The sequence below is a fragment of the Pseudorca crassidens genome, chromosome 4 (genome assembly GCF_039906515.1).
Source record: "Pseudorca crassidens isolate mPseCra1 chromosome 4, mPseCra1.hap1, whole genome shotgun sequence".
In the NCBI taxonomy this organism is placed as follows: Eukaryota; Metazoa; Chordata; class Mammalia; order Artiodactyla; family Delphinidae; genus Pseudorca; species Pseudorca crassidens.
This window is the reverse complement of record NC_090299.1, coordinates 72151933-73305365: the sequence shown is the minus strand read 5'-3', so window position 1 is coordinate 73305365 and position 1153433 is coordinate 72151933. Positions and strand designations below refer to the sequence as shown.

The window sequence follows — 1153433 nt, the reverse complement described above, 5'->3', positions numbered from 1 at the left end:
TGTAGGTGATCTACCACCTTGCAAAGAGATCGCTATTGTTACACAACATCATTAATGATAGCAGCCTTCCGGAGGATTAAACTGTTATCGAGCTTTCATTTTTGAGAATGTGTTTGATTTGCAACAGGGAAGAGTGAATTTACAACATTACAGAAACAAAATGAAAGATTAGAGCAATTAAATGAAAACCGCCACCAATTAATTTAATCTAGACTAAAAGCTGCAAAATGGTTACTAATACTGATCATAATTACAATGACATTAAGGCGCCTTTTTGGGTTGCTTTTGTTTCTTTGTAAATGGGATTTAAGTAACATACCCTACGAAGATGATAAATCTAACTGCATGACTACCAGGTGCAAGAATTCTATTTGTGTGGCATGAACAGGGCTGCTAATCCCTCGCTCGTTCTTTTCTGTTTGGCAGCTAAACACTTCCTGGTGTGCCCTGTAATAACAGGCAGCTGTCCTGTCAGCTCCACTGAAAAATGAGATAATAAGGCAGGCAAATGATGTCCTTTATGTCCTGAATCTACCACTTCCTGCAGTTTTCTTCTCAAATGCTTTAAGTAACAAGGATCTGTGCAATTTTCACACAGTTTCTTCTTCTAAAAAAGTTTGTCCAAATTCTTGGTGAATGTCATTTCCCTTTGGACATTTGGTGGAAAAAGAGGCAGCCTGCTTCATTGCACCAGGACAGAAGGCTTCCAAAAAGCCTCTGAATGGGGTTTATGAATGGAAATCCCCCCTCAAAAGCCACTGAGGTGATCGGAGCTGTGACTCGTGTTTGGAGGGATGGGCTTGGCTTCTCTAAAGACAACTGCCATGGACCTTTCTGTTCTGCCCCTGGGATAACTGGTCGTTTTAGAGGCGACAGCAAGAGCAGCATTATCCTGCCACGCTTGAGAAAGGCTGCCCAGTGGCCTCCTGGCTGGGAAAATTGTGGCCAGATGGGTCTATGCCTGACGTCTTACCTGGGGAGCCCAGGCGGTGTAGAATTTGTGAGTTTTGAGGCATCTTGGAGGTCATCTGTATCTCTCCCACCTTTTACCAAAAAGGAAGTGGCTGCTCTATGCTGGAAGGCAGAGTTGGAACTTGAACTCAGGAGTCCTTCCGGCCAGGCTGGTGGTGGTACCTTTTCCTGAAACAAGGGTGTGTTTCTTGGCGTTCTTTATAATCCACACTGACTCAAGGCTGTTAACAATTGAATCCTCATTTTAAAATCCTATTCATAATGTAGAAGAAGGTTAATGTTCAGAGAACGTATATTTTAGAAAGTTTTCAGGGACTCACTCAATTATCTGTCATTCATTCATCCATCCATCCATGAATCCTGCCCTGTGCAGGGGTTAGAGAGACAAGTAGGTCAATTGATCTTGCTGCCTGCAGTGGTGCTTCAGGAGGTGGCAATAACTAGAGAAATGCATTCCAGGCATTCTGGACATGGGTGTGTGTGTGTGTGTGTGTGTGTGTAGGTGGGAAGGACTAACAATCCAAATGAATCCATAAACTTTTTTTTTATAATCATTATTATTCTTTATTAATTTATTATTTTTGGCTGTGTTGGGTCTTTGTTGCTGTGCGCGGGCTTTCTCTAGTTGCGTGAGTGGGGGCTACTCTTCGTTGTGGTGCGTGGGCTTCTCACTGCTGTGGCTTCTCTTGTTGCAGAGCACGGGCTCTAGGTGCATGGGCTTCGGTAGTTGTGGCTCACGGTCTTAGTTGCTCCGCGGCATGTGGGATCTTCCCGGACCAGGGCTCGAACCCATGTCCCCTGCATTGGCAGGTGGGTTCTTAACCTCTGCACCACCAGGGAAGTCCCTCCATAAACTCTTAAACGGTCTGAGAGAAAAAGACTTGCTTCAGGACTTCCCTGGTGGCGCAGTGGTTAAGAACCCACCTGCCAATGCAGGGGACATGGGTTCGAGCCCTGGTCCGGGAAGATCCCACATGCCGCGGAGCAACTAAGACCGTGAGCCACAACTACCGAAGCCCATGCACCTAGAGCCCGTGCTCTGCAACAAGAGAAGCCACAGCAGTGAGAAGCCCACGCACCACAACGAAGAGTAGCCACACCTAGAGAAAACCCACACGCAGCGACAAAGACCCAACACAGCCAAAAATAAATAAAATTTATAAAAAAATAAAGACTTGCCTCACTTCATCAATTTATTCCAACTATCCAGACTCTGTTTTCCCTGTGGAAGAAAGATCCCACTTCATGACAGTTAGATTCATCTTTCCTGCCCTTTACTTGAATTAGCCTTAAAAGAGCTGCAGGACAAGGACTGCCCCGGGGGCTGGGAACACTGTGCCCACTGTTTGCCCGCAGGCCCCGGGAAGCCTGTGCAGCCACCTGGGCTCAGAGGCTCAGGCCACAGGGCGGCAGGCATGGAGCGGGGCTTTGTCTCTCCAGGCCCCAGGTGGGGGAGGAGGGGGGAGGGCATTCAAGCTGAGCAGAGGGCTCATAGCAGCTCCACGGGGAGGAGCCCTCTGGGGAAAAGAGGAATTCAATAAGCCGTTGAAGGAGTCCACTTTGCAGGCCACACTTTTTGCTCACTCTCTTCTCACTGAAGGCAGGTCTCAGCAGACTAAGAGGCCTCGGCGGTTTATTTGCACTGTTGACTCACCTTTCCTGCGGGAATAAGCGCCCCTTTTATTCACTCAAAAATTCCTCTCTCCAGTCTCCTCCCCTCCTCAAGTATTTTTTCCCCTTCCATTTGTATTCTTAGGGAAGAATGATATATCTAATATTTACTGAGCACTTATTATATGCTCCAGCACTTGTTCAACGGCTTTAGAAGTATTAACTCACTGAATCCTCATAGCAACAAAATAAGGTATTTCTGTGATTACCCTCATTGTACAGATGAGCAAACTGAGGCCCAGAGAGGTTGAGTGAAGTGTGCAAAGTCACACTGCTGGTACGTGGAAGGAATTGGGGTTCAAATCCAGGAAGTCTGGCTTCAAAGTTTCTTCCTCTATACAACTCGTCTAGGAGCAGATGATGGGTTCATCCTAAATTTTCTAGAAATGCACTGTCCAATACAGTAGCCACTGGCCACATGTAGCTATTTAATTTAGCATCTAAATAATTCTAAGTAAGTTAAACATTCATTTCCTCAGTAGCACTAGTGCCATTTCAAGAGCTCAGTGGTAGCTACCATATTGGAAAGTGCAGATACCAAATGTTTCCATCGCAGCAGAAAGTGCCCTAGAAAATCCCTGACTTCCTGTAATTTTATTCTGTTTGATAAACATCAAGAACAATAACACGAACAATGGTGATCTGTAAAATCTATATTAAGTGAAATTTAACTTTTGAGGATTTTTCATGTGATATTAATAGACTAAAACATGTTCTTCCTGGATTTCCGTGGCGGTCCGGTGCTTAAGACTCCGTGTTTCCAAGGCAGGGGGAGTGGGTTCGATCCCTGGCTGGAGAACTAAGATGCCACGTGCTGCACAGTGCGGCCAAAGAAAAAGATAAAAAAAGTTCTTCCTGAAAAGATGTTTCCAATGCAGTGAGTGAAAAAAATCAAATACAGGTTTCCCCCGCTATCTGAAAGCAGAGGTTCCTATGAAACCTTTCCTAAGCTGAAATGGCCTAAAGTGAAGAAGCAATTACCTGAGGACATGTCTTGCTAACAGATGCATGGAATCAACTGAGATGAAGCACAGATGCTCACAGACACAGTTCAAAGCTATGGCGGCGATGCTGAGATGCTGAGTATATTTCCCAGGAAGGAGCTTGGCGGGTCCACTCTCTGCTGGCTGTGGCTGCCTCTGTAATGTCTGCTGCAAAACCAGTGCTGAATGCTCTTTTTGCTTTTCCTCTTTTTTTTGTAAAACTGAAATCGTCTTCAGATTTCTTTCAGTTGTGGAAACTAAGTGCTAATGTAAAAGACCTGTGGCATAAAGTGAACTTTTGAAAAGTGAGGGATACTTGTATCAATGAAGTATGTAAAGTGGAATGCATTTTTGTTAAAGACAACACATGCGTACACACATGTATGCGCACACAGAGAAACACCTGGAAGGATGCACCACACACTAAGCCATGGCTATCCTTCCTACAAAGCAAATGGGAGGGGATGATAGCGGGGAGGGGTAGATTTCCTTGTATAGTTTTGTTTTACTTAAAAACATTTTTTACGACATTTATGACTTGCTTTGATAATAGAAAAAACTTCTAGAAGAAAATTTATTGAATAAAAAAAAGATAGGAAAAGTGCTCTGTAAAATATTCTGATTTGGTGTTTGGATAACGTGATCTCCATAATCACAATTTTAAAAATGCCGTCCCACCCTGAGGACATTTGCATTTTGAGAGAAAATATTAAAGAGAGAAGCTGTGAGGAGAGAACTTTAGGTGTCAGGAAGCTTAACAAGATCCTGCAGCTCTTCCTGGGGGGTGCAAAAAGCAGAGAGCTGGGGGGATGGGGGCAAAGGCAAGTTGGGGAGCAGTCAACGCAGAGACCCAGGTGTGGGGAGAGAGACCTGGGTCGGTGCTTCGGATCCAGCAACACAGAGTTTGTGACACTGGCTCAGGACCTGCACTGGCTTTTTGCTTCCCACTCTCACCCACTTGTGACCATCCCTCCACGCCCCATCGCCCCCCTCCCCAGCCAGAGCTAATCAAGAGAAAGCTACCCCAGGACAGGAATTGCCCTCCCCTGCTCAGCTGAACACCTGGCTTCACCATCACCTCCACTTGCCCTCCTGCACTCTCTCCAGGCTTTTCTCTTTTCCAAAATAAAGAAAACCCCAGCCCCAAAACACACACACACACACACACACACACACACACAGTACATTTTAACACTTGCTAATATTTGCAAAAACAATTTAAAAAGAAAAGAAATAATGAAGGCAATCTGCACCGTGGTAAATCCTTCGGAATCTACACCTGTTGGCTCTGGGGTCAAGCACAAGTGTGGCCGCCCTCCTGGTCCACCCATCGCTTTATAGCTGTGCTAGCTCCCCCATTTCCCTGTGGAGCAGCAGCTGGGGTTTTTGGTGTCACAGCAACAGGCCAAAGGAGACTTCTCGGACAGGCTTCTCAGAGGACGCGTTACGGGAGCAGGCCAGCGGCAAGCAGGCCGAGGGGGGCACGCACGCCTGGGGCCAGCCTGAGGTCCGCAGCAGGTCTGCTGAGGATGCAAGCCCAAGCTGATGGAGTCCTCATGGCTCCCTGGTGGTGGAGGAAGCAGTTCCCCTCTTCTTTCCCCACCAGCACGGGCCGGCTGCCCAAGCCGTCAGCTGAGGCGGAGACCAAAGTCCCGGTCCCTCGCACATCTTTCAACATGCAGCACATTTGTGGTTTATAGCTTCTGCCGAGGGATTGAAAGGTCTGAGGTTCAAATTCTCAAGGGAAAAGAAAAGGACTCTTGTTGAGAAAACATTTCTAGCAGCTCATCTCGAAGGATCATTTGTGAGGCCTCAACCCTCGACCTCTGTGTGAGAAAGCGTGTCACTAAGTAGAAAACCGGAAGGCGTTTGACCCCAGTCCACAGTCACAGATTCCTCCCTGGACTCAGCCACACACACTGCTCTGCTCCGAGCTGCCTGGGCGGCTCGCGAAGGCCCTGAGGGAGGCTGGGCTTCAGGGCCCCTGGGCCGGGGAAGGCCGCATGGAGAGACCTTTCAGTTCTTTTCTGTGAGAAATGCGTGTCTGGGATGCAGAGCTCAGAACTGTGGCATTTAAGAGCCCGGGAGCTGTGAATGATGGGGAGGGACGCCTTCTTTTTGTCCCACAAATTTCAATGCAACAAGAAGAAATTCACCACAGCTTAACTGAAAGAGAAATGCAGAGAAAAGAGACTCCATGTCATCTTGAAATGCCTTTCCTTCCAGGAAAGCAAAATTCAGCGAACGTTTGAGGCCCTCAAAACCCCACAATATGCTTAAACAGCTTTGGAAAGTGAATTACCTGGTATCACTGCTTAAAAACAAACAGGCTTCTTGTCTTAGGCTGTGTGCCCTAGGAATTAGGACTCTTTACCGGGCATCTAGATTAGCAGCCGTCTCCTGGTATCCTTTGAATTTATTCTTTCCAGAGTGTGATCTGGATCCCATTCCAGTCAGGATAATTCTGGAACGGTCAGAAACAGACTAAGTGCCAAATAAAGATTCCCCTCTGTAGGTGACAAAATCAGACCCTCTACCCTCTGCCTGAGGGGGAGTAAGGAGTCCCTTGTAAACCTCTGTCCGCCTGTCTGTGCCCTGGACCCAGCTTTCTCCTTAGGATTTCATGTGGAAACTATGTGAACACCTGTAGTGACATTATTTATCACTCAGGAGTCTCTTTCAAGACTTTTACACTCACATCAAGAATCTATTGGGGGCGGGGGATCCCGCAAATCTGTAGGACAGTAAAAAAATTCAGGCAGAATTTCTTTTTATCTCAGTTTCTGGAACAGCACATCCAGTCCTAAGTGGGCCATCACATTCATGGCTTGTCAATGAGAATTTTAGGTGATGCCTGTGAAAAGGTTAAGATCTTGAAAAATGTTTCCAAATATTTTCATTGTAATTCTTTGCAATAATCGTGCAGGAGATCCCTGTAAGCATCTCCTAGTAATACTGACAGGATGAGGAAGTGTTTGGAGATAGACCAAGTACAGCCCGCTCTCGTTATTCGCGGTAGTTATGCTCCAGAAAGTCACTGTGAACAACGAAGTAGCAAATTCTGAACTGCTGTTCCTGTGGAAATACAGAGTTAGCTTCCTTGGGGCCTCTGGTCACAAGGTTTTCATCAATCAAGCAATACATAACCTTGTTTTATGTGTTTCCATTTAAAGACACCTTACTTAATGTATCTATTGTTGATTCATTCACACTGAACTCATGGCTGACGGCACCATAACTCATGACTGAAGGAAGCTTGTCTAACACACGTGTTTTCTCCTCAAGGCGTGTCACAGCCTTCTGGCGCTTAGAAACACTAGGCAGCACTTCAACAACATGTTTGGGGGCCATGAAACAGTGAAAACACCAAGAAAAGCACATCAGGACAAAAAACATGGAACTATCAATACATGGATTATGAAAAGGACCCTTGTTACAGTCTGGGAGCTAAAACAGGAAAGCAGAGCCGGTTTTACTGTGATCTGGGTGGGACTCATTTTCCAGCCCTCTGCATGTCTGTGAATGACCACAGAATTCCTGCCAATTATTGATTTGGGTGTGACAAGTGAATTTTAGTGGGTAGGCGAAGTCACAAATACAGAATCCACGAATAATGAAGATCATCTGTATATCCTTCAGGGTGAGATCTCATTACCCTGGTTCCTGTTCCACAATACTTCCCTGATGTTATAAATTCATCACTATTAGTTTGCCTACTAAAAGGCAACAACCTCCGGGAAGGGAAACAAATGATTAGTTGAGTCATTTGTATCTTACGGATTTGTTTATCAGCTTCTTTGCTGGAAAGGACCTATCTGAGAGCAGATTTTAGAAAGGGTAGTATTTAGAGAGTAGATACGGGCTAGAGGGGATGGAGAAGAATTATAAACATACAGAGAGCAAACTCTTAAGGCAAACTCTAATGTTAGTGTGTCTTCATTCTCCCTGAAGTATGGTGGGACACTGGAAGTCCACTTTTCTATAGCTCAAATGCCACCCTGTCCAGCTCCCTTCCCACACTCCCCCAACCCCCCCAGACAATTTGCCAGAATTCAATTGACTTCAGTACTTTGTCCTCAGTCAGCCAGAGCCATTCTCCCCAAATGCAGCTGATTTGCTCACTTATGAAAACACTTCCTGCTTATCACTGGGGCTGGAAACATCTGTTCCAAGACCAAGTTTAAGTCAATCTGATGCAACAACTATTTCTGAGCTTCCACACTGTGCAAGGCTTTGAGTTAGCTGAATTTGAACAGGCAGGTGGAGGGCAGATGAGGACTCTCATCCTACCTTTCAACCTGGACTCTGAAATCTTTGTCTCCTCACTTGGACGACAGTTTTATGCACCGTGGACTCCTTGGCCTCAGGCTAGACTTCCTGGCTTCCGCCCCTGCCTTGCGACTGACCTCTGCCCTCAGAATTCTCCGTGGTCCTGTCCTGATTTTCCAGTTTCCTGACCTTTTGCTTGGCCTGATCTCTAGTAGCCCCAGGCTTTGTAACCCCCAGCTTGCCAGCTCAGCAGCTTCCTAATGCAGCTACATCCTGCTGGTGTTACACCCTCCCTGCCTCCGTGGTTCAAGTCCCTCTCGGTGGATGGCTCTGCATCCCAGGCCCAGCACGGAGCATTCTGCCAAGTGAGTTAAACCAAGGAAGATCGGAGCCTGGGGGAAGGGACTTGCTAGTTTCAGGTCTGTAATTGGCTTACTGTGAACTGCTGAGCCGCAGTCTGCATCATGAGTGTTTAATGTTCTTCTGGGTCAGTGATAATCACAGGATGTTAGAGCCAGAAGTGACACTGTATTCTCTCATGTCAAAGATAAGAAAACTGAGACACAGAAGTATAAAGGAACTTGCTCAGAGTCATGTAGCTATTAAATAAAAGGGGTGGAACTAGAAGCCAGGTCACCTGATCTAAATTCAATGCCCGGTCCCTTATGCTATGTAGCTTCTCCTGTTTAGCTGAAGGGGGCACCTGAGAAAAGAAAGATTACACCACTCATAATGATTCGAGTTTAAGTACAGATAATAGAGACCACTTTAGTTGCTTTAAGCAGAAAGGGATTTAATGAGGGAACTAGGTGCCTACAACATTTCTGGAAGGGGATTGACATATACACACTAATACGTATAAAATAGATAACTAATAAGAACCTGCTGTATAGCACAGAGAGCTCCACTTCTCTGTACAGTAGAAACTAACACAACATCGTAAAACAACTATACCCCAATTAAAAAAAAAAAACAACATTGCTGGAAGGGCTGGAGGAGTGGCCACAGACTGGCCTCTGGGAATAGCTTCTAGGAGGGTGCTGTAGAACTGGCCTGTGGAGGGAACTAACTTCTCTGCCCCAGTGGGGAGATTCAGGAAGTTGCTATCCCAGCCACTGGGTCCACGACCCCCTATCTTGACTGTGATCTGGGGATCAGGAAGCCACTCCCAGAACTGTAGGCACCAAAGCCTCATATACCTACAATGATCTGCAAAACATAGCCTTGCGTGCTGCCTCTTTTCCTGCTTAACTGTGTTTCAAAATCAAGTCTTAAGCCTATGCAGCTGATTGATGGAAGCTAAATCATATCCAGAATCTTATTTGCAAGGGAATCTGGGAAACGTGGACTTTAGCTTTCCAGGCTATGTAATACAGGAAGGAAGGTACATCAGAAGGAAACTGGAATGGATGTTGAGTGAGCTAGTCTGTGGCGTTCCCGCCACACTATGCCTCAGTTTCCTCATCTGTAGAATGGGAATAATGATTTTACCTACTTCATAGGGTTGTTATAAGCAATGAATAAGCCTATATTACAAGTAAAACACTATTCCTGGGGCATAGTAAATACTCAATAAGTAGTAGTTATTAGTTTCAAAACCTTAGCAGGTTTACAGTCTGATCTCTTGAATTTTCAGTTTTCTGTGTATTCAACCTAAATTTTTAATCTTGTTCAGCCCTGTCAAATTATGGGGTATGGATGACTTTGTAAAATTGTTTGACTAAAACAAACAAAAAAAGAGATATTATTAAAATAGGGCTTAAACTATTAACAAGTTGATTAGAAAGAATTTTATCTCTCCCCATTTTACAGGGAAGAAACTGAGGCTCAGAGAAGTAAGAGGACCTGCCCAAAATGAAACCATAAACTAATTGCAAAGCCTGAACTAGAACCAGTCTAATGCTCTTCCCAATACAAATAACCAAAATGCATGCCGATGACGGTTGAACCTTCCAATTTGCAAAACGTTACCAAAAATGTAGTGAGTTTCATTTTTTTAAAACCACTCTGCTTTGTAAATATACACAGACTGGGAAAACGAAACAAAACAAACAAACAAGAAACCTCTCATTATTGTAAAAGAAAAAGCATGATAAATGCTGTCTCAAATAACAGTCAACACTCTATAAAAAAGTGCAGTATTAGAGGTAATCCTCTTAAGATCATGAATGAGATGAGGATTCCTCCTATCACCATCATAATTTAACATTTTTCTACAAGTCCCAGCTAATTCATTGAGAGAAGAAAAAATAAAATGGAGTATAACTGTCAGCAGGAAACAGACAAAATTTTCGTTATTTACAAATCTCTAGCATTATATATACTATATAATTATCTACAAAGAAAACACAAAAGAATCATTTGGAAAAACTACAGTATTCAATATAAGAATCCAGTGATATGGCCAGTTACAAAATAAGTATTTTTCAAATAAACTGCTTTCTTTTATACCAGTAAGAATGAATTAGCAATTATAATACAAAAATAAAATCCTATTCTCAACATGAACACAAGTCATTACCTGGAAACAAGAAGAAATATGCTAAACCTACAAGAAGGAAATAATATTTTACAAACAGATATAACAGAGGCTTGAATAAATGAAATATATACTTTGTCCCTAGAGGGAAAAACTAATAATGTAAAGATGTCAATTCTCTCCAAAGTAATAAATCCCTTTAATGCATCTCCAATAAAAATTTTATAAAAGGAGTCTACAGGCATTGTGACAAGATGGTTCTAAAATTCACTTGGAAGAATAAATAAGTGAAAACCCACGAAACAATATGGCATTTTACCTATGGGTAGATGTAGATGAAGTTAAAGGTTTAAAACATGGACTGGGAGGTTCCATGTCCAATTCATGCTTGTGGTTACTTCTAAGCAGGGAGAAAGGGGAGTGGGCCAGGGACTTGGAATCAATCTGTTACATTTTCTACCTTTTCCTAAGACACACGCCTGAAGCAGCTATGTTACAATGTTAATATCTGTTAATAATCTGTGGTAGGTGGTATTATATTATTCTCTGCAATTTACTGTTTTTATATTTTTTTTTCCAAAAAAGAAAACTGAGGGGTATGTGGAGTCTGCACTGCAAGAATTCTCAATAATAAAAAGAGTATCATTTTGACTGTAAATAAACCAATGACACTGAAAAGAAAGCTAGAAGCAGACCCAAGGGGAGGAGGTATTTCAAATCAGTGAGGGAACCAACAGAAGTTCTTAGTGATGTTCTCACCATCATGCATCAGAATTTTTTCTAGAGAGGTTAAAAGAAGTAAAACATGAAACCATGAAAGAGCAAAAAGGAAAATACTATTGCCTATTTATCTGATTTCGGGGTAGAGAAGGTCAAAAATCTCCTCATGAGACCTCTTCCCACCCCTGGGCCTTTGCTCAGGCTGTTTCCTGCCTGGAAACCTCTTTCCTTTCCTCTTCACTCGTGCATTTGTTCCCCAGGAAGCCTTCCCTGTCCTCCCTCATTAGCTGACACCCTGAATTATGGCTCTCTCGAGCACCATGTACCTCTCTTTTGTGTCATTTGTCACTTTTGTGATTTTGTGTTTGTTTGTGTGATTATTTGACTAATAATCTAGTAGACAATCAGCTCCATGATGACAGGTCTTGCCTGTTTTACTTGTTCAAAAGTAAAGCACCTTGCCTACAGTGTGTGATACACTGTAGGGGTTTGGTAAATATTTGTTGGCTGAATGAATGAGTGAATGAATGAGTGGTGGCCAAGAAGAGTTGTTTCGTCCTGCTCGTTTTCATGTGTGCTATACATATGAGGATCTCCGTAATCGATCACTCTGACCTCCACACCTTTTACATGTTTGGAGCATTGGTGGTCTTCGTGATTGGCATGGTTGCACATCAGGGACGTGGGACAATCAACTTCTCGGCCTCCCTTCACAGACATCAGATTCTAGAAGTGACTTCTTTTAGAGCTACTGGAAAGCCAATTTTGCCTTAGCTTCTAGAAGAAGGAAACAGCTCACGTGCGGGACTGTGAACTTCCTGCTGGCTTTGTCTTCCTTTCTCTAGTGAGACCTTCCTACCCATGGGGATTGTCCCCAGGAGATGATGGAATTAAAGTCTCATAGGCATAGAGGACCACAGTCTTTCTCCAGATGGGTCTCCCTGGGCTTTGGGACACAACCAGAATCACAGCTCTGGCCATTCCATCTCATAACAGTCCCTTCCTGCGGGGATGACCAGATGTCTAGTTCTCCAGCTTCTGCTTCTGTGTGATCTCCTTAGGTTTTTTTATCTTTCTGGCAAATGCATCCAGAAATAGAGTTTTGAGAATGACATGACAATTACTAGTCATGTATTCATACTGGAGTATAGACAAGAGCTGAGGAGAGGACTGTCATTCATGGAGGGGCAGCCCCTCAAGGGGAGGGAGATGCCCAGGGAAGTCTGCGGGGGCGGCACATCGGCCTGGGCGGGCTGCATCGCTGGAACGTGAGAAGCATGTACAACGACTCCAAGCTCCCAGGGAGGAACAGGTGGGTGTTTTCTCTGACCTGCACGGTTACTTAGCCAAATCAGTATTTTCATCCCACTGGGCCCCAGACCCCCAGATGGGCCTGGAGTTAAGGCTGTGGGTCTTGAACCCTGGTGTCCACCTAACATTGTCTCTAGATGGAACAAAGGCTCTGTCCCACACATCCAATGCCCTACTATTTTCAAGATGCTGGTGGATGGCGTTGAGGCCAACAAAATACATTTAAAATGTGACTGAATGTAGAGAGGCTTTTTGGTTTCATGTGTTTTTTCAATCAAGGATTTAGAAATATATAATTATTATGTTTGGAGGGGTCCCAAAATTTTTTGAGGTACGTAAGGGCTATTTGCTGTCAGCAAAAAGTACAAGGAGTCATTGATGTAGATGCCATGATCCAAATGACTGAACCTTCCTTTCCAGTCTCTGGCCTAAGTAATCTTAAGTACTCAATCTGTCCACTCTGTAGAAAGAGGAACCCAGCCAGCTTTGAGGTGTAATAACAAGTAATTACCACCATCCATTCAATGCTTACCATGTGCCAGACACTGTGCTGTACATGAACTATTCTATTTCATCTTCCTGACCAGGCTGTGAGGTATTATCATTCATTTTACAGATGAAGACACTGAGGATGGAGTTACTTGCCCAAGGTCAACGTGTGAGTGATGGATCCGGGGTATTGTAGCTTTAAATCTCACATTCCTCAATGCCATCTTTCATTCGGTCCACCGGACACTGTGCTTGGCACCAGGCACTTCCCAGCCCACAAGTGCACTTGCTGGGTCAAAGAGTGTGCACATTTTCACCATAAACGGGAGACCTGGGAAAAGGTAATATTGCGGTTTGAGTCTGAAGACAGGGAAAGAGCCAATGCCCTGGTTCAAAGCCTGTTAGACAGGAAGAATTCTCTCTTACTTTCTGTTCTATTCAGGCCTTCGAGTGATTGAATGAATCCTCATTTTGATCTCACGTTAGTACTTATGAGGGCTGATCACCAGATATGCTATTTCTGCCTTTTGAGCACCTAGTAAGGTGGTAATTCTTGGTTCCCTCTCACCCCTTGGGGTTAGTTGGTACCGTGTGATAAATTCAAGGTCAAGCTTTTTAAAAAATATATTTATTTATTTTATTTATTTTGGCTGTTCCGGGTCTTAGCTGCGGCACACGGGATCTTTAGTTGCACCATGCATGCGGGATCTAGTTCCCCAGCGAGGGATCGACCCCAGGCCCCCTGCATTGGGAAGGTGGACCCATTGGACCATCAGGGAAGTCCCAAGGTCAAGCTTTAATTGCTGTTGAGACCCTCCAGGGTTCTTTTTTAAATCTCTGCCACCATTTCAGAGAGTGGGTGCTTCATCATCTATCTTCCATGATAATGCATGACAGACATATAGCCCTGTAATGGACACACAGTACAAGCAAGAAACAGACTTTCGTCATTTTGAGCCACTGATAAATAAATTTTGGAAGTTTATTTGTTATTGCAGAATAACATTGACTATCCTGACCGCTGCACGCTATTTGGAGAGGGTGGCTGGAGAGACTGCTCTCCAGAAAGCCTCCTTGCCCTCTATGGGGAAAACATTGTGCTTGCGCATAAATGCCCCGTCCTATTTTCACTCTGTGTCATTTTCTGGGAGTACTTAAGACGACAAGTCTACCTCACTCTTTCTGTTTTTAAGATGGCCAATTCAAAGTCAGTATCTTGCAATCCAAGCTTCAAGCCACATGTTTTAATGATCGATTTCCACGAAACATTTAAGATTGTTCTAGAAAATCCAACCTCACCTAATCCAACGTGACACTTATTCATGTGGTGGCTGCATGAGTTACAAAAAAAAAAAAAAAATTCATGAAACATTGCTGAACAGTTATTAAATAGTCTCTAGTCCCTAATGGCAAATTCATTTTCATTTAATAACAAGTTATTGTGAAGTATAATGAAAAATAGAGTGGCATGCAAAATAAACTGGCCTCTGTTTCCATTGACACAGTGCCAGTTTCTTGGGTGCAGCGTTATAATACTATCCATCTTCATGAAGCACTCTTTGGGCGGCATTATGAAACAGTGGGAAGGAATGGCGGATGACAGCTTCATTAGTCATGAGTAGGTAATCCTGGCCAATTTCTCCTGGGAATTATTAACACATTCCTAAACACCCCTTGGTTGATGACATCCAAAAAAGAAGAGGAGGAGATCGGTTATAAGATCTTGGACATTATCCAAATCTGGCTACAAGTGAACTGCAGAAAGTCATGGAACAGTCCCTCTTTCCCAGAGCTCTCTGGAAGGCTTCTGGGGAATGGGACCTTGTGAGCCAAGATGGACAAGACCTCAAACTCTTGCCCATTGCTGAATACCTAGTGGGGAGAAAAAATCGAGATGGTGTCTACCTGGCAGACAACTTCAGGCTGTATCACTTGGTAAGTGGATGAATTAGCCTCAAATTCATTCTCATCACTGGCTAGAAACTAGGAACTCCAAGAAGGTATCTTAGGGAGGCTGCTAAGTACACAATAAACACTGAATCCCAGAGGTTCCTGTGAATCCCAGCAACCGGGATCCCTTTGCCAAAGATTACCTAATCCCTCCAGAGTCTGATCACTTAGCCTGGAAGCTTGAAGGACAATGTGGCCCCTGACAGTCAAGATTTCTCATGTTTTTGTGGCCTTCTCTAGTGAAGCTGCCTTTTCAGTTTCTTGGTGAGTCAGCTGGGTGGGGTTGTATGGGGCTGGCAGGGAAGTGATTTATTCTGCAGGTCAACAAAGCTTTATCTGTGGGTTTAGACTCCCATTAACCATGGTTTGGTAATTCATGGTATAGCAAAATGGCTTATGAATTGGAGTGAGACTTGAACTCAGATCTTTGCTCAGCCGCTTACTACTGATGGCTGTGGGATCTAGGGCAAGTGAATTAACCCTTCTCAGCCTTAGCTTCCTCACCTGCAAAATTGGGGTGATGATATCTATCTCAGAGTTGTGTGAGGATTACCTACCACAGCTAGGTAAAGCACTTGGCAGAGTGCCTCAGTAAATATTTCTTCCATATATGGAAGCTATGTCCTACTTAAAAAATAAAACCAAAAATAATCAGATTTATAGGAAAGAAAAATCAGTATGAGTTGTTTATATTATCCTGTCCGCTGCCCCCAACTAAATTATAATCTATTGTTTTCATTTATTTTTAAAAGAAGAGCAGTGATGGCCAAAAACATTTGTAGCCCCCCAGACCATTGTCAAATTTTCACATCAACTCTATTGTTGTCCCCATTTTCCAGATGAAGAAACTGAGGCACAGAGGAGGGATAAGTTGTCCAAGGTCACACCAGCAGTAAGTTTTGGAGCTGGGACTGGAAACCAGATAGTCTGCCAGCAGACTCTGTCCTTATCCATCACAGCTATGTCCATGAACCTTTGTTGAATTGGTTGAAGCTAATAGAGAACTCCTATTTAAACAGCAAGTTTCCTAAGGACATTTAAATGTTTACACATTACTACGCTAGGGTGTCTCCCCAGCTACTCTGTGCAAAGCTAAAGCCTACGCACACTCCAGTTCCAGATCCTTCGGAAGTCTCCCTGGATTTGTTCTATCTGCTCTTTCAACAGTCCTAGCCTGAGCCGCACCACCCACTCAGAGCACTCAAATCATTCATCAGTGGCTCCCGAGAAGATCAGAGAGAGTGACAGCTGCAGAGGATGCCAGAGAGAGACAGGCAGAGAGAACAGAAGCCAAAAAGGAGAAAGAGCCAGGGGGGAAAAAGGAAGATACAAGCCAAGAAAGAACTAAAGGTGCTTAAATTTCAAGGTGGATTTTCTTTTTAAGTATGCTGTATCATAAAGTCTGACTATTGTCAGAACACTTCTTTTCCCTGCTGCCTCTGGCTTTTGTGAAACAGTGAAGTGCTTTTGCTTTAGCCATCATGGGAGAATCTTATTTTTAGTGATTCCTTACACCAACTAAATATTTAGCGATCAATGATCACTGTGAACATTTTTCACGTATTTTCTTTCAAATCAACTTCAGATTTTTTTTTTCAGTTTTATGGCATTTGGAAGCTATTTCAGTGATTTCTTTTCTGTAAAAAAAAAACGTTAAAAAATTTTTAATCCAGTTGGAATTTAGTACCAGGTATGATCAATTCGGTAAATCTTTATTAAGTGCTTACTACACGCATGTCACTGTGCCAAGTCCCAGACACAAGGGTGAATAAAGAGGACCTCTGCTTTGGTGGAAACTCTAGGCTAGCTGGGGCTTCCCAGCCTTGGGGGCATCGCTCTCTTAGGAACCCTGTTAGAAGTCTGCCTGTGTGGGCTCCGCTCCAGGACTGCCTGAGTCAGTAGGTGATTCTGATGCATCCCGACGTTCAAGACACACTGGTTGGGAGCAGGCACTATTTGTAGCAGTCGCGCACCCCAGCTTTAGAGAGCTATCCAGGACTCTGAAAGCTCTGGAAACACCTCAGCTACCCGCTGTCTGCACGCAGCTCCTCAGACCCCAAGAAGGCTCCACCCTAAATAAGGTGGCATGGATGGGCTAGGGCCAGAGACAGATCAGTTTATATCACAACTAATGGAGAGCCGAGTATTCTTGTTAAAAATTCTCAAGGTCCAGAATTAATCTTGGGTAACTGGGAAACATCTTAATTTTAGAATTTTAAAAATCAGAAAAATTTGATTGGAATAAACTATTTTTGTGTGTGCCTATCTTACCTCCTGATTTGCAAAAGGGTGAGGGAAGACTTGTCTTCTTAAATCAAATTTGTACATCTCTGGAACTGCCAAATATAGTAAGTTCATAAGTGATCTGATAATACAGAATACATGCTTGTGCTTCTAAACCAGCAAAGTGCTGATGGAAGAATATTCTCCAAGTTCCAATTGTTCCCTCCTCTATGCCTGCAAATTTCTATAAACTGTTTTTCTGACCATATTCCTGCCCCACCTTTTTTTTTTTTTTTTTCCCTCCAAAATAAAATAAAGGCAATGGTTCAAATGACTGGCTCTTCATTTCTAAGTAACTTGGGTGAGGTTACCACAGTGAGTTTTACTTTACACAATTTGAATCAGGTCAATCTGAAAAACAAGAACAAGATTATGTAACTGTAGAGATTTGTATGTGTGTTGGGGTAATTGGAACCATTTTTATAGAGCAGTGAGTAGTTTATAGAGAAGCTAGTTGGTGATACTTTTCCATCGTATTTGAACTTATTCTTTCAACAAGCCATTTTGAGCACTGACTGTGAGTACTACCCTTATTCCAAGGGCATAAATATACGTTTCCTACATAGAATGCAAGCTCCTGAAGGGAGGATAGAGATTATATCTTTTTTTCTTATATACCCAATGCACCCCTACCCCCTGCCCAGTAAAGTGGGACAGGAGAGGTGGAAAGGGGTGAGGGGGAAGGAGGTGGGATTTAGGTAATAAGGATCTAGCCCCGCAGGTTAAAGCAGTGTGATTTCAGCACGATAAAGATGTAGGTCAGTGAAACTGGCTAGAGAACTGGACCTAGATCTAAAAATATATAATAATTAAATAAAGGATTATGGGAGCATCACGAAGGGAAAGCAAGAATTATTCAGTAAATGGTCTTGTATACAAAGATTAAAATTAGGGAAAAAGCACTTGAGATTCGTACTTTAAACTGTATCCTGAAACGAATTTACCCTGACACTTGATAACTGTTCCTTCACTTTCTCCCTTCCATGTGCCAGTCTTCAGAGACCCACTCAGGCTCCACACTGAACTAGTTGATCAGCAGGGTGGCTGCTTTATCAAAAGTGAACTGTCACCAGTGCCGGGGCACTGGGGCTGACCTGGGAACAAACCCAGATGAGTTCCAGAGTGATGTGGTATTTGGGAAAAGGACACACTGCGAATTCTCCAGAGATGGAATGGCACAGAAAATATTGAACAGAAAGGGGAATGAGAGTTGGGCCTGGGTCTTCCTTCCCCACACTGGCTGCACAGGCATTCAGCAGGCTTCGCCTCCTGTGTCGACGCAGAACACGGTCTCTGGCCAGTTCCTCTCTCCTCCCCTCCCCTTTGCCTGGAGCGTAAACCCGGCGCTCTGGGATCCCTGTGTTGGAGGAAAGGCAGATGGTAGACACAAGGGGCCGAATGCCTGCAGCGCTGGTTGGTCCTGGATTGGGAATGATTATTTGTTGGTTGGGATGAGGCGGGGCTGGGAAGAAAATTCAAGTCTCATTCTTAAGTGATGTGGAAATGTATTGCCACTGGCTCTTACTAGGTAGCTCTAAGCCAGTGACGAAAAAAATGTTTTCATTGGCACAAGAACACATTTTATATCCACATATATGTGTGTCTACTTTTGGGCAGAATGCAGAAACTTGTAGCTTCCGTCCTTCCTGCTCCTCTGTCTAGTGAATTCTACCAGTGGTTCAAGGTATAGCTCAGTGCCTGCCTTGAACAGGAGGATTTTCTTTTATTTATTTATTTATTAACATCTTGATTGGGGTATAATTGCTTTACAGTGGTGTGTCAGTTTCTGCTTTATACCAAAGTGAATCAGCTATACATATACATATGTTCCCATATCCCCTCCCTCTTGCATCTCCTTCCCACCCCTCTAGGTGGTCACAAAGCACCGAGCTGATCTCCCTGTGCTATGCGGCTGCTTCCCACTAGCTATCTACCTTACGTTTGGTAGTGTATATATGTCCATGCCACTCTCTCACTTTGTCACAGCTTACCCTTCCCCCTCCCCGTGTCCTCAAGTCCATTCTCTACGTCTGCATCTTTATTCCTGTCCTGCCCCTAGGTTCTTCATAAACATTTTTTTTTAGATTCCATATATATATATATATATATATGTCAGCATATGGTATTTGTTTTTCTCTTTCTGACTTACTTCACTCTGTATGACAGTCTCTAGGTCCATCCACCTCACTATAAATAACTCAATTTAATTTCTTTTTATGGCTGAGTAATATTCGAACAGGAGGATCTTCTTGACAACTTCAGTTCACACTGATTTACCCACGATCTCAGCTCTTGCTGCAATTACCATCTTCACCACAGTTAGGGCAGAGTTATTGTAAAGTGACAGAAGCTTAGGCTTTAGAACTTCTAATAATGCTTGGGTTCACGTGGTCATATGCTTCTGATAACATTGCAAATGTAAGATATTCAATATTTTAACTGCAATGGGCTAAGGATATTGTCTTCTTCTACTCAGCTTCCCCCTCCCTTAGTTCTACCCCCAGGAGTTATGTGTTGACGGAGAGGCCCTTAGCATTTTGGGGACTCCAACTAGGAGAAGCTGAGTTGGAGATTTATTTGTTTTGGGTTCAATGGATCTATTCATGTGGTTCACACTTATTTCCGTGTTATCTATTCTCATGTAAGAATGGCTTCCAGGAATACTCCCGATATCCTTGGTACATACTCATCTGGCATCACGGGTCCTATTGCAATATGAGCGTGTCCCACTGCGCCTACCACTGGAAACGAAGAAGAAGAGTCAAAATGCGCAGAAACAAACGCTAGTCTGAGGAACGTTCTTTGAATCCTCAGATGTAGAAAATTATAAGTGGAATATTTGATTCTCATTGATGTCTACTCAAAACAGAAATTACCTTCAGGAAAATACTCAATAATGCAGTGTATACGATTATAACATACCCTACTACCATGCTTTTAAAATGGGAATCAGTGCAAAATAGAATTGACCGGAATTCTTGTGTTAGCAGGGCACCAAATGGTAGCAATACTGTAAACCGTGAAGTAGGATTTTTATGCATGTCAAATTGAATTTTTATGCCTCCCAACATAAAAACCAATGGGGATCTCAACTGATCCCCATTGGACCAATCTTTGCATATCTGCAATGCCTTGTCCTGATGAAGCCTGGCAATTTCAGAAAAAAAAAAAAAAGAAAAAATGACATTCGAAAGCTCTACAATCACAGCAAAGCAACCTAAGTGCTCCTGTGACAAAACTCCCATGCATATTCATCTATAAGTTATTGCACATAGTTTAAGGGTTATTTGATTAAACAATTATGTAGCTCAATCCAATAGAATGGCATTTCATAGTGCACTTGACTCACTTTCTCTTCCCTCCGTGAAAATGATATCACAGAATTATTGTCCATGAAGAGATGATCATACCGGGTATGCAACCCAAAAAATATGGAGAAGTATAACAGAAGTATACTATGTAATTTTTCACAGTTTTATTATATTTACAGTATTTGTCACCTTCTAAAAATTTGTAATTTATAATGATTTTTTCAATCAAAATACATTCCACTTTCATACCTGATTTTGTATTCCTGTTTTGCATTCTTTTTCTTAAAGAGTCTCTCCTCCATGTATGAGCTTCAAGACCCACGTAACCTGAATCTGCCCTTGACCACAGTTGAGCAATTTCTTCTTATATTATTCTTGTAACAGTTATTGAATTTTATTTTACTATTATTTTATTTTTGATTTTAAAATTTTTATTGGAGTATAGTTGATCTACAATGTTGTATTAGTTTCAGGTGTACAGCAAAGTGAATCAGTTATAAATACACCTATATCCACTCTTAAAGATTCTTTTCCCATATAGGTCATTACAGAGTATTGAGTAGAGTTCCCTGTAGTTAGTGAATTTTAAAGGTAACCATAATAGTTTATGTATGGGAAATAATTTTCAACAATGCAGAGCTTTGTGTAGAAAGTAAATAATATGGTCTCCTAATACTAATTTTGTTTTTTGTTTATTTTTGGCCATGCCGCACGGCTTGCAGGATTTTAGTTCCCCTATCTTAGTTCAAGGGGTCGAACCCATGCCCTCTGTAGTGGAAGCACTGGACTGCCAGGGAATTCCCTCCTAATACTTCTTGCTTCCAGGGATAACCAATGTTAATTTGATGTCCCTCCTCAAATGCCTTTCTTTTTTAGCCAGTTCATAATGAGTAAGTGTGGGCTTTGGAGCTAGTTGCCTGGGTTTCATTTTCACCTCTGCCCTTGTGACCTTGGGAAAATTACAAAATCTATTAGTGCCTCACCTGATTGTTTTGTATGTGTCTCAGGAGTCCTGGGAGAAGAGTTAAGGGCTTAGGTAGAACAGCACCTGACATGCTGTACTCATCATATGTTGGTTTTATTGGTAAATGAATATACTACAATTTCTTATCGGTTATCTTATGTGACCAAGTATATTGCTCTCCCTTCCCCCAAGTCTGTAAGCTTCTCAAGTTTGAGTACTAACGGGAAATGTCTTTGAAATCTCCTTATTCCTCAGAATTGTGAGGATGTGAGCGCCCTCTAGCTGCATTATTTAGTGGCTCCGCTGATCACCAGGTGGATTTCCACTGATTTGGCTGTTCTGGGTCAAAGAATAATACTAGATTTGTCAGAAACTGGAGGGCAGCTGGGGATGTGACAGAAATTCAGAACCAACGTATCAGGAGTCACTCCTGAGAAGCTAGGGATCCATCAGAAACAGAAGAGTCTCTCTGAAACGTGATGAGACGATGTCCAGGAGAAAACAGGACAGTGTTGGATTTATACAAAACGCCCAGGAGCACACAGTAAACGCTTGTCTCTGCACTTCATTGAAACAGCACCTGGAAGTGTCGCTAAAATGCTCTTCAACGAGGGCCTGGGGAGACGGGGAAAAGGGAACTTGGGGCCTTCCCAAGATAACACAGCTCCACAACTACTTACAAAAGGAGCTGGGGGGAAAAAAAAAAGGGAGGAGATGATAAAATATCAAGGGATGAAGAGATTTGGGTGGGGGAAGATTGTTTGGGTATATACCCTATTATCGTAGAAGATTCTCCTTAGGAAACAAATACTGATAGATTATCAATCGCAGGCTAGGTAAGGAAGTATACAATAGCTGCTCAGGCCTCCCCCGCCCCAATTCATAATCTGATATTGAGTGAAAAAAGCTCGTTTCAGAAGACTATGAACTCAGTTTTGTTTTAAAAAATTTATAAGTGCACAAGACTAGAAAAATGACAGAAAGAAAAATAGTGACATATAAACTGTGGTTATTGGGAGAATGCAATTTTGTGGGAAAATTTTGTTCCTTGTGCTATTATGGACTCCCTTCTCCTAATTATAATAAACATGTATTTCGTCTGCAATTAGAACAATACCTATTTTAAAACAATCATTAGATATCTTTTAACTTATTGTAGTTATTTGCATTCTTGTTTCTGTCATTTTTTTTATTATATGGCCCAGTATTAAATTGTAATTGAGTTTAAAAACAACTTGCCTCACAAAAGTATATGTCCCCCAAAATGCAGTATAATGCCCCACATATTCTAGAATCAGTCCCTGTCAATCAAAACTCTTGACTGACCTATTAATCTATGAATAAGAAGTCTTTCTAGGGAATTCCTTGGTGGTCCAGCAGTTAGAACTGGGTGCTTTCACTGCTGAGGGCGCAGGTTCAATCCCTAGTTGGGGAGCTGAGATCCCTCAACTGGCACAGCCAAAAAACAAAGTCTTTTTAGCATGAAACCATCTAATCGGTCGATTAAAAAATGTCTGGAAGAATGATCAAACTCCCAATAGTAGGTATTGCTGAGGGTGGGAGGGAATTGGGCACTCATATTGTCTGTTTTATACACTTCTGTCTTCTTTGAATTTTTCACAACTATGTGTTACGTTTATAATTAGAAAAAAAAATTCCTTTCACATAAAAAAATAACTTCTGCACCAGGCTCTGCAAAGCTTTCCTGTCAGCCCCTTTCCCATCCGAATATCCATCTAATTATATTAGATGTCTTTAAACTCCTCACCTGGAGTATATTTTCCTTTTCCTAGTCTGTTTTAGCTTGGACTTGAATCTGGCTTTGTAGGTTACAGCAGCTCTGTGACCATGATGATAAAGGACTGTCCCCAGCCTTCACTCATAAGGAAAAGCATGATAGTGGTCCCTCACGGCTGCCCAACAGCAAACGTTTGTGATTTCTCTCTTTATTTTCTCTCACTGCAGTTCCCCTGTGGGGTAGGGCAAAGATCCACCTCCTGAATTCTGCCCTCAAAGCCCTCATGGTCTAGCGTGGTAGCGGCTACGGGGTCATCAAGGGGAGATGGCTTTCAGCTGGGCTGGGAGGCCATTGAAGCGTGCTCGCTGGAGGGCTCACGTGCTCGACAGAGCTGTGAGGGGAGGCACGTGTGCACAGGTGTGTCTGCAGGAAGGCCAAGGCTCGCGGGACTGTGGACTTGCTCCCATTTTGCCACACCCGTCGGCTGTGCTGGCCTGAAGGGCTCCTGTTGGCCTGGACCCCGTGGCTCTCATCCCCAGATGTCTGGTTTCAACTGAGGCTGCCTTGTCCTCGGTCACCACCCCAAAGGCTGTGACTTTCTGCACCGACCTCAGGTACCGAAGGTTTCTGTTTTTTTTCTGGCGGACTGTTAGTGAATTCATTCCGTTGTTTCTTACCAAAGACTCCTTGGAGACTCAGAAACTTGCACTCCTCTAAAATAACTAACTCCCAGGCACTGCCTGACCTCCAACTGATTCTAACCTTGGTCTTGGATCAGTCAGGCCACTGCCCCGCGTCTGTCTCCTCTTCTCTGGTAATAACGGTGTTGACGATGTGTAGCTCAGGGTCCCTGGAAATGGAGCCTGAGACGGAGATTCTTGTGTGTGTGAGTTACGGGAGGCCCCCCAGGAGAAGGGGGTGAGGAGGCAGGACAGGAAAGGGGAATATGTCCAGTTGGATTCCAGCTCAGTCTGCTCTTCTGGGGACTCTGGAGCACAGACTGCAACTTGAAGTCCACCCTACCTTGAGGTCAGGCCGGCTTTCGTAGCCCAAGTCAGCCAGGCATTGACGATGAGTATAGGGGACGGCTTGGGCATTGGGGAGTCAGAAGGTAACCATCTGGGCGAGGCTGAGGGCAAGTCTCCAAAGAAAGGGGAGAGTCGGGGCCACCAGCAGCCAGCCTCACTGCAGCAGAGACTAACTCGGTGCGCCTCTGGGCCAGGTGTCCATGGTGTCATTGCGATGATAGCGATAAACTCTGGCGTTCACTAGCACTTAATTATACGCCAGGCACTGTTTAAAGGACCTTATATACACTAACATTTGATGCCCACGGCCACCCTATGAAACAGATATATCATTCTATCATCCGCATTTTCCAGATGAAGAAGCTGAGGCACAGAGAGGTTAAGTAACCTACCCAAGGCCACACAGCTAGTAAGAAGTAGAACTGGGCTGGGGAAAATGATCTCTAATATCTTCCTATGACCCTATAGAAGAGTCACATTCGTTAGCAAGTTAAGAATGGTGTCATTTATTTATTCAGTCAGTTACCCATTCATTCCACATTTATCGAGAGCCTCCCAGGTATCAGAAATGACAAAAGGCAATCAAGCCCATCTCCAGCCTTCCAGGAACTTCAGGGAGGAGCACACGGGAGGATGATGCACTGGGCCCCCCGGGGAGAGGGAAGTACAGACATTAAACGAGTGCCTCAAGGAAAAGACAAGGATCCAGTTCGGTCTGGAAAGCTTAGCAGATACTAACATTTGGAGGACAGAGCAGGGTTTTTCCGGTGGAGGGAACACCATGGGCAAAGGTGAGGAGGGCGAAAGCCTGGTGGGGGTGGGGGAGGGTGGCAAGTGCTTGGCGACAGGCTGGGGTGGCAGCAGGTTGTGAGGGGCCTAGAGGGTCAGGCAAGATGGTTCAGAGCAGTGGCCGCCAAACCATACTGTCTGCGAGGCTGGCCTGTGGTCCGTCTTCAGCTCGAACAAGCTGGTTCGGTGCCAGCGGCCAAGGGTGACTGTCCAGGCCCAGAACTCTCTCACTACCTGGACCTGGAGGAGGAGAGATGCCCCACCTGCCCTCGACTCAGCTCAGTGCCACCACCTCTCTGAGCCAGATGTAGGTTGGAAAAGTGATGCTGAGCGAGGTCCACAGGCAGGCAGGGGGTAAACTCCAGAGATTATGGTCTCGGGGAACATTTGGAATTGGCTCAATAAGAAAAAGGAATTTTATAATAAAAAAAGGAGCCACAGGGACTTCCCTGGCAGTCCAGTGGTTAAGACTCTGAGCTTCTGATGCAGGGGGCGCGGGTTTGACATGCTGCACGGGCGCGGCCCAGGATGCGGGGACGGTGTTGGGCAGGAGTTATAGTAGAGATCCCCTGTCACCTGTCTCTCTCCAGCTATCTTGGGCACTCCTCTCAAAGAAAACCAAAAAAACAAGGAGCCCAGGGCATAGCTCTTATCTTTCTTCTCATCCTGTCGAAATCTAACTGTGACCCTCGGCAGGTCTAGCGCACACTCCCACCTTTATCAAAGCCTTTGCTTGGGACTAGATAAGCACTGGGGAAGGTGGGAGTGGTGGCCAGGCCAGATGAAGTTCATAGTTCCCTCCCAGTCGGCTGTCTGGGTACAATTCAACTATTTATGATGTAACCAGGGGCAAGGGAAAACATTGCCAAGAACTGGGACACCTTCTTTGTCTCATCATTAAAGGGCAATACAATGAGTTAAGTTTTCACAGGGGGTGTGTGACCCTACAATTACTAAGAACCACTAAGAAAGCAGAAGCTTGCTTTACTTCACCAAGATGTCTTCAGTGCCTTGCACGGCACCTGGCAACTTTATTACTCCTTGTGAAATATGAGCTTTTGTTTCTCCCTATGTCTCTTTCTTTCTAGTGACTATACAAAGCCTGTTGATGAATCCTGGCATCTCAGGGTTTTACAAGATCGCCTAAGAGTTTCACGTCTACCCTAGGCCTAAGTCGTCATGGTTAATATTGGCTGAGTGTTATGTGCCAGGCTCTGTGCTAAAAGCTATAATAATAATAATGGTAATCATAAAATTATACATAATATCAATACTTATAGAAGGTGTGGTGCTCCAAGGACAGTGATGCTTGAAGGACAAAGGATGACCCTGCCTGAAAAGTTTCAGCGTTACACCCCCTACCAGACTCTTAATCACCCTCCACACCATGGTGCAATGGTTACGACATTCCACCTGGGCAACGGGACCTGTCCCAAATAAGGAAAGGCGTATGCCCTGTCCCACTCCCACCCTATAGAAGGACCAATCAGTAAATGAAAATTTCACCTTGGACCATTCTTTTGTTTTCTGGCTATAAAAACAGATCAATAGCACATGTTCAGGCTCGACTCTCCCAGACTACTAGGAAGTCGGCCTGCTGTTCTGGCAGCGACCCTTCCCTCTAACAAATTCCATCTTCTTTACATTCTGCCCTGTGTCTGGAAATTCTTTTCCAATCCGCGTTCGGACCACGACAGAAGGTACAATTGTAAGTGCTTTACCTGTAGTAGCTCATTTAATCCTCGCAGGAACTCTGAAGTACGTATTTCTATCCTCATTTTACCAGTGAGGAAGATGAGGCTGACGGGGTTTTGTGACCTGCCCAAAGTAACTGAACCTGGGATTCTAACCCAGGACTCCACATCTGCAGCTTGGAAGAAGAATGTTTAGGCCTGTCCTAGACCTAGCTCACTCTCTGGGGGCAGCATCACAAGGGTTCCCAGAGCCTGGTTTGAGGTCTGGCCCCTGTGACACCCTTCCCAGGGTCTTCCAGTGTGGGTTGGGTATGGAAGTGATCCCTGTCACCATCTGGGTACCACTGGATCCATTACTCTGGGCCTGGAAGGCAGAACTGTGCCTTGAATCATTTCCTGGGATGGCCTGTCTAATGGCCTCAGGCCTATTTGTGTTTCCTTTTTGGGGTGGCCACTTAAAAATGCTTCCCAGTGGATTTCTGGGAGCAGCTAAGCCCAATGGATGAGGTGCAGGATGGACTGCTCCATGCCTTTCTCAGAAAAAGGGAAGCTGTGTCTCTGAAGCCCTTGGTTTCCTTCTAGTGACATGACCTTTGTGGTCAGACAGGGGCGTCTCTGTAGATTTGAACAGCGTGGCACTTTCAGGAGAGGTGGAGGTCTTCTGAGAGGTCAAGGGACAGGCGGCACTCAACTGGACTTAACGCTTTCTGAGAGTTTGTTGAAATGAAAATCTCTTCTCCTCCCGATAGACTATAATTAACCTGAGGGCGAGGATGGAGTCTGGCTCCGACACCCCACACTGCCTGGGTGGACGCAGAGTCACAGCAAAGATCTGGCATTGAACCGTCTCGCATTCCCTTTGGTTGGCTGTCTTTTCACTTTATGCCATTAGACGTTCGTTTTAACTTTAAACTTTTCTTCATTTGGTGTTTTTGCAAAAGCTCTTAAACACTAAGTGAATTGCCCAATAGTGCTGAACCATTTGTGTGCAAGTTTACAAAGTTAGGAGACTTTACAAGGTTCCAGGGAAAGCCAATGTGGTGGCTGGCTGCTTGGTGGTCTCCCCATAATCATTTGTTGACGAATGGATATTTTAATAAATTAATGCAACCATCACGAAGGTTGAAATATGAGTTGAATATCATGGTATTCATTCTTTTCCTAATAGTGATGGCTCAAATTTATGTGAAAAAGGAATGAGAAAAAGGGACGAATCAAGGCAAACTCTTAGGCTTGGGGTCCGAGCAGCTTGTGAGTGATGGTGCCTTTTACAGAGAGAACAATGGATTTGGGCCACAGAAAGCAAGAGTTCTGTTTTCAGGGTTTCTCAGCCTTGGCATGGTTTGAGTTGCATAGCTCTTGGTTGTGAAGGCTGTCCTGTGCACTGATGGATGCCTAACATCCTATCTGGCCCCTGCCCCCTCGGTGCCAGTAGCATATCTCCTCCCTCAGTTGTGACTTCCAAAATATCTCCAGATGTGGCACAATGTCCCTGGGGCAGAGGCAAAACTCCTCTGCTGGAGAAGCATTGGGTTAGACGAACACCCTATGAAATCACCACAGTCGGCGGGGAGAGGAGTGTCAGATAGGCAGGGAGAGGCGAGGGAGAAATGTACATTATAGCAGATGAGATTTATAATAGATCTTGAGAAGAACTTTCTGACACATGATAAGATCCTGAAATGGATTGCTTTTGGTCTCAGAAATTATAGGGAAAAGGACCAAGAGCTGCCTGGACACCCCCCAGGAATGCTGAGTCTGTAGCCAGATGCGTCTGGCTGGAACCAGATTCAGGCACCTGGCGACACTTAGCAACTCTGGGCCCATTTCCTCGTCTGTTAAATAGGGCTAATAACATCTGCCTCCTGGAGCTGATAAGATTAGAGGCATGTGTAGAAGATACCTAGCGCAGGGGCATGAATTAGGGCCCTCAAAAAGAGTAGAAATCGCTGTTACTGTCACTACTCTCAGGTTTTATGTGGGCTCCTTCCTGCTGGGGCTCAAGAACTAACAGCGGGCCACCGAAAGCCTTTTTTTTTTTTTTTTTAATAAATTTATTTTATTTTTGGCTGCATTGGGTTTTCATTGCTTTGCGTGGGCTTTCTCTAGTTGCTATGAGCAACTACTCTTGGTTGCAGTGCGCGGGGTTCTCACTGTGGTGGCTCCTCTTGTTGCCGAGCACGGGCTCTAGGCACGCGGGCTTCAGTAGTTGTGGCACGCGGGCTCAGTAGTTGTGGCTCGCGGGCTCTGGAGCACAGGCTCAGTTGTTGTTGCGCACGGGCTTAGTTGCTCGGTGGCATGTGGGATCTTCCTGGATCAGGGCTTGAACCCGTGTCCCCTGCATTGGCAGGCAGACTCTCAACCACTGTGCCACCAGGGAAGCCCCGAAAGCCTTTTTGAGTCTATCGTCTTCACTGAAATCTGTGCATACCTTCCTGTGGCAGTTCTGGGGACAGAAAATACAATTGTCTAGAAAGCAATTACCACTTAAATGGTCACAGAAGAGGTTAGAACCACACAGCAGATATTTTGATATTCCAGCCCAAATGTATCTGAAGCGGTTACCTTTTCCTGGCAGGTAGCACTCAGTATGTACTTAACAGCTGACAGGACCCACTGAGGTAGGTACTTTAGGTTTTTCTAGGGGAAAACCTCCTTTCTATGTAGAAATGTTTCATTTGTTATTTTTTATATTTTGCAAACAATGGAAATGTCATGTACCCTCTGTTGGCTGGGTACCTCACTCACTGAGGAGACAATTAAAACACAGAGAGGTCAGGTATTTACCCAAAGTCACACAGCTCATAAGTGGCAGAGTAAGAATTTGAAACTAGACATTCTGCCTGCAAAGCCTGAACTTTTAGCCACTACACTGCGTAGTTCAGTTGAAGGTTGAAGGGAAAACTTCTGGAGACAGTAACAACATCTAGAGGACTGTTTCCTCATTTATTATCTGCTTGTCCGCATTCCCCATTTTAGTTTCTTACACACACACATCTGTTGGCGTTCCATTTCATTTCAATTCTTTTCATCTTTTTTCCCCCCAAGAACTATTTTATTCTCATATTTTATTACTATATTTAAAACACCCGGCACAAGGGGACCCTTCAAAAGAAAAAGCACGGGGGCCGTCGGGAGCAAATACCTCTGCAGTGGTCTTTATCTCATACAGCTGAATGTAATTTCCCCCCCAGATGTGACTTTAGTAACTTATTAAATTAATCTTTAGTGTTTCAAAACCAATAGTAACACCACCACGATCTGAACTAGCCAAGGGGACCTGCAAACCTGGGCAGCTGGTGAATTTGTAAACAGTCCCTTGGGCCTGTTTGATCTTCACAGCACAACCTCTTAATTAAGCTGATTGAGGATAAGACAATTGGAGTCTTTGCATATTCAAACCTTCCAGCCTCCTCTTCCTTGGTGTGAATGAGTGGGACAGTGGGAGTGATCCAACTGTCTCAGCCAGAAATATTGGGTGTGTCCTTTCCTGGGGCAAACACGTAGTTACCCCTGTTTGCAGGGCTCTTGACTGAGTGTCCATCCCTGCTGTGCTGGAGCCCAAATGCAAGTCCATGCGGTCGGGGCACGTGGCTGCCTTGGGCTGGTTGGTGTGTCAATGGAGACACGTTGCTTCCTGTAAGGCCCTTTAGCAATTTTGTGGACCAGAGCTTCCTGATTTTCTCAAAGGAAAAGCCACTCCCCAGGCAGGCTCCCAGGAGAGGAATCTGCTAGTCCGATAGAGGGACAGATTGAGTCCCTGCTGATCTCTGGTAGGACCTTGGCCCTTCTGAATTCACAAGTCACCACGACTCGTTTCTGTCCTACATGTTGGTCTTGCTTTTTGAAGGGGTTGCCGAGGAAATTATAATCGAGGACTTTGGTTATGGCATCAAGAAAACGTCAGCAAGAAAAAAAAAAAAGAGGGTTTACAGGGGTCTTCTACCTTCTCTGCCCTGCTCACCCCCACTGCTATAAACAAACTCACAAATTGTCCAGAACCCGAGCCCTGGCTGGGGTTCGGCCCCCTGGAGCCTGGACTCGTCACTCTCCTAAGGTGGCCGAAGTCCCCCCAATGGGAGGTGCTAACAAGCTTTGAAGAGGAACCAAACAGAAGCAGCTCAAAAGCCCAGAAACCGTCAAAGGGGCTCTTTTAGGAGCCTTCTGCTGGAGCTTGTCTCTCATGTTCACTAAGAGCTGTTCAACTTTTTTTTTTTTTTTTTTTTTGGTACGCGGGCCTCTCACTGTTGTGGTCTCCCCTGCCGCGGAGCACAGGCTCCGGACGCGCATGCTCAGCGTCCATGGCTCACGGGCCAGCCGCTCCATGGCATGTGGGATCTTCCCGGACCGGGGCACGAACCCGTGTCCCCTGCATCGGCAGGCGGACTCTCAACCACTGCGCCACCAGGGAAGCCCGAGCTGTTCAACTTTTAAATGTTGAAATCATTAGCCCTATTATTGTGTCATTCTGCCACATTTACTTCCATCCTTCCTTCTCTCCCCACCCACCAGCCACCCCTGCTCCCCCCACAAGCTGAATAACACCCTATTTAAATCTTCTGAGACAGAACTCCCTAAAATATGCCCTTCTTTCAAAATATGTTGATATTCGAGTCACTCAAGGGCTCTGTCGCTGAGTCAAGGACTTACAGACATTTTAAGGAAGAGGAGAGAGATGGGAATTAGGGCCTTTGGTCCAGTGTCTGTGTGGTCCTCTGATTCCTCATTCGACCCCTGCCCATCCCCCCATCCCACCCCTTAGTCATGGCTCTTGGCCTTTTCCTGATGCAGGGAGTTCAGAGGAACAGAGAGAAGCCCGGGGAGCACAGTCAGACCAGAGGGCAGAATTAGCAGGAACCAAAAGGTTCAAGACGCTGAGTTTTGCTGGTGTTAGTCGGGACCCTAGAGAGACCCCAGAGCCCTTCTGCTTGGACCCTGCCTCTGCGCGGTGCTTCTCTCCTTTGGCACCCCTCCCCCCGCACACCCCAGCCAGCCCTCTGTTCTCCCAGGGTCCACGCCCTGACTCTGAGCCAAGGCTTTGGAGTCATCCAGCCCCCGGCTTCAGGTCTGACATCTGTGTGACCCTGACCAGGTCCCTTACCCTCTCCAGGCTCAGGTTTCTCCCGGGAATAATAGCATTAGTACTTAATTTGTAGGGCGTTTGTAAAGACCACGTGAACAAATTGATGCATGTGATTTTTCCCAAAAAATGGAGTTGAAATTCACACAGGATGCAATTAACCATTTTTAAGCAAACGATTCAATGGCATTTAGGACACTCACAATGGCGTGTAACCACCACATCTACTTCGAAAACACTCTCCTCGCCCCAGATCGAGTGCATACTCTTTAAGCAGTCAGGCCTTCCAGCCCCTGGCAACCACCAATTTGCTTTCTGTCTCTATGGATTTAGGGGCATTTCCTATCAGTGGAATCATACAATATGTGACCTTTTGTGTCTGGCTCCTTTCACTCAGCATCATGTTTTTGAAGTTCATCCATGTTGCAGCAGTTATCATGACTTCATTCTGCTTTATGGCTGAATGGTATTCCATTGCATTTATGCACCACAATTTATGTATCCATTCATCTGTTGATGGACATTAGGGTGGTTTCTACCTTTTGCCTATTATTAATAGTGATGCTATGAATATCTGTGTATATTTTTTTGTGCTATTTTTTTTTTTAAAGAAAGCAGTAAGCTTTTTTTTTCTCTTCTCATTTTATTACAATGAAGTTTAACAGATAAGTCACATGACCTTGGTGGGCAGAAAGTAGTAAGCTCTTAATAAATGTCCAAGAAGCAAACCAAAGACCAGGGTCCTGTACTGATGACTAGAAGATTCCTTGTCTCCTCAGCATCCCACACAGAGGTTGCTCACAGTTTTAATTTTCATGAATGCCGGGGCTTTTCACATCTGTGCTCATACAAGATCTAATCTCCCCTCACTGTTGCATTATAAGTGGGTGTGAGTGTGAAAAAAACATGCTAGTCCTGCTCAGGTACGCTGGTTTGGCTGAATAACTTAACCAGGCCAGTGCATGGCTAGTACTTCTAAGGAATTAGAAAAATTAGAATCTCACTAAGCCTCAGTTTTCCCAACTGTAAAATGGGGTGATAGTAGAAATGACCAATTGTTCTCATTTACGTGGGGAACTAGCCATCAACTCAGGATGGGACCTGAACACAGATTTCCTCTTCCTTACCTCCTACTAAAAACAAATATATATTGAAATAATAATTCCCTAAGAGAGAAAGATAACATAAGGCACTTTAATTGACACAGCAAATAGTTTTTGAACCCCTACTATGTGCCAGGTACCGTTCTACCCTCTGGGGATACAGCAGTGAACAAAGCAGAGAAAATCCCTGTCCTCATGAAGTTTATATTCAAGTGGGAGGGGATGGACAGTGCATAAATAAGTTAGAAAGATGTTCGTTTATTAGAAGGTGGTAAGTACTTTGGAGAAAAATAAATCTGGTGAGAGAGGGACGGGGTATGTTGGCCAGAGGGTAAGAGTGGAGTTTTGCAATTTTCCAAAGAGTGGTGTGGCCAGGATTGATTTCCTTGAGAAAGTGACATTTGGAGAATGATTTGAAAGAGGTGAGGGGGAGACGTAGGTGAGTGTCTGGGGGACAAGCAGATTGTGCTGAGAGAGGCAGGGACATGGGCCCTGAGGCAGGAGCAGGGCTGGAAGTGTCGAGGAAGAAGATGGCCACCAGTGAGCAAGGAGGCGCCCCGCTGGGGGAGGTCAGAGAGGTGATGGGAGCCGGATGGTGTAGGTCACGCGGTCAGGACTTTGGTTGCTGGGTGGAGAGAGCTGGCAGGGCTGGGGCGAGGAGTGGCAAAGTCTGCCAGAGGCGCTCCAGCTCATTTGGACGAAAGCCAAAGTCTTTGCGATGGCTGCCAATAACTTCCATTGCGTAGGAATCAGAACTCGTGATCCAATCCCCAGCCCAGACATGTCTCTCTCCTTTCCCATCTTCATCCCAGCCGCTCAAACCAAACGTTTCAGAGTTGTGTTTTGATTATTCTCATTCTCACACACCTCCATCCATTCTAGCAGCAAGTTCTGCCAATCCTGCTTCCCAGACAGATGGCAAATCTGCCCGCTTCTCCTTCCCACTGCTGCCAGCCTCATCCGAGTCACCAGCTCTCCGACCCGGCGTGCTGCTGTGACCGCCCCACACTGTCCCCACAGAGCGGCCAGAAGGATCATTTAAAACATCAATCAGTCGTGCCAGGCTCCCTTCTTAAAGAGGCTGCAGAGGCTTCCAACCTCAGGGAAAAGTTCCATCCCCTTACTGTGGCTGACGAGGCACCTGTCTGGTCAGGCTGCCCCCCTGATTTTGTCTGCCTGCGCACTCAGTCACTCCAGCCACACTGACCCTCATCCCACCGCAGGGCCTTTGCATCTGCACCCGCCTTTGCCCTCTGCCCCAAATGCTCTTCTCCCAGTTTCTGTGTCACTCTGGTCCCAGCTTGAATGTCACTGGGGTTTCCAAGACCACCCGGTCTAAAGTAGGCACCCCTCCTCAACAAACCTGTTACACTCTATTAAATATCCCGCTTTATGGTCTCTATAGCCCTTAACCCTCTTAGACGTTATCTTATTTATTAGGTATAAAAAGGGTTTGTTTATAAGGCTTGTAAACTACTTGAGAGCTGGGACCTCGTCTCCCTGTCTACTCTTGTGCTCCCCAAATCTAGAGCCGTGCCTAGCCCATAATAGGTGTTCAATAAACACTTGAATAAATGAAAACATAGTGAGTTGTAGAGCTTACAAAGCATCCTCTGGAGTCCCACAGCACCCTGTCTTTCCCTCGTTAGAGCTCGTACTACCTTATGTTGTGATGACTTGTATATGCCATGTCTGCCCCTCTGGCTCTCTAAGGAAAGGAACTACGTTTTGCATCTGTCTCAGCACCTAATATTTGCCTGGCACGTGATACCAATGGATGAATCAGGATATGCCCCAAATAAGTGGTTTAAAAAATTGTTATTTCCCTCTCATACACAACTCTAAACTGGTACACTGGCTTTGCTACTTAAGTGTTTAAGAGCTCACTTTGTGCCTTCCTCTGAATGGCCTGAGATGGCTCATTACCTTCTCTGCTTCCAATGCTCAGGAAAGGGAAAGGGGAGGAGGGCACATCCCTCTCTCTAAGGGTGAGATCTTGAAATTGCCACATCACTTTAGCTCACATCCCATTAGCCAGAATTAAGTCACATGGTCCCCTCTAGCTGCAAGGGAGGCTGGGAAGTGTAGTCTTTTACTGGAAGGAAGGATGTGCCCAGCTCACAATTGTATTAGAGTGGAAGAAGGGAAGATTGGCTACTGAGGGAGGACTCAGCATCTCTGTTGCACATATCCATTACTTCACTGGATCCTCACAACTGTCTTATTATACCAGCAGTGTATGCATTATGACCTCCATTATACTGATGAGACAATTGACCCTTAGGTTAAGTGACTAAGTTTATTATAATATAATATTATGATATATAATATATAAATGTTTACATAAATATAACCAAGCTCATAGATACAGAACAGACTGGCGGTTGCCAGACGCCAGGTGTGGGGGGATGAGAGCAATGGATGAAGGGGGTCAAAAGGTAAAAAAAAGATAGTTGCCTCAGCTCCCCACTTTGCCTGTGTCGACACAGACCCCACATTCTATTCACGTGAAGATATTTAAATCTGGAGCTCGGTTTGTCAGGAGGCAATGGCTAGGTGGGGAGTGGAGAAATAAGACAAAGAGGGAAAACGTAGTAAAATATCAGGGAGAAGGAAAATAAAGAGCAAAGCCCTAGAAAACAAACTGAGTGATATACACTGAAAACAACAAAATTCCATTCAAGCAACGTGATTCTTGTAGAAGCAGCGAGTGAAGACTTGGGTAGACACAGTCGAGTCTGGAACGTGCTGGGCATTGAGTACATTTGCAAATGTGGGTTCCCAGCGAGTTAGAAAGCTGAGGGATAAGGCAGAAAGTTCAATAAATAAGATGAATCCATCCTGTGGTCTGAAAGTAGGTACGTGCATGGCTGAGTTAGATGTATTAAAAAATAAATAAACACAGAATGATACCTAATCACACTGTTACTCCTAGACAAGCAAACTAAAACCACGAGGAGCTGTTAGTTCATACCCACCAGACTGGCAAAAATTTGATAATAAAACTATAAATCATTACCTACTAACACTGAATATGCACATATTGTATATCTTGATAATTTAGCTCCTACAAGTCTATACCCTTGACAAATTGAGTGTGTCTAGCAGGCAGCTCTGTTCTTAATATCAAGAACTTCAAAATAGTAAATAAATAAGTAAATTGTGAATATAAAAATATTATATATATGTGGAAATGAATAAACTACAAGTTCTCACAATAATGTGGTTGCATCATAAAAGGGAAGAAAAAGCACTAGACAGGAGGGGCCCAGGACGCAAGCAGGGAGACAAGGTAGAGGCTTTTGTAAAGCATGGTGGCTTGGCCACTTGAGGACATTAGTGTCTGGGTGCCAGGCTGGAGGCAGACAGGCTGGCCCACCACTTAGCCACAAACCTGGCTCCGGCTTTCCTGGAATGCTGTTGGAGCAGACTGCAGCCCCCTTGAGAAGCACAGTCTAAGAAGCCTTGGCCTGTGTAGGCACACGCCTCCCCCAACCATGAAGGACAGTATGCCTTTGCCCTGTGATAACACTGTAAGTCATCATCCACTGAGCATCTACTGTGTGTCAAGCCTTATAGTAAGCCTTTTGCATACCCATCTCTTTATGCCTCACGTGAGGAATCTCGGAAGGAAGCTGTGATCGAGAGAGCTCAGTAACTTGCCCAAGATTGCACTGTGGTAAGTGGCAGGGCTGGGATGCAAAGCACCTTCAGCTCACTGGGGCCTGGGCTCTTACCACCTTGTTATGCGGTGTCTTCCTAGAAGGCACCATAGGGAAGGAGGAGGGGACGGCTCAGCTCTGCTCCGAGCTGTTAGTCAAATAGCAAAGAACCAGCCTCCCCCAGCTTGATATGAATCTCTCCCAGGCCTTTGCTTTCTTGTCGTCCAGATAAGTTAGCCAGACAGGCCGCTGATTAAGAAACCGTCCTATTTTTAAAGAGGAGAACATTCCATAATTTCCTCTGGTAACTCAGTTGTTTCTGGTAAACAATGATTCTCCTAAGTGTCACCCAATGGGTTGGAGCCATATCTTTTCATCTAGTGCCTAACAGGATGCTGACTCAATTAGTATTTGCCAAACAGATAATTGGAAATAATGGGGTTATCAGACAATTCGACTAAAGATGAGTGAGCCCCACAGAATGGACTGGCTCAGAGGTAGGAGCGCGGTATATCTGAGACTGATCCCAATACACAACTTTCCTGCAAAACCCGACCTTTAACCTTTTGGGGGGGGCAAGAAGGGAAGGAGGGGGATGAGTGAGACAGAGGTAGCTCCAGCAGGGAAATTCTCAGTGAGAGAGAGGGAACAGAAAGCCCTTTATTTTGCTTTCTCTTGATCAAATTATGTGTGGTTGTATTTTTTTTTTTTTAAATCTTGATGTGGGTTGAATTTTTTTTTTAAGGTTTCCCTTTTCTTTTTTTTAGATGTTGGGGGTAGGAGTTTATTAATTAATTAATTAATTTTGGCTGTGTTGGGTCTTCGTTTCTGTGCGAGGGCTTTCTCTAGTTGTGGCAAGCGGGGGCCACTCTTCATCGCGGTGCGCGGGCCTCTCACTATCGCGGCCTCTCCCGTTGCGGAGCACAGGCTCCAGACGCGCAGGCTCAGTAGTTGTGGCTCACGGGCCCAGCTGCTCCGCGGCATGTGGGATCTTCCCAGACCAGGGCTCGAACCCGTGTCCCCTGCATTGGCAGGCAGATTCTCAACCACTGCCGCCACCAGGGAAGCCTGGTGTTCTGGGTTTAAGCTCCAGCTTTGGCATTGAAGGTGTGTGATGTCGAGCTGGTGCTTAACTGTATTGAGCCTCGGTTTTCTCCCTGGGAGAGTGTGGGTAACAGTGCAATTTTAGAGTGTGTACTTGCTGTGTCGCAGGCCCTGACCTAGAAGCCTTCACAGTTATGTTCCTTAAGGTCTGTGATAACTGATGCGCGGGCGATACTTCCATTAACTCTGCTTTACAGAGGCAACACTGAGGCACAGAGAGAGTAAGTGACTGCCCGGGGCCACATGGCTAATGAGCAGTGGAGCGGGGATGTGATCCACTCAGGCTGTGCCTTGTTAGTTTCTCAAAGCCTTGTCATGGGGTTCAAAGAAAATATTGCTCTTGAAAGCACATGTAATCTAGGATCCAGAATAGTGCTCTGCAGACTGTTATCACTTAGTATTAAGTCAAAATTTTGAGCATTGTCTGACTCTTTCCTGGAGGCCAAGAGAAGAAGGAGCGAGGAAGGGCCCCTTCATCTGGTCCCAGAGTATGGAGACAAGGGTCTGGCGCCATTTGGAGTTCTGAGCTCCTAGAGGTAACGCCTCTGGTTCAGGTCTGAAGCGCTTGTCCTCTAGTTAAGGGCAGGACCTACATTCCATGTTATTGATTTAAAAAACCGCAAACCCCCAAAACCAAAAATACTTACAAGAGCACAAAGCTCTGAAGAAGAATCATGGCCCTGGGGGAGATGGTGTGTCCCATGTCACTCCACAAAGATGCGAAGGAGACAGAGGGGAGGCACGCATTTTGGTACAAGAGAGCTTTCCAACTGGACTACACAAGGAGGCCTCAGCTCTTTATTAAGCAGCCCCTATGTGCCAGGAACTGTGCAAAGCAATTTCACACTAATTGCCTTGTGTAATGCTCACTTTGGGCAGAACGTTCTATTTTCTTTTTTTTTTTTTTGCGGTACGCGGGCCTCTCACTGCTGTGGCCTCTCCCGTTGCGGAGCACAGGCTCCGGACGCGCAGGCTCAGCGGCCATGGCTCACGGGCCCAGCTGCTCCGCGGCATATGGGATCTTCCCGGACTGAGGCACGAACCCGCGTCCCCTGCATCGGCAGGCAGACTGTCAACCACTGTGCCACCAGGGAAGCCCAGAACGTTCTACTTTCTTATGTTTGTGCTCACAAAGCTAGTAAGGGGCAAAGCCAGGTCTAAATCTGATTCCAGATCTTTCCATCGTACCATACTGCCTCCTAATGTCCCATCTTCATTTCCAATACCATTGTTTCAATTTGCCCCAGGAATGAAGCTGCAAGGCTGTGTGAATCACTAGAATATACCTCGCTTTTAAACGAAGGTTTGCCTAGAAGGCTGTGTTTAAATTGATTATATACGGGCCAGATTATATTTTTTAAATGCCTTCAAAGCCTTTTAATGGGATTCAATGCTAAAGCATTTTCTATCTGAATAATCCTTTTGTAAAGAAAATCAGAATTTCCTTCCCTTTTCCCAGGACTAATTTGCAGTTTCACATTAATCTTTTTATAAACTGGGCTTCCTTAGGATACTGTATACCAATATCAAGACAAGTAGAAACCAAAAGAGATGCAAGAACGCAACATTCCCAAATTGACAGCACCTTGAGAGAGGTCTGCAAACTGCCTTAGACCACGGTTTGGGGTATCAAGAGGGTGGAACCTTCTAGAATGGCAATCTTCAGCCATCACCTTGGTCTACTTCAACCCGGAATGTGCTGTTCTTTTGACCTGTCTCTGAGAACCCGTCCTGGTTTTCTGCCATCCCTTGGACATCTCGATATTGATATTTTGTAGGAGTCTCCAAGTCAGTACACCCAGGCCCAAGCCAGGATCACCTTCCCCCAGACCAGCTTCTCCACCTTCCCTTTGTGCCTCTACTAATGACACTTTCACTGCAACTCACTCTGGCCCCCTGCCTGCTGCCCTGCCTTCCCCGCTCAGTAGGTACGTTGCTGCCAAACCTTTAAGGCCACTGTCCCCTTCTTTCCTTTTGCACTGGCTACCACAGCATTTCATCCCATGTGTCTCTGCAGTAATAGTGCCTTAACTGGTCTCCTCACTTCCTGCTACCCTCCTTGAATCCCCTCTCCTTCTCCAGGTCAGACTAATTTTCCTAAAATTAAATCTAATCCTGGTCCTGCTCGCCTCAAACCTCCAATGGTTTCCTATTATTGCCTTTTGGAATCAAGTCCACCGGCCTAATGCTGAAGCTCTCCACGGTGTGGCTTTAGCTAGCATTTCCAACCTCTTCTTTTACCTCTTCTTTCTACAAGCGTTAGCAACGGGCTGTTGGCTGCTCGGGACCGGCCCCAGCCCCCTCTGCCAACCTGCCTTTGCTCAGTCCTGGGTTTCTCTTCTCTGACCATCCATTCATCTGCCTTGGGAAACCTACCTATTCTTCAGGGTCCCATGTGAAGGCTCTTTTGTTTATTGAGGTTTCCCTTCAGCCTTCCACTCCAGATGAATACAACCTCTCCTTTTGCTATTTGTTTGTATTTTTCTTCCAGATGAACTCCATTCTGCCTTGTTTCATGGTTATTTATGGCCTCATCTGATTCTTCTAACCTGATTTTAGCCTTTAGTCTCTTAAGGGCTAGAACAGTGTCCTTTTCACCTTTGTGTGTCCAACACAGAGGCTTACACACGTCAGGAGTTCAAAAATGTGGGTAGAAAGGAGTGAATTAATCTGGGATTAAAGAGTACTTTCTTATCAAAAGAAAAGACAGTAGATATACATATAGTTAAAAAATAGGTGGATATGTTGGTAAAATGTGCATTTTTGAATGCTCAGGTTGTAATCCTTTATTAGGTAAAATAGCATGTCCATGAAAACTCTTTCTCCAAAATGTAAATCTAGTCCAACCCAGTGAGATGCCATGCCGGGCAGGAGACAGGATTCCCTTGTTAGGTCCTAGTTTCTTTACGTACAGGGCATACAGGAGTCTTATTTTGAAGTGACTGAAAATCCTCTAAGGACCTCGGGGAGGAAAATCCGACTCCCTTTCCCCACATGCTGATAATAAAATCTGAACACAAAGAGAAGCAAATGATAAACGTCCAGACCTGGTCCTCATCTGCAGAAGGAAGGGTTGGAACTCAATGAGCCTTTATGAGATGTTAGAGTTTGAAGAAGACGACCTCTTCCTTTATTTTCTTTGAGAGGTTTAGTCCATCTGAATAAAAAACAAGACCAAAAAAGCTCTCCATGGGTCGGAGGGGGAAAAAAAAGGATTTTTACAAACGTACTGCTCATTCTGCGGTGACTGCAGAGTCCAATATCTAATCTACTTCCCCACTTCCTGTGTTATGAAATGCTGGGCATAGTTTTCTGTTGGCTCAGTTGCATTTCCATACAGAGCAAAGAGCCAGAAAGAAAGACACAGCGAACACTGCCCTCTTTTGTCCACCCGGGGTTTCTGCCGATTCTTCTGGATGGGTGTGTATCAGGCAGACAAGAGTTAAAAGTCAGGCTGAGTAAACCTTGGAGTTGAATTTCATTTTAGTTGTTCCCTGCGTGCCTCTGAGGTTTTAGCAGCGTGGAACATCTTTATTTTGGTGTCGCAAACATTTTAGCTTACCCAAGGCCGCTGCTTTGCACCAAAAACCATTTCATAATGGTTGTTCCGTGCTGACCCAAAATCGTGGGTGTAAAGCAGAAAAGAGGCTCTATTGTTTGAGGTTTCCCTGCTCCGTTTGGATTACTAGGGAGCTAAAGATAAAACCCAGGCAGAAAGCGACGTGTCAGCAGGAACGGAGCAAGATTCCCTCTCCCATTGGGTAACCCCTCGCTTGGAAGAGACGGCTTTGTCTGAGTGGCCTGAGAAATTCTTCTCAGATAATTTGGTTATGATGTTCTTGTAAGTGTGTCGTGGGAGATAGGAAGGAAGGGACCTCATGAACTGAATATATTGCCAGAGAGCTTGAACCGATTGAAGCAGTCCTGGCAAGGAAGAGCATTTCTGTTTGTGGAACAACTTATACATTTTTCAGAGGCATATGTAGAAATTAAAAATTTATATGACCTCCTTTCTTGGTTGAATCACACTTGACAGTCACTTCTTTCTTGCGAGAGTGCATATGTATTTCGAGGGGCTGCTGAGAGCACCAGGGGTAAAGAAGAAGGGCCAGGCGCACTGTTTAGGAAGATGGTTTAGAGTCCTCTTGGCTCGGTGCCCAAATGCAGATTACTTCATTTGGTTTGAAAGCTTTAAAAGTCATATTGCTGAGGTCTCAGTGCATCAATTAATCATCTACTGTGTCTGTGCATCTGTTGTGTATGCAACCAGGCATCAAGGTGCATAGGAAAGATGTGTTCTGATGGGAAAGGGAAGATTTAATTGCGGATTCTAATTCAAGGAAATCGAGTTTGCAGTCCGCACCTCATCTCTTTGTCCTTAAATTTTAGCCCGAGTTCCAGCAACTTTGGGTCCTTCATTTCCCAAGAGAGTTCTGGGGACAGATATTCAGCTCCATTGTGCTCCTAAGGGAACTTGTGCTTTGATGGGTCATTTGGCAAACATGGTGAGATAAAGTCATTATCGGCGCAAATGGAGCAGTCGGGGAATGGGTCCCAGGGAACTTTTTCCATTCCTGTTGCTCTTTGAAAAGCCCTGCAAAGATGCTATTGCCAATTCCTGTCTCATCAAGCCAGGATGTTACCTTTACAAAAGCAATGTTAGGACACTTCTCATCCATGATATCCTCTCAACAATGGTAGATCTCTAAATTATCAGGGGTAAAGTATATTTAAGAGTAAGAATATATTCATCGATGGAACAAAGTCAGGAAACGTCTATTTAGTTGTTTTCTTTCTGCTAAAGGTCTTTGAGGAAGCATTTACATTGGCTTATGCCCAGGTGTCTGATTCTAGACAGACACAAGTGGGGAATTTTCAGCCGGGGGGTGGTCAGAATGCTTCATCTATATGAGAGCTTCCATTCAGATACACGGAGCTGGAATCTGGAACTCAGATCGTTAGTAACTTAATTGTATAGAGCGCCACAGTAGCCTGCTTAGGAATGGTTAACGTGTTGAAATATTTTGAAAATACTGACACCAAAAGATTTTATTCTGAAAAATTATTATCCAATGAGGAAAAAGAAAAGGGACAAATTACAGAAAATTCTAGAGTCCCTGGGGATCGATTATAGAGCACATCATTTAAATGAATGCTACTTAAGAGAAAAGCAGTGCTGGCTTTACATGCTTTCTTTAGGAAAGACGCATTCTTAGTCCTTGCGTCCAACACAGGCTGATTAGAGGGAAGGGAATGTTTATTAACAAGAAAATGTACATTTGCTTCAAAAGCTAAGGGGATGTTTCTTTTATAATATCCTCGTAAGTTTCTTTATTGGCAATGTGAATGAAATACTGAATACTGATTTTTTGCGTTTATATAGCACTCTACTTGTCGGAGATCTTTCTCAAGGATGGGATCATTTGGTAATAGAGATGAGCCGTGGGGGTAAGATTAGGAGACAAGCCAGTTGACAGTGTTCATGGAGCAAACTGGAAACAGAAACTAAAGAATGTTATTTTCCCTCGTTTGAGTAACAGACTGGTGTTCTGTCCCAGGAGATATTCAAGAGGAGAGCAAGCATCCTCATTAAAGACTCCTCTCGCCTCTTTTCCTCCCCACACCTCTTCTCTGACCACAGTCTGAACACATTTCAATCAGCAGCAGCCCCAACTGGGCAAGGCTGCCACGTGCTCGCTAATAGTGTCCCAAAGGCGGCATCCCAGGGGCTCTTCCCGGAAGTGCTGCTGTAGACCGGTGAGTTACCGTATTTCCCCTGCAACTGCCGCCTCCAACACTGAAGCAGCAGGGCTGGGCTGCCAGCCGCTGCTCTGCGAGGGCACTGGAGGTACCACACTTCCAGGCCCAGCCTGGTAGTCCAAAATAATAAAGGGCAAGCAGGCACCTATAAAGTGTAACGACTGTTTAGTTGGAATGGGCTGATTTAGAGCTGGTCTGGGAATCCCTTTTGTCCCTCAGGTCCCAGTGTTCAAGGGCTTTCCCCGCAGACTGGCTTAAGCCATTGCAGCGTTAAATAAATACATGAAACACAATGCTGCTAACTTCTCGGGAAGACAGCAGATTCTTCTGGGCATGGGGGAACATAGTGAGCTGGGCACGGAGCCTCCCTGAACCATTAGCTGCCAGCTTCCCATCTGACAAAACAGATTTGCTAGCTTGACTTTGAACTTAAGTCAACAAAGTCAGAAAAAGTGTGGGAAATGCAGTCACTGAAAAGGAGGGCCCAGTAACTATTTTGCGAACTAAGGAAGGCTCTTTACAAAGGTATTCGTAGTTTATTTTTCAGAGCCTTCCATAAGACAATACATATGAAAGTGTTCTGTAAACCGTGGAGTCTTTCATAAATGGCAACTACTCTGCTGAGACATTTCTAAACTCATCGGGGTGAAAGTACTAAGAATATCAAACAAGAGTGGACAGAAGCACAAAAGAGACACTGACAAGACCTTTCTAGGCACACAAGACAGCATGTTCATTTTTACAGGTCTTATTAAAGAGAGTGAAGAGACTAGAACAATTTAGAATACAATCTCTACCCTGGTAGAAGCTGATGCAAAATTATAGAAGACAAAGGAGGAGACCTTAATGCTTTAGCTATTCTTCCATACAGTTCCCGTTACTCTATAACACCTCTCTTCCCTTTGTCAGATCAACAGTTCTTTAAAATGGGGGGGAAAAGCCTTACTCAGACAAGAGGAACCTGGCGGATCCCCTTGGGTTACTGTCCAGGCTTACCCGATATTCTCCAATTTGCTCACTTGGGATGGAGAAGCCGGCCAAGGAAGAGTGACCCGTCCCAGTTTCGGGGAGAGCTAAGCTGTGGGACCCATGGCTGTCTCCTCCACTCATCAGCCATTAAGCTTGTCACCAGTTGCTGACATCTAAAGCTGAAAAGAGGGACGTTATGGCACAATAAAATGGACAAGACCATAAACCCCTCCTTGGTGATTGGTCATGCTCTTCACATCCTGCCTGGCCTTTGCCCATTTTTATCACTGGGTACACGGCAGTCCTCCACTCAGAGCTTGTCCACAACAAAGGCGCATTAGTTCCAGACAGAAGCATTGCCCCTATAGCAGCCCCTACTTTCTCTTAAGCAAGAAGACCAAGGGAAAAGCACCAATAACAGCAATAATAACAACAGAACAATTTAAGACTGGATACTCACTAGCAACCCCTTTGTCTGGGGAGACCTCGTCTGGGGTGAGCTGGGTGCTGGTTCCTGTGAAAGAGCATTTTGCATTGGCATCACCGTTGCTGGAGATGAGGGTTCTCTGGGGTGCCCATGCCATGTTTGTTTATCTTTGGAGACTCAAGCCCCATGTGGAGGGAGTGCAAGACTTGGAAGGAGCAATTCACAGACAGACTAGCCAGGCCTTAAGCTTTCTGTGGAATGGTCCACATTTGTGGCTCAGGGAGATGCTGCCTAGATCTGAGTCTTCACTGCCAGGAAGGGAGAGATCTCTGTGCTGTCACGTCAGCTATTGTGGCACATTATAATAGTTCATAGAGAACTTCTACCTAGTCCTCAAAACCTCTCAAGGTGGCTGTTTCCCTTCTCAGCTGCAAATGTGACTCTCAATCATAAACCCTTTGTTCTTGTGCCAACCCTGCCACTTTATATATATGTGCAACCCTGAGCAAAACACAGGTGAGAAAACCAAGGCTCAAGAGAGTGAAGTGACTTGTTTCTTCCTGACAGAAGAGAGAGCAAGTGCAAAGGTCCTGAGGTAGGAACAAGCATGGTCTATTGGTCCCTGTTTTCAGAATGAGCTGGTGTTGGTGCCTGATCAGATCTCACAGCTGCTTCCTTCTCTTCATTTAAGTCTCCTTAGTGAAGAGTTCTCTGGTACTCCATTACATCTCTATCCCATTCTCCTTCCTGACGGAGTTTTTGCAGAACACCTGTCTCCTTCAGAAATGATCTTGTTTGCTTCTGTGTTATTGCTTGGCTAGCTGGAAAGCAAACTCCATGACAGCAAGGACCTTGATTTTATTCCACCCACCATTGTATTCTCAGCCTCTACAACAATGCCTCATACACATCCAAACAGATACACATTCCCAAACCTTTTATCTGAAACCCGTGGGGTCCAAGTGTTTTGGGAATTCAGAATTTTCACATTTCAGAAAGGTCACGGTGTCCAATCCACTAAGTTATGTAACACCCCAAGGGTCAGGGGTGGCATCCTATCATCAGACACTTTTGCAGATCTGCAGTGAAAGGTGCAGAATATATGAATATTCACATTAAGGGAGATCAATAAAGACTTTGAATAGCTTCATGTCAGGAGTCCCTATCAAAGAAGCTTGCCGTCCTTTTCAGGGCTTTTTGGAGTTTGGAATTGCAAATAGCGGACTGTTGATCTGCATTCAATTAATATGTATCAGATGCATAAATTAACAAATACGCTTGCATGGCTCCTGTGTGTCTAGGCTCTGTGGCAAAGCTGGCTCTACAGCAATTAAATAAAACAGATCTGATCCCTTCCAGCTCAGACCTGCGGAGAGAACAGGCAGTTGAACAATGAATTTCCACACCACTTCAAATAAGATGCCTTTTCTAAGGAGAGCAAACCTGTAGTTTTCATAGGCATCAGAGAAAGTAGTTTACTAATGATTTCTCTCCCCACACACGTTGATCCTATCTTGGATCCAAGCAAAGGCAGCCACAGGCTTTTAGAGTCTGATCTTATAATGTATTCCTTAGTATGACAACAGAACCAGAGGTGGGAGAGAGGGAATTTTCACACCAGATTCGGTGTTTCTCTGTCCCTTCCCTCCCCATTCTCTCCCCAGCAGGTCACAGTGTCAAACCATTCAGGGTTTGAACCTCCTTACTAATGCCAGGTAGAAATGCTGATATGCCTACAGGTGTGGTAGAATGCTCCTCTGTCAGGGAAAGGCATTGGAGATGCCAGGAGCATTTGTCACAGAGGCAGGAAGCTATTTCTCTGATTTCACATTGCCAAGGTCATCCACCTCATAAGGCAAAGGACTTTTGGCCTTTTTTTCCTTGATGGTCTTCTGAGAAGCCCTCCCTCCCTTCATCCCTCCCACCCATCCACCCACCCACCCACCCATCCACCCACCCAACGAGTATTTATTGAACATCTGCTCTGTGCCTGGTCCTGTTCTGGATATAATGGCAATCTGGCCAAAATTAGAGCACGTAGATTATAGGAACAAAACACCATTGATTTCACTGCCCCTCCTAAAAGGGAAAACTTTTGCTGAGTGACCTTGTATTAGGGAAATTTGGGAGACTGGAAGGTGCAGCAGTTAGGGGACTTTCCAGACCTGGATTCAAACACTAGCTCTGCTGCTTACTAGCACGTTTTTAAACTTGAAGTTACTAAGCCTCAGTTATTTCATCTGTAAAATGTGGATTACAATCCAACTCCATGGGACTGTTGGGATGATGAGATGGGAAAGATCATGAGTAGGAAAACGACGAGCAGAGCGTCAGGCACATGATCAATACACAGTCATCTGCTTGTTGAGTGTCCACTCTGAGTCAGGCTCTATGCTGGACGCTGAGGACACAGAAATGAGTAAGACAAAATCCCCATCTTCCAGAACCCGTAAGAGCCTACACTAATTAGATTTCCTAAGTATTTAAAGTGGAGTTTGAATTCAGGTAGGCAGATGTTTTCTTTTAAAAGAATAAACATTGTTACGATTATGAGAAAGGAAATCAATGCTCATTAAAGAAACACTGGAAGGAAAATAGAAGTAGAAATGCACAACGGTTATTCACTCATGTTCAGTTCGCTCAACAAATTTAAACATCAAGCACTATGCGCCAGCACTGTTTCAGGCACTGGGGACACGGCAGTGAAAAGCCAGACACAACCTCTGTGCTCAATAGTTTGGTGGGAAGAGAGATAATAAGCAAATAAATAATTCCCGATAGCGATAAGTGCCACAGAGAAAGAAGGTGATATGTTTAAGAGGAGGGTGTGAGGTTGAGCATCAGGGAAAGAGACTCCAAGGTGGTGACAATGGAGCTGAGACCAGAACGGCAAGGAGTCGGCTGAGTGAAGGTTTGGGAAAAGTTGTTAACCAGCTCAAGTTTTTCCAGTGGTTTTTCTATCCAAACATCCAGCTGTTCCTCATCTACTCCCAGAGGAAAATGACGTAGAAAAAACTGTGTTGCCAAAGATTTATAATTTAACCTTCCTGGTGCTAGAGCCAGTTCTTCCAGCAGCAAAGAACCGCTCTTAACTCTTGAGTGCCTTCTGCTCTTCAGAATCTGAAAATCCCTCTGAGAGGGGAACAGATGGTGTTGGGCTCTCAACTGACGTGGAGACAGTGATTTATGTTTATAGGAACATGACACACAAGCCTCAGGATCCTCTTCTAGACTTGGCATCCTCCAGGCTCTTTTCCAACGTTTTATGTTCTCGGCTGGTCTCTGGAGGGATTGGGCCGTAGCCAGCAGAATGTGGCCACTCCTTTTAAGATAAAGTTGAATGGTGTCCTCAAATATACGGAGATTTATGAAAAGGGTAACACTCAGTGCTTCCACTGAGACGGCAGTATGAGCACTCCAGGGAGGATTTGCCCAGACAGATGGGCAGTCTTTATCTCGGCTGTCCAACACAGTTCTGATTTTATGAAAATTAATTCTTTTCGATAAATGGCATTTATTTATTAAAAGCATAGATAACTGTGATTTAACTTTTATGCCTTTTTGCAAGAGTTTTCAAAACTCCTTTGTCATGAAAACGGTTTCCATGTTAGATTCTAAATAGATGGTCACTGTAGTCAAAGGAAAGCACTCTACCGTGGGTTAAACTTTGGAAATACAACACGTAAGGCAGTTATTTGATGGCAGTTATAAAAAATACGGTTGGCAAACATACCCCTTTGCCTTCACGGAGGAGATGTAGTTCTGCCTTCGGGTAAGGAGACTTAGTTAGAGATGAACTCACTTTCCCCATCCCCAACAGTACGGCAAAAGCAACATTAAAAGAAAGTTCCAGGGCGTCCCTGGTGGCGCAGTGGTTGAGAGTCCGCCTGCCGATGCAGGGAACGCGGGTTCGTGCCCCGGTCCTGGAAGATCCCACATGCCGCGGAGCGGCTGGGCCCGTGAGCCATGGCCGCTGAGCCTGCGCGTCCGGAGCCTGTGCTCCGCAACGGGAGACGCCACAACGGTGAGGGGCCCGCGTACCGCAAAAAACAAAAACAAAAACAAAAAAAGTTCCAGGGACTTCCCTGGTGGTCCAGTGGTTAATATTCCGTGCTTCCAATGCAAGGGGTGCAGGTTCAATCCCTGGTTGGAGAACTAGGGTAAAAAACAAAAACAAAAACAAAAAAATCCCATCATTTGAGCAAAGCAATGTTTCATGTGTCCATATTATCTTCTATCACGTTTATCTTTACGTGCATATAATATGTGCATCTTTGTAATAATATTACAGATAGAATTTAATTTAATTAATTTATTGCTTGTTTTTTAAAAACTTTATTGAGATGTAATTGACATATAACATATGTAAGTTTAAGGTGTATAACCAGATCCATTGAGACACATATATATTGTGAAATGATTACCACAGTGAGGTTAGTTAATACCTCCATCATCTTAAGTAATTACCTTTTTTTGTTGTTTATGGTGGTGATAACATTTAAGAATTACTATCTTAGCAGCTTTCAACTGTTTAATACAGTAGTGTTAACTACAGTCACCATGCAGTACATTAGGTCCCTAGAACCTATTTATCTTATAACTAGAAGTTTGTACTCTTTGACCAACATCTCCCCAGTCCCCCCCATCCCCCGTCCCACCCCCAGCGACTGGCAACCACCATTCTACTCTCTATTATAGATAGAATTTTAAAATAACAAAAACACTTGTTTACTACTAGTATGTGCCAGGCTCTGTCCTAAGCTCTTTAAATACATTAATTCATTTGATTGTTACAGTAACCCTCTGAGACAAGTACTGTTACTGTTATCACTTTACACACGGGGAATTAAGGGAGTATTTTCTATTATCTAGTCTACATTTGGCTTTAGATTATAGTATTTTTCTCAAATTTTCATTTCACCTAGTCTTTTCCCCCTCTATCTCCCTCTCCCTCCCTCCCTCCTCAGACTATATCTATTTTTCCCCATCCTGTTTTTCTCACCTAATAAATGCATTGTAGACATTTCTTTAGATAAATAGATGTGGATCTCACTCTTTCTTTTTACATTGCTGCTTAATACCACATAGTACAAATGTTACACGTATATCCTTATATACTGAGTAGATTTATTTCTAACAGATAGTTTTCCAGAAGTGGAAATGCTGGATGAAAGAAAATGTATGTTTTTAATTTTAAAAGATACTACCAGATTCATTTCCAAAATTGTGCAACAATTCAAGTTCCTGCCAACAAACTATGAACATGTGTGTCCTTGTATCTTTGTCAGTTTCAGTGTTTTGATATTCAAATGGATGAAATGGTATCAAGATGACAATTTAAATTTCCTCCAGCTTTGAAATATTATAGCTTCAAAATTTTTTGTTTTATTACAGAGGTCAATTTAAATGAGTTTGTCACCATGTGATAGAATCATCAAGAAAGCAAAAACGTAAAGAGTAATTGTAAGGAGTTTTCATGACAGTCTTAGTCTGGCAAACTGAAGGGACAGTGAGATCCACTGATGTTTGACCTGGGTGCTCGGGGCAGACGAAGGAAGATTTTCTGAGTGGATCGAGTTCTGGTTCTCAGTGATCATTCATTCCCTGGCTGGCTTGGGCCTCTTCTCTTACGGAGGAATCACTTGCTGTCTGAGACAACTGCCAAAGTCCCTTGTAACTTTGCTTTTTCACTTCAGTAAGGTGAACCATGGGATCTCTTACTCTCATTTCTCTTTAAATTGTTATCTTCCTGGTGATGCTTTGCACTCAAGACAAAAAAAAAAAAATTGTTTTTAATGGAGTGGATAGACAAATGGAATTTTTTAAAAGAAAATTCAGTAAGGAGGAGACAGGATTTGGAGATGGCATGGTAGTACATTGCTTATGCCTTCAACCTGAATAAGCTACTGAAACACTCACACACAACGACATCCTGTGCGTGGCCTTCTACCCATACTAGGTTTTGGAAACCTAGTGAACCATTCACTAGGTGAACCATTAACCTGTTGCCTGTAAAGCACTTAGTTTAATGATGGGTTGAGAAAATATTTTCACCACTCACTCAGTGGTCATATCTTTGCTTGCGTGACTATATGATACCAACTGTAGAGTATCTCTTAAGAGCATGGGTTCAAGAATCAGACCTGGGTTCAAATCCTTGCTCTGCCCCTTCCTGTATGATTTTGATGTCTATGCACCTCGGTTTTCTCATCTGTGAATGGGGATAATAGTCGGATTTTACGTGACTGTTATGATGATTAAATGAGTTAATTTGTATAAAGTGCCTAAAAATGAATACATCCTTACAGTACTGTAGGTAACATTTTTGATATGGATTTAATTTTTTCCCAATAATAAAGATTAGTCACGTACAACATGTAGTATATTCAGACAGAAATAATCTTAAGACTAAATTCTGTAGAGAGTTACAGATTTAAAAAATTCCTTATAACAAAGTTGGGTGGTTAAAATCTGGGCATTGTGGGTCACAGAGATTGGAGTCAAGTTCTAGTTTTCTCATTAGCTGAGTAACTTTGGGCAAATTACTTAATCTTTTAAAGCCTCTGTTTGTCTGTAAAATAGGATTTATAATGTTTCCTACCTCATTCAATTGTTTTGGGAATAAAATAAAAAAATATTCGTAAAGGGCTTGGCACAAATTAAAAATAGTTGGTAGCTCTTATTCGATTTGGTTTTGTTCCCTTTGGCATCAGAATTTAGATGATGATTGGCAGGTAGAGTGCCCCTAAGCACAGCAACCATAACTATTTTCGAGGGGGTTCTTTAAGTCAAGAACTTTATGAAGTTGACAACAGTTTTGTTGAAAATCATTGACATTTAGAGGATGTACCAGCTCTATTTGCTCCTCCCTAGGGAAAAACAGATCCTCCAAAAAGCTAGTCTGGGCCAGCCTGGATTAAGCTAGTTTTGGTTTTAGTCCGTTTTGGGGACACACATGTAGATGGCATTTTGCGTCAGGCCATACAGTACCATTAGGAGGCCTTCATCTAATATCAGGGTTTTAAATGCTCATTGGAGAAAGCTCTTCGACTTTACATTTCTTGAGAGTACAATCTTCAAGTACCAAGTGTTTAGCAAGTGTTTTCTTTGGAAGGCAGGGTTTGCCTCACCATGCTATGCTAAAGGCTATCTTTCTGCCTTAGCAGTTGAGTAGAAGTGGCTGTGTTGCTACAGCTGTCTCTCTGCCTCGGCTGACTCATTCTGTATCTTTGCATTCTTAGGTCTCTCACCTCTGCCAAGATAATTTTAAAATAACATTTTTGGTGTGTTCTGGTAACGGGGAGGGTATTTTAATCTCTTTTGGGTGGAAAAATCCACTTTTTGTGGTAGTCAGAGGCCCAAATATTGCCACCCTGGGGTGGCCTCTTACACTTCTCAGAAACATCAATATCCACTCTAACCTCTTCCTCACTCCTGTAGTTCATTTCTTTTTTTTAATTTATCTATTATTTTTTTATTATTTTTAAAATTTATTTTTGGCTGCATTGGGTCTTCATCACTGCCCACGGGCTTTCTCTAGTTTCGGCGAGCGGGGTCGGCTCTTCCTTGCGGTGCTCAGGCTACTCACTGCTGTGCCTTCTCTTGCTGCAGACCATGGGCTCTAGGCGCACGGGCTCAGTAGTTGTGGCACGTGGACTCAGTAGTTGTGGCTAGTGGGCTCTAGAGTGCAGGCTCAGTAGTTGTGGCGCACGGGCTTAGTTGCTCTGCGGCATGTGGGATCTTCCCGGACCAGGGCTCGAACCCGTGTCCCCTGCATTGGCAGGCGGATTCTTAACCACTGCGCCACCAGGGAAGCCCCCTGTAGTTCATTTCTGCTTAATCACTTACTGTTTAATTTCTAACACCATGTAAGCAATTCATGCTTATTGTAGAAAACTTGAAAAAAAGGCATGAAAATGGAGATAAAAAATTACTCTCCAAAGACAACATCTGTCACATTTTAGCATATTACCTTCCAGTCCTTCAGGGTTTGATTTTTCCCCTTTTATTATTGTTTTAAAATATAAAGTAGAGAGCATACTGTTTACATAATTTCCTTACTGATTCTTTTTGCTGGACATGACAATAAGGTTTCCTTTGTGATCTGTGACATTCTTGGCAGATGTAGCCAAACTGATCGTTACTGTGTCTTTACTTATTCCAAGAGTAAAACATGTTTTTTTTATTAAATTTGAAAACATAGATAAACTCAAATTAGAAATGCATTAAAACCATGCATAATCCCACCACTCAGAGACACCTTCTGCTAATATTTTGGTGTATTTCCTTCTGTATTTAGATTATCTATATTTTAGATCTACATAGAGAACATATTCTACATTCCATTTTAAAGATGTGTTAGTCACTTAAAAATACTTGGGCTCATCTTTTTAATAAAACCTTACAATTGTTGTGGAGGAGGGAGGTGGGCAAAAAGGGTGAAGAAGGCCCAAAGGTACAAACTTAGAGGTGGAAAATAAAGGAGTCCTGGGGATGTAATGTACAGCATGGTGACTATAGTTAATAAACTGTATTGTATGTACAGCTGCTAGGAGAGTAGATAGATCTTAAAAGTTCTCACCGTAAGAAAGAAAATGTGTAACTGTGTGTGGTGATGCATGTTAACTAGACTTACTGTGGTGATCATTTTGCAATATGTCCAAGTATTGAATTATTACGTTAGACATCTGAAACCAATATAATGTTATATGTCAATTATGCCTCAATTTTAAAAAAAAGACCTACAATTCTACCAGTGTTTGTATAGAAGTCTATTTTATGGAATTTTTTTTTATTCAAACAGTTTCTATTGTTGGAATTAGTTTGAAATGATTGCCTGATGGCCCAGTGTATCCTGTGGGTACCTGCTGTCTTTTCCATGTCGCTTCTATGAGCCTCGGGTACCTGGAGGTCAGAAAGAATTCCTGAGTCATCTTAGCAGCCTGCTGCCCAGCACCCAGCACCCAGCACATGGTCCACACGATAAATGTTGGCTGGATGAATGAACTCTTACTATGCTCAGATGGCCTGGGAGACAGCGCAGTACAGAGTTTATGAAGTTCAGAACAGAGCAGGTTGCTGGTCTTGGGGGAGCTGCCGTCCTGGGACTGAGACTGTCTTCCTCCTCTACCCCCATTTGAATTTCCTCCATTACCATGCAGTTTACGCACGTTTGTTCTTTAATTATGTGCCACTGGGTGCTATCTGCCTCTTTCTAAAGAAGAGAACCATAGTGAATTCTCAGTATTTGGGGAAAGCATTTTGGAAGACGACGGAAGGCCCCATAGTAGAAAGAACTGTGATTTTGGAGTACGAAGACCTAGGTTCGATTCCTTGCTCACCACTCAGCTTTGCAATCTCAGGAGTCTCACCCAACCTTCCAGGCTTTAGTGTCCTTCTTTATCAAGTGGAAAACTATGAATACACACTCTTCCTCTGCATAAAGGCTTATTGAGAAGAGCAACCATCCCATAGATGTGAGCTGGGCTGAGTGGGTAGACGAATGGGGTGGAGAGAGGAACCAAGGAAGCCCTTTGGCCTCACATTCACAAATTGTCTCAAATTTATATTTTTGAAAATTATACACACACATGTATGTACCTACACTATCAATGAGATGCAGTTGTGTTGCATTGAATGGCATTTGTGCATGCACATTAAAAGCAATAGTTGCCCAGTATGAATGTTTTAACAGTTCCATAATTTTTTATAACTTTCTTTTGGCCTTTTCCCCCTTCATTTTGAGTATGCTGGCAGCCTCAGTCAAAGGAAGTGGCTTAGATCTCCTAACTTGTGGGAAACCCTGTTTGCCAAAGCGCCTCATAAACTATACACCACTCCGACAACGCTGGAAACAAAACGGGAGGGATGAGTAGGGTTGTTCTTTGATGGGAGAGGGGTGATGATGGAGAGGAAGTTGGAGAATGAATAGGAGATTATGGGCAACTGGCTCCCCTAGGGTTGTCTACCTCAGGCTACTCCAACTGGAAGCAGAGTTGGTAAAGTGATAGCAGTGAAGAATTCATTTTGAACGTTGCCTTTCTTTCCTCAGAAAGACTGTTACTTTTCAGTTAGCGGGAACAGGGATTTTCAGAGTAAAAATTTTGGCATTAAAAAAAAGAGAGAGAGAGAAAATAGAAAACACCCAAAGGCAGTTAACTGCTCCTCCCAGGGAGTCACTTAGGACCCCTTGAACGTACTAAATGTAATGGTAACAATGTTACTGTGGATGCACTCTGTGTTCCAGGCAGCAATCGGCAGGGGATCCAAGGTCAACAGTTTTCCTTATGCCATTTTACCCACAGCTCATTTTATGCCACCATTTATTACAGGGGACAGTTTGCATCACAAATCTCATAGATTGGCTGCAATTCCGAGTTTAATCATGCAGTCAGAAAGGAAGTTACCTCACAATTTAATAAGGTAAAAACAAACATTTTTACCATTATCATGTGTTTTATATTTGGCTCGAGTGAACAGTTCTCCTCTTTCATTTATGGAAGGTGGGCCTCGGCTGTCTCACATTTGGAATTTTCCAGGACAGTCCTGCCTTCGAATCCTCTGTACTGGTGGCCACTGGGCATGGACAATGGTTTATGTTAGGCCTTCACGTCCTGGTCTGGTTCTGGAGCGATGGCTGTGCCCCTTTTTGTGTGGGAAGTGGAGACCAGTTCTTCCCTCAGGCAAATGTCTGTCTCCCACTAAGTCACTGTTCCCAGGATCTCAAACTTGTTCCAAAGGAGGAGGGGGTCCCAGAATCCAGGATCCTCTTTTGCAGAACATTCATCATAGGTGCTGCTCTATTTTATACCATAATTGGAATTAGAAATGCTTTTAATGGGGATAAACATGGCCTTCCTATGAAGGTTTATTTTTTAATTGAAAATAATAATAGCATATACATGGCTTTCATAATATATTAATACAAATTGTTAGAAACTCTTGACTAACTTTGCAGGGTCACCTGTGACCTCCTCACTGGCCAGATCTCTGAGCTAAGTTTCCTGAAATCAGGTGATGGGCAGCAGTAGACACAGTTGCCAATCCTTCCCTGAAGCGTTCTCTCATCGTGGCTCCCGGGACACCTACTCCGCCTTGGTCCCACCTGGCTTCACTGGCTGCCCCAGGTTGGGCAGGACATGTCTGTCTCCATGGTGGACATGGGAAGGAAGCAGTTGTCCCCTTTCCTGAAAGCGCATCTTGCTCTTCCTCTTGTCCCTCCTCCACCTCCCCAGGCCTCTACAAATGAGACTGGAGATGGTCCAAGCGACTCTTCTCCAGTTTTGTGGGTGGAGCAGGTATAGGCTTGTCTGGTTCCCTCACTTAGCTGCACAGACGCTCAGCCTCTTCACTTCTAAGATGGGAATATCAATCGTCCCAGCCTCACCTGTTCATTGTGAATATTAAATGCTCTAAGCCAGTGGTTCTCAATGGGGGATGATTTCGCCCCCCAGCAGATATTTGGCAACATCAGGAGACATTTTTGAGGCCACATCACAAGTGTGGTGGAGTGGACTGGTCGCCGCTGGTAGCTAGCCGGGAGAGGCCAGGGAAGCTGCTACATATCCTACAAGGCACAGGATGGCCCCACAATGAGGAAGGATCTGGCCCCAATGTCAAGGGTGCCACGGTTGGGAAATTCTGCTGTGCGGCTTGAAGGGTGCTTAGTTCAATGCCTAAGAAAAGTCATTATTGGTAGTGGGGAGTTAAGATGGCATACTAGGAGGATGTGGAATTCGTGTCTCCGCACAACTAGGGCACCTACCAGGCACCGGTGGGGGACCATGGATACCTAAGGGAATGGGAGGAACCCCCAGCAAGAATCCAGCTTGGGGGATCTTGGTTCCCAGGCCAGATGTTGGCCCGAGCTCCCGTGGCGGGAGCTCTGAGTCCAAACCACTGGACTAACAGGGAACCTTCGACCCCAGGGAATATTAATCGGAATGAGGCTTCCCAGAGGTCCTCATCTCAGCACCAAGAACCGGCTCTATCCAACTGCCTGCAAACTCCAGCGTTAGAGGTCTCAGGCCAAACAACCAGTAAGACAGGAATACAGCATCACCCATCAAAAGAAAAAAGAAAAATGAAACGACAAAAAAATATGTTACAGACGAAGGAGCAAGGTAAAAACCTACAAGACCAAATAAATGAAGACGAAATAGGCAACCTACCTGGAAAAGAATTCAAAGTAAAGATAGTAAAGATGATCCAGAATCTCAGAAACAGAATGGAGAAAATACAAGAAACATTTAACAAGGATCTAGAAGAACTAAAGAGCAAACAAACAGTGATGAACAATACAATTACTGAAATTAAAAATACTCTAGAAGGAATCAATAGCAGAATAACTGAGGCAGAGGAGCAGATAAGTGAGTTGGAAGATAAAATGGTGGAAATAACTGCCAAAGAGCAGAAAAAGAAAAAAGAATGAAAAGAACTGAGGACAGTCTCAGAGACCTCTGGGAAATTAAACGCACCAACATTTGAATTATAGGGGTCCCAGAAGAAGAAGAGAAAAAGAAAGGGTCTGAGAAAATATTTGAAGAGATTATAGTCAAAAACGTCCCTAACGTGGGAAGTGAAGTAGTCAATCAAGTCCAGGAAGCACAGAGAGTCCCATACAGGATAAACCCAAAGAGAAACACGCCAAGACACATATTAATCAAACTATCAAAAATTAAATACAAAGAAAAAACATTAAAAGGAGCAAGGGAAAAGCAACAAATAACATACAAGGGAATCCCCATGAGGTTAACAGCTGATCTTTCAGCAGAAACTCTGCAAGCCAGAAGGGACTGGCAGGACATATTTAAAGTGATGAAAGGGAACAACCAACAACCAAGATTACTCTATCGAGCAAGGATCTCATTCAGATTTGATGGAGAACCTAAAACCTTTACAGATAAGCAAAAGCTGAGAGAATTCAACACCAGCAAACCAGCTTTATAACAAATGCTAAAGGAACTTCTCTAGGCAGGAAACACAAGAGAAGGAAAAGACCTATAGAAACAAATCCAAAACAATTAAGAAAATGGTAATAGGAACATACATATCGATAATTACCTTAAATGTAAATGGATTAAATGCTCCCACCAAAAGAAATAGACTGGCTGAATGGATAAAAATACAAGACCCATATATATGCTGTTTACAAGAGACACACTTCAGACCTAGGGACACATACAGACTGAAAGTGAGGGGATGGAAAAAGATAGTCCATGCAAATGGAAATCAAAAGAAAGCTGGAGTAGCAATTCTCATATCAGACAAAATAGAATTTAAAATAAAGACTATTACAAGAGACAAAGAAGGGCACTACATAATGATCAAGGGATCAATCCAAAAAGAATATATAACAATTGTAAATATTTATGCACCCAACATAGGAGCACCTCAATACATAAGACAAATGCTAACAGTCATAAAAGGGGAAATCAACAGTAACACAATCATAATAGGGGACTTTAACATCCCACTTTCACCAATGGACGGATCATCCAAAATGAAAATAAATAAGGAAACACAAGCTTTAAATGATACATTAAACAAAATGGACTTAATTGATATTTATAGGACATTCCATCCAAAAACAACAGAATACACTTTCTTCTCAATGCTCATGGAACATTCTCCAGGATAAATCATATCTTGGGTCACAAATCAAGCCTTGGTAAATTTAAGAAAATTGAAATCATATCAAGTATCTTTTCTGACCACAATGCTATGAGACTAGATATCAATTACAGGAAAAAAAACTGTAAAACACACAAACACATGGAGGCGAAACAGTACACTACTAAATAACCAATAGATCACTGAAGAAATCAAAGAGGAAATCAAAAATACCTAGAAACAAATGACAATGAAAACACGACAAAATAAAACCTACGGGATGCAGCAAAAACAGTTCTAAGAGGGAAGTTTATAGCAATGCAATCCTACCTCAAGAAACAAGAAACATCTCAAATAAAAAACCTACCCTTATACCTAAAGCAATTAGAGAAAGAAGAACAACCCCCCCCCCAAAGTTAGCAGAAAGAAAGAAATCATAAAGATCACATTAGAAATAAATAAAAAAGAAATGAAGGAAATGATAGCAAAGATCAATAAAACTAAAAGCTGGTTCTTTGAGAAGATAAACAACATTGATAAACCATTAGCCAGACTCATCAAGAAAAAAAGGGAGAAGACTTAAATCAACAGAATTAGAAATGAAAAAGGAGAAGTAACAACTGACACTGCAGAAATACAAAGGATCATGAGAGATTACTACAAGCACCTGTAGGCCAATAAAATGGACAACCTGGAAGAAATTGACAAATTCTTAGAAATGCACAACCTTCTGAGACTGAACCAGGAAGAAATAGAAAATATAAACAGACCAATCACAAGCACTGAAATTGAAACTGTGATTAAAAATCTTCCAACAAACAAAAGCACAGGACCAGATGGCTTCACAGGTGAATTCTATCAAACATTTAGAGAAGAGCTAACACCTATCCTTCTCCAACTCTTCCAAAATATAGCAGAGAGAGGAACGCTCCCAAACTGATTCTAAAAGGCCACCATCACCTTGATATAAAAACCAGAAAAAGATGTCACAAAAAAAGGAAACTACAGGCCAATATCTCTGATGAACATAGATGAAAAAATCCTCAATAGAATACTAGCAAATAGAATCCAACAGCACATTAAAAGGATCATACACCATGATCAAGTGGGGTTTATCCCAGGAATGCAAGGATTCTTCAATATATGCAAAACAATCAATGTGATACATCATGTTAACAAATTGAAGAATAAAAACCACATGATCATCTCAATAGATGCAGAAATAGCATTCAACAAAATTCAACACCCATTTGTGATAAAAACTCTCCAGAAAGTAGGCATAGAGGGAACGTACCTCAACATAATAAAGGCCATATATGACAAACCCACCGCCAACATCGTTTTCAATGGTGAAAAACTGAAAACATTTCCTCTAAGATCAGGAACAAGACAAGGTTGCCCACTCTCACCACTCTTATTCAACATAGTTTTGGAAGTTTTAGCCACAGCAATCAGAGGAGAAAAAGAAATAAAAGGAATCCAAACTGGAAAAGAAGAAGTAAAACTGTCACTGTTTGCTGATGAGATAATACTATACATAGAGAATCCTAAAGATGCTACCAGAAAACTACTACAACTAATCAATGAATTTGGTAAAGTAGCAGGATACTGAAATTAATGCTCAGAAATCTCTTGTATTCCTATACAGTAATGATGAAAAATCTGAAAGAGAAATTAAGGAAACACTCCCATTTATTATTGCAACAAAAAGAATAAAATACCTAGGAGTAAACCTGCCTAAGGAGACAAAAGGCCTGTATGAAGAAAACTATAAGACACTGATGAAAGAAATTAAAGATGATACCAACAGATGGAGAGATATACCATGTTCTTGGATTGGAAGAATCAACATTGTGAAAATGACTCTACTACCCAAAGCAATCTGCAGATTCAGTGCAATCCCTATCAAACTACCAATGACATTTTTCACAGAACTAGAACAAAAAATTTACAATTTGTATGGAAACACAAAAGACCCTGAATAGCCAAAGCAATCTTGAGAAAGAAAAACAGATCTGGAGGAATCAGGCTCCCTCACTTTAGACCATACTACAAAGCTACAGTAATAAGACAGTATAGTACTGGCACAAAAACAGAAATATAGATCAATGGAACAGGATAGAAAGCCCAGAGATAAACCCATGCACATATGGTTACCTTATCTTTGATAAAGGAGGCAAGAGTATACAATGGAGAAAAGACAGCCTCTTCAATAAGTGGTGCTGGGAAAACTGAACAGCTACATGTAAAAGAATGAAATTAGAACACTTCCTAACACCATTCACAAAAATAAACTCAAAATGGATTAAAGACCTAAATGTAAGGCCAGACACTATCAAACTCTTAGAGGAAAACATAGGAAGAACACTCTTTGATATAAATCACAGCAAGATCCTTTTTGACCCACCTCCTAGAGAAACGGAAATAAAAACAAAAATAAATAAATGGGATGGGACCTAATGAAACTTAAAACCTTTTGCACAGCAAAGGAAACAATAAACAAGATGAAAAGACAACCCTCAGAATGGGAGAAAATATTTGCAAATGAGACGAATGACAAAGGATTAATCTTCAAACTATACAAGCAGCTCATGCAGCTCAATATCAAAAGAACAAGTAACCCAATCCAAAAATGGGCAGAAGACCTAAATAGACATCTCTCCAAAGAAGATATACAGATTGCCAACAAACACATGAAAACATGCTCAACATCACTAATAATTAGAGAAAAGCAAATCAAAGCTACAATGAGCTATCATCTCACACTGGTCACAATGGCCATCATCAAAAAATCTACAAACAATAAATGCTGGAGAGGGTGTGGAGAAAAGGGAGCCCTCTTGCACTGTTGGTGGGAATGTAAATGGATACAGCCACTATGGAGAACAGTATGGAGGTTCCCTAAAAAACTAAAAATAAAACTACCATAGGACCCAGCAATCCCACTACTGACATATACCCTGAGAAAACCATAATTCAAAAAGAGTCATGTACCACAATGTTCATTGCAGCACTATTTACAATAGCCAGGACATGGAAGCAACCTAAGTGTCCACTGACAGATGAATAGTTAAAGAAGATGTGGCATATATATACAATGGAATATTACTCAGCCATAGAAAGGAAGAAAACTGAGTTATTTGTAGTGAGGTTGGTGGACCTAGAGTCTGTCGTACAGAGTGAAGGAAGTCAGAAAGAGAAAAACAAATCCCATAATGCTAACACATGTATATGGAATCTAAATAAAAAAAAGGGTTCTGATGAACTTAGGGGCTGGACAGGAGCAAAGACACAGACATAGAGAATGGACCTGAGGACACAGGGAGAGGGAAGGGTAAGCTGGGACGAAATGAGAGAGTAACATTGACATATACACACTACCAAATGTAAAATAGATAGCTAGTGGGAAGCAGCTGCATAGCACAGGGAGATCCATGCTTTGTGACCACCTAGAGGGGTGGGATAGGGAGGGTGGGAGGGAGATGCAAGAGGGAGGGGACATACATACGCATATAGCTGATTCACTTTGTTATACAGCAGAAACTAACACAACATTGTAAAGCAATTATACTCCAATAAAGATGTTAACAACAAAGTGATTGTCATTGTTGTGGCCATTATTCTTTTATGCAGCTGCTCTCTGTCAGAGCAATGGCTGTGCCTTCTATTACTTTTAGGAAGAAAGTATATTTTAGTCTTTTGATCTGTGATGCAAGAATGCTACTCTGTAGTACAAACATTTGTGGAAAGACTGTGCATGTGCATTTAACAGCATGGCTAGGTGAAACAAGAAGAAAGCAAATGGTCTGTATGCCTCAATTAAACACTAACCAGGGAAAATTATAGATTATAAAAATAACTATACTTTTTACATATTACCACTAATCTTCCCTGCAAATTAGGCGTGTTATACTCCCTTTAGAGAAGGAGAAAGCCTCTACTCACAGAAGTTATGTGATTTGTTCCAATGATAAAGGCTGGTGACTGATGAAGCCAGGCTATGAACACAGGTATTTTGACTTGATGAGTTTTCTACCTGACTGCTCTTCCTCTGCCCCCCAAACCACCAACTCCTGCACCCAGGCTTGACTGGGTGTTCTGGAATCAGATCAGATAGAGCGTATCCAGGCAATATGTTTAACAGCGTGGAAAGGACACGAGGACAGAAAAAGAGTCACTACCTTAACGTGGTGAGTTGATTAGTGCTTACTTGAAAATTTTTACTTTTATAAAAGCCCATAGTTGATCTAATCATAACAAACTTAAGGAAGAGAGTCATACATAGACGCATGTCCCATTGACTGCCAATCCTGGTGCCCATGCAAAACTCTTAAAGTCAAGATTAGATCAAACCCAACGTGATTATGATTTAATCAAGTAGCTAGACTGGTGATTCCTTGTTTTGTGAAAATGCTGCCAAAATATGATTCTGATCCCCCTGCCTACTCTCTGCCTACCATCCCCCAAACACACGCGCGTGTGCACGTGCGCGCGCGCGCGCACACACACACACACGGGGATGTCTTCACAACATTTCATTCTTTCTGAGTCCATTTACCCACTCAGTTATCTCTCTCTCTCTCTCTTCCCTCCCCTCTGAAACAGATTAGCATTTTAATGGAGGGTAAGGGGTTCCAGCAGTTCCATTAGGAGAGAGCCTTTTGGCTGGGCAAGGTAAGTGAGGAGAAAGTTTAGCAAGGAGAAATGCCACAGTTCCGAAACAACTAGTGTTTTACATCAAAAACAGTCCTTGTTTTTTTTTTTTTGGAAAGAGAACAGCCGAGTGGTGAGTTACAGAAAAGTGCCCCAGAGACTGGGTCCTCCGCGCTGTTTCTCTGAACGAAGACAGTCACATAAGCAGTAACATCTGGATGGGGGGGAAGTCCACTTTGAAATCCGAATATAGACGAACAGTGATTATTTAAACATCGCTTGTGTTTGAATAATGGCAAGAGTAGAGTCCATGAGGGACTTTGTTTTTCAGGCTTTTGGAAAGGGGCAGAGAGAACTTCCGGCAGTTTGAGGTGATCTGCAGTTGAGGTTAGGGGTTCTGTGAGGACATGGGACAATGGCGAATTTGGGCAACTTGTTCACAGTCATTTTGGGTTGTGTTTAAATTTCTCTTTTCTTCTGCATTCAGCAGCATTAAAGCATAAAGTCCCCAAGAAAAGAGGCAGACCAATCGGGGGGAGGTGGGCGCTTAGGTCAGGCTTTGTGGCTCTGTTTCGGTGGTTGAGGCGTTGGCAGACCGGGCGACAAGCTCTGTGTGTCCTGGGAGCTGAGGCCGGCACTGACCGTGGGAGCTGCTGCTGTCCTGTTCATGACATGGGGCCTTCTGGAACACGGGCGTCTGCCCGGCTCATAGAGAAGACTGCACACTCGCCTTTGTGTTCCCGGAGGGGTTTCATGCCCTGAAAGAAGGAGCGTGATCACAGCAGACCCTCTGCCTGCCCCTCCTCCCCACACAATGCACCAGTCTCTGTTAGTGCCACACACAGGGCCACCCCAAATGTCCTTGCTGGGCACCCCCAGGCCTCCTTCCCGCACGTGCCTGTACCCAGTTGACCACTTGTCTTTGCATTTCTCCTACCAGGTTGTATGCTTTTGAAGGGAGGCCACAGAAGGTGATAGGCAAGAACCAAAATTCTGGAGTCAGGCTGGGCTTCCCTGCTCATAGGCTCTGTGACCCTGGGTGGGTCTCTTAACTTCCCTGGTGCTATGGACTGAATGTTCCTGTCCCCTCAGAATCCCTATGTTGAAATCTTAACCTCAAACTTGATGCTATTAGGAGGTGGGGTCTTCGGGAGGGGATTAGATCATGAGGGTGGAGCCCTCATGATGGGATTAGTGCCCTTGTAACAGAGACTCCACAGAGTCTCCCTCACCCCTTCCATCATGTCAGGACACAGCCAGAAGACCGCCATCTATGTCTATGGAGCAGGAAGTGAGCCTTCACTAGACACCAAACATGCCAACGCCTCGATCTTGGAATTCCCAGCCTCTAGAACTGTGAGAAAGAAATTTCTGCTATTTATAATACCACCCGTCTGTGGTATTGTGTTATAGCAACCTGAACTGATTTCAGTTTCACATCTGGGTCAGGTATATGGTTGACAGATGCTTAATAACTATTTGCTGAATGAATTCCTATCTTTTAGAATAATTGGGATAATTACATAAAATAATGTAAAACACAAGCTCGGTGCCTGCACACATGGCCAGGGTTCCATAGTTGCTAGTATTATATATATAATAATAATATACAATGTATAATAACATACCATACAATAAATATTTTATAAAAGGATATTTGCTTATATAATCATATCTAATACATATACATAATGCTTACTCTATACCAGGTATTATTCTAAGTGCTTTATATATATATGAAGTAATTTATTCCTATATGAAGTAGCTGTATTATTATCCCCATTTTACAAATGAGAAAACTGAGGCATGAGAAGATAAGTCATTTGTTCAAGGTTTCACTGCTAATCAGTGGCACAGCTACAATTTGAATGAGGTAACCTGGCCCAGAGTCCTTGCTCTTAAATGAAGCAATAAGTGTGCTTGAGAACCGAGAGATGTCTTGTAAATAGTGCTAACCATCAAGGGCCATGAGGTCCACCCCACACATCTCATGGGCTTGTATGTGAGTTGGGCAGATAAGACACAGAAAGACAACTTATCAGGTCATGGAGCAGTTTTGAAATCTCCCTGGGTGATTCCAAATTTTAGCCACGTATGGGATCCAGAGCGCTAGAGGAGTGCTTCTCAAACATTAATGTGCGTTCATATTATATGAGGATCTTGTTAAAATATAGATAGTAATGCAGGGAGTCTGAGTTGGGGCCTACGTTTTCTTTCTTTTTATTTCATTTTTATTCTGATATAATTAACCTACCATAAAATTCACCACTTAAAGTGTAGCATTCAGTGATTTTTAGTATATCCACACAGTTTGTGACCATCACTACCGTCTAATTCCAGAACATCTTCCTCACACCAAAGAGAAACCTTGTACCCATTGGTAGTTCCTCCCTGCTTCCCCTCCCTCCAGTCTCTGACTAACTCTAAACTACTTTCTGTCTCTGTGGATTTTTGCCTATTCTGGACACTTCATGTAAGTTGAATGGTCCAACACGCTGCCTTTTGCGTCAGGCTTCCTTCGCTAAGCATAATGTTTTCAAGGTTCATGAATATTGCATCACGTATCAGTACTTCATTCCTTTTGATGGCTGACTCCATTGTATGGATATCCTACATTTTGTTTTTCTATCCATTAATTAATGAACAAATGGATTGTTTCCACTTCTTGGCTATTATAAATAATGCTAATATGAATCTCTGTGTACAAGTTGTGTGTACATATGTTTTCAATTCTGGTGGCTATATACCTAGGAGTGGAATTGCTGGGCCATATGGTAACTCTATGTTTACCTTTCTGAGGAACTCCCAAGCTAGTTTCTAAAGTGGCCGCACCATTTTACATCCCCACCAGCAATGTGTGAGAGTTCCACTTTCTCCACGTCCTTGTTAACTCTCGTTATTGTCTGATTATTTGTGTGTGTGTGATGGCCATTCCAGTGGGTGCGAAATGGCATTTCACTGTGGTTTTGACTTGCATTTCCCTAATGACTAATGATGTTGAGCATCTTTTCATGTGCTTACTTGGCCATTTATATGTCTTCTTTAGAGAAATGTCTATTTAAATCCTTTGCACATTAAAAACATTCATTGTCTTTTTACTGTTTTTGTTTTTGGTTTTTTTTTTGATTGCACTGTGTGGCTTGCAGGATCTCAGTTCTCCCACCAGGGATCGAATCTGGGCCACGGCAGTGAAATCCCAGAATCCTAACCACTAGGCCACCAGGGAACTTCCCTGTATTTTCATTGTTGAGTTGTAAGTGTTCTTTATATATTCTGGACATTAGATCCTTATCAGATATATGATTTGCAAATATTTTCTCTCATTTTGGAGGTTATCTTTTCATTTTCTTGATAGTGTCCTTTGAAGCATAAATTTGATGACATCTCCTTTATCCACGTTTCCTTTTGTAGCTTGTGCTCTTAGTGTTATATCTAAGCAACAATTGCCTAATCTAAGGTCACAAAGGTTTTCATTTCTAAAAATTCTCAGCTGATACTGATGCTGCTGGTTCAAGATCTGCAGTTTGGGTAGCAAGGGGATAAGGCATTTTTTTCTCTTCAGCGATCTAATAGAGTAGGAGCTGCTGCTCTCTTTGGATGGCTTAGTAATCGACTCCGATCCAGCCTGAATCAAACTGGAGTTTTTCTTAGTCTGTCAGGGCTCTCCCACAGGGTCGCAGGTGGGAATGAAGGATAGTGGTAGGTTGCCTTTTCCTTTTGTTGGAAGCTCTGAATTTAAGAGCTTGGATGAGTTCAAACTCAGTACTATAAACTCTGGGTAAAGAATGCTTTCACCATACTGGAATTTAGTTGTTGAAAGTGTAACTTAAATGAGTGAACCTTTGTCTGTAGTTCTGACTGTAGACAAGTTTCTTGTTCCAGCAGCACTTGCTCTAATGAGATTTGAGATGTGGTGGCAGGCAGCGCTGTGTCCAAAACAAATCACAGGGCATGCGAACAATACAATTCTGTGATTCTCTCAGACAAGGCCCCATTTCAGAGCGTAATACTCCCTTAAATTATAAGATCATTAGCAGAAAGTTTAGCTTGGATTTCTCTGCTTCATTTTGTTTTATTTTTTTTCTTTAAATTTGGTTGGTGCTTTAATGAAACCTCCACTTTCAGATTCAAATCTCCAAAAAGAATCCTGGGGTGTTGATGACTCTCTGGATGATGGTCTTTCTTCTTCTGGACTGTTTCCTTTCACAGACTAAGTAAAGGTGACGCCCTGCTTGCCGGACTCCACAGAGCCCTCCTCCTGGAGGCTTTGCTGGCTCAGTCAGCCCGGCTGCCAAATACGAAACACTTGACCGTGGACTCTCTGGAGGGGAAGTGGGAGTTTGTGGGTGGCACTTTCCTGGCAAAGTCAGAATGCGTCCAGCTCTAGGGGCTGCAGAGAGGAAGGGACCACGGCAGGTGGGGCTCTCAGGGGTCCACTCCTCTGCCAGCAGGCTGGACCCCAACCAGCCTGGCCTTCCATCCACACGGCTGTCAGTGCTGTCTCCCAAAGCCCTTTCCACTTCCACCTTCCCTGAGCAGCTTCTCCTTTGAATGTTTGTGGTCTTCATTCAGTTTAGTAAGAAAGTGTGGATGGAATTCAACTCTTCATCATTCATTCATTTGCTCCTTCTCACGTATTTACTGAGCCCCTACTATGTGCAGAGCTCTGTGCTTGTCGTGGAAGGATTTCAAAGAAGGATTTCAAAGATTGTCTTTGCCCTCGCGAAGTTTACAGTCTGATGGAGATACCCATTCTAAGTTGTTAGCTCAGCAAATATTTACTGAAGGCATACTATGTGCCAGGTGCTGTTCTAGGGGTTGTAGCTAAATCTATGACAAGAATAGGCCAGGTTTTTGCCCTCATGGCATTTACAAGGGCAGCTAATAGCTAGCTGTAACACAGGGCAGTTCAGTTAAAATGGTGTTGACTATAAGTCTGTTGTCTTCATTCATTCACTCACTCATTCATTTCAGAAGCAGTTAACTAGCTCTTACCAGGTACCCTGTTAAAGTCTGATGAGCAAATAAGGACCAGATCCTCTCTTTCTTGGTACATACAGTCTAGTGGGAATTCAGGCATGAATCAAGCAATTGTATTAGTGAATCAATAATAACAAACAGACAAATTGTTTGAGGAGCAATTAAAGCAGAGCCGAAGCAATACATACTTTTCTGCTTTTAAAAGCAGAATAGTTGAGTGTAATTTAATCTTATCTTGGTGGGTAGGCTAATATTTATAGAGCTGACTTCACCCCATATTTTGGCATCTAGCGTTCCTCGTTACCTAAATCCATTATTAAACGGGGAGTAGATTAATAGTGATTTTCTCATTTCATCTTTCTTTCTGTTTGTTGGCTGACATTCTTTTGTAAAGAAGAACCTCCATCACATTTGCTTCCTCCTACTTCTCTTTTTCTCTCTTTCTCTCTTTTTTGGGTGTCACTATGGACTCATGAATAATTTTTTTTTATTCTATCCAATGCCATTACTATTTCTTTTCCTGCACAGGTTGTCCTAAATTTGGACAGTGGAAGCCCACTTTAAGTCACTGCTTGTGGTTTTTTGTGTTTTTTTTTTTGACAGCTTTATTGAGATATAACTGAAATACCGTAAACTCCACATGTTTAAAGTATACAATTTGGTAAGTGTGGGCATATGTATACACCTCTAAAATCATCATTACTATCAAAATAACACATTCATAGCCTCCCCCCCCCAAGGTTTCCTTCTGCTCCTTTGCCATTCCTCTCTCCTATTTCTCCTTCCTCCTCCAGGTCCCTCCTATCCTCAGGCCCTCAAGGAAACATAGATCTGTTTTCTTTTACAGCAGTTTGCATATTCATGAATATGATATAAATGAAATCATACAGTACGTATTCTTATTTTGTCTGGTTTCTTTCACTCAGCGTAATTATTTTGCAATCCATTCAAGTTGCAGAGTGTATCTATAGTTCATTCCTTTTTATTGCTGGGTAGTATTTCATTGTATAGCTAACCACAGGTTGTTTATTCACTTGTTGTTGGACATTGGGTGGTTTCCAGTTTGGGGCCGTTACAAATGAAACTCCTTTGAACATTCATGTATAAATTTTTGTGGGATGTATGCACTCATTCGTTTCTTCTGAGTAATTACTTAGGAGTAGAATGCCTAGATCATATGGTAGATATATGGTTAACTTTTGAAGAAACGGCCAAACCGTTTTGCAAAGTGGTTGTGCCATTTTACATCCCCACCAGCAGTATAAGAGAGTTCTTATTCTTCTGCATCCTCACCAACACTTGATATAGTCAGTTAAAAAAAATTTTAGCCATTCTAATAGGTGTGTAGGGGCATCTCATTGTGATTTTAATTTGCATTTCCCTAATAACTAATGATGTTGGGCACATTTTTATCTGCCTTTTTGACATTTGTATAGATTGATAGATAAGAGAAGTGTCTGCTCAATTGTTCAATGTTTTTCTCTTTTTTAAATTGGATGGTTTTCTTTGAGTTTTGTGAATTCTTTAGTACACAGAAGACTCTTGCCTTCAAAATGGGAAATAATTAGTTCTAAAATGAGCAATCTCTGCCCCTAGCTAAAAAATCTTAAAGCAAGAACCGAAAAGATCAAACTCTTTCCATCTGACTTAAATATGCCCCCAAACAAACTCAAGATATTTATAGGAGTATAAAAATATTCAGCACCCAACAGGGTAAAATTTGCAATGACTCTCATTTAGATGAGATTATCAGCCATGCAAAAATTATCAGCCATGCAAAAAAGCATAAAAATATGGCTCATAATGGGGAGAGAGAAATCAGTCAACTGCAATTGACCCAGGACTGATAAAAATGTTAGAATGAACAGTCAAGGATATTAAGATAGTAATTATAACATAGAACATATGTTCAAAAGTTAAAGACGTGGATGGTATAAGAGACTCAAATAGAACATTTAGAGATGAAAATTACAATAAATGCTAAAAATACACTGGGATTAATAGCAGATTAGATGTTGCAGAAGAAAACATTTGTGAACCTGAAGACACAGCAATAGAAACTATCCACAATAAAACACTGAAAGATAAAATAATTTTTAAAAATGAAATAATCATCAAAGATCTGTGGGAAAACTTCAAGAAGCCTAATATATGTGTAAATGGAGTCCCCAAAAGAAAGAGGGGGAAAAGAAAAGATATTTGAGTAAACAGTGGCTGAAAATGTCTCAAATTTGACAAAAACTATTAACCCACAGATCCAAGACCAGTTAACCCAAGAAACATGAAGAAACATGAAGAAAACTAGACCAAGTAACATCATAATCAAATCATTCAAAACCAGTGTTAAAGAAAAAGCATTTTAAAAAGCCAGAGGAAAAAAAAACATTATGTACTGAGGAGCATAGGTAAGAATGACAGCAGATATTCTTTCTAAGAATTACAAAACTGAAGGAATTTAGGAGCAGCAGTCCTGGCACTACAAGAAATGTTAAAGGAAGTCCTTCAGGCAGAAGGAAAATGGTACCAAGTGGAAAAAGGATATACACGAAAGAATGAAGAGCACTGATAATGGCAACTACATAAGTAAATATTAATATATAGGGATTTTTTTCTTGTTTAAATCTCTTTAAGAAACAATTGGAAACTTCCCTGGTGCTACAGTGGTTAAGACTCCATGCTCCCAATGCAGAGGACCTGGGTTCAATCCCTGATCAGGGAACTAGATCCTGCATGTCGCAACTAAAAGATCCTGCGTGCCACAACGAAGATCCCACATGCCATAACTAAGACCCAGTGCAGCCACATAAATAAATAAATATTTAAAAGAAGAGAAACAATTGATTGTTTAAAAAATAACAATGTATTAACATGGGGATTATAACATAAGTAAAAGCATAACGTATGACAACAATAGTATAAAAGTTGGGAGGGGAGAAATGGAAGTATACTATTGCAAGGTTTTTATACTATATGTGAAGTGGAATAATATCACTTGCAGGTAGAATATGATAAGTTGAAGATATATACTATAACCTCTAATGAACAATTACAATAACACAACAAACAGTTATAGCTAAAAAGATGAAATCCAAAAGAAGTAAAAAAAAAAAAAAAAAAAAAAGAGCAAAAATGAAACAAAGAACAGATAGGATGATAGACTTAAATCCAACCATAGCAATTATCACATTAAATGTAAATGGTTTAAATATCCCAGCTAGAAGGCAGAGGGAAAAAAAGACCCAACTATAAACTTCCTACAAAAAATGTAGTTTATGTATAACTGATTCACTTTGTTATAAAGCAGAAACTAACACAACATTGTAAAGCAATTATACCCCAATAAAGATGTTAAAAAAAAAAAAAGAACATAGTCAAAAAAAACACAAAAAAAGGTAGTTTAAATATGAAGAATAGATGAAAAATAAAAAAGATGGAAAAATGTATACCATGTTAACACTAATCAAAAGAAAGCTGGAATCATTATATTACTAGTCAGTAAATTTCAGAGCAAAGAATATTTCCAGTGACAAAGAAAGTCACTTTATAATGATAAGGGACTCAATTCATCAAGAGGACATAACAATTTTAAATGTTTATTCACCTGATAACATACTTTGAAATACACAAAGCAGGAAGCTGGAGGGAAATTTTGAAATCATTTATCTAGTCCAACTGCTTTCTTTCTTCTTCTTTTCTTCCTTCCTGTTTCCCTCCCTCCCTCTCTCGTTTCCTTTCTTCTCTCCTTCCCTCCCTTTTTATTTCATCCTCCTCTTTCTTCTTCTCCTTCTCCTCCTCCTCCTTTCACTAATGAAGAAACTGAGGCCAGAGGTGAAGTACACATCCAGTCAGAAGCAGAGGGGGGTCTAAGATCCAGGTCCGGCCCTCCAACTTCTTATCTAGGACCCTTCCCTCTTCACTGCACTTTACTGAGCTTGAACAAACATTGTCTTGATACATTAACAACTCTTAAAGTGGAGGTATTAATGATGCATAAATAAACAGATGGAAAACAGAAGTGTGACCTAGGCATTACTCCTCATTTGTTGACAGTTGATTGGCATCAGCTAGCACAGAAGCCAAACAAAAGGTTGAAAAGAAAACTGGGGAAACTCCTGTCCTATTACTTGGGAATTGCTCATTGAATTTCTGCTTTCAGGAGAAGTCTGGGAACCTTGGGATATGAATCCTTAGTAAGCATTTTACCTTCCTGGCACTGGGTGGGCAACGTCCCCTTAAGTACAGGTCTTTATTTGAAGTCAGTATGCCAGTGACCTGCTCTAAAGTGGTGGCTGCCCTAGGCTGCCTCCTGCCTGTGCTGTCAATGTGCCAATGGCCCAGTTCTGCCAACTGGCCCATGAATTCACATGGAAATCAATTAGCAGCTGAGCAAGAGCTATGGGAATCTCTGAGTGCTGACCCGTGCACTGGGATGAAGGCAATCAAACACAGGGTCACCTGGGGTCAAGCCCATGGCTTTGGACAGCCATTTGTCACTTGGAATTGGGCAGAGAAATGTAAACACAAGAGACAGTGAGTGAAGTTAACTAATTATACACAATTGTGGCCATAGCTTGGCCTGATCAGACAGGGCACGACAGTTAAAATGCAAAAGTATATTTAAAACCATAGCCTTCCCCAGCCAGAAATGGTGCTGGAAAGCAGTGTTGGAAAGACATGAGTAGGAGTTAGAGTGGCCCAGTCTTCAATTTGGAGGCCGTGAGACATGATCTTGGAGAGGAGTGCAGGGTAATTTTAAGGCTCCCTGACAATTAAACCAATGAAAGCTGCATTACGTCAGCCTCCAGTAACCACCATGACAGTTGGAGTCAAAAACAGAAGTCTCGGAAAAATGCTTCTCCACCAATTACTAACTCTGGGGTAATGTAATCCACAATTCCACGGAAGAGAGGTTGGCTGCTGGACAGTCAATTCAGATTGGCTTAGCCATCTCGTTTATTTTTATATATAGGGTGAAAAAAAGAAACATATCCAACAGTAGTATGAAGACTTTGGAGCTAAGCAGATATGGGTTCAACTCTCATCTCAACCACTAGAAACTATGTGACTTGGATCAAATTAATCAATCGTTCTTCGTCTGAGTTTCCTCAACCATAAGAGGAGGATGATTACATCTACCTCATAGGATTGTTATGAAGGTTAGGAATCGTATATGCATGTACATGTAGCAGGAGTGGGTACAATTGTCCTCTTCCTCCTTCTCTTCATCATCATCATCATCATCACTTGGATGTCTTTGGGCAAGCCACCTCCTTTCTTTGCCTTTAGCGTCTTTTGGTCTCAGCATAGAAAAACTATGAGCATAATCCTGGTCATCAGACCAAGCTGTGCCACATTAGGTGCTAAGCCAGAGCTATGAGCTGGGAATGAAGACCAGAATCCTCTCTCCTCTGTGGGTCGTATAACACTGCCTTCCTTTCCACCCGGGTGGTAATGGGGGCTCTGACACCTGCTATTTCTGGGATTAAGTGTGACGTTGCCAAGGCCAGGCCTCTGTATTATACCCACACAGAGCTAGTTTCTCCTGCCCTAAGCTATGTATCTGTCCTCTGTTTGACTAGAAGAACTGAAAGTAGCCACAATTAAATATAGTTATTTAAATATCTATCAAAAAGCAATAATACGTCAGCTAGTCAATTGCAACTCAACTCATCTATTACATAATTATTTTACATACATTATATTTGATTTTGATGATGGATTTTGGAAGCAGGTAAGGATGTCTGCAGAGGAGTCCTGCCGAAGGATAGTTTGCCCTGCCTGTAATTTCCAGTAGTATCCTATCCTCCTCACATAAACATAAACACAATACTCAAAATAAGCCCCAAACCCCAAGTGAGAGATATGATTACCACTTCCCCTAGCCCTTGCTGCCTTGTTTTTTCACACTTCTATTGGATTAGGTAGAAACTATTATTCTAATTCTGCCAGCTAAAATTTGGGCTGGGCATCTCTCTCTCTCTTTTTTTTTTTACATAAAATAAAATAATAATACCATGATTAATGCCTCATTTTTTTTTCCTGAGAGGAGGAAGGAGCTGCAGTTGGAAACTTTGTCTTCCAGATACTGCTTCCTGACATATGGTGTTTGCAGAAGTCCTGTAGTAGAATGTGTTATGAGGAGAGACTGAAGGCTTGGGGTGTCATATTAGTCAGAATTCTTCAGAGAAATGAACCTATAATAAAGAGATTTATTCTAAGGAATTGGCTCATGCAATGATGGAGGCTGACAAATCCCGAGATCAGTAATTGGCCAGCCAGGGACCCAAGTGAGTGGATATGCAGTTCTAGTCCAAGTCTGAAGTCCTGAGAACTAACAGGGCCAATGGTGTAAGTTCCCATCTGAAGGACAGCAGGCTCCAGACTCAGAAGCCAATATTTCAGTTCAAATCCAAAGGCAGAAAAAAAAAAAAAAAGTCCTAACTTGAGGGTAGTTAGGCAAGAGGAATTCCCTCTTATTCAGGTCAGGGTCAGCCTTTTAAATTCTATCTAGGCCTTCATCTGATTGGACGAGGCCCACCTACATTAGGGAAGGCAATCTGCTTTACTCAGTCTATCAATTTACATATTAATCTCATCCAAAAACACTCCCACATATTCTGAATAATATTCCATCAAATATCTGGGCACCTCATGGCCCCATCAAGTTGACACACAACATTAACCATCACAAGTACATATGGGCCTACCTTGTCTGATGATTTGAGTACAAGAAAGTACCAGACAGCATGGTGAGGCAGGAAACGTGTGCTGTGAAGTCAGTTGGACCAAGGGTCAAATTGACCTGTGCCTCTCATTACTCCATCAGCCCTAGTTGTCTCATTAGTAAAATGTAGATAATATTTATTGTGTAAGGTTATAAGTTTAGCTGAGATGATACATACAAAACCTCTAGTAAGCAGTAAATACTCATAAGGGGTAGTTGTTATGATTGATAATAATCTATGATGATGATGATAAAATCAGATGTGTAATCTTTACCTCATTAGTTATATTCTCTTCCATATACAGTTTTCCTTACCCTAAGATCAGCAAAATCCCACGGTAAGTGCAGATTTACCGTTTCTAAATGTGCAGTAAGTCCCCTACATATGAACGAGTTCCGTTCTGAGAGCGCATTCGTAAGTCCAATTTGTTCGTAAGTCCAACAAAGGTAGCCTAGGTACCCAACAAACACAATCGTCTATACAGCACTGTACTGTAAGAGGTTTATAATACTTTTCACACAAATAATACATAAAAAACAAACACAAAAAATAAAGAAAACATTTTTAATCGTACAGTACAGTACCTTGGAAGGTACAGTAGTGCAGTACAATACTTGGCACACAGGGGCTGGCACTGAGTGAAGAGGCAAGAAGAGTTACTGACTGGAGGAGGGAGAGGAGGTGGGAGACGGTAGGGCTGAAGGATCGTCAGCAATAGGTGATGGAGGGCGAGCTGCAATTTCACTCACGCCTGACGTCGATGGCACAGGTGATGGTCCCTTGCTGGATTCATTCTATCTACCCTCTTGAAAAAACGATCCAGTGATGTGTGGGTCATAGCTCTTTTTTCCTCATCATAGATGACGAATTGCATTCTGAACAGTGACACTGGTTTGCATTCTGAACGGCTGCTGCAACCTTCGTGTACCGTTCTGCGTTTGGGTCCTGTGCCTCAGAAACTAACAGGGCCTCCTCACATAAAGAAAATCCCCTTGCCATTTCCTGCGTCATGAATTTCTTCGGTTCTTCAGTTACTTCTTCCTCCTCTTGTCTCTCTTCGTCCTTTCTCTGGGCATATTCGCAGCTTTGAAAGTTCACAACTTGAAGGTTCGTGTGTAGGGGACTTATGTACTGCTTAGTTTCCCAAACTATAGGAGATCGGTTAGCTTTCTAGCCACTGCCTTTGGTTGAAGAACGGGACCATTTAATCTACTACAGGCACAATATCTAGGGCCTATGAGATTTTCATAGGACAGGAAAAGTGTTTTCCTTTTGAAAAAAATTCTGGTTCTGGGGCTTCCCTGGTGGCGCAGTGGTTGAGAGTCCGCCTGCCGATGCAGGGGACACGGGTTCGTGCCCCGGTCCGGGAAGATCCCACATGCCGCGGAGCGGCTGGGCCCGTGAGCCATGGTCGCTGAGCCTGCGCGTCTGGAGCCTGTGCTCCGCAACGGGAGAGGCCACAACAGTGAGAGAGGCCCACGTACCGCAAAAAAAAAAAAAAAAAAAAAAAAAAAAAAAAATTCTGGTTCTGAAATATAAAAAGCTGTGAAATTGCAATTAAAATGTTTAATTAAATATCTATAAAAAGTAATCATATGTCAGACATATGCAACTCAATTCATCCGTCATTAAATGGAAATTATATTCAATGATGGAAGTGGATGCAGTTTAGGATGTCTGCTTTGATGTGGGGTGAAGCCTCCGGAAGTAAGAATGCTTAGGGTCTCTGAAGGTCTTAAAATAACCCTAACAAAGGCTGGGAAGTGTGCATTGGCCAGGAATGGAGAGCAAATGGAAGATATTTGGAGAGAGGAATATGGGGGAATTTGAGACTGACCGGGTGTGCAGGCCACGGCCAGTGAGGCTCATGTGTGCCAGGAAATGGGATGGTTCTGGAGACCCAGTGGGAACAAAGCAGGAGTAAAGGAAGCCCTCTGATGGTCCTACCACCAGCAGATCCCCCACTTCAGCATCTAAGTCAGTGGAGAGAAAGATTCTCTGCCCAAGCATCTTTCAGCAAGTAGGTCAGGGAAAACCGTCAGATGGAGAAGCAAGAAGTAAGTGCTGACAGGCCAAACCACAAATACTTCTAGCTAAATAGGAACAATTAAGTGGGAGCTGATGCCAAGAGCAATTCTAGTTCTACTAATTCACTTGTCCTTTCTCATATCACCATTGACATTCCCCCTTTTTGTTCCCTTTCTCTGGCCTTCGTGCTACAATCCATCTTCACTGAGCAGAGGGCTAGAATATGCCAACGAAAACCAGAGAGACTGAGCTGGCAGGGACTTTCCATCCTTGAGTGATGGCTGGAGCACTGGCTCCTTGGAAAAGGCGGCATTAACCGTGAGCCAGGGAGATTCCCCTGCAGCGTGGCGGCTGGGCTGCAGCTCCCCACATTGCCACCTGTGTGCCCATCACCAAGGGAAAAGGGCATCCCACTATCAGGGGAGGCAGGAAGTGAGTGGCTGAGATGGCAAAAAAGAGAGAAGGATGGAGCCCATAAGTATTCCTGACTACCAAGCAACACACACAAATGACCAGCACACGGAGTCCCCGGATCTGAGGGGGTGGGGCTGTCCCTTCTGTCTGTGTTTTAAGAGAGCTTGTCATTGCATGGACCAGTGGGCCAAAGCCTCATTACCCTTGGGGGAGCCTTATCCTCCTCTTCTCAAATAAAATCAATCAGGGTCAATTGATAGAACTGACCCCAAACGACCATGACACAAAGGCCCTGTTGGCTAATTTCCTTTGATCCTCTTCCCAATGTCAAATGGCATGTGGTTAGCTCGGCAAAGTTCATATTTGCTATTGAGAGGTTTTCTTGTCTTTTTTGAAAGACTTCCTCTCCAGGCTAAATAAACCACCTCAGGTTCCCAACTTTGATTTCGGGGAAACATTGATTATTTATTTTAACAAACCCTTATACGGCCCTTGCTAGGTGCCACACGTGATTCTAGGTACATTACAAATACCAAAATATTTTATTCTCATGACAGCTCCATGAGATAGGCATATGTGTTATTATCATTTCCATTTTAGAGAGGGGGTAAAAATGGAACAGAGAGGTTAAGTAACTTTTCCAAGGTCACACAGCTCCTGAGAGGCAGAACAAGGCGTTGGGCCCTGGCGGTCCCTTAGCCACACTCCATGCTACCTCACTTCTCTCACTGTGGCTTTCCTCAGATTCTCTTAAGGTTGTGGAGTGTAAAGTTAGTCATGATGTGCTAATGACGATTTGGTCTGCACTAGTTATGAGGGAGCGGCACTGCTTAGCCCCATCTCTGTTCTTAGATTCTGGTAGCAGCTTGGCTTTAAGCCTGGATTCACCTTATGCCCTTGTCTTTCCACAACTCCCTGTTCAGGGGCCCAACACTTTTCTCAGATTGTGTCAGAAAATTCACAGAAGCAAGCAGGGTAGGCCAGGGAGGGGAGGTCAACATCACCAAGAGCAATAAGGTGTGCAAGACACCTGTCCCCTTCTATGTAACTAGACCTTAGGTAGATGCCTGGGTTGTTTGCATTTGCTTGTTTACTTATAAGCAGCAGAAATGAACTTTGGTTAACTTCTGTTTGTTTGTTTAATAAATTGATTTATTTATAGCTGCGTTGGGTCTTGGTTGCTGCGTGCGGGCTTTCTCTAGTTGTAGCGAGCGGGGGCTACTCTTCGCTGCGGTGCGCGGGCTTCTCATTGCGGTGGCTTCTCTTGTTGCGGAGCATGGGCTCTAGGTCCGCGGGCTTTAGTATTTGTGGCATGCAGGCTCTAGAGCGCAGGCTCAGTAGTTGTGGCGCACGGGCTTAGTTGCTCCGCAGCATGTGGGATCTTCCCGGACCAGGGCTCAAACCCATGTCCCCTGCATTGGCAGGCGGTTTCTTAACCACTGCGCCACCAGGGAAGTCCTGAACTCCGGTTAACTTAAGAGAAAAAAAAGAAGAAAAGAAAATAGAAAAAGTAAAAGAGAAAATATTGGAAGGATCCTGGGTGGTTCATAAACTCAAGGAAAGGTTGATTTATCAGAGCAATTAGGCCTCAGAAAGGACTGAAAACAAGGCAACCTTGGAGATTTCGGTAGCAGGACTCGGGAATGGTCTTTCAGGGTGCTCTCTAGAAATATATTCACCCCCAATATTCCCCATCCTTGTGTCATTCCAGTAAAGATTTCTACTCCCGGCAAGTGGAATGTGATTGGACTAGGTCCGGCCACAGGGAAAGCGCTTGGTTAGGCTGTGGGCGTGGCGCACGCAATGAGGGAGCGGGGAGCTCCTCCGGAGGAAAGCCGGGAAGGAACCCTGGGGACTGGGCAAGGCACAACGGCAGCTGTCGGTTCCATGCCCTGGCCCGTCCGCGGCTGACCCCCAGCATCTCTGTGTCCTGGTCCCGTTGAAGGCCTGGACTCCCCGCCAGCCCCACATCTGTGTGTTTCTGATCCAGCCTGTTGATCTGGTCCTGATTCCTCTCTGTTTCCTCCCTTGATGGTTTGGTGTTGGTGCTCCGCCCTGCTACCCACGGCTTCCGATGGGTTCATAGTGTCTTTGTAGGAGGGCCTGGCACAGATTTCATTTCTCTTCCTGTATTTGTGCCTACGGATCATTACCAGGTTTTATTCTGTAATTATTAACGTTTGAATGACATTTTCACTTCTGTCATCTCATTTAATTGTCTCAAAACCCCTACGAAGTCGGCAGAGCGGATATTATTTCCCCCGTCTTGTAGATACGCCATCTAGGGTTTAGACAGACTGGCTGACTCAGTCACGAAGTAATTCCGAAGCAAGCAACTGCACTAAAATTTAGGACGTCCAGTTTTGCAGTTCTGAGTTGCTGTCCATTTCTCCAAGTGTCATGGTTTCCAGGCTGCTGTGCATCTCCCCCGAATAGTGTCTTTGATTAACTTAATAAACATCTCTTCTTTTTGAAAAAGGAAACAATAAGCAAGAAAATGGTAGAAGGAGAGAGGCAGTTTCCTCTGCTGACCAAGCTCTCATGGTCAAACAAGGATGATGTGTGTTCATGTCTGTGGCTTCAGAGTATCCAGTGTTTTGTTCACAAGGCATTCCTTTTTTTAATCCCTTGAAAAGTAACAGTCACAACTCACTCAGTAGGCGAGCAGGACCCAGCTCTCATGGTGGCCGTTCTTCAGCTAACACCCGCAGCTCCGCTGTATCTCCCTCGGCTGTTGTAGGAGAGCCCCTCGCCATCTAGACCTCCGTCAACGCCAGCGAAAAGCCAAGCGCGAATGACAAATAGGTTGTGATTATAAGCGCTGTCAAACCTCAATCCCCACTGAGTCAGTTCACATGTGCTGTATGTTAGCAGATACAGCGGGCTGTCTGGGAAGCCAGGGGCCTGGCTGCAATGGGGGTTCAAGGACCCTTAATGCTACCTGGAGAGGATCTCGGGGGTTCCTCTAGCGCCAAGTTCCTGGGGCTGTGACCACCTCTAGGCTACCTCTTAAATTAAGTTACTTAGGGAAACATCTGTGAATTCATTTATTCATTCAAAAGGTATTTATTAAGGGCCAACCGTGTGCCAGGTGCTGTCCTGGGGGCTGGAGGGAAAAATTTAAATTCCCTGCTGTCACTTAATAATCAGGTACCTATAAATGAGCTTGCGTGAGTGTGTGTACACATATGCCTGTGTATATGTGTACACATACGCCCGTGGAAAGGGTCTTCGATATCTTAAAGCAGGAGCCACAGACCCAAGTGCTTTCGTAACGCAGGTGTTAAGGTAAGTGAGTGAGACCCAGGGTGGGTGTGCTATCAGTTAGCGTAACAGAGCACCTCATCTAACGGCTTAAGGCAACGGTGATTTAATAATAGAACTCGGTTTGGGCTCTGCTTGGTGTTTCTCCCTCTGGTCTCCCCTGGGCTCCTCCAGGCGACTGTGGTCAGTGGTGGCTCGGCTGGGGCTGGATGGTCTAGCTTGGCCTTCCGGTCTGGGGTAACCCTGAGTTACCAGCCAGAGGGCTCCATTTGCCTGCTCACGGCCCCTCCTGCAGGCTAGCTTCGTTTGTTCACACGGTGGCCTCAGGGTTCTCCGCAGCCAGGGACACAAGCCACCATGTGCAAGCACTGTTCAGGCTTCCGCTCGTGCTTACGTTTGCTCTGGTTCCACTGAGTGAGTCACACGGGCAAGCCCGGAGTCATAGGAGTATGAAGATGATAATGAAAGGGCATGGTGTCAAAAGACATGGACACCTTGGCCATGACCGCAGCGGTCTACCCAGATACCAGACTGCAGGCGGAGGGGAGCACGTGACAGCGTGCCTGTCCAACAGGGGGCCGCCACCACCCAGCTCCACGTTCCAGAGGGAGTGGACACCCGGTGTAGCCAGATCCCTGGAACTGTAAAGAGAGGCCAGAAATCCAGATTTGTGCATAAATTCTCCTATTGGAAATATTGTCAGTTAACGTAGGATGTTACAATCCACTGTGACCAAACCCAAATACCTCTGTATCAGGGCTGAATTTGACTCAGGAGCCCCCAGTTTGCAGCCTCTGTCCCTGGGGGTGGGACACCGTGGTGTAAAGTGCCTTGGTTCTTAAACATTTGGAGTTTTCAAATAGTAAAACTGTAAGAGGAAGGACTATCACTTCTTATTTTTGCCAAGGAGTTTTTGAAAAAGCAACCATCATCTCTTACCTTCTAAGTGTAAAAGAAAGAGTTAAACACGCAAAACTAGGAATGACATGAACCGAGAATAAGTGCACAGTTCTTATGTTATGACAGAATCTTACCGACTCTGTTGAACGTGCCCTTTCCCCACTCTTTGCTTACCCCCTGTCTGTTGGCGCTCTGGGGGAGAAAGTGGCACTGGGTGTACTCAGGGGTGTACTTAGCTGATGGCTCTTGGTTCAGCTCGGTATTAAAGGGTCCTACCCTCTTCTTTCTGTTGGCAACCTCCTTCCCCAGTCCTGCGTTGTTCCAGGGGTTCCATCCTTACCTCGGCTGGTCTTGACCCCCGGGGTTCCTGGTCTTTACCTGACAGCTGGACTGACCTTCATGGGTTCCTATCTGTGGTCCAAAAGTCTTAACCTGATTTAGCTCCTTTACGTCCCTGATTTTACTTCCTGTTTTCCTTGTGGAAAGAAAGTAGTGAGGTAGAAAAGGATGGAGAGTTCAGGGTTTGACAGACTTGGGTTCCACTGCTGTTTACTAGCCCTGCGATGTTGCGTGAGTTAGCTTTTCTGGGCCTCAGTTTCCTCGTTTGTAAGATGAGCATGACAACACCTGCCACTCAGCACTGTCGTGAGGATTCAATGTGATGTCATATGATGTCATCGTCATGGAAGGAGCCCAGCATGATGCTGGGGGCAGAGTAGGCACTTAGCTTCTGAGCAACAAGCATCTCTTCAGCTTTTGCTCTGCACCAGGGGGCATTTCAACAGTGGGAGGGGACGCGGAGCAAAGCATACAACTTCCTGCTCAAACCGGACTTACTTTCTAGAGGGGAGAAGCAGGCACAGACAAGGAAACAAATAAAGGAATAAAAGAGGCTAGATAGTAAAGTGCTCTGAAGAAAATATATGAAGGCGAGGGGATGGGGAGAGATTGGGGAGGAAGGATCAGCTACAGCCTCGCAGAGGCTAGATGACGAGAAGGAGCCAGACATGGGAGGATCTGAAAGAGGCCCTTTCTGAGCAGAGGAATTGGCAGATGCAAAAGTCCCCACGGGCCAGTGGAGCCCGGGTGAATGTGGGCGAGAGGCCAGCGTGGCAGCAGCAAGAGTGGGAGGTGGAAGACCCCAGGGGAGGCAGGCAGCGCTTTGGAAGCCAGGGTGGTATTGCGTCTCTTTCTGCCCTTCCTTCCAAATCTGACTTCAGGCTGGTACCTTGTTATCTCCTCTGCCTGACAGTTCAGCTTGGGCATCTCAGCCCAGTACCAAATCTTGACCCTGTTCCCAGTGGCTCAGCGTTAAGGACTTAAGGCTCTTCCCTCCCACGCCCCCCATCCCCCAGATACAACCCGATGCACAATTTATCCCCAGCTGCTGAGACTCATCTTCTTGAGACACCTGTCCTTCCTCACTGTCGCTTGCCCTGATCACGGCTTTACGTCCTGTATTTGCAGGTTTGCATGTAGGTTTTTGCATATTCATAATTTCTTCTGAACGCTTACATACTTCTCTCACCTCTCCAGCTACACAGAAGGTCCTTAAACAGAATCACCACTCCTCTTTCTTTGGTAACCGCCCGGGCCTCCTACCTTGTTTAGCTGCTGAGTGAATGAAAGCTCCCCTCTTTCCACTCAAACTAAAACCGCCATCACTGTTGACACCACCTTCCTGTTTTATGCTCTTTACAGCTTTATCGCTACCTAAGTTTATCCGGTCCGTTCATGGGCTGCCTGCCCCAACGAGAATGTCAATGCCGGGAGAGCAGGGACCTCACCTGTGTTTTCACTGTGCCTGGCCCCAGGAGAGACTCAGCGAATGAACCAATTTGCACCGGAGACTGGGCCTCTAGTGGGTGTATTGGCCAAGTTAGCACCATGGGTCAGGTGATCCTGACTTCTTGTGCAATGGAGAAACTGTCCTCGAAAGGCATTTTATGCCTTTCCCCTGGGTCTACTTCTTGGAACTCAGACTCTGGGGCTCAGCCAAAGGCACTCTGCTTTGGGTCAGTGGCAAAATCCTTAATGTCCTGTTATGTCCCTGTGGCCTCTCTCTTGGTACTTGATCTAGAGGTGGAGAATTTTGGAGGGTTGGAAGCAGCTGCTCTGGGGTATACACGTTTCCTGAAACGGTGACTTCATTTGTTTAATTCATTTTAACCATCTCCTTTTTAATTGACCATTTACAATCCGCTAAGACTATAGCAATGGCCTGTAGGGTTAAGAGAAAATAATGGTGTGTCAATGACGGAGCCTGCTCTCTGCCCTCTAACACCCCCCTCTGCCTCCCCCATTGGCTCAGGGAAGATGTGGTTTATATTAGTGACCTGGAGAAAGTTCGTGCCCTCTGGGAAAAGTATGTCCATGCAATGGCAGAGTGATTAATGGTTTATTTGCAGCCCTGACATCCAGGCTGTCAGGACCCTTCAGTGGCCTTTGATGTAAAACACACCGAGAGGCCTTGGGTCGTCCTTATCTCCTCAGAGGAGAGAAATCAGAAATGAAGAATGGTGGGCTGAGGCTCTGAACGTGAGGCTTCAGGGGTCCGAATGGTGAAAACAGACAGGGGCCGGGGATGGGGGTGGGCAGCGCTCAGCAGGGTGCCCTGGTGTCTTTCTCTGGGTGCTCATGTTTCCTTTTTTTCCTTGTATCTTCTTCTTCCTTGGGCACCCTTACGTCAACCCACATCCCTCAAGTCACACAGGGTAATGATTTCACAAGTTACGCATGGATGTCCCAGGAGTAACGTCATGGATCTTTGTATTTCTAAGGGCAGGTGGGTGGGCAGGTAATGGCTATGCCTCAGTATTGAACCATTGACGATAATTTAAAACTCTCTGGCCTCTGGTTGAAGGAGCCATGTTTCCTTAAGAGAACAAAAGAACCCCAAATGACCCCCAGTTGCCCAGGACAGAGGACAGAATTTGCAAACAGCCTACAAGCTGAATTCAGCCCACAGCTGTATTTTGTTTGGCTACAGAGAGCTGAAAAACTTTTTAATAGCTGACAACATTTAACAATAAGATTTCAATTTCACATAAAGATTTGGATTTCTGCTTTCTCTTGAAAGACTGAAGATTTAGAAAAACTGGGCCTGGGCACCCTCACAGCAAAAGGGGCTGAAGTTGAAGAGAAGTTGCTTCCCTTAATTGGGGCAAGGTCTCCTTTCATTTGGGGGCCCAAATGGTGCTGTGTTCATTGCCATTTATCACTGTGTTTGAACTGCTGTTTCAAACTGTTGTTTCGTTTATTCCTAGTCCACTTTATGCATGTTTTGTGTGAGTTAGGTAATCCAAATTCTTTGAATCTCAGTGTTTTCATCAGTAAAAAGGGAATAGCAGAACCACCCTGAGAGGGTTGTTGTGATGTTTACAAGAGATAGAGCAAGTAAAGAGCTTAGCATGGTGCCTGGTATATAAAAAATGTTTAACAGATGGTAGTGATTATCTTTTTTGTTTGTTTGTTTGTTTTTTTGTTTTGTGCTACGCGGGCCTCTCACTGTTGTGGCCTCTCCCATCGCGGAGCACAGGCTCCGGACGCGCAGGTTCAGCAGCCATGGCTCACGGGCCCAGCCGCTCCGCGGCATGTGGGATCTTCCCGGATCGGGGCACGAACCCGCGTCCCCTGCCTCGGCAGGCAGACTCTCAACCACTGCGCCACCAGGGAAGCCCAGTGATTATCTTTTTGTAGACATGAATTTGGGCCTTCCACTCAGTCAAATCCCTCTGGCAGTCCCTTGTTGGTTTTGAAGCTAAATTATTCAAATCAACGCTTTAGAAAAAGGTTCTGCCGTACTTTATCTATAAAGAATCCCCAGAGGGATTCAGTAATATTCCAAAGCAGCCTGGATTCTGGAGTTTTAAAGAATTCTTTGAGGGCACTGATTGCAAACATTCCACCTTCTGAGGTGAGAATTTAGGAAGTACCAAGTGCCTTATCACTTCAGGGTAAATTGGTATTGAGCTAACCTGAAATGCATCTGGCCAAGAATGAATAGATACAAGAGAAGAAACAAATAGCCTATAAAAAAGGATGTTAGGATATTCTCCAGCAGCTTTCCTGCTTTTATTTCTCTGTACTCCTGTGGAAAAAAAAATGAGGCAAGGGAGAACAGCAGTTGGTCTAATGAGTCATGACCCATAACGAGACACATGTGGCCTCAAACACTTGACTTCCAGCAGACCTTCTGTTTGCCTTCTTTATTTTCTAATTCCTCCTGTGGTTCTTCCCAGGCTATTACCTACAGCATGGGAATCTGGAGGCGATGGTGTTTAGTACAATTTGATGTATGGTTACAAGTAATCCTGTCTATAGCCATGAAACCTCACTTAGATGCAAGGGATAGGTTTGTTCATTTGGAATGAGGTCCACACTAAGGAGATCACCAACTCTTTTCTTTTTTTTTTGGCCTTGCTGTGCAGCTTGTGGGATCTCAGTTCCCCGACCAGGGATTGAACCCGGGCCACAATAGTGAAAGCCCAGAATTCTAACCATTAGGCCACGAGGGAGCTCCTTTGGATATCACCAACTCTTGATTATTTTTTCCACATTATTTCCTAACTAGAATGAGCTCTGTACTTCTGGATGTGTGCCTCCAAGATGTTGTTTTCCATCGTGGTTGCTGTGGTGTGCTTAAATTTGCATGAATCAGAATGTTTTTGGCTGGAAGTAACAAACAGATAAAGATATTTTGTTGTTTCACTCATCAAGAAGTCTAGTGTGGGTTTAGTTCTTTCCTACCAACAGGGCTCAAGTTTTGTTTTGTTTTTTTTCTCTCTCTTTTTAAAATTTTTTTTTTATTGGAGTAAAATTGCTTTACAATGTTGTGGTAGTTTCTGCTGTACATGAAGTGAATCAGCTATATGTATACCTATATCCCTTCCCTCTTGGACCTCCCTCCCCCCTCCATCCCACCCATCTAAGTCATCACAGAGTACTGAGCTGAGTACCCCAATGTTCATTGCAGCACGATAGCTGCAATGAACAATAGCCAGGACAGGGAAACAACCTAAATGTCCAATGAGAGGTGAATGGATAAAGAAGATAAGGCTCAAGTTTTTGCAGATAGTTGAGATAGGTTTCCCATGGCACCCATGGGAGAAACTTAGAATAAAATTCCAGGAATAGAAAAAAAATACTCTAGTACTAAAGCTCTGTTCTATGTCACAGATAAAATCTTACATTGAGAAACAGATGATAGTTCATGGATGAAATGCACTGGGGCCTCATTTAAAGTTTTCCCTGCCACATGTGGGAGAAGAAAAGCCATGTTGAGAGTTTGTTGACATCCATCAATCAAAGGAGAGATTATCCATGAGCTTGTGTAATGTGGCAGATATCATCTGAGATTTCTGGCTGCAGTGGTAGTGGGATGGCAACTGGATAAGCAAGGAATGCAGCAACACGCTCTGTCTTGGGTGGTTCAGGGCTCTGGTGTCTGGAGCAGTAGCTGGCACATGGTGAGGAGGCCTCTTGGGGGTGGTGTTAGAAGGTGCCCTGACAGCCAGAACAGCGTCTGAATTCACAGCAGTAACTGCAGAAGGTACAAAGTAAATTCCCAAATAGAGATGGTACCATGAGGGAATAATCGGCAAGTATCTGGGTCAGTATTTCTTAACATGTAATCCCCAGTCTAGCTGCATCAAATCATCTGGCAGATTTCTTGACCTTGCCCATCAGCCTTACATTTTAAGAATCTTTTGGGAGCATGGCCTGAGAATCTGCATTTTAATCAAGATCTCCTAAAGGATTTGAAGGCATGGAGAGCTGATGAGGCAAAGAGAACTGTAGGACTCCAGAGAGGGGCGGCTTCAGAGAAGTGAACTGACTTCTGCATCAGATTTAACCCTGGGAGTATTTGACATTTCTGGCCTCAACCTGAAGGCTAATAATCTCAGGTTTATACCTGAAGAGGGTTGCCTCTTTTGGAAGAGAATTGAAGGCCTCAAGCACATGATCAGCTTTTGCCTCAGGACTTCTGCATAATTTGGGGGCTGTACTGGGTGGGAGGTCACAGACATAGGTCAAGAAACTTTGAGAATCAGAGCAGAATTTTGGCAATCTTTTTGGTTTTTCAAAGGATGTATTCTTTTATTTTATTATTTCTTTTAAGATTTCATTTTATTTATTTTTGGCTGTGTTGGGTCTTTGTTGCTGCTCACAGGCTTTCTCTAGTCAAGTAGGGGCTTCTCTTGTTGCGGAGCACAGGCTCTAGATGTGCAGGCTCAGTAGTTGTGACACACGGTCTTATTTTCTCCATGGCATGTGGGATCTTCTGGGACCAGGGATCGAACCCATGTCCCCTGCACTGGCAGGTGGATTCCTATCCCCTGAGCCACCAGGGAAGTCCCAGAATTTTGGCAATATTGCAAAGCAAAGGTTAGTGTTCAAGATCTGCCAGGAAGAGGGATTGTGTAGACTATACCAGGGTCTCAGTTGAAAAGCCAATAGATCAGCAGAAAACAAGAAATATATTAAATTACAAGAGCCACAACAGACTTTGATATAACACAACATTTATTGGCCTAGTGGAATGTAGGGTTTTGAAACCCTCTTTGAAAGAAGTTGCCATGATCTGAAGCCCCTACACCCTTTAATATGCAATATCCTTCATTCATTCAGAAAAATTATTAGCCATGGCAAAAGAGAGGATGACAAGAAGAAAAACCAAGAAATAAAACAGATCATAGAAATAGTCATGCATTGAAGTTAGCTAACAAAAACTTTTTTTTTTTGACTGCACCACACAGCATATGGGATATTAGTTCCCCGACTAGGGATCAAATCCACGCCCCCCTCACTGGAAGCATGGAGTCCCAACCACTGGACCACCAGGGGAGTCTCAACAAGGACTTTAAAATAACTGTGACCACTATGTTTTAAAAATAGAGGAAAAGGTAGAGAAAAATATACGATAAAAGAATTTCACCAGAGAATTGGAATCTGCAAGAAAGAATAAAATCAAATTCTAGGAGCAAAGAACAATATCTGGAATTAAGAGCCCATCAGATAGGCTTAACAGCAAATTGGATAAAGCAAAATATGGGAACAGGGTAATTGAAAATAACCAAACAGAAGCACAGCGAGAAGAAAAGAATGGGACTGCAGGAAAGATTATTGAGATATGTGGAGCGTATGTGTCATTGGAGTCCCAGGAAAAGAGGAGAGAGAAATAATGGGTCAGAGAGAGAATAGGACAAAAGAATATTTGAAGACATAATGGTTAAGAATATTTCCCAACTGATGAAAGATATTCACCCACAGATTCAGGATATTTTTGCAAACCCCAAGCAGAATAAATACAAAGAAAACCACGTATAGATACATCATAGTAAGACAGTTGAAAATTAAAGACAAAGAGAAAAGTCTCAAAAAGAGCTAGGAAAAAACACACATTACCCTCAAAAGAACAAAAATTAGTCTGATAATTGACTACAAGACAATGAAAAGATATCTTTAAAGTGCTGAAAGAAAAATCTATCAACCCAGCATTCTATACCCAGTGAAAATATTCTTCAGAAATCAAAGGAAAAAACGGTATTTTCAGAAAAGGAAAATGAGAGAATTCATTGCCAACAAACCTCAATTAGAGAAATTCTAAAGAGAATTCTCAAGACAGAAGGAAAATGATCGCAGAGGAAACCCCAGAATTGCAAGAAATAAAGAGCGACAGAAATGTTGTTATACACCTATGGGTAGGTATAAATGAATATTGACAAAATATTAATCATATATTTATATATGATTATATATAATATTTATATATAATATTAATCATTATATATATTCCCTCTATGTGTGTGTATATATATATAGAATTAAAACGCAGGACAACATTAATGCAAAAGTTGAGAAGGTTATAGATGCAGTTAAAATTTTCTAAAGTTTTGGCATTGTATGGGAATTAATAAAAATAGTAATTTAGATCATAGTAAGTTAAGGAAATATTTTTTAACATGTAAGTGAGCACTAAACGAGAGGTAAAATGTGCATAAGAGAAAAATGGAATAATAAAAGATATTAATCCAAAAAGACAGGAAAAGAGACCAAAAGAAATATGGGTTACATATAAAATAAATGGTAAGATGCTAAATAAAAACACCAATATATCATTAACTACACTAATTATAAGTGGACTAAATACTCTAATTAAGTCAAGTGACATTGTTTTAGTAGTCAGATGGCAGGCAGTGACATTGGAGGTTGGAAGACAGTGATCCAAGTTTTGCAGTGACAAACACATTTGTTAAAATTGTGCCTGAGCTCATGTGGCAGGAATATCAAGTAGCTACCAATTCTTTAACTTCAAGGAAAAGGTTTGGAAGGTAGAATGTTAATAGTGTGTGTTGGTTGTGACCGGATGTATTATTAGAAGAAAGAGATGAGTTCAGACAAGGATTTGCTGATTTGGAAACATAAATAAAAATGAATCTAAGGAGTTCAGATATTTGGGTACTGAAAGATTTAAAAAGCCATCTGCTTCTAGACTCCAAGCAGTAGGAAATAAGATGGAGAAACCCTTTGAAAAACAATGTCTTATTAAGATGCAGATTTATAGTAAAGGTCAGATTATATGGCTTTTCTACCCAAGCTGGATGGCCCGAAGTTGGTTGCCATTAAGTTAAGAGAGAGTCGTGAGGGCAAGAGAACAAAGAAATGTATCAGGCTTTAGAATCATATCTAAAACCTGACATTCGCAACTGACTGGAGGCAGATAGATGGGAAACATACTATATTTTTGAGGAAATTTTATTACCAAAGAAATATGAATAAAGAACCATGAAACGACTAAAAACCGACATTCCCTACTAGTCATCTCCTACATTCTTTGATAGCCTTTAATTTGTATTACACACCAATGGTACAGAGAGCCAAGAATGAGCTTTGATAGCTGGGTAGCCAATAGTACAGAAAGAAGTATATTGTCTTGCTAGAGTTGGACATCCTAGAGAATTGAAAAGGGTAAAGCATACGGTCATGGATCCAACCATTGGGTGGAGTGTCATTTTACAATCTCGTTTCTGAGCCACCCTCCATGGTCTTAAAACTCTTTCCACAATTCCAGTCATTGAAGTGGTGGCAGGGATTGTGGAGAGAGCCTCCCCTCAATACCACTGAAAAGCTTTATTCTGCAGTGGGTATGCTTATAACATGTGCCTCTTAGAGCAGTTTTCTGCAACGGGGTCAACATATTTTTCCACAGAGCGAAATCCTGGAAATGTCTGACTAACTCTAGCAACATGTCTTAAGGGGGTAAAATAGTTTTGCTATCTGGCCGCAGGAATGTAGGCCTCCTAATTTCAAGTAATTCATCTCATAGGGGTGTTTTTGTGTGTTTGCATGTTTTTCTTGGTCATGCAAACTGTATAGTTGGTCAACTCTACAGTCATCTTATTCTGCAGCCAGAAGCAATTTTTTTTTCTCTGAAACCATCCAGCTTACACATTTTGCTTTCCAACCAGGAAGGGCGTTGTGGGGAATAGTCCTGTCTGACACAGACTGATTCATGATTACGTTAGAGAAATAGTTACGTGTCATCCTATTAGAATATGAACTTGGCAGCTGGGTAAGTCTTCAGTTCGGTTTGCACAAGAACAGGGGAGAATAAGGGTGTTATTGAGCTCACGTGTGACTCTGTGTTTGTCTTTTATTATGCAATGAGACAAATAAAAATAAGCGGATTCTTAGAGCCCTAGAGCATGCATGATTTGTCATGAGAACAAGAAGCAGGTTTTCTGGGAAGGCTGAGTGTAGGCCCAGTTCAACAGTTTTGAATCTGATGATTTATTTAGGAAGTCTGATGGGAGGAAGCATAACCCTAACTGGCTGAGTCCAGCATAGGAGAGCTGACCACAGGAGGTTGTACTTGATTTGTCAATAAGAGGAGTCCTCACTCCTTGCCTCACACTTTCTGAGAGTTTGAGGAAGATAACTTCAGAGAGACTGTGTCTTGGATTGTATTATGCCATTCATCTGAGAGATTCAGGAATGAGAATTTGAGATTTGGGGATCTGGTGATAGAATCTTGCCCTTACACTTGGCAACAAGGCTGAGGTCGATCCACTGACAGATCCTTTCCTTCACTATGTATTTATTGAACAGCTGCCACGGTAGAGGTTCTGAGCCAGGCCCTGGTGGTACGGTGGGGAGTGATGCAGAGAGTTCCTGTCCCTGTGGAGTTTACAGCCAATGGGGGAGACAGATCAATACAGAGACTCACTTATAGTGAGGCACAGGGAATGCTGTGAAATGGGTAGTATAGCTGCTAAGGGAGGCCAGAGAAGGGTCAGCCAAGCCACCTTCGTGGAAGTGTCAGGGAAGGCTTCTTGGAAGAAATGATGTCTAGACCATGACATAAGAGATGACGGGGAAGCAGCTAGGCATAGGGCTGGGGGCAGGGGCAGGGGCAGGGAAATTGGGTGAGAGAAGGGAATGGGCTAGAGCAGGGTCCCCAACCGTTTTGGCACCAGGGGCCAGTTTCATGGAAGACAATTTTTCCCACAGGACGGGTGTGGGGGGATGGGGGGGATGGTTCAGGCAGTAATGCCAGTGATGGGGAGCTATGGGGAGCAATGGGGAGCGGCAGATGAAGCTTCCCTCTCTTGTCCTCCGCTCACCTCCTGCTGTGTGGCCCGGTTCCTAACAGGCTGCAGACCAGTATCGGTCCACGACCCGGGGGTTGGGGACCCCTGGGCTAGAGAGTTTTGGGAGAGGCAGTCACAGAGACTGTATTGTGGGAACTGGGAGCAAGGGGCAATTGACTATATTCTAACATGTGAGGCAGGAAAAGTTGAAATCTGAGTGAAGGCAGGAGTCGTATCTTGCTGAGCCATGTGGAATATTTTTAAAGAGGCTGGCCTTTATTTTAAGAGAGATGGGAGCGGGGCTTCCCTGGTGGTGCAGTGGTTGAGAGTCTGCCTGCCAATGCAGGGGACATGGGTTCAAGCCCTGGTCTGGGAAGATCCCACATGCCGCGGAGCGGCTAGGCCCGTGAGCCACAACTACTGAGCCTGCGCGTCTGGAGCCTGTGCTCCGTAACAAGAGAGGCCGCGACAGTGAGAGGCCCGCGCACCGCGATGAAGAGTGGCCCCCGCTCACCGCAACTGGAGAAAGCCCTCACACAGAAACGAAGACCCAACACAGGAAAAACAAATTAATTAATTAATTAATTAAAAAGTCATCTTCTTTAAAAAAAAAAAGAGAGATGGGAGCTATTGAACAAGATTGATCTATCTATCTATAATTCTTCTCCATTATAGGTTATTATAAGATATTGAATATAGTTCCCTGTACTATACAGTACGTCCTTGTTTTTTATCTATTTTATATATAGTGGTGTGTATCTCTTAATCCCAAACTCCTAATTTCATGTGTGCATTTTTGATGTAAAAGAGTATTTTCCAGGGTACCTTCCATGGAACCCCAAGTTCTTAGCTTTTCATGAGATAATATTGAAAAATGGAGTTCCAGGTTAAACAATTCCGGGTAGCCTGAGGTGAAGTTGAATTTCTTTACTGAGAAATTGAATATGCTAATGTGCGTTGTGACTCTGAGAAAGGAAGATGATTTGCAACATACTTTAAAATGTTTCTCTAAGATTCTCCCAGCCTGCCAGACCACAGAGACCTTTTAATTTTTTGGTGGAACAACGTGAGGCACAGGGCTGATTGTAAGCTGTTTGGAGAAAAGACATCGTGTCTCTGTGGCTGAGAGCTGCCTCTAGGGTTGCGGGATCCCAGCCGTCCCCCCTCCGCAGCTTGTGATTTGCATGTGTATCTGTGACAGAAGCACAGAGTGGCAAACACACTAAGGGCTACTGGATTCTTCTCTCCAGGAGAGACAGTTTGTCGGTTTGCTGAATTCTCCAGGGAAACATTCAGAGAATGAAGGAACAGGACTTGGGGAACGGCCATTCCTTTGTCAAAACAAACACAGGCGCCCCTGCGTCAGCAAACCCCGTGGAGAGTAACTTGCTCAAAATTTGAAATAGATTTTAAAGGAGGATTTGGGATCTTAAACTTGACATTGGGGAGAAAAAAAATCTTTGTTAAGAAAGAACATACATGAGACAAATGTTGGGCAGCTGAAAATCCTGGGTAACTTTGACACATCTTAATTTTTAATTGAAAATAAGATATAGAAAACTCTCTCTTAAAAAGCTCATCTTTCAAAAAAACAATCCTGTTGAAAAAGGCAAGCTGCACTGGGTGACATCTGCCTAAGGATGTGAAGTTTTGAAAACAACCAAAATGTGAGAGAATTCCTAGGACACATTTGTTGAAAGGTCTTAAAAGAGCCACAACCACGAGCCAGAGTAGTTTCCTGAAATGTACTTTCTCAAAATATTCTTATCAATCCATATAATTTTCACCAGCTCTTTGGATCTTACCGATATCATCGGAAGGGGGGGATTCAGATTAAATGAACAGATAAACACACGATTTAATAAAAATATTAATAGTAACAATACTCAAGGAATAGAAAGATTCAACTGTTTCCATCAGAACATCACCCCCAAATCTACTATGAATACTTGACCAGGCTTTTGAAAATTGTAAGAGAATCAGTTAAATGCAGGCTGAATCTTATCAGGAAGAGAATATTTTTTCCACCACCAGACTATCTTCCAAGTACTTTCCACAATAACGTATATTAATTTCATAATCCTAAGAGGTTCATATTATCCCCAACTTGCTAATGAATAAATTGAGTTCAGAAAACTTAAGAAACTCTCTCAAGCCCTTACAGTTGAGTGTTGAATTCGTATCTTAACCCAGATTCTTCATGTGATGAATGCATGATCTCTGTTCAATGTTTCTGCTTCCAAAGGCAAAGTTGTCCCCACCTGAATAAATTTAATTTGAAAGACAAAGATAAAAGATCTCAGACAAGCAAGAAAACTCCTAGTACTGTTTTTAAATGAAACAGAATCCCTGGATGAAAAGAGGTGGCACCAGAAATGAAATCGTTTCTGCAAATCTATTCATTTTATTCACCATACATTGATATAACAGTGACCAGGCATAGGTTTAAGCACTTTGCAAATGAGGCTCCTCCTGCCATCTCTATGAAGTAGGTACAATTAACATCACCCTTTTACAGAAAAATAAACAGAGAGGTTAAGTAATTGGCCCAAGGTTCCCCAGCTCAGAAGTGGCAGAGCAGGGTCCAGATCCAGGCCGGCAGGCTCCCAAGTCCTTGTTTTTAACCTCTCTGTTAGGTTGCCTCTTTGATGGAGCACACCATGTCTAAGGACATGCCACATTAGGGTGCCCGGTAAGATGTCTAGCTTTACAGCGTGTCTCCTCGCCTAACGTCAGATGCACTTTAGGCCAAAGCAGATTTTCAAAGTTTTCCTGACTCCTGCCATGTCAAGGAGCATAAGGCCTGCATGTCTGTATCTGGTGAGGATCTCGTGACCCCGCACAACCTGTCTGTGCTTTTCTCAGGGGTGGTCCAATTTCCATGGCCACGGTGAATCAGAACCCCACCGGCTTCCCATTTGGGTGGACAGTGGATAGGGGGTTTGTGTCGCCCGTGATATCGGGACCATCTTATTGGCACAGAGGAATGAAGAGGATCACTTTGTGCTCTCCATGTTCCAGAAAAACCCAGATTAAGAGTAACCCTTGTCACTACTAACACACACACACACACACACACACACACACACACACACACACACAGAGCTGAGTCAGGATCCGTATGAACAAACATCTGTGCAGAGGCCTAATTGAGTGGTATCGTGCTTGGGATAAGGGCTGAGAGCCCTCCCAGAAGTGGTTTTAGCAGAGTGAAGCCTGCAACCGGCCCTATAAATAATTGTGACATTGAAAAAATAAGGGGGGTGGGTAATAATACAGCACTTTTGAAAAGCAGTTTGTTGATTGACAAAGTACTTCATGATGTTAAAATCTTCCCACTGAAGTCCCTTCCCTCTGTCTAGGTCAAGACGTAAATAAACAACATTTTTTCCCTCTGCTGAAAGACAAATTATGCAAGCTATGAAGCAAAAGATAGGACAAGGTATAAGTACAATTCTCTTTAAACTGTGAAGTAGACACTTCTGTTTGCTTCAGCTGACCATTTTCTTTTATGTAAAATAATGAGAAAAACTTCCTTTAAGTTACTTCTATTTTCCATTGGTCTTCTAACTTTACCAAAAGTCCATTTGTTTCTTTTTCACAATTTTCCCTTAGGCAGGTCTAAGACACAAGATTTAAATTGTCAAGTTTAATCGGTTCTTAAAAGACATGCAAAGTCTTGGAAGAAAAAAAATTTTCAGATGGTCTATTTAATCTAGGGAGTATTATTTAAAAATATGTCTCCTGCCTCCTGTGACCAGAACCTAACAGGTAGCAGATCTACACAGGTCTGGATTTTTCCAGCCGAAAACACTGGAAAATTTCACCTTGTGGCCTGAACCTGTAAACCCATCCCTTTTTCGGAGAGTTGGTTGCTGGAAGGCCCAGGGCGTCTGGAAAGAACGCTTGACTGCGAGGTATGTTGAAGTTTTGCTGAAGAAAATGACCACAATGCTAAGAATCATAACTGACCCTCAGCATTTCCAGATGTGGAACCAAGTGTCAGCATAAATTTCCCCAGACTTGTTTCGAGTCCAGGCTTGGCTCTCAGTGCTGCCCGGAACACACAGGCAGAAGGCGCCAAGGTAGGCTCGTCCTGCCCTGTGTCCACCCAGCATACATCTTATGTGGAAGCCAGCTCCACAGATAAAAGCAGAGCTGTAGTATTGGCTGCTTTGGAAGGCACTACCTACCTCCAATACCAGAATAAGAAATTCCAAGAAACCGAGGAGCATAGAGACCCAAGAGAGAGGAATCCACCCCTCCCCCATGCATCTTAAGCTTTGTTTCGAGACAAAAATATTCAACTTTCTTCCCTAGACTTCTGTTCCTACACATTTCCGTGTGTATAGATCGTTATATAATCTTTTCAATCATAATTTAAATTATGGATAATATTCCTCTGGGTAGCTATCTTGTAACTTAATTCATCATTTTCCTGCTATGGGAAATCGGGCTTCTTCTAATTGTTTAACGTAATAAGTAATCTGTAATTAGTATTTCCATGGATATGATTACCTTCAAACCATTTTGTGATGTTTCCTAGTTTTCAGAGTCTCTCTTTCAATGGCACTTACATGGATCATTGGTGTATGTATTCCTTTAGCTCTTTAGTCACACCATCACTTGGAAATCCATTAACAGGAAGCCAAAAAAAAAATCTGAAAAAATGTCCATTTAATGAAATATATATGCAAATCTGTTGTGAGATCTACACAAGCATTTAAAAATCCAAATGATTTTTTAAAATGCAAAAATGGAAAAAATAGTCAAAAGTTCCCACAGTCTTAACCATCCTAATGTAATACTTCCACAACCACATACACCAGAATGATACTGTTGTGTTATTTTTGTCCAGCACTTTTGCATTTGCAGAGATAAAACAGCACAGCAAACACTTATATAAAGTACTTACTCTGTGCCAAGTAGTTTAGTATAAGAGTTTTATGTGATAGTAACTCATTTAACCCTTAGAAAAAACCTGTGAGGAAGCTATTATTATTTTTCCTACTCTACAAATGAGGAAATCGAGCATCAGAGAGGTTAAGTAAGTTACCCAAGGTCACAGCAGGTAGGTGGCAGGGCTGGGACATGAACCTAGCCAGTTTAGCTATGGAATCTATGCTCTTAACCACTATACTTACTGCCTTTCTAGAATGCACACCTACGTCTGTATTTGGCTCTCTTCAGTAATGTTACATCGTATACATACTTTCGTATGTATATGTAGCTGGATAGATTTTATAACAATCATTTAAATTATTGCATAGTACTACCATAACATTTTCCATAATAATTCAATGAGCCATTCCCCCACTATTGGAAATTGAGTTTCTCTAATTGTTTAAAGTTTTCAATAGATTATTCCATGAACATGATTGTTCAAGCCATTTTGCAGAATTTTCTTGCCATACATTCCCATAAATCGTATTGCCAAGTCAAAGAGTAAACATTTTATGACTCTTTTTTTTTTTTTTTTTTTTTTGTGGTACGCGGGCCTCTCACTGTTGTGGCCTCTCCGGCTGCGGAACACAGGCTCCGGACGCGCAGGCTCAGCGGCCATGGCTCACGGGCCCAGCCGCTCCGTGGCATGTGGGATCTTCCCAGACCGGGGCACAAACCCGTCTCCCCTGCATCGGCAGGCGGACTCTCAACCACTGCGCCACCAGGGAAGCCCACATTTTATGACTCTTGATACATATTTCAAGGATGATTTCCAAAAAGTCATTCCAATTTACATCACCAACATTACTATATGAGAATACTAGATTATTTGAAACCTAACCAGAGTTGGATATTATCAGTTATATTTGTAAAATTCATCATGTTCAGATGTATTGTTTTTGGCAAATTTTTATAATCATGTACCCCCCTCATCTCACTCAAGATATAAAATATTTTCTTTACCACCCCCAAAAGTTCTCTTTGTAGACAATCTTCTCCTCAGACCTCCAGCCCTTGGCCTCCTCTAATCTGTTGTCTGTTCCTATAGTTTTTCTTTTTCCAGAATGTCACATACATGGAATCATAAAGTATGTATGGTTCTTTTTTTTTTTTTGGCGGTACGCGGGCCTCTCACTGTTGTGGCCTCTCCCGTTGTGGAGCACAGGCTCTGGACGCGCAGGCTCAGCGGCCATGGCTCACGGGCCCAGCCGCTCCGTGGCATGTGGGATCCTCCCGGACCGGGGCACGAACCCGTGTCCCCTGCATCGGCAGGTGGACTCTCAACCACTGTGCCACCAGGGCAGCCCCTGTATGGTTCTTTTGTGTCTGGCTTCTGTCACAGCATAACGATTTTGAGACTTCATCGTGTTGTTCCACATATCAGTGGTTGTTCCTTTTTCTAGCAGTTTGGTATTCTGTTGTACGAATGTATCACAATTTGTTGATCCATTAGCCAGTTGGGTTGTTTCCTCTTTGGACAACTATGAATGAAGTGGCTATAAATATTTGCAAACAAGTTTTTTAAATCTTCTTTTGGGAGTTTTTGTCCAAGTAATTTTCTTTACCAGTGTCTTAGGGGTTTTGTTATCTATTTTTATCAGCTCAGGACTGAAAATTTTTTAACTCTCAAACATACTTTCAACATCTGTTTATCTTAGCCTTTACAATTACTTTTTATCTTTAGTTCTAAATTCTGAAATGTAGTGAAACCAATCAATCTCTTCCCTTCCCTTATTATTTCTTCCATTACTTCTATTTTTTTATATAATTTTTTTCTTTTTGGCCGCACCGTGAGGCTCACGGGATCTTAGTTCCCCAACCAGGGATTGAACCCATGCCCTCGGCAGTGAAAGCGCAGAGTCCTAACCACTGGACCACAGGGAATTCCCTCTTCTATTACTTCTATGCTTAGGATTTTGTCTTTTGTCTTCTATGCTTAGAAAATTACTTAGAATTTTGAAAAATGTTACATTTTCTTCATTAGTTGGTGGCTGGGATTTTTATATTAAATTCCTATTCACTTGGAATTGATATTGATTCATGGGATAACATCTTTAACATTGAACTACTCTATGATATGATTTGTAAATATCATCCTATCACAGAAATCCATAAAGGGCAGTAAGTAAAGTAAGTCTGCGCAAGCGTTGTGTGTTCTTCCAGGCTTCAAAGAGATGGAATTAGTAAAGGATACAGTTTCCGCTCTTGAGTAGCTTTTAGAGGAGTTAAAGATCAGATGGTGTATTAGTCAGGGTTCTCCAGAGAAAGAACCAATAGAAGATAGGTATGTGTGTGTTCACACACACATTTATTTTAAGGAATTGGTTGACCCAGCTATGGAGGCTGTGAAGTCTTATGATGTGTTGTCTGCAGGTTGGAGACCCAGGAAAAGTGGTGTCATAGTTCCAGTCCGGGTCCAAAGGCCTGAGAACCAATCCCAGAGCAGGAGAAGACCAATGCTTCAGCTCAAGGAGTCAGGCAGAAAGCAACTCTTCCCTTCCTCCACCTTTTTGTACTATTCAGCCTCTCAAAGGATTGGACGGTGCCTACCCACATTGGGGAGGGCCATTTACTTTACCCAGTCTGCGGATTCAAATGTTTTTTAAAAATATTATTTATTTATATTGGCTGCACTGGGTCTTAGTTGCGGCACGTGGGATCTTTAGTTGCAGCATGTGAACTGTTAGTTGCGGCATGTGGGATCAGTTTCCCAACCAGAGATCCAACCCGGGCCCCCTGCATTGGGAGCATGGAGTCTTACCCACTGGACCACCAGGGAAGTCCCTGTTGATTCAAGTATTAATCTCATCTGGAAAACTCTCACAGACACACCCAGAAATGATGTTTAACCAAATATCCGGGTTCCCCCATGACCTAGTCAAGTTGACACATAAAATTAACCGTCACAGATGGGTAGTTAAGGTAGAAGGATAATTTAGGTGAGATATTTCCGTTTGTGTCAGTAGTTATAGTCTCTGTAGTCCCAGCATGTACAGCAAAACTAGGAGGGCTAGAATGTTGATTTGGAATTTTAGACCTTGTCAGAATTGTGTGCTAATTGGACTGATTCCCCATCAGCCTGTATCAGAAATAACCAGACCAAATCTGCAATTGGTAAACTTTACCTGATCTCCTGAATGTGATTACAGTCAATCAAAAAGGCACTTTAGGAAAGTTCACTGTCTCAGCTCACATCTTCAGCCACTCACATGCCCTCTGCTCTCTGTCCAGACTCATAGACGAAGGAAGTTGAAGGAGCAGAGTAGGTGCCAGCTTGACTTGTACACTTAACTGCTTGAGGAGAAAAGGCAGGAGCAAGAGAGTGAGTGGAAAATGGTGCACCAACCATGCCTACTAGTCACAGTGACCTAACAGATGCCTTGGCCTCTAACCATTCATGTTATCAGAATATCCTTCTTTGTTTGGAAGGAGGGTGGGAGGGAAGTGAATAGGGAGGTGGGGAGAAGGGAAGGAGGATCCTCTCTCCTTTTTGTGTGGTTGGCACTTGGGTTTTCTGAACGTAATATCCCTGAGTCTTCATAGTGGCTCTGGAGTCAGATACAGGTTCAAATCTTAGCTCTACCACTGTGTAGATTGCAACCGTGTAAATATATTTCTCTGAGTGTATACACACACACACACACACACATATGTTCACAGGGAAAAAAACCCACTGTAAATCACTAAAGGAGGGAGAATTACCACTCTCTTGGGAATTACTGTGGAGGTGGCATCAGTACCAGTGATCAAACCCTAAGCAGAAGATGACCCTGTCCCAATAACACCAGTTGACGTCCAGTGACTGCTTGCCTTGAGCTGACACTGCGTGCATACTTCACATGCCCTAGTTCGTGAAGACGTTATTAACTGATGTTACTAATGATGAAGTTGAGGCTCAAGAGACTTAGATAATTTCCCTCATAACCCCACACAGTGCTGAAGTTGAGCTGGGCTTGGAATCTAAATATGTCAGATTCTAGAACGTGAATTCTAACCTGGACACTGTACTTAGCGGCACTAGTGGGTCATTTCGCCTTCCCCTCTTGGGGCTTTTGCTGCCAGTGTTAGACTTTAGAGGGTCTGGGTTTTGTTTTAATAAGGGGAGTGATTCGTCTAAAGGCTCCCAAATCCCCACGAGTATGGAGTCTCTCTGTATAGGTCCACAAACACTTAGTTTCCTCTCATTTCCTCAATCATACGATGTTTCATTATTTTCATTTACTCTTTCTAAAAGAAATAAGCCTAAGGGTATGGAGGCTTTCTCAGGACTAATTCTTATATGATTGCAAGACAGGCCTCATGGGTGGTTCCAAGGCTCCCACTATTATAGTTGATATCTCTTCTAGTGACCTTGGATCCCATGCTCAAGAAACTTTCCTGAACCTGTTTAGTGGTTGGACAAAGCGAAAGGCAGATCCGCTCTCTATGGAATCCCAGGACTGGCCTGACCACGAGAGAGGTGTTTAAGTGGAGGGCTACAAAAGTAACTTGGGGAGAAAGGAATGGAAGGTATTTGACATCTTTGATCTGTTGTCAGATTAGGGCAATGAGAAGTGAGATAGGTCTGCTGTCAGAGAGGAGAGACCTAAATGCGAGTGGGTGGAGGAGACTAGGAGGCTTGCAGAGAGGTGGTGGGTTACTTGAGGGGAAAAAGAGATGGAACCTCTCAGGTGTCATTTGGTAATTTAATGTTGGCCGTGGAATCCATTGGCCATCAGTCTTGATGAGCTGCCCTGGCCGAAGAGGTCACGTTTAAGCTCCTCAACCAGAGCTCTTCATCTGCTCTCTGTGCAGGAAGCTAGGCAGCCTGTTGGGCTCATCGTTCTTTGTTGTTCCTGCTCGCGCCTGCCCATCCACTCCCTCTTACTTATGGTAGAAGATTCTAAGGCAGGCAGGGGTCTGGGGCTGCTGGTTTATATCAGCATCTGAGGTCTGAGTTGAGTAATCCATGGCTGTCAGACTCCCACAAGAACTATGATAATAGATTTAGGAATATGTGGGAATATGTTCAACTTTACATCTTTGTAAAGATGGTCGCCTCACTTTCAAGGGCAGATCATTTGAGCCAAAAGATATCCAGACTTGGAATGTGTAGACTTGCTATTTACTCGCTGTGTGACTTGGGCATGTCGCTTAACCTCTCTGAGTCTTGGTTTTCACTAAGGTAAAAAAGGAACTTGGGTCTCTAGGAACCAGTTCTGTAAAGTTCCGTCCAGGCCCTTGGGAGCAGTAGCTGTGAGCCTGTTACTGGTTTACTCAAGACTCAGAATAGGTGTGTCCATCACCCTTAGGTAACTTGATTCATTTTCTAAAGAAAGAGGAATTCACCACTTAAATGAATCTTCTGGTAATTCCTCTGGTTAATCCAATGGATATAATAATATATATATTGATGTTTAGCCAGTGGTCTTATTTCAATTGAGAAGTTATGTTGGTCAGCTAGGCAATTCTCTTCCTACCCTGAGTGTTCTCGAAGGACGCACCACTAGACATGAGCCTCCCCCAGTGGGTCTCCCACATTTATCACCTTTGGGTTAACTCCCTTGACCATCTCCTGGGAAGACAGGAAAGGTGCCTCCAAAAGTCAGGTTTGAGATTTGCATCCGTGCTTTACCTTTAGCCCCCTTCCAAGCTATTGCCATGACAACCAGCCTCACCCTGGGTACCTGGTCAAGAGTATACTGACATCTAATCCAGTGCGAGAGAGCTCAGGACACGGCCTCCATATTTAGTGCTGAGTGAGACTCAGTGATAGGATGAACCTCTGGACAACCTGGGCAGGAGAGTGAGGGACCAGAAGGAAGTACCACTGTGGCCTAGGTGTGTTGACTGTAGCTGGCAGATTTGTGAGCCTGTGTGAAAACGCCTTTGAAGACTCCCCCAGTGAGCTGAGGGGACTTTGAAGTGGGTGAGAACTGTTGTCCTGAAAACAAGCAAGTTGGGGACTCTAATTTGGCTTTAATCTTAGTGTGACGCCTCGGGAGTTCACAAGCTGTGGAAGCCCGTAATAATACGATGGACTCTTCCCAATTTCCTCCCAACCAGCAGGCTCCAGCTCCGACCCTGGGGTCAGGGAGCTCTTAGGCCCCTCACATGTCATCACTCTACTTCCACCCTTTGGGCCAGAGTCAGCTTTTTCTCTCAGCATTTTAAGTCCCTCGAGAAAAATATTTCCTCAACCCAGGCTCCACGCCAGCAACTGATCAAAACTGCCCTCCTCACGGCATTTAATCCAACAATCTAGTTTGTGTCCCCTGGTGTCTATCCCTGGAGGCATTTTAATTTTTAACGTAGTTTTAAAAATCAAGGTTATACCGCACAGCATTTAAAGAATCAAATGCACCTACAGAGAGCTTTCAGAAAACACAGCAGCCTCTCCCCATCCATTTACCACTCCTCCAAAGCCCCTGCTTTCAACCCCTTTGGCCTTTCTTGTGGTCTTTATCCTTAACACGGTTCAACCGCAATTCTTGATTTTTCAGCGTTAAACATCATCTCTGGACTTCCAGCTATGGAAGATGAGGATTTATCCTTCTTTCCCATCCGCCACCCAAGTCTGCTACACATAGACTTTTTTTGTCCCCTGTCTTTTATAATTTTGGTTAGATTGATATGTAGCACTTGACAACTTCGTAAACTCCATACCTGAGTCACGTATGATTACCTTCCCGGCACAAACATTTGTTGTCCTAAAGTAAATAATGGCCTTGTTTTTACATGTGCTTAGTTTTCTGTGCAATGGTCATTACCATCTTCCTTAACTGTCCCCCGACTGTGTATCTCTTTCCGTATCTTCACATACATTAGAGAGTCTATTAATTTTATATGCTCTGAAGAGGTCCCTCCTGGAGCCTGCCCTATAGGCCTGTTCACAGCTGTCATCTTGAGACCCTCCTTCATCATTTTCCTGGACTTTCTCTTCGCCTCTCCTTTTCGTTGGGTCTTCTATTTCCTGCATTTTGTGTCTGCCTCTTCCTGGGTTTACTTCCTTGTTTTGGTGAGGTATCTCTGAGAAAGAATGAAAATGAGATAGACTTTTGGAGATCTTGGGGTCTGAAAATCCAAAATCCTTTGATTTCCTCTTCCCCTTCATTATCTTGGGTACTCAACATCCGATCCTATATTGGAAATCATTTTCCTTCAGAATTTTTAAGGAATTGCTCCCTTGTCTTTCAGCTTCCTGTGCTGAGAGACCCGATGCCATTCTGATTTTTGAGATTTTGTATAATGCCTGCTTTTTACTCTGGAAGCTTTTAGAATCCTCTTTGTCTTCTACCACCTTAGGTTGGGTTTCCTAGAAACTGAGGTTGAGACAGGGTTTTGAGTGCATGTGACTAATTGAGGGATTAATCTCAGGAGAAGGTAAATGAAGGAAGGAAGATGGTTCTGGGGAAAGAGCTAAGGATGTGGTTTGGCTGGAAGCTAGTTTGGCCTGATACCCTGCTCTGCTCTGGAGCACAGATTGGACCAGAGTTGGTTCCCCTTTCGGGACAAGACTCTAGACATTTCCCATCAGTCATTGGTGTGACCTCTCCTGTGCAGGAGCTGGAGTGGTGGGTGGAACCTCCCAGGAGACACAGCTGCCCTTTGGCTGAGGGCAGTTCCCCAGAGAAGGGGGCTGTGAGCCCAGAGTGGCCGACAGTTGGATGTGCTGGCCCCATACAGGGGATCCAGACAAGGTACCAGCGATGTCTTCTAGACATGTGTTCTAAAGGTCACAATGCTTGTTTTTCACTCTGGAAACATATACTTGAGTTCTGGGAAATTTTTGGCAGTACACGGGCCTCTCACTGTCGTGGCCTCTCCTGTAGCGGAGCACAGGCTCCGGACGCACAGGCCCAGCGGCCATGGCTCGCAAGCCTAGCCGCTCCGCAACATGTGGGATCTTCCCAGACTGGGGCACGAACCCGTGTCCCTTGCATCGGCAGGCGGACTCTCAACCACTGCGCCACCAGGGAAGTCCCCTGGAATGCTTTTTATTCAGATGTTCGAGATGCTGGAATGGTTCTCTGTCATCACCTTACCTGTCCTTTCCTGTTTTCCTTCTCTTTTTCATTTTTTTTTAAATTTTTTCATTTAATTTTATTTGTTTTTTTATACAGCAGGTTCTTATTAGTCATCAATTTTATACACATCAGTGTATACATGTCAATCCCAATCTCCCAATTCATCCCCCCCCACCCCCACCCCCCCCCCCCACTGTGGCTTTCCCCCCTTGGTGTCCATACGTTTTTTTTCTCTACATCTGTATCTATTTCTGCCCTGCAAACTGGTTCTCTTTTTCATTTTGTTCTTTATTTATCTTTATTCTGAGTTTTTACATTTCTGCTATCTTGTTTTTAATTTCTGAGACCTCTTCTTTGTTCTGAGTATTCTTCATTTATTTATTATTTTATTATTTTTAAATTAATTAATTAATGTTTGGCTGCGTTGAGTCTTCGTTACTACGTGCAGGCTTTCCCTAGTTGTGGTGAGTGGGGTCTGTTCTTCCTTGCGGTGCATGGGCTTCTCATTGTGGTGGCTTCTCTTGTTGCGGAGAGCAGGCTCTAGGCATGTGGGCTTCAGTAGTTGTGGCACATGGGCTCAGTAGTTGTGGCACGCAGGCTCTAGAGCGCAGGCTCAGTAGTTGTGGCTCACGGGCTTAGTTGCTCTGAGGTATGTGGGATCTTCCTGGACCAGGGTTCGAACCTGTGTCCCCTACATTGGCAGGCGGATTCTTAACCACTGTGCCACCAGGGGAGTTCCTGAGTATGCCTCATTTAAATAGTCTCCTGCTTCTCTTTTATGGCTGCAATATCTTTTTTCCCCAAATATATTATAGGGTTTTTTTTCAGTTTTTCTCTGCCTCCAAGTTATTTTCCTCTGAGTATTGGTTTTGTTCCTAATCTTTTATAATTGAGATTTTCCCCTAATATGTCTGGCTTGGCTAGATGCTCATATTTAAAAACAGGACGCTCAAAAGCTGATTGGAAACTCCGAGTCAGTGGGGTTATCGACTGTGAGCTTCATGGTAGGGTGAGCTGGACAAGCCATTTTCTGCAGAACCCTAAGATCTTTAGGTCTTTTCCTGTGAGTTGATCAGATACCAGTGAGAAGGCTCTGTTAATTTTCTGCGTAGAGGATATAAACCTGATTTCCAGTGTTTTGAGAGCCAAGTAGAAGGAGAAGAATGTTTGAGTTTCAACGTTCACTAAGTATTCATTTAATCCTCCTATTTTTATTACACCATCTCCACCCTCAGCTGTGGCTGGTGTCCTCCAGTCCAGAGACTATGATTTATCTTTTCCAAACACCAACCCTCTTTCTTCTTCTAGGGTGGCGGGGGAGTCTGTCACCTGGCTCCATGGGAGAGAAGGGATATGAAGGGTCTCAGTGCTTCTTAAACAGACTTTTACTCAATACCACCTCTTGTAAGCTTACCTTTCCCTCAGCTTCTACAAGTACCCCCAATTCTTAAGACTTTTGTGGGTTCTTCACTATAATTTGTGTCTCCATTTCCCTCACTTAAGATTTATCTTCGTTGAGATAATCAGTAACTATGCAGGCATCTGCCTTCCGACTTCCAAAATTTCGTTGCTATTGTATCCTCTCTGGAATTCTTTGTTTTTATACGTTTACGCCTTTTTAAAAAAATCCTTTTACTGTTATTTTAGTGGAATTTCAGGAGGGACTAGACATTAAGGCATGCGTTCAACACAACATCTTTAGTTGAAATCCCCAACAGGATCTTGTAACCTTTCTGCCAGGAGAAAGAAATATTCACTGAAATTTCTCTCTGCTCCTTACTATTCATCTTAACTGTGTTGAGCCTGCCTTCTTCACTGGTAAGGAACTGTCCTCATAACCAAAACCTCTTTCCTAGAATGTACTCCATAACAAGTGCATAATAATAATAAATTTTTTGTTAAATATTTATACAACATTATATACTCAACATTGTACTAGATCCTCAAAGAGCTTATCTAGTTGGGGAAATACACACACACACACAGTACAACAAAGGGCTGTTCTAATACGTTAAAGAAACAATAATCCATTCAGAGATTCCGCAGCAACAGATGTTTAAAACAGCATATTCAAAACTCCACATTTCACTCATTCACATGCATAATCCAATTTAGCTCGATCCACAAACACTTACAACAGATGGAGTTTTCACCATGAGCTTCTAAGTTATGCTCCAACATCAAGGAGCTGACTAGAGCTGTAGCATCAGGAACACATGTGGTCGTGGAATAAAAAGCTATTTCCACCTTCCACCTTCCCCTCTTCACTCCTGAAGGTCATGAAAAAGACCAGTGCCTAGAATCAGGAGAAAGAAATTTCAGAATTTGAGAACCACAAAGACAATAATCTAGCACCCACCACTTGCCAGGTGCCTTGGCATTCGCCTCTACACACCCAAGGCTGCTTGCTGTGAACATCAACAACTCTGTTCCTGAAGACTTTCTACCTGATGGCAGGATCAAGCTCCACTTGTACCCAGGGGAGCTTGTGTACAATCTGGTATTAATACCAGAGTTTAATTAATACCGGATTCCCTTAGGAATCACCCTTGAGTCAGTGGCAGATTGGGGATGTTATTGGTGGGTAAATTCCCCAGCTTCCTAATCCTTCAGTTGGGATGACTCTGAGGCATGTTCTACACTATCTCCCAGAGCACCCCAGCAGGCATGAATTCCAGTTGCCCACCCAGAGCTAACTGGCTCTGAAACGTACCCTTCATTGGCTTCCTTCCGTTTCCTGTCCCACTTCTTCACTTCCTTACAAGTGCTTCCCATGGTCACCCACTAAATAAACAACTGGCACTCAAATTTTTGCCTGTAGTGAAACCCAGACCTAGACCAAGATCTTCCCTAAAGAATAATGTATCTCAGAGAGGCCATACTCTTACTCTGAACTTTACAAAAGTTGAATGAACCCAAAAGATATACCAGGAGACTGTTACTCCAGATGCACAGAACAGTAGAATAACTCAACAGCCAACCAATGCTTACACAGTTAAATTTTGGAGCCGGAAAGGGTTCAAATGGTAATTCAGTACAACTCCCACTCAAAGCTAGAGCCTCTCTTCTAAAGATCCCTGACCAGTAATCATCCCAAGTCTCTATTCGAATACTGCAAAACACAACAGAAAACCCAAAGAAACTCAGCCCTTCATATTTAAGTTCCCACTTTGCGTTGACTCTGGTAGACCCTAGAAAAGAAGGAAGATAACAAAAGGTGTCCAAAATACATGGGTGTTTTTTGAGTGAGAACAATTTAGACTGTCATCGACAAGAATACCAGTTAAAAATGGACTTTATACACATTCCCAAGCCATTAAACCAAGCATTAAATTAACTTGTTTCTTTGGCAATGAATTTCCAAAAGATTTCCTTCTCTAGTTTCTAACCCATCCCTATTTTCCCTGGATAGAAAATTTCCTTCCTCTCTCTCTCTCTTTTTCTGTCCTTCTCTGTTTGAACAAGCATCTCTAGACAGCCACACAGTGGACCCTGTTGACACTCAGTAGATGGTAAACAGTTTTAGCAGCAATGTCCACTCCTAGTCACATAAACCTCATTAGAGACTGCTTATCACAAAGTCTCACCCCCTGGGGGAACAAAGGAAGGCTAAGAAGTACAGCGAATACACAAATTATTGCCCAGAACAGGAGCTACTTCTACAAAGCGCAGTGGCAAACCCAGCCTTCCATAGAGGATGCTAGAACACTGGGCTGTTTGCCATAATTCTCGTCCTCTCCCCCGCCCCCCCACAGAAACACTCTCAGAACCACTGAACGTTTTCAAGAAATATTAACATGAAAGTTTTATACAGAAAGCAACCAACCAATCTAGGATGAATTAGAATCCAGTCACAAAAGTTCAGGAGCTGAGAGCAATTGACTATAGCAGCTAGATGGATGCGAATGTGTAGGGCAGTGTGGTGGAAAGAGAATGTATTTTGGAGTTTGTTAAGATTTATATTTCAATCACCAATTATGTTAGCCGAGGCATGAACTTAGGCTCTCTTGACTTCATTTGCTTCAGCAATGGGAATGATACTGATATTTAAAAGATTCTTTTGGGGAGTAAACAAACATTAAAATACGTTTGGTGAAATATCAGATTATAAGGCAAGGTACCCAGATTAGTTATTATTACCTTCCCTTGCTGCTATACTGCCTTTGGTAGCAACAATGCCCTATTGCCATTTGAACGATCCAATCTGAATCACGTAGCCTTAGTTAATCTAAAGCAATTACCAATTTTAATTAAAATAATCATTAACATTGTTAAGACTATGACTTACAGACCACTTACTGTATGTAAGGTACTGTTAAGCTCTTTTCATTATCATCTCATAGAATTCTTAAAATAGACCTATGAGATGAGATATTTTTCCTGTTTTACAGTTGAGGAAACAACACTTCAGGGAAGTTGAATTACTTTTATGAGGACAACAACGAACAAGTGGTAGAGCCAGGGTTAAAACTCAAGTCGGTTTGACTATAAAACCTGTGTTCTGAACCATCAGTAGATACAAGGTAACCCATGGTGATTGGAGTTGGTGAGGGTGAGAGCCAGGACACCCCCAAAGGAGAGGAAGCAGAGAGGGGGGGACGCAGAGGAAGGCATTGGCCAGGGGCAGCCTGGAGGATCAAATTTTACATTCTGATGGGGCTAAGTGAAGAATTTGGCCAAGGAATTAGGTGGGTGGCCTAATGGTCAAGTTGTTAGATGTGTTCCGTGAAGGGGAAAAGCTCTTAACATGAAACATCTAGCTGCAAGGAACCGAAGACTCAACTACCAGTGGCCTAAGCAGAATGGACTTTATATCTCACTTAGTGCCACGTCCAGAGGAAGAGTGGTTCCAGGGTCCATTTGGCTATTTGACTGTGTCATCAAGGATCCAGGTCATTTACATCCCGCTGTTCTGCCATTCCCAGAATGTCTACAACCCTCTCCCCATCTCCTGCCCAGCTGCATGATGCTTGTGGAAGCTCCTGATATGTCACACAGAACATCCACACCCAGCAAAGAAGGGGGTGTTTCTTTCTATGTGTCTGTCTCTTCTTATTATGGAGAAAAATCCTCCCGGAAGCCCTGAAAGGGCCACCCCTCGGGCTCCATTTGTCAGACTTGTGTTACGTGGTCGTGCCCAACCAGTCCATGGCAACAGGGAAGAAATTACTATAATTAGCTTAAACTAACCAATGTTCATCTTCTGGGGTGAGGTGTTCCTTTCCTTGACAACTTGGAGGTGGGGCACCTAGACAGAACCAAGAAGAAGTATGTGTTTGTGTGTGTGTGTGTGTGTGATTGTGTGTATGCACACTTGCATGCGTGTGCAAGTGTGAGCTCTAGGAGAGGCAAACAACAGGGTCGGCCACAAGTAGGCTGCTTGCAATGTCTCCTGAAAGCGATGGGAAGGGAGAAAACGTCCCTGGAATTACTCCAGTAAAAATTAGTCTGCACCGAACTCTCCAAGCCAGAGGTCTCTCTTTTCTCCCTGAGCATTTTCCTTTTATTGTTCATTGACCCCTTTTGCCTGGAACACACCTCCTTTCTGCCTGGTCTGCATCAGGCCTGCCTTGGACATCGCTTTTCCATGACCACTGTAACCTTTACCACTTCCTATGGTTGGTCCTAGAGCCCTTATTCTCCAGATCTTTATTTCCCCAACATTTTTTAAAAGAAATATCTATTGACACCATGGATCCCAGTTTAGGAAATGCTAAGCCAACAATTAATTCAGCAGTAAATTATTATTTAAAGGAAAAATAGAACCATAGAGACTGTTTTGGGGAAAGAGCATTCCCTCCTAAATATTCCCGTATTTTTTAGTTCCTACCCAAAAAGTTGCTCTCTGTCTTCCATTAGATACCAGAGAAACAAATCCTTCCTCGCCACTCCCAAGGGTGCATCCCCACGGCAATCTCCAGTCACTTTGCTTCCTTGGCAGGCGCTGAACACGATGGGCCCATCCTTCCTCATTCAGATGGCAGCCGGGGTGGGAGGATTGGCCTAATGTTAACCAGAGCTCCATCTAGTCCTGCAGTGAGCAGTGGCCAGGAGCCCAACGTGAAAGACATAAATAAGCTGCAGGTTTGCAGAAACCTGCCAGCAACTCTCTGAAACAGGAAGAGGCTACTTAGAGCTGTCCTGCTAACTCTCAACCGTGGGCCTGCTGCTCAGGTCTGAGGCTCCCTGGCTGCCGAAACCACCAGCCTTGGAGTTGACTCCAAGGGCCCCAGTCTGAGAGGCCGCCTGAGATGGCAGGGACCGCCAATCGGGGAAAGAGCTAGATAACCCCTCCATTTGCAGCAGCAGAAGGGGGTTATAAATGTCATTCCTCTCTGGGAGACGTGGTGTCTGACTCCATTAGACTTCCAGGACAGCCCAAAACAAACAAACAGAAAAGGAAAGGGCTTAGGATAATGGAATCGGATCAGGGCTGTCGTTGGGGAGCTGCTCCCAGGCACCCTGCGTTCCGGGCCCCCGGCTTGACTACCATTGAGAACTGTGCTGCTCACATGGAGATGGGGCTGGAACAAGTCTTTGAAACTCTGATGCAATCAAACTAGGTTTTCTGGGGGTCAGTTTTCTCAAGTCTGAGAGCCATTAGTTTTGTATGAAAAGCCATTATGGACGAATACAGTCAATACAATGAAAACAGATTCCTTGTATGACAACAAATGATAAACAGTCAGAATGTAGCTGATGGCCTACTTAGTCAAGTAATAATAGATACCGTCAAATTTCTATCCAGTGGAAGACTGGAGATCCTTCCTTGCAGTTCATGGCAATGAGAGTCAAGCCTAGGAGGGAGAACTCTAAACGTCATCATTCAATAAGGAAATATTTATCAAGCACTCTGTGTGCATAGACACAAAAGATGTGTCTCCTTCAAAAGCATCACAGACACATATGGAGTTAGACGATGATTTAAATAATAGAACGAGAGCGCGTGAGGAGTCACAGGCACGATTTGAGAAATTAGAGTGTGTATAGGTTAAGACGCTCATAGGTGGGTTCAACTATGATGAGGTGGAGTGGCCTGAGAAGGCCTCTGAGAGAAGGTAGGACTTAAACTGGGGCTTAAAGATGAAGGATATGGATAGATGAAGGGGAAGAGAAAGGAGAGGTTTTCAGAAAATTGCCAGGAATAATCACGTGTGAACAGTGTTGTTTATACTGGAGCTTTCATGTACCGGTATGCCCATCCACTTACAATCACCTGCCTGAAAATCATTATTATGGTCTTTTTTTGTTGCTGTTCTCCAAGTGAATTATTTTCCATTTTAACTGCTTTATTGAGATGCAACTGAAATGCAATAAACTGTACACATTGAAAGTATATAATTTGATATGTTTTGACATATGTATACAACTCCACAATCAACACAGTGAACCTATTCATCACCCCTACTGAAAAGTTGTAATCTCCTTTTCAATTTGGAAAGCCGGATATATGGCTTCAAGACACGCATTCCACGCAGATTCTAAAAGCCAACTCTTCTCCCTTCTTTGACGTGAGGGCCCCTTTCTCTCCAACCCAGAACATAGGTTTCATCTTTTAGTAATAATCAAAGGAACCACACTTCGTTGAAGGCATTTGGCAGCCTGGAATCGGCTTATTGCTTTATTATTCCTAAGGACAATCCCAGTGAGGAAGGTATTAACTTTCTTCCCATTTCAGAGGCGGAGAAAGCAAAGCTTAGGGGCTCAGTCACTCACCCAGGTCTGATAGATTGATAGTCTGCTCTCAGCAGATGGCAAAGCCACTGCTGGATCTCAAGGCTGCCTGTCTTTCAGGCATACACTCACATGTATGTACTCTGAGACCCTTATAAACCTTTTCCAAGACAAAGGATCCTGCTAGCCTGGCACACAGGCAAGGAGGATATTGAAGATAAAGTTCTAATCATTGAATCCTGACCATGGATAGAACAGTGAACTCAGGTTGGCTCGTTCAGCTTTCAAAAGTATCAATTTACATTCCCTCCAAGAGTGCGTGAGGGTTCCCTTTTTTCCATATCCTTTCCAACACTTGTTATCTTTTGTCTTTCCGATTACAGCCATCCTAGCAGATGTGAGATGATATCTCATTGTGGTTTTACTGGCATTTCCCGGGTAATTAATCTACACTCCCATGTTCAAATCAACATTATTCACAATAACCAAGATGTGGAAACATGGAAACAACCTAAATGTCAATGGATGAGTGGATAAATATATCCCATATATATATATATAAACATTTTCTTGATATAGATATATATATATAAAGGAATGTTACTCAGCTTAAAGAAAAGGAGATCCTGCCACTTGCAACGAGGTGGATGAACCTGGAGGACATTATGCTACATGAAATAAGCCAGACACAGAAAGACAAATACTGCATGATTCCACTTATATGTGAAATCTAAAATAGTCAAACTCATAGAAGCAGAGAGTGGAATGGTGGTTACTAGGGGCTGGGGATTGTCAATTATACCTAAATAAAGCTGGAAAAGAAGTTAGACTGTGACTTCCCTTCTGTTTCCTATAAAAGAGCTTTGGTGGTCCTGAGTGGGAGTGGGTAAACTTTCCTCCATCTGCCGCTGTCCCTGCAATCCCACCCAGTCACTCATCCTTCCCAGAACTCAACCAGGCTCTCTTGTAACGGACAGAAGTCCATCTCAGAAAGAAGAGAAAAGATGGGCGTCTTGCTCTCAGAATCTCCCCTGCTGGCCTCTGGCACACCAGGGAAGGAGTGCTCTGCTCCGATTGCTGCTGTGTAAATGTCCTGTCAGGCTGTTTATGCTCACAGTGCATTTTCTTGGCTTCCCCAGATCTGTTAATTGCCACCAGTTCAGGAACCTTTGAAGGGAAGAAAGCCAGGTTGCAGAAACATACCAGTGTTTATCATGAGCGACTTTCCAGGGGTTCCTGTAACAGCAAGGGGCAGGTCCTGTTCTTCAGAAGACAAGGCTTTGCTGCCTCAAGTCTGAGGCTGACTTTCACTCCTGAGGGCTTCTGATGCACAGGAGACGGTCGATTCCTCTTCACGAGCTCTCACTCAGAAACTTGTATGGAGTTGCGGCTCGTGATGTGGAATGGCTGTGCTGGGTAAATGGTTTTTTGATCATGTGTTTCTGCATCACAGTATCCCATCCTCCAAGCCCTTCCAGATAAGGGGCTACCATATGACCCAACAATTCCACTCCTGGGTATTTATCCGAAAAACACAAAAACACTAATTGAGAAAGACACACGCACCCCAACGTTCACTACAGCACTATTTACAATAGCCAAGATACGGAAGCAGCCTAAGTGTCCATCGACACAGGAATGGATAAAGAAGATGTGGCACATGTATACAGTGGAATATTACTCAGCCTCTGAGTACTGATCTCATCCTCTCTCTTCCCAGCAATGTTCGCTCCTGGACTTAGGTACTTCTCTGCTGCATTTATAAATACTCAAGGAGGGTGTTTAAGAGTATATAGTTGCAAAGTACTGTGTCAGAAGGACCCTTCTTCTTTTTTTCCCTTTCTTTCATTTATTTTTATTTTTTAAATGACATATAGTTGATATACCATATTATATAAGTTACAGGTGTACTATATAGTGTTTCACAATTTTTAAAGGCTATACTCCATTCACAGTAATTATAAAATATTGGCTATATTCCTCAGGCTATACCATATATCCTTGTAGCTTATTTTATACCTAATAGCTTATACCTCTTAATCCGCATACCCCAATATTGCCCTTCTCCCCCTTCCCTCTCCCCACTGGTAACCACTAGTTTGTTTTCTATACCTGTGAGCTGCTTCTCTTTTGTTATATTCACCAGTGTGTTGTATTTTTTAGATTCAACATATAAGTGATAATATACGGTATCTTTCTTTGTCTGACTTACTTAACTTAGCATAACGCCCTCCAAGTCCATCCACGTTGCTGCAAATGGCAAAATTTCATTCGTTTTTATGGTTGTGTAGTATTCCATTGCGTATATGTACCACATATTCTTTATCCATTCATCTGTTGATGGACACTCAGGTTGCTTCCATATCTTGGCTATTGTAGATAATGCTGCAGTGAACATTGAGGTACATGTATCTTTTCAAATTAGTGATTTTGGTTTTTTTGGATATATACCCAGGAATGGAATTGTAGGGTCATATGGTAGTTCTGTTTATAGTTTTTTGAGAAACCTCTATACGGTTTTCCACACTGGCTGCACCAATTTACATTCTTACCAACAGTGTACGAGGGTTCCCTTTTCTTCACGTCCTGGCCAACATTTGTTATTTGTGTTCTTTTTGATGATGGCCATTCTGACAGGTGTGAGGTGATATCTCATTGTGGGTTTTGTTTTTGTTTTTTTTTTGCGGTACGCCGGCCTCTCACTGTTGTGGCCTCTCCCGTTGCAGAGCACAGGCTCCGGACGCGCAGGCTCAGCGGCCATGGCTCACGGGCCCAGCTGCTCCGTGGCATGTGGGATCCTCCCGGACCGGGGCACGAGCCTGTGTCCCCTGCATCGACAGGCGGACCCTCAACCACTGCGCCACCAGGGAAGCCCCCTCATTGTGGTTTTGATTTGCGTTTCTCAGATGATTAGCTATGTTGAGAAGATCCCTTCTGTTAAGGAAAGTACTATATATATAAAGACAACTAGAATATAAGAGAAAATGTGACAAGTTCTTAAGAGACACTTCATGTAATATGGGTCTTCAAAGGAGGAAGAGAAGGTACCCAACTGGGGCGCAGTAGCAGAGGTGTGTTAATTAAGCATATTTCAGAAATCGTATTACTTCATCTTCACAGTAATCCCATTAGATAAGAAAACTAAGGCTTAGAGATATGAAGTAACTTAATCAAGGTTCCACCGTGAGCAAGCAGTAGACTAGAGATTTGAACTCTGGAATCCTGGCTCTCCTGCCCTACTGCAGAAGTGGAACTGGAGCTGGCCCGTGGAAGATGAATCAGATTATGATTGGTAGGGTTGGAAGAGGGCATTCCCAGTTTGGAGAACAGGAGGAGAAAAGTAAAAGACATGTAGTAAGAATATTGTTAAAAGCATCCCTGGGGAAATTTACTCACTCATCCATCCATACATCCATCCATCCATCCATCCATCCATTCATTCAATAAATATTTGTTGAGAACCTGTTTTGTACCAGGCACTGTGCAGGCTCATAGGAATTATCAGGGTATAAACAAAGATCCCTGCCCTCATGTGGAGCTGATTCTAGAACAGAAAGACAGATGATAGAAATAAAGTGTGTTAGAGGTTGTAGAAATAGAGAAATACAGCTCGGTGAGGGAAAGTTGGGAGTACGGCAGGGGGTGTGTGTGTGGAGTCAGTAACAGTTTACGATAAGGTGGCAGGGGGTAAGCCTGTCCCTCACTGCTCCCTCTAACTCCACCTTCTCCTCCTCTCATCCATCTGTTTATCCACCTATCACGCCAGACTCAGAAACCGTGAAATTGTCGAGGTGGCATCTTAGGACAAATTCTTCCTGCGGCACTGACAGCCCCAAGCTGCTGGAACGATCTTTGAACCGGCCTGGGAGGCGTAGCAAACTCAGAAGCTTGTGATCTGGGCCCAGGGCTGAGCGTGGTCCCTGATGTTTCCTGCTCTCCAGGCCAAGTAGGGCTTGCTGCCTTCCTGTTTACTATATCCCACTTTGCCTCCTTCCACACAAGAGGGTCAGCTGCTAGGATAAGGTTGGGTACAAGCCCTCCAGGGGCTGTGCAACCAATAGCTTTGCTGCCCAGTGACCCTTCAGCTCAGAGGACGCATCAAAGGAATGCAGAGTGTGACTCAGGAAGGGGCGTGCAGAATTCCACTAAAGAAATACAACCCATCTGCAGCACCCTGGCCTGAATTCTGCAGTAAAAATTTCAGACGGAGAGTAACATGTTGAGAGGATGTGTGGAGAGAGACGCTGTCTCAGAACAGAGACTGCTTCTTAGAGAGCCATTAGGGAACTCAAAAGGAACCCGAGAGGCTTTGAAGAATGTGTGGGTGAGCTCAGAGTGGGGGGTCTTTCTAACGACTCAGTAACAAGGATGCGGAGTAACTGGGTTTTGGTCTAGACCAGCAGCATGTGAGCGCACAGAAGGTTAAGGCAAGAGAAGATGACTTCTTTAGTCCTTTGTGTCCCCCTAAAACATCTCCTTTTCTGACCTCCAACTAAGTAATGAATCGGATCACAGACATGTAGACACAGTGCCCTCCCTGGCACTATTCTTTCCGAGTGGGCTCTGTTGACTCCACCGCAGCGTTTTCCAGCAAGACTGCATTATTTTTTCAGGGAGGAAGTAGAGGAGAGTGTTGAGGATGCCATGGGCTGTCTGAGACAATGTTAAGGTTAGGTGTTGAAAACTCACAAAAACGAAGGGCCTTTTGTAGTCAGGTATTGTTTAATTTCAAAGGCCTGAAGATCCCTCAAACTAGTTTAAGTAAAAGAAAAGGGTGGGGGGTGGTGAGGACGTGTTTTTGGAATGGTACGGAGGCATCTCCCATGCTGGGGTTGGGGGCAGAGCTGGGCTTCGGCAGTGCTTGGTCAGGAAGGCTTGAGCTGAGCCACTCTGAAGCCTTCTCTCTGCACATCTGCCTCTTCCTTCCTTCTCTCTCTGCAACTGGCTTTCTCGATTTCCCATGTACGTGCAGACCCTGTCCTAGCTTCGCATGATGCCCGGTTCTCCAGGGCACCGACCAGGGTCTCTGGATCTCGATTCTAAATGCCTGCGGGACAGAGTTGGCCCATTAGTTCAGCTATTTAAACTTTCTTCAATTAGATGAAGCCAGGGAGGACTGAAGTTATTTGTTACAAAAGTGGTCACAGAAGTTCCCAGAAAGGAGAGGTGGGGCGGAGGTGGAGAAAGGGGGAAATTTTCCAAGAAAAGGATTTAGTTGGGCAGTTATTCCAGAAAATGGCTGCTGCAGGGTCTTCATTAATTGGGATAATGTTTCCTAGAATGAAACAAATACTACCAATTAGAATACAGCTGTGGCTACCCTAATGTACACCCTGCCTTAAAGAAGATGAGCGTTTATTTAACCTCCCCTCGTGGTTGGAGCATAAACAGACCAGCAAGGAGAGGGCAACTCCACGGTGTCAGGATCCACGGCAGGCAGCCTCTAAAACGGCTCTTGGTGACCCTCTCCCCTTCTGGTCTTCATGCCCTGGTGTAATCACTTCCCCTTGAATGGAGGCTGGATCCTGTGATTCCCTTCTAACAGTGTGTGGCAGCGGTGATGGGGTGTCGCTTCTGAGACTGGAGTACAAAAAGACTGCCTTCCATTTTGCTGGCTCTCTCTCTGTCTCTTGCTTACTCTGGGGGAAGCCATCTGCCTTGTTGTGAGCTGCCCCATGGAGAGGCCCACAGAGCGAGAAACTGACATCAGAGGTCAACAGTCAGCTGGGACCTGACGGCTGCCAACACCACTTAAGTGAGCTTGGACGTGGATCCCACCTCAGTTGCGCCCTAAGATACAGCAGCCTTGGGAGGGACCCTGAGCCAGAGGATCTCGCAAAGCCGTACCCCGATTCCTGACCCAGAGGAACTGTGAGATCATAAATGTTTGTTACTTAAGCCACTATGTTTTAGGGTGGATTATTATAGAGAAATAATACAACCAATACAGGGTACCAGGCTTCTTCCATCTTGTTTCTCTGCTATCCTTCCCATCCACATGGTACAAGATTACTCACCACCTTGCTTGCATCCCGGCCAGCAGGAAGAGGGAAAAAGGAACGGGAGGGCATGCCCTCTTATTTTTCAGGGCATAATTCAGAAGTTGCACACATCACTTCCACTCACATCCCACTGGCCAGAACTTTGCTGCTACCAAGGAGGAGGGAAGGGGCGGCCTCGTGCCCAAGTGAAAGTCAAGGATTCTATACAATGAAAGAACAGGAGAATAGATACTGAAGAACAACTGGCAGTCTCTGCCACAAACACCCATGCCCATGTTTGTCTGCTCTGTGTGTGTGATGAGATTACAGCCATATCTCTCTGGTCCAGAGGTGCCTGGATACACAGAGCGTCAGAAAGACTACAAGAAGATGAGAGATGGAAGCCAGCTCCACAGAGCTAGCACAGGGCCTGCATGGCAGGTGACAAACGCACATTTGCTGGAGGAATTCATGCACCAGAAACCTTGGCTGTCTGTTACTTTTTCAGGGTCACACAACTCTTCAGCAGCAGAGCCATTACAAACACCGGGGTTTCTGCCTCGCAGCCCAGCTCTCTCCGCTCCTAAAGGGCAATTTTTAAAAATTGCTTCTGGGTTAGGACTACATGTGCACTATGATAACGAGGAGAGGATGACACACAGCAAAAGGATTCACTTGCAGTCCTGACGTTACTTTTCCTGCCAGACCAAAACAGGTTGGTTTCTAGCACCTGGTGAGTGCTGTACCAGCTCTTGAGATCACCATGAGCTCATCCAGGGCTGCATCACCTGTGAGTGTTCAAAACATTTTAATTCAACTGATGTCAAATGAGAGGATATAAGGTTTGACTCTGCTGTGATTTCCCACAGAGAAATGAATATGTAATGGATGGTGCTATCTGTGAATTTAGTTCAAACCTGTTGGGGGACTTCCCTGGTGACACAATGGTTAAGAATCCGCCTGCCAATGCAGTGGACACGGGTTCGAACCCTGGTCTGGGAAGATCCCACCTGTCGCGGAGCAACTAAGCCCGTGCGGCACAACTACTGAGCCCGCGAGCCACAACTACTGAAGCTTGTGCACCTAGAGCCCGTGCTCCGCAACAAGAGAAGCCACCACAATGAGAGGCCTGCACACTACGACGAAGAGTAGCCCCCGCTCACCGCAACTAGAGAAAGCCCGCGCGCAGCAACGAAGACTCAACGCAGCCATAAATAAATAAACAAATAAATAAATAAATAAAACAAAAACATGTTGGGATTTTCCTCTTAAAGGCATCATGCCGAGACATTCTTTAATCAGTAGATTTTCCTCTCTTCTAAGACAGTGTTTAGTCAAACATATTTAATCTAAAATGTATACAGTATTTTAAGAGCTGGATGCTAACATTTTTCTCAAGTGATCCCTGAGTACCAAAGTGAAGAAAAATCCGCCATCCAGTACAGATCTGCTAGTCTGCTGCTCCTCCGTAGATGATAACGCTGGTCTTACCACATCACACACATCTTTCCACTTTGTTAAAATAGTGACTCTATTAGAAAATTAGGGTTCTATGACATCTACTCTGTGAAGGGTAGGGTCTTTTAAGAGAAGGTAACCTGATTATATCATGAGTCAAGAGTGTAAGAAATTCCACTTAGGTGATGGAAATGCTTATTATTTAAAAGACTACCCAGGGCTTCCCTGGTGGCGCAGTGGTTGAGAGTCCGCCTGCCTATGCAGGGGACACGGGTTCGTGCCCTGGTCCGGGAGGATCCCACATGCTGCGGAGCGGCTGGGCCCTTGAGCCATGGCCGCTGAGCCTGCGCGTCCGGAGCCTGTGCTCTGCAACGGGAGAGGCCACAACAGTGAGAGGCCCTCGTACCGCAAAAAAAAAACAAAAAAGACCCCCCATATATCCTGATGGTTCCAAGCACATTGTGAGTGCCCACAAAATGCCCACTAAAAGACATGAAATAATTGATCTGCTGTTACAAAGTGGACACTTGATGCTGCATTGACCACACTGAGTTTTCAGCCTGGGTACCTTTTCCCAAATACCATCCTTCTCCCCATCATCTTCTGTGTACTTGTCATGTGTTGACTTTTCAGTGACAGATTCTTGACATATGGTCATGCTGTGTCTCCAAGAATCCAAGACATATCCTTGGCATTTGCTTTACACTTTGTTGACCAGACTGTCTCCTACGAAACTCCCATCACTCCTATTATAATGCTGTACCATCTTTGAATCCTATGGCACCAATCTGCCTTTTCTGGACATCCTTATGAATAGATACACAAAGAGAGATGCGTGTGTATAATATATGAATAGGTATGAATGAATGAATTGAACATCAAAAATTCTACCTAGAAAGCAACCTTTTCCTTTCTCACCATTTCCCTTCAGATACTCTGAAGACGTGAATTATTCTTTACTACACGTTGGGTAAAATCTCGGGCAGATCCCATAGCTTTTTTGGTCAATTTCAAATATGAAAAGGCCAATCTCATCCAATAAACTCTGAACTCTCATCCAATGAGAACGTTTTCTCTTCCTCTAGTTCTGACCTGCCTCAGGCAATGGGACTGCAGTGGACAAGGGTACAGTAATTTTTTTCTCCCTTCCTCACTAGACCTCCTCTTCTTCTAGGTGTTGTTTTGCTCTCTAGGGTCAGGATGGAGTGGAGGTGGGATCAGGTGAATTAGAGGACCAGGACCAAGTTGTCACTGCAATTTAGCATCATGGCCCTTTGCGTGCTGTGTGCCCCAAAGCTTACACTTCCTTGGGTTCCTTGGGTCCCCAGCACTGAGGATTTCACATCTGAGGTTCCTCTGAGGTAATGTCTGCTTTGAATGGCTAAAATTGCCCCCTGCCCCAGTCTTTGGCTTCTGGTTGGTGCTCTGTTGGGGTCACCTCATCCCTCCAGGAGGCTCTCTTGTGCAATATCCCTTCTGAGATGACCCACCACCAGCTCCCTTCCTCAGGGTCCACACTTGGCTCGGGAGACGTGAATGCAACATCGCCCCCCCCCATCCCAAACCCGGCAAGCACTGACCTTTCTTAGGCAAGCTGCTACTCCACCCCACACTTGCTTTTAGACCTTTTAGGTGAGAATACCAGTCTACCCAAATTTCTTTCTTTTTTTAATAATAGTTTTACTTTATTTATTTAGTTATTGGCTGCGTTGGGTCTTCGTTGCTGCACGCTGGCTTTCTCTAGTTGTGGCGAGTGGAGGCTACTCTTCCTTGTGGTGCATGGGCTTCTCATTGCAGTGGCTTCTCTCGTTGTGGAGCACAGGCGCTAGGCACGTGGGCTTCAGTAGTTGTGGCATGTGGGCTCAGTAGTTGTGGCACACGGGCTTAGTTGATCCGCGGCATGTGGGATCTTCCCAGACCAGGGCTCGAACGCATGTCCCCTGCATTTGTGGACGGATTCTTAACCACTGTGCCACCAGGGAAGTCCCAGTCTCCCCAGATTTCAGGGAACGTAGGTTGTGGGTTGCTTGAAGTACCCTACCACGGAGTCGCCACGAGTCTTTTTACTTTGTGCTGAACAAGAGAAGGACCAAGCGCACATGCTCTCCGCAGAAATGTTGCTGAGGGCTGGTCCTCTGGTTCATTTCTGACCTGGCTTCTCTCTGCAGAGGTCCCCATAACCCAGCAAGGGCCCCAAGGGCCATTTCCCTAAAGCCCTTCTTGCTTGTGGAGGGTGTCAGGCAGGATGTTGGCAGCAGTCTTGAGCCTAGCTGTGGGGGGGCAGGGGCAGGGGCTGGATGTGAGTAGGAGAGGCCTCCCAGCCGCCCGCTGGACTGGGCCGGCCTTTAGCAAAACCACCAGCAAACAAGCAGCGTGCCAGGCCCCGGGAGTTCCGTGTGGTCCGACCAGCCTCATACAGAGCTGCGGCTCCAGCCCTGGGATGATACAAACACAGTCCAGTGAGGAGGCCCCGGTAAGCCACCCAGGCCTTTTCTGATTTATGGCCCACTAGACTCCCACCAAATTGAACACACGTGTCATAAACGCTTGGTGATTCAGCCATTTATTTTTTTTGTTTTTTGTACGCTATTTTGTTTTTCGTATGCTTTTTTGTTTTTTAACCTAAGCACCTTGGTTATTTCATCTATTGATAATAACATCTTCTCTGGGTTGTGGCTAAGGGTCAAGCTGGGTGAACTTCTGTGGCTCCTTTTAGATCTGGTTTCTGTCGGTGGCTGATGTAGGAGTCGGGGGCACTCGGGGCACACTTCTCTCTGCAGCCAAACTCCATTTCAGATCCCATTAAAGAGGAGGTAGTGTTGTGGTTAAGGGCCCCAGACTCTGGAGCCAGACCGCCTGAGTCTGATTTCTGGTACCATCAGTTGCCAGCCGTGTAACCTGGAGCAAAACAAGACACGCATTCACTGATATACATTCCCATTTCCTCTTCTGTTCAGTTAGGATAACAGTCCATGATGTGTTTAGAACGGGGCCTGGCACACAGCAAGTTCTCAATCAATGTCAGCTGTCAGCAGAAGCAGAGGATGCTTGCATACTTCAGTTATGGCCTATTTTCCATTGTGTCACACTGTACTGTGGTTCTGTATCGGTTTGTTTAGTCAAAGATGCCCAGAGCCCGGCATAGTTGCTGTGTGTGGTGCGTGTCAATCTGATACAGATGCTGATCTTGAACATACTGTATCCCAACTGCATCCCATCAAGACCTGGCAGCATTATTTTAGGGGTCTCCAATTGTTTCAGCGCAGCCTGCTATGACAAAACACCAAAACCGTGCGGCTTATAAAGGTAATCGTGCATGGAAAAGCACTTAGCGCAGTACCTGGCAAACAGAAATGTGGAATAAATGTTGGTTATTAGCATCGTGATCATCCTTAAGATGCTTATTGTTGGAAATGAGTGGTGCGATGGTTTTAGGCGACGAGGGTCACCCTGAGAATCACCTGGAGGGCTTAGTAAACTATTACTGGTCCCTGCCTTCCAGATTTCTGAGTTAGTAGATGTGGGGTGGGGCCTGGAATTTGCATTTCTAACCGGTTACCAGGTTACGGATGCTGCTGGTCTGGGGGCCACACTTTGAGAACCACTGATTCAGACACTCTCCACCCGTAACTACATCGTCCCCTTTCTTATTTCTTTCAAGGGAAATCAGCAGCACACAGAGCGGGCACTTTCACCTTGGCCTTAAGCTTTGTGCTGAGTTTTTTAAAGACGACGAGGAGTAGGTTAGCCTTTGAGCTCTGTGTGGACAACAGAAGCTCTCACTCTGTAGGAAAGGAAGCGCCGGCTCCTAAACCTTGGGGGAGGAGAGCTGGGGCCTCCACGCTACCCTTCCTCCCACTGACAGCCACATGTTCCAGGCAGGAAAGTTTGCCCAGTTTTGCCTGGACTTCAAAGGAGGGTCTGTTGGCCAAATGTCTGCCCGTGCTGAGCAGTTGCTCTGCGTTGGGAGCCCCTGGAGTTGCTGCAGCATCAGGGCCTCGTCTTACCTCGGCGGAGTCTGGCTTGAGCATTTCTAGGCTGTCCTGAAATGCTGTCCACGTGCAGCAGTGAAGATGCCGTGCTCCTCTTGTGCAACTTCTGCGATACACCTGCGATCGCTCCAACCCACAAGCAAGTCAGAATTTTATCTGAAGTCCTTTGGGGGCTCATAGACAAATAATTTCAGAACGATTGCTGGGAAAGGCCCAGCTGGTGGGGGGGGGGGGCGGTACTGGGATTGCAGAAAGGGTCCCAGTCACTGCTGTGTCTGCCCTTTTCCTTCAGCTCCCGGGCTGGGCTGGGCAGGAGAAGGCAGCCGATTTCTCCTTGGGGTTGGCCCTCGCTTGATTTAACCACTTTGCCTGATGGGCGGTTTGGAGATGGTTGGTACCATGAATGTTGAGTGAATGTCTGGGGATCATCTTCTGATTCCACCCAGGATCGGACCCTTGGCTGGTGCCTCCTTTAACACCGGTAGACATTGGTGATGGGGACTACCCTCCAGGTGGCAGGGGGGCCGGCTTCCTGTGTGTGACACCCGAAAAGTCACAATGGTTCCCACACTCAGAAGAGTCCACAGCAGGTTTAATGTTCTGTGGTTACTGTCTTGAAATTCTGAGTGAGTTTTGAATGGGCCCTGAATTTTCATTTTGCACTGAGTCCTGCAAATGATATAGAGGTTCTGGGTGGCAGTCTCAACCATAATGTAAGAATAGAGACATCAGGAAGGAAATGGATTTCAATTAGAGCTACTGCATCAAGTGAGCTTTCAGCTTCGCCCTCCTGAAACCCTGCGAGCCACTAGGAAAGGACTGTCACTAACTCCAAGTCGATCCACTCAGCTCTGGGGGCTTGGAAACTTCTGGGATGAAGGGTTGTTGGGTGTCAATATTAGGGTGGTGGGTAGAGTCAGGAAGAATCTTTTCACTTTAAAGTTCTTATATCTCAGTCAGTGTGCCCTGAAAGAAATCTAGCCAGTCTGAGTCAATTCAGATGGAATTGCATTCAGACAGCTTCTCCCCTGATGGAGCAAAGAGGAGACCGCAGTCCAGGCTCACAACCTGTCTGCTAAGCATCCTTAGTGAAAGGAGCTTATCTTTTTCCTGATAATATCAATGCAAGTCTAGGAACTGAGTTTTATTGGTCTAGCTTGGGTCATGTGCCCATCCTTGAACTAATCACTGTAGCCAAGGGGAGTGAAATGCTCTGATTGGCTAGGTCTTACTCCTATATCTATATAGTGTCAGGGGGTGGTCTCAGCCCCTCCATCCCAGGTTTGGTCCTGCAGTGGGATCATAGCTTTTCTAGAGCCCTGGTCCTACTATACACCTCTCAGTTTCCCCCAGCCCTGGGCGTACAGTAAGTGCCCTCGATATTTACTGTTTACGATAACGGTACTTAACAATGAACACAAGTTCCACCTTCATCTCTCTGGATTCCCATGAAGCTAGGGCCACCTGTCACCCAGAAAGATCTCTCCTACTGAAATTGCCACTGCTTATTCTCCAAATTGCTTTCCTCAATTCAGGTAGGAGTCAACCTCAAACAAAACAAACCAATCCCCCAAAGATATTCATAGCCCCTGACTGTATTGGTTAGCTCTGTTGCTACACAAGGCTGCTTAAGAAACCACCCTAAGCTCAGTGACTTAAAACAGCAATCGCTTCTTCTCATGAGTCTATCCGTGAGCTTGGCTGATCTAAGTTTGGTGTGTCTGGGAGGCTCTGCTTCAAGCTGTGGGTCCAGCCACACTTCTCTGGGGAGCTCTGCTCCGAATGTGTTCACTTTGGGCCTGGAACGAAAGGTGGCAACTACTCAGGGGAAACTCCTCTCAGTGCTTTGGCAAAAATGTGAGAGGGCAATTGGAGATACAGAAGGTCTCTTGAGAACTAGGTACTGTTGCATCTGTCCACATTCCATTGGCCAAAGTAAGATATATGGGCAAACTCGAAGTCAAGACGTGGGGAAGTATTCTCTGCCGATATGAGGTTAAGGCAAGGATGTGTCTCTGGCGATGAAGAATTGGAGCTAATTCAATTTACGCCACTAATTCTATTATCTAAAACACTCCATCTGTACTCCAGTCATAACCTGGGGCCGTTGTTTCTTGTGCATGGGGCAACAACAATATGTCAACTCACCAGGTGCTGAGGAGACAACAAATGGAACTAAATGGAAACCTTCACCCCATGGTGTAAAGTCCCCAGATTTTACCACGTAAGCCAGTTTATTAAAAAATTTCTTAAAGAGTGTGTGAAAATGCTGATATCCCATTCCCAGATGGCAGGATAAGGAGGTCTGTGCCCCAGGCTTCTGCATTTGTATAAGCACCTCAGGTGAAACAGGGCCCGTGTTTGGGATACACTGTCTTAATCCTCAACTATGCCGTTAGGTTAGTCAATACTGGGATGCTAGCGAATTTGAGCAGATCTGGTGAAATTCTTAGTGATGGGCATTTAGTAAACTTCTACGCAGATGAACTATTTTTTCTTTTATCTCCCCCATCCTCTTAATTTCTCGGCATGTCACCAACTACCAGTTTTGCAGGTAGCTTCTGGTCTCTAGATACTTGTTCAGCACGTATATCTTTGTGTCATCTTTAGAATCTGAAAATGAGTTTCTTGTGATCGTCCATCACTATGAAAGGTATCCATCATTTTTACTCATTCAGCAAACTCCAGCTTTTGCTACTTCACTCAGATTTTTTTCCAGGAGGCACACCTTTTCCTCTTTCAATCTATGGGGTCACATCACAGCTGACCCCACTCCCATAAGCTACCCCTGTTTCCAAAGGAAGGCACGTGAAGTCACAATGATGGTTGTGAACAGCCCTGTATCCCAGTCTGAACTAAATCTCTGTCCATAGTTTTGCTGGTAGAAAAAAATTTTTTGGAGCTTCTGGGGCTCATCTTGGCTACCACAAAACTAAAACCTGCCTGAGAGTGAAGTCAGTACAAAGGAAAGCAGAGCAAAGGATTTTAGCAACGACTCTGAGCACCCGAATCCAACTGTGCCTGAAGGTGTTCTCCTGGACCTTTCCATTATGTAAGCAAATTCATGGCCTGTGTAGTTTAAGCTAGTTGAGTTTGGTTTCTTTCATGAGCAATTAAAAGAGTCCTAAATGATATATCATAGTCTGGTATTGAGGCCAATAGGACCACAAGCAAATGAGACTGGTCGGAGCTTAGCAAAGCCCAGAATTCACTCAGCTAGTCACACACACACACACAGAGCTTATTCTGATAATCAGACCAGACTTGGGACCAAATCTTATCAGTAGTTATTGAGGTATTTTAAAGCAAAATAGATTGAAAAATGAATACAACTAGTAAATATATCTGTGTTTTCTTAGCAAGGTCTAATTGCATTTTAAAAAACTATTCCCTTGGGCTTCCCTGGTGGCGCAGTGGTTGAGAATCTGCCTGCCGATGCAGGGGACACGGGTTCAAGCCCTGGTCTGGGAAGATCCCACATGCCGCGGAGCAGCTAGGCCCGTGAGCCACAATTACTGAGCCTGCGCGTCTGGAGCCTGTGCTCCGCAACAAGAGAGGCCGCAATAGTGAGAGGCCTGCTCACCGCGATGAAGAGTGGCCCCCACTTGCCGCAACTAGAGAAAGCCCTCGCACAGAAACGAAGACCCAACACAGCCAAAAATAAATAAATAAAATTAAAAACAAACAAACAAACAAAAAAAACGATTCCCTTTCAGGGCTTCCCTGATGGTGCAGTGGTTAAGAATCCGCCTGCCAATGCAGGGGACACGGGTTCGAGCCCTGATGGGGGAAGATCCCACATGCCGCGGAGCAACCAAGCCTGTGCGCCACAGTTACTGAGTCTGTGCTCTAGAGCCTGGGAGCAACACTTACTGAAGCCTGTGCGCCTAGAGCCCGTGCTCCGCAACCAGAGAAGCCACCGCAATGAGAAGCCCACGCACTGCAACAAAGAGTAGTCCCTGCTCACGGCAACTAGAGAAAGCCCGCGCGCAGCAACGAAGACTCAATGCAACCAAAAATAAATAAATGAATAAAACGATTCCCTTTTAAAGGCATAACTCATTTTATTAGCACTTTGCTTTATTGCGCTTCTCACATACTGTGTTTCTTTGTTTGTTTTTGTTTTTACAAATTGAAGGTTTGTAAAACAAATTGAAGGCAGTCCTGTGTTGTTAGATGATGGTTAGCATTTTTTAGCAACAAAGTATCTTTTAATTAAGGTATATATATCATTTTTTTAGACATAATGCTATCGCACCCTTAGTATAGTGTAAGCACAACTTTTATATGCACTGGGAAATGAAAAAAAATCGTGTGACATGCTTTATTGGGATAGTCTTTTTATTGCGGTGATCTGGAACTGAACCCTCAATATCTCTGAGGTATGCCTGTGTTTGCATCTGCTACAACAGTTACATTTTCTCTCTCCCAACTCCCACTAGTAACATTTTCAGTGGCTTCCTCCCAGATATTGCATAGAAGGATCTCTCTGAAATCATTTCTTTTTTTCTGCTTGGCTGTAGTAGAAAGACAGAAGCCTCACTCTGGACAGCAGGAAATAATGCATCACTTTGAACAAGTTGTCTTTTTATTATAAATATGATGATATGACTAGGTGGGATAGTTTCAAAGAGACAGGATGTTACCTTAAACATTTACAATGCTGTGGTTAAAACAGCCTCCTTAAATTACCTTTTCAACCCGTGGAGCTTACATAAATATTTGGCTGTTGGTGACAAGCCTAATAAATCTGTTTAGGATGTCGCAGTAATATTTACTTACAAAGTAAAAGCGTAAGCCCACTTTGGCCAATAATTTTAAGAAGGAGAGATGCTACTTTTTAGCACCTTGCATAAATATTTGCAAGACCCATAAATCCAAGATAACTTTGCCTCTTCCCTAAAGCTATTTACTACTTCCTATCATGTTCCACCAAAATGCCACTTTTAAATGTCTTTCGATTCACTCGGCAAAGCTTGACATTTACTTGAGATGTATTGGAAGACATCAACTGATTCTGGGCTATCATGGAGCAATTCTTAGATTTCCTGATGGCCTAAAATTCTTTCTTTTTAATTAATTTTTATTGGAGTATAGTTGATTTACAATGTTGTATTAGCTTCTGCTGTACAGCAGAGTGAATCAGTTATACATATACGTATACCCACTCTTTTTTAGATTCTATTCCCATATAGGTCATTACAGAGTATTGAGTAGAGTTCCCTGTGCCATACAGTAGGTTCTTATTAGTTGTCTGTTTTATATATAGCAGCGTGTATATGTCAATCCCAATCTCCCAGTTTATCCACCCCCCACCCCTTGGTAACCATAAGTTTGTTTTCTACATCTGTGACTCTATTTGTGTCACATTTTAGATTCCACATATAAGTGATATTACATGATATTTGTCTTTCTCTGTCTGGCTTACTTCACTGAGTATGACAATCTTTAGGTCCGTCCATATCACTGCAAATGGCATTATTTCATTCTTTTTCATGGCTGAGTAATATTCCATTGTATATACGTGCCACATCTTCTTTATCCATTCCTCTGTCAATGGACATTTCGGTGGCTTGCATGTCCTGGCTATCATAGATAGTGCTGCAATGAAATAGTGCTGCTGAAAAGATACATGGGATACATGTATCTTTTCAAATTATGGTTTTCTCTGGATATAAACCCAGGAGTGGAATTGCTGGATCATATTGTAGCTCTATTTTTAGTTATTTAAGGAATCTCCATACTGTTCTCCATAGTGGTTGTACCAATTTACATTCCCACCAACAGTGTAGGAGTGTTGCCTTTTCTCCACACCCACTCCAGCATTTATACTTTGTAGATTTTTTGATGATGGCCATTCTGACTGGTGTGAGGTGATACCTCACTGTAGTTTTGATTCGCATTTCTCTAATAATTAGTGATGTTAGCGTGTTTCCATGTGCCTCTTGTCCATCTGTATGTCTTCTTTGGAGAAATGTCTATTTAGGTCTTATGTCCTCTCATGGCCTAAAGTTCTGCACAATACTTTCAGGCTAGGGGAAGAGCTGAACTTCCTTTGCCTCTAAAACTTGCGAATCAGCGCATGAACATTTGGGGAATACAGCTCATCATGTCTGACCAGGAACTGAAGGTTGCTCTCTTTACTTGACCTCCCACATCACAGGGAGTATAGAAAGTACTTGAAATGAAAGTGGACAGGATGGTGGCTTTTTTGGCAACTGTTTCTCCTGGAGAAACTAAGACGTGACCTCAGTGTTTTGGGCAAGGCTGTTGCACAAACTGGAAAGGATTCTGGTCTTTCTGAAATAGAAATGAGATGCCATCTGACTTCTCTCCAACCTGTTCAAGAGATGAGTTTCTTCTTGATTTCAAGAGATGATTCCCCAGGGGAAAGATACCAACAGTGACAAACATCTCTATATGGAGGTCAAACAACAAAACAACCTCTTGATTGCCCAACACATCCCTATACTGTTGTTTTTTCATGGTTGAGTTTTTCAAAAACTATATGGGCTATTTCCGTTTACTACGTGGTAGAGAAACAGGCTGTGGAAAACTCATCCCAAGCACAAATACCAGAGAATTCCAACGTGCCTGTCATTTGCGTATTACAGTTATGTTATCAGATTTAATTTCCAGTGAGTGTTAACTAAGCAACTGGTAATCATTCCGTTTTCTTGTAAACTGCTCACAGTTTACAAGAAAACAGAATGATTGACTTAGAAAAATAATATTTCCAGGTATCATGAGAAATTGCTTTTTTTCCAAACTTATGATGAGGCCTCCTGGTCTGAACATTTCTGAGGAAGGAGAACAAAAGAGGTTTGCTTTGGCATTTACATTTTCTAGGGGTGGAAGAAAAGACTACGGCCAAGACTTTGAAGTTTCTGAGGAGGACGAGATGATTTTGTATTTATCCCTTTTTAGTACGTGAATTTATACCAGATGGTCCATTTAAAATAGACCCCATTCTAAACCACGTTTGAATTAAGTGGGGCCATCCAGAAAGCTCTCATTTCCTCTCTGACAGTAGCTGGTGTGAGATCAGCCTCCTAGTAGTGGCAGGGCTGCTATACTTGCTTCTGCTGCCAGCCTGCAGGAACTCACCTGCACTGCCACCCACTAGTAACAGATGGCCAAAAGTAACTGCAGTAAGAGAAGTCCTAGGCAGTGCCTGACAAACGGGTCACAGCATTTTCTCCTGTCTCTGGGAATGGTGGAGGCTAACAGTACTTTCTTGATGTGTTTCATTTATTCCTGGGAGAATTGGGGAAGGTGTCACAGAAGGTTCAAGGAGTAAATTAGTCAGGCTGGGCCAGGTGCTGTAACAAGCATCCCCAAGACATGGCACTAGGCTCTGGGGACGCAAAGTAAGCAGAACAAAGTCCTTGCTCTCACAGAGCTTCTATCTGAGTGTAGCTTTCAGGATTACACTGAGTATCTAAAGTGAATAATCCTTTCCATCAAATATTGGCTCTGGACTTTTCCACATCATGGTCACTCTCTGTAAAGGGTGGACCTGGATGAATGGATGCTATTTACATACATAAAAAAGGGAAGGAGAAGCAAAGAACTCAAGCAGCTCTGTTTCCTTCCCCCTAGAAGAAATACCTTCCAGTTCCTCTCACTTGATCCTCCTTCAAACATCTTAGCCTCTTCTGTGGTTTCTGGTCCTGGCTGCACATTAAAATCACTGGGGAGCTTTTAAAAATATGGGAGATTTTGACTTAGTTAGTCTAGGAGTGGGTACTGGAAATGAGGTGGTTTGTTTTTGTTTTTTAAACTTTCCTGGTAATTCTGATGGGCAGTTATGGTTGATAATCATGGAGTCAGCATCCTTCCTAGGCTGGTGGCAGTAGAGAGACCAGTTTTTATTATAGTGCATGCAAAACATTAAGCTAAAATGAGCTCACATGTTAGGGAGCTGGAAACATAATTTGAACATTTTGCCCTGTAGGCCTCTGTCTCTATGCACAAACCAGCATTGAGCATCTTCCATGTGCCATACATGTGATGAAAGGCAATGGAGAAATCAAAATAAATAAGCTATAATCTCATCCCTAACCTCTAGCTACTCACAGTATATTTGGAAGGGATAATAAATTAAGCCTACAATTACTGTCCAATGAGAGAGATGAAACATGAAGACAGGCATAATTTTATCTGATTTGTTCACTGATGTGTCCACAGTACCTAGATATTGCCTGACACAAAGTGGTGCTCAATAAATGATTGTCGAATGAATAAATTTGAACAGTTATGGATGACATGACACAGGATTGACACCTTTATTAAGTATGTTGTAAACACAAGCAAGAAATGAATCAATAGTTAAAAATAGACAACTCTGTAAAGACCCAAACAGAAAATTAACCAAATTGAAAATAGGAGTAAATAATCATACAGAGAAAAGTTTAACTCAGTTAGTAATAAGTAAATTAAAATACAAATAAGTTCAATCTTTCTTTAATTAAATTAAAGATAGTAAAAATAATCTATGAGAGGATGCAGGAAGATGAGCACTGTACACTTTGCTCTTGGCACCGTACATTAGTACAACAATTTCTAGAAAGCAATTTAGAAAAAAACACGGTCATCCCTTAGTATCCATGGGGGAATTGGTTGCAAGACCCCCACGGATACCCAAATTCAGGGATGTTCAAGTCCCTTATAAAAAATGGTGTAGTATTTACATACAACCTATGCACAGTCTCCTGTATACTTTAAGTCATCCCTAGGTTACTTAATACAAGTGTAAAGGCTGTGTAAATAGACGCCAGAGTGCAACAAATTCAAGTTTGGCTTTTTGGAAGTTTCTGGATGTTTTTTTCCGAATATTTTAGATCTGCAGTTGGTTGAATCCTTGGAAGCGGAATCCATGGATGGGAAGGCTGACTGCATTAAGCCAATAAAAATATTCGCACCAGTAAATTCACCCCTGAGAGTCTATCCTAGGAAAACGGACCAAAATATGAAAAGCTATATTTTGAGGATATTCACCATATTTTTATCTATAATAAAAATAAAAACAGTCAAATGCCCCCAAACAGAGCAATAATGAAGTTAATTACAGCCAACCCATTTAATGCAATATTATACACTCATTAAAGGTGATGGTTCTGAGGAATCTCTCAATGTAGAAAAATGCTTATGTCGTTATATGAAGGGAAAATGTGAGATACAAAATTATATATATCTCTACCTTATAATAATTTTTGGAGTGAGACAGAAATAAAGATTACATTTTAGAAATATGCTGTGTGTGAGACTGTTTCAAGATGGTGGAGTAGAAGGATGTGCTTCACTCCTTGTGAGAGCACTGGAATCACAACAAACTGCTGAACAGTCATCAACAAGAAGACAGGAACTCACCAAAAAAGATACCCCACATCCAAAGATAAAGGGGAAGCTGCAATGAGATGGTATGAGAGGTGCAATTACAATAAAATCAAATCCCATAATTGCTGGTTGGGTGAGTTACAAACTGGAGAACATTAATACCACAGAAGTCCACCCACTGGAGTGAAGGTTCTGAGCCACATGTCAGGCTTCCCAACCTGGGAATCTGGTAATGGGAGCAGGAATTTCTAGAGAATCAGACTTTGAAGCCTAGTGAGATTTGATTGCAGGACTTTGACAGGACTGAAGGAAACAGAGACTCCACTCTTGGAGGAAACACACAAAGTAATGTGTGCACTGGGACCCAGGGGAAGGAGCAGTGACTCCATAAGAGACTGAACCAGACCTACCTGCTAGTGTTGGAGGGTCTCCTGCAGAGGCGGGGGGTGGCTGTGGCTCACCGTGCAGACAAGGACACTGGCAGCAGAAGTTCTGGGAAGTAATCCTTGGCATGAGCCCTCCCAGAATCTGCCATTAGCCCCACCAAAGAGCCGGGTAGGCTCCAATGCTGGGTTGCCTCAGGCCAAACAACCAATAGGGAGGGAACCCAGCCCCACCCAGCAATAGACAAGCAGATTAAAGTTTTACTGAGCTCTTCCCACCAGAGCAACACCCAGCTCTACCCACCACCAGTCCCTCCCATCAGGAAGCTAGCACAAGCCTCTTAGATACTCTCACCCATGAGAGGGCAGACAGCAGAGGCAAGAAGAACTACAATCCTGTAGCCTGTGGAACGAAAACCACATTCATAGAAGGACAGACAAAATGAAAAGGCAGAAGACTATGTACCAGATGAAGGAACAAGGTAAAACCCCAGAAAAACAACTAAATGAAGTGGAGGTAGGCAACCTTCCAGAAAACGAATTCAGAATAATGATAGTGAAGATGATCCAAGACCTCGGAAAAAGAATGGAGGTAAAAATCGAGAAGATGCAAGAAATGTTTGACAAAGACCTAGAAGAATCAAAGAACAAACACTTATAAGAATTAAAGAATAAAAAAACAGAGATGAACAATACAATAACTGAAGTAAAAAATACACTACAAGGAATCAATAGCAGAATAACTGAGGCAGAAGAATGGATAAGTGACCTGGAAGACAGAATGGTGGAATTCACTGCTGCAGAACAGAATAAAGAAAAAAAGAATGAAAAGAAATGAAGACAGCCTAAGAGACCTCTGCGACAACATTAAATGCACCAAAATTTGCATTATAGGGGTCCCAGAAGGAGAAGAGAGAGAGAAAGGACCCCAGAAAATATCTGAAGAGATTATAGTCGAAAACTTCCCTAACATGGGAAAGGAAATAACCACCCAAGTCCAGGATATGCAGAGAGTCCCAGGCAGGATAAACCTAAGGAGAAACATGCCAAGACACATAGTAATCAAATTGACAAAAATTAAAACAAAGAAAAATTATTAAAAGCAACAAGGGAAAAATGACAAATAACATACAAGGGAACTCCCATAAGGTTAGCTGATTTCTCAGCAGAAATTCTAGAAGCCAAAAGGGAGTGGCATGATATATTTAAAGTGATGAAAGGGAAGAACCTACAACCAAGATTACTCTACCAGGCAAGGATCTCATTCAGATTCAAGGGAGAAATGAAAAGCTTTACAGACAAGCAAAAGCTAAGAGAATTCAGCACCACCAAACCAGCTCTACAACAAATGCTAAATGAACTTCTCTAAGTGGGAAACACAAGAGAAGGGAAAGACCTACAATAACAAGCCCAAAACAATTAAGAAAATGGTAATGGGAACATACATATCGATCATTACCTTAAATGTGAATGGATTAAATGCTCCAACCAAAAGACACAGTCTTGCTGAATGGATACAAAAACAAGACCCATATATATGCTGTCTATAAGAGACCCACTTCAGACCTAGGGAAACATACAGACTGAAAGTGAGGGGATGGAAAAAGATATTCCATGCAAATGGAAATCCAAAGAAAGCTGGAGTAGTGATACTCATATCGGATAAAATAGACTTTAAAATAAAGAATGTTAAAAGAGACAAGGAAGGAGAAAACATAATGATCAAGAGATCAATCCAACAAGAAGATATAACAATTATAAATATATATGCACCCAACATAGGAGCACCTCAATACATAAGGCAAATGTTAACAGCTATAAAAGAGGAAATTGACAATAACACAATAATAGTGGGGGATTTTAACACCTCACTTACACCAATGGACATATCATCCAGGCAGAAAATTAATAAGTTAGCACAAGCTTTAAATGACACAATAGAACAGATAGATTTCATTGATATTTATAGGACATTCCATCCAAAAATGGCAGATTACACTTTTTTCTCAAGTGTGCACAGAACATTCTCCAGGATAGACAACATCTTGGGTCATGAATCAAGCCTCGGTAAATTTAAGAAAATTGAAATCATATCAAGCATCTTTTCCAACCACAATGCAATGAGATTAGAAAGAAATTACAGGGAAAAAAACCGTGAAAAACAGAAACACATGAAGGCTAAACAATACGTTCCTAAATAACCAAGAGATCACTGAAGAAATCAAAGAGGAAAGCAAAAATACCTAGAGACACATGGACAATGAAAACACGATGATCCAAAACCTATGGGATGCAGCAAAAGCAGTTCTAAAAGGGAAGTTTATAGCAACACAATCCTACCTCAGGAAACAAGAAAAATCTCAAATAAAGACTCTAACCTTACACCTAAAGGAACTAGAGAAAGAAGAACAAGCAAAACCCAAAGTTAGTAGAAGGAAATAAATCATAAAGATCAGAGGAGAAATAAATGAAATAGAAACAAAAAAACAATAGAAAAGATCAAGAAAACTAAAAGCTGTCTCTTTGAGAAGATAAACAAAACTGATCAACCTTTAGCCAGACTCATCAAAAAAAAGAGGGAGACTACTCAAATCAATAAAATTAGAAATGAAAAAGGAGAAGTTACAGTGGACAACACAGAAATACAAAGCATCCTAAGAGACTACTACAAGCAACTCTATGCCAATAAAATGGACAACCTGGAAGAAATGGAGAAATTCTTAGAAAGGTATAGCTTCCAAGACTGAATCAGGAAGAAATAGAAAATATGAACAGACCAATCACAAGTAATGAAATTGAAACTGTGATTAAAAATCTTCCAACAGGGCTTCCCTGGTGACACAGTGGTTAAGAGTCTGTCTGCAAATGCAGGGGACATGGGTTCGTGCCCTGGTCTGGGAAGATCCCACACGCCATGGAGCGGCTAGACCCATGAGCCATGGCCGTTGAGCCTGCACGTCCGGAGCCTGTGCTCTGCAACGGGAGAGGCCACAACAGTGAGAGGCCCACTTACCGCAAAAAAAAAAAAAAATCTTCCAACAAACAAAAGTCCAGGACCAGATGCCTTCACAGGTGAATTCTCTCAAACATTTAGAGAAGAGCTAACACCCATCCTTCTCAAGCTGTTCCCCAAAATTTTAGAGGAATGAACACTCCCAAACTCATGCTATGAGGCCACCATCACCCTGATACCAAAACCAGACAGAGATACTACAAAAAAGAAAATTACAGACCAATATCACTGATGAATATAGATGCAAAAATCCTCAACAAAATGCTAGCAAACAGAATACAATAACACATTAAAAGGATCGTACACCATGATCAAGTGAGATTTATCCCAGGGATGCAAGGATTCTTCAATAACGCAAATCAATCATTGTGATACACCATATTAACAAATTGAAGAATAAAAACCATATGATCATCTCAATAGATGCAGAAAAAGCTTTTGACAAAATTCTACACTCATTTATGATAAAAACTCTGCAAAAAGTGGGTATAGAGGGAACCTACCTCTACGTAATGAAGGCCATATATGACAAACCCACAGCAAATATCATTCTCAATGGTGAAAAACTGAAAGCATTTCCTCTAGGATCAGGAACAATACAAGGATGTCCACTCCCGCCACTATTACTCAACATAGTTTTGGAATTCCTAGCCATGGCAATCAGAGAAGAAAAAGAAATAAAAGGAATGCAAATTGGAAAAGAAGAAGTAAAACTGTCCCTGTTTGCAGATGACATGATACTATACATAGAGAATCCTAAAGATGCTACCAGAAAACTACTAGAGCTAATCAAGGAAATTGGTAAAGTTGCAGGATACAAACTTAATGCACAGAAATCTCTTGCATTCCTATACACTAACAGTGAAAGATCAGAAAGAGAAAATAAGGAAACACTCCCATTTATTATTGCAACAAAAAGAATAAAATACCTAGGAATAAACTTACCTAAGGAGGTAAAAGACCTGTACTCAGAAAACTATAAGACACTGATGAAAGAAATCAAAGATGACACAAACAGTTGGAGAGATGCACCATGTTCTTGGATTGGAAGAATCAATATTGTGAAAATGACTATACTACCCAAAGCAATCTACAGATTTAGTGCAATCCTATCAAATTACCAGTGGCATTTTTTTTTTTTTTTTTACAGAACTAGAACAAAAAAACGTAAAATTTGTATGGAAACAGAAAAGACCACGAATAGCCAAAGCTATCTTGAGGGGAAAAAACGGAGCTGGAGGAATCAGACTCCCTGACTTCAGACTATACTACAAAGCTACAGTAATCAAGACACTATGGTACTGGCACAAAAACAGAAATACAGATCAATGGAACAGGATAGAAAGCACAGTGATAACCCACGCACCTATGGTCAACTAATCTATGACAAAGGAGGCAAGGATATACAATGGAGAAAAGACAGTCTCTTCAATAAGTGGTGCTGGGAAAACTGGGAAAAATTTCATAAAAGAATGATGTTAGATCACTCCCTAACACCATACACAAACATAAACTCCAAATGGATTAAATACCTAAATGTAAGAGCAGACACTATAAAACTTTTAGAGGAAAACATAAGAAGAATAGTTTGACAGAAATCACAACAAGATCTTTTTTGACCCACATCCTAGGTAATGGAAATAAAAACAAAAATAAACAATGAGAACTAATGAAACTTAAAAGCTTTTGCACAGCAAAGGAAACTATAAACAAGACAAAAAGACAACCCTCAGAATGGGAGAAAATATTTGCAAATGAATCAACAGACAAAGGATTAATCTCCAAAATATATAAACAGCTCATGCAGCTCAATATTTAAAAAAACAAACAATGCAATCAAAAAATGGGCAGAACATCTAAATAGACATTTTACCAAAGAAGACATACAGATGGCCAAGAAGCACATGAAAAGCTGCTCAATATCAGTAATTATTAGAGAAATGCAAATCAAAAGTACAATGAGGTATCACCTCACACCAGTTAGAATGGGCATCATCAGAAAATCTACAAACAACAAATGCTGGAGAGAGTGTGGAGAAAAGGGAACCCTCTTGCACTGTTGGTGGGAATGTAAATTGTTACAGCCACTATGGAGAACAGTATGGAGGTTCCTTAAAAAACTAAAAATAGAATTACCATATGACCCAGCAATCCCACTACTGGGCATATACCCAGAGAAAACCATAATTCGAAAAGACACATGCACCCGTGTTCATTGCAGCACTATTTACAATAGCCAGGTCAAGGAGGCAACCTGAATGCCCATCGAGAGACGAATGGATAAAGAAGAGGTGGTACATATATACAATGGAATATTACTCAGCCATAAAAAGAAATGAAATTGGGTCATTTGTAGAGACGTGGATGGACCTAGAGACTGTCAAACAGAGTAAAGTAAGTCAGAAAGAGGAAAACAAGTATCATATATTAACACATATATGTGGAATCTAGAAAAATGGTACAGATGAACCGGTTTGCAAGGCAGAAATAGAGACAAAGATGTAGAGAACAAACATACGGACACCAAGGGGGGAATGTGGTGGGGGTGGGGTGGTGGTGGGATGAACTGGGAGATTGGGAGTGACATGTATACACTAATATGTATAAAATAGATAAGTAATAAGAACATGTTGTATAAAACATATAATAAATAAAATAAAATTCAAAAGAAAAGAAACGTGTGAAAAATATGTGTGTACTAAAGACAGAAAGGAATTATGCAAAAACTATAAAAGTTATTGCTAAAGTGATGGGTTTATGAGTAATTTTAAAAAACTGTTTTCCAAGCAGTCTATGATATTATTCTATTAATCCTATCATTAAAAATAACATTAAAGTTTTTGTTAAGAAAACAAAAACACCAACAAAGGCTTATGAAAATACCTAGAAAGGAGTGTTAAGGGCAACTCATAAAAACTAATGGAAATTGATACTTAGCTGCTGTTCAAGAATGAATGGATTAGTCAGGATAAGATAATGCTGTAACAAACAATCCCATCTCAGTGATTAACACAACACAACATTTTTTTTCTCACTTCTAATTGAATATTGGGTATGTGGGCTTCCATATGGTGATTCTGGGACTCTGGATCTTTCATCCCACAGTCCTATGAGATCTTGAAGTCTTCCACATCCAGCCATCAGATGATGGGAGAGACAGAGCATGCAGAATCCCACAGGACATTTTAGAAGCCAGATCAGGAAGTGACCCACATCACATCCACAAGGATACCATTGGCCAGAACTAGACATATGATGCCATCAAGATACAGTGGAACTGGAAAAATGTAATCTTCCAATGTGTCCAGGGAGAAATTGAAATAGTTTGGTATTCATAAATTATTGTCTCTGCTACAATTAATGATACAATAGAGGGAGGAGAAATGGTGTGCTGCAGGTGAAGAGGCTAGCATGTTGGGGGTTGTTGAGTATCTCAGTTTGGCTCAAGTTGAAGACTGAAAGAACATGATGCCCTTGAGGGTGCATCATGCAGAATTTGAAGGTGGAAAGATGACAGATTAACCTAAAAGGAAGTTTGAAGCCAGATTGTGAAGTCCTTTCCTTGTTTTGTCCCTTCCAAGTGGCTTTCAACTCTGGCCTTTATACAATGGACAGCCAATGAAAAAATTTAAGAATCATTACGTTTACATATTAGAAAAGTAAGTCTGGCTATAGTACAGAGTATATATGGGAAAGGGAAAGGCTGGGAAAAGGGGGATTTATTAGAAATTTATATTTCTAAGAGCATGGTTGGCCTCTTTAATTCATGGAGGCCATGTGGACTTTCTGTTTTATGGTCAAATGGTACTAAGTGCACACCCAGTATTTGTTGTGTGCTGAAAAAATTTGTGGGAAATTGATTCCTGAACTCAAGGAGTGTTCAGTTAATGGAACAAGGTAGGGCAGGTGTAAAAGAATAGAGTGAGTATAACTGCCCGAGCTCACCCAGGTCTTCAACAAAATGTGAAAGGCTAGAACTTTACAGACAAATAATCTGAAATGAAACTATATCAACATGATGCATCTGACACACTGCTAAGCATGGAAGGGATTCAGAAGCTGGATGGCCAAAAAGACTGATAATGTCTAAAACAATATTATCAATCAATAGACTGTGTTTGTTAAAGTAAAAATGACCTTAGGAGGATGTATTAGTTCCTTGCGGTTGCTGTAACAAATTACTTCAAACTGGGTGGTTTAAAACAGCAGAAATTTATTATTTTTTAATTTTTTTTCCTTCTGATGAGAACCCTTAGGATTTACTCTCTTTTTAATTTGTTTGTTTATTTATTTATTTATTTATTTGGTTACGCCGGGTCGTAGTTGTGGCAGGCAGGCTCCTTAGCTGTGGCACGTGGGCTCCTTAGTTGTGGCATACAAACTCATAGTTGCGGCATGCATGTGGGATCTAGTTCCCTCACCAGGGATCAAACCCAGGCCACCTGCATTGGGAGTGCGGAGTCTTAACTCCTGAGCCACCAGGGAAGTCCCAGAAATTTATTCTTTTATAGTTCTGGAAGCCAGAAACATGAAATCAAGGTGTCCAGAGGACCACACTTCCCCTGGAGGCTCTAGGGACTGTCTGTTCTTTGCCTCTTCCAGCTTCTGGTGGCTGTAGGTTTTCCTTGATTGTGGTCACATTATCCCAATCACTGCCTCTCTGGTCACATCACCTCCTCCTCTTCTGTCCGTCTTCTCTTCTGTGTGTCTCTTAATTGGACACTTATCACTGGATTTAGCACCCATCCAGATAATCCAGGGTGATCTCATTTTAAGAGCCTTAACTTAATTGCTTCTGCAAGATCCTTTTCCCAAGTAAGGTAACATTCACATGTTCTAGGGATTAGGATATGGACATATCTTTTGGGGGCCATCATTCAACCAAGTACAGAGGCAATACATTCATTCAGACATAAGTTCATCAACTCCTCCATGTGAAGGGCTACAGGCAGCCATTTTTACTCTTTGCTGCTTGGGGACCCACACTGTGCCCCCACTGGACTGAGGAGGCTGAGGGGAGGGAGAGACACTGAAAGCGATGGGAGATGTAAAGACAACTGCAGTTGCTTTACGGTGTAAATCCAAAGTAGTAGGGAAATAGGTACTGACTTTCACCTTTTCTTATTCTTTCTTTCTCTGTTGTCATAGGTGTGCTTAATTATTGAGCTTTTTTTAACTTCCACTTCGCCATTGTAGAGTTTCTCTCTTAGCACAAATTACATGCTGTCATGTTTCTCAGTGAGTTTACATGTTGCCCTTCCCTTTCATACCATGAAATAAGGACAGAGACACCTATTCTTCTCCGCATCCTCCGCTATAGCACGGCGAACAATCCTCTATGGAGTACAGAATCCCGCAAATGGTGGTGAAGCTTTGTGCGTATGATGGGAGTCAGAAAGGGTGGCTGTCAGGTTTGTTTCAAAAAATAATCATTTTCTAGTTCTGCTGCACCTAGGGGCAGGGGAGGAATAAAGACATAGATGCAGAGAATGGACGTGTGGATGAGGGCAGGGGGAAGGGTAAGCTGGGATGAAGTGAGAGAGTGGTATGGACTTATATACACTACCAAATGTAAAATAGATGGCTAGTGGGAAGCAGCCACATAGCACAGGGAGATCAGCTCAGTGCTTTGTGACCACCTAGAGGGGAGGGATAGGGAGGGTGGGAGGGAGATGCAAGAGGGAGGGGATATGGGGATATATGTGTACGTATGACTGATTCACTTTGTTATAAATCAGAAACTAACACACCATTGTAAAGCAATTATACTCCAATAAAGATGTTTAAAGTAAATAAATGCAAAAAAAAAATCATTTTCATTTACCCAACCGAGTTGAAAACTTGTCTACACAAAGGCCTGAATGCAAATTTTTATAGCAGCTTCAGTCATAATTGCCAATACTTTGAAGCAAACAACACATCCTTTAGTAGGTGAATGGATAAACAGTGCTACAACCAGACAATGAAATATTACTCAATGCTAAAAAGAAATAAGCTATCAAAGAACATAAAGACATGGAGGAACTCTGAATGTGTACTAGTAAGTGAAAGAAGCCACTAAAAGGCTACATGCTATATGATTTGAAATATATGACATTCTGGAAAATGCAAAACTATGGAGACAACAAAAAGATCAGTGGTTGCCAGGGGTTGGGGGAGAGGGGGTGAGTGCAGAGAATTTGGGGGGCAGTAAAAACACTCTGTCTGATACTATAATGGTGGATGCATATCATTATGCATTTGTCAAAACCCACAGAATGTGCAACACCAAGAGCGAACCCTAATTTAAACTATGAACTTGGAGTGATTATGTTGTGTCATGTAGGTTCATCATTTGTAACAAATGTACCACTCTGGTCGGGGAAGTTGATAATGGAGGCATGTGTGGGGGGATGGGAGTATACAGTAACTCTGTATTTTCCACTAAACTTTGCTATGAGCCTAAAACTGCTCTAAAAAATAAGGTCTGTGTATTTTCAAAAAGCCAATCATTTTTTTTCCTCCCAGAAAATGTCAGTGTTTCATAATTACCAGACCCAACTTGGAGACTGCCACTTGAGCAAGTTTTGCCGTCTTCTCTTTTCCCCTTGAGGATAAAAACAAAGGTTGATATTCAGACCACTAGATAAATAATATTTCTGGATTAAAATGTAACACTAAGAAGTCATTGAACTAGCATTTCTTCTGAAATGTTAGTCCCGGGGCAACTGAGAACACTGCCCTTTTGATAGTGGTCACTGGAAAGGAGAGGATAATTTCCCAGCCCATCTCTTAAGGACAGCCCACCGAGGGAACAAGACTGCCTGGGCATGAGTGTTACAAAGAAGGCCGTGTTCCCCTACAGGGCATCATTCCCCTGGCTGCAGGGCAGAGTCCGACAGACATATTCTAGGGTGAAAAACTTAAGTGTTTGGCATCCAAAAGTGATGTCATACTCACCTAACTTTTGGTAAGTGTGGGTTTAGTTAGACTGGTTGCATTTCAAGACTAAGAGGAAAACTGGAGGATAAAGTTGGTTTCTTCTGATCACACCCTGGTGCGCACAGACAGAAATCAAACAGAAAAACCCGCTGTCATCGAGTAGTGAAAATATTGGGATAAAAAGTAGACTGTGAGGCATCAGAAAGAAATTCTACGAGGCTGAGCTAGCTGCAGTCAGCCATGGGGTCTGTTAAATGCCTATGAGCCCTTCCCTCTCCTGCTCGCTTCTGAGTATTCCAGTCCTCAGTGAGGTTGACTCAGGGCTAAAGGATCTTTGAAACCACCTGATTCGAGAGCAGCCTGCCCTCTCATGGCCTGAGTGGCCCCCCCAAGGCCCCCAGACAGTCAGGCACTGACGTGCTTGCCAACTCAAGGCCACCCTAGCCTGAGAGTTCTGACAACCACACGCAAATACATGATAGATTTCCTCACCTTGTTCTTTAAGGTTTAAAAGCTTTAAACTTTTCATATGTGTTTCAGAGATAGAATCTTCATAATAGAGGGACAGGTAGCAAGTAATTTAAGAATAAACCACTTAATAATTTATTAATAATAAATAATAAATGAATAATATCGTTCATTTAGTAATAAGCCTTATCACTGCCAGCCACAGTGTTTGGTGTTGGGAGAAATCGGAGATGACGCAGACACAGGTAATACATCCAGAGATTCCAGGCCCAGGCAGGTCATGTGACGTACTCCCAAGTAACAGTAAGGCGAGGCAGACGGGATGGTAAATGCCATGAAAGAGGCTTACATGACAAACGGCACGGGCATGGAGGATTACTCCCAGCTGGGGGAATGGAGGAGGTAATACTAGTGATATTAGAAGTCAGTCTGGGGGGAAGGGTAAGCTGGGACGAAGAGAGAGAGTGGCATGGACATATATACACTACCAAACGTAAGGTAGATAGCTAGTGGGAAGCAGCCGCATAGCACAGGGAGATCAGCTCGGTGCTTTGTGACCACCTAGAGGGGTGGGAAGGAGATGCAAGAGGGAGGGGATATGGGAACATATGTATATGTATAGCTGATTCACTTTGGTATAAAGCAGAAACTGACACACCACTGTAAAGCAATTATACTCCAATCAAGATGTAAAAAAAAAAAAAAGAAGTCTGTCTGGGAGGGCAGGATTGGGTCTGCAGGCAGAGAGATGAGAGGACAGAAAGCATCCTAGGTGCCATTTTATCACAAGCTCCAGGGGAGGAGATATGCCTGCATTTGTAAGCGTGATAGGAGGAGGGGCCACGACGGAGGAAAGTCAGGATTAGCCCCACGAGGTGCTGCACCCTAAGTGGACACCTCAGACATGGAACCAACAGGGGTCAGCCTCGCCTCCGGGAGGGCATGCGGGGACATAGGAAGGAAATGGGAGGAGTGGTGAACAGGTGGACTCTGGTCGGAAGAAGAATTTTTTCTAAAAAAAAAACTCTTTTCTTTCTTCCTTGTAAGTTAGAAGAGTTCAGAGTTCTGGCCATGTGTGTAGGCTGAGGTGAAGAAACAGCGGAAAGCAAGGGATTGAAAACTCGCGGAGAGAATTGACAGGGAAGGGCCTAAGGAATGAGCAAAGACTTGGACCAGGATGTTCACAGCAGCTGTATTTGGAATAGCCCCAAACTGGAAACTCAAATGTCCATCAATGGGGGAATGGCTAAGGAAACTGCAGCGTGTTCGTTCATATGGAATGCTACACAGCAAAGGAAAGCTAGAATACTGGTATTTTATGAACAACGTGGTTGAATCTCACAGACTCAATGCTGAGTGAGAGAAGCACCAAGTTGAAATAGAACAGACACAAAAGAATTCCTGTTGTATGACTGCATTTATATGAAGCTCAAAAATCGGCAAAACTAGTCTATGGTGATAGAGGTCAGAATAGTGGTTGCCCTTGAGGGGGGTGCTGGCTGGGAAGGGCCACGAAGGAGTCAGCTTGGGGGGCTGGAAGTGTTCTGTATCTTGACTGGGTGGGGATAGAACAGGTGTGCACCTATGTACAAATCTATGGCACTCTACAGGTAAGATTTGTGCACTTGAAGTAGGTTATTCCGAGAGGGAGAGAGAGAGAGAGGAGAAATTGGGCAAAGCAAAGAGGTGGATGAGACAAAGATAGGAGGAGAGGGGAGGGCGTAAGGACAGGGATTTTAAGGTAGAGTGAAGACAAATTGCACTGTTGCCTCCAACTTCTTCATCCATCCAGGTGCGAGCAGATAAATGCCTCACCTGGAGTGGTGGGGATGACGGGCCTGGGAAGACAGGGATGGGTTCTGCAAAGGAACAGTCTGCAAGACGTGGTAACTTAGTATGGGACTTGGTGGGCATCTGACTGAGAGGAGGGGATCTCAGGTGCTCCCGAGGCCCGGAATCTAGATGTGTGCCTTACATCGTTGTGTCCAGTAAATGGTCATTGACTTTCCTACTAGGCGCTTATCCCATTTATGGAAGGTGACTATGCATCTAATTCATGGGCTGAGTTGCCAGGAGCATTCAGAAGATAAAGAAATTTCTCAGGGAATACTTCAGTATAACATCAGCTCTCTGTCTTATCCTTGATAAGACTGAATGGGGTGGAATTTGGAGTTTTCCCCATAATCTGTTAAATGCGGTCACTCTCAATGGAGCTGATGTCACTGTGAATTAAGGGGGCCTATGTATGGGTTCACACACAACAGAGACCCTGCTCCTCTTGATACCGATTGGTGAAGCCAGTTCAGAAGCCCTGGGCAGAAAGCAAAGGTAAGGAGAGGCAGCGAACCCACTGTGGGCGTAAAGCTTCACCTCCCTGGGCATCATCAGAAAAGCCAGGGAGGTACAGTGTGGTTGGCCCTGCCCTACCATCAGCCTCATGTCCTTCCTAAGGCACCTGGAGTTCCACTTGGATGGAGTCGTTATTCTAGGTGACAGTGAGACTCAGAAAGTCAAGAAACTGGGCCATCAGGGATGCTGAGAGCTGGGGCAGAGATGTTGTCCAGTTGGCGTCTCCCGGGCACTGACCCTGCCTTCTCTTCCCAGCTGAGGATGTAGTCTCATTGGTGCTGAGTCCAGGTCAGATCCAGGAGAGTTTGCTGCTTATAAACAGTCCCACCAACGCAAGTACATGGGTTGTTAGTGTAAGTTCTTCCTGGGGTGGGGTGAACCACCCCAGAGTGGGCTGAACACACAGTGGCCGAGCAAGCCTGGGTTGTCTCAACGCTGGCAGAGCCCCATCTGCAGAGTGCTGCCGGCAGCTGGGGTTTGTAAGGGAACCCAGGAGCAAAGGAAAAAGCCCATCAAGAAATACGTTGCATCTGCTCCTGCCTTGTGTGACCACTTCCCTTCCCTTTCTCTCTGTATCTTGGCTACATAAACAGGATTGTCGCACAAACATGTGCATGCAACACGTGAGAGCGCGTAAGAGCTCTTCAGTGAGCGTGGAACTCGCTGAACCAGTGCTATAAGGCACTGTGACCACATCACAGGCTTCGGAGAGAGGTGGGCATGAAGGGCTGGGGTGTGGGGGACTCAGGGGACATGAAAAGCATGAGATGCACCACCGGCCTTCAGAAAACATACGGCTTAAAATATGTGCCACCCCATGTGGGCCCAAAAGACAACTCCAGGCCAAGCGAGTGGTACCAAAAAGAGGTGTTGAGGATGGACAGGATTCGAGAGAGAGAAAGGGACAGGGGAGGGGAGGGCACAGGAGAGGAGAGAGCTGTCAGCAAGGGCAGTCGGAGAAGGAAGACATCGTGATAAAAGGACACTCGATCTGGGGTCTTAGAGGAAGCAGCTTACATTTACGATGAGAGAGAGAGAGAGAAAGGAGAGCATTCCAAAAAAGGAGCTGGGGGCTTCCCTGGTGGCGCAGTGGTGGAGAGTCCACCTGCCGATGCAGGGGACACGGGTTCGTGCCCCGGTCCAGGAAGATCCCACATGTCGCGGAGCGGCTGGGCCCGTGAGCCATGGCCGCTGAGCCTGCGCGTCCGGAGCCTGTGCTCCGCAACGGGAGAGGCCACGACAGTGAGAGGCCCGCGTACCACAAAAACAAAAACAAAAACAAAAACAAAAAAGGAGCTGGTAGGTACAAAGTCCTGGAGGTAGGAAAGTGGACAGAATGTTCAGGCAGAAAAGGATCAGAGGCTTCGTGCTCTGGGAGTTAGCTCTGTCGAGCAGAGTCCCCCTGCCACCCCACGTGTTCAATCAGTCAGGAATCAGCAAAGTGTTAACTCAAATATTTTATATACACGTACATCTCTCTCTATATAATATAATTCATATATAATCCTATATATGAATATAGGAGGCTATGGGGTAAGTAGAAAGTGGGAAGATTAAGAATTTTTTTTTATTGGGGTATAGTTGTTTTACAATGTTGTGTTAGTTTCTACTGTACGGCGAAGTGGAGTTCCCTGTGCTCTACAGCAAATTCTCATTAGTTACCTATTTTATACATATTAGTGTATATAGGTCAATCCCAATCTCCCAGTTCATCCCACCCCCACTTCCCCCCCTTGGTGTCCATACGTTTGTTCTCTACATCTGTGCCTTGCAAACAGGTTCATCTGTACCATTAAGAAAAATATTTTTAAAGGAGTAGTAACATATAACACCGATCGTCACCAAGTCAGTATTGCACACCTAGTTAATGTAGCAAAAAGAAAGGCAAGGGACTTCCCTGGTGGTTCAGTGGTTAAGACTCCATGCTTCCAATGCAGGGGCGCGGGTTTGATCCCTGGTAGGGGGAACTAAGATCCCACATGCTGTACAGTGCAGCCGAAAATAAATAAGAAAGATGAGGCAGCTCTGCGGCCATGCTCCCTCAGTTACTATCCCACAGGGGTGACCTAAGCCCTCCCCTCCAGCCTCCTCAAGGTCTCAGAGCAGCCCAGCCAGGTGGGGCAGCCATCGTGGAACCTGGGCCATGCGACGGGCATATCTGGTTCAATCCTGGCTCTGCCACTTTCCAGTCATGTGATCCTTGGCAAATTACTTGCTCTAACTGGGGCTCAGTTTTCTCATCTGTAAATGGGAACAGTGCAATAGGACCAATCTCAGAGGGTTGTTGTAAAGTTTAATGAACTTGGGAGGAAAAAAGCCCAGTGCTGGGGACCCCTCAGCAAATGTTAGCTACTTTTATTATTAATACAAGTGAGAGGAGGTGACAGTGTTCTCTGCTTCTGCCTCTGTTCTCTGCTCTCTGCCTCTGTCATATGAGTGCTAAGACTTGTGTGCTTACAAGGCCCCCATGGTATGGAGCCCTGGTTACCTACCCAATAGCCAGTCTCTCCTTCTTCCTTAGTCATTGACCCTTCATTTTATTCAACATAGCAGTGTGCCTAGGTTAAACACACACACACACATACACACACACATTTCCCTTGTTTCCTTCTCAGCTATGGCCCATCCTGTTCTGACCAATGAGATGTAAGCACTAGGTGTATCCTCTATGAAGCTCTTTAAGTGAGCCGAGTCACAAAGCATATACCACTTTGCCCTTCCTAATCTTCCTCCTTCTTCCTGCCTAAAAGGTAGATGTGATGGCTGAAGCTTCAGCAGCCTGGCTGAACCATGTGGTCATCTAAGTATGGAAGCCTTGCACTAAGGCTGGATGGGGAGACAAGGAGCAGAAGGGTCCCAGACGATGATAGAGCAGCATAATGGTCTTAAGATGTCTATCTCTTAACTCTCATCACATGATAAACATAAACACCTACACTGTTTGAGTACTGTGTCTATGATACTCACCGCTAATTGCAAACTGGAAATGATACATTTCCCCATGACTGAAAAATGGGATTAAGGCCTGGAGCTGGCTGAATCGTTGTTGGGATCCTAGGATAGGCAACTGGTTTCTTCCATGCCCTCGCCTCTCTCTTTTCCTCTCTCTCACGCTAGTACACACCTGCAGTGGAATGAATGGTGGACCCAAAAAACTTATGTTCATGTCCTAATCTCCAGAACCTGTGAACCTTACCTTCTTTGGAAGAAGAGGTCTTTGCAGATGTAATTAATTTAGAGATCTTAAGATGAGGAGATCATCCTGGATTATCTGTACAGGTCCTCAGTCCAGTGACAAGTGTCCTCATAAGAGACACACAGGAGAGAAGACAAAAGAGGAAGTGATTGTGACCATAGAGTCAGAGATTGGAGTGACACAGCCATGAATCCAGGAAAGCCATCAGCCACAGAAGCTGGAAGAGGCAAAGAACGGACTGTTCCCTAGAGCCTCCAGAAGGAGTGTGGCCCTGCTGACACCTTGATTTTGGGTTTCTGTGTTTCTCTCCAGAACCATAAGAGAATATATTTCTGTTGTTTTAACCAATCCAGTTCATGGTAATTTGTTATGGCAGCCACGGGAAACTCATACATACCCACTGGCACACTGTACCCAAGCTTGCACCATGCAGGGCGGGAGCCTGGAACCCTTTGCAACTCTTCAATGAATTCTTCTTGAAACTAACGGGCATGTTCTCACATCAGAAACTTGCAAGCCAGGCTGCTCTCCCTTCCTCAGGGATAAAGAAGCCAGCCCACAGCTCTGACATTCCCCGCATACTCCCCTGCACAGACTCTGTAAACAGCTGTGTTCCAGGGGCAGCTGCATCCCTATCGTACACAGAAGAGTAAAACCATTTGGAACCATCTGGAGGACACAGCCTGATCCTCTTTGCTCTGAAATGTCTCCGAGTTTAGAAATCTAAACACATATTCTAGTTTGTCAAACTTCCTGAAGGACTGGGGTCTATTACACGGTTGCATAATACAGTTAAATGACCGCCCTGCCTGCGCCTCTCTCCACCCCCGTGCCAGGACCCAGTTTAGGAGAGGAAGTAGGCTGGAGAAGATGGGCCAGAGGATGGGAAACAGAAGGGCGGAGAAGCATGGGCAAGCATGTTCAAGAATCAAGAGCCTTCCAATGGAATGTGGGAGGAAAACCTGCTGCACTATGTTGGTCAGAACCGGAAAGCAACATAGGGTGGTGACAGTCATGAATCCGAGCCTGCGTTCTTCCTCTAACCTGCTGTGTATCCTGGACCCATTCGATATGTATGATTTGTCTTACTTATCCACAAACCGGGGTTAGTAACTACATCTTCCTCATGGAGTTGTTGTGGAGATTAAGTGGGATAAATGTGTGAAAAGTGCTCTGGGCAGTACCTGGTAAGTATACACACTTACCTGATAAGTATGTATAATTAACAGAAACACCTAGTGTTTCCTTTTCAATAGAATCCATGGTAATCAAGACGCTAGGCTTCTCCCAGTCACAGAAGTCTATCAACATTGCATCCGTTTCCTGTGGACAAGTCGCTCAACCGCAATCTTTCAAGGACGTCTCTTTGCATCTTTATTTTTGTTTTTAAAAAAAGCTGGCCCAAGCCTCATACCACAAAATTCCTCCACCCCTCACTCATGCCTGTAATGCCCATTGCTAAAGGCTTTACTCCTCTGGAATCCAGAGGGGTCAGCAAACTTTTAAGGGCCAGAGAGGAAATAAGCTAGGTTTTGTAGGCTACCTGTAGTCTCTGGATTTGGCCCAAGGGCCATGGTTTGCCGACTCCTGCTAGACGAAAGTTTAAAGAGACTCACAGTTTTCTGATTAGATTAGCCCTCTGCATAAAGGAGGCTCTGGGAGGTCTCTAAGAGAGAAAGGGGTTTTCTGTTTTCTCTCCCTCTATCAGGAGAGGAAGAGATGGCAATGGTGGTCCCCAAGGGAAAGGACTCATTGAAGGGATTAACTGGCTACAGGACGTAAAGTAGACCTGGAAGACGGAGTCAGATCCTGGCACTGCCTGATTCTGCCTGAACCCAGCCTGTCTCAGAGTTTGCCGCCATTAGTGAAGAACAGGTGAGAACCAGACTAGCATTTGTGCTTCAAAACGGCTCTCATCTCACTACTCAAAAGTGCTGTCATTTTCCAGCAATCCAGCCCAGCAAGATGCTCAGAAATGAAAAAGCCAAAACCTGATTTCATAAATAATTCACTCATGTTGATAGGTTCTCCTCATCCCATAACCTTTCATTCCAAGCAGCAGAAGACAGGGCTACGGTTTTAACTCTGACAACAGCAAAGAAGCCCCATGGGTGATAGAATGAGATCATAGATACAATCCCCAGGGCCAGGAGACTCCCATCTACACTTGGTAGAAAACTGGCTCGTGAAGATACTGGCCACTGGGCCAGGTTCTAACAGATCCGACTTCACAGAGAGGAAAAGAAGAAGGCTGAAGATTAATTAAATTGATCCTGGAAGGAATGTAGACTAGTCTCTGATCAAAAGAGAAAGTGGAATAAATCAAGTTTTTCTTTATCCAAAAATCACACACACACAAAAATTATAAACCTGCTCAACAAAATCTGGAATGAAAATTCTTAATGGTTTCCACTGAGGTATATATCTCAAGGGTCTTTTTTTCCCACTAAGAGTTTATTCTTGGGACTTCCCTCGTGGTCCAGTGGTTAAGAATCTGTCTTGCAATGCAGGAGATGCCGGTTTGATCACTGGTCAGGGAAAAAAGATTTCACATGCTGCAGGGCAACTAAGCCCATGTGCTGCAACTACTGAGCCCACGTGTCACAACTAGAGAGAAGCCCGCGTACCACAATGAAGATTCCCGCATGCTGCAACTAAGACCTGACGCATGCAAAAAATAAATATCGTTTTTAAAAGTTTATTCCTTCCCTGAGCTTCTATATACACAATATATTAGTCATGCTTCTCTGGACAAACAGAACCAATAGGATACATGGTTCTGTTTCATATATATATGTGAAAAATTGATTGATTTTAAGGAATTAGCTCCTATAATTATGGGGGCTGGCAAGTCTGAAATCTATAAGGCAGGCCACAGGCTAGAAACCCAGGGAAGAGTTCATGTTGCATCTCAAGTCCAAAGTCAGTCTACAGGCAGAATTCTCTCTTCCTTGGGGAACTTCAGCCTTTCTCTCTTAAGGTCTTCAACTGATTGGATGAGACCCATCCACGTTATGGAGGGTAATCTGCTTTACACAAAGCCAACTGGTTTAAATGTTAATTTCATCTAAAAAATATATTCACAGCAACATCTAGATTGGTGTTTGACCAAATAGCTGGATACCATGGCCTAGTCCAGTTGAACACAAAAAATTAACCACCATACCCATTAATCTACTGTTTTTTCTTTGGACTCTCCATATTAGTCACTGGTATTGGATCATCTAATTGTGACTGTGCCATCCTTATCTGGGATGATAAAAGGGAACAATAGTAGACTATTCCTGAATGGCAGATTCTATCCATTAGAAATGGATTTGACTGCAAGTGATATAAAATTGAAAGAACAATAGCTTAAAAGGAAGAATTAACTTTCCTCTTGTATCAAGAAATCCAGTGATGCCATGAGACCCATATTCTTTCTATCCTTTGCTTTGCTATCTTACATGTGTTGGTTTTTTCCCCCCCTCATGCTTATTGCTTCCCTCACACTCATAGTTTCACGTTAGCTGCAGTAGCTCCGGATATCACATCAACATTCAAGGCACAGAAAAAATAGGGTGGGAAGAAAGAGTAGTATGGGCTATGACTTTTCCCTTTTATTAGGAGAGCAAAGCTTTTCCAGAAACCTCCCTGGCAGCCTTCACTTGTTTCACTGGATAGACCTGTCACGTGGCCACCTTGAGCTGCAAGGGAGGCTGGAAACATTGCTGCTCCAAACAGAGCTACGGTTCTGTTGTCAAGAAAAAAGGAGATGTGATACTGAGTGGGTAACTTATAGTGTCTGCCACAAGGACAGTATACAATTATTTTTATCTGGATTTGAAAAGTGTTTCTTTAGTTCTGCATTCTGTCATTCATTTACTAAACACTTACTTCTTCTATGTGATAGGTCTGTGATACCACATTTCATACAACAATGTACTTGCTCTTAAGAAAATTAAGTCTATACTGGTTTCCAAGAATAAACCGCTTATTATGAGAGAAATGTGATAGAAGAGGGATACACAATTCATTCTTCAGGAAGAGGCGGGTGGAAAACCGGGACAGTTTCAAAGAGGAAGTGATGGTAGAACAAAGTCTTAAAGGATGACTAAGAGTAGGCCTTGGGGATGAGGAGGCACAGGTAGAGAATAAGCAAATGCCCTGTGGTAGGAAGGCCTGCTATGTGAATCAGTCAGGTTTCTGCAGGAAAACAGACACCTCCTCAAGTATTTACAACAGAAGGAATTCAAAGCAGGGGATTGGCTGTATGGTAGAGAGAGATGCTGAGAGTTAAACATGGGATAATGAGTCCATGCAGGAAAAGGCATCAGCAAGAAGCCGCTACAGTAAGTCCCCTACATATGAACGAGTTCCATTCTGAGAACGCGTTCGTAAGTCCAATTTGTTCATAAGTCCAACAAAGGTAGCCTAGGTACCCAACTAACACAATCGTCTATACAGCACTGTACTGTAAGAGGTTTATAATACTTTTCACACAAATAATACATAAAAAACAAACACAAAAAATAAAGAAAACATTTTTAATCTTACAGTACAGTACCTTGGAAAGTACAGTAGTGCAGTACAACAGTTGGCAAAAAGGGACTGGCATCGAGTGAAGAGGTAAGAAGAGTTACTGACTGGAGGAGGGAGAGAAGGTGGGAGATGGTAGGGCTGAAGGATCGTCAGCAATAAGAGATGGAGTGCGAGCTGCAGTTTCACTCACGCCTGACGTGGATGGCACAGGTGACGGTCCCTTGCTGGATTCTCTTCCTGTTTTCTCTGTTCATCTATTTGGAGCAGACAGCATCATTTCTGAACACTTGTGTCATCTGTTGACATACTAGGATCTTTGTTTACTTTAGCTCAGCAAAACTGGAGCAGTAGACCTTTTAAAAGCAAAATATTTATTACCAATCTATACAATAGTTACAATAGTTAATGTATTAGTATATTACTCACTTCATTAACATAGTTCTGGAGATATCTACATCCTAGTAATGTTTTAGAGATAGTCTTGTTCTATCTGCTAGTCCCTTAAAGCATATGTAGTCCTTATGGTTTGGTTTTCAACTTTTAAAATAAATCAGTGTCATTTGTCATTGGGTATGGAGGTGGCAGTTGGGGACAGAATCTCAGATTAACTTGAAGTGTTGACACAATGTTATCACAGAGCCAAGACTTATGGCCCTCGAAGAGATATTTAGAGTTTCTTTCTTCCAACAACTTCTTTTAGATGAGAAGAGTGAGCCCACGCAGATAAAGCCACAAGCCCAAGGATTTGAAAGTAATTAGTGGTGGTAGGGCTACAATCTAGACTCTCAGATCAACTCCTTTTAAACTTGCCCTTATTGCCAAGGTGTCTAGAGCTAATATGAGGTTGCTATTTTCAGAAATATTGCTCAGGTGATGAAACTCTCATCTCAATGGACTTGAGCAAAAAAGAGGGTTTACTGGCTCAGGAAACAGTTTAGGGGGATTCCAGTTTTAGGCACGGGTCAGTCTAGGGGCTTACGGCAGTAGTCAGGACTTAGCCATTTCTATTTCTGCTTTCCTCTGAGCAGGTTTCATTTAGACAGGCTCCTCCCATGACTGGGCAAGGAGGAGACCAAAGTCCAGGCTCACAACCTATTTGCTCAGCATCCCTAGTGAAAAGAACTTGTCTCTTTCCTAATAATATCAATGAAAGTCTAAGAATTGAATTTTATTGGTCTAGCTTGGGTCATGTGCCCATTCTTGAACCAATCACTGTAGCCAAGGGGAGTGAAATGCTCTGATTGGCTAGGTCTGACTGGTATGTCTATATAGTGTCAGGGGCTGGTCTCAGCACCTCCATCCTCAAATTACATATTTGGAGCATGAGGGCAGTAAGATTCTTCAAAGAAGATCAAAGTTCCATCAACCCAAGAAGAGAGAATAGGTGCTGGGCAGGCACAAAACTGAGATGCACTCTAGACGCTGAGACTTGTGTCAAATAACAGAGTGGATTTCTAGATAATATATTGGTGAGGTTTTCCTGTTGGCTATTACCCTGCTGTAGGAAATAATCCCCTTTAGGTAAAATGAATTTCTCATGTGCAAAGCACATGTACACCCAGGGAATACAGAGAAGTCAATTGTTTCTGAGGCTTTGGAAAGATGGTGATGCTGAGTAGGGGACTCCACCCCCTTACCCCTCTCCTAACCCCATGGATTGATCGCTTTTGAGTCCTAAGCAAGTCTCTGGGAAACACTCCCTTAACAAAGAGCTCTTGCCTTGGCCCTGCTTTAGAGGCAGAACTCCAAAAAGTTTAACAAACTGAGCATTGAACACATAAGGTGCTCAGGGGTGAGCAAGGAGTTCGAGGTAAGGTGAGTGTGCCTGCTAAGAACTACCCCCAAAAGAAACAGGGTTCCAAATGAATCTGAGCATTCAAATGAAGAAGCAGCCTGCCTTTGGGCATTATTCTCTCTTTGGGGGCTCTGCTGGGCTTTTCATGCTCTGTGATAAATTAGCAAAAGCAAGCCAACTCTGGCAAGCAAAAATATATGGAATTTTATTCCACTGTAATTTAAGTCTCACTGCATCTATTCACTGCCTCTGTTCTTTTTGTTTAAAAATGCATAAAGGATAGCCATGGAGGTTTGATGAAGCATTGTCTAAAAGCCTCCATCTTCCCTCAGAGATAAATGGAGAACTTTGTAAGCATGATTCCAAGGCAGAAACCTTTGTATTAAAATCTGAAAAAAATTTTAAGTATATGGCAAAACACTATTAAAAAGCTAAAGGGCCAATGTAAACTTTAAAGAAATATGTAACTTGTATTAAAAGCTGATAAAGAGGGCTTCCCTGGTGACGCAGTGGTTGGGAGTCCGCCTGCCGATGCAGGGGACATGGGTACGTGTCCCGGTCCGGGAGGATCCCGCGTGCCGCGGAGCGGCTGGGCCCGTGAGCTGTGGCCACTGGGCCTGCGCGTCCGGAGCCTGTGCTCCGCAGCGGGAGAGGCCACAGCAGTGAGAGGCCCACATACCGCAAAAAAAAAAAAAAAAAGCTGATAAAGAATATCTTTTACATATAAAGGTTTCTTATGAAGAAAAAGAGGAATACTGTACCACAATAGAAAAATGCACTAAGGGCATGAATAGCCAGTTAATGAAAGAAAAACAAATAGATAATACACATATGAAAAAAATTCATTTTACTAGTAATTAAAGAAATGCAAATTGAAACAAAGAGGCACCACTTTTACACAATCAGATTAGCAGAAGAGAAAAGTGACGCTACCCAGAGTTAGCCAGGGGTAGAATAGATGGGAGTGAGGATTGATAAAATTTGGCGTGGAAGGTGGGTGAGTGGGAGGTTGCAATTTGGAAACAACCATTCTAAGAAGCCTCACGACATGCACAGTTTTGACCCGACACCTAGGAATTTATCCTAAGGAAATAAGGAATTTGCACAAAGATGTAAGGCTACGGGTTGTTTATAAGAATAAAATACTGGAAACAACCAGACTGTCTAATACAGGGGAATTAATTAAACATACTATGATATGTTCATTATAGTGGGAGAAACAAGTAAATTATAAAAAAAAGAAGTTTAGTGTTATCTGTCATTTGGTTTTCTGTGGAAAGCTTTGGAAGAATATTTAAGAAAGTGTTAACGGTGGTTTTCTTCTTTTTGGCCCATTTGTACTTTCTCATTTATCTTAAATGAACACAAATGAAGCTTGTAACATTGAAAAAGAAAGAAAAGACTGAGGAATGGTAAACTGCCTAGTTAAACAGGGACCTTAGGCATCCCCTCCCAGCTGGGAGAGAGACGGATACTTCTGCCTCCTTTCTGGGGTGTCCCTACAAATCTGTTGGGAAGACAGAACTGAAACACCCATCTGTCCTGCTCAGGGCAGCTTCTAATTTCATGGCGGGTGTCTGTGCCCGGCTCCGCTGCACTGGGGGAGCCCCCGAAGCAGGAATAAGTGAGCCTGGCCAACACCAGGGGATTTTGATCTTTATGCCTTGGCAAGCGAGTCCAAGGCTTAATGAAGCCTTGCTCACTACGCCAACATGAAGGAGAAGGGGCTTTTCACATACGCCAGGGCCGGTTTTCCTTTTACTTTAGAAATATAATGTTTCTTGATTTCTGTACTGTCATTGCACGCAGACGTTTATCAGCTTTTACAAGAGAAAAGGAAAAATGGAAGGAAAGACAAAGGGAATTCAAGTCAGCTCAATTTGTCCCCAGATCCTACCTTGTGTATGTTTTAAGTCTGCTTGTTTGTGTCTCCTTCTGGATTCTAAAACCCCTTGATAAGATTCCCTTGTCGTATCTCTATGCTTGTCAGGGAAAGAGGCTCAGAGCTGGTCAGACCCTTTCATCTCTAACTGATAAAGCTGTGTGTTTATTTAGATTCGGTCCTATTGAATGAATCTGAACAATTACACATTACACCCCCCATCCCCTGAACAATAGATGTTCCCTTTGCCCCTCCCCTTAGGCCTGGACTTCCAAGGAATTTGAGAGATGTGAATCAGAGCTCTGAGAGGGAATAATACAAATATTTCTGAGGTCCAGGAGTATTCAGAACTGACATGCTTTCCAAGGCGTCTATCCTTCCCCATCCCTCACCCTAACCTCAACTCATCTCCTTTGATTTCATTTGGTTTTGTTTCACTTTTCAACGTAGACCCTTCGTGGCTCTGATCATGCCTCATCTGGATGGAATTGCAGGGTTATCCTCTCCCACCTGATGGATAATTTCCTGCACTGAACGTTGCAGGACAATCTGGTGAACACTCCTTCCCACCCAGCCAAACCGTTTCATAATTCTTCAACCCTTCACTAGGGCATCCAGCTCAGAAGCTGCAGTGAGTCAGAAGAGGATGAATGTTTCCTTTGGTCTTATCGTTTTTTTTTTTTCTTTTAGGTTAGTTTCTAAGTGTATGTCTTGAGCTTTATCTGGGCCTGTTGGATCCTGTGGGTTGAATTCAGCTTCAGAAATCAAGGGACTTCATCTCCATGACCATCCCCTTCACTGGTGTCTTTCTAAGTGACTCCAAAAAGATCACAGACAGTTGATATACTTTCTTTCCCATCTGTTTATAATAAGGCCTCAGACAGCCCCATCGGTTTGGATGAGCCTAGTTTATGGAGTGTTTAGAAATCCCTGAAGGACACTCGTGCCCCCAAAGCCTTTTTCATAGTTAGCAGACCTGCAGCTAGGAAAGCAGAGAGTCTCCGTAATGGGGTAATGAGTTCCTCTTACAATTCTAAAAGTCAGCTTTGTAATGGAGCTGTCATCCCATTCCCAGCTCCCCTGCCCAGGTTCCCCATAGGTATTAAAAATATTTGCTTCTAATGATAAATAAATAGTGCTTTTCTTTACCCTAGAAAAATTGCACATATTCTAGAGGAAGGGGAAAGAGACATACAAACTCCAGGAATTTCTGGGGGTGACTTATATCTTCTTTTTCTTGATTGTGGTGACGGTTTCACAGGTGTATACATATGTCAAGTCTTATCCAAGTTGACACTTTAAATGCGTACAGTTTATTATATGTCAATTATACCTCAATAAAGCTGTTGAAACAAGAAGAAACAAAACCCTAAATCCAACATTCCCCATTTCCAATGCCAAGAGTCCGCTGTACTGCCCTGCATTGTTACTAATAAATAGGTGTTTAAGTTAGAAAACCGAAAAACTCCACAAGGAAATAATGTTGGCCCAGGCAAAGCTTTCTAAAGTCTTTCATTTTATCCAAGTATTATTTTGCCTACTTTCAGAGTCTAAGAGAACTTAAAACAAGATTCTGCTTCCAGGAAAAGAGATTTAAGAGTAACTTGCCATCAGAAAGAAAGCAAAGTGATAAAGTTCCACCAGAAATTATAGAAGACCCAGCGGGCATAGGACCAGCTCCTGGTAAACATAGGACACAACTGGGAATCCACTCTCAAACAACTTGTAACATTTTCAGCCTTTGCTCAGGGACCACCTTAATTGTTATCATAGTGTTAACATCTCCCCAGTTCTCATGGCCTGTGATTTAGTCAGTATTTATTGGTCATTTTTAAGGCTAAAATTTCCAACAAGCCTCTATGGATCGGAACAGGAAGCATGAACCACGAAAAGAGAAGAGTCAACGATCATTTAAATGGTGAGAAATTGTCTTTTCTCTTTCACTATCAAATGTATACTAGTGTTGCTAATTTACTTAGATCAAATGTTAAAACTGTTTGTAGTCGGGGAACGACCAAAGGGGTTCTTCTAGTGACTGAATATTCAAAAGTAACACGGTTTCATTGAGGACAATGTTGGCTGTGGGTTTGTCATATATGGCCTTTATTATGTTGAGGAAAGTTCCCTCTATGCCTGCTTTCTGCAGGGTTTTTATCATAAATGGGTGTTGAATTTTGTCGAAAGCTTTCTCTGCATCTATTGAGATGATCATATGGTTTTTCTCCTTCAATTTGTTAATATGGTGTATCACATTGATAGATTTGCGTATATTGAAGAATCCTTGCATTCCTGGAATCAACCCCACTTGATCATGTTGTATGATCTGTTTAATGTGCTATTGGATTCTGTTTGCTAGTATTTTGTTGAGGATTTTTGCATCTATGTTCATCAGTGATATTGGCCTGTAGTTTTCTTTCTTTGTGACGTCTTTGTCTGGTTTTGGTATCAGGGTGATGGTGGCCTAGAGTCTGTCATACAGAGTGAAGTAAGTCAGAAAGAGAAAGACAAATACCGTATGCTAACACATATATATGGAATCTAAGAAAAAAAAAATGTCATGAGGAACCTAGGGGTAAGACGGGAATAAAGACACAGACCTACTAGAGAATGGACTTGAGGATATGGGGAGGGGGAAGGGTAAGTTGTGACAAAGTGAGAGAGTGGCATGGACATATATACACTACCAAACATAAGGTAGATAGCTAGTGGGAAGCGGCCGCATAGCACAGGGAGATCAGCTCGGTGCTTTGTGACTGCCTAGAGGGGTGGGATAGGGAGGGTGGGAGGGAGGGAGATGCAAGAGGGAGGAGATGTGGGAACATGTGTATATGTATAACTGATTCACTTTGTTATAAAGCAGAAAGTAACACACCATTGTAAAGCAATTATACTCCAATAAAGATGTTAAAAAAAAAAAAAGTAACACGGGATTACACTCACTGGAAAGGTGTAAACAGCAGGGCTCTGTCTCCCATTGGGTCCTGGTTCTCTCTCCATGGTCAGGGCGCAGGAACGGGGCCAGGAGTTGTGGAGCAAGGACATTTCCCACCTGATGATGGCCAGCCTTGCTTGTCTGCAATATCCTGTGCTCTGTATGTGTTGTTTTTACCTATACCTCACACTTTAAAATAGGTGTAGCGCTCCCATTTTATGGAGAGGCAGTCTGAAGCACAGAGATGTGAGGCAACTTGCCGAAGGTCACATAATACTAATACTAATATTAATAGTAGCACTAAGAGAACCAAACAACCAGATAGGATTTACTGTGAGCCAGGCAGGGAGTACACCAATTGCTCTACATCTATGAACACATTTATGTTCCTGTGAGGTATGTTCCTGATACCCTTATTCCCACTAAAGACTAGGACATAAGAAGGGGGCAGTAGCTCATCCAGTCACACATCTGATCATCGATAGAGTCTGTTCTTCACTAAACACAACGTTGTGTGTCTTTCTAGTATATTGTAGGCACTCAGTCAGTAGGTGTTTGTGTATGTGACTTTTTCGTGTGTATCATTGGGAGAGTAGGTTCTGGATCATAATGTCATTTTCCTATTTCTAGCCCAAATCCCCTATTTAGCTCAAACGATTAAGACTAGATTGGAGTTGACCTTCACTGCAGTTTATGCTCTGCCAGGGCCACAGAATGGCCCATATGACACTGACCAATTTCTGTTTACATCTTCTAACACCCCCTGGGGCACCGCACCCACTCGCTCTCCCAGAGGATCTAGAAAGGCAGTTAATCACAGCACTCACATCTTGACCATGGAAGTGAGCATGTGTTCGATAACCTGGCCAATCTCAAACCTCCCCATGACCACAGGAACTGGCCCAGCATTAAGCATTTGACCAAACAAGAGCCATTTAGGGTCCTTTCTTGGATTGCATATTTTAATGCTCAGAGAGAAAACCTCTCTGTTTCCTCTGGAAATATTCATTAGGAGAGATTATGCTCGAAGCTGTAAGAGGCCGAGTTCCTCTTCATGGCAGAGGTTCAATCATCATGGGAGGAACCGAGGCCCAAATACCAAGAAGAGCAAAGACCGGCAGTGGGGACAGAGAGGGAGAGAGAGCAAATGACATCATTTGAGTCTCAAAGGATCCTCAGGCCCTCTTGATTTCTAAATTTCCTAGTTATATGAACCCATTTACTTCATTATTTAAGGTGGTTTTATTTGAGTTTCTTTCATTTGTTACCTTAAAAGTACTGACAAATACAGGAAATATTCTTTCTCCTTTTTCTTAAATATTAAAATTATATCCACTCCAAAGTTACTTTTGATAATAAGAAGCATTATACCTACCATATTATGAGGGAAAGTAATCGCAATTCTTTAAATACTCATTGTGAGAATATTATTCTATTTATTTTTAGCTAAGTCCTTCTATGGACTGTAGTATCATTAGGCAGGAAGATAGGATCAAAAGATCAATATCATCCTCTCTTTCATAATTAGAACAGAATCAAAAGAGTGGAGACATGATTTGGATACAAGTAGTGAAATCCTCTGGGCCTGAGAATAAAAAGAGACTCTGTATTGAAAATGATTCCCTTGGGCAACGTGAAAGATTAACCGGGATCAGTAAAAATTGGGGCAACAATCTAGAATTTCCCTTTAAACCAGAATGTATTTGGGAGTTTTCCTACAAAATCTATTCCACTTGAATAGATTTCAAAGACCTAGGGACTACCTAGAGATAGAGTCCCTTTTAGCCCCATATGCTTCCTTTGGTCCCCAGCTACCTGAGGGTCCTCCTTTAGGAAGTCATCCTTTTGATTACCATTCCCTCTTTCTCTAGTTTTCCTTGAGAAAATTTCCTTGCAGGGCAATATTACATCACTTTCGTCTTACGACAGTAACTTTATAGTATTTAAGTGCATGGATTTAAGCCAGACATCTTGGAGTCCCATCCTAGCTGCACCATTTACTAACTATGTGACTTTCCCTTTACCACTCCACACCATACCTTATTTTACACCTCTGTAAAATGGGGATAATAGTAATAATAGCTACCCGGAGGGTTACGGTGGGATTAGAGAAGATAACACACATAAGGCTCTCAGCATGGTGCCTAGCACATAATACCTGTTTTTTTTTTGCGGTACGCGGGCCTCTCACTGTTGTGGCCTCTCCCACTGCAGAGCACAGGCTCCGGACGCGCAGGCTCAGCGGCCATGGCTCACGGGCCCAGCCGCTCCGCGGCATGCGGGATCTTCCCGGACCGGGGCACGAACCTGTGTCCCCTGCATCGGCAGGCGGACTCTCAACCACTGCGCCACCAGGGAAGACCCCATAATACCTGCTTGATAAATGTCAGCTATTCTCCTGAGAGTGAAACATCCTGGCTGTGTGCAAAGGACACTGAGAAACCAACCAGGAGCACTGATGCTAAGCCTGCATCTCCAAATACTGTCCACGTGACCTTGACCAATCGCACCTTGGTTTTTCTCATCTGATAAAAGGCAATGCTAATGGCCCTCATGCCAAGTTCCCAGGGGTGGCAAACCCGAGACCGGTGTTTGGAGGACACAATGAAGTAACAGAAATGAAAGAGGTTTGGAAAGAGTAAATGGATTTTACAAATAATCAGTACTATCAGGGGGAAATACTTTATTCATTCAACTAATATTTAACAAGTGTCTACCAGGTGCAAGGACCAAAAACAGTTTTATTTTCAAGGAGGTGGCAAATCTTGCTCTAGGATGAAAGAAAGTCAGACAAGAGACTAAAAGCCAGATAAAATTAGGGAAAATATAAGAAATGGGAGATGAGGGAAAGACCAATCTCACCTTCTCCACACTTTTGCAACAGGCTAACTCCACAAGGTTTTCCTGAACCTTACTCAGTGTGGCCAGCCCAGAGCCACTTTAATGTCATCTGTTCTTCAAGCCAGTCCCAGGCAAAGTTAAGGTTGGACACATATTTCTAAACGGCTTGGAAGGGAAGCTACTTCCACACGTCATGTCCTTGGCTCTGAATTAATGCAAGTTGCTCTCCAAGGAGCAGAATATATATATATATATATATATATACACACACACACACACACACACACACACACACACGCATACACACACACCTTATACTATATATAAATGTATATAAGTATATATTTATAACTTATATAATTATATATAAATATATATGTATATAGATATATTTAATTGTAGTAAAATGCACATAAAATTTACCATCTTAACCAGTTTTAGTGTACAGTTCAGCGGTATTAAATACTTTCATAATGTTGTCCAGCCATCACCACCCTCCATTTCCAGAATTCTTTTTATTTCGTAAAACTGAAACTCTGGAAATTCCCTGGCGGTCCAATGGTTAGGACTCGGCGCTTTCACTGCTGAGGGCACAGGTTCCATCTCTGGCTGGGGAACTAGGATCCCGCAAGCCACATGGTGCGGCCAACGCTTTAAAAATAAAAAAAATGTTTAACAACTCTACCCATTACACACCATTCCCCATCTCCTCTATACTCCCAGCCCCTGGCAAGCCCCATTCAACTTTCTGTGTCTATGATTTTGACTGTTCTCTGTACCTTGTATAAGTAGAGTCATGCAGTATTTGTCTTTCTGTGATTGGCTTACTTCACACAGCTTTTTTGGAGAAGGTCTGAGATCATTGTCCCTGGAAATTTGGGATGTGACCACATTCCTTTCCTTTATTTGCGGGCCCACCAGTTTATGAGAAATTCTCTCTCTAGGTTTCAAGGGCAGCCAGGCTTCAGTAAAAGCGGGAAAGGGGATGTATGGCTTTTAATCCAAGCGGCAGCGTCTGGTTCCTTGAATTTCACCTTTTTTGGCTGCTCTCCGTTTTCCTTCACTTTCCATGTAAACAAGGACTTGGGGGATTGGGTGAGTGGTGTGTGAGCCGAGGCCCCTCAGACACTTTTGTCCAAGGAGTTTAATGGAGGCTTCTGAAGTCTGTAAAGCACAGTGAGAAACAGCAGCTGCTCGTTCGCCCCGAGCCTCCATTAATAATGAGATGTGCCTTTGTCATAAATGTAAACACACTGAAACGGGAACGTTACCAAGAGGCCCTGCGAGAGGCTTATCAGCAGGGGGAGAGGCCAAAGGTAAAGGTCACCAGGGATCCAGGGGCCATTAGACAGAGGTCTGATGCCACTGTTGCCTTGGGAACAGGGCTCCGCACCCGAAACCTGGAAAGAACACGGGGTCTGTGTGTCCTCATCTGCTACATCTGGGCTCCCGAGACATGATCTCAGCTAAGCAGAGCCCACCTCCTTTGTACAGCTGACTTTTTAAAAAAGCATGCATTCCAGAATTTATGCTTCCTCGTGGAGATTGCCCTCTAAAATCACCATGCCATGGGGACAACATATTGTCCACCAGGGCCACCTGGAATGCTGTTCTGCACAGGCCTGTAAGCAAAGACAAAGTCCTGTGAGCTTTCTCAGTGATGGCAAGTCAAACTTTGGCTTGGATTTTGAGACAGATGGTGAAATCTGATAGAGGAAGCGTGTGATCAACACAGTCATTTTATCTGGGGCGGAAAACAAGGCATGAGGGCTTCCCTGGTGGCACAGTGGCTGGGAATCCACCTGCTAATGCAAGAGACACGGGTTCGAACCCTGGTCCGGGAAGATCCCACGTGCCATGGGGCAACTGGGCCCGTGCGCCACAACTACTGAAGCCCGCGCACCTAGAGCCCGTGCTCTGAAACGAGAGAGGCTACCACAGTGAGAAGCCCGCACACCGCAACGAAGAGTCGCCCCCTCTCACCGCAGCTAGAGAAGGCCTGCGTGCAGCAACAAAGACCCAATGCAGCCAAAAATAAATAAATAAAATAAATAATTTTTTTTAAAAAAGAGCTTATGGTTTCTTTGTGAAAAAAAAGGGAAAAACAAGGCATGAGTTCATATAAAACAATAGCTAATGTTTATTGAGGCAGGCCAGGTACTAGTCTAAGTGTTCTGGATAGAATGTCCTATTTAATTCTCACCATAACACCATGGGCTGAATAGTATCATCTCAATTTTACAGAGCAGGAAGCTGAGATACAGAAAAGTTAAGTAATGTGCCAAAGGTTACGCAGCCACCGAGTGGTAGAGTCAGAGTCCAGGTCCAGGCTCTTAACATTCACTATGCCAACTCCATGATTTACTTGAGTCACTTCTTTACGAGAATTGCTGAATTAGAGGTTACCAAAGAGACTTGTGACTCAATCTCTTACTCTTCCCCATGTCCACAAGGCCTGGAGTCTCTCCGTTAGAGTTACTCCTCAGGCATTTTGTTTTGACCAGGGCCCCTGTTAAAATGCATGTGCTTTGCTCTAGAGAGCATTTATTCAGATGTGTCTAAAAAATTAAAAAGACTCAGAGAGCAAGGAGATATAAACACGGAAAACAAGGCAATGCATTTTGATGGGACAGGAAGTCGTGAGAGATCCTAATCTTAGAGTTCCAGGGAATGATAGTAGTCTGGGTACCCCATCCATCCATCCATCCATCCATCGATATATCCATCTCTTCATCCCTCCCTCCCTCCATCCATTCATTTAACAGATATTTATTGAAGGCCTGTGATGTTCTAGGAATCCTGCCAAAATCTGGGATACAATGTTGAGCAAAAACAGACCGAGCCACTCTGAGAGTTTGAGTCTGGAAGGGGAGAAGTAAAATTTGAATTATGATGACATCTGGGAAAGAGAAATACAAGGTGCTATGAGAACAGATAACAGGGGGCTGGAATAGCATGATCTGAGGGCACTGGGTGTTTGGCAGGAGACAGAAAGAGATGCCAGATGAGAGGCAGGGAGGGGGTCAGCATGGTAGGTGGTGATGAATGCTTGACACAATTCAGCTAGATCCCCAAGTTAACTCTGCTTCAATGTTTGGTGATGGACAGGTACATATATGTGCAAAATGCCTTAGCCCCATGAAGGAAGTTATTATGGTCATACAGTGTGCTATTTAGAGAGGAAGAATTAATGACTTTGAACATGCACTCAGCCTTGACTCTTTTCCTCCCTAACTTTATAGCTATGTCACTTTGACATCCTCCACTGTAGTTACCTCGTGGATAAAATGAAAAGGTCAGAGAGACATTGTCTTTAAGCTCCCTCGAGAGTCTGCGTGTGGCTGTGATAGGAGCCCAGAGGGCAGCCACCACTGTCTGTCTTTGGTTGTCCTAGTGTCTCTGTGGAAACTAAAAGACATGAGGGGCATGCAAGGCAGCATGGCGGCCAAGGCATTTGGTGCCAGGGAGTCCAAGATGGGGAGTGGGGAGACAGCAGAGATGACTTTCTTCCCTTTGTTCTTGGAGGGGGGAGAATCAGGTAAAAAGTCTCAACACTTAATACGCTATAATCTGAAAGCTGGGCTCATTTAACAGGGGCCAAACCAATTCATTTTGGAAACATCCCAGAAGACACGATGTGTGTGGCAAATTCATAATATATGGAAGCGTGCAATCCAAACTCTTGCTAAGAGTTCATGTTTCAAGCACTCATTTATTTATTAATAATGTTAATAATAATGTTCATTGATTGTTTACTATGTGCTAATTCTTTCACATTCACTTTCTCATTTCTTTCTCACATTAACTATAAGAAATAGATACTGTGCTGTTATTATCCCCATTTTACAACTGAGGACACAGAGGTCTAGAGATGTCATGTGACTTGCCCAAGATCTTACTGCTGTTAGAGGTACAACCAAGGTTGAAATTGAAGTCTGACAGATTGTGAAGTCCAGGCTCTCAAACACTGTGCTCTACTGACTCTGTGGCAAAAGAGATGATTGATATCCAGATATTTACCAACCTGTTACTTGTTCATTAAGAAAGATAGGTCTTGGGCTTCCCTGATGGCGCAGTGGTTGAGAGTCTGCCTGCCGATGCAGGGGACGCGGGTTCGTGCCCCGGTCTGGGAAGATCCCACATGCCGTGGAGTGGCTAGGCCCATGAGCCATGGCCGCTGAGCCTGCGCATCTGGAGCCTGTGTTCTGCAACGGGAAAGGCCACAACAGTGAGAGGCCCGCGTACCACAAAAAAAAAAAAAAAAAGAAAGATAGGTCTCTAAAGACACTGAGACCAACATTGCTAGATTTTGGAGATGAGTAAAATTCTAAAAATACTTGGGAGTCAGACAAACAGGTGTCAAGGTCTTGTTTTGCTAAATGAACAAGTTCTTTATTTTTTTTAAAGCCTATTCCATCATCATTTCTTGAAAGAAAAAATAATTAAAAAATAAAAACAGAATCCTGCAGCCTGTGGAACAAAAACCACATTCACAGAAAGATAGCCAAGAGGAAAAGACAGAGGGCTATGTAACAGATGAAGGAACAAGATAAAACCCCAGAAAAACAAGTAAATGAAGTGGAGATAGGCAACCTTACAGAAAAAGAATTCAGAATAATGATAGTGAAGATGATCCAGAACCTGAAAAAAGAATGGAAGCAACAATCGAGAAGATGCAAGAAATGCTTAACAAAGACCTAAAAGAATTAAAGAACAAACAAACAGAGATGAACAATACAATAACTGAAATGAAAGATACACTAGAAAGAATCGATGGCAGAATAACTGAAGCAGAAGAATGGATAAGTGACCTGGAAGACAGAATGGTGGAATTCACTGCTGCAGAACAGAATAAAGAAAAAAGAATGAAAAGATGTGAAGACAGTCTAAGAGACCTCTGAGACAACATTAAATGCAACAACATTCACATCATAGGGATTCCAGAAGGAGGAGAGAGAGGGAAAGGACCCAAGAAAGTATTTGAAGAGATTATAGTTGAAAACTTCCTTAACATGGGAAAAGAAATAGCCACTCAACTCCAGGAAGCTTGGAGAGTCCCATACAGGATAAACCCAAGGATAAACATGCCAAGACACATAGTAATGAAACTGGCAAAAATTAAAGACAAAGAAAAATTATTGAAAGCAGCAAGGGAAAAATGCCAAATAACATACAAAGGAACTCCCATAAGGTTAACAGTTGATTTCTCAGCAGAAACTCGACAAGCCAGAAGGGAGTGGCATGACATATTTAAAGTGATGAAAGGGAAGAACCTACAACCAAGATTACTCTACCTGGCAAGGATCTCAATCAGATTTGACAGAAAAATCAAAAGCTTTACAGACAAGCAACAGCCAAGAGAAATCGGCACCACCAAACCAGCTCTACAACAAATGCTAAAGGAACTTCTCTAAGTGGGAAACACAGAGAAGAAAAGGACCTACAAAAACAAACCCAAAACAATTAAGAAAAGGGTAATAGGAGCATACATATTGATCATTACCTTAAACATGAATGGATTAAATGCTCCAACCAAAAGACACAGGCTCGCTGAATGGATACAAAAACAAGACCCATATATATGCTGTCTACAAGAGACCCACTTCAGACCTAGGAACACATACAGACTGAAAGTGTGGGGATGGAAAAAGATATTCCATGCAAATGGAAATCAAAAGAAAGCTGGAGTAGAAATATTCATATCTGATAAAATAGACTTTAAAATAAAGAATATTACAAGAGGCAAGGAAGGACATTACATAATGATCAAGGGATCAATCCAAGAAGAATATATAACAATTATAAATATATATGCACCCAACATAGGAGCACCTCAATACATAAGGCAACTGCTAACAGCTATAAAAGAGGAAATCGAGAGTAACACAATAATAGTGCGGGATTTTAACACCCCACTTACACCAATGGACATATCATCAAAACAGAAAATTAATAAGGAAACACAAGCTTTAAATGACACAATAGACCAGGTAGATTTCATTGATATTTATAGGACATTCCATACAAAAATAGCAGATTACACTTTCTTCTCAAGTGCGCACGGAACATTCTCCAAGATAGATCACATCTTGGGTCACAAATCAAGCCTCAGTAAATTTAAGAAAATTGAAATCATATCAAGCATCTTTTCTGACCACAATGCTATGAGATTAGAAATCAATTACAGGGAAAAAATGTAAAAAACACAGACACATAGAGGCTAAACAATACGTTCCTAAATAACCAAGCGATCACTGAAAAAATCTAAGAGGAAATCAAAAAATACCTAGAGACAAATGACAATGAAAACACGATGATCCAAAACCTATGGGATGCAGCAAAAGCAATTCTAAGAGGGACGTTAATAACAATACAATCCTCCCTCAGGAAACAAGGAAAATCTCAAATAAACAATCTAACCTTACACCTAAAGGAACTAGAGAAAGGAGAACAAACAGAACCCAAAGTTAGCAGAAGGAAAGAAATCATTAAGACCAGAGAAGAAATAAATGAAATAGAAACAAGGAAAACAGTAGCAAAGAGCAATAAAACTAAAAGCTGGTTCTTTGAGAAGATAAACAAAATTGATAAACCATTAGCCAGACTCATCAAGATAAAGAGGGAGAGGACTCAAATCAATAAAATTAGAAATGAAAAAGAAGTTACAACAGACACCACAGAAATACAAAGCATCCTAAGAGACTACCACAAGCAACTCTATGCCAATAAAATGGACAATGTGGAAGAAATGGACAAACTCTTAGAAAAGTATAACCTTCCAAGACTGAATCAGGAAGAAATAGAAAATATGAACAGACCAATCACACGTAATGGAATTGAAACTGTGATTTAAAATCTTCCAACAAACAAACATCTAGGACCAGTGGGCTTCACAGGTGAATTCTCTCAAATATTTAGAAAAGAGATCACCTATCTTTCTCAAACTCTTCCAAAAAATTGCAGAGGAAGGAAAATGCCCAAACTCATTCTATGAGGCCACCATCACCCTGATACCAACAACCAAACAAAGATACCACAAAAAAAAAGAAAATTACAGACCAAAATCACTGATAAATATAGATGTAAAAATCCTCAACAAAATACTAGCAAACAGAATCAACAACACATTAAAAGGATCATACACCCTGATCAAGTGAGATTTATCCCAGGGATGCAAGGATTCTTCAATAAATCCAAATCAATCAGTGTGATACACCATATTAACAAAGTGAAGAATAAAAACCATATGATCAGATCAATAGATGCAGAAAAAGCTTTTGGAAAAATTCCACACCCATTTATGATAAAATCTCTCCAGAAAGTGGGCATAGAGGGAACCTACCTCAACATAATAAAAGTCATATATGACAAACCTACAGCAAACATCATTCTCAATGGTGAAAAACTGAAAGCATTTCCTCTAAGATCAGGAATAAAACAAGGATGTCCACTCTCACCACTGTTATTTAACATAGTTTTGGAAGTCCTAGCCACAGCAATCAGAGAAGAAAAAGAAATAAAAGGAATACAAATTGGAAAAGAAGATGTAAAACTGTCACTGTTTGCAGATGACATGATAATATACATAGAGAATCCTAAAGATGCCATCAGAAAACTACTAGAGCTAATCAATGAACGTGGTAAAGTTGCAGGATACAAAATTAATGCACAGAAATCTCTTGCATTCCTATACACTAATGATAAAAAATCTGAAAGAGAAATTAAGGGAACACTCCCATTTACCACTGCAACAAAAAGAATAAAATACCTAGGAATAAACCTACCTAGGGAGACAAAAGACCTGTATGCAGAAAACTATAAGACACTGATGAAAGAAATTAAAGATGATGCCAACATTGGAGAGATATACCATGTTCTTGGATTGGAAGAATCAGCATTGTGAAAATGACTATACTACCCAAAGCAATCTACAGATTCAATGCAATCCCTATCAAATTACCAATGGCATTTTTAACAGAACTAGAACAAAAAATCTTAAAATTTGTATGGAGGATCAAAAGACCACGAATAGCCAAAGCTATCTTGAGGGGAAAAAACGGAGCTGGAGGAATCAGACTGACTGACTTCAGACTATACTACAAAGCTACAGTAATCAAGACACTATGGTACTGGCACAAAAACAGAAATATAGATCAATGGAACAGTTTAGAAAGCCCAGAGATAAACCCATGCACCTATGGCCAACTAATCTATGACAAAGGAGGCAAGGATATACAATGGAGAAAAGACAGTCTCTTCAATTAATGGTGCTGGGAAGACTGGACAGCTACATGTAAAAGAATGAAATTAGAACAATTCCTAATACCATACACAAAAATAAACTCAGAATAGATTAGAGACCTAAATGTGAGATCAGACACTATAAAACTCTTAGAGGAAAACATAGGAAGGACACTCTTTGACATAAATCACAGCAAGATCTTCTTGGACCCACCTCCTAGAGTAATGGAAGTGAAAACAAAAATAAGCAAATGGGACCTAATGAAACTTAAAAGCTTTTACAAAGCTTTTAAGCAAAGCAAAGGAAACTACAAAAAAACCGAAAAGACAACCCTCAGAATGGGAGAAAATATTTGCAAACGAATCAACGGACAAAGGATTAATCTCCAAAGTATATAAACAGCTCATGCAGTTCAATATTAAAGAAACAAACAACCCAATCCAAAAATGGGCAGAAAGACCTAAATAGACATTTCTCCACAGAAGACATACAGATGGCCAGGAAGCACATGAACAGCTAATTATTAGAGAAATGCCAATCAAAACTATGATGAGGTATCACCTCACACCAGTTAGAATGGGCATCATCAGAAAATCGACAGACAGCAAATGCTGGAGAGGGTGTGGAGAAAAAGGAGCCCTCTTGCACTGTTGGTGGGAATGTAAATTGATACAGCCACTATGGAGAACAGTATGGAGGTTCCTTAAAAAACTAAAAATAGAATTACCAAATGACCCAGCAATCCCACTACTGGGCATATACCTAGAGAAAACCATAATTCAAAAATAGTCATGTACCACAGTGTTCATTGCAGCATTATTTACAATAGCCAGGTTTGAAGCAACCTAAATGCCCATCGACAGATGAATGGACAAAGAAGATGTGGTACATATATACAATGGAATATTACTCAGCCATAAAAAGGAACAAAATTGGGTCATTTGTAGAGACATGGATGAATCTAGAGGCTGTCATACAGAGTAAAGTAAGTCAGAAAGAGAAAAACAAATACCGTATATTAACGCATATGTGTAGAATCTAGAAAAATGGTACAGATGAACCGGTTTGCAGGGCAGAAATTGAGACACAGATGTAGAGAACAAATGTATGGACACCAAGGGGGGAAAGTGGTGGTGGCGGGGTGGGGGTGGTGGGATGAATTGGGAGATTGGGATTGATATGTATACACTGATGTGTATAAAGTGGATAACTAATAAGAACCTGCTGTATAAAAAAAAATAAAATTAAAATAAAAACACTAAGAATTAAATAATCTCAGAATTTGAAAGCTGAATAAATTTCAACCCATGAACAAATCACTGCACAATTCTTGCTTTTCTCTTTTTGCTTCAAACCAGTGAAAACATGGCCCTAAGCCACTGACTGGCACCAGTGCAGGAACTAATATTGGGAGTATCTGTCCATTGGCCTCTTATTAACAACACGTTGATTCTGAATCTAGCTTAGAAAAAAATAAGATGGTATTTCTTAAAATCTTTTACAACTCAGACTTTCCACTAACTTCATCTGGTCTAACCTCCCCCACCATATAATTAGTCTGAATATTTGAGATTTTCCTATTGTCTCCAGTAAGGTTCTTGGAGACGAGGTCAAATTAAGGGCAAGCCTCACAGGTCAGAGTATTGTTTTAAGCCATATAAATGTGTCTCTTAATAATTTAAAAAAAATAAAATCACTGAGTTACTGAAGTTATTGGGTGAGTGGGTTTGGGGCCAAAACCAAAGACCGTATTTTAAAGATGGCCAATGATTTAAAAATAATATTCCATCACAACTCAAATAGGCAAAGAGAATTCACTTCAGCCATGAAGAAGACATGGGTGTGATCAACGTTCGGGTGAGTGTGATTTGTTTGGGGCCAGTGACCCTTCCCTGCTCTGGTATTTTTTCAGGCCTTTTTTGACTATTCAGCATTACACAGTTCTTAGTTTATGAGTCACAGGTTATCTTGAGGGCAGCATCTCCTTTTCTGGGGGTGTACATGAAATTTCAACCCTGTAAGCTGTATGCCATCATCTTACTTCATTATTCGTTTCTTTGACACTTTGGGAACAATCTGTCGAAAGTGTTTGAAACATCTGAACATCTTCCTTTTAAAATAAAGCAAAGCAGATGAGGAAATACTATCTCAGTGAAATTTTTTCACATTAAAAATAAAATGCTGCACTTGATAATGGGAGTATCACCAATCTTAAACCCAAGTCTCCGTATCTTCAAGTCACCCAGATAATTTGATCGGTGCAGACATCATACTTCAGGATTTTAACCTTTCATTTCCCCCCTCGGTTTTCAGAGTGATTCAGAAGACAAATAAAAGTAAAGATAAGGGCTTTGAGATTTTGAGTAAAAAAATTTCCCATCAGTAGAGCCTAGGGCTATGGACTTCTGGAAATAGACATATCTGAATTCCCATGTGAGTTCTACCACTTACTTTTATTTGACCTGGGCAACTTAAGCTCTTAAGTCTCAGTTTCCACATTTATTTAAAAAAGAATGAAGCAAGACACTATATGTAAAGTTCTTAGCGCTACAGCTAGTACATAATGAAAGTTCAAAAAATGTGACAGAGACCCTCATAGCTCAGCAAACATTCTATGTGCTCCCCTACATTTCCCAGCTACCCTTGATGTTAGTTGGAACACAGGGGTCATAAGCATATTGGCACATTGGGTTTAGGCAGTTAAATACTGGGTTGTATGCTCTCTTTCTCTCCTCCTGCCATGGTGATCTTGAAAGGCTTGTTTTTAAAATTTTATTTATTTTTTTACTGAAATATAGTTGCTGTACGATATTATATAAGTTACAGGTGTATAATATAGCGATTCACAATTTTTAAAGGTTATACTCTATTTATAGTCATAAAATATAAGCTCTTTGCCCCGTGTTATACAATATATCCTTGTAGTTTATTTTATACCTAATAGTTTGTACCTCTTAATCCTCTCCCTCTACACCACCCCTCCCCTCTTCCGTCTCCTCACTGGTCACTATGTTGTTCTCCATATCTGAGTCTGCTTTTTTATGTTATATTCACTAATTTGTTGTATTTTCTGGATTCCACATATAAGTGATATCATACAGTATTTGTCTTGAAAGCCCCGTGTTAACGTGGCAGCATCACAGGACGGAGGGATCCTGGATCCCTGAATCGAGGAGAGCTCCTGCTGAGCCACATCTTTTTTTTTTTTTTTGACTGCTTTGGGTCTTTGTTGCTGCACGTGGGCTTTCTCTAGTTGCAGCGAGCAGGGGCTACTCTTTGTTGGGTGCACAGGCTTCTCGTTGCGGTGGCTTCTCTTGTTGCGGAGCACGGACTCTAGGCGCGCGAGCTTCAGTAATTGTGGCACGTGGGCTCAGTAGTTGTGGCTTGCAGGCTCTAGGGTGCAGGCTCAGTAGTTGTGGTGCACGGGCTTAGTTGCTTACGACATGTGGGATCTTCCCGGTCCAGGGATTGAACCTGTGTCCCCTGCACTGGCAGGCAGATTCTTAACCACTGAGCCACCAGGGAAGTCTCCACATCAGTTTTTATTGTAAAGACACATCAAACTTTTTCATACAAAGACCCGGAAGTTTTGAAGTAGCTTATGTTAATTATCTTAATTCACCTAGTGATTGAGATACATATATACTTTCATTCAAATCTTCAGACCACATTTCTTGTACCAGGAGGCATGTGCGTGGGGCTACGACAGCTCCCCTGGGTAAGAAACTCAGAGAAGCCTCTCCAGCTCATGCATAATCTGTCCCTTCCTCTCCTGTAACAGGAGAAGCTCATTTTAAGAGTATGACTTCCAGCTGGTCAGTGACCAAGTCCCTGGCAAGAATCTGCCTACCTGATGGCTATGAGTGTTCCAAGATTTCCAAATTCTCTTCACAGGTGATTTCTACTCACTACAAACATATGTCACTTTTACAGTCCAGTATATATTTTTTTTTAGCTTAAATAGTAAACTTAAGACCTGAATGAAAGTTGAGTGTATTAGTTTCCTACAGCTGCCGTAACGAAGTACCCCAGACTGAGTGGCTTAAACAACAGAAATTTATGTTCTCACAGTTCTGGAGGCTGGAAGTCCAAGATCAAGGTGTCAGAAGGATTAGTTTCTTCTGAGGCCTCTCTCCTTCCCTCATAGATGGCCATCTCCTCCCTGTGTCTTCACACGGTCTTTCTCTGTACATGTCTGTGTCCAATTTTCCTCTTTTAATAAGGATGCCAGTCATATTGGATTGGGGTCCACCCTAACAACCTCGGTTTAACTTAATTACCTCTTTTAAGACCCTATCTTCAAATACAGTCACATTCTAAAGTACTGGGGGTTGCTTCGGCGTATGAATTTCAGGGGAACACAATTCAGCCCATCGCATGGGGCAACCAGGATTTCAACGAGAGGTGAAGCCCAAACATTGGTGCTCTTGGGTTTTAAGCCTCCCGTGTGTGAATCTGAGACAAAGGACTCATAAAAAGAGTAAATGCGCATGTTGTGGCCCAACAGTGAGATTCTTGGACCCAGTTACCAGGCAGTAGCAGCTGATCGATCTGCACAATTTTTATTTGAGCTAATTTGGATAATCTCAAGATTGATCATTGATCTATGCAGAGCCAGTGAGAAGAGTATACAATTGAAAAACTCATTTAAGGTAGAAATACGAGCGGACTTTTCACTGGTTTCTCTGCCTCAAGTTAGTAAACAATAGCAGAAGACATAAAAGCAAAAAACAGTCCGTTCCGCTTTGCCCTTTAACTTTCATGCTTTTGTTTCGTTTGTGTTTATCAGTCAGCTGGAACGGGAAAACAGGATCAGCCTGGCTGGTTAGTGTGCCTTTCCTCGGGGGCATACTTCCAATTCTGAGGAGGAAAGACTGTATCTGAATAAATAAGACTTGGTCATAAGCTTCCCCAGCGAGAGGAAAATATTTTCTTTTAAATTGCTTTTGCTCCACTTTTTGAACTTGCAAAAACCCAATGTGAGGTTTCGTATACGCTTTAGAGTCGTTGCAAACTCGTGCATAGGAGTAAAAACATAAAAGAAAGTTAAACTGAGACTCTTGGAGCAGGGAGATGTGATTCACTGCGGGCCTTTTTAAGACAAGTCACTACACAAAGCAGAGTAGTAAATTAATAATGCCTCAGATCATGAGTTAATAAAGACGGCTTTGCCTAAGGCGCAGATGATAATTTGTAAAGGCCTGTGCAGGCAGAATGTCTCAGACAGCCCTTGGGAGGTAACACAATCGGGAACCTCGTCCACCGTGACAGCCTTCTCTTTTGCTGTTAAGAAATGCAACCAATGAATCTCAGATTCCAGAGCTAACTCAGTTTAGATTAGAAAGGAAACTGTTTCTTTTGACCTGCACGGACTTAGGGCAGGGATGGGGGGCTGATTGGTGGCGGTATTGGAGCCATGAGCCAACGTGCCAAGTATTTGCTGATGGCCCAGACGTCTGCAAGTGGGCACTGTGGAAAATAAAGGTGGTCCGTCTGTCAGGCCAGCGAGGTGGGTTATACTGCAGGGGTCTGCGGCCCAGCCTCTAGTGGGGAGTGGGCTCGGCTGCGGTCTGCCGGTGTTCAGTGACAGCCGCGGTCACCCAGTCCAGCTTCTTACTGGACTTATTTGAGGAAAACAAGCCGAGAGCACTGTGGGAAGAGCCCTGTGCTCAGGGTCGGGGTACTGGATTTGAGTCTTGACTCTAATCCATGGATCCAGTGTGGGCTGGCAAGTCCCATCACTTCCAGGGGCCTCTGTTTCTTCATTGGTTAAATGAGAGCTGGGGGGTGGCTTTCAAATGTTTTTAGCTGTCTAGCTTGTTCCTCAACCCAAAGCTTAAGTGGAAGCCCAAGGAGCTGAGCCTCTGGTTGTAGCAGGAACGAAGGTGACCCCCTCCCCAGGCCCACGCCACGCCAGGGACATGCTAAGACACCATGGCTTAACATCCTCAGTCCAAAGCAGTGCTTCTGAAATTTGAACGTGCAGTAACATCAAACACAGATTCTGATTCGTCAGTTTGGGGGTGGGGCGGGGTAGTGGGGTAGGAGCTGAGATTGTGCGTTTCAATCAGGCTCCCCTCTCCCCCCCACCCAGGGTAAGCTGGCACTGCTGGTCCACGAACTCTTCTTTGACAAATGAGATCATTTCTGTTTAGCTCTAAAAGGCTACGAATTCTTCTGACCCCTGACCCAGTGCCCATCATTACCCGGCGTCCCCTCCAGTGATGGAGAGGTACCAAGAGCAGGTTCGCTCTGTCTCTTTCTCTCTTAATAGAAATGTGGTGGGGGCACTTGTGGACTCCACAGCCTTTAGGATTGTTATCAGCATTTAGTAGATTGAAGCTCAGGAAGGGCTAGATGCTCTGCGAAGCCCACAGCTGCCTCACATGGCAAAGAATTATCCCCCATACTGCAGAGCTTTGCTTTCTTTAAGCTCTGCAGCCAGCAAAAAGCTTTCCCCCTTCTTCAGCTTTTTATTTTGGAAAATACATTTGTCTCTCAGTATCCATGGAGCATTGGTTCCAGGACCCCTGTGGATACCAAAACCCACGGAGGCTCAAGTCCCTTATATAAAATGATGTAGTATTCACGTATAACCTAGCCACATCCTCCTGTATCCTTTATCTCTAGATCGCTTATAATACCTAATACAATGTAAATGCTAAAGTTATGGGTATAAGGCAAATTCAAGTTTTGCTTTTTGGAAATTTCTGGAATTTTTTCCCAAATATTTTTGATCCATGGTTGGTTGAATCTGCAGATGTGGAACCCACAGATACTGAGGGCTGACTGTATTCACACCTACAGAAAAGATGCAAGAATATTTCAAAGAACACCTGGGTACCTTTCATTTATATTCTCCAACTGGTAATATTTTGGCACTTTTGCTTTATTATTTTCTCCGTGTATACATAAGGAAATCTTTCTCTCTCCTTGGCGGAATCATGTGAGATTTAATTACAGACATCCCAATACTTTACCCCTAAATATTTCACCTTAACTTTTCTAATAACGAGGACATTCTCTTACATAACTGCAGATTATACACTCAGGAAATCTAACACTGATACAATTCTATTTGACATTAATAATTTATAGTCCATATTTATAAATTTCCCAAGTTGTACCAATAATGTCCTTTTTAGATTTTTTTTTTTAATGCAGAATATTATCAAAGATCTTGCCCACATGGCTTTCTAACACCCACTGGACATTCAGGTACATAAAAAATCAAATCTCTTTGCATCTGAGCCTAGGATCTAACTTTATAAGTAAGTACAAAGCAATTTTTCCATAGTTTTAATGAATATTAAATTTTACACAAATGCATTTCCTTGGTAACGAAACAAAGAATACGCTTTGATCTGTCTGGAAATCTGGGTAAAGTTGTTCACCATTTTGGTAAATCCCATCACTGAGGGCAGTGTCGTTTATGGGGTTTGGGTTTCCAAATGACACACCTCCGTTGATCTGCGTTTGTCATTGGAGCCCTCACAGTGACTCCACATGCATGTGTGAGCATTTGACTACTTAATTATGGCTTCTAGTTTATGCACACCTATTTACATACTGAAACACACATTATTTTATTAGAAAATTTTTTTAAATTTCTCTTTCACTTTACAGTTAGGGCACTGTGTTGGCATTTGTGTAATTACTCATTACGGGTAGGTATAATAACAAATTTTATGTCTGGATCATACAGGGGGGGTTACAAAGTATTTATTATAGAAAGAGTTGTTGACCTCTATGAGAATGTGTAACATTAGAAAGATTATCAAGTGTTGGTGAAGATGCGGAGCAACTGGAATGCTCAAACACCGTTGGCAGGAATATAAAATGGTACAACTGCTGTGGAAAACAGTATGACAGTTTCTTAAAAAGTTAAACATATACCTACCACATGATCTGGTTGTTATCTTCCTAGAAATTTATTCAAGAGAAATAAAAGCCTCTACACAAAGGTTCATGGCAGTTTTACTTGTAATAGCCCAAACTGGAAACAACCCAAATGTCCGTTAACAGATGAATGGGTAAACAAATTGCAGTTTATCCATACAGTGGAATACTACTAAGCAATAAAAAGGAATGAACACATGATACACACAAGTCATAGGTGAATTTCAAAATCATTTTGCTGATTGAAAGCAGCCAGAAAAAAAAAAGAGTACACTTTGCATGATTATTGACAATTATAGAAACTTCTAAAATTCTAGAAAATATGAACTAAGCTGTAGGGAGGGAAAGTCCATTAGTGGTTGCCTAGGGGCAAAGAGTGGGTAGGAAGGGGCCTGAGGGGGGATTGCAAAAGGACAGGAGAAAACTTTTAGGGGTACTGGTTATGTTCATTATATTGATGGTGGTGATCTTTCACAAGTGCCTACATGTGTCAAATCATATCAAATTGTTTACTTTAAGTGTGAAAATTTAAATATGTCAATTATACCAAAATAAAACTGTTAGAGAAAAAACGGGGCTGCTGTAAACACCTGCCCTATAAACGCAGTTTATACAGCATCCTCTGCAATCTGAGCCCTTATTGCCTTTGTTTAGGTAACTGCTCTTCTCTTGGGTGGTGGATCCCTAATGGACTAAGTTAATTATGGTTTTTTTAAATCCCTTTTTCCCCTAATTATGGTGGTTTTTTCCATTTTTTTGGATTAGGTGTGGGGATGAATAGCCATTCTGGACAGTGAAACATGAGGGAAGGTGTGTAGGTCAGGCTTCTGTGAAGGATTTACTTCCTTCAAAGAAAGACAGAAAGCGAAGGACCCTTACCTCCTTCTTGACATGTGTATGTCCAGATGTGATGTCTGGAATTTCTGCAGCCGTTTTATGACCATGAGGGATGGTGGTTTGGGAACACAGCTAACATGTTGAGGTGGGAGAAAGACATGGAAAGAATCTGGGTCCTTGACAGTCTCTAGACTCTATATTATATAGTATAATAAGTTCCCCCATCTTGTGAGGCAGTTGAGTTTAGATTTTTTGTTACATGCAGCCAAAGGCATATTACTTGATATATTCCTTATCTTTTAAGACTCAACTCAAGCACTACCTCCTCCAGGAAGTCTTCTCTGATACCTGCTCCCTTCTGGGCCTGGACTGTGTTATATATCCCTCCTTTGTGTTCTCGGGATATCCTTTTAATGGCCCTTTTTTTACACTGCATGTATTATCTAATTACAATTTTCCTCCTGCATTGATTGAACTAGGAACTTCTCAGGTCAGGGCTGGGTTTCATTCGTTTCTACTTCACCAGAACCTAGACAGTAATTAGCAAATAGTAGGCATGTAATAAATACCAGATCAACTGAATTGAAACTCTCCTTTTCATGTACTAGCAAATGAATCTCACTGCCCTCCAGTCATTACCAACCTAATTAGATTTCTCACATCTGAAAATTCCTTTCTTCTCTTCCTCAGTCTTTTGTGGTTGCTCTTCCCTGAGTATCTGCAGAAACTGGAGTTATCTTTGAAGTCTCCCTGCAACTACATAAGGCCACCTTCCAGGTGTGCCCTTGCAGGCTGCAAAGGAAGGAGGAAAGGGGTTCCCTTTCTCCACTTTTGGGGCACTACCTCTCCAATTTCCCCCTACTGTGGCCTTGGCTCTTTGGGGAGTATTGGTTTTCCTGTCACAGCAGGACTGTTGACCTAAAGACCTGTGCCTTCCCTGCCTCTCTCGTCTCCTCTCCCGAGTGCAATTTGGATTATTTTTCTATAGCTGTCTTGGCCCAAGTGGGCTAGGATTTCTGAATTCTCTCTATCAGAACATTTCACGTGTCCTGTGGGGCCCTTCCCTATAGCACCAGCTCCAATGATACTGACAGGTAATGTTTTTCTGTTTCCCAGATCATTACCAGTGAAAAAGATGTAAACACAGAGCTGGCCAACCCCCTGCCCCTGGGGGCTCCTACCAAACATTTTTCTTCCCTTCCTTGGAAACACCTCAGGCTGGAGGCAACATTATTCATCATTTCTTTGGCTGCAAATTGTGCAAGAAGATGGATTCGATTTTTAGAAAATGGAATAAATATAAAATGGTATCTTCTCTCTCCTCCCGTCCTCTGTCTTCCCCTCTCCCCTCCCCTCTCCCCTCTCCCTCTCCCAGCATTTCTTCCATATCTTCCCAGATTAGTGCTTAAGCACACAGACTCTGGACTAGCCAATATGGCTGTGGATCCCTGTTCCATCACTTAATAGCTATAGAGTCTTGATGGAGAAACTTAACGCTTCTGTACCGTGATGTCCTCATCTCAAAAGCGGTGATAATTATGCTTCATTGGGTCGTTTTAAGTGTTAAAATGCAGTATGTACAAGGTTCACAAACATGCCTAGTAAAGCTAAATACAATACAGATGTTAAGTATAATTGCTACTACCACGACCACTGATACTACTACTGGCCAGCGTTATTGAGCACAGACTTTATTATGTGCCTGGTGTTTACTATACTAAACTTTAATAACATAGTCCCTTTTAATCCTCATGACAGCCCTAAGAGATGGCTCCAAAAAACCCCCAGTTTTTGAATGCTCTGTGACAGACTCTCTTCTAAGCTCTGTACGCTTATTTTATTATTTAACTTTCATAACAATCCCATCAGGTAGCTACGGTCAAGGTCCAGCTGACACATGGGAGAACGGCGGCTGGGCTTAAAAGTCTTGCCCAAGTCACACCGATTATAAATGGAGAAGCAGGGACTTGATTTCAGGTCTGTGTAAACTTGTGATTCTCAAAATCATCTGGGGTTCGTTAAAACACACATTGCTGGGGTCTCTGATTTAGTAAGTCTGGGGTGGGATCTGAGAATTTGCATTTCTAATAAGTTCCCAAGTGATGTTGACACTGATGGTCTGGGGACATATTTTAAGATCCATTGTATTAGTGGTAGGCACTGATTTATCCTTAGGATAGGCATAATCCTTTAGTTGATGTCTTGAATTCTGCTATAGAATCTTAACTAAGAGATATATTTCTCATCATAGGAACAGAGGGGAACATTTCACGTTCATTATCCCACTCATGACGTTCCAGGGACATTATGACTTCAGCTCAAAATCTTATTTACAAGCTGATGGTTTCGTGTTAGCAGTGCTCAAGGACACAGACTCTCACCTGCATCCTGCGCTCTGGTCTCCTTGTTTAGATTTATATTCTTTTATTCTGTCTTTTTCCACAAAGAGGTCATCAATTCTGGAAGTTTTCCTTGCAAACAAGTCATAAACCTGAGCACCAAGAGATGCTGATGTTGTAGATTTCAAGTGCCAATATGTGGAGAAAATCAAGCACCAGATTGAAGGGGTGTGATGGTTAATTTGATATGTCATCTTGACTGGGCAGTGGGTGCCCAGATTAAACAGTATATCTGGATGTGTCTGTGAAGGTGTTTTGGATGAGATTAGCATTTGAATGGTTGGATTTAGTGAGGCGAATTGCCCTCCACAATGTGGGTGGGCATCGTCCAACCCACTGAGGACCTGAATATAACAAAAGGTGGAGGAAGGAGGAATCTGTTCCTTTTTCCCCTGCCTCACTGCTCTCCTGGGTCTCCAGCTTGCAGACAATCAGGGAACTTCTTAGCCTCCATAATCCCATGAGCCAATTCCCCATAATTAATCTTTCTCTCTCTATCTGAGCTTGAGTGCAATGATCGACTCCTTGCCACGGGGAAATGGATCCTACTAATTCATGGCATTTGGTGGCTTCACAATTAATCAAACTGGGTGGCTGTGATGACATACAGATGGAAGCAAGGACTGTGGTGCTGGATGGGTTCTCCTGAGGGCACTGGAGCATCTCTAAACAGCTAATGTTCTTTCAGTCTCAGTTCAAGTCATGATCTGAGAGCCAGAAAGTTTCCATGGCAGCCCTAAAAGAATCTCTTATTTAGTATAGCCACAGGCTCATACTGCTAAAAATCAAATAAAATGTAATTGGGAGGGTTGCAGAATTGCAGTGTCAGTTGAATTCACAGCCTTACCAAGTTTCTCATGTAAAAGTCAGGGAATGGATTGGAAAAGAATGAGACACTGAAACCTGGAAGGGGGAGATTATGTTGGAACTGACGCTCCAGCAGCCCCATGTCACTCTGAGCCTCCCTTGCTAGTACAAGTAGCTCATCCTCCTGTGTCGGAGGGGACGAGCCTTCCTTTGATTGAAAGCCCTGTGGTGACCTCACCCAGGACAGAAGGCTTGCAAGGGGAGGCTCATTCAAGACCCATCACAGGTACCCCTTGTTGTCACTAAAACAGTAACTAGGGTCAAATCTCAGTGTGTCCAGCGGTCTGGAACATATAATGACCTAGGAGGAAAAAGCATATATACATTGTAAGATTTTCCTGACCTAAAACCTGAAGGATCTGTACGATAATGGGTTTTGTAAAATATAATACTATGTCTTTTCTTTGGAGCATAACCAAGTGTCCTTTGAAAACAAAAAAAACACAAAAAACCTTCATTTTATTAAAGAGTTATGGAGAGATTAGCCTTCATAGAAACTAAAGAGGTATTATAAACCTACAGTATTTGAAACAGAATCCTGCTGGTACATAGGTGAACAGAATAATCAGTGGAATGAAATAGAGTCCAGAAAAAAACCCCAAGTATGAAGAGTAATTTGATTTGTGGAAACAGTGGCATTTTACGTAAGTGGTCAAAGAACAAATCAGTCAATCAATCAATAGTGTTCATACAATAAGCTAGTGATCTGGGAAAAAGAAGAAAGAGAGAGAGAGAGAGAGAGAGAGAGAGAGAGAAAGGGAGAGAGAGGAGGCTAAGGCCCTGCATCACACCTAAAATAAATTCCATTTTGCTCTGTTATTTGCAATATGTAGAAAATCCATAAAAACTTTAGAATAATGGTAGAATTTTATCCTCTGAAACGGTGAAGCTCTTTCAAACAAGACATAAGACCCAAAAGGTCTAAAGAGTAGATTTGACCACACAAACATTTTAAACAGAAAAACAAACACAGAAAGCCAAGAGACGAAAAATAAACGGGAACATATAACTGCCACCCATATCTCAAAGATTAATTTATTTAATTTACAAAAAAATCCTGCTATAATCCAACAAGAAAAGGTTGGAAACCAAACAGAAAAGTGGGGGAAAAAAGATTAAAGCAAGCATCTTACACAAAAATAATTACAAAGAGCTATTCACAATATAAATGGATGCTCGACTCTACTCAGAGTCAAGAATATGCCTGAAAAGAGCACAAGAAAAATAACAGGAAGATGGATGCTATCCAGTGCTGATGAGGGTGTAGAAAAAGGGGAAGTGGCCTACACTCTTGATGGAAATACAAATTGATTCAGTCTTTGAAAGTTAGGCAAATCTATCAAAATTTAAAATGTGTATGTTCTTTGACCTAATTTAAAATATATATGAGAGATATGCTCATACAGGTGGATAGGGGTATTTGAACAAGATGCTCTTTGCTGGCTTGTTTGTGTTAGTGAGAAAAATGTTGGAAGTGATTTGAATGCCCATCATTAGAGAACTTATTAAGTCAATCACTTTTCACCGATGTGATGACACTGTAGGGCCACTTAAAACATTGAGGTAGGGCTTCCCTGGTGGCGCAGTGGTTGGGAGTCCGCCTGCCGACGCAGGGGACACAGGTTCGTGCCCCGGTCTGGGAGGATCCCACATGCCGTGGAGCGGCTGGGCCCGTGAGCCGTGGCTGCTGAGCCTGCGCGTCCGGAGCCTGTGCTCTGCAGCGGGAGAGGCCACAACGGTGAGAGACCCGCGTACCACAAAAACAGAAACAAACAAAAAACATTGAGGTAGATCTAGAAGCATCGACATGGAAAGATGAATAGAATATATTATTAAATCAAAAAAGTAAATTGCTGAATGATATTTATTGTATAATCTCATCTGTGGTCAACCAAAAAAATATACATATACATGTATAGAAAAACTCTGAGTTTTTACCTCTGGGGAGCAGGATGTGGGAGACTGTACTTGACAAGTGGCGTGAGATTTTTACTTTTTATTTTATACAATGCTCATTTTTGTAAGCCTGTATCAATTTTGTATTTAAAAATGCATTCCTTTCTCTTCTTCTCACTCTCCTGCCTTTTTTAAAAAAGAAGCTTCCTTCTCTTTCTTCTTTGGCAGTTCCCTGCTTCACGGGGCCTTCCCTCTCCTCCATTCTGGATTCTGCCCAGAATAATCACTCTCAAGCTCCAGCAAGGTCGGATGACCCCAGGAAACAAGGAGAAGGCACTGACAGGTTGAGAGGCGGGAGACCTGAGTTCTCCTTCTTAGTTTTGCTTCCCTCTAAGGAAATGATCTTGGGTAATTCATTCAACCTCTATGAGCCTCGGTTTCTTTGGGTAATGCGACAGTCGGAAGGTTTCTTCCAGGGTCTATGTCATACTGATGACCTGAGCAAAGACCTGCTCCAGTTCAGCAGTTTTCCAGACCCCGCCCTTGTCTCCTGGAGAGCCATCTTCTGCCTTATATGGGAAGCTCCCAGCACCTTTCACACGGAGGTGTTGCTGACACTGATGGGCAGCAGAGGGCTTTTATTCCACCTCAGACCTGCTCTATTTCTGGGCTGCTATCAGCTATTTCCCATCTCAGACTTGCCTCTGTTATCTAAATGGCCTATTGGGGGCTGGGATACAGATGCTTCAGCCATCAAGGAGAGCCGTCTTTGTCTAGGTTTGAAGTGGGTTTCTCTGAACAATCCTGTCACTCAAACGCCCCGGGTGGCTCCTGAGTTGAGTCTAGAGACATAGCAGGTTGGGTCGCCTGTATATGGAAAGACTGTAGCCCCAGGCTTTATGACCAACTCTCTAAATGTGACATAAACAACGCCATAAATATGACATTGGGGGTTTGGGTGTGTGTGTGTTGAGTGACTCCCTTGTCCTAAGCACTCCCTCTGTGCCTGCCAGCATGCCTGGTGCTTTACATAGGACCATACCCTAGAAGCTATGTGTTATTAATCCCATTTCACAGATAAAGAAAACTGATTCTCAGAGGGAGAAAATAACTTGTAAGCACATCTATAAGAGACACTTTGGTTTTAAGAAGCCGAATCAAAGGGTATGCACAAAAACTTTCTTCACCTCTATCAAGACTGCCCCTTTGTTTTGCTTTTGGTGAGGATGTAAAAGGTCCCCAAACACCCTAGTGACTATCGGAGGAGAATGAAATGCATTGCTGATCTTTTCTCAACTCTTCCCCCGCTGCCACCTCCACCCCCCACACCCCACCAAAATTTGATTATTTCCACTTTCTTTCTTCACCAGATATTTGTTTCCATAAATAAAAACCGTATGGTTGGCAGTATCGGCCAAGTTGTGACATGGCAGCTGGGTGGGGGAGAAGAGGACCAGAGCTGAGGAGACAGGGTACAAAGCAAATGTTTGCGTGTCATTTAAAATACGGCCTGGGCCTGTGTCTGACGTTTGCACAAAGCTCTGAATCAATTTTGTTGATTCAGTCACTTTTGGAAGGATAACCGACATATCTTGAAATATGAAGCCAGGAAACAGCTTCCCTGGAGCTCATTTTCCAGTGACAAGTTCCACCTTATCTCAGGTGCCTCCATTCCTAAAATTACAAGCGTATGTCCTACCGCCACTGAAAATAAATTTGATGAGACAACAAGCTGGCACGGAGGGAGACAGTGTGCAAAACAGGAAGCCACGGCAAGTGCTTCCATACTTCTCCAGCAGACAAATTACTTGGCAATTTTCACTCGAAACAACTATAGAAGTTAGTATTTTATTTCCTGGACCTGTAAAAGCCTAATTGGTGCCCACATGTCAGACTAATATTTCTTCCAGCCCTTTAAACTCTGCAGTAAGATTAGGATAGGAGAAAAAAAGAATAACTGAGTTCTCCTTGGAATGAGGTGACGTCACCTGAAAATGCCCAGACTCCACCTATAAACTGTTGGGGCTTTTCCTTTACTTTCTCATGGCTCCTCTCTTTGTTCCTCTCATCTTCACAAGGAAAATTCCACCTAGCATTTGCACGCTCCCTCTCCGTGATTTAAAAGCTCCAGTTGCGTCTTTGTGGACCTAAAGATTATTCTAGAGCCCCTGGTGAGTTTGGTAGTATTCCCAGAAGAAGGTACACATAAGCTTTTTAAGAGGACACAAGAAACTGCTTCATCATTCTTTTTTTTTTTTTTTTTTAAAGAAGTGGGCCCCGAGTCAACTGTGTGGGTTTTTTTGTTTTGTTTTGTTTTGTTTTGTTTTTTTGTTTTGTTTTTGTTTCATTTTTTTTGCAGTACGCGGGCCTCTCACTGTTGTGGCCTCTCCTGTTGGGGAGCACAGGCTCTGGACCCACAGGCTCAGCGGCCACGGCTCACGGGCCCAGCCGGTCCGAGGCATGTGGGATCTTCCCGGACCGGGGCACGAACCCGTGTCCCCTGCATCGGCAGGCGGACTCTCAACCACTGCGCCACCAGGGAAGCCCTGCTTCATCATTCTTGGATGTGAGGACCTTCTGGGAGATCAGGGATTTTTGTCTGTCTTCTTCAGGTTGCATGCCCGTTGCCTAAGATAAGATCAGGCATATTCTTCAGGTGCTTCAATAAATATTTGTTAAATCAAGGAATAAGTTATAGTAGACGTCTGCAGCTGTTGCCTGCCTGTATTCATTCCCCTCTTTCTGGGAAGAGCACCTGGAGCTTTTATGGGAAACCTCACCTTTCCCACTCTCAGTGCACCTGGCTCAGGTAGAGGTGAGCTATCCCCAGCTCCAGGGGTGGGCGCATGTCCCAGGCCTGAATCACTGGCCACAGTGATTGGTTCAGAGATGGGCTCATGATCTAATGAGAGTCCAATGAGAGTGAACCTTGAGGATTTTGTGGGAACTCTGGGGATAAGAGTATGTTTGTTTGTTTGTTTTTTCCCCACTGAAACTGCTCTCTCTAAGCATACTGTGAGCCAGGAGCTTCAGCCTTCACATCATAGAGAGGTCCTGCTTCGGAACCAACTCAATACAGAGAAAAGATGGGCCAAGAGATCAAGAGAGGGATTGAGTTCTACAGACATTATTTAATCCTTGGATCTAACTATACCTAGGGCCCCAAATCCCCTGGAGTTTTTAATCATATGATCCAATAAATTCCCTCAAACTAGTTTCTAGAAATCTAATATTAAAAAAAAAATAAAATAAAGAACTGAATTAAGGAAATGGCAATGATCTTACCACCCCAGTAACTTTGGTTTCTATTAGACTGTGTCCATACTTGACTCAACTAGTCAAGAATCAGGCTGCTATTTCTACCCAAAATGCAGCAACTGAAACAATATAGACTTTTTTTATTCCCCTATGCAGAAGTCTGGGAGGCAGTCCAGGCTGTAATAGTGGCTTAACTAGGATTCTATCTTGTTACTTTGTCATCCTCAAAATGTAGCCTCTCTTTCATGCTCTCATGGCCCAAGATGGCTGTTTGAGCTCCTGCCATCATGTGTCTTCCCACCAGTAGGAAGAGAAAAAGGAGAAAGCGGAAGACCATGTTCGTCCTAAGGCACCGTCAACTTGGAGAAAGGTACACGTGGGTGGACCAGAAGTGAAGCTGAAAATAATTCCTCCCTCCCTCCTTCCTTCTTTGCTTCTTTCTTCCTTCCTCTCTCCGACCCTCCCTCCCTCCTGCTTCTTTCTTTCCCTCCCTTCCCCCTTCCCCCCTTCCTTCCTTCCTTCTTTCCTTTCCTTTCCTTTCTTTCCTCCTTCAAGCATTCATTGAGCGCCCGTTATGTACCAGGTACTGTGATGAGCGCTAGAGAGACAACATTGAATAAGGTAGATTATTAAAAATACCACAGGTCCAATTTTAGGATGTAGCAGCTCTCAGAGAGAGAGATCTGGGACTTCGTTTTTACAAGTTGAGAAACCCCAGCAACCCCCAACTTCCAAAAGCCTGGGGACTTCCAATCTAGCCCATGCCTAACAAACCAGGAAAACATCTCTTACCTGCATTTACCTTTTGAGTAACGTTACTCATGTGTACATATTAATTTTCTCCATCACATGCATGTTATAAACTTTTGATGTTTAATCATGTTATTAAAGACTTTGTCTCTTTTCAAAGGAAATTCAGGCAATCACAGAAAGATGAAAAAGATATTTCTTTCTCTATAAAATGGAGACAATAATGTTACCTGCTTTGTAGATGTGTTTTGAAAATTAAATGAGATAATACATATAAAATGCTTAGCATAATAAAGATGTTAACAGTTTTTTAAATCATTTTTATTATATTTTCTGATCAGAGAACATTCTTTCTCCTTAATTCTATTTGGGGTACTTGGTAGTGAAAGTGTCTGGATTTTTTTTTTTAATGAATATATATGGCTTTTATGTTCACTAATTTAATATCCAAGAAGGATGACTATTCTGTGTTTGTAAAAATGAAACATGCTCATTATGAAGTATTTAAGCAATGGAGAAATGTACATGTTTATAATAACCCCAAATAATTATCATTCTATGAATAATATTTCACATCTTTCTAAGCAGATGTATCAATTACGATGTTTTCCGTTCCAAAAATATATATAAAATCTGATTCAACTTGGTTTAACTCATATGGAAATGTGTTGATTGCCCTAATTGATGTTCAGAGACAGGGTCGTCTGATCCAGCTTCATTTTTCTGTGACTTTACCCTCTGTCTGTGGAGGCATAAGCCTCAGGCTGGCTTCACTTGTGGTAAAAATGGCTGTAGATGTTCTAGGCTTTGCACCTTCCCACACCAAGTCCACAGGGAGAGAAGGAACCTCCCGTGGTGAGCGTGGTGGGTGTACTGTAAAAACTAGGGTAACTTTTCCCCCAGAAGTCCCCAGAAAACCTTCCCTCAAGTTACGTTGGCCTTACTTAGCTGGGTCACAGCCCATTCCAGATTCTGTGGCAGGACTATGCCACTTTCTGGTTGCCTTTGCTCTGAGCTCCCTGAGATAAGGAGAAATGGGATTATCCTGGTAGTTATCCACCCCAGAGCTGGAGCTGGGTTCAGAGTCCCCTGAAGGACATATATTTTCTGGTGGAGAGATGGATATCTAAATGAAAATCAGGGTACTATTTGGAAGGGAGAAGAGGGGAGAGGGGAAAGTATGCTAAAAAGAGACTGGAAGACACAGACCTAGAGAGGAAGAAATATTTTTACAGAAATAGGAGCATTTTACACATGCTATTTTTAATAAAACAATCGATTTAATATTACTTGAATTAAACATTAGAAAAGTAAAACTAAAGTAAAACTGAAGGAATTGCTGCCCTTTCGTTAAGTGTATCTTTACCACAAAGGTTATTATTTCCTTAAAATAGCCTCTTGGGGAAACAAGGTTAAGAAAAGAGATAATGAAAAATGTTAAGATGTTGTAATCATTATGTTTTAAGAACAGTTTTCAATTTTAAACAGTACGGAATGACCCGTGTATATGAAAGATGCACTTCCTCCCATCTCACCAACCCTCACCTCTCAGTGCTGACTCTGCTACTGTTTTTACAGTATCATAGTTTGCAACATTCACATTCTGTTGTGGAAACATTCCTCCCATAATTGTTTCATATCATCAGTTCGGTATTTAAGTGAATTATATATTCATGATACGTCCGTTTTATCCCAGCTTGTCCCTTCCCAAATACTTTATTTTGCCTCATCTTTAAATTGACTGAGTCTCATCCCTGAATAGTTGTTTCAAGAAAGACCCCTGGGGCTCCCCTCGTGGCGCAGTGGTTGAGAGTCCGCCTGCCGATGCAGGGAACGCGGGTTCGTGCCCCGGTCCGGGAAGATCCCACATGCCGCGGAGCGGCTGGGCCCGTGAGCCATGGCCGCTGGGCCTGCGCGTCCGGAGCCTGTGCTCCGCAACGGGAGAGGCCACAACGGTGAGAGGCCCGCGTACCGCAAAAAAAAAAAAAAAAAAAAAAAAAAGACCCACGGGTGTGTCTTCTCTTCTCCTTTTCTGTGTCAGAATATTTGTCTCTGGCTTTTATACTAGAACTCCTCTTGGATGGGTGAAATATTCTTGAGTCACAATTTCCCTCAGAAGTTCTAGATGGCGCTTCATTATATCCTGGCATTGAATATTGATTATCAAAGTTAGAGCCCAACCCAACTGGCTTCTCTTACTTTTTATGTCAGTATGCCAAAGGACTTTTTTTTTTTCCTTTAAGTCCTTGATGTTCAATAAATTAAAAAGGCTGTGTCTCGGTTATTCAGTATCTCCTTTCCTGGGTCCTGCCGTGCCCTTTCGGTCTGCAGATTCATTTCTTCACGTGTCAGAGAAATTTTCTTATTTTCTATCTTTGCGTATTTAGTCGGTCCTATTTGTGGATTCTCTACTTTAGGAATAACAAACAGGCTCGGATTGCTTTGTGCTTTTCACATACCTTCACCATGTTTATCTCAAGCATTTTTTTCTGTCTGTGATTTGACTTTGAGCTGGGTCTATTCCGCTTTTTGCTATATTTATTTATTTATTAGTTCCATAAGAATGCTGTTTTGGTCTTTGATTTGTTTCTGTAGAATCGAAATGTCCATTTCTGTCCAGATCTTTGTCTTGTTTTATCATTTTCCCTTTGGTCCCCAGTACGCTGAGTTCATATTCTTATTAACCTGTTCTATGACCCAGTATAGCCAGCTAGTTTGCTTCTTACCACATTTGGAGGTTTTAATGAAAATGCTCAAGACTTTTGATAATTCAAGGTTTCCAGGGTGAGCACAGGGTTAGAACCTCTACTCCTCCAGAAGCTCCCCTTTCTTTCCTTGTCCTCTCCTTTTTGAAGTACATGACATCACTTCTTTATTTGTACCCATTTCCTTATTTGCTTGCTACTGCTAATTTCCTTTTCTTGTCGGTTTTCATTACTTTTGTTCATATACTAGGTATCAAGGGAGGAGAATCTCTACTTTGCCTTAATTCAGCCATCTTTCTTCAGATGTCTGTATTATTATTTATATTCACTTACACTTATAAAGTCAGAAAGAAGCGATCTCCATTACTTAAAAAAGAACATCAGTGAGATCGTGTGAGGTTTATTGAACACTTTGAAGTCCTATGCAAATATTATTTTTAAAAGATGAGATCATAGAATCTTAAGGTTGGAATAGACCTAGGATCTTTTGTTTTAATCCCACATCCAACCAAGAAATCCTCCTACAGCATTCCTGATAATGGCTTCTCCTGCTCTCTGTGATGGGAACTCACTGCTGGGCAAAGCCAAGTGGATTCAACGAATGGACACCTCTCAGAGTTAGTAGTTATCTCTGTGTATCAAGGCAAAATGTGCTTTCCTGAACTTCAGCCTAGAGATTCTAGTTCTGCCCTGCTCAGCAGGTGGCAAAACGGGCATCATTTGAAGTTGTCACAATGTGGAGACATCAGCATACTGAAAAGAAACAAATAATAATGAAAAGATTTAATGGGGGACTTCCCTGGTGGCGCAGTGGTTAAGAATCCGCCTGCCAATGCGGGGGACACGGGTTCGAGCCCTGGTCCGAGAAGATCCCACATGCCACGGAGCAACTAAGCCCGCGTGCCACAACTACTGAAGCACACGTGCCACAGTTACTGAAGTCCACGTGCCACAGTTACTGAAGCCCACGTGCCTAGAGCCCATGCTCCACAACAAGAGAAGCCACTGCAACAAGAAGCCCATGCACCGCAACCAAGAGTAACCCCCGCTCGCCGCAACTAGAGAAAAGCCCGCACGCAGCAACAAAGACCTAACGTAGCCAAAAATAAATAAATAAACTTAAAAAAAAAAGATTTAATGGGCTGTATAGGAACCACACAGATCACAATAATTTGTGTGAAGTGTTTTCTACTTGTGCCCCCAAAACATACAGCAGGAAAAAAAAAAAAAAGGATTTTAACTGTAAAATTCACAGATTAACTTTGTAGCAAGTTTTTAATCTGAATTTAACTGAATCCTACACAATTTTGTTAAAGGCTCATAGGTAGGTGCTCCTACAAATGTTGGCAACCTTAAAAAAAAATTAGAAAGATTGCTCCTGATATGTGGCCATTATCACCTCTCTCCGCCTCTCAGGCTGCTGAATAAGCACTTGTTGAGTGAGAAACACATTTCCCAGTGGGTCAAACCACTTCTCAGGAGGAAACAGCCTGAGGACCACTTCCTAATCTACACACTCCTGCCAGGCAGTGCCAAATGACCCATTCGGAAATATTTTTTTGACAAATCACTGCTCTTGTAGCCAAATGTTTTGAAAATACTTCAAAAAAATATTTTCAACAATGCTGATTCTAATCTGTAGCAGAAATGTATTTATATTTTACAGATTTTTTTGTGCGTTTTGCATCAGCTCAAATCTCCCTTGAAAATGCTTAGGAGCTTCTGAGGGTCTTTTGTTCTCCTTTTGAGAGTGAATGTTTCTAAGGGGTTTGTGTGGCACTTCAATACTGACACTTGGGCGTTAGATAAGAGGCAGATGGAGGGTGGTGTAGAGATCCAAAGTGGTAGAGGTTAAGAGACCCTTGCCTCCCCGCAGCCCCACCCCCGCCTGCTGGAAGGTCCACGTGCTTTGCTGATTCTCCCCACAACCTCCCTAAATGAGGCTGACATCTCTGCGCTTGAGAACCCCTTGAGACCCTTCTGTGGAGTTTCATTTTTCTTTCTTTTTTTTTTTTTTTTTGCGGTACGCGGGCCTCTCACTGTTGTGGTCTCTCCCGCTGCGGAGCACAGGCTCCGGACGCGCAGGCTCAGTGGCCGTGGCTCACGGGCCCAGCCGCTCCGCGGCATGTGGGATCTTCCCGGACCGGGGCACGAACCCGTGTCCCCTGCATCGGCAGGGGGACTCTCAACCACTGCGCCACCAGGGAAGCCCCCATTTTTCTTTTTCTTTTTAAAATTTTTATTGAAGTATAGTTGATTTACAATGCTGTGTTAGTTTCTGGTGTATAGCAAAGTGATTCAGTTATACATATATATATATATTTCTTTTCACATTCTTTTCCATTATGGTTTATTAGAGTGGAGTTTCATTTTTAGATCAATGCACACAAACTTTAGGTAATCCTCGCCCAATTCTACATTTTCAAAGGGACTATTTTTTTTAACATCTTTATTGGGGTATAATTGCTTTACAACGGTGTGTTAGTTGCTGCTGTATAACAAAGTGAATCAGATATACATATACATCTATCCCCATATCTCTTCCCTCTCAAAGGGACTTTTTTAGAATGTTATTTATTTATTTATTTTTCCTGAGGAGTGGGTCAAAATCTCTTCAGTTACAAAGGTGATGACCTCAGGGTATTTTTTTTTTATCCTCCTTCTTGTTTTTACTTCTGGGAAGGGGCAGGACAGCCCTGAGGAGCTATCCCTCCGTGCTGGTCTGTTGTGTGAGAGCTTAGAGAAGAGCCTCCCCAGCGCAGGGCCTTTCCCTTAAACTAACTATCTCTCTCTGAGAGAGAGAGATACTTGTGGAGGGATACTGTGTGCCGGGCCCTTTGTGTACAGTGCTTCATCTAATGCTCTCAGCACCTCCCTGGAGTTAATTCTATCTTATTCCTGCTTCACACGTTGGGAAATGAAGGTGCAGAGAGGTTAAATGGCTTGCCCAAGGTTACCCATCTTGGAAGCAGAAGAACTCGAGCTTGAATCTAGTCAATCTGATTCTAGAGCTTGTGCTCAGAGAGCTCCCCCCACCCCACCACGGCGCTGCTCCCCTACATAGGAGGGTATCGAGTACCTACACGGGAAACACTGTATCAGCAGCCTCTGCTGTGCTCTCCTGGTAACTCACTCAGATGATCGTCTGCAGCAAACCTCTTGTGAGCACCTCACGAGGTGCTATTCTAGGGGCTAAAACAGTAGCAGAGGAAGATGTCTGCAGGTGGCACGTGATGGTGCCAGAGTCTTACACAGGGTTTCGGGGGCCTAACGGGCTTTCTGTTTCCGGCAACGTGGTGGATTGCATTACATAAAGCCCTCCTGCTATGAGACACCTGGAAAGGCCATATAAAATAGAGCTAGCATCCCTTTAAATGTCAAAATGGGCTCAAAAGAGAGAAGAGGAAACTCCAGGGACCAAAAATGAAATGGAAACTGAAAACCAGCGTGCAATCTGCAAACCGAAGCTGAGGCTACCTGGGGGGATTTGATGATCTCAGAAACTGAGGAGTTGGGGGTTTAGAGGTTACTCTGGGACAGCAGGAAACCTTGATCTCCCATGTAAAGTTCTTACTCTTAGTGAAAGGGTAAGGAGAAAAAAAGGCCCCCAAAAGACCAAGGGAAATGACAGGCAAGCTCACGTTTCTTGGAGTGAGCGCTCAGCGGGGGAAAAATTTGAAACGCCAGTCCCGCCTTCACTAGCTTTGGGCTTCAACGGTGAACTCCCTATATGGCTCCTGGATATTTAAATTAGCTTAGAGACAGCTCTTAGGTGCTCCCAAAGTTCCTGGCAAAAGCAGAGGAGAAGCCTTACTAGAGAGACATCCTCAAACCTAGAGCCCCAGGGTTCCTGTGGATAAAACACTAGATGAAATGAATTCACAATCCAAGATGTTTAAAAACACCAAATGCAAGCAGAAACTAACACACCATTGTAAAGCAATTATACCCCAATAAAGATGTTAAAAAAAAAAAAAAAACACCAAATGCATGAGCCAATGCCAGCAGGCAGAGCAACAGAAGTATCAATCTTTCCAAAACCGGATCTCAGATAGAGACTATAAAATAAGAGCATATAAAGTGATTACAGGTAAGAAAGAAGTAGTGAGAAAAAAGAAACCATCAGTCTTACATTTGGTAGTGTATGTCTGTCCATGCCACTTTGTTATAAAGCAGAAACTAACACGTCATTGTAAAGCAATTATACTCCAGTAAAGATGTTAAAAATAAATAAATAAATAAAAAGAAACCATCCAAAAGACTAAGCAGATTGCGCTAAATAGAACTTTGAGAAAGGAACAAGGTTACAAACTTAAGGGCAGCTGAAGGGAGAACCAGGGAAGCGCTTGATTCAATTCTGGCTGACATCGGAGACAGATGGAAAAATTTTCAGAATGCCGTACAGGAAAACAAGTGGTCCCAGGAAGGCAGTCTTGGACCTTTTACTGGAAACAACGGACAAGAATAGCTCTTTTTGTACTGGAGCTGCCCTGTCGTTGGCAAACTCTTTTTGTAAAGGTCCAGATAATAATTATTTTCAGCTTTGCCAGCCGTGTTTTCTGACTGTCACATAGTCGTCGTCTTTGCATTTTTTACAGCTCTTGAAAATGCAAACATTCTCCTTAGCTCACAGGCTTCAGGTGGGTTTTGACTCAAGGGCTATCGTTTGTGGACCCCTGTGCTGAGCTAATAGTCTGTGGCTCTCCTGGACATCTGCCACTGCGTGGGGAGAACCCGCCTGAGAATGAAACCACTCAAAGGAAGGCCTTGCCAGGAAGAGGACAGAGAACACAGATTCCTGATGGCAGGATTTGAGTGTCTGGACCCACCATATACAAAGATCCAACCAGGAATTTTTAGTTATGTGAACCAATAAATATTCTATTTTCGAAAGCCACTTTTCCTTGATTTTATGCCACTTATAAACAAAAGAGCAACATGCAAGTTTAGCAATGCCCTTGAAGCTCATTTTAAGAGAATCTCTAAATCCTTTGTGTGTCATCGTCTGCTTGCCTTAATATTATCTAAACAGCAATCGATTTTGTTCAGGAATTACTGAAAACCAGATGAATGCATCATTATTTTACAATCAATTGCTATGTGGACGGAAAAAGAGAAGAGAGGAAAATAGTATTTGTGTGTGTGTCCAGCACCATACTGAGTGTTTTACCTGTGGGCTCATTGAAGCGTGACAACAGCTTGGTGAAATATACACTAACCCTATTTTATAAATGAGAAAACTAGCCTTAGAGGTGAAGTAACTAGTCCAAGGCCACACTGAGAAAGTGACAGGCCCACTGCTTGGATCAGGACTGTTTGACTTCAAAATCTGTTCTTTTCTTAAACCCCACATTGCAAATGTCTTAGATTGGGGTCAGCAAACTTTTTCTGTAAAGGGCCAGACAGTAAATATTTTTGGTTTTGTGGAAACGACTCAACTCTGCCATGCAGAGCAAAAGCAGGGTTGCAGAAAGATCTAATACACGATTTTAAGTTGTTTGCTCTACTGTATGCAATGTCACCCCTCCCTCTCTGTGATCACTTGGTCTTTAGGAAAATGCCTTGTTTTCATGGTTGCTTTTGGGGTGGGGAGAGTCAGAGAAGAAGCTGTATGTTATATAGGGGCTGATGTCAGAACAGAATTGAAGAACTAGCTCTAAGACATAGAGCAGAGTGATTTTTTTTTTTTTTTTTTTTTTTGCGGTACGCGGGCCTTTCACTGTTGCGGCCTCTCCCGTTGCGGAGCACAGGCTCCGGACGCGCAGGCTCAGCGGCCATGGCTCACGGGCCCAGCCGCTCCGCGGCATGTGGGATCCTCCCGTACCGGGGAACGAACCCGCATACCCCTGCATCGGCAGGGGGACTCTCAACCACTGCGCCACCAGGGAAGCCCTCAATGGAGTTTTGAAAATTGGGTTAGGTACTTAGCCATTAGCGTACAGGTTAAATGACTGATGAAAAAAAAAATCAGTTGTTAAACCTTTTCTGTTTTTGCATTTTCACCACCATCTGTGTCATCTGAATACCCTGTCCTCTAATGCAAGTGTGAAGTTTCAAGCACCGTCTCTCTGTCTCACTTCTGACGGAGGGAATCCCAGAGCCCAGCTGTGTGCTCTACTGTCTGTCCCTCCTGCATTGCACACTGAATTCATTTTCTCTTTACGCGTGACAGTGCCTTCACGTTTTGAACTCCTCGTCTTTCTTAGAAACCACACAGGGATGTCCCTGGACTACGGGGGAGAGTCTTTTGAACTCTAAATCAGCAGCAGGTCTCAGGTTTGACATTAAAATCATTTAAACACACACATAAATGAGAAAACCCAATATAGGGGGTATGGTTTTTATATAAAAAAAAAAATCCAATGCACTGTCTTTGGGATACAGAGAAAGGCTGAAGGATTTCTTCATACACTGTATCTCCTCTTCCTTGCCACCATCTGTCCGTTCTTTTGCTGGGGGAGGCAGACGAGTTAATGAGGCTCCCATTAAACACTTATGCAGGTGGAGGCGGAGAGACAAAGTGGAGGGAAGTTGGTTTTCACTATGAGGCCACATCGACTTCACAGTCTCTATTTCCTTCTCTTCCCATCCTCAACTCCCCTAACCTCTCTTCCAACCCTCATACCCTTCCACAGTGGCTGCCTCTTCCTAAGGACACCCATGATCTCCATATCACTGAATCCCATAGATACTTGCAGCCATATCCAGGGATAACCTTAATGTCCACATCACTTATCCAGCATCGTCCTAGGGTACCACAGCTGTGCTCACTGTCTGCCTTTCCTCATCTCCCAACCAACACTCTCCAGTAGGCTTTCTCCTACCAGGCCCAGCAATCTTCTAAATGGCTCCTTCAGAGGTCACCCATGACACACACAATGCTACATCAATGGTCTCTTTCAGTTCCCGTCTTTCTTAACCTCTCACCAGCATATCACTCCTTCCACCTTGAGACACTCTCTTCCTTGGCTTTCCAATACAATCCTTACCTGGTTTGCTCCTAGGTCGTTGGGCACTCCCTCTCCATCTGCTTTGCAGGCTCAATTTCTTCTTGGCTATTAAGTGTCGGCTTCCCAAGACTTGGCCATGAGCCCTGTTGTCTCCTTCTATTCCATACTATCTCCCTCAGCGTCCAGCAACCATAACCATTTCCAGAGTTTAAACAACTAAAAATTCTGATAATTTTCAAGTTTATATCCTCAGCCCAGAAAGGTTTATCCAAACCCATATACCTAACCTCTTACTTGACATCTCAAGTTGAATGTCTCAAGGATATTCAAAATCAACAAGGCCAAAACAAACCCCCAAAGCCTGGTTCTCCCTACCTATTTCCTCTTTCAGGGAATGATAGTGCTATTCATGTCTTGCATGAGCCAGCAGTCAAGTCGTCACTTTTGAAACCCTCCGTTTCCTTTGCCTGTACTGTTTTTTCCATTATATCATCCAGTCCCAACATTCTTATGTGCTAATAATCTCTCAGATCCATTCACTTCTTTCCACCCTCCCTGCCAACCCCTGGGCCACAGTTACCATCATTTCTTGCTTTGGACTGCTTCAGTAGCCTCCAATCTTCTTCTCACTCCTCCCCAAACACAGTCACCGGAGTCATCTGGCATACTGAGTCTCAGTCCTGTTGAGTCTTCCCCAACTTGGTGTCTTTCCAGAGTATAGAAGCCCTGGGGACCTTGAACTATGGCCTGGGAGCTCCATGACTCCTAAAAGCACGAGGGTTTAACAGGAGTTCAGAGAAGGAGAAAGTTACTTCCGGCAAGTGGGTCAGTGGAGGCTTCACAGAGGATGGGTTTGACTCTGAAGGATGGTTAAGTCCCAATCATGTGGATACAAGAGAAGGTCACTTTAGAGAGTGGAAACATGAACATAAACAGGGAAGTGGCAGAATGCCAGTATTGATTCATTGCTTCATTGAACAATGAATTATTGAGCATTCTTTATGAGCTAAGCACTGCTAGAGGGGCTGGCAATAATTTGATGAACAAAACAGACATGGCCTCTGGCCTCATGAAACTTACAGTCAAGAGGCGCTGTGTGGGGAGTGTTTGGGGCACAGGGCACACAATGGGGCTCCTGGGAAGTTATACCAGAAGAAAGGGCGAAGGCCAGATCGCAGGAGGGCCTTGAAGAGCAGACGAGGAGTTTTAGACTTTAGACTTTCTGTCAAGACCCATAACTTCAAATGCTGCCAGGGGATGCTCAGAAAATGTAAATCAGGGAAGTGGTCTGGGTGTGAGGCAAGAGGAAGAGTAGGTAGGGATTGGGGCAAACTGGAAATCCCAGACTCTATCCAAAGCTGTGAGTGATTACTCAACCGCAGCTAATTATTGCTCTTCAGCGGTGTGGGCTCAGAGCCTCTGCCATTGAAAGAGGTAAACACAAGATTTTAGAGAGATTTTTGGCTTGTTAAATTTTGATAAGTAATTCAATTCACTTATTTTTCAAAAGACCGTGAAGGTCAATCAAACTATGTCGTCTGGATGCAGTTTGTGAGATACTGGTCTGTGGCTCTGCCACTTAACATCCAGAAGACCGCTCATGGGTAAAGTGGGTTGAAGACAGGAACCTTTAGGCAGAGAGCCCACGGGAAGTGGCGTAGGAGACAAAGAATGAGAGTCTGGGTTAGAATCTGGACAACGAGAAAGAAGATGCTATCCCGGCAGGATTTGGTCTTAGCAATCGAACCCCGTGCAATGTGCCAGCCTCCCTTCTAGCTGGGGCTGGGTGGCCATGTGAATCACTCTGGCTGATGTAATGACAGCAGGTTATTGGATAGGGCTTCAGGAACAGTTTTCAAAGGAATACACCTTTTTGTCCTTTCTCCCTTCCACCTTTCATCTTTCTGGGATGTGGACGTGATGATGGCTGAAACTCCAGCAACTATCTGAAGCCAGAGTCAAAGACGATAGAGAAGACAGGTGGGAAGACCAGGGTCCCTAATATCCACAGAGCATCACCTCAGCCCTGGCCTGCCCACCTCAGGATTTTTACTTGAAAGGAAAATAAGTTTCCTCTGTTTAACACCTGCTCTACATTTTCCATTATATATAATCTGACCTAATCCTAACTGAGAAAGCAACTAACTGAACGTAGAGAGCGGGGCTGGTGGGGGTGCAGTGGTGGGGTGACAGGAGCCTGGATGTGGGTATAAGATATTGGAAAGACAGGAGTGGCAGGAAGCTGGACACACATGAGGAAAGGCAGGTATGAAGGCGTAAAGGACCAGTGAGTACTCACAATGTTTCAGATGTTGCTTGACACACATTAGCTCATTAAAATCTAATAACCACTCTATAAAGATACATTCTATAACCATTTTACAGATGGGAAAACTAAGGCACAGAGAGACTAAGTAACTTACTCAAGATCTCCCGGCTAGTAAGTAGTAGAACCATGGGTGTCCAAGTGGCCCATTCCAGAGCCCACACTTATAACCTCCATGCTGTGCTGCCTACATTGGGCATGTAGTCTGTTCCTACCATCGCTCCCAAAGAAGCACCTCCTCCATCCCTCTTAAGTGCTGCTCTCCAGCCACACTTCTTCCTCTTGTCCTTGGAAATGCCAAGTCCTTCCTGCCTCAACTCAAAGCCTTTGTCCTAGCTGAACTCTCTGCCTACAAGGCTCTTCCCTCTGATATCATTGTGTGACTGGCTCCTTCCCCTAATTCTGGGCTCAGCTCAAAGAGCACCTCCTCAAAGAGGCCTCTGTATCAGTTGTTGGAGTACCCTTGCAATGAATGTTTCTCGTGCAGAATTATAAGCTGTATCCACATTCTCAGACATCTACAGTTATGTTTCTGCTTTTAAGCTAAAGAGAGTGATCTATTTAAAGAAAAAGCAAAAACAAAGAAAGAAACTTGGGACTTGAGAGCCAGACAGTCATCCATGCCCTCAAGGAATTCTCGGCCTAATGACGAGGCACAGAAGAAAATCCACATGTCTGCTGCATTATCAGTGCTCCTAGGGACGTGCGGATGAGATGCACACCCACGGCAGAAAGAACAACTTCTGCAGAGGCTGCTGCAAATAATTGAGAGTGAAAGTATCAGCGTGTGCTACTTGTCCCCAGTTTCTTGTTGGATATATGACCACCAAAAACAGTGACTGCATTTCCCAATCTGTTTTGCAGCAAATGTAGCCATCTGACAAAATTACGTGGAAACTAAATGGAGGTTCTTAAGTGGAACTTCTTAGACGGGGCCATCAGGGGAAGAGTAAGACTTTCTTTGGTTCCTCCTTCCTATGGGCTAAAATGTGGATCTGAGAGCTGGATCTCAAGCAGAGATCATCATCATCTTGGCTGACGACGTGGAAGCCACGTGATGAAGAACATGGAACAGTGATAGAGAAAGAGCTTGAGTTTTAGAGACTTGGAAAAACATATCTGTCATATGGGAAGAAGGAAAATCAACTTTTTATAGTTTACACCACTGTTATTTTTAGTTTTCTATCACCTGTGACCAAATCTAATCTTGAGTCGGGGAGTATTAGATAGTAAATGAACCTGGAAAGATAAGGCCAAAACAATAAAGTCATTTTAAGGAATATCAAGCAACTTGAAATTTATCTTGAAGCAATGAAAAGAGAGTGGATGTTTTCTAGCAGTAGATGAAAAAGATAGGATTCAGATTGTTTGAAAAATGACTCCTGGGAGTGAAAACATCTTTGGAAAGCATGGATGGGAGGGGGCCAGCCTGGTGTCAGAGAGGACAGGTAGGAGGCTGTTATAAGTAATGCAATGAAATGGTGAACTTCTGAGCTATAGTAACAGACGCTGAATCGGAGAAGATGGGTTACAAGGAAATGAAAGGTGTAGAACCTCTAGAGCTCGATCTATTGGGGTTCTGGCTGAGGAGAAGGGAGCACCTTTACTAACTTCCAGGTTTCTGACTCGAGCAATTCCATCACTCATGAGTGGAAGACATTAGAAGGAGCAGTTCACCAGGGGACATGGAAACAAGTGGTGGCAGATTCTGGAAACAGAGTGTTATTAACCCAGTTTCAAGATTGCAAGTCTGCAGAGTCAAAAGTATGAACCAAATAGATTGGGTTCAAACTATGCCCATGTTGCTTGACCTTAGGCCTATTTATTTAAGCTCCCAGATCTTCTCAACGATAAACTGGACTGGATCACAAAGACCTCACTGGGTTTTGTGAAGAATAAATGAAATTCCAACAGTGTCCAGACATACTAAATGGTATGTCCATACTAAATGGTCAATACATGGTAGGTGTTGTTATTTTCTGCTTGTTAAATAGTCAGGTCATCCACGCAGGAGTATTTTTCCTTCCCCGTGCTGTGGATCGAATGTTCGTGTTCTCCCCAAAGTCATATGTTGAAGCCTTTATCCCAAATGCGATGCTATTTGGAGGTGGGGCCTTTGAGAGGTGATTAGGTTTGATGTGGTCATGAGGGTAGAGCCCCCATGTTGGGATTAGTGCCCTTATAAGAAGAGGAAGAGACTGAAACCTCTGTCTCTGTCTCTGTCTCTGTCTCTGTCTCTGTCTCTGTCTCTGTCTGTCTCTCTCTCTCTCTCTGTGTTATGTGAGGATACAACAAGAAGCCAATAATCTGCAAACTAGGAAGAAGGCTCTCATCAGGAACATAATTGGCTGGCACCTTGAACTTACCCTTTCCAGCCTCCAGAATTGTGGAAAATACATTTCTGTTGTTTAAGCCACCCAGTCTATGGTTATTTTGCTACAGCATCTTGAGCCAAGATACCTTACGTGGTCTCTTAAAGGTTGTTAGTACATGGCACAGCAAGTAGGACCTTCAGTCTCAACTCTGAATATACAGTACATTCTCAATAAAAACAAAGGGAATAAAAGAGCGAGTGTGTCCTTGCTAGTCCAAGGAGGTAGTAATAGGTAAACCTATTCGGGTTTACCTTCACTTTGATTCTCTTCCTGCCCTGAGATCTCTCTCAGCTTCTCCCACTGGCTGTATACTCTGCCTAGAAGTTTCAGCAAAGAGTTTTTAAAATTAAATGTTCCTGATAAAGATTTTGGTAAATTTCTTGATATCTTAATGTGGTATACAAATGATTCCTTCTCTTTTATAAACCTTTTTTTTTTCTTTGAATGAATCTCAGTTGACATTATAGGACCAAAAAAAAAAAAAAATCAGCATGGTGTATATAATATTAACCAGCTATGAGTCTGGAAGAAATTCAAAAATGAGACAGAAGTCTTTGATTTTTAAAGCATATTTAATCATGTCTTAAAGCAAAATGAAAGACCACAAATCTATTCAGACATTCTAAACAGTGAAGGAATAATTTTTATCAAAATCTGTAACCTTACTCCCGCTGAAAGAAATTGTCCCTAAGCAGTGCTGACAACCCTGTCTGAGACGTGAATCTGAAAACACTGTGTATTTTTTCAATTATATTTTGGAAGCATTGAACGTGCTCAATGAAATTCCAGAATTAATCCACTCTAGTTTCACAATAGGCACTGACTCATCCAAAACTCCTCCCCTCTTTCCTTTTGGCAAAGTCACCCTCCTCCCTCACCCCCCTTCAACACACACACACACACACACACACACACACACACACACACACACACACACAAAAATTCAGTTAGAACCAACGGCTATGATACATCAAAATATTCACAGTTAATCCAATAGACTTACATTTCTGTTTCCTGCCTCTGTTTTTCCCTCCCAGATGGAGGGAAAACATCTCATTTACCACCTGGACCATCTCCCAGATGAGCTGAGATGCAGGGCACCTCCCCATCTAAGGGGGTAGGTTGGCTCTTCCTGCCCATGAATTCAGTTGCTCAGCAGCCTTTCACGGAATGACAAGAGAGCTATGTGCTACTGATTCCCACAAAAGCGGAAGCTGCAATGGGTTGACTTTTATTGTGCCATCGTCAGAGAACAAATGATTCACCTAGAAAGAGACACAGTCGTCCAAAGAGATGGATCATTTTAATTCCAGTGCTGAAGAGGTAGAGAGTCCGTGAAACAAATTAGCTTCAAAATCCACGGTTTTAGCTCATAAAAGATAGTTCTTTTTAAAAAAGAAATAACCATTTTTTGAGATATAATTACATATATAAAATTTATCCTTTTAAAGTGTACAGTTCAGTGGGTTTTAGTATATTCACCAATTTCTACAACCACCACTATTATCTATTTCCAGAACATTTTTGTTATCCCCTCCAAAAGAAATGCCATATCCACTAGCACTCAGTCTCAGTTCTGCAACCCTCCAGCCCTAGGCCATCACTAATTTACTTTCGGTCTCTATAGATTTTCCTATTCTTGACATACATTTTGTATAAGTGGCTACATGTGACCTTTTTTCTGGCTTCTTTCACTTAGTGTTTTTAGGAGTCTGGATGAGAGGTTTTGATGATATGTTGAATTTCTCTTCTAACAGTCTTCCAATACCAAGTGCCTCTCCACCTTTAAGTGCTGTAATATGCATAATCTCACTTCATCCTTCCAACGGTGGGATGAGGCATATACAACCCTATGCATTTTACAGATAAGGAATTGGGGCTTAGAGAGAAGTCAAGTAACTTGCCCAGGGTCAGACAGCTAATAAGCAATAGAGCAGGATTTCAGTCCAGATCCATTTGTCTCTAAAGCTGGTAATCTTAACCTCCAGTCTCCAGGATATTTAGAGACGAGTTCTGATTTTGCTGCCCTTTCCAGTCTCTTCTTTTAAACACAAAAATGTAGATTGCAGAGATGCTTGAGAGTTAAGGCAGTTCCCTAGGGCCTGTACTGGGTGGGATGAGTCTGTGAAACACAGCACAGCCAGTTAGCAAGCTGAGTATCAGCGAATGGTGGCGGGAAATCTAAGGGCCCAGGAATCCCAGAAACTATAAGGGGAATGACCCCAGGGCTTCTAGCATACCAGACGGGCAAACAGCTTGGGGTGTCTGGTTGAAGCTTGGAATGCCGCTAACGTCTCTGTTTGGGTCTCCAATGGGTGGACTAATACGTCAGATTATTCACCAACAGAAACTGATCTTGATGAATCTTAGAGAAACATAAAAGAAGAGTCATCTTGCCCATCACATTGCTATGATCCACAGCAAGGCTCAACCTAAGAATCTGGGGATGAGATTCAACTTATTTTTTTTTTAATTTTAATTTTATTTTATTTTTTATTTGAGGTATAGTTGATTTACAGCCAACTTATTTCTGAAGACTCTCCAAAGAGTGACAAAACATGCAAGCAGAAATCTGTCAAACACTGTCAATTTTCTTGTTTCTCCCAGAAGAAATGACATAAATTATAACTGAAACCCACAGCTCGGTCTTTAACCTCCTGTCTTGTTCCAACTCCTCCTTTGAAATTTCAAGAACCGAATAGTCGGGAATTATCAGCCTCACTTCTCCTTGTTTCCACCTCCCGACTTTGAGAGACCCTGACATCCACAAACTGTGACACGGCTCAGAATGGGCTGCATTTGAGCAAATTAGAGGGTCTGAGTAATTCTTCCTTAAAACACCGGACCCTGGATATGTTTTGAATGCAGGTGCAGAGGAAACGGTCTTTAAGTGATGATAGATTATTAGGCACATCGTTAAACGAAGCCAACCAAACTCAAATGCTCAGCTCTTCATCCTGGTGCAACTTTAGGTTTGAGTTGAATCTTTTTTTTCTTTATTTCTTGTTTTTTTTTAAATTGAAGTATAGTTGATTCACAATTTTGTGTTAGTTTCAGGTGTAGAGCATAGTGATTCAGTATTTTTGCAGATTATACTCCATTACAGCTTATTACAAAATAATGGCTATAATTTCCTGTGCTACACAGGAGATCTTTGTTGCTTATCTTTCTGATGTATAGTAGTTTGTATCTGTTAAGCCCATACTCCTAATTTCTCACTCCCTGTTTCCCTCCTTTAAAGGGGAGAGAGAACACCGTTCTCCCCTCACTCCAAAGGGAGGGACAGTCCTGCTGCCTGGTTCCTGCTGTCCTTCTGCTATTTCTGGCAGCAGGACCTTTTGCCTCAGGCTGAACCCGAGTCCCCTGACATCACACCTAGTTCTGTGGTCAGAGAAGAGTGCCTCTGACATCCTGGTCTGCAAGTTCCTACGTGCAAGGCAAATTCGTTAACCTCTCTAAGCCTGTGTTTCCTCCCTTATTAAATGCGAATATTAATACCCACCTCTTAAGGGTGTTAGGAGGATTAAATGGAATAAAATATGTGAAGTCCTCAGCAGAGTGTTTGACATGCAGTAAGTCCCTATAAATTCCTCTTGGTTATCTGGAAGCACATCCCAGTGAGATACTTATACTGTCTTTATTTTAGCCTGCAGAACACACATATGATTTAGAGAGGCTGGGAGGGAATAAAAATGTGAGCTAGCTCTCACGGGTGCTTGCTGGTATGAGCACTGCATCTCAAGGGGAAAAGCTTTCGGAAGGCTTGGAAGTGGAATTGTTTTTGTCATCTGCTCTCCTCCTCTTGGTGGAAGAAGGAATTGAGGAGTAATTAAGGAGGGGCCTGAACAATGGAAGATTCTGAGGCGAGAGGTGAAGGCCTCACTTCAGAGGGAGAGAGGAGAGGAGGCATGCAGGCCATGAGGGTAGGGCCCAGGAGACAGCCTTGGCCACTGCCAGCCATGGGCTCCAGGGAGCCAGTTAGGGACAGGCACCCCTCCTCCCAGGACCCATGATTTGGTGAGGGGAGCACAAGGTGGATTTCAGTCCCCCACCATTTCCCTCACATCTCCTTAAATAAGTCCTTGACCCAGACCCAGACTTCACAGCCTCAAGCAGTGGCCTTGGGCTGGGGGTAGGTGTCTGAGTTTGGATTTGGACCAAGAGTCCAGAACCAGGAAGATAAGAGCAAGTAGGCTGATATCTGTGGAGGGCAGGAGAGGAAGAAGAGAGGGTCTTAGCGAAGTGTTTCTCTATATGTAACCAAGAAGGACCCTATCAGGCCTTCCCAGGACAGACACCCCCCGCCCCACGTCCTCTGCCTGCCTCTTGTTCACAGAAAAACTTTAGCCTCCTAGGCATTCCCTGAGTTCCAAATAATAAATTTAATCAGAGAAGTGAGAAAATGCAGAAATATAGGAAAACACTTAAGCAAGACAAAAATAATAATAGTTGAGCCATTAAACAAAGTCAAGGGTCTTTAGTTCCTCCTCAAGGGCTCTAGGCAGTATTCTGAGCCATATCCTGTGAGCTGTTTTGCAGATACTAAGATCCCACCAGGTGAGAGGAGTTAACTATATACTGACCGTCAGCACGTAGACCCCAGACCAGCTGGAACCAGGAGGTTAATGATGTTGATTCCCAATTACCTCACCACCAACCAATCAGAAGATTGCTGGTCATGCATCCCACAATCCTCGTCCCTCAGCCCGTCTTTAAAAACCTTTCCCTGAAAGCCATTAGGGAGTTCAGGTCTTTTAAGTACTAGCTGCCTGGACCCCTAGCGTGGTACCCTGAACTAAATGCTGCACTTTCCGTCACCATAACGCAGTGCCAGTAGGTTGGCTTCACTGTGCTTGGGCAAGTGGACCCAAGTTTGGTTAGGGAATGTATACTTTGCCGAATTTGTGAACCACCTTAGCAGGTTGGGTTCTTCAGAAATTGAAGCTGAGATGGATATAAGACATGCACTAGGGATCAGCACCTGTGAAGCACAGGGGAGGAAGTAGGACTGGACCTAGAGGAGCTGCGAGCTGAAGGCTCTTAACCATACTCCCTGCATCTGGGCAGCACCCTTCCTTAAAGGGTGATCTAGGTGATGCCGCTCCGAGTGGGCCACAACTACCAGTCAACTAGCACTGAATTAGCAAGTAGTGAAACTTTGCTCCTGGGGAAATGCAGGGGTTAAGTTCCTATGAGCCTCTGATCACAACATTGTCACCAACAGATCAATACGTGACCTGGTTTGATGTGTGTTTCTTTTTAAAGACACCTTTTAAAATATACGTTATTGATTCATAGACGTTGAATTCAAAGTCAACAGGACTACAATTCAGGCCTGAGCAAAACTTAGATCTAACACACGTGTTTTCTGTGTTTTCTCCATAAAGCTCATCACAGCTTTCTAGCGCTCAGGAACGCTAGACCCGCTTCAGAACTGCACCTGGGGGCCATTTTGTTTTATTTTTTTGTGTGTTAATGTTCTCTTTCAATCTTTTTTTTTTAAACATCTTTACTGCAGTATAATTGCTTTACAATGTTGTGTTAGTTTCTGCTGTATAACAAAGTGAATCAGCTATATGCATATGTATATCCCCTCCCTCTTGCATCTCCCTCTCACCCCTCCAGGTGGTCACAAAGCACGGAGCTGATCTCCCAGTGCTATGCGGCTGCTTCCCACTAGCTATCTATTTTACATTTGGTAGTGTATATATCTCCATGCCACTCTCTCTCTTCATCCCATTTTAAACAGCAAAATCATCAAGAAGAAGCACAAAAAAGTGGCACTAAATAGACCTCGAAAAGGACACGTTTGCAGTGTGGGAGCTGAAGAAAGAAGGCAGCGAGTCACCTGTCCAATCTCAGCTGAGAACTTGAGGGTTGGGCAACCCAATTTTTTGTCCCTCTGCACATCTGCAAATGACCGTGGGAGCATTGTAAGTACTGGCTTTGGGGTCACAGATAACTTTGAGCAAGTAGGTGAATTCACAAATTCAGAATCCATGAATAATGAGGGTCAGTTGTGCTTACTATTTATTAATTGCCTCCCTAATAATTTAAAATGCTAGTCTACTTTCATTCTGGGTAACGTTATTGATGAAATCATGGTTTAATTTGGCAGGATATATTTTTTCTAACATACATTAAATGGAATACATTAATGTTACAGTTGTTCATCTTTACACCTCCTAAAATCATCTCACACCCCACCCCCTCCCACAGTGATGCACAGACCTCAGGGGTCCGCGATTTTTAGAATTTTTTTTGCTGTACGCGGGCCTCTCACTGTTGTGGCCTCTCCCGTTGCGGAGCACAGGCTCCGGACGCGCAGGCTCAGCGGCCATGGCTCACGGGCCCAGCCGCTCCGCGGCATGTGAGATCTTCCCGGACCGGGGCACGAACCCGTGTCCCCTGCATCGGCAGGCGGACTCTCAACCGCTGCACCACCAGGGAAGCCCGGTCCGCGATTTTTGAGGCTGCATTTTTGTGGGCAGGGATTTGATATGTACACGGTTTGGTCTGACACAGTCTCAGGAAATCCTTCTTTTCGGGTTTCTGATGGAATCATTCTTTTGTTCCAGGATCTCTGGGCTAAGAGGGAATTCTCTTCTATATTCCACTCAACATAAGTTATGTTTATCCTTCACTTGCTCATAAAACAGCAGCTTGTGTTTAATGTTGATTGATTCAAATAAGAGAATTCAGCAAATTTCCAAACCCACCAACTTCTTCCTGTGTGGTTAAACTTTCCTATATTTGGTGAAAATGGAGGAAGGAAATGACAAAGGATTTGGATATTATCCTGAAAGCTATTTGTTTGCTTTAAAAATCTCAGTAAAAAGATTTTCTCCAATTTATTTTTCATAACTTCGTGGGAAGCAAAAATAATTTCTGTGAAAGAGCTGGTTTTTAGGCAAAAATGCCATTTAATCTCCAAGTACACTGTAAATGACTTATAAGGGTTACCTGGCATTTGTAATCTAAGATGTCCAGAGTCAATAACATTGCAAAGATTCTCTGATAATCAGGGGAATGCAAGTTTATTTCCTTCAGTGGAGAGTCCATTAAAAACATACGAGCTTTTTAATCGGCCTCTAGCCTCTCTGCAGTGATGTGATCTACCTATATTTTTCCATAATTTGTAAGCATCAACTGAGACTTTATTAATAGATGAAGCTAAATATTTGTTAATTGAAAGTGGAGGTGATTTAAACCAAACCAAAGATAGCATGTATAAATTTTTTTTTAACATTGAACCTATCTTCAATGTTCAGGAGCCTATGTTCCATTTTCTTCTCCTTCATTGTGCTTTTCTTTTCTTTCTCTTTTTTTTAAAGTTCAGCTTTATTAAGGTATAATTGACAAATAAAATTGTAAGGTATTTAAGTGTACATTGTGATGACTTGATATATGTTGTGAAAGGATTCTCCCCATCTAGTTAACTAACATATCCATCACCTCACATATTTATACTTCCTTTTTTTGTGTTTTGAGAACATTTAAGTACTACTCTCAGCAAAATTCAATCATACAGTACTGTGTTCTCAACTATAGTCACCATGTTTTACATTAGATCCTCAAACCTTGTTCATCTTACAGCTGAAATTTTGTACCCTTTTACCAACCTCTCCCTATTTCCCTAAGCCCCCAGCCTCTGGCAACCACTACTCTACTCTCTGTGTCTATGAGCTTGACTGTTGTTTTTTTTTAGATTCCACATATAAGTGATACCATGGAGTATTTGTCTTTGTCTGTCTGGCTTATTTCACTTAGCTTAATGCCCTTAAGATCCATTCGCAAATAGCATGATTTCTTTCTTTCTCACAGCTGAATACTATTCCATTTTGTGTGTGTGTATATATATATGTGCCACATCTTCTTTACCCATTCATCTGTCAGTGGACATGTAGGTTGCTCCCATGTCTTGGCTATCGTAAATAGTGCTGCTATGAACATGGGATGTAGATCTCTCTTTGATATCCTGTTTTCATTCCCTTTAAATATATACTCACAATTGGAATTGCTGGACCGTATGGTAAATTATATTTTTAATTTTTTTGAGGAACCTCCATATTGTTTTCCATAGTGGCTGCAGCATTTTACATTCCCATCAGCAGTCCCAAGGGTTCCCTTTTCTCCACACCCTCTCCAACTCTACTATCCCTTGTCTTTTTGGTGATAGCCATTCTAACATGTGTGAGGTCATAACTCATTGTGGTTTTGGTTTGCATTTCCCCGATTAGTGATGTTGAGCACATTTTCATGTATCCAGTGGCCATCTGTTTGTCTTCTTTAGAAAAATGTTTATTCAGGGAATTCCCTGATAGTCCAGTAGTTAGGGCTCCGTGCTTCCACTGCAGGGGGCATGGGTTCGACCCCTGGTCAGGGAACTAAGATCCCGCATGCCGCACGGTGTGGCCAAAAAATTTAAAAATTCAAAAAAAAGGAAAAGAAAAATGTCTATTCAGTTTCTCTGGCTATTTTTAAATTGGATTGTTCTTATGCTATCGAGTTTATGAGTTCTGTACGTATTTTGGATATTAACCCATTATCAGATAGATGATTTGCAAACATTTTCTCCCATTCAATAGTTGCCTTTTTATCTTGTGGATGGTTTCCTTTGCTGTGCAGAAGCCTTTTGTTTGATGTAGTCCCGCTTGTTTATTTTTGCTTTTGTTGCTTTTGCTTTTGGTGTCACATCCAAAAAATCACTGCCAAGACCCACGTCAAGGAGTTACCTCCTATGGTCTTTTCTAGGAGTTTTACAGTTTCAGGTCTTACATTCAAGTCTTTAATCCTTTTTTTTTTTTGTAGTTATAAACTGTTATTTATTTTTAACATCTTTATTGGAGTATAATTGCTTTACAATGGTGTGTTAGTTTCTGCTTTATAACAAAGTGAATCAGTTATACATATACATATGTTCCCATACGTCTTCCCTCTTGCATCTCCCTCCCTCCCACCCTCCCTATCCCACCCCTCTAGGTGGTCACAAAGCATGGAGCTGATCTCCCTGTGCTATGCAGCTGCTTCCCACTAGCTATCTATTTTACATTTGGTAGTGTATATATGTCATGCCACTCTCTCGCTTTGTCCCAGCTTACCCTTCCCCCACCCCGTGTCCTCAAGTCCATTCTCTAGTAGGTCTGTGCCTTTATTCCTGTCTTGCCCCTAGGTTCTTCTGACCATTTTCTTTTTTTTTTTTTTTTAGATTCCATATATATGTATTAGCATATGGTATTTGATTTTCTCTTTCTGACTTACTTCACTCTGTATGACAGACTCTAGGTCCATCCACCTCACTACAAATAACTCAATTTCATTTCTTTTTATGGCTGAGTAATATTCCATTGTATATATGCACCACATCTTCTTTATCCAGTCATCTGTTGATGGACACTTAGGTTGCTTCCATGTCCTGGCTATTGTAAATAGAGCTGCAATGAACATTGTGGTACATGACTCTTTCTTTCTTTCTTTCTTTCTTTCTTTCTTTCTTTCTTTCTTTCTTTATGGCTGTGTTGGGTCTTCGTTTCTGTGCGAGGGCTTTCTCCAGTTGTGGCAAGGGGGGGCCGCTCTTCATCGCAGTGCGCGGGCCTCACTATTGCGGCCTCTCTCGTTGCGGAGCACAGGCTCCAGGCGCACAGGCTCAGTAGTTGTGACTTACGGGCCCAGTTGCTCCGCGGCATGTGGGATCTTCCCAGACCAGGGCTCGAACCTGTGTCCCCTGCATTGGCAGGCAGATTTTCAACCACTGTGCCACCAGGAAAGCCCCGTGACTCTTTTTGAATTATGGTTTTCTCAGGGTATATGCCCAGTAGTGGGATTGCTGGGTCATATGGTAGTTCTATTTTTAGTTTTTTAAGGAACCTCCATAGCGTTCTCCCTAGTGGCTGTATCAATTTACATTCCCACCAACAGTGCAAGAGGGTTCCCTTTTCTCCACACCCTCTCCAGCATTTATTGTTTCTAGATTTTTTGATGATGGCCATTCTGACTGGTGTGAGATGATATCTCACTGTAGTTTTGATTTGCATTTCTCTAATAATTAATGATGTTGAGCTTTCTTTCATGTGTTTGTTGGCTATCTGTATATCTTCTTTGGAGAAATGTCTGTTTAGGTCTTCTGCCCATTTTTGGATTGGGTTGTTTGTTTTTTTGTTATTGAGCTGCATGAGCTGCTTGTAATTTTGGAGATTGATCCTTTGTCAGTTGCTTCATTTGCAAATATTTTCTCCCATTCTGAGGGTTGTCTTTTGGTCTTGTTTATGGTTTCCTTTGCTGTGCTAAAGCGTTGAAGTTTCATTAGGTCCCATTTGTTTATTTTTGTTTTATTTCCATTTCTCTAGGAGGTGGGTCAAAAAGGATCTTGCTGTGATTTATGTCATAGAGTGTTCTGCCTATGTTTTCCTCTAAGGGTTTGATAGTGTCTGGCCTTCCACTTAGGTCTTTAATCCATTTTGAGTTGATTTTTGTGTATGGTGTCAGATAGGAGTCCAGTTTCACTCTTTTGCATGTGGCTGTCCTGTTTTCCCAACATCATTTATTGAGGAAACTGTCCTTTTCCCATTGTATATTCTTGGCTCCTTTGTCATAAATTAATTCACCATATACGTGTGGGTTTATTTCTAGGCTATTCTGTTCTGTTGTCCTTCATTGTATTTTCTCTTGGTTATGAATGTCCGTGTCTGGGTTTCTTTTGTAATTCTCCCCCAGTTTATTACTTCACAATGGCCAGGTGGCCCCCTGGAGTGGTTAGAGCCTCTTGAACTCTCACCTCTGGCCTTGAATAGCCTCATCTGTAGTCTCATACACAGTACACGAATGATCATTTTCTGCGTGTGCCAGGACAATAAGGTTGGGAAGCTCCTCTCAAGATCAAGGTTCATCTTGGCTTTGGGAATCTTGAAGGGTCCCTTACTGCCTCTATCCACAGTATGTTTGCTGGACTCTCTCTCTAGTACCTGGTCACCATTCCCCCAAACAACTGGCCCATCTTTAGACTTGAGACTGGCTTGCTTCACTCTTATGGCAGAGACTGGCTTAGTGGTCACCCAACCTGCTTCCTCTCCTGGGCTTAGATACACACTACGTCTCCCAGTCCCTTTCATCCAGGTGGGAGTGTGAGACTAGCTCTTGCTGATGGAGTGGTAGTGAGAGCGATGTGTCTCTTCTGGGTCAAGGCCGCTAAGAGTTGTGTGCCCTCTCCACGCTTTGCACCTAACTTCTTCATCCAAAGTGTCCCTTGCATGTTGAAGATGGTTGCTAGGTCCCTAAATGACTGCCCTTTGTCCAGCTACCCCACTGCCTCTAACTGAATGAAACAGACTTTGATGTGGATGAAAATAATTTTTTATGGTGGTAAGCCCTAAGACTTCAGGATTTATCTGTTATAACAACTAGCATTACTTACAGTAATCAGTACAATTTCCTTGTCATAGACATTCATGGTGTTAGGAGCTGAACTGTGTCCCCTGTAATATTGATACATTGATACCCCTGGTATCTCAGAATATCATTGTAAGTTCTTTAAACAGACAATTAGTTTAAATGAGGGCATTAGAGTGGGTCCTAATCCGACATGACCGGTGTCCTTTATAGGGAGAGAAATAGACCAGGGGCGCTAGTGCACAGAGGGACAACCATGGCAAGAGGCAGCAAGAGGGTGGCCTCCTGCAAGCCAAGGAGAGAGGCCTCAGAGGAAGCCAAGCCTGCTAGCTCTTTGATCTTAGGCTACCAGCGTCCAGAACCGTAGGCAATTAATTTCTGTCTTTTAAACCACCAGGTCTACGGGATTATGTTACGTCAGCCCTAACAAACTAACAGACGTGGCCAAGCCTCCCCATGTACCATCTTGTTTCCTCCTCATTTCCCAACAGGTTTGCTCATTAAAAATACTGTGAGCAACTGTGAGTCCTCAAAGATGCTAGTCTGTCCAGCTTTCCTGTCTCTGCCATTATTATCTCTTATGACCTGCAATCAATTTTGGTAATCCCTGTTCTTACATAAATCCAAACACACACACCACGCATATTGCTTTTGCTTGATATTTTCCAATTTCATAATGGTCTTGGTATCCGAGGTTTATTCAATAAAAGTCTTTACCGAGGGCCACCCAGGATTTGAATTTAGCCCAGTCCGACACCCCACAAGGAGCTAATGGGTTAGATGAACACCAGTTCCAAACATTTCTGTAAGATTCTCCTATTACTGTCTCTCCTTCCCAGCCACTGCCTCCGAAGCCAGTCGCTAACAAACCTCCTAAGTGATAGGTTTCTCTGGCACAGGATCTGTCTCCGGAGACCGTGAACATGAGCAGCCCTGCCCGGTGTGTGAGTGCACAGTCAGCGGAATCACCCATCTCCCTCACTACACTGGAGCCAGGCCCTGCCTTTGGAATCTACAAGCTTGTCGAATTGTGGCAACTGTCATGTTAAGCCCAAACCAAGTTTTGCTGATGGAAGCAAGATGCAAACTCCAGGGCAGCCCACAAACCCCAAGACACCGGCTTGCAAAAGCTTTGCTCTGGCTCAGAGCTTTTGACTAGGTAACCACCTATTGATAAATGAAGCTTCCAAAATATCCACGGGGGCCACCTGCTTGGCTAACTGAAAGTATTGTACATTCAACTCAGGGAACTTGTTTAACACAGCTCCCTCTACTGGGCTATTAGTCCCTCTGAAGATTTTGGTGTCATAAAACCTGGGAGAAAGGAACCAGCCCAGTTACCAGTTGAGGAGCCAGCTGATAGAAACAGTGAGGAAAGGGCATTGTCTGATGTGAGAATACTAGGGTGTGTGTATAAGTGGGACCCTCTGGGTTTTTGCCAATGCTTTTTGGGTGGTCTGCCACATTGGGCCCTTCTGCATCTCAACAACTTGTCATCTGAGAAAAAAGGGGGCAGTAATCCTGACAGGCCTTCCAAGAGGTACAGGTTAATACGGTTCCAGCATTTTCTTCTAGGAACAAATATGTTTCCAAGTTTAGCTCCACAGGAAGTCAACAAGCATGAGAAACAACAGGGCAAAGGTGTTCCAGAAAAATAAGCCAAAACACATTCACAAAAGGGGCCCTTTCAAAATAAAGGCAGACTGAAAGGAAGACAGGCAGTTCTTCCAAGAGTCTGAGCTGGGATATCAGTGGGAGTTCCAGGCTTGGACCAAAGGCCATTCATGACCTTTGTCCAAGTGCTACAGACTCTTAAGCAAGGACAGTCCTGATCTGCTTCTTTCCTCCTGTAACAGGAAGCTCTAAAGCAGGGGATGAGGCAGAGAAAGTCGCTGAAAATGTGTCTCCTCTCTCTACAGAGCTCGGGGTCATCCTGGTCTCATTTGGCACATGGAGTGAAGACTACTCTCAGCCCAGCCCGAGTGGAGTGTCCGCCCCGCTACACACATCTACATGTCTGCCCAGACTCCAAGTAAGCATTGTCTAGGTCGGGGTTTGAGAGAGTCCAATAAGGCAAATGGAGATCAAAATGACAGTGCTGATAAAAGCTGGGTTGGTGAGCGTGGCTTTAAATATATGAGCCAGGTGGCTTTCCAGGCGCTCCCTCTGTGCTGAACTTACTTCCTAGGCTTTTGCCGGGAAGGTTACAATGAGTAAGTTCCTGGCAAAAGCCTGACTCTGTAAAGTTTACAGCACAGGGGAGCAAAAGGAACAGTCCCCGCCAAAGAATGACTGAGTCACTCTGTCCCAGTTCCCTCTCCTGGACTCAGTGATCAGATAAGTAATCCCTCTCCCTCCCAGGGAGATGAATAAAGGGTGGTAAGAAGCCAGGAGCAGTGGTCTAGCGAAGGTGTCCACATGGAAGGAAGCTTCAAGAGAAGAAAGTCAGTGTCCCCAACAATCTCCTCTGGAAGCCCCGTATATCTTCACCCTCCCTCCCTGTGTGAGGGCACAGGCGGGCACACACACACACACGCACACGCACACGCACACGCACACGCACACACACACACCACCAGCACCTCCCAAGAAGACTGAGTCTGGACTCCTCCCCATGCTTTCATAGCCTGTGATGATATCTATCGCTGCCCTTAATATTCTGCGTCACCACTATTTTTCTTTTCTACTTCCTCCACTAGAGTTTGAACTCCTGGAAGTCAAGATTGTATTGCATTGCTTTTTTTGTTGTTCCATTTTTATTGAGAAATAATTGGCGTACATCATTGCATAAGATTAAGGTGTAAAGCATGATGGTTTGATTTCCATATACTGTGAAATGATTGCCGTGACAGGTGTTGATAACTTTAACCATCTTATAAAGATACAAGAAAAAGAATTTCTTCTTGTGAGAAGATTTATCTGGATTTTTTCACTATTCATGATTTTAAGATTCTTCCATATTGTATATATTAATATTTCATTCCTTTTGCTTGTGAGTAATATTCCATTGTATGGGCATACCAGACTTTGTTCTTGGGTTCAGCAGTTGATGAATATTTTGTTTCTTTTTTTTCTTCTAGTTTTACTGAGATATAATTGAGATACAGGACTGTGTAAGGTTAAGGTGTACAGCATAATGATTTGACTTACATATGTCATGAAATGATTACTACAATAAGTGTAGTGAACACCCATCATCTCATATAGATACAATAAGAAGAAAAAAAATTTTCCTTGTGATGAGAACTCTTAGGATCTACTCTCTTAACCACTTTCAGGTATAACGTACAGCAGTGTTCATTCTATTGATCGTGTCGTACACATTACTGATCTCTGTCTCCCTGGTACTAGCACATAGTAGATGCTCAAGAAATGTTTCTGGGAGGGAGGAAGGAAGGAAGGGAGGGAGGGATGAATAACATGAATAAAGAAGAAAACTGTGGGAACCCAGAGAGGAAGGGCTTTTTTCTAGATATAAGCTAAGGCTTTGACTCGGTCTAAGGGCACAGCTGCCTCAGTCCTGTCGTTATCCTAGAGCAACCCTGGAACCAGCCAGCCTCACAGAGGCTGCCAGAGTAGAGAGGATCTGAATCTGAACTAAATTCCTCTGAATGCCCGGGTTTCCTGGGTTACATCAGTCCCCTGATGGATCTCCATGTCCTGGCACTGATCCCTCGGCCTGAGTGTGGACCTTTCCTGTGGATCTGGTGGGGTCCCTCCCAGCTCCCCATATGCTTCCCACCCTCCCTCCTTCAGGCTGACGGACCCGCTAGTTCCTGGCTGGAGACCTGGTTTGAGGATCTCCAACCTAGGAAATGCAAGACCCTCTCACAACTGAAGTACAACTGTTAATGAAATATGAACTAAATATTCACATCCTATACATCATACTGTTTTCTTTTTTTGGCTTGTGTAGACTCAAATAGCATCTTGCCTAGAGAACATAACATACTCAATAAATATTGGTTGGATAATTATTTGATCAATGTAATTACACTGATACCAATTACACTGATAGAAATTACAGTGTAATTAAACATTGATCAATTACACCGATAACAGGTACAGTAGCTTAGACTTTGAACAAGGAAGACTGTAGAAAAGAGGTGCTATAAGCCCCTCTGACTGTTCTGGGACATGTGAGGCAGTGGCTAAGACACGAAAACTACCCCAACAGGCTTGTGTATGTGTTCCACCTCTGCCGCATCTTTGACACGTCCTATAATATTTCTAAATTACAGTTTGCTCTTCTGTAGTCTGGAGATGATCATTGTACCGACCTCATAGGACTATTCAACGAGAAATAAAATAAAACAGCATGAAATGCTTAGTATAGTATCAGGCACATAGTATAATATTTAACAAATTTTTTTTGTAAATTGTAGGTGTTTTGTTATTTTTATGACTTAGGATTCTGGGGGCAACGAAGGGGGCCAGGGTGAAAGGTCTTCATGAGTTCAGGGGCCTGTGTCGAGGTGGTAAAGCCCAGGGTGACCCCATGCTATGTCACAGCTCTGTGAATCTCCAGATGTGCACAGATGGAACAGTTTTCTGCAAAATGAAGTGTAAATTGAGTCAGAGGCGCTTACAGGAGCTCAGAGAAAATGTTAGGAGCAGAGGGTTCAATCACGATAGCAAGCTCGAAAAGAAACCCTGACGAGGGAACCTCGTGCTCTTACCTGGAGACTTTGCTCTTGGGCTCTCAGTCAAACTCCATCCTGTGAAGGGGAGTGGGGAAAGAGATAGAGACAGAGAGAGACCAAGAGAGACCGAGCCAGCCCCTCTCATGCCTGCTGCTGGCCAACCCAGCTGTCTCTCAGAACCTGCTTCCTGCCTCGCTGGTGGGGGGAGATGTGTCCCTTGGCCCAGTAGCCATCAAAGGTCTTAGAGCGCGGAGGGATGCCTGCCAGGGAAAACAAAAGGACCCCGCCTTTTGCTGCCCGGGGAAAACTCTTGGGGATGCTGTAGAGTGATGTCCGCACATGGGGTCACGGAGGGAAGAAGCCCATCCACGCTGGGGACCTTGAGGGATGGTGAACTGCAGAGTTGAGGGAAAGCCCGTGGGCTATTTTTGGCCAGATTCAGACTGGAGTCAATGGAGCTTTTGTTTATGTAACATCTGCAGAAGGCCCTTTGGAGAAAATGACCCCGGTCTCTGGGCCAGGGCTGCAGCGAGCAGGGGTGTGGTGGAAGCTTCCTGTTGTTCTTGGCCAGGCTGCCCAGCTGGTTTTGCAGCTCCTCTCCTGGAGCCGTGCTTCCTCACTGCCTGCTCCTTCCAGTCAGCCTTGCTTCAGCGACCTTCCTATGGGGTAGCACAGGCAGGGTGTCCCACAGAGCGGGTACCTCAGGCTCTGTGTCCCGCAGAGTTGCCCTCCTGACCTCAGGCCTCCCTGCCTCCTCTGCGGCCTTGGATGCTTCAGGGTGTCCTTCCTGCACATTCCCTTGGCTGACTGGGTTTACTATCTGATGCAGTGGTTAGGGCAAGGGGCAGGGTCTGAATCCAGCTCGATCATTTGGTACTTGCTCAATCTAAGGCAAGTTGTATCATCCCCTGTGTTATTTATTACAGGCAAATAGGTATACAAATACATCAGACATAAATAATATATGTCAATTTCCCTCCTACCAGCCTTGCTCAAAGGCATGAGGACTATATTGGTATCTTTTTGAAACGCAGATTCCCTTGGTACTAACATCTGAATGTTGTGTCCCTCCAAAATTTGTATGCTGAATTCCTAACTCCCAAAGTGATGGTAGTAGGAGGTGCGGTCTTTGGGAGGTGATTAGGTCATGAGGGTGGAGCCCTCATGAATGAGATTAGTGCCCTTATGAAAGAGCCTCCAGAGAGATATCTGGTCCCTTTGTCATGTGAGGATACAAGAGGTCTGCAACCCAGAAGAGAGCCCACAACATTTATATTGGCACTCTGATCTCAGACTTCCAGCCTCCAGAACTGTGAGAAATCCACTTTTATTGTTCATAAGCCACCCAGTCTGTGGTGTTTTGTTATAGCAGCCTTAACTGACTAAGAATTAGGAAGGGCTTTTTGAAGTTTAAGTAAACTTTACATACACAAAAATGTACAAACCTGAAACAGTTAGGTAAATCTGTTTACCTATGTATCTACCCATGTAACTACTAGTCAGATCAAGATACAGACTGTTTCCTTCACCCTTGTGTGAAAAGTTCCTTTGTGTCCCTGTCTATTCAGTGACTTGCTCACACCCAATCTACCCTTCTTTTTCTGCTCAGGCTGCCATAACAAAATAGCCCAGACTGTACGGTGTAAACAACAGAGACCCATTTCTCATAGTTCTGGAGCCTGGAAGTCTGAGTTCAGGGTTCCAGCATGGTTGAGTTCTGGTGAGGGCTGTTTTCCTGGCTTGCAGATGGCCATCTTCTCATTGTGTGTTCACACGACCTCTTCTTTGTGCACCAAGAGAGAGATCTTGAGAGAGAGAGCTCTCTGTTGTCTCTTCTTACAAGCACACTAATCCTATCAGATCAGGGCCCCACCCTTAGGAGCTCATTTAACCTTAATTACTTCTATAAAGACTCTGTCTCCAAATACAGTCACTTTGGAGGCTAGTGCTTTAACATATGAATTTTAGGGGAACAGAGTTCAGTCCTTAGCACAAACACCACCTCCTCCTCCCCCCAGTCCCTGGCTGTAGCCAATACTTCACTTATAATACTTCAAATCTGAAAGCAACCCAATGTTCATCACCACAAAAATGGATAAGTAAACATTGTACAAGTAAAGTCACACAATGGAGTATTCTGCCGCAATAAAAAAAAGCGTGGCTACTGGTACCTAGGATCCATGCTGGGTATTCGCCTGATCAAGGCCTTTGGTACTTACATTCTGATCTCTGCCTCCACTGCTCCAAAGGCCGGTTTGTTCAAACCAAGTTTAAGTATTCCCTCACATTTGAAAGCAAAATTTCAAGTCTTTCAGGACCTTGGCTAACCACTCACAATCCTCCCACCATGGGGTAATAATGGAGACCCCTGCTCATAGCATGAGTGGTTTTCAGTAGAGCCTTGTTAATATGAAACATAGCTTTCTTAGGGGAGAAATTGACTTTTAATTTGGACTTTCTGTTGTTTTTATTAAAGAACAATAGGGTACCCACTTGACCATGGAAAAAGCAGTTGTTTCAAATTAGGTATACTTTTGAATTAAGCCAATATTGGCTTAACGGGTTTTACCCAAGATGTTTTTCTATACACTGGAGGTCCTACTAAGTCTGAGAAAGATTGTGGTAGATTTCCACATGCATTGTTATTTGGCCTTACAGGTTGTAAAGTATCAAAGTCAGTTTATTTTTAACAGTTGTGTTTTAACGGATTGAGCTAAAACTGTCGAAGAGGAGAAAAGATTTTTATAATCATCATCTCTTTTGAGGTGGGGAGTTTTAACGCACCGATATAATTTATTTTAAAGTGAAGGCAGCTAGAAGTTGAGATCTGAGATAACAAGCCAACCTGCTTGCCACTCTGCAATTCACACCCATTTCTGAGACTGGGTTTTCTATTCCTGGAGGTTTCATTCTGGTTTCTGTGAGTCTGGTTTTTTTATCCAGGGGTCTTGCTTGCCTGCTGTCCCAATTTGCCTTTGGTTTTTTGCACGAAAATGATATTAAAATGGCCAGCAGCAGAGAAGCCAGTGAAGTATAGAGGAAAGGTCTGTGTGTTAACATCAGGGAGACCCATGTTTTGGGTCCTATATCTTCCCCCTGCCTGACTATGTGATCTTGAGCAATTATTCCAAGTCTCAGTTTCATTATCCATAAAATGGGGATGTTGATGCCTACCTCTGATTTGATAAGAATTTGGAAATAATATCTGTGGTGTGCCTGGCACATGGTGGTTTATTCATTCAAAAAATATTTATTGAGTACCTAACACATGTCAGACTCATTAACAGTGGGGACAGAGCAATGAACAAAATGATCTCTGCTCCCACAGATCTCATGGTTGTTCAATAAATAGCCACTATTCCAGTTGGTACATGAAAAGATGCTCAACATCACTAATCATCAGAGAAATGCGCATCAAAATCATGAGATATTGCCTCACACCTATTAGCATGGCTATTATATTTTTGAAACCTTAAGTGTTGGCAAGAATGTGGAGAAACTGGAACTCTTGTTGGTGGGAATGTAAAATGGTGCAGCCACTATGGAAGACAGTATGGAGGTTCCTCAACGAATTAAAAATAGAACCACCAAATGATTCAGCAATCTCACTTCTGGGTATTTATCCAAAAGAATTGAAATCAGGATCTCAAAGAGATATTAGCATTCCCATGTTCTTTGCAGCATTATTGACAATAGCCAAAATGCGGAAACAACCTAAATGTCCATTGATGGATGAATGGATAAGGAAAATGTGGCATATACATACAATGGAATACTATTCAGACTCAAAAAAGAAAGCAATCCTACAACATGCAACAACATGGCTGAACCTGGAAGATATGCTAAGTGTAGTAAAGCCAGTCACAGAAGGACAAAGCCTGAGTGATTCCACTCATAGAAGCGGAGAGTGGTTGTCAGGGGCTGAGGAGAGGTGGAAATGGGAAATTGCTGTTCAATGAGTATAAAGTTTTAGTTCTACAAGATGAATATGTTCTAGAGATCTGCTGTGTAACAGTACCTGGAGCTCACAGGACTGTGCAGCACATATGAAAACTGTTGAGGGTAGATCTCATGTGAATTGTTCCTACACAATAAAAAAAGAAAAAGAAATGTTCTAAATCTGGATTATGGTAATGTTTGCATAACTGTAGATTTACTTAAATTCATTGAATTTTATGGTATGTAAACGATACCTCAACAAAGCTGTTTTAAAAAAAAGTCGATGGAATATTATTCAGTGCTAAAAAGAAGTGAGCTATCAAGCCGTGAAAAGACATGAAGCAACCTTAAATGCATATTACTAAGTGAAAGAAGCCAATCTGAAAAGGCTGCACCCTCTATGATTCCAACTATAACATACTCTAGAAACAAAGGCAACGTTATGGAGACAGTAAAGAAGATCAGTGGTTGCCGGGGTGGGATGGAGAATAAGGGTGAATAGATGGACCACAGAGGGTTTTTAGGATGGTGAAACTACCTTTTATGATATTATGTTGATAAATACATGTCATTATATATTTGTCCGAGCCTATAGAATGCCAACACCAAGAGTGAACCCTAAGGTAAACAGTGGACTTTGAGTGATTATGGTGTATCAATGCTGGTTCATCCTGGGACAAAGGTACCACTCTGGTGAATGATGTTGATAATGGGGGAGGCTACATGTGTAGGGGGGCAGGGAGCATATGGTAAATCTCCGTACCTTTCTCTCAATATTATCGTAAACCTAAAAGAGCTATAAAAAATAGTCATAAAAATTTAACAGCCCTATCTCCTTCAAGTCTGTTCAATGTCACCACTCCTCCTCCCAAAACTTCTTTGCCTGCTCTGCTTTTGTTTCTCATAATCACCTAATGCACTATATAATTTATCTACTATAGGTAATCAATTCTAAGTTGTACAATGTTTTATACATTCTAACATACATGAAATCAGGATTTTTAAAAATAATTGACAGTGAGTATTAGCGTTCTGTCCTGTTTTCATGGCACACAGAATAATGATACATCTTATATCATTGCAATCTTAGAGATGATAAACTACGGTGTTATGTTATTGTTTCTTGGTCTTTTCTGCCCTCTAGAATATCAGCTCCTACAAAGGTAGGGGTCTTTATTTCCCTGCTTTATTCCAAATCCCTAGAACAGTGCCTGGAACATAGTAGATCCTCAGTGAACACTTGTTGCATGAATGAATGAATGATTGGATGTCGTGCCTGTTGTTAATAAACTGATAATAAAACAAAGGAACTGAAATGAAAAGACAAGATGAGTTATTAGTAGAACAATCTATTTCCATTACTTCCTCACTATTCTCTCCCCCAGATACCAGGAAAAGAGCCTAGTTAGGAAGCATGTTAGCGAGTCACCAAGACTTATCCTCCAGGGCAATAAGAGACTTCCAGAGACCTTTGGGAGGGTTGAAAAGAAGGCTACTGTGGTTAGTTAGCTCAGTCCCAGAAGCTTTTTGTCCATACTGTCTCCCTCTGAAGCACTCATTCATGACATTCTCTAGAGATGCTGGGAGGAGCCCAGTCCTGCAGGAAAGTGGCTAGAGGGTCCCCCTCAGTGGGCAGTTCATCTCTTCCGACACTCCCCAGGGGTCCAGGGATCACCTATCCCCCAGAGCAGGCTCATCCTTTTGGTTTTGTTTGCCAGACACGGCAGCTGGCTCTCAGGAGCTGTGACATGAGGCCCCTGAGGTTGGGCTGCGGGTGGGTGGCTTCCTGGGCATCTGGAGGAGCTGCGGGCATTCATTCCTGATGCCCAGGGGCAGGACTTACACCAAGGCCTGGGTATGCGAGCCTGGGAAGAGTTCATTCCTTGTTAGATGAGCCTTTGCTCTGGTTCACATTAGCTAACACTTACCGACCCCATTACAGGCTGCCTCTTTATTTTTCCTTTAGTTTCAAGGGAGAGAGATGATATTATCCCTCCCCATGCCAGCCCTCTAGAGCGGATGAGGGGGCTGGGAGTGGGGAAAACCCATTTAGGGGAAGGGACGAGTACAACTTCCCATGGAATCAAGACCCCTTCCTCATGCAGCTTCAACCTGCTTTCCCTTTTCTCTCTTTCTCTCAGCCACTCACACATTAGGCACAGCCCCTGAGGCCCACGATGCTTTTAGGGCCCACCAAAGTGTTTTCATTTCTTTTAAAATCAAAAGGAAAAAAAAAAAAGAACTTTCAGGGGTAAAAAATGTTTTTATTTTATCTCACAGCAGCAAAAAATGGAAATCGTAGGATTTCTAAAAATCGATGACGTTTTGCCTGAAAGAAAAAATAAATAAAATGTTGCAGTATTTAAAGCTCTATCAAAAATTTTAATTTTGATATTATCATGAGGAAGGAGCCCACGAATGTTATATGGTGGCCCTGCTTGTTATGAAATCAGAAAAGTGATGTTGTCATTTCTGGGAGGCCAGGTGGCTTGAGAACATTTGGGGCTGCAGCAAATAGTGGGGACATTTAAGGGAAAAGGCAGGGTGGGGCAAACATTTCTTGAGTGCCACTCTGTGGTAAGCCTGATGCACGGTATTTTAGGTACATTATCTCATTGAAGCCTTACAACTCTGGGAGGCCATCTAACCACCCACTTTTTTTTTTTTTTTTAACATCTTCATTGGAGTATAACTGCTTTACAATGGTGTGTTAGTTTATGCTGTATAACAAAGTGAATCAGCTATACATATACATATATCCCCATAACTCCTCCCTCTTGCATCTCCCTCCCACCCTCCCTATCCCACCCCTCTAGGTGGTCACAAAGCACCGAGCTGATCTCCCTGTGCTATGTGGCTGCTTCCCGCATATGTCCATGCCACTCTCTCACTTTGTCCCAGCTTACCCTTACCCCTCCCCATGTCCTCACGTCCATTCTCTACGTCTGCATCTTTATTCCTGTCCTGCCCCTAGGTTCTTCAGAACCATTTTTTTCTTTTTTTTTTTTTAGATTCCACATATATGTGTTAGCATACGGTATTTGATTTTCTCTTTCTGACTTACTTCACTCTGTATGACAGACTCTAGGTCCATCCACCTCACTACAAATAACTCAATTTTGTTTCTTTTTATGGCTGAGTAATATTCCATTGTGTATATGTGCCACATCTTCTTTATCCATTCATCTGTCAATGGACACTTAGTAACCACCCACTTTTATAATGAATTTAACGAACTACCCAGTTCCCCTGACACCTCCCTGTGTATGTCCCCTTTCTTAAAAAAAATTAGTTCACAGGTTCATGAATCCTTCTCAATGATCTTATCCAAATACTGTTTTGGAATCTTTTGAAAAATGCCTTTTCCTTTTTGATCCTTAAATTAGAACCAGCAAGATGGGTTTTGACAGTCCGAGGTCTGCCTTAAGTTCCAAACAAGTTTTGACTGTATTCTAAGATGCACCTGGCGTCTTGGGGTGGGGGGGGCTTGATTACTTAAGGCAGCCTGCCTTGGAGAAATGTGTATTTTTACTGATCTTTTTAAAAAGCATATTTCAAATGTCCAAAGGTAATTTTTTTTTTTTTGCAGTACGCAGGCCTCTCACTGTTGTGGCCTCTCCCATTGCGGAGCACAGGCTCCGGACGCGCAGGCTCAGCAGCCATGGCTCACGGGCCCAGCCACTCCGCGGCATGTGGGATCTTCCCGGACCGGGGCACGAACCTGTGTCCCCTGCATCGGCAGGCAGACTCTCAACCACTGTGCCACCAGGGAAGCCCCAAAGGTAATTTTAAAAACCATTTCACAATCAGATTTTGGTGGTGGTGGCCCCCGTGCAAACACCCATACTGTTCACAGAACGTGGCCTATGGGCCATTCAATTAGGATAAACAGAAAACAAAGCCTACACACTGGAAACAAAATCCTGTAAAACTTGTCCCTAGAAAAACAAACAGTGCTGACTCCAGGAGCTCTGGTCTCTTGATCGGACAACTCATTTCATCTGTATACAGAAACCAGGAAGGCTGACTCAAAGAGGTGACTTTGCACTTAATCTCAAAGGATAAGTAGTAAGTAGCTAGGTGAAGAAAAGGGGAAAGATACTCAAGTACAGGGAACAGTGTAAGCAAAAGAACATGCCTGTTTGGGACCTACAGGTAGTTAGGGTACAATAGGAGAAATGGATGCATGAAATGAGGTTGGAAATGTGGACCAACTCCAACTCATGTCCAGCTAAGGAGTTTTGACTTCCTTCTTTGGGTGATGGGGAGCTGTTGAAGTCTGTTAAGCAGAAGAGAAACATGATGGGATTTATGTTTTAAGAAGACCTCTCTGGAAGTCCTATGGGGAAAGAACTGGGTTGGCAGGGAGCTAGGAAGACCAGCTTCAGAGGTTGCTCAGTAGAACTGTTGAAAGATGCCAAAGATCTACAGAGTGACTCTGGGTGTGACAAAGAGGAGGGATTTAAGAGACATTGGAGTAGGAGATTCTAAAGACTTGATGACCCATGGCGGAGGGTGGAGAGGGGACTGGCTTGAGCAGAAAAAGGTGAGCATGACTCTTCCGAGTGTCTTTTGGGTAATTAAGGTAAATATATAAATTCATCCAAAGACTATTTATTGAGAACCTCCTGTGTACCAGGCACTAATCTAGGCACTGGGAGTATGGCTTTGAACAAAATAGGAAAAGCCCAAGTGGAAGAGTCTGTAAATAAGTAAACAAAGAGATAGTAGAATTTCAGATTGTGTTAAGCCTTATGACAAAAAATAAAGCATGGTAAAAAGAGGGAGCATGATGTTTATTTTATGCAGGAGACAAGGAATGATTCTCCAAGAATCATTAGGGCACAGGAAAGCCACGTGAAGATCTGGAGGGAAAGATATTCAGGCAGAGGGAAGAGTGGGCATAAAGAGCCTGTGACTGAAACAAGGGGGGCTTGTTTGACAAACAGTGAGAAGGTCAGTGTGGCTGGAGCTCAGTAAAGTCACAGGAAAAAGGTGGGTAGCAGGGGTTAGATTCTCACAGCTTTGCCCATCATGACGGTGAGTGTAGATTTCATATGAAATGTGATGGGAAGCTATTAGATGGGTTTGGGTAAGGGAGAGACATAATTTGACTTATGTTCTTCTTGTTGATGTTGTTGTTAAATTATTCTGGTTGTGAAGTATAGAATGAATTTTATTTTATTTTATTTTTGTTTTGTTTTTGCGGTACGCGGGCCTCTCACTGTTGCGGCCTCTTCCGTTGAGGAGCACAGGCTCCGGACGCGCAGGCTCAGCAGCCATGGCTCACGGGCCCAGCCACTCCGCGGCATGTGGGATCTTCCCGGACCGGGGCATGAACCCGTGTCCCCTGCATCGGCAGGTGGACTCTCAACCACTGCGCCACCAGGGAAGCCCCTAGAATGAATTTTAGAGATGCATGAATGGAAGCAGTAGTCAAGGCAAAAGAAAAGTGGCAGCTGAGACTTGGGTTGTAGCAGTGAGAGTGTTGAGAAGTAGCTATAGCCTTATTGAGGGTGGAAAAATCAGGACTTGCTGATGGATTGAAAACAGAATCAAGAATCACTCCTAGGTTCTTCACCTGGGAAAATGGGTGAATGTTGGTACTCTTTACTGAGGTTGAGAAGAGTTGGGAAGGAATAGGTTTTAAGGCAATGGAGGAGGGAATCAAAGGTTTTGTTTCAGACATACTTCACTTGGAAAGCCTATTAAACATCCAGGAGGAAATATGGGAAGATAGCTAGACACACAGGTCTGGAGTTCTTGGGGAAGGTTTGGGTGGAGATAAAAATTTGAAGGTGTTTGATGTCATGAGATTGAATGAGGTCACAAGGGAACTGAATACAGATTGGAAAGAGAAGGTGGGCCAGGACTGATTCTTGTTCACTCAGGATGATAATAGTTGAGTGGAGAAGAAGCAGCCAGTAAAGGAGATTGAGAAGGAGATGACAATGCTGGTCAAAGAAACTTCAAGGGTGGTGTCCCAAAGGCCAAGTGAAGAAATTCGTTTCCAGAAGGAAGGAATGAGTTTCTATGCTAGATGCTGCTGAGAGGTCTAGTAAAATGAGACCTGAGAATTGACCACTGGATGTGGCAAGACGGAGATGATTGGCAACCTTGACAGAAGCTATTTTGGCAAAGTGGTGGTGACGAAACACAAGGAGACTGAGAGGTGAGAAAGTGAAGAGAAGGCCCATCGGCGATGCTTTAAAAGGATTTGCTTTAAAAGAGTACAGAGAGATGAAGTGAGAGCCGGATGGGGACAAGAGGTCAAGGGGATTTGATCTTGTTTTATTTTCACAGCATATTTATGTACAGATGGGAATTATCCAATAGAGAAGAGAAAGCTAATGATACAGGAGAAAGCGGAGCAAACTGCAGGAGTCAAACCCTTGACTAAGCAGGAGGATGGGATGCAGTGCACAGTGGAGGGGTTGGACTTAGGAACAAGTACGATCCCACCTGTTGTAAGAGGAGGAACGGCAGAACGTGGAGGAACAGGTGCCTGGTCCTACCAGGAAGAGTCCTCTCTGGTTGGTTTTACTTTCTCAGGAAAATAAAGCAGAGTAAAGTATAGCAAAATAAAGGAAAGGAAAGGAAAATAAAGCTGAGAGTGAGGAAGTAGAAGGGATGTTGGAATTTTGAGAGGCCGGAGGTGGGTAGGGGGAGTATAAAGAGGAGCCGTGATATTTTTTTTAATTCATTTATTTTTATTTTATTTATTTATTTATTTTTATTTTTGGCTGCACTGGGTCTTCGTTGCTGCACGCGGGCTTTCTCTAGTTGCGGCGAGCGGGGGCTACTCTTCCTTGCGGTGTGCAGGCTTCTCATTGTGGTGGCTTCTCTTGTTGCGGAGCACGGGCTCTAGGCGCGCGGGCTTCAGTAGTTATGGCACTCAGGCTTGGTAGTTGTGGCTCACGGACTCTTGAGCACAAGCTCAGTAGTTGTGGCACACGGGCTTAGCTGCTCCACAGCATGTGGGATCTTCCTGGACCAGGGCTCGAACCCATGTCCCCTGCAGTGGCAGGTGGATTCTTAACCACTGCGCCACCAGGGAAGTCCCTAGCTGTTATATTGAGAGAGCGAGTTGGGTGGCAGATGTATTAGAATTGCCAGGCAGTTGCGAGTGCTCACTTAAGAGATATACGGTCTTTGTTTTCTAACTTTTTTGAAATTTAACTGACATATGACATTTTATAGTTTAAGATGTAGGACATGTTGATTTGATACACTTATATATGGTGAAATGATTACCACAGTAACCTTAGTTAACACCTTCATCATAGCACGTGATTACCATCTCTTTTTTTGTGTGGTGAGAGCATTTAAGAGCTACTCTCTTAGCAACTTTCAGGTATATACTACAGAGTTGTTAACCGTAATCACCATGCTGATCCCCAGAACCTGTTCATCTTAGAACTGGAAGTTTGTACCCTTTGCCCAACATCTCCCCGTGTTCCCCATCCCCCCCCCCCAGGCCTTCCCCCAGCCACTGGCAGCCACCATTCTACTCTCTCTCTTATTTTTTTAAATGAAAGATCTTATGATGTGACTTGCAAACTGGACAGTTCACATTACTTCGAAAAACTTTTATTGCCATCATTGACAATAAATTAAGTGGATAATGCAACCAGACAACTATGGGGAAGGATGGCTTAAAATGGATACAGTCTAGTTTCCTTTAAAGAAAAAAAAGGTTGTTATTCTATATTCACATAGCTCTGTGTATCTTCCTATTTTTTTCCATTCCTGGTCACCTTCTGCACGTTGCCGAGAGTGCAAAGATAGGAGCCAGGACGTACTCACAGGTTTCAGTATTCTCGCTGCCGCCAGCTCTCCGTAGCTCTACACTGTTTCTAGGAGTCTGGCTTTTTTAGATTCCACATAGGAGATCATACAGTATTTGTTCTTCTCTGACTTACTTCGCTTAGCATAATGCCGGCAGGACCCACCCATGTTCTTGCAAATGGCGGGATTTCCTTCTTCCTTTTGGCTGAATAATATGGTCTCAGGTCAGTTTAGTCAGGCTGGTTGTGTTTAACTCCAGCCAGTTTAGCCATATGGGTGCAGGTGTAATGTAGGAAGAGAGAAAAGAGAGATGACACTTCGGTGGAGGGAGACATTATATGGTAGGAAGACAGAATTCAGCTTGGCCTGTGTTGGCTTTAAAGTATCTAGGGAGATGCAGGTAAAGCTGTCTGGTAGACAGTTGGAAATGAGGAGTTTATGTTATAAATAAAGGTTTGGGAATCACTCACTGATTCAGCAAACATTTACTGAGTGTGTCTGGTGTGCCAAACACTGTTCTAAACCATGGGATATAGCAGCAAACAGACAGAATCTTTGCCCGCCTACGGAGCTCGCACACTGGTGAGGAAAATCATCCTGTGTAGCTTAGAGGCTTCCCAAGAGTGAGACGCGGAGTCCAAGGATAGGTGAGATGGTCCTTTGGTATGTGGCTAGAAAATATTTGAACTTCCACTTCTATATTTCTTATCTCCTTTAACATCTAGCTTTGTATGTGTCTTATTTCATAATATGTTAACGCAGCAGCACATCTATTAGTATATAATAAATATGTGTATCTTGGGAGATGCATGCTCAAAAATTCTCTACTGACAGAGGTGCTTGATCAAAAAGACTTGGAAAACACTAGCCATATGTGAGATAGCAGAGGAAGAAGGATTGTAGTTAAGTTCCTCCCAAACTGACACTATTGAGGATGTATATAAGGAATTAGATTCACTTTCTACTGGGCCCAGTCCTCAAATATCCCACCATGTGTGGGGAATTAACATTCCTAAGTGATGAGCCTTCCAGGAATGGCACAGGATAAAAATATCAAAAAGAACTTGATTATGATTGTGCTGTTGAGAAACAGGACAAGCTGCCGTGTGACACGGTGGACACCATTCTGTGGAGGCAAGATGATCATTGGTGAGGCTGGCTGTGGATGAATGTGGGCCTTGCGGGACCCCGTTGATTTGACAGAGAAGACTTGACCATGCAACCCTCAAGTGTCTTGTAACTCTAAGCATCAATGTGTATATGAACAATGAGCTGTGACCTTGGAATTATAATAATCTCTTTATGCAAAGAGTTGGATAGAAGAAGGGTGAATCATAGCCTTACATCTACAGACAGAGGGGAGAGGCTCTACCCAGACAGCAGCCAAGGGAGAACTGAAGAATATGTTAGCATTTCCAGCTGACTTCACGAGAGAGGATGCCTGAGGAGCAGATGTGAACATTTTGGTTTCTGTGGTTGTTATTTTCCTATAGTGGAGAACAGTGACTCACGGTGTCCCCACGCCTGATGAAAATCACCCCGGAGAGGCAGCTCAGAATAGTGGAAAGTTACTCCACGTTTACAAATAAGGAGACTGAAGCTCAGAGAGGCTAAGTCACTAGCCCAGAGTCACCCAGCTGATAAGTGGTGGAGCTAGAATTAAAGCTGGGGCTATCCAACTTAAAATCCCATGTTTTCTAAATAGAGGTAAATTGAGGACATGTCCTAGGAAAAACACCAAGGCTGCAGGAGGAAGAAGCAAGAATGCATTCATCTAGAAAATGTGGGCTGCTATAACGAAGAGAACCAAGAATTATGAAAACCAAACAGTGGTTTAAACGAGATGGCAATACTTCTCTCTCACACATAAACGTCCAAATGTAGGCAACCCTGGACTGATATGCCAGCTCCATTGTGTTGGGGACCAGGCTCCTTTTAATTCTTGGCTGTGCCGTCACTGGTGGTGTTGCCTTCAGCTGCATGGTTGAAGATGGCATTGTGCCCACTGTATCCACTGGGTCTGCATTTCATGCCATAGGAGGAGAGAGAAGGGAGTTCCTGTGTCCTCTCAGTTGTGACCATCACTGCACACTTTGCTTCTGCTCCCAGACCCTTGGCCAGAACGAATCACATGGCCACACCAAGTCATGCAAGAAGCGAGGAAACATCTTCCTTCCAGGGATCTGTGTGCCTAGTTAAAGCTCAGAGCCTCTCTTTCTAAAAGAAGAAGGGGAATGGATATTGATAGACAACCAGCAGCCTCAGACCCAGAAGGTTACATCTGTTAGAAGAACAAGAAAAAGTACACAGAGGAAGGATTTAGACTATTCTAACACAAAGTGAGGGAGGGAAGTCCAGGCCTGGGAAAGAGCCTGGGCAAGGGCAGAAGAGACAGGCCTCTTATAGAGAAGTGCCAAGTTGGCTGAAGAGTTTAGCAGTGCACACAGGGAACATTCAGAAACAAGGCTGAAAATTTTTGTCACGGGCCTTCAATAGATCAGGTGAGGAATTTGTACCACCCCTTTGTAGGCAAGAGATTGCAGGAGTATAAGCAGAAAAAGTTATGATTAAGGTTGCACCTGTCAGAGATTTGTTCTAGCAGTTGTGTGCAGAGTGTAGATAGAGCAAAGGCAAGATAGGAAGCAGGGTGGGACAGTGGAAAAACGCTGGACTGCGTTCAGGAGGCCTGGCCGCAAAGCCCAGCCCTGCCACTAAGCAACTACTGTGCAGTGGTTATGCATCCAGCTCTGGAGTCTGGTCCCTGTGTTCCGTCTCAGCTCCACCACGTACTAGCCATGCAGAGAAACCAGATGTCTACTGAGTGTGCTTAGCACACGCCGGGCACGTGGTGAGAGTTAGCTTGGCTGTGACCTTGAGTAAACCTCTCTCCTTAGTGAAACATAGATTCCTTAATGAAACGTTTAGTTGATTTCTAAAGCTATTTTTTGGTATAAAATTCCCTGATTCTAAAAAATAAAATATCAATCAAATAAAATTCCCTGATTATGTGAGTGTAATACAACTATTTAGCACTGGCTGAAGATATCTGAAAATAATATTTTAGAACGGTTTTCTTTCCCTTGGGTAACATGTTAGTATTGATAAATTCACCTTCCCCCCAACCGCAAACTGAATTGTAATGATCTGTTGATTAGAGGAAGAGAATTCTATTCAAATCATATTTTACTCAATGCAAAATAATGCTGGTAGTCCGGGACATTGAGGCAATACTGCCACCCGGCTTTGTGCCTCTGTCTCCTATCTTAGAAGAGGAACGAGAATTCCATATAACCCATTAGTTTTCTGAATCAAATTGGGAGGTATATTCTTTATCACAGTCTTTTCAGGAAGCTACTAAAGAGATTGCTAGGTCCAAATGCACCTTCTAGATAGATTTTCTACTTCCCAGGATTGGGAGAGCGGGGTATGCAAAGGAGCTACACCTCTGTAGCTAAAAGGGGGTGGATGGATAAAAGGGAAACACAGGCAGCCAGTCTGATATCGTTTAGTCCCTGTTAAGGGTTAAATTGTGTCCCCCAAATTCATATGTTGCAGTCCTAACCCCCAGTACCTCAGAATGTGCCCTGAGTTGGAGATAGGGTCTTTACAGAGGTAATCAAGGTAAAATGAAGCCATCAGGGTGGACTCTAATCTAATACAAATGGTGTCCTTATAAAAAGGGGACATTTGGAGACAGGCGTGCACATAGGCATAATGTCTGTGAAGATGAAAGCAGAGGTCAGGGTAATGTTTATAAGCCAGAAAACCCCAAAGATCACCAGAAAACCACCAGAAGCCAGGTGAGAGGGATGGAACAGATTCTCTCACAGCCCTCAGAAGGAGCCAATCCTGCCAACACCCTGATTTCGGACTTCTGGACTCCTGAACGGGGAGACAATACATTTCTGTCATTTAAGCCACCCGGTCTGTGGTACTCTGTTACAGCAGCCCTAGGAAAAGAATACAATCCTCATCACAGAGAAGGGGAAATGACCAGCACTTGGAAAAGTGCCTGGCTCATATGAAGTGTTCAATAAATACTTGTTGGATGGATAAATAAATTCATGAGGAAAGTTTTTTGTTGGGGAGCACAGGCTCCGGACGCGCAGGCTCAGCGGCCATGGCTCACGGGCCCAGCCGCTCCGTGGCATGTGGGATCTTCCCCGACCGGGGCACGAACCCGTGTCCCCTGCCTCGGCAGGCGGACTCTCAACCACTGCGCCACCAGGGAAGCCCGTGAGGAAAGTCTTGAACGAACCAATGACCTGCTCTCTCTTTAGGAATCCTCCCTCTGTTGTAAATTGCACACCCGGCACCCTTTCTGGAGAACAAGAGAGGAGAACGGGGGTCATGAGAGCAGGAAGAAGAAGAGGCGATAACCTCCATTTTTTAGAAATTCTTCCCAGGCTGTGGGGCTCTGGGCTTGGCCAATCATGCTCAGTCCAGGGAAATTGCCTAGGAGGGTTGACAAGCCACCATTTATTATTATTTATTATCAGAGCTCAGAAAGTAATCATCTCTATAAATCCCCTTAGTTATGAACATCAGCAAAATAGCTTAGAAAACATTTGGAAGGTTTGCAGACTGAGGGTAACCTCCGGTGTGTATTTTCAGAGCAGTTTTGCACTTCACTGTGAAAAACATCTGAGTTTCTGAGAAAATATCATCCATATGTTTCTGGCCCATTTATCCTGAAAACCTCAGGAAGTCTTGCTTTCAAGCACCATGCAGGAGAAATGCTGGAGACCTTTCAACCCGTTCTCTGCGAATGAGTTCTATTTCCTGTCGCCATCTTCACTGGCAGAGTCTTCTGATTCAGTCCTAACCTGTTTCCAAATCTACGCTCAGAGCTCACCTGTGACTTTCCTGGTTGTTTCTTTTTCAGAGCACAGACCCATCTCCCAGTGGGTCTGCCTTGAATGAACTTCATACACAGGTGATACAGTCCCAGCCCTAGGGCATGCTGTCATTTCCTAAATAGCAGAGATTTGCTTCATTTCTCTGACCACCTCTCCTTCGTGTATCTCTTTATGGAAGGTGGTAGATGATTTCTTTTAGGCTTTTGGATATTAAAAAAATAATGCCAAATAGTAACACACCAAAAAGTTGGACAGGATGAGAACTTGCTAAGTTTTATTCGAAACAAAATGTTTGTCCCATGCAGGTCAGAAGAGGAGAATTTCATAACAAATTCTTATGTCTCCTGTTCAGAGAAACATGAAGCTCTATTCCAGGAAAATTCCAGATTATATGAACCACATGGGACTGAGTGCTTTCTGTTTAATGCCTCTTACAACTGGCCTCTTTGGGATTTGTTATATTCAGTTGTTCATTGTTTTGCGTAGGTAGGTAACTTCAAAACTCTCAAAAACCCCACCATTGTTTGTAAGCAGCAAAAAAGAAATTTAAATGAGAATTTTGTCTTTGAATTGAAAACATTTTATTTGTAAGAGATATAAGAGGGAGAGAAACAGTGAATGCTAAGGGCAGAAAACATATGAGTCTTGAGACAAGCTAAAATATGTGAATAAACTAATTGCAGAGTCGGCTGACTCAGCTGCATGCTCACTTATAGACAGTCCCTTATAGACAAGGGGCATCACACCCCTGAACAAGGCACAGAGCATCACAGTCTAAGGTCTTCTCAGGCTTAACTCCTGTATCACTTACCCACCCTGAACTGCACATTCCCCACTTGAGGAGTGAAATCACAGAAAACACTCTCTGTTCTGATTTGTGAAGGTGAAGAGCAATTTGAGTTAGCAAAATAGCTGAAGTGCATTATTTTTTTAACATCCCATGCCTAGTGTGGAATTAATTCACATTCCTCATTTCATGATGTATTATTATAAGATGTCCTTGGGAAGTCCCTTCCATTCTTTTCCTTCCTTCCACTTTCCTTCCTTCCTTGCTTCTTACCTTTTATCTCCCTTCCACATCACCATCCATTCTAACATGTTATATGTGTTTTTGTATGTACGTGTGTTTGCAAAATGAATAATGTGCTTTTGTACATATGCATTTTAGTTTTGCACATTGTATTGTGTTATAGATCTTACGATATGCAACATCAACATTTAGTCATCTGCTGTCCCAGGGATGGATACGCGGACTGCCTTCAACAATTCAACCCACAAATAAGCCTGCTATGAATTCATTTATTCAACAAATATTTATATGAGCCTCTACTATGTTTCAAGTGTGGTTCTAGGTACTTAGGATATATCCCAAAAAAAGGCAGATAAAAATTCCTCTACTTTTAGAGTTTATAATCTAGCAGAGAGAGAAAATAAATTCAGAGAAAATAAATTCAAAGGTAATAAATAAGTAAATTACATAATATGTTAGAAAGTGATAAATGTGACATGGAAAGAGAAAAGGTAGATCAGAGTAGGCAGGATTAGTGCTGTGGGGAAGGGGTGGGCAGCAATTTAAATAGTCTGTCAGGGTAGTCATTTGAGCACAGAGATGAAGGAGATGGGGGGAAAATCATGCAGAGACCTGGGGGAAGGGAGATTCAGGGAGCCAGCACAGCCATTGCAAAGCCTTCAAAATTAGAACATATTCAGGGTACAGCAGGAAGGCAAAGTGGCTGGAGCAGAGTGGGCAAGGTAGAGAGCAGTAGGAAATGAGGACAGACCATGTAAGGCCTTGGAGGGCACTTTTAATTTTGATTTTAGGTGAGGAAACTTTGGAGTGTATTGAGCAGGAAAGTGTCATGATCTGATTTGTATTTTAAAAGGATCGCTCTGGCTGACACATTGAGAAAAGACTGCATGAAAAACAAGGGTGAAAGCAGAGATTCTGGTTAGAAGGCTTTTGTAATAATATGAGCACAGGATGATGATAGATGAGATCAGAATGGAAGCGGTAAAGATGGAGAGAGGTGGCCAGATGTTTTTTTTTAATATCTTTATTGGAGTAAAATTGCTTTACAATGTTGTGTTAGCTTCTGCTATATAACAAAGTGAATCAGCAATATGTATACATATATCCCCATATCCCCTCCCTCTTGCGTCTCCCTCCCACCCTCCCTATCCCACCCCTCTAGGTGGTCACAAAGCACCAAGCTGATCTCCCTGTGCTATGCGGCTGCTTCCCACTAGCCATCTATTTTACATTTGGTAGTGTATATATGTCCATGCCACTCTCTCACTTCATCCCACCTTACCCTCCCCGCCCCATGTCCTTAAGTCCATTCTCTAGTAGGTCTGTGTCTTTATTCCCGTCCTGCCCCTAGGTTCTTCAGAACCATTTTCTGTTTTTAGATTCCATATATATGTGCTGGCATACAGTATTTGCTTTTCTCTTTCTGACTTACTTCACTCTGTACGACACACTCTACGTCCATACACCTCACTACACATAACTCAATTTCATTTCTTTTTATGGCTGAGTAATATTCCACTGTATCTATGTGCCACATCTTCTTTATCCATTCATCTGTTGATAGACACTTAGGTTGCTTCCATGTCCTGGCTATTGTAAATGGAGCTGCAATGAATATTTTGGTACATGACTCTTTTTGAATTATGGTTTTCTCAGGGTTTAGTTTTTTTAGTTCTTTAGGGTTTTTTTTGGTTTTTTTTTGGCGGTATGCAGGCCTCTCACTGTTGTGGCCTCTCCCCTTGCGGAGCACAGGCTCCAGATGCACAGCCTCAGCGGCCATGGCTCACGGGCCTAGCCGCTCCGCGGCATGTGAGATCTTCCCAGACCGGGGCACGAACCCGTGTCCCCTGCATCAGAAGGCGGACTCTCAACCACTGCGTCACCAGGGAAGCCCTATTTTTAGTTTTTTAAGGAACCTCCATACTGTTCTCCACAGTGGCTGTATCAACTTACATTCCCACCAACAGTGCAAGAGGGTTCCCTTTTCTCCCCACCCTCTCCAGCATTTATTATTTGTAGATTTTTTTGATGATGGCCATTCTGACCAGTGTGAGATGATATCTCATTATAGTTTAGATTTGCATTTCTCTAATAATTAATGATGTTGAGCATTCTTTCATGTGTTTGTTGGCAATCTGTATATCTTCTTTGGAGAAATGTCTATTTAGGTCTTCTGTCCATTTTTGGATTGGGTTGTTTGTTTTTTTGATATTGAGCTGCGTGAGCTGCTTGTAAATTTTGGAGATTAATCCTTTGTCAGTTGCTTCATTTGCAAATATTTTCTCCCATTCTGAGGGTTGTCTTTTGGTCTTGTTTATGGTTTCCTTTGCTGTGCAAAAGCTTTGAAGTTTCATTAGGTCCCATTTGTTTATTTTTATTTCCATTACTCTAGGAAGTGGATCAAAAAAGGTCTTGCTGGGCTTCCCTGGTGGCGCAGTGGTTGAGAGTCCGCCTGCCGATGCAGGGGACACGGGTTCGTGCCCCGGTCCGGAAGATCCCACATACCACGGAGTGGCTGGGCCTGTGAGCCATGGCCGCTGAGCCTGGGCAAAAAAAAAAAAAAAAAAAAAGGTCTTGCTGTGATTTATGTCATACAGTGTTCTGGCTATGTTTTCCTCTAAGAGTTTTATAGTGTCTGGCCTTACATTTAGGTCTTTAATCCATTTTGAGTTTATTTTTGTGTATGGTGTTAGGGAGTGTTCTAATTTCATTCTTTTACGTGGAGCTGTCCAGTTTTCCCAGCACCACTTATTGAAGAGGCTGCCTTTTCTCCATTGTATATTCTTGCCTGCCTTATCAAAAATAAGGTGACCATAGTTGCATGGGTTTATCTCTGGGCTTTCTATCCTGTTCCATTGATCTATATTTCTGTTTTTGTGCCAGTACCAGACTGTCTTGATTGCTGTAGCTTTGTAGTATAGTCTGAATTCAGGGAGCCTGATTCCTCCAGCTCTGTTTTTCTTTCTCAATATTGTTCTGGCTCTTCAGGGTCTTTTGTGTTTCCATACAAATTGTGAAATTTTTGTGCTAGTTCTGTAAAAAATGCCATTGGTTTTTTGATAGAGATTGCATTGAATCAGTAGATTGCTTTGGGTAGTACAGTCATTTTCACAATGTTGATTCTTCCAATCCAAGAACATGGTATATCTCTCCATCTGTTTGTATCATCTTTAATTTCTTTCATCAGTGTCTTATAGTTTTCTGCATACAGCTCATTTGTCTCTTTAGGCAGGTTTATTCCTAGGTATTTTATTTGTTTTGTTGCAATGGTAAATGAGAGTGTTTCCTTAATTTCTCTTTCAGATTTTTCATCATTAGTGTATAGGAACTCAAGAGATTTCTGTGCATTAATTTTGTATCCTGCTACTTTACGAAATTCATTGATTAGCTCTAGTAGTTTTCTGGTAGCATCTTTAGGATTCTCTATGTATAGTATCATGTTATCTGCAAACAGTGACAGTTTTACATCTTCTTTTCTGATTTGGATTCCTTATATTTCTTTTTCTTCTCTGATTGCTGTGGCTAAAACTTCCAAAACTATGTTGAATAATAGTGGTGAGAGTGGCCATCCTTGTATTGTTCCTGATTTTAGAGGAAATGGTTTCAGTTTTTCACCACTGAGAACGATGTTGCCTGTGGGTTTGTCATATATGGCCTTTATTATGTTGAGGTAAGTTCCCTCTGTGCCTACTTTCTGGCAAGTTTTTATCATAAATGGGTGTTGAATTTTATCGAAAGCTTTCTCTGCATCTATTGAGATGATCATATGGTTTTTATCCTTCAGTTTGTTAATATGGCATATCACATTGATTGATTTGCGTATATTGAAGAATCCTTGCATTCCTGTGATAAACCCCACTTAATCATGGTGTATGATCCTTTCAGTGTGCTGCTGGATTCTGTTTGCTAGTATTTTGTTGAGGATTTGTACATCTATGTTCATCAGTGTTATTGGTCTATAGTTTTCTTTTTTTGTGACATCTTTGTCTTGTTTTGGTATCAGGGTGATGGTGGCCTCATAGAATGAGTTTGGGAGTGTTCCTTGCTCTGCTGTATTTGAAGAGTTTGAGAAGGATAGGTGTTAGCTCTTCTCTAAATGTTTGATACATTTCACCTGTGAAGCCATCTGGTCCTGGGCTTTTGTTTGTTGGAAGATTTTAAATCACAGTTTGAATTTCAGTGCTTGTGATTGGTCTGTTTATATTTTCTATTTCTTCCTGGTTCAGTCTCGGAAGGTTGCGCTTTTCTAAGAATTTGTCCATTTCCTCCAGGTTGTCCATTTTATTGGCATAGAGTTGCTTGTAGTAATCTCTCATGATCCTTTGTATTTCTGCAGTGTCAGTTGTTACTTCTTTTTCATTTCTAATTCTGTTGATTTGAGTCTTCTCCCTTTTTATCTTGATGACTCTGGCTAGTGGTTTATCAATTTTGTTTATCTTCTGAAAGAACCAGCTTTTAGTTTTACTGATCTTTGCTATTGTTTCTTTCATGTCTTTTTCATTTATTTCTGATCTGATCTTTATGATTTCTTTCTTTCTCTAATTTTGGGGGTTTTTTTGTTCTTCTTTCTCTAATTGCTTTAGGTGTAAGATTAGGTTGTTTATTTGAGATGTTTCTTGAGGTAGGATTGTATTGCTATAAACTTCCCTCTTAGAACTGCTTTTGCTGCATCTCATAGGTTTTGGGTCGTTGTGTTTTCATTGTCATTTGTTTCTAGGTATTTTTTGATTTCCTCTTTGATTTCTTCAGTGATCTCTTGTTTATTTAGTAGTGTATTATTTAGCCTCCATGTGTTTGTACTTTTTACAGGTTTTTTTTCCCTGTAATTGATATCTAGTCTCATAGCGTTATGGTCAGAAAAGATATTTGATATGATTTCAATTTTCTTAAATTTACTAAGGCTTGATTTGTGACTCAAGGTATGATCTATCCTGGAAAATGTTCCATGTGCACTTGAGAAGAAAGTGTATTCTGTTGTTTTTGGATGGAATGTCCTATAAATATCAATTAAGTCCATCTTGTTTAATGTGTCATTTAAAGCTTGTGTTTCCTTATTTATTTTCATTTTGGGTGATCTATTAGTGAAAGTGGGGTGTTAAAGTCCCCTACTATTATTGTGTTACTGTCGATTTCCCCTTTTATGACTGTTAGTATTTGACTTATGTATTGAGGTGTTCCTATGTTGGGTGCATAAATATCTATAATTATATCTTCTTGGATTGATCCCTTGATCATTATGTAGTGTCCTTCTTTGTCTCTTACTGTAGTCTTTTTTTAGTCTGTTTTGTCTGATATGAGAATTGCTACTCCAGATCTCTTTTGATTTCCATTTGCATGGAATATTTTTTTTCATCCCCTCACTTTCAGTCTGTATGTGTCCCTAGGTCAGAAGTTGGTCTCTTGTAGACAGCATATATATGGGTCTTGTTTTTTTATCCATTCAACCAGTCTATTTCTTTTGGTTGGAGCATTTAATCCATTTACATTTAAGGTAGTTATTGATATGCATGTTCCTATTACCATTTTCTTAATTGTTTTGGGTTTGTTTTTGTAGGTCTTTTCCTTCTCTTGTGTTTCCTGCCTAGAGAAGTTCCTTTAGCATTTGTTGTAAAGCTGGTTTGGTGGTGCTGAATTCTCCTAGGTTTTGCTTGCCTGTAAATGTTTTAATTTCTCTGTCAAATCTGAATGAGATCGTTGCTGGATAGAGTAATCTTGGTTGTAGGTTTTCCCTTTCATCACTTTAAATATGTCCTGCCAGTCTCTTCTGGCTTGCGGAATTTCTGCTGAAAGATCAGCTGTTAACCTTATGGGGAGTCCCTTGTACGTTATTTGTTGCTTTTCCCTTGCTGCTTTTAATATTTTTTCTTTGTATTTAATTTTCGATAGTTTGGTTAATATGTGTCTTGACATGTTTCTCCTTGGGTTTATCCTGTATGGGACTCTGCACTTCCTGGACTTGATTGACTATTTCATTTCCCATGTTAGGGAAGCTTTCAACTATAATCTCTTCAAATATTTTCTCAGTCCCTTTCTTTTTCTCCTCTTTTTCTGGGACCCCTATAATTCAAATGTTTGTGTGTTTAATGTTGTCCCAGAGGTCTCTGAGACTGTCCTCAATTCTTTTCATTCTTTTCTCTTTATTCTGCTCTGAGGTAATTATTTCCACTGTTTGTCTTCCCGATCACTTTTCCATTGTTCTGCCTCAGTTATTCTGCTATTGATTCCTTCTAGAGAATTTTGAATTTCATTTATTGTGTTCTTCATCATTGTTTGTTTGCTCTTTAGTTCTTTTAGGTCCTTGTTAAACGTTTCTTGTATTTTCTCCATTCTATTTCCATGATTTTGGATCATCTTTACTGTCATTACTCTGAATTCTTTTTCAGGTAGAGTGCCTATTTCCTCTTCATTTGTTTGTTCTGGTAGGTTTTACCTTGCTCCTTCATCTGCTGCATATTTCTCTGTCTTCTCATTTTGCTTAACTTACTGTATTTGGGGTCTCCATTTCGCAGGTTGCAGGTTCGTAGTTCCTGTTGTTTTTGGTGTCTGCTCCCAGTGAGTAAGGTTGTTTCAGTGGGTTTTGTAGGTTTCCTGGTAAAGGGGACTGGTACCTGTATTCTGGTGGGTGGGGCTGGATCTTGTCTTTCTGCTGGGCGGGACTGCATCTGGTGGTGTGTTTTGGGGTGTCTGTGAACTTATTTTGATTTTAGGCAGCCTGTCTGCTAATGGGTGGGGCTGTATTCCTGTCTTGCTAGTTGTTTGCTATGGGGCATCCAGCACTGGAACTTGCTGGCAGCTGGGTGGAGCTGGGTCTTAGCGTTGAGACGGAGGTCTCTGGGAGAGCTCTCACTGGTTGATATTATGTGGGCCTGGGAGGTCTCTGGTGGTCCAATGTCCTGAACTTGGCTCTCCCACCTCAGAGGCTCAGAACTGATACCAGGACAGAGCATGAAGACCCTGTCAGCCACTTGGCTCAGAAGAAAAGGGAGAGAAAAAGAAAGAAAAATAATAATAATAAAATAATTTTTAAAAAAATTTTTTAGTTATTAAAATTTAAAAAAAGTAATAGAGAAAAAAAAGAAGAGAGCAACTAAACCAATAAACAAATCCACCAATGATAACAAGTGCTAAAATCTATACTAAGATAAACATAAAAATTAGAAACAAATCGGTCACAGACAGCAAACCTGAAGTCTACAGTTGCTCCCAAAGTCCACTGCCTCAATTTTGGGCTGATTCGTTGTCTATTCAGGTATTCCACAGATGCAGGGTACATCAAGTTGACTGTGGAGCTTTAATCCACTGCTCCTGAAGCTGATGGGAGAGATTTCCCTTTCTCTTCTTTGTTCGCACAGCTCCCGGGGTTCAGCTTTGGATTTGGACCCACCTCTGCGTGTAGGTCGCCTGAGGGTGTCTGCTGTTCGCTCAGACAGGACGGGGTTAAAGGAACAGCTGCTTCAGGGATTCTGGCTCACGCAGGCCAGGGGGCGGGAGGGGTACAGATGCGGGGCGAGCCTGCGGCGGCGAGCCTGGCAGAGGCCAGCGTGATGTTGCACCAGCCTGAGGCGTGCCATGCGTTGTCCCGGGGAAGTTGTCCCTGGATCACGGGACCCTGGCAGTGGCAGGCTGCACAGGCTCCCGGGAGGGGAGGTGTGGACAATGACCTGTGCTTGCACACGCGATTCTTGGTGGCGGCAGCAGCAGCCTTAGCATCTCATGCCCGTCTCTGGGGTCCACGCTGATAGCTGCGGCTCGCGCCCGTCTCTGGAGCTTGTTTAGGCGGTGCTCTGAATCCCCTTTCATCATGCACCCTGAAACAATGGTCTCTTGCCTCTTCGGCAGCTCCAGACTTTTTCCCGGACTCCCTCCCAGCTGGCTGTGGCGCACTAGCCCCCTTCAGGCTGTGTTCACTCAGCCAACCCCAGTCCTCTCCCTGGGATCCGACCGAAGCCCGAGCCTCAGCTCCCAGCCCACGCCCATCCCGGCGGGTGAGCAGACAAGCCTCGTGGGCTGGTGAGTGCCGGTCAGCACCGATCCTCTGTGCAGGAATCTCTCCGCTTTGCCCTCCGCACCCCTGTTGCTGCGCTCTCCTCCGTGGCTCCGAAGCTTCCCATCTCCGCCAGTGAAGGGGCTTCCTAGTGTGTGGAAACTTTTCCTCCTTCACGGCTCCCTCCCACTGGTGCAGGTACCGTCCCTATTCTTTTGTCTCTGTTTTTTCTTTTTTCTTTTGCCCTACGCAGGTACGTGGGGAGTTACTTGCCTTTGGGGAAGTCTGAGGTCTCCTGCCAGCGTTCAGGAGGTGTTCTGTAGGAGTTGTTCCACATGTAGATGTATTTTTGATGTATTTGCGGGAGAAAGGTGATCTCCACTTCTTACTCTTCCATCGTCTTGAAGGTCCCCCTCAGGTGGTCAGATTTGAGACAAATTTTAAATTTAAAACTGATAAATTTCTCAAAGTTCCATTTCTACTTAGGATGTAGAAAACCACAAGAGTACATTGTTCCCATACTAACAATGAGAAAAATCTGGAACATCTATAATATCATAACGTTTCTTAAGTCTGTCAGAGAACTGATGTCTCAAGGCAACCAAAGAAATGGAATTCAAAAAAAGTGGCAAGATTATCCTAGGAGAAACAAGATACACAGACTGTTCCACTTTCGGCAAGACTCAGGGAGAAGAGGTGGCTGCCATGGAAGAGAGTTGGAAGAAACAAGCTAAAATTTTAGCAAATTCCTAAAGGCCTAACTTGGCTGGCGTACCAGTACAGTATAACTGGGAGCTATAGACACAAGGTGAGTTTTCACTCAAGCTCTTCTCCATGAGCGTCTAACAGGTATTCAAAGGAGTTGAGGCCAGGGCAGGGGACCAGAGAGAGCACCCCTCAGTAGCCCCGGTGTGTAGGAAATAATTAGATGCCATTGCAAACAGGTAAAAACCACTGCATGCTTCCCCAACCTTTCTGTCATTCAAAGCAAAAGCCTTATGCTGCTGGGGGAAATACAGCAAAAAATCTCACCTCCAGAGCTCCCTGGGGAGGGGTAGAGGGAAAACCCATCTGCCTTTGCAGGAGGTATATAAAAGCCTCCTTCCTGCCCCCCAGGAAGCAGGCAGAGATCCGCTGCTTCTAGGGGAAGGATAGGAGCAAAAATCATCTTCCCTGGAGAAGGGGCAAGAAAATCTCTTGGTGCCTGGATCTTGTATCAATACAAAGCAGAGGTCTACTACTGCTGGGGAAGGGACAGAAAAATATCTCCTGTCCAACAGTACACATCAATATGAGACAGAGTTTTGCTGCCATGGGGGGCAGGGAGGGGAATAGCAGGAATGGGGAGAGGCCCTCCCTGCAAGGCCAAGTGCACAGTACCTGCCTAAGATTGAGGCTGGACCAGGAGAGTTGAGAATCCCCTCCTGCCCCAGATCAGAAGCTTAGCACCAAGGAACAGGCACCACTGCAACAAGTCCACTGCAGGAAGAGCAGCAGAAACAGGGAGGGAGAACCCTTTCATTGTGACTGCTGCTGAGGGTGGAGCAGACATTCAGAAAAAGTTACTCTGGTGCCCAAGCCCTCTCACTAAGCAGAAGGTAAGACAGGGTACCACTGGAATAATGTGACGTGTGTGATGCACTGAAGGTAACGACAGCAACAGTAAACCCCAATCCAGCTCAACCACCGAGTACATTGACTCAGTTCCCCCACAATAATGGCCTGACAGAAGAAGAGGCATGCCCACTTCTGGGATTGAACACTACTTATCTCTCCTGTTCTTCGGACACAATGCCTGGCAGTCAATGAAAAATAATGAGATACAAAAAAGCAAGGGAAAAAAAAAAACCATTGTTTTTTGTTTTGGTTTTGTTTTCCCTAGTTTTATTGAGATATAAATGACATATAACATTGTATAAGTGGTGGGCGAAGGTGGATCTTGTCCCTCTGGTGGGCAGGGCTGTACTCAGTAAAACTTTAATCTGCCTGTCCACTGATGGGTGGGGCTGTGTTCCCACCCTGTTGGTTGTTTGGCCTGAGGTGACCCAGCACGGGAGCCTACAGGCTGCTTGGTGGCCTCCAAGAGGGCTCACACCAATGGGTACTTCCCAGAACTGCTGCTACCAGTGTCCTTATCCCCACAGTGAGCCCCAGCTGCTTCCTGCCTCTGCAGGAGACCCTTCAATACTACCAGCTAGGTCTGGCCCATCACTTATGGGGTCACTGCTTTTTTCCCTGGGTCCTGGAATGCACAAGACTTTGTGTGAGCCCTCCAAGAGTGGAGTCTCTGTTCCCCCCAGTCCTGTGGAACTCCTGTGACCGAGCTAGCCTTCAAAGTTAGATTCTCTGGGGACTCCTCCTCTCGTTACTGGACCTCCAGGCTGGGAAGCTTGATAGGGGGCTCAGAACTTTCACTCCTGTGGGATAACTTCTGTGGTATAATTGTTTTCCACCTGGTGGGTATGGGATTGAGTTGATCACGATTGCGCCCCTCCTACCGTCTCACTGTGGCCTCCTCTTTGTCTTTGGATATAGGATATCCTTTTTTGGTAGGTGCCAGCATTTTTTTTGTCGATGGTTGTTCAGCAGTTAGTTGTGATTTTGGTGTTTTCTTCAGAAGGGGGTGAGCCTGTGTCTGTCTACTCCGCCATCTTGAGCTAATCTCCCACCATCGCTATACTTCTATTTACATTCATTAGCCAGCTGGTCACAAGGTCACCTCTAGCAGCAAGGGAAAGTGGGAAAGCAAGTCCATTTCCTCAGCAAACAAAATCTAGGTTCTGTAAACAAGGAAGAAGGGAGTATGTGATATTGGATAGACAATATCAACAGAGTCTGCTCTGTGAGTATTCACTGTGACAGTGTATGCAGAAGAAGCAATATGACATCTGGCACGTAATGGATGCTCAATAACTGTATGTTTTTAAAAAGCTGAAGAGATGGAACTTACTTGAGATGGAATGGTAGGAGACGGCCTCTATATCAGAGGTCAGGTTCTCACACTTCAAGAATGACAAATTAAAAGTTTGTACTTGATTTTGTGAACCCTTAAAAATACACAGCAAAAATAGTGCCGTGCACTCAAAGAGCAGAATTAAGCGTTGGAGGGAGGTTGCTGTCTATATATCCTTAACGGGTGGGATGGTTATTGTAAACCTAGAGGAAAGATACTGGGTCAGATGCAGAGAAATAGCAAATGTCACAGGATATAAGCAAATGCAGAGGTAGCTTCGGTTCTGAAGAGGACTTTTGAGAGGTGGAAGACAAGTAGCGTACGGAGTCTGTAAGTGTATTGTATACACACACATGTGCACTCTATAAAGATTTCACAGGCCGCCAAGCCATTCTTCAGAATCATGGTATAAGAGAGGCTTCCATACACGAAAACAAATTATCTCAACATATCCCTTCTATCAACTCTGCAAAGTTATTACAAGACGATTAACTTTGTTGCTTTTAAGAAAGTTTAAGGCATAACTTTTAGAGTCTGTGTCTACATAGTCTAAGCAAAGAGAGGAACTGACTTAAACTCTGAGGTTTTTTTTAACATGATAACCACCAGTATAATGAATTTAAGCTTACCACAAAATCCTTTCCATAATAATAAATTCTTTTTGTGACATTTCTGATGGTAACAATTATAGATCATAATTTTCATCTCTGCTTAATTTCTTGAGGGTGCATGAGTCTACAAGTTAGAAGTATCACAGACACCATGGGTACCTAGCCTTTTTCTAGGGACCATCCTGAATCCCCAATGCCATCTCCTTTTCTATCTAATGGAAAATGGCAGAGCAGGGTAACTACAAAGATGTACCAGAACATCCCTGTAGGGATAGCAGTTAGGAGAACATATATTTAGTTGATATCATCTTGTTTCAAATAATTGTTTTCAGTCAATATCCAGCTAGGGATTTCTTTTTTCCAGCTAGGGATCTTAATCAGGTTGCAAGACAAAAAAGATATGTTTGAAATGATTTCTTCACTATGACTGAATTATTATCTGACATTACTATACAGTTAAACACTATAACGAATTACAAACATACAACATAGAAATGTTTCACTTTGACCACCAATCCTTCTTTACCTAGGAGGGTTACTGTATTAGTTTGGATACAAGCTTTGATGCCTTAATAAAGACCCCCAAACAACAGTGATTTCACAGAAGTTTGTGCTTTCTCATATAGAAAACCAGGAAGGTGATCCAGGGCTGGTATAACAGCTTCACAACCACCATGAACCTAGGCTCCTCCTAATCTTATTGTCCTGTCGTCCTCAATATATGACTTTTATCTCATGACCTGTATTAGTCTGATAGGGCTGCCATAACAAAATACCACATACTGGGGGACACAAACAACAGAAATTTATTTTCTCACAGTTCTGGAGGCTGGAAGTTCAAGATCAAGGTTCCAACATGGTTGGTTTCTAGTAAGGCCTCTCTTCCTTACTTGCTGGTAACTGTCTTTTTTCTGTGTCCTCACATGAACTTTTTTCTGTGTGTGTGCATATCCCTGGGGTCTCTTCCTCTTCTTGTAAGGGAACCAGCCCTATTGGATTAGGGCCTCACCCTTATGACCTCATTTAACCTCAGTTACCTCCTTAAAGGCTGTCTCCAAATACAGTCACGTTGGGAGTTAGGGCTTCAGCATATGAATTTTGGGAGGAAATAATTCGTCCATAACATGTCCCAACATAGCTGTTCTAGCTCCCACTACAATATCCACATCTCAGCCAGAAAGCAGAAAAGGAAAAAAGGGAAGGGCACAAGTCCTCTCTTTAAGGGCATAGTGAGAAATTTAAATGCATCACTTCCACTCAAATCCCATTGGCCAGATCCTAATCACATGGTCAAACCTAACTGCAAAGCATGCAGGGAAGTAGATGCCTTAGTGAAACTTCCATATGCCTGGCTTAAATTTCTATTCAGAATAGATGTTAGGAGACGACCAGCAGTCTCAGCCACATTTGGAAAGGTTCTGTTGTCCGGTATAATCATACAGCATCTCCATTTGTCCCTTCTGTCTCCATTTCCCTTTTGTACCCCTCTGGTTCCACCCAGAGTATTGGTTTCACTCAGTGCAACATGGGAGAAGCCTGGTACATCCCTAGAACTGAAGGCTTCTTTATGGCATCCATAGAAAACGTGGAAGCATCATTAAACCAAAAGTTGTCTTTCCCTTTGGGTATGAGGAGATAAAATATGGAAGGGGATGAGGCAACTAGCAATGTAAGGGTAATTAGGGGAGAAGGCAGGGTCAAGGAAGAGAACTGAGATCGGAAACGTTAGTGCACTTTGTCCGCTGGTGGGAGTGATAACGCTTTGTCCTATATTTAAATCTCTCCAAGAAGAGCAGACCATTTGAGGGGGAGAAGACATTTAGAGCCAGTTGACTTTCTATACTGTTTCACTCTGAGCAAGAACTGCCTCTTATCTCCTGCTTCCTGTCTCTTGAAAGTGGAATGTCTCCTTTCGTTAGCATTTTTAATCTGGTTATTCCAAAATTGTGCAATTTCCTGCTATTTCTTCTATGGTAATCTAGCCAAGTTCTGCTTTGGAGGACTCTCCCCTCTTGCTTTAAGGTTTCCCCAAAGCCCTCCATTTAGCCTTTTATTCTTCCATGATTTTGTGGGAACACTTTGTTCTGGCACTCATGGAACAGCTAAAAATGTATCTTGTTACCTCGGCCCCATTTCAATCAACAAGTATTTATTGAGAGCTGTCTTTGCTCCAGTGCTGTTCTAGATCCTGTCGAATATAGACATAAAAGAGTCTGAGGTCTGGAAAGCACCTTAGAGATAGCTGCTCATTTTCCAAATGAGGAAACTGAGGTCCAACGAATAAACAACTTGCCCCAGGGTCATGAGGCTGTTTAGAAAAATAACCTGCTGAGTTTTCCCATTTCCTACTCTCATTAGGATTTACCCTTTGACTGGGAAGATGAAAGAAAGTGTATGGAACATTGTGGCACCTTTTCTAAGCCAAGCTTCATGTTTTCAGTATGTTATGTAAATTGCATCATCTCCCAAAGAACTTAGTAAGATTACTCTGTGAGAATTCAACTAAAAGAACAAAAAACCCATAAAGTAATTAAATTATGCACAATAGCTTGTCCTACCCCATGGCCCTATCTAGATGAACTAATAACACAAATTCTGGGGCTTCCCTGGTGGCGCAGTGGTTAAGAGTCCGCCTGCCAATGCAGGGGACGCGGGTTCGTGCCGCGGAGCGGCTGGGCCCGTGAGTCATGGTCGCTGAGCCTGTGTGTCTGGAGCCTGTGCTCCGCGGCGGGAGAGGCCACAGCAGTGAGAGGCCCGGGTACTGCAAAAAAAAAAAAATAGATAATAATAATAATAATACAAATTCTGGACATGCAAAGCTAAGGACAAGATCTTAGATCCTCCAGGTGCTGATACTTTGTAGGGACTCTTGGAGAACAGTGAGCCAGGAATCTAGGGGTCTGCCTTACTCTTGGCCTTATGTAAATTGCTACATGTATCTCATTCTACCTTCCAAACAGCCCTGTGAAGTGAATATCACTATCCCCATTTTATAGATGAAAACATCCAGGCTTAAAAGGGGAATTCCTGGGCAGGAGTCTGGCCTGACTGCCAAAAGATTGCAATGGAATTCAGGTTTTACTGATGTCTCTTCTTATCCTTAAGTGCTAGAATAAGTCACATCCCCCTCTTCTTTGTACAGCTTTCCAGCACAGAATGGTGCAAGAGCGTGAGACAGAAGCATTTAGGTGGACAGAGGTTTGGCCATCAAGATGAACTTGATGGTGAGTGCTGGCCCTCAAAGCTGATCTCTCCTTGCTGCTCTAAGGCTCATGCCCTTCCCTTCACAGGAAGAAGAGCTCTTTCAGGATGAGGCAGGATAAGACCCTAACCCTCCAGAGTGGATCTGAGCCCTCTGGAAACAAGCAGGGGCTTGGGAATTGTGTGGGGATGGGGAGAAGAGGAAAGTAGACCAGAGAAGATGCTCGGGCCAGGTTCCCACCTGAGATGGCTCTGTTTGCCTGAAATGCGATTCCAGGGGAAAGGCAACATTTTGAACCATGTTCTGGACCCATATGATTACTCTCTTTATGGAACTGAGTTCTGCCTTCATAACCTTCCAGACATTGCAAGCCTAAGAAAGGAGTTATATATTTGTGTATACATACAGAAAAAAATGTCTAAAATAATATTCATAAAAAATACTACTAGTTGTGATTAGAGTGGAAAGGTTTGGTGATTTTGAATTTCCTTTTTCTACTTTCTGTACTTTTAAAAATAATAAGCCAGAATTATTATTATTTTTTTATTTTTATTTTTCATTTTGCGGTACGCGGGCCTCTCACTGTCGCGTCCTCTCCCGTTGCGGAGCACAGGCTCCAGATGCGCAGGTTCAGCGGCCATGGCTCACGGGACCAGCCGCTCCGCGGCATGTGGGATCTTCCCAGACCGGGGCACGAAGCTGTGTCCCCTGCATAGGCAGGCAGACTCTCAACCACTGCGCCACCAGGGAAGCCCCAGAATTACTTTTTAATCGGAAAAAATGAGTTGTTTTTTTTTTTTTTCCATTTTTCATTGTTATTTGGCAAACAGAAACCACACATGTATCCACTAGCTTCAAATGTGATTGCTGCCTCAGGGATGCTTGGAAGTTTCAAAATGACTTTGTGTGTAAAGTAATATCCTCTGGCCACAAAAACAATTTGAGAAGAAAAAGAAGAAAATAAGATAGAAACCCGGTTTTGAATTTGAGAGTGTGTCTAGGTTATACCAGTCACACGTCATACCCTTTCTGGTTCCAAGCACAGGCTGTCTGACATTTCACGTCCCCATGCAGCATCACCTTGAAACTTTCCCACTATTTGCTCATTGAGCAGTTTACAGCTAATTGTGATTAGCCAGGATCTAGCATAAGAAGCTCACAAAACAAATAGGGAAAATGAGTGAGGTTTTCCCAAATCGGAATCCAAGAAGAAAGATGATGACTACTCCACGGTGAGGACCAGGAAGTAGACAAGAATCAAAACAGGTAGGAATCAAAATGCCCCTGAGTATTTTAGAGTGAGGCCAATTAAATTTGGCCTGGAGGATGAAGGCAGGCTGGGGATTTCCGTCTTTGCAGGCCTCTTAACAGTAAACATGTGAACATCTAACAGGATTTATTTATGTGATTGTCCTAAGAAAGGCACAGAAATAGACTTCATCAATTTCCCAACGTGTGGTTACGGACAGTTCATATATTACTTTATCTCAAGAGGAAAACAGCACTGGGGACCAACCCCATTCTCCCTCTCTACTTTGACTTCCAACGAGTGTGGCTTTTTAAAACATTCATCACCTCTATCTAAAGGTTGTAGTTTTCAGAGTCCAAATTATGTAACGGATCAGGGCCAGATCACTTGAAAAAGACACCAGGTAGAGGGAGCTGGGGCACCTGGATCAGATTCCTTCCATTTTTGACGAATTGGGAAATGTCTTCGTTTTGACGAATTTCTTCGTTGGAGAAAGATCACTTTCTTAGGTCTGTGTTGTCCTACAAGTAGCCGCCAGCCACATTGACTATGTAAATTTATGTTAATTCAATTAGGTATAGGAGTCTCTGGAGGCACACAGACACAGACAGGAAGTTCCTGAGCTTGGACCTTCTCCTGTGTTCATCTTTCTGAGATGTTCGAGAGTGGTAACAAAAAGTATTGGTTACCTCAAAAACATGGGCAATGAATTTTTCTCTTGAAAGAGTCTACTTTCTTTTCGTGCGCACAGGAAAAAGTTTAGAAGGAGGCGCACTCAATGGCTAACAGTGGGACTCAGAGGGGGACTATTCCTCTACAAGTGGGATGGGACGGCCACGGGGCAGAAGGAGAATGGGAGTTGGGGAAGGAGACACTGAGGGGCTTTCACTTGTTCCCTTATCTACCTCTGGGTTGTTGAGATTTTTTTTTTTTTTTTGGCTGAGTTGGGTCTTTGTGGCTTTGCGGGGGCTTTCTCTAGTTGTAGTGAGCAGGGGCTACTCGTTGCGGTGCGCGGGCTTCTCATTGATGTGGCTTCTCTTGTTGCAGGGCACAGGCTCTAGGCGCGCGGGCTTCAGTAGTTGTGGTCCACGGGCTCAGTAGTTATGGCTAGCGGGCTCTAGAACACAGGCTCAGTAGTTGTGGCGCATGGGCTTAGTTGCTCTGCGGCATGTGGGGTCTTCCCGGACCAGGGCTCGAACCCGTGTCCCCTGCATTGGCAGGTGGATTCTTAACCACTGCGCCACCGGGGAAACCCTGGTTGTTGAGATTTTTTTCTTTCATGGGGATGCTTTTAATTTTTAATGGGAGAAAACTAATAAAGAGACTTAAAAATAAATAAGGAAGCAAACAACACATGGATCCAAAATTCTAACCAATCTCATTTTTCTTCTCCAAGAACAAAGATTGTAAAGAATAATAAGCAAATGTTTGGGAGGAAATCTTGTTTGTTTTCACCCTCCATATGTTTGGCCTGGTCCAAAGCAGCTGGCGTGGCATTGTTTACCCACAATGTGTGCGTGACTTTGGTTGGCTGCATGTCCTGGGCTCTGCAATTCTAAAATTAACATGAAGCTAGCTGGAAACTTCCTCTCCTTCAATGCTGTAGAGGCAGAGATTCGAGTTCTTTGATTTGCTTGATAAGTCCTTCCTAGCATTTAAGAGATAACTCTTTGTCTTATTTAAGGGTCAAATTCACTGAGATGCTGAGTTTGCTCTTTATCAATATGGTCAATAGAAACAGAAATGTCCCACCCTGTAAGGTTTAGCTGGCCCATTCTCCTGCCTCCAAGTACTTAACACTAACTTCTACCAATAATATGCCAATATGTGTTACCATTCCCTTGGCAAGCTGTCGATTTTCTTATTTAAAAGAAATTCGTGAAGTCATTAAGCTCAGAAAATGATATGCTGAGATGTTTTCTCAACTCTTTGTCAACTTCCGTTTCTATTTGCCTTTGATGAATTATGATGTTCCATATACACTAGCTGGGAAGCTTTTAAACTTATTTAACAGTAAAAAGACTTGGATGGTTGAAAATTAGATAGATAGATAGATAGATAAATAGGAAGAATATATCTCTATGATATATACCTATGTATGTCTCTATGATATATATATATAGTCTATGAAGAATAAAGTAGGAAGTTGCTGAAGAAGGTGGAGAGAGCCTTAGACAGCACAATTAAAGTGTAATACCTGTGAAAGAAGAGCTACATGGAAGGAGGATTCAGTAGGAAGAGCTTCAACCTACAGTGAGGTTCAGAGAAAGTCTCTGCCAGGCTGATAAGAAGGCTTGAGCAATGGCAACCCATTAGAGGATCCCAAGTTGGGCAGGAAAGCCCAGTTCCAGTGCCCCCCACTGCTCAGTCATCAGCAGGGAGTGGCCCAGGCAGCGTGGCCTTGGTGTGAATGCTACCGTGGGTCTGATGGTGGGAGCAGGGGGTTGTCAGTACACGGTGCTCCCCATGGCGGGTTCTCTTGAGGGAGATCTGAACAGTGCAATGTATGGGTCTGCTAAGGCTGCTATAACAAATACCACAGTCTGGGGGGCTGGTACAACTGCAATTTATTTCCTCCTAGTTCTGGAGGCTAGGAGTCAGAGATCAAGGTGTCAGCAGAGTTGGTTTCTTCTGAGGGCCACGAGGGAAGAAGGTGTGGCAGGCCTCTCTCCTCGGCTTGTAATGGCATCTTCTCCCTGTGTCCCCACATTGTCTTTCTCTATGTGTTTCTGTGATCACAGTTCCCCTTTTAATGAGGACTCTAGTCACTGGATTAGGGCTCATCTTGGATAATGACTTCATTTTAACTCAGTTACCTCTGCAAAGACGCTGTCTCTAAGTATGGTCACATTCTGAGATACTGAGGATTAGAACTTCAACACTTGAATGGTGGAGGGGGAGACACAATGCAACCACAACGTGCACCTCCGTGCCACCACAAAGCTCCACTTCTCCACACCGGTTCAGGAAGCAGCTTCTCCACATTTCCCACTGGCCTCTCTTCCTGAGGGAAAACTGAGAAGAGGGAGGTTAGCAGGACAAACCACTGCTCCTATGGCTGCAGTGGTCTCAGGGCAGCAACAGTTACTCAGCCTCTCCCTCCACCACTATCCATCCTAAACTGCCCCCCTCCCAACAATCACCTCAGCCATTATTGGAGGTTCACCAGATGGTGTGAAGTTTGCCATGTTAATCCCCTACTAATTTACCTGCAGTGAGATTACCATGGAGGGCAGTACAATCTGAAGCAAAAATTTTTTTGTTTGCCATCAAAACTGCTTTCAAGATTTCATTCCCTTAAATAATATCCTTTCTTAGAACATCAGAGAATGAGGATTCTGTTTTCTAGTGGAGACTAGCAGAAATTGGAGCCATTTTGAATTTTTAAACTTTCCCAATATAGATGACCATTTCTTGATGAATAATTATATAAAAATTTGAATACTGGTCATGGTAAAAGGGCAGGGCAGAATATAAGTTTCCTGGTCCATAGTGGGGACACTTCCAATTCATATTCTGATTCCCTTGGCCTTTGCACAGCCAGTTACGTTGGAGAGCACTTTTTTTTTTTTTTGTGGTACGCGGGCCTCTCACTGTTGTGGCCCCTCCCGTTGCGGAGCACAGGCTCCGGACGCGCAGTCTCAGCGGCCATGGCTCACGGGCCCAGCCGTTCCGCGGCATGTGGGATCTTCCCGGACCGGGGCACGAACCCGTGTCCCCTGCATCGGCAGGCGGACTCTCAACCACTGCGCCACCAGGGAAGCCCGGAGAGCACTTTTTAAAACTAGGATTTTCCATCACTTAAAAAATGAATTAGCTTTTTCCCTTTGTACTTGTCACTAATGAGTCATTTTAAAATGTTGAAACTTGTCATTAATAACCTTTCCTGTGTTTGTAGCAAAAAGAGTAGAATCAAGCAGGAGTTCCATGATTATTTATGGAAGCTGTGCTCTGGATTCTTCTTTCAAGTTTTCTTAGTTCTGTTTAAAATACAATTTTAAAATACCTGGGTTACAATTATTACATTTTCTGGGAGACAGCATAATGGAGTAATGTTTTAGTTCAGTTGCTTTCAGCTGCAAGTAACAGAATACCTCCATTAAAAGTGGCTTTAGGGCTTCCCTGGTGGCGCAGTGGTTGAGAGTCCGCCTGCCGATGCAGGGGACATGGGTTCGTGCCCCGGTCCGGGAAGATCCCACATGCCGCGGAGTGGCTGGGCCCGTGAGCCATGGCCGCTGAGCCTGCGCGTCCGGAGCCTGTGCTCCGCAACGGGAGAGGCCATGACAGTGAGAGGCCCGCGTACAGGAAAAAAAAAAAAAAGAAAAATGGCTTTAGACAGAAAGGAATTTAGTAATCTCACAAAACAAGAATTTGAGGGGTAGGTGGGCAAGGACAGGATTGGATCAGCAGATCAGCAGCATCATTAAGGATGGAAGCTGTTTTCCTCTCTGACGTCTTCAAGGTTGGCAGCATAGGTGCAAAAAGGCTGCCACATTCTAGGCAACACATTTATACCCCACAATATCTGGAAGAGAGACACAATGAAAAAGAGAGAGAGACAGAGATTTCTTTCCAGGCATCTTCTTTTATTAGGAGGGAAAGTCTTCCCCAGAAGTCCCTCAGCTGACATCTCCTAAGGTCCCATTGGTCAATACTGGATCACGCATTCTAGCTGCAAGGGAGGCAGGAAGCGAACACATCTCCAGCCTCTTCCAGGAAGGAAGGATGGCAGCCAACAGGTTGACCATGCAGAAGTTGATGTGATCAGAACCTCTGGGAGAATGCCAGTTCTTCCACTTAATACCACTATAAACTTGAGCAAGTTATTGATACTTAGTTACTCAGTGCCTTAGTTTCTTCCTCTGCTGTGTGAAGTAAATTCAATGATACATGTAAAGCCCTTTGAGAAAAACAAATATCGTATCTTAACGCGTATATGTGGAATCTAGAAAAATGGTACAGATGAACCAATTTGTAGGTCAGGAATAGAGACATAGACATAGAGAATGGACATGTGGACACGGGGGTGGGGGTGGGAAGGGGAGGGTGGGACGAATTGGGAGATTAGGTTTGACAAAAACACACTACCATGTGTAAAATAGCTAGCTAGTGGGAACCTGCTGTATAGCACAGGGTGCTCAGCTCCGTGCTCTGTGACGACCTAGATGGGTGGGATGGGGGGTGAGGGGTGGGAGGGAGGTCCAAGAGGGAGGGGATATAGCTACACATATAGCTGACTCACTTCATTGTATAGCAGAAACCAACACAATATTGTAAAGCAATTTTACTCCAATAATAATGATTTTTAAAAGCCCTTTATAGTATCTGCCATATGCCGCATCATGGCTATTTGCTAGAATCACATGTTAGGCATCATGGCTATTTGCTAGAATCACAGAGGGTCTCCTGGGGCCTGGGGTTCATCCAGATGCTCTGGCTGAAAATTTGACAGACATGTCGGATTTAAGCTGCTGTAATGTTAAATTTTTATAGGACCCTAACCGCGGTGGCTGTCTTTAATTCTTCAGACTTAATGCTTAATATCGTCATATATTTTTAAAAGCTTTTAGTTGGCAGCCGTGTCTATTAAACTTATTTCCAAAAAAGCTCTCAGAGATAGAAGAAGTGTCTTTGGGTCCTATGGGAGGTGCCGACCTCCTCCAAGATTCCGTCCACTCCTCTCTCATGTTGCTCGTGTGTCTGACTCCTTGGTCTGTTCTCACTACAGCTTAAAGCAAGCACTAGTTTCACACAGTCCTATACCTCATGTCAGCTCTGTTTCTCAATCTCCTGGCTTCAAACTAGGGCAAATTCAGGAAGAGGACGGAAAGTAGCTATCAGGATTTTCCTTTAAAATTTGATACACTGTTAAGTGGGATGGAAATCGGCATAAAATTTCTGAAGTGCAATTTGACACATGAAATATTTAACTACATAATTATCCTGACCCAGCAATTCCACTTCTGCGAATGTAAGCAAGAAATAAAGTTCATAAAGCATTGCTTGCCTTAGCAAAAAATTTTTAACAACCTAAATGTCCATTAATAGCAAATATGTTAAATAACGGTGGCATTTCCATATTATGAAATTTCTATATTGGAACATTTTTTAAAACACGAGGAAGATCTTTATGTACTGACACGGAAGGATGCCTACCGTATATTGTTGAGTTTAAAAACAACAAAATACGGACTGTTGTTTACCCTATTGTATCAGTTTTCTGTTTTCTACTGCTGTTTAACAAACCATCCCAAAAGATTTAGTGTCTTAAAACAACAATATTTATTCATGATTCTGTGATTTGGCAATTTGAGTTGGGCTCAGCTAGGACAGCTTGTCTCTGCCGTATGTGGTGTTGACTATGCTCACTCATATATCTGAGGCCTAAGCAGAGGTGACGGGGACAGGTCCTCCACCTGGCCCCTCTCTCTTCCTGTTCTCTCATCCTCAAGGAGGCTAGTCCAGGCTGTTCACATAGCGGCAGCAGTCCAAGAGGGTGAGAGCAGAAGAAGGAAATCCGGACCCTGACAATGTTATTTCCCCCAGTTTCTATTGGTCAAAGCAAGTTGCAAAGCTAGACCAGAATAAAGTAGTGGAGAAATAGCCTTCACCTCTTAATGGGAGTTGCTGTCTCAAAGCCGCCATCCAAAATGCCCCGGGTCATCCTCACTTCCTGAGATCCATGCCTCTGTATAGTCCCTCCCTTATTGAACCTGGACCAACTGTGCGATAACAGAACTTCTGAGGTTAGATCATACCACACCTTGCACCTTCCACCTTGCTCTCTTGGACCTCTCCCTATGGGGGAAGTCAGATGCTATTTCATGAGGAAATTCAAGCAGCCTGTGAAGAGGCCCACATGAAGAGGAAATGAGGCCTCCTGCCAACAGCCGGCACCAATATGTCAGCTGTGGGAGTGAGCCACGGTGGAAGCGAATCTTCCCGCCCCAGTCAGATCTTCAAACAACTGCAGCCCCACCCAACACGTGACTACAACCTCACGAGAACCCTCAGCCCCCCAGAACCTGGAATCACTTGGTCAAGCCTCTCCCTGATTCCTGGTCCATAGAAGCTGAGAGATAGTAAATGATTAGAGTTCTTTTAAGCCACAAAATATGAGAGTGATTTGTTACACAGCATTAGATAATAAGAGATGCAAATAATTTATGACCTCTGTGTGTGTGTGTGTGTGTACACACACACATAAATATACACATATACAACACAAAGATAAATATTGTCTATCTATCTAATGATTATCCCTAGAGACTGGGAATAAGGGTGTGTGTGTGTACACACATAAATATACACAAAGATAAATATTGTCTGTCTGTCTATCTAATGATTATCCCTAGAGGCTGGGAATAAGTGAATGTGTGTTTGTGTGTGTTGTTGATGTGGGGCACTAAGAGGCAGAAAGACATATGTTTTAGTTGAGGCCCTTTTCTCTTCAGACTTGTTTGAGTTTTTTCCCTAAGAATGTTTTACTTCTATAATTTTTTAAACAAAAATAATTTCTCTTGATATTCAAAGCATTTGTATGTACATATGAATATGAGTAACTGGGCTGCGGAAAGAGGCACAAATCCATTTAAGAGTCTTCAGCGGCCCTCTGGCATGATTGCTCTGGACATTTCAGTCCTAATAACTGTGCCGCATGCCCTCAGAACATCAGCACAGGCTTGATGTACGGAGATGAAGGCTCTCTGACCAAGGATAGCATCGAGACTACAGTAATAAGGCAACAATGAGATTTAAGCATCCGTTTTCTTTTTAAATGAGGTTTTCCCGAAAAGACAACATCCAACCTAGTCACCGAAATGCAATTAGTACATACAGCTGGATCGAGTTTAGAACACTAAGAATCTGTTTGAGAAAACAAACACAAAATGGGGTCCAGCTGTTCTGAACCAGTTTAGAGAACATCACATTTAAAGACAAAATGCCTTTATATGTTTTCCAATCGCTTTTTCATTGCAATGTGGTTTTAAGAATCAACCGATTCAAACGATTCATCAGTGCAGTTGACCAGGCCTTTTCAAAATAAGGAATCTAAAACATTTTGTCCCCTGAAAATAGAGATAAGTGTCATAAAATCTTGGAATATTTTTTTCTAAAGTCTGAGATAACTCCACGAATTTCTTTCTGGATTGTAAGAAATCTGAGTTCCCCTTACATTATTATTTTCATTCACAGTAGTTATTATTGTGATATTTATTTATTAAGTATTTACAGTATCCTCAGGGCTGGAAACAAAATTCTAGAGGAGACTATAGTCTTTGCCTAATAGATTACAGTTTGGTCCTCTTCTCTATGACTGTCCCAGAATGTACAATATTTAGTCTCATGACATTTCATACAGTCCTGAAAGAGGCAGTTTCACCTCAAAGGGAAATATCCTTAACTTTAAAAAAAAAAAAGCATCTAATAAGAAACTAACAGAACACTGTAAATCAACTATACTTCAATTAAAATTTTTTTTAATTTAAAGCATTAAGAAATATATGTGTAAAGACATCTTTTGTGGAGCTCATAAGCAGACTGCTCAGAATTTCTAATATTTTTGACTTAGTGGAAGAGTTCAAATCGATGTGTTCTTCCTACTCTGGTTAAAAACTTAGAGACATTGCAAAGAAAACTGGATTTTTCTTGGTGTAACAACTCGTTTTATTTTTCTTTATTGCCCAACCTCTGCCCCCAAATCCCCCTCAAGACAGTAATCTGGGGCACCTAATGTGTATAAGTATGAAAAAGACAGCCTTTCCCCAGAGCTTGCAAACAGTTTTCCCAGTAACCTGTTAGGAGAAACTGCAGCCCCTGTGAACTAATTTGGGGTTCCTGGCATGCAGGTTTGAGAGCTGGATATCTGATTTGTGTGCCCAGCACCAAGGCTCACTGTGGTTTTGAGCAATCCCCTACATCCTTCTAGGCCTGTTCCCTTCAATGACATGATACTGATTTGTGAGCAAAGCATTGTAAACCTATTATTACATGGATGACGAAAATGTAGAACAGAAATCCTAGGTATGGAGATGGGACGCATGGCTGTGTGCATTTGTTTGGGTTGACTCAAGGGCAAAGCCGCTTTTTTTTTTTTTTCCTCTTTTTTGGCTGTGTTGGGTCTTCGTTGCTGCGCGCGGGCTTTCTGTAGTTGCAGTGAGCGGGGGCTACTCTTCGTTGCAGTGCGTGGGCTTCTCATTGTGGTGGCTTCTCTCGTTGCAGAGCACGGGCTCTAGGCACGCAGGCTTCAGTAGCTGTGGCACGCGGGCTCAGTAGTTATGGCTTGCGGGCTCTAGAGCGCAGGCTCAGTAGTTGTGGTGCACAGGCTTAGTTGCTCTGCGGCATGTGGGATCTTCCCGGACCAGGGCTCGAACCCGTGTACCCTGCATTGGCAGGCGGATTCTTAACCACTGCACTACCAGGGAAGTCCCCAAAGCCGCTTAATATAAAATTCTTCAGGGAGTTTTCCTGGGTTTTGTTGAAAAATCTAGGCTATAGAAAGACTTCATTTTACCACTGGTATGGGAGACAAGGCAAACACCTGATTTACACATTTTCTAACTCCAGTGTGAGATTTATTTTTGTGTGCATTTTATACATAGGTATAGAAAAGATGTTTATGAAAGAAACAAGTTAAAATACAAACACAAATTACCGACATTGGGGGGAAGCAGGTGTCTCCTGGTTGAGGGCAGAAATCTAGAGCAAGGGGGACTCTTAATACAGCATCTGCGTTCTGAGGAGCTGGACGGAGACCAATGCAGAGCTTCCTGCCACCTTCCCTGAACTATAAGACCCACGAGAGTCTGACTCCTCTAACCAGTGAGAGGGAAGAAAATTGAAGCAAGAAAGCAGAGGCTGGTGTCCTCAGGCCTGGCGTCCCCACATGGCCTGTCTATAACAGGGAGACAAGGGCCACACAGGCACACCCTCCCTTCATCTGAAACTCACCAGACAAAATCCAAGTGGCAGAGGGAAAGAGGCCGTTGCTTTTCAGTGCAGCCTAGGACCTCACGTAGGGGGCCAGGGAAGGACCTGCTCACCCTGTTTCACCAGTGAGATTGGTCATTACTTCTCCTTGCTGGGAGCAGCAAGATGGGAGCTAGGGAGGTGCCTGGAAGTGTGGTTCCAGTTTGCTCCTTCCTGGGGAATGAGTAGGAAGTTCCTTCTGAAATATGGACAGGAAAATAAATGTTTCCTGGCTGTGCCTCAACCCAAATAAACACAACGCCTGTGTGAATAAATGATCTCATGGGCCTCCCCCATGCCATCCAACACGTGCTCACTAGGAACCAAATTAAGATGAGCCATCAGGGAGGATGTGGCTGGTGAGGAGTCACCGTATATTTGACAATTCATATGAAACAAGAAAACGGGCCGCTCCCGCTTAGAAAGAATTTTTGTTCTGAGAGGTTTGGTTTTTCATTTTGGGGGGTTTTTTGGTATGTTGGCTGTTAGAATTTGGAACACATTTTCCCCTATAAACTGATGTTCTAAATCTAAATGGTGTTTGGTTTCCCAAAGCTGGTCCCCCAACGTTTTTATAGCAGTATAGTCTCTGCTCTGCCTTACTGTTTTCGTGGGGAATGAATTACAAAATCCAACACGGAAAGTCAGAAATACATTAGTCCTGGGTCCATACCAGTCCACCCACCTCTCCTCCCCCCACGTTTCCCTGGGCTGCGGGGTGGCACTCCCAGAAGCAATAGCAAGTGGTTCCTTGGAAGGGAGAACTTGGTTAGATTCTCTACATCTACACAGGGAAAACTATATCTGCCTATGAATAAGGACAAGTAAGTACCTCTCGACGACTATTTAAGAAACTCTTCCTTAAGTGATCTGAATTGAGAGAAAATCAATTTTTTTTCAATTACTCATTCCTTCATTCAACTTAAAAAAACCCTGGAACCTGGTAGGTACCAGGCCCTGGACATGTAGCTGTGAACAAAGTAGACACAGTTCCTGCTTTCATGGAAGGAAACCTAGTTGTAGGTAGAGGGGTGGGTGTAGCAGGGTAAATTATATAAGTTCTGTATTAAGCAAATAGGCAAATAAATAATATACTTACAAATCACAGCAAGTACTACCAAGGAAATGGTGTGGGGGGAGTATGTCTCTAGGAAATGACATTTGAGCTGAGACCTGAAAGATGAAAAAGAGGCAGGAAGAGAGTTAGTTTGTATGATTTTGGCAGGGGAGCTAAGGATGGCGGGTGGAGATCAGTACAGGCCAGCCCAGGAATAGCAAAGCTGTGAGATGGAGAAAAGCTGGGAGTGTTCAAGAAACTGAAGCCAAGCTAGTGTCACCGAGTAACATTGGAGAGGTGAGCGGGGATCCAATTATGCCAAGGCTAGCAGGCCAAGTCGGGGATTTTATGTTTCCTCCTTATTGCGCTAGAAAGCCTTGAGGCTTTTAGATAGGTTAATGGCGTCATCTGAATTACTTTTGCAAAAGTCTGCTCTGGCTGGAATGTGGAGTATAGATTTGGTAGAGGGACTGGAGGCGAGGAGGGCAGCAGGAAGACCAGCTAGGAGACAACTCAGTAATCCAGGTGAGAGCTGAAGGTGGGTCGGCAATTGTGGAAGTGGAAATAGAAGCGGCGGTTGCAGTTGATATCTGTTTGCGAGGTGGAACTGTCAGAACGGACTCATGGATTGGATGTGGGACTGGAGGGAGAGGCTGCAGCACTTGGGTGTTTGAAAGGACCATTGGCTGACATGGAAACAACAGGAGATGAAGAGCTGCTTTTGGATGCATGGAGTTGGAGATGGTAGTGAGACTCTGAGAACACGGTAGGAAACTCAGAAAAGAGGTCTGAGCCAGAGATACAAATACGGGAGTTGTTGGCACAGAGATGGGATTTAAAGCCTCTGGGTAGAGCTTCTGACTCCTCACTGCCTCTCCCATTTGTGGGCACGGGTGGGCAAACTATCAGTTATGTGCTTAGACGAGGAAAAGAAAAGCAATACATAATGGTTTAAGGAAACCGTTTTCTACCTCCTATTTTGATAAATCCATGTTCACCCTAAGCATCTTATAAGAGTGAAAACAAGCCTGAGAGAAAGCTTGCTCAGGTTCTGATATCTTGATCACAGAATACTGAAATATGGGGCGGAGGGATAAATTAGGGATTTGGGAGTAATATATACACACTACTATATATAAAATTAACAAGGGCCTATTGTATAGCACAGGAACTATACTTAATATTTTGTAATAACCTATATGGGAAAAGAATCTGAAAAAGAGTATATATATATATATATATATATATATATATATGTATAACTGAATCACTTTGCTGTAAAACTATCACCTGAAACTAAAACAACTATACTTCAATAAAAAATAAAATAAAAATAATACTGAAATCGCTCCTCTAGCATTTTACATAGTTCAGACTTAATATCCCTCCTTCAAAATGCCCCCAAAATGAGGACATTTTCTCTGCATATAACTGGGCATGTTACTTTTGTGGGACACTCTAAAAATGGGCAATTTTTCCTTGCATGGCAAAGTTGCGTTTGCTTTCCCATGATGATTAAAAAACATGAGGATTTAAATTTCATCTAGAGGTTTCTGCTGAGTTGGAGCCTGTCATTCATCTGGAACATCCCACACCACATGGAAAGGACATTCTAAAGCCATGGAGTTTGAGTAGACCCAGGTCCCCATGCCGTGAGCTGCCAGGGAGTGAGTAATTCTGGCTTTGGAAAGGGCATATTTGTAAAGCTAAATTAATACGTCCTGTTTTTCATCTGTGACTTCTCTCTGTTTCCAATAGTCAGCTGCCTTGGTTACATGACCATGCAAAAAAATGTTTTTGGAGGTTTGTGTGTTTATTGTTTATCCCAGAATGGACTCAACTCTTGGAACCAGTTCAATCAGTACTGATCTAGATGCTCAAAGGAGAGGAAGGAGAAATAAAATCCATCTACCTTACTTACCTTTCTTCATGGAAACCCCCCAAAGTGTCTGACAGTTCCCAAATCTACTGTCTTTATCCCCTGGTGGTGAAAAGCTGTGAAGCAGATGAGGAACATGAAAGCCTTCGTTACATCAGCTCCTTTCCAATATTTTGGTTTTCATTTCATACGATAAGGTTGAAAGGCCCATTTGACTGTTATAAATTGCCTCTTCTCATCAAAGAACTCCAAGACCAGATTCTATAAACATATCTGGACACTGTGTTTAGTTGTAAACCACTGGGAAAGAAAAATGAAATGACATCTAAACTAAATGCCCGGCCCCTTTCCAGTCTTCTTTTTTTTATCGCCATAAATCCAGTAAATAAGTCTTTAGTTTCTGTTGAGAATGAAAAGCTGACCAGCCTCAAGTTTAAAGGCGTATGTGGACCCAGAGCAAAGTACCCCCAAGCTCCACCAAACCAAATGCAAGCGTCCCAAGGGCAAGCAGCTGCCCTGATGTTGCAAGTCATATATTTACAAAAATGGACAACTTGGACTTTGCTGGGAGGCATCTCCCTGTCTCCTAATAAAAGGTTTTACTTTCATTTGACCAGCGGCCAGCTGCCCTGGGTAACTGCACATGTAGGAGAGCTACATGCTAACAGTTGGAAGTAAAGATGAGGCCAAAAAAAAAAAAAAGTTGCAGTAGGACCTGAGGACTGAAAATACACATGCTGATTTCTTCTCATCAAGCAGAAGTTTCCAGGCTGGAACTTAGAATCGTTCATCCCCCGGATTATTGATTAAAAGAAGCCTGTAACTGTTAGGCTTCTAAAGTCAAAAAGACAAATTTGTGATCAGGCCATAACTGCAGCACACACAGAGGTCAAGAGATATACAGGACGCTTCCTTGTGGGTAAATCAGAATCACAGTGGAGAGCCGGGTGACAGCAGTCAGCAGCACACCCTTGGATTAAAGAGAAGAGAAGGCTCTGGGCTAGGTGTGTCCTATGTACAAGTTACATAAAGGTAGCACCAGTTCATAACTCCAGGGAGAGACCACTTAACTAACCAATGAGCCATGTTTCTGTTTAGAATTCTATTCCCAGCCCTAAGAGTTTGTTTAAGCAACTCTTTGGCCATCACTGGAGCTGTCAGTCCACAGAAGTGCTTAAGCTGACTGTTGGGAAAAGCAAGGCTCAGAAGAGCATCCTTCCAGAAAGGCAATTTCTACATTTTTAACTAGCTGGGTCACTTTGCAGGAGTGACTTAATCTCTCTAATCTTCATTTTCTTCCTCTACAAAATGGGAATGAGAATGACAGTATTATGTCAAGAATTATAGGAACTGGGCTTCCCTGGTGGCGCAGTGGTTGAGAGTCCGCCTGCCGATGCGGGGGACACGGGCTCGTGCCCCGGTCTGGGAGGATCCCACATGCCGCGGAGCGGCTGGGCCCGTGAGCCATGACCGCTGAGCCTGTGCTCCGCAACGGGAGAGGCCACAGCAGTGAGAGGCCCGCGTACCGCAAAAAAAAAAAAAAAAAAAGAATTATATGAACTAACACAGGTGAGGTCATTAGCACAGGAGCTGGTGGACAGTGAGTTCTCAATAAATGCTAGCAAAGGTGACGCTACCGATGATGACTGTGACATTGAAGAGTAAGTAGAAGAAATCTTTATGTAAACGATAATCCTGTATCTTTAGAGGATATCTTCCTTTAAAAGTCTTAGCTAGTGTCAGTCGTAAACTTGCTCCTTCTTTTCCTTTGTCTACAAATGTTTGCCAGTGTTCGGTTACAAGAGAGGCTGCCTATGGAAAATCTTTGAAAGATTTGGCAAGACATTGGAGTGGTCAGGATTGCTTGATTTGTCCGAGACAGATCTCACGCTTCTGATATAAATGCACACTTCTTTACATATATAAAACTTAAAAGATGCCTGGGACTCTGAGGTCCGTCCGGGCAGCGGCCAGCTCCTGCCACTTTAGGAAGTGGTCCCAGCATGATGATGTCCCAGTCTGGTGAGAACATGGAGGGGCAGTGACCCTGTGTTTATTTCCTTGTTGATTTCCCTTCCTTGGCTCCAAGCTCATTTTCCCATTGCCTGCAGGAAAACAACATCCAGGGGTGCGGTAGGACTGACTTGGCAGCCCTAAAGGTGAACAAAAGGATCCTGGCTTTGGCGAGAGCAAAAGGAAGTTGGAGGGAGCCTCGGCCCCATCCCAACCAGAACAGACTTGTCGTTGATGCCCCTGAGTGGCTGCTCTGCGGCAGCCGCTCTCCCTGGAAGCTCCCCAGAGGCTGCTCTCAGGTCGATGCATCGACTCCGTGCAAAGCCTGCAGCAGGGGCACAGGACGAGCTGATTAACTCCAGGGCAGAGTGCTTCTCGTGCGTGTCTGGAAGACGGGGCACAGGAAAGAGAAGGGAAATTTTCCTGGGCTACTGCTGAGTCAGAAAAACTGAGCTCCCAGATGGACTTTACCCAGAGGCCTCACACGGCTGGAAACTGATCCACAATGCAGCAAAGGTAAGAGGCCTGCTTCCTCCTGAGGGTGGTATTTCAGGCAACTGGGGAAAAGTTTGCCCCTGACTACGGCAGCCCAGCCTCCACCCAACCCACCACACACACACACACACACACACACCAACTTGTTGAGAAGAACCTAGAAATATCTGTCTTTTTCAAAGCACTCTAGAAAGGCCTCAGGACATTTGCTCTCTTTATGTTTGATTTTTTTTCTGCATTCTTCATGGACACCTCTTCCTTTACTTTCAAAAATAAAAACTACTTTTTTATTTCATTTTTCACTGGCCAAACAGGTCAGTAAAAACGTAAGTAATCCCACTAATGGTGACTGGGTTTATATAACATTATTCTTTATCAGTATTCAAAACACATTCACAGGTTTTGTCCCATTTCTACCGGAGAAATGGGCATTGCCACTGCAATTTTATCCTCGGAGACACTTAGGTCCAGAGAAATCGTGATTTGCCCCGCAGCACGTAGGAAGGTGGGTGACAGACGGCTCATCTTGTCTCCACTGCTGCCTCTTTTCAGTAGAATGGTGACTCTCCTTTCTAAACCAAATACCAGACTACATTCCCTGCCACATATTCTGGCAAACGTTCTGATGAGAGGATGGAATTTTAGCAACTGGAACTCTCCTGGATAATCCAGATGTGGAGAGTCACAGTAGCCAGGACTACACCGCCATGTTACGTATCCCTGTTTACTTCCATCCCTGGGCATGGATGCCAGTTCAACAAATGTCGATAACTGATGGCCCCAGTGCCCAGCTCTGGGTCACATGTCAGGGCGTGGTGCAGACCGTATGCCCAGGAGGTGCTGAAGGAGTACAGAGTGGGGCCTGAGAGAGGAGGTTGTGTGTGAGAAGACTCTCCACAGGAGGAGAGCTTCACACTTGGACTTAGCATGAAGTAGGGACTTGTACTGAGGGAGAGCATTTCGGATCAGCACAGCCCCCCAGGTAGGGAGGGAGTGGGCATTTACAGCAAGACTGTGACAGCAGGGCAGGGAGTGAAGAGCACGGACCGGGGAATTAGACCATCTGGACATGAATCCTGGTTCCACCACCTACTAGCTCTATGTTCTGGGGTAACTCAGTTAACCCCTCTGACCTCAGTTTTTTGATATGTAAAATGGGAATAATGGTGATACCTACCTCAAGGAGTTGTCTTCAGGTTTCAATGAGATAATGCATGTAAAATCTTTGCTGGTACGTAAGTGCTCAATACATACTAACTATTTAAATACCATGTGCCTGGATCCATGGGAGATGCTGGGGATAGAGATGAAGGGAGCCCTACTCTCCATTTGATCACAGTGTTGTGCGTTAGTTGTGTGCCGCTAACTATATGCCGTATAGTAAGGGCTGTGGGACGGCAGAGGAGGGATCTACTCAGTCTGTGAGATTTTGGATGGTTGTTCTGGGCGGCCTATTGGAGGAGGTGGGAAGAATTTTCACAGCAGAGGCCCTGTGTGTGGGAAGGTGACATAGAACAGAGCTACACGGATTTGATTTTGAATAGCAGCTTCATCTCCACCAGATGCCTAGCATAACCATGCCAGTCTGCTCAGGCTGCCGTAACAAAATACCACAGCCCGCATGGCTTAAACAGCAGAAACGTATTTTGTCATCGTTCTGGAGCCTAGAAATCCAACATCAGGGTTAGGCTACTCTCCTTGGCTTGCAGACAGCCACCTTTTTGCTGTGTCCTTGCATGGGCGTTCCTCTGTGCACCTGTACCCTCGGTGTCCCTCTGCATGTCCAAATTTTTCTTTTCTTATAAGGACACCAATCAGTTGGATTAGGTTCCACCCTAAGGACCTCTTTTTAACTTAATCACCTCTTTCAGGGCCCTATCTCCCAATCCAGCCACATTCTGAGATACGGGCTTCAGCATATGCATCTGGGAGGATACAACTCAACCCGTAACAATGAGCCTGTTACTAAGCCTTTCCAAGCTTTAGTTCCTCATCTATAAGACGGGGACGCTACTTTAAAAGGAGAACCATTGTGATGATTATAAGAACACATGAGCCACCTATCCCAGTTTCTGACCCTTAGAAGGCGCCCAATAGGCAGTGGTGGTTATTATCAGCATTTTAGACCAAGCCTCAGATGAACATGGGATCCCCTGCACAGTCCACATTCCAGATAGACACTAAAGAACTGGGCCTTAGTTATCCCACAGACTTCCCCAGAGGACAAACGGGCCCTCAGTGTTCCTACTTCCTTGGTTGTGGCAGGGAGCCCATCATCAGTTACGTGAAGTGGCCGGCGTAATCAGCCCATAGATACTGTGTTCTCTCTCTCTCTTATTCAGTAACCTGTCCTTTCTTTACTAAATGAGTGGGGTGAGAATGCGCATCTCCTACACCTCAACAGAGAACCAACATGAAGCAGACATACCCTGATTCTACTCTTGGAACAGCCACTCCAAGGTTTATCCTCCCAACGCAGCCTCTGGGTACCTGTGTCCTGGCAAGTCTGAAAAACATTATAATTCCAACCTAAGATATCCACTACATGTAGATGTAGATATAGGTATAGATATAGATTATTTTGAAAAATCTCAAACTTACAGAAAAGTTGCACGTACACTACAAAGAATTTTATACTATATTTTTCCTGAACCCTTTGAGAATAAGCTGCCAAAGTGATGCCTCATCTTCCCCAAATACTTCAGTGTGCATTTCCCATAAACAGGGACATTCTCCTACGCAACCGCAGAATCAGGAACTTCATGTCGATATGTTACTATTCTCTAATCCTCAGACCCCAGTACGTTTTCATTAATTGTCATTGGATCCTCAGATCAAGTTTTTGTCAGTTGTCCCAATAATAGCCTTGATAGCACAAAGAGTCCTTTCGAATCAAGCACTGCATTTAGTTGTCACATCTCCTTAGTCTGCTCCAATATGCAACCTTTCCTTGGTGTTTCTTTCACTTTCATGACCTTGACACTTCAAAAAAATACAGGCTAGTTATTCTGTAGAACGTTCCTCTCTTGGGGTTTGTCTGAATTTACTCACGTCTAGATGCAAGTTCTACAACTTGGGCAAGAATATCACAGAAGTGATGCTGTGCTCTTCCCATTGCATCCTATCAGGCGGCAGATGATTTTAAATTTCCCCGAGATCACTTGATTAAAGTGGTGTCTGCTAGGGTACTCCCCTGGAAAGTTACCCTTCTTCCTTTTTTTTAATTAATAAGTGTTGTCAGAAAAGGACCTTGAAATTATGTAAATATCTCATTCCCAAACTGTCAATGTGCCCTTCTGACATGTTCCCATCATCGTTTGAACACTTCTTTACTTCCTGTTACAATGACATGTTCCAGCTTTAAAATTAACTATTTCTCCAAGGAGCTCTGGTTCCATTATGTGTGGGATTATTTAGAATCCCAATTCTCACTGCTCGGTGTGCTCACTGCTAACTTAGGTATTGCTGTTCCCTGACTCTTTCAGTGGACAGAGCTAGTGTGTGTATATATACATCTATATTATTTCCGTAGATGATCCATATATACTGAAAACCATAAATTCACTCTGGTACTTCCGATTCCAATCCAGCACCACAGGGTTCATCCTAGCTTTCTCCCTTTCCATACCGTAAGTTCCTTCTCTAACACTTATGGAGCCTGATTTCCATTATCCTTAATACACTTGCTTATTCGATCAATCCCTTGAATGTAAACAACTGCTATCATGACCATTGCCCCCTTCCCCACACAGTTGCCCTCCCCATTCCGCTTGGATTCTGACACTGCCCATCTGGGCTCTGGCCCTTGTGCAGGTCAGCCCTTCTCTGGGGCTAATCTCCTTACCTTGTCTGGGCCACCATATCTCCTCCACCCCCCACGAGGGTGACTGCCTTACTCAGCCCACATAATAGCTTTAAGGACTGAATTATTTAGGAAGAGAAGGGAAGGTAAAGAAGATGTTCATTCACTTTTAACATTTTTGAAAAACTCAAAAAAGTCATTCTGTGACCCATGGTGAGCATTTGTGCGAGTATGTGTTGTCACTGTCTTTGTTTTGCGGGGAGCAGTCTCTTCCATACAAATTGGGCATATGTCCCCAGTACCAGGACTGAAGGCATGAGGTTCACACTACTGATTCTATTCCATTCAACACTGTTCCAGTCTATATGGACATGGGCTGCTCACTGTCTACTCGGGGTACCAACAATATTTCCAGGCTGAAAACTACTATTTGGGCAATCACTGCTCCTTTTTCTATTCTGAGTCCTAGTCTGGGCTCTGCCTTATTTATTTATTTAAAACTAGATAGTAAGCACTTACTCGAAACCAGGTACTTGGCTAGGTTGGGACATAGAGATTTAAACCCTTGGTCTCAGCCCTCAGGGAACTCTCAGTCTACCGTGAGATGCACACAAGAGTCAGACAGTTATAAATCTGTGCAGCAAAGTGCAATGTGAGCTGTCTGAACGGCTTGAATCTAACCTAGAGGGCACCTAACCTAGATGGGGTGGGCAGAGAGAAGGTGCCCGAGGGGAACCCTGAATGGGCAGGGAGTAACAAAGTAAGGCAGGGCAGGAAGGAAGGCATAGGGAAAGGTGTGTGGAAGGGCCAGAGGCAAGGGAGGGCTGAAAAGGCAGGTGCAGGTTGGTGGAGGTGTGTCACACATGCCAGGTTAACATGGTTGGATTTTTTTTTTAACATCTTTATTGGAGTATAATTGCTTTACATGGTTGTGTTAGTTTCTGCTGTAGAACAAAGTGAATCAGCTATATGTATACATATACCCCCATATCCCCTCCCTCTTGCGTCTCCCTCCTACCCTCCCTATCCCACCCCTCTAGGTGGACACAAAGCACCGAGCTGATCTCCCTGTGCTATGCGGCTGTTTCCCACTAGCTATCTATTTTACATTTGGAAGTGTATATATGTCAGTGCCACTCTCTAACTTCTTCCCAGCTTACCCTTCCCCCTCCCTGTGTCCTCAGGTCCAACCTCTATGTCTGCATCTTTATTAACACGGTTGGGTTTTAGACTTTAGGACATGAGGCTCTGGAGCCCAACTTTCTCAGTTCAAATCCTGACTCTGCCACTTACTAGTTGTGTGATCTTAAGCAAGTGACTGTTTTGTGTCACAGTTTCTTTCACTGTAAAGCTGGAGATTATAATCATACTTACATCATGGGATTGACGTAATGATTAAATTAGTGATTTTACATAGTGCACAGAAAAATGCATAGCATATAAAAAACATATAACAGAGAGGGAAGACAGCAGAAGCAAGAAGAACTACAATCCTGCAGCCTGTGGAATGAAAACCCCATTCACAGAAAGACAGACAAAATGAAAAGGCACAGGACTATGTACCAGATGAAAGAACAAGATAAAATCCCAGAAAAGCAGTTAAATGAAGTGGAAATAGGCAACCGTCCAGAAAAAGAATTCAGAATAATGATAGTGAAGATGATCCAGGACCTCGGAAAAAGAATGGAGGTAAAAATCGAGAAGATGCAAGAAATGTTTAACAAAGACCTAGAAGAATTAAAAAACAAACAAACAGAGATGAACAGTACAATAACTGAAATGAAAACTACACTAGAAGGAGTCAATAGCAGAATAACTGAGGCAGAAGAACGGATAAGTGACCTGGAAGACACAATGGTGGAATTCACTGCCACAGAACAGAATAAAGAGAAAGGAATGAAAAGAAATGAAGACAGCCTGAGACCTCTGGGACAATATTAAATGCAACAACATTCACATTATGGGGGTCCCAGAAGGAGAAGAGAGAGAGAAAGGACCCGAGAACATATTTGAAGACATTATAGTTGAAAACTTTCCTAACATGGGAAAGGAAATAACCACCCAAGTACAGGAAGTGCAGAGTCCCAGGCAGGATAAACCCAAGGAGAAACAGGCCAAGACACATAGTAATCAAATTGGCAAAAATTAAAGACAAAGAAAAATTATTAAAAGCAACAAGGGAAAAGCAACAAATAACATATAAAGGAACTCCCATAAGTTTAGCTGATTTCTCAGCAGAAACTCTACAAGCCAGAAGGGAGTGGCACAATATATTTAAAGTGATGAAAGGGCACAACCTAAAACCAAGATTCTACCAGCAAGGATCTCATTCAGATTCGACAGAGAAATCAAAAGCTTTACAGACAAGCCAAAGCTAAGAGAATTCAGCACCACCAAACCAGCTCTACAACAAATGCTAAAGGAACTTCTCCAAGTGGGAAACACAAGAGAAGAAAAGGACCTACAAAAACAAACCTAAAACAATTAAGAAAAAAAAAGAAAAAAAAGGAAAAAAGAAAAAAAAGGAAAAAAAAAAGGGGGAAAAAAAAAGAAAAAGAAACAATTAAGAAAGTGGTAATAGGAACACACATATCTATAATTACCTTAAATGTGAATGGATTAAATACTCCAACCAAACGACACAGGCTCACTGAATGGATACAAAAACAAGACCCATATATATGCTGTCTACAAGAGACCCACTTCAGACCTAGGGACACATACAAACTGAAATTGAGGGGATGGAAAAAGATATTCCATGCAAATGGAAATCAAAAGAAAGCTGGGGTAGCAATACTCATATCAGATAAAATGGACTTTAAAACAAAGAATGTTATGAGAGACAAGGAAGGACAATACATAATGATCAAGGGATCAATCCAAGAAGAAGATATAACAATTATAAATATATATGGATCCAACATAGGAGCACCTCAATACATAAGGCAAATGCTAAGAGCTATAAAAGAGGAAATTGACAGTAACACAATAATAGTGGGAAAAAAAATAATAGTGGGACACTGTAACACCTCACTTACACGAATGGATAGATCATCCAGACAGAAAATTAATAAGGAAACACAAGCTTTAAATGACACAATAGAACAGATAGATTTCATTGATATTTATAGGACATTCCATCCCAAAACAGCAGATTACACTTTCTTCGCAAGCGCACACAGATCATTTTCCAGGAGAGATCACATCTTGGGTCACAAATCAAACCTCGGTAAATTTAAGAAAATTGAAATCATGTCAAGCATGTTTTTGGACCACAATGCTATGAGATTAGAAACAAATTACAGGGAAAAAAACCATAAAAAACACAAACACATGGAGGCTAAACAATACGTTACTAAATAACCAAGAGATCACTGAAGAAATCAAGGAGGTAATAAAAAAATACCTACAAACAAATGGCAATGAAAACACAATGATCCAAAACCTATGGGATGCAGCAAAAGCAGTTCTAAGAGGGAAGTTTATAGCAACACAATCCTACCTCAATAAACAAGAAAAATCTCAAATAAACAATCTAACCTTTCACCTAAAGAAACCAGAGAAAGAAGAACAAACAAAACCCAAAGTTAGTAGAAGGAAAGCAATCATAAAGATCAGAGCAGAAATAAATGAAATAGAAACAAAGAAAACAATAGCAAAGTCAATAAAACTAACAGCAGTTCTTTGAGAAGATAAACAAAATTGACAAACTTTTAGTCAGACTCATCAAGAAAAAGAGGGAGAAGACTCAAATCAATAATATTAGAAATGAAAAAGGAGAAGTTACAATGGATACTGCAGAAACACAAAGCATCCTAAGAGATTACTACAAGCAACTCTATGCCAATAAAATGGACAACCTGGAAGAAATGATCAAATTCTTAGAAAGGTATAACCTTCCAAGACTGAACCAGGAAGAAATAGAAAATATGAACAGACAAATCACAAGTAATGAAATTGAAACTGTGATTAAAAATCTTCCAACAAACAGAAGTCCAGGACCAGATGGCTTCACAGGTGAATTCTATCAAACGTTTAGAGAAGAGCTAACACACATCCTTCTCAAACTCTTCCAAAAGATTGCAGAGGAAGGAACACTCCCAAACTCATTCTGTGAGGCCACTATCACCCTGACACGAAAACCAGACAAAGATACTACAAAAAAAGAAAATTATAGTTCAATATCACTGATGAATATAGATGCAAAAATCCTCAACAAAATACTAGCAAACAGAATCCAATAACACATTAAACGGATCATACACCATGATCAAGTGGGATTTATCCCAGGGATGCAAGGATTCTTCAGTATATGCAAATCTATCAATGTGATACACCATAGTAACAAACAGAAGAAGAACAACCATATGATCATCTCAATAGATGCAGAAAAAGCTTTTGACAAAATTCAACACCCATTTATGATAAAAACTCTCCAGAATGTGGGGATAGAGAGAATCTACCTCAGCATAATAAAGGCCATATACAGCAAACCCACAAGAAACATCATTCTCAATGGTGAAAACCTGAAAGCATTTCCTTTAAGATCAGGAATAAGGTAAGGATGTCCACTCTCGCCACTATTATTCAGCATAGTTTTGGAAGTCCAAGGCACAGCAATCAGAGAAGAAAAAGAAATAAATGGAATCCAAATCAGAAAAGAAGAAGTAAAACTGTCACTGTTTGCAGATGACATGATACTGTACATAGAGAATCCTAAAGATGCCACCAGAAAACTACTAGAGCTAATCAGTGAATTTGGTAAAATTGCAGTATACAAAATTAATGCACAGAAATCTCTTGCATTCCTATACACGAACAACAAAAGATCAGAAATAGAAATTAAGGAAACAATCCCATTCACCATTGCAATGAAAAGAATAAAATACCTAGGAATAAACCTACCTAAGGAGGTAAAAGACCTGTATTCAGAAAACTGTAAGACTGTGATGAAAGAAATCAAAGATGGCACAAACAGATGGAGAGACACACCATGTTCTTGGATTGGAATAATCAATATTGTGAAAATGACTCTACTACCTTAAGCAATCTACAGATTCAATGCAATCCGTATCAAATTACCAATGGCATTTTTTTTTTACACAGAATTAGAACAAAAAAATCTTTAAATTTGTATGGAAACACAAAAGATCCCATAGAGCCAAAACAATCTTGCAGGATAAAACAGAGCTGGCAGAATCAGACTCCCTGACTTCAGACTATACTACGAAGCTACAGTAATCAAGACACTGTGGTACTGGCACAAAAACAGAAATATAGATCAATGGAACAGTTTAGAAAGCCCAGAGATATATCCATGCACCTATGGTCAACTAATCTATGACGAAGGAGGCAAGGTTATACAATGGAGAAAAGACAGCCTCTTCAGTAAGTGGTGTTGGGAAAACTGGACAGCTACATGTAAAAGAATGAAATCAGAACACTCCTTAACACCATACACAAAAATAAACTCAAAATGGATTAGAGACCTAAATGTAGGACGGGACACTATAAAACTCTTAGAGGAAAACATAGGAAGAACACTCTGACATAATTCACAGCAAGAACTTTTTTCACCCACCTCCTAGAGTAATGGAAATAAAAACAAAAATAAACAAATGAGACCTAATGAAACTTAAAAGGTTTTGTCCAGCAAAGGAAACTATAAACAAGATGAAAAGACAACCCTCAGGATGGGAGAAAATATTTGCAAATGAATCAATGGAGGAAGGGTTAATCTCCAAATATATAAACAGCTCATGCAGTTCAATATTAAAAAAAACAAACAACCCAAGCAAAAAATGGGCAGAAGATCTAAATAGACATTTCTCCAAGAAGACATACAGATGGCCAAGAAGCACATGAAAAGATGCTCAGCATCTAAAAGTGGAAGCTCAGAAATGTCAGTAGTGCATCATACTTTAAAGCTTCTAAGCATCAAAAGACACAATCAACAGAGTGACAAGGCAGCCCATGGCATAGGAAAAATATTTGCAAGGCATATACTTGATAAGGAGTTAATATGAAGACTATATAAAGAACTTCTACAACTCAACAATAAAAACAACCCAATTTTTAAATGGGCAAAACAGACATTTCTCCAAAGAAGATATTCAAATTGCAAATAAGCACATGAAAAGATGCTCAGTGTCACTAATTATTAGGAGATGCAAATCAAAACCACAAGGAAAAGGAAATACCACCTCACAACTATTAGAATGTCTGCTATCAAAAAAAAAAAAATCCGCAAAATAACAAGCGTCAGCGAGGATGCAGAAAAATTGGAACCCTTGTGCACTGTTGGTAGGAATGCACCATGGTGCAACCACTGTGGAAAATGGGAAATTGGTATGGTGATTCCTCAAAAACTTAAAATAGTACTACAGTATGAACCAGCACTTCCATTTCTGGGTATATACCCAGAATAATTGAAAACAGGAACCCAGATATGTGTATACCCTTGTTCATAGAAGCATTATTCACAATTGCCAAGGGATGGAAGAAACCCAGATGTCCATGGACAGATGAATGAATAAAGAAAGTGGGGTATAAACATACAATGGAATACTATTCAAACTTAAAAAGGAAGGGAATTCTGACACATACCACAGATGGATGAACGTTGAGGACATTATATATTAAGTGAAATAAACCAATCACAATGGGACAAATACTGTATGATTCCACTCATACGACGTACATAGAGTAGTCAAATTCATAGAGACAGAAAGTGGAATAGTGGTTGCCAGGGGGGAGGAGGGAATGAGAAGTTTTTGTTTAATGGGTACAGAGTTTCAGGTTGGAGAGAGGAAAAGAGATCTAGAGATGCATGGCGCTGATCGTTGCCCAGTAATGTGAGTGTACTAAGTGCCCCTGAGCCGTATGTACCCTTAGAAATGGTGAAAATGGTCCATTTTATATTATGTATATTTTACCACAATTTAAAATAATAATTAAGAAATACCAATAAAGCCTGGCTTATTTTCCTTATCAAAGGGATTCTGGAAAAAATGGTTAGGCGAACTTGTAGAAGGAAAAACATCCTATTATTTTTAGAGAATTTTCCACATCTCAGAGTTTCCTAAAAATGTTAGAGAGCTAAATTTCAATACTGGAATTTTATTTTAAAGCTTTTCTCTGGGAAGGTGAATACATAAGAAAATAAGTCTTGGTCAGAATTGGGCATGCTCTCAAAAACGAGGTATTGTCTGCTAGATCACAAAGAACCTACAACTCTACCAATGATATAAGGAGACTGTCTCCTAAAACAAATAACATCAACATCCTACTGAAGATACAGAAATGAAAGAGGCACTGCAAGGTGTGTTTGGTTATTCAATTGTGTGTGTGTGTGTGTGTGTGTGTGCGTGTGCGCACGCACACACTCCTAAAACATTTTAAGCTTATAGTTCTTGACTGGTGGCAGGGGAGCCAGGTATGTGAAAGGAGTTTAAGAAACATCTACACTGATGGTCCCTTCTGCACTGAGAGGCAGAGGAACAGACCCAGCATGAGGCTGACTCTGAATTAGAGGTCATAGCCTGTGTTGGGAGAAGCATCTACCCAGTCCCTGGTTCTGGAACAGGAAGAAAAGAGGAACTGACGCAAGAAGGGGCTCTTCCTCCCTCGTTCCTGAATATCTGACCAGGAGGCCACCTCTGACCCCGGAGGAGCCTTGCCTCTAAGCTCACGGGTTCACTTTATGCCCTCAGGGGCTTTAATTTCCTCATATGTAAAACTAGAACAATAATGAAATGCTAGAGGGCAATGGGGCTTCATTAACCATAAAATAGATGCGGGTTTTTATTTATCTGTGTTCTACTTCATTCCACAGAGAAACTGGTGGCTACAGCTGGCAAATGCAAAGTAGAACAGTGGCTCACGCTAACATGGCCCGTTTCTGGCCAGCAGAGGGTTTTTAATTTTTTATACTTGCCACCAACATCTAAAAACCAGAAGATTTCATATAAAATCCAAATTTCAAATTCTGTTACAATGTAGTAAAAACCTAGCCACACTGGTCCCACTTTCATGCCTTGATTCACTCACCTGGCAGATGTGGGTTGGGTGACAGTTCTGTGTCAGGCACTGTTGTGGGTGCTAGGGATATAGCAGTGGTAAGAGAGAGTAAACAGATAAATCAGATAATTGCAGAAAATGATAAATGCTGTGAATAATCACGGTTCGGGGCTAGAGATTGACAATGGGGGAAGGGGACAATGCTATTTGAGTAGAATGGCCAGGAAGGACCTCTCTCTGTTTGCCACAGTCCACTCCATGCCCTATTACCCCACTTACTTCAGTCATTTACTGCTACCTGCCTGGCAATTAGAGGCAACTGAGACTAAGAACATACAATGACGGGAAATATAATGAAGAATTTAAATTAGGAACAGGGGAAATGTACATAAGATTAGGATAACAAGAGCAGAGGAAATAAGAATCAAGTGTGCATGCCACAAGAGTCTTCATCATTGGTAGAGCTGGGCATCAGATTTAAACCTGAACTTCCTGGCAACTAGAGCAAAAGGGAGATATGTCCAATGACATCATCCTCATTTTCAGAAAGGAAGAAAGAAAGCCATTCCTTTATAGGTACAAAGCTTTCCTCACCTAAACTTGGAGTAGAAATTGACCACATCAGACTTTATAAAGGGAACTGTGAGTGATATAGTGATCAATATCTTCACCAACACATTGACAGAAGTATGGTCTGTATGATCAGTCATTCATTCAAAACCCTTTTGTCGAGACACTAACAGAAGCACTGGCCATGCAAAAATGCCTGTTGTTTTCCCTTTTTTCCCTGGTGTCCAGAGATAAGAGATGAGGGCGTCTCTTACGAGAACATTGTTATATGAAAGGTCAAGATGATGCCATGCAGACCTCTGCTCCTGCTGATTTCAATTCACAGAGTATCAGAAGAATGGACAGAATGCCTGTCACTCAAACTCCCTTCCATAAATCTATCTTCTCTCAGCTGGTTAGACAGAGGGAAAGTAAAGAGTAGAAGTAACAGTTCTTTGTGACATTCCTCAGTGACAGCCACTCCTATTACCAAAAGGCAATTTCTGTGGTCCTTGAACCTTTTGACTTAAGTAAATCTCTTTCTTTTTATGGACTAGCCCAGCGGGGAAATGCTAATGGTTACACATCCTGACTGCTTACTACTGAGACCGGCCCACGTGAGGGAAGGAAGTTCCTACATCTATTCATTCAGCCCCTGCACAGGAAGCCTCTGCCACACTCCTAGGCTGGTGACCAAACACTGGGAAATCTAGCCTGTCTTCTAGAATGTTCCTAGGCAGTTCTTTCATGGCTTCAGTGTCCAAAGCTTCCTAAGGGTTCCCTTGCCAAAGGAGCCCAAAGGATTCTTGCTTTGTGTTAGCTCCATTGTGTACGCCCCAAGTACAGAGCATACCTATGTTTTTAAAGGTGTCCCCCTGCCCCCATGAGAAAACACACAGGCAGAAATATAGTTAAACCAAATTTTCTGCCCTTCGTTTTTGGCCCCGGGGGCTGCCTGGCTGAGTGCTTGTCACCGGGATTCTCTCCTGGCTCACTGGCCATTTTGCGGGCTCACTCTCCTGCAGTTGGCAAGAATCGAGGCATTGTCTGAGGGCCAGGGCCAAGCATTACTTCTCCCTCACTCTTTTGAAAACTGAGAAGAGCCTTTTGACTGTGCTGGTTATAATCCTTACCCAGACTTCCTCCACTCCATTACCATACCTCTCTGTTACTCTGACTAAATACCCCCTTTGAGCCAACCTCACAGAACTGGTTTTCTGGGTTTGCAACAATGACCTTCCAGAAACACCCTGAGCTCAGTCTGGCTCGAGCCTCACAGTCTCTGCTTGGCCATCTGGCAAAGAGGCCCTTCTGGTGCCAAAGTAACTGACCCCACGTGAGATGTTATCCAAGTCACTTGACATGGAATCCTGCTCCGTCCTGGAACGGGACAGCCCAAGAGTCCCCAAGGATTTGCTCCAAGAGTCCCAGCTAGTGCTGTGTTTCTGACAAACTTCATTTTGTAAATTTCTTTCCATGGACCATAAACAAATATTTAGGCTTACATCTACACACACGCATAAATACCTCAATATAGACTACATTGTTTTTTTTAATTTAATTTTTATTTTATATTGGGGTATAGTTGATTTACAATGTTGTGTTAATTTCAGGTGTACAGCAAAGTGGTTGTTATACATATATGTATATCCATTCTTTTTCAGACTCCTTTCTCTTATAGGTTATTACAGAATATTGAGTAGAGTTCCCTGTGCTATCCAGTAGGTCCTTGTTGATTATCTATTTTATATATAGTAGTGTGTATATGTTAATCCCAACCTCCTAATTTATCCCTCCCCCTACCACATCTCCCCTTTGGTAACCATAAGTTTGTTTTCTATGTCTGTGAGTCTGATTCTGTTTTATAAATAAGTTCATTTGTGCCATATTTTAGATTCCTCATATAAGTGATATCACATGATATTTGTCTTTCTCTGTCTGACTTACCTCACTTAGTATGATAATCTCTAGGTCCATCCATGTTGCTGCAAATGGCATGATTTCGTTCTTTTCTTATGGCTGAGTAATGTTCCATTGTATATATGTACCACATCTTCTTTATCCATTCCTCTGTCAATGGACACTTTGCTTGCTTCCATGTCTTGGCTATTGTAAATAGTGCTAAGACTACGCTGTTTTAACTTAAATCGTTTTTCATTCATTTCTTTTACCACTAAAGTGAGGTTCAAAATACAGTGCATCCAACACACCCATCGGGCTTTGTTTCTGAAGGGTAAGTGTTATCATTACTAAGACTTTTAGGGTAAATGCTTTGTAGATTAATAAAAACTTGTCACCAACATGCACTGAGTGGCCAGGAAACACCTGGAAAAGGTACGTTGAGTTCAGCAGGTGCTCAACTTGTGAAATAATAATAATCGGTCACTTCCTGAGCTCTTCTCATGTGCCAGACACCATAAAACTCTTTACATGGCTTGGCTTATCTTGTTTAATTCACATGATTCTGAAAGGTACTATGAGAATTTCCATTTTTCAGGTAGGAAAACTGAGGTTTAAAGAGGTTAAGTAACATGCCCAAAGTCACCAAGCAGCAGGACTGGGTTTGAAACCAGGTCCGTTATACTTCAAAGCTCTTAACAGGAGGCAGAAGGGAAGGCAGAGGAAGGTGGTGAGAGGGTGAGAGGTCTTGGGTAGCCCACCCTTCACGACCCCTCGAGCTTCCTGATCAACTCTCTGCGTCCATACTGTGGTGTTTGTCTGTTTAATGGACAAAGAACCGCTTTTTCAGAATCTCCATCAGTCATTTTCTCTGTTCGCTCTGATTGACACCCGATTAAATCATCAAGATGGAGGTTTCCCAACCTCGCCAACACTGGCATTTAGGGCTGGATATTTCTTGGAGGTGGAGAGCTGTCTTGTAACATATTGAACAGCATCCCTGGCTTCTGCTCACTAGATGCCAGTAACATCTCCCCAGTTTTGACAATCAACAATGTCTCCAGAAGTTGTCAGATGTCCCCTGGAGGGCAAAACCACCCCATACGGAGAACCACCGCACTTGATACAACGAGAGGTGAAAGGAGATTAAAGTTGCAGAGGTGATGGCGAAATTCCCCAGAGGGCAGGAGTTTCTGTGGGTCTGGCTGGGAGGCCTCTGGGAATTCTTCAGGCGAAGCAACCCCATTCCTAGTCACCCTGCCATTCTGACCTCAAGCTAACTGGAAAAGGCCAAGACTAATCACCCAAAGGAAGCCTCGGGCGCCATAGGCTGACATGTGGGTGGAGCAAGGGGGGGTCCCTCCGAAAGGCCCTGATGGCCATGATTAACCTTCCCAGTGTCACCATTCTGGCAGGAAATTTGTGTCTAGCTGGGAAATGGTCCTTTCTTCCATAGCCACCTCTGTGGCATTCATTTAATCCCAAGCATAAATGACTAAAGAGTGATCATGCCAGATATGACTTTAGGGTAAACGGGGTATGCGGGAAGTGCCCAGGCTGGTGCTGGTGTCTCATGGCTTATCACAAGGTGACCAGTGGGACACAAGAGTCCTTTGTCTCAGGCCCCACATTGGGCCTCAAATTTAAAATTTTGACATCCTCTCCCATGTTATATACATGCTGAATTTTTGCACGTGGTCAAAAGCACTAATTTGTTCAATATATACATTTAAATATATCACGCTTTTCACATGGCTATTTTGGAATTTCTTTTATTTTAAATATCTCAAGAGCCTCAAAAAGTGGGCATGGCCCAGGCCTGTCTTAACTTCTGACATAGCCTGCTTTCATCATTATAAGGCAGAGCAAGACACACAGGGAGAGTGATCTCCAGGGGCTAGAAGGCCTTGGGCCCCCAAATTGTTCCGCATGTGCTCTTAGTGCTGAAAATTCCATGAAAACTGTCTACGCGATGTCTTACATTCCAGGATAATTCTGTAAATAAAAAATATCCCTGGGAGAACGTATAATGACCTCTCAAAACTAAATCACAAGAAAATAGACAAGCCAATTTAAGAAATGGTCAAAAGATTTGGACAGTCACTTTGCCAAAAGAAGATTTACAGATAACAAGTAAACACATGGAAAGATGCACAACATTATTAGTCATCAGGGGAAACCAAATTAAAACCAGATTGAGACACCATTACATACATTTTAGGATAGCTAAACCTAGAAAGGATGACCATACCGAATGTTGGAAAGCATATAGGAACTGCAAGTACTTGTGGGAAAAAAAAATGGTACAACCACTTTGGACAACAGTCTGACAGTTTCTTAAAAAGTTGAACCTATACCTGCCATACGATCCAGCCTTTGCACTCCTCAGAATTTACCAAAAAATGAAGGCTTATGAGCTTCTCTGGTGGCGCAGTGGTTGAGAGTCTGCCTGCCGATGCAGGGGACACGGGTTCGTGCCCCGGTCCGGGAAGATCCCACATGCCACGGAGCGGCTGGGCCCGTGAGCCATGGCCGCTGGGCCTGCGCATCCGGAGCCTGTGCTCCGCAACGGGAGAGGCCACAACAGTGAGAGGCCCGTGTACTGCAAAAAAAAAAAAAAAAAGAAAAAGAAGGCTTATATCCACACAAAGTCTTGTGCACATATATTCACAGCAGCTTTATTTGTAATCACCCCAAGCTAGGAACAACCCAAATGCCCATCAACAGGTGAATGAATGGACAGACCACCATGGAAAAGTACTGAGCAGTAAAAAGGAACAAACTATGCATACATACAGTATGAATGAATCTCAAAAGTATTTTGCTGAGTGGAAGAAGCCAGACAAAAGAACATTCTGTCTGATTCTATTTATATAGGATTCTAGAAAATGCAAATAATCTATAGTTCTAGGAAGCAAATTTATGGTTGCCTGGGGATGTGGAGTGGAGGGGTGAGCTAGAGGAGGGATTATAAAGGAGCGTAAGGGAACTTAGGGAGGTGATGGACATGTTTATTATCTCAACTGTGGTGTGGACGAAGAGTGTCACCTGCCGTATCAGTAAACACAGGATGTTGCGACCGTCCAGTGAGCAGCGACTGCAGCCCCCACAAACAGTACACCCTGAGGGCATTCAGGATGGAGAAAAGCAAGATCCAGGCCCTAGGTAGTTAAGGTGCATATCAAAGGAATGATTTCAATGAGCCCAGACTCTTGCATCTTCTCATACAAGATGCTAAATTTACGAACTTGAGATGTCAGGTTTTCTTTAATTAATAGTAATCTTTTGATGTTCCAACTACCCAGTTTTTGTTGCAAAACTTCTCTATGTTCTGGGCCCTCCCTTACCCCTGCGGAGCAGTCCCTCAGAGCTACCTGAGAGGCTGGCTTCTGGGCTTAAGTCCTCAGTTTTGTCCGCCAAGTAAAACATAATTCTCAGCTTATAGGTTGTGCATTTGTTTTCAGTCAACGGTGGTGATGATTTCGTGGGCATATCTGGATGCCAAAATTGATCAGATTGTACACATTAAATATGTGCGTTAGGATGGAGCTCAGGCACCAGGGTGCTGTGAGGGTGACAGAGGCACAGTCATTAATGAAATCTTCCTGGGCAGTTTTTCCATCTCCCTCTCCTCGGGCTGAGCACAGAGGCTGTAGCCATCGTTCTTGAGAGCTGCCTGGATTGTGTTACTAGAGTCAAGTGTGAGAAACTCATAAAAAATGCAGCAGCTTCTGGATGGGTGAAAGCCCGGCTGTGACACCCTCTCATAGTACCTGAAGGGCACCTTTTATCGGGATAAGTTCTCTTGGGGCCAGAAGAGATTAGATCAGAATACACTGGATATACTCGCAGGGCTGAAAATCCCTCCTTAGACAGGAGAGAAAAGAGGGTCCCTCCCCACCAGAGTGGAGAAAGTGGCTGAGCAGCTTGGATCCTCTCCAGCCTACTTAGGCCAAAAAACCGTGCAGTGTCCCAGTGTTCATTGAGAAAAATCAAACGCGCGCGCGCGCGCGCACACACACACACACACACACACACACACACGCACGCACACGCGCACACGCGCGCACACACACACACACACACACATACACACACAGCGGCATCAGAGCCCAGCCGCCTCCGAGGCTGGGGTCTGCAGGTGCAAACTCCAATTAGAGCAGCCGGCCTTCCAATACCTTTTCATCCCGAACAAGGACTGGGTCTCAGCCCCCGCCAGGGATTGAGGAAGGTCCCGGAAGGACTGCCGACCAGACGGGAGGAAACAAAGACTGTCCAAAGAAAAGCAGCTCATGTGAGTCGAACCTGAAACCCTCCCTTCATTCTAAATACTCTTGTGAGAATTAGCCAATGCACATTTGGTGGAAAATCAGTCACTGGCCACAAGGAAACAAACCGCCTTCCAAGGCCCTCCACTTCCTCCGCTAAGTTGGGGAGATTTCTTTTGCAAACCAGCGAGGCGCAGTATTTCTACAATGGCACAGTCTCCGTGGTTGTTTCCACCATTGACAACAGTTCCCCCTAAGCTGATGTGTTTTTCAGAGTTATGGATGCAGGGTGGTCCCTCTGTAACTGGTGGCTCTTTATCATCAATTTCACCTCAAGGCTTAAAAGAAATCACTTGTGCCCCTCATTGTTAGCAAGTAAGCATGTGCTCGATATGCTTGTCAGTGCTCTCTTCTCAGCAGAAAAGCACTAAGACCGCAGGCTCATTTTCTCTACTCCTCCTCTTCTCCCTCCTCATGTTTCTTTTACTGACTTTTTAAAGAGAAGGCTAAAAGGTCAAGAAGCTGATATAGAGCCCTGTGCTTCCTCTACAATCAAGTCAGCTTGTTCCACAGCCAAGGAAGCACTCCAGAGGGAGAAGGACATCTCTGCAGGGGAGTTAATTCCTGCTGAGCTCTCCCAGCTGCTCTGCCACTGCCCCAGCCACCACCCTCTGTCAGGGGCTGTTTCCTCCCCTTCCCGAAAATCTGGCTTGTTTTCTAATGTCTAAATCTCCAAAGGAGCACCAACAATTAGAAATGTTAACAAAAGAATGTTACAAACATTCTCGACCTTTCTAGACTTCTCTTGAAAACTTCAAACATTCGTTTCAGGTCAGAAGGTCTGAGTTTGAGTGTGCTGCTTCAGGCTTCAGTCTCCATCAGCAGCCTGACCTTGAACTAGGCATACGTTTCCTCCTCTGTAAAAGGGGAAGTCCAGTGTTCATCAGTTCTGAGACGCTCATTCTTTCACATCTTAACATATCTGAAACTGCATGGTCTTTTTGTTTTGTTTTGTTTTACAGTTGATTGTGTGTCATCGTTTAACCGGCAACATACTGTTTTCTTTCTGGGTGGTACATTAAAAAAAGGTGCATATTCCACCCTTTGGCATCTTAGAAGTGATGAAATACAAGAATAATTATACCTACCTCATGTTGTCTTGAGGACCGGGCGATGCCACAGCTTCACAGGGTTGATGTGAAAAAGTAAATAGAGTGTGAAAGGATATGAACAGCGCAAAGCACTTGCAAATTAGGGGATTCTTATCAGGACTGGGAGTATTTTCTTGCTCCTGGAATAGATCAATCCTTTACTTTTGAAATTACTCAGGAAATTTCATGAAAGTTGCACCCACGATCTTCTACGACTATATTTTTCATGCAGTGGTTGGTACAAACAGATTAGTTTAGTGGGTCATGAAATGTTTCTGTCATTGGAAATAGATTCCAAAAAGAGTTTGAGAACTACTGCTTTGGGAAAAGCAAAACACAAGTTCTTCGGAGGCCAGAACATTCCTTTCTCCATGTCTATGATGTTGCAAATGTGAGGTTACATGGGACCTGATTACTGGGATCCTCCCATTTGCATTCTGAGATTCTTTGCCAGTGGAAATTGGATTTCCACTCATAAAACTTCTTTTGCATATGTTCTGTTGTCTCAGTGGTAAAAGGGATGTGAAAAAATTGAGGCAATAATTCAGTCCTAAATTATTAGTACAACCCAAGATTCTTCCATGTAGGTCATCCAGATTATTACCTAAATTGCTTTTTTTTTTTGGAGGGGGTGGATGGGAGAAAGGTTACCTAGATCCTGTGTATAAGAGAAAGCTTATAACACCTTCACTCCAAACAGAAGTTTTAAACAACAGATCTTGGCCTGGTTTCTTTATACAGGTTGGTTCGTTCCTTGATATAAAGGAACGATATACATCCAAGACATTTCTCTGGAGTCTAAACATAGACTATGATGGGATCCGCTGGTTGTGTGTGTAGGACAGGAGCATTTGCTCCCTGGGAACAAAATATGGAGATCTGCTGTCCTATTGTCAAATACTATCAAAGTAAATGAATAAATGGAAGAGGGTAGAAAACCAAGGCTGCTTCTAATTGCCATTTTGTTAGGTGCTTGTGTATAACTGTTTCAACACACTTAAATATGAGCATTATCATTTCCATGTTTCTAGTATCAAAACCTGGCACTCAAAGGAGAGACGATTTCTGTTAAAGTCACAAGAGTTAGGAACAGAATCACCTTAACACCCAAATCCTGTCTCAAAGCCCTGCTATTCTATTCTAAGGGGCAAGAAGGGCCAAGCAGTGTCCCTGAGATGTGGTGACAATCGCCCTGCCATCCACTTTTCCTACCACCTTCTCTGAGGGGAATTGCAAAACTGGCTACTTTATTCACATGGTTGTCTTCTTACCACACAGTGACATGCAGAAGCAGATGCTCGCTAATTTTTTTGAGACAATGAAGTTTTGTCTTTCGCAAGCCTGTCAAGGATACATCCCTTTTGCCCCACCACTCCTCCTCCCTTAAAAAAAGAGAGAGGAAAAAAAAAGGAGAGAGAGAAAAAGTAATAGAAGTGCGGTCCCAATGAGATACCTCTTCGATTTCTGTTCTGAATAGCAGGTATTGTCCTCAGAGGTTATTGCTTCTGGAGAGCTGGCCAATAAAGATTAGCATCTCCTTTGCTCAAATGCAGTGCAAGAACACAGTTTTTAATTGGCCTGCCCAAGGTCACACAGGAATGAGCAGTGGAGCCGGAAGTGGGGCCCCAGTACTGTAATTCTCCTTCATTGGCCGTAGCAGCCCACACTGCTGTTTTATATACACTTGGTAAATATTTACAGCCTTAAATATCTTCCCCATCACAGTTAGGACAAGAAGTGCTTTCACATATATGCATGTGCATGCGAAACAGATGTGAGAAATATAAACTTGAATTAAACGGACACAGCACCCCTGATAGTAAAAGTACTAGACTAAAACCCGGGAGACCCAAGATTCAAGACGACTGCTTTGCCCTTTCCCATCTCTTGGTTGTTCTTTAATATTCTGAGCAGAGAGTACACCTTTGACTAAGAGACCTAAAATCTGTGCCCACCTAGAAGTGCACTGATGAAAAAGGATGAGCAAAGTGTTCTCTGTGTTGCAGCCTTCCCAAGCTCATGATGCCCTAAAACATCCTATGTTGGAAAAAGTAGCAAAAGCCCATTATAAGATGGCTGGGTTTTGTGTTGGAAAGAATATTGATCAAATTATGCCCCTACTTCCCAAGAGACTTTTTTTTACATTAAATCATATATAACTTACACCAAGATATTGATTCTACTTCTCTTTATAATAATATTGAAATACAGTTGACCCTTGAATAATCTGGGGGTTAGAGGCACCAACCTTAACCAAAGTTGAAAATCCATATATAACTCATAGTCAGCCCTAGGTATCCATGTTTCCCCGTATACACGATCCACATCCTCAGATTCAACCAATGTTCAATCGTGTAGCACTGTATTTACTATTGAAAAAAATCGCATGTAAGTAGAACCGCACTGTTCAAACCCCTGTTATTCAAGGGTCAATTGTAATTGCAATATATTAACACTGAATGGACTCATTCTATCCTAATCACATATATTCTTTACTATAAGATACTTGAGGAAGGAGAATATCTACCTGAATGGAAGTTTATATTTTTAAAATTAGATTTTTTAACTTTGTAGTGAGTTATGTAACATAACCTCAGTTCAAACCAACTAAAGAAAAAGAGAGATTTCATTGGCTCACCTAATTGGGAAGTCCAGAGGGGGGGATCTGGTTCAAAGAATGTCCGTGTTCTCTTCTCTCTCCACATCTGGCCTCTGCACATCTCTCGTGCTTCCGAGTGTGTTGGTAGAATTCTATCCGCCCCCACCCCATGTGACAGGAAAGACGGATGGCAGGCCTCCTCCTTACAGCTTGTTTTCAGAAAGGCGGAGGATGCTGTCCTTCTCCCTCTTATTCCAAAATGCTGGAGAAGGATTCCGATTGACTTGATGAACCATCTACCCCTTGGACCAATGCCTGTGACCAGAGAGAAGTGGACTGTGCTCAGCAGAGGCTGGGTCCTGTGCCCACCCGTCCTGCAAGGGGGGCGGGGTGAACCGGTCGGGCAATGAGACGCCATGATCACAGCCCCACTAGGACCAAGGGGTGGAGACAGAGATCCCCAGGGGAAAGGGAGTGCTGATGCCAGAAGGAGAAAAAAAGTAGTTGGGCAGGCACAGAATATTGCTTAGCTCAGACTGTTCCATTAGACTTATGATAATAATTATTAGTATAAAAATCCACTTGAGCAGCTGGTATTGGGCTCTCAAGGCTAATGTGTGTGACTTTCAGATTTCCCACCCTCTTCACTGGAGAGTGTTATCATGACAGACATGACTTACCATATACTCCATGCCCTGGAGAGTTGAATTGCAATGGTTTCATAATGTTATTCACAAGAATATTTGTAACAAAATATATTGTTTTCAATCAGTTTCTGCACAGGATTCCAGTGCTTCCCCAAAAAAACATTTTATGAATTCTAGGAGGTCCCTTGTGGAGTAGCTGGCACGTATTTTGCTATAGAACCTTCCTGGTGATGGAGAAAACTAGGCCCTAAGGAGGTTATGCAATCTCCCCCAAAGTCCCACAACCAGTTTGTGGCTGAGCCAGTAAACTCTTGTCTCAAGTCCTGGCTGCAGGGATCAGCTCCCTCTGCTCCACTGTTTGGCCCAGAAATTGAAGACTGAAGTTGATGAGGGTTCTTTATGTCAAGCGCTAGTGTAATTGGCTTTTAATGGCCTTATTTTCATCTTACAAGGAAAATAGCGTATCCTTTCCTGGCTAAACACTATCTCAGAAAAAGCCACAAACCAGCCTCCTGAGTCCTGTTGATAAAACTGAACGCAGCCTAATTCTGCTGAGCTGGCAAAAATGGATAACTTCACTGCAGCTTCCCTGGCCATGGCCCACAGAACAAGGATCTGTATTTCTGGATATTACTGTATATCTTTCTTAGTCTATCATGGTTGGAGGAAGTGGAAAGCACTACAAAAAAATGAGGTGAGAAACCCTGGGAAAGGGAGATAGTAAAAGGAAGGTACAGAAGGAAAGAAAGAGAAAGAGAATGGAGAGACTAAGAAAATCGTCGTGCATGGGGACCAAAGAGAACAGTGGAGAACCAAGTTTAGAGGGAGATGGCAGGAAGGTTCCAGGAGGCAAGAAAACTTGACGTTACTGGATCCCTACTATGTGCCATGGACATTCACATCCATTCTCTTGTTGCATTTAATGTCATCCTCACAACATCCTTGCAAGGGATGTGTGGCCATCCCACATTGTAAAGAGAAAAAACAGAGGATCATAGCTTCCAGGTAACTTGATGGATTCTTGCAGCTAAGAAGTAATAACATTGGCGCTAAACCCAGACATATCTGACTCCCAAGTTCATATTCTTTCTGCCCCAACCTCCCCATCACCCACATACTATCTAATCACTATTGTCATAAGACAGGTTATCTAGAGGCAGAACCTGAGACAAGGATTCTTGTACAAAGGATTTCTTGAGGAAGGGCTCTCAAGAGAAGGGGAGTGAGGGAAGCAGGATAGGGCAGCGAAATTGTAAGCAAAGATAGAGCCACAGTTACTCTAGCTTTAGCCTGATCTGACAGAGAACATGGATTACCCTTCAGAATTCATCCCACCTTGAGGCAGGGGAATCAGACTCCAACACCCCTGCTAGTCAGTCATTGACTGTGGGCCATCCCTCCTGGCCAGGGTAGAGAGGGGTATGGGGGGTGTAACATCTCAGGGGGGCAGCTGTGTAAGAAAGGGGGGCCCTGAAGAGAAGAAACCACTGCCCCAGTGGTCACTGGAGACCCATGCTGAGTGCCAGTGTCAGTTCCAAAGGCCTGGGCAACTGCAGCAGCCAAACTGAAGGTAGTAGACCTCACACTGGGGCAGTTCCTGGGTAATATGGCCCTAGGTCTGCCCCTCCCAACTCCCCCTGGTCCCCTCAATGGCCCACTTGCCTCCCCTCACAGGTGAAGATTCAATGGATTAGAAGAATCAGAGGACCAGGATCTTAGAAGGTACCCAATGAATGGTTTCACTTGCACTATATTCATATATTTATCACATTCAAATATTTCACCACATTCATATTTATACCAGCACTTTCTGCACTCTCTCTTCCTTGCTTTTCTCTAGCAGATTTTACTTCAACCATGTGATAACTATGGCATCTCACTAAGCCAGGGATTCTCAAGGGCTTTAAAATATATATACCAGTGCCCAGGCTTTCTCTACCTGCAAGGGGGTTCCGAATCAATTCACCTGAGATTTACTTTAAGTCCCAGAGTGATTCTAATTGCAGGCAGGATTGAGAATCACTGTACCAGGCATACCTCAGTCACTTGGGGCCAATATATTAGAATCACACGGGCACTGAAAAAAATACCCATGCTCAGGTCCCATCCCCCAGAAATTCTGATCTGATTGGTCTGAAGTGGGGGTCTGACATCAGGGTTTTTTAAAGCTCCCCAGAAGCTTCAAATGTGCAGCCAGTGTGGAAAGTTGGGGGATTTTTTTGAATTGTGCCATGGGGAAGCATGTCAGGATAGGGTGGCTTGGAACTGTGCTGGGATCAGAGTCCTAATGAAAAGAAGAGAGGCCTGCGTGGACAGTAGCAACAGAAGTGAAAGGAGAAACTCTCACTTTTAATCTGACAGCCAACAGCCAGTCTGATTAGATTTCCTATCAAATATAAAGTAAAACTAGATTTTTCACGAATCTTTTTGTGTCTTCAGGTCTTCCTGCTGGAAAGCTTTCTGTTAGAAGTTTTCTGTTGGAGGTCCCCAGGAGAATCATCCCAAAAATGGTGCGAGGAGAAAGGGATTATTGTACCTGAGGTCAGGCCCAGAATTAATTTACCCAATCAAGATTGTTCAGGCGCCTATATTATCCCACCCGGCTCCTGAACGTTCACCCCCACTGGATATACAGACCCCATGAAAACCAACCCTTGGGTACTGAAATTGTTTCCAGATGACTGCATCCCTCACATTCACGGGCCTCTGCCCCCCCCACCCCCTCCCCCAATTCTCCATATTGACCCAGTCCCTAGTACTGCACTTCTAGCCCGGTGGGCCTCACTGCAAAGTTCTCACCTAGTTCCCCTCACTGGCTTACCTGGACTGGCCTGCTCGAACTGGCCTCTGCATCCAGGTAGGCCCTGACCCACCCAGGTAGGCTCATGTCCTATCCTGATTTGCACCTCCAACTTCTAAAATTGATACAGTTGATTCTCCATATTCCCAGTAGCTATATTCCATAAAGTCACTGCAAACCCTGAATCAGCAAATACTGAACATTGTTCCCAGGAGAAATATAGGGTTAGCTTCCTGAAAGCTTCTGGACACGTTCTCAGCAGTCAATCAATATATAACCTTGTTTTAGACGCGTTTCTGTTTATAGACTCCTTACTTAATGTATAGTATTGATCCATTAACATTGAACTCATGACCAATAGCACCATAACTCGAGCCTGAATGAAGCTTATCTAACACACCTATGTCCTCTGCAAGGCACATCACTGCCTGTTATACTTAGGAACACTGGACAGCACTTCAGCACTATGCTTGGGGGCCATTTTAAACAGAGAAATCAACAACGGAAAGCACAAAAATGCAAAAAAAAAATGTGGCCTTAAACAGACCATGAAAAGGACACGTTTACAGTATGAGAGCTGATGAAAGAAGGCAAATGTGTCTGAGCGTGTCCACGGATGACTGTGAAAGCGCCACAAGCATTGAATTTGGGGCTACAGGTACATTTAGTAACTAGAGGAATCCGCAAGTATGGGATCCACAAATAATGAGGATCGATTGAGTAAGCATCCTGTTCTGGTGACGGGATGTTTTAATACCTTGCTATTAATTTAAAAGCCTATGTTCTAAGCAAGAGCTCCTGAAATATTATAGAGCTCAGGTCCAGAGAAAACTCACACGGTGCTGTTACCCTTTTTCTTTTTTGTGGAAAAATACTCATATTTGCACAGATGATTGAAGGTTTTTTTTCCTCCCAAGCAATGAAACATAATAGAAAAAACCAGTATCAGTACATTGTGTAGATTTTGGCTTTTCGCTAGAAGAGTGTTTTGTTGTAATGGGAAAAATAGATACATTTGTGGTCTTTATTGTGGATACGTAGAGAGGATCTTTTTTTTTTTCCTTTGTTCAAAATGGTATCATTCATTTAAAAAAATCAAAGCGTGGTGTCTCTCTGTCATGTAAAACAAAACAAAAGACTCCATCCAAGCCAGGGGTGTTGGCCTTGGTGTTGTCCAGCTGAGATCTGTTGGGAATAGGCACAGACTAACCACCACCACCCTGATCACCCCAAAGATTGAGCAGAAAAGGGAAGTGGGTGTCTTTTTCCTCCCCTCCCAGGTCTGAGCCTGTCTCTGACCTCTGGTTCCGTTCTGTTGCAAAAGGCTTTGCTCCTGGTTCAGAGCACCCTTGGGCTGGGCGGCAGCCTGTGTGCAGATGGGCCATTTGGAAGGCACACTGCATCTTTTACAACACTCTTTCTTTCCAGGTCTGGGAGAGAAGCCACGCTTTGGCACTGCCTTGGACATATTTGAAAGGATGGGCCAACACAAACCAGAAGGGGCCAGAGCCAGCTCTTAGCACTGAAACTCTGTCCCTTTGCTAGAGGTGGTGTGAGCTTGGTCTGTTTCCTGGTGGCCATTATTCTGGCTTCCAAGGGCAGCTTCCAGTCCTGTTTCATTTGCGGGTGCACCGAGGGATGGCTGGAGGCAGGGCGGAGGGGGCTTCCCCACCCCTCCCATCTCGGGTAGCCCCCTAGTCAGCCCAAACAAACATCCTAAACCTGCACCCTTGCCCCGTTCCCTCAGCTTCAAGAAGTCTGTACTTGCGCCATCCTTCCAACCAAAAGGCTGCCTCCAGGCTTTGCCTAACGGAAATCCTGGAGATGATTCTGTTCCCAGTGAATTTAATTTTCACTCCCACTTGAAAATGTGAAGGGGCGCTAAAGAAAAATGCCCTCAGATTGGAGCATTGTGAACTTGACACCCACAATCTTCTCTTTTCGTTGCTTCCTAAATGCAGTTTCCCTCAAAGACTTGTGAAGCTGGAATTATGTAAATCCTGGGTCCACTTGACCCAGAGGAGCTGAGCGCTCCCCTTGAACACCCACCTGGAATCTTCCCGTGGGAAGTGCAGAAGGAGGACTGGCTAATTAGGAGGGTGCAGGCTCCCTAAAAACCACTTTCGGATCCTTCAGCAGGGCAGCAATGGCAGTGGAGCCTTTAACAGGTTCTGGATCAACTCAGAGCATTACATTTCTTGACAATTTTAGTTTTTTTATTTTTAAAATTTTGTGCATTGTTTCATTTTTACACAATTTTAAATGTTATTTTCCATTTACGGTTATTACAAAATATTGGCCATATTCCCTGTGCTGTACACTGCATCCTTAAGCCTAGCTTACACCCAATCCTTTGTACCTCCCACTCTCCACCCCTATATTGCCCACCCCCGGCCCCACTGGTAACCACTAGTTTGTTCTCTGTATCTGTGAGTCTGCCTCTTTTTTGTTATACTCACTAGTTTGTTGTACTTTTTAGATTCCACATGTAAGTAAGATCATACAGTATTTGTCTTTCTCTGTCTGACTTATTTCACTTAACATAATGCCCTCCAAGCCCATCCATGTTGCTCAGAGTATTATATTTGAGCAGATTATGGCATCCATCTTCAGAGGGGTGGTAACTCAAGACCGACTTACCCACTGGCACATTTTAGAAAGAGAAATAAATTACTTTGCTTCCGTACAGCCAACAATTATTTGATTCCTTTAATGTTTGAATCTTCTTTAGGTTGGGAGCATTTATTTTGGGATTATATCATTTTATTGGAGTCAAAGGAAAAAATCAATTCAAAGCAAAAAAAAAATCTCAGTTTTTTGATGGAGTTGTTTGTAACTGAGTTCTTTTCAACGTAAGAGCTCACCATCTGTAGGAATTCTTATGGAAGTAATGTGAGAGTCAACCAAGTTATTTGGAAGCAAATTAAACTTTCAGCAAGATTGCTCAACTCTGTTAGAATCAGTTTAACAAAACTTGATTGGGCTTTTCTTATAAATGTTAACGAGCAGTTCACGGTAGGAAAGATGATGAATACAGCCTGAGGACCACTCTATAAGTTCAAGGACAGTGATAAGAGAGTTAATAGGTAATCAATAACTCCAAACCCGGTCCTCTTCACACCATCTAGGGGAGTCTTCTTACACTAGGTAAGCTTTCCTTCTCCCTGAAGACACCACTGGCCTAAGAGACAAAGTCTGGGTACGAACTGTCCCATGCCACACAGCCCCATTAAAATCTATGAATGTACCTGGGGCAAATGCGGTTGAGGGGACAAGAAGGAGACATGTTGGAGCAGGTGACACTTTCACATGCCGTTCTTGTCCAACCAAGCTGGCCTCAGCTCCTTGGCCACTCACTATATACAGTGTTTTTTGTCAACGATGTGTGAGGAATGAAGATCCAGGCCTCCAGACCGCTTGCTGCTCTCCTAGCTTCACTTTTCACTTCAGGCTCTTGGCAAAGATGGGCATATGGTGTGTTTTTCATTAGATTTCAAAATCAAAATTCAAGTCTGTTTTTTATGATTCTAAAGCTCTTTTCTGAAGCCCCTCAGACACCACGGAGCTTTCTTTGGATCACAAAAGAGCTGAAGAAGAGCTTGTTTTCCTTCCTTGGTTTGTCTATTTACGGTAAAAAGAATGTAAAGAAATGATTTTTGACTGAGAAGCGATGTGATTCTCTGTATTGGCTAACTCCCAGTATTGTCACCTGTCCATATAATTCTTGGTGCCCTTCCAATCTGGTCACCATGAATCTTTTTCCAAATGCCATTATGCCCAGTACCTAACACAATCCCTCGCTCAAGGGATGTGCCCCAAATATTTGGTAAATGAATGAATGAGGAAATGAACACTAGCTTGCAGGTAGCTAATCCCTACTTATTTTTTCTTCCGAAAAAGCTTTACTGAGTTATAATTCACATACTACAAAATTCATCCCTTTAAAGTGTACAATTCATTTACAAGGTTGTGCAACCACCAACACTATCAAATTTCAGAACATCTTCGTCACCCCGAAATGAAACCCAGACCCAGTCACGTCCCTCTCCATTCCCCACTCTGCCCAGCCCCTGAAAACTTCTAACCTATTTTCTATCTCTATGCACTTGACTATTTTGGACATTTCTTTAAAATGGAGTCATATGATATGGGGCCTTTTGTGTCGAGTTTCTTTCACTCAGCATAATGTTTTCAAGATTCATCCGTGTTGTAGCATGTACTTCATTCATTTTTATTGGTGAGTAAAATTCCATTATATGGATATACCACATTTTGTTTATCCATTCATCGGTTCATGGAAATTTGAGCTGTTTCCATTTTTTGGCTATTATGAAGAATGTTGCTATGAACATTTGTGTACATGTTTTATATGGACATCTATTTTTAATTTTTTTAGGGATATATATTATCTAGGAGTGGAATTGCTGTGTAATATGGCATCTCTGTTTAACATTTTGAGGAACTACCAAACTCAGAAGTGATTGTACCATTTTAATTAACGAATTTACTTATTTTATTTTTGGCTGCATTGGGTCTTCGTTGCTGCGCGTGGGCTTTCTCTAGTTGCGGTGAGTGGGGGCTACTCTTCCTCGCGGTGCGCGGGCTTCTCATTGCAGTAGCTTCTCTTGTTGCAGAGCACGGGCTCTAGGCGCTCAGGCTCAGTAGTTGTGGCATGAGGGCTCAGTAGTTGTGGTTCACAGGCTCTAGAGCACAGGCTCAGTAGTTGTGGTGCACGGGCTTCGTTGCTCTGCAGCATGTGGGATCTTCCCGGACCAGGGCTCAAACCTGGGTCCTCTGCATTGGCAGGTGGATTCTTAACCACTGCTCCACAAGGGAAGTCCTGATTGTACCATTTTAAAAACTCAGCAATGTATGAGGTTTCTAGTTTCTCCATATCCTTGCCAATATTTGTTTTTTGTTTGTATCCTTGCCAACATTTGCTTTTTTGTTTGCTTCATTGGTTTTGTTTTGTTTTTGCCATATTTAAGTAGTTCAGTGGCATTAAGTACATTCCCTTGCTGTATAACCGTCACCACCATCCATCTCCAGAACTTTTTCATCTACCCAACGTGAAAATCTGTACCCATTAAACAATAACTTTCCATTCCTCTCTCCCTAAGCCCCTCGCAGCCACCATTCTACTTTCTGTCTCTATGAATTTGACTACTCTAGATACTTCATATAAGTGGAATCACACAGTATTTGTCCTTTTGTGACTGGCCTATTTCACTTAGCCTTATGTCTTCGAGGTTTATCTATGTCATAGCATGGGTCAGAATTTCCTTCATTTTTAAGGCTGAGTAGTATTCCATTGTGTGTATACACCACATTTTGTTTATCCATTCATCCATTGATGGACACTTGAGTTGCTTTAACCTTTTGGCTATGCTGTATAATGCTGCTCTAGACATGGTGTACAAAGATCTGTTTGAGTCCCTGCTTTCAATTCTTTTTGATACATACCCGGAAGTGAGATTGCTGGATCATGTGGTAATTCAATGTTTAATTTTTTGGGGGGGAACTACCATACTGTTTTCCATAGTAGCTGCACAATTTTACATTTTCATCAGCAATGCACAAGGGTTCTAATTTCTCCATATCCTGGGTTGACTTTTTTCTGTTTTGCTTTTTTTAAATAATAACCATCCTAATGGGTATGAAATGATATCTTATTGTAGGCCAACATTTGTCTGTCTTTTTTATTTCAGCTATCCTACTGGGTGTGAAGTGGTATCTCATGATTTTGATTTTGATTTCCCTAAAAATTTGTGACGCTGAACATCTTTTCGTGTACTTTTTGACCATTTGTATATCTTCCGTGGAGAAATGTCTATTCGAATCATTTGCCCTGTTTTCAACTGGCTTGCTTGTCTTTTTGTTGCTGTGTTGTAATAGTTCCTTATATATTCTTTTTAAAATTATTTTCACTTTATTGCTCAAACACAGAAATTGAGGCAAACCTGGAAAGTTTTTATATATTCTGAAGATAAGTTCCTTATCTGATATATGCTTTGCAAATATTTTCTCTTGTTGCATGGCTTCTCTTTTCATCTTCTTGATGGTGTCCTTTGGAGCACAAAAGTTTTTTAATTTTGATGAAGACCAATTTATTCTTTTGTTCTTTTTTCTTATGTGTTATATCTAAGAAATCATTGCCTAATTCAATCTTCAATTCATGAAGATTGACTCGTGTTTTATTCTAAGAGTTTTAGCTTTTGCTCTTGCATTTAAGTCAATGATCCTTCTTTTAAAATTGAAGTATAATGGACATATAACATTGTATTCGTTTTAGATATACAACATAATGATTTGATATATGTGTGTATTGCAAAATCATACCATTGAGTTTAGGTAAGACCCATCACTACATATAGTCAGAAAATTTTCTTTTTTATAAATTTATTTATTTATTTTTGGCTGCACATGGGTTTTCTCTAGTTGGCGGCAAGCAGGGGCTACTCTTCGTTGCAGTGTGAGGGTTTCTCATTGCGGTGGTTTCTCTTGTTGCAGAGCATGGGCTCTAGGCGTGTGGGCTTCAGGAATTGTGGCACGTGAGCTCCGTAGTTGTGGCACATGGGCTTAGTTGCTCTGTGGCATGTGGGATCCTCCCGGACCAGGGCTCAAACCCGTGTCCCCTGCATTGGCAGCAGATTCTTAACCACTGCGTCACCAGGGAAGTCCGTTATAAAATTTTCTTAATGTGGTAAGAGCTTTTTTTTAAAGAAGTAGTCACAAAATTTATTATGTTAAAGAGGCAGATTAGAAAATAGAATTACGGTATTATCTAATTTAAAAAAATTTTATGAATATATTGCTTTTATAAATAGCTCGAATAGACATACACTAAAACATTACCATTAAATCCAAGGAAGAGAGGATATATGTATACGTGTGGCTGATTCACCGTGCCATACAGCAGAAACCAACACAACATCGCAAAGCAACCACACTCCAATAAAAAAATTTTTTTAATTAAAAAAAGTTGTGGTAAGAACTTTTAATATCCACTCTCTTAGCGACTTTCAAATATATAATACAGTATTTTTAACTGCAGTCACCATGCCAATGATCCATTCTGAGTTAATTTTTATATGTTATATACCTATAATTTTTAAAATATTAATCAAATATATATAAATCTTTTTAAATACTATTGAATTTATTCCTTACTCTGCAAAAGAGGGCTGTTGTTGAAATGTTGGGCAGTTTCCTTAACTAGAATCATTTTCTTATGAATTCCTTTTGTTTGTTTTTGTTTGTTTGTTTTTTTGTTTGCGGTACGCGGACCTCTCACTGTTGTGGCCTCTCCCATTGCGGAGCACAGGCTCGGGACGCGCAGGCTCAGCGGCCATCGCTCACGGGCCTAGCCACTCCGTGGCATGTGGGATCTTCCCGGACCGGGGCTCAAACCCGTGTCCCCTGCATCGGCAGGCGGACTCTCAACCACTGCGCCACCAGGGAAGCCCCTTATAAATTCTTTAAAAATGTAGAAGGACGTTTACATGTAAAATTTTTTTTCTTGTTTTTAATCATATATACATTGTATTTAAGAATTATAAAATCTTGAGTATAGTTTTAACCAATCATTTATTAAATTTTTGTGTGTCTAATGTGCACAAGCAGCTCTCCAAGCAGTGGATGATCTGCAGGACCAAATGCTGCAGAAAGGTCAAGGTGAACGACAACAAGGAAAGGCCTTCGGGTTTGGTGGTTAGAGATCACAAGTGCCTGTGAGGATGCAACTGCAGCAGAGTCGGGGGTGGGCAGTGAGAGCCAGGAAGTCTCAGCAAAAGAGACCACTTGTTGAGGAAAGGAGAGAAATAGAGTAATTATTAGAAGGTACAAAAGAGTCAAGTAAAGAATTATTCAAAACAAGAGAAACTGGAGCATGAGTGTATTGAGAGGAGACAGCCAGTAAGAAGGTGACACTGAAGATCCTCAAGAAAAGGAGAAACTGAGAGTCTGCTTCTCAGAGGCAAACAGAAAGGACAGCGATAAGAGCATAGGTTACGAAAGTAACTTGGAAATCAGAAAAACCTATCTTCCTTTAAGGAGTAACTACCTATAAATGTAATAGATTTTTCAGTGCAAGGTTGTCATTTAAACTAAAAGAAGTTCAAAACGTAGAACTTGAGCTCCAGGTGCAAACAGACCCGTGTTTACATTCTACCTTTGCTACTCGTTAGCCAAGCAGCCGTGGGCAAGCTACTGAACTCTTCTATAAAATGGGATCAATAATAGACCTACCTCATCGGGCTGTTTGTATGAGGATTCTAGGAGGACTACATATAAACCTCTGGATAGTTACACATTCTCTGTAGCTCTAGCAGAAACGAAACACATCCATGTTACTTCAGTTGAGAATTCAAGTGGTTGAAATGATATTTTACTCTATCCTAACCCTCTTCCTACCATTTAGTCACAGTACTCTTGACAAATATCTGAGAGGCACATACGGTTTGTGTAAGAATGGCTCTTGACTCATTTTCATTCATGTTCTGTGGAGTCAAACCTCTTTCCCCTTCCATCCCCTGGAGTAAAGGAGATGAAGTTAGCCCTCATTTTAGTCGAGCAATTCACAGTGGCGGACTTGGATGTATTCTAGCCATGCTGCATGCTCATTTCACTATTTTGAAATCTCTTCCAGCCCGAGCTAGGATAAGTTATTAAAGCTCTTTATGACTAAATACTACCACATACCATTTTCCTTAATCTCTGGTTAATGAAAAGACAAGCTCTTTCCACCTTTCTTGTACAGCCATATTCATTTCTGGGCAAAACTCATGAAAACTTCCCTCCCAAAGAGTAATAGTTTACTTCTAAGGGAAATGGAATTGTGAAAGAAAATGCCATTGACTTCCAGTTACTGAAGTTAGATTTGAAAGTCCTGTGACATAGACAAAGGTGAGCGATCTTTCTGGCAACATATGCATCAGCCCTACTCATTCTCTCCTCTCTCCAGAGATGCTGTTTTTCCCCAGCAAATACAAGTAACTGCACTACGTTAGGGGTATTTGGTTTTCTCAGAAATTTTTCGTTTTCTCAGAAATGTTTTGTTTATACTTTTAAACCTTCTCCCTCTCATGAGCATCGTTCTTTGTTTTCTTTACTGCATCCTGTTGTAATAAGAGGATTTTGTTTTTATACCGATTTGGAAAACTTCCTTCCTGGCATTCAGATTCTCTCTTCCGATGTCAGAATGAGAGATAATGGTCCTTTGCCAGCCCTTGGGTGGGGGAGTGATAGGGAAACAAGGGGAGCCCTAGTCTCCCCAGCCCGGCCAGGTTGACGGTCTCCGTGTGTGAGAGCCGCCCAGTGTGTGCCAACAGGGCTTCACTGTTCCCTCCCGTGACACCGGGGCCTTAACATGCAAGGCTAGTGTTGTGAAAATTGTCAGTATTTTCTAATCGATGCACTCTTTGAGGCATCAATGGGGTTTCTAAAGTACTTAGTCACTCAGAACAAAGTTGGGTTTATTGCAAATGCCAACTTTCTCGATCAAAATCCACTCTTCCTGGCTTATGACACGCCTACATCTTTCTGAAGCAGGTTCCATTCAATAGTTTCCTTCTCATGAAAACCTTAAAATACAATATACCATGTTTTTTAAAATGTCTGTGGAAATAAGGGAAGCTTATAGCTTAGTGTTACTTGCCTATGAAAGAGATTTTGCAAACTGGTTACGCTCCAGAGGCCTGTTCATGTAAAACCTTAATTTCCCAAAGTTGCCTACATTAGATTACATTAATATCTAACAAATATTAGAACTTTAGTGTTTAAAGCGATCTGTGATGGGGTGGGGGGAAACCTAAGGGACTGCTTAGTCCAACTCCCTCACCTATCAATGAGGAGAGAGAGCCCAAGGAGGTGAAATGAAAGGACCAAAGTGATTCACCCCGGATCAGCACCGTATTCAGAATCCAGCTCTCAACCCCGTGCTCACTTCCTGTCAGGTCCCGGTCTCTGTCTTTTGAGGTGGGATCTGGTAAATCAAAATATGATGAGAAATCATAAAGCAATCTTTTCAAAAGGAGAAACTAGATTTTCTCTTTTAACTCCTGGCCACTTCCCAGTCCCCTGTCGCCCTAAGTTTCTGTCTGGTTCTCTCTGATGCTTATGAACCAGAAAACTGACCAGAATTGTGTGACTGTGACAGAGGGGAGTATAAGCCCCGAGGTAAATTCACCCAAAATGTGGTGTCTACATTGAGTACTTGTCACATCTCATTCACCCACACATTGTTTCATCAAAGGAACATTGACTGAGCACCCATTATGTGCAACGCAGCAAGTAAGTCCCGAATCTCTGCTAATTACAGAGGAAAATAAAATGATCTCCCTGACCTTGAGATGCTCTCAGTCTAGTACTGAAGACAGGTAAATAAACAACCTGCAGTCCGGTTGCATCCATGAACAACCTGCATCCATGAAAGGATGTCCAACTTCTCTGGGGGTCAGAGAAGCCAAAGGAGGGAAGGGCATTCTGGGCAGCCGGTGCTGCACAGAGGTTATAGTTAGGCAGCTCTGGAGAATGGCTCGGTTCTTCTCAGTAGCTAGAGCTGTACTTCTGAAACTTCAGTATGCATGCAGATCACCTGGGGTTCTTGTTCAAATGCAGATTCTGATTCTGTAGGTCAGGAGTGAGCTCTGAAATTCTGCATTGCTAACAAGTTCCCAGGTGATGTCAGCGCGCTGTGCACAAACCCCACCCCTCCCTGCTTTGAGTAGCAAGGAGCTACGGAGCAGATGAAGTAGGGAAAGAAGTAGGAGCCGATTAGTAAAGTATTTTGAAGGTCATGCTCTAGAATTTGGATTCTCTCCGGAAAGTCACAGGAGTAACAAATAGATTTGAATGACCTGAAACTGATGTCGGCTTTCTAAGTTTATTGGAGGCTCCATAAGGCATTTCCTCGGGGAAGTTTTCTCACCCTTCCCTGGGCGGAGTGTCACGTGCATACCTTAATTTAGAGCCAATCACACTATAAGGTAATGCTGAGCCAACCATCTATCGAATTCACTTGACTCTAAGCATTAGAAGGACAGTAATATCCTTTTCAGTGTTGAAGCCTCAAGACTGAATGCATCTAACACCTGCCACCGTATCTGACATATAGGGGTTTGTCCATAAACTGTGATCCTATGATGTTCTTGCCGTAGATCAGTGGTTTTCAAATGTTCGCATACATTAAAATGACGGAAGGCTTGTTAAGACAGAAATTGCTGGATCCCACTCTCAGAGTTTGTGATGCAGTAATTCTGGGCTGGAGCCCTAGAGTTTGTGCTTTAACATGTTCACAGGTGATGCAGATGCAGCTGTGATTACTTCCTACCAAGTAGTGTTAACAAATGAGATAAAGTAAGTTAATGGCTTAAAAGCATGGACCCTAAGCTGTGGAATCTTGGGGAATTAGTTAACCTCCCAGGCCTCAGAATGCTCACCATAAAATGAAGGTGGTAATTATAACACCTACCCCCTAGGGCCAGTGTGAGGATTTAACGAGCTAATATATATGAAACACTGGGGAATTGCTGATAAGTATTCATTGTTGTCGCTAAAAGAACTCACCTCAATGGCTGATGGCACAGAGAGAATAAAACAGCTTTGTAACAAAGCTGCAATGTGTTTCTTTACAGGTAAACTTGGCAAATGTGAGGCTAATCGCTAATTTCTGAAATCTGCAGGAATGTCATAGCCCCTGTTGCATTTTTGTAAGCACAGTTTTAATATTTTTTAATCTGTGAAACACTAGCTGACGCCACATTTGTTAAAAAGTGGCTATAATAAAAAAGACAGACGATAACAAACAGGGATGAAACTGGAACCTTCATACACTGCTGGTGGGAACATAAAATGGCGCAAACACTTTGGAAAACAGTTTAACGGTTTAATAAGTTTTTCCTTGAAAAGTTTAACACAGTGTTACCATTTGACCCAGCAATTCCGTTCCTAGGTATATACTCCATAGGACTGAAAACATGTTCTCACAAAAACTTTTACATGAATGTTCATAACAGCATTGTTCATAGTAGCCAAAACGTGGAAAGAACCCAAAGTCCCATCAATTGATGAATAGTTAAAATGTGGTGGGCTTCCCTGGTGGCGCAGTGGTTGAGAGTCCGCCTGCCGATGCAGGGGACACGGGTTCGTGCCCCAGTCCGGGAAGATCCCACATGCCGCGGAGCGGCTAGGCTCGTGAGCCACTGTTGAGCCTGCGCGTCCGGAGCCTGTGCTCTGCAACGGGAGAGACCACAACAGTGAGAGGCCCACTTATCGCAAAAAAAAAAAAAAAAAAAAAAGTGGTATATACCCATACAACGGAATAGCATTCAACCTTAAAAAGAAGTGACGTACTGATACACGCTACAACATGGATAAAACTTGAAAACATTATGCTAAGTAAAAGAAGTCTGATACAGAAGGCCACATATAAATGAGTCCATTTATATAAAATGCCCAAAAGGGGCAAATCCATAGAGACAGAATGTAGGTTAGTAGCTGCTGGGGCTAGGGAAAGAAGAGAATTGGGAGTGACTGATAATGGTGTGGAATTTCTTTTGGGGATGATGAAAATGTTCTGGAATTAGATTGTGGTGATAGAGAGTGGTGATAAACAGTCTTGTGATGATACTAAAGACCACTGAATTGTACCCTTAGAAGGATGAATTTCAGTGTGTGAATTATATCTCAATGTAAAAAAATTACTTAAGACCCTGTAATCCTACTTGGTGAGAATAACATTTTCATCTTAGAGCTGCACTGTCCAGTAAGGCAGCCACTATGAAATGTGGCTAGTCCGAAGTGAGCTGTGCTGTAAGTGTAATATACACTGCAATTCAAAGACTGTTTTTTAATAAAGAATGTACATTATCTAAATACCTTTCTAATACTGAAGGGATACTATTTTGGATATATTTAGTTAAATAAAATATAGTGGTAAAATTTACTTATCTGTTTATTTTTACTTAAAATGTGGCCACTAGAAAATCTAAAATTCTGTATGTGGCTCACATTTCTGGCTCACATGATCCTTCTTTTGGCCTGATCTGCCTCCAGGGTCCTCCTCAGTAGGTTGGAGTCTTTGTAGAGACACATGAAAGTGTTTGCATCTGGGGTTAGTGAATCTGAAGCTGGTCCTTTTCCTTTACATAAAGGGCTTTGTACCCAGCGCTTGATTAGCTCTCTTCCATTAGCATGACTCAACACATGTAAACAGGGCAATTCAATGGATGCTTCCAGTTTTTGTTCTTTGAGTAGAAGGCCACCTGCAAAAACAGAGCCTTGTTATCTCAAAGAGCAAGGTTCTGGACCATTATTTTAGAAAGTACTTCTTGTGTCTCTTGCTAATGAACTACACAGCAAGTCATCTGAAAAAAAAATTTAAGGCATAATTTCTTTCCTCCTCATAGTAATTTTTTTCCAAGGCTCAAGTCCTGTGTCAAAGTTTTTTTAGCCTTGGCATAAATTTCCAGGTATCAGTGAAAATTGGTCATAAGAATTCTTCTGGAAGGGAAAATTTGTTTTTTCCACATCTTTATTGGAGTATAAATGCTTTACAATGTTGTGTTAGTTTCTACTGTACAACAAAGTGAATCAGCTATATGTGTACATATATCCCCATATCCCCTCCCTCTTGCGTCTCCCTCCCACCCTCCATATCCCACCCCTCTAGGTGGTCACAAAGCACCGGGCTGATCTCCCTTGTGCTATGCGGCTGCTTCCCACTAGCTATCTATTTTACACTTGGTAGTGTATATATGTCCATGCCACTCTCTCACTTCGTCCCAGCTTACCCTTCCCCCTTCCCGTGTCCTCAAGTCCCTTCTCGACGTCTGCGTCTTTATTCCTGACCTGCCACTGGGTTCATCAGTACCGTTTTTTTAAATTCCACATATATGCATTAGCGTACGGTATTTGTTTTTTTTTACTCACTTCACTCTGTATGACAGATTCTAGGTCCATCCTCCTTGGAAAATTGTTTTAAATAAAATGAAGACAAGGATTTATTTGGTAGGCAAAGTAGTTAAAGGCAAATTATTTGAATACTGTAGAAATGTCTATCAGCAAGGAAATTAGGTAGGTTGATTGTTTTAAAAAAATCAATATCTTTTTGTTATAAAAACAATATATGCTATTTTGAGAAATTTCAAAAATAATGAAAAGCAAAGAGAAGTAAATAACCAACAATTCCTAATCATACTACCAGAGATAATCATTGTTAATATATAGAGGTCTATCTTTCCAGGGACAGAAAGGTCAAAATAATCCTATATAGAGAAAATTGGCCCCAATTCTATTAACTGCTGGTCAAAAAATAGAACAGTTATTTTTCACCCAACAAAAATAATTCTACTGGCACTAAATTTTGAGAAGATAAATCAGATTTTTACAAGTTTGGTTAATATCCCCATGTTACAATTTACTAGGTGGACTTAACGTAATCCTTTAGCCTTTACTTCAATAAAACAAGAAAGATATTTACATTACACACATCAAAGATGTGGGTGGGCATGTCTCTCTACATTTTTCTCTTCTCTTCACCGACAAGGTTGTGTAAAAATATTAACTGCTTCCCCATAGGCTCATGTATGTTGTGTAGTATCTGCGTCATGAGGCAGAAGGATGGATTTTTCTCTGGAGTTTTTATGGACCCACATTCAAGTGTTTCCCCAGCTGTGTTTTCAGCTTTGAGTTGCTAAACTTCTTGAAAAGTAATCAATTTTGATCATCTTAAATCCCAAAGTAAATTTTCTTTTCTGGAGATTACTCTAGTTACTAACACAGGTTAGTCTGGGCTATTGAACCATCTTTTAGTGCCGTGACATCCAAACATGAAAGCTGTGGTTTTGCTTCGAGGTGAAAGGGAGATTTGAATTATGACTCAGATTCTTCCCTGCAAGAGGTGAGGTCTCAGAACGACTTTGCTCTTTTTTCAGTTTTATCTTGTCTTATTCTTTGGCCATTTCATCGTATAAGTCTGCTCTCTTCAAAATAGTGTAAATGCCTTTAAAGCCAAGATTCTTATATGATGTTATTTTTTGTATTTGTTTATATGTTTTATAATTTTCTGTGTACACACACAGACACATACTCTCAGTAATACTTGCTTCTTGACTAATGAGAAGTACAGTGATATTTAAAAGTTTTGGAGATTGTCATTTGTAGGTGATTTCTTGTTAGATAACTTTTATAAATGACTATGTTTAATATTCCTTAGTTTAAACCTTTCAGCTGTAACTATACAATTAGCCACGAAGAGTCAAGAGTGTTTGCTAAGCACTAAGGCTCTGCCGTGTAACCGTGCTCGCTTCGGCAGATAAATTAGCCCATCTGTGCCTCAGTTGCCTTATGGAAATGATAGATTACTAATTAACTGAATTAGTTAATTCATGTCAAGTGAATAGCGTGATGACTGGCATAATGATAAGGTATCAACAAACATTAGCTGCTGCTTCTGCCACTCCTGCCAATAGTAGTACTGTAATCAGTACACTCTTGACCAATGAGATCAGTTCCTCCACAAGTGGAGAGAGGCTCTCTTCTTCCGTGCTGGGATCTTTGAGAGCTTTCTATGTGGAAAAGTGAGGCAACAAGGGAACATCTGCAGAGCTGGCCAGCTAAACCAAATCAACAACAAGTCACTATTCGTTTTGTGACACATGCAGGTATTAAGAAAAGGAGATGAAAGCAGCAACAGGTGTCCCAGGAGACACTTAATTTGGTCAACATGTGCTAACCTCCCACCAGCCATGCTATCCTAGGTATGGGTTCCTGAAGAGTAGATATAAGACGTGGTGCCTGCCTTTGCAATCTTCTATCTCCCAGGAACCATTAAATACGTGGTATTTAGGAGTTAGCTGTGTCCATGCAGAGAATGTGTTTTCCCAGATTTCTAGGAAAAAAATGAAAAAGGAGCCCTGTTATACAGGAAACACTAGAATAGAGAAAGAAAAGATATATACTCAGTTAAAACATCCAAGCCACTCTATTAATCAGCTATTGCTGTATGATAACACCACTTCAAACTCAGTGGCTAAACCCACAACCGTTTATTATCTCTCCTAATTCTGGGGCTTGGTTGAGCTACTTCTCTATAGATTTTGCCTGGGATCACTCGTGAGGCTGCCTTCAGCCGGAAGGTCCAAGATGGCCTCACTCCCAAGTCTGGGAGTCAGTGCTGGCCATTCGCGAGAGCCTCCATTCTCTTCCAAAGGTCTCTCATTCACCAGTAGACTTGCCTGAGCTCCTTTACAGCCTGTCTATCTCAGGGTTCCAGGAGGGCAAGAGTGAAAGCTGCAAAGTCCCTCAATGCCTAGGCTCTGAAACTGCCACAGCATGCCAAGGCCAGCGCAGGCAGATTCACAGGGGTGGACAAATGGTCCCTAATTCTTATTGAGAGAAGCATACCATATGGCAAAGGGGTTGGACACAGCATCAGTTAACTAATTCTGCATTAACAAACCATCCCAAAAGTTATGGCTTAAAACTAATCTCCCACAGCCTATTCGCCTTCCTTTAACTTGTGTCATTTTCTCTTTAGTGACATGTGTAATTATCCCTCCTGTTTCTGCAGTTAATCAGTTTGAAACGTCATGACACAGCTAGGGTCAGTGACTTGAGGAAAAAAGAAAACTACATTTCTTTCTCGCTCTCAGAGTTCAAAAGCAGATGAATGAATTGAGGAATAGCTCCAAAAGTCAACTTGGGATAAGATGAAGGGAGGAGATGTTTCATTAAGAAGAGGAGCCAGATTCTGAGGGGGGGCCACACCCCTTGGGTCCTCCCTGCACCTGGAGCTTCCTTTGAAGTGAAGGAAATTGTTCCACCACAAGGAGGCGGAGGGAAGCAGGTGGATGTGAGCACGGAATGTGAAACTAGTAAACATTCTGTAAACACCGAGGGCGCGGTCAGCAGCGTGGGCTGACCAATGGTATCTCGAGTTCGTTTTCTTGTCTTCTTATAGTTTACCTCATATTTGATTCTGAAGAAGTTCACAACTTAGACAACTTTAAAGTTCTTGGACTTATGACCTAAAGAGCAACTGGTCATTATCCAGGTACCTTCACCTTCTGACTTCTCTGTTGTGGGGAGAGAAGAACCATGACCCGACCCCCCTAGAGAAGCTGCCCCAAATGGTGTGATTTGCTTTACTTACAAAGGTTAACCTGGGAGTCATTTCACAGAAGGAAGTATGGATAAGAAGGGACAGAGGTAGAAAGGCCAAAATATATTCATTTCTAGAAGGAAGTTGGAGCCCTTCTGAGCGCTGTTTCTGAGATGAAACACTATGCCATGGGAGGGTAGGTCTTAGAATTAAGAATGGGAATCCCAGAATCAGAAATTCTTACCTGGGGAATGTTTTGGTACAGGGGTACAAATGGAATAGCAAATGTTCCTAGAAAGGAGAAAGTTATCTGGGAGGCAGAGTCCTTTGAACTGGCCGGGTGAGCTCTTTATGTCTGAACAATACACATTCATACATTTTCACAAATGCATGTATGTGAGGGATTTAAACATAGGTACATGTGTGTGGTCATGTGTGGGTGGTCTTTTTGTTTGTTTTCCTTTTTTTAGGCTTGGTGCCTCCTCTTCTCTTACAAGCATATCAATTCCCAACCCACCACCTACACAGATAACCCTTATTAATAATCTAATATGTATCTTTCCTATTTTTACCCATGGCTATATAATCACATAAAGATGCACACATACACACACAGGTGCTTTCTGATCATCGTTTGTTTTACAAAAATAGAAAAATATTACCCTTTATTTTCTGCACTGTGCGTTACTCAGTCAACAATGACTTCTGAAATTCCTCCTGTCAATTAGCAGAACTCTATGTCATTCTTCTTGATGGCTGTGTTGTTCTATCACAGGCTACGCCATAGTCTATTCAGCCATTCCCTATTGCTTGAAACATTGTAGCTTTCACAGACAATTTGAAAAAAACAAAATAAAACAACTCCCTCCTTCCAAAAAAACAGTTTATATGAGCCCTTATGTTCTACTGACTTTATTTCTATTGGAGAGTTTCCCAGGAAAAAGATTTCTGGCCTAAAAGTATATGTATTTTAAATTTGAAGTAGATATCGCCATACTGCTTCCCCAAGAGGCTGTAGCATTTTTCATTCTGACCGTGAAAGTGATCCCTTTCCTACAACCCAGCCAGCAAGAAGTGTTTCAGATCTTTTAAATTTTAGACAATTTGGTAGGTATAAAATGATATCTCATTGTTAATTTGCATTCCCCTCACTTTGGGTGAATTTGAGGATCTTTCCTTGTTTCTCGGACATTTGGATTTGTTTTTCTGTGAACTGCCCATTCACAGACTTTGTCCATTTTCCTACCGGTTTGTTCTTTTTTAAAAAATATTTATTTATTTATTTGGCTGCACCGAGTCTTAAGTGCTGCATGAGGCATCTTCGGGATGTTTGTTGCGGCATTCAGGTTCTTTTAGTTGCGGCATGCAGGATCTAGTTCCCTGACCAGGGATCCAACCTGGGCCCCCTGCATTGGGAGCATGGAGTCTTAACCACTGGACCACCAGGGAAGTCCCCTGGTTTGTTCTTGTTTCTCTTGTCAAATTATAATAAATATTTGTATATTATAAAAATTAAATATACTATCTGCACGATATGTATTTCTGCAAACCTATTATGGTCAATGATATTTTTATGACATCTTTGCTTTAAAAGTTATAATTTTAGAGTTAAATATGCCTATCTTTTCTCTCGTAGCTTTTGACTTCTCAGTTTTGATCAGGGAAGTTTTCCTGCACAATATAGTACATATAATCTACTAGATTTTCTTGCAAAAGCTTTGCTTTATCTTCTTACTCATATATTTGTACTATATCCTTGGATGTGCAATCAAACTGGGATCAAATAAGGTACTTATTTGAATACAGTGGCTTTCTACAGAGTTCTAATAACTGGTGAGGAAGTCTCTGCCCCATTTTTACTTTTCTAAAATTACTTAGCTTTTCTTTAGTATTTAATTTGTTTCTAGAAACTTTAAGATCACTTTATGCAATTGCCAAAAACAAACAACCAAAATACCCACCTTATTGTGAGTTTTCATGAAATCCATACACAATTTGAGGGAACATTTTTATGGCATTGAGTTTTCTCATCCAAGAATATGGCATGTCTTTCCGTTTCTCCTTTTACATATTTAGTATGATTTTGTTATTTCCTTTTTTTGTTATATCCAAATATTCCATAGGGGTTGATTTTAAATGATTTTTTTCCATTCCTATTTTATTGCTAGAGTAGAGAAAAGCTAATGATTTTTTTTTTTTTTTTGGCATATTTTTGGATCCATCTACTTTACAAAATTCTCTGCTTAATTCTAGGGGATTTTTACCAGATGCCTTTGGGCTTTCTAGGTTTACAATCATATCATCTGCAAAAATAGATCATTTTCCCTCTTCCTTTCCAATGTTTTTTCCAGTTTTCAAATTTGTTGCCATAAAGTTTCAAATTATATTTTCTTTTAATATGTTTAGTCACTTTAATATCTGTTCTTTCTACTTCCTGATATTTTATAATTTTGCTTTTTCTCCTTTTAAAAAATTAGGTTGTTTATCAAATGTATAGATTTTTAATACAACAAGATTTTAAATTTATTTATGTGTTCAACTACTTTTTTCCTTTCTATTATATTAAGATTTTACCCTTATAATCACTCTTTATTGTTCTTTTTCTAATTTCTTAGAATGTGGATTTAGTTTCTTTACTTCTCATATTTATTCTTTCACAAGGAAGGGCTTTTGGTTGTAAAATTTTTCTAGTATAATTTCATAGAGTCTTAGAGTATTTTACAAAGTTTGCCTTTTCATAGCTTTCAAGATGGTTGGTAATTTCCCTTTTGATTCTTCTTTAAGCCAAATATTTTCTAAGTATTTCTTAATTTTCAAGTAGACAGTTTTTGGTCATCTTTTCATAATTTTTTTCTTATTCATTGAAGTGGGATCAGATAATATAACCTATAAAATCTTTATTTTTTGAATTTCAGAAGTTTTCTTTGTAGCCAGCTACATGATCAGTCTTTATAAATGTTCTGCAGGCATATAAAAAGTAACGAAAATTATCTTTATTTGAAATGTAGGGTTTTGTTCAATTATTGTATTGGGAAGCAGTATGGCACAGAGATTAAAAGCAAAGACTTTAGGGAAAATATGTTTATTTTCAATCTTGAACTTACCATGTGACCTTGACCACATTTGTAAGATGTAAATAATAGTATCTACCTCATAGGGTCTTTGTGAGGGTTAAATTATTTAATATTCATAAAGTACTTAGAATAGAAATTAGCACATACCAAAAGCTATATAATTAATTGTTTGTAAACAAAAAGAATGAGTCAATTCATCTATGCCCTTATTTCCTTCTTTCTCCAGAATTGTCCAATACAGTCAAATAGATATATTGGGTTAGTATAAGTTTTTTTTTTTTTTTTTAACATCTTTATTGGGGTATAATTGCTTTACAATGGTGTGTTAGTTTCTGCTTTATAACAAAGTGAATCAGTTATACATATACATATGTTCCCATATGTCTTCCCTCTTGCGTCTCCCTCCCTCCCACCCTCCCTATCCCACCCCTCCAGGCTGTCACAAAGCACCGAGCCAATATCCCTGTGCCATGCGGCTGCTTCCCACTAGCTATCTACCTTACTACGTTTGTTATAGTATAAGTTTTTTGGTGTTTTTAGGATGGCTCGTGTGTCAGAACATTATTCTGGTACTATTTTCTTTTAATTTAAGCTTTAAATTATTAAAGTGATAGATTTTTAAATGTAATCCTTTTTTCTTTAGAGTTTCAATGCTCATTTTACTTCCTTGAACTTTTCTTATCTCCATTACTTTTTTTTTTAACATTTGACCACACAAATTAAAATTTCTTTGCCCTTTAATAAACTTAGTCCCAATCTCATTCTTCCTTAACTAAGTTGACTTTTCCCCAAAATAGTACATAAATAACCATTCTCATTATACTTTAGAATGCTGAATTTCCTTCAGAGCAGTTCAGGCAAATTAAATAGCCTGTTATAATCACATTGGATTACAGATGTGCTCCCAAAATGATGTTAAGTGTACTGACTTCCACAGTCCATTCATTCTTACAATTTCCAGTGCCATTCATTTTTTGTGTTAATCCAAGTTTCTGTCTCAAATCACGTTCCTTCTCCCTAAAGAAATCCCTTTAAGATTTCTTGTAGTTCATGTCTGTTAGTAATAAATGATCTAGGTCTTTGTTTATCTGAAAAAGTCTGAATTTCACTTCATATTTGCAAGGCTTTTTCACCGGGTGTAGAATTTGGGGTTGACAGTTTTTCCCTTCCAGCATTTTAAAGATGTTCCCCCATTGCCTTAGGCTTTATTCCTTTCTGACGAGAAGTCTGATCTTCCTTATCTTCCTTCCACAGGCCTGATCCATGAGGAAGCATTTCTTCCACCTTCTACCCTGCATCAGTCTTTCTCAGGAGGTCTGTGGAGAAGAGCCTCTGATTAGGTATGACTCCTCTATTTACCTGTGACTCAATATTTGTACTATACTCTCATATGTGACTCATATATATGTCTATACTCTCATGATAGCCCAAACTTGACTTTAGAAATTTACTACAGATTTTAGCTGAATTTTTCTTACTTGCTTTCACGGCAGATCTGCCTTCTTCCCATGCGCTGCTTCAGATTAGCTAGTACTCATATTTTTTTCCTTGGAAGTGCCTATCTTCTCTTAGATTTCAGGCTAGCTGGTTGCCCTACAACTTCAGATCACTAATGGACCCCAGAAGAGTTATGATTTTGTAGATTATTCTACTTTTTCTTAGGGTGTGAGTGATGTTCTTTCCAGTTTTTTATATTCTAAGAAGAATCCACCTACTTAGATTTTAAGTGTAATTTACAAACATTATTATTTAATTTATTAATCTAGCAAAAAATATATATACACACACACACACACACACACACACATATAATCCCTTCTTAGCATACTTTTTTTTTTTTTTTTTTGTGGTACACGGGCCTCTCACTGGTGTGGCCTCTCCCGTTGCGGAGCACAGGCTCCGGACGCGCAGGCTCAGCGGCCATGGCTCACGGGCCCAGCCGCTCCGCGGCATGCGGGATCTTCCCGGACCGGGGCATGAACCCGTGTCCCCTGCATCGGCAGGCGGACTCTCAACCACTGTGCCACCAGGGAAGCCCCTTAGGGTACTTTTATAACTTAACTTATTAAATTTTTTAACATGTTCAACTGCATGGTAAATTGTAAAGAAAATATATTAAAATTTCTTTTTAAATATTCCAATTATCTGTTGTAGTAGATTGTATTTTCCAAAATGGGTACCACACCACAATTCCCATCCCATATGCTCTTCAGTGTGACCTTGACACTTCCCATCATGATATAGAAAGTATTTTTTCATCCCTTTGAATCTGGGTGGCCTTGTGACTCTTTCTACCATTAGAATATGGGAGAAGTTATGCTATACAAGTTCTGGTCATAGACCATAACTGACCCGGCAGCTTCCACTTCACTAGGCTAATGGAGACTCCAAGTCTTGCAGTGATCTTGTGATCCAGGTTCCTTGGATTCTCCCTTAATTCTCTGATGAGTATGTGAAGAGAAAGAGGTTGTTTTAGCACTTGTTTACAGCCTGTTCATCTTTTTGTTACTTGATTCTATTCTCAAGTATTTATAGATCCTTTCAACAACTCTTATAGATCGTTAGATTACCTTGCGTTATTTTTGCGCATCTCTTCTGTCTTGTCTGATTTTCTGTTCACGATTCCAAGGTCATTCTAATGGCATCCTAAAGTTATCCACCAGAACTCTTTTTTAAAAATCAAGTTGTTGTTATATTTCTAAAAGTGTTTGGTTTATAGTTAGATGTTTAACGTTTGATGCATACTTTGGTGTTTGATGCAAATGGGATTATGACTGTTATACCTTCTTTATAAAAAGTATCTTTTATCATAATGGAATATCTTTTTTTGGTCCTGTTTAGTGATTTTAAACTTAAATTTCACCTTTGCTGATGTGAATACGCTACTTCAGGTCTTTTTATCGTTTCATTTGCCTCTTTTCTTGCCCTCGTTTCATCACATTAACAGCATTTAGTTAAACTTTGTGTTTGAAAGCCTCTGAAATTTACTTAGTCCACAAATATTTATTGAGCGCCTACTATGTCTTAGACTATATCTGGGCATTGGTGTAAAAAACAAAGATCCCTGATCTCAAGAAATTTTATGGGAGGAGACAGACGATAAACAATACACAGAATAAATAAACAATTAACATAACGTGTTAGAAGTGATAATGATGTGGAAAAAGGTAAAGCAGGGTACGTACGATTGGGAGTACAAGGGGGAGGAGTTTGTCATTATAAATAGAGTGGTCATGAGAGACCCCACTGAGATGGTGACATTTGAGTCTGAATTAAAGGAGGGAGGAAGCAGGCCATGTGGGCACCTGGAACCTGGAAGTGTTCCAAGCAGGAAGAACAGCCAATACCAAGTTGTAAGGTGGAGGTATGCTTGCTATGCACGAGGAAAAGCCAGGAAGCCAGTGTGGCTGGAGTAGAGTGAAAGGGAAAAGTCATCGATGAGGACTGAGAATCGGCATGGATCTGGCCACAGGACGTCATTGGTACGTTGGCTGAGGGTGTGCGGTTTTAATGGAGTGACGAGTAAATGCCATGTTCTTCATGATGGTGGATATGCTCAATTCTGCTTCTCTCCAATTCGTTTATGATTGGTTTGATTTTATTTTTTAAGCTTTTTCTTTGTCCTAATTTTCACAAGTTTGATCAATATCCGAGGTGGGATATCTGCAGTCTAAATTCCTTGAGTTTTCCGCTGCCCAGCCCTAAACTCATTTCTGTCTCCACCTGCCACAAAAAGGCAGGGATTTTTAGCTATTCTTTCCTGCAGACCTTTGGTACAGAGGAAAGAAGAGGGCTGTGTGTGACTTTGGGCCACTGTATCAATCTGGGTGGCAAACAGGTGCTGTAAACAAATCCAGTCATTGAAAACAGCTTATGAAAAGGGGCCATTTCCCAGGTGAGCAGAGGGACAGTGCAGACTCAGGGCTACTGACGGTGTGTGTTTCGGTGGGTGGGTGAAGGCATTACCACGCAGGAGAGAAGCAATGACTAGAATTCTGAGAGAAAGAGAGCTTGTGCCCTGTGTCAGAAAATGAAACCACTCTATTACTCTGGAAGGGGAGTTTAAATGCATGTAAGAAAGCATGTCACTTCCCTCAGAATTCTATACCTCCAAAGCGTCATCTTTTCCAGTTTCCTGCTCCTGCATTGCTCTTTTCTTGGTGACCTGTGACCTGCTATTCCCACCCAAGTGGTTCAGCCCCATCCCAGACATGGGCACAGATTTTCAGTCCTGGAGAATTATATGAAAGCCAAATTAGTCTGTCTCTGACTTTTGACTGATATTCATAATTCATTTCTGGTTACAAGAAACAACAAATCCAGGGCTTCCCTGGTGGCGCAGTGGATGAGAGTCCGCCTGCCGATGCAGGAGACGCGGGTTCGTGCCCCGGTCCGGGAAGATCCCACATGCCGCGGAGCGGCTGGGCCCGTGAGCCATGGCCGCTGAGCCTGCGCGTCCGGAGCCTGTGCTCCGCAACGGGAGAGGCCACAGCAGTGAGAGGCCCGCGTACCGCAAAAAAAAAAAGAAAAAGAAAAAGAAACAAGTCCAGCTAACCTAAGTACACCCCAGATACCAAGTGTATCCCCTTATATACTCTTTGGAGCGCTAGTTAAACTTGGCCTAAACCCCAATACCACCACCCATGAGAATTCAGGGTCCTTGGTACAATCTCCGGGGGTTCCTGAGTTCCCTTCTCTTGTTCCTCCCTGTCTCCAGCTCCCACATCCTCATGGGATCTGCCAGTTCTTCTTCTTGTCCACCTGGCTTTTAAGTCTAGACATTTCATCAGTTTGCTCCCCAGGTATTCCCATTACTTCAGCATGTTGCGAGTATAAAAACTTTAATAACAGGTCACATTTCACTTGGTCTCAGTTTATTTTTTCTTCAAATACTCTCCAGTCTGAGGAGGCCGTCCTGTGCTTATAAGAGAACAAAGAAGTCCACCAGCGTTGGTTGCTGGTATATTTTTACTGGGGCGGGGGCGGGGGGGGGGAAGTAATATAAAGTCTTTCCTAGGGAGAGTAGAGCAAACATCAGCAGCTCCTCAGAAACTTGGAATGGACATAGCCTCAATTTGCTAAATTGCCCTCCATCAGAGTCACAGAACAGCAAATGGATTTGGGCAGCTGCCCTTATGATGACGCCACCACCATCTGCGAGAATTCGCAGCATGTGTCGTGGCCCCACGTTGCGGTGGGACGGCCATCAGAAATAAGTAACTTTCCGTTTGTGAAAACATCACCAGGTATTCTAGGCGATATGATAGTCCATGTAACTAGGGATGATTTTCAAAATATTTAGCAATCAGTACAGCACAGGCATCAACCAGTCTGAATAGACCTGAACAATCAGAGGAGATGTCAGGAGTAAAACACCCAGTACAGCCCCAGCTGAATATCTACCCTGCCTATAACTTAATAGCAACTCTGCTAATTCACATCGTTTTGTACCCAGATGCTTCCTTTCTCCTCCCCTTTCCAAACTATACTTTGCCCATTCATTCATCCATTCATCCATCCATCCATCCATCCACCCATTCATTCAACAAACACATGATTAAGCTTTTCCATGTGCTTTCCCAACCTTTCTCAGCTCCTGTCCTGTTGTCGCTCACACAGGCATCTTCCCTAATCAAGTCCTTGCGTGCTTAACCTCATCCTGGCATTTGCTTCTCACAGGACCCAGACTAACTCCTAATGGTGGTGTCAGGATCATAGACAGCAGAGCTCTCTTGTTACATTTGGGTCGATCCATCCTTGGATCATTACAGAGGGTTACTTCATTTCCATTACTTTGGGCATGCACATTGACAGACCCTGATTACTCTTTCTATGTTCCTCTTTCCATTTAAGCACGGATGAAGAGGGTAGGTAGTATACAGTTTCTATAGAACAAGGAGATTTGTAGGAGAGGGGATGGGGGCAGGGAGAAATAATGGCAATCAGTTTAGAACGTTTGGCTTTGAGATGACTAGCGCTTGGGACTGACCTGCTGGTGACCTCTGGCATGTGGTTCCTGGTTCCTTTATTCTGGAGACGATGCTACCTTCAGATGGGTAGAGGGTAGATCAGAAGACTCACAGGTCTTCTTCCACCTTCAAGGTCAAAGGAGTTGGTGTGTGCAGCATCCCCTTGGGGCAGAGACGAGGAGGGGACATGCCCAGCACGACTGCTGTCCCCTCTGCCAAAACTGCACAGCTATATGACATTGAAGAAAAGCAGGGACTTCCCTGGTGTCACAGTGGATAAGACCCTGCGCTTCCAATGCAGGGGGCCCGGGTTCGATCCCTGGTCAGGGAACTAGATCCCACATGCATGCTGCAACTGAAAGTTCGCATGCCACAACTAAGGAGCCTGTGAGCCACAACTAAGGGGACTGCCTGCCACAACTAAGACCTGGTGCAACCAAATTAAAAAAATAAATAAATATTTAAAAAAAAAAAAAAGAAAAGCATCCTGAGGTACACCTGGCTTGCTGCCCCACACACTCCATAGTCACAGCTGCGAGTTTATAGGTGGGTGGATGGAACATGAACAGTATTGATCCAGGTGCAGCCAAATAATGCAAAAGGACTGGCCACCCTGGGGAGACACTTCAGGGAGAGTCACCCAACGCAGAGGTGGGAATACACCCGTGGCAGGACTTGTCAAAGCCGTACTTCCGTCCACCTCCTGGGGCGACTCAGAGAAAGTGGGAGAAACGACTGAAGGCCAGCCTCTCCCTTGCCACGTGGACCATGCCACTTCAGGGGGACACGGTGAACTGAAAAGACCAGCCTAGCCGCCCTAGGCTGATGGCCAATACTGATATTGACAAAGCCTCAATGAAGGCAGTACAAACAGAGAACTTGGAGATCTGGGGCCTCTATTCCCCGGGCCGGTTTATAACACTGCTTCTAGCTCTTAACTCTCTGCAAATGTTCATTGAACTGAGCTGAAGGGATTTGAAAATAAGATGCAGGCATCTTTCAGACAGTCTCATACCCCAGGGAGAATGAGCTTCTGCTGTCTGCACTTTGGCACCTTGGTTGCAGTTGAGGTCAACATTTCCAATGCAGGAAATGCAATTGCAATTGCAATTCCAATTAGTTGAGCCACCCAGTAACGGGGGACTCCAGGAAAGGTTTATGATGGCAACAACCCCACGTTCTCATAATTGGCGAGGGTGAGTAGGAGGGGAAAGTATTCATCGCTCGGTGATAATCTAAACTTCGACTGCAAGTGCAGCTTCCACGCTGAACTTGGGAGGAGCTGGCAGCTCCTGGAGCCAGAGTTACCAGAACTGGCCACGGAGATGCCTTCGTCCACATCACCGGAATCCATGTTCACTGCTCCGCCTTGCTGTGGCTTCACGACCAACAGGAAGCGCCCTTATTTACTCCGGGCACCTCATCATGGAGTAGTGGCAGGTGTCCAGGGAAATTCAGCTCTAAGAAGGGCTGAAAAGAGAGGCAACCATCCAGGTTCATTGTCCAAGCTGAGAAGGAACATCTTCACCTGCTCATGATCTGAGAACAGACAAACGAACTTCCCTTTGCTGAGACTCTGGTAGTCAGAATCAGACAAAGAGCTCTCTCCACATTAATGGTGAGTGGTTTTCCTGATATCCTTTCTTCTATTCTTTGACTTAGGAGAACTGAAGGACAGGATTCTTGGCAATGATCCCCGTTTTTGAGAACATGGCCTCTCTTGGATGGAAGCAAAATTTCAGTGGGAAGGAAAACACTTCCCTACCTAGAAAGTTAGCTGCTTCTGTGCTTATCACACCCGAAGGAACCAGCAACGTGATTCCCCTCTTGCTTTTGCCTTTTCCACTCCATCTCTTACTGGGCCGTTTTGTGTGTGTATCTGTGAGTCACCGTATGTTACTAGTTATTTTGAACTTTCAACTTTCTCAGGAAAAAGTTTGAAGAAGTTGGACTCTTAGGCCTAGACAGAGCACTCTATTAGACAACATAAAAGGCAGCAAGTATATGGAGGGTTGGTGAAGAGAATGGTCATACGGTCTTCTTCACTGAGGACTGAGTGTACAAAAAATAGAATTAAGTGGGATTTAAATTATACAACACTGAAAAAGCTTATGAAGTTTGAGGTGAGGATTTTTTTTTTTTTGCAGTACGCGGGCCTCTCACTGTTGTGGTCTCTCCCGTTGCGGAGCACAGGCTCCGGACGCGCAGGCTCAGTGGCCATGGCTCACGGGCCCAGCCGCTCCACGGCATGTGGGATCTTCCCGGACCGGGGCACGAACCCGTGTCCCCTGCATCGGCAGGCGGACTCTCAACCACTGTGCCACCAGGGAAGCCCTGAGGTGAGGATTTTAACTAAGGTTTACCGAAGTCGTCAACTCCTCTTTAAAGGAATTTCAATTCGTCTAAATATCTACAGATGTTACTGTCACCTGAGAGCACAGGTCTTTTTCAAGTTCTTCTCAAGGTGTCAGCCAATCCTGACTGTGGGCATGAAACTCTGAGACCACATTTGAGAAGTTGTTCGTTTTTCTACCCACTCAGAGAACCCGCCTCTACATTCGTGAAAATTGTTAAGGCATAAGAAGCCTCAGGTTCTCTGGAGTGACACACACAGAATCTAGAAGCAGGGCAAGTCCCTGTTCCCATGAGCCCCCTTCTTGCCTAAGGGCCAAGGCGAGGCTATGTGGAGCCCGGGAAAGAGGCTCTGAAGTAAGCAGATCTGCACCCCAGTGTCAGCGCCGTCATTTACTAGCTGGGTGAACTTGGGCAGAACTCTTTAACAACTTAAAGCCTTTACATGAGAAGAAACAAGCTGACCTTCCTCTCTCCTGCAACTGCACAAGCACCTGGTAATTTCCACCTGTGCTTTAATCCTTTGTCTTTAACTCTGCTTCTGCATTGATTATGAGTTCCTGAAAACAGAGATTCTTCTCATCCTTGAGAGTGTTTAACAATTTTCTTTGAATAAGTGAATGAATGAAGAATGAATGTCTAGAATGTAGTATTACTGTGAAAATTAAATGTAATAAAGTTAGTTCCCTTCCCAAAGTCTACAAGCCCAGACTCCTGGGAAAAGGAAGGAGGGATACTCCCAAATTTAACCTAACAATGGGAATTCCCTCCCTTCCCTCATCCCTTCCCTTGTTTTATAGTCATCTTTAGTTCTTTTAACTAATATTTATTGAAGGCACTGGGCTGTGTTCCTTCCAGGCACTGGGCTACGTCCTGAAGGTCTATGAAAAGTCGTGTTCACTAGCTGACTGTCTAGAGAGAGGATTGTCTGTAATAAATTACAATCAGCACAATAACTGCTGGAGTAGGGCGTAAGGAGAGCACAGCACAGGTGCGGATGTCGGAAAGCCAGGGGAGATTCTACAAAGGAGGTGGCATCTGTGCTGAGACACGAAGAGGGAGAAGGAGTTACCCAAGCTGAAGGAGGAGAAATACCTGAGTGTCAGGTTTGCCTGTAACCTGCTGGGCATGTTGGACAAGTTACGTTACCACTCAGAGACTCAGCTTCTTCCTCTGCTAAGCAGAGCTAGCTCATGGGGTTTCTGCCAGGATTCTGTAGGAGAATATATAAAAGTGCCTAACATCAATCTGGGCGATGGTAAATGAACAAGAACTGTTAAGATGGTGCTGCATGGGTAAGAGCCTAGCAGTGAGAGACCCTGGCTGTTATGGGAACCACACTCAGGTTTTTTGGGATATCCAAGGGGACCCCAACGAACAGTGACTCTCCTGAGTTTGGAATAATTGGAGAAAAACTCAAAGGAGTAATTATGGAGGCCAAAATATGGCCTTTCAAATGGTAATAGCTAAATTGGAGAACGAGGCCTGGAACAAGGGAAAACAGAGCTTGAACGCACCCAGGCTGAGCAGATCTGGGCACGGCAGCTTCTCAAACAGAAGCCTGCCTGGGGAAGACTCAGCAGGTGGAGCTGCAGAGGAAAACTCGGGCTCATTCCCAAGACAGAAAGGGGAGGAGAGAAGCCAAGCTTGCCTGTGGTTTTTTTTCCATTTTTCCAGCGATGGACTTGCAGGGGCAGAATGAGTGAAGGGCGAAGCACGGTCGGAGTTTGCTTTGGAAACCACTCTCCTGCGGAAATGAGGGTATGGGGGGGCAGTCCATCTGACACAGTGTTACCAGGGCATGGGGGCTGGGGCGTGGGTGGTATTCTGTGGGTGGAAAGGATGTGGAGGTGTTGATGAGGTATGATTGGCAGGCAGGGACCAGGTCATGAAAAGCCTAGTGTACCAGGCAAGGCAAATGAACTGAAGGTGGGATGGCTGCAGAGAAGGGTCACAGGCCAGGATTGCCGAGGAGGCTTGACTAGCACGGCTGGCGTTGCAGAGCGTACAGATATAGTGGCACCAACCACCGTGCTTATAGGAAGAGGGAAGCCTGGCACCCTGGTTCTGCCAGGCCATTAGGAAGTTGAGGATGCAGGCAAGGAAGTGGGATCTGGACCAGACAGGCTTGAAGTGAAAACAGTAGGGAACAATATTCTTGGGCAGCCTCTAGGAGTCAAGAACCAGGGGTCACAATCAATTCAAAGAGGAAGGTAGGATTTGGGTAGGGGAGTGGAAAATCTGAATGGCTAAAAGAATACAGGGGGGAGCAGCATCCTCAGAGTTTTTTCTTGAAATTGAAGATTTTTGCATGATAAGAAGATCCAAGGGGTGGCCCCGAAAATGGGCAGCTTAAGAGGAGTAGTGATAACTGTCCTTAGAGTTGACAAGGTCAAGGAGGTAGAGGGGTTGTCTACAAGGACATGGAAGCTCCCAGGATGAGGCCAAAGTTCAAAAGGAGGAGACACATTTTGTACCTTTGACACGTGGTATTGGGTCAGTTATAGTAGCTATAGATGATGGAACCAAGAAAGAAAGATACGAAAACCTTCAAAATAGCAACAGCCATCAGCCCCAAAATTGACTAACCCACCTGGTTTACGCAAGGTTGGAGTCATGAAAGCGTAGATATTCACATTTGCGGAAGATAGGCCTCGTGACATTTACAGAGAGAGCAATAACGATGTCTTCTTTTCTTTTTTCTACTAAAGAAGAATGTGCCGCGCTGGCCGCAGGTCTGTGTAGGAAACCATCACAAAATGTGTGCCACCTCCAGTGACCAATGTACTCCCTCTCTCGCCAAAAGCAGACCACCCAGAGAGTGCTCCCAAACTGTACATCCGTCACGTAGCCTAGAAGCTCGTCTGCAGGCCAGATAACACATGGGCTGTGAGTTTGTGAGAGAAATGCCATCTCTTCCACATACACAGAACCAGAGGGCATCTATCCCATCAGCTGATATCTGTGATTATCACTATTATTTTCCGTAACTGCCCTCTGGGTTCTGCTCACTTGTACCTTGCTAAGTACTTGTAATTAGCCATTAAAAGATTTGGAGCTAAGCTAGCTCAGAAAAGAAACTGAGGCCAACATGATGCAGTATGTACAGCAATTCCATCTCATAATGCTAGATACTTTCAGCTAAAGAGATGCCTTTTATTAAAATCAGATGGAATATGTTCACTTTTGTTGTGGCATTCAGTCGTCTTAGACAACTCTACAAATATGCTGTGGGGGGAGAAAAAGGAAGCAAAGAGGGGCTGAAGTAGTTCTGACGAATCTTGAGGTACGGTCTTAGCAATAGTTCATTGTCGGGAAGAATCCTTGAGAATGCCAACCTTCATTGTAGTGATCTAGAAGGAAAGAGCTTTGAAAACAGACCTCCTTTCCCCCCCATAGATTTCCCTGTCAAGATACATAAAAGAATTCAGACTAATGAAAAAGCCCAAGTGAGCTGGCTGGCTAACTAGGACAGGCCCAGCCTTGAGTTCAGAGAGCTTTCTAACGTGTTCCACCTGTCTCTCCAGAGAACAAAGTTTACGGGATATGTTGATGGCAAAGGAGGCTTGCTTCTAAAGAGTGAGATGATCATATGGTAGCCGAAATGGCATATCGTAGAAGTTTAGCTCAACACCAAAAATACGGTCGCTCTTAATAAATGACCCATGCCCTAGATGCTGAATTTCTTTCTCTTTCTTCCTCCCTTCCTTCCCTCCCTCCCTCCTTCCTTTCTTTTCCTTCCTTCCTGTCTTTCTTTCTCCCTCTTTCTGTCTGTCTTTCTTCCCTTCGCGGTTTCATCATCATGAGAGAAGTCTCCAGCAGTAACGTGAAGACGTGAAGGGTGAGCTCTTAAGGCTCTTTATCATCTGGCCCACCTTACCCATCCAAACCAAGCTCAGGATGGCTCCTCTTTACCCCGACAAGGTGCACTTCTCATGGTCTTGTCCTTTCCCTCATCCCCTTCTCATACCTTCCTCCCCAACACACACAAGTTGGGATCATCCCTGCCTCTACCTGCTGTCCTGTCTGGATTTGTGTGCCCTTCTCAGCTATCTCTCCAAATCCTAAAAGGTTTGATTCATGTTCCATTCTCCATGAAATCTTGCCTAATGACACCAGCCAACACCAATCTTTTCCTTTCCTGATTATCCCTCCCATTTACTCTTAAACCAAGGATAGAAATTGCTATGGTGCTTGGACTTGGGTCTTGAAGATTCCAAGGTCACCTCTGAGCTCAAGGGCATCACGGCCTTCTAGCAATGACAGTGAGAATGATATGGGAGGAGGAAACGGAGAGGCATGTGTCTAGTATTTGCCAAGCCTGGTCCAAACCATCTAACTTGGTAGTGGTTGTATTGGAACTTAATTTTATGTTGTCCATATAATCCAGTTGTATGTAGTTCTATGCTCTTGTGACCCTTCTGATAACATTTGCAGATTTTAAAGGGATTGACTGTTGAAGTTTTAGAGAGAAATAACCATAAATGATGTCATAGAGAGTTACAACCGATCATTCTGGAGGGGCCCCTCAAGTTGGCCTTCCTTGCTTGGGGTTGGTTTGACAGACTCCAAAAAGATGATGCACCCTGAGGATGCCCCCAGGGAGGATGGATTTCCTGGTGTGTTTTCTCATAAATATATGTATAAACGTATCCATATGTCTATATGTTCTATATTTACATACTCAGTGTATAAACCAGATTAATAATTCATTTGCAATTGGAGACAGTCCTTCCCAGAAACTACACTTCCCAGGGCTACTTCTACAAGACACTTCCTTCTGAATAGAGGATGGGTAAGAACTTTGATTAGTGTCCAGGAAGTTGTCCAGGAAGCATGAGATCAGAACCCTTCCCCATTTTTTCCCAGTGGGTTAAATTGCTCTGGCCCTGCCATTTGCTGGCTGGGCTGGCTTTCAGCGTCTCTATGCCTCGGTTTTCCAGCGTCTATGCAAACAGTAATAGTGCCTAACATAGGATTGTGGTACAAAGTGCTTAGGACACTAAGTAGCACCAGCTAAGCACTTATTCAGTGTTTGTTTCTTATGATTATTGTGTATATCTTTTCACCAGTACTTTAGAAATAGCATTTCCATAAATAATGCAACAGCCCTAATGGAATAATGAAGCCCATATTGATTTTTTTAATCTTTAAAGATTATTCTAAATCCAGGAGTACCAAGTCGAGGGGCTTATTATGTGAGATACATCTACTTTTTCCTTTCCCTTTTTTTTTTTTTTTTTTTGCGGTACGCGGGCCTCTCACTGCTGTGGCCTCTCCCGTTGCGGAGCACAGGCTCCGGACGCGCAGGCTCAGCGGCCATGGCTCACGGGCGCAGCCGCTCCGTGGCACGTGGGATCTTCCCAGACCGGGGCACGAACCCGCGTCCCCTGCAACGGCAGGCGGACTCTCAACCACCGCGCCACCAGGGAAGCCCTCCTTTCCTTTTATACACCGTTTCTGGGAGTAAGCTCCACTCATGGTTCCACTTCTGTTCTCAATTTTTATTCATCAAACCACAGGAGCAGAAGGCTGTGTCTCTGAATACAGCAAGCGAAGCCCCATCACCTCGATGGCTTTAGAAAACGCTTTCTGCGCTGTCACTTCCTGCAAATTCTTTCACTCAGAAACCGTGTTCTCCGTCTACCCTCCCTAAGTCTGTGATCTTCTCCCCCTCCCCGGTGGGGCCTGGCGCCCTTCAAAGATGATTGACACACACGGAAGGCAACTGTACGCAGGCCTTCTGATGACTCACCAGGCCGGCGGCTGGGCTGGCCCTCCTGCTGTCGCGCCGGTACCTATTCCGGAAACACCGGCAAGTAGAAGGTTTTGATCCCTTAGTCTTATTTTGTTGTCGTTGTTAATAATAAAGTAGTAGCCACACCTACCACAGTTTCTACTGGAGAAAAACGTGAATGGGTTTTTTTGTTTTGTTTTGTTTTTTAAGCTTCAGTTCTCTACAAAGTGCACCCAGTTCCCAGGTGGGGCAGGTAGTCTAGAGCACTCTGGACGGCTGGGGCGAGAAGCCAGCTCTTTTTTGCAAGTGAAGTATCCAGAGCCCACCCTGCACCCCAGCCCTTGACTAGAATTTCTCCTCCTTCCCTCCCTGGTTGTTTTACAAGGTATCAAATGACTGGCGACACCCAGTCAATGTGGAGGCCAAGAGAATGGAATTAACACCTTCCTCCTCTCTCCCTCCCCCTCCCCTCCCTCCCCCTCCCCCTCCCCTCCCTCCCCTCCCTCCCCTCTCCTTCCCTCCCTACCTCCCTCCCCCTCCCCTCCCCTCCCCTCCCCTCCCCTCTCTCCCCCTCCCCTCCCCTCCCTCCCCTCCCTCCCCTCCCCCTCCCCTCCCTCCCCTCCCCCTCCCCTCCCTCCCCTCCCTCCCCCTCCCTCCCCTCCCCCTCCCCCTCCCCTCCCCTCCCTCCCCCTCCCCCTCCCCTCCCTCCCCTCCCCCTCCCCTCCCTCCCCTCCCCCTCCCCTCCCTCCCCTCCCTCCCCCTCCCTCCCCTCCCCCCCTCCCTCCCCTCCCCCTCCCCTCCCCTCCCTCCCCCTCCCCCTCCCCTCCCTCCCCTCCCCTCCCTCCCCTCCCCCTCCCCCTCCCCTCCCCTCCCTCCCCTCCCTCTCCTCCCCCTCCCCTCCCTCTCCTCCCCCTCCCCTCCCTCTCCTCCCCCTCCCCTCCCCTCCCTCCCCTCCCCTCCCCTCCCTCCCCTCCCCCTCCCCTCCCTCCCCTCCCCCTCCCCTCCCCCTCCCACTTATCCTTCTTCCTCCACCCCTCCCCCCAGCCAAAACACCAACCAACCAATCCAAAAACCTCTGAAGAAGGACAGTGTTAGAACTATGGAACCAAAGCGTTTCCAGTATCAAGAGAAAAGGGAGCTAGAGTAGGGGGGAAAAGACGGAATTTCAACTTTTTTTTTTTTCTTCAAGGGAAAAAAATAGAGTGTATCTCTGGGTAAGCAGGCCATCCTCCCGGGAGGGAGAACCCACGATTTCCCCAGGTAGTACATTCCAGAGAGTAGATAAATTGTCCAGAGATACTGGACGGGGGCCACAGAAATACACGACATTTAAATACAATGATGGAAGCTGTTTACAGTCCTCTGAAAGATGCCTTTCATCTGAAAGACGAAAGGGTTTAACAGTCAGTCGCGATAGCTCAGAGCGGCCGCTGTGACACCGGATGAGTTGTAGTCTTCCAATCTTTTCCTACTTGAAAAGCTGAAGCAACACAATGACTTGCCCAAGGTCACACACACCACACTTGGGACAGAAATAATCCTAACTGCTCCTTCCGGGCTCTAACCAGCTGACAAAGCCACCTTATTACTGTACCATCATTGGAATCTGAATCATTTAAATTGCTCCTAATTGCAGGCCAGCGGTGAACTGTAACCTCTATGTGACTCTGCCAGGTCAGGGAGGTAGGAGTGACGGAAGTTTTACAAACACCTGAATATGGGGTGAAATGCTGGGAGGGGGAGAGTGTGAAAGTGTTTGAAAGTCAAGTGTTTGAAAACTTGACTCTGAAACTGCTAACAGTCATCATATTTAGATTTTTTTAAAATGAATTTGAAATGTCACCTCTCATTTATTTTATTGGAACAGAGAAGCACTTGGGATCCAAATGGATGCCATTAAGAAAGGCAATTTGGGGATAAATCTGATATAATCCAAGCAGTCAATCTTCACACACTTCCCTTTTATGCTCATTAAATGACTGTCTGTTTTGTGTTTAAAGATCCTATGTTATCACTTATATGTGGAATCTAAAAGATAAAACAGTCTGTTTCTGTATATACATAACAAAACAGAAACAGACTCATAGAGAACAAACTAGTGGCTACTGGTGGGGAGAGGGAAGTGGGGAGAGGCAAGATAGGGGTAGGGGATTAAGAGGTACAAACTAATACTATGTAAAAAATAAATAAGCAAAAAAGATATATTGTACAGCACAGGGAAGTATAGCCATTATTTTGTAATAACTTTAAATGGAATATAATCTATAAAAATATTGAATCACTACACCTGATTCAATATTCAGGTCGTACACCTGAAACTAATATAATATTGTAAATCAGCTATACTTCAATTTTTAAAAATAAAGTTTTGAAAATGAAAAAAAGTAAATAAACTTTCTTTTTAACTCTTTTGTAGGCAACTATTGGGGGGGTGGGAGGAGGGGACTGAGGAAGCAACCAGGCGTATAAATTCAGATCTGTCCACGGAGCTGGACACCCGCTGTGCTCAGGAAAGAAAGTAAATTCCATAGGGCAAATTGCTCTGATTCATTTGTCCACGCAGAGACGCCACCTACCTGCTCGCAGGTATTCAGGTAAATGACAGGTGGGCGGGACCTACCTGACTGTTTCAATAGCTAAGGTCCCAGCAATGTTTTATCTGTCGAGGCTCCCATGATGGCACGCATTTCCTGGTCTCCACCGACCAGTGCCTTCCTCCTTCCTCAAGGCACCTATGTGACCGGTGGAGGCCGGTCCTGCTCAGGTGGCCCAAGGAGCTGCTGGATTAATCCACAAGGCGCGAGAGCTGCAGGGTTGTTGCTGCTTTGAGAGCCCCAGGCAGCACTCGAAAAGGTGAGCTGAAACCCTCCATTTTTCTCTCCGGGCATTTAGACCACTGGCCCCTGACGGATCTGAAGGAAGAATTTGAATGAAAAATATAAACTGAATGGTTTAGCCCTGAGCGTTTGACCCAGCGGGAGAAGCCCTTTTTGAAAGGAAAAGAGATGCCGTTGACATTTTGGTGACACCGGAACTTTCTCCCAGTCCAGATATTTAATCCTTTTTGTTTCTCTTAATCATTAATCCTGCCTCTGCTTGTCTGGGAAGTTGAACTAATTATTATTTTTTTAAACTCTGAAGTGGAGTGGGGACTTTTTTTGAAACTTAACTCAAAGATGCAGACCTGTTCAGCCCGTGTTGGGAGGGGGCTGAATTCAGAGTTGCCTTATTTTGTCTTACCTTCTGCGTTCACCGGAGGCAATTTGCATCTAAACCTGTGAGATGACCTCAATTTTTTTTCTCCTGAAAGTCTGTTCCGCCAACAGGTAAGCTCTGTTGCCCTTACTCAGCAGCCCTGCGCTCCAGTGTTCTTCCCTCTTTCTTCTCTAAAAAAGTCTACTCTTTTCTTTGTTCTTTGTTCTTTTTAAAACCACTTTGCAGTCTGGATTAGAATTGTTTACATTCAGACCCTGAGCGCCTGCCTGCTGACCTTTGGTTAAAGTAAAGATGATTTCCTCAGTGTTTACAAGAATATAAATTCAGGTCTGATTTGTAATTTTTTGGAACTCTTCCATTTTTTTCTCTCTTTTCTTTCCTTAGCAAATATACCAAGGAGATTGTTCTGCCAGGACCTTTCTTTTTTCAGTAATTTTACCTCTAGGATCCATTTTTGCTTTCCTAATCCTGACCACACAGCCTGTTGCTACTTCTGTTCTTAACAGCCCAATAGCCACACTCTGCACTCAGTTCTGTTGTTAGGGGGAAAGAACCCATCTCCAAACTCAGTTAGCGAGGGAATAATATGTTAGGAATATTCATATTCCTATGACTACTCATATTCCTCCACGCAGAAATTCAAAGTGCATGGCCGTTCTCCAGAAGTATAGATTGAAACAAGCTGAGAACGCTGTTGTCGCAGACAGTTGCTTCTCCCCCGAGACTCAGCTCCGTGCTTGTTGTCAGTTTCTCTTACTCCTCAGAGGCTTATATAGCTCTTCAAGTGACCTTCGAGTCTGTCCTTTTCCCCTGAGCCTTGTGCTGGGGTGGTGACAGCTGCTTGTCCCTCACCAGTGTGCTCACTTGATTCCGAGTTTTGTCAGCAGAAGAGAGAAAAAGATCCCTTAGATCCTGAATCTTCCGGATAAAATTGTGTCTTTAAAGTCGCAAACCTCTCGACAAGATTGCCTTTCCTCTGTTGGCCATGGTTTGTTAGTTCTTTGCATAGTAGTTCATGTATGGTTAAACCATATAGTGACATCACTATATGTCAGAGCCCCTGGCTATTAAAGGAAAAAAGCTAAGGACACTACACCCACAGCTATAAATTTATTTATTTACTTATTTATTTTTGGCTGTGTTGGGTCTTCGTTGCTGCGTGCGGGCTTTCTCTAGTTGCGGCAAGCGGGGGCTACTCTTCCTTGCAGTGTGTGGGCTTCTCATTGCGGTTTCTTCTCTTGTTGTAGAGCACGGGCTCTAGGCGCACTGGCTTCAGTAGTTGTGGCACGCGGGCTCAGTAGTTGTGGAACATGGGCTTAGTTGCTCCGCGGCATGTGGGATCCTCCCAGGCCAGGGCTCGAACCCGTGTCCCCTGCATTGGCAGGCGGATTCCTAACCACTGCACCACCAGGGAAGTCCCTACACCCCCAGATATAAGAAACGGAAAAAATTACAGAGACTGGAATTCACAGTGATCCAGAATGCAGTTGGTGTCTTGGATAATGTATACATGAGTTTTGTCCAAAGGGATGAAAAGACCCATAGTGGTTCCCTTCCTGTAGTAACTCCATCCCTTGGTTAAGTGGCAAAAAGCTTGATTGCAAAATGTATAGTCTCTTTCATTCACATCTTCCTTATATTACTTCTCTGAGCCTCAGTTTCTTCATCAGTAAAACAAGAGCTAATAATCCCTACAATATAAAGTGGTCCTGAGAAGTACATGAGGTAACATAGAGAGAGCATCTATATACATCCTTCTTTAAGGCATTTATCTGGGTTGCTTGGAAGAGATAGTCTGGCCTTACCGAGATAAAAGGTCTAATGTGATTGCAATTGTTAGGGGCCCTGATAGTTCTTGTTATGGTTATTAATTGTAAGTAATTAACACCAATGTGCACAGTGCAGAGAAAGGAAACAGGCAGGAGGCAGGGAAATGCTTAAACTGTGTAATTAAACAGGCCAGGCAGATTGGTCTCCACCGACCTCCCAGGCAGGGTTTAGGAGCTGCTGTCCGCCGCTGTTACTCCTTCCTTCTCCCTCCTCAAGGCTCTCATCCCACAACAGTCCCACAAAATGTTGTCCTTCGCAGACCTTTGGGGGAAATGTCCTGCTGTCATTTGCTGTAATCTGACTTGGCAGGCAGACCTCGCTGCCTTCGGTTGTGCTATCTGCAGGGCAGACTGGTGCTTGGTCTCCTCCAGGCTTGCAGATAAACACCCTTGGCCACAGCCTGGTGAGCTGCAGGGCCAAGTCGCGGGGAGGAGGAGCCTGCCCTGGACTGAAGAAGGGGGACTTGTAGGTCTTTTGGATATGATAATTCCCTCAATGGACTATCGTGTGTCCTTTGATGACCTGGGACTTGAGGGCAGGCATGTTCCCAGGGCCCTGGGACCTTCTCCAGGTGTCACCCCATCCTGAAAAGATAAGGCACCTATTCACCATTCAAGAGCAAAGTAACGGCTTAGTGGGTTGAGACCAAGGGTTCAAAACCTCGATCCGACTGCTAGCTTGCTTAGGGGAACCTGGAGAAGCACCTCAACCTCCCTTTCCATCAGTTTCCTTGTTTACCTTTTCCCGCAAAAGGGATGCTAACATGGTGTGCTTCACACGCCCCTGGGCCCCATAACAGAAGCTGGATGGGCTGCACACCTAGGTGGGTAGGTCAGGCTGACTGCAGGGGAGTGGGCAATTCCTCCCTAGGAAATATTAGTCTTATTTATCGAATTCTAGGTGGAATGGTGCTACTGCTTTAGAAAAGTGGCCCGGTCTCAGCCACCAGACTCCCTAGGTTCAAAACCCAGCTCCACCGCCTACTAGCCTTGTGACCTGGGATGGGTTATTTAACGTCACTTTACCTCAGCTGTGAAATAGGCTTATTGTGAAGTTTGAAATGAGTTGAAAGGTACAAAGTGCTTAGAATAGTCCCAGGCACAATGTCAGCTATTACTAGTATCATTTTCTTGAAAGGAAGGCACCATGGGTAAAATCAGTCAGATCTGGGTTAGAGAACCAGTCCCGCCATGTAATTACTAAACTAAAGAAGCAATTTAATATCTCTTTGTCTCAGTTTCATCATCTGGAAAACAGAATACTTACCAAACCCGGTGCTGTCACGAGGAATAACTGAAATGGTTTTATATAAAGTGCCTGGTATATAGTAAGCACTCAATAAATGTTAAATCGTATATTATTATAGGAAACAATTATTATATTGGATACAGCTAGACTTCTAAGGTCATGCTACAGTTTGGATATGATAATGATGGAAACAATAGTAACTTGAGAACCAAAGATTCTCTGAGCAAAACAGACTTCCCAAAAGGCCCCCAAAGGCTTAAAAGGAGAACATGATGAACAAAGATTATCTTGTTTATCTTGGACTTCCAGGGGAGGGGAACTGCCAGTTGAAATGCCTGAACCTTTGCAGAACTGTGGGCAGTAGGATTCTGCGATGTAAACAAACAGTGGGTTTTCCTGGAGCAGTGACTCCTGGCTTCCTGGCTTGCAGTGTCTCCTTTTTAGATTTGAATTCCTCACTTAAATTGGAGCAATAGGGTCTGCTAGGATTCTGACTACTTAAAAGGCCGTTTTCGTAAGATGCTACCAAGAGGGGACATATGAGAGATGCTCCGAAATGTGTCCTCCTCGTTGTCTCAGTATCCGAGGACTCCCTGGGGGGACATAACCATTCTTGATATTTCTGTGCTGGCAACACATAGACTCACTTTTATGTGGGTGGCAAATTTATTGTCCTCTGGCAGGGCCTCCATAGTATCAAGGGCTTTTCAAAACCGTTTGGAAGGAAGACTACATCACTCTTTCTGGGTTAATAGGATTTAACCATCTATTCTCTCCAAAGAATAAAGGTTTACGTGAAAGCCATACAAATTGCAAAGCGCAAAGACTGCACTGAGCTGAAATCAAAAACAGAAAATGTTGGTTGTCCCCTATAAACTTTTGACATCCATCTTTCCCTCTTATTTTGTTCTAAGGGACATGAGGACACCACAGTGAGCTGTTGCTTAGTTACCCACGGATATATTTCAGATCAATATAAGGAAGAACTTTCTAAAAATTCGAGTTGTCCAAAAATCCAGTAGTTTGCCTTTCAGGGCACTGAGTTCCCTGTCACTGAAGGTGATTGTTTTTGGGTATATTTAGTACCTGGTACATGTTTGCTGAATGAATGTGTGCCAAAGTAGATTTGTGTTTCTTTAGCAGCCTATGCCGCTCATCTGTAAAATAAAGACTATAATCACTGATCTCATAGGATCATTCTAAAGATTAAATGAGAAAATGCATGAAAAGTACCCAGCGTAGTATCTTGCACTTAGTGAGCTGCTCATTAAATAGTAATAATCATTATGTTTTATTTTATATTATATTCTAAAAGGAGAGGAGAGAAGGGATTCCTGGGATTCAGGTAGAGGGTAGACGAGATGACCTCCAAATTTGAGATTTGCGGTTTCTGCGCTTATCGCTCTATTCCTGTTCTCTTCACCCCTGCCCTTCTGTGTCTGCCTTTCTAGAAGAACTTCTCCCCCCTGTTCCAGGGGGCCATGCTCCTTGACATGGTAGATTGAACCACTGTTAGGTTCTGTCCCATTTAACCAGAGACTTTTTTTTTTAGTATCACTAATATGTGACTTGAAATGTGTGGACTTAAATTCCACCATTATTTTCCAATGACTCTTAGTCGTTTCTTGTGTTTGATGCATTCGTCACAAGGACATAAAGGACTTCACCAACAGCAGAGTGGAAACTCTCCAAGCATTTTCTTAAGTAGCCTCTTGGTGCAGAGCATGACAACAGCACACATATGATGGTGAGGACTAAATAAATAAATAAATAGTAAATAAATAGTAAATAAATAAATAAATAAATAAATAGTCCTTGCTATGTGTTGAGATGATTTACATAAGTTGCTCGTGACTCCTTCGGTCAGTCGCATGGCCTGTTTGAATAGTATGCTGAGTGCTTAGGCTTCTGCATACTCATGTTAATACATGAGTCATTTGGTGTTTTCAAACGCCTCATTAATTATTATCATTATGCTTGTATTATGTCTTCCACAGCACACATACAAACTCAGCTATTCTACCTGTAGTCTTTTCTCCCCTTTGGGGCCCTAGCAAATTTGGTTTAACAGTCATCTCTGAAGACATCTGTGTTCTAACTTAGCAATGGATTAAAAGAAAATTATTAGGTTTTTATGCCAGGGCAGAACTGCTATCCCTAAGTATGTAGCTATCTAAGTGGCTGCCACTCAGCATATTGTCCCTAAACCCTAAACCGTGTAGACAAGCGTTGGAGAGGATCCTGCGGAATATGTAACCCATTCCTGGGGAATACCCCTGGAAATACAGAGACCCTGTATTCATTTCATATCGCTGCTGTAACGAATTAAACTTGGCCTCTTAAAACAGCACAGATTTATTTTCTCACAGTTCTGGAGGCCAGAAGTTTGAAATCAAGGTGTTGGCAGAGCCTTGCTTCCTCTGGAAGCTCCAGGAAAGAATCCTTCTTTGCTTCTTCCAGCTTCCGGTGCCTCCAGGTGTTCCAGGCGTGTGGCTGCATCCCTTCAGTCTCTATCTCTGTCTTCACATCACTCTCTCCTCTGTATCTGTGTCTTTTCTTCTGTCTCCTAAAAAGATACTTGTCATTGGATTTAGGATAAATCAGATAATCCAGGATGATCTCATTTCAAGATCTTTAACTTAGTTACATCATCAAAGACTTTTTCGAATAAAGTCACATTCACAAGTTCTGGGGGTTAGGATACGGGTATATCTTTTGGGGGGACATTCCTTCACATAGGCCCCTCCCACTACTTATAGAGAAATTCCTTCTCCACTTAGAGGCTGAAATATTGTGCAGAATCCAGCAAGAAGAGTTAGAATTGGCAGCCTTCACCACTACCATTATTTAATTCCTATGTTCAAAGTACAATAGTTAAGTGTTTTATATTCTAAAGACCTACTGAATTTTTTTAGTCAGTAGTGTAATTTATCTACAAAAGCAAATCAGTAAAGGCCATTTTAGGTTGCTTTGATAGACAAGTAATATCCTGGTTGAGGAAGTGATTATTCCACTGAACCCTGAGCCCAAACCACAAGTTTTCGCTTCTAGGAGCCATGTTTTCAAAGGGACCTTAACAAACTAGAGGGCATCCTGGGTGGACACTTGACCACTACCTGGACTACCCAGGAAGACAACTGGAAGAACCAGAGACAAAAAGACAAGAGAGAAACCACAATGCTGTCTTTAATTTGGGGGGCTGTCATGGTTAGAGGGAATGAATGTGATCTATGTTACACTGAAAGGCATAACAAGAGCCAAAGGTCATACTAAGAAGAGGGAAGCATTCAGCTGTTGGCAAACTGATGAGCTCCCCATCACTGGAGGTGTTTCAAACAGAAGCTGATAGGTCCTCTGTCTGGGATGTTGTAAAGAGGCTTCTTGCACTTGGTGAGAATCTAAGATCATTACCCAACTCAAAATCCTGTGACTTCTAAATAATTTTAAAATCTCAAATACAGATCATCGTGTGGGAACATCAGACATCAGCGAGTGGATTCCTCTTCCTTGATTGAGGAATTTGCTCAGGTTCTTCCTCCCACCTGGATTTCTTCCCACTTGCCCAAATCCCATTTATCTTTCATGATCCTCCCTGAGGACCATCTGTTCCATGAATTTTCCTTGACTCTTCTGGGCCAGACTACGCTGCTCTCTTGCTCCTTTCCCTCCACGCTTGCGTCCCTGGCTTCAATTTTGGAGGACCATACTCCTTGTGGATTCTCTTGCAGTGTTTTAACTTTTTTTTTTTTTCTATATGTAAGCTCCATTTTCATAATAGATTTAAACTCATTGAGGATGAAGTTGAATTGCTATGGGAACTCCCACAGAAATGCAGACACATGTCAGGCAGGTAATAGATGATACGTGAACACCTGTAGAATTGAAACAGTAGAAAAATGTTGAGAATTCAAATACCTTCCTCCACCTTGTCCTTCCTTCCTTAAAGCTTGGTTATCTGTTTAAAAAAACCATAAGCGTTTCCCGAGTATGTGTTTCAGCCTTGAGTGGAAGAAGGCCAGCCTGCTTCTTTACCATGCTTCTCCTCTGACATCAGTACTGCCCAGGACCCTATGGCAACTAGCTGCATGAACAGAGCCCTTGGTCAATGCAAAGTACCCTACTTTCACTTTTGTTATTGGCGGGGGGTCTACTCCATTTCACCGTGTTGGTAGACCAGGAACTGGAAGGATATCTCTTCTGGGCTAGAGTTCTTACAAACAAACCCAAGTTTGGTGCCACGACACCCCGGGGGAAAGACAGTAAAATCTGTCAAGAGAGGCAAAGCTCCTCGGGCTTGGGAAAGCCCATCACTAACTTCTAAACCTTGCATCTAATTGGCTTGCCACCCGGGACTGTTCTCACTTAACACTTCCCTTGTTTTCCCCACTTTCTGAACATCTATGTTCTCAGTTATTGACTCCAGATATATTACATTGTCTCCTTTTAGTTCAGTTCTTTCATTTCCTGACCATATTTCAACTTCTTTAAAGACCATTTATATATTTTTTTTCTGTCTTTTCTAGTGTTGGCAACACTATGCAGACTAGTGTCATTCACAGCCTGCGTTAATGAATTGCTTACTCTCTCCGAGAACACTGATTTAGATATTAAGTAGGAGCAGAGCTCACCTTGACCTTTGCAGCAGCTCATATGCACCTGCCCTCCCTCTGTTCCCTCTGTCTGTCCTCTGCAATGCATATGGCACCCCTGCCTTCCCAGCCTCCACTTCCAACCTAGGCTCTTGGTTCAAAGACAGTTTTTATCTCATGTGTGACTAGTTTTATTCAGGTCACTAAAGCACTAATTTCTCCCTATTACATAGGTGTCTATAAGCTAAGGAATAGCCCACAGAGCATTTCTTCATCCTCTTATACACCTTAGTTCACAGTTGGTTTTTTGTTGTTGTTGTGGTACGCGGGCCTCTCCCTGTTGTGGCCTCTCCCGCTGCGGAGCACAGGCTCCGGACGCGCAGGCTCAGCGGCCATGGCTCACGGGCCCAGCCGCTCCGCGGCACGTGGGATCTTCCCGGACCGGGGCACGAACCCGTGTGCCCTGCATCGGCAGGCGGACTCTCAACCACTGCGCCACCAGTTGGTATTTATAAAAAAACTGATGGCACTTTGATATCTCCCAGTCTCACATAATTTATCTATAATTTAAAATGTAACTGTAAATTTACTTTGTTTAATAGAGGAAGATAGAGTTTGCCCTAACTTTGGCAATTACTTTCCCCCAATAATCTAATTTAAGAGTTGAAGCCAGAGCTATGGCAGTGGTTAGACAAACATGCCTGCTAGATAATCATTTTAGAAAGAGAGACGAGGCCACTGGTGTGAAGAATGTCTTGGCACTAGTCCACCCTATTCCTCTGTGGGTGTATTTCTAGTCTTCATGGTCCCAGATGGTGTTTCTGACTGTGACTGTGATCTCTGAACGGAGGTGTGCCTTTAGTGACCAGTTTCAAACCAACTCTGCAGCCTTTCTGCCCTGAGCAGCTTCATCCAGATTTTAAAGTACCATCAACAACAGGAAAACCTTAAGCTCAGTTTTGTTTGAATGGCTAATTCATCTTGGATTTAAAAAAAAAAATTTTAATTGAAGGATAGTTGATTTACAATATCGTGTTGGTTTCAGGTGTACAGCACAGCGATTCAGTAATATATATATTATTCTTCAGATTCTCTTCCCTTATAGGTTATTAGAAAATATTAAATATAGTTCCCTGTGCTATACAGTAGATCCTTGTTGGTTATTTATTTTATATATAGTAGTGTGTATATGTTAATCCCAACCTCCTAGTTTATCCCTCCCCCCCAACCCCACAAGCATAGTTTCTTGAAGGGAAAGACTAAGGGATTCTAAGTCTTTACGTGTTTGAGACATACTGTAAAACATGAAGGTTGGTTGAAGGGAGTCAAAGATTTGGAACATTAAATAAGTCAGCAAAAATTATGAAGCACACTGACTACAGTAGGGCAGAGTCTCATGCTGTTTGTATAGCCACAGAGTGTCCTTGCTCTAGAGGACGGTTTCTATCACTTGACTGGGCTCTCTTATACACTCACAGAACAAAGCTCTTTCAGGATCCAATAGTTTTGTGATCATTTTGGGGACCTGGCTGTAGGTTACACTTTCTTCCTCTCATTTGAAGCCAGTTCTTGCTCTTGCCTCATGAGCCCTTCAGCAAACGGCTCACCTGGTGCCTCTATCAAGTATAACAATCAGAGCAGTCAATTTAGACCTTGGTTAAAATTTAGTGGCACACCTGTGACAAGGTTGTAATTCTCCACTTTTGCTGTTGCACCTGCCTGGGAACCAGGGCAGGTGCAAGGAAAAGATTGAGGCCCACAGGAGGTGTTGGAAGCTGATCTGGGTCCTAACCACAGCCTCAACACCCTACTCTCTCTACCTGAGTCTCTAAAAATAACAGTGACAGGGCCATGAGTAGGTGGGGCAAATGCGGCGCTCACCTTAGGGTGCAGATTTTAAGAGGGCAGATTTTAAGGGGGCACCAAAAAAACCTTAGTAATCCCTATAGATAATATTTTAATGTATTATTTAAATAAAGACAAGGATTGGTAGCTCAAGTTAGCTAAAGGTTATTTAAGATTATCACTTTGTCAAACATGGCAATTTCGGGCTTCCCTGGTGGGGCAGTGGTTGAGAGTCCGCCTGCCGATGCAGGGGACACGGGTTCGTGCCCCGGTCCGGGAAGATCCCACATGCCGCGGAGTGGCTGGGCCCGTGAGCCATGGCCGCTGAGCCTGCGCGTCCAGAGCCTGTGCTCTGCAACGGGAGAGGCCATGGCAGTGAGAGGCCCGCGTAAAAAAAAAAAAAAAAAAAAAGGCAATTTCCTCAACTGAAAATCAGACAGGCAAAGAGGTAGATTTTGAAAATAGTATTGATGGGTTTGCTTCCTTTAAAGCCAGGAAAATGAAACTATGGGGAAAAAATTTTGGTTTTAGTATAAGTAAAATATTTAAACTTAAAATAACGTTGTACATTTAATATACATATTTTTCATGTTTCCCACATTTTTTCAACTGTCTTAATGATCTGGGGAAAAATTAACCATTAAAAACATACACAAAAACATGTATATCAGTACTCACATTTCCTTTTGCCTTAGGCTGCAACACGGACCACAAAGTGCTGATGGGATAAAAGTATCTGTTATTTAGGAATGTCTTCAGTGGATTTTTTCTGACACTGTTTGGCATAGGCTAAATAGGAATTTTCCAGAAGCAAGGCTTTCTGACAGATAAGGGGAGAACGCTAATGGTCCAACGTGCCTGACTAATAAGGCTCCTCACACACTTTCCTTCTCAAAGAGCATCTGGAGCTTCAGGATTTCTAGTTTATCCCATCGCCCACCCCACCGTCAGCTGCCCTTGGCCTGCCACTATTTTAATTTTTTCATTTATTAGTGAATTTCAATGAAAGCTCGTCAATGTTTATTCTCTGCATAGGAAAAATTATCTCGGATTTACCATTTCTTTCAATGATTTCCATTTCTTTTGTGTTACATATGTCAGGATATTTTAGGACAACAAGAGTTGTCAAAATAAAGGAATGCTTACAGACAAATGGGAGAGCTCCAAATTCCCCAAATACCATCCGTTCTTCAGATCAGATTATACGCTGAGAATTCTAATACTGGAACTGTTTAGCCATTAAGGACTTTATGCTGTTTATATCAATCTAACTAATGCCACTAAATATCTTTGCATTTTCTAAACTGTTCCTAGCCCTTGCTTTTGCTTTTAAAAGTGTTTACTTCTCTACTTCATTACCCTTCATTTTTTTTCCCCTCTGTGGCCAAGAATTGCTAATAGATTCCTTCAGGCCTCAGGGCAGTGTCCCGTGCTCAGCCCCGACGGGACTGCAGCAACAGCCGGGGCGTGTATTGCCACCAAGAAAACAGATGCAGTCTTTGGCTGTGGGAGCAGTTGGTTAATTCCCGCTTCATTCTGTCCTGGTTGCTATCCATACATTGTAGGGAGGACACTGTTAAGTTGGGAGCTTGCAGAAGGGTGTGGTCAGCCTCTTGGAGTCTGAAGGAAACCTGAAGGAATGTCAGATGCACCTAAGGCTACTGAACCTAGGGGAGGGCTTGGGGGCTGTCTTCCTATAATTGAGGGATTTAAGGAATTAGACATATTCTAAATGGCACCCATGAGGGGGTGGGTGAGTTCCAGGGAGGCAAATTTTTGGTCAATATATGGACTTTCCCTCCCTAGGAGATTAGAGGTATCCAAAGGAAGAATGATCTATTTTATAAAGTAATAAAGGCCTATTTCATCTAAGGACCATCTCTCGAGGCTCCCTTTCAACCCAAAAAGTTTCTGGCTACCATGATTCGTGTTTGTCAAGGGTAAAGTACCAATGCGAGACACGCTGCCATTTGACTACAAGGATACATTCTTTTTAATAGTACGAGGTCCCATTACTATTGTTTGAATAGCGCATGTGACTCATGCAACTATTCAAGAGATGCTTTAGAGTCATGTCTTGACCTTTCAATAGAAGGAAAATGTGAAATTGTCAGTGCAGCATGCCAGATGACGTGTTTATAGCACCTTTCCAAAGTGGAGTACATGGATTATTCTGACTACATCAGATAACCATTTTCTATAAAGGCAGTGTGCATTTAAAGGAACCTTAGTGGGACAATAGCCACCAGGGACCCCATTGTTCTGATAGGTCATCTCATACAAATTTTTTTCTACTTCCAGATAGGCTATATCCCAAAGGCTGTTCTTTTGTGTGTGCGCTTTTTTATCATCCAGTTTTATTGAGATATAATTGACATACAGTTCTGTATAAAGTATACAGCATTATAATTTGACATACATACGTCATGAAATGATTACCACAGTAAGTTTAGTGAACATTCATCATCTCATATAGATATAAAATAAAGGAAAAAATTGTTTTCCTTGTGATGAGAATTCTTAGGATTTACTCTCTTTAATATATAACGTATGGCAGTGTCGACTTTATTAATCACGTTGTACATTACATCCCTAGTGCTTATTTATCCTATAACTGGAAATTGGTATCTTTTGACCACCTTGACCCACCCCCCTTCCCCCGACTCTGGTAACCATAAATCTGATCTCTTTTTCTCTGAGTTTGTTCGTTTGTTGAAGTATGATTGACCTACAGCACCATGTTAGTTCCTGGTACACTGCATAGTGACTTGATATTTCTAGACATTACAAGATGTTCACCACGATAATCTAGTTATTATATGTCACCATATGAAGATCCTACACGTTATTATTGACTGTATTATTTCACCCCCTGACTCCTTCATTTTGTAGCTGGAAGTTTATACCTCTTCATCTCCCTCCTGAAGCCTGTTCTTAAGGATATTAAGTCTTCAGTCTATTGAATTTTCCAGCACAGGCGACAGTGCACCTATGACCTCTAACGACCCTCCTGGCCGAGGACGGTGCTGATTCACGTTTGCTATGAAATGTATCTTTGTTGACAAGCCGCAAACGTTTAGAATTTGAAAGTTAGGTAGGAAAAGTTCTGGACAGATTTCAGGCAAGATAAACCAGTGGGAAAGGAAGCAGGGATTAAGGACAAACAGAAATGGAGATTTTGTTATTTTCCCTGGTACTTCCTGGCGTGCCATTGGTGGACTACACATCTCTGTAAAAGTCCCCTCGGGTGTCTCTTCCACCCCCACATAAGAGGAGAAGGAGGAAAAAATGGTTCCTGAGTCACAAGAGCGTTGTATCAAGGCAGAATAAGAGTTCCACCCCAAACCACACACCCAAGGAGGCAATCTACTTCCTGCTCTTTTTCACTCCAAACTGCAAAAAAGCCACCCTGCGGCTCCCGTGCCTTACCCCAGCCAGGATCAGGGTGCTGACAGCTGACACACTGACTGATGCGGATGGATAGGCCCTCTCGCTCACTTTTAGGGGAGAAAAGAGTTTACCTTTTAAGCCTTAATGATTTTTGATAATTTCCTCTCAGTTCATCAGCAAGGCACATATATGTCTCAAAACATGATACATCATCCACGCTTATAAGATGTAAACTGGAAATAAGAAACGTCAGGTAAATTATACGAATCATATTTTTTTAAAGTCTACCTAGTTCTTTCTTTAGAGCCCAAACTGTTTGTCAGCCAGTGCTCTTTTAATCTGTGTCTATTCATATAGGCTTTATTTAGTCTAAAGCGAAGTTGAAAAATATATACAGCAGTGTTTACATTAATATTATGTGAAGAATCTGGTTTTCTCATAGGGCCGATTGCTAGGGACTTCAAATTGGTCTCAGATAAAAAAGAAAGCAAACAAAAACAAATGAGCGTTGGAGCTAAAACCTGCCGTTTTTGCTCGCCCCAATTCACTCATCCTGCGTCAGGCATTTTAACCCTCAGTAAAGTCAAAGAATCCTTTCATTCAGAGACGTTGGGAAAACCCATCTGCGATGTGGCCTAAAGAGATTTTTCACCTTCTAATTTCCTGGGGCTCTTTTATTTAGTGAGTTACATTTTGGGATTCTCACTGATCATAATCAAAAAAAGATGCTGGGAGAAAAGTGGCAAAATGGTGAAGAGCAGTAAGGAGTCAGGAGCCCTTGCTGGTTTGTTTCTTTTTTTGTGCAACTGACAAGTTACTTACCTACTGCACCTCAGTTTCCTCATCTGTTAAATTAAAAACAAAACAAAATCCCTGGGGATTTGTAAGGATTAAATAACATAATATATATAAGGCCCCAGCATAGTGCTTGGCACATGGTGCCTGGCATACTCAAAAAGCTGTTATAAAGAAAAAAAAAAGATTTTCCCAAAAGCCAACCACCCCAAAATAAAACACCTCCACTTTATTAGAACAGATACATAGAACGCTATTTCTGAAAGGGATTTCATAGTATCTAGTCTGATGGTTTGCCTTTTTTTTTTTTTTAACTTAAGCCACGGTGCTTTGAACCAAATATTATGAGGAATCTAACGTGTGAAATAAAAGTGGAGCTGGGTCTGGGTGGAGTGGAAAAGTGGACACAGCCCACCATCCCCCTTCCCTTCCCTGGAAGACCCTGAGGCAACTGACACCCCTTCCAGAGCAGAGTGAAAACCAAAACTCTGGTCCAACTCCACCTTTTCACCAACAAGGGAATGGCCTAGAAATGTGACGTTGTTTTTCCACCTGTCCAACCAGAGCTATCACCTGCATTCCTAGCAGTCTCCAGTACTGCACAACAAGAAAGAACACGTGGGAGTATGTGACCCAACTCTTCCAGGTCTAAATATCTAGAGCTTTAGTTCAAAATATGTGAACATCTTTTCCTATAGCAGATGATAACCTTTGGGTGGCCATTTCCATTTTCATGTTTATTTTTCAACCGTTTTTCATGCCACTTAAAGCATTTCCTGTGTGGTTCCAGTACCTTCTATCAGCCTTGACGACAAAGAGCGCTGTGTAGGTTTCCATGAAATTTGACTAGAAACAACTTCACCCCCTCCTGCACCCTCTGCCTTAGCTGCCTGTGGTCTCTTTTGATGCTAAATAAAATGCTATGATTTCTAAAGGTTTCACATTCAGGGTACTTTACTTCTACCTCTTGACCAGAGCGTTCTTCAAGCCATATTACTGCAGTACAGAAATGTAAACACGAAGCTGACTCAGTGAAAGGTTGAAGTCAATGTATTTTCTTTTTGAGATAAGGCTATGTTTGTACAAACAACCTCGGACTTTATTTGAAAAGAAAAAAAAAAACTGCAAGGCAGTTAATGACTGCTGTGCTGTTTCCAAACGTGGCTAGTTTCCTGTTAGGTTATTCATGTGTCCTTATGTTCCTGTGGAAAGCTTAAAGTTATTTTATTTACTTTCAGAAAAGAAGAAAGTTGAGTTGGGGGCTGGGGTATTGCAGGATTCTTTGTTGTCATGAGCGTTGACCTCTGTTTGCACTGCTTACCCAGGCTTCTCATTACTGTGTTCATGTCCACCTCCTCCAGACTGGGGACTCCATGAGGGCAGGCATGTCCTTTAAAGCTCTCTTGAAAGTCTCCCCCATAGGCAACTCATTACCTAGCTCAAGGTTGGCGCTCAAAAAATGTTTTTTGAAAACAGAGATGTTTATGATTATCATTGTTATTCATCTCACATTACTGCAGCTCATTAATAAAAATGACTGAAGGCCAAAAAATATGTTTATTGACTGATCAGGAGACTTCCTAGATGTTAATCAGGCATGTTGAAAACTCCATTTTAAACTCTGATACTAAAGGAAAATACATAGTGTGATAGTATTCTGCTAGTTTGAAAAAATATATATATAATTGAATGAAAGACAACTATGAGAACAAAGCAAAAAGACCCCTTAGAGGAACTATAGCTTTCAGTTTCCAGGCCAACTGAGCTAGACTGGAGACAGAAGGACTTCAGTAACAAATACATGTAAGAATAGTTCATATTTATTGGACACTTACTATATTCCAGGCATAATTCTAAGACCTTTATGCCTCATATCTCATTTAATCCTCACAACAACCCTCTGAGGTAGTCTGTCCCCTTTTTACAGACATGGAAACAGAGGCTTAAATCATTGGCGCACAGTGGTGGTGGGATTGGCCCAGGCAGTATGGCTCCAGAACCCACTTTACCACTACATGACTGAGTAAATGAAACGCATACAGAAGAAAGCAATGCTTTCGTCATCGTAAAAATACGACTGCCCAAAGAGCTCTCATTTCTTCTCAGATGATTTAGCTGAAGACTCTGAGGTCCTATATTTTCTGAGTTTTGGAGAACGGTAAGGAAGACAGATACGAGAAAGCCATCAGCGTTAACTGGTTTTCTTCTTGTCCTGCTCTGACAGAGAGTTTTATAAATCACTGGGCTATTTTGTTAACAAATTACATTTCATAGGGTGTATTTCTGGGCATTTCCCAGATCTTACCCCAATAATTTTCATGACACCAACATGAGGATATTAAAGGGAAATATTATTCCTGCTGGGATAGGTGGTTAAACTGAGGCGTAAGGAGGCAAGGCTGCTGGCCCCAGGTCATGTCGGTCACCTGAGTGGGCACTCAGCCCTGGCCTTCTGAGTCACGGCCCAGCTCTGTCCCCTGGCAGCACTGCCTCCCATCTATAACCAAGATAAGCAGTCTTGTTCTCTTTTAGGTTTGTGGATGGCTCCTAGAAGATCTTGATTCTCTCCGGAGGATACATCGTTTTCCTGGGTCGGTTTCCTGTCACACTGCCCTGCCCCCTCCCAGTCAACCATGAACCAGCTGGACCCTGCTGAGGACCCAGATGCCATCCCTGCCCCCCTGTGTGTGGTGTGCGGCCAAGCCCACGCCCCTGAGGAAAACCACTTCTACACCTACACGGAAGAAGTGGACGATGACCTCATTTGCCACATCTGCCTGCAAGCTCTGCTGGACCCTCTGGACACTCCCTGCGGACACACCTACTGCACACCCTGCCTCACCAACTTCCTGGTGGAAAAGGACTTCTGCCCTGTGGATCGCAAGCCTGTGATCCTGCAGCACTGCAAGAAATCGAGCATCCTGGTCAACAAGCTCCTCAACAAGCTGCTGGTGACCTGCCCGTTCACAGAGCACTGCGCGCAGGTCCTGCAGCGCTGCGATCTTGACCATCACTTTCAAATGAGGTAGGGAGGGGCTTCTCCTTGGCCAATCCAGTGAAGTCCCGCCCTCAGGGCGGCCACTGGAAGGGTGGGGTGTTCCAGGGCCCGGCTGCTTCCCGAGATGCTTGTTTCTCTGCCTTCTGCTTTGCAACCAATGCAAGGAGTCATTCAAAATAAGAAAGGTCTTAGGTATTAATGGCTGTGGTTCAGGGTGAGGAAACAGTATGCGGTAGAGTTGTGGGGTGTGAGTTGCGCGTGTGTGTTTATAGGACTGGGTTTTTTTGTTAAAATATACATCACATAAAATTTACCATTTTCAGTATACAGTTCAGTGGCATTAAGTATATTCATATAGTTGTGCATCCACCACTACCATCCATCCATCTCCAGAACTTTTTTCATCCTCTAGAACGAAAACTTCATACCCATTAAAACAAACAAACAAACAAACAAACAAAAAAACTCCCATTCCCTCCTCTCCAGCCGCTAGCGATCGCCATTCTACAATAGTTTCTGTCTCCGTGAATTTGACTGCTCTAGGAACCTCATATAAGAAGCATCATTCAACGCCTGTACTTTTGTGATTGGCTTAGTTCATTTGTGTCCATTTGAAATGTGAAAGATACTGGAAAATCTGATGGGCAGCTTTCTCTGAGGCTCCTGATCCCCAAAAAGATTTCCTGGAGGGCATTGCTTACCTTTTCTGTTGTTGTTAAATTTATTTATATTATTTATTTATTTATTTATTGGCTGTGCTGGGTCTTCATTGCTGCATGTGGGCTTTCTCTAGTTGTGGTGAGCAGGGGCTACTCTTTTTTTTAATTTTTCTTTTTTTATTCAGCAGGTTCTTATTAGTCATCCATTTTATACACATCAGGGTATACATGTCAATCCCAATCTCCCAATTCATCTCACCACCACCACCACCCCCGCTGCTTTCCCCCCTTGGTTTCCATACATTTGTTCTCTACATCTGTGTCTCAATTTCTGCCCTGCAAACGGGTTCATCTGTACCATTTTCCTAGATTCCACATATATGCATTAATATGCGATATTTGTTTTTCTCTTTCTGACTTACTTCACTCTGTATGACAGTCTCTAGATTCATCCACGTCTCTGCAAATGACCCAATCTCGTTCCTTTTTGTGGCTGAGTGATATTCCATTGTATATATGTACCACCTCTTCTTTATCCATTCATCTGTCGATGGGCATTTAGGTTGCTTCCATGACCTGGCTATTGTAAATAGTGCTGCAATTAACACTGGGGTGCATGTGTCTTTTTGAATTATGGTTTTCTCTGGGTATATGCCCAGTAGTGGGATTGCTGGGTCATATGGTAATTCTATTTTTAGTTTTTTAAGGAACCTCCATACTGTTCTTCATAGTGGCTGTATCAATTTACATTCCCACCAACAGTGCAAGAGGGTTCCCTTTTCTCCACACCCTCTCTAGCATTTGTTGTTTGTAGATTTTTCTGATGATGCCCATTCTAACTGGTGTGAGGTGATACCTCATGTAGCTTTGATTTGCATTTCCTTAATAATTAGTGATGTTGAACAGCTTTTCATGTGCTTCTTGGCCTTCTGTATGTCTTCTTTGGAGAAATGTCTATTTAGGTCTTCTGCCCATTTTTGGATTGGGTGGTTTGTTTTTTTAATATTGAGCTGCATGAGCTGTTTATATATTTTGGAGATTAATCCTATGTCCATTGATTCATTTGCAAATATTTTCTCCCATTCTGAGGGTTGTCTTTTGGTCTTGTTTATGGTTTCCTTTGCTGTGCAAAAGCTTTGAAGTTTCATTAGGTCCCATTTGTTTATTTTTGTTCTTATTTCCATTACTTTAGGAGGTGGGTCAAAAAAGATCTTGCTGTGATTTATGTCATAGAGTGTTCTTCCTATGTTTTCCTCTAAGAGTTTTATAGTATCTGGTCTTACATTTATGTCTTTAATCCATTTTGAGTTTATTTTTGTGTATGGTGTTAGGGAGTGTTCTAATTTCAGTCTTTTACAAGTAACTGTCCAGTTTTCCCAGCACCACTTATTGAAGAGGCTGTCTTTTCTCCATTGTATATCCTTGCCTCCTTTGTCATAGATTAGTTGACCATATGTGTGTGGGTTTATCTCTAGGCTTTCCATCCTGTTCCATTGATCTATATTTCTGTTTTTGTGCCGGTACCATATTGTCTTGATTACTCTGGCTTTGTAGTATAGTCTGAAGTCAGGGAGTCTGATTCCTCCAGCTCCGTTTTCTTCCCTCAATACTGCTTTGGCTGTTCGGGGTCTTTTGTGTCTCCATACAAATTTAAAGATTTTTTGTTCTAGTTCTGTAAAAAATGCCTTTGGTTATTTGATAGGGATTGCATTGAATCTGTAGATTGCTTTGGGTAGTATAGTCATTTTCACAATATTGATTCTTCCAATCCAAGAACATACTATATCTCTCCATCTGTTGGTATCATCTTTAATTTCTTTCAACAGTGTCTTATAGTTTTCTGCATATAGGTCTTTTGTCTCCCTAGGTAGGTTTATTCCTAGGTATTTTATTCTTTTTGTTGCAGTGGTAAATGGGAGTGTTTTCTTAATTTCTCTTTCAGAATTTTCGTCATTAGTGTATAGGAATGCAAGAGATTTCTGTGCATTAAGTTTGTATCCTGCAACTTTAGCAAATTCATTGATTAACTCTAGTAGTTTTCTGGTGGCATCTTTAGGATTCTCTATGTATAGTATCATGTCATCTGCAAACAGTGACAGTTTTACTTCTTCTTTTCCAATGTGTATTCCTTTTATTTCTTTTTCTTCTCTGATTGCTGTGGCTAGGACTTCCAAAACTATGTTGAATAATAGTGGCGAGAGTGGACATCCTTGTCTTGTTCCTGATCTTAGAGGAAATGCTTTCAAGTTTTCACCATTGAGAATGATGTTTGCTGTGGGTTTGTCATATATGGCCTTTATTATGTTGAGGTAGGGTCCCTCTATGCCCACTTTCTGGAGAGTTTTTATCAGAAATGGGTGTTGAATTTTGTCAAAAGTTTTTCTGCATCTATTGAGTTGAACATATGGTTTTTATTTTTCAATTTGTTACTGTGGTGTATCACATTGATTGATTTGCGTATATTGAAGAATCCTTGCATCCCTGGGATAAATCCCACTTGATCATGGTGTATGATCATTTTAATGCGTTGTTGGATTCTGTTTGCTAGTATTTTGTTGAGGATTTTTGCATCTATAGTATCAGTGATTTTGGTCTGTAATTTTCTTTTTTTGTAGTACCTTTGTCTGGTTTTGGTACCTCATAGAATTAGTTTGGGAGTGTTCCTTCCTCTGCAATCTTTTGGAAGAGTTTGAGAAGGATGGGTGTTAGCTCTCCTCTAAACGTTTGATGGACTTCACCTGTGAAGCTATCTGGTCCTGGACTTTTGTTTGTTGGAAGATTTTTAATCACACTTTCAATTTCATTACTTGTGTTTGGTCTGTTCATATTTTCTATTTCTTCTTGGTTCAGTCTTGGAAAGTTATACCCTTCGAAGAATTTGCCCATTTCTTCCAGGTTGTTCATTTTATAGGCATAGAGTTGCTTCTAGTAGTCTCTTAGGATGCTTTGTATTTCTACTGTGTCTGTTGAAACTTCTCCTTTTTCATTTCTAATTTTATTGATTTGAGTCCTCTCCCTCTTTTTCTTGATGAGTCTGGCTAATGGTTTATCTTCTCAAAGAACCAGCTTTTACTTTTATTGACTTTGCTATTGTTTTCTTTGTTTCTATTTCATTTATTTCTGCTCTGATCTTTATGATTTCTTTCCTTCTGCTAACTTTAGGTTTTGTTTGTTCTTCTTTCTCTAGTTCCTTTAAGTGTAAGGTTAGATTGTTTATTTGAGATTTTTCTTGTTTCTTGAGGTAGGATTGTATAGCTGTAAACTTCCCTCTTAGAACTGCTTTTGCTGCATCCCATAGGTTTTGGATTGTCATCTTTTCATTATCATTTGTCTCTAGGTATTTTTTTATTTCCTCTTTGATTTCTTCAGTGATCTCTTGGTTATTTAGTAACATTGTTTATCCTCCATGTGTTTGTGTTTTTTATGTTTTTTTCCCTGTAATTGATTTCTAATCTCATAGCGTTGTGGTCAGAAAAGATACTTGACATGATTTCAATTTTCTTAAGTTTACCGAGGCTTGACTTGTGACCCAAGATGTGATCTATCCTCGAGAATGTTCCGTGCACACTTGAGAAGAAAGTATAATCTGCTGTTTTTGGATGGAATGTCCTATAAATATCAATGAAATCTATCTGTTCTATTGTGTCATTTAAAGCTTGTGTTTCCTTATTAATTTTCTGTTTGGATGATCTGTCCATTGGTGTAAGTGAGCTGTGAAAGTCCCCCAGTAGTATTGTGTTACTGTCGATTTCCTCTTTTATAGCTGTTAGCAGTTGCCTTATGTATTGAGGTGCTCCTATGTTGGGTGCATATATATTTATAATTGTTATATCTCCTTCTTGGGTTGATCCCTTGATCATTATGTAGTGTCTTTCTTTGTCTCTTGTAACATTCTTTATTTTAAAGTCTATTTTATCTGATATGAGTATTGCTACTCCAGCTTTCTTTTGATTACCATTTGCATGGAATATCTTTTTCCATCCCCTCACTTTCAGTCTGAATGTGTCCCTAGGTCTGAAGTGCGTCTCTTGTAGACAGCATATATATGGGTCTTGTTTTTGTATCCATTCAGCGAGCCTCTGTCGTTTGTTTGGAGCATTTAATCCATTCACATTTAAGGTAAGTATCGATATATATGTTCCTATTACCCTTTTCTTAATTGTTTTGGGTTTGTTTCTGTAGGTCCTTTTCTTCTCTTGTGTTTCCCACTTAGAGAAGTTCCTTTAGCATTTGTTGTACAGCTGGTTTGGTGGTGCTGAATTCTCTTAGCTTTTGCTTGTCTGCAAAGCTTTTGATTTCTCCATCGAATCTGAATGAGATCCTTGCTGGGTAGAGTAATCTTGATTGTACGTTCTTCCCTTTCATCTCTTTAAGTATATCATGCCACTCCCTTCTGGCTTGTAGAGTTTCTGCTGAGAAATCAGCTGTTAACCTTATGGGAGTTCCCTTGTATGTTGTCATTTTTCCCTTGCTGCTTTCAATAATTTTTCTTTGTCTTTAATTTTTGCCAGTTTGATTACTATGTATCTCGGTGTGTTTCTCCTTGGGTTTATCCTGTATGGGACTCTCTGCACTTCCTGGACTTGTGTGGCTATTTCCTTTGCCATGTTAGGGAACTTTTCAAGTATAATCTCTTCAAATATTTTCTCGGGCCCTTTCTCTGTCTCTTCTCCTTCTGGGACTCCTATAATGCAAATATTGTTGTGTTTAATGCTGTCCCAGAGGTCTTTTAGGCTGTCTTCATTTCTGTTCATTCTTTTTTCTTTATTCTGTGCCACAGCAGTGAATTCCACCGTTCTGTCTTCCAGGTCACTTATCCGTTCTTCTGCCTCAGTTCTTCTGCTATTGATTACTTCTAGTGTATTTTTCATTTCAGTTTTTGTGTTGTTCATCTCTGTTTGTTTGTTCTTTAATTCTTCTAGATCTTTGTTAAACATTTCTTGCATCTTCTCAATCTTTGCCGCCATTTTTTTCCCAAAGTCCTGGATCATCTTCACTATCATTATTCTGAATTCTTTTTCTGGAAGGTTTCCTATCTCCACTTCATTTAGTTTTTTTTCTGGGGTTTTATCTTGTTCCTTCATCTGGTACATACCCCTCTGCCTTTTCATCTTGTCTATCTTTCTGTGAATGTGGTTTTTGTTCCACAGGCTGCAGGATTGTAGTTCTTCTTCCTTCTGCTGTCTGCCCTGAGTGGAGGCACTCTTCGTTACGGTGCGCGGGCTTCTTATTTTAGTGACTTCTCTTGCTTTGGAACACGGGCTGTAGGCATGTGGACTTCAGTAGTTGTGGCACGTGGGTCAGTAGTTGTGGCTCGTGGGCTCTAGACCCCAGGCTCAATAGTTGTGGTGCACGGGCATAGTTGCTCCATGGTATGTGGGATGCTCCTGGACCAGGGCTCAAACCCATGGCCCCTGCATTGGCAGGTGGATTCTTAACCACTGCACCACCAGGTAAGTCTGCTTATCTTTTTTTTTTTTTTTTTTTTTTTGCAGTACGCGGGCCTCTCACCGTTGTGGCCTCTCCCGTTACGGAGCACAGGCTCCGGACGCACAGGCTCAGCAACCATGGCTCATGGGCCTAGCCACTCCACGGCACGTGGGATCTTCCCGGACCGGGGCACGAACCCGCGTCCCCTGCATTGGCAGGCAGACTCTCAACCACTGCGCCCCCAGGGAAGCCCTGCTTATCTTTTTATGTAAGGAAAAAATGTCTCCCACTTTGGCCCATGATTATTAGAATTTTCTCTGTATGAGAATTGGCAACATCCAACTGTCCTTTGAGGAGATGTGAGGTATTTTCAACTAAGTTTTTAAAAGGAGAAATTTAGAAACCTTTTGTCCTTCAAGCGATTTGTTCTGCAAATTTTTCAGCCAAGGTACACACACTGGTGGTAGAACACTGGTCTGACCGCTCCTGCTGGTGGCCAACATCACCCACTCCACCTGTCCGCCTCTTACTTCGTCCACTCACATTGTCATGGTCCTGAATGTTCCTCGTGTGGACGGCCCAGGGGCACCCCTGGGTCTTGGGTATAGGAGTTACTCTCTTAGAGCGTTTAAGGTGCTTAATAAAGCGTGAACAATAATACCACAGTTATTTTGTAAGAGGAAATTTGGAAGCTGGTATTTATCTTGGTTCCTGTTATAACAAGGGCAAGAGGCAGGTGCAGGTGTTTTTTTTAAAGGTCACATTCCTTAAGTCATGAATCTGTGTCTGTCTTTGGGCACACACAGAATCTCTAACATGGAAGTTTGCATCCAAAGCAATGGCCTGGGTGTAATGCTTCACACATGTTTTCCGTATAATTACGTCAGTGCATTCACTCTTCTCCCCTAAGATGTTGCACCACATGCATCTATCTCAGGTTTCTGGGCTGCCTCTGACCCTCTGTGATTGTTGGTGTGTAAACTAGGATGTGGCTCTTCTCTGATTGCCCGGAAGGAAGTGTGGCCAGAGGAGAAGGGGTAAGGGAGTCGATGTGTGACTTTTGCTGCAAGTTTTACCCAGGTAGGAGAGGCATTGTCTGGAGGGGGAGTTGGTCTGGGGTCAGAGGTTAGATGCAGACAGATGCTGATGGGGGACCAGAGCCAAGACTGAGGTCACGCTGGGTAGGGGAAGTGAGGAGATGAGGAAGAGAAAGGCTCTGGTAGACCTCCCTCCCACCTTCCTGTGTTCCCGATGTTTGCCGTCTATATATTTGTTTTGGGAGGTGTATTCGTTTCCTATTGCTGTTTTAACAAACGATCACAAACTTAGTAGCTTAAAACAGTGCAAGTGTGTTATCTTCCAGTTCCGAGGATTCAAAGTCCAACACAGGTCTCACTAACATCAAGGTGTTGGGAGGTTAGTTCCTTTTGGCTCTAGAGGAGAATCCCTTTCCTTACGGCCTCCAGCTTCCAGAGGCCACCTGCGTTCCTTGGCCTGTGGCCTCTTTCTCCATCTTCAAAGCCAACAGCGTAAAATCTCTCTCTCTCTTCTCCCACCTTTCCCTTCTTTTTCTCTGTCTCTCTCCTCTCCTTCCATCACCACATCTCTTTCTATGACTCTAATCCTCCTGCCTTTCTTGTATAAGGACACTGGGATCCAGTCAGTGAATCCACCTGGATAATTCAGGCTCCTTTCCTCATCTCAAGATTTAACTTAGGGCTTCCCTGGTGGCTCAGTGGTTGAGAGTCCGCCTGCCGATGCAGGGGACGTGGGTTCGTGCCCTGCTCTGGGAAGATCCCACGTGCCGCGGAGCGGCTGGACCCGTGAGCCATGGCCGCTGAGCCTGCACGTCCGGAGCCTGTGCTCCGCGGCGGGAGAGGCCACAGCAGTGAGAGGCCCGTGTACCGCTAAAAAAAAAAAAAAGATTTAACTTAGTCATATCTGCAAATCCCTTTTGCCATGTGAGGTAACATATTCACATGTTCTGAGGATGAGTAGGTGGACATCTTTTGGGGGGGATGGTGGTCATTATTCTGCCCACTGCTGGAGTTTTGCAGGGGGGAAGGGTAGAGAGGAGAGAGACAAGGAAAGAAATAGGAGCACTCTCTGGAGAGAAAGTGGAAACACAGCAGTCCTTCCTCAGCCCCTGATCAAGAACTGATTTGGGGCCAAGAATATCCCTAAAAATTGGGATAAGATAGCACCTGGATCTGGGAGCAAGGCCGGAGCAGAAGTGGTGCAGGGGAAGGGCTGGGAAGAGGCGGGAGGCGGGGTGTGCTCTGGGGTGCAGAAGAGAGATGACACAAGTGCACCTCAGCTGCCCAGAGTGGGAATTTTGTTCCCCTGCCCACGCAGGCCGTGTGACCCACACACCTCAAGGAAGCCTGGGGAAAAGACCTGCTGAACACTCAGCTGATAACGAGATGCACATGTGAAAGACAACAGTGAGGAAAGAACCCAAAGCTAGTTGAAATCATCTCTCTGAGCTGCAGCCTCAGAGTCCTTCACAGGGCCCCTCAGCACCCTCGACGATGAGGAAACTCTCATGGGGGAGGTGTTGGGCCCCATGCTTGCTGTGAGTCTCTCCACACTTGGGCTTCCTAAGTAGGTTGAAACCAACATTTCCAAAAATATGTTATATTTGGGCTTCCCTGGTGACGCAGTGGTTGAGAGTCCGCCTGCCGATGCAGGGGACGCAGGTTCGTGCCCCGGTCCGGGAAGATCCCACGTGCCGCGGAGCGGCTGGGCCCGTGAGCCATGGCCGCTGAGCCTGCGCATCCGGAGCCTGTGCTCCGCAACGGGAGAGGCCACACACACCAGTGAGAGGGCCATGTACTGCAAATATATATATGTTATATTTGTTAGTCATCAAATGCTTAATATACACTTCCTTCCCTCAGGCTTCCTGAGCATTAGCCAGGATTCAGAATTTGGAACTAATCCAGAGCCTGACTCTAGAGCCCTCTTGGGCCTTGGGCCTGTGACTGGGCGGGTAGACTACCTCTTCCTCCCTCTTGGGCCTTGGGCCTGTGACTGGGCAGGTAGACTACCTCTTCCTCCCCTTAGAAGAGAGGTTAGATTAAGTAGTTACTTAATACAAAAGTAATTAAGTAGTTACTTAGTTACCTCTGGAGTCCCTTAAACTAGGAAAACTCAGAGGTTACCAGAAGGCAAGCGTTTGCCTTACGTTCCTGTATGACGCCTCCAGGCTGGTGGCTGCTTGTGTGTGAGTGTGGTCATATGTTTGTACTAGAAGACAGATTTATTTATCACTTTTGCATTCTTGGTTTCAGTATTTAAAATGTAATGAGTTAAAAAAAATATTCTTTCTGACTTCCCTGGTGGTCCGGTGGTTAAGATTCTGGGCTTCCACTGAAGGGGACATGGGTTTGATCCCCGATCAGAGAATTAAGGTCCCGCATGCAATGTGGTGCAGCTAAAAAAAAAAAAAAAAAAAAATTCTTTGGCTGATGGCGCTTTGTTGAATATAAACTAGGCAGGCTGAGAATCGACCTAGAATGGAGAACTTCACTGTAATTCTGGCTGAGAACCACTGGGAGACCGATGTGGACCCACACACGCCCTCCCAGGGGGTCCTAGAGAGCTAACGGTTCAGGGCTTCATGAGAAACTCCGCATGTAGGTTTCTCCACCTGTACAATGGGTATTTATGTCAGTTGGCTCCTTGGATACTAAGCTCTTGCAGAAATGAATCACATTTAGAATGTTTCCATTGTCCCTTTAGAAAAGAACATGTGTTCGAGAACTGTTTTCCCAAGGTCTCTGTTCATGGCCTGTCCATAGGATCACGCTAATGATAACAGTAGACTTGAGCCAGGGATGCTGGCTGTTTTTCTGCAGAATTCGTGGCATTTGTAAACATTGTTATCCTACTACTTCAGACCCTGGGTTGAATGTAAATCCTGAAGTCAAACGTGTAGGACCAACTGTGAGTGTGCATGCCTAGTTGGACCAGCAATGACGTGGACAACTATCTCTGACTTCCGACTAGAGGGTTCTTCTGTGGAAGTAGATCTGAGCGTGTGAGCTAATGTTTGGAATTTTCTGGATAATTCTGTTGACTTCTGCCCTCTTAGATGCTAGCAGACTCCTGTCACATGAGTCTACTCTAAAGAATGCCCACGAGGGCGATGGGCTTGTTGAGTCAAATGGCAGCCTCCCCAACCAAGGGACGTTGGCAGTGGACACGGTGAGGGCACAGTAGAGGGTCAATTCAGTGCATCTCTCTTGACCCAGACCAGCAGTGAGAGGGCACGTGGAGGCGAAGCTTTTCCTTCCTTGATCCTGAGTGGGAGTTATCTTAGCCTCAAGGCTACAGCTTTATGCAATATCATCATCTGCATATATAATATTTATCAAGGATCCACCACAGGCCAGGCCCAGAATGAAAGAAAAATCTATATAAGCCATGATTTCTGCCTCTGAGAAAATGACCTTTGAAAGGTAAAAGAGAGAATTTGAAAACACATACACATTGAATTTTTTCATGGGACAAGTCACGTTGCTCTAGAGTTTCTGTCTCATGGAAGATAATAAAAATGGGAGATAGTGAAGTTGACCCTCCTTCAGCAATTACTGGCACGAATAAAGAGCTCATTGTTCAGTGTTTTGAAAACATCCCTGAATGAAAACGTGATGGCATTAGCACACCTGACTGAAGGTTCTCTAGGGTTATTTTCTTGATTAACTTTAAGCCCAATGTCCTGGAACTTTCTTCCCCAAAGGCCTACCCTGGAACCTCTCCTGACCTTTTCTTCTATCAGGGGCCCTTTTCTGGAGTGTGTTCCATAAACACAGGCTCAGCTAGCTGCCCACAGGGCAGGGAAGATTTTACTGCCAGAGTGAAGGTCTGGGGAGTATTACCCTACGGAAAGGTGGGCAGGTGACAAGTCATGTTGGCCATTTCAGCCTGGGTCAACATCTCCACCCTAACTGTGTTTGACATACATCCTTCATGTGACTTTCTAACCGTGAACTCAATTTTCTCCTGGCCCTACCTGGCTGAGGTCTGCTCTTTTAGCTCTGCTGGGCACAAAAGAGATGGGGCAATGCCTTTGCGTTACTTTCTGAGAGAACCATTGTGTGCCCATCAGATTATGCTCCAAGCAATTCTTTAAAGAAACCACAGGCTCTTGGGCACTTATTTCCAGAAATCTTCCTTACCTTTTTCCTTTCTTCCTGGACATTTTATTATCCATCCATATACATGCTCAATCTCTGCCATCACTCTCATAAAGTATGAAGTCCTTTTATGCTAATTTGCCTCTGATCAAGAAAGATTGGTCCAAAAAATGGTCTCTTTAACTGAGTTGAATTCTCTTTCATTCAACAAATATTTATTGAGCATCTACTGCATTCTAGGCACTGTGGTGAGGATACAATAGAGAACAGGACCAGTAGAACTCCTGCCCTAAACGAATTCCCTGTCTAGTGAAGAGAAAAGAGACAGGAAAACAGGAGGTGATTGGTGATGGGTGATGTCTGAGCTGACATTTCAGGATAAACAGGACTCAGGCAGGCAGAGCCTGGGTGCATTGATTAGGGTTAGGACTGTTTACCAGCAAGGAAGCTACACAGCAATCCATGAGCATTTGAAGGTAGGATTTTATTTGCAAAAGATTGTATTAGGTAGGATTACATCTGATGGCAGGTAATAAAAAATTCAGGTTATATTGTTCTAACTATGTAAAAGTTTTCTTGTTCTCATTTAACACAAAGTCAGGGGCTAGGAAGCCCACAACTAGTATGATGTTGCCATGATGCCGTCAGGAATCCAGGCTCCTGATTTTCGATTAGCATTCATCCTCAAGTTTGTCACCTCATGGCCGCAAGATGGCTGTTCAAAATCCGTCATCACATCCAAGTTCCATGCGGAAAGAACCAGGCAGGAAGGGCAAAATGCAATGTACAAACTGAGACTCCCTCCTTTAAAGAGCTTTCTGGGATGCCTAACCCAGTCATTTCTTCTTATACCTCATTGGCTAGTATCATGTTACATGGCTGCCTATCTATAGGAGAGGCGAAGTGCATCACCACCACGAACAAAACCTGGGTGCTGTTCAAAGGAAGAAGAGCAGGGGTTCCCTGGTGGCGCAGTGGTTGAGAGTCCGCCTGCTGATACAGGGGACGCGGGTTCGTGCCCTGGTCTGGGAGGATCCCACATGCCGCGGAGCGGCTGGGCCCATGAGCCATGGCCGTTGGGCCTGCGCGTCCGGAGCCTGTGCTCCGCAACGGGAGGGGCCACGGCAGTGAGAGGCCTGCATACCGCAAAAAAAAAAAAAAAAGGAAGAAGAGGAAATTAGATATTGGATAAGAGACCAGCAGTTTCTGCAAGAGCGACAGAAGCAACAACAAAAAACAATACCTTCATTTTTATATTGCATCACATATCCATTAATGCATCTTATCCTATGGAAATACAAGGAGGTGAAAGGCAGACATCCTTCTTTTTTCACAAAGACTTGGAGAAGCAATCTGACCTTACCAAGGTTATCAGAAATACAATCCAGTACACTCTGAAGCCCACAGTATGTGTTATATATGATATTGTTTATGAGTTATGCTCTATACAGTAGATCTTGGACATTCAAGAAGAGTATGTCCCAGGACTCTGAAACTCTATATTCAGGAAAAGACTGTAACATGCCACATCCCTAATAGAGCAGGAGGAAAGAAAGGTCAGGACCAGAATAGCAAAGCCTCTTGAAAGTAGATGCTGAGCTAGCTGCCAGCTAGGCTCATCCACTATTACTAGTGGCTGTTAATAACAGCATTTATAACAATAGCTAACACTCATTGAGTCCTTTGTTCTTACAGGCATTATTTCATTCCACCTTCGTAACAACACTGTGAGTTAAGCATACTATCATTGTCTTTCCTCTACAGAGGAGGATATGGAAGTTCAGAGAGGTTAAGCAACATGCCCAGTGTCACACAGCTCATTCGTGGCAGAGCTAAGGTTCAGATTCAAGCCTGTTTGACTACAGCATCTAAATTCCAAACCTAATTTCCTTTTTACGGCTCTTCACTGGATCTGACTCACTCTTGCATACCAGACAAAGAGAATGGAATTCAAATTAGGACCTCAAAAAATTATAAATTAATAGATGCCATGCTTTCTCAAGGTTGCTTATCTTCAGATCTAAAGTGTCGGAGTTAAATCTGTACATTCTCAGGGTCTACCGTAGTTAACCTTTCAGCCCTGCCTTGGGTGAATGCAGATCTCTGATGCCAGATTCCCTCTGACTACACTGTTTATTGCACGTGGTCTCACCCCGGAGATTTTTGTCTGGTCTTCTTCCTGTGAAGTGGAGTTTGCTGTAATTGCTTGGTCGTCATTAATGTAACTATCCCTTTGAGCCATTTCTTTTTTTTTTTTTTATCTTTATTGGACTATAATTGCTTTACAATGGTGCGTTACTTTCTGCTTTATAACAAAGTGACTCAGTTATACATATATATGTTCCCATATCTCTTCCCTCTTGCGTCTCCCTCCCTCCCACCCTCCCTATCCCACCCCTCTAGGTGGTCACAAAGCACCGAGCTGATCTCCCTGTGCTATGCGGCTGCTTCCCATTAGCTACCTATCTTACGTTTGGTAGTGTATATATGTCCATGCCACTCTCTCACTTCGTCCCAGCTTACCCTTCCCCCTCCCCATATCCTCAAGTCCATTCTCTAGTAGGTCTGTGTCTTTATGCCCGTCTTACCCCTAGGTTCTTCATGACCTTTTCTTTTTTCTTAGATTCCATATATATGTGTTAGCATACGGTATTTGTCTTTCTCTTTCTGACGTACTTCACTCTGTATGACAGATTCTAGGTCTATCCACCTCACTACAACTAACTCAGTTTCGTTTCTTCTTATGGCTGAGTAATATTCCATTGTATATATGTGCCACATCTTCTTTATCCATTCATCCCTTTGAGCCATTTCTATTAAGGTTTAGGCCTTCAGTTAGCAAAATGGATTTTAATGTTAGTAAATATAATATGAGCTAGAAGGAGAGGAGTCTGGGGCTTCTGTGGCATTCCAGAGCTTAGGCATGCAAAGTAGCCCTAGTGTTAAGATAGACAGTACAGTCTAGAATCACAGATCTCAGTGCTGGAAGAGATGTTATGGCCCAGCCTCTACAGAACCAGGTAGGTAAGGCATTATTAGCTCCATTTCAAAGATGAGATGACTGAAGCTCAGAGCTTCAATGAAATGCCCAGAATCCGACAGCTAGTACCAGAGCCTAATTCAGTTATTCAGGGGTTATGCAGGATGAATGGAGTGACTTGTTCTTATAGATCAGGAGCCGATATACACTGTTTGGACAGAACTTTGTGTCTGTCTGTCAAGGCTCTTTATTAGTCTCAGAGGGAATGACAGCGCCTATTCTGACATAGGGACAGTTTGCAGCTTAACAAGGAAACCATCACTTCTCTTGCCTCTGACAGCGTAGTCAGGACAGCAACAGGTAAAATACCTTAAATGCATATTCTAAATATACGTGTATAAGTGGAGTTGGTTCACTTTAACATTCCTGTGTCACAGTATCCAAAGATTCATATTGAGCTCAGAGCTCCAAGCTGTGTTCCAGAAATGCTGATTTCATCCAGTGTCTTCCTCCAACAAGCTGGAGGACGGCTTCTGAGTATTTGCTTATTCACACCGTGGGCTCTGAATATGCCATGTTCATGCCCTCTTCCAACACAGATTAGCTTCCCGCCCATCTGCTCCCAGCCAGTGATGTAGATGTACCAGCTGCTTCCCAAGAACCAGTCGGCATCCTGTAGGAGGGGCAGGTCCCTTTCCCAGGTCCCTTTCCCTGCTGCCTGCTCTCAGCCTCAGCCCTCTCGCCAACCACGGTGGGTCCCTCCGTTCTCACTTCTCCCCATCTGAGAATCAGAGCACACAAACCTCTTATGAGCCCATGATTTAGCAGCACAGCTCCAGCTCAGGGCTCTAAGTCTGATTCTCTATGATCTACTGATTGTGGGAACATGGCAAGGGTTGTTTAAAGGGACTGGGCTGGGCTGGGCCCCTGCAGCTGACAGACAGAAGGTGGCTGGGGAAAAAGCTGCCCTCTAATCGGAAAATGAAGGCGCTTCTGTTGCTGGTCCTGCCTTGGCTCAGCCCTGCCAACTACACTGACAATGTGGGCAACCTACACTTCCTGTACTCAGAACTGTGAGTCCCCCTCTCACCGTGCCTGCCTGTGTTTGTGTATTGGGTATGGTCGGGGGTGGGACCTGAGTCCGTTTCTTGGCTGGTATGTCGGTTTAGAGGAATAAATTCCACATGCACTGGATGCACTTGGACAAAACATACTGCCGGCAGTTTAAAGCAGCGTGCTTAGCTGTCTGTGACTTAACAAAAAACCCACCATCTTATTGATGCAGTGCTTTCCCAACAAGGCGTTTTTTTCCCTGCTTCTGTGCCAACACTGCTTTCTCTTTTGTGGTACTCTGCTTTTTCTCAATAGATGTGTCTTCTCTTCCTTCCATAAATAGAACCAAAGAACAGAGGCTGCATGCACAGATGTGCAGTCTCTATCAGGCATTTCTAGTTATGAGCAGATAGCATCCTTTTTTGAGACAGTCGGTCTCCATACCTGCAAACACAAAGAGTATCAGTACAGGGGCAAGATAGCCCTATAGGTAAAAAAAACCTCTACATCCATTTTGTTTTTATTTTTGATAATTTTTATACATGGGAAAGCAGAAAGAACGCTGCAGTGAACACCCATATTCATGTCACCTAGATTTAATGATTAACATTTTGTCACTTTTGCCTCATTTGTTTTATTTGTTTCTACAGAAGTGGTTTGGAGTAGATTGCAGTCATCATAACATTTTACCTCTAAATATTTCATTATGCATCTCTAAAAAAGAAAGACATTTTCCACCATGACCTATGTCCATTTTGTAAGGGGAAATGACTCATGTCTCCAACCTTTAGAGTGATATGTTTCTGGTTCTTTTTTGTTAATAAGCTTCGAAAGAGGATTGCAGACTGATGTGAACAGCTTCTAGCAATCAGGTGAAAGGTGCTGCTGTGTGTGCCTCAGTGTTTGCAGAACTTACAAAAATGTAGTTCTCCTTACTCACTAGACTGGTAAAAATAGCAAGAGTTGGCTTATGTATAAATCAGAGTCAGTGGGCAAATGAAGAGGACTCTATAAACAGAGTCCAAAGAGCCCAGACTAGAAAAGCTTGACTGGTCAGATTTAGATAGAGACCTCCACATGTTTAGATATAACCAGTGCCTCTGTTATAGTTAGACAGACTAACCAATTTGCCCAGCACAGTAGATGCTCAATAAATGCTCCATAAGTAGAGAAAAGAATGAATGACCTGGGTCTTTGGAGGCACGTCATTCATTTTGAGGACTCTTCATTTCAGGATTTCCTGGTCCTACCTTATTGGAATGTTACCCCAGTCCACCTTGGATAAGAAGGTTCAAAGAGAAAGTACCTAGCTTAAGCCTGAATAGTGAGCATCTCCAGGGTGATGATGACATTGTGGAAGCTTTTCTAGAAAAATATACAATGGCAGAATTAATTGGGATGGTGAAAAGGCCCTTTCCTCTCTCCTGATGGATGCCGAAGGTACCTATGAAATCTAGTGCCCAAAAGCATTCCTCCCCACCCTTGTCACTGGCACCCCTCCACCTCCACCCCCAGCCCCCATCTGCTATCCTTGTTAGTTCCTGTATTAGTTTCCTAGGGCTGCTGTAACAAATTACATACACAAAACAACACAAATTTATTCTCTCACAGTTCTGGAGGCTAGAAGTTTGAAATCAAGGTGTCAACAGGGCCACACCCTGTGAAGGTGGTAGGGGAGAATCCTTCCTTGCCTCTTCCAGCTTCTGGTGGCTCCCGGCATTCCTTGGCTTGTGGCTGCATCCCTCCAGTCTCTGCCTCCGTCTTCACATGGCCTTCCACTGTGTGTGCTCTCTAATTCTACATCTTCTTCTCTTCTTATAAGGACACTTGTCACTGGAGTTAGGGCCCACCTGGATAATCCAGGATGATCTCATCTTGAGAGCCTTAGCTTAATTGCATCTGTAAGACTCTTTATCCAAGTAGGGTCACATTCACAGGTTCTGGGTGGCATATCTTTTGGGGGCCACCATCCAACCCACGACAGGTGCTAATGAGGAGCCTTTCCATTGAGTTACTTTCTGTTTTATAGCCTAATTAAAGGAAGGCTCTTCATACTGGCTTACCGTTTTCTTTTCTGCACACACATGAATCAAAGGCAACTTTTCTGTTGAATAACTGAGCGAACGCAAGCTGCCCATTCTTTCTGAAATGTGAAGCAATCCAGGAAGCGTGACGCCAGAAAAGTGCAAAGACCATGTTCCCATACTGATTTGACAGAACTTTCTTGGAAGCTTCCAGTTGCTAGGGATGCTTTATAAGAGAATCCTGTGCAGCTGTTACCTGATGCTGCTGGTGATCATGAACTAATTGGTGAATTAATGACACATTGCAGGTACTGTGGCAGGTGCTGGAAGGAATACGGGCAATAAAAAATTAGTCACACTACCCACCCTCTAGGAGCCGAGGATCTGATTGAGAAGATAACATTTATGCAGATAAGAAATATAAACAATGATCCAAGGCATAAGAAGATAAGTCTTTTAAACAGTAGGGCAGGTAACCGGTTGAGAGGAGGTGGAGATTGTGCATTTCGGTGAAATTGATCAGGGAAAGCTTGGGGAGAAGTTGGGGGTTTGAGTCAGATCTTGAAGTAATTAGGGAGGAATTAGGCAGAGTCAGAACTGGAGGGAGAAAGCAGTTTCAGGCAGGGTCAGTTGCACTGGTAAAAAGGGCTAGGAGTTGGCTAACCCTTTGGTTGGTCAGCAAAGGTTTGGAAAACAACTGAGAGCCGTGCGTGGTACCGTGGGTCTGCTCAGCATTCTCAGAGCGGGGGCCATCGGGTGATGAGGTGCTACCATAGGCCGCTGGGATCTCGAAGGTGGAGGGGACTCATTGGGAAGCGTGAGAAGCCAGGCTTCCCCCTGCCACCCTCGTCTGAGCTTTGGCATCCGGTGAGGCTGGCCCTGTGTCCCGAACTTCCAGCCGCAGAGCTCCTCCTGGATTTTCCTTTCTCTCTGACACTAAGGCTCTCTCAGGCTGAGAGTCTCTGACACTAAGGCTCTCTCAGGCTGAGAGTCTCAGGACTCACGCTGAGTCCTGTTCCCTCAGGGCCCCACTGGAAAACTGGAGCTAATCCAGTAAACGGATTCAAACTTAAGAGGTGGCACCTAGAGGTCTCAAACTCAAATGCCTACAGGAACCAGGCAGGAGTTATCTGAACATGGGATTCATTCGGGTATAAGACCAGAGGAAGAGGTGAGGCCTCTGAACAACTGCTGAGAAAATACATATATATATATATAAAGTCTGAAGGTATTTAAACCCAAAATAAAACAAAAACACCATGTCCAATCCAGCAGATCGCTTCTGCCCGGTTTGGCCTTGAGGGCCAAGAGTTTATGACCCTGGACAGCTGCTTCTTTAAACATTTCTGTGGACACCTGTTGCCATGACCCAGAGGAGAGTGAATTCCATGCAAGGAGCCTAAAACCAGAATATTTGGTGTAAAGGAGTCCCAGTCAGAGGTTAGGGGACAGGGAGTCTAGGACTACTCCCGGGGTCTACAAAAAACATGCCATAAGGATCAAGGGCAATGCTTTCTTCTACAAGCCCTCACCCGCCGGACTCCCACAAACTCTTTTTGAACTTCCTAGACCCCCAAGCAAATTTATGAAATAGACTTTGAGTCTAGTGGACCTGAGCACGGATCCAGCCTTCTCATCGTTCTGGGGCTATTTACAGCCTCACGCGTGACAAGACTTACAGGTGAATGAAGTCCTTGGAACAGCGGGGGTTCTGAGGACCCCCCCCCCCACAGAAGAACCGAGGTCCCGCTTTGTCTTTTAAAATGCAGATGTTTGGGCTCTAAATCAATTCGCTAAAACAAAAATCTTGGCAGGGGAGGGTGCATCCGTTTTCATGCTTAAGTTCCTCAGGTGATCCTTATGGAGCCCATCCTATTTTCATGCTTAACAAGCTCCCCGCGTGATTCTTATGGAGCCCATCCTATTTTCATTCTTAACAAGCTCCCCAGGTGATTCTTATGGAGCCCATCCTATTTTCATGCTTAACAAGCTCCCCAGGTGATCCTTATGGAGCCCATCCTATTTTCATTCTTAACAAGCTCCCCAGGTGATCCTTATGGGCACTATCATTTAAGAACCTTTAGGTTCAGTTCAGATGCAGACTCGCTCTGACTACGCCCCATGGAAGATCGTCTCTGTGCGTCTCCTGTGCTGTGTATCGCCAGCAGCGTTCCTGTCCGTCTCCTCTGCCTGGTGAGTCTTTAGAAGGAGAGCTTTTTGAGAGATGTTAATTTCTGTACACCCAGCTTCTGTGCGGTATAAGCTTAAGTTGAACTAAATGAAATGGATTTGCCTCATGTCTTGGCTACTTCCTTGGCAAGCTGGCCTATCTCAGGTTTTGCAGGAAGCAGCACTGGGCATGAATAACTGAGAGGGCTGCTTCTGTGGTCAGTGATCTCCCATGGCTTTTGTAACGTTTGTTTAAGTATTTTGTTTAGCAAAAATCCCAGGGAAAAACCTTAGAGTTTGGGGGGGTGGTGAGATGCATTTTATGGTCCAGCCCCTACTCTCAAGAGCCATTGACAGAAAATTGAAAGTTTTGTCATCTTTCCTTAGCCTTTCACGTTTCTAGCTCCTACAGCCCCTGAAAAGATTTCTTACTTTGTGTCCTATTTTGGTAGATGCTGTGTTCATGCCCATGGTGTAAAGTTTGAGTGAGTTCTGAGTAGGCATACAGTGAGTTGGAGCCCTGTTTCTCAAAGTAGGTAACTGTCCTTTGTTTTAGAGATGAAGGTATCGATAAGGCAGCTAGGTGTGGTCGCTGGGGGATGAGAGGTCCCTGAAACTGGTGCTATTGCTGTAGCTGTGTGGCTTCTCGGAAAGCCAGGGCATGCTGGCTCTCTTTCTAGCTTACAGCCAAACATTCTTGGTTGGGAACCGGCATCACTATGAACAGTATCCATGCCCGTATCTGGAGACAAAAATTACACTCTGTCCCCTGACTCCTGTAGAAACAGTAGCTCTAAGGAGGGAAGGTTTATTCCCCCTAGAGTTTTGTGCTCGGGAAATTAAAATGAACAACTCCAGTTTTGCAACTTGAATCATTTAAGGTTGTGGAAAAATGTCTCCTGGAGAAACTGCCAGGTGCAGCAGGAGTTATGAGGCAGCCCTGTGTGTGTCGTTCCTGGGACACATGTCTCGGGTCCAAGGAGCCCAACCTCCCATAGCCTCCCTGGCAGAACTTCCTTGAAGCAACCTGTAAAACATACCTCTGACAAATTCCACTGTCTTTGTTGGGGTTCACGGGCCAAAAAGAGCCTTAAATCACACCCAGCTGGGCATTCTGGGCTTTTAAATGAGGAGATGGTTTGCCCTGGTCCGACTTCTCCATTTCCCCTTCTCTAGGTAAAGGTCATGCAACAGCACTGGCCTCCTCCCTGCTGCCTTCAGCCAGACTTGGCCATGAACTACACAGCCTGGGGAGGCATCTTTTTTTTTTTTTTTTTTTTTTTTTTTGCGGTACGCGGGCCTCTCACTGTTGTGGTCTCTCCTGTTGCGGAGCACAGGCCCCGGACGCGCAGGCTCAGCGGCCATGGCTCACGGGCCCAGCCGCTCCGCGGCATGTGGGATCTTCCCGGACCGGGGCACGAACCCGCGTCCCCTGCATCGGCAGGCGGACTCCCAACCACTGCGCCACCACGGAAGCCCGGGAGGCATCTTTTTTTAAGGGCACAAGGCATATCTAGATTGTTGCTGTTGGATTCTTTCTTGTGTGAATGAGTTGGAAGAGGGTTGAGGGAGAGGAGTGCAGTGGGATGACCTCAGCATCCTTTTCCTCCCCACTTCATTTGCACTGTGTTAACGACTCCCAACACTTTCCAAGTTTAAACCAATAGGGCGAATTCTATGGGTTTGCCAGGAAACGCTTTCCAAGTTGAGTCTCAAAGAAATTGTTTCTTTTTCATCAAAATTGAAGCGGGAAAAAAAAAAACTGCTGATCTCTGGATTTTTCTCATCGTATGTTTTGAGAATCTGAAGTTGAGTTTAGATTAGGACTTAGAAGGAAGGAGAGTTTACAGAGGAAATGGAGTGAGGTGGAGAAATCCTACTCCAATGGAGAGGAGCAAAGCCAGGGCCCATCTGGGTTCAGTGACTCTCAATGTCTTTCAAAGCGTGGTAGCTCCACACATGTCTAATAGGGCATTTTTCCCTAAATCTACAACTTGTGTATTTGGAAGGAAATTGAAGCCGCATGTTCCTGATTTATTTACACTTCACTCATCAAAATGGTGCTTTGTAATGATTCTTTGTCCAAAGAGCATAGTGATCCCATTTAATGGTCTTATTTTTCTCCTTGAGAATTAGCAAGTTCTCTTTTGCCAGCAGAAACGCACCACCAGTCCCAAACCATTTGCTTTCTGGTCTAAAAGGCAAAACCCGAGGGCTTCCAGGTACCACTTCAGTGCTTGGCAAATTGTGTCCTGATTATGTCAGGTGGATGAGAGACAGTGGGGATTTTTTTTTTATATCAAGCCTCACTGATTGCTTTATGTTTGGTGATTTTTTAATTTTATTTTTATGATAAATCTCAGCACAAAAGTAGAGTCTAAGGAATCCCCATGTACCCTAATACCCACCTCCAGTAATTAACAATTCATGGATATCTGTTTTCCTCTATATCCTCCTTTGAAGCACATCTCGAGCATCATACTTCATCTGCTAATACGAAACGTTTTAGTATTTACCTCTAAAGGATAAAGATTCTTGAGAAATGTAACCATAACACTAATATCACACCAAAACAACCATAATGCCTTAATATCGAATATGCAGCCAGTTCAAATTTTCCCTTTTGCCTCATAACTTTTTAGTTTGTTTGAATCGTGAGCTAAATAAACTTTACACGTTACAGCTGGTTGCCATATCCCAAGTCCTCCTCCCTTCCCCCTCCAGACTCCGTGGAAACAAAGGTGTTCTTGAGGTAAATTCTGAGGAATATAACTTTGGAAAACTCCCGATACTGGGTTAGTAGCTGAAAAAGAAAAATACAGCAATTATTTTAATTTCCTATCAAATTGAAGGAAATGTAAGGAAGACACGGTCCAAAGCACTGAACAATCCTGTGAATTTAACCAAGATGGGTGTTTTTGATGACCTTGTCACCCAGAAGCTTTAAGAGAGGGAACTTAGGATGGGGAAATATCTTTTCCCTAAGGTGATAATCTCCCAATTTTTTTCATCACAGACCTGTATCAATAAATTTGTTCATATGCCTGTCATACGTATGATTATTTATACATTATGCACATGTAGTACTGTATTCATTATAAGACATACAAAAATATTGTTAAAGGATCAGGAAATTCTACATAAGAGTTCTATTACAGTCTCCCCACATTCCTCACGGGTGTCATCACTTTGGAGACCACCGTGGAGGAACAGGCTCTCCGGACTGGTTGGCATCAGAACACAACCCCTTCATTAAAGTAAACAGGAAATTTCCCACTGCCAGTCTGTGGGATTGGCCTTGGAAGGGCAGGAAATGGCCTTTATCTGCAAGCCAACGAAAACTTGCAGGCGAGAGAATCAGACCTCTTTTCTCCTAGTTATTTTCCCCCTTCTTGACCATCATTCCTTCTTTTGCCTGGCCCATGTGGACCCCACTCTCTTCCAGCTTCCTCTACCCCGAACTGCACCTGCTTTCATAAACCCCAAGAGTGGGTCCAGGGGAGGCTCCAGGGTTATGAAAACTGAAGCATTTATTTTTTTAAATTTAATTTTATTTATTTATACAGCAGGTTCTTATTAGTTATCTATTTTATACATATTAGTGTATATATGTCAGTCCCAGTCTCCCAATTCATCCCACCACCACCACCCACCCCGCTTTCCCCCCTTGGTGTTCATACAGAAAACTGAAGCATTTAGAGGAGTCCTCTTCAAACAAACAGAATCATGAATTCACACTGGCTAGGTCCCTGGTCAGGTTCTTGGAAGGGCTCATGCATGCCTTGAGGTATAATCATAGGTCTTAGAGTAACCCCCCTTCCTGTGACAGCACTGAGATACCAACCGTCTGTCTGTGTCCCTCCCCCTTCTTATTTCTCTTTCAGTTCCCTATAGAACTTGCTCTGGGAACTCTGGTGCCCCTCTAAGCCCACTGCTCCTGTGTTTAACTCCTGCCTATCCAGAGCTTTCTTGATGATCAGTGGGCCAAGGGAATACCTGTGGCTCCTTCCCCACCCTCTTCCTTCATTGGCAGTTCTACCCGTAATCAAGTGGCCCACCACTTGAAGGTTGGAGGTGAGATAACTTGGTGATTAAAGGCACATGCTCAGGAGTCAGGCTGACTCAGCTTCCTATTCAGTCTCTGCCAGCTGAGCAACCTTGGGCAAGTTACTTAGCCTCTCTGAGCTTTTTCTCATCTATAAATGAGGGTAGTAACACCTCTCTCACAGATTGTGAGTATTGAATGCAGTTAAATAAAGCATTTAGTACAGTTCCTGGTACATAGCAAACCCTTAAATTATGGGTTTTATTAGTAGTAATAGTAGTAGTTATTAGAACAACTCATCAATTCTAAGATACTTAGTATGAGAGTAGGCTGCATCTTGTAAGTGGCACTATACAAAGATAATGGGAAGTGCTGCTTTTTTCTGTTTCTGTAAAATAATGGTGCACCTACAATAGATGGAGTCTTTGATTTAATGACATCTGATAATAACTAAACTTCATCCACTGTGAGCAGGGATGGGCTAAGGTCAGGGAAATGGAGTTGTTGAAACCATACATTCCCTCCCTCCTTCCCTCCCTCACTGAAGAGGTAGGTAAGTGCCTTACCTGAGCTGAGAAAGGGGTGACTAGCATTCCTGGGTGAAGCCTGGGGAGGCACCTGAGCCATCTGTCAGTGGATGAGGGCCTCGCCTCCTACACAACTCTGCTTCCGTGGTGGGTCCTTCTCTCTGGACCTTCTTCCACGCTTCCTCCCTGCAGTCATTCCTCACCACTTAGCTCCTTGTTACCTTGACATTGCAGCTCCTACTTCTCTTTTCCTCTTTCCTACCCATCTTGCCCCTTCCCCAGTTTGCACAGGAACGCTGCATCCAGCATGTCTCTTGGCTGGTGGAGTCCGTGGCCCAGAGCCATGGTTTTTTTTCGAGCCAAAGGGGGCTGTGGAGATGATCCAGCCCAGTCTGCCCATTTTGTAGAAGAAACTGAGGTCTAGTAATTCACCCAAATAACTCAGTCCTACCAGTAACAAGCTCTGTGACCTCAAACAAGTCATGACATTTTTGGGGAAACAGTGCTAACGCATTCATTATTCTAATGTTTCCTCAGGAAACAATAAAACTGGAGTTAGTTGTTAAAACTTTAACAGCTTTGAGCAAAGCAGTGGCATAGATGTGATATAACGATGCATGGGACCCCCACACGTTGCCTTTAAGGAAGTGAGTGCTCTCTGAGGGTATATGAACGCCTGGGCATGCTCAGAGAGGCCTATCGTGGGACTTCCTTGATCAATTTTGTACAAATGCAACCTGAGGCCATTTGACAATAATACAGCTTCATACTGGAATGCGGCAGTCCAAGGATTTTCATATAATTCCAAGGCTTTCATATACAAATGGTGGCAGCAGAGAGGCGGAGCCCAATCGTGAAGCAGTTACAATTAGAACCATGGCTTCAGAAGTCACTCAGATCTGAGTTCAAGTTCTGACGCATTACTTACCAGCTGTGTAACTTTGGATAGATTAATTACTTCAGCTGGGCCCCAAGTTTCTCATCCTTACATCAGTTTTTAATGATGGTATCTACCCCATGGGGTAAAAATTAAATATACACATGAAGCACTTAGTAGATGCTTGGAACATTGCAAGGATGCTGTAAACATTAGCCATGGTGATGGTCAACTACCTCATTTGAACCTCATGGCAAATGTAGTGAATCCCCATCTTATTGATGAGACAACTAAGCATCGTTGAGGTTAAGGAAGTTCCCTGAGATGATCCAGCCATCCTGGAATGCAGGCATCCTGATTCTAGGACCAGGGCTGCTTTTCCTCTGCATCTCCCTTTGCTGCCATGGAGATGGCATTGCTGGGGTGTGTCTCGGGTTGCTCCAAGCCTTTACAATTCACTAGAGCCAGGCTGGGGGACTGAGATGGATTCTGAACCCACAAAGTAAACTGCTTTATAGATGAAACTTTTCTGGGTGAAATATTTGGGTAGTTTCTCTGGCCAGTTGAAATTATGCTGAAGACTTTCTAGCATGTACAACTATTTTTTTCCACTGGAGTAGGCATAAGGGGGCTGACTGCAAGTGGTCCCAAAGACGTTCTTTAAAGTGGTCAGCCAAAAATGTTTTTTGGCCTCATGAGCTAATTGACGATAGATTAAGAGGATCAAAGGGATTCTGTTGCAAATGCATTTGGAATAACCCTTCCCTCCAAGATGCTGCTGCAGTTTTTATAGAAAAACATCTGGGCACCATCAAAAGTAGAAGCTCCCTCCACCCTCACTCCCCACCCCACGTGACAAACCCTGTGAAGGTCGGAAGTGTCATCAGGGATGTGCAAGTCACGTAGCATTATGGTCATGAGTGTGGACTCCAGAGAACCAGACAAACCCTGGACCTGTCACTTGCTGAGTGTGTGTCTTAGCTGCCCTAACCTCCGAGATCGGCCTTATGGAGGACTAAGTTGAGATCACATGCAGCTCCAGTACCATGCCTGCCACGTGAGCATTAATGACCAATGCGAGCTCTTCTTACGCTTCCGTCTTTGCTACTCTACAAGCAACTTCCTTTCTTTGCTCCCTGCGTATTTTTCTATTTTAAAAAGATACCCATGTGGTGGTATTGAGTGGTGGTGTCAGTGTCTGAGTTCTAAAGTCTTCTCCCTGAAGAGGTTCCCCTCTTTTGATCTCTTTAGATTCTATGCAGGATAGCAGCCCAACTCCATCAGGGAATTATAATTCCTTTTAACATCACAGAAAAACGATTCAACCCCTGAGAGGTACTGATTCTCCCTGAAAAGGCCCCAAACACTTATAGTTAGCTTCAGAGAATTTAAAAGTCCAAGTAGCATCTAGACGGGAATGGTATCTAGGACTCAAATACAGGATGGTTGAGGGTAAAGGAGACTATGAAAAAGCATTCTTTGTGACTCAGGCATTGTTTCTTTAGTTACAGAAGAACCGGACAATATAGGCTATTCTGTGGGAAATGTGGTCAATTTGTTTGTTTTTTAATCCCCCATTCAGTTGCTTGGCATCAGTAAAGAAAGCATCCGGTCAATGAATTGATTTTCTCACCTTTCACTCACTTTCTCTGCACGCAGGTCCATCTCCCCTTAGTTCCTTGGTTTGGTTGACAGAGTTAGATCAAGGCATGTGGACCTCCAAGGAATCCAATGATTCGGTTCGCCTTCAGATTCTTTATTTAACAGAAGCAGGGAATTTCTATTCATGAAAACAGTACCTTACAGAAACAGACTGACTGCTTGGTACAGTAGACATAAATTAATAGTCTGGAAGAATCCAGCGAGACATTTCCCACTTCTTAGAAGTTCTCATTCTCTGTTCAGCGTTTTGTTTTATAAGTGTGGGGTTTTTTTTGTTTTTATTTTCCAAACTAGGCAACCAGTGGTAGATGAATTAGTGTGCATTTAGGTAAGGAAAAGAAAGCATTCATTTCTGGGAAGCGTATAATTTAATAAATATTTATTGAGTGCCTATGAAATAGCAGGCATGCTCGAGACTGAGGATTGTGCAATAAACATATATTCCAGTGAGAGGGCAGTAAGCAAGACAATAAATAGCATATCAAATACATATAAGCGTTGTGAAATGAAACAGCATCTCTTTGCCCTGGTTTATTGCTATAAGGAAGACTCTCTTACATAAAGGAAGAGACACTTGAGCAGAAACCAGAAGGCAGTGAGGGAGGGAGCTGTGAGGGCATCTGATGTTGGGATGAGCGTGGGCTTTGGAGTCAGGCTGTGCTGTTTGCAAACCCTAGATCTGACACTTTCTAGTTCTATGTCTCCTTACGTGGCCTTAACCTCTTTGGCCTCGGTTGTCTCATCTGTGAAATGGGAATGGTGAGTCCTACAGCACAGGATTCCTGTGCGTAGCCAGTGATACCCACGGAAAAAGAGCTGGCATCTGGGAGTGCTGGGCGATGTAACTTCCCGCTGCTGCTGCTTTCATCTTTCTTTGCTGGATTATTCCTGAACGAGGGTGGGGGAGGGATTTGTACCTAGTTAAACCTTACTCTGGGTCTCAATGAGCTCTGAATATAGTTTACATTGGAACGTCAAATACCAATGACCTCCCTCTCCACACACCCCCATTCTTGTTTGGTGTGAATTCATGGTTAATTTTCTCATCCCTAGATTGTGTTGTTTTCTCTATTTCTCCAGCTTGTTCATATCATTGTCTTCAGTGGATTCTCTCCAGTTGCAGATGTGTCTGTGTCTAACCTAACCTAGTTTATTTCTTTTTCTTCCACCTGTCTCCCATCTTCTGTGGCTCTCTCCACCTGGGTGTCATCCATAAATGTTCTGACACCCCATCTCGGGTCATCCATCAGGGTAACGATTGAGACTGATGTGATGGTGGATTGTTAAGACACCTTCTGAAACACGTCCCTATGACTGTGCTTAATACCTTCTTTGTTTGAAATTTCTGTCCATTTTCAGCCCCCCTTCTGAATCTTTAGACTCCTAGTGGAAATAAAATCTTTCCCAAGACAACGGCATGTTCACCTTAATGCCCCCTTCCCCATCCCTTTACATTCTTAGCTACAACAAGAACTGTATTAAAGTCTTCAACATAATCTCAGACCGCTCATGTGCGGTCCTCTAAATGCAGATTGTTTTGTTTGTTCATCCCTGGTATTCTGAACCTTTTACATTTTGCCTCTGTAATGTTTATTCCTATATACACTAATTTTTCACTGCCCTTTCCTTCTGTTTTCTTTCTACATCACTATCACATGTTGTTGGTCTTTTTCCAATCTTCTGACATCCCCCTGTGTGCAAGGTAATTTTTCAGAAATAATTATTCATCTTTACTGCACCATTGTTCAGTAAGCATGTTAGTCAAATTCTTTTATTCCCCGGGGGTATATGTCATCCGGAGCAGCTGATTTATGTGTGTGTGTATTTGCCAAATATTCCTGTACCTAATTTTTTCTTGTCAAAACTTCTCTGTGTTAGTTTAATTCTTCAAATTTTTATTTATACTTATTTATACTTATAAAGATATTTTTTAAGGAGTTTAGCATTTCACGTGTTAACATTTTCATTTCAGTGTTTGCGTGTTTTAAAAACATAGATCTGTGTTCTTTCAAGCTTCTTGGCCTAATTTTTTTATGACTCGGTGAGCTTACAGAGTTTAAAGCTATTGCTAAGTGTTAAATCCTCCTGTTTCAACTTATGTGTATCCTTCTCTGTTGAGCTTAATAATGTCCATTGTCTGACTGTTCTTAAGTACTCAGAACTGTTTGGTGATCCTAAGAGTTTCTGACACACATCTGAATAGATGTCCTCTTTTTCCACTTGATATAAATAGAGACTGGAATTAAAGAATTATGAACTGTAAATTTCTTTCAGAAAAACAATGGAATATGCTGATCAGCTTTTTAGAAACCAAGTCTCATCTTCCCAAAGTGTAGAACTTTCCACCATGCGAATAATTTGGCACTGGTTTTTCACTCTTTTCCTCCGAGAAATCATTGTATTCAACCCAGCCTCTTTTTTTTTAACATGACCTTGCCAAGTCAAATGATTTTAGAGAGCATTTTGCTGAAGTTTATTCTGTGTCCTGACTTAGTCGATACCTCCACCCAGCCACTGGAGAAGCCTCAAGTCGTAGAACACATTCCTGCCAGTTATTTTTAGAATCTATTCCAACGCCTTTATTTTACTAAAGACAAATGTTTGACCCCAATAAGCAAGGACACTTAAATCTGTAACAACTCTTTGCCAATGGTGACTCCAACAGAAAGCTCTGTTCCTGATGCAATAATCCTTCTTTTTTTAAAATTAATTAATTTATTTATTTTTGGCTGTGTTGGGTCTTCATTGCTGCCCGCAAGCTTTCTCTAGTTGCGGCGAGCAGGGGCTGCTCTTCGTTTCGGTGGGTGTGCTTTTCAGTGCGGTGGCTTCTCTTGCTGCGGAGCACGGGCTCTAGGTGCGTGGGCTTCAGTAGTTGTGGCTCATGGGCTCTAGAGCTCAGGCTCAGTAGTTGTGGCGCACGGGCTTAGTTGTTCCACGGCATGTGGGATCTTCCCGGACCAGGGCTCGAGCCCGTGTCCCCTGCATTGGCAGGCGGATTCTTTTTTTTTTTTTTTTTTTTTTTTTTTTTGCGGTACGCGGGCCTCTCACTGCTGTGGCCTCTCCCGTTGTGGAGCACAGGCTCCGGACGCGCAGGCCCAGCGGCCATGGCTCACGGGCCCAGCCTCTCCGCGGCATGTGGGATCCTCCCGGACCGGGGCACGAACCCGCGTCCCCTGCATCGGCAGGCGGACTCTCAACCACTGCGCCACCAGGGAAGCCCGGCAGGCGGATTCTTAACCGCTGTGCCACCAGGGAAGCCCCAATCCTTCTTAATGAGCTTTGCAAGCTGGTGTAGCACTTGACTTGGAGGCTGGTGTCGGAGTACATTTAAGTGAAGCTGCATTGTCATTTGAAGCTGTCGGCAAGCACAGTGTAGTTGCTGTGCCATTTTATTTTATTTAAATGCATTGGATGTGGTATTGATTAGTAGCCTGAGCAAACAGAACTGGAACAACTCAAAATAGTCAACATCCAGTTTTAACTGTGGCCAAGTCAACCTTTGTCATGAATGATCCATGCAAGGACAGCAGAAATTAACACCAACTACCGCTAATGCAGTGGTGGATTCCCCTGCAGCTTACAAGAAGCTGTTGTCACTCTCCTCTGAAAGCAAGTTTTACTCTTAAAACATGCAGTAAACAATGGCTTTGATAGCATCAGTTTTAGATAACAGAAGTCCTGGTACTTGGAGGCTTCTGATCACTCTAAAGGGATCAGAGCAGTGGTTAGAGCAAACAAGTGAGAGCTGAATCAGTGTCTGCAAATGAAAGAATGTTTGTATAATCTTGTTCCGCTACTAGAAGAAAAATGTCAAAGTTCTAAAATATTACTTACCGAGCCCCAAACTAACCACGCCTCCACTCAGGGCCACTTTCACCTGAGACAGTCTGCATTCTGCCTGCAGAATTTGTATCTCTCTAAATAAACTTGCTTTCACCTTTAAAAAAAAAAAATTAAATATTACTTACCAAAGTTCTAAAATCTTATACTGAAATGAGTCATTTTTAAAAGAACTAAGGAACTTGTGAGCATTTATCAGCCCAGACATAACTCGTGGGTAAATATCTATGTACATCTTAGGGACAGGAGGTAAAATAATGTTCCCACTTCTTGAGTCTCTGCATGATTAGAGGGCCAGAAGGGTAGGAAATATTGCTGGGGACCTTCTGGGAAGGGAACAGTGCACATCGCTCTAGCTCAGGTCTAGCCTTGGGCAGCTTCCCCTGGCAGAGGGTCCTTGTGGCCCCATTCATGCCAGAGGGAGCCCTTCACCCGTGTGGGCTCCTTAGATAAAGCAGGATGGTTACACGGCTGATCCGATTTTAGGCAGGAAATCTACCTTATTTAAAGCAGAAAAAAGAATTGAAATAGATTAAGCCCTTGGAACTGACCCCGCTTTCAGCGGGACCAAGTTGATTTCATCCTCCTTCTGGAGCCCCTTCTGCCAGGCGGCTCTCTGGGGGTCGGGCAGGTGAAAGTGCGTGAATGTCAGTCGGCTGTTCGGCTTACTCCCTCTGATTGCTTCCAGAAGGTGTAGGACATGTTGTCCCTATTGAGGGTCTTCAGTTACCTTTTTTCCTCCCCCCACCCCACCTCTCTCTCCCTGCCCCCCCCCCCCAAAAAAAACAGCCCTTGTTCCGGTGTGTTCATGTTTGGCCTTTCCTGGCCATGTGAAAATCATGAGACTAGACGCTAATGACACCTGCATTTTGAATCTTGTGTCATGTCCCCAGTGAGCTGTACACCTGCGAATTTGAAGTCTCTTTCAATCACAGCTTTTGAATTGCAGATGAATCCAGCAAGACTTGGGCTACATGGGGAAGAGCTTTTATCCAAACACATGCTATGATAGTGAGCTTAAGCCGTCCGGCAGAGCAAGCGGATTGACTGCTTTTCTAACATGTAAGACAACTCAGATTAATTGGACCAAATTTGTGATTTAGTGGTTTTCCAGAGATGAACCCTAATCCGTTCAGCAAAGAAGCATGGGGGTTCTGATCTCCTACCCCACCTCCAGTTATGTGTGTGTCTCTTTCCTGCATTTCACCTGGAGTTAGGAGCCCCAAATGCAGCAGAACCGTAAAGACAAGCTGTTCTAAATAGCAAAAGATGGTGGTGTCAAAGGTGTTTTTCTGTCCCTGCTGATCCTGGCTTTTAGGCTTGAGGGTGAGGTCTCACTCATCGTAGTGGGTTTGTGGCCAGGCTAGTAGAAAGGGGTGCAGGTAAAGCCCAGACACCGTAGTGTCCCAGCCCCAGGAGCCATCCGGGCACTCACCCTGAGGGCCCTGTGTGTTACTCACTTTCGATTCCTCTCTGTTCTGGGTAATGGGCTTGGGAATGGGCTTTTTTGTGATTGTGGGTTGTTTTTCGGTTTTTATGAGACATTTATATTTAGCCAGTGGCTGATTGAAACCAATTACTATGCAAATTTCATTACATACTTTGGGTCCCCTAACATTTCACATTCTGAATGAGAATAGAGAAGCAGTTACTGACAGTGGCCGAGCTCCACCCAGCCTTAGGTTACTGTCTCAGATCAGCCCCTGAAAAGAAGGAACTGGGTGGACCAGAGTGTGTATTTTTATGAGGAAGGAGTGCTACTCATGGAGAGCTCTTTCCATTGTCAATGGCAAAGACCTTCTCTGCCTTGGCTGTGTGATAGGATGTGGTTTGCTGGGACTCCTGTCAGACGGGGAGGCAATGCAAAGGAAGGTGCCAGGGCTGCCCACTGCTGAGGGACTTGGGCATCACTGAGTCTCATGAGGCTGACGGCAGAGCCTGGTGGCTGGGTGCAAAGTTGGGTTAGAGAAAGTGGAGGGAGTGAGAAGATACTAACGGAGCCTGAAAAGTGGCCACATCCCAATCCTTTGTAACTTCTCACGATGTGTGTGCATGAGCACGTGCCCTCCTCTAAAAGGAATAAGACGAATCGATGCTTTCCAAAGAACCAGCGTCTGGCTACCAATAGATAGAAACACCACAGCCTCCCTCCCTCCCTTCTCCACCCAGGAGTAGGACTGGACATAGGATGAGCAATTGGCCCTCAGACAAAAGATTAATTCAATTAAGAAAGGATGAACCTACGGCTATTGTACACATAGAACTTCAAGGGTGTTGTTTACCATATCGAAGCATTTATAGGCATTCTCACAATGCTTTTATGATTTGCTGGGTGTTTGCATAAAAAGTGCCAGGTGTTCACGCAGGTGGCTGCCTTTAAATATATATCTTTTTCGCACAGTTTAAGGCAAATCACTTTTTACAGGAAAATCAATGTACCTTCCCCACTGCCACCCTAAAATGCAAAGAGAACAGACCTAGAGGTGAGTCTTTTCACTAGTGGCGTGCTAATGACCAGCTTAGGCTAGAAATAAAGCAATCAAATGAAAGGGTAAATTTTCCTGAGTAACCAGGAAGTGATCGCTGCTGAAAGCATGTTCGCCATACTTAGAATCTGCTACCAGCAGAGAAAGTAATGCTCCTGGGGTTGGAGCAGAAATTCCACCCTGATGCTAATATTTGCATCATAGTGTAATAAATGCAGTCTCCCACATCTTTTGTGTTGTTGTTCACCCAAGGTAATGCATCATTAGGTGGAGAATCAAGAAGAGGAAGAGAGCTGGCTAATTATAGAAAAACAAAGGAGAAATTTCTCGTGAACACTTCGTGCTTCCTCAGTGCAATCAAAGTCTCTTGAGAGGCATTTAGAGCATTCATCCAAAGGAAGCTGTGTCACTTCAGTATCTAAAACTCTTTGTAAATAAGTGACGTGAGAACAGAAGCACTAGACTAGGAATGTCGTGGCCTGAGATCTAATCCGGAGTTGGTACATTAACACTGCTAAGCAAGTTTTGATAGAGCACAATTATAGAACACACTGAGTTCTAGGACAAAGGTGGAGGAGAAAGGGGAAACCGTTTTAGGTCAGGAGTTGCTTTTGGTCTAGGCACCCTTCCATTCAGGGACATTGCTAGATACTTTGCTACGACCATTTTGTGCTTGTCTGCCAAAGTAACAGTTCCTCGGGGGCAACCTCAGGGGCCGTACCATTTGTGTTAGGATTGTCTTCCAAAGGAGGGGTGCAGTGAGAATCTCTTCCTCTCCACTGGGTGATGAGTGGTTTCAGTTAAAGGAGGAAATCCTGTTAGGCATTTCCCATGAGATTCCCACGAGAGTCTGTTTGATTTGAACTTGAGACTAGAGGAGGTATATTCACAGAGGGCATTGCATTTATGTAGAAATGGCCTTAGTTATTCTCTACCTATTTCCTCGTGGTCAAATAAGGAAAACCATGTTATGTGGAATAACTAACTAAACAATGGTAAGACAGTTACTTATTAAAAGCAGGTGGAAAGACTTCAGGTCAGGGTCAAGTGATTAACGCACAAGGCTTACACTGGTGCAGTCCCTGAAAACCTCTCAGAAGTACTGGCCTTGACTAAGTCTAATACTCTAGTATTTGAGGTTACCCTTCTGCAAAATGGGGGTGCTGGTGCCTTTATCAAGTTATTAGATGCTCTACCAAACATAGGAGTAAAGATAGTCCCAACCCCTTGTGCTCATGATCTGAGCCAATAGATGAATGAGAAATCACAGGGGAAATGAGGTTGATGTAGCAGGAAGGGGAGAGTGACTGGGAAGTATTTATTTACTTGGCGTCCATACAGTGCTGGGGCTGGGGAGCTGATTCAGGGAGGTGTGGCTGACCATTGAACCAACTCCCATTTCCCTGGCTTTTGTCATCCCTCATTTCATTCCAGTCTATATCAGGGGAGTAACATTATTATAAAAAATATGTTTACCTTTGAGAACGTTAACGTGGTGTTTTAAAATATTCACTAATAGAATAGAATGGTAAAAATAAAAATAAAAATAATGTTCAGTTTCATTACAATGTAGTGAGCCAATTGATTTTACTGAATTGATTTCTCATGTGCCCTTGTAGGAAAACAGAGTAAAATAGTTTGCTATCCTGGATGGAGGGGAGCTATTTCATTTCTGGCCATATCAGGATGCAAGTTTTATGTCACGGAAATAATATTTCGGGAGGAAGACAACAACTGTAGTAGAATTTGCAAAAAGGAGAAAGAATCATGCCTTAAGCAACAAAACAACAAAGCCTGGTCTCAGTTGTTTTCGGGGTCTACAGAGCCTAATTAAACAGGCTGAGCTTGTAATGGAAATATTGGTGGGTCTCATATGACTTTGATTATATTCTTTGTGTTCCTTAAAAAAAAAAGTCTAAACCTTCAAATTATGATGCAGAAAGAAAAGTCTGCTTCTATTTCTCTTCGGATTCTTTACAGCCACGAGGAATCATAATTATTCCAAGAAAATGATAAACACCTTCCATCATCTCAACTCCATGACTTAACAGAAAAACATTTCCATTTTACAACAGGTTACCGCTACTGGTTTCTTTCCTTCCACCCACAAGCACAATCACTTCTTTCCATTTACATTTTTTTTTTTTTTTTGGTCCCTCCACACGGCTTGTGGGATCTTAGTCCCCAACCAGGGATTGAACCTGGGGCCACGGCAGTGAAAGCACTGAGTCCTAACCACTGGACCACCAAGGAAGTCCTCATTTTAATTTTTTAAGAGGTCCTTTCTCAGACCTTCTCTCAGTGATCCTTACAGCAGTTCAGCGAGTTAGGTCAAGCATTATCTTGGGCAAGGACACCAGGGCCCCCAGGGATAGCAGCTTGGCCCAAGTGTATGGCTGCTGCAGAGAGAGAGAAAGTAGAGCAGAAATCATTTGACTCTCACTGTGGTACTCTTGAGCACTAGAAGATAGTTGAGATGTTTCTCCTGAACTCTTTCACATCTTTCCCTTAGCCTTCTGTGGCACGACAAATAACTAAAATACAAGCCCTAGATGTAACTCCTGTTCTCCCCACGGTCCACTTATGACACTTAAGGTTGAAGATACGGCCCTACCCAGAAGCATAGCACACTGCCAGAGAGGACTTGCAAACTCTTGAAGAATCAATGAAGCCAACAAAGCTATAATGATGGGAAAATTGGCAGTGAGGCTGATGTTTCAGTGTCACAGCTGCTCAGCATTCCCTTGCTTTTCTGCTTGGGGTAACTGGACCCTATGTTTACTCATGCCCACGGTCCCATTGTAAGTCCTATTAAAGTCTCCCATGGGTCTTATGCGGAATAAATTTGTAAAGTATGTTGTGACTGTCTTCAGTGCTACTGATTTGAGTGTATTCCATGTCTACCTCAACCCACCCTCATTGCCCTGACAACCTGATGTTGTCAGCTAGTTGACAACACGTGGGTAGAAGTTCTCACACCTCAGATTACATTGGAATTACCTGCAGAGTTTATTTAAAAACACAGGTACTTGGCACCCCTCTAACCCGCACAGCGAGGTTTCTCAGCCTTGGAGTATTGATGTTTAGGCTGGGTGATTTGTGTTGGGTGCTGTCCTGTGCATTGTAGGATATTTACCAACAATCCTGACCCCAACCCGCTAGATGCCACTAGCACCCTCCCCAGCTGTGACAACCACAAATGTCTTTAGACATCTTCAAATGTCTCTTGGGGGGCAAGAGAGTCCCTGGCTGAGAACTACTGTCTTTGGGATTCTAATTCCTCATGGAGGATTGGAGCCCAGGATTCTCTTTTTAACATGCTTCTCGGGCAAATCGAGTTGCTGCGTGTGACTTATGGGGCCTCTTCAACACCCCGTGTCCTTCAGCCCCCGCTTCCACGGTCACCTAGAGGATTACTACAGTCTTAATAAAAGGTAAATTTCGGTTCTCCCCTTCCCAGGCCAGGCCAGCTGTGCTGCCCAGAGGCAATTAACTAAATAAACAAAATCCTGCTCTGTGCTGCTGAGTGGCTCTCTCTGCATCCAGGGAGCATATGGGCTTAAAACCAGAGCCCTTTCCGGGGGAACGTCCCTGCTGTTGTTGTATAAGCCAGGAAAACAATAAATAGGCTCCCCTGATGGGATCTTCGGACCCAAAGGTAGAAAAGAGCATCGGTGTAGCTGGCTTCTGGAGGGGGAAATGTCTAGAGCAGATGAAGCTTGCTAGCAACTCCTGGGGCAGCCTGGAGCCTTCCCTGACGGAAGATTGGACCTGGATTCGTGGGCAGGTGAGGTAGCCTCAGCAGAGACCCATCAGCCTGCAGCCCAGCACAGGCTGTGCACCGGCAAAGGCGAATCTGACGCCTTTGCCCTAGCGTGAGTGACTTGGATGCTTTCAGGAATTCAGCTGTTTAGTCTGTCTCTTGTTGTTGGAACTTCCTCTCCAAACAGTTGTATTGGGGATATTATTTTACAACTGGCACGAGCAGAATTTCCTATGGTGACTGTAAGTGCTGTGCTCTGGCCGAGCTTGTGCATTCAAGGCGGGAAGGCCTTCTGTGGGGCTCTCTACCAAGAGCGAACATTTTGTTTAAGCCTGGTTGCAGTTGGCAACACAAGGGTTTCTGGTCTGTGGGTTTCCTTGAGGCTTTATGTTGTAGCCGGTGGCCTTGTGTCAACAGGTGCTTTCTCGAAGAGGACACTGCCTATATTGATGGCATTGGTGTGTGTCCTTGGTCCACTTTTTCTTTTTTTAATATAAATTTATTTATTTTTGGCTGCGTTGGGTCTTCGTTGCTGCGCACGGGCTTTCTCTAGTTGCGGCGAGCAGGGGCTACTCTTCGTTGCGGCGCATGGGCTTCTCACTGCAGTGGCCTCTTTGTTGAGGAGCACGGGCTTTAGATGCACGGGCTTCCGTAGTTGTGGCTCACAGGCTCTAGAGCGCAGGCTCAGTAGTTGTGGTGCACAGGCTCAGTTGCTCCGTGGCATGTGGGATCTTCCTGGACCAGGGCTCGAACTGGTGTTCCCTGCATTAGCAGGCAGATTCTCAACCACTGCGCCACCAGGGAAGTCCCGGTCCATCTTTTCTGAAGAACTTAAGCCATTGCAGTTATATTTAGAAATAATGTTGCCTTTATTTGTTTCTCATTGGAAGACTGGCATAGATGCTTTGGTGTCTGCCCGTGACTCGGATATTTCTTATAACACCAGAGGCCTTTAACTCCTTTCCAGAAAAAAGAACAACTGAGGCAGAAGGTGGTTTCTAATCCTCAGAGAGGCCGCACTGTGTCTCCTAAGCATCCCTGAAGAGATAGAAATAAATACATCACCAAGATGGTGATGTGACAGGACAAGTCCTAAGTTCCCTCTTAGAACTCCAAGCGTTCGTTATGGTCCCATGTCAAGAAAAATGAAGTGCAGAAATCGTGGTTTACCAGCAGCGTGGTTCAAACGTATCACAAACGTGAGGCATTTCACTCTCACGTTTAATGCTCATTCACAGTTTACACAATGATCGCAAGTTCATTCACCTCCCTTTACATTCTCCCCAAGCTTATATGTTTACATAGCGGGGAAGCATCTGAGCAGGCAAATGCAAACAACCAGCTTCAAGCTAAAATAATTTATACTAAAAACATTTTGAAAGCTAAATATTGTCCTAACCACTGTCTGTTTCTCTGTGCCTCATCCAGGAAGCTGTGGGTGTAGAATAGGAGACAGACTCGTGTCTGAGCCAGGCTGAGCTGTGGAATGTTAAGATTATTCGGGGCAAGAGAAATGATCTAATTCAAGCCTTCACTTTACAGATGAGAAGACTGAGTCCCTGGAAAATTAAGTGGTTTGCTTTAGAGAACAGAGTAAGCTGGTACAGAAGACGGACAGGTGGCATATCTTAATTTCTGACCCAGTTTTCTGCAAATCACAGAATTCTGTTGCCCATAAAGTGTTCTTTCCCTTCCTCTCTAGACAGAAGTAGAGAAAAATTCTCAACCAATGCCAACTGAACTTAGCTTACTAGAGGAAAGAGAAGACTGAAGTTGCCTGTAGTGTGTATTAGTTTGCTTGGGCTGCCATAACAAAGTATCACAGGCTGGGGAGCTGAAACAACAGAAGTGTAGTTTCTCACAGTTCTCGGAGTAGGAGTCTATGACTAGGGTGTCAGCAGGGTTGTTTTCTTCTGAGGGCCATGAGGGAATGATCTGTTCTGGGCCTCTCTCCTTGGCTTGTAGATGGCCATCTCCTCCCTGTGGCTTCATGTGGCCCTCCCTTTCTACCCTCTGTGTCCTAATTTTCCTTAAGGACACCAGTCAGATTAGAGCCTCCTCTAATGACCTCAATTACCTATTTAAAGACCCCCATCTCCAAATAGTGTCATATTGAGGTACTGGGGGTTAGGACTTTATCATAAAACTGGAGGGACAAAACTCAGTCCATACAGCATAGGTACATGCATGTTTTTGTGCAAAAGAGAAAATGGAAGAGAGTAACAAAGAGAGAAGAACATGAACAAGGTCCCTTGGAGGCCTGTCAGAGAGGCATAATCATTTCCTGCCAGGACCTTGGCGAGAGAAAGAAGAAATAAGAAAGGAAGGGAAGCTGGGCTTCTACCTGGTCAAGTACATGGGCCCTGAGGACTCCTTATCATCGTCTGACAGGGCCGGGTGTACTTGAGCGTGGTGTGTCAGTCTTCTAAGAGAACAGGCTAGGGGTTAGAGCAGCATTGTCCTAGCTGATTTATCTAGTGTGCAATTAGACTACCCAGGAGTCCAGTACGAAGGGAGAGGCTTAAAAGGGCTAGTTCTGTACTACCGTTATGATAGCCACCAGCCTCGTGTGGCTATTGGGCACTGGAAATGTAGCACTTCCAAGTCCAGATAAGCTGTAGACGTAAGAGTCAACTTCAGGGATTTAGTATAAAAAAAAAAAAGTAAATTATCTCATAATTTTTCTATTGATGTTGAAATGATAATATATACTGGGTTAAAATATGTTAAAATTTCACTTGTTTTTAAAAATCTTACATTATAAAATATGGTGACTAGGAAATTTTAAATTACCTATGTGACTTTCATTGATTTTTCTTTTGGACAGCTCTATGCTCTTAACTATGCATGGAGAAAAAGAATGAAATTAAGCTTATACTATATATTTTAAAATATATATTCATATAGTTTCTAACCTTTTCAAATATATATATTAGTATATTTTATGTATTTATATATTTATATTTAAATATAAAATATATATTAAAATATATTTTAAAAGGTTAGAAACTATATGAATAAGCAATTTTCTATCTTGCACTTATTTAATATTGTACTTCCTAATGTTCATAATTGAGTCATGTTTCTATTTTATTTGCTATTCTTTAAAACTATGATTTTAAGTTTGTAAGGTAGAGTTTTTCAAACATATGCAAAAGTAGAGAGAATAGTTTAATGAACTCTTATGTGAACATCTCCCAGTTTTAACAATTATCAACGTTTTGCAATTTCATCCCTGCCCCCCCACTATTCGTTGCTGGAATATTTTTAAACACATTCCAGACATTATATAATTTTACCCAGAAATAAATAATTTTACCCAGAAATACCTCAACAAAATGTTTTTCACTGTGCTGCCTAGTATTCTGTCTTTTGGCATGTCATAATTGATTGAACTATTCTCTAGACATAGGGACATTTACTTAGCCATATATATATATATATATATATATATATATATATATATTTTTTTTTTCCGATACGCAGGCCTCTCACGTTGCAGAGCACAGGCTCTGGACGCGCAGGCTCAGCAGCCATGGCTCACGGGCCCAGCCGCTCCGCGGCATGTGGGATCTTCCCGGACTGGGGTACGAACCCGTGTCCCCTGCATCGGCAGGCGGACTCTCAACCACTGCGCCACCAGGGAAGCCCACTTAGCCATATATTTAAATTTTCAAATTTTAACTCTCCTAGGTAATCTGTGATGAACATCCTTTAATATAAATCCCTACTTTTTTAGACTGAAGTCTTAGGAGTAGAATTACTTATTCAAAGTAGGAGATTTTAAAAGTATGATACATATGCCAAGTTGCTTTCTAAAAATTTAAGTTCCTGCTATAAGCTTTTATCACAGTGCTTCACTTTAAACACTTTGACCAGTAGTTTGGATATTATCAATGCCAATTTGATACATGAAAATACTATCTCATGTTGTTTCTTTAATTATAATGTTATACTTTAATTGCAAGTGAGATTGAACAATTTTTTTCTTCTGTTTCACTGGCTAAGTACATGTTGTCCCTTCTCCCTTTGACCTTTGTTCTCTTGTTTCCTGGGAATCTCGGTCTCCACATGAATGTAGAAATGTGTGAATGTGACTCTAGTAGATTGGTTGCCTCAAAAATCAGCACCTGTACTATCTTCTTTTTCAGTTGGAATAATGTCTCTTGGTCTCTGTCTCTGGACCAGGGAGAAGACAGAGGCATGGAAAAATTCTCTCTTCCTCCCCAACCCTGGGCAGATTCTGTTCTGTTTCATGAATCAGTGCGTATGGGGCAAAGTAGCTGTTGGGTTTCTCAATCCAACTCCAGCACCCCTATCTCCTAGACTGTGTCAGTTCATTGCCTAAGTTTTGGTGTTTTAAGTTTTTTCATTCTCTCTCCCCACACACCTCTCATGCCTTAATTGTGTTGTGTTGACCTCTGTTTTCACATATGTGTGTGTGTGTGTGTGTGTGTGTGTGTGTGTGTGTGTGTGTGTGTGTGTGTGTGTTAGAACTCTTTAGCTGTAGATGTCAAACAAGCAAAACTAGGACGGCTCATACTGAAGACAGCAGGCATCACTGGATCTTGGGTCTCCATGCCTTCATCAGGAAGGTTCTCTCTCACTGTCTCACGCTCTGCTTTCACCTAGTATGGCTTCTTTCACAGGCAGCCTCTTCCTACCAACTGAAATGCAGAGTCCCAACTTGGATTGATCTGATGGGAGTCACATCTCCATCTTGGACACAATCCATTTAGCTATGGGTACCCTGATTGGTAAGTTAGATCACATGCCTTGCCCTTCCCTCCTCCAAGAAAGGTGGTACCAGGGTAGATATGGTCCACCAGTCCGTATAGGCTGGCTTCAGTTCATATTGGTCAATGATCTATTCTCACTGGTTGCTGTGTAGGCTGTTCTTGCTTTTTATTTATTTTTTAAAATTAAGATATAATTGACATAACTAGACTTATTGTGACAATCATTTTGCAGTGTTCACAAACATAGAATCATGCTGTATACCTGAAGCTAATATAATGTTAACATCTAACTCCATGCATAGTTATCCAACTTTGTTCTTGTGATGAGAACTTTTAAGGTTTATTCTGTTAGCAACTTTCAAATATACAGTATTAACTATAGTCACTGTGCTGTACATTACATCCCCATTACTTATTTATTTTATAACTGGAAGTCTGTACTTTTTGACAGACCCCTTCACTCATTTTGCCCACATGTGCTACCCCACCCACGCCTGCCTCTGGCAACTGTCAATCTGTTCTCTGAGCTTGGTTTTCTTTTTTAATTACACATATGGGATCATATGATATTTGTCTTTCACTGTAACTTATTTCGCTTAGCATAATGCCTGCAAGGTCTATCCGTTTGTTGCAAATGGCAAGATTTCATTCTTTTTCATGGCTGAATAATATTCCGTTGTATATATATATCACATTTTCTTAATGCGTTCATCTATTGATGGACACATAGGTTGTGTTCACACCTTGGCTATTGTAAATAATGCTGCAGTGAACATGGGGGTGCATATACCTTTTCAAGTTAGTTTTTGTTCGGATATACACCCAGAATTAGAGTCTGATTATATGGTAGTTCTAATTTTAATTCTTTGAGGATCCTCCATATTGTTTTTCATAGTGGCTTCACCAATTTATATTCCCACCAACAATGCGCAAGTGTTTCCCTTTCTCCACATCCTTGCCAACACTTATCTCTTGTCTTTTTTGATAATCACTAGTCTTTTTTTTGTTGTTGTTAATTTATTTTATTTATTTATTTTGGCTGCGTTGGGTCTTTGTTGCTGCTCCTGGGCTTTCTCTAGTTGTGGCGAGCGGGGGCTACTCTTTGTTGTGGTGCACTGGCTTCTCATCGCAGTGGCTTCTCTTGTTGCAGAGCATGGGCTCTAGAGCGCAGGCTCAGTAGTTGCGGCACATGGGCTTAGTTGCTCCACGGCATGTGGGATCTTTCTAGACTAGGGCTTGAACCCGTGTCTCCAGATTCTTAACCACTGCACCACTAGGGAAGCCTGATTATAGCTACTCTAACAGGTGTGATGTGATACCTCGTTGTGGTTTTGATTTGCATTTACCTGACAATTTAGAGCATGATGTTGAGCATATTTTCATGTATATATTGGCCATCTGTGTATCTTCTTTGGAAAAATGTGTTTTCAGATCTTCTGCCTACTTTCACGTTGTTTGTTTTTTGCTATTGAGTTATATGTTATTTTGGATATTAACCCTTTATCAGATATACGATTTGCAAATATTTTCTCCCATTTGGTAGGATATTTTGTTAATGGTTTCCTTTGCTGTGCAGAAGTTTTTTAGTTTGATGTAGTCCCACTTGTTTAATTTTGCTTTTGCTGCTTTTGCTTTTGGTGTCAGATTCAAAAAATCATCACCAAAACCAGTGTCAAGGAACTTGTTCCCTATGTTTTCTTCTATGAGTTTTATGGTTTCAAGTCTTTAATCCATTTTGAGTTATTTTTTTGTGTATGGTGTAATATGGTGTCTCAGTTTCATTCTTTTGCACATGGCTGTCCAGTTTTCCTGACACCATTTATTGAAGAGATTGTCCTTTCCCCATGGTATAGTCTTGGCTCCTTTGTTATAAATTAATTGATCACATACATGTGGGTTTATTTCTGGACTTTGTTCCATTGACCTATGTGTCTGATTTTATGCCAGTAGCATACTGTTTTGATTACTATGGCTTTATAATATAGTTTGAAATCAGGGTGCATGATGCTTTCAGCTCTTTTCTTCCTCAAGATTATTTTGGCTATTCAGGGTCTTTGTGGTGCTATACAAATTTTAGGATTCTTTCTGTGAAAAATGCCATTGGAATTTTGATAGGGATTGCGTTGAATATGTAGATTGCTTTGGGTAGTATGGACATTTTAACAATATTCTTCCAATCCATGAGCATGGAATATTTTTCCATTTATTTGTGTTGTCTTCAATTTTTTTCATCAATCTCTTATAGTTTTCAGTGTGCAGATCTTTCAGTTCATTGGTTAAATTTATTCCTAGGTATTCTTTTTCATGTAAATGTAAATGGGATTTTTTTTTTTAATGAACTGTCTGAAAGGAGAAATTAGTAGTGTATAGAAATGCAACAGATTTTTGTATATTGATTTTGTATTCTGCATCTTTACTTCGTTTATTCTAACAAAGTTTATTTGGTGGAGACTTTAGGCTTTTATATAGATATATGTATATATAACATTTATGTTATGTATATCCTCTGCAAATAGTCACAGTTTTACTTCTTCCCTTCCAGTTTGGATGTCTTTTACTTCTTTTTCTTGTCTACTTGATCTAGTTAGGACTTCCAATACTGTTCTGAATGAAAGTGGTGAGAGTGGGGCTTCCTTTTCTTGTTTCTGATCTTAGAGGAAAAGCTTTCAGCTTTTCACCATTGAGTATGAAGTTAGCTGTGGGCTTGTCATATATGCCCTTTTATTATGTTGAGGTACATTCCTTCTATATCACTTTGAGGTTTTTTTAATGATAAATGGATGTTGAACTTTGTCAAATGCCTTTTCTGCATCTATTAAGATGATCATATGATTTTTGTCCTTCATTTTGTCAATACGACATGTCACATTGATTTTGCAGATGTTGAACCATCCTTGCATCCCTGGAATAAATCCCACTGGATCATGGTGAATGATCCTTTTAATGTATTGTCAAATTCGGTTTGCTAATATTTTGAGGATATTTGCATCTATGTTCATTAGGAATATTGGCCTATAACTTTCTTTCCTTGTGTCTTCCTTGCCTTGTCTGGTTTTGGTTTCAGAGTAATGCTGGCCTTGTAAAATGAGTTTTAAAGTACTCCCTCCTCTTCTATTTTTGGGAAGAATTTGAGAAGGATTGCTATTAATTCTTTGAATATTTGGTAGAACTCACTTGTGAAGCTATCTGGTCCTGGACTTCAGTTTTTTTGGGAGACTTTTGATTACTGATTTAATCTCCTTACTATTGGTCTATTTTTTCATCATTTCAAAGAACTGGCTCTTAGTTTCATCTTTTCTATTGTCTTTTTCGTTACTATTTTGTTTATTTCCACTATGGTCTTTGATATTTCCTTCCTTCTACTAACTTTGGGCTTCATTTGTTCTTAATTTTTCTAGTTTCTTGAGGTGTAAAGTTAAGTTATTTATTTGAGAGTTTGTTTGTTTGTTATTTGAGGCTAGGCATTTATTGCTGTGAACTTCCCTCACAGAACTACTTTTGCTGCATTACGTAAGTTTTGGTATGTTGTACTTCCATTTTCATTTGTCTCAAGATATTTTTAAAATTTCTCTTTTGATTTTTTCTTTGACCCAGTAGTTCAGTAGCATTTGTTTAATCTCCACATATTTTTGAATTTTCCAGTTTTCTTCTCATAATTGATTTCTAGTTTCATACCATTGTGGTCAGAAAAGGTGCTTAATATGATTCCAATCTTAAATTTACTAAGACTTGTTGCCTAACATATGATTTATCCTGGAAAATGTTCCATGTGCACTTGAGAAGAATGGGTATTCTGTTGCTTTTGGATGGAACATTCTGTATATGTCTAAGCCCATCTGGTCTAATGTGTCATTTAAGGCCAGTGTTTCCTTACTAATTTTCTGTCTGGATGAGCTATCCATTGAGGTAAGTGCAGTACTAAAGCCCCCTACTATATATTGCATTGCTGTCTATTCCTCCCTTTAGGTTTCTTAATATTTCTTTGTATATTTAGGTGCTCCTATTCTGGATGCCTAGATATTTACAAATGTTATATCCTGTTGTTGGATTGACCCCTTTATCATTGTTTAGTACCCTTCTTTGTCACTTTTTACAGTCTTTGTTTTAAAGTGTGTTTTTTTCTGATATAAATATAGCTACCTCAGCTTTCCATTGGTTTCCATTTGCATGGGATATTTTTTTCCATACCTTCACTTTCAGTCTCTGTGTGTCCTTACATTTGAAGTGGATTTCTTGCAAGAAGCATGTAGATGGGTCTTGTTCTTTTTATCCATTCAACCACTGTCTTTTGATTGGAACATTTAATCCCTTTACATTTAGAGTAGTTATTGATAGGTATGTACTAATTGCCATTTTGTTAATTGTTTTGCAATACTTTTCTTCTATTACTCTCTTCCTTTGTAGTTTGATCACTTTCTTTAATGTTATGCTTAGATTCCTTTCTCATTATCTTTTGAGTCTCTACCATAGGATCTTGCTTTGTGGTTACTGTGAGACTTACATATAAAAACTTATAACAGTCTATTTTAAGTTGATAAAACTTAAGTTTGGACACATTCTAGAGCTCTACATCTTGCTCTTCCCCTCCCGTCACATTTTGTTTTTGATGTCACATTTCACATCTTTTTTTATCTTGCGTATTCCTTAACTAATAATTATAGTTATTATTTTTCCTACTTTTTTTGTGTTAACCTTCATTTTAGCTTTACAAGTGATTAACCCACTACCTATACTATATATTTACCTTTACCAGTGAGATTTATACTTTCATATGTTTCTTGTGACTAATTAGCACATTTTCTTTTCAACTTAAAGAAGTCCATTTAACATTTCCTGCAAGGCCAGTGTAGTAGTGATGAACTCCTTTAGCTTTTGCTTGTTTAGAAAACACATCACTTTCAATTCTGAATGATAACTTTGCTGGGTAGAGTATTCTTGGCATTTTTTTCTTTTAGCATTTTGACTATTGTGCCACTCCCTTCTGGCCAGCAAAGTTTCTGCTGAAAAGTCTCCTGATAGTCTTATGAGGGTTTCCTTGTATGTAACAGTTGTTTTTCTCTTGCTGCTTTTAAGATTCTCTCCTTGTCTTTTTTTTTTTTTTTTTTTTGGCTGCATTGGGTCTTTGTTGCTGCACAGGGGCTTTCTCTAGTTGTGGCGAGTAGGGGCTCCTCTTCATTGCAGTGCATGGGCTTCTCATTGTGGTGGCCTCTCTTGTTGCAGAGCACGGGCTCTAGGTGCACGGGCTTCAATGGTTGCAGCATACAGGCTCAGTAGTTGCGGCACACAGGCTGTAGAGTGCATGGGCCTCAGTAGTTGAGGTGCGTGGGCTCGGTAGTTGCAGCGCATAGGCTCTAGGGCACACAGGCTTCAGTAGTTGTGGCGCGCGGGCTCAGTAGTTGTGGCTCATGGGCTTAGTTGCTCCATGGCATGTGGGATCTTACCAGACCAGGGATCAAACCCATGTCCCCTGCATTGGCAGGTGGATTCTCAACCACTGCGCCACCAGGGAAGTCCCTCCCTCCTCGCCTTTAAATTTTGACATTTTACTTATAAGAAGCCTTGGTGTGGGTCTCTGTGGTTCTTCTTATTTGGAACTCTCTGGGCTTCCTGGATCTGGATGTCTGTTTCATTCCCCAGGTTAGGGAAGTTTTCAGCCATTATGTCTTCAAATAAGTTTCTACCCCTTTCTCTCTGTCTTCTCCTTCTGAGACCCCTATAATGAAAATGTTAGTCTGCTTGATGTTATCCCCTAAGTCCCTAAGCTATCTTCACTTTTTTTCATTCTTTTTTCTTCTTGTTGCTCTGATTAGGTTGGTTTCACTGCCCTGTCTTTGGGTTCACTGATCTTTTGTTTCATCTAGTCTAATGTTGAACGCTTCTAGTGGGTTTTTTGTTTTTATTGTTTAGTTATTATATTTTTCACCTCCATGACTTCTATTTGGTCCTTTCTTATATTTTCTCTTTGTTGAAATTCTCACTGTGTTCATCTCCCAAGTTCAGTGAACATCTTTATGACCATTACTTTGAATTCTATTTCATTAAGGTTTTTTCTGAGGTTTTATCTTGCTCTTTCATTTGGAACATATTCCTCTGTTTCTTCCTTTTGCTTGACTCTCTCTGTTGGCTTCTAAGACTTGATGAAACAGCCACCTGTCCCAGTCTTGAAGGAGTGGGCTCACGTAGGAGATGAACCTCATCATTCAGCACTGCCTGAGCTCTTGGTTGTCTCTCAAAACTTTCTGATTGTCCAACGGCCTATTTTATTTTGAATAGCTCCCCGTAGTTGAGGGTATGCCAAGACCTGTCAGTGCTTCAACGAGAAGGATCTTAGTCAGCATCTAGATTCAGGTTCATTGGAAGCCAGAGCTTCCAGCAGAAACTGTTAAAGTAAACAAATATATACAGTCCTGCAGACCACCAGAGCCAAGTGATCTGGAGGTGTCTCCTGAGTGCAGCTGCAAAAAGTGAGGCTCCAGATGTGCGTATAAGCTGCTTTCTGTAAGATACCAGTGAGCTATGGCGAGGCAGAGGGAGAGCGCAAAGATGGTGTCCCCCAGCATCTATTCCCCCTGAGAGCACCTCTGTAGGCTCCTAGGTGTGTGCCGAATCTGAAGCTGGCCCCTCAGGCCAAAGCTCCAGGACTAGCAAGTATTCCTCTTTCATAGAAAGGCTGGGGGTGTGTTTCAGTCTGCTGTCTGCGCAGTGCCCTGGGGGCGGCAGCCTGCCAAGAGCTATCTCTGATCGTTACTGTCCTGTGGGACCCAGCACTGTAAGCCCTTCTGGCTACTAGAGCCAGATGATCAATGGATATTCCCTGGGTGGCAGTCGCAAAAAATCAGGGCACCAGATGTAAAAATTGAGGTACCAGGCCTGTAAGAACTCCCCTCCAAGTGATACTGGTGCTCTGGAGAGCGTGAAGATGGTGCCCATCCTCCCAGGTCTCTTGAAGGGATTACAGTCAGCCCTCAGTTGTGTTTTTAATTCGATGCCCGCCCCTCAGGCTGCAGCTAAGATGATAAGCTAATGGGCCTCTTTCAGGAGAATGAGCTCCCGAGTCTGTTGCCGTGCCCTGAGGGTAGTAGCGGTTTAAGAACTTTTTCTCCGTGGTTACCGTCCTGTGGGACCCACAAGAATCAGCCTCGCAGGCCACCAGACCCAGGTGATGTAGAGGTGTCCCCCTGGCCCCAGCCACTAAAAATCGGGGCGCCAGACCAGGGTATAAGCCCATCTCTAGAAGATGTTGCTGAGCTGGAGGCAGGCAGGTGGAGGGTGCAAAGATTGCATCCCCAGCCTCCATTCCCCGAGTGCACCTCCGTACCTCTTAGAAGTTTGCCAGACCAGAGGCTGTACTAAGCTGAGCTCCTGGGCAAGCAATAGGCGTCTTTCTCAGAAAGACTGGAGGTGTGTTTCAGTCTGGTCTGGGCAGTGCCTTGGCGTGACCTGCCAGGATCTCTCCCTCCAGTCGTTGCAATCCCATGGGACACAGGGAGGCAAGCTCCCCTGGCCTCAGAGCCGGCCAGTCAACGGACGTCCCCTGGGCGGCAGCTGCGTAAAACGCAGCACCCGATGTGTACATAGAAGCTACCCTCCAGCTGATACCGGCAGTCAAGAGTGTGGCACCCACCAGGAAACAATGGCACCCGCAGGCTTTAGCAAGGCAGAGGGAGAGCGTGTGGCTGGCATCCACCAGCCTCTATTCCTGGAGAGTATCCCAGCAAGCCCCTACCCCTCTGGCGGACACTGCTTTGACATTAGCAAATGAACGTCTTTCCCCTAAAGTCTGGGTGCTTTTCAAAGAGCTGCTTCTGTGTTGTGCCCTGGGGCGGGTGACTCCAGTCTTGAGAGCCCTTTTAGAGTCGTTTCTCAGTTTGCTACATCCTCATGGGTCTCATGCGCATGCACCCCGCTGGTTTTCAAAGCCGGGTGTTTGGAGGGACTCATCTTTCAGGGGCAGGTCTTAAAAGACTGGGTGCCTGATGTGGGGTTTTCAGGGAGAAGCTCCGGATTTGAGCTCCCTGTCTGTGGGACGCTGTGCCAGGGATCGGGCTTATGGCGAGCTTGCGTCTCAGCCTCTCTCTCGTGCTTCCGTGCGGTTTCCCTCTCATGTGCTCCCAGTGCAGGAGTCACTCAGCTAGTTCTTCGTCTTTTTTTCCATAGAGATTGTTCCAAACGGTAGCTATAGATTCAGTGTGTCTCTGGGAGGAAGTGAACTCAGGACCTGCCAGAACCTCACGCTAGATTTTTAAATCTTTTCCATATCATCCCTGGGTTAGCCTACATGACTGGTTGCTTGAAGTCCCTTCAAATGGAGGAGCCATTCTCAGAGGGAAAACAGACAACAAAGGGTTAGGCAACAATGTCAGGCAAGATTCTAAGGCATCTCAGAAGACAAATTAGAAAGACAATTGAACATGGGCACTTAAGTTTAGGTAAACTTAGAAAACTTAAAACTTTATTCCCAGAAACTGGAACGTAGTAGGTTCAAAATTAATATTTTGGGGGTTGAATGAATGAAAGAAGTAGATTATATCAGACCACAATCATCATCATCATCTAATTGCTGGAGGCATTTTGCCCGTGTAATGGGATTAGAATCCCTCTGTTTGCTCTTTGATTTTGGGGGGAAGATCTGAATCTTTCAGTGAGGGTAGCTTTCACAAGGTCTTTGTCTTCAGAGTCCGCAAGCTGTCAGCCCCAGCACTGCCTTTCCCTGCTGCGACCCCCTGCTGCACTCTCCACCTTCTGCTGTTGGATCTGTGGGCGTGGGTTTTACCGATCCAGTGAGGAGCCAGAATTCAGACTTGGCTGAGTGATGGGGACAGTGCCCAAGAAGGGAAAGGCCCAGGAAGTGTCCAGAAGCATCAAAGCATTTCCTGGGCATAATGAAGAACTTGAAAAGGGACTGGGCTGTGCCTGCAAAATGGAGCCAGGGATGCCCTGGGGCTGAAGTCCTTTATAACAAGAGCCCAACCGTGTGTGTGTGTGTGTGTGTGTGTGTGTGTGTGTGTGTGTGTGTGTGTGTGTGTGTGTGTGTGTGTGTGTGTGTGTGTGTGTGTGTGTGTGTGTGTGTGTGTGTGTGTGTGTGTGTGTGTGTGTGTGTGAGATTCTGGGTGTGGGGAATCAGGCAGACCCCTTCTCAAGGATTTTGAAGGCATCAGATAGTGAGTACCACACCAAATTAGGAAAACATTTAAATGCATAAATTCCTAAAATAGAAGGAAGTTAGTTCCAATGGATAATTAAACAACCCTTGACTTCAAAAAAAAAAAATAGCTTATTTGTACAGTTCAAGGTACAAACCTGGAAGTCAGCTAGTTCATTGAATATGTAGAAGTAGTTTCAGTGAATGGATATAGTTGTATCTCAGTTTATAAAGATGCAGTGAAGAAGTTGACCTGGTGCTGAGAATATAGAACTGAATTTCTATAAATTCCTAGCGATATATTTTAGTTGCAACTAAGGTCTATAAACACAAGCTTGGGTTGTTTTTTTGTTTTCTTTTTCCCCCTTGGGTTTTTTTTTTGGTGGGGGGAGGGGAGAGATGGTCGGGGAGTCTGAAACTTTATTTGACCCAGCATGTATTTGGTCTCTAATTCATGCATTCCCTACCCCTCATTTAGGCTTCATTTGCTATTACTTCATATTCTATTACTTTCTACTACTCTCTGAGTGTATACCTTACAAAGAGGGCTTTGCTCTACATTTTCATTCATTCTACAAACGTTGTGAGCCTTCCACGGAGCTAGCTGCTGAGTGTATAAAGACCTTAAGACCCTCTATCATTAAGACACTCACAGTCTAACTGGAGAGACTGAGGAATTCACAACTGATAAATGCCAAAGGTTACAAAGTTTCAAAAGAAAAGGGGGAATACTTTTACCCTCAGAAGCCTAGTAGAGGCTAAGCAAGCAGAGACCAGAGCAGATAGAGAGGCACTGAGGTGGTAGCCGTTTGGCTACTGGAGGGAGAGCCTCTTATGGCTGTGACTGCAAAGGGGTGTAGTTTGTTCTGTACCTTTGCTAGATGCTTGGCCAACAGTTTTCGTTGGACTTCAAGATTTCTTCCAGAAATTGCCATTTTAATATGAAGTTACACTTGTTGAGTTCCCCAGTGGGTGCCAGGCGTGGGTGGATTGACTCACTGGTAATTCAGACATGAGAATTCAGGGTCATGGAAAAAGTTCAGAAGTTGTGTGTCACTTACACAGTAACCAGTCATCATCTTACATCGACATGTACAAATTTCCCAAATTGAATTTCTAACGTAAACGTAGGAATGGACACGTAGGAATGTGTCCAGTGATTAAGTTTTTTTGTTCGTTTATATCATCATTGATTAGAAGAGGTTTCTTGTTGAATGTGACTTAAATTATCCTGGAATCTTTATTACATTTTTTTCTTTCTAAGAAGTTCCAAAACATGATATAATTTTCTTTTAGGCGGTTTCTAAACAAATAGCCTGTATTTTTAAAAAATTGAATACCCGTAACCAAGCGATTATTTTGGTTAAACAGTAATTAGATAGACGCTGGCAATCTGCAAAGTCCAATTTGCAAATTACCCCTTTGCCCATTTTTTATTAAATGACAGGGTACATGCTAGCACTGATCAGGTGGTATTTCCTAAAAATGTGATTGAGCTAACAAAGAACCTCATTATTTTAACAATCAGCCCAGCTTGCCAGTGCCTTCCCCCAAGGACACCCCCTTCCCGGCCTTCTGAGTCCTCTCCCTGAAAGGAAGGCGCTATTTCAGCCACAGGATAATAGCATTCACTATCACGTTTTTGTTTGTTTGTTTGTTTTTTAATTTTACTGAAGTATAGTTGATTTACAATGTTATGTTAATTTCTGCTGTAGAGCAAAGTGACTTAGTTATACATATATTCTTTTTCATATTCTTTCTCATATTTTCATATTCTTTTCATATTCTTTTCCATTGAATATAGTTCTCTGTGCTACACAGTAAGACCTTGTTGTTTATCTAATCTATATGTAATAGTTTGTGTTGCTAATCTCAAACTCCCAATCCTTCCATCCTCCACCCTCCCACCCACCTTGGCAACCACAAGTCTGTTATCTATGTCTGTGGGTCTGTTTCTATTTTGTAGATATGTTCATTCATGTCATTTTAGATTCTACATACAAGTGATATCATATGGTATTTGTCTTTCTCTGACTTACTTAGTGTGATAATCTCTAGGTCCATCCATGTTGCTGCAAATGGCATTATTTCATTCTTTTTTATGTCTGAGTGGTATTCCATTGTGTATATGTACCACATCTTTATGCATTCATCTGTTGATGGACATTTAGGTTGTTTCCATGTCTTGGCTATTGTAGATAGTGCTGCTATGAACATTTCCAGTTATAGTTTTGTCTGGGTATATGCCCAGGAGTGGAATTGCTGGATCATATGGCAATTCTATTTTTAGTTTGTTGAGGAACATCCATGCTGTTTTCCATAATGGCTGCACCAACACCACCATATTTTTGATTCAAGAACCTTCTGTGACTGAGTCTCTACCTTTAAGAAATCTGAAACTTGAGCTATTTCTAGTCACCAGCCTGACTGACAGTTCTTTCCTTATGGTGGTGATGGCCGGTCAACTTTGTAGACTAAGGGACAGACATATTTCTGAGATTTGCTGAGATCAAAATAGAGCTGAAATTGCAGACAAGAAAGCAAGCATCTTTCTGTGTGGTTAGCTAGATAAGCTAGGCTGAAAGCATAGAACTGAAAAACTAGAAGGAAGGAGGTGGGAAAAGACATGTTTAAGTCCTCCTGGTTTACCAGCTCTATGACTTTGGGCAAACGGCAGAGCCTTTCATTTTTAAAAATCCGTAACAAGGAGGGCCCATAGCCCACATCGAGTGGCTCTCGGAGCTCTATATGAGAGTGAAAGAGAAGCATGAGAGTATGTGAAGGCCCTGCGGCTGCAGAGGCTACAAAATATAGATGACTGCTGTCTGTGCTACACACGAGAGCTTTCTGGAAGCTTCCAAATCAAGCAGAAATTCCCACTTGTGCACTCTAAGATTCCCTCCACACTAAACCTCCTTTAGATCATGTGCAAATTAGAATAAAGCAACCCCTTTGCAAGTGGACAGAGACTTAATTTTTTTTTTTTTTTTTTTTACAAAAAGGGCCCCTACCTCTTGGCAGATGAATCCTCTGCTGGCACTTGGCTTGGGAGGCAAAGCACTAGCTGGATGTTGACCCCCCCCCCCAAGCCCTCGCTTGGGCACCTTTGTGCAGGATCGAAACTGCCCAACTGTGTGTGTTTCCCCTAAACCTTAGGAAATGCAGTGAACTTCCCAGGTATTGGATTAGTTCTAGAGGTCATGTTGACCGATAGTAAGATACGGGCTTGAAGTCATATGGACCCGTTTTTCATTTCTTGATCTGCCATTTACCAGCTGTTAGAATTGAATGACTTCCAGGAAAATCATCGTGGTCTTCTTGTGTGATCTTGGGTGAGTGACTTAGCGTCTCTGAATCTGTTTCGCCATCTATAAGATGGAGACCCAACAATAAGTAGGCTGCCCAGTAAGTGTGAAAGATACCACGTGTGAAAGAGTAGCACAGGGCTCAACAAATGTCCGCCCAGCTGAGTCCTGCTTCCAACCTGGCTCATTGGTTATTCCCGGGACAGGAAACCTCACTTTCCATCACTAGCTCTTCAAATCACCACAAAATTTCAACAAGATAATGACCATAGTGCTACCAAGGTCCAATGAAAGCTTTGTTGACTATAATTTTAAAACGGGGGCAGTGGGGGAAAGCCCACTTTAAACATTGGGAGTGTTTCTTATCAAACCATATCTTCCAAAACACATCGATGCTATTGACGTTAAGAGAACAGATGTTAGTGAGCCAGATCTCCTGGTTTTCTGGGAGAACAAAGGCTCTTATCCAAAATGTCAGTTTTATGTAATCCAATTGATGGTCAATTTAAGAATAGGCCGACCAGCCAGATGACAAGTTAATAGAAAAAGTTTTCTTCTGAAAATCAGTTCTAAGTATTATAATTAATGAAATCCTTAAATACCCAAATCCTCTGTCACTGACAGGCAAGAAGGAAGATGGGGAAACAGTGTAAATGGAGCCCTCAGTGGGTATTTTAGGACAGCTGGAAAAGAGTGTGAAACTATCTGAATCCAGAGTGATTTCTGCAATGTATCTGGGCCTGTCTTCATTTGAAGAGGCCAAAACTATACTTCCAAGTTCACCTGTGAACCAGAAAATCATGGTTTCCTTCTAGTAGACCACTATCTAATTTTACATGAGATGTGCATATTCATACTTGAAAGCTCATTACACAGCTTGAGGTACTCATTTTCAAAGATCAAAATATAATATTCTTTGTCTATAACAATCCTTTACTTATTCTTAGTCAGGAACATAAACCCATGCCTAGCTTGGTCTTTCCTTGGAAGATTTCCAGAAGATCCTGTTACTTAATCTACTTGGAGATCTGTGCAATTTTTATATGATAATAACAACTCATAACAGATGAAATGCCTAACATCTTAATAAAAGTTTAAAATATCTAAGAGTTCAGATCCAAAGGATGTTGGCACCAAATTCCATCCTATAAAGACGTGAGTTCCTGTGGTTTTATATAATATTCTGTGACTTGACTTCCCTATTTCCAACTCCCAGTGTTGGCAGATGGGTAAAAGCTGGATTGAACAACTTGGAAGTCCACGTTGTCCTAATAAATCTGGGAACTCTGTTTACCCCCTGTGGAATAATTGGACAGATTAAACTGTTTGACCCCCATTGATTTCAGTGCAGTTCTCCGATGATAGATTTTAGTCATGAACAGGTTGAGTGATAAATTAGATGGTTGGCAAGGGGCCAAAATTTAGGTTTCCCTTATGTTCTTTTTCTTTTCCCTTTCTGTGCTACCCCTTCCCTAGGGATTGTTGAATTCCTAGAGAAATAAAAGGAAAACGAATCAAATGGATTGAAACCAAAAAGGCAACTTCTGAGCTCACAAGTGATAGAAAGTCGGGGCTATTGCCACATTTAGGATTCAGTCAGGGTAGTAACGGTCGAAACCGAACACTGAAGTGTTGAAGGGTCATGGTACAGACAGAACATTTAACAGGATGCAAACCCTAAACTCTGCTGATTGGAAATCATTAAGAACACATGGTTGGTAAATAGTACCTTAAGACATTTACCCACTTCAAGGATCTTATAAGCTCTGTGTGTGTGTGTGTGTGTGTGTGTGAGTGAGTGAAAGAAAGGAGAGTGGGAGAAGGGGTGTGGAAAGAACCCTACTATCAGTGTATCAACATGCTTTTTCCCCTATCCAGTGGCTGTTAACCTTGGATGAACCATGGAATCACCTGGGAAGATTTTTGAGAGTGTGTGGAAATAAATGGGATGATGGAAAAGTTAGGAGTATTGTTAAAGTTATTTCAATTTTAAATGAGACTATCAAACCAGGAACAGAGTGACATTTTTACGCAGGTTGTTGGAATCAGGAATCTAATTATTAAAATCTTCCTGCATCATCACTTAACAAGTGTTCATTGAGAGCCTACCATATATCAAGCACTCAGCATAGCTCCCAATAGGGATTTATTATTTTAGGCTTATAGAAGTTAGAGCTGAAAGAGAACCCAATATGTTCTAGTCAAAGGTTTTAACCGGGCTTCCCTGGTGGCGCAGTGGTTGAGAGTCCGCCTGCCGATGAGGGGGACACGGGTTCGTGCCCCGGTCCGGGAAGATCCCACATGCCGCGGAGCGGCTAGGCCCGTGAGCCATGGCCGCTGAGCCTGCGCATCCGGAGCCTGTGCTCCGCAATGGGAGAGGCCACAGCAGTGAGAGGCCCGCGTACCGTAAAAAAAAAAAAAGTTTTAACCATCTAGGATAGTAGGGAAAACTTTAACGTGGCTTATTTTAAGCCATAAAAATCCATCACTGTGTCTATTGAGGTGGACTTTCGATTTACCCTTCAAGCTATATGTAAGTTTTGGGAATATGCTGTGATCATGCTGGCCATCTCTTAATGGGTTGTTTGCCTGATTATATCTTAAGTATATCATGCAAAGAACACTGTAAGAATTCAACTAGTTGCGTTTTAGATGAAACACTGATTTGTGCAGCACGTTGTAGGCACCACCCCCTACGCACTCCCACGCCCCCGGCCCAGCCCATGCCCTGTGGAAGGTCAGGGTTAAGTGGATGCTCTCCAGTGGAGTAAATGGCAGTGAGACCTAATCCTTCCCTTTTGCAAGTCCAGATGATGCCGTAGCAGGGAAAGAAACCCTATTCCACCCCACCTCTTTCCCTGAGGGAGCTGTACACCCAGTTCCCACTACCCCAGCCATTATCTCCTAAGATGGTTCCCAGCACAGCCTTCTGGGAGGAGTGAGGGAAATAACTCAGTGGTACCCTAGAAGCCGGGACACCTGGTCACTCAGACATCAAGAGTGAGAAATGTATGATTTCAAGAATTCACACAGCAGTGATTGGCCGATGGGCAGTCCTAAGCAGATTCTGTAACTCAATCAGTTAAAATAATCAGTGAGATGGAAAGGATTGGTAGTGGTTCTCAACCAGTTGACATCTGGTTGAGATGTCAACCAGGGAGCTTTACAAAACACTGATGTATGGTAGACCCACTCAGAGATTCTCATTTAATTTGTCTAAAGTACCTGATAGGCTGGATTTTAAAAAAATCTTCCCAGGTGATTCTGTTCATAAGGTTAAGAACCACTGGATAGGGGAACAAGCATGTCCATACACTGATAATAGATTTATTTACTAATCTCAAATGGCTTAAGAATGAGCATTTGGTCCAGTTATGGAAGAAACACAAACATAAACATGTATATGTGTGTCTATTAAAAAGATTAGAAAAAAAGAGATTAGAAGAATACTAACAGACTAGCAAGAATTTTCTTTGGGGGTAGAATTATGGGTTTTTTCTTTTCTTCTGTATTTTCAAAAATCTCTGAACCTCTATTGCTTTTGAAATTTAAGAAAGGGACTATTTCTATTTGATTCTAATAAAACTAAGAAGTATTTCATGAATATCTATCATGCCCTCAACTGTGTATGCATGGTGGAGGATACAGGAGACCTGGTCTCAGGGGGTTTGCAATCTAGTCAAAGAGATGTAACCAGTGTCCGTCAACATGTAATGAAACACTGAGTCCTGGGGTTAAGCAGGTGTGGTTCAGACCATGTGTGTTCATCTGCCTGTCTTGTTTCTGTGCTAGACCACTAACTACTAGAGGGCAGTCTTAGGAGCACCTAGCCTTGGGGCTTACGTTTGGAAGCCACTCGGATATTCGTGGAAGGAAGGAATGAGTTCAGAGAAACCAGAGAGATTACTATGAAGCGTCCACGGAGAAATTAGACGTGAGATTAGATTTATCATTGGATAAAATGAGTCGGAGTGGCCACCGTTCAAACAGATCCAAGTGAGAGGCCCGTGGTGGAGGTCATTGCGTATGAGGAGGGACAGTTCGCAGATGTGCTCCACTGCAGAAGCCTTGTCGAGTGCAGCGACTGTGTGCCACACCAAAGAAATCGGGCAGAGCCGTAGCCAAAAAGTAGGCCTGGCAAGAGAGAGGGAGAAAGAGGTGTTCTATTTTCCAATAAGTAAATAAGAGAGTCAGGATTTCCTGCATCTTCTCCCTCTGCCATTTGCATAACACAATCTTGGGGAAATGAAATATGATTCACAGAAGTCAGGTTGTTGCCTTAATATATTGCAAGGGAGAAGCAGCTCATTTAGCAAATAGAAGCTAGCTGGAAAAATAGGAGTTTTGTTTCATGCAAAAAGATTTGGCGCAAAAGAGCCAAATATCTTTGCATGACATATTCTCAAACACAGAGTGAGGAGGAACCCACTTTCTCAGTACCTGAGAGTCGTGTAAAGTGTATCCAGGAGGGCTCCGGACACCCAGCCCAAAAAGCGCTTGGAAAAACTGGAGCATTTCGTAATTATCCTAAGGGCTGGAATGGAGGGCACTTTGAGGAAAGAAGGAAACGCTTTAAAATGTCATCTGGAAATGATTTCCACTCGAATGCCCTGCTACCTTCTCCCACCCCTCCCCCATCCCCATGCCAAGCTGTCACCTTTGAGCAGCCCCCAGGGTTGTGCAGACTTCACAGAAATTTGGGGCCCTCAAAGACTCATCCCAGGCAGCTGGAAGCCTAGGCTGCTTTCAGAGTTGGTCGGAAAACCTCACTGGGCGGTCAGTTCCGATATTTAGAAACCCTCACCACCGTGAAATCCACCCTTTCCCATTCCCCTAAAAACATGTCCTACTCAACCCTGAAATAGAAAGCACAATTGATCCGTAGCCCAGTTTCCAAAACACGAGATGCTGGACTTTGGTCATTTCTAAGTGTTTTAAAAGTAAAGATGATAGGGCTTCCCTGGTGGCGCGGTGGTTGAGAGTCCGCCTGCCGATGCGGGGGACACGGGTTCGTGCCCCGGTCCGGGAAGATCCCACATGCCGCGGAGCGGCTGGGCCCGTGAGTCATGGCCGCTGGGCCTGCGTGTCCGGAGCCTGTGCTCCGCAACGGGGGAAAAAAAAAAAGTAAAGAGGATAATTCTGAATGGAACCAAGAATTGCATGAACCTAAATGTTAGCCGAAAAGAAAACAACCTCCCCCGGCCCTCTCTCTCCCTCTCTCTCCCTCTCTCTCCCTCTCTCTCCCTCTCTCTCCCTCTCTCTCCCTCTCTCTCCCTCTCTCTCCCTCTCTCTCCCTCTCTCTCCCTCTCTCTCCCTCCCTCACTCATATCCACGGACAGTTGACGGAAAACTCCAATCATCTATGGTAAGGGAATTGTCTGCTCTCCCTCCCCCAAAACGTCCAGGAGAACAACTCCGTGACCCTCAAAGATGCTGGAGACTCGCAGAATGGATAACTGTTGTGACATCTCTGTGAGGAATTGACCTGGCAAGTGACTGTGCCCGATCCGTTGACCATCCCTCATTAACCACTGTCAACTTCACATCTGGTTTGGGCTTTGGAATTCTTAGGCATCACCCCAGGGAGCAGCACGGGTATTTATCAGGCACTCCTGCCTATCCGTGTGGGTCTTCCTAATTAAACAGTGGAGTCGATTCTTCTAGTTGCTGAAAAGCCCTGGAATTGTGTGTTTTGGACCTGCCAGGGCTGCTGTGAGGCTGAGCTGAAGCAGCGGTTTGGGGGTGGCCTTTTGGAGGCCCTTCTAAGAGGGTGTCATCTGAGCACCCACTGGGAGGCACCTGAAACCACAAAAGCTCCCACCTCACTCATTTGTTTCTATTGAAACTTTGGGCCAAATAAAAGGGAACAAATGTCATAGAGTACATGGTGAAGAGCATGTTCCTTGGAGTCATGACTCTGACTTTCAACTCTGTTTCTGCCCCTTATAAGGTGACCAGCTCATCCTGGTTTGCCTGCGACTGGCCTGGGTTTAAAACTGAAAGTCCTACATCTCAGGAACCCAGTCAAAGGCAAGCTGGGGCGGCCAATCACCCTAGGTGTTGTGTGTGACCCTGGGCAAGTGAACCCTTGTATTACATTTCCACATCTTCAAAGTGGGCATGATAATTACATCTACCTCATTAGGTGGTTGTAAGGATTGAATGAACAGAGGGGAAAGTGCCTAAAACCGCCTGACCCATGTTAAGGACCAAGATAACTTGATAGTTACACACGGTTTAAATCAGCAACAAAATCCCAGACAGAGTTATGTTTAATTTTCAGCTCCTTTACCTTAGTGCTGTGTCATCTTGGATAAATTACTTAACCTCTCTGAGCCTCGTTTTCCCCCCTCTGTAAAGTGGGGATAATATAAGCCAGCTGGGGCAGTGTTTGATAGCACAAGCCCCGCTACTACGCCTGGTGATAAAGACCAAACATGGAATAAGTAACAGCTCAGGTGATTACTATTATGACTTGTTATTAATAGGACAGGAGATGATGCACTCCTAGGTGGCATGGGACGGATACGTCTGCCTCTTTTCCCCTGATAAATTGTTTCCACCACAAATGCTGTGTATTTGAGTATCTGAATACCTGGACTAAAGAGCTCCCTCTAGAGGAGGAAGAAGTAAATCACAAGAAGTTAGGCACCCACCGGGTGGAGATCCTTTTAAGCAGCTGCCTCTTAGGATGCTTGGAGCTGCACCTCTTCTCAGGTAATTAGGTTGTGCTTGGAGAGGAAGAACGGCAGGGAGACAGGGAACCTCAGGGCACATGGGGACCGTGCAGCTGCCTCCCTCCACCACCGGCCCACCAAGTGTGCTCTGCTGACAAATGGCCCTGTTGACAGGGCAGAAGCAAAGACGCAAGCAGCTCAAAGCTCACGGCTGTCAGCTGCAGGCCTGAAGATGCCGACTTGATTGGAACGGGCCACACTTGCCGGCTCATGCTGTTTGTATTTCTCGTAGCAGCCACTCAGTAGCTGGCAGTGAACGATAGCTGTAGTGAAGAGTATGTGGTTATAAAGAGCCTTCTCATGTTCCTTGCCTTTTCCCTGCCTGCTACGTTGCAGTCGCCTCCAGATCATCAGCCATCAGAGTACGGTTCCGACCGAGGTACACGCCTCAACCAAAAGCCTGTCTGCTTTGGCTTCAAATCCCAGCCCCTCCACTTACCAGCTGTGTGACCTTGGGAAAGTTACTTAACCTCTCTGTGCCTTAATTGCTTATTAGCAAAGTGGCGATAGGGATCTTCCTCATTGGGATGATGTGAGGACCGAATGAATTAATATGCATAAAGCACATAGAATAGTGCCTGGCCCATAGTAAGTGTACAGTAAGTGCTGGCTGTAATTATAAGTTGTTACTAATATGTGAGTTGAGATTTGAAGGATAAAAAGATGAAGCCACGGGTTGTCTGACCTACCTCTGCAAACTGACAGAAAAAAATAAAGGAGAGCTGTTAACATTAGGTGAAAGGGTATCTGCTTTTCCCTGCCTCCCCCAAAATAAAATAGACACTGTGCAGAGACAGGCCAGCTGTTTCTCATGCCTGTACAGCACCGGGTCATCAATCCCACAGGAACACATCGACATGTTTGGTAAACTGGGTCACGTGTGCTGGCTTAGTTGTCATTGGACCGTTTGTTTGTGGAGCTAATTCCACCGTAAGAGCACCGTGCCCCTCACTCCACCCCACCAGGCCCAAGGGACTGGGGTTCCAGCTGCCCAAAGTTTGATCTGCGCTTCCACGTCGCTTTCCAGTTTGTTTTAAATTTCCCTTTCTGGGATTCATTAACAAGTGAGGCAGGGGCGGTTGGAATTTCTGGGGATGTTTTCCCCGTGGTTTGGAGGCAGGAGAATGGGGCTAATGAGAGGAAGGAGAGCACGGTTGGTGGTGATGTAAGAAGTCCCTCAGTTCTGCAGGGTGAGGGCCTTTCACTCAAGTTCATACTCAGGGACTAAGCTGACTCCCGGATGGTGGGCTTGCCCAGCTGATGACCCTTTTACTTACTAACCGATGTTTGCTTCACCCATGAGTACACAAAAGTGCTAATGACTTTTTTTTTAATGTATGGCTTCTGGTAGCTTCATGAGTGGCCATGTATCGTTCGATCCCAGGGTACATGAATTTTAACCTAGAGGAGAAAAATCCAAACAAGGAAGAATTACTTTACTTAATATCCTTAAACTAAAGAGAGATTAGTTCAGAAGCTGCAGGTATAGTGAGTGAAATATAGAATACGGTTATCCAATCTGAACTCAGAAAATTCCCCAAAGCGTTCTGGTACTTAGGACCTGGCTGCCTGAAAACCAGGGCGGTCGTATTATTAGAAGTTGTGTTAGTGTTGAGTCTTTTCCAAGTAAAGTGATCAGGACTTAATTAGCAAGGGTGGGTCCTGCTGGAGTGTGGGCTTGGAGAGCTCAAATGCATCTGTTTTGGAAGAAGATGACGGATGCGTTTATTTTTATCTTAAACATAATAAAGATTTCTAGTGTTTTGCATTTAAAAAGTCATGAAATATTAGCACGTATTTAAAAAACATAGCCTGTCTTCCTCCAAAAAAAGAATCAAGACAGCCTGCAACAATGAAAACATATCTGGGTCGGCATGATTAAAAGTATAAACAGAAATCATCTAATAAAAGGAGCTAGAAAAAACATAGCGTAGGGCATTATGCTAAGTAAAATAAGTCAGAGAAAGACAAGTACTGTATGATCTCTCTTATATGTGGAATCTTAAAAAAAAAAAATCACAGATGCAGAGAATAGATTGGTTACCAGAGGCAGGGGTGAAGGGGGCCCAAAGGTATGAACTTCCAGTTATAGAGTAAGTCATGCGGATGTATTATACAGCATGGGGACTACAGTTAATAATCTGCACAATAATTTGAAAGTTGCTAAGAGACTAGATCTTAAAAGTTTTCCTCACAAGGGAAAAAAATTTAACTGTGAACGTTAACTAGACTTACTGTGGCGACTATTTTACAATATATAAAAATATCGAATCATTATGGTGTACACCTCAAACTAATATAATGTTACAGGTCAATTATACCTCAATAAAATCTATCAAAGGGAATAAAACGTATCTAGGCGAGCACAATTAAAGGCATAAACAGAAAGCATCTAATAAAGGGAGCAAGAAAGAAACACAGCTGTTCCCAGAATCTCTCAGGCTGCTCTGACACATGGCTGACCCCGTGTCTGTGAGCGCTGTGTGCAGTGTCAAGGATTTAGTGGTGAGCAAAACACGTTGGACTTTTACTGTTGGGGGGAGACAGTGATTTAAAAGAGAAGTAAGTAGGGCTTCCCTGGTGGTGCAGTGGTTGAGAGTCCGCCTGCTGATGTGGGGGACACGGGTTCGTGCCCCGGTCCGGGAAGATCCCACTTGCCGCGGAGCGACTGGGCCCATGAGCTATGGCCGCTGGGCCTGTGTTTCAAAAAAGAGAAGTAAGTAAACACACAGAGTCATTTCCAAAGATGTTAAGTGCTGGGAAGTTAAAGTGGGCGCTGGTGGGAGAGACGATCCTTTAAGCGACAGTCACGGAGCCTCCGTGAGGAGGTGACTTAGAGCTTTCTGTTGTTCCCTTCGTCCCTCCTGCTCTCCCCTACTCTCTCCCGTGTTGGCATCCGACTTCTCGATGCCCACTTGTCTCCTGTGCCCACGGGCATGGCTTTAGCCCTGCTGAACCCCAGAAGCGGCAATAGACGGGTAGTCAGGCGGCCTCCAGCACCACCCCCAGCATCTGTCCTCCTCTTTGGTCTCACTTCAGCTCTGTACTTTTTCCATTTCTACTTTCTCCATTTCTACTTTACCCCTTGAGATAAAGTCTGCACCGAACTCAGTAAACCTGGCATCTACCGTGCACTTGCATCCTTCGGGTCTTTAAATGTGACATTCACACCTAGTCTGTCAGACCAATGTCACTCATTTTCCTAGACTCAGCTCAGATGTCACCTCTTCTGGGAAGCCTTCCTTGATTACCCCAAGCAGAGTGAGGTGACCCCTTTCTCTGAGCTCTCCCAACACTTGGCTCATACCTCCATCTCTCTGATAATGTGGCGTGGCAGTTTTCTGTTTTCACGTCAGTCTCCTCACATGCATACACTGTATAGTACGTTTCTTTGCATCTATAGTGTCTAACATTATGCTTGATATACAATAATTATGTTGATTACTGCTTATTGAGTTGCTACTGTATTCCAGGTACCCTTAGGGACTTGGCATGAATCTTTAAATCTCACTGTAAATAAACCTTGTGCCCATTTTACATCTGGAAAATGAGGCTCAGAGGAATCATGGAATTTGTCCAAAGTCGCAGACTGGCAGTGGCAGACCTAGGATTCACACCCAGATATTTTAAACTTGAAAGCCTGAGCTTGTTCCACATCACTGTACCCTCTTTGTCAGGGGGCCCTCCTTATGTGCTCAGTGAATGAAAAAAACAAGGTCCTCCTTATGTGCTCATTGAATGAAAAAAAAGTATTTCAAAATCACCCATCCTGTTGCAGCAGCTTAATACATCAAAAGAAGGTATATGGCGACTATTCCTCCTATATACGTAATAGTTGTACAACCCAGACCCAATAAAATCCTATTCAAGTTATCAGGGAAGTATGTGAAAAAAGAATTCTTAAAAAGTCTCACTTTTCCCTCTTTCCTCTCCCTTTTCTCATCTCGAGTCGGAGTGCAGGGAAATCATGAGCTTGCTGAGGGAAGAAGGGAGCCTGGCATGGGTATCGCAACCAACCACAATTATGTGTTAGCAGGACTGTGGGGGTGAATCAATTCCCAGTTTGGTCATTTCAATAGACAGAACACCCAAAAGGGGACTTCAGCTCAATTCAGTAAATGTTTGCTGAGTGCCTGCTCTAGGAAATCTAGATGGTATGGGGACCCTCTGAAAGGCACCAGGTGAGTAACACTTTGTCCCTTCTCTCCAGTCCCCTCCAGCCCCGTGGAGCAAGATGTGCCCAGAGCTGACTGGGCAGCTGAGGCAGGGCTGGTGTGTCTTGACCGTCAGCCAGGAGGGACATGGGAATCCATGAGCTTCCTCTTTCCCAAGCCACCAATATGATGAAGCCTTCTTGATCCTAAAGGGATAAAGTTTTCAAAGTTTGGTTCTATCGGCTTAATTATGGAACTAGACTCCCCCCACTCCCACCCCATTTGGAGTTTGTACTCTATTATAGAGAAAAAATGAGCAGGGAGGAGGAAGAAGAAAAAATAAGTAGGGTTAAGACATGCCAGGGAAGAAGCTGCTGTTTTAAAAAGGGTACTCAGGGAAGGTAGACTTCAATCACGGACCTGATGGAGATGAGGGAGCTGACCAGACAGGAATCTGGAGCAAGTGTTGCGGAGAGGGGTGGAGGGGGCCGTGGAGAGACAGCAGAATGCAAGGCCCCTGAAGCAGGAGCGTGCTGGGCAAGTGTGAGGACCAGCAGGAGGCCAGATGAGCAGGGGATGGAGGTGAGGGTACAAGTAACAGGGACAGAGAATACAGGGCCTTGTGGGCCATTGTGAGGACCTTGTGTTTTAGTAACATGGAGAGCCATTTTGAAAGGATCACACCGCTGCTGTGTTGAGAATAGATGGGGACGGGGCAGGGCAGAGTGTAGAAGCAGGAAGACCTCTCAGGAGGCCATTGCAATAACCCAGGCTTTGATTATGGTGGCTTGGACTAGGGCCGTGGCGGTGGACGTGATGAGAAGGCGTTAGATCCTGGATAGATCTTGCTTGATTATACTTGGGGTGTCGAGAAAAAGAAAGGAATCGGGGCTGACTCTGGGGTTTTGGGTTTGAACAAGAAGGATGTAAGGTAAAACGGAAGAGGTGGGAAGAGCAGGGAGGCTTGGGGTGTTTGGATGTGTGAAGTTTGAGATGCCTATTGGACATGGCAGTGAAGATGTGGCATGAGCGGTTTGATACAGGAGTCTGGAGTGCAGGAGATGCTCTGGGCTGGAGGCCAGGCCATGGGAGAGGAGAAAGCATGACCTCACAGCCTGGATTCAAATCCCAGCTCCACTCTGATAGATAGAAGGGAAGAAAGCCTGATCCAAGTTTCCGCACCCTCATCAGCAAAGTGGAGGTGGCTTAACTGACTTGACAGCTGGGACCACTGGGAGGGTTTGAAGAAGACCACGTATGTGAAGCATAACGCGTAGTACACAGTAGACCAATAGACGTTAGCTCTTCCCAGCCCCCTTCTGTGTTGCCAGACCCTGTGGTGAGGCCATGATCATTACGGCTCAGGGATGGCCTGGGATGTCAGCCTGGGGAGTTGGGACTTGACCTGATAAGCACTGGGAAATATTTCCATGGGAAGTTTTCGAGCAAAAAGAAATTGTGTTGGTATGTTTGTGGTTAGGATGGATTGGATGGTGGGGAGGAAGGGAAAGACTGGGAACAGGGAGATGGGCTAGGGTGTGTTGCAAAGCCCTGGAGGCACGGTGTCAGGAGGGCCAGGGTGGAGGCCCTGGAGATGGAGTTGGGAGCCAGGCACACATGGCCGAGGCCCACCCTCAGCCCCCAGGGTCACCAGCACCCTGACACAGACTTTCTCTGAGCCAGAGCACTGTGGTTCCTTGAGGCTCCCGATGGCCCGTCTCCCAGGTGCCTTGTCTGAGGACACGAAGGAGAGCCTGCCGCTCTCTGACAACGATCACCTCTTCCTGCAGCGGGTGATGCAGGACCTTTAAGGCCCATTCATGTTGTTGCAAGTGGCAAGATTTCATTCTTTTTCACGACCGAATAATATTCCGTGGTATATGTATGTATGTATGTATGTATGTGTGTATATATATATATATATATATATACACACACCACGTTTTCATTATTTAGCCATCGGAGGACACTTAGGTTGTTTCCATGCCTTGACTATTGTAAGTAATACTGCAGTGAACAGGGGGGTGCATATTATCTTTTCCAGTTAGCATTTTCGATTTCTTCAGATAAATACCAAGTGGAAATGATGGATCATATGGCAGTTCTATTTTGAATTTTTTGAGGAACTTCCATATCATTTTCTGTAGTGGCTGCACCAATTTATGTTCCTCCCAGCAGTAGGAACATCCTCACCTTTTCTCCACATCCTCACCAACACTTGTAACCTCTTGTCTCTTTGATTATAGCCATTCTAACAGGTGTGAGGTGATATCTCATTGTGGTTTTGATTTGTGTTTCCCTGATTAGAGAGTGATGTTGAGCATCTTTTCGTGTACCTGTTGGCCATCTGTGTGTCTTCTGTGGAAAAATGTCTATTCAGATATTCCTTTTTTTAATTGTATTATTTTTTTGCTATTGAGCTGTGTGGGTTCTTTATATATTTTGGATATTAACTTCTTATTAGATACGATTTGCAAATAATTTTTTCCCATTCAGTAGTTGCCTTTTCATTTTGTTGATAGTTTCCTTTGTGGTGCAGAAGCTTTTTAGTTTATTTATTTTTGCTTTTTGTGTCAGATTCAAAAAATCATCTATAAGACCAATATCAAGGAGCTTACCATCTGTTTTTCTTTTAGGAATTTTATGGTTTCAGGTCATACATTTAAGTCTTTAATCTGTTTGAGTTAACTTTTGTGTATGGTGTCAGATAGGGGTCCAGTTTCATTCTTTTGCATGTGGCTGTCTAGTTTTCCCAACACCATTTACTGAAGAGACTGTCCTTTCCCCATTGTATATTCTTGATATGTGTGGGTGTATTTCTGGACTCTGTTCCATCTATCTACATCTGGCTTTTTGCCAATACCATACTATTTTGATTACTGACTGTCCTTTCCCCATTGTATATTCTTGACTCCTTTGTCATAAATTAATTAACCATATATGTGTGGGTGTATTTCTGGACTGTGTTCCATCTATCTACATCTGGCTTTTTGCCAATACCATACTATTTTGATTACTATAGTTTTGTAATATAGATTTAAATCAAGAAGCGTGATGCATCCAGCTTTGTTCTTCTTTCTTAAGATTGCTTTGTCTATCTGGGGTCTTTTGTGGTTCTATACAAATGTTAGGATTGTTTGTTGTATTTCTATGAAAAACGCCGTTGGAATTTTGATAGGGTTTGCATTGAATCTGCAGATTGCTTTGGGTAGTATGGACATTTTAATATTTTCCAGTCCATGAGCACACAATATTTTCCCATTTGTGTCATCTTCAGTTTCTTTCATCAGTGTCTTACAGTTTTCAGTGTACAGATCTTTCACTTCCTTGGTCAAATTTATCCCTAGGTATTTTTCATGCAGTTGTACACGGGATTATTTTCTCAATTTATCTTTCTGACAGTTCTTTGTTAGTATATCGAAATACAATAAATATTTGTGTATTGATTTTGTATCCTGCAACTTTACTGAATTCATTTATTCTAATAGTTTTTTTGGTGGGGTCTTTGAAGGTTTCTCTATATAATATCATGTCATTGCAAAGAGTGACAGTTTCACTTTTCCTTTCCAATCTGGATAACACTCATTTCTCGATTAGTGGCTCTTGGGCTGGTCTTCTTGAGGCAACACTCAGTGAAGGTCTGTAGAGGTTGCTGCACCCTTGAAATGGAACAGCACCGCTCCACGCAGTCCCCCACCTGGCCTGATTAGCATATGAATTTGCAAGCCCTGGTTTCAAGTAAGAGCAGACTGGGCAATTAGTGAACTCAGTAAGAGAGTAGACTCAATGTTTACCTAATTCAGAAGTGAACTGAGAAAGAAAGAATGCAAAGGAAGTTAGAAGGCTAAAGGGGAGGTTGTGTAGTTACCCAGACTGTTATAATGAGTATATTGAGGCTCAGTTTGTCGTGGACCACTTTTATTCTTCTGTCATCAGAAAGGAGCCCTCCCCGGGACTTCCATGGTGGTCCAGTGGTTAAGACTTTGCCTTCCAATGGAGGGAGTGTGGGTTCGATCCCTGGTCCGGGAGCTAAGATCCCACATGCCTTGGCGCCAAAGAACCAAAACATAAAACAGAAGCAATATTGTAACAAATTCAATAGACTTACAAAAAAAAATAACCTTAAAAAAGAAAAGAAAAGAAACAAAAGGAGCCCTCCCCGGCAAACTAGCTTGTGCCACCCGGTTGGCCGAGCTCTGAGCCCCTCAGAGCCTCTGTGAAGTATGCCGGGGGTCCATCCTGCTTCAGGTCAACCCCCATTAGTAGTGAACTCATGGACTCAGGAATTTTTGCAAGGAGGGTCATTTTCTCTTCTTACTTCCCCCCCGCCCCCCGCCTATCCTTGCAAAAAAGACAAAAATTCCATGGCACCCCCACCCAGTGTCAGCGTTCTTATATTAAGACAGATTTGCCTCTACTCACTTTGATATAGGAGCTCAGGATCTCAACTCTGTTATTAACACAACTGGTCGTCAGAGTTGCTTTGAACAGTTAGCATATCCAAAGTGGTTGAAAAATGGTTTTCCATGTTTCTTGTGTGCATCCTTCAAGTTCATGGCCGTCGCCCATCACCACCTGAGAGTACTTAGTGCTCAGGGATAACTAAAGGGCGAATAAATCCTGCCTGCTTTGAACACAACCCAGGGTTCAGCATATGTTCCTGTACTGGCCAAGGCTAATCAGCTCTTTTCCCCTCCTCCCCTCACTTGTGCCTGTAAATCAAGAGGCCCCGGGATTAGTCAACACAAAAGAGATAATTAGTAAGTACAAGCTGCTACCTTCATAGATCACCCTGTGCCTCAGATCCCAGCTACGCCAGGAAGCTGAAACAAGCAACATTGCACAAGTATGAGCCTCTTCAGCAGACCATTTTTATACAAGGTTTATGAGTCTGAATGTTTAAATCTACCCTCCCCAGATACTGTACGGATGTCTGGGATACGAGGCCAGAGGGGAGGCTTCTAAGTCATTTTATGAGGTTTTCCTTTCCTGGACTAAACTCTGTCTTTGGAACCCCAAGGATTTGAAACAGAAATGGCTTCTTAATGGCATAGTCTTGGGATTCAGAGATGTTTAAATACCTTAACTCTTCTCACAGATATGGCAGCAGAATAAGATGCTACTTTTTTTCCACTGGGATATGCTGTGTCTCCTCAGAAAGCCATGGTGTGTGCCTTTGCCAGCCGTTTGTCCAATTGGAAAATTCATTTCCTGCTCTGGCAGGGCACATGGTCAAGGGCATTGCTGCCCCAAGAAAAGAAATACTGTTTCCAGTCCAACGAAATAGCCTAGGAACTTCCTAACCATGCGTTGTTAACCGATACTGCTGGCTTACAGAGAAGTGTTCCACTCGTATGTTTATGACTTTGGAGCTGCTCAAATGCACGCTGGCTTTCATTTTTTCCATCACACAATGTTTCTTCCAATTTTTGAGTTTCTCATATCAACCACTTTGCTATTTTTAAGCAGAACAATTCAAAGCCAAAGTAGCTAATCAGAACAGTAAAACCTCACCAATTCAAGCAGGGAGCTTGTACTCTTTCAGTGAGGGAAAAACTAGCATTAGAAACCGGGGACCTGTTTCATGTTCTATAAGATAAGGATGTAAGGTTGTAAAATCAGAGTCCTTTTCTACTAATATTAAAACCACATTTCAGGGCTTCCCTGGTGGCGCAGTGGTTGAGGGTCCGCCTGCCGATGCAGGGGACACGGGTTCGTGCCCCGGTCCGGGAAGATCCCACATGCCGCGGAGCAGCTGGGCCTGTGAGCCATGGCCACTGAGCCTGCGCGTCCGGAGCCTGTGCTCCGCAACGGGAGAGGCCACAACAGTGAGAGGCCCGTGTATCACACACACACACACACACACACACACACAAACACATACATTTCATCAGATCATCATCATTGATTATAAGAAGCATCATATTTTATGTACCAACAAGAAAAAAAATTTTATTTATTTTTTAACTTATTTGTTTGGTTCCTCCGGGTCTTGGTTGTGGCTTGCAGGCTCCTTAGTTGTGGCTTCAGGGCTTCTTAGTTGTGGCATGCGAACTCGTGGTTGCAGCAGCATGCATGTGGGATCTAGTTCCCTCACCAGGGATCGAACCCGTGCCACCTGCATTGGGAGCATGGAGTCTCATCCGTTGTACCACCAGGGAAGTCCCCTAACAAGAAAATTTTAAAACTGCCACTGGTTAAATCATTCCAAAACACCTTTAAAGATATCCCTGCAATGCATGGGTTGGTCAGATCAGACTTTGAAATCCATTCAGACACATATGGCGACCTCTCCTGCTCTCTAGTTGTACTGTTTGGCATGAACTAGGCCTGTCCTTTAGGATGATCTCAGTAACAAAGTGTGACATCACTTTTCATCTCCTTGGGGGTATCTTTCTTGCAAAGCAAATAAAGCATTTGCTTGTCTCTTTGCAAGAAAATCAGAAATTGATGCCCTCCTTCTAAAGACAAATATTTACCACCAATATCAAATTTACATGCCACTGCTCCGTTTTTGAGACTTTCCACATATACAGTAACTTTTCATTGCAATGCTTAATCATAATGTAATCTTTTCTAAGACATTGAAGAGCAATTAAACTCAATGGCATAGTACCAAGAGTGGAGGCAACTCAATGGAAGGGACGAGATGGACACCTGTGACCATGTTTCCTTGGACAGTGGCATTTGTGTCATGACTGCAGCTTGGCAACCTGAAGCTGTGGGACCCCGTCAGTCACCCACGCATCCCAATCTCAGAGAAGTTAAAATGTGACAAAACAGGCATCTTAGAATGGTTGAATTATGGAAGTAGCTACAGTCTGTTGAGAATTCTCTATATATCTGGCAAGATATATAGAACTAAGCTCTTGTCTTAATGTCAACCAGACCTTACAGCAACCCAAGATGTATGTGCAGATTAGAAAGTTTAAACAGGTTAACAAACTTGTCCCAGATCACACAGCTAGGTAAATTTCAGAGCAAGGATTCCCATCCAGACAAAAACCATAGATCTGGTTCTGTAGGCCATATAATTCATGTGCGTATCAACTGCAGACTGCTGTTTGATTCCATTCATGAGCACCGCTCCAAACAGGCTCTCAAAGCATTATTTAAAATAGCTCAGCCGTATAAGGTTTTCTGTATTGAGTTGGTAAAGATCATTTATAAATTAACATCCATTATATGCAAATGGCCACTTCTTAAAGGGACTCGCCCATTTGATTTTTGCCTTCATAACCCCTGGGAAGGTGGTTTGGCTGTCTGCAGCACTTCCTCACCACAGTGAATGAGAGTTAAATCCTCCCCATTTGCTGATCAAAACCCTACCTAAGAGCTGAGACGACTTGCCCAGTGACAGTGGAAGTGCGTCCATAGCAAAATATGGACTTAGATGGGCTCAAACCTCGGTGTCCTGGCCCTTACGCTTGCTCTTTAGCATGCGTGGTGAATGGATAGAGACCTGTTTTTTAAAGACCACGAATGTTGTTTTACCTTCCCAACATTAAAAGACATGAAAACTTTTAGCACATGGGAGCCCCGAGCCCCTGGTCCTGGCCACTCAGACCACCCCAGAGGTGGAGACTGGAAACCAGCAAGCCTGCCTCTAGAGAATGTGAAGCTGAACCAGCTCCTGTGGCTTTGTAGTGAGGGCATTTCTGTTTCCATGGACAGTTAAATATGGAATCTGGGAGGAGCTTTGTATTTATGGTCAGTGGTTTGGGAACTAAACCCAAAAGAAGGGACTGAGAGGGTGACTAAGGACTTTCATGGTCAAAGTAAACACCAGCAAGAAGGAATTACATCCAAATAGTTGAAGACTGCCAGCCTCAAGCCCTAGGCTTGTAGACCCCGTGACAGCTCTCGTAATTTGCATTCCAGGGGCCAGTGTAGAGAGTGCTTTAACAGAATGCTGTAGACATCTTTTAAAAATGGTTCTTTCAAGTCATTCATTCATTTGGTTGGCAAGTGTATATTGACTTCCGTCCATGTGAGAAGGGAGAGGAGCCAGGGGTGAGTAAGTCAATTTCCAAGGGTGGCAAGCACGTGGACTTGAAGAGCCCTGGTTGAACAATGCGCAAAGCCTTCTCTGACCTCCTGCTGGTTTTGTTGCAGCTGCAAAGGTGCCTCCCACTACGGCCTCACCAAAGACCGGAAGAGGCACTCTCAGGAGGGCTGTCCAGACGGCTGTGCCAGCCTCACAGCAACAGCGCTGTCCCCAGAGGTTTCTGCAGCTGCCACTATCTCCTTAATGACAGACGAGCCTGGCCTAGACAACCCTGCCTACGTGTCCACAGCAGAAGACGGTCAGCCAAACAGCCCCCTGGACTCTGGCCGGAGCAACCGAACAAGGGGTGAGTCAAAGGGGGTGGTTGTCCGGGAATGGGCTCCTTGGCCTTGGGATTGCCCTGTCTGGAAAGTTATAGAAATGTTTTTTCAAGGGAAAAATGCTCTGGTAGTTTTGGGCAGCAACCCAACATCCAGTTCTCCAGAGTGAAATGAAACTGCAAGGACCTGAGATCATTAGACATGTGTGTAATCTGACCTGGCGAAAGGGCTTGAAGTTAGACCTAGTGATTCATCACTCCCTCGGTGTCCCTACCTTCCCATCCAGGTGGCTCTAGAAAAGTGCTGTTATATTCCATCCAGCCCAGGAAAAAAACCAAGTAGATTTTAAATAAACCATCCACATTGCATTGTAGAAAACTGAGAATATACAGCTAAGCAAATTCTATCATCCCACCACCTAGAAGTAATCACCGTTCACGATGTGTTGTGCGTGTCTTACCAGCCGCGTCCATAAAAGAGGACCTCTGTGAATACGTAGCTACTCTCCCTCCCTTCTCTCTTGTCCTCAGCACGGCCCTTTGAGCGATCCACCATCAGAAGCAGATCTTTTAAAAAAATAAACCGAGCCTTGAGTGTTCTTCGAAGGACAAAGTGCGGAAGTACAGTTGTCAACCAAGCTGAGCAGGGCAGAGAGAATTCTGAAAACACCACTGCCCCTGACGGTAAGTGGCCTCCCAGTAAGGCTGGGCTTCCGGAATGACGACTCCAGGCGTGATGACAACCAGACCGCCCCCACCCCCTGCTTTCTGTGACACCTCTCTTCCCAAGGGCATAAATATTTCTTACCTTGATTGGCCTCTTCTTGCATAAGTAACCAAAGGCAGAAATTATTGTTCTCTTCTTACGTAGATTGAGGGAAAAGGTTTTGGAACCCTTACCTTCAGATGCTAGCTTAGTGCATATAAAGAATAATATAGTTTTTTTTTTTAACTGAATTATGCCTCAATTTATTTATTTTTGTCTGCTTTGTGTCTTCGTTGCTACGTGTGGGCTTTCTCTAGTTGTGGCGAGCAAGGGCTACTCTTCGTTGCGGTACACAGGCTCTAGGTGCGCGGGCTTCAGTAGTTGTGGCATGCAGGCTCAGTAGTTGTGGCTCGTGGGCTCTAGAGCGCAGGCTCAGTAGTTGTGGCTCATGGGCTTAGTTGCTCCGTGGCCTGTGGGATCTTCCCGGACCAGGGATTGAACCTGTGTCCCCTGCCCTGGCAGGCAGATTCTTAACCATTGCGCCACCAGGGAAGTCCCAAGAATAACACAGTTAAGTGAAGAACATTTAGAACAGTGCCTGGCACATAGTAAATGCTATGTAGGTATTTATTCTTATTACCACTTTGTGTGATGTGTGGTTCTGAGTGTTTTCCATGCATTAACTCATTTAATCCTCAACAACTCTTTGAAGTAGCTACTACTATTATCCGTGTTTTACAGATGAGGAAACTGAGACACCAGGAGGTTACTTAGCTTGCCCCAAATTACCCTTCTAAACTTGGAATCCAGGTTAATTTGGTTCTAGAATCTATGCAAAGGAAGTTTATGGATCTTATCCTATGTGTTTTCCCCAATATAAATGGAGCTGAGAAAATACTGTCCTGTCCTTTCTTTTCATCTAATATTAGACCTTTACAGCAGTAATAATAGTAGCTTCAGTTTTTTTTTGAGCTTTCCTGGGTGCCAGGTAGTGCTTTAAGTCATTTAAAGGTCACAGTGCTAAGGACAGTGATCGTGATTCTCATTTTACAGAAGAAACTTAGACTCCGAGAGATTGGGTAGTTAGTCCAAAGTCACCCATCTGGAAAATGGCAGACCTAGGATTTTAACTTGGGTCCTCTGGCTACAGAGCCCACTCGTTTACCCACTGGATTAAGCACCCTCCACTCCTTCGAGGTTGGGAGGTAAATCCGAAACCACCGTCCTTATCATGTTCTCAGAGAACTTGGAGCAGTCGTATAAGACCCCTGCTTATCCCCTCTCACCCTGTACACACGCTACATGCTCTGACTACTCTGAACTTATTGCTGTCCTATAAATACTGTGTCTCTCTCACTTCCATGTTGTTGTTCGTCCTGTACTCTCACGCCCCTTCAGCTGGCATCCTAATTCCTCTTTCCAGGCTCAGCATAGGCTTTGCCTCCTCCTGGGAGCCCTCCTTGACTCCCTCAGGCACCTGTATCTCTGTTATGGCAATGTCACCTTTCATCGTAACTGTACCAATGGGGGCAGGGGCTCTTTATCTAAGTCTTTGTGTTCTCAAGTCCAAGCACAATATATGACACATAATAGTTTTTGCTGAATGTTTCTGCAATGAGTAAAAGGATTATAACTTCCTTTCTGCCAGTCTTCCCCGCTTATTAAAGGCTCCTTAATTCCATTCCATGTAAAGTTTTCTCCTACCTGAATAAGATTGATTTGCATGTTTATTGCAGAAACTTTTAAAATAAAATATTACTATGTGTAAGACATTGGCCTAGGCTCTGTACTTTTTTTTTTTACTGAAGTACAGTTGATTTACAATATTATGTTAGTTTCAGATGTACCACATAGTGATTCAATATTTTTATAGATTATACTTCATTTATAGTTATTATAAAATATTGGCTATATTCCCTGTGCTGTGCAATATATCCTTGTAGCTTATTTATTTTATACATAGTCGTTTGTACCTCTTAATCCCCTACCCCATTTTGTTCCTCTCCTCTTCCCTCTCCCCACTGGTAACCACTAGTTTGATCTCTATATCTGTGAATCTGTTTCTGTTTTTATTTTCTAGATTCCACATGTAAGTGATAACATACAATATTTGTCTTTTTCTGTCTGACTTATTTCACTTAACATAATACCCTCCAGGTCCATCTACATTGTTGCAAACAGCAGAATTTCATTCTTGTTTATGGCTGAGTAGTATTCTGTTGTATACATACCACATCTTCTTTATCTATTCATCTGTTGATGGACACTTAGCCAAGCTATGGAAGCAACCTATCTTGGTAAATAATGCAGCTATGAACACTGAGGTGCATGTATCTTTTCAGATTAATGCTTTTGTTTTCTTTGGATATATACCCAGGAATGGAATTACTGGATGATATGGTAGTTCTATTTTTAGTTATTTGAAAAACCTCCATACTGTTTTCTATAGTGGCTGCATCAATTTACATTCCTACCAACAGTGTACTAGGGTTCCCTTTTCTCCACATCCTCGCCCTCATTTGTTATTTGAAGACTTTTTTTTTTTTTCCCCCCTGCGGTACATGGGCCTCTCACTGCTGTGGCCTCTCCCATTGTGGAGCACAGGCTCCGGACGCGCAGGCCCAGCGGCCATGGCTCACGGGCCCAGCCGCTCGCGGCATGTGGGATCTTCCCGGACCGGGGCACGAACCCGTGTCCTCTGCATCGGCAGGCGGACTCCCAACCACTGTGCCACCAGGGAAACCCGTTTTTTTTTTTTTTGCGGTACGCGAGCCTCTCACTGCTGTGGCCTCTCCCATTGCGGAGCACAGGCTCCGGACGCGCAGGCTCAGCAGCCATGGCTCACGGGCCCAGCCGCTCCACGGCATGTGGGATCCTCCCGGACCGGGGCATGAACCCGTGTCCCCTGCATGGGCAGGCGGACTCTCAACCACTGCGCCACCAGGGAAGCCCTGGAAGACTTTTTGATGATGGCCATTCTGACAGGTGTGAGGTGATTAGTGATGTTGAGCATCTTTTCATGTGCCTGTTGGCCATATCTGTACATCCTCTTTGGAAAAAATGCCTTTTCATGATCTCTGCCCGTTTTTTACTCAGGTTGTTTGTTTTTTTGATATTGAGTTGTATGAGCTGTTTATATAGGTAAGCTCTGTACTTTTATATAAAGATTATAAAATCCAGCTCCTGGTTCCAAGAAGTTCATTCAAGGCAAAAATTAAAATACCAGAAAGAGTGAGATATAAATAAACAAAAATGACAGCTGTCAAGAGAGGCGCGCCTCTTCCCAGTGGGACGGTGTAATCCGTGTTTAAGGAGTGGTTATGACCTGGATGGGCATCCCCATCTCGACTGTGTGTTGGAAAGTAGTGGGAGATGAGGTTAAGGCCAGATTAGAAGGGTTCTGGATGCCATTTAGGAGTCTTGACTTGGGGCAGTGAACACACCTGGAAGCTTTTGCATAGAGTTATAGCAGGATGGAAGCTGTGTTTCAGGAAGATGAAGATGGCATCTGTGTTATGTGTGCAGGGGCTTCAAGTAGGAGAGAATGGATTTCCTCAGGTGCTCCAGGAAGCTATTACTCCACAGTGGGGTGAGGTATTATGACTCAGTGAGGCTGGTACAGGATTTGTGAGGCAACAAAGCTTTTAAAAAGGGCCTTAGGATCTCATTGCTTCAGTAAGTAACCCGCAGTTAGTATGGTGAACGCCCATGGTTTTATCCATCCTTTTCGTATCAGTAAAGAGACTGGCTTCACTACTTAGCTGTGTGACCTGGCCAGGTTACTTGACTTCTCTGAGCTTTAGTATTTCATCATCCAAAAAAACAGGGGTGATAATAATCTAGTTCAAAGGGTTGCTGTGAGGACTAAACAAACAACAAAGTGTCATGCAACTTGCTTAGCTCAATGGCCAGCATATAATAAACACTTGGTAAATGATACTATATCCTTTAGTCCTTAAGTAAGGACACAATATTGAAAAACTTTCTTTTCAGACCAGCACTAGTTTGGCAGTTTAAAAATTACTGTAACTCTCAAAGGGAAGGTCACTAGGGTCTCATTATTGTAGCTCTAATTAACATTTCCAAGTGTGACTGGGTATGTCCTTTCAGACTATCAAACATCCTTGATCAGCTAGATTTGGGTGCATGGTTTTTGTAAATCTGTTGGGAAAAAGAGTAGAAAGGGAGAGGGAGGAGAGAGAGAAAACCAGCAGCTTTGATGATAATTTCCAAATCTTTCTTTGCTCAAAATGATTTTTTTTAAGAACTTCCATTTCCTTGTCACCAGACCTGTTCCAACAAATACTTGTGGATAGAGCCTACTTAAGGTAATCAAGATAGTTTAAACGTTAATTGAACTCGGTCACCCAAGCACTGTTAGCACCAGGAGCTGACAGAGGAAGGCTGCTGCCCACAGCCTTACAGCAAAGCCCAATTGCTTACATTAAATTAACTCCCAGTGGGGGGTAAAGACCCACATTTACAACGTCTCCAGCTTCCTCTGGCAGCTAAATTGCTTTGTGTATCATGTTCTGCAATACTTAGAAATAATTTTAATTCTTGCTGTATTGTTCCTAGAGAGTTGAGTACTCATTCATGAACTCATAGTTCACTAGGGAAAATGCATTAAGGTCATGGGTTTTGAAAATAGTCAGAAAGAGTGTTTTATGTAGAACCAGGCCTGCAGTTTTGATCTTTCCCGATGACATAATTAAGGGAGAATCATAGGGCAGAGGCAGCTGTCAGCAGCTACAGGAGACAAAAGCATCAGTGCTCTCAACATCCTAACTCGAGCCTCAAGCAACTGGGGAGGAGCTGCAGCTCCCGTCAAACTAGGTGTTACGTGGCCGGCATTTCCTGGTGTCCCCCCTGTAGGCTTCTATTCCAGCCGAGGTGGAGGACAGCGCCAGTCGTTGCTGCTGGCTGTGGGTCTGTAGACCAAGTCCCCTGTGGACCCGTTGCCGGCTGTGGACCCCTGGCTTCAGGGGACTCTGAGGAAGGTGACAGGAGCTGTCATCAGGAGCCCCGGGTTCTGACCTGGCTCTGAGGACCACCACCTAACTGCCACCTCCAGCCAGTCGTGCCACTTCTCCTCTCCGAGCTCACGCATCCTCCCTTGTGAAACAAAGGTCTGACTGTCACTGTCAAACTACACAGCCTGAGAAGCAATTCTGTGTGTGGGCCCAGCAGGGCGGGGGACCCGTGACAGATTTCAAGGCGAAAGAGTCCTCAGTGAAAAGGTGAAGTTTGGAAACATCAGCCTGGGTCTCTGAACCTCCTTTTGGCTCTGAATCCAGCCATACAAGCGGATCGGGGACGAACCTCTGGATGCCACCAGCTGGGCCTGGGCCTCTTTCCTTGATCGTGAATTAGGCCATTTGACTTCCCTTTACTGACAACAGGGTAGAGAGGACTGATTCACTAAGCCTGAAAAGCAGGTCCTCCCAGGAGGAGATCTTCAAAATGATCAAAAAGAGCAAAACAGGCTTGTTCTGTTTTGCCCCTTGATTAGTAAGTGATCAAACTGCAGCCCTTTGCATAATGACTGTTCGTTCATTCCTCTTCATTCGGTAAACATAGGCTGAAGTCTCCTGTGTACAGAGATCTGTGCACAGAACTACAAAACAGCCAGAAATTATGTCCTCAAGGATCTTAGAGTCCAGTGGTGGGTATAAGAAATGGGCATGAATAATAATAGTAATAATAATAATAGAAGGCTCGGTGCCATGAGAAATAAAGCTTTATGGGAAATGGGAAGTTTAGAGAGAGCAGGGGGAAAGGGATCAGGGTAGAGTTTAATTGGAAGGGATCATTTCATGCAGGCCTTGAAGGAAAAGTTGGGTTTAGGCCTAGAATGGAAAACATTCCAGGCAGAGAAACTTATGCTGGCACAGAGGCAGGAAGATGGAAAACATGTACAAGGAACAATGAATAGTTTAGTTTGGCTGGAACCAAAGTTTGGCAAGAAAAGGAGTGGTTGGAAATGTCCGTTGGGGGGGTGTCTTAAATAAACATTGTCCATTTTAGTCTTTCCAAGGTTGTATCACCTGATTCCATATGGTGAAATTACCAGAGTCAAGATCAACCGAGCGGATCCCAATGAAAACCTCTCCATTAGGCTTGTGGGAGGCAATGAAACCCCGCTGGTCCACATCATTATCCAGCACATTTATCGTGATGGGGTGATTGCCAGAGACGGCCGGCTACTGCCAGGAGACATCATCCTAAAGGTAGAGACCACGGCTGTGGAGCCATGAAGAGGGTCTTAGCAAAAGTCACTTCAGAGCAAATGGGTGGGTGGGTGGATGGATGGACGGACGGGCGGACGGGCGGACGGACAGGCGGACGGACGCATGCGTAAAGCACTAACGTAAATGTGGAGCCGTCACTTTCCATAGTTCTTATGTTGATATGGTTCTTCATACAAGATTTGTAATCTGAGATAGGTCCCTAACCCTTCTGTCTTTCTTGTATTTTTTTTTTTTTTTTTTTGGCCCTGCCACACAGCATGCGGGATCTTAGTTCCCCGACCAGGTGCCCCCTGCAGGGGCAGTATGGAGTCCTAACCACCGGACCACCAGGGAATTCCCATTCTCGTTGTTTTGATCTCTTTCTCTCTCTATAAATACTGTCTCTGTATCATGTATCTTTTTTTTTTTTTTTTTTTTGCGGTACGCGGGCCTCTCACTGTTGTGGCCTCTCCCGCTGCGGAGCACAGGCTCCAGACGCGCAGGCTCAGCGGCCGTGGCTCACGGGCCCAGCCGCTCCACGCCACGTGGGATCCTCCCGGACCAGGGCACGAACCCGCGTCCCCTGCATCGGCAGGCGGACTCTCAACCACTGCGCCACCAGGGAAGACCCTCTGCATCATTTTGTCTCTGTGTTCCCCTCCTTCCTCTGCCTTCTGCTATCTTCCCCCTCCCTTTTCTCTACCTCTGCGTTCTTCTCTCTTCCTTTTCCTCCTCCCTCAGCTCTCTTCCTCTCTCACCCTTTCCTCCCACTTTAAGTAGCACTAACATAAAACAATATAAAACCGAAGCCTATATCTTCTTAAATTGTTTTTAGAGCAGATAAATGGAACATTTTATATTTTACTTAATCACTTACATTCACACACCCCTCTAAAGTAAATTTCCTAGAGCTTAATGGCCCTTCACACACACGCACGCACACGCGCGCGCGCACACACACACACACACACACACACACACACATCCCTAAGCTATTCTGCCAACCCACAGACATTCCAGGGGAGACAGGTGGTGGAAGAGAACACGTGGGGCATTACTGTCCTCTGAGGCTTGACTGAGGGGAAGGATGCTAGGGAGGAATTTTCAGAAGAAGAGAAAGGATAAAGGAAGAGTTGTTTATCAGACAGAAGTCCAACATGTGCCAAAAGTGATAAGAAAAAATCCCTGCCTTGGTCATATATTTCCTGTCTGATACTCAGATGACAGTTTCATCCCATCCCTTCTGGGTTGCTGAGGGGCCAGCTCCTGATACATCATGCGCTGGTTCTCTGGCAAAGAAATTCTTATTGTTTGGAATAAGAGGAGAAAGAACTTAAAGCAGTTATTGTAGAAACACTGATGTTCTCACTGGCCTCCGAGGTGGAGTACGAGGCAGGGCCCGTCAACCTCAAGGGACGGTCAGCCGTGCAATCAGCGACACTCTGCATGGCTTCCTCCCAGTTCTGCGGAAACTATGCTGCCTGGAACGGTTGCCTAAGGAAAACCTTTTTGATTCTTGTGACCTTCAACTGGCACTTGCAAGCAAAAGAGGTGCCAGGAGTATTTAGCAGGCGACCCTGACTTTCTTTTGGCCTCGGTGTGATGGAGAAAACCAGACCCGGGATAAGGTGTCAGAGAAGAGCCAGGTCTTTGAGCTCACCTGTGCTTGGACAGAGGTGATGAGCCTTGTCTGAGCACGAGGGAGCCTCCGTCCATCCCTGGAGATGGAACAGAGGACTAGCGATGGCACGCTGCAGGCAGGCCCATGAAATCTCATTCCAAGATTCTTCTAACTGTTGGCTGCAAGTACAGGAAATCTTACCAAACCATAGAAATTCAAGAAGGTTGTTTCTCTTCTGTGAGGCCTCCTTCCTTAAGCACAGAGTGTAGTGCTGCTGTGAAATTATTTTCTTCCCAGGCAGTGACCAGCACTGAGATCTGAAGCCTTCAGGCTGGGCCTGCCTAGAGTAATTAAAACCAGAAAGCCCCATGCAGCATCAGCCCTGAAGATCATTAGCGAGGCACAAATGAGTGGGCCAAGCTGGAGGACATTTAAGCAGCCTAATAACGTGATCCAGCCTTTCAATAAAAGAGCCGAGAAGCTTCCATTCACATCCGTTTGTTTGAAACTGTAGAGATTTTTTTTCTCTCCTTTGCTGAGAACATGGGCAAAAGACCTTGTAGGTGAACACCTGGAGACTTGACACACACACACACACACAGACACACACACACACAGACACACACACACACACTTGCCAACACTCAAATATTTTCATGTACACACATTCCCTCCCTCCCTCCCTCCCTCCCTCCCTCCCTCTCTCCCTCTCTCCCTCTCTCCCTCTCTCCCTCTCTCCCTCTCTCCCTCTCTCCCTCTCTCTCACACACACACACACACACACACACACACACACACACACACACACACAGAGTAGTGGGGCCTGGAAGTTCCAGTACAGGTGATCCAGGGAGAAAAATTCATCTGGAGATGTTTGGAAAGAAAATGCCAACTCAGTTTGATTTAAACAGCAGTTTAATGTAATCATTAATCAGAAATTTTCTTTTCTTCTTTTGCCTTTTCCCACTTGTCTTCCTTTTCCTCCCCCCTTCAGCTGAAAAATAAGTTTAGCAAGCAACAGAAAGGAGGGTTAGGACTATATAAATACATTCAAGGGCCTGTGTAAGGACAAGACTGAAGAAAGATGGTGTCTGCTGAGAGAGTTGAAAGGTGTGCGGCTAATACTCAGGGAAACCGGGTTACAGGTTCTGTTGGAAGATGGGGGTATCTGGACGGAGAAGAAGGTGATAGAGCAGAGTGGTCCTTCAGGAAGGGCCCCAGGGAGTCTGTGGGCTGGGCCTTTGGGGCAGGTTTGTGGCCGGTGGCGTGGACGGCTCGGTCGCTGCAGATTCTGAGGTCCCCTTGTCCTAGGTCAACGGGATGGACATCGGCAACGTACGGCACAACTATGCCCTGCACCTCCTGCGGCAGCCCTGCCAGGTGCTGTGGCTGACGGTGCTGCGGGAGCAGAAGTTCCGGAGCAGGACTGATGGGCAGCCCCTGGACACCTACGGGCCCCGGGATGACAGTTTCCACGTGATCCTCAACAAAAGCAGCCCGGAGGAGCAGCTTGGAATAAAACTGGTGCGCAAGGTGGACGAGCCTGGGGTGTTTATTTCCAGCGTTCTGGATGGTGGCGTGGCAGACCGACACGGTCAGCTGGAGGAGAACGATCGTGTGTTAGCCATCAATGGACACGACCTTCGGTACGGCAGCCCGGAAAGTGCAGCTCATCTGATTCAGGTGGGTCACGGGTCATTACAAGATCCCAGTCAGCAGTTGCCAGCATGATTAGGAACACTCGTCACCCTGACCCACCTACCCTGTTACTACCCCGTGTGACGTACAGTGCCTCCCTTTCGAGGAGCTGAGGGTGGAGGGCCAGGGAGGAATATTACTCCAGCAAATGGTGTGTCTCGGGGTCATGGCCATTCCGTTGGTATTGCCAGTCATCCAGTCTTGACTGCAGGGAAACACATTGGGCGAGGTGTTGCAACCCCACCAGGTTAAGATCACTCAAGGTCAGCGGGGTTGTGTCATCCCTGTACCTAGTATGATAGTCATAGACTCAGGGCTCACTTAGATGTGTTCTGGACACTTCCAAGGCATCTGGTTGTACCAACTCCCGTAAGAAGCTGGGCCATGGGATCCTGGCCCAGAAGCTGGCCAGGGATCCTGTGGACAAGAAACCACTGTAGGATTGGCTAAGGCTGAGCCCTGTCTCCATGGCTGAGTCCGGCCCCCTTCGAAAGCCCAAGGGAACTCAAATATGAACCTAAGGAAGTCCCCCTATAGGAGAGGCATACAAATTATCATTAGTCAGGCAAATAGAGCTCATGATCGCCTGACATTAGTTCAAACTAATTCACTCTCCTGACAGACGCGATGTTACCAAGCCCCAGCATGCATCCTGTTGACTTTGGCTGGGTCACCATGAGTTTTTCTTCTTGTTGTTGTTGTTGTTTTTCATTGAACTATAGTTGATTTACAGTGTTGTGTTTCAGGTATACAACAAAGTGATTCAGTTTTACATATATATGTATAATTTATTCTTTTTCAGATTCTTTCTCTGTATAGGTTATTACAAAATATTGAGTGTAGTTCCCTGTGCTATACAGTAGGTCCCTGTTGGTTATATATTTTATATATAGTAGTGTGTATATGTCAATCCCAAACTCCTAATTTATCCCTCTCCCACCTTCCCCTTTGGTAACCATAAGTTTCTTTTCTATGTTCGTGGATCTATTTCTGTTTTGTAAATAGGTTTATTTGTATCTTTTTTTTTTAGATTTCACATATAAGCGATATCATGATATTTGTCTTTCTCCGTCTGACTTACTTAGTATGATAATCTCTAGATCCATCCACGTTGCTGCAAATGACTTTTTTTCATTTTTTTATGGCTGAGTAATATTCCATTGTATATATGTACCACCTCTTCTTTATCCATTCCTGTGTCAATGGATACTTAGGTTGCTTCTGTGTCTTGGCTATTGTAAACAGTGCTGCAATGAATATTGGGGTGCATGTATCTTTTTGAATTATAGTTCTCTCCAGATATATGCCCAGGAGTGGGATTGTAGGATCATATGGCAACTCTGTTTAGTTTAAGAAACCTCCACACTCTTCTCCATAGTGGCTTTACCAATTTTCATTTCCACCAACAGTATATATAGGAGGGTTCCCTTTTCTCCACACCCTCTCCAGCATTTATTATTTGTAGACTTTTTGATGATGGCCATTCTGACTGATGTGAGGTGATACCTCATTGTAGTTTTGATTTGCATTTCTCTAATGATTAGTGAGGTTGAACATGTTTTCATGTTCCTGTTGGCCATGTGTATGTCTTCTTTGGAGAAATGTCTATTTAGATCTTCTGCCTATTTTTTGATTGGGTTATTTATTTTTCATCATGAGTTTTTCTAATGTTCTCTGAGCTTCCAGCTTTATTCCTAGAGAGACAGGCTTTGTTCTGGGCTCTTGTATTCTAACCCTTTAATCCACTTCATTTAGCCAAAATGTATTAAGTTTTTGCTGCTTGCCTAGCCCTGGATTAGGTGCAGAGAACAGGGAGATGATGACCTCTTAGGCTGGTCTCCCAAAGGAGTCCACAGTCTAGTAGAGGAGGTGGACTTTTTCTAAATGACTGCCATGTGGTGTGACAGTGTGTAATGGTGAAATTAAGTATAGTGCTGGTGTAGACAAAGGAGAGTGGGGTTTTTTTTGGGTTTTTTTGTTGTTTTTTGGTTTTTTTTTTACTGAGATGGGGTCTAGAAATTCTTCACAGAGGAGGAAAATCTTGAACTGGGGTTTTGATGGATCAGCAGAAGTTCTCTAAGTGCATGAGGCAGGGAGGGTCATTCTAAGGAGACACAACACAAAAGAATGTTTCCCCAAAAGCCAGTTAGGGAAATGATTAACATCTGGAGAGTGGTATACATTTTAAAAGCAGCAATAGATAAGGCAAGAGTGGTAGGCAAGGGCCAGATCATGTAGAGTTTTACAGGCCATGATAAGGAGCTCAGACCTTACCCCCAAGGCCATGCGGTGTCATTCGAAGGGTTTAAGAAAGGAAGTGACATGACTTTCTAGCAAGATCTCTCTAGAGGCAGTGGAGAGCTGATACTCGAGAGGGGCAAGACCAGAGGCCTTGTCTTAAGATGCGTTTGCAGTTATCTGGCACATCACGTCAGCTTCCACTTAGTGACTGAAGTATTAATTCTTCAAGTACAGACAGAGTCAGCAGCAGTAGCTGACTGGTCCTTGTACCAAGTTCCATGGAGGATGACATTCAGAAGACAGAGCCTACTCTCAAGGACTTGATCATCTCAGTACAAACACATCTCCCTACCCGTGGGTTCCAGTCACGGAGCTCTTCCAGGTGTCGGCAACTCTTTTCACTGTCGTATGTGTGGTATCTTATCCCTCTCTTTTGAGGAGAACCAAGCAGCGGATGAAATTATTGCCATTTTAAAGGTGGAAAGCCTGAGGCAGAGGGTGCAAGGGGACTTACCCTGCTTCCTCCAGCCACCAGGACAGGAAGTACATGTGGTGCTTTGGTCCCCAAGCTGGGACTTCTGATGGTGCCCCAGTTCCAAGGTGATTCTTAACCTGATGGCCGTCCATCTGCCCTGTGGGGCCTGAGGTCACGCCCTGTGGAGCCGGGGGAGCACAAAACCAGAGTTACAAGAGACATTTCCTTTCTGCACTTTATGCCGTCTATTCCCAAGTTCACATGCCCAGCTCCAACTTCTTTGAACACCACACTTGCATAGACAGCTGCCTGCTTGGCATCTCCATGTGGCTGTCTAAAAGGCATCTCAAATTTAATGTCCAAAAGTGAACCCTTGACTTCTCCCCGCTCCACCCCTTTCCAAACCTGCTCTTCCCCTCAGTCTTTCCTCACCTCTAGAAATGGCACCGCCATTTTCTCGGTTACTTGGACCAAAAAGAATAGTTACTCTTCTGCATCCCCAGCCTACAATTCATCTCTCACCAACTCCATGGCTTGGATCAGCCAGGCCACCATTATCTTTGGTCTAGGCCACTGCAAGAACCTCTTAACTGGTCTCCTTGCTTCCATATTCCATGCTCCTCACCTCTCTCTTGACTCAGCAGTTAGAATGACCACTTTACAGAGTCAATTCCACCATGTCGCTTTCTTGCCCTCAGCTCTCTGACGCTTCCCAAGGCACTCAGATTAAAATTCCAAATCCTTACAGTGGCCTGCAAAGCCATGCTAATCTGGTCTTTAGTTGTCTCTGCAACCTCATCTTAAGCAGATGGGGGAGAATTTCTGGTATTCTCCCCCTTGTTTAACCATGCTCAGTCACACTGCCTTCTTGCTATTCCTCAAATATTTTTAAGAACTTTCTCAACTCAAGGCTGGTGTTCTTGCTGTCCCTCTGATCAAAACACTCTTACAAATGTCTATAGAACTCCTACACTTCACTCAGGTCTCTCCTCAAATGTCACCTCCTCAGAGACACCTTCGCTGACAATCCCACTTAAAGTGGCATCTCCCACCCTCAATTCTCAATTCTGTATCCCCTAATCTTCTTGATCTTCTTTTTTTGGCCATGCCACATGGCTTGTGAGATCTTAGTTCCCCAACCAGGGATCGAACCCATGCCCGCTGCATTGGAAGCGCTAAGTCTTAACCACTGGACCACCAGGGAAGTCCCTAATCTTCTTTATCTTCTACCAACAAATTATTGTATTATTACCTGCCAATCTAGCATAGTGTAGGACAGTAGAGTATTATATCTCAAGCACTTAGAGATATGCCTGGCAGTAATAGGCACTCAATAAATATTTGAATGAATAAGTTTAGTCAAATTATAAAAATGTATAATATATAATTCACACATTAATCCCATCTCATAGGGATATTTTTTGTCAAACCATTTACTGAAGAACAAGCATCAAATCCACTTTTACATTATTTGTCCCCAAGGTAGAGCTCTACTTGTTGTCGCCTTGAATTTGCTCAGTTATTATTGGTTGAGCACCTTCTAAGTGCCAAGAGGTGTGTAGTACAATGGTGAACAAGACTGACACAGTCCTGGCCTGTTGGAGCTTGGAATACATTCCCACCTCTCCTCAAATACAATTAAGTCAGCACTGAGCAGGTGGTGTAGCCTGTATGTGCCAATGGGTGAGAACAGGATATCGACAATGTTTTTGAAAATATTAATCCATGGAAAAGGAAAAGCCCTTGGTTTTTTCTTTGTGAAGAAACTGCACTCTAAGCATGATTTTCTTCTCCTTAAAAAGCAGACTCTTGGGTGATCAGTTTTTTTTCCCCTGTTACACTTGTCAACTCCCTCTGCAGGTCAGTCAGTGCAGCTCACATTCTAAAGATGATCTGCCAGCTATCCTTCCCAGTAGGTGAAAGAAAAACTCCCTTACTCACGTCACTTGGAAAACTCTTGATTGCATGTGATATTCTACTTTTGTAGATTAGTAACGGAAGAGGAAACTATTTTTTCCCTGAGAAAGTTAATTTATGAAATAAAATCTTGCCTAACAGTGGAATTTCCTAAACGATTCTTCTGCTTACCAAACAAAGCCAGTGTGCTTTATAGGCAGAGGAAGAGGAGGGAGAAAAAAAAAAAAAACAAGCTTGGGCAAAACTAGTTGGAAAAGAAATGGAAAAGGTAGAACGCTGGACAAACTCAGTTAAGCGATCTCAAGCATGAATTTTATTTATGAGATACTCGTAACACACACCAAGCTGGGGCGATTAAACTAAGTGCCCTTCAAAAGCTGAGACTCAAATTTCCAACCAATCCATGGCTGCATTGGCCTTGTGTGTCCACTGCATGAATCATATTTGCCTTACAAAGAAATTCCCAAACGACATGTCCTTTTGGTCATGTTTTCTCCCACAGTCCCACACATTCCGCCTTTTTCTACATTATTTCAGGGAAAAGTTATTACAGAGAAGCCACAACTGTCTTAACTTTGACCAGCTTTACATATGTGGAGCCCTAACCTTGGCTCACTCAGCAGCAGCCCTAAGGGCCAGGCTCCAGAGTTAGACAGATGGAGAGTTGCACTCCTCTCAGAGATAAACGCGATGGAGACAGAAGCTTCAATGATGGGGCAATTGCCTTATTTAGCAACTTAGTACAACTTTATATTTCTCCCTTGTCAATTTAAGCTTTTTGACTAAAATCTCTCTACGAGAGTTGTTGAACTGTCTGGTGTCATACCTAAAATAATAGAACAAAGATATATGGGCCAAAGGTTTGAGACCCTAGGGGGGAAAAAGACATTTCAACATCCCAAACCTGGGAGGTTCCACATATATCTACGCAGTATTCAATAGGAGAATGATCTCTGCTGAGAGTTAGGCCTGTTTTGAGATGCTCTCATCTACCTGCAGTTATGGATCAGTGAATTCATATTTAGGAGTTCAAATATATACAGTTAATAAATGAAGAAAGCAATGATGGATTTCAAATTTGAGTATCTCTTTTATGTGCCTTTTTTTCTTAGCCAGCTTCCCAGACTCGATGCAGAAGTTGAAATAATTCAAAGCCATTCGCAGAGGTTGTGATACAATGGGTTTTTGTTAATACTGGCCTGTGTGATTTTTTTTTTCCCCTCACATGAATTAATATTTAAATGAGAAGTTACTTCACTAAAGAACAATTGACAAGCAGCTTCTTCAGACTTTTTAAAAGAATGTGATAGGCCTTTAGACAGAGCCAGAAATTAAATAATGGACTACTCCATTGCCTACATTTGTTCTAAATACGTGATTCCAGCTCATGAGTTCTGGGGCAGAACTTTTGTCCCCTGGAGCCAGTAAGAATGGCCAAGAAATAAGACCTGACAGTTCTGTGTGTATGTGTGTGTTTTCTAATAGACTAGCACAGCTAATATAAAATCAAATCCCTATCTAAACAAATTTTCTTAATGCAGTATGGTAGTAAATTTAATGCACATAAGACTAAACAGTTTTTTTTAATCTTAAAAACATTCTCTTGAGCTGAATTCTTAGAGTCCAAATGATTTTTATATAGTCCAAATTCCATGCATTCATGATTAAAGCATGACTTGCAAAACTGTTCAGCCTTTCGACTCAGAATTTTATGAGTGAATCTCCTGCCCAGCTACACTCCAAATAGTAGGAGATCTTGAAACTTCACTACCCTTCTCCAACTCTCACATTCCCCTACATGATTTTGTTCTGTTTTTACCACGGAACAGACTCAGAGTAACTTCCAGATACCATAAAAGAAATGGTGTTTGAGAACTTAGGTCATTCTGCTTACTCAGGAATTAATTTCTTATTTTGAGCTTGTCACTGACATCTGTATGACCCTGGATAAGTCAGACTGTCATCGTTAATTTCTTAGCACTTATAAGATATGCTTCTGGGAACATAAATATGTACCTGGAGCTAAAGTCTAGTGGGAAAAATAGATCAAATTGCTGTCTCAAATCTTCTTTTCTACCCTTGTCAAATCCTAAGGTCCTATTCAGCACTTTTCTTCAAACCCTCCTTAATTTCCCTTTTCCTTTGCAAGATTCTGGTCACCCTTAACTCACTAAAGGAGCTGCTGCCTCTCTAGAGAAGATACAATTCTTTTCAGAATGTACCAGGCTCTATGTATGCCAGGTGCTAAAGTCTCGGTGGTGAGCAAGTCAACACACACCAGATTTGCTTTCACTAAGCTCATTTTATAGGGACTAGCAACAAACAGCACACCATCAGCTCATCCTAGAGTTGTAATTCTGGAGCCCTAACTTATTGCTTAGTGAGACTTTTTTTTTTTTAACTTTTTTTATTCAAGTATAGTTGATTTACAATGTTGTATTAATTTCTGCTGTACAGCAAAGTGATTTAGTTATACATATATTTTTTCATATTCTCTTCCATTATGGTTTATCACAAGATAATGAATATAGTTCCCTGTGCTATACAGTAGAACCTTGTTGTTTATCCATTCTATATATAATAGTTTCCATCTGCTAATCCCAAACTCCCCCGTACCCCCTCCCCCTTGGCAGCCACAAGTCTGTTTTCTGTGTCTGTGAGTCTGTTTCTGTTTTGTAGATAAGTTTGTGTCATATTTTTGATTCCACATATAAGTGATATCATGTGATATTTGTCTTTCTGTGTCTGACTTCACTTAGTATGATAATCTCTAGGTCCATCCATGTTGCTGCAAATGGCATTATTTCATTCTTTTTTATGGCTGAGTAATATTCCATTGTATATATATACCACATCTTGTTTATCCATTCATCTGTCGATGGACCCTTAGGTTGCTTCCATGTCTTGGCTATTGTGAATAGTGCTGCTATGAACATAGGGGTGCATGTATCTTTCTGAATTACAGATTTGTCTGGATATATGCCCAGGAGTGGGATTACTGGATCATATGGTAATTCTGTTTTTAGTTTTTTGTGGAACCTCCATACTGTTTTCCACAGTGGCTGCACCAACTTACATTCCCACCAACAGTGCAGGAGGATTTCCTTTTAGTGAGAGAGATTTCTGTTTCTCAAATGTTCTCTTGCTCACTGGCAGGACCGTTAGGCAAGGGTTTTGTTTCTGTACTTCATTGTGCAGTATGTTGCCATGTCAACAGGAATGGCTGACAACTTTGTTATTTTTCTAGCATATCAGTGGGTAACCCTGTTCAGATGCCTCCTGTTGTCTGTATTGCCAGGTAGGGTCCGTGTGCCACATGTGATCTCAGAGCCAGGTTGCACTGCTGTGTTGTGTTTCACAGCAGCGTCTTGAGAGCTTCCCTGTCATCTTTCAGTTATGCAGTAATAATGAAGACAGACATCTATGGAGTTCTTGGCTCCATAGAACATAGAGACAATCCCTGTGCACAAGTGAAATGGCAAAATGGGAACTCCATCAGTGGGGTCCCAGGTGCAGCTGGTCCATCCAAAAAAAGTCCCTGCTCTGATGGTCAGACCAGGATTTGTCTTCTAGGTCCAAATCTCATACGCACACCCAACTCAGCTTTTTTACAGCAAGTCGTCAAGAGTTCATCAAGTTTTTGTGGGGACTTGAAAACATGTTAAATAGTGAAGAAACTAGGAATACTTGACCTGGAAAGGAAAAGGGATCAGGGAGGGCAATGAGAGCTATTTTCAAATAGGCTTGTCACGTGGAAATTGGTTTGGGGTTGCCCGAGAGGGCATGACTAGAACCAATGGGCAAGCAAGGGAAAGACAAATTTAAACTCAACCTAAGGACAAACTTGCTAATTAGTGCTGTCTAAAAAACTTGCTTATTAGTGCTGCACTGCCTTGGGACACAGTGAGTTCCTTGTCATTGGAGGCACTGAAGCATGAGCTGGGTGACAACACGGCAAGGATTTTGGAGTGGAATTAAAGCACAAACTACAGAGGAAATGTTGGATTAGATGATGTCTGCCATCTCTTCCGTAGCTGTGGCTTCCTGGCTGTGTGCAACCAGTGCTCCACAGTTCCCTGGGGCTTGGTGAGCACAAGATAGATGAACTGAAAATGATACTTGAGCCCTAGCTGGAAGGGGAGCTAAAGTGGGGCAGCCCCCAAAGGTTCAGGAAGAACCATCCCCACAATTAAAGCTAGGCTGTCTCACTCTGGGATCCTTGGAAAAGAAACCAGTGGAGAATGCGGATGCAGGATGAATTTTTTTAAAGAAATGGTCATTAAGACCTCTGATGCTAAGGCCTGAACCAAGATGGCAGAGTAGAAGGACATGCTCTCACTCCCTCTTGTGAGAACAGCAGAATCACAACTAGCTGCTGGACAGTCATTGACAGGAAGACACTGGAACTCACCAAAAAATATACCCCACATCCAAAGACAAAGGAGAAGCCACAATGAGACGGTAGGAGGGGTGATTTTGCAATCACAGCAAAATCAAATCCCATAACTGCTGGGTGGGTGACTCACAGACTGGAGAACACTTATACCACAGAAGTCCACCCACTGGAGTGAAGGTTCTGAGCCCCACGTCAGGCTTCCCAACCTGGGGGTCCGGCATGGGAGGAGGAATTCCTAGAGAATCAGACTTTGAAGGCTAGTAGGATTTGATTGCAGGACTTCGACAAGACTGGGGGAAACAGAGACTCCACTCTTGGAGGGCACACACAAAGTAGTGTGTGTGTCGGGACCCAGCGGAAGGAGCAGTGACCCCAGGGGAGACTGAACCAGACCTACCTGCTAGTGTTGGAGGGTCTCCTGCAGAGGCAGGGGGTGGCTGTGGCTCACTGTGCGGACAAGGACACTGGCAGCAGAAGTTCTGGGAAGTACTCCTTGGCGTGAGCCCTCCCAGAGTCTACCATTAGCCTCACCAAAGAGCCCAGGTAGGCTCCAGTGTTGGGTTCCCTCAGGCCAAACAACCAATAGGGAGGGAACCCAGCCCCACCCATCAGCAGTCAAGTGGATTAAAGTTTTACTGAGCTCTGCCCACCAGAGCAACACCCAGCTCTACACACCACCAGTGCCTCCCATCAGGAAACCTGCACAAGCCTCTTAGATAGCCTCATCCACCAGAGGGCAGACAGCAGAAGCAAGAAGAACTACAGTCCTGCAACCTGTGGAACAAAAACCACACTCACAGAAAGATAGACAAGATGAAAAGGCAGAGGGCTATGTACCAGATGAAGAAAGGAGATAAAACCCCAGAAAAACAACTAAATGAAGTGTAGATAGGAAACCTTCCAGAAAAAGAATTCAGAATAATGATAGTGAAGATGATCCACGACCTCGGAAAAAGAATGGAGGCAGAGATCGAGAAGATGCAAGAAATGTTTCACAAAGACCTAGAAGAATTAAAGAACAAACAAACAGAGATGAACAATAAAATAACTGAAATGAAAACTACACTAGAAGGAATCAATAGCAGAATAACTGAGGCAGAAGAACGGATAAGTGACCTGGAAGACAGAATGGTAGAATTCACTGCTGCGGAACAGAATAAAGAAAAAAGAATGAAAAGAAATGAAGACAGCCTAAGAGACCTCTGGGACAACTTTAAACGCACCAACATTCACATTATAGTCGTCCCAGAAGGAGAAGAGAGAGAGAAAGGAGCTGAGAAAATATTTGAAGAGATTATAGTTGAAAACTTCCCTAACATGGGAAAGGAAATAGCCACCCAAGTCCAAGAAGTGTAGCAAGTCCCATACAGGATAAACCCAAGGAGAAACACGCCAAGACACATAGTCATCAAATTGGCAAAAATTAAAGGCAAACAAAAATTATTGAAAACAGTAAGGGAAAAATGACAAATAACATAAAAGGGAACTGCCATAAGGTTAACAGCTGATTTCTCAGCAGAAACACTACAATCCAGAAGGGAGTGGCACGATATACTTAAAGTGCTGAAAGGGAAGAACCTACAACCAAGATTACTCTACCCGGCAAGAATCTCATTCAGATTCGATGGAGAAATCAAAAGCTTTACAGACAAGCAAAAGCTAAGAGAATACAGCACCACCAAACCAGCTGTACAACAAATGCTAAAGGAACTTCTCTAAGTGGGAAACACAAGAGAAGAAAAGGACCTACAAAAACAAACCCAAAACAGTTAAGAAAATGGTCATAGGAACATACATATCGATAATTACCTTAAACGTGAATGGATTAAATGCTCCAAACAAAAGACACAGGCTTGCTGAATGGATACAAAAACAAGACCCATATATATGCTGTCAACAAGAGACCCACTTCAGACCTAGGGACACGTACAGACAGAAAGTGAGGGGATAGAAAAAGATATTCCATGCAAATGGTAATCAAAAGAAAGCTGGAGTAGCAGTACTCATATCAGAGAAAATAGACTTTAAAACAAAGACTATTACAAGAGACAAGGAAGGACACTACACAATGATCAAGGGATCAATCCAAGTAGAAGATATAACAATTATAAGTATGTATGCACCCAACATAGGAGCACCTCAATATATAAGGCAACTGCTAACAGCTATAAAAGAGGAAATCGACAGTAACACAATAATAGTGGGGGACTTTCACAGCTCACTTACACCAATGGACAGATCATCCAAAATGAAAATAAATAAGGAAACAGAAGCTTTAAATGACACAATAGACCAGATAGATTTAATTGATATTTATAGGACATTCCATCCACAAAACAGCAGATTACACTTTCTTAGGTGTTCATGGAACATTCTCCAGGATAGATCACATCTTGGGTCACAAATGAAGCCTCAGTAAATTTAAGAAAATTGAAATCATATCAAGCAACTTTTCTGACCACTATGCTATGAGATTAGAAATGAATTACAGGGAAAAAACGTAAAAAACACAAACACATGGAGGCTAAACACTACGTTACTAAATAACCAAGAGATCACTGAAGAAATCAAAGAGGAAATCAAAACATACCTAGAGACAACTGACAATGAAAACACAACAATCCAAAACCTATAGGATGCAGCAAAAGCAGTTCTAAGAGGGAAGTTTATAGCTATACAAGCCTACCTCAAGAAACAAGAAAAATCTCAAATAAATAATCTAACCTTACACCTAAAGGAACTAGAGAGAAAAACAAACAAAACCCAAAGTTAGCAGAAGAAAAGAAATCATAAAGATCAGAGCAGAAATAAATGAAATAGAAACAAAGAAAACAATAGCAAAGATCAGTAAAACTAAAAGCTGGTTCTATGAGAAGATAAACAAAATTGATAAACCATTAGCCAGACTCATCAACAAAAAGAGGGAGCAGACTCAAATCAATAAAATGAGAAATGGAAAAGGAGAATTTACAACAGACACAGCAGAAATACAAAGCATCCAAGAGACTACTACAAGCAACTGTATGCCAGTAAAATGGACAATTTGGAAGAAATGGACAAATTCTTAGAAAGGTATAACATTCCAAGACTGAACCAGGATGAAATAGAAAATATGAACAGACCAATCATAAGAAATGAAAGTGAAACTGTGATTAAAAATCTTCCAACAAACAAAAGTCCAGTACCAGACGGCTTCACAGGTGAATTCTATCAAACATTTAGAGAAGAGCTAACACACATCCTTCTCAAACTCTTCCAAAACATTGCAGAGGAAGGAACACTCCCAAACTCATTCTATTAGGCCACCATCAGCCTGATACGAAAACCAAAGATACTACAAAAAAAGAAAATTACAGCCCAATATCACTGATGAATATAGATGCAAAAATCCTCAACAAAATACTGGCAAACAGAATCCAACAGCACATTAAAAGTACCATATACTATGATCAAGTGGGATTTATCCCAGGGATGCAAGGATTCTTCAGTATATGCAAATCTATCAATGTGATACACCATAGTAACAAATTGAAGAATAAAAACCATATGATCATCTCAATAGATGCAGAAAAACTTTTGACAAAATTCAACACCCATTTATGATAAAAAACTCTCCAGAAGGGCTTCCCTGATGGCGCAGTGGTTGAGAGTCCGCCTGCTGATGCAGGGGACACGGGTTTGTGCCCCGGTCCAGGAAGATCCCACATGCCGCGGAGAGGCTAGGCCCGTGAGCGATGGCCGCTGAGCCTGCGCGTCTGGAGCCTGTGCTCCGCAACGGGAGAGGCCACAACTGTGAGAGGCCCGCGTACCGAAAAAAAAAAAAAAACTCTCCAGAAAGTGAGCATAGAGGGAACCTACCTCAACATAATAAAGGCCATATATGACAGACCCACAGCAAACATCATTCTCAATGGTGAAAACATGAAAGCATTTCCTCTAAGATCAGGAACAAGACGAGGATGTCCACCGTCACTGCTATTATTCAACATAGTTTGGGAAGTCCTAGCCATGGCAATCAGAGAAGAAAAAGAAGTAAAAAGAATACAGATGGGAAAAGAAGAAGTAAAACTGTCACTGTTTGCAGATGACATGATACTATACATAGAGAATCCTAAAGATGCCACCAGAAAACTACTAGAGCTAATCAATGAATTTGGTAAAGTTGCAGGATACAAACTTAATGCACAGAAATCTCTTGCATTCCTATACACTAATGATGAAAAATCTGAAAGAAATTAAGGAAACACTCCCATTTACCACTGCAACAAAAAGAATAAAATACCCAGGAATAAACCTACCTAAGGAGACAAAAGACCTGTATGCAGAAAACTGTAAGACACTAATGAAAGAAATTAAAGATGATACCAACAGATGGAGAGATATAGCATGTTCTTGGATTGGAAGAATCAATATTGTGAAAATGACTCTACTACCCAAAGCAATCTACAGATTCAATGCAATCCTTATCAAATTACCAATGGCATTTTTTATGGAACTAGAACAAAAAAATCTTAAAATTTGTATGGAGACACAAAAGATCCCGAATAGCCAAAGCAGTCTTGAGGGAAAAAAATGGAGCTGGAGGAATCAGACTCCCTGACATCAGACTATACTACAAAGCTACAGTAATCAAGACAATATGGTACTGGCACAAAAACAGAAACATAGATCAATGAAACAAGATAGAAAGCCCAGAGGTAAACCCACACACCTATGGTCAACTAATCTATGACAAAGGAGGCCAGGATATACAATGGAGAAAAGACAGTCTCTTCAATAAGTGGTGCTGGGAAAACTGGACAACTACATATAAAAGAAAGAAATTAGAACACTCCCTAGCACCATACACAAAAATAAACTCAAAATGGATTAGAGACCTAAATGTAAGACGGGACACTATAAAACTCTTAGAGGAAGACATAGGCAGAACACTCTTTGACATAAATCACAGCAAGCTCTATGTTGATCCACCTCCTAGAGAAATGGAAATAGAAACAAAAATAAACAAATGGGACCTAATGAAACTTCAAAGCTTTTGCACAGCAAAGGAAACCATGAACAAGATGAAAAGACAACCCTCAGAATGGGAGAAAATATTTGCAAACGAATCAACGGACATAGGATTTATCTCCAAAATATATAAACAGCACATGCAGCTCAATATTAAAAAAACAAACCACCCAATCCAAAAATGGGCAGAAGACCTAAATAGACATTTCTCCAAAGAAGACATACAGATGACCAAGAAGCACATGAAAAGCTGCTCAACATCACTAATTATTAGAGAAATGCAAATCAAAACCAGTTAGAATGGGCACCATCAGAAAATCTACAAACAACTGCTGGAGAGGGTGTGGAGAAAAGGGAACCCTCTCGCACTGTTGGTGGGAATGTAAACTGATTCAGCCACTATGGAGAACAGTATGGAGGTTCCTTTAAGAACTAAAAATAGAATTACCATATGGTCTAGCAATCCCACTGCTGGGCATATACCCAGAGAAAACCACAATTCAAAAAGACACATGCCCCCCAATGTTCATTGCAGCACTACTTATAATAGCCAGGTCATGGAAGCAACCTAAACGCCCAGCGACAGACAAATATATAAAGAAGATGTGGTACATATATGCAATGGAATATTACTCAGCCATAAAAAGGAACGTAATTGGGTCATTAGTTGAGATGTGGATGGATCTAGAGACTGTTATACAGAGTGAAGTAAGTCAGAGAAAAACAAATATCATATATTAACGCATATATGTGGAACCTAGAAAAATTGTACAGGTGAACCGGCTTGCAGGGCAGAAATCGAGACACAGATGTAGAGAACAAACGTATGGACACCAAGGGGGAAAGTGGCAGGTTGGGGGAGGGATCGTGGTGGTTGTATGAGTTGGGAGATTGGGATTGACGTGTATACACTGATGTGTATAAAATGGATGACTAATAACAACCTGCTGTATAAAAAAAAAATAGAGAAAATCTATTTATTAGGTTTATAGATGTGTGTAATTAAAAAAAACACTGCTGTTACCTTGAAAAAAAAAAGATATATAAGAAAATCGCTGATTGTTAGTGTTGGTGTTTTATTCCGTAAAATAACCAAACTCTTACTGCTTTTCATAGTTTAACAGTTAATTCTCTTGGCTTATAGCTGGTATTGAAAAATCACAATCCCTCTCTCAGATTCCAGACCTGAGCCAGTCTTAGACCCAGATTCTATCAAATACAGTGGAGTCTATGACCTCTTGAGGATAGAAACTATAATGCCATGGGAAGAGTTATATAGCAGCAATTTTTTTCAATCTTCCCACAGAGTGACCTCTGGCTGGGATATTCCTTTGAAGGGATAGGAAGAGTTATTGCATCTTGCACGTGACATGTAACATTCTATTATATACTACAGTATCTTTGGAAATAAAAAAAACTATAATTATTTGTAAAAAAAAAAAAAAAAAGATCTCTGATGCTAATGGCTGGAGCACTAAGTAGAGACGAACTCTGTAAATAGCTTATTATTATAAATCCAACTACAGCTCTTATCTCTGTAAGAAGAGGGACCTCCAGTCAAGTGGGTCTATACTATGTCATAAAGGGGGCCGTGTACATGGTCTGTCTGCTGAGGGCAGCACAATCTCAATGCCCAACAGTCAGTTTGGAGTCCTCTGTTTTATGTGTTTGTGTAGAACTATACCCTGTGGCATTGAGGGGGCACGAGTGTGGTAGCTCTTAACTTGATATTTTATGAAGCTAATGTATCAATGCAGTGACCAAACCCACATGAATTACAGTTTACCAAATGTTTTTTTTAAGCATATGCATATATATATATATATATATATATATATATATATGTATATGTATATATGGTTAAAAAGCAGCAAATGCTAGAGTACATTTGGTTTAACTCCAATCTTCCTTCGCAAATGAATAGGCAGAGCCTTTGGCTACGTCACACCTTGAAGTACAGGTACTCTATCAACTCTTACTCTGCCCTAGTTATTACTGGCTAAACAGCCACCGCATGGACCCATGCAACACTGGGTCAGTACAAAGTCTCCCTGGGCTCACAGCTCTGCAAAATGCCTCTCCTGGCCCCTTGTGCAGTGGCATCTTTGATTTACATCTCTCTGTGAAGCTTCTGGTCCGCGTTGCACCCTGCAGTTCTTATGAACCGTAGTGGATTTTGTAGAGAAAAGAGCCATTTCCAAGGTGAACGCGATGGAAGATGCTTGCCCTGTGAGGCATTAGTGTAGCGCTCTCAGACTCTTCCTTCCAGCTGTAAGAGATGGGATCGTATTATTTTGAAATGGGCTAAATATAAATGAGGCTGCCGGCCTATGGCTGCCTTCCGTGACCTCTGCTTACTCCCATCGTATAAACAATATACGCAGTTTTGAGTCAAATCTCAAAAGCGCAGAGAGAAAGTCATCAAACAAAACAAAGACAAGCCTTTCCATGAGAAATGCTACTCGGTTTTAGCCCTCTGGTTTTCTCTGAATATGAGATTTGTCCTGTTTTTTTCAGCTGGAAGCAATTGGTCCCACCTCAGGAGACTCCTTTGTGTGCTACCCATATCTCTTTCCTGGCCCCTGCTTCTGACTCTCCCTGAAGTAGGACAAGCTCTCTGAGGGCAGGAGCCATGTTCCCAAGGCTCTTAGTGCAGTGGCTGGTCCAGAGCAGGCACCTGTCAGCCACAGGGACAGAATGTTTGTAGAAGAGACCTGCCAACAAGCGGAGGTCCACAGGGGAGAACATAGAGGCCAGCAGAATCCCTTCCCCCTAGCCAAAGAAAGGAGAAGAGGGAGTTAATGCTTGGGCTCTTAGAGTAGAAAGAAAATGATACAGCAGCCAGGCTGTGCAACTGGTAACCACTGTGTCCAGAATTTGTCTAGATCTAGAATGTTTAAGGGAGAGGAGAGGAAAAAGTAAAAAGGATTTACCTCTAGCCTGGTCTGCCACTTGAAAGAGTCACAATTGTTAAACAGTCCTTTTGCCCAAATTACAGCATCCCAAGAAATGCAAGAAAGATGCTGTGCTCCCTCTTCCTTTGAGTGTCGGTTATTTTTTCTTAACTTATTTTTGTTTGTTTATTTTTTGGCTGCGTCGGTCTTAGTTGCGCCATGCGGGATCTTCACTGAGGCATGCATAATCTTTTGTTGCAGCGCCCGGGCTTCTCTCTAGTTGTGGCGTGTGGGTTTTCTCTTCTCTAATTGTGGTATGTGGGCTCTAGAACACTTGGACTCTGCAGTTGTGGCACATGGGCTCCGGAGTGCGTGGGCTCTGCAGTTGGCAGCACACAGTCTCTCTAGTTGAGGCACGCGAGCTCAGTAGTAGTGGCCTGCGGGCTTAGGTGCCCCATGGCGTGTGGGATCTTAGTTCCCCGACCAGGGATAGAACCTGTGTCCCTTGCATTGGAAGGCGGATTCTTTACCACTGGACAGTCAGGGAAGTCCCGAGGTTTGTCATTTAAATGACAGGCCTGCTGCCCCCATCTTCCTGGCACAGATTATGTGAGTATGAAATAAACAAGTTTGTGCCATTCTCTCCTTCATTCAGTCTTTCTGTGACGCCCCTCTTCTCACACTCACCTCACATTCACACCAGTGGAAAGAAAGGCTATCTGGTGCTAAGGGCCATTTCTTGACACTGAGTCCAGCTATTGCTGAGAATTAGAGCCAGGATAAACACATTAGCCCATTTTCCACCTTCAACTTCAAATGCTTGGTAAGAAAGCATCAAATAGAATCTCTCTGAGAGCAATTTATAAGGTGGCTGGTAAGAGCTGGAGATCCAGCCTTGCAGGGAATTTATTTCCAAGTAAGTTGATACCAGGGCTATTTATTGGGGTGTATTCCCGCCAAAGTCGGCATTTGAAAATCCAGTGAGAAATTCGTGCTGGAAAATGCGAATTAAATAGCTCTTAGGCTACTTCTTGGCATTTGGGATTTTGCACAGCAAGTTGATTCGGTATGTAAAAGTCTCAGATTTTCTCAATTATCATGAGCTGGTTGGGCCTGCCACTGCTGCTGGTCCTGAATTGACATGGTACAACATGTGGGCCTGGACACAAACCCACCGCCACCACTGAGATCCTTCAAAACGTCGGAGTTTCCCTGAAGATAAGGAGCGCATCTGGGCTCAGCAGTTGAAGTTTTGACTTGAATGTTTGCCACTTCTTATCTTTTAGTAATTTTTCCTTCAGAAAGTTCCAAATGAGATAACCTCATTTGGATAAGTGAGGCCTACGGTATAAAGAAAGAGACAGTTATTACAAAATATTCTTCCAAGAACTCAGTTTAGTTGGTTAATACCATAGTTCTTCATGTCAGCTTACTTCAGTATTGTTTCCTGGGCTTGTTATTTTTTATCCTGTTGTGACACAGGCTTTATATATGATGAGAGACACCAGGGAATTCAAGATAGGCAAATGAGCAGAGGAAGGGTAAGTGATGACTGGGCAGGGCAGCAGAGGTGATGATGTGAAGGAGAGTGAGTGAAGGACTTAGACTTTCTTTGTAGGGTTTCCTACGTTTATGTGAAATGAGTCAACTCTCCTGGCCCACCATCCACCATGATGTTTACAATAGACACTGCACTTCAGCAGGTGTTTTTAAACATTCATCTCATGTATAGCCACCCAGCTGATGACCCCTAAGCTTCTTCAAGAGATCGCCGAGAAGAGACATTAATATAAGAATGTAAAGTCATGAAGGTTTGGGCTGGACAACTGTGGGGATTTGATCTCTTGGTGGGTTCTTATTGCTTAAGGTTTTAAGACAAGGTCCCTGTTCCGGAGAGTGGGAGTGATGAGAAGGAAGCTGCGGAGAGGCAGGAAGCGAATATCTCCACTCCCATTGTCTGAGCCCATGGAGAAGAGCGTGGACTTTCCATGGCCTCCTTTCACGACCTGACTTGTCCATGGTGTGACATCTGTGCCTGTGAAGCAAGAGGGCAGGCAGGCCACTGTCCATCTGTGCTGTGATGCGGAGCCGTCTGGGGATGAGATGTAGAGGGGAACGCCTAGAACTTATTCCTCTCTTCTCCACCTTCCTTGTCCTCAAACCTAGCCTTTCCTGGTTTCTAATCAAATCTAGTCATGACTTAGCCACGGTCAGCTTTTACTCAAGTGACAGGGAGGTCAGCAGACTACTTCATCTTGGACCATCAGGGAGCCTTGTTCTGGACGTCTCACAGGTCCAAGGTCTGGTCTATCTGGCCTGCAGATCTGGAACCTCAATAGTCAGCAGTTCTGGAATAATGACCCACACTCTCAGACACAAGTGAAACTCATCTGTGGCAGAGAGCCAATAGGTAAATTTATGGTGTGGAATGAACCTTCCTAATAATCAGTGCATTTGCTATTTGCAATGCTCTGTCCAAGTGTCAGGGTACATAGCAGAGAGGACTAGTCATCACAATTAGCGGCTGTCACATAAAAAAGGATCAAGGGAGAGGCGTTTAATCAGGCTGCATTATAACCTGCCGTCATCCTCAGATTTCTGAAACGCTCATCCTTTCCAATGCCCCAATGTTTGAAACTGTCAGACACAGGATTCCTCTTCCTGCAGTGGTGGTGTTGCTGCCACCAGCTCCATTTCTTTTTCTTTATTGTTTACCTGTGTCGTAGACCTTTGATCTGGGATTTGGGCTGGGCTACCACTTTACGCTGTACATTCTGTTCTAGCTGGAAAGTCCTACAGACATGGCTTGTGTGCAGTGGTGCCCGTTCATTAAACATAAATTAGCGACGTCCAACAGTGTCTTTTCAAAGACTGTTGAATGAGTCAAACCTTCCCTAGTTTTTCCCTTGAAGTGACGTTCATTACCCGATTTAGGGATAAAGGAAATAACTCAAGTTCTTGCTAGATTACAAAGCGGGCACGGCCATGGAAAATACTAGAAATAATTTTTTTTCATAAAAGTAAAACCGAGCTCATATCTTGGTAAGCCACTGGTGCTGGGTGCTTTGAATGGAAGCTCAGAGTGGCTAACACCTGTGTCTTATCACACAGGCCAGTGAAAGGCGCATTCACCTCGTCGTGTCCCGCCAGCATCGGCAGCGGAGTCCTGACATCTTTCAGGAAGCTGGCTGGAACAGCAGCGGCAGCTGGTCCCCAGGCCCAGGGGACAGGAGCAACACTCCCAAGGTGAGGCCCAGCCAGGGTATGTCCACAGCTCCTGCAGGGAGCTCTTTCTTGGGAAGGCTGCATACTTGAACATTTTTGAGTGTCACCTCTGTACTTCATCACTTAAACACTATTTGACTCGTCTTGTAAAATGGAAAGCCCCAAATCCCATCTTTGAGAACTGGTGAGATAACAGGTGTCTTTCATCCAAGCAGGAGAGAGGAAGGTGCATGAGAGTTTTGAAACCTGATCTTGAAAACCAGACCTCATATGGGGACCTAATTTCTAGCCTAAGCCAGATGGATGTCGTGTTTTTCCAACAGGCATTTTGTTTAAGGACTGCTCCCATTCACTTTGCAATGAAGCAAGAGGTTTGCTTGGTTTCTAGTTTTTGAAGTTCCCAGTCTGCCTGAAAATTAATGATTCCCCTTTAGTAAGTTTGTTTTTGCAAGAAGGACCCAGGAAGATAATAAAAACACTTGAAGTTCATGTAACATTAGGGAGTGGTGGGATTGGGACAAACCAGAGAGCGTATGTCCTTCTGGCGTTAAATTCCAGAACAATTTTAAAACACTGTGGATGAAGCGGAATGCATCTCTAGGCAGAATGCCTCCTTCAGGGCAGCAAAGTGTAGCCTGTCTTTAAGTGAGGTGACTCAGTGCGATATGTACTTCTGTCATGGCTTTTATTAGAGGCAATACTGTAACCTCCCCATTTGGATGGGGATCTAAGCAACACAAACCTTGTTTAGTGCAAATTCAGTGTCCTATAGCCTTAGCTTGGCATCCTGTTGTGATGGCAATGAGTTTCTAGCCATCATTCCTCCTGGGACCTGGTTTCATTAAATCACTTGTCACTAAAATCTTATAGGTAGCCCATTCTTCTTGCAACAGAGATTACATTCTACACAAGGCTGTGTTTCAGTTTGGAATAACTCATGAGTTTGAGTTTTTGAGCAGTGGATACAGAAACAGTACTCAAATTTTTGATTTTGGAATACCTCTGCTTTCTATACTGTTAACTGCACAGCCTACAGAGCTATACCACCTCTCCTTTCTCCAGCCAGCCAGCCAGCCATGCCCCATAAATCCATAAATGTCAGGTTTATTTACAATAAACAATCTAGAAAACCCAAGTACCTCCTGCTAAAACCTTTTATGGCTAAGGACCCCCTGGTGTCTTTTGGCTAATAAATACCATTAGTGTTTAAATTAAACCAATGGTATTTATTAATGGAAAACTAGCTTATTAGCTCAATTAATTAAAGTTTTAATCCGATTATAGTTGAGTTAACTAGACCATATTATATTCTGGTTCATTACACCGCTAAGAACGCAGCTTCCACCAGCACTGGGGGCGTTATATTCCCTTCCGCCTAACCATCATGAATCATGGAAACAGCCGAGGTCATCTGAAAATATTTTTGCTGCAACCTCCTATCATGTGTCCAGTTCCTGGAAAACATATATAACAGACTGGCCTAGTGGGAACCTGTAATTATTTTCATTTTAATGTATAGTTCTATCTGCCTTCTGAAATGTACACACACACACACACACTGGCATATTTAAAACTAAACTAAGACACATAGACATTTGATGATTTAGTTTTTTATGATCCTACTAAAGTTTTATTTAGGAAGCAACATGGCCTTTTGAAAGTAGGAGCTTAAATGATTCAAAGAAATACCAAAGAAGGCAAACCAAGATTTGTGAGACAGAGAAGTTTTTAGCCAATTGAAAAGTTAAAGAATGACAGGCATCAAATTTAGGAGTGTGGTTACCTCTGTGGGAGAGGAAAGGGAACGTGACCAGAGGAAAATCACAGAGGGACTTGAGCTGCACACAGGACCTGTATTTCTGAGGCTGCGTTGCAGAGTACACGGGTAGGTCATTATGTTCATCTTTATACTTTTATTATACGTCTGAAATGTTTTCTTTTAAAAATCCAAAGCAAACAGTCCATAACGTATTTTAAGAGCTGAATGATGAGTATACAGGTGCCCGTGATACTTTTTAATCAGTTTGAACTGTGTCATAAAAAACTATATTTTTAAACATTAGGGAATATTCTGAGGTCTCCACAGTAGGGAAGGGGGTGGGGACAGAACACGGGTGGAAAAGAAGATCTCTGTCGTATGTAGCTCTTCTTCTCCCAACCAAAGTTAGGCAACTCTGGGTGTGAAGGGTTCGGGGTGTCAAGGGATGATGACTCGGGTTTTCCTGTCCCTAACATGGATCTCTCTCTGGTGGGGAACCGAGTGGCTGTCAGAGGCACAGGACACCTTGATTTGGGGTAGCCCAGACATTCATGCTGAGCCTGTACCTGCTCGACAAAACATCCCTGTGCTCAGTGCAGCAAGACTGCTTGGTAAGCACTGAGGAGGTGTGATGGAAAGACTCTGTCTCCAGGGACTTGTATCTGAAAGCACAGACAGCACATCTCTGCAGCCGGGTGGACATAGCTTTCAGCATTCAAATCTTATATGTCATGTATTTTATTTGACAGCGTTAAAGTTGGTTTGAGTTCTCTATTCAGTGAGACAAATTCTTTCTGGAATAATTGGGTAATTAATTCTTTCATGTGTGTTTTTCTGACCATCACCTGAAACTTGATAGATTAATTTATATCACGTGTTTAAATGGTACCTCTAAAAGCAGAGCGGTGTACAGGGGAGAGCAAGGATTTAGGGTCAGACATCCTAGGTTTCAGCACTCAATCTTTCTCCTGCCAGTTGTGATTCACTGATCAAATTTTTTTTAATGGTGAGCCTCGGTTTTCCTGGCCTGACACATGGAAGTAAACAACAAATAATTTTTTCTTTTCCTAAAGGAGTAGCTGTCCAGTCTGTACATTATTCAGGCAATATTTATTCATGACAAAATAATTAAGGCCTCAGTAACACGCCCTATTAACTGGAGTGGCAGGAGAGAAGCCAGTGGAACTTCTGGAATATTTCATAGGATATGTCATTTTGCTGCTTTCACATGAATTTAATAACACATTTTTTTAACCAAAGTATCCTCAGATAAAGGCCGTATCTTCCATTTAACTGCATTTCTTTTAGCCACAGGTTTGCCGTATGTGGGCATTCTGACCCATTTTATAGATGAAGTCAGAGGAACCTGGAGTGATTACAGTGTTATAAAATCTCTCGCTTATTGCTATTAGAACCCAAATAGCGCTTCCCTGGTGGCGCAGTGGTTGAGAATCTGCCTGCCTATGCAGGGGACACGGGTTCGAGCCCTGGTCTGGGAAGATCCCATGTGCCGCCGAGCAACTAGGCCCGTGCGCCACAACTACTGAGCCTGCGCGTCTGGAGCCTGTGCTCTGCAACAAGAGAGGCCGCGACACTGAGGTCCGCGCACCGCGATGAAGAGCGGCCCCAGCTCACCGCAACTAGAGAAAGCCCTCGCACAGAAACGAAGACCCAACACAGCCAAAAATTAATTAATTAATTAATTTAAAAAAATTATATAGAACCCAAATAGCAACAAACGATGTTCAAACTTTCTACTAGAAAGGCAATTAAATTATTGGAATTTTTTTCACCTGGGTAAACGTTATAAATACTGTATTGCTAAAACCCAGTACTGGATGAATTGTGGGAAATTAGCATTTTCACAGCGTATTGTTGAGATTATAAATGATAGAGCTGTTTCAAAGGTAATTTATCAATATCTATCAAAATGTTAAATGCTCAGGCTCTTTGATTTAGCAGTTATACTTCTAGGACATTAGCCTGAAGAAATATTTACACAAGTGCACAAGATAAGTGTGTCTAAGGATATTCACAGTGACACTGTTTAATTTCGTGAAAGACTGTAAAAAACCCAAAAGGTCACTAATGGTGGATATGGCATATTCACACAATGAAATACTAGGCAGCTGTTCAAGAAGAGATAAAGTGTGTGTGTGTGTGTGTGTTTACATCATAAAAGATGTCCTTATTTTCCAGAGCATTCCATATGTGTATAAGGCATCACCTTGAGAGATTGACTGACTACCCCTACAATACCCCAGGCCCCCTAGAAATAATGGAGTTAAGCCCTTCTTTGAGAGCACAGGGAATAAATGCCTTATGAATATCCCCAGGAACAAGCTGAAGCAGCAGGGCAGCCTGTTGGAGTCTCTGGGTTTAGAGCTTTGCCCTGAGTTGGGGGCATTTCAGAACTGCCTGCATCTCCAAGCTGGGATCTTTTTTTTTTTTTCTTCACTGTTGTGGCATCTCCCGTTGCGGAGCACAGGCTCCGGACGCGCAGGCTCAGCGGCCATGGCTCACGGGCCCAGCCGCTCCGCGGCATGTGGGATCTTCCTGGACCGGGGCACGAACCCGTGTCCCCTGCATCGGCAGGCGGACTCTCAACCACTGCGCCACCAGGGAAGCCCAAGATCTTTTGAGAGATATTTGTGGTTAAAGGAAGAGACATTCTGAATCTAATTGCTTTTTAAAAAGGAAAAGTCATGTACTAAGGACAGATCTTGAGATCCTCTCCAAGTCTACTCCTTTGCCTCAGCTGGAATGCTAGGACCACTATGTTCATACTGTTACTTGCTTGTGTTGTCTTGAAACTTTTCTCTGAAGAAAGCCCCATTTCAGTTTTACAGTCCTCATCTGACAACCAATCTCTACCGGGCACTTCAAAGTTCTACGGTTCATATAAACACAACCCAGACCTTACAAGTACTAATTGTAACATATACCTTGCTATAATCTTAATTTCCAATTTATTATTCTATTACTATCAAAATAATGTGGCAATTTGCAATTCATCCATCCATTTATTCGACAAACATGTACTTATCATCATCAATGTGTTAAACACAATGTTCAGGGCTAGGGATACAATCACAGGGCATTACTGTATACAATAAGGCCATTAAAACAGACGTGGGTTATTTAAAACCATAGGAAATCATCAGATAATAAATGCACAAAAATCCTAGGCTTATCTTGCTTCATAATGAAGCATTAAAAATTGATTCTGTACATGCAAGCATTAGTTCTGTATGATGTCAACCATCAAATTTACAGAAGTTTGATTATAATTCATTTGATTTGTTGCCTAGATAATATATTCACAGGGTTCAAAAAATGGAAAGTATATATTAAGTTTCTCACCCTTCCCTGATCTTCCCAGTTTCCCCCTCCACCCCCACGAAGCCACTTTTTCTTCCGGAATTTCTTTATGAAAATGCAAGTATCAGTACAAATTCTTATTTCCCTCCTTTTTTTAAAAAAAATGAAAGGTAGTATACTTATATTTTGTTCTGTAGCTTGGTTATTTTTGTCAGATGTGTTTTTAAATTTTCTTTCTTTAGATAGAACTATAAGCTATGTTTTGAACCATAGACTTTTGGAGGTTTGGTCAAGTGTTATAAGTATTTATTTGCAGAGCAAATGCCCATCTAGTCTCCTAGGTCACTGCCCAAGCAGGAAGGAGAATAACTTTTTTGAAAAATATGTATTGATACATATTCATTGATAAAGCAGTACCCTTGACCTACTCTTATTGCTTCAAGATAATGTTGAATGTGGCTTCAATGTTTTTAATCTAGTGTTGTTGAATCAAATCACAATTAATTTGCTTTTGAAAAGTTGGTCTACATTGTATATTATATAATGTATATATTATGTTTTATGTAATAAAATTAAAGGCTATAACTGCACATTATTTAGGACTGCTAAAGTAAGAGTAAAGTTGTCAGCTGGGGCAAACCTAGATATTGGTGAGATTTTAGAGTATAATATCTAGGAAATTCATTATTTTTCTTTGAGGATTTCTGTAATTGATTACCTGCATAAATTAAACTGGAACTATTTAATTTAAATATGGTTACATTTTAACCTAGAAAAACTTCCTGATATTCATGCATGACGAGAGTTTTACGAAATGTGACTCACCGTATCAGGAATAAATGGATCACCTGAAAAATTTGGGGTGCAGTTCACTTTGTATACTTAATGTTTCTCCAGTGGTCTCCAACCTATTCCTCTTCCCATTTTTTACTTCTCCCATTTGGAATATAAATTTTCTCTGAGTCAGCCTAAGGAATTTGGGACAATGTAACTCTGTTGAGAGTGAGGACCAAGTGAGGAGTTCTCTGCCTCTCTCTCCCTCCTTCTCTCTATGTACGACCAAGAACCACCATCATATATTTATGCAATCTTGGTAGTTTTTTGTATGTAAGAAATGCAAAGCCACTTACGAATAAACGTGCTATATTTGTTTTTCTGTCTGTGCCTTCAGCCCCTCCACCCTGTGGTCACTTGTCATGAGAAGGTGGTAAGTGTCCAAAAAGACCCCAGTGAATCACTCGGCATGACCGTTGCAGGGGGAGCATCACATAGGGAGTGGAATTTGCCAATCTATGTCATCAGTGTTGAGCCCGGAGGAGTCATAAGCAGAGATGGAAGAATAAAAACAGGTAAAAAGTAAAGAGACTTAAGGTACTGGGGCAGCAGAGTGTTAAAAGGAATTAGTGGCTTACTGGGTTAGGTAACTTGTTTCCAGAATTAACAAGAGAATGTGAGGGTGATCTGGCCAGGGCATCTGCGACCCATTGACCATGATTGGTTTGAGTATAGTTCCTGGACCGGGTTTCACCCCTCTTGGTTCATGTGGGTTGATGTGGGCCACCTTGCTTGCTGGTAAAGTGAGTATCTGCAAACAATGCCAAGAATTAATAGGGAAGGGCTACAGTTATGAGCAAGTTGCCTTGATTAAACGGCATAATTTGGTTCCATTCATTCTAAGTAATTCTTTGGTGGATTGATCCAGTGATGAAACTGTTCATGAATCGTTCCATATATGGGTTGGATAGGAGAAATAATTTGATAGATTTTGATTCAGTGAATATTCATTAAGTGAAAATACCAAGCCAGGTACTTTCCCATTGATGAAAAGTGTTTCACTACTTTAATCTTATATGATTTGGGCTCCTTAGAGTAAAGGAAAGAGATGTCCAATTTGTATCTCTGATAGTATTGTCAGTTCCCATGGATGGGTAGCTGATGGTTGAGCCGATATGCCCTTTCAGGGTGTTCAGATTCAAGAAATAAAATGTGAAGTTTTTGAAGTACAGTTGCTCAGCCTGAGGGGCCACGGGGGGATGGCATGTGTGAAGGGCTTCAGTCAGCCAACCTAACGGTGCTTCTCTGGGGTTCAGGATGAACTCAAGGCCTTTCCCATCTTTCTCCTTCTGTCCTTTTACTCTTGCTACGGTTATTTTGTGCGAGAAAGTTGATATTCAAAGGAGGCAGAAAGACAGGAGGGAGATAAAAAGATAGGAAATGGAGGTAGGGGAGGTATGTACTTTAGTTTCTCTTTTCTTTTTCACCCAAGCACCCGGGTGGAGAACGATGAGGTCAACTACGAAGTGACTTATTAGTGAGAGAACGTGAGCAGAGGGTTATATGATAGGATGGCCCCGCACACAGTAGAGGCTTAACCAGTGGTAGCTGTCAGCACCTTTGCACTGAATAGAAATGGAACCTCTTCTTCCCACCTCTTTAGGAACACAGTTCCAGGCCCATTGTTCTTAACTGCCGCAGACTCATCTGTCAGACTCTCTCATGGGAAGCTTATTATTTATTAATTCAACCCTTATTTATTGGGTGCTTACTACATGCCTGGCTCCGTGTGGGTGCTGGGCACTTTTGCCACATGCTCCGCCTTTGTGCTAAAAATGGGAAGAAAAGAAAAAAAAAAAAGGAGGTTTTCTTTGATTAAATAGTGAACGTGGCTATTTTATCTCCCTTCCTCCCTCCCTCCCTCCCTCTCTCTCCCCCTCTCCCCCTTTCTAAGGCAAGAGCCAAATACCAATAGGTGTGCGTTAGAATCCCCCCCACGTGATTTACCAGCGCCTTGGCACATGCGCACTGCTCGCGATTTGATGTGAGAAAACCCAGCCGCATGTTGACGTGAGGCTAAGGAAGTGCCCCTTGTCCTCTCCACGTACCCGCATCCCAGTCAGTCCCTGCCCCTTTGCCTTTCCGGTTTGCACTCTTACTAAGAATGGCTTCTGCTTCTCCGGTCACTAGGTGACGTTCTGTTGAATGTGAACGGGATTGAACTAACAGAGGTCAGCCGGAGCGAGGCGGTTGCTTTATTGAAAAGCACATCCTCCTCGGTGGTACTTAAAGCTTTGGAAGTCAGAGAATGTGAGCCCCAGGAAGAAGGCAGCAGCCCAGCAGCGCTGGACTTCAACCACAAAGACACGGCCCCACCTGGCAACCGGTCCCCCTCCTGGGTCATGTGGCTGGAATTACCACGGTGAGTCCCAGCGTGACATCCTTGGGGAGGTGTGGGAGGAAACGATGCTAGTTCTTAGACCACTGTTTCACTCTCTTGGGCTGATTCAGGGCACTGACATGTTAACGAGACCCAGGCTTGGTTGTGGGTCTGTTTGAAAGAATTTGTGTTCCTTTTGGTAACTGAAACTGCAGCAATTCTTGGGCAGGGACGAAAGCCTGGGTGTGGAAACACTGTTTGGCCTACACGGCGAGGAGGTCGTAGGGCTGACATGTTCGATTGTGTGGGTTGTATGTGCGTCAGGAAGTTCTGTCGACAGAGAGAGGGCGCTGTTTTCACACACTCTGGAGCAGGGCAAGGTCAGCTTTTCTCAATTGGCTAGTGGCGGGCCTAGGAACTTGCATGGAGGTAAAACCAGTCTGTGGCTTCACGCCTCCAGCTCTCTGGTGGCCCCAGCTAAACCCAGAGCAACGCAGCAGCACAGTTTGCCTTTGCCCAGATGCTGGGTCCTGTGTTGATTGAGGGCCTCAGATCACCTCTCCCTTGTTCCTACTCTTGAAAAGTCCTGGTGTAAACCTTCAGGAAGCAACTAGTTTGTCATCTCAGTGAGATGTAACTAGAGCCTTAGAGGGGAGCCAGATAAATGTTTCGGAAAGTTCAGGAAAGGATTTGAGGGCAGCCTTGCTAAATGGCTAGATACAGAAATCAAATATTCGAAGGACAAATAATTTGGGGTTTGCTCACCTGCATCAGAGCGTAAGCTCTTGGCCTTCAAAGGATTGCCTTAATAATTCCAAATGCATGACTTAAATGTTCAACATTAGAGTCACTGATGATGGTATCTGGCAGAGGATTAAATGAATGAAAGTAGGATGTTTGGTTTTAGTACATTTTTCTCGAGGGTGGAGATAGGTTGGTCTCTCTCTCTCTCTCTCTAATTTTAAATGAGGTTTTAAAAAACATCCCTACCTCAAATACACACTGAGATTCCCTTTTTAGCCTTCACTAGTTGATAAAATATTTTTAAAATGAGTACATTTTAAGTTAAAAACTGAGCATTGAGTTTAAAAAATTTTTTAATTTTTTAAAAAAATTTTCTTCCTGAGTGGAAGAAGAGAATTTACTTTAACTAAAATCGTATGGAAAAAATTTTTTCTAAAACTTCAATCTATTAAAATGGATCATTTAAAAAAGTTTTTTGTGCTTGAAAGCTACTTGTCTTATAAAACAGAGTTCCTTGCCGTTCATTCATGTAAAGACAGAACAAATGTGAGATGTGTTTTACTTCAAGTACAACCAAGTGAATGGCTTTCTCTCCCTCTACCTTTGCCCTTGACTTTGGGCACAGCACTTCCCTGATCTTATCAGCAGTCCAATCTGGATTTTGCTCATTTCCTTTAGAAGAATAGAAAGTGTGAAGCCAGCAAAGACAACGCTGGTTTGCAGTCCCCCTGGCAATTCTTAGTTTCCTTCATCCCCTCCTCTCCTCGTAGTAATAAGCACAGTGAACATTCAGAGGGCACCAAAGGGTAGAGAGAGAGTGAAAGTGAGTCTTCCACCCTTGGCCCCTCAGATCCGCTCAACAGAGGTCACAGTTACCAATGACTTGTGTAATTTTCCAGGGAGTGTCTATGTCAGAGGTTGGTAAACTTTTTCTGAAAAGGGCCAGAGAGTGCAGATTTGGAGGGTCATGCTGTCTCTGTTGCCACTATTCATTTCTGCTGTTGTGGTGTGAAAGCAGCCATATAGACAGTCAATACATAGGTGAATGGGCATGCCTGTTTATTTATAAAATTGGGTGTTGGGCTGGGCTGTAGTTTGCTGACCCCTAGTCTAGGTATATATGTACACCCACACATACAATGGTAACATACACACTATGATGTACCATAATTTTTTTTTAATCTAAGAATATACTTTGGGTATCGTTTCACATCAGTACACATCAAGCTTCCTCGTTCTTTTCTATGGCCAATAGTATTCTCTTGTATAGAAGTACCATATTGATTCAGCCAGTCCTGATAGTATTGTTGAGACCTAATTTGGTAGTGGACACTTAGGTTGTTTTCATCTTTCGTAAGCAATGTTGCAAAATGAATTCATAAGGAAGGTACAGTGGTGTTCATTGCACTGTTGTTGTGTCCACTACCAATAGGAACTGGTTAAAGAAATCATGCTGTATCTGTATAACCCTGTGATAGGTTACCTGGTTATAAAACTATCTGATCACCTCTTTTTGGATTTCGTAGGCATTGCATCACTGACTCGCACTGAGTGGTGATGTGGAGAAGTGAGGCCTGTCTCATTTCTTTCCTTCTCTATGTGGCTTGGTCTTTCTACCTAACGTTCAAGATAAATGTTATTTGGCGTCTTCTTTTCAGGGAGTCCAGATATGTATGTTACCTCTTTTTGTTTTATATCTTTCATTTTCTCTTGAATCCTTTTCAATTCTATTTACTTTCATTCTGCTTTCTTTGCTTGTTTTGATCTGTCCTTCATAACCCTTACTGTGTTTTCAGTAGTACATCTTTGCCTTTGTACTCACTTTCATTTCTGTGTTATTTTTCCCTTCAACGTCTTTCTTCTCGGCCCATTTCTTTTCCTCTTGTCTTATATCTCCCCTTGAAATCTTGTATCTCTGCCTTGATCTTTTTTACAGAGCCATTGTTTCAGAAGTATTTTAAATTCACAGGAATAGGGTTGGTTATAAATTTCCTTTTCTCTAGCAGCATTTCATTTCTGTGGCAGCATTTTTCTGGTGAGTGATTTTTGTCTGTTACTGTTTTTACTGTTACTCTCCGCCTTTTCTTTTATATGTCTCTGGTTCATTTTTTAACCTTTGAGCTAAATTTTTCCTGGAGTGGCTGTTTGCTGGAGGTTTATAATAAAAGGAAGGAACCAGGGCCATCTTGCAGGTTGGCATTTCTGATCTTGACTGCATAGAGCCCCAAAGGTGCCAGGTTCTCCCTCACTGATGCAATACCATGGGCATAAATGTCTCTAGTCATTTGGCATTAGTGATGTCCTAAGAGTTTCAGGCCTTAGCAAAAGTTACTTGCCTGCCGGAACCACTAGAGATTTAGGCTGCAAATAGTTTTTTTTTTTAATTCACAAAGAAGACATTTCCCTCCAAGTTATACATTTACCCAGTCAAACCTTTTCCCCTTTTGCTTAACAGATTTTGAGGGAAAACTATTGGCCCTAAAGTATGATCCAGCCACTTACCTAATATTCCCTACCAGTGAAGAAAAGTGATATGTCAGCAGGTCTAGAAACAATCTCTTTTCTAGGACATTGTGATCATGTCCTCAAGTGCAGTCCAACACGTAGAATGAATGTATATGAAGAGGGTACCATTAGTATGCTGAACCCCAGTGGGTGTCAGATATAATAAACAGTAGCAGAGAGTAAAAGTAGGTTATTAAGGACAATGCAAATGTGTCTCACCCTTATCAGGGATGCCTTTTGTACACCCCTGGGCAGTAGCTCCAGACATGGGCTCTAAGCTATACAAATGATCAGATGCAATTCACTTGGAGGGGATTCAGAAAACACTGAAGACCTTCTGCTTTATTCACTGTTGGCTCTCAGGGCCCACACTCCACATCTGGAAGTCTTTGAAAACATGCTCTCATCCGGACTAGTATGATAGTGATACACATTAATTCATTTCTTCTCTTGCCTAAGTATTTAACCTTTCACTTTCCTGAACTTCAGAAAGCATTTTGATGAGGACTGTCTGTATCGAAGAGCAGGGAGGCAAATATCATGGGTTGTTTTTTTTTTTTTTAAGTCAAAAACTTAAAACTTACATTTTAACTATAGGACAGGGACACTGTCAAGTACATCCAAACCCGGAATAGAAATAACAACTGCAACAGTAGCTCATACTGACATAACCTTTTCTGTGTGCCAGGCACTCTGCTAAGAGCTTTACATGTTCTTTGCATTTTTCACTCATTTAAAGCTCACCTCAGTCCTATGATCTAGGTACTAATATTATCGCCACTTTAAAGATAGGAGACTGCAGCACAGAGTGGTTAAGTAACTTGCCCAAGGTAACATGCTAGTTAATATGCAGAACTGGGATTTGAACCGGGCTGCCTGGTTGGGATCTTAACCACTATGCAGTGTTTGGGGAGCATCCTTTAGGAGGATGTGAAGCCTATATTTAGCTTTTATAATTTGAGTCTTACCGTTTCTTTACCATAAACAAGTTCTGCAGGAGTGTAAATGCCTCAGATTTCTGTCATTCAGTGGATGTGTCATGCACCCAGCAGCACCGTATGTATTTTTCTTCATTGCTTAGCCTCTTAGGCCTTAAATTTCTTGCCATTCTCCTCCCCACCTCCCACCATTACCTTCCCTGTGTGATGTTTGCTAATAAGTCACAGTCAATCCAGAATCAAATGAGTAGCTCCTGCCGAAGTCATTTAAGGAGCAAAATTAGTCTTTTATAATTGTCCCAAACTCACCTATATTTCTGGTGGGATATGAATGCACTTTTAATGTGTTTGTTGTAATAGTGGGTGGAGCCTCCACAGGAATACCTAGTGTCTCTGTAGGTCTTTAAATGGCTCTGCTTAGCGGGCATTCGTTGAATGAAATAATCAATAGAGTAGGTTCTAGGAATAGCCCTCATGGCCTTCATAATACATAGTAAATTATTAAAAATAAATTAAATTAAATAATTAAATTATTAAAAATTATGAATTAAAGAAGTTATAATTAAAATATTATGTAGGCACAGGGTGCTTTGGGAACCTAGGAAATACATTGGAGTGAATGGTGGTATGTTTCGTCTAGCTGGAGGACATAACCAAACTAGGAGAGTTAAGAATATCAGTTACTTTTCACAATCATGCTATGTAACAAACTAGCCACAAAACCTCAGTAGCAGAAAGTGAAAGTCGAAGAGGGAAGATGGAAGTGAGGCTGCCCACATCTGGAGCGTGCAGGCCAAGCCTGCAGAGCCCTGGGCCCACAGTGAGCGGCCCCTCTGATGTGCAGAATGCCCATTCCGCAGGGAACATCAGACACAGATCAGCTTCAGCTGACCCAGGCCAGGCGTCATTGATCTTGGCTGGCTCCCTCATGCATCTGCAGTCCTTTCTGGGTCGTTTAGGTGGCTCTGCTAATCTTGGTTGGCCATGCTCCTGTGTCTAGATTTGGCTGGCTCTGGCCAACGTCCCACTGATGATCTTATGGCTGAATCCAGAATCGGAGGGGGGCACCACAAAATTATACAATAAGTGGCACGGATGATACCAGGGAAGGGTGATGACTTGGGCCATTCATGTAATTATTTTACACAGTAAGGAAGAATGAGGAGATATTAGTTGTTTTGGACATGCTGAGGTTGAGATACCAGTGGAACATCAAGTTTGATAAACATGTCTACAGCAGCAATTCCCAAAGTTTTTTTTCAAGACCCCTACACTTATTTAGAGTATTGATGATCCCCAAGAGCTTTTGCTTATATAGGTTATACCTACTAATATTTTACCTTATATATTAATCTGAATAATTTTATTAAATCATTTAAAATAATCCATTATATATTAACATAAATAACATCTTTTATAAGAAGCAGTATTTTAAAAAATTACAAGAGTGGCAGTGTATGATTTTTGCAAACCTCTTTAATGTTTGGCTTAATAGAAGATAACTGGACTCTCATATCTACTTCTGCATTCAGTGTCCTGCCAGATCACTTACCACATGTCCTCTGGAAAATGTCACCACATGCTTGTAAGAAAATGAGAATGACTCATTAATGTTATGTTGAAATTTTTGTATTGGTAACGTAAAAATTTTAGATGATTATTTTTATAGCTTGTCCACATGGAATAAAATATTAAGAGTCAAGGTCCAAAGTGATAATTAATGAAAAAACCCAATGGTCAAAAGGGTGAGAAATACTTAAGTTTCGAGTATTGCTCCATGTACCCATTTATATGTTTTAAAGAACGTTAAGACATATTTAATCATAACCTTGGGTAAGAAGCACCCACCAGCTCTCCTCCAAACACTGGGCATAGGTGGGAACATAATGCTCTAGTGTCTGGGGAACAATTACCTGCTTTGAACATGAGCAGTCAGTGAGCCACTGTGTAAATGTGGTATCAAACACACCACAACTCCTACAGGATGAATTTACTAACATCAAGTATTACTGTGAAATACAGCAAATGAATATTTTATAATAAAAATATGGTTGTTTCCTTTAATGAATTCATATTTTCAGCAATAATCTCAGCAAAAGAAATTACTGTAAATGATATATATGACAACAGATACAAAACAAACGAGTTGCATTTTAGCACTACGTTTTAAAGTTACCCACCAGACAAACCCAAAGCTTGTTTTACTTCAAATGGGAGTCGAAATGCCATGAAAAAGTCACGTTACATTGATTAGCAAGGTCAGTAACAAATGTAATGACCAGCTTCATCACCAGAACATTTCTCAAGAGACTTTTTATTGGTTTTTCAAAAAAATTAGTATTTCAAGGTACAGTTTATAAACAAAATCACCAAATCTTGACTTTTACCAACACTGAAAATGCTAATTCTCTTTCAAACCAGTTCCTGGACTTGGGGGATTTTGGAGTCAAATCCAGCTCCTGACATACCTCTGTCATAACTGTAACACAGTTTTGTACTTAGCCTGCACCTATGTTAACACTGATCCAACTGCCACTGAATAATAAAAGGAACAGCTTCCTCAATCAAATTTTCTATTTTAGCTGAGGGTTCTACCCATTTACAAAAGACCTGTGGTCTTTCTCCCATTCCTGTTATAACTTGCTATTCAGTTTTTAACTTACTGCCAGGTTTTTCTCCTTCAGTATGAATCATTCTTACAATCTTTAAATGCACCTCAGTCTCCATTCAGTATATTACGCTGCCTGCATGCTTCTATATAACCTATCAAACATGTAAAACTATGTATAAACTGGTATCTTTCAAAAGTCAGAACTTCAGCCAATGAATTAGGGTTACATTTAAATTTTTTCCACTGAGATATTAATAAAGGGAATGGGAGATGAATCACAGTAATTACTATGAGTTCGAATTAACTGCGCATTTACATTGATTTCGTTCTATTTCAGGTACCTGTACAACTGTAAAGATGTTATACTGCGAAGAAACACAGCTGGAAGTCTGGGCTTCTGCATTGTAGGAGGTTATGAAGAATACAATGGGAACAAACCTTTCTTTATCAAATCCATTGTTGAAGGAACACCAGCATACAACGATGGAAGAATCAGGTAATAATAATGACTACTTAACAAAAAACTTGTATCCAAAGATTGTGTTTTATACATGCAAAAAGCCTGGCCCCATGTGAAATAAGGCACCTATTATATCTTTTTTTATTGGTAAGAAATTTAAAACATTTATGCAGCATTCCATTTCTAAGAAATCCAAAATGATTTGTTACTCTTGGTCCCATACAGCAACTTCCTATACTTTTAGCATTCTTTCTAAAACAAGCTGAACAATAGAATTTGAAGAATTTAAGTGAGGGGGAGAACCTTAATTAGAAGTACTGATAACATAATTAAAACTGACAGATGGAGCAAAAACTGGGACCACCAAAAAAAACTTGCATTAACTTCAGCTGTGGCTCAAAATGTTAATCATGTACCTTTATTTTTTTTAGATGTGGTGATATTCTTCTTGCTGTCAATGGCAGAAGTACATCAGGAATGATACATGCTTGCTTGGCAAGGATGCTAAAAGAACTTAAAGGAAAAATTACTCTCACCATTGCTTCTTGGCCCGGCACTTTTTTATAGAATCAATGATGGGTCATAGAAAAACAGGAAATCACAAATAAGCTAAGTTGAAACAATGTATTTATCTTATCGATTTTTGTATTTGAAGGCTACAATGTAAAAATATAAACTTTAATGTCAGGAAAAGTAGGATCTAATGAAAAGCCAATTACACCTCAGAAAATATAATTCTCAAAATAGAAACATTACTAATAGTTTTTATTCAGTGTGGAGCATTTCTCATTACTCTAGAACTTTAAGTTTATATTTTTCTATTCAATAAAAAGCTCTTAAACAGCTGACATGGTTTGTATGCCCCCACTGAATTCAAATCATACAGTTAAATTAAAATCTGGTATATGCTGAGGTCTGCAAAGGGTACACTATGGGCATTTTAAAAACAATTTCCAGACAGAGGATTTTAAAAGTGCATTGCTGAAAAGTGTTCATCAAATGAGAAATAAATATTTTTCAAAAATTATATAGCTGTCTTTTAGTATGTGATACTAAGTTCATTTCTATTATCACTATTTAAAAGTTCTTAGTAATTCATTCTTTCAAAACCATGTCGCTACCATCACTGACAAATACCTTCTAAGGGCTATCCCTAAAAATGTTCACAGAATTCTATAAACTTGTACTTTCTTAAATGTAATGGGAAATGACTAATCTAAAGCTTATTTATTTTTATTCACAGTATAGCTAGTAACTGTATACAAACTCTACGTGCTGCTCAACCAATGAGCCTTGGAAGAACCATCAAGAAAGGCCAAACCAGCTTGACCTAGCTCATAAAAGATGGCTTTGAGGCAATTCAAATTTGTCACAGTGACGAGTATTTTGTCCATGTGCCTGCCAGAAACTACATTTAGGGCAAGTTATTTCAGAGGTCACCCAAGTGCCATTAGATTTTATTACTTTGGATAGAAAAGTTCCCCTTTAGTTTCACCATGAACCCAAATTTAGAACGCTGAAAACCTGCTATCAAAAAGTTGTAGTATCAGGCTTCCCTGGTGGCGCAGTGGTTGAGAGTCCGCCTGCCGATGCAGGGGGCTCGGGTTTGTGTCCCGGTCCGGGAAGATCCCACATGCCGCGGAGCGGCTGGGCCCGTGAGCCATGGCCGCTGAGCCTGCGCGTCCGGAGCCTGTGCTCCGCAACGGGAGAGGCCACAACAGTGAGAGGCCCGCATACCACAAAAAAAAAAAAAAAAAGTTGCAGTATCAAAACTGTATGAGTTCTTTAATATGCAAAGCAATAGTGCCACAGCAGTGATAAAAGACTAGTTGTTTTAATCTCAAGACTCAGAGGTGCCTTTTGATGCATTTTGCAGTGCAACTTCTTAAGAGACTGGTATTTGATTAACTCCTCAAGGAAACTGGCCAAGAGGGAACCTTGACCTTTATCAATCAGATGTTATGTACACAGCTAAACATAGCTCTTTAAATTCCCTGCTGAGTGACTCATTCACATTACTTTCTTCGATACAAAGTCATTACTGTCTATTTTTTAAATATTACAAGACAAAGATTTTTAACTTAACATGAAAAATTCACTCTTTTATTTTAGAAGAAAAAAGTTAACTTTTCATACTAAAAGAACAAGATTAAAGGCAAATTTCTTAAACATTATCCAGAAAAATAAGATTTATAGTATCTATTTCTGGCACTACTGTACACAAAAGGCCATAACCATGCCTATTCTGCAGGTGTAGCTTCGGTGCTCTCCTGTTCAGGGGCAGGCTCGCTGCCAGCTTCTTTTCCTTCTTTGCTTCTTTTAGATTTTTTGTGCTTGTGTCTCCTGTGACTGTCTCCTTCTTCACTTTCATGGCGACGTCTACTATTACTAAAGAAAAAAGAAAGGTGTATTCTTAAAAATGTTTAAGTAGTGACGGATCAACCTACTTTAGGTAAATTCTCAGTATAACAGTGGGTTTTAAATAATCTAATACTTTCTTTTTCTCAAACACATTTTGGGGAGTAATTATTTTTTATGTGACCTTTATGCTGAGATTATATTTACATTTAATGCTCACCTTCATTAATATTTTCCTAGAACCCTAAGGACCATATACATTAGATTATGAGACCGACACACCACCCACTATGCCAAGAGGGCCACTAGGGCCCATATACTTCATTCTAAAAGACTAAATTACAAATTAGAAACTGAAGCACTAGATCAGAACAGGAAATACTTCCTAGAGTTGATTTTAGGCAAACAATAGGCATTAAAATTTAATGCTGATTTTTTTTTTTTTGGTGGGGGGGACTATAAGGCCCTGAATTTTCTTTGATTAAACTGAACATCAGTTTGTTTAATAACAATTACTACTAAAAACTGATTCATATGACAAATCCCCCCCCCCCACCCAAGATAATGTAGTAAGTCTAATTCTCATATTTTTTATTCCATGCTAATTTTGGCTTATGGGCATTATAATCTGGTTAGATTTCAATATCTTTGTTGAAACCTATAAGGAACCAACTATAGTCTTCCAATTAGGAACACATATAATGCTCTAGTGGTTACTTAGAAATGTTTGCTTTTACTTCCTGAAAACAAATCAATTTCTCTTGGCTTCAAAATGATTCACTATTAAAGAGCAAACCTTCGAGAGGACTTGTGTCTGGTTTCCTCTTTCTCTCTGTGTCGTCTTTCTCTGTGTCGTTCTTCTTTCTCCCGACTTGCTCTGTGGCGCTCATAGCCTCTTTCTGCATACTCCCTGTATCTGTATCGTTCTTCATCACTAAAATCAGAATAGAAACAAGTTTTCTTGACAACTGGATTGTTGATTCTGAATGACTTCAAGCTACAAAAGACGTGACCTGAGTCCAAACCAGAAGTCCTAATGTTAGCATCTTACACAGAATAGGTGCAAAGTATATACTTGTTGAACTGAGAGGAAAACAATGCTGCTCCCAAATTAGTACTAGATCTAATACAAGAATACAAAATATATAATGATTACACGTTATGTTAAAGGGCCAAGTTCTGTGCTTTCACAGTTGTTATAGGGTAGAAATTTTATATAAATGCTGTTTTTCTTCAAAATTTGGGAGCTGTAACTGATTTAAATTTTAATCAGCGGCTTCATTTTACTTTTTAGACTTAAAAGCATGTTTGTGTATCTCAGATTTCCAACCAAAATTCTTAATGATATTTATAAAATCTTAGGCACACAGTTAAGATTCTAAAAATATATTAAAAATATTTGGCTTATGACGACATAGTCCAAGTAGATAAAGGTTCTTAAGGTTTTGAATCACAAAGTATAAAGTATATATTCATCTAATGAAGTGGTATAAACATTAAGAACAGAGTGACATCAAAGCAACTTCCATTTTCCAGTGCAAATTAGAAAGCAGGCAATTGTAAACCGCCATATATTGGCATTCTTAGTAGATGTGCAAATTTATGAATACAGGCATACCTCAATGATATGAACCGTAGGTTCAGTTTCAGACCAATAAAATAAATATCACAATAAAGCAAGTCCACGAAATTTGGATTTCGCAATGCATATAAAAGTTGTTTACACTATATTGCAGTCCGTTAAGTGTACAATAGCATTATGTCTAAAAATCAATGTACATGCCTTAATTAAGAATACTTTATTGCTAAAACATGCTAACCATCACCTGAGTCTTCAGCAAGTCTACGTTTTGCTGGTTTGAAATATTGTGAGAATCACCAAAATGTGACAAAGAAACAGGAAGTGAGCAAATCCTGTTCGAAAAGTGGCGCTGATAATAAAGTATCATACAAGAGACTGAAAAAAAAAAGCAATTTCCACAATATCCACACAAAATGCAGGCAGAAAATTGCCTACGGACATACTTGAATTCTGACATCCCAATAACTTAACGCTATCTGTGTGGTAAGGGAGGCGGGTTGCGGGGGTGGAGTGAGGAGGAGGAAGCTGGAGGGAGGGGACCATGGGAACAACTTCAAATCCATATTAAGCTCTGCCTCCATTTTCTGATTTTGGAGAGAATGGACTAGTGAAACTGGGACTGATGGTAGTCATCGTTACCTCCTTAGACCTGTCTCTCCACGTCCTTTCGTGAAAATGGAGACATACTTCTGTTTTTCTCTCAATCCTTCAAGTCTATTTTTTCTTTTTGTTCAGCACAGAAGTCAACATTTTCTACATCCTAATGTCAGTAAACTCTTAGAATGAATAAAAATATCTTTTAGAACACTGTGTACTAAAGAGCTTTGGTTTCTAGAAATACATGTTTTATACAAATTATTAAATTAGAATTTGTACATAGCCTCAAGATGTTAAGGAATCTGAGAGAGAATAACAGGAGACAGAATCAGGTGAAAGTATAAGCCATATAAAAACAAAGCCTAACTGTGGTCTCTTAGCAAAAGTGATAATTCAGGAGTGCGACACCTAAAGCCAAGTCATATTGCTGACCAAGTTATTATTGCCTGTGATACATTTTTAATGTTATTTTAAAGAGTATTCATATATGCATATATATATGCATGATACACACACACACACACACACACGGACACATATATTACATACAAACACGATTTTTTTTCTAATCATAAACGTGTACTTGGTACTGGGGAGGTGGAAGCGTGTCATCAGAAAGGCAATGCACCATGACAGGCAGTGTGGAGTAGCAGGAAGAGTCCGTGCAGAGCAGGCCCAGGAACACGTCCTGACTGTTACTTCCTAAGTGTATGACCCAGGGTAAGTTACTTAACCTCTGTGAACACTCAGTTTTCTCATCTGTAAAACTGGCAACAGTCTTTTTCAGGATAGTGGTAGAATTGGCAATAACATTTATAAAGTGTTTGGAACAAGAGCAGGCCCTCAAATGGCCGCTAACAGGCAGGCTCACCATCTTCATTAAATTTAATGTTAAAATTTTCAGAAGCAGAACGCTTTCTGTAAAGGTGACTGTTTCTAATAAAGTTTCTAAAGGAGAATAAACTCACACCTACCATGACAAACGAATATTAGCATTAATATTATCCTCTTTAAAAATGAGGTTCTTTGTAATGATTCCAACTGGATTTACCTAAAAATAACTAAGGTCAATTATCTCATAATTCGTCCTTTGTAACCCTGTTTTTTCCCTCTAACCCTCACACCAATTCTTGTTAGCTTTGAGGCCTTTAAGATTCTGAAGGCAGCCATCTGATGGGACCCTTCCTACAGATGGTGGAAGATTTGGTCTCGTACACAAAATGTAAAGACCCCTTCTCTGATAAGCAGCTGCAGCACAAAGGTTTCTCTGAGCCTGGAAATCATTAGAGCTCATTTCAAACACCCTAGAATGACCAGCCTTCTCTCTGGCCCACAATTAAGCGGCCTAAAAAACAGATGTTGAAACTGGTCTGTAATTTTCAAAACAATGACTCTAATTTGTAACAACACATACCACATGCCATATTGCTGAAATCTCAGTCTTGAGAAAAAAAAAAGGCCTTTCCTTATACTTCATTTGGATTTTCCAGAGAACACTTTATTCCTGGGATAATTCAGAACAACACAAAATTCTTCCACCTTTTTTTCCCTCTCTGGCCTTGAACTTTTAGTCAGATTTAAGTAAACATTACGCCTGATGCCCTACAGCTAGCAACATGAAAATCAAATATGGTTTAACCATTAACACTTTCAGCTTCAATAAAAATTAAGTAGCATTTGTGCATGAGTGTGTTTGAAATGGACAAAGAATTTTATAAACACTATAATTTATGCAAAGAAAAGTTACGAGCTCTAGCAAAGCAATTCATTTCAGACTTGTTTCCTATGAAGTTCTGCATTAAGCTCCTTACCTTGTGAACATGTACATTCTAGAGATAACAGTACTATCTCAAATATATTAATTTTAACTACATTAGAAACAATTCAACTTCCCAGAAAGTAATGCGCTTGAACTTAACAGAATTCATGCACTTATGTGACTGAAGTTATTAACAGCACATGTCCCACCACACAAACTCAACACATACACTTCAACACACACATACACACAAACATGCATGTATGTACCATACCTTTACTTATCTAGTCAATAAAATGTTACCAGGTGCCTACAGTGTGTAAGTCATATTATTAGGAGCTACAGGAAGGAAAAAGATTAATAAATCCTATGGAGTTTCTTCTTGCACTTTTTTTCACATAAAGTTTTAAACTTCTAACCAGTCCTAGATATTGTGACAATATTACATGGTTAAATCTGTAACGACAGTGTATGAGTAATTCTGTATCCTCAGCACACAACTCTGTGCCTGGTACATAACAGGAACTCAAAAAATGTCAGTTACATGAGAGAGTGGCATGGATACATACACACTACCAAATGTAAAACAGCTACCTAGTGGGAAGCAGCCACATAGCACAGGGAGATCAGCTCAGTGCTTTGTGAGCACCTAGAGGGGTGGGACAGGGAGGGTGGGAGGGAGACGCAAGAGGGAAGAGATACGGGGATATATGTATATGTATAGCTGATTCACTTTGTTATACAGCAGAAACTAACACACCATTGTAAAGCAATTGTACTCCAATAAAGATGTTAAAAAAAAAGTCAGTTTACATGAATGAAAGAATGAATCTGGTTCCCCACCACCCCCGAAAGAGGAAGAAAAAAAAAAATCAAGTACAGAAAGAGTAATAAAAACAAATGAAAAGTAATAAATTTTTAAACTACCTAATTTCAAGACTAGAAAGGATTTTAAGTAATATCTCAACCATATTTCCAGTAGACAGTATGGCTCTAGTGTTGCTTTAATTTCTCTATGCTTCCATTTCCTCATCTGACAAATCAGAATTTAGACTGGATAACCCCTAAGGACCATTCTGGACTAAGAAGTATATGATTACATGATCACATCTAACAAAACAAATGCTGTCTGAATCAAGCATATGCTCACATCTTGAACTGATATATTACTTCATCTCATCCAGCAAAATCAGAAAACTGTGTACCTTACATTTATCTTATCCATAAAAATAGCTGATAACAAAAAAAAGTTATCTTTAACTTATTTCATTCTACATTGTGAAGGTACCTAAATGGATATGTTAATTAGAAAGATGCCCAAATTAACGCTTTGATATAAGGGTTGATTTTTATCCATTTCAAAACCTATCTGGCTAACACAGTTTCACCAACAGTTTTAAAGATTGTTTTTTCTCTATTGTATTCACCCTCCTCCCTGATACGTGTTAAGTCATTTTATTCACTGACACATTCATTATGTTCCAGGCATTACTGTACAAAGTGCTGAGGATACAGAGATGAAAAATGATAGTCAACACCCTGAAAGAGAAAGACATGCTTTAAAGAAGATACACAAAATGCTTAGGGAGCATGTGAAGGAATAATTAATTCTTTCTTTCAGGTTCAGAGTTGCTCACAGAAGACAAATACGAGCTGAACCTTGAAGAATCAGTGAAAGTTTGTGAGGCAGAGAGGACAGGAATAACATGAAGAAGGGAAGTGCTAAACTATGAGGCTTTCCAGAAGAGCAAGTAGTTCAGTGTAGCTAGAGCATGCAGTATATTGCCTTGGGAGAGAACCAGGGTTAAAATATAGAAAGGTGCACTGAATTTGTGACTTACGGATCATAAAAAGAATTTTGACTTTATTCTTTATGCTAGCAATAAATGAATTCTTTCCAATGGCACAGAAAGTTTTAGGGAATCAACTTCTAGGTCCCCAACTTCCATATTTATTCTTTCCTGAACATGAACTGCCTAATGATACACCTGTAGGTAACACATATGCCACTTCTCTGGCTAACCTCTCCTCCATCACGTTCCTGGCCTTTTACAAAAGAAAGGCATTCTTTTCACCAATTTTACTACAGTACATTATTGGCTCAGGGTATAAAAACCATCATGGCATCAACAAGATCTAATTTAAAATATTAGTGTCAGTAAGACCTATTTTATTCAAAGAACCATAAAGCTTCTATAGGGCTTTAGGCCTTTCTCTCTTATACATCTGTCTGCTACAAAGTATGAAGAAAGAAATGGAATATTTTGGCCTGTGTCCTGGGATGTTCTAACGTCAGATATCGTGTAGAGTAGTGTGGAGTCATAAGAATTTTCCCTGAACTAGTAAAAAAACAAAACCAAAAATTCCTTCTGAAGGAAAGCAAAAGAAAGTGCTGCGGAGGCAGCACCTTATTTTGAATTCTGTGACTATTTTATCTTAGACTTAGACAGGAAATATGGATTAAACTCATTTAACTGAACAGAAAAATGAAGTCAGACTTTTTTCCCATAGAAATTGGGTGTGATGTGGCTGCTGGCTTGACAATAGGAGCTGTCTTTTACCAGTTAAGTTATTTGGTAGCTATTTTCCATAAATGGAGTGGGGGAAATTTGCAGCTCCAGGTGTGCATGAAAATAAATATCAAATACACATAAAGGTGTTTCATTTTTACAGACATTTTGGAGAAGATATATTTCCATTTTCCTAACCCTTTCTAAGCATATTAAGTTGAACAGGGTACCTCTAAAATAAAGAGTATTAAGTATAATTGGTAGTCTTCTGATAAGTCTTGGTAAAGCCCTTTTGGTGTTCTTCCAAGAAACTGAGAAAACTAAAGACTTTGGAAACAGGGTCTTTGCAGATGTAATCATCAAGGCAAGACGAGGTCTGACTGGATTTGGCTGCACCCTAATCCAAAGACTGTTACCCTTATAAAAATAGGGAAATTTGTACACAGACACAGAGAGGAGAATGCTGTGTGAAGACAGACACAGATTGGAGTGAAGCATCATCTACAAACCAAGGGATACCAAGGATTGCTAACAACCACCAGAAGTTACAAGAGAGGCGGGGAACAAATTGTCTCAAAGCCTACAAAAAGGAACTAAACCTGCTGCCACCTTGATATCAGACCTCTAGCCTCCAGACCTGTGAGAGTAAATTTCTGTTGTTCTAGGCTAACCAGTCTATGGTACTTTTATTGTAGCAGCCGTAGAAAACAATTTCACCAAGTAACAATCAGGTGGTTTCCAACTATCTGCTTTTAAGAAAACTGAGCCATGAGGTAATAGATTCTTAAAAGTAACTTTTCATGACAGGTTAGCTGTGTAATTTTGACATATCACTAAATCTTAAAGTGCTCAAATAACTTAGTGACAGAACCGCAACAAAATTCCATCAATTCTTATTTACATATTTTATGTGAACAAGGTTTCTCAATGCTTACATTTATATATTAAAAAAAGAAAGAAAGAAAGAAATATAATCAATGGCAAAGCCTTTTTTCCCCTAACAGTAGTAACATTCATTCATGGATACAAATATTATTTAGGGATGGGAAGAAGCGCTTCCATCACATTAAAGAATGTAGTTATGTTAAATTATTTTTCAGAATTTGTATTATATTTATATATAAAAATAAACAACTAAAATCAAAAAATTTTTAAATACTTAATCTTATGATCATTAATTTTTTAATACATTTTAACTTACATAGGTATGTTGCAGGGAAGACTGATAGGATGGATCAATTAAAAAAACTTTCAAGAAAAAAAATATTTTGCATTAGAATAAAATTCTTTGGGGGACATGGCTCAGAAGTAAGAATTCAAGCACAAAAAGAAACGCAGAATTTCCACCTGTTACAGAGCTTGTTTATGTATTTTTTAAAAATGGATAATGATGTTCAGCAAATCACTATAGTATTCTTAATCCAATGGATATATAATAGAGTAATGATAACTTTATTTTAAAATTGTGAGATTTATAACAGACTGGAAATTATATCTATATAGCCAACTATTTATACTTAAGGTGAAAAATTTTTGATGTCAAGATAAAAATATGTGAGGGAGTACGACATTTTCAAAATTGTTTTAAGGAAGAAATGAACAAACAAATTTGAAGACTGCTGCTTTAGGTAGTGGGAAGTCCTTATGAATAAACAGCCTTGATGCTTTTAAAATGGCTATCCTAACTACTCTTCAAGCAATCCTTTCCCAATTGTAGTGGATCTTCCATCCTGGCACTGAATATAAATTCTAAAGTGCATATAAAATACAGGTGTACAAATTACTGCACGCTGAACATACCTGTTGAAAACACTAGGCGTGGGACTATGATCACGCTCCCTCTCTCTCTCTCTGGTGCGTTCTCTTTCTCTGTCTCGATCACGATCTCGTTCTCGGTCTCTGTCTCTGTCTCTATCTCGGTCTTTCTCTCTTCTTGAGTAATAGTCCCATTGCTTACTGGTGTCCACAAGACTAGGCCATGAAGGAGCAGAACCAGGAAGGTGGGGAAAGGCAACTACAGAGAAAAAATAATAATAATTAAAAACAAAAGTTATGGTACCTAAAAAACAAAGAAGACCAAAAAAAGTAAATATCCCACAAAAATGCTTCACTAGATTAAAAAAAATTATTTTATATATAGAACAGAGAAATAACATATGGTGAATACCCACAGTCTGGGTAAATACCCAGAAACAAACCTTAAAGATCTAACATATAGACTCTTCATTTTGCAAGGTGAACAGCAAATGAGAATTAGATACACCACAAACTTCCCAATACATCAAAAATATAAACCAGAATACATAAGGACATCTTCAAAGTGCTGAAAGAAAGTAACAACCTAGAAATATGTACTCAAAATTATATTTCAAGAATAAGATTAAAACAAAGGCATTCATAAACAAAAATAAGCGAAAGTTATAAACAACAGAGTTCACCAAAAAAAACTTCTACCAGATATATGCATATTACATTTCAAGAGTAACCACTAAAAAACAGAAATAAGTATATTATTTCAAAACAATGTAGGGAAAAATAGAATTTTTAAAAAATCACCTGAAAAATTCAGTCAATTCAAAACAGAACTAGAAAGAATGGGGGTATGGGAGACAAGTGTGAATAGCTCAAAAATCACAATACAAAAGACACTGAATTAATTAATCAGTTAAGTGACAGAGATTATTGATTTGTACTTTTAAAAATTCTACCTAAATGCTGAAGATAAGAGACATAAAAAACACACAAAATGGTTGAAAGTAAAAGAATGGGAGAAAAAAAGGAAAATACTAATAAAATAAAATACTAATAAAATAGTAATAAAATAAAATACTAATATCCCCCAATTTCCATATGAGTAGCTGTATTAAAGCAGACTCATACAAAAAGGATTACTCCGGGAAGAAAGGATGACTACTTGAAGGTGGAGGATGCAACTGACCAAGAAGACAGAACAAATTAAACTTCCAAATATCTAACACCATTGCCTTACTTTTTACGGAGTAAAAACTAACAGAATACAGGTAGAAATAGAAAAATCCACCATGATCGTGGGAGATTAACATACTCTTTCCATTACTGACACTTCAAGCAAACAAAAAAATCACTATAGATATATGAGGACCGAGCAAAATACCGCTAACAAAGTTGATTTAATGGACATAACATAGAATACTGCCCAGGGCAGGTAAAGAATACTCATTCTTCTCACCCATATGAAACATTTATAAAAATATACTATGTACTTTCAAAGGATAAGTGTAATAGACACCATGTTCTCCGACCACCATACAATTTAAATTAGAAGTAAAAATTAAAAATTATGGGAAAATAATCTCCATATATATCAAATTTAAAACACACTTCTGATAACTCAAGGGTCAAAAAAGTCATAAATTTAAAATAATTTAAAAACCGAACATAAACAAAAACCCAATATATCAAAAGTCTAGAAATGAAAACTGTTCTGGAGGGAAATTAATCTTAAAAAACACTACATTAGAAAAGATGGAAAGTGAATGAATTAAGCTTTCAACTTATGAACCTAGGAAAAAATAGAAAAATCTAACAGAAGGGAGATAATAAAGATAAAAGTAGAAATCAAGTAAATAGAAAACTACCATACAATAAACAAAGCTAAAAGTTGGTTTTTAAAGACTAGATGAATAAAACATGATAATCTTTTGACAGGATTAAGAAAAAAGAGACCTCATAAAAATGATCAGAACCAATAAGGGACTACAACTACAGATGTTGCAGAGATTAAACAATACAGAGAATATTATATACTTTAGACCAACACATTAAGTAACTCAAGAGTGAAAAGAAATCTTGACTAGTACCATAATTATTAAAGACATTAAACCCGTAATTTAAAACCTTCCCACAAGACCAGATGGCTTTTACAGGTGACTTTTACTACAGATCACTCTAATAATATACAAACTTCCAGAGAATAGGAAAAAAAGATTATTGCCTAACTTATCCCATGTGGCTTGTATAACCTTAATACTAAAACCAGTTAAGGACAGTACAAATAAAGGAGAATCACAGAACAATCTTACATATGAACTTAGTTGTCAAAATCCTAAATAAGTCAGTGTTTATTTTTAAAAATAAAAAGGTAAAATCAATCATGACCAAGTTAGGTTTACCTCAGCAAATAAAAGGTGGCTCAATATTAGAAAAATTTAGAAATCTGCCACATTTAACAGAGAAGGAAAACAGTATGATCAACTCAGAAAGCATCTCATAAAGCTCAATATCCGTTCACAGTTTAAAAGCCCTTGGAAAACAAGAAGAGATTTTCCTTATACTGACATAGGGTTTTATCAAAAACCTAAGAGTAAAAATCTAGTAGTATAAATATAAAAGCATTTCCTTTAAAAAAAAAGGGGGGGTATCCCCAGACAAGAACTCCACCTTCAGTACTTCAATATTACATGGAGATCCTAGCCAGAACAATAAGACCAAAAAAAGGGGGTTGGGGGCGGGGGGAGGTGAGGAATAAGAATCTGAAACGGAAGGAATTGCAGATGATACTGCCTGAAGAGAATTCACAGACAAATTATAGTGAGAGTTCAACAGGTAACAGGCTACAAGATCAACATATATATTGATCAATAAATATACATATAAATAAAACAAAAACCAATTATATTTCTAAATACAAGCAAACACAAACAGTACATGGAGCTTAAATGAATATACCATTTATAAGAACAAAAAATAGGTACCTATGACTAAATCTAACCAAAGATGTGCAAGAAGTGTATGGAGACAATTATAGCACTCAGCTGAAACACATTAAAGAACACCTCCCTACATGGAGAGTACTTGTTCATACATTAACACAATGTTGTAAGGTATGAATTCCTACAAATTGTTCTAGAGCATCAATGTAACAAATAACATGGTATAGTAAGAGAAAGGACTCTGGAGCAAGGCTACAAGGTTTCAAAGCCTGCCTCTGCCACTTATTGTGTGACATTGGGAAAATGGCCTTAATCTGGCTGTTCTTAAATTCCCTAGTCCATAAAATGAGGGTCGTAACACTATGCCTGCTTTATAAGACTGTGAGGATTACATGAGTTAACAGTGTTTGTCATACTGTATGCATAATATAAGCGTTAATTATTAATAAAAATCAACAGAGTTTTTCATGGAATTTGCAAAGTTGATTCTAAAATAGATATATAAGAGCAATGGCCCCAAAATACTTCTGAAGCAGAATAAGGTAGATAGATTTCGCTGAACCAGGTATCAGATTTACTAAAGAACTCAAAATTAAGGTAGTGTGGCATTATTAGCACAGGGACAGTTAAATTAACCAAATGAATAGTCTAGAAAGGTAAGAAACAGATCCATGCATGCAGGGAAACTTGATACACGAATGGAGAGATGACACTGTAGATCCCTCAGGAAGGATAAACAAGTAACACTGGGACAATTACATCTTTACTTCATAACGTAGGCAAAAATTAATTCCAGATGGCTTAAGAACTTACACAGGAAAAAGAAATTTGAAAACTTTTTTTGGGGAAAAATGTATTAAAGAATATCTTTGTATACTTGAGGTAGAGAAACTCATGGTTCAAATATGAACCCAATTAAAATGTGGTATGACTTTGCACAGTTGATGAAGTGTTAAAAAAAATGATACTTTTAATGTATTTGCCATAGAAAATTTCTTCTTTGAGGGGCTTGACTATAATTATCGGTATAGTACAGAATATTTACACAGTCATAATAATGTGACTATGGTTTACTGTTTAGCTTTTAGAATAAAATATTTGTCAGGGCACAGATAATTTTGGTTACAAGACAGAATGTTAGAAGTACAGCTGATCAAAGCAGGGAGGCAGAGGTGGAAAAAGAGGTGAAGGCTTGGAAAGACACAGTAGTAGAAACTGATGGTGCATGAAACAGAGGGTAGGTATATAAATAAAAAGAGGAAGAAAGAGAGTAATATAATTTCACTTCAGGGGAATAGGAGAGGAGTAATGATGGTAAGTGAGTAAAATATATATCCATCACAATAAGAAGATAACAGATGGTATCTAAAGTTATATAATCAAGAAATAGGGTGATAAGCCTATGTAGAAATGCCATGCAGACCATCAAAAGAACTAAAAACCATTAAAAATGTCTGTCTCTGCAGTTCTTCAATATTCCTGCAAAGATTACTTTTAAACTAGGTATTACTTTGTAAGCACAATCTTAATATGCACATCAAGAAAAATCATTGTTTTCCATCTACAGTTACTTAGTTTAGTAGTATCTGAGGATGAACTACAAAATTCTAAAATAAACAAAGGTAAAACAGAATTACCGATAAAGAGGAAGTAGTATTTATCATCTTCATCCCAAGGCTTTGTTTGACTGGAATAAAGAAACCTAACTTTCCTCTATTTAATTCTTGTGCTATGCTTTATCATTGTTAGTACTAAAGACATCCTCATTAAAGGGGGGAAAACCGCTCATCTCTGAGGGGGTGGTAAAGAGTGAGCAGAAAACTCTTGCTTTTTTATTAAAAATGTGCATGTATTACTTTGAGAAAAAGTTAAATGATTAGCCAGTTTTTTAAAAATGAAATCTTCCACAAGGAAACTGAGCAGGTAATCTCAAGAATAAAGTCTTATTCTTTCTGATATGGGCTATTCCTCAAGTTCATCTGTACTGAAACAAATATACAGGAATTTAATGACAAAGCAGAAAATGTTAAGTGCCATAAAAAAGGTAAAAGTAAATTTTAATTAATTTTATAAGTAATGCTTATCGAGTATGTACATATTACAGGTACTGTGCTGAGTCCTTTATATTCAAACTTCAATTAACAGATGTGAAAAATAACCGCCTCCAAGTGCAGAAAAGGGAAGGAACTTGGAGCTTGTTGGAGATGGGGATAATCAGAAAAGTAACAGCTAATATTTGAGTGTTTATTAAATGGCAGGACTAACATGCTTCAATGTATTCTCTCTGATCTTATGAGGAAGAATCATGCTCTCCATTTAATGGTTAAAGATCTACAAAAGTCACATAAATAATGAGAGGGGGAAGCAAGATTCCAACCCAAAGAGTATGACTTCCTGGGAGCCCAGGGGAAAAAATGTGACATAACCACTGAAACAAATAACAGAAAGACTACCTTTTGATGTGAATGAATGGAATATGTGGCTTTGAACAAGGTGGGTCTGAAGGACAGTACAAAACCCTGACACAGAAACCTAGAAGGTTAACTGAAAGTATATGACTGATACAAATATCTGATCTCTCACCAAGCCTTACAAATTCTACTCCTTAAATGCCTTTGGAACCACTAATTTTCTCCATCCCCCATGGTATCCGCTGAATTCAGGACTATAAATTTCTTCCCCTGGATTACTCTAACAGCTTCTTGTTCTCCCGATCAAGCAGGCATCTCTGCCCTTCCCACCTTTCTCCCACCCTACAAATCCCCAATCTCCTCACAGTAAGTAGCCAGAATGGACGCTATTCAAATGTAAACCTAACAATTATGCAAATCAGCATAAAACTAAATGGCTCCTCACAGCCCTCTGACTAAGGTCTAAACTCTACAGCATGGCTGTAATGCCCCGCACCATTTCTTATCTCATCTCTAGATGTTCATCGTATTCTCTACTCTCCAACCACACCACACTTCATTCAGTTCATAAAGCCTACCACACTCTCTCACACCCCCATGTTTCTGAACATGATTTGAACCCCAAATCATCTACACCCCACTCCAGTGGAGTGGGAGACCCCTCCATCATGCTCCTATGATACCCTCTTCTGTCACCTGGTTGTTTCCTCACTAGCTTATAATTTGTTGAAGGCAAGCAAACCTATGTCTAGTTTACTGTATCCTTAAAACCTAGTACAATGCACAGCTCTTTTAAAATAAATGAATGGATCAAGAAATCTAAGCAGAAAGTGGTATCAGAAGGCCTTAGAAGGGATAAAGTTGTCAAGAGTGAACATGAAGGAGAACCTGCCAAATGATCTAGAAGAAAAGATAAACCAGTGAGGGGGAAAGATGAGAAAGAGGTTAGTCAGATACCGTGAGTTAAGAAACAAAAAAGATTATGGACAGTGAAGATCGACAATTTGGTGACAAATCCTAAATCCTTTTGGGAAAAGGCAAGGGACAAATATCCCTGTTGTGTCACCATTTGTTAATTTTTAAAAGTATGGCTGGTAAAGAAATGAAAAGTATTCTGTTAAGTGACCTGGAATATATGTAAGACCTAGTTATTCCTGTAGTAAATATTTTTTAATTGCTCTGTAAGATAGTACTTTAAACAATGGAAGTATGTTTCTATTGTTTTAAAAGTACTTAAGTACTTTACTGATTCAAACTGAATCTGGGCAATTAAAAAATAACACTTACCATTGCCATATGGAAAAGCACGTGCAGAACGACTATCATAACCAGAGGAATGTCCACTGTCGAAGAAAAATATATTTTTATGTGTTGCAAGGAAGTTCTGAATTTTAATAATTAGGTGCAAATGCAAAACATAAAGCAGAATTATGACTTTTAATCACCATATAATGGTACCTGTAATTCTGTAACTTTATTTTTTAATACTTAAAAACACAGGCTGTTTAACCTCAAAACCTAACACCTACTTGTAAAGAAAATATAGCTTGTTAGTATTAACATGAGTAATCCAATCAATTCAGCCTGACTCACAATAAGTAACAGAAACTTCGAGGCTAACAAAGTATTTCAGACTTTAGTTAAAATTTTGCCTTAAAAAACTGACTTTAATAATTAAAAATCAGAAATTCAGCGCTACTGATAGAATCAACAAATACTACTTTTTAACATTTTGATTGTGAAAACAAATATATGTTTAACAAGAACTTAAAATTAAATCCTATGGTCTCACAAGTCACACTTCACCGAGTTTTATCATTTCGTTTGAAAATCATATGCTTGGTTTGATGTTATTGATGTAAAGTTCTCACAATTTTTCTTTTTATATAGTTTAAATCACTTTTTCAGAAATACAGTATTTTTTATAGAGTTTATTTGCCACTTAAGAGGAAATAATAATAGCTACCATTTATTAGTTATTTCTATCTGCAAAGAATGGTGCTGATGCTTTATATTCACTAGCTGTTTTAATCTTCACAACTCTATCAACCCCCCATTTGGTAAAAGAGGAATCTGAGTCTCAATGAATAGTTTTGAACCTTGCCTAAGAACACAAAGCTGGGAAATTCTGAAGCCAAATTTGAACCAGGTTAGTGTGATTCCAAAACCTATGGGGTTAAACATGGTATTGCCATCCATGAGGTAAATGTTCTTTACCACAGCATTCCAAATAACATAAACCATAAAAGCAGGGTATAAAAAATAAGGCTACTGCCACGCAGAAGGGATCCAATCTTCCTTTGTGGAAGCTGAGTTGCACTGGGTAGCAAGGAATAAGGCAGCTTTGCTTTACTGTGGTCCCTGAAAATAGTTATCCTTACTTAATCCTAAAACAGACATGCATTATTCATGATTACTAGTCATCTGTTTGTACACCCCACAAAACTTGACTACAGCCAAGATTTTACAATCTAGGGGTTTCTTTAATAAGAGTATCGTAAATCAAAGCAAGGTATTTCAAAATACTATCATTTAGTTTTCTTTGTCCTGTTTTGTTATTAGGCTATAGGTCCAACATCTTATATAAAAGTAACTAATACAGATCTAGACTTATGAATTAAAAGGCAGGTACTATTGTTTATAAAATTAAACTTTTGAAAATATTACCAAGATACATATGATTCTTCTGTCAGAAGCCTATCAATGATAAAGTTTACAGTACCCATACTGATTACCTTTCTATTGTTGGTATAAGAGACGGAGGTGGAGCGCCTGGTGGAGGAGGAAAACCTGAAACATTCAATCATAAGATAAAAAAAGTTAACAGAATGTACACTTAATGCCAAGAGTTAAGGTTGCTGTGTGTCACTAAATTTCTCTGGGGATATGACGTGCTTCTCTATGTTATAATGGACAGAAAAAAAGTGGAGCTTAAATTTATGAACAGATTTTTGGAGGAATATAACTTTAAATGAACAGTCTGGTCTAATACACAGAGCACAAACTGGGAGTCAGGACACCCGGTCTTATTTTCAGCACCACACACAGCCCATTTTGTGAGTGTGAGAAAGTTAATCTCAATGCCTTACCTTTTCCATATATAAAACAGTAGTAGTGTTGCCACCAGATATATTTTAAGTATTTTAGAAGAGAAGCAAATAAAATAGCATTTACCTCTTTCAAAAAATATTTTGAGAGTTTAGATGTATATAAATTTCCTTAAAATGTATAATTTATAAATAAAATCTTACCAGTAAATATATAAATGCTTAAGGCTGAGAACATCCATCATAAAATACGTTTTAAATAGCACAACCCTAAAGAACTAATTTATAAAGAAAAGCACATAATATAGTTTTTAAATTAGTTTAGAAATGAAATAATTTGCACCTTTATATCATGAGGTCTGCATTGTGAGTAATTCACAAAACCTAAATGAAATACCACAGAGTATGGCTACAAGGGGCCTTAACAGTTAAATCTACTCTGCACTTTCAAATTCAGATAGGCAATAAAATATCCCAACAAGACTTGAAGATTCTACAACTTATGATACCAATTCCTTAAGACACCAATTCCTGCCAAGCTTTAATAACCCTATTAGGAAGCACATTAAATTATATAATTCGAATCTCTCTCACTACAATTCATATGCTGATCTGCATGAGGACAAAAAGCAATCCATTGAAATACATGTTTGAAAACACTTCCACTAAGCCTCCTTTTTAGTATTCTAGGTAAAAATGAACCCCAGTTCTCCTAACCCTTCTCAAAAGTCCATTTAAATCCATTTTTAGCCCTGCTTCAAGCTGTTTCAAATTCACCATGCTCATCTTCACTGTGTCCAGTTTTTAGGTTCTCCTCTATTAAGCATCTTAGCAGTGTAAAATTTAGCAATTACTACCTTAGTCCTAGAGTCACAATCCTACTTTATATAGCCTTACAATCACTTCTTTTTAACCTATAAAGACACACCAATGATTCCTTTATGACTTTCCCTAGTAAGTCTTTTTCAGCCATATTCATAATCAGTGACTCTCTATCCCACATCTAAATATGTATACTATCCCATGCTATCTAAACTCCACTATTTTCTATTTATCAAGGTCATTTTGAATTTAGACCCACCCTTCCAAGCACTGTCACCTCTCATTCTCTTTATACTTCTTGACTTTTAATACTGAACTCAGTAAAAATACACTTGCTATCATATTTGTATCACACTACCAAAAAATAAAAAAATTTAAAAAGAACTGAAAAAAAATGTAAAAAACACTGGGCCACATATAAACTCCTATTGATCATATCCTTACAACAATGAACAATGTAATCATTGCTCTATGAACAACCATCTGTCCAGCTGTCAACCTATCTGTGTGGTTCAGAACATACTTTCTCACAACATTGAGTTATGCCAGCAGGGTAAAAATAAAAAAATCAGAAACCATGATAAAGTCAAGATAAATGATCTTTCTCTTCTCTTGCAGTCACTTCATCATACATAAAAAATTCATTGGTCTGAAAAAACAATTTTTAATAAAAATTTTATTTTTAATCCTATACTGTTTTCTTTAATAAATTGATATGGTAAAAACTTTCTCAGAATGTCTATTTCTACAGAAATGGGTAAGACAAGTATAAGAAAACTAAATATCTTAATCAAAACTCGAATGAAGCAAAGGCAGAGCTGAAAATAGGACCTTGAAATCCCAATAGCCTATTCCACATTCTAACCACATCAACACTGTCCCTCCTGTAACTGTAAGCTTGAAATTTCATGTTTATTAACAATGATGGAGAAAACATGAAAAAAAGTTTTACCTGGAGGTGGTACAGTTATTGGAATACCTAAAAAACAAGTGATGAAATTTAATATAGTAATTGGATTTCATAACCTGTTATGTATTTATGCCATCACCAAAGAAAACCTTGAAATAAAACCCCTCGCCTCATTGTCCTGGCTTATTCCGTCAAAAGCAGCATTCTGTTTTCTTGCAGAGGACCAACAATTCAAATGTAACATCAGACTTCCTGATGAAATCCCAGTCTAACAACTTCATAACAAGGTTTCCCCCACTAGTTGTAATCACAAACGAAGCGAGACATCAGTTAAAAAAGCACACTTGTGCATACACAAATATCAAACTCCATGAAATTAACACTAAGTTTGATAATCAACATCTGATCTTGTTATTTTAACAGTTTAATAGGGAAAGTGATCAATGGGCTCTTAAATACTGCAGGTAGTGCAAGGTAACTTGGAAGATGATGGATATTCACTTTAGTAAAGCTACGAGGGAGGTTCAAGTGTTAGTGTGAATTGTTTTACTGTTGTTGACAGGAGTGTGGAAAGGTTATTACTTCCCTTGACTTGTGGGAGGATAGGGGGTATAGCCAATTCATATATATAAACCCCTAGGGCACACTAAGTCTACTTCTATAGAAGTCAGTAAATACTAATTTGAGTGACTCTCACTCATTGGCACACATTATTAAACTTTAAGAAATAAGCTATGAATAAACATTCTCAATTTACATTGGTCAAATGTGCCTATAAACCCTAATTTAAAATTTATGTGTCATGCAAATTATAAGTTTGTTTGAAGAAAAATGACATTTCTAAGTAGAAAAATTTAAAAAACAAATAACTTTTTCAAGGAAAATTTTATACCATAATAACTTCAACAAAGTCAGAATGGTTTACTAAATCCAATCTTAAAAACTGCATCAAAACTATTCCCAAAGAGGAAAAAGTAATCTAATTCATTAACTAAATGCATAGGAAAAAATAATGAAAAAAACTGCTTTCAAGTGTTTGCTTGTCAATGAAACATCTGCCAATAATTTATTTAAACTTTTTCTGTGCATGTTTTACCAGAATAAGAGGTTTATACAAAAAGATCTTAAAGCAGCAAATGGCCTTAAAATGGAGAATGAAGCACCTTATTTTACCACCCGTGCAATAAAAGGATACGCTAAACTTACAAAAACCAAGAAGATTGAAAAAGATATATAAGGCAGCCATCATGTTTCAAAAATCATTAGGCATCCACAAGTCTACTAAAATGAGCTACACTTCATGGTAATTCTCATCCATCCTGAGGTACCTTGCTGCTTCCTATATTACTAAGCTAAAAGAATCCAGCAAACAATACAAACTAGCAGAGTCCCAGACACCAAACTAAATGGGAAATCAAGGAAGGCAGAGCATATTAAATGTTCTTAATGTCTACTATTACTTGATTTTCTTTAGAAAAGTATAGATTTTTTTAGAGCACTACTGGACTTCACTATGTGACCTAGTTTTCACATTTAAATACATGACTATTTAAATGAATGACTATTGTCCTAGGTGTGTAAGATAAAAAACCATACCAACTTCAGCAACCCACTCTGTAATCCTAATAACTTTACCTAAGTCAATACACGAGCAACATGCATCACTTCAGCTAACTACAATGTGAATTCATGTGAAGTAAGAAAATACTAGTCAGACCTCTCAAAATTTAGTCCTCAAAAACATTTATCAAACTTTCACAAAACATAAAAATAAAAGAATATAACCAAACTATTAAGTATGCTACGAAGGTAGTTAAAATTACAAACATTTTGCTTTAAATTTTAATCTTACTACAGTAGTATCATAGGACAGATTTTTAAAAAATCAACTGAAAAGAATTAAGAACACAAAAATTATGCAACATAGATAGACAGATATAGATGTCTTTCCAAAAACTGTCTACACATCAGAAAGCTGGCATGAGAACTTATAAAGGGTCCTTCTTGTGAGACCCATATTTCATCTAAGATAATTCAATGCAAATCTTTATTGGTAAGTGTTCACTGAAACAGAACTTAAAAGTTGACGAAACATTATACAATCCATTCTTTGACAATTAGCAAATGTATTTTCAAAATGCTACTAAGAAAATTTAATATGTGATATAATGTTAAACCAACACAATTTTCATCTAAAATAATCACCGTTTGGTATTTGACTTTTGTTAACAAAAGAAACAGTGTAATGAAAAAGAAAATGCATCTCAAAATTCCCCGTCCTGTCTCCCTCAACAATCGCACCTGTCCTGGCCAACATACATGCTGCCCAGCCAACAGGCTTGAAATAACACAAAGCACGTACTGTGTTTCTTTTTTGTATCCTTTATCTGTAAAATGAGTAGGGAAAAAATGTTTGTTTTCCTGGGAAGTTTTGCATACAATAGTAAAAGCAAGATTTCTATTACAGGCCAAAAGTTTTTGGAAAAGTAATATTGAAGTTCTAAAGGGAATGAATAGATTAGTGGTTTTGAAACTTCAGTGGCCATCAGAATCACCTCAAGAATTTGTTAAAACACAGATTGCTGGGCCCCGCCCCTAGAATTTCTGATTCAGTAGGTCTGGAGTGAGGCAGAGAATTTGCATTCCAAACAAGGAGATGATGATGTTGCCGACCAGAGACCATACTTTGCGAATCACTGGATTACATCCAAACTTCTCTACTAATTGCATTGCTGAGCACCTCAATATTCAAAACACGTAACATAAATTCCATTTCAAATTCTTATGAAACAAACAAAGCATGTGACATTCTTAAGTAAAACAGTACAGCTGTATGACAGCCTATACTATCTGGCATCTTCAAAAGAAAGAGAATAGGATTTAATTAATTCCAGTATGTAATAAGTACTTGTAAACGTAAAGAAGCATAGGGGTGGGGGGGACCTAAAATCCTATTTAGGGACTGAAGGAATTGATGCAAAGAAACAGAAAGACAGCAGACCAGCAAAACATCATATCAAAAGGAACTCATCTATATTTCAAAAACTCCCACAAAGTTAATAGAGGCTCTGTACTCAAAAGATAAATGAATAAAAATTATCTATGAACGCATTCTCAATGTATCGCATCATTATTTTATACAGCTATGGCAAAAAAGAGTTAGGTGATAGCAATCTCTGACATGGCTTCCATTGATCCCTGCCTCCTGGTATTCATGTCTTTTTATACCTCTGGTATTTATATCCTCCCCTTGAGTGTGGTCTAGATATAATGACTTATTTCTAACAGCGAAATACAGCCAAAATGATGGGATGTCACTTCCGTGACTAGGTTACAAAAGAGAGTGACTTCTATTTTGCTGGTTTCCTCTACTGTGTTCTCAGCATTCATGCTCTGATGAAGCCAGCTACCTTGTTGGAGAGGAAGTGAATCTTTTCAACAAAGAGGTCAGTGAACTTGAACAGAAATCTTTTCTTAGTCAAGCCTTTGAGATGACCATCTCAAAGCCTCTGAAAGAACTTGAAGCAGAGGACCAGCTAAGCTGTCCCCACATTCCTAACCCACAAACACTGTTCAATAATAAATGTATGTTGTTTTAAGCCACTATGTTCTACAGTAATTTGTTATGGAGCAAGAGCTAATACATATAGTTACTACCTATCACTTCTCTATTCAGTTCAAATGAAAGAAAAAAGCACAGCAGAAGAACTACGTGAACTATGCTTCCTATTTCTCACTTGTAAATGACAAATTTCATCAACACTAGCATGTTACAAATTGACAGCCTGATCACTTTCCTTATGTCTCACCAATTTCTACTGTCAAGTCATCAAGCTCGTAAGTAAATTCTGCACAAAAAAACTGAGTACAAAAAGTTTTATAAAAATCTTTAAATATTACCTTCCACCACATGCTTTTCTATGTATCAATATTTTAAATACTATATATACATATACATCATCTACCATGTACCCTTTTAAAAAAAACAGAATGTAGACTACTATAAAACTATTTCTTAATAAAGTAAAATAATTAATCACAAAGGTGCAAAAAGGAATGGAAGTAATTTTAAAGAAAAAATATGTTAGAAGGTGATATGGTCACTAAACTTAAAGCAACAAAAATAGTTATCAGCATACTCCACATCTAAAAAGTAAAAAAGATAATTTTACATTAACTATAAAATGGGTGAACTATTTTATCTTTATTAAGATCTCTTAATCCTATTATAATCTAAAAGCCTATGGAAAACAAAAATTCTATGTTAGACAAAAACGTCTCTGATAGAAATATCAATATTTTTACAAATAACTTGTAAAGGAATTAATCTCTACAAGCTCACGTCTAATGGCAAAGTGACTGGAAGAGTAGCACAAACAAAAGGCAAATATTAAACCATAATTAAATTCTACAAAATAGAGCATCTATGGTGTATTAAAAATATAACTATTATAAAGGGAGCATCCATGGGGAAAAAAGACATTTAAAAATATCAACATCCTGAAGGAGCTTTTATTTTCTATTAAAACTTAAATTTAACTTAATTGTGCCAAAAAATACTATTTGTTACAGATAATTAGCATTACACCCTACTTTGAGTTTATTGAAAACACTGACAGACTCTTGGTTTTTTAAAAAAATACAGAAAAACACAACAAAATAGAAAACGAGTACAGTTCTCAAAAACTTCAAGAAATTATTTTTCAAAAGGTATTTCTAGAAACTACATTTTTAAAATGCTTACATTTTTGGCAAACAGCATCAGTTAATATGTGGATTTGCTGTGTAAGACCAAAAATCTTCATGGAACTATAAAATCAGCTTAATAAATGTTATATTTACAAAACAGCTTCTCAAATAAAGGGACAAAATTGTACTTCCTCAAGGATGCAGAAAATATTCATCGAATACAGGCCAAGCTTCTGGCAAAGCAGCAGTTCTCAAAGTGTTATCTGGAGCTTCCTGGGCGTCCCAAAGGCCCTTCTAGGAATCTGCAAGGTCAAAACTCCTTTCATAAACACTAGGCTGTTATTTGCCATTTTCATGCTCATTCTCTTACAAGTATACAACGAAGTTTTCCAGAGGCTACATGACATGTGAAATCACAATAGATTTAATGCGGAAGCAAACAGGAGAATCCGGTTTTTTTCTATTAAGCCACATAGTAAAGAGATTTGCAAAAGTGTAAAACAAGGCCACTGTTTGCACTAAATGTTGTCATTCTGGAAAAATAATTTTTCATAAAAATATTATCTTAATATGTAATGGGATTATTATGCATACTCTCAAAATAATATTTTAAATATAATATTTTAGGGCTCCCCTCGTGGCGCAGTGGTTCAGAGTCCGCCTGCCGATGCAGGGGACACGGGTTCATGCCCTGGTCCGGGAAGAGCCCACATGCCGCGGAGCGGCTGGGCCCATGAGCCATGGCCGCTGAGCCTGTGCGTCCGGAGCCTGTGCTCCGCAATGGGAGAGGCCACAACAGTGAGAGGCCCGCGTACCGCAAAAAAATAAAAAATAAAAAAAATATGATATTTTAATTTCTCAGGTTTAATTTCTAATAAAAATAGATATAACACACATAAATAAAAGCTCTCTGGGGTCTACAGTAATTTTTAAGAGTATAAAGGGGTCTGTAACCAAAAAGTTTGATAGCCGCTATGCTAGAAACCATACTGCTAACAGGAAAATAATCTAATTTTAGATTATCTAATAATCTAATTTTCTGGTTCACTAGAAAATGAAAATAATAGACTTTCTGAAAATTAAGGAAGATCTTGAATAACCAGTGTTTGTTTTCAAGCTACTGTTAGCATGGTGGCAAGGAACCATATTAAATACTTTTTCATTTAAAAAAGCTAATCCAGAACTCACAACATTCACTTAGGACCTTACATGTTTGTTGTACTCTCCAAAACAAAACCTCCTCTGCTCTCCGTACAAATCCATTGTGGCCAGAAATATGATTTTGGCCTCTCTGTCACTTTCATGTATGTTCTAGATGTATGTGTATTTGAGGGGGAGAGGAAGCAACACACCTCTTCTTTTCTGTTAACTACCTGACAGTAAAAGTTCCTTGAATGAAGCGGTCTCTATCAATTCACTGTTGCTGAGGAGTAACTAACTGTCCACTCATGCAAGAAGCCACATCTGTAAACCTCCAAGAGCTGACCATAAATTTAATCCTCCACACCAGGGCGTTTCTGAGAGTGAATAGTAGTAATTAACCTGGGACAAAACGTATAATAGGACTATTCCAAGCAAATCTGGATAACACCCCAAATTAAGGGCATAATACATCATTACTATATTTGTTCCATCATATACAGAACCACAGTCTTAAAAACTTAAGCATTTGAAAGCTAATGTTAACAAATGCAACATTAAAATGTTCAAATTAATTCCCCAAAGATTTTTCTTCATTTTTCCTTTAATTATTTCTCAAGGAAGCAAAAAGAAAACCCAAGGTTTCTCAAAGACAAATGGAGTATTTTTTAAGGCAGTACTTACAAAAAGACTCCTGAACCACAGCTTTCTTTCATTAGTTGCTTATGCTTCTTAAGGTGATCTAAATTACAGCAAACTATACAGAATATACTGTAATCATGTGACTCTGTGGTAAATGGTAACTGAAAATGTGGCTTTAATCAAGGCCTACATTCATCTGGTAGATGTATATATATCTATGCAGCCATACTGTAGTTTAAAGCCCGTGCTCATTCTGATTAATAAGTGCCTGTACCAACTGTTAATCTGATAATCCCTTTGGTGTTATGGATACATAAATATCCTGTTAACTCAATTAGCTAACGTATTAAGGGAATGTCAAGTATACACAAGACCTCTGTGATTAGCGCTGCAGGGAAACATAAATGGAAATACACAGCCTATGCTCTCTCCAACAGCTCACAATCTAGTAAAATAAGGAGTAATCCAGATAGTCTCAACTTACAAATATTTGGTTTCAATATGAATTGGTATCTTTCCCTCGCTACCACCCCCAGCAAATATACCACAGATAGGTACTGCTTAACCAGCATTAGAATTCATCTGAATTTGTATTCCTTCAATGCTGACAGGATGACATGGAAATGTTCTCTAAGGATAAGCATCAAAGGAAATCTGGACAGGTGTTTAAAATATGGAAAGCACGTAGCTGAAAATTAATATTAAATAGACAGCTTAAGCAATAATCACTGGTACTCTACAGTATAATGTCATAGATAAGCTCAACATAATTAAAAGATTTGTCATCCTTATAAACAGAGGTTATACGGCAAAGAAATGGAATGATTTTGCCATTTTGAAAAAGAACGCACATCCAGATAATGCCATTGCCTATCAATATCCTACAGGGCTTCTAAATATTCTTATACCAGGGAAGTATTTACTTTTTTATCATTAGTTCACACCGCCTCTCTCTCACTTACTTTAATAAATAGCAAGTGTTGAAATATATGTTAGCCATCTGGGAATATACTATATTAGCAAGCAAATAAGAAAATTCTTTTAAATCACCTTTAGTAGCTGGTAGAGCTTAAATAAGATTACAAAGCAATGTCGTGTAAAGACTATTATCACATACATTGATCATCTTTTAGTCTCATTAAATCAAATACGTTCAAAATTAACTATTTCTACATTTTATCTTTTTCATAGGGCAAAGGACTCATTTATGGATCACTAAGTCCTCATTACTTTCTCTTTTCATTTAGTTAATTCTCACCACATTAAAGATTCAAGAGTCACAGATCCAGGCACAACTTCTGAATGGGTTCGGATTCAGAACAAGCAATTTATTGTTGGAACAAGAAATTCACTGAACTTTAGAAATAATGTTCTCTTGAGTAACCTCTCCATTCTTCTCTTTCCTCTATTTTTGAGACAACAGGTTCCCTAAAGCTGTAGTCAGGTTTCATAATTATCCTTTCCGAAAGCAGAAGTAATCTCAGAAGAAAATCAAAGGCATTGTGCTTGTGGGGCTAATGCAGTAGGTGAATTTTCGAGGCCAGGATAAGTATTACAGGGAAGGATTAGTCACACCCTTTAAGTGCTTCTGTACTCTAATCACAATCACCACCGCTTAAAACAAAGACAACTCTCTTGCAAATTCAAAGTGAGTGGACAAGCCTCTCTAGTATAAACGGATTTTTTTTTTTTTGCGGTACGCGGGCCTCTCACTGTTGTGGCCTCTCCCGTTGTGGAGCACAGGTTCCGGATGCACAGGCTCAGTGGCCATGGCTCACGGGCCCAGCCACTCTGCGGCATGTGGGATCTTCCTGGACCGGGGCACGAATCCGTGTCCCTTGCATCGGCAGGCGGACTCTCAACCACTGCGCCACCAGGGAAGCCCTAAACTGATTTTATTAATAGAAAGCAAATTTTAACATATGTAGCGCATGTAGTTCTGGTTAGGACCAGGAGCTAATTTTTAACATTTACTACTGGCATTCTCCCTAGGAAGAAAGTAATTATTATCTCAATCAATCCTGTTAGTTTCATTAAAAATTGATTAAGGGATATAAATATTGAAAGCCTATCATGAATAAAATAAAAAAGGTCTTCAGACAAAAGGATGAAAGTATAAAATTTGGTAATTATTTGTGAATTTTTTTCTACTGTCACTGATCTAGTTTTTAATAAATAACCAAAAGTGACTAAGAATATGATAAAAAATGACATTAATTTTCTCTCTTGTGTAGTAGAGGTAAATACCAGATACCTGGCACCCAGAAACAGTCTCCTAAAAGGAAACCAGTATACAAAGAAAGATGACCAGACAGAGATTTTCATTTCAATCCCTTCACAGGATGTAATTTTTTTGACCTACACCATTCTGAAAGTATCTTTAAATTTTTTTTGAAAACAAGTTAATATGATTCAATGTGAATTTATACATACACAACTAGCAACTTTAATTTGGGGATCACTATCATATTTTTGGATCACAATTTTAGTGTCTGTCCACTCTTCCCTATTTTAGTACATTGCTTCTTTGCTTTACTGAAAAAGTAAGACACATATACATCTGTTTCAGTGTGAATCTACTGAAGATTTTACATAATCAATTTCATATTCTATTACTTTTAATGTAGTGCAATCAATGAAGATTAATGTAGTGCAATCAATGAAGATGCTATTCTCAAATACATACTTTAATTGTTAAATTCAAAATTTTAAAAACACTCATAGGTTATTTTTCTTTCAAAATCAAATGTCTTATTTACTATTTACCTGGTGGTGGAATCAGAGGTGGAGCAGTGCTGACAGTGGGAGGAGGTGGAAGAAATGGAGGAGGTGGAAGGTGAGTGGGAGGAGCTCCTGGAGGGAAAAATGGCGGTGGTTTGCTAAAATTGTTGTCTACTTCAGTAGCAGATCTTTCAGAAAGGACCTAAAATTAGAGCATAGTTAATTAAAAAGATGAATAAATGTTCTTATCTAAGATTAAACTCAGTAAATGAATCTCATTTAATCTAAGAAATAAGTTTTATTCACTTACATATATTCTGGGGAAGCAGGAGTAATTTTTCTATGTGTGTGATGTGTGTGTATATTATACAGATGTGAGTATTCACTCTCAAACACACTTTTTTAAATGTTCATATTCAAAGCCTAGACAAAACTGAATCATTACAAATAAAATTCTTAAGGAATAATTGTTCTAAAAATATTCTAAACGAGACAATTAAGTACTTCATAAATAAAATGTAATGAGTATTATCTTTGTTACTCAACCAAAGTTAAAGTATTCAAATTAAGGCAATATAATCATTAGTCATAGATACTAGCATTAAGAAATTAACATGGCAATAGAACCAGATATTCACTGTACCAAGGCCTGTCATTATCAGGTTGCAAAGTAAGAGACTATAAGGCATGCATCAATAGGGTGCAACTAACAGGCAGCCAGATACATAAAAAACTTCTTTATGTGAGCCTTGTAACTTTAAGAACAAGGGTTTATACTTAAAAAGTATTTACAAAATACTGATCTATGTGAACAGGTAAGGGACAGAAACCGAACCTACAGGAGAGTGGCACCTAGAAATTTGAATTTTTGACAAGCTCCCTAACGGATTCTGTTTGAGAAAACTAGAAAAAACAGGCAACATGATTTTATATATTTAATGTATACTTTTCAAATCCTTGCTGGCTAAAGCATATCATTTAAACATATAACCTTTCATTAACTTTTCCTACATTTAAGTACAATAATTTTTGTAAGGCTTATGCTGATAAGCTAGTTTTTAAAGTAGAAAGCAGTATTATTTTAAGAAAGCATGACATTTTAATGGTGGGGGTAAAAAAGAGGATTATCTTCCATTTTAGAAATAATTTACCTTAAAAGGTGCTAAAAAGAACATTTACATAATTTACTGAAGGTAATAAAGAATCAAAACACTGGACATCTTTTAAAGTACTCAGAGAAAGAAAATAAATAATGAAAAAAAGTGTGGTCAAGCTAATAGCTGAAAGTCTCAATTACTCAAAGTTCAAACTTGAATTATACAAGCTAATAACTCATCTTCTTTCATTCTTTCACTTGAAAAACAAAGAGATCTACTTCACCCAGAAATGTCACATTAAATAAATTATGGTATAGCCATACAATAAATCTATCATGAGGAGGTGTTAAATATTTTTAAGAATATGGGAAAATGCAAATGATAATTTTATATGGAAAAAAAAAGGATACCCAAAAATATAACCATACTAGTATCTATCCCAATCTTGCTTAGGGACGAGGAAGAGATGTACCAAAATGTTAAGAGTGGTTATCTTTAGATGGCAGAACTATCGACGGTTTTATTTTCTTCTTTAAACTTTTCCCATATTTTCCTTTTTTAGCCCAATGAGCCTATATATCACATTTATAGCAAGGAAAAAAATATCTTACTGAAAAAGATCCAAAGGTTATAAATTTTAAATGGAACAGCTTTCGTAATAACATGGTGATTGATTCCACATTTTAAATCCCCTTTGTAGTACCTAAATCACCTTACATATAGCACAGTGCTATGAATGAATAAATTAAATTAGAACACAGATATAATCCTTCATTTAAAAAAAAATAATAACTTTTAAAATACTAAACCTGTATGTTGCTGTTTTCATTTGCCCGTCGCCTTCCTTCTACTCGGCTGATAGTTATAGTCTGACCAATAACATCAATTGCCCCAGGTAATCTCCTGTAACATAAAAATTGAATCATTTCAGTTTCACCTAATTAGATGTTTGGACAATAACACAAATATTAGGTGAGAAATAAAGGCTAAAACCCTTTGCCATGTAATTTAAAATAAAATCAGATCACAACACATATCGAAAAAACTTCACTTAGATCTCACTACTTTGCAGTCATAAAAACTAAATTTTATTAATTAGCTAAGACCAACACACCAAACAATGATCATAATGCTAAATTTTAAGTATTTTTGTAGGTTTTCTTCAAAATTCACTATTTTTTAATAGTCTCCAAGTGAATTTATTTTTGTGGAACTGAATCAGTAGCAAATGTTAAACAAATGGAAATAAAAATTTTTGGCCACTATAATTGTAACACATATCATAGTTCTATTACAGAAATCTTAAAAATTCCTCAAAACGGCTTGAAAAGAAATAATGCTCATTTTGATACATAAAGGTTATGTTCCTTAGTGATTTATTCTGAGAATTAGAAAAAATAAACAGGGAACCACTTTTTCATTCTTGATAACTTGCCTTTAGTTAGAAAAATTCAAATATTTAAATGCCAGCACCACCTCCAATTGTATTTACAACCATTAAAGTTTGTGAGTAGATGGAAAAACAGTCTATCACAAAATAATGCTGCAAATTCAATAGGAAAATCTAACAATAAAAGAAAATAACGTTAAAAGCCATTTTTATGTGTAGCTAAGAACTTTATAAAAATATATATGCTTAACAAGATACAGAAGTCACTTGTAGGAACTGGCAATGAAAAGTGGATGCAAATTAGATGAATTTCTCTTCATCTATATTTCAGTTCTGAACAATTCTGTTTTTAAAATTTTACAGAAGTAAAACAATCAAAGTACCATAGATCCTTCAGGTCACTACAGTTAGGTTCCTAAAATGACTAATAACAGCAGCTACCACTTATTGAATGATTACATTCTATACCTAAACCTCAGAATAACCCTTAACTTAAAAAATTAATATATACTTGTTAGAGATGATAAAGCTAGAGCCAGAGTGATGTCACTGACCTCAGTGATAATTACATGGCAAAACTAACTTTCACACCTGAGTCTTCCTGATTCCAAAGCCTCAGACCCCTTCCCTTGAGCCATGCTGCCTTCTAGCAAGATAAGCAGCCTTTGAAAAACTTAAGACTTTTGGAAATCAAGAACTACTGAAGGTATGTTTCAAGTAAACCTTGAAAAGCCTCATAAATAATTTTATGCTCACAAAAACAAGAAGAAAGACCTACAAAAAGTCTATAATGGCATTTGAAATGTCTTCAACTACATAGTTAATTCCTGCTTACTATCCTGCCACTTAAGATTTGTTAATACATTTAAAAAATGTTCAAGCCTTTCTGATTTTATGCCTAGGTCATTGACCCCCTAGGTTCCCTCATGATCTCAAAGATCAAAAGTGATTTTACTTAACTTGTACCCTTCAGTGCGGCTGGGAAACTATCCTAACAGTCACACATTAGAAAAATTGAAATACTTCTGACAAAACAAATATTGCTCTAATTTTTGCCTAAAATTTGCCTAAAACTTACAAAGCTATGACCACTATAATTTCATATCAAAGCACGTGCCATCAGCTCTCCCATATATAAACACATCTCAGATCCAACAGCCCAAACGATAAAGGTGTATATTCTGAAACCAGGATTTCCCTCACCATTTATTACTACCTAAACTTCATAGTAAAAATCCTTATTTCTACCCTACTATTTTCTTTTCCATTCTCTATTCTATTCTCAATCGCTGGATTCTCCCCTCTCCATCTTCTTAAATTTATTCCCATCAAGAACAAATTCTCACAAATTTGTTTGGATTTGCAACTTGGATTATAAGTTCTCTGAATTGTTAAAAGTAGCAAAAGGGGAAAGATTCTATAACCTTTGACCATGGATTTCTAAGGACTTATGTTTTCAAAAATTCTGGGACACATGGGAGTACTCATTTATTAAAGTTTATCTTCAATATGTTCAGAGATGTCTGATTACCTTTTTCAGCTTTAAATGGATTGCTCTATCACTAAAGAGTCAAAATGGCAAATATTATGTTTCTAAAACATACAGGACTTCCCTGGTGGTGAAGTGGTTAAGAACCTGCCTGCCAATGCAGGGGACACGGGTTCGAGCCCTGGCCCAGGAGGATCCCACATGCCACGGAGCAACTGGGCCCGTGTGCCACAACTGCTGAGCCTGAGGTCTGGCGCCCACAAGCCACAACTGCTGAGCCCACGTGCCACAACTGCTGAGGCCTGCACGCCTGGAGCCCATGCTTCGCAACGAGAGGCCATGACAATGAGAGGCCCATGCACTGCAGCGAGGAGTGGCCCCCCGCTCACCGCCAACTGGAGAAAGCCTGCACACAGCAATGAAGACCCAACACAGCCATAAATAAATAAATATTTTTAAAAATAAATAAATAAAATAAAATAAAAACATACAAATGAGAAATTAGCCTTAATAAATGTATATCACTAGAGGGAGTCTAGAAAATTGCAATTCCTTACATGTCCATAATAGTAACAGCTCCTTGCCCAAGCATTTTTACCACACAAATTGATCTACCTTAATCAGAAATTTTGTTAGAAATGTTTTACAACAGATACATATGTACCAAAGTAACAAAAATCACTTAATATTTAACACAGGTGAATAATTAAACATCAATTCTGATGTCACATTATGGAAAACAATATTGAACCATATTATTATTAAAGTTTCTGATGTACCACTTTCTATTTCAATGAATAAAAAAATTTAGTAGAGCTTCACCATGAGGATCTACTGTAACTTGGATTTCTACATAGCACAGGTTTATCTGGGTTTACAAACTGTTCAATAAGGCAGACAGCTAATGCAGTTATCAAGATTCTCTTCTCTATATTGGACTCAATCATAGAGTAAAAAGCTGAAAGAGAGAGCAACTAACCACAGTGGACAGCTACAGTTTCATTAATCTACAGTTTAATACAGGCAGTGAATATTCACAAGAACCTCGACCTGTTCTCCTAGCACAGATGAATATGAAAACATCTCTGAAATTTTAGTGGAATTAAATTAAAATGACATATTTTGAGGATTCTGATGTTCCAGAAAGGGTATGAGAGCTGCTTACATAGATACAATAGAAATCCTAAGAGTAACAAAATCAGAAACAAGGGAAAACAGATAAAAGGTTAGTTATTAATCTTTGGCCACAAATTTATCTCTGAGCTTATTTTTTACCAGCCAAAATAAAGGACAGTCTTCATAACAAAAGTCTTTAATGTGCATTAAGAGAAAAACAAAGCACTAGCTCTGAAGATTACTTTTCTTGGTAATAACAATTGCTAGTATTTATTGAACACCTACTATGGAGCTAGGAAAGCACTGTTCTAAGCACTTTATTATAGATTTACTCCTCATAATAATCCTAAGAGGTAGCAACTATTATTATTCCCATTTTAAAGATGAAAGTAAAAAGAAACAAGTTTCTCCTCTGAGTCCATCTTAAGTGAAAGTATGATAGAGTACAGTAGTTTTTAAACTTTTTAAACCACAAAACAGTTATTTAGGAAATACATTTTGCACAGCAATCCAGTATATACATTATATTAAAAAAAAACAAATGTTTCATAAAACAGTACTAACTTACACTTATTATAAAGGAAAAAGAACATTAATATCAAATATGATTTTATTAATATTTACAAATAACACAGGAAAAAAAACAAAATAAAACCAAGAAATATTTGGTGGCTGAGACCAGCAAATTGACTTCACACCCCACTAATGGATTAGGGGTTCTCAACTTTGCCTGCACATCAGAATCATCTAGAGAGCGTTTAAGACCCCCAATGCCCAGAGTGCACACCAAATAGTTAAATCTGAGTCTCTCAGGCCTAAGCATCAATATTTTTTGTAGCTCGCCATGTAACTCCAATACAGAGCTAAAGTCGAGGACTACAACTAATGGCATGCCCAAAGAAGAGACTTATATTTTGTCCTCTTCTAGTAAGAACTTAAAGTAGTTAATAAAAATTAATGTTTGTATTACTCAATAAATTTAAAGTCATATCTAAAAAGGTTTAACAATTATGGTAAAGATTTCATTACATACATATTTTCACATTGATCTTTTGAGTTCTGTGGACTGACAGTACTGCTTCTATACTTATATTCTATTTTTCAAGTGGAGACTTAATAAAAAAGAATTCTGTCTAGAAAAGTGATACACGTCCCCCCCCAAAAAATCACAGAATTAAAAAACTGTCTTCAGGACATGTAATTTCCTATCACACCATATTCAAAGAGACTGGTAAAGCCTATGATGGGAGCAGAGATCCAAGGGGAACTAACACTTTAGTGGGTGCCCTGCAATAGCATTTCACAGGCTTAAAAATTATTTCATCCGTAAGTACACTAAAAGTAAGGTGTAAGTCCAATCAGTTTCATTTTCACAGATGTGGAAAGAGGCTCCTTTGTGAAGTACCACGCCAACGTCAATATTCAGGCTTGGGTATGACCAACTCCAAACCCCCTCCTACCCACAGAATGTTTTCCATGCTAATTTTCTGGGTCCTGAATTTTTAAAATGTCACGTTACTTGTTAAGCTATATTAAAAACAAACAAAAAACCTTGAATACTTAAAGGTGAAATATGCTAAAATTTGACTCACTGGAGGACATAAATTGTGTTTACTAGGGCAGCCAAGTTTACTTACTTTTGTGCAGAGCTTGGAATAAAGCTTTACCAGCCATATTTATGCTTAGTTGCATTTTTTAAATGTATCACTGATAGGAAAAGATATGTTTCTACAGGTAATTAAAAAAAAAAGGCCTTCACATGTCCAATCACATAAAATCTTACAAGCTACACAATATAGCAACATGCATGCAGAGTGCTCAAATGCTATGAAGTACAGGTACGTTTTTTCAGTAAACGATTTCATGAAGACATAATAGTAAGCAGCAAGAACAAATGAGGGAGTCAACCTTAGATTTAATGTTCATTTAACATCCACTTTTAAGTTTTGTTTGTCTATTATAAAACATGCGAGCAGGTTTAAATATTTTAGTGATTATACATTGTAAAGCAATTTTTACTATTCCTCCTTCAAGAGTCTGGGTTAGTTTAAAAGTATTCTGATATTGGAAAACAAGCTTAATAAAACAACCTAGAATTTGCAATAATTATCTAAAAGGAGCATAGTTTAAGATTGTAAAATGAAGACAAAATACAGAAATAAATTGGACACTGGCGTAAGGTTACAGCAATCATCCATACTGCCTATTCCAATTTTCTGTGTTCATTTAAACTACTTCATTCTTCTCACTAATTCGCTTTACAAGAGTTACAAATCTGTACAAAACAAACTTGCACCAATAAAATGTTATTGTTATATACTATAGTTAGCTTAAAGATTTAAAAAACACTATAATATATAAATTAAGAGTAACAGGGTGAGAAAAGTCTGGGTCTCCAAATACAGTAATTTATGAAAAGCATCTCAACCATAATTTAATCGTTCTTTACAAAGAGACTTAAGGAATCCTTTAAAAAAAACTCCCCATTTCTCAGTTACATTAATTACAAGAGCTGGAATCTCATTTTTTATCTTATGCTATAAAAAAGTGTATGTAGCTTTCATCTACAGTTGTTTCTTCTTTTTAATTTTTAATTTTCAAAAGCACAAAATACACACTGAAAATACAGTGTCAAATTTCCTACTATCTATACTCCCTGAGACTAATCACAAAATCAGAATAGGGAGTTTTCTGAGTTACCAAACCATCTTTTGGGGCACAGGGGGGCGGGGGGGCGGGTAGCGAGGGGGAAGTTATATAGTCTAAGTACTGAAATGTATCACTTTCACATTTAAAAACTAATATTTTCCTTATAAAATGGCCAATTTATTTCAAGAAATAAGCTGTTATATCAAAAGCATAACTATTTTAAGATAAAAATTTTAAGTAAAATGGTTTATATAAAAGAAATTTCAGATGTTAAAGTAATAGCAGCATGGGACTTCCCTGGTGGCGTAGTGGTTAAGCATCTGCCTGTCAATGCAGGGGACACGGGTTTGAGCCCTGTTTCGGGAAGATCCCACATGCCGGGGAGCAACTAAGCCTGTGCACCACAACTACCGAGCCTGCACTCTAGAGCCCGCGAGCCACAACTACTGAAGCCAGCACACCTAGAGCCCGAGCTTCGCAACAAGAGAAGCCACCGCAATGAGAAGCCCGCGCACTGCAACGACGAGTAGCCCGCGCTCACCACAACTAGAGAAAGCCCACGTAGCAACGAAGACCCAGCGCAGCCAAAAATAAAATAAAATACATAAAAAACAAAACACACATTAATACAGCATCAAGCTGCCCAGGAGGAAAGCTTTAAATTCTTTACCAACAAAAACAAACAAAATACACTCCCATATACTATTACCTTATTTAAAACTTCAAACGATAAATTAAGAAGGTATCTTAGTCTGTATTTCTAGTCAAGCAAAGTATAACTGCTTATTGTTGGCAATACATTTTCATACCCTAACACACTTGCTTCTCATTACATCACTTAGGATAGAAATTATTATTCCCATTTTCACAGGCTCAGTTTACAATATCCATCCAAGGTTTGTATGCTTTATAAATTTAAGATTTAGAACACAAACCAAAATTCTATGGAGGGTGGATTATGAATAAAAAGCATAGCAACAATAAGGGAGATAGTACTTCCTAGACCCACTTAATAGAATGGCAGGTTTATGCACTGTAGTTGGAAAATAAAGATTGGAAAGATTCAATGGCGTCCAATTTTATAGGTCCTAAAGACCGGCTCAGAGAGCTAAATTTTGTTCCAGATACCGAAAAGCACCCAGGGGTTTTTGAATAGGGTATGATATGAGAAAGGAAAATTAAACCTGCAGCAAAGGGAAGGAAAACATTTATTGAGCACCCATTAGCATGGTTCCAGGCAATTTATGTTATAAAAAGCTAGAGAGACAAGGGGCGAGACATGAGGTGATAAGGGCTGATTCATAAGGTAAGTGTAAAAACCCTCAATTCTATACTGAAACAGTGTAATTCAGGGGGGAAAATGGTACAGCCTAGTCAAAATTTATTATCTTTCTAATGAGATAAAACAACACTGATGACCTAAACATCAGGAGTATCCAATGTTTAAAAATAGCCTTACCTTAGATCAGGTGATTCGGCCCTCCCATATTGATCCTGCCACTTCCCAACGCTTGAATTGGCTTTTTTGGAGGCAGTACTTGTCTGAGACTGAGAAGAGGTGCTGTTTCTGGTGAGATAAATTTTCTATGTTTTTTCTTACATACTGTTGTCTCTGACCCCCCGTGATCTGTTTCTTTTTTCCTTGACATGCTTTTTCTAAAGTCCTTTAGCATGTTCTGATAGTATCATTCTCTTCAAGTTATATGAAATACTTGTTGTGGAACTAAGACTGCTAGTGGTATTCAAATATAGATGTCTTTGTTATCAACATTTTATTAATTCTAGAATATTTTTAGAAATACTTCTCAACATAGACAGTATGATGTCAAAATGCAGAAATGAGAAAAGAACCAAAGGCTTACTTCAGGTTATATATATTATCCAGAAATAAATTTCAGTGCTTTTACAAATTAATAACATTAATTTCTGCAGTTTCATAAAACCTTATTTGAAATGTTGGTATTTCTTTCCCTAATTCTTCAATAATAGAAATAAATATTGTTAGTGTAACCAGTTAACAGCAACATTCTGTGTTTCATAAAAGCCTATATTAAATATATATTTCATTAAAATTCAATTTCAGAATAATTAAAGTCTTTCAAAGTAAAATTCTAAAAAAAGTTAATTTTATCCCTGGTGTTCACCTATATACACTCTTGCCAATCCTTTAAAGGAGTAATAAGACACTCTTTCAAAGTAATAGGAAAAACATGTTTATGTAGCTGCTTATTTATGTAAAAAAAAAACAACACAGGAAGAACAAGCCAGTAACTAGATGAAATGAAATTGTTTATTGACAGGAGTGAAAAAAATTGCAAAAAGAATGACTAATCTGAGTATACTTTTGCATAGTCTTGCCTTTGGAACTATGTTAAATGTTCTAGATATGTAGAAAGTAAGTCAATAAGCATGGAGGAAAAGAAATGCTAGTACTGAAAAGAAACAGAAACAATGGATCAAATTATCTTTTAAGTGACTAATACATATAACCACTCTGAAGGAAATTTTTGAACACAATATTTTGACTATATACCCTCAATCTAAGAAAAAGAAAAATTGAAAGAAATCTTGAACTCTATTTAATAGGTTTGTTTTTTGTAATGGTAGGTGCACAGTTCTAATCTATTTTGTGTGTATTTCAGTATTAAGCAAATGAGTGTATATATTGAACTTGTTGGAACTAGGTTCTCACTGTGGGAAAAAGGAAGATGCAATACAAAATAGGGAAAGAGGAGTAGAACCTGTGGTGTCAAGCTAGAAGTAGAAGAAACGTGACTATATGATTAAAATTTTATAAAAATAACATATATATGGCAATTTCACATTAAAATTGCTTGCTTTTTCCTAGCTCTGAGTGCTGAAAAGACCTAGAAATAGTGACACCCTAACAGCAATGAGCGTAACTATTGCCGAGACCGTGGTTTCTAATTACCATTTCCCACTAAAAAGCATCAGGATTCCTTCAAGAAATGGCTGCTTCTAGGGAAGGGGCAGGGAAAGTACAACGTAAGACTGAAACATCAGAAAATAAAGAAATCCTCAAAAAAAGATGATGGGGACATGGCAAAAGGTCAGAGGAGCCAGTCTGAAGAGGCTCCCATGGACCAAATCTGGAACAATTTGAGCATCAATATGAATTACAGTACATATATATGTGTGTATACATATACATGTGTGTGTATGTGTATATATATAGTTTATATACCCCATTTATAAGCCACACACACAAACTCTCTCACACATAAAATAAAAATTAATGAGTCTAACAATAAATAAGTAGGTGAGGGAGGTGGAAAAGCTCATTTTTAAAGTAGAATGCCAACTAATAAATGTAACAGGAATAACAGAGTTAGACAATGACTATTTTCAGTCATTACAGTAATAATTGACTAAATCAAAAACGGACATTAAAATTCATGGGAAGTTCAAAGACAAACGGAATATTTATGCAGTCTCCTCACAGATTACTTATTTATACAGTAACTTTGCAGAAACGCAAAGGACACCACCACGACTAAGTAATTAAAGTTATCACCACTAAAAACGGGACAAACTGACATCATGTACCTACAGGCTGATTCACTGAGAACACCACATTACTTATGTAGTATTCCTGCCCCAAAAGCAAAGCCTGAATCTAATAACGTGGGAACATCAAGCAAACCCAGACTGAAGGATGATTTACAAAATAACCAGACTGTACTCTTCAAGTCAATGTCAACAAATACAAAGAATGTTCAAGAAGCTGTCCCAGATCAAAAAAGAATAAAGAGATAAAGGAGTTAATTGTAATGAATAATCCTGGACTAAATCCTAAATCAAGGAGGAAAGAAAAGAACTGCCATGAAAGATATTATTGAAATAATCAGCAAAATTTATGGCTTGTATATTAAAGTACTGATTCATTATGAGATGTTCTGACATTGATTAACTGTTTCCTATAATCACGGAACACAATGTCTTTGTTCTTAGGAAATATATGCTTAAGTATTCAGGGGTAAAAGGGCACAATGTCTACAATTAGCATTCAAATGGTTCAGGAAAAAAATATTTTTGAGAAATTATAAAGCAAATATGGCAAAATGTTAATAACTGGTGAATCTGAGTGAACAGTGTATAGACTAATACTTTTCTTGCAACTCTTTCTAAGTTTGAATTTTTTTCAAAATAAAACATTAAAAAATGAAAACAATAAATGAAGGGGGCACAACAGGGGCTTCTGGTAGTAATGGTAATATTCTGCTTATTGATCTATATGAAAACTTTTAAAGATTAAAAAACATTCTGATATATCAAATATTAACAATTTGCTGGGCAGTACAGAAAGTTAGAAATCCAACATTCCTACTGATAAAGTACAAAGAACCATTAAAAATTTTTTTCTTTGCAAACATACCAGTAGCCATTTATATGTTAATATGGCAATCTAAGATTTTAAACAATAGGAATACAGTGATTAGGTCAGTAGTACACTTCATTACTGCTAAATATTTGCTGTACAGTCTCTATTATGACTTACATGACATTACTGTCTTCTCCCTAAAGTCAATAAAATTTTACTTTTAAAAACACCTAATTTCCATAAATACAAACAATAAAACGGAAATACTTTATAAATATAAAGAATAAAACACAGATATTTATTTAGGGAAATACTTCACAGTGGCTGAGAAGTATCCTTTTGATCAAGCGAAGATGAGTCCAGAAAACAAACTTTCCTAATAAGCAATGAGTACTGTTCTCTGCATCCCAAAGTGACAGTATTAACATGCTGCGTCTGTTTCTATAAACTGTGGTGGTTATTATCCATTCTTTTCAGCATAAGTGATGAATCTGCTAATTTCTGTCATTTTTTTTTTTTTACTTCCTTCTTACTGTGCCTTATCCACCAGTGTCCTCCCATCACTCCTTACCCATCTCTCCTTCATCTCTCCTTAGATCCATGATCCATCATTATAATCACTCTCTCAAGTACACTCTCACCTTCCTTGCCCCTCTCTCCCTTGGGCATATTTGCCTGGTATAACTTCAACCCCTGCTAAATCCAACTCTGGCTACTCTTCATGAACACATGAATACCTGACAAGGGAAAGACAAACACACCCAAACAAGCTGACTTGTTTCATTTTCAACCTCTGGCCACTAACCTCAAGAAAAGTTGGAAATGTACAGTCTCTCCCCGTGTCATAAATTTTTCACTCTGCTCATTCCCATCAGCATATAAAAATGCTGTGATTTCTCCCACCTGGAAAAGAAAAGCCATCTCTTCACCCCACACTTCCCTCCAGGTAACTGCCTAGCAATCCTGCTCCTTTCCCCCAGGTTTATTCACACACCTCTACATAACTATTTCAGACCTTCTCCTCTCCTCTCAAACATTCAACACCCTGTTCCACTATTCTCACTTTCACCAGATAAGTCTGCATTCTATGCTGCTGGGAAAATCTGAAGCAATCAGAAAGAGAACGTTCAGTTGTTTCCATCACCATTAACCACCCACCTACCTTCACCTGCCCTTCCTCCTATTACAATGAGTGAATTGTCCATGCTTCTCTTTAAGGCTAAATCCTCCACTTGCATATTACATCCCACCCCCTCTGACCTTCTTAAGGACACTGCTCTAACAACTGTCCCTTCTCAATTCTTGCATCATCAATTTTCCCCTCTAGTAACTCATTCTCATAAATATAAAAACATGCTGTAATTTCTTTCATTTTGGCAAAAAACCCTCCTCCTGACCCCACATTTCCCTCCAGATACTGTCCCATTTCTCTGCCCCCTCAAAAGAGAGAAAAGAAAAAAAAAAGAAAAAAACTCAAAAAATTGTTCATTCTAATTCCTTTCCTCCTATTCTCTCTTGAATCCATTCCACAAAGTCTTTTTTTAAATCTTCACCTTATACCACTGAAAATGTCCTGGTCAGAATCACCACAACCTTTGCATTTAAAATCCAAGTCATTCCCAGTCCTCTTCTTCTTGGCCAATCAATATTATTTGATAGTTAAAACACTCTTCCTATTTTGAAACACACCCTTTTCAAGATATACACTGGGTTTTCCTCCTATTTCATTAGTCATTTTTCTCTACTTGTCTTCTCTTACTGTTCTATCCTTATTTTTCTGACCTGCATGGAAGTGCCTCAAGGCTCTGTCTTCTTACTACTTCTCTAGTAATACCTCATTTACAATCTAATTCAATTTCACAGATTCATTTAAGTACTATTTAAACACTGATCACTCCCAGATTTGTACCTCCAGTCCATACCTTTCCCCTTACTCCAGATCTATTTATCCACTTCCCATGCAAATATTCCACTTGTATAACTAGTAGGCATCTCAATTTTATCAGGTTCGAAACTGAACTTTTGGTCTCCTCCCTCCAAAAATCATTCCTCCTATAGTCTTTTCTGCCTCAGATATAAAAGATCTTTTGTGTCTTTTGAAATGTGTCCAGTATCTGACTGCGTCTCAACATCTGCACCACTACCACCGTGGTCTAAGTTACCATTATTTCTTGTCTAGATAACTGTTATAGCCTCCTAACTGGCCTCCCCATTACTGCCCTTAATTCCTCTGTAGTCTGAGCTTAATAAAGTAGTTAAATTGAGACTTTAAAAACCTAAATCAGATTATTTCATGCCTCTGCTCAAAATCTGATAGTGATTCCCCATATATTTCACTTACAGGGAAAGTCAAAACACTTATATAATGGCACAATGTCCTACATAATCTGGCCCAAATTTTTAAAAAAGAGGGGAGGGGGTGGAAGTGGGCAAAACACAGAAAAACTGCTATTGATTTTTAAAAGTTCAATTAGTTTAATTATGATAATAACAAACATCCATAGAATATTTATTATGTATGTACCACTGTGCTAAACACCTTACATAAATTAATCCATTTAATATACATAACTATCCAGTGAGGGTATTATGTAGTATTATTACTGTATTTTATAGATTAAGAAATGAAAGAACAAGAAGATTGGGCGATGTGCCCAATACACACCAGCTAGTAATACACAGCTAGTGTAATTCACAGCTAGTAAGTAACAGAGCTAGAATTTGAGCCAGAAGTCTGGCTCTAGAGTCCAAGCTCTTAATATCATTCTAGAATGTAGAACACCATAAACTCAATGAATGAAGGTTGGCCTCTTTTAAAATATGAAAAAAAAAAGAGAATACTACAAATTAAAAGAATCAATATTCCTCAGCTATCATAACTTCTTAGACAAACACTTTTATGAGATTGCATTTGGTTTAAAAAACCTTATTTGGAAAAGTCCATGACTAGTAATTGTTTTTCTGTTTTTTGTTTTAGTCATTTTTCCCCTTATGTTTTTTTTTTAAACATCTTTATTGGAGTATAATTGCTTTACAATGCTGTATTATAGCTTCTGCTGTATAACAAAGTGAATCAGTTATATGTATACATATATCCCCATATCCCCTCCCTCTTACGTCTCCCTCCCACCCTCCCTATCCCATCCCTCTAGGTGGTCACAAAGCACTGAGCTGATCTCCCTGTGCTATGCAGCTGCTTTCCACTCGCTACCTATTTTACATTTGGTAGTGTATATATGCATGACTAGAAATTGTTAAGAAGAGACAGTCAAAATCTGAGATGGCTTTATGATATTGAATTTTGGCTGAAAGTTTCAAAAATCTTTATTTTAGGGCTAAATTACAAGTTTTCTTTCTGCATTCATATAGTATGAAATATCAGAATGACAAAATCAGGAAACTACATAAAATAAATTTAAGTAAGTAACACAAAAGGTAAATGATCTGGCTGAGAACTCGTAATAGTTGAGTTACTGACTTGTTTCAGGCTCAGAGAAATAACTGGTTTAAGTCATCTTTAACCCAAGATTAAACTGCTGACATAAAACTTCCCTAGTCTTGGCTTATCCTTTACCATTTTCCTGGTCACTTGTTATGTTTAAGTTAAAAGGACATTTGCCAACATCTTTGCCTCTTACAGTTGGTACCCTGTAGAACTCAAAGTTAGGTATTATCACAACAAACCAAAGAAAGAAAAGAAAATGGTTTTAATTTGAAAAATTTCTCAGGCTGAAATTTCTACAACCTCTTTTACTAAAATCAGTGAAACATCTTTAGGCCAGTATATCCAGATTTAGGAAGTTCAATAATTCTTTATGTAAGAATAATAAGCACAGAAAACAGTGCAACCTTTGCTGTCACCACCTGTCCTGAATGTGAGACTGTTGTTTCTTTATATATACATGTAACTATATTCCACTGTTCATTTCTTGCTTACCTAGATTTTTTTAGATGAAATAGCACCCAGAAGAGTTTTTCACAAAGAATTCATTTTGTACTAAAACCAAGTAGAATGTTCCAGTTTTTTGGTATATCATTCAGAGTTTTTATACTTCATATAGCACTAAAGGTGAAGATACCGATGCCTTCAATAAACTGAATCATCAATATCTCACTAACCTGCTTGGTGGGAGTCCAGTCTTGAACAAAGAAGGAGGAGAAGTAAACTCAGCTTTTGTAGATGGAAGCGCTGTTTCCTTCTCTGAATTTCCAGTTCTTCCCTGCTGTACCTTAAAAAAAAGGGTTATTAGCTTGTTTAATTCAATGGAACACTCAAACCTAACACAGTAAAGATGTTAAAATAAATTCATAACATTTCATTTGAAATTAAATACGAAGAGTGCTTCGTTGCCCAGTATATAATAAAATTAAACTTATTTTAGAACAGCATTAGGTGAAAGGCACCAAAGATGGATTATGGGACCAAAATGTTCCCAACTAGTAAAAAGTTCAAATTAATGTCACTTAAAAGTCCAATAAACTATAACTCTTAAGGACTTTCATAAATTCCCTCAGATCATTATAAGTAAGTCCAAGATACTCAGTTAAGACTCCATGTTTCAGAGTTCAAGAAAGGCCTTGAAGAATTCAGTATACCCAGAAGCCTGACGTCAGTCATCTGTCTCCTTAATCCCTCTTCTCACTCTTTACGTTCACTTTCAAGCCAGTTATCTACTTACTTCATAATTTCTCCCATATTTGCCCATCCTTTGTGCTCCTGTCAGATCCTCTGAAGTACGGTCCAGTCATATTCCTTTAGACTGGTGAAAATCTTCTTTATGCTCTTTTGCTTTTACACTCACCTTCCTATCTTAAAAATCGTCATTAATTTATTAAATTTAAATAAAGTTCAAGTTGCCCTATACTTAAATAACATCACTATATCTTAGGCCCTATTTAAATTCTACTGTCCCTGTTCAGTCTAAATTCAGCATCACTCTCCTTCCCTATGAGGCAAAGGCCAAGAGAATTCAGACACCCTGACTCTGATATATCCAAACCACTGATTCAATTCCAGAAACCATCTACCTCTCAAATAAACATTATGTGGAACTCATTTTCAAATAGGGTATTAATGTTAATACTAATTATATGAGGGATGATAAGGATCAGCACTAAGACACTGAGGAGAGAAAGAAAGAAACAGATTTGTTAGACATCTGACAGGTAAAACTGACCCAATGTGGTGACAGGGGAAATAAACATGATTTATTCATCAAACATTTATTGACTACCTATTATGTACTGGAAACTGAGACCACAGAGAGAAATACAACAAAATTCCAGACTGTGGGAAAAGACAGGCACAAACCACCAAAGCAATACAACAACTGTTATGAAAAAAATATCCCTGGGATAAAAGATACTATGAGAACACAGAAGAAGAAATGCACTATTCTTCCTGGGGATGTCAGGAATACTCAGAGTTGACACTATGGTCTCAACTGTTTCCCTGAGCTCCAATAATTTACACCCAGCTTCTCAAATGTCTTCTAAGCATCTCAAACTTACATGGCCAAAATAAAGCTACTGATTTCCTGCTATCCCCCATTCTGATCTTCCCCAAGTCTTCTTCCTATGAGTAAATGGCACCAAGTTGCTCAAGAAAATAAAAACAAAAACAAAAACAAAACTAGCAATGATCCAATACATATGAACAACCAATGTCAACTTTACCTTGACAATATATACCAAATTCAACCACTTACCATTCTGTCCACTCCTAAAACTCAGGTCAAACCCACCACCACATCTCATTTGTTCTATTACACTGTGTCTCTGCTTTGATCTTACCTCTCTAAAATCCATCCTCTGTACACAGCCAAAGCAATCTTATTAAAAATATAAATCAGCTCATGTCTCTCCCCTGCTCAAAATTCTCCAATAGGGGCTTCCCTGATGGCACAGTGGTTGAGAGTCCGCCTGCCGATGCAGGGGACACGGGTTCGTGCCCCGGTCTGGGAAGATCCCACATGCCGCAGAGCGGCTGGGCCCGTGAGCCATGGCCGCTGGGCCTGCGCATCCGGAGACTGTGCTCCGCAACGGGAGAGGCCACAACAGTGAGAGGCCCGCGTACAGCAAAAAAAAAAAAAAAAAAAAAAAAAATTCTCCAGTAACTTTCCGATGCAAACAGAATAAAACCTAAACTTATCATGGCCTGCAAGGATTTATGGTATGGGCCCTGCCTACCTCTCCAACTTTGTTTTAATCTATTCCTCCCCAACTTATCTTAACTACGCCCAGTCACAATGGCCTTTCTTCTTGTTCTTTTTAACAGATAAGTTCCTCCTTTATGAGGGCTTTTGCACTAGATGTTCATTCTGCTTTAAAAGATCATCATGGCTCAAGTATTGTTCAGATGTCTCCTTGAAGTGGCCAATCCCAATCTCTATTATCTCTATCATAACATTTTGCATTTTATTCATAGAATTTCTCACATTATCTTAAGTCCTCTTACTTATTTTATGTTTATTGTCTGCCTGCTGCCACTATAACATAGGATCTCTGAAGACATGGAAGGCATCCAGTTCAAATCTGTATCCTAAGTGCCTAAATACACTGCCTGGCATGTAATGAGTGCTCAAATATATTTGCTATTTGATTGGCTTTGGGATTCAGCTTTAAATGTCACTTCTTTAAAGTCTTTCATAGAACATGGAGTTTACATAATTTTTGGCATGATAATCTAATTACCACCTATCTTTCCCATTAAGTCAGATAAACTCTTAAGACCACAAAGTCTATGTCTATAATTCTTACCTCCCCTCTCCACCCAAGCCTAAGACACTTCCTGGCATAGAGAATGCTCAATTAAAAGTTGGGATCTGGAGAGCAACTGGAACCCTAGTACTGGAGCAGAGCAGCAAATCTAGTCTCACAGAAAGGGAGCTCTACTGGGCACCAGAAGGCCTGGATTCTAGTCTCTGCTCTTGAGGCTTTGAGAAAGACTTTAATCCTTCTATCCCTATTATCAAATACCAGTAACAACTCCTCAGTCTATCTCATCAAGCTCTTGTGATGACCAGGTGAGATAATGAGAAACCACTTAATAAACGTGGGGTATTAATGTTATTCTGTCAAAAACTACATAAAGATGAATATCTCTGGAAAGGCAAGTTAAAGAAAGTAATAAAGATAAAATAATATGTTAAATCTTAAAAATAAACAAACACGTAAGTAAACAAATAAATAATAAAAATTGGGAAGGAGGAAGGGAGAAGGGTTGGAAAGAGGTAGAAAGAGGGGCAAGAGATTATAAATTAAAGAGTATTTACAATAGGGGAAAAAGTGAGAAAAGGTATCAGGAAGACAAGATACATTTTCAAACATGTAAAACTTGCTTGTGTTTCCTAACTTAGTTTTCCTTTCTTGTTAATTTCTTCATAATATACTCATTATAGTAAACAATTCTGAAAATCTTCACCATTTTAGCAACCCTCCTAATCAACCTGCATTATCATTATCACTTTGTCTTCAGATGTTGCACTCAGCATTACAGGCTCAAAACTTGTTTAATCACAACATAATGAGATTATTTTTTCCACATGACCTAATATTTTAAGAAATGACTGTAAGACATTATGACTTATTTTATAAAAACAAATTATCATATTTTTACTCAAATTTGCTGAAACTTAATTATTTTGTAAAATTTCCTTCAACTGCCCTTCACAGCATTATTTATAAAAGTTTAATACTACAAAATAATATCTAAAAAGAAATTACTGTGAAACACCCAAATAATGGATTATGCAACTATTTATAAAGTGTTATTTATCAAAAAACTTTAATAACCTAGGAAAACATTTACATGTTAAGATGAAAAAAGAAAAAATAGAAAATCACATAAATTATTTATTACAATTTTGTTTCAACCCACAAGAACAAAAAGACTGGGAAGGCAACAAAAGTTAGGACTCTGAAAGCAGACGAAAAAATAGTAACTGAGCAGACCAAAGAATCTGAATCCTAAGTCAGCAATGAGAAAGCAAAGACATATTGATTTTCACAGCAAGACCTGCAAAGATTCAGGAATTGACAACTCTAACTCCCAGAACATTTCAAGCAGCCAAATATAAATATAAACCCTCTAGGCAGGATACTAGAATGTCTTCTCTGAAAACTCAGATTATCACAAAAAGAAAAAACAAAAAGTAAAACAAAGATAAAGATACTGACATCGGAGACTGTGAGAAAAACTTAGCCCTACAGTAAAGCCTACAGTCAACAAGTTCTACCCACCTGCACAGAGCTTCCAATCACCTTTTCAGTGGCCCAGTTAATAATGGGCAAGGATCAACAAATACTTGAGAAAAGTCAAAGTCAGAAGCCAAAAACAACAAACTTAAAGATGAACTTGTAGAAAACAGACCATGCACAAAAAGAAAACCTAACAGAAACAATCTAACATTAAGATCTTTTGAAAGATAGAGGGAGGAAAAAATACTGCATTACTGCATGCATGAATACAAATAGGCTAAAGTTAAATACTGAAGGAAAATCTTCTTGGATATTCAAAAATACAATAGCAGAAATGAAAAAGTGAACAGAAGCATTCTAAAGCTGAAGAAATCTCCCAGATAATGGAAAACAAAGAGAAAGGAAAAGAGAAAAACTAAGAAAATTAAAGGAACCAGCATAAGGAGGTCTAATTTTTGAATAAGAGGTCCAAAAGGCAGATGAAAGCGGAGAAAAAGTAAAAAATAATAATAACAACAAAGTAAGAAAATATCCCAGAAATGAAGGATATGTACTTCCAGATTAAAAAGGTACAAATGAAAGCTTGGTACAATGACTGATAACAGACCAAGACACATGCTTATGAAATTCACAACACTAGTGACAAAACTCATACATGCTTCCACAGAGGAAAAAAAACATCTATGCAGGTGTGCACCCATTCTCACTAGTCGCTCCTCTCTTGCCCTCACCCCAAATTATGTATACAACTGCTTTTGTACCCAATTGAGTGATTTTATTTTTACACTTATTAAATTTCATCTTTCATTTTGCTAAAAAATATATATAAAATCTTTTATATTAAAGTATATAAAAAGACTTTAAGAATGTTAAAATGTTGATAAGTCACTTGAGACACTTCCATAATAAACACATGGCAGTTCACTTGTACTATTCTACCTGTTAGAATGTTTGAAAATTTACTTAATAAAAAGTAAAAAAAAAAATTATTTTAAAGATGCTGATGAGGTGCCTCTCACTTGACTAAGGATGAAAAAATATCTCTGTAGTAGATATGAAAATAACTTAAAATTTTGATTCTTAAATTTGTTCCTTTGTCCATCCACCAGCATCAGTCTGGGTCTTTCTTCATTTCGTACCTATAGTACTCCAACAGCTCCCTATCTAGTCTCTGTCTCCCTTTTTCCCTCTTACATTCTATAGCTTACCCTGGTACCAGTTCTTTTTCTAAAAACCAGATTTGCTCATAATATTCTCCTACCCAAGAACTTTCAAATGGCTTCCTACTGCCCATACATATGTATGCAAGCTAGTTTTAGATTAAGATCTTTCTCATCATTTCTACCATTTCCAGGCTTCTTTCCTCTATGTCTCATCTACCCCAACTCTCCTTTAATGCTATCTGGTTTTGTTCACATTGCTCTCTGCCTACAGTGTTCTATACTCCCGTCTCCTACTAATGAAAACTCACTCATTTTTCACTTATCACATCCCATTTGAATCCTTCTAGACTCTGCAATGCAGGATAACCCAATCTCTCCTCTGAACTCCCTACTGCATTTTGTCAATACACCAACATAACACTTGTCACAATACATCATGGTTATTAGTTCACATGTACACATCATTCAGACCATGAGCTCCTTGAATACAAAGACCCTCTTTTACTGTAGCATCTAGCACAGTGCTGGGCACACTGAAGGTACTCAGATACATCAAGAAAGCTGGGCAAGCTTTTTTCCTTCTATCTCTTTCTCACCAATCCTAATAATTATAGTTCAAATGGTAGATAAGTGGACAAGAGCTTGGACTTCATCCAACCACACCATACACTGCTGCCAGAATACTGTTACTATAAGTCACTCTCCTGATCATTAACAGGGAGTAATTCCTCCAATTCATCTTTCTGGTTTCTAGGCTTTCTAAAATTAAACCACACTCTACAAAGCCAAGTCTTCTGTTCTTCTCCAGAAATAACTCTGATCCAATAAAGCTGATTTCTTAACTAATTTGACTATACCTGTTAAATTCAAGTCCTTATTCATTCAGAATTAAATAAATCAGAATTGAACAATGACCTCCTCTCACATGATCGAAAGAAATTTCAAAATAATTTTTCAGTAGACTGTATGTATATAACTTATTCACAGTGGCTACCTTCAATAAGAGACCAGACCCTAAGAGTTTCTTTTTATCCTTTAGTTTTAGAAGTTTACTGCAAAAAGACAAAGCATAGAGAAGCTGGCAGTTTAAAAAGGCAGTTCTCATTTCTGTTAGAAGAAAATTAAAAGCACCATTGCAAACAAACTATTTCCTCATCAAGATAACTTTTCTAACTATTCATTGCAATCATGAAAAACAATATATTCAATGTCTCAATAAGTAGATATCACCAAAAAGAACTTGATGACCATTTAAAATAAGATAGACATCATCACACACTTTCAAAATATTTACAGCAGAACAAGAACCAAATACTTACCCAAAGTAGGATGTAAATTAAAATTAAATTCTCTATACAGAACTGTGTCCAGCAGAGCGGCTACATCTGCGGATATAGCACATGCATTGCATAAGGCAGTATTTTGGTGGACTGGGCTGTAGCCCTAAACGGGACACAGAGAAGTTCCTGCCCACAAAAGTTCCCTGGGTATATAACCCAATCTAAAAGTCACTCCCAGTCTTCATCCCAGTGTCACTCAATACAAGAATCAAGAATTAAGAATTAAGGTAAAGGAAGAAGAGTTTACAATCAGATTTTGAAAAAAGTTTGTAGGTTGCTGTGTATCACACAAGTATGAAAATATATTATTATTCTTGGGACTGATCCTATGGAATGGAGAAGCCAGAAGTCAGACTTGATACCCAAGTAGTATCAACCTGCAAGTCCCTCATTAAACCTGCTCCTTTTAATATTAATTTAAAAAAATCAATGACTTTATTCTAATTTTGTTGAGTCTTTCTTGGCGACTGGCAAAGAACACCTAAGATTCCTGAGCCATCTTAAACTGCAGAAGACATTACACCAATAATTTCAGTCTCATACAGATAATAAGCAGTATGTCATCTACCTTACCATTTTTTAACAGAAAATTAGGACAAATAAGTCTCCAATTCTGATAAAGATTATAGCGGGATCTACAATGAGTGCTTAGCCTGTTGGCATGAACTTTTATATCCTACAAGCAAACACACACTTGACTCAAAATAAAATCACAACATATAGCAAGAATAGTTTTACTTTGCATTTGTTAGTATAATAGGCTATAATTCACATGCTTGCAAAAGTGGAGATAAAACAACAATCAGCAAATTTGTAAGTCACCAGGAAGCTGAAGGTTTGGAAAAAAGGTAGCTATTTCCACTTTAATCTTGTCCCTCGAGTAGTGGTATGGGAGCAGACTCAAGAACAAAAAATGAGAGCAACCAAGGATAATTTACTAAAATTCACCTTAAAAAGATTGAATCTGCCATCTTGGATCTCTGCACCTGGTGTAACTTCCATAGTACAGTCTTCGGCCTAAGTTAAATAACATATTCCCCATTAAGATACCACATAATTTTTAATTGATAGGCCACATAAAGACAAACCAGCTGTGGCTAGTCTGTGAATTGAAACTAAAAACATCAGATAATCATTAATATGAAACTGTGAAAGGGAAGGAAGGGAAAAAAAACAAACAAGGTAAAATGGAATTTTTAAACTATCATATAGCATTTAACCACCTTTATAGGGAAAAACTGATGTATTTAGGGAGCAAAACTGGGATGGTAGAAAAGGCTGGGGTATTGTGGAATATTTACTAATTACCGTAATTTTATTTGTAGTAGAGGTAACTGGTATAACTTCCAGTCCCATTCGTATCCTCTTTTGTTTTTCACAGTAAGCTTTCCAGGTATCTTCATTAAAACCATAATTAAAATAATCAGAAAGATCAGCACCTAAAGATAAAACACACTTTTAGTGTACGAATATTTCAATTCTATTTTTATGCAGCACATAAAATATAATAAACTGTAAAAATAAATTTAGAGTTCTATTAGTCTCATCTAATTTTACCAATTCTCCCAATTACTACCATAAAGCAACAGGACTATACAAATTTTTGATCAAAATTACTCCCTTTAGAAATGGCATTATAGGGTAAGCTGGGACAAAGTGAGAGAGTGGCATGGACATATATACACTACCAAACGTAACATAACTAGCTAGTGCGAAGCAGCCGCATAGCACAGGGGGATCAGCTCGTACTTTGTGACCACCTAGAGGGGTGGGATAGGGAGGGTGAGAGGGAGGGAGACGCAAGAGGGAAGAGATATGGGGACATATGTATAACTGATTCACTTTGTTATAAAGCAGAAACACACCATCGCAAAGCAATTATACTCCAATAAAGATGTTAAAAAAAAAGAATTGGCATTATAATAAAACAATATGCAAGTCTACTTTTATACAATGCTAGGCCACCTGTAAGATTTAATAATACAGGTTCATTATTACTCATGTGCTTAAGATAATGAAAATTACATTTAAAAAATAATATTCTAAACTGATGCTGAAAAAAAACTTTTCTAATAATAGTTTAGACTAAAAATCTTTTGAAACCAATATAATCCACAATAATCTTACCAGGTTTACGCCATGGTTTATCTTCAAAAGAATCCAAATCTACCTCCAACAGGGGCACTCCATTAATGCTTCCAGGTGCATCAAGATCTACTCCTTTGACTTTCGTTCCTACTTTAGAAAATTACAAAATGGTGAAGGAACTATATTAATAAGAAGCTGAGAGATACCAGAGACAAACAGAAAACAATGACACCTTTTTACTACTATTAGCACTAAATATGGCCAAGATTCCAAACAGAGTAGTAATGGTTACCACAAATAAAAAGTGAGGTCAAAGTTTATGGTGTAGCTATAAGATAAAATAGAGATTAGAGACTTCTTGTTTATAATAAGGGATTCCTGTACCAAGAAGTTAATTCCATGTTTTAAATCATTGTCTTTGTACAGTCTGTGAGCTGTAAGAAAGGGCTGTAGAACCAAAAAACAACGGCAACAACAAAAAAAACCCACACATACATGACAGGAACCCTATGTGACCCACACAGCCTAAACTATTCATTATCTAGCCATTTATAGAAAAGTGCCCATTCTATGATACATGGTCAAAAACTGCTCTTTTTAATTGAGCTGTAATAGCTATTAACATCTATTCATGACCTATTCAGATATACGCCCTATTTTCTATTGATGCAACTGCAAATACAAATTTTACCTGTAGTTCCATAAACTCTTCCTCCTGTCTTGATGTTAAGATTTACAGGTGCTGTACCATAACTCCTAAAAGCAAAATCAAAAAAATTATCCTGAGATGCTTAAAGTAAACAAAAGCAGAATATATTCAATATGTACACATAAATTATATACCCACATATTAACTAGATAGACTGACACTAACTCAAACATTTTAGAAAATGTTTTAAACTAATTTAAAAAGCCTGTCACTTGCTTAATAAAGATAAAAAAAATATTTTTTAAAAGTCTAATTTTCCATCTCAAAAACCTACCCGCGATTAACTCAATATCCCACTCTAACAAACTTTCAAGAAATTTGGCTGGGAAGGGAAGAATAGTTTATATGCCTTGTTTTCACTTCCTCGCCTCCCAGTCATTCAACTGGACCTGTGAAAACTCACTGCTTCTGGTCTGCCTAACAATTTCCATCTTTTGTCTCCAATGTATTAAATTTATGAGACCTAGGTTATTCTGCTTAAAAAAATAAGGATATTCAATAAAATATTCAAATAATTGTATAAAGATCCACTACTATAAATGCAAGAAGTATGAAGGAGCCTAAACTAAACTGTCACTGTCAAGTTGTACTATCACTACCAACTTGAAAGGTTTAATCATCTCATTGACTAATTCTCTAATAAGTGCTTAAGCACCAGCAATACATCACATATAGTTCTAAGCCAAGGAGAGAGAATGAGGAGCTGGACAAATATGGTTCCTGCCGCATGATGCTTACATTTCAACAAGCTAAATTCAGCACAGCCAAAGCACTTTGAGGTATCTATATATGATGTACAAAAGTCCTAGCTGTTCGAAAGTCAATATACAAAAACCAAGGACTGTCTCCAAATGGTCCTCTTACAGAACTGCTAAAGGATAAACCAAAACAGTATTTATAAAAGGCTTACCATAGTTCATTAAATGAACTTCTTTGCTTCCCACCCAGCTACTTTCCTTCCTTCCCCATTCTGCCCTTTAAAACATTACTTTTCTTTTTTAATGCCTCCAAGCCTTCACATTCATTGTGTGTAAAGAACCTTAGCTGTCCGGAAAACTGCGCTTAAGTAAATCTGATACCCCCATTCAATAGCACCCACCATGAGGTCTCAGGCTTCTCTAGGGGCTAGATCTTATATACTTGGATGTCTACAAAAACTTAAAAATAAATGTATCAAAAAATTTTATCTTAACCTGCTCCTCCCACCTTACCCATATATGGTAATACACTGTTATATACACACACTGAACTACTCTAGAAAGCTCCAAGTCACTGAATCCTTTGTCTCCCTTTCCATCTACAACCAACCCATTACCCATGTTATTTCCATTTATTATTCACTCAAATATATTGAATTCTTCCATCTATCCCTATATTACTGCTGCTGGTTTAGTTTCGACTATCATCCCATCTGGATGATTACTTCAAATCTATTAACTAAGTTCTATCTAGTCCATCTCAACGACTACTGCTAGAGTTATATTTTCAAACAATGTGACCTGCCTAAAAACCTTTAAGGGTTCCATGATGGCAGAGCAAAAACATCCTAACTCCCCTCTTCTGTGGTTTCAAGCATCCTCTCTCATCTACCTTATCCTCCAGTCTTGTGGTTCGTCTAAGTCATGCTTCCACTACATCTAAGTAGTTTCCTCTGCCAAAATCATCAGTCCGTCTCTTCCTTCTGTCTCGAGAATTATTCAAACAAATTCATATATTACCTCCTCTAGGATCTTCTCTTCAACACATGCACTTTTAGCAACTGTCCTCTCAAAGCTTTCCAATCACCCTGTACATGTTTCTATTCAAGCACTTACACTGCAAGGAAAGTATCTGCTCACATGTCTATCTCCCTCACTACTTTTGATAAATAAGGACAGTTGATATTCCCATCATCAATTATTAGAGTGCCAAACAAACTGCCTTTGAAAAGTGTTAATGAATGAGCGGCTGAATTTCAAAGACACAGCTAAGAAACCACTCCTCTATACAACGTAAATTATTCCTACCCTAAGATTTGATTTTCCACATACCTTACTTACAGATACAATAAACTCTGTAACAAAAGTATGTCACCTAAAAGAAATTCTAGTCTTTACCTTCTAACAGCTTATAATAAACCAATTTAGTATTGTTCCTTGAAATCAATTTGCTCTTTAAATTTGCCTCTGAAATGCTGTGCACAAAGTAAATATTCATCAAATTTTATTTTCTCCCTGGCTTTCTTTCAGTTATCAATGGATATATCTTGAGATATTAAGGTTAAACAAGCTTTATACGCTTCAGAAAGATCTGTAACTTACTTTGAAATGCATAAAAAATACAAAATAAGGGCACTCTCTGGTGGCACAGTGGTTAAGACTCCACGCTCCCAATGCAGGGGGCCCTGGTTCGATCCCTGGTCAGGGAACTAGATCCCACATGCAAGCCGCAACTAAGTCATTGCATCCCACAACTAAGGAGCCCATGTGCCGCAACTAAGAAGCCGGCAAGCCGCAACGAAGACCCAGCACAACTAAATAAATAAATAATTTTTTAAAAAAAATACAAAATAAAAAAGATGGATTGATGAGTGGGTGGAGGCATGGAGATAGGCAGGTAGGTAGATAGACAGATAGGTGATAAAGCAAACACAGCAAAATGTAAATTGTATAATCCAGGTGATGAGTAAATAAATGGGTGTTCACATCAGTTCCTTAAACTTCGAGTGTTTGAAAATTTTCGTAATCAATGTTGAGAAAAAAAAGTTCAAAGACAATTGTGTTTTTAATACGCAGTCAATTTAGTGAATAAACACTTACTACTTCCTATATTTAAGGTAATGTAAGGAACAGGAAAATTCATTAACCACTCAAAGAATTTAGAATCTAAAGGTAATAAACACGTGCGAACATAATTCAATCCATGAAAACGGAAATTCTGTTATAAGAAATAAAGCTCAAAAAAAAAAAAAAAGAAAGAAAGAAAGTTCAGATAAAGTACTATGGGAGTCTATATGTATTTAATATTTGCATGCAAGTCCCACCCCAAAATTGGTCATATTAATAAAAAGTAATCACCATTTGCTTTAATTGTTCTGTACTTGAAAATACAAATAATTTTATATTAAATATAAGTATTTACTAAATATGCAATTGATTATTATAGTATTATGTTAAAGTGTTCCTTCTGCATAATGCAGACAGATAAAGGCCTATTAGCATAAAGGCTTACTAATATCATAGCTCAACACTAATTATTTACTTTAAGTGGGGACGAGGAGAACATCAAGAGTTATCCTAACTTGAATAATTTAGTCTCTTCTCAAACCTGCTCCCTAAAAAAGTTGCTAGGGTCTTAAAATTACATCAGCAGTCATTATTATAATGCAAAACTGATTATGACAACTGAATTACCTTTAAGCTTCTTGAAATAACTTTTGAAAAAATTTCTCTACTGAAGAAATAAAAAATTCAAAAGGATTTATGTATATATTGGTTCATTTCAGATAAGGCTACTTAATGAACTATAGTGCAATTAATGAAAAGTTTACTTTATATTCCCAACGCACTAGTACCACATCATACATCCAATCTGAAAAGGATAGAGAAAACGTCAACTCATATTCTACCACCATAACAAAATCACAATATGTACTTTATTCCCTTCCAATCTTTCTGTAAGATTCTTTATGTGCTCAATGAGTCAATGACAGGCCATTCACTTGATCCAGCTTTACAGACTATAAACTTTGAGACAACCTATTGGCATAAATAGCATACAGGATAATTAACCACTTGAAAAATACACTATGAAAAGCAAAAAGAAATACTTTTGATATTGTTTTTATCGGACAAAAAAATTAAAAACCTAAACTGAAGTCTGGATAAGTAATAAAATGTAAGAACAATATAGATGTAAACAGCAAATTAAGGTTTTCTAATTCTAATTAAAGAATCTGGGGACTTCCCTGGTGGTCCAGTGGTTAAGAATCTGCCTTCCAATGCAAGGGACGCAGGTTGTATCCCTGGTAGGGGAACTAAGATCCCACATGCCACAGGGCAACTAAGCCCGCGCACTGCTACTAAGCCCGCATGCTGCAACTAGAGAAGCCCACGTACTGCAACGAAGAGCCCATGCTCCTCAACGAAGATCCCGCGTGCCGCAACTAAGACCTAACGCAGCCAAATAAACAAATAAATAAATTAAAAAAAAATAATCTGGGGCTTCCCTTGTGGCACAGTGGTTGAGAGTCTGCCTGCCGATGCAGGGGACGCAGGTTCGAGCCCCGGTCTGGGAGGATACCACATGCTGTGGAGCGGCTGGGCCCGTGAGCCATGGCCGCTGAGCCTGCGCGTCCGGAGCCTGTGCTCCGTGACGGGAGAGGCCACAACAGTGAGGCCTGCGTACCACCCAAAAAAAAAAAAAAAAAAAAAAAATCTGTATCACTCAATTCATTTGTAAAAACATTTCAATTTCAGGAATCAAAAACTGCTGCTTCCATGTAACTTTACCTAATTAACTTTATGTTTAAGAAAAAAATACTTTCATGGTGAAATTCCTTTTAGTCATGAGATGTATTGATACTTGACATATAACACTGTATTAATTTTAGGTAAACAACATAATGATTTGATATATATATAAACTGCCAAAATGATTACAATAAGTTTAGTTAACATCCATCACCAAAGATAGATACTAATATTTTTTTTCTTGTGTCAACAGCTTTTACCTACTGTCTTAGCAACTCATCACGTGAAATTTTAACGAGTTCTATCATATCATGGTAAGATGAAAAAATGTAAAAACATTGGAATCAACCACGAATTGTTTGATATAGACACACTACCTTTGACTTAAGCACACAGTTGTTACTTAAAAATAACTTACCCATACTGTGGTGCTCCCGTTTTAATGTCTCCTATAGTGACATGAACATCATCCTCATCATCATCACTGTCGCTATCACTATCGTCTTCAGTCTCTGTCACTTTCTATATCAACATAAACAACCACAAAATACACTCAATAATCCATTTCAACGTCTGATATAAATAACTGAAAAGGTAACCATTTTGCATTTTTTGAGCTAATTCTAGAGAATAAGTTATAGTACTACTACCTACTTCAACTCATGTACAACTTTGATTTTTGCAATGATAAAAAGGGATAAGAATGTGAAGTAAACCTTTTTTTCAACATTGTCTTTTTGTAAATAACACATGTATTTTTTCCTACTATTTATAACTGCTCCTCTTGCACAAAGGATCTAAGGCAATGTACTAAAATACCTAGAAGATATTTTTAAAATATTTGAGGAATTCTTAGCAAAAAGAACATGAAGGTAAGAGGAAAACAACTAATTTTAAGGGTCACAGTGTCACCGTTAAAAGCACCAAAAAGTTAAAAAGCAGCTCACTTATTCTTGACATTCATGTACACATAGAAAAGGTCCTGCATGCAAATGATTGAGGGAATACTTTGTTTCTATGAGTAAAAGTAGGGACATTTATGAAAGCTTTATTTTGGCTCTAAAAGGCTGTTATTTTGGCTCTAAAAAGCTTTATTTTGGCTCTAAAAGAGCTTTATTTTGGCTCTAAAAGGCTTAGTCACATAATAGTAAATTTAAAAAGTAGATCACCAAGGCTAAATACTTTTTTGTATACAAGTTCAAGCTTGCAGAATAAGAATTTCCTTCTTTTTTACAAGATTAAAACGTTAAAATATTCATGGGACCGATGATTTGTTCACCCCCCAAAATATCACTTTTAACAGGCATGAGGTCAGACTGTCATTTATATAAAAAGTAATTTTTGCTAAAAAACTTGACAAATTTGAGTTGAAAAACTCTATGTCTGCTTTGAAAACCAGGCTCACTATGATCTATCGAATTGACCTATGACCACTGGGTTCCTTGGTAGCAACAAACATCAAGCCTTTGCACATGCCCCATTTCATCTGAACTCTCCTCCCACTATTTCTTCTCATGGTTACACTTTTTTGACGGCACCAGATGACACAGGAGATATAAAAGGGGCCCGATTATGCAAAATATTGGCAGTCATGTTAAATTCTGGTTTTCTTCCTAAGTGAACGGGAAGCTATTGATAAAGATTTTAAACAGATAAGTAACCAGATCTCAAAGCCTTATGTTACCGGTTTAGGTACGCCATTTTCAGGAGTTTCATCTTCAATTCCCGATGGAGGGTTAGCACTACAAACAACAAAAATAAGTACACAACTGGTATTACTTTCCTGAAGTACAGACGGAGCATACTAGTATTTTTAATCTATGTCTGATAGTTTCCTGAAATTACTGTCTCCACCAGAGACGAAAAAAGATGGTAAAAACTGCCTGTCCTATTCTGCTATTCCTAATGCCCTACATAAAACGTGTACACTCAACACTGGAAGTAGAATGGAATTGCTTCCACAATTTGTTAACGATGCCAAATTTGCAATTTGACGGTGGGGTATAATTTGAGTTTTTACATTTTTAAAATATGCATCATACTTAATCAATTTTATTTATCCTAAAACTACACTGAGCTTCAAGGTACTCTAGGAATTGCCAAGGGCTATGTAACACACAGTTTCCTCTTTTCCCTGGTGCCCAAGGAACTCAGATGTGCAGTATGATGACGTTAACTCAGTACTGAGTTAACACACATGCTTCTTCCTAGTTTTCTGTTTCATCTGTCTTATTGGATATATGTCCTTTGTTGTATAAAAAACAAATTTTAAGATTTAAAAAAAGTTTACTTTCATGTAAAGACTGCCTTCCAATTTGACACTAAGGAGCTCCAGACCTAATTTTGATGCATTAAAAAATAATTACTTTTTTAAAGACAGTTAATACTTGAATTTGCCCTGTTACAACAAAATTGACATATAACAATAAACACTTATTCTCAAGAGACTCAAGCATATGGCCATTAACCATGAAATAAAACTTCTAGTACCACGGTGCAAATGGTTCCTTATATTTTTAATAATTATGATTTTGAAAGTGGGAATTAACCATTAACCTCATTTTATAGATGAAGAAATTGAAATACAAGGCAACTGACAATTATTTAGTAGCATTTCTAGGGAAAATGTCCAGATGTTGATATAGTTCAAAGCTGTTTTCACTGGGTTTCTGCTAATCTCTTCTAAACTTCACTTTTTGTCAAGCAGTTTCTATATAAACTAATTTAATCTCTATAGTGGTATTCTGTAACACAATCTCCAAACAAAGCAAAATGAAGGACAAAACCTGAAAACTTATCTGTTAAATTTTCATAGTTCTAATGCTTGACCCTCCCCCCCCAAAAATGCAATTATAATTATTCAGTACATTTCTCAGATGTAAGTTGAGCTTGTTCTTTATGTCACAAAGCAGTATGTTTAGCCACAACTTTGAAATAAAACAAGACAATCAGAGACAGCACAGTGCAATGGTTAAGAACAGTTTTAACAATGGGCCAATCACAAAGAAGCTGGGGAAAACTCTAATAGCAAAGACTCGGCTCAGTTAGGGCAACGAAGTAGGTACTGCACTGGATAGTAGAACACAGTTTGGCAGAGCTCTCTTCCCCAATAGACTTTTGAAAGTATTAATTCTCTATCACCATTAAAACACTAGAAACATGATAAAATTATAAGCTTTATCTAGAAAAATAACATTTTAAGGATAGACCTTTTCCTTTGGATGAAATAAACTTAACAGCTTTCCAAATAAAATGTTAATAAGGAATATAAAGACATTATGACAGTGATAGGGAAGGGAGAAGGGTTCCTCTCCAATCAATTTAATCAAGCTGTGTATTGAGGAATTAAGGAATATTTAATCAGAAAATAAGCTTCAAGAATTATATCTAAGAATATTAACAAAGTAAAATAAAAATTAGTTCACAAAAATGTGTATCTGATTGTTATCATTAATTTCTTGATCAACTGAAAAATCAGGGTATGAAGAAATATTACTTTCATAACTATTAAACTACACAAATCCCAACTCTGTGGTTAACTAAGAGTAGGGTTAGGAACTGGGTTGGATATATCCATTTCAAAACTAAATGACAAGGGCTTCCCTAGTGGTCCACTGGTTAAGACTCCAAGCTTCCACTGCAGGGGGCGGGGGTTCGATCCCAGGGGGATGTTCCGCATGCCACCAAAGGCGGACAAAAACAAAAAACCCTAAATGACAAGATTTCAGATGATACAGCAATGAATAAATGAATGAATAAATAAATAAATAAATAAAAACTTCCAACATAGGGTTTTTTTTTGTTTGTTTTTGTTTTTTGCGGTACAAGGGCCTCTCACTGTTGTGGCATCTCCCATTGCGGAGCACAGGCTCCGGACGCACAGGCTCAGCGGCCATGGCTCATGGGCCAGCCGCTCCATGGCATGTGGGATCTTCCCAGACCGGGGCAAGAACCCGCGTCCCCTGCATCGGCAGGCGGACTCTCAACCACTGCGCCACCAGGGAAGCCCTATAGGGGTATTTTTAAGCAAGGAACAATAATCTCAGCACCCCCTGAGTTGTTTCCACTTCTCACTTCTTCCCTCCATTAACTTTTTAAAAAATAACAGCTTTGAGATACAATTCCTGTACCACACAATCCACTCATTTGAAGTGTACAACTGAAAGGTTAAGTATATTTACAGAATAGTGTATGTATGTATGTATCTAATTCCAGAACATTTTCATCACCCCAAAAAGAAACCTTATATATTTGTAGTCGCTCTCCATTTTCCCCTGTCCTGGTAACTACTACTTTCTGTCTCTTTGGATGTACCTATTGTGTACATCTAATATAATAAGAAACACAATATGTAGTTCTTTGTGACCGGCTTCTTTCATTTAGCATGTTTTCAAGGTTCATGCATGTTGTAACACTATCAGTACTTCATTTCTTTTTACTGCCAAATAGTATTTCACTGTATGGATATACCACTTTTCTAAATCTATCCATTTGACGGACACTTGGGTTATTTCCATTTTTTGGCTATTATGAATAATGTTGCTATATATGGTAGCTCTACGTTTAACCTTTAGAGGAACTATCAGACTGTTTTCCATAATAGTTGCACCATTTTACAATCTTACCATCAGTGTATAAGGGTTCCAATTTCTCCGTATCTTCACAAGCACCTGTTAACTATCTGTTTTTTTGATTACAGCCATCCTAGTGGGTGTGAAGTCGTATTTCCCTCTCTTTTTAAACCCAAATATTCTTTAAAAGTCCTTTTTGTAATCACGCCTCCCCCACTATAAGACACTAAGGCCAGTGATGTCAGCATATCCATGTACTTGTACCCATGAGCTATTCTGAAATTTAGAATACGTTTCTGGCTCCCTGATATGTTCTGTAAATGATACTCAGACCTTTCTAGTAATCTAACAAAGGCAATCAATCTTATAAAAAATTTATTAATTCCACTTCGAATTTTAAATAAATACGAAACATTGAAATTATAACCACAATGCATCACACCATCAAAAATATTAAGTTGTAAAAGTAGTTACCCAAGGAATTCTTTATTTTTAAAAAATTTTTAAGTTAAAACTTTTTTTTCTTAGTCTGATGGTTATACTGTATACTCCATTATTGAGCTCATTTAAGAGTACAAAGTTACTTAATAGTGAAAAATATCCAAACCCTTACTTCAAAAACATTTTGTCCCCTGGGCTATTAGCAAATAAACAGAATTGGTATAAGACTACGTCCTGAAATAGTAATAAACTATAAAGGACTCAGTGTCTTGCTGTCTTTGTCAAAATGTAATCAAACCAATGATTATAACAAAATAATTCTGACAATCTGCTGACAGAAGCACTGTACCGCACAATCTGCAAAAGCATCAACAAGAAATTTCACTAACCTGGCATTTTCTTCTTCTGGCCTTTCAACTTCATTTTCATCTACCAAAAAAAATACATAAATAAATAAATAAAATTAACAAACAAACCACTCTTAAAGAAACCAGTATTATGAAAATCTGAAGTGATCATCACAAGCACTAACCTAGGTCCTTTGCCAAATCACTGTGCACATGCACGTCCCATGGGCCTATAAGCACATCCAAAGTTAGATCACCTTATAATGACTTAACAAGATATGTCTTTTATGAAAAATAAATAAAAAAATCAGACTTTACTTCTATAAAAATAAACTTAAGAAGTATTACAGATTTCTAGACCTTTGTAAAAGAAACCCTATACATTTACATTTCAAACAGTACTACGAATGCTAAATCTTGCCGCCAAAGACAACGTATTTTACAAGTTTATCAAAATCAAAGTTTGTCGAAGTCACATTATCAAGGAGCTGCGTGGTGCCCAAACGTGCACTTTTACTAAACTATCCTAAAGACAATCAAGAATACGCATTTTAGGCAAGGAACAAACATTAACTTTCAAATCTAGTACCGGCAACAGACAAGAAGGGACTGTGACTTCATGGAAGTTAAAAGCCAGATGTCCCTTTCAAGGAGGAAGTAAAAGATGCAGTAAACTTATTTTATGAAAAAGATATACACGAAGTGATACTGAAAACCATAAGCCTAAGGGACATGAGGTACTTCTATGTGGGTTAAAACGCAGTCTCTTAAAAAAGAAAAACTTCACCTTAATACAGGAGACATTCGGGGTTTTCTTTATGGGCCATAATGTATTCCATCTCTTTCTTTCTCTCTCTCTCTTTTAATTAATTATTTTTAAAGCACGACTTTCACACAAGGAGGTACCCTTGCAGGTGCATTCCATACAAACTGACCATCAAGAAACAAGACGTTAGTTTTACAGCATCAACTTTATTTAGCTATTATTACAGAATGACTGTTCCTGGGACAGGAAGGGCATCCCACAGTCAAGGGGCAAGAAGAGACACACCAACACAGCTTAGAATCGATATAAGAAAACAAGAGGAAAAGCGCACAGAGGCGAGGCGGCCGAGAAGCCCGGGCGGAGTGGACGGCGAGGCTGGGGGCCCAGCCCCTAGCCCCCTGCCCAGCGGGGTCCCAGCCGCCACCTGGTGGGTGCGTGTTGGGGGCGTGGGCTGGGCGGGAGGAGGCAAGGGGGGCGGGGGACGCGCACGCCGAGCTCGGCCTAAGTCAGGCCGCACGAGGCTCCATGCAAGAGGCTCCATGCAAGAGGCCCCAGGCGGCGGCGAGAGGGCCCCAGGACGCCGGCCGTTTGCGGGCCGGGAAGGGACGCCTGAGAGAACCCGGCAGAGAAAGAAGGGACAGGAAGTTCCGTACCGCCATAGAGCCACTCTTCCTCCTCATCCCCTCCGGTCCCGCCGCTCAGCTCCGACACTAGACGCTCGACCTCGCCGGCCGACATGGCCGCCCCGAGCACAACTTAAAGGCGGCGATCAACAGCCCCCTCCAACCCTTCCCCAGCCTCGCTGCCCGGGGTCTCGAGAGGGGCGCGAACCCGCCGGCGAGCGAACGAAGAAGGCGCGAGACTCAAACCCAGGGTAGGTGGCCCCGGCGGCGGAGGCGGCAAAGAACACGGCTCCGGCGCCGCTCCGCCCGCGCACGCGCAGCAGCACCCAAGCAGCGCGGAGTCTCTAGGTGGCTTCGCTTCCGCGGCGGCGGCCACCTGAGCCTGGTTGCGCCTGCGCACCGTAGTTGGCCCCGCCTCCACGGGATCTCGCTTGCCTTTTAGCGTGGCTTTCTCCCGTGACGTCTTACGTAGGCTACGATTCCCCTCCCCCAACGTTCCTTCTGATAACCTGTATTGCTTTTGCTGGAGAGTGCACCGTCGTTACTTTTTGCGTGTGATGCTTGCTTTCTCGTTTTGTTTTTTTAAAATCTTCCTGAAGGCCTTGTTTCATTCTTTACTTGTATCAGACTTGATCCAGAATCGCCTTATCAGTCCCTGTTTCTCATTAGAGAAGAAATCATAATTCATGCCCACTTTCCTGAAAAATTAATTTTAACAGCAAACAAAAGCCAAACTAAAAAATGAATAATGCATTCTCTTTGTCAAAAAGTCAAAGACCTTCTCATCCACTACCCTCCTTTCCAGAAGTCGCCCTTGTTTTTCTGTTTCATGTGCAGCATTATGAAATTTTATACATATTTGCTACACGTGTATTGTTTTGGTGAAAGAACCTGAGATTAATGAGTCTTAAGGGGTACAATATTGTATGTATAATTGTGTAGATTTGTTTATTTGATTGGTTGGTTTGGTTTTTTTTTTCTCAGCAGTGTCTTGCAGGTCCTTTCCATATTTGTGTATGTCAAACTATGTTCATTTTTTAAGTGCTTCATATTTTTTCATTTATTTATTTAACAATTATTGAATATCTGCTGTTTAAGAACTTAGGAAATAAAGGTATGAGTAAAGCACAGCCCCTGCCCTTGAGAGCTCTCAATTTATTGAGAAAGGCAGAAGGGTGGTAAACAATTAACTCACTTACAAGGGAAAGGTGGGTCTTAATAGAAGCACAAAGTGTTTTTACACCACCAATGCCACACCATCTCATGCTATTTAAACAAATCATGTGGTTTTAATCTCCCTAACCTTTGAACATTCCTCTATTGCTATTCTCAGCCTCCCTTATCTGAAGGGGATAGATAATCCCTTGTGTATTTCTAAAGTCTGTTGAGATATAGTCAACTTTTGAAATCTTTCCTGAACCCCATTTCTTTATTTATTCTATAAATACTTATGGAGGGCCTACCAAGTGCCAAGGACTCTTCTAAACTATGTAGATTCAGCAATGAGTAAAACAAAGTCCTTCCTCCCGTGAAGCTTTCATTCTAATGAAAGGGAGACAGACAATAAACATATAAATGTACAGTATGTCAGATAGTGATAAGGATTATAAAGTAGGGTAAGCAGGAAAGGGGGACCCCGAGCAAAGTGATGAAGAGGGATAGGATGCAATTCCATATCAAGTGGTCGGGGAAAGCCACTCTAATGAGGTGGTTCAAAAGTAGAGACCTGAATGGAGAGAAGTAAACCGTTGTGGATTTCTGGGAGAAGCCCTATCAGGTGGAGAGAATAGGAAGTGCAAAAACCCTGAGGCAGAAGCGTACTTGGAGCATTCAAAGAACCCCAAATGTAGCTGGAGTGGAGTGAGGGAGAGAGGATATGTAGATGAGATTAGAGTTATTCTGGAGTGGGTAGTGCAGAGCTAATCATTCCTTTCTGCACAGTATGCTGGTTCCGTGGCATGTGTCTATCACATCATATAGTAATTATTTGACTACATATCTGCTTTCCTAAGACTTCACCAAATCCTCCCTCAAACAGGGCATCTTCTTATATGTCCTTCTAATTCCTGGTGTGTTGCCTAGCACTTAGGAGATCTTCTTGGCCTCTACTGACAGTAACAAAGTGAAGATTTTACATTCTGCTCGAGAGTGTCATAAGGCATTCACTCACATTCCTGTCTGTTTATGTTTCTATTTATCATTCTATGAGTCTGTAATGATGGTTTCATGGGAGAACAAACTGCCTTTTGCTGAAGAGCCTCTTTCTCCTTTCAGCTGCCTGAAATGAGTTTGTCTTTCAAGGCATTACTTAAACTGAAGAATTGATGAATAATAATTGATGCATCAGAATTGCCTTCATGGTGGAGGTAGCATTTGAGCTAAGCTTTGAAAATGAAGATTTTCACAAGCAGAGAAGCCCATAAATCACTAATAACCACTCTTAAAAAACCTCTTCCTTCCTTACTTCCAAACTGAGTTCTTTGCCTGGATAGACGTCCTTAGTTAAAGGTATCTTTATCTCCCACCAGGGGAGACTTCAAAGACAGGTAGCTTGAACATATTATATAAAATTATGACCTTATCAAACTATGATACTCCATATATTCTGATATTTGTTTTCCATTGTGTGTGTGTGTGTGTGTCTGTGTGTCTGTGTTGGTGTGTGTGTGAGAGAGATCTGCTGGTTCTTGGCAAAAAAAAAAAAAAGCCGAAAACAACAAAGCAACAGGTTTAATGTATCTATCTCTGAGAAGTACTGAAAGGGAATGCTCAGTAGATGATTAAAATGATGACAGGAGGTAAAGATCAAATAAAGGTGCCTTGCTCAGTATTTAGTAGATAGTAAATACACATAGATGTGTTTTGAATAGATATGGCATTTAGGCTCGACTATACTATTCGCTGCCAGCTTTAGTTATGTCATTTCAATGTTCCTCACTTTCCTTATCAGTAAATTGATATATTAAAATAGCATTTTATACCCACTTCTTGGAAGGATAACAAAGGTAAAATGAAGTTTCAAACGTGAAAGCATTTGACAAATTAGAGGTGACTGGTAAAAGAAGTTTTCATATATTGAGGTAGGGGGAAGTCATTCTGGTTTATCCGTGAGTTAACTTGAATTTTATGCTAACTAGCCTGTTTGTGGCCTATGAAACATACTTTGTACCTCTTCTTTAATTATGAAAGAAAAGGGCACGTTGACCAGAAGTAAAGAATGTCCATGTTAAAAATAAAGATTAGGGACTTCCCTGGTGGTCCAGGGGTTAAGACTTTGCGCTTCCACTGCCAGGGGCGTGGGTTTGATCCCTGGTCAGGGAACTAAGATCCCTCATGCCATGCAGCCGAAAAGTAATAAGTAAATAAGTAAGTAAGTAAGTAAATAAATAAATAAATAATATTAAATGCCTCCTTTCCTGGGACACCAGAGCTGGTACTCCTTCAATGATAAGACTAACTTTCCAGGTGCCAAGGCCATACTATTCGCTGTGTACCTGCTGATCTTTTTTCTCTTTTTTGAAACCACGTAAGAATGTATCCCTGAATTGTTTGATGTTCTTTCTTCTGATAAGACATAAAATTGTGCTGAAGACTATGCTTCTACGGAGCAGTTCCTCAGAATTATCTGAGAGGCTGTCTTCCGGGCTATAGTCCTTAGTCTGGCAAATAAAACTCTTTGCTATGCTATTATAAATTGTTTATTGATTATTTTCTTCAACATATGTTATGGTTTAGGCCTTTTGTCCTTTGAACATCCTGAGAAACTGCACATGTGTAGAGTTTTCCTTTGTCTCTAGATACCACAAGAAGGAATTAAGCCTCAATTATCCATCTTCCTCTGCATTCTGATATATGTTAACACTAAATTCTATGTTGCTAGTTGTTTCTGGCAATTGTATCATCTATTCACATCTACACTGCTATGTAAACTTCACATTCTTTAAGGGTGAAAACAAAACTTTTTTGTTCACCAGATTCTCTCTTACAATATCAAGCAAATGGGAAGTGCTTAGTAAATCCTTAAGTGTTGATCATGAACAGAGAGGACTTAGAAATGAGATGGAGATAGGCTTGATTTTATGAGAATAGAAAATAATTGCTAGCTATTTTGAGCAGAAAAGTACAAATCACATTTAAATAAGGTACATCTGATGGTCTTAAGCATGCAATTTTAGCAAGAATTCATCTAACTCTGCCATGATGTCTGAGATGAAGAAATCAATTTTTTCCTGGGTTTTCTTCTCTTTTCTGTCTACCCTGTCCCCTGAGGTTATTTCATCCAACCCCATGACTTTTAAGACTGTCTATGTGATATATATCTATGACTCTCAATTTTCTGTCTGCATTCTTAATTTATCGTTAAGCTCAGGACAAGCTGCTCACTCAGGTGCTTCACCTGATGCCTCTCTTGGGTATTTAATAGGCATCTCAAACTTATGCCCAAAACAGAACTTGTGAATTCCCTTCCCAAACCTGTCCTATCCCACTTCCATTCTCTCCCAAGCTTCTCCATCGTATTATGAATAACCACCATCCAACCAGTTGTTCAGCCGAAACCTAAGGAATCATCCTTGATTCCCCTCTTTCCCTCTTGAGTCCCTCTCACGCCTATAAAAATCCATTAGCAAGACCTGTTACTTCTTCCTACAAAATATATCCCAAATCTGTCTACTTCTCTCCATCTCCACTGTCTACTTCTCTCCATCTCCACTGCAATTCACGTAACACAAACCCTTCAATAGTTTCCTGTTACACATAAAATAAAATCCAAACTTCCTACCACGTGACCTATAAGCCCCTTCATGATCTGGCAGCCCTTTGGGTGGCATGTGGCTGTACAGGTTGTGTATTGCCCAACTTTATGCAGTCCCCCCACATTTCCTCATTCTGAGTCACTTTTTGTCAACTCTTTAAGTGTCATTCCCTTATATACTCTATGCTTATCCCCTCCCAGTTTCTTCAGGCCTGAATTCCAACTCTGTATCTAACTCTCAGTCCCTAACTTTGTTCCGTTATATATACATGTCCCACATGTCCATTATGTATACATGTCAGTATTTTAGCAGAGATGTCTCTACTCATTCACTGAAACAGAAATCTAACTTCCCTCCAGGGACAGCACATCATCCTCATCCTTCTCTACTGTAGACCCACCATTTTTCTTCACCCAGTTGTACTATGGAGCCTGGAGGAAGTATTGCCATTTCCTTCGCTCTGGTGGGCCACTACCAGACTGTTGTGGTGCCACTTTCTTTTGAAAATTCTCCTCCTTGCCAGTGCATACCTCCTTATTAACCACCTCTGCCTCTCTCTCTTCATTTCCCCTTATTCACAGATGATGTTGGGGTCTGGTACACAGTCTTCCGTTCCTTTACCACTTGGCATCATAACAAGTAACTTGCACATTCTGCTCATCTGTTTTTTGATCTCCTAGAATCTAACTATTCAACAATCTTCATTCATCCACATCAGCAGTCTGCATTTAGGGCCACACTATGGATCTCATTATATCCTAGAACTGTTCCCTCCTTGAATTTTAGGGGCCAAGTTACTTTCTTTGAACCTAATTTCATATTCTGCCAACTTTTTTTTTTTCAGATTCCATCTCACTTTTCCCTTTTCTGTCACTCACTACTGTTGACCACTCTATTCTTTTTGAAACTTGCCCCCTTCTTTTCTAGTTCCTAGCTCCTATTTCTTCATGGGCCTCTCTTCAAACAGTACATTCAAGCTATACTAAACCATTTGTAGCTCCAGAGAACATGCTGTAAGGTTTCATACTTCTATACCTTTGTTCATGCTGCACTCTTTTTTTTTTTTTTTTTTTTGCGGTACGCAGGCCTCTCACTGTTGTGGCCTCTCCCGTTGTGGAGCACAGGCTCCGGACGTGCAGGCTCAGCGGCCATGGCTCATGGGCCCAGCTGCTCCGTGGCATGTGGGATCCTCCCGGACCAGGGCACGAACCCGTGTCCCCTGCATCGGCAGGCAGACTCTCAACCACTGTGCCACCAGGGAAGCCCCATGCTGCACTCTTTGCTCTGCTGCCAGGAATGCTCCTCCCCATCCTGTACACCTGGTGAACACCTGGTTTTCTTTGAAGGCAACTCAAAACTTATGTCCTATATGAAACTTCTTCTGACCGCTTCCCTTTTTGCTTCACTTAGTCAGAGTTTATTTTTCCCACTTTATAACTCTTGAACATTTTTTTTTTTTTATAAAAACGTTGCTCTGGGACTTCACTGGAGGTCCAGGGGTTAAGACTCTGTGCTCCCAATGTAGGGGGCTCTGGTCCAGGGGTTCGACCCCTGGTTGGGGAACTAAGATCCTGCATGCTGCATGGTGCAGCAAAACAAACAAACAAACAAAAAATTAAAAACATTGCTTCTGTAATGTTTTATTGCATTTGCTTGCTTTACATGTGTGGGTTCTTTTATTTCAGATTCTTCTGAAGGCAAGACTGTGGCTTACTTCTATTTATATCCTCAGTGTCCAACACGGTGTCTGGAATATTGTACATGTCCATTAAAAGTTGGTTGAATATATTATTTATTATACTGATATGAACTGAGCATTTATTCAACAAACATTTATTGAACACCTGTTATTTTCTAGTGTTGGGGATACCAAGCTTCTAGCACACCATCTAGCAGAACAGATATGTTAAGGAAAACAGGTATGTTAAAACTTACCCTAGATATGGCAAGTACTTAGCAGAGGTGTAAATTTTTCATGGATCAGGTAATATATCTTATTAACCACTGTATTTTGGAGCCTAACTCAGTGATTACACTTAATAAGTGCTTTATAAATAGTGATTGAATGAACTGAACCTGTAAAACATTTTGGGCTCAATCTGTTGACTTCATTGTGCAGCTGTTTAATGTTCTAAGCTGGGATAGCTGGAGAGAAATAGAGAAATCATGAAGGTTTTTGGAGCCATTATAACGCATCTGGCTGTATTCTGTAGGCAACTGGGCCAGGAGAGGATTTTAAGCAGAAAAATGGTTGAACAAGCTTAGTTTACTGGGAAGCAAACTGAATGGAAGGGAGAAGAGATGGAAAACTGGGAAATGATGGCGGGGGGGAGGGTCACTGCTATTGTTCAGTTGACCGAAGACAGTGGATTAAGGCAGTGAGAGGAAGGATAGATGAGGAGAAAGGGCTGGATTCTAGATTTTTGAAGTGGATCAAGATTTAGTGCCAATGAGATGAGGGAAGGAAGATAGAGAAAGTGAGAGAAACCGTTGTCTGTTAGAGGTTTGTGTCCAATAATGTATGTGATAGTAATGTATAAACTAAGAAACATCACACAGCAGTTGGTTGTTTTTATCTTCTCTGGCTGCTCTTAGTTTTGCTGGGCAACACATCACTTTTAAAGAAATGCGTTCAGATCCAAGGAAAATATCATATTTAGAATTAGGATTTATCATTCCTGAGATTTCTCAAGGAGCAGCGAAGATAATCCGAGCAGAGAGGGAGACGAAAAGAAAACCCCTCAGCTCTTTCTTAGGCAGCTCCTTTCCACTTCCCCGAACTTTAGAGGCACCCGGGAGCCTCCGAGCCCCGCCCGTTTATTCCCAGCCCTCACCATTCTTCCGCGACGTCTCCCCGCTAGCCAATCACGCTCCGTAACGTCATTACTATGCGCCTACACTGGATGAGTCGGAGGCCGTCCCACGTGTACTGTGTTGACTGTCAATGTCTCCGGGAGCCCAATTCCCGGAAGCTGTGAGCTCTGAGAGAAGTTCCTGCGCTCGGTGCCCTGAGTCTGCGAATCCCCACCATGAGCACCCCAGGCGTGCTGACCTTCACCCAGCAAGCCTGGGAGCAGGTCCTGGCCAAAGTGAAACGGGCCGTGGTGTACCTGGACGCCGCCTGCGCCGAGAGCCTGCACTGGGGCTGCGGGTCCTCACGGCTGCTGGAGGCGGTGGGGAACTCTGCGTGTTACCTGCGGGAGTTCGAGCCCGCCGCAGTTGGTGGCGGAGCCGAGCAGCCCAAAGCGGTGTTTGTGTTGAGTTGCCTGCTGAAAGGCCGGACCGTGGAGACCCTACGGGACATCATCTGCCGCAGTCACTTCCAGTATTGTGTGGTGGTCACGGCTGTGAATCACGCAGTCCACCTCACGGCTAATCACGTGCCGGCGGCGGCGGCGGCTGAGCTGGAAGGGCAGCAGCCAGTGTTCGAGCAACTGGAGGAGAAGCTGTGTGAGTGGATGGGCAACATGAACTACACGGCTGAGGTGCTGCACGTCCCGTTGTTACTCGCATGTGCTGCTCCCCACCTTGCCTTGACTCCAGCTTTTGCTTCCCTTTTCCCACTATTACCCCAGGATGTGCATATCCTCAACCGTGCCCGATCGGACAAGAGGAGGCTGGGAAACCTGGCTGAGGTGGATGCCACTACCCTAACCCCTGAGCTGCTGCTGACGATTAGGTGCCTGGTGTCCGGCCTCAGTTCCCTGTGTGAGCATTTAGGGGTACGGGAGGAGTGTTTTGCTGTAGGTTCCCTCAGTCGGATCATCGCTGCAGATCTGGCCAATTTTGCTCCCGCCAAGAACAGGAGGAAGACCGCCACAGGCAGGGCATCAGTGGTCTTTGTGGACAGAACTCTGGATCTCACAGGTAAGTGGCGTTTGCTGTGGAAGGCTTCATAACCGCTTTCCAAAGTGCTGGGACTTCCATTGATTCAACATATATTTTATTGACCTCTAACTATGTGTCAGGTTGAGAAGTCAAAGAAGAGCTAGATGGACACAGTCCCTGATCCCCCAGTTTATCGTCTAGAGGGGGGATACAGACAAGCAAATCAGCAAATTTGTTAAATGCTATCTTGGGTAAATACATCCTCAGCGTGCACTGCCCTTTTAAACAAGAACAACTGCATCTAGCCCAGAGATTGGAAAACCAGACTTATCCTGACATGGAGGAGAGCTGTCCACCTGGGAACCTTTTAGACATGTGCAGATATCAGTATTCACAACAATCCTTCATAAGAAAGCTTTAAGTTGTTGGAGAAGTATTAACAGATGAACAAGTGGAGGTAACCTGTACCACAAAACACGAAAATATTACAGTTAGTTGACTTTCAAGTTTCTTTACGTGAGTGTTAATAAATGAGGCTGAACTTAAATTTCACCAGAAAATGAGGCTAAACAGAATTGTAGAAAATATGTACAAATATGTATTTAGTCTCATTTTCTGGTGAAAATATTTTCAAACGTTCATTTATTCTTAGCTCTCATTCTATTGAAGATTGGGTAGTCCCAAATTGTAATAATATTTATACACATAAGTAACAAATGTTACCCTTAAAAATAGGTGAAGAAAAAACATTTTCTGATATTTGACATGTGCATTTATTTTCAAAGGTCAACTTTATTGTTCTCTAATTAGGTAGATGTAATGCTGCTGGTAGTGTAGGTTGGCCACACCCAAGTTCAGGGAGAATAATCAGGAAACTGACTTTGGCAAGCATTCCCTTCAGTAGGTTAAAAAAAAATGTCAAATGAAGTTAAAAAAACCACAACAGGTGCATTTGAATTTTTGACCTTATAAGATTCATTTTCAGATCATAAAATAGAAAGTAAGCTAAGTGGTAATACTGAGATGTAAGCTTAATTATGTGACTGAAGTAACCAGGTACTCAGCCTGTCAGTGTGATTTAAATAAAAGTAATCATTGTAACACCCCTGAACTCTTAGAGGATTAAAAACACCTGATGAGTGAGTATATGCTTGTTGAGTTTTTGAGTGCGTGGTATATACTGCTTATGCTTCTATTTCTTTTTGCCCAAAATGTGACATATTGTTTCATAATTAATCAAGGTCACATATTTTTGTGTCCCCCCCCAAGACTCCAGTTAGGCAAACTTTAATGTCCTGGCCATCCAGCATCATAGCAACTACTCCTTTACATATTATGCATCTCTTCCTTGTATATGACTCTTCTAAATACAGAAAAAAACAAGGTAAGTGTAGCTTCTTGTCCTCTAAAAGCTTACAATACGAAGTAGTCAAGAATGATTTAGAAAATAAGGGCGCTAGGAAGACAAAGTTGCCATTCAGCACAAGTATTTTATACTTTCTCTCGCTTCAAGCCTCCAGATTTCCCTCCCCATGTTCACCCCCTCAGCTTTCTTGCTTTTATATAAGCCACCAGAAAACTGTATCTTCTTATCACTAAGTCTACCAACCTTTTTACCTCTGTACCCCACATATTTTTCTTTCCTTCCTTCATATTAAAAGATGTACTGTTCCTGCTACTATCTAGTGCCAACTTTTCCTCCTTTGCAGACTAAATCTTTTCCTTTTTCACTTCTCTCGTAGGTTTACTTCTTTCAAATACCCTCCCCTTTCCTAGATCATCATTTTTTTAAAAAAGTCTTTTCTACTAGGTTTTCCCCATCAAAATACACACAGAATGGAACATCTCCTTTCTTGACCCCTCAGGCTCAGTTTCACTTTTGCTCCATTTTTAGCAAACTTAGAAATTTGTACTTGCTGTCTCTACAATCATCTGCTTCAATTTTCCCTTGACTTCAATTAGGCTGTTTGCCCCTCAGTTCTCCTCAGGAACTTCCTTTGTCAAGATCACTGGTGGCCTCCATGTCACCAAATCCAATATTCAATTATCAGAATCCATTTTACTCAGTCTGAAAGCAGCATTTGTCACAACAGAGTAGAGGATGTAAATAGTTAAAAAAATACAAATATTAAAGAAGTACAGAAGACATACAGATCATGCAGTTTCTTGTGTAATCCCATCAAAACATAAAACTGGCGACATGTTATTTGCTTGCTCACAACCCTCCCATCACACCCACTATCAAATCTAAGTTCCTTAGCACGGTTTCCAAGGCCATACATCATCTGCCTGTGTGTACCTATCCCACCTCATCCCTTATTGATCTCCCCCCCACACACTGCTCTCCTGGCATGCTGGCCACCTTACCATTTCTCAACATGCGAAGTATGTCCCAGCCCCAGGGCCTTTGATGTTCTTGTGCAGCTCAGCTTGGAATGCTCTTCCTTCAGGTGTCTACATGGTTTTGTCGCTCACTTCCTTCGAATCTCCACTCACATGTCTCCTCCTCAGACACGCCTTCCCTGACCACTTTCTTTAGACACTCTCTAACCCCTTACCCTACTTTATTTGTCATAGTCTTTACCACTACCTAACATGCTAATTGACTGTCAGTTGCCTGTCTCCTCCCATTTGAACGGAAGCTCGTGAAGGGAGGGGCTCTATTTTGTTTACTGTTTATTAACTAGCACTCAGAAGAGTGCCTTGAAAATAGTAGGTATTCAGTAAATATTTATTGAATGAATGGATGAATGAACAGGTGAATTAAAGGTTGCTGAGAGCTAGACTTTCATTGAGGTTAGTGTACTTATTTTTTCTGATTGAAAATACTTCTGAGATTCCTAAGTTGTATCACTAGTCATTCACAAATGCAGCGGGGCACACATTTTCTGAATATTCTAAAATTTGACAATTTGGGACCACAGTAGTATTTGAGAAAGGAAATAATAATATTAACTAATCATATTTATGTGATTATTTAATGGATAAAAATCACTTCCACATTACCTTATTTGATCTTCTCAACAAATTAGGTGAGTTAAGTATTATTTATCATTTCAAGAATAAAAAATTGAGGCTCTGAAGTTGTTCTTTACTGGAAAAAAGAAAAGCAGAAACATTAAGTAGTAGGCCAGATGTGACAGGATTGCTCCAATATTTCTATTAGTGACCGAGGTCAGCATCTTTTGTTTTCTGAATTGTCAGAGTTAAGTGCTCACTTTCTTTGTACTTGTTTAGGATCCTTCTGCCAGTAGGTGGGCTTCCAGGGTGTGCTTTAAATTGGTGATGGTACTCATTAAGCAAACTGGTGTGGGAGAAGACATTTTAGGTACATGAGACCATGTAAAAGGATATTTAATGTTAAAAGGGGCATTGTTCAAAGGGAGCAAATGGGAGGTCTCTCTGGGTAGATTCAAGGCAACAGGTAAAGAGAAAGAAAAATTCACTTACTTTGTCCAGGGCTTAGGAGGAACCATGAAAGTATTGTTTTCAATAGAATGCCAAGAGAACTATGCAAGCTGATGATAAAGCAATGGGAGTGAACCTCCCAAAAGTTCCTTGAGGTATTTCCCAAGTACATTTAAAATTATAAGGACTCTGCTTCCTTCCTACTTTACTGAATAATTCAGTGGAAAAGCATCTAGGTGGGGCTAAGCAAGATAGGTGTCCATGCAGGGAGGAGAGCGCTACCAGGCCTGGGTGAGGGAGCTCAAGTTGGGTGAGATCTCCTGAGTGGGGAGAGGTGCCTGCATGAGGTGGTGGGTGGCAGCAACAGTGGCCTGGTGGGATAGGAGATAAAGGGAAGCCAGAGTGGGTGGCATAAAGGGGTGTCCCTGGGGCGCAACTATCTACCTCTCTACTGGTGCATGGAACGAGTTTGTTTTGTGGTCCCCTCTGAAACCAGTAAGCTTTGGCATAGTGTAGCCAAGAAAAGGTCCATGATCTACTTCCCATTTTTAAATTATGACATTCTCTCCTTCAGAAGGGATCTAAATTATATCTGGCTGGTGGAGGGTAGATTTTGGAGGATAGATACTAATTGGAGCAAGTTTGTTACTATGTCCTAATAACTTATAAATTGAAGGTTTTTTAATGGATACCTTTTGGATAACCCTCCATACTATCTTCCAGATGGTCAGTTTAATGGTTCATTTATTTCAAAAATGTTTCAACATAGTGTTATTATTCCATATTGGTAATCCTCAGGGCTGGTTTTCAGTTGGTGCATAGCTGTATTGTCAAACCTGTTTTTTTAAATACTAAAGTACTTCTGTACTAGCCAGTAAAGGGAAATTCTCTACTTGTTGAGAATTACCTGTTACTGTTGCCTGGTGGAGACGAGTGATAGGGCTTAGGAGCATTGCGGTGTGGATGCAGCTGACCCCCAGGGGTGTTGAGGCAGCAGAGGGAACTCATGCTGGTAGTGACGGTTGTAGAGATGCAGCACTTCTCCTCTGCTCCAGAGTGGCCCAAAATTGGATGGGGTGGTAGGGTAGGTGGTGTTGGTGGCACTGTTTTTGGCGCGGGTGCTTTCCAACCTTGATCCAGGCTCTGGCGTCCAGGAACATACCTGATCACCATGCTCAATATTTTTACTGATCTTTCTGGATGCAACAAGCATAAGGAGCTGGGGAGCTCATGGTTTGTTGTTACAAGAATTTGGCGTGGGGCTTCCCTGGTGGCGCGGTGGTTGAGAGTCCGCCTGCCGATGCAGGGGACGCGGGTTCGTGCCCCGGTCCGGGAGGATCCCACGTGCTGGGGAGCGGCTGGGCCCGTGGACCGTGGCCGCTGGGCCTGCGCGTCCGGAGCCTGTGCCCCGCAACGGGAGAGGCCGCGGCAGTGAGAGGTACGCGTTCTGGGAAAAAAAAAAAAAAATTGGCGTCGTTTCTTTTCTTTTCTTTTTTTAAGTTTTAGTGGAGTACAGTTGATTAAAAATGCTATGCTAGTTTCTGCTGTACAGCAAAGTGAATCAGCTATACATATACCGGTGTGGTTTCTTGCATCATATTGTGGTTTAGACAGAATGTGGGGCAATGTTTAGCCAGGGATAGCTGTAGCATATAGATGATTACACCAACAGTTTCTAAAAGTCAAAAGGTAATTGGAAATGATCGGAATGACTTGAATGGTTTGAATTGCAATTTAAATTATGTGACAGCAGTTTTTTCCGTACGCGGGCCTCTCACTGTTGTGGCCTCTCCCGTTGCGGAGCACAGGCTCTGACGCGCAGGCTCAGCGGCCATGGCTCACGGGACCAGCCGCTCCGTGGCATGTAGGAACCCGTGTCCCCTGCATCGGCAGGCGGACTCTCAACCACTGCGCCACCAGGGAAGCTCCAGCAGTTTTAATATAGCGGCCAAAGGGAAATACATTTTTAGTTTTCTATTTAGATGTTAATTTATATACCTAGTATATTAATTTGTTATTTGTTGTTAAATATTTTGGATGCCATTTTTGATAATTTACCATTAGAAGATTTATATGCCTATGTATATATTCTTGGATGTAAAACTGACACTACCAAAAATAACCTCCAATAGTTCATAAATATTCGGCAGTGTTAATATCATGCTTACAGTTTTGAGAAATTTCTCTTTTTGTCATCATCTTTGCTGAAAGTAATATCGCTTTGTCTAATAGTTGGGTTTTTTTTTTCAGTAAACATTTATTGAGTGCCTACTATGTGCCAAGCATTGTTCCAGGTCTAGGGAAACATTGGTGAACAAGATAGACAAGTTCCTTGCTCCCTTGAAGCAGTTGATAAGCTCTCAGGGCTGAAAAGTAGAGAAAGTTTGTTGCAATTGTTTGAGAAGTAAATGGCCACCAGTGTCTGTTGCTACGATTTTGGCATACTTCTGCCATGTCTAGCCCACACAGAAGCTTGTGTCTCTGCAGAGTGCTTCAGGCATGTTTGCATAGGGGATTTAAATACAGCATTCTACCGACTGTTCTGGCTTCTAATTTGTTTCAAGGGACAATTAAAAAGGTAGACGTGATTTATGAATCTCGAAAAGTTTGAGTCTGGTTTTCTTTCCATTCTTTTCTGGCTCTTGAGATCGACTAGAGAGCTTTGTTGATAGTCTACAAGTTCAAGATCAAAAGATAGGAGGTGGCGGTAACTCTGGGAAATAAATTTCCTTTCTTGGTTCAATTCTCCTGAATTTTAGTTTCATGTAAACTTTTAAATTAAATTTAGTCAGTTAAAGGTTAACTCCCAATCCAATGGGTGGTTCTTAATCCTGGGATTATGGTATACTTGTGCATTTATATTTGCTTTAAGGTGTGATTGTATATTATTTTGTTAAAGTCTTGAAATTTGAGACTATTAATAGTGGCTAACATTTGAGAGCATACTACTTTTCTCAGCAATCTATATATATAAACTCCTTTAATATTCATAATAATTCTTTTATAATGATCCCCATTTCACAGATGAGGCAATGGAGACATATAGGAGTTAACTAACTTACCCAAGATCACACAGCTTGTAAATGGCAGAGTCAGGGTTTGAACCTTGGCAGCTTGCTCTAGAGCCTGTGCTCATAATCTCTCTCATATGTGAGGCTATCATCGTCCTGGTTAGTAGAGATGATGCTGATATGGCCTCTAGAAGCTAGCACCTTCCAAGACTAAACACAGTTGTTGGACTCTGGTGCTGCCTTAGTATTCAAAGAAGTGACTTATTCTTTCCTCCCCCATCTCCCCCAATCTGATTTTCCACAAAATGCAAAATAACCAATTAATATCTTTATTTTAGGGTTCAGAGGATACTGTTTAAAATAAGCATAGGTATGAGGAACAATTGAGAAGCCATTTAAGGCTCTGACTAGATTGCAGGTGTTAGAGCCAGACCAGTATAATAACTTCAAGTCCTAGCTTAGTGACTTACTTGTTGTTTGATTCTCATTGAGCCTTTTTAGGGTTTTCTCATTTGTAAACAGGGGAAAAGAGTGACCTTGAAGTGCTGTTGGAAACATATGAAATCATCCATCCATCCATTATATAACTGAAACAGTAGATAAGAGATTAAAAAGTGATAGGGTTTCCATTTTATTTTATTTTATTATTTTTTAAGCTTTTAAAAAATTATTTTATTTATTTTTGGCTGTGTTGGGTCTTTGTTGCTGTGTGCAGGCTTTCTCTAGTTGCGTTGAGCTGGGGCTACTCTTCGTTGCGGTGCGCAGGCTTCTCATTGTGGTGACTTCTCTTGTTGCAGAGCACGGGCTCTAGGCATGCAGGCTTCAGTAGTTGTGGCTTGTGGGCTCAGTAGTTGTGGCTCGCAGGCTCTAGAGCTCAGGCTCAGTAGTTGTGGCACACAGGCTTAGTTGCTCCACGGCATGTGGGATCTTCCCAGACCAGGGCTCAAACCTGTGTCCCCTGCGTTGGCAGGCAGATTCTTAACCAGTGTGCCACGAGGGAAGCCCGGGTCTCCATTTTAGATAGCATAGCTAGGGAAGACCTCTCTGAGGATGTGACATTTGAGCAGAGATTGACAAGAGAGAAGAAGCAGGCCATGTGACAGCCTTGGTATTGAACATATAAGACCCAGGGAATGGCAAGTGCAAAGGACCTGAGGTGGGAATATGCTTGACATGTTTGAGGAGGCTCGTATGGCTTCCTTCAGCTTGCCCTGCAAGCAAGGAGGGTGGTGATAGGAGATAATGTTGGAGAGATAGGCAGAAGGAATGCATTGTAGGGCAAAGTAAAGACTTAGAGTAAAAGCCAAAGTATGATGGGAAAGTTGGAGGGTTTCGAGCTGTGATATGACATGCTCAGATTTACATTATACAGGATGATATATGTAAGGAGTAAGGGGATTGCAGTAGATCCTCAATATATGGTAACTGCTACCACTTATCTAGGTTGTGTAATAGGCATGAGTGGCTAGTTACAGTAGCCTTAGCTCTGCCTCTCCCTAGTCATAAGTCAGTTTCCTGATCTGTGAAATGAGGATAATAGTACCCACCAGAAGACTGAGAGGGTAAAATAAGTTAACATGTCTAGCTCTTAGAACACTGCCTGGTACATAATGGGGAATATGTGTATTAATACTTTTATTAATTAATGATATGCCTTTAAAATGATTTAATGTTTTATTCTTTTAAATGTATGTTTTCCCCCTAAGTATAAGACTAAGAACATAAGTACAAGAGTAATTTGCCATACATGTAACCCAGAAGAATTTTACTACCTGACCTATTATCTGCCACTAAAGTAAGTGAGAGTTGGTTAGAATTAACCATTTGTCAAGAACTGTATTCTGTCATACCTAGAGAAGAAAAAATGAAGTGCAGTAAGTGAAAGAGTCTTTCTGTATAATCCTGCAAGATCACTACAATTTTGGTTACTTAGGGGAGTGTAAAGAATGACATGGATGATTTCGATTCATTTCATAAATGTTTATTGAGCAACTTTTATATGCAGGCTCTGTGCTAGGTGATAGTGACATAAAACCTCCCTATTCAGTGTGTCCTGGGGACTGGCAGCCTCAAGCCCAACTGGAAGCTAATTAAAAATGCAGAATCCCAGGCTTCACCCCAGGCTTAAGAATCACAATTTTAACAAGATCCTCAGGTGATCTGAATGTGCCGTTAAGTTTGAGAAGTGCACGCATAAAGATCAAACAGTTAAGAAGACTCTTGTCTATGAGGAACTCATAATCTATGAGGAAGCACAAAGCTTAGCAAATTCACATATAAATGATATGTGCCTTCATATGGTTTAGGTACAAATATTCTCTTAAGGGGTGGCCATTTCTAGACCAGTGGTTCTCACATTCGAACCACCCCAGAAAGTCTGATTTTTAAAAGTGGTCTGGGCAGAGTCTGGAACCAGTATTCTTTTAAAAGCTCCCTATGTGTGCAAACATGTAAGAAGGAGCATAGGTTGTTCTGGGAATTCTTTTTAGGTAATTTTTTAGTAGAGCTTAAGGTTGGGATGAATGACTGAGGGAGAGGTAAGAGATCAGGAGGGAAGGGTGATAAAGATGATGAGGAAAGATAAAGGCTTTACATTTCATGCTTGGTGAGGAGCCATAATAAGCTTTTAGGCAGGCAAAGTGCATGTACAGATTTTCTGTTGAATGAGTTCTCTGGTGGATGATGTGATGGATGGATTTATTGATTCCAAAGTGGGAACTGAGGGGGGATGGGTAGGTTTTTTGTTATCGTTTTGCTTGCTTTTTTTAATAGTCAAGTTTATTAAAGTATAATTTACATATAGCAACATTCATCCTAAATAGTGTGTAGTTCTGTCAAACAACATATAGTCGTGTAACCACCCACCACAATCAAGATATAAGAGGAGTGCCATCACTCCAAAAAATTCCCTTTGTACCCCTTGTAGGCAGTCTCTCCTCTTACTCTCATATCTGGCAACCATGGAACCATTTCCTGTCCCTAGAGTTTTATCTTTTCAAGAATGTCATATAAATGCAATCATATAGTATATAGCCTCTTGAGTGGCCTCTTTCACTTAGCATAATACGGTTTAGATTCATCCATGTTGTAGCTTCTATCAGTAGTTCACTCCTTTTTATTAATGAGTAATATTCAGGTGTATGGATGTAGCACAGTTTGTTAATTTGTTCTTAAAGTGTGTAGAGAGGAATAACATTGATAGCTGTCAGCTCAACTAACTTATACTGTGTGGTGTGCAGTGATTCTTTTTTTTTTATTTTTCCAGTGATTCTTAACTGTTTTGAAATTAAGGAACTTTTTTTTTGAGCAACTGGTCAAAGTTGTGGATTATCTAGATAAAAGCATAAACTTAAAATATTTCTCATAAAATTCAACCCTCCCATGCACCCATAGAGGAGCCCAGCCTAGGAGCAGTGGGCTCCTTGAGATAAAAGCAAGAAATACTGGCGGCTAGGAGACTATTGATCAGGAGACTATTAAAATATCTAGGTAAGAAATGATGTGAATTTATACCAAGTCAGTAATAGGAAGGATGAAGAAAGGAGTAGTTGAGTATTTAAGTGAGAGAATTAATAGAGTGGTGACTGATATAATGGTAGAAGGTTAAGAAGAATTTGAAGACATGCCAAGTATTCTAGCCTGGGCAATTTCAGAATCCATTCACAGAAAGAGGGAGTGTAGGAGAAGATTTAAGTTAGGGCAGTATAATGAATGCTATGTGACTCTTATCTAAAATTACTGTGTGGTGAAAACTACTTACTGAATAAACCTATAGAAGTACTGCCTTATTATTCTCCTGCCTCCATCCCCCCAGGGTCCTACCTGGTATATGGCAAACTGAAACAGCCTTTTGACCAGTATGTATTATCTACCTTAATACATCCCCTTTGTACTAGATTTGACTGATATGAGCCAACCACAGGTAGTGTTAGAAATGGTAGTATTAAAGAGTAATTAATAACTAACACTCCTTTAACCATCCAGATTCTAAATTGAATATGGAATAAAGAGTTGGCAGGCAGAGGCCAAAATACCAGTTTTATGGTGGATACAGTGAACCTTAAAGAATGTGGCTTACATCTATGGGCAAGTGAGATTCCTAACACCAAATTCTTGGGTTGGAAGGTTTACCCACTCAGCATCAGGAGTGGACCAGAGAAAGTCTTTTTCCCTCTTTCCAAGGGCAGAACCTATCCTAGGCAGAATGAGTAGAACCTGACAACCCAGGGGAAAAGGGATTGATTGAAGGAGGTGAGGCAAGTTCAGAAATGTTATGCTAATTGTTGTCCTTCTACATAGAAGGAAACATCAGGAGCAATAATGAAATATTCTGTTCTTAGAAGACAGAAATGTCATCAAATACTGAAACATCTCAAAATAATGAAAGATGGTCAAATATTCTTAAGAAAGAGTCATGGGGAATCAGAAAGGAGGTGAGGTGTTTTTTTTTTTAAGATTTGTGTATTGTGTAGTTTTTTTAAAATTAATTAATTTTTATTTTTGGCTGTGTTGGGTCTTTGTTGCTGCCCGTGGCTTTCTCTAGTTGTAGCAAGCGGGGGCTACTCTTCGTTGCAGTGTGCGGGCTTCTCATTGCGGTGGCTTCTCTTGTTGCAGAGCACAGGCTCTAGGCTTGCGGGGCTTCAGTAGTTGTGGCTCGTGGGCTCTAGAGCGCAGGCTCGGTAGTTGTGGTGCACGGGCTTAGTTGCTCCACGGCATGTGGGATCTTCGTGGACCAGGGCTCGAACCCGCGTCCGCTGCACTGGCAGGCGGATTCTTAACCACTGCGCCACCAGGGAAGTCCCAGGAGGTGAGTTTTTGAATATACTAATTCCAAGAATCCAGTAACCCTATCTCAACACAAAGGGACACTGTGCATAATCCCAAAATATCCTGTTTGTGAAATGTACAGAAGGCTCTTGTGTTTTTATCTTTAAGCCCTACTACAGTATGACTGAGCTCTTGTGAAGATGCCTCAATTCTTGCTTCTCACTTTATTCCTTATAAGTAGAGGCAAGTGTAGATGTTATATGCCTTATGATGATGATACTGGCACATACATTCACATATGATCCACAGGGTCATACAGGATTGCTATTTTTCCGGTGCTGTTAACTATAAAAGTTTAGCCTTTGAAACAGTTGACTGAATTTAGGATCTCAAATACTGAGCTTCAAAGATATTTAGGTGTTGGTTGGACCAACTCTGAGTTTTTAGCTTGGTAAAATAGCACCACATTTTTGGAAGTTGCCTCAGATCACACAAGGAGCTAATGGAGGATGGGACCACTAGAGCCCATGTATCCGATTTCTTGTTCCTATACCCTCTTTAGAAAAGAAGGCATTGGGAAATAAACCATTCTCTGGCCAGACTAGATCCCATTGCTCTTGGCTAGATTAACAGTTGGACAGGGAAAAATAACTGGGTTCAGCTTGACTTCCACTCTTCAGCGTCTTAAATAATACTTTAAAATTTCTATAATAACGGAAAAATTAAGCTCTCTGAAAATTTAAGTGTGATACAAATCTTGGCATTTTATTCATTTCATAGAGGAAGAATCTGAAGTTACTGTGACATTGAGAGGCCCCAAATGCTTAGTCTATGTTTGAGTCATGTAACTGGCACTAATTAAATTTTTAAAATGTATATTGAACCCTCTAAAGCTGGACATGCAACAAACTGTATTCAGAGAAGAGCAGGACATGAGTTGAAAGCCTATACCTACCTGCTTTATCCTTCATTATCACATGTTAAATACACATTCTTTTTGACTAAACCTAAAAAGTTGAGTAATCCTGCTCATGTAAATTTGGCATTTTGTTAATTCTCATATATAATATTTTAAACAGTTTCTGAAAGAGTGTAAATTATTTTTCTAATTAATTTAGGTCAGTCTCATGTGCTCCTTGCAGAAAACACAGGGGAAAAATTAATTTTAGGTAGAGTTTACATCAACCAAAGTCCTACCATTCAAAGATAACCCTTGGTAAAATTTTGGGATATTTATATGTGTGTATAGCATGTTTTTTCATTTCATTACAACGGGAATATATGTTCACCATAGAAAGTTTAGAATCTATAAATAAATAGAAGAAAATAAAAATCACAATTTGAGAACTGCTTCAGTAAATATGCCATAATTTTAAAAAACTACTCCTCTACTTCTGAACATTTAGGGTGTTAGTATATAATATTTTAAGGATGTAAATGATACATTGGTTCTGTAAAAATAACTATTAGCTATTAAACCTTAAGGAAAAATAAGTATGCCATGTCTTGACTTCTCATATTTGGAGAGTTTCAGGAGGACTGGATTAGTCAACAGTTTTAATTTGCCAAAGGTTTAATGAACTGAGACTTGCCAAAGACCCCTGCATTTAGCATAGGGAGGAAGAGTGAGTAGCAGCTAGATTGTAGGGGCTAAAGAAGTTAGGAAAGAAAGGCAGAACATATAGACTACTTGTCTGTACCATGTGTCTGTGAATGGCAAATAAAAATAAGAATAGCTTGGGGGCAGGGCTCAGAATTTGGGCACCAGGTTCAAAGAAGAGTTATTGTAGTGATTAGTGGAAGTTTTCAAATAAGTGAGGAGGTTACTAGTGGAGAGAGAAATGATGCTATGGGGTAATCGTCGTATCTCCATTCTTTCCAGGCTTAAAGATATTATTCACTTAGAGACTTCTGACTGCCCTGTGGATCTCAGGGCCACTTATAGTCACTAGGCATTCATTCAGCAAGTATTTAATGAGTAGCTTGTAGTGTGAGTGCTGGGGAGACAACCATAAACTATAGACAACATAAATAAGACATGTTTCCTTCCAGGCCTAATAAGTGAATATTTTACTGGTAGAATTAGAACTCTTTTCTTTAGCATCAGAAGCCACATTAGAAGCACTCATGCTGGTTCTGTCTTAAGTCATTTTTATGGGCCTGATTGTTGTTTTTTTTTAATGGCGTGGTTTTTGGAGTTCTGCCTCCTGAGTTTGAATTCTTGCTCTGTAATTTACAACATATATAATTGTGAGCAAGTTACTTAAACTGAATCTTCTACTCTGTCAATGAGCATAATAATACCTACCTATTAGAGTTGTTCCAAGAATTAAGTGGATAATAAATGTACAGTATGGAAGTTAATACCTGGTACATCATAAGCTCTCAATAAATATTAGCTGTTGTGACGAAGAAGACGATGGTGCTGACAGTGATTCCTTGGATTTCTGGTTTAGTCTTTTCTACCTAGTTCTTCTGTGCAATTAATATGACATGGCAAAAACAATAGAGATAGACATTAGGAAGTAAAATAGTAATTGATTTGAAGTGGGTGGGATCAAAACAAGTTGATTTGGCCAGTCCCACCCATTGTTGGAATCATGTCTTCCAAGCATTGATGGCTTTTGGAAAGATAACTTGGTCTCATGGAAAAAGCATTAAACTGTGTCATTGGTCTTGAATTTTAATTTGAGCTTATTAATTCATTTGTTATTAAAAGAATTAATATATGTAAAGCACCTAGAGCAGTGCCTGGTACACAGAAAGCACTGTATAAATGCTTTTATCACTGCAAACTGTTACTATTCATTCATTTGTTCTTTCCTTCATCTAACAAATAATTAGTGAGCCTGCTAGCTGCCAAGTTGCCTGCTAGACATGGTGGGTAGAGGGTGAACTAGATAAATGGTTGCCATGATGAAGATAAACTTCTAGCAAAGGGGAGATCTGCTATTCTTGGTCAGGTCTCTAAGCCTTTCTGGGTCTTAAGGTCTTCATCAGTAAAATAAAGAAAATCCTTTGGGCTCTAAAATTTCAGGATAGTGTTGTCCTATCACGCCATTTACCTGACCTTCCAAATGTTTATTATTTATTTATCCACTAAATACCTATTGATGCCTACCATGGGTAGGCACTATGCTAGGTGCTGGGAATTATAGCAGTAACCAGAGCAGACACAGTGCCTGCTCTCAGGGACCATTAAGTCCAACACACAAGACATACATTTTGTAGGTAATTGTGAGATTGATTAGTGTTACTAAGGGCAGAATGTTAGGTTTATGTTATTGATTTGTGTAACAGAAGCTAAAAATGGATACTGTTTTTGATAGAAGGGGTATTATAGAACATTAATTTAGCTGCTTTTTCCTCCCATTTTGTGAGTTCATATTTTCTTGTCTGCTTAAACAGGGGCGGTTGGACATCATGGAGACAACTTGGTGGAGAAGATCCTTTCAGTTCTTCCCCAGCTTCCGGGCCACACCAATGATGTGATGGTTAACATGGTGGAACTCACTGCACTCCAGGCCGAGGAGGAGAATCAGAATATGGTTGCACCCGGCTGTCTCGCACAATCCAAGTAAGATGTGTAGTTTTTTCTCTCATCCTTTTCTTTCTCTTCCCTTTTCTTTCTCTTGTAGATTGTTCCTGTAGAAAGGAAACAATGAAGAATCAGTCTGGTTGAAAAATTCATGGATAGCATTTAGAAAAAGAATTTTTTCTTAACTTTGAAATAACCATATTCATTAAACAACGAAAGCCAAAAAGTATGGAATTTTATAGAGGTGTCATTTGGATGTAATATAAACTTGTTCCCAGGGTCAACTAAGTGAGTCAATTTACGCACCCACAGACAGCTTCACATGGAGTTGAGGCTAGGCTTACTCAATTTCTCTTTCCCAGTTGACTTTTCCACATGACTAAAATACTGCCCACATAGCTCTGAAACAGTGCCATCTTTTTATGTGTAAATGATATACTCTTGGGCATCAGTGTGAAATGTTTTTATTTCTACTTATACTTTTTTACATGCTTAGAGAACCCAGAGAAAGAAGATGGGGTACTTTAGGTTATGCAGAGTTCCAAAAATAAAAGAATATTTCTTCAGAAACATGACAATAAAAAGATACAATAGTTACCTTTTCTACTTTGTCCTTCATCAACAGTTCTTGAGAAAAAAAAAATATTAGAAGAGAAAAAATGTGTGAGTATCCGTTTCCCTTATCTCCAAGTTTTAAAGTTTTAAACAAAACAGGGCCTTTCAGCCTTATAGTTTCCAATCTTAACAGTAACAGATACATTTGGAATTTCCTATCATATTTGGAATGAATTTCCAGCTCCTGAAGTTTTCAGCTTTTTTGTAGTTAGTTAATGACATTTACTGGATGCCCAGTGTGTATGGGCCAGTGTGGGAAGAAAAAAGAAAGTTCTGTACCCTGTCTTTTTTGTATGCTTATGCACACTTTAATAAAAGCAAAGGCCCTGTGCTCACTTTGGCAACATATATACTAAAACATAGGCCTAAGGGCTTGAAGCTATGCAAACCCAGAAGTAATTATGGTTGGAAATATTTTTAGCTGCTCAGAGGGCCATTCAAAAGTTAATTATTAAGGACTTACTATGAGCCTTACTCTGGAGTAAGTAATATGAAGGACATAGAATAATATAAAATGTCATTCTTGCCTTCAAGGAACACTTTTCTCATTCTAGTCATGATTTAGATACAGGTACAATTAAAAACCGGTAGAATGATATGAAATCAAGACTCATGTGTCTACTACAGATTATAATTCCTGTAAGTGAAGTAACAGGTTAACGTGGTCTTTGTAGATCAGGGTGGGCTTTGTGGAAATGGTGGTGCTTGATTCAATTATGTCTTGAAGGATTTAGAAAAGGAAAGAGGGCTAGCATGAGCATAGGTGTGGAAACAAGAATGGTCAGGGCCTAATGTGATAGGTTGTGAGGAAAAAGGACGTCTCACTGGACACCACTGCCATCAGCTCTATAACATTTTTCGGGACTTACTGTGTGCCAAGCACACTTCCAGGCATTTTACATTTGGGAAGTCATTTAAGTTTTAAAATAACCCAATGAGATAGGTGTCTTTATTCCATTTTACAGATAAGGAAGCTGAGGCAGAAAGATATTAAGTAACATAGCTAGCAGGGCTTGGAGTTAGAATTTGAGCCCAGAATGTTTGATTTCTGAGCCACTGTCTTAACTTATATGCTGTGTATGCAGGGGCCAGAGAAGCTAGGCTCATGAATAGCTATAAAGAGACATGAGAGAGAAAAATAAGGTTACTTCATGATTTAATTTGGGGAGGCCTATTTGTTCAACATAATGGTTACACAAACAACAGAAATCAGTTTTGGCTAATTTCAGCAAAAAGGGGATTTATTAAAGGGGATTGGAAAGCTAATAGAATCAAAGGAAGAACTGTTAATCAAATTTTGTAAAGGACTATACAGTTCCAGGGGCCTAGGGGGCAAGAACTCAGGAAAAGCTCTTCAAGGCACTGACACCAGAGAGACTGAATTTTAACTGCTTTCTGTCTTGAGTCATTCTGCTTATGAGTCAGATTCCAGGGGAAAAGGCAAGATTGGCCTACCTTGGGCCTTGTGGTCACCCTTTGCCCAATGGGGGTCGGGAGCAGTTCATACTGACTAAGAGTTGTGTCAGGATCGGATGGCATGGCAGAGGGGTGGTTCTCCAAAGGGAAACTGAAACATTTATCAGAAGAAAGGGTAAAGGATACTGGGAAGGCAGAAACAGTAAATGCCCCTTAATAATAACAGCACACACTTAAAGAGGAACTTACTGTGTAACAGGCATGGTTCTGAGCACTTTATGTATAGCAACTTATTTAATGCTCACAACATCTCTATGAGGTGAGTTCTACTATCCTCCCCTTTTATAGATGAGGAATGAGGTTAAGTAACATGACACACACAAGTGATGGGGGCCTATATTTGAACCCCGGCAGTTTGGCTGTAAACTCAGTGCTTACTGTTACCCTATGCCACCTCCACAGAAGCCTAAGATAGTTACAAAAGGAACATGTGAGCTCCCCAGAGAAGGTGGCAAAAGAGAGAAGAGTTGAATCCATCTTTTTTTTTTTGCGGTACGCGGACCTCTCACTGTTGTGGCCTCTCCCATTGCGGAGCACAGGCTCCGGACGCGCAGGCTTAGCGGCCATGGCTCACGGGCCCAGCCGCTCTGCGGCATGTGGGATCTTCCCAGACCGGGGCACGAACCCGTGTCCCCTGCATCGGCAGGCGGACTCTCAACCACTGCGCCACCAGGGAAGCCCTGTGTTGGGTTGCTGTGCGCGGGCTTTCTCTAGTTGTGGTGAGCGGGGGCTACTCTTCCTTGCGGTGCGCGGGCTTCTCATTGTGGTGGCTTCTCTTGTTGCGGAGCATGGGCTCTAGGTGCACGGGCTTCAGTAGTTGTGGCACACGGGCTCAGTAGTTGTAGCTTGTGGGCTCTAGAGCACAGGCTCAGTAGTTGTGGCACATGGGCTTAGTTGCTCCATGGCATGTGGGATCGTCCCGGGCCAGGGCTCGAACCCGTGTCTCCTGCACTGACAGGCGGATTCTTAACCACTGTGCCACCAGGGAAGTCCTACAAGTAATATTTTGATTATGGCCAATTTATTTAACTTTGACGCCTCAGCATTCTTTCTACCCCAAGCTTAGTCCAAGGCTTAAACCAAAGCAGTCTTGGAATCCCATTTTCCTTGCCAGTGGTTGCTTTAGAAATGGGGAGGCAAAAGAAAAGTCTTCTTAGGGTTTCTTGGTCAAGTTTCTTTGCTTTTGAGAAGAGATTCAAGGAAGAGACACACTTTCCCTTTCCTCTTACACTTCTCCCCCAGCTCCTCTGATGTATATCCTGAAACTGCGACAGACCTTGTTGCTCGCAACCAGAAGTTGAAGGTAACACACTGAAGGTGGTGTGGCCAAGGGTGCTACGGGCAAGAGCAGCAGTGGGTTACAGTGAGGTGTTTGGACCTCGTATTATGTAGGAGAGTATGTTTCCTTATTAAGTCAGATTGACTTGCTCTTGTCTACTACTTGCAACCAAAGTCATCCTAACTGACACACTTTCCGTACTTCAGCTATAAAATGAGGGCATTGGCTTAAATAACTTCTAAGGCTTTTCAGTTTAAAATAAAAATTCTTCTCAACTGAGTACCTGCTGTGACTCAGCTCTGCTTCTGAGCACTTGAAACTAAGTTCATTCATATGTATTTTCTACTCCTGGTCTTAGTTTTTAGTGGGTGCCTTTTTCTCTCATTAGACTATGAGCGCATGTTGCCATGGAATATGAGCTTTCAGTGCCATTCAGGTATGAGAGTGTGGTCATAAATGTCAGAGGAAGTGATGAGTTCTAGAAGGATCTGAAGAAAGCTTTAAGGAGAGCAAGTTTGGTGAAATAGTGAGACCAGAAGTCAGGTTGCCGATGATAAAGAGATAGGTAGTGAGAAAATTGTAACCAAATAAAAGCATGCAGCAATAGATGGGAGAGAAAAATGGTACTTTCTTTACAGTTGCTTTGAAGACTGAGGGAATTGTGCTGATTAATTTATTTGCAAAGAGATATTGAAATAAATTACAGCTGTCCTAGTGTATACTGTACTTTTGTCAAAATAATAATAATCACTACTATCACCACCCCCAGAAAGTTCTTAGTGAAATGAGTGTGAGGCTAAAAAAGTTAGTACTGAAATGCAAAACAGATGGGTGCTTGTCTGCAATGGAATAATCTTTAAAAAGCAAGTCTCCGACTAGGATTTAAATCTTGACAATCAAAATTTATTGCTAAAATAATTTTTATAAAAGTTTGTTTATAATTATAGCAATTAAAGTTACTGCCAATGCAGATGAAAAATTGATAACCTAAGTGCATTATAACATGGCTTTCCAGTTCCTGTCTATTGGTCCCTGGATTATGTGGAATATTTTGTCCAAGAGGAGGCAGAATCTTTTCTGTTCTTATGTTTTCCTTCTGTTGAACTGGGTTTCTATTCTCTGCCCCAGCTCCAGTCTCCTAGCCTATTACTTTTTCAGTTCCTGAAGCACCCTTACCCGGATGCCTCAGGGAAGTCCCTAAAAAAGCAATATTTTAAGTCCAGTTTTCTTGTTAACTTTTATGTTGGAGGTGGGAATGTTTTTTTCTTAGACCATAGAGCAATGGAATAAAAAGAGTAGATCTTGGAGTAAGAGACAAATGCAGCAGTGGTTTTACCCTAAACACTGATGAGCCAGTTTTTTGTTAACTTTCACATTGTTAAGTAACCTGATAATGGTGTATATTAAATCACTAACTCAAAGTCAAAAATCATTAAATTCCTGGGGGCTTCCCTGGTGGCGCAGTAGTTAAGAATCTGCCTGCCAATGCAGGCAACACGGGTTTGAGCCCTTGTCCGGGAAGATCCCACATGCTGCGGAGCAACTAAGCCCATGTGCCACAACTACTGAGCCTGTGCTCTAAAGCCTGCGAGCCACAACTACTGGAGCCCGTGCTCCACAACAAGAGAAGCCACTGCAATGAGAAGCCCGCGCACCGCAACGAAGAGTAGCCCCTGTTCACTGCAACTAGAGAAAGCCTGTGTGCAGCAACGAAGATCCAATGCAGCCAAAAATAAATAAATAAAAAAATTCATTTAAAAAAATCATTAAATTACCCCTAAACAGTGGTAATGTTTTTTCTTCTTTCCTTGGTTTCCAAATACCAATTAAATATTACTGTTAAAGACACTAACATTTTTCAGAGGGAAGAAAGGTAATTTTTATTAGAGAGGAATCAGAGATACTACTTTGATTTTGAATTTACCTGCAGGTAGAATTACTGAACTCAGATGGAAACATTAAGTAACTGTATATTTAGTGTTGACTTTGAGGTGAAAAGCCAGCACACAAGAGGGTGTGTCATCACATAGCAGTGTTATGAACGACCTTACTGTTGGTACAGACTGTGGGCATCTTCTCTTCCCCACTTGGACCTCCCTACAAAAATGACATTTTATTTTATTTTATGTTTTTCCTTTTTAAGTAAACATTGCAAAATGAGTAGGAGAAAGGCTTACCTCTTCTCAGCCTACAGCTTGCTATATTTAACTTTTTTCAAGGAATTCTAAAAATCATCTAGTCTCAGTTACAGGTTTAGAAAACAGAATTGATGAGTAATTTGTGGATGGTGGGGTGAAATAAAGCAGGGTTCTTTTCTGCAAATGAAGGGATAAGAGTGTCCACTAAGAAATAGTTAAATAATTTAGTATGCCAGAGACATTTAAGTTATATTTCTTGATAAAGAATTGTTTAAGAGTACTTTTCAGAATTTTTAAAAAATGCATGTTAAGAAAAGAAGGTTTGAAGGTAGAAATTCTTGTTCTACAATTGCTCACATACATGGTATTTGTTAGTTAAGGAATGTGCAGGCAATCCCCAGAATCTTGTTCATATTGAAAAATTTTAAATGATTTGTGGTCTCCCTGTTGTGAGAAGACTGAACTCTGGGTCATTGTGGCTTCGGGATCCATAATCTAAAGAAACTATGACTCCTTTAAATAAGGCCAAGAACACTCTGAAGTTAGTAGCTAAAATGGATAAGGAGGAATGGAAAGACTCATTACATTTGAATGACAAGTTCTTAATTAGGTTGATGTTCACTGCCAAGCAAAAATCCACCAGTTTAAAAATCTAACTCCTGGTGAGTTAGCCAACCACAGCCTTTATTGGGGTGCTTCTAAGTCTTATGTTATAGTATAGACCAGGGTGTATTCAACGGTGTGCCAGGATTGTCCCATAGCTCTGGCTATAGCTTCTCTCCTCTAACACCTGCTGGTATTCTTGTCTGAGGGCCCTTTTCCTTTCTTTTTTCACTCTGCGTTGTATTAACAGTGTCACACTGGTGATAGGGATGGGGGGCTGGAATCAACAAGGTGGGGGTAGGCATCCTTCTAACAAAGCTGGGAGGAGGATAAAGTAAGAACTAAGAACAAGGCAACGGTTTTAGCATTGAAAGAAGGCATTTTGGGGGCTGCAGGCAGATGAGGTCTGAAATCCAGGAAGTTTATTTGAATAAAACATCATGGGTGGAACTATGAAAGCAAATCCTCTGAGCATGTAAATGTGTGTTGTAGTTTTTGTTTTTGTTTTTTTTTTTGGCTGCATTGGGTCTTTGTTGCCGCGCGTGGGCTTTCTCTAGTTGCGGCGAGCGGGGGCTACTCTTCGTTGTGGTGCGCGGGCTTCTCATTGTTGTGGCTTCTCTTGTTGCAGGGCACAGGCTCTAGGCGCGCAGCATTCAGTAGTTGCAGCGCGTGGGCACAGTAGTTGTGGCTCACAGGCTCTAGAGCGCAGGCTCAGTAGTTGTGGTGCACGGGCTTAGTTGCTCTGCAGCATGTGGGATCTTCCCGGACCAGGGCTTGAACCCGTGTCCCCTGCATTGGCAGGTGGATTCTTAACCACTGCGCCACAGGGAAGTCCTGTATTGTAGTTTTTTGGTTTTTATTTTTTTAATAAAATTTGTTTTCTTGCAAAGCAAGTTGAGATTTTTTTAAAAGTCTTTATTGAATTTTGTTACAATATTGCTTCTATTTTATGTTTTGGTGTTTTAGCCGTGAGGCATGTGGGATCTTAGCTCCCCAACCAGGGATCGAACCAACACCCCCTACATTGGAAGGTGAAGTTTTAAGCACTGGACCGGCAGGGAAGTCCGTGTTGTAGTTTATTTATCCAAAATATTTGTTAATTGACTACTCTGTGCCAGACACTTGATGAAGACAAGATCTCTGCCCTCATGGAACTTACTCTAATGGGGGAGACAGACAACAAACAGGTAAACAAGTGACTATATAATGTCAGGTGAGGATAAATGCTATGAAGCAAATAAAGCAAGGGAATCAAGAGTAACTGGGTATGGGGGGTGGTGAGGAGGGGCATGGAGGAGGTAGAAAAGGCCTTTCAGAGGAGATGTCTTTCAAGCAAAGATCTCAGTCAAGTAAATTGTAAGCCTTGTGGATATCTGGGGCTAAAACACTCCAGCCTCGGGAAAGGACTAAGTGTTCAAAAATAACTCATTGGGGTATTAATTTGCTTTCTGCTAATGGCTCGTGATGTTGAACATCTTTTCCTGTACTTATTTTCTATCTGCATATCCTCTTAGATAAAATGTCTCCACATCTTTTGCCCACTTTCTAATTGGAATTTTTTTTTAATATTGAGGTTACATAAGCCTTTGTCAGATAAGTGATTTGCAAATACTTTCTCTTAGTCTGTAGCTTGTCATTTCATCCTCTTAACAGGGTCTTTTCACAGAGCAGAAGTTCTTAATTTTGATGAAGTTCAGTGTATCAGTTTTTCCTTTTATGGATTGTGCTTTTGGTGTCAAGTTTAAGAACCCTGCCTAACCCTTATTTTCACTTCATTGAATCACTTTAGCACCTTTGACAAAAATCAGTTGAGCATATTTGTTTGGACCTATGTCTGGGTTTTCTATCCTATTCCATTTATCTGTATGTCTGTCTCTCTAGCAGTACCACACAGTCTTGATTACTATAGCTATACAATAAGTCTCAAAGTCAGGTAGACTGATTTCTCCATTTTAACTTCTTTTCAAAAATGTTTTTGCTATCTTAGTTCCTTTGCCATTCTATATAAAATTTAGAATAATCTGTATATATAAAAATATTGATGGAATTTTGACAGAAATTATATTAATTTATATAGCAATTTGGGGAGAGTTGACATCTTGACTGTTGACTCTTAAACTTATGAGAGAAATTTGGTATTTCTCTCTATTTAGGTTATCTTTGACATTTTTCATCAGTGTGTTGTACTTTTCAGTATACAAGTCTTATAGAGTATACATGTTTTTTTAAAAAATAAATTTATTTATTTATTTTTGGCTGCATTGGGTCTTTGTTGCCGCATGCAGGCTTTCTCTAGTTGCGACAAGCGGGGGCTACTCTTCGTTGTGGTGCTCAGGCTTCTCATTGCGGTGGCTTCTCTTGTTGCGGAGCATGGGCTCTAGGTGTGCGGGCTTCAGTAGTTGTGGCACGTGGCTCAGTAGTTGTGGCTCACAGGCTCTAGAGCGCAGGCTCAGTAGTTGTGGTGCATGGGCTTAGTTGCTCCGTACCATGTGGGATCTTCCCGGACCAGGGCTCGAACCCGTGTCCCCTGCATTGGCAGGTGGATTCTTAACCACTGCGCCACCAGGGAAGTCCCTGTATACATGTTTTTGTTAGATGTATACATTAAATCTTTCATTTTTTGAGTGATTGTAAATGATATTGTAATTTTATTAGTGTCAACATGTTCATTGATAGTGTATAAAAATGTAGTTGATTTTTTAATGTTTATCTTATATCCTACAACCTTGCTGAATTCACTTATTAGTTCTAGGAGTTCATCTGTTAGCTTCCCTGGAATTTTCTGTGTAGATAATCATGTTATGTGCAAATAAGGTCAGTTTTATCTATTCCTTTATGGCCTGCAAGCTTTTTCCTTTTAGCCTTATTGCCCTGGCTAGAACTTCCAGCATTATGTTGAATAAGAATGGTGAGAACAGATATCCTAACCTTATTCCCAGTCTTAGGAGAAAGGCATCAGTCTTTCGTCTTTAAATATAATGCTAGCTGTAGGTGTTTTAAAAATGTTCTTTATCCATTAAGGAGGTGTGCATCTAGTTCTATTTCACTGAGAGTTTTTTTTTTAATCATGAATGGGTGTTGAATTTTGTCAAAGTCTTAAAGATTTTTGCATTCATATTTATGAGAGATATTTGTAATTTTATTTTTTGTACTGTCTTTTTTTAAATAGGGTAATACTAGCTTCATGAAATGAATTGAAAAGTATTCCTTTTTTATTTGCTGGAAGAGATTGTGTAGAAATAGTATTAATTCTTACATCTTTGGTATTCCCTAGTGAAACCATCTGGGACTGGAGACTTCTATTTTGGAGTTTTTAAATTCCAAATTTAACTTGCTCAATAGTTATAAGACTATTCAAATTATCTATTTCGTATTGGATGAATTGTGGCGATATACTTTGAGGAACTGGTGTATTTCATCTAAGTTGTCAAATTTATATACACTCAGTCCTCTGTACCTGTGAGTTCCACATCTGTGGATTCAACCAACCATGGATTGAAAATATTGGAAAAAAAATCCCAGAGTCCCAAAAAAGCAAAACTTGAATTTGTCTTGTGCTTTCTGTTTTTAATTGGTGTATATAGATCATTTAAATTTAATGGAATTATTGAAATGTTAGGACTTGAGTATGCCATTTTAATTTTTGCTTTCTGTGTTTGTTATCTCTGTCTTTCATTTCTGTTTCTTTAATCTAACCCTCCTGTCAGTTAGTTGAACTTCTCTAAGAATTCCATTTGATTTATCTGTAGTGTATCTCTTTGTATAGTTTTTTCAGTGGTTGCACCAGTCGTTACATTTTTTATATACATAACTTATCACAATCTATTGGTGTTGTTATTTTACCTGTTTAAGTGAAATGTAGAAAGCTTACCATGCATTATTTTCCTTTACCGTCCTACACTTATAATCATCTTAATATTTCCTCTACATACATTTAGAACTGCATCAGTGTTAAAATTTTTGCTTCTGTTAGTTTAGAAAACTCAGAAGAAGGAATGCTTATTGTATTTATCTATATTTTTGCTTACTGTTTTCTTTCTTCATTATGTTTCAAGATTTCCTCTTTTTTCTTTCCTTTTTAGAGAATTTCCTTTAGCCATTCTTTTAGAATAAGTTTGCTGATGACAGAATCTCTTAGTTTTCATTAATCTGAGAATATTTTTATTTCCCCTCATCTTTTTTTTAAAGAAATTATTATTAATTTGTTTATTTTTGGTTGCATCGGGTCTTAGTTATGGCACGTGTGATCTTCGTTCTGGTATGTGGGATGCGGCATGCAGGCTCTTCAGTGCAGTGTGCGGGCGTCTCTCTAGTTGTGGTATGTGGGTTTTCTCTCTCTAGTTGTGGCGGGCAGCCTCCAGGGTGCGTGAGCTCTGTATTTTTCGGTATGCGGGCTCTCTAGCTGAGGCGCATAGGCTTAGTTGCCCTGTGGCATGTGGGATCTTAGTTCCCTGGCCAGGGATCGAACCCACATCCTCTGCATTGTAAGGCAGATTCTCTACCACTGGACCACCAGGGAAGTCTCTCCCCTCATCTTTGAATGATATTTTCACTGCATATATTATTCTGGGTTAACAGTTTTTTTCTTTCAACACTTGAAAAATGTTGTGCCACTTCCTTCTGGCCTCCATGGTTTCTAATGAGAATCCACTGTCATTTGAATTGTTTTTCCTCTATAGTTAAGGTATCATTTCTCTTAATACTTCCATGATTTTTCCTTTGTCTTTAGTTTTGCGAAGTTTAATTATGATGTGTCTTGGTGTCGATTTCTTCGAGTTTATCCTGTTTGTTGTTCACTTAGCTTATTGTATCTGTAGGTTTATGTCTTTTGCAAATTTGGGAAGTTTTCAGCCATTATCTCTTCTTGTACCTTTTCAGCTCCACCTACTTTCTTCTTCTGAGATGCCAGTGATAGGTATATTAATTTCCTATTGCTGCTGTAGCAAATTACCACAAATTTAGTGGCTTAAAATAACACAAGTTTATTCTCTTGGAGTTCTGGAGTTCAGAAGTCTAGAATCGGTCTTGTAACCCTAAAATCAAGGTGTTGGCAAGGCTGGTTTATTCTGAAGACTACAGGGTAGGTTCTGTTCCTTGCCTTTTCCAGCTTCTAGAGACTGCCTTGGCATTCCCTGACTGGTAGCCACATCATTCTAATCTGAACTTCCATTTTCACATTGCCTTTTCCTCTGCCTCTGCCTCCTCTTGTGTCCTTATAGGGACTATTATTATTACATTGGGCCCACCTGAGTGGACTTTTTAATTGAAGCATTATTTATAAAATTGTGAAATGTACAAATGAAATCATATGGTATGTACTCTTTTGTGTCAGACTTTTTTCGCTAAGCATAATATTTTGAGATTCACCACATTGTTTTTATCTCTTTTTAATGCTTTGTAGTACTATTCCATAGCATGAATATACCACAGTTTGTTTAGCTGTCTTAAACCTCGTCTGTTTCTGGTTTTCTACTATTATGAATACAGTTACTGTGAACATTCTTGAAGAAGTGTTTTGGGGGAGATACACTGTCATTTCTCTTTCATGTTAGTGGAATTGCTGGGTTGTACTTTCATTTCAGTGGAATTGCTGCATTATGGGGTTAGTATTTGTTTAGTTTTAAAAGAAACCACCAGATGTTTTTCTAAAGTGTTTTTACTACTTTACACTCTCACCAGCAACACGTATGGGTGCTGGTTGATCCACATTCTTGACAAGACTGTATTGTTCGTTGTTTTGGAATGAATTGTGTCTCCCTAAAATTTATATGTTGAGTTTCTAAACCCTAGTACCTCAGAGTGTGACTGTATTTGGATATAAGGCCTTTAAAGAGGTAATAAGTTAAAATGAGCCCCTTAAGGTTGCCCTTAATGAAATATGATTGGTGTTCTTATAAAAATAGGACATACATAGAGACACCAGACACAGAGAAAGGCATTATGAAGATGTAGTGAAAAAGGTGGCCATCTGCAAGGCAAGGAGGAAGGGCTCAGGAGAAATCACACCTGGTGTCACATTGATCTTAGATTTCTAGCCTCCAGAACTGTGAGAAAATAAATTTCTGTTGTTTAAGCCATCAATCTGTGGTATTTTGTTGTAACAGCCTGGGTAGACTAATACATCTATCATTTTAATTTTAGTCATTCACGGGGGCATGACATGGTATCCCATTGTGGTTTGAATTTGCATTTCCCTTAGGACTAATTATACTGAGCACTTTCTCATGTACTTATTATGTGGAGAAATTGGAACCCTCATACCTTGCTGTTAGGAATATAAAATGGTGCAGCAGCTATGAAAAAAAGTTTGGGAGTCCCTCAAAAATTAAACCTAGGGTTAATGTATGACTCAGCAATTCCATTCCTAGGTATATACACAGAAGAATTGAAAACAGGTATTCAAAGAAAAACTTATACATGAATATTCATAGCAGCACTATTTCCAATAGCCAAAAGTTATAAAAAACCAAATGTTCATCAAAGGATAAATGGATAAACAAAAGTGGTATATCTATAAAATGGAATGTTATTCAGCCATGAAAAAGAATGAAGTACTGATACATGCTGCAGTGTGAATGAACCTCAAAAATATGATTCTAAGTGAAAGAAGCCAGTCACAAATGGTCACATATTATGTGATTCCATTTATATGAAATACCCAGAGTAGATTAATCCATAGAGATAAGAAGTAGATTAGTGGTTGTCGGAAGTGGGTGGAAAGTGACAGAGGAAAAGACTGCTAAATGAGTATGAGGTTTCCTTTAATACTGAAAATGTTTTGGAACTAGATAGAGGTTAATGGTTGTACGACATTGTGAGTGCAATAAATGCTACTGACTTGTGTGCTTCATAATGGTTAATTTTATGTTATGTATATTTCACATCATTAATAAAAGTAATTGAATAATGTAAGCCATGGTGAGAGATCCTTAAATAATCTCACATTTGGTTCTTTAATACACATTTAGGTTTGGTAGATTATATACTTGTTTTCTCAATACTTCAATTTCCCTCCTTTCCCTCTGGTTACTCTCCTGCCACCCCCAAGCAAGGCCCCCCAGGCAAGGCCTGGCATTATTGCTTGTTTAGGCCTTTGGTGTATAGGCTGAAGCCATGCTTTAAGAGGTAACACGTGGTTGACATCTCTCTTTCTTTGTCTCAACAACTGGTAATGTTCAGCCTAAATCCTGGAGTGAAGATGAGACAGAGCAGAGCTCAGCCAACTCTTAGTAAACCTAAAACACGAGTGGAAATATACCTTTGTTGTTGTAAGCCTCTGAGATTTTTGGAGTCATTTATTATCACAATATTACCTAGCCTGTCTTGATTGAAACATCAGGTAATAAAATACCAGGGTGGTAGAATTTCAGGTGACTTTAATCTCCTTTTATATTTATGTATTGTTTGAATTCTTTTAAACATATCATTTATATATTCAGAAAAAAACAATAAAATTGTATTTATTGTGGAAAAATATTTAAAAGTTGAAAAATAATTAGGAGCAGTATTTTTGCTAGTAATCTTCCATATGTTTTTAATAATTATTCTTACTGATAAACTATAAACTCATATAAGTTACGAATTTCATTTTACAGAGTGAATGCAGTACCCTCAGCACTTTGGAATTTTTAATAAATTATGATTATCTGCGTTTATAATTCCAGATTTTTTCCCAAAGTGATATCAGTTTAGAATATTCAGTGTCTGCTTAACGACTCAGTTTAATCAAGTATTTTCTAAGGATATACCCTGGGCAAGACCTTCCTCTTATCTAACATTTTGCCCATTTTCATAACTGACAATTAAATTATTCTCTTTGGCAAAAGCACGGACCCCAGAGTTTTATTTTTTCACAACCTAGAGATTTTGGTCTTCTGGAGAGAAAACAGTATTTCATCAGGGTTTAGTGTGCATCAGAGATTAGCTATTTAAGTACTTAATTCAGTCATCCAAACAGTCCTTAAAGTGAGTATCATTTTTATTTTTGAAAGGAAAAAAATCTTCACAGAAGTTATTAACTTGTTAAAGCCTACAGAGCTGGCAAAGCTGTGCCCTGGATTTTGAGCCCAAGTTCTAATTACAGAACTCTTCTTTTTTCTTCTACTAAAAACAGCTTCTATGGTTGTACTTTGTTTACAGAAGGCTATTACTTTATTTATTTTATTTTTTTTTTTTTTGCGGTACGCGGGCCTCTCACTGCTGTGGCCTCTCCCTTTGCAGAGCACAGGCTCCGGACGCACAGGCTCAGCAGCCATGGCCCAAGGGCCCAGCCGCTTCGCGGCATGTGGGATCCTCCCGGACCGGGGCACGAACCTGTGTCCCCTGCATCGGCAGGTGGACTCTCAACCACTGCGCCACCAGGGAAGCCCCGTATGTGGAATAATATCACTTTATTTTCCTGTCAGGATTATCCTTACTTTTTTTTTCTCTTTTTCTGGGATTTTATCACTGAGTGATACATTGCATAACTATTCCAATTATGGCTTTTCTAATATTAGAATTCAATTTTGATAATTGTTTTATGGACAGTATTAACAGTGGAGTGAGAAAAGGAATTTTCAGGATACAGCCCCAAACCGTTATTCCCCAACACTAGTCTGTGACTACATTTCTCCTTTTCTGTGAGGAGCGCAATATAAGAGTTTCTGAGGGCTTTACACAATTTAGAGTTTGGCTTTATTGTAATTTAGGACTTTCTTTGCTTCAAGGATGCCCATGCTTTAAAAAAATGTCAAGTTCCACAAGGAAGAAGCCACAGGTCTTCAGAGCCTATGTTTTGTACAGAGAGATTATTCTGAGCATTTTGAATTTAAATTGTTTCAGAAGCATGCAGCATAATTTTTTCTTTTTTAAAAAATTGAGGTATAGTTGAGGGACTTCCCTGGTGGCGCAGTGGTTAAGAATCCACCTGCCAATGCAGTGGACACGGGTTCGAGCCCTGGTCCGGAAAGATCCCACATGTCTCAGAGCAATGAAGCCCGTGCGCCACAACTACTGAGCCTGCGCTCTAGGGCCTGCGAACCACAACTACTGAGCCCATGTGCCACAACTATTGAAGCCCGCAGGCCTAGAGCCCGTGCTCCACAATAAGAGAAATCGCCATAATGAGAAGCCAGCGCACCACAACGAAGAGTAGCCCTTGCTTACCACAACTAGAGAAAGCCCGCACACAGCAACGAAGACCCAACGCAGCCAAAAATAAATAAAAAAAAAATTGAAGTATAGGTGACTTAACAATATTAGTTTTATGTGTACAACGTAGTGATAGAAAATTTTATAAATTATAACTTCCCTTAAAGTTATTATGAAATATTGGCTATATTCCCTGTGCTGTACAATATATCCTTGTATCTTATTTATTTTATACATAGTAGTTTGTACCTCTTAATCCCCTAACCCTATCTTCGCCCTGACCCCCAAACTGGTAACCACTAATTTGTTCTCTATATCTGTGAGTCTCTTTCTGTTTTGTTATATTCATTTGTTTGCTTTACTTTTTAGATTCCACATAAAAGTGGTAATAACATACAGTATTTCTCTTTCTCTGTCTTATTTCACTAAGCATAATACCTTCCAGGTCCATCCATGTTGTTGTGGCAGTAAATGAAATGGCAGTATTTCATTCTTTTTATTATGGCTGAGTAGTGTTCAGTTGTGTATACTACATCCTCTTTATCCATTCATCTGTTGGCTATTTTAAATAATGCTGTTATAAACATTGGGGTGCATGTATCTTTTCGAATTAATGTTTTTATTTTCTTTGCTGTATACCTAGGAGTGGAATCCTGGATCATATGGTAGTTCTGGTAGTTCTATTTTTAGTTTTTTAAGGAACCTCCATAGTGTTTTCTATAGTGGCTGTACCAATTTACATTCCCACCAACAGCGTACTAGGGTTCCCTTTTCTGTACATCCTCATCAGCATTAGTTATGTTGAATAAAAGTGGCAAGAGTAGACATCCTTGTTTTGTTCCTGATCTTAGAGGAGATGCTTTCAGCTTTTCACCATTGAGAATGATGTTTGCTGTGGGTTTGTTATATATGGCCTTTATTATGTTGAGGTATGTTCCCTCTATGCCCATTTTCTGGAGAGTTTTTATCATAAATTGGTGTTGAATTTTGTCAGAAGCTTTTCCTGCATCTGTTGAGATGATCATCTGGTTTTTCTTCTTCAGTTTGTTGATGTGGTGTATCACACTGATTGATTTGCGTGTATTGAAGAATCCTTGCATCCCTGGGGTAAATCCCACTTGATCGTGGTGTATGATCCGTTTAATGTGCTGTTGGATTTGGATTGCAGGGATTTTTTTTTCTTTTTTCTGTTCAGCATCAGTGATTTCCACTACTCTGTCTTTCAGCCCACTGATCTGTTCTCTGTATCATTTAGTCTACAGTTGACTCCTTCCACTGTATTTTTCATTTCAATTATTGTATTCTTCATTTCTGTTTGGTTGTTTTTATATGTTTTCTAACTCTTCATTAAAAACTTCTAACTTTTTACTCTGTGCATCCATTTTTCTCCTGTGTTCTTTGGTCATTTCTACCGTCATTACCTTGAACTCTTTCTCAGGTAGATTGCCTATCTATCTCCACCTCATTTAGTTCTTTCCTCTTCTGGGGTTTATCTTGTTCCTTCATTTGGAATGTGTTCCTCTGTCTCTTCATTTTGCCTAACTTGTTTTTATTTCTGTGTATCCGGTATGTTGGTTCCGTTTCCTGACCGTGGAGAAATGGCCTTTTGTAGGAGATGCCCTGTGTGTCCCAGCAGCACACTCCCCTCTCATCACTAGAGCTCTAAGCTCTAGTGGTGCCCCCTGTGTTGGCTCCGTGGGTCCTTCTGTTCTAGTGGGCTGACTACTGTTGGTGGTCTGGTAGGCACAGCTGGCCCTGGTCCTGTTGGTTGCCAGGCTCTGCCTTGTGCAGAGGCTCCTGGCCACTGGTTATTGGGACCGGGTCATGGATGGCTGCCTGTGGAAATCTGGGGAGTCCCTGGGGTGTTGCTGGCCTGTAGCTGGATGGGCCACGTTCTGCCGTGGCAGAAGTCCTGGGGCTAGTGTCTGCCCATTGGTGTGTGACGTTGGTCTCAGGGCTAGTTCCTGTCCTATGGTGGGTGGGGCAGAAGCTCAGGGGTCCTGGGGCTAGTGCCATCTCACTGGTAGGTGGAGCTGTGTCTTGGCCCACTGGTGGGTGGGGCTGGGACCCAGGGGATCCTGGGGTTGGTGTGCCTGCCCACTGGTGTATGAGGCTGGTCCTGAGGCTAGAGTGGGCTCTCTGGTGGGTGGGACCAGGCCCTGGTGCTAATAAGGTAGAGGGAGAATTTGAAAATGTTGCTTGTCAGCACCAGATCCTACCACCTGGGAGAACGATCTCCCCACAATGGCTGCCTCCAGCATCCATATTCCCAGAGTGAGCTCCAGTTGTCTCCTGTCTCTCTGGGAGACTCCCCAGGATCAGCAGAATGTTCTGACCCTGGCTCCTTTCAAATTACTGCTGCTTCTCTGGGTCCCAGAGAGTGTGAGATTTCGTGTGCCTCCTTTAAGTGTGGAGTCTCTATTTCCCACATCCTTCTGGGTCTCTCTAAAGCAAGCCTCACTAACCTTCAAAACCAAGTGTTCTGAGGGCTTGTCTTGGTGATACTGGACCCCTAGGCAGTGGAGTCCGATGTGGGGAGCCTGTTGTGTGGAGCAAGGAGCCCGTTGCTTCTTGGGGAGAACCTCTGCAATTGTGGGTTGCCCACCCAGGGGCGTGGGTCTTGGCTATACCATGCCTCCACCCCTCCTACCTTTCTCATTGTGGTTCCTTCTTTATAGCTTTAGTTGTAGAAGATCTTTTCTCCTAGATTCTGGTCTTTCTCATCAATAATTGCTTAGTAAACAGTTGTAATTTTGGTGTGCCCATGAGAGGAGGTTAGCTCAGGGTCTTCCCACTTTACCACCTTGGCCAAGCTCCCAGCGTAATTTTTAACTTAGGAAGTGTTGTTAGCATTTAGGTGCTTGGTATTACTGAGTTTTTTTCCTTGCATTTATTTAGAACAGTGTTTCCAAACTTCGTTGATTGAAGAGTACCTTATTCATATACTGACCTTACAAAGCTACTTGATATTTTTCTTTGAATTGATTGATGCCTTAAAAATTGTTTTGCAAATTTTTTTTAACGTACAAAAGAGTGGCAAGAATAGTACAAGAAACTACTTTCCCCCCCCCCTTGAACCATTTGAGAATAATTTGCCTGTGCCCATCACTCTCAGATACTTTAGTGTGTATTTCTCTCAAAGGGATATTCTCCACTGTAATCTCAATCACGAAATTAACACTGTTGTACTACTACCATCTAACCCACAAATTTTGCCACTTATCTCAGTAATATCCTTTATCAAAGCAAAAGGATATTGGTCAGAATCACACAGTGCATTTAGTTGTCACATCTCCTTAGTGTTCTTTATAACGGTTCATAAGTCTTTCCTTGATGTTCATGACCTTGACACTTTTGAAGAGTACAGGCCAGTTATTTTGTAGAATGTCCCTCAGTTTAGGTTTGTCTCATGTTTCCTCATAATTAGATTCAGATTATGCATTTTTGGCCATAGCATGCAAGCGATGGTGTGTTCTTTTCGTTGCGTTCTGTCAGGTGGCACACAATTTAACTTTGACCATTCATAGTGATAACTTTGATCACTTGATTAAAGGAGACATTTTGAGCTTATGTAAATATCCTTTTCCTCATCAAACTTTAACCCACCGCTTTAGCATTTATTAGTATTTCTTGGCTGAATTATTTCCGTGATGGGTGTTTTTAATCGGGGGTGTTTCAGACTTGTGTCCTTATAATCCCTTTATTTTGAGTTTTTACTCTGAATTCCTATCTCTTTTACTAACAGTGTAATTTTGGCTACAAAAATCTAGAAGAAAACCTGATGATTCCTTTTTACTCTGTTCCTTAGGAATGGATCTTTGTGAAGTGGTTCTCAGATTTTTGGATTTCAAGGAGCAGAGAAATTCAACACCATGAAGCTCCATACTTTTATTAGTCATGTGAAGTCCTCTAGTTTTTCCACACAGCACACACACGGAAGATTATTTATCTTATAGTACTGAAAACACTTGAATTCAAATAATTTAGCTTTGTGAGAAACTCTACCTCATCCTCATTATAAGCAAACATAGTATGCTTGCTGTGCAAATGCAACTTCAAAACAGGTTCTCTTTTCTAGCCCCTAAACAGATGGTGACCCCTAAACCACGCTTATAGAAAGAACTATTATATATTCTTCTCTCCTCAGATTTACATCCTTATTAACACTTTAGCGAGGTTCTGTATTTCTAAGGTGCCAAGGGACATGGCACAAAATGCCTTAACAAAATAAGTGGGCGTTAAGATGGTAAATAATAGGAGCAACATAGATTCATATTCCACCTGAACCAACAAGACTATAATAATTTCAACAAATCAAGTTTTCTCGATTTAGTGTCTTTGAAACCTCACACTTATATGTGTAAGGTACAGGGTGAATAGAGTAATAGATTCTGGAATCACTGTATGATAATAGAATAATAGGGTGTGCTGATTTTGAAATTATCCTTCCTCATGGAGTGGAGTGATAGAAGGGGTAAAGTGAACAGATTGAGTTTGTTTCTAAGAGCCTCTATAAAGCTATCACTAACTCTTTATCTTAGAGTTTCTTTACACGTGAACTAATGCGCAACTTTCCAAGTCTTGAGTTCAAGCCAAAACACACAGATGTAATCCAGCCTAGAGTAGAATTCCCCAGTGGAGCAAGCGCTGGCCTTCGGAATGGGTCATGGAACTCAAAATATAGCCTCAGAGTCAGAAAAATGTTCATGGAGGGGATGTGTATTTGGTTTTTTAAGTAATCTAATTGTGTTAGTAATTTAAAGTCTTCACATTGAGTTAATCTGTTTATGCATTAGGAATCCATGTGTAAAACAGTCTTTCCTTTATTTTATTGTTTGGTATGAGGAAATTATGAATACGTTTGTATCGATTATGGTTATTATCATTAATGAGCTGGTAGAGAGTAGGAATAAAATATGTTTATCTGTACTGAGATGAAGTTCAGTTTCCCATATTATTTTATATGATTGTCAAATAGTTTATGTGTTATATTCCGGTCTATTTTTTAAGAGGTTTTGTAGGCCTATTGCTGTGCTGAGTGAAGGCATCATATTGAAGGAAGAAATGATGAGTATTCTTTGGAAAGAGAGGAAACTTTGATTATATATCATGTGGAGATTGTTCCTTTATTACTATGAACATTATAAAGCTTGTGTGCAATTGTTTATCCTGGATTTAAACAGTGTTTTATCCTGCACTGTGTTTAGTTTCTTAACACATCGTTGTGATCTCTGCAGTGTAAAGTCATTCTAGTGCATTTATGATGTGAAACCAGTCACACCAGTAGATTTCTATTAGCTATAGCTTGATAGAGAAGGCACATGCATTTTTTAGGACATTTAAAATTTTTGAATACCAAATTAAAAGTATGTAGTTCACAAGATTATTATGCTAATTGAAAGTTGATAACAGATAATACATTTATTCATGCTTTTAAAATGACAGAGACTTCCCTGATGGCGCAGTGGTTAAGAATCCGCCTGTGAATGCAGGGGACACGGGTTCGAGCCCTGGTCCGGGAAGATCCCACATGCCGTGGAGCAACTAAGCCTGTGCTCCACAACTACTGAGCCTGCTCTCTAGAGCCCGCAAGCCACAGCTACTGAGCCCACGCGCCTAGAGCCTGCACTCCGCAACAAGAGAAGCCACCACAATGAGAAGCCCGTGCACTGCAACAAAGAGTAGCCCCCGCTCGCCACAACTAGAGAAAGCCCGTGTACAGCAACGAAGACCCAGCGCAGCCATAAACAAATAAACAAATAAATAAATAAAATGACAGCTCTTTCCTCAGGTAGAACAGTACAAAGTAAATTTGTATGGTACTTTATTCTTAAGTGAATATCCTGAGCAAATAATGAAAGTCACTTTCCTAAGAGATATATAGGATTGATGAAACTTGGGGAGTAGATATAAGTGACTTGATCATATATTGGAGCTGCATCAGGGTTCCTGCTTTTTCCATTCTACTCTGCTCCTTCCCTGAAATGTATTTCAAAGCAATATTGAATTTAACGTTTTGAAGGGATCTTATCTTTTTCAGCAATGTATTTGATAGTTATGGGAACGTTCTTTAAGAAATGGGACAATGGATACAATACCTCCTTAAAACAATCTCTTCCTTTCAGTTGAACAAGAAAGGCCGATTGTGTTGATGTGGTTTTTTGGGGGTCCTAGAACAGCTTCTGTGCAATTTTTGTTTTCTACTTATTATTGTAGTATAGTGGCTTTTCCACCAAAACTTTGTGACCTTGAACAAGGTACTTAATTTCTCACAGTCACAGTTTTCTTTTCTGTAAAAGAGAAAGTACAGTGGATGATTTCTAAGGAAGCTTTGACTTGAATTCCTTTTATTTTATGATTTTCATGTGCTGTGTCTGGAAAATAAACTACAGAACATGAATTACGTTAGGGGAGTGGTTTTATGTCTGTTTTGTTCACTAATGTATCCCCAGTCCCAAGAAAAAGGCCTGGTGCAAAGTAAGCACTCATATTTGTTAAAAAAAAATGAACAAAACCCAACAGAAGAAACTTCAATAGGAAGAAATAAATGGATTATATTTAAAAATTAAATTTTATCTGCATACTTCGAAAGCATTATAGTTTTAATGTCCATCTTGGGGAGTTACTTTTGTAAGACTGGCTATTTATACATACATTTAACTGCAAGTAATAATAAATCTGATTCTAACCCTGTCCTGGTAAAATCCTTTGGTGGCTTTCCGTTGCCCTTTGAGTAAAGAGTAAAACTTCAGCTTGTTTTAGAAAGCTTTCTTAGATCTGCACCTTGCTTATTTTTTCAGCCGTCACCTTCCCCATCTTTTCCTGCCACCTCCTTCCCTTCCCTCCTATGTGCTCACACTCTTGGCTGCAGCTACACTAAACTTCTTTAGGTCCTCAATGTCCTGCTTTTCCACCTTTTGGCCATCCCAGGTGTTACTCTTTTCCTCTCCTCATCTTTTATTTCCTATAACAGCTCTTAGTGCATTAGCTTATAACTAGTAGTTTAGTGTCTGTTCTCCCCAGCTGGGCTTTGGAGGCTTTCTGAGAGAAGGTTTGTGCCTAACTTGTTCACCCTTGTGCACTGTTACACCTTCAGTGACTGGCACAGTCCATGGCCCATGGGGTGTTGATGGTCTGAGTGCACTGCCACCCATGGGCACAGGATGCTGACATTCTGATAAAGCCAGAATATTTCTGTCCTTAATGCCCTGCGACCAATTTCCTCCCAATTCATTAAAATAAATTCTATTTAACAATACCTAATTTGAGTTAGTGACGAATGTTTAAAATAGGGCAAGTGGGATTTGGAATAGGAAGTACCACATTAGCCAGAGTGGTCAAGGAGGGAAGCCTTGAGCTGTTCTGACAATAGAACTGACATTGGTAGGTGCTCAATAAATATTTGTTAAATGAATGAGACCTAATCAATGGACATCTAGAGGAAGAGGGTTCTAGGCAAAGGGAATAAATAGCCTATAAAAAGGCCCTGAGTTGGGAACCTACTATGACCCATTCAAGGGGCTAAAATCTGGCCAGTGAGGCTGAGACCTAATGGATGAAGCTGAGAAGGTGAGAAGCTGAGAGATGAAGATGTAAATAAAGAAAAGCACCAAAGTATATAGGCTTGTTGGCCAAAATAAGGAACTTAGATTTCAGTGTAACAGTAGTAGGAAGCGTGGAAGGGTTTTGAGCAGGGGAATGATATGATGTGATAGCTTTAGGAATTCACCCTAGTCCAAGCCATCAGTTCTTGCCTTCACCGTGCAATAGCCTCTTGCACAGTCGTTAGATCCATTCTCTAAAATGGGTCCAGAGTGATCTTTTAATAATGCAAATCTGATTAGGTCAGTCTGTTGCTGAAGACCCTTCAGTTGCCCTTGAAAAAATGTTTACCATCCCTAATGTGGGTTACCAGGCCTTGGATAATTTGACATATGCTGAGGGCAGTGTCCGTCTAGATTTTCATGTTCCATTCATACTTGTTTTCATTTCCTTGAAAAGGTCTCAAGTTCTCTTCTCAGAACCCCTGCCCATGATGCTCCTCTTACCTAGACTGATCTTACTCCATTCTTTAACTGGCTAATTCCTGCTCATTTTTCAGGCCTCACTGTCACATCCTCAGCTACCCTCTGACCTCCACTCTCACACCCAGACCAGGTTCGGTGTTCTACTCTCTCCCTGAGCTTCCTTTCTGTGCTTTTGTCACCCAGTCTTCAGGCACATGCTCAGTTCCAACCTCCCTGCTGGATTGTTAGCTCTGTGAGGACAGGGCGCTGGAGGCTGCTCACAGCTGTGGCTGCAGCACCTCTGTGAGTGCCCAGCCTACGGGAAGTGCTCCTATTCTGAGAAAGAATCAACAAAACTGCTTTCCAGTGCCAAGGGTCTACTTCAATATCCTCTGTGTTTAGCTGTTTTCTCTTCTGTTGAGATGAAGGCTAACGGATAATTTTGTTTAAGATGAGGTAATTGTTTTAAAAAGTAGTCAAGAGGAAAGATGACTGTTGAAACCTCTGTGAATAATTTAATTAACAAACCTGCCTTCACAGCTCATTAAGCTCACCACTGATGGAAACCATTATAACCTGCTGTGAAAAACTATGACTCAGATTGCTCTCTGTTTAAAATTAGTTGAAAATGGTTATTTGGTGGTTTTTGTTGTTGTTGTATCACTGTATTTCTGTTGGAATACTGTGACTGTTATTGCAAATTGTGTGAGTAAACTTAGCTTCCTGTGCATGCCACGGAGAAACCATTTCTCTGAGTTTAGTCATAAGATAATGGTGTATCTTCACATTTTACCCCCACTCAGTCTCTTAATTGCATGCCTTCCGTTTGATTGAAGTAGCACCATGATTCAACATTTAGCCACTTTTTAAAAATTAATACTGTCTTTTTTATATTTTAGTTGATGATGAATATTTCCTGTTAGTTTCTAGCAGACTGCATTTGACATTTCATACATGCCAAACCGAGACAGCTTCTAAGATTTCATTCATAGTTGAGTAATTCTGGTGAATGAAAAGTCAGGACTTAACTGAAAGGACCATATCTTCCTGTACAGAAGTCTCCTGAGACTTAACAAAGCTAATTCTAGCAGGTTATTACTATGTGTATATTGCTGGCCTGTAGTCTTCTTCAAACATGATAATTTGTCATAATAGTTTGACTTTTAAGGATACAAGATAATCAGTTTATTAAAAAAGGACATAAATTCAGTATGTATTTGACATCTTTTGTAAGTTACTGACAATATAGAAACTAATCACATTTCATAGTAATAAAATGGAGTTTTTCATAGGATCAGTATTCTACTTTTATATTATATCTTTCAAGGAATCTATTGAAACAAAGTTGTATTCCAGTAGCTACAGTGAAATAAAGTTTATCTTATTGGAAAACTTTAAAAACAGAGAAAAGGGTAGAAGATTGTTTAAAATATTCCGTGAGCCGTTGGGAATATTCTTTTGTTAACTCTCTTTGTTACTACCACTGGACTTGTGAAAAAGAAAAAGGGTTGTAATAAAAGAAGTAACAGCATAGGATATTCCCCTATCTTTCACTGAGTGTTACAAAATTAATCAAATTCATACACGTGAACTTGGAGTACCAGTGTATAAGGGAAACCATATGAATATAGCTTGTTAAGAACCCAAGGAATCTCAGGAGTCAGCATTCTAGTTTGACCCTTTGTCTACAGAATAGTGTAGAATCATGGTTAATAGTTGGATTTTGGAGTTCACAGGGACCTGGGTTCAAATCCTTATCTACTGGCTATGTGATTTGGGTAAATTATATTATCTCTTTAAGAGTCAGCTTTCTCACCTTTGAATGGGGCAATGATTCTTATCCTGGAGGGTTACTGATCAATGAGATAATATGGTCATATTGCCTGTGACATAGTGAGTTCTCAATAAATAAAAATATTTATAAGGAGATATAAAGCCCCAGAGAGTAAACTGAATTACCCAAGGTCACAGAAACAGCCCCTGGCACTTTGAGTGTAAATCTTCCTTCCTTTATTGTTAACAGTAGGCTGTGTTAGGCAAGTGGCTTCATTTTGTCTCAGTTTTATCTGTGGTAGAGTAGCTAGAGGCTATTTCTCCTTCTTTCTTTCCCAAGGAGATAATGAACATCAAATAAGAGCTAATAATACCTCAGGACAATTTAGACTTCAGTTTTTTGTCAGTTCAGTTATATAAATGATATATATGTAGAATGATTTAAAATTCAGCGAAGTCTTCTTAGAAACATTTAAAGAAGAAAGTTGACTAAAAGTGGGACATGATTGGCCTTGTGTCACAAGTGACTGTCAATGGCTAATGGTGACCCACAAGGAGAGTAGTATGATATTGTTGGAAACAAAAAAATGTGTAAAATCTTGAGAGCAAGCTTGACCCGCTTATGAGTTAATGTGAATCTACTTTGCTCTTCACTTTGTCCCATTCTATCCTTCATGGGCCCACATGTGACTTTAAAGGGAGAATAGAGGATGTATTAAAAATTGGAAAAGAAAGCTAACATGAAAAGCTTAAAATAACTGATATTATAAATAATGGTTTCTCCCTGATGATTTGCACAATACAGGCATGGCATGGTATAGTAGAAAGATTACTGGCTCAGAGCCAGTCACTTGGGAATGAGTCCTGGTTTTGCCATTTATAGGTTGAGTGTAGTTACATAAGTCAGTTGGCTTCTCTGAGGCTCCTTATTTTATTTATTTATTTATTTATTTGGCTGCATTGGGTCTTCGTTGCTGTGTGCAGGCTTTCTCTAGTTGTGGCGAGCTACTCTTTGTTGTGGTATTCAGGCTTCTCATTGTAATGGCTTCTTTCGTTGCAGAGCGGGCTTCAGTAATTGTGGCATGTGGGCTTAGTAGTTGTGGCTCGCGGGCTCTAGAGCACAGGCTTAGTAGTTGTGGCTCACGGGCTTAGTTGCTCTGCTGCATGTGAGATCTTCCCAGACCAGGGATCGAACCCATGTCCCCTGCACTGGCAGGCGGATTCTTAACCACTGCGCCACCAGGGAAGTCCCTCTGAGGCTCTTTAAATTGGGGCAGTGATATTGGCTTAGCTCATGAGGTGAGGATCACGTGAGACCTAAGAACTTGTTTTGTTAATTCTGAAATGCTTCTAAAATGGAATGTAGTGATGGTATTTAACAGTATTTTTTAATATTATATTTTATTTACCTTTAAAAACTCTTCCTTAAGTCAGCCATGAAAAAAAGAAATTGTTTTTGGGTGGGCCGAATTATTAAAAAGATGTTGTCCAGCTGTTCCTGAATTTAAGAGAAAAGGCTAAAAGACTAAAGCAAGATGAAGTAGGTTTACAGTAGAGCACAGAGTTTAGATTAGGTATAAATAGCATCTAATAACAATTTGATTTGTTTGAAGCTGTAGTGTTTTTCTCAGGCATATTATAAAATTTTTTTTAGATGCCTTCAAAAACTAGAAATAGATTTACATTTGTTTGTTTTGGGTTAGGTAGCATCCTGCTGAAGATGTAAAGATGATTAACATTACTTCTGATGTTCACTTCTACCCCAAAAGTTGTACATCCACTTTATAAGTCAGTCTGGAAATATTTATAGAACCTGAACTCCTCATAAAAGTAACAATTGTAGTTTTAAAATGTCTTGTAGTGTGCAGTCTACAGATTTTCATGATTAAATTGATGAGGTAAGAAGCTGGCACCAAAATCATTGCTTAAAAATCTTTGTACAAAAAACTCTAACTCCCTGTAGCTTTGATTCTCTAAGTAATCTGTAGTAAAGTTTCTTATTTTATTCCTGAAAATCAGAATTCTTCACATCAAACTGTCTTATGTAGGGCAATTGCTTGAGTTGGACTTAATATGTTTCATTATGAATTCTGCATTATATATTGTTGACCTTTTCATATTAGAAAATGAACCTACTGACAGTGGTTATCCATATGTGTATGTAAGTATGTGGAAGAGACTAATGTACTTCTAAAACAGGCTTCCTTCTATATATCTTATGAAAAGATCCTGACCACTGATTTTTTAAAAAATTTAAATGAAGTATAGTTGATTTGCAATGTTGTTAATTTCTGCTGTATAGCAAAGGGACTCAGTTATACATCTATATATACATTCTTTTTCATATTCTTTTTCATTATGGTTTATTATAGGATATTGAGTATAGTTCCCTGTGCTATACAGTAGGACTGTGCTGTACAGTGTTGTTTATCCATTATATATAACAGTTTGCATCTGCTAATCCCAAACTCCCAGTCCATCCCTTCCCCACCCCCCTCCCCCTTGGGAACCACAAGTCTGTTCTCTATGTCTGTTTGGTTTTTTTTTTCCTAGAAATCTTAGTGATTTATTTTATTTAAAAATTTTTTTATTGGAGCATAGTTGCTTTACAATGTTGTGTTACTTTCTGCTGTCTGTTGACCATGGATCTTTTTATTACTACTACTGCTGCTGCTGCTGCTGTGTTTATTGGGCACTTATTATGTGCTAGGCATTGTCCTAGGTCTTTAGATATACTAGCACATTCATTTCTCATAACAACCCACTGAATAAGTACTATTACCATCCCCAGACAAGAGAGGAAGAAACATGTATAGACAGGTTAATTAACTCTGCCAGGGTCATAGAGCCAGCAAGTGGGAGAGCCAGAACCCTTCGTGGTTGGGTTCCAGAACCCATGCTTCTACCAGCCTACAGTGCTGCTACCACTAGTGCACTGACCCTTTTGTGATAGCCCTCTGTGTATTGCTTATTCCCTCATTAGGAAACTAGTTTGGAGAGGATAGAGAATTATATAAAATATACTGTCATAATCATAGTGTGAATTTCAGTGAACTTTCCTTGACTTATAAAATTGGACCTCATGTGTCCAAGTTTCACATGATTTCATGTGGAACTTCAATAGTGTGAAATGTCTATTGGATCAAATTTTATGAGGATATTAGAGAAAGGCAGTGATTAACTCCTGAGCTCAACTCAGATGCAGATATAGGAGTACATGTGTAAGCCACCAAGCAGCAGTAAGAATGACTTAGTGAAGAAGTGGGCGCAGGACACAGCAGAGCTGCCGGTAAGTATGACTCTGATCTTCTTCAGTGCTGATTATTCAGAGAACCAGAATTAGTCCGTGAATGTTAGCTTGGTAAACTTTAAATGATCATGTGTAATGCGGGGGTATATGTTCAGAAAAGTGATTTGGAGAGAAAGTAGACATTAGCAACTGTCGTATCTAGACAATCCAAATTGTTTATATCGACAAAGCAATTTTCATGACCTGGCTCCACATTGGTGTCAGAGACCATGTAAACTATATATTTCTTCTTAATGTTTTAATAGAAAAGAACCTGAGAGTACAAGTCCCAGGTGACTTCAGTATACATGAACAAATCGAGATTGTATGAAAAACATACTCAATATAAGTGGATTCATTTAATATATTACAAACCCTTGAGCATATTGAATTTTAAGACAGTGTCTTTCACAGCAATAGTAATAATAGTAACAACCACCACCACCACACAACTCCTCACATTTGCTTTATGTGCATTATCTTATTTAACCCTCAACCGCCCTGTGAGGTGGTCACTGTGTTACTTCCATCTCACAGATGAGAAAACAGAGGAAAAGAGAGGATTAGTTACATGCATGAGGTTATGCAACTAGCAAGCATTGTTTGTTCATTCAGTATTTGTTGAGTGTACCTGGCCCTATTCTAGGTAGTGGGGAATTAGCAATGAGTATAAAAAAATCTCTGCTTTCATAGAAGGACTTTATATTCCATAAGGGAGCTAAACAAGAAACAGAGAAACATGGAAACATAGAATGAATCAGATGGTAATACGAATTATGCAGGACACTAAAACCGTGTGAGGGAGAAGGGTATGCTGGAATAAGTTGCTGGAGTGGGCTGTTGTTACTCTTTTACACGGGTGGTGAGGGTGACATCTCAGCAGACATCTGCAGAGAGAGAGGGATGTTGGTAGGAAGAGCATTCCTGGCAAAGGAGGGAAAGAGGTCCCTGTGCTTGGAGTGCCTGCGGAGGCTCAAAGGGACCATGGAGCTGCTGTGGGTGAGGGAGAATGGTGGGATTTGAACTCAGATTTATCTGACCCCAGAACCCATATTTTAACCATTACAGTAGTCTGATGGGGCAACCACAGCATTAGCTGACATACTGTGATCTTGGAGACACTGTATTATTCTCATGGAAAAGAGGGCGGCAGTAGAGTTCTACTCTAGAGGTTCTGTATGTAGAGTTGAGAGTATAGAAGAAATCCCTGTGGCTTGGGGTGCTTTGGAGAATAAAAGTAGGGAATGATTGCAGACCATAAATTTGGGAAACTGGGAGGAGTGTACTTCCCCTGCTCAAAATTCCTCAGTGGTTCTCCATTGCCTTCAGAGCTTTAGAGAAATTAAGTAACTCTCCCAAAGCCCCATAGCAAATAGACCTAGCTTTAAAAAGAATTTTTTTTTCTTATTGTAGTATAGTTGATTTACAATATTGTGTTAGTTTCAGATGTACAGCAAAGTAATTCAGTTATATATATATATTTTTTTCAGATTGTTTTCCATTATAAGTTATTACAAGTTATTGAATGTTGTTCCCTGTGCAATACGTAAATCCTTGTTGCTTATCTATTTTATATATAGTGGTGTGTATCTGTTAATCCCATAGTCCTATTTTATCTCTCCCCCTCTTCCCTTTCCCCTTTGGTAACCATAAATTTGTTTTCTATGTTTGTGGGTCTGTTTCTGTTTTGTAAATAGACTCATTTGTATTATTTTTTAGATTCCACTTATAAGTATAGACCTAGTTTTGAGTGATGATAAAGACTTTGTTCATGACTGCTGAACTATGCTACCCTTCTCCGAAAGTGAAATCAATCTCATGTTGATTGGCTGCTCATCACTTACAGACTGAAGTCAACAAGCCTTGGCAAGGAAGGCAGGACCCTCCTAGAGTAGCTCCCACCGTCTCTTTTACACTTACTTCTACTGCCCCTCCCCTTCCACCTTAGCATGGAGCAACTTTGCTTACATGTCTGTCTCTTCTTCCAGACAATAAATCATTGAAAGCTTTTGCCCTGTTTTGTTCTATATTCCAACCACGGAGAATAGGACTTGGCATGCAGTTACCTGCTCATTTAAATTAAGCTTAGAATATTAATTTTAATATTAATGATGACAGTTTTGGTCAGATCAAAAGAAGTGGAATATGTTGAGCAGTGATGTTAGTTAATGCAGAAAAAATAGATAATAATAACCTTTCATTAAATAGTAGTTGTTTTTATTATGTGTCAGACATTAAACTCAGTCTGAAATACATCATTCCAAATGAAATTCAAATGTGAAAGATAAACCTTATTAGGTATAATTTTAGAGCTAAATTAATATCTTATTAGATACAACTTTTAAGATAAAACTTTTGAAAATGTATTAATTTTTAAACTATTGCTAACTGGATAGTAGGAGGTGTTTCTGGAGCTTTAAGTAGAGGACAATGTCCTTAGAAAGGGAAAGAAGTCATCTTTGTTTCTTTGTGCTCAGTTTTTAAAACGTTACTACAAATGTGTATACTTGGCTACATGCAGAGATCTTCCGGAAAGAACACTGTACTCATTTATAATGGGGATGTGGCACTTTGGGTGAGACAGAGGGCTGTTGGAGAAGTGAGCCCAGATGAGACCCTGCATAATGCCCTGCTTCGTGCTCTTATCAACGGTTAACTGTAAGGGCTTTGTCAGTGCTGTCCTTCCAACCCAAGGCCCAAAGTGGGCTACTTAAGGCCATCGTTTCATAGCCTAATTCCTGATTGTCATTCACTAGGAAATCTACTTGTTAGGAATTCTGTTGAGTAGTTTTTGAATAGAAATTCTCATTGCTGATTGCCTTCTGTTTCTCAGACAAGTACATTACCTGAAATTTATATGCTTGTAATCACTGATACATCATTTTTGGACATGTATTTAATTTTGGCTTACGTAACATTTATATGTTACTCTAGCAATGTTCAGTTATACTCTGAAATACTTTTAAGTGCAAATTCTCAAAAAAAAATGTCATACAGTTTTCCCATACTTCTCATAGCACAGCATGCCCCCCCTTTTAGGTGGCTTGATTTTATTGTTTCCTTAATTTCTCAATATTTTGTGCTGATTAGAATGGGTGAGATGTTCTTTATTTAATCCTAATACTTAAAACTGTCAGTGGGAAGAACTACGTTAGTACTTAGAAAAGATGCTTAAGAAATTATTTTGCTCGCCGCCCTTTCTGTTATCCAGTAGAAATTTACCTAAAGCTCTTTCTGTGGTTTTATCGCAGTGACCCGGCAGCCAAAGCCCTGTGGGAAGCCTTATTGAACACCAAGCACAAAGAGGCAGTGATGGAAGTCCGGAGACATCTAGTGGAAGCAGCAAGCAGAGAAAACCTGCCAATCAAGATGAGTATGGGTAAGTTATCCACTTACCCACAGACAGTGACCGCCGGCTCTGAGGAAGTTCATTTAAGTCTGCTCTGATCTGTGGGCCGACCTAGCCAGCATGGCATCTAGGTAAAAGTATTGAAGACGTTTGTAAACTGATGAAAGAGTGGGGAAGGAATTTATACACATGCCCTCGGGGCTCAACCTTGAGCTCTTTTCTTAGACTCAACTTTGGGAAGTCCAACAGAGTCCTTGCTTACAAGGCATCATGTTGTTAGTTATTTGATCTAGAACTCTCAAAATTGGTCTGAACTTCCTCCCCTTCATTCTGTCCCACTCCTACACCCCTGCCTCCACCTCCACACTTACTGTGGAGAAGTGATCGCTTATTAGTTTAGACTTGATGAATGAATGACTGTGCTGACAAATCAGTTGAGGAGATGGACACGTTCTGTCCCGGCCTCTCACCCTTAGAGTGGTCTGCCGATTGTCTGGTCACATCAGTGTTGCCCCTTCTTCACCACAGTATGAAATGCCTGATTTTTCTCATTTCCTTTTTTTTTCACATGGAGCTTTGTCCTTAGTATTAGAAAAATGGGGCTGCAAGGAATTTAAATTTTAAATGGCTTTTTTCTTTGGATTAAAATGTCAGAGAACTAGTGTTTTTATTGGAGAAAAGGAATCTGGGGTTTTACCCTTTTTAAATTAAATAATTTTATTAGTATGGAAATATTTAGATATGGATATTGAATCTGGTTTTAATAGGTAGAATTTATTTCTGGAAACTTGTAAAAGTTTATTTCTCTATTTAAAAAATAAGGTTTCTCTTATAATCTGCTCTTAGGTATCCAATAAATATTAGTACATTTTACTAGATGGGTAAATTTTTCTTGTTGAGATTTCTCACCCAAATTCTTGATTCCTAACGAGTACAAAAAAAATCAAACTGTCAAGTTGAAATAGAAGAACAAAATTTTGGAAGGAAAAGAATGTGGATGAACCTAGAAGGAAAAAAGTTAGAGGGTAATAATATGAACAAAAATCATAACTTTCAGTGTCTTAGGTGATTATATATGAGGGCTTTAAGGAACATGAAGGGTGATAAGAAAAGTGAAAATAACTAACATTTATTGAGCACGTATGATGTGCCAGGTTTTCTTCTAACTCTTTACATGTGTTATTTAATCTTCACTGTAATTCTGAGACGGGTGCTATGAGTATCCCATTTTTCAGATAAAGAAGCTGGAATAGAGAAAAATTAAGTTGCCCAAGCCCATACATCTGATAAGGAGTAGGACTGGAATTCAAATCTAGACATTCTAATGTGAGGGAATATGCTTTTTATTTATAAAATTATCCTAACTTCATACAACCAAGGGCAGAGTCCTACATGTTGTTTTGAAGTAGAAATAAAATTGTTTCTTTGAGATCATCCTGGCATTCGACTATAATTCTTGTATCTTTCTCTCCTTCCTCCCTCCCTCCCCTCTTTCTTTCTTTCTTTCTTTTCTTCCTTCCTTCCTTCCTTTCATTTTTTCTTGGCTTTTCTCTTCTTTCCACAGTTATAGGTACACATTAATAACATATGTTTACCTAAAATATTTCCTTATCTGTGAATATGTTGAAATAAGAACTAATTCACATCATGAATAGAGAAAAGTAGGAATGCGCAAAGGGTCTGGGTGATAAGGTTAATTTATATTGCATTGCAGTGATAAAACCTTATGATGCTATCACAGAGCATAAATCAGTTTTTATTGCTCAATCAATGCAGGACTCTTGAAAGATCAAAACACTTTACATTTCTAAAGCTCTGTATCTTTTAAAAATAATCAGAGGCAGGAAAAAAAAAAAAAAAGCGGGTAGCCCCATAAGGAATTCAATTTAAATATTTGAGTTTTCTGTCAACCAAAAAAATTTTAGATAAGATGGTTTGATTTATCCCCAAGCTCCAGACATGGGGGAGGGTGAGGAGAGGAAAAATAAAAAAGAAGGAAAGAATCAGACAATTGTTAGCCAACTTTGTTGTAAGAAGGACCAAAAAGATTGGCCCAAATCTTATTCTATCTGTGTGCCAACTATAATTTAGTAAAAGATAACACACTGTGGCTATGCATTTCTGCTTCATATCACGGGTCAGAATTTCTGGTGTGTCTCATTTCCATATACCAACAGATACATAACTGTGAACAGTAAGGAAAAGGGCTGGAATTTAAACATAATAAAACATTGATATTTGAAATCTGCTTATCATTAAAAAAAGAAAAATCATGCTCTGATATCCTAGATGGCTGGAATGCTTTTTCTAGCAGCATTGAAAGCTATGAAATGTACTTTAAACTATGCACTGTTCTCTCAACCCCTGCTGTCAATTCTACTGAAGTACACATTTTTTTGACTGTGATAGAGGCTTCTGGTATTTTTGAGACATTAAACAGATATTTTAATTCTAGATTGAAGACTTTTCTTATATTTAAATTCACTGGGAGGGATCCCATTATATAAAATTTCTCAGTAAAAGGTAAGTTAATATTAAAACATCATGAGCACCAAGAGAAATAATCATCATTCTCTTAGGGGAAAAAAGTTGAATTGCCAAAAGAAAGAAAAAAATTCATTTTATCATTTCACATATAAACATATGCCTTCTTTCCAAGAGATTGTTATTAAATTGTCAGTTAACTAAACATACATGTTCCAGAAAAGTGGTTTTTTAAAACATTGTAAACTGAATTGCATTTTTCCCACTGGCTTTTCATCATGGAAAATGTATTCTGAAAGTAAAAAACAAATGGACTCTAAGAAACCCATTTGTTTGGACCCAAAATGTTCACTCACAGAGTAAGATGCCCATCTCAATCTCTCCATTTACAGAGAATCTGTTCCTCTGGACTGACACTGTGGTTGGGGGATCTTCACCGGTTTTCCCATAGCTCTCTGCAGAGTGGCTATATTTAATGGCTGGCAGAAAGAGCCTATTAGGGCTAAAGTGAAACAGATCTCTTTATGACACTGTTCTTTGTTCTGCAGCCAGATTGTTTGAAAAAGTATTCTATGCTCAACGCCTGTTTCTTTATTATTTTCTTGCTTATTAATCTAGTGTAGTCTGGCTTCTGGTACTTTTTTGCTGACAAGTCCTCTGGGCTACTAAATATAAGGGCATTTTTCTCAGCCCTCATTCTTCTTCATTTCTTTGCGATATTCACTACCAGATTGTCACCACTTTCTTGTACGTCTCTCTCTGTTTTCTGGGACTTCCGGCTCTCCTGATTGTGATGGAGTGCAAAGTCAGTTACACATGGAGGTGAATCACAGTTCTGCTACTTATTAGCCAAATTTCAATTTATTTATCCATAAAAATGGGGAAACTATTTCCTGGAATTTTGAAGGAGAAAGAAAGCTCTGAGCAGAGTGAAGTCAGACAAACTGGAATTGGTGTGCTGCAGTTATATTCTATCTGTGGGGAAATCTACGTGGGAAACTATATTATAAGAGGGTTGTAAAATCAAACCAAACAAATCAAATTAGGTGATTTCCCCCTTTCTTTCTTGGAAATGTACCAATTCATTCTTTCCACTTAAGTTGTCTTTTTCTAGCCTTTACGCTGAATATTTCCCTTTTGATAACGCATTCTTTCTTTAAGCAGAATTCTAAATAGTTTTTCCATTTTCAGCTTAGTTATTACCTCTTCCCTGACTCTGTTCACCCCCCAAATCACCTTGGCTGTATTTGGGATTCCCAAGCCTCAGTGGTCACACTTTTACAGGAAAATCTCTTGAGCTACGTTTCCAGATGATAATCTGATCCAGTGCGTTGTGAAGCTTCTGAATTCACTCTCCTTGTTTGGCAGCACTGGAGTGTTAGCGCCACATAATCACCATCAGTGTCTCTCTTCCAAATGAAATGTGATGAGTGTTTTCAACCATTTGTGAAAAGACTAGCCTTTAACCAACACATTTTCTAGCTCTGAGCCACTGACCAAGTTCTAGTTTGTTTTGTCCATCCTAAAATGTGATGTCCAGAGCTGAGTAAAGATGTGTTGTTCTTTGCCTCTTTTTGGACACCATACTTCTCTTAATGAAGTCCCAGATGAAATTAGTGATTTTTGCTTCCCACCAGTGCCACACCCACTATCATTTCCTCCTTTTACGGCTTTGAAAAATAGCTTAAATCAAAACACTAAAATTTTATTCGATGTATACTTTTTTCAACATTATTGAGAGTACTCTGCTTCCTACTATTGGTATTGAGTTCATCCAGTTCTGTGTTTTGATCACATTTATATCTTTTGCCTTCATTGTGGAGAATTTTGTTTGGGATTAAGGGGAACATGTATGCATACACATCCATGTGTACGTGCGTGTGTGAACTGGGTGTGGAGATTGTGAAACTTTGCAAAATGGATAGGTTAAAACCTAATAAGACTAACGTACCATTTGATATATGGTAATTGATAAGAGATAAGAAAATCTGGATGCCTCATAGGGAACATGCACTATTGAACTCTCACATATCCTTGTCTTCATGTATTAGCTCTTGCCACAGTTTGGGGAATGAGGAAGGGAATTGACTTTTATTGGATAGCTACTTTGTTTCAGGCATTATAACAAGTTTACATAGTTTGTTTCATTTAATCCTCCCAGTAGTCTTGTCAGTTTGGTACTCTTCTCCCCCCTCCCCAGATCTCAACCCACCCTTCTGCTGTGCAGTGCTGGGCAGACCACATCCTGCTCTTCAGCTGGCTTCCTGGTGGGCTACACTGATGAGGGGTGCCAGAGGGAAACTGCAAGTCTGGAAGGGGAAGAAGCAACTTGCCTCTTTCCCCCTGCTGCCTGTGGATTTTGCTTCTGCTTGTCAGTGTCATGCCAGCAGCACGTCTTCACCCCGGCAGTGGCAGGTCCTTCCTGTGGGAGCAACTGAACCCAGTTTGCAGTTCTTCCAGTACTTGCAGAACCTGCTTCATGGCACCCCCTCCTCAGAGGCACCAACATAGCCAAGTAGCACTCCGTTCTCAAGAGGTATAATTCCAGCCTCTGTGTTTCTTCCATCCTACTGGTGGTAGCTGCTTCCAACAGTTGCTGCCTGCATGATACCTTGGAGTTCTCGTTTACCTTTCAGTTACCCAGTTAACAATTCTGTATGTTAAATTTTCTCTGCTCAAATAACTGGTGTATTTTCTACCTTCTGCCTGGGCCCAGCCAGGATACAACCCGGGTCTGTCTGACTTCTGTATCAGGAATAAAACTGGTGGGGGTGGGGGTGGGCAGCTGCTACAGAGCCACAGACACAGATATGGTTGTGCCATTCCTCTGTCTAAAACCATTTGATGGTTCCCCATTGCCTGAAGATAGTGTCCCAACTCCTTAGCATGCTATTTATAGAAATCTTTCTGACTTCTAGCCTCATGCTTCACCCATCCACTCAAATTGCTTTTCCTCCCTACTCCCCATTCCTCAGCAGGAACTTCTGTAGATCCAGGTCTTTGTTGTTTTCACCTGAAATATTCTCGTTTGATTGTCCCTCCAGGTTTCCTCCACCCTTCTCTACCTGTGCTTCTGGCGGCTAACCGTTATGGACTGCCTCAGCACGCTTTTCTGCCCTTGGCCTCTCAGTTCGGTTTGGCCAATGGGAGGCATGGGCAGGAGATTTAGAGGGTGGGGGGAGAGTATGGTTAGGGTATTGTTTGCCTCGCTTCATCCCTGCTAGCATGCAATTGGTTGCTTCCCTCTACCCTTCCCTTGTTGGTTTTCCTTAACACTCCTGATTTCCCTTAGCCTAACTTCTTAGGCATTCCTGTTGTTATGTTTGCCTTATTTTTCCTGTTAGAGTGCCATCTTTTTCCTGCTGGGACCTTGACTAATATAACCACTCACTTTACACTATGTGCTTGTGCACACAGGCATGCACACACACACACAAACACTTTCCTGTCAAACCCACCTTATTTTTCATGATCTAGTACAAATGTCACTTTCTCTGTGGAACCATATCTAATTCCCCTTTAACCTTCTTCCTACACCCTCCTCAGCAAGCTGCATTGATTGCTCTGGCTTCTGAGGACCCACAGCTCTTTCTCTTATTTCTCTTAGTGCTCTGTCTTAGCACTTAACCACAGTGCAAAATAGTTAAATGTGTGTGGATCCAAAACTTTGCTAGACAGTGTCCATTTCATATTCTCCATTGGCTGTTTGGCTTGGTATATAGTGTGTGGCTTAGTACTTGCTGCTTGAATGAATGGATTGCCTGATGCATGTGAATGAGTAGTAGACGGACAATGTGTATTTCTACTTTCAGTTATATGCATTAATATTTCTATTTACAACTTTCCTTTATGATATTTCTTGTTCTTCCTGATATATTGTAGCATCTGATCATGTCTTCTTTCTTGATGCTCTTCCCTTGGTCTTCATGTCACTCTGCTCTTCTGGTTATCTTTCTCTTTCTGATAATTGTTTTATGCTTTTTTTCCTTAATTCTAGTTTCCTGGAAGACTATAGATATATTTGTATCCCCTGTTGTACCTTGCACATGGATACTTGGTTAATAATTGCTACTGATCTTAAAGCCTGACCCTACTTCCCTCCTCCCTCCAAAAAAAGAATGCTCATTTCATCCTTCAGGCTTTTAAAATTCTCCCCCAACGTTTTCTCCATCATATCTCACATCCCCTGTCATTCTTTCTAAAAGATGACATCTTCTATCCCTATCGGTACTGTTTTTGTTCATACTTCTATTATAGCAGTTACCACCAGACCCTGAGTAGTTGGGCCTGAGAATTCTTATCTGTGCTTCTTAGTATTGTCCACACCTAACACAAGACCTTGAAGTTACTATATACTCAGTAAGTGTTTATGGAATGAATAAATAAATTCTTGAATTAATACTGTCAGTTGGTATTTGTTATGTATTTATTTAATGGATTGCTTTTTCTATCTCCCTCCTATGGAATCCAAGAGTGACACTGATTTAGAACATCAGTTCTCAAAACTCTTTGGTCTCAGAACCCCTTTACATTGTTAAAAGCTATTGAGGGGAATTCCCTGGTGGTCCAGTGGTTAGGACTCGGCACTTTCACTGCTGGGGGCCCAGGTTCAATCCCTGGTCAGGGAACTAAGATCCTGCAAGCCATGTGGTGCGACCAAAAAAAAAAAAAAAACGCTATTGAGGTTCACAACAACCTATGAACAACAAAAAAAGAAACTACGTGGACACCAAGAGCTTTTGTTTATGTGGAGTATATATTTTTTTTAACATCTTTGTTGGGGTATAATTGCTTTACAATGGATGGAGTATATCTATTGATACATGTGAGACAGATAGAAAGAAAATATCACGTCAGGAACTCAAGCAGGGAAAATTTTAAAAATATTTATTAATTAATATAAAAATATTATAATAAACCTATTACATGTTAATGTAACATATTTTTGTGAAAAATGACTATATTTTCTCAAATAAAATAATGTAGGGAGAAGAGTGGTACCACTTTACATTTTTGCACATCTCTAACGTCTGGCTTAATAGAAGACAGCTGTATTCTCATATCTGCTTCTTCATTCAATCTGTTGTGATACATTATTTTGGATAAAGTATATAAAGAAAAGCTGACCTTAAAAAGATACGTAGTTGAAAAAGGAAGGAGTATTTTAATAACTTTCCAGAAAATTGCAGATATTCTTTGATACTACACCAGGTTTACAAGAGGTAATTTCTTACAGGTTAATTGCAATGTGGAATATGAAACCATATTGCTGAATTTTCCATACTCTGGTACATTAAAACCCATTGGTGTCTCTTGCACTTTGAGTGGCTCTTTTTTTTTTTTTTTTTTTTGCGGTACGCGGGCCTCTCACTGTTGTGGCCTCTCCTGTTGCGGAGCACAGGCTCTGGATGTGCAGGCTCAGCGGCCATGGCTCACGGGCCCCGCCGCTCAGAGGCATGTGGGATCTTCCCGGACCGGGGCACAAACCCGCGTCCCCTGCATCGGCAGGCGGACTCTCAACCACTGCACTACCAGAGAAGCCCTGAGTGGCTCTTTTATGCACATATTATTTTATAGCATTGTACATTATCACTTGGGCAATATTGGTTCTTTAAGTTATGCAGATTTTCGAAATGTTGACATATATTATAAAATATAACAAAGCCACATTTGTCAATATCACCACTGATATCATTAGAAAATCTTTAAGTATTAGGAATGTAAAGATATAGGGGCAGATACAAGTTTTCCAAAATTATAATTTCACATGAAAACTTGAGTTTCGATATTGACAATACAAACTGTTAATTGTTTTCCTTGAAGTGACAGATTCACTTCATTTACTTGTTGGAAAAAATGTGTGAAGAACCATACTTTTTCAGTTGTCTTTTCGGTAAAAATTTTATGCCATTAAAACAGTGTGAACAGCAGTTCACAACTCAAGTAATCACATCAGTGCTTTTCCTTGAGGCAATGGTTGCACTGATACTTTGGTTGCCCCAGAAGTGCTTTTTGTATATTTCCCATTTCTTTACACAAAATATTGATGTTTTCTTAAGGGTTGAGATTTGATAAAATTAGTAACATTTGATTTTTCATCATGGCCATTCTGAAAGTGAAACTGACTACTCGTATAATTTGGTACCACTGCCTTGATTGGTGCTAAGGCACTGGCACTTTTACCCACCACCGTTTTTGTACTGTCAATGCAAACACAGGATAGTAACAAAATCAAGTAGCATCTTTGTATTAGTATGAAAATAGTTCTGACTTTTCTGACTACTTGAAAGTGCCTCAAGGACCCAGGGGTCCATGGAACACCTTCGAGAACCATTATTTAAAAGAGCATCATATTCTCTGGGGTCCAAGATTAGCACAGTTTTCTAGAGGTCATTGGAATCAGTAGAAGGGGGAAAACTCATTGAAATTTTTTCTATACATTATCCAGATTTAGCCATAATAGACAATTGTTCTCATTCATTTAAAAGGTATTTATTATGTGTTCATAGTATATAATTAGGTCCTTGTAGGGGATAGGAAACATGAAAAAATACTGTCTTATTTTCAGATGAACAAGTTAATTAACTTTTCTGAATCTGTTTTCCTGTCTTCAAAATGGGGATTCTATTGTCTGCTAACCCGACAATTAGATGAGATGATTTATTATGTAATATATAAATGTTTGTGAAATTCAGCGTGTTCTGTAAAAGGAGGATATAGCATGATAAAATTATTTACTGCCTCCTGGGCAGATAAAAGACATTATAAAAAATAATGACCAATGGTCATACAATTGCATATGAAGAGTATTCTACCAGATTTAGGGATGGAATTACATTGCCTGTATGATTGCTTCCTGATCATCTTAGTTGGAAAACATGTGACTAGAGTAATGATTTCCAGAAGTGAAAGTGGAGATTGGGGTTTTAGTTACCTAGTGATTATGTTGGAGCCTAAGTAGTGAATTTCTAAAGGAAGTATAACGTAAGGGTGATCATCCAGGAAAAGAAAGTAGAATGAGTGAGAGGAGGGTTGAAGGCAGAGTCGTAAGGAACACATCCATTTAGGGGCGTGAAGAAGAAGAGGATCTAGAGAAAGAGACAGAAAGAGTTTTTATTGAATTAATGATTAATAATGCCCGAAAACCTTAAGGTCACTAAGCACATATTTCTTTCTTACACTTCATCACCTAAAACAGAACCTGAATTGCCTCTGTTTCTCTGTTTCCCCATCCACAAAATGGGAATCTGAATTTCTAATATCCCATCTTCAAGCATCTGCCCTCTGGCTCTATGTTTTTAAGTTTAACTGGTGCATCTTTTTCTTCATTTTTTTCTCCTCCTCCTCTTATTAATCTTTATATTTTCTCAACAGAAGGGATCCTCAACATATGAGAATATGGGCTAGGAGTTTAAAAACCCCAAGGGAAGATCCATTGCTGTGGGAGTTGCTTTACTTGGAGGCTATTCTTTCCAAGTCAGGGTAGACCCACCAAGGAAAGGCTGCTTACCTGGCAGGCTGGTAATCTGCCCCTTAGATAACAGGGGTAATCTGTCTGTTCCTTTCTGTGCTCTCTGCTGAGTTTATAAACACTGATGCAGTGTTTAACTTAGCCTCAGGAAGGCTGCATTTCCAAAGAAAGCCAAACCCTAAGTGTTTCTGGTGGTTTTATATTTCACTGTTTTTGTAAAAATTTCAGGGAGAGCTGTTTATTTTCTATTTGTGACCTGTGGTCTTGCAGCAGTTATACTTTATTCTGTACTATCCTGAAAACATATCTTGCAATAGATTTCTCAATTTTGGATCCATTTGATTGAATTGATTCATATAATTAAAATGATCTTTTCACATTACTTTCTTATTCTGTCTTTGTAATACTACAGAGCTCAAAAATTTGTGTAACAAGAAACATATACTGTTTAAAGGATATCCTAGGAAATCCTTCTTCAGTATTCATAGTGTTAAAAAAATGGACATCAATTCCCAGCTGGGTTTTATCCAAGTTTCACTATACAGATGGCTGTATATACTGCCCTTCAAATCCCTACGGGAGAAGATTTATACTGTCTTCCCTCTTCCCCCCCTTAATAACCTGTTTCAATGCCTAATAGTCATCACGATCGTGGAATTTTTTTCTCATGTCTGACTTAAGTTTCTCCACCTGCATGTTAACCATATTTCTTTGTCCTTTGACCTCAGTAGAGGTGGGAAACCGACAGTTATTATTACTCTTATATTTCTTTTTCTGTTGAAAGCCAATGCTTCATCCATTGTACAAATCAGTGATAGTAATAGACTCAGATTTCCCAGAGAAAAATACTGGTCTGTTCATTTCACATGAAACAGACATTATTTTATATCAGAACCAAGAGACTATTTAAAAAGTAAAATAGTGTTTAAAATTCGTAGCATAGCATTAGTAAAATAAAAAGTAATTGTCTATCCCCCCTCCCTATCATCTTACTCTTCAATGTAACCTTTGCTCTGAAATCAGTATCTTGCCTTCCAGGCCTTTTGTATGTAATTAGGTAAGAAAGTAAGTAAATAAGCAAGTAAACAGACAATGAGAAAAATAAAATAAAGGTGCATACTAAGAGTATGGCAATGTGGTTTCCATTGTGACTTTTTTTTTTCTCCTCTCTCTCTTATTAGAGTTTTGGCTACCCAGCATAAAATACCATGAAGGAAACTTAATTATACAATTGTGCGAGGTTTTAAACATTGTATGTATACTTTAAAAATTATGTTAAGTTTGATCATATTTAAAATGTGTGGTTATATTGATAAACCATGGAAAACTATTTGGCAGTATCAACTTTAGAAGTGTACACTGATCCAGTGGTTTCACGCCTGGGCATGTATCCAATGGAAATGAGTCTACCAAAAGGTATGTAGTAGAACGTTCATAGCATCATTATTTATAATGGCCCTGAACTATAAAACCTAAAGATCCGTCAAAGTAGAATGGATAGAGAAACTATTATAGTCATATAGAACAATAAAACACAGTGAGAAAAAAAAAGATTGAGATTTTGGATGATGTTGAATTTAAAAAAGCAAGATACAAAATAGTGTATCTGTATAATTCTGTTTATTATGACGTTCAAAAGCAGACAAAAAAGTGAGTTGTGTTGAGAGAGTTAAAAGTAGTAGTTTGCTGTTGTGAGCTTATTGACTAGGTAGGTATTGACGGAATCTTCTAGAGTTCTGGACATATTCCATACCTTGATCTGGGTGGTGGTTACGTGGATAGATGTGTGTGTAACAGTGAACAGAACTACATACTTAAGATGTGTAAGCTTTACTTTATGTTATACCCCTCACTTTTCACCTCCATTATACCTGAGGCTTCTGAGTCTGAAATTGGTTGTATCTTCTGGGCAGATGGCCCCTCTTTGCTGCAGTGCCTTGTCACATATTCTAGGCAAAGCCTTTGGTGGGGGGGGGAGGGGAGGAAGTTCATTTTTACTGTTTGTTTTGCTGCATGATTTAGTACTCTTCTATTCCTCTGTTACTTCAATTAAAAACATTTTTTTTAGTGCATGACCATAGTATTATTACATATAAAAAAGCCAGAATTCTCTTATAGCTATAATTACCTGAATGTTCTCATTTCTGTTATTTCTCAGTTTCCTAGTATAACTAAGTACAGTTATATCTCCCAACTGAAAATTTTATTCAGGCTGTATTCTAATATGTATGGATTTATAGCTGTATGTCTTTTTCATAACTGGGGAAATTTGAGTGTAGGCTCTCTTCTTGAGATGATGAAAATGTTCTCAAATTATATAGTGGTGATGGTGGCATAACTGTGAATATAGTAAAAATCAGTGAATTGTACATTTTAAGGGTGAATTTTATGGTATGTGAGTTAAAGCTCATAAAGCTCTTGTTAAAAAAGAAGCTCTTAGAAATAAGGATATTATTGTAAAAATAAAATTCAGCCAAAGTTTAAAGATAAATCAAGAAAATTTCCTAAAATGTAGAAAGAACAGGACATTGAAAATATGATACCAAAGATAAAAGATATAGAGAACCAAGTCAGGAGGCCCAAGAACTATTAGAAGTTTCAGAAAGAGAGAGAAAGCAGAGGACAGGAAACTAGCAAAGAAAGAATGTAAGACTTTCCCAGATGTGAAGAAAGACATATCAAGTATATAGAATAGGCTTAACTGAAAAGCAAGTGGAAAGAATAAAAACCCTCTAAACTAGACACAATCACTGTGACTCCTCAGAGTTACAAGAGAATGAGAGGATCCTGTGGACCTCAAGATGGAAAAAAGAAGCTTATCTACAAAGGAACAAGAATGAGACTAGCACACATTTCTTATGAGCAACGCTGAGCCAGAAGATAATGAAGCAATGCATTATTTTCAACCTAGAATTGTAGATCCAGATAAACCGTTATTAAACTTTGAGGGCAAGAAAAAGCCTTTTCAGAGATAAGAGAACTTTGCTTTCCACACATCTTTTCCGAGGAAGTTACTTGAGGGTGTCCAGCAAAACAAGGCAGTATAGCAAGAAAGAAAAATCAGGGATTTAGCGAAGCGGTGTTCCAATAGAGGAGAGCAATAAAAGGCGTTCCAGGCTGCTGACTGTGCAAAAAGGCCTAAAGAACAATCTGCCCATGATGGAACAGGGGAATGAAGGAGTTTGGTAGTAAAGTATTCAGGGAGGGGAAAAAAAAACCCCCCAAAAACCCCCCAAATCAACTATACCTCGATTTAAAAAAAAACAACACAACACAACACGGACTTCAAAGATAAGACAGTGTATTAGAAATTAGGAGAGTTTACAACTTTGATTAAAGCAGGGAATGCTCCTCCCCCGCCCCCTCAGAAAAAGCCCATATGCATTCTAGGACCCAAGTGTATTCTATGCATAAGGAAATGTAATCATAGCTTGTACATTGGGTCTGTCATTAATAGTTATATAGTTTATAATGATACAAACACTATTGACTAATTTTGAAGTTTCGAATCATTCTATAGAAAAAGCACATTAGACTAAATTATGGTTACAAAACAAAATATAAATGCTATCAATCTTGACCGGATGAAAATAAAAGTACAGATGATTTGGAAGATGAAAGGGGGAAATACGAAGTAGAGGGAAGGGTAAGGGGGAACTAATATCCTCTGCTTAGAAGACGAAAAGCCATAGCATACCATCTGTAGTTGACAGAACAAAGAAGAAAGTTTAAGTATGTAATGTAAGTTACAAAGATAACCAGCAGATGGGGAGGAAAAGTGCTTGAAGTCTTGTCTGCTTATGGACTATCTCACGATCTCTTTGTTGTGTGTTCCTTTCTCTTTTTAATTCCTTTTTGTCTTTCTGATGAAATGAGAAGAGGATGTAAACCGATGTGTTCATGCTACCCTCTGAACCTTTCGTACATTATTTACAAAACTCCGAAACCATCTTTGGTACACAAGATTCTGGCTCTCTTATGCCAACTGTTGAATTAACATTTGAAATTTTCCCTGACAGTGCTGCCCACCAACCAACAGTTTAATATTAGTAGAGTTGCCACCATTGTCTACATATTAGTATAAGTGCTTTGGCTATAATTTACACGCATTCTTGGAAAACTTGTTTTGCAAAATCACATACTAGTTATCAAGGCTCGTGATAAAATAAATATCACTAGCAGGGCTTCCCTGGTGGCGCAGTGGTTAAGAGTCCGCCTGCCGATGCAGGGGACACGGGTTTGTGCCCCAGTCCGGGAAGATCCCACATGCCGCGGAGCGGCTGGGCCCGTGAGCCATGGCTGCTGAGCCTGCGCGTCCGGAGCCTGTGCTCCGCAACGGAAGAGGCCACAACAGTGAGAGGCCCGCGTACCTCAAACAAACAAACAAACAAACAAAAATCACTAGCAGAAGCCCATTCAAAAATCGATACAAATTTATAATTAGAGCACTAAAGTAAACGATAAAAATACTAGCACAGTTAAAAAGATTGGCCAAATTCCTATAGATAAAGACTATAGATAAAGAAACGTTACTGCATATATGGGACTTTATGTGAACAAAAGAGTTGAAGGTAGCTCACTGGAAGGTAATGTAAAGAGGAGCTGAGGCTGTTTGGTTATAGAACCAAACAGGAAGCACTTCCAAGACAGTGCACGTGGCCAAGCAGAGCCAAGAAGAACTAGGAATGTAATCAGTGCTCAGCTCCTCTTGTGGCTTGCAGGGTTCAGCTATGTTTGTTTATTTTGTGTCCAGCTGCTCTTATTTGGCGGCACAAAATGTTAAAATGAGAAAAAATGACAAATGAATAGATATTTTTGTGTAATATTAAAATTATTCATGTTTGCCAATTATGTGTGAGTTAATAAACCAGAGTTTTAACAGAACGTTATATTTAAATATTTTAATATACTTTGCCTTTATTATATTAGAAAAATGATTAAAAAGGAGAAAAATGAAATGCTGATATTTGATTTCTGGAAATACATCTCTTAAAACATAACTTTGAGGACTTCCCTGGTGGCACAGTGGTTAAGAATCCACCTGCCAATGCAGGGGACATGGGTTCGATCCCTGGTCCAGGAAGATCCCGCATGCCGCGGAGCAACTAAGCCCATGCACCACAACTACTGAGCCTGCGCTCTAGAGCCCATGTGCCACACTACTGAAGCCTATGTGCCTAGAGCCTGTGCTCCACAACAAGAGAAGCCACCACAATGAGAAGCCTGTGCACCGCAACGAAGAGTAGCCCCCGCTTGCTGCAACTAGAGAAAGCCTGCCTGCGCACAGCAGGGAAGACCCAATGCAGCCAAAAATAAATAAATTTATTAAAAAACAAAAAACAAAGCCCCCCCCCAAAAACATAACTTTGTTTATTCACATTTCACACACTGTGTTTTCATTCGTGTTTTCAGGACAATGATGAATAAAAAACATGCAATGGGGCTTCCCTGGTGGCGCAGTGGTTGAGAGTCTACCACCAGTAGAAAGATTGTTACTTTCTACCATTAAGACACAATTTGGGGATTAAATCAAATCTAGCACTGACAGAATACTTTTTTTTTTTTAAAGAAAATCAACAAAGAATCATATATGTGTAGATATTTTAAATATATCTTACCAAGCCACAAAGCAGGTTCAGAAAATTATAGTTTATCAAATGTATATAATAAATGGAAGAGTAAGTTCCATAATTGATTTGAATACAATGGAATTCAATATTATAAGGATCACAGACAATATAAATATATGAAATCCTTTTATTTTCCAGATATGTCCCCTTTCTCCCAAGAGATAATTCTATTTCAATAAGAGTTTCAAAATATACATAGAACTGATGGTGGTTAAAGTTTTGTGTTTGTTTCTTAACTAAATTGAAATCAGAAGCCCATTTCACTTCCTTAAAAACTATAAAAAAGAAAGCCTAATAGATTTTCTTACTTGAAAACTATTTTTCAAATTTCAAAATTGTCCCTTTTCAAAGAGTTGCTATGTATTACGCAGTTTTGATATAAAATAGCCCTTGTTTTTAGGACTTTAAAAAAATGTGTTGCAAAGCCTTCTTGGGTTGACATTTTAAAATCACCATGTAAATCTGCCTGACAAGTTTTTTTGGTTTTTTTAGTAATATGAGATGTGAACAAATGTTCTATTACTTTTTCAACACCTGGTTATAGTTGCTTGCAGTTTTAGTTGATATGAACTGAGAAGTTTTCTCAAGTTGTTAGCCTCACAGTATAGCATTTTTGGTAGTCAGTCAGTTGATTTTGACTTGTTTTATGTAAGATTGTGATTAAATTTATATTTTAAAAATGTCACTAGCCTATATTTTAAAGCATTTGTGTGAAGTACTCTTTTACTAAATTCCAATTAACATGTTACGAATTTTTACCAAAAAACCCCCCTGCTTTCATGACATATATAAGGAAGTGTTAATGGCTTGTGTGTGTAAGAAAAAGGTATACAGAAGGGAACAGAATGGAGCAGCAAAGGTGAATAATTGCTGATTCACAAGGTAGTGTTCTGTTGGCATTTCCTGTTATGAAATATATCCATTTGTTCCTTTGGATCTCATGCCTTATGTGGGAAGGCAGTATTATGTAAATATGGTCACTGAGTCCAAGTCTGAGCTAGGAAATTGCTAACTGGATAATAAGTTTAATAACTATGTTTTTGAATTGAAGGCATTCTTTTTTTAAAAAATATTTATTTATTTATTTACTTATTGGCTGTGTTGGGTCTTCGTTGCTGCACTGGCTTCCTCTAGTTGTGGCGAGCGGGGGCTACTCCTCGTTGCAGTGCATGGACTTCTCATTGGGTGGCTTCTCTTGTTGTGGAGCACGGGCTCTAGGGCATGCAGTCTTCAGTAGTTGTGGCACGTGGGCTCAGTAGTTGTGGCTCGTGAGCTCTAGAGCATAGGCTCAGTAGTTGTGGTGCACAGGCTTAGTTGCTCCACGACATGTGGGATCTTCCCGGACCAGGGCTCAAACCCAAGTCCTCTGCATTGGCAGGCAGATTCTTAACCACTGCGCCACCAGAGAAGTCCCTGAATTGAAGACATTCTTATCTTTAAATTGAACATATGGTTATTGCAGTCGAAATCTAAACAGACTGGTGACTTTCTCGGATGATTTCCATTTCTTGAGGTCTCTCTAAAGCACAGTTATGTTATGAATGGATTGTATGTATTCTGAGCCTTTCTTAAAAAATTTTTATTTATTTATTTTTTGCGGTACACAGGCCTCTCACTGTTGTGGCTTTTCCTGTTGCGGAGCACAGGCTCCAGACGCGCAGGCTCAGCGGCCATGGCTCACGGGCCCAGCCGCTCCGCGGCATGTGGGATCTTCCCGGACTGAGGCACGAACCCGTGTCCCCTGCGTCGGCATGCGGACTCCCAACCACTGTGCCACCAGGGAAACCCTATTCTGAGCCTTTTAAATTCCTCCTCCTTCAGTCCAGGAGATAAGGTTGGAGAGGTGGGCAATTACATATCACATAGAGCCTTTCATGGTTTCAGGACATTTTCGTTTTTGCCTTAGCAATACTTACCACAATAATGATTAAGCAGTTGTTTATATAATTGTTTTATGACTTTCTCTCTTGATACACAAAGCTCTGTGTGTCCAGGGACCACACTGCGTCACCTGCAGCACAGTGTATAAACAAATAAATGGAGCTCATGGCAATGTTAGATTTGAACACATTTCATGTGAAAATTTGTTTTCATATATTTAATGTTAATATTTAATATGTCAAGATGTTTTTGTGTAAAAATATTAATCATCTGCACAAAAGATCCCCATCTCCTAAGAAGAGAATGAGATGTAATGAGCTGAATTAATTAGGAGAGCATCCAGGAATCATTTGCCTTCTTTATTTGTTGGCCATGAGGACAGATTTTTGTCTGATTTGTTCATGGGTTTATTCTTAGCAGTAAGAACAGTTCCTGGCACAGAAATATATGTTGAGCCAATGGACTGATAAAAGTTAATGACACTCACAACTCAACAGGAAGAAAATAAACAACCTAATAAAAATGAGCAAAAGATTTGAACAGACAGACTTCACCAAAAAAGATATAGGGTGGCAAATAAGCACTTGAAAAGACCAACATTATTAGTCATTAGAAAAATACAAATTAAAACCACAGTGAGTTGTTGCTAGATACCTAATAGAATGGCTAAAACCAAAATAACTGGCAATACCAAGTGCTAGTGAGGATGTGAGGCAATAGAAATCTCATTTGTTGCTGGTGGGACAGCTCACTTTGGAACTTAGTTTGTCGGTTTCTTATAAAGTTAACCGTACACTTAGCATATGACCCAACAACCCTAGAAATTTACTTAAGAAAAATGAAACCATATGTCCACAGACACATACACACATAAAAAAAAACAAAGATGTTTGTGAAGGCTTTATTCACAATTTCTTTCTTTCTTTTTTTTGGAAAATGTTGGTGGATTTTGATATGTGAATCTTTTTCAATTTATTTTTATTTATTTATTTTTTAAATTTTTATTGAAGTATAGTTGCTTTTCAATGTTGTGTTAGCTTCTACTGCACAGCAAAATGAATCTGCCATACATATACATATATCCCCTCCATTTTATTTCCCTCCCATTTAGGACACCACAGTGCGTTAACCAGAGTTCTCTGTGCTATACAGTATGTTCCCCTTTATTGTCTATTTTATACATAGTATCAACAGTGTATATGTGTCAATCCCAATCTCCCAATTTCTCCCACCCCACCCCTTTCCCTCTTGGTATCCATACATTTGTACTCTACGTCTGTGTGTCTATTTCTGCTTTGCAAATAAGGTCATCTATACCATTTTTCTAGATTCCACATATATGTGTTAATATGCGATATTTGTTCTTCTCTTTCTGATTTACTTCACTCTATGACACTTCCTAGGTCCATCCACATCTCTACAGATGACCCAATTTCGTTCCTTTTTATGGCTGAGTAGTATTCCATTGTATATATGTACCACATCTTCTTTATCCGTTCCTCTGTTGATGGACATTTCGGTTGCTTCCATGTCCTGGCTATTGTAAATAGTGCTGCTATGAACATTGGGGTGCATGTGTCTTTTTGAATTATGGTTTTCTCTGGGTATATAGCAAGTAGTGGGATTGCTGGGTCATATGGTAGTTCTATTTTTAGTTTTTTAAGGAACCTCCATACTGTTTTGCATAGTGGCTGTATTAATTTACTTTCCCACCAACAGTGTAAGAAGGTTCCCTTTTCTCCACACCCTCTCCAGCATTTATTGTTTGTAGATTTTTTGATGATGGTCATTCTTACCAGTGTGAGGTGATACCTCATTGTAGTTTTGATTTGTACAGGATAGAAAGCCCAGAGATAAACCCATGCGCCTATGGCCACCTAATCTATGACAAAGGAGGCAAAAATATACAGTGGAGAAAAGACAGCCTCTTTAATAAGTGGTGCTGGGAAAACTGGACAGCTACATGTAAAAGAATGAAATTAGAACACTTCCTAACACCATACACAAGAATAAACTCATAATGGATTAAAGACCTAAATGTAAGGCCAGACACTGTGAAACTCTTAGAGGAAAACATAGGAAGAACACTCTGACATAAATTGCAGCAAGATCTTTTTTTGACCCACCTCCTAGAGAAATGGAAATAAAAACAAAAATAAACAAATGGGACCTAATGAAACTTCAAAGCTTTTGGACAGCAAAGGAAACCATAAACAAGACCAAAAGACAACCCTCAGAATGGGAGAAAATATTTGCAAATGAAGCAACTGACAAAGGATTAATCTCCAAAATATACAAGCAGCTTATGCAGTTCAGTATCAAAAAAACAGCCCAATCAAAAAATGGTGGAAGACCTAAAGGCACATTTCTCCAAAGAAGACATACAGATGGCCAACAAACACATGAAAAGATGCTCAGCATAACTAATTGTAATTTCTAAAAATTGGAAAAAAACTCAAATAATCATTAACTGGTGAATGGATAAATGGCTAAACAAACCATGGCACATTCATACAATGGATTACTACTCAGCAAGAAAATGGTGCAAACTACCTATATAAGCAACAACATGAATGAACATCAAATACCTATGCTAAAGTGAAAGAAGCCAGACTCAAAAGGCTACATACTATATGATTCCATTTATAGAACATTCTGGAAAGGCAAAACTATGGGACAGAAGCCAGATAAATGCAGATAAGTGTTCACCAAGGGCTGGGGGTGGGAAAAGAGAATTGACTACAAAGGGGGAACTTTTTGGAGTAATGGAAATATTCTGTATTTTGATTGTGACAGTGCTTACCCAACTACATGCATTTGTCAAAATTCATAGAACTGATTTGAGAACACCCTGAACCAGAAAAGGATAAATTTTACTGTATGTAAATTATACCTTAATCAACCTGACTCAAAACCGAGCAGAGAAAGGGTTAATGAGGCTCTTCTCTATTAGTACTTAAGCAAGCAAATCATTAGCTTGCTGCTTGGGAATCAGGAATGAACCATGCTTTGCCGAGGGACCAAAGAAACTAGTGAAACTCAGCTCCCTGCTCATCATTCCCACTGTTTTTCTTCTTTACATGCTCGCCCTGATAAACAGGTAATAAGGCACTTCAAAATCCTTAATCTCTTCAAAATATGTAATGAAAAGATAGAATATGTTGCAGTCTTATAAGTTGCTTGAAACAAGGTTTTTATTTTTTGTGTATTATAGTCTGTGGCAAAACCATTAATTGACAAATGCCATTTAGCCCCATGTAAGACACTGAGCTCTCACTTATTTGCTACTCCGTAGAGCTGCTGTGAAAATCAAGAGGACATACTTGCACTGTATAAACGATAAAGTGCTAAATAAATACAGGTGGTCTCGTTGCCAAATATTAACAAACTAGACATAACAAACAAACTGGGATTTCAGGCATCAGAGAGTAAACCACAAACAGGGTGTAGGTAAGATGTAAAGGAAAGAATTACTTGACTTGCATCTATGTTTGGCCCCATTGCCATCTTCTTGCCCAATGAGGAGAATCTGTGGTGTTCAGGAGTTCAGTCCATAGCATTGATGAACGGCAGGAGTGAAATTTGACGTATTAGAGTGGGAAGCGACTAAATGGAAGGACTGCTATAGGCAAAAGTTGGACTTAGAAGCTCTGAAAGAGTGAATCTTCAACAGATGGTTTTTTGTTTGTTTTTGTTTGTTTGTTGTTTGTTTTTGGTACTCCAGTCTTCTGTGAAGTGGGGGTCTCATTCTAGATAGAGGTGACCATTGTAGTAAATGTACTGTGTCAACCATACCAAACCATTTCTTCTGATATCTCATCTTCCAGGATTTTTGCCACTCTAGTTCTCCATACATTTTTGTTCCATAAACAGCCAGCTTTTATGCTTATGAATATTGTCATGAACCCACGGATATCAGTGATAAAGTTTTAGCTATAGTCATAACAGATTTCTCCTTTATAGACATACACACACAATTAGAAACCTTGCTTTTTTGCCTCTTAGATTGCTATATCATTTGTCTTGGAGAGGTACTCCATATTGAGCTCAAGAAATATTTATTCATATGACTTTATTTGATAACTTATTTATGGGGTATTTCAGAATTATGAAATGAATTCTAGCAATATGGCTTTGGCAAGATCACTTAACATGTGTTTTCTTGCTTGCAAAACGCAGTTAATAGTTTCAACTTTGCTGTTGTCACCATGTTGTTTTAAGAGTCACGATAGCTTAGGCAAGCTTGCAGTTTACTCTGAAGTTTTGTGCTGATGTAAGGCAGTAGTATTTTTTAATTTAATTTAATTTAATTTATTTATTTATCTATTTATTTTTGGCTGCATTGGGTCTTTGTTGCTGCGCACAAGCTTTCTCTAGTTGTGGTGAGCGGGGGCTACTCTTCGCTGCAGTGCACGGGCTTCTCATTGTGGTGGCTTCTCTTGTTGCGGCACACGGGCTCTAGGCATGCGGGCTTCAGTAGTTGTGGCTCGTGGGCTCTAGAGCACAGGCTCGGTAGTTGTGGTGCACGGGCTCAGTTGCTCTGCGGCATGTGGGATCTTCCCAGACCAGGGATCGAACCCGTGTCCCCTGCATTGTCAGGCGGATTCTTAACCACTGTGCCACCAGGGAAGCCCTGCAGTAGTATTATTAATGGCATTCTCTTCATTTTTTTTTACCACTCCCAGAAGAGGGTACACTGATAAATTGTATGTTTTTCCAGGGAGAGTCACTCCGGGACAGCTAACGTCCTATATTCATCTCTTCAAGAACAACCTCAAAGCTCTAGGGAATCACTGTGGGCTCCTACAGCTTGGGCTGGCCACTGTTCAAACTCTGAAACACCCGCAGACTGCCAAGTGGGACAACTTTCTGGCTTTTGAAAGGCTCCTTCTCCAGGTATGTTGCTCTGGGAGCTTCTTGGGATATTAATAATTAAAGTTTTTAATTCCAGGGAAAATCTTTGATATTTATTATAATCTTAGTAATAATCATATTGTTGACATATGCCCTATATCATATTTTCTTAAGTGCCCCCAATTTAAAATTCAAGTAGCAGTTTTTTTCTGTATCTACTTTTTTTTTTTTTTTTGACAGTAACGTCTTTGGCTTCTCATTCAATACTTTAGAATGTTTTTTGAGTATTTGACTAAACTTTGAAGATCTCTTTTCAGTTTTATGCCATTTGGGCCTTTCTTGATCTTCATGGCATCTTTATTTAATCCTTGCTACTTTTCCTGTAGAATATTGCTACTGTTTACATTTCTTCTGACACTACTTTCTAATCCTTAAACAACATATAGCATGTGGCTTAACATGATGCTTATAATAGACGAAAGGGAGGCAAACTCCATTTGTAATTTTCTTTTTTTTTGAAAGTATTAGCTTATTTATTTATTTATTTATTTGGATGCTCTGGGACTTAGTTGTGGCACATGGGATCTTCCTTGCCACATGTGGGATCTTTAGTTGTGGCGTGCGGGATCTTATTTTTAGTTGCAGCATGCGGGATCTTAGTTGCGGCATGTGGGATCTAGTTTCCTGACCAGGGATCGAACCGGGGCCCCCTGCATTGGGAGGGTGGAGTCGTAACCCCTGGATCACCAGGGAAGTCCTCATTTGTAATTTTCATGAAGAGAGATGTATGTGGAGTAGGATCTTTTCACTATTGATAAAATATTTTCATGGGAAACTTTTAAGAAGATGTATTTTTAAAAATTATAAAGTATTTCAAACACATAAAATAATATGACAAATATTTATGTACCTTACACATAGATTCAATATAATTTACTAGTTTTTTATGTTTACTTTATATCCTTTTTCATTAAAGAAATAAAACTAGACATAAAGTTGAAGCATCTCTGATACTATACCCTTTTTCTGCTCTGATTCTCCTTTTTCCTTTCCCAGAGGTAATCACAAGCTTGATTCCTTGTTTCTATATGTTAAATATTTATTTATTAAATATTAATTAATATTTAATAAATTAATATAAATTAATATTTAATAAATTAATATTTAATAAATATTAAATATTTATTTTTCCATGAATAATACAGAGTATTATGCTATGGGTTTTACTTTTTATGTAAGTGATATCACATTATAAGTATCCCTAAACAACCTGCTTTTCCCTCTCAGCATTCTGTTTTAAGATAATCCAAATTTGACATGTATAGATTTAATTGTATAAACATTCAATTTATGGAATCCATATTGATGTATAATTAGACTGTTCCATATTTGTGTGTGTGTGTGTGTGTGTGGTTTGAAAGAATGAGATGAATGTCCTGGAACTTGTCTTCTGGTCCACATGTGAGAGAGTGTCTCTAGGGCATATACCTTGGAGAGGATTGTTATTTTGTTGACCATGCATATTGTTGAGTTTACCAAATATCACCAAACTGATCATCAAAGACTTTGAACTAGTTGACTCTTCTGCTAGGACTGGATGACAGTTTGTTTCCCAGCATAGTGTCCAGCACTCAGTATTATCAAATTCAAACATTTTTTTATAATGGGTCAATACTATCTTTGTATAAATTTGCATTTCTCTGGCTACTGATGAGGCTGAGCACCTTCTGTAGTATTTATTAGCTATTCAGTTTTCCTCTTCTACCAATTGCTCATTTTTATACTTATTTATCTATTTAGGTAACAGAAAAAACTGTTTTATGTCATGCAAATACTTCTCCCAGACTGTGGTTTGGCTTTTAAATTTAATACCTATATGTTTTGTTGTACAGAATTTTTGCATTTGATGTACTCTAGTTAATGAATATTATCTTTTATAGTTTATTCTTATTTATGTTTTATATTAGAAATCTTTTTGTACCCCTAATTTCTAAATATATTGTTCAGTATTTTCCACTAAAAATTAATTTTTGTTTTTGACATTTGAATTTTTATTTATTTATTTAACATCTTTATTGGAGTATAATTGCTTTACAATGTGTGTTAGTTTCTGCTTTATAATAAAGTGAATCAGCCATACATATACATATATCCCCATATCTCCTCCCTCTTGCATCTCCCTCCCGCCCTCCCTGACATTTGAATTTTTAATCCACCTGGCATTTATCATTGTTTATATTATTGGGATCTCATTTTCTTTTCTTCCATATGGATAGCCTATTCTCCCCACACCATTTATGAACTATTCATTGTGCTGTAGATTACTTACCTAACAGTCATTTCCCTCTTTCTCATGTTGGCAGAACACCAGTTTTGTTCCAGTGTCCACTCTTTTCCCACATGATTCAGGCAAATCCTGATTGGTCTCAGACTATATTAATATTCTCATCTCCCCACCTAATGATTGGTTTAGCAGTTCTAGCCTAAGGGAGGCAAAGCGAAGTTTGCTGGAGGTGCTTCTAAGAAAGATTTTCTTCTGCCCTTGTAGAAAAATACATAATGAAGAAACAAGCTCCTTTTTATTGATATATGTTTGTGACACTTTGAGTATTTTGTAATAATGAAGGGAGCTCACTGAGATCCTGAAAAAGATAAACAGAACCTAAATCCTTAAAGATGACTTTGAGTCTTACCTCAGAATATCTTGTTTTGTGAGATGATGATTCTTCTCATTGTTTAAGCCATTTTAGTTGGTTTTCTATTATTTGGAACCAAAAAATATTCATCCTTTTCTCAATGATACATGATACACTAAGATCTCATATAAAAATAGGTTTGTATCTCACTTTCTAGTCTGTTTCAGTGGTCAGTTTATCCATCACAGAATTAATACCACAGTGTTAAAATTAACATGTCCAGTTTTATGCCTTTCTCTATAAAAGAAACTTACTAGATTTTTTATGGGTATTTTAATGATTTTAATACCAGTTGTAAGTTGAATTTTCTAATTGCTCATTGCTAGTGTATTGGAATACTCTTGGCTTGACTTTTGACTGGTGATCACTTGTCCAACCTTGCATTTTCTATTAATATTTGTTTTCCTATTTCTTGCTGTGATTCATTGGTTGTCCTGTATTTCCTCTGCAGGCAATAATATTATCTGTGAATAATGGCAGTTTTGTTACTTCCTTTACACACTTCATACCACTTTCTTTTTTAGTGCACTGACCAGGCATACTACAACCCTACTTAACAGAGGCAATGAAAATAGGCATTTTCATCTTATTCCTGACTTTAAACACAATGTTCTAAAATTTTACCATTATATATTATGTTTTGTTTTGTTTTTAATCAGGCTAGGGAAGTTCCTTCTTAATTGTATTTTGCTGAATTGTTGTTGTTGTTATTGCTGTTTTTATCCTGCCTGAGTGTTGAATTTCACTTAATACAGATTCTGAAATTTTTTAGATGAATATATATATATGGTTTTTCTCCCATAATCTGTTAATGTGGTGAATTGTATTTATAGTTTTTTAAATAATCATTACTGCATTCCTGGGATAAGTTTAACTTGATCCTACACACAAACACACACACACACACACACACACACACACACTGCTAGATTTAGTTTACTAATATTTTATTTATGCATTTGCATTTATGCTTGTAGGTGAGATTACCTTACAATTTTTCTTCATTGTGCTGATGTTGTCCAGTGTCGCAACAAAGGTTACAGTAGTTAGGTAAAATCAGAGTGAGTTTCATTTTTTGTATTCTTTGGAGCTATTTGTATAAGAAAGGAATTTTCAGTTGCTTAAAAGTGAAATATGCCTAAATTTAGAATCATGTGGACCTGCTGTGTTGTTGTTAGACTTAGATTTGTACTTCCAATTTGATTACTTAAGTGTTTATAGATCTATTTAATTCTCTGTTTCTTCTTGAGATTATTTTGGTAGTTTATATTTGTTTAAATCCATTCATCTATATTTTCAAATTGGCATAAATTTATTTATAGAATTCTCTTAAAATTTTTAAATCTCTTTTGAATATATAGTTGTAATTCCTTTTTTCAATACCTGGTATTTTTATTGCAAAATTAACTCTCCTTTTGATTTTGGTTCGTATTAGCAGAATTTTATTAGTCATTCCAAATAATCAGCTTTAGTTTTTTATTTTGACATACTCATTTGTGCTCTGTTTTTTCATTAATTTCTGTTTTTATCTTATTTCCTTTCTTCTGTATTCTTTGGTTTTACTCTGTTGTTCTTTTTTTAACTTCCTATTTTCAAATAATGTATTTAAGATTATGAATTTCCCTCTAAATACTGCTGTAGCTTAGTCCAAAAGTTTGACTGTCTTTGTTGTTATTCAGTTCTAAATATTTCACAATTTCTATTATGATTTTCCCTTTGATTTATTTATTATTTAGATTGCATGATATTTTTTAAGTTTATAAATATATGAGGTCTTTTTTTTTTGCTTTTTTTTTTGCTTTACGCGGGCCTCTCACTGTTGTGGCCTCTCCCACTGCGGAGCATATGCTCCGGATGCGCAGGCTCAGTGGCCATGGCTCACGGGCCCAGCCGCTCTGTGACATGTGGGATCTTCCCGGACCGGGGCACGAACCCATGTCCTCTGCATCGGCAGGCGGACTCTCAACCACTGCGCCACCAGGGAAGCCCTATATGAGGTCTTTTAAAAAAACTTACTTTTACTTGATTATTAGATTATGGTCAGAGAATGTGTTTTGAATGACATAATCTCCTTATTTATGTGACTTCCTTTGTATGTGATTCATTTCTCTAAATGGTCCACATATACTCAAAAAGAACGTTTATTCTCTAATTGTTTTATGTAGTGTTACATAAATGTCCCTTAGCTTACAGTAATCATATATAATATATATTAAAATATATATTATTATAATATAAATAATTCAAATAAATATAAATGATTCAAGATACATTTTTAAAAAATTCTTTATCTCCTTACTTATTAGCTTCTGACAGAAGTGTTTCCAAGTTTCCCACTATGATTGTGGATTTATCAATTATTCCTTATATTTTTTCTGTAACTATATCTATCTATATCACCTATATCTATATCTACTTATTAAAAACCAGGTCACAATTCTAATGTAATACCACAGAGTTCATTCTAGTTTTCTCCCTTTCCTTATCTATAAATCCCTTCTGTAGGTAACCAGTCTCCATTAGCACTGCTGCCCCTCTCACAGGTGCCTTCCTCACCTCACCTGGGCTTGTCTTCCTGCTCCAGGCTATGGCCAGGCCCACAAGGATGTTCTCTTTTACTTCACACAAAGGTGCCCCTATTGAAACCTCTCCACATGAATGCCCTTCTCACCTCACTCAGGCTCTGACCTCTAGTGCTGTGCTGCCTGGCTTCCACCTCTTGTGTGGGTGTCCTCCTCACCCCTCTCAGGCTCCAGGACCCCACACCAAGCCCCGCTGCTGCTCCCATGGCACAGATGCCGTCTCCCCTCTGTAGGCTCAGACATCCCGTGCCAGACTATCGCCATTGCCCTGTTTGCATGTTCTCACCTCCCTGCTCAGGCTCTGACACTCTATCTTGGGAGATTGCTGTCCTCCAACCTCCCCATGGATGCCTGTCTCACCTCCTTTGGTTCTGACAACCTGTTTAGGGCTGCTGCTTCATTCCCCTCCCTTCTCTGCCCACCCCACTCCCTCACAGAGATTCCCTCCTCATCTCACAGGGGCCTTGGTCGCCATTTAGACACACCCCTCATCTTGCTCAGGTTCTGAAACCCTGTACTGGGTCTTCACTGCCGCCAGCCTCTGTGAGGTTCTTTTCTGCCACTTCGGGTTCCAACAACCCCTGCTTAGCTCTGCCACCCACTATGCGAAGATGCCCTCCTCACCCTCTTTTGATGCTGACACCCTGCACTGGGATGCCCCTGCTTCCCGCCATGCACTCCCTTGGGCTCTGGCAACCTGCTCTAGGCCACTGCTACAACCTCCCTCCCTCCTCCTGCCCTGCCACCAGGACAACCTCTTCACCCGTGCCCACCACTGACACCCTGCAAGGTGAATCTCTAGCAGCAAAATCTAACAAGTGTGTTTCAAAACGAGGCACAGCAGTTTTCTCCCAAGAATGATAATCCTTCAACTCACCAGAGATTTCTGAAGAAACATGACACAGTATTAATTCTGTGGCATCTTATATTTATAATTAAATTTTGGAATCCTTTTCCATGTTAGACTGCCTCAGATGTGACCACGGTACTTGGTGTGCTTCTCTCAGCAAGTGGAGAAGGAATAAAAAGACAGGGAAAAAGAAGTAACATTTAAAATGCTAAAACCTCACTTTTATCATAATTGCACATTACCCTGACCAGCACTGTGTTCTCAGTCATTTCTGGGTCCTCATAAGTTAGTGTTTTTGCACAGGCGAACTTATACACCAGCCATAGCAATTGCTCTTTGTTTATGAACAGGCTTATTTTATCTAGTATACACTCATCCATTATTGTAATGAGTCATAATATATGCTGAGTTGCCCTATTTACAGACTTCGGTATGAAAGTAGAGCATCTGAGTTTACTTGGAGCGTGAGGACAATGTCTAGATTTTTCCTATGGGCTTGAGAGCCACCTAATGCAAATCTCAGCCAGCGCTGAGAGCTGTGTATTTCTTTGGAGACTCATTTCCACCACTCTCTCCCCAGCCTCCGTCACTGAACCTCAGTGTTGACTTCATGGCCTAAGTAACCCTGTAGACAACCTTGGTAAAGAAAAAGAAATTGGTCTTGGAAATGTATAATTAAACACAGGTTACTGCATTCCTTCTCCTCACTGCCATCTCCTGGCTCAGTGGTTCTGGCGATTTAATGACTAGTCAGCAAGAGATCTGGGTACTATTCATAAGACTTATGTTTGACTCAGGCCCTGGAATATGACAGAAAGATAATACTGTGTGCTCAAAAGAAAAACTTTTTTGATTATTATCGGGAAAAATCTAATAATTATTTGCAGTGAATGTTTTTAAAAACCAAAGGGGATAAAGCATCTTCTCAATTCCTTTTTCTCTCCATTTTCATCAAGGTCCAATATCACAGTCTGTGTTTTAGGCATTCAGCACATATGTGCTAATTAACAAGTAATTCTGTTTGTATTTCAAGTTAAAAAATGTAGAAACGAAGTTGAACCTGAACGTGGCTGCATCTATGATTCTATTAATGAATGTATTCACTTGTAAAAGTAGCTTTTTTTTTTTTTTTTTTGCGGAACGCGGGCCTCTCACTGTTGTGGCCTCTCCTGTTGCAGAGCACAGGCTCCGGATGCGCAGGCTCAGCGGCCATGGCTCATGGGCCCAGCCACTCCGCGGCATGTGGGATCTTCCCAGACCGGGGCATGAACCCGTGTCGCCTGCATTGGCAGGCGGACTCTCAAACCACTGCGCCACCAGGGAAGCCCTGCTTTTCTTTTAATCAAAGTACAGATTTACTTAATTTTGTGGTAGCCTTTGAAGAATTCTTTTTTTATTACTATAAAAAAAAAGAAAGTTTGATTTAGCTTCCTCATCTAAATGGGAATAAAGTGCCTATATCATAGTGTTATTGTCAGGATTGGATGAGATTACATATGTATATCACTAAGTACAGTGCTTGACATCTAGTAAATGCTCAATAAATAGTAGTCATTATTTATTCTTTAGCTGAGCCAAAAATATTGCAAATGCCAATTTACTTTATGCAAGTAATAGTTTTAATATATTCTCAACTAGATTTTGTTTTTCTAAATTAAAATTTACTGAGGAAGAATGAGACTGTTACATAGAAAACTGTTACTGTCTTTTTTTACTTACTATTTGATGATGTTTAACAGTATTTTTCTTAAATCCAGATTTAAATCTCATTGTTTCTACGTTGTATATCTGATGTTTTTATGCTAATTGTTTCAAAGAAAAATTTTATTGACAATTTATTGGTGGTTATAAAACGATAGCAAACTATGTAGTAGAGGAAGCAGCTGTGTTTATACTTTCTAAAAAACATACTTTATAAATATATATGTAGTATCTATCTCCAGTTTTTTTTTTAGGTAGAATTTACATTTCTAAGTAAAAAAATCCAACTTGGAAAATGACTTTTTAAATTAAAAAAAATTTTTTTTGGCTGCATTGGGTCTTTGTTGCTATGAGCAGGCTTTCTCTAGTTGTGGCGAGCAGGGGCTCCTTGTCATTGCGGTGCACTGGCGTCTCATTGTGGTGGCTTTGCTTGTTGCAGAGCACAGGCTCTAGCCATGCGGATTTCAGTAGTTGCAGCACATGGGCTCAGTAGTTGCGGCACACAGGCCCTAGAGCGCGCAGGCTTCAGTTGTTGTGGCCCGCAGGCTATAGAGCGCAGGCTCAGTAGTTGTGTTGCACAGGCGTAGTTACTCCGTGGCATGTGGGATCTTCCTGGACCAGAGCTCAAACCCGTGTCCCCTGCATTGGCAGGCGGATTCTTAACCACTGTGCCACCAGGGAAGTCTGGAAAATGACGTTTAAATAAAATATAAATGATTTATAGAGCCACTCATGATTTTCCAGGTAAATGTTGCTTTAGTTTTAAATGTTATCTGTCTTTGCAATGAAAAGTCGGCACAGCATTTTATCAGTTGCCAAAGCAGTTTTTAATAGGTAGAATTAGTTTTCTTTATGAGTTACTAAACTTCAGAGCATCTCTTCTGTACAGATCAAGTTTAACTAAACTAAATGACAGTATGTCTGCTTGTCCTATAGCAAATTGGTGGGTTTTACCTTCTCAGTCCTCTAGAGCTTCTATTAGGTCCCAAGCCAGATGGCTAGGCTTGGAAATGTAATGGCTCATTTTAGGTCTGTTCCTGACTTCACCAACACCCTGGGAGGTCCTGATTTGTCACTTGCAAAAGTGCTGGTGATATTATTTGGATGAAGAGTGAGGGAAGAGGCAAAACAAGGTGATCCCTAAAGTCAGACCTGAGTGTTGTTTACAGTTACGGAGATTTTTCATAGGATTTTTGCTGAGAAGGAAAATTGTGGAGCATGTTAAAAGAAAATCTCTTGTTTCTTTATGCTCTACTCTTAACACTTCCGACACCAAATGTGTAGGGGTTTTTCCCACACCAAGCAATCCTCCAACCCACTACTGGGTGTCACACCCACTGGGTATCCTGTAATTCAATTATGAGTAACTAAATGGAGTTAGCACAGACCCCGCAGGTTATGGGCTAAGTCCCACAAGACTGCCCCCCACTTTAGGCATCAGTTGCAAGTCTGGACCTCTCATACTTCTGACCAACCTGCTATCAATCAGGGTTCCCACGACCCCCTCTTTGGGTTCCATAATTTGCCATAATGGCTCACAAAACTCAGGGAAACATTTATATTTTTATTTATTTATTTTTCAACACTTTATTTTTTATTTTTTTAACATCTTTATTGGAGTATCATTGCTTTACAATGTTGTGTTAGTTTCTGCTGTATAAGAAAGTGAATCAGCTATACATATACATATATCCTCATATCCCCTTCCTCTTGCGTCTCCCTCCCACCCTCCCTATCCCACCCCTCTAGGTGGTCACAGAGCACCGGGCTGGTCTCCCTGTGCTATGCGGCTGCTTCCCACTAGCTATCTATTTTACATTTGGTAGTGTATATATGTCCATGCCCTCTCTCACTTCGTCCCAGCTTACCCTTCCTGAAACATTTATTTAAGTTTCAGCTTATTAGAACTCGGGTGAGGTCTGAAAGTGTCCTAAGAACAGGAGCTTCTGTTCCCATGGAGTTGGAGTGTCCTACCCTCCCAGCACATGGGTATGTTTACCAGCCCCAAAGCTCTCTACACTCTATACTTTAGGGATTTTTATGGAGGCTTCATCTTGTAGACATGATTAATTATTAACTCAGTCTCTAGCCCTTCTCCCATTCCTGGAGGATGGGGCAGGGTGGGTGAATCTGAAAGTCCAAGCTTCTATTCTTGGCTTGGTCTTTCTAGTGACCAGCCCCTATCCAGGAGCTACCCAGGAACCCACCAAGAATCACCTCATTAGAACAAAAGATGCTCCTATCATCCAGGAAATTCCAAGGGATTTAGGAGTTCTGTGTACCAGGAATCAGGGTCCAAGACAAAATATTAGAACAAAAGATGCTCCTAGCAACCCTGTTGCTCAGGAAAATACAAGGGTTTTAGGAGCTATGTGCCAGGAACTGGGGACAGAGACCAAATATATGTTTCTTACTATGTCACAGTGGTTTTCACAGTATTACATCAAATTTACTGCAAAGGCCATTTATCAGAGGAGAACATCCCCCAGCCCACCACCGATTTCCACCAAGAGAGGTTTTCCTAGGCACGCTCTTGGTCTGTCACTGACCCTTTATTCCCTCTTCTCTTACAGAGAGGGGTGTTTTATCCGGTTGGCAAGTTCGGGACAAATGAATGAGCTGAAATCTGTCTTTTCTCCTCTTGGGAGGGGCCCTGCGTGTGGAGAGCACTGTGGGGCTCAGCGCTTTCAGAATCAGAATCTGCCCTCATTGGCTGGCAGCCTGTTCTTTCTCCACCCATCTTATTCTTTATAGCAAGCTGGCAGCAGCTTGTTTTGAATGAAATGTCTTAAATATTTTTGGAAAAAGGTTAAATGGGGATTTATCAGTTGCCTCTTTGGACATTTGTATTAAACAGTTGTATACAAAGAGAGGTAGGAATGAACCTAATACAGAAGAAAACTTTTTGGTTGAGCTGAAAATAGTTAAAGTCATTTTCCATTCTGAAAAGAAAAGGGGCAGCTTTGGCTTGAAGAATACTACCATTTCTTATTGATTCTAAAATATCCATTTTTTCACATTTTCACATTTCTGAAACTGGGGTGCATCTTGGAATCAATGGCATTTCTCACTCTAAGTGCAGTATTTTTTTCTCTTGCTAGGGTACATAAAATAATGGTGTGTGTTACAATCAGTTGTGTCTTCCAGTCAATGAAATGGTGTTTTGAAAGTAGGAAGTGGATGAAAATTTCCCCAGATCTTGGGTCTGACTTAGTATTTTCCTGACTGTTCTGTTGCCATTGTGTTAAAATAGTGGCATTTGAGTGGCATATTGCCTTCACCGGCCATGAGTATGATAAAAGATTTGTCACTTGGGATAGTCATCTCACTGGAGCACCTTTCATAAGTTAAGAAGGTGGTCTTTCTTTTAGGCAATTTTGTGACTCTTAGACTATGCTGTGAATACATCATGATAATTTAAGTAATACTGAAATTTCCCCTAAACTGCCCTAGGACCAAGAAATACATGCTTTGGGGATGATCTCTTAGGCTGGCGCTATTAAGTCTTAGGTTAAGATTTTTATGAGTGGATTCTCAGTAGCTTAAGAATGTGTTGACTTAACCTGGGTCCCTATAGTGAAATATAAGTTGTGTAATATTTAAAATATAATACTAATTTATGATACTAATGTACAAATATTATTAAATTTGCTCATTTTTTTTACCTGTTTTGTATGTAACTCATTTTGATTAAAAATGTATAAGGCATTTTATTTACAACTGCTGATTTCTGATTTGGAACTAAAATTTAGTTAGAACAATATACCTGAAATTAGTTAACTTTATTTAAGAAATATATACACCCAGAAGCACTATTTAGAACAAGTGAAAAAAAATAATTTTTGAATACAAAGGCTATACTTGTCTCTCAACTTCTCTAACCATTTGCTTTGTTTATCTTCTTTTTTCTATCGATGGCCCTAGGGCCTCTTTCTTCCTGGTTTTGGAGTGTTCCACATTATTCCTAGCTGTGAAGTATTAATAATTCCAGTAGTAGTGTTATAGATCTCCCCTTCCTGAGGTTGAACACACACACACACACACACACACACACACACACACACACACATTCTTTCTTCCTCTCCCATGTGTAGCAGGCCTAAATAAAGAAAACTAGAGCTAAAGCAACTTGATTCTGACAAATAGGGAAACTTGGGGCTTTAACAATTGTTAATCCCTCTTATTAGAATGTTCTTTTCCAGTTCTTCTCATGGATGGTCAGATCAAAACTGAAATGCCATCTCCTCAGGGAAGCCTTCCCTGAATAGCTTTCCTCATCACTTTGTTTTATATTTGCTTTTCATTTTCTGACGTTATTTTGTTTACATAGTCATTGTCTCCCTCTGCTAGATTATAAGACAGTTGAAACTGGGGACCTTGTTGACCTGATTCAGGTATTTGAATATGTCCCAGAATACAGAATCTTCATTTTCACACTTACAGTATCAGGCTTTACTGCCTGCCTGTGGGAATTTGAGAGGTTTGTTATAAACATGGAGTTTACTTCCCATTGATTGGCTTGCAATAAATGGATAAAGATTTGAGTGGTTTACGTGAGTCTAAAGGGATGTCTTGTTTATGGCCTTTAGGGCAGAGGCTTAATGTTCTCACCACTTGGTGTCACCTTTTTACATAGTACATGGTCACCCAAAAGGACAGTGATTTCGCAGTTAGCCTTGCAGCTCGATGTGACCAGGTTCTGGTGAGTGAGACATGAGTAGGACTGATGTGGGCCACCTTCAGGCTGTGCACTGAAAGGAGAGGTATGTGCCTTTCCTCTTCCCCTTTCTGTGTGTTGAATTGCAGCCAGAATGGCAAGAATGGGAGTAGCTGACTTGAATTATGAGAGGAAGCTATGTGTTGAAGATATTTGAATGGAAGGATGGAAGAACCATAGTTGGTTTGCTGGACCACTGACCTGGTCTTTATGTGAGTGACAAATATATTCCTATTTTGTTTAAGTCACTATAATTTTGAGCCTCTGTGATAGCAGCCAAACATTCCAATTAACATGGCCATCTTTTACTGCAGTTTTCATCCCAGAAGTTTGTACTGTAAGTCTTGTAATCCTGATAATTTATGATCTCATGGGGAAGTTAGCAAAATAATGGATTGTCTTGATGTTTGCACTCTTAAACATCACTAGATTCTGGGATAATTGGTAATAGTGTAGGAGATATAACTTATTTTAATGCAACACTAAATTATTAGAGTTTAAAAAATTTTTCCACAGATATTTATGGGAAAAAGTTCCAGATGAAGGACATTTGGAATTAAAGAGATCTGAGTAGCCTAATATGTTGGTTCTTCAGGGGCTCATGTGATTATACCCTTTTGAGGTTATTAACTCTACCCCTTTTCCCCCCACCGTTCAGAACACCTGGGGAGACACTGTCTCATCTGTAGATAGAATAAACTTTTCTAGTCCTCAGAAATATAAATCATCTCTTCATCACTTTCTCTCTCCTCTAGGGAAGCCTCTGCCCTCTAGTTTCTTGCCAAGAGAGGTGTCACTTCCAAATGGTGGAGGGAAAAAGTTAAAATGCCTTCTCCAGAAGAAAATATTCTGTTCCATTCCACATAATAATGATCTCTTGAATGCATGCTGCCTGTCAGGTAGTGAAGTTATAAAACCAAAACATATATGGTTTCTTGGATGTGCATATAGTTTATTTTGTAATGTGTATTAGATATCAGTACGTTAGTACCATTTGTGCTAATTTTGGGGACACAGGACCAAGTAGGATTTCCTGGGCTGGTCGGAGTACCTGAGTACTGCATTTATAGTATTTTATAAATAAATTTCTTGAGCTGCTGATTTAGCCTTGAGGACTGTATACCAGAGGTTGGACAGGTTATGAACTTGACCTACCGTGGTCCTACCACTGGTAAGTGTCAGGTTAAAACCCACATGTTTCTGGTTAAAACCCGCATGTCTGATACTGAAGCCATGCCCTTTACTGCTGTGTATTGCTAGACTATTTGTCCTGGGGCAAGGCGTCAAATGACTGTTGGCCACTTTCTTCTCATACTCCACTTATGCTTGTTCTCAGGCTTTAGGATAAAAAAGTTTTCAAAACACAATAGGGTCTACATAACCCATTAATGTAGATTTCAATTTATATGCACTTAAGCTGACAACTTTCTCTGTGAATATTGAGGTCATTTTAATGTTTTCTACTAATTTGCTTGTTATTGATATATCTATAAATTTGGCCTCCAGGTTAGAATTTCATCTTGAGTTTTGCTCCTCAGCAAGCCTTTTATTGAAACCTTATGAAACTTACACATTTCTCCATAAGGATATAGCATCTCGATTTCACTTTTCTCCAGCAGAATATTTTATTTTAATGTTGTTTTTCTCTCCTATCACATTAAGGTACTGTGTTTTTTAATAATAAAAGAGAAAGACAAATGGAAAATAGAATAAAAACACACGTGAACTTCTTGTTCCTTTGCCCAGGGAGGGCACATTGCCAGGTTTTGGAGTTACGTGAATTTCTGCCAAATGTCTGATTAGAAAGTGAGAGTTTAAATATATAGGCTAAGTAAACTATTGCTTTTAAACTGGGTTTGCCTTAGAAGCAATGATATCATGTGTTATTCCAGCTGGAAGCTAGAGCTAGTAATCAAGCAAAGTAAGTTCAAGGCTAACAATTTTGGTTCTAGCATTTTGTGGGTCTACCAAAAAAGTTTCAAATCCAGACCTCATGCCAGTGGCCAAAGGCACATCTGGGTGGGTCTTGGTTTTGTGAAAAACAAGAAGGGTACAACCATTCTGGTTTGCTTGACCGAAAGGGAAATAATAATGGTTTGTGCTTCCCTGCACTGACTGAATCTTCTATACCAGCCACTCCCTCTAGCTGTTTGTTCTATGCTGGCCACCCCAACGGTTGCTGGGATTCTTTTTTCCTTTTTTAAATATCTGGGTTTTTAAGAATGGAAGGCAATAACACCATCTAATTGATGTGTTTATAATGTTAGTTAGTCTTGGAGAAACCAAGTCTTACGTATGCCAATTCACAGGATGTCTTGGGTGCAACCGAATGGCAGGTCTCTCTGAAGGAAGGCTATGCCTAAGGCCGGCTGAATATCTCGAGGACCCCACGGCTTCACTTGTGACTTAAGATTCCGAGGGTGCTAGAGGCTCGCTTGACGTTAGTGAGCACGTGAGACTAGACAGTAGGCTTGGGCCAGAGTGTGGAGAAATCTAAAAAATTTTCTATTTTTTACCACTCTCGAAGAGCTACATAGAATGAATTATTATTTTTTTTTAAGATTTCTTTTTGATGTAGACTGTTTTTAAAGACTTTATTGAATTTGTTACAATATTACTTCTGTTTTGTGTTTTGGTTGTTTTGGCCGCAAGGCATGTGGGATCTTAGCTCCCCGACCAGGGATCAAACCTGCACCCCCTGCACTGGAAGGTGAATTCTTAACCATTGGACCGCCAGGGAAGTCCCTAGAATGAGTTATTTATTGAGGGTTTTTTTTTTTTTTTTTTTTGGTGTGGGGAGAAGGCAGCACTGCCAGTCCTCAGAAGTAGGAGAAATATTTGTTCAGGATCTCAAGTTTCTTTCTGGCGAGGGACACCGTGAGGATTTGGCCACACCTGGTTTACCTGAGCACCTTGACTGAATGTCTTTGCCTTGGTACTCCCTCTTTGCTCCCATCTTTGCTTCTAAGGGGAGGGACTGAAAGCAGAAGTGGAAGAGTACTGAATGGAAGCTGAACAGTCTGTCCCTTTTTCTCTAGAATGTGTTGGCCCTTGCTGCGATGAATGTCGAATGATCTGAAAATCCTAAAGCAGACATCCTTCATGAGGAGTACTATACGGGGCAGTCCTCTACACCCTCTTTCCTCGGTGTTAGGAGGCAGTAGGGGCAGTGCTAGCTTATAACTTGCAGGATACTGTTGCAGGGTCACTTTACAAACATTATGGAAATACTTCTTCTAGAGTAATTGATGTAATTTCATATCTATGCAGAAAAAAAATCCACAGCTGGGTGATTACATATTGGTTGTACTGTATGTTTTTAACAGGAATTTTCCCTAACACAGTATGCAGGAAAACTATTCTTACTTTTTTTAAATCTCCTGATTTTGAGCTCTTAAAAAAAGTAACAAATATGCAAAACAATTGCCAAAAACCCTATTCTTAGGGGCAAAATGTGTTAAAAATTGATAGGTTACCACCCTGCCACATGGAGATATTTCTGTTATTATCCAGTCATGTGATTTTTTAAAAAAAATCTATTGTGGTTTGACAACAGACAAAAGATTCCTTTTTGTACTTAGTCCATGTAGAGTTGATAGATATAGTCTTTTTTTTTTTAAGTGAGTTGTTTTGTGTTGCTGTTTTGTTTGATATATTAGTGTTTGAAGTTTGCTTTCCTTGAAACATTTTGGATTCATACTTTTTAAAAAAATGAGGAAATGAAATTGGAAAAATTTGGGTTTGGTATTCCTGGTTATTAACTCTCACTGAAAAATATAGAATTTTTCTTGTATCTTGTCAAATACTTGATACCCATACTTTTTAACTTTAAACTTAAAGTATTGGTAGAAAAATATAAAATGTTAAAACATTATAACATTTATACAAGTAGAGTAGTACATCATGGTATTTGGGGAGTAGAAGGAAGATAATTACATGAAACTTTAATATATGTAACATTTTCAGTTCACTTTTTTTAAAGTAACTTTTGTTTGGTGGATTTTTTTCTTTTGCTCCTATAGAATTTTTTTTTTTTATAATTATAGTCTAAATGAGAAAAATAAAGAAAAAGATACATTACCAATAATCCCATAAATATAACTCTTAAGAAGAAAGCTGGGGCTTCCCTAGTGGCACAGTGGTTGAGAATCTGCCTGCCAATGCAGGGGACACGGGTTCGAGCCCTGGTCTGGGAAGATCCCACATGCCGCGGAGCAACTGGGCCCGTGCGCCACAACTCCTGAGCCTGCGCGTCTGGAGCTTGTGCTCTGCAACAAGAGAGGCCGCGACAGTGAGAGGCCTGTGCACCGCGATGAAGAGTGGCCCCCGCTTGCCGCAACTAGAGAAAGCCCTCACACAGAAATGAAGACCCAACACAGCCAAAAATAAAATAAATAAATAAAATTTAAAAAAAAAAAGAAAAAGAAGAAAGCTGCCTATTTAAATATGATAAAATACAATAACCAAGGTATAAGTCATCAGCACTCAACTGACCAGAACAGTTTCTAACGGCACCCACCTGATTTAAATTCTCTTTATGAATAATGCACATACTCATTGTGAAAAGGACTAATTCAGTGTATTCCTGCTTAACATGACAAAAGAATAGAGAAAGAAAAGGAAAATATAGATCAAAAAAATTTTTTTAACATCTTTATTGGGGTATAATTGCTTTACAATGGTGTGTTAGTTTCTGCTTTATAACAAAGTGAATCAGTTATACATATACATATGTTTCCATATCTCTTCCCTCTTGCGTCTCCCTCCCTCCCACCCTCCCTATCCCACCCCTCCAGGCGGTCACAAAGCACCGATAGATCAAATTTTAAAAGCAAAGGTATTTTGCTTTTGTAGGGGTGAAATTACCTCCAAATGGAGATATTTCTTTTTTTTTTCTGAATTTTTGAATTTAATTTAATTTATTTTTTTGCGGTACGCGGACCTCTCACTGTTGTGGCCTCTCCCGTTGCGGAGCACAGGCTCTGGACACGCAGGCTCAGCAGCCATGGCTCACGGGCCTACCCGCTCCGCGGCATGTGGGATCTTCCCGGACCGGGGCACGAACCCATGTCCCCTGCATCGACAGGCAGACTCTCAACCACTGCATCGACAGGCGGACTCAACCACTGCGCCAACCAGGGAAGCCCTATTTATTTTTTTATACCGGAGGTTCTTATTAGTTATCTATTTTATACATATCAGTGTATATATGTCAATCCCAATCTCCCAGTTCGTCACACCACCACCCCCATGCCCCCCACCAGTTTCCCCCCTTGGTGTCCATACGTTCTCTGCATCTGTGTCTCTATTTCTGCCCTGCAAACCAGTTCATCTGTACCATTTTTCTGGGTTCCACATATATGCGTTAATATATGATATTTGTTTTTCTCTTTCTGACTTACTTCACTCTGTATTACAGTCTCTAGATCCATCCACGTCTCTACAAATTACCCAGTTTCGTTCCTTTTTATGGCTGAGTAATATTACATTGTATATATGTACCACATCTTCTTTATCCATTCATCTGTCGATGGACACTTAGGTTGCTTCAAACCTGGCTATTGTAGATAGTGCTGCAATGAACACTGGGCTGCATGTGTCTTTTTGAATAATGGTTTTCTCTGGGTATATGCCTAGTAGTAGGATTGCTGGGTCATATGGTAATTCTATTTTTAGTTTTTTAAGGAACCTCCATACTGTTCTCCATAGTGGCTGTATCAATTTACATTCCCACCAACAGTGCAAGAGGGTTTCCTTTTCTCCACACCCTCTCCAGCATTTATTGTTTGTAGATTTTCTGATGATGCCCATTCTAACTGGTGTGAGGTGATACCTCATTGTAGTTTTGATTTGCATATCTCTAATAATTAGTGATGTTGAGCAGCTTTTCATGTGCTTCTTGGCTATCTGTATGTCTTCTTTGGAGAAGTGTCTATTTAGGTCTTCTGCCCATTGTTTGATTCAGTTGTTTGTATTTTTAATGTTGAGCTGCATGAGCTATTTATATATTTTGGAGATTAATTCTTTGTCCATTGATTCATTTGCAAATATTTTCTCCCATTCTGAGGGTTGTCTTTTTGTCTTGTTTATGGTTTCCTTTGCTGTGCAAAAGCTTTGAAGTTTCATTAGGTCCCATTTGTTTATTTTCTTCTTATTTCCAGTACTCTAGGAGGTGGGTCAAAAAAGATCTTGCTGTGATTTATGTCAAAGTGTGTTCTTCCTATGTTTTCCTCTAAGAGTTTTATAGTGTCTGGTCTTACATTTAGGTCTTTAATCCATTTTGAGTTTATTTTTGTGTATGGTGTTAGGGAGTGTTCTAATTTCATTCTTCTACATGTAGCTTTCCAGTTTTCCCAGCACCAGTTATTGAAGAGACTGTCTTTTCTCCATTGTATATCCTTGCCTCCTTTGTTATAGATTAGTTGACCATTGGTGCGTAGGTTTATCTCTGGGCTTTCTATCCTGTTCCATTGATATATATTTCTGTTTTGTGCCAGTACCATATTGTCTTGATTACTATACCTTTGTAATATAGTCTGAAGTCAGGGAGTCTGATTCCTCCAGCTTTGTTTTTTTCCCTCAAGACTGCTTTGGCTATTCGGGGTCTTTTGTGTCTCCATACAAACTTTAAGATTTTTTGTTCTAGTTCTGTAAAAAATGCCACTGGCAATTTGATAGGGATTGCATTGAATCTGTAGACTCCTTAGGGTAGTGTAGTCATTTTCACAATATAGATTCTTCCAATCCAAGAACACAGTATGTCTCTCCATCTGTTTGTGTCATCTTTGATTTCTTTCATTAGTGTCTTATAGTTTTCTGAGTACAGGTCTCTTACCTCCTTAGGTAGATTTATTCCTAGGTATTTTATTCTTTTTGTTGCAGTGGTGAATGGGATTGTTTCCTTAATTTCTCTTTCTGATCTTTCGTTGTTAGTGTATAGGAATGCAAGAGATTTCTGTGCATTAATTTTGTATCCTGCAACTTTACCCCATTCATTGATTAGCTCTAGTAGTTTTCTGATGGCATCTTTAGGATTCTCTATGTATAGTATCATGTTGTCTGCAAACAGTGACAGTTTTACTTCTTTTCCCATCTATATTCCTTTCATTTAGTTTTCATCTCTGATTGCTGTAGCTATGACTTCCAAAACTATGTTGAATAATAGTGGTGAGAGTGGACATTCTTGTCTTGTTCCTGATCTTAGAGGAAATGCTTTCAGTTTGTCACCATTGAGAATGATGTTTGCTTTGGGTTTGTTGTATATGGCCTTTATTATGTTGAGGTAGGTTCCCTCTATGCCCACTTTCTGGAGAGTTTTTATCATAACTGGGTGTTGAAGTTTGTCAAAAGCTTTTTCTGCATCTATTGAGATGACCATATGGTTTGTGTTCTTCAAATTTTTTTTTTTTTGCGGTACATGGGCCTCTCACTGTTGTGACCTCTCCCGCTGCGGAACACAGGCTCCGGACGCGCAGGCTCAGCGGCCATGGCTCACGGGCCTAGCCACTCCGCGGCACGTGGGATCCTCCCGGACTGGGGCACGAACCCGTGTCCCCTGCATCAGCAGGCGTACTCTCAACTACTGCGCCCCCAGGGAAGCCCCTTCAATTTGTTAATATGGTGTATCACATTGATTGATTTGCATATATTGAAGAATCCTTGCATTCCTGGGGTAAATCCCACTTGATCATGGTGTATGATCCTGTTAATGGGTGGTTGGATTCTGTTTGCTAGTATTTTGTTGAGGATTTTTGAATCTGTATTCATCAGTGATATTGGTCTTTAATTTTCTCTTTTTGTAGTATCTTTGTCTGGTTTTGCTATTAGGGTTATGGTGGCCTCATAGAATGAGTTGGGAGTGTTCCTCTGCAGTTTTTTTTGGAAGAATTTGAGAAGGATGTGTGTTAGCTCTTCTCTAAATGTTTGATAGAATTCACCTGTGAAGCCATCTGGTCCTGGACTTCTGTTAGTTGGAAGATTTTTAATCACGGTTTCAATTTCATTACTTGTGATTGGTCTGTTCATATTTTCTATTTCTTCCTGGTTCAGTCTTGGAAGGTTATACCTTTCTAAGAATTTGTCCATTTCTTTCAGATTGTCCATTTTATTGACATTGAGTTGCTTGTAGTAGTCTCTTAGGATGCTTTGTATTTCTGCTGTGTCTGTTGTACTTTTCCTTTTTCATTTCTAGTTTTATTGATTTGAGTCCTCTCCCTCTTTTTCTTGATGAGTCTGGCTAAAGGTGTATCAATTTTGTTTATCTTCTCGAAGAACCAGCTTTTAGTTTTACTGACCTTTACTATTGTTTTCTTTGTTTCTATTTCATTTATTTCTACTCTGATCTTTATGATTTCTTTCCTTCTACTAACTTTGGGTCTTGTTTGTTCTTCTTTCTCTAGTTCCTTTAGGTGTAAGATTAGATTATTTGAGATGTTTCTTGTTTCTTGAGGTAAGCTTTTACTGCTATAAACTTCCCTCTTAGAACAGCTTTTGCTGCATTCCATAGGTTTTGGGTCGTCATGTTTTCGTTGTAATTTGTCTCTAGGTATTTTTTGATTTCCTCTGATTTCTTCTGTGATCTCTTGGTTATTTAGTAATATACTGTTTAGCCTCCATGTTTTTGTGTTTTTTACATTTTTTCCCCTGTAATTGATTTCTAATCTCATAGTGTTGTGGTCAGAAAAGATGCTTGATATGATTTCAATTTTCTTAAATTTACCGAGGCTTGATTTGTGACCCTGATGTGATCTATCCTGGAGAATGTTCTGTGTGCACTTGAGAAGAAGCTGTAATCTGCTGTTTTTAGATGGAATGTCCTATAGATATCAATTAAATCTATGTGGTCTATTGTGTCATTTAAGGCTTGTGTTTCCTTATTAATTTTCTGTCTGGATGATCTGTCCATTGGTGTAAGTGAGGTGTTAATGTCTCCCACTATTATTGTGTTACTGTTGATTTCCTCTTTTATAGCTGTTAGCATTTGCCTTATGTATTGAGGTGCTCCTATGTTGGGTGCATATATTTTTATAATTGTTATATCTTCTTGGATTGATCCCTTGATCATTTAGTAGTGTCCTTCCTTGTCTCTTGTAACATTCTTTATTTTAACGTCTGTTTTATCTGATATGAGTATAGCTACTCCAGCTTTCTTTTGACTTCCATTTTCATGGAATATCTTTTTCAAACACCTCACTTTCAGTCTGTATGTGTCCCTAGGTCTGAAGTGGGTCTCTTGTAGACAGCATATATATGGGTCTTGTTTTTGTATCCATTCAGCCAGCCTGTGTCTTTTGGTTGGAGTTTTTAATCCATTCACGTTTAATGTAATTATCGATATGTGTATTCCTATTACCATTTTCTTAATTGTTATGGGTTTGTTTTTGTAGGTCCTTTTCTTCTCTTGTGTTTCCCACTTAGAGAAGTTCTTTTAGCATTTGTTGTAGAGCTGGTTTGGTGGTGCTGAATTCTCTTAGCTTTGCTTGTCTGTAAAACTTTTGATTTCTCCATCAAATCTGAATGAGGTCCTTGCCAGGTAGAGTAGTCTTGGTTGTAGGTTCTTCCCTTTCATCACTTTAAATATATTGTGCCACTTCCTTCTGGCTCATAGAATTTCTGCTGAGTAATCAGCTGTGAACCTTATGAGAGTTCCCTTGTACGTTATTTGTAGTTTTTCCCTTGTGGCTTTCAATAATGTTTCTTTGTACTTAATTTTTGTCAGTTTGATTACTATGTGTCTTGGCCTGTTTCTCCTTGGGTTTATCCTGCCTGGGACTCTCTGCACTTCCTGGACTTGGGTGGCTATTTCCTTTCCCATGTTAGGGAACTTTTTGACTATAATCTCTTCAGATATTTTCTCGGGTCCTTTCTCTCTCTCTTCTCCTTCTGGGACCCCTATAATGTGAATGTTATTGTGTTTAATGTTGTCCCAGAGGTCTCTTATGTTGTCTTCATTTCTTTTCATTCTTTTTTCTTCTGTTCTATGGCAGTGAATTTCACCATTGTGTCTTCCAGGTCACTTATCCGTTCTTCTGTCTCAGTTATTCTGCTGTTGATTCCTTCTAGTGTGTTTTTCATTTCAGTTATTGTGTTGTTCATCTCTGTTTGTTCTTTAATTCTTTTAGGTGTTTGTTTTTTTAATCTTCTAGGTCTTTGCTAAACATTTCTTGCATCTTCTCGATCTTTGCTTCCATTCTTTTTCTGAGACCCTGGATCATCTTCACTATCATTATTCTGAATTCTTTTTCTGGAAAGCTGCATATCTCCACTTCATTTAGTTGTTTTTCTCAGGTTTTATCTTGTTCCTTCATCTGGTATATAGTCCTCTGCCTTTTCATTTTGTCTGTCTTTCTGTGAATGTGATTTTCCTTCCACAGGTGGCAGAATTGTAGTTCTTCTGCTCTCTGCCTTCTGGTGGATGAGGCTATCTAAGAGGCTTGTGCAAGCTTCCTAATGGGAGGGACTGGTGGTGGGTAGAGCTGGGTGTTGCTCTGGCGGGCAGAGTTCAGTAAACTTTAATCCGCTTGATTGCTGGTAGGTGGGGCTGGGTTCCCTCCCTGTTGGTTGTTTGGCCTGAGGCAACCCAACACTGGAGCCTACCTGGCTCTTTGGTGAGGCTAATGGCAGACTCTGGGAGGGCTCACGCCAAGGAGTACTTCCCAGAACTTCTGCTTCCAGTATCCTTGTCCCCACAGTGAGCCACAGCCACCCCCCGCCTCTGCAGGAGACCTTCCAACACTATCAGGTGGGTCTGGTTCAGGCTGCTATGGGGTCACTGCTCCTTCCCCTGGGTTCCGATGCGCACACTAGTTTGTGTGTGCCCTCCACGAGTGGGGTCTCTGTTTCCCCCAGGGCTGTTGAAGTCCTGCAATCCAATCCCACTAGCCTTCAAAGTCTGATTCTCTAGGAATTCCTCCTCCCATTGCCGGACCCCCAGGTTGGGAAGCCTGACGTGGGGCTCAGAACTTTCACTCCAGCGGGTGGACTTCTGTGGTATAAGTTCTCCAGTTTGTGAGTCACCCAACCAGGGGTTATGGGATTTTATTGTGATTGTGCCCCTCCTACCACCTCATTGTGGATTCTACTTTGTCTTTGGATGTGGGGTATCTTTTTGGTGAGTTTCAGTGTCTTCCTGTCGCCGATTGTTCAGCAGTTAGTTATGATTCTGGTGCTCTTGCGAGAGGGACTGAGCGCACGTCCTTCTACTCCACCATCTTGAACCAGTCTCCTGGAGATTATTTCTTATTTAACCAGAATATAAAATCCATCTGCTCAACCAACAAATATTTATCGAGCACCTACCAGACACCAGACACCATTCTTTGGCACTGAGGCTGCATCAGTAAACAAGTAAAATAAGGTCTCTGCTGTTGTGGAGATTACATTATATAATGAGTAAAGTCAAGCAGTAAACAGTTAAATAATAAGGACTGCAGTCACCACAGAATTTGAGCAACTGTTGGGTATGAAACATCATATTAGATGTTAAGAAGGGTTTTAAAAGGTTAGTTTTCAATTGATAAAAGATATATGTCTTAACACATGAATGGTTTCTTTTTTAGCATGCCATAAGCCCCTTTCACATGCATCCATAATCTGCATATTTGTTATAACATGAGTGCTAGTTACTTACATCCATCTCCCTCTGCTATAGCCACACCAATACTGACAGACCAGCGTCCTAAGACTTATTTACCCATGCTTCCTCTTCACTCTTAGTTTACCTACATGATATATTAGAGAGGCTCACAGTGCATTATTGGTTCAGTGAATGTAGTTCTTCACAGTTAGTGAGACATCTTCATCTGATTTTTATCTCAAATTGATTTTCACCAAACCCATATAAATGGGGTAATTTTGTGGTTGAAGCAACAGAACATGAAAGAATTAGTGACTACTTATGGTCACATGGAAAATATATATGTTTTTATGCACATATGAAAGAATCATGGATCATAGGCAAGCCAACTTTAAGAATCCTAGTTTGGACCTAAATTTCCCTTTTTTTATTGTGAAACGTCATAGAGGAGGGTATAGCTGATCATGTCTAATATAAGTTGGTCTAATTTTGTCCAATCTACGAATCTCACCAAAAGCTCACAGTCTTTCTTTTGCCAAACCACTCCCATTTTCACCTTTTACTCTGTGAAATCATTCTGAAGTTTGTACAAGATGTTTGTACTGAAGTTATAAGATAATCGATCCTCACTACCACAACCATTGAGCTCTTGCTAAGTGCCAAGAACCAGGCTTAAGTGCTTTACATGCATTGTTCTATTGAACTCTTACAATTCTAACAACTATTTGACAGATGAAGAACCAGAAGCTTAGAGCAGTGTCAGCCCAAGTTTATATGTAGGTGGTAGAGACTAGATTCTGTCCTGACTCTGCCCAACCCCAAAGACTGTGCTCTCAGCAATCATACTACACTACTCAAAAGGCTTATTTGAAAATATAAGCTAAATGAATGTTGTTGTCAAGCTACATATCTAGTGTAGGACATGAAGGTCTGCCTATTTATGAGACAATCATCTGTACATCAATTTACCAGAAAATATAAAGTCAGGCTCACTGATTTTTGATTTTTTGCAGAAATCAGCCTTTGTCTTCCCTTAATGAATAAACAATATACGCTGTATTTTTTTCAAGAAGCAAGCCCCTTCAGTATATCAAATTCATTTTATTTGCCAGTTTTTGTCCGTACGTCATGAATGACGAGTAATGCATATAGGAGGAGAGGGTTTAGGCTCCATAGTGTGAACTCTGAAACCTGGATGTTCAAGTATAGTGAGGTTTAATCCAAACAACAAACACAGTTTTTGAGTGCTTGCAAAAGCTTTGTATTATCTTCATTTACTTCAGAAATCTCAGCCCTATTTTATTGTATCATCCATAGATTCTCATTCCTGGGAGGTACTTTAGCAGTCATCTATATAAGAACCCCTGTAGGGCAAATCCTCACTATAGACAGCTTGTGTGAGTCGATTTAAGACCTAGATTTTCTTTCTAAATATTGCACACACACACAAATTTTATTGTTAGTTTGAGGAGTAATGTAATTGAGGCAATGGACTATTTGCCTTTTTTTTTTTTAAAAGCTCTTTATTTAAAATTTTATGTTGGTGTCTCTCACATACAATGTGCTTTTCTCAAACTGTACTTAATTTTATCCTCTTTCTGTGCCTGAAATTATGTTTGGTGCTCTTTTATACAAAATTATTGGATGGTGATAGGAAGGATCTTTATTATTGAAGGACAGAGGGTGCTCAAACTCAACAGAGAGGCCAGAAGAGAGGCTCGCAGTGGCCACCCATACTAGCCACCTTTCCATTCTGGCAGCTGCATGCTTCATCTTCTCCCTCAGCAAGACAAAATAGTAAGAAGACACGAGAAGATCCAGGACATCCTTAACAGCTAGGAGATCTCCCAAATGTCCCTCTGTGGGGACTTCCGTTTTTCACCTGGGGGCAAATAATGCACAGCAAATGTAGTTACCTGACAACTGTGCAAGGAGTGTTAAAAATAATTTTGTTAGGGCTTCCCTGGTGGTGCAGTGGTTGAGAGTCCGCCTGCCGATGCAGGGGACACGGGTTCGTGCCCCCGGTCCGGGAAGATCCCACATGCCACGGCTGGGCCCGTGAGCCTGCGCGTCCAGAGCCTGTGCTCCGCAACGGGAGAGGCCACAACAGTGAGAGGCCCGTGTACCACACACACACACAAAATAATAATAATAATAATTTTGTTGGTGATAGAGGGGATTTTGTAGGTTGGTTGGTTTCTGGTGTTAGAGGTGTTTTAATGAGATACTTAGCCACAGTGATCTTAATATGCACATCTAATTATTTCATTGTCCTCTGTGTCTTCGCACATGCTGTTTTCTTTTACTAGATCATTTTCTCTACTTATCTGGAATACCTTCCCTCATCCTTCAAGTCCAAATTAGCTGCCTTTCCACAGGTGCTTGCCATCATCTTATACGGATCACTCTGTCTTCTTATTGCCTAATTTATTTGTATCTCCTCAGCTCTTTGAAGATAGGGATCCTGTATGTTTTGTTTACTGCTGTTTTTCCACCTGGCACATAGTAGGTGTTCAATAAAAATTTCCTCTCAACCTATGAATTTAATGCAATGTCATTTAGAATTCCAGTGAATGATTTTTTAAAGAATTTGATTAAGTTATTCTTAAAAATAGCCAATAAAAACATGAAAAACAGTAGTATTGGTTGAAAGACTTGTCCATTTAGCCCACATTATACTTATCAATATATAATATCAATTATATATCAATAATGCTTGTTAATGTTTTCTAGTATTTTTTGTTTTTGTTTTTCTATTTACCCTTTTAATTCAATAATAATCACTTCCTTTCCCATAACAATAATTACTAATAATTTGTACAGCTACAAAATAATTTAGAAATAGATGCTGTAGTATTTTAGTATATTAATAAATTTAGTGTATCTAATAAAGGCAGTACCACAAGCCAGTGGGAAAAGAAAGAATATTTATGGACAAAAGCAATTGGTGGGGGGTGGTTATTGCTGTATCGATAGGGTAAATTAAAAACCAAAACCAAAAGAAATCTACTATAAAATATTGGAAAGCATATGTTTTATCTGGGGATAAGGAAGAACATTCCAAACATAAAAGTCATGGAACTAATCACAAAGGGGGAAAATCACTAGATATAGAAACTATAGCTTAGTGGTTAAGAGAAAGGACTTTATTATTTTTTTTAATAAATTTATTTATTTATTTATTTATGGCTGCTTTTGGTCTTCGTTGCTGCACGCAGGCTTTCTCTAGTTGCGGCGAGCGGGGACTACTCTTTGTTGTGGTGCGTGGGCTTCTCATTGTGGTGGCTTCTCTTGTTGTGCTGTGCGGGCTCTAGGCACACGGGCTTCATTAGTTGTGGCACGCGGGCTTAGTAGTTGTGGCTCGCAGGCTCTAGAGTGCAGGTTCAGTAGTTGTGGCACATGGGCTTAGTTGCTCCACGGCATGTGGGATCTTCCCAGACTAGGGCTCAAACCCGTGTCCCCTGCATTGGCAGGTGGATTCTCAACCACTGTGCCACCAGGGAAGCCCCAAGAGAAAGGACTTTAAAATCAGATGGTCCGGGCTTCCCTGGTGGCGCAGTGGTTGAGAGTCTGCCTGCCGATGCAGGGGACACGGGTTCGTGCCCCGGTCTGGGAAGATCCCACGTGCCGCAGAGTGGCTGGGCCCGTGGGCCATGGCTGCTGAGCCTGCGTGTCTGGAGCCTGTTCCTCAGTGGGAGAGGCCACAACAGTGAGAGGCCCGCATACCTCAAAAAATAATAATAATAATAAATAAATAAAGTAAAATAAAATAAAATCAGATGGTCCAATCTGAATTTTGCCTTTGACCCCTACCAAGTGATCTTATGGGAAATTATGTACCTCATTAAGCCTCAGTTTCCTCATCTATAAATTGGAGGGGTTAATAATAATAGCAACCTCATTAAGCCTTTAGAGTACAAAAATTTATGTAAAGTACCTGCCCTTTGCCAATCACATGAAATATGCAAGAAATTTTAGTCATTATTATTACCTTTAAAATTTTATATAGGTTGTTAGTAAATGAAAACCTCCTATAAAGGGCAAACAAAATAGGAGAAGTATTGCCTTAAAGACAAAGATTGATTTTCATGACATGTAAAGAATTCATTCATGGATAAGAAAAACATAATTGTTCAACAGGAAAAAAATGGTAAAAAAAATGTGGCCAGCCATTATACAGATGAAGAAAGAACTATGGCTAATGAGCATATGACAAAATATTTACTTTTCCTAGTAATAAAAAAAGTAAACTCAAGCTACACAGAAAAGCAGTTTACCACTTCAAATGAGCAAAGATTAACAGTTGATAATTTAGTGTTGGGCAGAGCTCAATGGCATGGTCATCAAGAAACGTTACTCTTGGGAGAGTGAATTTTGTCAAAGCACTCTGGCAACGTATGACGAGACTCTTAAGATTTATAACTTCCCTGGTAATTTCACTTCTGGTAATTAGTCTTAAGGACACAATCAGAGATGCTGTTATGATTTACTTTGAAAGGTTTTCGTTGCAGTTTTATTTAGAATAATGAAGAATTAGGAGCAACCTAAATATTCCACAGTAGAATGTTAGAATGCAGTATGTAGTCATTAAAAATCAAGTTATTGAAGAATATTTTTTAATGAGATGACAAAATATTAATCATGTAATGCTAATGGAAAAAGCGTTTATTCATATGGATATGAAAGTCAAAACTGCATATACAGTATGAATCCAGCTCTGTTAAATAACAACAACAAAAGGATGAAGAAAGTAAGGGAAGTTAGGTACATAGACAAAATTAGAAGAAATAATGGAAAAAACACATGAAAATGATTATCATAGTTTTCAGTGAATAGCAGGCTTTCTGTTTATCTATCGCTGCAACAGCAAATTACCCCCAAATTTAGTGGCTTTAAAGCAAGCATTTTATTATAGCTCATAATTTTGTGTGGCAGGAATTCAAGCAGAGCTCAGCTGGGCAGTTCTTCAGCTCCACACGGCAGCTAGTGAGGTGACTTGGTAGTATTCATCTGGGAGGGGGGCTGAAATAGAGGGTCCTAGATGGCGACAGTTACATGTCTGAGCCTGACAGGAACAGCTGGGAGGATGGGCTCAGTTGCAGTGCCTGCACATGTCCCTTTCACATGGCAGTCTCAGGGTGCTCAGACTTCTTACCGGGAGGCTTGGGTCTCCCTGGGAAAGTGTTCCAGGGGAACTGGTAAAAGGTGCAACTGGATTGAGGGGATAAAACTGGACTTCAAAAGGGGAGAAGGAAAGAAGTTGTGACCATCTTTAATCTACCTCAATTGGATTGAATTTATTTTTTTGTGCATTTTTTTGTACATTTGTAAGAGTTCTTTATATATTAAGTTTATAACCTTGAATAAGATAGTTCCCATAAAGTACTTAACAGTGTGTCTGGCATAAATAATAGTCCTCTGTAAGTGCCAGCTGCCATCAGTGTTATCTTTATCCCTTTCTCATTAGAGTAGAAATGTATTGGTGGGTTTATTCCCAGTGGCTCATTGAAAAAGGCATTTAAAAAGACATAATTTTGCCTGGGCAAGCCAAACAAGATTTCATGAGCAGTTGATTCTTAAATTATGCTTTGAAGGATAAAAGGGAATTTACCAGTTAGGGAAGGGTGGGAAAGGCACTCAGAGTAGTAGGAGCTGTATATTCCAAGTCACAGAGTTCTGATAGAGCGTGGGTGCTGCAGGACCTTTTAGTGTAGCAGGGTTCAAATATAAGATGCACATTTGTGGAGAAAGGGCTGAGGCTTGGGGAGGAAGGATTAAATTCAAGAGATAATCCAGAAACAGAACATACAGTTCTTAGTGACTGATAAGCTGTAACAGTTCCTTGAGAGTTATAGAAAACAAAATTTATGTGTTCACTAGTTAAAGCAGCCATTACTCTCTGTTCCTGATTCAGTTTTCTTTCTTTTAATTTCAACATGAATTGCATGCAAAAAAGACAGAATTCAGAGCAAGTAATAAACTACACATGGATAAATTTCATTTCAAACCAAAAAAATAGAGTTGGAGAAAATGACTGGCTAAGCTGTATTTCTTGGTTTAAAAATAAAGTGATTTATATATATGTGTAATATATACATATATATGTGTGTGTGTGTATATATGTGTATATATATATATATATTTTTTTTTTCCCAGAAAGTCAACAGAACTGAACATTTGTCCATCATCTCAGAGTGGTTGCCCCTGTCTGTTGGGCTTATTAGCTCCATTCTTTTGTCCCAGGGCTCTCATGCTCATGTGCCATATGGCCTCCACATCTGGTGACCAGTCCATGCTCTTTTGGGGGCGAAAAACAAAATTTCCTTTGAGGTACTACATAAATACATTTCTGTAGAATCTGCTACTGCCCATGTCTACAAATATCTGGGTCCCAAATTAAATGCATAAAGCTGAAATTATGTTAGTTTTCAAAGATAACAGTAATTAAATAAGACACGATACAAATCAGGGCTTTAAACTTTTTGGCACCAGTTCTTTTCTTCCAGCTTATTACTTGCGATGATAGCCCTTTGATGTTTTGACATATCTCTGAAATCATGATTAAATATGTAGCCAAAGCTAGTTCTGACTTACTGTACTGGGCAAGTCATTCAGGATCAATATTATAGATTAAAAACTGCTATTTAGAAAAGTTCTTCTAAATTTAATGAATTTAATTTGTGTCTTTGTTTTTCCTCCTTAACTCACTAAAGTAATCCTGTCAATAAGTTATTAAACCAAACAAAAACTTCAAATAAAAAAGTAAGTTCAAGATATTATTAGCAAATGTTTATCACTTAATATTTTTAAAATTTATCATAGATATCCACTGTCCCATAGATAAAACTGACAATTAAGCTTTTTGGCAACCACTTATGTTGGTATGCTTTGCAGTCATTTAAAAATAATTTCTTTGATCAAAGTTGTGAGAAGAATGTTGGAGCAAACACACGTGCAATACTGTGCTGGTAACACAATCGGGGTTCTGTGTTTCAACACCAGGGTTTTTATTCTCTTCTTAACTCATTGAGTCGCTGTTGCTTCTCTCACTGTTTCAGAACAGGATTAAAATTTGTACCATTTTTCCTGTGTTAAAGAAACAAAGCGGGGAAAAGGGGGAAAGACATAATCCAGATAAAATGGAATTGGTTGTATAGAAACAGATATTTTCAAAGTGTTAACTGATGTGAAAAGCTGTTTTAGTAATAAGCCTAATGGGAAAACAATGTGGTCAGGAAACTCGGTGATACTGAAATTTGACTCTTTCACAGTAATGTCAGGTACCAGGAACAAGGGGACACGATGAACAGAATCAGTTCCATGTGTTGCTAAACATAGGTTTTTGTTGTTTTGTTCCTCTGCTGCCTCTTCTTGTAGCCTCCCATGGTGTTGATGGGGGTCAAGGACTGGAAATGTAGCTCCGGTAGAACTGCTGGGTTCTCCCTATTCCTTAGCTTCTCATCACCATCTTTCAGCATTGTTACTCTTGTTCTGCCTTCCTCTAACTTGTCTCCTGGTGATGCTGTTTTAATCTTAACTTATTTTTCTTTCTAGTACAACAGCCTTGATTTGAGGGTCATATAAGTAATAAGTAAAAAGTAAGCAAACAATCAAGACAATCACGTTCTAAAAATTGTATGCAAAATCTGGAAAATATCTATTAGTTGGGAATTCATATCATAAAACACCACTGAAGAAGGAGTTAGAGATGGGGAGGCATAAACATTCCAAACTATTGTAATATTCTTAAGAATAGATGACTACTAGCAAGACCTTTAAATTTATAAGATTTGGATTGAGTAGGGTTTTAATTTAATTCTACAATTTTTGTTACGAGGCATGGTCTTAACAAATTTAAGAATGTGTGGGGTATTTTTTTAGTCTCAATAGACAAAGACTCCTGTGAATGGGAGTCAGGAGACCTGATTCTCCGTCTTTAAATCCTTTGCTTCTTAATTTCTTCATCAGTCAAACAGGGACATTACTTTTTTTACCTCCTTTCCTTGAGGAAATGCTCTAATGATCAATATTACCTTACTTTCAAGTCTCCAAGGGGAGTTACTTGATCTTCCTGAAGCTGCTTCTCCTCAGCTGTGTAACTGAGGTAGCTTTTGGGTGGCTCTGGGCATTAGGAATAATGTATACACCGCATTAGGCACAGTGCCTGCTAGGCGACGGGTCCTCAAAAGACAGATTTGACCATTGCACCTGCTGCACTTGCTCCTGCTACTACTCTGGTGCTGTTACTAGTACTACCATTACCTCCTTATTTGCCAGTACTTTATCAATACTAGTTCTTTTCCATGATTAAAATAAGCATGATATGGCTGAGATTCATTTGTACTACTTCCTGTATGGGAAGTTTTGTTTGCTTTGTTGAAAGGAAAGAGAAGATAGCATTTCAAATACCCCCTAAATCTAATAATATAGATTAGCTTTTCAAATTTTTAATTTCAGTATGCCATATTTTCTTAGAGACATCCCCCCCTCCCCTAGACGCTCAGCAGTAGAATCAGTCAGAACTGGCTAAGTCTTTGGGATTCTTGTTCTGTATGTGAAGCCTTGCAGTTGACCTCTGAATCATCAAAGATATTGACTTATGGTTAGTAAGGTGTTATTATTAACTGCTTTTTTGTATCTAATGCTATAAAATTTTGCATGTGTGTACATATATATGATCTTTGAATAACTCAATATCCAACTATATTTCTTTTTTTCCAACTTTGTTTCATATAAGAATATTCTTCACCTTTCTGATAATTTGTTAGAATATATTAATACATAGACACACAGAAAGTACTCAGTTACTCATTTCAACAAGTACTTATTGAGCGCCTACTATGTGACTAATAGTCCTGTTCCATATGGTAGGACTAGAGCAGTGAATATTACAGGGTCCCTTCTTTGATAGAACACACATTCTAGTTAAGGAAACAGTAAACGAACAAACACATATATAAAGCATTTATGATAATGAGCTTATAAACTGACAGGTTGTCTATAGCTCTCTTCCATTGATTGGTTCCCTTGTTCTACTGGCTTTAAGTAGTTTGAGTGTCACTGTTAGTGATAAGTGCTCTGATGGAAAATGAGTCTGGGTCATGGGAATAATAAGTAGCGGGGATTTGAGAAGATATCATATACCATCTGGTGAAGGTTGGACATCTCTGAAGGAGTGACGTTTGAGTGGAGAGCTGAATGAAGAGAGGGAGTGAGCCATGAGGCCATCTAGGGAAAGAGTGTTCTAGGCAGAGGCAGCAGGAAGGGCCAAAACTCTGAGGCAGCTTGGGGGCCCCTGCTGAGGAGTGAGTGTCGGGTAGTGGGGGATGAGCTCACACAGGTGTGGTGAGGAAGGTGGTGGGCAGATTTTGAGACCTTGTAGGCTCTGGTGGTAGTGGTGGTGGTAGTAACCATTATTATTATCATTTGGTATTTTGATCTTAGTATATCTTAAATTATGTTAAACACGGGGGGAAAAAACACATGGCATTATTAATTGGATGAATGAAAAAATTTTAAGAACTCTTTGAAGCAGAATTCCACTGGTGCTCCTATATGCTGCATTATTTGCTTGTACATCTTAATTCTTAAATTGTCTTTTAGCTTGAACTAGCATGAAGTTTTTGTGTATGGACTCTTAAGAGTTGTGACAAAAAAACTACAGGGCCTAAGTGAAGGCAGCTAGACTTTGCAGGTCCCACTCACTCTGGTTTGAATTTCACCCCGCTCTTTGTAACAAAAGTCAGGTCTCTTAAGAGAAGTGAATTAAGTCAGAGGTGTTTTTTCTTCTTATTCTCTTCCAAAGAAGGTTTTAGAGTTTTTGTTTTGGCACTGTGCATCTCCAAGAGAAATTTTTTTCCTATACACCTGCAACAATAAAACATAAAAGGATTGTGAACTTGAGTTCTATCGTTACTCATCATCTCTTTGTTTATGCTAGAGACAATTATATCTAAAATCTTATATGCAGTTAGGTTGTTTTTAGACAGTAAACTTTGTAGAAAGGTAGTGCTTTTTATTCTAAACCTAGTAAATAATTCTAGTATAATCGCCACTGTTAGAAACTATTGATGTGTACCATATGTGTTTACACATACTTCATTTATCATTACTACAGAAGTGTTTCAATATTTGAACAATTGGAAAAGCCATACTGAATGCATTCAGGCTGAATATTTTTCTTGGCCCACTGTCTACCCGCACCTAGTTATGTGTAGATTTTTTTTTTTAATCAACTATATTTGCTAACAAGATAGAAAAAGTCAAAAGTGCTTGTTAAAAAATTTATTGTTGTAATCACTGCAAATGAGTTAAGGTTCACTTGTAAAGCAGAATTTGAATGGTTCAATTGGTTTCCTTTTAAAAACTGCCATCATTTCAAAAGAACAAATGATCCCACATAGCAATTGTATAAAAATATCTCCTCTAAAACTCCATGTCTAATATGAACTGTTTCCTTTTCATTTGTCCATAATTCCTTATCTCTTTCCCCTCCATCCCAACACACACACACACACACACACACACACACACACACACACACACACTCACTATCTTCTTAATACTTTTCTGTGCTGTTCTTTGTTCATGTGCAAGCAGCTTTTGCTTTCTTTTCATTTGGATGCTCTCTCCAGCCTGTCCTGGGCTGTGTTGTTGTTTTGGGAAGTGAAATGGGCAAATTCTTACTGACAAGCTAATTGCTTTCATCATGGTTGTGTCAAGTTGGGTGCACTGAAAATACCAAGCTAAACATACTTCTCACATTTTGTATTCTTTTGACTCTTTCAAGTCCTGGTCCTTTTAAAGCTATGATACGTGGTTAACTTTACCAATTTTGGGGAGGGAAAGGAATATTTGGTTTTGAGGGCAGGAGAATGTTTTCCCAACAGTGAATTCTACTAAGTGCTGGAATTTTTTTCTCCCAGCAGAAGGAACAGAGGTGCCTTGCCTGAGTAATTTAAAATTCAGCTGGAGGAAGTTTAGCTTGGGCATATACCACCCATCCGATATTATAAGACAACTGAAGAAGGGAAGGAAAAGTGAAGGTGAAGTAGTAACATAGAAAGTAGAAATTAGCCTCGTTAAGCCTAAAATTCAAACTCTTAGTTGACATTATTGACCTTTCAGTTTATAGTTTAAACCAGTGGATCTCAAACGTTTTGCTCATAGGACTCCTTTACATTTTTTGAACATTTTTATGGACCCCAAAGAGCTTTTGTTTATATGGGTTATATCTATCGATTATCAACCATCTTAGAAATTAAAAAAAAAAGATTCATTAAAAACAGTAATAAATACATTGCATATTAATATAAATAATACATTTTTCATGAAAAATAACTGTTTTTCAAAACAGTAACATTTAGTGAGAAGAGTGGTAGTGTTTTACATTTTGCGAATCTCTTTAAAATGTCTGGCTTAATAGAAGACAGCTGGGTTCTCCTATCTGCTTCTGCATTCAATCTGTTGTCATATCGCATGTTACATAGCTTCTGGAAAACTTCACCGTATGCTCCTGAGAGAATGAGAGTGGAAAAAAGGCAAATAATGTCTTAGTATTATTATGAAAATAATTTTGACCTTGTGGACCCCCGAAAAGGTTCCCCAGGGTCCCCTAACCACAGTTTGAGAACTATTGGCCTAAACAAATCTTTCCAGTCACACTCTTGTGTCAATTCCCCATGCAGCCTCTTAGTATCAACACTTCAGCCTGTTCCTTTCCCCACTCCCACCCACCTGCCCCCCTAGCTGCCCACAGTTTGGAGACCAGAATCTTAAGCATTAGAGTCAAATAGTGTCTGCGCAGTACAGTTGTCTGTCATGGAGGGGTTCACCTGAAGAGATTATGAAAATAACAAAAGAGTGAACTGAGAATGAGTGAACCCACTTTCTGAAGTTAAAACTATAGTTGAAGTCTTATGCATGGTGATCAGGGTTAGAAGATGACTCTTTAATTTAAAAAGCAGTTCAAAAGAGAGAAACATAAAAAAGTTGCATCCACACATCAGCATTTAAAAACTTATATAAAATATATCCATTCATTTGCCAATCTTTTCATATAGTGCCAGGTCTTTTCTTTGAGTAAGGATTTCCTGATTGGAGTTCCCCATCCTCCTGTTTGCATAAACTACACTCAAAATGCATCATCTATTGTTTCCAGTTTTGTAATTTTAGAATGTGGAGTAAGATCTTAAAGTCACTTGCCAAACAGGCTAAGGGCTCTACAAACACTGATCTGTCACTTCTCTGTAGTGTAGTTTCCTGAGGACAGAGACTGTATCTTGTCTTCTTGTTCCTAGTCTTAACACAGTGCCCAACAAGCATAGGTAATCCCTGAAAGCTTATTAGTTGAGTCCATAGTGAGGGCATACATCTGTGAATGAATGAAGCAGAGGCTATGTAATGAAATTACGTTCATTATAAATTATTTCCCGCTCCACTATTAGCACTGGTTTAACACTGAGCATCCTAAGTCTGGAGATTTCCCTCAGATCCCAGCAAACTGAGAAGTTTGGTCACACTAACCACCCTAAATCTGTGCACAGGAGCAGTGAATTCAAATTAGGGTTTGTTAGGAATTCAAATACTGGATCCATTACCATGGCCAATTTGAATTGCCTCCATAGAACACGTTCTAGGAACCTCTTTTTAAGAGCCCTTTAGTTGCCTAAGGCAGGCAGTCTCTCAAAGGGCCAAGCTTCTGGGTTTAGTCTATTCCATTGGAATCTTCTTTTTTTTTTTTTTTTTTTTTTTTTGCCAAAAATCACAGAAACATTACCCACTCAATTCATCATTTAACTCAAGATACACTTTTATATGTATATAAAAGGGTATGTATGTATACATACATATATGTATGTATACATGTATATAAAGTATACTCATACTTTACTAAAATTTAAAACTTTTGATTTTAAGAATAGATTTATATGTCTCTGATATTTAATTTATAAGACTTTTCCAGTTCTTCCTGGGCTTCATTCTGAAAATATATACCCTTCTATTTCTTTGGAATTCTGTCAAGTAGCTATGACTTTGATTGGGAGGAGAGGCCGCTGCCCTTGCCCTGCTAGCCATGGTGCAGCATGGAACACGTGGCTGGGAGTCAGAAGCCTGGGTTTGCACACTGGCTCTGCCACAAATCCAGGTTTGGGGACCTTGCACAGGTGACCTAACTTCTCTGGGCCATGCTTTCCTTTTCTATAAAATGGGGGCAATTACAATAGCAATGTCACAGATTGTTCTGATTATTAAGAGAAATAACTTGCAGGAAAGTATATGACATATAATGAATTATTCAATAAACATTTGTAGAGCCATTGCTGATAATACCCACAGTACCCAGCTGTTACTTCACGGATAAACTAGCATATTGTTTCCAATGTCAAGTTTTAATTTTAGAACATAATAGATGTAAAAAGTGATTATTTCCTGATATAACTACTTACCGCTTTCTATTACTGACTTTTCAAACTACTCAGCCACATTTTTGTTGGTCCATGACCCAGGTACTTAACATTATTTAAGTTTAACCTTTTGGAAATTAAGGATTATTAGTTTTGTCAACACAGCAATTTGAAAAATGTAAAGTGTGAACACTTTTTTTTTTAAATCCTTCCTACCTCCCTTCATACTTTTTTATTTTCTTTTTTAGCAAAAAATGTATTATTAAGTTCCAAGTTTTGCCAGGTTCAGGGCTAGGCACTAGACACACATGGATTAACATTGGTTCCTGCCTTTTTGGAACTTCCAAACATTTATGTCCTTTATTTTATCTATTAGTAGTTTTCTGGATATTTTCAGCTAGTTTCAAAAACTGAAAGGATTGCAAAGAGAACAGATTAAGAACCAATGAATTAAAGGTATTTAAAGGCAAAAGATGTGGAAAGAGCAAGTCTTAGAATCCTAGAACCTGGATTCATGTACTTTTCACCACTTTCTAGCTATGTGATTCTAGACAAGTTTCCTTAACTTCCCTGAAACTGTTAATAAATAACTGTTTTTAACTTGTTGTTTGATTTGTACCAATTACTAACTTTCTGTACATGTTTCAATAGCCTTTTTTTTGGTCCTATAACTATCCATAAGATTAATCACATCAGAGTCAGGGTTTCAAGTTTTTGTTTGTTTGTTTTAAACCTCCATTCTCAAGAGTTCTTTGTGAGTGTGTTTGTATGTGTGCATGTGTGTACTCTATATATTATAATTATTTTTAAATATCATTTTGTTCTTGTTTTATGGATACAGTATCTTCTCTCTGCATGCCTTTTCCACATTGCCTTTTTTTCTCCTAAGTTGTTTTTTCCTCCATCTTCTATGTTAAAAGCTTTCCTCGGATGTTGGATAATCCCTAGTAGTAAAGATTAAGAATAGATGTCTAAACGGCTTATTGGATGTGCTGAACCTATGGTAGGCTTGCAAATTTGAGGTTTACTGTAGGTGATCAAGTGAGTTGTTTGTTGATAAGCCATCAGAATCAGTATTAGGTTTTTTCTCTTGTGTTAGAAGTATTCCCCCAAAGGGTACCCTTCCAATTTCCTGCATGGAGTGGAAAAGGTCTAGATATATCTTCTGAGAGCCACATAGAAGAAAGGGTGGTGTCTTAGTCCATTCAGGATGCTATAACAAAATGCCACAGACTGGGTAGCTCATAAACAACAGAAATTTATTTTTCACAGTTTTGGAGGCCGAGAAAGTCTAAGATCAGGGTGCCAGCATGGTTAGCTTTTGGTGAAGGCTGTGTTCTTGGTTTATAACCAGCATCTTCTTGCTATGTCTTCATGTGGTGGAAGGGACTAGGGATCTCTCTGGAGCACTAATCCGATTCACGAGGGCTACACCCTCATGACTTAAACACCTCCCAAAGTTCCCACCTCCTAATACCATCATCTTTGGAGGTTAGGATTTCAACATATGAATTATGGGGAACACAAACATTCAGATCATAGCAGGTGGATAGTGTCAGCATCCACCTTTTGGTGTACAATCAATTAATTCCCAGGTCTTAGCCAGCCAATCCCTAGACCAAAACCCTCTGTTTTACTCTCTCCAGAGAATAACCCTCCTGTCTGCTACCAGGGTAAGGGAGAGGTGGTTGCCAAGTGATGTGGCGTGTTGGAGGGGACTCATACAGTTTCATCCCACCTATTATTAATGTATCCCAGTTCCCTCCCAACTTCTGAAGAACCTCTTGCTGCCATTTGCTGAGCCTTTTGTGGATTCTGCAGTGTAAGTAGGTTTGCTTCTTAGCTTTTCCACCAGTTAGGGCCTGGCTTTCTTGGTTCTCCTAAACCCTTTAACACTTATGCATTGACTTTCAAGCTTCCAAAATTTTGTTGCTGTTATTTCATCTCTAGTTTTCTTTGTATATGTGGGGTTTTGTATTTAAAAAAAAACAACTTTTTTTTTTTCTGTTATCTTTCTTGGGTAATTTTAGGGCTTTGGGAGGTAGCATATTTAGATATATGTTTAATCTGCCATCTTAACCCTGAATTCCTTTGATCTTTCTAAAGTTGAAAATCTTACTTACGGATCTTCAGTTACACTCCCTGATCTCACTAGAGTCAAACTAAAGGGAATGTTTGACCATACTTTTCTCTTTTTAAGATCTGTGTTCCTGTCATTTATAAATGATGATATCAACTATATTTTCTAGAAAATGCTCGTACTTTACTAAAATTTAAAACTTTGGATTTTAAGAATAGATTTATATGTCTCTGATGAATTAGAGAAAATTTAAATATGTTCAGAGATGAATAACTGAGGTGAATTCATTGAGAGAGAATGTGTGAGAGAGAGAGAGAGAAAGAGTGTGTGTGTGTTTTGAGATTTAGTCTATTAGAAGCTACACATGCCCTAATATAGATTAAATGTATGCCCCCAGAATATATTTTTATCTACATTTATCCTTCAACAGTAAATATGTAGTCAGGATTTGATGTGAACACATTTTGCTGCATCCAGAGACTCCGTACTTCATGGAGCGAAACTTCTTCCAGTTATTAGAAGAGTGCTTATCCCAGCTCCTGGTTTTCCAAACTGGAGATCCCAATCTTTTTTTCCAGAAACAGATTTTTTGCTTTCACCTTAAGCAGAGAAAAAACTCTGTTATTAGTCACAGAGACAGTACTTGTATTTGCTTTCAAATCTGATTATACCAGGACACTGTAGTAATTTTTTCATTTGCAGTCCACTTTAAATAACAGTTCAAAGTTTTCAGAGATTCACATTCATAATACTACTTACATCCTCAGTGAGGTTTTGTTGAGGGTGAGTTTGCAGGTAGAGGGGTGGAAAGAGGATCAGGAGTAGTTGCTAGGTAGGAATTGAGGTGAGCGTCTATTATAATGACTCTAGGGTTGACTCTAGTTTTGTATATCCTAGTTTAAAGAGTTCAAGTGCAGAATAGTCACCTACCCATAGAAAGAAATATTATATGACTACAAGCTTTATTTCTGATTTTGGCCAACAGTCTTAGTGCAATGGACTGAATTGTGTCCCCCTCAAAATTCATATGTTGAAGCCCCTTAATGCCCAATATGATGGTATTTGGAGATGCAGCCTTTGGAAGATAATTATGTTTAGATGAGGTCATGAGGGTGGGACCCTCAGGATGGAATTAGTGCTCTTACAAGAAGAGACACCAGAGAGCTTGCTGTCCTTCTGTCTGCCATGTGAGGACAGAAAAGGCCATGTCTACAATTCAGAAAGTGAGGCCTCACCAGAACCCAACCATGCTGGCACTCTGATCTTTTTGACTTCTAGCCTTGCTTAAGCAATCCAGTCTATGGTATTTTGTATGGCAGCCTAAGCTGATAATACACTTGAAAACTCATTGGTCAAATGGGAGACAGCCTGATTTCAACCCATCCGTACTCTGGAAATATAACTGAGGATATTTTCTCATACCAACTGATTCTCCAGTTCTCCACACACCAACTGGGTGTACAATAACTCAATTCAATTTTGGTACTATCTACCTGGAGTTAGCATCAGATCCCCCAAGTTAAAGGGGCTCAGTCCCATAAGACTGCCCCTACCTCAGATTCCAGTTGTAAGTTCCAGGCCACTCATATTTCTGACTGACTAGCTATAAATGGTATAAAAGGTATAAAGCATCTCAATTTCAATAATTTTCTAGAATGGCTTATAGAACTCAGGAAAACACTAACTTTTTTGCATTTACCAGTTTATTACAAAGGATACAACTCAGGAACAGCCAAGTGGAAGAGATGACTAGGGCAAAGTATGAGGGGTGGAGGGGATATGGAGCTTCCATACCTTCTTCATTGCACCACCCTCCCAGCAAGTTAATTAACGTGTTTACCAATCCAGAAGCCCATCAGATATCTTTGTTCAAGAGTTTTTAGGGAGCTCAATCTCTAGCCCCCTCCCTATGGGAATGTGGGTGGGGCAGAAAGTTCTAACCAGTAATCACTTGGTCTTTCTAGTAACCAACTCCATCCTGAAGCTCTCTAGGGGCCCTACCCCAAGTCACTGCATTAGTATAAGCTCAGGTGTGATCATCAAAGGGGCTTGTTGTGAATAACAAAAGACACTGTTGTCACTCAGGGTTTTAGGACCTCTGTGCCAGGAACCTGAGACAAAGATTTTATATATATATACATATATATACATATATATATATATATATATATATATATATATATACACACACACATACACACACACACACACACACACACACACACATACATACATACACATATATAATACAAAGACTATACATATATATACTTTTATTTTTTGAGTCTATTATGTATTGCTTTATTTATTTTTATTGAGGTGTATTTGATGTATAATGTTATACAAGTTTCACTATGTACAACATAGTGATTCACAGTTTTTAAACCAAATATGTTTTTTGTTATACTACAACCCAAAGCCCATACCCTGTTTGTTTGTGGGTCAGCTCCTCAATCATTCATCAGGTTTGTAAAGAAGGAAGAAAGCAAGAAAGTAAGTAAACATTTCTGTGGTTTGTCTGGGTGCTTTTTGACTAGGTAAGAGAGAAATGTCTTAAATAATATGGAAAATATGTTATTGTTAGAAAGAAAATGCTACCACCTTCTCTGTCACAAATGCCAGCATTTGGAGAGGAAATGGTTCTTGCCTTTGGAGAACTGAGTGGTTATATCAGCTTTGCTACAGAACAGAAGAACCTTGCCCCTGTATCCTACTTAAAACAACTTTGGCAATGATATTTTGGCTGGTGAGAAACTAATTAGAAGATGAGACAATTTTACATACTCTTTAAATGATCCAGAGTTTCAAACAGATGTTTCAGGGAAATGCAAACCTGGTGCTCTTCCATTAGCCAATTACCTTGTTGCAACTGTCACAGGCTCTTTTGTACAATAATTATGAAGAATTATGTCCCAGCTGGCAACAGAAATGTACATTGTTTAGCTCAATTTGAAGGAAGTTTGGTGGTAATTAGAGACCCAGTTTTTCTGTTAAGCCTTGAAAAAGGAAACTATCACAATTGAGAAGACCTTGATGAAAGGCATAGGGGCAGACCACATTCTCCAAGAAACATACACAGTAGAGTCTTGTAGGATAATGTACAAACACACAACACACACACACACACACACACACACACGCACACACAATCAGAAAAGCTCTAACTCCAAAACAAACAGAAGTGGAGAAGTAGAGAAAAGAGTAAGGAATAAACTATGACATAACTTGAAGCACTGAAATTTAAATTTCATAGCATTTAAACATAATTGCATGAATTCTTGCTGGCTTCTCTTGATGTCTCAACAATTTTTTTAGTATCTCTTTTTGTACCTTTAAAAATATTAGCTTATATATCTATAAAGGAATAGTTTTAATATTGAATTTTTCAGTAGAATTATTAGATTGGGGGGAAAAATCCTTGTTTGAATCTATAATACCTCACTCTCTTAAAACAAGCAAGCAAACAAAGCTTTGAGTTGAAATTAAAGACAAAGATAAGCATAAACACTTGTTAAGACTGTATAAGGCTTGATTCTTTTAAGGTCAAATAATTAGTTATTATTTTGCTTAGTGACCTTAAGACTTTTGCATATTAAATAAAAGTTCCAGTCACTCAAATATGCAGAAAGCCATATGGATTATCATTATGTATGATAAAAAAATTTCCATTATGTATCTATAGGTTTTATTCTTGGGACCTGGCAAAGAATTTGCTTTTTTCCTCCACAAACTCCCAAAGCATAGTAAGTCATTGGAAGCCAAGCATTCAGTACAAACAGTTTCAGTTTCCATATTTCCTAGCAGGCCAGCCAAGAGCTATCCTAGGAAAATACAAAGAAAAACTTTATTTCTGGAAAATACAAATATGTTCTTGTACTTGTAAATATTTTCCTACCCCATATTTTTGAAATTAACATCAATTAGCATGGGTCACATTGACTTGTGTTTATAAACCAGCTCTGCACTTCATTTTAGACGAAGATGAAATATTCATTCTATTTTTTTTTACCATCTCCCAATGTGATAATATATTTACAATAAAGAACATCTGGATATTTGCAATTGGAGAAGTCTTCATGCTTTTGAAATATAACATTTAATAAATAGTTCTCCTTCCACTGCTAAGTAACAATCAGCATGTCTCAGATGCTTGGGTGGGTTTTTTTGTAAAAAGCATTTGCTTGTTTGTATTATTTAAGACATCTTAATACTGTAGGTAGGTGGTGAAAAAGCAAGTTGGACGTCAGGAGAAAAAAAAATCTAAAATTTTGTAATAAATTAGGATAATTATGGCAACATGGTTAAATCTTAATGAAGAATAATGGTTCTTTTTCCTCCCTTGGTCAGGCCAAGCGTTGCAAGTATATGCATGATGTTACAATACTGCCCCCTACTGTAAGACTTTACTGGGCCCTTTCAAAGGAACATCAAGAAAAAAATAGGAGAAACTAACTGATGACTGGGGCAAGGAGATCTTATTACATTTGGCATTTTAAAAGCATATTCTGATGAGTGGTTCAGGCCCCTTAAATGCAGAAATCTAGAATAATAGTACAATATATACTTTTGTTTCTCAGTTTGTTTTCTTTCGAATTAATGTCTTTGCTGCTCTGTTCCTTTGAGGTAAACAGAGGAAACTTTCCTCCCCTGACATACTTCGAGATGATGGATCTTACCAGGGGTTTTGTGAATGTGTTTTTGTTTTAATTAGTGTTAGTTTCAAGGAATTTTGCATCTTTGAAAAACGCACACAGGGTATCTTTGAGGCTGGATAAAGAATGATGCTTTTGTCTATCTTCAGTGTGGCTTTGGTATTTTTAATAACAGGAATGAGTCTTGGGGTAAAGTATATCAACTCAACCAATCATATCTTGGAGTTTATCCAGTCTTAAATCTAACTGTCTGTAAACAACTTTGTATTCTTTTACATTGAGTAAAGCTACAAATTCATGTGAACAAGCCTTTGGCATGAATACGATTTAGGCTGCCTTTTTTGTTTTGTTTTTCTAAAAGTTGAAAAATTTTTCTTTTTTTATGGGTACTGCTTTAAATAAATGATTCTGATGACATTTCTTTTGCCAATGCACATTTTCTGACATTAAAAAACAAATCAAAAGCCACTTATCATATGAATCATTGTTAAAGTCAGCAGTAATCCACTGTGTAAAATCTCTCTGTAAAGGCGCAGAGGCTGGGGGCTTAAACCTGGAGCACATTAAATTAGTTTCAGTCTCTCGCCAACGGGCTTCGCCTGGCTTGCTTAGGCAGGCAAAACGGAAACAGGCAGTTTATAACGTGAAGTCTGCTTTAAAAACCATGGGGTTCATTGGAGGAAGATTTATATCCCCCACTTATATAAACATTACAAATATGGACTGCAAGTAGGAGGGAAACCTTTATCGAAATCTCTTGAAGAGCTTTTTCATTGTGAGTAAAATGGACAGCTTGCCCTGTTGTTTGAAGATATGCCAGCAGTTCGACAATCATCTTTTTCACTGCTTCGCCTGATTAAAATGTAGCATTGTGAAGACTAACCAGACCACCTACTTTTAATTTATTTTCTTGATGAGACTATGTTGGCATCAAAAGTGGAGCCAAAAAACTCGGTGCCAAAGGAGAAAATTGTCATTTCAGGATTAAAAAAAAAAAAAAAAAAAAAAAAGACAATATAATTATATAAGGACTTGGGGAAAGGGGAATCTGGATGTCAGTTTATATCACCTCCTAATTTAAAATGATTTTTATATATAAACACTATCCTAGATTTCATGTTGTCTTTAGGGCTGTAATAGAACACAGATGAGGCTTGAAATATTTGATCCAATAGAATGAGAAAGGCTGCAAGGAAAGATTACCAGTTGAGATTAGAGTGGCTATTTATTTCACTTTTCACATATGGTGATTTTAAGTCCATGAGCTAAATTTCTGTTTTCTTCTCATTTGTTTTTATCTTATTTTTAATATCTTGAGAATTTCCATAGAAATGTACTTTCCTCTGCCCCAAACATGTCTAATAGGGCCCTAAGACAAAATTATCTTTTTTTCTTTAGGTTTGTTAGCAGTAGCTACTATTTGGTGGACTTCAGCCACAATCCAGGTAGTACTGTATCAGTTTTTCTTAGGATTTCTTCACTCTGTCTGAAAGATAGCACGTCTGGTTTTAGCGTCGTTAGCTGATTCCAAATGTAAGGTTATTCTTAAACCTTAAAAATCTTAAAAGCTTAAACCTAAAAATCTAAAAACCTTAAAAATCAGAGCTGACTGTAAGAAGCGACATGGTGAAAGCATTTGAAGGACATAACATGAAACCAGAACCTGCAGGAGTGTGGGGTTAATATCTCAGGAGCTCAGCCCAGAAGGGCCAGCTTGGCTATTTGCCCACCAGGCCTGTAGGCTGTGACTGCCATTGGAAGTAAAGGCAGATTTCTGAAAGGGAAGGACAGTCATTTGACTTCCAGGTGTGCAGAAGTGGGAGATGTAATTAGATTCAATGTAAAAAAAAAAAAGAAAGAATAAGGTACAATCAAGGCTCTCTGGCCAATAACATAATAATAGTGATAATAGTAATCATTTTAGTGAGTCTCATTTGTTAAGCTCTGATTATATGCTATGTACCATGCTAAATGCTCTACATATATCATTATTTTTCATCTTTGCAACAACTCAGTTTCTTAAGTGAGGAACCCAGGGTACAGAGGCTTAGGTCACACCATTGATAGTGGCAGAGCTGGTCACTGCAACCAGAAATTCTGACTCCAGAGCCGTGCTTCTAGCTTGCTTAACCACTACATGATACACGTTGATTTTTCCTGTTTCGGCAGACACGTGGGGTTTCCATATCATATCACTAACCTGTAATCCTGTTAATGCCGAACACTGCCCAGACTTTTTATCGGCAGCTCTATCTGTCCCTACAGCCATGATACTCAGATGAGTGGCCCTGAGTGTGATAATGAACTGTTTTGTGTTGTGAGCTGAGATGGAGGCAGGAGGGCTATAGAATGACTGTGCCAGAGGTTGTCAGGTAGTGATGAAAAGAATTCTCTGTTACTCTGTACAGAAGGACTAAGATAAAGGATGATGCTTGTTAATCTGCAGCTAGTCTGTGATCTGTCCTTCCAAACAATTAAGTTATCCTAAATCCGTAATATCTACCAGTGAGAGTTAGAATTTTACTAGAGGAAGACCTCTAGTTTCAAAGATAAGTTGACCTAATCTTGAAGGCAGCAGAATTATTAATCATTGTTCTTTGAGAAATTTGATTTATATTCACCTGTAACATGAAGAACAGAATGTATATGCTATTAAAATGGATTTTCATAATGAATAGCAGTCAGTCTTCAAAAGTAAGGCACAAATACATCACCAGCAATAACATATGATTTTAGTCTCTAAAGAGGTTGTGAATTTCTTCTTTACATAATTGGACAACCCCCCGCCCCCCCCAAAAAAGGAAATCCCAAAGTTTAGAAGGTAACAGAGTGGTAGTAGTGGTGAGAGGAGGATGAGAAGGAAAAGAAGAAAACCCTGCTCTCTTTACATGTAGACCTGTGAGATGAGGTGTATGATCTAGAGTGGGTGGAAGAAGAAACAAAGGTATAACTATTGTATTTAAGGTATTTAAAATGAAGGAGGTAGTCAGTAGAGAATCCAGAGTTCTGATAGAAATGGATGGTATTTATATGTGTGTGGTTATATGTTGGGGAATGGGGTAGGGATGCAAGTGAGCTAAATTCTAGTCTCTCCCAGTAGGAAGTCAATAGTAACATAAGAAAAAAGTGATTTGTAAAAAAACTTGGTGCAGCCATTATGTAAAACAGTATGGAGGTTTCTAAAAAAAGTAAGAATAGAGTCGCCATGTGACCCAGCAACCCCACTCCTGGGCATATATCCGGAGAAAACTATAATTCAAAAAGATACATGCACCCTAATGTTCATTGCAGCACTGTTTACAATAGTCAAGACATGGAAGCAACCTAAATGTCCATTGACAGATGAATGGATAAAAAAGATGTGGTACATATATACAATGGAATATTACTCAGCCATAAAAAAGAACAAAACAATGCCATTTGCAGCAACATGGATGGACCTAGAGATTATCATACTAAGTGAAGTAAGTCAGAAGGAGAAAGACAAACACCATATGATGTCACTTATATGCAGAATCTAAAATATGACACAAATGAACTTACCTACGAAACAGAAACAGACTTACAGACATAGAGAACAGACTTGTCGTTGTCAAGGGGGAGGGGGATGGGGGAGGGATGGATTGGGAGTTTGGGATTAGCAGATGCAAACTATTATATATGTATAACTGAATCACTTTGCTGTACACCAGAAAGAACACAACATTGTAAATCAACTATACTTCAGTAAAATCAATTTACAAAAAATAAAATAAAATGAAGGAGGTAATCAGTAGAGAAACCAGAGTTGTGATAGAAATGGGTGATATCTATATGTGTGTGGTTATATTTTGGGGAATGGGGTAGGGATGCAGGTGAGCTAAATTCTAGTCTCTCACAGTAGGAAATCAATAGTAATGTAAGAAAAAGGTGATTTATAAAAGAAGTAGTATAACTATAACACCTTATTTAATGACTTGATGGTGATCTCTAGAGAAACCAAAACCAAAAATCAACCAAAAGTGGTTTTCTCTGAGACGTAGGAGTGGGCTTGGGAAGGGGTGAACAGGAGGCTGTTGCTGTCCATTACGACCCCTTTAACTATTAGCATCAAATCTTATGAACCATATTCATATTTTGCTTTGATAAGAATAATTTTTTTAAAAAAGAACTTTGATTAAAACCAAAAGAACACTCAAGGTTCTACTTTAAAAAAAGAGAGAGAACAAAATATCCCCTTATGCACTCCATTATATTTTCCTTTTCCCCCTTAAGCAGGGATCTGAAAAATTAAGTAACTACTCTTAGTTTTGTTTAGTCTCAGAAGTTCCCTTTGTTGGTAAGGTGAAGTTTCCAGAAAAGACAATTTTTCATAATCTGGTTAATTAGGCCACCATTTTTGATGACTAAATAAACCTGACCAATGACCTGTGGACCATTTTGATTAATTTTCAATTCCAAATTACTGAGACCCATAGATTTAAGTGATGGATGTAGTGACAAGATGCCTCAAGGACTTTCTTAGATTATCTTTGCCTTTTCGTTACTGTTACCGGAATATACTTGTACTCTGGAAGTCTGCTTCTCTGTAACATAATCACAGCAACCTTGACTGTCTGAAATCTTAAAGCTGGTTAACCACTTATGAAATCCTGTTATGCTCTCTTTGGAGTGGTTGATAATTCTGGCTCATTACATCCCTTTTAATACCAGTATTTGTCTTAGTTTTCTGCACAGACCATTTTTGCTCATTTCTTACATTGTCATTCTTAGATAGACTTTTTTGGTCATTATATATTGTTTCTAAAAACCTTTTCTGGCTGAACTGATTTGACCTTAGACTTATCTTTAATTCTCAGGAAATTTAGTCGTTTCCCAGTTTAGCAATCTGACAAGTTAGATGTTATTTATGCTTATAGGGTTTTTTAAAAGGAGATGGTTTTCAGTATATGTAAATATATATTTGCATTTCCTGAGTATGTAGTCTTAGGCTTACTAATTTCTTTTGTGCCATTAACTGTGAATAGAAAATCAAGCTTTCTCCATTTATCAACCTCAAAAATTCATGTAAGATGCTGTTGTTTTATAATATTTTTTAAATGTGCTATCCTAATGAAAGATTCACGTTTGCTGTGTGGCAACACCACTTCTCTGTAGAGCACTTTTACATCCCTTATCCCATTTAGTCATCACAACAACCCTGTGAGGAAGGCAGGGGAGGAGTCGTCATCCCCATTTCATAGACAAGGATGAATGATTTGCAAGCAGTCACACGTTTAGTGGTCTAGTGGTCTAGTGGTCGGAAGAAGAACTCAGTGCTCTGACCTTGACTTCACGGTTCTCTGCAGCAGGATTTAAATCTAGGGTTTTTGCTTAGAACCAGTAAGGGAGTGTGATCCGCCCTTGCTCTGGACCTCATTTTCTCCTTCACAGCTGCTTCTTGCTTTTCTTTCCATTTGAATTGTTATAAGCCTGAGGGAGAGCCAACAAGACTTACTGCATCTGGGGGGATGGAGAAATCACTCACTTTATTTTGGAAATTTTGATTAAAAGTAATTTTTTATAATCTCTGAAAAAACAAAAATAAGGGAGTGTGTTGGATTTGGCATCAAGGTAGGTGATGTAAATAAGGTGGAAGACAATAGGGAGCTGTGGAAACAGTAGTGACCCTAAGGGGAGATGCCCAGCCTCAAGGGGACGATGACTCTTTAGATTCTCCTTTTATTCAGCAGTTGAGCCTCAGTGTTGCTTGAACTTGCAGATTTTTAAGAGAAGTTGGAAGTTTGAATATTTTGTGGGAAATTTCCTAATTTTCAAATACCCTTTTTTTTTTTTTTTTTTTTTAATTTTTGTGTCGAGGGCTGACTTTCAATAGATCGCAGCGAGGGAGCTGCTCTGCTACGTACGAAACCCCGACCCAGAAGCAGGTCGTCTACGAATGGTTTAGCACCAGGTTCCCCACGAACGTGCGGTGCGTGACGGGCGAGGGGGCGGCCGCCTTTCCGGCCGCACCCCGTGTCCCAGGACGAAGGGCTCTCCGCACCGGACCCCGGTCCCGACGCGCGGCGGGGCGCGCTCAAATACCCTTTTTGTGGAAAAAAAAAACCATTTGATTCCCAGGGCCTGCAGCTTGGGACCCCTGACATAAATATTACTGTTTCTCTGTATAGGCAGTTAGGAGCAGCCAGGGCTGAGGCAACCCCTGGGGCTGAGCTCATCTTTCCCTGTTCCAGGGGTGGTCTCTCCTGGAAAGAGACCATGAAAGGGGTGCTCTTAGGATGGGAAAGGTTACAGACAGTGGATGGGGAACCTTGTGGCATCTAGGAAACCCCTTTCTAATTTATGTTTTTTAATTTTCCTATAGAAAACCCTTTTTGGGGTTACAAAGTGTTGTCTCTGTTGCTTTCTATGATACTGCCTTACCTATTTCTGTTGAGAAGCCAAATAAATAATCATGGTCATGTTTGACGTATGTAGGAAAAAATAATTTATGAATATTTTCAAACTTGATTTTTCTGCAAGCAAATATTGCTCAACTTTTACATTTAATATTTTTCTAGATCTAAAGCAAAGTAAGTGCAAACCTTATATTTTTTGGTTATCAATATAGTTTTTTGTGATAATATATTTTTTGGTTATTAAATAATTTTATATATCTTAATTTCTGTAATGTCAGGGACCTTTTTTTTTTTTTTTTCTTTTGCGGTACGCGGGCCTCTCACTGTTGTGGCCTCTCCCGTTGTGGAGCACAGGCTCCGGACGTGCAGGCTCAGCAGCCATGGCTCACGGGACTAGCTGCTCTGCGGCACGTGGGATCTTCCCGGACCGGGGCACGAACCCGCGTCCCCTGCATCGGCAGGCGGACTCTCAACCACTGTGCCACCAGGGAAGCCCTCAGGGACCTTTCTATAGCAATTCTCGTTTTAAAAGTACAGCAAATCTCTGGTTTCAACTTCTGGAAGAGTTCACAGATATAACCTACTGTAGCTTATTGGACTGGAAACTATTCATATTTAATTTAATTTGAATCAGAGCATTTAATAATCCAGCTGTGGTTTTACTGTTTCATATTCTTTTTCTTAATTTTTATTTAATATTGGAGTATAGTTGATTAACACTGTTATGTTAGTTTCAGGTGTACAGCAAAGTGATTCAGTTATACATATACATGTATCTATTCTTCTTCAAATTCTTTTCCCATTTAGGTTATTATAGAATAATTCTCTTATTCATTTATCCAGCATTGATTATTTCCCTGGCATTGGGGGTTCAACAGAGAACAAAAAACATATGGAAATCTTTGCTTTCATGGAGTTTATCTTCTGGTGTGGCGAGATAGATGATAAAGAAAATAAATAAGTAAATTATGTAGTATATTAAAAGGTGATGAATGGTATGGAATAGGAAGTATTAGTGGTGGAGAAATTTGTAATTTTGTAAATAGAATAGAGGAGAAGGCCTCACTGAGAAGGTGACATTTGGGCAAAGACCTAAAGAGAGATAAGGCAGTAAGTCATGTAGATCATTTGCGGGCAGAGGTTATAGCAAAAGCAAAGGTACTCATGTGAAAGGTGCCAGGTGTTTTCAAAGAAGACTTAGGAGGCCTTTGTGGCTGGAGCAAAGCAGGCATGGGAAGGAGATGAGGTCAGAAAGACCCTGTGGGACTTTATAGGCTATGATAAGGACACATACACAACACACACACACACACACACACACACAAGCATCTGTCTCCACTAAAATTTCAGAACTGTTCCCCAGTTAGTAAAATAGAAGAGGCCACTGAATGGAGATTATTTTCCATTATTAAATTATTTTGTGCCAGTTGAATGTTGGGCTAAAGAGAAGATGAAGAATAGGTTGACTATATCAGGAGGTAATTCAGATTGATTAAGTGTTGGAATGTAACGTCAGAATCTCTAGTTTTGAAAACCCTTAGAAGGCGGAGGAGTAAGACATGGAGATCACCTTTCTCCCCACAAATACATCAAAAATACATTTACATGTCGAACAACTCCTACAGAACACCTACTCAACGCTGGCAGAAGACCTCAGACTTCCAAAAAGGCAAGAAACTCCACACGTACCTGAGTAGGGCAAGAGAAAAAAGAAAAAACAGAGACAATAGAATAGGAACGGGACCTGCACCTCTGGGAGGGAGCTGTGAAGGAGGAAAAGTTTCCACACACTAGGAAGCCCCTTCACTGGCGGAGACAGGGGTTGGTGGCGGGTGGGGGGGAAGCTTTGGAGCCATGGAGGAGAGCGCAGCAACAGGGGTGCGGAGGGCAAAGCGGAGAGATTCCCGCACAGAGGATCGGTGCCTACCAGCACTAACCAGCCCGAGAGGCCTGTCTGCTCACCTGCTGGGGCAGGCGGGGGTGGGGAGCTGAGTCTTGGGCTTCGGTGGGATCCCAGGGAGAGGACTGGGGTTGGCTGCGTGAACACAGCCTGAAGGGGGCTAGTGCGCCACGGCTAGCTGGGACGGAGTCCGGGAAAAAGTCTGGAGCTGCCAAAGAGGCAAGAGACCGTTGTTTCCTGGTGCGCGAGGAGAGGGGATTCAGAGCACTGCCTAAACAGGCTCCAGAGATGGGGGCGAGTCGCAGCTCTCAGTGCAGACCTCAGAGACGGGCATGAAACACTAAGGCTGCTGCTGCCGCTACCAAGAAACCTGTGTTGCAAGCACAGGTCACTATCCACACCTCCCCTCCCGGGAGCCTGTGCAGCCTGCCACTTACAGGGTCCCGTGAACCAGGGACAACTTCCCCCGGGAGAACACATGGTGCATCTCAGGCTGTTGCAACGTCACGCTGGCCTCTGCCACCGCAGGCTCTTCCCGCATTCCATACCCCTCCCTCCCCCTGGCCTGAGTGAGCCAGAGCCCCCGAATCAGCTGCTTCTTTAACCCCGTCCTGTTTGAGCGAAGAACAGACGCCCTCAGGCGACCTACAGGCAGAGGCCGGTCCAAAGCCAAAGCTGAACCTCAGGAGCTGTGCAAAGAAAGAAGAGAAAGGGAAGTCTCCCCAGCAGCCTCAGGAGCAGCGGATTAAATCTCCACAATCAACCTGATGTCCCCGCGTCTGTGGGATACCTGAATAGACAATGAATCATCCCAAATTGAGGCAGTGGACTTGGGGAGCAACTGTAGACTTGGGGTTTGCTGTATGCGACTGACTAGTTTCTGATCTTTATGTTTATCTTAGTTTAGTTTTTAGTGCTTATTATCATTGATGGATTTGTTTATTGGTTGGGTTGCTCTTTTCTCTTTTTTTACTACTTTTTAATTATAACTTTTTTCAATTTTTTATTTTAATAACATTATTTTATTTATTTATTTATTTTTGTTCTTTCTTTCTTTTTTTTCTCCCTTTTCTTCTGAGCTGTGTGGCTGATAGGGTCTGGTGCTCTGGCCGGGTGTCAGGCCTGAGCCTCTGAGGTGGGAGAGCTGAGTTCAGGACATTGGACCACAAGAGACCTCCCAGCCCGATGTAATATCAATCGGCGAGAGCTCTCCCAGAGAGCTTCGTCTGAACGCAAAGACCCAGCTCCACTCAACGACCAGCAAGCTCCAGTGCTGGACACCCTATGCCAAATAACTAGCAAGACAGGAACACAACCCCACCCATTAGCAGAGAGGCTGCCTAAAATCATAATAAGTTCACAGACACCCCAAAACACACCACTGGATGCGGTCCTGCCCACTAGAAAGAAAAGATCTAGTCTCATCCACCAGAACACAGGCACCAGTCCTCCACTGGGAAGCCTACACAACTCACTGAACCAACCCTACCCACTGGGGGCAGACACCAAAAACAGCAGGAACTACGAACCTGCAGCCTGCAAAAAGGAGACCCCAAACACAGTAAGTTAAACAAAATGAGAAGACAGAGAAATATGCAGCAGATGAAGGAGCAAGGTAAAAACACACCAGAGCAAATAAATGAAGAGGAAATAGTCTACCTGAAAAAGAATTCAGAGTAATGATAGTAAAGATGATCCAAAATCTCAGAAATAGAATGGAGAAAATACAAGAAACGTTTAACAAGGACCTAGAACTAAAGAGGAAACAAACAATGATGAACATGGTACTATACATAGAGAATCCTAAAGATGCTACCAGAAAACTACTAGAGCTAATCAATGAATTTGGTAAAGTAGCAGGATACAAAATGAATGCACAGAAATCTCTTGCATTCCTATACACTAATGATGAAAAATCTGAAAGTGAAATTAAGGAAACACTCCCATTTACCATTGCAACAAAAAGAATAAAATACCTAGGAATGAACTACCTGAGGAGACAGAAGACTTGTATGCAGAAAACTATAAGACACTGATGAAAGAAATTAAAGACAATACAAACAGATGGAGAGATATACCATGTTATTGGAAGAATCAACATCATGAAAATGACTGTACTACCCAAAGTAATCTACAGATTCAATGCAATCCCTATCAAGCTACCAATGGCATTTTTCACAGAACTAGAAGAAAAAAATTTCACAATTTGTATGCAAACACAAAAGACCTGGAATAGCCAAAGCAACCTTGAGAAAGAAAAACGGAGCTGGAGGGATCAGGCTCCCTGACTTCATACTATACTACAAAGCTACAGTAATCAAAACAGTATGGTACTGGCCCAAAAACAGAAATATAGATCAATGGAACAAGATAGAAAGCCCAGAGATAAACCCATGCACATATGGTCACCTTATTTTTGATGGAGGAGGCAAGAGTATCCAGTGGAGAAAAGACAGCCTCTTCAGTAAGTGGTGCTGGGAAAACTGGCCCAGCTACATGTAAAAGAATGAAATTAGAACACTCCGTAACACGATACACAAAAATAAACTCAAAATGGATTAAAGATCTAAAGGTAAGGCCAGACACTTTAAAACTCTTAGAGCAAAACACAGGCAGAACACTATGACATAAATCACAGCAAGATCCTTTTTGACCCACCTCCTAGAGTAATGGAAATAGAAACAAAAGTAAACAAATGGGACCTAATGAAACTTAAAAGCTTTTACACAGCAAAGGAAACCACAGACAAGACGAAGGGACAACCCTCAGAGTGGGAGAAAATATTTGCAATCGAAGCAAATGACAAAGGATTAATCTCCAAAATATACAAGCAGCCCATGCAGCTCAATATCAAAAAAAACAAACAACCCAATTAAAAAATGGGCAGAAGACCTAAATAGACATTTCTCCAATGAAGGTATACAGATTGCCAAGAAACACATGAAAGAATGCTCAACATCACTAATTATTAGAGAAATGCAAATCAAAACTACAATGAGGTATCACCTCACACCGGTCAGAATGGCCATCATCAAAAAAAATCTATAAAAATAAATAAATAAATAAAAAAAAATAATAATAAAGAAATCTAGAAGCAATAAATGCTGGAGAGGGTGTGGAGAGAAGGGAACCCTCTTGCACTGTTGGTGGGAATGTAAATTGATACAGCCACTATGGAGAACAGTATGGAGGTTCTTTAAAAAACTAAAAATAGAACTAGCATTTGACCCAGCAATCCCACTACTGGGCATATACCCAGAGAAAACCATAATTCCAAAAGAATCATGTACAACAATGTTCACTTCAGCTCTATTTCCAATAGCCAGGACATGGAAGCAACCTAAGTGTCCATCGACAGATGAATGGATAAAGAAGATGTGGCACATATATGCAATGGAATATTACTCAGCCATAAAAAGAAAGGAAATTGAGTTATTTGTAGTGAGGTGGATGGACCTAGAGTCTGTCATACAGAGTGAAGTAAGTCAGAAAGAGAAAAACAAATATCATGTGCTAACACATATATACAGAATCTAAAAAAAAAAAGGTTCTGAAAACCTAGGGGCAGGACAGGAATAAAGACACAGACGTAGAGAATGGACTTGAGGACATGGGGAGGGGGAAGGGTAAGCTGGGTTGAAGTGAGAGAGTGGCATAGACATATATACACTACCAAATGTAAAATAGCTAGGCAGTGGGAAGCAGCCGCATAGCACAGGGGAACCAGCTCAGTGCTTTGTGACCACCTAGAGGGGTGGGATAGGGAGGGTGGGAGGAAGGGAGACGCAAGAGGAAGGAGATATGGGGATATATGTATACGTAAAGCTGATTCACTTTGTTATACAGCAGAAACTAACACAACAATGTAATGTGATTATAATCCAATAAAGATGTTTAAAAATAAATAAATAAATAATACAGATCAAACATCTGTAATGAAAATTTAGCATCTGAATTGAAATGTAGTATAAGCATAAAATATGGACTTGATTTCAAAGATTTAGTATGAAATAAAGAAAATAAAATGTCAAAAAAAGAATCTCTAGTTTCCTGTATGTTATACCCCTCCTGTTTATTTTTATATCATGTTATTCATTTTTCAGCAGATACTTTTGAGTGATGTTATGTGCCAGACACTGGACTAGGCTTTGGAGTAAACAGTGTTATACATAAAGGATATAGCCAACATTCTAATGATGGGTTCTGGTACAGTGAAGGGTTACACAGGTGTGCTTGGAAGTGTCATAGTATAAACTCCTCCAGTCTATTTTTGTGTGTGTCTAAGGGCAGTTTAGGTAGTATTATGAACTAAATATTTGTGTCCTCTCCCAATTCATTTGTTGAAACCTGAACCCTCAGTATGATAGTATTTGGAGATGGGGCCTTTTGGAGGTGATTAGGTTTAGATGAGGCCATGAGGGTGAGATCCTCGCCATGGGATTAGTGCTCTAACTAGGAGAGACCAGAGAGCTTGCTCTCTCTTTACCATCTGAGGACACAGCAAGAAGGCAGCAAATTCTGCAAGCCAGGAAGAGGATCCTCACCAGAACCTGACCATGCTGGCACCCTTATCTCAGACATCCAGCCTTCAGAACTATGGGAAATAAATGTCTGTTCTTTAATCCATCCAGTCTGTGGTATTTTGTTAAAGCAGCCCCAGCTGACTAAGACAGGTAGATCAGCTGGGGAGGGAGGAGAAAACCGTCTAGCCTCCCTTTCCCCATATTTATTGTCTCCTTTTGGTTTTGTGTGACAGAAATCCAAATCAAATGATGATGAATGGCTTCAGGCATGGTTTGACCCAACTTTAAAAAAAATAGTTTATTAGGAGTCTGTTTCTTGGTTCTACTCCCTTCTTTATTAGTTTCATTTTTAGGTAGACTCTTTCCCAGTGATGGCAAAGATGCCCCCAGCAGCAATAGGTTTATATTCTCTATGCATGGAGCTAGGGAAGAAAAGATATGCTTATTTCCCAAGAGCTTAAAGAAAAGTTTCAAGTCTCATAATTCTTGCCCCAGATGGTCCTGGCCTGGGCCATGTGGCTGCTGAATATTCATTCTGTCCAGGGGAATGAATATATTGCATGACCATTCCTGGGTTACTCATTAGTTCCTGAGGTTAGGAATGAGGTTATCCCCATCATATGAGCCAAAATGTGAGCAGAAGTCCCCCAAAGGAAACCTGGGTGCTCTTAACCAGAGAAGGGGCAGTCAATGCTGGGCAGAAGAAAACAAGTGACCACTCTACGTGGGTAGACAATGGATAGCAATTTAAGCAGTTATTTACTTGGTCTTTTTTTTTTAGCTTTTTGTGTTCAACATTTACTTTACTAGATGAAATTAAGAATCTTCAGTTGGATCTATTCTTTCATTAGTTTTAAAAGGCACAAGTCAATACCATAGGTCTACTCTGAACTCTTGAGACCTTTGTTCAGTAATAGTTGTAAGAATGAATCAGTGTACAATCTAGTGACACAGTGCTGTGCGTGCTACCTCCCTTCCATGTGGGGAGGAGGGGGTTAAATGTATTTGTATTCAGACTGGCTTCATTCTGAAGTTGGACCTTTCTTAGATTTATTATAAAGTTGGAAAGGCACACTAAACATACACACACACACACACACACACACACCATTTTTGAAGCATGAGGACCTTCTCCTTTTGCCTGTTTCCAGAATTGATTGAACTGATTTTTTTCCCTTAGCTGTGACCAAGCATTTGAACTGTCAGCCAAGAGGTCCCTTTAAATTTGCAGAAAGCAATGAGTTATAGCATAGATAAACACACACTGAAGTGTTTCTAGAATTATAACCATACAGATCACTAAATCTTTCATAATTAATGTTTGTTTTTGTTTTTTTCTTTTTGCTGCTGAGTAAGCATGAGATTAAAGTTTTAACTTTATCCAGTACTGCTTAGTTGTGGGTTTTGTTTTTTTTTCCCCTAATGCCACTTAACCATTAAGCATGTGATGTTCCCTTGAGTTGGTTTGCTATTTAATTGAATTTTTCCGTTGCACTACTTGAAATGCTTATATACCCATAGAACCTGTAGGCTGATTCTCATTCTTTTATGCCCCTTCCAAGGAGCACAGTGCAGCCACCATTGATTGGTGGTGATGAACACCATATAACATCAGGGGTCTCTGAATGATAGGGCAGGACTATCTCCTAATGGTTAATTTTTTTCTTTTGAAAAAGATAATTTTTATTTTCTTCATTACAAAAATATATTTATCAAAAAATTTAGAATATGTTATAGCTTTCCAAAGGCACCCATAATTTCATTATCTAAAGACAATTGATGTTAGCGTTTGGTATGTTTCCTTTCAGATCTTTTTTATGTGTCTGTATAAACACACACACACATACTCTGTTATTGTTTTTCTTTAATGAAAATAAGGTCATGTAGTAATGCTGTTTTAGCATTTGTTTTTTTCATTAATGACATTAAATATCTTCCATGAGATTACAGTATTCAGTGTTGTAAAGGCATTGTAAAATTATTCTCATCCAGTTTTCACTCTTTCTTTTTTTTTTTTTTTTTTTGCGCGGTACGCGGCCTCTCACTGTTGTGGCCTCTCCCGCTGAGGAGCACAGGCTCCGGACGCTCAGGCTCAGCGGCCATGGCTCACGGGCCCAGCCTCTCCGCGGCATGTGGGATCTTCCCAGACCGGGACACGAACCCGTGTCCCCTGCATTGGCAGGCGGACTCTGAACCACTGCACCACCAGGGAAGCCCCAGTTTTTAACTCTTATAAACAAGGGTTCATTTTATATATTTGATTATTGCTTTGTTATAAATAACTAGGTTTCCTTGGTCAAAAAGTATGTACATTTTAAAGCTTTTGATGCTCATTGGCAAAATGTCCTATAGAAATGTGCAAATTTAAACTCTTCACAAAGCTCTGTCAGCATGCCATTGTTTCATGCCATCATCAGTATTGCTGATTTAATCAGCAAAATTTATATCTCATTTTAACTAACACCCTTCAATTGCTTAATTAAGGTGGATATTTTTTCATGTTTGGTCATTTGATTGTATATATTTATTTTTTGTGAAATGCTCAATTCTGCTTTCCTATTTTCTATTAGGGTTTTACTCTTCTTGCTAATTTGTAAAAGCTCTTTATATATTTAGGGTATCCATCTTTTTTCATCCTGTTTGCTATTTGATATATATTTATTTATAGATACTTTTTTTAGAATACAAAGGCATTTTTATGCAGTCACATCTATCTTTCCTCTGTTGGTTTGCCTTTAAACATTTATGGAAGACTTTGTGTCAGGCATTGTGGTAAGAACTTTTATCTCATTCATTCCACCCTGTGAAATGTATGAGGCAGGTATGATTATTATCACCCCCATTTTACAGTGAAGAAATTGACTCCTAAATGGCATCTTGGAAACTGAATTCATGCAGCCTGACTCAGAGCTGGCAATCTTGACCATTTATTTCATTCCTCTTTTGCTTGCTTTTGCTTTTGGTGTCATGTTTAGAAATGCCTTCCACCTCTCAAGCTTATGTAAACATTCCCGTTTTCTTTCAGTATAATTATGGTTACCTGTTTACCTATTATTTAATTAAATGTTTTATCCCATAATCTCTGGATCTCTTTGGTCTCTCATCTGCAGACACAGAGAATAATTGCTAGTTGCTTTTTATTCATGATTCTTTGTTTTAAAGCTGCTGCCAAATTCTTTTCTTTCTTCTCCTATTAATGCTAGTGTTAGTTCCACTAACATTTGCTGGGCATGTACTTTGTGCAAGAATCTCTGTTAGTCCGTGTGGGCGTACAGCAATGAATGAGATAGAGTCTACCTCTCCAACAACTTGTGATGTAATGGCAAGAAAGAGAAACATACATAAAGAACTTTAAGGTGAACTGTGGCAAGTCCTATAAAAGAGAGACAAATAAAATAGTGGAGAGGGGGAGGTAGGCGTAATTAAAGAAGGACTTGTGAGGAAGTAAAATTTAAACCAGACCTTGAAGGATGGGAAGGACTCAGACCATAAAATGAGTATGATAATAGAACCATCTCATAGGTCTGTTGTAAAAATCAAATGAGTTAACCTGCAGAGTGTGTGGGACAGTGCCTGGCATGCTGTTAAGAGCTGGGTCAATGTTAAGCATTGCCTTCTTGATCACAACTTGAGCAAAATCTTGAAAAATGCTGATTCTAGAATAAGTCCTATCTGTAGACTTTTGTTTATACGTTAGAGTATCCCTCTTGATTTTTTTGTTAGTAGCTACTGATTTGTATATTTTGTGATTTTCTACCTTGCTTTCACAAGGCTATTCATGTTGCATTCAGAGGGGGGCAAATAAATTTGAAGGAAAATAAATTTAATTAATGTGGAGCCAGTTTTATTAACTTTTATGTATCATGCTTTTATTTTGAAAAAGGTTCATTTGTTACAAATTAACCTTAGAATTCTGTTTAATTAAGAGTGTCTGACGGTCTCACTCATAGATTGTAATCACAGTTAAATTTAAGTATTTTCAGTTATGTGCATGTGTGGATGCACGCACGCTTTAAATTACCCTTAGTAACTAGTAGCTTAAATGAATGTATTGGAATAATTCAATTAGCCAATGAATAGAGTTAAAAAACCATGTTTGATACCTTTGCTTTTGGGCGACCTGGGTGCTTGGAGGACTCTCTCCGTTGGAGGTAGGCCCCTGCCAGGGAACAGTAATCAGAAACCAGGAAGCAGGAAACTTGAAACCCAGAATGGGAACTTGGGAACAGCACTGTATAGCAGTGTGAAACCTGGGACTAGGACTAGGTCAAATAGATGATGACCGGTAGACCTTGCTCTATCATACCTTGAGACTAGAAGCCAGTTCCAAGCTTTGAGGGCAGGCTACAGGCACAAGGTCAGTGTAGGTGGACCGAAGGCTGGGCTCAGCTGTTGATAATCTTTAACATTCATGGAACACTTGGGTGGGACACAGTGAGAAACCAGACCATCTGCTTTACTCTTCTCTTCCCTCCATCTATACTTATCAGAACTATCACTTCCTTCCCCACTAGGACCAGTTGTCATTGTTACATGTGTGGAGATGGAGAGAAAAATAGAACTACCACTAGTCTCGATGATATCTTAATAGGAATAAGAAAAGGTCCTCTTTCCTCAATTCACTCCACTGCTTCTGCTGGAAAATGTTCATAATCAATACACAAATCTATGATGTCTATAATTTTAATTGTGTCCCCTAAATGAACAGTATACAGCCATATCGTACAGCCCTGGGGAGTACAGCCTGCATAATGGGAGAGAAGAGAGAAAAATTATAAAGGCCATTTTGAAGACACTTTCACCCTTGTCTTTTATCCCACCACATAACTTCACCTACCCTGTCCTCCAGGAGAGATGCAATTGGCACTTTGGACTTTTTTGTGCAAGTCTGCCATGGGCACTGAAGGATATTTAGTGCCCCTAGCCCCCCTTTCCACCTTCACACTAAAGTCTGTAGTGCTCCCCAGTTATTCCATCAATCCCCCTCACCCCCCGCCCAATCACATTTCTAGATGCCCCCGAGAGAGACAGTATCATTCAGGTTGAGAACCTCTACTCTGGCTTCACAGTACTAATCCTTCATTCTGAAAGATTTCGAGGGTGCCATGCATAAAGGCTCATCCTTCATGTCACTTCTTCTGTGAATATTTCTGGTCTTGTCTCTGGATAGAATCAACCCCTCCTCTGTGCCCCACATGGCACCTTTTGTTGACAGCTGTTAGGGCAAATACCACACTGCACGTGCTTGGGTTTGAGGGCCTGTCTCTGTCCAGCCCGCCCTTACCCCGCCTCCCTCATTAGACTTTGAACAGTTTGAGGTCACGGATAATGTTGTCTTCCTGGGATCCACAGAGTCCAGCACAGTCCCTGCATCTTCCTGGGAGGTTTTTCTCTCCCTTCTCTACTAGGTCAGCTAAAATTTTAAAATTTTAATTTGTGAAAGCACTTTGCGTAATGAAGAGCTACTTGAAATCAAACAAATAAGGATATCGTGTATTATAATTCAAAGTATACTGAAAATTGGAAATTGCTTCTGTAATCTATCTAAAAATACTAGCTTCCTGTTCAGACCGATATTTTTAAGGATATCAGTCTGTTGGTTTGCTAGTGCAAAATATTATTCTAGGTCAAAATTGCCATGGTTCTACTACTTAAGGGAGTAAGATAAGATGTTTTGTGATATGGTTCTTATATACATTCTTGTCTTGAACTTAATATTGCAAAGGATTATTTCCAGATAATTCATTACTATCCATACTTCCCTTTGAATTGTGAGTCCCGCTGAGTCAGCCCCTGTGGCCTGAGGTAATAGACTCTGTAATGTGTAAGAGTTGATTAGCAATTGATAATGTTCACTGGCTTCTGTTTGGGGAGGCCATTTTTGTATTTCATTTAATTTGTTTTAAAAGTTTTTTTCACCCTGAGCAAGAGATGAGTCAAAATCATCACAATAAAACAACCTACAAAGAGAATGCTTGCTCATCAGGAAAGCTAATCTCTTGTAGCTGCTAGAAAGACTGTTTCATGGGCGGCCTGGGTGTATTAGAGCGAGTAATGAGTTTCCAAGCTTCTGCAAGGACTCATGATAACAAATGAAGTTTGTTCTTTCTGCTTAACACTATTGCCATTTGACATGAAGCAAATAGTAAGTACAAAAATGAGGTGTTGATGAGTTGAGTTCCTTGTTGCCAAATATTTGCTTCGGGGCAGTGCACCGACCACCTGGAAAGGCCTTTGGACTCACAAGGCAGATGATGGTCCAGTTCGTTAGGATACGTATTAGGCTGCTATAATAAGTAGACTCTAAAATACGGTAGACAGAAGCAAGATAGAAATATCACTCTCTCTCATGTAAGAATCTCCATCAGTGGTCTGTGACTAATAAGGCAGCTTCTTGGTGCCGGGGGCCCAGGCATCCTCAATTCGGTTGTTTTTATATTTCCATTTTATGATCCCAAAGAGCTGCTCTAACTTTCACAAGCATTTCCTTATCCCACAGATTAAAAAAATGGGGACAGAAAGGTAGTGGTGGGTACAGCATGTTCCCTTTAAGATCATGACCCAGAAGTTCCACCTGTCACCACAGCTTACCATCCCACTGGTCACCCCTTAGTTACATGGCCATACCTAGTTGCAAGGGAGGCTGGAAAATGTAGTCTTTTTCTGGGTGGCCATGTGCCAGGCTAAAGGGGTGTTTTTATTACTACGTGAAGTAAGGACGTAGAATACTGGGGCATAGGAAACAAGCTCTACTGAAATGGCTATTACTATTAGTTACAGCACTGAAGTCAGTGAAATGAATTACTTATTTCTATGGGACATTTCTTTGGAGTAGATTACATTTCCTAGTTAATTTAGTAATCTTTGAAAGGCATTTGTTATATCAGAAAATGCTGATGGAATTGGCTGCGTCATTGTCCTTGCTTGGATTAACTGTGGTACTTGCTCTGATTAACTGTTCTGTGTGTCAGTGTCATGCAGTTATGAAGCCAAGAGCAGACAGCCTATTGTTCTCTCAGGCCACCTGTGGATGTAGAAGTGGAATGTAGCTCCATCATCCAAATAACCAAAATGTAAGGGAGATGGACGTTTTCATAAGAGCCCCAGAGCTTGGGTATGTTCTTATTATAATCCTGTTAAATGGTAATTTTCATTTCTTAGGATTTTTTCCCTTGATTTATGTTGACTTCCAAAAACATTCCTTAATCCTCTTTCCCCTCTCCTAGTCTACTCTCTGACCATCTTTCCTCCAGATTTTTCATCGTCTTTACTTCCTCCAGGAAACTTTACCTGATTTCCCAATTCTGGATTGGGTACCTCAAATGTACTGTACCATAACATCAGGAATTCTATTCACTAGCTTCAGACCAACCCTCTGTATTGTAATTGGCTGTTCATATGTCACTCCCCCCACTAGACAATGAGCTGTGTAAGGGGGCATGTCCCTTCTGTCTAGCACCTAGTGCCTGGATACATATTTGTTAAATAAATGTAAGAATGGATGAAGAGAAGGGAGAAGAGGGGGGTAAAGCTAATAGAAAGGGAAGATGAAGTAGAGGAGGGGGAAGCACATTTGATTTCATTTATGTGGACATGTTTGATAAGTGCTTCTGTCTGACCCACCTGGCTGGCAGCCTGCTCACGGAAGAGTTAGGACAGTGGTCTAGAAGGCTTGTCCTCAGATGCCCACTTGCTGAGCCTGGCAGTTGCTCCATTTTCCCCATTTGGGTCCTTCCTCTAGGCTTATGGGAGTAGAGGTGATTTCGGTGTGGTGGGAGTGAGAGCATTTGTGTGTTGGCTCAGTGATCTGCTGGCCAATAGTCCCATTTCCTCCCCAAGGTATCGCATTGGTTCACTCCCAAAAAGCCCCAAGGAGAGCTTGAAGGAGTGTTTGAGCAATATATTTCAACTATGTACTATATTCCATCAACTCACAAAAATGAATCTCCTTTCGGTGTTATCTGTATTTTCAGATACAGATTATCTGTATCTTTATTTAAAAGTCTATCTAATATTTTTCAGCTTAGCAAAGTGTATTCTACTTACGCGTTAAGTTGCAGACTTTCGGGAGAAGTTTTTGGAGATAGGCATGTTGTTAGTTTGACTGTGTTATTTAATTTAAATCTAAATATTCAATGGTACATTTTTATTATGGTACATTCCATTATTATCTTCAACATTGAGAGATCTTGCTCAATTTAATGTAACTTCTGTAAAATAAAGTGAAGAAATATCATTTGAATAGATAGAAATAATTGAAAATGGGCTATTATGTGGAAGGTAGAGAGCTATAAAGAATGGAATTGGCAACAAACCATCACTTTGGTTATGATTTCACAGCCTTGGTGATGGATTCTTTTTTTTTTTTGGCTGTGTTGGGTCTTTGTTGCTGCGCACGGGCTTTCTCTAGTTGTGGCGAGCGGGGGCTACTCTCTGTTGCGGTGCGTGGGCTTCTCATTGCGGTGTCTTCTCTTGTTGCAGCGCATGGGCTGTAGGCGTGCGGGCTTCAGTAGTTGTGGCACGCGGGCTCAGCAGTTGTGGCTTGGGGGCTCCAGAGTGCAGGCTCAGTAGTGGAGGCACATGGACTTTGTTCCTCTGTGGCATGTGGGATCTTCACAGACCAGGGCTCGAACCCGTGTCTCTGACCTTTGCAGGCGGATTCTTAACCACTGCGCCACCAGGGAAACCCTGGTGATGGATTCTTAATGAATAATTAAGGAAGCCAGGAACTTGGAGGTGTAAAGATTCCATAAGTATCATGAGATTGTAAAGCTGGAACCAGGAACCTTTGAAATTCACTTGTGCAGTGCTCTAGTTTTATAGATGAGGACAGTGCTTAAGTGACATATCCAAAGTCACTGGAAAGGGCAGTTGTTTTACATGATAGATACGTGCTTTTCAATTTCTAAAACTGTCATGGCCTGTAGTCTGATAAAATATTCCATGGAGGCAAATTTAAAGATACCACAGTGTTTCTAAATTAGTCACTGCTCCTTTTTCACTGTCTTATTTTTTTCCTTTTGGAAAAAAAAAAAAGAAAGAGACAAGGCATAAATAAACTAACTGCAAATATAAATATGATTCATGGTAATATTTCACTTAACTCAGGAGTTAATTTTGGCCTACAATAAATGCTAAAGAAAATGGAAAGATTTCAGAAAAACATGATTATCATATGAACTCAATGAATTACTTGCAGATTAAACCATTTATTTAGTCTCACTCCATGTGCAAATGAAATTTTAAATTTAGTTGGATTTTGAGGCATTTATATTTGGATAATTTGGAAAATACTACAATTTTTGTCTCAAGTGAATTGTACATCCAATTTCCTAGTCTCCAAAAACAGGAAATTCAAACGAAGCTACAATATATCAGCTTACATGGCTTTGTTTTAAGAAATAAATTTTATTTCTGTACTAATAGTATTTGCTTTTTACTTAGTGGAAAAATTATTAACTCTAAAAGTGATTTGAAGCTTTTGCTATTTGTTAGGTACCTTATGCATTCCTGAATTTCAATTCAAATTCCTGTGGAATTCTATGGGGATGGCTAAATATGTGCAGCCATTGTTGGGGAAAAAAGTTTGGTGTGCAGTCAGCAGAACCTGAAACCCCAAAGTAAACTGAAATTGGAGCTGAGTCAGACTTTCTCCAGACAGTGTGGTGCAATGGTCTGTCACAAACATTCAAAACGGCCATCTGTGCTGCACAGTACAGGCAGCAACATTTGTGTAGATGATATGAATCTTTATTATAAGCAAAAACATTCCATGCCAACTGTGCTGAATAAAAGGCATTTCTCTTGACTGAGAGCAGGAGTGAGATGTAGGGTACAGGGACGAACTGTTTCATATTAGCAGATGTTTTTCACTTTGTGGTGAATGTATTATTGCCTTCTCCCGCCCCAAGACTCTAAAAAAATGAAGAAATAAGCCAATTTCGGATTTCATTACTATGAGTCTCGGTTTATTCTTCCTAGCGGCTAATTTAATCACTTAATTGGCATAGAGATGAAGAATACGTTGATTTCTTCAACCAGTGTTTTCTGAGCAGTTTAGGGTGTGATTGGCAATAGAATAGGAGCTAACTGCGCAAAGATGACTAGTACTCAGGACTTCGACAATATTATTTATCCTTCTATATCCAGTCTCTATTACTGCTATTGAGACATCTGTAGTCGCTGTAATATCAATTCCTTTAACTGTAATCCATTTTTCTTTGATTTCTTTTCAGATTTGTGTTTGTGTGTATCTGTTTATATTATTATTATTTTACAATTTCATTATACTGTTACAGTGTCTAATTGTGGATTTCTTTCCATTTGCCCTGCTTGGTATACATTGTATTTCTTGTGTCTGTGGATTTATGCTTTTCTTCAATTCTAAAAAATTCTCATGTATTATATCTGCTAGTATTATGTCTCTTCTCTATTTTTTTCACTCTGGGACTCCAATTAGACCTGTTTTAGACCTTCTAATTTAATCATCTTTTCATATTTTTGTCTTTTGTTTCTTTGCCATATTTATGGTAATATCTTCAGATTTATCTTCTATTTCATTATTTTTCTCTTCAGTATTTTGAGTCAACATTTGAATTTGAATTCCAAATACTGTGTTTTTCTCTTTTAAAAACTCTGCTTTATTCCTTTTTTAAAAAAAACTTCAGGTTATTTTTGATAGTCTATTATTCCCACCTTTAAAAAAATTTCGCTTTTTACTTCTTTGAACATTTTATATATAATCAGTTTATATTCTTTAGTTGATAATTTCAGTCCTGAAGTCACTGGGTCTGAATCTGCTAATGGTGTGTCTGCTGACTCATCCATGGCTTGCTTCCTTGAGTGTTTTATAGTTTTTGGTTGTGAGCTCATTTCTGGGAGAATAACATTTGGTAATTCTGCAGGCCTGAATGATGGGAGTGTGTTCCTTCAGAGATGATTTGGTTAGGCTCCTCCCTTGGAGCTAAGGGTCTCTAGGGACACTACCAATATGCCACGACTGCTGTAGTCCACTTCAGTGTCCTGAATTAACGTAGCAAACGCAGATTCAGCTCTCTCACCTTGAAGGGTGCTCAAGGCCAAATTTCTGGATTCCTATGCAAAAGCCACTAGTTTCCCCAAGGCAACACCAGCTTTCTGTTGGCTCATTAACCAAAGTCTGGTTTCAGCTCACTGGTTGCCACCTCACTGTGCTTTAGTTTGTTTGCCTGAACAGATTTTCTTTACTTTCTTACAAGCCAGCAATGAATTAAAACGTAAGTTTATTATCATTTATAAATGATTGTATTGTGTGTGTGCATTATTTTAGCAAAAGAGCTTATCATAGTATCTAGCACAGTAATACTCTAGAACACTGTGGTCCCCCTTTAATAATAAATAGCCCACCAATAATCTGTGCTGTTAAGAAAATAAAACATATGACATTATTAATCTTGAGAATTTCAAATAATGAAGTGCTTTCTTGGGGTAAACATTTCAAGTTACAGAGATTAGTCTCATATGAAGAAAAAACTCTTCCTTTCTTCTCCTGGTTTTGATGGACAGTTTAATTAATGCAAAATTTTAGCATCTGGCACTGTCTTTATCCTAGGTTACCAGGTAATTTTTACATGATTTTTCAACAAAATTAAAACCCAAATCAAGTGTCTTGGTTCACTTGCCAGATTACAAGTAGCATCTGGAAATGCCTAGAAGCAACTGGCCAGTTGGATATCTTGAAATGTGACACTGTTTTAGGGTTGGAATTTTTTGATCTGTTATTTATACTTTGGCCATATCAGTGTTGCTGCAAAGTATCTGGTTGATGCTTCATAAGTTAGTTTTGCTTCCCCTGTCATTGTTCAAGTCCAGCTGGATCAGTTACTAGGAGATGGTAACCTACAAATAAATGAAACATGTGCCTTGGACATGGTAGCCAAATGGGAAAGTCATGTACACAAATAATTATAGTACAGTGGGCTAAGTTCTAGAAGAGGATACAAAATATTATGGGGATGCCTAGGAGGAAACATCAGTATCTGTGATGCTGAGGATCTCACCAGTCTGAGAAGACTTCTCAGAGGAGGGGGACATATAAATTGGATATTATAGAATAAGTAGGAATTACCAGGTAGAAAAGGAGGATGAGGAATTCTAAGCAAAGGGGTTATTATTAGATGGAGCAGGTTAGAAAGGTTTTCCAGAGGAAGAGCTGATTAATAGTATAACACATTCATTTTTTTATAAGGGGTAAAAGCCATGAAGTTAGTGTTTTACAGAATCACAACTCTTCTATTATATTTCTTCCATTCACCCCCACATACCCCTTTTCCCAAATACCACTAAATGTTTAATCTTATTGTGTGGGCCTAGATTACAAAGAATCCAGTATGTGGAGAGTCTTTCTTTGTCAGCATCTTCGATATTACAGCAACTTCTGATCCTCAGGATATGATCTTTGGTCCTTCTAGTACCTTCAAGCCAAGTCTTGATTGCTGGCTGCCTTGGTGGTGAATGGGCTCCACCTTGCTTCCTGTGTTCACATATCACCATTTGTGTGAGGAGTAGGGAAAGCACTTTATTTTACTTCAGGTTGCCATAATCCTTTTTCCTCATTTTCAGAAACTTTGCCTTTTTCAAGCTAGGGAATTACTTTATATTTGTCTCAATTTTTTTTCTTGTAAGTTCAAATCTTCTTTCTGTTTTGTCTTCCAACCTTCATATCTCTCTGTGGACCTTTTCATACAATAGGCATGTTTCACAAGCATGAAGGAAAAATATATTAGGCATTACCAATGTAGAATTAATGATTTCTATTCTTCAAGCAGCTAATTTGCTTCACAGATTTTTTTCTATTTGCCACTAAGGCAAAGAAAGGACATTGGCATATTGGCCAATGATATCCATGACCTCTAAGGCCTCATTCTGTTTTTACTTTCTATAAAAAGTACATTTGATACACCCCTGTTCATAACAGCATTATTCACAATAACCAAAATGTGGAAACAATCCAAATGTCTACTGATAGCTAGATTAAAAATGTGTATACACACAATGGAATATTATTCAGCCTCAAAAAGGAAGGAAATTCCAACACATGCTACAACATGGATGAACATTGAAGACATCTTGTTAACTGAAGTAAACCAGACACAAAAGGATACATATTTTATGATTTTACTTAAATGAGATATATAGAGTAGTCAAATTCATAGACAGAAAGTAGGGTTGTGGTTTCTGGGGCCTGGGGGAGGGGGCTTTGGGGAGTTAGTGTTTAACGGGCATAGAGTTTCACTTTGGGAAGATGAAAAATTTCTGAGGACGGATGGTGGTGATGGTTGCACAATAATGTGAGTGTATTTAACGCCACTGAACTGTACACTTAAAAATGGCAAATTTTGTGCTATGCGTTTTGTTTGTTTGTTTTTACCACCAGAACAAAAAAAGTGCACCTGAGGAAAGACGACTTAGAAAAAACTGTATTGTGCCTAGGGTGATTATTTCAGAGACTATTTATTCAGTCATCCATTCATTCAACAAATATTGAGTTCCTACTACGTATCATACACATTTTAGACACTAGGGATATAGCAGTGAACAAAACAGACAACAATCCTAGCCTCACTGAGCATTTTAGTAAGGTGAGACAGACAGTAAACAAATAAACAAAATATGTAGGAAATAGATGGTGAAAATTCTATGGAGAAATATAAAGCAGAGAAGGGAGATGGAGTAAATTGGGATTAGGTGAAGACTGTTGTAATTTGTCAGGTTACTCCCTGAGAAGTGGCACTTAAGTAAGACCTGAGGAGGTGAGGGGGCAGCCATACAGATGTCTGAGGGGAAGGGTTCCAGGAAGAGAGAGTAGCAAGGGTAAAGGCCTTGAGACTGACTGATAGTAATAATAATAGATTTCACTTGCTAAGCACTGGCTTTATATACTGTATTATTTTTATCTTTCCCCCCTCCAGTTTTATTGAGATATAATTGACGTACAGCACTGTGTAAGTTTTAGGTGTACAGCCTAATGATGACTTAACATATATTGTGAAATGATTACCATACTCAGTTTAGTTAACATCTGTCATCTCATATATATATATATGCTTTATTATTAATCTCCAGAATAATTCTGCAAGCAGCTCTTCTTTTCTGGATGTGGCTGTTGAAGCTCTTCGAAGTCGCCATAGCTTGTCCAAGGTCACTTAGCCTGTTGGAAAGCAGGGATTTGTAGCCATGTCTGTCTGACGAAACGTCTCTGTTCTTCTGCTTTTCCATGTGGCCTTCTATGGCACAAGGGTAACAATATTAATTGGGTATCCCAAAGAATGAGTTGCTCAGCATTTAAAAGCATTCCCTTAGAATGTCATGGGGGCCCTTTTAAATGAAATGGTTTGTGATCAGGATAATAAAAATCACATAAACAGACTGCTGGTTTCTAGTTTCACAACTTGGAAATTTCCACTCCAGCATAACAAACAAGAAGCTAAACAGAATAAAAAATCAACAACCCTCCTTGGATTGCAAGAGAGGGGAGGGCAAACTGCTGCTCTTGAGATTGGAGAGGCAGACAGACAAACACAGGGAGTTGCAGCTGCTCAGAGCAGAGACTCACAAGTGGAAACTGCCACAAGGACCAGTGCTGGGTAGGGAAACAGGAACTGTAATTAATGAATTGCTGGAGGCTCAATGTGAAGAACTAACTCAGAGAGTTGAAAACTCCCGGGAAATCCAGTCATAGGACAGCCCCTACAGTGTTAGGATATTTACCTCCAGGAACTTGACTATACTTATACAATAAATATACAAGAAAAATTCCCCTTGGGCTTTCAAAAGGGAAAAGGAACCATTTTAAAGTATGCCAGAGCACTCTATTCTTCTCAAGAAGGCCTACCCTCAGGGGAGAGTAGTTAAACAGAGCCTAACCTGCTGGGGTATTATCAGAACCTAGGAAAGGGAAATACCCAAGTCCAGCTCACTCCAGCCATCCTGTTCCACCTAAGGGAGGAGAAAAGGACTGAGAAATACTTCTGAAGTTCACAGTCCAGAGGCATTTGCTTATTAAAACTCTGAGATCTCATTATAGGACAACAGAATTCTTCTCCAACCCCTACACCTCACTACCACATTACTAATTTCTGTATATAGCACTTCCTTTTACCTGGTACATCATATCCAGCTATCACAAAAAAGTACAAGGGTTACCAAAAGGTAAAAAACACAATTTGAAGAGACAGTAACATCAGAACTAGATATGGCAGGGATGTTGGAATTATCAGATTGGGACCTTCAAACAACTATGGTTAATATGCTAAGGGCTACATTGGATAAAGTAGACAGAATGAAAGAACAGGTGGGCAATGTAAGCAGAGGGATGGAAATCCAAGGAGAGAATCAAAAAGAAACGCTAGAGATAAAAAACACTGCAAAAGAAATGAAGAATGCCTTTGATGTTCTTATTAGTAAACTGGATATGGCTGAGGAAAGAATCTCTGACCTAGTGAATATATCAATTGAATCCTCAGAAACTGAAAAGCAAAGAGGAAAAAGAATAAAACAAAAACAGAACAGAATATCCAAGGACTGTGGGACAGCTACAAAATGTGTAACATAAAGTGTAATGGGAATATCAGAAGGAGAAGGAACAGAAGAAATATTTGAATCAATAATGACTGAGAATTTCCCCAAATTAATGTCAGACACACAGTCACAGATCTAGGAAGCTCAGAGAACACCAAGCATATCTGATAAATGCCAAAAATTAACACCTAGGTGTATTATTTTCAAATTACAGAAAAATCAAAGATAAAGAGAAAAATTCTGAAAGAAGCCAGAGGAATATCTTATCTATAGAAAATATCTAAATATCTTATCTATAGAAAAACAAATATAAGAATTACATCCAGCTTCTTCTCAGAAACTATGCAAGCAAGAAGAGAATGGAGTGAAATATTTAAAGTATTGAAAGAAAAAACTCACCAACCTGGAATTCTGTATCCTGAAAAATAATCCTTCAAAAGTGAAGGGGAAATAAAGACTTTTTCAGACAAACAAAAGAGAATTTGTTACCAGTAGACCTGCCTTGCAAGAAATGATAAAAGAAGTTCTTCAGAGAGGGGGAAAATAGTATAGGTCAGAAACTAAGATCTTCATAAAGAAAAGAACATCAAAGAAGAAATGTCAAGGTAAAATAAAAACTTTTTATTTTTCTTATTCTTAATTGATCTAATAGAGAACAGTTTGTTCAAGATAATAATAGCAACATTATAATACATTTGTATGCTTATCTATATATCATATTTATGCTTATGATATATATATGTATACTTACATATATGTGAAATGAATGACAGCAATAATACAAGGAATGGGAGAAAAAGGAATTAGGATTTTTTTTTATTATCATAAGGGACTCACTACCTGTGAAGTTTCATAATGTTATTTGAAAGTAGACCTGGAACAGTTGCAAGTGTATATCACAAACTCTAGGGCCACCACTTAAAAAAAAAAAGGCTATAAAACTGGTGTGTTAGGAAAGAAGAGAAAATTGAATCATATAAAATGTTCAGTTAAAAGCACAAAGGCAAAAAGAGATTGGAAGACAAAAATAAGAACAAAGATAAAAGGCAACAAAGAGAAAACAATTATGAATATGGTAGATATTAATCCAACTATATCAATAATCACTTTCAATGTCAATGGTCTAAATGTACTAATTAAAAGAGATTAACAGAGTGGATCAAAAGAAATATGACCCAACTATACGTTATTTATAAGAAACCCACTTTAAATGTAAAGACCCAGATAAATTAAAAGTAAATGGATAGAACTTCCCTCGTGGCACAGTGGGACATGAGTTAGATCCCTGGTCCGGGAAGATCCCACATGCCGCGGAGCAACTAAGCCCGTGCGCCACAGCTACTGAGCCTGTGCTCTGGAGCCCACGAGCCACAACTACTGAGCCCATGTGCCGCAACTACCAAAGTCCGCATGCTCTAGGGCCTGTGTGCTGCAACTGCTGAGCCCGCATGCTGCAACTACTGAGGCCCATGTACCTAGACCCCATGCTTCACAACCAGAGAAGCCACCGCAATGAGGAGCCTGCACACTGCAATGAAGAGTAGCCCCTGCTCACCGCAACTAGAGAAAGCCTGCATGCATCCACGAAGACCCAATGCAGCCAAAAAAATTTAAAAAAAAATAAAAAGTAAATGGATAGAGAAAAATACATTATGCTAACACTAATCAAAAGAAAGTAGGGGTAGCTGTATTAATTTCAGACAGAGCAGAGTTCAGAGCTAGGAAAGTTATCAGGGATAAAAGTCATTATATAATAATAAAGGGGTCAATTCTCCAAGAAAACATAATAATTCTTAATGTGTATGCCTAAAATCAGAGCATTAAACTACATGAGGCAAGAACTGCAAGGAGAAATAGATGAATTTCTATCATAGATGGAGACTTCAACACCATTCTCAGAAATGGACAGATCCAGCAGGCAGGAAGTCAGGCAGGACATAGCTGAACTCTACAATACCATCAGTCAACCGCATATAGTGGACATCTGTAGACTACTTCATCCAGCAATAGCAGAATACAGATTTTTCTCAGGCTTACATGGAAAATTCACACATGTGAATATTAGACCACAACTGGATCATAAAACAAATCTCAACTAATTTAAAAGAATAGAAATAATATAATATCTGCTCTCAAACCACAATGGAATGAAAGTAGAAATTAATAACAGAAAGATAACTGGAAAATTACAAAATACATAGAGAGTAAACAAACTTCTAAATAACACATGGTTTAAGAAGAAATCTCAGGAGAAATTTTAAACTATTTTGAAGTAACTAAAAATGAAAACAACTTAACAAAATTTGTAGGATGCAGCAAAAGCAGTGCTTAGAGGGAATTTACAGCACTGATGGCTTATATTAGAAAAGAAGGAAGATCTAAAATGAATAATCTAAGTTTCTATCTTAGGAAACAAGAAAAAGAAGAGCAAATTAAACCCAAGTAAGCAAAAGAAAAGAAATAGGAATTAGAGCAGATATCAGTGAAATTAAAAATAGGAAATCAGTAGAGAAAATCAATAAAATCAAAAGCTGATTCTTTGAAAAGATCAATAAAATCGAAAAGGTGCTAGCCAGGCTAACTAAGAAAAAAAAAGAGGACACACATTACTAATATCAGAAATAAAAGAGTGGGGACATCACTACAAGTCCCATGGAAATTAAAAAGATAACAAAGGAATGCTATGAACAGTTCTTTGCCTACAAATTCGATAACTTAGGTGAAATGGCCCAATTCCTCGAAAGACACAATCTGCCAAAATTCACACAAGAAGAAATAGATGATCTGAATAGTCCTACAGTTAAAAGAAATTGAATCGGTAATAATCTTTCAAAACAGAAAACACCCTGCCCAGATTAGTTCACTGGTGAATTCTACCAAATACTTAAGGAAGAAATTATACCAATTCTTTACAATTTCTTTTAGAGGATAGAAGTGGAGGGAATACTTCTAGCTCATTCTGTGAGGCTAGCATTACCGTAATACCAAAACCAGACAAAAACATTATAAGAAAACTAAAACCAATGTCTCTCATGAACAGAGATGCAAAACTCCTCAACAAAATATTAACAAATCAAATCCAAAGGAGTATTAAATGAATTACATACCATGACCAAGTGGGATTTATCTCAGATGTGCAAGACTGGTTCAACGTTCAAAAATCAATCAATGTAATCCCTCATATCAACAGACTAAAAAAAGCATAAACATTATATGGTCATATCAATAGATGCAGAAAAAGCATTTGACAAAATCCAGCACCCATTCATGATTTAAAAAAAAAAAAAAACTCCCGGTAAAACTCCCAGTAGGAATAGAAGGGAACTATCTATGAAAAAAACTTCGGAAACTTTTCTACTAATGTTGAGAAACTCGAAGCTTTCCCACTAAGATCAGATACAAGGCAAGGATGTCCCCTCACTACTCCTTTCAACATTTTACTGAAAGTCCTTGTTAAAGCAATAAGGGAAGAAAAGGAAATAAAAAGTATTCAGATTGAGAAAGAAGACATAAAACTATCTTTACAGATGACATGATCACCTATATAGAAAATCAGAAAGAATAGACAAAAAAATTACTGCAACTAATAAGTGACTATAGCAAGGTTGCAGGATAGAAGGTTAATATCAATAGTCAGTTGCCTTCCTACATTGCAAAGATGAAAAGTGGAGTTTGAAATTAAAAACACAACACCATTTATGTTAACACACCCCCAAAATCAAATATTTAGTTATAAATCTAACAAAATATATACAGAATTTATATAAGGAAAACTACAAAACTCTGATGAAGGAGCTCAACCAAATAAATGGAGAGATAGTCCTTGTTCATAGCTAAGAAGACTCAGTATTGTCAAGATGTCAGTTTTCCCAAATTGATCTATAGATTCAATGCAATTGAATGAAAATCCCAGGAAGTTATTTTATGGATATCAACAAACTAATTCTAAAGTCTATATGGAGAAGCAGAAGACCCAGAATAGCCAACACAATATTGAAGAAGAGAAATGAAGTTGGAGGACTGATGCTACCTGACTTCAAGTATTATTATAAAGCTCCATTAATCAAGACAGTGTGGTATTGGTAAAAGAATAGACAAATAGATCAATGGAACAGAATAGAGGGCCCAGAAATAGACCCCCATAAATATAGTTAAGTGATCTTTGATAAAGGAGCAATAGCAATGCAATGGAGCAATGGAGTCTCTTCAAAAAATGGTGCTGGAAAAAAAAAATTGCTGGAACAATTGGACATCCACAAACAAAAAATGAATCTAGACAGAGACTTTATACCTCCACAAAAATTAACACAAAATAGATCATAGGTCTAAATGTAAACTGCAAAATCATAAAACTCCTAGAAGGTAAAATAGGAGAAAACCTAGATGACCTTGGGTATGGTGATGCTTTTTTAGTTACAATATCAAAGACACAATCCATGGAAGAAATAATTGATAAGCTGGATTTCATTAAAATATAAAAACATCTGTTCTGTAAAGACAGTATCAAGAGAATTAGAAGACAAGCCACTGGGAGAAAATATTTGCAAAAGATGCATCTGATAAAAAAAGACTGTTATCCAAAATACACAAAGAACTCTTAAAATTCAACAATACAAAAACAAACAACACAATTAAAAAATGGGCCAAAGACCTTAACAGACACCTCACCACAGAAGATATACAGATGGTTAATAAGCATATGGAAAGATATTCTACATCATATGTCATCAGGGACAACAATGAGATAGCAGTACACACCTATTAGAATGGCCAGAATCTGGGACACTGACAACACCAAATGCTGACAAGCACGTGTAGCAACAAGAATTCTCATTAATTGCCGCTGGGAATGCAAAATAGTACAGCTACTTTGAAAGACTGTTTAGCAGCTTCTTACAAAACTAAAACTACTCTTAGCATACCATCCAGCAATCACACTCCTAGGTATTTACCCAAAGGAGTTGAAACCTTATGTCCATAGAAAAACCTGCCCATGGATGTTTATTAAAAGCTGCCAAAATTTGGAAGCAACGAAGATGTCCTTCAGTAGGTGAATGGATAAATAAGCTGTGGTATATCCAGACAATGGAGTATTATTCCATGCTCAAAATAATGAAAAGACATGGAGAAATTTAAATGCCTATCACTAGGTGAAAGGAGCCCGTCCAAAAAGGTTGCATACCGTATGATTCCAATTATACATCACTGCGGGAAAGGCAAAACTATGGAGACAATGAAAAGATCAGTGGTAGCCAGGGGTTAGGAGCAGAGGGAGAGATGAATAGGCAGAGCACAGAGGATTTTTAGGGCAGTGAAAATACTCTGGATGATTCTACAGTGATGGGTATATGACATTACATGTTTATCCAAACCCATAGAACGTACAACACCTAGAGTGAACCCTAAGGTAAACTGTGAACTTTGGGCTATTATGATGTGTCAGTGTAGGTTCATTCTTGGTTTAAAAAAAAAGTACCACTTTGGTAAGTGGTGTTGAAAATGAGGGAGGCTATACATGTGTCAGGGCTGGGGGTATATGGGAAATCTCTGTACCTTTCTCTCAATTTTGTTGTAAACCTAAAACAGCTCTAAAAAAATTAGTCTTTTTAAAAAAAATCAGATGAACATGCTTTACATTTTATAGTTAAAATAGGCTCATTTCATTTGAGGATGAATTTATATCCTAAAATCGTAATTGTCACTATTGCTACTATTTCCTGACTACTAGCCCTGGACCATGACTACAATCCAGAATGCTCACCAGGTTCCAAATCCCTGACTCTGCATTAGTAATGGTCTTCTGTATTAGTTTTCCTATTGCTGCTATAGCAAAGTAGCACACAGTTAGTGGGTTAAAACAGCACAAATTTATTATCTTACAGTTCTGGAGGTCAGAAGTTGAAATGGGTATTGCAGAGCTAAAATCAAGGTGTTGACAGAACTGCGTTCTTTCTGAAGATGCCAGGAAAGAAGACATTTCCCTGCCTTTTCCAGCTTCTAGAGGCTGCCTGCGTTCCTTGGCTTATGGCCCCTTTCTCCATCTTCAAAGTACCTTACTCCTATCTATGCTTCTGTTGTCACATATTGTCTTTGCTAGCTTTGACCCTTTTGCCTTCTTCTTATAAGAACCCTTGTGATTACATTGGGCCTATGTGAATAATCCAGGATAATCTCCCCATCTCAAGATCCTTTTGCCAAGTAAGGTAACATAGTCATAGGTTCTGGGAATCAGGACCTGGGCATCTTTGGGAGTCCATCATTCTGTGGTCTAATAGTCTTGTGTGCTTGATTTTCTACTCTGGGCAATTTACTCCATCTCTAAACCTTAGCTTCCTTGCCAGTAAAATAAAGATAATGAGATCTCACTTTTAGGGATTAAAATTAAATGTGAAGATATATATTATATCTAACTCAATAAGTGTTGAATACCTGGTGCTAGTTTTGAACTTCGAGGTTTGGTGAAAGTAGGAGACTCTAGAGCAGCACTGTGCAATAGAAATATAATGTGAGCTACGATGTCAGCCACACATGTAATTTCAAATTTGTAATAGCTACATTAAAAGATAAAAGGAAATAGGTGAAATGATGTTAACAATATACTTTATTTAACCAGATATATCCAAAATATTATCATCTCAATAAGATAAAATAAATTATTAATGAGATATGTTCCTTTTTGTATAAGTCTTCAAAATATGGTATATATTTTACATTTACAATTAGGTCAATTTGGACTAGCCACATTTTAAACATTCACCAGCTACATGTGGTTAACAGCTACCGTATTGGATAGAGCAGGTCCAAAATAATCACTGTTATTTCCTTGGGTACCATGTACTTCATAGCACTTGTCTAACATTGAGTTTTCTACTCAGATTGTTCACAGATCTGACTCTTGAAAAGAACTGAATGGTGGTGACCAGCGTGGCCGGAACAGACTGAAGGAAGGGGGTGGGGGAAGAGGAGTGGTACTAGGTAAAGGTGGGGAGGGAGGCAAACCTGATCCTGGAGAGCCTTACACGTCAGTGCAAGGAGTGTAGACCTCTTTGCACTCCAAAGCTCCCCCGGACTAAAATGCCATCAGTCTTAAAGTAACAATTAGATCCTTTTTTTCATCACACTGGTTACTGTTTATTTTTCATTGATTACAGAAGCACAGGCAAGAGATTTCCCCTTTCCTCAAGGACTTTCTCCTCCAAAAATTTTATAAATATACACTTGTGGCCACATCTCTCTCTCTCATTCTCTCTCTCTCTCTCTCTCTCTCTCTCTCTCTCTCTCTCTCTTTCTCCCCCTCTCCTTCTCTCCCTCCCTCCCTCCCTCCCTCCCTCCCTCCCTAACACTTGAGCAATATCAAGACCCTCTATTGCCTAATTCACCTTTGCGGCCTCTCTAATTATCTTTGTCTTCTTTTCCTAGGAAACAGAGTCTGAGGCAAAAGTTGTATGAAAATGCTTTAAAAGGGGAAGAACGTGGAATTGCAGAGCAGCAATACTGAGGAGAAAAGGAAAATGAGTCAAGGAAGGAAGTAAAGCAGATACGAGAGGGTGCATTATTGGGCTGCCCGTTGCCTCCCAAGAAACACAGCTGCTTTTAGCTGTATGTAGCACTCTTGCTGCTTGTAACTGTTTGCAGGGGAGGAGCTAGGTTAAGACTTTATGCCACTTCTGTCCATTCCCCCTGCCTTTCATTGGTCTTAAAGTTTATCATAAGGAGGGTTAACTGCCCTTTCTTTCAGGTGGTGTTCTCAGGGTGACCAAGAGGGAGGCCAGAGCCTCCACGGGACTAATTGGGTTGGATGTGGGCATGTTGCTGGTGTGGCCTCCACTACGTAGGGATGACGGAGCCATCAAGTTGTGCCCAGGGAGCCTGAGAGCGTTGACAGTGTGGAGATGAGGCAGTGTAGCAGTGGCGTAAGCACACCGCTCAACAAGTGGCCAAGTCCAGGTGGTGGAGGGCAGTGCGCTGCTGAATCTTTGGAGGTGCATAAGTACATCTGGGACCTCAGGCCTCTGTCTGAATAGAAATATGGCTTTGGTGAAGAACGTGGTAAAGTAGTAATAAATGTAGTAGTAAAGCAAGTACAAACTGCTTTACAGTTTATAAAGTGCTCATTTCATTGATATTCCATGAAAGTCTGAGTCTGAGCTAAAAGTCTGGTGAGGGATGTGGTAGTATCCTCCTTTTTACCGAGACCTTGAAGCCTAGAGATGTTAAATGCCTTTTAAGTGGTAGAGTGGGACTTAAATCACACCCTTTCATACTGTCTCTTTAAGGAAATGAGATACTTACTTCTGAATCTGTACTAGGGCATTTAGTTAATTTCTGTAAAATGTTATTTGAGGAGCTCTAGAAAGACTTTCTATGACAGGTGGTTGCTGCCCAGCTACCACTGAACCAGAAACTTAATCATTAAAGAGTCATCTCACTTCCTCTTAGATTGTCTTTCTTCTCTTCTTTTAAAATGCAGAATCCTCCTGGAAGAGTTCGGCCATCCAGTCATTCATTTCTTAGAGGAGGAATGGCTCATTCACTGGTGCTAGGAAGAAGCCAGTGAGTTCTGAGTACTTGGTGGAGAAAGGGAGGGGCAAAGTCAGAGAAAGGAAAGGAGAGACCACTCAAATCAAGTTGGCTGCCTTCACGATTGTGCCTGTGTGTCTCCAATCTGGCATTTAGGCGTGTTCTGAAGTTTGTCCAAACTTCCCTTCTGGAGCAGAGAGTGTTCCAGACTTGCTTCTGAATAAGATGGCCCAGCCCGCTGAGATTATGGTCGGGGTTGCCACCCAGCTCACGGGTTTCTGCAGGCAGGTGGTGGATGTGAGGAATGGTGCTTTGTTACTGAGTAGAATTTTTGTGTTGCTGGTCACTTTCCTAAGGGGGCTTGAGGCCTTGGACAGTGCAGCTCCCTTTCCTTCTTACTTCCTGTCGAGTGATACAAAATGTTTTGAAATAATACTTAAGATAATTGTTGTGGTTTTCACAGGCAACTTCTAAGCTGGCCTCTTTTACCCATGCCTGCACTGCACTTTTTTTTTTTTTAACATCTTTATTGGAGTATAATTGCTTTACAATGGTGTGTTAGTTTCTGCTTTATAACAAAGTGAATCAGCTATAGGTATACATATATCCCCATATCCCCTTCCTCTTGCGTCTCCCTCCCACTCTGCCCTACATTTTTCTGTCTCCTCCCCATTCAGTAGCCTTTGCTCTGCACTATGGATCCTGGAATTCAAATTCTCTCACAGGCTTTGAAGTGCAGTATCCCATTCTCCATTAAGATAGCTAAAATTTATATTTTCATCTTCTCATGTATCCCCTAATCTGCCAAAATGTAACTCTTTTCCTGGAGTCAACAAAATGACATCATTTTCAGTTGCCTGTTAAGAGCTGTTAAATTGTTGCTTAGCCAGATTAAAAAGCAAGCAAGCAAGGAAGAAAAAAAAAGGACTTTTAGATAATGTATACATTCTATGGGATATTTTGTTAGTAAGAACAGCATTTATCAAGAGCTCAAGCAAAGAGTGGACACGTTGACTTGGCGCTGATTGGAGGAGTGTGAATATTCTTATACAGGCTTCAGAAAGCCCAGCATTGACCTGTTTTTATTATTTTTATTGGCTCCCTTGATGATAGACAAACTGGCCTAACCTGGGGCCAACAGAACCAGCAGGAAATTTAGGTCACGGATAGTTGCATTTTAAAAACTCTGGTTTTTTTAGATACTGCTCAATCATTGTAATTGATTGATGATAACATGGCAGAGAGGGCTCTTAAATCGTTAAAGGTGACCAGATAAAGACAAATGGCTGGAGATTTTGTTGGATACACGGTCCCCAACTCCCTGTGGTATTCTGTTCTGCTCTCTGAAGAAGTAGCTTGTCCCTCGTTTCATGCAACTTATGGCCCAGCTGGCCTGTGTACAGAAAAGGGCCTCTTAAACTTGGCAGTTCTGTTTGAAAGCACAGCGTAACATCATTTCCCAAGAGATGGGGAAAAAATATTACAAAAAAAGTTTCTATCCCCCCTAAAACATATGTGTGTTTTAAAATGAACAGCCTTTAAAAGTTGTTCTTTCCATCTTTCTCTGAAATCAAGACCCTAGCCTTTACCCATAGCTGAAGGTAAGTGCAGTCAAATTAGATAATTTGATAACTCCTGTAAGCTTCTTATATTTTCCTGCTCTTGCTTTGCGTAAATGCTAATTTGTAATAAGAACTCTAAGTAGATAGCTCTGTTCTTCCCAGGATGCAGGAAATGTGTCCCGGTATAATGGCATTTTAAAAAGTTTTTATTGAAGTAAAATATAATACTGTAGAAAAGTACAACTCAGTGAATTTTTCCTAACTGAAAACATCTGTGTCATCAGCACCCAGGTCAAGAAATACAGTATGACCAGCAACCCTGGAAGCCCTGATTTTTCTTCCTCCCTGTTGCTCCCTCCTTTCAAAGGGTAGGAACTTCTAAAAACATAGATAGTTTTCCCTGGCTTTTGTATGTTACATAAATGGAATTGTATAATATGTTCTTTGTTATGGATTCTTTCATTCGACATCTTATTTGTGAGATTCATCCATATTGTTGTTTTGTGAAATTGGAGGTCATTCTCATTGCTGTGTACTATTTCATTGTATGATTCTACTACAGGTTATCTCTCATGGGCATTTTCAGTGGGAGAGAAAGTTTGTAGAATCTGTCTTTACTTCCGCTGAGGATTGCACCATTTCCCGGTGCCAGGGAATCGTTTGCTCCACAGACACAGAATGCCAGCAAGTTCCAAGTGCCCCTTAGAGGGATAAATTTTAGGAAACACTTTCATACTTTGCGATCAGCCTCATTGTGCTACCTTACGTCTGCTTATTCTATTGTCTTCTGATACATTCTTCCAACTTTGTTGTCTATGACATTATTTTGCTCTCTCCAGAATCCTGCCATTCATTTTGGTCCCTTTCTGCCTGTCCTGAGCTCAGACACCCATCCCCCTTTCTGGAATATTTGTATCTGTCCTATTCATACATTTCACTCCAATTCTGCCTTCTCTGTTATCTCCTTTGAAACACCTCTTCCTACTCAGAACCTCTTCAAAAACCTTGAAATAATTCTAGACTCTTCTGTTTCTCTCATACTTCATATTCAATCCATCAGTAAACTGTGCAGGCTTTAGCTTCAAAATATTTCCACATTCAACCAATTCACACCAACTCCAATGTGCCTATCTCAGTCTAAGCCCCATTTTTTCTTGCTTGGATTATTGAGATTGTTTTCACCTGTCTCTCTGCTTCCCTTGCCTCTCTAAAGTCTGTTGTTCTCTTCACCACAACCTGAGTGATAGCCTTTTAAAACATAGACCATACCATTGCTCTGTTCAAAATCCCTTTCATCTCAGAAGAAAAGCAAAGGTTCTAACAATGGGCTATGTGGCCCTGAATGATCTTTGCTCTTCTCTGTCTTGTGTCTTACCCTCTTCCCACTTCTCTTGCTAAGGGAACTGAGCCTGTTCAACTTCCACACCGTTGACCTATACGACCCTATTCCTGCTACTTCTCATCTGAAGCCCATGCCATGGTCCCAATCTACCATCTTTAAATTAGCTGCTCCTGGAGACCATTTCCACCATCTTTGATGACTTCAGGATTTGATTCCTTTTTGTTCATATCTCTTCAGCATGTCCCATCCTTTTTTTTACATAGTTATAGGTATACATAGAAAATTATGCTGTTTGTAAAGGACACACTGGGTTGACAGCTACACAGGACTGGAGGCCACTGGCCCAGTGGCACTGGCTGCCCTGAGCCCCAGCCAGCTGTCCCTTAGGCTTAGGGGTGTAGGGTAAACATGGCATGGAAACACCCTGAATGAGAAATTCTGCCTTAACGTTTGTGACTGGAAGTACATAACCCTCCACCAGAGATTTTTAACCTTGAATGAGGTTCTGGGGCCAGTCATCTACCTTACCTGGGGACTCTAAAGAGCTGCAAGTCAGTAGATCGCCTCTGACATGCTAAGTTGGTCTACTGCTGTTTGCTGAGTTCCCTTGGTGATTTGTCCCAGTCAGAATCCTAGCATCATAGCCTGTCTCAAGGCTCTGGATTCCCCTTCCCCACAAACTCTGATTTCCCTCTGACTGGGAAGCACTGGAGAGGAAATGTGAAGTGGATCAGATGTAGGTTTTGGAGAAGGACAGTCTTAAGTTGGATCCCAGCTCAACTATTCACCAGCTGACGCCCTTGACAAGTCACCTTTTTCAACCTCAGTTTCTTCCTCTGAAATAATAATGCCCAATGTTACAGGGTAATCAGGAGGATTAAATGAAATAATCATAATTATATCCTTGTAAATGTTCATTTCTCTTTTTCTGATGTCAACTACTTCATTGTAGAGATGAGTATACTTTTGAGCTACGTTCAAAGGACTGAGCTGGAGATACCATTAGGAGTAAGATGTGGTTCTTGCCATCAAGAATTTTTCAGTCTTAGAAGGGGGGTAGACATTTAATGAATAAACAATGTAATGAATAAACAACTAAATTCAGGGTGATAAGAGCCATGGTAGAGGGAAGTAGAGTCTTTTCAGGGATCACAAAGTAGGCACACTTAACACGCAGGGAAAGTCGGGGGAGATAAAGTTTTAGTTGAATTGTGAGACCAGGTGGAAAGGAGGGAAAAACATTCTAGGCAGGGATATAAGCATGTACAAAAGCACAGAGGCAAATGCAAGTAGTTCAGCAAAACTGAAATGTAGCCTGTAAGGAAACGATTCATGCTGGATGAGGCTGAACGGTTAATTAGGGCCACAAAGCTAAAATAAATGCATGTGTCCTATAAAAGCTTTATCTTGAAGACAGTGGAAACCATGAAATAACTTTAAGGAGATCAAAATTTTGGTTCAGAATGAGATAAATCATGACTAGAGATAATAGTAGTTGCAACCTAGGCGGTAGAGGAAGGCATATATAAAATCATTAGGACTTGGTGGCTGATTTGATGTGGCAGGGACGAGGGAAAGCTGTGATAGACTCCAAGTTTCTGTCTTGTTCAATTGGAAGAATGATAGTATCACACAACAGTACGGTATACAGACTGCAGAACAGATAGTGGGGTAAAAATCTTCATATCAGTTTTAGACATGTTGAATTATATTTGCAGATGAGATATATTCAGTACAAGTAGAGATGTCCAATACGCAGTTGACTGTATGGGCAGCAAGCAAAGGAGAGAAATTTGGCTGGAGGTGTACATTTATGAGTTATATTACTTAGTATTCAGATTAAGGTGAGAATCCACAAATACAGTGACTCAAGCAAGATGGTTTATTTCCCATACACACTGCAGTCTAGAAGTTGTTGAGTGATCCAGTCCAGATGCCACTCAGAATGTGGTCCACTGGCCAGCAGCACTGGTATCACCTGACAACTTATTAGGCATACAGAATATTCAGGCCCTATCCCCAAACCTAGTTAATTAGCATCTGCATTTAACAAGAGCCCCAGGTAATCCACATGCACATTAAATTTTGAGAAGCTCTGATTTAAAGGACCTATGTTGCATGAGAAGGGGAAAAGACAGCAGAAAATAATGAGCTTTCTTTTTAGGATGTGACATCCTTAAATCAGTAAATATTAGTATTTACTATAGTAGAAATTAAAACTGAGAATAGTTTAAAATATTTATTTATCAGTTCCTTTAAAAATAATAACAAGCTGGGCTTCCCTAGTGGCGCGGTGGTTGAGAGTCCGCCTGCCGATGCAGGGGACGCGGGTTCGTGCCCCGGTCCGGGAAGATCCCACATGCCGCGGAGCAGCTGGGCCCACGAGCCATGGCCGCTGAGCCTGCGCGTCTGGAGCCTGTGCTCTGCAGCGGGAGAGGCCACAACAGTGAGAGGCCCGCGTACCGCTAAAAAATAAAAAAATTAAAAAAATAACAAGCCTGTTACAAGCTAACATAAATAATATATTTTATGAAGAAGAACTGTATTTCCAAAACAAACAAACAGAAAAGTGAGAATGGCATTGGTTTATATTTTTGCAAATCTCTTTAATGTCTCCCTGAAGAGAAAACAGCTGGGTTCTTGTGTTTGCCTCCTCATTCAATATGCTGCCATATGTTGTTTCGGTTGAAGTAATATTTGAAGAAAATCCAGCCTCATGCAGATACATAGTTGGAAAAGGGAGGAATATTTTGATCGCCTTTTCATGTTTGCAGGCATTGTGTTTTGATACCATACCTTGACTCTACAAGTAGTAATTTCTTAAAGGTAATTTGTAATGTGGAGTTGGAAAGCATATCAATGAGCTTTCTGTAGTCTTTTACATTAAAATCCACTTGTCTATCCTGCATTTTGCATGGATCTTTTGCCTATGCCTGATTTCCTTACATCATGCATGGGTCATTTGGACAACATTGGCTCACTGAGGTATGCAGATCTTCCAAACGTTGACACATTTCATTGTGCAATTCAAAGAAAAAATCACATATTTAATGTTGCCGTAGATGTCATCAGAAACGTCTTTAAGTATAGAGAATCTGGCAGTGGCAGATACAAGTTTTCCAAAATCTGAATTTTAATTTAAAAGCCAGAATTTTATCCTTGGCAATAAACATGTAAGTTGTTTTCCTGGAAGAAACAGGCTCACTTTGTTCATTTTTGAGAAAATGTTTGCCAAATACCCAAGTTTTAATTATAATTTCTCTATCTGAAATTTTTTCAAGTAACAGTGGTATTGCATGAGAGGAACAATTCAGTTTATGACTCAAATACTTGCACAAGTTCTTTTCCTCAAAATAACCATTGTACTTTAGTATATAGCAGAAGCACTTTATGCATAGTTCCTATTTTGTTACACAGAATATTAAAGAGACATTTATTTAAGCTTTGAGATTTTGTAAGATTAATAATTTTCACTGCTTCATCGAGAGCACTCTTAAGTGAAACTGGCTTTTTAAAAAATTCCAACTGTGAGTACATAGCACAGTGCTCAAAAATGCAATGTTATCACAGTTTGGAGCCTCTCTCCTTGATCTGTGTTAAGGTACCAGCACTTTTACCCACCATTATTTTTGTACTATTAGTGCAAATGTCAACAAGGCAAAGAATACTTTAGTATTTTTTGTTCTTTTTCTTTTCTTTCTTTCTTTCTTTTCTTTTCTTTTTTTTTTTTTTTTTTTTTTTTTTTTTTTGAGCAGAGAAAGGTTTATTGCAGGGCCAAGCAAGGAGAATGGGTGGCTTGTGCTCAAAACCCCTGAACTCCCTGATGGCTTGGGGGGAAAAGGTTTTATAGGCAAAGTTGGGGATGAGGGCTGCAGGGTGTGTGACTTTCTTCTGATTGGTTGGTGGGGAGGTAGGTAGCAGGGTGGTACTCCAGGAATCTTGTGCTTAGCCTGAAGTTACCATCCTCCACCTGGGCAGAGGCCTTAGTTCTGCAGAAGAGTTCAAAGATATTGTTATGTATATTCCTTGAGGAGGAACCAGGACCCTTACCCAAGGCTGCACTATTGTTTGTTGACTGCTTCTCCCTTGTTTCTGTATTCCCTCCCTTCCCTAATTAGTAATTCTTTGAACCTGCCCTTTGGAACTCAGGGAAGGTCAAGGAGGCTGAATGAAGCCTATTTCCTACAAACAAGAAACGGGGGATGTGGAAAGAATTTGTACCCGAGGGACCTCCTGCTCAGTTGTGATCCCCCCTTTTCTTTGATAGTCCTCAATCTTGAGGAGAACAGGTGTTGGAAGCCTTAATATTTTTATAAAAATAGTTTTGACCTTATGGACCTCTTGAAAAGGTCTCTGGGATCTCAGTTCTGTGGCTCACACTTTGAAACTCACTGTCCTATATGATTATCCTGGGCCTGTTAAATATTGGCTTATGCAATTGCATGATTTTGGACTAATTCTAGGCAAATTTAAGTAGCCAATTAGGGAGCAAATTATTAAGTAGCAAATTTTAAATTTGGTGTGTCTCTGTGCCTTCCTTTTCTATGACAACCCTGAAGGCACTCATTGGTTCCCTAGTGGCACGGATGGAATACTTACCACCCAGGAACCAATTCTTGCTTGCTCTTGCTTGTTTGTTTAGTCATTGGGCAGGTATTTATGGACCCCTACTTTTTACCAGGTTCTCTGACTGGGCTATGGGCCTGATGCAGAGCTTCACATGCCCCATCTCACATAAACCACTTGCATCAATTTTCTATTGCTGCTGTAACAAATCACCACAAACTTAGTGGCTTAGAACAACAGAAATTTACTACATTATAATTGTGTAGCTCAGAAGTCCAACACTGGTCTCACTGGACTAAAATGAAGGTGACGGCAGCACTGCATTCCTTTCTGGAGGCTCTAAGGGGACATCTGTTTCTTTGCCTTTTCCAGCTTCTAGAGGCCCCCTGCATTCCTTGGGTCATGTCTCCCTTCCTCCATCTTTAAAACATACACTGTGCTTCTCTCTGACCTTTCATCATTGCGTCTCTCTCTGACCACAGCCAGGAAAGGTTCTCTACTTTAAGGACCCATGTGACTAGATTGGGCCCACCCAGATAATGCAGGATAATCTCCCCATCTCAAGTTCTGTAACTTTAATCACATCTGCAAAGTCCCTTTGGTCATATAATATAACATGTTTATGGTTCTGGGGACAAGAGTGTAGGTCTCTTTGAGGGGGTGTTATTCTGCCTACCACACACTTAGTAAGTGTGCATTAAATAGTTGTTGAAGGAAGGAATGAAGGATCCTATCCCATCACTCATTTCTCAGAGCTTTGCTCCTCCCTGATATTAGATGTTGATTGTTTAAGACTCAGTTGAGGTACCACCTCTTCGAGGATTTAGGTGTTGCTTTGCTCTATTTCCAAAGTAAATGAATACCTCTACTAAAGCACTTATTTACTGCATCATCATGACTGTTTGTTCCTATCCCCACTCTCCTGTAAGTTCATTGAATCTTGTGTCTGGCACGTAGTATGTGCACAATAAATATTTGTTGATGAATGCATGAGAGCAGCAATTAATTATCTTTATACCCACCAAGTTACATTTTTGCATTTTCCCTGGCACATGTAAAGCCCATTCCCCAAAGAAGCAGAGTGGCTTTACTTATGGGAATTTAAGACCTTGTAGCAAGTATTAATGCAAGAATGGCAAAGGCCATTAACACAAGTGATATTTGGGGCAGAAGGGCCTTAGGCACTCCCTGGCAGCATCCCTTGAGCCCGCACCTGCTAACTGAGCGGAAGCTTGGAGGAATTGTAGAGATGGGTTCTCTGCAGAGCAGCACTTTGGAGTGGCTTAGAGTTCCCCTAAGTGTCTGCAGGCTCTGCATTCCAGAGGAACAGGTGTGGAGCCGCAGGCCTGCTCTGCAGCCACACTGCACATGGCCCCTTTGTACCTCATGCCTGCAGAGGTCGCCAGCACAGAGACTGACTCTGACTTTGCAGAGGTGTCTTAATTCAGCCCCAAAGTTGGCTTTTCTAAACACAACATGCATTTTACAGAGGGCCTTTTGTATGGAGTTACTGGGGATTCATTCAAAAATAACAGAAGTCCCAGTCTGCAGAATTAAAAAAAAAAAGTTTTTGTCATTCCAGACACAGCTCCAGTCTTCCACCTCCTACTAGTAAGCCCATTTATATCAAAATGAATGAGAAATTTAATCCCTGGTACTTTATAAAGAAGCCATTTTTTTCCCTTTGGTTGTGGTTTACTCTGTGTGTGCTTTTTTAATGGCAGTGTTTAATAATGTTTATATTGCCTTTAACCTTTGACTAACTTTGCAGTTAAGTTCCAAGATGTGGTTACACATCCAGTATTTGTAGGCTGCTCCTGCCTCCTTTGAGACTGCTAACTTCTTATTCCTGGAAGATATTTCATTCTCTTACCAAGCATCTTAATCACTTCTGCTGGGTAAGAAGGGAGTCAGTGGGGTAGTAGGCAATAGTAGTAATAGTTGTGTAGTATTGGGTTGATCAAAAAGTGCCTTCGGTTTTTAAGTAAAAATAAAAGACTCATTTTCACTAAGAACTTTATTGAACAACGTATTCACCCTTTTGTTCCACGACCTTCTGCTATTTTTCAGGCAACTTCCTAATTCCATCTTCCCAAAACTTTTTATCTTTTTGAGCAAAGAACTGTTCCAGGTGCCTTTTACAGTCTCCCAGGTAATTGAATTTTTTTCCATTAAGAGAATTTTGTAAAGACCTAAATAAATGGAAGTCCAAAGGTTCAATGTCTGGCGAACACGGTGGAAGAATCAGAACTTCCCAGACAAGCTGTAACAGTTTTTGCCTGGTCATCAAAGAAACATGAGGTCTTGCGTTATCCTGACGGAAGATTATGAGTTTTCTCTTGACTAATTCTGGACGCTTTTCACTGAGTGCTGCTTTCAGTTGGTCTAATTGGGAGCAGTACTTGTTGGAATTATTTGTTTGGTTTTCCGGAAGGAGCTCATAATAGAGGACTCCCTTCCAATCCCACCATATACACAACATCACTTTCTTTGGATGAAGACCGGCCTTTGGTGTGGTTGGTGGTGGTTCATTTCACTTGCCCCACGATCTCTTCCGTTCCACATTATTGTACGTTATCCACTTTTCATCGCCTGTCATAATTTGTTTTAAAAATGGAATGTTTTTGTTATGTTTAAGTAGAGAATCTCATGTGGAAATAGGGTCAAGAAGGTTTCCTGCGCTGAACTTACGTGGAACCCAAACATCAAGGCAATTAACATAACCAAGCTGGTGCAAATGATTTTCAGCGCTTGATTTGGGTATTTAGAATATGTCGGCTATCTCCCGTGTGGTCTAATGTTGATTGTTTTCAATTAATGTCTTGATTTGATCGCTATCAGCTTCAACTGATCTACCCGACTGTGGAGCATTGTCCACCGAGAAATCTCCAGCACAAAACTTTGCAAACCACTTTTGACACGTTCGATCAGTCACAGCACCTTCTCCATGTGCTGCACAAATCTTTTTTTGTATTTCAGTTGCGTCTTTACCTTTCCTGAAATAATAAAACGTAATGTGCCGAAAATGTTGCTTTTTTCTTCCATCTTCAATATCAAAATGGCTACACAAAAATTCACCAAATTTGATGTCTTTTTTAAATGTGTGCTGATATGACAGCTGTCACATACAGTCTAACCAAATTGTTTCGAATGAAGTTAAAGACAACTAAGTGCTACTAGAGCCATCTTGTGGAAAAAACGAACGAACCTTTTGGTCAACCCAATAGTAATAGTTAGTAGTTATCAGGGACTATGGGCCAGGCACTGTGCTTTGTGACTCCTATTATTAAATCTTTAGAATAACGTTATGAAACAAGAACTATTATTGTGTATCCTCAAATGTAAGGGAAAGTACTTTCCTTAGAATTAACCCTCAGAAAAGAGGGCCTCCCCTTATGTTTGAGTCCTTACAAAGACTGTCCCATTGTGGGGTTACTCTATTTTAAACCATAAAGTAGTTTAAGCAATCGTCCCAGTATTATGAAAATGCCTGTGGCGGGCTTCCCTGGTGGCGCAGTGGTTGAGAGTCCGCCTGCTGATGCAGGGGACACGGGTTCGTGCCCCGGTCTGGGAAGAACCCACATGCCGCGGAGCGGCTGGGCTGGTGAGCCATGGCCGCTGAGCTTGCGCATCCAGAGCCTGTGCTCCGCAACGGGAGAGGCCACAACAGTGAGAGGCCCGCGTACCACAAAAAAAAAAAAAAAGAAAGAAAATGCCTGTGGCTTGGGACTGCTTGATATTCAGGCCTTTGTGATACTCTTTCCATTTTATATAGATGAGAAAACTGAGACTTACCCAAGGTCATACAGCTAATAAGTGGTACAGCCAGAATTCAAACCCAGGCATAAAATCTTACTCCCATCTCCTCATTTTTAATCCACCTCAGATTCTTTCTTTTACCTTTAAAAAAGTTTCAGTCTAGGAAGTTTCATCCAGGATGTTTTCTTTCCTTCTTGTTGAGGTTTCATTCTAAGAGCAGAGAAGATCAGAAGATGGGTATGCATCGAGTCTGGAGTCATGCTTTTATGGATAGCACTAGGAAGGTCTAGTTCACCTTCTAAGCCAAGGTGTCATGGGATTCTCTCTGCTTCATCCTTGCCAGATCACCCTGCTTCGCTTTGCTTTGATGGGAAGTTCATTGCTTCCTGAGTCAGTCTCTTACCTTGGCTCTGGTTGTAGGAGTTCTTCCTCATACTGAGCTGAAATCATTTGTCTTGGAATTTTCAGTCTGACAGAAAAGAGATCAAAATGTACGTGGCTTTGTCTCTTACTGTCTTCCCTTCCTCCCCTCCCCTTCTTCTTCCCTTTCCAATAAATGTTTTATTTTAGAATAGCTTTAGATTTATAGAAAACTTGCCAAGATAATACAGAGAATTTCTGTATACCCCTCACCCTACTGTTAAAATCTTACACTATTGTGTATCCTCAATCATTTGTCAAAACTAAGAAACCAACATGGTACATTATTATTAATTATAAACTCCAGACTTCAGTCTGATTTCACTAGTTTTTCTCTTAATGTCCTTTGTGTGTTCCAGGATCCCATCCAGGATATCACATTACATTTAGTCATTATGTTTCCTTAGTCTCATCTGGTGTGTGATAGTTTTTCATTTTTTCCTTATTTTTCATGACCTTGATGGTCTTGAGGGGGTTCTGGTCAGGCATTTTGTAGAATGTCCCTCAATTAGGATTTATCTGATGTTTTTGTCATGGGGTTATGGGCTTGGGAGAAGAATACTGCAAAAGTAAAGTGCCAATCTCATCACATCATATTTGGGACAGGTGATATCAATGTGACTTATCACTGGTGATGTGAACCTTGATCCTCTGACTAAGGTAAAGTCACTCCTCCCTCCCCTTTCCATACACAGTTTTTTAAAAGCAAGTCACCATGTTCAGCTCACACTTAAGATGTGGGGCGATTAAGTTCTGTCTCCAGGAGGAGAAGTGGCTTATGTAGGTAAGTTATTTGGAATTCTTCTGTTAAGGAATATTTCTCTTCTCCTACATTAATTAATGCAACCACTTATTCATTACCAGTGTGGAGTGATGCATATTTATTTTATACTTTGGGTTATAATCCATTACTACTACTACTTTAATTGTTCTCTTGTGCAAATCATTCCAGCTTTGACCACTGGGAGATCTCCCAGTTGTCTCTTGTGTCGTTTTGACATGCCCCCATTTGTTTGTTTTCTAAGGACTTCCTTACTTTCTGGCACTACAAGATATTCCAGGTTCTTCTTGTATTTTCCCCGCCCCATCCCTAGAATCAGCCATTTCTCCAAGGATCTCTGGTTCCTATTATTGGAGAATGATATTAGAAACTAAGACCTGACCACTGGAGTGCTCATTGCTACTGGGATGTAACTACTTCTACATCTTCTCAGTGGACAGAGTTAGGAAATACGTGAATGTATATCAGCCCATGTTACACACATATCTACAGTATTTCTGCATCTACATTTCTTTCTATAGGAAGGCTTTTCTTTTTCAAGTATTTATTGTTATATTTTGCTGTGTAGCGAACAGCGAGATTCACTGCCTTCTACCACCAATGGTAATGTTTTAAGGTAGGGGGAGAGGAAAGTAAAAATGGAGATCTTAGCGTAATTATGACTTAAGAACTCAGTCACCCTCTAGTCCGATCATGTAGTTTTAGAGATGAAGACATCCTAAGAAGTTTTCTGAGATCCAAAGAGGTTTAAATACTAGCTAGTGGAACAGTCAAGATTGGAATCTGGCTTTTTGAAACGGAATCTCTTTATTTCCACAATATCTAATGCCTCTTTAAGACTAATCAGTATTCTTGGCTTTGTATTCAGCTCAGTTATTAACTTCTTCGGATGCATTAAGCAGCTTAAAGTGTAATTTTAGAAATTGGTGTGCAGAGGTACGAGCTAGCCAATGGAAGTCCGCTGCAGTGTCACTGAGGAGGGATTTTGCTCTCCAGTGACAGATCAACAACTTGAAAATGATGCTCTGATGGCCAGATGTTAGTGAGTGAATCTACTTAAATGACTATGATGATTACCCTGCCCTGTTTTACTTTTTATAACTGTCGCAAAAAAATGTATATTTTTGCTCTGGGGAGAGAAAGCACAGGGTTCCTATAGGACAGATACTTGATGTATACACCTGCTTTTTAGAAATGGGATATAAAGCAATGAAAGAATCTGTTTAATGTCATCCAAGGAGTTGGTGATAGAGTAAAAAATAAAAAGCGAAAGCTGCAGCCCGCATGGCCCTTCTTTTAACAGGCCAGCCACACAGCTCCTTTCTTTTAAATTGCTTTCGGGCAGCTTTTAAAGTGAAGAACAAACACTTGAAAGTTCCTCCCAAGAGACTCCTGAGGCTACAGGACAGTCCTAGGATGCCTTCAAACCTTTCAGCCATTTCCTTTGAGAAGTGGGTATGTTTATACTTGATAAACCATGTCTTGTCACCACATAACAGTTAAAATCTCCATTCTGTTCTTTTCCATTTGTACTTTAGTCATTCCATTTTAGTTTTGTTTGGTACATTGTGAACATCCAGGATTTTTAGTTGAAATAAATGGTAACAGCTGTTTCCCATGTACCAAAAAATGTAATTATGAACCTTAACCTTGAGATGATATGTCCAGACTTTCCCAGGTGTGGAAATGACTTGAAAAGCTCATTTTGGGTAGTCGTCCCAATACAGAACCACATTCAGCTGCTTGCCATCAACTTCATTCAGAGAGAGAGAGTTTCTGTAGGTCTTTCTTTATTCCAATACTCCCTTCTTAACACGGCTTTTCCTCTTTAAAATAGTGCAGGGACTTCCCTGATGACGCAGTGGTTAAGAATCCGCCTGCCAATGCAGGGGACGTGGGTTCAATCCCTGGTCCGGGAAGATCCCACATGCCACAGAGCAACGAAGCCCCTGCGCCACGACTACTGAGCCTGTGTTCTAGAGCCCACGAGCCACAACTACTGAGCCCGTGGCCACAACTACTGAAGCCTGTGTGCCCTAGAGTCAGCGTGCCACAACTACTGAGCCCATGTGCTGCAACTACTGAAGCCCATGCACCTAGAGCCTGTGCTCTGCAACAAGAGACGCCACCACAATGAGAAGCCCGTGCACCGCAGGGAAGAGTAGCGCCCGCTCACCACAACTAGAGAAAGCCCGCGCGCAGCAACGAAGACCCAACGCAGCCAAAAATAGATAAATAAACAAACAAACAAACAAACAAATAAATAAAAGACTATGGTCTAAAAAATATAATAGTGCATATTTACTGACATAAACACACCCTTAAGTCCCATCTTTCATTCCTGCTTTATTTTTCTCAGTAGCTCTTACCACCATTTAAAATACTATATGTTTTACTTCCTTAGCTTTAAATTGTCTGTTTTCCCCCATTAGAATGTAAGCTCTGTGATAGCAGAGGATTTGTTTCGTTCACTGCTGTCTTCCCCAGACCCAGAGTAGTACCTGGAACATAGCAGATGCTCAGTGAATGCTTCTGAATGAATAACGTGAAAGTTGTAACTCGTGATCATTTGGCCCCTGATTTTAATATAAATACAAATAGTTGAGTTTTATTTTACAGGGTTATTTTAGATTATAAGTAGAATTAAATCACATTGTTTAAAATGGGGATTTATCTATTCACCAAAAACCTCAGAATTTGTACTAGAAATGTGCATAGTGCATTGGAAGTTATGCAGCTAACTCAGTAATGCAATGCTGTTATCACATGAAAGGAATTTTGAAATTCTCTGCTAAATATCACTCAGGAAATTGGTGGAATATCTAAAAGCACATTTTTTTTAAACTTTAAATGTGAATTATCTTCAGACTAACCCAAAGATATCCTGAAATGTCATTACCCAGTTTGACCAGATTTAGCAGAAATGACTTTTCATTGTTATAAAAAGAAAATCTATTCTGACTAATATTTGCCACCTTAAAGAATATTAAAAGAATATGCTATAAAATCTAAAGTAATACCTCTGAAGGAATGTCAGCATGTAGGTGCTGGCATGTTTTTATTTTTAATCATATTATGTTACAAATATTTTTATTTAAAATTTCTAGCATCTGAACTACGTACACTTTTATTTTTAAAACACATAGCTCTTATTTCTTTAAGCAATATGTAAGATAATAGAAAAGGGTATGCAACTTGACCAGCCATTTTATGAACTAGATCTTTCAAAACAACAGCTCTAATGCCAAATTGCTTGCAGTATTCTCTCCAGGACAAGAAACATACAAATAAAAAGCAATCTAGTCAGTGAACATCACAGACTTGTTTGCAAGCTATCTTTGGGCTGATGTAGTGCATAAATTACATCTGTACAAGACTGACATATGTGCCTATTCCCCCCTTTTATTTCAGAGCATTGGGGAGTCGACAATGTCTGTTGTGTTAAATCAGCTGCTTCCCATGATTAAGCCTTCGAACCAGAGGACTAATGATGACTACAGCCCCGAAGAGCTGCTGGTCCTCCTGATATATATTTATTCTGTCAGTGGAGAGTTCTCAGTGGACAAAGACCTGGGTGAAGGTGAAGAAAAAGTGAAGAAAGCGTTGGCTCAAGTCTTTTGTGAGGAGTCTGAATTGTCACCTTTGCTGCAAAAAATCACAGGTGAGTGTTTAACAAAAATAGAGGACATAAACATCACTGATACCGAAAACATTTAAAAATAAAGGCATTTGGAAATAGGATGTAACCATCTTCATTGGAGTTGTTCCGAATTTCATGAGGCCTGATGAATGCTAGCCAGCCTTTCGGATTAGAGGTTTTTGTTGTAGGTTTTTTTTTTTTTTATTCCAGTTGTGGTAGGGAAATGGCCTTCTAGCTGCTTGTCAGTATTCATATTCTTAGAGTCTAAGCCTTGTTAAAATAGCAAAATACTCACAGGGTGTAATATCTTTAAGGAAAAATAAAATGACGTGCATCCATCCTATTCAAAGGATTTCTGTTGACATATGCTCTTTGAGATTGTCATTTCAAACTTAAAAACAAAAACAAAAAACCTGTTTCCCTAAGATGTTGTACAATGTTATAGGATGAAAATTGCCATTTTCAAGAACAGTTTCATATTTTGACTTCTCATATTTCATCTTGAATCTGAATTAATTGGTACTATCCAAAATAATCCCCAAACATCCCAGTAAAGTAGGCTGTTGATTTGGGGGAAGTACCTAATTAAATATCCTAAAATCTAACCATTTTCACTTCTAGTAAGAACTGTGGTATAACTTGCGGAGATATTCATTTGTGTTGTTTCATATCAAATTCAATATTCTTTATATTTTGTGTAAAGCTTATTGCTAGTAGCGTGGATTGAGCCTGGGCCTGTTTGAGAGTGAGAAGTTATTAAAACTTACATGTAAAACGTAAATACTTTAAAAACATACCAGGTTGCCGTTCATTCATGGATATGTGTGTGTGGGTGCATGTAGACCTCTCCACTGGGGAAGGCTCAGCTGAGGGAGGTTACATATCATCTGACTTTTCCTCCTGTCTCCTGTCCTGCCTCCCTGGGGGGCGGGGCCCAGCTTTCTCAGAAGCGGGCTGTGTCTCTGTCCACCTGAGCATCCCGTGCATGTGTGCTTTCCTTTGTGCCCAATGCTGACCTTTCCTGTGTCTGGTCATGGAAAACGAAACCGTGACAAGGTGGAAACCGAATGAACTTCCCACAGAAATGAAACGTTTCCTTGCCCAGTACAGAACCTGCTTGCCAACTTAAAATCTACCTAAGGAAAACTTGTGGGAGTTGTTCCCATTTCATTAGGGTACAGAACTGAGTGTGATTTCACGTGTGTGTTTGGCTATAAATGAATATTGACTTAGAAAGACTTAATATGGTTTATATACTGCTTAGAACAGTGATTTGATTCAAAGTCAATTTGAACACTAGGAGAGTATAATTGGAAGTTTTTCTTAACACACATAATTCCAGAAACAGACAACAAAGATGGTGTGTTCTAACGAGGGTGTTTGGATAGCTTTCTGCAGCGTTAGTGTGTTACTGTATTATTTTGAGAATTGAGGTCAAGCAGTCAGTGTTCATTCGATACTCGCTCAAGGTGTTTATTGACCCAGAATTTCATTCTTTATTGGTTTCTCTGTTTTATGATTGCTCAGGATATTGCATTTTCTTGCTTTTAAATGTGATTTCACGTTTAAAAACACTTCTGTACATTCATGTTTATATTAGGAAAATTTGTAAAGTTAGCAGCTGAAGGTAAAAAAAAAATACGAATTTGTGGAAATTTTAGTGTATCTTTAAATTTTGGAAACATCTTATTTTATAATACAAAGTATATATTCCTACCTAGATTAGCTTTGGTTTTTTTTTGTTTTTTATACATCTTTACTGGAGTATAGTTGATTCACAATACTGTTTTTATGGCTGAGTAATATTCCATTGTATATATGTGCCACATCTTCTTTATCCATTCATCTGTTGATGGACATTTAGGTTGCTTCCATGTCCTGGCTATTGTAAATAGTGCTACTGTGAACATTGTGGTACATGTCTCTTTTTGAATTATGGTTTTCTCAGGGTATATACCCAATGGTGGGATTGCTGGGTCATATGGTAGTTGTATTTTTAGTTTTTTAAGGAACCTCCATACTGTTCTCCATAGTGGCTGTATCAATTTACATTCCCATCAACAGGGCAGGAGGGTTCCCTTTCCACCACACTCTCTCCAGCATTTATTGTTTCTAGATGTTTTGATAATGGCCATTTTGACCAGTTTGAGGTGATACCTCATGGTAGTTTTGATTTGCATTTCTCTAATAATTAGTGATATTGAGCATCTTTTCACATGCCTCTTGGCCATCTGTATGTCTTCTTTGGTGAAATGTCTATTTAGATCTTCTGCCCATTTTTTAATTGTGTTGTTAGTTTTTTTGATATTGAGCTCCATGAGCTGTTTATATATTTTGGAGATTAATCCTTTGTCAGTTGCTTCGTTTGCAAATATTTTCTCCCACTCTGAGGGTTGTCTTTTCGTCTTGTTTATGGTTTCCTTTGCTGTGCAAAAGCTTTTAAGTTTCATTAGGTCCCATTTGTTCATTTTTTGTTTTTATTTTCATTACCCTAGGAGGTGGGTCAAAAAAGATCTTGCTGTGGTTTATATCAAAGAGTGTTTTTCCTACGTTTTCCTCTCAAAGTTTAATAGTGTCCGGTCTTACATTTAGGTCTTTAATCCATTTGGAGCTTATTTTTGTGTATGGTGTTAGGGAGTGTTCTAATTTCATTTTTTACATGTAACTGTCTAGTTTTCCTAGCACCATTTATTGAAGAGGCTGTCTTTTCTCCATTGTATGTTCTTGCCTCCTTTGCCATAAATTAGGTGACCATATGTGTGTGGGTTTGTCTTTGGGCTTTCTATCCTGTACCATTGATGTATATTTCTGTTTTTGTGCCAGTACCACACTGTCTTGATTACTGTAGCTTTGTAGTATAGTCTGAAGTCCAGGAGCTTGATTCCTCCAGCTCTGTTTTTCTTTCTCAAGATTGCTTTGGCTATTTGGGGTCTTTTGTGTTTCCATACAAATTGTGAAATTTTTTGTTCTAATTCTGTGAAGAATGCCCTAGATTAGATTTGGATGTACAGTTCAAACAGGGTGGATAAGATGTGCTACTTAGACTTGACATAAGTCAGCTTGCCAGTGAAACACACATCAACCCTTGTGGCCACCAGAAGGACTTGATTTCTGAAGGTAGATTTTTACTTGGCCAGTATAGACATGCCCCTTATTAAGTATGTTGAAAAGTCACGTGTCCTGAGAAGTAGGGTTTATGTTTACAGTTAGCTGCTGAAGAGAATGTTTAATCTACATCTCAGGATAAGGAGTAATAGGACAGCATTGAGGCAGTGGTGACTCAGTTTTGTAGAATAGGATGGAATACGCAGTATGTACTGGAAGAATTGAATTGTCTTCCAAATGTGCTTAGCCTTTCATGGAACTAGGTTAGTTTGGCTTTTACCATGAACTTGCCCACAGTGTTGCACTTATGTTATTCCAGTTTATAATCTCAGCTTACTTGCTACTGGTTGGCAGAAATTACTTTATGTCTTGTGGACATTTTGTGGTTGATGAGATTTAGTTTAAAAGTACTATTGAAAATAAGCAATCAATATAAGAATTCTACTTTTTATATAATGCTGTAATTTTACTAATCTTAACTGTTGATAGAATCAAGCAGTCAATACTTCTTCTGTACTAAAAATTAAGCACGTTATCATCACTCAACTGCTAAGTGATAGAACCAGGATTTGAACCTTCTGGATCTCGAGCCCATGTCTTTAAACATGGAATTCTAAACCTGCCACAGGCTCACTTCCGTAACCACTGCATATTGTATTCTGTAACTTATGCTTGCTTAAACTTATTGTTTTATGCCATGCATTCTCACTTTCTGAACAGTAAATTAATATTTGGTTAATATCATAGATATTACTTGTGCTTTTGAATCTGTCTATAATAGCTACTTATAGGAGTTTCCTCATACCTTCCTATTTTGGTGCATGTATCCTCTTTGTTTCTCCATTGCTATAAAGAAATTAAAATATTATATCTAGTCACTGAAATCTCTTGGTTGTCTAGCTTTCTAAAACAGGAGTAGCAAACTTAAATTCCTTTTATTTCAGTAATACCTCTCGACAATAATTACCCTATATTTAAAATTCATATTTCCTTTTATATGTTAAAAATGTAACTTACTTTTGATAGTTTCTTTCATTTCTCTCTATTCTTCCCTTTTATAGAAAGGGCAATGAGAAATTGTGTTTGGCAAAACAAAGCAAAACTTAAGCATGGTCAACGGCAACGTATTATTTTCTTTTTAATAGGTACTCTTGGGGAGAGTGGTGGGCAAAAACTCTCTTTTCTACTCACACAAAATAACAAGGGTTGGCTCTCAGGGTGTCAGGGATGGGAGCTGTAAAAAGAAAATTGGTACGGCCTAAATGTGTCATTTAGTGTTGTGCTTTCTCAGTCTTGCTAAGTTCAAAGAGAGTATCAGTTTCCATATATGTTAGTATTTGCATGGCAGTCACAAGAGAAAACAAACGAAAACCATTTGAACTTTCTTCAGAGTATGAAATCAAAACACTCATTTCAAAGATCTGTGCAAATGTGGACTATCATCATACAGGGAGCTATGTCAGAAAAAGCATAGGCTTAGAGCAGAAATCCTTGATTCAAAAGTCCTGGCTCTGTCATTTCCTAGCAGTGTGTGTTAGTGGGCACATTACCATCTCTGAACCTTGATAATAAATATAAGCGCCCTACTGACCACTCATGATTTTCCTGAGAATAAAATGATGTGATGTGTGTGAGCTAATTTTTGATCCATAGAGCGTTGTAATAGGTAATTTTTTTTCCATTGCTGTTATTATTTTGATGGCATCTAGCTGTCATATAGGGCAGTGCTTCCCAGCCTTTTTAACGCTGTTTTGCACACAGGCAGTAAGAATGTTTGCAGAGTCTACTGAGGTAAGTGGACAGGCTGGTGTGGTCGGGGGCAAGCAGCAGCAGGGGCTTGATCACTCCAGGCCCTACCCGCCAGACCTGTGAACTGAAGCAGCAGCTTGGCACACCTGTAAACTATTAAGGGCCAATCAGTGCTCTAAGGTATGTTGGTCAGGAGGCTCTGGAATCAGGAAACAAAGAAAAACAAAACTTGCATATGGTTTTTGACACCCACAACTCTTGGAAAACAATTTTTTTGGTAAACAATTTTTATATTACTCATTAACTTATGTCCCTGAATTTTTATAGTGTCTTTAAAGATCAGGTCAATAAGAGCTAGATCTGTTTAGTTAGGTTCAGTGTAATGCTAGGGAATGAAAGATTCAAAATATCTAAGAACTCTGTGGTTCAAGAGAGAGGCATGATAATACCACAGAAACTGTAATTTATATTTATTAGATTCTTATTTTACTTCCTGTTGATAATTTGGGATTATCAATTTCTGTATTATATTAGGATTGTACCTGGATACATGTAATGGAAAATTTACAAGATTAGCTTAAATAGTAAATAAAAATAAATAGGGATTTATTTTTTTTCTCAGCAGGAAGTTAAGAGACAGGCAGCAGAACGCACACTCCTTTTGGCTTCCTTCCTTCCTCCCTTTCTTCCTTTTTTTCCTGTCAGTATATTTCATCATCATGGTCATGAGGTGGACACTCCTCTTCCATGTATTGTGTCCCTGCTTTAGGCAAGGAGGGAGGAAGGATGAAAGTAAAAGGAGTATACTAGTGGTGTCTGCCCTTTTTTATATTAGGGGAACCATAGCTTTCTGGAAGTCCTACCCAGAAGACTTGTAATCGTTGCCGAGAACTGGGTTTCATGACCACCTCTGGCTACCAGAGAATCTGATGAATATTTTTAACTGGGCACATATTAGTCATGAACAAAGTCAGGGTTCTGTTAAAAGAAAGAAGGTGAGAGTGGGCATTATGTAAGAAACTTGAATTTGCTGCAGTTATTATTATAGGCTTCCCTGACAGAGGAAATTCTAAGGCAATATAATATACTGTGAGATGGAGTGATGCCCCGGGTGCAGTTAAAGTATTAGTTTTCTTTTACAATATATACTGAAAAAACACACTATTGTGTGCTAGTATCATTGGACTTATAGCACAAATATTTTAACCTTATCAGTATTCATTGAACATGTCTATGTATCTGGCATTATTCTCTCTAAGCATAGAAACCCTGGGGGCGGCAGTGGTGGAGTAAAGGCTCTGAGCACAGGATTTGGAGTCAGGTGGGAATATCAGGTAATAGCAGCATTATAATATCTGATAATCCTAGATAATACTATAGTGTTCAAAGTGCTTTTGTAAACAGTATCGCCTTTGATCTGAAAAGAATATGTACGTTTGAACCCATAAACTTATATGCCTAAAATATTATACCCCAAATATCTGAGCTCAAATGAAATATATCTATAATGCTGAGTTCTCTTTAAGACAGTTTACTCATAAATATACTGCTAGTTTTTCAAACATGGTTTGGAGCGGAGAATATAAAATTGTATATAAACTTGGAAATAGGAGAGTTGCAGTTTTCCCTGTGTTTCCATTTTTTCCATGGCAGTTCCCTCCCTAATAAACCTTTTGTCTTTAGGTAAAACCCAGGTACACTTTGGGGAGGTCCCATAGTTGCCTGGGTTTTTGTAATAGGTGTAAAGACTCATAAGGCAGGGCTTCCCTGGTGGCGCAGTGGTTGAGAGTCCGCCTGCCGATGCAGGGGACACGGGTTCATGCCCTGGTCTGGAAAGATCCCACATGCCGCGGAGCGGCTGGGCCCGTGAGCCATGGCCGCTGAGCCTGCGCGTCCAGAGCCTGTGCTCCGCAGTGGGAGAGGCCACAACAGTGAGAGGCCTGCGTACCAAAAAAAAAAAAAAAAACTCATAAGGCATATATTATTATGTTTTATGAATGGAAAGGTTCTCAACAATTATCCAGTTTATTCGTTTTGCACAAGAGAAAATCAGTGCCCCAATAGGTTGACTAATTTGCCTCAAACCACCAACCAATAGCCTATCCAGTGCAAGGATGGAACTCAAGACTGTGTCTTCTGATTCCCAGTCCAGAATTCTTTTTACTAGACCAGTGATTCCCAACCTTTGTCTCATGGATCCCTGGGAAAATCTAGGAGTTAGAACAAAAGGTTCACTCCTGTGTGTGTGCTTTGTGCTTCATCCATATACTCAGTATTACTCTGCACATATAAATATACAAATATTTGTAGATATAATTGTAATTTATAAAATAGAAATTCATTTAAAGGTATTGCTGAAGCTATAGAATTTTTCCTTTGTATCTTTTAGGTAACAGATACCAAAAACATAATTATAAGATATCCCCACACTTTAAAAATGTTTGAAATCATGAGTTGCAATAGGAGTCTCAAACTCAAATGCTTACAGGGACCAGCAACTAATATAAATAAGTAAAGTAGGTTAGGTTTTGGAAAAACAACAGTGAAAGTACAGTGATAATTAGCAAAAGATAGTTGGTCTTAATAAAGGGGGCAATAGGGAGTGGTGATGACTATGTCAAACTGGAGATCCTCTAATTGTTTCCAGGAGAGCATGAGTCTAATATTGCCAATCTCTCAAGAAATCAGGAATCTGAGGGGTTTTTTTTAATATTCTTAATTAACCAAATTTAAAAAGTTGGCTCATTTTCTAAAACACTGCATGAGTCAAAGAGATTTTATTGAAGGGCAGAATTCAGCCTGTACGCTTCCAGGTTGCCGTCTTTATACTAGAGTTTAGTATCTAGTGTACAACCCAGCATACAGGTTGCAATCTTTATACTAGGTACTGCCTCAGGTATTGATTACAGAGAAAAGCGTTTAAATCTCTAATACGTACTAGAAATCTGAAAGATCTCTAGGCAGATGAAATTAGACACTACAGTTCGGTCAGAAAGCAAAGGAAAGGACCTAGTGACCTCCTTTTTTGACTTTTTTTAACTAAAAGAAAAAAAAATCACATTTGTTTACATTTTAATCTGGCATGAGTTTACCAGTGAAGTAGCATAGGTTTTCCTTCCAAATAGATCCTGTAAAGATACCATATATAAGTGGAAGTAGACTTCCCACAGAACTCTGTCTATTGGGTGGAAAATGCTGGGAAGCAATTTTGGGTTTAATATTAGGAAGACAACTTAGGAAAATAAAGCCAGCCAGCAAGTCTGACTCACCCCCATGAGAAGAGCTTCCCAGCACAGGGAACTGACACTGAGACTTGTGTCAGTAGGAATTTTACTAAGACATTTTAGGACTTTAAAATATTACGGTGTGAAAAGTCAGTTCTGTGGAAGGGATGGTGCATAAGTTCTCCTCAAATTCTGGGAAGACGGTATTTTTCTAGCTAGATCCATAGTTGTGCTTCCTTTGCTATGTAATTCTCAAAACTTTGGCATAAAACAATGGCAGGATTCCTGTTATTCTAACTGGAATAATCTGAACTTCACATTGATTGGGATAAAATGTATAAATTACCTTCATGATGCACCATGATTTTTAAAATCATCTTTAACTTTTTTAAAGTTTTGATTTTAAGGGATCTTATTTCCTAAGTTTTTTCTTCTCTATTCCTTCCCACTTGTCTTTTGCCCTGTTTAAGATCAACCATGGATAATAAATGAGGAAAGGTAGGTCCAGTTTGGAAAGCAGTGTTCTTAGGGACACTGAAGGTTAGAATAGTCTAGTGAGCTCTCAACCAATATCCACTTGCATTCCTGTGAAAATCTAACAGAGGACTTCGAATGAGAAGGAGCTGAGAATTTATTTTCAATGGCTTGTGGAAGGCAGCTTATGGTACTTTCAGGTCTGCTTTCCAGTGGAAAGCATATATATCTACTCTTATCTCCTTAGTAAGACAAAGCCACATTCTACAACCAAGAGTACAAATCTATTTGCAATGATTTTTTTTTTCTTTTTTTTTTTTCTTTTTTTGCTGTACGCGGGCCTCTCACTGTTGTGGCCTCTCCCGTCGCGGAGCACAGGCTCCGGACGCGCAGGCTCAGCGGCCATGGCTCACGGGCCCAGCCGCTCCGCGGCATGTGGGATCTTCCCGGGCCGGGGCACGAACCCGCGTCCCCTGCATCGGCAGGCGGACCCCCAACCACTGCGCCACCAGGGAAGCCCGCAATGATTTATTTTTGACAGCTTTCCTCTTTTGAAAAAGTTCAGGTAAACATAGACCATATAAAATCATTATTGCTATTTATGGCTGCCACTTTATTATGAAAACTTTCATCTCCATCAACACAAGGCATAGACGTTTTGTTTATTATGTTAGTAGAGCTATGTCTTTCAACCAAAGCATTTTTCATCATTGGTCAAGTACTTTCCCAGCGTGTAGAAAGTCAGTCTTCTTTGTAAAATATAAAGCACTTCCCAACAGAGAATTGTAAAAGGTGAGGAACTAACGAGAATTTCTCCTCCTGTGCTTCCTTTACTCTGTCACCTCTGCGTTCTTTCCTCCTCTCACAGCTTTCCCTCAGTAATTCATCAGATATGCATTTCTGCAGATTTCTGCTCCTAGGGGCACTATTTCAATTGAAAAATAGCTTTCAAGATTTCAGAAATCTTTCCCTTGCAAAGTTGTTCCTTGGACCTTGAGGACTGCCAGTGACAAAGGATGTTGCTGTGGTAACTAGAAGGGTGATCCTGAAAGTTCATTGCCAGCCTTCATGTTATCCACACTTGAATGAAAACTTCAGTTCATTACAGTAGGTGACAGTGTACAAAACCATGACTGCAGAATCCACTCACTCAGATGAAAGAGGGCTTCAGGATGCAGGGGGAAATTCATTTCAGCAAAGATTCTGCCTCACCTCTTGGTTCTAGTTTATGGATTCTCAGTTATTGTGGCATTCCAGTATTAGACTTTTCATTAAGGGATATACCTTCATTTCTAGTGTTTCAGATTTCTTGTTTCAGGGCTGTCAAAACAAAACAAAACAAAAGCTTTAAAGACTGTTGTTTTCTATTATGGTTTGTAACACTGTTTGGTATAATAGGGTCTATTTTTCCTCTTGATTTCTAAGATTTCTGCTGGAAACTCTAATGAAAAACATATGTCTGCCCTAAATCACTCCCATGAGAAATGTTGGAACTGTTACATTTAGTTTTACTGTCCAACATATTAAAATAGTTAACCACAGCACATATTACAAAACAGCTATATCAAGTGAAGTTTACAATGTTTAGTTCATATTTAAAATATATCACAAGCTGTGTATAAAAATATTTAGAGCTGCCTATTAAGGTAGCTAACCAGTTATGTAATTTTGCAAAAATATTAAGAGATCACTACAAATTACTTTCTCAAGTACTTAATTTTTCCATACCAGCTCATAAAAACAGTCATTCTTAACTAAGACACTGGAACGTATCTTCTTGCAGTGGTATTTATAGATGCACAAATGCAGAGACAGACTGTCCATATCGTTAATTTTTATGTCTGCACATGATGCCAATAGTAATAATTGTGTGTGTGACAGAGAGATTAATACTTGCTGATTCTTATTAACTGCACATTAGACTATAAATTTCTCAGTCATGAAAGAGAACAAATGGAATGCATGGAATACAGGGTAATTTTCTTAAACACATAGCTCTGGATCAAATAGGAGTGATTGGGTGGTATGGTTGAAAAGAGCACAGACGGGAAGGGGCCTGATGTTTATTCCTAAATATGCCCATAGGTGTGTAACCTGAAAGTAAGTCACTTAGCTTCCTTTGGACTCAGAATCCTCATCATAAAATTAGAGTTTTATTAGGTGAATCTAAGGTCTCTTCTTTCACTACATTCTATGGTTCTAGCTTCTTTTGCTTTTTATTTTTATTGGAATCAATGTACTCCCTTCCCTACCTCTAAATCAGCTCCTCCTCAATACCATTCTATCTTTTCCATGCTATCACTGTCATCTCAGGAGGGAAGCAATGGACTCATTGACTCAACCTCAGCTCCTAGAGAGCAGCCCAGCTCTGTTTCCTTTGAGATGCTGTTTACAGCTCTCCAAAAATGCTCCCTGTTCTTCCATGGCCTTCCCTCTGAAATCCCTGACTCCACGCCTGCCCACCCATTTATCCTACCTGCTGATACCAGGTTAACATTCTTAAATTTAATTTTCTATTTTAATATCTTTAAAGTTTTTCCTCCACTATTACAGTCATACGTTCTCCTTGTAGAAAATTTGGAAATGTCAGGAACAGTGTAGAAGAAGCCACATACAATTTTATTGAATATTGATGAAAAGCAGATACTTGCCATTTGTTTTCATCTTTTGTGAATTGCCGGCTCATGGTCTTTTCCTTTTTTCCTACTGATTATTAATTTTATTCTTAATGATTTTGAATCAGAGCATTTGTATTATTAAGGTTATTAATCTTAGTCATATATTTTGCCAGCATGTCTTCCTAGTTGGTATTTGCTGTTCATATTTGCTTATATGGCAGTCTGGAGACAGAGCTATATTTAGGAATTTTCGAGGAGGGGCTCCAACAGTGTGATTGGGGCTCTCTGCATCTTTTAAGCTTTTCATCCTTCTAAGTATTGACCTCATTCTTTTCTATCACAGCTGCCTCTGTGTGACCTCTCTCCCTCCCAGACATTCCTGGCTTATGTCATTCCAGAATAGCAACTCAGGAAAAGAGAGAGCTTTTTTTCTTCCAGGGGTTGTAGATCAATCCTAGGAAACGAAGCTGACTGTCACTGTTACTGATCCACTCACTGTTGCCAGGGGAATGGGGCTCTCTCTGGCCAAGCTGAGTCCTGTGTTCATAGCTGTGTTGGGAGTGAGCAGGAGGGAGGTCGGGGCAGGGACTTGCAGAAATGGGCAGTGGGCTGTGATCGACAGTCCAGCACTGCCATTTAACATAGGGTCTGGAGTAATTCCACAGAGGAAGGGATACTGATGTACAAAAGCTAGATATGTCCACCATGAGAACATTCACTAATAAACCAGTTTTATTTCTTTATATTTAAAAAATACATCTTGGGCTTCCCTGGTGGCGCAGTGGTTGAGAGTCCGCCTGCCGATGCAGGGGACACAGGTTCGTGCCCCGGTCCGGGAAGATCCCACATGCCGCGGAGCGGCTGGGCCCGTGAGCCATGGCCGCTGAGCCTGCGCGTCCGGAGCCTGTGCTCCGCAACGGGAGAGGCCACAACAGTGAGAGGCCCATGTACCGCAAAAAAAAGTTTTAAATAAATAAATAATACATCTTATCTTCTCCCTCTTGGGTTTTGTATTTTGCCTGTAAATGGATAAAGATGTCATTGGCACCAGAATAATTGCTTCAAGAGTAGGTATTTGTATGCCTAAAAATAATTGTCTGAATTTTCACTAATGTTTTAAAAAACAGCATCAGAACAACTGTGGACTAAGGGAATTCTTAGAACTCAAGCTGCTTTCACCATGCAATTGCCCCTCAACACTCGAGTAGCAGTAATTGTGCCTGTCATGCATGGCTGTGTAATTATATATAATTCTTTGAATATAAGAATTAGAAGGACAGAGATTGTCATCTGGATGAATTTTAGAGCTCCATTCATATTTATGTGTTCCTTAAAATATTTATAATCGGATTTTCTTCCCTGATGACAGCCATATACTTGTTCACTGTAGTATAGTTGGAAGATCTTTTGCTCTTTAATAAACACAGAATAAAATTTAAAATTACCTATGAACCCACTACCCAGAGAAATCTACTGTTAGTATTTTGATATGTATTTGGTGATCTGTTTATTGGTAAGTGGAAATTGAGATCCCATATATGCGTCCCAAGTGAATATAGCAGGTGAGATTTTGTTTTAAATGTGTTTTTTAGTTTATCCGTTAAGGTCAGAGTGCCTAGGATAAATAGGGCCCCAGGTATAATGTCACATACGGTTTCTGAAACTAGCATTGGAAAGATGGTTGTTGAGAATGTTGGTTCTGAATCCATGTCCCAAGTTCTAAGAGACGTTATCCCTCAAAAGTCAGATTACCCTTAATCAGAACATAAAGGAGAATACTCTGAGCCAAAAAGGAGGTCCATTAGGACCTTGGGTAGGAGGAAAAACACTTAGGTACAAGTAGTTCAGCCTAGAATTGTGGCAGAAGAAAATTAAAGAGAGACACAACAGGCTCTAGGCTCTGACTTATAATTTTATTATGTGAGAAGAGAAGATTAATATTTTAAAAACCAGGAGGAGAACATATGTATACAACCATGGTGATACTCATTTGTATTTTGAAATTTAGTTGTAAATGTAACCAAGAACGTAATTCCCATAGAAGCCTGACTCTTTTCTGCCTTCGGGTGTTGCCTGTTTCTTCTGTGCTTAGCACCTGGACTGAATTGGTCCCAAAAGGAATGGTAATTTTCCCTGAAGTGTTTATGAAATGAAGCCCCCTTCTGCTTTTTTTCCCTTTCATTTTAAACACAAGACATATGCCTGCACCTATTCGTCAAGCTCTTGAGTTGTTGCCAACCTGACAGAGAGCCATCTGGAAAAGGAAACTGTTAGGGTGCAATGTTCATTAATAATTTACATTTTCCAACATGTAAAATGCTTAATTCTAGATGCTGTGGTTTTGTCCAAACTATACTCTAAAATAATTGGACTCTTTATTTCCTTATTTTTGTTGTGGTGGTTAAGAACAACAGTTAAATCTGATCTGTTTTTTTCATACGGTGAGGTAGGATTGGGAGTTTCTTTTCTGTAGAAATCACCACCTTGCAAAGAATTTAATCTTTGGCTAAAAAAGGTTTCTTCATAGTTAAAATGTAGTTGGATACTTCCTCACTGGGAACGCACACCCTTTCTGTCAAAGTGTAGAAACAATGCACCATGTAAACAATAACACTTCAGTTATAATATACAGTATTCAGGGCATCTCTTTGATGTACAAGAAGTGAAGCACATGTTTTCATCTATCAGAAAAGCAGAACGCTTTACATTTCATTCCCAGAAACAGATATCAAGACACCGATTTTTTTCTGTGATTGTATCTTTGTTATTATTTTTATACTTTAATCTCTTGTTTCCCATCCCCCTTCTCCCTTCCTTCCTCCTAATCTCACACTTCTGTGAGAGAACTCATAAAACTGGTCACCTTGGGAGTTTGCACACTGTATTCTTGATTATTTCAAGTTGTTCTTGAGAATGCAGAAGCCCAGACAAAATGACATCATCCAGGATGAGTACAGCCTTTTAGTTTGGAAATGGGTATTTAATGGCTTTTGATTATAGAGTGATTGTAGCATTTCAGAGCAACAGCCCTTGCAGATATTCGGCTGGAAGTGTTGATGCTGTTATATGTCAGGGCCGCTATACCCAGAGTTTAGAATAGAACAAAACCACTGGGGTGTATTTGTTGCAACTTCTTGGTAGGGTATGTGCAAATTACAATCAAAATATCAGATCTCTAATTACTTCCTTATTGCTTTTGTCTTTGCAGTCCTTTCTTGAGCCAATTTATGCCTTATCATTTTTTAAAATACAGATTCAACATGTGAAAGATCCGGGGAAAAGTTCTGGGAACATAGATTTGTTGGCTTTTTGATGGGCCTTTTTAAGGACATGGCTCTTGTTTTCCAATTTGGCAGTGAAAAATAATCAGTGTTTTGCTTAAAATAATGGAAGAGCAAAAATGAACATGATCAGGCTGAAAAAATATCTGGGTCATTACTCTCCAGGGTATAGGGAGGAGCTAGAAATGGTTACCAAATACTGTGCTACACCCACAGCGTCCTCTGTGTCTGGACCAAAGGCACACACCCCCTGCACTGGACTTCTCAGAGCAGTAGAATGTCATTTTTCCATGATCACCTTCTCACTCTGGAGGCTTTTCATCCTTTTGTACCCTTTGTTCCAGCCACAGGCTTTTCAGTTCCTTAAATACATTACATTCCCTCCAACTAACTCTCCACCCTAGTCCAATTAACCCGTTCAGAGCTCAGCTCAGGCCACATGTCCTAGGCTCAGCCTCCTCTGCCCCTCCTTACTAGCTCAGCACCCTCCGCCCTCATCATGTGTCTAGTGAACAGTTCATTATATATTTTTGTGATAATTTGATTAGTGTCTGCCTCCCCCCCGGACCCCCCACCGGCCCCAGACCATAAACTCCATCAGTCTTGTTCACCATTGTATCTCAAGTACCGAGTATGCTTGGGGGCACATGGAAGGCCCTTCATAAGTACAGTATTTATTGAATGAAGGAGGGAATAAGAAAGCAGCTCTGGCTCAGCTCCAGTGCTTCATCTGACACTGCAATGCTACAGATATGTTGCAGCTTTACCAGAGGAACTCTGCTTTGGAGAACAGAAGGGTTGGTTGAAGAAGAGAATGGAATATCAAAAGGAAGCCATGCCCTATCGATGAGAGTTTGGAAATCCCATTGTTTGCAATATAGTTAAGAAAATATTTCATGCAGTGAAGACAAATGGTATCAGCCATTAATGGAACTGTTATTTTGTGCTTTAATATTTTTATCCTACCAGATTTTAAATTCCGGAGGTTTTTGGTTAAATTTGCTGTTTCCTCATTTCCCCTTATTTTTTTTCATCTTTATTACTTTGCCCTTCTTCTCTTTCATCCCCTCATCTTGTTTCCTTGCCTGCTAGTGAGCCTGCCGTTCAGCCATACCTGGAGTGCAAAACATTTTTTAACTTAACTTTTAGATCCTCTGACAATTCTTTTCCAACCTGAATATAACAAGGAAGAAACCAGCCCCAGAATGTCTGGGGAAGTTCTTTGGCCTGTGGACAGAACCACAGGGGCAGGAGAGCTTCCTCTCAAGATGGTGATTCTTGGGAATCCGACTGTCTCATCCATGCAGCTTATAACTGTAGTTAGGTGGGCTGATCATTTGTCTCACACTGTAAGGTGCTTCAACGGACCAATTCCATGAAGGAAAGTAAATGTCACGTATAAACCATGATTTGAAAACCAGTGTCATACAATCTAATACAATCAGACTTTTTATTTTTTAAATCCGCGGTTCTTTCTCCTTCCTTCCCTCCTTACTTCTTTCTTTTCAGCCAGTTTTTATGAAGGGACAACATGCCTCTAAGGTGGTGCTAAGTACAAGAGGTGCAATATAAACAGGGTGGGCAAGGTGTGTGTTGTCAGGGGGTGACTTTTAAGGGGAGAGGGTCTTCAGTGCCACAGATGTCCCTGAGTTCTAGCTTAATCTCTCCAGTTTTCCCTCAACCCCCTCAGCACGATTCCCTTCCCTTTATCCTTAATGCCTGTCAGTAGTATCCAGCTATAGCCTCCTAACTAATGTTTCTTAGCAAATCTTTCCTCAGCCAGCTTCTGTAGTCCTTTCCGGCTGCTCTCCCAAACCTTCCCCCCTCCCAGCCTGGATAGAACCATTTCTCCAGAAATGTTTTCTAAAATAACTTTTTTTTTTTTTTTTGCACCACATCTGCTGCTCCCACCCTTCTACTGCCCACCTCCACACCTAATAATCAGGCCCTAAACCATGGGAGTTCAGTCATGAAATTAGCATTCCTAAATTACAGCATTCTATTCAGTATTCATTGATTTAAAAAAAAGACTTAGGGGATGTAATGTTTAATATAAAGTGGAGGAGGGTTTTTGCTCCCAGCCCCATGTATCTGGTGCCTGCTTATGTGTAACCTGAAGCCCCATCGTCAGGCATGTGTGCCCATTCATAGAAACAGGAGCATGCATCCTGGCTTCAGAGTTTTGCTTCTCAAGGCGGGAGCTGACTAGCCTGAGCACGTTTTGCTTTTCATACATATAGAAGAATATGTGATAATTTTTTGTTGCTACAGTGAATAGGAAAATTGCAAAATGCTAGTGAAGGAGAATGAGAAAAACTTTAGATCCAGGTATATAGTATGTTTAAGAACCCTTAAGTTTTCTCTCCTCAGGATTTAAATAATTTTATTTTCATCTCTACAATAAAGTACTTTCTAAATTGTGCTATATTTTAATACCATTTCCTGTGCATAAAATACATTCCCTGCCTCCCATTCTTACCTGTAAAACTCCTACCTGTTCTTTAGATGCAACTCAAATATCATTGCCTTTCTCATTCCTTCTCTAATCGTCCCAGCCCGAAGTGACCCCATGCCTCAGTGTTGATTTGTGACAGTCCTAGGGCACTTACATTTATGTTGCCTCATGTGCTTGATAGTTGCACATGTGTGTTCTTCCTACCTGGTGATCTTGGACAAGTTACTTATTCTCTCTTTACCTCCACTAGTCCATCTTTAAAATGGACGTATAATAGTACCTATCACATTGGATTGCTGTATATAACACTTAACAGTATACCGCTACTATTGTTTGTTTTCTCTTCTGTTACCTTAAGCTCCTTGAGGGCAGCGACTGTTTATTATTCACCTTTGTATTCTCAGCTCCCATTTTAAAATTGTGGTTCTGCATGAAGGAAGAAGTAAAGGCCGGGTTATAATATTTTCATAATGCTCTTCACTTTTCTCTATTCCTAGACTTGGTTCAAATGGAATGGAGGCTAGACTGGCCTTTGGGGTCTAGAACTGGTTCTGAGATGTTATGCTGTGGAAGGAATATTTGATAATGAGTGCTATTTTCTGTAAAATATTGCTTTATAAATCTCTGTTTGCTGTATTGCAGAAACTTTTTCTTCTATTCCTGTTAAACCAAACACTGTAAACAGTATATCATCTTCTTGGGAGTAAATCTAGATATTCTTCTCCTCCAAAGTTACTTTGCTCATCTAGAAATTGACTCTCACATTTTTCTTTCACACATACATATTTGGAACTTAAAAATTGTCTTTTAACTTTGTAAGAAAAGGAAATTTAACCCATGTGTAGTTGAGATGAACTTTCTTCTTATACTTCCTTTCTCTGAAGAAAGTCTTATACGTTGGGGTATAATCACCTGAACCTCAGCTTTCATTGGTCCAACTATGTGGATTTGGGTTACCAGACACCAATGCATTTACCTGTTTGAGAAGAAGGGCACTGATAGAGTTGGTCTTTCTCCTTCTCAAATGCTTGGTTCCATGTTCCTAGCATGCCAGTCAGCACTAATAAGAATTAATATTTATTGTACACCAGAAATGTCTAGACATGGCCCCAGAACCATCTTGTGGGGTGATCTAGCTCACTGAACTCAGAGTCTGAATGATACAGTGAGATGTCAGCCCTCTAGTAGGACAGAGCCCTACCCCAGCAGTACTCTACTCCAACAGGCTTATCACCGGAGCACACAGAGCCTTTGTTCTCTGGTTCCCTGGGATGGGAATTCTTAGACTGTTGTTAACACAGATGTGCCTGTGAAGATCCATTTGGATTCTTCTCTAGAGTGGTTTCCAAGTACTGTTCTGCAGACCAGCTATATCAGCATCACTGGAGAGAGTTGTTCACCATACAGCTTTATAGATCCTATCTGAGCCCTACTCTGTCAGAGAGTTGAGGGGCCAGGTCTGGGGATCTGTCTGGAGTTGGAGCAGTGTGTTCTATCTGGAGCCCCCTGGATCAGGCATGGGAAAGGGCTTTCCCTTGAGACATCACCCCACTGGAGATATCTGGGACCTCACCCTCTCTTCCAGGGCACTTAAACAAGGTCCCAGGTTACTGAACGGGGTGGGCTTTGTCAACTTGGAGTAGGTCAGCTGGCAGAGTCTCAGATATCAGCGAGCATCTTACAGGCACTCAACTGATGACTTGCTGGCCATGTCTGTCAGTGCCCGTCACACAGCTATTAAGTGAAGGAGCTAGAATTCAAACCTAGTCCTGTCTGGGGCCAGTACCAGAGTTCTTTGTCTCTGTGCCATGTTGCCTAGTAATTCCGGACTGAGTGGCTCCAGTCACTCCTTCCTACCTATCTACTCTGTTTATTTCTCCTTGTTTATTGTGACACAGCTGTTCCATTTGGTGGCTGAAGTTCTTGCCAGGACAGTGTTTATGCTTGGACTCTTCCTTTCCTTTTGTGGTGAGTGAGCTGGAGCTCATCCGCAGGTCAGGGTTCAGGAGTCAGGGTCCAGGAGTTTTTTTCCCTTTAGGTTTTTTTTACTTGGCACCAAAGTGAGTGAGTCTTGGGAAGTTATTCCTTAGGTGATCCCGTTACTTCAGAAGCTGGTTTAAATGGATAATAGGAGGTGATGATGGCAGCTGAAATATTTAAAGCAACAACACATTTTGGAAAAGAAGACAAGAAAAATGAGAGCAATCCTGGTAGCTGCTTATGTTAGTATTCTTGATTAATGTCTGCTTTTTAAAAAATCAAATTGCTAATGCATCTCCAGTCACTGCACCAGTCCTAACCAGTTAGTTGTGTTTATGTAATATTAAACAGCACACAGGCAGGGCTGGCTGAAATGTCACTTTCGTCCACGGAGGGAGTCAAGATTACATACCTTGCTGCTTCTCCAGACCTTGTCTCTGCGGCGTGCGCTTCTGAGTGTGACCGGGTCACAGCACAGCACTGAGGCACCTCTGCCCGTGATTCAGAGTCGCTTCTTTTGTGGACTTGGAAGAGCCCCCGAGGAACTGCCCATGACAGCCTTCTCCCAAGCCAGCCTGCCTCTTTCCTTCTGCACCTCAGAAGCAAATTGGATTGCAGGCTCGTATCCAGCAAGGCTCAGCTGTTCTGTGGCCCTGTTGTGTTTGGCCTCCTCCGTGTTTGTGAAACCTTCAGTTGGAAGCCAAACTAGAATAGAGCAGCTTCAGATAAATAGCTGGGGGTTTTGGGTTTTGTTTTGTTTTTCTTTTCTGGTTTCTCTTTGAAAAATGTAAAGAATGGCAGGAATTGGTTGGGGCTGAGTCGTGGCTGCTTCTTAGAAGGGCCTGTGCTCTCCAGCCGGCCCAAGCATCTGTCCCTTGCTTCCTTCTCTTGTAGTAGCTGCGGGTCCCCAGCTGCAGGGCAGTTTGTGGCTTTGCTTTCCCATCACTGCCGTGTTCTCCCTCCACCTGCCTGTTAGCGGAATGGAAGAGAAGGACAAGCGGCCGTCCTGACTAGTTTGGAAGTAGTTCACTTATCATTGCATCATGTTTTTATAAACAGGAACTTGAGATCCACACATTTCTAAGTGTTTTTAGAGGAATGTGTCAAGCACAAGCTGTGGCACGTAGTAGCCACTTGGCAAACATCTGCTAAATGATTGAATCTTCAACTAGAGGTCCAGGTGTTTGGGGACCCAAGGTCATGTGTTTGGCTGGAAGAAGAGACATCATGGGGCAGTTTGGGAATATTAACGGCACTCTAAATACACGCAGAGCTTGGAAGACAGACAGCAATTTTTTTACTTTCCATGAAATACGGGGCTTTACTTTTATTTTGTGATGGGATACCTTGACCGCTTTATATTAAAGCCCTTTTGGAGACCTTAAACTTTAGTGACCTTATAAAATGTCAACAAATTTTCTTTCTTCTCATCCAGGCAAAAAGTCCTCTTGGGTTCATTGGATCTGACCATCTCTCTAACCTGATACTGTCTATTTCTCTCACTGTGGGCTGTGAAACAGGGACTACATCCCACGTCTCTGCCACGTCTGGACTTCTTGGCCCCAGAGACCTTTGGTGTTAACCGTGAACCCTCATTTTGTTACTAGCACCTTGGCTCTGCCCTACCAGACCCAAAACAAGTTGTTAATGGCCCTGTCACAGTGGTTTAGGACTAGAGTTCCACAGATTGCCTGAGTCGAAATCCTTATTCATCATGTGGCCCTACAAGTTATGTATCATTTCTGTGTCTTCATTTTCTCATCCGCAAAATGGGTATCCTAGTAGCACTTACATCATAGCATTGTTAAAACTGTGCCGAGCACATTGTGAGTGCTCAGTAAATGACAACTGCTGTCTTGGTGGTGGTAGTGACAACAGCAGTCGTATCTGTCTTGAGTTATGAGGATGTAGCCACTAAGAACTATTTTGTGATTTAGTTTTGTCTTACGTGCATTGAATACTTGGAGAATAGCAAAGTCCTTTTGTCACCAGATTGTAAAAGTATTGGATACTTTTTCCCCCCTTAATGTATGGTCAAGATTTTTTTTTTTAAATTTCCCATTGATAACTTTAATTCAGATCTCCCAAAATAACCAAATAACCATGTTTAATTTGAAAGTTTTAATCAAAGAAGTGATGAGATTTGATTTATCTTTTGGGATGATTTCACTGAACAATTGTTATGGTCAACTTTGATTTGATAGAAAAGACACTGTCAGTGACACACACAAGGGTCCAATTGCTTTCCTGGTTATGAAAGGCAGATGAGGCCTTTGTGAGGGAAGGTCATTATCTTCCCATAGTAATTACTATTCTGTAAAAGCCAACACTCTCTCACACCTGATTACTGAGCGAAAACAAGACGCTGGTTGCTGTGTAAGCGCCTTGTGGTAAAGGCCAACTTTGGAATTTGGTCTGATGTCACTGCTGATTGGCCCCAGGGGTCTGGGTTTTGTCTGTGTTATTGGAATACCTCAATTTATCTGTTTTCCACAGGAGATCACAGCACTCTTGAGGAGTTTGGAAAGTTCTGAAATGAAAGGACACTTCAGGACTAAGACATGGCTCTCCCAAACACTGGCAGTCCTCACAAGGCTAACAGTGTCTGTTGACCTTAAGGAACGATTTTTTTTTCTTAGCCATCAAACCACAGGATTTTTAAACTGGCTTTATGACCATCTCTCCCTCTAGTCCACCCTCTTACTTACTTTGGACAGAAACTCAATTTCAGGGGCAACATTGTCGTGTTGGGCCTTTTCTTTCCAGTTTCTTAAAGATTCCTTTCAGGTCTACAAGAGAAAAGCAAATTCTATCAGTTATATTTGGTTCCCAAAGTGGCTTTTGAACCCCAAGTGATATGGATACTACTGAAACAAAAGCCTTCCATTAAAAAAAAACAAAGTGGATGCCTTGCCAGTTATAAGAGGAAGTAAATGTGTGTGGTGGATGAAAGAGAGGGGAGGGAGGTGTGGAAGGAAGTATTTGAGAGTCAGAATTGAAAGTGTCCCTGCCAATTAGGCCCGTGACCTTGACTGTTTCTTAGCTTTCAGTTTCTTCCTCTGTGAAGCTGGGAATCACGGGTACCACCCTCACACAGTGGGGGAGGACCAATGCTTGGGCTGCCCTCAGTGAGTACTCAGTAAATCGTATGTTACCATGATTACCATTATTATTATTGTGCCGTGCTCTAGACTGAACTCCACGTATTCAATTATGAGATCTTATGTCATCAAAACATTTTCTAAACACTTTTTCTGATAGAAATATTTGAATGAGCTCTCTTTGTGATCATATCTCATTTCAGATTTTAGGTTTCACCAAACCTCTTGATCTAATCACCATCTACTTATAGATGGAGATATGTAGTCACTGATATGATGGATATTATGTACTTTTAACTCCTGGTAGACTGTGGTGGACTCAAGCCCATCATTTCACCGGTCACCATGTGTTTACTGAGTGCCTACTATGTGCCAGACAGGAGTGGGTTCTGGGGATACAGTGGAGAACAAGAGAAAGCCCCTGCCCTGAAGGAGCTTGTACAATATTTTAATGGCAGCATTACTTCTTACTCGTATTTATATCCCATTCATTCTACCTAGTACCTGGCATACAGGAAATACTCAATAAATGTGGGGGGTTTTTTGGTGAATTGAGTGCAGCTTACTGAAATGGAAGTCCAGTGTGCTCTTTCTGGAAATTTTTCTTTAAGGAAAAAAAAAAATCTAAGATTTTCCATGAACGGTCCCCTTGTCTTTATGTTTTATTTGTTAACAGTCTCTATCCATCTGGTTGGATAGAAAAATAGGTCTTGCTGATTACTATCTTCTCACTGTTTGAAGAAACCCTTCGTTGATTTTCCATTTATATAGATAATTATCTGTGCTGCTTGTATGTGTAAAGAAATGTGTAAAAGGAGAAATGAACAGAAATACAAACCAGGGTTGGTGGACTTGTTCTTGGACGTGACCAGTTTTTGCAAAGCTCGTCAAGAGCTCTTTCTCTAATGGGCACAGAATTCCTAGTCTGCCTGCACACCAGCAGCCTCCCCTTCTACACCTGCAAATTAAGAAGAAACAGAGCAGGTGGTAGGGTGGGAAGGAAGTAGCAGGCGAAGGCCTGTTAGTGCTTGGCCTTGTAGAGAACGCTTCACCTTTTTAAAATCACCTATTACCTCTGAGGTAGATGCTATTCACCACTGCACCCCACCCCCATCCTCAATACAGACGAGGAATCTGAGGATCAGAGGTTAAGAAGCTCCCAAGGGCACCCAGTTGGGAGGTAGCAGAGGCAGGATTTGAGCCCAGGCTTGCCTACCCAAAGGCTCTGTCTCTGAAGACAAGGCTGCACCCCTTCTCTACCTAATTAATAGTCTCAAGTAAGTCTTGCAGGAGTCAAGACTCTCCTCCTCAAAGCTGCTCTGGGGCTGGTGAGACAGATCCTGGAAGTGGTAAGTTGAAGTGTGCTCTTGTGTTCAGCTCTCCTTGGGCTGGGACACAGAGACTCAAGAGGAGCCAGCATGGACTGGGATTCTCTCAGGTTTCCACAGATTTGGTTTCTGGGCAGGTTTTGAGTTACACCGAGTGTAGGAAAAAAAAAAAAAAAATCCCTCTCCTTGGTCTTTTGTTGTTGTTGTTGTTTTTTTAGAGTCTGTTAAGATGCAGAAATTTTGTGTAGGTGCAGTTACAATTAATGCACCTTTGGCCTTCTGTGTCCAATAATGCTTTCAACTTTTATCCCATACAGAATCCAAGATATGTGACAAGGTGGTAGCAGCTAGAGGCTCTGTGGTTGCTTAAAAACCTGTTGGTGTTTCAAGGATATGTTAACGTCTGTCCTCCTTCTACCATCTTCCTCACAGTCCAGAAGTACTGTTCTGGCTCTGTTGTTTGTTGAGAAGCATGTGGTTCAGGATTCTTTCAGTTGTCAGACATGGAAGAAAATCCAACTGAATTAAGGAAAAAACAGAGGTTATTGTTTCACATAAACTAAGAGTCCAAGGCCATCCAGCTTCAGGTACAACTGGATCCAGAAACTCAAACTGTGTTATCCGGACTCCTTCACCTCTGCCCGTGTTCTTCGCTACACGCCTAATGATTCCAGGTTTCTGTATAACTGTTAGTTGTTCATAAAATATTTCCACCTTTCTTCCTTCTGGGTACATGGTAGGATTATGCTCCTTTGTCTCCTGAAGTTAGGTATGGTGATGTGATTTACTTTGACCAATAAAATATGTACGTAAGAGGCATGTGTCACTTCTTGTCAGAAGTTCCTCCCACAGTATCCCCCAATTTCAATATTTGTCCAGCTCTAGTGAAGATATTACCAATGAGAGAACATGTCTGCTCTCTCTTTGACTTCTTACAGTGATTGATAACCTTTCTACCTCTGATTGATGCTTATTAATTCGGCCTTCTGGGAATCAGGATGAAAGCAAATCTTATACTACTTTTATGTGTGTGGAAGTTTCTAGCGTGAATCTGGCATAGGGTAACAAGCAGGTTCTCACTGTACATTTTTAAAAATAATTTAAAGATACGTGTCTCAATCTTTTCTTCTTTGGGTTGATCTTATTTTTTTCAATTTTTTTCTTGAATGACATGCTTCTAAGTCTCCTAACTATATTGACTATTTTCTTCATCTTGTGCTCCAATTTGTCTATAAACCTGTTTTCCTTTTATTTTTTAATCCTTTCTATAATGTATATCTTTTAATTTGCTGTGTTGAGACCATTTACATTTATTGTAATTATTGAAATGTTTGGATTTAGGTCTACCATTTTATTATTTGTTTTCTGTTTGTTTCTTGTATTTCTCATTCTTCTGTTTTCCCTTTCCTTCCTTCTTTTGGGTGGTTTGAGCACTTCTTAGTATTGCATTTTTAATTTATATATTTTTTGTTTGACTCTATTTTTTTTTTTTTTTTTTTTTTTTGGCGGTACGCGGGCCTCTCACTGTTGTGGCCTCTCCCGTTGCGGAGCACAGGCTCTGGACATGCAGGCTTAGCAGCCATGGCTCACGGGCCCAGCCGCTCCGCGGCATGCGGGATCCTCCTGGACCGGGGCACGAACCCGCATCCCCTGCATCGGCAGGCAGACTCTCAACCACTGTGCCACCAGGGAAGCCCTGACTCTATTTTTTTGTATAGTGTTTTTAGAGGTTGCTCTAGGGATTACAATATACATACTTAATATATCAACTTAATATTTTATTACTTCAAATGGAACATAGAAACATTATTCACATATATTAAAAACAGGTCTAGTGAAAATGAATTTTCTTAATTTTCTTTCATCTGAAAATATTGATTTCACCTGCAATCCTAAGGAATACTTTCACTGAATATAGTTCTTTTCTCTTAGCACTTAAAAAATGTTGTTTCACTTTCTTCTGGACTCCAGTGGTTTCTGATGAGAAGTCTACAGTCATTCTAATTTCTGGGTTTGGGGATGTTTTTAGCTCAGTCTGAGGGAAACAAGAGATGGAAATGGTATACTTCCCACCAGTTTGATGGGATTTCAAAGTCTGGTCTCTTGCATTCTGGTTTCATGCACTCTGTACAGGTTTTGTAATGGGAGATAAATGATGGAGTGTGCTTACTTCATCTAACCCAGAGCCTCTCTATGCATCTGTTTTGGGGAGGAGTGGATATGTAGTTCAACAGAAGCTGCTAAACACTGTTATATATTAATAAAGTATGTGTGGTATGTATGTATATATGTATATATTTAATAAACCCATATTACTTACATATATGTGCCAAGCATAATGTTAGGTCTGTTGCAAATTAATTAATTTAATACTTACGACAGTCCTATGAGGCATGTACAATTATTGTCCTGTATTTTACAGATGAGGAAACTCAGGAACAGAAACTTTAAGTTGCCCAAGTCACATAGCTAGCAAGTGGGGAGCTAGGATTCAGATACCTGGGGAGTCTGGTTCAGAGTCCAACTCTTAATCATTAATCATCACACTAAACTGTTGTTAATTAAATTGTTATAATTATGTAGTTATATAAAAAATAAGAAGAAGAAAGGAAAAAATAATAGCTCATCATTATTGAGCACTTTCTAGATCTTTGTTCTATACTAATAACTTTATACACATCATCTCATTGAATTGATTTGTTCATTCATGCAGTTTTTATTGAGAATTATGTTAGGTACCGTGTGAAGTGCTTGGACTTAGAAGCGAGCAAGAGAACAGTTCCCTGCCCTGGTGGAGGTTGTATTCTAGCAGAAGGGTTGTTAAACAAATGACTCCCATGTAATTATGTGATTACAATGTGAAAAGTGTTACAGAGGAGACTATTAATGGGGAGAGCATTCTAGTGGGGTTTCTAATTTAAAATCTACCAGTCATGATAGGATAGATTATTTTGAAATAAAAAACAACCTGAAATTTTCAGTGGCTTAAACCAATGAAATTTATTTCTTGTTTATACTGCATGTCCATCAAAGAGTGGGCTGAAGGCTTTGTTCTGTGTTAGTATTTTTGTCTTCCTCGATCAGGGACACAGGTTGACAGAGCAGCTACCAACAAGCACATGGCCATTCTCAGGAGAAGAGGAAAAAGCGTGGAAGACAGGACTGACTGTTGAACCTTTACTAAGAAGTAACCGTAGCTTCTGCTCACATTTCATTGACCAGAGTGAGGATATGATCAGTCCTAACTTACAGGGGACAGGAGGAGTAGTTCTGCTGTGTGCCTAGAAGAAGGAAACCCAGAAATATTTGGGGAGCAGCATTAAGATCACCAGGTTTGTCTTGAGGTCAAGGAAGGCTTCCTTAAGAGACATCGTTTGGGTTGAATTCTTAAGCAAAAGGCAGAGGGATTGGGGTTGGGAAGTAGATGGAAAGGCAAATGTGACTGAAGTAATGGGAGTAAACAGAATTATACGAGGTCTTGTAAGTTAAAGGGGTTTGGGTTTTATTCTAAGAGCTATGATAAGCCAGCAAGAGGTTTTGAGTAGATGTAATCAGATTTGTACTTTAAATGGGATCCTATGGTTGGTGTAGAGAGTGGATGGGATGGGAGTGAGAATGAGTAAGCATAGGTGAGATAGTAAGTAAGAATAGGTGTCCTATGCTACTGGGACAACAGTGAGAACACTGTTGTCCTAGTAGTATAGGCTAGAGAATATGGTAATTTGATTTAGGCAGTAGCGATTGACAGAAATGGGTGGATTAGAGAAACCGGGTTTAGAGGTGGATGGAATAATCCTCCTTGATCCCAAAGAATCTACTAGTCTCCACTTTCTCCATGAGGAAACTAATGCTTGGGGAAATAACAAAGCTTTGCTAGTGAGTGGCAAACCAGGAATTCCAACCTGACCTCATTCCCAAACTTGTACCCTTAACTGCCATATCACACTACTTCAGTGGAACGTACTGAGAGTAGTTTATGTCCCTGGAATGGAGAATAGGCTGGAGAGCTTACACTGCAAATGGGCAGGGCTCCCACTTGGCTCAGATGGTGCTTGCAGACCCTTGGATGGCAGATGCCAGGACTCCAACTTTCTCTGCTCACCTATATGGGCCTGGGATCCTGAGCCCTACTGGCTGCACAGTAAATCCCAGTCATGCTTATAGTGAGGTGATGTTAAAATCAAAGTTGAGAATCGTATCTGAATGCTTCCATTTAAATTAATTTATGCATTAAGGCTAGAAGCTTGATGTCGTAGGGTTAAAGTTCTTTAGAGATTTTAGTGCATCCTGATTGCTTCCTTCCTCTCTCCCTCCTTTCTTCCATTCTACGTTCCCTTCTTCTTTCTTTCATCCATTCACTTGGTCATTAATCATTTTTTGAGTGACGTTTATTGCAGGGCAGTATAGCAAAGTGATTCATAAAGTAGAACTCCAAAGTCCTTCCGTAAACCCTTTTCCATACCTTCTGCTGACATCAGAATTCCAGGCCTAGCTCAATATCCACCAGTCCGTGAAGCCTTCTCCACTTCTGCCGAGGAGTTCTGAATGACTTTCACTGTGGTTATTTTTAAGTGCAATTTATCTTAGACTAACCTCCTACTTCTCTCTGTAGCTTGTTCTTGAGAATAGGGAGCTCATACTTTTTACTTCTTTCACTTTCCGTAATGTACTCATCATGATACTAAGTATGCAGTTACTTCCTAATACACTCAAGAATAGAACAATAAATGTTTTATCTTAATCTGTATATGACATTGGTTTTTGAACATGATAAACTGTGAAATACAAGTGGTCTTGAAATATGATCGTTCATAAAATCCATGTAACAAATCAGAAACCCAAATTAATATATTCAAATATGGAAATTTGTTAAAACAATATTATTTTTTAAATTAATTTATTTTTGGCTGCACTGGGTCTTCGTTGTTGCACGCGGGCTTTTGTCTAGTTGCAGTGAGCAGGAGCTACTCTTTGTTGCGGTGTGTGGACTTCTCATTGCAGTGGCTTCTCTTGTTGCAGAGCACAGGCTCTAGGCGTGTGGGCTTCAGCAGTTGGGGCTCGCGGACCCTAGAGCACAGGCTTAGTAGTTGTGGCACACTGCCTTAGTTGCTCTGCGACATGTGGAATCTTCCTGGACCAGGGCTCGAACCTGTATCCCCTGCATTGGCAGGCGGATTCTTAACCACTGCGCCACCAGAGAAGTCCTGGAAATTTTTAAATAGTAAAATTAGCAGTGTTGCCTAATATTCTTTTTCTGTTCCAGGATCCCTCCAGGATTCCATATTACATTTAGTCATCATATCTCCTTAGGTTTCTCCTGGCTATGACAATTTCTCAGACTCGGTATTTTTGATGACCTAGATGTTCTTAAGGAGTACTGGGCAGGTATTTTGTAGGATGTTCCTCAACTGAGATTTTTCTCATGATTAGCCTGGAGTTGTGGGTTTTCTTTACATTTCCTGCCTCAGTCCTAGAATCAGCTATTTCTTCAAGGAGCCCTGGTTCCTTTCACTGGAGAATGGTATTAGAAGTCAACATCTGGTGCTTAGTATGCTCACTGCTGTTGGGATGTTATTCTTCTAGACCCTCTCAGCTAACAAAGCAAGGAAATATATGTATGTATATAAAGCCACGTAAATATACACATTTATGAATATTTCCATTATAAAACCATCTCTATTCAGATTAAGCTAAACATTAGTTTATACTGATGTCTCCAATTCTAATTCATTACCATGTGGCTCATTCTAACCTCATTCTCCTTGGTTTTCTGTATACTTCCACACCAACAGTTAGAAACCTGGCTTCCACCATCCTCCATCCACTTATTTAATGGGTTAGATTCAGTTTACGCACCGTTCCCCTCCATTAGGATACTACATAAGTGAAGTTGTAGATTTCTCAGGGTACCATATACAGAACCATCCCTCTTCAGTTGTGATGTTAATCACCTGGTCAAGGTTTTGTTGGGTTTCTTCCTGTAATATAGTTACTGTGTTCTCCCTTGCAACTAATAAAGCAATTTATGGTCATTTGCTTTGAAACAATGCACATATCTTGCTCCACATAAAACTATCACCCATTGATTCTTGCTCATACCGTTCTTACAGTGATGGCTACCAAAAAAATGGTGTTTAACTCCACCATATCTCTACTCATTAGTTGACATTCTACGAGAAGGAAAAGCTCTCTTCTCCCCTAGCTGTCTATGTATATATTTATCTATTTATTATCAGTATGGATTCCTATTTAATCAATGTATTATAATTCACTAATTTTGGGGCCAGTTGTCTCAGATCTGGCAGGTGTTAGCCTCTTCAAGCTGGCTCCCATATGCATTTGACATGCCTCATTATTTGGGGACATTTCCTTACTTTCTGGCACAGCAAGATATTCCAGGCTCATCTTATGCCTTTCTTGCTTCATCCCTGGAATCACCCTTTTTTTTTTTTTAATTCCCTGGTTCCTTTCAGTGGGGAGTGGTATATAGAAACCAAGATCTAGGCACTAGGTATACTCATTGTTAGTGATGTGTCATAGCCTCTAGGCCCTTCAGCAGACAAAATTAGGAAAAAAATAATTTTTTTTAACATACATACAAATAAATAAAAACGCACATACATACAAATTCATATTAGCAGCATATATACATTAGAAAATGGGTGTTATATCTATATATAGTTATATCATTAGTTATATAGTTATATAACTATATATATGTCTAGTAGACGAATATATGTACCTGCCATTCTACTCCAACCCCCAGGGTTCCTCCTTGCCTTTGTCCCATTCCATATTTGCATTTCACTTTTTTTTTTTAAACATCTTTATTGGAGTATAATTGCTGTACAATGGTGTGTTAGTTTCTGCTTTATAACAAAGTGAATCAGTTATACATATACATATGTTCCCATATCTCTTCCCTCTTGCGTCTCCCTCCCTCCCACCCTCCCTATCCCACCCCTCTAGGTGGTCACAAACCAACTAGCTGATCTCCCTGTGCTATGTGGCTGCTTCCCACTAGCTATCTACCTTACGTTTGGTAGTGTATATATGTCCATGCCACTCTCTCACTTCATCCCAGCTTACCCTTCCCCCTCCCCATATCCTCAAGTCCATCCTCTAGTAGCTCTGTGTCTTTATTCCCATCTTACCCCTAGGTACTTCATGACCTTTTTTTTTCTTAGGTTCCATATATATGTGTTAGCATACGGTATTTGTTTTTCTCTTTCTGACGTACTTCACTCTGTATGACAGACTCTAGGTCCATCCCGCTCACTACAAGTAACTCAATTTCGTTTCTTTTTATGGCTGAGTAATATTCCATTGTATATATGTGCCACATCTTCTTTATCCATTCATCTCTTGATGGACACTTAGGCTGCTTCCATGTCCTGGCTAGGTTGCTTACATGACTCTTTTTGAATTATGGTTTTCTCAGGGTATATGCCCAGTAGTGGGATTGCTGGGTCATATGGCAGTTCTATTTGTAGTTTTTTAAGCAGGCTCAATAACAAAAAAACAACCCAATCCAAAAATGGGCAGAAGACCTAAATAGACATTTCTCCAAAGAAGATATACAGAATGCCAACAAACACATGAAAGAATGCTCAACATCATTAATTTAGAGAAATGCAAATCAAAACTACAATGAGATATCATCTCACACTGGTCAGAATGGCCATCATCAAAAAATCTACAAACAATAAATGCTGGAGAGGGTGTGGAGAAAAGGGAACCCTCTTGCACTGTTGATGGGAATGTAAATTGATACAGCCACTATGGAGAACAGTATGGAGGTTCCTTAAAAAAATGCATTTCACTTTTTCACAGCAAGAGCCCTGTCTCTCAGCAGCATCAACACATTTACTCCGTTTGCTTAATCCTACAGTGCACAAACGAAAAGAAAAAAGCAGTTTCAGAATTGCTATACTCATAGCACTATGAAAATGAAGCCTACGAAATATAGTTCAAGGTTTGCTTGCAGTTCTTTTTCTTCCCGGACTGAAGGTATTTATCAAAGCATTGTGTTCTCAAGTTACTTGGATCACTTCTTCCCTCACCTGCCCACCCGTGCCACAACATGGTTCTGTTTTTCAGATGGGACCATATGTTTATTTGTTTGCATTCAGTTTCAGGGTTCTCTGCGAAGTTTATTGGTTTAATTGTACTTTTGAATATGTGCAACATTAACATTCTTCCACATTTAAAATTATACAGAAGATGTGTTCAGAAATGTTACTCACTCCTCCATCGCTTTCAACTTGTATTCCACCCACCTCATTCATCCCTTTGTCGGTAACCAATTTTACTGGTTTCTGATTTATTCTTCCTGTGTTTCCTTTTGCAAAAATAAGCAGGGAAATGTATGGTTTCTTACTTCCCCCTTTTTCTTACACAGGGGCAGCATACTGTATGTACTGTTTTATACTGTGCTTTTTTTACTTAATATGTCCTGGAAATTATTCCATATTAGTTCACAGAGAGCTTTCTTGTTCTTTACTACATTCGCCTAATATTTCATGGTGCGAATGCACCATACTTTATTTAACCACATCTTGTGGTTGGATATTTAGGTAATTTCTAATATTTTGTGATTACAAATGATGGTGCAATGGGTAACCCTATGTATACATGTTGGAAATATATGATCAGGATAAACTGTAGTCATGGTATTGCTGGGTCAAGGGTAAGTGATTTAGTTTTGTTAGATATTGCCAAATTCTCCATCCATATGGGTTGTACCCTTTTACCTTCCCACCAGCCATGTAGGAGAAGGCCTGTTTCTCTTTAGCCTCACAACAAACTGTATTGTCAAGCTTTTGATTTTTTGCCAATCTGATGGGTGAGGTATTTCAATATTGTTTTAATATGATTTCTCTTTTAAGTGAAGTTGAACATCTTCTCATATTTTAATGTCATTTATATCTTTCATGGGAATTTTTTATTCATATCTTTTGTACATCTTTCTATAATATTTTTGGTCTGTTTTTGATCAGTTTTTTAAAGTTCTTTATAAATTAGGGATATTAGTCCTTTATCTAGGATGTACTTGCAAATATTTTCTTCTAATGTGTTGTCTTTTGTCTTTGCATACAGTGTTTTTTGCCATGCATTTTTTTTTAGGATAATCGAATAGATCAGTCTTTTTAAATTGCATCTGGATTTTGAGTCATAATTAGAAAGCCTTTTTAACTTTCAGGTTATAGAAGAGTTATTTAAGAATTCACCCATTTAAAAAAATTAATTGCATAATTTTATTTTTAAAATATCTTATTAATTTGGAGTTTGTGCTTATGGGCAACATGAAGAATGGATCAAAATTTATCATTTTTCAAATGACTATCCAGTTGTCCAAATACCCTATATTAAAAAGCCATCTTTCTTCCCACATTTTGGGATGCACCTTATCATATACTAACTTCCATCTGTCAGTTCTCCTTCTGGACTTGCTCTTCTGTTTCATAGGTCTATTTGTGCTCCAAGACCACACCATTTTAGTTATAGAGACTTTGTAGTAGGTTTTAATATTTCTTTTAGCTGTTCCCTCACAGCTCTTTCTTTACATTGTTTTCCTTAGATAATCTTGTGCAGTTATTTTTTCATATGAACTTTAGTATTTAGTAAAGTCAATTTGTTTATTTCCAGAAAAAAATGGCTCCTTGGTGTTTTTATTGGGATTTCACAAAATTTATAAATTGACTTAGAGATCACAGGTATATTTTGATAATGTTGAGATGGAGATGTCCTAACCAAGAACCAGGGATATCTTTCCATTCGTTCAACTCTGCAATTGTGTTTTAGAGCAGTGTTTTAAAACAGTGTTTTTCACATAAGTTTTAAGCTTTTCAAGTTTATTTAAGTTCTTTTTAAGTTTACCCTTTCCTTTTTTTTTTTTAATGGCTTAAAACACAAACATTTATTTTCTTATTATGTCCATGGTTAAAAAAGCAGGAGCAGCTTAGCTGGATGGTTCTGTTTTAGGATCTCTCATGACACTGCAGTGAAGGTGTTGGCTGGGGTTGCAGTCATCTAAAGGCCTTACCACCACTGGAAAATCTGCTTCCAAGATCACTCACAAGGATATTGTCAGGTGGCCTCTGTTCCTAACAGGCTGTTACCTGGAGATCTCAGTTTCCCACTACATGGTCCTCTCCATAGGGCTGTTTGAGTGTCCTCATGATATGGCAGCTGGCTCTCTGTGCTCCAGAAACTTTCTAACAAGGAGAAAACTTTCCAAAAATGAAGAAAGAAATCTTCCAACAAGAAGCCTGGATAGGAAATTGACATCCCTTTTGCCTTGGGTGCCAAAATCTGGGGGCAGGTGCACTCTGAGTTTCCCTTAAGAAGAAACTTCTTATGGTTTTTTTTGTTTGTTTGTTTTTTGTTTTTGTTAATGTGGCCTTGGCACGAGCCCTCCGTGCCTGCTGCATCTCCTCTGTCCTCCCTTAAGTTTACCTTTTTCATTGTTACTGTAAATGGAGTTTTCTCTACCATTATATCTTTTAACTTCAACCAGTGTTTTTAACATTTCTATTTACAAGCAATGCTTAACACATTTGCTTCTTCATTTCAAACAACTATCTCAGCACAGCCAGACTGTGTGCAATGCATCAAAGATAGTTCTTCCATGAGTAACTTTCTCTGTGTCAGCAGATAAGGTTGAAACTTTACACATGTACGGTGGACTAGAATCCACTAGAACCTTCGCCATCCAGAATTCAGAAGATCAGCTATTATTAAAAGGAGAATATCATTCTGGAAGCTCTGTGAGTTGCTCTTTGGATTAGTGCAACAGGAATGATATAACCACGGTCAGAGAAAGGAACAGGACCAGAGATCACACCAGATCTTACTGGAACAGCCACATTTGGATGTGCAGCTTGTCAAGCTGGGTTTCCGCACAACACGATAGTGACTCGTGTAGCCCCGTAAAGTCACTCAAACTGAGTTTCTGCAAGCCAGTCCTTTTTACAATGCATGAGGGGTGAAGTGTGTTAAGTAGTTTACCATACAGAACGCACTGGTAGTTTCTTCCCTGTCCCTGGGAGCTGCAGTGCTTCAGTGTAAACTCTGTGTTTGACATTTCTCTGTCTCTGATGAGGCATTTGAAGTTGTGCCAGAAGTGGAGATCTGTTCTTTCTGTACTTAATCTCACAGCTGTGGGTTTGCGTGGTTCATTAGGCAACACAGTTTGGGGTAGTGATGATTATTTATGCTAAAACTCTGAGCATTTGTATAGTCATGAGATTTCAGTGACAACTTACAAACTTTTTTAGACATTACTTCCAACATTAGTAAACTTTACACTCACTAGAAAAGAGAGTTACTAGAAAATACTAAAAAAGAAAGGGAATTTTCAGGACCCAGAATAAGGCTGAAATAAAACCAGAAGTTCAGTTTCTACAATCTCTTGATACTTGCTGGGTTTGGCTGAGGCCATATGAGATTCCGTAGGGAACTTTCTGTGTTTGTTCATCTCCAGCTATTCGTTCCTCATCCAAGTCTTATTCTCATGCGTATTTTGTCAGAATACCTTTTAAAGAATCTTTTTGATAATAGGAATTTGTAATGTAGTCCTAATGACTTTTCAACACCTCATTTAATGAAGGCAATTAAATTTTGCTAACTAGCCTGGATAGAAAAATTTTCTTATGACTAATTGAATAATCAGATTAAGAAACTGTTTCTCGGGCTTCCCTGGTGGCGCAGTGGTTGAGAGTCCGCCTGCCAATTCAGGGGACGTGGGTTCGTGCCCCCGTCCGGGAAGATCCCACATGCCGCGAAGCGGCTGGGCCCGTGAGCCATGGCCGCTGAGCCTGCGCGTCCGGAGCCTGTGCTCCGCAATGGGAGACGCCACAACAGTGAGAGGCCCGCTTACCACAAAAAAAAAAAAAAAAAAAGAAACTGTTTCTCTATATACATGCATGCATGTGCACAGATTTCTTTATTTATATATTTTATTTAGTCTCTTACAGCTGTGATGGTATTTCTGATTCTTTTTTTTAAAAACACCTTTACTGGAGTATAATTGCTTTACAATGGTGTGCTACTTTCTGCTTTATAACAAAGTGAGTCAGCTATACATATACATATATCCCCATATCTCCTCCCTCTTGTGTCTCCCTCCCACCCTCCCTATCCCACCCTTCTAGGTGGTCACAAAGCACCTAGCTGATCTCCCCGTGCTATGTGGCTGCTTCCCTCTAGCTATCTATTTCACATTGGGTACTGTATGTCAGTCCATGCTACTCTCGCAGTTCGTCCCAGCTTACCCTTCCCTCTCCCCGTGTCCTCAAGTCCATTCTCTACGTCTGCGTCTTTATTCCTGTCCTGCCCCTAGGTTCCTCAGAACCTTGTTTTTTTTTTTAGATTCCATATATATGTGTTAGCTTATGGTATTTGTTTTTCTCTTTCTGACTTACTTCACTCTGTATGACAGATTCTCGGTCCATCCACCCCACTACAAATAACTCAATCTCTTTTCTTTTTATGGCTGAGTAATATTCCATTGTATATATGTGCCGCATCTTCTTTATCCATTCATCTGTCGATGGACACTTAGGTTGCTTCCATATTCTGGCTATTGTTAATAGTGCTGCAATGAACATTGTGGTACATGACTCCTTTTGAATTATGGTGTTCTAAGAGTATAAGCCCAGTAGTGGGATTGCTGGGTCAAATGCTAGTTCTATTTTTAGTTTTTTAAGGAACCTCCGTACTGTTCTCCATAGTGGCTGTATCAATTTACCTTCCCACCAACAGGGCAAGAGAGTTCCCTTTTCTCCACACCCTCTCCAGCATTTATTATTTGTAGATTTTTTGATGATGGCCATTCTGACTGGTGTGAGGTGATACCTCATTGTAGTTTTGATTTGCATTTCTCTAATGATTAGTGATGTTGAGCATTGTTTCATGTGTTTGTTGGCTATCTGTATATCTTCTTTGGAGAAATGTCTATTTAGGTCTTCTGCCCACTTTTGGATTGGGTTGTTTGTTTTTTGATATTGAGCTGCATGAGCTGCTTGTAAAGTTTGGAGATTAATACTTTGTCAGTTGCTTCATCTGCAAATATTTTCTCCCACGCTGAGCATTGTCTTTTCGTCTTGTTTATGGTTTCCTTTGCTGTGCAAAAGCTTTGAAGTTTCATTAGGTCCCATTTGTTTATTTTTGTTTTTATTTCCATTTCTGTAGGAGGTGGGTCAAAAAGGATCTTGCTGTGATTTATGTCATAGAGTGTTCTGCCTATGTTTTCCTCTAAGAGTTTAATAGTGTGTGGCCTTACATTTAGGTCTTTAATCCATTTTGAGTTTATTTTTGTGTATGGTGTTAGGGAGTGTTCTAATTTCATGCGTTTACATGTATCTGTCCAGTTTTCCCAGCACTACTTATTGAAGAGGCTGTCTTTTCTCCGTTGTATATTCTTGCCTCCTTTATCAAAAATAAGGTGACCATATGTGTGTGGGTTTATCTCTGGGCTTTCTATCCTGTTCCATTGGTCTATATTTCTGTTTTTGTGCCAGTGCCATACTGTCTTGATTACTATAACTTTGTAGTATAGTCTGAAGTCAGGGAGCCTGATTCCTCCAGCTCCGTTTTTCTTTCTCAAGATTGCTTTGGCTATTTGGGGTCTTTTATGTTTCCATACAAATTGTGAAATTTTTTGTTCTAGTTCTGTGAAAAATGCCATTGGTAGTTTGACAGGGATTGCATTGAATCTGTAGATTGCTTTGGGTACTATAGTCATTTTCACAATGTTGATTCTTCCAATCCAAGAACATGGTATGCCTCTTCATCTGTTTGTATCATCTTTATTTCTGATTCTTAATAACCCCAGGACCATCATTTGGAATGCTGATACTTTTAGAATGTAGTAAATAATAATAGTAGATAATATTTATTGTGCACATCTGTGCCAGGCACTATTCCAAATGATTTATTTATTCTTCATAGGAGCCGTATTAACTGGTTTCTATTATTATCCTGCTTTGAACAAATGAGGAAACTGAAGCAAGTTAAATAACTTACCCAAGCTCACTCAGGTAATAATTATTGGTAATTTAATCCCTGGATTCTTAACCACCACAGAAGTAACCACTTAGCAAAAGTGAGGCTAAGAACTCTGGTTACTAACTAACATGACAGATAAAACTCCTGTTACTTTCATTTTCTCCACCAGTTCCCTGATAACCACTTTGGCTTCCTTTTAATTTACATGTACCATCATTTATTGGTATTTCTGGTGTTTCTACACTAAGTTTTTCCTTTATATTTCCATTTTCACATAACTGGGATGAGGTTCAATTCAGTGTCATGCCCAGGGTTTTATAAACGTTCACATACCGCTTATCCATAAATACTTTTTTTTATTAAGGAACGGAACCTTCCATTACATTAACACCCACTAGGGGGCATTTAATGAGGGAAATGGCTGATAATTATGTGTGCAGTAGGCACAGAGTAGGAGGAATGTAATGATAGTTTATGCTTTTCTATTTCAACTCTCAGCTTTGTGAAATTTTGTGATCCCATGTGGAAAAAATAGGTTGCTGAAACAGTCCTATGAGTGACATTAGTGATTTGGAAAAGTGGGGTAGACTTGTAATTGTTTACTGCTTTTGTAGTTCTAACATTAATGGTCATGGTAGAAATGGTGGAAGCAATATCCTGGTACACCTTTTATCTTTCTGGAGACAATTGAAATAAGCACAACAGATACATATTGGGTTTTCTTGCAGACATATATACATATATATATATATATGTATATACACACACACACACACGTGTATATATGTGTGTATGTATATATACATATATATACATAAACTCATATATATTTTCTTCTCCATTTGCCCCTTTTTATGCAAATGTTAGCATTGGACTTTGCCTGGCTTTTTTCACATAATAAATTAATATTACATAGTGTATTATCATGTTATATTAATATTAATTAATATTACATGGTATATTATTGTGTATTTTAACAAATTGTAATGTAAATTCATCACAGGCTGAGAATGTGCCGTTATGTCTCTGTCTACATATGTGTAGCACAAAGCCTGTTATACTATACTATGTAAAGATTTGTTCAATGAAATGAAGCACACCTCTGGGCTGCAATTTGCACATCATACGGCAATTTCTCATTTAGCTCTGATTCACTGGGATTATTTTACATGTATAGCATTCTGTTGTCATTTTAATGTCTCCTTGTTTGCCACACTTACCTAAAAACCTTCAGTGATGTTGATTTTGACCTTGGGAGATTCGTATTTCTCTAATTACTAAATCTCTACATCTTTTGAGAGTTTTGATATCCCAGAAGAATGAAAACTATAAGAATTACTTTTAAGAGAAAAGCTATAAATTATTATAATTAGAAAAAAAGGCATGACCAACTGTGTCTTAATAGTGAAGATGTGATATTGCTAAAACAGATTAAAAAGTACCCGACTGCATAGCCATATACTTCAGAGTGTATCTTTTCTCCCAGAAATACTCAGTCTGCCTGTGTTCTGTCACAGGCCACCTAAGCTGTTTTTATGAAAGTTGTAGCCACAGGACTCAAGAGGGACTTTGGGTGTTCTAAATTTTTGAACTGAAGGTTGAAATAAACTTACATTTGATAGAACAATAACCCATAATTAACTTTTATGTAACAATCAGATTTATGTAGATATTCTTGGAGGATTATGAAAATATAAGTTATTTTCCAGGGTCTGAATTACTGAAAGACCATCAGAGATAATGTATACTCTAGTGTTTTTTAGTTTCTTTTTGCATTCTCAGTCTCCTGTTAATAGTCACTTTGGGATTTACACACCTCCCTAGCACAGAGTTTGCCAGATTTCTTCTTTTACCTATTTTCTTCTTTTCTTTAGGTGACAAGAGTCAATTCTTTATTTCCGTTGGGAGATAGCACTTTTCCATCTAGAAAAACTCATAGCATTGTTTCTTCCCATATGAATATCTCTTTTAACTTTGTATCTCCTAACTCTTTCCTCTCTCCTTTCAACAACAATCAGACAGACACACAGTTTCCTTTTTGGAGTCCATGGCTTTAAACTTTACAAATCTTGAGGCTTTCTCTCTCATCTGTTAATGACTATACTGGTATAATATAGGACAAGATGGTATAACACTCATTTGTATAATTGCCACCCAAAATTAAACAGCATGACAGCGGCTATAAGATTGTGGTCTTAGAGTCACATAAATCTCTGATGGAGTGTGCAGCTGTGAAGATTAGAGTTTCAGTGGCTAGGCAGACCTTTGTTTGAGTCACTGGTTCCTGGACCTAGGCAAGTCCCTAAACCTAAACCTCAGTTGTCTCACCTGTGAGGTGAGAATAATAATAGCAGCTTATCCCGTAGGAGTGGCATGAAGATCAAAGGAGAGATCACATATGAAGCTCTGAATACAATGCCTGGCACAGATCAATGCTCCATAAATATTAGCATTTAATTGTAAGCTCCATGAGGGCAGGGATTTGATTCATTTTGTTTATAGTTGTATCCCTGGCGTGTAAGACAGTACCCATGGTAAGTTCTCCACAAGTATTTGCTGAATGAGTGAATGAACGGCTATTAAAGACCTCATGCTAGAATACCACTTCCACAGTCACTGTTCTTTCCCCATCCCAAATCACATACTGTAGGTATTTTCATTCAAGCTCATTTATTTCCTATCTGTATCATATGATCCTTTCCTATACCGTCTCCTAACATATTTAGCCATACCTGAGGTTCTAGGAGGACAGAGTGAAGAAGACTTGGTCTCTGCCCTCAAGGAACTTCTGTCTTATGAGGAAAAACAACTAAACAGACAAGTTGCTTCCTGGAGAGGGGTCCGTTCCTGGTTTCCTTTCATTCTTCATTCTTTCTATCTCGGCATTTTCAGTGAGTTTAGCTTGTACATTTTCTAAAAATTGCTGCCATGTATGATTTGAATCCAACAGAAAATCTGTTTGTGGGGAGATGTTTGTTTCGGATTTCTTATTTTTCATTTTGTTGCCAAAATAGTTTTCACTTGTTATCCTCTTTTTGACTGGCTTCCAGTAGAATTGCAGATACAAAGCAGCAGATGGCTGGGAAGAGGGTTTTGCAATGTCCCTTGGGCCCAGTGAAATCCCACTTGCCACCCAGACGTTGCAGTTTCTGACAAACCTTCAAAGATTCTCCAGTTTGTTTTCCATTTAAAAACTATACGGTGCTTGGAAGTCACCATAGCGTTTTTTATTATTACCAAAGTGAGGTTCTGGCTGTTGTAGCTCTCTGTAGAAGAAGCAAATACACATATTGGCACAGATGTCTTTTAAATTAATTTTCTTTTAATGGTTGAGCATGTTTTGAGATGTCACAGGGGAAATATGTTTGTATAACTCCACATTCCTTAGAAATGATTCCATGCAAAGATGTTCTGTGAATTAATAATATTAGCATTTAGTCAAGATACAGATTCTAAAATATTTAAAAATATGAAAATTCTATAAGCAGGTAGGCCATGTAGAGATGGTCCTAACTTTTATTCACTGTCAAAGAAATTGCTCAGATTTACTTTGATGTCTTGTCAAGCAGTTTTGCCCTAACTTGTATAGAAGAACAATTCTTTTATTATAAATGTCTCATGAGAAAATTAATTGGGTGTCTTCTGACTATGCATTCTGTAATTTTTCTACTTCGTAGATGTTGTCTCTTTTGTAACTATAGAATTAAACAGAGAAATCATTTAAACCAGAAACCTGGTTGTTGACATATCTCTAATTGCATAAAGTAGCGTAATTGGACTTGATCAAAATTTTAAAATTTTTGCTTCAAAGGATACTATCAAGAAAGTGAAAAGACAATACATAGAATTGGAGAAAATATTTGCAAATCTGTATTTGATAGTAGTCTAGTATTCAGAATATATGAAGAACTCTTACAACCCAACAATTAAAAGACAACCCAACTGAAAAATGGGCAAAGGATTTTAACAGATGTTTATGCAAAGAAGATGACCAATAAGCGTGTGAAAAGATGCTTAGCTTCATTAGCCATGAGGGAAATGCAAATCAAAACCACAGTGAGATGACACTTCACACCCATGAGAATGACTATATTTTTCAAAAAGTGTAATAATAAATGTTGGTGAGGATGTGGAAAAATTGGAACCTTCATACATTGCTGATGAGAATGTAAAATGGTGCAGCCACTTTCAAAAATACGTAGCAGTTCCTCAGAAAGTTAAACATAAAGCTACCATATGACCCAGAAATTCCACTCCTATACCCAAGAGAATTGAGGATGTATGTTTGCGCAGAAACTTGTATGTGAACGGTCACGGTAATATTATTCATAAGAGCCCCAAAGGAGAAACAACCCAAATCTTCATCAGCTGATGAATGGTTTGACAAAATGTGGTATATCTATACAATGGAATATTATTCAGCCATAAAAATAAATGAAGTACCGACATGTGCTACAACCTGGATAAACCTCAAAAACATGGTAAATGAAAGAAGGCAGACACAAAAGGGTTAGGGTCAGTGTTAGGATTATATGATTCCATTTATGTGAAATATTTGGAATAGGCAAGGCTATAGAGACCAAAAGTAAATTAATGGTTGCCAGCGGCTTGCATGGTGGGGAAGAGGGAGGCGGGAAAAGGATAGGGAATGACTGCTAATGGGTCTGGGCTTCTCTATGGGGTGATGAAAATGTTCTGGAATTAGATAGTGATGATGGTTGCACACTAAAATCCACTAAATTGCATACTTTAAAATGGTAAATTTTATGGTATGTGAACTGTGTCTTAACTTTAAAAAATCAACATAGAAAATCTATTTAAAAAATTAATTAATGAAGTAAGAATCCTGATATGAAAATATAACTGTCATTCAGTTGTGTTTTCTCCTTGAGGTCTTAATAAAAAGTTGTTGATGACAACAAATATCCCTCCCAGAATGTAAAGGATTGATTATACAGAAACCACCTAGACTTTGTTACCCCACGCACTAAGATAATTGCCTGAAATTCTGTGTGGTCAAGTATAGATTTAACCATATGTTTCATTTACCGGGCTTCAGGAGGTGGATTGTAGTTTGCAGTTCTAATTGAAATAATGTAGTGGATAACCCCCAAAGCTGGAATTATCACATACTTACTGTATTTCATCTACTCTAAGATGCACGTTTTTTTCCCAATTTTAACATCTCTGGGATATATCTTACAAATGTTGGTATCTTGGCTTGGATGAAATATGGCAGTTTTGTACTGTGTGTGTTTGCTTTTAGTGCCTTTCTAGAGCGGTTAGCCGTACAAAATTAACTTTGCTCTTCCCTAAAAGGCCATTTATATTAAAATATCATTGCTAGTGCACCCCCAGTGGTATGTTTATTTTGAGGCTTTGAAACCCGGTTGTTGACCTATCTCCTAATTGCATAAAAAGTAGTTCTCAGAGGTTAAAGGAAGGCTTCCCACATTTCCCGTCCAGTTCTTTGTGGACTGAAGGGAGAAAGGCCTCTCAGGTTGTCCTACCTTCTTATTCCCTTCTGTCACATTGGGCCATTTGAAGGACTAACTGGAAACGAATTAAAAGTTCAAGTTAAAAAAAAATCCTGTCTCTATATGTGATATTTTGATTTGAAACTTTGAGAATGAAGTCTTGAAAGTGTTTATGGTAGACCATAATTTAATAGTTTTTAAAAAAATTGCTATAACCTATTTTAAGCATACCATGAAATCCTGTAATACAATAGAATTAAAGTTTTTTCCAGGTATCTTCTCTAAGACCTTTGGAAGCAGAAGGTTTTAGATTTCTGAGTGGAGATTGGGGAGGATATTGTTAATCCATGGTTTTTAAAATGTTTGTTTTACCCCTAAACACAGAGAGAACCTGGTCATTACAAATGGCAATACTTCTTAAAAATATAAACATAAAATGAAAACTCAGAGCATACATAAGCTAAGAAGCAATTGTCAAGGAGAGTAGAGAGGGAGGGAGTATTTTCACTATTAGAACGCTTGGTTCTGTGTGATAGTATCCTTTTACAAAGGCAAAGCATTGCTGGCATTGCCTTTAAACAAATATATAACCCAGGCCATCTGTTCCTATGTGTTATACAACAGGAATACCTAACTATTACAATAGTGAAGAAAGGAATTTCTTCACGTATATTATTAAAATGAGTATTTATACATAATATATCTTCTTATATATGTTTTCTATATAGCACAGATATGTATCTGTATATGCCGTTATGGCCATCAAACTATTCCCTAAGGTCTTGGCTCAATGGTGATTTGTAATGGAGAAAGCGACTTTCTCATGCTCTTAGTTGAATACTTAATATTGGATAGTAAGTCCAAGTTATGAAGCACATTGTGAGGGAAGTGGAAGCATTTAGTAAGAGCCTAATAATTGCTGTGCCAGGAAACATATAATGGTAATTATTAGGTGCTTTGAATACTCTTTCCAGTTTGGATTCTTGTTGAAAAATACTTCGGGTGCTTGGATGAGCACATGGAATAGACAATCTCTCCTCTCCCACTTTCTTTCCAGCACTGTTCAGACTCCTCCTGGTGAAAGGGGAGTAGCTCTTAGAGGGCAGGGACAACCACAAGAGGTCAATAAATTCTCAGTGCTATGTCTGCCTAGCTAGCCATCATAGCCAGTGATGGCACATATGGCCTAGATGCAGGATATCTGATGAAAAACTCATTTCAGACCCAAGATGATACAGTGAGGTGTAAGTCTTACTTGACCTACACCTCATTCTATATTCCATCTTAACTCAGTGAGTGTGAGTAAAAGAACTGATTATAGCCATTGACAGGTTGATTGTTTTATTATATTAGCCAATACAGTATTGTGGATAAGACCATGGATAGTGGAATCAGATTATGTGGGTTCATATTCTGATTCCACTGTTTATTAGCTGTGTGACTTTGGGCAGGTTGTTTAACCTCTCTGTGCCTTAGGATTCTTATTTGTAATGTAGGGCTAGCAATAGCATGTACCATATAGCAGTATCATCATAATGAAGTGAACCTCTTAGAACATTACCAGCACATAGAGTAATTGCCCAAGGATGCTTCTTGATTTGCTGTAGAAACCAAGTTATCAGGAAAACCGTCTTTGGAACTGGGCAAGGTCCTGAGCTGGGAAAATAGCCTTGGACAGTGAAAGCCATCATGTGAACTTTGACTTGGAATCCTAGTCCCTTAAAAGGAGAGAGAGGGAGGAGAGAGAGAGAGAGAGAGAGAGAGAGAGAGAGAGAGAGAGAGAGAGAGAGAGGGAGGGAGGGAGGGAGGGAGGGAGGAAGGAAGGAAGGAAGGAAGGAAGGAAGGAAGGAAGGAAGGAAGGAAGGAAGGAAGGAAGGACAGGAAGAAGGACGGGAGGAAAGAAGAAAGGAGAGAGAGGAAGGAGGGAAGGGAGGGAGGGAGAAAGAGAGAAAGAGGACTTCTAGTTTTGGACCGTATTGTTTAGAGAAGCATGCAATGCACAGAATGAAAATTGAAACCTTGGGAGTATTTTCTCACCCAAATAAAAAAAATTTAAAAGCTTTTAAAATTATGGATTGTCTTTTTGTCAAAACGGCACCTTTAATATCAGGCTTTGCTACAAATAATTCATTAATTCCTTAATATGACTACTCTCTTTCCATTTCTGGGACTAAAATAGATTTCTGACCTATGAGTACTTTGATAATTTGAATTATTTGCTATTAAAAAAAAGGGTAAATTGAGATTAAAGGCAATTTAGTATAGTAGAAAGAGTATAAGCTTGGTGATATAATGACCTGGCTGTAAAATTCTGTTCTGCCACTTACGGCTTTGTGATCCCAGGCAAGAGCTTAACTTCTGTGAGCCTCAGTTCCTTGTTTGTAAAATGAAGCTAATTAAGGCTTCATAGTTCAACGCAAATGATTGTGCTCAGAAAATGGTTCCTATAATTTAGCCAATAAATAGTTCCTGTTAACCATGCAGAGGGTTCAGACGAATCAGCCATTTTATGTGGTAGTTTCAGTGGTGATGGTGCTCCTAAACATGCGGGAGCTTAACAGCGATCACGGGGCGCCTGGCTGAACTTGACGCTCGCAAGCTCTCATGTAGAATTTTGGCCTGAAAAGGAAACTTAAAAATTTAAAGTATATCATGGACTTCTCTGGCAGTCCAGTGGTTAAGACTCTGCGCTTCCACTACAGGGGACATGGGTTCGATCCCTGGTCAGGGAACTGAGATCCCACATGCCACGTGACACGGAAACAAAACAAAACAAAACTTGAAGTATATCACAAAGAAAACTGGTATATATTTTAGATGTAAAATCCAGGAAACTAATAGCGACAGCTAATTATGTGATCTTGTGCAAGTTAAATGTTCTATGCCTCGTTTTTGATATAGGATGATTGGACTAGACGACCTTTGAAAAATAAATATTCATGAGTTCAGGAAAGATAGAATAAGCTTTTAATACCATGGAGATGATTCAGCATTTGTCAAACAAGCATATAAGTATTACTAGAGTTTGCCAGTGTGATTTGTTCAGAAAACTTGTGGATTTGAGAAAGGGAAGAGTGAAAATCAGATCTTAAAGCTGCAATATAATCTGTTAAACAGTCAAGCACTTAAAGAAATCATCTTAATAAAGTTTTGAAAGCACTCATCTAATATTGAATTGACTACATGTGGAAAACTTCTATTTTTATGTTATTTTTACTGTGGGATCTTCAAGTTAAAAGTGATCACACTTAGGCCGATTACCTGCATATGTATTCCCCATGCTAGATTTTCTCAGAACAAAGGAAGGTTCTTCCTAATGGGAAGAAAACACAGTGTAAGCTCCATGATGATGCTATTGGATGCTAGAACAATATACTTTTGATAGCTGAATTGCATTCTTTTTTTTTTTAACATCTTTATTGGAGTATAATTGCTTTACAATGTTGTGTTAGTTTCTGCTGTATAACAAAGTGAATCAGCTATACGTATACATATTACCCATATCCCCTCCCTCTTGCGTCTCCCTCCCACCCTCCCTATCCCACCCCTCTAGGTGGACACACAAGGTGACACCAAGGTGATTCCCTGTGCTATGCGGCTGCTTCCCACTAGCTAAAAAAACAAAACATTGGGTAGTATATATGTCCATGCCACTCTCTCACTTGGTCCCAGCTTACCCTTCCCCTTCCCTGTGTCCTCAAGTCCATTCTCTACGTCTGCCTCTTTACTGAATTGCATTCTTAAGACCTTTTCTTGGCAAAGTTTGAACAATATACAAAATCTCTTCCAGTGCATTTAAATTAGGGTAATTACCAAGCCTGTTTGTCTCCAGATTCTCCTCTGCTGCTGAATGAAGAAATAATTTGTCCTTAAAAAAGTAATGCCAGTAGGGAAGGGAAGCCCCATTGGATAAACCCAAGTGTGTCAGCAGCGGACTCCGGGCCAGTGTAAAGAGATGCTGCCGAGGAGCCCCTGTTTGTTACCATTTAAAGGCTCATCAAATTTGATGGAGAATTGTATTGAAATGCTTAGAGTTGGCAGGTCCTTTTTTCCTCACAGCTTTTTAAAGACTTATTTTGCCACTGATTGGTCCACCCACCTCATTTTGCTCTTAATATTTCACTAGCACCTCTGCTTCTGACAGTTATGAGGACTCAACGCCAGCCAGATATCAGCAGGCCCCCTCAGCCCGGCAGCAGCTTGGAAGGAGGCTGACCAGAGCTGGGGAGCAGAGGCTTTTCATAAATAATCGTGTGTTCTTGTCAGTGGTTTTGGCCCTTGAAGGATGGTAACATGTTTCCATAGCAGATGGGTCAGCTCTTGCCTGCCATTCTGTCTTTTGAACTTCCTGTGCAAGAGTATGGTTTTCATCAACCTTGATGCTGTAGAGAACACCTACTTTATAAGATTGAATTTTTTTTTTTTAGCCAAAAGAAAATAACTGAATGTTTTTGTGTATAAAAGATTTCTTTGGAAAAGATTAAAAGGGGGTGGAGTAGCCAGACCAGATGTCCAAGTGAAAAATTGTAACTATGATAGAAGCTTTTTCGTGTAACGCATGAAAATTAAGACTGAGGAGAACCCTTTCTAGGTTCAGATTTCATTAAATGCCATTAAGAAATTATACCTTTTGCTCTAAAACTGCTTTCCCTTATTTTTTTGGTAAATGATCCCTGCACATAGATGTCAGTTTGCCCTCTTATGTCTACAGATCTTTTGGCAGGCAAACTACTGTCTCCTACCTTTTCTTTTTGGCATCTTGATCACATTTGCAGAAGGGCAATCCAAATGTAGTGCTCACAGGGTGAGCAGGGTTTGGAATGCTGAGTATGCTGGCCTCATTCCAATAGTATTTACTGCTGGCAGCTAAACATGGCTCAGGTAAATTATAGGGACCCCATCAACCCTATTGGACCCATAAAATTAGCTTTATCCAAGCAGTAGAAAGTGAATGTTTCAAAGCTTTGTACATTTCCAGAGGGAAAAACAACACATATATTACTGTCATGTCTATGTAGTGGAAACACAAGTATGTCCTACTTCAAGGAGCTCTAATATATAAAAATAGAAACATTAAAAGCACATAAACTAGGTGGTGATTAGATACCTTCCTACATTTACATTCAGATTATGATTACTTGACGATGAGAATAAGTGGCAAACTGTTAACGTCTGTAGAGATAATTCCATTTACAGAGTTTAAGAAATGACTGCACGATACAGTGAGAACGCGTAACGCAACCAGAAAGAAATGTCTGATGTTATTGTGGTTTTTGTCAGCAAAGGTCTCTGAGGTTTGAAGACCAAGTAAATCTGAGGCAAAATATAGTCCCATTAATTAAAATATGATTCCCGTGTAATTTCTGAAACAAAGTATCCCTCTTCACAGTGGTCACCAGTGGTGCTCTGATAACCCCCTAGAAAATTCAGCCTGATCTGCTCTGCCTGACTGATTTGCCTGAAGGGGACCCCATGGTACATGAAACCATTAAGGAAGCCAGTGGTAGTCAACTCAGAGGTGAATTTTGGTTGCTTTTGTGTCTGAATGTTTAGCAGAAGGGATGAGAAGCCTAAGTCCTGAGTAGGCATTCATCGGAAATGTCCTGTGTTAGAAACACTGGGCTAGGTGTACTAGGGTACAGAACAGTGATAGAGAGTAGCTGTGGTAGAAATACTACTAATACGAGGAGAAGAACAAGTTGGTAGAAAGAAGCAGAAACCCATCTGAACTAGACCAAGTGGAAAGGGGACTGATTATAAGGAAAAATTGGAAATGTTATTGAATCCAGTTATAGGAAGTACAGCCAAGTTTAAGAGGAGCTAAAACATCTTTGAGTGTTCAGTCTCATTCAGAAGGTCTCAATCTCGAGACTGTCTCTTGTCTAGATTATCTGTGTACATCTGCCTGCCCTCTTCCTAGAAAACCAGCATCTTCTGTTTCTCCCTTGGTTTCTGCTTCTCCAATAAGCTTAGTCAACAAAGAGCTTTGATGTGCCATGTAGAACTCCCTGGCTATGTTCTATATGGCCTTATACTTCTGTTCCTCACAGCTAACTAGCTCAATCTTTGCATCCCAGTTTCAAATTCCCAAGAAAGTGAACCTTACTCACTGAGCCAAACCCATTGATTTGTTGTCCTTGGATCCCCCTAATACAAAAAATCACTATGTACTAAATAGTTTCTCTGTGCCAGGTCGTGGGTTAAACACTCTATATGTACTATCTCATGTAATTCTCATTCGATCTGCAACATCTTATTTAGTTCTTCAAAAATATTATGTACTTCATGTGGTTCTTGAGGGGATAAAATGAGATAATGTATGACCAAACAGTACATTTCACAGAATCTAGCCTTCATTAGTAAGGGCTTCATTAACATTAACTCATAATCAAAGTATTTTGAATGAATGAAGACTTGCTGGATTAAAGCTCTGAGGACCTGGGTTCTTACTGTGGTTTTTGCCAGCAACAAGTCTCTAACCTTCATTGGTTTCTACTTCATCAGATTATAAGAAATTATTGTTAATTATTTTAAAATGAATTTATTTATTTATTTTTGGCTGTCTTGGGTCTTCCCTGCACACAGGCTTTCTCTAGTTGCGGCGAGCGGGGGCTACTGTTTGTTGCGGCGCGCAGGCTTCTCACTACAGTGGCTTCTCTTGTTGTGGAGCAGGGGCTCTAGGCACGTGGGCTTAAGTAGTTGTGGCTCGCGGACTCAGTAGTTGTGGCTCACGGGGTCTAGAGCGCAGGCTCAGTAGTTGTGGTGCACGGGCTCAGTTGCTCTGCGGCATGTGGGATCTTCCCGGACCAGGGCCCAAACCCGTGCCCCCTGCATTGGCAGGCGGATTCTCAACCACTGCACCAACAGGGAAGCCCTGTTAATTTTTTTAGGCATGGTAACGCTATTATGGTTGTGTTTTTAAAGGTCCTTATCTTTAAGGATGTGTACTGAAATATTTGTGGCTAAAATTATATGATATCTGGGATTGACTTCAAAATAATTTGAGAGGGGATAGATGGAGATAAAAAAAGATTGGCCATGAGTTATAATTGTTGAAGTTGTGTCAGGGATTTTATTATAGTACTATTCTTTCTACTTTTGTATAGGTTTCAAATTTCCCATAATAAAAAAAAAAACGTAAAAAAAATTGGAACAATATCACAGAAGTCTTTACAACTCTAATTTTTTTTAATTCTGCTATTTGGAACAAAATAAGTCTTAGCCAGTGTTTACTCTGAATATTTAGCTTATATAACTAGTCTTTGAGTTTTATACAATTCGTACTTTTTTAATTACAAAAGTAATGTGAGAGTGTTAGAATATTGGCCTCCACCATCCCCTTTCCCATATTCCTGTTGCTCCTGCAGTAATCAGGGTATCTTTCCACACTTTTTTTCTGCAGTCATATGAACATTTTTATATACACATGTACAGGCTTTGGTGTTTTTTGTTTTATTTTCTTTACAAAATTTGGGCTAGTTATTTCCCACTTAATTACCTTATACATCAAGGACATCCCCCAGTAGATAGACACGGGCCTAACTCATTCTTAAAAATAGCAGCAAAGTATTCCATTATCTATATATTAATAGGGATATAAGTTTGATTTCTCTAATAGTGGCTTATCATAGAAACTTCTCTTTCAAGTGACAGGCAAAAGCAGTGAGGGTTAGGTGGCTGCTCTGGTGTATTAGGGCCCCAGGCTCCTTCTGATTCACTGCTCTACCATTCCTGGGGTGTTACTTTCATCCTCATAGTCCAGGATGGCTCTCCACCACTTCACATTGTAGCCAGTTAGAAGGGGGACAGGGGTAGGAAAAGGTATGACCCTTCCCTTCAATGGCCACAGCCAGAAGTTACAAACATTGCCTTTATTCCCCCATGTGCCAGAATTTGGTCACATGGCCACGGTCTTCCCTTATTGACAGATACTCAAGTTATTCCCACTTGTTTTTTGCCATTACAAACAATGCTGTATTAACATTCTTGTATATAGAGCCTATGTACTTTCACTGTTATTTCTATAGGATAGTTCCCCAAAAGTGGAACTGCTGTAAAACTGCATTTTTATACATTATGAACTAAAACGCTTAAAGGAAATTCTGTAGTTGGGCTTACAATTTAATTGATAAAGATCTCTAACTCTTGATGGCATGGTCTCATACGGAGCAACCCCGTTTTGACAATGTCACCGTATTCGTTCAGCCATGTTTTGACAATTATTTGACTATTTTATTGTATCTCATTCTTATCCATAAAAATTAATGAGCAATGGAACAATGAAAGTTTTGCTGTTAGTGAGATTTCTACTAGAATTTAATAGAATATAAAATCCTTAAGAACTGGGGATTTTGGCTCTTTTCTTCCCTGCTTTATTCCAGGCACCTAAAAGAATATGACACATAATAGACTCTCAATACATACTTGTTGAATGGCTGCAAGAAATCAACAAATGAATTTTCATTGATGCAAATAGGAAACGATTAGGAGCATTAAAAATAGTGAATCTTTAGGCTCAATTGGACACTATCCTTAAACTGGTCACCTGAATGTTTATTGTCAAAAAAGAAAGAAAATCTAAGTAAGATATACAAGATGCCATTGAAGATGTAGTGATACAGTGATTGAGAGCGCTCTAAAAGTATGAATTGAAAGTATCCCTCTAGTTTTTCAAATGCTAAAGAAGTTCACAGAATGTTGATAGGGATATAGTCCACTCTGGAATTCTCTGCCAAGAAAAGAAGGTGGTCCACATTTTCGTGACAGAATTTTTGAGGTTAAGATCATCAGAGCTAGGATTGCAGAATTCCTGTCAGCAAATCCCAGTTCTCAAGATTAAAACCACTCTTTTGCTAGTTACTTAGTTTGTGCTTATTTCGTCCTTGAAACCTTTCCTCTCCCAAAGTTCAGACACCATGTCTGTTTGTCTTACCACAGTATCCCCAGAGTTTAACCCTGTACCCCTCACTTAGTGGGTGCCTATAAAATAAATGTTGAAAGAGTGCAGGGATGAACACTCAGTAATTTAATTTACAGTATTACGTTTAATGTTTATATTTGTCAGTATTCTTTAGGTGGCAAGTAACAGAAACCCAACTCAGACCACCTTCACAAAGAAGATGGTTTTATTAGGAGGAGACTCAGTCCAGTCACAGAGAGGAAGCCAGGGCAGCCTGGACATCTCAGGGGCTAAAACTAGCAGGACTCTCTCTCTCTCCATCTTTGTCTCTTGTCTCACCCTCTTCTTATATGTGTATGATGATCTTTTATTGCACATGAGGTTTTCTTTAAGTATCTGAGTCCCAAGGCTCATATCCTAATAATCATTCACCAGAGAAGAAATTTTGTCCCACCAGCTCTATTTATAAAATTGTTATGGGAGCACTTGAATTGTCCTGTCTTGGGTTACACACTGCTGTGGAAAAGATCTGTCACCAGAGGAAAGATAGGGGTGATGTTAGTGAAGCATTGCATATTAAAGTTCCTGGTTTTTCTTTTTTGCTTTTTTTTAAAAAAACGTCTTTATGGAGTATAACTGCTTTACAATGGTGTGTTAGTTTCATTTCTGCTGTATAGCAAAGTGAATCAGCTATACATATACATATATCCCCATATCTCCTCCCTCTTGCGTCTCCCTCCCACCCTCCCTATCCTACCCCTCAATGTGGTCACAAAGCACCGAGCTGATCTCCCTGTGCTATGTGGCTGCTTCCCACTAGCTATCTATCTTACATTTGATAGTGTATATATGTCCATGCCACTCTCTCACTTCGTCCCAGCTTACCCTTCCCCCTCCCCATGTCCTCAAGTCCATTCTCTACATCTGTGTCTCTGTTCCTGTCCTGCCCCTAGGTTCTTCAGAACCATTTTTTTTTTTTTTTAGATTCCGTATAGATATGTTAGCATACAGTATTTGTTTTTCTCTTTGTGACTTACTTCACTCTGTACGACAGACTCTCAGTCCATCCACCTCACTACAAGTAACTCAATTTTGTTTCTTCTTATGGCTGAGTAATATTCCATTGTATATATGTGGCGCATCTTCTTTATCCATTCATCTGTCGATGGACACTTAGGTTGCTTCTATGTCCTGGCTATTGTAAATAGTGCTGCAGTGAACGTTGTGGTACATTACTCTTTTTGAATTATGGTTTTCTCAGGGTATATGCCCAGTAGTGGGATTGCTGGGTCATATGGTAGTTCTATTTTTAGTTTTTTAAGGAACCTCCATACTGTTCTCCATAGTGGCTGTATCAATTTACATTCCCACCAACAGTGCAAGAGGGTTCCCTTTTCTCCACACCCTCTCCAGCATTTATTATTTGTAGTTTTTTTTTTTTTTTTTTTTTGGCTGTATGCGGGCTCTCACTGTTGTGGCCTCTCCCGTTGCGGAGCACAGGCTCCGGACGCACAGGCTCAGCGGCCATGGCTCATGGGCCCAGCCGCTCCGTGGCATGTGGGATCCTCCCGGACCGGGTCACGAACCCATGTCCCCTGCATCGGCAGGCGGACTCTCAACCACTGCGCCACCAGGGAAGCCCTATTTGTAGATTTTTTGATGATGACCATTCTGACTGATGTGAGGTGATACCTCATTGTAGTTTTGATTTGCATTTCTCTAATGATTAGTGATGTTGAGCATTGTTTCATGTGTTTGTTGGCTATCTGTATATCTTCTTTGGAGAAATGTCTATTTAGGTCTTCTGCCCACTTTTGGATTGGGTTGTTTGTTTTTTGATATTGAGCTGCATGAGCTGCTAGTAAAGTTTGGAGATTAATCCTTTGTCAGTTGCTTCATTTGCAAATATTTTCTCCCACTCTGAGTGTTGTCTTGTCATCTTGTTTATGGTTTTCTTTGCTGTGCAAAAGCATTTTAAGTTTCATTAGGTCCCATTTGTTTATTTTTGTTTTTATTTCCATTTCTGTAGGATGTGGGTCAAAAAGGATCTTGCTGTGATTTATGTCATAGAGTGTTCTGCCTATGTTTTCCTCTAAGAGTTTAATAGTGTCTGGCCTTACATTTAGGTCTTTAATCCATTTTGAGTTTATTTTTGTGTATGGTGTTAGGGAGTGTTCTAATTTCAGGCTTTTACATGTATCTGTCCAGTTTTCCCAGCACCACTTATTGAAGAGGCTGTCTTTTCTCTATTGTATATTCCTGCCTCCTTTATCAAAAATAAGGTGACCATATGTGTGTGGGTTTATCTCTGGGCTTTCTATCCTGTTCCATTGGTCTATATTTCTGTTTTTTGTGCCAGTACCATACTGTTTTGATTACTGTAGCTTTGTAGTATAGTCTGAAGTCAGGGAGCCTGATTCCTCCAGCTCCGTTTTTCTTTCTCAAGATTGCTTTGGCTATTCAGGGTCTTTTGTGTTTCCATACAAATTGTGAATTTTTTTGTTCTAGTTCTGTGAAAAATGCCAGTAGTAGTTTGATAGGGATTTTTTTTTTTTTGCTTTTTATATTTTAAATAATCATATGAAAATTGTTATTACTATCTGGTGCTAAAAAAAGTAGAAACAATTTTAATATAATGAAGAACTTTATAATGTCTAAAATTTTATTTAGTTATATGGGAATAGAATCCCCCTGTTAGAACATAACTCTTACTCTCAAGTTATGTATATCTAACTTGCTTAGATATTTTTAAGAATGATTTTTTATGAAAGTTAGGAATACCTATACATGTGATACAGTCATTGGAACAGTGATAAGAGCATGGGGTTTGGAATCATTCCCTTGGTTACAGTTTTCATTCTATTATTAACTGAGCAAGAGATATACCCTGAGCCTCAGTTTTGTGTTTGTTTTTGCTTTTAAATAAATTTGGGGGGTGTTTTTGTTTGTTTGTTTCTTAATCTGTAAACTGATGGGATTAAAAACAATATTTATTTCACAGACTGATTGTGAAGATCAAGAGAGACAATGGATATGAAAAAAATTGTTAATTACAGAGTACAAACATTAAGTAGTTATCATTGTATCCTATTTCTAAAGTGATAATTTGGGTTCCATGAACATCCCTCCCCCTGCCCCAAAATTATATGCAAACTCGAATGTGTTTATACCTGTATCACTTAAAATTAGGTTCAGCTGTGAGTGACAGAACACCAAGTAACTGTGGCCTAACAAAATGTAAGTCCACTTTCCTCTCAAATTATACAAACTCCAGAGATAAGCCATCCAGGACAGGTATGGCAGTTCCACAATCATCAGCGGCCCAAGCTCCTTCCCTCTTGTTTTGCTTTACTAAGCCTCTGGTTTTCTCCTCATAGTCCAGAATGACAGCTTAAACACTCAAGCCAGCAATAAAGATGAAAGTGGGGAGGAAGTGGAAGAAGGCCATGATCCCTGCCTTTAAGAACACTTCCTGGAAGTTGAACATGACACTTAAGCTTGTATCTCATTGAATTTAGTCACATGGCCACACCTCACTTGAAGAGCAGCTAAGAAATGTAGTCTTTTTTCTAAGGCATCCATTACTAAGCAAGAAGGGAGAGTACTTAGAGGAAGAATCGTCTGTGTCTGTATTAAAATGGATATGTATTTCAAATACAGCTTTCATCAGAATCTTAAAGAGATCTATTATAATTTATAAACATTAAAAAAACACACTGTTTCAAAGCAGAATCAGCCGTTTGCTATGTAAACATATAGATTAGGGATATCTTTCTAGATCATCATCAGTCTGTGCTGTGAGCAGGAGCATAGGAGATAATCAGTAAGCGTAGGTTTGGTGCTGTCGTATATAGCATCAAAACCATTTGATAATGTTGGTTTCTTATTTTAATTTACCCTCTTAAATCAATCACTTTACATATCATAAGTCAATGACTTCTTTTTCATGCACTCTACTGATGATGTATTACTTAAAAGATTCTTAAGCAATTTAAAATTTTATCTGTACACTCTTCTTCTTTCATCATTTTGGATACTAATCACGATTCTTTTTGAGAATTAATTGACTTTTACTTTTCATAATTAATTTAATTTCAAATTTATAAAGTCTAGTGAGTATCTTTCTTAGTTTAATTGAATTTTTCTTTTAATGCTTTTACTTTGTACAGATCATCTGATCTTATTGTTTATACCTCATTTTAAGTAACGCATGTTAAGCAACACATAAACTGTCAAAAATTCTAATTTAATTCATTTCAGAAGTAAACAACTGACAAAACCAACTCAAAAGAAGTAAACATTTATTAGACATTCTAATGGTTTTGTTTTTATTGTGCATAGTCTTTGCTTATGTAGAAATGTGTAACTATAAATGGTTAGGTTATTTATTTTAATTAATTTCTACTAAGAATTTTTCTCTCTTTAGAAACAAGTCAGATGTGAACATTAAACACATGACCAAAAAAAAAGAAGAAAAAAGTCTTACTAATGTAATTGTCAAAGTAAAAATATGTCAGGATTTTTTTAAGTATTAAAAATAGTTAATTATGCAGCCATTTAAACTTGATTGATAAAGAAAGATGTATATGCATATTGTTAAAGTAGAAAGGAACGTTACAAAGCTAGTATGTCTGATATATTTTTTTAAATATTTAAGTGTCAGGGGAAAACAATCTCTAACAGTATACACCAGCTACCAACCATTTAATAGCATCTATCTGTGGATGATGGGATTAAAGGTGATTTTTTACTTTCTAGAGTATTCCTTTCCATATTGTATGGATTTATATAGTATCATGTTGCATTGCTTTTATTACCAGGCTAAAAAAAACCAAACTAGCAAGCTTTCCCCTTTTTGAAGAAAAGTTAGTTATAATAAAATGAATAAACAAAGGTAGCATTTTGGGGTTTTTTTCCCCACTGCAGAACTCTATCTTTAAAAATAAAAAAGTCATAGTGCTCGCTTTGGCAGCATATGTACTAAAATAATAATAATAATTTTTTTTTTAAGTCACTTAGAAGGTAAAATTATGTACCCATAACTGAGTACTACAGTTTTAAAGCATAGCATTTGGGAAATTTCACAGCAAACTTGATATATTGCTGCTTTTGCTGAAGAAACGTCTTTGCCTTGTCTGTGCTGGGCTGATAGCTACACTGAATTGCAATGAGATATGAAGTAGAGTAAATCATTGTGAATTCGGAATTTAGTCTCCTGGATCTCCTTCCCTTCAGAGTCACTGACTCAATGTTAATGAGGATGTGTGTGTGTTACTTATCTCAAGGTGTGAGATTAGCAAATGACTGCAGGGCAAATCAGTAAAGCTTTTGTGCTCTGTGAAAGCAAGAATAAACCAGCTATTTTAACCCAAGCCCAGGCATTCCTTTCTCTGGATTCCCTAGCGGATCCTTCAGCTGAATCCGAGCATTATAATAAAGCCACTTTCTGTGCTTCTCTGTGCATGTTGAGAATCCTGCCAAAGCCTTCTATGAGGTATCTGTGAATTTCTCCTGGGAGAACACCACACAGTGTCCTTGGCTTCCTGCTCTAAATGATCCACTCCAATGACACACTGTAATCCTACTCAAGGTAGGGAGAATGAGCTGCCAAAACCTATTTATCACTTTGCTGGCCTTGAAACATGCACATCTGTCTAAAGTTAAACAAGGGTCATAGGAAGAGCTTTTCTTTTTCCCCCTGCCTCGCCAACACTAGTATCTTGTATAAAGATTAAAATAAATTGTGTAGTGTTTCACTGCATTGGTCTTCTCACCCTACAAAGTGCCATTCTTTAAAGATGTATAAAAGAGTGAATTTGGGAAAATAGATGTTTGCAGTTTCACAAATAAATATTGAATATCCAGAGCTAGGAGGCATTGGTTAAATAGATGATAGTTATCTATTAAAATGGAATATTATGCTACCATTAAAAATAATGTTGAAGAATACTTAATGAAGTACACAAATGGCTATTGAATGGATAACTATCACCTTTTTAACCAAAATAATATGTAGAATATTATCCCATTTTGTTTTTAAAAATATATACACAGGAAAAAGTGTGGAAAGATATGTACCAATAAACTTTTTGTAGTTACTTTTGAGTGGAAGAATTATGTTTGAATTTTCCCTTCTTCTCTTTTCTTTCTCATTTTCTTTTTTCTTTTTTTCATCAATATTTATTAACTTTTCTACTTTTGAAACAAACTACAAAGTCATTTAAAATAGGTTTATTAGGGCTTCCCTGGTGGCACAGTGGTTGAGAGTCCGCCTGCCGATGCAGGGGACGCGGGTTCGTGCCCCAGTCCGGGAAGATCCCACATGCCGCGGAGCGGCTGGGCCCGTGAGCCATGGCCGCTGAGCCTGCACATCCAGAGCCTGTGCTCCGCAACAGGAGAGGCCACAGCAGTGAGAGGCACGCGTACCGCAAAAAAAAAAAAAAAGGTTTATTAGTGTTGATCCTTATCTAAAATAGAAAATTTGCCAATTAATATGAAACAAAGGGGACAGATTTTAGAGCATTTTATTTCTGGCAGTTAAATTTATATTTTTTAAAAGACACTTTAGAAACTGTGGAGAGGGAGCAGAGGGCAATACAGGAACTCCCTGTACTTCCCACTCAATTTTCCTCTAAACCTAAAACTTCTCTAAAAATAAAATCTATTAATAAAAATTTTAAAAGCCCCTTTACACTTGTTCTACTTGGCCATCTTTTATTTTCTCACCATCACAGGTTATGTTGGTAAGCACAAGTTACATTAATACTTGAGTTTTCACAAGCCATAGGGCAGTGTTTATGAGCAAGATGGTTCTAACTGTAGTCCGGAGAATGGTAAAGGCTCGCTGAATATTCTGTAGACTGTTAGGATCTGATATTCTGGATTTCTTGGCCTCTTAAACCTCAAACACTATCAGCCCCCTTCCACTCCTAGCCATAGAACAAAGCAGATTCTGTACCCCCTGGATTCCCATAGGCATTAGTGATGACCCCTATCCTCAGGGATCTGTCATCAGTGGCCCTGCTGTGAAATCAGTTCAGTGCACATCCCTGCTCTGAAAGTTTGCCACCGTGCTGTTCCAGCCACTCTTTTGGTTAAGACCCACTTCCAGAAAGCCCTTATTGAAGTGCAAGTGTGAATGAATACTGACCATATTGACCAAAAGGAAGGTGTGAGGTCCAGGGTGAGTAAAGCATGTAAAGATGACTGAGGGAACTAGAAGGCTATGATATATAGTATTGACTTGCTCCATGTTCTCAGTAGCATGAGCTGCAGAGAGAAGAAAGAGGGAAGAAGGTAGAAGGGGACCAAGTAAGACAGAGTGAGGGGGATGCCACTGTCCTATGCTTGCCTTGGGGTAGAATTCTAGTCATCATTTTTACCTAACCAACCAACCAACTGCCTTACCAACCAACTGTAATTACTTCTTCCCTTCCCTTTTGTCATTCCATAAACATGCATTAGACATCTACTCTGTGCCCAACTCTGTGCTAGGTTCTGGGGTTGTAAGGTGAGAACAAGCATCCACGTCCTCTTTCCCTCATGAGGCGTATGGTCTAATGGAAGGGAACTTATCAAATAACCACACATAAAAATGTCAAGTAGCAGCTGCGATAAGTGCTATGGAGGAGAGGTACACTGTTGTAGGAGGGTTGAATCTGGGAAGTCAGGCTAGACATCCTCAAGGAAGTGACACTTCAGCTGAGCTCTGAAGGATAAGTCAAGTGAATGCAGGCAGCATGAAGGGTTTTCCGGACAGAAGGAACAGCATGTGCTAAAGCTTTGTCTAATCTTATTTGGAAGGGGGCTACTAGAGCACGGAGGAAAGCCTTCAGTTTTTAATGTTCTGACTCTCAAACACCCCAAAAGACTCATCCAGGTGCAAGCAAATGTTCCTGTGAACCCAGTATATTCATTTTTTGGGTTTTGCTTCAGCTATAAAATTTGTTTTTACAGCTGCACTTTCTGGTACAGAATTTGAACACATATCATAAAACGAAAGACTACAAATATTGATTGTTCTGATTTTGATTGCTAAACGGACAGTGTCACCCAGCAGTTACTTCATCACCTTGATAATGTAAAATAAGCACCAAAGGTCAGGCTCTCAAATTTAGGTTGTCTTCATAACATGATTCTCACACACTTTTTAATTTGCTTAACGTTGCAGCTTTGATTTTAGATACAAGCCAAATGAGACTGAGCTTTGCCCGCAAGTTGTTTTCTTTGTAATATTTTGATAAGGTAAAGAGTTTTGTCAAGTGCTGTTTTTAATGCTCGAATTTAAAGACTTCAAAGACAATTAGTCCTGGTCAGACCATTCATCTGTGATTATTTTCATGGTGAAATGGTAGTATTAAATCTCCTGATGTTAAGGGAATAATTTTACTTCAAAGCATAGTTCCAGAATATTCTGTCTGGTCTTGCCACAAGTTCATGTTCCTTAAGGTTTTATTCTTGTAAGAGCTATTCAATGAATACAGTAGCAAGAAAATGGATGAAAAACATATGGTGTTCTTATTCAGGGGTTCAGTTGATCATTTTCATTTTTAAACCTTCAGTCATCCACCTTATTTATTTCTCCAGTGTATAGGGTTGTGTTGTGCATGTATTCAAACTGTTGAAAAATGACAAAACATTTAGTATGGTAGTGGAATGCAACAGGAATCATTATGTGTATTTAATTTTTTTAAGTTAGAAAGAAACCAAACTCTATTTTGATAAGATACAGTAACAGAAACCAAATGGAAAGAGAAAATTATTATTAAATTATTTTTCTAAGACAAAAAATTTTGAAATAGAGTGTCAGTGTTTTTGAATAATGTTGACCTAAAAGATACTATGACATACTTTGAAGTGTGATATTATTAGTATAAAAGCAGAATAACAGTTAATGTCTTTAAATATGACTAAGTATAGTTTAAGAAAAATAATAAAATCTATTAGATGAACCAGAGTATTATTGATGGTTTGCTAGGATAGTTTCTCAGAAGGATTGCAGAGATTTTCCATGCTTTCTCCTAATCTGACAGCTGACTTATTATTTGTATCATAAGTGTTCTTCAGTAGAAGTTTTCATTTTCTTTTCAGATCTCCCTTTTATATTTGACCAAAGTTTATCTCTGTTATCTTTTTCCCTGGGTTACTTCACTGGTCTATATCCTTGAATTAATTTATATATGGTATATATAGTACTAACTTGTAAGAGCCGTATTGAATTTACTCTGCTAACTGGTATAAGCAATCTATGACCACTGCTAACTACATGATTGTCATTTGTGTAATAATTATTCTACTGAAATCATCTTCTGCTGAAAGTTTCCCTGCCACTCTCAAGGTATCTGCTGCCATGACTAGAGTTCTTTCCCCTCCCTTTCTCTATATTTTTCTGATTGCTCCCCTCCTGCTTTTTTTGGCCTTCTGTAACTATTGGAAAAACAAATTGACTATTTTCTAAAAAGAAACATGCTTGTATAAGTAAGCTTGTAGAAGCACTCATCCTAGTGGAAAATTAGAGATGGCCCCAAATAAAATATTAATAATATTTTAATTATAAATAGTAATTTATTGAGCATTTTTTAGTGTTTTTATTTTTTAATTTCTTTTTATTTTGAGCATCTTTTCATGTGCCTGTTGGCCATCTGCATATCTTCTTTTTTTTTAACATCTTTATTGGAGTATAATTGCTTTACAATGGTGTGTTAGTTTCTGCTTTATAATAAAGTGAATCAGTTACACATATACATATGTCCCCATATCTCTCCCCTCTTGTGTCTCCCTCCCACCCTCCCTATCCCACCCCTCTAGGTGGTCACAAAGCACTGAGCTGATCTCCCTGTGCTATGTGGCTGCTTCCCACTAGCTATCTATTTTACATTTGGTAGTGTATATATGTCCATGCCACTCTCTCTCTTCATCCCAGCTTACCCTTCCCCCTCCCCATATCCTCAAGTACATTCTCTAGTAGGTCTGCATCTTTATTCCCGTCTTGCCCCTAGGTTCTTCATGACCTTTTTTTTTTTTTTTTTAGATTCCATATATATGTGTTAGCATACGGTATTTGTTTTTCTCTTTCTGACTTACTTCACTCTGTATGACAGACTCTAGGTCCATCCACCTCACTAAAAATAACTCAATTTCGTTTCTTTTTATGGCTGAGAAATATTCCACTGTATATATGGAGCATTTTTTATGTGCCAGGCACTAAACTAACTCCTCTATGTGGATTATCTCATTGAACCCTATGAAATCTGTGCCTTTTTAATGCCTCGTTTTCAAATGAGGAAATTGAAGCTCAAGGAAGTCAAGAAACTTATCCAAGTTCTTTTAAATAGTAAGTGGTGGGGCTAGAATTGAAACTTCATAGGGACATATTTTAAGAGTGTGGTGTTTTTTTTTTTCCCACGTGGATAATGTCACACTTCATTGTGTTAGGGCATCTTCTGAAAGTGAGCTTGTTCAATAATGGAATCTTCTACACCTTACTGTCTCATGTCTGTTTTCAAAGACCTTCAGTGATATAGTTTGATATAGAAAGTTAATAATGTTGCTTCTAGTTTTGAAAATGAGGCATAAGTGAGCTCAATTATGTCTTCAGGACATCTGCCCAAGTAATAAATCCCTCCCTCCATTTACAATTTCCGTAAGTTCATTTGCATTACCAGGACATTGATAGAAGTTTCTTTAACAACACCTTTCCCACTGCTTCAAGTGTTTGATAAAAAATGGATGTGTTGGGAGCTATTACCGAAATGGTGAAGGTAAACTTGAGATAACGCTGATATTTTATATAAAGAACAAACTTGTTAAGAAAGGAAAAGGGAGTGTGAAACTGCAGTTTGCCTTGAAATTAGCCACAAATGATAGGAAATCCAGAATAGACAGCTAACGCCTAGAGTTGAGCTGGAAAAAAATTCTGATAAGCAGAGAATTTGCCACAGGAGCCCTTTTCCAAGAGCTGGTTATATTCATCTGGGCCTAGAGGGTTAATTTAATCAAGTGAATCTAATTTTAGTCATTAAGAAAGTCAGTTGGGTTGAAGAAACCTTGAACAGATTCTGGGCACCTTCATCAAATAACAGTGAATCTTATTCAGGTTATGTAGTTGTCTTTCACTTTTCTCAGTTAATGATAAGCAGTATTGCCCTAGAGCCAGACAGATTTGAGTTTGAATCCTAACTTCCCTGTTTATCAGGTTGGAGACTTTGGGTGAGTTTCACCTCTCTGACCTTCACTTTTCCTTGTCTGTTAAAGGGGATAACAGTATTTGCTCCCAAGGATCATTCGATAAATTTGTGAAAGTGAAATCAGAGCCCTCTCTTTCCTTCCCTTTTTATCTCTTTTTAAAATGGGAATTATTATTTTTAATGTATGGTACCATTTCTTTAAGGAACTCTACCCCTCTTATTAACTTTGGAGAATTGTTACATTGGGGGACAAATTGCATACAGAATAATTGCTCTGGGTTTTTTTTATTAGGACTTCTAATATAAAGATTGATTATAGAGTTTTGTGCATTTAAGTTGCAAGTCATAATATCAGTATTCACAAATAAATTATGAATAAAGTCAAACAAAAACATTATTCCAAATATTATTTCCAATGGTGAAGAAAATGAAATTTGCTAAATTAATCCTCACCATGTTAAGCTCCTATTATTATATGCAGGGCTTGGTCTTAACACATTTTAGATATGAGCATATATTTTCATAAATAAAAATTCCATTTTGTCATCTCAATGTGAAAGGAATTCAGGAAATTACTAGATGAATGATTTTTTTTTGGTAGGCCAAGGTTATTTCACATTTTTAATAGTGGCTTCATATCACTGTATACCTATTAAATTATATGGGTTCCGTGGAATGATAGCAGTCTTGTTACTCAAGAGACTAAATCCCTGGAGGATACTCAAAAAGCAAATTTTCTTGTGTCTAATCACACATGTGGTATTGCATCTCCTCTCACTTGAAGTGAAAATACTTTCTTTTTCTGTGTCACGGTTGAATCATGATTTTTCCCTGCTATTACATTTATATCATGGCAGGATAAAAGTTGTAAAATTAGAGTAAATTTTAGAAAGCACAGGTAGGATTTTGGTTATTAGTCGGAATACCACTCTCCCCACTCCTGAGTTGCCCGACTGACTAGAAATAATATTGTGTGTTAAGATGCTTAAGCAAAGAATACCTATAATTCTTTGCTTGGTTCTCTGATAACTAGGATTAGAGTGAGCAGAAATGCAGGGGAAAACGTCCAAATCGGCGATTGTCTCTACAGAAGTAAGGTGCCTGACACTCTTCCATGAGAGACTACTGCTACTAGCAGTGATGGTGATGGTACATATTGTATTTTATAACTGCAATAATGATAATGTATATTTTAAAAGCACCTAGTAGCATACCTCCCCAGACTAAAGGCTGTGCCACATCTGGATGTAATAACATCAGGCCAGCTGGCTCTCTCACCCCTCTGTCCAAATGTGGGTTTGGGAAAAGTGATTGTTTCTCTTATATCATTGTCTACTAGTATCACGTTTCCTTTTAAAGTGCTGAAGAAGGACTGAGTAAGGCAATCAGATTTGCATCATGGAAATAGGTGGACATATTGCCTATATGAGAATTTCTTGTGTCACACCTCCCCAGGGAAAAAGTCCTTAAAGACTGCCATCTGATCTCCCAGCCCTGAAGCATTTCACACATAGGGTGTTATTTTCCAAATGAATAAATAACACAACTGGAGTAAGCACAACTCTGCCCTAAAGGAACCCGCAATGTAAAGGCAACAGAAGGCAGATCTATGGACTTTCACCTGCATTCCGTCACATACTTAAGAGCCTTCCTGATTTGTATTTCCCATTTCCTCATTTGCACTCAAAATGCCTTCTACTCTGGCAAGAAGGAGAGGAACGTTCCTCACACAGGAGTGGACTGGATAAGTTGCAGTGGTCCACGCAGTAGTTTAGAGCAGAGGCTCTGGAGACAGTTCCGAATCCTGGCTCTCCCACCTACCAGAAGATGACCTTGAACAAGCCATCCTCTAGTACTGTTGTGAGGACTCAATGAGAGGACAAGTGGAAAACACTTAGAAACAGGCCTGGCACAGAGTAAGTGCTCAATAAATACTTGCCGTGAGTGATGGCATTGCCAAAACCTGAGTTCAATTCCATGTTTTCTTCACTAATGGATGTTCAAAACTCAAGAAAGGCCAAATATTTTTAAGCTCTTAGCACATTTAAAATAGAGAAGTGTCAAAACAAGCTTACAAAATATGTTTTAAATATTGATATATTCATTATTGACATTTCTAGTGTATGCTATTTATATAAAAGCACTTGGTTAATGCGTTTAACTGAAAATACAATGCAGTTTATTTTTGCTACTCACAAAATAATTACAGGATAACTTCTGAATTCATAGCTCACTCTAGGTGTTATGACCCAGTAAAGCAGCAGTTCTTGAACTTTATGCTCTTCAGGACCTTTTCACATTCTTATAAATAATTCAGAAACCCCAGAGAGCTTTTGTTTATATGTTTTATCTGTTACTGTTTATGTATTAGAAATTAAGCCTGATGATAATAAACTCATTACATGTTAACATAGTAACATATGGAACTGTGTAAACATAGAAAGTAAATGTATCTTCATAAAAAACAACTATATTTTCAAAAACAAAAAAATACATATGTAGTGACTGTCATTGTTTTGAATTTTTGCAAGTTTCCTTAATGTCTTTGTCAATGAAAGACAGGTGGATTCTCCTATCTCCTTTTGCATTTAGTCTGTTGTGATATCACATGACAGGTAGCCACTGTGTACTCATGAGAGAATGAGAATGAAAACAGACAACATTTCATGCCACATGAAACGTTGAGGCTCTTCATAAATCAGAGCCTGAAAATGGCCCTCCCTGGTAGCCCCATGATGGCTTTGGAATAATACAGAGCACAATATCTTTTTCATAGAGGAAGTGCATGGAAAGGAAGTGGAATTAACTAGGCCTCTAGTTCCTTAGCACTCTGACCTAATTCTACATTTAATTTCTTTTTTTAAACCCATGTGTGTTCTTCATTAGTTCCATATCCAATGAGCAGGGCATATTGTCTTGGTCTAAGTATTCTGGAAGAAAAATTTTGGCTCATTTGAAAGAATCATTTTTCTGGACCTCAGTGTCCCCATTTGTAAACAAATGAGAAAATTGGACCAAATGAGTCCAAGAATCCTTTCGTTACGAGATTCTATTCTTCCCACTTAAAGTGGATAGATTGTCATTAAAAAAGAAGAAGAATTTGCTTTATGTATCTAGTCACTATAGATCTAGGGACTTCTTAATGCATAAAATTTCAGATTGCACAATTGCAAGGAGCAATAAATTTGTTCTGAGAATAACTGAAGTCATCTCAGCCAACCTCCTGCCACGTCACAGAGTCTCGAGTTGAGTTACACTGCTCTGAATTCGTTTTTGAAACTTGGCTATATGGAAGAGGAGGCCTGCAGATTACCCCTTCCCAGCCACAGTCAGGAAAAAGAAAAGATTTTACCAGAATGTATTTGCGAAATGGATATTAGTAAATCAGGCTCTGCTTATTTTATAAGTTAGTGTTTAAGTGATCAGGCAGGCTCTGAAGTCAGGCGCTACCAGGATCCACACCCCAACTCTGCAGCTTGGTACTTACAGAACCTCGGGATAGTTCGTATCTCTGAACCTCAGTTTCCTTCTCTCTACAATGTCTACTTCATGGGGTTGCTTTGAAGATTGGATGAAACAAGATGTTGTCATGCCAGGTCAATGGTAGTTCCAGATGGTGGCTCTGTCCTTAACTAGGTTTCTTCACCTGTAAAATGGGGCTAATGACACCTCCCTTTCACAGTTGTGGGAAGATTTCACCAACACAAGTCCTAGCATATGGTATGAGTTCAACTGATGATAATAAAAATTACTAATATTAGTACTCTTATTTACACAGGTATTCTGAAACATCTATTATACCATTGTGTACCATACAAAAGACATTTTATCCACAGCTTTGTTTGTTTGTTTGCATATTTGTTTGTTTGTTTGGGGAGGCAAATCCCAAAACTGGTGGTAGGTAAGATTCCAGATTGAGGGGTAAAAGAAGATGGAGTGATAGGCCACAACCATAAGATTCAGTTGAGGGCAGTGTGTTAGGGGCAATCTGGCTTTCCTTTTTGGCAGTAGTTTGGAACTTTGACTGCAAATTGGAATCACCTGAGGTTTTAAAGCTCCTGGCACCTGATTTCACCTGCAGAGATTCTGAAGTCATTGGTCTGGAGTGTGGCCTGGGAATAACAATTTTTAAAGTTCTCCAGGTGACTCCAGTATGTAGCCAGTCCACTGAAATTCTGCATATATTTAAAACAGCCATTTTCCCTGGAACATTATGTGCATTTGAACTGAAGACACAGTCAACTATCTATGTGGTTGTCTGACTGACTTGTATATTAAAAACATATATTATTTTTGTTTGACTAAATATAACATTAATTTAGATCTCTTCTTAAAATAATGAATCTCCTGCTCTATGCCACACAATTACATGGAAATATTCCAGTGAAGTATTACTTATAAATGAAATAGGACTCTCATTTAAATAATGTATTTAATAGCATGGAATACTAAAATTGCCCCCTCTGCCTTAGCATTGCTACTTAAAGTAAACTGTTAAAATTCATCACATTTGTAATTAGATTTGTAATGAGCTGAGTCCGTAATAAATTCAGCTGCCTGTTGAATGGTCAGATTTTATCTGATAGCCTCAGAGACACTGGGAAATGAGGTGCTGAGGATGAGGGCGAGACACCTTTCCCTTGAATTCTGGAGACGGCTTGTGCTGAGAATGCTGAGTGCTTTTCTACCCTCTAAGCTGTCTCCCTTCTGTAGGAGTCAAGTTCCTGCTAGTTTTTTTTTTTTTTTTTTTTTTCTCCTGCTAGTTTTTGCATTGCCCTTTAGCTGCTCAACGGTAGTGTTGATAACTTTACTTTTTGGCTGCTAACACAGCACAAGGTATGTATGACTTTATTTTTAGGCTCAGCCACATTGGAAAACTAATGAGAGGCCCTTCGTTACCCTCCCTCCCAGCCTTGATGCACATACTTTCTCCCTGTGTTGATGAGCAAGCGCCCCGTCCCTGATATTTTTGTCTTTATCAGCTGCACTCAACTTTCCTCCTTTTCCCAACATCTCCTTCTACGTCCTCATTATTTCTCTTTCTTCTCCATCCTTTAGTCTCGCCACTCAGCACCCTTATCCTTCTTCCCTCCCATCACTGTGTTCCAAAATATACAAGAATCTAAAACCGAAGGACATGGAAGAAAGTATAGCAACAAATTATTAGTGGTTAAAGTGGTTCATTACTAGAGAAGCTAACAATTAGAAAGAAACAGTATATTATGGAAAATCCTGTCTCTAGGAGGGAGTCGGGATAGTTCCCCTTGCTATTGTTCAAATTGTAGTTCATGTACAGTTCTGCAAGTTAATTGAATAATATTTAGAAAAAAATTAGACGTAAGTCTCTTTGCTGTGAATAAAACAGAATCAGCACTTTCCTATAAGATCAACTGTTTTTCCTTTCCTTAAGTCCAGGAGCTGCTGTTATTTCTTTGGGGCCAAAACATACATTTCACAGTAACATTTTAGAGACGTTGATGGGACTCAATGACTGTGGCCGAGGCTGCATGGTTGAGATTTGCTGTAACAATGGACATCCCCTGGGTCCTCACCTGAGGTCATTAAATTGATTTAGTTTGGGTCCACTGGTGGTATTTTAATGCAGCTTAGCTGTACAAATACAAGGCCCCATTGTGTAATACAGGCAGTGCATTGTTATTTTTCTAGGCCTGTCAATGTAAAAAATGTGTCTGTTTGCCTTCTCCTATGACCTGAAAAAAAATTTTTTTTTTAGTTATATTACAGAGTAGCAGGACACCCTAGAAGTGTGGGTTTGGGAAGGTACCTTGAGGAATAACATAGAAATATCTGGCAACATAATTTGGTAAAGAGGCCAGGGATGCACATGCTCATCTTAGGGTACTTTATTACCCTTCCTTTTCAGTTAAGTACCGAGCCTTCATGAACCACGTGAAGAGTCTCTAAGAGGCTGGCGGTTCTTCTGATGGTGGTCTGCTGTGGCCAGAGAGGTCATTTTCACTGCAGCCAGTCGGGAGAGAGGCCAAGTAAATGGGCACACATGCTCCAATACCCAGCACCCTAGGAAGCCACACTAAACACACTGTGTCCAAGGTTTGCCCAAAATAAACCAGATGGCATTCAGCTTGCCAGGACATTTAGTACAGTGTGTGTTGCGGGTTGTTGCAGGACCCATGTGTCTGTCATAAGATTCTGTTGAATCCAGGTGTTTTCTTTTCTCTCTCTTTTTTTTTTTCTTTTTGGCATGTGGCCATTGGTAACCATTTCTTCAGATATGTCTTCTTGTGGGTTCCTTTAGGGTGGTTCTCTTTTGTCCTAGCAGGTACTGGATTGAGTACCTTACAGGAAATTGCCACACAGCTTCATATGTGGTTTTGTAATGGGCCTATTTTTAGGCTATTTTCCATACCTCTGGGACTCCTGGGAGTTCCTTCCCAAGGGTAAGTCTCCAGCTACGGACATGTAAATACTACAAGTAAACACAGGAGAGAGGCTGTGTCACTTTTCTGCCTATTACTGCACCATAGTATGAGCTTCTGAGATGCTCATTTGAGAGCGTCACTGATAAAAGTCTCACTGCCACAGACTCTGGAGACTCAGAGGCCTGGGTTAGAATCCGATCTCTGACACATCCTGTCAGTGTGACCTCCAGCAAGCTCCTTACTCTCCTGGAGCATTAGTTACCTAATATGTAAAGTGGAGATTAATAGCAGACCTTCAGGGGGTTGCTTTGAAGATTAAATCAGATAATGAATGTAAATTGCCTAGTAGATAGTAAGCATTCAGTAAGTGTTAGATACTGCAATTAGATATTATTACCGCTATTACTGTGAATATCCTGACCTAATTCATGCCCTACACCCACAAACACAAACCCCTAAATTATTGTCATGACTGCTTCTCTCCTCTTAATCTGTTAAGTGTAATATTTTCAACTTGGACTTAAAAATAAACCTCATTTTTGTTTTTTTTTAAGACCTCATATTTGAAGACTAAGCTATTCATTGTAATTCTTTTAAAAAAATATTTATTTATTTATTTATTTTTGGCTGCATCAGGTCTTAGTTGTGGCACGTGGGATCTTTGTTGTGGTGTACGAGCTTCTCTTTAGTTGTGGCCACAGGCTCCAGAGCGCATGGGCTCAGTAGTTGCAGCACGCGGGCTCTGTAGTTGCAGCACGCGGGCTTAGTTGCCCCGTGGCATGTGAGATCTTAGTTATCCGACCAGGGATCGAACTCACATCCCCTGCATTGGAAGGTGGATTCTTAACCACTGAACCACCAGGGAAGTCCCTCATTTTGATTCTTTACCTCACTTATCTCTGCTTTCTTATGCTCTAAAAGGTTTTAGTTTCTTTAAACTAACATTGGTCAAAATGTCCTTATTCTTTGCTACCGGTTATGCGCCTTACTGTGCATTATCCAGTTCAAGTTCAGCAAATGTTTATCAGGCATCTTCTGTCTGGTAGGCACCATGCCAGCAGGTAAGGATACAGAGCTGATCAGTACATGATTCTTGCCCTCGAGGAGCCTTATATTTAGTGGGGAAATAGACATGTAAAATGTCAACTAAAACATAGAATGATAACTGTCATAAATTATAGGAGGGATGAAAAATACACAGGAGGGCGGCTAAGGAGAAGATGCTCCTGCCTCAGCCCCAGGGAGGCCAGGGAGTCTTCACCGAATGGGCAGAGCAAAGCTATTCCCTGAGGAACAGGAGGGTGTCAGGTGCACAGCAGGTGTTCCTCAGTAGGCAGAGGGAACAGCAGATGCAGAAGCATGGAGATGAGCAATGAAATGGCCCATCTAGAGAATTCAGGGGGAACCGTGTGCCTGGAGTGTTTTATGCACCTGTGGGGCGCTGGATGTTGAGATGAGAGCGTCTGGAGGGGCTAGATTACAAAGAGCTTTGTCTGCCTTCCTGAGGAATTTAGACTTTATCCTATAGACTGTGATGGGGCCATTGCAAGGGTTTCAGCAGTGGAGTCCCTGTTTTCTTTTTCATTAACGTACCACTTACATACAGGAAAGTACACAAATCATAAGTCTACAGCCTAATGAATTTTTCATGTGTACACACCTATGTGTATGGACAGTATTTCCAGGAGCTCACTTGCACCTCCTCCCGTCAGTCTCCCCAGAGGTAACCACTGTTCTGACTTATTTCACCCTACATTAGTTTTGCCAGTTTTCGGCTTTGTCTAACTGGATTCATACGGTATGTGCTCTTTTCTGTCTGGCTGCTTTTATTCAACATTTTGCCTGTGAGAGCCATCCATGTTGTTGTATGTGCCATAGCCTGTTCCTTTCTGAATGCTGTGTAGCCTGCATTGTATGAAAATACTTCTGCAGTCACTTGTGACTGCTGTTTCTTTTCAATTGTTGACCTAAAATTGCCTAAAAGTGGACCAAGAATGGACTCCTTCTCCACTTCCATTTTCACCTTCTTTACAAAATGCACACAGTATAAGTTGTGATTTCCATTTGGGCTTCCATTTGGACTGGTCCCACTTGTCCCATCTGAAAGACCAAGGATCTGTCACTAACTAGAACATTTAAGATCCTGCCACCTCAAGGGAAGACTGGCTCAAGGGTGTTCCAGCTTATAAAGTAAGTTCTTTATTTTCTTGTTATTCTTTACTGTCTCCCATGACCTTCCACCTCATCAATTAACAAATGATTATTGAGAACTGACAAGGTGCCAGACATTGGGACTTGTGACAAGAAGTTTGTAATAAGCAGTCAATCAAGATTCCATCCTAATCTGGAGGGTTGGGGAACGCTTTCTTAAAGGAGTAACAGTTGATCTGTGAACTGAAGGATGAGCAGGAATTAGCTAGAAGGGAGGGGGAACAGCAGCCGCAAAGCGGAGAGAGTGGCAGAGTTGGAGCTGGAGACAGAGACAGCGGCCCAAGCATGTGAGGGCTCGTGGCCCCTTAAGGATCTTGAATTTTATTACAAAGGCAGTGTAAAACCTTTGAACAGGAGAGTGATGTGATCTGTTTTGCATCTTTTAAATAATTAGATTCCCTGCTGCACTTTTATTAAAAGCAAGGGTCCTACTGCTGAATATCTGACCTATAGGTTCCGACCATGTAGGAAATTTAGCTCTAATTGAGGGACCAGTCATTATTCTTTGATGGCCTCATCTCATTTTTAATATGTTCAGGTCTTTTCTGTATGTTTTCTCTTCCTTGCATCCTAGACTTTCAGAACTTCCTTCCCTTTGACTAGAATGTCAGGGTAAGTCTCACATTAGTGTATGCAGAACTAATTTAAAATCCTGGCTTTATTCTTTAACTGAAGTCTTCTTTTAATGATGGAAAACCTCAGGATTTTAACTTCAGGTGGGTTAACACTTTGATACACCGTTAGTCTACTTCAGTGTCACTAGCTTTACTCTGTATCCAGACTGAGAAACAATTTAATGACAGCAATTGTATTAATTAGCTGTAGCTGCTGTACTTAAAAAAAAAAAGTCAAAATGGCTTAATCTGAAGTTTCGTTTTCTTACTCCAGCCCACTATGATTGAGGTGGCCCTCCTCCAAGAGGTAACTCAGGGACCTGGGCTCCCTCCCGCAGGTGCTTGCATCATCTCAGAGTCTTTAGCGTCTAACCACACTGCTGGGGAAAGAGTGGCCCAGAAGATTGCGTAGGTTGTTCTACTGCTAGTCCTGGAATGGGTGACCATCATTTCTGCACACATTCTATTGGCCAGAGCATAGTCTCACGCTCCCAGAACCCAGCTGGAAGGAAGGCAGGCTGACAAGGGACCTCCTGAGTGCTGGGAAGAAGATTTAAGGAGTCAGCATCTAGCCAGTCTGCCATAGTAATACAAAATGTGCTCAAACTTTTGTTGCTTTTTACAAATTACACTTACTCATTCTTTTTTTTTTTTTTTGCGGTATGCGGGCCTGTCACTGTTGTAGCCTCTCCCGTTGCGGAGCACAGGCTCCGGACGCGCAGGCTCAGCGGCCACGGCTCACGGGCCCAGCCGCTCTGCGGCATGTGGGATCTTCCCGGACCGGGGCACGAACCCGTGTCCCCTGCATCGGCAGGCGGACTCTCAGCCACCAGGGAAGCCCCACTTACTCATTCTTTTATTCACTAAGGGTCCTGAGTACCTGCACTGTGCCAGGTGCTAGGAATACAGTGGGAAGCAAGACAGACATGGTCTCTGCAGTTTAGCAGAGAGAGGAACAGAAATAAAACAATCACACCAATGGCCGCTTAACTATAGCATTGTAATAAGGGCTGTGAAGGAAACTAGCATGATGTTAGGAGAGAGCACCTGACCAGTCAAGAAGTGTTCAGGGAGAGCGTTTCTGAGGAAGAAGCAGTTAAGCTGCCTCCTGACAGATGACAGGGAGTGGAGAGACAAAAGAAGTGGGCAGCTTTCCGAGGGAGCAAGAAGGGGCACTGGGAGTTTAAGGAACTGAAGGAAGCATGGCTGAAGCCCACAGAATGGGGAGACAGGAGCCAGATGATCCAGGGCATGGGGGGCCATGAGAAGCAAACAATGGGGGACATAAAGCAGTGGGAAGCCACTGAAGGAGGTTCAGCCTGGGAGTACATGATCATAAATGTGTTTTATAAACATTGGCCTCAACGTGGAGGATGGATTGGTATGGGGCCAGAGATGGTTGTCGGCATCCAGGTACATTATCTCTATGGCTTCCTTCTGGTTTCTCTTCTTCCTTCATAGCCTCCCACCACTGTACATAAAACCGTTAGGCTCCAGTGGAAGTGCTGGAATTTTCAGTTCCAGACATGGAGATGTTATCTGTATTATTGAAGTAGAATAATCGAATCCAATTCTGAGCTCTTTGTCATCTTGAAATATTCCTTATGGCCTCTACTGTCTATCTTGACTCAGTCAATCACGTCAGCTGTTTAGCCAGACCCTTGCCGGCGAGGTTTGCCGCCACTTAATCTGGAGCTGGTAGAAAGCAGTGCCCATGACTGCCCCGTCTGCCATTTTGAAAAAAGTCTAATCAACACCTCATTCGTCCAGCATTACTCCGGGATAAGCTGTCGCCTATGAGATCTTGTTTCTCTTAAGTACTCAGAGGTGTTTTTAAGACTTTTAACATTTTCTGATTTCAAAAATGGACATAGAAACAATATTAAAGATAGAGTTTTAAAGGAAAAAAAGTCCTTACCTCTATTGGACAACAATTTTTACTTTTGCATATCACATTAGAATATTTGTAGACTTGTGTATGCATATCAAAATATCTTCCATTGTTTTTTCTTTTTTTTTAACTTCAATACAGTATCTTGTCTATAGCAGAAATAAATAAATATCTGTTGGATGAGTCAGTGAACGTATGAATGAATATACGTTAATCAAAGAAATTTTTTAAATGTTGAAAAGCCAAAAGAAGAAAATTTACATCACCTAAAATAATTTTAACAAAAAAAGGACCTATAATTGCTCCACTGAAAAACAAATTTTACCTGTGCATTTTTACATAGTTTTAATAGAGCATTCTGTGTCCTGCTTTTCTAAAAAAAAACATTTTTATGACCTTTTATCTAAAATATTGCATATAATTTTCTGATGTGGGTAGTCAGAGCAGATACCATTATCAGAAATTTTTATACAGAAATAGACTCAGATTAGATGGCTGGGTGCAGGGAGCAGGGCCAGGAAAGGTCCCATGCTTCCAACTGACAGATTTCTTTCATTTACCATGCACTGCTGCCCCTCTGCTCACTCTTATTTGTCATCCTGTCATTTGGGAACAAAATGAGGAGGAGGGAGTAGCTAATGGCAGTGACACATGTGGTTTAGAGTATGAGGAAGCCAGCCTGCCTGGGTTTGAATCTCAGTTCCTCTGTGTGAGTTTGCTAAAGTTACTTAACCTCTGTAGGTACATACCACATGTGTGTATCATTGATGTGTGTGTGTGTGACTGTGTACAGGTGAGGGGATATGATAGGGAGCAGATAGTTAAGGGGTCAAGAGGAAACATAACCTATAAAGAAAATGCTTGGAAGAGAACTGTGTTTTTACTCTTTTGAGAAGAGCAGAGGAGAGGTGTAATGATACATTCATATTGGGTAGATCTTATGTTGCAAAAAGCACTTTCATGGGAGGAGGAAATTTGTCTTTCTTTCATCCGCTCTGCTTAAGTCCTAGGACAGTTTTTGAAATAGACTAAGCATTCAGTAAACATTTGTTGAATATAAAAAATGAAATCAAAACTTGGGGAAATAATTACCATACACATCATTGCAAGAACACATAGCATTGTTAAAATGGGAATATCAGTTACCATTAAAACTAGAACTTTTTGGTTCCTTTTGAAACATTATTTTCCAAGATTTGTTCCTATTTTATGATCTTCTGGTTATCACAGAAAATGTGTATGCTCTTTCAAAAAATGTATGCTCTTTTAAAAATGATGTTATGAGTCATTTATGCCATTGCTGACTCTGCAATTATAGGCACTGAAGATTTGTTCTGAAAAGATTTTTCAATATGGATTTTTAAACCTCATAGTAGAGTAGAAACAAAAATTTCATTGAAAATCTAGAGAGCTGGATTCTGGTCCCACTTCTGCCCTTTAGTAGCTGTGTGACCTTGAATAATAGTTGAGTGACCTCTCTGATCTTTAGTTTCCTCATCTTTAAAATGGGGTGGTCAGGACTTCCCTGGTGGTGCAGTGGTTGGGGGTCTGCCTGGCAACGCAGGGGACACTGGTTCAAGCCCTGGTCCGGGAAGATCCCACATGCCGCGGAGCAACTAAGCCCGTGCACCACAACTGCTGAGCCTGTGCTCTAGAGCCCATGAGCCACAACTACTGAGCCCATGAGCCACAACTGCTGAGCCCACGTGCCACGACTACTTGGGCCCGCGCGCCTGGAGCCCGTGCCCTGCAGCAGGAGAAGCCGCCGCGATGAGAGGCCCGCGCACCGCAACGAAGAGTGACCCCCGCTCCCCGCAACTAGAGAAAGCTTGTGCGCAGTAACGAAGACCCAACACAGCCAATAAATAAATAAATTTTTTTTTTTTTTTTCGGTACGCGGGCCTCTCACTGCCGCAGCCTCTCCCGTTGCGGAGCACAGGCTCCGGGCACGCAGGCTCAGCGGCCATGGCTCACGGAGGCAGCCGCTCCGCGGCATGTGGGACCCTCCCGGACCGGGGCACGAACCCGTGTCCCCTGCATCGGCAGGCGGACTCCCAACCACTGCGCCACCAGGGAAGCCCTTTTTTTTTTTTTTTTAAATGGGGTGGTCAGCTAAGTGATCTCTGGGAGACTTTTCAGCTCTTCAATGCTATGATTTTTTTATTCCATGGACACTAAACCTTTATATTTTAAGAAGTTAGATTATAACTATGAGAGAATTTGTTTATAAAGAGCATTTCAAGGCATTTTAAAGGTTTTCCTAGTTAATAGGAATGTACATTGAGATAGTCATAGGCTTTTTTTATTCTCCAAAGTAGGTAAATAATTAGATAAATTCATTCACTCATTAAATAAGTGTTTTTCATTCAATAAGTGTACCTGCTATACATGCACCAGGTATTGTGTGTTAATCCCACAAAGAAAAATACCTTATTTGGAGAATATAAGATATATAGATATATGAGTCAATCTAATTTTATAAGGAAATTTGGGGGAAAATAAAATTTTAAATATGTTTTATTATACAGAGAGTGAAAAATGATATTATATATGTGTGTATGTATGTGTATATATATACATATATATATATTTGTAGAGTGTATGAAATCACAGGCTCTGGATATATGGTAATATGTTACTAACCCTCAAAATTACATTTTTAGAGCTAAATTACATATCTAATAAGAAATACATGGGCCATGGAATACTAGTGCATAGCAGACCAACAAAACACAAATTGCATTGATAAACAAAGTGACTACACTGTACTTATGGGGTCAGAAAAGCAAATACCAGTACTAAATGTCATTGAACACTAATAAATAAAAAGCCACATTATAAAACAAAAATGAATTCCAGTAGAGGGCATGCAGTCAAAGCAACAATATTAGTAAAATCTAGGGGCTTCCCTGGTGGCGCAGTGGTTGAGAATCTGCCTGCCGATGCAGGGGACACGGGTTCGTGCCCCGGTCCGGGAAGATCCCACATGCCACGGAGCGGCTGGGCCCGTGAGCCATGGCCGCTGAGCCTGCACGTCCGGAGCCTGTGCTCTGCAATGGGAGAGGCCACAGCAGTGAGAGGCCCACTTACCGCAAAAAAAAAATCTAGTACAAGCAAAAAGTACAGTGCTATAAATCTGCTTGAATTCTTCTCCAGGTAACCCAAGTGTTTGTGAGTCTCACCCCTTTGCTGTGATGTGGTGGGACGCACACTTTGCCACCGGGAAACAGCATGCTATTGTCTTGTTACTGTCCATGGAATACAAAAGACAGACTCTTTAGTTGAATTTTCCATTGCAGTAGCTTTGTTTCTTTTTAGTAGCATAGTTCTGAACTAAGTGGACTATAAGTCCATACAACTCATTCCAGACCCAAGGCAGGCTTTCTTTTGGGGGGAGTAGAGGTAGGAATTGGGGTGGGGAGATAGGTGGATACACTTAGGTGCTGGCAAAAAGGAAAAAAAAAATAACAGTGAAGAGAAATACTCTTGCCTCCTATTGGACTCACTGTCTAAGATGGGGACAAAACTGTAAGCATATAATGTGATAACTAGTCATTCTAAACCTGGCTGCACTCAATCACTGAGGGAGCTTTGTAAAGTTAAAAAGAAGAAAGAGGAGGAGGGAGAAGAGGAGTGAACTGTAAGTCCTACTAAATCACAGTCTCTGTGGTTAGAATATTTTGAACAACATTTTTTTTTTTTTCTGGGCCACACTGAGCGGCCTGCGGGATCTTAGCTCCCCAACCAGGGATCGAACCCGTGCCCCCTGCAGAGGAAGTGCGGAGTGCTAACCACTGGACCGCCAGGGAAGTCCCTGAACAACTTTTCTACTAAGGCTGGATGATAGGCTACAAGAGAGCAAATAGTGAGTGCCCCATCTGAATGACCAGGCAAGGCTACTTCGTGAAGGGGCTTGTGTGACCTGCTACCCAGAATAGTTTTATTCCTTAAGGAGTCATGGAAGCTGAGGACCATTGTGTTCATATTTGGGTCTTGAAAAAATTACTCTTCTGAGGAGGAGAACTGGAATCAAGGACCCCCATTATGAGGTACTGTCCTAGTTCGGGCCAGTGATAATTGAGCCATCGCAGTGGGGTAGAGAGGAGGTGATAGCTTCCAAAAGTCCTTAAGGAGGAGACTCAACAGGGTCTGGTGTGAGATGTAAAAGAAGGTTTCTAAACTGGGCAACTAGGGGTCAAGTAGTGCTATTTGTGAAGATGGGAAGAATAGGTAACATCTGGGGAGGACACAGTGGATTCCAGTAGTTTGGGAATGACTGTGGAACATTTGTCTAATAGGCATAATTATATTATCTCCAAACTGGTCTCCCTGCTCCTGCCTTTGCTCCTCTGTAATCTTATCACAGCAGCCAAAATCGGCCTTTAAAAACAGAATTCAGACCATGTCATTCCTCTGCTCAGAAAATCCTTCAGTAGCTTCTCACCTCACTCAGTAAAAGCTGGAGTCTCCTCAGTGGCCTACAAGCCCCACCTGCCACGTTCCCTCTGACCTCGCCTCCTACTGTTCTTACCTAGGTCACTTCACTTCAGCGACATAGGCCTCCACTTGTCCCTCAAACAGTCCAGGACTGCTCCTGCCTCAGGGCCTTTGGACTTGCTGCTGTCTCTGCCTCGGGTAGGGGTTGTTGTTGCTTCTGTTGTTGCTCTTGTTGTTTTGGACTGTGTTCAAGCCAAGCACAGGGTCCAGGACCTCAGTAAGTGAAAGAGTGGCTCCTTCCCCCACTTGCTTCAGGTGCTTGCTGGAATGTCTTCTGCCCTATTAAAATGACAAATGCCCCCTCCCCTTTCCTATGCCCTTTTCAAAGTCCTCATTTAAATCTTCAGCCCAGATAGCTTTCTGAAAGACAGTTCCATATTTAGAATTACTATTCATTCATTCATTCAATCAACAAATATTTATTAAGTACCTACCAAGTGCAGGGTACTGCCCTAAGCACTGTAGACACAACAGTGAACAGAACAGGCAAATATCCATCCCTTCATGGAGCTGCATTCTAGCTGGGGGAGACAATAAACAAGTAAGTACAATATTTACTATTATTGCATGATACTTTTTATGCTACTTGCTCAGAAAACCTGAGGTAGGACAGGAGGATAGAAGGGGCTTAACGCGAGTTCAGGTTTAGCAGGAGAAAGGAGTGACAGGGTTGAGGGTACTTGGATGACGAGGTGTGGGCTGGAGAAAGGGAAGAAAGCAAAATTCCAGAAACTACAGACAAGTTTAAATCATATTTCTTTTGCCTGCAAGATTAAATATTTTCATTTACTTCTAAAGTCTCAAAAATATCCTTAAAATTCATAATTAATTATTAATTTATTCAATTCAGAAAATATTTCTTGGGCCCATATTATGTGCCAGACACTGTCATAGTCTCTGGAAAAACAGTGTTAGGCACATTATTGAATTATTGAGTTGGGAGAGACCTTAGAAATAAATTAGGCTAAAGTCCCCACATTTTATAAATCACAAAACCAAGCCCCAGGAAAGTGATGTGGCTTGCCCAGTGATGCATAACCAGTTAACGGCAAAGCTGGAATTTGTAACTGGGTCTCCAGGCTCAAAATCAGGGCTTAATCCAAGCTACATTTCTTGGGATCAAACCTTTAAAGGTCTAAACTTGTCATTTTATGACGGAAATCACTGGGAAAATGGGATTTTCTTTATGGATACTTTCTTTTCAGCTTGCCTTTCAGGAATCTCCATAAAATATAAGTCCAGTACATGCGTATACTAGAAGTGAGAGACACAGTCATTGACTATATTAGCTGAGAATTGTGGTTACAAGTGAGAGAAGTTTAACTGAGGTAGCATGTACATCATAAAGGGGAAACTGGGATAAGCAACGAGGTCCTACTATATAGCACAGGGAATTATATTCAATATCCTGTGATAAACCATAATGGAAAAGAATATGAAAAAAGAATATATATACATGTATAACTGAGTCACTTTGCTGTACAGCAGTAATTAACACTGTAAATCAAATACATATCAATAAAAATTTTTTTTTTAAAGTGGGGGAAACGGAAGAATTTATTGGTTACAGTAGTAATTGGTGTAGGTGTGGTGGTGGTGGGATGAACTAGGAGATTGGGATTGACATATCCACACTAATATGTATAACATAGATAACTAATATTGAACATGGGGGAAAACATAAAGAAAGAGATGATTAAAAAAATAGTAATTGGTGTAGCTTGGATTATGTGTCTGCTCCCTCCACAGCCAATACTGTCAGGACAAAGCCAAATGAGAAAAACAAGGCTGGCCAAGGGATTATGGGGTGAGGGTGGAGAGAGGAGTTCTCAGAAAAAAGAAGAGTTCTTGTAAAGTGTATAAAGTCCCCAAAAGATGTCTTTGTTGGTTGGGTCCTCCAAGAAGCAGGTGCTGAGACAGGGTTGTGGGGTAGCTGGTAATAGCTTTGAAAGATAAAAGGTGTGGGGGGAACAGGACTGAGCAGGAAAACCTTTGGCTAAAGTATGTATCAGACAACTGTGAAAGGAAGGAAGGGGGAAGCAGGACCAGGGAGGGAGAGCCTCAGATCTGGATGCAGATCTGACAAAGACGTGACCAACGCAAGGGGGATTTGGGAGCAGAGATTTTCTGTTCCCAAACAAATTGGGAAGGGGAGATTCCTTGGAGGGAGTGGCGGGGCCCTCAAGGATCATGCCTTCACCATCCTTAGTCATTGGCTGGTCCAGCCGGGAGGAGTGTGGCCTTGGCCTTGGCTCAGTAGCAGAGGAGGCTGCCAGTGGGTGACAGCTGAAGGCTGTCCACTAATTACACTCCATCCAGCTCAAAGGCAAGTGCTTTCTTGAAGGGAGAGCACATCCAGGGCTGCCATAATGTCTAGCATGAACTGTGAATGTTTTACTGACAAAATGCAGGAAACATCATCAGCACATCAATGCCAAAAAATAAGAGATTCTATATTTTAAAAATATATTTTGGGAAATTTGCTATTTTTAAAAGTTTTTATTTAAAAAGGATGTTTTTTTAAAGAGTTTTTCTTTTTTTTTTAATTTAAATAATACAGAAGAGCACAAATGTTCTCTCAGTTACCACTTCAAAAATCTGGTGTGTGTCCTATCAAAGCATTTTCTCTGCCATATATATTTACATATTTTGTATATAGAAAAGTAGAACAATATTAAAAGTAATACTACTTTACAAATTGCTTTTTTTTTTTTTTTTTTTTTTTTTTTTTTTTTTGCAGTACGCGGGCCTCTCACTGTTGTGGCCTACTCCCGTTGTGGAGCACAGGCTCCGGACGCGCAGGCTCAGCGGCCATGGCTCACGGGCCCAGCCGCTCCGCGGCATGTGGGATCTTCCCCGACCGGAGCACGAACCCGTATCCCCTGCATCAGCAGGCGGACTCTCAACCACTGCGCCACGAGGGAAGCCCCCAAATTGCTTTTTTTATTCAGCAGGATAGATAACCTCTAGAATACATTAACATCTTTCCCCATTCTAACCCGCCATGTTTTGTTATAATTATCTAGAAATGTTCTTCCAGATAATTATTACTTTTGTACTTTATATTTATTCAATTTAATCTTTATTTACAAATGCATGGAACTTCACAGTAACGTGGTCAATGATTATTGAGAGTTAAGCATGACTGAGTTCTTTTCTTAACACTGTTTCTTATACGTCAAGTCTCCCCAATTTGTTTATATTTGTTAGCTGACAGCCACCTAAGATCTCCAGCCTAATCAGATGCTTTAATTTTGCTGCCATCTGTTTCCAGCCTCTTTTTGGCTCGAAGCCTTCACTTTTACTTCACTCTTCACTGACGTGGGCTTTGTCTGACTCCCCACAGTACCTTTCCTGTTTCCATCCAATCTGCTGTTGCCGTCCGCGTTTTGAAGCAGAGCTTGACAGAGATGTTTTCCTAGCCTCCTCTCTCACTCCTGTTTTCTTCCATTGAAAGTCAATTAATTTATAATAAAATTGGGTTTTGGTCGATAGCTAAACCCATTGCCATGGTCAGGAATGGTGAGGTGGTATTTATTTTTAGAAATAGTGCCTATGGCTCCATTATTGCTCTAACATATAAAGTCTAGGTGCTTTTTGGTTTCCAGGTTCCAATAGACAGAATAAGCCCTAATACCTCAAGCTGTGAAGATTCAGCCCAGCTTTGCTCCAAGACATAGCATTTGGATGGCAATCTTGTCATCCCAAGAAGAGACTGTAAGAGGTACCTCCAAGAAAGGCGGTCAGCTCAGAGTGATGCTGGGGCTCCATTATGACATTTTCGTAAATGGAGGAAATTAGGATAAAATGTTGAGCTGGAAAAAAAAAATTGGTTGGGGAAAAAAAAAGAGGAAACTAATTTAATAAGTGGGTTTTTTTCCCAGAGAATATTTTATCATACTAGAATTTTCCATATATGTTTTCCTGGATGCATCATTTATTTACTTGTTGTGATATTTTAATTAATTAATTTATTTTTGGCCACGTTGGGTCTCCGTTGCTGCACACAAGCTTTCTCTAGTTGTGGCGAGCGGGGGCCGCTCCTTGTTGCGGTGTGTGGGCCTCTCATTGCAGTGGCCTCTCCCGTTGCAGAGCACGGGCTCTAGGTGCATGGGCTTCAGTAGTTGTGGCACGTGGGCTCAGTAGTTGTGGCACACGGGCTCAATTGCTCCACAGCATGTGGGATCTTCCCGGACCAGGGCTCGAGCCTGTGTCCCCTGCACGGGCAAGTGGATTCTTAACCACTGTGCCACCAGGGAAGCCCTGTTGTTGTGATATTTAGATCCAGCTTTAAAGTTCAAATTTCTAAGAAGGCCAGTACGTACTTCCTTTTTCTTTCTTTTGGATTGAGAAAGGCAAACTACATGATACATTGAACTAAGCTGAGAAGTTTCTTTGTTTAATTGGTTATCAGTACATGAGAAGATTAATAACAGACTTGCTATGTCAACAAGACATTTCTGGTTCCTTTCAACTGCATACTTTCCAGGGGAGAGTCCATTGTTTGGAGGCCAGCATGTCCCTTTGTGAATATACAGGTCTTCATGAAAATTCTCCAGTGTTTTCCCCCAAATATGACATTTTTGAAAAGTGTGATTAAGATAAATATATTTGGAGAGACATTTCACTCCCAGCTGATAAACACAGTTTGAACAGGTGTCTACTTGACATGTTTAATTTTGGATGAGACATTCCCCTTTGAAGAGTACTGTGTGGTAGCCAGCCTTCAAGATGGCACCTGATGATTCTGACTTCCTGGTATTCACATGCTTGTGTAGTCCCCTCCCACGCTGGAAAGGGTAAGCCTTTGTGCCAGTAGGATATTGCAGACATGACAGAGTGACAGAGTATGTCTTCCGAGGCTAGGTCATAAAAGATACCGTCGGGCTTCCCTGGTGGTGCAGTGGTTGAGAGTCCGCCTGCCGATGCAGGGGACGCGGGTTCGTGCCCCGGTCCGGGAGGATCCCACATGCCGCGGAGCCTGCGCGTCGGGAGCCTGTGCTCTGCAGCGGGAGAGGCCACAGCGGTGAGAGGCCCGCGTACCGCAAAAAAAAAAAAAAAAAGATACCGTGGCTTCCACCTTGCTCTCTCTCTTGGATCACCCCCTGTTGAGGAAGCCAGTCATCACATCATGAGGACACTCAGTCGTGAGAGATGTCTTCATGGAGAAGGTCCATGTGGTGAGGAACTGAAGCCCCTGTCACACTTAGCACCAACTTGCTCTCAGTGTGAATGGGCTATTTTGGAAGCACAGCCTGCAGAGCCAGAACCCTGCACTAAGCCACTCTTGAATTCATGATCCACAGAAACTGAGATAATAATTTTTTATTATTATTTAGGCCTTTAATTTTTGAGGTAATATATTACTCAGAAATAGGTAACTAAGACAGATAAGTATCACAATCCTGACATGTGGAATTGAGACATAGAAGTGTGGTCACATGTTTTAGTTCCACGTGTTTATTGGGAGTTCTATTATTAACAGCTTCACATCCCTTTTCTGAAAACTAAATTAAAAAATGACAGGGTTAATTCATTCTCTTAGGATTTCCTACAGCTCTTGGTAACTCTTCCTGTCTGTTACACCTAGCAGAATGTGAAATCAATGGATAGCATGAATTTCGTAGGTATGGTTTCTACCTCTTGTGTTGCTTCAAGGCAGTGGTTGTGCTTTTGTTGTATAGAGGGAAGTACTGAACTTATTGTTGTTGAATCTTATTATTTTATGTTTTATTAGTATAAATACATTTTATAAGTTAAAATATATTACAGAAACAATAAGTAACAGCAGCAAGGTCTTTAAAAATTCGTAAGTTTAATATAAGCTTAATATGATGCTTGTAATAAAACAAGGCATTTTGATAAATATAAACATTTGAAATTATGGATTATAGATGACAGTTGCAATCTTATATCAGCTTTGGCAGCCAATTTATCTATCTTGACTGATTGTTATATTACAAGCTAAGTTACACTGTGATAACAAATAAATCCTGAAATTGCAGTGTCTTAATGTAACAGAAGTCTATTTCTCACTCACCTCAAGTTCTGACATGCGTCAGGCAACTCCCCTCTAATTAATGGCCTAGGGACCCAAGTGCTTCCATCCTGAGGCTCTGCTGACTTACACTTGTAGCAGGCAAATGAGGTAGAGGAGGTGGGGAGAAGAGGAGAGAAGGAGGAAGGGAGAGAAGGAGCATGTGCACCAGCCTGGAGATTACACAAGCAGTGTGCACTTACACTGAGCAGAATTAGTCATGTGGCCAACCTAAGGCAAGAGACCCTGGGAAATAGATATTGTTGAGCAGCAGCAATTGCAAAATATTACCAAAATACTAATACATGCAGATAAGCAAATGGTGGTGGTGGTGGTTGTTATTATTATTTTAAATGTCTTGCCTTGAATATCGGAATACTCTGTAACTAAATATCTATGTGGCACATATCGGTGCTTTGGTCAACTCCAACTGATAAGTAACACACATAAATATGCATCTGGGTTGTTCTGGGCTTTAGTATTGTTTTAATGATGCACATCAGACATGTATAGACTCCTTGGAAACTAAGGCCTAGAAATGAGATGAAAGGAACCAAGACAAGGTCTCGGTTCTTCTACCAAACTTAGTGCTTTTTCATCTGTTCTGTCCCCATCAACTCTCAAACACACTTATGCCTTCGATGGTGTCCTAAAATTCGTCATATACCTTGGTAAAATCCAGGTTTGGTTTGATTTATACAAATATGGAAAACATAAGAGTATTAAAGGTCTTGTGCAATTTATCTTACTCTAAATTCTACAGAGATAGCAAACTCACATGCTTGCAAGGACCAGATAGGTAATGGAAATATGATCAGGGGACCTGAGTTATACCGTAGGGACTGGGCTCAGCTCAGCTCTAGTTGATTATGGCCACGTGGGAATCAGAGCCCAGGGTTCTCAGATCTTTGGGTTTTGTTGTTGTTTATTCGTTTTAGGAGAAGCCATCTACTACCTGCATAGAAATAAATGTCTGTAATGTCAGGTCATTGAAACCAGAGCAGTGGATCAATTCCAACTCTTCCAGATCTGGGTTGGGGAATTGATGGCAATTCCACCGCCATGGCATGTAGAGAATGAGAGAAAATTGTGTAACAGTCCAACCAAGACCAGCTTTGTAAACCACATCAGGATTATCGATTACCAAAGGGCCCGGAAGTCACTGGAAGCACCATCCAGCTCTGCCTTAATAAGACCCATGAGACCAGGTCTTGGCTCTAAGTATGTTTGAGACATGTTTTATCTTTTTCACACAGCCTGTTTGTCCCTCAGCTTATCTTAACAAAGAAGAGTGGTTTTTGCTCCATGCTGTTATATTGAAAAGAGGGCAGATAAAGAAATAAGGAAACTCCTGGGGGCCGGAGATGATGGAAGTGAAGAGCTGGGTAAGGCCTAGGAAACAGAGCTGTGCTGAGGAGTACTTGACAAGAACAAAACTTATTCTGACACTACCAGTTCCAAGTAATTGTATTACCATTGAAATAATGAAGCACAGTTTTTAAAGGAATAATTTGTGCATTTCTTAAGAGCTACATCAAACCAACCATAAACCACACGTACAAAGGGACTGCTTCCATGTTCAAAGCCAGAGACAGTGAGGCGCCTTCTCTTTGTTCCTCTCATCTTCACCCAACACTTACTCTTGCAAAACTAAATTCTTACACTTCCCAAAGTGCCAGACCGGGTGCACAAGTTATTCACATAGTTACTCACACAGGACATCTCATCTCCTGATTTAAATGCTGTTTTACTATGCACAAGTGTTGTAAATAGGTCAATGTAATGTGATGTTGATATACTCTGCATAGAACTGTCATTAGGGCAACTTGGCTCCCTAGAAACTCTCTACGTCTACCAAGTTAATAGGCCATGATTGTAAATCCCTATTAAGTGTAAAACATACCTTATGAATCCACCAGGTTCACTAACACCTTTGTTCCCATCATCATCAGAGAGAACGTTTCAGGCATCCATAAAACTAGTAGAGACCACGTAAGATGCAGCAGCACTGAGGGTTCTAGAAACAAGCCTCTGCTATTGGGGATCCCACAGATGGTTGCATAAACACTTTTAGTTAGCATATTACTGACCCAATAATAGCTTCTTCTCAGAGATGTGTTTTCTATTCCAGTCCACCCAGCTGGCATGAATATGCTGCTTAAAGACCACATAATAGAAGCCTATAAAAATACTCACAGATCGTCTGGTAGCAGATATATAGACTAAATAGTCCCTGTGGTTTTCGTTCTCTCTCTCCACTAAATAAGGGAAATGAATAAACATCCAAAACCTAAATAATTATTTAGGTTCAGCAAGGCTTTTATCTTGTTCACAAGAGACTTTATGTCAACAAACATAAAATCTTTTAACCTCTATTTTCAAAATTAGTTATAATTTTCACTTTTAGCAAAGATCCTTTACAAATTCATCAGTAAGGCATGAGTCACTGGAAAAGCACAGTGCTTGTTGACGATGCTGGACGTTCCACAGTGAACCTGCTGTAAGAGGCAATGAGTAAGGAGTGTCCACTGGAAGTACTTAATGTGGCTGTAGTTTTCAAAAAAGATAGAGGTATTTATCATTGCACAATTTAGAACATTGAAAAGAAGTTTTCAGCCAAAGTAGTCAGAGCAAAGTAGCTGTGTTAAACATAGCTGTATGCTTTCCAACTTTCTTGCTAGCCAGCTTCCATAAGAAAACATTATAGAATCTCAAATTGTTTCATTTTTATTATATTGTAGGAAATTAAATTTTGGTTTGAATGAATGCTGCCTTATGAAATTGAGGTATGCTTAGAGAAAAAATATGAAATTCCAATGTGGATTATTTATAAAGATCCTTCTTCAGATGATTTCCTTAACGCCATTCATTCAATATTTCATTCATGCTAGACAACTGATATTACAGTGAAGCTAACCTCCCTCTTCACATCGTTTATGAGTCACACCCTGTGCTAGTTACATGGGCTAAAGGCATAAAGATATACTCTTCATTTGATAACATTAACTCCACAAAAAGTGACAGTGCTATTAACAGAAACAGGAAGCCAGGGGGAGAACCCAGTTCAAAAAGGAACATATATGTAGGATTTCAGGCCACACTCACCCGCTGCATCCTTGCTGCGTCCATAGCACCGTGCTAGAGGCTGCTGGAGGTGGTTTCTTGGTAGTGTAAAGTCACTGCCGTCTAACAGCCACATTGGGAAGGTATAAGCACCAGTGAACCGTGTAATTAGCCGTTCAAAACAGAATGAGATTAAGTGTCAAATTAGTAATTTCAAAAATAAATCTGGACAAGGTTCAGAGCAGAAGAGATAGATGAAGGCAGCACAGAGCCAGGAAAAGAAGGCAGCAGTGGCTCTAGGGTCAGATAGTCTTAGGAGAAAATCTCGTTTTCACCCTTCTACAACAGCAACATGGTCTTAAGTCAATGTCACTGAGCTCCAATTTCCTTATCTGTAAAACAGGGATCAAAATGCCTTCTTTACAGATTGTTACCATGATGAAATGAGATACCATAAGGGAAGTGCATGATGTGTAGGAGGCAGTCATTATTTGGCAGCGGTTACTATGGCTACTGTGATCTAGCAGAGCAGGGGTAGGGCAGCCAGTCCTCATGCAAAAGATAGGCTTGAAATTGAGGACAGTGAAGTTTTTGCTTGGGACTTGCCATCTAAAGACAGGAATCAGTGAGAAAACTGGTCCACTAGAAATTTGTCTTAAAAATGTGCTAGCGAATCTTAAAGTAACTGGAGTCAGATTACAGAGGGCCCTGAATGCCAGGAAGATAAGTTCAGCCTACATTCTGTGGGCAGTTGGGAGCCACTGGAAAAGTTTGAGCAAGGAAGTTATCTGATGAAATTGGTATTTTAAGGGTCTTGTTTTGATGCATCTGATAATCAGATGTGCAACCTGGATTGGAAATGAGACTGTCAAGAGCAAAGAGTGAGAAAGAAAGGGAGAACGAACATTGATTGGACACCTATGGTATATGTTTTAGATCATGGCCTGAGAGCCAACCTCTGATTCCAAAAGGGGTTCCCTCTAAGGAAGAATCAATCTTCCTCTTTAATGGAATGGAAAGTGAAAGTACAGAAGAGCTTTTCAAAAGTCTGAAGGGTGTAGACTAGAGCATGCAGACTACCACTGACGGTAGAATGAGGAAATCTGTGGTGTGGTAGAAGGAAATCTCAGAATGCAAATTCTTTTTGAAGGAATATTTTTGTCAGTATTAAAATACTATAAACATATTCTTTTTCTGTTAGGTGTTTTATTTCCTATGTTCTTTTCTTCATCCTTTTGTACTTAGAGTAAAACTCATAATGGAGAAGACTTAGAGGCTTCAGACATAAGCCATGATTGCTACATAAAACTCTTCATTCAAGCCCATTTTCATTAAAACCAGACTGTTTTAAAAAGAAAGCTATTTAAAACAAGCTCTTCTGGGAACATTTGAACATCTGTAAGGAAATACACAGGAGCCCGATTATCGATCTGAAAAGTTGTATCGGAAAAAATACAGTTTCCTTTACAGTTGAGGATGAGCCAAGGAAAGGGGGCTTCATTTCGGCAGACTCCCTGGTCTGTGGAACCCTCTTCAGACTCACGAAAAGATTTGCCAACCCCAGGGGTTCACAGCTTCATCTGTAGAGTTTTCTTACTGGACTCCAGTGAATGCCAGTAAATAGCCCAGTAAATCAGAAAATAGGAATGTTTCTAGACTTGTATTCGTTTTTCTTTTCAGAAGTATCTCTTCAACATGCTGTTCTTCTTAAGGAAAATCTTGGGAACCATGTGACTCTTGAGGAGTCAATCTGTGTTTCCAATTAATATTTTTTTTTAATGTTACACTCAAAGCCTAACATTGACCAACACTTGTGTAGAATCTATAGCATCGCCATTTTATTTTCACTGAATGCAATCTTAATAAAAACTTCCATATTCTGGCTTACATGGAAGAAGAAGGTTCCAAGAAAATATTCAAGATCTACATTTCCCAGGGTTTTGTTGAACTGTGATATTATGTTCATCGTTGGATTGTTGTCATGTTTATCGTAGATTTTCTTGCCTTGCTTGGCCAAGAGGAGTTCTCTGGCCTATAATGGATATACGTGGTTTTAGAGAGATTAGACATTTTACTGTGAAAAAGCAACTTCAGATTCGAGAGAGCGTAAGTGTTAAAAAAGCACTTATAGGGTTTGGAAACTGTAAAAAAACTTCACTTTTCATGCACCTTTGCTTGTAGGTCATTGTCTCATGTTGGTTTTCCTTTTTCATTGGTTACTAAAATGTTCTTTTAAACCTGGTAGCACTTGCTAATGGGTGGCACAAATGCTGGCTCAAGGGGAAACTCCCAGTCTTACCTTCAGATCTGACTCTAGACTCTGAATCAAGCTTCCATTTCAAATTATTGCTAAAACCTATTCTTAATTGCCTGTCAGGAAATCACTTAAATTCTATGCTTTTATGGGGAAATACATGGATATCTTCAGCTCAAGACATAAGATTTTATATCTTTATGATTTTGTATTATGAAAAAAATCTGTTTAAAAACTTCATACATTATTATAATATGTATATCATAGAAAATGAAAGTCCTTTATCATCCAACTTCTCAGAAAATATCTGTCTTACTATTTGGGTGACTATTTCTCCTTAGTTTTTTTTTTCCCATAGAGTTACTAACATACACATGCATAGGTTCATTAAAATGGAATCACCATATGCCTACACTTCTGCAACTTGGTTTTTCTCTCTTAGACATGTGTTCTGGCTATTGCATTTAAACCTAGCTTATTCTTTTTTGAAAGGAATATTTTATCCCTTTGTGAAGTGGCCCATAATTTATTTGGACGGTCCTCTGTTAGACATTTATATGAGATATTGATTGTTTATTCACTTTTTTGTTTACATACAGAAAAATTTACTATTTTTGTTGTAAAGTTTTATGAGTTTTTTTTTCTTTTTGCGCTATGCAGGCCTCTCACTGTTGTGGCCTCTCCTGTTGCGGAGCACAGGCTCCAGACGTGCAGGGTCAGTGGCCATGGCTCACGGGCCTAGCCGCTCCGCGGCATGTGGGATCTTCCCGGACCGGGGCACGAACCCATATCCTCTGCATTGGCAGGCAGACTCTCAACCATTGCGCCACCAGGGAAACCCTAGTTTTATGAGTTTTGATGAACAAATACAGTCATGTAACTACCACCACAATTAAGATACAGAACTCTTCCATCACTCTGAAAGTTTCCCTGTACTGTACTGTCCCTTTGTAGTCAACCCTTTTCTCCACCACCAGCCCCGGCAATCTATTTTCTCTTCCTATGATCTTGCTGTTTCCAGATTATCATAAAATGGAATTAGGCAGGATGTGGCTTCTTTCACTGAGCATAATATGTCTGAGATCCACCAGTGTTATTGTGTACATCAGTAGTTTCATTTATTTTTACTGTGTGGAGGTGCAGGTTCGTTTATGCATTTGTCAATCAAAGGACATTTAGGTTGCTTCCAGTTTTTGAAATTATGAATTAAGCCACTCTAAATGTTCATGTATAGGGTTTTATGTTAACGTAAGCTTCAATTTCCTTTGGGTAAATGCCCAGGGGTGAGATTACTGGGCCACATGATAAGTGTATGTTTAACTTTATAAGAAAATGCCAGGAGGCAGAGTCAAGATGGTGGTGTGGGAAGCCATGGAGTTAGCGTCTACCCACAGTGCCTGCCGGCCGCTGGTGGGAAACTCTGACACTTAAGGAGATGGGAGGAAGCCCAAAGTGAACCGGTAGGATGTAGGGGGACTGAGGGGGGAGGAGAAGTGGAGGCCAGACAGGATCGGCACCCCTGAGGCGGGGGAGATCAGGAGAGGCAGGCGGGAGGAGCCATCCAGGAGGAGTGGCAGAGGAGGGGCTGGCGTTTGCCCTGCCCACTCAGGCAGGGGAGACTGCTGAGCTCCCAGGCGGATCCCTTGCCCTCCAAAGCCCCCTCCAGGCCACGTGGGTCCTTGAGGGCTTAGGAGGGAGGCCAGGAGATCAGGAGAGGCAGGCGGGAGGGGTCCTCCCAGACCCCAGACAGGAGGAGCAGAAGAGGAGAGGGCATTTGCCCCACCCACTGGAACCCAAGAAGGCTGCTGGGCTCCCAGGTGAGGTCCCCTGCCCACTGAGACCAGGGTGGGGGGCACGCCTGGGCCCCTTCTGTTCCTTGAACCTAAGCCCCACCCACACAGCCCCCAGGGCCCTTTCCAGCCCTGTTGTTCCTGAGCATAGGCCCTGCCCACCACCCAAACCTTGCCCTTGCTTAGGCCCCGCCCTCCACAGCCAAGGGCTTCCCCCCCACACTTTTTTTTCTTTTCCCTTCTCCTCTTTTTTACTATTGTGGTACTAATGTACCTTCCAGTTGTTGATTCATCTATATTTTTATTTTTGTATTCTTTCTAACATATCTGTTGTTAGTTTCCTAGTCTAATTTTATTTTTTACTTTGTTATTGTTCTTTTTTTTTTTTTTTGCCACTCCACATGTCTTGTGGAATCTTGGTTCACAAGCCCAGGGTCAGGCCAAAGCTCCTGCAGTGGGAGCTCCAAGTCCAAACTCCTGGACTAACAGAGAACCTCAGATCCCAGGGAATATTCGTCGGAGTGAGGTCTCACCGAGTTCCTCATCTCAGCACCAAGACCCAACTCTACCCAATAGCCTCCAAACTCCAGTGCTGGAAGCCTCAGGCCAAACAACCAGTAAGACAGGAACACAAACCACTCAAAAAAAAAAAAAAAAAAAGAAAAGTGAGACGGCAAAAAAATATGTCGCAGATGAAGGAGCAAGGTAAATACCTACAAGACCAAATAAATGAAGAGGAAATAGGCAATCTACCTGAAAAAGAATTCAGAGTAATGATAATAAAGATGATCCAGAATCTCGAAATGGAGACCGGGATTGAGAAAATACAAGAAATGTTTAAAAAAGATCTAGAAGAACTAAAGAACAAACAAACAGAGATGAACAACACAATAACTGAAATGAAAAATACACTAGAAGGAATCAATAACAATACTGAGGCAGAAGAACGAATAAGTGAGCTGGAAGATAAAATGGTGGAAATAATTGCCAAGGAGCAGAATAAAGAATAAAGAATGAAAAGAATTGAAGACAATCTCAGAGACCTCTGGGACAACACTAAACGCAACAACATTCGAATTACAGGGGTCCCAGAAGAAGAGAAAAAGAAAGGGTCTGAGAAAATATTTGAAGAGATTATAGTGGAAAACTTCCCTAACATGGGAAAGGAAACAGTCACCCAAGTCCAGGAAGCACAGAGTCCCATACAGGATAAATCCGAGGAAAAACACACCAAGATACATACTAATCAAACTAACAAAAATTAAATTCAAAGAAAAAATATTAAAAGCAGCAAGGCGAAAATGACAAATAACATACAAAGGAATCCCCATAAGGTTATCAGCTGATTTTTCAGTGGATACTCCACAGGCCAGAAAGGAGTGGCAGGATATACTTAAAGTGATGAAAGAGAAAAACCTATAACCAAAATTACTCTACCCAGCAAGGATCTCATTCAGGTTCGATGGAGAAGTCAAAAGCTTTTCAGACAAGCAAAAGCTAAGAGAACTCAGCACCACCAAACCAGCTTTACAACAAATGCTAAAGAAACTTCTCTAGGTGGGAAACACAAGAGAAAAAAAAGACCCACAAAAACAAACCCAAAGCAATTAAGAAAATGGTAATAGAAACATACATATCGATAATAACCTTATATGTAAATGGATTAAATGCCCAAACCAAAAGACACAGACTGGATGAATGGATACAAAAACAAGACCCATATATATGCTCTCTACAAGAGACCCACTTCAGACCTAGGGACACATACAGACTGAAAGTGAAGGGATGGAAAAAGATATTCCATGCAAATGGAAATCAAAAGAAAGCTGGAGTAGCAATACTCGTGTCAGATAAAATAGACTTTAAAATAAAGCCTGTTACAAGAGATAAGGAGGAACACTACATAATGATTAAAGGATCAATCCAAGAAGAAGATATATAATTTATAACAATTATAAATGTTTATGCACCCAACATAGGAACACCTCAATACATAAGGCAAATGCTGACAACCATGAAAGGGGAAGTTGACGGTAACACAATAATAGTAGGGGATTTTAACACCCAACTTACACCAATGGACAGATCATCCAAACAAAATAAATAAGGAAAAGACAAGCTTTAAATGACACAATAGATCAGATAGATCTAATTGATATTTATAGAACATTCCACCCAAAAGTAGCAGAATACACTTTCTTCTCAAGTGCACACAGAACATTCTCCAGGATAGATCACATCTGGGGTCACAAATCAAGCCTCAGAAATTTAAGAAAATTGAAATTGTATCAAGTATCTTTTCTGACCACAACGCTATGAGATTGGAAATCAATTACAGGAAAAAAAAACTGTAAAAAGTGCAAATACATGGAGGCTAAACAGTGTGCTACTAAATAACCAAGAGATCACTGAAGAAATCAAGGAAGAAATTATAAAATACATAGAAACAAATGACAATGAAAACACAACGACTGAAAACCTATGGGACACAGCAAAAGCAGTTCTAAGAGGAAGGGAAGTTTATAGCAATTCAGTCTCACCTCAAGAAACAAGAAAAATCTCAAACAATCTAACCCTACACTTAAAACAACTAGAGAAAGAAGGACAAAGAAAACCCAAAGTTAGCAGCAGGAAAGAAATCATAAAGATCAGAGCAGAATTTAATGAAATAGAAACAAAGAGAACAATAGTAAAGGTCAGTAAAACTAAAAGCTGGTTCTTCGAGAAGATAAACAAAATTGATACACCCTTAGCCAGGCTCATAAAGAAAAAAGGGAGAGAACGCAAATCAATAAAATTAGAAATGAAAAAGAAATCACAACTGAAACTGCAGAAATACAAAGGATTATAAGAGACTACTACAAACAACTATATGCCAATAAAATGGACAATCACAAAGAAATGGACAAATTCTCGGAAAGGTACAATTTTCCAAGACAGAACCAGGAAGAATTAGAAAATATAAACAGACCTATCACAAGTAATGAAATTGAAACTGTAATTAAAAATCTTCCAACAGGGGCTTCCCTGGTGGCGCAGTGGTTGAGAGTCCACCTGCCGATGCAGGGGACACGGGTTTGTGCCCCGGTCTGGGAAGATCCTACATGCCGCAGAGCGACTGGGCCCGTGAGCCATGGCCACTGAGCCTGCGTGTCCAGAGCCTGTGCTCTGCAACGGGAGAGGCCACAACAGTGAGAGGCCCGCGTACCGCAAAAAAAAAAAAAAAAAATCTTCCAACAAACAAAAGCCCAGGACCAGATGGCTTCACAGGTGAATTCTATCAAACATTTAGAGAAGCGCTAACACCAATCCTTCTCAAACTCTTCCAAAACGTTGCAGAGGGAGAAACACTCCCAAATTCATTCTACAAAGCCACCATCACCCTGATACAAAAACCAGAAGAATATATCACAAAAAAAGAAAATTATAGACCAATATCACTGATGAACATAGATGCAAAGCTCCTGAACAAAATACTAGCAAACAGAATCCAACAGCACATTAAAAGGATCAACACCATGATCAAGTGGGATTTATTCCAGGGATGCAAGGATTCTTCAATATACACAAATCAATCAATGTGATACACCACATTAACAAACTAAGGAATAAAAACTGTATGATCATCTCAATAGATGCAGAGAAAGCTTTTGACAAAATTCAACACCCATTTATGATAAAAACTCCAGAAAATGGACATAGAGGGAACCTACCTCAACATAATAAAGGCCATATATGACAGACCCACAGCAAGCATCATACTCAATGGTGAAAAACTGAAAGCATTTCCACTAAGATCAGGAACAAGACAAGGATGTCCTCTCTCACCACTCTTATTCAACATAGTTTTGGAAGTCCTAGCCACAGCAATCAGAGAAGAAAAAGAAATAAAAGGAACACAAATTGGAAAAGAAGAAGTAAAACTGTCACTGTTTGCAGACGACATGATACTATACATAGAGAATCCTAAAGATGCCACCAGAAAACTACTAGAGCTAATCAATGAATTTGGTAAGGTTGCAGGATGCAAAATTAATGCACAGAAATCTCTGGTATTCCTGTACAGCAACAACGAAAAATCAGAAAGAGAAATTAAGGAAACACTCCCATTTACCACTGCAACAAAAAGAATAAAATACCTAGGAATAAACCTACATAAGGAGGCAAAAGACTTGTACTCAGAAAACTGTAAAACACTGATGAGAGAAATCAAAGATGACATAAACAGATGGAGAAATATACCATGTTCTTGGATTAGAAGAATCAATATTGTGAATATAACTATACTGACCCAAACAATCTACAGATTCATTGCAATCCCTATCAAACTACCGATGGCATTCTTCATAGAATTAGAACAAAAAATTTTACAATTCGTATGGAAACAGAAGAGACCCCAAATAGCCAAAGCAATCTTGAGAAAGAAAAATGGAGTTGGAGGAATCAGACTCCCTGACTTCAGACTATATTACAAAGCTACAGTAATCAAGACAGTATGGTCCTTGCACAAAAACAGAAATATAGATCATTGGAGCAGGATAGAAGGCCCAGAGATAAACCCTCACACATATGGGCACCAAATTTATGACAAAGGAGGCAAGAACATACAATGGAGAAAAGAGAGTCTCTTCAATAAGTGGTGCTGGGAAAACTAGACAGCTACATGTAAAAGAATGGAATTAGAACACTCCCTAACACCATACACAAAAATAAACTCCAAATCGATTAAAGACTTAAATGTAAGAGCAGACACTATAAAACTCTTGGAGGAAAACATAGGAAAAACACTCTTTGACATAAACCACAGCAAGGTCTTTTTTGACCCACCTCCTAGAGTAATGGAAATAAAAACAGAAATAAACAAATGGGACTTAATGAAATTTAAAAGCTTTTGCAGAGCAAAGGAGACCATAAACAAGACAAAAAGACAACCCTCAAAATGGGAGAAAATATTTGGAAATGAAACAACAGGAAAAGGATTAATCTCCAAAATACACAAACAGCTCGTGGAGCTCAATATCAAAAAACCAAATAATCCAGTTAAAAAATGGGTGGAAGACCTAAATAGACATTTCACCAAGGAAGACATACAGATGGCCAAGAGGCACATGAAAAGATGCTCAACATCACTAAGTATCAGAGAAATGCAAATCAAAACTACAATGAGGTATCACCTCACACTGGTCAGAATGGCCATCATCAAAACATCTACAAACAATAAGTGCTGGAGAGGGTGTGGAGAAAAAGGAACCCTCTTGCACTGTTAGTGGGAATGTAAGTTGATACAACCACTATGGAGAACAGTATGGAGGTTCCTTAAAAAAGTAAAAATAGAACTACCATATGACCCAGCAATCCCACTACTGGGCATATACCCGGAGAAAACCATAATTCAAAGAGAGACATGCACCACAATGTTCATTGCAACACTATTTACAATAGCCAGGTCATGGAACCAACGTAAATGTCCATAAACAGATGAATGGATAAAGATGTGGCACATATATGCAATAAAATATTACTCAGCCATAAAAAGGAATGAAATTGGGTCATTTGTAGAGACATGGATGGACCTAGAGACTGTCATACAGAGTGAAGTAAGTCAGAAAGAGAAAAACAAATACCCCATGCTAATACATATACATAGAATCTAAAAAAAAAAAAAAAAAAAAAGGTACTGATGAACCTAGTTTCAGGGCGGGACTAAAGAGGTAGACATAGAGAATGGACTTGAGGACATGGGGTGGGAGGGGGAAGCTGGGGCACAGTGAGAGTAACACTGACATATATACACTACCAAATGTAAAATAGTTGGCTGGTAGGAAGCAGCAGCATAGCACAGGGAGATGGGCTCAGTGTTTTGCGATGACCTAGAGGGGTGGGATATGGAGGATGGGAGGGAGGAGATATGGGGACACGTGTATGCATATGGCTGATTTGCTTTGTTGTGCAACAGAAACTAACACAGTATTGTGAAGCAATTATACTCCAATGAAGATCTATTAAAAAATAAAAGAAAATGCCAAATTGTTTCCCAAGTGCCTATGCAATTTTGCATTCCCACTAGCAATATGTGAGGATTCCAGTTTTGTGTATTTTCACCAGCACTTAGTATTGTCAGTTTCTTGTTTTTTGAACCATTTTGATACCTGTGTAGTGGTATCTTGTGGTTTTAATTTGCATTTCCCTAGTGACTAATGATGTCGGGTATCTTTTCACATGCTTACTTGCTGTTCATGTACCTTCTTAGGTAAAGTGTCTGTTCAGATCTCTTCCCATTTTTTTTTACTGTGTTGTTTTCTTTCTTTCTTTCTTTTTCTTTCTTTTCTTTTCTTTCTTTTCTTTCTTTCTTGCTGTGTTGGGTCTTTGTTGCTGTGTGCGGGCTTTCTCTAGTTGCGGATAGCAGGGGCTACTCTTCATTGTGGTGCGCTTCTCTTGTTGTGGAGCATGGGCTCTAGGCGCACGGGCTTCAGAAGTTTTGGTACCTGGGCTCAGTAGTTGTGGCTTGCGGGCTCTAGAATGCAGGCTCAGTAGTTCTGGCGCACGGGCTTAGCTGCTCTGCAGCAGGTGGGATCTTCCCGGACCAGGGCTCTAACCCGTGTCCCTTGCATTGATAGGCGGATTCTTAACCATTGCACCACCAGGGAAGTCCCTGGGTTGTTTTCTTTTTAGTGAGTTTTGAGAGTTCTTGTGTTTCCTGGATACACATTGTTTACCAGTTAATGTTCTACAGATATTTCTCCCAGATTGTGTTTGTCTTTTCAGACTGTCTTTTACAGATCAGAAGCTTTACATTTTGATGATGTGCAATTTATCATTTTTAAATGGATTATGATTTTGGTGTCATATTTAAATCTTTGCCTAACCTGAGACTTTAACGATTTTCTCCTGTGTTTTCTTCTAGACGTTTTATAGTTTTAGTTCTTACATTCAGACCTACGACCCGTTTAGAGTTAATTTTCATGTGAGATGGAAGGTATTGGTTAAGGTTCATGTTTTTGTTTATGAATGTCCAGTAGGTTCAGCACATTCACGAAAAAGATTATCCTTTGTCCATTGAATCGCCTTTGCACATTTATCAAAATCAGTTGATCATGTGTGTGTGGATATATTTCTAGACAATTTGTTCTCTTCCAGAGTGATGCATTTTAAATGTCTACCATACTGCTGCTGAATTTATCCCAAGAAATGAGGCTACCAAATCCCATTTAGATCATTCACTTGTTTATTGCTTAATGAAGCCAAAGTGAATGCATTTTTTAGTTAAGCCCAGGTCATAAAAACGTGCATTGTTTAAGGCAGAATTGGTCAGGGAGAGGAACAAAGTTAATGGAAAACAATGTGTGCGCCCTTTGGTTTAAATATTTTTGGTAGAATTTTTTCAAAGTTGAATATTGGTGTTAACTTTTTCCAGATTCTTCCTAATAGTGAAAGTGTGAAATTACAGAATGATTCCCCTTACACTCAATGCACATGCATGCGTGCACACACACACCACACATCAGAAGGAAATTTTTATAGCTCAGAAACATTTGATATTTGTTTAAGCCCCAAATAATATAATCTTTTTATTACTAAAAGCATGTCTTTCCTCTTGTATTAGAACAGAGTATTAGAAACTGCCATTTTTAAAGGGAGGTTTCAACCAATAGCATCCCAGAGCAAGATAGAAAGTATCTGGAGCATGCATTTATCAAGGAAATGGTTCCAAAAATAACCCCCCTCCTACCTGTCTCACATTTTCAGGTTGCTAGCTTACTATACACTGGCCTGCCTATCCCTCAAAAGCCCTGAGGATGTTTCATCAAGTAGGTAATCAAACTTGTGGTAGAGAAATTCAGAAAAAAAATTACTTCAGCAAACATGAAAACAGCCTGGCAGGTGCTCCCCCTTTATACTTAACCCATAAAATGCTTGACCAGGAGAAACCTAGAAACCTAGGGAAGATCTTTCTTCCTTCTACTTCTTTTTTCCTTCCTCTTTTCCTCCCTTCCTTCTTCTCTTCCATCCATATTGAATACGTAGCATTGAGTCATGTTATGAAGCAATGTGACACAGTCCCTCACTGATAATTTAATTGGACAGAGAATACGTATCTGCAGAATATATAAGTAATACTGTGGTATGATTCACAAAGAATTCTACCAAAACCAAGTTTTACCAAGTTGCACTGATATCTTTTTTCCAAGAAAATAAAATACTGGTAGTCTTTTGTCTAATTTGAGTATTCCCCCCCAAAAACAAAGAAGTTACTATGTAAAATTTTAAGCATTTTGTCTCATATGATTTTCTTAAAACTTTAGTATTTGCTACCACTAGTCTATCCTAGAAAAAAATAATAGAATCTGAATTAGCACAAAATTTTATATATTTTTCATTAAATATATGCATATTAATTGTTCCTACTATTCTACAAACCATCCGCAGATTTCCAGGTGAAGAATTTAAAGAACTGCCAAAGTGACACATGCAAAGAGTACATGAAATTATAGACACTGGGGGCTGAGAGGGGCCTCTCTGATGGGCTTATCTAAGCCCATCAGGAAACCAATGCTGGGCAAATGCACCCATTTTACTAGGTCACTGCCCGTCAGCCTGGAAGACTAGGGAGAATTGGGTTGGCTGAGGGGAGGTGTTTTCAGAGCTCTTGAGTTTAGAGCACTCCAGTCCACAGTTCTGGATGAGGCTGGCTCATCTTTCACTGCTACTGTAGTCAGTAGGACCTTGAGAGGATCTGTTATGTTGTTGTATATTAATTCTCTCAGGTCATCAGGGTGACAGTTACTACATTGCTGTTTCATAAGAGTAAAGCATGTACATCTCATTTAGTCAGAGAAGTTTTAACTTCACATTTTTAATAGTAGGGAAAATCTAGAACAGTTTAGTAACCATTTTCAACTTTGGAATTTGTCATTCTCCATTCCTTGCTTTTTCCTTTTTTTAAAAAAAAAAAATTTATTTTGTTTTAAATAGTTCAAGTTTGAAAGTTTGCATTTCATTAAGTTCTTTCTAGTGCCCTGGACGTCACCTTATTCCAGTGACCTTGAAGAAGCTGTTGCTACTACTCTGGTTGCGTGGAAGGTATGGAGGGGTTCAGACATCCAGAAGGATCTGGCTCCTGGAGTGACTGCCTAAAAAATAGAGGTTAGGAAATAGAAGTACGATGGTAAGCCAGGATGCATCTGTAGGATTCTCTTTGTAACGTCATCCTGGTATCCACAACTGGCAAGAGATTAATTCAGCCCTGGAGAAGCCCATCTCCAAGCACGAGCTCTGACCTCCTTATTTCCCATTTAGTGTATCGCTGCAAACTGATCTTACGGCTTGGCCATGGTGCCATAGTAAGACTGGACAGGAAACTCAGAGAGAGCATTTTTAGCTCCTGTTAAGTCATCTGTTTATCCAGCAAATACCTGTTGAATGTCTTCTGTGTACCAGGCATCGTGCTAGATAGGCATTGAAAGCACAATGTTAGTCCCTGCCCTTGTGGAGCTTCAGTTTCGCCTCTAATTAGCAGTGGCGGCCGGGCAAGTTTTCCTTTTCTGTAAAGGAAGGACCTGGACTGAATGTTCTTGGAAGGTCCTTTCCAGCTAGAATATTCCATTCCTAAAAGCAGAGAGTTCCAGTGTCTCTGAGGGGAACAGAGGGTTAACTTAAGCAGTATGAGAAAAAAAAAACTAACAACAATTTAACACAGGAATTTGGGGACTTTTGTTGTTGTTGTTTTGGTGGTGATAGCTTGTTTTTTTGGAAAAAATTTTGGAATTTTCCTAAGAAGGGGAGAGAAGAAAATGAAAAACTTGAGTCATTTATATCATCCATACTAACTGAAGTAGGTTTTAAGAATATAATTCAGTCTAAGTTAAAAGATTTCTTGAAACTTTTAATATATGAAAGTGTCCTTGTGCAAATCAAGTTAGTTTTACACGTGTATTTAACAAAGGTTGGATTTTGACAAACTTTTCTTTACAAATTAAATCCATGAACTCAATAACATGACTCCAATTAATAAATTTTGTTATCTTCTGTGGGGCACAGCAGCAGGCCACGGAGGCTGTCTTCAAGGAACAGGTGAATAAGATGACTTGGCTTGTCTTCAAGGAACTCACAGTGTGGTAGTTTCCCCTGCATGAACCGAGTAGCTTTTTCAAATTCTTTTCTAAATACTTGAGTCTTTAGCATTTACAATGGAGATACGATGACAATGGAAATGGATAACTGGGGAGGAGGTGGGAGGTGCGATACCATAGTAGAACGCACTGAGAAGGCTTTCGAAGTGACAGCTTGTGCATGGAGAGGAGCGGTCTTCCTCCTGTAGGGTTGATCTGGAAGTTGTACTTACTGGGCATTCTCTATTAGCACAAGAATATCTGGTTTTCTTTGATATATTTCTCGGTTTGGAAATATCAGTGCTGTTTGGCATCAATTAAACTGAAAAATGTTTTTGTGGATTAACAGAAATGTTTGCTTTAGTGTTGATTGTCTAATTTTGTTGTAAAATGGATATCCCCATCTGTGCTTCATCCAGGACAGCTTGGAAATAAAGGTATTTTTAAATGTGATTTGAGAATTTGAAAAACTTAGCATGGTATATTTATGAGCAAATATAGGTTTCTATTTAAGAGGTGGCCACCCAGAAGGACTAAACCACCTTCCCCTCTATGCCACCGCCTTCTCCTTTTCATTCCATTCCTTGTATTCCTAACTACCAGAATAGAGGCTTTCAGCAGAGCAGCGCAGCAGGGCTGTGGACATGCTCACAGCGTGGATCAATCATAATGCCGTTCGGCCATGAATAGGTAAGGCACAGTGCAGCCAGTGGGCCAGGTGTATCAGATACAGTCCACGCTGATGTTCTGGCCGTGAGGAGGGCTTACAATTTTAGAAGATGTTTTAATGCCTCCAGGTTACCAGTGGCTGCCTCCTTCCAAGTGCTCATGCTCATGGGGTAATCTGGGCCAATGTGTGATTATTGAAGTGGTGACAGGACAGAAGCAAAGGGTCACTTGAACCCTTTTGCAGTAACATCATTCCATGGGTCAGCTAAGAACCTTACTTGGAGTAGCTGAAGGCAAAGGAAATGGCTGTAGGCATTAAAAATAACCTTTAAATAAAAATACTGACAGTCGGGCTTCCCTGGTGGCGCAGTGGTTGAGAGTCCGCCTGCCGATGCAGGGGACACGGGTTCGTGCCCTGGTCCGGGAAGATCCCACATGCCGCGGAGCAGCTGGGCCCGTGAGCCATGGCCGCTGAGCCTTCACGTCCGGAGCCTGTGCTCCGCAGCGGGAGAGGCCACAACAGTGAGAGGCCCGCGTACCGCAAAAAAAAAAAAAAATACTGTCAGTCATTGCAGGGGAAGAAATGGAATTTTTTTATTTTGTTATTTGTATTTTTTTAAAATTTGGATAGCCAGTCTTTAAAACAGGCCAAACCAAGGGTTTATAAAGAACTGGTCGTGTCCTAGCCTACCATTTATTCATTCCACCCTTTATTCAGCAAATACTTGCTAACTGGCTACTTTATATCTCTTTTCCTCAACCTTCCTCCCCTCCCCCATCTTTTCCATCGTTTTCATCAATGTATTCCTCCAAGTCAATCGTGCCATTTTTGAACAGGGCTTTAAATTCTGTTAGCTCATTACCTGGGACTGGCTGATTGAAAAGCCATTGGTTTTAGCCTATTTGAGTTGAACAGAAAAGAGTCGAGCCAGCCATCACCTCTTTAGAGGACTTTTCTGGAGCCAAAATTTAGCCCAGAACCCTTCATATTGGTGAGGTAAGCAAATCTTCAAGTCTTCAGATTTCCTGGTGATGACCAGGACTTGCCATTAGGCTTTTAGAAACACAGCCACAAATACTTAATGAAAGCAAACATCTTGAAAACAGCAGGTTTCCATTGGCTAGTTGTTTCCAGATGCCCGAGAACAGAGCTGCTGCTGACTGTGGAGTTTAGGTGCCAAGTCAGAGCAGATCCATTTGAATGACAGTGTCTCTAGAACGCTCTGACTTGTCACCAGCAGGGCTTCCCCCCACCACCTGTGATCTCCCACCCAAACAGAGTCGTGTTCTCAGTGTTGGGGATGAACTTTTCTCTCGGACGATTAACTTCACACGGCGAGACCCTGCCCCAGCCAGTGGGGTCAGAGCTCACACATGACGGGTTTCACACTCATCTTCAGGTTTCACTAGGGAAACCTCCCAGACTGGCACTTGGAGTCACATTTACTAATATTATGCCAAAAGATATCCAAAGTGGTTTCCAGAGAAGCATACTATAAAAACTGTGATAATGCCAGAGCAAAAAGAGAATGAAAGTAGAAAATAAAATGAAGCTAAAGGTAAGATAAAGAAAATCACTGATGTAATTATAAAACATAAAATAAAAACCGTAGGGTCCTATATAGTTGAGATTGGTCTAGATTCAGCGCTGAGATACTTAGCAGCCAAGGAAAAAAGAGAACGAAGATTATTTAGGATTTGGGACAGGGGACTATGTCACAGCATTTTGCCCATGCAGACTCCACCTTCTAAGTATGGGCTAAGTCTCCTGGATTCCTGGAACCGTCTGCAGCCACACCACTATTTTTAGGGCCAGGTTCACGTGGGTCTGCAATTCCTTTTTCCCAAAGTATGCCTTGGGAAGCTGGTGTCCCAGTTTTCCCAAGTGCGCTATTGGAGTCGAGAATTCATTGAATTCGAGACACACATGCAAATTTCAACTCATCTCAGCAATACTTATCTTTGGGGGAGCAAATTCAAATCAGAAGGAAGGCATGAGAAGTGAACTAAGAGTCTAAAATTAGATGTAGTATCATAGGAAAGGATTTTCCTCCCTGGAGTCTAGTTCTGCATTGAAACCCATGTACCCATGAGTCTAAATATTTATTGGGCCCTCTATGCACTAAGTTCTCAAGAAGACACAACTACCCGTGTGCACCATAAATTAAGTCAGTTGCCTATGATGCACTAAGGAGGTTTAATGTGCCTTTCTTTAGCCTTTTGGGTAGTTTTCAAAAAGTCTATAGAAGCACTGCTTAATCTGTAGATTTACCTGGCCCCATTCATTCATTTACATAATAGATAATTCTCACCCTCCAACTTTGTGCCAGGATCTGTGGGGATAAAGCAATGAATAAAAATGTCAAAATCTCTGTACACATACAGCTTATAATTATTATTTTGCTGTCGTTACTTAACGTTAAGAAGAAAAATTCAACCCTTCCTGCATTTTTTTCTAGCTGACCAATCAGTCTCTGAAGTATTATCTCATGACTATTCTGATCTCTAAATTACCCTGTGAGGTAGTTTGGCAGGAATTAACCCCTTCTTTAGAGATCAGGAAAAAGTGTAATCTTGCCAAGGTCACACAGAGCTGGGATTCAAAACCTGATCTCTTAACTCTTAAGACCTAACCTTTCTCTATGATACCATTTTCCCAATTAAGTACTTTTACTTTATTTTCTGACCTTTGCTAGATGAACGGAGATAAGCAGTTCTTTATGATACTGTAGATTCAGACACACAAATTTCTCAGAAAACCAAATAACGAGGAATCAGAGCACAAGTTTTTTTTAGACCTGCTGCCTGATTTAATGTCAGCCTCCAATGGCCTCAGAGTCCCTGGGCATGTTGGTTCCAGCATATTTCCAGGGCTACCTATGGGCAGAGAGGACAGAAAGGTACTGTGTTCTTATTCCTTGTCACTATCAATTTAAAAACTCCAGGCCCCCAGTAAGGAAAATGACACCCTTCAATGTTTGCTCCTCTTCATATGCACCTCTTAATAGTTAACCTGCATTCGACATCCTTTTGGAGTTCAGCCTCATTTCCTAACCCTCCAGAGACAACATTTTTCGTGCCCCCAAAGCTTAAAGAGTAAGAAACTATGGCGGGAGAAAGGTTTCCGACAACACGACAAATCACTTGACAGCATCCCCAGTGGCATTAACTATCATGCTCTATGATACATGGACCTGTGGCCCCTCCTCATTTTTCAAACAGGGATGCTGGCATCCAGTCATTGGAGTAGAATTGGCCCCGTAATGTTTTCCATCTGCTGGCTTGGCACCAGTCGTCAGAGTGTCACCTGGGTTCTGTCTTCTGGTCTTCAGGGCCAAGGCTAGAGACACTATAGAAGAACAATTACCTTATTCATCTGTCAGCACTGTTTACTTTATGTGAACAAAGCAAGATTTTGCTGAAGTATATAAAAGAAATTTACTGGGGAAAAAAAAAGTCTAGGCACCATCTCTCTTCTTTTCCTCTCCTCCACATCTTCAAATTCTGACAGATCTCAAATGTCACCTTCTCTAAGGAGCTTTTCCCAACACCCTCACCCTCCATGTGCCCCTGGAGAACTTATTTCGTATTGCATTGTGTCGCAATTATTTATTTGTATCTCTCTCTCTCCCACTAGACTGTAAACTCTTCAAAGGAAAACATGCACTGTGTCTTTTAAAGTTCATACCATTCAGTATGTTTTTCTGTTTAGGGAATGATCTGCAAGTTTAGAAAAAAATGGTACTTCCCGTTAGTTTTAAACTAAATCTACAGGAGTAAACTATATTGAAATTTGCCATTCTAAAAAATGAATTTGTTAATGCCTTTTTCCCTTTTATAAAAAGTTAGCAATAGGAAGTTCAGTGTTGGGGTTTTAGGATATCCTTTTAAAAACAATGTTTAAAACAACTGAACTTTTCATTGTTGAAAACTAACAGGATATTTGAAACTAGTCAGTATCATTTAAAATTGACCTCAGACATTTGACAGCACTGTCATTAATTAAATGGCCCAGTAAGTTCATGCTTGTGGTTCTAAAATGGGTTTCTGCTTTAATGGAAATGTTCACATTATTAGTATTTCATCATAAGTGAAGTATATTCTTAGAAGCTATTTCTAAAAGATTATAAGATTTTTTTAAATATAAGATTTTTTTTCACATTGTTGCTGGCTTAGACAATTCAGGGAGAGATGATGCAGTGGCTACAGGAGCAATTCTGGAAGGAGGAATGTCTGGGACAAAAATTTAACTCAAAAAAAAAAAAAGAGCCAAACCATCTACCCTGGCATTAAGACCCGTCACACAACTTTTCATCAAAGGGCAGAGACTGGTAGTCATGATAGGCTCTCATCTGAGCAGTAACCTCAACCCCCAGGCTCCATCTTCTTCAATTCATGGTTAGTGTCACCACATTGGGGAGGTCCCAGTGGGCCAGGCGTGGTGGTGGCACACAGCATCACTTGTACCCACAGTCAGTCACATGGCCCTTCCTACCTGCAGGTAAGGCTGGGAAACACGGGCTAGCTGTGTGCCCAGGAGGAAGAGGAAAGCACTATGGGGAGGGAACAGCATTTAGTCCCTGAGATCTGAACTCATCTCTTAGGAAACCTAGTTCCAGGTACAGAATAGTGTCTGTGGACTGGAAGATATAAACACCAGAGCTATTCAGATGGGAATCATCAGGATTTAGTGACTGACTGGATGGGGAAGTAGAAACACAAGAAGAGTATTTATTGACAGTTTTCTAACTTCTCCCTGTGTCTGTCCTTTTTAAGCCCTCTGAAAATGATTTCTAAAAAGCAACTGGACAAGGCTCTGAAAAGTCTGTGTATCACAAAGTTGTTCTGAAACAGTGACCTGTTAACTCATAAGCTGTGTATAAACTGGCTTTTCACATCCACTCTAGACCAGATGAATTTTTAGAGGAACCACAGTCTGATTTGAAAGAGAATATCATCTAGTTAATGTGAATTAACGTTAGCAAGTACAGTTCTGTTACAAGTACATTAACGGCCGAGAAGAAAAGTCAAGAAATGGCATGCTCATTTAGTGTGTGGGCACCGGAAGAACTATTCTCTACTCAAAAATAGTTGTCAAAGAAAAGAATCAACCAAGAAGAGCTGGTTGCTAATAGTTTTGGTGTGGGAGGAAAAACCGATTTGCAGCTCTTGGCTCTGAGGTGGGGTCAGGAAGGTCAGCAACCCAGTGTTGACCTTTGTGTTTGGAATCTTTCATATTGACTCACCAGACTCTTGTAATTTGGTGAGCAGACGAGCAGAAGTGTAGACGGCGGTCTCTGTGCCTGAACTTTAAACTCCTGAGACGCTTGTCTTTTACGATAATAATTAGCACTGCTTGGGATCCAAAGCAGGGTAGCCACCTAAGACCTACCATATTAATCTAAATTAAATCAATGAGTGACCACCAGAGGACCCGCTGGGAAGCTGGGGGTGGGCAGCTGAGTAGCACGGCTGCGTAACTTTGTACACCATTTGTTTGGAAGTCTGTCTGGAGGTGATTTTTACAAGAGTGATTAGTCTGATAGGATGAGAGAATTTCAGCAATACTGCTACGATCACATGCTCATCTAGTGTTGAGATTCTCCGATCCCTTTAAATCCAAATGGGACTTTTACTCCTTATTTCCTCTCCTAATGATGAAAGAATAAATGTCATTTTATAATCAGGTCAATGATATTTTTCAAAATTAAGTAATATGTGTTTATGGTAGAAAACTGTGAAACTAAAGATTTTAAACCAACATTAATCCCATCACCTAGAGATAACTACTATAAATATTTTGGTAAGTTTCTTTCAATTCATAGGCATGTGTATGTATAAATATACATATACCTATATAAATAAGGCTTAAGTATAGATTAATCTTGATATCAGGAATACTACCCAAGTTAGTTTTCTTTTAATTTACCTTTAATAGTTGCATGATGTTCTAAGATCTACTGTTATTTACTTAAGCATTTCCTATTTTTGGACTTTTCAGTTGTTTCTAGATTTTGAACATCCTTGTGCATAAATCTTTGTACTTATCTTTGACTACTTCCTGAGGATAAAGTCATAGAAATGGAATTACTAGGTCAAGGGCTGCAACCTTTTTTAAGACTCCTAGTGAATACAAGTCGCTTTGTGTATACCCTAGGAAATGTGCTGCCATTCACTCCTGTTATCTGGGTATGGAGAGACTGACTGACCAAAAATCTTTTCAGCATTGAGTATTATTCTTTACTCATCAAGTGGGAATTGGAACCTTTAACTGAGCTATCACTTCTGTAGCTTTACAGGCTGCTCTGCTTCGTATCTAGCCATCTTGAGTACATTCTATGAAAAGCTATTACAACAAACCTCATTACAGCTGCCCTTCGTCTAAAGATCAGTAAGACAGACACAGGCAATCTAAGATACGTCCAGCACGAGTACATGCATTACGTAGTTCTTAATGAGCAAAGTCAGGCTGGTATGAGTCTTGTTGCTTTTATATGTCCTAAGCATCCTTTGGGAGGGTTGTATTCGGTCTCCAGAGCTGATCTGCTGGGTCCAGTGCCCTGAAATGTCTGTCTAGCAATAAGGGAAACTCCAAGCGTGAAAACTGCACATCATGAGCCCAGTGGAGTTTTCCTGCTGACAGGGAATTGATTGACTGAATGTAAATCACTCTGACTTGAGTGATTCTGTCCACTCAGGATGAATTGGAGAGAAATCACCAGAAGGAAATTGGCCTCTGAAGTGTGAGAACATTGGATTATCGCCGTCAGGAGCAATGCTTGTCAGGAGCGTGGCATTTTTGCCTTATTTCGGATCTCATGTTGTTTGGAGCAGTGTTGGAGTGCTGTAAGATTTAGCTCTACCTTCCTCTGGGTGTAATGTTCAAAGTATTTTCTTTGCCATTTTAGCAATCTAGGAACAATGGATTATAGTACTTTATTATAGTTTATAATGCTTGGTTCATTCTGTAGCAATATCAAAATTCCACCAACTTTTTCTTAAATGCTCAACTGTCACAGAAATCAATTAAATCGTTCAGTGAGTGTGAGTATCTGGCGCTATCACATGCCCCGGGAGTAGAACTGTGAGTCAATCTAGTGAATCTCTGCCATCACAGACCTTACATTCGGGCGTGGGAAGACAGTGAACAAACATGTAGCATATCACATGCTGATAATAGCTTTGGAGAAAAATAGAGCAGGAGAAGGGGGCAGGGAGGATACAGGGGCAGAGGGGATATGGGTGTGTTATTTTATATGGGATGGTCAGGACAGGCCTCCCTGGAAAGGAGACATTGGAACAGACCTGAAGAGAGCAAGGCAGTGAGTCTTTTCGGTATTTGGGGGAATGACATGCCAGGTAGAGGAAAGAGCACGTGCAAAGGCCCCGAAGCAATGGCTAGCTTGGTCTATTCCAGAACAGCAGCCAGGAGGGTGGACTGAATGGGTCGGGGTGGGAGGAGAGGTGGCAGAGTGCAGAGCAGGTAGGACCTAGTCGGCCTTCGTAGAGACTTTGGCTCTGTGTGAGAAGGGGGTCACAAAGTCTTTTGAGCAGAGAAGTGACACGATTTGACTTCAGTTTTCATTGGCAGCAGAGGTGGTTTATCCACTGAAACAGGAGGAAAGTCAGAGTCCCACGGACACAGGTGTAGAGCTTAGAAGATGGGCGGTGGGAATGCGTGGAGGGCCTGATTGATGCCTTCTGCTTCTTGGTGAAGGAGGAAGCCAGGCTGCCAGCCGGCAGTGAGGTTGGGGGAGGAGGCATTGGAGGGTCAAGGAGGAGGGAGGGTTTGTAGTAATGGTCTGGGAGGGTGGGAGACTGATTGGAGAAGTGCAGGAGGAATAAGAATTGATACGGCCACCAGTGCCAGCATCATCAGTAACTTGAGTAAAGGACCAATTGGATACAATGTTTTCTGAAATCCTTTTCAAATTTTCCTTTGGCCAGCTGCTTCTTCAGCCTCCAACCAGTAGCCCTTGGCGGACTTTCTTTGACAGTCTTGGTACATTATGACTCTAAGAGTTTGGTTATAAGGACCAAAATCCTTGTATAGGAGGACTGATAGAGCTAGAAAGGGCTCAGAAATCGTGTGGTCCAACCCTTTCCATTTTACAGATAAAACCCACCAGTGAGCTAGAGTGACCTGCTTGGGGCACGGAACTCATGAGTTATAGAGCTGACCCTAACTCCTGTCTCCTGATCCCCGGCCCAGGACTCTTTATACTACAACAAATATTCTTTATTTTTCCCAAAAAGTAATTAGAAAAACCTTAATCTTGGATATTTTAAAATCCCTATCCTGATGTAATCTAGCTGGTTTAACTTTAGAAGATAAAAGAAAATTGGGGAAAATACTTTGTAGCAACTTTACTGAGGTTTGTAAAACCCATACAACACTTACTTTTTCATCTTTCATGTTAAATATAGACACAAAACAGCATTAGCAGCAGCAGCAGAAATTTGGGCAAGTTACTTCACTATTTCATATGTTTTTATTTCAGCATGTTTTTTATGGAACTAGTTTTTATTCATCTTTTCTCTCCTTGTTTTTTTATATGTGACTGAAATGTTTTCCACATTTATTTCCAGTGGGTGAAGTGTGGTCCATGTGGTCCATTGCATAACAACCCCTACCCCTGGATAATTGCCCTCCTTATTTTTATGAAGCAGAAAATAGCCTATTGTGTTATAATTAGTCAATGGTGCCCACCCAAACATGAGTATTATGCAACAACTTTTGCTTCTTCTCTCTTTTAGGGAAGGGAATGGGGATGGAAACAGGAAGGAGGATAAGATTTTGATCATTTCTGAATGTCCTAAAATACCATCTCGGGAAAGATTCATGTTTTTTCAGGTTCCCTAAGAGACTTTAAAAAAAAAAATCCATACAAACCTGATTTAAAATTAAATGTTCCTCAAAGTGACAAGTATACATTTTCTTTCACCTATCTTCTAATTAGAGCCTCTTACTCATCTCTAACTTGATTCATTCATTTTGTCTCATACAAAGAATATTTAGAATACTCACTGATGGCTAAAGCACTCAGGTGTTTTAGCTAGATAAAAATTTTGTACATTAATAAAAACAATAAAATAAAAAATCAGAAACTCAGCAGTAGCTTATTTTATAAGCCCTATAAACAACAGATACTTAAATAAAAAAACTTTTTTTGCCCATTATATAAAAATCTACATAAATATTTTGAAGACTTTTTAAAGATTCATATTATAACAAGGTACATTCTAAATAGGGGCTTAATTTGTTTGACCCCTAACAAATGAAAACGTTAACACAGGGCGGATATGATTTTCTTGCTTTCTGCTCCTATATGATCCAGGACGATAACCAAAAATAATTTCGTGACATCAGATTTATTTCCATGGCAACTGACTGTAATGTTACAAACATTGGATTATTGACTGGTTCAGGATGAAGGTTAAGGAAGATTCATTCCTATTCAAGCAAGATCGTCCAAAACCAGCACCGAGGGGAATACTGTCAGAGCTGGTTCCAGCAGGGAGTCCTTTTCAAAAATGTTCTCATTATCCTGAGAGTTCTGTTTTATTCTGTGAGGGTTTTTGTTGTTGTTATTATTTAATGTTTTAATTTTGTTTGTTTGCTTCACTTATTTATCCCGTCCTCCCCCAGAGGTGATCGGGTGGAAAAATAGTTATTTTTAGTCATAGAAGCCCCCTCTCTTAAGAAGCAGTCTCCACCTTCATGTAATTCTTCCTGCATAAATAAGATTTATTTTGGAACTTCAGTCAAAAACATCTGTACTTTGTGCTGAACAAAACAGCTGCTTTCCTACAAGAGCTGCTGGCCTTCCTGATGTTAGATAAACCCATTTTGGTATCTGAAAGCCCCTCGTAGAGCAGAGAAAGAATGTAGAGTGGGAAAGAGAAGCTCGCTCATTCTTTAATCTAGAGCGCCTCTGTGTGGCCTGAGCAGGTTAATACAGGAGGAGGATGAGAGTATCCAAACTGCCAGTTTGCTCTCCATTCCCCACCCCCAAACTTCATATGTTTTTAAAGGCAAAATATATTTTCATAAACATATTATTTGAGGACGTAGTTTGAATACAAAGCTCCTGAGAGCCCATAAAGCTATTTGACCATCTTGGAAGATAAGATAGTGTTAACGGGCATTCTACTTGAGATATTTTTCTAATAGTGATGGGAGACATGCGGAGATCAGTTTTTAAAGTCTTATCTGAACCACCCAATGATTGACAACATGCCTTTGAGAGATTCTGTTTCTCTTGGGAAGACTGCCCTCACTGTCATGCTGCTTCCTCCAAAGGTTAGATTAGTTGTATTTTTTTTTTTTTTTTTTTTTTTTTTTTTGCGGTACGCGGGCCTCTCACCTTTGTGGCCTCTCCCGTTACGGATCACAGGCTCTGGACGCTCAGGCCCAGCGGCCGTGGCTCACGGGTGCAGCCGCTCCGCGGCATGTGGGATCTTCCCGGACCGGGGCACAAACCCGTGTCCCCTGCATCAGCAGGCGGACTCTCAACCACTGCGCCACCAGGGAAGTCCTAGTTGTATTTTTTTTTAACTTACTTTTCTGTATCCCTAACTAGGTTATAAATTCCTTCAAGCCAGAGCTGTTGTGTTCCTCACCTCTGTATTCCCAGGAACAGCACAGTGCCTGGCACATAGTAGGTCCTCAAAAAATGCTGATGAGTGATGGGTGTTTAAGGGCCAACAGTGGTGGATCAGAGACATAAAATCCATAATCTTGACCTGTGTCCTGACATTCCAAGTGTATGGTTAGTCTTTATTACTGTGTTTTTCTGTACTTAACTCTTTGGAAATTGCCTTAAATACAGTGAGATTTACTTAATGAGAAACTGAGGTAGTAAATAGTAAACGCTGTAATAAAGCTGGGCATTTTCACTAAGTTCCTCTTCTCCCTCCTGACTTGCTGGCTTTTGGTTTGTTTTGCTAAATCATTAGTTTGTAATGTCTACTTTTTATTAAAAACATCTGCCACCCAGTACTACATCAGTAAAATCTTCTAGTGAGTGCTATAAGCTCAGAGAAAAAGTAGTCACATTGCCCTAATAGCAGGGAATGCTGAGTTATGCTGCTTTTCAGAGAACAGGGACCACCCCCCCACCGCTGCAAACCATTTTTTTTTTACTGTCCATTTCCCATCTGCACTGAAACATGCGATGTAGGAAACACTTTTTTTTAAGGTATGTTTAACTATGTTCTGAGAATTGAGCTATGTCCCACCAAACACATGGATCATTCAACAAACGTTTATTGATCCCCTCTATGTGGTTGGCATTGTGCTAGGATTACAGAAATGGGTGAGACAGTCCTCCCTGGACCTCATGGGAAGGCTGAGGGAGCCCTAATGCAGGTGATCTGTACACACAGGGCTGAGATAGTGGAGAGAGTAGTGCCTCTGAGGTGCTTGATCAATGCTGTAGGAATTGAATTCAAGGACTTTTTAAGGGAAGTGGAAGCACCTCTGTGTATTGCAAAGCCAAACTGAGATCTGTGTCTTGACTTACAGGGGAGAATAGTCGGGCAAATAATGTTCCATACCACACTTAAAACGTTTACTTTAGGCAAGGCAAGGAAGGAACATGTGGATTTTACGTGTGGCCAGTTAAAATCAGAGACTCTGACTATAATTCCTTTCTTATGTTCAGCCCCCCGCCTCCCGGTGTGGACCAGTGACGCTGACTTATCAAAAGCTCTGAAATTTTCTTTTTCAGACTTTGATAAAAGTTGTTACTTCTGCCTGGAACAGTCACGGCCACACGGTCTCCAGACCAACTCCTCCCTTCATCCTGGAGGGGCCTCCTCTGTCTCTCTGGTAGGGCTCTGGGCTTCCCCTCATAGCACCTGCCACATCGTCATGTAAACAGGTTCACCTGCTTACCTGTCCGGCTCCTCCACACAGCTGAGAGCTGCATGGGAAAGAGTGTGTGACTGTTTCCTCCAGGGCCCAGCACTTGCTTGGCACCTTGAGGCTTAATAAAGATGTGTTGATCAAATTAGCTAATTAATTAATTAACAATAGCTCTCTGGTGTTGTGTCTCAGAAAACCAGATTCTTTTAGTTGCCCCTTTTTATTTTATGCTGAAAGAAGAGACAGGTCCTTCTCATATAAATGAGGGGAATATAAACCTCTCACTGCATAGAATCCGAGCAATGTCCTTTCCTTCTGTGGTAAACATGGGAAGTCTCTGGGAGTATAGGAAAGTTTTTTTTTTTTTTTAATAAAAAGGAAGATATACAGTCTATGATATGCCCTTGAGCCTGTTTACTCCTCTATAAATGAGGGGGTGGGCCTGATTATCTCAGAGGACCTTCCAGCAAAAGTTGTTCTAGGAAGCCACACCGTAAATACTATAAAACCATCTTATTACTGCCAAAATTCCACATAATGTTTGCTACGATTTTGTAAAGTACTCATGAGTAGTTTAGAAGAAAAAGTGAAGAGACTGTCTCCCCAAGAGCCTCCAGCACACAAAACCTAAATGATTTTGTTGAATCATTGAATCAATCAATGTGAAAAAAACAAGTGGGGGAAAAACCTAGTCGTTCAGTAAGAAATATGCGTACCATTGATGGGATTTTCAAGAAAGAAAGGGAGAATTGTCTGCAAGGGCAGAAGCAGACATTTATTGTGAAAACGTGTTACTTAAACAGTTGCATTATTTATTTACATGGGAAATGACCCATGAATCTATAGTAAAAAGCCTTTATAATAAGAGAATTAGGTCAAGAAACTAGTATAGCTGCACGTACAAGCCAGTACTTGATAAATGCCATGAACTAATGATTTGACCAAGTGTCCTTTTGAAATTTAGTAGCAAGGAGTCCCAGGAACGTACAGGAAAGTGTTAAGAAGAACAGCCCATTCTAAAAAGGTTTCTTTCCTTGTCTCTATTAGATGGCTGTCTTGAGGGAGGGGGGCTTCTAAGTTTTCAAGCACAGACTGCAAATGTGTTTGTTGTCATCGAATTGGAGTTGGTGCAGGAGCTCTGTCGCTTCTTTTCTGTGTAACAGCCTAAGTGTGGTGGCGTTCAGTCTAGCTGAGGCCCCTTCCTGTCATAAATAAGATTACTTTCATTTCACTTGTGGAGTGTGCTATTCCTCAGAGTAATGAATTTCCTCTGTGCCTTTGAGCACATAAACATGGTTTTCATTAGCTTTCTCTCTTTAAAAAAAAAAAAAGCCGGGGACAGGGAGGTGGAAGGAGGAGAGAGAATCTGAGCAAAATTAATAGACGTCAATTAACTCCATAAATACAGATGGATTTTTTTTTGCCAACTGGCTGGAACAGGCTTGTGAGCAGTTCCAGAAAGGCGTTAGTTAGTTCATCTCTTCTGAAAAGCTACAGAAATTCAGTGAGGCAGAAAGGGGTACCAATTTTATCCTACATGAACACAGAAACAAAGAGAAAGAGAAGGGGTGGGAGAGAGAGTATTCTTTTTTTAACCTTGTTTTAAGAACCATATCAAAAAGTCCATCAGAGTGGTCCCCAGGCCAGACAGCTAGCCCTGGGTTCCTCTGGAATTATGGAGCCCATCACAGAGGACAACCTACATGACCAGGATCATAGTGCTGTCTCTGCATCCACCTCCCCTGCCTTTGCTGCCGTATGTGTGTGTGTGTGTGTGATTTTATGCTAATAAGCTATCCCAGCCTTTCTCAATTTCAAACTTACCCTGTTGAGGTTTGTAAGTCATACAGTTCATAGTACTAACTATGTAGTTGTTCAGTTTTATATTCTAGAGTCTCTTTCTTGTCAAGGAGTGACTTGTTATATAACACGGCTGGACTTTTCTCGTTGACGTTGCATACTTGAGCCCGAAAGCTATTTAGGAGCCGTTGACCCTTTAACTTCTGCCAGGATCTTTTTTGCTGTTGTTTTTGGAAATTTGGGGGCAGAGAGTTGTGGCATGGGGTGTTCTCAAATCATCCCAGTGAAGGAATTAAGCCATTTTTTAAAAGTCAAAAACTGGTTTTCAAAATTATTTATCCTCCCTGGAAAATCCCCAGATTTGTCTTTCCAGAATCATTCTCTCTCCCCCCAAATCAAGGTCTGTTGCAGCCCCCAATTAATAGTATACTGTGTGCTTATTTCTACCTCCCGAGAGAAAGAAATGATAGTGCTCTGAAAGCATCAAGGAATTGCATTCCGGGTCGCAGGTTGTCATTGACGATTCACCGAAAGCTTTAACCCAGATAAGGAAGCTTGATGCGTTTACCAGTGAGGTGCCTTTTGCCCGGTTTTGACCTCCTGGATAGGTACTCTCGTTACAGTTTGAAAGTACAGCTGGTTTCCATTTGAAATGAGAAGGATGGAGCTGTTTAAGGAGCCAGCACTTCTCCAAGGTGAAGGCTGCTATGCTGAAATGTGCACAACACACAGCGAGGAACCTTAGAAACGAGTTTCCATTTCACTTAGCTGTAGCACAGGAAATTATTTCTGGCTTGTTGTTGTTGTGAACAAAGAGAGCATTGCATATTAAAAATTCCCTGTAGTTGTTTAATATTTACTGGGTAGTGTGCGAGTCCCTAATCAAGGCTTTCTCCTCAGTAAATCATGTCAACTCTGTCACTGTTTTGATTGGAAGCATGAATTGTAACATTGAAAATCTCCCAGGACTTAAACTCTGCAGCTGTGGAAGGCTGCAGCTATTTACTGGGGTTATTAAAGGAACCTGTGCGACTTTTTGGGGTGGCGGAAAGCTAAGACGGAGTGAAATTCATAAGGTGTACAGGGATTTAAAATGAAGGTTCTATTATGAGCACAGCCCCATCACAATATCCTCATAGAAATAGATACAGTATAATAACTATTGTTCCATGAATTGGCAAACATAATATTCTGCTGTCTTTTTGCTTTTTTAGAGGGAAAAATAGGGTCCAAGTGTGAATACTGAAGTAGACATTTTTAGTGCTTTAGAACAGTGTTTGAACTGAACGGTTTTTCAGGGTACTCTGTAGAAACAAATGTCACCTTTATTTCCTAAAGGCATTTTGAAGAGTTTGCCATTAATGTTTTTACAGCCTTAATTCTCCTAAGAACGAAAGAAGTGGAGAAATTTTATACTTTCATGATCTGAAGACATGGCTAAGTAGCCTGCCTCCTGATGTTTGGTGTCCTGAGGAATGTCCTCAGAGTACAAAGGATGTGTTGGAGGGGCTAGATCCCAAGGAGTGGAAAATGGAGCAAAGGGAACTGAAAACTCATGCTTGGGAGCTGAGACCAACCCCACGCCTAAGATATATCTTTTCCAGAGTGTTTCTTTGTTCACTTGTTCATTCCTTTATTCAATCACTTATTCCTTTAAGAAATGTTTATTGAGCATCTACTCTGAGCCCAGAACGTTGCCAGGTACTGGGAGGTCTAATTTAAAGGCAACTTGCCCCCAAGGACAGGGCTTCCTGCCAAGAATGTTCTGTCCTCATTGCTGCAGTGGAAGGAGCAGCTGGATCCCCCAGTTCAGCCTTGACATTCAGCAGAACTCAGTGTGTCTGCATCTAAAAGCACAAACCTGTTTGCTTGACTGTTGTTCTTTTAATTGCCAGCATCTTTGCTATTGTGTAAAAGCCATTATTCGTTTTAAAGGCAATCTTCTAATTGGATTGAAATCTCTATTGTATCTAGAAGAAGCAGTACAAGGCCCTAAGAAACAGTTTATAGAAAATATTTTTGAATCATTTAAAGAAAGGAACTGCAAATTTGACATAATTCCAAAGTTAACTGTCAAAGGTAAACAAACATCAAGAAGGTCCTGCAAAGCTATAGAAATGCAGTCCATGTAGTTTGGAGGGGGGGGGCAAGAGCAGGATAATTTGGAATGAAACTTCTAAAATATTAACTCAGCAAAGCAAATGCAGAACTTTTGGGGACTCAGTACTCACGTGGGAGACTGGACACTGTGGGAGAATATGACAAAGGATAGATGGTCTCCAGCCTAATCTAGGGCAGGAGATGAAACTTAAGCCTTTGACTTAGAAGTCGATGTGCTCCAAGCTATCAGTGCAGCCCCGGAAAGTACAGTGAGCACTGGCTCTTCTAGACCGGAGGGCCAATGAAATGTTTGGGCCTTGGGAAAGTTACAAGAAGCCAAACTGAAAACATGTCCAGAGCTATCCTGTGTTCCTACCTGGAATGTATATGCTGTTCCTGGCCTTGTTCCTTAAGAAAACTAGTTTAGAATTGGGCAAGATTCAGAGAAATGCAATTAAAATGATAAAGGGGAGCAAAGGTTGATGGTGAGAGAGGACACATGCCACAGTAGGAAAAAACAAAAAGGTTGAGATTCTTCAGTCTGTAGAAATGGAGGTTGAGACTAGTTGTGTCTATGAAAGAAGGTTACATACAAGGTCAAAGCTAAATCTCGGTATTACTAGAAGCAGGAGAGAGCCATATCAGTTGGGAAGCCTTGAGCAAGGCATTTCCTTTCTTGGGGACCAAGTTTCTTATTTTGTAATCCACGTTCCAAAGTGTCCTCAGCAGCACACCTGTCCTGCAAGATGCTTGCTGGGAAAAAGTTCTTCTCTAGCCAAGTAAATTTGAGAATCTCTCCACACCGTAACTTCTTCCAGGAGCTTCACCCTTTGCATTTGATACTAAAAGCTCTCAGAAGTTCATCCTTAAGGAAAATCTATTTAACTTTTGTGATTCTCAATCAGTATTACCCAAACTCATTTGACCACGTGGAATCTTTAGTTCACGTAGTGCCTATGAGGACTTTTGAAAATGCTTTTGCGAAGAATGGACTCCAAGATATTTACGGTCCCTGGAAGGCAGTTAGTCCCAGACAGAGGAAGTGCTTCCTGACAGTGTGAAACTTGTTACTTCTAGAGCTGATACAGGAAAAAAAAAAAAAAAAACATGGTCTACAAGGAGTAGGAGTTTATAGCCAGTGATGGACGATGGCAGGTTTATCAAAGGTAATTGGGAGGTCAGGTTCACAATATGAAGGAAAATCATTCGAGTCCACACAGTGCTTTGGGGAGCTACTCTTGAGACCCAGACCTCCGTATCAGGATTTCGATTGTTGTTATCAGGACATAATAGACACCATCAAAAAAGAAAGTACATAGAGGCAGCTCATTTAAATTTTGGCTGAATCAAGTAAGATAGGTCTGCATCATAATGAAATTATAGACAATTGGAAAACACTTCTCTTGGATCTTTTGCCTGTCACATTCCATTATTCAAGGTTTGAGTTCAGGTCCATTAAGACCATATCAGTTGTTTTCTATAGCTTGTCTCCAAGAACCTGGCTAAGGATTCAGGTTCAACAGTTTTGTAGACTTGTGTGCTTGTGTTGTTTTTCCCTAGAAACCTTCTGCTATTTTGAAAAAGTGTTTTATGCATGCAGTTCTCCACCCGCTGAGCCACTGGCCGACTTTTCCTCCTTTCTCTCACTTCCCCACCTCACTGAGCACGTGTGTATAGCCACGGTGTCCTTCCAACATCGTAAAATGTTTTCCTGTTATTTATTGCACTTTAGGGAGAGCAAATGAATATGGTAGATTGAAAGACTACAGCTGAGAAGAGCTTTCTTGCTTTCTAACACGTTTTAACCTCTGTTCCTTTTCTTCCTTCATCCTATCATGCTGGCCATTCTCCACTACCCACTATTCTTCACTCTGCTTCGTGCGGGCTTGGGGAGGGAAAGGCTGTCCTGTATGGACTGCACCAATGGGCTCCCTTGCCCTGTGGCTTCCTGTTGGGTTCGGCTAATGGAGAGGCAGCAGCTGGAGATTGTAGGAGGAGAATGACGTTCGGGTATCCACCCCAACCTCCTGTCAGGCCACCCTCTCCACAGAGATCCTTTCTCGTGTTCTGGACACAGCTTCCTTGCCTCTTCAGACCTGCACGTGGCCTCTGTCATTTCTAGCCCTGGAGCACTGTACCTCCACTTGTTAGTTTCCTTAAGCCCTGCCCACATCTTTGTAAATAGCCCTTTTATTAAACTCTCCCCAAATTACCCAGTTGGACTGAGTCATCTCTTTCCTGCAGAGACTCTAACGTACCTCCTTGTAACCTTCTGTCTTTTTTGCTGTCCAGCCAATAGCAGCATTCAGTAGAGCCCAGCACAGGTTCGCCTTCTTCAAGAAGTGTCTGCATTCCACATGAGTCTCTTCTTGAGGTCTCCCAGCCCCTACACTCCGCCCCACTCATCAGCACCTAAGAATGCTGTCTTGTATACCGACTTAACTGCACTAGGACTGATGCTCTGCGTGCGTAGGTCTGACGTCCCATGGGTATACAAGATGCATGGCTAATGAGTAGAGGTTGCCAACTGGCAACCTGACTGACTGCTGTTGGCCAGTTATCAACATTTTATAGAGTGCTTCCAGGCACTGTTAAACAGATTATAGAGTTAACAGGAGATACAGTTAATTATCCTCATTTTACAAATACAGATGCTGACACAGAGAAGTTAGGTAGCTTGTCCTGGGACACACCGACAGTAAATTCTGGAGCTGGGATTTGAACCTAGGCAGTCTAGCTCCGGAATCCATGCTCTTAACACTACACTAAGCTACCTCTCACAGTGTTTTGTTTTGTTTTTTTAAGTTTTTGAATGACCAGTTATCACTTAAAATTCAGATTTCACTTTACAATCTGCATTTCTAGTGTCTCTTGAAAGAATGGACCATCTGGCTGTTGGGACCCACAGGCCATGGCAGCGGTTGGCTAGAGGTCAGTAGGAGCTGCCGCGTTCAGGGGGCGGCATGCTCTCCAGCTTGTGAGGGTCTCTTCTCAGCTTGGTCCTACATTCATGCTCTTTCCCATCCTCTGGAGCACTGAGTCTGGGACCCCTGAATGAGAGTGATTTTTATGTGTGGCCTTTTAGAAACCATTCACATGCCTTTGGTCATTTCCCACATGAACTCTTGTTTCCCCAGCTAGATAAGGCTTGAGGGGGGTAGAGTCCGTATTTTAAAGTTGTCTCAACACCTAGCACAGAGTAGGCTGTACTTGATAAAAACCTGTCGATTGGAAGAAAACAACTTGCTCAAGTTCACAGAGTAGGGTAACTTAGGTAACTCAGCCAGGACATGGGAGGCATCCTTGCACTTGGGTTGGGTTTAATCCCGTAGAACAGTTTGCCTGGAAAGCCTAACAAGTAAAGTCTGTTCATATCCCTAAAACATAGCTGTTGTGGGCAGTATTGCTACTGCTCCCAGCTGAAGGAGAATCTACATCCCCTCCAGGCCCAGTGCTGTGAAATTTGTAGGAGAGGAAACAGTCACTGCTTGAGAGGGTGGTGAGTGAGGGGAGAGCCTACTCCTGGGCAGAGCAAGAAGGTGAAGGGATGTTTCAAAGCAGAAGTTGAGACTTTTGAGGATCTTCCTGCTGAGGGACATGGGTTTCAGAAGGCACAGGAATTTGGAGGTTGGGCAGGGGGAAATGGAAGCAGAGTAGGGATGTGCAGAGCCATATTGGGAACAGGATTGATGAGGGATAACTGGGAACCTTGGTGACAGATACAAAAAGGGGGTGCGGGATATGTTGGGGTTAGTCCTAATGGTGTCCAAGGCATTGAGTGCTGAAGGAGAGGCAGAGATGGGAAGGGAAAGGTTTTTCCAGGGTCACACAGAGCTCTGGGCCCCCTCTTCTTCTTTTCTCCCGAAGTGTGCGGGGGAGGGCATAGCGTACAGGAACGCTTACTCAAAGGCAGGTACGCAGCGGAATGCCCTGTTGGGGATGATGCCTTTCACATTTTTGAATGCACATTAAATGTGGGCAATTTCAGTAGAATCTGGATGTCATCATAAAGCACAGCTAAGAAGCTTGCTTCAGTCATGTTAAGAGCACATAAGTCTTATTTTTTTCAACATGATACTCTTTGCGTCTCTTTGATTGCAGGTTTTATTATTCCATCTTATTATAGGTTGACTCTTCTTTTTTTTGCGGTACGCGGGCCTCCCACTGTTGTGGCCTCTCCCGTTGCGGAGCACAGGCTCCGGACGCGCAGGCTCAGCGGCCATGGCTCATAGGCCCAGCCGCTCCGCGGCATGTGGGATCTTCCCGGACCGGGGCACGAACCCGTGTCCCCTGCATCGGCAGGCGGACTCGCAACCACTGTGCCACCAGGGAAGCCCAGTTGACTCTTCTTTATGGGACGAAAGGACTTCAAGAAATAGATGCCAATTTAAGAAAATTAATCGTCTTTCGTTAGATGGGGGCTGGTGTATTTGTAATGCTGTAATGGGCATACCTATCAATCAAGGATATGAAGAGCCTTTGGTGCCTGCAGCTGTCTTCAGTTTAATGTGCAAGGACAGGGGGCCCTCACGGACTCTTCCTCGTGAACTGGAAAAACTATCAGTGGTTGCGGGTGCAGCATTGGCCAAGACTCGGGGCTCTTGGTCCTGGCTGAGCAGGGTCAGATGTCTGACCTCCATCAGGCAAGTCAGGGGCTTTCCCACCAGCAGAGATCAGCTGTGATGGGTCACTCTTATTCACGCCCCTTGGGACTTCATGGAAAAATACAGAATTTGCAGATCTCATCAGCATCTATTGCTTTGGCCTCCATGGATTCAGGGAGTACAGTCACGACCAAAGTTGAGTAGAAATCCCCATCTCTCCTGAGAACACTGAGCCTTTAGGGGGCAAAAAAGGGATGCATTAGACTTAAAAACGCCCCCTGGCGGTAAGCAGTTTCCCTTACTCTCTACTCTCCCGGTGATGCACCACCTGTCTTGGGGATTCAGGCAAGGGAATCACCCTGGAAAGCTTCTAGGATGCCCCCAACAGTATAAGCAAGGGTTGAGCCCTCCCACCATTCTGCCTTCTTTGACCTGTCTGTCCCCAACCACGCTTGGCATATGATCACTGCTTTCAGATACCGGCTCTTCCGCTTGCCAATTAGTTGTGTGACCTTGGGCAAGTCATTTCACCTCTCTGTGCCTTAGTTCCTTCGTCTGTCAAAAAGAATCATAATGGTGCCCATCTTGCAGCATTGCTATAGGAACTAAATGAATTAAACGATGTCTGGCACGTAGTGAGAGCTAAATAATTTTTAGTTATAGGACGTATTTTGATGACAGTGACAGTGGGTGTCTGGCCAGCCACGAGGTCACCTTTATACAAGACACAGCCAGGTTGTCTTCATGCTTCTCTGGTAAGCAGACCTTGGTAACTGAAGTCAGCCTGACCTGGCCTCTGCATGACGCTTGTTTATGTCTTATTTCCACGCTCTCCAACCTTCTGGTTCTTATGTAGCTAAGACACCCACTGGATCAGATGGCTCTAGACGAGAGCGATTCTGAATCAGACCCCAGAGGTCTCCATCACTGACCACATGTCGTGTGTATGTTGTTATTCAGTTTCCTTTGTGGCTAAGGAATGGACACCTAAGTACTGCTTCTTTTTATGGAAGGCTCTGACTAGCATGTTTTCTGATTAAAAGGGAGGCCTCATAGAGCATTCATTTTGAAGAGCTTAGTGATACTTAAAAACCAGCACTATTCCAGGCATTCACTGCAAACTCTTTATTTCCTAAAATAAGGAGGACATGCTTTTTTTTACTTCCTCCTAATGAGAATTCCTCAGGAGTCTGAAAGCTGTTATTGTGGCCTTTTCCTCTTCTCCCACGTCACAACCTACCCTGTGTGAGGGGCAGCTATCCAGTGCTACCATTAAAGTGGCAATTTAACTTGGAAAGGAATCCTCTTCCGCTCTCCCCTTAGAATTGTAGCAAGCTGCCTTTGTCGACCAAATGTATATAAAACCTTTTAATATATTTCAAACCCTATCACCAGTTCCTCTCTCCTCTGGGAAGTATTCCCTGACCTCCATCTATTATGGAAAACATTTCATCCTCTGCTGTCTCTGTGCTGGAACATACCTTTACTGTTGTACTTAACATTTAGCAGCTGTTTAATGGTGCCTCCTCTGTGCCTGGCACAGTGCTGGACTCTGAAGATCTAATCACAAACAAGACTGCAGCACAGCACTGCCTAGTGGAACTGTGGGTGACCAGACACTAGCCCCCTGTGGCTACGGAGCACTTGAAGTGTGGCTAGTGCAACTGCGGGGCTAACTGTGTAAGTTTACTAATTTCAATGTGTATTTAAGTAGGTACATGTGGCTGATGACTACTGTATTGAACAGCTCTAGAATGTATGCCTCAGAAGGACAGAGATCTTTCTCTTTCATTTACCGCTGTACTCCCAGCACCAAGAGCAATGCCTGACAGGTGACGGGAAGGAGAGAATGAAGTAGTGGGGGAGGGAGGGACAAGGTCTCTGTGCCTGTAGAGCTTAAGATATAGGGGGGGCCGATTATGTATGTGTTTGTTTACAGACGTTTAAGTCCAGAGGCAGGGATTGTCTTTCCTTCGTCTGTACCCTTCGACTCATTGCCTAGAACCATACCAGGGCCTTAGGAGATGCTCAAGAAATGTAAGTTGGATTGAATCAGATGCTGATGAGAAGGGGTAGGCACTGGGAAAGCTGAAATAGCTCTTTTGAAATTAACATGCCCTTTCATTTTCATGAATATGGGAATAAGCATTTGAGAATGAATAAGGGGGACTTAGTCTCTTGTCATGAGCCACCTTCAGAAGCTATGAATGGCACCCACAGGAACAGCTCCGAGTGGGCTCAGAGGGATACAGTCCTACATGTAACATATCCAGCGCTGTAGCATGGAGGGGTCCTCGGTTTGGGGGGAAGAAGGTCTTGGTCCCCTGAGCCAAACCTAGTCTGTAATGGACCTGAAGTCACTCATGCCCCTGAAGCAAGATAAAGGTTAAACATCTGGAATGTTCCTGGGGACGCTGCTATTCTGAGTTTCTTAGATGTGCAGATGCACCCAGGTACTTGATCTGGGTTTTGAAAAATGATCTGATTGTGCCTCCAGTGAGGGGCTTTTCAGTAGAAGCCCCGGAATGCAGCCTTATCTTCTTCTTCTCTCGGGCTGATCCTTTGTCCTGGCTGCTGACCTTTCTCCTTCCTCAGACAAGGAGGTTTGCTTGATTGGGAAGAGGAACAGATGCAGACAGCCTAATCTGTTCTTGGCAGGCTCCACAATCGGAATTGCTGTGGGGGTCAGAGGATCATAAATAATTCACAGGGTTCTGGTTCTCTGGGATGAGATGGACCAAATTAGTCATCATTTCATTGTGTTCTCCCTCTTCTCACCCCAAACCCCATACACCCCTATAGCCGCTTATCCCCTAAGCCAGCATCTTTCCTTTGATGCCTTAGAAGGAGAGGGGAGGGCGGGCTCTCCCCAAATGAACATGAAACACATTGAGTTGGTATGTGAAGATGCTGTGATGCAGAAATTAGGACATCTTGAAAGCTGAAACATAAAACAGCGTTTTTAAAAGGGAAAATAAGTCCAATGTGTTTCCAATATGCTCCGCACAGGAAACGGGACGGAGGCTCCAGTGATGCTGAGGGGCGTCACCTCCAGCTGGAGGGCTTTTATCACTGCTCTGTTATCATCTGCGCATCAGATCCCTAAGATCTTTTTCCTCCAGCTCCAGGAGACAGTGGGTACTAAAGGCTAGAGAGCTTGGAATGTCAGCGTGACCTTGCGGCCCCCTCTGTCTCCTTCAGCATTTAAAAATTCAAAGGATAAGCCTGGTCCCTGTCTGACTCGGAGTTGTGAATGTGTGAGGGCGAGCGCCTCAGCAATCCAAAGTGACCGTTTGTTTGAGACTTACTCTCTTTTAACCAAAGATGGGGGAAGAAAGCAACTCAAAAGGCAGGACCAAGACTTCAGGCATCTGTTAAACGTTGTTTAGACACAGAGCAGAGGCTAAATGCGACCCGAGTGCCACTCTGGCTAGATCTGGGGTGGAGAGAGACCCCAGCTCAATGTCTTTACTGCCATCAGCAGGACCAGTCCTCCCCACTGCCACCACCAGGGCCTCAGAGCCAGCTTCTGAGCCCCCTGCCTTGCTGGGTTCTAGAGCCGGGGCACGAGGCAGCCTCCAATGGAGACAGCCCCGCAGTGGAATGTGCAGGGAAAACCACGGTGATCCACTTACATCCACCCTCCCTACTGAAGACTTAGAGTTCGTCAGACCCCTCCCCTACTCTCCTCCCTCTGGCACACTCGCTCTCTTTGCCCCTCTCCTTGCATGTGGAATCAAGAGAGCTGTTAGTTCCTCAAAGCAGGTGGTACTTAGCAGTTTTCAACAAAGGTTTGTTGGAAAAAGTGTGAGGGAGATTAAAGGGTTTTGGATTATCTACAAACTTTATTTCTCTTTCTGTTTTACAGAGACCAGGCATGATGCTAATTAAATAAGTGCTGCTCAAACAGCAGTCACTCAGTCCTTGCCTTTAAGAAGCTGAATCTAGAAAAGGAAACATAAGTAAACACAATAGTTACCATGGTACCAGTTTGCTTCCTTTCTTACAATAGATATTATTAGAGGTCAAGTAATTTCACCAGCAACAGATGGTGATGGTATCATTAACACAGTAGATATTAGGAAAGTTTTCTATTTGTGTTGATGATGATGGTAAATATGCTTTATGATTTTATGCAGGAACCCTCACTCCTCCCTTAGTGTTAAGGAGTGAATTCCTTTGTGTCGTCAACAATGGGGGGCAGAAACGATGTCAGTCTACGTAGTTGTGTGGACTCTCACAGGCAGACAGGACTTCGTCTGCAACAGCATGGTGTGGGTGCAGAGCGGTGAGGATGCGGGAGAGCTCTGGAGACAGTGCAGGACCCACCACCTGACATTCCAGGGGAGCACGAGGCGGTGTGATGCCTCAGCTTCCTCACCCCTCAGGTTCCTGTGTCGAATGGGCCAGGCGATCTCCAAGCTCCTCACTGAACACTGGGTCTTGCATCCATCCTCTACCTTTGACAGATAAGGACACTGATGCCAGAGAGTTTAATTAACCCGCCCGAGGTCAGTAGTAGCAGAGCCAGAAGTAGAATCCAGTTCTCTGGCTCCAAGTCCCCTGTCCTTTCCACGTCCCCCGTCCTTTCCACTTCCCCTGTCATAATTTCAGGGTGGTCAGAGGCAGTGTAAGATATTAGTGAAATGTTAGGGCTTTGCAGAAAAGTAAAGTAACAAAGCAGCGTGAAGAAAAAAAATCGGGACCCTCAAAGTTTGGTCATGGTTCATCCAAACATGTGTCCAGAGTACCTGGGCTTCCTCAGGTACACTCGACTGGGATCCACAGCCCTGAGGGTATTTGTCATCCCTCCACCAGCCATTCAGGGCAGCCACTGGCCTGAGAGTGCCCCTCTGACCAGGAGTGGCCTCCAGTGCCGCCTGCTGCAAACCCAGAGCAGGGCCAGCCTCAGGACAAGGAGGCCAGACGGGGGCAGAAGGCTCATCTGCACCCTCGGGCCCTCACCACAGTGCTGGCAGCAGACCCACAGTTCGGGCCGCAGGTCATCTTTTCACAGCCCCGAGGACCTCCCACTCTCCCTCCTGTCTCCAGCTCTGCTCCCGAGGTGTCTGCTGTGAAGCGCAAAGCTCTCTAAATGATTTCAGTGTCAAAAGAAAAGTACCTGTGTCAGAGAGTTTAGATGAGTTCAGTTATTTTGTGGCCATTTTTATCATTGCAGTTTGGAAACTTGGGGTGGCAATCCAGCAATATTGCCCACTTTTCCCCAGGCTGTGCAGCATGGCATTTTGTTTTGACCCAAAACCCATGTGTGCCAGCCCCTTGCCACTGTCATTGTGTCTTCAGTTTTCTTGAAGCAGTCATTTTGAGGAGAGAAACAGCATATGTAAAAAATTACATGGAGCCTGTAAACACAGTTGAGGCCAAAACACAGAGCTGCTTTTAGACATGCATCGTAATGAGTATTGTGATGATTTAGTTGCAGCATGTCAATAAAAGATCCAATTAAAGGAAAAAAACATACTTACGGAAAATACAAATGGACTTTTTAAGGCTGCTTGGGGAAATGTATCCACTGCACAGACATGTACATTTTTAAAGTTCATACCCTGCCTTATTCCAAAAGGATTTGAGATCGTTTAGGGACAAATATTGGCAGATAGAGCCATCTGAGCTCAACATTTTCATGCCAGAATGACTTCCTGCCAGCACAGGGCTACACAGCTACAATTCTACCCCCGTTTCCAGAAAGAGAGAACTAAAGGCATTTCCCCGACTTGGTGGTTGGGCGGAGCAAAGCCAAATGACCTTGAAGCTGGTTCTGCTCAGGTGTGCAGATGTAATAACCAGGCTCTTAATCAGTTTCTGGTGATCAACTCCTCTCCTCTGACTTTAACCAAAGTTTTATTTCAAAGTTTTATCTCTCTTGTTCCCCAAGGCTGAGGTCATCCTCAAAAACCTGTGTGATTTTCCTGGTCCTCCAGGCTCAGGAAGCTTCCATCCTGTCCCTAGTTGTCTTTGTGGGTAGGAGCTCTCCGCTTGAACCCTGATCCCAGGGGGTCCCCCCTCGAACCCCAATCTCTCCTCCTAAGGTGAAGGGAAAGAATATAGACTTAGAAATCACAGCTCTGGGAATGAATGCAGAGTCTGTCTGCCTTTCACTGTCCTTAAAACCTTAACAACTTGCTTAGCTTCAATTTCTTCATCTTGAAATGGGAGGAAGAGTAGTACCAATCCCAGAGGTTCTGGTGAGGATGAAATGAGATAACACCTACAACACGCGGGGCCTGATACATGAGTATTTAATGCATGGTCACCATTGTTATTAAACTTGCCTCTCCCTAAGCATACCGGACAGCAGCCATGTATCTCCTGAGTCTTCCCGTATTGCCTATAAACAAGCTTTCCTGTGGGCCAGATCTACTCAGCCCCCATGATGCCCTCCAGTACCCCTTGCTGGACCTCCCTCCCTCCTCCAGCCCACTCTCCATCCCCCACCAGCATGATGTCCTGATTCTGCACACCAGGGGCCTGCCTTGCATTGTTCCCCTGCAGCCACGTCTGTTCCGCGTTCAAGGGTGTGTGTCTAGACTCTCCCACACTCTCCTCCCACCACCTCAGCCCTGTTCTGATGTAAAGATAGAACTAATGCTTAATAGTTAAAAGAGTGGGCATTTTCTTCAAGATCACTGTATGTCTCTTCTGTTGGAAAAAAACAACCCTTTCGGTGTTTCATGACTTTTACCCTTCGTTTTTTCATCCAATCCAAAAATAGTAGCTACAAGGATGAACAAGATGGACCCCGTGCCTGCCCGAAATTTGCTTACTGTTTAGTAAGGGACTAGTATACAGGGTGATAGATTATATATTTGTCAAAACATATTAAAGGCCCTGTTTAACTTTGTAATTTACGTGGTTCTTCCACTGGGACAAGTTACTTAACCCATCTGTGCCTCATCTTCTTCATCTGAAAAATGGAATAATGATAGCTTCTACCTACAGTTCAACAAGCAACCTCAGCTCTGCCCTCTTCGGGACTCAGTGCAGTACACAAACTGCACAGCTGTATGAAGAGCTCTGAATTTGATAGTTCACTTTCGGTAATTAAAACAAGCCTGGTGCATTGTAAGTGCACAATGATAAGTTATTATTAATTGTAGTCATAAAACACATTGGGCATGCAGAGACTCTCTCAGGGCCTTATATATTTTTGCAGCAGCTCATCTCTTTAGAAACATTTGCAGCCCTCCTTGGATGTAAGAAGACAGCTTTCTTATTAACTATCACGCGTTCCCCCTTCAGGAGCTGCTGAATCAGGTAGGATGTCTCTTTCGGTTCCGACCCCTGCTTCAGCACTCCTTCTAAGAGGGTAATAAATGAGCATGGTGAGTTTCCCTGCTGCAGTTAACTGCTTTCTGTGAGATGCATCAGGAGATTATCTGAGAGTGTTTGGATAAATGATAGATTACTCGGAGGCTATTTATAAGTGTAGCAATAACGAGGAAAAGTTGAAGGAGGCATGAAGGATGGGAGGGAGGGAAGTGATGCCAGAACGTTAACTGTGAAGACAGAGGAGGAGAGTCAGGGAAGGAAAACATAAAGGGAGGCAAGTGGCTGAGCTGGAAACATTTGAGCAGAGAGGGCAGGAGGGGGGCATCAGAGGGTGAGGGGAAAGAGGGTGCAGAGAGAGAGAAGTCATCGTTCACCAACGAAAAGGCTGAACATTGAATAAACAAAATACATCAGGCAGATTGGGAAGAAAGTGGAACAAAAGAAATGGAAAAAGAAAGTTGGAATGAATATAATTTGATGCAGAAATGGAGAACACATATTAGATTATGGCTATTTTATATAAAACAAAGGAGCAAATGTTTTGCCTGATGGAGATTACTGAGCTCCTCTGAAGTCACTACCATAAGCATTCCATGACAGTTTCATCCTTTTTTTTTTTTTTTTTTGCATTATATTTGAAATAGACACTCTAGGGAAACTTAAAGAGTATCTTTATCATAAGTTGAACTCGTAAGTTATAGCATTTCAAATGCTGAAATTAATATAATGTAATACAATATAATACTATAAAGGAAATTATAATATGGGTAAAGAAAAACTGAAGTTATACTGCTAATAAGACTGTTTATATCACCTCTTCTTAGCGTGCTTTATCGGTGGTATATCTGTCTCATAACATCCCTTTAAGATAAACAGATGCGTGTAGCATGGTTTTTACTTCACCAAAAGAGATTAAAAGACTAGTCAAATAATCCATAAGTCATTCGCAGAGCTAGGAACATCATCAGGTTTCCTGTTCCATTCTTACAATGACGCCCACTCTGTGCATCCTCCAGAAACAAATGAAGCTGGGGATTGGACATACTCGGGTGAGAGTCCAGGCACCCTGATGTATTCACTTTATAAACTGGAACAGCTAACTCGGCCTCTCTGAAATTTCATTTCCTCCTTCTGTAAAATGGGGATACTGCTACTTTTTCCCCAGGATCATTATGACTATTAGAGATAAAAATATATAAGGGATTTGGAACAAGTATATGGTCAATAAATATTACCTATTATTATTTTCATGCAACAGAACCCAGTAATAGACATCTTTTAGTCAAGAAAAAGCATCATTGCATCAGCAAGGAAAGGGGGGAATAGGGTGGCAAGATTAAATCAAGGAAGAGAAGGAAAATAATCACGTGAAAAAGCATGCTGGAGTCAATGTATTATAAAGGGAAATATATTTCTTTATTGCTCTGAGTCAGTGTACCTAGATGGAAATGAGTACAGAAGTGGAGTAAATTCAGACATCAGAAATGCTATTCAAATGGAGGTTTGCCATCCCTCAGAAGATGTCTTAATCTGTACCTTAAGGTTAAGGTAAAGAGATAAGTGGAAACGAAACTCTAAAAACAAGTGTTACATAGGTTGAAGCTTGATTTTTTGATGTTGAAAAACCTGGATATTAGCAGCAGCCATTTCCTCTTGGACTTGATCATCCACACTTAAATCCTCGCTAGAGCCCCGGGTCGTATAGGCCTTCTAAATCCTGTAACTAGTACGTCGAATAAGCATGCCTCAGGAGGTCAGATCATAAAGCAATCTTATTTTGTTTCTCAGTGTTACTTTCAGTTATTCAGTGGGGTCTAGTTCTTTCCCTATTTTTGGATGAACATTGGGCAAGTCCATAACTTTTCTGGTCACACTTAGAAAATACAAACGTCTTAATTTAGTCATTTATATGTCTAATCCCATGTAATAGTCAAAACTTCAAGCTTGGGGCTTCCCTGGCAGTCCAGTGGTTAAGACTCCGTGCTTCCACTGCAGGGGGCGAGGGTTTGATCCCTGGTGGGGGAACTAAGATCCCACATGCCATGAGGCGCAGCCAAAAAAAAAACTTCAAGCCTGATTTAAAGTTGAGGCATTCTCTCTCTCCCAGCTTCTGCCTGTTTTTGCTCCCTTGAAGAGGGAGGTGTGGCCAGCTGCCTCTCTCTTCCCTCCTGTAAGGTTCCTGGTACTCCTCCCATAGCTGATAAATTGCAGTTCCCAACTCCTGCAAGGTTCCAGAGATAGGAAAACTGTTACCTTCCTGACACTGTCTGGTCTCAACCTGCTCTTTCTCTTACATGCACCTTGGTGGGGGCTTTTGAGGCACCCATGTCCCTGGAGATCACCTGCAGTTCCTTTGATGTGAGGGGTAGGAAAAGGAGAGCAGGATCTTCCAGTGCTGTCTTGAGGAGGAAGGCTTGTGAGGAAAGGGATGGCCATTTGAAAATGAGTTTGCTCATCTCTGTTTTAGAAAAACAAATCATGAAGCAATGAAGGGAGAAAGGGAGTGATACATCATCATTCATTTTAAAATCCTTTCAAACTACTGAGTTTGCAACCAAGTTACAGAGCACTGTGTATCAAGCTCTAAATTCTCACAAAGTATTGGGGTTGAGCCATGGAAAATTCTGACTTTGTTAGACTAGAAAAATGTTCAAATGTTGGCAATTTCATTTGGTTCAGACATTTTTTTTACTCCCTCTCATCACTAATACTGAATTCTGCCTTGTAGTTTAGACATTTTAAAACTTAAATTTTACTTTTATCATCCCACGACTAGATCCTAAGCTTCCTGAGACGAGGAATGGCAACCACTTACCTTTGCATTCCCTGAAGTACCCAGCACACAGTGGCTGCTGAGAGAAACTTACTAGCTCATACCACGATCTGAGAGAGTCATGCTGGAACTCATTATTGGCCACAGAATTGCAGAGCTCGATTCTAATCATCAAACTTTCCCTTGATACAGAGTAGAAAGTACAAGAAGTTGAAAAACCTTACGTGTGCTCGGCAACTTTAAGAAAACTTTGTACTATTCCCTCGTAAATTGGCCAGGGGAGGGAAAGGGAGAGGGAAAGATAGAACCCCCTCCAGGATACAAAGAGGGGCAGCTGTGGAGGGAGGAACCGGCTCCAGGCTGGACGTCCAGCCTCCAGCCTCAGACACCCTCCAGATCCGAGGGAGGCAGTTAGACCAAGCCTGCTTTCCTGTGCTCCTCCCTGATGTCAGACAAGGACAAGAGCAAAAGCAGTGTATTGAGAGGAATTGTACGCCCCTTCTGCCCGCTCATTGTCTAATGAGAAATTATTTCTTGGCGATCGTTTGAAAAAAAGCCAGTCCCAACCCGCTCTCTCTGGTGTTTGTGTGATCTGATTGGAAATTCCCGAGTGTGTTTAGGGCTTTGTTCTAGAATGCGTGAACATAGCTGAAATTGCAGAGTGTCATCTGTTGCATATTCGGAGAAGCTTTTTAAAACCTAACTTGACACTAACCTGCCAACTCTGACCCAGAATTGCAGACAGATACGTGGGTCTTCTAAAATCATAAACATTTGATGTTTGTGTTCCTGAACTGGCTTTTTGAATGCAAAAATATTTACATCTGGCGTTTTGAAATCTTCTAAAGGAAGTTTTCCAGACACCTTTGGGGGTGTGATTTTTTTAATCGAATAAAACTGCCAGTTTTGTAAAATTCTGCTAGGATTTTCACTAGACACCGCTTCAAAACACCCTCAGATTTATCAGTGCCAAAATCCCCAGTCACAAAGATGATATTAGCATTTTATTATAAATGCATTTGGGATCCTCGGTAACTTGAAAGGCTTCTATTAGGATGAAACATACGGCTAATTAATAAAGTATGGAGCTGAGCACTGTGCCAAATGAAATAAATATTTATTGGAAATAACCAAAATGACTTTGCTGCAGTAGAAAGATCCTAAAACTGTACTCTGTGGAATAATGCTGAACATGTTCATATGTTTTCACAAACACATGCTGAGTATCATGCCCAGTTCGCTCGAGCTGGGTAGGAGTAGGGGGAGGATTACCTCTACTGCCTGGGAGCAGTCACACAGTCGAACAATATTAAAGAAGCATTTATGATCAATACTCTTAAAACCTCAAGAGAAATGTTAAAACTTAAATTGTCTGAGGCTTAGCTGTATGGCTCCCAGTTAAATGAGTGAGTTGTGTCTTTAAATACCCATGCCCTACTGAAAATTCCCCATAGCTTTTTAAAAAAGCTATAAATGTGTTACTGGAGACAGAATTCAGCTTAATAAATTTCAGAAGGTTTTGAAAGTTCCTTCACACTTTAGCTCGTAAAAGGTGTAGGCAAGAAAGCAGCATCGTTTTTCCCATCTTCCACACGATTGGGAAGGATACGAAATCCAGTTGCATTTCATGAGAGCGATTTAAGAGACTCTCTCTCTTAGAGAGAGTCTAAGATGGCTCATGAGGAAAAGAGGACTCCAGATAAGTCCTTGGTACCTAAGGTTACACGTTTGCACACGGCTCTGACTGCCCCTCTCCTGCTGTATCAGGATCACAGACAGTCTCAGGCCTCTGCTGACCTAAGGTTTGTCACTGATGACTCAGCCAGAAGACCTACTTAGGCCTGGTTAGGATTCACAGCTTACAAGCAATTCTTTCTATCATATAGTGATCACTCTTGGGTCACAGATGCCCCCAAAGGACCCTGGTTTCAGAGCAACTTAATCCTTCGTAAGTTGCAGACTCTCCTATGAGTCTAGTCCCGTTGGAAAGCGTTCGATTCCAGTATCAATCAGCTTTCGGCTCTTTTGTTTCCCTGATAAGAATTAAAAGTGGGTTGGATCCTCACAGCGCTGTTTGCAGGACACCCTGGACAGTGGTGGCTTTGTGACTCAGCGTTGAGGTCATTATTTTATAGAGCAGCACAAAAAGTCTCTTAGAAGCCACACTAAAAACTCTCCAACTTGTTATGTCAGTGATTTTGACATTATACGTGTTCCTCCCTTTCCTTTCAGTATGAATGCATCCAACACAGCCCCTGCCTCTCCCAAAGTTAGAGCTTTACAAAAAGTACCTTTGGCATAACTCACCAACTGGTGTCATAATTACAACTTGTTTCACTGGCTTCCTGTTTGGGAACCCAGCAAAGGCAACAGTGAGTGGGCCTGAGACATGCTTTTTGAAAGGTCCATGATTCCACCGATGCCATCCTTCATGACACAAGTCACTGCTGCTGCTCTGCAGAGGAGTGGCAACCTGATACCCTATGTACTCAGTCAGAAAGCTATGTGGGGTCCTTATTTGGAGTGAGCTTTCTCTTAGGAAAATAGATGTCCAACAAAACAGCCTAAATTTAAATTCTTCAGGGTAGATGAGATCAGATAGAGCGTCAGTCTTAACGAGCACCTGTTTACTGGCAGGCTAGGATGTGAGGTTTACCCCCAAGCAAATGTGAATGTTTCTTTTTCCATGTTCCAGGTAATGGAACCAAACCGGAGAAAAGGAGAGGTTCCTCTTGATTTTCCCAGTAGAGGTCACCATTTTCATGATCTGGATGGGTTTTGTGCGTTAGAAGCCACACATTGAAAGGACCGTAGTAACTGAGCCTTCAGTTCCTGGAACTGAGAACAGATCCTCTACAGGACACTTTATTCTGTGGATAAAGAAAAATAGCAATTGTCTGGAAAACGTAGGTTGTTCAAGTAACCTGTGTTTAAATTGGATCTTGAAATCTGAGATGTCTCCACTGAGCTGAAGTAAATACATCTCCTTTGAATATTTTCATGCACATGTACACATGCAACTATTGTTTCTAAATTATTTTGGCTGCTTTAAAATATGGCTTTTTCCCCCCCGTTAGAACGATTTAATCCAAAAGAAGAGTCATAAATATTACTTATTGCAAATTTCTGAGGCACTGCGGCATTAGTCATATCTACCTTTAAAACCAATTCTATAGGCATGGAAAATGACAAATGTATATATTGAACGTTTGAATCTGGTTTTGTAGGATTTAGTGTCCTTAAGTGGCTAGGCAGAGTTATCATACCCTTTCGTTCCTTTACTTGTGAACTTTTGCAGACTCTTGTCTAGCAGTCATTCAGGTCTTACGCTAAAGGCATTGAACACTACCTTGTGTAGGATGAACCATTACATTGTCAAAAGCCTTTCTAATGAAGCAAGGGATCGAGTAGTTCACACTAGAACTCAATAAAAATACCTTCTCTAAGAGAGAGTAGGGAATAATGATCATAAATAGTACCCAATGGAAATCTTTTTTTTTTTAAATTTCATTAATTAATTAATTTATTTAGGGCTGTGTTGGGTCTTCGTTTCTGTGCAAGGGCTTTCTCCAGTTGCGGCAAGCAGGGGCCACTCTTCATCGCAGTGCGCGGGCCTCTCACTATTGCAGCCTCTCCTGTTGCGGAGCACAGGCTCCAGACGCACAGGCTCAGTAATTGTGGCTCGCGGGCCCAGTTGCTCCGCGGCATGTGGGATCCTCCCAGACCAGGGCTCGAACCCGTGTCCCCTGCATTAGCAGGCAGACTCTCAACCACTGCGCCACCAGGGAAACCCCCAATGGAAATCTTTGAAAATGGATTTTCTGAAAAATATTTGTTGTCCCTCATGAATCATTATTTTGAATATTTCTGTCATGTAAATCTCCCTAAAATAAATTAGGATGAAATGCAGAGAGTAAAGTTACTTCTTCCCCAGTAGATTGCTATGTGTGTAAGCTTAGCTGGTTGCTGAATAATTTTGAACAGTAGAGTGCAGTAGAAGAGTATCAGAGAATAGAGCTGGACAAAAATCAAGATGCCGGAAAACAGAATAAGCGCACGTTCTCCTAAAAAGATGTTCGGGTTTCTACCGACAGGGAAAGACACTTTTGAACTATATCGTAAATGTATCCATTTTTAGAGAATGGCTAAATAACATCCAAACAATAAGCTGTCAAACAGGAATGTGAGTATTTTCTTAATTTTTTTTATTGTGGTAAAAGTCACATAATATAAAACATACTATTTTAACCATATTTAAGTGTACAGTTCAGTGGCATAAGTACATTCACATTGTGGTGCAGCTCGCACCGTCATCCATCTCCTGAATTTTTCACCTTCCTAAGCTGAAACTCTGTCCCTTTAAACACTAACTCCCCATTTCCCCTCCCAAGCCCCCCACCCCCCGGCCCCTGGCATCTACCAGTGTACTTTCTGACTCTCTGAACTTGACTGTTCTAGGTACCTCGTATAAGTGGAATCAAACAGTATCTCTCTGCACCTAATGTATATTGGAATAGGAATACCAGTAGATATACTGATCAGCTGTTTATTAGAATTAAAGCTGTTTACTTTGGAGGAGTGGAAATATTCAGTAACAAATTCTGGACAAGCTCCATCATCATTAATAGCTATAACCTAAAGCAGGCCTCAGACTAAGCATATAGGAGAGTCATCAGAATCAGTGTCATTTCGGTGAATGCCAATTTATGTGGAACATTCAAGACATTTCCATCAATTTACCAATAAATGTGTTTGCCACTCACTATGTAGTCAAACTAGCCTTTGTAGAAACTACACCATAATTCTGATGTTTCCCTTTGGCCTTGGTAACCCCACTGGGGTGGCAGTGAATGCAGCAGTGGTAAAAACAAACAAACAAAAACCAACATCACTGCCACCACGCTAACTCTTGCCAGACACGGAGCGCTCCACATCTATTGTGCTGTTTCCATTTCAAGCCTCACTTGACCACACGTCCACCACTGAATTCTTGGTTCCTTGCCCATGTTTCTTCCCATCTCGTAAATGGTCCCTGCGTCCACCCAAGCCAGCAACGTAAGAATCATCCTTGACCCTCCCTCTTCCTTACCTCCTGCAACAGCAAGTCCTCTGGATTCCAATTCTAAAATATACCTCAAATCCATCCCCTTCTTTCCACTCCACTGTCACATCCCCACCTGGGCCGCCATCACCTCACACCTGCACCACTGCCAGAGCCTCCAGCTGTCCTTTCTCCTCCCAGCAGCAACGTGGTCTTTATATTTGAAAACATGGATCGGATCCTGGCGTTCTCCTGAGTGAAGCCCTTGGGCTTCTGCCTACTGAGCTGGGAATGCGAAGCAAACCCCTGACAGTTGCCCACCAAGCCCTGACCAGCTCTCCGGGCTTACCCTGCCCCCACTCCAAGTTCTTTCTGACTCAGGACCTTCCCACATGATGCTACCTCTGCTCAAAGGCTATGTGATTTGGGGAAGCCACTCAATCGTCTGGGCTCTGGTTTCCTCCTCTGAAAAGAGGGAGCTTGGTTGTTTTCCAGCAGTGATCTTCCGATTTCCTTTGATAAGACAAGTTCTCTTGAATTTATCTTTTAATACCCTTCTACCAAGCACTGATCCTGAGGTATAGGAGAGATTAGCCACATGTCCATCGGAACATAGTTTCCAAGGATAGTACAGGAATACAAAATGCTTTGAAACTGAGATGTAAATGTTAACCAGCACTGTTTTCAATTAATAGAGGGATGTTTATACCGTATGAGAAGCCTGAAAGTCTAAAATTACAGCAGGGCAGCAGACTTAATCCTTAGAAAGTAAATTTACTGCTCTCTCCCTAGGCTCTATCTGAACGCACCAGTCACATGGGGGGTGCCTAGCTAAATTGGCATTCTCACCATCCTGTATTAAAAGTGTATTTTCAGGGTTTATCCTTTTCTCATCAGTAGGACAGTGTTGTCAGGTTTCCAATTTCAGATTGTCAGACACCCAAACCAGAATTCGGAGCCAGATTTCCTTTCTTCCGTCACCTATAGCAGACGTTCCTAAACCAGTCTACCACAGAAAATGAAGGTGAATTCTATTTTTTTTTTTGCGGTACGCGAGCCTCTCACTGTTGTGGCCTCTCCCATTGCGGAGCACAGGCTCCGATCGCGCAGGCTCAGCGGCCATGGCTCACGGGCCCAGCCGCTCCGCGGCATGTGGGATCCTCCTGGACCGGGGCACGAACCTGTGTCCCCTGCATCGGCAGGCGGACTCTCAACCACTGCGCCACCAGGGAAGCCCCGAAGGTGAATTCTTGAAATACATTTGTTTATTAACTGAGCCAACCCCACGCCAATTCAATCCAGTTCTGCAAACTTTGTTGAGCATCTCCTAGATGCCAGGTACCTACCAAGTACCAGGCTACAATAAATAGGTCCTGGACCCAGCACTCAAAGGGCTCACAGTCCAGCAGGCAGACCCAGATGCAAATAAATGATGTCAGAGATCCGATGAAAAAATAAAGGAAGGTGCTGTGGTCTCTGGGGCAACAGTGCTTATCTCATTGTGGAGAGATGAGGCAAAGTGTGATGGACGAATAGTATTTACCTGTCGAAGAAGAAAACAACATTGCAGGAAAGGGAGTCGGGTACGCAGACCAGCAGGAGTGCAATACCTGTGTCCTTTGGGGAAACGGCTGGGGTTCCAGAGGGTCTATGGCCAGAGATAAAGCTGGAAAGAGAGGCAGGCACCATGTTGTGAAAGGCCTGGTATGGTCCACGTGCTCTCCCTAAAGTTTGACTGTATCCTGAAATAGTAATCGCTAACTGCCGCTTTCCATGAAATAACTTACGTAATCCTACAGAGCTAAGATTCCAGCCCACGTCTGCCATCTCTTCAGCCCTGCTATGAACCACTGTTACTCTGCCTCCAAGATAAAAGGGTAAAACTCTCTGACCCTGGCAAGTTACCCAACACCTCTGAACCTCCCTCCATCCTCTGTAAAGTGGGCATAATCTGTACAATGGGAATAATTGGGTTGTTGTGAGAACTAAGGTTAGAACATATGAAATATTTAGCATGGTGCCGTGTATGTGGTATGTACCTGCCATTATTATCATCTTCAACATCATCATTATAATTAATTTTTAAGATTTTAAGAAATGAAACAACATAACCATATTTGCATGTTCAAAGGTGTCTAAGATGGCAGGGTGAAGGGAGGCTGGGGTGTTGCCAACCCCGGGGGGCACTGTTCACTTTCTAGTCGGTGTGTAAGTGCCCCTTGGACCCAGGCCGCACAACAGCTCTCAGAGGAACGAGACAGGAAGTCATCCAGAAATGATGAAAACGTAAATGGGGGGAGCAGAGAAGAAGGGGCTACGAGAGATGCTTAGGAACTAGGGACTGAGTGGGTCAGGATGGTAAAGCAGTGGCAGCAGACTTGATCAGCTGCCACGTTTCTGACCTGAGTAGGTGAGCTGAGTGGAGACGTGGGGTAAGCGAATCAACTCGGATGACTGTATGTTTCTGAATATGCGTCTCTAACTTCTTTCCGAACAGAAAATAAACACGGTTTTAGATTAGTGACCTTTTTTTTAATTTAGCGTGTCTCTTCCTCTTAGGAGTGTCAATAACTGGGATTGACTGTGTTCTTAATAACATAGCCCAGTGAGGGTCAGTGCCAGGACGAACGGCAGAATCCTGTTTTGATTTTCATTCTAGCCATTTTCAGTCTGGCAAGACTGACCCTGTTATTTCTGAATTAATGATTTCAGTCACCCAAGGCGTCTTGTAAGTGAAATGTGGTGCATACAAATGAAGTCTCCTAGTAGTTGTGGGAAGGTTTTTCATCTTGTTAGTATATGTTTACAGTACCTCATCACAGGGCAAGAGAATATAAAGTTTTAACGACAGAGGAGAAAAAAATTCTCTATGTGTATCCTTTTGTAAAGACAACCTCAGAATATCCTGAAAATAGAAAAGACAGAAAAATGTTGTGTCACTCCCTCAGCCCCTGGCAAGTCTGCAACCCTGGTATTTCATTCACACCCATTGGTTTGGGATTTTGGGAGACATCTTCATCCCCAGGAGCAGGCAGGTGCAGGGCTGCAGGGTGACTCCTCAGCCCCTTTTGAGTCCCAAAATATCTTACATATTTTACCTTACTTGTGAGTTAGTTTAATAGCTCACATTGGCTGAAACACTTTAGGGGGGAAGGGGGATCTTATTTTTGCCCCTGCTTTATCCTAAGTGCTTATCAAATAGGCCATATTTGAAGTGTAGCTTTACTCCTAAGGGACCAGAACCAGAGCTGTCGATGCCTTGATCACATTCCAGGGTCCATTCTGTAAAGCACATACTTTACCTGAGATTGATGTCTTATCCTTTATCCACTGCTCCTTCCTTAGTTTGTTTGCTTTAAAGCAAAATAAACCCTTTTAATTTTCGAAACAACTAAGCGTAAAACAACAAGGTCCTACTGTATAGCACAGGGAACTATAATCAATATCCTGTGATAGATCATAATGGAAAAGAATATGAAAAAGAATATATATGTATAACTGAACCACTTTGCTGTACAGCAGAAATTAACACAGCATTGTAAATCAGCTATACTTCAATGCAATTTTAAAAACACAGAACAAAAAGAAAACCCAACTAATCATAATAAACATCCAATAATTAGGAAATAAATCTAAATAAATAAAACTTTAAAGGAATAAACCATCTGTACAATTTGATACAATAATAATAATAACGACGACGACTAGCATTCAGATCTAGGCTAATCGTATATAAGTGCTTTGCTACATCATTTATGCATATTACTGTATTTAATCCTCACAACCACAATGAAAGATCCATTACTTCCATTTTCTCCATGAGGAGGTTGGGCTCAGATATACAGACGCTGATTAGAGTGTTGGTTGGAAATGCCTACAGGCCGTCTGAGAGCAGGAACAGGTGCCAGGTAGAGGGGTGGCCAGGCACCCAGTGGACTTCTGTTCGGGCCATGAGTCCACTCCCTTGCTCTGGGGGGTGACGTTCAGTGTTGCTCAGTCCCGACTCTTTGCAACTTCTAGAATAAACTTCCGTGTTGGTGCTGTTGGCATCGGGGCTCGTGATCCAGTTCTTCCTCAGGTATGATGACCACTTGCTCTCCCCTGCTGCCCTCCGAACGACAACACTCCTGTCGTTCCTCCGTTCTCTCTATGAGTCATTATTGAGCACTTTCCACGTGCCAAGCCTGCTCTGAGGACTGGACATCTAGCAGTGAACAAAACCCACTATTCTCTGTCCATCTCTGTTCTGTGGAGCTTAATTCTGTCGGGCATGGCAGAAAATAAAGAAGTAAAGAAATCACCCTGAATCTTTTAAATCAAACCCCCTTTCCATCTCATACCTGAATCCAGGTTTCACATCAAAAAACCTTGCAAGGGCCTTTTCTCACCTGCCATAGGTGGTCTGTTTCTCCTTCTTAGGCTATGAGAATTCATTGAAGGGATCATGCTGGCCTCGGTGTTTCTCACTCACAAGCCTAAATACTGAGCACGGTTGTACAGGTCTACCAGCTCTTCTATATCAGTTTCCCTCTTTATTATATGTTCATTCTCCCAGTAGCTAAAACACAAGAGAAACTAGCCAGTTATATAGACTTTATTGCTGAACAAAGTGTCTGCCTCAGATCCTTCCATCTTTAACAGCATGCAATAATCTAGAAGAGAACAAATGCCCCCTTTGCTAGTCCTTCCTTGCCAGATGCCTGTATCTTTCTTCTGGCCTGTGGTCTGGCTCCTTGAGCTCAGTAGATACAAAGACATCAGCCCCACCCCCAGACACTGCTCCAGTCATCATCTGACAATAATGTACTGACAGTCTCCCTCAGCCTCGTGAAGGGGGAAAGGGTGTGACTGCTGACCTTGTACCTTAGGGAAGAATATGGTAGACCCCTCCTTAATGTTCTTAGGAACTAGTCCTAAGCCCTTAGCCAATGTTCAGGTTCATAAATGATGCTGTAATCGCACACAGTTTCTCCTATAAAGTGCAGTCAAGTGTAAGTGGTCCCTTAGAAACTTAATGATACTGTAAATATTGAACCCAAATATTTGAATTTCTTCTAAGCATTGTCAGTTATGCACAACCCTTATGCTTCTCTCCGTTCCCAGCATCGGTGCAAGGAGGTAACTCTCCTGTGGGGCTATGGTTGGAAGTAAGAGTTCCCACCACAAGGGAGTTACAGTGACTTGAGTAAGAGTAATTATAGCAGTAGCTGACACGGTGCTCACTGTGTGTGAGGCTCTAAGCTGAGAGCTGTATGTATATGACTCAGTCCTCCAGAAACCTTCAAGGTAGGCACTATTATGATTTCCCCCCCCCCTTTTTTTAACATCTTTATTGGAGTATAATTGCTTTACAATGGTGTGTTAGTTTCTGCAGTATAACAAAGTGAATCAGTTATACATATACATATGTTCCCATATCTCTTCCCTCTTACATCTCCCTCCCTCCCACCCACCTTATCCCACCCCTCTAGGTGATCACAAAGCACTGAACTGATCTCCCTGTGCTATGCGGCTGCTTCCCACTAGCCATCTATATTACATTTAGCAGTATGTATATGTCCATGCTACTCTCTCACTTTGTCCCAGCTTACCCTTCCCCCTCCCCATGTCCTCAAGTCCATTCTCTAGTAGGTCTGTGTGTTTATTCCCGTCTTGCCCCTAGGTTCCTCATGACCTCTTTTGTTTTTTAGATTCCATATATATGTGTTAGCATACGGTATTTGTTTTTCTCTTTCTGACTTACTTCACTCTGTAGGACAGACTCTAGGTCCATCCACCTCACTACAAATAACTCAATTTCGTTTCTTTTATTCCCCTTTTTAAGAAGAGAAAACTGAAGTACAGAGAGGTTAAGTAACTCACCCAAGCTGACCCAGCTAGTAAGAAGTGGAATGAGGATTCAGATCTAGGCTGCCTGTGCCCAGAGTGAATGCCAAAATCTCTGCTCCAATCTTTCTCATGCTGTAGCAAACGATGGGTGCAAATGATACAGCTGTGATGAGCTGTAGGTGCTGGGGGTTAGCTGGGCTCACTCACTGAGAGTGGAGCTCCCACACCTGCCATTGGCCCAAGTCACGCCAATCCACGCCTCGGGAGGGGCAGGTTGTCACACGTCACAGGTGTTTGGCTCCCTAGGAATGTGAGCTCCTTTGATGCCAGGGTCTGTGAGCATTCCAGCTTTACTGAACCCACTTTCTCTATCGTTCCTCAAGCTTTGCACTTTGTCCTGTAGCCACCCTTCCCCTCCACCAGACTTTTCAGTATTTCAGGAGGAGGTGAAGCCCTGGGAGAGAGATCTTTATTTGGAGATTATACTTCTGATTAAAGAGCAAGCTGCAAGGAGGGGAGCAACAATTTCCTGTGACTCTGAAGGAGGAAATAATTTTCTACTTGACTCTAGAAGAAAAGCGAAATGCCTCCCTGGCGATGGGCAATTGTTTGTTAAAGCTACTGGGTATGCATTGCTTCGTTTAAATACAGTAGCACCCTTTGGCAGAAGAGCTGAAATTTATTCCCAGTGCTTTCTTTTATAAAGCCTTCTACTCTAAATCCAAATTTATACAAGAATAGAATCTTAGAATCAACCAGTTGTTTTTTATACTCTTTGAGCTTTCTATCCTTCTAAAACATTTTTATAAGTGAAAAAAATATATAACCATATTAAAGAAACCTGCCCTTTTTAGAAAAACTAACAATGATTTTCATTTTTGCATGTTGTCTTCCAGCCCAGGCTCAGGCTATTAATGTTTTCCATAATGTACTTGCAGCTCATATAAGTCAATATGGTAACTCCAATACCCCGCCGCCCCCCAGATCTCAGGAGTTTAACGCAACTCAAATTCATATCCCACTCACTCTGCATCTCTTACTCAAGCCAGCAAGCAGGCTGTACTGGTCACAGTCACGGAGGCGCAGACCAGAGGGATTGGGCCCCATCGTGGTGCGCACTTCCAAGATCACTGAGGCAGGGGAAGGAGAAACAGGACATCACAAACAGGCTCTTAAAACTCTGCCTGGAAGTAACACCCATTACCTCAGCTCCTTTCCGCCAGCCAAAGCGACACACAGCCAAGCCAGCTTCAGGGGAGGTGGGCTTGTACATTTACTGTGTACCTACCTGGAAGGACGAAAGATGGGATATTTGAAAACAGCCCATAACTGTTCCACAGCTGCGTTATATTCTACCACAAACTGTAATTTACTAAACTGTTTTCCTACTGGTGAATACTCATGCCGAAAGCAATGAGTTTACAAAGGATTTTAGAGCATATATTTGAATGATTTTTATGGAACCATCACCAAGCAACGTCTGGCTGCCCCTGTATGAGCTCTCTCTCTCTCTCTCTCTCCCTCTCTCTCTCTCTCTCTCTCTCTCTCTCTCTGTCTCACTCACTCACTCCCATACACGCACTTCTGATCACCTGTCTGCCCTGTGGCCACAGGCTGGAAGGCCAGACGCTAACAGAGGCCGGCTCAGCAGTATGAGCCAGTACGCCAGCGCGTTCTGATTTGCTCCGTTTCAACGCTACTTCTGTCCTAAGCGCCTCACTCCTCCCTGCTGCAGCCTTGCACAGCCGCATGGCAGCAGCCCGAATGCGCGGCCCGAGCGCAGCACCTAGCACAGTGGTCATGTCTAAATGAGACAGAAGTGACTTTAGAAATGAAGTGAGGACACACTAAACGTTGTGCTGTCTCTGTGAAGCCAGTGGCATTGCCCAGTGATAAAACTGCCTCTATTCATCCAGGTCAGAGAACCACTGTGGCTTTTGAATTGAATTATGTTGTATGGCTAGTCTTCCAGATTACAAAGTAAAATGTTAATGGGGCACCCGAGCCACCTGGCCTGTAGTGGAATAATTACATTTAACTGAAAAATTAATGAGTGAGAGGATCTGCCTGAAGTTATATTGGAACTGGGAAGCAACTCAGCACCCATGGGGGTGAGATAGGGAAGGTGAAGAGACAGAATCTAGTAGTAAAATTATAATCGTACAGAGCAGGGCATGAGGCATAGGCTCCAGAGCCCACGTGGTCCACACAGTTGGAGCAAAGGGGCCTCGTAAGCTCAGACCAGGCTCAGGAAAACACACACCACCAGGCCCAAACTGGCAAATAGGCGATGGAGAGGGAGTCCAAGATGAATCAGCAACATCTGTAGTTTAATGAGGAAATGTGTCCATTTGTGGACATATAAGAAGCACAGAGAACTGAACTGCCTCCCCCATGAAAGGAAAGCCAGGACTTACAGGAACTAGGAGACATTTCAGGACGTATAGGGCTGCCTAGCTTCTAGTTCTGGGGCTACCACTTGTTAACAGTATTCCTCTGGCATGTTACTTCATCTCCCTATGCTTGACTTTCCTAATCTGTAAAATGGGATTAATAATAGTACTTACGTCACAGGGGTGTTGTGAAGTTTAAACAAGATAGTATGTGTTTCTTGTTATTATATATATTATATATGTGTGTTATATGTATATAATACTATACATAATATATAATATGTGTATATCGTTTAGAACAAGGAGCCACAGAGCAAGTGCTTTTAAAATGTTAGTTCCTGTGAGGGGTTCTTGGATCCCAGATGCTAAATGGGAGTTAGGATAGGTCCCAGAAAGAGAGGCAAGCTAGGGCTCACTAGGGCCAACTCGAGAGTGGAGAATCAGTTAGAAAGTAGAGTGAAGCCATGGTAGAGAGTCAGAATATGCAAGAACGCACCTTTTTGACGTTGGTTAAAGATGCCGAAGATGGACAACATAGATAAACCTTGAAGACATTATGCTGAGTGAAGGAAAGCAGTCCCAAGAGGACAAATACTGGATGACTCCACTGATTTGGCATACCTAGTCCAGAAAGTAGACAGAAAGTAGAATGCTGGCTGCCAGGGGCTGGGACTAGGAGAGAATGGTGACTTATCGTCTCACGGGCCCAGAGTTTCAGTTTTGCAAGATGAAAGGCTTCTGGAGATGGATGGTGGCGCTGGTTGTACAATAATGTGAATGCACTGAATGCCACTAAATGGTACAGTTAAAAATGGTCAAAATGGTCAATGTTATGTATATTTTACCACAATTTGTTTAGAAACTAAGGAAATTTGTATAAAATATGACTTTAGTTATAATAATGTATCAATTTTGGTTCATTGATAGTAACAAATGTATCATACTAGTATAAGATGTCAATAATAGGGGAAACTAGGTTCAGGGGTATTTGAGAAATAACTGTACTATCTTCACAATTTTTTGGTAAATCTAAAACTGTTCTACAAAGTAAAGTTTATTATTTTTTTAATAGCTCTAGAAAATGGGCAAAACCAGATGAAAAGCTGCTTTGGCTAGAGTGAGGGATAGTTGAGATAGCTGGAGAAATCATTAGAAGTCTGAAAACAGAGATTGTACATATGGCTTAGGAAGTAACATGTAAGGAGGAAAGGGACTTAAGGAATCAGAAGGTTCCTTAAGCAGGGGAACAGATGACCATTGACACTGACTGGGAAAGGATTCAGGTCCTCAAAGTGGATTCATGCTCACCCCAGTCCCACCTTACATGTATAGAGGAGAGAATCATAAAAACACACATGCAGGGCTTCCCTGGTGGCGCAGTGGTTGAGTCCGCCTGCCGATGCAGGGGACACGGGTTCGTGCCCCGGTCCGGGAAGATCCCACATGCCGCGGAGCGGCTGTGCCCGTGAGTCATGGCCGCTGAGCCTGCGCGTCCGGAGCCTGTACTCCGCAATGGGAGAGGCCGCAACAGTGAGAGGCCCGTGTACCGCAAAAACAAAACAAAACAAAACAAAACACATGCAGTCAGTCAAGGGCATTTCAGATTCCAAAGAGGGAAGATTACTAACCCTGAATCCTTGGACATTTCCTTAACACAAAACAGAAAGCCGACAATTAGGAATGGACAGAATGGTATAGAGCAGGGCAGGGGGCCCTGGCCTCAGAATCCTGGTAGTCTGGTGGGTCCAAGTAGATCTGAGCACCTAAGCATGTCAGGGCTGAACTGTAAAGTGTTGATACTGTAAATCAGATGTCATTTTACAGTAAGATTTACCATTTTAAAATCTTGTCTCTAAAAGTCCCTAGGAAGTCTTTATGAATCAGATCTAAGTTCAACACGTTTAGCACCTATGAAGTTCTATATTTGGCATGTCTGCCCATGTCATTTTAATTCTCATAATAGCTAGTAGTAGTATTACCATAGAGTATTATATGAAGAAACTAGACTCAAATCATTTGAGTAACAAGTGATAGAGGAAGGAAGCAAACTATGATCTTCTAACCATATGAACGAATTGTGAGTTTCTAAGCTCCTTCCATGACACCTGTTAAACCAAATGAAATCAAATCATATAAGGCAGTGAGGAGTTTGCCTAAAGGGCTGATCAAGCCAGACATTCTGGCTACAGAGGAGGTCCTGGAGGAGGCATTGGAGAGCAGATGTGGGCACAGCACAGCCCTTTTTACAGAATGTATGCCCGGCTCCTCCCCCACTAGGTGCCAAAATGTCAGTAGGGTGGGCCTCGTTTTGAATATCTGCACAGTGCTGCAAAAATTGGGCATGTGCAAAAATAAAATAAAAAATAAAAATTGGGCACGTGCAGATTCTGACCAGTCCACACGGGAAGAGGGTGAGGAAGTTGTGAGGGATGCAGGGTCACATGTCACAGCGTGGGCAGAGTGAGGGGGAAAGGATGTGGGCCTACTGCGACAGGGGGAATAAGGGGAACATGCCCTCAGCAGCTGCAGGAAAGTGGACATTAGGGTGGGGCTGCAAGAGGGACCAAGGGCCCTGGGCTGAGGCAGGAGGTCAGCAAATACAGTCTATGCCATAAGTGAAGAAATGTTTAAAAATCAGTTAAGATGCTATGAGAAACGTCAGTACTAGACTCCTCATATTTTTGAGGTTTCGTAGTCCACTTCATTTATTGGGATACTTTAAGTGCAGCTCCCAGAAAAGGAAAGACACGCACCGGAATGCAAAAATGGTCTGGAAAGATTAGCATGAAACTTAATATTCACCAGCGCAGCCTCCACTGGCCATGATGGTGTTGCACATAGTAGGTGGTCAAGAAATGCTTTTTGAATGAATGGTTACAACATAGAATAAGAAGCATCAGCGTGTGTATGTGTGTTTGTGTGTGTGTGTGAGTGTGTGTATCTGTGTGCAGTTTGGGTTACTATGTGAGGTTTTCCGTTTTGTTTTATTTTTTAATGTATCTATTAATATTTTCCACCACATATTCTGCCTTTGAGGTCAGGAATCATGTAGTTAATGTCATCTTTGTAACTATTCACAGCTTCTGTGAGGCTTTTTACATTGTGCGATGGGATCTAAACTGATACAGTTTCTAAATTCCAGACTAAGTTAACATGGTGATATTTTATTTAAAATGCTTATCTTAGCCCATCCTATTTCATGCTGGCCCATAATTAGAAGCACTCGTAAAGGCTGGACAAATGACTACAGTGGATGGGAATGGGATTAAAAAATTCAAGGATCCCTTCTGACTCTGAGTCCATTTTTCTGTGACCCACCCCCCAAATTCCCCGAGGTCAATATTCTCTTTATAATCATATTGCAAATCCGCTCACAGGTGGATTGTAGTACTTGAGTATATTGTCTCCACATTGCAAACCAATATTGTTTCGCCATCCATTTAATGAAATGAAAACTCCAGCCACTCAGTTGCAACTCTTATAGAATGTGCCTGGGAACGTGGATGGAGATAACCAGGAAGCTTCAGGGGACACTGGCAAAGACACTGGTTTTAGGAAAAGGTGAGGCTCCTCTTAGTCTAGTAAAATGTCTCTCTTTAATATTTTGAAAAATTTGGGCCTGTTGGCTAAAGCAGTTAGTAGTCAGTACTAATGACGTAATGCTGGATCAGATCTGATCTGGTCATACATACAACTTTACCCTTCTGCTAACCGCTTGTGCCTTCAACCAGTCCAGAACTTAAACAACTAACAATAGGAAGAAAAAAAATTCCTGACCTATTTTTTGAATCTTCACATGATGCAGAGATAAAAATAATTTCTCTGTACTAATTAACTGAAAAGTCTTGGAACATTACAGCCTGGAAGCTTTCCATTTCTAAAATTGGTGTCCAGAACATTGCTAAGTGGTTTGCTTTAGGGAAAGATGTGCTGGTTTTCATTAATCCATCATTGGGCTTTTCAGTGGGAATAATTCAATAAAACCTTGGTATTACTTTCTCTCCCAATTAATAACAAGAACATAATGTACTTTGGGAAGGACAAATGTATGACTAATCCTTCACTCCCATGTCTGATTTTTCTTATGCATCTTTTGAGTTCCATGTATTTGATTAACCATTCAGATAACTGCACAACACGCAACTTTATTGTTTTGTTTTGTTTTGTTTGTTTGTTTGTTTCCCAGGGAACATATGTATTTTATTTAAAGAGCTGGCAAAACAAGAGAAATTCACAGGGATTTGTTCTTATGCAGTAAGCAATTACAGAAATCATATACTCATGCATTTTTAAACAACTGGGGTGAGAGAAGCACCTCTGATTTTTCAAATTTGATTTCAAACATTTACACAGCTAACCTACCTTATAACTTCCACACATAACTTAAATGAGATCTAATATAAAATCAAAGTAGTTGAGGTGAGTCAGTCAGGGTCTTAAACATGAAACTTTACAGTTGCATAGTTATTGCTTCTTGTCTTGTCCAGTTTATGAAATCAGAGAGCAACATTTTCTCCTCCCACCACCTCTGTTCTTATCAACTGCATGTCTTATGGAGAGCGGAACTAAGGCTGACAGAGAAACACACACTGCTGCCCATCAGGTTTACGGAAGAGAGTCCTGTCTCGGAGAACTTCTTTTCCCCTCTTCCTGAGAAAACCAAATAGATAACTGTGGCCAGAAGAGAGAGGATTTGAGTTCCTTCGATGGAGACACTTTTGAACACAGTTGAGTTAATAACTCTACCTTTGGAACTTAGGTCTGAAGTAGTTTCATTTATGGTCAAGAATGTTGGGGGAGGGAATCACAAAAACAAAATGTCAAGTCAAGGTCATGGGTGCTCTCAGGAAGATAGAGTGCCTTTTATTTATTTATTTTTAATTATTTTTTTGCGGTGCACGGGCCTCTCACTGTTGTGGCCTCTCCCGTTGCGGAGCACAGGCTCCGGACGCGCAGGCTCAGCGGCCATGGCTCACGGGCCCAGCCGCTCCGCGGCATGTGGGATCTTCCCAGACCGGGGTACTAACCCGCGTCCCCTGCATCGGCAGGCGGACTCTCAACCACTGCGCCACCAGGGAAGCCCTGATAGAGTGCCTTTTAGAACCTGGCTCTAAGAAATGGGAAAGAGACGGCAGTTCAAGGACCTTCCAGCAAATTCTTAGTGCAGAAGAATCAAGTACATGTAAACATTTTTAAAGCGGTAGGGCAAGTGACCCCAAATATTCCTTCTGCTCCTCTGACCTCGTGTTGCATCAGAAGAAAACAAGAACAGCAAAAATAATGATGATAAAGTAAAATCGTTTCTTTTTTCAATCAGAAAGCTGATGAACCCGTATGATCCCAGTAGTAATCTCACTCGTAATTTTTGTTCTTGGTTAGTGACTAGGGCATTTCTGATAATAATTTGCAGACTTAGGGAAATACGTTTGTTCTTTTAATAGAGGATAATTAAAATGCTTTAGTAGCCAGTGGAGTACTTGTGAAGATTTAAACTTGGTCAAACCCATGTTTGTTTAAGCAAAGCCAGTATGTGTGTGTGTCGTTCTGGGGGAGGAGAAAGAAGGAAATCAGTGAGCTTGTATATAAACAACTCACTTTCATGTGAACTCGAGGCCTTGGCCCTTCTCCTAGTCTCTCTCCTTTTAGGATGTCATCCAAGCTCAGAATTTTAAGCTGTGTCATCTGTGGAGATAATTAATTTGGGAAAGAAAGATTCACACTGACCATGAGAGTAAAATATTGGATAGGCTTTTCTGGGTAAAAAGGATTAGACCTTGTTTCAGAGACAGCCAAATTCCATCATCTGGGAAGCCAGTCTGGAGATGAGGCAGGTTTCCTACCACTGATTAAAGAGCGGGGAGGGTGAGGCAAGAATATACAACTGTCATCTGCTTTCGTACTCCAGCTCATGGTCATTCTGTTTCCCCTAAACTGTTTACATCACAATCTTAACACAACTGTCATTATAACATATTACTTTAAAAATAGATGAGAGGACAGCCACTTTTTAAGAGTGTGGCCAAGGAAAATTACCTCCGCCATGCCACTGTCCAGCCCAGCTATGCTCTTCTTAACTGTGTCATCTTCAGGAGGAAATAGTACAACCTGTGGATTGAATTTAGAGAGAAGTCCATTTAGCTCAATGAAAGGAATCGTTTATATTAAAGCTACCTGGTGGCAAACTCTTGATGGCCTTAAGAGTTTATAAGGTGCCAGGAGTAAAAATTGTTCGGGTTGAATCGGTTGAATCTGTTATCATTTCTGGAAAGGAGATTCCTGCTTTGGGTTGGAGCTTATGCTACGGACCCCCTGAGGCCACTAAGAACTGTGAATTTCCCTTACTACCAAATCTGCATTTGCAACCCTGTCCTCCATCCTGGAATCAGGGAGCTATAGAATTGGCCGTGACCTCAGAGGCCATCTTATTGAACCCTATACAGAGAGGTTAAGGGACCGCCATGGTCCCTTGAGCTCCGGTCCCACTCCTTCCAACACTGCCCCTTAAGTCTCAGTGGGGGAGAAGTATTCCCCCCTTTCAAACCAGCTCCACCTCTGCTTTCCATCAGTGGAAGCATCGTCCTCCCAACTCAGAGGAGCAGACCCTCAATACCACCTGCCTTCTCCTTCCTTTGCCTCCCACAGTTAGTCATCAAAGTGACTAGTAGTGTTCCAGTGTCATTCTACGCCTCCCGCCTCATCCCCACCACTGCCACTGGTATCACCTCCAGCCTGTCACTAACTGCCTGTGAATGTCACTGATTCCAGTCCTACCCCTCTGAGCTATGATGCAGACTATCACCAGCTACTACCATCTACCACACAGTCTCAAGGTTGGAAGAAACCAGAGAATTCATCTTGTTCCACCTCCTACCCCATGCCTGACCCCATACTAAAACATTTCCTCTTTTATCGGTATTCCCTTTCTCAGAGGTCATCGTGGTTCCTCCTGTCTATAGGACATAAAGTTCTTACTCCCTAGCTGTGCAATCATGCCTTCCCTCTCATCTCCTGCCAAGTCTGGCCCCAGTTTATCCTTCCAGCTGTCCTTTCACCAACATCAACCAGTGAGGCTCGTCTTCCCACTCTTCCATGAACACTCAGACATTTACGCCTACAGTGACAAAAGCTGACCAGCCAAACTAGCTTTAAAAAGCAAAAGCAGAGCCAACTCACATGAAGTAAATGGTCCAGGGCTAGAGCTGCTTTCCTCAAGCTTTGTCCTCAGGACAGAGATCTCCGTCTTGGTTCTTCCTCCCTCTGTGTTGGTCGGCCCCCTCCACGTAGTAGTAAAATGGCCACCAGTAGCTCCAGGATTATGTCCTCTGAGCAGGACAGCTTCTCGCTACCCATGGTTCCTGCAGAGGTCTCAGGATCCAGTCTCATTGGACTGGTCTGGATCAGGTACACATTCTGAACCCTCACAGTGGCCAGGTCGTTAGGGTGCTTTGGGGAACAAGGTCAGATTCAGGCCCACCTGAATCACAGAGCTAAGGGTGAGTTTAAGGAAAATCAGGGCACTGTTATCAAGAGATGTGGGAAGGGAACTGCAGACATCCCCTCTACCCCACACGCTCTGCCAGCTCTCCTCGGCTTCTCCAAAACCCAACCCAGGTCTCACTTCCCCCAGGAGGCTGTTTTGTAAGCAGCCTGCTCACTGTGACCCCTGAACTCCTACCGTGCTTGCTTTCTGGAGCATTCAGTGTCTCTACACTAGGTGCTGAGGTCCTTGAAGGGGGAGACCACTAAAGATATAATGCGTCTTTACTTCTTGATTTTTCTCATTACACCTAGGTCTGTGCTTTACACAATTGACGCATAATAAGTTTTTGTTGTGGTGGAGATGTTGGCTAATATTAGCATGCATGTGTGTGTGTCAGAAAGAGGGATGAGGTGCATGGAGAAAGCAGATGTGTGTCTCCATGGAAACGTAGCAGCAGGAAGCTGCTGAGCCTGGTGGCCGCATGATTGATGCAGACATTTGGCCATCTTGGTAGCCAGGGTTGAGGCCTCGGCTAAGAGGATTTTGCATCCTTCCATGACGGGCAGTAAGATGATGACATTACAAGGTGCACTGAGTGCAGACTCTTTTGTCACTCTGACCTCGGTTTCAGCAGGAAAGGACAAAAAAAAATAGACCAAAAGGCAAATCAGAGAAAAGAATGAAGACAAAAAGTAAGAGGGACATTTTTAGGGGAAATAAGGAAATAAATTAGGAGGAAAACTCAAGACCATGGCCAGTGGTGACAAGAGCTACTTGTTCTCCGTGAGAAGAAGGCCTATTTGCTCTCACGCTCTTCCCTTACAGCCTAATTTTACCTGTTTTCTTCTATGTGTATGATCTGAGTGTGTGTGTGTTTTGATTTAGAAATACCTCCTCCCTCTCTCTCCTTCCCTCCTTCCTTCTCTCTCTCTCTCTCTCATTGTCAATGTTCTCTGATCCAGTGACCTTTTCTCAGTAACTAGTTCCATATGTTTGTTGACTTACACTTGTAAAATAACGTTAAGAAGATTCTTTTGGTTAAGGTCATGTCATCTTGTTTTTGCATTCCTTCTAAATGCGAGGGATTTGTTTCGTATGGTTTAAACATTTTAAAGGATAAAGAACGTGCCTGTGTCCTACAAATGAAACAAGGTCTTGTGTTGTATACAGCTGATCTAAAGAAGATGTGCAGGATATTTGGGGGTTAACTTTGCGTCTGATGAAAGAGGAAAGCTTGCATTCTTGAAGAGTCTCTAAGAAAAGGAAACCACAGGCCATCATAATAGAGCTGGGTGAGATTTGGGAATCGTATACCTTGGCTTCTCAGACTTTAATATGCTTAAGAATCACCTGGGGTTCTTGTTAAACAGACAGATTCCTGGGCTTCACCCCAGGGATTCCAATCTGGTAGACCTGGGTAGTCTGCATTTCAACAAGCATCCCTGGTGACTGGGGAGAATGGGTCACAGACCACACTTTGGGAAATACTGACCCAGGCCAACCTCCTGCTTTTAGGCGGGAAGACACTTCATCCAGTAGTTCTGAAGTGACCCGTTGGGCATCGCGCTGCCAAAATAGGCTTTACCTCTATAAGCCTCCATTCCTTATTCCTTAAAGCAGGAGTAATAGTGTTCTCTATTTCCAAGGGTTATTGGGCGGATTCCGTATGACAGTATACGTAAAGCCCTTTGCACTTTGCATGCCTAATACATGATAGGTTCCAGTTAATGCTTAAGTATTATTATCAGCTTATTGCTATTATTTTTGGTAAATTACTTCCCTGATTGAACTCTGTTTGCCTGGAGAGCTTGCCAAAAGGTACCAGGGCCATTCGGGATGGACTGGCAAGGTGTCCCTGGGGAGGAAGAAAAGTTCTCCAGAGCTGGGCACAGACCCCCTTCCTCAGTTTCGGCAGTGGGTGACTGACATAGGACTCCACTGTCCCCAAGTTAAGGCCACCCATATGGGAGCTTTTCCTTTGTCCTGTGGTGGCTGTGAGCAGGGCAGTCTGTCGTAGTCATGGTTGGATCAGATGGTAAGCAGACAAAAGTCACTTGTTGAGGGTGGGAGTGAAACGCTAAGAAATGTCAGTAATGAGAACCTCTCTAGCACATGAAAAAAGTCACCACGTTATAGAAGGTTAGTGCTAAAGGACACCACAGCAAACCCCTTGTCCAGCGCCTTCCCTCCCTCAATCAATAAGTGAGAAAAGTACCTGGTCCCAGACAGAGCTGGGATAAGAGCCCAGTTAATTCCCTTCCTGAACAGAAATAAACAAACTCGTAGTACCTTCCTCATAGTATCAACAAGGGCCTCCCAGCCCAGGCAGATTTTAATATGTGAGCACAAGTTCATAACCTTGTAATGCAGATGGGGATCAAATGTTTATGCAGGGGCGTATTTTCTCACTGCACTCAGAGTGTCATTGTTTTTCCTTCCCACCTTGGGGAGCAAAATAGCCCCTTTCAGTCTAAAGGAGCGCTTTTGATGCAGTAGGAGAAAATGAACCTTTTTTCCTTTGTGTCTGACTCTATTTCTCATGTACAAAGAACTTGTGTTCCAAGGAGAGCCTGGATGGCAACTGGGATGCTAACAATCACGTTTACTGTTCAACTACACAAGGGGGCCGTCTGTCGGGTTTAATGGTCCTCTCTTTTAAAAATAGGAACGACCAGCCAGTTAATAAAAAACAGCCCTGGCTGAGTCCTGCTCGGGCTGGTTAACTTAGATTTATATTAACACATGAAAATATAAGCATCACCTTGGTCTGACGTGAGCACATCCCTTTCCCGGGTTTGGGGTTTCATCTAAACCAGCACTCAGGGAATTCCCTGGTGGTCCGGTGGTTAGGACTCCATGCTTCCGCTGCAGGGGGCCCAGGTTTGATCCCTGGTGGGGGAGCTAAGATCCCACAAGCCGCGTGCTCGGCCAAACAAAAAGAAAAAAGAAAAAAAAAAACACCCCAGCACTAAGTGCAAGTCTCATCTCTGTGGATAAAATCAGATGATGAGCAGGTCAGAGGAGTCAGGCACAAGGAGAATGCTTTTGCTGAGACTCCACAAGCCACCTTTCTCTTTCTTGTTGTGGGACCTGTGCGCGCCTGCCATTGTGAGGCTACAGAAGAGATGGAAACAAAAGCTCGTAAATGTGCTTGGTGAGCGATGCCCACTGGAGCCTCTTGGTATGTGGACCCCAGCCTTTGTGAGGGGTCAGCTGGGATTTGTGAGAGCCCGTAACCTGCCATGTCAGGAAGATCGCTGCTGTTCTCAGCAATGGAGAGCTGGTGGCAGCTGCCAACATTTTTTTTTTTTAAACTGAGACCCCCATACTACTCCTATCCTGCTGATTCTTTCAGTGTTCCTCTCCGAGTAGCAGATGGTGACAGTTCTCCAGATGTTGCAGCTTTCATGTTCATCTGATGTGTACACGGTGCGCCAGGGTTATTTATGTCAGCAGACTCACACACCCAGCACACACGGACCCAGGTGTGTGCTTCCCAGGCTGGCTGTCGTAGTGGCCTCTGCACCGCCCAGGTGGAGGTGTTCAGCCCAGACTGGGTCCCTCTCATTTTCCAACCCTCCTGGCACATATGATGGTTGCATCCCACTCCTCTGGAAGGGCAGCATTTGCATTTGAAGCTCAGGATGATTTCTATAATTATGGAGTACCTCTAATCCACTTGCCCTCCTCCCTCATGTGACTTTAGTCTCGCAGGCTGTGTGAGTTCCCCAGAACATTGAAGACCTGGGTTATGAAAAGAAGTATTTCATGTTGACCTCCGATCCAATTTTGCTAGGATTTCAGCAACTCTGTCCCCTTTGTCGTTTCCCCCTTGGACACCCTGGGGCAGCTCCCCTCAGTTCTGCAGAGGCCTGACGGCCCAAGACTACAAGATCCTTTGGTGGCCATCTGTGGGGTTTTTTTTTTTTTTTTGCCGTACGCGGGCCTCTCACTGTTGTGGCCTCTCCCGCTGCAGAGCACAGGCTCCGGACGCGCAGGCTCAGCGGCCATGGCTCACGGGCCCAGCCGCTCCTCGACATGTGGGATCCTCCCGGACCGGGGCACGAACCCGCGTCCCCTGCATCAGCAGGCGGACTCTCAACCACTGTGCCACCACGGAAGCCCCATCTGTGGTTTTGCCTGCCCCTCACCAGTCTTGCATTTGGGCGTCTTATGTGAAGAACTGCTCTTCCTCGTCCTCTGTTTGATTTTATTGGGGGTTGTCTATCACAGTACCTCTCCTTATTGGCCACAGAACTGGGCCAGCTGGATTTCTTGCCTAGGACTTTACTAATTGAAATGCAGAGTTTCCCTTCCTGGCTGTGAAGCTGGGCTCATGACAGCTGCTGACAGCCACATCTCACGCTTCATGGAAGATGCCAGTCTGCAGGAGAGTTCAGCTGATCATCAGAGAGGAGAAGAGACAAAAGACAGAAAGGGCAGTGTGGGCCCTGGTTTCACTGTCCCAGGACCCAGCTGGCCACCTGCCCTTCCTTCGGCTTAGTTACTTGAGCCAATAAACTCCCCTCTTTGCCTTTAGATAATTTAAGTTGGATTTCTGTTACTTGTGATCAAGAGTCCTAGCTAATGCAGTCGCCTTGACCTGTGCTATGAAGTCTCTCCACTCTCCTCTGGCACCTCAACAGCATCTCCCCTGCCAGTCTCCAAGGGCAAGGAGGTTTTCCTTCCAAATGTGACGGGTGATTCTGCATGCTGTTGGGGAGACGGCCACTGTTTCCAGGGATGACAGATGGTCTTGGGCTTCTCCCAGACTTAGAGCTCTGGCTGTGGAGAAGTTCATGCCAAGGCCCCTCTTATGATACTTCAGAGACTCCGAAGCCAGGAGGAAAATTGGGAGCCCTTATAGCCTTCCTTGACCAACACATCTAAGGTTCCCGGAGAGTTGCTGACCACAGCAGTACGTATGTCAGCCTACCGTGGGACACCAGCTTAATACAGTTGGCCATCTTCTGTCCTTGGGAAGTGTTCCCTCAGCCAAATAGCTGCCTTTTCTTGAATACAGCATTCGATTTCAGGCAATACAAGGACTGTTTTTCTCAGTCCCAGATCATCGTGGTTGCCCACTGCCTTTGTCCTGGAGTACGATCCCAGAAAAGCATATGGTTTTCTACTTCCGGGTATGTTAAGTATATTATGTTCTCCGTTCCCAACCCTGAGGCAGACTCTGCCGCCAGAATCTTTTGATGAATGTCCTATAAGGTTACAGCAAAGGGAGATGGTTTCTTGGCGGTATTTAGAGTTAGGCTAAGAACAGGGTCTGTGGAGTCCAGCTGCCTGCTTGGACTCTCAGCTTTATCACCTACCCGTGGTGGCCCCTGAAGCCAGTCTCTTAACCCTTCTGTGTCTCAGTTCCCACATATGAAAAATGGAGATAACCACAGCACCTGTTTTGCAGGACCGTAGTGAGGAGGGAATGTTCTAAAAGACATAAAGGCCTTAGCGTAGGTTCTATCACGTTAGCAATCATTTAGTAAATGTTACCAACAGTAGGGCTTCCCTGGTGGCGCAGCGGTTGAGGGTCCGCCTGCCGATGCAGGGGACGCGGGTTCGTGCCCCGGTCCAAGAAGATCCCACATGCCGCGGAGCGGCTGGGCCCGTGAGCCATGGCCGCTGAGCCTGCGCGTCCGGAGCCTGTGCTCTGCAACGGGAGAGGCCACAACAGTGAGAGGCCCGCGTACCGCAAAAAAAAAAAAAAAAAATGTTACCAACAGTAGTAACAGTTGTTTCACGTGGAGCCTGTGGGATCTGGTTGCTCACATTATGGTCAGGTATTTTGTTTCTGGGAAATGGGACTTGGCAAATTTGGCAGAAAGAAGGCCAGTGGGGTGCAGGAAGAGACAGATGCTGGCATGACCTCTTGCTTGGGCTAAAACCCACCGCCCTAAGCCCCCCTCTCCAGTGCAAGGGCAAAGGGAGAACCCTTGAACACCAGCTGCCACCTGGTGTTGGGAAGCCTGGCCACGTGTCTGCTCTCTGCTTTCCCCCAAACAGGCTGTCTTGGTGGGAGAGAGGGGATGGGAGGTGAAACTTGAAGGGTGGGAGAAAAGTCGCCGACAGATGGAGTGAGGAAGTCTCGAGAAGAGGGTGCAGCGTGGGAGAAGGCTTGACGTCAGGAGCGGGAAGGTGGGTGAAGAGGGTGGGTTGAGATTCTCCTCTGTGGCTCTAAAGGAGCAGAGAAGAAAAGCAGCCGATGAAAGACTTGAGTGTGCGGCCATGCACATAGGCACGGGCTCCCTGGCTCCCTTCCGTGTCTCTTTCATGGCCCTAAAAAAAAAAAAAAAAGCCTCCTCTTCCCACTTCTTACTCAGACATGTACATCTGCAAACCCACCAGCCCCTTGAGCTAATGTTTCTGCTTAAAAGACATGATTAAATCCTGGACTTAATTTATGCATTTCTTTGATACAGATGCAGCTGTGTAAGCCATGGTTATTTTATTTACATTTCATCTGACTCTCCCTTTCTGATTTTTGCTAGACTGCTTGTTCCCTTTTTTCTTTTTTTTTCCTGCTCTTCTGAGCTTTGGATCTGTTTGTCCATGTATGTTAGGTTGAAGAATATGAAATTGCCGATTTTACCCCACTTTTGACCTACCAAAACAGCCATTTCATAGGGTTCAAGTGAATTTTTTCAAGTTTAGGTTATAACCGTAAGTTTCCAGAGGAGTGGGGCAAAGCCACGTGCTCTGAGGACCCACCACTGAGGTGTAGCCTGATGGCGACAGAAAGCTGGTTAACTGCCCAGAGCAGAGAAGGGACATGAGAACAGCACAGCTCACGCTTAGCCAGCAGCGTTCTGTGCCAGCCACTGCTCCTATGTTATTGTTCATAACCCTCACACCAACCCCCAAACATGGGTACTCGGGGTGTCCCCCTCTGTGATGAGGGGACAGAGGCACAGAGAGGTCAGGGAGCTTGCCCACCGTTACACAGCCAGCAGGTGGCAGAACTGGGATTCGAACCCAGACAGCCTGGCTCAGGAGTCAGTGGCTTAACCACTACACTATAAAACGGTTGACCAAACATATATACGATGGATATATTGTATATATGTATGCAGTATATTATATTACTCAGCCATAAAAAAGAGTGAAATAATGCCATTTGCAGCAACATGGATGGACCTAGAGATTATCATACTAAGTGAAGTAAGTCAGACAGAGAAAGACAACTATCATATGATATCAGTTATATGTGGGATCTAAAAAAATGATACAAATGAATTTATTTACAAAACAGAAATAGACTCACAGACATAGAAAACAAACTTATGGTTACCAAAGGGGAAAGTGGGGGAGAGGGAAGGATAAATTAGGAGTTTGGCATTAGCAGATACACACTATTGTATATGAAATAGATAAGCGCTAGGACCTACTGTATAGCACAGGGGACGATATTCAATATCTTGTAATAACCTATATTGGAAAAGATTATGAAAAAGGATATATATCTCTGAATTACTGTGCCGTACACCTGAAACTAACACAACATTGTAAGCCAACTATACTTCAATTTTTTAAAAAAAGAATATAAATTTAAATAAAAACAAATGCAGATGAGACAGAAAAAAAAAACGGTTGAGCAAACCATGGAGTAGTCAGCAGTGTTCATGGGTCCATTGCTGCAGACTGCACTGTTATCATTCATCAAATACTCCTGCCCAGCACTGTCAGCTATTGTTGGCTTGGATGAAGTTGCTTTTCTGGATAAGCTTAATATAAATCCATGAATAATTACCTACTTGAGGATTTTATTTGTATTTGGCATTTTACCACCACCTCCCTCTCCTCCTTTCATCTCACGCGTGTGCAGCATCTGAGACTTCCAGAGCCTTTCACCTTCATCTTCTCACTCATCCCTCACAATCTCCTGGACGAGGAAACTAGCACACTGAGAATGGAAAGGACTTTCCCAAGTCACACATGTGACGCCCGTCAGGCAGACACTGGCCGTCACTCCACGGGAGGCTCTCCCCAGGACTCACTTGGTTCGTCAAAGACATGAGTGACCCCGCTCCACGCTTAGGGCTGCGTGACCTTGGTGAGGCGATCTGCCCTCCCCCAGCTTCTGTTTCTTTATTTTTAGATGGAGGTATTCATACCTACAGGATTGGTGTTCATCACTGTCTGTGAACTTCTTTACATAGTAGACACATCAGAGGTGTAGTCCTTCCTTTCCGCTCTACTCGAGGCTGGCTGTGCTGGGATACTGAGTCACAGCCATTGGCACATACTGACACCAGGTCTACAGGGTATGAAACAAACTAAGCTGAACACACATTCTTCAGCACTCTCTCATTGTAAACTAATGCAGTGAAATGACTGCTTTTAGAGCCTTCGTTTGCCAGGTAGGGACAGTAATAATAATACTGACTCCCTAGAGGGCTCTGTATGAGGATTGAAGGAGGTGATGGGTGGAGCTCAGGGCCTGGTGCTTTACAAGATCTCAGGTGACGTAGCTGTTGCTGTAGTTGCTGCTGTTGTTTGTGGTGGTGTCACTTGTCCAACGGGCCTTCATATTCAACCTGACCAGCAGAGGAAGTTTCTAGTCGTATGGGACATTATAAACCTGTAAACATTTTTCTGCTATTCCATGGCTACTAAAAAAAAGTACTTTTACTAGATTTCAGGACTCCAGCTGTCATTTTATCATCCATTCCCTGCTATTTAGTGACTTTCCCAAGGAACAGTTAGGTCATGTGAAGATTTCTATTTTTATCTGGGAAAAAGCGGGGGAGAATTTGAATAACATTTGGGGGAACGAAAGGATTATCGTTTTTCCAATGGACCTGTTTCCACCATGTGTCCCCTTGTCACTAGCAGATTGTAAAGCTATAAACCCTCCTGTTCCACACTAAATCATGAGTCACATATCAGGAAAGAAAAATACCTTCTGCAATCTGGCCAGCATCTCCCTGACACTTGCTTCACCTAGATGTGGCCCATATGTGGTTACTGCTTATTTCAAACGATATTTTAAAGTTAACTGCTGCAGTAGTAATGAGAATATTTTAAAGTCTATGTTTGGTATGGCAGCGGGTGGGGGGAGAAACCATATTCCAGAGTGAAATTAAACTGGCCTTGTTTAGCTTATTTGCTTTGTTCCTCTCACCGGAGTTGTTACCCTTTCAAAGGTGTCAGCTCTTAAGCTATTCACTCCCTTGCAGTAGACTTCAGGGGGCTGCAGAGAGAGGAGAAACTACCCTTAGACTGCCCCCTAGAGAGATCCCTGATGGTGGTGCCTTACTGTCTGGACCCCCCATGGGACCATCTGGGGTCGAGGGGTGCGAGAGGGTAGGGGTAGGGAGTGGCTTTTGACCGTTACGTAGACAGATAGACAGAGAACGCAGAAGTGTGGCTTTCCTGCTTTCCTCTTATCTTCCGCCCCTTCTTGTCTTCTGTTCAGCCTTCTCTTTACCAACTTGTCATCAGAACCCACGTCCAGGTACCAGCTCCAAGTACAGGTATCACACTACTGCCTGTCACGTTCATCTCTTTCAGGAGATTGTTCTTAAAATACTGGTCACCTGGGGGCAGAGCCCCTTTTCCTCTGAACAGTATTGGAGTGCATTTTAATAACCCACCTCCCCCTTTTAATCTATCATCTCACCATTGGTCAGGATATTCTAAGTTTTGCTGTAGTAACAAAATAACCCTAGAAGTTAAGGGACCTAATTCAGTTAAGAACTTATTTCTCGCTCAGATTACATGTTGATTGTGTCTCAGTGGAGTCTCTTTTCCACACATGTTCCCAAAGATTCAGGACGATGGAAGCTCAGACATCTTGAAGCTACACCACCTGGAATAAGAGGCCTCCACAGGTACCGTGGGAGGGAAAGAGGAGAGCTGAGCTGGAGGGTCATAGAAGCTCCCGGAGTCCCCCTTCTTATAGCCTAGCGGCAAGAACTAGTCACATGGCCTCTCCTGACTGCAAGCAGGGCTGGAAAATGAGGTCGATCCCATGGGTATTCGGTGTACAGATGATGTCTCTGCCGCAGCCCGTTCCCTCATTTTCCATGTGATTGAGTGGAGGACAGCTTTCTGATCCTAAGGTCGTCTTCCTAAGGGTACTGTTCGGATAGATGGGAGTTGTCAGTTTACACAGACTCCCAAGTCTTAGACTAGCAAGCTCTCCTCTGTGCTCCTAGACCACTTCCTATGCACTTTCATCACAGTCCTTACCAGAGTATGTTAGATTTAGTTGTCAGTGTCTCCATTTCTGCACCCCCCTGCCTCTCCCCCTATTACTACATCTTGAGGGTAGAAAACAGGCATTTGAGGTCTGTTTCTAAAAGCTTTGCTAGTCCTCAGTGGAGTATCTGGCTGTTTGGTAGGTCAGGGAGGAAGAGAGGGAGGGAATGAATGAATGAATCAATCAATCAATCAGTCAGTCAGTCAGTCAAATAAACAAGCAAAACCACCTCTTGGAGTGGGTTAGTCATAAATTAGACTCATCTATTATGGGCTGATTTCTACCGGTGTACTAGGCACCAGTAATGTTTAGGTATCTAACAAATGTGGTCTTAAAATTTTGTTTCTCTAACTCTCTTAATTTATACATGTGTTCCCATTCCCCTGGGAAATGGGAAATTTACTGTCTGGCAATTCCAGGTCCTCCCACCTTTTTCCCAGGGCCATATCTAAGGCTCTGAGGAGCTGGTACCTGTGCTACACACGCTGTCTGTCCCTGAAGGCACCCCAGTAGCATCCTTGTTCCACAGGATCTCTGCTGTCAGTCCACAAGGCCCTAATGGGTAGCTGTTTGCAAGGCCTCTTTGGGCCCAGTTCTCTATCTCTCTGAGTCTCTTAGAACTCCATTAGGCCAAGAGAAGCTTTCTGCTGCACTTAAGCAAGGGCCCAGGGAGCTCTGTGAGTCTCTTCAGAGCTTCATCTATGGCCAGGCCACTCCAGGCCGCATGCAGTATGGGGCCATGGAAGACTCTGTGACCTCGTCTGATGTATGACACAGCCATTACTGCGCTGGGGCTTCTGCTTCCCTGGGCTCCATTAGAGAGGTGAAGCGTAGACACCCTTTGTTCTGTAAACCTACAGACATATCCAAGGGTTCTCTCCTTCTCCCTTGGACGCCCCCAACCCAGGGACCTTTCTCTAGTCTCGGGGACTAGAAGCCTGCCTCTGCCTCTGTCAGTCCCCTGAGTATCCTCAGGGGGTGGCTTGTAGGGTCAAAAGAAATGTGCTTCTGTGTGTGTATATGAAATTCGTTAACACTTTAAATCATTATCCTGCCTCAGTAGTGCCACTCTCAGGGTTACCTACTTCTTCTTTTGTCCCCAGATGTAGTCTAGGGACACCTTCATGTCTCACACCCTGTGCCCTAGCGTCTGCTGTCCTGCTGGGTGCACAGGTGTGTGTGTTGAGGCCGTCAGTTCACCAGCTCTGCCCAGGGCGGAGGCGTGGTCAGCTTTGCCCGGCACACTCGAGATGCCTGCTGCCATGCCAGGCGCCACCTGCCCAGCAGGAGGCTCCCCCAGAAGCTGGACTTCCCTCTGCTCTCCTGGATTCTGCACCAAGGTTCAAAGACATCTTGCCCATTCTGGCATTTTGGTGGTACAGGCCCGGTGCATTTAGGCCCCAAATCAAAGGATGAAAGATTTGTACTTTCATTGTTTCCATGGAGCATTTAGGTCTAGGCCTTGTGGTTCAGCCGTCTATCCCCTGCATCTTCCAAGAAATGGGAAAGATCAAGACTTCAAGGTGGTCACAGCAGAGGCAATAGTGGAGCCAGTGGGACAGGGGAAATTTATTTCTCCATGCTTCTCAATCATCTTGTAGGAAAACTCTGTCCACCCCGAACCCCAAGGGAAGACAGCCCATAAAGAAAAGAGTCTGAGAACACCTGTTGGCTCAGTCAAAAATGAAAGTAATGGGCCTCAGACATCAAAAGGGAAGGCACAGCTTTCAGAAACAGCTGAAGCCACACGTGGTTGTTGGAGACAAGCGCTAACCTCCTATGAAGAGCAGCCCTGTGCAGTCCCTGGGTTCCTTGGCTCTGAAATCCCGAACAAGATTTTTATAATGTACTTATTGGAAAAGATCCTACTCTTAAAATATAAACACATAAATATAAGTATTAAATGTAAAAAATAAATCTGTCTGTATATACAGTAAACTAGTGTTCTGAGGGTGTGTTAATGTCCTCTAAGAACTTACAGTGAGAACATGGAGCCCCAAAGAGGTCACGTGGCTTTGCCTGGGTCCCTCAGAGAGCTGATGGCTCAGCAACATCTATCAAAGTCAGTCTCTCTGGCTGTTCATCCTGTTTCTCCTCCAGAAGCCTTTATGCTCAGAATTCTAGCTCAGCCTGATGATACAAAAGAGTCTTTTAAGCCATATCTTAAGATGCCTGCTTTTAATTAGTTGGTATTAAAAGTGCTTGTGTAGAGAGAAGAAAATAGAAGGCAGGATGTGGGAGGAAGAGAATATACATTACAACCCTGGCAATAGACACATAGAAGGAACCAACCTGCCCATTGTTTTAAATCTAGCCTGTCCACCCCCACGAAGGTTACACACTGACAGGAGAAGGAATGGATCCAGCATTTACTCCTATTGTTTGCTTATGCTGGTGGCTGCATCATCCAGGGTCATCGCTTCATACATATAAGTAGGAGTTGGAAAGAATGGTATTTCCACATGTGAACCATTGGTGACAGTGAAGACACTTGGCATGTGACCACTAGCAGCGGCATATCAGCCCCAATGTACATCTGTGCGGTCGGTACAGTTTAAGTTGTACTTTCACTAGCTGGTTGGCCTCTTCAAGGTCACATTGAGGTCATTGTCGTTCTCTCTCTTTGTAGAAGAGGAAAGTGAAATGCTGAGTTAAAGCATCTGTCCAAAGGTCCACAGTAAGTCCAGATCCTCTGACTCAAAATGCCTTGTTTCTTCTTCGACGATGCAGCTGCCTCTGCCGTGGCTTTCCCGTCTTTTAGGGGCACCGGGCCTTGTGAGAGTGCTGGGAAAGCTGCAGCTCTGCCGATTCAGAACCATGCTCCAGTGAGTTATAAGAGGGAAGACAGCGCATCTGCGGAGCACATGCTGCGTTCCGAGCACTCAGCCTTCATCTCTGTCTTATTACAGCCCTGCCCTCTCTCACCTGGGGCTCCTTGCCTCTGCTGTATCCCTGACTACCCAGGGACCTGGGTAGTATCAGACTTCATATCTGTGTCATTCTCATTTCCCTGACTGTTGTGTAAAGTTGCATATGTGGGCATGTTTTTCACCATTCACATGATTTCTTCTCTATTTCTTTGCCTATTTTTCTACTTGGTTGTCTTTTTTCTATTGACTTTCTTACTGATGTCTTCTTTTGTCTATCTAATCCTTTGTTGATTTTATATGTTACAAATATCTTACAGTAGTTTAAGGCTTGTCTTTTCACTTTGTGTATGGCATCTTTCATTTTTTTCTAAAAATTTTTGTTTCTTTCACATTTAGGTCTTTAATATCTCTGGATTTTTTTCCATATAATAAATGATACAGGGATCAAATTTTATATTGGTTATGTCCACACACCACTTGTTGAATAGTTCATCCTCTCCACACTGAATTTCGGCATCATCTTGGTTGTATATCAAGTTTCCACGTATGTGTGACTGTCCATGGGCTCCTCTGTTTTCATTTCATTCTTTGGTCTTTCCCTTTGGCAGTACCACATGGTCTTCATTACTATATCTGTATAATGAGCCTTGTTCAGCTTCAACTTTTTCTTGCTTACTCCTTTCTTTCTTTCTTTCCTTCTTTCTTTCCTTTCCTTTTCTTTTCTTTCTTTTTCTTTCTGCATTGGGTCTTCATTGCTGTGCGCGGGCTTTCTCTAGTTGTGGCGAGAGGGGGCTACTCTTCATTGCGGTGCAAGGGCTTCTCGTGGCGGTGGCTTCTCTTGTTGCGGAGCACAGACTCTAGGCACGCAGGCTTCAGTAGTTGTGGCACGTGGGCTAAGTAGTTGTGGCTCACGGACTCTAGAGTGCAGGCTCAGTAGTTGTGGTGCACGGGCTTAGTTGCTCCGTGGCATGTGGGATCTTCCTGGACCAGGGCTTGAACCCGTGTCCCCAGCATTGGCAGGCAGATTCTTAACCACTGCACCACCAGGAAAGTCCCTTCTTGCTTATTCTTAACCCTCTGCTCTCCCATAGAAGTTTTAGAATCAAACTGTTAAATTTCACACAGACATACACACACAAACACACACACACACACACACACACACACACACCCTTCACTTCCTTGATTTGCATTGAAGGTGTACTGAGTTAATAGATTAATTTGGACAGAACTGATATATTTACAGTCCTAATCCCTAATGGAACTTGAGTTTGATCAGCCACAGGTTCATGAAGGCCAGACCTTGCTCTGAATAATGAAGGGACACCTGACTTCTGTCTGGCAGTTTCCCCGTAAATGGAGAGCTCTTTCCAAATGACCATCCTTGCCTAAACTTTGGATGCATTACAACAGATATTTTTCTCCACGGTGAGCCAAGGTGGAAAATGATTATTGTAGTGCAATTTGCCAAGATTTTTTACTATCTGAGTGATCAAATATATGTAAATAGGGAGAAAAGAGTATGTAAGAACAGTGCAAAGGCCAACTCAGCTCTGACAGCTGGATTCCCGTGATGGCCTGCCTGAGAACGCTCATACACATCAGGGCACAGTGAGCAGTCTTTGCAGGCTGGAAACTCCCCAGCAGGGTAAGAGATTCAAAATAGAATAATAGGAAAACAAGAAGAGTGTCTTTAAGCCTGCTGAGCTTGACATGTCCCAGCCAATTTCATTCCAAAGATTATTACCCTTCTCCTCTGATGAGTACTTTCCTGTTCTTCCCAGCTTTCCTACCATAAATACCTAAGAGTCAAAGAAAAAACGATCCCTGCATTCTGAAAAGTGATAATACTAATCCTTTACTCTGGAAGGCTCCGATACTATTTGTTAAATGAGGATTTTTAAAGAATGAGAGCCTATTTCTTTTAACTCTTAAGATTTTCAAGAAAATAAAATAAGCATCTGTATTATGTTAAACTATAGAAACACATGTAATATTTTTGAGTGGGGGAATAAAAACTGTAGTGATGGGGCTTCGCTGATGGCGCAGTGGTTGGGAGTCCGCCTGCTGATGCAGGGGACACGGGTTCGTGCCCTGGTCCGGGAAGATCCCACATGCCGCGGGGCGGCTGGGCCCGTGAGCCATGGCCGCTGAGCCTGCGCGTCCGGAGCCTGTGCTCCGCAACGGGAGAGGCCACAACAGTGAGAGGCCCGCGTACCGCAAAAAAAAAAAAAAAAAAAAAAAACTGTAGTGATTGCTCGTGACTTTAATCATAGTCACTCTCATGGTAAGTTATTTGTAGTTCCAATTATCATGAGAACTGTAGTACTCCTTTCTCTTTGTTCAAGAAGGAATAATGAATTTGAGGTTTATACATCAAACGTTTTTTAGGGGACAGATATTCCCAACCTTTTTAGAGTTGAAATACTCTAGTCTTCGGTAATTTTGAAACACAGCATTCCCTAACCTTGTAAAAGCACTCAATGAAATATATTTATTTTTTAATGAAAATTTTTTTAATATTTTGCTATGAGATTTTGAGGATATTTTTGCAGTTCTTCCGAGGTAAACCTGTGATATCCATGGTGATTATCACTTATTTGAAGATGAATTTTACACCAAGAAGGAAAACATACGGGGCTCTGACCATCAGAACCAACTATGGCACTAAAACCACAGATCCCTAGGTCCCACTCCAAGGGATTCTGTGTTACCCGCCTATGACAATTTTCTATGCTTTTGAAGAAAGCAAGCATCTTATTCTCAGCTTCTTACGAGTAACCTATTCCATTTTTCCACTATAATTAATCATTCAAAATGCATAGGCTTTTGTTTTCTCCTTAAACTATAAGACCTAGAAGATGATTTAAAAAGGATGCAGCGGGCTTCCCTGGTGGTGCAGTGGTTGAGAGTCCACCTGCCGATGCAGGGGACGCGGGTTCGTGCCCCGGTCCGGGAAGATCCCACGTGCCGCGGAGCGGCTGGGCCCGTGAGCCATGGCCGCTGGGCCTGCGCGTCCGGAGCCTGTGCTCCACAACGGAAGAGGCCACAGCAGTGAGAGGCCCGCGTACCGCAAAAAAAAAAAAAAAAATTAAATAAATAAATAAATAAAAAGGATGCAGCATTTGGGGCATGGGGGCCATCTTGGGCATTCCCCTACCAAATTAAAAAAAAAAAAAAAAAAGGATGCACCATTTGCTTTTAAAATCCAGTTAATATAAGAATAAAACAAAATTTTGATGTATAAATCCCAAACTCATTATTCCTTCTTGAAAAAAGAGAAAAGACCAATTCTCATGGGTCTTTCTGTAAGTGGAAGGTTGGAGAAAGAAAAAGAGAGTTAAATTTAAAGTCAGCAAAAGAATCATTCCATTTGAAACTTGTGTCCTTTTACATTTCTTGGAAAGTATGCCCAGAAATATCTGATAACTGAAGCCTGTGAGAAAGCCATGTCCTTGTGGGAGCTGTAACGTTGTGTCAATAAGGAATCTGTCCGCTTGGTTTTGTTTATTAGTGGTGGTGTTTTTTGGATTTGAGGTTTTTTGCCCTTAACTTTAGCAGAAACACAACTCATTTTCCCACGGATTAACACTAAGAACTGATGAAAAAAGAAACATTTATGAAAAGATCAGTGTTACATCCCCATGCTTATTTTCATGACAAGGATATGGTCTGATTTTGCCTAAGTTCCAAATGTATGTGTTGGGGGAAGAGGATTTGAGAGAAGAAAATCTTAAGCAGAGGCTCAAGCTATAGAAATAAGGAGGCAACCAGATTTAGGGCTAGGTCTTGAGTTCCCTAAAGAAAGGTACGTTAAATGTAAAATTAAATTCAATTTATAACACTTGTAATATATGAATATAGTCTCATTGAACAAAATTTAACCAATACAGGTAAAAACACGAGTTCCTCTTGATGTCTCCCTTTTTTTAATTCCACTCCTCTTTCCAGAAGTAACCCCAGTCATCAGTTTGGATGTAATCTTCCACTTTCTTTTCTAAGTATTCACATTCAAATGTATGTGCAAAGGTACACCTAGAAGTATACAGGGCTTTTGAAAGTAGATGTGATATCATAGTCTACATATTATTCTGCAACTTGGTTTTTCCCACTTAATATGTCTTAGAGTTTTTTCCAGGTGACCCATTCTATTTTTAACAGCTGCATCATATTCTGTGTTATTAATTTAATCGTATGCATTGATGCACGTATTAAATAGTTGTTTCTAATTATTCTCAATTGTAAGCCAGGCATAGCGACCACCTTTTTTTTTTTAAGATTTTAATATTTGTTTCTTTATTTGTTTATTTATTTACTTCGGCTGTGCTGGGTCTTAGGTGTGGCACGCGGGATCTTCATTGCGGCACGTGGGATCTTAGTTGTGGCATGCAGGATCTTTAGTTGCGGCATGTGAACTCTTAGTCGCGGAGTGCATGCGGATCTAGTTCCCTGACCAGGGATCGAACCCGGGCCCCTTGTATTGGGAGTGTGGAGCCTTAGCCACTGGACCACCAGGGAAGTCCTGCGACCACCTTTCTATATGCTTCTTTGTACCCAAGTAAGGCTATTTCTAGGGTAGATTCCTAAAAGCTGAGTTGCTGGGTCAAAAGGCCTGTATATTTGTAATTTTAGTAGGTGCCATTCTATTGCCCTCCAAAATGACTTTACACATCTACATTTCCACCAGCCCTGTACATTACCATCATGCTTGATATGAGCAAGCTTTAAAATGCTTGCAATTAATGGTGAAGGAAAAAATATATACTTTGATTTAATTAGACTTAATATTTAATGCCTTTTGAGAATTATCATATTAATAAATTCACACACACATGCGCAGAGGAACCCTTTGTCTGCCCATATGCTCTAGCCTCAAGTCAGTACTTCCTCCAGAGCCCAGTCTGAAGACAGACCAGATTACGCTAGATTCTGGGGGAAAAGGGGTGACTATTACATGAGGAGAGGTGAGGTAGACAGTGGCTTCTGGAAAATATCCTTCCTACTGGTGTAAATTGATGCCTGGAAATTTCTTTCAGAAAACAAGTCCCTTTAGATTAAGCACTCACCCTTTGCAAAGAGACCTTCACTAACAGAAAGGAGTTGGTCCGTAACGTGAGAGCACTGCATGGCCTCCATAGGCCCTTTCAGCTCGAATGTTCCATGATTCCTCTATGAAATTAGCTAGTTGACAGGAAACACAAGGCCTTGGGGGAATGGAATTCAGGAGGGAGGAGGTAGTCAAGAAATCTCTGCAGCAAGGGCTGACGCAAGGTTTGATTACCTTTGGGCAGTTTAAAGACATTGACTGCGGGAGGGACATGGTTAGGAGGACGCCTTCCACGTCCACCAGTTAACCTGGCCGTCACCTCATCTGCCTATAGCTCTGCTCAGAGGGATGTTTCTGTTCAAGCATTAGGCGTCAGCGCCCAGCTAATCAACTGCAATGTATTTAAAACCAGATTAAAAGTTGAAATAGCTCATCTGTGATGTCATGTAAGACACATGAGAAGAGAGGCCAGCCAATTATGTCACCGAGAGCAAAGTTTGGAAGATAAATGTATCATTAGAACAACAGATACAGGCGATTTGATTTTCTTTTATAGAAGAGTCATAACATCTATTTCTTTATAGGGTTGCATGGTTCTCTGGCATGGATTCTGAAGGATTAGAATAATATAGTTGGTATTCTTTTTTGCCTGATGGTCTCTTCCTTTATTGCTTAACCCTATTTGTCAAGGTTCTACTCTTAAATCCCAGACATCTGGGGCATGAGAGGGAGCTTAACATTTCCAAGACATGGTTGTTATAAAGCAATATCATTTCCAGTGTCTTTCCCAGACCCTGACCTTTTGGGTGATGAGTTCTATAACATTGTTGCAGCATGGAAATCTTTTTAAAAATGAGATAACATGTCATTTGGATGAATAAAGAAATAAAAGAATTCTCGGTCTTAGTCTCAATTGACATTAAGTATTGAGAGGTCTTATGCTTAATTATATTAATCCAGACACAACTAAAAAAGACAGAATGTGTTTAAAACTACAAGTGTTATCTGTCCCTCAATAAAGTTCATTGAGAATATTTTTAGTGCATATCATCCTTGTCAATTTCTAAAGACTCATCTGCTGAATCATTGTCTACACCACTGATATTTCAACATCCTGGAGCTTTTATGTTTAGGCTCTCATTTCATTACATTGTTTGGTAAAGAAAATGTTCTCAGTGGGCTAAAAATAAAGGTGTACCATGTGTCTGAATTCACCCCTTCTCTGTGGTTCTTTTTTAGACATCCTGAAGGGTTGGGAAAGAACAGGGGAGTTGAGATGGATCCTACAGAGCCATTGCAGTGTGAGTCAGGGTCTCTCTTCATGTTAGCCCTGTTATGCTGGTTTTCGTTTACATAATGGATAAACCCAATGCCTATCTTCTGCAGGGATTTTTTAAGTGGCTAACACTTTAAAATGAGATTTGAGAATGCCATAGTCCTACTCTGGTCACGAAGGCCAGCAGGGCTGGAGTCTGACACTTGCCTTCTTGGGTTAGTCACACCATCTTGAATCATTGGCTTATTCTCACACCATTGTTTTGTTTTGCTTTAATTATTTTTTATCATTTCAGAAGATTTTCTTTAGCAGCAGCAGGGTAATGTCCTATTTAAATAATGCCAAATTCCCTTCTGCTTAGTGCTTTTTAAAATTTTTTTTTCTTTTCTCTTCCACGGTAGATTTATATAGGTCATATCCCTAGCTATCTTAAGCTATGTTATATGGGCAAAGCCTTTTTTTTTTTTTTTTTTTTTTTGGCGGTACGCGGTCCTCTAACTGTTGTGGCCTCTCCCGTTGTGGAGCACAGGCTCCGGACGCACAGGCCCAGCGGCCATGGCCCACGGGCCCAGCCGCTCTGCGGCACGTGGGATCCTCCTGGACCGGGGCACGAACCCATGTACCCTGCATCGGCAGGTGGACTCTCAACCACTGCACCACCAGCGAAGCCCAAAGTCTTTTTTTTTTTTGAACTTTATTTTATTTATTTTTTTATACAGCAGGTTCTTATTAGTCATCCATTTTATACACATCAGTGTATACATGTCAATCCCAATCTCCCAATTCATCACACCACCACCACCACCCCCCACCACTTTCCGCCCTTGGTGTCCGTAGGTTTGTTCTCTACATCTGTGTCTCTATCTCTGCCCTGCAAACCGGTTCATCTGTACCATTTTTCTAGGTTCCACATATATGCGTTAATATATGATATCTGTTTTTCGCCTTCTGACTTACTTCACTCTGTATGACAGTCTCTAGATCCATCCACATCTCTACAAATGACCCAATTTCATTCCTTTTTATGGCTGAGTAATATTCCATTGTATATATGTACCACATCTTCTTTATCCATTCATCTGTCGATGGGCATTTAGGTTGCTTCCATGACCTGCTATTGTAAATAGTGCTGCAGTGAACATTGGGGTGCATGTGTCTTTTTGAATTATGGTTTTCTCAGGGTATATGCCCAGTAGTGGGATTGCTGGGTCATATGGTAGTTCTATTTTTAGTTTTTTAAGGAACCTTCACACTGTTCTCCATAGTGGCTGTATCAATTTACATTCCCACCAACAGTGCAAGAAGGTTCCCTTTTCTCCACACCCTCTCCAGCATTTGTTGTTTGTAGATTTTCTGATGATGCCCATTCTAACTGGTGTGAGGTGATACCTCATTGTAGTTTTGATTTGCATCTCTCTAATGATTAGTTATGTTGAGCATCCTTTCATGTGTTTGTTGGCCATCTGTATGTCTTCTTTGGAGAAATATCCATTTAGATCTTCTGCCCATTTTTGGATTGGGTTGTTTGTTTCTTTAATATTGAGCTGCATGAGCTATTTATATATTTTGGAGATTAATCCTTTGTCCGTTGATTCATTTGCAAATATTTTCTCCCATTTTGAGGGTTGTCTTTTCGTCTTGTTTATGGTTTCCTTTGCTGTGCAAAAGCTTTGAAGTTTCATTAGGTCCCATTTGTTTTTTGTTTTTATTTCCATTACTCTAGGAGGTGGATCAAAAAAGATCTTGCTGTGATTTATGTCAGAGAGTCTTCTTCCTATGTTTTCCTCTAAGAATTTTATAGTGTCTGGCCTTACATTTAGGTCTGTAACCCATTTTGAGTTTATTTTTGTGTATGGTGTTAGGGAGTGTTCTAATTTCAGTCTTTTACATGTAGCCGTCCAGTTTTCCCAGCACCACTTATTAAAGAGACTGTCTTTTCTCCATTGTATATCCTGGGCAAATCCTATTTTGATGAGGAATATTCTCATATCAAAATGCTCAGGATTGCTAAAATATTTCCAAGGCCAAGCCAGTGGCCCACTTGTTTTGAGAGGTATTCATTAGAGTAAAATGCTTTCTCCTTCGACCTCAGCCCCTCTCCCTCTAGTGTTAAATTGCCCAAAGACACAGACTATACCATTAACCTCCAAAGTAGAAGTTTTTTCTCACCCCAACCCCACGAGCCTAGATGTGGCCTAGTGGCCCCTAACCTGAGACATTCCACCCAGGAGAGCCACGTATTTCTTCATTTCTAAATGGGAGGGATCTTCTGAAGCTCAGAATTCAGACCTGCATTGCTGAGTATAGTCAGAAGAAGCCTGAGCCATTCTGGGGTCTATTCCTGGTCGTCACAGGCCTCAGACCGGCTGGTGCTCAACCGTCTCCAAGCTTCCTTAGGCGCCTTTCTACCTCCGCAGCTTCTGTTCATTCCCTACAGATCATCAGGTCAACAGTGGCTGAGTGACTGTTTCATGTCAGGCCCTGTATAAGACCTGGTGAGTGTGGCAAAGAGTCGTAGATGAGCAGGGAAGACCAGCAAGCAAATTGCCCTCAGTCCTCGTGACTTGGGGTGCCAGCCGCCAGCGAATGCGTGCTCTCTGCTTGGGTTTGAATTCCCGAGCCAGCTGTGGAGGGGGTGAGGGCTGCTGTTCCCAGCAGGGTGGAGCTGCCTCTCTCGGCTCCTGCGGGCGCCTTGATGTCAGCAGCCAGTGGCAGCAGGCCACCACAGTTGTGTGTGTCGGGGTGAAGCACATGGTGCGTTCTCACCAAGTGTGTGCAGGGCATGTTTTTGTTTGGCCCTGCTCTCTCATTTGCTTTCCTAGATTTCCCTTCTCCGCTGTGTGGGGGGTTTTTTGGTTTTTTGTTTTTTCCTTCCATGACTTGGAGTATACTCTCAAGCCCCACCCCATCCTTGCCCTAGCCAAATAGCTCATACACCACACTGAAATTGCTGCTTTCCTCGTCTGTAGCCGGCACGGGACTGTCCGCTCCTCAGGGTAGGGACCATAGCCACCTTCTTCACTCCAAGAATCCTGCTACAGTGCCTGACACACAGTAAGCATGCTGTTCGTGTTTGGTGAATGACTGGATGACTGAATGCCTTTCCCACCTCGTGGTCCTATGTTTGGCCTTTAGAGGAATCTAGTTGCGTATGCTTTTGTTGACAGCATTGTATAATCAGAAAATTCAGACAAACTTGAATTTGAAACTCACCTCCGTCACTTACTAGCTATATATCCTTGGCTAAGTCCCATTCCCTCTCTGAACTTCAGTTTCTATGTCTGTAAAATGGAGGTCATACCTACTTCTCAGTGTTGCCAAGAAGATTAGGTATGATAACATGTAAATACCTAAAATATAGTAATGGTCAATGTTTGTTTTCCTTTCCCTTCTAATTGGCTTTATAGATTCTTCATTCATTCCTCTTTGCACCCAGAATTTGGAGGGTAGGTGTTTGTAATAGTTACAATGGGCTAAACACAAATGACCCCAGAATCTCAGTGGTTTAAAACAACACTGGTAGTTTCTTCTCTGTGCTCTGCGTCCACCTCTGGTGTGCAGGGGCTCTGCCAGACGGCCAGAGACCTGCTCTCCATATGGCCTCCATGATCACTGAGGCAGGGGGAAGGGGAGGTGGTAACCCGCACACAGGCTTTTAAAGGCTTCCCCTCAGAAGTGGCACATGTCACTGCCACTCATATTTGACAGCCCAAAGTAAGCCCCACGGTCCCACCTCACTCAGGGACACGTGTAATCAATCCTACCACACACCAGAAAGAGGAGACCAGGGTGTCGTTGATTAAACACCAGTGACCACCCTGTAATATTTAAGATGAGTTAACTTTAAAAGTACCATGAAATATTAAGTTACTGTGACCTCGATTGAGAGTGAGGACTGTTGAGCAAATCTTAGTCAGGAAGATTGTAATGACGACTGGATAGCCTTCTCAAGAAAACAGATCATTTTAAGGATATTAAGTGTTAGTTATTAGCTATGGGCACTCGAGTTGCAGTCCAGGCTTTAATATTCATCACAACAGGCAGCAGAGCCCTGTGCGTGTTAGATTACTGATCACTAGATTAGCCCTAGTCTCAGTATGCGCTTGCAGGTAGTAAAAATACGTTTCTTTCCAAATAACCTAGGACTTAAACTTGTCATAAGGTAAACTGACCCTTCTAGCTCTTTGCTTAAATTTGGGCTATTTTACTGTGTTTATGCTGTACTTTTTATCATAATCATTTAGTTGTTTATTGATTGTTTGCTGTGGTAAAAGAGTCTGGACTCTGGGTCCTGACTGCCTGGGTTCAAATTATGGTTCTGCCATTAATTGGCTGTGTGGCCTTGGGCAAGTTACTCAACCTCTCTGTGCCTCATTTTCCTCAGCTGTGAAATGGGGGTGATGATAGCATCTACCTATAGGATAGTACTGAGGATTAAATAAATTAATACCTATAAAATACTTAGAATAGTACGTGACACATAAGCGCTCAATAAATGTTAACTATTATCATCATTTTTAGGCAAAGTGGTGGAAATACAAAGGAAATCCAATGCAGGAAGAAGTTTTTATGTTTTATTTGAGAGCCGCACATCAGGCACTCAGTAGATATTTGTTGAGTGAATCAATGAATGGGCTCTGCCCTGGTGAAATTTAAATCCAGCCTAACCCTCGATTCCTTCCTTGGAATAATACGAGAACTTCCTTCTCTCAAATGTACCGTAGCCAACCTTGAATTTTCAGGTCAGCACAGCTCTTGACCTCCCTGACCAGGGGTTTTAATTTTCCCTTCACTTGCCAACTTACTCTCCAACAAATTCTGCCGCCCATTCCAATCCTGGGCTTCACGGGCTGCCCTTCTCTTCGCACCCTCCGTGGGTGACCCTGGCGTGACAACATTGACTTCTCACACAGAGGCTGGTGGCCGCGAAGCCACTCCTCGCGAAGGAGACTGAGTCAACACATGCAAGTTGCTGAGCACACAGCAAGAGCTCAGTACCCACAGCAAGAGCCACTGGAGTGGCCGTGTGGGCTTTGCAGAAGCCCCTGGAGTGGCCACGGCAAGATGAGGCTGCTGCTAGAGGCTTCCTGCCTCGAATGGGCCCTGAGGCTTTTCACAGCCAGTAACCAGACTGCCATGGCCACAGCCAGCAGTTCTCCGTAGAGGTTCGGTTTGGTCTGGTTTCCTTTTGGTTTCTTTTTTGGTTTTGGGTTTTATCTTTCTTCCGGAAGAGTTACACGTTTGTGATCTAGCTGCACGTTCCATTTACTGACCAAATCCTGGGTGCCTGGCTCTGCACGAGGCACGAAACCCACTGCGGTTCTGAGAACTGTCTCATTTTACCAGCTGACAATGAACCCTTTGAGGGACACGACTGTTCCGTAAACCTGGTCCTGAGCTATCATCGCCCAGTTGCTTCACCTGCAGGGAGGCAAGCACTGGGGGCAGAAATGAAGGCAGTTGTGGGCTGGTATGTGAAGAGAGAGTTCAGATGTTACAAACCTGGACAATTTCCCCAGTGGGGGCCCCAAAGAAATCCTAGCCATTTGGAGTTTTTATTTCTAAACTCCCTGTCGACTCCCTTGCCCTTCAGGGAAACAAGAAGCTGAGACCTTGTTTGCTCTTCAGTGTATATCCCACTTTCAGGTCCCAGAGCTGGCTGGAGCTCAGCGGTTCTTCCACCCTCCCCTTACCCATCCTTCAGGGGAAAGAGCTCTGAGCCAGGCCCCTCACTCACCCTCCATGACACATGGTGGACATAGAGTAACTGCGAAAACAGCTGTGGGCTTAAGAATGTCCCTGCCCAGAAGCAAGTGAAAACCGGGAACCCCTGAGCCTCTGTGATAATTCATTTTTGTCGGCAGAGTTTAAATCGCCCCGTAGACGTGCGAGTCATCTGAGCCATCTCCATCAGAGGGTGGAGGAGATGGGTGAGAGCCCACCTGAGACTGGACTGGGGTTGGCACAGGTAGAAGCGCCTAGAAGCCTGCAGACAGCAGCCCGCTCTGCCCGTCAGGAAGCCTGGCTCTGTCCTCAGGGTTGCCCCTTCCAGACCCCAGCTCCCCCTTTCACTGGGACCTGAGCTCAGAGTTGCAGAAGGCAGGCCTCTGCCTATAAGCTTTCCTGGGTTCCCTGCTTTTGCTTCTGGGGTCCGCCCTCAAGGCTCCTCCTGCCCCCAAAAGAGACGAGGGCAATGGTGGTATTCCTCGCCTTCCCCTCCATGCCAGGGGCCACTGGCAAACCTCTCTGGACTGTATCCCATCTCCGAATCAGGCACGGCTGACCTCCACGCTAAACCGTGCTGCCTCCAAAAGAAGATACAGAAAAGTGATAGATAAGAGGCCTCATTTAGTGGGAGCTTAAATTTCAGGCGTAGCAATGCTGGCTCAGCTCAATGGCGATTTACAACGACAGGTGCAGGGGAGCCTAGATTGAGGCTGAGAGTGATTTTTGTGTGTCTTGGGGGAGGGGCAAGGCGGGGTCTCATTTGATCTGGCTGTTACCAGAAGAAAAATAAACTCCATTTGCCCTTCCATTCTTTTAAGAAACAAAAGGGATGAAAGAAACTTGAGGCCTATAAGCTTCCCTTTTCATTCTTCTCTTTTTCTCAGATAGATCAGAAAATGATTCCATATTATTAACCACCTAGCCTTCCCCAAAAATATAAATAAAGAGACACTACTGTCCCTCCATACTTACAAACCTCATGACAACAAGCTCAGTGAGGCTGGAGCTCAGGAAATATAATGGAAAAGAAAAAACTTAGATTTTTTTTCTTTTTTTTTTTTTAAAGCTCCTCTAAATGATGGTGAGAATAAGAGGCAGGGGAAGGCCAGACAGTCATTTGAAAGGCTTTTAAATGTGCCATGATTTGGACTTCTGATTTCATCCTTTTCTACAAACGAACGATTAGCTGTAGCACAGGTTTGTGTAATTAGCAGACAGGCCAAACCCTGAGTGATTTATTCACTGTAACTTGGACAAGAAAGCATTGACCAGGGACTTCCCTGGCAGCCCAGTTGTTTGGACTCCGCGCCTCCGCTGCAGGGGACATGGGTTCAGTCCCTGGTAGTGGAACTAAGATCCTGCGTGCCACGCGGCACAGCCCAAAAAAGAAAACATTTCCCAGTGGCGCATCACAGCTGAAAACAACACCGTATTATTCCCACACTCGCAATTTTATTGGCATTTCTAGAATAAGGTACAACCTTATTTCTTAAGAATCCTTCACAGGCAATGGACCTTTGGTACTGTTTGTAAAACTGGCAACAAGACTGGGCCTGGGCTAAGTAAGATTCAGAAAGAAGCAGAAAGAGTGTACCTTGATGTGGTCCTTCACCGCTTCCTTCTTGGCCTGCTCCTCCAGGAAGCCTTCCAGGCCATCTTCTTGGGGGAGCCCTAGGCCTCTGCTGCAGCTGCGTCAGGTAGAATCACCCCTACCCCCCCACACACACATTTCTGCACTGGAGAATAGGGAGGGACAGAGTGTGCAGGGTAACGAAATGCAGGGCTGGTAGCAGGTGGTGGTACATGAGGAGGACAGGTGGGATTGGCCTCAGCAGGTCTTGGAAGGAGCATCTGGGCTTCCATTTCCCTCTCTCTGAAATGCCGAACTAGCTCATTGGTTCTGAAACTGTGCCCTGGGGGAATACTATTCCCTGCTAAAATCAAATGATGGCGGTCTTCACTCAATTTAACGAAAAATAAAGCAGATCAGATTTACCCCACCGTAAGTTTCTACCTATTCTGTGTTTTCTTACCTTTGTTGCTGCTTCAGCTTTTGTAGCACCCCGAAAAGAACAGACAAGAAGCGAGCAGATATTAACAGAAGAGCTGCCAGCTGTGCTCAACTCAGGGCCGTGCTCTGGTGCCGCCTTTACGTGCATGTAGCATAGCCTTGTTTTCTCCTAGTCTGGAAAACGAGATCAACAGTAGTCATTGTCACAGTGGTCTCTGAGGCTCCCAGGTGCTGTGTCACCTGACAGCTTGTGAAAACAAGCAGATGCAGGTAATCTCTCAAGTCAGCTTTGAGAGGCCAGCACTCCATGTCCAGCTATTCAGAACCACCAGAAATGTCAGCACGCTTTGAACAGGGACTTATGGTATCAATGGCAAGTTAGTAAATCAATAGGATTCATTCAACAGAATAAAAACAATCAACCTATTAGGAAGCATTGGGAGTGAGATACGGGTTTGAGATGGTGTCTGTGATTACTGTTAAGGAGCCGCCCTCCTTGGGACTGGGAAGGTTCATGACCATGAGCTTAAGTGGTTACATGGGCATTTCTCCCACTTGTGGCAGGTTTCATTCCTGGAAAAGGGGCCCAAAGTCGAAATGATATGAGGGAAATCTGATTTTTCCTATGGTGATAGCTCCGCTAATAGGAGGTTGTGTAACTGATCAAAAATCAATGCCTACCTTTTTGAAAGAAATAGCCTCAGGACTTCCCTGGCGGTCCAGTGGTTAAGACTCCACGCTTCCCCTGCAGGGGGCACGGGTTCGATCGCTGGTCCTGGAGCTAGGATTCCACGTGCTGCGCGGCGCAGCCAAAAGAAAAGAAAAGAAATAGCCTCAAACCTGGTATTTTGTTTACTCTGAATGCTGAACTTCACAGTCCCCTTGTCTAAGGTGACTTGGATTGATTTAATAGGATAACATAATAACCGACGTGAAATTGTACTACTTAACATGATGCGGCATCACAGCAGTTTTTATACTTAATTAACCCTTCCTTAATTAACCACATAAACTCTTAAGATAAAGAGACTGTGTTGGTATAGTTAGGGTAGTCATAAAAGCTGCTTTGGAGAGACTTTTCAGAAGCATCTTGGAGGAAATGCTTTGGAATGGTTGGGGCCGTTTCCTTATTTCTGCAGTGACCCAGGGTTATTGGTCTTGCTGCCTCCTTGGCTCTTCCTGAGGCAGCACAGACGTTCAGGATCAACAGGCTGCTCGTCCCGCTGCCTCCATCCTGCCTCCTGGGCCTCACTGGCAACTTGACTTTGTTCCCTGCCTTAATGAAAGATGCAAGTTCCAAAGCGTATTCCTGACGACGTTCCTTCCTTCAGGTTTCCCCCACCGCATGTCAGACCTTGGGCTAGAATTCTGGGCAGTCACATTCTCTCGTGGCTGTACAAGACTTTCCACGTCCGCCACACCTCCCCAAACTGCCTAATAATAATAGATTTCAGCTGTCATTTCTTCCCTGTTTCCAACTGTTATAAAAAGCTGAATTTGCTGGAGGCTTAAAAAAGTAGTGTGACTGGTTTTGTGTTCTGTTATATATTTTAAGATGATAGCTGATACATTTAAAAGATTATACAATATATATATATTATAAAGCATAATTACATAATAAACACCCATGAACTCATCGCCCTCTCCCAAAGGGTCCTTACCCGCCCACCTCCTCCCCCAGCGGTAACCACTTTCTGAAGCTTGTATTTATCACTGCCTTTCTTTTAAAAACAGTTTTATCTCATATGCACGTATACTCAAACCACGTAGAGTTTAGCTTTGCTTATTAAACAGACAAGCCAAATTTATGCAGCCAATTGAGGTTGCTCTTTGCCGAGCAAAGCCTTTATGAGAGCTGATCCGCTCACACGTGGAGGCTGCACTTGCTCAGACCCATCTGGGAGCCCTTTGTTTGAAATTTCCTGCAGAGATAGTTTAGCAGCTCCTCAAGAATCACACTTTATGGCGTGTTTGGTCTGATTCAGCTCTTTTTCCCATTATCTCTCTGTTTTCCCCATTGATTTATTTAAGAAATATTTCGTGGGTGCTTCTAGGAACCAGGCGCTATGCTAGAGACCAGCGGAGAACCAGGGAGAGCCCCGGCTTCCCTGGAGCATGTCGCCGCCCCTCCCCTCCTTTCCTCCTCTGTCATTGGAGCGATAACTAGAGGCCACAGGCTAAGGAGATTCCAGGACACTGAGCAGGATCCAGTGAACCAAGGGGGCATGGGACCGATGTGGCCTGAGAGCCCGAGGGGAGACCTATGGAGGGACTTCCGGGGGTGGTCCAGTCTCCACGAGCCCTGCCTTGGGCCCTTTGTGGCCTCACCGGGACACCTTCTGACCCTGATTTTCTTTGTTAGGCCAGGCTCACTAACACTGTCATCCAAGCATACATACGTTATCTCCGTGCCCACTGAGGAGCCCCTGCCGTGTAGTGTAGATCAACGATCCTACAAGGAAAGAGGAAGTCAGCCCTGTAAGACCTGAAGGCTGATTAAAAAAAAACAGATTATGTTTTTTTTATGTTAGAAGAACTTAGAAGTCACACTAGGTCATTAAATATTAGATTGATGACACAGATACATTGCCCTGTAGTATAAATATGAGACCTCAGAAATACGTGTGTATAATATTTTTCATTTATATACAATATAATGTATAATATAAATAATACATATATATAATTCACGTGTTCTCAACCAGCCTCCACACGACCCATTCACCAAAATAACTTACATCCTGCGATCCCTCAATAAAGTAGAACAACTCAGGCCAAAACTCTGACCCCCTCAGAGCTCTAAGGCAACCTCCGCTTGCCTGGGCACGTCTGCTCATCCTGGTTGAGCCGTGTGATTCCCAGGAGCCAGTTATGTTTGTTCCCAAACCTGCTTATGCCAGTTGTATTTGTTATTAAGTAAATTAAATTAAATGTTTAATTAAATGTTCTCTGAGGAAATATGAATTCAAAATAAATTGTTTCAGAGAAAACCAAATTGAATGCTTTGAAAGACTCAGTAAAGATGAATCATTTTAAACATGCTTTTGAATTAGGTATGAACAGGATGATTGTGAAAGATTGAAGGGAAAAAAACCCATTAAAATCTAGAAGAATTCTGTTCTCAGATTGTGCTACAGGGGTCTAACTTCTTATTCCACTTTAAATGGACTAAAATTGGAAATTATACACAGTACATAATTTTTTTAAAAAAAGAACTCTAATCAGCAGATAATACTCAAACAAAAGACTTTTCTCAAAAGAGTAGTGAATAAACAGATGTTTGTGTTTTAATTTTAAACAAAGTTATACGTACACACAAATACACATATATGTGTATGTATACGTGTGGGAGAGAGATCAATTTTTCATGATCCCCCTCTTTAAATGACTTCTAATCACCTATTGGTCCCAATCACATTTGAAAAAGAGAACTTCTATTATAAATATTACCAGGACTTCCCTACTCAAGAGTGGTTTTACACAGTCAACCTCCCGAAAAGATTTCAGATGTGACACCACTTGCTAAGGTTTATTTGGTTTTTTATTTTGTTTGGTTTTGTTTTCATTTGCCACCCTTTTATAGAGAGCCATGAAAAAGGGCTCCATCTTTAAAACAATGGTTTGAAAAGAGAGAAAAGGCAATGTCGGACAGCCGGATGGATGAGGGAGGTCATGACTTCCCAGCGCTCTGCCCTTTCTGCTTTCTGGCCGCATTGCCCTCCCAAGCCAGCCTTTTCTCTAACTGCCCCAGGAGCCCACAGAGATGGGTCCCCTGCTGCCAGGGGTTTGCTGAGAGACAGGAGGGTGGGATGCAAATTGGAAAATGGACCTGATGTTCTCAAACTCTGGGCCAGAAGAAGGATGAGGAGGCCATCCTTGGATAATTTGGGTCCAGATAAGAAAAGAACCCCTTGAACAGGCTCAACTGATATTCTTTGACCCTAGCTCTTCTCAATCAGATGTAAGGGACTCTTACAACGGTGACGAGAATAATATCACTCAATAGGGAGACATTTAAAATCCAATTCCAGCCATGTCCCCCAGCTTATCCAGCCATACAGGTTCCGTGTGTGTGTGTGTGTGTGTGTGTGTGTGTGTGTGTGTGTGTGTGTGTGTGTGTGTGTGTGTGTGTGAAGGCCTTAGGTGAGGGTGCTTCATCTCTAATCCAGACTGAAGCTTTGGATAAGGCAGCCTCCTGATACAAGATTCTTTATTTTCCTGAATACTTAAGAAATAAAACCAAACTTCTGGAAGCCAGGCTCTTTTGAAAAAGTTCCCCATGCACCAGAAAGGTTCAAGGCTGCTCCGTGAGAGAACCAAACAGAAGGACTTAGGCAGACTGGAGTGAGGAGTCCAGCAAACAGGAGGGAAGGGGGCAGGGCACAACCTTTGAAAGAATGACATAGCCTGAGGACATGACGTAAGCTGATTAGAACCAAAAGGGTCCAAGATGGTGGACAAGTCGCCGTACACTAGACCTTGAGCCTCAGTATATGCTCATTGTACTACATTAGCATGCTAAATGACACACCCACGGGCGCCATGACAGTTCCAAGACCGACCATAAAGATCAAAAAGTGGGCGGTGGCCCAATTCCTGGAAATCCCCACCCCTTCCCGAAATAGCTGGAATACTCCTCCCACTCATTCACCTATGAAATTACCCACCCCTCTAAAAACTGACAACACCATACCCTGGTATTTTTCTCACCTTCTGAGATCGCCCACACTGTCTGTGGAGTGTGTTTCTCTCTAAATAAATCCACTTCTTACCTATCGCTTTGTCTCTCACTAAACTCTTTCTGTGATGAGACATCAAGAAGCTGAGCTTCATTAAGTCCTGAAACCAGGTGTGTGATCTCAGTTGGAAGACTGTGGGTTTTGGCTGGGTTTGAGTCCCAATCTGAGTTTGGGCCGGGTTTGAGTCCTGGCTGCGTGGGTTCAGGTCCCAGTCTGAGGTGCACGGTTTCAGATCCCTGAGCTCCTCAGCCTTCTCTCCATTTTACCTTTGTTTTTGCTGGAAATGTGGGTCCCTGCAGTGCACAGAGCCATGGAAACCGCTGTCCTCCCTCTGCCGAGGTAAAGCAACTCCAGTAAGTGGAGACGGGTGAGAGGGGGATGAGGGCGGGCAGATGTAGACACAGGAGCCCTATTTTGTTGCTCCGAGGAGTAACTGGACCCCTGCCCAAGAGATCCCCCAAGCCCTCCAAAGAAAGAAATTGCAGGGGCATGAGTCATCCCCTATTTTAGGCGAACACAGGGGTGCCCTGCGGGACTGAGGGCCTCCCTTATCAAGGAGCAGGCAACTGAAGTACGCAGATTGTGCTTGGCCAAAGGCTAGGATCAGCTTCTGGTTTATTATCTATTTAACTAAGTGGATTAAATGAGAATTGACTGGAATTGTACACTTAGGGGTCCCTTACAAAACACCGTTATCTCATAAGCTGGCTTAATGGAACAGGCTGTCCGGGGCTTATTAGAAGTAACTGAATACAGTGCCTTACAGGGCAGAGATCCAATGGAGGGTGTGGGGTAGGCCCGGGAGATCCCACACCTTGTGTGGCCACAAAAGATGGGCCTGGGGTATAACTGCAAACCATACTATTAGCGTCTACCCCCAGAGACAGGCCCAGATCTTCCCAAGAAGAAAGGCATCTGCCATTCACTCCACTGTAAAAGCACTTCTTCGATATTAAGGGTGAACTAAGTGCTTTACTGATCTATTATGTATGTGGACTCCAGCACATATGAAAGACAGCAGAGCAGAGTGGTTAACACAACCGTCTTGGGCATTAGACTGCAAGAGTTTACGTCTTAGCTTTACCACTTACTACTTGAGTGACCGTGTGTCACTTAACTTCTCTATGGCTCAGTTTCCCCATCTGCAAAATGGGGATGATAGTAGTACCTACCTCACTGGGTTTCTGAGGAGATTAAGTGAGCTAATATGTATAAACTTCTTAGAATAGTATCTGGCATAAGTGATTCTATACGTGAGCTTTCAGTGATTATAGCTTTTACACCAAAAAAGAATTCATCCCATTTCATAGCTTTTGCACCCTCATCTCCTTTAGCTATTAATTGCAGCATGATATGGAATGAGCTGCACTCACAGAGGAGATATTCTGAATGGTGGGAGGCAGTGTACGTGGAGGAGGTCAGGGCTGTGATCAGAGAGACATTTTGCTGGAGATGGTGATGCGATCTTACACGTCATTTATCTTCTCTTATCCCCATTTCTCTGTGTGTGTGTGTGTGTGTGTTGAGACTTTCATTATAGGGTTTAGGTAAGTGAATGTAAATTCTGCTTTTGGTGAAGATTGATATAATTATGAAGGTGCTCAGAGATGAGACCCCTTTGGCCTGGTGTCCCAGAAACATGTACATTTTAGAGGACTTGCTTTGAGGGTAACAGACACGTCGGAAAGGATCGCTGGACAGACCCACTGGACAGAAGTTGCCCTTGTGCAGTTGGTTTGAACAATGGAGATAATTGACTGTTTTTCAGGAAGGTTTTAGTGTATTTGTAAATTTTGTACTTTTTTTTTCTTCCAGCAATTTCTTTGACAGTGTTATTTTTCTGTTGGGTTCCTTTGAGTTCAATTTACCTGTAATCTGTAAACATTTCTTCTATCAACAACCTGCTCCACAATTGACCTAACTCTTCAGAATTACACAGCCTTTGCTTAAACTACTTCCAACGTATAATCTACAATTTCCATGTATAATTTATAATTTTCAGTACTCTATAATCCAGGAGATGATTCTATTCCACTCAGCCTAATGGATGAACATTACAGTCCTCACTTTTCAAAAAGTTGAAGGAGACCGTATGAAAATTTGTATGAACCTTTCTGTTCTATAGAATTACTTTAAATTTAAGAAGTCTAGCCTATTAGCTGAATTGTGTTTTAGAAGAATTGAAACACCGTGCATGGTGTTAGAACTAGTAATGCTTTCTTCTTGTTTTCATGCCATTTTTAATTTAAAGGAGTAGTAGTACGTAGTGTACAACACTTAGATATAATTGATGTAATTTCCCATATTTTAAATGGTTCAGGCTGGGAGTTTAAGGAAAGAAGCCACATGAATCAGTGAGAAGCCATAACCTTCCAGGGTTTCTTCTGGCTGATTATTGACTAATGCACAAATTGATGTATCCAACTGAGCTGCAATGCCAAGGGCAAGCATGGTATGATATCGATAGATGCTCTGGACCTGTGGATCTCACCTTTTCTTGACTATGAACCCCTTTAAGAATAAGGAGGAAGTTGTGGACATGCTTCTCAGAAAATGACACAAAGCTTGGCATAGAATTCTGGAGAGTGTACACGAACTCCCTGAATTTTCTGTCGAATCCCTGCTTCCCCACTGGAGTTCACTGAACACGGGGAGGCTTCCCTCACTAGGCTTGACCACCCTTTTGATTTTTTTTTTTTTTTTGCGGTACGCGGGCCTCTCACTGTTGTGGCCTCTCCCGTTGCGGAACACAGGCTCCGGGCACGCAGGCCTAGCGACCATGGCTCACGGGCCCAGCCGCTCCGCAGCATGTGGGATCTTCCCAGACCAGGGCACAAACCCGTGTCCCCTGCATCAGCAGGCGGACTGTCAACCACTGCGCCACCAGGGAAGCCCCTGATTTTTTTAATGACAGTGAGTTGGACATTTCTGGAGACCAGGAAATAGAGACTAGTCAGAGGATTTTTTTGATACAATAAGAAATATGCATATTGGTCTTTGTCCACAGTTCTTAGCACACAGCTCTTAAAACCCTTGGAATTTCCAGAATGATGAGAGTGTCTTATATGCTAATGGGATGATTGGTGGTTGGGGGAATAATAGCTTCAGGATGGGAGCTGGTTGCCAGAAAAACCAAGGCATGTTTAGAGTAGTGGAACTTTCAGCCCTACCCGCGCAACTTCCAGAGTGAAGAGAGCCGCTGAGAGATGCATTAATCACCAGTGGCCAATAATTTAATCAATTGTGCCTATGTAATGAAACCTCCATAAAGTCTCCTAAACAATAGTGTTTGAAGAGCCTCTTGGTTGGTGAACACATCAAGATACTGGGCAGGTGGAGCACCTGGAGAAGGCATGGAAGTCCTGCTTTCCTTCCCCCATACCTGGCCCTCTGCATCTCTTCCATTTGACTGTTCCTGAGTTGCATCCCTTGTAATAAACTGGTCCCAGTAAGTAAAGCACTTTCCTGAGTTCTGTGATCTGTTCTAGCAAATTATTGAACCTGAGGAAGGGGTCATGGGAACCCCTGATTGATAGGTCAGGAGTGCAACGGGCAACCTGGGATTTAAACTTGGCATCTGAAGTGGGGGCAGTCTGGGTGGGGTCTGCACTAACTCTACATAGCTAGTGGCAGAATTGATTTGAATTGTAGGACACTCAGTTGATGTGTGGAGAGTTAGAGAATTGGTTGGTATGGGGGGAAAAGTCCACACATTTGGTGTCAGAAGTGTGAGTAAAAACAGTTCAGAATTTTGCCCTCCCTTTAAGAGTTATATACAGTGTTCCACAGTTATTGAAAGTACAGGCTCAACTATCTACACACTGTGTCTGCTGCCATTGGGTTCCTTTGGATGTTCCTATGTACTTTAGATACAATCCATTTTAGTTGAAGCTTGTTTGGATCTACCTCTACTTCCTAAAAACTTCTCTCTTTATCAAAATTAACAAGTATCTCCTCACTTCACATCCACTAGGAGAGCTACAATCAAGAAGATAGTTGCTAACAAGCATTTTTGAGGATGCAGAGAAAACCCTCTTACACTGACGGTGGGAATGTAAAATGGTGCTGTCACTTTGGAAAACAGCCTAGCAATTCCTCAAACGGTTAAATACAGAGTTGCCACATGACCCAGAAATTCTATTCCTAAATATGTACCTAAGAGAAATGAAAATGTATGTCCACACAGAAACTTGTACATGTAAAACTAGAAGCCTTATTCATAATAGCCAACATGTGGAAACACCCAAATGTTCATCAACCAATGAATGGATATTTAAAATGTGGTATATCTATACAATGACTGTTAGTCAGCAATAAAAAGAAACTAAGTGCTGATGCATCCTACAACTTGGATGAGCCCTGAAAACATTGTGCTAAGTGAAAGAAGCCAGTCACAAAAGACCATATATTCTATGATTCCATTTATATGAAATGTCCAGGGTAGGGAAATCCATAGAGACAGAGAGCAGATCAGTGGTGCCAGGGTCTGGGGGTAGGGGGAAAGGGGGAGTGACAGTTAACAGGTATGGAGTTTCTTGTTGAGGTGATAAGAATGTTCTAAAGTTGATTGTAGGAATGATGATTGTACAGCTCTGTGAATATACTAAAAGCTATTGAATTGTACACTTGAAATGGGTTAACTGTGTGGTGTATGAACTGAACCTCAATAAATGTGTTCTGAAAAAAAGAATATAGATTCTGGACCCAAGCTGCCTGTGTTAAAATCACCCTGGCAGCTCTGGTGTCCTGAGACAAGGATTTGGGTGCAAGTACTGTATTTGAGAAGATGTCCTAGGCAGTGTGGTCAGGACGTAGGGAAGTGAGACAGGAGAGGAAGGAAAGCCAGTAGAGGAGGCATTCATGAGTGAGTTACTGTTGGGGGCAACTGGGGCTCAGTCCTACTGCCCCCTCCATAAGGCTATGGAGACCATAATTCAGAATGGTACCCCCCAAGCGATGAGAAAGCTCTGTTGTTTCTGAGTGCTGACTTCTATGCTTCTAACCAGAGAAAGGCCCCAGACAGGAGGAGAGATACACAGAGACAGAGACAGACAGACACAGAGACAGACATGCAGGTACTTGAGGCAGGAAGCAGAGGGCACAAGAACTGTTCCCCAAACCTACAGGTGAACCAGTCCAGAATGACTGAACGAACATGGGCTGAACATAGACAGTGTGCTGATGGGCGTGTTCCTTAATCTCTCTGGCCCTCAGCTCCCTCATCCTTTGTATGAGGGAAAGAATAGCTCCTGTCTCATAGGGGTGATGTGGGGATTGATGAGTTCATGTATGTGCAGTATTTCAACAGTCAAAAATACTCATCTTGAATCTTTCTCTATTTTTTGAACTTCTGACCTACCATGATCATTCCTCTTCTGCATGAGCTTGTAACAAGACAGAGAAGAAATCCATCTATTATGAGTTTCAAAAAGAAATAGAACCACTTCCGAGAACAGTCTTCTCATTAGGCCCCCTTTGTGTTTGATCAGCTCTGAATGGCTGCCTTTTGAAATACGCCATAAGCTTTGTTAGCGCATTATATGCCCATCCCAGCAAGTTGTCATTGGAGCAACTCTATGATCTTTGTCATTCTTGCTATTCTGTTTTATGGAAACTGTTGGTGGGATTCAAGTGAGAGCGGTTCATCACAGTACTCTGTTGTGTTTTCCTTTGTGTCTCCTATTTTCCCAAAGCTGCGTTCAGAGGACACTAGACCCTGGGGAGCTTTCTTTTTGTGAAACCTCTGCAGTCTAGGGGTTGAAGCCAGTGGCTGCAATCCCAGGCAATTCTGAGTTCTGCTTCTGTCAAAGGCGTTTACACTCAATGTGTTTCATTGCTCAGGGATGATTGAAACAGCCCAGTTAGTGAACAGCCAGGGGGAAATAGGGTTAAAAAACAACAACAACAACTACGTTACATGAGCTCAACGTGTCACGATTACAACTCAGTGTAAAGATTTGTTCAGCGGAGCAAATATCTCTGGATTGTTTCAGGCTGTGACTCTTCAATTAACCTGACATTTCACAAGTCCAGAAGGGCCGTGGATGAACTCTTTACTTCGCTTCGGGATATTGCTGGAGCTCGGAATCTCATGAAACAGTTTAAGTCTGTATATGTTGCTGGAAATCATACCCACCAGGCAAGTACATATGTTTTAAAGTAACCATCTAATCTGTGTTGTGTTTTTAGGATTCAGAGACTGAAAGAAAAGTTTCCATTTTAACCTCTCTAAAATGAAGGATCTGTTCAAGATGAAATCCAAGGCCCTTGTAGTCCAGAGTTCTAGGTTCCCCTGAATCTGAAAGCTTCCCAGTTTATTTGTATTTCAGGCTCGATGCAGTGAGATGAGCACTGGATTACGGGTCAGTGCTGCTTTATAACTGCCCCAGAGCTGTTCTGTCACCTTAAGCAAGTCCCTAAGCGCCAGATGTGGGGTGGCCTTAGTGCCCAAGTTTCTGGATCTAAGAGTAGTAAAATTACCTAATAATGTTATGGCAAGGGAAAAAGAAGCTGATGCCAGCAAAAATGTTTGTTATTTAAAATGCCCCCCACCGCTTTATTAGGAGAGTAGGAGAACCTTGCAAGGATGTTTTGACCAGGGAGTAGGAAGACAGTATGAGAATCCAAGATTGAAGGGGTAATTGCTCTATCAAAACTCCGTGGGACGAGGTGCGGGGGAGGCACGGGGAGGCACGGAAAGACCCAAAGGGAAGATGAAGGGGTGAAGGAAAGCTGGGGCCATCGAGGCTGGGCAGTCTCTGTTGGACAAGGAAGAGACAACCCGCAGGTTCCTGGTGGCCAGAGATGAGCTTTCAAGGAAGAACAGATGTTTCTGACAGAAAAGATCATTGGGTTTTGCTGTGGAGTGTGTGAAGGAATCTTCTCTTCCATCTCCCCATGAAATAGTCAGTACAATTCGCTCCATTTGCTAAGGCTTTTTGGAGAGTTGAATGAGCTGTTAGTGGGGACTATGACATAGTGAGGGGTTCAGCTTGAGGGTTCTGACTCTCTAAGGTGGGCATGTCGACAACAGCTAAGGTTACCTGCTACCACCTAGCAAAATCCAGATTCTTCCTCCCATATATTTGTATAGTAGCTGATACTTGAAGAGTCCCCTACATTTGGTTTTCCCTTTGATCCTCACGACAAGTAGGCCAGAGAGGTATTCTCATCCCGAGACCCAGGAAGCAGGCACACAGGTGGGCCAGGGCCTGATGCCAGGTCTTTTCTGCCAACCCAAAACCTCCCTGCTTGCTGCACCGTGGTTCTCCTGGAGGGTCTAGGAATTATGACTGATAATGCTGATCTCAGATACTGAAATCACCCACCAAGACACAAAAGACCTTAGAAATTGGCACTCAACTTAGTAATATAAATTCCCATCTTTTGTTCAATGATCTGAGAACATCACTACCACGAAATACAGATAAAATCACTCAGATAAAAAAAAAATCACTCAGATAATTAATCAGTTGTAGTTTTGTCATGAAACAATTACCAATCTTAAATATGGCAGTATGGACTGGTCCTAGAAGACGTGATAGAAATGCTGACATATGATGAAATTTAGACGAAAGGATATCAAGAAGCAAGTGTCTGCTATCATTGGCAAGGGGAAGATAAACCACTAAATTAATGAGGTCTTTTCAGTTTTGTGATCATCATGGTGACTAATTTGGCCAACTTCACATAAACATGTATTAGCTATAAATCTTGGGCATAATAAGGACAGTGATAAGTTTCCTAGACTTTATCTCCCTGCTAGCAACACAGTTGCTCCAGACCTCAGAACCCTGCCTGAGCAGCCATCGCCTTTGGAAAATGAACTTTCCCTTGTTGCATACACTTCCCTTACAGTGAGTCAGTAACATCAACTCGTTCACCAAAAATCCTAAATGTCAGTGAGTGGAAGTGGGTTCAAGGCAGGGAGTATATGTGTATCTTGAGGGGATTAAATAATAATTATACAGACACTTAGTGAAATGCTGTGCAACCAATAAAATGAGTGGAATCTAAATATACTTGGCAAGGACTGTATTTGGGTCCTTGTCCTGGGCTCTGCTTGGAGAATTCAGAATAAAACGGGTTCATGTTCTATTGGGTGTAGATGTACATCTATTGGGTGTAGATGTAGATCATTATGTAAAGCATTATCCTATTTTTGTTTAAAAATAAAAAGTACATGGGTGTATATATTTAATAAGTCTTTAACATTTTAGGAAAATTTTATAATGGTTACATGTGAGGAACAGAAAGGGTTAGATGCACAAGGAGGAACTCTGGCTTCTTGCTTTATACTCACATATGTAGAGGAAGAATTTTTGATGGGATTATGGATAATTTTTACCTGTTTGAGTTTTTCAACACTTTTTGAACTTAAAGACGTTTTCAGGACTTCCCCGGTGGCGCAGTGGTTAAGAATCTGCCTGCCAATGCAGGGGACACGGGTTTGAACCCTGGTCTGGGAAGATCCCACATGCCGCGGAGCAACTGAGCCCACACGCCACAACTACTGAGCCTGCGCTCTAGAGCCCACGCATCGCAACTACTGAGCCTGCGTGCCACAACTACTGAAGTCCACATGCCTAGAGCCCGTGCTCCGCAACGAGAAGCCACCACAGTGAGACGCCCGCACACTATAACGAAGAGTAGCCCCCGCTTGCTGCAGCTAGAGAAAGCCCACACACAGCAAGGAAGACCCAATGCAGCCAAATAAATAAATACGTGCATACATATATACATAAATAGATTTATTTTAAAAAAAGGAAGAAGTTTTCAATCACAGATGGAAGCCCCTTGAGGACAGGGATTTTGATCTGGTTTGTCCACTGCCATATCTTCAGTGCCTAGAGTGGTATCTTGCACGTAGTGGATACTCGATAAATATTTGTTGGGTGCATCTTAAATGTGCTACATGTATTTTTATCACATGTTGGAGGATTTGTTGGGACAAAAATGTGTATAGATAGAAAACAACAAATGTCCAGAGTAGAAACAGAGTCCAGCTTTGTTTAGCTTTGAAGATGTACCTTGGCTAGGCAACTTTCTGTCCATCCCTTCTCCCAGTTTGGTCCTCAGCTCCAGGAAAAAACTGTGCTTTCTATCTAGCTCCATGCTGTTCCTACACAGAATCTAGTTGGGATGTCCCGGGCTCCCTGGGACCAGTGCTATGTATCGGGCTGTCTCCTCTGGATCTCAGGGCCCCTACCAGCCCCAGCCTCCCTCCCAGGTACCTCTCTCCTGCTCCGATGCAAATGAGTTGACTCTTAGAGCCACTCCTGTTTCCACTCCTAGCCTGAGGCACTTCTTATTTAACCTTCATCCTTTAGCCCTTTCGGAAAATGTGTCAGTCACAGCTCAGATGCAGAAAGCAGACACCACTCTCGTCATTTTAAGGAGAGCAGGATTCCATACAAGAAATTAAGTACATGTAAAATCTTGAAAGAGCTAGAGGAGTGGGATCTAGACTAGGTCTCCAGAAGTGAGCGCAGAACATCACCACACACGTGGCCCTCCAAGGAAGCTAGTACCTCTGCCACAGCCAGGAGAGTGATGGGGACCGTGAGGCTGCCACCGGAGCTCTTTATTTGAAGAACACACCACCAAAGCTGGAGACGGCTTCTGGGTTTGCTCACCACGGTGCATGCAGAGCCCAGCACAATGCTTGCCACCTAGGGGTGGGTGGAGAGGTGGATGGATGGGTGGGTCCTGGACTGTGGGTCTTATCCAGAAAGGCATTTCTTATGTTCTTAATTCTTAGTGAGAGGGAGGTTAGCATGTACGTTAACAGCAACATTTGGGTTCATAGCCCAGCTCTGCTCCCTACTAACTGTGTAACCTTAGGCAAATTACTTGACCTCTCTGTGCCTAGTTCCTCTTATGTAAGCAGGAGCTAACAGTAGTAGCTCCTTCATAAAAGTGCTCTGAATAATATATATAAAGCTCTCAGGATAGGAGCTGACACATAGACAGTGCTATGTAAGCATTGTCTCTAACAGTTGTAGTAAAGGACAAAATAGACCTTCTCTTTGTCCTCTTTCGTAGCATTTCGTCATTTCCTTTATTAGGAGATGGGCTACACAGAAAGCGAGTCATTCTTAAGCTGACTGTCCTGTTAGCTGTGGCATTTGGTCAGAGTCTACTGCTGACACCCGTTTGTTTGGAAAAGTCATGTTTGTCCATAGACTCTGTTGACCGGAAACATAAGCCCCAGTTTTGCCTGTGCAGCAAGTCTTCTTATGCTTTCATTTCTTACTACAAATGTTCCAGTTTAATGGGAGGCTTAACCTCCTTCCTAAATGTCAGTGTTTGATGTGCTGCTGTTTCTCAGATGACTCAGGGCAAGGAGCTTATGAGCCCTTTCAGACAAAATATTGCACGGCTCTTGCATGACGGGTTTTGGCAGAAGTCTCAAAGTGCTGTGCTTCCCTGGAGGAAACTTCCCACAGATGCGCACTGTCCTCTGTGCCTCCGGCATGTTGAACCAGAGCCTTTAGAACCAGCAGGGCCCAAGGAGGCCTGATTCATCTTGTGCCCGGTGAAATATGCGCTCTGAACAGTCTGTAGGCCCAGTCTCTTCATCAACATCAACAATCCCCAGCTCTGGCCACCAGCTGGTCTTTTGCAAGCACTAAGCTCTGTTCTTCCTTCTGATTCTATCTACCTCACCCTAGACCTGCTAGCATCCTTTCTGAAAGGCTCTGCGTGAGATAGGGCTATGCTGGGGGCCAGGAAACTTGGCTCTGTCCTGTAGTCTAACTACTAACTGCCTGTGTGAATTCAAGCAAGTTAATTAATAGCTTTGGGCTTTGATTTCCTCATATTGAAGTTGAAGGGACTTTAATCAAAAGATATTTTAAGTAATCTGCTTCTGCTTTGAAGGATGGATGGATGGATGAACAGATAGACAAATGAACCACTTTTTAATCTGCAGCGCAAACCATTTTCCTTCAGAAGATGAAAGGAGAAAAAAAATCAGTCATACTGCAGCAAAAAATAAAAATAAATAAGCCATGGAGTAGTCAAAGCTAAGACCAGTTTTGAACAAATGTTTTTCTGTACAATCTTGGATTGAAACAAAATAAATACTCTCAGTACAAATCTAGTTCTGAGAACTTGGTTGTTCAGAGTCGGTTTTGCAAAAAAGAGAGAAGCATCTGCAATAGCAGGACCAAGAGAGGTCCTGGCTGCACCAACACCAACCAGCAAAGCCAAGGTCAGCAGCATGACTGTTGGGGGTGTGATTGTGGCAACAACTCCAGTTTTCTCGGAAACGGATATCCTAGGCCAGGGGTCCCCAAACTATTTGGCACCTGGGACCAGTTTCATGGCAGACAATTTTTCCACGGGGTGTGTGTGGGGGAATTGCTCAGGCAGTAACGCGAGCGATGGGGAGCGGCAGATGATGCATCGCTCGCCCGCCGCTCACCTCCTGCCGTGCGCCCGGTTCCTAACAGGCCTAGGACTGGTACCGGTCCGTGTCCCAGGTATTGGGGACCCCTGTCCTAGGCCATCTTTATGTTGCGCCAAATTCAAGAAGCTGTTGGGGTCTTCCCTGGTGGTGCAGTGGTTGGGAGTCCGCCTGCCGATGCATGGGACACGGGTTCGTGCCCCGGTCCGGGAAGATCCCACATGCCGCGGAGCGGCAGGGCCCGTGAGCCATGGCCGCTGAGCCTGCGCGTCCGGAGCCTGTGCTCCGCAACGGGAGAGGCCCGCGTACCGCAAAAAAAAAAAAAAAAACGAAGCTGTTGGAGTTAGACTAGTTTCTCAAAATTGTCTCTGACTTATGTGTAATGTCATCAACTGTTGCTATGCTCAACACCTTTCTTCAAGAGTTGGAATCAGGTCAATAAGAACTTTCTAGATCTAATCATATACCGCGAAAGAGTAACCAGAGACATAGAAACAAGTATTTTATTTTTCATATTTTGATTAACTCTGGTATATTAAAAGCCCAGTTTGTTCTGGAACAGATATTGGTCATTTAAAGAAAAAAAGAGAGTTTCTGATTTTTTTGGAAACTTCATCTATTTCATGTGTAACACCCATGGGGGTCTCATTAGGCTCTACCAAACCTTCAGGCTAGCCTCATGAGACTGTCATACAGGGCCACACTGTGATTTTCATTGCCCTTAGCACTTTTACCTTCATGGCCCTCTTCCTGTATCAAAATCTCTCTATATATATATTTATGTGAAGAAATATTTATTAAATATTATAAAAATTATATATAAATATAGTTATTTGATTTACACATATGCAATTACATATATAATTATATTATAGTTTCATTGGTATAGAGACAAATAATATTATATATCAAAACATTATCTTTGGGCTTCCCTGGTGGCGCAGTGGTTGAGAGTCCGCCTGCCGATGCAGGGGACACGGGTTCGTGCCCCGGTCCGGGAAGATCCCACGTGCCGCGGAGCGGCTGGGCCGGTGAGCCATGGCCGCTGAGCCTGCGCGTCCGGAGCCTGTGCTCCGCAACGGGAGAGGCCACAACAGTGAGAGACCCGCGTACCGCAAAAAATATATATATGTATATATCTTTGACCAAAAAGTTCATTTTTTTCTTCTCATTTTAAAAGAAATCAATCCATTTTCATGGGTCGCTAACAGTCCTGTGGGCCCTAGGCATCGTGCATTCTGTGCCTAGTACATAAGTCATCTCTGTGGTCATAGCCCCCATTTGCACCCGTCTGCCCAGGACAGGACCATAGCTCGCGGTAGGGAACAGTGGGCATTTTTCTCCTCTCAGGTAGTCCCGTGACCATCATGAAGCAGTCCATGCAGCTGCCCAGGAGCTGTTCGGTTTGGTCCTGAAGTGACAGCTGAGCAGTGAGGGAACTAGACTCACATGGAGGGAAGGGTAGGGGCAGGAGTCCTCTGGCTTAAAACCCTCATATCCTATAGGGGCCAATTTCTCTGAAACAACTCCACTGACATGACTTCCAGCATTCCTCCAAGGGCCATGGCCAACCACACAAGAGTCATCATACTCAGAGCAGCCCAAAGCCCTGGCTTTCTGTCCAGTATTTATAGTTCCCCCAGTCTAATGCAATTTACTAAGCAAGGGTCATTTTTATCATAAGCAATCTTGCCTGGCTAGAGTTTGACATTCTTCCCTTATCAGGTTTCCAAGGAAACAGAGCTAGAAAGTTAACCAAAGGCCAGATTCTTATGTAGAAGGGAAGAGAGGTTTAATAATCCTTTGCCTACAACCAGCAACCTGCCAGTTATTAAGGAAATAGTTATATTAATGTTTCAGTCCAGACTTTACGGTGTGTCTGTGGCAGAGACGATGCTATACATGTTCCCCAAACTCCATTTCCTTTTCCTTCTGGCATAGTTAGACCACATTTTCCAGATTCTCTTGCAGGTAAATGTAGGTTTGTGACCAATTCTGGCCAATGAACAATGGGCAGAAGTAATAGAGATCACTTTCAGGCTGAGCTCATAAAATCTCTCTGGAAATCCTCCATACTCTCTCTCTTTCATCCTCTGCTGATGAGATGCAAAGGCTTCAGTGTGGGATTCCAGTGCCCTAGGGACTGGTGGGGCTACTCCATAGCAGGAGCCTGGGTGTCTGAATGATTGTGTAGGCCCTGCACCGTAGGGCACAGACCCCGTCCTGCCAGCACACACTGGATGTGGTATAAGCGAGAAATAAGGATGAATTTGTCTGTGTTTTTAATTCCTCTCCTTCCCCCCCCCCCGAAAGATGAACTAACAGTGAATGTTTGATAAGGAAAATTAAATTACTCTGGTTAACACTCTTATGTAGACAAACTACACGACGAATCTCCCCTCTGGTCCTTTTTAACATGTGAGGAAAACTTGTGAGCAGGGCACTAGGGCAAGACATCTGTCTCCCCATCACCACCTTCTATGGTTCTTTGCTGAGAATTGGGTAGCTTCTGGCTGAATAGAAAATTCCATGACAGTTAGAGGATCGTCATCTAAGAAGCTACTGCCAAAAGCTATTCATTTCAATCAGATTTCAGTGACATGTTTTGGGGCAGAAAAAAGTCCAAACTAAGTAAGGAAGGAGCCAAAAGTTCTCATGATTAAAACCCTTCTTGGGAAAACTAAGAAATGTGTTTGCTAAGAAGTCACGAGACTAGTACTGCTTTGTACCTAAGAAAGTCTTTTCCCAAATCGTGCTCTTTAAATGGACAATGTTATTTAGTGGTTCTGTGCTTAGTCGTTTTAAAGAAGAAATTGGAAAGCTGAAATTGGAGCAAGGGAGAGAGCAGGATCCCTAACCCTCTACGCTTCCTTCTTTCCCTGTCTCACAGTCTGCATGGGGGCTTCTGGAGCCCTGAGAGCAATCCTGTCACCCTGGTACACTGTACTTTGCACAGAGGAGGCCCTAGGCATAGTGTTTTAGCTGGACAACAGGACCAACTTTTTCCTATACCTGAGCTCTTCTCAGGATCACTACTCTTCCTTCTTACAGAAGGTACATCTTACGGGGAGCAATTGCCTCTTTTGTTTTCTGTAGGTTGGGGTATACTCTCTCCTGTTTTAAATGTGACAGCGTATGTGTACTTCTCTGTGGTTCTGCTTAATGTTATTCTATATAACTATATGTAGACTAACAAAAAACAAATAACTGTAAACCCCTGGAAAGAAGAAATGGCCTTTTTATTTCTTTATCTTCCCTTTGTGCTTTGTATCAGTTAGAATTGCATTCAGTTGCAAGTAACAGGATCTGAAACGTAAGGCTTAAACATGCAAGGTTTTGTCTTGTCACATAAGTAGGTCCTGATTCAGTACATCCGTGTTATGTTTATAGTGGCTCCACCAGTCTCCACTGACCTGGGTTTCTTCCAGCCCTCTGCTCCAGTATCTCTAAAGAATGGCCCTGTCTTACACAGTGGCTGCTGGAGCTCCAGTCGTCACTTGCATGTTCCAGGCAGCAAACAGAGAAAGGGGAGGAAAGCATACCCTTCCCCTTTAAAAATAGAAGACTTCTGAAAGTCCCACTCCCCTTCTACTTACATCTCCATTGCCCAGAACTTGCAGACCCAACAGCAAAGAAGGCTGGAGAATGGAGTCTTTCAGCCAGTTGATCATGTGCCTGTCCAAAAACTGGATTCTATTTCTAAAGAAGCAGTCAATGAATATTTGATGATAATGATGATAAGGTAGCAGAGTATTGGCCAAAGGACTTCTCCATGGAGAGCAGTTTAAAGAGATTAAAGTTTAAGAGATTAAATATCCGGAAAGGCTGAGATGGTAGAAAAGTTTTCAAGACAATTTACTCAGGGAAGAGGATTTGTAGAATTCAGAGGCCATTCCATGACCTTTTTTTTTTTTTAACATTGAAAACATTTATTGGATTGTTTTATGATTCCAGAAGTATACCTGTCAATTTCTAAAATTTAGAAAAAAAAGAAAATAATGTCCCCTACTCCCAGAACCTAGAGTTAGCCCTTGTTTACATTTTGGTGTGCTTAACTCGAATCTCTTCCATGCATAAATAATTTATTAATTTTGAAGAGGTGAGGGAAAAAAAGGCCATTCTTGCCGTTTGTGTGTATGTGTGTGTGTGTGTGTGTGTGTGTGTGTGTAGTGGTGTTTTAACTGTGCTTTTTAAAAAAAGAATATAGTGAAAAGGCTTCCTCTCACCTTTGTCCCTTGTCCGGTCCCCCACTCCATGATCACTGCTCATGGTGATTCTGTATATCACACCAGAGTTTATTTTTTGCATGTTTCAGCAAATGCAAACTTTCATATTTCCTTTGGCACATTTTACACAAACGCCCATCATACACACTGTTCCTCACCTTGCTTCTTCCACTCACGATTTATTCTGCACCTTGCTTTTTACCATCAGCACAGAACTTCCCTCTTCGCTTCCATAGCATTCCTTCGTGTGGATGTATCCCATTTATGAAATGAGTTTCTAATCTTTTGCTATTATAAACCATAAACAGTCCTTTGTGGATCTCATTTGAATATATTAGCATATTTGTAGGATAAATTCCTAGATGTGGAATTGCTAAGTCAGATGCATTTGTAACTTTGATAGATATTGCCAGATTACTCTCTACACCGATTGTAACAATTTACACTCCCACCAGCAGTATATGAGCGTGTCTGTTTCCCCACAGCCTCATCAAAAAAGTATACTTTCAAACCTCTGTATTTTTGCCTGTATGATAAATTTTTAAAATCTATGTTGGTATTAGGAAGATTGACTCACAGTTTTTGGTTTTTTCAGTTTCTGTGTTATCGGTGTCTCTGCCCAGTGCTTTCCCTTTCGTGAGCATTTGCCTGTGAGATCTCTGGGCACGCAATGGTCTATTTGACTAATAAGCAGAGGAGAGCTGCACCCTCAACTCAACAGCTGCTATTTCTCCCTGCATCTTATCCTTGATAAATGCACCAGTTCCCTTCTAGCTAAACGACTGTTTATGATTTTGATGGTTTATACCCTGCTATATTTCTAAGGTATTTCAAGTAAGAAAGTTGGAACAAGGGGGAAATAAGAGTAAAAAATGACTACGAAAAGCAAGATGAAGCCAGAGGTGAAGTTAACATACCAGATATCCTCCACACTGGCTAGAGGCCGGTTACAGATTTGGCCAGTGCAAAGACAGGAACAGTTCATGACATCTCTACAGTGCTGTCATAGCCTGGCTTTCCTGAGCCTGTAACAGATATAGCAGAGTGCTTTGAGGGAAGACATTCCTCTTCCTTCACCCTTCATGCTCAAACTGGGCTGCCAAACGTATCTGGAGCAGCAGAGGTAGCAACAAGACTGGGAGGGAGGTGGTCCAGCCGATGCGAAGGGAAGGAGAGAGGAAAAGCTTGGTAGTGAGGAGACACAAGGAAAGAGGTGGGGGAACATGCTTGGAATATACATTGGTCAGAGGCAGCTGCCTACAAATACTACCTAAATGTGGATAGGTTTAGCACCATTTACCAAACTGTAGTTGCTGTAAATTCACATCAGCTTAATTCTACTGAAATTCTCATAGTCTGTGTGGCTTGCTTTCTCTAAGCCCTGACCTTGGTCAGATTTCTTTGGGCATCTTGGCTGCTTTTTCTGGCCAGTTTGTACTTGGAGTTGACCTCTCTAAAAGACGGAGGGATTGCTTTGGACTTGGATAGTGACAATACATTGTAAGAAAACATTCGGGATCCTAGCGGAAGGGAGCATAATTCTAAGAATGTTTAGGAGATTGTCTTCCTGTCTATATCAACTGACAATACTTTGCTTTTCAGTATACTTCATGCAAAAAATTGTCACTTTAAATCTAGATTGAAAAATTAGCCATACTAGGATTATAGCTCTGGTGAGAGGCATTTGCTTATGGAAGGGAGTGTGAGGAATAAAAAATAGTGCTAGTGTAGTGGGATAAAAGTTTCCCCCCCAAATCAATGTTGTCATATTGTCTTTTCACACATGGAGAATCACAGCCATTGCTCAGTATCAGAATAAACTGGTTTTGCTTCGTTTGGTGCAGAGAAAGCTACCCTCTCTCTAGGCAAAGCAAACAAACCCTTTTACTTACAGCACAATGTTTTGTCTTTGCAGGCATCCTATAAGCCGTTGTTGAAGCAGGTTGTGGAGGAAATATTTAATCCCGAGAGGCCAGATCCCATTGACATTGAACACATGTCTTCAGGCCTCACTGATCTCCTTAAAACTGGATTTAGCATGTTCATGAAGGTAAAGTAACCATGACGAGGTAATCCTGAGTGTAATGCTGTCTTTGCTGGGCTTGAAAATGCTGGTACCCCCTTAACCCTGGCGAGTACCACAAAGGAGAACGTCCAGTATTTGGCCCTTCTGAAATCGGGTGCAATCTTCATTTAACTTTTGGTTATAAGCAGCCTGACCTTCCGGCCTCATACAGCTTCCCTTGACCTAAGCATTATGATCTTTTCTGATCAATAGGTAAGGACACAAGCCCTCCAGGGTAGCACTATTGAAAACTTCCCTCGTGGCCCACACTTTCACTTAACAGGAATCCACATACCATTCACAGATCTTAGTGGCAGCCCGGTGCTCTTAATTCTAGAACTTACTATGTGGGATAATGAGTAACTCTGCTCAGTTGTATAACTAGCATCACCCCAAAATCCATTTGAAAATGACTTTTATTTGGGCTTAGCAGACTCCTGGGTGACAAGCATGAGAATTTCCCTGGCTAGTATTAAGGGTAGGTCAAAATTACTGAACAGCCTTTGCAGTGGAGATGAAAGGAGGAAAAGTACACAAATGTGATCTATTTTTAACCCACTATAAAGTTTCTAAATTTAAAAAGATCTAAACAAGATTACAGGCTGACCTCCTCTTCTATGCCAGGATTTCAGTTGTAATAACTCTTGGAAATAACAGAATGTTTTGCCAGCTTCAAAGCATCTTTGAAATCATGAATTAATCTGCATAGAAGATCAGGCCTTTCAGAGTTCAATAAATGCATGTGCCAGGAAAACTGGTCCACTCCAAAAGCCGGAGGACGGAAGCCAATCAGACTCTAAACCAAGCAGTAAACGGCTGGAATGGACACCCAGTCTCCTTCCCAGTGGTCCCAGTTATCATCAGCTTCTGATGCAACGCGCGACTGGTGCATTTTCCCTCTGTTTTTTTTTTTTTTTTTTTTTAAACAATGCAGCACAGTTCAGCTTCTCAAAAGTGTTCGTGGACTCCCATGTTAAATGTAAGCCCAGGGTTGTCCAGCAGCCCTTCGTGGTGGCTAGTTTGTACAGAAGCTTCCAGGCTAGAGGTGGTCTCTGACCTTCTCCACCCGAGCACCCTATTCCTTCATTCATAAGCTTGGACTTAACCTTGGAGAGAGACTAAAATAACAAGAGTGGACTTTCGTGCCCTGATCCGTCAAGTCTGAGGACGGCTCATTTTGTCCTTTCGCAGTCAGGCTGCTGCGTCCGTGGTCAGGGCAAGGGCACACGTGGAGGCGCGAACCTGTCTGCACTCTGCTTACTGCAGGAGTTTCTAATTTGCAAGGAGGCACGGTGTCAGTGAGAGGAGGCCTTAACTCGCTCTTAGGCCAGTGATGTTCTGCGGAAAGAACTGTGTCCTGGCGAAAGGGTTCTGTGACCAAATATGTTTGGGAACCCATGGGATAAACAGAAAATTAACCCGAAATTCTTTGCTGTCAGATTTCACAGTGCCTTTAATGTGCTAACGGACTTTGCAACTCTCTGGAGGCCAGCATAGACTGTCTGTTGTAGGAGGACTGTCCACTTGCATTTTCCATCACTGTTCATGAACCGTGAGACATCACATTTTTAAATTACCCTTTTAAACTACACGGAGTGTTTTCTACAGCTCTTCTTGCGGTCGGAAGCTTCGCTGTCCTAAGGGGAGCTTTGCCTGAGAGGATGTTTAGAACCGTCCTGGGCCAGCACTGGCCTGCTGTGTTTCTCTCCATTCAAATCCTTGGAATTAGAGCTCATGAAGAGATGCCCCCGCCCCTGGAGACTGATCTCAAAGAGAGGTTTCCATGTAATGGATTTAAGAAAAAGGAATGTGTGTTCTTCCAGCAGCTGTCAGCATCCACTCCTCGGCCCGCAGCTGCCGGGCCTCTGCTCTCAGTAGCCAGGGGCTCTCATCTCTCTGCAGGGGGTGGGAGAGTCTTGGTGGGCTGGCCCAGTAGCCCTCCTCACCCCAGCAGCCCAAGGGAGAATCATTTTGTTCCATTTCTACATGGGCCTCTGTGGCCGGCTCTTCCCATCATTCCACAGAACTTGGCAAGGAAAGTTACCTCTGGCCCATGTGTTCAAAGTTTAAACAAAATTGGGATAAATGGAAAAAGGAACTGCAGGGCTTTGAGGACCTAACAGTGACTTCTCAAAGACCTCCGTCTTTGAGATGGGGGATGATGCCATCAGGAGAAGTGTCTTCTACGTTGGTTTAAGGCCAGTGGAAAGAAGAGGATGTGGATAGAAGAGATGGAGCCTCTCATGGCCACGGCCATTCACCAGTCTCCCTGGTCCTGTTCTCTGATGCTTTTCACTACCAAAGTCAAACAGCTAACCTGTGGTCAGCTGTACCAGGGAATCAGCCATTCTCAGGTTCAAACCTCACAACACCCCTTTCATTATCCCTGCTTTCCCCGTGGGGAAACTGAGGCTGAGAAAGCTTAAGCAGTAGATGTGAACTTCCAGAAGGCCCAAATTGGGTCATCCTCCCCTCCGTTCTCAGGTGTTTTCCAGACAGCACACAGGAAATGGGACAGCAGGATTGGTTCCCAGGTCAGTCTTATTCCAGAGCCCGCGCTCTTAACCACATTTCTTGGCGCCAGGATGCTGCCAGGTGTTTTCTTGGAAGTTAAATATTCATGTGTCATTAATTCTTTTCTTCCTGATGACTCATTAGCACAGATGCTTTCCCTCTCCAGTATCTATGCAGCTCCTCAGTCAGCTCCACGCCCGGACTGGTCATCCATGTGAGGGAGCTCTCCCGGGGTCATCTGCTGTTACCCTGTCTGCTTCTCTGGGACTTGGTCCCGGGACTCACTGGCAGTACAGCCCCAGGAGAAGAAATTTGCGCAGTGGTGTGAGCTGCTTCCACACACTGCATCTTCATTCTGTATCAGCAGCCAACAGCCATTGCTTTCGGGCCACTTGCTGCCCTGCTCTTTGCCTCTGGGACCTGCTTCCCCCCTTCTCACTCAAGACCCACTGATGCTGTGCCTGAAGGGAACAAACAGACAGAGCCTGATGAAATAAAGGTGTCCACGTGGGCTCCTTCTGTGCTTGGGGTACTGTCGCCCAAATGGGAGAGCTGTAGGGCTGGAAAGGGAGCTGAGCTGCTCATCTGTCCCCGTCCTGTCTGTGGACTCACAGGTGGTTTCACAGATGACTTTGGCTCAGTCACCAGAGGCAGTATCTGTAGCCTACGCGGGGGGTGAGAAGCCAGCAGGAAGTGTTCTGGGAAAGAGACCAGCAGACATTACCGCAGAGTGTACTGGGGGTCCCCATGACGGTGATAGGAAAAACATAGGACAGGGTTTTCCAGGCCTCAGTGTCTCGTCAGGGCTCTGGACCTTGTGTGCGCACTTTGTGACTGCACTCATTCCTTGCTTTATCATTATACGTGTTAGGTATCTTTCTCCAGACTAGCATGTTCTAACTGAACGGCTTCATCCACTGCACATCAGTGAATCAAGATCTCAGTTCAATGTGTTGTAATCAGCACTTCTTAACGAAGAAAAATAGAACAGGCTAGCAACGTGAAACCAAAAACTGAGTCACACATACATACACACTTGCGATTTAAATGAATTTCTTGCTTTCGGCCACAATCAAAAGGAGGTGAGGGCTTCCCTGGTAGCGCAGTGGTTGAGAGTCCGCCTGCCGATGCAGGGGACGCGGGTTCGTGCCCCGGTCCGGGAGGATCCCACATGCCACGGACCGGCTGGGCCCGTGAGCCATGGCCGCTGAGCCTGCGCATCCGGAGCCTGTGCTCCGCAACGGGAGAGGCCACAACAGTGGGAGGCCCGCGTACCGCAAAAAAAAAAAAAGGAGGTGAAAGCTATGGCTATGCGAAAGGAGGGCTGATCTGGGTCTCATTCTTTCCTGCATCCTCAGCATGGGGCACCTGCATGGGCCTTACACACAGCAGGCACCCGCTAAAGGTTGGGAGTGGCCCTGTGAGGACGCCCATTCAGAGAGCAGCAGGCTTCAGTCAGTGGTTCCTCTTTCCAGCTTACTGCCCTTAAGCCGAAGCTACGTTTCAACAGCTTCACGAGGGAGAAAAGGCAGCAGCCAGACCAGGCAACTCCAGTGACCCTCAGCGTATTCCCTGACCCTCCTTTGCAGCAGCTACTAAGCAAGGCGAAGCCGGTCACTGTTCTGTCATTATGTCACCCCAGAGAAGCAGCGGCCCACGGGCTCCCGCTCACTGCCCAGCACTGCCCTGCTGGGGGAGACGGAAGCCCACCTCGCCTCTGTCAAAGAAACCTGGTGGGCTCGTCTTCTGTCCACAGACAGCATGGAAATCTGTTTCTTCCACCTTCTTTGTCTCTCTGGAGAAGAGAACGGAAGCAAAGAGGCTGGTTTTGTAGTGTGAAGACTCGGAGGAGCCAGCAGGAGAAATGTCCGAACAGTGTTAGGCAGGGGGGTGCATGTTGTCAGGGGAGGTTTTGGGGGTCGCTTGTCTATTCCACATCTCTCACTTTTCTGTTTGCTTTTGTAAATAATAGAAGGCCATCTAGTTTATGCTCTATTAACACCACTGACCTCCTTCTACTGCCCATGTTTGTTTTCAAGAGGCAATAGGGAGTGGTGGTAACGTCCGGAGTCAGGTGGTCTGGGTTAGAACTCGAGCTCCCGCACTTACCAGCTGTGTGACCGTGGGTATGTTGTCACTTAAGCCCTCTGTGCCTAAGTTGCCTCATCGGTAAAATGCGGATGATAGTAGTACCTACTTTACAGGACTGTGGTGAGGATTAAGTGAGTTCATACATACAGAGGATTTACACCAGTACCTGGCCTACAGGAAGTGCTGAGTATGTACTTGCTATTTTTATTTGCACAAGTTCGTGATCCTGGCCAGACTGTGGCTCTTGGGAAAAGAGCCACCTTGAGTGTCTTTGTATTGCTGTACAGAGCCCGTGTGGGGGCATTTGGTGCATACAGATTAACCGCTGAGTGAACAAATGAATCACACAGGAGAGAACTGACACCTTCCCCCAAAGTCACAAGCATCTCCTGTCTCACTGCCGACTTGCTCTTGCTAAGAGACATGGACTTTCTCTGCCTGTGGGCAGCCATGTTTATACGGCTGTGCGGTGTTTTTCCAGACCCCCTTTCTCTTCTATCCTGTGAGTCCCGGCTTGATGTCCTCGGTCTCAGCAGACACAGACCCTCCCTCCTGGAGCAAGGTGTGGGAGCCGGTGAAATTCTGTGCCCGTGCCGTGACAAAATGGCTCAAGGGAAGAGAGCCCAGCTGGGCTAGACCCTGGCCGCCTGGCACGGAGGCAGAAGCCCAAGACAACTCGGACCCCAGGCTCCACCAGGAGCACTTCAGAAGCTCCGCCTCTGCCCCGCAAGCACTCCTCGATCAGCCCCAGTGCTGTAGGGAGGCCTCGGAAGTGGCTCACAGAAATCAATCTTATTGATGTAAATGTCCGCAGACAGTGAAAGTTAGGAAGAATGCCTGTGTGTCCAAGACTCTCTGCCTCAAATAAACCCTGTGTGAGAGGGAATCAAGGCAGCTGTGTTTAGCCCTTACTAAAGTCGGAACCTCATCTGTGTCAGGCTACAACTTGTTAAAGTCACTTTCTTTTCATTGCTTTAGCTTGTTTTCCTGTATAAATCAGACCCTCCACAGAAGTCTCTCATCCCCCGCCCAACCCGTTCTGGTTATCGCTCGTTACATAAGAAGCCATGTCAGAACACCGGCGTAAAATATTATCCGTCATTTATTTTGTTCATGTATCTGCTCTCTGGCAGAGCTCAGCAGAGAAGAATTCGCCTCCAAGATGGTCCACTCCCATGGTCAGCAGATTGATGCTGATCACCAGCTGGTAGCTCAACCCGGCCCGTGAGCTACAGGACTCAGTTCCTCTCCACACAGGCCCCTCCACGTAGCCTGAGCTTCCTCACAGCATCCCAGGGACAGGCATCCTAAAAGAGATTGCCAGGTGGGAAGCCTCAGAAGCCACAGGGCATCACTCCTCAGTATCCTGTTGGTTGAGGCGGTCACAAATGCCCACCTGGATTCAAGGGGAGGGATATACTGTCTTCCTATGAAAAAGGGAACCAGAGCGTGCGAAGCAGAAACCATCGCTGAGGCCGCTTTAGGAAAATGCAGTCCGCACTTTACCTCAATGTAGGAGTGGCTGTCCGGCCCATCAAGGGCAGTGTTCGGCTAATTCTAGTTTTCCCTTCAATCTAGAGGACAGAAAATGTACTTAGGCTTCTGATCTGCTTTCAAAATAAGCGAGCCCAGAAAGACTTTGATAATCAAAGGCATGCCTGCTATTTGCCCACAATCATTTTAAATAATATAATCTAAGGAAAAAAAAAAACCTTTCTGAGTGACGAGCTGGAGGACTTTGCTCTCCCAGGTTCCCCCCATCAGGCCCTGTCAAGGAAAGCAGGCAGGCTGGGGAGCAGAGCTGGGTGCCCACGAGATCATTCTTCCTGCAGTTCTGAGCAAGTGTTCGGAGTCAGCTCAGCGCACTCCTCCACCAGAGGCTAGACCTGTGGTTAGCCACACGGAGCTGTCGGCTTCAAAGGGCGGTGCCCTGGGGGGAGGGGGACTATCAAACTCCGAGAGAAACAGCTCTGACAGAACGTCACATTTTTTAAACGGTCAAGTCTTCTCTCCAAATGCCTGTGCGTGGAGCACCTTGATCCCTGTAGAGAAAAGCTTGATAGTGATCTAATAAATAAAGCGAACCATACCTTACCACTCTCACAATTTAATTTAAAACGAGCATGTCTAATAGGCAGCACTTTGAAAATGCGTTTCTGGAATTTGTGGTTTGGATTTCAGTCTCCTGAAAATAATATATTTTATATCTACTCCATGTGTTTGGACTCCAACTTGTTTTGACTAAAGGACTTGATTTGTCAAGATGTTTTCTCCGCTGGAACTGCTGTGAGGGCCGTCGGTTGTATCTAATGAACTTACGCGAGGCCCTTTTACCTCCTTTTAAGAGCATTGTGAAACTTTGTGTGGTTGTTGTTCCATTTCTTATATGGCTGTGCTTCATTGGAAAAAAGAAAAGATTTATGAAAAACACTCAAAGAAGACCCAGTGCTTGCCTCTGGGCCCTTAGTATGAGTTCCTGCGAGAGCTCCATGGCCTTAGGCAGCAATAGAAAAGGGCCCACAAGGAGAGAGGGCACAACTGCTCAGGGTAGCCCTAAAAAGCTGGAGGTGGTGAGGGGGTAAGAGTTGAAACACTTCAGTGGCAATTAAGCTGCCACCAGGTCGCACGAACTCCATCAAAGAAAGTCCTCATCATGAGGTCCGAGGGGGCCTCTCCGGGAACCTAAGGGCGGCAGTGCGGTGGGCCTCAGGAAGGATTGGGCCCGAGAACTAGAAAGCCAGCAGGAAACCAGACAGTTCTGAAGGCTTGCTGTGGCCTGCAGAAGCTGCCGAGAACAGCCCTAGCACTGTGTACATGCTCAATAAGTATGAGCTGAGTGAATGGCTGGAGAGCTCTGCCACAGCTTCTGGTGCTTCTTAAGAGCTCAGCTTTGACTGGGCCTCGTCCATCTTAGGTCAAGTCTTGATTCCCAGTGAAGGGTCTCGAGTGGGCCCAGCCTGGGTCGGGGCCCATTCCTGAACCGTTCAGTTGAAGTTGGGGGGCACGATCACACCATAAGTACATGGCTGCCAGGAGCCCACCCCATGGCCACGGGGATGGAGGAGACTATTCAATGTGTGGGCGGGACAGATACCTACAGATGCATCTACAGCAGCGGTGAAGGATGCTGTAAGGATAAAGGGCAAAAGTGATGAGCCTCAGGTGCCATTTGATGTCAGATCCTTGCACTGGGAAAGCTGGACGTGCCTGGAGGTCATCTAGTCCCTCTCCTCACTGTTTGCACAAGAAAAATGAGACTCAGACGTGAAAAGTTGGCTTAGGTCCATTATACTTTATGGCATTTCTGACAAGAGGAAAACATCTTAGCATTTGGTGTTTGTTGATTAAATCAGCACAAGTCTTGGAATCTATTTGCAATACTATTTATAACTGTTGTTTATATTTTCTTCTTCTTAATTATGCTACATACTGTGGTTTGATTTTTGTCTAACATTCGCTAAATTTGATCCATAAGGTCTAGTGAGATGGATTTTGGTAGGAATCGTGAAACAAAAACTTGGTTTTGGCAGGCGACGAACTTTGTTTGCCTGTGAGCAATTATCAAGAGCCTCTTGTGTGCTAGTCACTCTTGTGGGGAAGGAAGATACAGAGACAAAGTAGCCATCCTACCTTCCATGGCATAGCTTACATTGGAGAGCTTACAGTTTGTTAGGGAGATGGACAAGAACACTGAGGGTTGAGGGGACGAGAGATAAGTGGTATCTGGGTGGGGTGCGAGGACACAGAGAAGGGGGAGCTCAGTGTGTCCAACCAGTAGGAGTGAGGAACAAAGTGATGAAATGCCGAGCTACACGAAAGGAATTCCAGGTAGCTCCAAATGGTTGGGTCTAAGAGCAGCCTGTAAAGAGTGGAAGAAGGTAAGATAGAGAAATAAGCAGAAGGCAGATCACGAAGGGCTGGAGGCTTGACATTCGACCAAAAACAATGAGGTTCCATGGAATGTTTTTTAGGAATTTATAACCAGTGTATGTGTTATAAAGATCACCTGGAAGCACTGAGAGAGGGGGTGGGGGAACATGGCCAGACTAGCATCAGGCTGGGGAGAGAAGGTGAGAAGATGAGAGGTGGGGTGAGGTAGGGGCCGAGGGAATGAGGGCAGTGATGCAGCGCCGGAGGGTCCCACAGGACCGGGCATTGATGGGATGTGGAAGTAAATGAGAGAACATTGTCCAGGGTCAGTCACCCAGTCAGGGATGGCTGGATGGCAGGTGGTAACGTTCTCTCTGACTTGGAAGCAGGAATGGAGAAGAAAATAACTTGCATTTTAGAGTTTAGGTGCCTGTGAGACAGCTTTGCAGCTCAGCAGAGCTGAGGGGCCACTGGCCCATGTGAGGCCCAGACCGTGGACAGGATAGGGCCACCCAGGGACGGTGTTTGCGAGAAGAGGCCCAAGCAGTCAGGAACACAGTACATGATGGGGCAGGTCAAGCAAGAGGAGAATCCATGAGGAAGAAGAGACACTGAGAGGGCTTAGGAAGCAGAGAGGGTTGGGGAGGAAGTTTCTGGAAAGCGGAAGCCATCCACTGCAGCAAATGCAACAGTTAGGCTGAGCTGATGGCAGAGTGACTCTGGCAGATGGCAGCCTTTGCGATGAGATTAAATAAAGACCCACGAGGAACCTGGTAATTGGCTGACGTTGCTGAAGAACTAAAAGTACAGAGTTTTAAGAGATGAAAGCTAGTAAAAATGCTTTCAGTTTGAAGAATCTGTGTATAAATGAGAGCATGTGGAATGTATCCCACTCTGGTATGAGACAGACCTGGATTCTGTCTCAATGCTACAGCTTATGAATTGGAAAACTTGGGACAAGTCACTTCACCTCTGTAAGCCTCACTGTCTCCATCTGTAAAATGGAGCTTCTACCTACTTCATAGAGTCTAAGATTGTGCTGAGTAACGCTTGCCCCACCCCCTGTTTTATTTTCCTCCGCAACACTTATCACCTTCTTCACTTACCAATTTACTTTTGTATTTTGTCACTCTCCCCAATGAAAATATAAACTCTGTGCAGCAGGGAGTCCTCTCGGGTTCGTTCGCTGCGGAGTCCCCAGTGCCTAGAGCAGTGTCTGGCCCATAGTAGTTGCTCAATAAATATTTGTGGACTGGATGAATAAATGAGTAAAAGGTTGTGCTAGATGTAAAGTGTTTGGCGGCAGTGGCAGTGCTGTTACTTCCTCCTGTTGGGAGAAAAACCATTACCAAGCCACCTTCAAAGTCAGCATGGCGGGTCTCAGGGCCCAGTGCCCTTTGGGCCAACGCTCCCATTACGCTGTCTCCCTCCTACGAGGCCCGGCCCATCGTTGGAGGGTGGGGGACCTGACCCTTGCCTGTGCTGGGGACAAGTAAGTCACACATGTAGAGAAACAGATTGGAGGAGAATCAGCAGCTGGGTTCTTGGAACACCTGGAGAACTCCAGAGAAATGGGGAGCAGAGGAAACCCTTCTCATAGAAACCAGTCAGGACATCAAAGAGTGCTCTCGGGACCACAGCTGCAGAGAAGGTGTCGGCAGCCCCTGCTTCAAAGGCTGGATGGATGGTGGGGAGAAACTATCTTCTCTGACCAGAACCTGACGTCTTAAAATCCCAGCCAGCGAAGGTTTAGAAAATGAAAGAAAGAGCAATGAGTCTGACTTGCTTTATTAATCTGTGTGTTTGTGACGGCAGTAATGACGCTTAAATCTTTCATCATCAAAGTGCCTTACACCATGAACCCACATACAAATGGGACTCGGCCGAACGTGGCTGGTTATAAGGAATGTGTTATTCTGATGGAAAAGACTGGAAAGGCTCCACTTCCCAATAGCCTGCCGATTTGACATGTTCTAAAAGGAAATCTGGTATCAAAACATAAATCTAAACAGAAACCAAAACGGCAAACAGCAACATGCATTAATGGGGCCCGTTAATTTGTACCACAATCAGCATTCCCTCAATTCGTTGGCCAAAGGGTATTGTTCTTTGTTGTTGCTGTTCATTTCTTTTTTCCTTTTCATCTTTCAATACATCCTTCCGAGATTCTCACAATGTACTTCAGAGTCCAGACTCTCTTATGGAAAGCATATGTCTTTGGGAACGTACTGTACCACTTGAAGTTCTGGAGCCAGTTGTATTTCTGTCCCAGCATTAAGTGAGAAACAATTGTTTGTAGGGTTGGAAGGAACCCCGGGTAGTTACTCAGCCAGGAAGAGCCACACGTAAAGCAAAGAGAGAGTGTCTAAAAGATCTCAAAGAAAAGAAGAATATCTCCAGTTACCCTGTGGACCTCATTCATTCATTCATTCATTTTATTCATGCAACATTTGTTGAAAGTTTATCATGAGCTAGCTCTACGCTCAGACCCCAAAATACCGAGATAAACATGATCAATCCCTACCCTCCAGTAGCTTACAGCCTAGGAGAGGAGATAGACAGGTCTATCAAGGTCGCAGTCCAGTGTGACAAGGCCAAGGCAGAGGTATCTGTCAGATTCGGGTCTTGGGGCAGGAGTTGAGAGGTGGTTAGGGAGAACTTTTTAGAGGCGAGGGTGCCTTTTAAAGAGAGTAAAAAGGAAGGAGGTACAGAAGGGGAGGCAGGGGTACTTTACACAGAGGAAACTGTCCGTGCCACATAAAACGAGATGACGCAGTTGGTGCTCTAACTGTTTAATAACTGGAATGTCATGGGCACAGACAGGCCAAAACCCACTGGTGTGGTCCCAACCAATGCCTGTGGGCTAAAGATCTTTCCTACTAATATGGACAAATCCCCAGGGTATATCATTGAGCAAAACTAAATCTGATATCGAGTGGCTAGAAGTCAAGATGGCCGTTACCCCTTGGTGAGGTAGTGACACGAAGGGGGCCTGCGTGGGGATCCAGAGTGCTGGCTTTCTGTTTCCTGATCTGGGTACTGGTCACAAGGATTTGTTTAGTTTGTGAAAATAAATTGAACTGCACACTTGTGATAAATGCTCTTTTCAGCGCAAATGTTCAGTAAAGTGTTGTATGTTTAACAAAAAGTTTTTTTTAAAAAAGGCCTTGCATTCATGGATGGCTCAAGTCCTTGGGAGTGACTCCAGCAAATAGTGCATATGGAGGAGATGAAAATAGAGGCATAAAGCAAAGCCATGTGAGAAGAGCCTTATATACTGAATTGAGGAGTCAGGAGTTAGGAGACTCCCCGGAAAGAATGTGAGCATGTGATGGCGCTGAGGGGTGTTTAAGAGTGTGGCCTCTGCAGTTTGGCCCCTGGCTCTAAGGTTTAGTCACGACGTGTAAACTTCAGTCTCTCCATCTGTAAAATACGCCAATGATTGTATTTGCCTCCTAAGGATTTTTGACAATCGGATAAGATAACGCACAAAAATTCAATAATAAATATTTGCACTTCCGAAAGCTTACTTAGGCAGGAACGAGGAGACTGGATTGGGGTGGGGGTGTGTGTGTGTGTGGCCAGACCAGGGACAGGGAGACAAATTAGAAGACTCTAACAATAATCTAGTAAAGAAGGAATGAGAGCCGACCAGAGCAGGGATAGTGGAAATCAAGGAGAGATCAGTGAATTGGAGGGGGAAGAATGAACAGGACTTGATCTGGGAGATGAAAAAGACAGCACAGTCCAAGATGACCCTCAAGGGTCTGGCTCAGGTGACTGTGAAGGAGGTGATGTTCTTAGAAAGTCAACAGAAGGAATAGACTTGGGGAAAGATCACGCATCAAACTTGAAATCTGTTGGGTTGAGGGATCTCAGCAGGCGTCCAGGTGGAGATGGCCACAGGAACTCAACAGTGATGCTAAAGACATAGATTTGGGAAGCATATGAAGGATTCTTGAAGGCATATGAGTAGACGAGGTCCTCAAGTGAGAGAAGCAAGGGGCCAAAGATGGAACCCTAAGGAGCGTCGACACTTCAAGGGCAGACCAAGAAAAGGAACCTGTGAAGGAATTTGAGAAGGAATCAGTGGAAAGGTAAAAGAAATAACCAAGACAGTGTGCTATTGTGGAAGCCAAGAAGGGTGTTATCCACTGTGACAAATGCCACAGAAATGTCCAGTTAAATGAAGACAAAGAACTGTCTATCGACTCCTACGTATGACGGCCATTGGTGACTGCAGTGAGAGCAGCTCCAGGGGAACGGTGGAACAGAAGCAGGATGGCCGTGTGTGTGTGGTACTCGGACTGGAAGACAGCAGTCAACAAATGCAGTCCAGGGGATAGAGCTACAGTGCAGAAGGTTGGGGGGTGGGGTGAGGTAAAGATCAAAGAGTTTTGTAACTTTTCCAGTGTTCACCACCACCCATTTTGAAAGAGTTTAGACCTACTTTTCCTTCTTTCTTTCTGCCTTTCATTTCTCTCCCTCCATTCCCCTATTTCTCTACCTCCCTCCCCCCCCGTCCACTCTGAGTTTCCTCTCCAGAAGCCAAGGTGCAACTTATATAACTGGAAATACTTACTGTATTACCTTTTTAAGTGTTTTTAAAACAAGACATCGAAAAGTGGGTATATTTAAGCAGGGGAGTCAAAAGAACCAAATTGAGAAAGGAGTTGGAGTTGGGGTAAGAGCAGGGGCTTCCTCTCTTCCTGTCAGCCTGATGTCCCACCCTGCTGCTCCAGGGGACCGTCCCTTGGCCCAAAGATGGCTTGTGTGTTAGTGGGTGTGAATGAGTACAGACATTTACCACCTTTGTCTACCCTCTCCTGGCTGGAGTCAAGCCTGTTTCTCCCACCTCGGGCTTCAGTGGCCATGCAGGCAGCTGACAGCATCCTTCCCATAAGGACTCCATTGCTGCTGTCCCGGCTGGGCCTCTGGCCTGCTCCCCCGACCTGGTGACCGCTTGCCTGCGGCGCTCGGCTCACAACACTTCTGCCCACTTCTCACCGAACCATCCCGGGCTTCCAGGTAGGGCTCAAACACACTGTCTTCAGGAACCCCCTCTCGTCCCCTTCAGTTAGTCACTAGGTCTATATGTTGGCCTTGCACATTTCCTGAGAGATTACTGGGAGACATTCTCATTTTAGTTGTTTTTCTTGTTTGTTTGTTTTTGTTTTTTTGGGTTTTTTTGCGGTACGCGGGCCTCTCACTGTTGCGGCCTCTCCCGTTGCGGAGCACAGGCTCCGGACGCGCAGGCTCAGCGGCCATGGCTCACGGGCCCAGCCGCTCCGCGGCACGTGGGATCTTCCCGGACCGGGGCACGAACCCGTGTCCCCTGCATCGGCAGGCGGACTCTCAACCACTGCGCCACCAGGGAAGCCCTCATTTTAGTTGTTTTATAATACTTTGCCTCACTGGTGAAATCATGAGGCACCGGGAGGAATTCTCCACGACCTCCAGTGCAGTGCTGCACGGGAGCAGGACCTCAGCTCTGGCTGAGGCCAACCTCAGCTGACTGAGGCCGGTTTGCAGAAGGTAAGGGCGTGAAGTTTGCACTCGAGGGTGGGTGCAGGGCTCTTGCATCTTCGCCCACCCTCCACCGCCCCCTCCTAGGGCTCTAACCATCCGTCAATTCCACAGACGTTTACTGAGCACCTACTCTGAGCCAGCAACTGCGCTAGGCACGCCGGGCATTCAGCAGTGAAGCCGGCAGACAAGATCACCGCCTCGTGGAGCTTGTGTTCCATTAGAGGAGACGGCCGTCAGGGGAGAGATGGTGACCCCAGGCTGTGACACGTGCTTGGAAGGAGATGCACGGAGCTCTGTAAGGCAGGAGCACGCTTATGCTGAGACCTGCAGACCGAACAAGAGGGGAAGTTGCCCTCAGTCTTCTTGCGTATTTAATAGTGCCCACTCCTGTAACTTTGCTTTCAGTAAAATATTTATTGAAAGGGCTGTAGGAAGGTGACATGCTGTGCATGTTCCTGGTCAGGGCAGTCACAGACCACTAACACATCCGACCCCTAACAGATCCCACCCTCTCTGAGGGTTGTTCATCTCACCTGAAGACGCCTCTGACGCCGGCGGTGGTTTCTTTTGCAGGTGAGCCGGCCTCATCCCAGCGACCACCCTCTTCTGATTCTCTTCGTGGTGGGCGGGGTCACAGTCTCGGAAGCCAAAATGATCAAAGACCTTGTGCCATCCCTGAAGCCAGGAACCCAGGTACCGAGTCCTCAGTGATATGATCTGAACGGGAGGCCTGAGGCAGGAGTGGGGAGGGCAGACCAGGGCCTTCATTAGGCTCCCCCGCGCTCCTATCTCCATCCCGCTGCCTCCTTTCCCCCTGCTTCTTCTGCCTGTCCCAGGGCCAGGACCTACTGTGGGTGGAGGGAAGGGGGAGACCTCTCCTGCCTCTGGGTGGCAAGTGCTGAAGCGCTATTCCCAATTCCTACAGGGCTTGTATTCTCTGGCGTCCAATCGGTGCTTAATTACTCAAGAGTTTTGGCTGCTTTCCAGACTCCAGATAATTGAGGGTGACTCCCGGGGACCATCTCCGCCCTGTGGCAGGGAGAGGACGGGGCTGGAGGAGTTTGGGAAGGGCCCTTGTCATGGCAATGACAAGTGTAGTATCTTTCTCCTCTGTAGCCTCCTGCCAGGTCCCGTCCTCCTCCCCACGCAAATGCCCGGTGGTTAAGGCACAGCCCTCTAGGTTTTCCAGGCCCGAGTCTGCATCCTCCCTCCGCCTTTTACTAGCTAGGTGATTGGAGTGAGAAAAGCCCTCCGTTTTCTCATTTAGGCTACGGGGCAGGGTGGTTGGGAAAAGAGTGCCTTGCCCGGCTGCTTACTGCTATGGGCAACCGAGGCTCTGTCCTCTGGGGGCTGAGGGGCCTCAGAACTGTCCTGCTGGGGCACCGGGAGCCTGGGACACCTTCCCATTGACCCTCGCCCCCCGCCCAATTGAGACTTGCTTTCGGGGCCTGTCTTCAGCTTTGCCATGTCTGCATGCAGCCAGTGGCTTTCTGTGGTTTAGAGAAAGCAGAACAGAGGTGCCAGTGCAGTGCTTCAGGTAGGACCCTGGCTTACGTGGGGGACTGTCCGCCACAGGCACACGGAGCCCAGGGGGTATTCCAGCCACGCCTGGCTGCTGGTCTGGGTGGGGGGCAGTGTACAGTGCCCTTGTCTCCCAGCTCCACCCACTCTGTGAATACGCACTCAGCCAGCCGAGGAGCCCCCACCTCTGCTGGCATCCGTAAGCTGTACTCCGTAGCGCAGCGCTCAGCGGGCTCACTGACTGCTTCCCGTTGCTGACAAAGCGTCCTCAAGCAAACACGAATTCCTTGAGGACAGAGGCTGGGCCTTCCCAGGCCTGAGCACAGGGCAGGAGCTCCGGAAGCCTTGTGGCCTGACGGCCTGATGTGAGGCAGGAGAACTGGCTTGGTGTCAGGGTGGCCGGGACACCTGAGACGGAGAGAAGGCCTGGTTTCCGAGGGTCTCAGGACACCCTACTTAGGAAGGTGACCTGTATCTAGGGAGCCATGGTATGTTCTTGAACAAGGGAGTGGCCAGTCATTGGCTGTGACCATTCCTACCATTACTCACACCTGTCATGGTCATAGCTGGTGGAATTTCTGATAAAGTGGTAAATTGGGCCTCGTCTCACACCCTCTCTGTCCGCAGTGTTCAGGATCTGTTTGGTGAGCAATTGCCTTTTTGACCAAGACATTCTTTTTTATCAGAAAGCACACTTCTCACTGCCCCTAACACGGTGAACCAAATTCTTAGCTCTTCCGAACAGCGATGCATTGTTAATAGCCTGCCAGACTGTTAATCCCCACTCTAAAAGGATAAAATGCAGACGTTTTCAAAGCCGTGTGACCTGAGTTTGACAGCAGAGACCTGACATCTGTAGTGGCTCAGTGGCTCGGCTGCAGTCTGACTGACCTTGTGCTCAATCATCTGCAGAGAGAGTGGCTCAGAGAACCTGGGGCTGCAGGAGCAGGCTTGCCTGCTGCTTGTGTCACCGCTGCTGCCTCTAACTCCTGGGCCACACAGAATCTACGAGCCGATCAGCCTCTTCCCTCCTCCACGGGTCTTCCCCCAGGGCCACTCTTCTCCAAACCGAGTATCTTCAGTTCTTCCAGCTTCCCCACCCCAGCCCGTGCCGTGGACCCGAGTGCCTCAGCTCCCGGGCAGCTCTCCTGGGCCCCCAGGTCTCTCCCTCTCATGCTCACTTACAACTGAGCGCCCTTGCCATGGGCTGATCAGTGCAGAGGCCCTGGGGCCCCCTCCTCCTCCTACCACGGCCCCTCCCTGCCTCTGGGCCTTCTTTCCCTACCACCCTTCTGCTGGCCTGCTCCTCTCCAGCCTCAGGACTTTGCACTTACTTTAATCCCTCAAACAGGACCTGGCACCAGCTGTCGTGATTACTCATTGCATATTGAATACTAGAAACCGTACTTGCATTATTGAAACATAAGATAAAAGCAGCTTTTCTCTAGACTACACCAACCTGTTACTGATTCTGGGATTATGGACAACTAAAACCACTCTGTCTTTTGTATCAATTGCTATGATCCGTACCTACTGTATATCAACATGGGTGCTTTTTGGACCCAGGTGCAGGAACTTACAGTCTCTTAAACTGGATTAGTCGATTATCCAGTAAACATTTATTGAGCATCTACTCTGTGCCAAGCACTGTTCTTTGTGCTGAGGATAGAGCGGTGACCAAGCCAGACTCGTTCCTGCTTTCATGGAACTTACATTCTAATAGTAAGTGATTGACTGACATTAAACACGGAAGCTCCAGCTAGACATGAGTGTTCCGGGAACATAGGCAGGTGCTGTGATGGGAATACCTGGGGGCTTGGAGGCAAGAGGTTCCTTCATACGGGCACAGGCTTCCCCTGGAGCAGAAGGCTGGTGAGCTGAGATTTGCAAGGCATCCGGGGATCTGCTCTTCAAAGGAAACTGCTGATAGAAGTCGCTTAAGGCACATCCAGAAATGAATTCTCTTTTACAAAAGATGGTAAGGATAGCATGAAACCGTGGAATCCAGAAACCGCATTAGCAGCTGCTAGTCCTAGAGGATGGTTGCTATACTCTAAAATGGGGTGTTTTCTCCGCTCTCCATCTGTGGTTCTTGGTAAACGTGCTGAGAGAAAGTGGGCAGCTGGAGAAGGCCCTCCTTTCTGACTACAAAAAAAAAAAAGGATCAAAGAGGCAACCTCTCAACCCCACTGCAAACAGCCACAGCCATGAGCAGGAGACTTCGTGGGCTTGCCCTGGTCTGGGTTGCGTGTGCTCAGCACCGACCTCTCTCATTCCAGACAGCTCTGCAGGCTGAACCCCGTAGCTGGGTCGTGGCCAAGAGGCCAGCAGAAGCCTGCGATTGTGGGAGGAAAATAACAGGGAGGGACTCCTCCAGAAAATACAGGGAAAGGCCAGCTCAGGAAGCAGAGGAAGACCGAGTGACCAAGCCGACCCTGCCATCACAGCTCTTCATGGGCTAGTGCATGTTGGCCAGTCACACTTTCACGTGCATCTCCATTTCTGGAGCTGAACATTTAGTGAGAATGTAAGAGGAAAAAAAAATTAGACCCAGAAATATGCTCATACGCGTACAATTTTGCACAACTGTGGAGGTTCAAGGGTACCTAAATCCTGGATGTATACCATAGCTCCAGGTTATTCTAAAATATGAAGCCCCAAAGAGAAGAGTCAAGCGACTTCCTTTTCTTTTTTTTGGTCTACATTTAGTTTGTTCTGAAGTTTCTTACTCTAAGGAAAATGTCAGTGAGATTCAAAATTTTTATGTTTACCTGAGTTAGCTTAGGCCCTTATAATTTGAAATATTAGACGGCATTACACATGTTCATATTGTTCCTCTTAACCTTACCCTTCATTCCTACGCACTTCATGTGTCTTGCAGCAATCCACGTAACAGCGCTGAAGTCATTTACAATGGAAGGTTTTTGTTCTTGTTGTTTTCCCTCAAGAGACTTCTTTTTGAACAACCATCATGAGGGACAAAAGCGAAGAGGTATCTGAAATCTCATCAGCTTCCTTAGGAGAGCTTAAGCACAGCACACTCACCCCTCAGGCAATGAGAAGGCAGTGAGTTTTCCAGAAAGCTCGTCATGTCTGTTTAATTAATCCACTGCCCCACTGTTTTAACGATACAAACATTTTATGTTTAACACACGTGTGTACGTGCGTGTATACGTGCAGCACCTGTGCTAATGGGGGTGAGTGGTGCCTTGAATCTGACATGTGCTCCAAAACCAGTTCATCAGCTGGATGAATATGCGTGTTGGTACCTGTGCGTATTAGTCGCTTTTACTGGGAAGCATCTCCCAAGGTCAAAAGAAAAATAGAGAAAAACGATTTTTTACCCCCCTCTCCTTTCACTTCACAATGTTAGAAACCAGAGGGATATGGAGTCTAAATCCTGGGTTGCCGGCTTCCCCCTGTTCAGCAGAAATGGAACAGGAAGATGCTGGCACCTACAAGTTACGGCCCGGAGAAGCAGAAGGTGGAGAGAAAGCTAGCAGGCTGGGTCACTCTTGCAGGAGCCAGGGTGGGCTGAGGACAGAGACAAGATGCCCCTCCTTCAGCTGGAGTAGAGAGCCTGTGTGGAGCCCCAAAGGCAGCTTTTTAGGGCTTGGTTCAGAGGCACCCTGGTGTCCTTCACCCTTGCCTCCCCGATGGAAATTTTCATCAGTGCCCTTGGTTGCCTGGGAAAAAGCCAGTCCTCCGAAAGGAGCTCTAGTGCTTAATTTACCTCATATCACACATTTGATGACTATGTTCATAAAATTTAAATTTCATATCCAACAGGCCAATTTCAGATTGCTTTAAGCATTTTCTTTTTCATTTTTGAGTGCCATTTCCCCCCATTTAGCTAACTTTTTATAATTTTAAGGACTATTTCAGTCAAATAAGGCAGAAATGCTTTTTGTCGAATACGCTCAAAAACAGAAAATGCTCAAAAGCGTTCTGAAGAACAAAAGACGCCTAAGATGTGAAAATGCTTAAGGACCATCAGCTATTATACTATAAAGGAAATGTTAGTGATGTGATCCTGCTTGTTCTTCAAAATCGGAATTTTAGACAAGTGGGTTTTCAGCTGAACTGATTTGAAACAAATTTACGCAGAGCTATTTGAGATACCAGAGCCTGCTGGTGTGAAAAACTTCCTGCTGGCTAAGCTCACTGCCTCCTTCCTAGTCTTGTTTTTGTTCATTCACTTAATCAGTCATTGGCTAACTCACTATATCGAGGACCTGCTAGGTATCAGGCACTGTGCCAGCACACAACAAAGAAACAAGGAATACAATGTGATACCAACAGCCATGGGAACATCCTCAGTCTTCAGAGAGGGGTGGTCTGGGAGGGCTTCTGGGAGGTGGTGATGCCTGAGTCGATTATTGAAGGATGATTAAGAGGACTTCAGGCAAAGAGTTGGTAACTCTTGTTCCAGATGAAGAAGCATCCCCAAAGTGCCATTTGTGAAACTGCAGATCATTTAGGGTGGCTGGAATGTGGAACCAGTGGTGAGGGGTGTGTGGTGGCCAGGGGGTGTGGTGGGGTGTGGAGTACTGAACAGCCATCAGTCTCTAAAGTCCTGGAATGCTCTCTAAGACAGTTGGACTGACAGATTTTTGGTTTGCGGTTACCATGAGGTTTTGATACAGCAGTCTATATACATACAAGATTGTTTTAAGTTGCCGGTCTCTTCATTTCAAGTGCATTTCCAACATCCTGCATTTTGATATCATATTTGTGTCTGGAGGATTTCCTACCTTTACTGTATGTTTGCCTTTACTCGTGAGCTTTCCCATTCGTAATTTTCCTTTTTCTAGTTGTGGCCTTTTCTTTTCCCTCTAGAGAAGTTCCTCTAGCATTTGTTACAAAGCTGGTCTGATGGTGCTGATTTCTCTTAGCTTTTGCTTGTCTATAAAGCTTTTGATTTCCCCATCCAGTCTGAATGACAGCCTTGCTGGGTAGAGTATTCTTGGTTGTTGGTTTTTCCCTTTTATCACTTTAAATATATACTGCCACTCCCTTCTAGCCTGCAGAGTTTCTGCTGAAAAATCAGCTGAAAATCTTATGGGGATTCCCTTGTATGTTATTCGTTGCTTTTCCCTTGTTGCTTTTAATATTTTCTCTTTGTCTTTAATTTTTGTCAGTTTGATTAATATGTGACTTGGTGTGTGCCTTTTTGGATTTATCCTGTATGGGACTCTGCGCTTCCTGGACTTGAGAATGTTTCCTTTCCCAAGTTAGGGAAGTTTTCGGCTATTATCTCTTCAAATATTTTCTCAGGCCCTTTCTCTCTCTCTTTTCCTTCTGAGACCCCTATAATATGAATATTGGTACATTTTATGTTGTCCCAGAAGTCTCTTAGACTGTCTTTATTTCTTTCATGCTTCTTTCTTTATTCTATTCCACAGCACTGGGTCAGGCTTATACATGGTGGAGAGAAGGCAGTCAGGATTTTAAACCTATGAATAAATACAATCAGATTTACACTTGGGGAAGATGGCTCTGGCACGTTTATCTCCTCTGAGCCCACCCCAGTGACTGCTGTGAGCTGAATAGAGGGAGTGCAGCAGAGGATGAGAATAGTGAAGATGGTGATGATAATGAAGACGATAATAGCAGGTACCATGTTAAGCCCCTCCAGAGCCTGTCATTGTGCTAAGTATTTTCTGTGTATGTTCACATTTGATCCTCATGATAATCGTGTGAGGTGGATATCATTATTCCCACTTTATAGATGAGGACTTGAGGCTCAGAGTGATTAAGCAAATTCTCCAGGGTCCATCGTCTGGCAGGTGGCCAGCTGGGGCCCAGCTCAAACTGGACACTCCTAAGTCTGTGCTCTTAACGACTGTACTATCCGGCGAGAGTCCTTGGTCCCAGCTTCCTCCTTTCCTCCCCTCCTCAAAGACCCCCTCAGTTACTTCACAGGCTGCCTTTGTTTTCCATCTGCTTCTTTACAGCCCTCCACAGGGCATGCCCCAGACACCCTCAGGTTTAGCCCTCATGCTGTCTAAATACCCATATGTCTAGATGTGAGGGTCCTGGTCCTTGGTTCCAGCTTGGTGGAGGTGACCAAGCCCATAGTCACTGTCAGCCGTGACTGAAAGCCCAGCACACGGCCTGAGAGTGACAAATTCTTTTAGCTTAGTTATCACTGCTCTAGAAGTGTCCACATCAACCGAGTCTACAGCCTTTCCCCTCCAAGTTCCTCAACCCTGTTAATAAGACTTAACCATCCTGTGGGACTCACTCTAGCCATTACACTTGCCCTCACCTCAGCCAGAGAGGAATTCACCATCTTGGCATTGGAACTAAGGACCCCAGGGGCTGGCAGCGGTGGTGGAGCCTGGCGAGCAGGAGGGCAGGGGAGGGGCTGTGGCCATCAGCTTCCCTGGCCTCTCCTACCTCGCAAGAGTCTATTCTTATGCAAAGGATTTTTGTCTTTATGTGTGCATTTTTTTAAATATCTGAATAAGGGATTCTTAACTTGTCTGTGAGTCCTAGTTATCCACCTAAACCTCACCTAAAACTATATTCAGAATCTTGTGTGTACACATATGCATATCTTTCTAGAGAGTTTTTAGCTTTCATAAGATTCAAAAGGAGGCCTATGACGCAATCACAAAACAAAATCAAATAGCAGCTCAGAATTGCTGAGCACCTCACGTGCTCTACGCACTTGGCCTTCTGTAATCCTTGCCACAGTGCTACAAGCTCCGGGCTGTTGCTTTTCTTCTGGGAAGGATAGAGTGAGGCCCCAGGTGAAGTGACCCTCCCCGGGGCATGTAGCCCATCTGCGGTGGAGCCGGGCTCTACTAGCGTCTCGTGAGCGTGCAGGTCTGGGCACCGCCATTCTCAACCATCTGTTGGACCTGGCCCAGAAGCCCCCGAGGAGTGAGTAGAGACCCTGTCCTCTCTCTCCAGAGCCACATATTCAAATGGTATCTACACCATGTGATAAGGGGGTGCTAATATTCACTGTCTGCCCTCAGACTCTCGTCACATGGCTTTCTAGGAAGGATGTGAGCACAGATTGCAGTGTATTTTTTTCTGCCAGAAATATGACTTGGCTGACATTAGCCATATATTTTCAAGGATAATTCTCTTTCAAAAAATAGTAACATCACTGCTTTCAAAGATTAATTTTTGTTTTAAACAGAAAACTTTTTAATAACCTCATTTCTTTAACAACAACAAGCACAAGAAAATTATAAAATGCTTCCTTGTCTCCTCCCCTCCCTCAGCTTCTCCTCCACATTGGAGCATAGGCTCTGGTTTTGGCCAGTGAGTTGGTTAATTCATTGCTTTGGTTCCACCTGGGATAGCTTTGGGGGTGGGAGGGGTAGAGAGTGAGGTGTGAGTGCCAACTTGCTTCCCCGCAAGAGGCCTGGCCAGGCGGTGTGGCCCCTTGAAGCCAGGCCTGCTGCCGGCCTGCGACCCCCCGCGCTCAGGGGCTGGGCTCTAGCATCTGGCTCCATACCTCCTTCCCACTTCCCATAGTCACCTCCTTATCTACTGGGTGTACAACCCCTGCCTGGGCAAAACCTCACCAGCCTGACAGAGCGCATCACTGCTCCAGCCCAGCCCTGGGGAACGAGCTCTCCCAGTGCTGCAGAGGGAAATCTGCCCCAGAAGAACAGCCCAGTCTCAGGGAAGCAGAGAGGGACATCACGACGACAGGCCAGAGAGGCCCAAAGGTCCATGTGGACTAGGGAAGTAAGCAGCCTTCCCAGAGCCCTTGATGATAGAGGAGTGACCAGACAGACACTTGGACGCTGAAGCCAGCCTGCCTGGGTTGGAATCCTGACTCAACTGCTTCTGCTTCCTGTGTGTCCTTGGACAAGTTGCTTAACCTTTCTGTACTTTATTTTGCTTATCTGCAAAATAGGAGTAATATATGTACCTACTTCATAGGGTTGTTATGAAGATTAAATGGATATTAAATGAGATCATCCTCAGTGCCTGGCCCACCATAAGAACTAATAAATATTAGCAGATATCATCATTATTATCATCATTGTTACGGGTCAAACGGTGTCCCTCCCAAAAGATGTTAAAGTCTGAACCCCTAGTACCTGTGAATGTGGCCTTATTTGGAAATAGGTTTTGCAGATGATCAAATTAAGATGAGGTCATTAGGGTGAGCTCTAATCCTATATGACTGTGTCCTGATCAAAGGGGAAATGTGGACACAGAGACAGACACACGTAGAGGGAAGACAATGTGAAGACCTAAGGGAGCTTAAGAGGGAAGATCCTCCCTCACAACGCTTAGAAGCAACCAACCCTGCCAACACCCTGCTCTTGGACTTCTGGCCTCCAGAAGTGTGAGACGGTAACCTTCTGTTATTGAAGTTTGGGGTACTAAGAAATTAATACAGCCGTCATCATTATCACGCACAGCGACAGCCAGCTCTTGAGTATGCCTTCTCTCTTTCCCTGAAGGAGCAAAGGCTCCCTAGAAGAGGGAGAGACCTCTCTGTTGAGGTCACATTACTGGGTCACAAAGCAACGGTCTGATCAAGTTCAATTCAGCAGCGAGGTGGTGGCTGGGCTCAGCCCTGCTCAGTGCCCACTGGTTAAAGGCTCAACAGACGCAGCCCACCGTCCCGCCAGCCATCCTTCCCAGGCTGTGCGCCCTTCCTTACACCCAGGACGCTAGCATCGGTGGCATTCAAGCTGCCGCCTTCTGCCTTTTTCTCCACAGTACCCACTCCGTGCCTTCCCCCAAACAAATGTGTTGCATTTTATTTCTCATCATCTAATAAGCTGGGATTGGCTCTCCTAATTGTCTGCGGTGTGTTTGCCCCTCCCGTTGGTAGGTAATCGTGCTGTCCACGCGACTCCTAAAGCCAACTAGTATCCCTGAACTGTTATTTACAACTGACCGGCTGCATCCAGACCTTGGCTTCTGAGGATCTGCTGAGAAGAGGAGACCTACCCGAGCTGGAAATCCCAATACTATTTTCTGTCCCCATCCAAGATATGCCTCCCAAACCAGTGTCCCTGTTACTAATCGTGGGTATGACTGAATTATGCCCAAAGAATCTTTTTTTTTTTAACATCTTTATTGGAGTATAATTGCTTTACAATGGTGTGTTAGTTTCTGCTGTATCACAAAGTGAATCAGCTATACGTACACATATATCCCCATATCCCCTCCCTCTTGCATCTCCCTCCCACCCTCCCTATCCCCCGCCTCTAGGTGGTCACAAAGCACCGAGCTGATCTCCCTGTGCTATGTGGCTGCTTCCCACTAGCTATCTATTTTACATTTGGTAGCGTATATATGTCCATGCCACTCTCTCACTTCGTCCCAGCTTACCCTTCCCCCTCCCCATGTCCTCAAGTCCATTCTCTACGTCTGCATCTTTCTTCCTGTCCTGCCCCTAGGTTCTTCAGAACCTTTTTTTTTAGATTCCATATATATGTGTTAGCATACGGTACTTCTTTTTCTCTTTCTGACTTACTTCACTCTGTTTGACAGACTCTAAGTCCATCCACCTCATTACAAATAGCTCAATTTCATTTCTTTTCATGGCTGAGTAATATTCCATTGTATATATGTGCCACATCTTCTTTATCCATTCATCTGTCGATGGACACTTAGGTTGCTTTGCCCAAAGGATCTTGATACCCACACAGTGAAGTACTTTGCTGGCATTGCTGAGATTCTTAAAAAAAAAAAAAAAATTCATTTTTCTAAAGGCATCAAACTGCCTTTCAGCTGGCCTAATTCATGAGAATTCCACTTTATCCTTAACCCTCTCTCTGTGATCTTTCTGATTCCACCTGCAAGTTCATTCATTCTAAATGAGTGCCTGTTGGTGAGTATCGGTAGGTTACAAGACGTTTGATCCGCAGCTGCTCAAGGAGAAGTTCCCCATGCTTTAGAATCGTGAGTGTGAGGAAAGTGTGGTTTTTAAGATTATGTAGCTGAGGAGGGAATGCTGCAAATAGGAGCTGAGGCTTTGTTTCTCTCTCGATCTGAGACATTTCTGAAAAGGCCCGAAGGGAGGGGTAGCGGGTAGCGGCTAAGGCCGTGCTGATTGTCTGCCTGTGTTGTAAATCGCCTGCCTGTACAAAGGGCTGCATTGTTCCAGTTTGCTTACTGGGCAGGGCTGCCAGCCTGCTTGGAACAGGAGTGGGAGAGAGGTTGATTGGAGGGCTGTGCCTGCCTGTAGGTTTCCTCTCCTCCCCAAGGAAGGCCCCAATAAAGATAGCTAGTCCAGGGAGTCTAGGTTGGAACCTCAGCCCCCATGACTTTTGTGATATCACATTTCTATAGAAGTATAAAGCTTTCTTTTCTGTGAGTCTAACGCTTCCTTGTAGCCATAACAGAAAAACCTAGACTGACAGAGTGAAATTATATAAGAGCTCCAGCAAAAATGAACTGCTTGGAACCCACACATTTGTAGGTGTATAGTTCATGGAAATTTCTAACATCTCTAAAAGAAGTTTGTAATAAAGAGACAGAGCTGCAAAATTAGTGGCTAGTGTGAATTAAACAGAGGAAATAAAATGTAAACCAAAACATTCACGTGTCTCTGCTTTTAGTTCTCTACAAAACACTGTTATGAGAAAACTGTGAGGTTGGAAATCATTTTGAGATGTCATTGAAGCAGGTTTTCTAGACACCAACGTTCTTTATTTTGTCCAAGTATGTTTTCCACCTAACACCAGTTCCTTCACGGTGCTGAAATACTGGAGACCTCGGATGCTTCTTCCATTCCACTCAGTTAAAAGTTTGAATTTGAATAAGGAAGAAAATGGCAAATAGCCCCAAAGAGATGATCATTAAAGCAAAGATCACTCGTTTCTAAAAATAAAGAAGTAACCTGGGGGCTTCCCTGGTGGCATAGTGGTTGAGAATCTGCCTGCCAGTATAGGGGACATGGGTTCGAGCCCTGGTCCGGGAAGATCCCACATGCCACGGAGCAACTAAGCCCGTGTGCCACAACTACTGAGCCTGCGCTCTAGAACCCGCGAGCCACAACTACTGAGCCCGTGTGCTACAATTACTGAAGCCCGCGTGCCTAGAGCCCGTGCTCCACAACAAGAGAAGCCACTGCAATGAGAAGCCCGTGCACCAAAATGAAGAGTAACCCCCGCTCACCGCAACTAGAGAAAGCCCGCACGCAGCAACGAAGACCCAACGCAGCCAAAAATAAAAAAAATTTTTTAAGAAAAGAAGTAACCTGTGTGTGTCTCCAATCTGCATTCATTCATTCATTCATTCCCAACTATCCAGCGGTATGTACCAGGCACTCCAAGAGCTTCTGCCCATGATATGGGGAAGGAGAGCGGCGCATCCCGGACACAATGGCTCTCACAGAACGAACAGCTGGTGCTTCTCCTGACACTCGAGCCCTGTGTGAGGATCTGCTCAAGGATCAGTGTTTGGTTTTTTTTTTTGGTTTTTTTTTTCTTTTGGCCTTACCCCATGGCTTGCAGGATCTTAGGTCCCTGACCAGGGACCGAACCCAGGCCCTCAGCAGTGGAAGCCCAGAGTCCTAACCACTGGGCCGCCAGGGAATTCCCGAGGTTAAGTTTTAAACCATATGTCTATATGCAAAGGAAACTTTTGGGAAATAGAAAAACCAAACTGCTAACAAGTGGTTCCCTCTGGGAAGCAGCATATTATAGGAGGACTAAGAAAAGGGAACGTCTCGCTCTCAATATATTTGTGTCATTTGAATATGTTTCACAGTAGACATGTATTTGTGTTTTACTTCCGTGCCTTGAATGTATTTTTACAAGTTAATTTTCTCTTTTATAAAAGAATATTCAAAAGCTTCTCATCTAAAATGATAAACAGAGGAAGCTTCTGATTGTAAACATTATCATTCAGCAGTTACTATGTCCCGAAAATGCTCTCGGTACTAGATTAAATATGGTTCTGAGTGTCTGAGTGATGGGGGGAACATGAAAGGTTGAGTTTTTCATCGTCTTTTTCCATCTCTGTGGTCGCTGGTTGGAGGAATTGAGCTAGGCAGACAATCAGGTAGCGGAAGGCTTTGGAGGAAATGTAAGCTGAAAGAAGACCCTGGGGATCAGAGTTTAGTTTGAATAAGAAGGTGGGAGGCACGACTCGGTGTAAATCCTGCAAAGAGCCTTTACCAGATAAGAAAAAAGAGGGGACTCTGGAAGTAGCACATCGGGCCCCTGGGCGGAGCTTCCCGAAGCCTCTCTGGCATTGCCTTCTTCTTGGGCTCACTGCCCGGGGGAGGAGAGGGTGGGGGAGAAACGATCGTGCTCTTGGTGTCCTGTGAAGGAGCAGTGGTTAGAACAGAGCTCCATAGTTTTGTCTGCGTTTAAGTCTCAGCTCTGCCACTCGCAGCAGTGTGTCCCTCTCCAAGCCTTAGTGCCTCCATCTGTAATCCTGATAGTAATGAGTGGTACCTACCTCATGAGAGGGCTGCTGTAGGGGGACGCCATCCCTAACACAGCCTGCACAGGACACCACCAAGGAACTCACCCCACAAAATGATAAAGTCTCAAAAGGCGGATAATGTCAAATGAAGAGAAAATCTGGAAGCATTCCCAGGGTCCACAAGGAGACGAGAAGACGGAGGAGGAATAATGCCCTGGTCCCACCTACTTCCAGGATGATACAGCCCAGAGGCCAGGAGCAGCGCCTGGAGCCCCATCCCATGGCTTGGGTTCCAATCCCGCCTCCTCCGCACAATGGTTCACTTCTCCTGGTCTCAGCTGACTATGAATTGGACAATGATAGGACATACCACGTTGAGTTGTTGTGAGAATTAAAAGAGTGAATACGTGTAAAGCATTTAGAACGTGGCACTTGGCAGGCTGGCTAAGAGCACAGAAGAATCACCATGATTGGCAGCTAACGTCTAACGATTGCCCATGCAGAGCCCTGTCCCTGAGAGAACTTTCTCCATCCCTAATGTTAGCTACAGAGTAGTTATGTGGACTCTGAGACTGACACCCTGACTGAACCATTTCAACCTCATCCAAATGCACCAGTTCTAAAGGGATTTCCCCCCCGCCAGATGTCAGCCACCTGAAGGTGGCTTAAAAGGCCGAGCTGGGTGTTGACTGTGGTTTCTCCTCTCTCCGCCTGGGTCTGAGTGTTCACCCCCTAACCCCTGGCTGGTCAGAGCCAAAACAAGCACAGACAAATGCAAGCCTTCTGCCAAGGATCTCATCAGCCACTCTTCATAGACACAATTGATAGAAGTGTACATACTCCTTAGCGATTGACTTCCACTTTTGTAAACCCTCCTTCTGGAGTCTGCTTCCCAGCAAACATAGCGGGCACGACAGGTGTTTGGAGGTACGGCAGCCAGGGGTTGTCCCCAGAGGGCTGGGGCCTATGGATACGGCTCCGTCGACCCCAGACCCCTCCATTACAGCATTACCCAATAACAAAGACTTCCATCAGGCTCGCCCCAAGACTACTATTATTTATTAAACCCCAGTTACCAGAAACAGAATCCCAACAACAAATAATCCAGGATTACAAATGTCGTCTGCCATTGCTGCCCAGGAAACATTAAGAGAAACTCCATCTCTATTTTAAGAGACAAAACCAGACGACGGGGGGTATGTGAGAGCAGAGGCGTGAGGGACACTTGTCGGGATCTTTGCCACAGTCAGCGATAACCCCCATCCTGTGCTCTTCTCACCGAATTAGGAGAGTCATGAGGACAATAAGAACTTTCTGGAAGTTTCTCCTTTTAGACTCTGAAGGGAGTGCAGAAAACACCAGTTCTCCTGGGTTATTTATTGTAACAAATAAAGCCCTGTCATTGGTCGTGGCCACTGCCAGGCGCCCTGTCTTGAGTTACCGGCAGAGACTTGGCCGGGCAGCCCGTCCCCCGCTGGTGCAGCCCTGGAGTTACCCAACTGCTCGCCCCTGAGGGATCTGCCCAGAGGCTTGTGCGTTTGTCCAGAAAGCACATCTGCTTTCTCCCCTGCAGGGTGTAACATGAATGTCGGAATCCCGCTTTTCACCAGAACGAGGGGCTCACTGTAGGCAGGCCCGCAGCTCTCGAACCTGGGGCTCAGGGCAGCCCGGTGGCCGGGCGCTGACAGGGAGCCATCGTGGTCCCCGGCGCAGCGCCAGGCCCGCCGCAGAGTGTTCGGATGGTTTTGATTTGCGGCAGGGAGGAAGCTCGAAAGCCAGACATCTCGACGGACAAGGATCCGGTGCTGAGGCGGACGGGCTGTGGGCTGTGCTGGCCCCCGCCCCAGCCTGGACGTCTTTATTACTGAGCTGGGACTGCAGGCCAGTGTGCAGCAGGCTGATAGCAAGAGCAGATGTGGCCACGGCAGCCAGGCGGGGCCACGAGCCCAGGGTAGCAGCAGGGAGGTGGAGGGAAGCCCGACAGGGACCACGGGCTGGGCAGGGAGGGCCAGCGTCTGCAAGCAGAGGAGGGGAGAGCTCCGTGCGCTGGGGGCTTTGCTTAGAGGAGCCGGGGCTGGGCAGCGGAGGGCCGGCTGCCTGGCGTCTAGGCCGTGGCATCAGGCAGACGTGGCGGAGTCCTGGATCCGAATCTGCCACTTAGGAGCTCATTCTTCTGAGCCTCCCTTCTCCGCATCTGTAGCAGGGACTGAAAATGGACTGTGGGGTTGGTGTGGAGAATGGAAGTTATTTCAAGTACCCCTACAGTGCCTGGCACAGAGGTTTTCAGAAACGGTGAATGTTACTGCCTGTGTGACCCCAGCTTTCATGTCTCTGAGCCTCAGTTTCCTCATCTTTAAACTGGCGGTGGAATTATTACCTTCCTTGCAGGATTCTTCAGAAGATTCAAGGAGGTGGATTATAATCTGGGCACACTGTAAATGCTCAGTAAACTCTGATTCCTTTCTCCATTCCCCTGCACACACTCACACAACCCTCCCTTCCCCTACCCAGGTGGGAGAAGGCCATTTCTCAGTGCCGTATGATTATAGAACAGAAATTAAAACCAAAGAGGAATTCAGAGTATGACGAAAGGGATGAACAAAGGTAAAGAAATATGAAGCTAAATTCATGAGAAGAAAACATGGTGTATTCTAGAACTATAAATAGTCAAGTCAGCCTGAGACAGTGGACAGAACTGGGACTTGGGTGGTTTCCAGCTGGGAGTCAATCTCTCTCTCCCAGAACGGCCTCCAACAAACCACTTTATCCCCAGGGTAGACTGGAGCCCTGAGACCCTTTCAACGTGAATTTCTAAAATGAAACGTAAGAGACCGAGTCCAGTGCTGTGGGGATGTGAGGGGCAACGGGGAAGTGCCAGGAGGTCAGGAAGGGCAGCTCACAAAGGAGGAGAGGCCTGCTGTGAGGTCTGCAGGCTCTTGGAGCAGGTGGAAAGGAGAGGAGGAAGCAGGGCGCCTCTCATAGACAGAGGACGTCTGGCGCCGCTCAGCACCTTTGCAAGATAAAGCCCCCGGGACAATTCATCTTCTTTAATTCCAGAACATGGGTAGAAGACCATTGGTAAGTATATAAAGATGAACCTCTCACTCACCGGACATTACTAATATAGCCACACAGAATGAATGAAAACAAACGTGAACAGAATCTAGTCAGAGATCCTTGTCTCACTGCCTTTGAAATGAGACGTTTCTAGAATCTCATGTGAGCGCTGTTCCCTCCCTCACCCCCCCTCACCCCAACACCTTCTCAGCAGTTCGGTTAGGCTTGAAGTATAGAAAATTGCTCTCCATGTAAGGAAGGTTTGGGACATCACCAGAAGCGCCGTCAAGAGTAGGCAGGACACTTACCCTGTGGGAAAACAGATTTGAAAATCTGGTACCATTCCGTAGTAGGCCCTCAACTATTCATTATGGCTGCTTCTCCTGGTCCCAAGGCCCCCTATATGTGGCAGTGGCCCATATATGAAATATTATAAAGGACTAAGAAAACTGAATATAGTCAGAAGACTTGATTCATGCCCTTTGTGTGAATTCGAGGACATCACTCGAAACTCAGAGCGTTTTTCTCATCTGTAAAATGGTCGTATTACCTCCCCCGCCCTCCCCACTGGTTTATCCTGAGGGTTAAATGAGATCAGGTGTGTGAAAGCACTACACAAATATAAGGTGTGCCTATTTGCCCATAAAGGTGGTGACTCACTTAGCTTGTATGAAAGGTCTCCCAGGCTCGGATGGAAGCCGATGAGAGGCCTGGCAGTTTTAGCACATCACCTGGGGCACGTGCTACGTGGGAGGGGTTCCTGAACAGCCCCGGATCAACTGCTACGAGCTTCTGCAAAATGAGAACAGAGTGCACTTTCTGAAAGCAGCGTACCCAAGGAAGGTTTGCCGAATAGAGCACTTATGGAGAAACAGTGGTCTTGTGTAGAAGCGTGATCTTCACGGCTTAGCCAAGCGATCTCTGATCAACATAAAATATAGGGCCAGACATTTGTCTTAGGTTTACCTGGAGGATCAGGGAGGAAATGAATAGGAGATGTGCTATACTCTTGACTAGAAAGCAGCAAATTACAATTTACAACTCTCGCAGGCCGGGGCCTTTGACAAGTTATTTAACTTGTTTTCAAGCCTGTTTCCTCATCTGTAAAATGGGGATAAGAAGAGAATGCGCTTCAGTGGCTTGTTGTGAGACTTAAGTGCTCACCCCAGGAAGGTATCATGCCCGACTCGACGTGCCCAAGAAGTACAAGGTGCCGAGTAATACTTTGTCTGAAGGACAGAAGGTGAACGTTTCAATTAAGACCAAGTCAGACGTCTCCTCTTTTAAAATGAGCTTTATTGTACATAAAATAAATTAATTACAGTTTAAGCCAAAAGCATGAGTGGCTTTTTAAAGTGCATCTGTGTAGGAGATTTGGCGGTCACCCCTGCATCTGTTCACTCGCTTTAAGATAGTGTTTCCGTAGTTAAGCCACAACTCAGCCAGGCCTAGAAACAACCCAGCGTCATTGCTGTGTTTACACAAATCAGACCAAAATAAATGGACACACTTTGTTTTTCTGTACCTGATGCAACGATTAAAAAAAAAAAAATTATACAGTCTCACAATTACTCAAAGTCTGGGGCTGAAGAGTTTGTGTTCTCAACCACTCAACACGTACCCAACTCAGCATACTCACCCCATGGCAGGAGGATGCAGGCCCATAAGCTTACACACGTCTGTATATATAACATTTGGCCCATAAACTCCACCCTTTTTAGTGGGGTGGTTCTTTAAAAGAAAAAGAAATCTGGGTATCCTTCAGGTTAGAAGGGCATTCTATAAGGAAGCGTATTCCAGAGACACATATACTCGTGTAAGAAAAGCAATTCTTCCTCTTGGGAGGAGGGGAAAAAAAAAAAAAGGAAAAGAAAGAAAGAAGAAAAAAAAAAGAGGAAAGCCTGTGAATGCTTAATCCATTCTTTCATTCCCAACGTAAATCACATCAATATATTGGCTGAAATTACAACTGACTGTCATTTACAAGGTAGTTAACAAAATCCCCAGCGATCATGCCCCGTCCCCACTCCGGAGGAAAAGACATGGAGGACATTTCATGTATTCGGAGGGTGGCAGTGGGCTCGTTCAAGCTGCATCAGTTCTATCCCCCTGCTCAGGACAACGCTTCCTCGTCTGCAGCAGTTCCATGGGCCCTCCTGGCCCCTCTGCTCCAGCCCTTCCTGGAACCATGAATAACGGCCAGCATCCAACATTCCTGCAGAACCTCGGGCCTCTTCCCGGGAAGACCAAAGCCCCTCGAGCAGCTCGGCGTCAGACAGAGGTGACAGTCCTGACTTTGGCAGAGAGCGCTTGCTTGAACCTCCTCTTCAGGTCCTGCATGTTGGGGGACTTGGGCCTGGGGATGAGGGAGGTCCGTCGCTTCTCTGGCGTGCCACTGGGCTGCTGTTTGTGACTCACTTCCTTGCACAGCACGTGGAAAGCGCTGTAGACGTCGTTGTCGTTCTCGCTGACGGACACCTCGTAGAAGGAGCAGCCCAGCATGCTGGCCAGCTGCAGTCCAAGCTGAGGGTCCACCTGCCTGATGTGCAGCAGGTCGGCCTTGTTGGCCACGACGACCACGGGCAGCCGAGTGCCCGGGTGCAGCTGCTGCACATGCTGGTGGAGCAGGCCGGTGAGTTCGTAGCTCTTGTAGTCAGTGATGGAGAAGACGATCACCACAGCGTCTGCCCAGCGGATGCATCTATTCAGCTGCTCGGTGCAGCTCAGGCCGTTCTCGTGGACCTGAAAGAGAGGGATGACGGCAAGGTGAAGGGTGAGGGCCGGAGAGAGCCCTGGCTCAGCTGGAGAGAGAATTCAAAAAGCCCTTAGCGGGAACACCAGGTTGCAGGCCGTAAACAAGTTCTATCCCCCCCTCGCTTCAGCTTTCTCGACAATATGTTGATCCAGCTGCACGGAGCTGGAATAAATAACAGAGCAGCTCACCACACTCGAGTGGAAAATTGACCTGCAGAGAACTCCATGCAGAGAGACTTTGTAGTTGCATAAAATGGGAAATTAACTGGCTAGACAGTAAGTCTGGGGAAGTAAAGATAGGAGCTGGAAGCATTTAAACCTGGATAACTGCCCAGTTCAAGAGGGGGAGAAAAAAAATACACACGCGTGCATGGCTCTTTGTCTATAGCGTAACTTTCCACCATATAAAAATGATTCCAAGTGTTTGGAGACTATACCTAGATGTTTGATTTCTAATGCCAAAAACACAAATGTAAAAACTGACCTTTTTAACCATAGCAAGGGCATTTTGCCAAATCCAAGTGTGTTTGGTTTGGTCTTTCCTGCTGGGTAGAATCCTCCTACGAGAAGATTTCTGCCCCTTAGCCAAGTCTCCCAAATTAAGCCAGGCTAAGACTGACCAACAGCCAGATACAACTGAAGTGTCAAACAACATATAAAAGCCTAGTGACTCCCCAAGTCTCTCTCCTCCTTCAGCAAGAGGTACTTTGGAAACAATCGAACAATTCCACGGCCAAGCAGACTCCCCTTTGATCTAGTCACATATCTCAGATACTCACCTGAATACCTGGAGTGTCTTGAACCTGAATAGCCAGGGTTTCACCTTCTATTTGGACTTGTCTGGTATAGAGATTACCTATAAAGGCAAAATTTCAAAAAAAAAAAAGATTATGTCCTTCCTTCTTGTACAACTTTTAAAACATTGTGGGATATTTTTTTAACTTAGAAATTATAACCTGAACCAATGCACAAAAATATGCTGTAGTTTATTCTGTTTAATGGGCTTAGTTCAGATTTTTTTTTTTAAACAACTGCAATTTTAACCCCATTTTAGCAGGTTTATTAAAACTAGGACAAAGCTTGTACATTTTTGGAAACTTAGCTGTCGAATTTTAAACGAAGGTTCCATGTTTAGAGAATTTCCGTGAAAAAAATTTTTCTTGTTCAGCATGTGTGGAATTTGTTTTATTTTAGTACTTATCGCTCTTTGGCATAAATTTATATTCTAGCTATTAGATATAATGGTTTGGTGGGCAAATATTGTTAGTAAATTCACAACCAACATAATCAGTTGGAATACAAGTGTAACATAACATAGCTGACTCTACATCAAAGCACAAGGCTGCCATGCCTTATCTTGGGATGGTTTATATAGTGCGTTCCAAATAATCCCCTGTAGGTACTTCATATGGTCTAAGGAATTAAACAATTTGCTAACAGAGCATAGGTAGAAAGTCCTTAAGCCTCCCCAGTGGACATTCTTAATCACAGGGATTGAAAAAGTGTTCTATCATTTATTCAGGAACTCTCCTCCTAAAATTTTACCATTTAGTTATTTTTCTTTGTTAAGAAAAGAGAACTTTAGGTTTACAACTGCTCTCCTTTGGCCTTTGCTTTAAAAGGTCACCTCTGAAAGGCAGCCAGCAGAGAGGGCGAGGGGTAGGGGGAGGAGCTGGCCATCTTTTTTTTTTTTTTTTAATGACTTTTGCAGGAGTGTTTTGAAGGGAGAGGCTCTTGAGTACAAAGGGTGCTTCCAACTGGGGTCCCTATAGTTAAAACATACCAAGGGGAATACTTTCAGGCACTTGATAAAATGATGAATGGGCTTGGAATGGAATGAGGCCAGATGGCAGTTATGGGAAGCGGGGGAGCACGGGACGGGGGCAAGGGAAGTTGCAAGTGGCAGGATCCCAGTGCTCAGACAGTCACTCTGAAGGAACCTGCCTGGTAGACACTGAAAAAAAAAAAAAGGGAACAGCAGTACTGGTGCAAGCTGACAGCATTTTCCTCAAATACATTTCCTCACCTGCATTTCTTTCATAGTCACCGATGAATCGTTTGGTGAGGAACCGGACCACCAGAGCTGCAGGTCAGAAAAGAGAAGGGAAAGAGAGTTAACCTTGGCACAAGAAGTTAGGTTGGTCTCCACCCCTCCCCCAACCTAAAAAGCAACTCTCAGAGAAAGCCAGCCGACCACCACGTGAAATTCCTACCCTGCAGCGACGGGGAGGGGGCTGGAAGGCGTCGTGAATTATGGCTCTGTCCAGCTGGATGGGTCATTTGGTCCACCACCATCCTCGGAGCCCGGCTGAGCCACACCTAAGCCTTCCCGCAGACAAATGTCTTTCCTAACCTTAAAGATCTCCAGGAGAGGTTACGTTCACTAACTCCCCTTTCTGTGCCAGGGACTGCCAGAGGCTCAAGAACCCTAGAATTCGAATCCCAGTTGTGTCGGTGGTGTAGAGGGGTCGTCTGGCCATCAGCAGTTTGTTTCCCTCATCTGATGAAGGAGGAGAGTGGAAACGAAGATGGCTGAGGTCCCTCCCGAGGGGCAGCGGATCAGTAGGAGAGGGTGGGCGATCCGGCTGCAGCTCCCACCTCTCCCCCACGCCTCGTTTAACCGCAACTCTCAGTGGGGGCCGCCCAACTCCAGCCCCAGAGGTAAGCGGGTTCTCGCCGGAGCGCTAAGACTCACCTGTCTTGCCCACGCCACTGGCGCCCACCACAGCGATCTTGACCAGGCGGCGGCCCGCCGCCCCCAGGCAGCAATCGGCGGCGGCTACGCTGCCCGGGGCGGGGTACTCGGCGATAGTGCACATGTTCTGAATGAGGCGCATCGCCGCTTCGGCAGGGGCTTCAGCGCGCGGGACAGGACCTGCGAGACAGGAAGAGGCTCGCGCTACGCAGGAGCGGGCTGGTGGACCGGGCAGGGGCCTCCGCGGTATTAAAAAAAAAAGAAAGAAGGAAACAGAAAAAAAGCCCCGGAGCGGGCGCGGCGGGAGACTCCGGCTGGCTCGGGTTCCAGGCTGGGACTGCAGCAGGGCTGCGCGCGCGCTGTTTTCTCCGGGGCCGGCCCCACCCCTTGTTTCCCGCGGCCAATCCCTGGGCGCCCTGCGCGAGGCCCCGCCCCCGGCGCCGCTCCGCGCGCGCCACGCCCCTGGGGTCGCCCAAAACCAGTGCGGGGCCCCGTGAGGCTCGGAGAAAATGGAGCAGCCGGCAACAGGAGGCAACGGGTGGGCCGGAGCCGACGGCGCAGCCAATGGCGGCCGCCCAGGAGGGCGGCGCCGGGCACGGGCCGGGGTTCCGCTGCGCCGGGACGGGGCACATGCTGTGGCTGCGGGGTTGGGGGCGCCTCGGTTCCGGGAAGCGGGGCTCGGTCTGGGGGCGGCTGGGGGGGATGCCTCTTGGCCTGTCTGCCTGCCGTCCCCGAAGAGCGCGGCCTCGGACCCCCATTAGCATTCCCAGGCATCTGCACCCGCCCGGATGCCCAGCCCGCCCGCCCGTCCACTCCCCGCAGCCAACTGACTGATCGGCCAGCTCCGCCCACCCTCAGGGAACCTGCGCCCCGGAGGTCGGGGCCTCGAGGGTGTGAGCGCTCGGGGTCGCCCGTCTGGCTGCACGGCTTCGTGCCTGTCTCCTTAATTTGGGTCGTGATTGTACTGACTTGGGTGCATGCGGAGTGGCATCCTGGATCATGGATTTGGTTACAGTGGCAATCAGTAACAAAGACCCCCGTACCCGCTCCCCTGAAATGTGACTTTAACTTTGGGGGAAAATAAAGTCACCCAGTTTGCTCTAGCTCTTGTTGGCAGGGTGGCGGATCACTCACCCTCTGACAAGCTCACGTGAACACACATACGGTCGAGTGCATGTACAGCATACCCAGAGGCAAATCTAGAAGTAATTATAGAACAAGCTTTCTAGCGCCTCACACGCACTCACACCTCCTCCAAGAGCTGTGAAAAGGAAAGCAACAGTTATCCCAGCTGTCTCTGGATACTGACTGGATTGGGAGGCAGATATCAGAAAGGGTCTGCACTTAGTCTCTGGTTATGAGGAATGGCAAGTTTACTTAAGTGACTTGATGCCAATTTGCGCTCATAAAATCCCAAGCTCCACCCCTTACATTCTCACCACAGAAAGGCATCTTCAGTGGTAGGCTGAATTCCCCATCCAAGCAACATTCTGTGGCTGGAACTGCTGTAAAATGTCACCAAACACTCAGGCTGACCACCTCCCCATTCCCTCCATCTCGCCCCCTCTCCTTCCCACCCTCCTAACCTGGTGGGCCCCCAAATGTTCCAGAGGCTTTTATCCTAAAGACAAATGACAGCAAACACTGTGGCACTGGGTCCACACCCACGTTAAAGGTTGAAACGTAAAAGTAAAGTAAACCAATTCCCTTATCTACACATGCCAGGCATGTAGTTTGACTCCTCCTTGCAACCTTGACTTAATTGACCAGGTATTTGACAGAATTTATGATGCAGACCCAGTTCAGACGTTGAGATGAACCCTCGGGCCTATCACGGTTTAGATGTTTGCAGGAATTCAAGGACGAAATAGGAGAGTAATCTCAAATGGCTCAGCAGCAAGTCTTCTAGGATGGGCAACATAAGTAGCAAGGTGCACAACCTTAATAAACACAAGAAAAGGTTGACTTCTGGGGAGGTCACAGGAATGAAAGAAATTCAGCCATTTGAGTCAGAAGGGAAAAGAGTATATCCAAAATGCACTATGTTTTTCTGCATGGTTTAAATCAAACTTGAATTTTGCTCTTCATAAAAATTGCAAAAATGCACTATGTTTTTTGCCATAAAATCAAACTTAGCAAGACTATAATTACAGGTAACCATGTACTTTTCAACGCCCCCCCCCAGGAAAAAAAAGCCTGTAATTCTGTCATGCTTATGTGGTAAAATAATTATGTAGTCTAAAGTTTTTGTTTAACTGCTTTTTACACACACACACCACACACAGAGACATGACGAAAGTTGTCAAGGGGAATTTTGCTTTGAATCATTTTAGCTTCTGGGGCTTGATTTTCAGTACCGTGAGCCTGTACCAAGCCTGTGATTCTTCCGTCTGAAACACGAAGGCTGAATTTGGTATTCTTATTTTAGGTCTAAGAGATCTGGCTGTGCTTTAAAGAACACAGAAAAGAAAGAAAGAAGAGAAAGATGGAGAAAATCTCTTCAAATTCCAAACGTCTAGCAAATAGCCCACCTCCATGCCACTCTGCCTCAGTGGACGACACGAGAGCTACCCCTTCTAAGAAATTCATAGAATTAATAAAAAGGAAGGGGAAGGGGCAGGAGAACTGATATACATTGAAGTCTTGTTTTATTTCAGGCTGTGGGCTAGGGATTCAGCAAACAAAAATCTCCTTTTACCTTTTACCTCTTCCTAAGAGGTAGGTGTCATCATTACCTCCTGTTGCAGTTTTCTGTTGCTGCTTTAGATGTCCAAGATGCCTTCTTCAGTGACATGTCTGCATTTCAGTTGGAATGGCTGGAACAGCTGGGACTGGCCAGTATCTCTCCCTACCTGCCTCCCACTTTGGTTAGCTCAGGCCCCCTCCCAGCATGGCAGGTGGCTTCCCTTAGAAGGAGTATTCTAAGAAAGGAAGCGGGAGCTGTCAATCTCTTAAGGCCAGTGCATGGAAACTGGCACAGCATCACTTCAGCTATATTCTGATGGTCAGTCCCAGAGCCCACCCAGATTAAAGGGCAAGGGGCATAGATCCCACCTTTAGAGGGGAGTAATGTCAAAGAATTTGTGGCCATCTGTAATTCACCACCCTTCCATTTTATAAATGAGGAAACAAAGTCTTGCTTTAAAACTCCTTCAGGGTCATATATCCTATAAAAAAACAGAGCCAAATCTGAAAAGGATGAGTAACACAGAAAATATCCGGGATGTTCACAATGAGATGGTCTCCTGTGATGCCATGCTATAGTGGTTAAACTGTTCTCTCTCTCTCGGCACCCACCTCTGGTTAACCTAACACACTAGAAATGGAAAGGAAGGTGGGTGTGAACCCACCATTTCCTCCACACTTTTCTCAGCATCCCAAAGAACATAGGGGCCCAACAAAGGAGAGTTTGGGCCCTACCTTACATTTAATTTTCAATTATAAAAGAGTATAATGAGATTCTTTTTCAACTGATGGCTTTGAGACCACTGTTCAAGACCACTGTTTTCGTTGCTTTTATGTACTCTGTATTGACACCCCTCTCTGCTTTTTTGAACTGTTTTCCTACAGCCTGGCACAGGGATTATTTACTGATGTCAGTTGCTCAGATCGTTTTCCATTCTTTAGTGAGAGCACCTCAATTTTCCTTTGGAAAACTCCCCTGCCCCATTCTCATGTTGCTCTGATGATGGCAATGGGGTGATACCAATCCCTAATTGCAGGAGTAGATACCAATAAGCCTCAGGGATTCGTTCAGGGCTGGGCCAGTGAAATATCTCCCTGAGAGTTTTGTTTGTTTGTTTTTTGCGCTACGCGGGCCTCTCACTGTCGTGGCCTCTCCCGTTGCAGAGCGCGCAGGCTCAGCAGCCATGGCTCACGGGCCCAGCCGCTCCGCGGCATATGGGATCTTCCCGGACCCGGGCACAAACCCGGGTCCCCTGCATCGGCAGGCGGACTCTCAACCACTGCGCCACCAGGGAAGCCCCTGCCTGAGAGTTTTGCTGGGGGAAGGGGTGCTTCATTTGCACTGATGTTAATCAGCTGGTAGAAAGTGAGCCTGGAGCTCCAGGTAACCATCCTGCCACCATGTGGGGAAGTCTGCCTCAAAATGAAGCCAACCCACAAGAACGCAAAGTTGACAGGCAGAGAGGCAGGACCCTGATGGCATCTTTTCTAGCTCTGCATTCAGCCATACCTCAAAATCCAGACTCACTCCTTGAAATTCCCAGTTACAGGGGTCAACACAGTTGCTTTCGAGATTAGGCTCGTTTGAGTTGGATCTCTGTCACCTGCACTGAACACGGCTTCACACACCCTGTTTGTGTGCAATTGTGGTCTCTGCACAAGCATCAGCAACATCCCTCATTCAGAAATCTGAGCTCAGCCATACCCTGCAATCTATAGAAATACGCACACAACTGAAAGGATATTAGTCCATCCAGACAATGGAATATTCAGCACTAGACAGAAACGAGCTATCAAGCCACAAAAAGCCATGGAGGAAGCTTACATGCATATGACTAAGTAAAAGAAGCCAATCTGAAAAGGCTACATACTGTATGATCCCAACTTTATGACATCCTCCAAAAGGCAAAACTAAGAAGAGCAAAAAGATCAGTGGTTGCCATGGGGACCAGGGATGGAGGGATGAACAGGTGAAACACAGAGGCTTTTTAGGGCAGTGAAACTACTCTGTATGATACTACAGTGGTGGTTACATGTCTTTATACAGTTGTCCAAACCCATAGAATGTACAACACCAAGAACGAACCCTAATGTAAACTATGGGCTTTGGGTGATGGTGATGTGTCACTGTAAGTTCATCAGTTGAAACAAATGTACCACTCTGGTGAGGGATGTTGATAACTGGGGGAGACTCTGTGTCTGGGGGATGGGGCACGGGCTACATATGGGAAGTCTGTACCTTCTGCTCAATGTTGCTGTGAATCTAAAACTGCTCGAAAAATAATCTATTAAAAAAAATATATATATATATATATATATGAAAGGGCATCTAGTCCAACTTTCTCCTGCAGTATCCCTGCTAAGAGATTGTCCAACCTAATCTAGAATTCTTCCAGTGATGGGAAGTACTCACCATCCACAGCAGCACATTTATACTGAGCTGTTATCTTTTCTCCTAGAGCCCCCTTCCTGAAAGGCAGACATTGGCATCCTCACCAGCTTTCCAAACACCTGATCCATTGCTCCTTTGCCTTCCATAGTAGTTTGGAAAGGACTAAAGGACTGATAAGGGAAAAGGAAAGGTGCTTGCCTATGCATGGACATGTAAAGGAACAGGAAACACCGGAGATGCGTCGCCTGCATCTTCACTAAGGATGACTTGTGATAGAGTTTTTATCATTCAATTTTAAAAATGAAAAAGAACCATGGCTCAGAAGCAGCATCTGGATGAAAGAGGGGAGAGAATTCATTTTGAGCTGCTCATTTTCTAAGAGCTCTGTAAGCGTGGAAATAGAAAGAGATAGAAGTAAGCGTAATGGAAGGTCTTCACCCAATGGCTCTGTGCACCATGTGTCGGATGTCTTGCAGTTCTATGGATTCCGCTACAGAGAGCTATGCCTGGTACACAGTGGGGATGTGATGATTTTTTTATATTGTCAACCTTCTTTTTAGTAGAAGCTGGGATGAAAGGTAGAATCACTAAGTTCAAAAGGCAAAGGAGGGAAGGCAGATTGGAACTCAAATAAAAAGAACACAACACACACACACACACACACACACACACACACACACACACACCGCTTGCCATTAGAAAGATCACCAACTGACCAGAACACTTTAACTTTGAAAAAAGTAAGATCTTTAAGTTCCTCGAATGGGCCTTCCCTCCCCTCCGCATACCTTGGTCGGTTTCTATGGTAGCAAATGGCCCACACTCCCCCCTCCCTTTGCACACTCAGGGAGAAAGAAGGACTAGTGTTCTACAGTTATATTCCCTTGCTACTCTATCAGGTTTTATCTTTCTTATTCTGGAAGGTTTCCTCCACCCTCTTTCTCTATTTCAATGTAATATATAAACTGAAGGTAAAAGAAAAAGTGGAAATAATTCTCCTTTTCATTCAGGGCAAAATCTGAGATTTTCTTCTCCTCTCAATGATTTAAGTCTTAATAGCCGAAGTCGTTTTTCTGGCAACACAGAAGACCTATTTGATAAGTAATCTGGTGGCAAGAACTCAGAATATATTCAAGTTTTAAACATTACTTGGAACAGCTAGTGAATTTTCACTGTGTTTTCACGGAGAGTAGGGAAACTCACAGGGCTCGTTTTCCCAAAGGCTTTTAAAACGTTGAGCATTAGGAACTGACGGGACTGCATTATTGATAAAGCCATGGTTAGGAGTTCTCGTCATTAAATGAAAGGTCTTAAAATATTGGAGCTAGACAGTGCTGACTTTCTCTGAGATCATTTCTTCTTCTTTTCTCCAGTGGAAAGAACCCTTCAAGCATACAAGGATCCTGCCGCTTCTCTCTCCAGCCCATCACTTGTACAGAAGACTAAGGAGCCGAGGGGAATAAGTATCGGTCCCCCAGAAATGATTGCTCTTGGGACACTTGACGGGCTACTGGGATCAGGTGATACGCACAAACAGAAATGGTTCAGAAAGATTCAGACAACTGAGCCAATTGTTTAGCAGAATCTTTGGTTCCAAATTCCTCTGTAGATTGGACACATCTAATATTTGCCCTCCGACTTTCCCTTGGGGTGCTTGAAAGTTCACCTAAGGACACTTCAGGCCTCCTTATTTGTCTTTGCAGAGAAGACAAAGCCTCTCCTCACAGCCTCAACTCCTTAGCATAATGTTCGAAGCTAAAAGGAAATCAAAACTTCATACCTATCCACCTATGTTATGAGAGAACAAGCTTCACTTCCCTCCATTGCCCGAATCACCTGGATGGTGGAATGAAACCTTGTTTGGGGCCAAAGCCACTGATTCTCGTTGCTTTGTCCGGCTCTCAAAAATCACAGGAACCATCAAATCCCTTCTAAGCTCTCATCAGCCTCCCTGGCTCAGGGCATTCAGGAGTATCTAAAATATCATGGGTCATAGTGTGAACTATAGAAATGGGGCCCCAAGGTAGCAGAGATATGTGAGTTACTTGGTTTGTGAACGTGGAAATGGTGATGTGATCATTTCTTTAACAAGCATGAAATTCAGTCACTGCTAAAAGCATTTTCATTCTAACGGCATTCTGTGAGAGTTTAGGATTTTCACCAAGACATCCGCATTGTTAATGCACCTCCCTTCTGATTGAAAAAGAAAATGGATAGCAGATGAGAAAAATTGGATGCGATCGTTTTTAGGAAATGCACAAATGACTCACGTACTCACTTGATTTGACAGGAGTACTGGTTTCTATATAAAGAAGCAACCTAGTCCCAAAATAGAGCTGCACATAGCAGAAAGTAACTTGTAGAAGAATTACACATTCCAAGCCTGAGGAACATGAAGTTTGGTATGCTGGGGCATCTCTGCTGGGAATGTTCTGTGAGGTCCATTATTAATTCATTTGGAATGTAAAGTTAGCTGCTCCAGGATCTTAACTGTTTTTCAAGATAGGAAAACTCCCGTGTATTTTGAGACAATTCTTAACTGGCTCTAAAAGCAAACAACAACAACTTAACTTTTTTGCAAAGAATGTGTACCCCCATTCTAACAAAAAAATATATTTAGCTCAATGGTAAATAAATTATAACAAATTTTGTGCCATACATATGTTGAATGTCCATTGAGATTAGGCACATGAAAGTACCTGGTAAATTGTAAACGTTTAATCCTTTTATATCTTCGTTATGAAAATGAAGTGGAGTTCTTTTTCCAGCCTGGATTGTCCCGTGATCAATTGTAGGGAAGTCGTCTATTAACAGCTCAGTCAAATCCTCTCCCAAATCCCTCCTTACCTGGACCTGGATGAGGAGATAGGGTGAAAAGAGCCAGGCTGAAGCCTTTCTTATGTTTATTTGCCATAACAGCCGATAGAGCCAGGAGCCAAGGCATTCCTCTCTTCCTATCTGCAGGCAACAGATGGAACCATGTCTTCTGGATGAGCTAGTGCACTGCTTATCAACCAGACCCGCTGTGATTCTAGGGCAGAATGTGGCAGGCTCCCTGAGGTAACAGCACACACCCAGCCCAAGAACATTGTGGAGAATAATTTCCAGACAGTTGTGCTGGACAGCAGCCGGCTCAAGAAATTCCTCCAATTGGCCAAGCGGCATCTTAAGGGAGCCCTTCGCAGCTTCTCCCTCATCATTATGAAATAGCCTGACCCACAGGAGGCCCTTCTATGGCACGACCTGTCCCCCTGTCCCTCCGTCCCTCCTTCCCAGTTCAGCCCCAGGCCCAGGGCCACTGGGCTGTGCTTCAACTCGCCGTATCCTTCACCCTTCACGCTACACTATTTGCTTGTTTATGGTCCAGCTCTGTACACTGCAGTGTAAACTCCACAGGAGTAGAGATGCTGTGTTCTTCGTTGCTTCGTCTCCAGAACCTAGAAGGGTAAATGTGGCACTTCTAGGTGTCGTGAAAAAGTCAACACATGAAAGAATCTGTGCATTTTCTAAGCACTGAGAAAAGAGGCAGTGGAGAGAGCCTGGGGAAGCTAGAACTGTGGACGGGGATGGCAGGGGAGTCAGGACCGGAGCGGGCACAGGGAGTGTGGGCGTGAGAACACAGATGGAGAAGGGCTCTGGACGTGAGGCAGGCTCCTGGGCTGCACCACACACTGGCTCAGTCTTTTCACTGATTCCAGGAGACGAACGAAGAGGATGGCTTTGCAGTTGGAGGCCACTGCCAGGGGCAGAAGATGGAGAGGGTGCTGTGGCTGGCCGGCTGGTGTCTTGGGAAGCAGAATTGAGGCCAACGGCCCAAACTGGGGGATAAGACGAGGAAACGACAGGGCGATGGTGAGGACGGCGCAAGGAGAGCAGAACAGGCAGGTCACATCCACTGAAAATGCTTCGGGAACCAGAGGACCAGCTAAAATGAGATGGGAATAGGGAGGGTGTGGCTCAGGGAAGCAGAAGCAGAGGAAGGGGTGTGGCGTCTCAGGGAACCAAGGGGGTGAGTTTATCGGGGATTTGGATGGGTGGCTGATTCTGGAATCTACGTGGGAAGGATGTCGACAAGGAGGGAGAGTGACGGGGAGGGACTCCTGGACCTTCCTGGGGGCTGGCCACCATGCTGCACAGCCAGCGTCCAGTCTGTGCAGGTACAGACAGGCTGGCCCGTAAGCTCACGAGGTCAGGGACTGTATTCTCTGTGCCTTGCACATACTAGGTCTCAGTAAATAGTAAAATGAATGAATAGAGCAGATTTTGTGCAGGAACAGGTCGGACTGTTTCCTGTTGTTCGCTGTCTCGTGTGGGTCTTATCCTGGTACCGAGGGGACTCACGTGCCTTCCCTGACAATGATACTACCGATTAGGCACATACCATGTCCCAGGCACTATTCCAAGAGCTCCATATGTATTGACTCAGTTAATTGTCACCACAAACACACAAGACACAGCTAATACTGTTGTCCCGCTATTTACAGACAGACCCAGAAAAGCTCAGTGGTTTGTTCAAGATGATACAGGTGGGAAGTGGGAAAGGCAATGTTTGAACCCAGACAGTCTGGCTCCAGAGCCCTACCACCCACAGCCTGCCGCCTGCCTCTCAGGATGCTCTACCGTCCCGCCTCTCCAGGGCCAAGTGCCTCTATCCTCAGCCTTCCTCTTGCTTTTTCATCTTCTATGCAACTTGCAGGTGGAGGGGCTTTATGTTTGGAAAGGAATGTATGAAATGCAAGGATGAAGAAAGCAGCAGGTTGGGGAAAGACTGGAGCCCCAAGCTCTGTGTGTGTGTGTGTGTGTGTGTGTGTGTGTGTGTGTGTGGTGTGTGGTAGGAGCTACAGTTGTTAAAAATGACTTCTCATTTATATTTTAGAAAATTGCTTCTCATCTAACCCACCAGGGTAAGAGCACCCGACCACAGCTACAGGGCTGGGATTTGATCAGGATGTTAGCATGTCAATTTAGGGTCAGAGCATAGAAAGTTGAGGACTGGCTAATCGGAAAAGCGAGAACAAAATGAAGACTTGCAGCTTATTCCCAGGGTGGGAAGAGGAAAGACTATCACTTCTTGAACTTAACTTAAGCATTCAATCCAACCACCTCTGCATTTTGCCCAGAAGTCTCAAGACCTGAAAAAGAAACCACAGTCAGCCCTCCATACCCAGGGATGCAAAACCCACAGAAGAGGAAGCCAGACTGTATACAATATTTTATATAAGAGACTTGAGCATCGGCAGATTTGGGCAACTGAGGGGCCTCCCAGGTACCGAGGGACTGTGTACTTAGAACTGGGTCGGTGGCGTGAAATTCAATTTAACTCCAACGATAAGCCAGGTACTCTGAAAGGTGCTTTAAAAAAGGAAAAGTGGCATTCATCTATTTCTTGGTGTTTTGCTTTTTCCACCTTCTGTCCTTCTATTACATAACATCAGCCCCATTCAGAGCAGAGATAATGCTTTACAATAGTCCCGGTGCTCAGTGACCAGAAGCACATTTGCTGAACACTGGTGGCTGTTGACAAATGCCACAGCCCCACTTGAGCATTAAATCATCCGCAGAACCTTGGTTGCTTCGTGTGTTCTTCCCATGTGACCATTATGTATAGGTAACAGGCTCCAGCAGGGGTTTAGAGGAGAGTATTCTAGTTTGTTCTGCAGCCCTGGCAAACGTATGTTCACTTGTCCTCATCAACGTGATGCTGAAACGTTGAAAAAGCCAGTGCTTTTAAAATGGTTTAAAAAGTAGGGGACTTCCATGTTGGCACAGTGGTTAAGAATCCGCCTGCCAGTGCAGGGGACACAGGTTCAAGCCCTGGTCCAGGAAGATCCCACATGCCATGGAGCAACTAAGCCCGTGAGCCACAACTACTGAGCCTGCACTCTAGAGCCCACAAGCCACAACTGCTGAGCCCGCACGCCACAACTGCTGAAGCCTGTGCACCTAGAGCCCGTGCTCTGCAACAAGAGAAGCCACTGCAATGAGAAGCCCGCGCACCGCGACGAAGAGTAGCCCCTGCTCGCCTCAACTAGAGAAAGCCTGTGTGCAGCAACAAAGACCCAACACAGCCAAAAATAAAAGATAAATAAATTTATAAAAAATAAAAGAAGATACACCAGAAATATTAGGTATTTAACCATGAAGTAGGATTAGTCAAATTTATTTGCTTACATTATCATGTGTGTGAGGCCATGTGAAGGTCAATGAAATCATCTGGCATGATCCCTGCTCCCAGGGAATGTATAGGCTAGTTAGGAAGGCAAGATTTACAGAGGAAGGAATGGATGATATATTGTGATGCATACAAAGTGTGTCAATTGTACTTAAGGAGAAAGAGGAAGATCAATAGGGCTGGAGTGGCCATAGGAGACTTCTTAAAAGAGCTGGAAGTTGAGCTGGACTTTGAGGGAGGAGTGCGATTTGGATGAGAGGGTGCATTTGAAGGAGGAATGAATGTGGCATCTTGGAGAGGGGTGGAAAAGGCTGCAATGACAGAAGGAATTGTGCCAGGATTGAGTGGGAACTTGGGTTGGATGAGTAAGATGCTGCCAGATGATGGAAGGATTTAGAAGCTGGAAGCCAGGGCGTTTAGACTTGTATTTGAACTTGCTAGTGCCCAAACCTAGTGGGGAACCTCAAGGTTCCAATAGGCACGAGGTGCTCTCACAGTAGGGTTTGAGGAACCAAAGGAAATAAGAGAAGAAACATTGTGACCATAGTTAATGTCAGAAATGGACCACAATTTAATGACCGACTTGAATGATTGTCCATTTCTGACATGTGTTTTTCTACAAGAAACAAAGAAGCTAAAACCACTGACCCTGGTGCCTTGACATTCTAGGAGCAAAAGTCCACATGCAGGATCAAGCAGGAGTGAAAGAGAGATAGGGGAGAGGGGGTAAAGGGAACCACAAATCTGCAGGAGGATGGTGAGGGCCCGGAACCCTAAATAATTGGTTGCTGGAGCAGAACGTGTCCAGAAGCTAAAGTAAACAATCAAATTGCTTAAATGGAAAGCGGATTGGCATGGAAACAGGATTCATCCAGAGGCTGATGCCATCCAGTCAAGATCTGTGAATAGAATGTAAAGGCAAGGTAGTGGAAAGGAGAACCTTGGGTGTTCAAGGAGAGAAGCCAAAGCGTGACCAACCAGGAGTGCATTCATCCATTCATTCGTCTATTCAGCAGCAAAATATTGGATTGGCCAAAAAGTACGTTCGGGCAACGAACAAACGTTTCGGCCCACCCAATATATTGCGTGCAGTCGTTGAGTTGCCCAATTCCAGGGAGCCCCATTCACATTGTTTCCTGTATAAATGGCACCGCTGGAGCACCTTGTAGAATAAATCTGAATGGGGCCTTTGGAGCTGTGCATCAACTTAGCCTGGATTGCGTGACCATTATGTGTCAGGCACTGCTGTAGGTGCAGAAGTATTAGGTTCAGGGTCAAGTCCAAGAATAGGAACCAGCCAACCAGATCCTGCCAGACTCCAGGGACTGAGCCAGTTCTTATTTGTGCCCACTCATTCCTGTCCTCCCAATAGAATAGATCTGAAGAAGGCTGCAGGTGGAGAGGTGCCAAAGAGGGAGAGGTGAAAATTAAAGCACATTTATAGACAGATGCTAGATTTACAAACTAGCCTCTACAAAGCCCCCAGGGGGTTGCCTTCCTTCCACGATGAAAGGTCAGCATGAGTACAAACAGATTCAGCCCCTCTGGAGACAGACCAGACACCTGAAATTGTTTGATTCTCCAGCCTGTGCTGTGGAATAAATAGCTTTACTCCCTCTGGAAGGCCAGTGGCGGAGAATAATTCCAAACCTGTGATGATACCTTTCTCTCTACCTCATTAAACACTTACTTGAGTGAGAAAAGTGAAGTCAGTAAAAATTTATGGACTGCTCTGCCCTAGTTTCTGCAAAACTTCAACTTTTCCTTCTCATCAGCTGTGTGATTTACTGAACATCAGCTAACAGTCACAAGCCTGGTATCTGGTGAGTGCAGGGAATAACTGAATGAAACCCTGGCTTTGGGGAAGTGGATACTACTGTCATGTTGATGGCTTATATAGTGGGAAGCTGGCTTAATGTCACAGCTGATGTCTAATTGCTTAAAACGATGAAGAGAGATTTCCATAGAAAGCCTGAGTCAGCAAAGCAATAGAAAGGCTGAGTCTTTTCCATAGAAAGCCTCTGCTCACAGCTGTCTCCCATTCCAACTGAAATCCCTCAGTCCTGAGGTCATTGTTGGAGATGGGGTCATCACAGTGTCAGCCTGTGATGCTGAAGAATAAGCCATGATGCCTTTAGCTGAGAGAGCAGAACTGGTCTCAGCTAAGGAGCAGAAGAACAACAAGGCTGGTGGAGTGGTCGTCATCTTATCTAGGGAAGATAGGAAAAGAATCTCTCTTTTCAAAGCATTCAGGATACTTCCTGCAGATAAAAATGACAGAAACTCAATTCAAACTGGCTTAAGGATCACAATGGAATTTCTGGGCTTGTGTAACTGGAAAATCCACAGGTAGACTTGGTGGGTTCAAGTATGGCTGGGCTCGTAGGCTCCAATACCATCCATAGGTCCATAGGTCCACAGGTCCCAGGCCAGCCTCTCCTCTCTTGCCTGTCTTTGTTCTCAGGCAGGCTCTGGCCAGGTGGTTGTCCTTGGAAGCTCCAGGCTTACCTCAGCCACATAGCTCACAACTCTCAGCTCAAAGGAAAAACCTCTTTCCCAGTATCTCCAGTAAAAGTTCCAGGATTGAGTCTCATTGGCCTGGCTTGGGTTACATTCCCAGCCCAAAGGCAGTCATCTTGGCCAAGAGGATAGAAAATCCTGATTGGCCAGGTGTAGATTATGTGCCCAGCCCTGGAGCAGAGTAGGTGAGATCAGCCCCACTGGATCCCTGGGACCAGGAGTGAAAACAGGTTGCTTACAGTTAGGAAATGAATGCCAGGCAGGTCAAAGAGCAGAACTCCAACTCATGCTCCCCGCCCCGCACCATGTGTAAAGGAACAGTCTCTTCTGGGGTCTTATTTGGCTCATATGGGTCCTGCTCATGACATTAAAGTAGAACAGGGCCTGCCTGGGCCAGTGTACACTGCCCTAGAGTCCTTGGGAGCTTTCTACTTCTCTTGCTTGCATTTTGTGTGTCTCTCTGGAAGACAGAAAAATGGAATTTAGATGACATTTCTCAAAGGGCTTTCACGTCCAATGACTGGCCCACATGCACTGGACAATCAAAGCATCATGGGATGAGCAGAGGGTAGAGATGTTTGTGTCTCCAGGTCTAAGTTCCACCTCTACCACCTGCTTCCCATGTGATCTTAGGTTAATCAAAGGAATTACTGTATACTCCCTACCTCAAAGACCAGTGAGGATGTGAATACTTGAAATTATGCTTGAAATTATGCTAAAGTACTTGATGGATTATTATTAGTAATGATAAGAGGTATGTATCAGACAGTACATACATTATTTTATGTTTATTATTATTTTAGGTTAACAGCTGATCTTTCAGCAGAAACTCTGCAAGCCAGAAGGGAGTGGCAGGACATATTTAAAGTGATGAAAAAGAAAAACGTACAACCAAGACTACTCTACCCAGCAAGGATCCCATTTAGATTTGATGGAGAAATCAAAAGCTTTACAGACAAGCAAAAGCTACGAGAATTCAGCAACACCAAACCAGCTTTACAACGAATGCTAAAGGAACTTCTCTAAGCAGGAAACACAAGAGAAGAAAAAGACCTACAAAAACAAACCCAAATCAATTAAGAAAATGGTAATAGGAACATACATATTGATAATCACCTTGAATGTAAATGGATTAAATTCTCCAACCAAAAGACACAGACTGGCTGAATGAATACAAAAACAAGACCCTTATCTGTGCTGTCTACAAGAAACCCACTTCAGACCTAGGGACACATACAGACTGAAAGTGAGGGGATGGAAAAAGATATTCCATGCAAATGGAAATCACAAGAAAGCTGGAGTAGCAATTCTCATATCAGTTAAAATAGAATTTAAAATAAAGACTGCTACAACAGATAAGGAAGGACACTACACAATGATCAAGGGATCAATTCAAGAAGAAAACATAACAATTATAAATATTTTTGCACCCAAAATAGGAGCAGCTCAATACATGAGGCAAATTCTAACAGCCATAAAAGGGGAAATCAACAGTAACACAATAATAGTGGGGGACTTTAACACCCCACTTACACCAATAGACAGATCACCCAGACAGAAAATAAATAAGGAAACAAAAGCTTTAAATGACACAATAGACCAGATAGACTTAATTGATATTTTTAGGACATTCCACCCAAAAGCGGAAGAATACACTTTCTTCTCAAGTGCACACGGAACATTCTCCACAATAGATCACATTTTGGGTCACAAATCAAACCTTAGAAAATTTAAGAAAATTGAAATCGTATCAAGCATCTTTCCCAACCACACTGCTATGAGATTAGAATTCAGTTACAGGAAAAAAACAGTAAAAAACATAAATATATGGAAGCTAAACAGTGCACTGCTAAATAACCAAGAGATCATTGAAGAAATCAAAGAGGAAATCAAAAAATACCTAGAAACAAGTGACAACAAAAACATGACGATCCAAAACCTATGGGCCGCAGCAAAAGCAGTTCTAAGAGGGAAGTTCATATTAATTCAAGCTCACCTCAAGAAACAAGAATAATCTCAAATAAACAATCTAACCTTACACCTAGAGCAACTAGAAAAAGGAGAACAAAGAAAGCCCAAAATTAGTAGAAGGAAAGAAATCATAAAGATCAGAGCAGAAATAAATGAAATAGAAACAAACAAAACAGTAGCAGAGTTCAATAAAACTAAAAGCTCGTTCTTTGAGAAGTTAAACAAAATTGATAAACCTTTAGCCAGACTCATCAAGAAAAAAAGGGAGAGGACTCAAATCAATAAAATTAGAAATGAAAAAGGAGCGATTACAACTGACACCGCAGAAATACAAAAGATCATAAGAGACTACTACAAGCAACTATATGCCAATAAAATGGACAACCTGGAAGAAATGGACAAATTCTTGGAAAAGTACAACCTTCCAAGATTGAACCAGGAAGAATTAGAAAATATAAACAGACCAATCACAGGTAATGAAATTGAAACTGTAAATAAAAATCTTCCAACAAACAAAAGTCCAGGACCAGATGGCTTCACAGGGAAATTCTATCAAACATTTATAGAAGAGTTAACATCTATCTTTCTCAAATTCTTCCAAAAAACCGTGGAGGGAGGAACACTCAACCTCATTCTATGAAGCCACCATCACCCTGATACCAAAACCAGACAAAGATATCACAAAAAAAGAAAATTATAGACAAATATCACTGATAAGCATAGATGCAGAACTCCTCAACAAAATACTAGCAAACAGAATCCAACAGCACATTAAAAGGATCATACACCATGAGCAAGTGGGATTTATCCCAGGGATGCAAAGATGCTTCAGTATATGCAAAACAATCAATGTGATACATGATAGTAACAAATTAAAGAGTAAAAACCATATGATCATCTCAATAGATGCAGAGAAAGCTTTTGACAAAATTCAACACCCATTTATGATAAAAACTCTCCAGAAAGTAGGCATAGAGGGAACCTACCTCAACATAATAAAAACCATATATGACAGACCCACAGCATACATCATTCTCAATGGTGAACAACTGAAAGCATTTCCTCTAAGATCAGCAGCAAGACAAGGATGTCCACTCTTGCCACTATTATTCAATGTAGTATTGGAAGTCCTAGCCACAGCAATCAGAGAAGAAAAAGAAACAAAAGGAATACAAATTGGAAAAGAAGAAGTAAAACTGTCACTGTTTGCCAATGACATGACACTCTACATAGAAAATCCTAAAGATGCCACCAGAAAACACTAGAACTAATCAATGAAATTGGTAAGGTTGCAGGATACAAATTTAATGCACAGAAATCTCTTTCATTCCTATACACTAACAACAAAAGATCAGAAAGAGAAATTAAGGAAACAATCTCATTTACTATTGCAACAAAAAGAATAAAATACCTAGGAATAAACCTACCTAAGGAGGCAAAAGACCTGTACTCAGAAAACTATAAAACACTGATGCAAGAAATCAAAGACAGATGGAGAGATATACCATGCTCCTGGATTGGAAGTATCAATATTGTGAAAATGCCTATACTACCCAAAGCAATCTACAGGTTCAATGCAATCCCTATCAAATTACCAATGGCATGTTTCACAGAACTAGAACAAGAAATTTTACAATTTGTATGGAAACACAAAGGACCCTGAATAGCCAAAGCAATCTTGAGAAAGAAAAACAGAGCCAGAGGAACCAGGCTCCCTGACTTCAGACTATACTACAAAGCCACAGTAGTCAAGACAGTATGGTACTAGCACAAAAACAGAAATATAGATTAATGGAATGAGATAGAAAGACCAGAGGTAAACCCACGCACATATGGTCACCTTATCTTTGATAAAGGAGGCAAAAAATAGCCTCTTCAAGATGTGGTGCTGGGAAAACTGGACAGCTACAAGTAAAAGAATGAAATTAGAACACTCCCTAACACCATACACAAAAATAAACTCAAAATGGATTAAAGACCTAAATGTAAGGCCAGACACTATCAAACTCTTAGAGGAAAACATAGGCAGAACACTCTATGACATAAATCATAGCAAGATCCTTTCTGACCCACCTCCTACAGAAATGGAAATAAAAACTGAAATAAACAAATGGGACCTAATGAAACTTCAAAGCTTTTGCACAGCAAATGAAACCATACACAAGAAGAAAAGACAACCCTCATAATGGGAGAAAATATTTGCAAATGAAGCAACTGACAAAGGATTAATCTCCAAAATATACAAGCAGCTCATGTAACTCGATATCACAAAAACAAACAAACCAATCCAAAACTGAGCAGAAGATCTGAATAGACATTTCTCCAAAGAAGACATACAGATGACCAACAAATGCATGAAAAGATGCTCAACATCATTAATCATTAGAGAAATGCAAATCAAGACCACAGTGAGGTCATTGTGGTTATCATCAAAAAATCTACAAACAATAAATGCTGGAGAGGGTGTGGAGAAAAGGGAACCCCCTTGCACTGTTGGTGAGAATGTAGATTGATACAGCCACTATGGAGAACAGTATGGAGGTTCCTTAAAAAACTAAAAATAGAATACTATATGACCCAGCAATCCCACTACTGAGCATATACCCTGAGAAAACCATAATTCAAAAAGATACATGTACCACAATGTTCATTGCAGCACTATTTACAATAGCCAGGACATGGAAGCAACCTAGTGTCTATCGACAGATGAATGGATAAAGAAGATGTGGCACATATATACAATGGAATATTACTCAGCCATAAGAAGGAATGAAATTGAATTATTTGTAGTAAGGTGGATGGACCTAGAATCTGTCATACAGAGTGAGGTAAGTCAGAAACCGTAAAAACAAATACCATATGCTAACGCATATATATGGAATTTTAAAAACCAGTACTGATGAACCTAGTGGCAGGGCAGGACTAAAGACGCAGACGTAGAGAACGGACTTGAGGGCATGGGGGACAGGGAAGGGGAAGCTGGGACAAAGTGAGAGGGTAGCACTGACATATATACACTACCAAATGTAAAATAGATAGCTAGTGGGAAGCAGCCGCACAGCACAGGGAGATCAGCTCGGTGCTTTGTGACCACCTAGAGGGGTGGGATAAGGAGGGTGGGAGGGAGACGCAACAGGGAGAGGATATGGGGATATATGTACACGTATAGCTGATTCACTTTGTTATACAGCAGAAACTAAGAAAACATTGTAAAGCATTTATACTCCAATAAAGGTGTGGGGGGAAAAAAAAGAACAAAATTCAACTGAGTAAAATTTAAAGACGTAAAATTAATTAATTAATTAATTAATAATAAACTGGTCCAGCCAGTTTTTATTTGAACCCAAAGAGTAATTCTCTCTGTACTTCAGTTTTCCCTTCTGTAAAATAAGGTTGTTTAGAACATTTCTGAGGTCTCCTCAGGACTCTGAGGTTCCCTGATTCTGCAGCTACCTCTGGGGACCCTGTAAGACATTGAGTCCAAGTGAAGATAAGGCCCCACAGGAGGAGCACTTGGGGTTGTTTCAGAGGCCTTGGCCTAAAGGTACATACTGTCAGATATGGCTTAGAGGGCTAAGTACTGCTTGGCTGAATTCACAAGCCTGCTTTATTGAGGCATGACACTGGAAATATTCATCAGTCTTAGGGCACAAAACCTGAGCAATAAGAACTGCCCATCAGCAGGGACCCGGGGTGCCACACGGTGCACGTAGGATGGCTGTCAGCCCTGACTGAAGTGCAGCTGCCCTGTCACTTTTCCCTCTTGCCACCCCTGCCAAGGCTTATCTCCCAGCGGCGATATCGGTCCCCACCCCGGCACCTGCCACAGCCTGGAGCCACCAGAGCCACCTGGGGCTTGTGGTTTGCCAGAAGGGTGACCTCTACCACCATAAGAGCCAGGGTTTCCGCCTCCAACATTTTGGTTCTTTCCTGAAACGAAATGTGAAGGTTAATTGTAATTGCCTAAGGGCATTGTAGCTTCTGCCACCTTCCTTATTCCCACATCATTCACCTTCTCTGCCATGGCTGCCACCATAACCACTGAAGTTTTTGCCCATCAAGAAAGTGCATTCTGTCAAAATCAACTCTTAGGCACCACCAAAGAGTCCACAGTGGGCTGGATGAAAAGTTGGCCAACACTCAGTCATACAATGCTCACCTCACTTCACAGCAGTGGGACTTCCGTGGTCATCCACAGTGTGGCCTTCCTGGATAATAACTGGTTGCACAGAACCATGGTCACTGAAGGTTACCAAAACCGTGCCTCTCTCTCATGACCTTATTTACTGTTTACTGTTCAAACAACCTCTTTTTTTTAAAATTTTATTTATTTTTGGCTGTGTTGGGTCTTCGCTGCTGCGTGCGGGCTTTCTCTAGTTGCAGCGAGCGGGGGCCACTCTTTGCTGCTGTGCATGGGCTTCTCACGGCGGCGGCCTCTCCTGTTGCAGAACATGGGCTCCAGGCACACGGGCCCCAGTAGTTGTGGCATACAGGCTCAGTAGTTGTGGCTCACGGGCTCTAGAGTGCAGGCTCAGTAGTTGTGGCGCAAGGGCCCAGGTGCTCCGCGGCATGTGGAATCTTCCCGGACCAGGACACGAACCGTGTCCCCTGCATCGGCAGGCGGACTCCCAACCACTGTGCCACCAGGGAAGCCTTTAAGGAAATTTTAAAATATTTTTCCTTGTGATGGGAACTCTTAAGATTTACTCTCTTAACACCTTTCATATAGAGCAGTTAAATCATATTTAACATGTGGTACACGACATCCCCAGTATTTATTTATCTTATAACTGGAAGTTTGTACCTTTTGACCGTCTTCATCCAATCCCCTCTCTCCCCACCCCTGACACCCTTTCACTCTTTCGTGGCTGCCACACGCTATTTTGTCTCCTAAGAAGCTCAGACGTGAGATTTGCACTTAACTGGATGCATTTTCCTCATCCTGAACACCCTGGTGTAACTATTCCACAACTTCATTGCTAAGCCTTCATTGTTTTAATCGGTTTAGAGTTTCGTTGTATCTCTGTCTTTTTTTAATAAAGCAAGCTCAATTCCCAGCATAAATAAGTGGTTGAGGGAATATGAAGGAGTGGCTACCAATCCCTAAGAAAGAAGCATAAACAAAACAGAACCCCCATGCTCAAGTTTAGGTTGTAGGGATTGCATCCCATCGATTGAACAAGGTAGTAGTTAGGGTGTTGATTAAGGTTGAGGGGGAAATAGGAAGTCAAAAGGCCTGGAAGAGCTATCCCCTTCCTCTTAGCCTGGCTGAGGACCCTCTTCCACCTAGGACGACAGTGTCCATGAGCGGCCCCCCACTTTGAGAAGGGAGGGAGCCTCTGGGAGAACATCAGATAATACAGGAAACCACTTCGCTGCCGTGAATGAGTCTTAGAGAATGAGACTGTATTTGTGGCAGACACTGCAACAGCCAGTCGCAACCCCCTGGCCCTCGCTCCTTTTGCTACAGAAGCAGAAAAGGGCAACCTCTACTTTCCCAGTCTCCTGTGCAGCAAGGAGGATGCAACACGGTTCTGGCCAGTGAAATGAAAGGAAGTGGAGGTTTGTTGAGTTTCAGGAAAATCTTTGGCTTTGATGCAGCTGGCACTGGCCTCTCTTCTAACTGGCGGAATTCAGGATATGGGAGCGAAGCAGGTGGGGCGGGGGCAGGGGGAGGGGGGCACGTGGGAGTCTCTTCCCATCACTCTGTTCCCATTCTAGCAGTGAAACAGAAAGCAAGGCCATCAGCTGTGAGTGAGGACGTGGAAGGAGAGGTCGGGACACATACGAGGATCAGTGAGCAGACTCAGGACTGACCTGGGGTTCGTGGTCAAAGAGGTAAAGTGAGACCGGCCAGCATGGGAGGTGTTCTCCTCTAGCCTTGTTCATCGGCCTGCACACCGACATGGACTAACATTTAAGTAGGGTTCATGTTTTGCCAGGGAACTACAACAAAAAGAGAGAGGGAAAGGGGTTGAGGGTTCTTGCAAGGAAGTGACCGTAGACGTGGACCACGGGCACCAAATGGGGGATAGAGGCAACTGAGGAAGGGACGTGTGGTAGGGGGTACACTGCCTGTAGACTTAAGGGAGTCTCTGCCCCCCAAGGCCAGAGAATGGTGTGAGACAAGCCGTGGGGAAAGGGAGCTGGAAAAGTGGGAGGTGGTGGTCAGGGGAATGCTTGAAACTGAGCTGAAGGAGGAGGTGCAGTTGTTGGTCAACTGTTGATGATAAAGATGCGGTGTCCAGAGTGGAAATGCAGGCAGAAGAGATTATGCTCCCTCCTCCCTTGAAGTTAGATACCCAGACCTAAGGCCTGAAACCTCAAAATGCTAGCCTTCCAGGGACTTCCCTCGTGGTCCAGCGGTTAAGAATCTGCCTGTCAATGTCGGGGACATGGGTTTGATCCCTGGTCGGGGATCTAAGATCCCACATGCCGCGGAGCAACTGAGCCTGTGCGCTAGAGAGAAGCCCTCACGCTGCAACAAAAGATCCCGCGTGCCGCAGCTAAGACCCAAGGCAGCCAAAATAAATAATAAATTAAAAAAAAAAAAGAACTGAAAAAGTAAGAGAAATCTTAAAAAAAAAAAAGTACTAGCCTTCCATTTCCCACCAAACTGACCCCTTAGAGCCAGTAATTGGAAGCTTTTCTCCAGAGCTTCACAGACTCTCTCCTTCCCTCCCTGTATCCCTATTAGCAAACTCCCAGCAGGAGCCCAGTTCAGGGGGGCCCCCAGCACCAGACAGGCAGCAAGATGGGTAAGGAGGACGCTGGCGGGCAGGGGGACGTCATGGTAGAAATGGCAGCTTCGTCTCAGAACAAGGCGGGGACTCAGGAATTAGAAGAGGTTGCAAGAGCAGGTGGAGACATGCTCCCCTGGGCCGAGGGGGAGGGAAGCCAGGGCTGGGAAGCCCTCTCCTCCCTTAGCCAAGGGAAAGCCCCCAGTCTGAGGTGGAGGGGAAAGTAGAGGAATGGGTGAAGCTCTGCATGGCTCCAAAGGTTAGAAGGTGAAGGGCTGAGAGCCAAGCTGGACATTGTGTTCATAGTCAGGATTCCAGAATGGGAAGGAATCTTGGAGGCATTAAAGTTAGATGCACTGCACATAACGGAAGTCTTAGGGTGGACATTTCGGGTGGTCCACGGTACATGGTAATGGTCACTCCTCAATGGTCAGGGTCCTGGGTTCACTTTTTGCCCACCATCCTACCTGTGGTCTCCATGCTAGTGATGGTATTTTGGCCAAGTTGCTGTATTTTTCTGAGCCTCAGTTTGTTCAGCTGAAGAATGGGACTAATTACAGTCTCCACTTCCTGAGGCTAAGGAGCAGACCAGTTAAGATAACGCATGAAAAGTGCTTTGTACCCATGCCAACACAATAAAGTTTCACCGTTACTTGTTCTGTTCCCCTCTAGTCCAGTGCCGGGTATACAGTTGGAGCTCAATAAATATGGAGCTCAACACATATTGCTTGAATTATTATTATTATCGTTATTATTGATGAGGCTTCGCACAGTACTCACACACTATATCCAGAACCCACTCCATTACCCAGCACCTAGGAAGGGTCTCATTTCCTTGAGCCATCTTTATTTCTGGATGACCAGTTGCCAGAATTGGAACTGACCCAAGGAGCAATTGTCACAGAGCAGCTGCCGGAGGGTCCAGCCCACGTCAGCCCAGCAGAGCCCAAGGACCTCCTCGGCCAGACCAGACGCTGCTCATGGCTTTTGTTCGCCTGTCAAATTCCCCCACCCGTCCTCCTCTGGGAAGAAAGAGCAGACACAGTTGAGTCCTTGGGAGGCCAACGCAGGCTAGAGGCTGGGAGCCTGGGAAGGAGAGCCAGGGGAGAGTCGCTGCAGGGGACCATTCTGGGGTGTTCGGCGCAGGCCTGGGAGGTGTTTTCCTTCTTTGTGCCATCGGCTGCGCGTCTGTGTGCAGCTCTCACTGGAGATGGCCTCCCTCCCTCTCTCCCAGAGTCACAGAGGGATTGTGGTGAGAAAGCTCAGGAAAGTCAAAACAAGCCTGGTGATGTGAAAACCATATGAGAACTTTCTGGGGCCCCAGGTCAGCCTAACGGGCCTCCCAGCTGTCACCGAGCCCACAGACACTGGCCCTGTGTGAGGTGGGGGGCCCTGGCCCCGTCGCTCAAATTCAACAGAGACCAAATTTAAAAGGAAAGAGAGATGAGGAAGGCTGCCGGTTGGTCTCTCTTCTATCATCTCTGTGCTTCCAAGGGCTTAGCGATGCAGTGATGCCAGGCCCTTTAAGTGATGCATAGTTATTGAGCGCTTCCTACCTGCCAGGCGCATCCATGGTGGGCCTCATTTCCCCTCTCGTTCCTTTCACTCATCTCAGGGTTTACCTGATTTCCCGCATCAAAGCTCAGGTCTCTGAGGTTTATGGAGGTCAAGTCACCAAGGTGACACGGCTAATAAGTGGTGGAACAGCCCGCGGGGGTTCGAATGCAGGCCCATCTGGCTGAAAACCTTGACCTTTGATTATCCGAGCTGCCTCCCTGGTGACCTTTTGGTTATTTCAAACAAATTTACCAACGTTCAAAATCTTGTGTCAAGGCGTAGCTTTCGGAATGTTCCCCATCCTAGAGAGAAATGGAGACATACTTTTCCCTTCCGGTCATATTATCTAATCTTTGGACAATACTCTAACGTACCAATTGTTATTTGTACCTGAAGTTACTGCACAGCAAAGCCTGTCAGGGTGGGAGGGGGATTATTTTCCAGAGCTCTCATTATTGTGATGTTAAAATTAAATGTTCTCTTAGAGTAACTAAAAAAAAAAAAAACCTAATTCAGAAAGTGAGATAAATGGCTGTGCAAGTATAATGGCTTGTTTTTCGGGTTCCCAAAGACCAGAAAAACGAGCTTGATGTACAAATACATGTGCAGACTTTCACCTGTCTATGATCTGCAATTATTTATACATCCAACATCTATCTTCTTGGGATGGTTTCTTGAAAATCATTCAAATCCATTTTAAAACTCAGCAAACTTTTGGAAGGCTGACCAGACCCAAGTGTTCTGAATTTTTTTTAATTGAAGTATAGTTGATTTACAATGTCATGTTAGTTTCAGGTGTACAGCACAGTGATTCAGTTGTATATATATATATATATATATATATATATATATATATATATATATATTCTTTTTCAGCTTCTTTTCCATAGGTTATTGCAAGATATTGACTATAGTTCCCTGTGCTATACAGTAGGTCCTTATTGTTTGCCTATTTTATACATAGTAATGTGCATATGTTAACCCCAGACTCCTAATTTATCCCTCCCACCTCCATTCCCCTTTGGTAACCATACGATTCTTTTCAATGTCTGTGAATTTCTTCCTCGTGGACTTTAGGGCTAGCAACCTGGAGATGGAGTTGCTTCCAGAAGCTGCCTGGCTTCCCTCTGGAGTCAGCTTGAGGCCTGATTATTTCAGGAGAAGCAAGGGTCTGCTTCAACTTCCTCACGAAAAGACTCATGAAGAGTCCTCCCACTTAACTAACATGAGGGAACGGAAGGAGCATCAGGGTAGGAGCCAAAGCAATCCAGGCAGAGGAGGTGAAACAACCTAAATGCCATAAGGCTGGTTAAAGGTGTCCCTACACATCCAGACAGAGAGGCCCAGGCAACTGTGGAGAATGAGCTGGATCTATAGGGATTAATAAGGAACAATCTTTTGATTGTTTTCTGATTTGCCACAAACCTTTTTCCTGTACTCTTTTTTTAAAATGCAAACCGGTATATAATATCTACTTTTTTCTTTTAATTGGGAGTTATCTGTAGCTATAACTTTCTGTCTCTCCATTGTGTGTATACCTATATAAATAACTATATCTGTGCATGAATACGCTTTGAATAGCTCTTGACGGATAACTAGTAAACTGGTAACAGTGATTGTTTCTGGAGAGGAAAACTAGGAGGCTTCAGATCAAGTGCAAAAGAACATTTACTTTTCACTCTACCCATTTATAGTGTTTGAATTTTAAAACTTTTTAAAAAGTATGGTTACCATTGCTAACATGGATTTGACACATATTACACACCAGGTACTGTTGTAGCACTTCACACGTTTAAACACATTTAATCCTCACCATACCCTAAGAGGTAGGAACTCTTATTATGACCATTTTACAGATGAGAAAACTGAGGCACAGAGAGTGTATACCTCTAATACGTGACAGAGCAGGCATTTGATTGCAAATAGAGAGGCTCCAAATATGCTATGCATGTACTGTGTTCAAAAATAATAAAGATGCTGGGTTTTTTTTTTTATGCCAAGTGAAGTTGCTGCAGCCGTCTCAGACCTTGAGGGTGACACTACCCCTGGGTCCAGTTCTCAAAGAATAAGGGGTGGGTTGGGTGGGGTTTGGAGGGAGGTGGTGGTGGGGAGGACTGTGAGCCCAGTGCCTAGGTCCCCCAGCTTCTTTTTTTTGTTTTTAATGTCTCTCTTTGGCATGAGGAGATATATATATATATATATATATATGTTTTTTTTTTTTTTTTTTTTTTTTGGCTGTCAGGTTGCTGCTCACGGGCTTTCTCTAGTTGCAGCAAGCGGGGGCTCCTCTTCATTGTGGTGCACAGCCTTCTCACTGTGGTGGCTTCTCTTGTTGCAGAGTATGGGCTCTAGGCGCATGGGCTTCAGTAGTTGTGGCACGCGGGCTTCAGTAGTTGTGGCACGTGCGCTCTACAGGCTCAGTAGTTGTGGCACACAGGCTTAGCTGCTTCGCGGTATGTGGGATCTTCCCGGACCAGGGCTCGAACCCATGTCCCCTGCATTGGCAGGCAGATTCTTAATCACTGCGCCACCAGGGAAGTCCCCCGCCCCAGCTTCTTATTTGAGAAGCTGGGGTTGATTCTCTAGCAGGCCTTGATCCCTACTATCCTATTGCTAATTTTAAAATGCATAAATAGATCTTGCTTTCAGCCTTCATTATGTGAGCATACCAAGGGGGAGAAATTAACTGAGAGCCTCTCCTGGTCTCCAGTGGATGGATGGAAATTGAAACCCCTCTCCCCCGTTTTCCTTACCGCATTAAAGAAGCACATTGTGTTCTCTGAACCCGTCAGGGCTGCAGTGAGAATGGCACCCTCTCCAGAGTCACCGTAACCCTGAATCAAGTTGATTCACAGGCCGTCTGGCTGTGAACCCCACAGTACTCTATACTTATGCTCAAAGAGTACTAATGGCCTTGTTAACAGACCTCCTCTCAAGAGAATGAAACTTAAGCAGAGGAATATCAGAGCATGATTTCCAGAGAAGTGAGCTGATCCAGAAACTAATAGCATTTCCAGCAACCAAATCGCCGAAGGCCCGCAGAGCAAATAAAAGAGCATTTTAATGGTATTGTCAAGAGGATACGACTTGTCAAGGCAGATTTGCAAACCGGAAAGGGGGCAGAGACCGCTCTTGTCTAGACATCTGATTAGCGAGAAACTGTAGGATTATGAGGAGTGTGGATTTTTCTGGCTGCCGTGTCTGAGGCGGTCAGGCTTTCTGCACACAGGGCTGGATGAGAGAAACCTTTGTCCCCAGTGGAAAACGCTGGCTGGTCTTCATCCTCCCTTGGGCTCTAGCAGCCGGTTCGGGACCAAGAGACTGTACAGTAGGTCCCCTACCTACGAACCTTCAAGTTGTGAACTTTCAAAGATGCGAACGTGTGTCCACATGTCCAATCACATAAATTAGTTCACGTGTCTGGTGTACTTGGTCACCTGCATGCATCCTCTACAAGTGGTTGTGCTTTTGTGTACTTTACTGTACAGAGTACTGTTATTTGTGTGAAAAGTATTATAAACCTATTACAGTACAGTACTGTATAGCTGATTGTGTTAGTTGGGTACCTAGGCTAACTTTGCTGGACTTAGGAACAAATTGGACTTACGCACACACTCTCGGATCGGAACTCGTTCATATGTAGGGGACTTACTTTGTTGGTTGATTTTAACCTGCTGCTGCTCGGGGCACTGGGCACTTGCCTGGGAGGGTCTGGGGTTCGGAGACAAGAGAATCACTGACGGGCACGTCACCTCTTCCTGCCCTTCCATCGTCAGTCCCAGCTTGCTGTCTGATCACGCTGCAGGCTGATCCCCTGGACTTGGGGCCTCTGTTCTGCTTAAATAACTGTCCAACCCCCTCACCCCAGGACACCATGGAAACCACAGCACTTCCGGGTGGGAATTATGGGTTGTGGGCTCAGACAAATAATCCTCGCTTGGATGGAAATGAAGTCAGGTGAATTGGGGGGTGAGTGTGTAAGGACCGCAGGGCCTTGGGTAATGGGTGGGACCCTGGAGGTGACAGGTGGGTTCCTAAAGGAAAGGGGCTGGGAATCAGGAAACATGAGGTTCTAGAACAGGTTCCTCACCTCTAAAGGGAGGAAATTAATATCAATATCACGATTCCAGTCCCTGTGCCACCCGAGTGCTTTCTGCACAGCGCTGTGGGCCATCCCTGCCCGCAGCCCAGGGCTGCCTGCTTGTTCATGAAAAGTCACAGCCCAGCCCCGCATCAGCAGCAGGGACTACAGCAAGTGCGAGAGACGGGCTTGAAAATACAGAGAGTCGTTCCGTCAGTCTGAGTCCAGCTAGGCAAAGAAAAGCCACTGTGGATTTCAAACAGAGAGTGCGTGCCGAGGAATTTGTTACGGGGGTGAGACAGTCCTGAATTGGCAACAATAGGAAGCAGCTACCACCTGAAGGCTGGGGAGGTGTGGGGTGAAGGGAGATGGGAGAACCAGAGCCGAGGCGGGAGCCCCCAGACAGGAGCGAAAAACAAAGCAGGCCTGCCTGGTGGGAGTTAGAATCATGGAGCAGCACCCAGGCGGGGAGGGAAAGGGTATAAAAGTATCTTAGATTTTCTCCCTGTGCCCTCGCCTCCGACCTTCTCCTGGCGTACGGTCTTCAGGGGTCAGGCCCTGGCAGGGAGAGTGGAACAAGGCAGCGCAAGTTGGGACAGATGAAGGGGGTCAGATATTCTGTGAAACAGTCTCCTCACCTCCTGTGCTCTGCCCTCTGCAACCACCAGAGTTAAACGACAGAATTAAATATTTGCGTAATTATTAGTTTAATATCTTTTTCACCTCCTCCACACCGCCAGCACTGCAAACCCTGAGCTCCATGAACGCAGGGACGGCGTCGGCCTTATTCACTGCTGTAACACGGCACCCAGCATGGTAAGTGATTCCTAGCTGATTCTTTAGTGCGTTTGTTAAGAATAATTGAATGAATGAATGGTTGTGTACTGCCCATCGTGCAAGCAATGGATTCTCAGAGTAGAGCCTGCAGGATTTAAAATCTAAAAACAGTAGCACTTAAACTCACCACACACTCCATAAAGTCTAGGAGATCACCCAGCCCCTAGGGTCGACCTTCCAAGAGCTCAACGTCATGCAACTTCAGTGGGATTTTAGAATTTAAACAGCTCTTACTGTGTTACCAGGACAGAATTTTGCCCCTTGGTGAATATGAAATTATTTTGTAAATCACAAAATAACGCATTTATCTTAGAGAGTATAGTAACGTTCATTACATTTTACACGAGTAAGCCCCGCTTCTGCATCTACTGAGAGTGCCACGGAAGGATTTTAGGGTTCCTCTTTTCTAAGACCTATTAACAACTAGCACAGATAGAAATTCCAGGGGATAACTTACACCAGTTACTCACAGGGAGAAACGATTAAGGGGAAGATGAGAAATTGGGTAGAGAGAAGGATTCAAAGAGAGAAAAGGAAAGGTAGCCTGAGTCGCTCACACGTTCTCAGGAAGGAGGAGGTGACGTGGACCAGGTGACAGGAGGGCAGCAGGACAGTTGCCATGGTTGCAGTGCGTGCTGAGGGCCGAGGGGCCAGAAAATGAGAAGTGAAGGTAGCAGATGCCAATTAGGGCAAAAGCACAGCCAAAACTTGACAGGGTGGATTCAATCAGGGCAGAAAGGGACTAGCAAATTGATAACTATAACAAACAACTACAACAACTAACATCTGTTTATTGCTTTCAGTGTGCCAAGCAACCAGTTCCACAGTAATTCTCAGGACAACCCTGCAAGGTAGATACAAGTATTTCCCCATTTTACTGGTAGGAAACCAGTAGAAATCTGGGGTGTGTGTGTGTGTGTGTGTGTGTGTGTGTGTGTGTGTGTGTGTGTGTGTGTGTGTGTGGTGTTCTGTTTGGGGTTTGCAGCATCTAATCCCCCTTCCTAACCACACACTGGTTTCCTTGCGAGGAACATGGCAACTGGTCTCCCAGATGGTCCCATGAGCCTCCCCTTCTGGTAGTCACACCCTTTAGGGTCCCCCCACCCCCATATTAAATAAGGCTGACCAATTCTGAGTGTTGCTGTATATTAACTTATTAAATCCTCCCAGTAATCCTATAAGGTAGGTACTAGTATGTCCGGTTGTACACATTCTTACAGAGGAGGAAATAGAGGTACAGAGAGCTTAAGCAACTTGCCCAAGATTGTGGAACTAGCTAGTGGTGGAACTGGGATTTGAATCCAGTTTTCTCACTCCAGAGTTTGTGCTTAACTGAAGCAAAAGTAAATGTGTTGAAGGAAACTAGGTTTACACAGAACTGATGGAGAACCAGGCTGCAGTGGTTTCTTAACTCCCAGAAGGAAGGCATAGTCTTGCTGGATGCCCAGGTGCCCTGTGGTTTGCCCCCTCCCTCCCCATTCCATCACAGACCTCCTCGCCTGCCCCCCACCCAGCGCTGCTCTGCTCCAGCCTCCTTCCTCTGCCTGTAGCGCCGGGACCACATCAGAGCCCCGGCACTGACGCTGCCTCCTGGAACCGCCCCTGACGCCCTCCCCACCTTGTCCACCCCCAGCTCCCTCACCTCCTTCAGGTACTTTCTCAGCAAGCTCTCCCTGACCAGCCTCTCTAGGATTTTACCTTCCGCTTGCACTTTATTCCCCCTTCCCCCGCCAAGGTAGACACTGTTGTCGCCGCACCCAGATTGTTTCCTGGGCCAGTGCACTCACCCCAAGCTGCTGTGAGTGTGGCCGCCAATGGCTCCGAGATGCCCTGCTTCTCTGGGGAATTGTCCTCTACCAACAGGCTCTGCCTTGGCTGAAAAGTTACAGCCCCTTCTTCACCCAACCCAGGGCAGCCCACAGCCAATGACTGAAAGATAAGGGGACCCAAGGTGCTGGCTTTCATGCTTCCAGGTGGGGACAATTGTGTAAGAGTTATATGAATACTCCAGAGTCTCTCGTGGATCAGACCTAAGCCCACATTCTTCTTGACTTTTTTCCATTCATTATCTACTTCCTTCACTCCCTTTCATCTAAGAACTCTCGCTCAAAATAAATGAACAAACAAAACAAAAAAACCCACCTTCACCAAATCCCTGTCTCAGGCTCTGCTTCTAGGGAACCCAACCTAAGACCTTCCTGTTGTTTTTTTCTTCTTCTTAGTGCTCACTTAACATAACATATATTTAACTTTGTCCATCTCTCTCTCACTAAGATGTCCATCCAGGAGGGAAGTCACTCTGTCTGCTTTGTCCCCTGCTGCATCCTCAGTAGATAAAACAGCACCTGGTATATAGTAGGTGCTCAACAAATGTATGTTGAAGGAATAAATGAGTCCTCAGGCCTCTATGCATCCCAGGACTTGCACAAATCCTGACCTTGGTGGTCAAGCCAGGAGTCTTGAACTGCTAATGCTGTCGCCCACAAGCTCATTCCACCTTCTCATCTAATTCCTCCAGCCTATGAAAGCTGGCTTCTGATCCCAGTGCGCTATTCCTCCCTATCTTGGATGATTTGCCAGTAACGCAGCTTACTTGCTTGTTTGTCCAAAGGCATCTGTCAGCTCCTCTTGGGACTACTGGCCTCCCACAGTCTGCCCACTCAGGTCTCAGTCAAATGATAAGGTAAACAAGGGAAGTCTATGCATCTGCCTCCAGATGGGATCTGAAAACTAGGTGGATGAAGAAAGGTACTCGGTAGAAGGCACCCAGGTGCAGCTGTGCTTCCTCATTGGAGTGAGGGATCGGAACGCGTGGCAGATAGGAACGGCCACGGGCAAGGGGGAAAGCTCCTTTTTTCCTGAGCTGGAGCCCTGCCAAAGCCAGCTGAGGGCCATTGCCTAACTCATTCTAGAGGTTAATTCTGGCACACTTCACAGGGGTGTCTTAGGGCTGTGTTCCAGCAAGGCTGCATTGCTGCCAGCCAGGAGTGACTAAGGGACTGGAGATGCGGAATCAGTCAGGTGGGGCTCAGATCTTGAAGTTTCTGTGCTATTGACTCGTCAGCGACCTAGTTACCTTCCTGGGCTTGGTTTCTGGGCAGTATATGTTCTTTGATTTCAGTAATAGCAAACAATACTGTTTTCTGTGAGGGCAATCCTGGCTGTGGGCTGCTCTGGGTTGGGTGAGGAAGGGGCTGTAACTTTTCAGCCAAGGCAGAGCCTGTTGGTAGAGGACAATTCCCCAGAGAAGCAGGGCATCTTGGAGCCATTGGCGGCCACACTCACAGCAGCTTGGGGTGAGTGCACTGGCCCAGGAAACAATCTGGGTGCGGCGACAACAGTGTCTACCTTGGCGGGGGAAGGGGGAATAAAGTGCAAGCAGAAGGTAAAATCCTAGAGAGGCTGGTCAGGGAGAGCTCGCTGAGAAAGTACCTGAAGGAGGTGAGGGAGCTGGGGGTGGACAAGGTGGGGAGGGCATCGGGGGCGGTTCCAGGAGGCAGCGTCAGTGCCGGGGCTCTGATGTGGTCCCGGCGCTACAGGCAGAGGAAGGAGGCTGGAGCAGAGCAGCGCTGGGTGGGGGGCAGGCGAGGAGGTCTGTGATGGAAGGGGGACGGAGGGGGCAAACCACAGGGCACCTGGGCATCCAGCAAGACTATGCCTTTCTTCTGGGAGTTAAGAAACCACTGGAAGGTTCTGAGCAGAGGCCTGACATGATCTCACTTTCGTTTTAACAGGTTTTTTCTGGCGGCCATGTTGAGAGTAGACGAAGAGACCAAGAGTGGAAGCTGGGAGGCCAACCAGAGGCCACTGCAATAATCCAAGTGAGAGAAGAGAGAGGCTTGGACCAGGGCAGTAGCAGGGAGGGTGGTGAGAGTGGTCAGATCCTGGAAATATTTTGAAATTCGAACCAGTGGGATTTTCTGAGAATCTGAATATCAGGTTTGAGAGAGAGAAAGTCAAGGTTGGCTCCAAGGATTTTGGCTTGAAATCTTGAAAGATGGTTGCCATTAACTGACATGGGGAAGCTGTGGGTGAGGCATTTTCCTTTTCATGTCCAATGGGAGCTCCGTTTGGACATGTTGGTGTGTAACGTCCACTGGACACTGGACATCCAAGTGGAAGTGTTGAGTGACTTGGATATAATTTTGGGAGTCATGGGTGAAAAGATGTCACTCAAGCTATGAGATCATACAGGGAGTCGAGATGCAAAAGAGAAGGGGTTCAGTAATATTTGTCAAACAAAGCACGCTGAGCATGGGCCTCCCCACTGGACGTAGGGGTGTCTCCCTAATGGCCTGGGCCAGATCCACTTTTACATTCCCCGAGCACTCACCTGTTGCAGGGAATGTCACTGATCTCCAGAAGCCCCCCACCCTTGGTGATTATGTTTCAGAATCATAAATACAGAGATACTCAAATTTAAACAATCACATCAAAAACCTACATTTTCAAGAGAGATAAAGTATGGGGTGATAATAGGTTGTGTGAATGAGTCCCTACAGACCTGCTGTCAGTCAAGCTTCACACACAGCCCTCTCGGGCATTTCAAACAGGATCCTGTCTGTAAAAATAAGGCCCCAGCTTTTATCAGTGCACCTGTTGTTCAAAGGGTCACCGGTCCCCAAGTGGAGATTTGCAAAGGTCACCTGTTCACACCACCCCGTGGGAATGTTACCTGCCAAGCTGCCCATCCAGGCGCTCTGTGCCGCGGAAGAGGATGAGAGCAGAGCAGGGAGGGAGGAAGCAAAGCTTTCTCTGCTTCTGGGCCCTGTCCCCCAGCACCACTTGTGAGTCCCGCCTGTCACTGAATTCTCTCTCTCTCCCAGTCCCATGCAGACGGAGGCATGCCATCACAGGAAGACACTAAAAGAGTTTGCCTTTTCAGAAATTACTCTAGTTTGGAGGCCTTTTTTAAAGCACCTGTGCTGTGGTAGAAGGAACACTGGAGTGAGAGGCCCTCCATCCTGGTTCTGCCAGGAACCAGCAGGTTGGCTTCGGGAGCAAGTTTTACCTACTTGTGCCTCAGTCTCCTCATCTGTGAAATGGGTATCTGAGTGCCCCATGAGGTCATTCTGAGGGTTAAAGGAGTTGAAATGGGTAAAGTACACAGAAGAACGTCTGTCACAAATTAAGGTATATTTTATTTCATGTTGTGTTAGCAATACTATAGCTCTTGGTTGCTGTTATTTTTGTTGTTGTTGAATTGACCCTGCCAATTAGCTTTGCGATCTTGGGCAAGTCGCCCCACTTCTCAAAGCCCTCAGGCTCCTGTCCTCGGAGGTGCTCTCACAGTAGTCCGTGAACAGCCCTCCCTTCCAGGCTCTGAGAGTGGGGAAAACTCCACAGCCGCACATTTGAGAGGCCCGGTGACCGCTGAGGCCCTTACAGGAAGTGTGATGGCACTGTCAGAAGGGGGGGATCCGCACAGGAGGTGAAGGGGCTGGGAGGTGGCAAGGCTGCCCTCGCTCCCCTTACTCTGTTTCCCTTTCCCACTGGAACACGGGTATCTTCTCCAGTCCCCCCACTTCTCCTTTACACCCTGAGTCCCTGCAAGAGCTGTACAGAGTGCTCTGAACAGCCTATCCTGGTGGTGTTCTTTGTCTACAATTTCAAGAAAACAATCACATGTCATCTGTTTATTCCAGGAAACAGGTTCCGTAGTGACGAGAAGCCCCAAACTTCTGAGAAAGAGTCTCTGTTTACAACATTTGTAGAGTCTTGCTTATGTTTGCATTTCCCCTACTAGTAATAGTTTTGGCACTCCATCTCCTGCTGCACGCAAGGGCACTACCTGAGCCCGGGTGCACCTTGCCAAGTTGGAAGGGAATTGCTTATAGGCAGCCCGTAGGAATCGTTGGGTTCCTGGGGCTGTGCCAGCACGGGAAGAGGGAAGTAAAGGAAGAAAAAGTAAGAGAGCCTTGGGCTGGGAATCAGGAGCACACCCAACTGAGGCACCCCAGGCAAGCTAACCATTTGGCTCCTGACTCAATTAGAAAGAGCGCTTAGGGCTTCCCTGGTGGCGCAGTGGTTGAGAGTCCGCCTGCCCATGCAGGGGACACGGGTTCATGCCCCGGTCCGGGAAGATCCCACATGCCGCGGAGCGGCTGGGCCCGTGAGCCATGGCCGCTGAGCCTGCGCGTCCGGAGCCTGTACTCCGCAACGGGAGAGGCCACGGCAGTGAGAGGCCCGCGTACCGCAAAAAAAAAAAAGAAATAGCGCTTAATTGCTCATCTTAGCGGTACCTTCAAGAAGAGGTTTATTCCTCTCTTACATAAAAGAAGTCTAGAGGGCTTCTGTCGTAGCTCCACAAACTCTTTAGCTCTCTGCTCCACCATCCTAGTTCATTGCTTTTATCCTTCAAGTTTGCTCCATGATCCAACATGGCTGCTAGGAGCTACAGCCATTACAGCCACATGCCAGGCAACAGGAAGGAGGAACCAAGGAAGGGCAAAAAGAGCATTCACACGCTCTACCTTTTACAGAGCCTTCCCAGAAATCCCATACAACAGCTCTGCTTACATCTCAATAGCCAGAGCTCAGCCACACAGCTGTTCCTGACTGCAGAGGACGCTGTGTTACCTACGGAGACACTGAGAGTGGTTTGAGGGAAAGGGGAGAATGAGGACTGTTAGCAGCAGCACAGCCTCCAGTTTTCTGTCCTGAGCAATTCTGCTCTGGCCCCAAACTTGCACACCCACCTAGCAAAAAAAAAAAACACTTCATAAAGCACCGTATTTACTTGTTGCTCAAATATTCCCCCAGAGAATGTTAAGATTTCTCCCATCTTTGTTATACTATACTCTCCTACAGAGGAATTCTAATAGAGTTTGTTCCATGTCAGAACATGTCTAAGGATGCTTTAGCTTAACAGCCATGTTTAAACTCCCCTCAACTCTTGGTCTGAGAAGTTACCTGGCTCTGACAAGAGACCTAGGACCTAGTCTTAGCAAAGACACCATCAGTCTGGATCCTTTATTCATTCAACAAATATTTGTTTAACATCTAACCTGCCCAAGACGTTGCGCTAGGTATTGTGGACCTGGGAACCAACACATGCAATGTCAGTGCCCTCGCGGTGCTCACAGTATAGGAAATTCACAGGCACTGGTAATACATGATGGAGAGGTGCTGGGGGCCAAGTGTGTGAGGCTCCCTGGCAGTTCCTCGGCAGGTCTTTGACCCTATCCAGGAGTGTCAGGAAGGCTTCCACAGGGGTGACCTCCAAGTTGAGAGCTGAAGTTCAAGCAGGGGTTATTCAGACTGTGAATAACAAGTCACAAGATCAGAGGATGAAAGATCCTTGTGGCCACAGTGCAGAGGAGGAATTGGAGAGGGGCAAGTGTGGGGGCAGGGAAACCGGCAACGAGCCTGTTCCTCCATCCAGGAGAGCAGGAGAGGCAGAGGCAGCTTGGATGGTGAGAAGGGAGGCATACGAGAGGCATCCTGGAGGTGGCGTCCAGAGGACGTGGTGACTGGTTGGTGACGATCGTCTGTTTGGAACAGGAGGAGGGATCCAGACCTGAGGCGGGTTTCTGGCTCAGGGTTCCCGGCTTCAGAAGCTGGCTGGTGGTGTATCCCAGGGCTGCATAACACAGCGGAACAGGCCAGGGCCCGTGGCTGAAGCCTGCCCCTTCCCCCACATCATGAGGAGTCAGGCATGTAGACACTCCGGCCCACGCAGCCCCTGCACACCACCGGTCACACGAACAGCTTCTCCTGAAGCAGAAAGCATCCTCTGGGGGACTGACCCGGCCCAGAGGCCTTCGCAGACTCGGGGAGAAGCGTGACGCTGTTTGAGCGGGGAATTCTAGGGCCTGGGAACATAAGGTGGTTTGGGGGTCAGCACGTCCCAGTGGGAAGGGGCACAGCCAAAAGTCAGCAGGAGAGGGGGGCCTCCAAGTGCCCTGGGGCAGAGGTCCCAGGACCCCGGGTGTAAGGGCAGGACCGGCCGGAGAAAGTAGGGTGCGAGGAGATACTGACTTTAGTGCTGGGGAGCTTGTGTTTGAAGGGTCTGTGGCGCTAACCAGGAGGTAGTCAGAGCTGTCATTCGGGGGCACAGAAGGAAGATTTTGAAGTCATATATCTGTCTTCGCACACTGGCTACCCTCAGCATCATGTATAAAACAGGGCTATGCTGGGCTATGGGACCTGCTCCCGGAGCCTCCTTCCTCCTCCGAGCGTCTCCAGGCCATAAATCAGCCTCCCCATTCCACTGCCCTGCCCCAGGGCTGGCGGGCCTCGTTGGGGCAAAGCCTGAGGAAGCCTGTCCGAGGGGCCCAGCCTCGCCCGATTCACCAGATTCCTGTAATCAGTTTGGTTACACAACAAAATTCAGATCAGAGTGAGGATTAGCAGAGGAAATTCGTGCACGGCGCTTTGAACTTCACAGATGAAAGCCCCCTCCCCCATTCGCACAAAGAAAGCCAGAGGTACGGAACGGGACGGGACGTGAACACATCTCCCCTACCCTCACCGGCCTCACTGCCGCCCGCTGCAGCCGGCCGGGTGAGCCATTGGCATCCCAGACGGCCTTCCCCCCGTGGCATTCCACCCAGGTCTCCCGGACGGGGGGAGAATGGATTCTTTCCTCAGCCCGCTGCTCCTGGAATTGCAGGCATTCGGTGAGCCGGCCCCCAGCCCTGCCTTCTCCAGGACTCCCGCGTGCAGCCGGTCCCGCAGAGTAACGGGGACACTCGCGTCCTCCCCACCTCCCCATCCCACTCGGAGTCCACAGCCCACGGCTGCACAGGGAGGGAAGGAAGAGGGCCTGGTAGGGGGAGGGGGCGTGCAGCCAGGGCAGCCCTCCCGGCGGATCGGCCTGCCGCTGGCGGGTGATTGTTCCCAGATGGAGACTGTTAAACCCTGTCGGCCTCAGATACACACTGAGCGCTACGTCCGCATTCCTGGGATGTGTAACTGCCCGGCTTCACCTTCTGCGGCCCTCGATTCAATAACATGTCAAGTTCCCTCAATCTCACCCAGAGCTAAAACCCTTTCACCTACTCCCAGTCTCTGCATTTGGAACGCATATTCGCTGTGGCTGTCTAAATATTTAAGCTGGGCTAAGGGGGAGACGTATGTAATTGGATTGATTACACTGAGTTGTCGGAGCTGAGTGGGTCTCACCTGTTAGTGCTGGCTTCATGATGAGCTTTGGAAGCCCAGAGTCATGGACTGTGCTCTCTGGGCTCTAGGACTGATGATCATGGATGCTGTCCCGGCGGTTAGCAGCCCTGGGTACCTGAGGGAGGAGCATGGCAATTCTGCTGATGATTCTTTACTTGAGGGCCTGGCTGCTGGAGGGATCCTGTGCCCTTGATTCCGCACTCGAGGTACCAGATCTGCCATGCTAGGAAGTGCATTCCACAGCCCTCTCTACCCTGACTTGGCATTGCCTCTCAGAGCTGTGATACTGCTCCCACCCTGGCAGACCCTTTCCACAGTGAGTCCTTTCTCTTTTACCAATCTGCGATAAATTAGGCTTTTATTCATACTGCATTGAATCTGCAGGCAGCAAGGATACCTGTGGCATCTGGGGCCCAGAGATGGTAAGTGACTTGCTCGAGATCACACAGCAATTGGCGGTGAAGCTGCATCTATAACCCCAGATCTTTGACTTTCTATCTGTTATGGGTTGAATTGTATCCCCCGAAAGAAATGTTGAGGTCCTAACCTCCGGTGCCTGTGAATGTGACCTTATTGGGAAATAGAATCTCGGCAGATGGAATCAAGTGGAGATGTGGTCATTACGGGGACCCTGATCCAATATGATGGTTTCCTATAAGAGGAGGGAAATGTAGATAGAGGGCCACACATAGAGGAAAGTCAGCCACTTGAAGATGAGGCAGGCATTAGAATTACACAGCCACAACCCAAGGAACAGCCGGAAGAAGCCACTAAAACGGGAAGAGGCAAGGAATTGTCCTCCTGTAGGGGCTTGGAGGGAACATGGCCCTGCCAACACCTGGATTTCAAACTTCTAACCTCCAGAACTGTGAGAGAATACACTTCTGTTGTTTTAAGTCATCCAGCGTATGGTATTTTGTTACAGCAGCCCTGGGAAACTAATACATCATCCAATAGCGTTTCTGATGCGAGAGGTGAGTGAAATTCTGGGTGAAATCGCAGCTCCTTGGAAGTGATGAGAGATGGCTCATTATGGGTCTGGACTCCTGATTACCTACCAGACCATGTTTAGTGTGCAAGTCGCCTTTGAGTAGGGCCTGGCACTCTGTACCTCCTCCTATCCGGAGGAGTGTCCTCCAGAGACGCCCTGGGTTCCTTATCAACTTCTGAACTTTAATTTACGGATTGATGTAATATTGGAGGACTTTTCCTTCTAATCCTTCTTTAGGCTGCCCAACATAATTCTGATCATTTGCATGTAAGTGGACTTCCCCTCTGAGGGATTTCAAGGCACTTATCAAATTCTGTGACCCATGGGAGTGGCCTCTGGGGTTAGGAATTCCTGGTTTACATCTACTCTCTGAGCTCACCCTGTCCCAATGACTTCATTAAACTGAGGCCTTTCATTTAGTGGACTTAGTACAGAAGATAAGAGCTGGCATAAAAGTACTGTGGCTCGAGCTTCCCTGGTGGCGCAGTGGTTGAGAGTCCGCCTGCTGATGCAGGGGACGCGGGTTCGTGCCCCGGTCCGGGAAGATCCCACGTGCCGCGGAGCGGCTGGGCCCGTGAGCCGTGGCCGCTGAGCCTGTGCGTCTGGAGCCTGTGCTCCGCAACGGGAGAGGCCACGACAGTGAGAGGTCCGCATACTGCAAAAAAAAAAAAAAAAAGTACTGTGGCTTAAGCTTGGCCTGACTGTGAGCTGGGGCTTTGGGCAAATGGATGCTTTGCAATTAACCTTAATGTTTTTTTTAATTCTCAAGCGCTGGCAATTTTCCAAGAATCCATGGGCCAGCTCCCGAGTCTGTGGGGTTTCTTACAGTCAGTCGGTGGTTTGCATCCAGGGGTGGCTGTGTTCGTGCACTAACACCCACAATACTGGTCCGTGAGAACCCCTGAGCCCACTGCTTTCTGTCAGCCTCACACATTGGCTGAGGTCAGTCGCCCAAACCCCAAATCTCCTGGTCGCGTAACTTTGGGAGTAACTGTTCTCATAGACGTGTTCTATTTTCTTGCCTCACTCCTCTTCACCAAAGCTTCTTGTTTACTGTGGAATTGCTAGGAATCTAAACACATCAAGGGACATTGCTCCCTTCCCCATAGGCATGAGTTGAACTAAATGGAACCATACCTTTGCTTTCTTCCCAAACCAATGGGTAGAACCAATTTAAAACGTCATGATCATTCAGTGTGTGTGCAGAGACTCCCCTGTGTGTTTTAATGTTCCTCCTGAGAAGGACATAATGTTCTTGCCTGTGTTTTATCTACCAAAGGCAGGCACTGCACTGCAAAGGCAATAGGTCTAAACAACTGGCCACTGCTTAAACCAATTACGGTACAGCCACACACTGTACCCCTAGGCAGCCACAGAACATCACGCTTTGGAAGCAAATTTAATGACATGAGAAAATGTTTGTGGTCTTCTATTAAGTGAAAAAAGCTGCTTACAAAACAGAATGTACAGTATGAAAACAATTATGCAAAAGTAGGTATATATCCATTGAAAATCTGGAAAGCTATACTCCAAAATGTAGACATCGATGAAATACTCAGGGCCACGAACACACAATGGCCAGTTTGTGCACCGTGCAAGAGCATCTCCTTGGGAGAACAGCAGTGGCTGACACCCTGGCACAGGGCTGGCCCTGCCGGGAAGGGCCATCTTTTTCTAATCATACATGGCACCATAGAGACTGGCGTTAGCTCTGGGAACGTGAGTCCAAATTGTTTTCTATGTGCTTTTTCATGATTTCCCAAAGTTCTTCAATGAGTATGTGCTACTTCTGTGTCAGCTAAAAACCATGATATATAATATAATCAATCTTAAAAAGATAATCGGTGGAAATTTGAACACTGACAGAATATTTGATGGTATTAAGGAACTATCTTTAAGTGTACTAATGATATTGTGGTTATATTTTTTAAAGACTCATTAGCCTTTAGAGATGCGTACTGACATGTATATAGATGAAATGATATGTGTGGGATTTGCTTCAAAAGAATACGGGAAGGGGATTCCCTGGCGGTCCAGCAGTTAGGACTCGGCACTCACCTCCAGGAGCCCGGGTTCAGTCCCTGGTCGGGGAACTAAGATCCCATAAGCCTCGAGGCATGGCTAAAATTTTAATTTAAAAAAAAAAAGAAGAATATGGGAAATAGTTACGTGGGGAGGTGTATAGTATAAAAAAGAAAGGTCATGATTTAATAATCGTCGAAGCTGAATGCTAGGTACGTGAGGGTGTGTAATACTTTTCTATTTTTGTATATGTTGCAAATTGCCATAACTTAAAGTTAAAATAAAGGTAGAAAACTATTTTAGGTTTTCTAAATGGTTTAGGTCATTGTGACTGAGATTAACCTGGGTTTTCCCTTACCTTTGCTTCTGGAGAATTGTGCAGACCTTCTGCGTGCCTTCCTGAGTGTGCCTACTCGTACGGGGGTGTAGTGGCCAGTGAGGGCATGATGCCATCCTGCTTGGGGAAGCCAAGATGAAAGGCAACAGGACACATGCCACCTACCCACTTCTGCCAAAGCCACCAGGAGTTTTACATAGTAGTGACATTATCACCACCACAGCTGAAGATAGACAAATAGGTCCCATAAACTGGATTGTAACTAAAGTTTAACCCTTGACAAGAGCCATTACATATCTAACAGGTTTAACAATGCAAAGATGGATGACCAGCAAGTCCTTGTCTCTGCTGAGACAGAATAAGAGGAAAAGGATTAATTTACAAGTGCGAGAAATTGGGTTTAGCTACGTGGAAAAAAATTAGTACTGGTAATGGAGTGTTAAATACCCACAGGATTATTGTATCAGCTAGGAATGCTTTCAGCTGCAAGTAATAAAAAAATCTTACAGTGGCTTAAGTCGTAAGTATCAATACATTTGTCAGTTAACAAGGAGTGAACAGGTAGAAAATCTCAGGGCTGTTTAGCAACTATTGGTGATACCAAGATATGGAGAAGCCAGGTGCTTTCCATCCTTCTGTTCTTTTATTTCTTAAGCAGACATTTTTTTAATCTATAGACTTATTGCCTCATGGTTACAAGATGGGTACTGGAGCTCCAAACATCCCAATCTTAAATAACCACATCCGAAGCCAGGAAGCAGAGGGAGGAGAGCAAGAGAAAGTTCTCCTGTGTAGCTCTTTTTTTCTTTTCTATTTTTCCAGAAAGGAAAACTGTTGCTCAAAAGCCCTTCAGCAGTCTTGCCTTTGTATCTTATTGGATAATACTTGGTTGCCTGGTCACCTCAAGCTGCAAGGGAGACTAGGAAAGTGAGTACCTGTCTCTTTAAGGCCGTACAGGCAAGAAGAAAAGGATTGGGAGTGGCTGCCGTAATTATGGAAGAGAGCTATGGCATGTCTGCCCTCATTATTGAAGCAATTTTTGCTAATTCTAGAAAAATTGAAAAATGCAGGCAATTACCTATACCACATCTTCCAGAGAAATCCACGGATAATATTTTGGTGTCAGAGCAGTAGCTTTTAACGAAGTTAGATCTCCTTTATTGGGTACATGAAGATAAGTGGAGACAGAGCAGGTCAGCCCAGGCCTTCCAGGTCTTTCGCAGGTTTGTGAGTCAGGGTAAAAGGCTCAATCTTGACTTCTTCCATTCCTCAGGAATAGAAAGAGGGGATTCGGATAGAGTTTATCAGTTATGTGTTGCTGTATAACAAACCACCCCAAACGTAATGGTTTAAAACAACCACCATTTATTATTGTTCACGTTTCTGTGGGTAAGGTATTTGGGCAGGGCTCTGTGTGAAGACTCTACTTCATGTGGCATGGGCTCCTTCACTCCACCAGCTGCATTCAGCTGACAGGTCAGCTGGGCTGGAAGATCCGAGATGGCTTCACCCGTCTGTCTGGAATGCTCCGTGCTTCTCCCTGTGGCCTCTCTGGATTCATTCTGTCTGGTGCTCCGGGGCCTCTCTCTCCAGGCGTCCCCTCTCTTTAGCAGAATAGCCTCGAGTTCTCTCCATGGTGGCTGCTCTTCCTAGGTGAAAGCAGAAACTAAAAGCAGCTTAAGGAATGCCTTGGAAGTTCCCGAATGTCATTTCCACCATTTTCTAATTAGCTGGAGCAAGATCCAAGGGAAGGGAAATAGACTCTATCTCTTTTTTTCCTCGTAGAAATTTTTTTTTTTTGATTTTTTGCGGTATGCGGGCCTCTCACTGTCGTGGCCTCTCCCGTTGCGGAGCACAGGCTGCGGACGCGCAGGCTCAGCGGCCATGGCTCACGGGCCCAGCCGCTCCGCGGCATGTGAGATCTTCCCAGACCGGGGCACGAACCCGTGTCGCCTGCATCGGCAGGCGGACCCTCAACCACTGCGCCACCAGGGAAGCCCTGTAGAAATGTTTTAAATTACGAATTCACATCATTTAATAGACATAGAGCTATTCCAGTTCTATATTTCTTCTTAAATGAACTTTGGTCGATTGTATCTTTCAAGGAATTTGTCCCTTTCATCGAAGATTTTGAATTTATGGATATAAGATTTTTTATAACATTTCCTTATTATTCTTTTGATGTCTGTATAACTTTTAGTGACGGTCCCTCTTTTATTTTTTTTTAATGAAGTATAGTTGATTTACAGTGTTGTGTTAGTTTCTGCTGTACAGCAACGTAATTCAGTTATACATACATATGTTTATATATGTATTTTATGTATATACATTCTTTTCATATTCTTGTCCTTGGAGGAGAGGCAAAGGGCTTGCCAGATATTGTCATAACGATCTTGGAAACAGTCTGCTCCATATTGCAACACATCTGCTCAGGGTTAGGGAAGTTAAAACACACACACATGCAAACTAAAATTCAAAACTGAACACTGTTTCACCTTTGGCAGCTCTATGCCATGTGTGTATGTATATATGCACCAACTGTGACACTGTAATTCTTTGCAAATAGGAGCTTTCAGGTTTGTTGAGGAATCTCTGTCCACCACTGATGAGAATGTAGGACTTTATAGCCTTAGCCTCAGAGCCAGAATGTCCGGATTCAAATCCAGCCACACCTCTTTTTTGGACGAGATTAGCATTTGAATCAGTAGAGTGAGTAAAGCAGAGGACCCTCCCCAACAGGAGCATGCCACCACCCACCACGCTGTCAAGAACCCGAATAGAACAAAAAGGTGGGAGGAAGGGCAAATTTGCTTTCTCTCTCCTTGAGCTAAGACATCCATCGTCTCCTGCCCTCGGACATTAGCGCTCCTGGTTCTTGGGCTTTCAGACTCGGATCGGTCTTAAGACATCAGCCCCTTGATTCTCAGGCCTTCAGACTCAGACTGAATTATACCATTGGCTTTCCTGGCTCCCCAGCTTGCAGACGGCCGATCATGGAACATCTTAGCCTCCATAACTGTGTAAGCTAATTCCTATAATAAATCTCTTCTTATCTACAACTCCTATCTCCATCTCCATCTATATACCTATATCTATTTCTATTTCTATCCTGTTGGTTCTGTTTCTCTAGAGAACTCTAATGCAAGACCCTTAGTTGAATTACATCTGCAAAGACCCTTTTCCCAAATATGGTTGGTCACTTTCACAGGTTCCAGGGGTTAGGATTCAGACATTTCTTTCAGACATTATTCAACCCACTACACCACCCTATTTAATAACTGCAAAACTATAAAGTCTCGTGCGCACACACACACACACACACACACACACACACACACACCAGGTCCTCCTGATACCCCTTATCCTGTTACCATTTCCTTATTTTCTACAGTACTTGCCACCTTCTAATGTACTCGATCATTTGCTTATGTATAAGGTTTATAGTTATTCTCCCCTCCCACTGGAATGTAAGCTCACCAGGGCAGGGATTTATGTCTGTCTTGTTCATTGATGTAACACGAGAATCTAGACGCAGAGCAATGCTTGACACAGAATAGGTGCTGACTAACTTCTTACAGAATGAGTGAATGAATGAATAAATGAATGCCACGTGTTACCGGGAGCCAGTCGCCCAACTAGCTCCAGGCATAACAAGCAAGAGTCAATACATGTCTTTTGAATAAAATGTGGTTAAACAGTCTTGAACTTGCCCTTAGGAGAATCCTGGGAGATCCTATTGAAAAGACAGTGATTCCCTTCCCAAGCTAATTTGTCAAGTTTTTTGTTGTTGTTGCTTTTGGGTTTTCTTACTCATCAGATTTAGCTGCCCACTTTAGGAGCAGTGATTCTCCATTGGTGATTCAGTATTAACGTGCTTCCTGAGCTGGCTGTGCTGAAAATTACTCCCCCCAAATTAGAAAAGGTTACATTTCTAGAGAATATATGTTAGTCTCTTAATAAGGTATAATTAATCACACCAAGGAGCATCATGACGAAACTAGTTTCCAAAGACCAACGTAAAGCTGGATAATTATAAATCAGGGAGCTTGATGACTCCAGGATGCTGCTAGATGGGGCACTGATGGCCCAAGCTGAGCAAACCGAATCTTCCACGGAAGAATAACGACGGGGGCATGCTCTGTACCTGGTTTCCAGGCTGCCGCCTCCCCCTTTGCACCCCGCTCTGACGCTCACTCTTGTTTGTCCTTTATAAGCTATGTTGGGGTATGTTTATTTCTTTATTTCCTGAAATAATGGCCTTTAAGACTAGAAAACAATTGGCTGCTGAGAATGAAGTTTGGGGGCCTGAGGTTTGTGTAGCTCTTTTGTCTTATCTCAGTTTGGTTTGGTTGTTTTCACCTTCTGCAAAGTTCAGAGCACAAATGAAGTCTTTAAATACAAATATATTTCTTATTTTTAGTAAAACAGTAAGAGCTGTTTTGAAGGGTATTTGGGAAATGCAGATGAGCAAAAGGAAGAAGTATTTGAAACAGCCTATAACCCCACTGCCCAGAGACAGCCGTGGCCATCGTTCACGCTGAGTCTCACCACCACCTCTTGGTATCTCATGAACTTCCTCACTTCCAGCCCATCTCACTCCTTGTTCAGATATTTTAGGTGTGTTTAGGGCGGTTTAAAGATGGCATGTGCCGCAGGAGGCAAGGAGGCCGGTGACAACCAGCTCACACCCCCAGTGTTTTCTCCCACGTGTGTCCTCAACTCTTGGACCCACTCCTGCGGAGAAATCATCCTCTTGCATTAGTCTCGCAAGGATCAAATCACGGGCCTCCAGGAAGGGTGTGGCCCAGAGCCAGAGCTCTACCCTAGAAGACACACCGGTTCTAGATCTGTCTCAGCATTACTGTGGACCTTTAGCTTCCAGCAATCAAAGAATGAAAAGAACAAATCTATCCGTCATTCATTTGACAAATATTTACCAGTTGCCTACTCTGCGCCCAGGTTCACATTATCTATCGCTGCCTAACAAACCACCCCGAAAGAAAATGGCTTTACACAACTATTTATCATTACTTCTTATAAATGTGTCCTTTGGCTGGGCTCAGCTCAGGGATCCTTGCTTTGGGTCTCGCGTGGCTGCCATCAGGTCGTGGCTGGGGCTAGACTTATCCAAAGGCTCATCTGGGCTGGAAGACCAGGGCGGCTCCCTCGCACAGCAGGTGCCCCATGGACTTTCCCTCTCCCCTCACGTGGTATTTCACCCTCCAGGCCTTCTTCACTTGGCGTGAGCTTCGCACAGCATGGTGGTCTCAGGGTACTTGCTCTTCTTACATGGCAACTGGCTTCCAAAGGTGGAAGCTGCCAGCCCAGTTAAGGCCACACCTAGAACAGGTACAGTGTCACTTCTGCCATAGCCTATGAGTGAAAGCTGTCACAGGGCCTACCCAGATTGAAGGAGGTGGAGAAATAGCTTCTACTCCTTGATGGGAGAGTGGAAAATCACACTGCAGAAGCGTATGTGGGATGGGAAATATTGTTACCAGCATCGTTGGAAACTACGATCTGCCACAGGTGGGCATTGTGTACAGCCAGGGTATACAGCCTTGGGTCCCTTAGTCCTTAGAGCTAATATCTAGTAGTTAAGGCAGACATTAAACAATTAACCATGCAATAAAATATATATTTCCACATTGGAAAGCCAGGTGCCAGAAAGGAAGAGCATAAAAGAAGCTTGGTCAAAGAATGCCTCTCTGAATATGGGGCACATAGACTGAGACCCCAATGATGAGCAGGAGTTATCCAGGTGAATAGCATTCCACCCAGAAGAAACAGCGCATGAGAAAAAAGGAGAGTGGGGTTAAAATGTACGGATGAGAGAGGGATGCAAGACGAAACTGAAAAAGTAAGCCAGGACTGGGTCATGCAGGGCATGGCAGCCCTCATTGAGTATCTAAGATTTTTTTTCTTAGTGCAGTAGAAACCACTTGTTTTGTTTAGGTTAGGTTCAGCTGCAAGTGACAGAAACCCCAAATAGCAATCTATTAAACAAGGCAGAAATATATCACTTCCCCACATGAACTAAGGTTTGCATGATCCCTCAGAGGCTAGGATGACTGTCCACGGTATCAGGGACTAGCACCTTCAACCTTTCATCTGCCATCCTCAGGACAGAGTTTACCCCTACCTCATGGTTCAAAATGGCTGCTTGAGTGCCAGCTATCATATCTACATGGCAGTCAGCAGAAAGGAGGAGGGACGATATGTTTTCTCCCTTTGGGGATACACATCATTTCCACTTACTCTCATTGCCAGAACTTAATCATGTAGCCACATCTATCGGCGAGGGAAGCTGGGAAATAGTCTTTCTCCCGTTGCCCGTGTGCCTGGTTAAAAATTGGATGCGTTATTACTAAGAAAGAGGGGAAAATGGATATAGCAGTCTCTGCTATAGTACTGAAAGGTTTTAAGGACGGGAATATTTCTAACATTGCCAAAACATGTTATAAAATAAGACACTGGTTTCTTTGTCCAGAGTTCTGAGTTCTACAGTGCCCCTCCCCCCCACCACTGTTCTCAAGGTGACCTTGAGAATTCCCTTAACTTCTCTGGGCCTTTGATTTCTCATCCACGAAAGGGAGGCTGGCCTGCCCATCGCATAAAATTGTTCTGTGAGCTGGTGAGGTAATAATTAATGGGCATAGCAGGGGGTAGGGGTGAGTAATGGAGGATGTTAATTTTGAGAAATTCCCAATCTGTGACGTATTTAGAGATTTGGAAGCACCAAGGAAGCAAACAACACTCCATCTGTCTGATGTTCATCCTGTAACCCAGCAGCCAGTAAGAAGTCCTTAAGTGCACAGAAGTGCGATAACGTCCACTGTCCTTAAGTGGACAGAATTAGGCCGATATCGTCAGCTTCCTTGGAAATGCCAAAGTTAAACTGACCGGCTCCCTGAGCAGTGAGCAGTCACGAGCCTTGGTCACGGAGCTCAGATTGCTGGTAATTGACTAGAATGTCGTTTCCAGGAAAGCTGGACCACGCCACACAGAAACAGGATTTAGGATGAGGCGGTCTCCAAAACCTGGTTTAGAGGCAAAGTAGGGACAGAACTAGAGTTCATTGGTTCTTGTTCTGAAAGTTCCCCTCCACCTAACAATACAGGAAGATTAGCTGTTATTTATGGACTGCCTACTAAGCTAAGTGGCAGACTCTGGGCTAAGCTCTTGAAATAATTACCTCATTCAACACTCAATAGTCCAAAGAAGCAGGTGCCAATCATGCCCCCATGTTAGAGATGAGGCAGTTAAGGTCTAAGAGTCCACAGTTCCTACAGGCTAAGAGCGTTATTTGTTCCAAGAAGTCTGGCTCCAGAGCAATTGAATATAAACCACTAATTACCCTGCATCCAGCTACCCAAAGTCTTAAGATGCCTCACTTCCAAGCACACAGGTCTTGAAGGCCTAGTGTGTGCCAGATCCTGGACTAGGTGTTGTACCGTGAAGACGAAAAACCAAAAACCAAAACCAGCGCTGGTCCTCAGGAAGTTTACAGCTGGAGAAGTACACCAGGTAAAGGCGCTGCTGGGTATGCTGAGTAGTTGCTGCGTACACGGGAGGAAGGTCTAATCCACCCTGGAGACTGTGCTGGGGGCAGTCAGGGAAGGCTTCCCGGAGGAGGCAATGCATGAGCCACGTCTGAAGTCCCTGATCCAAACACACTTGACGTATCTGAAATAGTAGGCTTCATACTCACACACGTGTACACAGATATTACGGCTTTACACTTCACCCTTCTGATCCATTAGTCCTATTTTCCTAATTTATTTATAAACAGAGCTCCAGGGACCATTGGTAAGGACAGCTGGGTGGGCTTTCCTGAAACTCAGCCCCCAGAAAAGACTCAGCCCCCAGGAAAGGCTGAGCCTTTCCTGGGTCAGCCCATTTATTTTATCATGTTTCTTCTTAGGTTCCAGAAGATTTTGGAGCAAAAGGCAGCCTCACATAAGCATCCAGAGAACAGAGGCAGGCCCACACCTGGGCCCGGCCCGCCCCCTCTGGGCCTCCCTGCCCGGCCAGGCCCCGCACCCCGCTCCCTGCTCCCCGCCCATCTGAAGAGCCTGGGCCCCAGGTGTGAACCAGATTGTTCTTTCTGCTATTCACGTTTCTTCACCACAAGCTTGTTCTGACCTTCATTCCCATATTTTATCCCAATAGTTGTTTCCATGGAGAACATTTTCTTCTGTTGGAAAACACAAGGCTTGAAATGGAAAAAAATTAAAGCATGTGTTCAATTTTCAATTGCTTTCTGGGGGAGTCCTACATGGAAGGGTCCATGTCCTGCATCCACCCATCTGAACATTCTTTCTCTTTTTCTTTCTCAGCAGGGGAAAGAAAAATGAGAAGCCTGGGATTTTAACCCGTTGCAAGCAAGAAAGATCCAGAAAGGGCACAGCAGGAATAGTGCAGGCAGCCTGGGTGATGTGCCTTGCTTCCTGAGAGGTACAGTATTCCGGATACTCTGAAAGCAGGTAATAGGTGCACAGAAATGTGGGCCTGGCACAGAACTTCTACAAACATGGGGTTGGCCAACCAGGCTGATAGAGGGTGTACAGGGTGGGGAAGGGCTCTGAGGCCGCACCTTATATAGGAGGCAGAAAACTTCAGTTGTCCATGTCGGAGATGGCAGGCTGGATATTAAGAGTTGTGGGCTAAAGCTGCCCCTTCAGATTAGAAAAAAGAAAAGATAAAGGGAGAGAGAAGACTAGAAGGAGGGAGAGGATGAATGGACAGAAGGGGGGAAAGAAAAAGCACAACCAGAATTTCTAAAACCAGCTTCTGTCAGAAATTCTTGCCACCATTTGTTAAGGATTTGCCATTAGGACTAGAACTCTGATGTGGCATCATGGGGTGATTAAAAGCACCTGAGTTTTAGAGGAAAGCAAAACTGATTTTTTTAAAAAATAAATTTATTTATTTATTTATTTTGGCTGTGTTGGGTCTCCGTTGCTACGCGCAGGCTTTCTCTAGTTGCAGCGAGCGGGGGCTGCTCTTTGCTGGGGTGCATGGGCTTCTCATTGCGGTGGCTTCTCTTGTTGTGAAGTACGGGCTCTAGGCACACGGGCCCCGGTAGTTGTGTCTCGTGGGCTCTAGAGTGCAGGCTCAGTAGTTTTGGCGCATGGGTGTAGTTGCTCCGCGGCATGTGGGATCTTCCTGGACCAGGGCTCGAACCCGTGTCCCCTGCATTGGCAGGCAGATTCTTAACCACTGCGCCACCAGGGAAGCCCCAGAACTGATTTTAAGTCCTGACACTGCTGCTTGTCAGCTGAATGAGCTAGGATAGGCCTCGTTTCCTCGAGAGTAAAAACAGGTGTGATAGTACCTGGTGGACAGGCTGTGTGCCCCACAGCGTGGTCTGTTCCGAGAGGATGCAGGTGGGCCTTTCCTCCCCTTGCGGGATTAGGAAGCCTGATGGCCTGGCCCGATGTTCCCTACTCCTCCCTGGGGAGAGGGGTCTCCTAGGAAGGCATTTCTACCTCTGCTGGAGGGTCGGAAGGGGGCCTGAGGTGAGAAGGGCAGTGGCCCTGACGGCACCCGAAAAGGTAAGACTGTGCTGAGGGCGTGTGAGTGAAAACAGAGCTGGGGGAGGTGGGCGGCTATTAGGCTCCAGCCCTGCCCGGGCGTTTGCTGAAAACCACTGGACCACTAGGTTCTCCCAAGCGAATTAGTTTTCTTCTCTTATCCCTGTTTATAGGCGTGTGATATGCTGGCAGTCACCTCTCCATTCATTTATAGCCTCTATTCCAGCCGTGGCATTCAGGCCGAAGCCCCTGTCTTCCGTTTCAAGGTTGATGGTGCATCTGTTCTCTCTTCAGTAGCTGTCCCCTTCTCTTGGGCTACGTTGACGTGTGCTAAACACACTCTTTCGAGCAGGCGTTTAGCTCATATTCAGGTCTCAGAAGTGAGGCCAGTTTGCTGGGGGCCCGTGTGCACAGTCGGGTGTGTGCGTGCGTACCCATGTGTGTGTGCCTCTGTGTCCTTCTCCAGTGTGGCCCCTCCTGTCAGCCCCTCCACTCTCTTCGCAGCCTCTCTTTTAATAAATTCATCCCAGTCCTTTGAAACATTTTATCTTTAAACCCACAAGAATGTTAAGATTCTATCTGGGCTTCAGGAATTATCTATTTTAAAAGTCACTTCTAATTGCATGACCATTAATGTAGAAACATTAACCTTTCTGAATCTTTCCAGTTGTTCAGCAAGCAAACCTAAATGTGTCCCTTTCCTTCTTTGTTTAGTAAGTTAACTAATCATTCTGGCATTGTCCTCATTTTCGATGTTAAGAAACCCCCCCACAGTATCTTTCACACTATATCGGTTTCTGAAAGCTTTTAAAATGGCTGTGATCAGAAAAAATAAAAAAAACAAAAAAACCCACAAGTGACATTTTCCAAGATGGGCTTTAAAGATTATTCTCCAGGAATGGAGTTAAAAGAGAAAAGTTATATGTAATTAATTGCTTAGGAATGTGCCTTAATACAGCGATTTCTTAATGTGATGACACAGTCTAAATGTTCTGTTTGCAATTTCTTGAAACAACTTGCGGTACTTTTGTGCTGTGGAATGAGATACTTCTCTCCAATTAAGAGATTCTAGCTCCAAAGAGAAAAAGAATATAACGCCTATTTGGGGGATATCTCCAAAAGAAAGGAAAAGAAAAACTAAACCTTATTAAAACTTGGAAAATCTAGTGGGCTTAAATGAAATGGTTGAGTACAGTTTACCTAGATAAGAATATTGCAGTACAATGAAACTATTTTAGTCTTGGCTATATGAAATACAGTTGTAACAATCTAACTTCTTAGAACCCTTGGGTATTTCACAGGGATCTAGTATTTCATTTCACCTATTCAGGTATGCTGAATTTTTTTCATAACATTTATTAATGTAGCGTATAAACAGAAAGGCATATTTTAATGTTGAGGCAGAGATTCCTTTTAAAAATGACGTTTTCTTATTATAAAAAGATACACAGAAATTTACAGAGAAAATAAAAATCACCCATAATCAGACCATTAGGAAGAACCATTATTAACATTTTGGTATATTCCTTCTAGTCATTTTTCTGTGTGTGTGCATAAATAATGTAATTTTTCAAAACTGGGGAATGATGATGTGTATACAATTTTGTATCCTGCTTTGTCGTATTTGTTGTTTATATTTAACATATGCTGGGAAGGTTTTTCCATTTCATTATTCGTTCTTCTATACCATCATTAGTGCTGACTACGTAGTTTTCCGTTGTGTGAATGTACCATGATTTTTAAAAAAAAATCAGTTCCCTGCTATGCATCACTTGGCTTCTTTCCTGGTTTTTTGTTTGCTTCTTTGCCATTACAAACAATGGTTTTGATAGGTCTTTGTGCACCTCCGTGATCAGTTCTCTAAAATAAAGGGTATGAACATTTGTAAAGCTGTTTATCCATAGGCAGAATTACCCTCCAGAAGAGCTGCACCAATTAACACTCACTCCAGAAATGGATAAGGATAGTGAGGAAGTCAAATGTGCAGACTGGGCTCGAACCTGGGCTCTGCCTCCCTCCCATCATGCGATCTTGGGCAAATGATAGAAATTTTCTGTGCCTCAGACTTCTCATCTGAAAAATGGGGGAAACACATACATTTATGTCATGTGGCTATTTTGAGGATTAAATGAGAGAAAGTGCTTGGGCCTGGGATGATGGTTCTTCCACTCATCGATTCAATTCACTTAACAAATCCTTAGTGAGTGCCCACCATGTGGCAGGCTCTGTTCTCGGCACTTAGGGTACATCGGTGAGCAAAACAGACCAAGATCGTGGCCTGAGTGGGAGCTCACATCCTAGTGGCAGGGAGGAGGAGATAGACAATAAATAATAGAGCTGAAAGAGAAATAAGTGTATGGTACTTTAGAAGATAATGAGCGTGCTATGGAAAAAGACAAGGCAGGGCAGCGGAAGGATTTTCAGGAATTTGGGGGCTCAGGTTGGAATTTTAAGAAGGGTAATCAGAAGAGGCGCCAGTGAGAAAGTGACAGTTGAGCAAAGACGTGAAGGGGGTGAGAGAGCAGACAAGCAGATAACGGGAGAAAGGCTCAGAGCAGGAGTGTGCTGGAGCCTCGGAGGCTGGCAAGGGGCAGTGTTGGTGGGGAAAGAGGCGCGAGGGGGGAGGTGACAGAAGAGAGGTGGGGGGCAGATCACGTGGAAACTTATAGGGCCTCTTCCCCTGCACGGAGTGGGGAGCTACTGCGGGCTTCTGAGCAGGGTAGCAGCATGAGGTGGCTTCCGTGTTTTAAGAATCACTGGCTGCTGTGTTGGAATAGACTGTATCGGTCAAGGGTAGAAACAGGGAGTCTGTTAAGGGGCCTCCACAGTGAGAGAGTATAGTGACTCCGATTATGTGGAAGTAGTGAAGGTGGCCCAACGTGGGCAGGTTCTGGACCTGCTGTGGAGGTAACACCAGCAGGATTTCCCACGGGTGTGAATTGGTTGTGGGGTGTGAGAAGAATAAGAGTCGGGGATTTATTCCATGGCTTTTGACCTGAGCACCTGGAAGAAAGGAGTTGCCTTTCATTGAGACAGAGATCAGGCGTGGGGTTTGGAAAGTGCTAAGTTTGAGGAATCAGTCAGACATCCAAGTGGAGACATGGAGAAGGCAGTTAGAAAGATGAACATTCGGAGCTTGGGAGACAGGGCTAGGGTGAAGATGTAACTTCCGGAGTCACAGGTATAATTTTTAAACTACAAGATGAAGTAAAATCGCCAAGAAAACGCATTTGCCTAGAAAAGAGGAAAAGGTCAATGACTGAACTCTGATGATAACCCACCTTCAAAAGATGGGAGAAAGAGGAAAAAAAAGCAAAGGAGAGTGAGAAGAGCCAGCATCGAGGTAGAGAGAAAACTAGAGGGTCTGAAGTCCTGGAATCCAAGTGAAGAGAAAGGCTCAGGGAAGAAGGAGCGATCCAATGGGTCAAAGGCTACAAAGAGGTCAAGTTAGGAGGAGGACGGAGAACTGATGGGTTCATATGGATTCTGCAGCCTCTCCAGATGACAGCAGACTTGATGGAGTGGGCAGAACAAAAAGCCTGATGAGAGCAGGTTAAGAATCTTGAGTAGGCAAGAGTGAATGGGCTCTAGTGCGAAGTGGAAGAACTGGCTTTAGACGGGAGCGTAGGAAATTCCCCTATATTAAGATGTGGCTTCAGATGCCGTCAGTGGGCAGATGTGGTAAAAGGAGGCTGTGAACCTTCTCTTCTGATTGCCACATTTTCTCATGTACTTATTGAGTGTCTACTGCACTTGGCTGCCCATCAGATCATTTTGTCAGGTTCCCCACAGCTTTGACATGCCTTCACCTCTCTGGAATAACTCAGGAATGTTTAGAGGACTTATTAGGTTTCAAGGGACAGGGGTAGGGGTACCCAAAGAAGCCTGGAGGGATGGGCACATTTCCAAATGCCTCCCTGAATACCTGGGCTTTTCCTGGGGTCAAGAATTTGAAGCAGTTACCCTATCATCCATTACTAAACATTGATAGACGCTTGTGCTAAAAATAGCTGTGCTAAAAATAAAAAGTCCCAGCACGTATCTGAATTTTGTCAACTAAACTGTCGACATCAGCATCTACATATTTGGAAACATCTGTACAAACGCTTGGATCTTTGGAAACATCAGAAACCTTGGCATCATTTGGCATTTTTAAAGCTTTATACTCCTGATCTAGATATTCTGGTTCATGTAGACATAGCCAGGCAGTGTGAAGGATCCATTTAAAATCAAGTCTCTGTCCACAAAGGTCTGTTTCCATCCCCATACAGATACTAAGGGAGAGAACACAGTAATCACGGAACTACGAGAAACCAAATGTCATTGCCATTTTACCTTGATACTGTCCATGAAAATAAATATTCTCTTATATTTAGAGCTAAACCCTCTCACAAAATTTTCATTTCGTGCGTTAATTCTCATTCTAAACAGTTAAACTAGTTTGATGTCTTCTGTTACCTCAAGCAATTCCAAACCTTTCCTTCATCTTCTTTTTAATGTTTCATGAAATCTTAAACCTATTAAAATGCTTCCAGTGTGTACTCTTCATGGTTCTTGTCAAACCTCATGGTTAAGCCAGCTTTGTTTGTAATTGCCTTTGGATTATGTTACTGCAATTCATATGAGCTGTTGGATAAGACGCTGCAGCATAACTGACTGGAAATTAAATCCAAGGCGCTGCCCAACTTTTCAAAAACCTGTGATTCTTTGCAGTCAGTTAGGTATTAAACTCAGCTTCCTTTATTTATTTATTTTTTTTGCGGTACGCGGGCCTCTCACTGTTGCGGCCTCTCCCGCTGCGGAGCACAGGCTCCGGACGCGCAGGCTCAGCGGCCATGGCTCACGGGCCCAGCCGCTCCGCGGCATGTGGGATCTTCCTGGACCGGGGCACGAACTCGTGTCCCCTGCATCGGCAGGCGGACTCTCAACCACTGCCCCACCAGGGAAGCCCAGCTTCCTTTATTTATACAAGGTCTAATGTTAAAGGATAGGCAAATCTTTTATCCATTCTTCTTTATGACTTAAGAGCACTTTGCAAACTGTTGTCCCGTGTTTATACATACTTATTGTGTATAAGGTGCCACTCAGTGCAACGAAAAACAAATTTTTGGTAGTTGATTCAGAATCCTTGACACCTCTTTGTCCCTTTGGATGTTGAACTCAAGGATGTTTAAATGACTTTCTATATATGGTCTGATTCTATGTAAAAGGAAAGAGGCAGCTGGTCACCCTGCCAGCTTTTTACTCCTTCTTCTGTGGATCTCTCCAATATATTTTAGATGATGGGAGTCTTGAGAGTTAAAAACCAGTGAGGATGCTCATTGCTATAACTAGAGCATTGAAGCCCGTAAATGTTATTGTTATTTTTTTAAATCACACATTTATAAAAAGAAGAAAATAAAGATTATAATTATTAATCAGTCTGTATAGCTTGTATTAGGTAGGGTGCTATAACAACCCCCAAATTTCCACAAGACAGCACAACAGAAGCTTGTTTCTTGCTCATGTGACAGTAGGTGTTCTTCCCCACGGTCATTCAGGGATCTGGGCACCTTCCAAGTCAAATAGCCCCCGTTTCCTTGGAGTCCTCTGCACCTGGCTGACAGATGGAAGAGGGGAGCAAAAAAAAGGCACAGCCCATTACTTAAAACCCAACCCAGAAGTGACACAGCACTTCTGTTCACATCCCATTGGTGAGAATTAGCCATATGTCCTGATCTGGATGCAAAGGAGGCTGGGATATGTAATCCTTCATTGGGCAGCTGTGTCCAAGTAATAACTCTGAGCTAAGGAAGGGTTAGCCAGCCATCTATGCCACACTGTGTAATATAATCACATTTTAAAAATATATTCTGCAATGCCTCCTACTGTTAACATTTGGAATATAGCTAGCAAATTGGATCATACTATATACACTTACTATTTTATGACCTGGATGTTTCTTTGTTAACAATAAATCAAATCACACATCTGTCACATGTATTGTAGATGTACATCACTGGTGTGAACAGAGCATCGTTGCAAGTAGCAGCCAGGCATTTGTCTGGTGTGTCTACTTGGTAGCCAGTGTCACAAAGACAGAGAACACCATGAGACTATATAGCATAATGGAGCGATTCAGGCTTTGGGGTCAAGCATATCTGGGCTGAAGTCCCAGCGCCTGCATTTGCTAACTTGTAATGATAAGGAAGCCCTTTCCTTAACCTGTAAAATGGGAATAGGAGACTTCTTTTACTAGGTTTCTGTGAGGGTTAGTGAAATAACTTATGCAAAGAACTCAAATACCAAGATGGGTGATAACCTTATTTTTTTAAACCTTATAAGTGACTTTAAAGATTTTCAAGTTTTTTAAGAAAACTTCTATATTGTTGGCATTTTGTGGCCTGGTGACGTGGAGACACATGTAAAGCAAGTTATAGACTGCATACGAGTCACCTGGGGATCTTGATGCTGATTCAGTAGGGCATAGGTTGGGCCCATGAAACTGAATTTTTAGCAGTTCCCCAAGGTGATTCTGATGCATGTTGTCCTTGGGACCAAAACTGAGAAACACGGATGTAAAGTCTCTGTCTAGGCAGTCCAAGGGAGACCAGCGGATGGCAAAGAATAGGAAAGCAGAAATCAAGAGAAAGGAATAAATGACCCAGAGTCAGAAGAGAAGTAAGAGATAAGAGGAGTATCTAGCACAGTATCTCAAGAGGCATTTTGGGTGAGACAAATTTTCATTGTATTGGATCATCCCAAGCATTGTAGATATTTGGCATCCCTGTTCCCTGCCCACTCAATGTCAGCAGTGTCTCTACATTTATTGTGATAATGAAAAATGCCCCACATTTCCCCAAATATCTCATGGGAGCAGAGCCACCCATGATTGAGGACCACTGAACTAGTCCAAAAGCCTCACCTTTTCAGATGAGGAAGTTGAGTTTCAGAGAGGTGAAGTGACTTGCTTATGGTCACACAGCTAATTGGTGGCAAGGCTTGGAATAGAACCAAGTACTCTCCTCCAGCTGAGGGTTTATTCCCACCGTGTGGCCATATTACTTTAAAATGCTTTTTGCACAGCAAAGGAAACCATAAACTAGATGAAAAGACAACCCTCAGAATGGGAGAAAATATTTGCAAATGAAACAACTGACAAAGGATTAATCTTCAAGATATACAAACAGCTCATGCAGCTCAATATCAAAAAAACAAACAACCCAATCAGAAAATGGGCAGAAGACCTAAATAGACATTTCTCCAAAGAAGACAAACAGATGGCCAAGAAGCACATGAAAAGCTGCTCAACATCACTAATTATTAGAAAAATGCAAGTCAAAAGTACAATGAGATATCACCTCACACCGGTAAGAATGGCCGTAATCAAAAAATCTACAAACAATAAATAATGGAGAGGGTGTGGAGAAAAGGGAACCCTCTTGCACTGTTGGTGGGAATGTAAACTGACACAGCCACTGTGGAGAACAGTATGGAGGTTCCTTAAAAAACTAAAAATAGAGCTACCATATGACCCATGAATCCCTCTATTGGGCATATAAGCAGAGAAAACCATAATTCAAAAAGATACATGCACCCCAATGTTCAGTGCAGCACTATTTCCAATAGCCAGGACATGGAAGCAACATAAATGTCCATCAACAGAGGAATGGATAAAGAGGATGTAGTACATATATACAATGGAATATTACTCGGCCATAAAAAGGAACAAAATTGGGTCATTTGTAGAGACAAATGAATGGACTAGAGGCTGTCATATAGCGTGAAGTAAGTCAGAAAGAGAAAAATACTGTATATTAACACAGATATGTGGAATCTGAGTAATGGTACAGATGAACCGGTTTGCAGGGAAGAAATAGAGACACAGATGTAGAGAACAAACGTATGGATACCAAGTGGGGAAAGTGGTGGGTGGGATGAATTGGGAGATTGGGATTGACATATGTACACTGTTGATACTATGTATAAAATAGATAACTAATGAGAACATACTGTATAGCTCAGAGAACTCTACTCCATGCTTTGTGGTGACCTAAATGGAAGGAAATCCCCAGAAAAGGGGATATATGTATACATATAGCTGATTCACTTTGCTGTACAATAGAAACTAACACAACATTGTACAGCAACTATACTCCAATAAAAATTAATTTTAAAAAAAGGTTAAAAAAATTTACAATTAAGAAACAACAGCAACAAAAATGCTTTTAACTGCAAGTCATAGAAAACCCAATTTTATCTTCCCTCAATAACAGGGAAGTTGATTGGCTCCCTTCACTGAAAGGCCAGAGATAGAACCCACTTTGGATGATCCAAATTCTGAGCAGAGATTCTGAGCAGAGATGTGGCATAATACTTAGTTCCCCAGACCTTCCCTAGAGTGGGGGTGAAGTTTGCTTATCCCAGGTTGTGTTGAACAGGAGTGAGTAGGTACCTGAACAAAATTAAGTTTCTGTTAGAAGAATGGACCCTCTGGGGCTTCCCTGGTGGCGCAGTAGTTAAGAATCCACCTGCCAACGCAGGGGACATGGGTTCAAGCCCTGGTCCAGGAAGACCCCACATGCCGTGGAGCAACTAAGCCCATGTGCCACAACTACTGAGCCTGTGCTCTACAGTCCGCGAGTCACAACTACTAGAGCCCGCGTGCCACAACTACTGAAATGCCTAGAGCCCGTGCTCCGCGACAAGAAAAGCCACCGCAATGAGTAGCCTGCGCACTGCAACAAAGAGTAGCCCCTGCTCATCGCAACTAGAGAAAGCCTGCGCGCAGCAATGAAGACCCAACGCAACCAAGTATAAAAAATAAAAATAAATTAAAAAAAAAAAAAGAAGAAGAATGGACTCTCCTGCTGCTTAGACCACCATCAGTGTTAATGATAATAACCTTGGCTCCTTTGCAGCTTATACTCTTAAGTAGCTATCTAGTCTATAACTATGATGCCATGTTTTTTTGGGTTCCCAGTGATTAAAGAATGTGCATTAAAAACAAAATTAGAGAGTAATTTTTTGACACATCAAACAATATATGGTTACATATCTGGTACATGTATCATTTCAGATTAGCTTTGGCTGTGTGTGACGAAAGACCCAAATAACAGTAGCTTAAAAGACAGAAATGTATTTCTCTTTTGACACATGTATGCAGCCCATAGTGCGGCAGGCCAGCCTGATAGGGTGGCTCCACAATCATCAAGGATCCAGATGTCTATCCCATTTATCCACCATCCTAAATGGGAGGCTCTGTGCCTCATGGTCCAAGTCGGCTGTTTGGCTCCAATCACTGTGCCACACTTCAACCTGCAGAAAGACAGGAAGGCCTGTAGAAGGGTGTGCTCTCCTTTTAAAGACATTTCCTAGAAGGACAATATTAACTTCCACTCAAATTCCTTTGCCACACCTAGCTGCAACAGAGGCTGGGCAATGTGGTCCTTATTCTGGAGAGCTAAGACATTGGGAATTTTATTATTAAGGCAAAAAGGGAAAAGGATACTGGGGATAATTAGGAATTAATGCTACATATACATAAATAAAAAAACAATGAAATATAAGTTCTGAAAATTCCCATGACACTGATAAAATACATTTCAAGAATTACTCAACAATAGTCAACTACAGTAGTTAGAATTCTTGAGCCTCACTGGAAAGTTCATCCAAATAAAAATTAAAAAGTTCCAGCCAAGTAAGGAGGAGCCAGTCTACTCTCGGCTCCTTAAAGGTGCTTCCCTACCCCCTAATACTGGGCAGCTCCCCCCGGGTGAGAAGAATCAACTAGTCAGAGATAAGAGTCCATGACCCGAACAAATAAAGGGGGTGGTTATCCAATTGTAACCTGGATGTAAGGTGGGGCTCATATTGTTAAATTAAACATTAAGCACATTCGAAGGAAAATGTCTGAAGACCAGAAATAGTTAAAAAGTAACTCTAGTCATTGATTGTATTTTCAAAGATCAGTAACAGAGTCTGAGTCATATCCCACAGCAACACTTCCTTGTCATTAAGGGATTTTGTTTGCTCACATGCTGACACTGCTTCAGAATCTTGATGCTCTCCTCTTTCTTGGAAGCTTCATTCTCTTTTGTCTTTCCTCCCTCCTCTCCTGCCCTGTCACCCATACGCACTCTCTCCATGTAGAATCCCAAAGACCCAGAAATCAACAAATCAAGACACGACTCTCCTCAATGTGGGGCAGGGGAGAAGTTGAGGCAACAAAGCTAGACCAGGGTAGGAGAAGGGAACACAGAGCGTGGGGACACTCCCGCTGTATTAATCCTGTGTGTGACCACCACTCTTGAATCATACAGTCATAAGGACAGTCCTCCACCTGGACACCCTCGTCTCCTCCCAGAGTGGAATAATTTTCTAGAAAAATATGAATACTAAAATTTATTCAGTGTGAAAAAGAAGATCTGAAGAGAATACTTTGTTAGTCATGGTTCCTATGTTCAAACAACAGAAAATAATTTAGCTTTGTTAAAATAAAAAATGAAAAAAAGGATAGTGCAAGGAAAGTTACCAGCCAATATCTCTTATGAACATACCTACAAATAGCCAAAATGAGATATTAGTTCACTGAATGCAGCAATGAATTTTTTTAAAAAAGGATCCAAAGGTAAATCATGCCATAATTGGAAAGGACACCATGATACCACTAGGCACTGTTGTTCCTAAACATTCGATGCTATTTCTCATACCATTGCCACGTGCAAACAAACAAAAAAACAAAAAAAAAACCCTCTCTAGAATGTCCTTGATTCTCTTTTCATTGGCTCCAGACTTAAAATCCTGGGCACGATGGTCCCCGAGCTGAGCCAAAAACACATTCCCAGGTCCTAGATGCTAGAGGGCAGAGGAAAGTGTATATCTGATTGTTTCAACTCTTACAATGGAATACAGGTCCTGCCTTTAGCCAAGATTCAAACAATAGGGAGTTCCCCAAAAGGAAGGTATTTCAGATGCTGGATGGCAAAAAAAAAAAAAAATCCACCAGAACCAATAAATATTAAAGAAATTTAAAAAATTTCTTCCTCTCCCCAAAAGACAGCATGTTCAAATGGTTTTTATGGGCAACTTTTGCCAAATCATCAATTATACAATTGTTCCAAATATTTCAATTCTCCCACATTAAGCTATACATTCACTGCAATCCCAATCCAATTTCCTGTTAGATTTTCTGGGGAATTTGAAAAACTGATAATAATATTTATATGGAACAATAAATGTTTGAGAAGAGCCAAGATAACTCTGAGATAGTTGGGAGAATCACTCTTCGGGACATGAAGATGTATTTTAAACCTATAATAGTATTAGACACAATATCCATGGAGAAAGAAGGCAGCTCCAAAGAGACCAATGCTTTTGTAGGAACTTGGAATATGATAGGGCGGCTCTGTCTGCCCCTAATTACTCTGCGAAGCCTCCCTGAAGATGAGAGAGGGAAGATTTCAGGAGGCATTTGGTAGTTACGGGGAATTAAAAGTAATGAGGAAACTGGACACATTTTCTACAATTTCCAGTTCAAAAATCACCATGAGGATTTCCCTAAACCTTTATTGCAAATTCTTTCCTTAGTAGATAGATAGATACATAGATAGATATAGATAGATAGATAGATAGATAGATAATTTAAAAGAATAACTCTTTTGACCCACTTCCCATTAAATAGCTAGAGTTTTATGCTGTGCTAGAGACTAAAAAGTAATGAATGTATTTAAATAGGCTCTACCGCATTGAAAAATGAAAAGTACCCAAGCAAAATGAATAGTGACCAAATGAAAACCTTGGTACAAGTCATAGATACTTCATTGATTTATTATATCACCAGAAAAACACACTAAGTACTTGGGGGCAGTTTTTTTTTTTATCATTTTAGAGTAAAGAGAATTAACTGCTACAGATACAACAAGGAAACCAAAGGGAATATGAGTGCCAACTTCTTAAAACACAGAAAAGAAACACAGTATGTAGATCAGAGCTCTGATATTATCAGGAACACATCTAGCGACTGCATGGGAAAACCCTATTAAAGGAAGGATTGTCTTTGACTTTGGAAGCTATTGGGTAAATGATAGTTATTATTTCTCGGAGAGTGGAACCAAGCTTACCACACCACAACAAAAGGCATCTCTTAGCTTTGATGTTCACATATTTTACCTTGATAGATACAACAGCAAAAATCTTTCCATTTTCATGTTAGCCCAATCTGATTACGGAGGTCAGTCATCCCTTCTTACACCTTATTATTTTGTTTGTGTCTAAATTAATATTTTACTAAATCATGTGTTACAAAAAAATTAACAAAGTCAATAAAGATGAGTGTATCCAAAATTATCAAACATTGATATTCTGAAGATAGCTGGGAATATTAAACCTATGTAATCTTATTCCCAAAAGTCCTTAGTTCTTAGTTTCCCACAGCTCCGCCCACCACCCCTCATTAAACCAACAGTATTCATTGGCTCCTGGAAAAGGCAAAACCCAATCTAGTACAGAAGAGACATTCTCAGCTTTTTCCTTCAAATTAGATTTTAAAAAGTTAACACTTGGATAATAATTTTCCAAGGGCTTGACATAACGTATCTAAGGGTAGTACTTCTGATAACATTAATAACAAAAATGTATTCATTGATACTTATGTCCCATACCCTGTTCCAAGTGCTTTACACATTTAATCTCTACCATAACTTTCTTATTTTTCTCTCCCATTTTAAAGGTGAGGAAACAGAGACCCAGAGGGATGCAGTAACTTGCCCTGAGTCATGCAGCTACAATCTAGTAGAGCTAGGATTAGAGCCCAGGCAATCTGACTACCGAGCTAATGCAGACCCCACTCCAAAATACAAAGACATAGATATGGTGGATAAACATAAAAAGAGCACTTTAAAATGGCCATCCTCAAAAGAAAGAAAGTTCCAAAAACAGAGGGAGCTTGGAGCTAGAACAGTGACCACAGCTTTGCCTGTCACTTCAGCCATGCATTTAATTGACTTCGCACAACCCGCCAGGAGCCTTTTTTTTCCCTCTGACACCAGAACTAACAATGTTCTACATCAGTCTACTGACCAGCTCTGTCTGCATATTCTTTGTTACCAGTGGAGAAATTGAGTAAGCGCTAAGAAACTTTATAGCAATTTGACGTTGCTGCTACCTCTAGGTGTGTGACTTGTGGACGTATCTCAGTGAGCATGGTCTAGACCTGTCAGGAGCTGTCAGATTTCCGCCACATGTGAGGGAGCCGAGTATTAGGCATGCGCAGTAGAACCATATGACAATATGTGACATTTTGAGGCTAGGTTGTCAAGGGTAACACAAATGTGTATAAAAATCCGATAAAATGTAAGCATTTACTTACTTTTATAATTCATTATTTTTATAATCATTTTAATTTTTAATCAAGGTTGTTTTTTAACTTATTTGTTATTAACTAAATTAGGGAATTAAAATCTGTATTTTAAAAAATGTTAACCATTATTGATAAATGATGAAACAAGCTTTTCTGGACTTCTTTGTCAGGAAATGACACTGCTGTTCCAAATCCACTGGTAGTGGGCAGCCAAATGATGATGATGGAAATGATTCTGAAGAAATGAACACCATAGGATGTAACCAATGAGGGAAACTAGTAAACGGTACAAGAGACCTCTCTGTACTATCTGTGCAACTTCCTGTGGATCTATAATCATTTCAAATTAAAAATTTGCCTTTTTTTTTGGCTGTGTTGGGTCTTCGTTGCTGTGCGCGGGCTTTTCTCTAATTGCAGCGACCAGGGGCTGCTCCTCGTTGCGGTGCACGGGCTTCTCATTGCGGTGGCTTCTCTTGTTGCAGAGCACAGGCCCTAGAGTGCACAGGCTTCAGTAGTTGTGGTGTGCAGGCTCAGTAGTTGTGGCTCATGGGCTTAGTTGTTCCACAGCATGTGGGATCTTCCCGGACCAGGGATTGAACCCTGGTCCCTGATTGTTCCCTGCATTGGCAGATGGATTCTTAACCACTGCGCCACCAGGGAAGTCCCCTAAAATTTTTTTTTAAAAACGAGCTTGAGTCCAGACAAGAGACTAGGAGACTACCCTTTCTGTCTCTCCCTCTCTCCACATATATACAAAGACAAAGTACACTAATCAACATTGAACAACTTGCTAAAATTTTAACATATGTATATATCCTTGTGAACATCACCCAGACCACAATATAGAACATTTCATTCACTAGAAAAGATCTTCATGTCCCTTCCCAGTCCATAGCCCTTTTCAAAGGGTATTCCAAGAACATTCTGTCCCAACTTCCGTCACCATAAATCACTTTTCTCTATTTTGAACCTCATATAGGTAGAATCATACAGTATGTTCTCTTTGTTGTTTGGCTTCTTTCACTCGGCATTTGTCTGCTAGATTTATCCATGTTGCTGAGGATATTAGTAATTCTTTTTGTTGCTAAGTAGCATCTCGTTCTATGAATAAAATATACATTATTTGCCCTTCCTACTACTGATGGATGCTTGAGCTATTTTCAGTTTGAGGCTATCACAAATCAAGCTGCTAAAAACATTCTCATTTTAAAAAAGAAGAAGAAGAAGGAAAAGGAAATGAACACCAAAGAAATAAGGTTTATTTCAGCTTTGGGGGCATATATTGGTCAGGGAAGCAAAGCCACTGTAGGTGTTATGGAATAGGGGATTTATTATAGGATTTAGATCTTAATGATTGGGGAGAGAGTCTAAAAGGTGGAGTTAGTGGATTAGAGAAAAAGGCACAAGCAGTTGCTCTGTGCCCTGGTGTAAGTAGACAAGTCTGTAATTCTTGAGAAGCTAAACATGGCCGGCTATTGCAATGGGATCATAAAGAAGGAGCTTGTGGACAGGTCTGTGGGAAGCTGCTGTCTTTATGTAGCTATCCCTGCTGTGAGTCCACCACCAAGCATTTGCGGTGGGTCTGGGGGCTACTGCCAGCTAGCAGGACTAGCTCTGAAAGAGCTAGAGGCATACAAATGAACTTACTTACAAAACACTAATAGATTCACAGACACAGAAAACAAACTTATGGTTACCAAAGAGGATAGTGGGGATAAATAAGGAGTTTGGGATTAAACAGATACACACTGCTATATGTAAAACAGGTAAAAAACAAGGACCTACTATATAGCACAGGGAACCATATTCAATATCTTGTAATAACCTATAATGGAAAAGTATCTGAAAAAGAAAGAATGGATAGATAGATAGGTTTAGGTATATATGTGAATCACTTTGCTGTCCACTCTAAACTAACATGACATTGTAGATTAACTATACTTCAATTAAAAAAAAAAAAAAAAAAAACAGCCGTAAGCAGAGCAAAGGAGAGCAAGGGCCTGCTGGAATCTGTGGACGACCTCTGAGTCTGTTTGTCACTGTATCTGACTGTGAAGACCAACATGAATGTCCATAGCAGCTTTATTTACAATGGGTGAAAAACTGGAAAAAAACCAAAGATCCACTGGCAGGTAAGTGGATAAACAAATGATGCTATATACGTACAATGAAATGCAACTCAGCAACTGAAAGAAATAAACACTAAGAGGTGAGGATACTGGAAGTATTGCCTGCATGGATACTGACATGCCATGAATTAAGATAGGAGTAGTGCTGGAGAGAGTATCAAGGAAGCAGGAGCTAAAATAGTTTTTAAATGAAGGGGGGAAACCTATGAATCAGTAGAAGATACCAACCGCAAACGGTAGCAGGTGGTAAAATCTGGGGAAGAGGGAGAAAGAGTGGCAGTGATACTCAGACACATGGGAGAGGTATGGGAGAAACAACAGCCAGCTCTGGAGAAGGCTGTAGGGCAGTGCCTTGGGGAAGATACCAATTGCATTAGATAAAGAAGGAGAAGGAAGTCTTCAAAGAGGATGGGCGTAATTTCAATGGTTATATGTATACATATATATATATATATAGTTTTTAATTTCTGGAAGTTCTATTTGATTCTTCCTCGAACAGAGTTTAATTTTTAAAACTTTCTCTTCCTTTCTCAATTTTCACTTCATCTTTTATCTTTAAATGTTTATGCATCATGTATGTTCTGTAGCTAATAATGCCAATATCTTAAATTCTGGGAAGTCTATTTTTTTGTTAGCATTTTTGCTGCCTCTCGTTCTGAGGAGTCAGTTTTTGTGCTGGGTGATGTTTTATTGTGAGCCTCTATTTTATTGCACTTGATCTGGGGGAAACCCTGAGCCCAGTGGGAGGTGCTTTCCTCTACAGAGGCTTGGCCACACGCCTGGAGTCCTTTGCAAACTGTGAGCCGCATAACGTCAGTTCTGAGTTTGGGGTTCCCCCTGACTGCACTAGCAATACAAATTTACATCCCACAGCCGCGTGTTGGAGGTGCTGTCACTTTTCACGTGAAATAATTTTTTTTATTTTTTCTACCCAGAATAATGATAGAAACAAATGGTTCTCCTCATAACCTCAAGTGGCAGCAGCAGCAAGCAGGTGAGTCCTCATTCTCACTGAATGACAGCCTATCAAGCTCCCAGCTTTACCACAGGTTTTACTCTTGGAAAGTTTGGGAGAAGCAGGTTAGGGACTTGAGGAACTTAGCCATCAGGAAAAAGGAGCTTTAAAAAATGTATAGGGCTTCCCTGGTGGCGCAGTGGTTGACAGTCCGCCTGCCGAGGCAGGGGACGTGGGTTCCTGTCCCGGTCCGGGAAGATCCCACATGCCGCGGAGCGGCTGGGCCCGTGAGCCATGGCCGCCGAGCCTGCGCGTCCAGAGCCTGTGCTCCGCAACAGGAGAGGCCACAACAGTGAGAGGCCACAACAGTGAGAGGCCACAACAGTGAGAGGCCCGTGTACCGCAAAATAAATAAATAAATAAGAAATAAAAAATAAAAAAATAAAAAATGTATAATAAGGGAAATTTTATCATGGTAAGTTACTTGCCTCACCAAGTAGGATGTAGTCATGATAATCACATTGTAACTCAGCATGTAATTAGGCATATAAATAGGTAATTATAATAAAATAAACACTGACTATTCACTTAAACAAAAATTGTGATAGAACTTTACTGGGAGAGGACGTGAGAGCATGGGGATAGAAAAGTATTTGATGGTATCCCATCATCCATCATAGAATATCAATAGATAACGCCTAAAATGTATACCCTGGAAATAGTAATGGAAGCACACTGTTTAAAGGTATGGATGTAAGCCAGAAAGAGTTTCAGAAGAGGAATTCAGGAGTGGGCTGTGGTGTGCTAGAGCTGACTTAATTCTGGCTTGAGAAGCCAGCTGGGCACATCTCTTCCCAATTCCCTATTCAGTGGTATCACAGTGGGACCTTGAAATCAGTCATGGTGGGAGTATTTATATCACTGGAACAGAAAACACTATACATCAAAGCTTTTTTTTCTTTTTCCAGTCAGTCAGTTGCTAAACATTCACAAGCATGCCACTAAGGGCCAAAGAGAGACTCCTTTTTCAGTTATAAGCTTTATGGTACTATTTGGTTTTTCCAACTGTATACATGTATCATGATATTTTTCAAGGAGTAACCCATGGGGGAAGAAAGAAGAACAGAGTGGGGAGTTGCCTTATCAAACATCAAAACATACCATAAAACCAGTATAATCTAATCAGTGTTGTATAGACATAGTAATAAACAGAAGAGAAGAACAGACTAGAGAATCCATAAATTGACCCCTTTATATATATATAAAGTTATACATGATACAATGGTATTTCAGTTCAATGAGGGAAAGCTGATTAAGTAATAAATAATGTTGATACAATTGTCTATCCACCTATACTAGTTTGCTAAGGCTTCCATAACAAAATACCAAGCAGCTTAAACAACAGAAGTTTATCTTTTCACAGTTCTGGGGGCTGGAAGTCCAAGACCCAGGTGGCGGCAGCTTTGATTTCTCTTAAGGTCTCTCCTTGGCTTGAAGATGGCCATCTTCCTGTGTCCTCACATGGCCTTTTCTCTGTATACACAAATCTCTGGTATTTTTTCCTCTTCTTATAAGGACACCAGTTATATTGGATTAGGACCCACATTGTGACCTGATTTAATCTTAACTACCTCCTTAAAGGCCCTATTTCTAAATGCAGTCACATGTGGGGCTTAGAGCTTCAATATATGCCTTTGAGGTGGACACAGTTCAGTCCATGACACCACCTTAAAAAGTAAATCTCAACCCTTATCTTATAGAATAAGATAGAAAAACTTAATTATAAAAATTAAATCATAAAAATCTTAAATGATAATCCAGGAGACTCCATGTAATCTAGGGTCATGGATGTTTCTTAACCAAGTCAGGAATCTCATAAACTTTCATAAAATAAAAGTAGTAGACATATTGACTACATAAAAATTTTAAACTTCTCAAGGTAAAAGATATCTTAAAGTGTATCAGTCAGGAAACAGTGCAGGAAACACAACAACCTCAGGGTATTTCAAGAAGAGAGGCATTTAATATAGGGAATTAGTTGTTTATAAAAGTATTGAGAGGGCCAGGAGAACCAGTGAGCGTAAGGTGGCTGCCACCGTATGACTGATTTCAAGGGCACATTAACAGAGTTACAATCCAGATGTGAGAAATTTGTTGCTGCTACCACTACTGCCTCCTCAACTCTCATGATCAGGAAGCTGGTGATCAGACAACAGAATGCTAAGTAAGGCCACAAATATTCATGTCTCTCCAACTTGCTTTCCAGCAAAAATAGCACTTCTATCTTCCAGACCTTGCATGAGTATGTCTCATTGGTGCAATCTAATTCACATCACATTCCTAGCTGCAAGGGAGTCTGTGAAATGTGTTTTTCTCTTTCCAGCCCCTGTGATCAGGAAGTATTTAGAAAGGGTTAGGAATGTACTACTGTACATCAAATGACCTGACTATATCTAGGAAACAAAGTCAATTTAAAAAGCAATACATTGAGGGTGGATATTACTGTTGATAAAGACAAAGACTTAGAATTTAATATATTATTAAGAGCTCTTCAAGATGGATAAGAAAAAGTTAAACAACCCAAAAGAAAAATGGCAAAGGATATGAATAGGCAATTCACACAAATGGCAAAGATAAAGAAAGAAAAAAAATGCTTAGACTCATATCCAAAATTAAGCAATACCAAGATATCACTAATACCCATCATACTGGCAAGAATTTTAAAGAGCAGTGACATATATTAATCATGGGATTTGGCAGGAGAGTATTTGAATAAGGCCAGGATTCATGTGAAGAAAAGAGGCACCATTCTAGCTGCTTTAATTAGAAACTTAATACCAGAAGTTATTATTGAAAGAACTAAGACAGTTGGCTCTAAGCTGGACCTCCAGTAATGATTCCCAGAAAACCCTGCTGAACTCACCACCAGAGGCACTGCTTTCTTTTTTCTTTCTTTTATGTGGCAGTGAATATAATGAGATAGCATTTCTGTAAAATTACAAGATTGTGTGTGCACACGTGCACGTGCATGTGTCTGCATAAATATGTATCTGATTACGTGAGCTTGAGGAAAAACATGGAAGGATGGGTTACCGGCATAGGTGGAGGCATGGAAATGGGGTGGAAGGTTTGAAATGATATGAGTAAGAAGAGTAAGAAAAACGTCCATTGTTTTCAGCATGGTTCACTCAAAGTCACCCTCTCAAAACCTATAATTTAAAAGGCTTGTGTCCAAACATTGACCTGTAAGAAGACACCGTCATTCAGCCAAATATGGCATTGTGATTGATATGCATGACAGCAAACACTGAACTAAACGATTTTTAAAATTTCCAGATGTTCTAGAATGGAATCTTTTCTATTCTGGAAAGCTATTTGGCAAAAGACATAAAACTTTCATATCCATTGACCCAGAAATTACACTTCTAGCGATCTAAGGGGAAATCCTAAGGAGATTTGGGTACAATTTTTGGTTTAAAGATGTTATTTTAGTATTAATTAAAAGCCAAAAAAAAAAAAGGGAAAAACGAACAATCTAAATGTTTAGGAAAAATTAATTTAATAGATCTATAGAACGGAACATCAAGCAACTACTAAAAGTAATATTTTTAAGTTTTACACAGGAAATTTGCTCATGATATAATGTTAAGCGAATAATAAAACAAGACGTAAAATTATGTACTGCATTATTTCACTATTGTTACAAACACAGAAGACCTTAAGGAGATACACCAAAATGTTAATGGAAATACACCAAAATGTTAATGGTTAACTAACTCCCTATATTAAATGCCTCTCTTCTCGAAATACCCTAAGGTTGTTGTGTTTCCTGCACTGTTGCTCAATGGCTGCTGCTGTAGCCTTCCAAGATTCTTGAACCATGATTAGCTCTAGGAAATAGATTAAAGACGATCATCACGGGCTTCCCTGGTGGCGCAGTGGTTGAGAATCGGTCTGCCAATGCAACGGACGTGGGTTCGTGCCTCGGTCCGGGAAGATCCCACATGCCGCGGAGTGGCTGGGCCCGTGAGCCATGGCCGCTGAGCCTGTGCGCCGCAAAGGGAGAGGCCACAACAGTGAGAGGCCCGTGTACCGCAAAAAAAAAAAAAAAAAAAAAAAAAAGAACAAAACAATGACATTTGCAGGAACACAGATGGACCTAGAGGTTGTCATACTGAGCGAAGTAAGTCAGACAGAGAAAGACAAATATCATGATATTGCTTATATGTGGAATATTAAAAAAGGCTACAAATGAACTTATCGACAAAACAGAAATAGAGTTACAGATGTGGAAGATAACAAATGTAACAAATGCATCGTTGCATTTTTCCTTGAGTTTCCCCAATACAAAGTGAAATTACCTTCGTATACTTTGTAGTCATCTTCTGCTGACCAGGAATCCCACCCCAGGCTAGTCTGATTAAAGTTGAGGGTATAGTTACAAAAGGAGTCATTTAACCAGCCCAAGATGTGTCCCCATCCCTCCAGGTTCTGAAGAGTCTGGGCCTCAGTAACCTGTGTCAAGGAGACCACTGCATACCCTGCCCTTCTACATCCTTCGGAAACAAAACTACTTCCATCAGTGAACCAAACTTCCTCAGGGTTTTGTAGTGGAGTATCGGTTAGATCGGGTCGGGGCAACAAGGAATGAAATATTATATCTTCACATTGATGAACTGGTAGACCTTCCTCAGGGAAGAGGAACAGTGTAGCTGGATTTAAAGAGAAATAGATCATGACACGTAGGTCTGGATTCTGCAACAGTAATGCCTGACGTTTGAGGATCCTGCGATCTGTGAGCCAGAAATGGCCTTTCCTTTCCAAGAGAGAGGTAACCTGATGGGAGGTATATACTGTCGGGGGTTGCCCCAAAATAAGCTTGGAGGCTTCTTCCTCCAATAAGGCCAAAGCAGCAACTACCCTAAGACAGCTGGGCCATCCAGTGACCACCGGGTCCAGTCTCTTTGACAGATATCCTACAGGTCTCCGGACAGGGAGAAGTTCCCGAGTTAAGACTCCTAAAGCCATCCCTTGTTTTCCTGCCACAAGTAGTTGAAAAGGTCTATCAGTTCTTGGGATTTCCAAGGCTGGGGCCTGAGACAGTAATGTCTTTAGCTGCTGGAAAGCTCGGGTTTGGTTAGGGCCCCAGAGCAGAAGTTCAGAGTCAGATTTTCCTTTCAGGGCCTCATAAAGAGGTTGTGCTTTTAGTCCATAATTAGGAATCCATAATCTGCAATACCTGTGAGGCCTAAAAAGGCTCGGAGCTGTTTTTGGGTAGCTGGCTCTGGCAGATCTAAAATCCCTTGTATTCTCTCAGGGGAGATCCTGCGTTGCCCTGGGGAGGGGATTATTCCCAGATATTTGACTTCCTGCTGTGCCAATTGGACCTTGGACTTAGAGACTTTATAGCCTCATTTGGCCAAAAAGTTAAGGGTCTGGGTAGCATGAGTTAAGGCTCTCTCGTGGTCTGGGGAGCAAATAAGAAGGTCATCCACATACTGGATGACAGTCCCTTCTTCCAGGCGTAGATCTTGGAGGTCCTAGGCCAGGGCCTAGCCAAAAAGGTGAGGGCTGTCTCGGAACCCTTGGGGTAGGGCTGTCCAGGTGAGTTGTTGTTCTCTATTCCCTTCCCCACGTCACTCAAAGGCAAAGAGGTAGTAGGACCGTGGGTCCAGAGGTATGGAAAAGAAGGCATCCTTTAGGTCTAACACAGTGAACCAGAAGGCTGTGCCTGGGATGGTCCCCAACAAGTTGTACAGGTTGGGGACTACTGGATGGAGTGGGACAACTGCCTCACTGATAGCTCTTAAGTCTTGGACCAGTCTGTATTCTCTGTTTGGCTTCTTTTTTTTTTTTTTCTGTTTGGCTTCTTAACAGGTAAGATAGGGGTGTTGCAGGGAGAACTGTAAGGAATAAGTAGCCCATGTTGTAAAAATTTGGATATGAGATGCTGCAGTCCCCTTGGGGCTTCTGGGCGAATTGGATATTGTTTCTGACTGGGGAAAGAGTTTGGCTCCTTTAAGGTGATAAGCACTGGGGAGGCGGTTATAGCTCCCCCTGGCATTCCATCGGCCCAGACCTGGGGGCCTACTGGCAACTCAGCTAAGGCTGGTGTGCCAGTCCTCAGAGGGGGCTGTGTCTCTAAGACTAAGAACTGGAGGGGTGTTACTGCAGTGGTTCCCCCAAGTAGCAGTCTGGTTCCCAGATTGTTCATGATGCCCTTACCTAACAGTGGGTGGGGGCATTCAGGTGTGACCAGGAAGGAGAGAATGTATGTCCTTCCCAGTAACAATACAAAGGGAGAGTGAAAGGCCTAGTAGTAAGTTTACCCGAGACGCCTGTAACCTGACAGGAGTCGGAGGAGAAGGGTCCAGAGAAGGAAACTAGGACAGAGTAGGCAGCCCCTGTATCCAATAAGAAAGATATGGTCCTACCTGCCACATCCAGGTTTGCCCTTGGCTCCAGTCCAGTAATACTGACATTAAACAGGGGGTCCATCTGGAGTGGAAGGCCCCTGTCAATCTAGGGCCATCCAAGGGGCTGCCCCTGGCCCCTCGGCCTTTCAGCCCAAGGGCTGTTGGCTACCCAATGGCCACTTCTTTGGCATTTTGGGCAGGGTATCTTAGGAGGCTTGTCCTTGTTGGGGCATTCCCTCGCACAGTGGCCAGGCTTTTTGCAGACTCGGCACCGGTCTTGGCTTCCGTTGGGACGGGTCCGGGCTTCTCCGGATGAGGTTTGCCCCTGTAGGGCTGCCAATAATTGGGCCTGCCTATTTTTTTTTCTCTTTTCCCTCTCCCGAGCCTTGACCTCCTTCTCCTGGTCCCAGTTATAAAAGGTAGTGGTGGCTGTAGCTAGAAATTCATCTAGATTAACATTGAGCTCCTGCGTAAGCTTTCGGAGCTTCCTCCTGATGTCCGGTGCAGACTGGGTAAGGAACCTATCCTTTAAAATGGTTTTTCCTTCAAGGGAGTCCAGGTCTAGGTTGCTATATTTAATTATTGCCTCCCTGAGCCTTTCCAGGAAGGCTGTAGGGTTTTCATTGGGTTCCTGGCTGATGGCAGAAAACTTTGAGGAAATAATGGGTTTCCTTCTTCTTGTTTTGAGTCCAGCTTTTATACAGATTATAAGATGTTCTTTTTCCCATTGTCCATTGGGGTTATTGTAATCCCAGTAAGGGTCCTTATGGGGAATGGTGGTATCCCCCACAGGATATTTTGAGCTGGATAAATGGAGGCTGTCCACAAAGTTGCAGGCCTCCTTTAGGACCTTTACTTTCTCAGTATCTGATAGAGTTCACTCTGAGATTATCATGACATCCTTCCAGGCTAAGTCAAAAGCCGAAGTTGTCAACGTAGTGGTTAGGATCATCAGAAAATTTACCTAGTTTCTGTCTGATGTGCTTTAACTCTAGAAGAGTAAAAGTCTTCTGAATGAGTTGGGGTCCAAATTCACCCGTTGTCTCCACCAAAGGGCAAATTCTAGGGGGAGGCCTTGTGGGAGTCAGATCTCCCAGGTAAGGCGTTAAGGGGGCTATCGGTGGCAAAGGGGGATTAGATGGAGAATGGGGTGGGTTTAGTGCTATCCCCAGGTTTAAAGATTTTCTCCCTATGGCTCTTATCTGGTTCAGGTTCCCTTTTAGCATGGCCCCGCTCAGATGGATCCTCTCGAGGAGAGGATGGGGGCTGTCTCATCAGGACTAGCACAGCAGAGTCAATTTTACAAGTCTTGCAGAGTTCTTCCTTATCTCTAAGAGCGAAATAGGCTTGAACATAGGGAATCTCACTCCATTTTCCTTGCCGTTACTGGCAGTGAGGACACGCAACATTCACGGAGAGGAACAGACCATGTGCCAATGGTTCTGTCACCTACAGAGATTCTTTCACCTGGATGAGCAACTGGTTTTTAGGTAGAGGGAACACACCGCATTGAGGCTGTGTCACCAAGAGAGATTCCCTCTCCTTAACGAGCCGTTTGTTTGTACTCTCTGGCTCCTGAATCTTATAATAGCGTGGCTATTCCTTCTTTCCCATTGCCAGTGGGCCAAGGCTCCTATGCAGGTGATCAGGACCGTAAAGGCAAGTCCCTGGAGACTCCTGACAGGCTGGCGATCGGCAAGGTCTGGTAAGTGATGGAAACTGTTCTAGGTGGCTGAGGGGAGGAAGAGTTGGTTTTCCTTAGGGACCATGTAAAACAGATGTTTAAGACGACAAGGAAAAGAATGAGGGGATCCCAAATTAGAGCAGTCTGGCCAAAAAGTGGTGTATGGAACTGCTGGAAGTCCTCACAAATATAACAGATTGGGTGTCTGGGGTGGCCATCAGCCTGACCTATCCACAGAAGAAAGCTCCTTCGAGTCTCAGAAACGGAAAAAAGGGCCCCGAAATGAAAGTGGGAAAAAGACCTCCCTGAGTCCCACTGTTGATCTCGGTTCCAGTCAGTGACAGAAAAAATGATTAGGAGGTCTAGTAAGCTGATCCAGAGAGAGGTGTGAAGCCTTCTCTATAGCCGTGATTCAAGGAAGCTGATCAGGAGGTCGGTTTGACAGGAGAGGTGTAAACACTTAACAGAGTCAGAAGGTGGCAATTCGTCCACCGTTGCTGCCGGCAGTGGTGAAGGACGCAAGCGAGAGGCCGGGAAGGAGAGTTGTAGGAAAATAAAACAGCATTAGGGCCATTTCACGTTAGCAGCGACAGAGTAGTCCCTTCTCAGGTGAATGAGGCAAGGAGCAGAGGCATGTAAGACAGGCGGGGCAACTGTCATGCAAATGGACGAAACCCCGGGAAGGTGCTAGTCAGCCGGCGGGCGTAATCCTACCTTTAGCGAACGTGAAAGCGGGGAAAGCCGTAAAGCAGGCTGCGGGAAGCTGCAAAGCAGGCGCGGGGAAGCCGCAAAGTAGGCGTCGCAAACATACCTCTGATCAGGAAGCCGGGGGAGCTACTAGGCCGTGGCCCAAACGTACCGTTGCGGATTCGACTCACGGTAAGAGCAGTGTCACGGGGTGGACGGTAAGAGCAGTGTCACGGGGTGGACGTACGTTATAACAAAATAGCTTGAACCGAGGAGGTCAACGGAAGGCCCGGACCAGCAATCTCGGTTCACGATAGTAAGCAAAGAATTGCAAACTACCCCGTTAAGCTTAAGCACAAAGCAAAGTTTATTTAAGCATAGGTACACTCTGGGAGGGGGAGAGAGAAGGCGGGAGGAGGAGGAGGGGAGGGACAGGAGGGGAAGGGGGGAGAGAGAGAGAGTGAGTAGGCTGTTTCTGAGAGCGGGCTGTTTCAGCGAAGTGAAGCAACGCCAAAGCAAATTTTATCGACCCAGAGGTACACTCTCAGAGGGAGAGAGAGCGCGCTGTTTCTGCGAATGGAAAACAGCATTCCTATACACGCTTAAGGGTGCTTTTAAGGAGCATTTTGCAGGGAGGCGGGGGTGAGTGACAGGGGATCATTATTTGATTGACAGTCCCGAACTATGTAACAAGTTTACTGCTGCGCATGCTCTCACCCTTGGATCGCTAAGAAACGCCCACGGGGTGGGGGTGGGGCGGCAAAACCACATGTAGATTTTTTATAATTATGGTATAATGAGTTTGGGTTTACTATAGGTTATACGCCTGTCTGGTCTGGGCATGCGCAGCTGGGGGACCTTCCCTTGTGTTACTGTGCCCCTCTATTATCAGGATAAACTGCCCCCCACACGACCATAGTTTTACCTGTCTGGGTGGTGTCAAGGGAGAGTCCCCAGATGACTGCGTGTGTGACTTGATTTCGTCTTGGTTTTCTCACCACTGTCACCTCCTTGCTGCTAATGTCTAACTACCTAACAAAAGTACTACTTCCACCTAGGTATATCAGGTTATAAATTAAGCAGAGGATAATATTTGTAAGAGACAGCCAGATATAACCAGAACTCATCGATGCTTGTGTTAATACAATATATGGAATAATTGTCGTTATGTGTGTGAATAAATTGGTCCTCAGGTTCTCTACCAGGTTTCATCCATATCCTTTGATGAATCCTCTCTGGCATCTTCAGCATCCATGGCAACAATGAAACACATAAGCCAATATCATACCATGAAGAGCTGGCAAGGTAGGGCATTTAGTACACTTAAAATTCATACCATATCCTTTAAGACATCAGTTAAAATTTTGTGAAATGACTGTTTTGCTCAAGATCAACATATCTACCATTTTGAGCATGTACTTATATATTAGGCACCTTAACTATGTAATTGCAGTGAATCCTAACAGCAATATTATTATCTCCATTTTATTTATGAGGAAGCTGAGAAGATGTAATTTGCTTGAAGGCGCACAGCTAGCAAATAACAGAGCCAGGATTCAAAGCTGAGCCTGTCCGGCTCCAAAACTCAGTCAGACTCACATCCTTATACACTCCCACTCCAGCTGTACTAAAGCAAGTGTCCCCCCCATCCCCCCCCCACCCTTTTTATTTTTTCTTTGCCATTTTGATACATTCATTTGCAGTGTGTTAAACTGGCTTTTTACGTAGACTTTGTTTGTTAATGGATGTTAATACTTCTGTTCTAGAACTAGCTTCCCCTCCAGGGGGCCCAGGAACATTTCAAAGCCACATTGAGCAGTAACAAATATTTTCCTTAACAAATTTCTCACCTAGTCCTAAAGTGATTGTGGATGTTGCCAGTGTATATTTGTGTTTACATCCTGACTGTGAGCATTAGGGCAGGAAAACATCAAAGTTTTGTGGGTGACAAAGAATCACCTCTGATCTTCACTTCAAAGACAACCAAACAAACAAAAAAAGCCCTTCCCATCAACACCTTTGGGATTAATGTCAATTAAGCTTTCTCCTCAACTTGTCTATACAAGTATGCACGTTATAATGAATGAAGCTTGTTAAGAAACCATAAACCTCCTCTAAAATGGCAGTAAAATACCTACAGCACACACATAATTTTTCCTGATGTATTATAAGAATTTTAGTAAATGGACCCTTTTTATGCCTTAGCCCTGATTCTCTAACCCCAATTTTTAAAAAGTGCCAATAAGGCCCCATCAAAAAGAGGGATGAGTGCTGTTTCTAAGCCCCCAAATCTAAACTGACATTTTCTGTAACGTCTGCAGAACTTTCCTTTCCTTCCTCTGCTGAGCCCACATCTAACTATTCCTCTTCGTCTGAGCACAAACTGAGCTTCACAAAGCCTTTTGTTCTGGATCTGGAACTTGTTCAAAATTCTCAAGTCTCAAGTCAGAATGGCCATCATCAAAAAATCTACAAACAATAAATGCTGAAGAGTGTGTGGAGAAAAGGGAACCCTCCTACACTATTGGTAGGAATGTAAATTGGTATAGCCACTATGGAGAACAGTATGGAGGTTCCTTAAAAAACTAAAAATAGAGCTACCATATGATCCAGCAATCCCACTCCTGGGCATATATCCAGAGAAAACCATGGTTCAAAAGGATACATGCACCCCAATGTTCATTGCAGCACTGTTTACAATAGCCAATACATGGAAGCAACCTAAATGTCCATTGACAGAGGAATGGATAAAGAAGATGTGGTACATATATACAGTGGAATACTACTCAGCCATTAAAAAGAATGAAATAATGCCATTTGCAGCAACATAGATGGACCTGGAGATTATCATAGTAAATGAAGCAAATCAGAGAAAGACAAAGATCATATGATATTGCTAATATGTGGAATCTAAAAACAAAATTATACAAGTGAACTTATTTACAAAATAGAAGCAGACTTAGAGAACCAACTTATGGTTACTTATGGTTACCGGGGTGGGGAGGGAATAGTGGGGGGGAGGGATAGTTAGGGAGCATGGAACTGACATGTACACACTGCTGTTTTTTTTTTTGTTTGTTTTTTTTTTTTTTTGCGGTATGTGGGCCTCTCACTGTTGTGGCCTCTCCCGTTGCGGAGCACAGGCTCCGGACGCGCAGGCTCAGCGGCCATGGCTCACGGGCCCAGCTGCTCCACGACATGTGGGATCTTCCCGGACCGGGGCACGAACCCGTATCCCCTGCATCGGCAGGGGGACTCTCAACCACTGCGGCACCAGGGAAGCCCCACACTGCTATTTTTAAAATAGATAACCAACAAGGACCTACTGTAAAAAAAATAGAAATTTAAAAATTAAAAAAAAAAATTCTCAAGCCTACCTCCACCTCCATCTCTTCCGGGACATGGCAACCTGAGGAAGGAGGCCCTGCTCCTGGAACTCTTCTGGGGCTGGTTTTGTGTCTCATTTCTGTCTCCACAGTGCCCGGTGCCACCTCGACCACATCACGTACTGTCTGACCATCATCCATGAACTCTTGGAGAACCAGGACTATGTTTGGATCATCTTTGTATCCCAGGCACGTAGCCCGGTGCTCCACACAGCTGGTGCTCAGTTAGTGCCTGTTGCCCAATTAAGTGCATAAATGGAAGTGAGACCACCCTTCACCCATGAGGCTGAAAATGAGAGTCCCCAGGAGTCTGGGGAAGGAGAAGGAGAACCCCTAGCGGTATATGTCATCTGGAGCAAGGACAGGCAGTTGGAGGATGTGATGTAGAAAGGTCAGAGGGAGGCAGAGGAAGTACACTTAGTAAGTAGAAAGGGGCTCATGAGGCACAGGCTAAGTTGAGGTAGATGATGAATGACAGCCGTTACTGGGCACACGCTAGAGCTTCAGGCCCCAGAGGGCTGATATCATTTTCCTTGTAATCAGTGTCGATGATAGATGCTATCCTTTTTAACTCTTCCCATCCAGAAGTGTTTGGCTGGGATTCTGTATTTCTGTATTATATATTTATGTGAGGTCTATGCTAATGTGGTAGTTCCCTCCTTTGTGTGATAAATGCTTAAAAGGTTCCTCAGTTGTGTACACTCATGACCTTCAAGATGGGTCTGCCCAAAAAGGAGCTTGGTAAGACCCTCAGGCTGGATCAGATTACCTGTAAGTAGTCTATTATTGAATTTGATTAAGGGCATTATGAAATACCTTAAAATGGTTTTTAAACATTTTCAATTAAAATGCCCTGAATTTAATAATTCATTCAGTCAACAAATATGTGTTGAGCTTCAAGTGTGTTTTAGCTACTATGTTAGATCTAAGGAGATGGCCTCGTACAGCCCACGGTCTTAGTTAAAATTAAAGTAGGAAAAGTATATGTAAAAATGTTGCACTTTTCCCATTCCCTCTGTACTTCTACAGCCACTGCCATGAAGAATACGGAAGACTGTGAACACAAGCAAAAGACAGAATATCCATTATTTTACATTTCATCTGGGTTCTGGCATCTATAAAACGGGTGATTTCTCCTCTGAGTTTCTGAAATAAGATAAGACTTGATATGGGAGAATTTTATGAATATGGATTCATTTTGTTCATTGTGTAAAATTCATCTCAGAGTCCAGATAACAAACATTAATAATAGCATGGTCAGAAGCACAAAGCAAATATGTTACATGGACTCAGTTGCAGTAAACAGAATTCACATCAGCAACTGCAGCCCAGCTGGTCTCAGAGCCCCGGAGGTAGGGAGAGGCTGCCCCTTCCTGCTCTGCTCCTCCTTCAAACTCATCCGGGAGAGAAGCCCTTCCTTCCCTGGGGAAGAGGAAGGAAGGGAGCAGAGACAGACAAGCATGTTATTCTACTAGAAATACCTCCACCTGGAACCTATAGGCATAGGGAATTAAGCACTTCCCACTAACCAGCTATATATTTTGAAATAGTTGATTTCGTTCCTTATGATTCTGACCTAGATTCTGTCTTTCAGAAACAAGTAAATCATAATGTGTATCTGACCTAATTGCTGAAATAAGGACTGCGTTCTCCTACAGTGATGTAGACCAGTAACCATTGCCTAGGATGGAAAAGATACTCTCTGACTAGTCAGAGCTCTGCAAAAGCACCACGTTTAAGAATTTTTCTTCCTTCATGTACCATCAATCCCAGGCCTGCGGCATCATATTGGGATTGATGGAAAGATCTCAGAGTGATCAACAATCATTCTAAAGCACAAACTTCTCAACTGGCTTGACATGTAAACACGTGGACCATATCCTGACACGCCAACTTACTTCTGGCATGTTTTTTCCAGCAAGCTAGCCTCATTCAACATGGCTTTAATAATGTATTTCAGTCTTACTAATCTTACTGAAAATAACAGTTTTGAAAAAACAAATAGACCTCAGTTTATAAGGCAACCCTTTCACTTCCTACTGTTTTGATTATCACTTGAAAGATTTATCTTATTTTCCTTTTGTTTAAATTTGGATACTGGAATTTTAAAGAGCAGCTGATAAAGTACATATTCCAGACTTTAAAGTTTTAGCCTAATATTAACTCGTCAGAAAAAAAAATCCAGCAGATTTTCATTTTTCATGAAAATATAGCAATAAAAAGGTACCTGCAGTTACAAAACAGGTCAAGGTCATTTGTGGCTCTCATTAATCCTGCCCCTCCTGTGAAAAAGGCTAAAAGCATTGCCTACATTTTGCAGATGGAAAAAAAGCAGGTTCCATCTTGCTCTGGGTATAATAGCAAAGCCTGTGTGTGGTAGAGCCAGAAATAGAAGCTGGAGGGATTTGTGTTCCTTTTCTGATGTAGAACAGGACTCATCTGAAGCAGTCTCATTAAATTGTGCTACTGAAGGAGCAGGTCTGGCTCTTTCATTTTCTTTAATAGAATTAAATAGTCCATTTTTTGCTGTACTTTCAATTGGATACCTTATGCTAATTAGTTTAACTGGCCAAATATAATTTATATACTACTTTCATAGAGTACATTGGATGCTAAGCATAATGGATGTTGACTAAAAATATATATTCACAACCTAAAAGTTGAGAGTTATGTATTATTTGGTGGAAATTTTTAGGACTTCAAGCCCGGGAGGTAGCAGCATCTCAAGTAACCCTGAGAGAACTGCTCCAAGGAGGCGAGGTAAGGGCCAGGACATATAGGAGTTTTGCAACAAAGGGCAGGTAGTCTGAATGTCAAAAGATTATTGTAAATTAAAGAAAACCAGATATCTCAAGTTAAGGAATTTAGCGCTTTTCTATGCATAGGAAGATGCAAGAATCTGGGCTCACTGAAATCATTCCTTTGATATGCACCTCAACTCTCCGGGCCAGTATCCAGTGTTTTCACATCGGTGTTTCCTCAGGACTCACCATAGGGAGTGGCTGCAGTCTGATGGCTGCTAGATGGCAGGTATTCTTTTCCTTCTTGAGTTCCCTTGGGGCTCACCAGGTTACCTTCAGCTGCGGCTGCAGTCGCTGATGACTGTGACATCCTTTGTTTACTGACAAGGCAGGCAATACTCCATTTCTCATGGATAACATGTAATTATTTTAAAGAGCGCTTTTTTTTTTAAGAAAAAGCAATATTTAAAATCCAGTATAATCAAATACTATAGCACAGCAAGTACCATTGTTCAGGTTCAGCTGGTCAACATGCAACTTCTAATATGGCTATCAACATAATTCTAGATTTTCTCAGAGTTCTAATTGAAATTCCACAATCACTCTTAGGGAAAAGCACCTTCAAAGTTACAGAAATTGAGAATTCCATGCTGCCATCCTGTGTCCACCATTTGGCCATTGCAGCTATGATTTCAGTTTCCTTCCCTAAGGTTATGTTTGTGTACACGTGTTGGGGAGGAACCTGACCCACTGTTTGGATGTGCTCACAATTCCTAATATGTTTACCAGCCACCTAAACTATTAGAGTGGCAGGAGAACAGCCCTCAAAAAATATTAGCAATATGTGGGTCCTCTGGTACAAAATGAGAAATCGTGTACCCAGTAGGTGGCTGAAAGGAGTAAATAAGCTAATCTGTGTAGAGCAGTTTAAGGAGTTCAGAGCATGTAGTAAGTGGGCAATAAAGGTTAGCTCTTACTGTCTTCAACATGCTGGCCTGAACACATGCCAGCCTTGCAAACATCAACTTTTACTGACCTGCATGTATACAACACATTGTTAATGAGCATTAATATATGGGCAATTTTGTGGTCTACAAGTTCTGGCAGCCACCAGCACCTCCAGATAACCCCACCCTCCACACCCCAGTCCCCTACCCCCAAGCCCAGTTTATATCATGCCTATCCTGCATCTCTCTCCATCCCCATCCCTTGGCTTTTTGTGCAGAAATCACAGCAGCCTTCGTACATTCCCATCAATGCACTGAGCTCCTTCCTGGAGCCCACACTCTGCACATGCTCTTCCCTCTACGTGGAACTAAACCCCAGGCTCCTCTGCTTTGCCTCATAAACTCATCTTCAATTTTCTGCTTAATCACCCCTTCCTCAACCTCACAGCTGAGTCTCTGACCTCCATCTTAGCTCTTAAGTGGTAATTTCACATTTTAAAAATGTGATTCTTGTATTAATATGTTTTACCCACTAGACTAAAAGTTCCACATGGGCAAGGTCCATGATTTGTTCTGTTTGTTTTTCTTTTTCTTACTATCTGTGTACCTCTAGGTCTACCACAGGGCTTGGCATATGGTAGCTCTCAATACACATGAGTTCTATAAATGAATAAACACAGCCCAACAGGAGGCAATTCCTTCCAAGGACTGAGCATTTCTCTCTTTCCACTTTATTTCACAATCACTGTTCCCCTCACCCCTGGCTTTACTCAGCTGTACTGTGAAAACACACATGTTTTGGAAGGTAAAAATAGCTTGGGGAAAATAAAAGGTAATTTAGAAGGGAAAGGGAGGAAAAGAGACATCAATGAAATAAACAGAGTTATAAATGGGGCAGTGAATCAGCATAAGCAAAGGGCAGTGTGAATAGTGGTTACACCCATTTCTTGAGCCAGACTGAAGAGCAAAAGAGAGAGAAATTTGAAGAGGCAGGAGATAAAAAATAAATAGCCTGGGAGGGCTGAGGAAGCCAATAGGACTGGAGCCCAGACCAGAGCAGTGGGATTGGTGCTGCTCTGGGGGAAGGGTTCCCCCCAGCTGAGAGAACACTGGGAAGGATAAAGCAGGCTGCAGGCCTATTCAGGGCTGGGAGAGGAGACCTGGGAATCTGAAGGGTTTGAAGACCACTATCCCATCCCCATGACAGTTAGCCTCCTTCCCAAGCAGCCTCTCACTAGTGACTGCCACCAGGACTGTGGACCATGTGTCCCGCAGCCCAGGGCCATTGTCCTTGTCCATCTTGGTCCCCTCTGCGATATGGATCCAAATAGGACCCTACTCGGGATCTCTGGTAAAGAGCCTTCCATCATATTTAGTTATTTCTACAGTGAAATATATTTTCCAAAGCAGCACAGTAACGCTAGTCATGATAAGTTTTGCTTCTTTGTTTCTTAGTGCCATAAGGGGCATTTGTTCACAGCAAAGACTACTGTCTCTATCTTTAGTTTTCCAAGTTGTAATAAAATACTTAGGTTTTTCTCCTTATCACTTATTACCCTACGACATTTTATTTTTACATCTTGATTCTGTTTTTGTTCTCCACTAGAATATCAAAGGCCTTTGTTTCGCCTTTTTAAAGACTAGAAGGGTGCATGGCACGTAGTAGGCACTCAAATTAAACTGTGGCATAGGAACGAGCAGCTCTGCATTCTAGGGGGTTGTGTGACCGGGAGCCCTGGACCAGGCGCTAACCTGAGGAGAGGATACAGGAGAAGGCCTCGCTAGGAGAGTTCTTGTGGAAGGAACGTTGGCCTGGGAGAACCAGATGCACGAGGGCTAAGGCCTGGGGAAGCGCCAGATAAATCCGGTTTCCGCGCGCGGACTCCCTGTGGCTCCAAAAGGCACGCTCGGCTCAGTCAGCTAGCTCTCCCGCCGCAGCCAAAGTCGAAAGGCCGGGGGCCCCGCCCCTCTCGGCCAGAAACTTCCCTGGGATTGGTTGCCTACACCACGGCCCTCCTCCCGTCCTGCCCCCTCCCCAACCGTCCCGGGGGTTGGCTGCCCGCCCCGCAGCCCTCCTCCAGGTCCCGCCCCACCTGCTGGGTCTCCGCGGGTCGTGGGTCTCTTTGTACCCCGGAGTTGGGCGGTGAGTGTTACCCTAGTCTGCGGTCTTTTGCGGCGGGGAGGGTTCCCGGCCGGTCCGCGGGCCCGGGTGGGGCTGGGCTTGCCTCGCGTCCCCTCGAGCTTTGCCCACCCGGAGCTCCGCTGCTCCCGGCGGCCAGAACGCAGGAGTAGAGCAGCCCTCAGCGGTCCGGGGAGGGGTGGGAGGGAGGGGACGGCAGTGCCCGTCCCGGGGCCGCGCGAAGCACACACACTGCGCCCAGCCTCCCGGAGGCTTCCCGGCCTGCTGGCCTGCGCGTGGTAACAAGTTTAGGCTTTGCTTCCCCAGGGCGCAGCCGCGGCTACTTTGCAGCGGGTTCGGGCCAGGCCCAGCCTGCGGCGGCAACAGCGGGTCTCGGACCGACCGTGAGCCTGGGGAGTTTGTCTCCAACGACTGCGGGTGCAGCGGCCTGAGTTCTAAGCGCAGGTATGTGCTTGTCTTTGAGGGAAATGAAATGACGCGGGCTCGAGCACGTGGTCAGTGACTACTGGAGGATTCCCAAGCACGTGTTTCCGGCTCTCCTTTAACAAAGGAAAGGGACGTTCACAAGCAGAACAGCTGCTTCTAGTGGGTTTTCAGACTCGGTTAAAGAAACTGCTGAGGTCCACGGACGTTGACGAGAGAGGAACGCAGGAAATCGTAGAGAACCCTGTGAAAAACCCAGATCGCCCTTTCTTGTGCCCTTTTAAGGTTGACGCAGTGCCTTAAGAGGCTAACACAGAAGGGTAAAGAAAGTCTCCATAAAACCCAGAGAAGAGATTGTAGAACTCCTCTTTGGAGCCTGTCTGGAGTCACAGCTGAACCAGAAGAAAATTTCCTTTCATTGTGAGCACCTTTGTGATATTTTTACACAGCTCCGAGCAGAAGCGATGGATTCAAACTTAACCTTAGCATTGATAGTACAAGTGTTGGTATTTGTCATTGAAGGCAGGGACAACCCGCTAGAATGATATAAAGACTATAAATTGAGAACATCTAAATGCACCAGCTGACAAAGGTCATAAAACCTCCAGAGTCACATTTCACTGGGTAGAAACGAGAGTTACCTCCTCCTGTCATGAAATATCTCAGGGTATGCAAAAACTCACCCCAAATGCTTTGACTCAATTTTGTCCATCCCCCTCCCAAAGATGAACGATTATGCAAATCTTTGTGGGTAGCTGGCTCTTGCCACCAGTGGATTACCAACTTCGCTGCCCCTGCCAAACCCTTATATGCCTTCCTCCCAGATACACCACAGAATCCTTTACTGAAGCATTGAAATTCACATTGTCCATCTCCTAGCCCTCAGATTACTCAGTTTTGACAAACCTTTCCACCTATATTGCCATGAGAAGAGTGGGATAGATGCAGGTATTCCTGCATCTATCTAAGGGAAAAGGACAACCTTTTCCCTTTCACATACACGCCATAGAATATTTCTCATGTCAGTTGGGATCCTATGGGATCAGACATGCCCCTGTGCCTAAGTACATTAACTTGGCTGCCACCCTGATTCACAAGCCAGTAGCCTTACACAAGTTTCCCCTTTTCACCTTTTTGTTCCCATGCTGTATCAGTTCTTACAAGTCCATAAAACACAACACCTCTCTACTCAATGACAGACCACCTATGAACAAGCCCGTTAATTACCCCTCCATCATCTTGTACCTCACCTTGTACCTAATACTCTTAAACCCCTCATGATAAAGAGCCATTCCACATGGTTACCTTACAACCATCTAGATGATTTCTGAACCACAAGAAGACCTCTTGGACATGTCCTTTAGCAAGCCAGACATGCTCTTCTATGTGATGGCTCTTGTAAACAAAATTTTCAGGGAAGCTGACTATCCCAGAGCAAACATTGCTGCATGCTGCCCACTAGAAAATCAGCCCAAGCTACAAAACTCATAGCTCTTCCTAGAGCTGATACATTGGCAAAAGGGAAAGCTACAGACATTTATACCGACTAGATGAGCCTTTAGAATCTGTCAGGCTGTTAGCACACTTTGGCAGTTCCACAGATTCTTGACCTCTGCAGGTACTGGTACTTATTATTTCCCAGTGTACCACCTATAAATCTTACCAAGTTTCTGGAGGGAACCAATGTAGCTCAGGGAGTCTTCCAAGACCCACACTGTCCTTTATGGCACTCCAGGTGGACTTTTAGACTTACCTCCAGCCCTAGGCTCTTTTCACTGTTGAGTTATTGTCTGCATGTTTAGTGGATGGTCTGTGCTAGCCAGCTAGACATACTGATGCCACAACAGTTGTAACAAACTAGTACCTTGGATTATTCCTTGTTTTGGCATTTCTTTATGAACTGAATCTGACGAAGGAACTTTTTTTTTTAATTTTTAAATTTTGCATACAATTTTTAAAGGTTACAGTCCATTTACAGTTGTTGCAAAATATTGGCTGTATTCCCCGTGTTGTGCAGTATATCCTTGTAGCCTACAAACCCAATAGTTTGTACCCTCCAGTCCTCCACCCCTATATTGCCTCCCCCCCGCCTCCACTGGTAACCATTAGTTTGTCCAAGGAACTCACTTTACAGCAGAAACAAATCACTTGCTCACAAAGACTCTGAGAGGATATTTGTTAACATTTCATACTCCCTACCATCCCTTATCCTCAGGGGAAGGAAGACCTTAAAATGTAGACATAAAAAAGAATGCCAGAGGGGAAAAAAAATCTATCTAGAAACTAGACTTATATGGCTAGAAGCATTATCCCTGGCCCTTATACAGATCCAGGATAAACCAAATGGATCCCTTTTGAAATAGTTTTTAGTCACCCCAGTGCCAGCTGGCATCTCTAAACCTTCCATTCCTGGATTGGGCAAGCAGCATGGGGACTTGAGTGAACAATTCAGTACTCTAACTAGTTATATACAAGACCGTCTATACTTGGTGCGTCTCATCAACAGGTGAAAAAAAGCATGGTCCTCACTGACAGGCCTTGCCATCCCTTTCTTCCAGGAGATGAGTATACATCAACATTTTTAGAAGAAAACGTACATTGTCACCTTGCTGGGAGAGGCCTTAGGAAGTACCGCTAACCATCTACCCTGTCATCAGAATAAAAGTCCTCCTGGATTCACATGCGATACCAAGCTAGATCCATGTCATCACCCCCCCCCCAGGACAATTAGAAGGCCATCCCTATGCGTGACCTCAAATTGAGGATTTCAAGAGCTTACTCAGGCTCCAGAAGCAGACGACACCACAGAGTAGACAGCTTTACCCAAGATCTCTGATCAAGAATTTTGTCTCCGTTTATCTTCCCTTGCAACCTCTGCCTGACCTGCAGAATTTTCTGACATAGAAATTTAAACAAAACCCTTCCTCTTTCAGTTACAGAAGGACTGACTGGAGGTTGCTTGTCTAAACCTATCCTCCCTCTGTTCCCCCACTACGGGCTCCCTTTCGGACTATGTCTTGCGTCAGCGAATTCTTACTGCTTTTTCAACAGTTTTAGCATGGCCACAACACCCACTCACACCAATCTTTCAGACCCTGGCCATCTTAACTAATCAGTCTAATTGCTGGTTATGTCAGCGTCTAAATTACGCACCAGAACCTGAACTAGGTTTTGTCCCTGCCAGTGCAAGCACCTGGTGGACCCATTCTGGACAGTGGATGTATGGAAGGCACTCTGCTTCCTCCTGTGGCAGAGTGACTTGGCATTGGGGAGCCCCCATGGAGGCTTGAGGTCTGTCCTTCACTCAGGTGAGGGTATTGGAGGGAAAATTTTCTCTTTGCATTGAAAATAAAAACGGCACTGGACCCTTCCTAGGTAACATACCAAAACAATACTGTAATCAAACACTGGTTTGATTCCACAGATGACACCTTCAAATCCTCCAAAGACGTTATAAATGAGTTCCAGACTGATTATTATAATGATACAAATGTTTGCGTAGTCACTGGACAGTATTCCTGGCCTGCAGGCCACACAAATAGGACCTGGAACAGCTCAGCTGTTCCCCTGGTTGGTCTGCCTGATACCCCAGGCCACAAATGGGTTGACCAAAATTCTGGAATTAACTTTCTCGGTAGCTGCTAAAACCAGACTGAAGGTCTCCTCTTACCCGATATTTCGTAGCCTGTTTTGCTCTTACAGCCTGACAGAGGCACATGGGAAATGGAGATATACAGATGCCAACATAACTAATGACAAAGGCCACCATGGACACCGAACTCCATCCTGGTGGGTCACAGGTTCCACTCTGACCTTGTTTGTGAACACCTCTGGTCTGTGTATTTTGTGTGGCAATAAGGTATATAAAGGGTTCCCACCTAAATGGTCAGGGCGTTGTGGACTCGGCTACCTGGCACCTTCCCTCACTAGTTATCCCACTTGAAATGCTAGCCGGATTATAAACCTGGGCTCCTTCGGGCATGAAGTAGCACCACGTGGACACATCCAGCCAGACATTGTAGGCAAGCCACTCATGTATCGCAATACTGATTCAGTAAGGACCCTTTTTCCAAACTTGAAAACTTCTGATCTGGAAGAAGCAATTCTGAACGTTTCCAAAGTCATGGAACAAGGATTCACTGGCACCCCGCAGACCTTGAAAGCACGTCCGTCAGGGGTTAGCGGTTTCACCTCTGTGCTCTGAAATCGCCGTCTCCTGGCTACACAGGCTGCCCAACAGGGAACACTGTGCCGTCATTGGCAGACAGTGCTGCTCGTATGTAAATAAATCAAAAGAAGTACAGGATGGTTTGAACCGTATAAAAGAACGGGTTGACATCGTACATAAAATGAGTGAAGCAAGAATTAATTGGACTGACCTCGAGAATAAGAGACTGGTTCAGTGAAAGATGGGGCTGTGTGTTGGGAGTTGCCCTTTTATGCTTATTCATCCTTGTTATCTTGTGTTTTTGTTCGCAGATCTCTTACCTCCCGACATCTAATCCATGTGTCCCCACAGCAATCTCCCCAGCTCCTTGCCTGTGAAACTTCATGATAGGTTATAACAGGGAAATGAAGGGACTAACCTCACCAAAATGGCATAATGACTATTGAAACTGAGACCATCTGAACAAACAGCAGCTGCTGGGAAAAAAAAAAAACACTAAAAAACCAAAAAATTTTCTCTGAACTTCCCTTTGATAAGTAAAGCAGGTCTTTCTAAGTATTCAGCTGCTGTAAGCCCTCTCTTGCATCAGGACCTGCCAAGGAACTGCGTAAATACATCCTGGGAGAACCTTCCATACTTTCCCACTGAGGCCTTAATACTGTTCCCCACCCCACCCCCATCCTATTAAGCTGGTATATAAATCCTTACTCCCTACAGCATGCTCTTGCCTACATGTATAATAATCTTGGCTCCTATTAATCTGTCTGTTAATTCACAGGCCCCCAAGTACTTCACCCTAAGTTGGTAAAGAAAAAGTTTTCGTCCCAGTAACACTTTTTAAACTTTTCTTGATACACCAGAGAATGTGTTCAAATACATAAGGGAATTTGGAAACCTTGATTTTGTTGGAAGGTGAAAGAATCCAGTGTACATGTACACAGGCTCTGTGGAAATCCTTTTAAATTTGACTCAAACTGTGTTTAATAACTGACTGAAAACTTTCTTTTTATTTCCCTTAGGGAGAAAGCTGTAGACCATTTAATCTGGGATGATCTGCTGTACTCTCCTGATTTCCCGTGAGCATTTAATCTACGGTCTAAAGGGTCGTTTGTCTGGTATGAGTTGTAGCTGTCTTATGATTATGGGCAGCAGCAGCGAGGGGGGCTGTAGGGACCAAGTGGAGGTAGCATTTATCGTATTGCACGTGTCACTCGGTTGCTCCTGTCCTTACATTATTCCATTTAGTTCTCACACAGTGTTCTTCCCGTTTTACAGATGAATAAATTGGAAGGGTAGATAACTTGCTAAAGATTATGCCATTACTGGGACTTCCTGGTGGTCCAGTGGTTAAGACTCCGCACTCCCAATACAGGGTGCACGGGTTCAATCCCTGGTTGGGGAACTAAGATCCCACGTGCCGTGCAGCACAGCCAAAAAAAAAAAAAAAGACTATACCATTACTGAAAATAAGAGCAAGATGCAGAACTGGTATCGAGTGTGCAACCTTTCATAGAGCAGAGGAAAGAAGAAAAAATACACAGTCATTCCTTGGAGATATTGCGGGTTTGGTTCCAGACCACTGCAATAAAGGGAGTCGCACAAATATTTTGGTCTCCCTGTGTAAATAAAAGTTATGTTTCCACTATACTGTAGTTTATTAAGTATGCAGTAGCAACATATCTAAACAACAATGCACATCCCTTTATTAAAAATAGTTTCTTGCTAGAAAATGCTAACCATCACCTGAGCCTTCATTAAGTCAATCTTTTTTGCAATAGTGACTTCACAGATCACCGTAAGAAATATAATAATAATGAAAACGTTTGAAATATTGCGAGAGTTGCCAAAATGTGACACAGATGCAAAGTGAGCAAATGCTGTTGGAAAAATAGAACCAACAGACTTGCTCCACACAGGGTTGCCACAAACCGTCAATTTGTAAAATATGCAGTATCTGCAAAGTGCAATAAAGTGAAGCAATAAAACGAGGTATGCCTGTATGTATACGTACATATACTTAGCTTTGCAAAAAGACAACTGAAAGTTGAATATAAGCGAACTAATGAACATTATAGCAAATTGACAACTTCACATAGAGAAAATTATTTCAAAAGTTATTTCAAGCTGTGCCGAAAAATGAACAGTATTCTGGGTACATCCTTAGAGGTGGGTTTATTGTTCATAGTGATATTGGTATCAAAAGAAGATAAAATATGGAAACTGTTCCAGTGGTACAGGGCATAGTAAGAGGGGGGGCTCCTGAGCAGAAGTCCTCTATTGTTCCTTTCCTGTGTGTGTAAGCAAACAGTAGTTAAACTCTTGCACTGAAACTAGAGAAACCATTAAAAGATGAGCGTTCTGCTTTCAGTATTGGGTATTTTGTGGTACCTGGATAGATGAGGGTCATGGGATGCTGAATTAGAGTGGCAGGAATGTTCTAAGCAGTTGGGGGAAGTGATCGGAAAAGAAATCTAGATTCTTGACACAATCTCAATTTTCTTCTGTAAAATGGAGAAAAACAGTAAAGGGTAGGTAGGCCACCACTACTTTCTCCGTGGCCTTTTTGACAAAAACTGATACAAAGTTTATTGTTAATGAATTTCCTTTCAGGAGAGGATTGGTAGCTACTGACCCTTGGAATTCAGTGCTCAAGGGTCACTTTTAAAGAGGTTTGAGACACACTAGATTATAAACTTATTTGTATACCTATTGTCTGTTCCCTGGTAGAAAGTAAGCTTCACAAGGACAGGCATATTTGTTGAATCACAATGAAGAGGGTTGTGGTGAGGATTAAGTAATGCATGTAAAGCTGACCTTGGGCATTGCTTAACTAAACGTAAGATAGAGCTCACTTACAGCCAATATGAGTCGCAGGTTTGAACTTTGGCACTGGTTGTTGTCAGATGTAAATTTCCAAAAACTTATGAATAAAGTTGATTATATGCCATTTTGGAGTTCTGATCATGGCTTACTTTGTTTCCCTTTTCAAGTATTCGGGTACATTAGAAACCTTAATGCATATATGCAAATCTACTTATTCAGCCCTTGTTTCACACCATTGAGTTCTAACAAAGTTAGGAGGAAAAGTTGTGAAATGAGAGTGTAATAATTGGAATGTTAGAAAATGTCTCTTGGAGGGATAAGGTCTTATTCTGTCAACGGGCATGAGTGATTTTGAGGTGTGTTTAGCCACACAATATTGCATTAAAGGATATGCACCTTTTCTGCTTCCTTATGTAAAGTTTGTAGGGCATGAAAAGTTACAGAAAATAGTTTCAAAATTATTAATGGACACATTTTTGATACTTGGATCTTAAGTTATTTTGTAGGAGGGATACTCTCTTCCCATCATTTTGTAACAGATGGAGCACAAGATACATTAGTTGGCAAAAGAGTTTATTAGCCAACTGAATCCTCAGATGTTTTAACATTTCATTGAATTATTTATCAACATTTACCAAGACTCAATGAAAGATGCCAGAAAGCAGGGGCCATTGTAATCAATTCTGTTAGAATTAACAGTAATCCTTTGAATGATATTTGTTACAATGATAAAGGATTTGAACACCTTAATCTACAAATAGAGTTAAGATGGGAGACAGCTTCAAGAAGCACTTGAATTGTGTTCCACCAGACTACCAAATAGGGGAGATTTATCAAGGCAAAAACTGCAAGGTTACAGTTGTTACATAACTTGTTTATCAAGAATTATAGTGGGAGCTGGCAGGAAGTAAGGGTGCTTGTTAAATAAGGATTGATTGGGGTCTGAAATGGTTGCATGGTTACACGGGGGAACAACCTTGAGATAAAGGTTGCAGCTAGCAGATGGTTTAAAAATGGCTGGTGGGAAAGAAGATATACAGATTGCCAACAAACAGATGGAAGGATGCTCAACATCACTAATCATTAGAGAAATGCAAATCAAAACTACAATGATGACTTCCCTGGTGGCGTAGTGGTTAAGAATCCGCCTGCTGAGGCAGGGGACACGGGTTCGAGCCCTGGTCCGGGAAGGTCCCACATGCTGCGGAGCAACTAAGCCCGTGCACCACAACTACTGAGCCTGAACCCTAGAGCCGGAGAGCCACAACTACTGAAGCCCGCGCACCTAGAGCCCGTGCTTCACAGCAAGAGAAACCACTGCAGAGAGAAGCTCGCGCAGCACAGCAAAGAGTAGCCCCCACTCGCTGCAACTGGAGAAAGCCTGTGCACAGCAACGAAGACCCAATGCAACTAAAAATAAATAAATAAAAATTAAAAAAAAAACAAAACTACAATGAGGTATCACCTCACACCAGTCAGAATGGCCATCATCAAAAAATCTACAAACAATAAATGCTGGAGAGGGTGTGGAGAAAAGGGAACCCTCTTGCACTGTTGGTGGGAATGTAAATGGATACAGCCACTATGGAGAGCAGTATGGAGGTTCCTTAGAAAACTAAAAATAGAACTACCATACGACCCAGCAATCCCACTATAGGGCATATACCCTGAGAAAACCATAATTCAAAAAGAGTCATGTACCACAATGTTCATTGCAGCTCTATTTACAATAGCCAGGACATGGAAGCAACCTAAGTGTCCATCGACAGATGAATGGATAAAGAAGATGCGCCACATATATACAATGGAATATTACTCAGCCATAAAAAGAAACGAAATTGAGTTATTTGTAGTGAGGTGGATGGACCTAGAGTCTGTCATACAGAGTGAAGTACGTCAGAAAGAGAAAGACAAATACCGTATGCTAACACATATATATGGAATCTAAAAAAAAGAATCTAGGGGCAGGACAGGAATAAAGACACAGATGTAGAGAATGGACTTGACATGGGGAGGGGGAAGGGTAAGCTGGGACGAAGTGAGAGAGTGGCATGGACATATATACACTACCAATTGTAAAACAGATAGCTAGTGGGAAGCAGCGCGTAGCACAGGGAGATCAGCTCCGGTGCTTTGTGACCACCTAGAGGGGTGGGATAGGGAGGGTGGGAGGGAGGGAGACACAAGAGGGAGGAGATGTGGGGACATATGTGTATGTATAACTGACTCACTTTGTTATAAAGCAGAAACTAACACATTGTAAAGCAATTATACTCCAATAAAGATGTTGGGAAAAAAAAAGAAGAATAAAAGTGACCCTTTGGTTCTCCTGGTCTTTTTTTTTTTTCTTATCAAGTTGATTTCTTAATTATTCCCTTATGTACTCATCCATTTCTTCAACAGTCAGGAGACATTAGTTGAGTATTTCCCATGTGCCTGCCATTGTTCTAGGAGCTGAACATACCCCAGTGAACAAGGCAGACATAGGTTTACATTCTGTCAAGAGGAGACTAATGTAATGTGTGTGTTTGTTTGTTTTTATAGTTTGCATGAAAACACACCTTCTGTAGGCAGGGTTTATTACCTTCTCACTGGCTAAAAGCATGAAGTTTTATAGTTTTCATGGACATTTTTCTTCCCCTTTTAGACATTTCTGAGAAATTAAAAGAGAATTTACAGAAAGGTACAGAAGTTTCTCCAGATGTTTGATGAAAACCAGCACATTTAGTGTCAGTGACAGCGAGTCTGGAGCCCACACAAAATTACACTTTGGAAAGTGCTGTAGTGATATGATTGTGAGTAGCTGGCACTACTACTCTGATAAGCTACTTCTTGCAGTATATTGGGATTTACATACCTTTGCTGGGATTCAGTTTCCTTACTGTAAAATGGGAATGATAATAATAGTCTGTCTCATTGGGTTCTCATGAGAGTGCTTGAATTTTGCATGCAAAGTGTCAGAAAGTGCCTGACATACAGAAAAACACTTCCCAAATGTTAGTTTTTTATTTTTACCTTAAACTGGGGACTCATAAAGTTTCTTGGAGGAAGACATATTTAAGCTGGACCTAAAGGACAAGAAGGACCCAGCCTCGTGAAGATGGGCTGGAGAGAGTGATCTAGGCAGAGGAAACAACTGGTACAAGACTCAGGTGGGGCAGTTCAAGAGCAGAGACTGGGGGGAGGTGAGTGGTCACGTGCCGCCATGGGAGCCTGACGGGGGATTTAAATTTTAAGAGCCACAGAAAAGCAAGGGAGAGTGTTAAGTGTGAGAGTTGACCAGGTCTTACTAAGATCTTTAAAAAGGATCACTCAGCTTGTCATGCAGAGAACGGATTTTTAGGAAGGCAAGGGTGGAACCAGAGAGACAAGTTAGCGGCAAGGCTATTTCAGAGGTCAAGGTAAGAGAGACTCTGAGCCAGGATCGCAGAAGTGAAGACTGGGAGAAGTGATTTATTAACTGTGTGTCACACTTGATTTTTAAACTTCCTATTCTGTTATTGTGCGTTTGTTTTCCATTTTACAGATATTTAAAATTCAGATGTCTTTTTTCTATTGAGTTCTTCAAAGGAGAAATTGACTTTTCTTCCACTGATGTGTTTCAAAAAATCATTCTCTAATAATTCTCCATTAATTTAAGCTTTTACATTTAAATTCTTATTCTTCAAATTTCTATCCAGTTATCAAAATGTATTCATGGGTTTCCTTTATCCCTTTGATTTTGAAAACTCTTACACAGCCAGGTTTTCTGTTTTTTTCTTCTTTAAACTTCTTGGGGTTGTGCCTGTTTCTGAATTCTTCTAAATTGAAGTAGAGTTCTACTATACCATTACTAGTCTGTAATTGCTGCATAATAGGCTATAAAAGCTGGTAATAGCCCTTTTCTTTCCCATATATTATGTATAATATATATTATATTTGAATCCATTTATTTTTCCATTTAAATAATTTTATATTTAGTATTCTGTCTATATTTAATTAGAATTACATTAAAATCTAAATGCTATAATTTACACATTTATGCAATTATAAATTAAATAGGGTAAACAGACATATAAATACTTAGTCTCAAGTTTCAGATTTCATTTCTTATGCACCCAGTGATTCATTATTTTCTGTCTCCCTCCATCCTTTATGCTTGTAAACTCACTCTGTTCAAGAATATGCTATAGTTCTCCAGCTGTCCAATTCCTTTTTCAAAAGACTGCCAGTAATAAAGTTAAAAGCTAGCACAGAAATGGTACTTACTATGTAGCAGGGACTGTTTAAGCACTTTACATTTTCAAATCGTGTAACCTGTTCAACTCTATGAGGTAGACACTGTTAGCATCTCCATTTTACAGATGGTTAGACTAAGACTCAGGTTAAATAACTTCCCAATTTCCACAACTACTAAGGGTGGAAGCCAGGGTGGGCACCAAGCAGCCTGCTCCAGAGGCTGTTCTCTGTAGCACTACCCAGTATAGTTGATGACTAAACAAATATATACTTTATCTTTTGTTGTTTTAAGTATTATATATTTTTGTGACTGTTTTCAATTGGATCTCTTATTTTTCAGCTGGTTATGACTGGTTATACAAGGATCCTATTGACTTTCTTTTTTTTCCTCACCATTAACCTATTTTTATACCTCCAGGATTTTTTTTTTTAAACCTAATTCCCTTGGATTTTCTAGGATTATCAATTGCATCACCAGCAAATAATGGTGCTTTTCTCTTTTCATGTGTAATTACATTAGCATGGGATTTCCAAAGCAATATTAAATAATTGTGTAAGTGGGAGCTAATTTTTATGCCTGAAATGAAAGAAAATGTGTCTAGTTTTATTATTAGATCTAATTGCATAAAAGTTAATTTTTGTATTCGTGAACGTATTCATTTTGTCTGATAGGAGCACACATTTCTGCACTAATGGTACGTACATCTGAGATCTCCCCCCGCCCACCCCCCTGCCAAACTTAAATTATAAGTGTAAGTGCTCTGGCTAGAAGACCTTAAAAGACCCTAAAAATATAAAGATGAATTTAATTCAGCTAAATTGGATTTGAAAGTATGGGAAATCTAAGTGTGATTTAGATATTGTAGGGAAAGGATGAATACTTTAGATGAAACAGTGTTTACCAGCTCACTGTTTAGGGCACTAGTTCTCAAACTGGGCTGCACATTGGGATCAACTAGTAAGATTTACAAAAAATACTGATGCCTATGTCCCGCTCCCAGGTAATCTGATGTAATTGGTCTGGGCTGCAGCATGGGCACTGGAAGGTTTTTAAAACACCCCAGATGATTCTAATGTATGGCCAAATTTTATAACCACTAATTAGGGAAGACTTTAAACCTGTTTCTCACCCTGCACAAATTCTGGTTAAATAGGTTTGCATAGCCTAGTAGTAAAATATGCCGCTGTTGTATACCAATGTTCATAGCAGTGTTCGTCACAAGAGCCCAAAGATGGAAACAATCCAATACCCACAGATGGATGTGAATGGATAAACAAAATGTGGTATATACATATAATGGAGTATTATTCAGCCTTAAAAATGAATGAAATTCTGATAGATGCTGCAACATGCATGGACCCTGAAAACATCATGCCGAGTTAAATAAGCCAGATCTTGCATGATTCCACTTGTATGAAGTTCCTAGAAGAGTCAAATTCATAGAGACAGAGAGTGGAATAGAGGTTACCAGGGGCTGGGAGAAGGGTGCGTGGGGAGTTATTGTTTAAGGGGTATAGAGTTTCAGTTTGGGGATGATGAAAAATTTCTGGAAATGGATAGTGGTGAGGATTGCACAACGTTGTGAATGTTCTTAATGCCACTGAATTGTACACTTAAAAATGGTTAAAATGGTAAATTTTTTCTTATTGTGTGTGTTTTTTGTTTTGTGTTGTTTTATACATATTTATTTATTTATTTTTGGCTGCCTTGGGTCTTTGTTGCTGCACGTGGGCTTTCTTTAGATGCAGTGAGCGGGTGCTACTCTTCGTTGTGTGCGCAGGCTTCTCATTGAGGTGGCTTCTCTTGTTGCAGAGCACGGGCTCTAGGCGCGCGGGCTTCAGTAGTTATGGCACACGTGCTCAGTAGTTGAGGCTCGCGGGCTCTAGAGCGCAGGCTCAGTAGTTGTAGTGCACGGGCTTAGTTGCTCCGCGGCATGTGGGATGTTTCCGGACCAGGGCTCCAACCCGTGTCCCCTGCATTGGCAGGTGGATTCCTAACCACTGCGCCACCAGGGAAACCCTAAAATGGTAAATTTTATGTTATGTATATTTCAGTACAATAAAAAAATTTTTTTAAAGTTGCCGGTGGTGGGCTATGGGCCACCTTTTCCAGCTGGTTTTAGAGTGTTGATGGTAAGGAATGTGATACAGAGTGATTTAGTAACGACCTTAATAGAGTTTGTTTGGTGGTGGTTTTCTCTCCACACCATTTTTGAAGAAGGTAGCTCTTTTACTTTCCTAACAATTGTTAACTGTTATAAAACCTCCGCACGTGTGCAGACAGGTAGAGGCAGTAAAACTGTAATCCGCAGTGCAATGCCGTGAAGACTATTGTGTGAGGATCCTTCTGAAGCAAACATCAGAAGAGTCTCTTTCACCCTCACACCTTTGATGTACTCCTGCCTGGACTGCACGTGTACACAGCAAACAAAAAGACATCGAGATCACTATTATGTGAGGCATTTAGCAAGAGAACATAATTTGTACTGGACTTGACGATGTTTCTGGTGTTCCAAAGAGAAAGGTGAATTGAAGTAAGTCTCTTTGGTATCAAGTTTCACGACAAAAATGAGGCCATTTATAAACGGTCTTGACTGTTTGAAAGAGATGGATCACGATGTCAAAGAAAGGCCTTGATTTACGAGTCTGATAATCTGCCTGAGCAGAAGACAGGTGAGCTTTCTTAGCTTGGTTTTCCTATGCAAAGTAATGGTATCATAAATTCATCGTGGGTGCCAGGAGCATATTCAGAGTTTCTAAATTCTGAAAGATGTATTGTCCAGGAGATACGCTTCCTCACCAGGCAGAGGATTCTAGAACTGCACTGTCTAGAAGTGTGCTCTTGAAATGAGGCTAGTGCTACTGAGTATAGTAATTTCCTGTGGCTGCGGTAACAAATTTCACAAACTTGTTGGCTTAAAGCACACATTTATTATCTTACTTTTCTGGAGGTCAGAGTTGGAAGTCAGTTTCACTGGGCCAACATCAAGGTGTCTGTAGGGCCACGCTCCTCTGGAAGGCTGTAGGGAACACTGTTTCTGTCCCTCTCCCAGCTTCTAGAGCTCCATTCCGTGCATAGGTTGGCTCAAGGCCCCCCCTCCATCTTCAAAGCTAGCAGCATAGCATCTTGCTTCAGCCGTCACATTGTCTTTTTCTTCTGTTCTGCAGTCAAATCTCTCTCTCTTCCCTTCTTATAAGGACACCTGTAATTACATTTAGGGTCCACGTGAATAATCCAGGATAATTTCTCCATCTCAAGATCTTTAGTGTAATCGCATCTGCAAAGTCCATTTTGTTATATAAGGTACAACTAATAGGTGCTGGAAACTAGGATTTGGGTCTATTTGGAGGCCATTGTTCAACCTACCATACTGAGGACTGAATTTTTAATTTAGTTAAATTTAAATATCCGTGTGGGTAGTGGCCACCATATTGTATATATGAAACATGACATATGAAACATAAAACATTTCATCCTCACAGGAAGTTCTGTATACAGCATTGCTTTAGAAGACATCTAGCAGCCAATTCTAGATGCTTCATTTCATAGCTACAGGCCATCTTTTTTTTTTTCCAATAAATTTATTTATTTATTTAGGCTGCGTTGGGTCTTCGTTGCTGTGCGCGGGCTTTCTCTAGTTATGGTGAGCGAGGGCTACTGTTCGTTGCAGTGTGCGGGCTTCTCATTGCAGTGGCTTCTCTTGTTGTGGAGCACGGGCTCTAGGCATGTGGGCTTCAGTAGTTGTGGCCCACGGGCTCAGTAGTTGTGGCTCGTGGGCTCTAGAGTGCAGGTCAGGGTTGAGTTGCTCCGCAGCATGTGGGATCTTCCTGGACCAGGGCTCGAACCCATGTCCCCTGCATTGGCAGGTGGATTCTCAACTACTGCACTACCAGGGAAGTCCTACAGGCCATCTTAAGTTAATTGTTGGGCTGCTCTTCAAAAAACAAACAAACGAACAAAATCTATGTACATCTTTTTTTAAATTTTTTAGGAATTCAGAACACACCTTCCCATAGGTGGGCCAAGGAAAATCCCTGGCGATGCTTCATCGTTGAGCAAAGATGTAATGAGTATTTATGATGGGTCAGGCACTGAACTCTAAAAGTAGTTCATCATGTACAACATAATTAATAAACATTGTGATAGCAGGAAGCACTGGGAGCCTGGGATCAGAAGCCAGTCCCAGGGAGGTCAGGGAAGGATTCTGGAGAATGCAAAAACCTAAGTTAAGAAGTTGCCAGGCCAAGAAGGGTGAGAAAGAACACAGGCAGAGTGTAAGAAAGATGTTACCGGCAGAGGGAGAAGCATGCACAGAGGAAAGAGCTTAAGAGAGGGCTTTGGGAGCTAAGTAGTGCCATGTGACTGAGTATGTGGGCTCTAAGGGGGAAGGCGGAAAAGAAGGCAGGGGACACGTCTTACTGGGCCTAGTATGTCATCCTAAGGAGTTTGATCTTTACCCTTAGTATCAGGATTGGTTTTAATGCAAATAACAGAGGTCCAGTAATAGTGCCTAAGGTTCTGATCACCAATTAAGATGTGGGGGGATTTCCCACACACATCCAAGTAATGCTTGGATACCAGCTAGTTGTCCTGCAGTTCAGCTCTATTCTGACACTGTCTGCCTGGAGGAAGCATCAGATCCCACAGCTGAAGGACTCAGTCCCTCAAGACTGCCCCCACCCCCCATCCAGTGCCAACTGTGAGTCTAGGTTGTTACCTGTGCTTTTGACCAGCTGGCTTAAATCAAATGTTCTCACGATCCTAGCCTGGGGTTCGACTGATTAAAGTGGCTCACAGACCTCAGAGAAACATTTTACTTACTAGATTACCAGTTTATTATAAAAGGATATAACTCAGGAACAGCCAGATGGAAGAGATGCAGAGGGCAACATATTAAGAAGGGGGTGGAGTCTCCATGCCCTCGTTGAGGCATTCTCCCAGAATCTCCACGCACTCACCAACCCAGAGCTCTCTGAACCCCGTCCTTTTGGGTTTTTATGGAGGCTTCATTACTTAGGCATGATTGATTAAATCAGTGGCCTTTAGTGATTGAGTCCACCGCTGGCCCCCTTTCCTTCCCCCGTGTGTGTGTCGGGGCGGGGGAGGGACTAAAAGCTCCAACCCTCTAACCACAGGGTTGGGTCCTCAGGCAACCAGCCCCCATCCTTAGGTGCTTTCCAAAAGTCACTTCATTAACATAACAAAAGACACTTTTTATTGATCTCACACTTAAGAAATCCCAAGGGTTTTAGGAGCTCTGTGCCAGAAACAGGGACAAAGGCCTGATGTATGTTTCTTATTATAAATCACAGTATCACAGGGCCTTGAACAAGGCAGATGTTTACCAGGACCAAGGCTGATGCGGAAGTTGTGGTCCATAACAGTTCTCAGGGGCTCAGATTCCTTATACCTCATTTCTCTGCGGTCTTTAGTGTATTAGTTTCCTAGAGCTGCTGTAACAAAGTGCCACAAACTGGGTGGCTTAAAGAACAGAAAAGTATTGTCTCCCAGTTCCGGGGGCTGGAAGTCTGGGATGAAGGAGCCGACAGGGTTGGTTCTTTCTGGGGGCTGGAAGAATGCATGTGGTCCAGGCTTCTCCCCTAGTTTCTGGTGGTTTTCTGGCAACCTTGGGCATTCCTTGGCTTGTGGAGTATCTCTTCCTTCCTCTTCATATTCATATAGTGTTCTCTGGGTGTGTGTCTCTTTGCCCACATTTCCCCTTTTCATAAGGACACCAGTCATATTGGGTTAGGGGCTCCCTCTACCTTAGTATGACCTTCTTACCTAATTACATCTGCAATGACCCTATAACATCACATTCCAAATAAGGTCACGTTCTGAGGGGGTTAGGACTTGGACATGTGAATTTAGGGGAGACACAATCCAACCCATAACATGGAGGGTATGGTCAAAGATAGCAGCTAGAGATCCAGCCATCACATTTACATTCAGGGTCTTCTTAAAGGGCCCATCCTTGCAGGTCCTTTTGCACATTAATTTGAATATTTGCTCTGGAGGGTGTCTCAAAGCAGCCTAGCACAAACAGATTCTGGTTCTGAGGTGGTCATTGGAGAGTTGTTCTCCTAAAGAGGACACTGGCCACTTGTTAGCAATGCCGCCTCTTCAGAAGTGGGGGTCAGAGAAAAGCCTCGCTGAGGACTGAGGAGAGGGAGAGGGAAGCTTGTTGCTTCTCCTCAGATCATTCCAGAAGGACTTCATGGAGGAGAAAGGATTTCAGGAGGCATTTACAAGACCAAGTTGCTAGGGCCATCTGGCTCATTTCCCACAGGTTAGTTTCAACTATGACATCCTACAGACCTGCCAGCAGGATTCATTGCCACCTTTCATTTCTTCTGTGCTTTCACCCCCTCTCCCTTTTGTAGTATCTGTTCTGCTGGGGGTTGTGGTTATTGTGGGCTTGCCTCCTCTATTAGACAATATGTTCCTCAAGAGGAAACAAAGCACCTTTGAAGTCTGATAGCTCTCGTAGAGGTGGTGGTGGTGGGATTCATAGCTTCAATCTCAGCTCCAGCACTTATTAGCCCCAGAACCTTAGTTTTATCATCTGAAAAGTGTGGTAACAGTATTTACCTTACAGTGTCATTATGATCATTAAAAATAACAAATGCAAGTGCTTGGGCTAGAGCAGATGCTCAACGGTAACTATTGGGTTGGGCCAAAAGTTCATTCGGGTTTTCCTGTTACATCTTATGGAAAAACCCAAACGAACTTTTTGGCCAACCCAGTATTATTGGTTGTCAGAGTTTATCTCCAGGGCCCAGCACAGGGCATCTTGTAGAGTAAGCGCTCAATAAATATTTGTTGCCCCAGTGGAAACTTAGATCATGACTATAGCCCTGTGCTATCCTCAGATCTGGAAACGATAATTTAAAAAGCCATCACAGTAACTATAAAACACAAGACGTTGGAAAAGAAAGGTATCAAATGTGGGGAGAAATAAATACATTTAATGTAAAAAGAAACACCCGAAGGACATAATAAGTACACATGTATCATTTACAAGTCAAAAGACTCTAGTGTCACTGATGGAATAAACAGGACAATATGGCTTGAGGAATCCCTGACACACAGGAGCCAGATCTGACTCAGACCTCTGATTGCAGGTCTGAGGGCAAACCCTCAAACACAGCTAGTGACAGCCCAGGAAAGCCCTCTGAAAGAGAATTATTAAGTGTGACCTTGGATGACAGCAAATAATAAACTACAGGTAATGGTACTAGAGTAAGAATCTTTCCATGTGATTTGGGGCTACAAATTTTATGGTGTCTGATCACAGGAAATGTCTCCCAAAGCATTAAACTCTCCCACACTTGAAATAATATTTTCATTGCTAAAAGTGCAAGATCAAAAGAGCTGGACACCTTACCTATCTTTGGGAAGATGCATTTTGAATTTCTTTCAAAAAGATATTACACAGATATTTTTGAAGAGCAGCCCAGCCATAACTCAAGATGGCCTGTGGCTATAAAATGAACTATCTGGTATTGGCCTCTAGATGTCTTCTAAAGCAGTGCTGTCAACAGAACTTCCTATGAGGATGTTCTATATCTGCTCTGTCCAATATGGTAGCCACTAGCCACATAGCTATTTAAATTTAAATTAAATTAAAAATTCAGTTCACTGGTACACTATCAAGAATAATTATAAAGCTGTAGTAATGAAGACCATGTGGTATTGGTGCAAAGATAGACAATACCAACCTATCAAACAGAATAGAGTGGGAAATAGGTCTACACATATGTGGTCACCTGACTTATGATAACTGCAAATGGAGGGAAGTGATCTTTTAAATAACCACGCTGGATTCATTGGATAGCCACATAGAAAAAAAGATGTGTGGACCCAGTTTTATATCCCATCACTCACAACAATCAGTTCAAAATGGATTACAATTCTAAATGGGCAAACTAAAGCTTTTGGAGGAAAACAGAGAAGGAATATTCATAACCTGGAGTAGGCAGAGATTTCTTAAATAAAACCAGTCACCATCAAAAGTTGATACATTGGAGTGTTAAAACTAACAACTTTTGGGGGGCTTCCCTGGTGGCACAGAGGTTAAGAAACCACCTGCCAATTCAGGGGACACGGGTTCGAGTCCTGGTCTGGGAAGATCCCACATGCCACGGAGCAACTAAGCCTGTGCGCCACAACTACTGAGCCTGTGCTCTAGAGCCACAAGCCACAACTACGGAGCCCACGTGCCACAACTACTGAAGCCCATGCGCCTAGAGCCCATGTTCCACAACAAGAGAAGCCACTGCAATGAGAAGCCTGCGCACTGCAACGAAGAGTAGCCCCCGCTCGCAGCAACTAGAGAAAAGCCTGCGTGCAGCAACGAAGACCCGACGCAGCCAAAAATAAATAAAATTTAAAAAAATACGACTAAGAACTTTTCCCCTCAAAGGACATCCTTAAAAGAATGAAAAGGAACTCAGAATTGGAGGAGATATTTGCAACACATACACTTGATAAAGGATGCATATAGAAAAAGTCCTCTTATAATGGATAAACTGGTATACTTATCCAGTATTGGATAAACTGGTATACTTATCCAGTATGTTGTTACACATGCAACAACATGGAGGAGTACAGTATGCTGAGTGAAAGAAGTCACAAAAGAGCACATACTGTATGATTCTAGTTATATGAAATTCTGAAACAGGGTAAAACTAATCTACAGCAGGGAAAAAAATAAATCAGAACTGTCATTGCCCCCAGGAAAGTGGAAATGGAGAATGACTTGGGAGGTGGCATTGAAAAACTCCTTTGCTCAAAACTCAGCAAATCTACACTGAAGATTTGTGCATTTAATGTAAGTTTTACATTACACTAATTTGATGTAAGTTTTACATCAAAACCTTAAATACTGAATTCTAATTAATTACATATATGCTGAAGTATTTAGAGGACATGTATTGCTATCTGCAATTAACTTTGAAATGCAACAACATGAAGATGGATAAAGAGAAGGATAGAAATGTAATAAAGCAGGTTCTATAGAATATTAATGGTAGAATCTGTGTGGTAGGTTTACTTGTGTTTACTTTAAAATTCCTTAAACTTTGCTAAATATTTGAAAATTTTTATAATCAAATGTTAGGAAAACTCAAATAGAAAACAACTCAGAAAAATGGGCAAAGAATTGAACAGAAATTTCATAAAGGTATTTCTAAATACCCAGTAAACATATGACTAGGTGCTCAAATTCATTAATCAGGGAGATGAAAATTAAAATCACAGGAGACATAATTATCAGCCACCAAAATGGCCAAAATGAAAAAAGATGGGAAATACCCAGAGTTAATGAGACTGTGGAACGACTGGAACTCTCAGATGTTGCTGATCGGAGTGTAAATCGGTGCCAACGCTTTGGAAAACTGCTTTAAAATATCTACTAAATTTGGACCTGGCACAACTATGATCCAACAATTCCATTTCTGGGTATATACCCAACATGGCTTGTGTACTTATCTGTAGGTGTGAATACTTCAATAAATAGCACTGTCTGCCAGAGAGTGGCAATAAGGAGCCACAGACGGATTTGACATTTCAGAGACTTCAGAAGGATTTGAGAGACATGATCAGATTTGCATTAGGAAGATTAATCCTTGGCTTTGTAGAGGATGGCAAGGAGAGGAGTTAAGGGGCAGTTTGTATAAGTAATCCAGCAATTATGAAGTCCCGAAATAAAGTAAGGGAGATAGGGGTGAAGAGGACAGAGTATAGTTCCTATTTGGAGAGCAAACACAGAACTTGGGCAGGTCACTAAATTCCCCTGTGCTTCTGGTTTCTTCACTTGAAAAATATTAACAGTACCTACTTCACTGATGATTATTTTGATGATTTAATGAGTTAAGGCACAGGAGGATTAGCGATTGTTTAAAAAAAAGCAATTTAAATTTAATTCTCACTGCATACTATGCAGAGCAAGACGTAGGTATGGAGATGAGAAAGCTTTTAGAGAAATATTTTAATTTGGCAAAGTCCATGGAAGCCTGTTTTCTCCCAAGCACAGGTAAAATCAGCTCTCTGCCCAGGACTGGGTCAGTTTGGGGACACAGGGTAGAATGCTGAGCTTAGGAATGAGACAGGTCATGTCAGAATCTGGGCGTGAAATGGTCCTAAAATGCCATTTCTAGGGTGAAGAGCTGGGATTCTACTCAGGTAGCCCGAGCTCCTGCACTAGGAACTGGGGGGAAGCGTAGGCATTTCCCCTCCTGCTCCCCACCTCCTCAGCTGAGATATGGGGCCGCTAAATGGGGCGGGGATTCAAGCTGAAGAGGTGAAGTTGGGGCCGGAAAAGATGCCAACGGGACGCGAGCTTTCCCGTGTTTAGCCAATTGGGTGCGCCCAGGACCGCCTCCATCTGGTGATTGGCAGACCGCGTCCCCCAGGGCTCTCGCGGCCTGTGGGGGCTTGTCAGAAGTCTCGCGAGGGTGCGGGTCTTTCTCCGGTCCTTGGGCACTTGGTTTCGCTGCCGAGGGGTCTGCCCACTTCCGGTACCTCGGACCCCCTGGTAGCGTCCGTCCGCTCCCAACCTGGGCCGAGTGGCGTCCAGGGACAGTGGGCGCGGCCAGGGAGTTTGACTAGCCGCAGGCAGGTAGCTGCCTGTCTCGAACCCCGGACCTGCGGTGCCCGAGGCGGAGGTGAGGCGGGGCCCGGGCCGTGGGCTCTCTTAGCCACCCGAGCTCGGGCTTTTCCTCGCGTTCCCATGCCTTATCCTCCGCCGGGCGGAGATTCGCGGTCCGCGCGGCTCTTCTGCCGCTTAGCAGGAGGAACCCAAGGTAGTAAAGCGCGACCTGATTGGGCCTTGCCGGGTACTGACGCTCGCTCCGTCTGTGTTGAACGGTTTGCAACCTTGGACGGGACATTTGAATTAAAAATAGTGGGCAAGTTTGTGGTTCTATGGTTAACGCACTTTTGAGTGCACGCAGTACGGTGAGATACAATGCTTAGAGGAATGAATTGCCTTGCTTAAATGGTCGGTTCTTGTCCCAGCCTGTTTCTAGCTCGTGCTTATTCGGCTGCTGTACCGATAGTTAAGGGAGGATAAGGTCACATCTACATTTTGCAGTTCGTTTCTAATGCAGACACTTAAAAGCAGCCCTATTCACCTCCTAAAAAGGTAATGCAGATTCCTCCAGTAAAGGAGCGTGTCAATATGTATTGAATTCTTGCGCATGGCAAACAACAAAAAGTTATTTTAAAGTAGTTTATACTTAATATTAACTAAAAGTCTTGAGCCTGAGTCTGTATTTTCACTGAAGAAAAAGCACTGCCAAGAAGGGCGGGGGGAAAGGCAGACGAGGATTGCGAAAATACTTAGACCTGTAGATACCTGAATTTTCATGTACCACTGTGAAACTTGGTAGAAAATAACAAGAGAAGCTGGAGAAACTGGCACGCTTGTGCGTTGCTGGTGGATGTAAAATGGTGTAGCTGCCATGGAACAGTTTGCTTGTCAAAAAAGTAGTTACCATATGATCCCGCAACTCTGCTTCTTGGTATATAACCAAAATTGAAAGCAGACTGGAGACAACAGCATCCATTCCCTTGTTATATATTTGGGAGTAAACTATTTTGGTATCTTGCATTTGGCCTATCAATTAGAAAAAAGATTTTGAACTAGCTCATTCTAAATATACAGCCAAGCCAGGTGGCAGCTTCCATAATGTCATTAGGATGTATTTTTATCTTAGGTTCTTTGCGGGGGGAGGGTAGGGGTAAATGCTCCCTGCACATCGTTAATGTATTTCAAAGATTATTTGCACTCTTCTGTTTTAATTTTGACTAAGTTTTCATGTGTGGCTTTTGACATCAGATGAGTGGTTGCTGCACGGATATTATTATAACACGTTTCAGCTGGCCACAACAGTGCTTTCAAGGTTGCCAGCTATCTTTGTGAGTAGATATGACAGGTTTTTTTTTCAACCATAAAAATGAGTGACCATAATTTAGAGCAAAGAATGCACATTAAACTTTGTGTAAAGTTAAGTAAATCTGCAAGCGAGACACTTGAAATGTTAAATGTAGTTTATGGTGAAGTAATGTCAAGAGCAAGAGTCTTTGGCATAAAAGGTTCAAAGAAGGCAGAGATGATACCCACGATGATGCAAGAAGTGGCTGGCCAGTCACCACGGGACATATGCAAACTGAGAGGGTCGTAATTTGTTTTGCTCAAATAACCAACTAAGAAAAAAACGGGTAAAAACTTAGACCAACTCATTCTGAAAGAAAACTTGCACCTGAAGAAATTTTCTAGCAAGATGATCTCTCCTGCTGTTGTGGTCAGTGATCCTGTAGAGGCCAAACCAAAATAGAGCTTGCACAGGAACCTGCCACTTGGGTGCATATTCAGGGCAGTCCTACAATTCTTTCATTGGTTTTGGAGAAGCTAAAATGAGCTGAGCTTCTTCAGACACTTTTCATTGGCTCTGTAGGTTTAAGCCACTTAACAGTGATTTAAGCAGAGTGAAACCTGTAGAGTTGAGTGTGCAAGTAGATAGCATGGAGCTAGAAGTTTATTAGGAGGAACCTAGCAAATCATTAGCTCAGAATGAGGAACTCAACATGGGAGCATTTCTAATTTCAAGTTGAGTTCATTTGAATAATCGGGTTACCTGCAGGCTGGGAGTTAAACCTTAAACAGGGAGCTAGAGATCAATGTAACTATGTGGAAACATCTCAAAAAATCGTGGCCACTTTTAGGCAGAAATATTCAGACTTGTAATAATGAAACTTTTCTGTTGTGGGAGACGTTGGAAACAGGTATTTAAGTCTGTTAGCAAGAAAAGAATCAGAAGAGACTGCAAGGAATGGTGGGCAGTTTATGACACTTTCCTCTTCTACCCCCCCTCCCCCAAGCCCCCAGTCAGGACCTGATTTTGGTCAAAAGTTAATGAAACCTCCTATTCGTTATGTAAATTCCAATTTTAAATAAATTTTCAGATATAAACTGTTCAGGTCTGCAACTTGGTATGAAAGGTAGACAAATAGGGCTCAGTTTTGATCCTAACTTCTTTCATCAGAATGAGATTCCATAGGTTGAGAAGAGTTTCAAAAGGCAATACTGTGAATAGCAACATGTAAACAACACACAATCTTTTCAACAAGGACTGAGTTTTGACCTTCAGGTTTTCCATGTTTTATTTGACTGAGTGTGATGGTCCCATAAGAACACTGAGTTCAACAAGTGTGAATTTCTTATTCAGAAACTTGGGTCTTTGCCCTAGTTTCCTTACCAGTCTCTAGCATGAAGCTGCCATTATTCAGTATCAGTACTGTTGTAACCTAGATATTCAGTACATCAAAATTCCAGTGTATGGATGACAAGTCATAGCCCTGTGGTAGTGACCCTATTAGTTAATACTGTTTTTGTTAAACCTCCCAGAAATTCAGTTTTACATTTTGTGGAAACATGAGACAAGTCTGTGTTACCTCTGGGACGCTGCTAGCCAAAGCTGTATGGCCTACAAGGCAAAAATTATATAACCAACATAATTTTTTCCTGTTGTTTTAGTTTCGTTACCAGATTTTTACAACTTGAACTTTGGACGGTGTTTTGTACTGTGTAATGAAATTTATTAAAAGTATACATAAATGACACTCCAATAAATCATACATTGATTTCTTATACTTGTTTTGATAATCTGTATTTTATTATGAAGTATTTGCTAATCCTCCATATTTTAGCCACATGCTGATAACTCTTGTGATGCAAATCTAAGTAAATTTTAACAATTGCCATACCTCTGAAAATTTCTAAATTGACTAACAGTTAAGATCTACCCTCACCTACCCACCAGTAAGGTACTAGTGAAAACACAGCATAGGAGGTGGTGTGGTGTGGTGTGGTGAGGTTCCAGCTCTGGCTGTATTTGTGATCTTAAGCTTTCCATCAGTATTGGATACCTGAGGCTGCTGTAACAGATTACCGCAAACTTGGTGGCTTACTGAGACAACGGAAATGTATTCTCTCACAATTCTGTGGGCCAGAAGTAAGAAATCAACTCCACTGGATCAAATCAAGTGTATGCTCCCCCAGGAGGCTCTGGGGGACCGGGAATCAACATGTTCCTCACACCTTCCAGCTTCTGGTGGCTGCCAGCATCCCTCAGCTAGAAGCTGCATCACTCCAATCTCAAGGCCAACATTAAATCTGCTTCTTCACATGGCCTCCTCTGTTCATGGAATCTCCTGCCTGCCCACAGAGATGATCCAGGATAGTTTCCCCATCTCAAGACCCTTAATCACATCTGCAGCGACCCTCTTTCCAATACGGTAACATTTACAGGTTCGAGAATCTGATCTCTTTGGGGCCTACTACACCATCTCTCTAGGTTTTCCTTCTGTCTTCACCATATAACCTCTAGAACAGTACTGCCAATAAACTTTCTGTAGCAATGGAAATGTCCTGTATCTGCTGTCCAGTACCGTAGCCCCTAGCCACAGGTGGGCTAGGGGCTTGAAACGGGGCTAATGCAACTGGGGGCCTGATTTTTTAATTTTAGTTTTGCCTTAAATAGCCACGTGTGACTAAGAGCTGTCCTACTGGGCAGCGCAGCTCTAGTGTTTCTATAGTTCTAAACTCTGGACTCCAAAGCAACTAAAGAGGTGTTTTGTCTTTCCTCCAAAGTTTTACCCCCTGGCTATAAAACTGCTCACATCTTTCACCCGCTATTGTTTAGTCTAGTGGACTTCAAGCTTTTTAGCCAAAAGCCTTGTTACTAAAAAAAAAAAAAAAAAAATTATCTGGAAAATCAAAGTATGAACAAGACTGTAACTGGCTGAAGTTGGTTAGTGGGAGGGGGAGGATCTGTGGCAGACCCAGGGTCTCCACCTGTCTACCCAGCCCAAGTAACTCCTCAAGGGGCAAAGAACCAACACCAGGACTCAGTGGAGTGGAGCCATTTGTGAAACCAGTGGTCATCCTTGGGATCTTTGCTAGAGCCTTCAGACTTTTGTAGTTAGCATTTGAAGTCACTTCATCTAGGCTTTTAGCCTACCGAATACCCTCTCCACCACCACACGGCTAACTAGTCACAGCACTCAATTGAGGAAGCATCACAAGCCTTTACACTGGAGGCCTCCGTCAATGGACCAGTCGCAATCACATCCACTGATCTGCTATGTTCATGGATGTGTTCACCTAGAATAGTACCTGGCCCTAGGAGGCGCTGTATCGTTTTTTATGAACATTAAAGCCAGCATTTTAGTACCATATAAATATCAAATATCAGCATTTTCATTTTGATTCAATATTACAGTGATCATACGGTATTGTCAAAATGGCCCTATAGCACTACTAAGTGCTTACTACTCACCAGGGTATTTTTAGTAACTGTCATTATTATCAACTTACAGATAAAGAAACTGAAGTTAAGAAGTAGCTGGTCTAAGATCATACAGGGTGGGGATCTGAATCTAGGCTCTTATTATGCCACTTCTAAGTAAGCCACCCACTTGAGTGAAATTTATAATTCATTCCAACACAATTAACGATAGTACTAAACTTAATTATAAATGATACTGCTCCTTGTACTATAGTCATCATGGGTTTAGGGCTCAAGTTAAATATCTGAGAACCTATAGTATGCCAGGCACTTGGTTAGACCCCAGGAATATAGTGGGAACCAAGAGGGACTTTATGGGCAGGGGCAATTAGGCAAGCTCACAGCAACTACAAAATGTGCTTCCAAGTACGATAAGGCCATTACAGGGTGCTACAGAAATCCATAACAAGAGCACTTGGGAGGGAAGACAGTGCTTATAGAAACGTGGGAAAGTGTATGGGTGCATTCTAGGTTAAGTTACAGCATTCAGAGGCCTGAGAGGCCAGAAAGCAAGCTGCCATCTTAGAATGGTCTAAAATACACACCTTAGCCCTGCACACAAACTGCTGTCAGATCCTCCCGTAAGGTCACTTCTCTGCATCTTCACCTTGCTTTCCCCCCAAACCTTTAAACACATCCCTCCCCAGGGCCTTTGCACTTACTTTTCCTCTGCCTGAAATGCTCTTCACCCAAATATATGCAGTTGACCTTTGCACAATGCAGGGGTTAATCTGCATAATTTATAGATGGCCCTCCATGGACTATGTAGTGCTGTAGTACTTACAAATGAAAATTATCTGTGTATGAGTGGACCCATAAAGTTCAAATCCATGTTGCTCAAGGATCAACTGTATATAACCACATTATCTCCCGCAGCTCTTTCAGGTCTTCTGTAGTTAGTCATTCTCCGACCAGCTCCATCTGAAATTATCATGTCCTCCACTCAGTGCATATACACGCCCTTCTATTTCCCTTATCTTGTTTTCCCTCTAGCAATTACACTAACATTTGTTCAATAAATTTCCTATATTAGGAAGCTAGATTTTACAGAATAATATGGAATATAAAAAGAAATGACGTTTAAAAAGAGGCTAAAACAATATTTTGAAATAAGCATTAAAAATGAACCCAAGGTGAATACCTTTAAGACTTCTGGAAAATGAGGTATTTGTAAACATTCAGAGCTGATCAACAGGAGTAACTCCTAGCACACACTGGGCTGTTAATCTTGCTACACTGACACATTTCTTCCCATATGAAAACTTTCCCGTCACCTCCAATACTTTCAAATTCTAACTAGCATCATTGCGTCCTTTAAATTCCTTTTTACAGCTCATTATGCTACATTCATCAGAAGCATTTAACATGCTGATGGATGCTCCTTTTGTATCAAATTTTGACTTCTTTTAGGTTCAATGTAATTATATACTATAAAGAGCTTATGTTCTCAACAGTAAGTCTCTGGTCCTTAACACTCCCCGCCCCCAAACTGACCTAATCCCCATCTGAATACTTCTACCGTTTAACCAGGACACTAAATCTCAAGAGATAAGTGACTTTTCATAGTTTACATAGCCAAAAAGGTACATATGAGGCTCCCTGTTCAGGGCTAGGCATATGTGATGGAATCTCAATTCACTACCTGAACTACTGCTTCATCTGTAATTTTACAGTATCCACTTCACAGAGTTGTGAGAGTTAAACCACCAGCACTACCCCACTGCCCTAAACTCCCAAGCCAGTGCAGATACATGGTTGCTACAAGTTATGTGAGAATAGTTGACCTCATTGGAGGCACTTGTGTGTTGTCAACTGCAGAGTGATAGTTGGTTTAAGTCAGCTAAAATACCAGTGTCAGGGCATTCCAGCTTCACTGGCTTGTACTTGTAGTCTTCAACCTATAAAAAGAAAAGTTTTAAAATTACCTTTCTGAATAGAGAAAAACAAACAAAAAAACCTTTGAGGTATTCTTTTCAGTTTGTCTCAAAGGATATCCAGAAAAAGCCTTTTGTACACCTGTTACATCATCTAGATTTTTTTCCACCTTCAGAGATGACCACAAGATCCAAATACTCTATACTGTATGGTATCCCCAGAAGAGTCTAAAAAGCAGGCCTGAAGGTACCGTCAAACCTAAGGATAAGTTTATCACTTTGCTATTAACTGTACAAATATCACTAAGGTGCTAAAACAATGAAAACCTTCTGGTTCAGCTGTGACTCCAGACAGGATCCAAAGAGGAGTTCTACAATCTCTTCTCTGGGTTTTATGGAGACTTTCTTTACCCTTCTGTGTTAGCCTCTTAAGGCACTGCGTCAACCTTAAAAGGGCACAAGAAAGGGCGATTTGGGTTTTTCACAGGGTTCTCTACGATTTCCTGCGTTCCTCTCGTCAGTGTCCGTGGACCTCAGCAGTTTCTTTAACCGAGTCTGAAAACCCACTAGAAGCAGCTGTTCTGCTTGTGAACGTCCGTTTCCTTTGTTAAAGGAGGGCCGGATTCGGGCCTTTGCACCAAACATGTGCTTGGGAACCCTCCGGTCGCCATTGGCCACGTGCTCGGGCCCGGGTCATTTCACCTCACTCAAGGACGGGGACATACCTGCGTTTAGAACTCAGACCGCTGCACCCACAGTCGTTGGAGACAAACTCCCCAGGCTCACGGTCGGTCCGAGACCCGCTGTTGCCGCCGCCGCTGGGCCTGGCCCGAAACCGCTGCAAAGTAGCCGCGGCTGCGCCCTGGGGAAGCAAAGCGCAAACTTGTTACCGCGCCCGGGCCTGGCCGCCGGTAAGCCTCGGGGCGGCTCGGCGCGGCGCGTGTGCCTAGCGCGGCCCCGAGACGGGCACGGTCGCCCGCCCCCCCCAGGCCGCCGAGGGCTGCTCTACCCCTGCGTTCTGGCCGCCGGGAACAGTGGAGCTCCGGGCGGGCAAAGCTCGAGGGGACACGGGGCAAGCCCAGCCCCACCCGGGCCCGGGGACCGGCCGAGTGCCACCCCCCCGCCCCTTCACTGCGCTGACCCACACTCACCGCTCAATTCAGCAAGACTGAGGGCGAGGCGGGCGTGCGGCGCCGAGACATTGCAGTCGGGGCGGGGCGGGGCGGGGCGGGAAGAGGAGAAGGAGAGGGTAGGGGCGGGGCGGGAGGAGGAGAAGGAGGGGATAGGGGCGGGGCGGGAGGAGGAGAAGGAGGGGGTAGGGGCGGGGCGGGCAGCCAATCCCCGGGAAGTCTCCGGAGGCGGGTGGTGCGGGTCCGGCCATTGGTGCCCGCGGTCCCTTGCCGGCAGGGGTCTTTCTGGTCTTTCCGTGGCGGCAGCATGAGCTAAGCCTACGCGGAGCAAGCTTCTCGGAAGCTCCAGGAGTCTTGACACCTCCCCAGGCTTTGGCGCTCGTGGATCTGGTTCTCTGAGGCCAACGTGCCTTCCTCTGGACTCTCCTTAGGAGGCTCTAGCAGTTACCCCAGGGCTGAGGCAGGACCCAAGAGATTCCCCTTCTTACGACTACACAAGTTCAGTATGTGTTTAGAACCTGTCCTGCTAAACTGTAAGCTTCTTGAACACTCTCACCCCATGGTCCCTCCTAAACCTGGGAGGACCAGCCTCCTTTCTTCATGCTCTCTGTTCATTCATTCGCAGCGTTCAATAAGTATGTTGGAGGGGTGGGAGTGGCGCGGGGGGGCTATGTTGGGGGTGAGGTGGGAGGGAGGGAGGGAGGCACTATAATCCTTCCCGAGGTGACGGACTCAAACTTGGCAGACGATTAAGTGGGTTTAAATTGGAGTATGTGCTAAAGTGAGAACTTCTATTCCTGTTCTAAGAGTTTACCTTCTGTTAACAAATTTAATCCTCAAAATATTTTTAATCATCCCCACATTATAGGTGGGGAAGCCGAGACATGTCGAGTAACTTTCCAAAGTAACAGAGAAGCTAACAAGTGGTGGATTTTGGATTTGAACCCTAACAGTTTGAAGGCAGAGCCCCTCAAAATGCTATACTACATTGCTCTCCTCAGGTGGGTGGAGTCGGGAGCGAAGGGAAACAAGTGGCCTGCGTTTGATTGGCTGATCAAGGTAGGCATCTCCAGTGGAGTTGGGGGTCTACAGGCACAAAGAACAGCTTATGGTGGAGCCCGGAGGTAGACTGGAAAGCACTTGACCTGTTAAGGAACCCAGGGTGTAAATGGAACTTAAGGATGTAGGAGCAGAGTGGCCTGATAAAGAGATTGGGGCTAGACCATGCAGGAGGCCCTGGGGGAGCTTGTGTTTTATGCTGAGAACAATGGAAAGCCGTTCAAGCATTTTATTTTATTTATTTTTTATTAATTTTTTATTGGAGTATAGTTAGTTTACAATGTTGTGTTAGTTTCTGTTGTACAGCAAAGTGAATTAGTTATACATATACATATATCCACTCTTTTTTAGATTCTTTTCCTGTATAAGTCATTACAGAGTATTGCGTAGAGTTCCCTGTGCTATACAGTAGGTCCTTATTAGTTATCTATTTTATATATAGTAGTGTGTAGATGTTCAAGCATTTTAAAATGGAGGATGATAGGACCTGATGCAAGCTGTGGTTTATTAATTTATTTATTTTTGGCTGTGTTGGGTCTTCATTTCTGTGCAAGGGCTTTCTCTAGTTGCGGCGAGCTGGGGCCACTCTTCATCGCGGTGCGCGGGCCTCTCACTGTCGCGGCCTCTCTTGTTGCAGAGCACAGGCTCCAGACGCGCAGGCTCAGTAGTTGTGGCTCACGGGCTTTGTTGCTCCACGGCATGTGGGATCCTCCCAGACCAGGGCTTGAACCTGTGTCCCCTGCATTGGCAGGCAGATTCTCAACCACTGCGCCACCAGGGAAGCCCCCAAGCTGTGGTTTAAAGATGTGATTAAGATGATTTGACGAAAAGAAATGTAATAAAATTTATCAGTAAATCCTAGCAGCCAGTCACTACCTTGCAGATATTCATAAGATCATAGTAAAATGGGTTAAGGTGGCAGAGGGAACACCCGTTCACTGTCCCTTCATCCTTCTTCTCTCAGAGTCTTCCAAACAGAGACTCTGTAGCAGGGAGCAGGCTCTGGATTGCCAAGCTGAGAATAAACAACATGACCCTGGCTGTAGGAAGATAGATGTTCCTCTTCTTTTTTACTGCCTTGCACAGAAACACATTACTCCTAGTATCTTCCTCAGACCTTTTTTTAAAAAAATTTTTTCTGGTTGTGCTGTGTGGCATATGAGATCCTAGTTCCCTGACCAGGGATTGAACCCGCGCCCCCTACAATGGAAGCGTGGAGTCTTAACCACTGGACTTCCTGGGAAGTCCCCTTCCTCAGACCTTTTTTAATCCACTTTCTTTTTTCCAATGTAGAAAAGTCCTAATAATAAACCTGAAGCTCTCTTAGTCCCATTTTTGTGGTAAAGCCCAGCTCGTTCATAGTTGATAAATGTCAGAAGAGAGGCTGACATCCATGTATAAAGAAAGAAGTGGTACATGTGAAAAGTGAGATGGATTTAACGAGCAACATGAAAATGACTTGTAATATTTTTGTATTTGTTTTGATATTTGTAATTTTTAATAATTTATTGTTGTTCATTCATTTACTCATTGTTTATATCCCATTTTAGTCCAAAAAGAATATGAATGTAGTTTATAAGACTATATTACAATGATATTTTAAAAACAGTGAGGAAATTGGATTGCAGGAAAAATAAGATAAAAGTCTGGGGCTAGTACACAGACTATAACCCATGAAGCGCTGTACACTTGCTGAAAGAAGGCCAAAAATTTTGCTCTGAGCTGCTTAGCAGTCAATGCGAAAATCAGAAAATGGAAACAAATGAGACACTCAAGAGAAGCACAAAGATTCCGGAAGGAAATTTCCTCCACGGATCTTCATAAAGAGGGCACTGCAACCAACTTCCTCAATATCAATAACCTAAAAAAATGTTTGTAATTCACATGTCCGAGATTTCTGACACCCAGGCAGAGGATTTCCTAGTCAAGGTGATTTCACATACTTAAACTCACTTAAAACAATTTTTCCCCAAGTCCTAATTATCATGTGGCAAGATGGTTATCAGTCAGGCCAGGTGACATTTGAGAAGGAAATTGCATCTGATTATGAAGCAGATAGGCCACACTCTATAAAAATACTGAAATCAGTGATCGAAAACAAGTAGTATGCTCCCATAAGAAAGATATGGCAATTTGGGTTAATTCCCTGGTCAAAGATTCAGCATTAATTTGTGTGTGTGTGTGTGTGTGTGTGTGTACAGTATTAGATTTTTAAGACAACTAAATCTTTAACAAGATTATAAAATTAGGAAGTTCTCAACAATAAAATCCTAAGTCCAGCACAGCACATCAAAGTACAAATTTGTTTTGATGTGAAGTTAATTCATTGCTTAGAGTAAATATCAACTGAATATTCGGTTAACAAGAATTTTATCCTCTTAGAACTTAAAGTGGCCTTTAAAAATTTTTTTTATTCATTTATTTATTGGCTGCATTGGGTCTTCGTTGCTGCGTGTGGGCTTTCTCTAGTTGCGGCAAGCGGGGGCTACTCTTCATTGCGGTGCAGGGGCTTCTCATTGCGGTGGCTTCTCTTGTTGCGGAGCACGGGCTCTAGGTGCATGGGCTCCAGTAGTTGTGTCACACGGGCTCAGTAGTTGTGGCGCGTGGGCTTAGCTGCTCCGCGGCATGTGGGATCTTCCCCGACCAGGGCTCGAACCCGTGTCCCTTGAATTGGCAGGTGGATTCTTAACCACTGCGACACCAGGGAAGTCCCGCTTTTCTCTTTTCTAAAAATGACCAAGGAACTTTGAGCTCAGTGCCTTTCTAGTCTGTCCATTAATTTCTCTGAGTTTACGGAATTATTCTCAATTCTCCCTCTGACCTTTTCCTGTTGAAAAGCTAAAAAGTAAGAACCTGCCTCTAATATTTGCCCTTCAATCTCACCCTAACACTGCAGGTACAACTGAAATTTTTGGAATCACAACACATTAAAATAATCAAGAAGCCCTGAGTTCCTTCATTCTTAAATTTTTATCATGAAAATTCCCAAATATGCCCAATGATAAAATTCAGCAAGTCCCTGTGTATTTATCTTCCAGTCAACAGCTATCAACCAAAACCAGCATTTATTTTGCATACTTGTTTCATCTATCTACCTTTTTTCTTGAAATATTTTAAAGAAAACCCCCAGATATCATGTTATTTCACCCCTCAATATTTCAGTATTAATCTCAAAAGACATAATCGTACCTGACAACAATGCCAGCATGATTGTTAAGAAAGTACACAATAATTCCAAATTCATATTCGACTTCCCCCATTGTCTAAAAATGTCTGTTTTACAGTTTGTTTGAATCAAGATTCAAACAAGGTTTACTTATTGTATTTAGTTATGTCTTCAAAGCTTAAGCCTCTTCTGGTGAAGAAAAAAATGTCCTCCTTTTTTTCTTTTCTTTTTTTTTTTTATTCCAACACCTTTAACTTTTTAAATAACAGTTTTGGAGATATAATTCAGATACCATAAAATTCACCCTTTTAAAGTGTGCAATTCAGTATTTTTTAGTATATTCAGAGAGTTGTACAATCATCACCATTATCTAATTTCAGAACATTTTCATCGCTCCAAAAAGAAACTCTCACCCACTAGCAGCCACTCACTACCTCTCTCCTCCCCACATCCTCTGGCAACCACTAATTTACTTTCTGTCTCCTTGGATTTGCCTATTCTGGACATTTCACATAAATGGGATTGTATAATACAAGATGTGGTCTTTTGTTTCTGGCTTCTTTTACTTAGCATAATGTTTTCAAAGCTAAACAAACAAGAGTAGTGCTATGCAGTGCTGGACTTTATTCCTTTTATGGCAGAATAATATTCCATTGATTGGACATACTAAATTTTGTTTACCTGTTTATCAGCTGGTGGACAGGTCAGTTGTGCTGTGGTGTGCTCCACATGCTGGCTGATTGCTTTTTCCTGCTGCTGTTCAACTTGTGTCTTTATCCTTCTCTCAAAGACTTGAGAGAAACCTCACATTGTTGAAAACTTGGTTGTCAGACTTTAGTGTGTGAAAGAACTACCTGCCACACTTGCTAAAGGTGCAGAATTCCAGGCTTATCAGCGGAGAGTCTGGTGTAGTCTGATTGGAGAGGGGACCCAGGAATTTGCATTTTTAACCCACCAGTTGATTCTGATGCAGGTATTCCCAGAATACACTTTGAGAAATTCTGCTAGGTGTCCCTAAACCTTGATTTTAATAGCACTTGACATTTCACAGAAAAGCCATAATAGCAACTGGTAGATTATTATTATTATTATTTTTTTTTTTTTGCGGTATGCGGGCCTCTCACTGCTGTGGCCTCTCCCGTTGCGGACCACAGGCTCCGGATGCGCAGGCTCAGCGGCCATGGCTCACAGGCCCAGCCGCTCCGCGGCATGTGGGATCCTCCCGGACCTGGGCACGAACCCGCGTCCCGTGCATCGGCAGGCGGACTCTCAACCACTGCGCCACCAGGGAAGCCCGCAACTGGTAGATTATTGACTAAGACTTTTAAAAAACAAAGTTGGAAATATTACTATAGGCTTACTATAATAAAAAGGGCCTAAGTTAATACCCTGGCTGATGTCTTCTGGGTTGGAGTTAGACGTTTGCAGGAATGATGGCCAGGAGAATTGTGTTGTGGTTGTTAATTAGCCACCCTGGAGTGAGTGAAGTAGCCAAATTTAGTTTTAAAGGCAATGAAAGCCAAATAGCCTCTAAGAATTAAATTACTGCACCAATCTTTACAGTATTGACCTCAGCATTTACAAATGTGCTCAGATTGATTAATTAGAATACTTCTTGATTCAGGAAATTTTAATTCTTAATCTGAAGCCATTTTCTGTTAGGTAACCAAGAACAAAGTAGGTTGTAAATATTCTAAGAGGACTCCTCTTTTCCTCTAGACATAGGCTACAACAAAGTACAACCATGTTTGCTTCAACACTTTTTCACTATCTAAATAGTGCATTTTAAACACCCCAAACTCCTGAGTATGAAGAGTGGTTTTCCCTTAATTTAATGACAAGGGTTTTATTCCTTCCTTCCTCCCTCCCTCCCTTCCTTTCTTTTTTTTTTTTAAATTTCTTTTGATGTTGACCATTTTTAAAGTCTTCATTGAAGTTGTCACAATATTGCTTCTGTTTTTATGCTTTGGATTTTTGGCTGCATGGCATGTGGGATCTTAGCTCCCAGACCAGGGATTGAACCCTCATCCCTTGCATTGGAAGGTGAAGTCTTAACCACTGGACTGCCAGGGAAGTCTCAAGGATTTTCTTTCACTTAATAGATGAGTGATGATTTAAAGGTCTTTTAATGGTTCTTGAGCAGCCAAAGTAGCAATAGCAAATGGAGTTCCATAATGTGGGGAAAAAACCACCAGTGCTTTTTTGGGCTGTGAGAGAAAAAAATGGATTTCAGGATATGAAAACTTAGTTCTGGGCATTTATAGGGGAGTTGCCAGTAGAAGGGAGTGCTTAATTCCTGAGTAATAATAACCTCAACTTCTTGACTCATTACCCTGACTTGTAATGGGTGAGTGCCTACAGCAAAAGTATATTTTAAAAAACTTCTTATTATGAAAAATTTCAAGCATACCCCCAAATAAGGAGAAGCTTCACATACACAGCACCAGTCTTCAGCAATTAGCAATATTTTGCCAATCTCATTTCATCTGCCCACCCACCTTTATTTTTACTCAGTCATTTTCAAGGAAATTCCAGACATTATGTCATTTCACCAGTAAAAATTTTAGTATGCATTTCTAGATTGATAAAAACATTTTAAAACATAACTATTTGCCATTATTACACCTCATAATTTCTTTTTATTATCCTCTAATACCAGGTCTATGTTCAGATTTTCCCGATTGTCTCAAAACTCTTTCTTTACAGTTGTTTTTTTCCAATCAGAATCCAAACAAGATCCACACATAGCATTTGGCTGTGTCTTTAAGTCTCTTTTATTTGATAACGATCCTCCTCCTTCACCTGATCACTGATTTGCTGTAGAATTTGGGTAATTTCTCCTGTAAAATGACCCACATTCTGGATTTGTCTGTTTCCCCTTACTGGCATTTAGTGTGTTTCTTTATCTTCATTTAACTTCTTTCTTTTTCTTTTTTTAACTTGTTTGTTTTCTATAAACTGGAGATTCAAGTTGAATTTTGGGTCGAGAAAACCTTCCATACTTCTGATGCATCACGTTGCAAGGCCCGTAATGGCACACTTGTCCCATTTTTCTAGGTTTTATTAGTGGGTTGAGGTGGTGTCCTCCACTACCAAGTTAGCCATTACCCTTTCACTGAATGGCTTTAGCTTCCACTTATGCTCATTCCTTAAACTCTTGTTTCATAGCTGTAAAATAAATTACAAATTTTAAAACATCACTCGTCTTTCTCTCAAACACTATTTGATTACCCCCCAAAAAACGGGTCATATGGGAAAGGCAGGGTAAACTCTTTTTTTTTGCCTAGGCCCCCCCCCCAATTTCAGAGTTATACAACCTCGATAATTACAGGAGGGTTTCATATTATCATGAATTCAGGATTTTTATATTCAGGTTTTATATTCATCAAAAGTATGTTTTTAAAATTGATGTTGGAGATGGAACCATGAAGCGCTGGCATCAGCCTTCTGAGACAGCGTTTCTCAAAGTATGGCCACAGACCGTATATATCAGAATCCCCTGGGGCATTGGTTAATATGTAAATTCCTGGTCCCCATCAAGACCTACTTGGTCAGAGTCTCTGGGAGTAGAGCCCTAGAATCTGCATTTCTAACAAACTTCTCTAGGGATTTCTAAAATAGCTATGGAATGGATAGCCTTATGGGATTACCTCATCAGAGCTTGGGGACAAAACACCAAGTGGGTACACACCTGAGCAGTTACTTTAAAATAAGGTCACAAGGGCTTCCCTGGTGGCGCAGTGGTTGAGAGTCCACCTGCCGATGCAGGGGACGCGGGTTCGTGCCCCGGTCCGGGAAGATCCCACATGCCGCGGAGCGGCTGGACCCGTGAGCCATGGTCGCTGAGCCTGCGCGTCCGGAGCCTGTGCTCCGCAACGAGAGAGGCCACAACAGTGAGAGGCCCAAGTACCGCAATAAATAAATAAATAAATAAATAAAATAAATAAGGTCACAAGATCAATGACCACTGATAATTCAAGAAAACAGAGGATGGATACATCAACTTCTTCAAGAAGGGCCCAACAGACAAGAGTAGTACTATGCAGTCCTGGACCCCATACAGTGCTCTACCCTGGTTGAGACAATCTAGGTTCTGACTACCCATTGTTACTAGAACTCTGGGAAACTTTCACAACCGTAAATCCTGTACAGCGTGGCTCTACATGACATTGAACTAATCTCTCCTGTGGATTCCCATGGACCACTGTTGTTCGCATCTGTAGCCTCAGATCCTGCACAGCTGCTGTCCACTGGGCTCCAGAGACTCCCACTGCATGATATGTGTCATCACATCAGGTAACATGGTTCTGTATCCGTTAGGACATGGGGTGCCATTTGTATTTGAAGGATCACTTAGTACTGTTCTCATATGTCCTATTTTTGAATTGCTTATCTCCTCTAGGGAACATACTTTCAATATTTTATTAAAGTCCCCGAATGCTTGACATTTTGAGCAACAGATTTGTTTAGTTGGTTTTTTATATAAGTGGTGATCCATTTTTGTAATTTCATTTGCCTTTATTTATTGAATTTTAAATAGCATTGTTGAATGCACTGACTCATGGGGGTTGGGGGGTGGGGAATACAGATGCTTAGAAGAAGAGCCAAGCTTGCAGACCTTGCCAATTGAATTTTCTACAGATTAGAGAAAGCTAAACTACGTCTCTCAGCATGTTTCTACCCATGTACTTGGGAAGAGAAAATGGGAATCAGGCTCCTGGGGCATAACAGAAGTCCCAGATCTCCCTGAATGAACGCATCCCCATTGTCTGTCAGTGAAGCTCTGTATTATGCCAATATCCAGCCCATGGAAAGAGCATGGCAAAGGGCAGCATTGGGCAATCCAGCAGGGCCCTGCAGGGGACCGGAATTACACGCACAGCCTGTTTCGAGATTCTTCAAGTTGCTGCCAAAGCCCTGGCATGGAGCTCCAGGCAGAAACCTGGCCTTGATACCATTTGATAAGGGCAGGAGTCATAAATTCAAATGCCTATGGGGGCCAGGAAGGCAGCATAAAGGAGTGAAGAGGCCTGGACAGGAGACTGGTGGATTAGGGAAATATGTCCCCACCGAAGGAAGCCACCCATCAGTTTCTCCTGGCTGTTACCAGGAACAAGGTCCCTGAATGGCTAGAGCTTTTGATATTTCAAGAAAGGCAGATAATCTGAATTTTTATGTGAATTCTCTAGATCTCAAATGTTGGCATTAATTCAAATAGATTTTAAACACTGCAATGGTTAAACTAAATATGTCTGTGCGTCATTGTTTTGGGGCTTTTGATTTAAGGAAATACAATACCTTAAATTAATACCGCAGTGAAATAGAGGAGAGCTTGTATTTCCCAGAGCAAGATGGTAAAAGTTAGAGTCTATAGATGGTTTGCTGATGCTGTTAGCAGAGACTCAAACCATGAACTTTTTTTTTTTAAAGAAGACAAGAATGTCTTCTTTTCCTTCTTTTTTTAAAAATAAATTTATTTATTTTAATTTTGTCTGTGTTGGGTCTTTGTTGCTGCGCGCGGGCTTTCTCTAGTTGCAGTGAGCGGGGGCTACTCTTCGTTGTGGTGCATGGGCTTCTCGTTGTGGTGGCTTCTCTTGTTGCTGAGCACGGGTTCTGGGTGTGCAGGCTTCAGTAGTTGCAGCACACGGGCTCAGTAGTTGTGGCTTGTGTGCTGTAGAGCGCAGGCTCAGTAGTTGTGGCACCCGGGCTTAGTTGCTCCGCTGCATGTGGGATCTTCCCAGACCAGGGCTCCAACCCATGTCCCCTGCACTGGCAGGCGGATTCTTAACCACTGTGCCACCAGGGAAGCCCTCAAACCATGAACTTTATAGGGATAAATTAGCTATATTTTGGTCAGTAGCCAGAGGCTAGACATTTGTAATTGTGTGCCATTTGTCATCTAGAAGCTCTGGATCAATGTATATAGATCATTGCAGAACCATAATTCAAAGTCCATGGTCTATTGATTGTGGGTCAATGGTGACATCTTCCTACAAGAAAGCCATCACATTATAGAGCTAGCCCCCTGACCCCCTTGAGTCCTCAGAGGAAGACAGAGCAGAGTATTTACATGGATTGCTTTATAAAACTCTAAGCCTTGACTTGCTGGCAAAGAAAGTAGTGAGAATTTAGGCAGACTGCTTTGCCTTTCTGAAGAGTGATAGCCAGATAGCATGTTCTGTTGAGACTGGATTTCAGTGTTGAGTTGTCTTCTAATTAGTCAGAGAGAGAAAGCATGGCTATATAATTACAACATGTGGACAGAGTGTTCTTTCATGGTTAACTAAGTGCACTTACAAAATTAATCTGGACTCTGGGAAATTAAATTGAGTTTAAAGAGAAATTTTAGACTTAAGAAAGCACATTGAATAAAATTTTGGGTATCCTATAAAAGACCAGGGGTGTATGGACTAGAATTCTAGTTCTACCTCTGTCTGCAAACGATATGGGTCTTGATCATTTAACCTCTCCTGGTTCCAAGTTGGTTGAATTAGATGAATCTAACTGTAATATTCAATTGTTCTACAACTTCATTTTTTTTTAAGCTGGTTGTTTTCTGTTACTGCTTATAGTCGTTGACTATTCATTTTTCTATCTCGTTTCATTTCGAGGAGATATTAGATGAATCCTTCTGTTTGCTAGAAAAAAATGGATGGACCTGTCACATATCTATGTTATTATTTTTATACTAGTTGGGACATGGACTGCTCATTGAGATGGGCTTAAAAGGAAATAGGATGATGTGGAATCAGTACCAAAAATATTTTGATGAGCATTATTAAGTTATATATGGTTCCCTCTGTTCTGCTATAAAAGGAAACACAATCGTTGTTTATTAAAATACAGTATTTTAATACCACAATGAAATACACACACACACACACACACACTCACCAAAATGGCTAAAGTTTAAAAGTATGATAGGTCTCTGGCCTCGCTCCCGGGATACCCATCTCGGCTAGGGGGTCACTGCCGGTGCCCGCGCGGCTTGGCGCGGCGGCCTTGGGGCCTGGGCCCGGCCACCACCTCCTCCTCCGCCGCGAGCTCCGAGGGGCCGCGAGATGCAGCCGCGGGGCCCTCCCCCCGGCGTAGTCCCCCACTAACGGGGACTTCACCTCTGTCTCCTCAGCACACGCGGAAGACCAGCAGCATTGGCATTACTGGGCTCTAGTAATGCAGAATCTGCCTTAATCATAATTTACATTTTGACAAGATAATCCTTCAGTGATTCATATGCACATTAAAGCTTGAGAGGCGCTGATTGAGAATATTATGAAAGATCAACAAAAAGAGGAAAATTTTTTATAGCTAAAAGATCAGGGGAAGTTTAATATTGGTAATATTTTGCCACATTTTGAAAGATAGGTAACGTTTTGTATATGTAGGATGGAGGGAGTATGTCCATATGCAAGGGGCTGCCTATGAGAAAGTCCCTAACACCAAGAAATGGCTTAATAAGAATGGGATTTTTAAAAATTCATCATACATAATAAATGCTATGAAAAGGAGGTTCAGGGACTTCCCTGGTGGTGCAGTGGTTAAGAATCCGCCTGCCAATGCAGGAGACACGGGTTCGAGTCCTGGTTAAGAATCTGCCTGCCAATGCAGGAGACACGGGTTCGAGTCCTGGTCTGGGAAGATCCCACATGACATGACACAGAGCAACTAAGCCCGTGCGCCACAACTACTGAGCCTGCGCTCTAGAGCCCGTGAGCCACAACTGCTGAGCCCATGTGCCACAACTACTGAAGCTCACGCACCTAGAGCCTGTGCTCCGCAACAGAGAAGCCACCACAAAGAAGCCTGCGCACCGCAACGAAGACCCAATGCAGCCAAAAATAAATAAATAAAATAATTAATTTTTAAAAAAAAGAGGTTCAAAGGTGGAAGTGGTTAACTGCAGGAAGGGATCAAGGAAGCCTTCAGAGACAGATGAGATACATTTTGAAGGAAAAGGAGGAGTTTTTCAGGTTGAAAAGAGGGAAGAGCATTCACTTAAAAATTATGCAAATGCAATAATTGGTCGAGGCAGTCCCTATATTTTATACTTCTCAATCTTCACAGACCTAAAACAATGCTGATTTAGACCATGAAAAAAAAAAAAGTCTGATAATATTAAGTATAGGTAGGATGTGAAGCAACAGGAACTCTGACACTCTGCTACTGCAAGTATTAGTATGACCACTTTAAAAACCGGTTTGGCATTATCACCCCATTTGAACACATGCCTACCCTATGGCCCAGCAACTTACACCTAAATGTATATCCAACAGAAATGTGTGCCCATGTTCACCAAAGGACACATATAAGAACGTTCATAGAAGCATTTTTGGTTTTGTTTTTTGCGGTACGCGGGCCTCTCACTGCTGTGGCCTCTCCCGTTGCGGAGCACAGGCTCCGGACGCGCAGGCTCAGCGGCCACGGCCCACGGGCCCAGCCGCTCCGCGGCACGTGGGATCTTCCCGGACCGGGGCACGAACCCGCGTCCCCTGCATCGGCAGGCAGACTCCCAACCACTGTGCCACCAGGGAAGCCCCATAGAAGCATTTTTGGTAATAGCCTCAAGCTGGAAACAAACCAAATACCTGATGGTGTTGAATTTGTATATAAACTGTGACACCTTCATACAACACAATACTATACAGCAACAAAAACTAACAAACTGCAGCTTTTCTGAGCAACATGGCTGAATCTCATAATACTGAGCAAAAGAAGCCAGGCAAAAAAGAGCTACACACTGCATGATTTTATTTATAGCAACACAAACAGAAAGCTCAGGCAAAACTAAGCTATGGATCTAGAAGTCAGTGTAGGGGTTACCTTTGGGGGAGAGAGCATAGTGGTTGAGAGGAGTGTGGGCGAGGACTTCAGGGTGCTGGTTATGTTCTATTTCTTTACCTGGGTGGTGGTGCACAGGTGTGTCTGTTTTGTGACAATTCACTTAAGATTTATGCATGTATTTATGTTTTAATTAAAAATTAAATTTTCTGAATGTTTAAGTTAAAATATTAAAAACATAGGAAGGTTTCATGCTTTGTGCTTAGACATGATATCAACAGCTCTTTTAGTAATAACCTATAGAAATCAATAATAGCTGTTGCTGAAACATTCTTTTATAACAGTGACTTCAACTAAATGGCTCATAATTACCCACCCCCAAAAGAAGATAAGTAAGCTATCTTGAATTGTCCTTTTTATTCAAAAATAAAGTCTAAACAGCAATGGGTATAGTGTGCTTCAAATGGAAACATCTACAGTATCATTGTTTCAAAGGTTCCAGTTGAACCAGAATTCCATCAAAAACAGCATAAATCACTTGTAATAATTTGAATTGATTAGTACTCTTGAAACTTTTGAATCTATTTACCTAGTTCATGCAGAGCTTGAAAGGCTTATCAAATGAGTATGTATAGCATTCAGAGCTGTCAGCTCCTCAGAGCCTATCTCTTTTTGGTCACTGGTAACAGCGAGTGATGACTGGCATGTGTATAGTGCTTTTCAAGGTACATAGCACCACAGCCACCAGTAGGAGGATCTGCTCATGTGGCCTTATCAGTGTCACCCTTCATTTGGCTGTCTGACCCTATTTTCTGAGAAGAAATGCAAGAGTAGAACCCTAAACCTTCACTGGGGACAAAGTTGTACAGTGAGAGAGTTCAGGACAGTCTTATCTTGTTTTCGATGAACCACATGGTTGCCAGCTTTCTAGAAGGGCATGATCACAAAAGGAGAATTACAGGTGTTGCTGCCTGAGGGAAGTCTCATTCCAGGTGCCACTTGTGAATCCCTGCCCTTCCACCAGGTGGCAGTGGTGGTCGGGAGGCTGTTAAAACTATGGAAGTGATCACATATGGGCTGGGAGCATACTAGGGTATAATCTGGTGAGAAGGCATACATCTTTCCTTTATTGTAAATAGTGTTTATGGACATGGAAGGAATGTAAATGCCCCCAAAGAAAGCCTGTTCGAAATCTGATTAGGCTATTAGAACAACTATTCTCTTACCCTAGAGAGTCTTCTTCTAATCTTATCCTTTCAATCGCCCATTCAACAAATATTTATTGAGTGCCTTCTATGTGCCTTACTATTCTAAGGGGTATGGCGGTAAACAATGCAGTCAAAACCTCTAAGGAGCGATGGAGCGTCTATTCCTGTCTACTAAGAAGATGGAGGCCATCTCACGTTAATTTCCTCAATCTGATGGATGTACTTCCTCCTTTCCAAAGCTCTTGGGCCCTTGACGTGACCCGTACCCTTCTAATAAGGGCACTCCACCAAGCCTTACTTGTAGATTCACTAGCTCCTCACATTTTGATGACAAATGTACTAATAATTATGGTAAAAGGGATAAATAAGATGACCAAACCCTTCCATTGATTCCCTTGCCTCCCTTAAGGTGCTGAGATCTCTCCTTATTTTATGACCAAATCTCTCTAGAAGTCTTATTTCTAAATGAGGGAAGCTCATTTGCTTCAACTTCCTTGCCACACACTTACCTTCTAAACCCTGCCCTCCTCATACCCATGAGGGCTGTAAATTCTATATAATTCAGATCAGAACTTGGAGGAAAGAGAAAACCACCAGGAAAGCAGTGTGGTGAGTAAAATGGTTCTGATTAAGTGAGCCAAGTGTTGTAGGTAAAGAATTAACCTGTCAGTTATCTGAGAGGCTCCTGTGTGCACCTAGCATTGTGCCAGCCATTTCAGGTTTCTAAAGAAACATCAAGGGACTTCCCTGGCAGTCCAGTGAGTGAGACTTTGCCTTCCAATGCGGGGGGGGGGGGGGGGGGGGGGCTGGGGGGGTGTGGGTTTGCTCCCTGGCCGGGGAGCTGGAATCCCACATGCCTTGCAGCCAGGAAGCCAAGGCTTGGAACAGGAGCAAAGTTGTAACAAATTCAATAAGGACTTTAAAAATGGTCCACATCAAAAAAAAAAAAAAAAAAAAAAATCTTAAAGAAACGTCAAAAGTGACCTCTGATAAAAACCTACCAAGAAAGGTGAAACTGGGAAGTCTTCCTCTGGAAGTGAGCTTTGAACGGAGTTTTGAGGAGTGAGTGGACTTGAAATAGAAGGAAGAATAATCATCGGAGGGTGAGGCTGCAGGCCTGGAAGCATGGAGAGTGATGTAAATATTTGATTTAAAGGAGGCGCTTGCAAACAAGGCAGAGACCCAGTCCATGAAGGTAATTTTGAGCTCTTCAATGGTCTAGTTCCCTATCTCTTCTTCCCTTGAAAGCCGAACACCTTTAGTCCGTTTTCTCACCTCCCTCTTATTTATGAATCCATTCCAATATGGATTATCTAATATCCAATATCCTAACTGTTCCATGCAAACTGCCTTTGATAGAATTCAAAGAACTTTTGAGTAATAGGTTCTGGTGAAATAATGCTTAAATGAATCTGGGCAAGTTACTTAAACTCTCTGAGCTTCAGTTTTCTCTAAAATGAGGATTATATATATGCCTTCCTCATAGGGCTGTCAGAAGGATTAAATGCACGTTAAAGTTTTGGTCAAGAATTGAACAGTTACTATTATTAATCATCTTCTTTGATCTCTTAGCTGTATTTGATACTTTCGACTACCTCCTCCCATCTTAAAATACTCTGGAGTTTGCGATGTTGCATGTTTGTTTGCTTTTCTTCTACCACGTTAGCAGCACTGTGTTAGTCTTCTTTGGCTGCTCTTCCTCCGTCTGATCTTGCATGGGGGAGCTCTTTCTGACTATCCCTTTATCTATTCTCAGTCAAAGCTCCTTGGCAGGGCTTCCCTGGTGGCGCAGTGGTTGAGAGTCCGCCTGCCGATGCAGGGGACGCGGGTTCGTGCCCCAGTCCGGGAAGATCCCACATGCCGCGGAGCGGCTAGGCCTGTGAGCCATGGCCGCTGAGCCTGCGCGTCCGGAGCCTGTGCTCCACAACGGGAGAAGCCACAACAGTGAGAGGCCTGCGTACCACAAAAAAAAAAAAAAAACTCCTTGGCAGGACTTCCCTGGTGGTGCAGTGGCTGAGAATCCGCCTGCCAACGCAGGGGACACAGGTTTGAGCCCTGGTCTGGGAAGATCCCACCTGCTGCGGAGCAAGTAAGCCTGCACGCCACAACTACTGAGCCTGTGTTCTAGGAAGACCCAATGCAGCCAAAAATAAATAAATAAATTCATAAAAAAAGAAAACCTCCTTGGCAAAACTCTTCCTAGGCAATTTCATCCATAACCACATGTCCTCTGTTATCTTCTATATATTAATTACCTTTAGGTTTATCTCCAGTCCAGACATCTCTTCTGAGCCCCAGTGGTACCTGATATAACTTTTCAGGTGTTTCATGGTTATCTCCAACTCAACACCTCTGAAACCAAGTTCACTTCTCAACCACCTACACCTGCACCTTCTCCTCCAGCATTCCCTATTATAAAAAATGACATTCCTTTTCATTCTAGTCAGAAACTTGGGTCTCATCTTTGACTTATCCTTGTCCCTCATCCCAGTAAATCACCAAATTCAGCTAACTACCTCCAAAAAAATGTCTTTGATCTATCTGCTTCTCCCCTTTCCACTGCTATTCCTTACCTAAACCCAGGCTCGCAGCAGCTCTGGGACTCCCTCTCCACAGATTTCTAACTGGCCTCCCCTAGAGCCCTTTTGCTCTCCTTCAACCGTCTTTCCCCACACAGTAGCCAGCTACAGTCATCTCTTCTTTCAGTTAATCAAAATGTATTAAATAGAAATCGAATCATGTTCCAACCTAGCTTGAGTCCTTCAATGGCATTTCAATCGGCACTTCAAAATAAGCCAATTGTTTCAAAGACTTAGGGAATCTTAACCACGCATAAATACACGCATGATTTTAGATGCAGTTTCCCCGTTGTAGGAACTCACTCCAAAGTTAGCTTATCCTTATTTTACACTAAGTGCGTGCAAAAAGTAGTGAAGACATTCATAAACAGTTTCACATTGGAAATTGAGCAGTACGAGTGCTGTGACTGCCTTCTCTTATCCTCGGACCACCGGCGCCTCACACAGCAAGCATCTGGCCCAAAGCATGTCTTCAGGATTTGTTTGATACATGATGAAAAAGGGAAAAGGCTGTCATAAAGTTCCTCACAGAGTTGAAATATAATCCTCAGAAACCAGTTTGGTTTTAAAGTACAGTCAGGAAAATGTTTTCCCCTGAGACAGCCAAATGTTTACTAGCACTTGCATCTCACATGAGCTGCAATAACCTATTTGGCAATGAGGAAAAAAAGGAAAGGAACGAATGTGCCAGGCACAGTGCCTGAGACCGAATGAGATTTTTTTTAATGCACAAGACAAGGTTCCTTCCCTCCAGGAGCTTCCAGGCCACTTGGAGAGAGGCAACTGTCCAAATATTTAATATCTGATTTCTTGGCTGCTCTTACGGACAAGGCACCGTGTCCTTCTTAGGTGTAAAATGGTGAGCAAAAACAGACCTCTCTCTCACTTCACATCTAACGAGGGTTGGGAAGCACACATTAATCAATCGATCACATGCACAATAATGATAGCAGTGTCACTTATGTAGTGGTTAGTGCATGTCAGGCATATTTTTTGTACTCTATATAGTAACACTCTATGAAGGGGCCTCTTCTTATGGATACAGAAATTTCCACATAGAGAAGTTAAGACACTTGCCCAAGATCATACACCTATTCCAGAGAGTCTGGATCCAGGATTCGTTTTTTAACCACCCAATCTACTGCCTCCATGCTGTGTGCTAGATGGCATAAGCATATTCACAAATATAAGGTCCGTGAAGGGAAGACTGATGGTGCTGTAAGAACATACGACAAAGGCATCCCATCTTGTCTCAAGTCATCTGAAGGCTGAGTGGTGTTAACTAAGCAAAGAGGGGAAGCAGGAGGGGGCACTGACACAAAACTGGTAATGACAGAAGGGTGAGCATGGAAACACCTGGATATAGTTCATTGGTGGTGGTGGGAAGCATCACAGAGGAGGCAGATCTAGAGGAGGAAGACCTGGAAAAATCTATGGAGTGGGTAGAGAAGAGAGGAAAAGGAAACACCATGAATTCAGAATGAACCTGATGAATTTTGGACATAGGGAGACAATGGTGTATTAGAATTGTCTCAGTTGTGAGCAGCAGACACTCAGTTTGAACTACCAGAGAAAACAAGGACTTTACCACCTTGAGTTGCTGAAGAGTCCAGGATACAGATCTGGCAGCCACAGGATAAATGATGTCGTTAGGATCTCTTTTACATTTCTCAGCTTTATTTTTCTTCATTCTCAGCAAGTGGAAAGATGGCAGCTCTAGATTTTATCATATCAGCTCAGCAAACTCAGGAAGGGGAGCACTTCTTTCCCCAAAGACCCAGGGCCAACTCTCATTGGCTCAGTTTATATTACATCCTCCTAGCTGAACCAGTCATTGTGGCTGGGCCACGAGGTGCTCTCATTGGTCAGGCCTGGATCATGTGCCTTCATCTGTTTAGTACTAGCCTATGTTCCGTCTCTCCATTTGCCCACTTTTCCCAGTTTTAACTCTATACTTTTATACCAGCTGGCCCCTATGTGTGGAACACTTTTCCTCAAAGTTCTCTCATTAGCTTGTCAACATTTTCATCATTTTACCTCTTACCACCTCCAAGTAATGTTTCCTCCCGGAACAAGGCTGAGGTTACAATTATTCTTCTTCAACTGATGCCTTTTCCAATTTAGATCTGTGAATACCAACCTTGTAGTGGTGTAAAAATGTATTTAATTATTCATGAGTCTGACAAGATCTGCTGTGTTAAATTGATTTGCTGTGTTTGTAATTCACTGCCTGAGTTTCAATCTGGATGTTTGTCTATATTGGACACTTCAGTTTTGGGCTTTAGGCTGTTAAAAGGCATGCAAAGGATGCCTTGCTAACGTAGCATTCAGTAATCGAGTGATGTTCAGTTTTCATTATGTCAATGGCATTTTCAATCCTGTGGACTTTGCCATCCATTATGCCAATGTTGGCAGAAATACTGAACTCTATTATGGTATAAAATTTCCATATCATTTAAGGTTTTGGATTAATGCCTTCATAGTGGAATGTCTGTGAAATTGAGTCCCAAGGCCTGAGTTTTAGCCTTGAGGTTGCTCCTGAACTTGTTTTATGACTTTCCTCAAGTATTTAAACCTTTCCAGGTGTCTGTTTTGCTGCCTTCTCCTCTCTTTAAGGTGCTTAGCCAGATTAGCACACTAACTTCAGTTGTAACATTTGGTGAACATGATTGAGGTAGGATACTTGATACCCTAAGCCTTATTTTACTGATCTACAAAAGGCGATTATAATAGCATCTATTACCTGATGATTATGTTGGTGCCTGAAGATTATGAATGTAAAGAGCATCATGAATGACAATGGCAAAAAATTAAAGCGAGCTCTCATCATCCTCAGGATCTGTTTGGAAATAAGATGTAGGCAGAATGACTCAACATAAGCAGGAATTTATTCCTTAAATCCATTAAGTATACAGAGCCAAGATGACCCCAAGGAAACTTGAGTCGCTGTTGTTTGTCTTATTTCCATCCCAGGTCCTAGGGATGTTAGCAATCGATGGTTCTCAAATCTTACAATGCCTAACACTAAATAGATAATGGAGGACAGGAAGCGTGCTATTTTCCCAGTACGTTCCTCTTGGTTAGATAAAAGCTATCTTCAATTATATTAACTTCTCCTCTAATTCGATCTGTCATTAAATATATTGGTTTAAGAATTATCATGCGTTGCGCTTGTACAACTTCTCTGTTGAAAGCACTGAATTGCAACCTTGTATGAGAATTGTTTCACACCTTCGGAAATGGGCTCCTCCACTTCACAGGAACATATCTGCTAAATGGTGTGGATTCGCGCTTTGAGTCAAAACCCACGACCTTTTATGCGGGAAATGTGTATAAGCCGATACAATGACCCTTCTCAAAACCTAAAGAGGTTGGGTGCCCGCATGAGAGGTAGGTATTTCTAGAAGACGCGGAAAAGTTTGGTTTCCGTTCTTTCTAGATTCAAATCGCTCCTTGGACCGTCCCTAGTCCTTGTCCAGAACCGAGACTTTCCCTTTGTACCTGCTAATGTCACAAACTGGCCGAGCGCGCCGTGGCTGGCTTCCCCTCAGACCCAGATTCCTGTCCCCTCCCGGCGCCCTCGATCAGGCAGCCGGCCCGCACTGTCCAGGGCTCTGGACACTCCCGTGTCCTGACCCCATTTATTTCTTGGGTCCCCGCGGGTGCCATTTGGCTGGAGCCCCGGGGAGAAACGAAAAGTTGGATGTAGTCACCCCTACCCCTTGCCTCCTCCACTCGCCCAAACATAAAAACCCGGGGCTGCTGGGGGCCGCGCGGCAGGAAAGAAGAACAAATGATCGAAAGCGGCCCCCTGTCCCCGGCGACGTGCCCCGCTTCCCCGGCCCGAGGGCAGCCCTTTCCGCCGGCCGACACCCCACGCGGGCGTGGTCCCTGCTTCCCGGGCGGTGCCGCGGGCCGGAGGAGGCCGCCGACGCGTCGGGGTCCGCGCGGGGGACCTGCGGCAGCCGCGCGAGCGAAGGCCTGGCCGCGCATTCCAACCCGTTCAGAGTGAAGCAGGACATCAGAAGAGAAAAAGAAAAAAGGCCGAGCCGGGGTGGCCGGGGGCGCGGGCGGGCGGAGGAGGGAGGAGCAGCCGCGGGGACCCGTGCCGGGGCCGGGTCGGGGTTGGGTCGAGGCCGGGCGCGCGGCGGGAGCGCTCGGGGCGCGGGCTGCACGCGGCGCTCGGACCGCCCCTCCTCCCGGCGCCGCCGGCCGCGGCCCAGGCTCCCTCGCTCCGCCACTCCCCGCCCCTCCGCTCTCCCTCCCGCCTCCCGCCTTCCCCGCCCTCCCCTCCTCCTCTCCTCCCTCCCGGCCTCCCTCTCCCAGCCAAACTGAAAGCCGGACCCCAGGCCGCCTCCCCGCCGCCGCCGCCGCCGCGCCCGGCCTCCCCGCGAGCGCTTCACCATGGCCGGTTCTGTTTTCACCTTATAAAGATGGCGGTGCGGGATCGCTGTAACCTTTAGACTAATGACTGTCCGAAACATCGCCTCCATCTGTAATATGGTGAGTGGCCGCCACCGCCGCCGCCTCGGGGGTCGCGCCCCAGGCGCGGCGAGGCGAAGAAAGGGAAACCCGAGTCGCACGCCCGCCCGGCGGCCGGTGGGGGTGGGGGGCGGCGGGGGCGGCGCGGCGCCGCCAGAAGTTCCCGGCCACGGGGCAGGGCGGGCCGGTCGCGGCCCCGAGCCCCCCGTCCCCTTCTCGGCCCCGGGACCGGGGACCCCGCTTGCCGGTCCCCGGGCCGAGCCGCTGCGCCTCCGCCCTCGGGTTGCGGTGGAAGCGTCTTGGGGGGGAGGCAGAACCCGGACGTCCCGGGGGACCGGGTTGGAGGAGAAGCTGGTGGGGGGGGGGCACCCATCCTGTCCTTGCCACAGATAAGCCCTGCCGGACTCCCTGACCGCCCTCATCTCATTTTTTAGTTCACTCCTTAAACTGTATTTAAGATTCACTTTGCAGAGGCAGTAGGTGTATCTGGTGAAATCTGAAATGTGATAGAGCTGTAAAAAAGTGCAAAATTGTGGTTAGGGAAGTGAACTTCTACCTGGTTTAGGAAAGCATGGCATTTGCTTTGGATGCCTCAGTTTTCCCATCTGTGAAAGGGGGACAAGGTTATAAGGCAGTAACAATTAGAGGCCCTAAGGGTGGGGCCGGCTGGGGGCGTGGAATTGGTCTCCAGGATTATCCTGCCTGATCCACTGTAGACCTAAGCGCGGACTGGTGGGCGTGGACACCGCAAGGGGACCTTGCTGGGCTCCAGTTTGGACTGGGTCCATGACGTGGTGATCACTTTAACTTGGGTTTCTCCCATTGCTTTCCCTTCGTTTTCATTTTCTGCGGGAACAGCCTCCAGCCCTTGGGTCCCCAGGGTGCATCCTGCTGGTACCTCTACTTGTCAGAGCCTTGGAGAGCACAGCTCGCCCCCTGGAGTAAGGCATTGCCTTCCTGTGCAGGATGAGAGAGTGTGTGCTTTGCCTTAGCTCTCCAGGGTTCCGCCGCCCCGCATCAAGTCTCCCCTCCCCCCAGCTGAGTGGAACACATGCTCTTTTAATGCCAGTTTGGGGGAACCTCCCTTGAAGCTAATAATACAGGCCACTAAAGGGAATCTGAGGAGGCTTGATTGAGAAGCCTGGGAGTAAGGTGATCTGGCTGCCCTTCCCCCATCACCCAGCTTTATAAATCTTCTGTCCCACATTCTGTTGCAAGATTAACACATGGGAAAGGAGCATTAGGGAGCCATGTGTTAGCTCAGGGGTGGAACCAAGACCCACTGGTGCTGGCTTCAGTTTTCAGCACCGTTGGACGCGGCTACCGCTGTGGTCGGCAGAGCAGTTGCTGGGCCTTCCCAGAGTGATAGCTGCAAAGGTACTGGTGCAGGACCAGATGTGGTGAGTGGCTCCTGGCACGTTTACATTTCCTCTCTTCCTTCCTTCTCCACACAGAGACAGGTCTTCTGCTCCTTCCTGTCGAGTGGCATTAATGTCGCTTGGTGCAGTGAAAAGATGATGCCTTTCCTCTCCATCTCTCTGTCTGCTAAGACCAGCTCCTGAGGGGAGCTCTGAAACCAGAGCATCTCCAATACTCTCTTTCGTGCCTGCTGGGGTGGCCTCGGGCTTACAGGGCAGTGAAGCTCTTGGTGGTGTTCCTGTCCTGCTTGTGTGTGGCGACACCTCTCTGTATTGAAGCAGGCTGGAAACTTGAGAGCTAGCACGTCCCAAGATGAAGTCAGTCCCCTGCTTTTTTTTTTTTTTTTTTTGGCCCTCAGTGCAGTTGGGGCTTCTTGGTGGCACACCTGAGTAGAATGTCACAACCTGTTTCCAGTGAAACTTGGCCAGGGAGGCAAGCTGCAGGGAGGACATGAGAGGAGCGGGCTAGCACTGTGTCTGGAAAGTTGGCATCTCATATGGAGTCCCTAAAAAGGCCCCAAATTTAGGGTCATCACCCAGGTGAGGTGAGGAACCAATAATTCATAACTAGGGAGTCTTACGTTTCTAGTTTCTATATGGACACTGTGCCTGGAGTAAGTGATATGAAGAGCTTGGGCTCTAAAGTCAGACTTCCTGGGTTCAGTGACCTGCTTCTAACATACTAGCTTTTCGTCCTTGAACAAGTTGCTCTCTGTACTACTTTCCTTATCTATAAGAAGGGGATGATAATGGTTCCTACCTCATGGAACTGTTGTATTAAATGAGTTACTGAGCCTAGTATGTAGCAAGTACTCATTGAGTGTTAGTTGTTATCAACATCATCTTTCTCGTTATTATGTCATCTTCAGTGGTTTAAAGGACAATGGGTTTGATGTCTTCTTGTACCTGATGGAAGCAGCCACTAAGATAACCCACATGTTCATTTATGCAAACCAAGCTGACTGCAGTATAGGGAGGCTGGGACGGGAATCCTTAACTCCGCCCCTTATAAAAGGCTGCTCAGGTCATCGTGGCCCCTCCTAGTCTTGCTTCCCACAGAGGAGGCTCCCTGATGAGGAGACTGCTGTCTTTTCACTTGATCAAACATACGTTTTTCATTGGACTTCTCTTTAGATTCTTCACTTGATGATGCATTGTTTCCAGGTAGGTTTTCTATGGGTCTCTCCTCACTGTTTCATTTCTCTCTGGGGCTCTTACTGATCCTTCCCACTCCCAACTCCATTTGGTCCCAGCTGGTCTGAGTCGTAGTTAGAACGAGTGGCAGGTTTTTTTTTTTTTAAGCAGGTCATTTGGCTTATTTTAAACAGGCTGATGTGTGTCCAGAAAGAGTGTTAAAAGATATCATCCTTCTAGGTAAGACTTGTACAAACCGACCTAGCATTGAGAAGTGGATTTGTTTCATCCAGCGGACGAGAAAGGACCCAGCAGAGCAGGAAAAACCTTGTAGCAAATCCTTTGTGTGATTGAAAAATAAACACCTTCTCTTTTCCCCACACTTCTTGTGCCAGTTTTAGATACAGGGGTTGTGGAAAATATTCACATCCCCCCACTTGTCCCCTACCCCACTGAAGTTTTACATTCCATTGGCAGTTTAATGCGAGTTCCCATTTGTTTTAATTTCACTTCGTGTGAATTCCTGCCATAGTGATTCTTGATCAACTTGCTTAGGGCTTGTCAGCTTAGCCACACAGCGTGTCTGGTTCAGAGATAGTAAAGCTTGTTTGGCTGGTGTGTTGTAATTTTTAAAATGTACTAGCCGCTACCAAGCATAAGGAAATGTTCCTTGTTGATAATCTTGTGACTTTTGTCCAGACCAATGGATTTAACTTCCTACATATTTTTATGGCCCTACAAATGGAAGGTTTTTTGGGGGTAGATTTTCTGTTTGAAGAGCCTGAGGAATTTTCTGAAGAGGAAGCATTTGTTAGGAGAAACCCAATGTGCCCTCTAGAAATGTGACTGGTACTGATGCAAATTGGCCTAAATCATCAAAACTTAATTTCACTTGTTAATAGCGCTGTAAGTTGTGCCATGGAAGAAATGCTGTGTGTCAAATAGATTACATTTTGTTCCTGAAAATGGCCATCTGTTGAGGACCTTTATGTTAGTGTTGGCACATATTATGTGCAGGTACTTAATTGAATGAGGTGAGTCCCTGTCCCCAAGGAGCTCAGTGGTTTCTTATCTTGTGGGTAAAACATTGGTAAAGATGAAACAATTTCAATGCAGTGTGGTATCCACAGGGTTAAAGGTTGAACAAAATCTCAGAAGCGATTCAGTGGACTGATGAACACAGCAGGATGTTTCTGTAATATAATTTGCATTTGACTCAAGTTTGACTATTTTTTTTATTTGGTATGAGGACATGGTTATGGTCAGCGTAACTTAGAACTGGAATCTGTGCCATTGAGTGTCTCTCCAGCTAAGCCTGAGTCTAATGGTGCCTCTGGACAAATTGTTGTATTTCTTGGGACCTTAGTTTTTTTCCTCAGCTTGTAAAACTGATATATATTTTTTTGGTTGTCAGAAACTTCTTAGCGAGTAGTAGTTTCTGGAGTCTTGACTTGAGTGGGCTAACTACTTTGTTTAAAACTGTATTGAATTTACCAGATATTACCATTTCAGCATTCATTGAACAACCCCAGGATATTATTGGACACCACTGTGCGTGCCAGATTTGAATTCTTGTACATAGATGAAGTCACCTTGATATGAAGGGGAAGTAAAATTAGTAAACATTTGTAACAACGCTAGAGGATTTTTATAGAGATCACTTTATGTTGGTAAGTCAGTTACTTATTTGAGGCAAGTGTTTTGAGAATAGTTGAAAAAAATTTTTAAAGTTATTTAAAAATATGTAAATCTCAAAATTTGGAAGAGATAACTTGCTTCTTCCTCTATTACTGTTACTCCTTCCCGTCGTCAAAGATCATTGGAAATCGTAAGTTGAGTTTAATATGTCAGCTCGGAGAGGTTAAGGTCATGTGTGAGCGTCTCCACTGATGCTTGTCAGATTTAGAAATTGCAGCCTGAGGTGGCATGGGTTAATGTTTAAAGAAAAACTCTGTTCTTCTGGCCTCTCAGATCTAATATGGAGGAGTTTGTGTTGGGTTAGGACCTGACAATTAGGTCTACAGATTCTTCTTTGTTTTTCTTGGAATCATAAGGGAAAACAAAGCTGAATGACAATATTTAGTTAGAATTAATGTGATACCATTTTCTGGATATCAACTATGTGTGTTCCAGTTCACCCAAACAATAAAACCTATTTATTTATTTTTCATTAATGTGGAATTTTGGTGTGTTTGGGTTGTAACTGAAAGTAATTTTCAGTTTTGATTCTCTTGAGCAATTAAGAGAAGATTGTCTAGTTCACATCTTCCCCCTCCCTCTCCCCCCTGCCCCAGTCTGTTTAGTTAGTTTGAATGAGTTGAGGTTTTATGATGGTATTTAATTCTGTGGTATCATCAGAAAGGTATCTCTTGGTGGTTTTATCTCTGGCCTACCCACGGAGCCAGCCCAAAGCAAATCGATTGGGAGAGATGTAAAAAAATGGTGTCTTTTAGTCTAGTTAACTTTTCTGGCCTAAGTATTTTAATGTAACTTCTTACAATAAACCTTCACTTGTGGTGGAACCAAATGCTAGTCTAAGGGTTTGAAAGGCCTTGCTGATCTTTTACGAGAATAGGCCACCCCAAAATGAACCAGCAGAAACGTTTCTTGAGGCACATAAATTCTGTGTCAGCAACCAACCCCGGCACTAAAGGCTTTTTGGAATATTTCTGTTCTGGGATTGTGGCTTCGAATTTTGGGGATGTCGTAAGTCCTCTACATGGAATTTTACCACGATTCTGAGAATGATTATTTGCCATGGGTAGTTTGAAGAGCGAGAGGGGAACCCTGTTGGTTCTCTGAGCTTTCCATTTGTAGGTTCAACCTTCCTCCTGCCCATCAAATTCTTTTTTTAAAAAAAAAAAGTATTTATTTGGCTGTGCCTGGTATTGGTTGCGGCACGCGGGATCGAGCTTCCTGATCAGGGATCGAAGCCGGGCCCCCTGCGTTGGGAGTGCGGAGTCTCAGCCACCGGACCACCAGGGAAGTCCCCGTCAAGTTCTGATTCCACTCTCAGAACCCCCAAATGCTCTCAAGTAGCTCAGACTTGGGACCCTTTTTCTAGGTGGTGATAAATTTCAGGCCTACAGAAAAATACGGAGACTGGTAAGAGTGAACACCCAGTATCTTCCATCCTGTGAAGAAATAAAATATTACAAATACAAGTGAACCTTTCCCCATCTCATGCCCTTCCCACCAGACAATGACCGCTCTTCTGAATTTGGTGTTTATCACGTTTTTATACCTTTACTAGATATGTAGGTCTTCCTAAACCAGATTTGAGTTTTGCTTCCTCATGTTTGTAATGCTGAACAATTTGTTTGCTTTTGTTTAAGTAATGATTTTGAGGTTTATCCATGCAAATACATGTAATTCTAGGTTATTTTAGCTGCTGTATAATATTCCATCACATGAATGTGCTACAGTATATTAATTCATTTTATTGTTGCATTAGAATTTTGTGTGTGTGTGCCATGACAGTTTTGAACCTGTCTCCCTGTGCATCTGTTTAGAGTTTCTCTGTGGTGCATACCTAGAAGGGAAATGGCTGGGTCAAAGGAAATGGGCATCTTTGACTCTAATATATTGCCTTATTTCTCTCCAATTTGCATTCCAGCCAGCAGGTTTGGGAGTTTCAGTTGCTCCACATGCTTGCAGACACTCAGTATTGTTAGACTTAATGTTTTGCCAGTCTGATGGGTGTGAAATGATATCTTTGTGGTTTAAAATTTGCAATTTCTTGTTTTCTAGTGAGGCTGAACATCTTTTCATGTGTTTATTTTGCTGGGTTTTTTTTTTTTTTTAAGAAGATGTTGGGGGTTGGAGTTTATTAATTAATTAATTAATTTTTGCTGTGTTGCATCTTCGTTTCTGTGCGAGGGCTTTCTCTAGTTGCGGCGAGCGGGGGCCACTCTTCATCGCGGTGCGCGGGCCTCTCACTGTCGCAGCCTCTCTTGTTGCGGAGCACAGGCTCTGGACGCGCAGGCTCAGTAGTTGTGGCTCACGGGCCTAGTTGGTCCACGGCATGTGGGATCTTCCTGGACCAGGGCTCGAACCCGTGTCCCCTGCATTGGCAGGCAGACTCTCAACCACTGCGCCACCAGGGAAGCCCTGCTGGGTTGTTTTTTTCTTTCTTTTATTATTAATTTTTTTTAACACCTTTATTGAAGTATAATTGCTTTACAATGGTGTGTTAGTTTATGCTGTATAACAAAGTGAATCAGCTATATGTAGGCATATATCCCCATATCTCCTCCCTCTTGCGTCTCCCTCCCACCCTCCCTATCCCACCCCTCTAGGTGGTCACAAAGCACCCAGCTGATCTCCCTGTGCTGTGCGGCTGCTTCCCACTAGCTATCTGTTTTACATTTGGTAGTGTTATATATGTCCATGCCACTCTCTCCCTTCGTCCCTGCTGGGTTGTTTTTATTTTTTAATTTTATTAAAAAAAAAACTTTTTATTGAGGTATAGTTGATTTACAATGTTGTGTCAATTTCAGGTGTACAGCAAAATGATTCAGTTATACACACATATATATATATTGTTTTTTAGATTCTTTTCCATTATAGGTTGTTATAAGATATTGAGTAGAGTTCCCTGTGCTACACAGTAGGTCCTTCTTGGTGATCTATTTTATATACAGTAGTGTGTATATGTTAACCCCAAACTCCTAATTTATCCCCCCCCACCACCCTTTGTGCTGTTTGTTTTTTTTTTCTCTTTTTTTTTTTTTCAGCCGCACCACACGGCTTGTGGGATCTTAGTTCCCTGACCAGGGATTGAACCTGGGCTCCTGGCGGTGGGAACACCGAGTCCTAACCACTGGACCTCGAGAGAAGTCCCTGTGCTGGGTTGTTTTATTATTATTATTTTTTAAATTTTTATTTATTTATTTTTGGCTGTGTTGGGTCCTTGTTGCTGCGCGCGGGCCTTCTCTAGTTGCTGAGAGCGGGGGCTACTTTTCGTTGTGGTGCACGGGCTTCTCATTGCGGCGGCTTCCCTTGTTGCGGAGCACGGGCTCTAGGTGTGCTGGCTTCAGTAGCTGTGGTGCTCGGGCTCAGTAGTTGTGGCACACGGGCTTAGATGCTCCATAGCATGTGGGATCTTCCCGGCCCAGGGCTCAAACCCCTGCATTGGCAGGTGGATTCTTAACCACTGCGCCCCCAGGGAAGCCCTGGGTTGTTTTAAATCCAGGGGCTCGAATCCAGGGGCTCGAGAGCAGTTTTCTAGGGCTTGAAAGTCAGGATTGCGGTGTTGGTTTTGTCTGCACGTAGGGAAAAGGAAAATGAAGGGGAGCATCAGGGAGACCAAAGAAAAAGTCAAGCAAGATAAGGATGGAATGGAAGATAGAGGCTGAGGACATGATAACAAGGTGGGGAAAATGTAGCAAAAGGATTATAGACTAGAATGGAGAAGATAGTCTTGAGTGTTGAGAGGAAATGTGGGATCTTTTACTGTGCTAGCCAGGCCTCAGTTCAAGTTACATCGTTCATGCCCTGTTTAATCGAATTTGGCTTTGGTGAAAATCGTGTCTGGGGCCTCTTCCGGTGAGAACAGCAGCAGGGCTGGACCTGTGGAGCTTTGCTCACCCAGTTGCTTTTTGAAGTTCTGTTAGAAGGGCAACGTGAAGTTAGTGTTCTTCCTGAAATACATTTCTTTGTCCTTCAGGTTAGATACACTGTGCAGGAAACCAGTTTTTATCGGGATCTGCTTGAATGTACTTGTGGAATTATGATCTCAAGTATTTGGAAAACATTCCCTGTGCTTTATTTTAATTTTCAGAGTATGATGAATGTCACCTTATTGAACGCAGACACGTATGGTTTTAAAAATATGAGTAACATTAACTTAAAGAATATACTTGAGTGGTTCTTCGGTGTACGAAAGAATTGTGCCCACAGGTGCATTCTTTTATTAAAAATTCAGCCTCTGGGCTTCTGCCCTCAGAGATTTTGATTACGTAGGTCTAAGGCAGGAAACCTGGAATCTGCATTTTAATAAATATTCCCTCCTCTACTCACTCCCGCTTCCTTCTGTTGCAGGTGAGCTAAGGATCACAGTTTGAGAAATGTTGCTTTCCTTGGGTAATAACCTTGGCCTCCTAAAAAAAATATATAGCCTATAGAAATTATCTGCCATGTGAAGGTTTTTTTTAAAATCTATATAAAATTATTTAAGGTAGTAATTTAACTTCAAGAGCTATAGATCGTTGCCATTCTGTAGATGTATTTCCTGATATTAAATAGTAGAGTTTTATTGCTTTATGTTCCTATAACAGGGATTCCCAACCCTGGCTATATATCACATCCCCTGTGAAGCTTTTGAAAGTAATTTTAAAGAAGTTAACTCACAAAACATTAGCACCCAAAAAAGTATGGAAAAAAAGAATGTAATTTAATATATGTTATATACCCAAACGCCAACCCTTCAGATTTAACGGACTTATACATTAATCATATTTGGTTAAGATCATTTTTTAGATATGCTACCTTAAAAAAACCACTAACCACCCCTATCTCTTTCCTATCCCCTCCTCCTAGAACTGACCATTTTCCTGAAGATGGTATGTGTTTACCATGCATGTCTTTATACTTCTGTTTTTGAATCCGTAAGCAGTATATCTGTGTGTGTACAACTGTATAGCCTTTGTGACTATCTTTTTTCACTCAACAATTATATTCGAGAATATGTTGGCACATATACATCTATTTATTTTCTCTTTATTCATTCTAAGGGCTCTTTAACAGTATTTTTTGACTTCACAATGGTTTACCTATTGATTCCCTTATTTAGGGACAGTTGGATAGTTTCCAGAATATTCTGTCTGGAAACAGTGCTGCAGTGAATGTTCTTGTTCCTGTCTTCTTTGCACACATGCCTCCATTTCTCCAGGATATAGTCCTGGAAGTGGAAATGCTGCTCTTAGGATATGCTCGCCCGCAGCTTCCCTAGGTATTGTCAAATTGTTCTCCACAGTGGTTGCATGAATTGGAGCTTGTCTGAGAAGCAGCATCTAGGGCTTCAGCCTCAGTTTCTGACTGTATGGAGGTGTAGGTAGGTCTGGAGTGGGTTTTAGGCACCTGCATTTTTTCCTTAAGTGCCACCCTTGATTCTGATCAGCACCCAAGGTTGAAAAAAACCAACCTTTTTTCAAAGGTGTTAGACTGGCAACCCCATGAGGGCAGGAGCTACGTTTATCTTATTCACTGGGGATTTCCCAGCATTCAGCACAGTGTGGTAGATTCACAGTAAATAATTATTGGATAAATGAATGAAGAGATGCAGCATGGGAGAATGGAAGGATTGCTTTGCAGTAAAGCAGTGCTCCTCAAATTGTCTTGTCTTTTTTATTTATTTATTTTTTCCCCTGTCATGCCGTGCAGCATGCGGGATCTTAGTTCCCTGGCCAGGGATCAAACCCGTGCCCCCTGCAGTGGAAGCATGGAGTCATAACTATTGGACCGCCAGGGAAATCCCTCCTCAAATTGTCTTGTCTGCAGGAGTTACCTGGGGATCTCGTTAAAATGCAGATTCTGATTCAGTAGGTTAGGAGTGGGGCTGAGATTTTGCCTTTCTAGCATCCTCTCTCGTGACCAGATGCTCCTGGTTTGGGGAGCACACTTAAGACCCTAGGGAGAAAAGGAAAACAATTTCTTTTTTCCATACAGCTCTAAAGTAGAGCAGTTTGGGGTTTAAAATCCTGCTTGGTAAATCTCAGGGCCTGTTTCCCCATCTCTTTACAACACAAAATGGCATGATGAAATAGCCTCCTCACTGCTTTTTTTTTGAGAATCAAAGGATATCTTGCCTGCGGAAGCGTTTTGTGAGCTGTGATGCCCTCACGCATATTACTTTTTCATAATTCTCTTTTAGCGAATGAACATTTTCCTTCAGTTTGTTCAAAGCACAGAGCTGTTGGTATTGCAGGAGCCAATGGGATCCTTTCATCTTGACCTGCCATCTACATTTAGTGGGCATTTTGGGAAAAATAGGATTGGGGAAGGAGGTTGGGCAAGAGCAGAGGCAAAATTCATCAGATGGTGCGGTTCTGACTGCGGGTGCTGAGGAAGTGGGTGTCCCTTCTCACTGTTTCTTGAGTGTGAAGGGCTAGAATGAGGTCACATCTCTCCCAGTCAGCTCTCCAATTTCTTCCCCAGGTCAGACACTTAAAGTGAGAGGGGGCACGCTCAAACTAATTATTTGATACTCATTGATCTATAGGTGTAATCAGAGCTATTCAGGGCAAACTAGGCCTGTGGTCAACCCAAGGTTAAGCCACCACAGGACACTGTCATTTAGGTACAAGTTTTCAGGATGCTTTGGTAACTGGGGTCCTGCCTCGTCCATCTGAGAGAGGCCGGCTGGTGTGGAGAGTGGAGGGCGGATGAAAATAAAATAAATACAAGTAAAGTGACGTTTAGAACTCGTGTGTATTGTGTGCTGGGGTATTCCCAAGCTTCTCTTCCTCTAGAGAAAAGCCATGGACTGCATCCACTTCGTTAGACCAGTGATTCTCAAGTGTCAGTTTGTTGTCCTCCACGCTTTTCATTATATCTCAGAACCACCTGAACTTATTTATTTAGTAGTTGTCCTTAAGTCTGCTCAGCTTCTTTTAATTTGGCCTCATTCTGTGCTATGACATCTGTGAGGTAATGGGTTTGATGAGCTGGTTATGTGCCTTTTAAATACATATCAAAAGCGTAGTTGCTAAAGTTAAAAATGTTCATATTCGTGCCACCTAAGATTATCTCCCCTCCCTTGGGCATTCATGGTCTGTAGTTCAGGAGACATCGGCTCAGATAAGAGGTTCTTTATGGTGGTTCGCCTAACTGGCTCTTGGAGGAGCCCTGTTAAACTGGTTTGCGGATGGCAGGCTGGTGAGCTTCCCCCCCGAGGCAGGTCAGCCTGTGGATGGGATCCGGTTGGTTGGATGTGAGAGCTGGCCATCATCCACCCTCTCAGAGACTCTGCTGCTCATCCATGGCACGTGGGTGATGAGAGAACTTCCCTCCCTGGGGCATTGTGGGGCGTAAGTGGAATCATTTGTGTCTAGCGCTTAGCCCGGTGCCTGGCCATTTTATTGCAGTTTTCTTCTAGAGCCCCCTCCTTCCCACTAGCAAAGGAGTCCAAAGGCTGTAGTGGAAAGAGCCCCGATCTCGGGATCCGAGGTCCCGGGTTCCAATCTCGATCCTGCCACTTTGTCACTTTTGTGGCTTTGGGCAGGTGAGTTTAGGTCTCTGGGTCTGTATGAGAGCCATTCCTCCTGGTGAGCAGTGCTGAGAAGGTGAGCCAGCATGTTGTAAGCTCACCGTGGCTTCCAATCTGAGACAAGCCCGGGGAGGGGAAGTGCGTGGAGCGGACAAAAGGAGGAAGAAGCTGTGATTTCCGACTGAGATGTTGGAAGGCGCAGCACTGAGGGTGTGTGGCAAAGCTTCTGTAATCATTAGTCAGGATACTGTGTTTTTCCTTTCCTGGTAATGAGGGCACATCATGTGGTAAACGATTTTCAGTCATCTGATAAGCATAAACATACCCTCTTGTGTTATCTGGTGTACACTTAGGTATTCCTAACAAAAACACGTGAGGCGACTAAGCTCAGTTTCTTCCTTTTTTAAAAGAATTTTTAAAGAAAGTTTTTGAAAAGGTGAATATGAGTTACATGGTAGAAATTTTAGATTGTACAAAAGGATGTATGTTGCAATTATACCCACCATCCAATTCTTGTCTCTGGCATCCAGCAGTATTTGCTGTTTCTTCTGCTTCTCTTCAGAGGTATCTTATGCATACCCAAGCAAGAATGTTTATATTTCTCTCCTAGTTTTTAAAAACACAAACAGTGCTTGTAGCATATACTGAACAGTCTTGATCTGCCCTTTGCTTTTTGTGTCTTGGGGTTGGGTCTGTGCTAGTAAGTACAGAGCATCCTCATTCTTTTTTTATGGCCGCAGAGTATTCAGTTGCCTGAACATATTGAATTCACTTAACTAGCCCCCAACTGATGGGCTTGAAGGTAGTGTTCCAGTCTTCGGTTTTTTACAAACAAGGCTGCAGGGAACAACTTTGTCCCTACATCATTTTGCATACTTTGGGGTGTATCTTGTCAGCTGACTTCCTAGAAATGGATCTGCATTTGTAACTTCGATGCATTTGTAACTGCCAGATTGCCCTCCACTCTCAATATGTGTGACTCTCGTAGCCCACAGCCTTGCCAAAGTCGGGTGCTCTCCAAAAGCTTTTTTATCTTTGCCAGTGGGGGGAGAAAATGGTGTCTCGGTATATTTTTAGTTTGCATTTATCATATTAGAAGTGAGCTTGAGCAGCTCTTCACACATTTCAGAAAACAAGCTCAATTTCATTTAACTGTTTTGCTGTTGGCAATTATTTTCAAAGTCTGTAGGGAAGGACCAGTTTTATTTTTATTTTCAATCTGTCACAGACTAATACTTTTGTAAAATACAATAGAACATTAATTGCAAAATGGAATAGAAACCTCAAAGTTGCTTAAAACACCGGGTCCAGTTGTTTTATTACCAAACTCTACAGGTGCAAACTCACCCGGTCCATTCATTGTACATGTTTTCAGTTTCTGAACTTTGCTCCCGGGCAGAGCAATAATGCTTTGAGCAGTACCGCTGTGAAGACCTCCTGCTACCTCTCTTTTCTCCGCTTGCCATCCTGTCTGGGGAGGGGAGAAGAGAGCACAGAATTTTATATTTTGTTTCATAATCAATACATTACAGGGTGGTTTCAGTACATTAGACTAAAATATCTCTGTTAGTGCAGTACCGATGCAAGGGCAGGGATTCCACACTGTGAGGTGGGGATACTGCTGTCCTGGTTTTTCACTGATGAAGACCTTGAGCTCGAACTACAGAGGGGGATGAGGGAAGTACTTGAAATCACCCTGTTAGTTAAATTTGAGGACTTGGCCTCTTTGACCTGGGGCTTTGCCAGGATCCTGTGACACCAATGCTGCCTTTCAGGGAAACGATGAGAAGGGTACCTTTGGGTAAAGTAGGAGCTTAAGAGACTTCATCGTCGAGGAGGCAGCTTGGTGCCTGTGCAGAACACTGGGTTGGGAGTGAGGTTCTTGGTTCCAGGTCACTGAAGTCAGGGACTGGGGTAAATACTTCCTCCTCCACCTTCTGCTAGAAGACAGACCCAGCTCTTTGTTCTCCTTTTTTTTTTTTTTTGTGGTACGCGGGCCTCTCACTGTTGTGGCCTCTCCCGTTGGGGAGCATAGGCTCCCGGACACGCAGGCTCAGCGGCCATGGCTCACGGGCCCAGCCGCACCATGGCATGTGGGATCTTCCCGGACCGGGGCACGAACCCGTGTCCCCTGCATCGACAGGCGGACTCTCAACCACTGCGCCACCAGGGAAGCCCCTCTCCTTTTGAGTTGAAATGTCATCTCTGCCTGAGGACTTTGTTATGCTGTGTCGAGCCACAAAGAGAGTTGTTTTACAAGCCAGAGGCTCTAGCTGCTGTTTACTGTCCTTCCTATGATGACTTCGGATCATTATGTATCCCAGGGTCATCTTTCTTCAGCTGCAGACATTTTTGCTTCTGCGTTACATCATTCAGTGAAGTCACGAGGTTTTTTCCAGAGTTGTTTCTCTCTCCCCAGTATCGTATAAGGCATGGAAATGACGTGCTATCCTGGCGCAGAATGAAAATGCCCTTTAACTGCCTTCCTGTGGAAGCCTGGAGCGGGGCAGAGGAGCATTGTTGAGCCAGGAGTTGGAGTCGTGATGGTATTAAGATTGTGGGTTCACAGCTGACCTCTGCCTCATACTAACACTTGACCTTGGCCAGTTACTTAACCTCCATCAACTTCATTTCCCTCACTTATGAAATGGGGATAGTGAGTCTGAGTGTGTGACTTCTCTGGAGGGAGAGCATCAGTGTTGCTGGATGGGACCAGGTGATGTGTGTGCTCTCTGAGCAGGACGGGCGGCATCCACAGCCCCTCTGGGTATTGCCCGCCCGTGGTTAGGTGATGTGTGATGGCCAGCAGCCAAAGAGGACACTCTCAGAAGCTGCGGCCCTCTGCCCAGTCTCTACGTCTGCAGCTAAGGAATTACTAAAAGGATGAATGAGAAGACCATCTTCTCTGACTTGTGGTCAGGAGCTCAGGCTCTGGACCTGAATGGCCTGGGGTTGAGTCCTGGCGCTGCCTTTACTGGCTGAGTGAGCCCGAGCAGGTTCCCTCTGTTCTTGCATGAGTGGCATGGGGACAGTAAGTGGGACTGCCTCGGTTGGCGGACAGTGGAGTCGATGAATACAGAGACGTGAGGTTCTCTGAACAACGAGTGGCACATACTGCTTACCCTGTTTACCAAGTTTATTTAGTCAGCAAATTTAGTAAGTGCTTTTGTATGCCAGATGTTCTGCATGGTCCTAGGAGACCAGTCAGTCACAACCCTGTCCTCATAGAGTTTATGGTCTAGTGTAGGGGTTGACAAGCTTGTTGGTAAAGGGCTCAATGGTAAATATTTTAGGCTTTGTGGGCCATGATATCTCTGTCGCAGCTATACAACTCTGCTGTCGTACTGTGAAAGTAGCTACCATAAGTAAATGAGTGATCGCAGCTGTGTTCCAATAAAACTTTATTTACAAAAACAGTTGGTGGGCCACATTTGGCCCATGGACTGTCATTTGCCAACCTGTGGTCCAGTGGGAAGACAGGTGTTAAATAGTCACAAATAAGTAAGTTATTACAAATTGTGATTAGTTGTATGAAGAGACACACAGGATTCTGAGAGAGGGAAGGGTCAGGGAAGGTAGCTGTGGAGAAGTGACATTGAAGGCAAATGCTGAGTAGGAGATGGGGGGAAAGAGGGGACAGCTCTGAGGGGCCAGAGAACTGGCCACACTAGTTCTGAGCCAAGAGGCTCAGAATCGCAATCTGCATTTCTGTCTCTGTAGAGGCACAACAGATGCTTTGCCAGTTTCTTTGGATAAGAAAATAATGGCGGTTTTTTCCCTGATACATAATTCATACTACTTCTCCCAACTCACCCCTCCCAAATAATCCCAACACTGAGAGATGAGCTGTATTAATATATTAACACATTTTGTTCTGCATACTTCTGGTGGGTCCTTTCTCTTTCTGTTCTTTTCTTTTTTCTTCTATTGTCAGTATCCAAAAATTTAGAAGTTAGGGATGTGAGAGTGCACATTTTTCTAGTATTAGGTGTAAAATGGTTTACTTCTTAGAACTCATTTCTGCTTTTTGATCTTGTTTTCACTTACTCCTATTTTAAACAATATTATTTTCTTTTCCTATTTGGCTAGATAAAAATCCACAGCCCGAAACCATTTTGAAAAAAAAACCTATTTCCTCTTGACTACATCTCAAGTTTCTCCTGATTTTCAACCTCAATTTTATATTCTCTTAAACAGGTTGCAGTGTTCTGTGGTGATTTTACAGAGAAGGACACCTGTGCTCCTCATTCTAGAATATTTTGAATGGTGCCTCAGAGGCAGGGGTTTACCTGTATAACTCTGTGACCCCTTCTGTTTCCTCGGTTTTTCATTCCTGCAATTCTGGGACTCTGAGGGGACCCTGCCACCTTGAGAGTCAATATTGTGTAGTGCTTGGGAGCATACACTCTGGAGTCAGATGGTGTGAGTTCAAACCTAGTTCCAGTACTTATTAGCTGTGTGAACTTGGATAAAGTTACTTACCCTCTCTGTGCCTCAGTTTTCCTATCTTTACATCTTTTTTCTTTTTTTCTTTTTTTTGCGGTATGCGGGCCTCTCACTGTTGTGGCCTCTCCCGTTGCGGAGCACGGGCTCCGGACGCGCAGGCTCAGCGGCCATGGCTCACGGGCCCAGCCGCCCCGCGGCATGTGGGATCTTCCCGGACCGGGGCACGAACCCGTGTCCCCTGCATCGGCAGGCGGACTCTCAACCACTGTGCCACCAGGGAAGCCCTTTTTTTTTTTTTTAGTTTTCCTATCTTTAAAATGGAGACAATAAGGACATCCACCTCACAGCATTATTGTGAGGATTAAAATGAGTAAAATATACATCAAGTCCTCAGAGCAGTGACTGGACACAGTAAGTGTTATTTTTGTGATGTCTGTTATTATTACTCATTATGTGGAAGCCAGTGACTAATTCCTCCTTAACCATCCTTGAATTCTGGCAAGTGCTTCTGACTCATCCTGAAATCTTGAGCTGCATCACTTCATTTTTGCTTCACTTTCTCCTTAAGGCTCTAGGAATGACCTTTTGTCATCAGAAGTCTGGGAATACTAGAGCTTCTGAGAATTAGTCCTCTATGTACTTTTGTACTTTGAAAACGTACTTGATAAGTGAAATAGCCGTTTTTGAATATAGACTTAAAACTGTAGTTTTAGCAACAATATTCACCTCTCCTGTCGTATATTTTAATTCATGGTTTATAATCAGTGACTGTTTCTCTGTGTACTTAGAAATCCTTACATGTTATTTCGGGCCTTTCTCCACTTTGTACAGACTTGAAAGAGATCCTGCCTGCCTTAGGATGCAGAACTGGGGGAGGAGGTTTATGTTTCTGGGCCTTGGTTTTTTTCATCTGTGGAATGGAGCTGATCTCCAAGACCCCTTCCTGGTCTCTGTTTTTGGTTTAGGCTCCTGCATATTATACAGTGTTCTCATTGGTTTTCTTTTTTTTTAACACCTTCATTGGAGTATAATTGCTTTACAATGTTGTGTTAGTTTCTGCTGTATAACAAAGTGAATCAGCTATATGTAGGCATATATCCCCATATCTCCTCCCTCTTGTGTCTCCCTCCCACCCTCCCTATCCCACCCCTCTAGGTGGTCACAAAGCAGGGAGCTGATCTCCCTATGTGATGCAGCTGCTTCCCACTAGCTATCTATTTGACATTTGATAGTGTATATATGTCATTGCTACTCTCTCACTTCGTCCCAGCCTACCCTTCCCCCTCCCCGTGTCCTCCGGTCCATTCTCTACATCTGCGTCTTTATTCCTGTCCCACCCCTAGGTTCATCAGAACCATTTTTTTTTTTTTTTTAGATTCCATATATATGTGTTAGCATACGGTATTTGTTTTTCTCTTTCTGAATTCCTTCACTCTGTATGACAGACTCTAGGTCCATCCACCTCACTACAAATAACTCAATTTCGTTTCTTTTTATGGCTGAGTAATATTCCATTGTATGTATGTGCCACATCTTCTTTATCCATTCATCTGTCAGTGGACACTTAGGTTGCTTCCATGTCCTGGCTGTTGTAAATAGTGCTGCAATGAACATTGTGGTACATGACTCTTTTTGAATTATGGTTTTCTCAGGATATATGCCCAGTAGTGGGATGGCTGGGTCATATGGTAGTTCTACTTTTAGTTTTTTAAGGAACCTCCATACTCTTCTCCAAAGTGGCTGTATCAATTTACATTCCCACCAACAGTGCAAGAGGGTTCCCTTTTCTTCACACCCTCTCCAGCATTTATTGTTGGTAGATTTTTTGATGATGGCCATCCTGACCGGTGTGAGGTGATACTCTCATTGCCATCATTCTGATTATATCCTCCTGGGCAAGAATCTGTCTTCTTCCCCCCTCCCCAGAAGGAAGGCATTCTAACATGTTTTCCTATAAACTGCATTTAAAATTGCTTTAAAAGAAATGCCTTTCTATACCCATCTTATACATTTATGACTCATCCTTCACAAGTTGTTGTTATTGTTGGTTTTGTGTTTTTGTAGCGCCCCTTGGCAGTCACACAGTTGCTTTCAGAAGTGCTGTGAAGAGTTAGCATTACAGTCTTCTTGTTGGAACTTGTCCCAGCCCAGATTCTATTTTTAATAAAGTGTGGTGCATTGTTTTCAAAGGTTACCAAATTTTTTACTGACGAGAATGAGAACTGTGTTTGTGATTTACTGCTCTAGATTAGTTTTTTGTTCAGCATCTGGTCAGTTATTCTCAGTGCCTCCCGTTTGCCTTATGTGTCACAGTGCTTGGTGCTCGCGGTAGGACTGCAGGCTCTTGGGTTTGCAGCACACCTTGCAGTTTACATAGTGCTGATAATGTTCCACGTCTTGTTTGATTCTCTCTGTCCCCTGAGCCACAGGCAGGCCGAATATCCCACCTCTCAGCCAGGAAACTAAGGCCAAGAGAGGGGAAAGCAAATTCACACCGGCGGGGAAAATGGCCTCGTAAAGCTCTGAGCTGTGTGCCGTGGGCCTTCGACAGCTGGTCTGCAGGGTATTAGTTTGCTGACTTTCTCTGACATTTTTTATGACAAAAATAATACACGCTGATGGTAAAAACTTTGCACAGTTGAGAAAACAAAAAGCCCCCGGTGGCCTGTCATCTGCCAGCCCCGCTTCCTGGACGCTGGTGACAAGTGTTAATAATTTCTCAAGTATTCGTTCTGGAATTTCCATTAGAATGTAGGTGTTGAAGGCAGGCCCGAGCCGCTCTGTCCCTTTGGGTCCCTCAGAAGTAGAGTCGCGCTGGACACGAAAAGGGCTCAGCGTCTGCTGCTTGAAAGGAGGACATTTCCAGTAATTGTCCTGTACACACACTTACTCTCTCACACGTTTTTATTGATACTTATCGCTGTATCTTGGACAAATTTTCATAGCCATACCTATAGAGTAGCTTTACTTTTTTAAGTAGCTACATGGTATTCCATCCTGTTTATTACTGTAATTATTTGACCAGTTATTTCTAACGTTTTCCTCTTGCAAACCTTGCCGGGGGGGACCGTCCGAGATGTTGCCTGCTGCTCGTTCCTTCAGTATCCTTTTTCCATCTCTAATTTTGGCTGGTAATAGAGCCCATTTGCCAGGCTCCCCTGGCAGCTAGGTGTGGCCGTGTGGCTGGGTGAGATTCTGGCCACTGGGATCATGAGCAAAAGTGATGTATGCGACTTCCAGGAACATTCTTGGAAGAGAAGGCGCAGTCTCTCCCCGTCTTGTCTGCTTCCCCCTGGCGGAGGTTGTTTGATGATAGGGGCCGGAGTGACCATGTTGGTTCCCAAGATACATTCTTGAGGATGACAGAACAACAAGATAAAAGGAGCCCGAGTCCCCGGCCCTGCAGAGCTGCCGCGTCAGGCCTGTGCTGCTTCCTCTTGAAGTAAACTTCCGTCTTGTTTAAGCCAGGCCTGGATTATTTTGGTCCTTGCTATAGTCTCTGTATCTTTTCTACCTGTGTGAGTATAGATGTGGAACAAATTGCTTAAAGAAGAATTGCAGGATTGAAGGATGTGCTCATTTAAAATTTCGATTTATACTGTCTAGTTGATCTTTAAGCTCCCACCATCTCTCATGAAACGTTCCCCATCATGTGTGTGTCCTTTTATCATACAGAGATTTACATGGAACGTAGAGAACTCCAAAATCTGTTAAAGATGCACAAAAATTCACGTAACCAATGGAAAATGCTAGCATGTGAAGCAAGAGGTTGGTTCCAAATGTCAGTATCAGTGACGTTCTGTATCCATGGGAAGGAATTCCTAGGGTGTATATTTATAAAAGGGAAGGGAGAATGGGGAAATGGAAGAGGGCACCATGTAGGCCTCACTGAACAGTAGATCGGGAGAGCTCACACACCTGTGTCCAAATGATCATGGACGTGGAAGCAACTTGCACGGCCCTAACCATCCCCATCTATGCACGCATGCATCCATCTATCCAACCAACCATCCACTCATTCGTCCATCCATCCATCCACCCACCCACCCAGCAGGCCCGCGCCTAATCTGTGCTAGCCACTGGGAGTGCAGTATTAAGCAGGTCAGACATAAGTCATTGCTCCTGTGAGACATGTAGTTGAGGGGATAGGAAACATATTAATAATTACATAAATAAGAATTGGAGTAAACACTGTAAGGGAGACAGTATGCTATGAGTGGAGAGTGGAGGTTGTTGGGGGAGGGGTATGTTAGTTTCCTGTTGCTGCTGTAAAATAGGACCACAGACTTAGCAGCTTAAAATGACAGGAATTTATTCCCTTCGAGCTCTGGAGGTCAGAACTCCTAAAATCAAGGTGTCGCAGGGCTGCACAGCTTCTGGAGGCTCTAGGAGAGCCTTTTCCACTTTCTAGGGCCTGCCTGCAGTCCTTGGCTCTGGGCCCCTTCCATCGTCAAGGCCGGCAGTGTAGCATCTTCCGGTCTCTCTGTGAACTGTGCTTCTGTCGTCACATCTCCTCGCTGACTCTGATACTCCTGCCTCTTTCTCATGAGGACCCTTGATGACACTGGGCCCATTGAGGTCATCCAGGATAACTGCACCCCCCCCCCACCTCAAGATTGTTAAATCAGTCATACCTGCAGAGTCCCTTTTGCCACATAAGTTAACATATTCACAGGTTCCAGGGATTAGGGTGGGGACATCTTTGAGGGGCCATTATTCTGTCCGTTACAGAGACTACCTGAATCTAGGGGTGGCCGGTAAAGAACTCCCTGAGAAGGATGATAGGGTACAGCCAGGTGAAGAAGCAGGGGAAGAGCATTCAGGTGATGGATGGGAGGGAACTTGAGGTACTTGAGGACCAGAACAAAGGCCATCCTAGCAGGCCAAGTGTATGAGAGAATGGGTGGCAGGTGACATTGGAGACAGCAGTAGAAGTCACTGGAGCATTTTAAAGCAGATTTGTATTTAGAAAGAGCAGTTTTGCTGCCATGTTGATGGTGGGGTTAGAGGTGAGCAAGGTGGGTGTCGGAGGCCATTTAGGAGGCTGTTGTAATTCAGATGAGAGATGCTGGTGGCCTGGTCCCACTGGTGGCAGGAGGTTCAAGAGAAGCGAAGGGATTTGAGAGATTTAAGGAGAGTGAATCGGTCAGTAGTGTGCTGTGGTGGATGGCCGTCGAGTGTGGAGAAGGACGTTAGGCGTGGCCCTCAGGTTTCTAGCAGGAGCCAGGTGGAAGGTGGCATCGTCATGGACAAGTGGGGAAACACCAGGAAGAGACTGGATTTGAGGGGAAGGAGAAGTGAAAGCTCTAGTTTCGGGGTAGAGTGATTTTGAGGGCCTGTGAGACAAGCAAGTGGAACTGTGTCTTCACCCCGCCTGAATGGGCTCAGAAGTGAGCTTTCTGGGATGAAGGGGAAGCGTTGGAAATGGTTGGCACGTAGCTGCTGATTGAAGCCTGGTTGTTGCCTGGACCCTACAGAAAGAGGCATGGAGGGAGGGAAGAGGGCCTTAGACAGCACCTGGAGAAAGCCAACAGCTAAGTGTGTCTTCCTGAGTTGACCATGTGTGGAGCTCATCAGGGGTAGAATCCAGAAGGGAATATTTTCAGGAGAGATGGGGAGGTGAGGAAATAGAGACAGGTCTTAGCGAGTATTATGGAAAACTTCAGACATATTGTATTAGTCTATTGCTGCTGTAACAAGTTACCGTGAACTTAGCAGCTTAGACAGCACAAGTATATTACCTTATAGCCTGGAGGTCACAAGTCTGAACTAGCCCCACCCGGGCTAAAATGAAGGCAGTGTGCGGCTGTGTTCTTCCTGGAGGCTCTAGCGGAAACTGTTTTATTTTTCTTGCCTTTTAAGCTTCTAGAGACTGCCTGGTTCCTTGGCTCCTGGCCCCTTCCTCTGCCTACAGAGTCAGCGAAGGCAAGTTGAGTCCTTCACACATCATAGCGGTCCGGTCTGTTGTTCTGATCTGTCTCCCGCTTCTAAAGATGCTTGTGATTACGTTGGGCCCAACTGGATAATCCAGGGCAGTCCCCCTATTTTAAGGTCAAATTAAGTCCTGATTGGCAAATTAAGCCCTTTTACAATCTAAATTTACCTTTGCCATGTAGGGTGACGTCATCACAAGTTCTGGGGATGAAGACCTGGCATCTTTGGGAGACCATTACTCTGCCTGTAAGCATATATGTAAAAGTATAAATGGAATAGTATAATAAGCCCCGCACACCCACCTCCCACTTCTCCCCACTGGATTATTTGAAATAAATCTTAGAAATCATCTGATTCATTTGTAAATGTGTCAGAATAGACAATTGTTTAAAGAAGTTTAGCTATGAAGGGGAGGTGAGAAAGGGGGTGGGGACTGGGAGAGGTGGGAAGAAGACGTGTATGTGTATTTTTAACATGAGAGACAAGGAGGCATGTTAAATTCTGCCGGGCAGGATCTAATAGTGCGGGAGCAATTGACCTGCACGAGAGCGAGGTCTCCATCATTGGGAGAGGTAGGCGCACAGGTTTGAAGGTTTGAGAGTGTGAAATTAAGAGAGTTCTTCTCTGCTGGTTTAATGTTTTTCTTTTTCTTCATTTTCCTGTTGAGTGGGAAGCCAGTGAGAGGGGCAGAGAGGTATATAGTTTTGAGGCGCTTGGGGAAATTTGGAAAAGGTCGCTGTGGAGTGGAGAATGAGTGCCTCAGAGAAAGGGTCTTGGAAGGTGGGGACGTGGGCCGCTTGAATTTGGTGAGTTCGAGCGAATGCAATCAGCCTGAGGTGCAACTTCTCCCCCCTAGCGCTGCACATCTGTCTGGGCGTATGTTCAGAGAAGGTGAATAATTTGGTTCCCATTGGGTGGGTTTTTTGCCAGGTGGTGTGAGCAAAGCATAAGGTGGGGGGTGTTTATAAGAGCCACTGACATCATGATCCATGGACTCTAAGCTGAATGAGAAAGGAGAGGAGTGACGGGTCCTGGCGGGTGTACGAGTGGCTGTGATGGGTTGAGCCGACAGACAGAGTCCAGCCTGGCTGGGTTTTGGGGTGGTGACCAGGTCCGGGGTGCGTCTTTGGGAGTGGGTAGCTGGAGTGGAGTGAAATAAAAGACAGCTAGAAAAGAGGGCATGAGTTGCTGAGAGAGCAGGGTATGGGAAGGCACCGCCACGTGGATCCTGAAGCCACCCAGCACGATGGCAGGAGACAGGGTGTAAAGGTAGGTCGTCGGGGCATGGAGGGGTCAGGCGAGACGAGGAGAAGGGAAGGGGTTCGTACGGTGCCGGGAGGCACGGGCTGCACAGGGTGGATGTTTTGACGAGATGGGTGACGGTGCAGGGGTCTGGAAGCGATGCTGGGGATCAGAGCGCGGTTGACCTCCCCTCCTGACCCTTCCAGACCGTGTGTGTGCGGGGGCTGTGAGAGGGGGTGAGCAGGCCTGACCGGAGGGAGGGCCAGGTTTCGCTGACGACACGGCTAGCTCACTTTCTTCTCCCCCAAGCTGTGCTGTGGGTGCTCCTGGCCTGCTACCTCCATGGTATTATCATATTATTATAAGAATTCTTATTATATTATTCCTCCCACCCAGGTATTCTTCCCCTGGGTCACCGTACTTAGCCTGAGTCACAGCCAGCCGCCCCCCACCAGCTCCCTCTCCAGTGGGAAAATATTAAGAGAGAAAAAAGCACTCCATCCAAGAATTCCCGAATAACAGAAGTCAGGGATCGAATCCTTAGATTTAATGAGATCTGTCTCCATGTGCTCTACTTTTATATCTGACATTCCTCCTGGGCTCTAAGCCATATATTCTAATGTTGTTTCAAAAATGGCTGTGGGTATATTTAATACACATTATTTACATCGATTGATGATTGAGATGTAGCTTTATTGAAAACTTTTAGTGAGTTTTGTCTATACCATAAAATCCTGCTTTCATATAAGTATTATTTAAAAAATTCAGCCTGTATGTGGAGTCACATTACTGTGAAGGCAATGAAACCCTGCCTCCCCCGCCCGCCCCCATGAAAAGATAGTGAAACTGTTGTGTGCAAAGATGACCGCTAAACTCAAGGTCTCCGATGACGGTAGAGGAGTTTAGATTGGTGGAGCAGTATCAGGGACCTAGAAAACAAGTGGAAACAAAGGATAGTATGATAAGGGGATGGAATGTACTATTTCTGCTGAGGTCGTGTTTGCTTAGAATTGAGTTATTCTGCATTTCATGTTTGCTTGTTGACACGTGACCGTGTTAACTGGTTCTCAGCCCACCTTTTGGCCATTTCTTTCTGGGATGGGAGATTCTAGTTATATGAGCCCAGAATAAGTAGCAGCAGCAGATTTAGTTTTTACAAAACGTAACAGTCTCTTTTTAAAATACCTGTCTCCCAGATCTCTGAGATTCTGTGAGCTGTGAGTCTTCCGTGATAGCCTGAGGACGTGAGAAGCTGTAGGATGATGTTAGAGCCACGGGTATACGTGGGGCCTGTGGTCCTACCCACCCCCTAACTACTCACCTGATTGGACTGAACTTTGGTCGCTCTTCCTAATCCCAGCAGACCCCTCCAGGCCTTGCGGGGGGTGGGGTGGGGCGCAGTGATAATCAGTGTGCTTTTGCCAATGACCCCTTGGCCCTTAGCGGGGCTCAGTAAATGGTTTTGTCATAGGATTGCTCTGCATAGCCTTTGGTTAAGACCGTGAGCTCCCGAGTCTGACTCCTGGGTTCAAGTCCTAGCTCTGCCACTTACTGCCTGTGGTCTTTGGGCAGGTTCTTAACCATTCGAAGCCTTAAGTTCCTGTCTGTTAAATGGGGATTATGATAGTAAGTACTTACCTAATGGGATGTTGTGAGAATAAATAGTGCAGTTCCTGGCATATATAGTGGGAGTACCCAGGAACTTATTGTCATCGTGTTGGAGTGTTGAACTTGAGTACACATGGCTCACCAATTTGATGCATTTGGGAACTGTTAGGTTTTAAATTGTATTTCTCCATTATTTACAATATTCCTTGGACATTTCACTTTCTCAGTAAGGCCCCCCCGACCACCCTATTTAAGCGGCAATGATCTACCCTCCACTCCTTCCCCCTCCGTGCCTCCCCTTCACCCCCTGCTCCCCAGAGTCCCCACCCTCATTTCCTGCCTTGTTTTTCTTCACTGCACTTGTCACCTTCTGATGTACTGTCCAGTGTACTTGCCTCTTCTTTCAGCCTGTCTTTGTCCCCTGTTCTGTTGTCAGAGCCTAGAATAGTACCTGGCACATAGTGGGTGTACGGTAGATAAATCTTTATCAGGATGATACTGTTGACTTTGAAAGTGGTGGTACGATTCTATACACCAGTAGTATAAAAGCTACTGCAGCTGCCTGAGCTCAGAATGTTTCATTCGGAAGTTCTGACTGATGATTTGCTGATTTGCCTGTCCCAAACCTCCTTTCCTAATAGAGGAGAATTGAAGCCGGGTAGAACAGGTTTGAGGGGATGATGAAGTTGGATGAGGAGAGGAGTAGGCTGATGTCATTACCTCTTCGACGGTTTACTTCTGACACCTGTTCTTTCAGCGTGACCGTCACCAAACTCCAGGCCACCCGAGGAGATGCTGGTCTCGATAGTGGACTCTCTCAAGTATCATTTTGCTTTCTTGTCTATTCTACACACAACAGAACTTTTGTTATTTTTCTCTTTTAGGGCACCAATGCCTCTGCTCTGGAAAAAGACATTGGTCCAGAGCAGTTTCCAATCAATGAACACTACTTCGGATTGGTCAATGTAAGTATTTTAAAATGTACTATCTTAATCAAATGTTTTAGAGTTCTTGAAGCAACTCCATTCCCGTTTTCGTTATTATCAAGCTTTAAATAATCGTTCATACTCCTTGGTTACCATAAGTGGCAAATATTGGGGTGGGGGAAATTTAGTCCAGTTTTTGAAAGTATGAGCTGCCCCAGAAGAAAGTGTTTAATTAGTGCATTATCGGGTCAGATTCTCATTTTTTCCCCTGTGCTTTAGAAGATTTCTGCTGCACCCATAACTTTCACAGTGATATTATTAGCCTTTGTAGCAGTATCTGCTTTTGTATGTTCTCCCTTCACCATCTGGGTGGGCTCCTTGGTAGCTTTGTTTCAGTATGCATCAGTTCAACCAGAGCATCGAAAGCGTTTCCAGCTCATCACCAGTAGCGATTCAACAGCACAACTTGGTATTTGAAGCATGGGTGGGGAGTCAGGGGAAAACTGGGGCCAGTTTACCTCAAAATCCCTTGGCCTCATTTTGCTTGTGCTCAGCAATGGTCCCCTTGTAGATGGCCATACTTGCCAGGGCCTGTGTCCTAGACAAGTTGATTATGACCAAGTAGTGAGGCAGTATTGCCCACCACCCCCGTGAGCTTTCTTCCCCACCTGATCCTTTCTCTCTGGGGTGGAGGATTTAAGTGACATCCGGTGTTAACTCATAAGCACCTGGTTTTCTGGAACAACTGCTCTGAGTGTGGTCTGTCAGTTCAGGTGTGATAGGTGGTAATTTCTGCTGGGACCATCCTCTGAGTGAATGCCACCTGTGGGATAATGGAGTGGACATTGGCTTTGCGGTAGTACAGACCTAAGTCTGAATTCTGCCTATGCCGTTCACTAGCTGTGCGATCTTGGGCAAGTCACTTGGCCTCTCTGTGTCTCCATTTCCCCCTCTGTAAAATGGAGACCATAATGCTTTCTACCTCTTGGCCTATAATGAAGGATCCATGAGAGCTCCTATTGAAGGTACTGACATGAGACTGAGGCACATTTGTGGACACTCGGTCAATGTTAGTTCCTTTTCTTTCCCAGACATTGTCCACTGGCCCAGGGCCAAGTGTTACTAAAGGGTGTCTGGCTGAAGGTGAGGTACTGAGTAACAGCAAAGGATGGTAGGAGGAGGCTACAGTACTGGAATATAGGACATTGTGTTGATGAAATACTGACTCCTAATTTTAATGCAGTTTTTTTAGGCATAGTGCAAAGGCCTCTTGCTTAAGCTCTGTGAGGATAGTTATTCAAGTTGCTGGAATTCTACCTTGTGCAGGGAAAAGACAAGTGCAGACTATGGAGGAAAAAAGAACTAAGGCCATCTCCTAGTCTGTGGAAGCATTGTGAGACCTAAACTTATTAATAGTTTCATTTATGTTTGTTTCGAATGGTAATTCATGAAAGTTACAGCTTCTCTTTAAAAAGACGTTTGTCTCATTGCATAATTGTGTCAAAGTAGATTAAAATATATAAAAATAGGAAGTGTTCTATCTTAACATACGTAGAAATGTCACGTTAAGGATGGCGGTGCATCTGCCTTGCTCTTGGGCAGACAACACACAAGCCAACAACCAATCTTGAAATGCTCATGTTCTATTTTAATCTTACACAGCAGTTCGTAATCTGTTATTAATCTTCTGATTTCCTTAGTTTGTTTTCCTTTTCATTTTAACGTGCATGAAAAATTCTAAAGTGAATGTCTCAGCTATGTGTTCACCCGCAGAGTTGGTTATTATATAGTCAGTTGAAAACCAGGGAGATGATGACTTACTTTTTCCCTCGTTAATCATAATCTTGAGTATCCGTGGCTTTTGAGAGGTCATAGTATTACTCTGTGGGCCCTAATCAGATTGCAGGAGACCAGGAACTGGGTGGTACTGTTGTATTGAGACAATTGCTACTTTGGCGGAAATAAGATTGCTTTGGAGAAAGTGAGGAAATGTGGTCTGAAGCCAATGGCAGGCGTGCTGGAATCTTGAAAGAGAGAAACTAAAACAAGTCCCCATTCGGTGAAGACTGTTTTAGCTGAGCAAGTGGTTCCTAGTTCCTGGATTTCTTTCTGATTGAAATTTTTATTTTCCCTGTCATAGGATTTTTGATGTGTTGCCTTGTGACATCTTTTGTGTAGCCAGCTGCTTTTCTGCGTCTCCACATCATGTCGATTTTTTTCTTCTTCAGTGTCTCTCTCTTTTTTAAGCACCAGAAAGTTTCACTAGATTTTTTAAAATCAAGGCCGAGTGCTTCTTATCATCTTAGAGACTTTTAATGGGCTAGAGAGCTACCAGGCTTGCATATACTAGCATTCATTTCCCTGGTGATGTTCAGAGTGCCATACTTGGCTTCTACCACCGTGAGCAGGGCTGTGATACGCGGAATCTGGGCTGGTTCACGTGGAGGGTGGCCCTCTCCCTCTCCCCACCTGGTTCGGAGGTGGTGCAGCCCCGGACCCTGATTTGAACCATCCCTGTTGTCCTTTGGCAGTTCGGAAACACATGCTACTGTAACTCCGTGCTTCAGGCCTTGTACTTCTGCCGGCCCTTCCGGGAGAATGTGCTGGCATACAAGGCCCAGCAAAAAAAGAAGGAAAACTTGTTGACATGCCTGGCAGACCTTTTCCACAGCATCGCCACGCAGAAGAAGAAGGTTGGCGTGATCCCACCAAAGAAGTTCATTTCGAGGCTGAGAAAAGAAAATGGTGAGTAGCGTGGAGACGAATGGGTTTCAGGCTCTGAAATAAGGAGAATTGACAGTTCTGTATATCCTCAAAACGAAACCTTTTTTTTTTTTTTTAAATGGGAAAATAGTATGGCCAACTACTCAACTATCATTTGAAAAGATATTTCTCCTTTTCCACCCAGTATATAAAACAAAACTGAATTAAAGATATACTTAAAAATTCAAATTTATCATTCCATTTTGGAATGACCTTTTCTTTTTGCTCCACATTGGAAGGAGTTTTTTCTGGGTAGGATCATTGTAAGAGGAGAAATTGCCCAAGGCAGGACACTGATTGGAATACATAGGTTGATGCAATAATTGAATAAAATAGTACTATCTTATAAACTTGTCATAAGTGATTAAACTAAATGCAGATTGTCTAATCAGAGGCTCTGCTGTTTTAAAAATAATACCTTTGATTTTTGTTTGCCTAAGTTGAAGGATATCAAGCTGATATTTTTCTGTGATAAAAAATGTCCTGCTGTCACCTGATTTTCTTCTTTTTTTTCTATATTCTTTTTTTTGTGTGTGTGTGAGAAGCGGTGGTAGAGATGAGGTTATTCCAGAAGTTCTGCATGGGTAATTTTTATGACTATAGAAATATTTGATATGACAACTTGTGTTTAGCCTAGATTTCAGCCTTACTGCAACAGACTTGCACAGTTAATCAGATGTTTGTTTTATAAAGTCTCATTTAATTTGATTGCCATCTTTTGAAGTTGTTGTAGTTTATACACACCAGAATAGAAATAATCTGAGAAGGAAGCAGAGCCCTCCCAAGTCTCCTTGTGCACATGATTAATAATGAAGTTTCACAGCTGCATTCATCTCTTGATTGTTTGTCCTTATGGCAGGGAACAGGCTGCTGGAATCATTTGTATTTGGTTTCAGAACACTATCAGATAGATACATTCTCATATATATCCCTCATCTCCCTTATGTGTTTCATTTAAGCTGCTTCCAGGTTGGTCCAGGGTTTAATATGATCTTTGGGAAGAGACCCTGTTGCTCTGCATAAATTACGAAGTGAATAATTGATCATTGGTGGTCACATCATATTAAATACTGATACTTTATCAGGGAGTTTATCAAGTAATTCCTGTTCTTTTTCTTTTTCTTTTTTTTTTTTTGTAGAACAAATAAAAATGTTGGTAGCTTTTTATATATATGATGACTTCAGGAAGATATGGGAAATTTAGTTCTTGGTGGGTGGTAAAAAGTGGACGTGAACAAAAATTTTTTAAAAACTTATCCATTGAAGTTGCAAAATAGAGGTGAACGTGTTCCATGCGTGGCCACTCTTTCAATATAAAAATGGAGGTGTGGTTTGTAAAATTAGCATTTTCTTTGCTTTTCAATAGCCAGAGATTGAAATGCCGACCCTCTCCTTTCCAGATCTCTTTGATAACTACATGCAGCAGGATGCTCACGAATTTTTAAATTATTTGCTAAACACTATTGCGGACATCCTGCAGGAAGAGAAGAAACAGGAGAAACAAAATGGAAAATTAAAAAATGGCAACATGAACGAACCTGCGGAGAATAATAAACCAGAACTCACCTGGGTCCATGAGATTTTTCAGGGAACGCTCACCAATGAAACTCGATGCTTGAACTGTGAAACTGTAAGCATCAGGAGGGCTTTCATGTAGTTTGCTTGTGTGTAGTTGTACTAACTGTGTTGTGCGTGAGTGTAGTGTGGTATCGTAGCACCTAGCAGTTGTCTTCAGTATGTGCATACCGTTCTGTTCATGTGTATGAGCCTCAGATGCAAACTTTTGGAAGCATGTCTCCATCTAAGACGTCTCAGCTGGCTGAAGTAGAGTGATGAGGGAAAATCTCAAGAACTAGATTGCTGTGCCTCATGGACTAATTTTAGGGTCTACCAATTGGAAGTATTGAACTGGACCTCCACCGGTTATCTTGAAATGAACTTGGCCACAGGGAGGTCATGTGTGACTTAGAACAGACCACCTCCCCAACATAAAGGGAATCAGCTGTGTATGGTGAACTTGAAATCAGAAGACAGGCTTGACTTTTTTTTTTTTTTTTTTTTGGCTGCTTTGGGTCTTCGTTGCTGTGCGCGGGCTTTCTCTAGTTGCGGCGAGCGGGGACTACCCTTCCTTGTGTTGCGTGGGCTTCTCATTGTGGTGGCTTCTCTGTTGCGGAGCAGCACTAGGCGTGGGCTCAGTAGTTGCAACACACAGGCCCTAGAGCGCACGGGCTTCAGTAGTTGTGGCATGTGGGCTCAGTAGTTGCAGTGCACAGGCCCAGTAGTTGTGGCGCACGGGCTTAGTTGCTCCATGGCATGTGGCATCTTCCTGGACCAGGGCTCGAACCCGTGTCCCCTGCATCGGCAGGCGGATTCTTAACCACTGCGCCACCAGGGAAGCCCCCAGGCTTGGCTTCTGATTTTCTAGCAGTTAGCTGGGTGTATGGGACAAGTCCCTGACAGCACTGTTGCCAGGGCTGGGTTAGCTTATGTGTCTGGGTGAGTCTGGCACATGGTAGGTAGGCACTTAGTGTTAGTTGAATTTGAAGACATTTTCCAGGGTGTGATTCAGGATGTTGCCTTGGCTTTCTGTATTTGATTTAACTCTCTGAGTGGCCTCTTAATGTGGTAGTTAAAAGCCCAGCTTTAACTAAAAAAAAAAAAAAAAAAAAAAAGCTTTTTAAAGGCTTTAGGGCCAGGCTGCTCAGTTTGTATGCTGGCTCTGCCAGTCAGCAGCTGTGGGACCTTGTGCAAATTATTCACCCTCTCTGACCTCACCTCATCTGTAAATTGGGGATGATGAGAGTGCCTGTCTCGTAGGGTTGCTAGGAGGATTAAATGAGTTAGCTTTTGGAAAGCACTTAGAACCATGCTTGGCACATACCAACTGTGCAGTAAAAGCCAACTATTACTATTTATGATGACTACTAATAACATAGAAAGTATGGGTTCATCTGAGGTCTCAGAGTTTCTTAATAACGTCATATGAAAAATTCTGTAGGATTGTGCATCTTTCTGGGGAGAGAGACAGTAGTTGCATCAGATTCTGCCAAGGGACTGGCACCCAGAAATGGTTAAGAAATGTGGATTTAAGTGGGAGGCTCTTTGTTTTTTGGCAGTCTTCTATCCTTCTAAACAATTTTTGAAGCATTTGGAGCATTTGAAGCATTCTGGTTTGTTCCTTGTAGAAACAATTAGAAAACATAGCTAAGCAAAAAGAGACTAAAAGTTACCAGTAATCTCCCCACCCAGAGATGATAAATTTGTAACACTTTCTAAAAATTGTGATCACGTTAGCCCGGAGATAACCATTTTGAAATATATCCTGCCAAAACATTTTCTGCACATACTTATCTATCTAGAGATCTCTCCTCCTTCCCTTTCTCCTTCTGTTCCAGTAAAATTCAAATGCATACAGAAATAGAATAGTATAATACATCCCATATGTGTATGACTGAGGATCAATGATTGTTAACACGCTGGCCCATCTCAGTCATCTTTCCTTTCACGCCCCCTCCCACTTCACAGAACTGGTCTATTTTTAAGCAAGTCCCAGGTAACATCATTCCATTTGTAATTTCTTCATTACTTTGTTATATATCTCCAAAAGGTAAGAAATCTTTTTTAAAAAAACATTGGTACAATGCCATTATCACACCTAAAAAGAATTCCTTTAAATCATTGTTCACTCAGTGTTCGTTTCTCTGATTATGTCACTTTTTCTTTAAAGCAGCTGGTTAATTCAAATCAGTATCCAAACGTGGTCCACACATTGCATTTGGTCAGTATGTGTCTTAATCTATGAGTTACCACCCCTCCTTTTTTTCCCTCGTAGTTTAGTTGTTGAAGAAATCAGGTTGTTTGAAAGAATTTCCCACATTCTGGAAACATCCTGTGGTGTTTAACTTGTATTGTGAAATGGCAGTACGTTTCTACCATCCTATTCTTTGTTTCTATTCAACCCACCTATTTTATATTCTTTTTTTTTTTTTCCTCTTGCCTTTGTATCAATGAAACGTCTGTCTTCCTTCCTATTTTTTTTTTGTTGTTGTTGTTAGTTTTAAGTTCTTTTAGAGGTTACTCTAGAGACTACAATACACATCCTTAACTTGGTTTGTTTTTTTTCCACTTTCCCAGCAATGCTAGAACCTTTGGAACCCTTCATCTTCTTTTCCTTCTTTTGCATTATAGTTTTGTGATGAACTCCTGAGTTTTAACATTTTATGTGTTTTAATCCATTGCAGTTTTTTTATTCTTTTTTTTTTGTGGTACACGGGCCTCTCACTGTTGTGGCCTCTCCCGTTGTGGAGCACAGGCTCCGGACGCGCAGGCTCAGCGGCCATGGCTCACGGGCCCAGCCGCTCCGCGGCATGTGGGATCTTCCTGGACCGGGGCACGAACCCATGTCCCCTGCATCGGCAGGCGGACTCCCAACCACTGCGCCACCAGGGAAGCCCTTTTATTCTTTTTGATACTAAATTTATTTTTAGAGTAAATTCATGTCCTTTTTAAACATCAAAATTAGGGCTATATTGTACGTAGTATAATCTGCAGACTTGCAGTCTTTTTGCTTTCTTCCCTTCTTTTAATAAGGGAGTATCCCTTGGTACCATGCTCACCTTACCTCTTGTATCTATTCTGTCACCAGGTCCTGTCTTGTTGTGTCTCTTTAATCCTCTTCATCCCTCCTGCTCCCACCCTGGCTCAGGCCACCCATCACCACTTTCTCCTATTAATGTCTCATGCCCGTTTACTTTTTTAGAGCAGCCAGAAGAACCTAGAAGGGTAGAGGAACCCATCAGCTCGTGACTGGCCATCTCAACTAAGCTACAGCAGTAACTTCCTACTGGGTTTTCTTGCTTTTCTCTTGCCCTTTTCCATGTTACTCTCGTGCCCAAAGTAGAGTAGTGGCCTCCAGTTTCTTTATCTTCTTTGAGAGAGTATGTGTACGTTTTGATTTATCTGTTCTTTGAATGTTTGCTAGAACTCGAAACTTACCTGTGCATCCCTAAAATAAATAGCCGTTTGGATTTTTTTTGCTCTTTAGATGAATGGAATCATGCAGTGTGTATTCTTTAGTGTCCTGGGTTTTTTTTCGTTTTTTTTCTCACTATCCCATGTGAGATTTATTTGTGCTGTTGCATGAGGCTTAAGTTCATTCATTTTCGTTGTCATATAGTATTCCATTGCCTGAATATACCACAATTCATGAATCCATTTTACTGTTGGTGGGTATTTGGTTGTATCCAACTTGGGGCAACTATGAACAATGCTGCTCTGAACATTCTAATACATATACAATCTAGTGTACATAAATCTAGTTCCTCTAGGATATATACACAGAAGTAGATTTGTTAGGTCATAAGATGGGCTTACCATTAACCTCATTAGAAAATATCAAATTCCCCCAAGTGGTTGTACCATTTTATACCCCCAGTGCATGAGCATTCTTATTCTCCACGTTCTTGTCTATACCCACTATTCTCAGATGTCTCTTCACTTTGGTAGTATAGTGGCTGTTGTAGAGACAAGTATTCTTTTATTCAATAAATACTTTTTTTTTTCTTCCCACATCTGCTAAGTAAAGGTATAGACACTGAGGATGCAGTGAGAGCCTGGCCTTTCTGAAACTTTGAGCATGGAAGACAGACATTAATAACAGAGTGGATAATTCATTTTGTGGTTACAATTGCAAAGTTCCGTGAAGGAGTACAGAGTATTCTGTGAGCTTAGATACAGGAACCAGGACAATGGGGCATCACATCTCTACATTTAGCCGGGAAACCTGCCCCAGACTGTACAGCTGGTCTAATTCTTTTGGTTATCTTTGAAATTAACAGTTACTACATCCGTCTTGTGATTCTCTGTGTAGATTTTCAGAAAGACTCAGTCACATTTGTAGTTTCTTTTTTTGTCTGAGAACAGGTCAGTTGATCCCAACAAATGCAAAATTGCACCCGCAGATAATTGTATTGCAGAAGCTGTTACAGAGCCTGTTTTCTCGTGGAGGGTTACCACGGATCGGAAGCCTGTGCCCAAAGATTCCTCCAAAACTTTTGGATCACACCATAGAGTTTGTTTTAGCGGGATTCCAACCATTTATACTTCGTTTGTGGAAGAGAATGAGAGTGTGTGGGTGTGTCTTTGTGGAGGATGGTGCACTCTGAAAAACGTACATTTATTATCCCCTGAAATGATTACATTTGAGGCAGGAGTGCTTTCCACCTTCCCCGCTCTGGAGTTACTTGGATAATCACCTCCATTTTCTTAGATCCTTTAACTGGACGGGATCCTACGAGTCACCTAATCCTTCCTCTCCCAGTGCCCGAGTCCCTTCTGTGACGTCCTAGCCAGTTGGTCACCAGCATCTGCTGGATCCTGTCCAGAGATAGGGAACTCAATCTTCCCAGGCGATGCCTTCCATTTTTAGAAAGCTCTAATTGTTAGAAAGCCCTCTACTTTCTAAGAAAATGCATAGTCTGCGGGCTTTTTAGTTGTTACTGTAGAATGTTGAGAACTTAGTGTAAAAGAAGACCTAAGTTAAAAGTTTTCCTTCACAGGATGAGAAATATGGGGCCCCGTTTAAGTAACGTCCTCTGCCCAGGGCAAGCAGCCTTTACAGAGCGCTTCCGGCAGAATTGCCAAGACCATTAGTGAACACTCACAGTGGGATTGAACTGCACTAGATCTGGAGCAGCAAATTAGCCCCTGGGGGAGCCTCGCTGTAGGGGCGGCCTCAGCTGGTAGTTCCTCCAATTGTGCAAAACCCTTTGTGCCAGTCTTCGTGCTTTCAGACGATAATGTTTTTCTTTTTCTGGGTCTCACCCTTTGTAAACGTTGCCTGTGATTGCAGTGCAGATGTCAACTGAGGGGTTTACGGAGACAAACGGTTTCATTCTGCAGTAGACTTGGATCGACAGTTTTAAGGGGGTCATTCAGTGCTGACTGTCCCAGATAACCGTAACCAAGGCACTCCAGAACGGAGGCCTGGGGATTTTCCAGTCTAGCCTCAGTGTTCCCTTGGTTGGAGCTTAATTTTGTTGTTGTTGTTAATTCCCGCCCCCCGCCCCCACTTTCTCTTTCAACTGAGTTTTTGCTTTGCAGATCTGTGGTTCTCAGTGCTTTTCAGTGGCTTTAAGACTGAGAAGCCAAAAGGTTGTCTAAAGAGCTGCTTTGTGAAGTACCAATTGTATGCCCCTTCTTGTTTTGTTTGCAGAGGTTAAAATTGACTCAGTAGAGCTTCTGAGCCCTTCACAGAAGAGGAGTGGGGATGGGCGCTGTGGTCAGGTGGAGTCACTCGCTGAGGGGTGGTTCTGAGTCCCCAGGACTCAGGTGGGCTGTGGTTGCCACTCTTCCTGAGCCCAACAATTTGGCACCGACTCTGAGCCAGCACGTTTTCAGTCCCTGGCTGAGCAGCGTGGAGCTGCCACCTGGTCACCTTTTCTGCTAAGCCCAGCAAAGGCGGCTGGGGATTTAGAAGCACATTTGAATAGGATTTTAATTACTCAGGAACTTAGCAAAGCTCATGATTTTTTTTTTTTTTTTTAATTACTCAGGAACTGAGCAAAGCCCTGTATATTAATTTGTTCTATTAATTGGTTTGTAATGAATTAAAAACAAGAGCAAGTAGGGTCTCTTCCATCCTTTTAAAACTAGTTTTGGGGGAACTCCATGCCCAAAATCGGGGGAGAAGAAAGGAGAATAAGATGTAGCCTGTACCTGCCGAGAGTATCAGTCTTAGTGATACATATGTTTCCTTGGAGACAAGCTGTGTTTTCACTTAGACCAGAATGAGATCCTTGTGTGTGGGAATAAAATGGTTTTATTTTCTGGCAGCTTTCTGGGAAGAGATAAAAGGAAAAAAAAAAAAAATTGCTTGATCACTCATTGCTTTTGACTATGTCAGTCTGAGACAGGGGGAAAGAGAAAAGTCCAAATGGAAGGGTTTAGTGCCATGTTTTGATGTCACCGGTGGGGCCATCCACCTGAGCAGTGCTTTCTCTTAATTCTGGAAGCAGTTTGCACTGGGAATTGAGAAAGTTACAGTAACTTTCTCCAGTTCTTTAATTAGATTTGTACCTTTCTTCCCTCTCCCTGAAACAAGTACAGGGAAAGATTTGCATCTAAAGGGAGACAGTGTTTCTTTGTTTTCATCCCCCTTCAAGTACAGGACCTTGAGTAGAACTATCTAAATTATGTATGACTTCAGTTGGCTATAATCGTTTTATTATCTCTCAGAGAAAGGCCATTTAGGTTTAAAAAAAGTTTTACTAATTAAAAAATATAATACCTGTGAATTATTTTTTAAAAAACAGGCACAGGAATGTATAAAAAGAAAATCATTCATAATTCTTCCACCCAGATGCCATTATTGGCGTTTAGATATCTTTTCATTTGTTTAGTCTTTTGTTCAGTTATATATTCATTTATTTAGTAAATATTTATTGTGTACCTATTAAATACTGGAAATTGTTTTATGTACTAGAGATATAGCCGTTAAAACAAACAGAAAAGATAGTCCCTGCTCTTTTATTTACTAATATACACATTTAAAGCTATACATTTTCCTTTTAGCACTGTTTTAGCTGCATCTCTCAAATTTTGATACATTTTCTTTGTCATTAGTTCAAATTATTTTCTAATTTCTCTTGTGACTTTTTTTCTTTGACCCATGTATTACTTAGAAGTGTGTTGTTTAATTTTCAAATATTTAGTGTTTTCCTAGGTATCTTAATGTTTTCCAATTTCATTCTGTTTTGGTTAGGGAATATATTCTGTATGATTTCAGTCTTTTACAGTTTATCGTGACATGTTCTGTATCCTAACACACGGTCTATTTTGGTAAATGTACTTGAAAGCAGGGTCTCTCAACCTTAGAACTATTAACCTTTCGGATCAGATCATTGTTTTTTGTGGGGTGCTGCCCTGTGCATGTTTAGCAACATCTCTGGCTTCTACCTACTAGATTCCAGTAACATCCCCCAAAATGTGACAACAAAAATGTCTCTAGACATTGCCAAATATCCCCTGAAAGGCAGTTTCCCTTGTTAAGAACCACCGAGTTGAAAATAATTTATATTTTGTAGTTGTTGGGTATAGTATTCTATAGTTATCAGTAGGTCATGATGGTTGGTAGAGTTATTCAGATTGTCTGTGTTTTTCTTGATTTTTTCCCCCATAGTTTTATATTATTTGCTGAGAAAGTAGTGTTAAAATTTCTAACTATAATTGTGGGATTTGTCTTATTTCTCCCTCTAATTCTGTCAGTTTTTGCTTCATGATTTTTTTTTACTTTTTAAAAACAACTTTATTGAGGTGCAGTTTAATTACCATGAAATTCATCCATTCAGTGATTTTTTTTTGGGGGGGGTGATTTGCTAAGTTGTGTAACTATGACCAAAATCCAGGTTTTTTTGGGGGTGGGAGTCTTACAGCCATTTATTGCTTTTTTTTTTTTTTAACATCTTTATTGGAGTATAATTGCTTTACAATGTTGTGTTAGTTTCTGCTGTATAACAAAGTGAATCGGCTATATGTGTACATATCCCCTCCCCATATCCCCTCCCTCTTGCACCTCCCTCCCACCCTCCCTGCCCCACCCTTCTAGATGGTAACAAAGAACCAAGCTGATCTTCCTGTGCTATGCGGCTGCTTCCCACTAGCTATCTATTTTACATTTGGTAATGTATATACGTTAATGCTACTCTCTCACTTCGTCCCAGCTTACCCTTCCCCCTCCCTGTGTCCTCAAGTACATTCTCTATGTCTGTGTCTTTATTCCTGTCCTCCCCTAGGTTCATCAGAACCACTTTTTATTTTCAGATTCCATATATATGTGTTAGCATACGGTATTTGTTTCTCTTTCTGACTTCCTTCACTCTCTTCAGTCTGTATGACAGACTCTAGGTCCATCCACCTCACTATAAATAACTCAATTTCGTTTCATTTTATGGCTGAGTAATATTCCATTGTATATATGTGCCACATCTTCTTTATCCATTCATCTGTTGATGGACACTTAGGTTGCTTCCATGTCCTGGCTATTGTAAATAGAGCTGCAATGAACATTGTGGTACATGACTCCTTTTGAATTATGGTTTTCTCAGGGTATATGCCCAGTAGTGGGATTGCTGGGTCATATGCTAGTTCTATTTTTAGTTTTTTAAGGAACCTCCATACTGTTCTCCATAGTGGTTGTATCAGTTTACATTCCCACTAACAGTGCAAGAGGGTACCCTTTCCTTCACACCCTCTCCAGCATTTATTATTTGTAGATTTTTTGATGATGGCCATTCTGACTGGTGTGAGGTGATACCTCATTGTAGTTTTGATTTGCATTTCTGTAATGATTAATGATGTTGAGCATCCTTTCATGTGTTTGTTGGCAATCTGTATATCTTCACTGGAGAAATGTCTAGGTCTTCTGCCCATTTTTCAGTTGGGTTGTTTGGTTTTTTTTCTATTGAGCTGCATGAGCTGCTTGTATATTTTGGAGATTAATCCTTTGTCAGTTTCTTTGTTTGCAAATATTTTCTCCCATTCTGAGTGTTGTCTTTTGGTCTTGTTTATGGTTTCCTTTGCTGTGCAAAAGCTTTGAAGTTTCATTAGGTCCCATTTGTTTATTTTTGTTTTTATTTCCATTTCTCTAGGAGGTGGGTCAGAAAGGATCTTGCTGTGATTTATGTCAAAGAGTGTTCTTCCTATGTTTTCCTCTAAGAGTTTTATAGTGTCTGACCTTACATTTAGGTTTTTAATCCATTTTGAGTTTATTTTTGTGTATGGTGTTAGGAAGTGTTCTAATTTCATTCTTTTACATGTAGCTGTCGAGTTTTCCCAGCACCACTTATTGAAGAGGCTGTCTTTTCTCCATTGTATAGTCTTGCCTCCTTTATCAAAGATAAGGTGACCATATATGCGTGGGTTTATCTCTGGCCTTTCTAGCCTGTTCCATTGATTCGTATTTCTGCTTTTGTGCCCATAATCCAGTTTTAAAACATTTCCATCACACCAATAAGATCCTTTGTATTGGGCAGTTAATCTCTGTTGCAAGCCTTAGGCCACCGCTAAGCTACTTTCTGTCTTTAGATATTTGCCTTTTTTGGACATTTCATATATATGGAATCATACAAGATCTGGTCTTTTGTGTCTGATTTCTTTCACTTACATAACATTTTTGAGATTCATTTGTGTTGTAGCATGTGGTTCATTCCATTTTGTTGGTGAATACTGCTCCAGCTTCATATATTTTTGAGGCTCTGTTATGAGGGACTTCCATATTTTTGATTATGTTTTTCTAGTAAATTGACCCAAGTATTAGGAAATACCATTTTTATTTCTCATAATTTTGTCTAAAATCTATTTTCTTATATTAAATAGCCCACTATATATGTATATTAACTCTTTACATAGTATATTTTTTTCCATCCATTTTTTTTCAGCTTATCTGTTTCTTTATATTTAAAGTGTAGCTCTTGTGGGCAGTATGTAGCTGGTCTTGCTTTTTAAAAAAATTCAACTCAATTTCTGACTTTTACTTGAAAAGTTTATTACATTAGTGTTTATTATAATTATTGATATGGTTGGGTTTGAGGCTCCCATTTTATTATTTGTTTTCTGTTTATTCCCCCGGAGCTTTTTGTTTCTCTCTTCCTCCTTCTCTGCTTTTTAAATGTTTTTCCCTTTTCCGATTATTTGTGTGTGTGTATATTACATTGAACAATTCCATTTTAATTTTCCTCTTAGTATATCTTCGTACGTTGTTTTTTAGCGGCTGCTCTGGAGAGTACAGTATATTCTTCACTCTTCACGGTCCCCATCCAATTAATAATGTTCCATTTCGCGTAAAACATAGTTAACTTATAACTGTGTAGGTGCATATTCCTTCCACCCCTGACCTACCTTGTCCTTTACGCTATAGTTGCTACATCTATTACATTTACGTGTGTTATAACCCCCACAGGACCGTGTCATAATTCCCATTTTTGTTGCTCTTCACTTTTTCTTGAGGATCTGGATTTCCATCTGCTAGCTTTTCCCTTTGGTATAAAGAATTTCCTGTAACCTTTCTTGTAGTGCAAGTCTGTTAATAATGAATTCTGTTCACTTTTATCTTCATTCTTGAAGGATATATTTATGGGATGCAGGAATTCTGTTTTGATAGCTTTTTCTTTTAGCATAGTAAAGATGTTCTGTGTCTTCTGGCCTCTGTAATTTTTGATGAGAGGCCAGCTTCCAACAGAATCATTCTCTTGTAATGTGTCATTTAAAAAAAAAAAAGTTTATTTATTTATTTTTTAGCCGTGCCACGCAGCTTGTGGGATCTCAGTTCCCCGACCAGGGATTGAACCCAGGCCACGGCAGTGAAAGCCTGGAATTCCAAACACTAGGGCACCAGGGAGCTCGCTGTAATGTGTCATTTTTCTCTAGATGTTTTTAAGATTTGCTTTTTTACCTTTGGCTTTCAACAGTTTGACCTTGGCTGGCCTTCTTTGTATTTATCCTGCTTGGTGTTTGTTGAGTATCTTCAATTTATAAATGTATGTCTTTCACCAAATGTAGGGAATATTCAGCCATTATTTTTCAAATCATTTTTCTGCCCTATTCTCTCTCCTCCCTGTCTGGGACTCCAATTATGTGTATGATATCTAACAGGTTGATTGAGTATCTGTTAATTTTTATTTCAATCTTTCTTTTTTTTCCTTTATTCTTCTCCTTGGATAATTTCCATTGTTCTGTCTTCAAGTCCCCTGGTGTCTCCTCTGTCATCTCCAGTTCTCTGTTAAGTCCATCCAGTGTATTAAGTTTTTAGTTCTGGAATTTCCATTTGAGTCTTTTTTTGTTTGTTTCTATTTCTCTGCCGAGATGTCTTATTTTTTGGTTCACTGTGAATATATTTCACTTTATTGAAGATACTTATAAAAGCTTATTTAAAATCATTGTTTGTTACTTCCAACGTCTGGGTCATCCCAGGATTGGTCTCAGTTGCCTCCTTTTATTTTAAGAATATCTTCCATTTTCCTGGTTCTTCACATATTGTAAGTTTGGGTCATATCTGGGACATAGAGAATGTTCAGTTTGAGAGACTCTGGGTTCTGCTGTTTTTCTTCAGTTAGTTTTAGCAGGTAGTTATCTTGGTTGGACTCACTACAAACTGTTTCCTAGGCAGCAGTTTGACTCTTGGGTCATCCCTTTTGTAACCAGCCAGGTTGCTGTGAGTGTACTCTGTGCATGTGTGTGGCTCAGGGGTCAGCCAGAGATGTGGGTAGACAGAGTTGGGGATACTTTCTCAGATTCCTTCCCTTCTTCTCAGTGGACGTGGTTTCCCAGATTGGATTTTCTGGCTCCTAGACCAGAAAGACTGCATTTTCCCCCATGGATCCCACTAAAGGCTGTGAAACCATGAACTCATTTGTAGCTCTTTTCCTCCACGTGTGGACTCCCCATCTGCCTCCATTGCCTTCAGGTAGTTGCTGTTAGTTTATAGTTATTTGAGTTTATACTTTTCTGGAGGAGTGTTGGAAGGGCAGGATCTTAGTCATTACAGAACTTTTGAACTTTCACTTTAGTAAGGGGGAAATAGACAATAAATGAATAAAAATAAAATATACCTACAGACATACCTTGGAGATATTGTGGGTTTGGTTCCAGATCACTGCAATAAAGTGAATATCACAGTGAAGCGAGTCACACACATGTTTTGGTTTCCCAATACATATAAAAGTTATTTTTACACTATATTGTAGTCTATTAAGTGTGCAATAGTATTATGTCTAAAAAATGTACATACCTTAATTGAAAAATACTTAATGCTAAAAAATGATAACCATCATTGAAACCTTCAGTGAGTCATAGTAGTAACACCAAAGATCACTGATTACAGAGCACCGTAAAGCATAATAATAATGAAGAAGGTTTTAAATATTGTGAAAATTACCAAAATGTGACACAGAAACACGAAGTGAGCAAATGTTGCTGCCAGTACACTTGCTCGACACGGGGTTGCCACAAAACTCCAAATTGAAAGAAACACTCTATGTGCCAAGTTCAGTAAAAGGAGGAATGCCTGTCACGTTAGTTGTAGTTGTGTTGGTTATATTTGTTGCTTTGTTACAAACTTCCCTAAAACTCTGAGACTTAGATCCACTCTGATTCTTTTACTGTAGTTCATGCAGCCATGGGTCGGCGGGGGGGTCGCTGATCCAGCCGGCCTGGGCTGAGCCCGTACGTCTGCATTTCAGCTGTCTCACGGGTGTGTCTGAGGCCGGTGGGGGTGGTGCTCCTGTCTGGGCCTGACTGGGGCACCTCATAGTGAGAACAGCTCTCCTCTGTGGGTCGCTCATCTTTTTCTGGGAAGCAGTGGGCTAGCCTGGGTTACCCTTCTCATGGTGACGGTGGAAGTGCAGGAGAGCAGTCTCATGTTTCATTTAATGTTTCATTTAATATGATACTCACAGTGTAGTAACCCGTTCCCAACTTTTTGACCATTTTAGGCCATTTTAAATGTTTTTTCCATCCTTGATTTGTTGAATGCTTCCTTACTTCTTAAAGCACTTTACATGTATTATCTTATTTCATCCTTACAACAACTTATGAAATAGATACTCTTACTGCTCCCACTTTACAGATGAGGAAGCTGAGGTACAGAGAGGCTAAGTACCTTGCCTAGTGTCATCCGCTTTATAAGTGGCAGAGACAGGATATGGAGTTGGGCAGTCTGCCAATACCCATTCTTGGGTACACAAATGAAAGTATAAAGGATTGTGTCCACATCTCTGACTATTGGAGTGTTGGGTCATAGGATAGTTGTCTCACTTACAGGAGTATGATTTTTGTTTTGCTGCCAATTGACTGGGCATCTCAAAGTTCCTGCTGGGCTAGTTTGTCCCTCCCACTCCAAGACAGCGAAATGCCAGGCAAGCTGGTGAGCTGCTGGAAGGCAGGCACCAGTCGGTGAGCTTTGATAAGTACAGACCCAGAATTGGTGTGGTGTCAGCTGTGCAGGCCAAGAAACAGCCAGGGCTGGGGATGGGTGTGGCTGAGAGCAGTCCAGTCTGCTGGGCCCGTGTGAGCCCAGGCTCCCGGCCAGCTCCAGGTCTGGCTGGTACCACAGACAGCATGGGCGTGTTCTACAAAGGACAACACTTCCTGGGCCAGAGGACAGCTGTGTGTGTGTGTGTGTGTGTGTGTGTGTGTGTGTGTGTGTGTGTGTGAGAGAGAGAGAGAGAGAGAGAGAGAGAGAGAGAGAGAGAGAGAGAGAGAGAGAGAGAGAGAGAGAGAGAGAGACCCTCCAGCCCATAGCACATTCAGCCCCCGGGCCCCCCACACACTTTGAATGACTAGGCACAGGAGGAAGGGAGTGATTTCTGGGGACTGGCAAGAAGTGCAGACAGCTGAATGGAGGGTGATCATCTGAGCATTAGGTTTTGTTTTTGTTTTTTTTGTGGTACACGGGCCTCTCACTGTTGCGGCCTCTCCCGTTGCGGAGCACAGGCTCCGGACGCCCAGGCTCAGCGGCCATGGCTCACGGGCCCAGCCGCTCCGTGGCACGTGGGATCCTCCCGGACCAGGGCACAAACCCGTGTCCCCTGCATCGGCAGGCGGACTCTCAACCACTGCGCCACCAGGGAAGCCCTGAGCAGTAGGCTTTTTAAGGCTCTTGTCCTTTTTCCATTTCCATTGTTATCATTCTGCCAGGCTGAGCTATATGGATACCTGTGTGATATTTCCTGCTTTGAAACAGTGGGGGCAATGAATGGACAGGAAGAGAAATCTGGTTGAGTTTTAATTATGAAAAGCCTGAATCAAAGCTGGACACAGATGAGGTTAAATGGAGGATTTAGGATTTTCTCTTGTTCTGGATTGTTTTCAAGGTAACTGGTAGCTAGAGAGTATACAAAGCCATACCTGACTGACTGCAGTTACGGTTTTTGGTTACCTGTAGGTGTTCAAAGTTTTATCTACTTGTCTATTATGTATTTTGTGCCTAATGCTTTTTTTCTTTTTTTGCTCCAGGTTAGTAGCAAAGATGAAGATTTTCTTGACCTTTCTGTTGATGTGGAGCAGAATACATCTATTACCCACTGTCTAAGGTAACCTCATGAATTCTGACAGTGGTCTGAGCTTTTGATCAGGCTAGTGAGTACATGGGGGGAAAAATCTTGTGTTTCTTCAGGACATAATCTTCCTTTCTGTTAAACGAATATAATCCTATTATTTTCTATTTCTTCTTTCCTAAGAGAGATTTAAAAATAAGTGTATGTGGTCTGGAGAAGAGTCCTGCTGAGGAGAGAGAGGATCAAGTGGAAGTCATTAGTCATTACGTTTAAAAATAAGGTTTTGATCTTTAATACAGATGTGTGCTTTGGGCTGTCATCGGCCTCTCTCCCTCTCACACACAGAGACGCACACAATCACAGAGTCACACAATTAAGTTAAAAAGTGCTACAGATGCCTACCATTACTTTCTTTTCCTAAGCTCATCTATTCTGTTATTTAAAACATTGTGGGAATTCCCTGGCGGTCCAGTGGTTAGGATTTGGAGCTTTCACTGCTGCGGCCGGGGTTCAATGCCTCGTCGGGGAACTAAGAATCCCGCAAGCTGTGCAGCACGGCCAAAAAAAAAATTATGCACTTTTGAGCTGAGAACCAATGAGAGCATTACCTTTTCCTCCATCTTTCAGCATTGTATGGAGCTCACTTATGGAAAAAAACTTCCTCTTAATTAGGGTTGAGGAAAGGCAAGGAGCCCAGAGTATAAGAGCAACACATTAGTGTAGCTATTGTGCATTGACTCATGTGTTGAAAATGTGCTCAAAGTTGATGTAGAGGCACAATTCCCTTCTCCTGTCCTCACTGTCTTCTCCTCCTTTCGACAAGTGGTCATGAGCGCTTATAATTAGCCCAGCTCTGTTCTGGACACTGGAGGTCAAGGGTGAGCAGCAGGTATGCATCTCATGGTGCTTACAGTCTAGTGGGAATCCATGGACAGGGATCAGTGCTTTGAAGGACATTAAACACGTCTAGAGAGTGCCTGGTATTGGGGGTACCAGTGTAGACCAGGTGGTCGGGTGGGCCTTCCCATTGCTTATGATACCTCAGCTCAGAGATGTTTTATTGTGTCACTACAAGGCACTATTGATTTTTATTTTTTTGTTTATTTTTTAAAATTTATTCAAGTATAGTTGATTTACAATGTTGTGTTAATTTCCGCTGTACAGCAAGGTGATTCAGTTATACATATATATATATATATATATATATATATATATACATTCTTTTCCATTATGGTTTATCACAGGATATTGAATATAGTTCCCTGTGCTATACAGTAAGACCTGTTGTTTATCCAGTCTCTCTATAATAGTTTGCATCTGCTAATCCCAAACCCGCAGTCCATCCCTCCCCCCCTCCCCTCCCTCTTGGCAACCACAAGTCTGTTCTCTATGTCTGTGAGTCTGTTTCCTAGATCAGTTCATTTGTGTCACATTTTAGATTCCACATATAAGTGATACCACATGGTATTTGTCTTTCTCTTTCAAGCCACTGTTGATCTTTATCAGTGGGAATTGTGTAACAGAATTGTTCTATCAGGAGTTCAGGTTACTTAGAACTCTTTAGACTAGATTAAAGAGACTTGCTGTGGCCATTTGGCTGTTAGAAAGTCATTTTTCAGGGCAAAGGCACCAACTCCAACCTGGAAGAGCGTCCTGGTCCATCTGAGGGTCATGTATCGTGTGAGCTGGGGGCTGATTACTCTCCAGTTCCCAGGATTCTGAGCCTACCCTCACCCCTTAGAGTTACTGCAGCACCTCCTGTTGGTCTGACGTTTCATCCCTTGTCTCCAGATGCCTTGGGTCCAGGTGTCTAGGGTATGTTTGTTACCTCTTTGTTTGCAAAGCGTTTTGTGGGCCTGGATGGCCTTTCTTTCTTCTGAATGGTTAAGGTTATGGCACGGGCTCCTAATATTCCTGTGAAAAGCAGCCGGTTTTGATTTCCTCCGGGTTTTGTGTTCACAGGGAGTCGAAAAAGGTAAGGTTGTGCCAGCGCCGGTCGTAGGTGAGGGGGAGGGAGAAAAGGTATTACTTGCCCATTTGTGCTTCTTTGAGAAGGGGAGTTAGTTTGGGAGGCTGACTGTTCCCCTCCCCTCTAAGAAATTCTGGGCTGTTCAGAAGGGCAGATGGCAGTGACTATAGCTTTGAGACCAACCAGGTAAAGGGCTAACTCTAGTTAGTTATAATTCCAAACTTTGGGGAACCTTGTTATAAACAAACGTAACCCAGAATTATGTTTCCCCCCGCCCTTTTCTTTTCCTTGGAGAAGTGTATATATTGGCGATGCATACCTGATGAAGGCAGGCTAGAGGCATGTGGAGGCGTTAAAGCAGGATGGGTGGGTACGGAATAGCCTCAGAGTACCTTCTAAACAACATCAGATTCTCATCAGACTGTCCAGGCTGATATTCCTGAAGGGCCTGCCCCACCCCATCTTACCTCATCCTTAAAATAGACCTTGACTGACTTACCTAGACCTGCCCTCATATATGCCTAAGGTCTCACCTCCCCAACATAAAGAGAGGCCCTGCCAGGTGTCGCCATTCACCGCTGAGAGTTCTGTGATGGGGGTGGCAGCTTTCCAGCCTTTCCCAAAAGAACCAAGTGCAGGAGAAAGTTCCAGGGAATAAATGATGCCAGCTGATGCATTAGCCTTTTCTGTTTGAGACAACAGAGGAGGAATGATCGTGATCTTTTTTGGCCCCTCTCATGGTTTAATTTGCTTTGCATTCTTTAGGGTTTCTTTCTCAAACTAGAATTAGGAGTTTTCTTCTTTAACATCATGCCTGCCTATCTCTTCTGATGTGATACTTTATCATTTGTTTTGATTTTGAGAAAAGTTAAAAATCAAGCTAACATTGTAGGATTTAAATGTAAGATCTCTGCCACCTCCTTCCTGAAGGGCTTTAGATGATCAATTACAGTGTGTTTTCAGTGAACTTTTGTCCCAGAGAAATGATGATATAAATGGTGGTTAATTCAGGATACAGGTCTAGAGGAAGCACTAAAGCCATATTGTAGCTGAGCTATGATTCTAATATTTCACATCTCAGCACCGTGTCTTAGGCAGAGCGAGCCATCTGTATCATAGGAGGATACTGAGAAAGTTTTTTTTTTCCTTTTAAAAAGTTCAGGGATGGCCTCAGGCAAAAACTTAAAATACGTGAATTTTATCTTAATTATCCCCCCCATGTCCTTTTTGGTATTTTTTGTCTTTTGCTTCAGGGACTTAGTCCCTCCCTGTGGTTCCTGCACAGAAACGTACCGTTCTCCTCAAAGGGCTCCATGTTCTGAAACCACTTTGCTCTTCCTGTCATGAAAAATTCCCATTCCCCCAGGGCCAGGGAGGTCAGCCTTTTAGTTCTCCCAAAGCTCTATTTTTTAAATTACTCTATTTTTAAAGAAATGTCTTTTCTGTTCATTTTGGAAACTTCCTCTGTGTGCTAAGTTTACACGCATCCCCATCACACATCCATTGCCATATGCTCATCTATTAGTTTCTCTGTTTCCCTCACTTATGTCTTGGTTTTGGTTGTTATTTATATATGGTGCTTGCTAATATCTGACATGTCTTTCTTTTGGATTTCTTTTTTTGACCTTCTTTAATACTCTAGTCAGTAGTTCTCAAACTTTGGTGCATATCAGAATCACCTGGGGAAGTTGGTAAAAATTGAGGCCCAGGCCATATTCGACTTTTGTGAGCCTGGGCATCTATTTTTAATTAATTTTTGTGGGTGGTTTTGATACCACCAGAGTTTGAGAACCCCCGCTCTAGATCTGTGCTACTCAAACAGGGGTCTGTGGACTAGTGCCGTTGACATCACCTGGGATCTCATTAGTACGGCAGCATCTCAGGTCTCCTCCAAGAATGAGTGCGTGACTCAGAGCCTGCGTCTTGACAAGATTTCCCGGTGCATGAGTGCATGTTAGTATTTGCAAAGCACTGGGGACGGTGGCTCTCAGCCCACGCAGCATACTGGAACCACCTAGGGAGCTTTAAGAACAATAGTGCCTGGTTCTACCTGTAGAGATTCTGTTGTAATTAGGCTTGGGGGAGGGTGAGGGGCGATTGAGATTGTTTTTAAAGCTCCCCAGGTGATTCTGATGAGCAGCTGGGTGAACCACTGCTGCAGATTCTAGAACAAAGCTTCCCAGCTGGTGCGCCCCAGAACATGGGTTACAGGTGCGTGTAGATCCCCTCAGCTTCTGGGAGGCTGGGAAGAGCCTGGAGCTGCCAGAGGAGCAGCCGCATCGGGTACCCCAGCTCATTTCTACGTAGCACCATTATTTTATGTGGGTCATGACATGAAGATTATTGGGAAGCCTAGCTTGAGAATTCTTTTAAATTCAATTTTTTAGCTATTGTGTGGAGTGAAAAGTTAAGATTTTAATTAAAAATGTATCAAACATAGACATTAAACATGGACATGGTAGCTATCTTTACAACCTAGAGCCATCTTACCCAGGAACATAGTTTTTCTCCATTTTTTTCAAGTTTTCTTGTATACATTTCCATTAGGTTTCATAGTTTCCATTTAAAGGTATGTGTTTCATATTAGATTTGTTCCCAAAGTGTATTTTTAAAAAGTGTTTCATTTCCACTTTGATTCTTTCTAAAGAACTACAAAGGGTTTTGTGCTTTCCCAGTAACCTCTCCTCTGTGCTTTGTTGTAATTTATCCCGTGTCAAAAAGACCTCTCTACTCTCTCCTCTTCTCTTTGATTTTCTCATTGAAAAGTTTCCTCAACCTTTGTTGCCTGCTTTTGTTCCCACAACTGTATAGCATCACCTGACAGATCTGCTCTGCCTCAGTTTCTTGCCAGGGCCACTCTGTTTTCCTAACTTAGCCGCATTTTCCAATTCTCAACTCACAGATGCTCCAGAAGCATCACCCTGTCTCTCCTGTGTCATTGAGCTTCCAGCCAGCTAGGGCTGGGCAGGATGGTGGTTATCTGTGAATCAGGTCTTCACATTAGGTACCAACTTCTGCTATATTTCTACGTAGTGGGTCTACAAAAACTGCTGTTTTTTTTGGCAGGGGGCGGGGAATAAGAGAGAGTCGAAAGTGTTTAATTCCTTATTTGTTGTTGTGCTTGCCTTAGTTATTCTGATTCTTTAGTTGGATAAAGAGATTTGTCTGTGGTAGACTTTCCAAAAATGTGAATCTCCACCGTCACCCGGGCTCATCCCCCCCTTCTCCTTGGTTGTTCCGTTCCGCCCCAATAAACCGTGTGTGGGCCAAGAAGAGATTTCACATCAGTTACTCCGTGAAGAGCTGGCTAGTGTGCATTCAGCTAAGTTTGAGTCTGTATTAGGCATCAAGCGCTTGAAATCTGGGGGTTGAGTGTAATTGCCTTCTAAATTGTTTCCTTGCTTTTCGACCCCCTCCAGTCCTTCCCCCAGAGCGCTGCCAGAAGTGATCCAAAAAGCACTGTCTGATGCTGTCGCCCCTGCAGAGACCAGTTAGAGAGCCACAGGGTCCACACAGCTTCTAAGAAGCGTGCTCTGTACCTTGCATTCATGCCTTTGGGCCTCAGCCTTCACTCTGTCTGGGACCCTGGACTCTTATTCCCCTGGCTCACTTTCCCTTTTTGCGAACCTGACTCAGATATCACCCCTCGGGGAAACGTCCTGAATAATCCCAGTTCATTTCTCTGTCCTCTGTGCTTTCCCCTGGACTTTATACACACGATTCTCTCTTTGTTCCTTTGTTCAGCCAACACACATTATTGAGGGCCGTTGTGGGTTGGGCCTGTTCTCAGTGCTGAGGTTCTAGCAGTGAGTGAGACAGACAGGGTCACTGCTCACACAGAGGGGAGGCGGCTGATCCAACAAACAGGAGGATGCTTCAGATAGTGATAAGTGCTCAGAAGAAAACAAGACAGCAGTAGAGTAGGGGCTGGACGGGTTTGGAGAGAGTGGCTGGGGAAGTCCGCTCCAAAGAGGTGACATTTAAGCTGAGCTCTGAGCAGTGAGCAGGGCCAGCCATGGAAGCATCTGGAAAGAAGCTGTCAGTGCAGGGGAAATTGCAGCAGCAAATGCCCCGAGGCAGGGAGAGCGTGGCACTCAGGAGCTACACAGAAGGCCAGCCGGCGGGGCTGGAGCAGAGTGAAGGAGATGGGATGGGGCGGGAGGTGGGTCAGAAGAGCAATCAGGACTCTGAGGACAGGCGGTCTGTTGGCCATAGTGAGAAATTTGGATTTTATTCCTGATTGCACCGAGAAACTATTGGAGGATTTTAGGCAGGGGAGTCAATCGTGTGAAATGATTTATGTTTAGCCTGCAGTGAACACTAAGTGTTGCAAGTGGCTTCTTGCACGTGTCTCTGGTAGACGGTGAGCTGTGTGAGGGCAGGCATTCTCTGCGGATCCCCAGCCCCTAGCCCAGGGTACTGTCACTAGCCACTGGGGAATTTAATGAATGAACAACCTATGTGTTCTCTTGATAAGCTCTGTTTAAGTGGTTGAGTCATTGACACCATGTAAATACCATTTTCTATTTAATAAATCTGATTATTCTGGCGCTAGGACACTCCCTATGAATAAGGAAATGTCATAGACTTTTTCAAGACTCTGGGGTATTATGATATTCTCAATGTTACTCAGCCTTTGAAGCAGTACCACAGGAATGTTAAGTAGGATCTCAGTGACCAGAGAAGAATGAAAAGCCATGACATTTAAAAAATGAAAACCATAGGTAGTACAGTAAAACCTCATGATAAGGTGAATACAGATATAACATCCCAGTGGCATTTGTTCTCAGGAGGCAGGCTGACATTATCTTCCGGCGTGTGGGGAGGTGGGGAGTAAGGGCTTGGTAGACATCTCCTGATCATCTGGGACTTTCTTAGTTCAATACAAGGGCCACTGAACATGCTTTAAATTTTATTATCTTTACTTTTGTGCTCTTTGAAAATACAGACCACCTGAGACAGACCATTTTCATTAACCACGTAATAAGGACACCTTGCATTTTGTATGACTGACATTTTTGGACTCGACTTTCACTGAAATGGTTGGCTTTTACTAGAGTTAGTATTTTTCCATTGTAATTTTTAAAATTTTATTTTGTATGTATTATTTTTTTTTGCAGTACGCAGGCCTCTGTTGTGGCCTCTCCCGTTGCGGAGCACAGGCTCCGGACGCACAGGCCCAGCGGCCATGGCTCACGGGCCCAGCCGCTCCACGGCATGTGGGATCCTCCTGGACCGGGGCCCGAACCCGTGTCCCCTGCATCAGCAGGCAGACTCCCAACCACTGTGCCACCAGGGAAGCCCTCCATTGTAATTTTATTTCCAATTTACAGGTACTCTCTGTTAAACCCTGAGTTTTTTTCCAATCAGTTGGAAATCCTAATTTAGATCTATCTATGTCCCATTAAATAAAGCTATACTTGAAAATCTCTCGTGGTGAAATCATAACCCAGCCCAGTGGACATGCTCTAATGCATCATAGCACCTGCTTCTAAGAAGGATCTTTTCTCATTACTTCTTTCCCCACATTCACTTAAAAATTACCCTACAGGTAATAGGGGGTTTAAAACATGGTAAACTGAGTGCATTTTGGACTTCTTTTAAGTTGAAAATATTTTTCTCTGCAGAGACTTCAGCAACACAGAAACACTGTGTAGTGAACAGAAGTATTATTGTGAAACGTGTTGTAGCAAACAGGAAGCCCAGAAAAGGTACGTAAAGGGTTTAGCTCAGGGGGTGGCTTTGTGTCGTCAGAAGGAACCAGACAATGGAGCCCGACAGATCTGATTTTTGAATCCCAGTTCCATGGGCTTGTAGCCAAGTAGCTTTGGAGAAGTCAGTTACCTTCCTCACTGGTAAAATAGGATAAGAATGCCTACCTGGGGAAGTTGCCCTTTCGTCTGATCGTTTGTTCATCTGTTTGTTCATTCATTCATTCAACGTGCCAGATACTTGTGCTGGGGAAACAAGTGGTGAGCAAGTATAAGCACTCTCCTCTTGGGGTTAAAGACAAATTATAAAACGGATTTGGCATAGTACATAACACATAGTGGTCACCCGATAATATTGTTAGTGTTGCCTAAATATTGGAACTCCTTATTTAGAAGACAGGCAAAAAAAAAAGAAAGAAAAAAGAAAAAAATCATTTAATAAGGACTCATGAGGAAATCAATATCATCAGTTTGTGGATAGGTGATAAGAAAGTTATCATATTCTGAGTTGATACAGGACCCAGAGTTGCCCATCTTTTTACCAGCACCAGCCAGTTCCAGCTCTTGGACAGTGTGAAATAGCCAGTCCTTCCCTGTATTCTGTCACCCAGAAGCCAAGAAACTTGACATTTTAATTATCCTGTGAAGCCTTACTGTGAGTTAAGTTTACCCTGCCCATGGTTGTGGTATATTCGGGGTAACTCACAGACACCCATTCCTGCCGCCTAAAACCCTCAGGGGTCTAGAGCTGAGGTCGAAATAGTTTCTCTGCCCAGTCTCCCAGCCCTCCATCCTCAGACATGCACATCTTTTCCTGGTGCATCAAAACTTAAGACAGGTTAGTCACTGGGGTGGCAGGCAGGAGTTAGCACTTGCTAGTGGTCGAGGAACTCACCTCTGCTCCCACCCACGTAATCTAGGTCTTCCTATGGGGCATGAAGGTGTTTTCTGTTTAGCCCTGGAGGTTTATACATTAAAATGTCATGTTCCTGAATAATACAGGGTTCACTATAAATCTTATGTTTCTGCTGATGTTGGTATTTTGCTTATTTTTATGAACAGGGTTTTTACTCCATAGATTTCTGAGTGATATTCTCTTAAAATTTGTCCTTTACAAATAATATGCATTGAAAATGTGCACAAGTTGAACAGCATTTACACTGATTCAGGACCTTCATAGAGGGGGTCCTGGAAGGCAACCAGAAAATCCTCTATTCTAGCAGAGTTATCCACGTAAAACTGTGGTCTTTGTGACTTCCTACCAAGGAATATTAATGGTCATCTAGTGAAAAAAGCTTTCCATGTTTATGTAAGTTGGCGAAATGCTGCATCAAACACAAAAGAAAATCCTTTTCTGCAGCATTTCTCAAATCCCTCAGTATGCCAATGTGTGAGGAGGAACTTCAGAATAGAAGGGAGCATTGTGCAGACTTGGCCCCAGAAACCCCACATCCGTTAACATCTCCGGGGCTCTCATGAGCCTGTTTGGGTAAACGTAGCCCTAAGCCAACCCTTGCGTTCACAAGCGAAGAACCTGAGAGCCAGAGAAGGGAAGTCGCTGGCCCAGAAGCACAGGGGTAGGGAGGGAGAGTGGGCGCAGCATGCCTGGTCGCCTGATGGCCCGCAGTGGGCAGCATCTGAGGCGTCCCTGCTGGTCGGTCCTCAGAACCTGTGCGTCCAGACTGCACCCTTCCGCTTGTCCTCGCCGCAACCTCCTTCTCTCAGAAACTCTCCCCCCTCGTCTCCATTATCTCAGGGTGAGGGGGTTTGTCCAAATACTGTTCTCCCTGGGAGGCAGAGGGCAGTGACGCAGAGCAATTGCACATATTTTCATTGGTACGAAAGTTCTGGGATGTCTCCTTTGACCACACAGAGACACCTCCCCCGCCCCCGTTGTGCTTTTCTCTGCTGGCTAGGCTCCAGCTAGCCGAGCCTGTAGAAGTCAGCTCCACGTAAGCGAGCATCCTTTCATTCTTGCGAGTGGTTTGGCCATTTGCTGGTTTGAATTTTGTTGGACCCCTCCTGCTCTCCATTTGTGCAGGTGGCGTTGTATTCTCTTCCTCTCATGGGGGTTGGCTGCCACTGATTTTCTACGTCATGGTTTCTTAGGATGAGAGTCAAAAAGCTGCCCATGATTTTGGCCCTGCACCTCAAGCGATTCAAGTACATGGAGCAGCTCCACAGGTACACCAAGCTGTCTTACCGGGTGGTCTTCCCCCTGGAACTGCGGCTCTTCAACACCTCCAGCGACGCAGTGAACCTGGACCGCATGTACGACCTGGTCGCGGTGGTGGTCCACTGCGGCAGGTGAGGGCAGGTGGGGAGCGCGGCGTGGGAGAAGCGGGAGGGCTGTCCCCGGGCCAGGTGGACCCCGCCGCACCCTTCCCGGCTGGTGAGACTCAGCGGTAATGGTGCTTTGGGGAGTCTCCTCCAAGCTCTGGTTTATCTATCACCTCAAAATGAATCTAAACGTACATACATAAAATAAGTTAATAAAAAATAAATTAAAAAAGTAAAAAATAAAACAGTTGCGTTATAATAAAAATAATCTAAACGTTCTCTCATAAGGGAAATACTAAGTCTCCATTGGATATAAATGATGCTTATGGAGTTTGAAATCACATGGAGAAAGAAATGTTTATGCTATGATTTTAATTAAGAAACCAGGTTACACGTATAGTATGATCTCAGAAGTGGTTTAAGATGTGTGAATAAAGACTGGAAGCAGAAGATGGAATTTAAAAATTTTTTGGCATTTTGAATGATTGAAATGTACTCTTAACAAATATTCTTTATTCAGTTTTTAGTCTTTCCCCAATATTCTATAGTAACTGTATAATCAGAAAAAAAGGGAGTAAGAGAGAGGGCCCCTAGATGTAGAGAAGCAAAGTGTCTTTGCTGGAAGTCTTTTGAGGAAGTATTTTGTATTCCGTAATTTGGTGTAAAGCCTGGAAAAGTCTGCCGGAAATTCACCTCTTTGCTATCCTTTGCTCGCTGGGACGGGTTTGTGTCCCCTCCCTGGGATCGGCACGCCGTCACCCTTATAGGTTTCAGATTAGGGCCTGTCACAGAGCAGGTGTCTTCTCCTCTCCATTCTCCTGGATTGGGTTGTGGTGAACAGACCATTACCAAGAGGATGCGTGGTTCCCTGTGGAGGGATGGATGGATTGATTTCTTGCCTTGTACTGAGTGGATGGTATCAGAAACTGTGGCTTCACATCTGAAGCACCTCATGTTTTGTCCCATGCGGAGTAACTTTAAGTCACCGGTTATTGCCTTACGTTCTCAGAAAGTTGTATTTGTCGGTCAGTTGTAAGCCATCTTTCTGTTTCCCCTGAAGAATACTTCTAGCGGTTCATTCTTTTAAAGAACAGAGGGATTCAGCGATCTGGAAACTAGCCATGAACACTGGGTCGGGAGGAGGTCTTGGGGGCAGGCAGAGCCTGGTACCTGGAGGGTCTCTGGTGGCCGAGGTGGGCAGTGTGGACAGGAGGTGGAGAAGCAAAAGCAGTCAGGTGTGTGGGGTACGCAGGGGTTTTCAGTATGTATCTCTGTGGGTGCTGACTCTGGTCCCTGGGAACGCTGGTGAGGGCAAGGCAGAGACCCACTTATGAGAACTGGGGGACAAGTAGGAGGCTGGGTTCTAGAATAGTCAGTGTCTGTAACTGGGGCACAAGGTCAGAGCAGCCCTGGCAGCAAGGCTGAGCTGGTGCCGAGTCACGCATGCTACTAATGAGGATTCTTTAAATTCCTCCCCGTTAGAGGTGAATTGTTCCCATACACGAAGCAGGTGGCTTCTGGCCGTGGGCTCTGGAAAGCTCTGAGGTTAGGGAGCTCAGCCCTTCCTTCTTGTGCCAGGACCCCCGGCCCACAGTTGCCCCAGGTGCACAGCCTCCTTCATTGATTTCTCCTGCAAGCATTTTTAAACCCTTGTTTCCTGGGTTCCGTAGCAAGATCTGAAGTTACAGCAGTGAACGGGACACACAGGGGCCCTACCCTCACGAAGCTGGGCATCTAGTGGGAAAGACAGATAGTTAATAAGTAAACGCACCAGGCTGCTACCACCAAAACCAAACCGCTGCAAAATCACTTTATGATTTTGCTTAGTGCTATGAGGAACGATCGGGGCCATGACAGAGAGCAACGGAGACACCTCTTTAGGGAAGGTGGTCGGCAAAGATTCATCTACCGAGATGGCATTTGAGCTGAGGCCTAAGGAATAAAAAGAGCAGAGAAGGCAAACATGGGTGAAGGCAGTTTCAGGCAATTTCCAGCGGGCACAGCACCGAGATGGGAACGGTGATGTGTATGAAACAGAGGAGGCCTGTGGGCTGGAGCTCGGGGGGAGGGGAGAGAGTGGCCTGACAAAGGTGCGAACAGACCCTTTGGGGCATGCTGTATTTAAAGAAAGCAAGCTAAGGCAAATTCAGCTTTCCAATTTTGATGGTGCGTCGAAAAAACAAAACAAAACTCTAGATTTAGAGTTAAAAATTCCCTCAGTTGTGCAGACCCAACTACATAGTAGCTGCTGTCTGGTGGTTCTTTCTGCTTTGTGTAATGTATCTTTTTGTTTTCGTGCTGGTTATTATACATTTTAGTGTCACATCTTTCTAAAACTTGAACCAGATCACGTCATTCCTTAAAATTCCCCAGTGTCTTCCTGGCTCTCTCACAGCAGAGTCCAGAATCTTCGCCGCGATATCCCATTCCCGTCCCTCCTTCACCCCGGGCTCACTGGACTCTGGCTGCCTTGCTGTTGGGGGAACACGCCAAGAACTATTCCCACCCCTACGCCTCCCCCAGACCTTTGCACTTGCTCTTTCCCATTCCCGACACTTCCATCACGTGGTCACGTGGCTTCTCCCTCCCTCTCTCACACACACACACACACACACACACACACACACACACACACACACACACACACACACACACACACACACACACACACACACACACACACACACACACACACACTCTTCCCCTTCCGTCAGGGAAATTCCTTCTGTTCAACTGTCCTGTCATCAGAGAGGCCTTCTTTCACCACGTTGTATCAAATACCGCCTTCCCTCTATCGCTCACCAGCCCATTGCTCTGCTGTATTCTTCACGGCACTTGCCACCAATTGAAATATATTTGTATTTTAGTTTGTTTATTACCTCTCCAACCCTCATCTCAAGCGAGTGGGGGCTTTGTTTCGTTTTCTGCTTTTTAGCCCGAAAGCCAGGATGGGTCTGGCACATAGTGGGTGTACCAAAATTATGTGTTAATATTCGTTGAATTTGAATGTCTGTTTCCCCCAGCAGATTGCGAGTCCTTAGAAGACTAAGATGAGGTTTTTCTCATCTTTCTCTTATGCCCAGCACAGCTCCGGCCCCTGGGTGTCCCTCCGTGAGTTATGGCCAAAGGAATGTGGAAATAGACATATATACCAAGTTCTCTGTCCTGAAGATAGAGGGTTTTTTCCCCTAGTAAATCACTGCATGTAGAGAGCTACATAGAGTTTTATGGAGAAATAAATGTTAACTTGGTGACTTTCTTTGTTCTTTTCCAGTGGTCCTAATCGTGGGCATTATATTACTATTGTGAAAAGTCATGGCTTCTGGCTTCTGTTTGATGATGACATTGTAGAGGTTGGTATGCAGATGATTGTATCAGAGAGAAGTGGGGCAGAGACGGTGTTTGGGGATGTGTGTGTGTGGACATTTTCTAAAGTAGGCCTGTTTTCCCATAATCTGACTTGAAAACAACTTACATTTCTCTCAAAACTAAATTCTGCTGCTCCCCATTTTCTCTGGAAGGGGAGAAGGGGTGTGATCGTGGACTCATCAATACTGCGTTCTTGTTAACTGATTAGCCGTAGACATGGGATCTCTTTGCCGCCCATGTGTAAGTCCTGTTTCCTACAGTGACTAAAGCCCTCTCTGGGACCAGATAATAAACTTCAAAGTTCTATTAAAATTCTTTTATTATACCAAATTTTTCTTGTATTGATTATTATTTTAAAATAAATATTTTTTCAATCTGTTAAACCTGGAAATCTTTATATGATACCAAAGTATTCCACATATTCATTTTGTTTTAAAGGAATACTAGCTGGAGAGAATTCCACACTCAAAGACGTGGTCTCTTTTAGCCCACTTAAGGTAGCACTAAAGGGAAGAAACTCTGATGGCCTGAAAGAATTAAGGTTATTCCCAAGAGCTCCCCCAGTTTACCATTTGAAAGATGCAAGTCCTGGCTTCTTCCAAGAGCGCCCACCTATGGTTGCTGATAGATTAAAGGGTGGCTTTCTTCCCCAACGATATGCAATGTATGTAATCATGTCCCTCTGTCAGGTCTGTGGAGCTATCCATTTGCTATTGAAAGTTCCCAATTTTATGATAGTGTTTCTTACATTTTCTTGTGCATTCCATTAGTGTTTCTTTCCTTCTCCCAGGAATCATGTTAAACCGTTGTATTGTTTTCTCTTTTGCTTGCAGAAAATAGATGCCCAAGCTATTGAAGAATTCTATGGCCTGACATCAGATATATCAAAAAATTCAGAATCTGGATATATTTTATTCTATCAGTCAAGAGAATAACTTAAAGGACTGTGGGACTAATTCGAGTGGGGAAATGTTCAAAGCACTCTTACCTGGTTTCCCTGCAGACGTCCCTCTTCCCCAGCGGCCCACCAGCGGCGTGGCTCCGAGTTCAGGGGTCTGGCTGTGTGACTCTCCCCCTTCGTTTTTCTACATGCAGCACTACTCGTGGTTTTATGTTAGTCTGAGGTAGAGTTAACTGCAATCAGATTGTAGTAAGTTTTAGATGAATAACATTTGCTAATTTTAGGATCAGGTACATGCCATGCCACTGGCTGTGTCTGGCTGAATTAGAATGACATTTCCTATGAACGTCGACAGTCTTTTTGGGGTCTTTGCTCATCTTCCTAAATGGCTTCCGGGGTCTCCTTTCAATGCATTCCTTTAACTTGTCCCTGGAAACACCGCTTCCCGTTTTTAGCTTCTCTGCCTCTTTTCTGACAGAAGGACAGAAGAATGGGGTAAATACTCACCTTTTAGAGCTGCAACTATAGCTTTAAGTTTTGCCAGTGAAAATGTTTAAAAGTGAGTAACCTCGAAACTGAATTCATCCTCCGGGTGGAACAGGGTGAACAGAAGCCGTTCGCGGTTGCTAGCGGCTGCCCGGGGCTGAGCTCACCCAGCCATGAGAATTCCAGAGGCTGAGGAGGTGTGGGGCTCAGGGCAGGCAAAGCCAAGAGGAGGTAGCTTTTGTGCACAGTGGAAAGTTGCTTTTCTTATCTTTCTACCAAAACCAAGTTTCAGGAAAATAGCTCTATGCTCTTTGTTTTTAGTGATGCTTTTCTTCTGTCCTGTGAGTTGTATCTCCTTTATCCGGCGCTGCTAAGCTTCCCAAGGTATCTTTCCGATCCTACTGGTGTTTCGCAGTCAGTGGTGGCAGAGCTGAGACACCACAGGGACTGCCTTGCGCCCAGCTCTCCTTAGCTAGGCAGCACCAACACCGTCCTTTCCCAGGAAGAACGAAGGCTCTGCACCTTTCCTCCCATCAGCCACATTGTACAGCTGTTCACGTTTTAGCATTTCAGTCTGTGTACTGAGGCCCTGGCAAGTTCCAGGGCTAACATGGAACCTTCCCTACAGGAGATACTGGAGTTAGCTGGGGATGCAAGTGGGTCAAAGGAAGTGTCAGTGGGCGGGTGGAGGGATGAACAAAATGGTGGCGTTTCTTTGGCTCAGACTCCCAGGATGCTTGACAAACGGAGTTTTTTGGAAGAACCTCATCTCACCGTAGTTACTTTTTGTTACATATGTATTTATTAAATCTTTTGAGTATTGGCACCTTTTATTAAAAGGGTCGATACAGTGTTTTGCTGTTGAGCTGGTTTTTGGTTTCCTACAAATGTTATGAGTTGTAGATCTTGGCTTCCTTTGGGAAGACAGTTGACTTCCATGCGCTATAATATACTGTGAACCTGTTATTTTGTTACCTAATAAATCAGCGAAGGAACATGCAAACTTGTGGCATAATGTGAACTAAAATTGAAATTGAAAATGTTACTGGCCATTTTGCGACAATTAAGAGCATAGCACTTTATCTAGATGAAAACTGGATTTCTTATCTTTGAAGTATCTTGAACTGTTTGTCGCTCACAACTTACATAAGCATGCCAACACTTCATCTGTTCATGCTTGAAGTGAAATGTTTTACTTTTCACTGGAGAAGACAAAAGCAGGGTGATCTTCATGTTATTGTTTTATAAAAGTGATGAAAATATACCTTGCCTTGTTTAGAGGTGAATTCATATTTATAAATAGTTTGTCTTTTTTTCCTCCACAAAACTTATGCAGTAATGGCGTACCTGGAAGGTGTGTTTTTATTCTCTTTTAAGGAGAGACACTTTCCAGTTGAGGGTGACTGTTAGAGGGAACTGTTTGTACTATACATAAACCATATATTTGACTGCAGGTTGCAAAGTTTAAAAAAACCCTGATTGATCCCTAATATATTTGGAACTGATACATGAGAAAAACTATGAAAATTATCTTTGAAATGACTCTTGAAGCTAATTTATTAGAAAAAAAATTTTCAGTTGGAAGTCTAAGGAAATAATATCTGAATGCTAAGTCATAGATTCATTTTTTTTTTTTGATGTGTAAAAAGTTTTTCCCAGTGACTTAACTGAAATAATGCCTTTTAGTAGAAAAGGTCAGTTAAAATTCAATATTCACGGATAAATTCTTGGACTAAAAAAATAAGTATCGAAGCTAACACAGAGACACTAAAATGGTTGTGTGTTGCAGGAAAAGAAGATTGAAAAAAAGACCAAAACACACTTATCCGCCAACACTCCATCAGTTTTTTAAACTTTAGAGCTATCTGGGAACTTCTTCCCCCTTCCTCTTTACTAAACGAAAGAAACACGAGGCAGCTACATTTCCCCCTCAGTCATTTCACTTTATGTGAAGACTAGAGCACATAAACACTTCTTTATTTTTCATCCCTCATTCATTGTGTGAAGCAGAGATGGTGTGGGATGTGTGAGACCATTCTGAGGTCAACAATAGCACAAAGGCTCAGCAATATTCCCTCAAGTGGCCAGGGTTTTTGTGTGTCGTTTTCTGGCAGGAATGAGCAGGCCTGCTGTATTCCTTTTAACTGCTGGGTGTTTTAAAGTAAGTTGCAGTGTTTTCCACCTTAAAAAGAGAAGGAATATTTGCTTTATTGGTTACTTCTTGTTTAACATCTAGATTATGCTACAGTGTGATAAAACCTTCATTTGTTTGAAAGTCCATGTTGGTAGAATGCTGACGCCCAGTCCTGTTATTCTGATGCGTTTTCCATTCCGAGGCAACACGAAGTGGGCTGGTTTGAAGAGAGCCAAGGAGCAGCCCAAGAGGGTGGTGCTTTGACTAGGAAACCAGTCATATTGGTTTTATAGCCTGGTATATTTTGGATTTCAGATGAAATGGGGAAAAAAATGACGGAAATGGTCCCTGTGCATTTATTTTCATGGATACCCTTAATTTTCATGGGCATGCCTAACAATGAAACTATGTTCTAACTGGGGCTTAGGGCTTATTTTAGATATTGGAGTGTAGCTTTATTACAGATGGATTTTATCTTTAAACATTGCATTTTGATCAACTTTGTATATTCATGTGTATTAAAATATTGTGCACTAAATGTTTTGCCCTCGTTTGCTATTATATGGTCAAGGCATTTATCAGCACTAGTGTGATTAACTCATGTAAGTGGCATGGGTCAGGGAAAATGATTTCCTATGTTTCTGCCTAATTAAATTTGTTTTTCGGTATTGCATTAATTTATTTTGGCTTCCATTTCTGTATAACCAAAAGAGTTACTGTATTTGTGTGGCATTCATTTATTTGACTTTGTTGCTAAAAATTTTTTTTTTAGTTTTTATTTAAAATAATCTGTACCTTTTTTTTTTTAATGTAACCAATTCAAGCACTTTAAGCAATAATGTCAATCTTGTGAAACTTCAATCAGTTTAACACCCTGCCTCTAAAATTGTTGGCAAAAAATAAATAAATAAAGAGGAATTCTCTTCCTAGAGAATTCTATCTCGGTAGCATTATACACATGGACTTAAAATCCTTTTCATAAAATGTGAGTCATTGGTAAGCCTCCTGTCCAGGTAATCATTTCAAACCCAATTTTGAAGCATTGTAGAGAATATTCTGGTCATTGTAATAATGGACGTGTAATAATAACGTACTGTCCACGTTCATAAAGTTAGTGTTCTGGAGATATCTCACCTCTTTTTTGATTGAGAAAGATCAGCACAATTAATCCAGAAACCTTTGTCTGGGGAAGAGCAAACTGAGACTATCAGTGAAAAAAAGTATTAGGGTAGGTATATTAGGCATCACAGTGAATTGCTTAGCAGCGATTTTGCATAGAAAATACCCTTTACCAGTTACGAAATAAAAGATCCATTCCCAAAATAAGAAAGTGGCTTCCAGCTCTTTGATCCCATCAGCATTTGGTTTCTAGGAAAGGGTAGGAGTGCGGTCCGGGCCCTGGTGTACTGCCAGCAGCCCCAGGCTTCTGGGCGGGGTCTGAGCTGCAGTGACCCCAGCGGGGTGCGCACCGCTCCCTCCATTGGCCTGCCAGAAGCGGGCCAGTGCAGGCCCATGTTCTAAGGTCTCAGAGCGTGGCCCTCCCAGGGCTGAGACTCAAGCTTGCTGTTAAAATGTGTAAGGCTCTTCTTCCCCCCTAACCAGTCACTTCAAGGGGTCCGTGTGTGGATAGGAGATTGTCATTTGAATGCATTTTCCTGGGCCCAGTGATGGGAATAAAACCCCACAGACCAAGAGCGAGGCAATGTGCCTTGAAGTCTCCCGGTTTCCATCCATCTTCTCCCAGGGCAGCTCAGTTGAACCTGGCTGAGCTGGGACAGGCTTGCTGGGGAAGAGCCTGCATCCACCATGACGGCCATGGGAATGGAAGACGTCGGGAAAAAGGGGTTTTCTTTTCTCGGCCTCCTGTTGTCCATCTGTCCTATAGGGCTTATAGGATAGGCCCGTCACCGCCAGCATGACACAGTTTCCGGGGAGTGAGAAGAGTTGCCCATTTCTCCAAATTTCCCTCCCTCTGTTCATTGGGACTTAAAACCCCTTGAACAGAGAACGAAGCCTTCCATTTCCATGCCTTGTATCCCCACGAAGATAAAAAAAAGCTTGCTAAGTCATTCCCCACCCCCCATCCCCGAGGGAAGACTTTGACCGTGGAGATGGTACTCAGACCTCTTAGACTTGTCCTAGAGATGCCCCAGGTGGAGAGATTTTTAATTAAGCCATTATTTAGCACCTGTTATATGCTAGGCAAGGGGACAGGAGTTGGGGGATAAAAAGGTGAAGCAGATAGGATCCCTCTTCTAGTTTCCTCCCTCAGAGAAAAAAGGTTTGCGGGGAAGAAATTTAAATTGTGGAGATAACGTGGGCAGTGAAATTCATCACAATCTGGCTCATTTTGGTATTCAGCCTGGGTCTTCCTGAACAGATGGACACTGCTCCAGCTGGTGCTGTGGGTAAAGCAGCCCGGTTCCTTCTTGACCTTGGGTCCCCTTCTTGTGTCCCACTTTCCTCCTTGCCTGCTCTCCATGTTGCCTTAGCCTGCCTTTTAGCTTCTTCTACTAGGGACGACACAATTTTTTAAAACAATGCTTAAATCCATTAGGGTACAGTGATGGACTTGAGCATTTTGCCTCTTAATTCTCATGTTAAAAGAGCCAGAATATTGAAAGTCTTAACAGAGGATTTTATGAATACATTATCTAAACGATCTCTTTCCATGATTACCAAATAATTAGAGCCTCTCCGAACTTAACCAAAATCAATCCAGCATGAGTTTTTAAGCTATGTGACTAATGATTTTATTGGCTTATCAACCTATGTTCCCTTTTTGGGTTCCCTTATGTTTTAATAGTGTGTTGAATAAAACACATTAGGAGCTTACAAATGAATGAAAAATAGCTTCATTTTGGTTCTAAGACACCAGAGTCAGAAACATTAGATTTTGTAAAAAGGATTCCTAATTTTCTACTCATTTCCCGCGTGATGATTCATAATAAAGTATTTATTAACAACCTTGGGGGTATCATACTCATGTTGTAAGTTACATGGATGTGTCTTTCACTTTTTTCTCCCTCGAGTGAGCATACAGGTTGTATCAAGGTGGTGTGGAATTCCACAGAAACTCTGCACAGGAAGGTTGGGCATTTGTGTTGTTGGTGGAAATCCTATTTTGTTCTTACCTCGTCCTGGTAGTTAGGGATCTTGGAGAAGAAAACTGAGATGCAGATTTGACTTGACAGGAAGCAAAATAATTTAATAGTTGAAACCACTATTTCTATATATTTAACCAAGTCCTCTTTCTATGATCCAACTCAACTGTATTTGTATTTCAGAGAGTGTCTCTTAATTGACCTTGCCTGAGAGAACATCCTGTGCTGAGATAACTGAAAATAAACACAAGGAAAATTGGAGAGTGAGTCTTCTGCAGAAAGCTAGGTCTCTTCACTGTAGAGCCCGTCTTGGGTTGAGAATTGCCTGTTTCCCAAGCTGAGGGGTAGAAAAATATTTTTCAGTGGGTTATAAAACCTGTGTAAAGGAGAAACTCATTCTCTTGCCACCCCCCAACCCCATAGAATAGTTTGAAAACCCTGAAAAGAAGTTGTTTCTGCATATTTTTCCATCTTTGTTACCCCAAAGCCCAGAGAACCAGAAATAAGTATAAATTAGCCTAAATATGTTGTCTTTTCCAACTTTGACTTATGAGCCTCCAGCAGAAGTAGGGGTGAAGGCTGCAGAATGGAGAGGGACCCTCCTCCTGAACATTCATTGGTTGTTCTGATCTTTGTGTCATTTGAAGAGTCTGCAAAGAACAAACTCACTGCAGAATCTGCCCTCAGATGGGAACTGGTAGAGAATGTAGAAGAATGAGGAGGTGGGGTGTGAATCTCAGGGGGTAAGAGGAGGGGAATAAGGTTGAGACCCTTCTAATGTGACACAGCATAGCTCCTGGCCTCAGGTCTCACTGCAATGTCTGTCCCAATCTGTGCCGTTGCCCTGCAGAGTCAGGAGGGATTGCAGCAAGCCCCACGAGTGCCCCTATCTGATAGACAACGTACGGACTCTATGCCCTTTCTGTCGTTGCCCTGACCTTGATCTCTAATAGGAGAATTTCAGACTCAAGTCAATAGTCTTGTGAAAAAGCCCTACTGGGCTTGGAATTGCAAGTCCAGGTTCTGGCGTGGGCTGTCACTAGCTGGGGCCATCGTCACAGCGTGTGCGGAAAGCAAAGGGTCAGGAAGCAGAAGGTCTGAGTTCGAGTCCTGACTGTGGCTTCCTGGCTGGATGATGTTAGAGGTTTGCCACCTAAGTCAGACGTTGGTCATAATGTTGGGTTTGGGATGATAATGAGAGGCATTTGTCAGAAGGGCCCTTCTCAGGTCCTCAGGGAGGTAGAGACACAATTGCCAAAACAACAGAGAGCATACGAGAGCTAGTTACTTAAACAGGAAGTTGTGGGGTATTGTGCTGTACTATTTCATTTAATCTAATCCCCACGACATCTTCCAGGCATAAAAGACAAGATTAAAGAGAGCTGAGGGGTGGCGGGGGGGAAAGCAGCCCCCGATAGCCAGGAAATAGCCAGCGATAGCTACACCTGGGATGTTTTCTGGAGCTGGCCCAGCAACTCCAGCTGGACCATGGTGTTTCCTAGTAGGACGTAAACAACCTCACAGGACACCAACCTCAGACAAGGTCATGGTATGACCATGATGAAGTGAAACAATAAACAAGACCACTTTCTAATTTCACCTAAGCATGGACAAAAACAAGATCACTGCAAATTGCAAAATACCAAACACCCCTCTCCTGCCAAATCCCAGTCACCGCTGCTGCTGTACCAGTGACGGCTTTAGCACTGCTCCCATCTGTCCTAGATGAGATTTATTAAGATACATGATCAAAGGATTAGCCCCCCTTCCTGACAGCACCCAGTCCAGAGTGAAACTCTGTTCCTTGAACCCTCCCCCAAACCACCAAACCAAAGCCCCAATCCTGTAAATTCTAGCAGCCTCTTACTGAAATGCCCCCACGCTTCCCCACAGTGTGTGGTCTCTCTGAGCTTTATTTTGTTTATTCATTTATTTATTTTTTGCGGTACGCGGGCCTCTCACTGTTGTGGCCTCTCCCGTTGTGGAGCACAGGCTCCGGACGCGCAGGCTCAGCGGCCATGGCCCGCAGGCCCAGCCGCTCCACGGCATGTGGGATCCTCCCGGACCAGGGCACGAACCCGTGTCCCCTGCATCGGCAGGCGGACTCTCAACCACTGCGCCACCAGGGAAGCGCTCTCTGAGCTTTAAACACAATTTTGTTAAACACAGTTTTATTCCTGGAGGTCTGGCTGGAGAGCACGGACAGAGGACTGTGCTGGACTGAGAGATCAGACGCTTCCTGTGGTCGGCCTGTCTGCTGATCTCATGGTTGCAAAGGAGAAAGGGCCACACATTCAAGGTTGTCATCAGTGTCCTGAGACCTAATTGATCTTCAGTGACTCCTGCCCAGAGGGGTGCTGGTGGTGGGCTGGATGCCAAGTAACTTTAGATGAATCTGGACCTCGGTTTTTCCTAACCTGTAAAATAAAGTTAGAGAGAACAGGGTTGTGATGTGTAGAAACTGCTAGAAAGCACGAGAGGTATATAATGTGATTATGAGCAGGATATGGTAAGCCTGACAAGCTTTGTTCTTTGTTTATCTATTCCTGGCACCTCCACACCTACCCTTAGAATCCCTCAGGCTCGGGAAGAGATATGGGAACATATGTATATGTATAACTGATTCACTTTGTTATAAAGCAGAAAGTAACGCACCATTGTAAAACAATTATACTCCAATAAAGATGTAAAAAAAAAAAAAAAAAAAAAAAGAATCCCTCAGGCTCAGCTGTGTCTGTCTCTAGAGCCCTTGAATTCACTGCAGTGTCAGAACCCCTATTTGAGGCAGGGTCTGAAACCAATAAGATGGGGCCTGAGCTCCATCGGTAGGAAGGGTATAAAATCTATTTCAGGAATTCCAACTTTCTACAACAGGCAAGGTCCCAGTTCTGTACGGACCTTGTGTATGTGGAAAAGGTTTTTAGAATCATACAGCTTGGGTGGCATAAGGGGCAGCGAGGGGTGAAGGCAGGTGGCAGAAGAGGTGATTGAGAACTTGTGCTGGGTCTAGTGCTCTCTAGTGGGAATGGCCAAAAATACCTCCTGATTTTTCTCAAAAGAACTGCTAGACACGTCTCGCTTTTATTTTATGTACATTATTTGTCCATGGGTTTTTGTTAGAAACAAACAAACCCGAAACCTGACAACAATTACCTTGACTCCATGCCAAGTCTTAAGTTAAACAGGCCCTCACCTTTCAGCAAGATGGGGCACTGGAACACAGGAACCCAGGGTCAAAGGAGAGAAGAAAGTGACCTCTTTGAAGACAGAGAGTGTCCTGTTCACCTCTGAAGCTTCATGGCCAGAGAAGGGCATTGAGTGAAAACAAGAGCATGAGATCA

The 1153433-nt window shown here is 42.0% G+C and overlaps 5 protein-coding genes, 5 long non-coding RNA genes and 3 other non-coding genes across 73 annotated transcripts; 7 read left to right on the top strand and 6 right to left on the bottom strand.

Moving 5' to 3' along the window:
• Nucleotides 1-268874: 268874 nt before the first annotated feature.
• Nucleotides 268875-469781, top strand: LNX1 (ligand of numb-protein X 1). Of its 7 annotated transcripts, none has more exons than XM_067735957.1 (12): nucleotides 268875-269199; nucleotides 316342-316427; nucleotides 348591-349083; nucleotides 421905-422143; nucleotides 422648-422800; nucleotides 428850-429052; nucleotides 431985-432356; nucleotides 452416-452550; nucleotides 458781-458958; nucleotides 460574-460805; nucleotides 467899-468057; nucleotides 469265-469781. In XM_067735957.1, the coding sequence occupies exons 3-12, from the start codon at nucleotides 348692-348694 to the stop codon at nucleotides 469353-469355; spliced, it is 2154 nt and encodes a 717-aa protein (XP_067592058.1). In that variant the 5' UTR covers nucleotides 268875-269199; nucleotides 316342-316427; nucleotides 348591-348691; the 3' UTR covers nucleotides 469356-469781. The 7 variants fall into 7 exon arrangements, with proteins under 7 accessions (XP_067592058.1, XP_067592054.1, XP_067592057.1 ...); XM_067735953.1 differs by lacking the exon at nucleotides 469265-469781 and adding an exon at nucleotides 468453-469048 and having other exon boundaries at nucleotides 268880-269199; XM_067735956.1 differs by lacking the exons at nucleotides 316342-316427; nucleotides 469265-469781 and adding an exon at nucleotides 468453-469048 and having other exon boundaries at nucleotides 268880-269199.
• A 313-nt stretch (nucleotides 469782-470094) lies between these two features.
• Nucleotides 470095-535036, bottom strand: FIP1L1 (factor interacting with PAPOLA and CPSF1). 35 transcript variants are annotated; one of them, XM_067735967.1, is made up of 19 exons: nucleotides 534712-535031; nucleotides 533478-533522; nucleotides 533335-533374; nucleotides 529618-529675; nucleotides 528352-528455; nucleotides 523465-523529; nucleotides 522813-522923; nucleotides 521994-522124; nucleotides 521634-521702; nucleotides 514103-514206; nucleotides 507101-507208; nucleotides 499807-499900; nucleotides 497946-498102; nucleotides 488751-488777; nucleotides 486665-486719; nucleotides 485217-485272; nucleotides 478628-478841; nucleotides 471176-471313; nucleotides 470095-470409 (listed from the first exon to the last, which is right to left on the bottom strand). In XM_067735967.1, exons 1-19 carry the CDS (start codon nucleotides 534794-534796, stop codon nucleotides 470262-470264), a joined length of 1809 nt encoding a protein of 602 aa, XP_067592068.1. In that variant the 5' UTR covers nucleotides 534797-535031; the 3' UTR covers nucleotides 470095-470261. The 35 variants fall into 35 exon arrangements, with proteins under 35 accessions (XP_067592068.1, XP_067592066.1, XP_067592070.1 ...); XM_067735965.1 differs by having other exon boundaries at nucleotides 514103-514212; nucleotides 534712-535030; XM_067735969.1 differs by having other exon boundaries at nucleotides 522813-522920; nucleotides 534712-535030.
• Nucleotides 535037-542316: 7280 nt separating this feature from the next.
• SCFD2 (sec1 family domain containing 2) lies at nucleotides 542317-956445 on the top strand. Of its 4 annotated transcripts, none has more exons than XM_067735963.1 (9): nucleotides 542317-543302; nucleotides 557858-558026; nucleotides 589550-589677; nucleotides 611834-612009; nucleotides 708946-709195; nucleotides 900650-900795; nucleotides 912208-912342; nucleotides 926935-927054; nucleotides 955208-956445. In XM_067735963.1, exons 1-9 carry the CDS (start codon nucleotides 542465-542467, stop codon nucleotides 955295-955297), a joined length of 2052 nt encoding a protein of 683 aa, XP_067592064.1. In that variant the 5' UTR covers nucleotides 542317-542464; the 3' UTR covers nucleotides 955298-956445. The 4 variants fall into 4 exon arrangements, with proteins under 4 accessions (XP_067592064.1, XP_067592065.1, XP_067592063.1 ...); XM_067735964.1 differs by lacking the exon at nucleotides 955208-956445 and adding an exon at nucleotides 948468-948722; XM_067735962.1 differs by lacking the exon at nucleotides 955208-956445 and adding an exon at nucleotides 936701-938412.
• On the top strand, nucleotides 596687-596759 carry TRNAE-UUC (transfer RNA glutamic acid (anticodon UUC)). Its single transcript has one exon. It is a non-coding gene; the product is annotated as a tRNA-Glu (tRNA).
• On the bottom strand, nucleotides 704497-729030 carry LOC137223719 (uncharacterized). 3 transcript variants are annotated; one of them, XR_010943020.1, is made up of 5 exons: nucleotides 728473-729030; nucleotides 726433-728227; nucleotides 718877-719046; nucleotides 704737-704802; nucleotides 704497-704543 (listed from the first exon to the last, which is right to left on the bottom strand). It is a non-coding gene; the product is annotated as an uncharacterized lncRNA (long non-coding RNA). The 3 variants fall into 3 exon arrangements; XR_010943019.1 differs by lacking the exons at nucleotides 704497-704543; nucleotides 704737-704802 and having other exon boundaries at nucleotides 718266-719046; nucleotides 726433-726506; nucleotides 727057-728227; XR_010943018.1 differs by lacking the exons at nucleotides 704497-704543; nucleotides 704737-704802 and having other exon boundaries at nucleotides 718266-719046.
• On the bottom strand, nucleotides 944587-956978 carry RASL11B (RAS like family 11 member B). Of its 3 annotated transcripts, XM_067736005.1 has the most exons (6): nucleotides 956682-956978; nucleotides 951812-951924; nucleotides 948758-948937; nucleotides 948089-948145; nucleotides 946842-946918; nucleotides 944587-946050 (listed from the first exon to the last, which is right to left on the bottom strand). In XM_067736005.1, exons 2-6 carry the CDS (start codon nucleotides 951846-951848, stop codon nucleotides 945580-945582), a joined length of 822 nt encoding a protein of 273 aa, XP_067592106.1. In that variant the 5' UTR covers nucleotides 951849-951924; nucleotides 956682-956978; the 3' UTR covers nucleotides 944587-945579. The 3 variants fall into 3 exon arrangements, with proteins under 3 accessions (XP_067592106.1, XP_067592105.1, XP_067592107.1); XM_067736004.1 differs by lacking the exon at nucleotides 951812-951924; XM_067736006.1 differs by lacking the exons at nucleotides 951812-951924; nucleotides 956682-956978 and adding an exon at nucleotides 951456-951799.
• Nucleotides 956979-970216: 13238 nt separating this feature from the next.
• LOC137223169 (uncharacterized) lies at nucleotides 970217-982174 on the top strand. The gene is made up of 4 exons (XR_010942743.1): nucleotides 970217-970335; nucleotides 977616-977691; nucleotides 978516-978563; nucleotides 981447-982174. It is a non-coding gene; the product is annotated as an uncharacterized lncRNA (long non-coding RNA).
• A 26652-nt stretch (nucleotides 982175-1008826) lies between these two features.
• On the bottom strand, nucleotides 1008827-1025029 carry LOC137223713 (uncharacterized). 3 transcript variants are annotated; one of them, XR_010943016.1, is made up of 3 exons: nucleotides 1024962-1025029; nucleotides 1022582-1024295; nucleotides 1008827-1009021 (listed from the first exon to the last, which is right to left on the bottom strand). It is a non-coding gene; the product is annotated as an uncharacterized lncRNA (long non-coding RNA). The 3 variants fall into 3 exon arrangements; XR_010943015.1 differs by lacking the exon at nucleotides 1008827-1009021 and adding an exon at nucleotides 1017382-1020193; XR_010943017.1 differs by lacking the exon at nucleotides 1008827-1009021 and adding an exon at nucleotides 1019690-1020193 and having other exon boundaries at nucleotides 1024069-1024295.
• On the top strand, nucleotides 1024745-1041343 carry LOC137223712 (uncharacterized). 11 transcript variants are annotated; one of them, XR_010943013.1, is made up of 8 exons: nucleotides 1024754-1025126; nucleotides 1026128-1026239; nucleotides 1031016-1031080; nucleotides 1034455-1034592; nucleotides 1037130-1037879; nucleotides 1038274-1038360; nucleotides 1039518-1039651; nucleotides 1039759-1040039. It is a non-coding gene; the product is annotated as an uncharacterized lncRNA (long non-coding RNA). The 11 variants fall into 11 exon arrangements; XR_010943007.1 differs by having other exon boundaries at nucleotides 1024750-1025126; nucleotides 1037130-1039651; nucleotides 1039759-1039815; nucleotides 1040015-1041343; XR_010943010.1 differs by having other exon boundaries at nucleotides 1024751-1025126; nucleotides 1037130-1037862; nucleotides 1038274-1039651.
• On the top strand, nucleotides 1034844-1034965 carry LOC137224163 (small nucleolar RNA SNORA26). The gene has a single exon (XR_010943263.1). It is a non-coding gene; the product is annotated as a small nucleolar RNA SNORA26 (small nucleolar RNA).
• An 18085-nt stretch (nucleotides 1041344-1059428) lies between the features above and the next one.
• On the bottom strand, nucleotides 1059429-1064254 carry LOC137223711 (uncharacterized). The gene is made up of 3 exons (XR_010943003.1): nucleotides 1064160-1064254; nucleotides 1063734-1063870; nucleotides 1059429-1063032 (listed from the first exon to the last, which is right to left on the bottom strand). It is a non-coding gene; the product is annotated as an uncharacterized lncRNA (long non-coding RNA).
• Nucleotides 1063346-1063467, bottom strand: LOC137224162 (small nucleolar RNA SNORA26). The gene has a single exon (XR_010943262.1). It is a non-coding gene; the product is annotated as a small nucleolar RNA SNORA26 (small nucleolar RNA).
• A 21004-nt stretch (nucleotides 1064255-1085258) lies between the features above and the next one.
• On the top strand, nucleotides 1085259-1148112 carry USP46 (ubiquitin specific peptidase 46). 2 transcript variants are annotated; one of them, XM_067735950.1, is made up of 9 exons: nucleotides 1085259-1085431; nucleotides 1111285-1111365; nucleotides 1113858-1114071; nucleotides 1115490-1115719; nucleotides 1130098-1130174; nucleotides 1137735-1137818; nucleotides 1139928-1140125; nucleotides 1143373-1143451; nucleotides 1144301-1148112. In XM_067735950.1, the coding sequence occupies exons 1-9, from the start codon at nucleotides 1085396-1085398 to the stop codon at nucleotides 1144400-1144402; spliced, it is 1101 nt and encodes a 366-aa protein (XP_067592051.1). In that variant the 5' UTR covers nucleotides 1085259-1085395; the 3' UTR covers nucleotides 1144403-1148112. The 2 variants fall into 2 exon arrangements, with proteins under 2 accessions (XP_067592051.1, XP_067592052.1); XM_067735951.1 differs by lacking the exon at nucleotides 1085259-1085431 and adding an exon at nucleotides 1087883-1087992.
• The last annotated feature ends 5321 nt before the right edge of the window (nucleotides 1148113-1153433 follow it).

Excerpts from the sequence above, each read along its gene's own strand:
- RASL11B (XM_067736004.1), bottom strand. The coding sequence starts at position 956,778 with ATGCCTTGGCTCCTGGCTCTATCGGCTGTTATGGCAAATAAACATAAG. Across the intron at positions 948,938-956,681 it reads ATCTCCTCATCCAGGTCCAG|GTCCTGTCCCGCGCGCTGAA; the intron begins GTAAGGAGGGAT and ends CCTGTCTCGCAG. Across the intron at positions 946,919-948,088 it reads TGACTATGAAAGAAATGCAG|GTAATCTCTATACCAGACAA; the intron begins GTGAGGAAATGT and ends TTGCCTTTATAG.
- FIP1L1 (XM_067735965.1), bottom strand. The coding sequence starts at position 534,796 with ATGTCGGCCGGCGAGGTCGAGCGTCTAGTGTCGGAGCTGAGCGGCGGG. Across the intron at positions 533,523-534,711 it reads GGAAGAGTGGCTCTATGGCG|GCCCATGGGACGTGCATGTG; the intron begins GTACGGAACTTC and ends ATGTGCTTATAG. Across the intron at positions 521,703-521,993 it reads CTACTACAAATAAAATTACG|GCCGAAGACTGTACTATGGA; the intron begins GTAATTAGTAAA and ends TATTTAACTTAG.
- SCFD2 (XM_067735961.1), top strand. The coding sequence starts at position 542,465 with ATGAGCACCCCAGGCGTGCTGACCTTCACCCAGCAAGCCTGGGAGCAG. Across the intron at positions 709,196-900,649 it reads TTTGCTGCAAAAAATCACAG|GCTGTGACTCTTCAATTAAC; the intron begins GTGAGTGTTTAA and ends GGATTGTTTCAG. Across the intron at positions 900,796-912,207 it reads CTGGAAATCATACCCACCAG|GCATCCTATAAGCCGTTGTT; the intron begins GCAAGTACATAT and ends TTGTCTTTGCAG.
- LNX1 (XM_067735956.1), top strand. The coding sequence starts at position 348,692 with ATGAACCAGCTGGACCCTGCTGAGGACCCAGATGCCATCCCTGCCCCC. Across the intron at positions 422,144-422,647 it reads CCGGAGCAACCGAACAAGGG|CACGGCCCTTTGAGCGATCC; the intron begins GTGAGTCAAAGG and ends TCTTGTCCTCAG. Across the intron at positions 452,551-458,780 it reads ACAGGAGCAACACTCCCAAG|CCCCTCCACCCTGTGGTCAC; the intron begins GTGAGGCCCAGC and ends CTGTGCCTTCAG.
- USP46 (XM_067735950.1), top strand. The coding sequence starts at position 1,085,396 with ATGACTGTCCGAAACATCGCCTCCATCTGTAATATG. Across the intron at positions 1,140,126-1,143,372 it reads GTGGTGGTCCACTGCGGCAG|TGGTCCTAATCGTGGGCATT; the intron begins GTGAGGGCAGGT and ends GTTCTTTTCCAG. Across the intron at positions 1,143,452-1,144,300 it reads TTGATGATGACATTGTAGAG|AAAATAGATGCCCAAGCTAT; the intron begins GTTGGTATGCAG and ends TTTTGCTTGCAG.